The sequence below is a fragment of the Pseudophryne corroboree genome, chromosome 11 (assembly GCF_028390025.1).
Source record: "Pseudophryne corroboree isolate aPseCor3 chromosome 11, aPseCor3.hap2, whole genome shotgun sequence".
NCBI classification, from domain to species: domain Eukaryota; kingdom Metazoa; phylum Chordata; class Amphibia; order Anura; family Myobatrachidae; genus Pseudophryne; species Pseudophryne corroboree.
In genome coordinates this window covers 53,531,609-54,638,454 of record NC_086454.1, presented here as the reverse complement: position 1 = coordinate 54,638,454, position 1,106,846 = coordinate 53,531,609, and the positions used below count along the sequence as shown (strand labels likewise).

The following is a 1,106,846-nucleotide window of genomic DNA, read 5'->3' as shown; positions in this document are numbered from 1 at the left end:
TCTCTTTGTATTGCACTATTGTGTTTTCTTCCTATTTTTCAGAGATTGAAATATCAAAAGATCTCTTGTTAAAGCACTACACTGTGTTGCGTAAGCAGTTTTGTAATTTAATATTTGTGGTAGCGCCGTGTGATATAATTTCTGCTTGATATAAATGTCAAAAAGCTTAATTAGAGGATCTTATGAAAAAAAAATCCAAAAACATCACAGACAAATGAACTATGTAATTAGACATAAATGAAACTGGTCAGGTCAAAAATAAATAAATTTCATAGGGTAAACCAGTGGTGCCCAAACTTGGGGCCGTGGAACCCTGGGGTGCCTCAGGACACTTTCAGGGGTACCTTGGGTTGGTGGTCCAGGACCAATTCAAATTATTTATGGTCAATGTAACAGGCAAAACCAGTGCTGGTGGCTTCCATTCATAAAACGTGGAAAACAGAAGTAAATCATGTCCCTCACCACTTAACTGAGCCTAATGGGCCCTAAATACTTGTCGACCCGCTGCCGAGCTGCCCGACGGCCGATACGGCGGCGCGCGGAGGTTGACAGAGGAGTGAAGTTTCTTCACTCCCCCCATCACCCAGCTCTATAGCACTGCACGCTGATATGGACGAGATTGTCCATATTGGCATACATGCATAAGCGATAGAAAGGAAAGAACACCAAAAACAGTTGCGCATAAACCTTTACAATTGCAGCCCGGGTAAACTCACAATGGTTCACCAACCAATTGATAAAACAGTATAGTACAGAAAGAAGAGAAACCCAGTGGCGCAAAAAGGTAACAAATGTGGTATGTGAAATAATACACAATAAAAGTCTTTCCTCTTAATGAAGAATCCTTTTCATAGAAGAAATTCTTCTTTATGGCTTTTTCTTCCAAAAGATGTACATTTAATGAATCATAAATAGGCTCATCATCCTCCACATTAGGAAATTTATCTCGTTCTCCACTTGGAAATATGCAGCTCAAAAAGAAAAGAAACAGATATAGTGCAACACTGTTTCTTAAAAACATAACAATTTATTCATGACAAATGCACTCACATTTAGTACAATCATAAAAAGCACATAACACCTCCTGTGGGAATAGACGACTCTTACAAAGATAAGAAGCGGAACCAGCCGATCCTAAATTCATGCAAGTCGAAGTCCCTGTAGAGTTACCCGGAGGAGAAAGTGTCCAGTCTCAGCATAAAAAGAATCCACCAGCTTAAAAAAAGCTCGGCTGGTTCCGCTTCTTATCTTTGTAAGAGTCGTCTATTCCCACAGGAGGTGTTATGTGCTTTTTATGATTGTACTAAATGTGAGTGCATTTGTCATGAATAAATTGTTATGTTTTTAAGAAACAGTGTTGCACTATATCTGTTTCTTTTCTTTTTGAGCTGCATATTTCCAAGTGGAGAACGAGATAAATTTCCTAATGTGGAGGATGATGAGCCTATTTATGATTCATTAAATGTACATCTTTTGGAAGAAAAAGCCATAAAGAAGAATTTCTTCTATGAAAAGGATTCTTCATTAAGAGGAAAGACTTTTATTGTGTATTATTTCACATACCACATTTGTTACCTTTTTGCGCCACTGGGTTTCTCTTCTTTCTGTACTATACATGCATAAGCGACCCGGCACCAATGACGAACGAGCGCGGGGCCGCGCATCGTTCATCATTGGTGCCTACACAATGAACGATATAAACGAGTTGTCGTTCATTAATGAACGAGAACGTTCATATCGTTCAGTATTATCTGCCAGTGTGTAGGGCCCATAAGGATGACATATAAACACAATTTACAGAATTTAAAAAAAACAAAAACAAAACTTAATTTCTCAATAAGAAACTTTTGGCCTAGTGGTGCCGTAACAAAAATTCTGATACTATAGGACACCATGATTCAAAAAAGTTTGGGAACCACTGGCATAAAATACAAATATGATCTTTGTCCCAGTAACACCCTTCCTACAGCCCCTGTAATTCCTCTTACTGTTTTTCAGAGAACGGACGGAAAAGTTTCAAATTCAAGATAACGGTCACTGTCCTCCTCCTCCCCAGCGTGGATGGATGAAAATGGCACATTAACTCTTTCATAACACTAATATACTATTTTATCATATATGAGTTAATCAGCTTCTGTGGAGACATCTGCGTATAGCCTAGAGACCTATAAGATAGGGATGATAATATAGGTGCCCAATGGTGAAATGTTATACCTAACAAGCAACAGGAACACAGATGGGGAACAATCTCAATCTACTGTAAGAGGAAGTAATTAATGGGCTTATTATCATTATAATTGCTGTGATTACAACTAATAGAACACAAGTGAGTGACTTTGTTTAATATAAATATATTCTTAACTCAGCATTTAGGTACATAACCAAATACTTATTTCTGTTCTTGCTGCATCTATTACATACTGTATAAAAGAAAATCTGATTGGCTCGCTAAATAAAACTTACTGTAAACTACTAAAGGACATACCTTGTTTTACTTCCATATTCATGGTTTTTGTTTGTTTGGTATGATTGTTTAATAAATATATTACTTTAACGTTATGTATTTTTCCTTTTCAGGAATGTGTCTTCATATCATGAGGCAAATGTCTTTTGTTTTTATAGCTATGGAATATAGCAAAAATCTGTTCTGCATCCAAAGCATTTAACAGGTTGCTTTATACCTTAGCTATAGTATAGTTTTGGGTATACCTTAGCTATAGAAAGTCCCAGATAACCAGAATTGCATGAACTTCTTGCTACGCGTTTCATGGAGAAATTCTCTCACGTATGAAGAGGAGGATATCTCAGTGAAATGCGAGTTTATTGTAATTCGAGTAACTAAGGTGGGGAGCAGTCTTTAAATGCTTTGGATTAGATAAATATCTTATTTTATTGTAAGTGCAGAGTTGTTATTAGGTGTCGGGGTCTATTTCTCAAGACCCCGCTGAAATGAAGATATTCTGTTGCTGCTCAATAGGCTATTTGTCAAAAAAAATCACAGGGACGTCTGAGTGATGCTCAGTTCCCCTATAACATGGTTTAGCACAATAACAGCAGTCTTACAGCTCATGAGCTACTATAGCTTCCCAGTTCCTAGATAGATAGATAGATAGATAGATAGATAGATAGATAGAATCTAAAAAAAAAAAATTCTTCCTGATGGTGGACTGCCCTACCTCCGTTCTGCAATGGCGCAAGGAAATGGAGACTAGCGGCAGCATTTGAAGCATGCAACAGTCATCACTATTAGGCAAGTTTTTATAAAAAAAAGCAGCTTTATAGTTTGTTTGTTTGTTTGTTTTTTTGTTTTCCTCAAGTCTATTGCAAGGAATTAAATATTGGGCCATTCATTATAAATGAAACACAGAAGATATTACAGATAGCTCCTGCTTACCTTTCAGTCCCGATCTGGCCCGCTAAATTCATCAAGCTCCGAAAATACAAAATTTACAAATCTTGACATCGGGAAACTTTGCATCTTCAGATTTGTTCTCGCATCCTGCGCCTTCCTATGGGAAGGAAGTCTGCATTTGCAAAGATCCCAGTTCGTCTCCTTATGCTGGGTTTTTTTGTACGTGTGAGGCACCGTTTACTCATAACCACTAACATTACTGACTCAAGACTCAGCAGGAATCGCGGGACAGGAGATCTGCGGATCAGCTGTCTCCGCACCGGAGCAATGTTGAATTTGGCCCCCAATAATTAACATGATGAATAGGCACCTTGTTGGGCTCTATTCATGAATAAGTGAGAAGCTCTGATTCACTGATATCGCCATCTCTGGATGGCATAATGGTGAGAAAAAAGCCCTGTTGGTGGAGAAGACCAAGGAAGTTTAATATTTTGGGGCACTCGGCCTATGTCTGAGAATTAAAGTTGGACTTGTATTGGATATGCATTAAAATTGGATCAACATCCAAGAGGGAATAAAAACCCAGAATGAGGAAAGATCATGGTGGGTATAAATTAAAATACTTTCCGTGACAATATAAAGGGATGTATATAGCAAATCAGAGTACCATGACTCAATAAAGCACCCTTTGGCAGTCACAACTATAGTACTGCATAAGTGGCAAAACAAATGCCAAGCAGTAATTTTCTGCCAAACATATAATAATCCCAGCATGCAATGTGTATTAGCGCAAGGAGTGAGGTCATTTTCAAGAATTTCAATTAATTGCGGTCCTGTAATAGTATATCACTCCAACATACAGTATATGGTAACCGGAGACATAGACATCCAGAAAACACTACCACATCTTGTGTGTTACCAACAAAACAGCCAATAATCTAATAATATATGTGGAAGAACTCTACAGCTGTGCCATTTAAATGGAAGTGAATGCAGACAGTAGGCGTCTTATGGGCATGTTATGGGAGTGATGTCAGTGCCGGTGGCAGCATTCTCACATGCAGTCCCACAGCCACAGAGGCCATGCTTAAGCCATGATCAGAAGGAGACTATGCCTGCCACAGACTGGTGCAAGTGTCCATGGTGAGGGCGATGATATGTCATTGGTGGATTGTTTAGGACCACCTGAGGAAGTACACCATCCACGAACTATGAATGTGGGCATCTCAGAGCTTCAGCAACTGTGTCCGCCTCTGGCATAGGTAATGCATCGACATACCTCCCAACTTTTAAAAACATGCTAATCGGGACCATCGCGTGACCCGAAAAGGGGGCGTGGCCTTGGACAAGAGGGGATGAGTCCCATTGTGTGGGCGTGGTCTTGTGGCACCAACCCATTTTTCTTCATTGTGGGGGCATGCCCAGTGCTCCCAGAGCAGCTGGGTAGCCCCCTGCTTACCTCCAAGCATTGAATACATGTCGTGTGCATGCGCACAGCATGTATTCAGTGAACACTTGCTTTGCATAGCTGAGCAGCGGGTGGTCAAAGCCTCCCCAACTGCCCCCCACCCGTGGAACACTGCGACCCGCGGGCGGGACAGAGGGACCATGTCGAAATAGCGGGACTATCCCGCTGGAATCGGGACAGTTGGGAGGTATGCATTGAGAAGTGATTTTCACAGTCCAGAAACATTAACACATAAGAAGATATATAACAAAAGATTGCAATAATAACAAAAATATCAATATATAAAATGACAGAATAATCAATATCAACATGTTTTTATCTTTGTAGAAGAATTATATAATGGGATAAGTGATAGGAGGTGAGGGATAAACGTGGGGGGACAGAAGGGGTACCAGGAACGGTACAAATGTACAACTTGTTTTTGTTTCATTCATTAGGATCACCATTGTATATGCTCAATGGTTTGGTATTGCCTTTGAATGCACATGTCACCGTCACAATAAATAAAGTGAACAAATGCTCTAATTCTAATCAGCTGTGAATTTAGGTGTCAGGCCACCCCTAGGCACAACAGTGTCAGTCGCCGCCATCATATCACTGCCCCCTTCATGTTGGAGCCTCCCGACTGCCGAAGCAGCATGAACCTCAGCCCCCCCCACCACCACCACCACCATAATTTACTAACCATTACCCCTCCTCCCTCACCACCTCCTCCACCACCACCACCACCACCATTTACTGACCATTACCCTTCCTCAGCCCACCTCCACCACCACAATTTACTATTACCCGTCCTGCCTCCCCCCCTCCCCCACCACCACTTACTGGCCATTACCCATCCTCCCTCACCCCCCCCCCCCCCCACCACCACCATCATATACTGACCATTACGCTTCCTCCCTCAGCCCACCTCCACCACCACAATTTACTGACCATTACCCTTCCTCCCTCAGCCCACCTCCACCACCACAGTTTACTGACCATTACCCTTCCTCCCTCAGTCCACCTCCACCACCACAATTTACTGACCATTACCCTTCCTCCCTCAGCCCACCTCCACCACCACAATTTACAGACTATTACCCCTCCTCCCTCATCCCCTCCTCCACCACCACAATTTACTGACCATTACCCCTCCTCCCTCAGCCCACCTCCACCACACCACAATTTACAGACCATTACCCTTCCCCCCTCAGCCCACCTCCACCACCACAATTTAGTGACCATCACCCTTCCTCCCTCAGCCCACCTCCACAATTTACTGGCCATTACTCCTCCTCCCTCAGCCCACCTCCACCTCCACAATTTACTGACCATTACCCCTCCTCCCTCAGCCCACCTCCACCACCACAATTTACAGACCATTACCCCTCCTCCCTCATCAGTTACAAAATAAAAAAAGAATCACAGAGTGTTATTTGGCCAGAGGCCTAGCAGGGCTCCCATGCAAGAGCACCCCTCCCCCTCCAACCCCCTCCCAGCAAGTGTCACCCCTAGTGGAAATCCACCACTGACTGTAATGGTTCATATATCACAATACCTTTCTAAAAAATAAAAAAATCTGAAAAAATATTCCAGCAAACCAACGTCATTTTATTTTCCATGTATAAATCTGCGTACTGTAATACTTTATTTTAAATCTGAAATAACTGTGAGACACATTTAAGATTACATGAGCCAGCCTTCCTGTGGCAGCTTTATACCATCTTACCAATGTCAGAAAGGGGCATGAAGGGCCTGCCCGGGACAATGCATTCTCAGGCGCATTGCCATCCTCCAGATGAGGGTGTGGCCAGCCTCCACAGAGGCCTGACTAACCATTAGAGAGTGCATGGCAAAGGCATAGCTACCATAGATGCAAGGAGTGCAGCTGCTATGGGGCCCAGAGCTGAGAGGGGCCCACCTTCCCTGTTACAGTTAAATGTGTTATATACATTTCTTATCATAGAGGCCCTTACCAATGTTTGCCTTGGGGCCTACAATATATCTAGGTGTGCCCCTGACCCTGTTTGTCATAATGTGGCATAAAATGAGCTGGAGGGCATTGCAGAATATGAACTGGGGCTCTGTAATGTGGTGTAATATTATCTGGGGACACTGAATGTCATAATGGGAATTGGAGATACCGTGTGACATAATAATATTGGGGCAGATGTATTAAGCCTGGAGAAGTGATAAAGCAGTGATAAGTGCAAGGTGATAACGCACCAGCCAATCAGATCCTAACTGTAAATTTACATATTGGATCTGATTGGCTGGTGCGTTATCACCATGCACTTACAGTATAACGGCTTTATCACCTCTCCAGGCTTAATACATCTGCCCCGTACTAGCAGCCCTACAATGTTACATAACTAGAGCAATACAGGTTGAGTATCCCATATCCAAATATCCGAAATACGGAATATTCCGAAATACGGACTTTTTTAAGCAAGAGTGAGATAGTGAAACTTTTGTTTTCTGATGGCTCAATGTACACAAACTTTGTTTAATACACACAGTTATTAAAAATATTGTATTAAATGACCTTCAGACTTTGTATATAAGGTGTATATGAAACATAAAGGAATTGTGTGAATGTAGACACACTTTGTTTAATGCACAAAGTTATAAAAAATATTGGATAAAATTACCTTCAGGCTGTGTGTATAAGGTGCATATGAAACATAAATTATTTCTGTGCTTAGATTTAGGTCCAGTTGCCATGATATCTCATTATGGTATGCAATTATTCCAAAATACGGAAAAATCCGATATCCAAAATACCTCTGGTCCCAAGCATTTTGGATAAGGGATACTCAACCTGTACTAAGATTCTAAAAATAAACTAGGGTACTACTGTGGGGCATAACATTAACAACTGCTGTGTGTTGTTAATGTTATGCCCCATAATAGTGTTTTTCTAGAAGCATTGGGACAGATGCCCTTCAAAATGTTGCTCTGGGGTCCACAAAGTTCTGGCTACGCCCCTAGTGCATGGTCTGGCCTCTTTATAACGATATATAGTAAATACCGCTAGTGCATGCATGATAATATTAGTGATGAGCGCCGGAAATTTTTCGGGTTTTGTGTTTTGGTTTTGGGTTCGGTTCCGCGGCCGTGTTTTGGGTTCGAACGCGTTTTGGCAAAACCTCACCGAATTTTTTTTGTCGGATTCGGGTGTGTTTTGGATTCGGGTGTTTTTTTCAAAAAACCCTCAAAAACAGCTTAAATCATAGAATTTGGGGGTCATTTTGATCCCAAAGTATTATTAACCTCAATAACCATAATTTCCACTCATTTTCAGTCTATTCTGAACACCTCACACCTCACAATATTATTTTTAGTCCTAAAATTTGCACCGAGGTCGCTGGATGACTAAGCTCAGCGACCCAAGTGGCCGACACAAACACCTGGCCCTTCTAGGAGTGGCACTGCAGTGTCACGCAGGATGGCCCTTCCAAAAAACACTCCCCAAACAGCACATGACGCAAAGAAAAAAAGAGGCGCAATGAGGTAGCTGTGTGACTAAGCTCAGCGACACAAGTGGCCGACACAAACACCTGGCCCTTCTAGGAGTGGCACTGCAGTGTCACGCAGGATGGCCCTTTCAAAAAACTCTCCCCAAACAGCACATGACGCAAAGAAAAAAAGAGGCGCAATGAGGTACCTGTGTGACTAAGCTCAGCGACCCAAGTGGCCGACACAAACACCTGGCCCTTCTAGGAGTGGCACTGCAGTGTCACGCAGGATGGACCTTCCAAAAAACACTCCCCAAACAGCACATGACGCAAAGAAAAAAAGAGGCGCAATGAGGTAGCTGTGTGACTAAGCTCAGCGACCCAAGTGGCCGACACAAACACCTGGCCCTTCTAGGAGTGGCACTGCAGTGTCACGCAGGATGGCCCTTCCAAAAAACACTCCCCAAACAGCACATGACGCAAAGAAAAAAAGAGGCGCAATGAGGTAGCTGTGTGACTAAGCTCAGCGACCCAAGTGGCCGACTCAAACACCTGGCCCTTCTAGGAGTGGCACTGCAGTGTCACGCAGGATGGCCCTTCCAAAAAACACTCCCCAAACAGCACATGACGCAAAGAAAAAAAGAGGCGCAATGAGGTAGCTGTGTGACTAAGATAAGCGACCCTAGTGGCCGACACAAACACCTGGCCCATCTAGGAGTGGCACTGCAGTGTCACGCAGGATGGCCCTTCCAAAAAACACTCCCCAAACAGCACATGACGCAAAGAAAAATGAAAGAAAAAAGAGGTGCAAGATGGAATTGTCCTTGGGCCCTCCCACCCACCCTTATGTTGTATAAACAGGACATGCACACTTTAACCAACCCATCATTTCAGTGACAGGGTCTGCCACACGACTGTGAATGAAATGACGGGTTGGTTTGGACCCCCACCAAAAAAGAAGCAATTAATCTCTCCTTGCACAAACTGGCTCTACAGAGGCAAGATGTCCACCTCATCATCATCCTCCGATATATCACCGTGTACATCCCCCTCCTCACAGATTATCAATTCGTCCCCACTGGAATCCACCATCTCAGCTCCCCGTGTACTTTGTGGAGGCAATTGCTGCTGGTCAATGTCTCCACGGAGGAATTGATTATAATTCATTTTAATGAACATCATCTTCTCCACATTTTCTGGATGTAACCTCGTACGCCGATTGCTGACAAGGTGAGCGGCGGCACTAAACACTCTTTCGGAGTACACACTTGTGGGAGGGCAACTTAGGTAGAATAAAGCCAGTTTGTGCAAGGGCCTCCAAATTGCCTCTTTTTCCTGCCAGTATAAGTACGGACTGTCTGACGTGCCTACTTGGATGCGGTCACTCATATAATCCTCCACCATTCTTTTAATGGGGAGAGAATCATATGCAGTGACAGTAGACGACATGTCCGTAATCGTTGTCAGGTCCTTCAGTCCGGACCAGATGTCAGCATCAGCAGTCGCTCCAGACTGCCCTGCATCACCGCCAGCGGGGGGCTCGGAATTCTGAGCCTTTTCCTCGCACCCCCAGTTGCGGGAGAATGTGAAGGAGGAGATGTTGACAGGTCGCGTTCCGCTTGACTTGACAATTTTCTCACCAGCAGGTCTTTGAACCCCAGCAGACTTGTGTCTGCCGGAAAGAGAGATCCAAGGTAGGTTTTAAATCTAGGATCGAGCACGGTGGCCAAAATGTAGTGCTCTGATTTCAACAGATTGACCACCCGTGAATCCTTGTTAAGCGAATTAAGGGCTCCATCCACAAGTCCCACATGCCTAGCGGAATCGCTCTGTGTTAGCTCCTCCTTCAATGTCTCCAGCTTCTTCTGCAAAAGCCTGATGAGGGGAATGACCTGACTCAGGCTGGCAGTGTCTGAACTGACTTCACGTGTGGCAAGTTCAAAAGGTTGCAGAACCTTGCACAACGTTGAAATCATTCTCCACTGCGCTTGAGACAGGTGCATTCCACCTCCTATATCGTGGTCAGTTGTATAGGCTTGAATGGCCTTTTGCTGCTCCTCCAACCTCTGAAGCATATAGAGGGTTGAATTCCACCTCGTTACCACCTCCTGCTTCAGATGATGGCAGGGCAGGTTCAGGCGTTTTTGGTGGTGCTCCAGTCTTCTGTACGTGGTGCCTGTACGCCGAAAGTGTCCCGCAATTCTTCTGGCCACCGACAGCATCTCTTGCACGCCCCTGTCGTTTTTTAAATAATTCTGCACCACCAAATTCAAGGTATGTGCAAAACATGGGACGTGCTGGAATTTGCCCAGATTTAATGCACACACAATATTGCTGGCGTTGTCCGATGCCACAAATCCACAGGAGAGTCCAATTGGGGTAAGCCATTCCGCGATGATCTTCCTCAGTTGCTGTAAGAGGTTGTCAGCTGTGTGCGTATTCTGGAAAGCGGTGATACAAAGCGTAGCCTGCCTAGGAAAGAGTTGGCGTTTGCGAGATGCTGCTACTGGTGCCGCCGCTGCTGTTCTTGCGGCGGGAGTCCATACATCTACCCAGTGGGCTGTCACAGTCATATAGTCCTGAGCCTGCCCTGCTCCACTTGTCCACATGTCCGTGGTTAAGTGGACATTGGGTACAGCTGCATTTTTTAGGACACTGGTGACTCTTTTTCTGAGGTCTGTGTACATTTTCGGTATCGCCTGCCTAGAGAAATGGAACCTAGATGGTATTTGGTACCGGGGACACAGTACCTCCAACAAGTCTCTAGTTGGCTCTGCAGTAATGATGGATACCGGAACCACGTTTCTCACCACCCAGGATGCCAAGGCCTCAGTTATCCGCTTTGCAGCAGGATGACTGCTGTGATATTTCATCTTCCTCGCAAAGGACTGTTGGACAGTCAATTGCTTGGTGGAAGTAGTAAAAGTGGTCTTACGACTTCCCCTCTGGGATGACCATCAACTCCCAGCAGCAACAACAGCAGCGCCAGCAGCAGTAGGCATAACACGCAAGGATGCATCGGAGGAATCCCAGGCAGGAGAGGACTCGTCAGAATTGCCAGTGACATGGCCTGCAGGACTATTGGCATTCCTGGGGAAGGAGGAAATTGACACTGAGGGAGTTGGTGGGGTGGTTTGCGTGAGCTTGGTTACAAGAGGAAGGGATTTACTGGTCAGTGGACTGCTTCCGCTGTCGCCCAAAGTTTTTGAACTTGTCACTGACTTATGATGAATGCGCTGCAGGTGACGTATAAGGGAGGATGTTCCGAGGTGGTTAACGTCCTTACCCCTACTTATTACAGCTTGACAAAGGCAACACACGGCTTGACACCTGTTGTCCGCATTTCTGTTGAAATACTTCCACACCGAAGAGCTGATTTTTTTTGTATTTTCACCAGGCATGTCAATGGCCATATTCCTCCCACGGACAACAGGTGTCTCCCCGGGTGCCTGACTTAAACAAACCACCTCACCATCAGAATCCTCCTGGTCAATTTCCTCCCCAGCGCCAGCAACACCCATATCCTCCTCATCCTGGTGTACTTCAACACTGACATCTTCAATCTGACTATCAGGAACTGGACTGCGGGTGCTCCTTCCAGCACTTGCAGGGGGCGTGCAAATGGTGGAAGGCGCATGCTCTTCACGTCCAGTGTTGGGAAGGTCAGGCATCGCAACCGACACAATTGGACTCTCCTTGTGGATTTGGGATTTCGAAGAACGCACAGTTCTTTGCTGTGCTTTTGCCAGCTTGAGTCGTTTCATTTTTCAAGCAAGAGGCTGAGTGCTTCCATCCTCATGTGAAGCTGAACCACTAGCCATGAACATAGGCCAGGGCCTCAGCCGTTCCTTGCCACTCCGTGTGGTAAATGGCATATTGGCAAGTTTACGCTTCTCCTCCGACAATTTTATTTTAGATTTTTGAGTCCTTTTTTTACTGATATTTGGTGTTTTGGATTTGACATGCTCTGTACTATGACATTGGGCATCGGCCTTGGCAGACGACGTTGATGGCATTTCATCGTCTCGGCCATGACTAGTGGCAGCAGCTTCAGCACGAGGTGGAAGTGGATCTTGATCTTTCCCTATTTTTGGAACCTCAACATTTTTGTTCTCCATATTTTAATAGGCACAACTAAAAGGCACCTCAGGTAAACAATGGAGATGGATGGATACTAGTATACTTATGGATGACGAGCGACTGCCGACACAGGTAGCTACAGCCGTGGACTACCGTACTGCGTCTGCTGCTAATATAGACTGGATGATAATGAGATATAAAATATATATATATCACTACTGCAGCCGGACAGGTATATATTATATAATGACGGACCTGCTGGACACTGTCAGCTCAGCACTGCAGACTCCTAAAGTAAGCTACTAGTATCAAGAAGATAGAAAAAAAAAAACACCACGGGTAGGTGGTATACAATTATGGATGGACGAGCGACTGCCGACACAGAGGTAGCTACAGCCGTGGACTACCGTACTGCGTCTGCTGCTAATATAGACTGGATGATAATGAGATAAAAAATATATATATATCACTACTGCAGCCGGACAGGTATATATTAAATAATGACGGACCTGCTGGACACTGTCAGCTCAGCACTGCAGACTCCTAAAGTAAGCTACTAGTATCAAGAAGATAGAAAAAAAAACACCACGGGTAGGTGGTATACAATTATGGATGGACGAGCGACTGCCGACACAGAGGTAGCTACAGCCGTGGACTACCGTACTGCGTCTGCTGCTAATATAGACTGGATGATAATGAGATAAAAAATATATATATATCACTACTGCAGCCGGACAGGTATATATTATATAATGACGGACCTGCTGGACACTGTCAGCTCAGCACTGCAGACTCCTAAAGTAAGCTACTAGTATCAAGAAGATAGAAAGAAAAAAAAACACCACGGGTAGGTGGTATACAATTATGGATGGACGAGCGACTGCCGACACAGAGGTAGCTACAGCCGTGGACTACCGTACTGCGTCTGCTGCTAATATAGACTGGATGATAATGAGATATAAAATATATATATATCACTACTGCAGCCGGACAGGTATATATTATATAATGACGGACCTGCTGGACACTGTCAGCTCAGCACTGCAGACTCCTAAAGTAAGCTACTAGTATCAAGAAGATAGAAAGAAAAAAAACACCACGGGTAGGTGGTATACAATTATGGATGGACGAGCGACTGCCGACACAGAGGTAGCTACAGCCGTGGACTACCGTACTGCGTCTGCTGCTAATATAGACTGGATGATAATGAGATATAAAATATATATATATCACTACTGCAGCCGGACAGGTATATATTATATAATGACGGACCTGCTTGACACTGTCAGCAGAATGCGTTTATAAAAACACCACACGACGAGTGTTTAACTTTTTCAGGCAGACAATCACAATATACTGGTGGTCAGCAGACAATCACAATATACTGGTGGTCAGTGGTCACTGGTCAGTCACACTGGCAGTGGCACTCTGGCAGCAAAAGTGTGCACTGTACTTAAAATATGTACTCCTGCTATAACTGCTCCCCAGTCTCCCCCACAATTAAGCTGTGTGAGCAGTGAGCACTCAGCACAGTCAGATATACAGTATTACATATGATGCAGCACACTGAGGCTGAGCACAGATATGGTATGTGACTGTGTCACACTGTGTATCGTTTTTTTTCAGGCAGAGAACGGATTAATTAAATTGGTGGTCACTGGTCACACTATCAGCAAGTAGTACTCCTAATATGCTCCCCAAAATTAGTAAATCAAGTGTCTCTAGTACTCTAGTCTAAACGGAGAGGACGCCAGCCACGTCCTCTCCCTATCAATCTCAATGCACGTGTGAAAATGGCAGCGACGCGCGGCTCCTTATATAGAATCCGAGTCTCGCGATAGAATCCGAGCCTCTCGAGAATCCGACAGCGGGATGATGACGTTCGGGCGCGCTCGGGTTAACCGAGCAAGGCGGGAAGATCCGAGTCGCTCGGACCCGTGTAAAAAAAGCTGAAGTTCGGGCGGGTTCGGATTCCGAGGAACCGAACCCGCTCATCACTAGATAATATACTAAATTAATAACAGAAATGAACTAGAAAATACAACATAGTCCAGTATCACATAACATACAGTATATATAATGTATGATTCACAGTCTGGAACCTGATCCCTAAAGGAGGGTGTGAGCCTCCAGGCAGTGGGTCCCGCCGTGGGTTTCCTCTGTCCCCCGGTGGCCCAGTCCTACCCGGTACCTTACTAAAAGCTTTACCAACCAATTCAGACTGTTCTAATAGCAAATGAGGGAGAAGTGTCATTAGAAAGATGTACTGGAATATTGCCTTTACTCTATTATCATTTATACTAGATTCACTGGTTATTTGTTTTTGCATCATAAAATGCAATTCCTTTATTATTATAGTTGAAGACCAAGATATTAAGATTTCTTTTCTCATACAGCCCAACACATCGTTGTTCATGTCTGAATACCAGGGAATATTGGTCTTCATAAAGGCCCATACACACTGGGTGAGTTTGAGCTGAAAGCAACTCACTTTTGGTGTTTTGAGCTGCTTTTAGCTCAAAGCCGCCCAGTGTGTATGCCCCGGCGATGGGCAATGAGCGCTAGTCAGATTGCTTAGAAAGTAAGCACGGATCTCTCCGTGTGTACCCCCCTTAACATTTGTAGGGTTTCCAATGTAGGGGGTAATTCCAAGTTGATCGCAGCAGGACAATTTTTAGCAATTGGGCAAAACCATGTGCACTGTAGGGGGGGGCAGATATAACATTTGCAGAGATAGTTAGATTTGGGTGGGTTATTTTGTTTCTGTGCAGGGTAAATACTGGCTGCTTTATTATTACACTGCAATTTACATTGCAGATTGAACCCACCCCACCCAAATCTAACTCTCTCTGCACATGTTATATCTGCCTCCCCTGCAGTGCACATGGTTTTGCCCAATTGCTGACAAAGTTCCTGCTGCGATCAACTCAGAATTACCCCCGTAATGCGGAAAGGCACAGAAATGTTTCAAGTAGCATTCCGAAAATGTAATTGCTACGAACGCAAGTAAATGTCCATAGGTATGATAACACTCTAACGCAAATATTGTAATTTCCCATTTATGTAATTTTTCTATTTGTTATTTCGTAAAATGAAAAACACATTAAAAATGTATTTTAAAAAAAAACCTCAGTGGATAAGAGGCCTAACATGTCTGTGCAGCTCTGGAAAGTCCAATCCTCATAGATACAGGAGTCACAGTCACTGGCATGAATTTCAAATGAATAAAATCAGTCCCTACCTCAGTGGAGCTTACAATCTATATTCCCAGTTGCATGGATGCACATATGGGTGGTCATTCCGAGTTGTTCGCTCGCTAGCTACTTTTAGCAGAAATGCAAACACAAAGCCACCGCCCTCTCGGAGTGTATCTTAGTTTAGCAGAATTGCTAACGAAAGATCAGCAATTCTGCTATAAGTATTTCCTTGCAGTTTCTGAGTAGCTCCAGACCTACTCCTAGGTTGCGATCACCTCGGTCCGTTTAGTTCCTGGTTTGACATCACAAACACGCCCAGCGTCCGGCCAGCCACTCCCCCGTTTCTCCAGCCAGTCCTGCGTTTTCTGCTGGCACGCCTGCGTTTTTTAGCACACTCCCGGAAAACACTCAGTTGCCACCCAGAAACCCCCACTTCCTGTCAATCATTCTCCGATCAACAGGGCGACTGAAAAGCTTTGTTCGCCCGTGAGTAAAATAGCATTGTTTTGTGTAAAATTGCTTAGCGCGTGCGCCCTGCTGTGCATACGCATGTGCAGAACTGCCGGATTTTAGCCTATTAACAATTCTGCTAAAAAAAGCAGCGAGCGAACAACTCGGAATGACCACCATTACCCCTTTCAGACTGACAGAGCCGGGTCACACACGGGAATGTGTTCCTGGACGTATCCCGGGACACAACCCGGGAATGACCCCTTTCACACTGCACTTAGACCTGGGATCGACCCGGGACAGTCCCGTTTACACTGATCCCGGGAAATCCCTACAAATACTAGTGATGAGTGGGTTCGGTTCCTCGGAAAACGAACCCACCCAAACTTCACCCATTTTACACGGGTCCGAGCCATACTCGGATTCTCCCGAATGGCTCTGTTAACCCGAGCGCGCCGAACGTCATCATCCCGCTGTCAGATTCTCGCTAGATTCGGATTCTATATAAGCAGCCGTGCGTCGCCACCATTTTCACTCGTGCATTGGAGATGTTAGGGAGAGGACGTGGCTGGCGTCCTCTCCGTTTATTGTTGAACTTGATTGTGCTTTATTGCTTAATTGTGGGGACTGGGGAGCAGCTGTATAATATAGGAGGAGTACAGTGCAGAGTTTTGCTGATCAGTGACCACCAGTTTTATCCGTTCTCTGCCTGAAAAAAACGCTCCATATCTGTGCTCAGTGTGCTGCATATATCTGTGCTCACACTGCTTAATTGTGGGGACTGGGGAGCAGCTGTATTATATAGCAGGAGTACAGTGCAGAGTTTTGCTGACAGTGACCACCAGTATACGTTGTCTGCCTGAAAAACACTCCATATCTGTGCTGCATTGTAGACAGTATATAGTAGGAGTACAGTGCATAATTTTGCTGACCACCAGTATATAATATATAGGAGTACGGTACAGAAGGCCACTGCTGTACCTACCTCTGTGTCATCAAGTATACTATCCATCCATACCTGTGGTGCATTTCAGTTTTGCACAGTTTGCTGACCACCAGTATATAATATATAGCATTACGGTACAGTAGGCCACTGCTGTACCTACCTCTGTGTCGTCAAGTATACTATCCATCCATACCTGTGGTGCATTTCAGTTTTGCACAGTTTGCTGACCACCAGTATATAATATATAGCAGTACGGTACAGTAGGCCACTGCTGTACCTACCTCTGTGTCGTCAAGTATACTATCCATCCATACCTGTGGTGCATTTCAGTTTTGCACAGTTTGCTGACCACCAGTATATAATATATAGCATTACGGTACAGTAGGCCACTGCTGTACCTACCTCTGTGTCGTCAAGTATACTATCCATCCATACCTGTGGTGCATTTAAGTTTTGCACAGTTTGCTGACCACAAGTATATAATATATAGCATTACGGTACAGTAGGCCACTGCTGTACCTACCTCTGTGTCGTCAAGTATACTATCCATCCATACCTGTGGTGCATTTCAGTTTTGCACAGTTTGCTGGCTGACCACCAGTATATAATATATAGCATTACGGTACAGTAGGCCACTGCTGTACCTACCTCTGTGTCGTCAAGTATACTATCCATCCATACCTGTGGTGCAGTTCAGTTGTGCGCAGTATATATAGTAATAGGCCATTGCTATTGATACTGGCATATAATTCCACACATTAAAAAATGGAGAACTAAAACATGGAGTTTAAAATAGGGAAAGATCAAGATCCACTGCCACCTCGTGCTGAAGCTGCTGCCACTAGTCATGGCCGAGACGATGAAATGCCATCAACGTCGTCTACCAAGGCCGATGCCCAATGTCATAGTAGAGAGCATGGTAAAATCCAAAAAACAAAAGTTCATTAAAATGACCCAAAAATCTAAATTAAAAGCGTCTGATGAGAAGCGTAAACTTGTCAATATGCCATTTACGACACGGAGTGGCAAGGAACGGCTGAGGCCCTGGCCTATGTTCATGGCTAGTGGTTCAGATTCACATGAGGATGAAAGCACTCATGTGAAAGCTGGCGAGGAAATTGACAAGGAGGATTCTGATAGTGAGGTGGTTTGTTTAAGTCAGGCACCCGGGGAGACACCTGTTGTCCGTGGGACGAACATGGCCATTGACATGCTTGGTCAAAATACAAAAAGTGTGGAATTATTTCAACACAAATGCAGACAACAGGTGTCAAGCCGTGTGTTGCCTTTGTCAAGATGTAATAAGTAGGGGTAAGGACGTTAACTACCTAGGTACATTCTCCCTTATACGTCACCTGCAGTGCATTCATCAGAAGTCAGTGACAAGTTCAAAAACTTTGGATGACAGCGGAAGCAGTCCACTGACCACTAAATCCCTTCCGCTTGTTGTAACCAAGCTCCTGCAAACCACACCACCAACTCCCTCAGTGTCAACTTCCACCTTACACAGGAAAGCCAATAGTCCTGCAGGACATGTCACTGGCAAGTCTGACAAGTCCTCTCCTGCCTGGGATTCCTCCGATGCATCCTTGAGTGTAACGCCTACTGCTGCTGGCGCTGCTGTTGTTGCTGCTGGGAGTCGATCGGCACCCCAGAGGGGATGTCGGAAGACCACTTGTACTACTTCCAGTAAGCAATTGACTGTCCAACAGTCCTTTGCGAGGAAGATGAAATATCACAGCAGTCATCCTGCTGCAAAGTGGATAACTCAGGCCTTGGCAGCCTGGGCGGTGAGAAACGTGGTTCCGGTATCCACCGTTAATTCAGAGGCAACTAGAGACTTGATTGAGGTACTGTGTCCCCGGTATCAAATACCATCTAGGTTCCATTTCTCTAGGCAGGCGATACCGAAAATGTACACAGACCTCAGAAAAAGAGTCACCAGTGTCCTAAAAAATGCAGTAGTACCCAATGTCCACTTAACCACGGACATGTGGACAAGTGGAGCAGGGCAGACTCAGGACTATATAACTGTGACAGCCCACTGGGTAGATGTATTGCCTCCCGCAGCAAGAACAGCAGCGGCAGCAGCAGTAGCAGCATCTCGCAAACGCCAACTCGTTCCTAGGCAGGCTACGCTTTGTATCACCGCTTTCCAGAAGAGGCACACAGCTGACAACCTCTTACGGAAACTGAGGAAGATCATCGCAGAATGGCTTACCCCAATTGGACTCTCCTGGGGATTTGTGACACGGACAACGCCAGCAATATTGTGCGTGCATTACATCTGGGCAAATTCCAGCACAACCCATGTTTTGCACATACATTGAATTTGGTGGTGCAGAATTATTTTAAAAATGACAGGGGCGTGCAAGAGATGCTGTGGGTGGCCCGAAGAATTGCGGGACACTTTCGGCATTCAGACACCGCATGCCGAAGACTGGAGCACCACCAAACATTCCTGAACCTGCCCTGCCATCATCTGAAGCAAGAGGTGGTAGCGAGGTGGAATTCAACCCTCTATATACTTCAGAGGATGGAGGAGCAGCAAAAGGCCATTCAAGCCTATACATCTGCCCATGATATAGGCAAAGGAGGGGGAATGCACCTGACTCAAGCGCAGTGGAGAATGATTTCAACGTTGTGCAAGGTTCTGCAACCCGTTGAACTTGCCACACGTGAAGTCAGTTCAGACACTGCCAGCCTGAGTCAGGTTATTCCCCTCATCAGGCTTTTGCAGAAGAAGCTGGAGACATTGAAGGAGGAGCTAAAACAGAGCGATTCCGCTAGGCATGTGGGACTTGTGGATGGAGCCCTTAATTCGCTTAACCAGGATTCACGGGTGGTCAATCTGTGGAAATCAGAGCACTACATTTTGGCCACAGTGCTCGATCCTAGATTTAAAACCTACGTTGTATCTCTCTTTCCGGCAGACACAAGTCTGCAGAGGTTCAAAGACCTGCTGGTGAGAAAATTGTCAAGTCAAGCGGAACGTGACCCATCAACATCTCCTCCTTCACATTCTCCCGCAACTGGGGGTGCGAGGAAAAGGCTAAGAATTCCGAGCCCACCTGCTGGCAGTGATGCATGGCAGTCTGGAGCGAGTGCTGACATCTGGTCCGGACTGAAGGACCTGCCAACGATTACTGACATGTCATCTACTGTCACTGCATATAATTCTCTCACCATTGAAAGAATGGTGGAGGATTATATGAGTGACCGCATCCAAGTAGGCACGTCAGATAGTCCATTGGCCCTTGCACAAACTGGCTTTATTCTACCTAAGTTGCTCTCCCTCCAGTGTGTACTCCGAAAGAGTGTTTAGTGCAGCCTCTCACCTTGTCAGTAATCAGCGTACAAGGTTACTTCCAGAAAATGTGGAGAAGATGATGTTCATCAAAATGAATTATAATCAATTCCTCCGTGGAGAAATTCACCAGCAGCAATTGCCTCCAGAAAGTACACAGGGACCTGAGATGGTGGATTCCAGTGGGGACGAATTAATAATCTGTGATTAGTGGGATGTACACAGTGAAAGGGGTGAGGAATCGGAGGATGATGATGAGGTGGACATCTTGCCTCTGTAGAGCCAGTTTGTGCAAGGAGAGATTGATTGCTTCTTTTTTGGTGGGGGCCCAAACCAACCAGTCATTTCAGTCACAGTCGTGTGGCAGACCCTGTCGCTGAAATGATGGGTTCGTTAAAGTGTGCATGTCCTGTTTATACAACATAAGGGTGGGTGGGAGGGCCCAAGGACAATTCCATCTTGCACCTCTTTTTTCTTTCATTTTTCTTTGCATCATGTGCTGTTTGGGGACAATATTTTTAAGTGCCATCCTGCCTGACACTGCAGTGCCACTCCTAGATGGGCCAGGTGTTTGTGTCGGCCACTTGTGTCGCTTAGCTTAGTCACACAGCGACCTTGGTGCGCCTCTTTTTTTCTTTGCATCGTGTGCTGTTTGGGGACAATTTTTTTGAAGTGCCATCCTGTCTGACACTGCAGTGCCACTCCTAGATGGGCCAGGTGTTTGTGTCGGCCACTTGGGTCGCTTAGCTTAGTCACACAGCGACCTTGTGGAAATTATGGTTATTGAGGTTAATAATACTATGGGATCAAAATGACCCCCAAATTCTATGATTTAAGCTGTTTTTGAGGGGTTTTTGTAAAAAAAAAAAACCGAATCCAAAACACACCCGAATCCAACAAAAAATGTTCAGGGAGGTTTTGCCAAAACGCGTCCGAATCCAAAACACGGCCGCGGAACCGAATCCAAAACCAAAACACAAAACCCGAAAAATGTCCGGTGCACATCACTATTATATAGTAAGCACGCAGTAGGGGGTGTTATATAGTAAGCACCACTATGGCATAGTATACAGCATTATGGCCTGATCCGAGTGTGACCAGTGGTGATGTGGGACGCAGTAGGGGGTGTTATATAGTAAGCACCACTATGGCATAGTATACAGCATTATGGCCTGATCCGAGTGTGACCAGTGGTGATGTGGGACGCAGTAAGGGGTGTTATATACTATAGTAAGCACCACTATGGCATAGTATACAGCATTATGGGCCTGATCTGAGTGTGACCAGGGGTGATGTGGGACGCAGTAAGGGGTGTTATATAGTAAGCACCACTATGGCATAGTATACAGCATTATGGGCCTGATCTGAGTGTGACCAGGGGTTATGTGGGATGTAGTAGGGGGTGATATATAGTAAGCACCACTATGGCATAGTATACAGCATTATGGGCCTGATCTGAGTGTGACCAGGGGTGATGTGGGACGCAGTAGGGGGTGTTATATAGTAAGTACCACTATGGCATAGTATACAGCATTATGGCCTGATCCCAGTGTGACCAGTGGTGATGTGGGACGCAGTAGGGGGTGATATATAGTAAGCACCACTATGGCATAGTATACAGCATTATGGCCTGATCTGAGTGTGACCAGGGGTGATGAGGGACGCAGTAGAAGGTGTTATATAGTAAGCACCACTATGGCATAGTATACAGCATTATGGCCTGATCTGAGTGTGACCAGGGGTGATGAGGGACACAGTAGAAGGTGTTATATAGTAAGCACCACTATGGCATAGTATACAGCATTATGGGCCTGATCTGAGTGTGACCAGGGGTGATGTGGGACGCAGTAAGGGGTGTTATATAGTAAGCACCACTATGGCATAGTATACAGCATTATGGCCTGATCTGAGTGTGACCAGTGGTGATGTGGGACGCAGTAGGAGGTGTTATATAGTAAGCACCACTATGGCATAGTATACAGCATTATGGCCTGATCTGAGTGTGACCAGGGGTGATGTGGGACGCAGTAGGAGGTGATATATAGTAAGCACCACTATGGCATAGTATACAGCATTATGGCCTGATCTGAGTGTGACCAGGGGTGATGTGGGATGCAGTAGGGGGTGATATATAGTAAGCACCACTATGGCATAGTATACAGCATTATGGCCTGATCTGAGTGTGACCAGGGGTGATGTGGGATGCAGTAGGGGGTGATATATAGTAAGCACCACTATGGCATAGTATACAGCATTATGGCCTGATCTGAGTGTGACCAGTGGTGATGTGGGACGCAGTAGGAGGTGTTATATAGTAAGCACCACTATGGCATAGTATACAGCATTATGGCCTGATCTGAGTGTGACCAGTGGTGATGTGGGACGCAGTAGGGGGTGATATATAGTAAGCACCACTATGGCATAGTATACAGCATTATGGCCTGATCTGAGTGTGACCAGGGGTGCTGTGGGACGCAGTAGGGGGTGATATATAGTAAGCACCACTATGGCATAGTATACAGCATTATGGCCTGATCTGAGTGTGACCAGGGGTTATGTGGGATGTAGTAGGGGTGATATATAGTAAGCACCACTATGGCATAGTATACAGTATTATGGCCTGATCTGAGTGTGACCAGGGGTTATGTGGGATGTAGTAGGTGGTGATATATAGTAAGCACCACTATGGCATAGTATACAGCATTACGGCCTGATCTGAGTGTGACCAGGGGTGATGTGGGACGCAGTAGGAGGTGATATATAGTAAGCACCACTATGGCATAGTATACAGCATTATGGCCTGATCTGAGTGTAACCAGGGGTGATGTGGGACGCAGTACGGGGCGATATATAGTAAGCACCACTATGGCATAGTATACAGCATTATGGCCTGATCAGAGTGTGACCAGTGGTGATGTGGGACGCAGTAGGAGGTGTTATATAGTAAGCACCACTATGGCATAGTATACAGCATTATGGCCTGATCTGAGTGTGACCAGGGGTGATGTGGGACGCAGTAAGGGGTGTTATATAGTAAGCACCACTATGGCATAGTATACAGCATTATGGGCCTGATCTGAGTGTGACCAGGGGTGATGTGGGACGCAGTAGGAGGTGTTATATAGTAAGCACCACTATGGCATAGTATACAGCATTATGGGCCTGATCTGAGTGTGACCAGTGGTGATGTGGGACGCAGTAGGAGGTGTTATATAGTAAGCACCACTATGGCATAGTATACAGCATTATGGGCCTGATCTGGGTGTGACCAGGGGTTATGTGGGATGTAGTAGGGGGTGATATATAGTAAGCACCACTATGGCATAGTATACAGCATTATGGCCTGATCTGAGTGTGACCAGGGGTGATGTGGGACGCAGTAGGGGGTGATATATAGTAAGCACCACTATGGCATAGTATACAGCATTATGGCCTGATCTGAGTTTGACCAGGGGTGATGAGGGACGCAGTAGGAGGTGATATATAGTAAGCACCACTATGGCATAGTATACAGCATTATGGCCTGATCCGAGTGTGACCAGGGGTGATGTGGGACGCAGTAGGAGATGTTATATAGTAAGCACCACTTTGGCATAGTATACAGCATTATGGCCTGATCTGAGTGTGACCAGTGGTGATGTGGGACGCAGTAGGGGGTGATATATAGTAAGCACCACTATGGCATAGTATACAGCATTATGGGCCTGATCTGAGTGTGACCAGGGGTGATGAGGGACGCAGTAGGGGGTGATATATAGTAAGCACCACTATGGCATAGTATACAGCATTATGGGCCTGATCTGAGTGTGACCAGGGGTGATGAGGGACGCAGTAGGGGGTGATATATAGTAAGCACCACTATGGCATAGTATACAGCATTATGGCCTGATCCGAGTGTGACCAGTGGTGATGTGGGATGCAGTAGGGGGTGATATATAGTAAGCACCACTATGGCATAGTATACAGCATTATGTCCTGATCTGAGTGTGACCAGGGGTGATGTGGGACGCAGTAGAGGGTGTTTTCCATCTGAGTTGCGCCCGCAGGTACATCCCGATGGTGATCACACAGAGGCACAGTACAGTTTCTGACAGTGGGTGCCTCAGTCCTTGCACATTAGGACACACAGATGTACACCAGGGAAGGGCTGTGTAGTGACATTAGCATGATGTTACAGGCCCAACTGCAGCAAAAGACCCCGGCCCATTAGGGCTGCTTCCAGACATTTCCCGGGCTGGTTTTCCATCCAATCCACCCCTAGATCTGTGACTAGGCCGTCCTTTACTCCCATAGAGAAAGAGTAAATATGTTTTAGGAAGGACCAGAGAGTTACTCAGATGGCTTACATAGTATTTACTGGTGGGCAGGATGTCGGCTATCAGGATCCCAACAGCGGCATCCCGCCCGCCAGAATGCCGGCAGAGGGGCTCGCTGCGCTCGCCATGTTGCATGCTCGGTGGCTTTCTGCGCTCGCCACAGGTTCTATTCTCACTCTATGGGTGTCGTGGACACCTACGAGTGGTATTAGCCCTCGTGCGCCAGGAGTACAGCTATCAGCATTGTTAGCGATCAGGAATCCAGCATTGGTATTCTGGCCGCCGGGATCCTGACAGCCGGCAAATTGATTGCATCCCCCTCAGATATATAACGTGGGATTAAAACCTTAAAACCATTAACCAAATAGGTTTAAAAAGATTACAGAAAAGCTACTTTAGTTATTTATTGATTCATGAATGTTTTTAAGTTACATTTTATGACCATATACTTTTTTTGTCTTGAATAAATGAGTTAATAGTAAAATATAATAATATAATAATATAGCTTCCATTTTCACTTGATGACCCACTTTCCTCTGTATGGCTGTGTTTGTGGGATCTCTGTGGTGTACACAACAGCAGGGTTTAAAGCGTTCCTGGAGAGGTGGTGAAACTCATTTCCCTCGCCACCTACCCCCCTCCCATTAGATAGAGCCAGGGGCGTAAGTTCATTCCAGTTACCGGAGGCAAGATGGAGTTTGGTGCGCCCCTCATCCTCTAAAAAAGGGATAACAAATTTGTGTGTGAATGTGTGTGTGTGTGTGTGTGTGTGTGTGTGTGTGTGTGTGTGTGTGTGTGTGTGTGTGTGTTTATGTAATATACATATATATATATATATATATATATATATATAAGTATGGTATGTAGGCGGCACTCGTGGACTTAATTCAAATAAGAAACCCGGACACTCCTGGGTTGAATACAACGTTTCGGATTTATTATCCTTCGTCAGGTATATAACAAATGCGGAAATCAAGCTTACCTTTATGCAGTTAAGAAACACCAAGTGAAAGTGAAAGTAAGTGCAAAAACACTCCCCATGCTGCTGCTGCTGCTGACGTCATCACCAATAGACGGCGCCTGAGCAGTGACTGGGACAAAGTGAAAATGAAAGTGAAAGTAAAAACCGTTACCATGGTTACAATGATACATTGTACAAACGGACATTACTACAAATGATCTTACAGCAATACTACAAAAAATAGCAACATAACCATTATAAGAAACAATTAAAGGAAATCATTTCATTCAGTCCATGCGGGGAAACAGTATTCAAAAGATGTATCCATTTAATTTCTAACTGCAGAAGGATCTTTCCTCTATCACCCCCCCTGATATCTTCCTTGACATGGTCCAACATCATGTAGCGTAATGAGGAGAGACTGTGCTTGCAAGTTTTAAAATGTTTGGCAACAGGCTGATCTATGTTTTTCCCTTCCAATATCTGCTTAATGGCACTGCGGTGTTGTGCCATTCTTTCTTTGAACTGGCACACCGTTTTGCCTATGTAATATAAGCTGCAAGGGCACCTAATGCAGTAGATCACATATTTGCTGGTGCAAGTAAAAACATGTTTTAATTTGATCTGTTTACCACTATGTGGATGCCTGATATAATTGCCGGTGTCCAGATAGGTGCAAGTAGTGCAACCTAAGCACCTGTAGTTTCCTGGTTTTTTAGTCATGAAGTGTTTAGGATATGTGGGTGACATGTTAGCAATGTCAACATGTATCACATGGTCCCCGATGTTTTTACCCCTTGTATAACAAGGTAGTAACGCACTTTCAGACAATTCTGCAAGGTCTGGGTCTGCTTGGACTACTGGCCAAACCCTTTTAGCGGTACTGACAATGGTCTTAGTAGATACCGTGTAATTGTTGACCCAAATCATGGTAGTGTCTATTTTATTAGGTTTGGGACAGGTGATATTCTTTACTTTAGGTGCTTTGAGTGCCTTAATTTTAGCTGATTGTAAATCCTTGTTGCTGTACCCCCTTTCTAGAAATTTTTTAGTCATAAGTTCCATTTTATTCACCTCATCAACAGGATCACTGCAAATGCGGTGAACCCGTAAGAATTGCGAATAGGGGAGACCTCTTTTAAGGGAGCTCGGATGGTGGCTGGAGGCATGCAGCATATTGTTGCAATCAGTGGGTTTCTGGTAAATAGATGTACTGAAGTCAACACCACGTATTTTTACCTCTACATCTAAAAAATGTATGTTTTCCTTTTGAATGTTCCACGTAAACTTGATGTGTCTGTCCCTAGTGTTGGCCAGTGACATCATATTAGTGAAAAACAACAAAGAAATGATATATAATTTATCATCACGCACATTGACTGACATTGAGACTGTGGTGTTGAGTAAAGGTTTGAATTTTGTTCCGACTAACCCCCATAATAGTCTCAAAAGCAAAGTTGACCTGAGTCGCCTTAACAGGCAACTGAGACTGAAAGAATTCTTTAGTAAAAATGACTCTGATAAACCTTTAACTAAAATTGATAAACCAGCATGTCCTGTTAAACCAAAATCTAACTTTGACCCCTATTCTTCCAACACAGCCATAAAAGCTTTCACTAGAACTGTCACTAATTGTATTGATTTATGTGAAAAAGAAAATGTCACTAGCACCATGAATTTATCACCTGCTGAATGGCAGGCATTGCGTGATCTTGCGACCTGTAATGACATAACAATACGCCCTGCCGATAAAGGTGGGGGCATTGTGGTGCAAGACTTATGTGATTATAGAGATGAAGCTTACAGACAGTTATGTGATGATAATGTGTATACCAAGCTAGAGGCTGATCCCACTGCTATGTATCTAAGGGAGCTTGAGGATGTCTTGCTGTCTGCGGTTGAGGCTGGACATATTACTGAATCTGTAAAGAATGCTTTGTGTTGTAATTATCCACGGGTACCCGTATTCAATATGCTTCCCAAATTGCATAAAAACAGTGAGAAGCCACCTGGCAGACCCATTGTGTCTGCCAGGGACTCCTTGTACTATCAAGTATCCAAATATCTTGATTTTTACCTCCAGCAGTGATCCTGCAGTGATCCTGTTGATGAGGTGAATAAAATGGAACTTATGACTAAAAAATTTCTAGAAAGGGGGTACAGCAACAAGGATTTACAATCAGCTAAAATTAAGGCACTCAAAGCACCTAAAGTAAAGAATATCACCTGTCCCAAACCTAATAAAATAGACACTACCATGATTTGGGTCAACAATTACACGGTATCTACTAAGACCATTGTCAGTACCGCTAAAAGGGTTTGGCCAGTAGTCCAAGCAGACCCAGACCTTGCAGAATTGTCTGAAAGTGCGTTACTACCTTGTTATACAAGGGGTAAAAACATCGGGGACCATGTGATACATGTTGACATTGCTAACATGTCACCCACATATCCTAAACACTTCATGACTAAAAAACCAGGAAACTACAGGTGCTTAGGTTGCACTACTTGCACCTATCTGGACACCGGCAATTATATCAGGCATCCACATAGTGGTAAACAGATCAAATTAAAACATGTTTTTACTTGCACCAGCAAATATGTGATCTACTGCATTAGGTGCCCTTGCAGCTTATATTACATAGGCAAAACGGTGTGCCAGTTCAAAGAAAGAATGGCACAACACCGCAGTGCCATTAAGCAGATATTGGAAGGGAAAAACATAGATCAGCCTGTTGCCAAACATTTTAAAACTTGCAAGCACAGTCTCTCCTCATTACGCTACATGATGTTGGACCATGTCAAGGAAGATATCAGGGGGGGTGATAGAGGAAAGATCCTTCTGCAGTTAGAAATTAAATGGATACATCTTTTGAATACTGTTTCCCCGCATGGACTGAATGAAATGATTTCCTTTAATTGTTTCTTATAATGGTTATGTTGCTATTTTTTGTAGTATTGCTGTAAGATCATTTGTAGTAATGTCCGTTTGTACAATGTATCATTGTAACCATGGTAACGGTTTTTACTTTCACTTTCATTTTCACTTTGTCCCAGTCACTGCTCAGGCGCCGTCTATTGGTGATGACGTCAGCAGCAGCAGCATGGGGAGTGTTTTTGCACTTACTTTCACTTTCACTTGGTGTTTCTTAACTGCATAAAGGTAAGCTTGATTTCTTGCATTTGTTATATACCTGACGAAGGATAATAAATCCGAAACATTGTATTCAACCCAGGAGTGTCCGGGTTTCTTATTTGAATTAAGTCCACGAGTGCCGCCTACATACCATACTTATATCAAACTCAGAAGGAAGGCACCGGGCAAGATGTCTCCATTTATTTGGCGGAGTGCCGAGTGTATCTTTACTCTATATATATATATATATATATATATATAATGCAGATACGAACCGTCACTCCGTGCTGAAAGAATTGCTGGCTGGGGCCCTCAGTAGAAGTACTGGATAGCAAACGTAGAGACTGCGGCACTCAAAGTTAAAGTGGAAGTTTCTTTACTGAAGCATATTGAAAGTTACAGGGTGCCTAAACAAGGCCCACGTTTCGGTGCTGCAAGCACCGTTTTCAAGGCAGGCATAAAGTGCTAAATAGATCTCTCACCTAAATAGGGGAACAGCCATCCCGCTGCTGGAGAGCCGGGACCGGCGTCCGCTTCCGCCCGCCGCAGCTGCGTCAGCGTCACTTTCGGTGACATCAAACGGCATCCGCTCCGGTTGCCATGGTGACGCGTCCAGTAGTCGTAGCAACGCGTCTGAAAGCCTGGCACCCTGTGTGGAGCCACTGACGAATCTGCCCGGCCCTCCATGCAGCGTTCTGTCAAAAGGCACATCACAATGCAAAAAAATAAGAATTTACTTACCGATAATTCTATTTCTCGTAGTCCGTAGTGGATGCTGGGAACTCCGTAAGGACCATGGGGAATAGCGGCTCCGCAGGAGACTGGGCACAAAAGTAAATCTTTAGGACTACCTGGTGTGCACTGGCTCCTCCCCCTATGACCCTCCTCCAAGCCTCAGTTAGGATACTGTGCCCGGACGAGCGAACACAATAAGGAAGGATTTATGAATCCCGGGTAAGACTCATACCAGCCACACCAATCACACCGTACAACTTGTGATCTGAACCCAGTTAACAGCATGATAACAGAGGAGCCTCTGGATAGATGGCTCACAACAACAATAACCCGATTTAGTTAACAATAACTATGTACAAGTATTGCAGACAATCCGCACTTGGGATGGGCGCCCAGCATCCACTACGGACTACGAGAAATAGAATTATCGGTAAGTAAATTCTTATTTTCTCTGACGTCCTAGTGGATGCTGGGAACTCCGTAAGGACCATGGGGATTATACCAAAGCTCCCAAACGGGCGGGAGAGTGCGGATGACTCTGCAGCACCGAATCAGAGAACTCCAGGTCCTCCTCAGCCAGGGTATCAAATTTGTAGAATTTAGCAAACGTGTTTGCCCCTGACCAAGTAGCTGCTCGGCAAAGTTGTAAAGCCGAGACCCCTCGGGCAGCCGCCCAAGATGAGCCCACCTTCCTTGTGGAATGGGCTTTTACAGATTTTGGCTGTGGCAGGCCTGCCACAGAATGTGCAAGCTGAATTGTATTACAAATCCAACGAGCAATAGTCTGCTTAGAAGCAGGAGCACCCAGCTTGTTGGGTGCATATAGGATAAACAGCGAGTCAGATTTTCTGACTCCAGCCGTCCTGGAAACATATATTTTCAGGGCCCTGACTACGTCCAACAACTTGGAGTCCTCCAAGTCACTAGTAGCCGCAGGTACCACAATAGGTTGGTTCAGATGAAACGCTGAAACCACCTTGGGGAGAAAATGAGGACGAGTCCTCAATTCCGCCCTGTCTGAATGGAAGATCAGATAAGGGCTTTTACAGGATAAAGCCGCCAATTCTGACACGCGCCTGGCCGAGGCCAGGGCCAACAGCATGACCACTTTCCATGTGAGATATTTTAACTCCACAGATTTAAGTGGTTCAAACCAATGTGACTTTAGGAATCCCAAAACTACATTGAGATCCCAAGGTGCCACTGGAGGCACAAAAGGAGGCTGTATATGCAGTACCCCTTTTACAAATGTCTGAACTTCAGGAACTGAAGCTAGTTCTTTCTGGAAGAAAATCGACAGGGCCGAAATTTGAACCTTAATGGACCCCAATTTTAGGCCCATAGACACTCCTGTTTGCAGGAAATGTAGGAATCGATCTAGTTGAAATTCCTCCGTCGGGGCCTTACTGGCCTCGCACCACGCAACATATTTTCGCCAAATGCGGTGATAATGCTTTGCGGTTACATCCTTCCTGGCTTTGATCAGGGTAGGGATGACTTCATCTGGAATGCCTTTTTCCTTCAGGATCCGGCGTTCAACCGCCATGCCGTCAAACGCAGCCGCGGTAAGTCTTGGAATAGACAGGGTCCTTGCTGTAGCAGGTCCCTTCTTAGAGGTAGAGGCCACGGGTCCTCCGTGAGCATCTCTTGAAGTTCCGGGTACCAAGTCCTTCTTGGCCAATCCGGAGCCACGAGTATAGTTCTTACTCCCCTCCGTCTTATAATTCTCAGTACTTTTGGTATGAGAGGAAGAGGAGGGAACACATACACTGACTGGTACACCCACGGTGTTACCAGAGCGTCCACAGCTATTGCCTGAGGGTCCCTTGACCTGGCGCAATACCTGTCCAATTTTGTTTAGGCGGGACGCCATCATGTCCACCTTTGGTTTTTCCCAACGGTTTACAATCATGTGGAAGACTTCTGGGTGAAGTCCCTACTCTCCCGGGTGGAGGTCGTGCCTGCTGAGGAAGTCTGCTTCCCAGTTGTCCACTCCCGGAATGAACACTGCTGACAGTGCTATCACATGATTTTCCGCCCAGCGAAGAATCCTTGCAGCTTCTGCCATTGCCCTCCTGCTTCTTGTGCCGCCCTGTCTGTTTACGTGGGCGACTGCCGTGATGTTGTCCGACTGGATCAGCACCGGCTGACCTTGAAGCAGAGGTCTTGCTTGGCTTAGGGCATTGTAAATGGCCCTTAGCTCCAGGATATTTATGTGAAGTGATGTCTCCAGGCTTGACCACAAGCCCTGGAAATTTCTTCCCTGTGTGACTGCTCCCCAGCCTCGCAGGCTGGCATCCGTGGTCACCAGGACCCAGTCCTGAATGCCGAATCTGCGGCCCTCTAGAAGATGAGCACTCTGCAACCACCACAGGAGAGACACCCTTGTCTTTGGTGACAGGGTTATCCGCTGATGCATCTGAAGATGCGATCCGGACCATTTGTCCAGCAGGTCCCACTGGAAAGTTCTTGCGTGGAATCTGCCGAATGGAATTGCTTCGTAGGAAGCTACCATTTTTCCCAGGACCCTTGTGCACTGATGCACTGACACTGGGCCTGGTTTTAGGAGGTTTCTGACTAGTTCGGATAACTCCCTTGCTTTCTCCTCCGGGAGAAACACCTTTTTCTGGACTGTGTCCAGGATCATCCCTAGGAATAGAAGACGAGTCGTCGGGATCAGCTGCGATTTTGGAATATTGAGAATCCAACCGTGCTGCCGCAACACTACTTGAGATAGTGCTACCCCGACTACCAACTGTTCCCTGGATCTTGCCCTTATCAGGAGATCGTCCAAGTAAGGGATAACTAAAACTCCCTTCCTTCGAAGGAGTATCATAATTTCGGCCATTACTTTGGTAAAGACCCGGGGTGCCGTGGACAAACCAAACGGCAGCGTCTGAAACTGATAGTGACAGTTCTGTACCACAAACCTGAGGTACCCTTGGTGAGAAGGGTAAATTGGGACATGGAGATAAGCATCCTTGATGTCCAGAGACACCATATAATCCCCTTCTTCCAGGTTCGCAATCACCGCTCTGAGTGACTCCATCTTGACTTTGAACCTTTGTATGTAAGTGTTCAAGGATTTCAGATTTAAAATAGGTCTCACCGAGCCGTCCGGCTTCGGTACCACAAACAGCGTGGAATAATACCCCTTTCCCTGTTGTAGGAGGGGTACCTTGATTATCACCTGCTGGGAATACAGCTTGTGAATGGCTTCCAATACCGCCTCCCTGTCGGAGGGAGACGTCGGTAAAGCAGACTTTAGGAAACGGCGAGGGGGAGACGTCTCGAATTCCAATTTGTACCCCTGAGATACCACCTGAAGGATCCAGGGGTCCACCTGTGAGTGAGCCCACTGCACGCTGAAATTTTTGAGACGGGCCCCCACCGTGCCTAAGTCCGCTTGTAAAGCCCCAGCGTCATGCTGAGGACTTGGCAGAAACGGGAGAGGGCTTCTGTTCCTGGGAACTGGCTGTTTGCTGCAGCCTTTTTCCTCTCCCTCTGCCACGGGGCAGAAAAGAGGAGCCTTTTGCCCGCTTGCCCTTATGGGGCCGAAAGGACTGCGCCTGATAATACGGCGTCTTCTTATGGTGAGAGGCTACCTGGGGTAAAAATGTGGATTTCCCAGCAGTTGCCGTGGCCACCAGGTCTGATAGACCTACCCCAAATAACTCCTCCCCTTTATAAGGCAATACTTCCATATGCCTTTTGGAATCAGCATCACCTGACCACTGCCTCGTCCATAACCCTCTTCTGGCAGAAATGGACAGCGCACTTACTCTTGATGCCTGTCGGCAAATATCCCTCTGTGCATCACGCATATATAGAAATGCATCTTTCAAATGCTCTATAGTCAGTAATATACTGTCCCTATCTAGGGTATCAATATTGTCAGTCAGGGAATCCGACCAAGCCACCCCAGCACTGCACATCCAGGCTGAGGCGATTTCTGGTCGCAGTATAACACCCGTGTGAGTGTATATACATTTTAGGATATTCTCCTGCTTTCTGTCAGCAGGTTCCTTAAGGGCGGCCGTATCAGGAGACGGTAGTGCCACCTGTTTAGACAAACGTGTGAGCGCTTTATCCACCCTAGGGGGTGTTTCCCAACGTGCCCTATCCTCTGGCGGGAAGGGGTATGATGCTAATAACCTTTTAGGAATTATCAGTTTTTTATCGGGGGAAACCCACGCTTCATCACACACTTCATTTAATTCCCCAGATGCAGGAAAAACTACAGGCAGTTTTTTCTCACCAAACATAATACCCTTTTTAGTGGTACTTGTATTATCAGAAATATGTAAAACATTTTTCATAGCCTCAATCATGTAACGTGTGGCCCTACTGGAAGTCACATTCGTCTCTTCATCGTCGACACTGGAGTCAGTATCCGTGTCGGCGTCTGTATCTGCCATCTGAGGTAACGGGCGTTTTAGAGCCCCTGATGGCTTTTGAGACGCCTGGACAGGCACAAGCTGAGTAGCCGGCTGTCTCATGTCATCAACCGTCTTTTGTAAAGAGCTGACACTGTCACGTAATTCCTTCCATAAGCTCAGCCACTCAGGTGTCGACTCCCTAGGGGGTGACATCTCCATTACAGGCAATTGCTCCGCCTCCACACCATTTTCCTCCTCATACATGTCGACACAATCGTACCGACACACAGCACACACACAGGGAATGCTCTGATAGAGGACAGGACCCCACTAGCCCTTTGGGGAGACAGAGGGAGAGTATGCCAGCACACACCAGAGCGCTATATATATACAGGGATAACCTTATAGAAGTGTTTTTCCCCTTATAGCTGCTGTTTTATTTATACTGCGCCTAATTAGTGCCCCCCTCTCTTTTTTTAACCCTTTCTGTAGTGTAGTAACTGCAGGGGAGAGCCAGGGAGCTTCCCTCCAACGGAGCTGTGAGGGAAAATGGCACCAGTGTGCTGAGGAGATAGGCTCCGCCCCTTTTTCGCAGACTTTTCTCCTGCTTTTTTATGGATTCTGGCAGGGGTTAAAATACATCCATATAGCCCTGGGGGTTATATGTGATGTATTTTCGCCAGCCAAGGTGTTTTTATTGCTGCTCAGGGCGCCCCCCCCCAGCGCCCTGCACCCTCAGTGACCGCAGTGTGAGGTGTGTATGAGGAGCAATGGCGCACAGCTGCAGTGCTGTGCGCTACCTTGGTGAAGACTGATGTCTTCTGCCGCCAATTTTCCGGACCTCTTCTTGCTTCTGGCTCTGTAAGGGGGCCGGCGGCGCGGCTCTGGGACCGGACTCCGAGGCTGGGCCTGTGTTCGGTCCCTCTGGAGCTAATGGTGTCCAGTAGCCAAGAAGCCCAAGCTGGCTGCAAGCAGGCAGGTTCGCTTCTTCTCCCCTTAGTCCCTCGATGCAGTGAGCCTGTTGCCAGCAGGTCTCACTGAAAATAAAAAACCTAAAACTAAACTTTCACTAAGAAGCTCAGGAGAGCCCCTAGTGTGCACCCTTCTCGGCCAGGCACAAAAATCTAACTGAGGCTTGGAGGAGGGTCATAGGGGGAGGAGCCAGTGCACACCAGGTAGTCCTAAAGCTTTACTTTTGTGCCCAGTCTCCTGCGGAGCCGCTATTCCCCATGGTCCTTACGGAGTTCCCAGCATCCACTAGGACGTCAGAGAAATACACAGTAGGCAATAGATGTAAACAAGTGGTAAGCATAGGCTATCACTAAGTACATAAATCAATTATATAGCCTGAATGCTGAAGTACCTTCAAGGTGTAACAAAAGAAATGATGGAAGAGAAGAGAAAGAGAGAAAAAGAGAGGAAGCACACAGTTAGGGCAAGTGGATGCAGCACCATGATGCACCCCCCTCAAATGTGGCAGAAATAAGATTGTCTCTGCTGGACCACAACTTTCAGTCCTCTGTATCAGAAGGCAGAATTATATAGACATCCTCTTGCATCATGTATAGTTTAGTGACCTGCAAAGACATTCCAATTAAGACGTTCGTTCATTCCGTTAGGGGATACCGTGTTGAGGACATGGATCCACCTACTTTCACTTCTGAGTAGCTGGCCATCACGATCCCCCCCACGTATTGAGGAAGGAATGTGGTCGATCAGGATATGCTTTAGCTGTGCCAATGAATGTCCCTCTGCAAGAAAATGGCGAGCCACCGGTTGGTCGGCCACCTTGGATTTAAGTGCTTTATTGATTGATGAACGGTGTAGGGCCATACGTTCTCGGACGGTGCGAGTGGTCTTCCCCACGTAATACATGTTGCAGGGACAGATGATGATATACACCACATGTGTGGATAAACAGGATAGCGTATGTTTGATCTTAAAACTCCGATCCATGTGTGGGTGTGTTTAAATGAGCTACCAGTGATCATATGGGTGCAGGTAGTGCACCTGGGACACTTGTAGCAGCCTGCTGGTTTCGTCATGAAGTGGGGTTGCACCTGGGTTTGCTTGAAGCCAGTGATGTCCGTATGGACGACCATATCTCTAATGTTTTTGCCCCTTGTGAAGCATGGCATAGGACGTTTTTGTCTGAAACATGTTGTTTCTTTATCCATCGCTACTATGGGCCACAAAGCACGACTTGCTCTGTGGACAATTTGGCTAGAGGTAGTAAAAGCCATTTTCCACGGAATAACTGACTTGTTAGTACGTTCCTTAGGGCATAATAGATCGCTGCGACTCATGGCCATCACTTCATCCTTTTGTTGTTTCAACAGATTCAGGTTCTAGCCTCTCGATAGGAACCTGTCAATAGTGGCGTCAATGCCTTTGGCTGCAGTAGCGGAATCGTCCTCAATTCTTGCAACCCTCTCCAGCAGCGGGATGGCTGTTCGCCTATTTAGGTGAGAGATCTATGTCTGTTTGTTTTAGTAATTACTCGTATTTAGCACTTTATGCCTGCCTTGAAAACGGTGCTTGCAGCACCGAAACGTCGGCCTTGTTTAGGCACCCTGTAACTTTCAATATGCTTCAGTAAAGAAACTTCCACTTTAACTTTGAGTGCCGCAGTCTCTATGTTTGCTATATATATATATATATATATATATAAAATTCCACAAGTGGAGTCGCAACACACCTCCAAGTTGATAGATAGGTGCCCGGTCAGATAAATAGTATAGCATTTGTCCATGCACTAGAAAGCCCAGCTCAGGAAAAACCAGCACACTGTTTGAACTAATGAATATCCTTCAGTGTTTTAATAAAGTGCAAGATAATGCAAACAAGCAGCACAGGTAATTATAGCAGCAAGGTAACATATGCAATGAAATACTCAACATCCCAACAGCTGTTTCGTCTGCCTTCATCAGGGGAATAATAGATTCAGCATATCTGTAAAATCACTGCACAGCCTGCAGTGTAAAGTGCCAAGTGCCAAGTCTTACCCAACATAGATCAGCCATTAGAGAGACTTTATTCACGAGCGATAGCGACAAACCGGTAGCCCACCATATAAACATAACGTTGCTAGCTTAAAGTACAAAGCCATTGATCACGTTCAAATATCCCGACGGGGAGGTGACAGCGGGAAGCTTCAAGCTACATCTACAAATTGAATCCAGATGGATATTTCGTTTGGATTGTGTGGCCCCCAAAGGCTTAAATGAATCACTGAATCGTAGTCATTTCTTATGAAGTTGTGGTTTTCCCAAAGTTAAAAAGGATTTTGCGTATTATATGAGGGAAGCTGTTTGTGCTTATGATTTATTCCTTTATGGGGATATTTCCATACAGGTATTTCAGTAGTAAGGTTCCCTTATAGATTTTTTGGTGTAGTTTTACAGTTTGGCCACTAGATGGCAGTGAAACATCAGTGAATATTAGTTTAACATGTTTTCGAATACAGGTTCGTTTCATAATTATTTATAGAGCCAGGGAACATTGTAAAGATTCCCTTAGTGCAAAAAAAAGTTGTTTACTAAATTAGTATGGAAAAGATCATTTTTGTTTATTCATTTTTCTCATACGTCCTAGAGGATGCTGGGGACTCCGTAAGGACCATGGGGTATAGACGGGATCCGCAGGAGACATGGGCACACTATAAGACTTTGATTGGGTGTGAACTGGCTCCTCCCTCTATGCCCCTCCTCCAGACCTCAGTTAGACTTTGTGCCCAGGAGTGACTGGACACACACTAGGGGAGCTCTCCTGAGTTTTATTAAAATACTTTTCTGTTAGGTTTTTTATTTTCAGGGAGACCTGCTGGCTACAGGCTCCCTGCATCGTGGGACTGAGGGGAGAGAAGTCAGACCTACTTCTTCTTAGTTAAGGGCTCTGCTTCTTAGGCTACTGGACACCATTAGCTCCAGAGGGTTCGATCACTTGGTTCACCTAGCTGCTTGTTCCCGGAGCCGCGCCGTCACCCCCCTCACAGAAGCTAGAAGAAAGAAGCCCGGTGAGTATAAGAAGAAAAGAAGACTTCAGTGACGGCAGAAGACTTCAGTAACGGAGTACAGCGCAGCGGTCGCTCTGCGCTCCATGCTCTCACACACCAACGGCACTCACAGGGTGCAGCAAAGTTACTGGTAGTCTTAACGCTGGCATAAGTTAGTTATTCGGGGCCTGGGCACCATTTCCGATACCCCCGCCAGTATGAGGCAGCAGTCACGCTGCGCGCCATTGCTCCCACACACCGACGCTTTTTACACAGGTGCAGGGTGCTGGGGGGGGGGGGCGCCCTGGGCAACAATGTATATACCTTTTGGAGGGTGACAACATGTTTATACAGTGTGTAGACACTGTATAGGGACCCCCGATAGAATAGAAAGAGCTATTTTATTAGCGGGATGAAGCGCGCCGAGAAGGGGCGGGGCTTAGGCCTCATTGCAGAAGTCAGCGCCATTTTTCTCCATGACCCGCCAAAACAATGTAAAACAGTGCATATGTAAGGGGGCACAGTGTTTAGTGCTATATAGTGGACAATATAGCACTATTTGAGATAAATGGGCAGGTACTCTGTGTGTTGTGCTTATATATCTGTGTGTTCCCTGTTGGATACCCACTATAGCTTAGTCGACGTGTGTCGACTGGTGTGAGTGCTCTGTCACTTATGGGGATCACTGTCGGCATCGCCGACGCCTGTTGGTGCTTGATTCTGTCAATGCAGTGTCAGCAGGTCGGTTGTTGTATACTTGTTAAAAGTAAACACTATAGGGGAGACACAGTAGTGTGTGGGTCACCCTGTCAGCACCAACTGTTTTTACTGGGTGTAAGTTAACATGCTGTAACTGCCTTATACCTGTGTAAATATTTATATGTATATGTATGGTACGGTTCAATGGGCCCGTAGCTCGAGCACAGACATGATAGTTTGTGGGGGGGGGGGGAGTGTTATTGAAATTATATATGTATACTTCCCTCAGACCCCTCGGGGTTGCAAGAATGTTACTTTGCCTGGTTACTACTCCCTGCTGTCGACGAATTCGAGGTTTTCTGTCGACCATAAGGTTTCCTGTTAGATCCACAACTGGGGCATACAGTATATGGTCATACACATTCCGAACACGTTAATGTTAAGGACCCGACGGTACCGGGCAATCCGCTTCTATGTATGTTGTGTATATGTATATATATATATATATATATATATATATATGTGTGATACGTGTGTAATGGTGTATTACATTTTGTATATTCATATTATGCAGTATACTGAATGCTGAATTAAAAGTATTCCTTCTCATGTGCTGGTCGCTCTGTTGATAAAGCTCTAGGTCGGCCGTGACGAGTTGGTCTCAGATCCTCTCAAGGAATCCGAAGGTTTATTCGTTTCCCGCCGTGAATACTGTGAACGTCAACTCCTGGTCGACATGGGACCCTGTCACAAAGGATCGTATACAGGAAGCTAAGTGATATTTTATTTCTATGCTTTGGGCTTATTTGCACTACATGCACATGAGGGAGTGTTTATATTCGGAAAGGCATTCGATAGAATTACCCTACAAGAGAGAGGGGATATGTTTCTTATGTTGATTCTTCTCTATAACATTGCGGCAGGCTGACGTGCGTATACAGGAGGTGTGGCCAGGGGAATGCTGAGGCTGACTCCGAGAGATACTGGAGTTTTTCCCTGGGACGGTGTACCGCTGTTTGGGGATGCCTCAGTTCAGTCAATCTCGGCGGATACTGCTGGTAAATATAACTTTGTGAGTTAGATTCCATCACAACGGTTGGTGACGCATTCTTTTGTGGGATGCAGTCGTTTTAACCGATTGTATACCGTTCTTTTTTTCCTTTTCTGTGCAGACAGTGGAAGGTGAAAAGGTAAGAGTTCTGCAGCCTTGTTAGGTTCGCAGAAGCGGATGTCGTTTTCTGTTTCTACCACATCCACCACATGTCGCTGAGTCTATCTGGCTGGACCCCACTCCGGTGGGGACTCGTCTACTACTTTTCAGTTAGTACGGGAATAATTATAGAATCCAAAGGGGGACATTCTGGAGTTACAGATGTTTCCCCTCACTGATTTTCTAATAGATCTTGCCGTTTCCCCTCTGGAAGGGGAGGTAGTATGCGACGCCATACAGAGGTGCGTCAGGTTCAGGTCATTGTCCTGCTGTCCCTGTTAAAAAAATTAAAAAAAAGACTAAGAGGTTTCAATGCGTTGTTCTCCGCATTCAGATTACCTGGGTGGATATCCAGGATTGTCTTTGCCATTTCACCGGAGTGATGGCAGTATGATGGTTTTCCTTCAATAGTAAGAGCCATTGTTATTCTGTACTGAGACGCTCTCCTGTTTAAGGTGAGGTCAAGAAACTAGTGGTGCAAATCGTTGTTTCTGTCTGGCTGTTCTTCAACGCAGGGAATGGCTGTTGTTCCCAACGACGCAGATGTCGGAGGTGGGTATCAGAGTAGATACTGAACGGTTGTGGGTCTGTGTTTTTCCTGTGGAAAGAGATCTGAGGATCCAGAGTCGGATCAGATTTGCAGTGACAATCCATCAATATGTTCCATTAATGAAGCAGATGGGTGCGGCCTAAGAGGCCTTTTTGGCGAGCAGGTCAAATGCCAGAGTGGTTTTCAAGGGACCAGTTGGAAATGTGGTCCGGGTCTCACCAGCACATGCACCGGAATATAATCCTAATGGCCAGGACATCGCTCCTGTGGTGTCTGCTCGGTTCTCACCTTCTAGAGGGACCAGGATTAGATCCTGGTGTCCATGCATGCATATCTCCGAGGCTGGGGAGCAGTTCTTGCAAGGGACGTATTTCCAGAGGAAAAGGTCAAGCTGGGAAGCTTGTCTGCAATAAGCTTTCTTGAATTAAGAGCTATTTTCGATGAACATATTCTTCATGATCTTTCCGTGTTAGTTTTGTCGGACGACTTGACAGCAGTGGCGTAAGTAAGCCCCTAGGGCGGAACAAGGAGCAAAGCGGCAATGGCAGAAGATGCAAAAGTTTGCCGCTGGGTGGAAAGACGGGTAAACGCTACATTAGCAGTCTTCGTTCCGGAGGTAAACGACGGAGAAATAGATTTCCTCTGCAGACGCGATCTCCATCCAGGAGAAATACTGTCGTCATCGAGAAGGTTTTCACAGAAGTGACAAGTCTTTGAGGAGTGCCTCAATTGGACATGTTGGCGTCTCGCCTCACCGAGAGGCCTCAGGGATATTGTTCCAGGTCAAGGGACACTCAAGCTATAGCAGTGGACGCCCTCGTGACACCTTGGGTGTTTTCAGTCGGTCTATGTGTCCCCTTCGCTTTCACTCTTTCTGTAGGTGATAAACGTAAGAAGAACAAAGGTTCAAGCGATCCTCATTGTTCCGGTCTAGCCAAGGAGGGCTTGGTATCCAGTTTTGCATGATTTACTCATAGAAGATCCCTGGCCTCTTCCTCTACGTGAGGAAATGTTACAGCAAGATCCGGGCGTGTATCAAGACTTACCACGACTGCATTTGACGGCGTGGCGGTTGAATGCCATATCCTAGCCTGAAAGGGTATTCCCAGTGAAGTCCTTTCCACACTTCTTCAGGCTAGAAATGAAGTAACGGCAAAGCCTTACCACCGTAGTTGCCGTAAATATGTGTCTTGGTGTGAATCCTAGAAGGCTCCTACGGAAGACTTTCAGCCTTATAAATTTTCTTTCATAAAAAAAAAAGGATTGCCCACCTTTCCGTAAGTTCAGACTTTCGTGAAAGGAGTACTGCACATCCAACCTCCATTTGTGCCCCCATTGGCACCGTGGGACCTTGACATGGTGTTGCGTTTTCTTGTGTCACACTGATTGGAACTTTTATGAAAGGTTGTGTTAAAATTTCTCTCTTGAAGAGTGGTCATGCTATTGGATTTGGCATCCGCAAGGCGGGTGTCGGAAGTAGCGGCTTTGTCTCACAAGAACCCTGTTGGATCTTCCATGTGGATAGAGTGGAATTGAGAACTCGGATGATAGTTCTGCCAAAAGTGGTTTCTGTGTTTCGCAGAAACCAGCCTATTTTGATGCCTGTGGTTACTTAAGCATTGGCTGATTCAAAGTCTCTCGATGTTGTCAGGGCTTTGAATATTTATGTCGCCAGTTTGGCTCAGATTGGGGAAACAGAGGCTCTGTTTGTCCAATATGCTCCCAGCATGATTGGGGTGCCTGCGTCTATGCAGTCTGTTACACGCTGGATCTGTTATACGATTCGGCGTGCTCGTTCTACGGCTGGATTGCCGTTACCGAAGTTGGTGGAGACCCATTCTACTAGGAAGATGGGCTCTTCTTGAGCGGCTACTTGGTCGGGTTCAAACACTTTAGCTATGCTCTGCAAGTTTGATACCCTGGCTGAGGGGGACCTCATGTTTGCTCAATCGGTGCTGCAGAGTCGTCCGCACTCTCCTGCCCGGTCTGGAGCTTTGGTATAAACCCCATGGTCCTTACGGAGTCCCCAGCATCCTCTAGGACGTATGAGAAAATAGGATTTTAATACCTACCGGTAAATCCTTTTCTCTTAGTCCGTAGGCGCCCGTACCAGTGCGTACTGTGTCTGCAGTTATTGGTTATGGTTACACTCTTGTGGTGTTTCTTTTCTGTCAGGCTGTTGCAGACGTTGTTCATGCCATGGCATGCGGTATCTTATTATTGGTTGGGTTGACACTAGTGATGAGCGGGTTCGGTTCCTCGGAAACCGAACCCACCCGAACTTCACCCATTTTACATGGGTCCGAGGCATACTCGGATTCTCCCGTATGGCTCGAGTAACCCGAGCGCGCCCGAACGTCATCATCCCGCTGTCGGATTTTCGCGAGATTCGGATTCTATATAAGCAGCTGCGCATCGCCGCCATTTTCACTCGTGCATTGGAAATGTTAGGGAGAGGACGTGGCTGGCGTCCTCTCCGTTTATTGTTGAACTTGATTGTGCTTATTGTTGCTTAATTGTGGGGAGGACTGGGGAGCAGCTGTTAGGAGGAGTACAGTGCAGAGTTTTGCTGATCAGTGACCACCAGTATTATACGTTCTCTGCCTGAAAAAACTAGAGATGAGCGGGTTCGGTTCCTCTGAATCCGAACACGCCCGAACTTCAGGTTTTTTACACGGGTCCGAGCAGGCTCGGATCTTCCCGCCTTGCTCGGCTAACCCGAGCGCGCCCGAACGTCATCATCACGCTGTCGGATTCTCGCGAGGCTCGGATTCTATCGCAAGACTCGGATTCTATATAAGGAGCCGCGCGTCGCCGCCATTTTCACACGTGCATTGAGAGTCATAGGGAGAGGACGTGGCTGGCGTCCTCTCCGTTTAGAGAAGAGAGAGACACAGTATTTTGTGGAGCATTATTAGGAGGAGTACTACTATACTGTATACTACTATACTACTTGCTGAAGTGATATTTATACTAGATTAGATAATAGATAGTGTGACTGTAAGTGTATTATCTGACTTGTGGGGGAGACACTGACAGTGGGGAGCAGTTAGAGTCTGAGAGCAGGACTCAGGAGTACATATAACGTACAGTGCACACTTTTGCTGCCAGAGTCAGTGCCACACTGCCATTGTTGTGACCACACTGACCACCAGTATAATAATATATTTTGTGATTGCTTAGGCCTCGGAGTACTAGTTGCAAGTTGCAACGTGACCTGAAGTGACCACCAGTTTAATAATCAATCACCACCAGTTTAATATATATATATATATATATATATATAATTGTATATAATATATATATATATATATATATATATATATATATAATATTGTATACCACCTACCCGTGGTTTTTTTTTTTTTCATTCTTCTTTATACATACTACTATAGTAGCTTACTGTAGCAGTCTGCGGTGCTGTGCTGACCTGACAGTGTCCAGCAGGTCCGTCATCAGTCATTACATAATAAATATATATAGTACCTGTCCGGCTGCAGTACTAGTGATGATATATTGATTTCATCTCATTATCAATAATTTATCATCCAGTCTAGACTCTATATTAGCAGCAGACACAGTACGTTAGTCCACGGCTGTAGCTACCTCTGTGTCGGCACTCGGCAGTCCATCCATAATTGTATACCACCTACCCGTGTTTTTTTTTTTTCTTTCTTCTTTGTACATACTACTATAGAGTATAGTAGCTTACTGTAGCAGTCTGCGGTGCTGCTGAGCTAACAGTGTCCAGCAGGTCCGTCATCAGTCATCATTACCTAATAAATATATTATCTACCTGTCCGGCTGCAGTACTAGTGATATTATATATACATACATATATATATTGATTTCATCTCATTATCAATCATCCAGTCTATATTAGCAGCAGACACAGTACGTTAGTCCACGGCTGTAGCTACCTCTGTGTCGGCACTCGGCAGTCCATCCATAATTGTATACCACCTACCCGTGGTTTTTTTTTTTTCTTTCTTCTTTGTACATACTACTATAGTATAGTAGCTTACTGTAGCAGTCTGCGGTGCTGCTGAGCTGACAGTGTCCAGCAGGTCCGTCATCAGTCATCATTACCTAATAAATATATTATCTACCTGTCCGGCTGCAGTACTAGTGATATTATATATACATACATATATATATATTGATTTCATCTCATTATCATCCAGTCTATATTAGCAGCAGACACAGTACGGTAGTCCACGGCTGTAGCTACCTCTGTGTCGGCACTCGGCAGTCCATCCATAATTGTATACCACCTACCCGTGGTTTTTTTTTTTCTTTCTTCTTTGTACATACTACTATAGAGTATAGTAGCTTACTGTAGCAGTCTGCGGTGCTGCTGAGCTGACAGTGTCCAGCAGGTCCGTCATCAGTCATCATTACCTAATAAATATATTATCTACCTGTCCGGCTGCAGTACTAGTGATATTATATATACATACATATATATATTGATTTCATCTCATTATCAATCATCCAGTCTATATTAGCAGCAGACACAGTACGTTAGTCCACGGCTGTAGCTACCTCTGTGTCGGCACTCGGCAGTCCATCCATAATTGTATACCACCTACCCGTGGTTTTTTTTTTTTCTTTCTTCTTTGTACATACTACTATAGTATAGTAGCTTACTGTAGCAGTCTGCGGTGCTGCTGAGCTGACAGTGTCCAGCAGGTCCGTCATCAGTCATCATTACCTAATAAATATATTATCTACCTGTCCGGCTGCAGTACTAGTGATATTATATATACATACATATATATATTGATTTCATATCATTATCATCCAGTCTATATTAGCAGCAGACACAGTACGTTTGTCCACGGCTGTAGCTACCTCTGTGTCGGCACTCGGCAGTCCATCCATAATTGTATACCACCTACCCGTGGTTTTTTTTTTCTTTCTTCTTTGTACATACTACTAGAGATGAGCGGGTTCGGTTTCTCTGAAACCGAACCCGCACGAACTTCATGTTTTTTTTACGGGTCCGAGCAGACTCGGATCCTCCCGCCTTGCTCGGTTAACCCGAGCGCGCCCGAACGTCATCATGACGCTGTCGGATTCTCGCGAGACTCGGATTCTATATAAGGAGCCGCGCGTCGCCGCCATTTTCACACATGCATTGAGATTGATAGGGAGAGGACGTGGCTGGCGTCCTCTCCATTAGAAATTAGATTAGAAGAGAGAGAGAGATTGTGCAGAGTCAGACAGAGTTTACCACAGTGACCAGTGCAGTTGTTGTTAGTTAACTTTTATTTATTTTAATATAATATATCCGTTCTCTGCTATATCCGTTCTCTGCCTGAAAAAAAACGATACACAGCAGCAGCCAGTCACACAGTGTGACTCAGTCTGTGTGCACTCAGCTCAGCCCAGTGTGCTGCACATCAATGTATAAAAGGCAAAGCTTATAATAATTGTGGGGGAGACTGGGGAGCACTGCAGGTTGTTATAGCAGGAGCCCCCAGGAGTACATAATATTATATTAATTTAAAATTAAACAGTGCACACTTTTGCTGCAGGAGTGCCACTGCCAGTGTGACTAGTGGTGACCAGTGCCTGACCACCAGTATAGTAGTATATTGTTGTATGTATTGTATACTATCTCTTTATCAACCAGTCTATATTAGCAGCAGACACAGTACAGTGCGGTAGTTCACGGCTGTGGCTACCTCTGTGTCGGCAGTCGGAACTCGGCAGGCAGTCCGTCCATCCATAATTGTATTACAATATATACCACCTAACCGTGGTATTTTTTTTTCTTTCTTTATACCGTCGTCATAGTGTCATACTAGTTGTTACGAGTATACTACTATCTCTTTATCAACCAGTGTACAGTGCGGTAGTTCACGGCTGTGGCTACCTCTGTGTCGGCAGTCGGCAGGCAGTCCGTCCATCCATAATTGTATTATTATTATAATATATACCACCTAACCGTGGTTTTTTTTTCATTCTTTATACCGTCATAGTGTCATACTAGTTGTTACGAGTATACTACTATCTCTTTATCAACCAGTGTACAGTGCGGTAGTTCACGGCTGTGGCTACCTCTGTGTCGGCAGTCGGCAGGCAGTCCGTCCATCCATAATTGTATTATTATTATAATATATACCACCTAACCGTGGTTTTTTTTTCATTCTTTATACCGTCGTCATAGTGTCATACTAGTTGTTACGAGTATACTACTATCTCTTTATCAACCAGTGTACAGTGCGGTAGTTCACGGCTGTGGCTACCTCTGTGTCGGCAGTCGGCAGGCAGTCCGTCCATCCATAATTGTATTATTATTATAATATATACCACCTAACTGTGGTATTTTTTTTTCTTTCTTTATACCGTCGTCATAGTGTCATACTAGTTGTTACGAGTATACTACTATCTCTTTATCAACCAGTGTACAGTGCGGTAGTTCACGGCTGTGGCTACCTCTGTGTCGGCAGTCGGCAGGCAGTCCGTCCATCCATAATTGTATTATTATTATAATATATACCACCTAACTGTGGTATTTTTTTTTCTTTCTTTATACCGTCGTCATAGTGTCATACTAGTTGTTACGAGTATACTACTATCTCTTTATCAACCAGTGTACAGTGCGGTAGTTCACGGCTGTGGCTACCTCTGTGTCGGCAGTCGGCAGGCAGTCCGTCCATCCATAATTGTATTATTATTATAATATATACCACCTAACCGTGGTTTTTTTTTCATTCTTTATACCGTCGTCATAGTGTCATACTAGTTGTTACGAGTATACTACTATCTCTTTATCAACCAGTGTACAGTGCGGTAGTTCACGGCTGTGGCTACCTCTGTGTCGGCAGTCGGCAGGCAGTCCGTCCATCCATAATTGTATTATTATTATAATATATACCACCTAACTGTGGTATTTTTTTTTCTTTCTTTATACCGTCGTCATAGTGTCATACTAGTTGTTACGAGTATACTACTATCTCTTTATCAACCAGTGTACAGTGCGGTAGTTCACGGCTGTGGCTACCTCTGTGTCGGCAGTCGGCAGGCAGTCCGTCCATCCATAATTGTATTATTATTATAATATATACCACCTAACTGTGGTATTTTTTTTTCTTTCTTTATACCGTCGTCATAGTGTCATACTAGTTGTTACGAGTATACTACTATCTCTTTATCAACCAGTGTACAGTGCGGTAGTTCACGGCTGTGGCTACCTCTGTGTCGGCAGTCGGCAGGCAGTCCGTCCATCCATAATTGTATTATTATTATAATATATACCACCTAACCGTGGTTTTTTTATACCACCTAACCGTGGCAGTCCGTCCATAATTGTATACTAGTATCCAATCCATCCATCTCCATTGTTTACCTGAGGTGCCTTTTAGTTCTGCCTATAAAATATGGAGAACAAAAAAGTTGAGGTTCCAAAATTAGGGAAAGATCAAGATCCACTTCCACCTCGTGCTGAAGCTGCTGCCACTAGTCATGGCCGAGACGATGAAATGCCAGCAACGTCGTCTGCCAAGGCCGATGCCCAATGTCATAGTACAGAGCATGTCAAATCCAAAACACCAAATATCAGAAAAAAAAGGACTCCAAAACCTAAAATAAAATTGTCGGAGGAGAAGCGTAAACTTGCCAATATGCCATTTACCACACGGAGTGGCAAGGAACGGCTGAGGCCCTGGCCTATGTTCATGGCTAGTGGTTCAGCTTCACATGAGGATGGAAGCACTCAGCCTCTCGCTAGAAAACTGAAAAGACTCAAGCTGGCAAAAGCACCGCAAAGAACTGTGCGTTCTTTGAAATCCCAAATCCACAAGGAGAGTCCAATTGTGTCGTTTGCGATGCCTGACCTTCCCAACACTGGACGTGAAGAGCATGCGCCTTCCACTATTTGCATGCCCCCTGCAAGTGCTGGAAGGAGCACCCGCAGTCCAGTTCCTGATAGTCAGATTGAAGATGTCAGTGTTGAAGTACACCAGGATGAGGAGGATATGGGTGTTGCTGGCGCTGGGGAGGAAATTGACCAGGAGGATTCTGATGGTGAGGTGGTTTGTTTAAGTCAGGCACCCGGGGAGACACCTGTTGTCCGTGGGAGGAATATGGCCGTTGACATGCCAGGTGAAAATACCAAAAAAATCAGCTCTTCGGTGTGGAGGTATTTCACCAGAAATGCGGACAACAGGTGTCAAGCCGTGTGTTCCCTTTGTCAAGCTGTAATAAGTAGGGGTAAGGACGTTAACCACCTCGGAACATCCTCCCTTATACGTCACCTGCAGCGCATTCATAATAAGTCAGTGACAAGTTCAAAAACTTTGGGTGACAGCGGAAGCAGTCCACTGACCAGTAAATCCCTTCCTCTTGTAACCAAGCTCACGCAAACCACCCCACCAACTCCCTCAGTGTCAATTTCCTCCTTCCCCAGGAATGCCAATAGTCCTGCAGGCCATGTCACTGGCAATTCTGACGAGTCCTCTCCTGCCTGGGATTCCTCCGATGCATCCTTGCGTGTAACGCCTACTGCTGCTGGCGCTGCTGTTGTTGCCGCTGGGAGTCGATGGTCATCCCAGAGGGGAAGTCGTAAGCCCACTTGTACTACTTCCAGTAAGCAATTGACTGTTCAACAGTCCTTTGCGAGGAAGATGAAATATCACAGCAGTCATCCTACTGCAAAGCGGATAACTGAGTCCTTGACAACTATGTTGGTGTTAGACGTGCGTCCGGTATCCGCCGTTAGTTCACAGGGAACTAGACAATTTATTGAGGCAGTGTGCCCCCGTTACCAAATACCATCTAGGTTCCACTTCTCTAGGCAGGCGATACCGAGAATGTACACGGACGTCAGAAAAAGACTCACCAGTGTCCTAAAAAATGCAGTTGTACCCAATGTCCACTTAACCACGGACATGTGGACAAGTGGAGCAGGGCAGGGTCAGGACTATATGACTGTGACAGCCCACTGGGTAGATGTATGGACTCCCGCCGCAAGAACAGCAGCGGCGGCACCAGTAGCAGCATCTCGCAAACGCCAACTCTTTCCTAGGCAGGCTACGCTTTGTATCACCGCTTTCCAGAATACGCACACAGCTGAAAACCTCTTACGGCAACTGAGGAAGATCATCGCGGAATGGCTTACCCCAATTGGACTCTCCTGTGGATTTGTGGCATCGGACAACGCCAGCAATATTGTGTGTGCATTAAATATGGGCAAATTCCAGCACGTCCCATGTTTTGCACATACCTTGAATTTGGTGGTGCAGAATTTTTTTAAAAACGACAGGGGCGTGCAAGAGATGCTGTCGGTGGCCAGAAAAATTGCGGGACACTTTCGGCGTACAGGCACCACGTACAGAAGACTGGAGCACCACCAAAAACTACTGAACCTGCCCTGCCATCATCTGAAGCAAGAAGTGGTAACGAGGTGGAATTCAACCCTCTATATGCTTCAGAGGTTGGAGGAGCAGCAAAAGGCCATTCAAGCCTATACAATTGAGCACGATATAGGAGATGGAATGCACCTGTCTCAAGTGCAGTGGAGAATGATTTCAACGTTGTGCAAGGTTCTGATGCCCTTTGAACTTGCCACACGTGAAGTCTGTTCAGACACTGCCAGCCTGAGTCAGGTCATTCCCCTCATCAGGCTTTTGCAGAAGAAGCTGGAGGCATTGAAGAAGGAGCTAACACGGAGCGATTCCGCTAGGCATGTGGGACTTGTGGATGCAGCCCTTAATTCGCTTAACAAGGATTCACGGGTGGTCAATCTGTTGAAATCAGAGCACTACATTTTGGCCACCGTGCTCGATCCTAGATTTAAAGCCTACCTTGGATCTCTCTTTCCGGCAGACACAGGTCTGCTGGGGTTGAAAGACCTGCTGGTGACAAAATTGTCAAGTCAAGCGGAACGCGACCTGTCAACATCTCCTCCTTCACATTCTCCCGCAACTGGGGGTGCGAGGAAAAGGCTCAGAATTCCGAGCCCACCCGCTGGCGGTGATGCAGGGCAGTCTGGAGCGACTGCTGATGCTGACATCTGGTCCGGACTGAAGGACCTGACAACGATTACGGACATGTCGTCTACTGTCACTGCATATGATTCTCTCAACATTGATAGAATGGTGGAGGATTATATGAGTGACCGCATCCAAGTAGGCACGTCACACAGTCCGTACTTATACTGGCAGGAAAAAGAGGCAATTTGGAGGCCCTTGCACAAACTGGCTTTATTCTACCTAAGTTGCCCTCCCACAAGTGTGTACTCCGAAAGAGTGTTTAGTGCCGCCGCTCACCTTGTCAGCAATCGGCGTACGAGGTTACATCCAGAAAATGTGGAGAAGATGATGTTCATTAAAATGAATTATAATCAATTCCTCCGCGGAGACATTGACCAGCAGCAATTGCCTCCACAAAGTACACAGGGAGCTGAGATGGTGGATTCCAGTGGGGACGAATTGATAATCTGTGAGGAGGGGGATGTACACGGTGATATATCGGAGGGTGAAGATGAGGTGGACATCTTGCCTCTGTAGAGCCAGTTTGTGCAAGGAGAGATTAATTGCTTCTTTTTTGGGGGGGGTCCAAACCAACCCGTCATATCAGTCACAGTCGTGTGGCAGACCCTGTCACTGAAATGATGGGTTGGTTAAAGTGTGCATGTCCTGTTTTGTTTATACAACATAAGGGTGGGTGGGAGGGCCCAAGGATAATTCCATCTTGCACCTCTTTTTTCTTTTCTTTTTCTTTGCATCATGTGCTGATTGGGGAGGGTTTTTTGGAAGGGACATCCTGCGTGACACTGCAGTGCCACTCCTAGATGGGCCCGGTGTTTGTGTCGGCCACTAGGGTCGCTTATCTTTCTCACACAGTCAGCTACCTCATTGCGCCTCTTTTTTTCTTTGCGTCATGTGCTGTTTGGGGAGGGTTTTTTGGAAGGGACATCCTGCGTGACACTGCAGTGCCACTCCTAGATGTGCCCGGTGTTTGTGTCGGCCACTAGGGTCGCTAATCTTACTCACACAGTCAGCTACCTCATTGCGCCTCTTTTTTTCTTTGCGTCATGTGCTGTTTGGGGAGGGTTTTTTGGAAGGGCCATCCTGCGTGACACTGCAGTGCCACTCCTAGATGGGCCCGGTGTTTGTGTCGGCCACTAGGGTCGCTAATCTTACTCACACAGCTACCTCATTGCGCCTCTTTTTTTCTTTGCGTCATGTGCTGTTTGGGGAGGGTTTTTTGGAAGGGACATCCTGCGTGACACTGCAGTGCCACTCCTAGATGGGCCCGGTGTTTGTGTCGGCCACTAGGGTCGCTTATCTTTCTCACACAGCTACCTCATTGCGCCTCTTTTTTTCTTTGCGTCATGTGCTGTTTGGGGAGGGTTTTTTGGAAGGGACATCCTGCGTGACACTGCAGTGCCACTCCTAGATGGGCCCGGTGTTTGTGTCGGCCACTAGGGTCGCTTATCTTTCTCACACAGTCAGCTACCTCATTGCGCCTCTTTTTTTCTTTGCGTCATGTGCTGTTTGGGGAGGGTTTTTTGGAAGGGACATCCTGCGTGACACTGCAGTGCCACTCCTAGATGGGCCCGGTGTTTGTGTCGGCCACTAGGGTCGCTTATCTTACTCACACAGCGACCTCGGTGCAAATTTTAGGACTAAAAATAATATTGTGAGGTGTGATGTGTTCAGAATAGGCTGAAAATGAGTGTAAATTATGTTTTTTGAGGTTAATAATACTTTGGGATCAAAATTACCCCCAAATTCTATGATTTAAGCTGTTTTTTAGGGTTTTTTGAAAAAAACACCCGAATCCAAAACACACCCGAATCCGACAAAAAAAATTCGGTGAGGTTTTGCCAAAACGCGTTCGAACCCAAAACACGGCCGCGGAACCGAACCCAAAACCAAAACACAAAACCCGAAAAATTTCAGGCGCTCATCTCTACATACTACTATAGTATAGTAGCTTACTGTAGCAGTCTGCGGTGCTGCTGAGCTGACAGTGTCCAGCAGGTCCGTCATCAGTCATCATTACCTAATAAATATATTATCTACCTGTCCGGCTGCAGTACTAGTGATATTATATATACATACATATATATATTGATTTCATATCATTATCATCCAGTCTATATTAGCAGCAGACACAGTACGGTAGTCCACGGCTGTAGCTACCTCTGTGTCGGCACTCGGCAGTCCATCCATAATTGTATACCACCTACCCGTGGTTTTTTTTTTTTCCTTCTTCTTTGTACATACTACTATAGTATAGTAGCTTACTGTAGCAGTCTGCTGTGCTGCTGAGCTGACAGTGTCCAGCAGGTCCGTCATCAGTCATCATTACCTAATAAATATATTATCTACCTGTCCGGCTGCAGTACTAGTGATATTATATATACATACATATATATATTGATTTCATATCATTATCATCCAGTCTATATTAGCAGCAGACACAGTACGTTAGTCCACGGCTGTAGCTACCTCTGTGTAGGCACTCGGCAGTCCATCCATAAGTATACTAGTATCCATCCATCTCCATTGTTTACCTGAGGTGCCTTTTAGTTGTGCCTATTAAAATATGGAGAACAAAAATGTTGAGGTTCCAAAATTAGGGAAAGATCAAGATCCACTTCCACCTCGTGCTGAAGCTGCTGCCACTAGTCATGGCCGAGACGATGAAATGCCAGCAACGTCGTCTGCCAAGGCCGATGCCCAATGTCATAGTACAGAGCATGTCAAATCCAAAACACCAAATATCAGTAAAAAAAGGACTCCAAAACCTAAAATAAAATTGTCGGAGAAGCGTAAACTTGCCAATATGCCATTTACCACACGGAGTGGCAAGGAACGGCTGAGGCCCTGGCCTATGTTCATGGCTAGTGGTTCAGCTTCACATGAGGATGGAAGCACTCAGCCTCTCGCTAGAAAAATGAAAAGACTCAAGCTGACAAAAGCAGTAGCACCGCAAAGAACTGTGCGTTCTTCGAAATCCCAAATCCACAAGGAGAGTCCGACTCCAATTGTGTCGGTTGCGATGCCTGACCTTCCCAACACTGGACGTGAAGAGCATGCGCCTTCCACCATTTGCACGCCCCCTGCAAGTGCTGGAAGGAGCACCCGCAGTCCAGTTCCTGATAGTCAGATTGAAGATGTCAGTGTTGAAGTACACCAGGATGAGGAGGATATGGGTGTTGCTGGCGCTGGGGAGGAAATTGACCAGGAGGATTCTGATGGTGAGGTGGTTTGTTTAAGTCAGGCACCCGGGGAGACACCTGTTGTCCGTGGGAGGAATATGGCCACTGACATGCCTGGTGAAAATACAAAAAAAATCAGCTCTTCGGTGTGGAAGTATTTCAACAGAAATGCGGACAACAGGTGTCAAGCGGTGTGTTGCCTTTGTCAAGCTGTAATAAGTAGGGGTAAGGACGTTAACCACCTCGGAACATCCTCCCTTATACGTCACCTGCAGCGCATTCATAATAAGTCAGTGACAAGTTCAAAAACTTTGGGTGACAGCGGAAGCAGTCCACTGACCAGTAAATCCCTTCCTCTTGTAACCAAGCTCACGCAAACCACCCCACCAACTCCCTCAGTGTCAATTTCCTCCTTCCCCAGGAATGCCAATAGTCCTGCAGGCCATGTCACTGGCAATTCTGACGATTCCTCTCCTGCCTGGGATTCCTCCGATGCATCCTTGCGTGTAACGCCTACTGCTGCTGGCGCTGCTGTTGTTGCTGCTGGGAGTCGATGGTCATCCCAGAGGGGAAGTCGTAAGACCACTTTTACTACTTCCACCAAGCAATTGACTGTCCAACAGTCCTTTGCGAGGAAGATGAAATATCACAGCAGTCATCCTACTGCAAAGCGGATAACTGAGGCCTTGGCATCCTGGGTGGTGAGAAACGTGGTTCCGGTATCCATCATTACTGCAGAGCCAACTAGAGACTTGTTGGAGGTACTGTGTCCCCGGTACCAAATACCATCTAGGTTCCATTTCTCTAGGCAGGCGATACCGAAAATGTACACAGACCTCAGAAAAAGAGTCACCAGTGTCCTAAAAAATGCAGCTGTACCCAATGTCCACTTAACCACGGACATGTGGACAAGTGGAGCAGGGCAGGGTCAGGACTATATGACTGTGACAGCCCACTGGGTAGATGTATGGACTCCCGCCGCAAGAACAGCAGCGGCGGCACCAGTAGCAGCATCTCGCAAACGCCAACTCTTTCCTAGGCAGGCTACGCTTTGTATCACCGGTTTCCAGAATACGCACACAGCTGAAAACCTCTTACGGCAACTGAGGAAGATCATCGCGGAATGGCTTACCCCAATTGGACTCTCCTGTGGATTTGTGGCATCGGACAACGCCAGCAATATTGTGTGTGCATTAAATATGGGCAAATTCCAGCACGTCCCATGTTTTGCACATACCTTGAATTTGGTGGTGCAGAATTATTTAAAAAACGACAGGGGCGTGCAAGAGATGCTGTCGGTGGCCAGAAGAATTGCGGGACACTTTCGGCGTACAGGCACCACGTACAGAAGACTGGAGCACCACCAAAAACTACTGAACCTGCCCTGCCATCATCTGAAGCAAGAAGTGGTAACGAGGTGGAATTCAACCCTCTATATGCTTCAGAGGTTGGAGGAGCAGCAAAAGGCCATTCAAGCCTATACAATTGAGCACGATATAGGAGGTGGAATGCACCTGTCTCAAGCGCAGTGGAGAATGATTTCAACGTTGTGCAAGGTTCTGATGCCCTTTGAACTTGCCACACGTGAAGTCAGTTCAGACACTGCCAGCCTGAGTCAGGTCATTCCCATCATCAGGCTTTTGCAGAAGAAGCTGGAGACATTGAAGGAGGAGCTAACACGGAGCGATTCCGCTAGGCATGTGGGACTTGTGGATGGAGCCCTTAATTCGCTTAACAAGGATTCACGGGTGGTCAATCTGTTGAAATCAGAGCACTACATTTTGGCCACCGTGCTCGATCCTAGATTTAAAGCCTACCTTGGATCTCTCTTTCCGGCAGACACAAGTCTGCTGGGGTTGAAAGACCTGCTGGTGAGAAAATTGTCAAGTCAAGCGGAACGCGACCTGTCAACATCTCCTCCTTCACATTCTCCCGCAACTGGGGGTGCGAGGAAAAGGCTCAGAATTCCGAGCCCACCCGCTGGCGGTGATGCAGGGCAGTCTGGAGCGACTGCTGATGCTGACATCTGGTCCGGACTGAAGGACCTGACAACGATTACGGACATGTTGTCTACTGTCACTGCATATGATTCTCTCAACATTGAAAGAATGGTGGAGGATTATATGAGTGACCGCATCCAAGTAGGCACGTCACACAGTCCGTACTTATACTGGCAGGAAAAAGAGGCAATTTGGAGGCCCTTGCACAAACTGGCTTTATTCTACCTAAGTTGTCCTCCCACAAGTGTGTACTCCGAAAGAGTGTTTAGTGCCGCCGCTCACCTTGTCAGCAATCGGCGTACGAGGTTACATCCAGAAAATGTGGAGAAGATGATGTTCATTAAAATGAATTATAATCAATTCCTCCGTGGAGACATTGACCAGCAGCAATTGCCTCCACAAAGTACACAGGGAGCTGAGATGGTGGATTCCAGTTGGGACGAATTGATAATCTGTGAGGAGGGGGATGTACACGGTGATATATCGGAGGATGATGATGAGGTGGACATCTTGCCTCTGTAGAGCCAGTTTGTGCAAGGAGAGATTAATTGCTTCTTTTTTGGTGGGGGTCCAAACCAACCCGTCATTTCAGTCACAGTCGTCTGGCAGACCCTGTCACTGAAATGATGGGTTGGTTAAAGTGTGCATGTCCTGTTTATACAACATAAGGGTGGGTGGGAGGGCCCAAGGACAATTCCATCTTGCACCTCTTTTTTCTTAAATTTTTCTTTGCGTCATGTGCTGTTTGTGGAATGTTTTTTGGAAGGGCCATCCTGCGTGACACTGCAGTGCCACTCCTAGATGGGCCCGGTGTTTGTGTCGGCCACTAGGGTCGCTTATCTTACTCACACAGCTACCTCATTGCGCCTCTTTTTTTCTTTGCGTCATGTGCTGTTTGGGGAGGGTTTTTTGGAAGGGCCATCCTGCGTGACACTGCAGTGCCACTCCTAGATGGGCCCGGTGTTTGTGTCGGCCACTAGGGTCGCTTATCTTACTCACACAGCTACCTCATTGCGCCTCTTTTTTTCTTTGCGTCATGTGCTGTTTGGGGAGGGTTTTTTGGAAGGGCCATCCTGCGTGACACTGCAGTGCCACTCCTAGATGGGCCCGGTGTTTGTGTCGGCCACTAGGGTCGCTTATCTTACTCACACAGCTACCTCATTGCGCCTCTTTTTTTCTTTGCGTCATGTGCTGTTTGGGGAGGGTTTTTTGGAAGGGACATCCTGCGTGACACTGCAGTGCCACTCCTAGATGGGCCCGGTGTTTGTGTCGGCCACTAGGGTCGCTTATCTTACTCACACAGCTACCTCATTGCGCCTCTTTTTTTCTTTGCGTCATGTGCTGTTTGGGGAGGGTTTTTTGGAAGGGCCATCCTGCGTGACACTGCAGTGCCACTCCTAGATGGGCCCGGTGTTTGTGTCGGCCACTAGGGTCGCTTATCTTACTCACACAGCTACCTCATTGCGCCTCTTTTTTTCTTTGCGTCATGTGCTGTTTGGGGAGGGTTTTTTGGAAGGGCCATCCTGCGTGACACTGCAGTGCCACTCCTAGATGGGCCCGGTGTTTGTGTCGGCCACTAGGGTCGCTTATCTTACTCACACAGCTACCTCATTGCGCCTCTTTTTTTCTTTGCGTCATGTGCTGTTTGGGGAGGGTTTTTTGGAAGGGACATCCTGCGTGACACTGCAGTGCCACTCCTAGATGGGCCCGGTGTTTGTGTCGGCCACTAGGGTCGCTTATCTTACTCACACAGCTACCTCATTGCGCCTCTTTTTTTCTTTGCGTCATGTGCTGTTTGGGGAGGGTTTTTTGGAAGGGACATCCTGCGTGACACTGCAGTGCCACTCCTAGATGGGCCCGGTGTTTGTGTCGGCCACTAGGGTCGCTTAGCTTAGTCATCCAGCGACCTAGGTGCACATTTTAGGACTAAAAATAATATTGTGAGGTGTGAGGTATTCAGAATAGACTGAAAATGAGTGTAAATTATGGTTTTTGAGGTTAATAATACTTTGGGATCAAAATGACCCCCAAATTCTATGATTTAAGCTGTTTTTTAGTGTCTTTTAAAAAAAACACCCGAATCCAAAACACACCCGAATCCGACAAAAAAAATTCGGTGAGGTTTTGCCAAAACGCGGTCGAACCCAAAACACGGCCGCGGAACCGAACCCAAAACCAAAACACAAAACCCGAAAAATTTCCGGCGCTCATCTCTAGAAAAAACGCTCCTTATCTGTGCTCAGTGTGCTGCATAATATATCTGTGCTCACACTGCTTAATTGTGGGGACTGGGGAGCAGCTGTATTATATAGCAGGAGTACAGTGCAGAGTTTTACTGACAGTGACCACCAGTATACGTTGTCTGCCTGAAAAACACTTCATATCTGTGCTCAGTGTGCTGCTTTATTGTGGGGACTGGGGACCACCAGTATAACATTATATAGGAGGAGTACAGTGCAGAGTTTTGCTGACCAGTGAACACCAGTATACGTTGTCTGCCTGAAAAACACTCCATATCTGTGCTGCATTGTAGACAGTATATAGTAGGAGTACAGTGCATAATTTTGCTGACCACCAGTATATAATATATAGGAGTACGGTACAGAAGGCCACTGCTGTACCTACCTCTGTGTCGTCAAGTATACTATCCATCCATACCTGTGGTGCATTTCAGTTTTGCACAGTTTGCTGACCACCAGTATATAATATATAGCATTACGGTACAGTAGGCCACTGCTGTACCTACCTCTGTGTCGTCAAGTATACTATCCATCCACAACTGTGGTGTATTTCAGTTTTGCACAGTTTGCTGACCACCAGTATATAATATATAGCAGTACGGTACAGTAGGCCACTGCTGTACCTACCTCTGTGTCGTCAAGTATACTATCCATCCATACCTGTGGTGCATTTCAGTTTTGCACAGTTTGCTGACCACCAGTATATAATATATAGCAGTACGGTACAGTAGGCCACTGCTGTACCTACCTCTGTGTCGTCAAGTATACTATCCATCCATACCTGTGGTGCATTTCAGTTTTGCACAGTTTGCTGACCACAAGTATATAATATATAGCATTATGGTACAGTAGGCCACTGCTGTACCTACCTCTGTGTCGTCAAGTATACTATCCATCCATACCTGTGGTGCATTTCAGTTTTGCACCGTTTGCTAACCACCAGTATATAATATATAGCATTACGGTACAGTAGGCCACTGCTGTACCTACCTCTGTGTCATCAAGTATACTATCCATCCATACCTGTGGTGCATTTCAGTTTTGCACAGTTTGCTGACCACCAGTATATAATATATAGCATTACGGTACAGTAGGCCACTGCTGTACCTACCTCTGTGTCGTCAAGTATACTATCCATCCATACCTGTGGTGCATTTCAGTTTTGAACAGTTTGCTGACCACCAGTATATAATATATAGCATTACGGTACAGTAGGCCACTGCTGTACCTACCTCTGTGTCGTCAAGTATACTATCCATCCATACCTGTGGTGCATTTCAGTTTTGCACAGTTTGCTGACCACCAGTATATAATATATAGCATGATTACGGTACAGTAGGCCACTGCTGTACCTACCTCTGTGTGGTCAAGTATACTATCCATCCATACCTGTGGTGCATTTCAGTTGTGCGCAGTATATATAGTAGTAGGCCATTGCTATTGATACTGGCATATAATTCCACACATTAAAAAATGGAGAACAAAAATGTGGAGGTTAAAATAGGGAAAGATCAAGATCCACTTCCACCTCGTGCTGAAGCTGCTGCCACTAGTCATGGCCGAGACGATGAAATGCCATCAACGTCGTCTGCCAAGGCCGATGCCCAATGTCATAGTAGAGAGCATGTAAAATCCAAAAAACAAAAGTTCAGTAAAATGACCCAAAAATCTAAATTGAAAGCGTCTGATGAGAAGCATAAACTTGCCAATATGCCATTTACGACACGGAGTGGCAAGGAACGGCTGAGGCCCTGGCCTATGTTCATGGCTAGTGGTTCAGATTCACATGAGGATGGAAGCACTCATCCTCTCGCTAGAAAAATGAAAAGACTTAAGCTGGCAAAAGCACAGCAAAGAACTGTGCGTTCTTCTAAATCACAAATCCTCAAGTAGAGTCCAATTGTGTCGGTTGCGATGCCTGACCTTCCCAACACTGGACGGGAAGAGCTTGCGCCTTCCACCATTTGCACGCCCCCTGCAAGTGCTGGAAGGAGCACCCACAGTCCAGTTCCTGATAGTCAAATTGAAGATGTCACTGTTGAAGTACGCCAGGATGAGGATATGGGTGTTGCTGGCGCTGGGGAGGAAATTGACAAGGAGGATTCTGATGGTGAGGTGGTTTGTTTAAGTCAGTCACCCGGGGAGACACCTGTTGTCCGTGGGACGAATATGGCCATTGACATGCCTGGTCAAAATACAAAAAAAATCACCTCTTCGGTGTGGAATTTTTTCAACACAAATGCGGACAACAGGTGTCAAGCCGTGTGTTGCCTTTGTCAAGCTGTAATAAGTAGGGGTAAGGACGTTAACAACCTCGGAACATCCTCCCTTATACGTCACCTGGACCGCATTCATCAGAAGTCAGTGACAAGTTCAAAAACTTTGGATGACAGCGGAAGCAGTCCACTGACCACTAAATCCCTTCCTCTTGTTGTAACCAAGCTCCTGCAAACCACACCACCAACTCCCTCAGTGTCAATTTCCACCTTACACAGGAAAGCCAATAGTCCTGCAGGCCATGTCACTGGCAAGTCTGACGAGTCCTCTCCTGCCTGGGATTCCTCCGATGCATCCTTGAGTGTAACGCCTACTGCTGCTGGAGCTGCTGTTGTTGCTGCTGGGAGTCGATCGCATCCCAGAGGGGATGTCGGAAGACCACTTGTACTACTTCCAGTAAGCAATTGACTGTCCAACAGTCCTTTGCGAGGAAGATGAAATATCACAGCAGTAATCCTGCTGCAAAGCGGATAACTCTGGCCTTGGCAGCCTGGGCGGTGAGAAACGTGGTTCCGATATCCACCGTTAATTCAGAGGCAACTAGAGACTTGATTGAGGTACTGTGTCCCCGGTACCAAATACCATCTAGGTTCCATTTCTCTAGGCAGGCAATACCGAAAATGTACACAGACATGTCAGACATCAGAAAAAGAGTCACCAGTGTCCTAAAAAATGCAGTAGTACCCAATGTCCACTTAACCACGGACATGTGGACAAGTGGAGCAGGGCAGACTCAGGACTATATAACTGTGACAGCCCACTGGGTAGATGTATTACCTCCCGCAGCAAGAACAGCAGCGGCGGCACCAGTAGCAGCATCTCGCAAACGCCAACTCGTTCCTAGGCAGGCTACGCTTTGTATCACCGCTTTCCAGAAGAGGCACACAGCTGACAACCTCTTACGGTAACTGAGGAACATCATCGCAGAATGGCTTACCCCAATTGGACTCTCCTGGGAATTTGTGACATCGGACAACGCCACCAATATTGTGCGTGTATTACATCTGGGCAAATTCCAGCACATCCCATGTTTTGCACATACATTGAATTTGGTGGTGCAGAATTATTTAAAAAAACGACACGGGCGTGCAAGAGATGCTGCGGTGGCCCGAAGAATTGCAGGCCACTTTCGGCATTCAGCCACCGCGTGCCGAAGACTGGAGCACCACCAAACATTCCTTTTATACCTGCCCTGCCATCATCTGAAGCAAGAGGTGGTAACGAGGTGGAATTCAACCCTCTATATGCTTCAGAGGATGGAGGAGCAGCAAAAGGCCATTCAAGCCTATACATCTGCCCATGATATAGGCAAAGGAGGGGGAATGCACCTGACTCAAGCGCAGTGGAGAATGATTTCAACGTTGTGCAAGGTTCTGCAACCCGTTGAACTTGCCACACGTGAAGTCAGTTCAGACACTGCCAGCCTGAGTCAGGTTATTACCCTCATCAGGCTTTTGCAGAAGAAGCTGGAGACATTGAAGGAGGAGCTAAAACAGAGCGATTCCGCTAGGCATGTGGGACTTGTGGATGGAGCCCTTAATTCGCTTAACCAGGATTCACGGGTGGTCAATCTGTTGAAATCAGAGCACTACATTTTGGCCACCGTGCTCGATCCTAGATTTAAAACCTACGTTGTATCTCTCTTTCTGGCAGACACAAGTCTGCAGAGGTTCAAAGACCTGCTGGTGAGAAAATTGTCAAGTCAAGGGGAACGTGACCCGTCAACATCTCCTCCTTCACATTCTCCCGCAACTGGGGGTGCGAGGAAAGGGCTAAGAATTCCGATCCCACCCGCTGGCGGTGATGCAGGGCAGTCTGGAGCGAGTGCTGACATCTGGTCTGGACTGAAGGACCTGCTAACGATTTTTGACATGTCGTCTACTGTCACTGCATATGATTCTCTCACCATTGAAAGAATGGTGGAGGATTATATGAGTGACCGCATCCAAGTAGGCACGTCAGACTGGCAGGAAAAAGAGGCAATTTGTTTGCCCTTGCAGAGACTGGCTTTATTCTACCTAAGTTGCCCTCCCTCCAGTGTGTACTCCGAAAGAGTGTTTAGTGCAGCCGCTCACCTTGTCAGCAATCGGCGTACGAGGTTACTTCCAGAAAATGTGGAGAAGATGATGTTCATCAAAATGAATTGTAATCAATTCCTCCGTGGAGAAATTCACCAGCAGCAATTGCCTCCAGAAAGTACACAGGGACCTGAGATGGTGGATTCCAGTGGGGACGAATTAATAATCTGTGAGGAGGGGGATGTACACAGTGAAAGGGGTGAGGAATCGGAGGATGATGATGAGGTGGACATCTTGCCTCTGTAGAGCCAGTTTGTGCAAGGAGAGATTGATTGCTTCTTTTTTTTGGTGGGGGCCCAAACCAACCAGTCATTTCAGTCACAGTCGTGTGGCAGACCCTGTCGCTGAAATGATGGGTTCGTTAAAGTGTGCATGTCCTGCTTATACAACATAAGGGTGGGTGGGAGGGCCCAAGGACAATTCCATCTTGCACCTCTTTTTTCTTTCATTTTTCTTTGCATCATGTGCTGTTTGGGGACAATTTTTTTGAAGTGCCATCCTGTCTGACTCTGCAGTGCCACTCCTAGATGGGCCAGGTGTTTGTGTCGGCCACTTGTGTCGCTTAGCTTAGCCATCCAGCGACCTCGGAGCAAATTTTAGGACTAAAAATAATATTGTGAGGTGTGAGGTGTTCAGAATAGACTGAAAATGAGTGTAAATTATGGTTATTGAGGTTAATAATACTATGGGATCAAAATGACCCCCAAATTCTATGATTTAAGCTGTTTTTGAGGTTTTTTTGTAAAAAACACCCGAATCCAAAACACAACCGAATCTGACAAAAAAATTTCAGGGAGGTTTTGCCAAAACGCGTCCGAATCCAAAACACGGCCGCGGAACCGAATCCAAAACCAAAACACAAAACCCGAAAAATGTCCGGTGCACTTGCACGTCACTAGTTGACACACAGGTTGTGTTACATATTTATCAGCATGTGGATGTGTATTTTTTCATGCCGTTGGCTGGTGTTCTATTGAATGCCACGTTCTGCGGTATGTTCGTGGTGTGAGCTGGTATGACACCGTGTTTAAACAATCAATTCTTTCCTTGAAATGTCCGTCTCCCTGGGCAGTTTTCTAACTGAGGTCTGGAGGAGGGGCATAGAGGGAGGAGCCAGTTCACACCCATTCAAAGTCTTATCGTGTGCCCATGTCTCCTGTGGATCCCATCTATACCCCATGGTCCTTACGGAGTCCCCAGAATCCTCTACGGACTAAGAGAAAAGGATTTACCGGTATGTATCAAAATCCTATTTTTATTGGTAAATATTTGTTATGCACAGTGTGAATTAATGTCATGTATGATAATCGGTTTTAACAAATTATATTATATTAAGATGCACTGTCTAGCACTTTGATAATGTTTATGTGGGTCCTATGGGTCCTACTCTTAAATTCTGTTATATGCACTGTGAGGATGTTTACGCTGTCCTTTGTGTGCAGCTGGTTGCCATGGCCCGTGGTGCCAGACGAGCGGCGTCAATTCCGGCGCAACGAGTCCAGCTGCATCCGGAAGTGCCCGCTGCAGGAAGGTGGCCGCAGGGACCGGGATACCGCTGCAGCAGATGGGGAGATGGTAAGTTAGTCCTGGTAGTTAAGTTGGTTTGTTGTCACTTCTGCTTTGTCTGAGGAAGGGGTACCATCCCCCGAAACTTTACTAAATAAAGCATGCCCTACGGGGCCTTTATGCACGATATGCCCTGTGTTTAGCAGTCTCTGAGTGCCGCCTACTACATTGGACTCTGTATATATATATATATATATATATATATGTAGGGTATGGTCTCAGAAGGAAGGGGCATGGTGACAATAAAGTACCCCAATTTCACACACATATACATAATGCCCTCAGAAGTGTCACTTATGCACATAAAGCCCACAGTAATGCCCCTTATATACATAATGCCCACAGTAGTAGTGCCTTTTATACACATAATGCCCACAGAGGTGCCTCTTATACACATTTCTGCCTCTGTCCCTCCAACAGATCACTGCTTGTGCCCCTCCAGCAGCTCCATGCCCAGTGTCCTTCCAGCAGCTTCCCCACCTCTCTTTATCCCTCCAACCCCGTTTCACATTGTCTTCAGCATGCACAGAGCCTGCTCCTCTTTTGTGGCTCTTTTTTACTTCAGCAGTGGTGATGGCATGACATATATATGCCATGCCAGAAAAGGAAGCCACTTGGACCTGAGGAAGGGATGATTGCCGTCTGACAGACAAAGCATATGTGAGTACCTGAAGGGGTGGGCCGCAGGCAGACTAGGACCATTGAGCCACCAGGGCCTGAGGAAGGGGGGGAAGTGGCTGCAGCTCATCAGTGACACTAGCGCCACCCGCATCATCTATTGACGTGGGTAATGGTGCAGGCTTTTCTGTTGGAACTACTGTGCAGGGGCATGGCAGAGGTGGAACTAGTTTCACTTATCTTTACAGGTGATGGAACTTAGTTCTGCCCAGTTTTAACCCCGATACAACAGTAAACTGACTGCATTACTGTTACATAACTGCATCTAACTCTAAATAATAGTTGTTACATTGTTTACTTTTTTTCTCCCCATAAGGAGGAAGTGGTGATCAGGAAGCTGGCCCTGGCCTTGGAGATACAGCCTCTTTATAGTAGATCTTGTAGTAGTGGAGGAACCATGAACAGATACCTCCTAACATGACACTTTCCCAAAGGGAAAAAATGCCCTGCTCATGGACTTCTCTCACAATTTATGATTGCCATCCCATTGGTGAACTACAGTACAGATGTGTCCCACTATAGCTCTGCTGCATACGCATCCACTTCCCGCTAAAGATATTTAGCTACATGGGTGCTTCTAGAGGTAATGACATGTAACTATAACTGTTATGTACGTCTCTTCCTCTAGGTCATGCTGGCTGAGGACTCGGTCACTTGTCTGCCACTGGCTGTGAAGATCATTAGAAAGAAAGATCTGATGCTGGAGAACCAGGAGGAGGTGTTGGTGGAGCGCAGGGTGCTGGAGGTAGCGTCTGGTAGTCCCTTCCTCATTCATACTCACCTTGCATTCCAGACCCCGGTATGGTGTTCTTCTTATTAGACCAGTAGCCTCAGTTAGGATTTATTATTTTCCATAAATAATTATGTTACTATGAGCAAGTATGCTCACTTGGAGTTGTTATATGTTCTCCTAACAAAATGTATTGACTATTGTGTTTGTTCAATCAAACAGAAACACCTATTCATGGGTTTGGATTATGCAAGTGGCGGGGACCTCCATCACCAGTGCAACGTAAGGTCCTAAAATGCAACAGACATGTTCAGAGATCAATTGTTACAGTGTGTGGAGAGATAGGGACAGCAGAAGGGTTGGTGAATGTACCTTGATATCAGGGCCGGATTAAGACTGGTGGGGGCCCCCATTACAGTAGATGACAGACCCCTGAGCGCCCCCCTTACACACACACACATACACCAATGCTACACACAACACACACAGACGTACAAACACACAGACACATGCGCGCATGCTACCTGTCCATCCGGCAGTGCAGCGGATGCCGGAGTCAGTGCCCCCACACCCAGGTGTGTAGAAGTTTCCCCTCTCCTGGCGGCTCAGTGCAGCTGATCATTAACAGCACCGCCGAGGAGGTGTTCCTTGCACAGCATTTCATAGTCTTGCGTATGCTACATTGAAATCCTGCAAGACTTTGAAATGCTGTGTAAGGAACACCTCCTCGGCACGCTGTTAATGATCAGCTGAGCTGAGCCGCCGGGAGGCTACAATGCACCTGGGTGTGGGGGCCTCAAATGTGTAGGGACACCGGGACGATCGCCCCTTTTGCCCCTCCATTAATCCGGCCCTGCCTGATATTTCCTACCACCATATATAGTGAATACCGGAAACCCACCTTTACACATAGCTGGAACACTAGATGGCGATACAGCTAACGTAACTGAGGGACCTCATCCATACATTCCTCATCAATAGAGCTTGTTTGGGATTGTGATACTGGGCTGTGAGCTGCAGTTGTTCTGCATTGAATGAATTTAACATTCAATTCTGAATTTCACTTTTTTCGGAAGCACTGTGAAAATGAGGTGAAAATAAATTGATTGTGCTAGGCTTCAGGTGAAGGGAAGGACAATTTATATTGAGTTGGGGATATCTAAAATTTAATTACTCCTTTAATAGTAATAAAAGTATTGCATGATGCAGTGTAGTAAAGCAAGGACTGGCACATATTCAGGGTAATCTCTTTATTAAAATATATTTAACTAGGGTCTGATCACCTTAATTTTTTAAATTTTTATATGGAATAGCTTCAGTGTGAAAGTGGGTGGGGATCATGGAAAGTCTCAGAGTAGCATAGTAAGTCAGTAGTGTGCTGATCTCGCACAGCTGTGAGAAATAGTGATAACAAGGTGTCACGTGACAGCGGCAGTGCTATGACATGAGGGGGAAGTAAGCAGAAGCTCACAGACTGAGAATTATATAGTAGAAGGAGCAGGATCCCCCAACAGCAGATTAGTGATATCAGGTTTTCTACCTTTTTGTAATATTACATTCATTTCTTCTATTTTAGTTTCTACACAGCAGAGATCACGTGAGGTGTGCAGTACCTGCACTCTAAGGGTATCATCCGTCGGTAAGTATATTAATAATACCAATTTCATACACAATCAGGCCACAGTGATGTGCACTTTATATTTACACTGCAATATATAAAATAGGTAATTCATCGCACCCCACGGGCGCTCTTCACACTGTCAAAAAGGTGCTGCGCCTCGTTAACCCCTACACGCCTTTGAACATACACAGGCCGGTAGATAACAGATCCAGAAATGCAGGGCAGTTTAGAGGGCATAGAAATGGTGTCTTGTTGAGAAAAGATCGTGAAACGTAGGGGGAAGAAAGGGAATGTAAAGAAATGCTGTGCAATTGATAAAGAATAGGGAGAGGCAGGGTGGCAGGGAGAGGATAAAGAGAGGCAAGGCATTAGAGAGAAAATACCATTGCAAGAGGCTATGCCTCCTTAACCCCTGCACAGGCTTCGGCTGTGCTATAATTGTTATTATATGGAGTATTACCTACAACAATTTTTATGTTAGTGGGTAAATATTGCAAGGGAAAAGGGCATGCGGTGGTCAAGGTGGCATAGCCCTTTGTGAGGGTGTGAAGAGTGGCCGCAGGGCACGATGAATAACATAGTGTAGTATATACTGCTAGCAGTATGCATCATAAAATACCAGATTAATAGCAGCAATGCAGTGTAGAAAATACACCAAAGTTCTGTGCAGTACAGGATAAAGTACAAGATGAACAGCAGCAATGAAGTGTAGATAAGACACCAAAGTCCTGTGGCCACAGGTAGCAGAGCCGCTTATACACACAATGGCCACAGGTAGCAGAGCCGCTTATATGCACAATCTCAGCCTCCGCTGACCATTCAGCTACTGTGCTATTAGGGTTACGCCAGACAGTCAGGACTGCAGATCATCTGTCCTGTGTCTGGCCTGTCAGTAATCCAGGATAGGCAGTGCCTGCTGCTGAGGTAACTGGCTCGCCCTAGTCACGCCCACAAACATTTACTATAATGTACATTATTGCAGTAATATATATTGTTCTCAGTGCCATAGGATGGACTTTTGAAAAAAATATCCAGTAAAAAATTCTTCAAATGATTGTGTAATAATAACCAGTTATTCTGACAAGCGCAGTATCTCCATTATTATTATTATTATACAGCACAAACGCAGAGTCGGTCACAGAATGGGCGCAATTTACACACAGGAAAACAATGCACAGAACATGAGCATATTCCTGTGTGTGTGCTGAGCCGCACAGCTCTGTGTCAGCAGCATATGCGCATGGTTTACGCCTGGCAAACCTCACATACATTTATATATACATTTTTAACTAATGTTTTTTACAATTTTCTTTGGTTGTGCAATTACTATTAGGTGTCAATTAAATGTAAAACCTCTCAGACATCAGAAAACTCTTCATCTCGTGTAGGGAGATAAGAAATGATTATGACACGCAATAAACATTATAAATCCTGTCAGCATCAGCGCAGCCGTCACAATCACCCAAGTAGTTTTCTAGTGCAGGCGATTACTACGGCTTTCTCAGACATAAATGCGTCTTGTTTCCGATATGCATCTGTTCAGAGTTGCGCGAACACACCTTTATTATACTGTAATACCACTTTCATACCAAAAACTGCGGGATTTACCCGGGAATACGGTCCCAGGATTATGCAGGGACATTCCTAGGTTTGGCGGATAGTGCCAGTGACCTGCATATCCAGGAGCCGGAGGGGTGACAGAGTCACACATCTCTGCATCCGTGTGAGGTCAGAGTCAGAAAAAAAGACTCTGCACATTGGCCTAGCGCTCATTCTACATAAAGCCCAAAGAGAATCCCAGTGTTCCCTACTGTAAGGTGTGGTGATAATAACAGAAAGACAGCGCCAATGACACAGACACATTAATATATACACCAATCACAGAGCAACAATGTGATATAATGTCTCTCTCTTATGTAGATGCTGGCGGGAGAGCCATATAACGCTGGAGTGGATTGGTATTCATTTGGTATTATCATCAACAAAATGATTACCGGAAAGTCTAAATACCATCCTAGACTGTTACTCAAAGCAGGAGCTGCTGCTAAAGACATCGTTCAACAGGCAAATACATAAGGTCTCTGAGTCTATACTATAGCATTCTGCTCTGCGGTACACACATCTAACTTGCCTTAGGGACCTAATGACATGATTGGTGATGCAGCAGCAGCAGCATTATGTGTCACTGCATATTGCAGCACAGCGTAATGTAGCTGCACCTGTACGGTATTCTTCTATTCCAGAGAAGCCACCGTGAAATCCTGACTACTATAAGGTGGCTTTCTCCCTCTCACAGCAGCTGTATGCTGCTCCAGTGGGCCCTTCACCAGCACAGACATTCAGCCCAGGGTGATCCAGAGCAGCATCGTAAGATGGCGTCACCTAACTTGCTACCTTAAGTTAAACCACTGTCCCCATAGAAGTCTACAGAAACAGCAGAAAGCAGTGAGAATAGAGATACTGCAGGAGAAAGCAATGATTTCTCTGCGGTATCACTCTTGTTAAATAGGATGAAGTAAAACATAGTTATCAGCACCACTGTCATAAATAGACATCCTGATACACTCTGTACATGCAGAATTTGATGTTAAAATTAGAGATGAGCGGGTTCGGTTTCTCTGAATCCGAACCCGCACGAACTTCATGTTTTTTTTCACGGGTCCGAGCGACTCGGATCTTCCCGCCTTGCTCGGTTAACCCGAGCGCGCCCGAACGTCATCATGACGCTGTCGGATTCTCGCGAGACTCGGATTCTATATAAGGAGCCGCGCGTCGCCGCCATTTTCACACGTGCATTGAGATTGATAGGGAGAGGACGTGGCTGGCGTCCTCTCCATTTAGATTAGGAGAGAGAGAGAGAGATTGACCTGAGGCTGATACTGTAGAAGAGAGTGCAGAGTTTAGTGACTGACCACAGTGACCACCAGCAGTGCAGTTGTTTTATTTAATATATCCGTTCTCTGCCTGAAAAAAACGGTACACACAGTGACTCAGTCACATACCATATCTGTGTGCACTGCTCAGCCCAGTGTGCTGCATGCCTGCATCATCTATGTATATATTATATATCTGACTGTGCTCAGCTCACACAGCTTATAATTGTGGGGGAGACTGGGGAGCACTGCAGTGCCAGTTATAGGTTATAGCAGGAGCCAGGAGTACATATTATATTAAAATTAAACAGTGCACACTTTTGCTGCAGGAGTGCCACTGCCAGTGTGACTGACCAGTGACCTGACCACACTGACCACCAGTATAGTTAGTAGTATACTATATTGTGATTGCCTGAAAAAGTTAAACACTCGTCGTGTGACTTCACTTGTGTGGTGTTTTTTTTTTTATTCTATAAAAAACTCATTCTGCTGACAGACAGTGTCCAGCAGGTCCGTCATTATATAATATATATACCTGTCCGGCTGCAGTAGTGATATATATATATTTTTTATATCATTATTTATCATCCAGTCGCAGCAGACACAGTACGGTAGTTCACGGCTGTAGCTACCTCTGTGTCGGCACTCGGCAGTCCATCCATAATTGTATACCACCTACCCGTGGTTTTTTTTTCTTTCTTCTTTATACATACATACTACTACATCTCTTTATCAACCAGTCTATATTAGCAGCAGACACAGTACAGTACGGTAGTTCACGGCTGTGGCTACCTCTGTGTCGGCACTCGGCAGTCCATCCATAATTGTATACCACCTAACCGTGGTTTTTTTTTCTTTCTTCTTTATACATACATACTACGACATCTCTTTATCAACCAGTCTATATTAGCAGCAGACACAGTACAGTACGGTAGTTCACGGCTGTGGCTACCTCTGTGTCGGCACTCGGCAGTCCGTCCATAATTGTATACCACCTAACCGTGGGTTTTTTTTCATTCTTCTTCATACATACATACTACGACATCTCTTTATCAACCAGTCTATATTAGCAGCAGACACAGTACAGTACGGTAGTTCACGGCTGTGGCTGCCTCTGTGTCGGCACTCGGCAGTCCGTCCATAATTGTATACCACCTAACCGTGGTTTTTTTTTCTTTCTTCTTTATACATACATACTACGACATCTCTTTATCAACCAGTCTATATTAGCAGCAGACACAGTACAGTACGGTAGTTCACGGCTGTGGCTACCTCTGTGTCGGCACTCGGCAGTCCGTCCATAATTGTATACCACCTAACCGTGGTTTTTTTTTCTTTCTTCTTCATACATACATACTACGACATCTCTTTATCAACCAGTCTATATTAGCAGCAGACACAGTACAGTACGGTAGTTCACGGCTGTGGCTACCTCTGTGTCGGCACTCGGCAGTCCGTCCATAATTGTATACCACCTACCCGTGGTTTTTTTTTCTTTCTTCTTTATACATACATACTACTACATCTCTTTATCAACCAGTCTATATTAGCAGCAGACACAGTACAGTACGGTAGTTCACGGCTGTGGCTACCTCTGTGTCGGCACTCGGCAGTCCGTCCATAATTGTATACCACCTACCCGTGGGTTTTTTTCTTTCTTCTTCATATATACATACTACGACATCTCTTTATCAACCAGTCTATATTAGCAGCAGACACAGTACAGTACGGTAGTTCACGGCTGTGGCTACCTCTGTGTCGGCACTCGGCAGTCCGTCCATAATTGTATACCACCTAACCGTGGTTTTTTTTTCTTTCTTCTTCATACATACATACTACGACATCTCTTTATCAACCAGTCTATATTAGCAGCAGACACAGTACGGTAGTTCACGGCTGTAGCTACCTCTGTGTCGGCACTCGGCAGTCCGTCCATAATTGTATACTAGTATCCATCCATCTCCATTGTTTACCTGAGGTGCCTTTTAGTTGTGCCTATTAAAATATGGAGAACAAAAATGTTGAGGTTCCAAAATTAGGGAAAGATCAAGATCCACTTCCACCTCGTGCTGAAGCTGCTGCCACTAGTCATGGCCGAGACGATGAAATGCCAGCAACGTCGTCTGCCAAGGCCGATGCCCAATGTCATAGTACAGAGCATGTCAAATCCAAAACACCAAATATCAGTAAAAAAAGGACTCCAAAACCTAAAATAAAATTGTCGGAGGAGAAGCGTAAACTTGCCAATATGCCATTTACCACACGGAGTGGCAAGGAACGGCTGAGGCCCTGGCCTATGTTCATGGCTAGTGGTTCAGCTTCACATGAGGATGGAGGCACTCAGCCTCTCGCTAGAAAAATGAAAAGACTCAAGCTGGCAAAAGCAGTAGCACCGCAAAGAACTGTGCGTTCTTCGAAATCCCAAATCCACAAGGAGAGTCCAATTGTGTCGGTTGCGATGCCTGACCTTCCCAACACTGGACGTGAAGAGCATGCGCCTTCCACCATTTGCACGCCCCCTGCAAGTGCTGGAAGGAGCACCCGCAGTCCAGTTCCTGATAGTCAGATTGAAGATGTCAGTGTTGAAGTACACCAGGATGAGGAGGATATGGGTGTTGCTGGCGCTGGGGAGGAAATTGACCAGGAGGATTCTGATGGTGAGGTGGTTTGTTTAAGTCAGGCACCCGGGGAGACACCTGTTGTCCGTGGGAGGAATATGGCCGTTGACATGCCTGGTGAAAATACCAAAAAAATCAGCTCTTCGGTGTGGAACTATTTCAACAGAAATGCGGACAACAGGTGTCAAGCCGTGTGTTCCCTTTGTCAAGCTGTAATAAGTAGGGGTAAGGACGTTAACCACCTCGGAACATCCTCCCTTATACGTCACCTGCAGCGCATTCATAATAAGTCAGTGACAAGTTCAAAAACTTTGGGTGACAGCGGAAGCAGTCCACTGACCAGTAAATCCCTTCCTCTTGTAACCAAGCTCACGCAAACCACCCCACCAACTCCCTCAGTGTCAATTTCCTCCTTCCCCAGGAATGCCAATAGTCCTGCAGGCAATGTCACTGGCAATTCTGACGAGTCCTCTCCTGCCTGGGATTCCTCCGATGCATCCTTGCGTGTAACGCCTACTGCTGCTGGCGCTGCTGTTGTTGCTGCTGGGAGTCGATGGTCATCCCAGAGGGGAAGTCGTAAGCCCACTTGTACTACTTCCAGTAAGCAATTGACTGTTCAACAGTCCTTTGCGAGGAAGATGAAATATCACAGCAGTCATCCTGCTGCAAAGCGGATAACTGAGGCCTTGACAACTATGTTGGTGTTAGACGTGCGTCCGGTATCCGCCGTTAGTTCACAGGGAACTAGACAATTTATTGAGGCAGTGTGCCCCCGTTACCAAATACCATCTAGGTTCCACTTCTCTAGGCAGGCGATACCGAGAATGTACACGGACGTCAGAAAAAGACTCACCAGTGTCCTAAAAAATGCAGTTGTACCCAATGTCCACTTAACCACGGACATGTGGACAAGTGGAGCAGGGCAGGGTCAGGACTATATGACTGTGACAGCCCACTGGGTAGATGTATGGACTCCCGCCGCAAGAACAGCAGCGGCGGCACCAGTAGCAGCATCTCGCAAACGCCAACTCTTTCCTAGGCAGGCTACGCTTTGTATCACCGGTTTCCAGAATACGCACACAGCTGAAAACCTCTTACGGCAACTGAGGAAGATCATCGCGGAATGGCTTACCCCAATTGGACTCTCCTGTGGATTTGTGGCATCGGACAACGCCAGCAATATTGTGTGTGCATTAAATATGGGCAAATTCCAGCACGTCCCATGTTTTGCACATACCTTGAATTTGGTGGTGCAGAATTATTTAAAAAACGACAGGGGCGTGCAAGAGATGCTGTCGGTGGCCAGAAAAATTGCGGGACACTTTCGGCGTACAGGCACCACGTACAGAAGACTGGAGCACCACCAAAAACTACTGAACCTGCCCTGCCATCATCTGAAGCAAGAAGTGGTAACGAGGTGGAATTCAATCCTCTATATGCTTCAGAGGTTGGAGGAGCAGCAAAAGGCCATTCAAGCCTATACAATTGAGCACGATATAGGAGGTGGAATGCACCTGTCTCAAGCGCAGTGGAGAATGATTTCAACGTTGTGCAAGGTTCTGATGCCCTTTGAACTTGCCACACGTGAAGTCAGTTCAGACACTGCCAGCCTGAGTCAGGTCATTCCCCTCATCAGGCTTTTGCAGAAGAAGCTGGAGACATTGAAGGAGGAGCTAACACGGAGCGATTCCGCTAGGCATGTGGGACTTGTGGATGGAGCCCTTAATTCGCTTAACAAGGATTCACGGGTGGTCAATCTGTTGAAATCAGAGCACTACATTTTGGCCACCGTGCTCGATCCTAGATTTAAAGCCTACCTTGGATCTCTCTTTCCGGCAGACACAAGTCTGCTGGGGTTGAAAGACCTGCTGGTGAGAAAATTGTCAAGTCAAGCGGAACGCGACCTGTCAACATCTCCTCCTTCACATTCTCCCGCAACTGGGGGTGCGAGGAAAAGGCTCAGAATTCCGAGCCCACCCGCTGGCGGTGATGCAGGGCAGTCTGGAGCGACTGCTGATGCTGACATCTGGTCCGGACTGAAGGACCTGACAACGATTACGGACATGTCGTCTACTGTCACTGCATATGATTCTCTCACCATTGAAAGAATGGTGGAGGATTATATGAGTGACCGCATCCAAGTAGGCACGTCACACAGTCCATACTTATACTGGCAGGAAAAAGAGGCAATTTGGAGGCCATTGCACAAACTGGCTTTATTCTACCTAAGTTGCCCTCCCACAAGTGTGTACTCCGAAAGAGTGTTTAGTGCCGCCGCTCACCTTGTCAGCAATCGGCGTACGAGGTTACATCCAGAAAATGTGGAGAAGATGATGTTCATTAAAATGAATTATAATCAATTCCTCCGCGGAGACATTGACCAGCAGCAATTGCCTCCACAAAGTACACAGGGAGCTGAGATGGTGGATTCCAGTGGGGACGAATTGATAATCTGTGAGGAGGGGGATGTACACGGTGATATATCGGAGGGTGATGATGAGGTGGACATCTTGCCTCTGTAGAGCCAGTTTGTGCAAGGAGAGATTAATTGCTTCTTTTTTGGGGGGGGTTCAAACCAACCCGTCATATCAGTCACAGTCGTGTGGCAGACCCTGTCACTGAAATGATGGGTTGGTTAAAGTGTGCATGTCCTGTTTTGTTTATACAACATAAGGGTGGGTGGGAGGGCCCAAGGACAATTCCATCTTGCACCTCTTTTTTCTTTTATTTTTCTTTGCGTCATGTGCTGTTTGGGGAGGGTTTTTTGGAAGGGACATAATGCGTGACACTGCAGTGCCACTCCTAAATGGGCCCGGTGTTTGTGTCGGCCACTAGGGTCGCTAATCTTACTCACACAGTCAGCTACCTCATTGCGCCTCTTTTTTTCTTTGCGTCATGTGCTGATTGGGGAGGGTTTTTTGGAAGGGACATCCTGCGTGACACTGCAGTGCCACTCCTAAATGGGCCCGGTGTTTGTGTCGGCCACTAGGGTCGCTAATCTTACTCACACAGTCAGCTACCTCATTGCGCCTCTTTTTTTCTTTGCGTCATGTGCTGATTGGGGAGGGTTTTTTGGAAGGGACATCCTGCGTGACACTGCAGTGCCACTCCTAAATGGGCCCGGTGTTTGTGTCGGCCACTAGGGTCGCTAATCTTACTCACACAGTCAGCTACCTCATTGCGCCTCTTTTTTTCTTTGCGTCATGTGCTGATTGGGGAGGGTTTTTTGGAAGGGACATCCTGCGTGACACTGCAGTGCCACTCCTAAATGGGCCCGGTGTTTGTGTCGGCCACTAGGGTCGCTAATCTTACTCACACAGTCAGCTACCTCATTGCGCCTCTTTTTTTCTTTGCGTCATGTGCTGATTGGGGAGGGTTTTTTGGAAGGGACATCCTGCGTGACACTGCAGTGCCACTCCTAAATGGGCCCGGTGTTTGTGTCGGCCACTAGGGTCGCTAATCTTACTCACACAGTCAGCTACCTCATTGCGCCTCTTTTTTTCTTTGCGTCATGTGCTGATTGGGGAGGGTTTTTTGGAAGGGACATCCTGCGTGACACTGCAGTGCCACTCCTAAATGGGCCCGGTGTTTGTGTCGGCCACTAGGGTCGCTAATCTTACTCACACAGGCCCTCATTCCGAGTTGATCGGTCGCAAGGCGAATTTAGCAGAGTTACACACGCTAAGCCGCCGCCTACTGGGAGTGAATCTTAGCTTCTTAAAATTGCGACCGATGTATTCGCAATATTGCGATTACTAACTACTTAGCAGTTTCAGAGTAGCTCCAGACTTACTCTGCCTGTGCGATCATTTCAGTGCTTGTCGTTCCTGGTTGACGTCACAAACACACCCAGCGTTCGCCCAGGCACTCCCACCGTTTCTCCGGCCACTCCTGCGTTTTTTCCGGAAACGGTAGCGTTTTCAGCCACACGCCCCTGAAACGCCGTGTTTCCGCCCAGTAACACCCATTTCCTGTCAATCACATTACGATCGCCGGAGCGAAGAAAAAGCCGTGAGTAAAAATACTTTCTTCATAGTAAAGTTACTTGGCGCAGTCGCAGTGCGAACATTGCGCATGCGTACTAAGCGGATTTTCACTGCGATGCGATGAAAAATACCGAGCGAACAACTCGGAATGAGGGCCACAGTCAGCTACCTCATTGCGCCTCTTTTTTTCTTTGCGTCATGTGCTGATTGGGGAGGGTTTTTTGGAAGGGACATCCTGCGTGACACTGCAGTGCCACTCCTAAATGGGCCCGGTGTTTGTGTCGGCCACTAGGGTCGCTTATCTTACTCACACAGTCAGCTACCTCATTGCGCCTCTTTTTTTCTTTGCGTCATGTGCTGATTGGGGAGGGTTTTTTGGAAGGGACATCCTGTGTGACACTGCAGTGCCACTCCTAGATGGGCCAGGTGTTTGTGTCGGCCACTAGTGTCGCTTAGCTTAGTCATCCAGCGACCTTGGTGCAAATTTTAGGACTAAAAATAATATTGTGAGGTGTGAGGTATTCAGAATAGACTGAAAATGAGTGGAAATTATGGTTTTTGAGGTTAATAATAATATGGGATCAAAATGACCCCCAAATTCTATGATTTAAGCTGTTTTTTAGTGTTTTTTTAAAAAAACACCCGAATCCAAAACACACCCGAATCCGACAAAAAAAATTCGGTGAGGTTTTGCCAAAACGCGGTCGAACCCAAAACACGGCCGCGGAACCGAACCCAAAACCAAAACACAAAACCCGAAAAATTTCAGGCGCTCATCTCTAGTTAAAATATGAGTACTTGGATATTCCACACCCCATATAGGTTGTTCTTTAACCCACATATGATTGCCCATGCATGGAAGAGTTCCAGTGGTTCTGTCAGGATATTGTAGGTATTTACCATCACCCTGTGGCCTGTGGGACAGGTCCATAGTTACATTGCCTGGCACCACGCACCTTATGCCCACAAACACCCCTCAGTGCTGCAATGATGATAACAGAGAAACTTATTTCTTCTATTTTATTCCAGCTCCTGTGTGATGACCCTCCAGGCACTAAGGAGTCAACGGCAACATCCGCCAGCATCCATTGTTCCAGCGTATTGATTGGGTCTCGCTGGAAGCCCTTAGAGTAACACCACCGCACATACCTGCTCCAGTAAGTATTTCAATGAGTTGTTTTGCTCAGTTAATGCAATAAAAATATAAGGGTCATTTACTAATAGGGAAAGATGAAGGTCTCCAAAACTGTCATCATTTTATCATGAGAGAACATGGCTTAGCCTGTCCACATGGTGATCACTGCAGGGGTGTAAAATATGACTTTTATTGGTAAGAAGAGCTGGAGAGTTGGGTATTACTTTAGATACAGTAGTGGAAGAATTGCACCAATATGTAATAAGAGTTCACAAATACTGAGATTTTTAAATGCCCTTTAAGAGACGGAAATTGCACAATTAGCAGAAATGTCAGGTGTCGGTGGAGGCCGTTACGTCCCCGCATCCCTGTATACATACCTATTGTCCTTGTAATTTAGAGAGATTGTTAGTAAAGGGTTAGGGTTATTATAATGAAAGTTACACATATGCGTCAAACATTTACTTATCTCCACAAAATAAGATTTTACTCACCGGTAAATCTATTTCTCGTAGTCCGTAGTGGATGCTGGGAACTCCGTAAGGGCCACGGGGAATAGCGGGCTCCGAAGGAGGCTGGGCACTCTAGAAAGATTTAGGACTACCTGGTGTGCACTGGCTCCTCCCACTATGACCCTCCTCCAAGCCTCAGTTAGGACACTGTGCCCGGACGAGCTGACATAATAAGGAAGGATTTTGAATCCCGGGTAAGACTCATACCAGCCACACCAATCACACCGTATAACTCGTGATACTATACCCAGTTAACAGTATGAATATAACTGAGCCTCTCCACAGATGGCTCAACAATAACCCTTTAGTTAGGCAATAACTATATACAGGTTGAGTATCCCATATCCAAATATTCCGAAATACGGAATATTCCGAAATACGGACTTTTTTGAGTGAGAGTGAGATAGGGAAATCTTTGTTTTCTGTGGCTCAATGTACTTAAACTTTGTTTAATACACAAAGTTATTAAAAATATTGTATTATATGACCTTCAGGCTGTGTGTATAAGGTGTATATGAAACATAAATGAATTGTGTGAATGTACACACACTTTGTTTAATGCACATAGTTATTAAAAATATTGGCTAAAATAACCTTCAGGCAGTGTGTATAAGGTATATATGATACATAAATGCATTCTGTGCTTAGACTTGGGTCCCATCGCCATGATACCTCATTATGGTATGCAATTATTCCAAAATACGGAAACATCCCATATCCAAAATACCTCTGGTCCCAAGCATTTTGGATAAGGGAGACTCAACCTGTACAAGTATTGCAGACAATCCGCACTTGGGATGGGCGCCCAGCATCCACTACGGACTACGAGAAATAGATTTACCGGTGAGTAAAATCTTATTTTCTCTGACGTCCTAGTGGATGCTGGGAACTCCGTAAGGACCATGGGGATTATACCAAAGCTCCCAAACGGGCGGGAGAGTGCGGGTGACTCTGCAGCACCGAATGAGAGAACTCCAGGTCCTCCTCAGCCAGGGTATCAATTTTGTAGAATTTTGCAAACGTGTTTGCCCCTGACCAAGTAACAGCTCGGCAAAGTTGTAAAGCCGAGACCCCTCGGGCAGCCGCCCAAGATGAGCCCACCTTCCCAGTGGAATGGGCTTTCACTGATTTAAGATGCGGCAGTCCAGCCGCAGAATGCGCCTGCTGAATCGTGTCACAGATCCAGCGAGCGATAGTCTGCTTAGAAGCAGGAGCACCCAGCCTGTTGAGTGCATACAGGATAAATAGCGAGTCAATTTTCCTGACTCTAGCCGTCCTGGAAACATAATTTTTCAAGGCCCGGACTACGTCCAGTAACTTGGAATCCTCCAAGTCCCTAGTAGCCGCAGGCACCACAATAGGTTGGTTCAAGTGAAAAGCTGATACCACCTTAGGGAGAAACTGGGGACGAGTCCTCAATTCTGCCCTATCCATATGGAAAATCAGATAAGGACTTTTATATGACAAAGCCGCCAATTCTGATACACGCCTGGCCGAAACCAAGGCCAATAACATGACCACTTTCAACGTGAGATATTTTAGATCCACGGTTTTTAGTGGTTCAAACCAATGTGATTTTAAGAAACTCAACACCACGTTGAGATCCCAAGGTGCCACTGGAGGCACAACCGGGGGCTGAATATGCAGCACTCCTTTTACAATGTCTGAACTTCAGGTACTGAAGCTAATGCTTTCTGGAAGAAAATCGACAGAGCCAAGATCTGTATCTTAATGGAGCCTAATTTTAGGCCCATAGACACTCCTGCTTGTAGGAAATGCAGAAATCGACCTAGTTGAAATTCCTCTGTTGGGGCCTTTTTTGGCCTCACACCAAGCAACATATTTCCACCATATGCGGTGATAATGTTTTGCAGTTACATCTTTCCAGGCTTGAATCAGCGTAGGAATGACTTCCTCCGGAATGCCCTTTTCCTTTAGGATCCGGCGTTCAACCGCCATGCCATCAAAACGTAGCCGCGGTAAGTCTTGGAACAGACAGGGCCCCTGCTGCAGCAGGTCCTGTCTGAGCGGCAGAGGCCATGGGTCCTCTGATATATTTTCTTGAAGTTCTGGGTACCAGGCTCTGCTTGGCCAATCCGGAACCACGAGTATCGTTCTTACTCCTCGCCTTCTTATTATTCTCAGTACCTTTGGTATGAGAGGCAGAGGGGGGAACACATAAAACGACTGGTACACCCACGGTGTTACCAGAGCGTCCACAGCTATCGCCTGAAGGTCCCTTGACCTGGCGCAATATCTTTTATAGCTTTTTGTTGAGGAGGGACGCCTTCATGTCCACCTGTGGCCTTTCCCAATGGTGTACAATCCTTTGGAAGACTTCTGGATGAAGTCCCCACACTCTCGGGTGGAAGTCGTGTCTGCTGAGAAGATCTGCTTCCCAGTTGTCCACTCCGGGAATGAACACTGCTGACAGTGCTAACACATGATTTTCCGCCGATCGGAGAATCCTTGTGGCTTCTGCCATCGCCATCCTGCTTCTTGTGCCGCCCTGTTGGTTTACATGGGCGACTGCCGTGATGTTGCCTGATTGGATCAGGACCGGCTGGTTTTGAAGCAGAGGCCTTGCCTGACTCAGGGCATTGTAAATGGCCCTCTGTTCCAGAATATTTATGTAGGAAAGTCACCTGACTTGACCAAAGTCCCTGGAAGTTTCTTCCCTGTGTGACTGCCCCCCAGCCTCAAAGGCTGGCATCCATGGTCACTAGGACCTAGTCCTGTATGTCGAACCTGCGGCCCTCTTGAAGATGGGCCCTCTGCAGCCACTACAGTAGAGATACCCTGGTCCTTGGAGACAGGGTTATCAGCCTAATGCATCTGAAGATGCGACCCGGACCACTTGTCTAACAGGTCCCCCTGAAAAGTTCTTGCATGGAACCTGCCGAATGGGATTGCTTCGTAGGAAGCTATCATTTTTCCCAGGACTCGCGTGCAATGATGCACCGATAACTGTTTTGGCTTCAGGAGGTCTCTGACTAGAGATGACAGCTCCTTGGCTTTCTCCTCCGGGAGAAACACTTATTTCTGGTCTGTGTCCAGAACCATCCCCAGGAACAGTAGACGTGTCGCAGGAACCAGCTGTGACTCTGGACTGTTTAGAATCCAACCGTGCTGTTGTAGCACTTTCCAAAATAGTGCTACCCCGACTAGCAACTGCTCCTTGGACCTCGCCCTTATAAGGAGATTGTCCAAGTACGGGATAATTAAAACTCCCCTTTTTCGAAGGAGTATCATCATTCCGGCCATTACCTTGGTAACACCCTCGGTGTCATGTACAGTCCAAACGGCAGAGTCTGGACTTGGTAATGGTAATCCTGTACCACAAATCTGAGGTACTCCTGACGAGGATAGTAAATAGGGACATGCAGGTAAGCATCCTTGATGTCCCGGGATACCATGTAATCCCCTTCGTCCAGGCTTGCAATAACCGCCCTGAGCGATTCCATCTTGAACTTGAATTGCATGTGTTCAAGGATTTTAAATATAAAGAAGGGTCACACCGAACCATGCGGTTTCGGTACCCCAAACCGTGTGGAATAGTAACCCCGTCCTTGTTGAAGTAGGAGCACCTTAAGTATTACCTGCTGGGAATACAGCTTATTAATTGCCTCTAGCACAGCCTCCCTGCCTGAGGGAGTTGTCGGCAAGGCATATTTGAGGAAACGGCGGGGGGAAGACATCTCGAATTCCAGCTTGTACCCCTGAAATACTACTTGAATGAAACAGGGATCCACCTGTGAGCGAGCCCACTGATCGCTGAAATTTTTGAGACGGCCCCCCACCGTACCTGGCTACACCTGTGGAGCCCCCGCGTCATGCTGTGGACTCAGAGGAAGCGAGAGAAGAATTATGATTCTGGGAACAGGCTGACTGGTGCAGCTTTTTCCCTCTTCCCTTGTCTTTGTACAGAAAGGAAGCGCCTTTGACCCGCTTGCTTTACTGAAGCCGAAAGGACTGTACCTGATAATACAGTGCTTTCTTAGTCTGTGAGGAAAACTGAGGTAAAAATATTTCTTCCCAGCTGTTGCTGCGGATACGAGGTCCCAGAGACCATCCCCAAATAATTCCTCACCCTTATAAGGCAGGATCTCTATGCGCCTTTTAAGGTCAGCATCACCTGTCCAGTGACAGGTCTCTAATACCCTCCTGACAGAATGGACATTACATTCATTTTGGATGCCAGCCGGCAAAATATCCCTCTGTGCATCCCTCATATATAAGACGACGTCTTAATATGTTCTCATGTTAGGAAACTAGTATGTTTGACAGGGTCACCGACCACGCTGCAGCAGCACGCTCTGCAGGTTTCAGTCTAGTACCTGAGTGTGTAAATACAGACTTCAGGATAGCCTCCTGCTTTTTATCAACAGGTACCTTCAAAGTGGCCGTTCCTAAAACGGCAGTGCCACCTATTTTGACAACCGTGTGAGCGCCTTATCCACCCTAGGGGATATCTCCCAGCGTAACTTATCCTCTGGCGGGAAAAGGTACGCCATCAGTAACTTTTTAGAAATTACCAGTTTCTTATCAGGGGGAACCCACGCTTTTCACACACTTCATTCATTCATCTGATGGGGGAACAAAACACTGCCTGCTTTTTCTCCCCAAACATAAAAACCCATTTTTAGAGGTTAATGTCAGAAATGTGTAACACATTTTTTTTATTGCCGGGATCAAGTCACGGATGTTCCTAGTGGATTGTGTATATGTCTCAACCTTGTCGACACTGGAGTCAGACTCCGTGTCGACATCTGTGTCTGCCATCTGAATGAGCGGGCGTTTTTGAGCCCCTGATGGCCTTTGAGACGCCTGGGCAGGCACGGGCTGAGAAGCCGGCTGTCCCACAGCTGTTACGTCATCCACCCTTTTATGTAAGGAGTTGACACTGTCGGTTAATACCTTTTACCTAACCATCCACTCTGGTGTCGGCCCCACAGGGGGCGACATCACATTTATCGGCATCTGCTCCGTCACTATATAAGCCTCCTCCTCAAACATGTCGACACAGCTGTACCGACACACCGCACACACACAGGGAAAGCACACACCAGAGCACTATATAATGAGGGGATTAACACTATAACTGAGTGAATTTTCCCCCATAGCTGCTTGTATATACAATATTGCGCCTAAATGTAGTGCCCCCCCCTCTCTTTTTAACCCTTTGAGCCTGAAAACTACAGGGGAGAGCCTGGGGAGCTTTCTTCCAGCTGGACTGTGAAGAGAAAATGGCGCCAGTGTGTCTGAGGGAGATAGCTCCGCCCCTTTTCCGCGGCCTATTCTCCCGCTTTTTTCTGGATTCTGGCAGGGGTATTTACCACATATATAGCCTCTGGGGCTATATATTGTGGTATTTTTGCCAGCCAAGGTGTTTTTATTGCTGCTCAGGGCGCCCCCCCCAAGCGCCCTGCACCCTCAGTGACCGGAGTGTGAAGTGTGTATGAGGAGCAATGGCGCACAGCTGCAGTGCTGTGCGCTACCTTGGTGAAGACTGATGTCTTCTGCCGCCGTTTTTCCGGACCTCTTCTTGCTTCTGGCTCTGTAAGGGGGGCGGCGGCGCGGCTCCGGGACAGAACACCAAGGACTGGGCCTGCGGTCGATCCCTCTGGAGCTAATGGTGTCCAGTAGCCTAAGAAGCCCAATCCGGCTGCAAGCAGGCGAGTTCGCTTCTTCTCCCCTTAGTCCCTCGCTGCAGTGAGCCTGTTGCCAGCAGGTCTCACTGAAAATAAAAAACCTAAATCTATACTTTCTTTCTAAGGGCTCAGGAGAGCCACCTAGTGTGCATCCAACCTCGGCCGGGCACAAGATCTAACTGAGGCTTGGAGGAGGGTCATAGTGGGAGGAGCCAGTGCACACCAGGTAGTCCTAAATCTTTCTAGAGTGCCCAGCCTCCTTCGGAGCCCGCTATTCCCCATGGTCCTTACGGAGTTCCCAGCATCCACTAGGACGTCAGAGAAATTAACATTATTGTACAATTATTTTATAAGTCACTAAGGGGTCTATTTACTAAGCTTTGGATGAGGTAAATCCGACGGAGATAAAGTCCCAGCCAATCACCTCCTGTCATATTTCAAACCCAGCCTGTGAAATGGCAGTTAGGAGCCGATTTGCTGGGACTTTATCTCTGTCGGACTTATCTCTATCCAAGGCTTAGTAAATAGATCCCTTATTGAGCTAATGCCCCTTTTCTGTTCTGAGCATGAACGGGGGCTTGGTGCATGTGTGCAACTGAAGGCTCACTTATTACACAGTTATTAACCAAGTAAGAGGTAGCAGCTCAAAGGATAAAAGCAGGCAGACATGATTAAAGGGGGGTACTCACGGAGCGATATTCTAAGCAATCTGACTAGATTGCTTAGAATTTGAGCATTATCGCTCCGTGTGTGCCCCCTACAGCGATAGCGATGCGCAGCCCCGCGCATCGCTATCGCTGCTGCTAGATTGGCCTGCAGTGCAGGCCAATCTAGCGGGTCGTTTATTTCACCCGCTGGGTGAAGTGAGCGCCCCCCCTCCCGTCCCGTCTCCCCCTGCACGCTCAGTACAGATCGCGCTGTGCTGAGCGGCGGTAGAGATGTGTGCTGAGCGGTTCGCTCAGCACACATCTCTCCCGCATCGGCCCGTCTATATGGGCCTTAAGAGGTTCAGTTGTTGTTCAGACCAAACACCGGATTGGGGAATAAATGTGATATAAGTGACTATGAGCATAGAATAATTGTTGGTGCCAGATTGGGAGATTTGTGTATCTCAAAACTGATCTCCTGGTTATTTTCATATACAACAGTGTCCAGATCTTACAGAGATTGGTGCGCTAATAAAACATCCAGTGAATAGCAGTTTTGTGGGTGAAAATGCCTTCTTATTTAGGGAAGACATGCTACTAGACTGATTCAAGCTCACAAAACACTCTAATGAGTATTGTTGCTGACAGTGTAAATCCTTTTATGGCCATTATTTACCAATGTTCTAATGACTACTTCCATCAGGATAGTTCTTTATATCTAGGCCTACCATACTATACCTTTGAACTGGGACACTAATAAATTACACAGGTTCTGTGGCTGATTAAAACCAGATGAAATACAGACTTGAAGTCAGCCAGCCACAAAACCTGTACAATTCATGAGTGTCCCAGTTTAAAGGGATAGTATGGTAAGCCTAGTTATATCCCAAAGCACATGTCATCTCACTCTGGTGCCACGAATATGACAGTGAGACCAGTGTACTCCAGTGGTCTCCACAGTCTCCAAATCTGCAGCAACTTTGTGATATCACATCAGCACAGAACGCAATCTCTAAAGGACTGTTTCTGGCAATTTGCTGAATGACTGCCACAAAGACTGTAAGCTGCGAACAGAGGAGGTTGTAGCAAGTAACAGAAAGGTTTAGCTATTAAAACAGACTTTTAAAGATTTTTTTAAAGATACAATATGTCTACTAATTACCGTTATGGGGGGAGGGTGTGTGTGTGTGTGTGTGTGGGGGGGGGGGGGGGGGGGGGGGGGGCTATAGCACATAATACAAGCAGAAAAGGTGTCTGGTAACTTGGTAAATAATAAGATTTTACTTACCGATAAATCTATTTCTCGTAGTCCGTAGTGGATGCTGGGGACTCCGTCAGGACCCATGGGGAATAGCGGCTCCGCAGGAGACAGGGCACAAAAGTAAAAGCTTTAGGATCAGGTGGTGTGCACTGGCTCCTCCCCCCTATGACCCTCCTCCAAGCCTCAGTTAGGATACTGTGTCCGGACGAGCGTACACAATAAGGAAGGATTTTGAATCCCGGGTAAGACTCCTACCAGCCACACCAATCACACTGTACAACCTGTGATCTGAACCCAGTTAACAGCATGATAACAGCGGAGCCTCTGAAAAGATGGCTCACAACAATAATAACCCGATTTTTGTAACAATAACTATGTACAAGTATTGCAGACAATCCGCACTTGGGATGGGCGCCCAGCATCCACTACGGACTACGAGAAATAGATTTATCGGTAAGTAAAATCTTATTTTCTCTGACGTCCTAGTGGATGCTGGGGACTCCGTCAGGACCATGGGGATTATACCAAAGCTCCCAAACGGGCGGGAGAGTGCGGATGACTCTGCAGCACCGAATGAGAGAACTCCAGGTCCTCTTTAGCCAGGGGTATCAAATTTGTAGAATTTTACAAACGTGTTCTCCCCCGACCACGTAGCTGCTCGGCAGAGTTGTAATGCCGAGACCCCTCGGGCAGCCGCCCAGGATGAGCCCACCTTCCTTGTGGAATGGGCCTTGACAGATTTAGGCTGTGGCAGGCCTGCCACAGAATGTGCAAGTTGAAATGTGCTACAAATCCAACGAGCAATCGTCTGCTTAGAAGCAAGAGCACCCAGTTTGTTGGGTGCATACAGGATAACAGCGAGTCAGTTTTCCTGACTCCAGCCGTCCTGGAAACCTATATTTTCAGGGCCCTGACAACATCTAGCAACTTGGAGTCCTCCAAGTCCCTAGTAGCCGCAGGTAACACAATAAGCTGGTTCAGGTGAAACGCTGACACCACCTTAGGAAGAAACTGGGGACGAGTCCGCAGTTCTGCCCTGTCCGAATGGACAATCAGATATGGCTTTTGTGAGACAAAGCCGCCAATTCTGACACTCGCCTGGCCGAGGCCAGGGCCAACAGCATGGTCACTTTCCATGTGAGATATTTCAAATCCACAGATTTGAGCGGTTTAAAATGTGATTTGAGGAATCCCAGAACTACGTTGAGATCCCACAGTGCCACTGGAGGCACAAAAAGGGGGTTGTATATGCAATACTCCCTTGATAAACTTCTGGACTTCAGGAACTGAAGCCAATTCTTTCTGGAAGAAAATTTACAGGGCCGAAATTTGAACCTTAATGGACCCCAATTTGAGGCCCATAGACACTCCTGTTTGCAGGAAATGCAGGAATCGACCGAGTTGAAATTTCTTCGTGGGGCCTTCCTGGCCTCACACCACGCAACATATTTTCGCCACATGTGGTGATAATGTTTTGCGGTCACCTCCTTCCTGGCTTTGACCAGGGTAGGAATGACCTCTTCCGGAATGCCTTTTTCCCTTAGGATCTGGCGTTCCACCGCCATGCCGTCAAACTCAGCCGCGGTAAGTCTTGGAACAGACCTGGTACTTGCTGAAGCAAGTCCCTTCTTAGCGGCAGAGGCCATGAGTCCTCTGTGAGCATTTCTTGAAGTTCTGGGTGCCACGTCCTTCTTGGCCAATCCGGAGCCACGAGTATAGTTCTTACTCCTCTATGTCTTATAATTCTCAGTACCTTGGTTATGAGAAGCAGAGGAGGGAACACATACACCGACTGGTACACCCACAGTGTTACCAGAACGTCCACAGATATTGCTTGAGGGTCTCTTGACCTGGCGCAATACCTGTCCAGTTTTTTTGTTCAGGCGGGACGCCATCATGTCCACCTTTGGTCTTTCCCAACGGTTCACAATCATGTGGAATACTTCCCGATGAAGTCCCCACTCTCCCGGGTGGAGGTCGTGCCTGCTGAGGAAGTCTGCTTCCCAGTTGTCCACTCCCGGAATGAACACTGCTGACAGTGCTATCACATGATTTTTCGCCCAGCGAAGAATCCTTGCAGTTTCTGCCATTGCCCTCCTGCTTCTTGTGCCGCCCTGTCTGTTTACGTGGGCGACTGCCGTGATGTTGTCCCACTGGATCAATACCGGCTGACCTTGAAGCAGAGGTCTTGCTAAGCTTAGAACATTGTAAATTGCCCTTAGCTCCAGTATATTTATGTGGAGAGAAGTCTCCAGACTTGATCACACTCCCTGGAAATTTTTTCCCTGTGTGACTGCTCCCCAGCCTCTCAGGCTGGCATCCGTGGTCACCAGGACCCAGTCCTGAATGCCGAGTCTGCGGCCCTTTAGTAGATGAGCACTCTGCAGCCACCGCAGAAGAAACACCCTTGTCCTTGGAGACAGGGTTATCCGCTGATGCATCTGAAGATGCGATCCGGACCATTTTTCCAGCAGATCCCACTGAAAAGTTCTTGCGTGAAATCTACCGAATGGAATCGCTTCGTAAGAAGCCACCATTTTTCCCAGGACCCTTGTGCAATGATGCACTGACACTTTTCCTGGTTTTAGGAGGTTCCTGACTAGCTCGGATAACTCCCTGGCTTTCTTCTCCGGGAGAAACACCTTTTTCTGGACTGTGTCCAGAATCATCCCTAGGAACAGCAGACGTGTCGTCGGAAACAGCTGCGGTTTTGGAATATTTAGAATCCACCCGTGCTGTCGTAGAACTACTTGAGATAGTGCTACTCCGACCTCCAACTGTTCTCTGGACCTTGCCCCTATCAGGAGATCGTCCATTTTCTTTGAAGAAGAATCATCATTTCGGCCATTACCTTGGTAAGGACCCGGGGTGCCGTGGACAATCCAACCGGCAGCGTCTGAAACTGATAGTGACAGTTCTGTACCACGAACCTGAGGTACCCTTGGTGAGAAGGGCAAATTGGGACATGGAGGTAAGCATCCCTGATGTCCCGGGACACCATATAGTCCCCTTCTTCCTGGTTCGCTATCACTGCTCTGAGTGACTCCATCTTGATTTGAACCTTTGTATGTAAGTGTTCAACTATTTCAGATTTAGAATAGGTCTCACCGAGCCGTCTGGCTTCAGTACCACAATATAGTGTGGAATAATACCCCTTTCCTTGTTGTAGGGGGGGTACTTTGATTATCACCTGCTGGGAATACAGCTTGTGAATTGTTTCCACTACTGCCTCCCTGTCGGAGGGAGACGTTGGTAAAGCAGACTTCAGGAACCTGCGAGGGGGAGACGTCTCGAATTTCCAATCTGTACCCCTGGGATACTACTTGTAGGATCCAGGGGTCCACTTGCGAGTGAGCCCACTGCGTGCTGAAACTCTTGAGACGACCCCCCCCACCGCACCTGAGTCCGCTTGTACGGCCCCAGCGTCATGCTGAGGACTTGGCAGAAGCGGTGGAGGGCTTCTGTTTCTGGGAATGGGCTGCCTGCTGCAGTCTTCTTCCCTTTCCTCTATCCCATGGCAGATATGACTGGCCTTTTGCCCGCTTGCCCTTATGGGGACGAAAGGACTGAGGCTGAAAAGACGTTGTCTTTTTCTCCTTTATACGGCAATACTTCCATGTGCCGTTTGGAATCTGCATCACCTGACCACTGTCGTGTCCATAAACAACTTCTGGCAGATATGGACATCGCACTTACTCTTGATGCCAGAGTGCAAATATCCCTCCGTGCATCTCGCATATATAGAAATGCATCCTTTAAATGCTCTATAGTCAATAAAATACTGTCCCTGTCAAGGGTATCAATATTTTCAGTCAGGGAATCCGACCAAGCCACCCCAGCGCTGCACATCCAGGCTGAGGCGATCGCTGGTCGCAGTATAACACCAGTATGTGTGTATATACTTTTTAGGATATTTTCCAGCCTCCTATTAGCTGGCTCCTTGAGGGCGGCCCTATCTGGAGACGGTACCGCCACTTGTTTTGATAAGCGTGTGAGCGCCTTATCCACCCTAAGGGGTGTTTCCCAACGCGCCCTAACTTCTGGCGGGAAAGGGTATACCGCCAATAATTTTCTATCGGGGGAAACCCACGCATCATCACACACTTCATTTAATTTATCTGATTCAGGAAAAACTACAGGTAGTTTTTTCACACTCCACATAATACCCTTTTTTGTGGTACTTGTAGTATCAGAAATATGTAACACCTCCTTCATTGCCCTTAACAAGTAACGTGTGGCCCTAAAGGAAAATACGTTTGTTTCTTCACCGTCGACACTGGAGTCAGTGTCCGTGTCTGTGTCGACCGACTGAGGTAAAAGGACGTTTTAACGCCCCTGACGGTGTTTGAGACGCCTGGACAGGTACTAAATGGTTTGCCGGCCGTCTCATGTCGTCAACCGACCTTGCAGCGTGTTGACATTATCACGTAATTCCTTAAATAAGCCATCCATTCCGGTGTCGACTCCCTAGAGAGTGACATCACCATTACAGGCAATTGCTCCGCCTCCTCACCAACATCGTCCTCATACATGTCGACACACACGTACCGACACACAGCACACACACAGGGAATGCTCTGATAGAGGACAGGACCCCACTAGCCCTTTGGGGAGACAGAGGGAGAGTTTGCCAGCTCACACCAAAAACGCTATAATTATACAGGGACAACCTTTATATAAGTGTTTTTCCCTTATAGCATTTTAATATATATAGTCATATCGCCAAATAAGTGCCCCCCCCTCTCTGTTTTAACCCTGTTTCTGTAGTGCAGTGCAGGGGAGAGCCTGGGAGCCTTCCCACCAGCATTTCTGTGAGGGAAAATGGCGCTGTGTGCTGAGGAGAATAGGCCCCGCCCCCTTTTCGGCGGGCTTCTTCTCCCGTTTTTCTGAGACCTGGCAGGGGTTAAATACATCCATATAGCCCCCAGGGGCTATATGTGATGTATTTTTAGCCAGAATAAGGTACTATCATTGCTGCCCAGGGCGCCCCCCCCAGCGCCCTGCACCCTCAGTGACCGCTGCTATGAAGTGTGCTGACAACAATGGCGCACAGCTGCAGTGCTGTGCGCTACCTTATGAAGACTGAAAAGTCTTCTGCCGCCGGTTTCTGGACCTCTTCACTTTTCGGCATCTGCAAGGGGGTCGGCGGCGCGGCTCCGGGACGAACCCCAGGGTGAGACCTGTGTTCCGACTCCCTCTGGAGCTAATGGTGTCCAGTAGCCTAAGAAGCCAATCCATCCTGCACGCAGGTGAGTTCACTTCTCTCCCCTAAGTCCCTCGATGCAGTGAGCCTGTTGCCAGCAGGACTCACTGAAAATAAAAAACCTAACAAAACTTTTACTCTAAGCAGCTCTTTAGGAGAGCCACCTAGATTGCACCCTTCTCGGCCGGGCACAAAAATCGAACTGAGGCTTGGAGGAGGGTCATAGGGGGAGGAGCCAGTGCACACCACCTGATCCTAAAGCTTTTACTTTTGTGCCCTGTCTCCTGCGGAGCCGCTATTCCCCATGGTCCTGACGGAGTCCCCAGCATCCACTAGGACGTCAGAGAAAAATATTTCCATTTATGTCTGCTTCTCACTATTTATATTCTTAGCAGTTGTATCTCATGGCTCATTACACTGCAACAGCTGAAGACATGTCACTATTACAATACACATGCCTCCCAACTGTCCTGAATGCCGCGGGACAGTCCTGCCAATTGTTCACTGTCCCACAGGGGAGCAGATTGAGAGAGACGGTGATCACCGCTGCTCTGCACAGAGGCCGGTGATAACTGAATGCACATGCTCATGGCATCTATCAGTGTGGGGAGGGTTAGCAGGGGGCTGCCCAGCTGCTCAGGGAGCACTGGGCATGCCCCCAAAATGATGAAAAAGGGGCTCACGACACTAGGCTATGCCCCTTCACTTGAGGCCATGCCCACACTTTCCTAGGCCACACCCCTTATTCTGCCACAACCGCACCTTTGGCGCGGCATGTCCTTCTTCAACACCATCAAAATTTGGGAGGTATCCAATACAGCCGAACCACACTGAACCCTAGTCTGTGGTAGCAGCGGATCCATAGATACATACACTGTTTTTTCACTTCCTTTAGCTTTTGTGAATTTGCAATCAGGTTTCAGTACAAGGATGATCATTTGTTTCTTCTCCCTGTAGCCCACCATAACACACAGCTCCCGGAGGTTTGACATCGAGAGGATGGAAGCATCAGTGGATTGTTGGGAAACACCTGAGAGTAAAATTGACCAGGAGCTATTCAGAGGTTTCTCATTTGTGGGTTCCATCTGGAGGCCTCCCACTGATCACTAGTTCTAGCGCTGCAAGGAGATGGTCATAACACCTAGAGATGGAAACAGATGCGAAGAGATGGCTGATTTAGACAATATTTTCATTATTGTTATTATTGCTATTATTATTATTATTATTATTACTATTTACTATTATTATTATTATTATTATTATTAATTGTAGTATTATTAATAATAATATTACAATTTACTATTACTATTATTATTATTATTATTATTATTAGTTTTTACTATTACTACTATTATTATTATTAGTAGTAATTGTATTATTAATAATAATTATTATTATTATTATTAATATTACAATTTACTATTACTACTATTATTATTATTGTTATTATTATTTATTATTCATTTTTACTACTATTATTAATTGTAGTATTATTATTATTATTTATTATTATTGTTGTTATTAATATTACTATTTACTATTATTGTTATTTATTAATATTGTTGTTGTTATTATTATTATTATTATTAAAACACTATTAGTATAGTGTTATTTAACCATAGTGATAGAAGGTGAAGTGGGGGGCATTTATGTATTTATGTTGGTCTGTATGTATATGTTTCTGTGTATATCTGCTGTTTTTTAGGTTATTATTTTTATTCTAATTGGCAATCAAAGATAATTTAGTTATTATTATTATTATTATTATTATTATTATTATTATTATTAATTATTTTTATTGGCATATACACATTATTAGTATAGTGTAAGCCAAACATAGGGACAGATTGAAGTAGAGAAAGGTGGATAGGGAAAAAAGGAATAGCGAGAGGGAGATGGGGGGTAGGGGCAGAAGGTGTTGTCTCCTTAATACCTGCCTGCCTATAGAGAGCTGTCCCATTAAGACTTCCCTGTACTGCACAGAGGAGATCTAGTTAGCATACTAGTGGTTGGAATATCAGCAGTCAGCCTACCGACACCAGAATCCCAACACTGGTAAGAAGACTGGCATCGCGGGGATCCCGACATTGCTCAAAATTGCGTCAATGGAATCCTGACTGTTGGCATACAGATCGTAAGTATGCTGGGGAGGGTTAGGATGGGGGGGATAGGTTTTGGCACTAGAGAGAGGGTAAGGCTTAGGCTGCATGGAGGGGAAGGGGGAAGGTTAGGGTTAGACTGCAGGGATCAGTATGATTACCCGACTAGTAGGATCCCAGTGGTCAAAATACAGATGCCAGAATCCCGACCTCAGTTCCATTCCAAGGTTCTATTCCCCCTCGGATGGTGGTGTGGACCACCACCCAAGTGGGGTTTTTGGATTCTGACAGTCAGGAATATAAATGCAAACCAGGCTGCAGGGGGGGGGGGGGGTAGGTTTAGGGTAGGTTTAGGCGGGTAAGGCTTAGGCTACAGGGAGGGGAAGAAGGAAGGGTAGGGTTAAGCTATGGGGGAGGTTAGGTTTAGGCATTAGTGGAAGAGTTAGGCTTAGGCTGCAGGGAAGGGAAGGGGGAAGGTTAGGGTTGAGCTGCAGGGGAGGTTAGGTTTAGCCACTAGAGGGAGGGTTTGGCTTAGACTGCAGGGAAGGGAAAGGGGAAGGTTAGGGTTAGGCTGCAGGGGGAGGGTTAGGGTTAGGCACTAAAATCGGACGGTTAGGGTAAGGCACTCAGAGGGTATGGTAGGGTTAGGCTGCAGGGTAGGGTTAGGTTAGGCACTAAAATGGGAGTGTCAAGGTTAGGCATGAAGTACAGTAGGTATGGCAGAGTTAGGCTGCAGGGTGGCGGGTTAGGGTTAGGCATTAAGGAGGGAGGGTTAGGCTGAGGAGGGGAGGGTTAGGGTTAGGCACTAAGGAGGGAGGGGCAGGCTGAGGAGGGGAGAGTTAGAGTTAGGCAGCAGCAGGTAGGGAGGGTTAGAGTGTAGGAAGTTAGGGTTAGCATACTAATTTAAAGGTGTCGGGATCCTGGCCATCGGGATGCAGCTAACGGTCTTCTAACCACTGGCATCCCAAGTGCAGATCATTTATATTGGGCAGAATAACAGGCTGTCATAGTGGGGGCCAGACAGATGAGGGCCAGCATATTAGATATTAGATAACTAATAATAATAATGATTATTATAATAATAATAATAATAATAATAATAATAATATATCACAGGTGTGAGACTGGCTGGCTATTTAGGGGTGGAGGAGGCCAGACCTAAAAATAGCCCATAATATTGTAAAACCAAGAATTGTGTGTCAGCTACTGTATTTTGCACAAATTGGCATTACAAATCTGTGTTTGTTTTTTATGTTAGTATTTCATGTTTTCTAATTGGCAATTTAAGATAATGTAGTTATTAGTATTATTAGTATTATTAGATAGTAACATTATTAAAATAGAGTCACCCATAGAGATAGACTGTTGAGGTGAAGGGTAGATGGGGAGAAGGTAGCTAGAGGGTGAAATGGGGGAAAGGTAGGGGCAGGAGGTGTACTGTCTCTAAAACACCTGCCTGCCTATACAGAGCTGTGCCATTAAGACCTTCCTGTACTGCACAGAGAGCAGGCCAGCTCCTCTTCTAGATTATGTATTCTTGGTGGAACAGGTTTTTACAGGGGGGGCCAGACAGCCCTCCACCCCTTTGTGGAAATACAATGGCAACAGGCCTAATGCCCAGAACATCAATGCTGTACTAGCCTGGGCCTAATTCCCAAGCTCACCGGTAGGGCACTTATTATGCCCAGGATTAGTAATAGTGGGCATGGGCATTGTGCCCACCAAACTTACACTTAGAGAGGCACCTATAGTGGTCTAAAGCATATAACCTGCCCAGGGGCGTATTGGGATACAAAACCAGCCGGGGAAATTTCTGGAAGCAGCCCTAAATAGTGGGGTGGGGTCAGGGCAGTGGAGAGCGGATACGGATTGACGTACTGGGGTGTGGCAAAATATGGAGAGGCATGGCCACCCCCTTAAAAAAAAAATAAGAATTTACTTACCGATAATTCTATTTCTCATAGTCCGTAGTGGATGCTGGGGACTCCGTAAGGACCATGGGGAATAGCGGCTCCGCAGGAGACTGGGCACATCTAAAGAAAGCTTTAGGACTATCTGGTGTGCACTGGCTCCTCCCCCTATGACCCTCCTCCAAGCCTCAGTTAGGATACTGTGCCCGGACGAGCGTACACAATAAGGAAGGATTTTGAATCCCGGGTAAGACTCATACCAGCCACACCAATCACACCGTATAACCAGTGATCTGAACCCAGTTAATAGCATGATAACAGAGGAGCCTCTGAAAGATGGCTCACAACAATAATAACCCGATTTTTGTAACAATAACTATGTACAAGTATTGCAGACAATCCGCACTTGGGATGGGCGCCCAGCATCCACTACGGACTATGAGAAATAGAATTATCGGTAAGTAAATTCTTATTTTCTCTAACGTCCTAAGTGGATGCTGGAGACTCCGTCAGGACCATGGGGATTATACCAAAGCTCCCAAACGGGCGGGAGAGTGCGGATGACTCTGCAGCACCAAATGAGAGAACTCCCGGTCCTCCTCAGCCAGGATATCAATTTTGTAGAATTTTACAAACGTATTTGCTCCTGACCAAGTAGCTGCTCGGCAAAGTTGTAAAGCCGAGACCCCTCGGGCAGCCGCCCAAGATGAGCCCACCTTCCTTGTGGAGTGGGCATTTACAGATTTTTGGCTGTGGCAGGCCTGCCACAGAATGTGCAGGCTGAATTGTACTACAAATCCAACGAGCAATAGTCTGCTTAGAAGCAGGAGCACCCAGCTTGTTGGGTGCATACAGGATAAACAGCGAGTCAGATTTCCTGACTCCAGCCGTCCTGGAAACATATATTTTCAGGGCACTGACAACGTCTAGCAACTTGGAGGCCTCCAAGTCCCTAGTAGCCGCAGGCACCATCAATCGGTTGGTTCAGGTGAAACGCTGAAACCACCTTGGGGAGAAACTGAGGACGAGTCCTCAATTCCGCCCTGTCCGAATGGAAAATCAGATAAGGGCTTTTTCAGGATAAAGCCGCCCATTCTGACACGCGCCTGGCCCAGGCCAGGGCCAACAGCATGACCACTTTTCATGTGAGATATTTTAACTCCACAGATTTAAGTGGTTCAAACCAATGTGACTTTTGGAACCCAAAACTACATTGAGATCCCAAAGTGCCACTGGAGGCACAAAAGGAGGCTGTATATGCAGTACCCCTTTTACAAACGTCTGAACTTCAGGGACTGAAGCTAGTTCTTTTTTGGAAGAAAATTGACAGGGCCGAAATTTGAACCTTAATGGACCCCAATTTCAGGCCCATAGACACTCCTGTTTGCAGGAAATGTAGGAATCGACCCAGTTGAATTTCCTCCGTCGGGCCTTACTGGCCTCGCACCACGCAACATATTTTCGCCAATTGAGGTGATAATGTTTTTGCTGTTACATCCTTCCTGGCTTTGATCAGGATAGGGATGACTTCATCTGGAATGCCTTTTTTCCTTCAGGATCCGGCGTTCAACCGCCATGCCGTCAAACGCAGCCGCGGTAAGTCTTGGAACAGACAGGGTCCTTGCTGGAGCAGGTTCCTTCTTAGAGGTAGAGGCCACGGATCTTCCGTGAGCATCTCTTGAAGTTCCGGTTACCAAGTTCTTCTTGGCCAATCCGGAACCACGAATATAGAGCTTACTCCTCTCCATCTTATCAATCTCAGTACCTTGGGTATGAGAGGCAGAGGAGGGAACACATACCCTGACTGGTACACCCACGGTGTTACCAGAGCGTCTACAGCTTATTGCCTGAGGGTCCCTGGACCTGGCGCAATACCTGTCGAGTTTTTAATCATGTGGAAGACTTCTGGGTGAAGTCCCCACTCTCCGGGTGGAGGTCGTGCTGAGGAAGTCTGCTTCCCAGTTGTCCACTCCCGGAATGAATACTGCTGACAGTGCTATCACATGATTTTCCGCCCAGCGAAGAATCCTTGCAGCTTCTGCCATTGCCCTCCTGCTTCTTGTGCCACCCTGTCTGTTTACGTGGGTGACTGCCGTGATGTTGTCCGACTGGATCAACACCGGCTGACCTTGAAGCAGAGGTCTTGCTAAGCTTAGAGCATTGTAAATGTCCCTTAGCTTCAGGATATTTATGTGAAGTGATGTCTCCAGGCTTGACCATAAGCCCTGGATATTCCTTCCCTGTGTGACTGCTCCCCAGCCTCGCAGGCTGGCATCCGTGGTCACCAGGACCCAGTCCTGAATGCCTAATCTGCGGCCCTCTAGAAGATGAGCACTCTGCAACCACCACAGGAGGGACACCCTTGTCCTTGGTGACAGGGTTATCCGCTGATGCATCTGAAGATGCGACCCGGACCATTTGTCCAGCAGGTCCCACTGGTGCGTGGAATCTGTCGAATGGGATTGCTTCGTAGGAAGCCACCATTTTACCCAGAACCCTTGTGCATTGATGCACTGAGACTTGGCTCGGTTTTAGGAGGTTCCTGACTAGCTCGGATAACTCCCTGGCTTTCTCCTCCGGGAGAAACACCTTTTTCTGGACTGTGTCCAGGATCATCCCTAGGAACAGAAGACACGTCGTCGGAACCAGGTGCGATTTTGGAATATTGAGAATCCAATCGTGCTGCCGCAACACTACCTGAGATAGTGCTACACCGACCTCCAACTGTTCCCTGGATCTTACCCTTATCAGGGAATTGTCCAAGTAAGGGATAACTAAAATTCACTTCCTTCGAAGGAATATCATCATTTCGGCCATTACCTTGGTAAAGACCCGGGGTGCCGTGGACCATCCATACGGCAGTGTCTGAACTGATAGTGACAGTTCTGTACCATAAACCTGAGGTACCCTTGGTGAGAAGGGTAAATTTTGACATGAAGGTAAGCATCCTTGATGTCCCGAGACATCATGTATTCCCCTTCTTCCAGGTTCGCAATCACTGCTCTGAGTGACTCAATCTTGAATTTGAACCTCTGTATGTAAGTGTTCAAAGATTTTAGATTTAGAATCGGTCTCACCGAGCTGTCCGGCTTCGGTACCACAACAGTGTGGAATAATACCCCGTTCCCTGTTGAAGGAGGGGTATCTTCATTATCACCTGCTGGGAATACAGCTTGTGAATGGCTTCCAAAACTGTCTCCCTGTCAGAAGGAGACATCGGTAAAGCCGACTTTAGGAAACGGCGAGGGGGAGACGTCTCGAATTCTAATTTGTACCCCTGAGATATCACCTGAAGGATCCAGGGGTCTACTTGCGAGTGAGCCCACTGCGCGCTGAAATTCATTGAGACAGGCCCCCCACCGTGCCTGATTCTGCTTGTAAAGCCCCAGCGTATACTGAGGGCTTGGCAGAGGCGGGAGAGGGTTTCTGTTCCTGGGAACTGGCTGATTTCTGAAGCCTTTTTCCTCTCCCTCTGTCACGGGGCAGAAAATAAGAATTTACTTACCGATAATTCTATTTCTCATAGTCCGTAGTGGATGCTGGGGACTCCGTAAGGACCATGGGGAATAGCGGCTCCGCAGGAGACTGGGCACATCTAAAGAAAGCTTTAGGACTATCTGGTGTGCACTGGCTCCTCCCCCTATGACCCTCCTCCAAGCCTCAGTTAGGATACTGTGCCCGGACGAGCGTACACAATAAGGAAGGATTTTGAATCCCGGGTAAGACTCATACCAGCCACACCAATCACACCGTATAACCTGTGATCTGAACCCAGTTAACAGCATGATAACAGAGGAGCCTCTGAAAGATGGCTCACAACAATAATAACCCGATTTTTGTAACAATAACTATGTACAAGTATTGCAGACAATCCGCACTTGGGATGGGCGCCCAGCATCCACTACGGACTATGAGAAATAGAATTATCGGTAAGTAAATTCTTATTTTCTCTAACGTCCTAAGTGGATGCTGGGGACTCCGTAAGGACCATGGGGATTATACCAAAGCTCCCAAACGGGCGGGAGAGTGCGGATGACTCTGCAGCACCAAATGAGAGAACTCCAGGTCCTCCTCAGCCAGGATATCAATTTTGTAGAATTTTACAAACGTATTTGCTCCTGACCAAGTAGCTGCTCTGCAAAGTTGTAAAGCCGAGACCCCTCGGGCAGCCGCCCAAGATGAGCCCACCTTCCTTGTGGAGTGGGCATTTACAGATTTTTGGCTGTGGCAGGCCTGCCACAGAATGTGCAAGCTGAATTGTACTACAAATCCAACGAGCAATAGTCTGCTTAGAAGCAGGAGCACCCAGCTTGTTGGGTGCATACAGGATAAACAGCGAGTCAGATTTCCTGACTCCAGCCGTCCTGGAAACATATATTTTCAGGGCACTGACAACGTCTAGCAACTTGGAGGCCTCCAAGTCCCTAGTAGCCACAGGCACCACCAATAGGTTGGTTCAGGTGAAACGCTGAAACCACCTTGGGGAGAAACTGAGGACGAGTCCTCAATTCCGCCCTGTCCGAATGGAAAATCAGATAAGGGCTTTTTCAGGATAAAGCTGCCCAATCTGACACGCGCCTGGCCCAGGCCAGGGCCAAAAGCATGACCACTTTTCATGTGAGATATTTTAACTCCACAGATTTAAGTGGTTCAAACCAATGTGACTTTTGGAACCCAAAACTACATTGAGATCCCAAAGTGCCACTGGAGGCACAAAAGGAGGCTGTATATGCAGTACCCCTTTTACAAACGTCTGAACTTCAGGGACTGAAGCTAGTTCTTTTTTGGAAGAAAATTGACAGGGCCGAAATTTGAACCTTAATGGACCCCAATTTCAGGCCCATAGACACTCCTGTTTGCAGGAAATGTAGGAATCGACCCAGTTGAATTTCCTCCGTCGGGCCTTACTGGCCTCGCACCACGCAACATATTTTCGCCAATTGCGGTGATAATGTTTTTGCGGTTACATCCTTCCTGGCTTTGATCAGGATAGGGATGACTTCATCCGGAATGCCTTTTTTCCTTCAGGATCCGGCGTTCAACCGCCATGCCGTCAAACGCAGCCGCGGTAAGTCTTGGAACAGACAGGGTCCTTGCTGGAGCAGGTCCCTTCTTAGAGGTAGAGGCCACGGATCTTCCGTGAGCATCTCTTGAAGTTCCGGTTACCAAGTTCTTCTTGGCCAATCCGGAACCACGAATATAGAGCTTACTCCTCTCCATCTTATCAATCTCAGTACCTTGGGTATGAGAGGCAGAGGAGGGAACACATACCCTGACTGGTACACCCACGGTGTTACCAGAGCGTCTACAGCTTATTGCCTGAGGGTCCCTGGACCTGGCGCAATACCTGTCGAGTTTTTAATCATGTGGGAGACTTCTGGGTGAAGTCCCCACTCTCCCGGGTGGAGGTCGTGCTAAGGAAGTCTGCTTCCCAGTTGTCCACTCCCGGAATGAATACTGCTGACAGTGCTATCACATGATTTTCCGCCCAGCGAAGAATCCTTGCAGCTTCTGCCATTGCCCTCCTGCTTCTTGTGCCACCCTGTCTGTTTACGTGGGTGACTGCCGTGATGTTGTCCGACTGGATCAACACCGGCTGACCTTGAAGCAGAGGTCTTGCTAAGCTTAGAGCATTGTAAATGTCCCTTAGCTTCAGGATATTTATGTGAAGTGATGTCTCCAGGCTTGACCATAAGCCCTGGATATTCCTTCCCTATGTGACTGCTCCCCAGCCTCGCAGGCTGGCATCCGTGGTCACCAGGACCCAGTCCTGAATGCCTAATCTGCGGCCCTCTAGAAGATGAGCACTCTGCAACCACCACAGGAGGGACACCCTTGTCCTTGGTGACAGGGTTATCCGCTGATGCATCTGAAGATGCGACCCGGACCATTTGTCCAGCAGGTCCCACTGGTGCGTGGAATCTGTCGAATGGGATTGCTTCGTAGGAAGCCACCATTTTACCCAGAACCCTTGTGCATTGATGCACTGAGACTTGGCTCGGTTTTAGGAGGTTCCTGACTAGCTCGGATAACTCCCTGGCTTTCTCCTCCGGGAGAAACACCTTTTTCTGGACTGTGTCCAGGATCATCCCTAGGAACAGAAGACACGTCGTCGGAACCAGGTGCGATTTTGGAATATTGAGAATCCAATCGTGCTGCCGCAACACTACCTGAGATAGTGCTACACCGACCTCCAACTGTTCCCTGGATCTTACCCTTATCAGGGAATTGTCCAAGTAAGGGATAACTAAAATTCACTTCCTTCGAAGGAATATCATCATTTCGGCCATTACCTTGGTAAAGACCCGGGGTGCCGTGGACCATCCATACGGCAGCGTCTGAACTGATAGTGACAGTTCTGTACCATAAACCTGAGGTACCCTTGGTGAGAAGGGTAAATTTTGACATGAAGGTAAGCATCCTTGATGTCCCGAGACATCATGTAGTCCCCTTCTTCCAGGTTCGCAATCACTGCTCTGAGTGACTCAATCTTGAATTTGAACCTCTGTATGTAAGTGTTCAAAGATTTTAGATTTAGAATCGGTCTCACCGAGCCGTCCGGCTTCGGTACCACAACAGTGTGGAATAATACCCCGTTCCCTGTTGCAGGAGGGGTATCTTGATTATCACCTGCTGGGAATACAGCTTGTGAATGGCTTCCAAAACTGTCTCCCTGTCAGAAGGAGACATCGGTAAAGCCGACTTTAGGAAACGGCGAGGGGGAGACGTCTCGAATTCTAATTTGTACCCCTGAGATATCACCTGAAGGATCCAGGGGTCTACTTGCGAGTGAGCCCACTGCGCGCTGAAATTCATTGAGACGGGCCCCCCCCACCGTGCCTGATTCTGCTTGTAAAGCCCCAGCGTATACTGAGGGCTTGGCAGAGGCGGGAGAGGGTTTCTGTTCCTGGGAACTGGCTGATTTCTGCAGCCTTTTTCCTCTCCCTCTGTCACGGGGCAGAAATGAGGAACCTTGTCCACGAAAAGACTGCGCCTGATAATACGGCGTCTTCTCATGTTGAGAGGCGACCTGGGGTACAAACGTGGAATTCCCAGCTGTTGCCGTGGCCACCAGGTCTGAAAGACCGACCCCAAATAACTCCTCCCCTTAATAAAGCAATACTTCCAAATGCCGTTTGGAATACGCATCACCTGACCACTGACGTGTCCATAACCCTCTACTGGTAGAAATGGGCAACGCGCTTAGACTTGATGCCAGTCGGCAAATATTCCGCTGTGCATCACGCATATATTGAAATGCATCTTTTAAATGCTCTATAGGCAAAAATATACTGTCCCTATCTAGGGTATCAATATTTTCAGTCAGGGAATCCGACCACGCCAACCCAGCACTGCACATCCAGGCTGAGGCGATTGCTGGTCGCCTAATTAGTGTCCCCCTCTCTTTTTTTTTAACCCTTTCTGTAGTGTAGTGACTGCAGGGGAGAGACAGGGAACTTCCCTCCAACGGAGCTGTGAGGGAAAATGGCGCCAGTGTGCTGAGGAGATAGGCTCCGCCCCTTTTTCGCGGACTTTTCTCCTGCTTTTTTATGGATTCTGGCAGGGGTTAAATGCATCCATATAGCCCAGGAGCTATATGTGATGCATTTTTTTGCCATCCAAGGTGTTTTTATTGCGTCTCAGGGCGCCTACCCCCAGCGCCCTGCACCCTCAGTGACCGAAGTGTGAAGTGTGCTGAGAGCAATGGCGCACAGCTGCAGTGCTGTGCGCTACCTTGTTGAAGACAGGACGTCTTCTGCCGCCGATTTTCCGGACCTCTTCTGCCTTCTGGCTCTGTAAGGGGGCCGGCGGCGCGGCTCTGGGACCCATCCAAGCTGGGCCTGTGATCGTCCCTCTGGAGCTAATGTCCAGTAGCCTAAGAAGCCCAATCCACTCTGCACGCAGGTGAGTTCGCTTCTTCTCCCCTTAGTCCCTCGATGCAGTGAGCCTGTTGCCAGCAGGTCTCACTGAAAATAAAAAACCTAATCTAAAACTTTCACTAAGAAGCTCAGGAGAGCCCCTAGTGTGCACCCTTCTCGTTCGGGCACAGAGATCTAACTGAGGCTTGGAGGAGGGTCATAGGGGGAGGAGCCAGTGCACACCAGATAGTCCTAAAGCTTTCTTTAGATGTGCCCAGTCTCCTGCGGAGCCGCTATTCCCCATGGTCCTTACGGAGTCCCCAGCATCCACTTAGGACGTTAGAGAAATGAGGAAACTTTTGCCCGCTTGTCCACGAAAAGACTGCGCCTGATAATACGGCGTCTTCTCATGTTGAGAGGCGACCTGGGGTACAAACGTGGAATTCCCAGCTGTTGCCGTGGCCACCAGGTCTGAAAGACCGACCCCAAATATCCCTTAATAAAGCAATACTTCCAAATGCCGTTTGGAATACGCATCACCTGACCACTGACGTGTCCATAACCCTCTACTGGTAGAAATGGACAACGCGCTTAGACTTGATGCCAGTCGGCAAATATTCCGCTGTGCATCACGCATATATAAAAATGCATCTTTTAAATGCTCTATAGGCAAAAATATACTGTCCCTATCTAGGGTATCAATATTTTCAGTCAGGGAATCCGACCACGCCAACCCAGCACTGCACATCCAGGCTGAGGCGATTGCTGGTCGCAGTATAACACCAGTATGTGTGTAAATACCTTTTAGGATACCCTCCTGCTTTCTATCAGCAGGATCCTTAAGGGCGGCCATCTCAGGCGAAGGTAGAGCCCTTACAAGCGTGTGAGCGCTTTATCCCCCCTAGGGGGTGTTTCCCAACGCACCCTAACCTCTGGCGGGAAAGGATATAATGCCAATAACATTTTAGAAATTATCCGTTGTTATCGGGGGAAACCCACGCATCATCACACACCTCATTTAATTTCTCAGATTCAGGAAAACTACAGGTAGTTTTTCCTCACCGAACATAATACCCCTTTTTTTGGTGGTACTCGTATTATCAGAAATGTGTAAAACATTTTTCATTGCCTCAATCATGTAACGTGTGGCCCTACTGGAAGTCACATTCGTCTCTTCACCGTCGACACTGGAGTCAGTATCCGTGTCGGCGTCTATATCTGCCATCTGAGGTAACGGGCGCTTTAGAGCCCCTGACGGCCTATGAGACGTCTGGACAGGCACAAGCTGAGTAGCCGGCTGTCTCATGTCAACCACTGTCTTTTATACAGAGCTGACACTGTCACGTAATTCCTTCCAACAGTTCATCCACTCAGGTGTCGACCCCCTAGGGGGTGACATCACTATTACAGGCAATCTGCTCCGTCTCCACGTCATTTTTCTCCTCATACATGTCGACACAAAAGCACCGACATACAGCACACACACAGGGAATGCTCTGATAGAGGACAGGACCCCACTAGCCCTTTGGGGAGACAGAGGGAGAGTTTGCCAGCACACACCAGAGCGCTATATATATACAGGGATAACCTTATATAAGTGTTTTTCCCCTTATAGCTGCTGTATAGTTAATACTGTGCCTAATTAGTGCCCCCCTCTCTTTTTTTAACCCTTTCTGTAGTGTAGTGACTGCAGGGGAGAGACAGGGAGCTTCCCTCCAACGGAGCTGTGAGGGAAAATGGCGCCAGTGTGCTGAGGAGATAGGCTCCGCCCCTTTTTCGCGGACTTTTCTCCTGCTTTTTTATGGATTCTGGCAGGGGTTAAATGCATCCATATAGCCCAGGAGCTATATGTGATGCATTTTTTTGCCATCCAAGGTGTTTTTATTGCGTCTCAGGGCGCCCCCCCCCAGCGCCCTGCACCCTCAGTGACCGAAGTGTGAAGTGTGCTGAGAGCAATGGCGCACAGCTGCAGTGCTGTGCGCTACCTTGTTGAAGACAGGACGTCTTCTGCCGCCGATTTTCCTGACCTCTTCTGCCTTCTGGCTCTGTAAGGGGGCCGGCGGCGCGGCTCTGGGACCCATCCAAGCTGGGCCTGTGATCGTCCCTCTGGAGCTAATGTCCAGTAGCCTAAGAAGCCCAATCCACTCTGCACGCAGGTGAGTTCGCTTCTTCTCCCCTTAGTCCCTCGATGCAGTGAGCCTGTTGCCAGCAGGTCTCACTGAAAATAAAAAACCTAATCTAAAACTTTCACTAAGAAGCTCAGGAGAGCCCCTAGTGTGCACCCTTCTCGTTCGGGCTCAGAGATCTAACTGAGGCTTGGAGGAGGGTCATAGGGGGAGGAGCCAGTGCACACCAGATAGTCCTAAAGCTTTCTTTAGATGTGCCCAGTCTCCTGCGGAGCCGCTATTCCCCATGGTCCTTACGAAGTCCCCAGCATCCACTTAGGACGTTAGAGAAATAAGATTTTACTCACCGGTAAATCTATTTCTCGTAGTCCGTAGTGGATGCTGGGAACTCCGTAAGGACCATGGGAATAGACGGGCTCCGCAGGAGACTGGGCACTCTAAAAGAAAGATTAGGTACTATCTGGTGTGCACTGGCTCCTCCCACTATGACCCTCCTCCAGACCTCAGTTAGGATACTGTGCCCAGAAGAGCTGACACAATAAGGAAGGATTTTGAATCCCGGGTAAGACTCATACCAGCCACACCAATCACACCGTATAACTCGTGATACTATACCCAGTTAACAGTATGAAATATAACTGAGCCTCTCAACAGATGGCTCAACAATAACCCTTAGTTAGGCAATAACTACATACAAGTATTGCGGACAATCCGCACTTGGGATGGGCGCCCAGCATCCACTACGGACTACGAGAAATAGATTTACCGGTGAGTAAAATCTTATTTTCTCTGACGTCCTAGTGGATGCTGGGAACTCCGTAAGGACCATGGGGATTATACCAAAGCTCCCAAACGGGCGGGAGAGTGCGGATGACTCTGCAGCACCGAATGAGAGAACTCAAGGTCCTCCTCAGCCAGGGTATCAAATTTGTAGAATTTAGCAAACGTGTTTGCCCCTGACCAAGTTGCAGCTCGGCAAAGTTGTAAAGCCGAGACCCCTCGGGCAGCCGCCCAAGATGAGCCCACTTTCCTTGTGGAATGGGCTTTTACTGATTTAGGATGCGGCAATCCAGCCGCAGAATGATCCAGCTGAATTGTGCTACAAATTCAGCGAGCAATAGTCTGCTTAGAAGCAGGAGCACCTATTTTGTTGGGTGTCTACAGGATAAAAAGCGAGTCAGTTTTCCTGACTCCAGCCGTCCTGGAAATACAAATTTTTAAGGCCCTGACTACGTCCAGTAACTTGGAATCTTCCAAGTCCCTAGTAGCCGCAGGCACTACAATACGTTGGTTCAAGTAAAAAGCTGATACCACCTTAGGGAGAAACTGGGGACGAGTCCTCAATTCTGCCCTATCCATATGGAAAATCAGATAAGGGCTTTTACATGACAAAGCCGCCAATTCTGACACACGCCTGGCCGAAGCCAAGGCCAATAACATGACCACTTTCCACGTGAGATATTTCAAATCCACAGTATTAAGTGGCTCAAACCAATGTGATTTTAAGAAACTCAACACCACGTTGAGATCCCAAGGTGCCACAGGAGGCAAAAAAGGGGGCTGAATATGTAGCACTCCCTTTACAAATGTCTGAACTCCAGGCAGTGAAGCCAGTTCTTTCTGGAAGAAAATCGACAGAGCCGAAATCTGGACCTTAATGGAACCCAAGTTTAGGCCCATAGTCACTCCTGACTGTAGGAAGTGCAGAAAACGACCCAGCTGAAATTCCTCTGTTGGGGCCTTCCTGGCCTCACACCACGCAACATATTTTCGCCAAATACGGTGATAATGGTTTGCGGTTACTTCTTTCCTGGCTTTTATCAGCGTAGGAATGACTTCCTCCGGAATGCCCTTTTCCTTTAGGATCCGGAATTCAACCGCCATGCCGTTAAACGCAGCCGCGGTAAGTCTTGGAACAGACAGGGCCCCTGCTGTAGCAGATCCTGTCTGAGCGGTAGAGGCCATGGGTCCTCTGATATCATTTCTTGAAGTTCTGGGTACCAAGCTCTTCTTGGCCCATCCGGAACCACGAGTATCGTTCTTACTGCTCGTTTTCTTATTATTCTCAGTACCTTTGGTATGAGAGGCAGAGGAGGGAATACATAAACCGACTGGTACACCCACGGTGTCACTAGAGCGTCCACAGCTATTGCCTGAGGGTCCCTTGACCTGGCGCAATATCTATTTTTTTGTTTAGGCGGGACGCCATCATGTCCACCTGTGGCCTTTCCCAACGGTTTACCAACAGTTGGAAGACTTCTGGATGAAGTCCCCACTCTCCCGGGTGTAGGTCGTGTCTGCTGAGGAAGTCTGCTTCCCAGTTGTCCACTCCCGGAATGAACACTGCTGACAGTGCTAAGACGTGATTTTCCGCCCATCGGAGAATCCTTGTGGCTTCTGCCATCGCCATCCTGCTTCTTGTGCCGCCCTGTCGGTTTACATGGGCGACTACCGTGATGTTGTCTGATTGGATCAGTACCGGCTGGTTTTGAAGCAGAGGCCTTGACAGACTTAGGGCATTGTAAATGGCCCTCAGTTCCAGAATATTTATGTGTAGGGACGACTCCTGACTTGACCAAAGTCCTTGGAAATTTCTTCCCTGTGTGACTGCCCCCCAGCCTCGAAGGCTGGCATCCGTGGTTACCATGACCCAGTCCTGTATGCCGAATCTGCGGCCCTCTTGAAGATGAGCACTCTGCAGCCACCACAGTAGAGATACCCTGGTCCTTGGAGACAGGGTTATCAGCCGATGTATCTGAAGATGTGATCCCGACCACTTGTCCAAGAGGTCCCACTGAAAGGTTCTTGCATGGAACCTGCCGAATGGAATTTTGCTTCGTAAGAAGCTACCATTTTTCCCAGGACTCGTGTGCAGTGATGCACCGATACCTGTTTTGGTTTCAGGAGGTCTCTGACTAGAGATGACAGCTCCTTGGCTTTCTCCTGCGGGAGAAACACTTTTTTCTGTTCTGTGTCCAGAACCATCCCCAGGAACAGTAGGCGTGTGGTAGGAACCAGCTGTGACTTTGGAATGTATAGAATCCATCCGTGCTGTTGTAGCACTTCCCGAGATAGTGCAACTCCGACCAACAACTGCTCCTTGGACCTCGCCTTTATAAGGAGATCGTCCAAGTACGGGATAATTAAAAACTCCCTTTTTTCGAAGGAGTATCATCATTTCTGCCATTACCTTGGTAAAGACCCTCGGTGCCGTGGACAGTCCAAACGGCAGTGTTTGGAATTGGTAATGGCAATCCTGTACCACAAATCTGAGGTACTCCTGGTGAGGATGGTAAATGGGGACATGTAGGTAAGCATCCTTGATGTCCAGGGATACCATGTAATCCCCCTCCTCCAGGCTTGCAATAACCGCCCTGAGCGATTCCATCTTGAACTTGAATTTTTTTATGTATGTGTTCAAGGATTTCAAATTTAAAATGGGTCTCACCGAACCGTCCGGTTTCGGTACCACAAACAGTGTGGAATAGTAACCCCGTCCTTGTTGAAGTAGGGGCACCTTGACTATCACCTGCTGGGAATACAGCTTGTGAATTGCATCTAGCACAGCCTCCCTGCCTGAGGGAGTTGTCGGCAAGGCAGATTTGAGGAAACGGCGGGGGGGAGACGCCTCGAATTCCAGCTTGTACCCCTGAGATACTACTTGAAGGATCCAGGGATCCACCTGTGAGCGAGCCCACTGATCGCTGAAATTTTTGAGGCGGCCCCCCACCGTACCTGGCTACGCCTGCGGAGCCCCCGCGTCATGCGGTGGACTCAGAGGAAGCGGGGGAAGAAATTTGATTCTGGGAACTGGCTGACTGGTGCAGCTTTTTCCCTCTTCCCTCGTCTCTGTGCAGAAAGGAAGCGCCTTTGACCTGCTTGCTTTTCTGAAGCCGAAAGGACTGTACCTGATAATACAGTGCTTTCTTAGGCTGTGAGGAAACCTGAGGTAAAAAAATTTCTTCCCAGCTGTTGCTGTGGATACGAGGTCCCAGAGACCATCCCCAAACAATTCCTCACCCTTATAAGGCTCTATGTGCCTTTTAAAGTCAGCATCACCTGTCCAGTGTCGGGTCTCTAATACCCTCCTGACAGAATGGACATTGCATTAATTCTGGATGCCAGCCGGAAAAATATCCCTCTGTGCATCCCTCATATATAAGACGACGTCTTATGTTCGCAAAATAGTATCCCTGTTTGACAGGGTTACAGACCACGCTGCAGCAGCACTATCTGCAGGTCTCAGTCTAGTACCTGAGTGTGTAAATACAGACTTCAGGATAGCCTCCTGCTTTTTATCAGCAGGTACCTTCAAAGTGGCCGTATCCTAAGACGGCAGTGCCACCTTTTTTGACAAACGTGTGAGCGCCTTATCCACCCTAGGGGATATCTCCCAGCGTAACTTATCCTCTGGCGGGAAAGGGTACGACATCAGTAACTTTTTAGAAATTACCAGTTTCTTATCGGGGGAACCCACGCTTTTTCACACTTCATTCACTCATTTGATGGGGGAACAAAACACAGCCTGCTTTTTCTCCCCAAACATAAAACCCTTTTTTAGTGGTACTTGGGTTAATGTCAGAAATGTGTAACACATTTGTTATTGCCGGGATCATGTAACGGATGTTCCTAGTGGATTGTGTATATGTCTCAACCTCGTCGACACTGGAGTCAGACTCCGTGTCGACATCTGTGTCTGCCATCTGAGGGAGCAGGCGTTTTTGAGCCCCTGATGGCCTTTGAGACGCCTGGGCAGGCGCGGGCTGAGAAGCCGGCTGTCCCATAGCTGTTACGTCATCCAGCCTTTTATGTAAGGAGTTGACACTGTCGGTTTATACCTTCCACCTATCCATCCACTCTGGTGTCGGCCCCACAGGGGGCGACATCATATTTATCGGCATCTGCTCTGCCATCACATAAGCCTCCTCATCAAACGTGTCGACACAGCCGTACCGACACACCGCACACACACAGGGAATGCTCTGACTGAGGACAGGACCCCACACAGCCCTTTGGGGAGACAGAGAGAGAGTATGCCAGCACACACCAGAGCGCTATATAATTTAGGGATTAACACTATATTGAGTGAATTTTTCCCAATAGCTGCTTGTATATACAATATTGCGCCTAAATTTTGTGCCCCCCCTCTCTTTTTAACCCTTTGAGCCTGAAAACTACAGGGGAGAGCCTGGGGAGCTGTCTTCCAGCTGCACTGTGAAGAGAAAATGGCTCCAGTGTGCTGAGGGAGAAGCCCCGCCCCTTTTTCAACTGACTTTCTCCCGCTTTTTCTGGAATACTGGCAGGGGTAATTTTACATCTATATAGCCTCTAGGACTATATATGATGTAGATTTGCCAGCCAAGGTGTCATATATTGCCCTCAGGGCGCCCCCCCCCCAGCGCCCTGCACCCTCAGTGACCGGAGTGTGAAGTGTGCATGAGGAGCAATGGCGCACAGCTGCAGTGCTGTGCGCTACCTTGGTGAAGACTGATGTCTTCTGCCGCCGATTTTCCGGACCTCTTCTTGCTTCTGGCTCTGTAAGGGGGACGGCGGCGCGGCTCCGGGAACGAACACCAAGGCCAGTTCCATGCGGTCGATCCCTCTGGAGCTAATGGTGTCCAGTAGCCTAAGAAGCCCAAGCTAGCTGCAAGCAGGTAGGTTCGCTTCTTCTCCCCTTAGTCCCTCGATGCAGTGAGCCTGTTGCCAGCAGGTCTCACTGTAAAATAAAAAACCTAAAATAAACTTTCTTTCTAGGAGCTCAGGAGAGCCCCTAGTGTGCATCCAGCTCGGCCGGGCACGAAATCTAACTGAGGTCTGGAGGAGGGTCATAGTGGGAGGAGCCAGTGCACACCAGATAGTACCTAATCTTTCTTTTAGAGTGCCCAGTCTCCTGCGGAGCCCGTCTATTCCCATGGTCCTTTACGGAGTTCCCAGCATCCACTAGGACGTCAGAGAAATACTATTCATCTGACCCCCTCTGCAACTAACACGTGCCACTACTGTATGTGCAAGGGGACAGTGCTGTAACTAGGCATTTTAGCGCTGTGTGCAAGAAATGGCATTGGCGTCCCCTCATGTAAAACACGGGCAGTGCGCGCCGTAGACGCGTGCAAATTTTTTAGGGGCGTGGCTTCATGGGGAAGGGGTGTGGCCACAAAATAATACCAATTCATACTACGGTGCACAGTAGTCTCCATTATTCAAATTATGCCGCACAGTAGCGCCACTACACCAGGTAGAGACCCTTCTACACATTACAGCAGACAGCGTCCCCCTTTTTACACATTACGGCAGACAGCGCCCCTTTTTACACATTACGGCAGACAGCGTCCCCTTTTTACACATTACGGCAGACAGCGTCCCCTTTTTACACATTACGGCAGGCAGCGTCCCCCTTTTTACACATTACAGCAGACAGTGTCCCCCTTTTTCACACATTATGGCAGACAGCGTCCCCTTTTTACACATTACGGCAGACAGTGTCCCCCTTTTTCACACATTATGGCAGACAGCGTCCCCTTTTTACACATTACGGCAGACAGTGTCCCCCTTTTTCACACATTATGGCAGACAGCGTCCCCTTTTTACACATTATGGCAGACAGTGTCCCCCTTTTTCACACATTATGGCAGACAGCGTCCCCTTTTTACACATTATGGCAGACAGTGTCCCCCTTTTTCACACATTATGGCAGACAGCATCCCCTTTTTACACATTATGGCAGACAGCGTCCCCCTTTTTACACATTACAGCAGACAGCGTCCCCCTTTGTGTGAGGAGGGTAGTGTAATATCCAGGTGAGTATTATACTAATATGTAGAGGTAAGTATTCAGGCAGGGTTTTAATGTAGTACCTTGTCTCTCTCTTCCTAATCCACAGGTCCTTGTAATCTCCACAGAGAGGTGAGAAGGGAATCTTACACAAAGAGGTTTATTCACTGTTAGCAATTCACGTTGGAATTTCTGAATCTCAATAATAACTTAGTAATATTATTGAAGCACAATGGGGGTCATTCCGAGTTGTTCGCTCGTTATTTTTTTTTTCGCAACGGAGCGATTAGTCGCAAATGCGCATGCGCAATGTCCGCAGTGCAACTGCGCCAAGTAAATTTGCTATGCAGTTAGGAATTTTACTCACGGTTTTTTCTTCGTTCTGGTGATCGTAATGTGATTGACAGGAAGAGGGTGTTTATGGGCGGAAACAGGCCTTTTTATGGGTGTGTGCGAAAAAACGCTACCGTTTCTGGGAAAAACGCGGGAGTGGCTGAAGAAACGGAGGAGTGTCTGGGCGAACGCTGGGTGTGTTTGTGACGTCAAACCAGGAACGACAAGCACTGAACTGATCGCAGATGCCGAGTAAGTTTGAAGCTACTCAGAAACTGCTAAGAGGTGTGTAATCGCAATTTTGAGAATCTTTCGTTCGCAATTTTACTATGCTAAGATTCACTCCCAGTAGGCGGCGGCTTAGCATGTGCAAAGCTGCTAAAAGCAGCTTGCGAGCGAACAACTCGGAATGAGGGCCAATGTTTGTACAACAGCATACAATTTAGCAATATTAACAACCCTATGCAATGGTACACCAAACAATAAAAACAATTTTATCTTACCACCTCAGAGTCTTCTTATTCAGGAGTCAAAACAGAATTACCTGTATCCGTACTAGCAGAGAAAATTTTATAACAGATTCATAAACGGTTACCATATGCATGTAATCTTTAATACACGATATCAGAGCTCTAATATTGATCAGTACTGAGCATGCTTCAAATTTAATTAAACAACAAAGTTCATCTGTATATACTTTTGGTGGTGCACATGAGTTGTCTTTTACTCCTGTCTCCTTTTAAGAGTTAATGAGACGATATAAGTAGTATTAAAGGCCCTCATTCCGAGTTGATCGCTCACTAGCTGCTTTTAGCAGCATTGCACACGCTAGGCCGCCGCCCTCTGGTTGTGTATCTTAGCTTAGCAGAATAGCAAACGAAAGAGTAGCAGAATTGCTATTAAATATTTTCTTGCAGTTTCTGAGTAGCTTCAGACCTACTCCTAGATTGCGATCAGCTTGGTCCGTTTAGTTCCTGGTTTGACGTCACAAACACATCACAAATCACTCACCGATCAGCAGTGCGACTGAAAAGCGCCGCATGAACAACAGCAAAACTGCTTAGTTTTTAGTTAAATTACTAAGTGCATGCGCCCTGCGTACCATGTGCATGCGCATTTACCAACAAATCGCAGCATAGCAAAAATTGGCAACGAGCGAACAACTCGGAATGACCACCAAAGAGCGCTCATTTCAAGGTAAGCTTGAGACAAATGCAACAGAGAGAAAAGGTTCAATAAGTTGTCGTTTTGACATTCAAGTTTGTAGTGGGATGAATGTCATGCAGGACTTTACTAGCAGAACTGGCTCAACAGGGTTAAAATCTCAGTATCACGTCTGATAGGATTGCCAGCTTTTACTCTTGCTTAGGAAGAAGTACCACAATATGTTGATGTGCACTACATTAAATCCTGCAGGGTTGAATCACTCATTTACTTAAGTTTTGCTCAATGCAAATATAACTGTGCCCGTGTAATAGGTAATATTGCAGCAGTGTGCCTTAGTTTACTCACAAGTACAGAAACTGCTTTATTCTTTGTATAGTTAGTGTGTATGAACTGTGGTGACTCACAATTACTGAGTATTGCTACAGTTGTTTGCAGTGATACCTGTCCAGTATGAGATATGCAGGGAATGGGGGGAAGGGAATATGTTCTGCACCAGCTATTGAATTCTAAATATTTGTGAGAAGAGGCCCCAATAAATGTCCATCAGTTACATTAAGTATTAATTGTAGGACGTTTGGGGGTGCTACCAGAGACAAGTAATATTATGTAGGAAAAGGAGAAGAGAAAAGGATATCTCTTTTGCTGTGCGCCAGCAAAAGAGACATCCTTTTCTCTTCTCCTTTTCATACCTGTCCAGTAGTAATGGAAGTGCTGTGCTGTAGACAGCTGTTAGTGCAGGACCTGCACTGGCTTTCACGCTCCAATAGGCTGATAACGCACCCCACTGCCTTTTATTGTGCTTATTTGGGGAGTCTAGGCCCGTCTCCCAGTCTGTCTGCTGCCTTTAATAATACACACAGAGGGCTGGCAATTTCACCTCTGCTCCACCCATCACTATTGGGAACTGCTCCTGCTGCTGTCACTCTTATTACAACCGCATCCCCAATCTTGTCTTGTATGGGGAGCGAGTCACATTACTGTCCATTGCGGGAGGAGGGTCCGCCTCCATCTTCTCAGTCACCTCAGCACACTGCTGACGACATAGTTCTCCTCTCAAGGTCTGTTACCTCACCTCTGCTCTCACCAACTGCCTTTCTCGCAACTGTCACTGACCTCTCCACCTGACTGGTCATGTGACCTGCTCCTGAGCAGTTGCCGGGGCTGCTGGGAGTTGTGGTCTGCCAGTTGTATAATGACATACACCTGCGCTATAGCGTGATGCACAATGTCTGACATAATACTGCTCATAGTGGGGTATTACAGTAGGGCTGTGTGTGGGGATCTGAGGAGCAGTGTATTACCTTTAGTTGAAGGGCTGAGGCAGCCAAGCAGACACCGGCTGCGCTTCTCTCCCTCCTCTATCTACCTACATGCAGCGCAGGCAGACAGACACTAAGCCTGCGCTGCAGTGAGAAGCCGCAGCCCGGTCCTCGCCTGTGAGTGCAGAGAGGGATGGGAGCCGGGAGGTAGCGCGGCACATCACAAACTTCAGCTTCTGCGCATGCGCGGTCTCCCGATCGCGGCAGCCGGCCCAGCACAGCTCAGTGAAGGCCACTGAGGGGACATCGGGACCGGCTGAACCGCCCCTGAACCTACCTACTGTATCTTGTTCTCAGCAGGGATCTGGGTCTAATGGGTGTGGTCAGACATCACAGAGGGCGACCCCCAATGCTTCTGATGTGACGCATACACAGTAGAGAATAAAGGACTTGATTCGGCTTTGTACACAAACTTGGTGGTTTATGTACAGATCTGATGATTAGGGAAGTGCACATGCGCAGGATCCATTTGCGCAAGTGCTGGACGGGTCCTGTATAATTGCTCACAATCCCCCCTTACTCGTGGCATTATTAACATGTTGCGGTGTTTGGGGGCGGCAACCGGTATGTTCTACAGAATGGGGGGTATCGCCCTCATTGTGTAGGCATGCTGAACCCAGGGTCTGTGTCGATGGACGAACACTTCCTGGGCCCAGCTGACCAGTTCAGATGGCCAGTCTAGTAAGGTTCAGCTTACACAGACTGGACCTAGTTCAGATGTGGACGGAGATGCTATCACTACTGCTTCCTTGGAAGCAGCATTGATAGCGCTGTATGGTAATGGAGCAGGAGGCGTCTATTACATGCAGATGCCTTCTGGTGCCCCGTCACAGAGACTAGGAAATCTCTGTCCAAGATCTGAGATCCCTGACCTTTTTCTCCCCCTAAATGGAGGCAACACGCCTTCACAAATGGCCATCAATGTCCCTCTGCCCACCCACCAAACAGCAGCAGACTGTCACTGGCAGTCTGCTGCCGTCCTGCGCAATGTGTATCGCATGACCTGTTTATGCACGGGCATGTGCGTCAGGACATTTTTTCTGGATTTGGATTTGGTTCTAATTCATCGGCTGGATTTGGCTCTAATTAGGTGGCTGAATTTGGTTCTAATTCATTGGCTGGATTTGGTAATAATTCTTCAGACAGATTTGGTTCTAATTCATCGGACGGATTTGGATTTAGTTCTAATTCGTTGGCCGGATTTGGATTTAGTTCTAATTCATTGGCCGGATTTGGATTTGGTTCTAATTCGTTGGCTGGATTTGGATTTGGTAATAATTTGTCGGGCGGATTTGGATTTGGTTCTAATTCGTTGGCCGGATTTAGATTTGGTTCTAATTCATTGGCCGGATTTGGATTCTGTTCTTATTTGTTGGCTGGATTTGGTAATAATTCATCAGACAGATTTGGATTTGGTTCTAATTCATTGGACAGTTTTGAATTTGGTTATAATTCGTCGGACGGATTTGGATTTAATTCATCGGACGGATTTGGATTTGGTACTAATTCGTCGGACAGATTTGGGTTTGGTTCTAATTCATTGGCAGATTTGGATTTGGTTTTAATTCATTGGCCAGATTTGGTAATAATTCATCGGACGGATTTGGATTTGGTTCTAATTTGTCGGACGGATTTGGATTTGTTTCTAATTTGTTGGGCGGATTTGAATTTGGTTCTAATTCGTTGGCCAGATTTGGATATGGTTATAATTTGTCGGATGGAGTTGGATTTGGTTCTAATTCATTGGCCGGGTTTGGATTTGCCAAATCGCCATGACTGGCTTTGTATTTGGATTTGTGTGGGCCCACACAAAACAAGCTACTAATCGCCTTAAGGCAATAGCTCTACAGTGGCTAGATGTCATCATCATTGCCATCCTTATCCTTACCCTCCTGAGTGTTTACATCCTCCTCACACAATATTTATTCATCAGCGTTGGAATCCACCATTATATAAGTCTCTGTACATTGACATAATTGTCAGGAAAGGTCGTCCTCATGGAATTTCCAGTTCATTTTGATGAACATCATCTTTTCCACCAGGATTTACACAACTGCGCCTACTTGCAAAATAAATTGTCAGTATAAGTGAAAGAACCACGGAATAATATGTAGTATGAAAAATACTGACGTTTATTTGTATATAAATAATATAGGGTCAAAATTTGCTTTTACCCAAATGTATGAAAAAAATGATAGTGATAATCATGAAGTTGGGCAAAGAATGATGATAAAGAAAAATAAAAAATAATAATAAAAAAAAAATATATAATATAAAAAAAGAAAATGAAAAATATAAAGTGGAAATGAAAAAATTAGAAAAAATATGTCTAAGTCCCAAAATGTCTGGTGTGAGCAGAGTGTGGCGTCCCACCTCTTTTCCACCTTATTGTCGTTTTTTACTATCCGGTATCACAGTATAGATTGATATTTCTGGATTAGCAGGAATGTTGAATTCCACAGTTAGTCACAGTATCGCTGTGGGGTACCCCAATCTGGACAGTGGTGGGATGAGGTGATCAGGGTGAAGGTTAAATTAAATATCCCCGGACTCCCCGCTAACCTCCTCCGTCCTGTGCAGCAGGAGACGTCCGCAAACACAGACGTCTGCCAGTGTTCAAAACCGGAGGGACGCGGTCATGCCTCTGGGGGGAAGGTATCGACGACTTCTGGACCCACAAGGGGACTGTCCGCCGTGAACCTTCCCTCCTACGGGGTGTATTACCTTTTCTCCTGCGCTCGATCCCGTCACACACTTCCACTCCTTTCTTCTGTCTTCTCTCAGCCTGACGATCGGTGCTCCGCTCTCAGGTCTGTGTCCTCTCGGCCGTGCGGCTCCGTTTCTCCTCCACAGTGTCTCTTGCGAATCAGTTTGTTCCGTCCAGATATATTTCAAAATACTGTTGTTTTCTATAGATGATATGGAGAGTGGTGATGCAATGCTCAGTTCCTTCTCCAACGCGTATCGACCCGTTTGGGTCTTCCTCAGGGAGTCCTTATTCACCATCTTAGTTGAGGGCTTTTTATACCCATACTTGATTGTATCATCCCAAAAAGGGGTGTGTCCATACTACCTCTGTATAAGCTAAATGGATACAATGTGTGTTTGGATTTGTCACATAGTTAAACAGGCTTGTATAAGAAAACGATGATGGCTATTTGTGGCTGTGTGAAAAACCAAAGAAAAACAACTAATAATGTATATAACAAAATAAAATAAAATAGAATAAAATAAACATCTTGTATAATCTTCTTATGTTGATTCTGCAAATAATAAGTTTTAATACTAGAAATAAAAAAACTCTTTTTCTTCGTTTGTTTTAGAAATGATTGATTTAGCCGTATGTATACAATCTAACACAATTCATTTTGTATTTTTATGTTGATATATATTATCAATTTATCTACGGGAATAAAATAAATGAAATACATTGTTTTAATTGACTTCCTTTGATAGTTATTGGTATAATAGAAGATACAGCTTATTGTGAGAAAAGCTATTTCCCAGTAGTTATACCCAATTGTTGTGTGTTATTTAGTGGTTATGCGTAATTGCTGGTTTTTTGAAATACGTGGATGAGCTGAGGTTATGCAGAAGACCTTCACATGATATAACAGGATGTATCTTCTTACATGTTGTTTGTGCACTGGAACATATTTATGATGGTATGAAATGTAATACTGACGTTTTGTGATGTCATGCTAGCCATTAAATAAACTAGACGGAATATAGGCTCTGAATATTCATCAGTTCATCACTATTGACCTCACTTCATTGTCTAAGTTCAAACCCTGTGGTCTCAGTGTTTTTAGCGTGTACATCCATCTTAATTCCTCTTTGTTTATTTTTTTCAAAAAGTCTCCTCCTCTCCAATTTGGTGGTACTAACTTAATTCCCAGTATCTTCAAACCTGTCGAGTTGCTGTCGTGTGTTTCTTTGAAATGCTGTGACAATTGCCCGTGCAAACTACAGTATGTAGGGAGAACAACAAGACCCCTTAAAACGAGAATAGCTGAACATGTCAGAAACATCAAACACGGTTTAGAAACACACAATTTGTCACAGCATTTCAAAGAAACACACAACAGCAACTCGACAGGTTTGAAGATACTGGGAATTAAGTTAGTACCACCAAATTGGAGAGGAGGAGACTTTTTGAAAAAAATAAACAAAGAGGAATTAAGATGGATGTACACGCTAAAAACACTGAGACCACAGGGTTTGAACTTAGACAATGAAGTGAGGTCAATAGTGATGAACTGATGAATATTCAGAGCCTATATTCCGTCTAGTTTATTTAATGGCTAGCATGACATCACAAAACGTCAGTATTACATTTCATACCATCATAAATATGTTCCAGTGCACAAACAACATGTAAGAAGATACATCCTGTTATATCATGTGAAGGTCTTCTGCATAACCTCAGCTCATCCACATATTTCAAAAAACCAGCAATTACGCATAACCACTAAATAACACACAACAATTGGGTATAACTACTGGGAAATAGCTTTTCTCACAATAAGCTGTATCTTCTATTATACCAATAACTATCAAAGGAAGTCAATAAAAACAATGTATTTCATTTATTTTATTCCCGTAGATAAATTGATAATATATATCAACATAAAAATACAAAATGAATTGTGTTAGATTGTATACATACGGCTAAATCAATCATTTCTAAAACAAACGAAGAAAAAGAGTTTTTTTATTTCTAGTATTAAAACTTATTATTTGCAGAATCAACATAAGAAGATTATACAAGATGTTTATTTTATTCTATTTTATTTTATTTTGTTATATACATTATTAGTTGTTTTTCTTTGGTTTTTCACACAGCCACAAATAGCAATCATCGTTTTCTTATACAAGCCTGTTTAACTATGTGACAAATCCAAACACACATTGTATCCATTTAGCTTATACAGAGGTAGTATGGACACACCCCTTTTTGGGATGATACAATCAAGTATGGGTATAAAAAGCCCTCAACTAAGATGGTGAATAAGGACTCCCTGAGGAAGACCCAAACGGGTCGATACGCGTTGGAGAAGGAACTGAGCATTGCATCACCACTCTCCATATCATCTATAGAAAACAACAGTATTTTGAAATATATCTGGACGGAACAAACTGATTCGCAAGAGACACTGTGGAGGAGAAACGGAGCCGCACGGCCGAGAGGACACAGACCTGAGAGCGGAGCACCGATCGTCAGGCTGAGAGAAGACAGAAGAAAGGAGTGGAAGTGTGTGACGGGATCGAGCGCAGGAGAAAAGGTAATACACCCCGTAGGAGGGAAGGTTCACGGCGGACAGTCCCCTTGTGGGTCCAGAAGTCGTCGATACCTTCCCCCCAGAGGCATGACCGCGTCCCTCCGGTTTTGAACACTGGCAGACGTCTGTGTTTGCGGACGTCTCCTGCTGCACAGGACGGAGGAGGTTAGCGGGGAGTCCGGGGATATTTAATTTTACCTTCACCCTGATCACCTCATCCCACCACTGTCCAGATTGGGGTACCCCACAGCGATACTGTGACTAACTGTGGAATTCAACATTCCTGCTAATCCAGAAATATCAATCTATACTGTGATACCGGATAGTAAAAAACGACAATAAGGTGGAAAAGAGGTGGGACGCCACACTCTGCTCACACCAGACATTTTGGGACTTAGACATATTTTTTCTAATTTTTTCATTTCCACTTTATATTTTTCATTTTCTTTTTTTATATTATATTTTTTTTTTTTTTTATTATTATTTTTTATTTTTCTTTATCATCATTCTTTGCCCAACTTCATGATTATCACTATCATTTTTTTCATACATTTGGGTAAAAGCAAATTTTGACCCTATATTATTTATATACAAATAAACGTCAGTATTTTTCATACTACATATTATTCCGTGGTTCTTTCACTTATACTGACAATTTATTTTGCAAGTAGGCGCAGTTGTGTAAATCCTGTTTGAACTTTAAATACTGGAGGTTTCTGGGTTTAACCTCTCACACGTACTGCTGCCACCCCAGTATTACTTATATAAGTAGAGCGTTGGTCACATTTACAAAGAAACATCATCTTTTCCACATTTTCAGGAAGTAGCCTCCTATGCTGATCACTGACAAGGTTCCTGGCTATGCTGAAAACTCTCTCTGAGTACAAACTGGAGGGTGGGCATCTTAAGTGAAGCAAAGCCAGTTTGTACAGGGGCTTCCAAATTGCCTTTTTTTGCCTTCTTTTACTCGAAGGGACTCTCTGACATGCCTATTTTTTAAAATAATCCTCCACCATTCTTTGGATGGTGACCATCTCAGATGGAGTTACGGTAGAAGTGTCACAAATGCCAGGGAAAGTGTTGTGTTGACTTATCTGCATCACCACTAGGTCTTTTGGGAAAGTTAAGTTTTTTCCTGGCTGCTGCTGAAGAAACTGAAGGAGACGTAGTGCCACGTGTCACTTGAGCTGCCAACTTGCTCACCAGGAGCTCTATGCATATCTAAAGATCTGGGTCAGTTGGAAAGAAAGACACAACATGTTTCTGTGTATCTCTGTTTTTTATGTTTTTATTTATTTTTTCTTGGCAATTGAAGATAATTAAGTTATTATATTCGTTATTATCATTATTATAGTCATAGTAACATTATTAGCATACTGTAGTGTAAGCTATCCATGGGGATAGATTGAAGAGGAGAGAAAAGGATATGGTAGAAGCACTAGAAGTAGGAATAGCTAGAGAGAGAGGTGTGTGTGTGTGTGTGTGGGGGGGGGGGGGGGGCAGAAGGTGCTTTCTCTTTAATACCTACCTACCTATAGAGCAGTGATTTTCAACCTTTTTTTTACTCGCGGCACACTGAACAATATTTTTAAAATTGCCAAGGCACACCACCGGTTCCCCACAGAAAAAAAACAAAATACACACATTGGCCCTCATAGAAAATAAAATCCACACATAGGGGTAAATTTACTAAGATGGGATGTTGCCCATAGCAACCAATCAGATTCCAGGTATTATCTTCTAGAACAGGGCTGGCCAAACCGGTCCTCGAGATCTACCAACAGTTCATGTTTTCCAGGCCTCCTGGAGATCTGTAGAATTGTCAGTTAGGAATGAATGCAGCACATCTTAATTAGTAATGACTACACCTGTGCACCAGCTAGGTGGTCTGGAAAATGTGAACCGTTGGTAGATCTCGAGGACCGGTTTGGCCAGCCCTGTTCTAGAAGGTGCTAGATAAATGAGAAGTAGAATCTGATTGGTTGCTATGGGTAACATCCCACCTTAAATAGAACTCCCATCTTAGTAAATTTACCCCATACAGTGGCCTACACAGGAATAACAATCACATTGCTCCCCACATAACTCATATTGCTCCCTACATAAATCCTCCTGCTCCCCACATGAATTATTCACATTGTTCCCCCCATAAATCCTTATTCTCCCCACATAAATCCTATTGTTCCCCACAGGAGGAAAAAAATAACAAATATTAGCCCATACGAGTCAGCCGTCCTCCTCCGTGTCCCTCAGTGGCAGGGGTTGTTCATAGTGGAGTGCTGCGAATACTGAGCAGCAGGCGGTCGGGCAGGTGTGGATGTGGGTGGGCATGGAAAGCTGTGTATGCAGGCAGGAACTGGAAGATGTGTATGCAGGTGGGTGGGCTGGCTGGGTGGTGAGACACGGCAGCTGTGACATATGATATCACACCGCTGCGTCTTCAAGGCATAGGTCACAGCCGGAGCACGACTGATCCTCTAAGAAGAGCCCGAGCCAACAGTTCACTCTGAAGGTGCAGGAAGCTGCTCTGGCTCCGCGGCACACCTTGCAACTGGTCGTGGCACACTGGTTGAAAAAGCCTGCTATAGAGAGCCGTCCCATTAAGACCTCCCTGTACTGCACAGAGGGGTTCTGGTTAGCATACCAGTGGTCAGAATGTCAGCACTCAGTCTACTGATGCCATAATCCCAACACCGGTAAGAAGACCGATGGCAACATCCCGACATCGCTCACAATGCCATTACCGGAATCCTGACTGTTGGCAAACCGATTATAAGTATGCCGGGAAGGGTTAGGGTTAGGCTGCAGGGGGGAAAGGGGGGTAGGTTTAAGCATTAGAGGAAGGGTTGGGCTTAGGCTGCAGGGAGGGGAAGGGGAAGGTCCGGGTTATGCTGCAGGGGGGTGTTTAGGTTTAGGCAATAGAGGGAGGGTTAGGCTTAGGCAGCAGAGAGGATAATGGGGAGGTTAGGGTTAAGCTGCAGGGGAGATTAGGTTTCGGTACCACAAACAGGTTTGGGTAATAACCTTAGTTTGTTAAGTGAGGTGAAACTGGAACAATGACATTTGACCTGAGCAATCTTTGAATGGCTTCCTGTAGGACAGCACTTTCTGTCAGCGAAACTGGTAAGCCCAATTTGAAGAATCTGTGAGGTGGGAGTTCTTGAAACGCCAGTCTGTACCCCTGGTTGACAATATCCTGTACCCAGGGATCCAGGCATGAGGACGCCTAGACATGACTGAAATTTCTTAGTCTTTCTCCCACCTGCCCGATCTCCATGCTGGGAGGTCCACCACCATGCCGAGGATTTTGAGGAAGCAGAAACAGCTTCTGGGAACCTGTTGGTGCAAGTTTCTTGGATTTCCCCCGACCTCCTCTAAAGAAAGTGGAAGGGGCTTTGGATCTTTTAACTTCTGCGGTCCGAAAGGACTGCATTGTAGACGTAGAATAGGATTTCTTAGTCGTAGGTGGTGCAGAGGGAAGAAAAGTGGACTTACCCACAGTTGCTGAGGAGATCCACGCATCTCACGTTTCCCCAAGTAGCTTCAGAGTAGCTCTGTGGGCTGAGTGGGCGCCCGCTGCAACCAGCGCCGCTGACTGACACTAGAGGTCATAATTGACCCCTGGTGTCTGAGCGGCGCTACTATGGGAGAGACGTCATGAGTCATGACGTCTCTCCCATAGTAGAGAGGAGCTGGCGGACGGAGACGGAGGCAGCGCTGCAGGAGCGGTAAGTATTGAGTGTGTTTTTTTTTTTATGTGTCTGTGTTTGGGCTTTGGGGCACAGCCGCAGGGGGCACCGCCACAAGGGGTACTGCTACAAGGGGCATAGTTATTGGGGGCAACGCTACAAGGGGCACAGTGACTGGGGGCACAACTACAGGGGCACAGTGACTGGGGGCACAACTGCAGGGGCACTGCTACAGGGGGCACATTGACTGGGGGCACTGCTACTCGGGGCACAGCGACTGGGGGCACTGCTACTCGGGGCACAGCGACTGGGGGCACAGCGACTGAGGACACAACTACTGGGGACACGACCACAAGGGGCACAGCTACTGGGAGCAAAGCTACAAGGGGCACAGCGGGGGGGGGGCAGAACTACTCGGGGCACAGCGACAGCGGACACAACTACTCAGGCACTGCTACTGGGGGCACAGCTAGAGGGGTCACAACTACTTGGGGCACAACTACAGGGGGCACAGCTATTGGTGGCACCGCTACAGGGGGCACAGCGACTAGGGGCACAGTGACTGGGGGCACAATTACAGGGGTCACAACTACTGGGGGCACAGCAACAAGGGACACAGCTACTGGGGGCAAAGCTACAGGGGTCACAACTACTCGGGGCATGGCGACAGCGGGCACAACTACTCAGGCACTGCTACTGGGGGCACAGCTAGAGGGGTCACAACTACTGGGAGAGCCTGCTCCATCCTTCCAGCCAGCAGCAGCACTCTCCCCTGTCTGTGCTAACGTCTCCCCGCGTCAGCGAGTGCATAATAGTCATTAATTTCTCTCTCTCTCTCCCTCTCCCCCCCCTCCCTCCTGTGGATTACTTTGTTTGTAAGTTTAATGTTCATTTTTACAGGTACCGGCCCTATTGAATTCTACTGGACAAGTGGACGTGATCGACGTGGGATGTAGGTAAGTAATCTCTCTAGTTTTTACAGGTACCCCTATTGGATTCTACTGGACAAGTGGACGTGAACAGCGTGGGATGTAGGTAAGTATGTGTGAGTGTGTGTGTTTTAATAAATTTTTACTTTCACGGTGTGTGTGTTGTGTTTTTATTTGGGTATTTTTTTTGTTGTAGAACTAAAGGTACCAGCGAGTTCGTTATTTCCCCACATGCTGGTACTTGAGGTTCTCCAAGTACCAGCAAGCGTTGGAGGCTTGCTGGGCCTTGTAGTTCCACAACAAAAAACAATAAATTTTTTGTTACACACTTATGGCTATCAGCCCGGCACCCACCGCCCAGGGGTGCTGGGGACAGCCTCGGGCTTCACTCCTGGCCCATGGGTGCCTGAAGGGGGGGACCCCTTGATTTAAGGGGTCCCCACTCCTCCAGGGAACCCCGGCGAGGGGTGACTAGTTAGGGGGGTAATGCCACGGCCGCAGGGACCTACATAAATGTGTCCCCCGGCTGTGGCATTATGTCCATGGCTAGTGGAGCCCGATGCTGGTTTTAAAAACATGGGGGACCCCTACATCTTTTGTCCCCCATATTTTTGGAACTAGGACCAGACTAAGAGCCCGGTGCTGGTTGTCTAAATATGGGGAACCCCTGTCCAATTTTTTCCCAGTATTTAAACAACCAGGACCGGCTGGTTGTACTTAGGAGGGGGGACCTCACGCATTTTTTTTTACATTTTTTAACCCATTCAGACCCTTCTCCATTCAGTTAATGGAAGCACTGGACAACACAATTGCACTCATGTCCTCCTCCCACTCCCTTCCCAGTCCCAAACACTAATTGTTATTATTTTTTCTATAAAAATGTACAATATATCACAAGTATGATATGCAGGCAGGCAGGCAGCGGGCATTGGCGGCATCGGACTGAGATGCAAATTAGTAGCGGAGGGAGTTTATGGTGGGCAAGTTTGTAAGCCATTGGCGGTGGCAGCGGGCATCGGCTCAGAGGCTGTAGCGGGCATTGGCTCGGTGGCAGTAGGGGTCATCGGCAGGATCCGGCTGACATTATGGTTGTAGTGCCTCACCAGCCACTGACCTCACTGCACGCCACTGCCCCATTCATGTCAATCACTCACCGATCAGCAGAGTGACTGAAAAGAGTCACTAGACCTTGTGTAAAAATGCATAGTTTTGTGTGAAAGTACTTGCCGCGTGCACCCTGCGGCCCATATGCATGTGCAGAACAGACTATTTTTTTCCTGATCGCTGCGCTGCAAACAACGCCAGCAAGCGATCAACTCGGAATGACCCCCAGAGTCTCTGGAGATGGTAATGTGAGATATATAAACACACACACACACACACACACACACACACACACACACACAGGAAAATGCGGACACAGCTTCCCCCAGAGTACTTTCAGAGAGACACAGAGTATAAGGAGACAGCCACACAGCGCCCCAGTAGGCAGTTATTATGATAATTGCCTAGTGCTGACTGAATAACCCAAATAGATCAAACAGTGAAAAATAACACTCTTCCCCCCCTTGGCTAATACACCCTGGTACCGCAGAGGATATCTGGAGTGAAGAGGAGGGCAGCGCTCCCTGTCAGCGTCTCTGTGGTGCGATCTGCAGGGAGAAAATGGTGCTGGTGAGTGCTGGATCCGCTCTGAGGAAGAAGCCCTGCCCCTTGTAATAGCAAGTCTTCCCGCTGATGAGATTATACTGGCCTGAGGTAATTGTGGTTGCTAACAGTGAGATTAGCCCCTGTTAGCCACTGAACATCAATGTAGGGTCTGTGTGCTGGCTCAGGGCGCCCCTCACAGCGACGCACCTCGTACCGCTGAGCCCCCCGGAGCGCAGCTTCACAGGGCTGCGCTCCAAGCCGTATGCCGCCATTTCATGCCGGTGACCCGCTTACCGGGGCACCGGCGTCATACTCACCACTCCATCTTCTGGCTCTGTTAGGGGGTGGCAGGCGTGCTGCAGGAGTGCTGCAGGAGTGAGCGGTCGCCTCAAGGGTTTGCGATCATCACCCTCAGGAGCTCAGTGTCCTGTCAGCGGAGATAGGAGCCATTAATCTCTAGGGTTGGATCCCACTCCCCCACGAAGCAGGGAGGCTGTTGCCAGCAGCCTCCCTGTGCCTAACTCTATTTAAAAAAAAACAATAAAACCAGAGAAACTCCTGGGAGCTCCCCTAGCTGTGACCGGCTCCACCGGGCACATTTTCTAAACTGTCTGATAGGAGGGGCATAGAGGGAGGAGCCAGCCCACTCTATTAAACTCTTAAAGTGCCCATGGCTCCCAAGGGACCCATCTATACCCCATGGTACTAATGTGGACCCCAGCATCCTCTAGGATGTAAAAGAAACAGGCCAAAACAGTGGGGGCCCGGAATCCCTCCTGCCCCTTTGTGGAATTAAAATGGCCACAGGCCTAATGCCTTGGACATGAGTGCTGTACTAGCCTGGGCATAATGGTCAGGCTCACCAGTAGGGAACTTTTCATTGACTGGGCCTAATGCCCGTGCTTGGCCTTGTGCCCAGGAGCGGTTCTTGGTGCGGGCAAGCAGTGCCTTTGCCCGGGGCGCTGCGGCCTGGGGGCGCGGCCGCAGTCACCCCGCAGGCACCGCCGCCTGCCCACACCCCGCTCCCCGCTCCATGGCTGCAGCAGACGCCGTGGGCTGTGTGGGCGTCCGCTGCAGCCGGCTCCAGGCACAGACACTAGAGGTTGTTATTGACCTCTAGTGTCTGTGCGGCGCTATGGGAGAGACGTCATTGACGTCTCTCCCATAGAGAGGAGCAAGCGGGCGGCCAGACTGACGGAGCAGCAGAAGAAGAAGCAGCAGGAGCGGGGCAGTGGTAAGTATTGTTTTTATTATTTTGTGTGTGTGTGTGTGTGTGTGTGTGTGTGTGTGTTTGTTTGTAAGCGGGGGGCACAGCGACAGGGGGCAAATAAAGAGGGGGCACAGCTACTGGGGGCAAATAAAGAAGGGGCACAGCTACTGGGGGCAAATAAAGAGAGGGCACAGCTACTGGGGGCAAATAAAGAGGGGGCACAGCTACTGGGGGCAAATAAAGAGGGGGCACAGCTACTGGGGGCAAATAAAGAGAGGGCACAGCTACTGGGGGCAAATAAAGAGGGGTCACAGCTACTGGGGGCAAATAAAGAGGGGGCACAGCTACTGGGGGCAAATAAAGAGGGGGCACAGCTACTGGGGGCAAATCAACTGGGGGGCACAGCTACTGGGAGCATAACTGGCCACGCTCCTCCCCTATGAAGCCCCCCCCCCCCCCCCCCGCACACTAACTGTTTTGCCACGGGGGGGGGGGCGCCAGTGGAAACTCTCGCCCTGGGCGCCACAAGGGGTAGAACCGGCCCTGCTGGTGCCACCTAACTTACACATAGGGTGACCTGATGCTATTTCACACTTGATTGTTATTGTTATTGTTAACCCATAAGAATTATTTTCCAATAAAAAGTGTATTGATGTTATAAGCAAGGCTGTGTGTCATTTTGTTGGTTTTAATATATATTATCTCCAAATGTCTGAGCTCCTGTAGGTTCACCTCTGTGACAAAACATTTTCCAGAGTCCGTAATACTCATATTGGATCATAAAAGCTGCTAAAGATTGTTACACTACCTCGTATTATTTATATATGGAATGAATATATCACATTCACAAGCCACAGTGTAAGTAACCCATAGGGATAGATTGAAGAGGAGAAAGGTGGATAGGGAGAAAGAAGCGAAAGGAGGAATAGCCAGAGGGAGAGGTGGAGGTGGGGGTGGGGGTGGGGGGGTGTATTGTCTCTTTAAGACCTGCCTGCCTACAGTATATAGGGCTGTCCCATTATAACCTTCCTGTACTGCACAGAGAACTGCCCCCTCCTCTTCTAGATAATTAATTTTTGGTGTGAAGAAAACAGGTCTTTACAGTGGGGGCCAGACAGCCCTCCACCCCCTTTGTGGAATTATGAAGGCCGCAGGCCCAATGCCTGGGACGTGAGTGCTGTACTAGACTGGGCCTAATATCCAGGATCGCCAGGCTTATTAATACTGGACACAGGCCTTGTGCCCAGGGCTGACAAGATAAATTCTGAGCCCCAGTACAATGACTTCCTGGGTCCCCTCATCCCCCTGTAGGGGGTGTGACCACGGCATGCTATGGGCATGGCCACACCTTTTGGGGGCGAGTCTTGCACATGAGAAGCACCCACTCACAGGAGCATAACATGCCTCCCAGCCAGGGCAGTAGAGAGCCTGGCTGGGCCCAGGTACTTTTCAGGGGGAATTGCCTAATCACAGAAGGTGTGGCCATGTACTCTTAGAAAAAAAATACAGAAAATTGGTATTTTTAGCCAGGGCCATCTTCACAGCAGTGTAGGCTCCTGGGCACAGCAATGCACTGGGCCTCCTACCTATACTCCAGTGGTAGGAGTGGGGGGTGTTATCAGCAGCAGCTTTGATGTCCCGCAGGTGGTAGGGGGTGTTCTATCTTCTGCTCAGCATGTAGGACCTGGATCAGTCATTTCTGCTAATTACTCCTTTACTGCACAGATGGTGGAAGATGCTGCAGGAGGGAGAACACTAAACTGTAGAAGGAGGCATTGAGCTGAATGAAGGGGCTCTGGTACATGACTTTCAGGGTGGTAGGGGGTGTTTAATACGAAGAGCAGGGGTGAATAGTGGAATGGGCTTAATATTCATCATTTTCTGGTGAGAGTGCAGCTTGATTGACTGCAGAAATCTCCAGTTTCCAGAAATAGATGTCTTAGCTTTCAATAGGTACTGGGGTATTGGGGATCAGAGTTCAGTAGCCGGAGCAATCCTCCAACGAAAAAATAAAACAGCATACCTGGCGTGTTGAACATGGACCAGCTGCTGGAAGGCTGATATCTCTGGTTCTGGGCATAGTAGAGACAAGCTGCCAGTGTCCACTGAAAGGTAGGCGTCCCAGCTTTTTGAGTATACCTCCAGAAAAACTCTAAGTCAGACAGAGTCTGAGATATCTGACTGGGAAAAGCAGTTAACAGGCTTGGATGGGGACCTATGCTTTGAAGTCGGATATCTCCGATTCCCCAGGGCCGATTTTCAAAATTCTGGTAACCCTGGAAAAAAGGAACCCTCCGTTATCAGCCTTATACTCCTGGGGCCCTTGGGCAACTGCCATTGAGCCCATATGAAAAGACGGCCATGTGCTGTGTTGAGAAGAAAAGCTGTAGCTGCTGCTTCCAGGTAAGTTGGGGGGTCCTGGGCCGCCACTGGGCCCCTCCATCAGACCTGGGCCCAGGTAATTTGTACCCTCCCCCCCTCTCAGCGTCACTGCTTGAGCCACCTAACTTACACTTAGAGGGACCTGGGCCTAATGCCCTGAGTCACATATAGTGAGTGGGCAGTGAGTCTAGTGATGAGCGGGTTCGGTTTTACTCGGTTTTACTCGGTTCTCAAAACAGAACCTTATTGGCTATCCAAAACACGTGACATCCGTGAGCCAATAAGATGCCGTTTTGAGAACCGAGTAAAACCGAGTAAAACCGAACTCGCTCATCACTAAGTAGAACCCGACATCACTCACAATGCTGGCACCGGAATCCTGAGGAGGATTTCCAGGTGTCAGTGAGGTTGAGAAGGTAGATAATAGGTAATACATGAGGGCCAGTTTATTAGATATCTAATAATAATAATAATAATAATAATGATTCTAATAATAAACATATCATAGGAGTGTGAGTGGCCGGCTATTAAGGAGTGGTGAAGGCCAGACTAAAAAAAAAAAAAACCATTGTAATTGCTGATTTAGCATTATGTATTTATTATTATTATTATTATTATTATGTTCCTGCACAGTCAGCGACTCTTTAAGTTCCCCTGCTGTGCTGCCCCAATGACACAGCCAACCTAATGGCTCCTCAAGAGATCTCTCCCAGTCCCAAAAGGCACTGCAGGAGATAAGGGGGGAAGGGGGGGGGGGGGGTGCAGAGCACACGTGCCCGCCATAATGTATAATGGGAGCCGTGCACCCGGCAGAGGAGCCCGGCACACCGCCACTGTTCTGCATTACAGCGGACAGTACTGCAGCTGGTGGCGCCGCATACAAAGTGTGGCGATTGTGGGTGGATGGTGCCTGTTTCGCGCACAGGGTAAATGCACTGTGTACTAAGCACTGGCTGCACCACCCTAGTTATGGCCCTGACCTTTCATGCTTGTGTTATCACCATGTTGTGGCTGCGGCACATGCGCGTCACTTCTTACCTGCTGATACACAGAAATTAAATTATATCCCTGTTAAATATGGCCAGATGAATGCAGAAATGTGCTCCCGCCCCATACTATGCCTTAGCCAATGTCACAGTCTGATATCAGTCCCAACCCACATATCATTGAATTTGATATTTTAGGTAAATAGATTTATGTAATACCCAAAATGTCCACTAGATGTCACTCTCATATTAAGCCAATAGTTCTCAAGCTGTGTGCCTAGGCACCCTGGGGTGCCTCTGGACGGGCGCCTGCATGTGTGCCTTGGGTTAGTGGCCTAGTACCAGTTTAAATAATTTATGATGTAATAGGCAAAACCCAGTGCTGGTGGCTGCCAATCATTAAATACAGTATGTGGACAAACAGAAGCAAATCTTATCCCTCACCACACAGTTATTATTATTATTATTATTATTACATTTTATTTATAGGGCGCCACAAGTGTTTCGCAGCGCCGTACAAAGGACAGTACAGGGAGACAAAACTTAGCATAACAGTAAATAAATAACAAAAATGGAGTGCAGGTAACAAAGAGCAACACAATTCTCAAAACATAATACAGCTTAGATGTAAGTAGCGAAGGAGTAATCATTGTACTACTTGGGGCTGGCGGCCATAGATAGAGATGAGCCTTTACCAGCAGGAGAGAAAGCAGGTAAAGATGGTCGCTGAGTGAAATGTGTCAAGAAGAGGGTTTAGACAAGAGGAAAGAGGGCCTTGCTCTGAAGAGCTAACAATCTAGTGGGGAGGGTCAACAGACAGATGACATGAGGTGCAAGCAGGTAAGCCTGATGGTGGTATGCGAGCAAAGCAGAGATGTCCAAGGCATGGAGCAGGGGGATGGAGGAGCAGCCTAAGGACTAGGTTATGCATTGGAGGGGTACGCTTTGATGAATAGGTGGGTTTTCAATGCCCGTTTGAAGCTTTGCAAGGTCGGGGAGAGTCTAATGGAGCGGGGGAGCGCATTCCAATGAAGGGGTGCAGCACGGGCAAAATCCTGAACTCGTGCATGGGAAGCAGTGACCAAGGCAGAGGAGAGGCGACGGTCATCAGCCGACCGTAGTGGGCGGGAGGGAGTATGAAGGGAGAGGAGGTTGGAGATGTAGGGAGCAGTGGAATTAGAGATGGCCTTGTATGTGAGGGTGAGGAGTTTGAAGAGGATTCTGTAGGGGAATGGGAGCCAGTGTAGATTTTGTTGAAGGGGAGTGGCAGAAGTGGTGCGGCGGGAGAGGAAGATGAGCCTAGCTGCAGAGTTGAGGACAGATTGGAGGGGAGCGATGTGGGAGCAAGTGAGGCCAGTGACGAGCACATTGCAGTAGTCAAGTCGTGAGATGACCAGTGAGTGGATGATTAGTTTAGTTGCACTCTGGGAGAGAAATGGCCTGATGCGAGCAATGTTGCGTAGCTGGAACCGACAAGATTGCGCCAGAGCTTGGATGTAGGGTGCAAAGGAGAGGGAGGAGTCAAGAGTGACGCCCAGGCAGCGGAGTTGGGGAACGGGGGAGATGATAGTGTTGTCAACAGTGATAGAGATGTTTGTAGGGGGTGTTGCTCTGGCTGGGGGAAAGATAATAAGTTCAGTTTTATCCATGTTGAGCTTCAGAGAGCGCTCAGACATCCAGGAGGAGATGGCAGAGAGGCAGCTGGAGACCTGAGAGAGGACAGAGGGGGACAGATCAGGAGAGGAGAGGTAGAGTTGTGTGTCATCAGCATAGAGGTGGTATTGAAGGCCAAAGGAGTTAATAAGCGCACCCAGGGAAGAGGTGTAGAGGGAGAACAGAAGGGGGCCTAGGACAGAACCCTGAGGGACACCAACAGGAAGGATGGAAGGGTGTGAGGTGGTTCCGGAGGCAGACACAGAGAAGGAGCGGTTAGTGAGGTATGAGGTAAACCAGTCAAGGACGGTGCTAGAGAGGCCAACATTTTACAGTTACCCTAGAGTGACATAGAAAGTTAACACAGTTTAATGAATTTAATATTTATTTCTACATTTGTCAATAAGAAACTTTTGGCCTAGGGGTGCCGCAAAATAAATACTGATACTCCAGGGCGCCGTGATTCAAAATAGTTTGGGAACCATGGCATATGTACACACACACACATACATACACACATACACACACACACACACTTGCTGTGCGGCCATTGGATGTTGGAATAAGCTGACCGGACTGGAAAGCACGATTAGAGGAGCGGAAGTCAGCTGACCATCGGCAATAGGGATTGTGGGGTACCCACGTGGCGACTTAGGGCGACACGCCCACCATGGGACCTGTCAGCAGGACGACAAGGACACTGCCTGCGGGAGACAATAAGCCAAACAGCGGCGCAGGGGTAATTGACAGGGTGAAATTCTCCGGTGCCTGACAGAGTTTTTATATATACAGTATGTCTCAGTTTCACCTCTTCTCACTATATGTAGTGTAACACTGTAGGGGTGCAAGGCGCCTCTTCCTGGGGAATATGGCAGCACGCAGCAGCTGAGGAACAACACAAGTCCAGTTTCTGGTACAACTGGCCCCGGCCAGTTTTATTGAAACAGAAAATAAAACAAACACCAAAAGAAAATACCTTGCCTGTCCGGCACTAACTAATCACAGGATATTCCTAACTGTCACTAAACAAAAACACAGAGTTCTCCAGTAAATACTGTGTAGCTCACTTGTATCAGAAAGCGTGTTTCTCTCACACAGATCCTGCAGCCTTCCCAGGCAGTCTGCCCATACTAATCAGGCTAGCAGCCCTATAACACTCTTACACAGCTGAAACCCTGATTAGCCCTCTGTGAGGCCAAAGACCCGAACTGGGCCCAATGTCTAGAACTCGCCTTATCTCTCTCTTAGAGCCTTTACCCAGCTTTTACAGCAAACTGAAAAGGTTCTGACAAAACAAAAGCATTTTTCCTAGAAGTTAAAATTTTCTAAAACATGTAAGACAAGAACCTGGGACAAACATACCTGCCCTCAAACACTATCCCAGTGTTCTTGTCACATATCCCCCTCCCCTGTTTCGACCTAGGGGCCGGAACACTTGTAGCCTCCAAACAGAAGATGCGAGACAATGCATCTGCGTTGGCCAATTGTGTTCCCGGTCTATGTTCGACAGTAAACTTAAAGTCCTGCAACGCTAGAAACCATCTAGTTACACGAGCATTCTTGCCTCTATTTACATACATCCATTTTAAAGGGGCATGGTCTGTCACTAGTCTGAATTGTCTACCCAAGAGGTAATATCTCAAGGTATCTAGTGCCCACTTAATGGTCAAAGCCTCCTTTTCCACAATGGCATACCTTTTTTCATGCTCATTGAGTTTCCTACTCAAATAAATGATAGGGTGTTTGTCCCCATCTCTGGTTTGGGACAGCACAGCCCCTATCCCTACCTCTGAGGCATCTGTCTGTACCACAAATTCTTTTGAAAAATCTGGTGTTATCAATACCGGTTGTGAACACAAAGCCACTTTTAACGCTTGGAACGCTTTTTCTGCATCAGGGTTCCATTTCACCATATTTGACTGCTTCCCTTTGGTAAGGTCTGACCACGGCACCGCCGTGGTCGCAAAATTGGGAATAAACCGTCTATAGTACCCAGTTATTCCCAAAAAAGCCCTTACCTGTTTTTTATTCACTGGACAAGGCCAGTTTTGAATAGCATCAATTTTATTCAATTGGGGCCTAATCAGACCTCTGCCTATGGTGAAGCCCAAGTATTTGACCTCCTCCATTGTGAGGCAGCACTTCTTTGGGTTAGCAGTTAAACCTGCCTCTCTGATTGAGTCCAGTACTGCTTGTACTTTAACCAAATGGGACCCCCAGTCTGTACTGTGAATTACTACATCATCCAAATAGGCAGCTGCATATTTTCTATGGGGCCTCAAAATTTTATCCATCGCCCGTTGAAAGGTTGCTGGAGCCCTATGCAACCCAAAGGGTAACATCTTGTACTGGTACAGCCCCTCCGGAACCAAAAAGGCTGTTTTTTCTTTTGCGCCATCAGATAAAGGTATTTGCCAGTAACCTTTGGTCAGGTCCAACGTGGTGAGAAACCTGGCTGTTCCCAGCCTTTCTATAAGCTCGTCCACACGGGGCATGGGGTATGCGTCAAACTTGGACACCTCATTTAACTTACGAAAGTCATTACAGAAGCGTATGCTACCGTCGGGCTTCGGGATGAGAACTATGGGACTGGACCACTCACTGTTAGATTCCTCTATGACTCCAAGTTCTAACATGGTTTTAACTTCTTTAGAAACAGCTTCTCGCTGAGCTTCCGGAATCCTATATGGCTTTAAATGGACCCTGACCCCTGGTTCTGTGACAATGTCATGTTTTATTATGGTCGTTCGGCCAGGCAGCTCTGAAAATATTTCCCTATTTTGGATGAGAAATTCTTTAACCTGATTTTTCTGACCAGCTGATAATGTCTCTGACACCTTCACTGCGGGAAGCAACCGAGGTGAAGACACCGAAGGGCAAGGCTCCGCTGACAGAGATAACCTATCTTTCCAGGGTTTGATTAAGTTAATATGATAAATTTGTTTGGGTTTTCTCTTTCCCGGCTGGTATACTTTGTAATTAACCTCATTCACTTTTTCCCTAATCTCAAATGGACCCTGCCATTTAGCTAGGAACTTGCTTTCCACAGTGGGTACCAAAACAAGAACTCTATCTCCAGGAGCAAATTCCAGTATCTTGGCACTCCGGTTGTATACCCTCTGTTGAGCACTTTGGGCCTGTTCCATGTGCTCTCTAACAATAGGTACCACGGCTGCAATCCTATCCTGCATTTGTGATACATGTTCAATAACGCTTCTATAAGGAGTGGGCTGTCCTTCCCACGTCTCTTTGGCAACGTCCAACAGCCCTCTTGGGTGTCTACCATACAACAAATCAAATGGAGAAAACCCCGTACAGGACTGAGGAACTTCTATGACGGCCATTAACAAGTAGGGCAACAAACAATCCCAATTTTTCCCATCTTTATCAACCACCTTTTTTAACATACTTTTAATGTTTTATTAAACCTTTCCACCAACCCATCAGTTTGGGGATGGTAAATGGACGTCCTGAGGTGAGTGACCTTAAATAATTTGCACAATTCTTTCATGACCCTTGACATAAATGGAGTACCTTGGTCAGTCAAAATTTCTTTTGGTATTCCCACTCTACTAAAAACCTGCACCAGCTCCCTAGCTATCGCCTTGGTTGTGATAGTGCGTAAAGGGACAGCCTCAGGAAATCGAGTGGCATAGGTCATTATTACCAGGATATACTGATGGCCCCGAGCGGACTTTAACAAGGGCCCCACGAGATCCATGGCTATTCTGTCAAACGGGACCTCTATAATAGGCATGGGAACTAGTGGGCTCCTGAAATGGGGTCTAGGGGCATGATACTGGCATTCAGGACAGGAAGAACAATATTCAGACACTTCTTTATAAACCCCTGGCCAAAAGAACCTTTGTAAAACTCTTTCAGTGGTTTTTTCTGCCCCTAAATGTCCTGCTGTAACGTGACTATGAGCTAAATCTAGTACCGTTCTCCGATAAGGCTGGGGTACTACCAGCTGTTCTACCACATCCTCACCCTTTTTGACAATGTGGTACAAGAGCTCATTACAGATGGCCATGTGGGGATACGTAACCCTGTCACCTGGTACCACAGGCTCCCCATTAACAATCTTAACATTCTCTCTAGCCTTGTAGGATCCTTTAACTGTTCAGATGCAAACAGATCCTTTTTTACCTCCAGGTCAGGCACGCTTTCGTTTCTAACCACTATGTCTCTGTTCCCAGCAAGAGGGTCCTCACTGGACTCCCCATCTGTCACTTCCCCAGCCAAACTGGCAAAAGGCAAAGGGTCAGTAAGTTCCGAAGACACACGTACATCCATACAATCACCGGTATTATCAACTGGCTCTTCACTTCTCACATCTGTTGATAAACGTGATTCCCACAGTTTCCAAAAATGAGGAAAATCCCTCCCTATTATGGCCTTATGCACCAAGGTGGGGACCAGTCCTACTTTAACCATTGCTGACCCACAACAAGTTTATATATTCACTTCAGCAGTGACATAATACTGGGTATCCCCATGTATGCAAGTTACCCCAATAGGTATTTGCTGGACCTTTAAGGGGTTCACTAACCCAGCTTTCACGAGGGTAACTAAACTTCCTGAATCTAGCAAGGTCTCTACCCGGTTACCCTCTAAGAACACATCACACATTTGTTTTTCCAGCTCAGGTGAAGGTACCACAGTACAGGCTAACCTAGCAAAGAAAGACATTCTGCGACATTCAAAGGCAGCATCACATTGCATGGGTTCTTGCATGACTGGGCAATTGGCAATAACATGACCTGGCATACCACATCTAAAACATTTAACCACACGATTATCAACCCGTTTGGGCAACATAGACCGTTCTAGCCCCATTGGCCTGTCTCCAGGGCCAGTGTTTACAGTCTCTCCAGCCTTGCGTTCTCTTAACCGCCCAGCAACGTTTTCCCACGGAACAGTCTTACCAGTCTTTACTGAAGGGCGCTGTCGAGGATCTATGGGTTGCTGGGTGGTCATCAGTAGTTCCTCTGCTGCCAAATACCGCTCTACCATGTCCACTAATTGGTCAGCAGTACCCGGGTTTCCATGGCTCACCCACTTGCGCAGGACCATGGGCAAAGATCTCAAGTAGCGGTCCATGACGACTCTTTCAACCATCTGGGGACCAGTTAATGTCTCTGGCTGTAGCCATTTTTTTGTTAGCTGAATAAGGTCGTGCATCTGGGAGCGCGGAGACTTCTCCATGGCGTACACCCAACGGTGCACCCGTTGTGCTCGTACTGACAGCGTGACTCCCAGGCGGGTCAGGATCTCAGTCTTTAGTTTATCATAGTCCCGAACCTCAGCAGGGCTTAAATCAAAGCACGCTTTTTGGGGCTCACCTGACAGAAAAGGTGCCAGCAGACTGGCCCACTGTGCTTTTGGCCAGTTCTCACGCTCTGCAGTCCTTTCAAACGTGGTCAAGTAGGCCTCCACATCATCAGCCTCTGTCATTTTCTGCAGGAAGTGACTGGCCCGTATAGAACTAGAGCTGGTCGGAGCACTGACGGCCATATCTCCAATCCGGGCTGCAAGGCTCTGCATCACTTCTGTTAAGGCCTCTCGCTGTAGTCTCCAATTTTCCTCCATTGCCACCTGCTGCTGTCTGTTGGCCTCTTGTTGAGCCGCTGTAGCTTGCAGCAAGGCTTTGAGCAGTTCCTCCATGTCGACAGACTTTTCAGGCGGCTTTATAGCTGCTTTCACCCAGGACATATATCAAATCCTCAGGGCAAGTCTCAGTAACATCATACTGGGCTGTATCTGCATAAACCACCGTTTTCTGCAGGCCTCACAAAGCTGCTGCTTTCACTTATGCGCAGAACGGAGTGCTCGCATTCTCCACCAAGTTGTAACACTGTAGGGGTGCAAGGCGCCTCTTCCTGGGGAATATGGCAGCACGCAGCAGCTGAGGAACAACACAAGTCCAGTTTCTGGTACAACTGGCCCCGGCCAGTTTTATTGAAACAGAAAATAAAACAAACACCAAAAGAAAATACCTTGCCTGTCCGGCACTAACTAAACACAGGATATTCCTAACTGTCACTAAACAAAAACACAGAGTTCTCCAGTAAATACTGTGTAGCTCACTTGTATCAGAAAGCGTGTTTCTCTCACACAGACCCTGCAGCCTTCCCAGGCAGTCTGCCCATACTAATCAGGCTAGCAGCCCTATAACACTCTTACACAGCTGAAACCCTGATTAGCCCTCTGTGAGGCCAAAGACCCGAACTGGGCCCAATGTCTAGAACTCGCCTTATCTCTCTCTTAGAGCCTTTACCCAGCTTTTACAGCAAACTGAAAAGGTTCTGACAAAACAAAAGCATTTTTCCTAGAAGCAGGGCCAGTGCTAGGGTGTTCGGCGCCCCCCTGCAAACTATAAATTTGCGCCCTCCCATATTCCTTTGGCGCGCGCCGGGAAAAGGGATGTGGTCTCACAAGTAAGGGGCATGGCCACACAGTAGTACCCCCATTTAAAATGACGCCACAATGTAGCACAATCTTATTAATCTTATACGTAATGCCCCACCCGTAGTAGTAGCGTCCTTATATGCCCCACCCGTAGTAGTAGCGTCCTTATTTGTAATGCACCCCAGTAGTAGTAGCATCCTTATACATAATGCCACCCCAGTAGTAGTAGTAGCATCCTTATAAATAATGCCCCCCGAGTAGTAGTAGCGTCCTTATACATAATGCCCCCCCAGTAGTAGTAGCGTCCTTATACGTAGTGCACCCCCAGTAGTAGACGCGTCCTTATACGTAATACCCCCCAATAGTAGTAGCGTCCTTATACGTAGTGCACCCCCAGTAGTATTAGCGTCCTTACACGTAATGGCCCCCCCAGTAGTAGCGTTGTTACACGTAATGCCCCCCTGTAGTAATAGCGTCTTTATACGTAATGCCCCCCAGTAGTGGCGTCCATAGAGCGCGCGCACAGACATACCTCACACACACACACACACACACACAATTCACACATATATACACACACATACACACCCACCACACACACACACACACACACACACACACACACTTCTCTCTCACCCTCCACTTACCTAATACAGTCTCCCTCTGTACAGCAGCCAGGTCCGTGTAGCTCCGCCCCCTTATGGCCGGTTTAACCACGCCCCCTACCGGCCCGTGTAGCTCCGCCCCCTTCTGTCCCGTACTCGGCGCTCTCACAGTCACACAGATGAGGTGAGGGGAGGGAGGAGGCGTATCATGCTGCAGGTGCCCGCTGCCAGTGCCTGTCATACAGTGACAGACACAGCAGTGCAGCAGCAGCAGCAGGGGGGACAGGACGGCGCAGCAGGGAAGGGATGCAGAGCAGTGGAAGCGCCTATCCGTCCCAGCGCCTCCCTGCACTGCATCCCTTCGCTGAGCGGGTAGCGCCGGGCCTGCCTAGAAGTTAACATTTTCTAAAACATGTAAGACAAGAACCTGGGACAAACATACCTGCCCTCAAACACTATCCCAGTGTTCTTGTCACAGTAGCAAAACCCCTGTGTTCTATCCAGCTCCTTATTTTTCCTCATCCCTCTTTAATCTGATTTTTTTTAAAAACAATAAAAACTACGGCGGGATGTAATGGAGTCCAAGATCGCCGGAGGTGCGGAATACCAGCCGACCGCGGAAGTTTTTAAAGGGGTGATCACTTACAAGGCATGGTTTTACCTTGTAAGCGATTGTCCCTTTAAAAAAAAGCCAGAGATGGGTTGGTATCCCGCACCTCCAGCAATCTCGGACTCCATTACATCCCACCGCTTACAATTTCTAAAACACACTCCATCTCTATGTGCACAACTAATATTTGGGAATATTATAATTATGACGGTGCTACACTTACATTTTTCATTTTACATTGGGTTTTTTTAACTGGATAGGGCGTTATTTAGTTTACCACCTGTTTTTGTTGCATTTGTTTGCTGAAATAATTTGTAAAAGGGTCAATCATTCTGTAACCATAGCGATTATACATGGCCGAGTCACATTATTAGGCCCAGCTCCTACATTTGACATCGGCAGCGAGTAACCCATGAAGTATGTCACGTGTTGTGCGCTGGCTTGGTGGGTATATAAGGTGTGGGATAGGCCGTCTGCACACATATCACTCGTTGCTGTCCTGGGTAAAAAGGGTGATTTATCCGAGTTGTAAAAAGGGCCAAGGCCGGGTGGCAGTATGTTTGAGAGCAGTTTGTGAACGGTTGGCGTGTTGCTGTGGTGAAGGAGTATCATGACTGGACAAATGGCACCATTGAAAATAACCAACGTGGAAACTGCGGAGCACCACTTGCCATAAGTGTGAGAGGTGACCGTTGGCTTAGCCACTGTCAGTGATGCTGCAGTCCATGCAGCACTTCCTACTACTACAGGCCCCGCCCCTGTGTGATGTCATGCAGGGGGCGAGACCAGCACTCGGCACTGCTACAAGCCTGCATGACAGAGGTCGGAAGAAGAGAGGTACAGTACAGTAGCAGACAAGAGGTAAAACATGCAGTGCAGCAAGGGATGAGTCAAGTGACAGAAAAAAGAGGAATGTGGGTTAGGAATGAGAGAGAGCGTGTAGTGAGAAAAAAGAGTAAGGCTCCGTAAGCAGCAAAGAAAAGTAGGTGATAGAGAGAGAAAATAAGGTAAGTAAGAGGTTATGGGGGTCATGCCCTTTTTTGCAGCCGTGCGATCGGGTCTGGACATTGCATACATGTGGGCCGCAATGCGCAGATTCGTCAGTCGCCGGCGACGGCCATCGCCATGGAGCGACGGAACTAACAAAGAAAACACTGACAGGAAGAGGCCGTCCGGGGGTGTCAACTCACCATTTTCAGGGAGTGTCCAGGAAAACGCAGGCGTGCCCGGCCGTTTCCAGGGAGGGTTCCTGACGTCAGCTTCTTCCAGGATCGTCACAGCGGCTGAGTAAGTTCTGGGCTGTGCAGAAACTAGAGATGAGCGGGTTCGGTTCCTCGGAATCCGAGCCCCCCCAAACTTCAGCCTTTTTACACGGGTCCGAGGCAGACTCGGATCTTCCCGCCTTGCTCGGCTAACCCGAGCGCGCCCGAACGTCATCATCCCGCTGTCGGATTCTCGCGAGGCTCGGATTCTATCGCGAGACTCGGATTCTATATAAGGAGCCGCGCGTCGCCGCCATTTTCACACGTGCATTGAGATTGATAGGGAGAGGACGTGGCTGGCGTCCTCTCCGTTTAGATAGAGAGTGAGACACTTGATTTACTAGTAATTTAATTTTAGTAATTTTGGGGAGAATTAGGAGTACTCAGAGTGCAGAGTTTTGCTGATAGTTATACTAGTGACCACCAGTTTTATTTATTATTTAAAATCCGTTCTCTGCCTGAAAAAAAACGATACACAGTCACATACCATATCTGTGCTCAGCCTCAGTGTGCTGCATGATAATATCATCTATGTATATCTGACTGTGCTGAGTGCTCACTGCTCACACAGCTTAATTGTGGGGGAGACTGGGGAGCAGTTATAGCAGGAGTACATAATAGTGCACACTTTTGCTGCCAGTGTGACTGACCAGTGACCACCAGTATATTGTCTGCCTGAAAAAGTTAAACACTCGTGTGGTGTTTTTTTTTTTATTCTATAAACGCATTCTGCTGACAGACAGTGTCCAGCAGGTCCGTCATTCATTATATTATAATATATACCTGCAGTAGTGATATATATATATTTTTTATATCATTATCATCCAGTCTATACTAGCAGACGCAGTACGGTAGTCCACGGCTGTAGCTACCTCTGTGTCGGCAGTGCTCGTCCATAATTGTATACCTACCTGTGGTGGGTTTTTTTTTTCTATCTTCTTCATACTAGTAGTTTAGGAGTCTGCTGACAGTGTCCAGCAGGTCCGTCATTATATAATATATACCTGTCCTGCAGTAGTGATATATATATATTTTTTATATCATTATCATCCAGTCTATACTAGCAGACGCAGTATGGTAGTCCACGGCTGTAGCTACCTCTGTGTCGGCGGTCGCTCGTCCATAATTGTATACCTACCTGTGGTGGGTTTTTTTTTTTCTATCTTCTTCATACTAGTAGTTTAGGAGTCTGCTGACAGTGTCCAGCAGGTCCGTCATTATATAATATATACCTGTCCTGCAGTAGTGATATATATATATATTTTTTATATCATTATCATCCAGTCTATACTAGCAGACGCAGTACGGTAGTCCACGGCTGTAGCTACCTCTGTGTCGGCAGTCGCTCGTCCATAATTGTATACCTACCTGTGGTGGGTTTTTATTTTCTATCTTCTTCATACTAGTAGTTTAGGAGTCTGCTGACAGTGTCCAGCAGGTCTGTCATTATATAATATATATGTTATGAACCACAGGTAGTGGTTCATTCCTATTTTATGTTTATTTAGTTGTCTTGCATGCCAGGATTTCCCATTGCTCTGTTTTAGTATGCTCTTGTCTGCTGCCGCTGGTTAGTCTGTGTAATTGCAGCTTGTTCCATGTGTTCAGCCTCACCTGGCTGCTAATTGCATCTTGTCAGTTGGAATCATGCAATAGGCCAGCTGCTCTGGATTATTAATTAGGCCTCTCTGTTATTTGCTGGCTGATTGCAGTTCACAGACGCTGGTGATATTCCTTGGTTTGCAGTCTGCTTTAAGTTTGAGCTGGTTCCTGTCAGTCCCTGTGTGGATTCCTGTGTCAGTCCCTGTGTGGATTCCTGTGTCAGTCCCTGTGTTGATTCCTGTGTCGGTCCCTGTGTCTGATCCCGTGTCCTGCCTTGGGTTCCAGTGGATTCTGCCTGTCCTCCAGTTCTGAGAGTCGGTGTCGGCAGCTTCCTGTTTGCCTATGTCAGTTGCAGAAAGTGTCCAGTCCTGCTCAAGCCGGTTGTTCCTGTCCTCAGTGGTCCTGTACTCAGAGATTTGTCATCTTTTCCTGGAGTCTGACTGAGCACCTTTAACATCCTGTGGTGTTCGTGAGTCGCGGCGCAGCCGTGTGTTGCGGCTTGTCCGCTTACTGTTTATTATTTAGTATATTTGTGTCCTGGAGCTTTTGCGGAGGATTCCGCTCTCCCTGATCCACTCTGGTATCCAGCGGTGCCGGATAGGAGTGTCGGATCAGTGGATCTTTGGTTGTCCTTTTCCCTGGCGGCTAGTCCGCACATACCTTTTGATTTAGTTAGTTAGCTTGTAACCCCTGGCCTGGTTGCTTAGTCAGAGGGCCCCTTGTTATCACCCTGTCTCGGACTTCCCCTTGTCTCCCATTAAGACCTGCGGGGGCATCGGGGTTGGGCAGACATAATCCGCCCTTCGAACGCGGCTGCCATGGGCTCAAGCAACCATAGTCTCGCAGGGGATTTCTGATAACACGGGCGAGACAACGGAGTTAGGGCGCCAGGGGTTACTAGGCTATCCTGCTCCCACAACCAGCATATCTTCCCAGTACTCTGACCTCAGCCATACGATCTCCTCTGGTCAGAAGTACTGGAATCATAACATTATCACCAGCCATACCACAAAAAAGAAATAAAACTTTTTTTCTTTTTTGGCCCAGTCCAGTGTCTAGTCTAGAATCCAGTCCTGTCTAGAATTCAGTGTGCAGAATCCAATCCGGTGTTTAGAATCCAGTCCTGTATAGAATTCAGTGTTTAGAATCCAGTCCGGTGTTTAGAATCCAGTCCGGTGTTTAGAATCCAGTCCGGTGTTTAGAATCCAGTCCGGTGTTTTAAAAAAAAAAAAAAAAGTCTTGTTTTGTTTAGCAAAATTTAGTCTTGCCTTGTCTTGCCTTGCCTTGTCTTGCCTTGCCTTGTCTTGCCTTGCCTTGCCTTGTCTTGCCTTGTCTTGTCTTGTCTAGTTTTAAATCCTCCTATGTCTACTATGCAAGCCCTGCAGGCATCTCTCGCAGCCCTGAACTCTGTATTCAGTGCTTTGAGACCAGAGCGACTAGAAGTTTTGCAGCAATCCCTAAAGCAACTGCAAAACCTTCTGACTAAAATCTTGCTTATTTTGCCAGAAGTCGTTGAGAGTACATCTATCTCTAAAGAGACTCTTGTTCACAGTATGGTGACAAGAGAATCCTCTGGTTTAATTGAAGAGAAAAAGTTTAAAAGTTTTCTGCGGCCCAGGCTCTCAGAAGAGGAGCGTCTGCGTCGCAGAAACTTAAACTTATGCCTATATTGTGGGGGTTTAGGCCATTATCTGCAGACCTGTGAGTTGCGCAAGCCAAAGTGTGGTGACGAGTCTTGCCCTCTGGCCAAGTTGAGTCATGATACAAGACCTACTCCTGTCTCTACTGTGGCAGAGGTACTTGTCACACAACCCACACAAAAAAGCTCTCTGTCCTATAATTGGGGTCCTTGGGCAAGGGAGCCCCATTATAGATTCAGGAATCAAAGGAGAATGTTTCTCTCCTCTCTTGAGGTTCCTGTGGAAGCGGAGTTGCAAGTCCCTGGAGTGGTGCCCGTAGCCCAGGGTCCTGGAGTGGTGCCCGTAGCCCAGGGTCCTGGAGTGGTGCCCGTAGCCCAGGGTCCTGGAGTGGTGCCCGTAGCCCAGGGTCCTGGAGTGGTGCCCGTAGCCCAGGGTTCTGGAGTGGTGCCCGCAGCCCAGGGTCCTGGAGTGGTGCCCGCAGCCCAGGGTCCTGGAGTGGTGCCCGCAGCCCAGGGTCCTGGAGTGGTGCCCGTAGCCCAGGGTCCTGGAGTGGTGCCCGTAGCCCAGGGTCCTGGAGTGGTGCCCGTAGCCCAGGGTCCTGGAGCGGTGCCCGATGCCCAGAGTGCTGGAGCGGTGCCCGATGCCCAGAGTGCTGGAGCGGTACCCGATGCCCAGAGTGCTGGAGCGGTACCCGATGCCCAGAGTGCTGGAGCGGTACCCGATGCCCAGAGTGCTGGAGCGGTACCCGATGCCCAAGCTTATAGAGGGACATCAAATATTGTAGCTCAGGTTTCCATACCAGAAGGGGTCTCAGAAGCTGTTACCCCAGGTAGGGACTTGGGGAGCGCAACCTCAGAAAGGGTATCTAAAACCATAGTTCTTGAAGGGAACTCGAGAAGCAAAACCCCAGAAGGGATCTTTGAAGTAATATCCCCAAGTGGGGTCTCGAGAGACGCAGCCCCAAAGAAGGGTCTAGAAGTCGCTTCCCCAGGAAAGAACTTAAGAAGCATAGCATTAGTGGAGGATCTGAACGTTATTGCTTCAGCAAAAGTCCCGGAAGTCATAGTCCCGGGAGAACTTTCGATTATTATCGACTCAGAGAGGGAGGCCGATGGCCCGATCCCAGTCAGGGAGGCCAACGACCCGGTCCCAGTAAAAGAATCCGAGGTGCTGGCCCCAGCGGGGTTCCCGGAGGCCACTGCCCCAGCGGGGTTCCCGGAGGCCACTGCCCCAGCGGGGTTCCCGGAAGTCACTGCCCCGGGTGGGGTTCAGAAAGTCACTGCCCCGGGTGGGGTTCAGAAAGTCACTGCCCCGGGTGGGGTTCAGAAAGTCACTGCCCCGGGTGGGGTTCAGAAAGTCACTGCCCCAGGTGGGGTTCAGAAAGACGCAGCCTCGAGGAAGGTCTATAATGACCTGGTCACAGTGAAGCACTCCAGCCAGTCAGCACAAAAATCACAGCCTTTTACCATAGCTGCTGGATGTGCTTTCCTATCTTCACCCCACAGGAATTCTCCTCCTAAAGTTTCAGTATCTGGGGGAATGGAACCAATCTATGGTCTGTTTTCAGATTCTGAAACTGATGAGATTTCTTATGTGCCTGGGCATTCTAGTAGGAAAGAGAAGAATCGTCTGACTGCTCGACCTATGTTTTTTGAAGATTGTTTTGAGCCAGAGATGTCTTCCTTTCCTGGTGTCTTCAAGCAGGCACAGGGGAAAAAGTTGAAGAAGAAGAGAAAGAAATAATTTTTGACTCTTGCCTTGATAAAAAAAAAAAGGATTTTTTTTTCCTTATCTTGTGTCCAGTGGCCACCGTCAGGGGGAGGGCACTGTTACAAGCTGTGGTTGCAGCTTGTTTCTGTTTTCGTGTCTGTTTGACCAATGTGTCAGGTGTTTTTTTTTTTTTTTTTTGTATCCCTTGTTCTGGATAGTCTGAATTTTGGGGTCTTTTGACCCCTCCTCAAGGGGGGGGTACTGTTATGAGCCACGGCGGTGGCTCATTCCTGTTTTGCAGTTTTGTTCTGTATTTCATGTTATACTTTTGTTTATGTTCCCCGTGGGTGTCATGGGGTGCTCGGAGCTCACCCTTAAGGAGGGGATACTGTTATGAACCACAGGTAGTGGTTCATTCCTATTTTATGTTTATTTAGTTGTCTTGCATGCCAGGATTTCCCATTGCTCTGTTTTAGTATGCTCTTGTCTGCTGCCGCTGGTTAGTCTGTGTAATTGCAGCTTGTTCCATGTGTTCAGCCTCACCTGGCTGCTAATTGCATCTTGTCAGTTGGAATCATGCAATAGGCCAGCTGCTCTGGATTATTAATTAGGCCTCTCTGTTATTTGCTGGCTGATTGCAGTTCACAGACGCTGGTGATATTCCTTGGTTTGCAGTCTGCTTTAAGTTTGAGCAGGTTCCTGTCAGTCCCTGTGTGGATTCCTGTGTCAGTCCCTGTGTGGATTCCTGTGTCAGTCCCTGTGTTGATTCCTGTGTCGGTCCCTGTGTCTGATCCCGTGTCCTGCCTTGGGTTCCAGTGGATTCTGCCTGTCCTCCAGTTCTGAGAGTCGGTGTCGGCAGCTTCCTGTTTGCCTATGTCAGTTGCAGAAAGTGTCCAGTCCTGCTCAAGCCGGTTGTTCCTGTCCTCAGTGGTCCTGTACTCAGAGATTTGTCATCTTTTCCTGGAGTCTGACTGAGCACCTTTAACATCCTGTGGTGTTCGTGAGTCGCGGCGCAGCCGTGTGTTGCGGCTTGTCCGCTTACTGTTTATTATTTAGTATATTTGTGTCCTGGAGCTTTTGCGGAGGATTCCGCTCTCCCTGATCCATTCTGGTATCCAGCGGTGCCGGATAGGAGTGTCGGATCAGTGGATCTTTGGTTGTCCTTTTCCCTGGCGGCTAGTCCGCACATACCTTTTGATTTAGTTAGTTAGCTTGTAACCCCTGGCCTGGTTGCTTAGTCAGAGGGCCCCTTGTTATCACCCTGTCTCGGACTTCCCCTTGTCTCCCATTAAGACCTGCGGGGGCATCGGGGTTGGGCAGACATAATCCGCCCTTCGAACGCGGCTGCCATGGGCTCAAGCAACCATAGTCTCGCAGGGGATTTCTGATAACACGGGCGAGACAACGGAGTTAGGGCGCCAGGGGTTACTAGGCTATCCTGCTCCCACAACCAGCATATCTTCCCAGTACTCTGACCTCAGCCATACGATCTCCTCTGGTCAGAAGTACTGGAATCATAACAATATACCTGTCCTGCAGTAGTGATATATATATATTTTTTATATCATTATCATCCAGTCTATACTAGCAGATGCAGTACGGTAGTCCACGGCTGTAGCTACCTCTGTGTCGGCAGTCGCTCATCCATAATTGTATACCTACCTGTGGTGGTTTTTTTTTTTCTATCTTCTTCATACTAGTAGTTTAGGACTCTGCTGACAGTGTCCAGCAGGTCCGTCATTATATAATATATACCTGTCCTGCAGTAGTGATATATATATATTTTTTATATCATTATCATCCAGTCTATACTAGCAGACGCAGTACAGTAGTCCACGGCTGTAGCTACCTCTGTGTCGGCAGTCGCTCGTCCATAATTGTATACCTACCTGTGGTGGGGTTTTTTTTTCTATCTTCTTCATACTAGTAGTTTAGGAGTCTGCTGACAGTGTCCAGCAGGTCCGTCATTATATAATATATACCTGTCCTGCAGTAGTGATATATATATATTTTTTATATCATTATCATCCAGTCTATACTAGCAGACGCAGTACGGTAGTCCACGGCTGTAGCTACCTCTGTGTCGGCAGTGCTCGTCCATAATTGTATACCTACCTGTGGTGGGTTTTTTTTTTCTATCTTCTTCATACTAGTAGTTTAGGAGTCTGCTGACAGTGTCCAGCAGGTCCGTCATTATATAATATATACCTGTCCTGCAGTAGTGATATATATATATTTTTTATATCATTATCATCCAGTCTATACTAGCAGACGCAGTACGGTAGTCCACGGCTGTAGCTACCTCTGTGTCGGCAGTCACTCGTCATCCATAAGTATACTAGTATCCATCCATCTCCATTGTTTACCTGAGGTGCCTTTTAGTTGTGCCTATTAAAATATGGAGAACAAAAATGTTGAGGTTCCAAAAATAGGGAAAGATCAAGATCGACTTCCACCTCGTGCTGAAGCTGCTGCCACTAGTCATGGCCGAGATGATGAAATGCCATCAACGTCGTCTGCCAAGGCCGATGCCCAATGTCATAGTACAGAGCATGTAAAATCCAAAACACCAAATATCAGTAAAAAAAGGAGGAGAAGCGTAAACTTGCCAATATGCCATTTACCACACGGAGTGGCAAGGAACGGCTGAGGCCCTGGCCTATGTTCATGGCTAGTGGTTCAGCTTCACATGAGGATGGAAGCACTCAGCCTCTCGCTAGAAAAATGAAAAGACTTAAGCTGGCAAAAGCACAGCAAAGAACTGTGCGTTCTTCGAAATCACAAATCCACAAGGAGAGTCCAATTGTGTCGGTTGCGATGCCTGACCTTCCCAACACTGGACGTGCAGAGCATGCGCCTTCCACCATTTGCACGCCCCCTGCAAGTGCTGGAAGGAGCACCTGCAGTCCAGTTCCTGATAGTCAGATTGAAGATGTCAGTGTTGAAGTACACCAGGATGAGGAGGATATGGGTGTTGCTGGCGCTGGGGAGGAAATTGACCAGGAGGATTCTGATGGTGAGGTGGTTTGTTTAAGTCAGGCACCCGGGGAGACACCTGTTGTCCGTGGGAGGAATATGGCCATTGACATGCCTGGTGAAAATACCAAAAAAATCAGCTCTTCGGTGTGGAAGTATTTCAACAGAAATGCGGACAACATTTGTCAAGCCGTGTGTTGCCTTTGTCAAGCTGTAATAAGTAGGGGTAAGGACGTTAACCACCTCGGAACATCCTCCCTTATACGTCACCTGCAGCGCATTCATCATAAGTCAGTGACAAGTTCAAAAACTTTGGGCGACAGCGGAAGCAGTCCACTGACCAGTAAATCCCTTCCTCTTGTAACCAAGCTCACGCAAACCACCCCACCAACTCCCTCAGTGTCAATTTCCTCCTTCCCCAGGAATGCCAATAGTCCTGCAGGCCATGTCACTGGCAATTCTGACGAGTCCTCTCCTGCCTGGGATTCCTCCGATGCATCCTTGCGTGTAACGCCTACTGCTGCTGGCGCTGCTGTTGTTGCTGCTGGGAGTTGATGGTCATCCCAGAGGGGAAGTCGTAAGACCACTTTTACTACTTCCACCAAGCAATTGACTGTCCAACAGTCCTTTGCGAGGAAGATGAAATATCACAGCAGTCATCCTGCTGCAAAGCGGATAACTGAGGCCTTGGCATCCTGGGCGGTGAGAAACGTGGTTCCGGTATCCATCATTACTGCAGAGCCAACTATAGACTTGTTTGAGGTACTGTGTCCCCGGTACCAAATACCATCTAGGTTCCATTTCTCTAGGCAGGCGATACCGAAAATGTACACAGACCTCAGAAAAAGACTCACCAGTGTCCTAAAAAATGCAGTTGTACCCAATGTCCACTTAACCACGGACATGTGGACAAGAGGAGCAGGGCAGACTCAGGACTATATGACTGTGACAGCCCACTGGGTAGATGTATGGACTCCCGCCGCAAGAACAGCAGCGGCGGCACCAGTAGCAGCATCTCGCAAACGCCAACTCTTTCCTAGGCAGGCTACGCTTTGTATCACCGCTTTCCAGAATACGCACACAGCTGAAAACCTCTTACGGCAACTGAGGAAGATCATCGCAGAATGGCTTACCCCAATTGGACTCTCCTGTGGATTTGTGGCATCGGACAACGCCAGCAATATTGTGTGTGCATTAAATCTGGGCAAATTCCAGCACGTCCCATGTTTTGCACATACCTTGAATTTGGTGGTGCAGAATTATTTAAAAAACGACAGGGGCGTGCAAGAGATGCTGTCGGTGGCCAGAAGAATTGCGGCACACTTTCGGCGTACAGGCACCACGTACAGACGACTGGAGCACCACCAAAAACGCCTGAACCTGCCCTGCCATCATCTGAAGCAAGAAGTGGTAACGAGGTGGAATTCAACCCTCTATATGCTTCAGAGGTTGGAGGAGCAGCAAAAGGCCATTCAAGCCTATACAACTGAGCACGATATAGGAGGTGGAATGCACCTGTCTCAAGCGCAGTGGAGAATGATTTCAACGTTGTGCAAGGTTCTGCAACCTTTTGAACTTGCCACATGTGAAGTCAGTTCAAACACTGCCAGCCTGAGTCAGGTCATTCCCCTCATCAGGCTTTTGCAGAAGAAACTGGAGACATTGAAGGAGGAGCTAACACGGAGCGATTCCGCTAGGCATGTGGGACTTGTGGATGGAGCCCTTAATTCGCTTAACAAGGATTCACGGGTGGTCAATCTGTTGAAATCAGAGCACTACATTTTGGCCACCGTGCTCGATCCTAGATTTAAAACCTACCTTGGATCTCTCTTTCCGGCAGACACAAGTCTGCAGGGGTTCAAAGAACTGCTGGTGAGAAAATTGTCAAGTCAAGCGGAACGCGACCTGTCAACATCTCCTCCTTCACATTCTCCCGCAACTGGGGGTGCGAGGAAAAGGATCAGAATTCCGAGCCCACCCGCTGGCGGTGATGCAGGGCAGTCTGGAGCGACTGCTGATGCTGACATCTGGTCCGGACTGAAGGACCTGCCAACGATTACGGACATGTCGTCTACTGTCACTGCATATGATTCTCTCCCCATTGAAAGAATGGTGGAGGATTATATGAGTGACCGCATCCAAGTAGGCACGTCAGACAGTCCGTACGTATACTGGCAGGAAAAAGAGGCAATTTGGAGGCCCTTGCACAAACTGGCTTTATTCTACCTAAGTTGCCCTCCCACAAGTGTGTACTCCGAAAGAGTGTTTAGTGCCGCCGCTCACCTTGTCAGCAATCGGCGTACGAGGTTACATCCAGAAAATGTGGAGAAGATGATGTTCATTAAAATGAATTATAATCAATTCCTCCGTGGAGATATTCACCAGCAGCAATTGCCTCCACATAGTACACAGGGAGCTGAGATGGTGGATTCCAGTGGGGACGAATTGATAATCTGTGAGGAGGGGGATGTACACGGTGATATATCGGAGGATGATGATGAGGTGGACATCTTGCCTCTATAGAGCCAGTTTGTGCAAGGAGAGATTAATTGCTTCTTTTTTGGTGGGGGTCCAAACCAACCCGTCATTTCAGTCACAGTCGTGTGGCAGACCCTGTCACTGAAATGATGGGTTGGTTAAAGTGTGCATGTCCTGTTTATACAACATAAGGGTGGGTGGGAGGGCCCAAGTACAATTCCATCTTGCACCTCTTTTTTCTTTCATTTTTCTTTGCGTCATGTGCTGTTTGGGGAGTGTTTTTTGGAAGGGCCAGCCTGCGTGACACTGCAGTGCCACTCCTAGATGGGCCAGGTGTTTGTGTCGGCCACTTGGGTCGCTGAGCTTAGTCACACAGCTACCTCATTGCGCCTCTTTTTTTCTGTGCGTCATGTGCTGTTTGGGGAGTGTTTTTTGGAAGGGCCATCCTGCGTGACACTGCAGTGCCACTCCTAGATGGGCCAGGTGTTTGTGTCGGCCACTAGGGTCGCTTAGCTTACTCACACAGCTACCTCATTGCGCCTCTTTTTTTTCTTCTTTGCGTCATGTGCTGTTTGGGGAGTATTTTTTGGAAGGGCCATCCTGCCTGACACTGCAGTGCCACTCCTAGATGGGCCAGGTGTTTGTGTCGGCCACTAGGGTCGCTTAGCTTAGTCGTCACACAGCTACCTCATTGCGCCTCTTTTTTTCTTTGCGTCATGTGCTGTTTGGGGGGTGTTTTTTGGAAGGGCCATCCTGCGTGACACTGCAGTGCCACTCCTAGATGGGCCAGGTGTTTGTGTCGGCCACTTGGGTCGCTGAGCTTAGTCATCCAGCGACCTCGGTGCAAATTTTAGGACTAAAAATAATATTGTGAGGTGTGAGGTGTTCAGAATAGACTGAAAATGAGTGGAAATTATGGTTATTGAGGTTAATAATACTTTGGGATCAAAATGACCCCCAAATTCTATGATTTAAGCTGTTTTTTAGGGCTTTTTGAAAAAAACACCCGAATCCAAAACACACCCGAATCCGACAAAAAAAATTCGGTGAGGTTTTGCCAAAACGCGTTCGAACCCAAAACACGGCCGCGGAACCGAACCCAAAACCAAAACACAAAACCCGAAAAATTTCAGGCGCTCATCACTAGCAGAAACTGCACAAACTTTTGTTTGTGCAGCTGACTGCACAGCCGATCGCACTACTGCACAGCGATTACCCCCTCCCCTGTAGGCGGCGATTACCTGGTCGCAGCAGTGCAAAAAATAGCCTGCGTGTGATCAGGTCTGTATTAGGCCCCATGTGAGAGATTAGACAGGAAGTCACTAATGTAAGGCACAAGAAATGAAAACGTGAGTGAGATATTAGAGAGAAAAGAAAGGAAGAATGAAGTTTAAAGAGAATCTCCTATATATTAGCCCAGAGTGACTGTGTGTATAATGCTGGGCGGAGTCATAGAGTCATAGATCTGGGTGGCTGGATGCAGGGCAGGAACAGTCCCCTCCCTCTGTCCGCCCATCCCTGCCCTGGTGCCACTAGAGCTAGTGACTGTAAGCAGGACTCGCAGCAGCAGCCTCAGTCTCCGGGACTTCAGCACCGCGCTGCGGCCATGAGTCTGGCGGCTGCCACACAGTCCTAAGTGGGCAGCGTGGAAGAGAATGCCAATGTGCCGGGGACCGTCACTTACAGCCTCCAAACCCTGACACAGCCCATCAAGCGTCATGCCATTATCGATGACTACAAGGTGTTCAAGGACGTGCTGGGCCTGGGCATCAACAGCAAAGTGCTGAAGTGTTACCACAGGGACAGCGGGCAGAAGTGTGCGCTAAAGGTAGGTGCTGGCCCGGGGGCTCAGGGTGTGTGTCAGGGCACAGGGTAACCCAAGAACAGCAGGAACGCATCATAGTCATGGCACAGCTCGGTTATAAGGACATGGCAGCGCCAGGGTTATATGGTGGGTACATGTAGTGCCAGTGTTATATGATGAATACATGGCAGCGCCAGGCTTATATGATGGGTACATGCCAGCAGCAGGGTTGTATAATGAGTACATGGCAGCTCCAGGGTTAAGCGGACAGTACAGGGCAAGCATGGCAGCACCAGGCATATATGATGGCTAGATGTAGTGCAGATCTGGGTGGCTGGATATAGGGCATGATCCTTTAACTTTCTGGTGAGTGGTGAACACTTTAAATATAGTTGAAGAAATCATCTAAGATGCAGAGGTTGCGCTCCCTGTCTGACCACATGCTGATGCATCTAATTTCGTCCTGCGCCATGCACCCGCACCTCCCCCATCCGCGGCACCCCTGCACCTACCCCTCCACTGGCCGCGGCGCATCCCGACCCCTTACCCCACCCGCAACACTCCCGCAGCCGCCACTCCTCCAACCACAGCACCTCCGGCCCCCTCCCCCATCGGACCCATCCCCACCTGCAGCATCTACAAACACCCTCCCCTATTCGAGGACCTCCCACACCTGCCCCTCCACCACCCGCAGCACCTCCAGACCCCCTCCACCATCCACTGCTCCCCTGCAGCCACCCCTCCTGTAGCATCTACATACCCCATCCGTGCACCCACACCTCCCCCTCCCGCAGCACTTCTGAAACCCATCACTCAACATCACCCCCCCTGCATTGCCCCTCCCCACGCACAGCACCTCCAGACCCTCTCCTTCATCCATGTCCCCCCGCACCTCCCCCACCAGCAGCATCTACAGACCCCAACCCCCCGCACCGGCCACTACCCCACCCGCAGCACCTCTAGACCCTCTCCCCCATCTGTGCCCCCTCTGCACCTTCCCCTCCCCCACCCACAGCATCTCTGCACCCCCACCCCCACGCACCCGCCCCTCCACCACCCGCAACACCTCTGGACACCCTCCCCCATCCACAGCTCCCCTCTGCACCCACCCCTCCACCACACGTAGCACCTTGGACACCAACCGCAGCCACTACCAGTGATTCCCTGAATCAGCGGTGATTAGCAGCACGTAGAGGAACCCACCCCCCTTTCCAAGCCCACACACACACACATTGAACTTCTGTGAGTATAGGTGCTACCAATGGACACTGGGTTAATAAGAAACACTAATACTGTAGCCATTATGTGTATAAGCGACACTGCTACCTGTGGGCATTGTGTATAAGTGGCGTTGCTACCTGTGGGCACTATGTGTATAAACGCAGCTACTACCTGTAAGCATTGTGTGTTGAAGCGACTCTGCTACCTGTGGCCATTGCGTGTATAAGCGGTTCTGCTACCTGTGGCCATTGTGTGTATAAGCGCCAATGCTACCTGTACGCATCGTGCGTATAAGCAACACTGCTACATGTGGGCATTGTGTGTATAAGCAGTGCTGCTACCCGTCGGCATTGTGTGTATAAGTGGCGTTGTTACCTGTGACCATTGTGTGTAAAGGCAGCACTCCTACCTGTGGCCACTCTGTGTAGAAGCGGCTCAGCTACCTGTGGACATGTGGACACTGTGTGTATAAGCGCCTCTGTTACCTGTGGCCATTGTGTGTATAAGCGGCACTGCTACATGTCGGCACTGTGTGTATAAGCGGCTTTGCTACCTGTGCCCACTGTGTGTATAAGCTGCGCTGCTACCTGTGGGCCCTTTGTGTATAAGCGGCTCTGCTACCTGTGGGCACTGTGTGTAAAAGCGTCTCTGCTACCTGTGGGTATTGTGTGTGTATAAGTGGCTCTGCTACTTGTGGGTATTGTGTGTATAAGCGGCTCAGCTACCTGCGCCCATTGTGTGTATAAGCGGCTCTGCTACCTGTGGCCACAGGACTTTGGTGTCTTATCTACAGTACATTGCTGCTATTCATCTGGTACTTTATGCCGTACTGCACAGAACTTTGGTGTATTTTCTATACTGCATTGCTGCTATTAATCTAGTACTTTATGATGCATACTACTACCAGTATATACTACACTATGTTATTCATTGTGCCCTGCAGCCACTCTTCACACCCTCACAAAGGGCTATGCCACCTTGACCACCGCACGTCCTTTGCAATATTTACCCACTAACAGAAAAATTGTTGCAAGTAATACTCCATATAATAACAATTATAGCACGGCCGAAGACTGTGCAGGGGTTAATGTGGCGTAGCCTCTTGCAACTGTATTTTCTCTCTAATGCTTTGACTCTCTTTATCATCTCCCTGCCACCATGCCTCTCCCTATCCTTTACCGTTCGCACAGCGTTTCTGTACATTCCCTTTTTCCACCCTACGCCTCTCTATATTTTCTCAACTGGACACCATTTCTGTATGCCCTCTATACTGCCCTGCATTTCTGGATCTCTTATCTACCGGCCTGTGTATGTTCAAAGGCGTGCAGGGGTTAACGGGGCGCAGCACCTTTCGACGGTGTGAAGAGCGCCCATAGGGCGCGATGAATCACCTGGTTTAGATAGACTTTCCTATGGTTTTACAGTAGTTTTGAAAAACTAAATTTAGAGTTACTGGGTTTAATTAATGTGCACGGTTAAGCGTTGTATCTTTTCTCTCTTTAACGGAATCTAGGTATACGCAGCTCCATCATTAATAATAAACTGTTATGGCGCTGAAACAATATAAACAAATCATGGGGTCTGTTAAGCAGCTGACTTGAAAAGAACAGTAACGACTACTACAAAGTAAGGACTGCCTGTGCAAAATAGCAAAAAGTTCAGTCTTGAGCTTTCCATTCATTATTATGAAAGTCAGTTTAAGGGGACTATTAAAGAGTGATCGCGCTGAGCAAAAAAAATGTGGGTCCCAGGGACCCCTCAATTCGCTGTCGCATCACATATTATGGGGGGTAAGGGAAGGCAGCATTTGGGACAGTGCTGGATTCAGGTGGCAGCAGGTGGTTAAGAGCAATGAGCATTTGGGGATAGAGCTAGGGGTAGAGGCAGGGAGAAGTTGGGGTAGAGGGGAGTAAGGGCAGGTAGTGCTAGGGGTACAGAGGGGGTAATTGCAAACAGCAGTTAGGACAGTGCTGGGGGTCAAGGAGGGAACTAGTAGAGGCAGTCATGGCCGTAGACAGTGTGACTGGGCCTATGTAATCAGGGTGTGGCCTAATGTAAGGGGGCTTGACCACAGCTCCTTACAAAAAAATATAATTAAAACAGTATTTATGGTGCTGCACGCTCTACAGGGGGCGCTGTTGTGCACCCCAGCCAGGAGCTTATCAGGAGGGGGGGGGGCAATTGGTGCAATCACTACACCCCTGCTGCCACCGCACAGACAGAGGAGACCACCTGATACCTGTGATGTTAGTGTATTAGAATGCTAAATATTTGTAGACGCTCCCTTACTGATGTGTGTGGGCCTGGGTGTTCAGTGATGGTCCCTGGGACCAGGGGGATGCTGGGAAGTGGGTGGTTCAGTGTGCAGTGTGTCTGGAGTTGGTGATGGAATACAAACAGCACAGCAGTGAACTCACATGTCTCTGTGTCCTGATGACTGGATTTACAAACATATGAACAAAACATGGTGTCAGAAGAAGTTTAACTTGGACTGCTAGTGCTCTCAGAGTGTGAAAGAATCTTGCAGAAGTCTGTAAGGCTGTGATACTCAGTGTCTGCAAGCCTGCCGTGTGCTCCTCTCTTCAAACAGTGAGTAACCATGGATAAACTAGCTCCTTCAACCAACCGGCATGCTGATGTCTGGTAACTTGTCTGAAAACTGGAAAAGATTTAAGCAAAGGTTTAATATATATCTTGCTGCATGTGGAGCTGATACAGAGGCTGACAAAACTAAGGCATCCATTTTCCTCTATGTGATAGGAGAGGATGTGCTGAACATTTATAATAGTTTTCAGTATGCTGAGGGGCAGAATATGGTGCTATCTGTAGATGGATTTGATCAGTATGTTACAGAGCTGCAATCACTCAGTAAAACCTGTGAGTTTGGTGATTTAAATGATTCACTGATTAGAGATCGTTTTGTCTGTGGAATACCTGTTAGTGGACTCAGAGAGAGATTGCTGATAGAGCAAGACCTAACACTAGAAAAGGCAGTGGATATGTGCAGATCTGCAGAAATAACTAGATTTCAATCCAAAAAGTTACACAAGGAAGCTGATGTAGTGCAGAAAACAGAGCCAAGCAAACCTGTAGTGCATGTAGTGCAGAAAACAAAGCCAAGCAAACCTCCATTCACAAGAATGAAGCAGTCTAAGCCACAGTCTAATAAGGAAATGTGTAGTAGATGTGGAAACGATCACAATCCTAAAATGTGCCCGGCTTATGGTAAAACCTGCATGAAATGTGGTAGACTTAATCACTTTGCCAAATGCTGTAAAATGAAAAGTGAAACAACCAATGTGCATGCTGTTAAACAAACAGAGGAATTCTTTGTGGATTGCACTGAACTTTGCAGTGTAGATAAGAAAGAATGGATTGTCCCTTTAACTGTGAATGAGATTGTCATTCCCTTTAAGCTTGATACTGGCACGCAGGTGAATTTAATATTGTTTCAAGACTATAAGACTTTTAGAGTAAAACCTAAAATTCATCAGGCCAAAATGAAAGTTACAGGGTACACTGGGGAGGAAATTCCTGTGAAAGGTACATGCTTAGTGACACTGAAATATAAGGGACAACAGTTTAAAACATCTCTACTGATTGTGGATAAAAATGTGCAACCGATTCTAGGATTAAGTTCCTGTGAGAAACTAAGCTTGCTAAAGAAAGTTTTTATGGTGACATCACAAGTAGAAGATGACTGCAAATTGATGTTTACAGAATACAGAGACTTGTTTGAAGGTCTAGGTTGTTTACCTGGAGAACATAAAATAAATATAGACACGCAAGTTTCTTCAGTGATACACACCTGTAGAAAAGTGCCGTTTGCGCTGAGAGAAAAACTGAAACAAGAGTTAAATCGCATGGAAGCCTTGGGTGTGATACAGAAAGTTGATGAGCCTACTGAATGGGTAAGCTCCTTAGTAATTGTTGAAAAGAAAAACTGACAACTCAGAATATGTCTAGACCCCAGAGATTTAAACAAAGCTATTAAACGAGAACATTTCAAACTACCAACCAGAGATGAAATCATGTTGCAATTTGCGGGAGCAAAATGGTTCAGTAAATTGGACGCATCTTCAGGATTCTGGCAAATGAAGCTAGATGAGGCCAGCTCAAAGCTTTGTACATTTAATACACCAGAAGGTAGATACAGATTTCTTAGACTACCATATGGAATATTGTCTGCTCCAGAAGTATATCACAAAAAGATACACATGATTTTTGAACATATTCCAGGTGTTGAAATAATGATGGATGACATTATTGTCTGGGGATCTACAAAGGAAGAACATGATTCTAGATTGAGACAAGTAATGGAACTTGTCAAGAAAGTGAATCTAAAGCTAAACAAGGACAAATGTGAATTTGGCGTGAATACACTTACCTTTATGGGCAACGTGGTCTCGGATCAAGGTGTAAAACCAGACCCAATGAAAATATCAGCCATAGTGAACATGGAACGTCCTAACAACAAAGATGACGTCAGAAGATTCCTAGGAATGATTACTTACTTAGGAAAGTTTATTTCTCAACTCTCTGAACGAACAGCCTCTCTTAGATGGTTGTTGGACAAAGATAACGAGTGGACGTGGTCACATGAACAAGAAAAAAGTTGGCAAAACTTGAAACAGATCATTACAGAGCAACCAGTGCTAAAATTCTTTGATCCTGCGAAAAGTATAAGAATTTCAGGAGATGCTTCGCAATTTGGCCTAGGCTCAGTGCTGTTACAAGAACATGAGGATACATGGCAACCAGATATCATTCTGAAAGGTTGGCCAGCAGAAAAACATGCATGCCCGCTGTCTATCCATGATTGTTGGATGTACCACAGTGACCTTACAGTTGTCGATGGTATTATTTACAAAGGCAATAGGTTTGTCATACCTGCACGACTAAGAAAAACTATGCTGTGCAAGATACATGAAGGCCACTTAGGAGAAGAAAAATGTAAGCGGAGAGCGCGTAAAGTTATGTATAGGCCAAGAATGAACCAAGACATAGCACAGACTACAGCTACATGGGAATTATGTCTTATGTATAGACCGAAACAACAAGTTGAGCCACTGAGTCCTCACACAGTGCCAGAGAGACCATACCAGAAAGTTGGCGCAGATTTGTTTGATTGTAATGGGAAAACGTACATTGTTGTGACTGATTATTACTCTAACTACCCTGAGGTGAAGACTCTACATACAACTACTAGTAAAGCCGTAATCAATTGCATGAAGTCAATCTTTGCAAGGCGTGGTGTTCCTATGGAAGTGTTCACTGACAATGGTCCTCAGTTTTCCAGTGCTGAATTTAGACAATTTGCTGATGAGTGGGAATTTGTCCATACTACGTCAAGTCCCCACTATCCACGCTCAAATGGGTTGGTGGAAAGTTCAGTAAAAATTGTAAAGAGTCTCATGAAAAAAGCTCAAGAAGGTAAAGAAGATTTCTACAAAAGTCTTTTAATCTACCGCGGTACACCTTTACAGAATGGACTTTCTCCTGTACAAATGCTGTTGGGAAGGAGGATTAGAGCAAATCTCCCGATACATGATAAACTGCTTAATACACATAACTCAGCGTTGGTCAGACTGAGTAAGGAACGTGAACAGGCGAAACAGAAACTGTTCCATGACAGGCGAACAAAAAGCTTATCTGATCTAAAATCGGGTGACCAAGTCCGTCTCAGAGATCACGAGAAAGGTATTTGGGTGCAGAAAGGTATTGTGTAAGCACAAGTAGCACCAAGATCTTATACTATACGTACAGAGCATGGAGCGGAAGTAAGAAGAAATCAGGTGGATTTAGGATCTCAACCTTACCATAATGAAGACAACATGACTGAAGAATACCCTTCATCTGACATGTATGATGATCCTCATAATGGTGAACAAACCATGATTCTAGAAATGAACCCTTTCAAGGACAATTTATCATTCCTGAATTAGATAACAGTTGTTGGTAATCCTGTAAATAGTCACAGAGCAGGATTGTATCAGTAAATAATTGCTAAGCGCACGTTACAAAGAGAAATGAACATGCAATAAACTCTTTATTATAAAGTTTTTTTTGTACAGCAAAGGTACAGAGAAATCAGAAAATCGAAGCACACTTACAGAACCTAAGACATTCAGTGTTCTATGCTTTGTTTAGTTTTTTGAACAGTGAACAAACATACACGGTAATATAGGGCCACATTCAGAGCTTATCGCTGCTGTGCGTTTTTGCACAGCGGGCGATTATCGAACTAGTGCACATGCGTATGCACCGCAATGCGCACGTGCGTCTCTAAACAGCAACAGACGGTGCGAAAATTTCGAACGCACGGGTGTTTGCATGGTGATTGACAGGAAGAGGACGTTTGTGGGTGATAACTGCCCGTTTTCAGGGAGTGTCAGGAAAAACGCAGGAATACTCAAGCAATTCAGGGAGGGTGTGTGACATCAGCTCTGGCCCCAATCAGCCTGATTTCTTCACACTGGAGGAGTAAGTATTGAGCTACGCACAGACTGCACAGAATGGGAAAAACATTATGTGAACGGTTTTGTAGCTGTCCGCTGACTGAGGGGAATTTTCGCACAGCGAACACATGCAGTTGCACACACTGGGCGGCGACCAGTGGTTAAAGCGGGCCGGAACTGCGTTCCGTCACCTCTAATTGCAGGCAGAACCAGTTCCATCTTCGCCTAGTCACTAAGCATCAGGTTCCAGCAACCATCTAAAAATGGCAGCGGCCGCCAGCCAATCCCGGTTTGCGGACCGGCTGCATTGCCAACGAAAAGAAGGGGTGGCTATTTCAAAATGTGACGTAAGCCAATCACGGCTCGCGGACCACCAGCCAACGAGAAGCTGCCCATTGGTTGGCGGCTTGCAAACCGTGATTTGTGTGTAGTCGGCGCCAGTTTAAAAGTGCGGCTGGGCAGCCCCTTCCTTTAAATAGCAGTCGGTCTGTGGCGCCCGCTGCCAGCTTTACTGTGCTGCAGCCGTGACCCGACGCAAGGGGTGAGATGAGGGGAGGGGGGTTGTAAAAGAAGCAGGGGGTGAGATGGAGTGGGAGGGGGGTTGTAAAAGAACTGGTTGAGATGGAGTGGGAGGAGCAGGGGGTGAGATGGAGGGGTGAGAAAAGCAGGTGGTGAGATGAGCAGAGGGTGAGATGGAGTGAGAGGAGCAGGGGGTGAGATGGGGAGTGAGTTAGAGGTGTAGGAGGTGAGATGGGGGAGTGAGAGGTGCAGGGGGTGAGTTGGGGGAGTGAGAGGTGCAGGGGGTGAGTTGGGGGAGTGAGAGGTGCAGGGGGTGAGTTGGGGGAGTGAAAGGAGCAGGGGGTGAGTTGGAGGAGTGAGAGGTGCAGGGGGTGAAATGGGGGAGTGAGAGGTGCAGGGGTGGGGGAGTGAGAGGTGCAGGGGGTGAGATGGGGAGGGAGTGAGAGGAACAGGGGTGAGATGGGGAGGGAGTGAGAGGAACAGGGGTGAGATGGGGAGGGAGTGAGAGGAACAGGGGTGAGATGGGGAGGGAGGGGGAGGTGTAGGGGGTGAGATGGGGGAGTGAGGCACAGGGAGTGAGAGGTGTAGAGAAAGGGGAGAGAAAGAGTCAGATGATCAGACACAAATGAGAGCATACAGGGAGTAATGGTAATGGATACCTAGGGGATGAAGACATGAGGAGAGTGACGGACAAAGGAAACAAGAAAGCAGAAGGGACACATAGAAGACATAAGAGAGGTGAGCAAAGTTTGTTCAACATGTACTGCAATATTGTGAATCGAATCTAAAATTAGGAAGGGGGGCACTGCTTTGGGCAATGTGTGGCTCTGCTGTTGTGGGCATTGTGTGTGTAAAGGGCACTAGTATGCGGGGCGGGAAATGTGAATAAGATTGTGCTACTGTGAGGCATTATTTTGAATTGGGGGTACTTTTGTGTGGCCATGCCCAACCCTTGTGAGGCCACACCCCTTTTTCGCCACACGCACCTTGGGCGCGTGCTTAGCGGGAGGGGTAGTGGGGGAGATGAGTACCCCCACCTCTCTAGGACCACTTTAAGCCCTGGCGACGACTATCTGATCGCAGGACAGTGTAATTTGCAGCACAGTGATCAGGTCTGAATTACGCCCATAGGCCCTCATTCCGAGTTGATCGCTCGTTATTTTTCATCGCATCGCAGTGAAATTTCGCTTAGTGCGCATGCGCAATAATCGCACTGCGAGTCCGCCAAGTAACTTTGCTATGAAGATAGGATTTTTACTCACGGCTTTTTCTTCGCTCCGGCGATCGTAGTGTGATTGACAGGAAATGGGTGTTACTGGGCGGAAACACGGCGTTTTAGGGGCGTGTGGATGAAAACGCTACCGTTTCCGGAAAAAACGCAGGAGTGGCCGGAGAAACGGGGGAGTGTTTGAGCGAACGCTGGGTGTGTTTCTGACGTCAATCCAGGAACGACAAGCACTGAACTGATCGTACAGGCAGAGTAAGTGTGGAGCTACTCTAAAACTGCTAAGTAGTTTGTGATCGCAATAATGCGAATACATCGGTCGCAATTTTAGGATGCTAAGATACACTCCCAGTAGGCGTAGGCTTAGCGTGTGTAACTCTGCTAAATTCGCCTTGCGACCGATCAACTCAGAATGAGGGCCATAGTGCATATAGAGGAAAAGATCAAAAGCACTAACTGAAAACTTGACAAGCAGATAAACACAAATTAGGAAAAGAGGAAAGAAAATAAATAGAACTAGAAATAAAACAATAGTACTGTAGAAGAGAAAAGACCACATTAGGTAAATCGTGATACATATATCTTCGCTTCTGATTGGTGGGCCTCTGAAGCGCTGACAAACAGGGAAATCCCCATTAAGGAGTTAATCAAATAAGGGTCTCATTATAATATAAATAGATAATAAAATACAGAGCAGCATTCAGAGATGCCAGGAAATGGGATTTCAAAATGCGTCTGTAAGAAGTGAGTCTTTGCGACCTATTCAGAGTCAGTCATTAACTATGACACTGCATAAAAAAAGATGCAGGTTGTGACAATCTGCACCTGTGCATTCAAAAAAATGCATTTTGCAGCGCCCCAAAAATCCTCAAACCGTATTTGCAATTTTCACTGAATAAGACCAATAGCGTGCAATGCTGCTGTGGAATCTTCTTCTTCGTCTTTTTCTTCTTCTCCCCCACCTCCTCCTCCTCCTCTTCCTCCTCCTCCTCCTCCTTTTCAGATTGTCATTGTAAATATCTAGCATTTTAAAAATAAAGCCCAAGGCCCTCATTCCGAGTCGTTCGCTCTGTGATTTTCTTCGCATCGCAGCGTTTTTCTGCTTAGTACGCATGCGCAATGTTCGCACTGCGACTGCGCCAAGTAATTTTGCTATGAAGATAGTTTTTTTACTCACGGCTTTTTCTTCGCTCCGGCGATCCTAATGTGATTGACAGGAAATGGGTGTTACTGGGCGGAAACACAGCGTTTTATGGGCGTGTGGATAAAAACGCTACCGTTTCCGGAAAAAACGCGGGAGTGGCTGGAGAAACGGGGGAGTGTCTGGGCGACCGCTGGGTGTGTTTGTGACGTCAAACCAGGAACGACAAGCACTGAACTGATCGCAGATGCCGAGTAAGTCTGAAACTACTCTGAAACTGCTAAGTAGTTTGTAATCGCAATATTGCGAATACATCATTCGCAATTTTAAGAAGCTAAGATTCACTCCCAGTAGGCGGAGGCTTAGCGTGTGTAACTCTGCTAAAATCGCCTTGCGAGCGAACAACTCGGAATGAGGGCCCAAGTTTCGAAGTTTCCATGCATTGTGGACATATATTAGCTGTTCATTACATACAAGTTAATACTGGGACCTATAACTGGTTTCCCAGTAAAAGTGATTAGTAGCCTGATCCAGCCTTGCAATGATATCATTCTTCCTCCCCACTATCTATTCAGTGCCTTGATCACATAATCCTAGATTGTGATTTATCCACCTCTCTCCTAAACGGGTGTGGATCATCAGAATCAGAATCAGCTTTATTGGCCAGGTGTACTCACGTACACTAGGAATTCTTTGTGGTACAATGCATCGCCAAGCAGCAACATGAAGGGGGAATACATAGCATACGAAGGGGGAAGAACATAGCATACATTACACACATTACACGTATGAGTTGATACTGCACATTGCAACTGTACAATAGACTCAACATATTAGACATATTATACATGTAGGCAGTGCTTAAAGTGGTCCTGGAGAGGTGGTGGAACTCACCCATCATCGCCAGCTTACACCCCCCCCCCCCCCCCCCCATGTCCTCCAAACCCCCTTCCCCATGTGCTAGGTGGGGAGCTACCCTGAAATGGTGTCTTGCCACTGCCGGATTTGCAACCAACTAGGGTTGGTGTGTAGAACACATATAAGAAGTGTTGCACTTAATATCTTTAAAAAAATGTAGTTATATAGGTACTAAAATACACACTAGCAACACAAATAATTTCAGCATAAGAACATGGGGGGTAATTCCAAGTTGATCGCAGCAGGAAATTTTTTAGCAGTTGGGCAAAACCATGTGCACTGCAGGGGGGAGCAGATATAACATTTGCAGAGAGTTAGATTTGGGTGGGTTATTTTGTTTCTGTGCAGGGTAAATACTGGCTGCTTTATTTTCACACTGCAATTTAGATTTCAGTTTGAACACACCACACCCAAATCTATCTCTCTCTGCACATGTTATATCTGCCTCCCCTGCAGTGCACATGGTTTTGCCCAATTGCTATCAAAAATCCTGCTGCGATCAACTTGGAATTACCCCCATGGTGTTAAACATCAATACACATGGAATGAATACCATGTGCACATGTAAACACACTGTTGTGTATAGGAAATTGAAAGTGAATAGCCGGGTGCCTGGGGGCCGCTTAGGCCCCCAGAAGCTGTAGGGGCTATGATAGTGTGTTATACATTCTAGATGCTTTTTAACACCCCTTTCACCAGCTGCGATTACAATATTAGGTCTCTTAAAAAGAAAAAGAAAAATTCTATGCCACGCAATTATTTTTCTGCCACCCGTTTCTGTTTTTTTAATTGGGTATCCAAGTCTTCGTCACTTAATGTTTTTTTTTTTTTGGCAACCCCTACTGTATGTATACCCTGTGTTTGGGTCTTTTCTTACCTGTTTGGTGGTTTCTTTGCATCGGGGGAGTCTCCCTGTGCAGACAATGTCTTGAGATGGTATTCAGTAAAGTATACATATAGGAGATGTGTCCCGGAAGCCACCTGTTTGCATAGGAATAGTATTGTCATCTTAATATAATAAAGGTTTAACTAAATATTGTTTGGGGCAGGGTAAAGGTGAACTTCCCTGAACAAACATGCTGGAGACACCATCCTCCTACAGCTTTCCCCTGCGTTTCCCCAGAGCCATCCCTGCGTCTCTCCAGCACTATCCCTCCCTACCCCAGAGCCATCCCTGCCTCCCTGCGTTTCTCCAGCACTATCCCTCCCTGTATCTACCCCAGCGCCATCCCTGCGTCTCTCCAGCACCATCCCTCCCTACCCCAGAGCCATCCCTGCCTCCCTGCGTTTCTCCAGCACTATCCCTCCCTGTATCTACCCCAGCGCCATCCCTGCCTCCCTGCGTCTCTCCAGCACCATCTCTCCCTGTATCTACCCAGCGCCATCCCTGCGTCTCTCCAGCACCATCCCTGCCTCCCTGCGTCTCTCCAGCACCATCTCTCCCTGTATCTACCCAGCGCCATCCCTGCCTCCCTGCGTCTCTCCAGCACCATCTCTCCCTGTATCTACCCAGCGCCATCCCTGCCTCCCTGCGTCTCTCCAGCACCATCTCTCCCTGTATCTACCCAGCGCCATCCCTGCCTCCCTGCGTCTCTCCAGCACCATCTCTCCCTGTATCTACCCAGCGCCATCCCTGCCTCCCTGCGTCTCTCCAGCACCATCTCTCCCTGTATCTACCCAGCGCCATCCCTGCCTCCCTGCGTCTCTCCAGCACCATCTCTCCCTGTATCTACCCAGCGCCATCCCTGCCTCCCTGCGTCTCTCCAGCACCATCTCTCCCTGTATCTACCCAGCGCCATCCCTGCCTCCCTGCGTCTCTCCAGCACCATCTCTCCCTGTATCTACCCAGCGCCATCCCTGCGTCTCTCCAGCGCCATCCCTGCCTCCCTGCGTCTCTCCAGCACCATCTCTCCCTGTATCTACCCAGCGCCATCCCTGCCTCCCTGCGTCTCTCCAGCACCATCTCTCCCTGTATCTACCCAGCGCCATCCCTGCCTCCCTGCGTCTCTCCAGCACCATCTCTCCCTGTATCTACCCAGCGCCATCCCTGCCTCCCTGCGTCTCTCCAGCACCATCCCTCCCTGTATCTACCCAGCACCATCCCTGCCTCCCTGTGTCTCTCCAGCACCATCTCTCCCTGTATCTACCCCAGCACCATCCCTGCCTCCCTGTGTCTCTCCAGCACCATCTCTCCCTTTGTCTCTCCAGCACCATCTCTCCCTGTATCTACCCAGCGCCATCCCTGCCTCCCTGCGTCTCTCCAGCACCATCCCTCCCTGTATCTACCCAGCACCATCCCTGCCTCCCTGTGTCTCTCCAGCACCATCTCTCCCTGTATCTACCCAGCGCCATCCCTGCCTCCCTGCGTCTCTCCAGCACCATCTCTCCCTGTATCTACCCAGCACCATCCCTGCCTCCCTGCGTCTCTCCAGCACCATCTCTCCCTTTGTCTCTTCAACGCCATCCCTCCCTGTATCTACCCAGCACCATCCCCGCGTCTCTCCAGCACCTTCCCTCCCTCTGCCTATTCATCACCATCCCTCCCTGTATCTACCCAGCACCATCCCCGCCTCACTGCATCTCTCCAGCACCTTCCCTCCCTGTCTCTACAATACCATCCCTCCCTTTATCTACCCAGCGCCATCCCCGCGTCTCTCCAGCACCATCCCTCCCTCTGTCTCTACAATACCATCCCTCCCTTTATCTACCCAGCGCCATCCCCGAGTCTCTCCAGCACCATCCCTCCCTCTGTCTCTTCACCGCCATCCCTCCCTGTATCTACCCAGCGCCATCCCCGCCTCCCTGCATCTCTCCAGCACCTTCCCTCCCTGTCTCTTCAATGCCATCCCTCCCTGTATCTACCCAGCGCCATCCCTGCGTCACTCCAGCATTCCCTCCCTCTGCCTATTCATCACCATCCCTCCCTGTATCTACCCAGCGCCATCCCCGCCTCCCTGCGTCTCTCCAGCACCTTCCCTCCCCCTGTCTCATTAATGCCATCCATTCCTGTATCTACCCAGCGCCATCCCTGCCTTCATCTCTCCAGCGCCATCCCATTAATTACACCCCAAAGCACCCACACCCTCATTTATTAATTACACCCCAAAGCACCCACATTCATTAATAACACCCCAGAGCACCCACACCATCATTCATTAATAAAAAACCCAGAGCACCCACACCCACATTCACTAATTACACCCCTAGCAATTCTCAATGACTAGTAACAACACCCCCCCCCCCCCCCCAAAAAAAAAAACAACAACAACCCAAACCTCAATACTTTTTAGACATATGTGATATAAATAGCCCCCCCCTCCACACACACACACCTCCTCCAGCATTCACCCACTGTTGCTAACCTGTGGGCTGCTGTGTGCACCTCCCACAGCCAACAACAGAGTGGGCTCAGCTGCATGTAAGGTAGGGCTGGCCGAGTACTCCTATCTGTGTGCCCGCTCCTAATCTGTGCAGCGACGGCATGCTTACCGCCTTGTAAATCCAGCAGCATGGATCCAGCTTCGACCCCAGCAGCAGCTCCTCTGCTGCTCTCTGTGCGGCGTGTGTGGCGCAGCGCAGGGAACGAGGCAGACGTCCCTCCATGATGTCACCGCGTCTCATTCCCAGCCTGCCATCGGATGGGGGAGGCGGGCCATGTCACTGTAGTGCCGCCCGCCTCCCTCGTCTATTTAAATATGCAGCGCGGCGCATCACCAGCAGTAGCTGTTCGGGTATAAGCAGGGAAAGGTGGGCTGGCGGAGGCGGAACGGTTCCGCCTCCAGAAGGAGGTGACGGAACGCAGTTCCGCCCCGTTCCGGCCCACTTTAACCCCTGCATGTAGGACTAAACACAAAGGCTGCTTGGCAGAGCAGCACCGAGGCAGCCATCCGCGGCGCCAACTAGAACTCAAACAATGCACATAATACAGAAGATTTAAGTATTACATCAAAAGATAAACCACACAGACAATAAAGACAGAAAGCATAATGCAGGGTTGGTGTAAGCACTCTTAGGTCGACCGTCATTAGCTCACTGTTGGACGACAGTGACTAGGTCGACACCTGCAATATGTCGACATGGGTTTTAGGTCGACGTGAACAAGGTCGACGTGAAAAACGGTTGACATGAGGTTTTTATATTTTTTGGGTGTCGTTTTCTTCGTAAAGTGACCGGGAAACCTAATTAGTGCACCGTGTCCCCTCGCATGGCTCGCTTTGCTCACCATGCTTCGGGCAAAGGTTACTATTCCCAATCCTAGTCCACGTGGATCATAAAGTATGAAAAAGTTAAAAAACATTTTTTTTAAAAGTGAAAAACTCATCTCGACCATTTTCCATATTGACCTAGTGACCATGTCGACCTAGAGACCATGTCGGCGGCATAATGCATGTCGAGCTAATGACTGTCGACCTAAGTGTGGTCAACCTAGAGACCGGATACCGACCAAACTGTATGATAACCAGTGGCCTTGTCTCCAAAAAGACCGTGGAGCCCATTTATCGATAAATATTTGCCCCTTATTCCCAGAAAACACCCTCACTTATCGGGAGAGCTGTCCTTTGTGATTCTGTCAGGCATACAGCATTACTGAACGTTGCTATGCTTGTGATGAGTGGGTGATATATTGCAATATGCAATGCTGTATGGATGCATTCAGTGTCGGACTGGAGCATGAAGGGCCCACCGGTGGTATGCAGTGGTAGGGGCCCATGATTAGAGGTGTGGCCAGCCTCCAAAGGGGGTGTGGCCAGCCACCACAGAGGTTTGGCTAACCATTATAGAGTACCTGGTCTGGACTCCTTGATAATTTATATAGTAATTAATGCTAGTGCATGCATGATAATGTGCCAGATTAATGACAGCAATGTACTGTAGAGAATAAATCATAATCCTGTGCAGTATAAGGTAACATATATAATATATACTTCAAGTGCACAGTCTAGAACCTGACCCCTAGCAGGGGCAAACGCAGGATTTAGTAAGGGGGGTTTCCACGTGTAGTGTGTGCATATAACATATATATATATATATATATATATATATATGTTAAGTTACCCGGTGCCTTCCGATGTAAATTTAAAGTAGATTGCAATGACGATGGCACTTAAGGTCATACAAGAAACGTCATATTAAATGTTTCTACGGTTTGGTTTTATTAAAAAACTATGGCCCTCATTCCGAGTTGTTCGCTCGCAAGCTGCTTTTAGCAGCATTGCACACGCTAAGCCGCCGCCTACTGGGAGTGAATCTTAGCTTAGCAAAATTGCGAACGAAAGATTCTCAAAATTGCGATTAGAAATTTCTTAGCAGTTTCTGAGTAGCTCGACACTTACTCTGCCACTGCGATCAGTTCAGTCAGTTTCGTTCCTGGTTTGACGTCACAAACACACCCAGCCTTCACCTAGACACTCCCCTGTTTCTCCAGCCACTCCCGCGTTTTTCCCAGAAACGGCAGCGTTTTTTCACACACTCCCATAAAACGGCCAGTTTCCGCCCAGAAACACCCACTTCCTGTCAATCACACTCCGATCACCAGAACGAAGAAAAAACCTCGTTATGCCGTGAGTAAAATACCAAACTTCTTAGCAAATTTACTTGGCGCAGCCGCAGTGCGAACATTGCGCATGCGCAGTTTGTGGAAAATCGCTGCGATGCGATGAAAAAGAACGAGCGAACAACTCGGAATGAGGGCCTATGTTCAAAGTGAAAGTATATGAAAATATGTAAATTTAGCATTTAAAACTACCGGTACGTTTCTTTTATGACTGTGAGTGCAGCTGCCATAGCAATCTACTATATATATATATATATATATATGTAGAGGAACGGCGTGCGGCACTCAGCCCAAAAGACCACAGCAAAGAGTCAAGTGTGCATAACAACGTTTCAATGCATCCGCATTGTCGTCAGGTTTATAAACCTGACGACAATGCGGATGCATTGAAACGTTGTTATGCACACTTGACTCTTTGCTGTGGTCTTTTGGGCTGAGTGCCGCACGCCGTTCCTCTACGTCTTATCCTACATGTGAGGGCACCGGCCGCAGTTATTTCTGTCATTTGGAGTGCCAGACTCCCTTTCGTATATATATATATATATATATATATATAAAATACTTGAAGAAAGCAGCACTCGGAGACTGAAGAAATGAAAGTGTATTTCACACTAGGTAGTGTGAAATACACTTTGATTTCTTCAGTCTCCGAGTGCAGCTTTCTTCAAGTATTTTATGCTAATTTCTGACAGAGGGCACCGGAGCACAATTGTCTATTGCGCGGGAGTGCCAGTCCGACACACAGATATATATGAATCAGTATTTCAAACGATTGCTGTATGATGTTATAGAATGGTTCGTTTGTTATTGTTTTGACCATCACCTTGGTTACCTACCCACAGAGCCCCAGAGCGCCGGCCAGACGGACCGGAGCCGCGTCATTTCCGGTGGGCGGAGTGACGTCAGGACCGGAAACCGGGCAGCGCGGCTGGAGGCGGCGGGATGGACCTCACTGTACACAGGTGTTTAAGTTTGTATTGTCACATTGTTCTGTATCCTGACGAAGGGGCTGCGACCCCGAAACGTTGCTACTTTAATAAAAGCACTTACTTTTTTCACTGCCATTGAGAAGTCTCCCAGTGCCTCCCTTATTCGCTGTGTGTATATATATATATATATATATATATATAGTCTCTATATAGCAATAGGTGGCACTCACAGGACTGATAACTTAGAACACCAGAAGAGACAAAGAAACTACTCCGTAGAGATCAACGTTTCGATTTATGGAAAAACCGTCATCAGGATCATATCACAAACAGAACATGAAGTGCATACTTACATAACCTCGTTTCCCCCTGTCAGGAAGCCAGCGCCACCGCGCCGTCTCCCGGGTCGATGACGTCACACGCATATATATATATATATATATATATATATATATATACATACATAAACGTGTAGAAAGCAGCTCTCCCAACATATGATAAAGCAGCTGGTGCCCTCCTAGAAACCACTGTGGGTCCAATGTACAGAATCACATTATTGATCTGAGTGCTGCCTTCACGTTATATATATATATATATATATATATATATATTTATTTACTGAGTATATATACTTACATAAAGCACACATTAATTTATACATACAAACACACAGGCATACCTACACACACAAACACACATATATATATATATATATATATACATACACACACACACACACACACACACACACACACACACACACACACACTCCCTCTTCATATATTATACAGTACATACAGTGCTGTATATTTTACACATACCAGGGGACAGAGGCAGGAGCTGGGGCTGGGACAGAGGCAGGAGCAGATGGAGGCAGTGTGTGTGAGGACAGGGGCAGGAGCTGGGGCTGGGACAGAGGCAGGAGCAGATGGAGGCAGTGTGTGTGAGGACAGAGGTAGGAGCTGGGGCTGGGACAGAGGCAGGAGCAGATGGAGGCAGTGTGTGTGAGGACAGAGGCAGGAGCTGGGGCTGGGACAGAGGCAGGAGCAGATGGAGGCAGTGTGTGTGAGGACAGAAGCAGGAGCTGGGGCTGGGACAGAGGCAGGAGCTGGGACAGAGGCAGGAGCTGGGGCTGGGACAGAGGCAGGAGCAGGTGGAGGCAGTGTGTGTGAGGACAGAAGCAGGAGCTGGGGCTGGGACAGAGGCAGGAGCAGATGGAGGCAGTGTGTGTGAGGACAGAGGCAGGAGCTGGGGCTGGGACAGAGGCAGGAGCAGGTGGAGGCAGTGTGTGTGAGGACAGAGGCAGGAGCTGGGGCTGGGACAGAGGCAGGAGCAGATGGAGGCAGTGTGTGTGAGGACAGAAGCAGGAGCTGGGGCTGGGACAGAGGCAGGAGCAGATGGAGGCAGTGTGTGTGAGGACAGAAGCAGGAGCTGGGGCTGGGACAGAGGCAGGAGCTGGGGTTGGGACAGAGGCAGGAGCTGGGGCTGGGACAGAGGCAGGAGCAGGTGGAGGCAGTGTGTGTGAGGACAGAAGCAGGAGCTGGGGCTGGGACAGAGGCAGGAGCAGATGGAGGCAGTGTGTGTGAGGACAGAAGCAGGAGCTGGGGCTGGGACAGAGGCAGGAGCAGATGGAGGCAGTGTGTGTGAGGACAGGAGCTGGGGCTGGGACAGAGGCAGGAGCAGATGGAGGCAGTGTGTGTGAGGACAGAAGCAGGAGCTGGGGCTGGGACAGAGGGCAGGAGCAGATGGAGGCAGTGTGTGTGAGGACAGAGGCAGGAGCTGGGGCTGGGACAGAGGCAGGAGCCGATGGAGGCAGTGTGTGTGAGGACAGAAGCAGGAGCTGGGGCTGGGACAGAGGGCAGGAGCAGATGGAGGCAGTGTGTGTGAGGACAGAAGCAGAAGCTGGGGCTGGGACAGAGGCAGGAGCAGATGGAGGCAGTGTGTGTGAGGACAGAAGCAGGAGCTGGGGCTGGGACAGAGGCAGGAGCCGATGGAGGCAGTGTGTGTGAGGACAGAAGCAGGAGCTGGGGCTGGGACAGAGGGCAGGAGCAGATGGAGGCAGTGTGTGTGAGGACAGAAGCAGGAGCTGGGGCTGGGACAGAGGCAGGAGCAGATGGAGGCAGTGTGTGTGAGGACAGAAGCAGGAGCTGGGGCTGGGACAGAGGCAGTAGCTGGGACAGAGGCAGGAGCTGAGGCTGGGACAGAGGCAGGAGCAGGTGGAGGCAGTGTGTGTGAGGACAGAGGCAGGAGCTGGGACAGAGGCAGGAGCAGATGGAGGCAGTGTGTGTGAGGACAGAAGCAGGAGCTGGGGCTGGGACAGAGGCAGGAGCTGGGGCTGGGACAGAGGCAGGAGCAGATGGAGGCAGTGTGTGTGAGGACAGAAGCAGGAGCTGGGGCTGGGACAGAGGCAGGAGCAGATGGAGGCAGTGTGTGTGAGGACAGAGGCAGGAGCTGGGGCTGGGACAGAGGCAGGAGCAGATGGAGGCAGTGTGTGTGAGGACAGAGGCAGGAGCTGGGGCTGGGACAGAGGGCAGGAGCAGATGGAGGCAGTGTGTGTGAGGACAGAGGCAGGAGCTGGGGCTGGGACAGAGGCAGGAGCAGATGGAGGCAGTGTGTGTGAGGACAGAAGCAGGAGCTGGGGCTGGGACAGAGGCAGGAGCAGATGGAGGCAGTGTGTGTGAGGACAGGAGCTGGGGCTTGGACAGAGGCAGGAGCAGATGGAGGCAGTGTGTGTGAGGACAGAGGCAGGAGCTGGGGCTGGGACAGAGGCAGGAGCAGATGGAGGCAGTGTGTGTGAGGACAGGGGCAGGAGCTGGGGCTGGGACAGAGGCAGGAGCAGATGGAGGCAGTGTGTGTGAGGACAGAGGCAGGAGCTGGGGCTGGGACAGAGGCAGGAGCAGATGGAGGCAGTGTGTGTGAGGACAGAGGCAGGAGCTGGGGCTGGGACAGAGGCAGGAGCAGATGGAGGCAGTGTGTGTGAGGACAGAAGCAGGAGCTGGGGCTGGGACAGAGGCAGGAGCAGATGGAGGCAGTGTGTGTGAGGACAGAAGCAGGAGCTGGGGCTGGGACAGAGGCAGGAGCAGATGGAGGCAGTGTGTGTGAGGACAGAGGCAGGAGCTGGGGCTGGGACAGAGGCAGGAGCAGATGGAGGCAGTGTGTGTGAGGACAGAAGCAGGAGCTGGGGCTGGGACAGAGGCAGGAGCAGGTGGAGGCAGTGTGTGTGAGGACAGAAGCAGGAGCTGGGGCTGGGACAGAGGCAGGAGCAGATGGAGGCAGTGTGTGTGAGGACAGAAGCAGGAGCTGGGGCTGGGACAGAGGCAGGAGCAGATGGAGGCAGTGTGTGTGAGGACAGAAGCAGGAGCTGGGGCTGGGACAGAGGCAGGAGCAGATGGAGGCAGTGTGTGTGAGGACAGAGGCAGGAGCTGGGGCTGGGACAGAGGCAGGAGCAGATGGAGGCAGTGTGTGTGAGGACAGAAGCAGGAGCTGGGGCTGGGACAGAGGCAGGAGCAGATGGAGGCAGTGTGTGTGAGGACAGAAGCAGGAGCTGGGGCTGGGACAGAGGCAGGAGCAGATGGAGGCAGTGTGTGTGAGGACAGAAGCAGGAGCTGGGGCTGGGACAGAGGCAGGAGCAGATGGAGGCAGTGTGTGTGAGGACAGAAGCAGGAGCTGGGGCTGGGACAGAGGCAGGAGCTGGGGCTGGGACAGAGGCAGGAGCAGGTGGAGGCAGTGTGTGTGAGGACAGAAGCAGGAGCTGGGGCTGGGACAGAGGCAGGAGCAGATGGAGGCAGTGTGTGTGAGGACAGAGGCAGGAGCTGGGGCTGGGACAGAGGCAGGAGCTGGGGCTGGGACAGAGGCAGGAGCAGGTGGAGGCAGTGTGTGTGAGGACAGAGGCAGGAGCAGATGGAGGCAGTGTGTGTGAGGACAGAAGCAGGAGCTGGGGCTGGGACAGAGGCAGGAGCAGGTGGAGGCAGTGTGTGTGAGGACAGAGGCAGGAACAGATGGAGGCAGTGTGTGTGAGGACAGAGGGAGCTGCTGTGGCTAAGCATGTACCGCCAGCAGCTCCCCCCTCTCCGTAGTTCTCTGCTCTATGCTGCTGCAGCAGCCAGCAGCTACAGTAAGCGGTCGCGATCGCGCCTTTTATTGAGACGGAGACACTGCTGTCTCCGTCTCAAAAATAACAAAACTGTCTCATCAAGGGGGGTTTCCAGGTACTCGGAAACCCCCCCTGCGTGCGCCACTGCCTAGAGGAGGAGGGTTCCCCAGGCAGTGGGGCCAACCGGTGGTTTCCCCTGTACCCCTGTGGGCCAGTCCGAGCCTGGATGCATTCCATCCATGGGGCCTATTTCAGTAAGGATTGCAGATTCTGATTTTTAGCAGAATCTGCAATCCTTGCAATCGCATGTTGGGACCGCCCATCAAAGGGCACGGCCACCCAGCATGCGACCCACCGCCCACCCACTGCGATCACCCTGTAGTTGTGATCGTACCGCAATTACAGCGTGGTCGCAGAAACTGTGGATGCCTGGCCGCGACAGCAGGAGTCCACTGTCATTTTTTCATTCGGAGAGCAGCCGACCCTGAAACGCCCCCATTTCCCCGACGACGCCCCAAAAATGCTCGGTCACCGTCCCCCGCCCGCCTCATGAACGCCTCTGTCTGTGAATCAGGCAAAGGCGTTCGCAGTTAATGTGAGCCGACCGCATTAACTGCGGGCGCATGCGCAGGACGGGTCCTGCGCATGCACGCAGGGGATCCGTCACTGAAATTGCAGTCTCATTGCGATATGTCCTGAATTAAGCCCATGGTACGATGTAGTGCCCTGTATAAGTTGGGAATGTGCAACTTTTAATACTGTGGCCCTATTTCCGAGTTGATTGGTCGCAAGGCGAATTTAGCAGAGTTACACACGCTAAGCCTACGCCTACTGGGAGTGTATCTTAGCATCCTAAAATTGCGACCGATGTATTCGCATTATTGCGATCACAAACTACTTAGCAGTTTTAGAGTAGCTCCACACTTACTCTGCCTGTGCGATCAGTTCAGTGCTTGTCGTTCCTGGATTGACGTCAGAAACACACCCAGCGTTCGCTCAGACACTCCCCCGTTTCTCCGGCCACTCCTGCGTTTTTTCCGGAAACGGTAGCGTTTTCATCCACACGCCCCTAAAACGCCGTGTTTCCGCCCAGTAACACCCATTTCCTGTCAATCACACTACGATCGCCGGAGCGAAGAAAAAGCCGTGAGTAAAAAGACTATCTTCATAGCAAAGTTACTTGGCGCAGTCGCAGTGCGACTATTGCGCATGCGCACTAAGCGAAATTTCACTGCGATGCGATGAAAAATAACGAGCGATCAACTCGGAATGAGGGCCCGTATGCAGAGATATTGGGGCAAATTTACTAAGGTTGGATTTTTTTTAGAACTGGTGATTTTGCCCATAGCAACCAATCAGATTCTACTTAACATTTATCTAGCTGCTTCTAGAAGATAATCTATAGAATCTGATTGGTTGCTATGGGCAACATCACCAGTTCTAAAAAACCCGCCCACCTTAGTAAATTTACCCCTCTATCTCAGAATGTTTTGTGTGTTTTTTTGTATCCAGATGACGGGTTAATATTTACCTCACTGTAGCCCCAAAGATTTATCTCACCCTGAGGAGAAAGTACTTAATATGACAAGTGTGTAAGAAGAGCTTGCGCTCGCTGATTGGTCGCTATTATACACTCTGCTTGCACGATTGTTACACTGCTAAAATAGGTTAATGTAAAACAGCTTTCAGAGGATCTAGAAAAACCATCAAACCCACCATGGATGTTACCAAATATATCACGTTAATGTCTTGTCCTCTGGCAGCTGCGCTCTTGTTACCTTTCCAGGTGAGAAAATATACTGTATGTCAGATTTATTTATTATTTCTTGTAATCATTGCTGCTGACTATAGGATATGATTGAGCTGTGAATTATTTTGCGCTGTTCTGTTACAGGTGGATTCCAGTTGTTTAAAGACACTACTGTCCGCCTGTAACTGTAACCTACCTGTGTAAGCTATCAGCATTAATGAGGCATAGCTGTAAGCTCCTCAGATTCACTGGATTCCAAATAACGTTACTTCTTGGGGAGAAGATCAATCAGGCTAGTTTAGGTTTAGGCACTAGTAGGGGGGTTAGGGGTGCAGTGGGGGGGGGGGGGGTATGGTTAGGTACCGGAGAAGGGGGATTAGGCACTTGGAAGGGGAGGTGTTAGGATTAGGCACCAAGCGGGGAGGGTTAGGGTTAGGCAGCGGGGGGGGGGGGGGGGAGTGTTAGGTTTAGGCAGCGGGGGAGGGAGAGTTAGCGTTAGGCACCCATAAGGGAGGGTTAGGGTAGGGACAGGGGAGAGTTAGGGTACTTTTGGAGGGGCTGTCTGATGGCCGGGATGCTGCTTTCGGGATTCTGTCCGCTGGCATCCCGTCCATCAGAATATCATACTGAATCCCTATACATACAGTGCACAGCACAGTGTCCGGAAATTACCGAAATCAGGTATATGAGGTAAAGCTGTACAGCAGGTGTGTCTGGTATTCCCAGAATGAGAATAAGTCACTTTGGGCCTAATTCAAGGTTGATTGCGAAAGCAAAATCTTCCTCTAATGGGCAAATCCATGTGCACTGCAGGTGGGGCAGATGTAACATGTGCAGAGAGAGTTAGGTTGGGGTGGGTTATTTTGTTTCTGTGCAGGGTAAATACTGGCTGCTTTATATTTACACTGCAATTTAGATTTCAGTTGTAACACACCCAAATCTAACTCTCTCTGCACATGTTACATCTGCCCCACCTGCAGTACAACATGGTTTTGCCCATTAGAGAAAGATTTTGCTTTTGCAATCAACCTTGAATTATTCACTTTGTCAACAATAATGATGTCAACAGTCAAATTGTCGACAGCATGATGTTGATGGGAGAAGGCTGACGCAGTTGGAATGTTACTTAAAGCATTTTAACTGTGTCTGCATTATAACTTTAAACGTGATCAGTGTCAGACTGGGGCATGTAGGGGCCCACCAGGTAAAGCAGTCGCAGGGGCCCAAGCTTAATGGGTGTGAGCAGCCACCAGAGGGGGAGTGGCCATCCACCACAAAGAGACGGCAGAACAGGGCCCCTTTAAAAAAGAGGGAACAGCAGTGAGCAAGAACTGCCAACTTTAATTGGCAGGAAGGCTAATCTTGATGTAGTTTCCATAGAAAGAAACCAAGCATTCAAGATCATCCGTGATCCTGGTCCAAGTTACTGATGGGGCCCATTGGGGACATCCCCTGTCCAGTGTGACCCTGAACATGACAGTAAAGAATCATGTTTACATTTATAATGCCCCCGCAGTTACAGTGTTTTAACATTACCACCACGTCTGCACTCATACAATACACAGAGCATAAACTTCACACGTCAGATGCATACGCACGCCACTCAAGCACACTTATCTTAGTAAATAAAGACACAACAACCGTAATTGGCGTGAAAGGGGTCAGCTTTTATTTTGACTGAGAGGGAGGCCTATTAATACTAAAACTAAAAATGCAGACTTCCCTCTCTAACTAAGGTGGCGGGGAGAAGAACGGTTAAGCATGATAAAGAACTTAATAAGGGTAATCCAAAATTATATGACGAAATAGAGCAATAAACATGTGTGTGTGAAGGGGCCTTCTGCCCCAGATGTTCCGGGATTGGCCTCCTGCCTCCATCCCGAGCAATAAAAACATATGTGTGAGGGGGACTTCTGCCCCCAGATGTTCTGGGATCGGCCTCCTGCCTCCATCCCAGACATCGGAAATCCGAAAATCCAAGGCCAGGGGTCGACCTTCTGCCACTACCCCTGCCCACCAACAGTTTTAGGGACGGAGGTACGCTCCGCCCCTACGGGGTAAAAAAATAGGGCCACCGGCCCCGATATCCACACATGTATGATCTATAATATGGGCCCACCAGGTACGGTGGTGCGCATCAACTAATAATAAGACTATAAAATTACCTAAAAGTTCACCCGAACTTACTACCGATTAACTCCTTAAGTTAAACTAAAATAACCGTTCAGAAACCGGCCACCAAAAGCGGCCACAAGTAACCATATTGGAGCAACAAAAACCAACTCCCCAGGGCGGGAGGGTGGGTCACGGAAAAACAGGAAAGAGACAGGCTGTCCTAGGTCTGAAGACTATATGTATGTCAGACCAGCCCCTATACAGAATCCAGCCAATCACAATCCAGGCAGTTTCCCTTACGTTCCTCCCACAAAAAACTGTAACCCCTTCCTTGCCAGAGTGATGCATTAAGAGGCGTGCCGCATGCCTAGCCGGTGAGTTTATGTTGTCTCGGCCACATTCATGACCTACGCAATCTTTCTAGTGACAGCCATGTAATACAGAGAACATCGTAGTCACTGAAATTCATTACATTTATCTTTTACAGATCTCAGCTGCCATTGAAAACCAAAATGGTAAGTCTTGTGTACCTTACTTGTGTCTTGGAAAAATATGTGTCTTCGATTTACAAGGACACCGGGTGCGTCTTTAGACTCCACCATCAGCAGCACCATCAAGACTTGTACCAGCCCCACGGCAGGTGCAGATTCTCTATCTAAGTATGGCTTCCCATGCCTGTGTATGCAAACACTTCAGCGTCACGCCAGTAGCACTCCATAACACACCCGTACTGTACCTCTGTACCTCTGTACTGTGCCTACTGTACCTATGTGTCTGTGTACTGTACCTCTGTACCTACTGTACCTCTGTACTGTACCTCTATACTGTACCTCTCTGCCTCTGTACTGTACCTCTATGCCTCTGTACTGTGCCTATGTACTGTACCTCTGTGCCTACTGTACCCCTGTGTCTCTGTACTGTACCTCTGTACCTACTGTACTGCTGTACTGTACCTTTATGCCTCTGTACTATACCTCTATGCCGACTGTATCTCTATGCCTCTGTACTGTATATCTGTGCCTCTGTACTGTACCTCTGTTCTGTGCCTACTGTACCTCTGTGTCTGTGTACTGTACCTCTGTACCTACTGTACCTCTGTACTGTACCCCTTTACTGTACCTCTGTGTCTCTGTACTGTACCTCTATGCCTCTGTGCTGTACCTCTGTGCCTACTGTACCTCTATGCCTCTGTACTGTACCTCTGTGCCTCTGTACTGTACCTCTGTGCTTACTGTACCCCCATGCATCTGTACTGTACCTCTGTACCTACTGTACTGTCGTGCCTCTGTACTGTACCTTTATGCCTCTGTACTATACCTCTATGCCTACTGTACCTCTATGCCTCTATACTGTATATCTGTGCCTCTGTGCTGTACCTCTGTGCCTATTGTACCCATGTGCCGCTGTAACTCTGTGTATCTGTACTGTACCTCTGTACATTACTGTATCTATATGCCTCTGTACTTACCTCTGTACTGTACCTGTATGCCTCTGTACTGTACCTCTGTACCTACTGTACCTCTATGCCTCTGTACTGTACCTCTGTGCCTGTGTACTGTACCTATGTACCTACTGTACCGCTGTACTGTACCCCATGTACTGTACCTCTGTGCCTCTGTACTGTACCTCTATGCCTCTGTACTGTACCTCTATGCCTCTGTACTGTACCTCTGTGCCTACTGTAGCTCTATGCCTCTGTACTGTACCTCTGTGCCTCTGTACTGTACCTCTGTGCTTACTGTACCCCCATGCATCTGTACTGTACCTCTGTACCTACTGTACTGCTGTGCATCTGTACTGTACCTCTGTACTGTACCTTTATGCCTCTGTACTGTACCTCGATGCCTCTATATATGTATATCTGTGCCTCTGTACTGTACATCTGTGCCTATTGTACCCATGTGCCTCTGTAACTCTGTGTCTCTGTACGGTACCTCTGTACATTACTGTACCTCTATGCCTCTGTACTGTACATCTGTACTGTACCTGTATGCCTCTGTACTGTGCCTCTGTGTCTACTGTACCTCTATGCCTCTGTACTGTACCTCTGTGCTTACTGTACCCCCATGCATCTGTACTGTACCTCTGTATATACTGTATTGCTGTGCCTCTGTACTGTACCTCTGTACTGTACTTTTATGCCTCTGTACTGTACTTTTATGCCTCTGTACTGTACCTCTATGCCTCTATACTGTATATCTGTGCCTCTGTACTATACCTCTGTGCCCATTGTACCCATGTGCCTCTGTAACTTTGTGTCTCTGTACTGTACCTCTGTACATTACTGTACCTCTGTGCCTCTGTACTGTACCTCTGTACTGTACCTGTATGCCTCTGTACTGTACCTCTGTACCTACTGTACCTCTATGCCTCTGTACTGTACTTCTGTGCCTACTGTACCCCTCTGCACCTACTGTACCTCTATGCCCCCGTACTGTACCTACTGTACCCCTGTGCCTCTGTACTGTACCTCTGTGCCTCTGAACTATACCTCTGCACCTACTTTACATCTGTGCCTCTGTACTATACCTCTGTGTCTACTGTACCTCTATATCTCTGTACTGTACCTCTGTGCCTACTGTACCTCTATGCCTCTGTACTGTACCTCTGTACTTACTGTACCCCTATGCCTCTGTACTGTACCTCTGTATCTACTCTACCTCTGTGCCTCTGAACTGTACCTCTGTGCCTACTGTACCTCTATGCCTCTTTACTGTACCTCTGTACTGTGTCTCTGTACCTACTGTACCTCTATGCCTCTGTACTGTACCTCTGTGCCTACTGTACCCCTGTGCCTACTGTACCCTTATGCCTCTGTACTGTACCTCTGTACCTACTGTACCTCTGTACCTCTGAACTGTACCTCTGTGCGTACTGTACCTCTATGCCTCTGTACTGTACCTCTGTACTGTGCCTCTGTACTTGCTATGAAGGAAGTTTTGGAAGTTACGGAAGCCCCTTATTTTTATAAAGAAAGGAAAATTAATGTAACTTTCCCTCCTTCTCATGAGCTAAATACCTTATTTGAGGGAGTTTGGGTAAACCCCGAAAATAAATTTCAGGTTCCCAAAAGGATTCAGGTTGCTTATCCTATCCCGGCAGAGGACAGGAAAAGGTGGGAGTCACCCCCGTATTAGACAGTGCCCTGTCAAGGTTAACTAAAAAGGTGATTCTCCCTGCACCTGGGATGGCTACACTGAAGGACCCGGCAGATGGCAAGTTGGAGACTACGTTAAAATCTATTTATGTGGCCAATGGTACATTGCTCAGGCCCACCATTGCTTGCGCATGGGTGAGTAGGGCTATCGAAAAATGGTCCGATAACCTGTCATCGGAAATTGACACTATAGATAGAGACGAGATACTCCAAATGTTAGGTCATATCAAAGACGCTGCAGCATACATGCTAGAAGGCATGAAAGATATTGGACTCTTGGGTTCAAAAGCCGCTACCATGGCAGTATCAGCTCGGAGGGCGTTGTGGATTCGCCAGTGGAATGCTGATGCAGATTCCAAAAGAAATATGGAGGCTCTCCCGTATAAAGGTGAGGTCTTGTTTGGAGATGGGCTGGATGCATTAGTCTCTGCAGCTACCGCAGGTAAGTCGACATTCTTGCATTATGCTCTTGCACCGGCGAAAAAGAACATCACTCTCAGATGCAGTCCTTTCGGCCCAACAAATACAAAAGGCCAAAGGTTCCCCCTACTTTGCAGGTAGAGGGAGGGGAAGAGGAAAGAAGTCCGCAGCGTCTCCAGGATCCCAGGACCAGAAGTCAACCCCTGCTTCTGCCAAATCTGCAGCATGACGCTGGGGTTCCCTTGCGGGAGTCCGCTCGGGCGGGAGCACGTCTGAAGCTTTTCAGTCAGATCTGGATTCAATCTGGTCTGGACCCATGGGTCTTACAAATAGTGTCCCATGGGCACAGACTGGAGTCCCTCCATGCCGATTTTTCAAATCGACCTTGCCAGTTTCTCTTCCAGAAAGAGAGGCAGTAACAACGGCAATTCAAAAATTATGTCAGGATCAAGTCATTGTCCTGGTACCCTTGTCACAGCAAGGAGAAGGGTTTTATTCAAGCCTCTTCGTAGTTCCGAAGCCGGACGGCTCGGTCAGACCAATTTTTAACCTGAAAAATCGGAATCTCTACCTGAAAAGGTTCAAGTTCCAGATGGAATCTCTGAGGGCAGTGATTTCCAGTCTGGAGGAGGGGGACTTCATGGTGTCAGTAGACATAAAGGAAGCTTACTTGCATGTTCCCATTTATCCTCCTCACCAAGCTCATCTGAGATTCGCAGTGCAGGATTGCCATTACCAGTTCCAGACGTTGCCGTTCGGACTCTCCACTGCACCGAGGGTATTCACCAAGGTGATTCTCCCTACACCTGGGATGGCTTCACTGAAGGACCCGGCAGATGGCAAGTTGGAGACTACGTTAAAATCTATTTATGTGGCCAATGGTACATTGCTCAGGCCCACCATTGCTTGCGCATGGGTGAGTAGGGCTATCGAAAAATGGTCAGATAACCTGTCATCGGAAATTGACACTATAGATAGAGACGAGATACTCCTAATGTTAGGTCATATCAAAGATTCTGCAGCATACATGCTAGAAGGCATGAAAGATATTGGACTATTGGGTTCAAAAGCCGCTACCATGGCAGTATCAGCTCGGAGGGCGTTGTGGATTCGCCAGTGGAATGCTGATGCAGATTCCAAAAGAAATATGGAGGCTCTCCCGTATAAAGGTGAGGTCTTGTTTGGAGATGGGCTGGATGCATTAGTCTCTGCAGCTACCGCAGGTAAGTCGACATTCTTGCATTATGCTTCTGCACCGGCGAAAAAGAACATCACTCTCAGATGCAGTCCTTTTGGCCCAACAAATACAAAAGGCCAAAGGTTCCCCCTACTTTGCAGGTAGAGGGAGGGGAAGAGGAAAGAAGTCCGCAGCGTCTCCAGGATTCCAGGACCAGAAGTCAACCCCTGCTTCTGCCAAATCTGCAGCATGACGCTGGGGTTCCCTTGCGGGAGTCCGCTCGGGCGGGAGCACGTCTGAAGCTTTTCAGTCAGATCTGGATTCAATCTGGGTTGGGCCCCATGGGTCTTACAAATAGTGTCCCATGGGTACAGACTGGAGTCCCTCCATGCCGATTTTTCAAATCGACCTTGCCAGTTTCTCTTCCAGAAAGAGAGGCAGTAACAACGGCAATTCAAAAATTATGTCAGGATCAAGTCATTGTCCTGGTACCCTTGTCACAGCAAGGAGAAGGGTTTTATTCAAGCCTCTTCGTAGTTCCGAAGCCGGACGGCTCGGTCAGACCAATTTTTAACCTGAAAAATCTGAATCTCTACCTGAAAAGGTTCAAGTTCCAGATGGAATCTCTGAGGGCAGTGATTTCCAGTCTGGAGGAGGGGGACTTCATGGTGTCAGTAGACATAAAGGAAGTGTCACAACTGAGGGCCTGAGCTGACGGGAGGCAGCCTCAGTTGTAGGGGCTGAGATGTACCGGAACCTGGGAGGTTGTATCAGACCCCTGGACATGTAAGTAACATGAATAATAACTGCCCGAAGGCGTGACCACGACAACTTAGATAAAAGTCAATGATGTTTATTATGACAACTCCGCATCACAGCAGCAATAAAAGAAAACGTAAAAGTCAGCAAAGAATAAATACAGTTCCTGAGTACTACAGCATGGCAGGAGCCACAGGGCACTGGTAGTGTGAGATAGTTCTTATGATCTTCTAGATGGAAAGTCCTTACCAGGCCCGGCTGTAGCAATGGAGATAACCCAGGATTATACCAGCTGGTGTTCCAGGAAGAGCTGGGTTGCTGAAGGTAAAACAGCTGCTGTGGATACTGGCTGGAACCAGACTGTTGTTAGCACGGAGTGGATACTGGCTGGAACCAGTTAAATAATAAATGAACTTTGGGAGCGATGAAATGTGAACTGAAATGTAGAACTTGAGAGCGGAGAAATAATAATTCCGGTGGAGAGTGGTAAAGTGTAGAAAGGACACCGGCCCTTTAAGGGAAGCTGTACTCTGCTGGAAGCTGAGGCTGGAAGCAGGTAGTGTTGTAGCTGGAAACAGATGAATCCACAATGGATTGGAGAGTCAGGCTACACCGCAGGTGGAATGCTGGTGCGGGTCTCTATGGTGGAAGTCTTGAGACAGGAGCTGGAACCTGGAAGACAATCATAGAAGAGAGACAAACAGGAACTAGGTTTGACAACCAAAGCACTGACGTCTTCCTTGCTCAGGTACAGCTTACTTATACCTGCAGCAAGGAAGGGGTTGGCTAGGCAATTATGCAAATCAACAACACAGACAGCAGATTGGTGGAAATGATCAGATGACAGAATCCAAGATGGCTGCGCCCATGCAGACACTTGGAGGGAAGTTTGGTTTGTAATCCATGTGGTCTGGGAAACAGTAATGGCGGCGCCGGCCACCGGAGACAGGAGACGCCAGGCTGATAGATGCACATTTAACCACGCGGACACAGCGGAGGCCGCGGCTGATGAAAAGACCACTCTGTATGTGGAAACTCAGGAACAGCGGAATCCGGTCCTGGAACGCTGAGCCCGCCTTAGGAGGCATCTGAAGGGTAAGTAATGGCGTCCAGATACCCGGATCGTGACAGCACCCCCCCCTTTAGGAGTGGCCCCAGGACACTTCTTAGGCTTTAAAGGAAACTTTGCGTGGAAATTTCGGACCAAGGCAGGAGCATGGACGTCAGAGGCATTGGTCCAAGAGCGTTCTTCAGGTCCATAGCCCTTCCAGTCAATGAGATACTGAAGTTGACCGTAACGGTGACGTGAGTCCAGGATCTTGGCCACTTCATACTCAACGCCTCGTTGAGTTTGGACTTTCGGAGTTGGTGGAAGTGAGGAATGAAACCGATTCAAGATTAGCGGTTTCAACAGGGAAACATGGAATGTCCTGGGTATTTTTAAGAAGGGAGGTAACTGGAGTCTGTAAGCAACAGGATTGATGACTTGATCAATTTTGAAAGGACCGATGTAGCGAGGTGCAAACTTCATACTGGGAACTCTTAACCTCAAATTCTTCGTGGATAACCATACCCGATCACCCACCTTGAGAGCAGGAACTGCTCGACGCTTCTTATCCGCAAACTTCTTGTACCTGAACGATGCCTTGAGCAGAGCTGATCGTACGCTCTTCCAGATATTGGCAAACTGATGCAAGGTGATATCCACTGCGGGAACAGAAGTTGCTGGAAGCGGTTGGAACTCAGGGACTTTAGGGTGGAATCCAAAGTTGGTGAAGAATGGTGTTGAAGAAGATGAAGAATGATACTGGTTGTTATGACAGAACTCGGCCCAGGGAAGTAATTGAACCCAGTCATCTTGAGAGGAGGACACATAGATGCGGAGGAAGGCCTCCAAGTCCTGATTCACCCTCTCAGTTTGACCATTGGTCTGAGGATGGTAAGCCGTGGAAAACTTTAACTTGACTTGGAGGACTTGACATAAACTTCGCCAGAATTTGGCTGTGAATTGAACTCCTCGATCTGAGATAATTTCTTCTGGAAGACCGTGGAGTCGGAAGATCTCTTGTATGAATACTTGAGCCAACTTGGAAGCTGACGGAAGACCGGTGAGAGGAATGAAGTGTGCCATCTTGGTGAACCGGTCAACTACCACCCAGATGGTATTGAACTTGTTGCACATGGGCAAATCTGTAATAAAATCCATCGACAAATGGGTCCATGGTCGACGGGGAACAGATAGTGGAACCAGTTGCCCCGCAGGCGACTGGCGGGATACTTTATGTTGAGCACACTTTGGGCAAGATGCAATAAACTCCAAAACGTCCTTTTTCAGAGTTGGCCACCAATAGGACCTAGAGATAAACTCCAGGGTTTTTTGGATACCTGTATGTCCGGCAAAACGGGAAGCATGGGCCCAATGCATGAGCTTCTTCCTTAGTGTCGGCTTCACAAAACTTTTCCCTGATGGGGGCGTAGAGTCCATCCCTACCGTGGAGAATGCCAACGGATTTATAATAGGATGCTTGTCTGAAGACTCTGACTCATTTTCTTGCTCCCATGAGCGGGAAAGGGCATCGGCCTTGCGATTCTGAGAGCCCGGACAGAACTGGAGTTTAAAGTCGAACCTGGAAAAGAAAAGTGCCCATCTGGCCTGACGAGGGTTGAGACATTGTGCGCCTTTTAGATATAGAAGGTTCTTGTGGTCTGTAAGGATGGTGATTGAATGAGAAGCTCCCTCCAACAGATATCTCCACTCCTCTAGAGCGAGCTTGATGGCTAGCAACTCCTGGTCGCCAATGGCATAGTTGCGCTCCGCTGGGGAGAACTTCCGTGAGAAGAAACTGCAAGGATGTAAATGACCATCTTTAGCCCTCTGAGATAACACCGCTCCTACTCCAACGGAGGAGGCATCCACCTCTAAGATGAAAGGAGAGTCGATGTCAGGCTGTTTCAGGACAGGTGCAGAGATGAACCTCTGTTTTAAAAGATGAAAAGCTTGCATGGCTTCTTCAGACCACTTGGACGGGTTAGCACCCTTCTTGGTGAAAGCAGTAATAGGCGCCACAATGGTGGAAAAGTCTCGTATAAACTTTCGGTAATAATTGGCGAACCCTAAGAACCTCTGGACCCCTTTGAGGGTTAAGGGTACCGGCCAATTCTGGATTGCTTGTAGTTTCTCAGGATCCATCTCTAGTCCGGAACCGGACACAATGTACCCTAGAAACGGAATGGACTTGACTTCAAAGACGCATTTCTCTAATTTGCAGTAGAGATGATTGACACGGAGACGGGACAGAACCTCCTTTACCCAGAAACGATGTTCCTCTAAATCGTTGGCAAAAATGAGGATATCATCTAGATAGACCACGACATGACGGTATAGAATGTCTCTGAAGATCTCATTGACGAAATGCTGGAAGACAGCTGGAGCATTGCTCAATCCGAAGGGCATGACGAGGTACTCATAATGTCCGTCACGGGTGTTAAATGCGGTCTTCCACTCGTCACCCTCACGGATCCGGATGAGATTGTATGCACCTCTCAGGTCCAGCTTTGTAAAGATGGTAGCTCCGCTAACTCTGTCAAAGAGCTCAGTAATCAGGGGTAAAGGATAGCGGTTCTTGATGGTAATGTCGTTCAAACCTCTGTAGTCGATGCACGGCCGCAGACCACCATCTTTCTTCTTTACAAAAAAGAAGCCTGCGCCGGCTGGAGAAGAAGAAGGTCGAATGAACCCCTTTGCTAGGTTCTCTTTAATGTATTCCTCCATAGAATGTGTCTCGGGGAGAGACAACGGATAAGTTCGGCCTCGAGGTGGAACCTTCCCTGGAACGAGATCAATCGGGCAGTCCCATTCTCTATGAGGAGGAAGGATATCAGCAGAAGCTTTACTGAACACATCCGTGAAATCTTGATATGGAGGAGGTGGAACATCAGACGACCTGGGGGAGGAAGAACAGACAGGCAACACTTTAAACAAACATGTCTTAGTACAGGAGGAACCCCATGCCAGGATTTGCGTAGTCGTCCAATCAATTGTAGGATTGTGAAGACGGAGCCATGGAAGGCCCAGGACCACAGGATGTGTGGCTCTTGGAATCACTAAAAATGAAATAAGTTCGGAATGAAGAACTCCCACTCTCAGACGAACTGGTAGAGTCCTTAGAGAAATAACTGTATCAAAAATGTTACTGCCATCCACAGCAGTTAAGGAAAAGGACGAAGGAAGTCTCTCGGTGGGTAGGGACCACCGTTTAACATAGGCTTCAGTAATAAAGTTCCCAGCTGCTCCGGAATCCAGGAGGGCAATGACGTTCTGATAACGTTGAGCAACTTGAAGCGAGACTGGGAGGTTACAATCTTGAGGAGATGGAGAGGAGATCATTACTCCTAGCCGGCCCTCTCCTTGGCGAGCTAGGATTTGGAGTTTCCCGGACGTTTGGGACAGGCATTAATGGTGTGAGACGGAGCTGCACAATACAGACAGAGAAACTCGGAGAGACGTCTTCGGCGCTCAGCAGGAGTTAAACGGGAACGGCCAATTTGCATGGGTTCATCTGTAGTTGGTGACAGTTGGCGAGGAGGAGGAGTAGAAGATTTTGGAGCAGATGATCTTCCACGCTCAGTTGCTCTCTCTCTGAAACGCAAGTCAACTTTCGTACAAAGTGAGATTAGCTCATCTAACTTGGAGGGTAAGTCTCTGGTAGCTAACTCATCTTTAATACGCTCGGATAAACCATGCCAGAATGCAGCATACAGGGCCTCGTCGTTCCATGCCAGTTCGGATGCCAGGATCTGGAACTGTATAAGATATTGTCCTACAGTACGTGATTCCTGGCGTAAACGGAGAATCTCAGACGAAGCTGAAGTTACCCGGCCTGGCTCGTCGAAGATGCGCCTGAATGTTGACACAAATGCAGTGTAAGAAGATAGCAGGGTATCGGACCTCTCCCATAACGGTGATGCCCAATCAAGGGCTGAGCCACTGAGAAGAGAAATAATGTAGGCAATTTTTGTACGGTCACTGGGAAAATTGCCAGGTTGTAGCTCAAACTGAATCTCACACTGGTTGAGAAATCCCCTGCAGAATCTTGGAGATCCGTCAAATTTTGCTGGCGTTGGAAGATGAAGACGTGGAGCAGAAATGGGTAAGGTGGGTGGGGTTATAGCTGGAGTCACTGTGGTTGACGCACCAGACGCGCCTGATCCACGGAGAGTTGTCTGAATCCCATCCAGCCGAGTAGAGAGATCCTGGAGACAGCGGATGATGTGGCCCTGTGCAGCCTCCTGATGTTCTAGTCGGGCTGCCAGTTCTTGCATCGGCCTGGCCGCTTGATCCTGGTCTCCGGCTGGATTCATTTGGTCAGTGCTTACTGTCACAACTGAGGGCCTGAGCTGACGGGAGGCAGCCTCAGTTGTAGGGGCTGAGATGTACCGGAACCTGGGAGGTTGTATCAGACCCCTGGACATGTAAGTAACATGAATAATAACTGCCCGAAGGCGTGACCACGACAACTTAGATAAAAGTCAATGATGTTTATTATGACAACTCCGCATCACAGCAGCAATAAAAGAAAACGTAAAAGTCAGCAAAGAATAAATACAGTTCCTGAGTACTACAGCATGGCAGGAGCCACAGGGCACTGGTAGTGTGAGATAGTTCTTATGATCTTCTAGATGGAAAGTCCTTACCAGGCCCGGCTGTAGCAATGGAGATAACCCAGGATTATACCAGCTGGTGTTCCAGGAGGAGCTGGGTTGCTGAAGGTAAAACAGCTGCTGTGGATACTGGCTGGAACCAGACTGTTGTTAGCACGGAGTGGATACTGGCTGGAACCAGTTAAATAATAAATGAACTTTGGGAGCGATGAAATGTGAACTGAAATGTAGAACTTGAGAGCGGAGAAATAATAATTCCGGTGGAGAGTGGTAAAGTGTAGAAAGGACACCGGCCCTTTAAGGGAAGCTGTACTCTGCTGGAAGCTGAGGCTGGAAGCAGGTAGTGTTGTAGCTGGAAACAGATGAATCCACAATGGATTGGAGAGTCAGGCTACACCGCAGGTGGAATGCTGGTGCGGGTCTCTATGGTGGAAGTCTTGAGACAGGAGCTGGAACCTGGAAGACAATCATAGAAGAGAGACAAACAGGAACTAGGTTTGACAACCAAAGCACTGACGTCTTCCTTGCTCAGGTACAGCTTACTTATACCTGCAGCAAGGAAGGGGTTGGCTAGGCAATTATGCAAATCAACAACACAGACAGCAGATTGGTGGAAATGATCAGATGACAGAATCCAAGATGGCTGCGCCCATGCAGACACTTGGAGGGAAGTTTGGTTTGTAATCCATGTGGTCTGGGAAACAGTAATGGCGGCGCCGGCCACCGGAGACAGGAGACGCCAGGCTGATAGATGCACATTTAACCACGCGGACACAGCGGAGGCCGCGGCTGATGAAAAGACCACTCTGTATGTGGAAACTCAGGAACAGCGGAATCCGGTCCTGGAACGCTGAGCCCGCCTTAGGAGGCATCTGAAGGGTAAGTAATGGCGTCCAGATACCCGGATCGTGACAGGAAGCTTACTTGCATGTTCCCATTTATCCTCCTCACCAAGCTCATCTGAGATTCGCAGTGCAGGATTGCCATTACCAGTTCCAGACGTTGCCGTTCGGACTCTCCACTGCACCGAGGGTATTCACCAAGGTGATGGCAGAGATGATGGTCCTCCTTCGACAACAAGGAGTCAATATAATTCCTTACGTGGACGATCTCCTGATAAAAGCGAGATCCAGGGAAAAGTTGGTGGAGAAGATTGCACTCCTCCTATCAGTACTCCAACAACACGGTTGGATCATGAACTTTCCGAAGTCGCAGTTGGAACCGACGACAAGATTGTCCTTTTTAGGGATGATACTGGACACAGAAGTACAGAAAGTATTTCTTCCAGTAGAAAAGGCTCTGGAAATCCAGAGAATGGTCAAGCAAATTTTGTAACCAACAAGAGTGTCGATCCATCAATGCATTCAGTTGTTGGGGAAGATGGTAGCGGCCTACGAGGCCATACAGTTTGTCCGATTCCGTGCCAGAGTATTCCAGTGGGACCTTTTGGACAAGTGGTCCGGATCCCACCTACACATGCACCGGAAGATAATCCTGTCCTCCAAAGCCAGGATTTCGCTCCTGTGGTGGCTACACAGTTCTCACCTACTAGAGGGACGCAGGTTTGGGATTCAGGACTGGGTCCTGGTAACCACGGATGCAAGTCTCCAAGGTTGGGGAGCAGTCACACAGGGGGAAAGGTTCCAAGGAAAATGGTCAAGTCAGGAAGCCTGCCTTCACATAAACGTTCTGGAATTGAGAGCCATTTACAACGGCCTTCTACAAGCGGTACAACTTCTTCAAGAACAACCCGTGCAGATCCAGTCGGACAATGTAACAGCAGTCGCGTACATAAACTGGCAAGGCAGAACGAAAAGCAGAGCGGCAATGGCAGAGGTGACAAAGATCCTCCGCTGGGCAGAAAGACATGCAAGAGCTCTGTCAGCAATTTTCATTCTGGGAGTGGACAACTGGGAAGCAGACTTCCTCAGCAGACACGATCTCCATCCAGGAGAATGGGGCATCCACCAAGAAGTCTTCGCAGAGGTGGCAAGTCTTTGGGGAGTTCCTCAAATAGACATGATGGCATCTCGTCTCAACAAAAAGCTTCAGAGATATTGTTCCTGGTCGAGAGACCCTGAAGCAATAGCAGTTTATGCACTGGTGACCCAGTGGGTGTTTCGGTCGGTATATGTCTTCCCTCCACTTCTACTGATTCCAAAAGTTCTAAAAATCATAAGAGGAACAAGCGTTCGAGCAGTCTTCATTGCCCCAGACTGGCCAAGGAGGGCTTGGTACCCAGATCTTTAGGAGTTGCTCATAGAAGATCCTCGGCCTCTTCCTCCTCGCGAGGACCTGCTACAGCAGGGGCCGTGCGTATATCGAGACTTACTGCGGCTACGTTTGACGCCATGGCTGTTGAGCGCTGGATCCTAGCCCGAAAGGGAATTCCAAAAGAAGTAATTCCCACACTTATTTAGGCCAGGAAAGGAGTAACGTCTAAGCATTACCACCGTATTTGGAGAAAATATGTGTCTTGGTGTGAATCCAAGAAGGCTCCAACGGAAGAGTTTCAGTTAGGACATTTTCTCCATTTTCTACAGGCTGGTGTGGATGTGGGCCTACGATTGGGTTCAATCAAGGTCCAGATTTCAGCCTTGTCGATTTTCTTTCAAAGACAATTGGCCTCCCTTCCAGAAGTTCAGACGTTCGTGAAAGGAGTGCTGCACATCCAACCTCCATTTGTGCCCCCGGTGGCACCATGGGACCTTAATGTGGTGTTGCAGTTCCTGCAATCAGATTGGTTTGAACCACTGATGGAGATAGAATTGAAGTTTCTCACTTGGAAAGTGGTCATGTTATTGGCCTTGGCATCCGCAAGGCGGGTGTCTGAGTTGGGGGCCTTGTCCCACAAGAGCCCTTACCTGATCTTCCATGAAGATAGAGCAGAGTTGAGAACTCGCCAACAATTTCTTCCAAAGGTGGTTTCGTCTTTCCATATAAACCAACCTATTGTGGTGCCAGTGGCTACTGACACCTTCACTGCATCAAAGTCTCTTGATGTAGTTAGAGCTTTGAAAATTGATGTCGCAAGAACAGCTCGGGTACGGAAAACAGAGGCTCTGTTTGTCCTGTATGCTCCCAACAAGATTGGGTGTCCTGCTTCGAAGCAGACCATTGTGTGCTGGATCAGAGGGATGATTCAGCACGCTCATTCCACGGCAGGATTGCCGATACCGAAGTCGGTAAATGCTCATTCTACTAGAATGGTGGGCTCATCCTGGGCGGCTGCCCGGGGCGTCTCGGCTTTACAACTTTGCCGAGCAGCTACTTGGTCAGGATCAAACATGTTTGCTAAGTTTTGTAAGTTTGCCACCTTGGCCGATGAGGACCTCAAGTTTGGTCAATCGGTGCTGCAGGGTCATCCGCACTCTCCCACCCGTACTGGAGCTTTGGTATAATCCCATGGTACTGAAGTGGATCCCAGCATCCTCTAAGACGTATGAGAAAATAGGATTTTAATACCTACCGGTAAATCCTTTTCTCATAGTCCGTAGAGGATGCTGGGCACCCGACCCAGTGCGTACTTTACCTGCAGTTGTTGATTTTATACTTACACCAATGTTGTGTTAAGGTTATTTCAGCATGTTGCTGCAATTGTTCATGCCTGTTGGGGTGTGTTATGTTGAATGCCATGTTGTGCGGCATAGTTGAGGTGTGAGCTGGTATGAATCTCACCATTAAATTAAAAGTAAATCCTTTCCTCGAAATGTCCGTCTCCCTGGGCACAGTTCCTATACTGAGGTCTGGAGGATGGGCATAGAGGGAGGAGCCAGTTCACACCCTTAAAAAGTCTTAAAGTGCCCATGGCTCCTGCGGAATCATCTATACCCCATGGTACTGAAGTGGACCCCAGCATCCTCTATGGACTAGGAGAAAAGGATTTACCGGTAGGTATTAAAATCCTATTATCATATCACATAGAAATAGTCCAAAATCCTGTCAGTTGGGATCATGACAGTCTGAAGTGTGACAGCAGGATCCCGACACACAGAATACCAGTAGATACGGCCGCTAAGTTCTGGGATCAGGGTTAGACACTAGGGGAAGGGTTAGGATTTGCCTGCAGGGGGGGGACAGTTAGGGATGGGCTGCAGGAGGGGACGGTTAGGTAAGGGCTGCAGGAGGGGACGGTTAGGGACAGGCTGCAGGAGGGGACGGTTAGGGTTAGGTTGCAGGAAGGGACAGTTAGGGTTAGGCAGCAGGAGGGGACAGTTAGGGATAGGCTGCAGGAGGGTGCGGTTAGGGATAGGCTGCAGGAGGGGACAGTGAAGGGTAGGCTGCAGGAGGGGACAGTTAGGGATAAGCTGCAAGAGGGGACAGTTAGGGATGGGCTGCAGGAGGGGATAGTTAAGGTTAGGCTGCAGGAGGGGACAGTTAGGGATAGGCTGCAGGAGGGTACGGTTAGGGATGGGCTGCAGGAGGGGACAGTTAGGGATGGACTGCAGGAGGGGACGGTTAGGGATGGGCTGCAGGAGGGGACGGTTAGGGATGGGCTGCAGGAGGGTGCGGTTAGGGATAGGCTGCTGGAGGGGACGGTTAGGGTTTGGCTGCAGGAAGGGACGGTTAGAGTTAGGCAGCAGGAGGGGACAGTTAGGGATAGGCTGCAGGAGGGTGCGGTTAGGGATAGGCTGCAGGAGGGGACAGTTAGGGATAGGCTGCAGGAGGGGATAGTGAAGGTTAGGCTGCAGGAGGGGACAGTTAGGGATAGGCTGCAGGAGGGACAGTTAGGGATGGGCTGCAGGAGGGGATAGTTAAGGTTAGGCTGCAGGAGGGGACAGTTAGGGATAGGCTGCAGGAGGGGACAGTTAGGGATGGGCTGCAGGAGGGGATAGTTAAGGTTAGGCTGCAGGAGGGGACAGTTAGGGATAGGCTGCAGGAGGGTGCTGTTAGGGATAGGCTGCAGTAGGGGATAGTTAGGGTTAGGTTGCAGGAGGGGACAGTTAGGGATAGGCTGCAGGAGGGGTTAGTTAGGGATAGGCTGCAAGAGGGGACAGTTAGGGATAGGCTGCAGGAGGGGATAGTGAAGGTTAGGCTGCAGGAGGGGACAGTTAGGGATAGGCTGCAGGAGGGGACAGTTAGGGATGGGCTGCAGGAGGGGATAGTTAAGGTTAGGCTGCAGGAGGGGACAGTTAGGGATAGGCTGCAGGAGGGGACGGTTAGGGATGGGCTGCAGGAGGGGACAGTTAGGGATGGGCTGCAGGAGGGGATGGTTAGGGATGGGCTGCAGGAGGGGACGGTTAGGGATAGGCTGCAGGAGGGGACGGTTAGGGTTAGGCTGCAGGAAGGGACGGTTAGGGTTAGGCAGCAGGAGGGGACAGTTAGGGATAGGCTGCAGGAGGGTGCGGTTAGGGATAGGCTGCAGGAGGGGACAGTTAAGGTTAGGCTGCAGGAGGGGACAGTTAGGGTTAGGCTGCAGGAGGGGATAGTTAGGGATAGGCTGCAGGAGGGGACAGTTAGGGATGGGCTGCAGGAGGGGACAGTTAGGGATAGGCTGCAGGAGGGGACAGTTAGGGATAGGCTGTAGGAGGGGAAAGTTAGGGATGGGCTGCAGGAGGGGACGGTTAGGGGTGGGTTGCAGGAGGGGACGGTTAGGGATAGGCTGCAGGAGGGGACGTTTAGGGATAGGCTGCAGGAAGGGACGGTTAGGGTTAGGCAGCAGGAGGGGACAGTTAGGGATAGGCTGCAGGAGGGGACAGTTAAAGTTAGGCTGCAGGAGGGGACAGTTAGGGATAGGCTGCAGGAGGGGACGGTTAGGGATAGGCTGCAGGAGGGGACGGTTAGGGTTAGGCTGCAGGAGGGGACAGTTAGGGATAGGCTGCAGGAGGGGACAGTTAGGCATAGGCTGCAGGAGGGGACAGTTAGGTATAGGCTGCAGGAGAGGACAGTTAGGGATAGGTTGAAGGAGGGGACAGTTAGGGTTAGACTGCAGGAGGGGTGGGTTAGGATTAGGCTGCAGGAGGGGACAGTTAGGGATAGGCTGCAGCCAGTTAGGGTTAGGCTGCAGGAGGGGACAGTTAGGGTTAGGCTGTAGGAGGGGACGGTTAGTGTTAGTCTGCGGGAGGGGACGGTTAGGGATAGGCTGCAGGAGGGGATGGCTAGAGTTAGGCTGCAGGAGGGGGCAGTTAGGGTTAGGCTGCAGGAGGGGACAGTTAGGGATAGGCTGCAGGAGGGGACAGTTAGGCATAGGCTGCAGGAGGGGACAGTTAGGTATAGGCTGCAGGAGAGGACAGTTAGGGTTAGGTTGCAGGAGGGGTAGTTAGGGATTGGCTGCAGGAGGGGACAGTTAGGGATAGGTTGCAGGAGGGGACAGTTAGGGTTAGACTGCAGGAGGGGTGGGTTAGGATTAGGCTGCAGGAGGGGACAGTTAGGGATAGGCTGCAGCCAGTTAGGGTTAGGCTGCAGGAGGGGACAGTTAGGGTTAGGCTGTAGGAGGGGACGGTTAGTGTTAGTCTGCGGGAGGGGACGGTTAGGGATAGGCTGCAGGAGGGGATGGCTAGAGTTAGGCTGCAGGAGGGGGCAGTTAGGGTTAGTCTGCAGGAGGGGACAGTTAGGATTAGGCTGCAGGAGGGGGCAGTTAGAGTCAGGCTTAGGAGGGGACAGTTAGGGATAGGCTGTGGGAGGGGATGGTTAGTGTTAAGCTGCAGGAGGAGACAGTTAGAGTTAGGCTGCGGGAGGGGATGGTTAGGGTTAGGCTGCAGGAGGGGATAGTTAGGGATAGGCTGCATGAGGGACAGTTAGGGATAGACTACAGGAGGGTGCGGTTAGGGATAGGCTGCAGGAGGGGATAGTTAGGGATAGGCTGCAGGAGGGGACGGTTAGGGATAGGCTACAGAAGGGGACGGATAGGGTTAGTCTGCAGAAGGGAAAGTTAGGGATAGGCTGCAGGAGGGTGCTGTTAGGGATAGGCTGCAGGAGGGGACAGTTAGGGATAGGCTACAGAAGGGGACAGTTAGGGTTAGGGTTAGGCTGCAGGAGGGACAGAAAGGGATAGGCTGCAGGAGGGACAATTAGGGTTAGGCTGTGGGAGGGGATGGTTAGTGTTAAGCTGCAGGAGGAGACAGTTAGAGTTAGGCTGCAGGAGGGGACAGTTAAGGTTAGGCTGCAGGAGGGGACAGTTAGGGTTAGGCTGCAGGATGGGACAGTTAGGGATAGGCTGCAGTAGGGGATAGTTAGGGTTAGGCTGCAGGAGGGGACAGTTAGGGATGGGCTGCAGGAGGGGACAGTTAGGGAAAGGCTGCAGGAGGGGACAGTTAGGGATAAGCTGCAAGAGGGGACAGTTAGGGATAGGCTGCAGGAGGGGATAGTTAAGGTTAGGCTGCAGGAGGGGACAGTTAGGGATAGGCTGCAGGAGGGGACGGTTAGGGATGGGCTGCAGGAGGGGACAGTTAGGGATGGGTTGCAGGAGGGGATGGTTAGGGATGGGCTGCAGGAGGGGATGGTTAGGGATAGGCTGCAGGAGGGGACGGTTAGGGTTAGGCTGCAGAAAGGGACGGTTAGGGTTAGGCTGCAGGAGGGGACAGTTAGGGATAGGCTGCAGGAGGGTGCGGTTAGGGATAGGCTGCAGGAGGGGACAGTTAAGGTTAGGCTGCAGGAGGAAACAGTTAGGGTTAGGCTGCAGGAGGGGATAGTTAGGGTTAGGCTGCAGGAGGGGACAGTTAGGGATGGGCTGCAGGAGGGGACAGTTAGGGATAGGGTGCAGGAGGGGACAGTTAGGGATGGGCTGTAGGAGGGGAAAGTTAGGGATGGGCTGCAGGAGGAAACGGTTAGGGGTGGGCTGCAGGAGGGGACGGTTAGGGATAGGCTGCAGGAGGGGACGTTTAGGGATAGGCTGCAGGAAGGGACGGTTAGGGTTTGGCAGCAGGAGGGGACAGTTAGGGATAGGCTGCAGGAGGGGACAGTTAAAGTTAGGCTGCAGGAGAGGACAGTTAGGGATAGGCTGCAGGAGGGGACGGTTAGGGATAGGCTGCAGGAGGGGACGGTTAGGGTTAGGCTGCAGGAGGGGACAGTTAGGGATAGGCTGCAGGAGGGGACAGTTAGGCATAGGCTGCAGGAGGGGACAGTTAGGTATAGGCTGCAGGAGAGGACAGTTAGGGATAGGTTGCAGGAGGGGACAGTTAGGGTTAGACTGCAGGAGGGGTGGGTTAGGATTAGGCTGCAGGAGGGGAAAGTTAGGGATAGGCTGCAGCCAGTTAGGGTTAGGCTGCAGGAGGGGACAGTTAGGGTTAGGCTGTAGGAGGGGACGGTTAGTGTTAGTCTGCGGGAGAGGACGGTTAGGGATAGGCTGCAGGAGGGGATGGCTAGAGTTAGGCTGCAGGAGGGGGCAGTTAGGGTTAGTCTGCAGGAGGGGACAGTTAGGGTTAGGCTGCAGGAGGGGACAGTTAGGGATAGGCTGCAGGAGGGGACAGTTAGGCATAGGCTGCAGGAGGGGACAGTTAGGTATAGGCTGCAGGAGAGGACAGTTAGGGTTAGGTTGCAGGAGGGGGTAGTTAGGGATTGGCTGCAGGAGGGGACAGTTAGGCATAGCCTGCAGGAGGGGACAGTTAGGTATAGGCTGCAGGAGAGGACAGTTAGGGTTAGGTTGCAGGAGGGGGTAGTTAGGGATTGGCTGCAGGAGGGGACAGTTAGGGATAGGTTGCAGGAGGAGACAGTTAGGGTTAGACTGCAGGAGGGGTGGGATAGGATTAGGCTGCAGGAGGGGACAGTTAGGGATAGGCTGCAGCCAGTTAGGGTTAGGCTGCAGGAGGGGACAGTTAGGGTTAGGCTGTAGGAAAGGACGGTTAGTGTTAGTCTGCGGGAGGGGACGGTTAGGGATAGGCTGCAGGAGGGGATGGCTAGAGTTAGGCTGCAGGAGGGGGCAGTTAGGGTTAGTCTGCAGGAGGGGACAGTTAGGGTTAGGCTGCAGGAGGGGGCAGTTAGAGTCAGGCTTAGAAGGGGACAGTTAGGGATAGGCTGTGGGAGGGGATGGTTAGTGTTAAGCTGCAGGAGGAGACAGTTAGAGTTAGGCTGCGGGAGGGGATGGTTAGGGTTAGGCTGCAGGAGGGGATAGTTAGGGATAGGCTGCAGGAGGGACAGTTAGGGATAGACTGCAGGAGGGTGCGGTTAGGGATAGGCTGCAGGAGGGGATAGTTAGGGATAGGCTGCAGGAGGGACAGTTAGAGATAGACTACAGGAGGGTGCGGTTAGGGATAGGCTGCAGGAGGGGATAGTTAGGGATAGGCTGCAGGAGGGGACGGTTAGGGATAGGCTACAGAAGGGGACGAATAGGGTTAGGCTGCAGAAGGGACAGTTAGGGATAGGCTGCAGGAGGGTGCTGTTAGGGATAGGCTGCAGGAGGGGACAGTTAGGGATAGGCTACAGAAGGGGACGGTTAGGGTTAGGGTTAGGCTGCAGGAGGGACAGTTAGGGATAGGCTGCAGGAGGGACAATTAGGGTTAGGCTGTGGGAGGGGATGGTTAGTGTTAAGCTGCAGGAGGAGATAGTTAGAGTTAGGCTGCAGGAGGGGACAGTTAGGGTTAGGCTGCAGGAGGGGACAGTTAGGGATAGGCTGCAGTAGGGGATAGTTAGGGTTAGGCTGCAGGAGGGGACAGTTAGGGATGGGCTGCAGGATGGGACAGTTAGGGAAAGGTTGCAGGAGGGGACAGTTAGGGATAAGCTGCAAGAGGGGACAGTTAGGGATAGGCTGCAGGAGGGGATAGTTAAGGTTAGGCTGCAGGAGGGGACAGTTATGGATAGGCTGCAGGAGGGGACGGTTAGGGATGGGCTGCAGGAGGGGACAGTTAGGGATGGGCTGCAGGAGGGGATGGTTAGGGATGGGCTGCAGGAGGGGACGGTTAGGGATGGGCTGCAGGAAGGGACAGTTAGGGTTAGGCAGCAGGAGGGGACAGTTAGGGATAGGCTGCAGGAGGGTGCGGTTAGGGATAGGCTGCAGGGGGGGACAGTAAGGGATAGGCTGCAGTAGGGGATAGTTAGGGTTAGGCTGCAGGAGGGGAAAGTTAGGGATGGGCTGCAGGAGGGGACAGTTAGGGATAGGCTGCAGGAGGGGACAGTTAGGGATGGGCTGTAGTAGGGGAAAGTTAGGGATGGGCTGCAGGAGGGGACGGTTAGGGATGGGCTGCAGGAGGGGACGGTTAGGGATAGGCTGCAGGAGGGGACGGTTAGGTATAGGCTGCAGGAAGGGACGGTTAGGGTTAGGCAGCAGGAGGGGACAGTTAGGGATAGGCTGCAGGAGGGGACAGTTAGAGTTAGGCTGCAGGAGGGAACAGTTAGGGATAGGCTGCAGGAGGGGACGGTTAGGGATAGGCTGCAGGAGGGGACGGTTAGGGATAGGCTGCAGGAGGGGACAGTTAGGCATAGGCTGCAGGAGGGGACAATTAGGTATAGGCTGCAGGAGAGGACAGTTAGGGTTAGGTTGCAGGAGGGGATAGTTAGGGATTGGCTGCAGGAGGGGACAGTTAGGGATAGGTTGCAGGAGGTGACAGTTAGGGTTAGACTGCAGGAGGGGTGGGTTAGGATTAGGCTGCAGAGGGGACAGTTAGGGATAGGCTGCAGCCAGTTAGGGTTAGGTTGCAGGAGGGGACAGTTAGGGTTAGGCTGCAGGAGGGGACGGTTAGTGTTAGTCTGCGGGACGGGATGGTTAGGGATAGGCTGCAGGAGGGGATGGCTAGAGTTAGGCTGCAGGAGGGGGCAGTTAGGGTTAGGCTGCAGGAGGGGACAGTTAGGGTTAGGCTGCAGGAGGGGGCAGTTAGAGTCAGGCTTAGGAGGGGACAGTTAGGGATAGGCTGTGGGAGGGGATGGTTAGTGTTAAGCTGCAGGAGGAGACAATTAGAGTTAGGCTGCGGGAGGGGATGGTTAGGGTTAGGCTGCAGGAGGGACAGTTAGGGATAGACTGCAGGAGGGTGCGGTTAGGGTTAGGCTGCAGGAGGGGATAGTTAGGGATAGGCTGCAGGAGGGACAGTTAGGGATAGACTACAGGAGGGTGCGGTTAGTGATAGGCTGCAGGAGGGGATAGTTAGGGATAGGCTGCAGGAGGGGACGGTTAGGGATAGGCTACAGAAGGGGACGGTTAGGGTTAGGCTGCAGGAGGGACAGTTAGGGATAGGCTGCAGGAGGGTGCTGTTAGGGATAGGCTGCAGGAGGGGACAGTTAGGGATAGGCTACAGAAGGGGACAGTTAGGGTTAGGCTGCAGGAGTGACAGTTAGGGAAAGGCTGCAGGAGGGACAATTAGGGTTAGGCTGTGGGAGGGGATGGTTAGTGTTAAGCTGCTGGAGGAGACAGTTAGAGTAAGGCTGCGGGAGGGGATGGTTAGGGTTAGGCTGCAGGAGGGGATAGTTAGGGATAGGCTGCAGGAGGGACAGTTAGCGATAGACTGCAGGAGGCTGCGGTTAGGGATAGGCTGCAGGAGGGGATAGTTAGGGATAGGCTGCAGGAGGGACAGTTAGGGATAGACTGCAGGAGGGTGCGGTTAGGGATAGGCTACAGGAGGGGACAGTTAGGGATAGGCTGTAGAAGGGGACGGTTAGGGATAGGCTACAGAAGGGGACGGTTAGGGTTAGGCTGCAGGAGGGACAGTTAGGGATAGGCTGCAGGAGGGTGCTGTTAGGGATAGGCTGCAGGAGGGGATAGTTAGGGATAGGCTGCAGGAATGGACGGTTAGGGATAGGCTACAGAAGGAGACGGATAGGGTTAGGCTGCAGAAGGGACAGTTATGGATAGGCTGCAGGAGGGTGCTGTTAGGGATAGGCTGCAGGAGGGGACAGTTAGGGATAGGCTACAGAAGGGGACGGTTAGGGTTAGGCTGCAGGAGGGACAGTTAGGGTTAGGCTGCAGGAGGGACAGTAAGGGATAGGCTGCAGGAGAGGATAGTTAGGGATAGGCTGCAGGAGGGACAGTTAGGGTTAGGCTGCAGGAGGGACAGTTAGGGATAGGCTGCAGGAGGGACAGTAAGGGTTAGGCTGCAGGAGGGACAGTTAGGGATAGGCTGCAGGAGGGACAGTAAGGGTTAGGCTGCAGGAGGGGATAGTTAGGGATAGGCTGCAGGAGGGACAGTTAGGGTTAGGCTGCAGGAGGGACATTTAGGGATAGTCTGCAGGAGGGACAGTAAGGGTTAGGCTGCTGGAGGAGACAGTTAGGGATAGGTTGCAGGAGGGGACAGTTAGGGTTAGGCTGCAGGAGGGACAGTTAGGGATAGGCTACAGGAGGGACAGTAAGAATTAGGCTGCAGGAGGGACAGTTAGGGTAAGGCTGCAGGAGGGACAGTAAGGCATAGACTGCAGGAGGGTGCGGTTAGGGATAGGCTGCAGGAGGGGATAGTTAGGGATAGGCTGCAGGAGGGACAGTTAAGGATAGACTACAGGACGGTGCGGTTAGGGATAGGCTGCAGGAGGGGATAGTTAGGGATAGGCTGCAGGAGGGGACGGTTAGAGATAGGCTACAGAAGGGGACGGTTAGGGTTAGGCTGCAGGAGGGACAGTTAGGGATAGGCTGCAGGAGGGTGCTGTTAGGGATAGGCTGCAGGAGGGGACAGTTAGGGATAGGCTACAGAAGGGGACGGTTAGGGTTAGGCTGCAGGAGGGACAGTTAGGGATAGGCTGCAGGAGGGACAATTAGGGTTAGGCTGTGGGAGTGGATGGTTAGTGTTAAGCTGCAGGAGGAGACAGTTAGAGTTAGGCTGCGGGAGGGGATGGTTAGGGTTAGGCTGCAGGAGGGGATAGTTAGGGATAGGCTGCAGGAGGGACAGTTAGCGATAGACTGCAGGAGGGTGCGGTTAGGGATAGGCTGCAGGAGGGGATAGTTAGGGATAGGCTGCAGGAGGGACAGTTAGGGATAGACTGCAGGAGGGTGCGGTTAGGGATAGGCTGCAGGAGGGGACAGTTAGGGATAGGCTGCAGAAGGGGACGGTTAGGGATAGGCTACAGAAGGGGACGGTTAGGGTTAGGCTGCAGGAGGGACAGTTAGGGATAGGCTGCAGGAGGGTGCTGTTAGGGATAGGCTGCAGGAGGGGATAGTTAGGGATAGGCTGTAGGAGGGGACAGTTAGGGATATGCTACAGAAGGGGACGGTTAGGGTTAGGCTGCAGGAGGGACAGTTAGGGTTAGGCTGCAGGAGGGACAGTAAGGGATAGGCTGCAGGAGGGGATAGTTAGGGATAGGCAGCAGGAGGGGCAGTAAGGGTTAGGCTGCAGGAGTGGACAGTTAGGGATAGGCTGCAGGAGGGGACAGTTAGGGTTAGGCTGCAGGAGTAGACAGTTAGGGATAGGCTGCAGAAGGGGACGGTTAGGGTTAGGCTGCAGGAGTGGACAGTAAGGGATAGGCTGCAGGAGTGGACAGTTAGGGATAGGCTGCAGGAGGGGACGGTTAGGGTTAGGGTTAGGCTGCAGGAGTGAACAGTTAGGGTTAGGCTGCAGGAGTGGACAGTAAGGGATAGGCTGCAGGAGTGGACAGTTAGGGTTAAGCTGCAGAAGGGGACAGTTAGGGTTAGGCTGCAGGAGTGGACAGTTAGGGTTAGGATGCAGGAGTGGACAGTTAGGGATAGGCTGCAGAAGGGGACGGTTAGGGTTAGGCTGCAGGAGTGTACAGTAAGGGATAGGCTGCAGGAGTGGACAGTTAGGGATAGGCTTCATGAGGGTGCTGTTAGGGATAGACTGCAGGAGGGGATAGTTAGGGATAGGCTGCAGGAGGGGACAGTTAGGGATAGGCTCCAGGAGTGGACAGTTAGGGATAGGCTGCAGAAGGGGACAGTAAGGGTTAGGCTGCTGGAGGGGACAGTTAGGGATAGGCTGCAGGAGGGGACAGTTAGGGTTAGGCTGAAGGAGGGACAGTTAGGGTTAGGCTGCAGGAGGGACAGTTAGGGATAGGCTGCAGGAGGGACAGTAAGGGTTTAGCTGCAGGAGGGACAGTTCGAGTTAGGCTGCAGAAGGGACAGTTAGGGATAGGCTGCAGAAGGGTGCTGTTAGGGATAGGCTGCAGGAGGGGATAGTTAGGGATAGGCTGCAGGAGGGACAGTTAGAGTTAGGCTGCAGGAGGGACAGTTAGGGATAGGCTGCAGAAGGGTGCTGTTAGGGATAGGCTGCAGGAGGGGATAGTTAGGGATAGGCTGCAGGAGGGACAGTTAGGGATAGGCTGCAGTAGGGGACAGTTAGGGTTAGACTGCAGGAGAGTGCTGTTAGGGATAGGCTGCAGGAGGGGATAGTTAGGGATAGGCTGCAGAAGGGGACGGTTAGGGTTAGGCTGCAGGAGGGACAGTTAGGGATAGGCTTCAGGAGGGTGCTGTTAGGGATAGGCTGCAGGAGGGGATAGTTAGGGATAGGCTTCAGGAGGGACAGTTAGGGATAGGCTTCAGGAGGGTGCTGTTAGGGATAGGCTGCGGGAGGGGATAGTTATGGTTAGGCAGCAGGAGGGACAGTTAGGGATAGGCTTCAGGAGGGTGCTGTTTAGAGATGAGCGGGTTCGGTTTCTCTGAATCCGAACCCGCCAGAACGTCATGTTTTTTTTCACGGGTCCGAGCGACTCGGATCTTCCCGCCTTGCTCGGTTAACCCGAGCGCGCCCGAACGTCATCATGACGCTGTCGGATTCTCGCGAGGCTCGGATTCTATCGCGAGACTCGGATTCTATATAAGGAGCCGCGCGTCGCCGCCATTTTCACACGTGCATTGAGATTGATAGGGAGAGGACGTGGCTGGCGTCCTCTCCGTTTAGAATAGATTAGAGAGACACTTGATTTACTAATTTTGGGGAGCATTAGGAGTACTCAGTACAGTGCAGAGTTTTGCTGATAGTGACCAGTGACCACCAGTTTTATTTATAATCCGTTCTCTGCCTGAAAAAAGCGATACACAGCACACAGTGACTCAGTCACATACCATATCTGTGTGCACTGCTCAGGCTCAGGCCAGTGTGCTGCATCATCTATTATCTATATATAATATTATATATATCTGTCTGACTGCTCAGCTCACACAGCTTATAATTGTGGGGGAGACTGGGGAGCACTACTGCAGTGCCAGTTATAGGTTATAGCAGGAGCCAGGAGTACATAATATATTATATAGTGAGTGACCACCAGACACACAGTGCAGTTTATTTAATATATCCGTTCTCTGCCTGAAAAAAGCGATACACACAGTGACTCAGTCAGTCACATACCATATCTGTGTGCACTGCTCAGGCTCAGGCCAGTGTGCTGCATCATCTATATATATTATATATCTGTCTGACTGCTCAGCTCACACAGCTTATAATTGTGGGGGAGACTGGGGAGCACTACTGCAGTGCCAGTTATAGGTTATAGCAGGAGCCAGGAGTACATAATATTATATTAAAATTAAACAGTGCACCCTTTTGCTGCAGGAGTGCCACTGCCAGTGTGACTAGTGACCAGTGACCTGACCACCAGTATATATAATATTAGTAGTATACTATCTCTTTATCAACCAGTCTATATATTAGCAGCAGACACAGTACAGTGCGGTAGTTCACGGCTGTGGCTACCTCTGTGTCGGCACTCGGCAGCCCGTCCATAATTGTATATACCACCTAACCGTGGTTTTTTTTTCTTTCTTTATACATACATACTAGTTACGAGTATACTATCTCTTTATCAACCAGTCTATATTAGCAGCAGACACAGTACAGTGCGGTAGTTCACGGCTGTGGCTACCTCTGTGTCGGCACTCGGCAGCCCGTCCATAATTGTATATACCACCTAACCGTGGTTTTTTTTTCTTTCTTTATACATACATACTAGTTACGAGTATACTATCTCTTTATCAACCAGTCTATATATTAGCAGCAGACACAGTACAGTGCGGTAGTTCACGGCTGTGGCTACCTCTGTGTCGGCACTCGGCAGCCCGTCCATAATTGTATATACCACCTAACCGTGGTTTTTTTTTCTTTCTTTATACATACATACTAGTTACGAGTATACTATCTCTTTATCAACCAGTCTATATTAGCAGCAGACACAGTACAGTGCGGTAGTTCACGGCTGTGGCTACCTCTGTGTCGGCACTCGGCAGCCCGTCCATAATTGTATATACCACCTAACCGTGGTTTTTTTTCTTTCTTTATACATACATACTAGTTACGAGTATACTATCTCTTTATCAACCAGTCTATATTAGCAGCAGACACAGTACAGTGCGGTAGTTCACGGCTGTGGCTACCTCTGTGTCGGCACTCGGCAGCCCGTCCATAATTGTATATACCACCTAACCGTGGTTTTTTTTTCTTTCTTTATACATACATACTAGTTACGAGTATACTATCTCTTTATCAACCAGTCTATATATTAGCAGCAGACACAGTACAGTGCGGTAGTTCACGGCTGTGGCTACCTCTGTGTCGGCACTCGGCAGCCCGTCCATAATTGTATATACCACCTAACCGTGGTTTTTTTTTCTTTCTTTATACATACATACTAGTTACGAGTATACTATCTCTTTATCAACCAGTCTATATTAGCAGCAGACACAGTACAGTGCGGTAGTTCACGGCTGTGGCTACCTCTGTGTCGGCACTCGGCAGCCCGTCCATAATTGTATATACCACCTAACCGTGGTTTTTTTTTCTTTCTTTATACATACATACTAGTTACGAGTATACTATCTCTTTATCAACCAGTCTATATATTAGCAGCAGACACAGTACAGTGCGGTAGTTCACGGCTGTGGCTACCTCTGTGTCGGCACTCGGCAGCCCGTCCATAATTGTATATACCACCTAACCGTGGTTTTTTTTTCTTTCTTTATACATACATACTAGTTACGAGTATACTATCTCTTTATCAACCAGTCTATATATTAGCAGCAGACACAGTACAGTGCGGTAGTTCACGGCTGTGGCTACCTCTGTGTCGGCACTCGGCAGCCCGTCCATAATTGTATATACCACCTAACCGTGGTTTTTTTTTCTTTCTTTATACATACATACTAGTTACGAGTATACTATCTCTTTATCAACCAGTCTATATATTAGCAGCAGACACAGTACAGTGCGGTAGTTCACGGCTGTGGCTACCTCTGTGTCGGCACTCGGCAGCCCGTCCATAATTGTATATACCACCTAACCGTGGTTTTTTTTTCTTTCTTTATACATACATACTAGTTACGAGTATACTATCTCTTTATCAACCAGTCTATATATTAGCAGCAGACACAGTACAGTGCGGTAGTTCACGGCTGTGGCTACCTCTGTGTCGGCACTCGGCAGCCCGTCCATAATTGTATATACCACCTAACCGTGGTTTTTTTTTCTTTCTTTATACATACATACTAGTTACGAGTATACTATCTCTTTATCAACCAGTCTATATATTAGCAGCAGACACAGTACAGTGCGGTAGTTCACGGCTGTGGCTACCTCTGTGTCGGCACTCGGCAGCCCGTCCATAATTGTATATACCACCTAACCGTGGTTTTTTTTTCTTTCTTTATACATACATACTAGTTACGAGTATACTATCTCTTTATCAGCCAGTCTATATATTAGCAGCAGACACAGTACAGTGCGGTAGTTCACGGCTGTGGCTACCTCTGTGTCGGCACTCGGCAGCCCGTCCATAATTGTATATACCACCTAACCGTGGTTTTTTTTTCTTTCTTTATACATACATACTAGTTACGAGTATACTATCTCTTTATCAACCAGTCTATATATTAGCAGCAGACACAGTACAGTGCGGTAGTTCACGGCTGTGGCTACCTCTGTGTCGGCACTCGGCAGCCCGTCCATAATTGTATACTAGTATCCAATCCATCCATCTCCATTGTTTACCTGAGGTGCCTTTTAGTTGTGCCTATTAAAATATGGAGAACAAAAATGTTGAGGTTCCAAAATTAGGGAAAGATCAAGATCCACTTCCACCTCGTGCTGAAGCTGCTGCCACTAGTCATGGCCGAGACGATGAAATGCCAGCAACGTCGTCTGCCAAGGCCGATGCCCAATGTCATAGTACAGAGCATGTCAAATCCAAAACACCAAATATCAGTAAAAAAAGGACTCCAAAACCTAAAATAAAATTGTCGGAGGAGAAGCGTAAACTTGCCAATATGCCATTTACCACACGGAGTGGCAAGGAACGGCTGAGGCCCTGGCCTATGTTCATGGCTAGTGGTTCAGCTTCACATGAGGATGGAAGCACTCAGCCTCTCGCTAGAAAAATGAAAAGACTCAAGCTGGCAAAAGCAGCACAGCAAAGAACTGTGCATTCTTCGAAATCCCAAATCCACAAGGAGAGTCCAATTGTGTCGGTTGCGATGCCTGACCTTCCCAACACTGGACGTGAAGAGCATGCGCCTTCCACCATTTGCACGCCCCCTGCAAGTGCTGGAAGGAGCACCCGCAGTCCAGTTCCTGATAGTCAGATTGAAGATGTCAGTGTTGAAGTACACCAGGATGAGGAGGATATTGTCACAATCCTGACTGTAATTCTCATATTTGGTGACTTACCCCTGCTTTCTGTCCTGGATCCTGTGTCTTTTCACTCACGGAGTTAAACAGCTTGTCAGCACTGAGTTTCCTGAGTTCTCTGCCTGAGAGGTAATCAGCTCCACCTGTGGTGATCTCCTGTGTGAGGCTGAATTCAGTAATCTAAAAGCAAGCATCCTGTGTTTTGCAGAAGTCCAGGCTTCAGTGTTCTCTTGGCCTGCTAGGCCTCATTCTACATCACAGCCTTGGCTAGAGTAGTCACATGACAGTGACATCACCTAATCCTGCCCACCAATCATCAAGGACCAGGAAGTATAAATCAGGAGGCTGAGTTGGAATCTGGGCCAGTTCCTCGTGTCACATACAGCCTTGTGAGAGTCTTTATGCTGAGCTCCCTTAAGGTAACCATTGTACCTAAGTTCCTGTGGAAACTCTGTTCCCTTGTTCCTGTATGGTTACTTGTGTGTTGCCATTTGATTTCACCATTTCCCTGAGTCTCAATGTAAAGGCACAGCTGCAATGTTTCGTCTTAAAGGCACAGTACTGAATTCCATGTTCTCCACTGAAAACCACAGCTGTCGTGTTTCAGTTTTACTACTGTTGTAGTTGGGATCTCCAGAGCTCAGTACTTCCGTGCTTCCAACACCTCCGTGCCTCCGTGCTTCCAGCATCTCCGTGACTCAGCACCTCTGTGCCTCAGTACCTCCGTGCTTCCAGCACCTCCGTGCCTCCGTGCTTCCAGCAGCTCCGTGACTCAGCATCTCCGTGCCTCAGCACCTCCGTGCCTCAGTACCTCCGTGCTTCCAACACCTCCGTGCTTCCAGCACCTCCGTGACTCAGCATCTCCATGCCTCAGCACCTCAGTACCTCCGTGCCTCAGGACCTCCGTGCCTCCGTGCCTCAGTACCTCCGTGCTTCCAGCACCTCCGTGCCTCCGTGCTTCCAGCACCTCCGTGACTCAGCATCTCCGTGCCTCAGCACCTCCGTGCCTCAGTACCTCCGTGCTTCCAGCACCTCCGTGCCTCCGTGCTTCCAGCATCTCCGTGACTCAGCATCTCCGTGCCTCAGCACCTCCGTGCCTCCGTGCCTCAGCACCTCCGTGCCTCAGTACCTCCGTGCTTCCAGCACCTCCGTGCCTCCGTGCCTCAGCACCCCAGTGTCTCTACGCACTCCAGTGTCTCTACGCACCCCAGTGTCTTCACGCACCTCAGTGTCTCTACGCACCTCAGTGCCTCTACGCACCTCAGTGCCTCTACGCACCTCAGTGCCTCTACGCACCTCAGTGCCTCTACGTACCTCAGTGTCTCCAAGTACCTCAGTGTCTCCAAGTACCTCAGTGTCTCCAAGTACCTCAGTGTCTCCAAGCACCTCAGTGTCTCCAAGCACCTCAGTGTCTCCAAGCACCTCAGTGTCTCCAAGCACCTCAGTGTCCCCAAGCACCCCGTGCCCTTTAGCACAGTTGTACCTGTTATTCTTCACTGATTCATCAGCGCCTTTCCAGTTCTGTCTTTCAGGAGACCTTCAGCGCCCACACGTGCTTCCTGTCTGCCGACCTCATCCTGCATGAGGAGAACTTGGATTCGGCCATCTCTGCCGCGGTTCCTCTTCCCAGTCACCGGAAGGGACCCCGAGTCCACAACACTTCCAAAACCAGGTCAGTGGTGGTATTCGTGTAGTCCTCCAGTCGCCCGCGCAGACTTCGCTAGCACCGGGTTCACAAAAACCTTAGTCATGACAGTAGGAACTGGCCACATGGACCCGGCCGAAAGTGTTAGTCTGACGCATGACCTCCTAAGCAATATTGCAGGACGCTTGGAAGGTCTGGAGTCGACTCAGCATCGATTGGCACAGTGTCTGCAGCGGAATTCGTCCTCCAGAGATTCTATGACCTTCTGCTCTAAGACTCCTGACCAACTGCAGATTTTCTACCAGATGTTACTACAGTTACAAGAACTTTTGCCTAGTATTCTCTCTGTGATGCCTGATCTCCTCAGGAATACTACCAACGTTGTTGATCCTGTTTTGTCCCATCCAGTTAATAGAGTCTCTTCCTCTGCGCAAGGGAAAGTTTTTCATCAGAGCTATCCACGGCCCAAGCTCTCTGAAGCTGAACGTCAGCGGCGTAAGGAGCTACATCTCTGTCTTTACTGTGGAAATTCTGGTCATTTTGTTAAAGACTGCATTCTTCGCAAGCCAGGGAATGGTGACAAATCGCAGTATCACAGTGCTCATGTCTACAAGTCATCCACAGTAGCCGATCCTGCTACTGCTGACGGGGGTATCAAGATGGCTACTCGGAAAGAGACTCAAATTTATGACTGGGGTCCGGTGATTAAAAGACCTTATCCCAAGTTGGGTGTCCAGAGAAGAATATTCAAGCCATTTAGAGTCACAGAGGAGTCAGAGTGTCCAGCCCCAGGGGGGGCGTCTTCAGAGTGTCCAGCCCCAGGGGGGGCGTCTTCAGAGTGTCCAGCCCCAGGAGGGGCGTCTTCAGAGTGTCCAGCCCCAGGAGGGGCGTCTTCAGAGTGTCCAGCCCCAGGAGGGGCGTCTTCAGAGTGTCCAGCCCCAGGAGGGGCGTCTTCAGAGTGTCCAGCCCCAGGAGGGGCGTCTTCAGAGTGTCCAGCCCCAGGAGGGGCGTCTTCAGAGTGTCTAGCCCCAGGAGGGGCGTCTTCAGAGTGTCTAGCCCCAGGAGGGGCGTCTTCAAAGTGTCCAGCCCCAGGAGGGGCGTCTTCAAAGTGTCTAGCCCCAGGAGGGGCGTCTTCAGAGTGTCCAGCCCCAGGGGGGGCGTCCGTGTCTTCAGCCCCAGGGGGGGCGTCTTCAGAGTGTCCAGCCCCAAGAAGGGGTTCTTCAGAGTGTCCAGCCCCAAGAAGGGGTTCTTCAGAGCGTCCAGCCCCAGTGAGGGGTTCAGAGCGTCCAGCCCCAGTGAGGGGTTCAGAGCGTCCAGCCCCAGTGAGGGGTTCAGAGCGTCCAGCCCCAGGAGGGGGTTCTTCAGAGGGCACAGCCCCAGGAGGGGGTTCTTCAGAGGGTCCAGCCCCAGGAGGGGGTTCCGAGGGTACAGCCCCAGGAAGGGGATCCGAGGGTCCAGAGCCAGAGGGTCTACAGAGTGCTGCCCAGCCAGAGGGTCTACAGAGTGCTGCCCAGCCAGAGGGTCTACAGAGTGCTGCCCAGCCAGAGGGTCTACAGAGTGCTGCCCAGCCAGAGGGTCTACAGAGTGCTGCCCAGCCAGAGGGTCTACAGAGTGCTGCCCAGCCAGAGAGCCTTCAGAGCGCTGCCCAGCCAGAGAGCCTTCAGAGCGCTGCCCAGCCAGAGAGCCTTCAGAGCGCTGCCCAGCCAGAGAGCCTTCAGAGCGCTGCCCAGCCAGAGAGCCTTCAGAGCGCTGCCCAGCCAGAGAGCCTTCAGAGCGCTGCCCAGCCAGAGAGCCTTCAGAGCGCAGACCAGCCCCGTGAAGAGAGGGCTCTTGCCTCAGCCCAGCCCCGTGAAGTGGGGGCTCTTGCCTCAGCCCAGCCCCTTGAAGTGGGGGCTCTTGCCTCAGCCCAGCCCCTTGAAGTGGGGGCTCTTGCCTCAGCCCAGCCCCGTGAAGTTGGGGCTCTTGCCTCAGCCCAGCCCCGTGAAGTGGGGGCTCTTGCCTCAGCCCTGCCCCGTGAAGTGGGGGCTCCTGCCTTGGTTCAGCCCCGTGAAGAAAGGACTCAGTCCGTCCCGGTTCCAGCCGGTCCAGCAATACTCCAGGCCCAGCCTGGTCAGTCCGTCCCGGTTCCAGCCGGTCCAGCAATACTCCAGGCCCAGCTTGGCCAGTCCGTTCCGGTTCCAGCCGGTCCAGCAATACTCCAGGCTCCGCCTGGTCAGTTCGTTACGGTTCCAGCCGGTCCAGTGTTACTCCAGGACCAGCCTGGTCAGTCTCCTTTGGTTCCAGCCAATTCAAGCATCCCCGGATCCAATCCAGTCCTACTCGTCCAGTCAAAGATTTCTCCAGTTTCAGCCTCTAAGCTTTCGTCTGATGGTTTACCACCTATTTACTTCGATGGAGATTTACTGCAATATGCCGCTTTGGTTGAACAATTTCTGTCTCGGATGGAGTCTGATCCTTCAGGTGCAGTAACTCCTTCCAACGTTACTCGATATCTGTTCCTGGCATTCAGAGGAAGAGCTTTGGAGTGGGCCAACATGCTTTTTGAGAGTAATGATCCTGTGTTCCATGACTTACAGAATTTTAGTAATGCTGTGGTTAAAGAATTTGGTCCTAAACCTATGGAATCTGACTCGGTAAAGAAATCAGGCTCTAAAGGGAATGCAGAAGGAAGTTTGTGCTGTCCTCCCAGGGATAATCTAAGAATCTCCTTCAGTAAGAATCCGACCATTAAAATTGCTCATGTTGGAGTCTCTCCTAGCCCAGAGAATTTAAATCTCCAGTGCACCTCATTTTCATCTGCAAACTGTGTATCTATGGGAGATTCATATCTTCCATTAGACTTGGACTCAGACTCTGAATTTGATCCAGTCCATGATGCTACTCCTTTCTTGGGAGCCCCCATGTTTTCTAAGGAAGGTTTTTCTTTACAGGAGATCCCGCGGTCCTTGGTCAAAACCAAACGTTCCCATAAGAAGAAGAGGCATCAACGAAGGTCCTAAATTCTTCTGTATGAATTTCTCAAGTTCCCCTAAGATTAGATGGGTGTCCGGAGTCCACCCTCGAAGAGGGGGATACTGTCACAATCCTGACTGTAATTCTCATATTTGGTGACTTACCCCTGCTTTCTGTCCTGGATCCTGTGTCTTTTCACTCACGGAGTTAAACAGCTTGTCAGCACTGAGTTTCCTGAGTTCTCTGCCTGAGAGGTAATCAGCTCCACCTGTGGTGATCTCCTGTGTGAGGCTGAATTCAGTAATCTAAAAGCAAGCATCCTGTGTTTTGCAGAAGTCCAGGCTTCAGTGTTCTCTTGGCCTGCTAGGCCTCATTCTACATCACAGCCTTGGCTAGAGTAGTCACATGACAGTGACATCACCTAATCCTGCCCACCAATCATCAAGGACCAGGAAGTATAAATCAGGAGGCTGAGTTGGAATCTGGGCCAGTTCCTCGTGTCACATACAGCCTTGTGAGAGTCTTTATGCTGAGCTCCCTTAAGGTAACCATTGTACCTAAGTTCCTGTGGAAACTCTGTTCCCTTGTTCCTGTATGGTTACTTGTGTGTTGCCATTTGATTTCACCATTTCCCTGAGTCTCAATGTAAAGGCACAGCTGCAATGTTTCGTCTTAAAGGCACAGTACTGAATTCCATGTTCTCCACTGAAAACCACAGCTGTCGTGTTTCAGTTTTACTACTGTTGTAGTTGGGATCTCCAGAGCTCAGTACTTCCGTGCTTCCAACACCTCCGTGCCTCCGTGCTTCCAGCATCTCCGTGACTCAGCACCTCTGTGCCTCAGTACCTCCGTGCTTCCAGCACCTCCGTGCCTCCGTGCTTCCAGCAGCTCCGTGACTCAGCATCTCCGTGCCTCAGCACCTCCGTGCCTCAGTACCTCCGTGCTTCCAACACCTCCGTGCTTCCAGCACCTCCGTGACTCAGCATCTCCGTGCCTCAGCACCTCAGTACCTCCGTGCCTCAGGACCTCCGTGCCTCCGTGCCTCAGTACCTCCGTGCTTCCAGCATCTCCGTGCCTCCGTGCTTCCAGCACCTCCGTGACTCAGCATCTCCGTGCCTCAGCACCTCCGTGCCTCAGTACCTCCGTGCTTCCAGCACCTCCGTGCCTCCGTGCTTCCAGCACCTCCGTGCCTCCGTGCTTCCAGCATCTCCGTGACTCAGCATCTCCGTGCCTCAGCACCTCCGTGCCTCCGTGCCTCAGCACCTCCGTGCCTCAGTACCTCCGTGCTTCCAGCACCTCCGTGCCTCCGTGCCTCAGCACCCCAGTGTCTCTACGCACTCCAGTGTCTCTACGCACCCCAGTGTCTTCACGCACCTCAGTGTCTCTACGCACCTCAGTGCCTCTACGCACCTCAGTGCCTCTACGCACCTCAGTGCCTCTACGCACCTCAGTGCCTCTACGTACCTCAGTGTCTCCAAGTACCTCAGTGTCTCCAAGTACCTCAGTGTCTCCAAGTACCTCAGTGTCTCCAAGCACCTCAGTGTCTCCAAGCACCTCAGTGTCTCCAAGCACCTCAGTGTCCCCAAGCACCCCGTGCCCTTTAGCACAGTTGTACCTGTTATTCTTCACTGATTCATCAGCGCCTTTCCAGTTCTGTCTTTCAGGAGACCTTCAGCGCCCACACGTGCTTCCTGTCTGCCGACCTCATCCTGCATGAGGAGAACTTGGATTCGGCCATCTCTGCCGCGGTTCCTCTTCCCAGTCACCGGAAGGGACCCCGAGTCCACAACACTTCCAAAACCAGGTCAGTGGTGGTATTCGTGTAGTCCTCCAGTCGCCCGCGCAGACTTCGCTAGCACCGGGTTCACAAAAACCTTAGTCATGACAGATATGGGTGTTGCTGGCGCTGGGGAGGAAATTGACCAGGAGGATTCTGATGGTGAGGTGGTTTGTTTAAGTCAGGCACCCGGGGAGACACCTGTTGTCCGTGGGAGGAATATGGCCGTTGACATGCCAGGTGAAAATACCAAAAAAATCAGCTCTTCGGTGTGGAGGTATTTCACCAGAAATGCGGACAACAGGTGTCAAGCCGTGTGTTCCCTTTGTCAAGCTGTAATAAGTAGGGGTAAGGACGTTAACCACCTCGGAACATCCTCCCTTATACGTCACCTGCAGCGCATTCATAATAAGTCAGTGACAAGTTCAAAAACTTTGGGTGACAGCGGAAGCAGTCCACTGACCAGTAAATCCCTTCCTCTTGTAACCAAGCTCACGCAAACCACCCCACCAACTCCCTCAGTGTCAATTTCCTCCTTCCCCAGGAATGCCAATAGTCCTGCAGGCCATGTCACTGGCAATTCTGACGAGTCCTCTCCTGCCTGGGATTCCTCCGATGCATCCTTGCGTGTAACGCCTACTGCTGCTGGCGCTGCTGTTGTTGCCGCTGGGAGTCGATGGTCATCCCAGAGGGGAAGTCGTAAGCCCACTTGTACTACTTCCAGTAAGCAATTGACTGTTCAACAGTCCTTTGCGAGGAAGATGAAATATCACAGCAGTCATCCTACTGCAAAGCGGATAACTGAGTCCTTGACAACTATGTTGGTGTTAGACGTGCGTCCGGTATCCGCCGTTAGTTCACAGGGAACTAGACAATTTATTGAGGCAGTGTGCCCCCGTTACCAAATACCATCTAGGTTCCACTTCTCTAGGCAGGCGATACCGAGAATGTACACGGACGTCAGAAAAAGACTCACCAGTGTCCTAAAAAATGCAGTTGTACCCAATGTCCACTTAACCACGGACATGTGGACAAGTGGAGCAGGGCAGGGTCAGGACTATATGACTGTGACAGCCCACTGGGTAGATGTATGGACTCCCGCCGCAAGAACAGCAGCGGCGGCACCAGTAGCAGCATCTCGCAAACGCCAACTCTTTCCTAGGCAGGCTACGCTTTGTATCACCGCTTTCCAGAATACGCACACAGCTGAAAACCTCTTACGGCAACTGAGGAAGATCATCGCGGAATGGCTTACCCCAATTGGACTCTCCTGTGGATTTGTGGCATCGGACAACGCCAGCAATATTGTGTGTGCATTAAATATGGGCAAATTCCAGCACGTCCCATGTTTTGCACATACCTTGAATTTGGTGGTGCAGAATTTTTTAAAAAACGACAGGGGCGTGCAAGAGATGCTGTCGGTGGCCAGAAAAATTGCGGGACACTTTCGGCGTACAGGCACCACGTACAGAAGACTGGAGCACCACCAAAAACTACTGAACCTGCCCTGCCATCTTCTGAAGCAAGAAGTGGTAACGAGGTGGAATTCAACCCTCTATATGCTTCAGAGGTTGGAGGAGCAGCAAAAGGCCATTCAAGCCTATACAATTGAGCACGATATAGGAGGTGGAATGCACCTGTCTCAAGTGCAGTGGAGAATGATTTCAACGTTGTGCAAGGTTCTGATGCCCTTTGAACTTGCCACACGTGAAGTCAGTTCAGACACTGCCAGCCTGAGTCAGGTCATTCCCCTCATCAGGCTTTTGCAGAAGAAGCTGGAGGCATTGAAGAAGGAGCTAAAAGGGAGCGATTCCGCTAGGCATGTGGGACTTGTGGATGCAGCCCTTAATTCGCTTAACAAGGATTCACGGGTGGTCAATCTGTTGAAATCAGAGCACTACATTTTGGCCACCGTGCTCGATCCTAGATTTAAAGCCTACCTTGGATCTCTCTTTCCGGCAGACACAGGTCTGCTGGGGTTGAAAGACCTGCTGGTGACAAAATTGTCAAGTCAAGCGGAACGCGACCTGTCAACATCTCCTCCTTCACATTCTCCCGCAACTGGGGGTGCGAGGAAAAGGCTCAGAATTCCGAGCCCACCCGCTGGCGGTGATGCAGGGCAGTCTGGAGCGACTGCTGATGCTGACATCTGGTCCGGACTGAAGGACCTGACAACGATTACGGACATGTCGTCTACTGTCACTGCATATGATTCTCTCAACATTGATAGAATGGTGGAGGATTATATGAGTGACCGCATCCAAGTAGGCACGTCACACAGTCCGTACTTATACTGGCAGGAAAAAGAGGCAATTTGGAGGCCCTTGCACAAACTGGCTTTATTCTACCTAAGTTGCCCTCCCACAAGTGTGTACTCCGAAAGAGTGTTTAGTGCCGCCGCTCACCTTGTCAGCAATCGGCGTACGAGGTTACATCCAGAAAATGTGGAGAAGATGATGTTCATTAAAATGAATTATAATCAATTCCTCCGCGGAGACATTGACCAGCAGCAATTGCCTCCACAAAGTACACAGGGAGCTGAGATGGTGGATTCCAGTGGGGACGAATTGATAATCTGTGAGGAGGGGGATGTACACGGTGATATATCGGAGGGTGAAGATGAGGTGGACATCTTGCCTCTGTAGAGCCAGTTTGTGCAAGGAGAGATTAATTGCTTCTTTTTTGGGGGGGGTCCAAACCAACCCGTCATATCAGTCACAGTCGTGTGGCAGACCCTGTCACTGAAATGATGGGTTGGTTAAAGTGTGCATGTCCTGTTTTGTTTATACAACATAAGGGTGGGTGGGAGGGCCCAAGGACAATTCCATCTTGCACCTCTTTTTTCTTTTCTTTTTCTTTGCATCATGTGCTGATTGGGGAGGGTTTTTTGGAAGGGACATCCTGCGTGACACTGCAGTGCCACTCCTAGATGGGCCCGGTGTTTGTGTCGGCCACTAGGGTCGCTAATCTTACTCACACAGCTACCTCATTGCGCCTCTTTTTTTCTTTGCGTCATGTGCTGTTTGGGGAGGGTTTTTTGGAAGGGACATCCTGCGTGACACTGCAGTGCCACTCCTAGATGGGCCCGGTGTTTGTGTCGGCCACTAGGGTCGCTAATCTTACTCACACAGCTACCTCATTGCGCCTCTTTTTTTCTTTGCGTCATGTGCTGTTTGGGGAGGGTTTTTTGGAAGGGCCATCCTGCGTGACACTGCAGTGCCACTCCTAGATGGGCCCGGTGTTTGTGTCGGCCACTAGGGTCGCTAATCTTACTCACACAGCTACCTCATTGCGCCTCTTTTTTTCTTTGCGTCATGTGCTGTTTGGGGAGGGTTTTTTGGAAGGGACATCCTGCGTGACACTGCAGTGCCACTCCTAGATGGGCCCGGTGTTTGTGTCGGCCACTAGGGTCGCTTATCTTACTCACACAGCGACCTCGGTGCAAATTTTAGGACTAAAAATAATATTGTGAGGTGTGAGGTATTCAGAATAGACTGAAAATGAGTGTAAATTATGGTTTTTGAGGTTAATAATACTTTGGGATCAAAATGACCCCCAAATTCTATGATTTAAGCTGTTTTTTAGTGTTTTTTGAAAAAAACACCCGAATCCAAAACACACCCGAATCCGACAAAAAAAATTCGGTGAGGTTTTGCCAAAACGCGTTCGAACCCAAAACACGGCCGCGGAACCGAACCCAAAACCAAAACACAAAACCCGAAAAATTTCAGGCGCTCATCTCTAGTGCTGTTAGGGATAGGCTGCGGGAGGGGATAGTTAGGGATAGGCTGCAGGAGGGGACAGTTAGGGATAGGCTGCAGGAGGGACGGTTAGGCTTAAGCTGTGGGAGGGGAAGGTTAGGGTTAGGGATAGGGGTATGGGTAGGGTTTCAATAGTTACTGGAATGTGTCAGGATTCTATCTATTGGGATTTTATTGTCAGCCTTCTGATTGTGGGGTTCCCGACTGCCGGGATTTCGTACCCAACCTGACAAAACATTTGAGTTGTATAACTGTTATTTTATACAAAAATTGTTTATAAATAACTGTATCCTATGTTTGTTTCCGCAGGAGCGGGGGAGATAGAAGAAGATGTATTCAGTAAGATAGAGAAATATAACAAAGGTGCAGATTATTAAAAGATCATTTAAGCATAATTAATAAAGATGTGACCCAAGATGAAATGACTTATTGTCACCAAGTATTCCGAAATATAAATGCCTCATACACTGACTGACCCCCACCCACTGTACAGTATGTAAGGACCAAGGACACTTAAGAGGGCTTTTTATTAATGGCTCTGAGTGCACTAATAAGTACATTATACATATACAGTATAACGCTGCTGGTATATAAAACTAGAATAAATTCTGGCACATTAACATCTAGGGAGATGTATCAAACCTTGGAGAGAGATGGGAGGACAGATGTATTAAGCCTTGGAGAGTGATAAAAATGGAGAGAGATAAAGTACCAATAGCAAACAATCAGCTCCTGTCATTTTTTTTCAAACCTAGCCTGTAACATGGCAGTTAGAAGCTGATTGGTTAGTACTTTCTCTCTCTTCAAGGTTTGATCACACTTGCCAACTTTTGAAAAATAGATTCAGGGAGACCATAGCTCGCATTGAAAAGCACAGCGCTTCACTGAGGGGGCGTGTCTCATTCTGCCCAAGGGGTGTGTCTATGTCCACTTATGGGCGTATCTATTGTCATTCAGGGGGGTGTCCTGAAGTGGCAGATGAAAACTAAAGTACAAAGCAACACACCAACATCACACGGGAGGTCTACACACTGACGTTACACACAGTAGCGGATCTTGCCACGGGCAAGCAGGACTTTTGCCCGGGGCGCCGCCATCCGGAGGGCGCCGCACTGTGGCAAGATCCACCACTGCTGCCCGCTGTGTCCCCCGTCCGCCTCCGCTGCCCGCTGCCGTCCCCTGTGAAGGGAACTAGACGCTATGCGTCTAGTTTCCCTTCATGGAGAGTAACTTTGCTGAGCGGTGCGCGATGACGTCATCGCGCACCGCACAGCAAAGGTCCTCTCCACGAAGGGAACTAGACGCATAGCGTCTAGTTTCTCTTCGTGGAGAGGACCTTTTGCTGTGCGGTGCGCGATGACGTCATTGCGCACCGCTCAGCATTCAAGCGGCGCTAGCAATGTACAGGGGGCGTAACTGACCACGCCCCCTGTATTAGGCCACGCCCCCTTTCCTGACCGGGCCGCTCTGCGCCCTTGAACCGGCCCTGGTTACACAGGAGATATAACATGTGCAGAGAGAGTTAGATTTGGGTGGGTTATATTGTTTCTGTGCAGGGTAAATACTGACTGCTTTATTTTTACTCTGCTATTTAGATTTCAGTTTGAACACACCCCACCCAAATCTAACTCTCTCTGCACATCTTACATCTGCCCCACCTGCAGTGCAATGTGGTTTTGCTCAATTGATAACTTTTTTGGTTTGCTAATAACTCTGAATAACCCCCAATATGTCTTGTTTGTGTGTAACCCACAGGCAGTACGAAGCTGATCCATCACGGAGACATCGCTGTACCTCTCATCCGCAGTGCTCTTAGCTGTCCAGTGCAATCTTGCTTATGGACAAAATCCAACTCTGGAATGGTGTTAGTTCCCTACACCCTGTCTTCTGACTACAGTAAGCCCGAATTCAGCACCTGCACCCCTCCGATATCTTAAATACACTTCTGGTCAGGCTTGGACTGGCCCACAGGTGTACAGGGGAAACCACCGGTGGGCCCTCCTGTCTGGGTGCCCACCTCCTACTCTGGCATCAGGTTCCAGACTGTGCACTTGAATTATACATTATACATATGTTATCTTATACAGGACTATGGTGTATTTTCTACAGTGCATTGCTGTTATTAATCTGTTATTAATCTGGTACATTATCATGCATGCAGCAGCTGAATTTACTGTATATATTTATGAAGGGGCCCAGACGTTGCACTCACTAAGTTGGCTCACTAGTCAAACCAATGAGGTGGTAGGCCACACCCCCTCTGCAGACTGGTCACACCCCTAAACATGGGTCCCTACCACTGCATTCTCCTGGTGGGCCCTACAAGCCCCAGTCCGACACTGCTTCTGGTCCCAAGTATTTTGTATATAGGAGACTCAACCTGTATACCAGGCATTTCCAACCGCGGTCCTCAAGGCACACCAGCAGTGCAGGTTTTAGTGATATCCAGGCTTCAGCACAGATAGTTAAATCAAAATAACTGAGGTACTAATTAAGTCACCTGTGTTCAAGCCCGGATATCACTAAAACCAGGACTGTTAGTGTGCCTTGAGGACTGAGGTTGGAAATGCCTGCTGTATACAAAGCACAGCCTAAATGAAACGAAATAATAGGATCTCGTCATCTGTATTTCAGCATCCACTGACGCTGCAGTGATCTATTCCGCCATTCAGGAATACACCTCTCTCACCTGCATTCGCTTTGTGGAGCGGAAAACAGAGACAGACTATATCCAGATCCGCTCGGTGGATGGGTAAGTGTGTCTGCTAAGTCTGATGGACTTATTCATTTGCGATTCTTAATAATGTCCATTTAATTTCCTGCCTGCCAATTGCAACAGATACTAGAGTAATAAAATGATATTACATTATTGATAGAAACTCCAATTACTTCCATAATTCTTATACTATAGCTACCAACTGCACTCAGTTCCCAGGTACAGTCTGGTGTGTCAACCTTTGACCTTGGTTTAGGGCAACACATGTACCGTACTACCCTGAGTACCCAGTATGTTTGCAAATATCACCAGCTTGGGTCTCTTGGGGGTCTATTTACTAAGCCTAGGAGAGTTTGGAGTTTGGCAGTTCGGAGCTGATTGGTTGGCACTTTATCTCCATCCATTTTATCTCTCTCCAAGGCTTAGTAATTAGATCCTTTGATCTATTACTCTAGGTTTACTGATGCTGTAATAGGCTTATTCATTATTAATTGCGATTGGCCTACGCAATTTTAGGATCTGATTTTCTGCATGTTGCAGCAGCAGATTCAACTCTACAAGCCGGAGCAATTAAATTTTACTCCGATGCGGGGACAGGGGCCCTAGAAGCAGCTGTCCTGCTTCTCCTACTTCTACCGATATTAGTTATGGCAAAAGTTTACACCTCCTGATTCATCTTCGTGACCGGGTCTCCTTTTATAAGGAAGGAGTCGGGCTCAGTACGTTTTTGCGCCATCTGAAGTTCAGGTTTCGGAGCTTGATGAATTCTGGTGAGTGGGGACACAAGAAAAGGACACAAGAGATAGCGTGATATTTTCTGTGTACAGATTCTTTACTTTGCTAAAAACATGCAGAAGATAAGGTTTCCGCATGTATAACAGGGCATAAGGCATTAATGAATGAGCCCCTTAATCTTGCGCAGTCTATATTTAGCGCTCTTTCCCTCTCTCTCTCTCTCTCTCTCTAGAGTTCTCTCTAGATTTTCTCTCTCTGTAGATATAAAAGAGAAAGATCACTCATGATTCAAGTGCTCCTCCAGATGCTGGTCCTACCTGGGCAGGATCGGAGGGCCCCAAGATCTCTCCTTGCTCAACCGTGGCTGTGTATCGAAAGGGATTGTACAGCATGAGCTCAACCACGTACTGGGTTTTGTCCATGAACACACGAGAAGCGACCGTGACACCTACGTGGACATTGACTGGTCACATATCCCAGACGGTAAAATAGACATATTACATTTACTCTGCATTACATCTGTAAAGTTTCTTCTTAATTAATCTTGGTACATCTCTGCATCACCTGGGCATACAGTATATATATATATATATATATATACATATACACAGAGGGTAGGTGCGGCACTCCAATAAACCAGTCACGAAACTTCCGTGACTGGTTTATTGGAGTGCCGCACCTACCCTCTGTGTATCCAATTCTTTGTGAGGGCACCCAGACCTACATTGATTTTAAGTGGCTGTGCTGGACCACCATTTGTCGTCTATATATATATATATATAGATAGCGGTTAGGTTCGGCACTCGAATGGGTATGTAGCGTAATACTTGCTGCGGTGCCCTCTGTGATCTATGGCAAGATCCAAGTAGATAGATGAGGAGGTCAGCGGCACTCAGCAGACGGGATAAACAAGTGATACATCTTTATTGACGTCCTACGCCGTTTCGGGGACTAACCCCCGTCTTCAGGGACAGATCATATATTGATAATGCTGATTATGATTATCTTATAACCTTCACTATATGGGTAAGAGACTCAGTATGCAATTGGCGTATGGGGTACCGTAAGGGTACGCGCTTAGCGTAGCATACGCTCGGCCGTGATCGAGACGCACATGCGGCACGCTCGCTCACAGCTTACGCTTGGTGTCGAGCACGCTATAGGCGAGCGACTACCGTAATGCTACGCTACCAGCGTAGCGGACGCTCGAGACCACGAGGAGATCACGAGCGGCGCAGACGCTCACAAGATGACAATCAGTAAACCTTGAATGTAACACACAGAAAGGATACTCTTATACTGTAAACCTTGTACTGAAACACTGTAGCGATATAACGCTGCTTAACCTTGTTAATACTAAAGCTGTTTGAGCGATCGAGACGCTCCTATTACCCTCTGCAATGTAATGAACACACGATACCGTGCTAAGGATCCAACACCTTTACTAACAAGCTTTTAGTTATATCGAAAAGGGGTAAAACAGTTTACAAGTCATACACTACAAGCTAACATATAATTCTAACAGAATATCTAGACAGAAATATACAATAACGTTACAATCTTATACTAAACAGAGAGAGAGAGAATGTGGCCAATACAAACAAAGAGCGATATAATCACAGAGAATTACTTACACACACTGGGAATGATCGCTGCGCAGCCTGGTACCAGCTCCGAGTTAGTCAATATGAAAACCGTTTGTGGAAAGTGGGGGAGCTGCCCAGGCTGGCTGATCTTATATACACTGAGTACAGTATACTACAAAGGGACCTATAATCTCATTGTTCATTGGACATAGGAATGTCTCCTCGCATCATAACAAAAGGTCATAGGTTAGTTTGAACAGGTGGGCTGTGACTATTTCAAACAGCTCAGGTGGGAGGGAATCTCCGGATTCCCGCCGCATGGATAATGAACTGCAAATATAGGATATGTCCAGAAACTACTAATGGCCATAACTATACGCAGGAGCGTTTAATCTTTACCTAACCAACACCGGATTGTTGCTATTAAAATACTCTTCGGTTAGGTACCAGACACAACTGTTCTACCTTAATCAGACCCTTTGTACCACAAAAAGAGGGATTCCCAAGTCCGTGAACAAGTCACATTAAACAAACTTACAGTTATCACTAAGGGGAACATTACCTATAAAACCTGCTATATGGATTTATTATCTAGCGATTGAGTCGCCCGCTAGACGCACACAAACTCTACCGTAAATACACATACCACGCGCTCGAGCGCATGGCCGAGGCGCCATCACGCGGCTGCGAGTATCCGCACGCACGGGAGAGAATGTGCACGTGCAGCAGGCACGCGCATGAGGTGAATATATGGCAACGTGTAGCATGATATTTTTCTGACTTTGACAGTCCACCCTTTGGCAGTCATCAATAACTGCCACTTCCTAAAACAGTTCAAAAAGAGAAAAATATATGTCATGTATAAATACATTTCTATGATTGGGTAAGGGAGAAGAGAAGAAGGTGGGAAAAAGGTATGACCTAGTGAGATAGTAGAAGCATGTGTGTATGAGTCCATGTTTGAGGGGTCATGTATCATCGTGCCGTACGTGTTTTAAATCAAGCTTCGAGGTATTGCGAAGTATACATTTGAATTCCTTCTTATCCCGTAGTACGGGCCTGTGGATGGGCTGTCAAACTTTACCGAGCTCTTTTCGGCTTTTGGTTGCAACAAAATGGGGGAGCACATTTTAGTTGATGATACATGAATGGGGGATATGTGAGTGCTGATATCTGTGCCTATATTCCCTATCGACTATGTGTGTCATTACCTGAAGGTTGTAGAAATGAAGATAAGAAGCAATTATGGTAAATGCAGTCATAAACTATGTGAGTTTAATGTACATTTGCCGATTGAGGTCTTGTCTGATGTCTTGTCTCGATGTACATGTTGACTGTAGTCTCCCGATGCTTTTGCTATAATTGCTTGAGCAAAAAGCTTTCTCAATGTCCATAGACTTACAATCTTTAAAGTGTTGGGCTATCGTAAAATTTTAAAGTCACTAGGGAAAATGGGGGTCTATGGCATTGTCCATCAATGGTCTGTGTAAAAGGTTGTCAAATTCTTCTTCCAAGCGGATGTCTTTGTACCTTGGAGGAAAACAAAGGAGAAACGGGTGAAAGAAACGGACCGTGGAATCACATTTTCATCACAACATTGTCTCTATCATTGGGTCATAAATCAATTTAGTCGTTGTTAGTACAGTGTCTTCACTTCTTAAACTCATCACTCGGGCACTACGTTTACACTTCGTTAAAACCCGAACGCATCTAAATATCAGACCAACCAATATGGCGACTCCCAGAATACACAAAAGAAATTTCCCTACATCCATAATAATACCTTGGGCCCATTCTCCTAAACCAGAGAACCAATTTCGTGGGTTCAACCATGACACCCAACTGGTCAGCTCATTACCCACAGCAGCAAGGGTGAGATTGTGTTTCCTTCGGAACTCCCATTTTAATTGTAAAATGTCATCCATCTTTTGGTCTATGACCTCGGCTGGGTCCTCCGTGCTGTTTGTAATGTACGTGCAGCACTTTATTCCATATTGAGTTGCCAGGGTAACACAATACCCGCCTGTCACAGCTGTGAGGTAATTGAGAATTATCCTATGCTGAACCAGTTCTGTTTTGTAGGCTTGTAACTCTCTTCCAGTATACCTGAATGTGTCGTCATACATTTCAGTGATATTGTCTAATAAATTAGCAAGCGCAGATATATATCTATAGTTTAACACTCCTCTGGCGGTACGGGTGATATCTAACGCGATTAGGAATTGAATCCCGGTGGATTCATGGATCAGGTCAGAGGCCGAATGCTCTGTTCTTTCTATCAGGTGCCGTTTAACGATGTGCTCGTAATGAGTGTGAGTATAAGGAGCTTGGGCACTGCGGTGAATATCTTTCATTTTAGTGTGGGATACAGTCATTACCTCAGGCAGTACTTTTCCAATATAACACAATCCTTCTGAGTTTGGGGCAAGGAACCTATACGCCTTCCTCCCGCATATGAAATATGCATCATCGGGGAGAACATATGGGACGGGGTGTGACATAACCATATTACAAATTTTCCATGTGAACTCTCCTAACCCTAATTCTCCCATCTGTTTAGTACACGTATCAGTTTGTACGATCTGTGCACAGTATCCTAGTGATACTTCTCCAACTCGCATGATCCTACTTCCTAAGGTGTACCTATACCGAAAGAATTTCCTATGGTCGGCTATCTGGCGTATAAGTTCTGTATCTACGGGTAATCTGTCGGCTCTATGTGAGAATGTCATGGTTTGATTACTCCATGACACTTCCCAATTTCCCGGCTTTCGGGGATTGGAAATGTTAAAGCACACTAAGGACCTATCCACATGATATTGGTGGAGCTTCAAACTAGGAGGACTGGAGACATTAAACCTCCTGTCCACCGGCCTCCCACCGCTTAGCTCAAGTACCTCTCCTACAGTTAAAGGGAATGGTACTAGTCCTGATTTGCTATGGCCTTGAGGTACTTGAGAGCATACCCAACAATCTGTCTGATTTAACACTTTACCCACTAAGGAGTGATAGTCACTCAATGGATGCCGGTCCATATGGATATTAAAACTGGATTGGCATTTCTTGATACACCCATCCTCGACTATATTGTCACAATGTCTGCAGATGCAATTCTCTTTAGCTAACAATCCTTCACAATGTCTATAAATAACATGGCTGCTAGATCGTTTTCTGGTACTCGCCTTTGCTTGGTGATTGTGTTGCTATTGGAAATTTACACCTCTTTCTCAGTCATCAGAAACCCATTCTGGATCCTTTCTCGACCTCACTGGTACTCTCACCGAAACAGACTGCTCTGGTCAACATCATGGTCAACAGGAAAACACGGACTGCAGTCTCTTGGGGCGAGTCCATCTTACAGGAGGAGAAAGAGAAATTTGTAATGGGGGTACAAAAAAATACTTTGAGGGGAAAGAAAAATGTTACGATGTCTTTTGTCCTCTAGTCTTGTTGTTCTTCTTGCTCTGCTGTCATCTCAAAGGTGCTGTCTCTCAGTCTTCCAAACGAGCACTCTGGTGATACAATATTCCTTTCAAATCTGCGATCTCCCTGTAAGGAGCAAAAATCTTGCATTACCATTTGTATAACTGATGTGTGACATACCATCTTTAAAACATGAGAAAGAAGAGAAGAGAGAAAAGGAAAAAAAAAAACAAATGAGAGAGAGAACAATTCATCACATTTTACATTAAACAACAAACAAAAAACTCATTGTCAGATCTTCCGTTCACCATCAGGCTGTCACACCAACATGTCCAATGGTATCTTTGCATAGTCTCTCCCACCAGTATTTCCATACTCCACCCTTTGTATCTGGCCAGGATACATCAATGCTGGTAGGTCATACTGGGGTTTGGTAGACTTCTGAAAAGGTCAGGTAGTCAGGTGATGTTAGAGCTGTTGTGGTGAACGTCAGAGATGGGGAAAAAGAAACATTTTACAGATACATTACAATTATTACCCGGTCATTCCTGTGTCTTCAAGGAATGACCTCCCAATTTATTAACTGTTACCTCAGGCTTTAAATTATATGTGTGGACCAGAATTTGACATGTGTGATACCTGATTATACTTCCGAGTGTCGCAACTCTGCTCGTGTTCTTGTCTAGGGGGTCTGACTTTATGTGGGCTGTTACAGTTGCTGGCATGATGCCCTTCTCTTTTACAAAGATAACAAGCCCTGGGCTTCCTCCAAGTGCCAGTGACCTGAGGTCTTGGTTGATTTGATGCCTCCTCAAACGCTTGGATGCTCATCACCATCAACCGCTTTCCCTGTACTTCCCTGATTCTTTGACTATTATGGTCATGTCGTTGTCTAGGGGGTGTATATATCTTGTGTGTGTTTTTAGACCTACAATCTCGTGCAACATGACCTTATCTTAAGCAGTTGTAACACCTTCTTACTTTTGACCTATTCACAGGGGTTTGTGGCTTGCTTTTAATGTTCCGGTCATGATTAATAGCGGACTCTTTCAAATCGGCCACTGAGATATCTCTCCAGTTAGGTAGAGAGGCTTGTATACTCGTTCTTAATACTTCCCTTAAACCATTTATTAACACATAAACTGCTACTTTCTTGTAGTGTACATTTGTTTTAATATCTTCTATACCAGTGTATCTAGCCATTTCCTGCAGTGCCCGATGAAAGTAATTAGAAGTACTTTCCCCTTCGTTTTGTCTTATGGAGAAGATTTCTTTCCACTCGACAACGGCTGGGAAATATACTCCTAACTGTCGGTTGATCTGCTTAATACATTCCTGATTGTGTTCCTCCGTTTGAGGTACTTCTGTGTCTAATTCACAATCAGTAATAAATTTCGCAGAGTCAACATTGGAGGACAGACATGCCCTCAGCACTGCCCGCCAACCTTTGTTGGTGGGTTCTGCAGAATTACCTAACTCTCTAATGTACTTCTGACATGCGGCTAGATTTCTCCTGGGATCAGGGAATTCAGACATAATTGTCATCAATTCCATCCTGGACCAGGGACATTGCATAGCAATGTCTCTGATGGGAGTGACCTTGTGACTATTAGTCCTTTCATTGGGGATTGTGTTCACCCTGACAGGATTTTGTTCCATTATGCTATTTTGTGTTAACTCTTCGGTGTAAGATGCATTTGTCTGTGAGTAACATACAATACCGTACTTACCTGTTGACACGACCTCACCTGACCCTCCGTTAGGGGGCTTGACTATTGCCTTTACCGAATTGGTCGTGTCCACCTGGACGTCTTGTGTGATGGCTGCTGGAAAAGATGCCGACATCGTGCTAGGTTCACTTTCTTGCTGGTAATCCTGAGGGAAGTTTAACATGGGGTGCAACTTGCATGGGTTAATAGTTGTACATTTAACAGTATTACAATTATTCTTGTTACATTTATTACAATTGTTCTTATCATCTATAATACAGTTGCTAAGTGCATGTTTATCAAACACCAGTGTGCCATTCTCTGTAACCACCTTCTCTCTCGCTGCCATATTTTTGTTACCACAGTGAGAGTCAGCTGTGTAAGCTAATCCTCCTTGTATTTCACCTTCCTGTTGCCATAATTGTAAACAATCATAATATTTGATCCGTCTCTTTGCAGATTTAATGAGACATATCCTTCTCCTTAGATTTTGTAACACATCTGGGCTAAAACTGCCTACCCGTGGGAACTTTTCCCCATCATGCACAGTCATTCTTTCCCATTCATCGCACAAAACCTCTGTGTGTGATCCGTATTTCTCACACATTACATACCTTGCCGACCCGATTGGTCGGTTTACTAAATCAACCCCTACCTGAACAACTGGCCCCCATCTTTGCAGGTGCTGCTTTCACTACCTCTGACCTTCAAATCAGGGTCTTCAGCGAACCCTTACAAAAACCAAGATGTCCTGGGTAGGCCGGCGGCGGAGTTTACCGAGTACTCCACTCACTCGCCCACGTCGACCAATACGCCCACACACTGCCTTAGCGCTGGCGTACTCAACCTAGGGCCCCTGCGACCTGAACCTCTATTTACTGGAACATGTGGGTGTGATGCGAAGAGCACTTAACCCTTTCCAGTAACTATTGGTTGTTGGATAGTTCCCAAGTGACTAGCGAACTTCCCTTAAAATAAAAAAAATTACACAAATCACGTTAGAATGTACAAATAGCGTTTATGACCCCTCTAGCGTATGCAAATGGTACTGGGTCAAGTTACTAACTAATGCACACAATTACGTGCGGTACAATCGTTCTGCACATAAGCAACTAATCTTATGTGCGGAGCGACCAGTGGAATCGAAAATTGTGGCTGCGAATTCCTTCAGCCTGAGCTTAATGGCCTATATGGGTACCGCACCAACCCTTCCTGGTGTTGTGCTCCTTTACTCTTTATCTATAGCGGACTTCTTAGTCTGCTGTACCTGGACCTCCTGGTCTGTCTGGACCTCCTGGTCTGTGCTACAGTAGACCTCCTGGTCCTCTATACTCTAATGCTCTTTTTTAAATGTTTAACAAGGGATGCCTCCCAAGCCACCATGCAGTCACTTACACGTATGTACCTTCACGAGAACTCGATGATTTCCTTGGTTCAACCCCAAAAATTAGAAACTTATATATATGTATACACACTCTTTCACCTCATATGCACTTTACTTTCGTTTCTGCGCAGAAATCCCTTTCATTCAGTAACACAGTCTAGTCCAGATGAGTTGCAAATTAGAGAAGGATCTATTAGCTTAAAATTTTGGACACTGAAATTGACTTGCGCTATTATCGCGTTGCCTCCTTTTCGCCTATTTAAAATAACACTATCGTGTGATTTGTATTATGTGGGCGTACCCAGACGCTCCATTGCGTAATATACGCTCCGTGCGTCGGCCCTTGCGTCGCGTACACTCGTTCTTCCCCTTGTTAGAGACACGTGTACGTAAGCCAGGTATGTCCACAGTAACACAACTAACACGTTTATCAATGTAAATGACCTTTAACTGTAATCATCTACTGAACACCACACAGAACTTCCTTGTATTTTAGGCAAGCCGTGTGCGTGTTTTACAAATTACTTCCTTACGTATTATTTTTACTTTTTTAACTATCAATAGCAACAAATCTTTCTCAGCACGTTATCAATTGTGAAATGGCAAACAGGAAGGTGATATGTGAAAATACACAAATGAAAAGAGATACAGTTGTGTGCGTGCGTGTGTACGCAAAACAGAAATAAACAGTTTTAAAAAACACTAGCGTATTGTTCTTACCTCCGGTTCCGGATTCCACCAGCACTCCTTCAACCTAGCGAAACAGACGCTTATCTAGCCAGCACTACTGTATCCCGATACGAAGGGATACTGCCTTCCCGCCCTTGCTGACAGATAACGTTTGTTTTCGCTAGTGCGGATATGTGGAGGACGGACGAGCCACCAATTGATAATGCTGATTATGATTATCTTATAACCTTCACTATATGGGTAAGAGACTCAGTACGCAATTGGCGTATGGGGTACCGTAAGGGTACGCGCTTAGCGTAGCATACGCACGGCCGTGATCGAGACGCACATGCGGCACGCTCGCTCACAGCTTACGCTTGGTGTCGAGCACGCTATAGGCGAGCGACTACCGTAATGCTACGCTACCAGCGTAGCGGACGCTCGAGACCACGAGGAGATCACGAGCGGCGCAGACGCTCACAAGATGACAATCAGTAAACCTTGAATGTAACACACAGAAAGGATACCCTTATACTGTAAACCTTGTACTGAAACACTGTAGCGATATAACGCTGCTTAACCTTGTTAATACTAAAGCTGTTTGAGCGATCGAGACGCTCCTATTACCCTCTGCAATGTAATGAACACACGATACCGTGCTAAGGATCCAACACCTTTACTAACAAGCTTTTAGTTATATCGAAAAGGGGTAAAACAGTTTACAAGTCATACACTACAAGCTAACATATAATTCTAACAGAATATCTAGACAGAAATATACAATAACGTTACAATCTTATACTAAACAGAGAGAGAGAATGTGGCCAATACAAACAAAGAGCGATATAATCACAGAGAATTACTTACACACACTGGGAATGATCGCTGCGCAGCCTGGTACCAGCTCCGAGTTAGTCAATATGAAAACCGTTTGTGGAGAGTGGGGGAGCTGCCCAGGCTGGCTGATCTTATATACACTGAGTACAGTATACTACAAAGGGACCTATAATCTCATTGTTCATTGGACATAGGAATGTCTCCTCGCATCATAACAAAAGGTCATAGGTTAGTTTGAACAGGTGGGCTGTGACTATTTCAAACAGCTCAGGTGGGAGGGAATCTCCGGATTCCCGCCGCATGGATAATGAACTGCAAATATAGGATATGTCCAGAAACTACTAATGGCCATAACTATACGCAGGAGCTTTTAATCTTTACCTAACCAACACCGGATTGTTGCTATTAAAATACTCTTCGGTTAGGTACCAGACACAACTGTTCTACCTTAATCAGACCCTTTGTACAACAAAAAGAGGGATTCCCAAGTCCGTGAACAAGTCACATTAAACAAACTTACAGTTATCACTAAGGGGAACATTACTTATAAAACCTGCTATATGGATTTATTATCTAGCGATTGAGTCGCCCGCTAGACGCACACAAACTCTACCGTAAATACACATACCACGCGCTCGAGCGCATGGCCGAGGCGCCATCACGCGGCTGCGAGTATCCGCACGCACGGGAGAGAATGTGCACGTGCAGCAGGCACGCGCATGAGGTGAATATATGGCAACGTGTAGCATGATATTTTTCTGACTTTGACAATATATATATATATATATATATACTGCTCAAAAACATAAAGGGAACACTAGAATAACACATCCTAGATCTGAATGAATGAAATATTCTTATTAAATACTTTGTTCTTTACATAGTTGAATGTGCTGACAACAAAATCACACAAAAATTATCAATGGAAATCAAATTTATTAACCCATGGAGGTCTGGATTTGGAGTCACACTCAAAATTAAAGTGGAAAAACACACTACAGGCTGATCCAACTTTGATGTAAAGTCCTTAAAACAAGTCAAAATGAGGCTCAGTAGTGTGTGTGGCCTCCACGTGCCTGTATGACCTCCCTACAACGCCTGGACATGCTCCTGATGAGGTGGCGGATGGTCTCCTGAGGGGTCTCCTCCCAGACCTAGACTAAAGCATCCGCCAACTCCTGGACAGTCTGTGGTGCAACGTGGCGTTGGTGGATGGAGCGAGACATGATGTCCCAGAAGTGCTCAGTTGGATTCAGGTCTGGGGAACGGGCGGGCCAGTCCATAGCATCAATGCCTTCATCTTGCAGGAACTGCTGACACACTCCAGCCACATGAAGTCTAGCATTGTCTTGCATTAGGAGGTACCCAGGGCCAACCGCACCAGCATATGGTCTTACAAGGGGTCTGAGGATCTCATCTCTGTACCTAATGGCAGTCAGGCTACCTCTGGCGAGCACATCGAGGGCTGTGCGGCCCCCCAAAGAAATGCCACCCCACACCATTACTGACCCACTGCCAAACCGGTCATGCTGGAGGATGTTGCAGGCAGCAGAACGTTCTCCTTGGCGTCTCCAGACTCTGTCACGTCTGTCACATGTGCTCAGTGAGAACCTGCTTTCATCTGTGAAGAGCACAGGGCGCCAGTGGTGAATTTGCCAATCTTGGTGTTCTCTGGCAAATGCCAAACGTCCTGCACAGTGTTGGGCTGTAAGCACAACCCCCACCTGTGGACGTCGGGCCCTCATACCACCCTCATGGAGTCTGTTTCTGATCGTTTGAGTAGACACATGCACATTTGTGGCTTGCTGGAGGTCATTTTGCAGGGCTCTGGCAGTGCTCCTCCTGTTCCTCCTTGCACAAAGGCGGAGGTAGCGGTCCTGCTGCTGGGTTGTTGCCCTCCTACGGCCTCCTCCACGTCTCCTGATGTACTGGCCTGTCTCCTGGTAGCGCCTCCATGCTCTGGACACTACGCTGACAGACACAGCAAACCACCTTGCCAGAGCTCGCATTGATGTGCCATCCTGGATGAGCTGCACTACCTGAGCCACTTGTGTGGGTTGTAGCCTCCGTCTCATGCTACCACTAGAGTTAAAGCACCGCCAGCTTTCAAAAGTGACCAAAACATCAGCCAGAAAGCATAGGAGCTGAGAAGTTGTCTGTGGTCACCACCTGCAGAACAACTCCTTTATTGGGGGTGTCTTGATAATTGCCTATAATTTCCACCTCTTGTCTATTCCATTTGCACAACAGCATGTGAAATTGATTGTCAATCAGTGTTGCTTCCTAAGTGGACAGTTTTGGAGTTACATTGTGTTGTTTACGTGTTCCCTTTATTTTTTTGAGCAGTGTATGTATATTGTGTAGTATTGTAGTATTGTGTTTTGGTTTTGGATCTGGATCCTCACTCGTCTTTTGGATCTGGATTGGTTTGGTGAAAACTACCCTTTCGGATTCTAGTTTTGGATCTGGATGATTTTTTTTTAAAAACACAAAAACAGCTAAAATCACAGAATTTGGGGGTAATTTTGATCCTACAATATTATTAACCTCAATAACATTTATTTCCACTCATTTCCAGTCTATTCTTAACACCTCGCACCTCACAATATTGTTTTTAGGCCAAAAGGTTGCACCAAGGTAGCTGTATGACTAAGCTAAGCGACACAAGTGTGCGGCACAAACACCTGGCCCATCTAAGAGTGGCACTGCAGTGGTAGACAGGATGGCACTTTTAAAAACTAGGCCCCAAGGCCTAAACAGCTCATCATGCAAGGAAGAAAAAGAGGTGCAATGAGGTAGCTGGATGGCTAAGCTAAGCGACAGAACTGTGCGGCACAAACACCTAGCCCATCTAGGAGTGGCACTGCAGTGTCAGACAGGATGGCAGATTTAAAAAATAGGCCCCATACAGCACATCATGCAAAGAAGAAAAAGAGGTGCAATGAGGTAGCCGGATGGCTAAGCTAAGTGACACAAGTGTGTGGCACAAACACCTGGCCCATCTAGGAATGGCACTGCAGTGGCAGACAGGATGGCACTTTTAAAAACTAGGCCCCAAACAGCACATCATGCAAAGAAGAAAAAGAGGTGCAGTGAGGTAGCTGGATGACTTTGCTAAGCGACACAAGTGTGCGGCACAAACACATGGCCCATCTAGGAGTATCGTGCAGTGGCTGAATGTCGAAAGTGGCCCGCAATTTTTCAGGCCACCGACCGCATCTCCTGCACACCCCTGTCATTTTTCTAAAAATTCTGCACCACCAAATTAATTGTATGTGCAAAACATGGGATGTGCTGGAAATTGCCCAGATGCAATACACGCACAATATTGGTGGACTTATACAGCAGTACCACTGAACTTATACGGCTACACACTGGACTGGACTTATACGGCATTACCACTGGACTTATACGGCAGTACCCCAGAACTTATACGACTGCACCACTGGACTGGACTTATACGGCAGTACCCCTGAACTTATACGGCTGCACCACTGGGGACTGGACTTATACGGCAGTACCACTGGACTTATACGGCAGCAGCACTGGACTTATGGCAGCACAGGACACCACCACTGGACTTATGGCAGCACAGGACACCACCACTGGACTGATGCAGCACAACACAGCACCACTGCATTGGACTTATACACCAGCAGCACTGGACTTATGGCAGCACAGGACACTACCACTGGACTGGTGCAGCACAACACAGCACCACTGCATTGGACTTATACAGCAGCAGCACTGGACTTATGGCAGCACAGGACACCACCACTGGACTGATGCAGCACAACACAGCACTGGAATGACACATAAGAGCAGGTCGCCACCCCACGCGCCACACCACTTTCCCGCACAGACACTGAGGAGACACGTCCTCTCGCTACACTCTCCAGGACTGGAGTGAAAATGGCGGCGACGCGCGACTCCTTATATGGAATCCAAAACCTACGAGAATCCGACAGCGGGATGATGACTTTTTGCCTCTTTCTGGTTTGCGAGTCTGGCGGGAAGTCCTGAGCCAGACTCGGATCCGGGCTTGGGACGTGATGTTCAGTAGGGTTCGGTTCTCAGAGAACCAAACCCGCTCATCTCTAATATATGTATACTAATAAGGGCAGTGGTGTAAGTTCGTTCCATTTGCCCAGAAGTTGTGAAGTTACTTGTAATTGTCAGAGAAATAACTTCATATAGTTAGAATTCTCTTGCTTCCTTTTAATAGGAGCAAATACCTTCATCAGGAATCTTCTACCAGTGTAGTAGGTCGGGGGTTCTAATCCTGGGTATGATACTTGTAAAATGTGTATCTATAAAAACGAGGGTGTAAAGTGCATGGAGGAAGAGACAGTGGTGGCTATCAATTGACTTAAATTAATTGAATGGTGTTGTTGAACACACAGAGGATAGGTGCCACCCTACAGAGCAGGAGCCTGGCGGCAGCCGACTCCGTTGTCTCCCACAGTAACGCCTCTGAATAAGGGTGTAAACCTCCCGTGTATTGGCAGGAGCACGCCCAGTGTGCTGCTGGGAATCTTTCCGTGACATCATCAAACCGTAGGAAACATCAGATGTGTGCGCAAGGCATGTACAGGGTGTGCGCCTACACACGAGTTTGGTAGCCTAAACCCCTATCCAAAGTATCTCCTTCCCACTGATGCCAGCTTCCAAAACACCCCCTCCCCCCCCCCCCCCCCACCTTCCCCTGTCATGTCATGGTGCTCCCCCTGTCAATTTGTTCTGGATCCATCTCTGCTTCTAGGAAAGAGACAAGCTCCTTTTGAATCCAAAATGGCTGATGTGAAACCATCTTCGATGTGGCCATCTTTGATTGAAGGAGAGGCTGCCTCTTTCCTGTGAGCTGGCAACAGCAGGGACTGCCAACCGGGCAAGGCAAGTAGTGCTAGTCATTATTGAAAAAAGTTGAATTGAGATGCGCGGTGGGGGGGGGGGGGAACGGGGGAGAGCTGTGGGCAGACGAGGGAGAGCACCGCTACAGCAGCGGTACTATATAGCCGCTGCTGTAGCGCTGCTCTCCTCCATCTGCCCGTGGCTCTCTCCGTCTCCCCCCTCCCCAGTCTCTCTGCCTCTCTCCGTCCCTCCTCTCTGAAGTCCCTGCATCACAGCCGCCGCTCACGGCAGCGTCCACCCGGCTCCAGCAAGTGAGGTCTCGCTTGCTGGAGCCGGGTGGACGCTGCTGTGAGTGGCGGCTGTGACATCCTCCAGCGCTGCTCACCCAGTCACCGCCTCGGCTCTCCCCGTCCCCGTCTCAGCTCTCATCGTCTTCGGCGCTGCTCTCTCCATCTCACTTCGACTTTTTTTAAAGTCGAAGTGAGATGGTTGTAAAGGGGGCCAAAACCTGTCGGTTTTGGACCCGTTTTCGACACAAGCACATGGATCGGCAGTCGAATTCTTCGACTTGTCGAAAAATTTGGGGTTATATTGAATAGGTAGGAACCCCTTCCGACCTAAAAAAGTCGAAAACTGACGTCTTTTCGACAGACGGCAGCTTTCGACTTCAGTTGAATATACCCCTTAAAGTACATAAACCATAGACATCAGATTCACATTACAGGTTCCAGATTGTAGAATGTTGCTTGGTAAAATTAAAAATGTATTTGGAGATAATTTGTGAAGAGGGGGCGAGATTTTTGACTGCATAGGGGCCTCTCCAGGGTTTAATCCGGCACTGGGTTAGCCTATGAGTTGGGGTGGAGGGTTTTAGAATGGTTTAGCCTATGGCTGGGGTTGCGGGGTGTTATCGCAGATCCCTTTCTCTGGACCTGTACGACAAGCATGTCAGCTTTTAATGCAGTCTTCTGATTGGCTCTGAAAGAGCACAGTGATCGTCAAAAAAGTACTTGTATTGGGCAAAGAATGGATCTAGTAAACTCATATTCAAACGTTGAAAGCTTCTTAAATTTGAACTTCCACTCCAGTAACGAGAGATTCTCAGGTGATTATATGAAGCCCCTAATAACTGTACAAATATAACTGAGTTAGTGATTACTCTTTAGGAATACATCAATTGCAGGAAAAAATATCACTACGCATTATACACATTTGCTATTGATTCAATGAGAAATAGAGTAACATAAATTATCATTTGTAATAAAAAATGACCCGTACTTTTTCTGGGTCAGATATGGCCTAATTCATGTCTGTGCGCAATGCTGATCTTCCTGCAACTGAGCGATTATCATCGTTCGCAATGCGCATGTGCCAAGGTACCTCTGCGATGCCGCCTGCAGTGAGATTTCTAACATAGAGTGACTATCAGGAAGGAACAGTTTGGGGGAGGTGACCGGGAGCGGCGGTAAAACGCAGGCGTGTCACAGACGTTTTCAGGGCATGTTTCTGCCTTCAGCTGCGATCATGTATGCAGAGACACATGGCAGCAGTGTCGCGGCCAGTCTCCGCGGCCATAGACTCATTTGAGGAGTCGATGTTTCTTGTTACTGCGTCGGTGCTGAATATGTGTGCACAGCCGCTGAAGACTTTGCGATAGCGCTGGTAGCTGTTTATATTCTTTCCTGGGCAGCTGCTTCACTTGTGATGATGAACAATTCCATAGCCTGAAGTATCGCAGCTGCATAGGTATGTGCATACAAGCATGAATTAGGCGCACTGAGCAGTGTATTATTTTGGTAATTGTTATTTTTACAGTTGGCCTATTCCATATGTTAAGTAGTACATTTTATGGCTAGGTGATCTCACTGTTTGTAACTAGGGAGGCCAATCCCGGGATCGGGATCGGTGGGATCCCGGGATTTAGGCACAAAAACAGTCGGAATTCAATCCCGGGATTGGAAGCTCCAAATCCCGGGGATTGAGGGATCAGCGTTGCGCGACCTCATGGCGCTTAGACGCTCCCCAGCACAGTGTGACGTGCAGTGACAGGTCACCCTGTGCCGTCCGCCATCGCCCGCCGAGACAGATGTTTCCCACCCACCCTCCTCTGTTGTATGGTGAGTATTGTGTGTGGCAGGGAGCGGACACATATTGAATAGCCAATCCCAGGATTGACCAGTTTTCAATCCCGATACCCAGGATTGAAAAAATGGCCCGGGATTGGCCTCCCTATTTCTAACCAACAGATGAATAGTGGGTATGAAACCGTAACCCTACACTAAGGCAAAAGCAAACATCCCCCCACAAAGCCTTTCTCATCCTGAGTTCTACCACTGAATTATTATACTGCGTTATGTTTAGAATAAATATTCAGTATAAATCTGCATATTACAGTCAATTAAATGCATAATCTTAATTGTTATACATATTTCTTATGTTTAGTAAAAAATCTATATTTTTTAACATTACATATACAGCCTACAAAAGCAACTTTGAGAAGTCTCAACCTGACACCAACAACCTAGGCTTGCTGTACGATTACACGTCTGTGATGCACTATGGGAGGTAAGTTGACGCCAAAAAAAAAGAAGAATTTATTTTTTGTTAATACATTATACTATTAAAATGATGAGTGCAGATATCCCTTCCCCCTTCACTATAAAAGAAGATTTGCCAATATGCAGATAAAGTCCTATATGCAGTAATTTACTACTTAGCAGAATAATGTATTTTTGGATGGGCTGCAGCAAAAGGGGTCAATCAGCTGTGATGCCGGGAGTAAGTGTAATAGGGCAAAGCCACTTGAACACAGGGAGTGATGATAAGTGTGGTTAGTCAGCTATAATGCATGGGTAAGGGTAATGGGCGAGTTAAGCAGCTGTGACACAGGGAGTGAGGGTAAGTGGGGTATATCAGCTATGACGCAGGGTAAAATGGTAACGGGGGTTAAGTAATTCCTCCCATCTTTACAGCAATCAGGACTTCTGTATGATACGGGATGCATAAGGATAGGAATTGTGTGTTACTTTACCGTAATATGTTATCAGAGAGACCTGAGAAATTCCACAGTGGTGCAAGCTATGGTTCTTGTGTAAATCCTGGAACGACAGTATATTAAGGTCTTGCACTCCACAACTTTAGTGTAGATTTATGGTGTTTAGTTTGCAGTGCATTTATTATGTGTTTAAAAGTTCCCTTATCATTTGCTTCTTACCTTTTATACATTTGTGTGACCACACTTGAAATATTATATTATAGTATGATATATTGGTGCATGGAACCTGTTTTACGATACCTGTTTTTAAGATATTTTCCCAAAAGTATCAGGAAATCTGATCTCTGTATTTCTTCTGTTAGTGCTGCTTTATCTATACTGTCTGTTATATTAATATACATTGACATCTCATTATTAATTAAAAAAAAAAAGGTACTGCAATGGGGTTATTCACTGTGCCCGGAATAACTGCATTGCCTGTTAATGAACAAACCCCTTTTCTATTTCCATCACCTAGATATGCTTTCACCAATGTTCCTGGACAGACCACCATAGTGCCAAAGCCTGATTCCACTGTCCAAATAGGACAGAGGTATGGACTGAGCAGTCTGGACCTTGTGAAGATAAATCGTCTGTATCAATGTGGTGAGGAACAGATTCCTAATACGCCCTCTAAAAACATACACAACACAATAGAATAATCCCAGGTATGATTCTGTGTGTTGCAAGCAGTTTGCCATTTTTCATGAAAATTTGACCACTAGCGGGCACTGTGCCATTGCTGCATTTGGATTATACTTCTGTGCTCCCATTCATATTGTGCTGTGTAATGCTGTGGAGGGTAGTCAGACCCTGGGAACCAATTAGCAGCCACAAGCCCAGCTTTTTCCGCTTTCAATTGGTCAGCAGCCATTTAAAGTGTTGAACAATAAATATTTGCAGATAGAATACTACATAACTTAAGGCCCCTCAAAAAAATCTGTTTCAGCTTGCAGTTTCCATAGCTCCAATAAGGGGAGTGGTGATTTTCTCTACCCTACCTTGGAATGCAGGCAGACTTGTAGAGGACCAAGGTTCTCATGAGCTATTTCGGAATAGGTATAAAAAAATACATTTTATGTTTGTTTTTGTTTTTTTTGGGGGGGAGTTTGTAAACAATTTTATTAAGAATTTCCATGTAATTTCTTTACAGCAAATATATCAGAGATACAAAATACAAAAGCAGCAAAAATATAAAGATGTATAGATGGTTATTCAAATTGTACAGAATATTCATCGTATACTACTGTATATACAGAATATGCTGTAACTATTAGACCTAGGATTTATAATTGTCTGATTTTGAATCCCTGTAGTAGCTTATTGCACTCTCTCTTTTCCCAGATGTGTGCAGCGCTCTTCTCCATGAGCCGTCTGGAACTTTGCTCTCTGCATATACCAACTCTGCTTCTCTGAACGGACAAGCCTGTGTGTGGCTTATTCGTGTACCAGAAAACAAGGTATTGCATTAATTAGGACCAGACAACCAGTGGTTTCTAGCAGCTGGGGAACTGCAAACTACAGAGATTTTCAGTTAGTTCTGAACCATGCAGAGATGGGGTGTGGGGGTGGGGAGGGGGGGGGAGGGGGGTATACGTACCTGGTAAGATAGTGTGGCAATGCACTCTATAGCAGGGTACTGTTATTCGCAGTAGAATGTGGCCACACACCCACACTTTCTCCGGTATCCGGTCTCTAATTCGACCACACATAGGTCGACAATGTCTAGCTTGACCACTATTGGTCGACAGTAAGTAGGTCAACATGGTTTCTAGGTCAACAGGGACTCTAGGTTGACATGATAAAAGGTCGACATGACAAAGGTCCACGTACCCTGCAACCAAACTATATTTATCTTTTGCCGGCAATCGGGTCCTTCGTCTTCCGTGGCGCCATCTTCCCAGTGACATCTTAGGGAATTTGGCGCCGTGCAGTTCAAGCAAAAACTCTGAAACTGTACCCGAGCCTTTGCTCTATTGTGCATATACGCCATCTTCCGCCATTAAAAAAAAATCCATTTTGCATGATCTCAAAAACTTAGCTTGTCAACATTTTGCACATTTTATCTGAAGTGCGATCCACTGGCCGAGGACGTAAAGTGATCGCATAAGCAATCACAATACTTTTGAGAATTTGCAGGGCCTGATTTCTGTTGGCAAAGTTTGACACTTACTATAGCTCTAATAAATAATTTCTTATTGCCGCAAAATGCGTCCATAATAAATTATAACTGTCAGGGCTAAGCTGAACCCATAAATAGAGAGACATCTGTTTATAATAGCAGAAGTTAAAGTTATACAATGGTTGTAGTACATAAAATAGTTGCACATTAACTTAAGACCTAGTAACTTGAATGTATAATATACTGTACTTAAATATTTGATTGTCGTTGCTTGCCGACTCTGACTTTGGTATGAAATTATTGTTTTAATCGCTGTTTTTATGTCATTGTAGGTGTTCCTGCAGTTTCATGCCTTTAAAGCCTCCCCAAGCTGCTACTCTGACTATGTGACCGTTTATGATGGAGCCAGCAAGACCTCTCCTGTACTATTTAGGCTTACTTGTAGGACAAGAGAGCTCCCTCCAGTGGTGTCTATGGGAAGTCTTATGTTAGTGGAGTTTTCAAGCAAAGGGCGGTCTAGATTCACAGCTTCCTACCATACAGGTAAAGCTTTAGAACCGCAGTATGGGGGTAATTCAAAGTTGATCGCAGCAGCAAATATGTTAGCAGTTGGGCAAAACCATGTGCACTGCAGGGGGGGCAGACGTAACATGTGCAGAGAGAGTTAGATTTGGGTGGTGTGTGTTCAAACTGAAAGCTAAATTGCAGTGTAAAAATAAAGCAGCCAGTATTTACCCTGCACAGAAAGAAAATAACCCACCCAAATCTAACTCTCCAGGCAAATTTTATATCTGCCACACCTGCAGTGCACATGGTTTTGCCCAACAGCTAACAAATTTGCTGCTGCGATCAACTCTGAATTACCCCCTATGTTCAGAATGGGTGTGGTATGGAAGGTAGATAGTAACTAGGTCGACAGTGTTTAGGTCGACCACTATTGGTCGACAGTAACTAGGTCGACAGGCTCTCTAGGTCGACAGGGTCTTTAGGTCGACAGGTCAAAAGGTCGACATGAGTTTTTTTGGTGTCGTTTTCTTCATAGAGTGACCGGGAACCCCAATTAGTGCACCGTGTCCCCTCGCATTCGGGCAGATTACCGTTCCAATCGTAGTCCACGTGGATCGTTAAGTATGAAAAGGTTCAAAAAAATAAACAAATTGTGAAAAACTCACGTCGACCTAGAGACCCTGATGACCTAGTTACTGTCGACCAATAGTGGTCGACCTAGACACTGTCGACCTAGTTGCTGTCGACCTAGAGACCGGATCCCGTTCAGAATAGAGGGTGTCCATACATTGCAGTCCTATTACATCAGAGCTGACAATGCAACCAAAAGCCATATGCTATAATATTACATATGTGCGCTGACCCCCGTGTTTTGGTTCTTGTTCTAATTCATCAACGTTATTTGGTTTTGTCAAAACCACCCTCGAGTGTTTTGGTTCGGATTCTGTTTTTGGTCCAATTAAAAATGGATAAAAATCAATAAAAACATAAAAAATCATGTAATTTTTGCAACCCAAAATTTTAATTTAAAATCTGTATTCCAAAATCTGTATTACAAAGTCTGAACTGGGCATCAGTTTGGATAGAATCTCCTTAGAGGATCCAGACCAGGTTTTGGTTCAGTTCGGATCCATATAATTCAAGTGGATTCGGATTTCTGAAGAACCTATGGCAAATTGCATGAGCATTTCAATGGGTTACACCGGCCTGCAATGGAAAGTTGTCTAAAAACAAATGGATGATTTTTATAGGTTTTTGGGGGCTATTTTCAGAAAACATACTAAAAACTTTCCATTATGTACAATTTTCCTGCAAAATCAAATTTACGTTTTCAGCAGTTTCAGAATTACTGTATTAAGGTGCAAAACAAAAATGTAATTATAACGCTTTGTTAACATTTTCTACTATCATCAAGTTTGGAAGAAGGAGCATAGGGAGAGGAAGGGAGGGGGGCTTGATGAGTTTAAAGGTGCACCTCCTGAATTCTCATTTAGACTATTTCCCCGAAAATCTTGCTGCTGTAAGTGAAGAGCAGGGAAAACATTTCATCCAAGTTATCAAGGAGATGGAATGCGGATACCAGGCTAGGTGGAATGTCCACACGATTGCAGACTACTGTTGGATACTGCACAGAAAAGAGCCGCAAGCTGTCTACATGAGAAAAAGTATAAAAAGGAGCTTTTGAGGGGCTAGGAAAAGGCAGTATAAGGACTTTAACGGATATTAAATTATTTTTATGTTTTTTTACAAATAAATGTTTCAACCAGAAAATGCATTATTTTTATTATGCTATTTCCCCAAATTTTCACATTCACTTTGTGGGGGGGGGGGGAAACTTGCGAGATAGAGAAATTTGGTGGTCATATTTGAAATCAGCATGCCAAAAACCGTAAGAATTTAAATAAGTAAACCAGATGTGCTGTCAAAGCAGCCAGTAATGGGCTTGCCAGTCCCACAGTAATAATGGATAATAAAAAAAGAGGGGGGGGGGGACGGCGCTTAGCTGTAATTCTAAGTTAATACATAAGATGGATGAATTTAGTAGTAACATTTATTACACAACTCTATAAAATATAAAGTACAAGTTAAAAAGGTTTACATATACCGAGAATCAATAAATGAGTATTCTGCAACATACAGTATAAATCAATACTGGGATCCCGGATTTAGACTGATAGCTCTATTCCCAAATGGACATATGAAATGTACAGCTGGTATTACCCAATAATAGACATTTGAAATGTACAGCTGGTATTAATAAATTAATAGATTAATAGGCTTGACGCGTTTCCCTGGGCACAGCCACCCAGCTTCGTCAGAATGGATTTCTTAATTACTCTGCATCAGCTGACAGTGATTTGCCTATTAAAGGGGTTTAAATAGACCCACTGTTAAGACCAAGGATCATTTCTAAGAAGCTGGGTGGCTGTGCCCAGGGAAACGCGTCAAGCCTATTAATCTGCCTAGATATACCTTCATTGAACCCGGAGGATCCAGATATGGATTAATGCTAATTGACTTTGGTGAGCTTTGGACAACCTAACATTGTGATATTATAGCATACAATTGGAACACTTGTGGATACCGCACAGCAATCATCCATACTGCTCTGATTGACTGAGTGTGGACTCTGCAAATAACCACGATCGGGTAATACCAGCTGTACATTTCAAATGTCCATTTGGGAATAGAGCTCTCAGTCTAAGTCCGGGATCCCGCTATTGATTAATACAGGTATGTGGCAGAATACTCATTTATTGATTCTCAGTATTATATGTAGTCACATGACCAACCACAGCATCCCAACATTGAAGATCCTGACATCGGAGGGGGTAGGCATTTCTCCCACGTTCCCTGCTCCAACCCTAACCTAGCTAGGGCTAACCCTTGGGGAGGGTGGCTAAGGCTAACACCCCTCTTCCCACACTAGTGCCTAACACTAAGCCCCCTAGTGCCTAACCCTAACTTCCCCCCCACCAAACTCTAACTCCCACCTCCTCAATACTCACTTTCAGGATGTTGGCTGCTAGTGATTCAGCGCTGATCTCCTGAGTGGTGTCGGGATTCAGATGTCGGTTACATGACCGCCGACATCCCGATAGCCAAGATGCTACACGCATTCCCAGGCCCATGGTCTGGGTGCCACACCAGGGTGGATATATTTTAGCTATGGATAGGTTCAATTTCCATTTCAACCATCTGCTGTAGCTGCTTCTATGTGTTCTGATATTCCCCAGGCTATTTTGTCTTTACTTATGTTTCTTAACTGGTGTGTGGACTCTAACAGTCCTGGATGTGTATTAGTGCCAAGGATTTGTCATTGTTGTTGTATGATGTGTAAGTCAAATGATTATGAACAGATTGGAGCTGCCACACAGCCGCCATAAACCCAATTATACTGTTTATGAACTATGGTCATTATAGACAGGTATACAGATGTTTCCTCCTACACTGGGCCTCTTTACACCTCACGGCACAAGTTGCCCGGTGCAACTGAGAGGAGCGTGACATATTTTTCTCTAACTCTTGAATCTTATATGCATTGCATACATCAGAACTTGGTGCAAGGAAAACTGGCGGACACTTTTCACACGGTTTCGAACGCACACACATGTCACAAGTCCCAGTAGTCAGTGTCTGCTACCAACATAGCTTTGTCGCTCCCAGTTGTTTTATTTATGTGAATCAGATGCACATTTTGAGCAATGAAGATGCTCCACGCAGCCGATTCTCCTGGGACATGGTGCACTGACAGAGACTTTTTGGCGCAACTGAAGCCACAATGTAGGAGGACTCATCTGTATATGGGTTTTTGTCATTAGACAGCATCGATGTCTCAGCTATTACACAATGTATCTGAATGACACAGTCCTCTTTAATACATCATTATATTTCTCTTTGTAGTTCTGTGCGGTGACACATTAACAGCTGCAACTGGAACCATTACATCTCTGGGATTTCCTACCAAGTACCTGCCAAACACTGACTGCCTATGGTCAATTGTGGTTACACCTGGATACAGAGTAAGTGAAAACTACATTTGCTGTTCCAACCAACGGTGGCTCCTACCTTCTGGTAGGAGGAGGCTGACACTACTCCTGTGCCGTGCCCAGAGAGGAGAGAGCCAGCCCCGGCCAGCTGGGTCCCTGCATCTGTGTAATGGATCTGGCAGGCACCAGGGCCTTCGCATGTGCACAAGAGGCCATGAGACTTCACATGTGCAAAACTTCTATGGACTGCATCGGCTGCAGCCTATAGAAGCTAGATAAAGCTGCCTAAAAGGGAGTGGCTTCCCAGTGGAACCTCGCTCTCTGCTAATCGGAGCCCGGACTGGCGGTCCCAAAGGGACATAACACCTCCCAGTGGTACTGCCTGTTCTGCAGGTGACTGGCAGGTAGCACTTCCAATAGGAAGTCATTGCCAGTCACAGTGTACCCAGAGCAGTCACAGGCTGCAGCTGGCTCACTGACACTGATCGGGTGGAGGATTTTACCTAGGGAGGCTGCAGTCCTGCAACCCATAGGTAAAAGCCACCACTGGTCCCTACCAAAGTGTCTGATGAACATATGCCTGTTTGAGGAGTGTGTTGCACTGCGGCTGCTGCAGAGTCTATCGTACCTAAGTATGGGAGATGCACACACACATCAATTGCATGTTATGCACACGTGGACGGAGACATAAGTGCGCCTGTTTCCTGACATGTCATTTGTACCAAGTACAGGCTAGTGCAGGTGTGCACTGATGATGATGGCGAGTAGCAAACCATGTGTAAGAACACAGCGCGGGCATCCCACAAGATGAATACAACGCTGCATACAGTACATGCATTTACGGGCAATATGCATCAGGCCCCAAATGTACTTTTGTGTGTGATATATATCTTGGTTGGTATATCATCAATTATGGTAGTAGTCGGTACAATATAATCAATGAAAGCATATGGGCCGAGACGTCCGGTTCCGGGTTCCGCATGGAAGGCAGCTGAGAAGGATAGCTCTGATAACCCCCGCTGATTAGCGCCATTTCTGCGGCTCTCTGCCTCCCGCGATCAGCCTGCTGGGTCCCCGTAACGCCGGTGCTCACCCCCAGTTTATTGGAGCGGTATCTCACTCCCCTCATGCCGCGCAGTAAGTCAAGGACAAAGACAAGGAGCAGCGCCGAACTGAAGCCAAAATGGCGGCGGACGCGGCTGCAGATGCTCCCCAAGCTGATGTGCTGGCCTCACCACTTACCTCTCCCCAACTCTCTCCTGCATTGCCTCCAAGTGAGGGATCTGCATCTCCTCCTCACTCTCACACTCTGTATGAGGAGCATGTTTCCCTGCGACCTGCTGATGCATTACAGCATTACCTATACAGCAATGGTGCATGCTATTAAAGAAACGATGGGGCCCCTTGTGAAGGAGCAAACAGCGGATATTAATAGACAGCTGGCCCAATTCTCCCAGAGGCTTTCTACAACAGAACACAGGATGGGGGAATGCTTCGCTGATATTGCTAACCAAAGGCAGTGAGTATGAATACCAAAACGTGTTTTAATCTCCATAATAAGACAGACGAATTGGAAAACAGAGCCAGAAGACATAACCTGCGTGTTATAGGCTTACCTGAGGCTGTGAAAGCCTCTGAGTTACTGATTTTTGTTCATGACACTCTTCCAGCCCTGTTAAAAGTTCGACATGAATATGCTGATATTGGCCCTCATTCCGAGTTGTTCGCTCGGTATTTTTCATCGCATCGCAATGAAAATCCGCTTAGTACGCATGCGCAATGTTCACACTGCGACTGCGCCAAGTAACTTTGCTATGTAGAAAGTAATTTTACTCACGGCTTTTTCTTCGCTCCGGCGATCGTAATGTGATTGACAGGAAATGGGTGTGACTGGGCGGAAACACGGCGTTTCAGGGGCGTGTGGCTGAAAACGCTACCGTTTCCGGAAAAAACGCAGGAGTGGCCGGAGAAACGGTGGGAGTGCCTGGCCGAACGCTGGGTGTGTTTGTGACGTCAACCAGGAACGACAAGCACTGAACTGATCGCACAGGCAGAGTAAGTCTGGAGCTACTCTGAAACTGCTAAGTAGTTAGTAATCGCAATATTGCGAATACATCGGTCGCAATTTTAAGAAGCTAAGATTCACTCCCAGTAGGCGGCGGCTTAGCGTGTGTAACTCTGCTAAATTCGCCTTGCGACCGATCAACTCGGAATGAGGGCCATTGTCATTGAGAGAGCTCACCGCCTTGGCCCGTTTTGGTCACAAGAGGGCAGCAGACACCGTGCTGTGATTTTCAAGGTTTTAAATTACTTTCATAAGGAGATTCTTTAGCAAGCCTCTCACAAAAACCGCACTATCTCCTGAGAAGGTCACTCTCTTTTGATATTTCAAGATTATTCTGCAGAACTGACGAAGGCCAGGAAGGATTTCTCTCCACTTTGTTCCAAGCTTATCCAAGAGCATTAAAAGTTTGCGCTGTTGTATCCAGTGAAATTGCGCATATATAAAGATAACTCTTTCAAAGATTTCCTCTCTGTGCATGACGCAGAAACCTTTCTACAGTTAAGGGGGGTATACACGGGAGAGATGTGTGCTGAGCGAACTGCTCAGCACACATCTCTCCTGCCGCTCAGCACAGCGCGATGTGTGCTGAGCGATGCGGGGGGAGGACGGGGGCCGCTCATTTCACCCAGCGGGTGAAATGAGCGACCTGCTAGATTGGCCTGCATGCAGGCTCAATCTAGCACCGGCGATAGCGATGTGCGGGGCCGCGCATCACTATCGCTGTGAGGGGTACACACGAGTGATCTGTGCTTAAAATCTAAACAATCTAGTCAGATTGCTTAGATTTTAAGCATGGATCTCTCCGTGAGTACCCCCCTTTAGTTATCCCTAGTGCACGGCTTTTTGTTTACTAATGTTACAGATTACTAGTGGTCTTGATACTTTGTTACCCTGTATGTGGTTTTTCTTTCTTTTTCTGCCATTTTTATTTCTGTTTTATATGCCACTGATTTGAAATAGGTTGTATCATACATTATAGTTACTACATCCCAGAGATATACAACTACCGCTAATGGGCCACCCGAGATATGCTGCCATACGTTTATACCCTATGTATTCTAACGGCTAGATATCCTATGTTACCTCATTATAAACCCGACCCCCACCCCCGCCCGCCCTTCTGGACCCAATTTCTTTATTCGATATAAGGGATGTTGCACTTACTATTACGACTTTTGTTCTACTTCCGCTGCGGTGTATATACCAGCGGAGAGATTGCTTTTGGGTTGATATCTGGGGGTTGTCGAAGTTTGTGTTAAGTAAGATTCTAATTCTATATAGCGATGATGATATGGTTACTCTCTCGGAATGTCGCTTTGCAATACACGCTTTCTCTTTTGTTCCTACAGTTCTTAATGTATGTTTCTTTGCATTTGTTGTATTTCCCTTTCCCCTTCCTTTCCCTGTGGATGTCGAGACTTCTAGCTTTTCTTGTACCCCCATTTCAGGGGGGCGCAAATCTTCTATGCATATTGGTAATTATGTTTCCTCCATTTTGGCTAGATGTCTACCCTTAAAGTGGGAAGCTGGAATGTGGGGGGCATGAACTCCCCGCAGAAACGGAAGAAAGTGCTCATATATTTACAGAAACTTCAGCTAGATTTGATATTTCTGCAGGAGTCTCATCTTTTGTCCCCCTATACCCAGAGGTTCAACGCTCTCTGTTGGAAGGTGCTAGCAGCTGCTGCTTTTTGTAACAAAGCCAGGGGTGTGGTGATCCTCACCAAACAACACATGCCTATTGATGTTAAATCTGTTTCTGCTGATGTTGAAGGTAGATGGACCATCTGTCAAATTTTATATAATAATCAGTTGTATACATTGTGTAACATTTACGCTCAAAATGTTTACAGCAAACGCTTTCTGCAATCTATTCTCACTAGGCCCCTAGCCGATACCACGCTTATTGTGTGCGGTGATTGGAATATGATTTCCTCCAAATACTTAGATAAACAATTCCCGAAAGAACATGGGAGTAACCCACCTAAATTTGGAATATCTTCCTTAGCTAGAAGATTGCAGCTCATAGACATTTGGAGGGTTATGCACCCGACTGAACATGACTTTACATGATTGTCTGCAGCGAGGGGTACACTGTCACTATTGATTATGTCCTTTTATCAGAGTTTTTGTTAGCTAAGACCGTTCGTTCAGAGATAGAGCCCATCTCTATATCAGACCATGCAGTAATATGCGTAGAACTCCAGCTGTTACCCTCACAGAAAATTTTTATTTCATGGCGATGTCCTCCTACTCTTGCCACATCCCCTAATTTACGTAAAACGGTTCAGGATAGCTGGGAGGATTTTGTTTTTCATAATTCTAATATACGAGACACGAATCCCCTTTTGTTCTGGCAGGCCTCTAAGGCTACGATTAGGGGCAATATTATCGCCTACTCCTCCACAACAAAGTGGGCTCTTTTGAAGGATTATATGGCTGCCCAATCCATTCTCACGTGTACATTTAATAATTTTAAACAGTTCCCATCCCAAACTACTAAATTGGAGTACACAAACGCGAAAATTCTCTTTGATGCTCTGCTTGCAAAACTTGAGGCCAATTACACATTTAGAAAAGACTACAGATTTTATAAATTTGGCAATAAGTCCAGCAAGACTTTATCAAACCTTCTAAAAGGGCAGCGCCCCTCGTCCATTATTCACCCTTTAAAACTGGTGGATGGTTCATTATCTTCCACTTGTGACCAGATAGCCTTGATCTTGAAAGACTTTTATACCGCTTTATATTCGCCCCCTCCCCCACCTTTGGTGGACAACACCTCCTTCTGGGAACCCCTTTCGATCCCACAAATTACCGCAGTCCACAGTGCTTCCTTGATAGCACCCATTACTGAATTAGAGGTGATGAGTGCTGTTTCGGGACTGAAGCCTGGCAAGGCTCCTGGGCCGGATGGCTTTACCCCAGACTATTACAAGCTACTGGGTCCTACTATAATACCAATCTTAACCTCTGTCTTTAATGCAATTATTACCTCAGGGTCCATACCCCCTTATTTTAATTCAGCTGCTCTGAGATTGCTTCCGAAACTCGGTCGTAATCTTTCTGACCCGGGTTCCTATAGACCGATATCTCTCCTCAATATCGATAACAAGTTATTGACAAAAATAATAGCCGACAGACTCAAGGTCCTACTCCCTGATCTCATACATCCCGATCAGACAGGCTTTGTGAAAGGCAGGAACCTAGTGGGTTTTAGCGGTGGTGTACAATTCCCAATGTGCCATGTCTGCTGTGCCACAAGCTATTTTATCTCTTGATGCTGAGAAGGCGTTTGACATGGTACATTGGGAACATCTTTATGACACGTTACGCCGCTTCGGATTCCCACCTCAATTTGTTAATATATTACGATCCCTATATTCTCATGCATCTTCCCAAATCATTTGTAATGGCACTTTATCGGATAGTTTCCCTATATTTCGGGGAACCCGACAGGCTTGTCCCCTATCCCGCCTTTTATTCGTGTTAGCTTTGGAACCGTTAGCAATAGCCTTAAGACACTTCCTAATTTCCAGGTATCATGATAGGTAATGTGGATCTCCGTTTATCCCTCTTTGCTGCCGACATGTTGCTCTTCCTCTCTGATCCTGCTTACTCTTTCCCATTAGTTCTTGATATTATACAGTATTTTAGTTTTTTCTCGGGATATAAAATGAATATAGATAAATCGGAACTCCTAATGCTTAAAGGACCCTCCCCTGCCTTCCCTGACTCTGGTGCTTTACATTCCATCAAAATTGTGCATTCTCATCTTAAATATTTGGGTATTATGATCCCGAAACAACGTGTCCTTTTTATACAAATTGAACTATACCCCAATGATTACTCATTTTATTAAATCTTTGGAGAATTGGAATACTCTTCCATTATCATTGCTGGGCAGGATGGAAGTTATAAAGACTATGCTTTTGCCAAAACTTCCATACTGCATGCAAATGTTACCAATTCGGCTCACATTAACTGACATTGGAGAGCTGCATTCCATTTTTCAGAAATGTATTAGGAAATCGAGGAAATCTAGGATTTCCAGACAGAAACTTTAATTGCCTAAAGCAGATGGGAGGGTGGGGATTCCCTGACTTACTTCACTACTCCCGTGCTTTGTTATTTAGATATATTTTGGAATGGTTGCTAGAGACGAGTTATTACACTACTTATGAACTAGACTGTGCTTTGTTTTCGCCTTACACTCCTGGAGCACTCCTGCACACACCTAGAACGAAACTACCATCAGAGATATACACTCACACATTCTTTAAGGACACGTATAATGCCTGGTGGGCGACTAATAAGAAGCTAGGTAAAAACCCTCTCAATTCCAAATGGATCCCCCTTTGGGGTAATCCTATGTTTATTCCTGGTTTACAAAGTACCTATTTCCATAGACTCAAACTGAAGGGCCTACGCAGCACTTGCCAGGTTTTTGACCCAGGGGGCCAATTCATACCCTTCTCGTATTTGAAGGAGACGTATGGGGTCTCGGACCATTATAGATTTTCTTATGCTCAACTTTCACATTATATTAAGTCTCTTATAATGTTACAACATGCCTCCTTGGACCCTATAGCTCCATTGGCGGCTCATTTTCTAAAAAATACCTATAAAACGAGACACATTTACCAAAAACTATTGTCTCCTGGTAAATATATAGTGAGAGAGTCCACGGCTGCGTTATGGAGGAAAGATATTTTGTCCCCTATTATTGGAGACACGGTATTTAAATATTATCTCAAAACATTTAAGACGCTACAAACATCGTTTCTTCAGGAGACTCATATCAAAACACTGCACAGAGCGTATATATCACAGAAACAAAGGAGCTTCTTTGTCCAAGAAGAGAATGGTTCCTGTCCTAAATGCCACCATTCCTCTGCCATATTTTTTCATAATTTCTGGTCATGTGACCAGATCAAACGTTTTTGGCATAAACTGCGTAATTTTATTAACACATCCTTCTCCTTAAATATTTTATTAGAGCCCGATCCGATGTTGTTTGCTAATTTTGATGTATGGTCTATAGCTGCCTGCGACAAATATTTGCTACCCTTTCTGACGGTGCTAGTCACTGTAGCCAAAAAGGTAATATTAAACTCTTGGATTTCAAAAACGGCCCCTTCCATTACGGAAGTTCACATCTTGCTCCAGAAACTATTGTATTTTGAACGTTATTCTTTATTACCAAACATTCAGTTAGGTATTAAAGAATTCCTTGACAAATGGAGGCCTTATATTCTTACACGGTCTCCTGAAGAGTATTCCCAAATTACAATGATTTTTGATCAAGCTGTTACATAACTTTCTCTCCCCTCCCCCTGTCGGTGATGGCTATACATAGCCAATAATTCTGAAGATCATACTTACTTTCCCCGACTTATTGCTAGTGAAGGGGACTAACTTGTCCATAATGTATGTGTTGATGTTGGTATGTTGAGGTCCCGTCTTCCACAACACCCCCCCCCCCCCCCCGTCCACACACACACACACACACACACACACACACACACACACACCCACATCATACCGTTCTTCTTCCCTTTCCTTTTACTTTATTTCTCTTTGATTCTTTATTTGAGTTGAGATATTACGGGCATTCTATACATATTACACCATGGTTTTTTATGTCTTTCTACATGAGCTTTATGACTATTAGATCTATTTCTTGATTATGAAAGATACAACCGGACACAATGGAAATGACAGGAAATGTATTATTGATGTTTTACGTCACACTTATCGTTTCATAAGCTTACTTCTGTTTGGACAAAACAGTGACTTTTCTCTGGAACGATTATACTGCTGGATTACGGCCGTTCCTAGTCTCCTTCCTTTTTGCAATTTTCTGTTTATTTCTGTACCTCTCATATTGATTTTGGAACCATTGTGCCTTATGCAATTTCCATGTGCCTGTATGTTAAAAAAATAAATAAATAAAAGCATATGGGCCTATTAAAGTAGACAAGTGGAGGTGTTGCTCTAGCAATCAATCAGCTTCCAGCTATTATTTATCTAGTACATGCTATATATAATCTGATTGGTTGCTACAGTATGTCCTCTATACAAGTTTTTTTTATAAATCTTCCCCTATTCTCTGGGTCACCAGACCTCACAGCATACCTGACTATTCTCCTGGAAGTTGCGTCAGACTCCCAATTTTTCAGGTAGTCCCCTGCACCCCTGGAAGAATCTCCCAATATCCTGCTCGCTTCCTAGAGATAATCACAGCAATCACGGCGCCATACTGTATGCAGGGAGTGGGGCTAAATAACACAACAGTCCGTCCCCACCCCTAGAATTAGCCAGCAATGTCTCCTCTCAGTGTCTCACAGTCAGACATTTTAACTAGAGATTTTGGTGCCCTGTGCCAGAAATAGAACCCCCCCCCCCCCACACTATAAGAAAAACAGGGATAGAGGCATGACTTCATGGGGAAAGGGCGTCGTCACAAAATAATACCAATTCATATTACACCACACAGTAGTCTCCATTATTCAAATTACGCCACACAGTAGTGCCACTTATACACATTACACCAGGTAGAGCCCCTTATACACATTAGTCCAGGTAGAGTCCCCTTTTACACATTACGCCACAGTAGAGCAGAGCCCTTTATATACATTACGCCAAGCAGAGCCACCTTTTACAAATTACGCCACAGTAGAGCAGAGCCCTTTATATACATTACGCCAAGCAGAGCCACCTTTTACACATTACGCTAGATGCAGCCCCCTTTTAAACATAATGCCAGGTAGAATCCCATTTTACACATTACACCACGTAGAGTCCCTTTTACACAATGCGCAAGGTAGAGTAATATAAAATGCTATTCTTATGCATGACTCACCACCTTACTCGGGCTCACTGGGCTGGGCTGTGACCTGCTTCTCCTCTCTCTCCCTGTTGATACTGCAGGGGGAGGGGGCGGAGCATCTGATCCAGGGGTAAGTTGCCGCTAGTGGTACACTCAGCAGCATAGAAGGAGCTGAGTGCACACCACTACATACACTGCAATGCTGCGGGAGGCGGGCGGCGAGTGGCTGAGAGTGAGTGAGTAGCTGTGCTGCCAGATGGTGCGCCCAAAGTGCATATGTGCTATGGGCAAGGCACCACTGGCACACAGCTAGTTATGGTCCTGCTCACAGTATAGCTCACAGGTAGGATTTGTTGCCTCCTTTCTTATGGACCAGATAACTTCGTTCCTGCTTTCCTTGTTATTTTGAGTTTTCACTTTGTGGAGCTTTTTCCTCTTCAAAATACCTTCTTGTGATTGCGCCCCCTGCAGGTAAAGCTCAGATTCGCCTCCTTTGCATTGGAGTCTTCCCGAAACTGTATCTATGATTACCTGTCCATCATGGATAGTTCTCGATCTGGCTCCGCAGCATCTGACAGGTTTTGTGGTGTTAAGAAGATGCCATTGTTATTGTCGGCAGGGAGCTGGATGCTGCTGCATTTCCACACTGACAAATCTGTGCAGAGTACTGGCTTCCAGATCATGTACAAAAGGGGTGAGTCTGTCTATAGGCAACGGCAATACAGTCCCCAGCTGCTGCTTCTGACGAGATCGGAGTATATATGATTTATATATCTTAGCACGAAAATCACATCTAATAAGTCATACAGGTTTATGTTAGTATATAATCAATTTAAAATTATGGAATAGCTAGATTAAGGGGTTTATTTACTAATGTGTGAGGATTTTTTTTAGAGGTGGAGATGTTGCCCATAGCAACCAATCAGATTCTAGCTTTTATCGTCTAGAAGCAGCTAGATAAATGTTAAGTGGAATCTTATCCCCGCAGCTTTCACCTCTAATTAATAGCGAATAGCGATTCATACATGCACACAGAGAGGGCCGCTGGAGGCGGAGGGATCCGTTTTGCATCTCTCTTTACAATCTCCGTCATATAGAATGGATAAGGCCATCAGAAAATAGCACCATCTGGTATCAGTTCCCGCAAGCAAACGCCGAAACCTTTCAGTTTTCCAGGTTTGCGGATAACGGATGAAGAAGGAGAACATCGCTACCCTTAATAATGAATAGGCCATTACTTAATACATGAGGAAGCGGATGTTTCCACATGTATAACAGAACTATGTATGTGAGATAATGAATATTCCTCTTAGTCGCTGGCACATGTATACTGTCTCATTATACATGAAAGCAGGGGTCATATACAGGGCCGCCTTCACAGCATTGTAGTCCCTGGGCAAAGCAATGCACTGGGGCCCTTACGCACCCATTCACGGGAACCAATAAAAAAATAATTAACCCCTCATGCAGTTCTGCGTCATCTTTCCACATGCTTCCATAGGATGAGTGGCTGTCAGCCCTCTAAATGCTGGATAGCGCCAGCCATCCACCCACCAATCAGCATGATGACAGCCATTCACTGTCTAGCTGCAGGCTGGGAGGCAGGTAGAGAATGCTGCACTCTGATTGGTGGATAGATCCAGCCATCCACCAATCAGCATGCTGACAGCCATTCACTGCCTGGCTCCAGACTGGAAGGCAGGTAGAGAATGCGGCCTGGCCACTCTGACCACTACCCACCCCTACTCAAAAGCAGAATTGTGAGGCCCTGGGAAGCTTGAATGTGTGCCTGTAGTATACCATGGTAGTGTACACTTGCAATTTGATCTGCTGTATATAAATGAAGCTTAATCATTAAATGGATCTTTTTTTCTGCAGTACTCTGAGGCTCGAGTCTTTCAAGGGTGAAGATCTTTGCATTGGACCTTTACTGAGTTTGTTTCAGGCATTGGATGAAAATCAACTGTATTGTTTTATTTCACAATAAAATCACATTAATTGGTGATTCCTCACAATGTGTCCTTTGTCCTTCTGTAGTATATGTCGCTATCACTGGGCCTGATTCAGAGTCGTGTGCTATGTCCATATTCACGAAAAAAGGTAATGTTATTTGTTCTGCACTGGTGTCAGAGTAGCACAGCGCATGTGTCCCGATTGTTTCTGTACAAAGAAGCAGAACAGCTTTAGTCTGTGAGTTTCAGTTGGAATTTCTGGGGGAGTAATAGGGGTGGCTAAGCAGGCGTGTGTGGTTCATCAAATCGACAGTGTCTAGGTCGACAATGTTTAGGTCGACCACTATAGGTCGACAGTCACTAGGTCGACATGGATGGAATGTCGACAGGGTTTCTATGTCGACATGTGCTAGGTCGACAGGTCTAAAGGTCGACATGAGGATTTTTTTTTTTTTTTTTGGTGTCGTTTTCTTCGTAGAGTGACCGGGATCCCAAATTAGTGCACCGCGTCCCCTCGCATGGCTCGCTTCGCTCGCCATGCTTCGGGCATGGTGCCTTCGCTTCGCTCGGCACACTTTACCGTTCCAATCGTAGTCCACGTGGATCGTTAAGTATGAAAAAATTGAAAAAAAGAAAAAAAATGTGAAAAACTCATGTCGACCTTTAGACCTGTCGACCTAGCACATGTCGACCTAGAAACCCTGTCGACCTTCCATCCATGTCGACCTAGTGACTGTTGACCTATAGTGGTCGACCTAAACATTGTCGACCTAGACACTGTCGATCTTCAGACCGGATCCCAATCAGGCGTGGGCGTGTCGCTGTAAGCGGCTGCATCCAGAGACACACAGCCGCTCACACAAGAGACCATGGTCAGATGGAGAAACTACATCGGTCATGGGGCTGATACAAGTTTTGATGGTGCACCGATGGTACAGATCAGTAGCAGAGCTGGGGCTGCAGCACAGTCCAAAATTCAAATAGGAGAGCCACACCAACTGCCACTCCAAATGCTGTTAAACATCGCCTGCAGGGACTCTATGCAGTTAGAGTGGTTCCCCCCCAAAAAAACATGTCAGAGGTGCAGGCATGGGGAGGGGGAGTGCTTACCCCCAGATCACCGCGGAGACTGTGACTTCAAAACTCCGATGCTGCAGTGTGCTGCCCCGTGTCCTGTCCAGACGCTCTTCACAGACTCAGAGGCATTACAGGGAGGAGGCGGGTATGTTACAGCAGGCTCAGCATGGCCACGCCTCCTCCCAGTATGAATCTGTGAGAGCCGTCTAGGACAGGAGGACACGGGGCAGCACGCTGCAGCGCTGGAATTTTGAAGTCAGATTCTCCGCAGTGATCTGGGTGGTAAGTGGGGGTTAATCGTAATCATTTTTCAAACCCAGCCTGTGACATGGCAGTTAGGAGCTGATTGGCTGGCACTTTATCACAGTGAAATTATCACTTGTCTAAGCTTAGTACATCCCGCCCTCACCGATAACCCGATCCGTCTGGTCGCTGCACTGCTGCAGATCTGCTTACAGACTCGCAAGATGATGACATCCAATATTAGGATATCTTTATTAAACCAGTGTCTCCCAAACAGTAACAAAATACAATTTTGTAGCAGGGCTTGTTGATGAGTAGTCAATTGCACAGTTACAATCTTTAAATAACTAAAAACAAGTTTAATTTAATAAATTGGGCTCACATAAAATCTTATAGGACATGCTTATAAAGACCTCTTATATAGGGTATGCCAGCAACACACACAACTATGTAGATATATTGGTCATCATGTGTGCTGCAGGGCCGACGCGATATGTCTTTGAACGACGGTGTTCACAGACATATCGTTGGTACACACTGGCTGACGGGGCAGCGATATATCGGCTGTTCAATGGGGGTCATTCCGAGTTGATCGCTCGCTAGCAGTTTTTAGCAGCCATGCAAACGCTATGCTGCCGCCCACTGGGAGTGTATTTTAGCTTAGCAGAAGTGCGAACGAAAGGATCGCAGAGCGGCTACAAAGTTTTTTTGTGCAGTTTTAGAGTAGCTCAAAACCTACTCAGTACTTGCAATCACTTCAGACTGTTCAGTTCCTGTTTTGACGTCACAAACACGCCCTGCGTTCGCCCAGCCACGCCTTTTTTTTCCTGGCACGCCTGCATTTTTTTTCAACACTCCCTGAAAACGGTCAGTTGACACCCAGAAACGCCCACTTCATGTCAATCACTCTGCGGCCAGCAGTGCGACTGAAAACCATCGCTGGTCTGAAACTACATAGTTCGTTGTAATAGTACGTCGTGCATGCGCAGAAGTGCTGATTTTTTGCCTCATCGTTGCACAGCGAACGAATGCAGCTAGCGATCAACTCAGAATTACCCCCAATAGAACGGACAATATATCAACCAGTGTGTACCAAGCATACAGTAAGTCACTATTTTTGGCTTTATTTTAGTCAAGATTTAGTCAGTTGATCTCAGTTTTCATTTTACTGTAATCTAATTTTAGTTATAAAATAAACTGTAGTCGACAATTACTTTTAGTAAAAATGCTCCCAAAACTATTTTATAATAACCCTTATGCACCATCTAGTGTTGTTTTGACAGAACTACAGGCTACAGTATTAAGGAGGTCATTCAGAGTTGATCGCTAGCTGCATTCGTTCGCTGTGCAGCGATGAGGCAAAAAACGGCACTTCTGCACATGCGTATGCGGCGCAATGCGCACGCGCAACGTACTATTACAACGAACTATGTAGTTTCACACAAGGTCTAGCGAAGCGTTTCAGTCGCACTGCTGGCCGCAGAGTGATTGACATGAAGTGGGCGTTTCTGGGTGTCAACTGACCGTTTTCAGGGAGTGTTCGAAAAAAACGCAGGCGTGGCTTGGCGAACGCAGGGCGTGCTTGTGACGTCAAAACAGGAACTGAACAGTCTGAAGTCATCGCAAGCGCTGAGTAGGTATTAAGCTACTCTAAAACTGCACAAAAAAACATTGCCGCCGTTCTACGATCCTTTCGTTTGCACTTCTGCTAATCTAAAATACATTCCCAGTGGGCGGAGGCATAGCGTTCGCACGGCTGTTAAAAACTGCTAGCGAGTTAACAATTTGGAATGACCACCTATGTTTTTAGATCTACAATAGCATATAGAGAATCGGTAGGGTTAAATAGGCCACATAGCCAAACATGAGATACAATTTAGTTACCTGTAAGTAAAATGGATAAGGTGTTTGCATATTCAAGCAAGCAATTGTTCCATATCATATACTGATGAGATCAACTGAGATTAAAATAGTCTTAAATTTGCTCTTCATACCTGGTCCTCTCTATAGGGTTTATGGATCAAGTGGTGATCATACCTTTTTTTCAACATTTTCGCTAACAAAGGCTTCATTCCCACTTCTCTAAAAGTGTCACATTCGGTTGGTGTACAAAATGCTATGGTGGCAAGATATAATGGGGCACTTACTAAGTGACGAAAAGCGGACAGTTTGGTCACGTGTCCCCTAACACATAGCTATATCTGAGGATGGCGCCGTGTGTTACTTACCAGTTCTGCTGCTGTCTCTAGACTTCCTTGAGTATGGGGGTCATTCCGAGTTGATCGCTAGCTGCCGTTGTTCGGAGCGCAGCGATCAGGCAAAAATTTGCCACTTCTGCGCAAGCGTATGCACCGCAATGCGCATGCGCGACGTACGGGTACAAAGGTCTTTGTGGTCTTGCACAGGTTCTAGCGAAGCTTTCAGTCGCACGCCACAACGCAGGATGATTGACATGAAGTGGGCGTGTCTGGGTGGTAACTGACCGTTTTCAGGGAGTGCTTAGAAAAATGCAGGCGTGCCAGGGAAAACGCAGGTGTGGCTGGGCGAACGCTGGGCAGGTGTGTGACGTCAAAAGCCAGCCCTCCAATGTTAGAATCAACGCACACGAAGAGGGCTGGTCTTGTTATGCACAAAATGTTTTTGCAGGCGCTCTGCTGCACAGCTATTTGCACTTCTGGTAAGCGAAAATACACTCCCCGGTGGGTGGCGACTATGGGTTTGTACGGCTGTTAAAAACTGCTAGCGAGCGATCAACTTGGAATGACCACCTATGTGTGGTTCACCCTCAGTGAGATCTTGCGGTTATATAAGTTTTGCACAAGTGCTTTGGGGTTAGACAGTAGCCACGACCAGGGGCATAACTAGAACATTGTGGGCCCTATAGAAAAATCTTGAAAGCCTCCCGTCCCCTCCCATTGGTTCCGAGAGGAAAAAAAACACACACATTTGTCCCCACATGAAAAAAACATATTGGCCCCCACGTGAAAAAACCTTTATCAGATTTAAAATGTAACATGAAACGGTACCCAGTCTCTAGGTCAACCACACTTAGGTTGACAGTGTCTAGGTCGACCTGACAAAAGGTCGACATGAGATTTTCACTTTTTTCATTTTTTTTTACTTTTTCATACTTTACGATCCACGTCGACTACAATTGGGAATGGTAGCCTTCGTTCGACATGCGAGGGCACGCAGGGCACTAATTGGGGTTCCAAGTCACTGTACAGAGAAAACGACACCCAAAAAAGTGAAAAAACTCATGTCGACCTTTTGACATGTCGACCTAGTACATGTCGACCTAGAGTCCCAGAAACCATGTCAACCTACTTACTGTCAACCAGTAGTGGCCGAACTAGACACTGTCGACCTATGTGTGGTCAACCTTGCATACCACACCCCATGAAACATTAATTTATTTGTATAGCTTTAGTTATGTAGAGCCACTGCCTGGTCTGACTGCTAAATTTCTGCACACTAGCATACTCCGGGCAAATGTATATAGATGTACACAGTGGATGGAGTCATGGAGATGGAGGCAACGGGGGGGGGGATGAGAGAAACTGTGTGCCTGTGCTACACGATCTACAGTGCACAGGGGGCATAGTGCTGTACAAGCTCTCTTCTCTGTTCTCCCTCAAATGAAGATTTCCAGTGCCTTGTGGATGGATGGATGAATGAAGCACCTCAGCAACATGGTGCCCCCCCCCCCCCTTTCCTCGTGCAGTGTATCTATGTGGTAAGGGAGGACCAGCTGCGGCATATTAATCACCAGAGCAATTCACTATGCTGGGGATGTGCAATGTGGCTATCATTTGGGGAGGCACAGGGTCTTCCGTCTGCCATTGGGGCAGGGGGGGGGGGGGTGACCGGGACACTGTGACTCTGAGGTAGGGGTGGAGGGTCACTGAGGCTTCTGCCAGATGCAACAGACTATACTGAGAAGGGGGGGTGACACCCACCATGACACCCACCCTCCCACCAGGAAGTAAAAGTGACCCCCCCCCCCCATCAAGAAGTTGTTAGGATATGGGGGGTAATTCCAAGTTGATCGCAGCAGGACATTTTTTAGCAGTTGGGCAAAACCATGTGCACTGCGGGGGAGGCAGATTTAACATGTGCAGAGAGAGAGAGATTTGGGTGTGGTGAGTTCAATCTGCAATCTAAATTGCAGTGTAAAAATAAAGCAGCCAGTATTTACCCTGCACAGAAACAAAATAACCCACCCAAATCTAACTCTCTCTGCACATGTTATATCTGCCCCCCTGCAGTGCACATGGTTTTGCCCAACTGCTAAAAAATTTCCTGCTGCGATCAACTTGGAATTACCCCCATGGTGCGCTCTGTGCCTGTCTCCTTCTGTGTTTCAGTCTATTGGTGTATCCCCTAGTGTTAAACCTCTAGTGCCAGGAGTCACTCAGAGGCGGAGTTATATGAACACTCTGCCAACAGAAGTAACCTGCCGGCACACTACCAAAAAAACAAAAAGAAAAATGGTACAGTGGGATTGCTTTCTGGGCCAATGGGCCAACTAAGCGGCATGGCCCCATAGCAGTTGCATGATTACACCAATGGCCACGACGTAGGGAATCAGCACAGCATTTGCTAAGTAACCCCACTCCAGTGGCTAACATATTAATACCTCTTGGCGCTACTGCTTCCTACTTCACCTTAATAAACAGCAAAGCAAGAGCTGGCTTATCACCACGATATGTGTTGTAATAATAAATCTCCCTCTATGTTATTATGCCAGGATGCATTACTAGAGAAATGGACAGATAAAGTGCACTCTCCACATCTTTATCCACCATTCCTTAACCATTCCTTAACCCAGTGGTTTCCAAACTTTTTGAATCACGGCACCTTAGAGTATCAGAATTTTTTTTCATGACAACTCTAGGCCAAAGTTTCTGACTGAGAAATCTGGTAAGAAATATTAAATTAAGTAAATTGTGTTTATATGTCATCCTTAGGTTCAGTTTTGTGGCGAGGGACAAGATCTGCTTGTGTTTGTCCAAATATGTTATGATTAGAAGCCAACAGCACTGGTTTTGTAAATAAATAATTTTAGTTGGTCCTGGATCACCAATCCAAGGCACCCCTGCAAGTGTCTCGAAGCGCCCAGGGTGCCTGGTCACACAGTTTGAGAACCACTGCCTTAACCCTATCATGCAAAATGGCATTTAAAAGTGTCACATCTTTTCCTGCTTCCTTCCCTATAACTCTTGTAAGGGTTAAATTAGATGCTTGCAAATCAAATATAAGAAATATATGTGTGTTTTGAACCTCAAGCAGTTTATTGCAGATATGAAAAAACAGACGTGTCTCTATGCCATCTAGTTCCAGTAACTAGAGGTGGAAATGGAATGTTTCAGCCGTCCAACCTTGAGGGAACATTGATAACAACTACAGGATACAACTCCCTGGGCTAAGAGACTCATGAGAACTTGCTGACATTACAGAAACTTATGATGCTTACTAGAATGTTTTGTATTGTTCTGAGGAAATCTGTAATTATTACCAAACCCCTTTGTGACGTATTCATTATGTATTCATTATGTGAAACTTTGCTATATAAACCCCTGGAAAATAAACGAGCACAGCTCAGAATCAGCTTTGACATAGATTATGTGTTTGTGTCTTGATTTCTTACTCCCAGCAGCTGGTAAAGAATCATCAGACAACTGAAGGATATTGCCAAATTGGCAGAATATCCCTAAAGGGCCCTACACATTTAAAGATCCACCGCCAAGCTGCCCAACGGCTGATACGGCTGATACGGCCGACGGGCGACCCGGCTGCGGGGGGCAGTGACGGGGGGAGTGAAGTTACTTCAGTCCCCCCTTCACACGGCTCCATAGAAGTGCAGGCAAATATGGATGTGATCGTCCATATTGGCCTGCATGCACAGCCGACGGGGCACCAGCGATGAACGAGTGCAGGGCCGCACATCATTCATCGCTGGTGCCTCCACATTCAAAGATATGAACGGTATCTCGTTCATTAATGAACGACATCGTTCATATCTTTGAGTGATATCGCCCAGTGGGATCAGTACGTAATCCCGCTGGACGGGATCCCGGCGGTCGAAATACCGACGCCGGAATCCCGACCGCACAATCCCGACAGGGGTGGCGAGCGGAACGCAGCCCCTTGCGGGCTCGCTTCACTCGCCACGCTGCGCGCACGGTGCCTCGCTACGCTCAGCACACTATTATATTTTCCTTCTATGGGTGTCGTGGACACCCACGGAGGGAGAATATGTCGGGATTGTGGCGGTCGGGATTCCGGCGTCGGTATTTCGACCGCCGGGATCCCGTCCAGCGGGATGTTGACCGCCTCCCCGCCCAGTGTGTAGGGCCTATTACACTCTCCATGACCTTGATTAACATATTCACATATGAAATACCTTTACTGTACTTGGGATAGTTACTCCTACAAAGTTCAAAAAGGTTCAGAAATTAATTAGTTATTCATGGCAAACAAGGCTGTGCAAATGCATAAACAGGACCCAATTATAGATACATATTCTGCCTCCAGTGTCAAAGGAAAGAAGGATTCAAGGCTATTTTAATATATTCATAGGAATAATGTTACTTCAGTTTTAAGAGAAATATTTTCAAATATTGGATAAAGTCAGTTATGTTAAAAGTATTTGGCAGCTGAACATCCAGTACCTTTCCCATGCAGTTGCATTTAACAATAACATTCATACCAAGAAGTGAGGTTGTTATATGCATTTTTATTATTTGTCCCATTTAGCTGGTGAGATACTTTTTTTAGACTTACAGGTTTGGATTGAATAATTTTTGGAACACTGGTACAAGCAGTATCAAGTTCTCACTTCCAATGCCTAATGCAAACTGCATTACATTATTTATTTATTTATTTATTTTTTAAATACAGAAGGTGCGTTGCATGTATGAACTAGGAAAGATACTGTTAATGGAGGCTATTCTATTAAAGAGATGGAAATAAAGTGTTGCCAATGGTATATGTATGTGCACTGTCTATGTGCACTATGTTTTATAACACTATGGGGCTTATTCAGAGTCACACAAAAATCAGGGGCAAATGTGTCCACATTGCTTGTTCAGAATTAAATGCGGATCTCCACCTGTATCCAGAGATAGCTGCACCTGTCTAGCCACACCACCCTTATACATTTGGCTGTGAAAGCAGCGCAAATTTGCACCAGCCCTGTCCTCGGTGCAAGAGATTCTCTGTGTACACTCAACTCTGAATAGCACACACCGTCTGCATATCCACAACAAGCCATTGGAATACGTATCCTATGTATAAGTACTCAGCTGCCACAAGTGCTTGAAGTGTGTATACAATGGTATAGCATTCGGGCACAGAACTTTTTTTCCCACAGAAGGGGCATCCCAATCACTGTGGCCTGTGGGGCACCCCACCCCCCTACCCCAGGCCAAATTTCCCGTAAGTCAGCACAGGCCAGCAGAACCTGGACCTGCCCAATGCGGAGCTCAGCAAGATGCTGGGTAAGTTGGGCATCAGGGGTACATCTTGCTGGTACAAGGGGGACACCTGGGTGGTATAAAGGTGACTCCTTGCTGGTATAAGGGGGACACCTGGTGGAATAAGGGGGCAACTGCCTAGGATGAGGGGAACACTTGGATGCATAAGGTGGATGTTTGACTGGTGTAGGGAGAACACCTACTAGGATAAGGTGGCACTTGGGTGATTATTGTGAAAAATACTGGGTAAGAATGTGCCAGTGAAATCATTGAGGTCGGAGGAGGAGGCATAAAAATTAATTGGGGTACTCTGGTTGATCGGTGGGTAGATAGGGATATTTTGGGATCTTTACTATACAGAGGAAGGTGATTAGGGGCAGAGGAAGGTGAAGAGGAGTAGAGGAAGATGACGAGGGGGCTGAGGAAGATGATGGTGGGGCTGAGGAAGGTATTCAGGGCTGAGGATGGTGCTAAGGGGCAGAGAAAAGTAATAAGTGGCAGAGGAAGGGCTGAGGAAGTTGATGAGGGCTGAGGATGGTGCTGAGGGGCACAGTAGGTGATGAGGGGCAGAGGAAGGTGATGAAGGGCTGAGGAGGAAGATGATTAGGGGCAGAGGAAAGTGACGAAGATCAGAGGAAGGTGACAGGCAGAGGAAGGTGACGAGGGGCAGAGGAAGGTGCTAAGGGGCTGAAGAAGATGACAAGGGGGCTGAGGAAGGTGCTGAGGATGGGGCAGAGGAAGATGATGAAGGACTGAGGAGGAATATGCTGAGGAGCAGAGGAAGGTCACAAGGGACAGAGGAAGGTGATGAGGGACAGAGGAAGGTGACAAGGGGCAAAAAAAGGAAAGAAGGTAATGAAGGTAGAAGAAAGTAATGAGGGTTGAATGCAGTGTTGAGGGGCAGCAGAACGGGCTGGGGAAGGTAATGAGTAGCTGAGGAAGGTGATGAGGGGCTCACCACCCTTGTCCTCTTAAGAGCATGCCCCCTTATGAGTGGGCACACCTTCTTTTTCAGTGTGCGTAATAGTACACCCTGGAGTGAACACCAAATCCCTTTCAATTTTCCATACCCCAATTTGAAAATTTCCACTTTGACCACTAGTTGCTACCAAATTACATCCACTCATTAAAGCAGAGATGAGGCTAAAATGTGTATAACTGACTCGCTCACAGTTGCTCAAAGTTGCATATTCTCAGCTACGCAGCACGCGCAGTGCGACAATCGCAACAAATGTCTGTCTGCAAAATGGACTTTCCCCTCGAAATCAGCCTCTATGTCACTATTTGTCTCCCCACTTAAAACTTCTTTTTTACGTTAATGAGTGAAAACTAGCAGCGGTTTTACTAATGTTACATTAAAATGTATATTATTGAAATGTTATGTGGTAGTTTCAGCATTTTTTCATGTAAAAACACTTAAAAAAAATAAAAACGGAAATTATCCTATCTAAAGAAAATAGAGGACGGCGGCAAACACGGATTTTAAAAAAAGAGATTTTTGCATCAATAATAAGGACTTTAAAAAATAGAATATTGTGTAATAATGTGTTTTTAAATACTTCCAATCTCATTGAATATCCCCCAGCATATGCTTTTGGAATCATGTTCATTAAAACATTGATGAACAAATCAACAGTGAACAAAGGCTAATGAGTAGTCATCAATAATTCATATGCATCATATATTAATGTATCAATGTAAATAATATCATGCATAGCACCAATGTATTTATTTTAAAAGTCTCACTTGATCGAACTATACGTGCTTTTCAGAAAACACAAAATATAGAATAAATATTTAAATCCCAGTCAGTGATTAAACTACTGTTCACAATCCAATAGCATTAGCTACAGCGGATGCTGTCCAAGGTGCTGAAATCAGTTCCGCTAACATGCTGCAGTGCCACACACAAGATGGCCGCTTCCTCCCGCTGCCCTGACATCACACCAGCGTGTCGTCATTTCCGCCCCCCTCTGAACCGGTGTTTACATGCTGAGCAGGCTGTGGATGAGTTCCCCGCACAGAAGTGGAGCCGGAGAGTGACACACCTGCACATAGGATAATATTACTCTGCCTGCAGCCATGAAGGTGAGACGGAATGACTATAGGAGGTCATGGAGTGTGGTGGCTGCATCAATTGAGTATACCTCTAGCTACACTGCATGTATACATATACTATAGGTTCACATGACATATATGCGAGCACTATATATTGCATTATGTTTCCCTGACATGGTTATGCTTTTACATAGTGTATGCATATTGCATTTATTCTGAATGTGCCTGTCTTTAGGAATATTGCTAAATATGCATGACTTCTCATTCATATTAATCCTTTATGTTCACATAAAAAAAAAGTACAGCATTGTGCCAGCTGAATAGATCAGAGAACTATTATAAAAACCCTAGAAGCTGCAATTTCCGTAAGAAAGTACAGGAAAAAATGAGAAGGTATTTTTTTTTTAATCCAGATTAATGACTTCTAATGGAATAAGGTGATTGTTTTTTTCAAAAACCTTTTTAAACATTTTCAGATTCTTGCGCTCTTATAAAATACCCTGAATAAATGTGTATGGAATCAAACATTACAGACAGTGTATTTGGGATCATTATATACTGCTTCCATCAGCCCGCCAGTTTAGGCTGTTTATAGTATGAAAAACCTGTTTTCTCAAAATGTGATTTTTATTTTACTTTAGGCTGATAAATTAAAAATACTGTTTACTATTCTCTCTATTTTTTTCTTTATTTTACACTTCAAAGAATATGACATTAGTGTCTGAGGTGAAAATATTGTAAAGTACGGCTGGGATTTTATGTCACACTGCCTTTGTTAAACCCTATTATCATCTGTCAGCTGCTAATTGCACCCTAGCCAGAAGAATCCTGGGAACTTTAGCTCAGCTTTCTACCCTGCAAGTAGAGTTTCCCAATCTCCACCATTATAGTCCAGGTTTGAAGGCTATCCGTGCTTGTTCACAGGTGAATTAATTAGTACCTTAGTTCGGGGAAACTCGGCTGTGCAATAAAATGTTTCTTCCTAGATCCCCTATTTCATTATTTTCTGAAATCCCACAAGTCGTCTTGGGTGATTTCAATATCCTGATTGATTATAGTTGTGGCTCCATTGAGCAATGTTGTCTTTCCCAGTGGACTGACTCTTTTAGCCGCTGTGATGGGCACTGCCGTGACCCTTGCTTTCTCCGGAGTAATTTCAGATTCATTTAATAGTCCATCCGCCCTCTCAGATCATCACCTTATCACCCGGAAGCTTTCTCCGCCGCTTTAACCTCTTTGCACGCTAACTTAACTCAGCCTCCCCAAACCCGTACCTCAGTTCTATTCTTTTTCAAAATCTTTCCACCTCTCCCTAAGATCTATAGTCTTCTGTCCTGATCTGGTAGCACCACATATTAATCAAGACTACGCAAAACACCTTGATTTATTGGCTCCAGCTACTCTTTCCTCACAGTTGTCGACCACAATTTCAGCTCAGACACACTAAAGAAACACATTGCCTTCTAAATAGCTGGTATCTCATACCGAATCCCCTCCGCTATTAAGGCCTAATTACCACCCGTCTACATGTTCCCTGAAAACATACAATTATTCCTTCTTCTATATTCATACCACCTTCTGACCCACAGACCATCGTTGCTCTATGACAGGGTCATACAGCTCCACTAAAGAATATTGTCTATTGCAATCTTGCTGGACCCATATGCAATATGTGGTATTTATATTTATCCGCATGTATCACACTTTTATTTCTCTGGGTTTGTCATCCTGCAGGATTCTCATGGTTATGCCTCTCAGTGTTTGTTCCCAGTTGTAGAGCGATGGGCGGTATACTTATCCTGTCTAAATAAATGTTAATAATGGTTGTCATATGGATATACAATAAAAGACATCACCATCTTCTTTCACCGTGGTGCAGTTGAGAGTAATCTAGAATTAAACGTAGTATAAAATACAGGCATCTAAGTAAAATGGGTCTAGAATTTCCTCCGGGCAGGAAAGTCACATTACAGGACCAGTCATAAAAACTATTTCCAGCTGTTTTGTGACCAGGAATTTGATGCAAGACTCAGGGTTCTTGTTGTGTGCCAGAAGGGTGATACAGTGTCTTTGGAACACTGTAGTAATAAGGAGCCCAGAAGAGATTGCAATCATTCAGTTATATTTCTCTAACGTCCTAGTGGATGCTGGGGACTCCGTAAGGACCATGGGGGAATAGACGGGCTCCGCAAGTGACTGGGCACTCTAAAGAAAGATTTAGTACTACCTGGTGTGCACTGGCTCCTCCCTCTATGCCCCTCCTCCAGACCTCAGTTAGAATTTGTGCCCGGCCAGAGCTGGGTGCTTTTATTGAGCTCTCCTGAGCTTGCTAATAAGAAAGTATTTTAGTTAGGTTTTTTTATTTTCAGAGAGCTTCTGCTGGCAACAGACTCTCTGCTACGTGGGACTGAGGGGAGAGAAGCAAACCTACTAACTGCGGCTAGGTTGCGCTTCTTAGGCTACTGGACACCATTAGCTCCAGAGGGTTCGAACACAGGATCTTAACCTTGGTCGTCCGTTCCCGGAGCCGCGCCGCCGCCCCCCTCGCAGAGCCAGAAGTCAGAAGCCGGCAGAAGCAAGAAGACATCGAAATCGGCGGCAGAAGACTCCTGTCTTCACATGAGGTAGCGCACAGCACTGCAGCTGTGCGCCATTGCGCCCACACTACCCACACACTCCGGTCACTGTAGGGTGCAGGGCGCAGGGGGGGGGGTGCCCTGGGCAGCAATTAGGATACCTCTTGGCAAAAAGACACATATATACAGCTGGGCACTGTATATATGTACGAGCCCCCACCATTTTATTACACAGACCCGGGACAGAAGCCCGCCGCTGAGGGGGCGGGGCCTTCTTCCTCAGCACTAACCAGCGCCATTTTCTCTTCACAGCTCCGCTGAGAGGAAGCTCCCCAGGCTCTCCCCTGCAGTATCAAGGTAGAAAAAGGGTAAAAAGAGAGGGGGGGCACATAAATTTAGGCGCAAATTATCATATACAGCAGCTACTGGGTAAACACTAAGTTACTGTGTAATCCCTGGGTTATATAGCGCTGGGGTGTCTACTGGCATACTCTCTCTCTGTCTCCCCAAAAGGCCTTGTGGGGTCCTGTCCTCAATTAGAGCATTCCCTGTGTGTGTGCGGTGTGTCGGTATGTTTGTGTCGACATCTTTGACGAGGACGGTTACGTGGAGGCAGAACAAGTGCAAGTGAATGTGGTGTCGCCGCCGGATGGATATGTGGAAGGTGTTAAATGATAACGTGAGCTCCTTGCATAAAAAGTTGGATAATCAGTCAGGGTCTCAACCCGTGTCTGATTCTACAGCTCAGAGGCCGTCAGGGTCTCAAAAGCGCCCACTATCCCAGTTGGTTGACACAGATGTCGATACGGATTCTGACTCCAGTGTCGATGACGATGAGGCAAAGTTGCAGCCTAAAATGACTAAAGCCATCCGATACATGATTATAGCAATGAAGGATGTATTGCACATATCGGAGGAAAACCCTGTCCCTGACAAGAGGGTTTTTATGTTTGGGGAGAAAAAGCAAGAAGTGACTTTTCCCCCTTCACATGAATTAAATGAGTTATGTGAAAAAGAGTGGGATTCCCCTGATAGGAAAGTACTGATTTCCAAAAGATTACTTATGGCGTATCCTTTCCCGCTAACGGATAGGTTACGCTGGGAATCCTCCCCTAGGGTAGACAAAGCGTTAACGCGCTTATCTAAGAAGGTGGCCCTGCCGTCACAGGATACGGCCGCCCTAGAGGATCCTGCGGTTAGGAAGCAGGAAGGTATCCTGAAGTCTGTTTATACACATTCTGGTACTCTTCTGAAGCCAGCAATTGCTGCGGCCTGGATGTGTAGTGCTGTAGCAGCATGGACAGATACTCTGTCTGAGGAGTTAGATACCCTGGACAGGGAGACTATTTTACTGACCCTAGGACATATCAAAGACGCTGTCCTATATATGCGGGATGCCCAGAGGGACATTTGCCTGCTGGGCTCTAGAATAAACGCAATGTCGATTTCTGCCAGAAGGGTCTTATGGACTCGGCAATGGACAGGTGATGCCGACTCTAAAAAACACATGGAGGTGTTGCCTTATAAGGGTGAGTAATTGTTTGGGGACGGTCTCTCGGACCTAGTTTCCACAGCTACGGCTGGGAAGTCAAATTTTTTGCCATATATTTCCTCACAGCCTAAGAAAGCACCGTAATTACCAAATGCAGTCCTTTCGATCACAAAGAAGCAAGAAGGTCAGAGGTGCGTCCTTTCTTGCCAGAGGCAGGGGTAGAGGAAAGAAGCTGCACCATACAGCTAGTTCTCAGGAACAGAAGTCCTCCCCGACTTCCACTAAATCCACCGCATGGCGCTGGGGCTCCACAGGTGGAGCCAGGAGCGGTGGGGGCGCGTCTCAGAAATTTCAGCCACCAGTGGGTTCGCTCACAGGTGGATCCCTGGGCTATACAGATTGTGTCTCAGGGATACAAGCTGGAATTCGAAGTGATGCCCCCTCACCGTTACCTCAAATCGGCCCTGCCAGCTTCCCCCATGGAACGGGAAGTAGTGTTAGCGGCAATTCACAAGTTATATCTCCAGCAGGTGGTGGTAAAGGTTCCCCTCCTTCAACAGGGAAGGGGATACTATTCCACAATGTTTGTGGTACCGAAAACCGGACGGTTCGGTCAGACCCATATTGAATTTAAAGTCCCTGAACATTTATCTGAAAAGATTCAAGTTCAAAATGGAATCGCTCAGAGCGGTCATTGCAAGCCTGGAAGAGGGGGATTTTATGGTGTCTCTGGACATCAAGGATGCGTACTTGCATGTCCCTATTTACCCACCTCATCAGGAGTACCTCAGGTTTGTGGTACAGGACTGTCATTATCAATTCCAGACGTTGCCGTTTGGCCTGTCCACGGCACCGAGAATATTTACCAAGGTGATGGCGGAAATGATGGTGCTCCTTCGGAAGCAAGGGGTTACAATTATCCAATACTTGGACGATCTCCTCATAAAGGCGAGGTCCAGGGAGCAGTTGCTGATCAGCGTAGCACTCTCTCAGGAAGTGTTGCAACAGCACGGCTGGATTCTGAATATTCCAAAGTCGCAGCTGATTCCTACGACGTGTCTGCCCTTCCTGGGCATGATTCTGGACACAAACCAGAAAAAGGTGTTTCTCCCGGAGGAGAAGGCTCAGGAGCTCGTGACTCTGGTCAGAGGCCTCCTAAAACCAAAACAGGTATCGGTGCATCACTGCACGCGAGTCCTGGGAAAGATGGTGGCGTCATACGAAGCCATTCCCTTCGGCAGGTTCCATGCGAGGATCTTTCAGTGGGATCTGTTGGACAAGTGGTCCGGATCGCATCTTCAGATGCATCGGCTGATCACCCTGTCCCCCAGGGCCAGGGTGTCTCTTCTGTGGTGGCTGCAAAGTGCTCACCTCCTCGAGCGCCGCAGGTTCGGCATACAGGACTGAGTCCTGGTGACCACGGATGCAAGCCTCCGAGGATGGGGGGCAGTTACTCAAGGAAGAAACTTCCAGGGGCTATGGTCAAGTCAGGAGACTTGTCTGCACATCAATATCCTGGAACTAAGGGCCATATACAACGCCCTGAGTCAAGCGGAGCCTCTGCTTCGAAACCAACCAGTGCTGATTCAGTCAGGCAACATCACTGCAGTGGCCCATGTAAACCGCCAGGGCGGCACAAGAAGCAGGGTGGCAATGGCGGAAGCCACCAGGATTCTTCGTTGGGCGGAGAATCACGTACTAGCACTGTCAGCAGTGTTCATTCCGGGAGTGGACAACTGGGAAGCAGACTTCCTCAGCAGGCACGACCTCCACCCGGGAGAGTGGGGACTTCATCAAGAAGTCTTCACGCAGATTGCAAATCGATGGGAACTGCCACAGGTGGACATGATGGCGTCCCGTCTCAACAAAAAGCTAAAAAGATATTGCACCAGGTCAAGGGACCCTCAGGCGATAGCTGTGGACGCACTAGTAACACCGTGGATGTTCCAGTCGGTCTATGTGTTTCCTCCTCTTCCTCTCATACCAAAGGTGCTGAGAATCGTAAGAAAAAGAGGAGTGAGAACAATACTCATTGTTCCGGATTGGCCAAGAAGGACTTGGTACCCGGAATTGCAAGAAATGCTCACAGAGGACCCGTGGCCTCTGCCTCTCAGACAGGACCTGTTACAACAAGGGCCCTGTCTGTTCCAAGACTTACCGCGGCTGCGTTTGACGGCATGGCGGTTGAACGCCAGATCCTAGCAGAAAAAGGCATTCCGGATGAAGTTATTCCTACGCTGATAAAGGCTAGGAAGGACGTGACCACAAAGCATTATCGCCGTATATGGCGAAAATATGTTGCTTGGTGTGAGGCCAGGAAGGCCCCTACAGAGGAATTCCAGCTGGGTCGATTCGTGCACTTCCTACAGTCAGGAGTGACTATGGGCCTAAAATTAGGGTCCATAAAGGTCCAGATTTCGGCCCTATCCATTTTCTTCCAAAAAGAACTGGCTTCACTGCCTGAGGTTCAGACGTTTGTTAAGGGAGTGCTGTGTATTCAGCCCCTTTTGTGCCACCAGTGGCACCTTGGGATCTTAACATGGTATTGAGTTTCCTGAAATCCCACTGGTGTGAGTCACTTAAGACCGTGGAGCTAAAGTATCTCACGTGGAAAGTGGTCATGCTGTTGGCCTTAGCTTCGGCTAGGCGTGTGTCAGAATTGGCGGCTTTGTCATGTAAAAGCCCCTATCTGGTTTTCCATATGGATAGGGCAGAATTGCGGACTCGTCCGCAATTTCTGCCAAAGGTGGTGTCATCCTTTTATTTGAACCAACCTATTGTGGTGCCTGCGGCTCAGAGCTGGATTAAGGCTTCGGGGGGCCTGGGGTACTTAAGACAGGGGGGCCCTAAGATTTAAAATTAAAATCATATTGTCTAGTGGATGTTATAAAGGTAAAGGGGCGCTGTAATGTGGCATAATATAAACTAAGGACACTGTATGTCATAATATGAATTGGGGGTACTGTGTGGCATAATGTGTACTGGCAGCCCTACAATAAGACATAATATAAAGTAAGGCACTACTATGGTTCATAAAACAAACTATGGGACATAAAATTAACTGAAGCACTACTATGCAATTATAGGGCATAAAATTACCAAATGCTGAGGAAAGGTGTCTCTCTAGAGCAGGGGTGTCAAACTCAAATTCATCGGGGGCCGCATCAGCAGTTTGGTCCCCATCAAAGGGCCGGTTGTATCTGTAGGTCTATCCAAAATTTACCGCTCCACCTGCCTTATATGTGCCCAGCCATCTGCCCCCTTTTAAAGTGCCCAGCCATGTGCCCCCTTTTATAGTGCCCAGCCATGTGCCCCCTTTTATAGTGCACAGGTCCCCATTTTACACATTGTGGCAGGCACAGGTCCCCATTTTACACATTGTGGCAGGCACAGGTCCCCATTTTACACATTGTGGCAGGCACAGGTCCCCATTTTACACATTGTGGCAGGCACAGGTCCCCATTTTACACATAGCGGCAGGTACAGGTCCCCATTTTACACATTGTGGCAGGCACAGGTCCCCATTTTACACATTGTGGCAGGCACAGGTCCCCATTTTACACATAGCGGCAGGTACAGGTCCCCATTTTACACATTGTGGCAGGCACAGGTCCCCATTTTACACATTGTGGCAGGCACAGGTCCCCATTTTACACATAGCGGCAGGTACAGGTCCCCATTTTACACATTGTGGCAGGCACAGGTCCCCATTTTACACATTGTGGCAGGCACAGGTCCCCATTTTACACATAGCGGCAGGTACAGGTCCCCATTTTACACATTGTGGCAGGCACAGGTCCCCATTTTACACATTGTGGCAGGCACAGGTCCCCATTTTACACATAGCGGCAGGTACAGGTCCCCATTTTACACATTGCGGCAGGTGGTGGAAGGAGGGAGAGAGAGAGAAAGAGAGGAAGGGAGAGGGGCTGACTTACATTTGAAGCGGTTCTCGCCGCTCTTCAGCCGCCTCTCCCTCCTCGTCTGCGCGGCTCCCTTCTCCCTCCTCCGACGGGGTTTCGTTGAATGACGCGTTTGCGCCGTGACGTCACGACGCAATCGCGTCATTCCGCGAAACCCCGCCCCCCCGAGCTGGGCACTCGGGAGAAGGGGGTTTCATGGCGGCGGCACCGCGGGCCATCAGACGAGGTCTGGCGGGCCGGATTTGGCCCGCGGGCCTTGTCTTTGACACCCCTGCTCTAGAGCATTGCAACAGGGGCCCTTTCAAAATGTTGCTATGGGGCGCACAAATGTTCTGGCTACGTCCCTGCATACAAGTACTGCGATAAACATACACACGATAACACTAATTTATAAGACTAATAAATACTAATTATTATACATGCATATATATTATAACATAAATATGTCTATACAAAATAAATATATATGTGTATGTGTGTATATGTGTGTGTGTGTATATATATATATATATATATATATATATATATATATACATACATACATACATACATACACACACACACACACACACACACACACACACACACACACAGACAGGGCGGCACTCTGAGATTAGAAAAAGTGTGATTTATTTGAGCGTTACGGGGGATGATACCCCGTCATCAGGACCAAGCGGCCCTGGTGACGGGGTATCATCCCCCGAAACGTTGAAATAAATTATTAATTTTTTCACTTTTTCAAATGTGGGAGTGTTGCCCTATCTATTTGTGCATTGCATACAGAGGTGTAAGCAAATGCACCACGTGAAGGCATCCAGGTGATGCAAGTTGAATGGTATCATTTGTCCAGGGAGTGCCAGATACAAAAATATAAATTATATATATATATATATATATATATATATATATATATATATAATACAAAAAGGAGCAAATGCCACTACAACAGGAAGAAAACAGCAGCACTCCGATGGTCTTGTTCAAATAGTGCAAATGCCGAGGCGATTACAGCCCCTTTGTAGGGACAAATAACATTATAACGCAAATAAAGTATCATTCACTCTGATTAAAAATATATATATACTGTACATACACATATATACATATATATACATACACACACACAAACATTTATACACTGTTTGGGGTTAGCTGCGCACTGAGATCCTCGTGTGCAGACGAGCTGCTGCACTTGTTGGTGACCAGCCTACTTGGTTACAGAAATTCTAGAATGTAGTGCTGCGCTCAATCCTGGCTCCTATGATTAGTTTGGTACTAATGCTCTATGTACAGTGAATTAATAATATAAGGTGAATACTGAATGTTTATCCCTTGATTAGAGGTAATTTAAAGATGAATAGCGTAGGTGATAATATTACGTAAATAGATGGGGACTATTACGCAAAGGGTTACTGCGTTTGACAGACTACAGGGGTGTTACATGTATGTACAATTAGCTTGGGTACGTAAAGGATTGCAGTGTTTGACAAATGACAAGTATGTGCAGTTATCCTAGGTAGTGAACGTACCAATGTTGTTTATTATAGTAATAGGCTAGAATAAGCTCATGAAAAAGAATAAAAATGAAAACGAAATGAAAATAAATAAAATTAATGTAAAATAATGTCTCAAAGTTCATCAAGTCTAAATTGCAGATTGCGGCGTCCCACACATCTGCTCGTAGTAAGTCTTTTTTAATTAAGCAATGGTAAATGTGACGATGAGTTAATGCAATGTCCTCCGGGGTCTTCACGGTGAAATGAGCTAACGGGTTAAAGCATAAGTAGGATAAAGGGGCTCCGGACTGGGCTATCCTTTCTTGCCCCAGCCCCCCCGTACTGCGTCCTAGTATAGACGTTCCCTGGGAGCCGGTCGGTTTAAGAGGTTAACCTGTCTAGCGTAGGGGGGAAAACTCAGATAGCGCTCTACGGAGCAGCCAGCTGTGTAACCCTCGCCGCATACGGAGACTCACCTGTCACCTTCTCCTGCTGTCCACCGCGCTCCGTCACCGGCTTCCTCTCCTCGTCCGTATGCGGCGGGGGCTTTAACCTGTTAGCTCATTTCATCATGAAGACCCCGGAGGACATTGCATTAACTCATCTTCACATTTACCATTGCTTAATTAAGAAAGACTTACTACGAACAGATGTGTGGGACGCCACAATCTGCAATTTAGACTTGATGAACTTTGAGACATTATTTTACATTAATTTTATTTATTTTCATTTCATTTTCACTTTTTGATTCTTTTTCATGAGCTTATTCTAGCCTATTACTATAATAAACAACATTGGTACGTTCACTACCTAAGATAACGGCACATACTTGTCATGGGATCAGTACGTAATCCCGCTGGACGGGATCCTGGCGGTCGAAATACCGACGCCGGAATCCTGACCACACAATCCCGACAGGGGTGGGGAGCGGAACGCAGCCCCTTGCGGGTTCGCTTCGCTCGCCACGCTGCGGGCACGGTGCCTCGCTACGCTCGGCACACTATTATATTCTCCCTCTATGGGTGTCGTGGACACCCACGGAGGGAGAATATGTGGGGATTGTGCCGGTCGGGATTCTGGCGTCGGTATTTCGACCGCCGGGATCCCGTCCAGAGGGATGTTGACCGCATCCCCTTGTCATTTGTCAAACACTGCAATCCTTTACGTACCCAAGCTAATTGTACATACATGTAACACCCCTGTAGTCTGTCAAACGCAGTAACCCTTTGCGTAATAGTCCCCATCTATTTACGTAATATTATCACCTACGCTATTCATCTTTAAATTACCTCTAATCTAGGGATAAACATTCAGTATTCACCTTATATTATTAATTCACTGTACATAGAGCATTAGTACCAAACTAATCATAGGAGCCAGGATTGAGCGCAGCACTACATTCTAGAAAACATTTATACACACATATATATATATATATATATATATATATATATATATATATATATATATATATATATATATATATATATATATATATTATACACGAGATGACCCAGAACCTAACCTTTTTTTTACTCTGCTGGCTGGGTGCTGGCTGCCTCGATGCGCTGTCTTCCTTCCTGTTCACTGACTGAACCTGCAGCCTGCCCGCCCAGCCGCAGGCTGCTGCTCTTCAAGTCATTGGACAGCTGAGCCGCCGCTCAGCTGTCCTTTCCTGTATACACTCCTTGCGTGCGGCACCAGCGGCCAGCCTTTCAATGCTAGCGTGGGGAGCCGGGAGCCGCTGGGGAAAGCCATCGCTCATCTGCTGTGCGTAGCGCCGGGAGATGGGACCGGGAGCGCAGTGCCGCAGATCGGACCAGAGATCCGATCTGTGGTGGCAGCGGGGGGCCCTTTCAAAAAAGGGGCCCGGGGTACTTATCCCCAGGGCCCCCCTCTTAATCCGGCTCTGCTGCGGCTACTGGTGACTTGGAGGATTCCAAGTTGCTTGACGTATTCCGGGCTTTGAAGATTTATGTGACCAGAACGGCTGGAGTCAGGAAGACTGACTGGCTGTTTGTCCTGTATGCATCCAAAAAGCTGGGTGCTCCTGCTTCAAAGCAGACTATTGCTCGCTGGATCTGTGGCACGATTCAGCAGGCTCATTCTGCGGCTGGATTGCCGCATCCAAAATCAGTGAAAGCCCATTCCACAAGAAAGGTGGGCTCTTCTTGGGCGGCTGCCCAAGGGGTCTCGGCATTACAGCTTTGCCGAGCTGCTACTTGGTCGGGTTCAAACACATTTGCAAAGTTCTACAAGTTTGATACCCTGGCTGAGGAGGACCTTGAGTTTGCCCATTCGGTGCTGCAGAGTCATCCGCACTCTCCCGCCCGTTTGGGAGCTTTGGTATAATCCCCATGATCCTTACGGAGTCCCCAGCATCCACTAGGACGTTAGAGAAAATAAGATTTTACTCACCGGTAAATCTATTTCTCGTAGTCCGTAGTGGATGCTGGGCGCCCGTCCCAAGTGCGGACTTTCTGCAATACATGTATATAGTTATTGCTTACTAAAGGGTTATGTTATGTGGCATCGGTTGAGTGATGCTGGTTTGTTGTTCATACTGTTAACTGGGTAAGTTTATCACGAGTTATACGGTGTGATTGGTGTGGCTGGTATGAGTCTTACCCTGGATTCCAAAATCCTTTCCTTGTAATGTCAGCTCTTCCGGGCACAGTTTCCTTAACTGAGGTCTGGAGGAGGGACATAGAGGGAGGAGCCAGTGCACACCAGGTAGTACTAAATCTTTCTTTAGAGTGCCCAGTCTGTCTATTCCCCATGGTCCTTACGGAGTCCCCAGCATCCACTACGGACTACGAGAAATAGATTTACCGGTGAGTACTGATACATGTGAAGATGCATTAGAGTAACAACCTGTTTCTCCGTGGCCTGTGATAGCCTGGGCCCTCCTAGCCAGAGCCCCAGGGTCCTACTCCTTGCGCCATAGACTTGAGGATTTCTTTCTCACCCTGGGTTGAAAATAGAGGGTGAGTGAGCAGGACGACCAATTCTGAGGTTTGCTACACCCCTCCATTCATCACTGGATAAAGATGCACACAGTAATACATTGGTATGCAGTCACATTGTCCTCTTTGACAGTGTCGCCTTTGATTATGTCGACTCGAATGTCGGTGGTTAAGATGTCGACATAAATGAAGACACCTGGAAAAAGGTCGACTGACAGAATGTAGATATGGACACTGTACAAATGTCAAGATTAGCATTAAGGTTAGGGTTAGCGGTCGAGTCAGAAATATATTGAAAACCACATTGTCGGCATTCTGACATTTCATCAGCGCTAACGTGCTGACTGTTGACATAATGAATACATTGACATGTTCACGGTCGACATAATGGTCATGTCCACATTTTAATGTTGACATTATGAATGTCAAACTTTTATACAGAACTCAACACATTAACTTACACCCTTTGGGGTAAATTAACTAAGGTGAGAGTTTTCTAGAACTGGTGATGTTGCTCAAAGCAACCAATCAATCAGAGTCTACTTAACATTTATCTAGCTGCCTCTAGAAGATAATAGATACAATCTGATTGGTTGCTATGGGCGACATCACCAGTTCTAGAAAACTCCCACCTTAGTAAATTTACTCCTTAATGTATTTTGAACCAAAAATCTAAAGATGCGATGCTAAGAATAAATCTGGCGCTAATGTCATCTTACATGAATAATACTAACACGTGAGAATCAAACAAGCATCATTAATTAAGAAAAAACAAACTAATTATGTGCATCGAAATCGGACCAAGCGATATATAATGAAACCTGACTTGTTATATGATGTAAACATTTTATATTCTATGGCCCAAATGTATTCTGCCTTAACAAGAGATGTGGCGACGTATAAAAAGAGATAAATGAGCAACCAATCAGCTCCTAACTGTCATTTTTCAAACACCGGGGTCAGTCCAATTGGCTGTGGTATATCGCAGCTGCGAATCAGCATGGCGGTGGCCGCACTTTACGGCGGGCTGAATTCGCACAAAACTGTTCGCCACCCCATAGAGGTCCGAGCAGTTTTGTGCGAACTAGGGCTGATTCACAGCCGAGAAGGGTGCGATATCGGGTGATGTTGCCGGCGTTTAAACGCCACTGCAACAGCACTTTGCACCCTTCGATGGTAATTGGATCAACCCCACAGCGTGTGACATGGCAGATAGGAAGCTGATTGGCTGGTCATTATCACTTTTTATCCGTATGCACTGTATCCCTTGTTAAGGCTTAATACATGTGGGCCTACTGTATGTTTCTTTGTTCTATTGATCCCCCTCAAACCTATCCCAAGGTTGTCTGTAAGGGTTACTCTCCAGTCCTAATACGTGTCTTCTCTGTTGCTCTTATTATTCTCACATACTTCCTAACTATGTTGAGGTCTTTCTATTTTAGGGACCAAGTACTGAGATGTTGGAGGATGATGCGGCAACCACCGATGAGGAGGAAGTACCGGAGCACCTGACAGAGGAGCCTTCAGGTAAGCTGGAAAGAGAGAACATGCAGATAGTGGAGGCATCTTCCTTGATCACTGGTCATTGCCTTAGGTAGATAGACTTTGAGATTCTTCTGTAAGTAATATGTTCTTGTTATTAATGATCCTTGACATTGGATTTTATAAGTTATGGACTTATTCTGTGATAGCATGTCTAAGATTGCGGGCGGGATGTAATGTAGTCAGAGTACGGCGGCCGTGCGGGATGCCGGACGAATTTTTAATTTTTAATTTTTTTTAAAGGGGCAATCATGTACAAGGTATGGTTTAGCCTTGTACATGATTGCCCCTTTAAGAAAACATTTGAGTGTGGCCGGCATTTCCGCACGAGCGCCGAACTCGGACTTTGGGGGTCACTCCGAGTTGTTCGCTCGTTGCCGATTTTCGCAACGGAGCAATTAAGGCAAAAAATGCGCATGCGCATGGTGCGCAGTGCGCATGCGCTAAGTATTTTAGCACAAAACTTAGTAGATTTACTCACGTCCGAACGAAGAATTTTCATCGTTGAAGTGATCAGAGTGTGATTGACAGGAAGTGGACGTTTCTGGGCAGAAACTGACCGTTTTCTGGGAGTGTACAGAAAAACGCAGGCGTGCCAGGATAAAACGCGGGAGTGTCTGGAGAAACGGGGGAGTGGCTGGCCGAACGCAGGGCGTGTTTGTGATGTCAAACCAGGAACGAAACGGGTTGAGCTGATCGCAGTGTAGGAGTAAGTCTCGAGCTACTCAGAAACTGCTAAGAATTATTTAATCGCAATTCTGCTACCCTTTTGTTCGCTATTCTGCTATGCTAAGATACACTCCCAGAGGGCGGCGGCCTAGCGTGTGCAATGCTGCTAAAAGCAGCTAGCGAGCAATCAACTCGGAATGAGGGCCCTTGTCTGTATTTCAAAGATATTTATTTTCATGTTGACTGTTGTGAATATTCAGCTGTAAAGGGAGAAATGTTTCTCTCTGTCTGATGAAGCCTGTTGTAGTGAGGGCACGCCTGGGAAGGTCTCCTGGTCCAACATAAGGGAATGAATTTACTAATCTTATATTTCTATAAAGTAAAATTCATAGAAAGTATATTAACAGCTGCAGGGGCGTATTAAGAGAGGAGGGGGCCCGTTTGCAGTCTCCTCCGGGCCCCCTCCTCTCTTGCAAGCTGTGACTCTGAGCACTAGGTAATGTGCGGAATCTTTTCCCTACTGCCCACGCGCAAAACACCAGGAAAATGGCTGCCACACCATTTTCCCAGAGACCTGCGTACCACCTTGTGCTCAGAGTCACTGTCACAGGACTCCGTAGAGATAATTATTGAAAAAATGGGTGCAGGGTGTGTGCGGTGTGGGCCATTCAAATTCAAATAGGGGAGCCACACCAATTGCCAGTATGCGCCGGCCAGCGATGTCTAGCAGTGTTTGGAGGGACAGTTGGTGTGACGCCCTATTTGAATATTGGACTGTGCTGCAGCCCCAGCTCTGCTACTGCCACTGGCAAGGAAGGCCAGGAACAGAGCATTTTGTACCAAATGGAATGGGTCATGTTGGAGTGTCCATTAAAGCAGACAGGTGAACAGTATTTTTTCCTGTATTCAAAGCTATTTTTTTCAATTCTGATAAACATGCAGGCATCTGGTTTCACAATTCATTTACTGTTCATCCTTGAGTTAAAAAGAGGATTACCACCTACAGTATGAATGGGCCTCAGTGGTGCTACTATTCACAGTACTGTCACATTGTGCTCGTAGTGTTGAGCTGTGAATGTAACAATGCATTGTCTTTATTATTACAGCATCCTCAGATCGAATAGTCTTGTTTCCCTCCATTCTTATTATTTTTATCATATTGCTTTGAGAGTGAGAGAAAGAGAAAAAATATTTCGGTAAAAATGCGTTGTCTCACTAAATACTGGGGCAGGAACGTGTTTTTCTCTTTCTCTAGCAAAGGATCGCAGCCGTTTGATTTTGTGGGATCATCTTGGTTGTTATAAGCCAGCTACAGTATGAGAAATCAGAATATTTAGTTATATGAAGGCTCTTGGTGCAAAGCATCTACTGGGTAAGGTCGGACAAATACCAGTTTCCGGGTTCCCATTAGGAAAATAAACACACACCGGGAGCAGACGCTTAGCTGTTATTCAGATTCGAGGCCAGGACTGGACTTTAGCCCGTGTCAGAGGTCCAGACATGTGCTATACACACTAGGCACTAGGTTCCGTCACTGTACGGTGTCGGTCATGTGACCGCCAGCATCCTGACATTGAAAATCCCATCGGAGGGGTAAGTATTTTTACCCTCCCCTCCTATAACCCTGACCCTCCGGGGGCGGTGGCTGTGGTTAAACTCCCTTTCTCCTAGTGCCCTAACACCTTCGCGCTGTCAGTGTTCCGGCGCCGGTCTTCCGAGTAGTGTCAGGATTCTGGCGTCTGTCACATGACCACTGCCGGCCGGCCGGTCCGTCGGGTTGCTGAACGCATCCCTACCTGGGTCAGGATGCCCTAGTTCTATTTTATTTCAAATATAATGTATTATCTATATTTATGTGAGCTCGGTCTTCCAGTGCCGCAGATTGTCAGCTGCTTCCAGGGCAAAAGTAATAATGCAGGACTAGAATGACTTTGCATTTATTTCTCTAACGTCCTAAGTGGATGCTGGGGACTCCGTAAGGACCATGGGGAATAGCGGCTCCGCAGGAGACTGGGCACAAAAGTAAAAGCTTTAGGACTACCTGGTGTGCACTGGCTCCTCCCCCTATGACCCTCCTCCAAGCCTCCGTTAGATTTTTGTGCCCGAACGAGAAGGGTGCACACTAGGTGGCTCCTGAGCTGCTTAGTGAAAAGTTTAGTTTTAGGTTTTTTATTTTCAGTGAGACCTGCTGGCAACAGGCTCACTGCACCGAGGGACTAAGGGGAGAAGAAGCGAACTCACCTGCGTGCAGAGTGGATTGGGCTTCTTAGGCTACTGGACATTAGCTCCAGAGGGACGATCACAGGCCCAGCCATGGATGGGTCCCAGAGCCGCGCCGCCGGCCCCCTTACAGAGCCAGAAGACTGAAGAGGTCCGGGAAATCGGCGGCAGAAGGCGTCCTGTCTTCAATAAGGTAGCGCACAGCACCGCAGCTGTGCGCCATTGCTCTCAGCACACTTCACACTCCGGTCGCTGAGGGTGCAGGGCGCTGGGGGGGGGGCGCCCTGAGACGCAATAAAAACACCTTAGATGGCTAAAAATACATCACATATAGCTCCTGGGCTATATGGATGCATTTAACCCCTGCCAGTTTTTCCTTAAAAAAGCGGGAGAAAGGCCGCCGAGAAGGGGGCGGAGCCTATCTCCTCAGCACACTGGCGCCATTTTTCCTCACAGCTCCGTTGGAGGGAAGCTCCCTGACTCTCCCCTGCACTACAGAAACAGGGTAAAACAAGAGAGGGGGGGCACTAAATTTGGCAGATTAATAATACAGCAGCTATATAAGGGAAAAACACTTATATAAGGTTATCCCTGTATATATATAGCGCTCTGGTGTGTGCTGGCAAACTCTCCCTCTGTCTCCCCAAAGGGCTAGTGGGGTCCTGTCCTCTATCTGAGCATTCCCTGTGTGTGTGCTGTGTGTCGGTACGTTGTGTCGACATGTATGAGGAGGAAAATGGTATGGAGGCGGAGCAATTGCCTGTAATAGTGATGTCACCCCCTAGGGAGTCGACACCTGACTGGATGGTCGTATGGAAGGAATTACGTGATAGCGTCAGCACTTTACAAAAGACTGTTGACGACATGAGACAGCCGGAAAAACAGTTAATACCTGTCCAGGCGTCTCAAACACCGTCAGGGGCTCTAAAGCGCCCGTTACCTCAGATGGTCGACACAGACCCAGACACGGACACTGACTCCAGTGTCGACGGTGAGGAAACAAACGTATTTTCCAGTAGGGCCACACGTTACATGATCACGGCAATGAAGGAGGTTTTGAACATTTCTGATACTACAAGTACCACAAAAAAGGGTATTATGTGGGGTGTGAAAAAACTACCCGTAGTTTTTCCTGAATCAGATGAATTAAATGAGGTGTGTGATGAAGCGTGGGTTTCCCCCGATAAAAAACTGCTAATTTCTAAAAAATTATTGGCATTATACCCTTTCCCGCCAGAGGTTAGGGCGCGTTGGGAAACACCCCCTAAGGTAGATAAGGCGCTCACACGCTTATCAAAACAAGTGGCGTTACCGTCTCCGGATACGGCCGCCCTCAAGGAGCCAGCTGATAGAAAGCTGGAAAATATCCTAAAAAGTATATACACACATACTGGTGTTATACTGAGACCAGCAATCGCCTCAGCCTGGATGTGCAGTGCTGGGGTGGCTTGGTCGGATTCCCTGACTGAAAATATTGATACCCTGGACAGGGACAGTATATTATTGACTATAGAGCATTTAAAGGATGCATTTCTATATATGCGAGATGCACAGAGGGATATTTGCACTCTGGCATCAAGAGTAAGTGCGCTGTCCATTTCTGCCAGAAGAGGGTTATGGACGCGACAGTGGTCAGGTGATGCGGATTCCAAACGGCATATGGAAGTATTGCCGTATAAAGGGGAGGAGTTATTTGGGGTCGGTCTATCGGACCTGGTGGCCACGGCAACGGCTGGGAAATCCACCTTTTTACCCCAGGTCACCTCTCAGCAGAAAAAGACACCGTCTTTTCAGGCTCAATCCTTTCGTCCCCATAAGGGCAAGCGGGCAAAAGGCCACTCATATCTGCCCCGGGGCAGAGGAAGGGGAAAAAGACTGCAGCAGGCAGCCTCTTCCCAGGAACAGAAGCCCTCCCCCGCTTCTGCCAAGTCCTCAGCATGACGCTGGGGCCTTACAAGCGGACTCAGGTACGGTGGGGGGTCGTCTCAAGAATTTCAGCGCGCAGTGGGCTCACTCGCAAGTGGACCCCTGGATCCTGCAGGTAGTATCTCAGGGGTACAAATTGGAATTCGAGACGTCTCCCCCTCGCCGGTTCCTGAAGTCTGCTTTACCAACGTCTCCCTCCGACAGGGAGGCGGTATTGGAAGCCATTCACAAGCTGTATTCCCAGCAGGTGATAATCAAGGTACCCCTCCTGCAACAGGGAAAGGGGTATTATTCCACGCTGTTTGTGGTACCGAAGCCGGACGGCTCGGTGAGACCTATTTTAAATCTGAAATCCTTGAACACTTGCATACAAAGGTTCAAATTCAAGATGGAGTCACTCAGAGCAGTGATAGCGAACCTGGAAGAAGGGGACTATATGGTGTCTCTGGACATCAAGGATGCTTACCTCCATGTCCCAATTTGCCCTTCTCACCAAGGGTACCTCAGGTTTGTGGTACAGAACTGTCACTATCAGTTTCAGACGCTGCCGTTTGGATTGTCCACGGCACCCCGGGTCTTTACCAAGGTAATGGCCGAAATGATGATTCTTCTTCGAAGAAAAGGCGTCTTAATTATCCCTTACTTGGACGATCTCCTGATAAGGGCAAGGTCCAGGGAACAGTTAGAGGTCGGAGTAGCACTATCTCAAGTAGTGCTACGACAGCACGGGTGGATTCTAAATATTCCAAAATCGCAGCTGATTCCGACGACACGTCTGCTGTTCCTAGGGATGATTCTGGACACAGTCCAGAAAAAGGTGTTTCTCCCGGAGGAGAAAGCCAGGGAGTTATCCGAGCTAGTCAGGAACCTCCTAAAACCAGGCCAAGTGTCAGTGCATCAATGCACAAGGGTCCTGGGAAAAATGGAGGCTTCTTACGAAGCGATTCCATTCGGCAGATTCCACGCAAGAACTTTTCAGTGGGATCTGCTGGACAAATGGTCCGGATCGCATCTTCAGATGCATCAGCGGATAACCCTGTCTCCAAGGACAAGGGTGTCTCTCCTGTGGTGGTTGCAGAGTGCTCATCTTCTAGAGGGCCGCAGATTCGGCATTCAGGACTGGGTCCTGGTGACCACGGATGCCAGCCTGAGAGGCTGGGGAGCAGTCACACAGGGAAGAAATTTCCAGGGCTTGTGGTCAAGCCTGGAGACATCACTTCACATAAATATCCTGGAGCTAAGAGCCATCTACAATGCTCTGAGCCTAGCAAGACCTCTGCTTCAAGGTCAGCCGGTGCTGATCCAGTCGGACAACATCACGGCAGTCGCCCACATAAACAGACAGGGCGGCACAAGAAGCAGGAGGGCAATGACAGAAGTTGCAAGGATTCTTCGCTGGGCAGAAAATCATGTGATAGCACTGTCAGCAGTGTTCATTCCGGGTGTGGACAACTGGGAAGCAGACTTCCTCAGCAGACACGACCTCCACCCGGGGGAGTGAGGACTTCACCCAGAAGTCTTCCACATGATTGTGAACCGTTGGGAAAAACCAAAGGTGGACATGATGGCGTCCCGCTTCAACAAAAAACTAGACAGATATTGCGCCAGGTCAAGGGACCCTCAGGCAATAGCTGTGGACGCTCTGGTAACGGGTTCACTACGGCTGGCCGGCGGTCGGGCTCCCGGCGCCCAGCATACCGGCGCCGGGAGCCCGACCGCCGGCTGACTGACAGTGTGGCGAGCGCAAATGAGCCCCTTGCGGGCTCGCTGCGCTCGCCACGCTACGGGCACGGTGGCGCGCTACGCGCGCCACACTATTTTATTCTCCCTCTATGGGGGTCGTGGACCCCCACGAGGGAAAATAAGTGTCGGTATGCCGGCGGTCGGGCTCCCGGCGCCGGTATACTGAGCGCCGGGAGCCCGACCGCCGGTATACAGAAGACCACCCTCTGGTAACACCATGGGTGTACCAGTCAGTGTATGTGTTCCCTCCTCTGCCTCTCATACCCAAGGTACTGAGGATCATAAGAAGGAGAGGAGTAAGGACTATACTCGTGGCTCCGGATTGGCCAAGAAGGACTTGGTACCCGGAACTTCAAGAGATGCTCACAGAGGACCCGTGGCCTCTACCTCTAAGAAAGGACCTGCTCCAGCAGGGACCCTGTCTCTTCCAAGACTTACCGCGGCTGCGTTTGACGGCATGGCGGTTGAACGCCGGATCCTGAAGGAAAAAGGCATTCCGGATGAAGTCATCCCTACCCTGATCAAAGCCAGGAAGGATGTAACCGTACAACATTATCACCGTATTTGGCGTAAATATGTTGCGTGGTGCGAGGCCAGGAAGGCCCCTACAGAGGAATTTCAACTGGGTCGTTTCCTGCATTTCCTACAAACAGGACTGTCTATGGGCCTAAAATTAGGGTCCATTAAGGTTCAGATTTCGGCCCTGTCGATTTTCTTCCAAAAAGAACTGGCTTCAGTTCCTGAAGTACAGACGTTTGTCAAGGGGGTACTGCATATACAACCTCCTTTTGTGCCTCCAGTGGCACCTTGGGATCTAAATGTAGTTTTGGGATTCCTAATATCACATTGGTTTGAACCACTTTCCACTGTGGACTTAAAATATCTCACATGGAAGGTGGTAATGCTGTTAGCCCTGGCTTCAGCCAGGCGTGTCTCAGAATTGGCGGCTTTATCCTATAAAAGCCCTTACCTAATTTTTCATACGGACAGGGCAGAATTGAGGACTCGTCCTCAATTTCTCCCTAAGGTGGTTTCAGCATTTCACTTGAACCAGCCTATTGTGGTGCCTGCGGCTACTAGGGACTTGGAGGACTCCAAGTTGCTGGACGTAGTCAGGGCCCTGAAAATATATGTTTCCAGGACGGCTGGAGTCAGAAAATCTGACTCGCTATTTATCCTGTATGCACCCAACAAGCTGGGTGCTCCTGCCTCTAAGCAGACTATTGCTCGCTGGATTTGTAGTACAATTCAGCTTGCACATTCTGTGGCAGGCCTGCCACAGCCAAAATCTGTAAATGCCCATTCCACAAGGAAGGTGGGCTCATCTTGGGCGGCTGCCCGAGGGGTCTCGGCTTTACAACTTTGCCGAGCAGCTACTTGGTCAGGGGAAAACACGTTTGCTAAATTCTACAAATTTGATACCCTGGCTGAGGAGGACCTGGAGTTCTCTCATTCGGTGCTGCAGAGTCATCCGCACTCTCCCGCCCGTTTGGGAGCTTTGGTATAATCCCCATGGTCCTTACGGAGTTCCCAGCATCCACTAGGACGTCAGAGAAAATAAGAATTTACTTACCGATAATTCTATTTCTCATAGTCCGTAGTGGATGCTGGGCGCCCATCCCAAGTGCGGATTGTCTGCAATACTTGTACATAGTTATTGTTACAAAAATCGGGTTATTATTGTTGTGAGCCATCTTTTCAGAGGCTCCTCTGTTATCATGCTGTTAACTGGGTTCAGATCACAGGTTGTACGGTGTGATTGGTGTGGCTGGTATGAGTCTTACCCTGGATTCAAAATCCTTCCTTATTGTGTACGCTCGTCCGGGCACAGTATCCTAACTGAGGCTTGGAGGAGGGTCATAGGGGGAGGAGCCAGTGCACACCAGGTAGTCCTAAAGCTTTTACTTTTGTGCCCAGTCTCCTGCGGAGCCGCTATTCCCCATGGTCCTTACGGAGTCCCCAGCATCCACTACGGACTATGAGAAATAGAATTATCGGTAAGTAAATTCTTATTTACTATTGCCCTTCTAAATCCAGCCTTGGAAGCTGACGATCTATAGTAAGTATTCCTATCAATGATATGTACTGATGTTTATCTTCAGATATTATTTTACTACAATTCACTTTTCAAGCAACATTGGTTTCAGCGAATGCGATATTCTTTTTTTTTTTTTCTTCTACATACCTAGTAAAGCACAATGTATCTCTGCTGGCATGTAACATATAGGGGCTAATTTAGGTTGGATTGCAAATCGATTTTTACGATCGCCCCACGGGCGCATGCGCAACGCCTGTCCAGCGCATGCGCCTGCACTTTCTGATTGACAGGCAGAGGCGAGGTGGGTGGACAACGCTCCATTTCCAGGGAGGAGACGGAGCTTTGCGGTGGCGGTGCAAACGTGCGGCAGAGGCGGCCAAACGGAGGGGTGTCGGGGGCGTGATCACGGCGGCTGCGTGATGTCACTGGCAGCCGATGCGATCATGAACACCACTAATTTCTACAATAAAGCAGAAATTGCGAGGTGATCGCAATCTCTGCTTCTTCAAGGGTGGGAGGCGGCGGTCCGCATGCTAATTAGCAGAATTTGCCATCCTTACTGAATTAGGCCCATAATGTGGTACTAGCAGTGACACACAGATTTCTTAGCCTATTTACTTGTTAGATCTGGAATGGGTTTGTCCAGCCATGCGTTAGTGTATTGGTGGATTACTGTTGCAACTTAAAATTTTTGAAGCCATTGGGACTTTAGTTCTCTGCTGGAGCTAATTCATTGCAGGTTGAGGTCCATGTATTTTCATGCAACCCCACCTTAATCATAAAGCGGGAGATGAACTGAAGCCTTGGAGAGAGATAAACAACCAACCAACCTGCTCCTGAGAGCCATGTTACAGGCTGTGGGACAGATGTACTAATCCTTAAAAAGTGATAAAGTGCCAGCCAATCATCTCCTAACTGCCATGTCACACCCCGAGAGGTGTCTAACCTTACCGAACTGCCCCGGCCCTAACCCACCCAGGGATGCTGACTGTTGGGATCCCCGGTGCCGTGGCCCGGTGTGCCTGCGCATTGCGACGCATGCACAGTTCAGACCTGATCACCCACTGTGCGAAAACGCACAGCAGCAATCAGGCCGGAATACCTCTGAGAAGCAGTGACTACATCTGTGTGCATCCGCCATATTAGGTGCCCAGAATCTCCTTATTATACACTTTCTGCTGTCTATTCTTGGATGTATTTGGTGAGTGTAACTTTTTAACCGTGATTAAAGTGGCTGCATCACAGTAGCATAGTAGTTAGCATTGCTGTCTCAAAGCACTAGGGTCATGGATTTAATTCCAACCAGGCCTATCTGTGTGGAGTTTGTGTGTTCTACATGTATTTCCATGTGTTCCCTGTGGGTGCTATATTTTCCTCCCACACTCCAATAAAACATACTGTAGGTTAATTGGCTGCTGATAAAAAACGAACCCTAGTATGTATGTATGTATATATGTGTGTTTGTGGGACAGAAAATATAGAGTGTAAGCTCCTATGGTGCAGGCACTGAGGTGAATATTCTCTGTGGGAAATGTGTAAGGGGTGTATGAAACTGAACTGTTTAAATGAGAATATCTTAATTGGTTTTGCTGTGTATATATAGAAAATTCTGTACAGTATTAATTGTGGGCTGTAGATCCTTTCAGCATATTGTCTGTGCTTTTCGTTATTCCTGGAAACCATTCTGGATCATAGCGGCTTGGTAGCGTGGGGAGAGCCAGGGATTTGGGGAGAATACAGAGCTGATGGAGACTGAACAGAGTGGATTCATTTGGGGGGATTATGTAAAATGTCCTTTAAATGAAATAAGGTGCATACAGTACATCCAATTGGCTGAGTTTCCCCAATTCAATCCTTTTATATAACGCAATACAGCCAAGAAATAATCGCATTACTAATGACTGGGGAGAGAGTTTTTAGTTATTTGGTAATGCAAAGCTGTCTGTCCTTAATGTGGACAAGGGCGTAGCAGGTGCAGGGAGTGCAGCTGCTATGGGGCCCAGAGCTGAGAGGGGCCACCTTCCCTGTCACAGTTACATGTGTTATATACAAGGGCGTGGCTACCATAGGTGCAGGGAGTGCAACTGCTATGGGGCCCAGAGCTGAGAGGGGCCACCTTCCCTGTCACAGTTACTTGTGTTATATACAAGGGCGCGGCTACCATAGGTGCAGGGAGTGCAGCTGCTATGGGGCCCAGAGCTGAGAGGGGCCACCTTCCCTGTCACAGTTACATGTGTTATACATTTTTTGCCATTGGGTGGTACGTAGGGGTCCTTTCAAACTTTTTCCTTGGACCGGCTTATTGTAGTGTGGTATAAAATTAACTGGAGGGCATTTTAATGTTATATAATATGAACCGGCCAATGTAATGAGGCACAATATGAACGGGGAGCACTATATGTTATAATGTGAATTGGGGGAACTGCGGCATAATGTGTACTGGCAGCTCTGAAATGTGATCTAGGACGAACTTAAGCGCTACTATGATTCATAAAAGAAACTAGGGCACTACTATGGGGCACAACATTAAATAAGGCTCTACTATGGTTCAGAAAATGAACTAGGGCACTATTATAGGGCATAAAACTAACAACTGCTGCAGTGAAGTGTCTCTAGAAGCATTGGGACGGGGGCCCCTTCAAAGTGTTGCTTTGGGGCCCACAAAGTTCTGGCTACGCCCCTGGATATGGACCAGGGGGGGGGGGGGGCAGAGGGGCAGCATCCCCCCAAACATGTAAGAAGCGCCAATGTACAGTAGAAGTGATGTGCGGTCAGGTGAAAGACTGAACATTGCATCCTCCATGCAGTGCAGGGAGAGACAGAGCAGCGGCAGCCTTCTCATGCAGTATACTATGCCCCCAGATAGCCAGCTGGCAGCAAAGGTGCTGTGGTCCCACGGTCTCCCTCCCCCCATTGCAGCTCCTCCACCTCTGGGCTTGGATTCCAGGCCTCCTTCTCCCCAGTGGCTCCACTTCCTTCCGGTGGCTCCACCTCCTCCCTAGTGGCTCCGCCTCCAGGGGCACCTAATGTGATTGAATCTTGCCGCTAACCCCCCCGCCCCCCCACCCCCAACATAAAACATTCTGACGCCCCTGGGCTGGAGAACAAGGTTATGCAGTAATATAGAGAGGACACACTTAGAATAAGATGAGGACAAGGGTTAAATGGCATATGGTGCGGGATGCTGAAAGTCCAGGGATTCGTCGAGCTAGCACATGCATCAAAGCAGCAGTGTTTAGTACGGCAAAATCCAGGAGACTGATTGGATACTTTTTGGAATAGTTTTGTGGCCGGCATATAGAAGAGACATTAAAGCATATATAGATGCTTGCGAGGTGCGCAGTCTTTTCACTCTGGCTCATTAGGTCTGATTCTGGCTTTTATATAACCTTATAGACTTTCGCTACCAGCGCTAACAACAATATACTGCAAGCCTGTGTGTGTTTAGCTTACATACAGGGGTAAGGGGTCTAGACTGCACACCCTAGTGGTTGTAATGAGTGGTGCTATCTGCTGAGATTTTATAGTACTACAGTGCATCCGGAAAGTATTTACAGCGCTTCACTTTTTCCACATTTTGTTATGTTACAGCCTTATTCCAAAATGGAATAAATTCATTTTTTCCCTCCAAATTCTACACACAATACCCCATAATGATAATGTGAAAAAAGCTTTTTGAGATTTTTGTAAATGTATTAAAAGTAAAAAACTAAGAAATTACATGTACATAAGTATTCACAGCCTTTGACATAAAGCTCAGAATTTATCTCAGGTGCATCCTGTTTCGACTGATCATCCTTGAGATGTTTCTACAGCTTAATTGGAGTCCACCTCTGGTAAATACAATTGATTGGACATGATTTGTAAAGGCACACACTTGACAGTGCATGTCTGAGCACAAACCAAGCATGAAGTCAAAGGAATTGTCTGTAGACCTCCGAGACAGGATTGTCTCGAGGCACAAATCTGGGGAAGGGTACAGAAAAATATCTGCTGCTTTGAAGGTCCCAATGAGCACCGTGGCCTCCATCATCCGTAAATGGAAGATGTTCGGAACCACCAGGACTCTTCCTAGACCTGGCCGGCCATCTAAACTGAGCGATCGGGGGAGAAGGGCCCTAGTCAGGGAGGTAACCAAGAACCCGATGGTCACTCTTTCAGAGCTACAGCATTCCTCTGTGGAGAGAGGAGTACCTTCCAAAAGGACAACCATCTCTGCAGGAATCCACCAATCTGGTCTGTATGGTAGAGTGGCCAGATGGAAGCCACTCCTTAGTAAAAAGCACATGGCAGCCAGCCTGGAGTTTGCCAAAATGCAGCTGAAGGACTCTCAGATCATGAGAAACAAAATTCTCTGGTCTGATGAGACAAATATTGAACTCTTTGGCATGAATGCCAGGCGTCATGTTTGGAGGAGACCAGGCACCGCTCTTCACCAGGCCAATACCATCCCTACAGTGAAGCATGGTGGTGGCAGCATCATGCTGTGGGGATGTTTTTCAGTGGCAGGAACTGGGAGACTAGTCAGGATAGAGGGAGAGATGAATGCAGCAATGTACAGAGACATCCCGGATGAAAACCTGCTCCAGAGCACTCTTGACCTCAGACTGGGGCAATGGTTTGTCTTTCAGCAGGACAATGACCCTAAGCACACAGCCAAGATATCAAAAGAGTGGCTTTAGGACAACTCTGTGAGTGTCCTTGAGTGGCCCAGCCAGAGCCCAGACTTGAAGCCAATTGAACATCTCTGGAGAGATCTGAAAATGGCTGTGCACCGGCACTTCCCATCCAACCTGATGGAGCTTGAGAGGTGCTGCAAAGAGGAATGGGCAAAACTGGCCAAAAATAGGTGTGCCAAGCTTGTGGCATCATATTCAAAAAGACTTGAAGCTGTAATTGCTGCCAAAGGTGCATCAACAAAGTATTGAGCAAAGGCTGAAAATATTTTTATTTTTTATTTTTTATAAATTTACATAAATCTCAAAAACACTTTTTTTCACGTTGTCATTATGGGGTATTGTGTGTAGAATTTTGAGGGGAAAATGAATTTATTACAGTTCGGAATAAGGCTGTAACATACAAAAAAATGTGGAAAAAGTGAAGCGCTGTGAATACTTTCCGGATGCACTGTACAAGAGAACGAATGGGTGCAGATGCACTATGCAGTCATTACTGTCAATTACAATATATAATAATAGGTATATAATAAAAGGTTGTTACCATATAATTCTGCAATGATATGGGCTTGCCGACTGCGTCGAGGTGACCTCTACCGAGCAAGTCCCTAGCACTATGGGGTTCACATCGGGGCGCATAGTTTACCGGGGCGAGGGATTGTCCGGATCCCTACCCGGTAACAGCCACTGGCGCATGCGTTGTCTGAGGACCACACATGCGCAGTTGGTCCGCAGCATAAAGTAAAGTGATCCCTGATGCGATCACTTTAGCTTGCACATTGCTGGGGTGGGCTCCTATTGGAGCGCCTGTCCCTGGATGGGATTTTTTAATATACTGTAGTACAGGCTTTTTCAACCAGTGTGCCGCGACCAGTTGCAAGGTGCTCCGCGGAGCCAGAGCAGCCTCCTGCACCTTCAGAGTGAACTGTTGGCCCGGGCTCTTCTTAGAGGATCATTCATGCTCCGGCCGTGACCTATGCCTTGATGACGCGGCAGTGTGATATCATAGGTCACGGCCGCCACGTCTCACCACCCAGCTAGCCCACCCGCCTGCATACGCATTTTCCAGTTCCCGCCTGCATCCACAGCTTTCCTTGCCCACCCACATCCACACCTACCCGACCGCCCGCTGTTCATTATTCGCAGCACTCCACTATGAACAACCCCCGCCACTGAGGGACAGGGAGGAGGACAGCTGACAGGGAGCGGCTAATATTTGTTATGTTATTTCTCCTGTATGGAACAGTAGGATTTATGTAAGGATCAACACGATTTATGTGGGGAGCAATGTGATTGTTTTTTTCTGTGCAGGCCAGTGTATGTGTAGATTTTTTATTAATGTGAGGGCCAATGTTTGTTTTTTTGGGGGGTTTCTGTGGGGAACGAATGGTGTGCCTTGGCAATTTTAAAATATTGTTCGGTGTGCCGCGAGTAAAAAAAAGGTTGAAAATCACTGCTGTAGTACATCTGGGCAGAAATGAATTTCTTAATGCCCAAATAGCGGCAATAAGAAATTCTATTTATCAAATCTTAACCTCAATTAACAGTGTATGGGCCCCTTATTGTTGTGTTTTTCTTTTATTACACTATTATCTGCATACCCCGTAGTGTCCCCTATGCTGTTCTTTACATAAATGTCTGTATATAGAGATAGATGGGATGTGTTTAGGATCTTGATGGGTGGGATGCCAGCGGTCATGTGACCAACACTGGAATCCTGTCACCACTCGGGAGAACGGCGCCGGAACATCTTCCAACAGCTGACATCCTGAAGGTAAGTGTCCAGCGACTGTTAGGGTTAGGGCCCGGGAAGTGATTACGGTTAGACACTGGCAATTATTTAATGATTAACGTCGCAGCTATATTCAGTCACAGCCACTCAGTTGACGTTTCCAATTTGGTCTACAGCTTATAATTTGATTTTTTAGCATATTAAAACAACAGTGCAGCTTCCACATTTACTGGTACCTGTCAAGACAGTATTCTTTTTTCCGTGACTCTTCGTTGCATTAGAGTGTGGTATGAAAAGTCAACATTAAGAATGTCGACACCAGTGTGTCGATGGGTTCTGAGTGCCGACAGTCAAAATATTGCTTATTATGGCCTAACCTTCTCTGTCAACCCTTAACTCTAATACCTAACCCTATCCTTCAAAATAAGCAAAAAAACCTGTCAACATTCTGGTGTCAACATGTAAGATGGTGACATTATGACAGTGTCGACATTTTTGAATGTTGACATATTGGTTGTCGTCCTAATGGCCATGCCGACACCTAGAACTTGTAGTCATTCTGAGTGTTGTCCTTCTGACTGAATACCATTACATTATCATATTGGGTACAGAGAAATAATGCGACTTTAGCATTTACTACTAACACTGTAAAACCACATCTCCGCACCTTCATGGGGTGTAACTATATATGCACCCGCATGTATGGCTTCTGTTGAGCTGGACACCTCTACAGTACATTGTACCTCTACCTGTGGGAAGGTCCTGGCCCAGGGGAGAGGTCACGGGTGACTGTAAAATATGTACATGTACAGAGCTTATAAAGATATTCCTATTAAAAAAATAAAATCTGCTACTAAAAACCGAAACGTTATCACCCCTCATTACGCACAGGAGAGGCTGTAAAATGTGGGGCGAGATGTAATGCTGTTCGCCCTTGTTCGGCCGACATGCGGGATTCAGGCTGAACATGGACAATTTTTTTAAAGGGGCAGTCCCTTACAAAGCATAACCACGCCTTGTAAGCGATTGCCCTTTAAAATAATATCCGGGTCCGGACGGAATCCCGCCCATGCTACTTACTTGCCTGTTGTATTCTTAGAGGCAGCCACATTCTTTCTGTAGTGTGCACAGAATAACTTCCAATGGCAGTCAGTGGCGTTTTAAAGTGACTGTGTGTAAATAAATCCAGGATTGAGATCACTTTGATGTCCATTGCTATTTTGCCCCTCCTTACCTAGGTTTGTGTGCTTGGATTTCCAGGCCTTTCTCTGTTCCTGGTCATCCTGGTTTGCTGCCCACCCTGACCTTTTGTGTCTGTTTTTGACTTTTTTCCTGCTGATTTAGAACTGCTTTTCTCTACATTGTCGAATAAGAGCAACCCACCCTCACAGACTGGCACAAGACCAGCATATATACACATTTAGGGGGTCATTCCGAGTTGTCCGCTCGCTAGCAGTTTTTAGCAGCCGTGCAAACGCATAGTCGCCGCCCACGGGGGAGTGTATTTTTGCTTTGCAGGAGTAGGAACGCCTGTGCAGCAGAGCGCCTGCAAACATACTTTGTGCAAAACAAGACAAATCCTGTAGTTACTTATCCCGTGCGATGATTGCTGCGACGAGTGACACGGTAATGACGTCAGATACCGACCCAGCAAACGCCCGGCCACGCCTACGTTTTTCCAAAAATTCCCAGAAAACGGTCAGTTGACACCCACAAACGCCCTCTTTCTGTCAATCTCCTTGCGTTTGGCTGTGCGATTGGAATCGTCGCTAGAACCAGTGCAAAACCACAATGGACTTCGTACCCGTACAACACGCATGTGCATTGCGGTGCATACGCATGCGCAGATTAGCCTTTTTTCACTGATCGCTACGCAGCGAACAACGGCAGCTAGCGATCAACTCTGAATGACCCCGATCTATATGGGAAAGGGACTTGCTAATGTTGAAGGACAAACTAGTCTGGCTGTAGTGGTGGACATACTGACGACACTGGAGGCCATAACCCATATCAAGGGGGATTACTCGCTAAACGTCTGGTTCTAAAATCCAACTCTTCCGACCGCCTGAAATTTAAAAGGGCAATGATTTTAATAGCAAAACACAGCTAGTAAAAGCAATGCCATTTTAGATTTCGGGCATAAACACGCCCGATTTTGGATCACGACGCTTAGTGAATAAATCCCTAAGTCACTTTAACTTCTGGCTTGGCCGTTTTTGAAAAAACAAACAAACAGTGAAAGCTGTTTTACATAACTGTGAGCATTTGGCTGAAAAAGGATCTGATGCTGGGATTATTAATTGCAATTGGATTAGAAAACTAATCTTGCTCATTGTTAATTAAATCCTCTGTTAGTCTTTGTTGAGTACTTGGAAAAATCGTCTTGCATATAGAACGTGTGTTTTGCCTGCGTTCACTTTGTATGGCCAGCAGAGGGCAGCTAGACCCCACAGAACACTGTTGCATCGCTTTATACATTGAGAGCCTCAGCATCGCTGCTCAAACAGCGCCAGAGTCATTTGCTTACTCAGACGCAGCTCACAGACATGTTCATTAAGGCATAATAGTCGCCACATACATACTGCTTCCCAACAGCCGGTTATTTCACTCATTGACATGATTTATTTCCTATAATTAGATTTTACAGTCCAATTTGGCAAAGGTTAAACAGGTCAGCAATGAACACACAGGAGTACCCATTTTCCTGGTCTAAGCACCAAATCCAGTGTAAATCAAGGCTTTTTAAAGGGCTCAGACAGTTCAACGCACACTGTTTTTTGAGCATTTACAATCGGTCCTAATTCTGTGTCTGACACAAGTGGAAACAAGGAAGGAATCGGCGACTGCACCAGAACAGGTGCCTTTGTGCACAGATCCTTGACAAAGTGATACGTCACGAAACGCGTTGGCTGCAGGGTACCTGCTTTACGTCACACCGGAAGTCACAGAACGAACACTTCCGGTCACGTGGAGAACGCCGGCTGAAGAGGAAGATCGCAGAGACGAATGACCAGCGCCGCAGGGAAGGAAGGTAGGATAGGGAAAGATAGATAGAGACACCACCTCCCGCCCGCTAGACACAGGAAACTCGGACATCAGCGAACCTCAACACCGGAAATACCGTACCCCAAAAACATATCACTCTGAAAAGAGCGTAAACATTATTTTTAAACGTTTTTATTTTTTGAGCTTTGCAATAACACACACACCACATACTTTAGCGCTCCCATACCATATTTACAGATTGATCAGTTCATTGACGGACCGCAACTTCCGCAAAATGAGCGTTTCTGTGCGACCACCATGCAATGGCATGAACCTGTTCTGTCATGCGCGTGTCGCCTGCCTTCCATGCTTATTTGCAGCATGCAGACGGAGATGCGACATACCTCCTGCAGCCAGTATGGGGCTGGAGCAAGTCCCGGTACCAATGAACAGTGGGCGGAAGTGGCTTCCACAATAACAGACATGGAGTTTCATATACACGGGTGGACTCCTGCATTGGCGTAATGGCGTGAGTAGCAGCCGAATGGCGACTCCCCATGTTGCATGCTTCCACACTGCGCTTCCCCTGGAATCAAGCCCCGGCCGTGCAGAATCGTACACATTTCAGGCGCGTCTCCACTTGCAACTGAATGGGAGCAACTGGCCCGTAACGTTTCTCACGCAGCCAAAGTTCAGCAAGGGCGTGCCGACAGAATTGCGTGTGCGTTTTCAGACGCAACTTCAGCACCAAGGACAGTGCTGGCGCCAGTGATGGTGACGGCTGTGAAGTCAAACATGGAGATAGGGGTCAGTCTAGTCGCAGCATATGTGCAAATACAAGGGGTCATTCTGAGTTGATCGTAGCAGTGCTAAATTTAGCACAGCTACGATCATAAACTCAGACATGCGGGGGGACGCCCCGCATGTCAGTGCCGCCCCCCCCCCCCCCCCCGCACAAATACAAAAGCATCGCACAGAGGCGATGCCTTTGTATTTCGTGAGTAACTCCCGGCCAGCGCAGCTTCTGTGGCTGGCCGGGAGTTACTCGTCGCTGGCCGCGTGACACGCGACCCGCCTCCCCCCGAACGGTCTGGCCACGCCTGTGTTAGCCGGACAGCTCCCCCTAAACGGCGGATTAATGCCGCCGTTCAGCTCCCTCCCGCCTAGCGACCGCCTCTGTCTCAGAGGCGATCGCTAGGTAACGACGGCTGCCATGCGCCGCCGCACTGAGGCACATGTGCAGTTCCGACCCGATCGCTGCGCTGCGACAAACTGCAGCCAGCGATCGGGCGGAATGACCCCCATAGGCATTTACTGTACTGTAGTTCCGTGCAGCCAATGTGGGAGCAGTTACCGCCGACTTGCTGTCATTCCTGCATTAGCCCAGTGGAATACAGTGCACTACATGTCAGGCATGACCAGCAATAAGAATAAGAAGTGACCCTTTAGCCAGTAGATGCTATTTCATACAATGTTCTGCTAGTGACACACATGTAGGTAACGGTTGCTAGCTGTGAAGCAAATACTGCAGGCTCTGTGTAACCGTTCCCAGTGCCGTAGAGCTCAGTATTTGTATCAGTGCCATACTGACTACAGAGGGATTACAGGTAACGCATCTCTGCTTCAGAATGTAGCAGGGGTGGCGGAGGATTTCAGTGCAGGGAGGAGGTGTGCAGCAGCCAGGCATGGTAATGATAAATCTCCTTTACCGTGTGCCCCTCTCTGCCCAATTCCTCCCTCTTCCATGACCCCGCCGCTTTGTGCTGCCGTCTCCACACCAATATGGAGGGATGAGAGTGAAATGCGGTGCTCGGTTATGCGTATTTACCATGACACATAAATCTGTAGGCCTGTGTTTTAAGGAGGACAGATCCAAAGGTTACACACAATCCAGATACCTGAAATGACTACCTGCTGCTGACAGCTCTCCCTCTTTGTGCATCCAGAGCTGGGCCAGTTACCCAGCGGATCCAGCAAGGTGCAGACATAAGGTGCATACACACGGTGCAATGTTTGCTTACGATTTTGACTATATAGTCAGAATCGTAAGAAAAGTTACCACATATCGCACCATGTGTACACAGCTTGCGATACCGTTGTGCGCTTCCGTGGGATTGGCATCGCAAGAACAAATATACTGTGCAGGCAAGGCAATTTTGACTATATTGTGTACAATCTAGTTTCTAGTATAGTCAAAATTCTATATACTCAAAATCGCACATAGGCCCCCTTCCGAGTTGATCGCTCGCTAGCTACTTTTTGCAGCTGTGCAAACGCATAGTCGCCGCCCACGGGGGAGTGTATTTTCGCTTTGCATGGGCAGCCGAGCGGTACAAAAACATTTTGTGCAAAACACGACCAGCCCTGTAGTTAATTATCCTGTGCGATGATCCTAGCGACGGAGGTACCGGAATTGACGTCAGATACCCGCCCTGCAAACGCCTGGTCTCGCCTGCGTTTTTCCTGCCACTCCCAGAAAACGGTCAGTTGACACCCAGAGACGCCCTTTTCCTGTCAATCTCCTTGCGATCGGCTGTGCAAATGGAATCGCCGCTAGAAGCATTGCACAGCAACTATGCTGTTTGTACTCGTACGACGCACGTGCGCATTGCGGTGCATACGCATGAGCAGTTTTGGCGTTTTTTTACCTGATCGCTGTGCTGCGAAAATCGGCAGCGAGCAATTAACTCAGAATGGCCCCCATAGTCAAAATTGCAAGTAAAAATAGTCAATATCGGTGGTTCAGGGCTCCGGGAAGTTCAGGGGAAATCTCAAAGTCAAAATCTCACCGTGTGTTTACACCTATAGAAAGCAGCCTGTTTATTAAAGTGTGAAATTGTTAATTTCTCATTTAGAGGTCTGTTTAGGAATAATCACAGTGCAGTATGAGATTGCACCGGGCAGAGGTACTGTATGAATGAACAGTCACAGGGACAGGCCGTTCCTGCTATGTGCTCAGAGTGGTTTATAGGACCTGTGCGCAGTCCATTGCCCATAGGCTACAATGGGGTAATGTCATGGAGACCAAGCTCGGGAATGCTTTGCTTTCTGGAGGGTGGTATATCTGGCATCATCACATCCGCCGTAGAAACCTATTATATGATAGGAAAGACGGCAGTTTCCGTCAGGTTTAGGTCGTAAGGGGTTCCGACCTATTCAATGCCGGCTGTTTTTGTCCAACAAGTCGGGAATTCCCGACTTGTTAGAAAACATGTAGATTGTCTGAATCCACGTGTGTATTGTCGGGAACGCAACCAAACCCACAGGTTTTGGCCCCGGTTCCAACAATGTCAATCCGACTTTTTTTAAAGTCAGATTGACATTGTGGGTCATTCCGAGTTGATCACTCGCTAGCAACTTTTTGCAGCGCTGCAATCAGGTTAAAACACGGCAAAACTGCGCATGCGTATGCACCGCAATGCGCAGGCGCGTCATACGGGTACAAAGAGGATCGGTGCTGGGCGATGGATTTAACGAAGAATCCATTCGCACAGTCGATCGCAAGGAGATTGACAGAAAGAGGGAGTTTATGGGTGTCAACTGACCGTTTTCTGGGAGTGTTTGGGAAAACGCAGGCGTGTCCAAGCGTTTGCAGGGCGGGTGTCTGACGTTAATTCCGGGACCAGAAAGACTGGAGTGATCGCAGCGGCTGAGTAAGTCCAGAGCTACTCAGAAACTGCACAAACTGTTTTTGTACCGCTCGGCTGCACAGGCGTTTGCACACTTGCAAAGCGAAAATACACTCCCCCATAGGCGGCGACTATCTGATCGCAGCGCTGCAAAAAGTAGCTAGCGAGCGATCAACTCGGAATGACCCCCATTGTCGGAACCAGGGAGATGAGACGGGGGAGTGTGGATAAGTAGGAGGAGACAGGAGCATGTGAGGCGCGGAGCGGGGACGGGTGAGGAGAGGAGCCGGAAACAGCAGCAGCACGGACGGGACAGCACAGTATAAGCAGCTGTGTGACAGTTGTTGGGAACGGCCAAATCAGACAGTCTGATTTGGCCGCTCATTGAATAGTGACCTGTCTGATCCTTTCCGATCTGTAAAATGGTTTTCTCCACATCAGACCCGGAAAACGTGCCCGGAATATTAATAGCTGCGATCCTTTTTCGGCCGATAAAAACAGTCATTATTGCGCTATCCAATTATACAGTAGGTCGTTTATATTGACCGAAAAAAAAGACCCACAATCGTGCGCTAACACGTGCTCTGGAATAAGTACCTGATCCATGTGTTTTTGCGGCTCCGGCGGCTGCCTGAGGCACCCAAAGCATGATCCCCGATAATTGCCACGTAACGGGGCTAATTGGATAGCCCCGGCCAAATCCATTAGCTGCGTTAAATTACCGCAGCTAATTGGATATCGGCTACTGTCCTAGATCACTGTGCTTTCACTTTCCATATTAACTGCAATCACTCTACTTCTTCTTTAAGTGACATTACAGACTGTTTTTTTTTTTTTACCTTTTTGTTTAAATTCAGCAGATGTGACGACATGTACTGATTGCCATGTATTGGGCCTATGGATTCAGTTACGAATGCCCTCTATCTGGCCTATGTGTCTTCCTCTCACACATGGCCACGTCTCGCATAACTGGGGTGTTTTTCTGCATCACTCTGAGTGAGTGCCTGACATACAGGTATCAGGGATACACCGTCCAACTAGGGTTTCTCCTGCCTGTCTCAGTTACCAGTCCACGTCCAGGTTCTTATTATGTGCTGTGGCGAGCCCATAAAACAAGCCTTGTTCTGTGTTCCGGGAGAGGCCACGGCGGAGCCTGGGACGGACGCGCCCGGCGAGAGACACATAAAGGAGATGGCAGAAAGCGATGAATGAGGGGGAATCTGATCCAGGCTGCAAGGAACAGCCATTGCTGCTTTCTCCCTCTTTAATAGTTCATTACCATCCGGGACCAAAGAGCAATAGCATATATAATCTGTATAACCCGTTCATAACCTCTGAGCTGCCTTATGGACACTGGTGCTGGTGCAGAGTTGGACGTCAGAACTTCAGCATTGTGTGTATGGAACTTAGGGGTCTATTTACTAAGTCTTGAATTGAGAAAAAAAGAACGGAGATAAAGTATCAGCTAATTGGCTCCTAACTGCCATGACGCAGGCTGTGTTTGAAAAATGACAGTAAAGGTCCATACACATTAGACGATGTCGGGCCGCTACGGTCGCCTCTGCCTGATTGACAGGCAGAGGCGATCGGAGTGCGAGGCGGAATGGCGGCGTTTGGCCGCCGTTTTGTGGACGCGGTCCGGCTAACGCAGGCGTGACCGGACCGAACGGGGGGGCGGGCCGTAGCGGCTGCGTGACGGGGAGCGATGATTAGCTCCCAGCCAGCACGCTAAAGCTGCACTGGTCGGGAGCTACTCTTGAAGTGCAAAGGCATCGCTGCTGTGCGATGCCTTTGCACTTCAGCGGGGGGCGGGGAGGGGGGGCGGCACTGACATGCGGGGCGGACTAGCCCTGTGCTGGGCGTCCCCCTGCATGTCAGTGTGAATGATCGTAGCTGTGCTAAATTTAGCACAGCTACGATCATCTCGGAATGACCCCCTATGTGTAATATGCCACTAACTAAACCGCACAAAATGTTATATGCCAGTAATTATACCTTGCAATGTGTAATATTCCAACAATTATACCCTGCAATGTGTAATAGGCCACTAATTATACCCCGCAATGTGTAATATGCTACTAATTATACTCCGCAATGTGTAATATGCCACTAATTATACCCCGCAATGTGTAATATGCTACTAAAAATACCCCGCAATGTGTAATATGCTACTAATTATACCCCGCAATGTGTAACATGCCACTAATTATACCTCACCCCTCCCGCAGCCTAACCCTAACCCTACCGCCCGCAGTCTCACCCTAATGTCGGCATTCTGACACTGTCAGCATTTCACCTGTATAATTTCTTGGAACGTCGATATGCTGCTTGTTGCCATTTTAACAGTGTCAACATCATAACTGTCAACATTGTAGTGTCAACATTATGAATTGACATTTTGATTACATCCCACGCCCAGCTGCATAAACTATGCCACTGATAATGCCCACACGCATGTGTCTGCCAGTGATATTAGGTGCTGTAATATGGCACGGCTATAGCTTAGTATAAAGTAATAAGGGTCATCACAGTGTAACAGCCCAACAGAAAGTATTGCTGGGCAGAGAAAATGTTCAGCAATAACTGCAATCTCTTGTGCGTCCTCCTGGGCTTCTGTCTCACAGCCGCGGTTCCAGCAATGTGCTCTGCAATCATTGATTCATTTTTCCAGGCACCTGGTTACTTGATTAAAAATTGTGTTTTCCAGTGCAGGACTGGCGCATCCTCACCGGCGTGCCATAGAAACGCACTGGTGTCATTGTGGCATCACCAGGGAAATCCTTTATTTCTCTGCCAAGGAATCTCATACCACTGCTCACTCTACTCTGTGATCGTCACTCTGGCCATAACATCCACTCAGCAAGCTGCTCGCCGATAGCTCTTTACTCTGTCGCGGTGTGTGGGTGAACATATATATATTCCAGCTGATGGGAAATTCAGTATAGTTTTGGGATGAATTCCCATTTTACAATTTCCCTTACCTGGTGTGTGGCGCTCTCCCTCTGCATAGTCACCTTGGCTTACAGCGCAGTTATAGATACCCCTCCTCATGGGAATGAAGTTTACAAGGGGGCAGGGCATTGACAACCACTGCTTGCCTAAAATTGGCACCCAGGATCCCGAACTACACACTGCCGGGCCGCCGGAGAGGTAAGCTGCAGGGGGAGGGGTGGTTAGGTTTAGGCAGCGGGGAGAGGGTTAGGGTTAGGCTGCGGAGAGGGGTGGTTAGGCTGCAGGAAGGGGTAGCAAGGTTCAGGCACCACCAGGGAGGGTTAGGCTGCTGGGGTGGGGGGGGGGGGGGAAGAGTTACGTGTATGGGGAAGGTACCTATAATTACCTCACCACTGTCGGGATGCCGCGGTCAGTATTCTAATCACCGGGATCCCGACTGCCGGCATTTAGAACGCAGCCCATCCAGAGAATACAGCCATCACGTACTCATGGGTGGTAAAAGAGAGGAGAGGGCTGTATGCAGGCTTCGTTCATGCCCCCTGGCTCTGGCAGCGCAATAGACTCTGGCTTTATGCCAGAGTCTACAGCGTATGTGCATGTCTCGGGCGCCATGTTCCTGGAGACTGCTCTACTGCGTATATGCAGGTCTCGGGCGCCATGTTCCTGGAGACTTCTCTACTGCGTATGTGCAGATCAGTGGATAAGTGTCGCTACACCATATTCCCGGTGATTTTTGTCTGCAGCCCCGGCCGATGCGGCACTCCGGATAGGTGAGCAGAATTATATTGGGGCAGGGTATAAGTATAATCATATGGGTGCGGTGTGGGCACCACACCCCCTGCACTCATTATAGACCTACCAATGCACTTACTGCACTCCACTGAGAACTACATTTAGTTACCATTTAACTCACTGGGCCAGATGTACTAATCCTGAAAAGTGATAAATATCACAGTGATAAAGTACCAGCCAATCGGCTCCTAACTGTCATTTTTCAAACACAGCCTGTAATATGGCAGTTAGGAGCCAATTGGCTGGTGCTTTATCACAGTGATATTTATCACTTTTCAGGATTAGTACATCTCCCCCACTGTCTCATGGCAATCTCTCTCTAGAAAATGTTGAGTTATAGTATTTAGTGGGTATTGTGTGTCTGGGTATGATGTGAATGACAAAATATAGCAAATATTATATGTTCCTAGCCACATTCCTAATGCCGGACTTGTCATTATGCAATTACTAGCCCGATCTGGGATGGAGCTGATCATTCGCTCCATCAGGAGAGCTCCCAAGGGCGGAACGCAGATATCGTGGACCATACATTGCAAAATATCTCCGTGTATGGCCGCGATATCGGTTGGGTTGCAGGCTGTCAGATAAAATGTGTGAGTGTACAGTATGCCCGGTATTACTTTTGTTACCAGTGTTGCAGACTGTTTCTCTGGTTAGAAAATAGGGGAGGTATATTAAGACTAAAGTTTATAAAGGATAGCAAAAAGCTGATTGGTTGCTATGGACAAATTCTCCACTTCTATGCTCTTTAGAAGTATTGCTATGTCTCTCCCTTTGTCTCTCTAGTGTCCTATTTAGTACTAGAATTTGTAACGGTTTATTTATTTCTACATTCATTATTATCTATGCTACTGATTGTCTATGCCATTGATATGATTAGTAAAGATAATATACAGTATTACAATATAATGATGTTACGCGCGTTGGTGGTCATCGTTACATATGAGCGTGTTTGTGCAAATACTGCAAATTGGACTTACACAATAAACCGTGACAATGGGGGTCATTCTGAGTTGATCGTAGCTGTGCTAAATTTAGCACAGCTACGATCATCTTCCCTGACATGCGGGGGGACACCCAGCACAGGGATAGTCTGCCCCGCATGTCAGTCCAGCCCCCCCGCACAAATACAAAAGCATCGCACGGCGGCGATGCCTTTGTATTTGAGGAGTAACTCCCGGCCAGCCCAGCTCCTGCGGCTGGCCGGGACTTAATTGTCGCTGCCACTGGGACGTCACGCAGCCGCCGCGGCCCGCCCCCCCAACGGTCCGGACACGCCTGCGTTGGCCGGACCGCTCCCCCTAAACGGCGGCTTAACTCCACCGTTCAGCCCCCTCTCGCCCAGCGACCGCCTATGTCTCAGAGGCGATCGCTAGGCAACGAAAGCTGCCATGCGCCGGCGCACTGCGGCGCATGCACAGTCCCAACCCGAACGCTGCACTGCGACAAACTGCAGCGAGCGATCGGGTCGGAATGATCCCCAATATGACTTACTAGACACTTAAAAAAGGAAAAGAATAGCCAAATATAAGCAGGTTGCTAGTTCAGGGATAAGCTACGGTAGACAACTAATTTCTTATCTGCCGGTCGTTCCCGCAGCACCATTTACCCGTGCGCAGAACCTTATGTTTTCCTCCTCAGTTTTGATGCGTTGACTCTTTTCACTAATCCGCGAGCTGCTGGGGACCCGAAGATTTATAACTGGAGATTAGCGAGTTCCAAGACCTTATTAGACCAGTGTCCAGAATAACAAAGTGGATGCACATTTCCTCCCTTCCTTACCCAGCAAACTGCTCAGCAGCTGCTTACTACAGATTACTCCCCCGTCCTATGGGACACGCTCTATGAAGAACTTGCTTCCAAAATTAAAAAGCAATTAGATATTGAAAGCCCTCCCATAAATAAAGATTTCAGTAACCGTATCCGCTCCCCAGACAATGTAAAGAAATCTTGGTTCCAGAGTTAGAAAGGAAACGTATAGATTTCCGTCACGTTTTTGTTGCGGCAGTTACGAACCTATTACCTTTTTAGTACATATGCATTCACAAAGTCTATTCTCAGGGCCCGTAGTGTTACTGACTTGTACTTGCTTTACTGCATAGGGGGCAGAACCTGCATGAGCATATGCCAGTTTGTATAGGGTACCAGAAAGCCTTTGCAATCATATCCGTCTATACAGAGAAGGCTTCTGCCACTTACGCTCATCTGCAGCTGACGAACGGGGCAAGGAAAGGGAGTACTGTCGTAGGCCAAGTACAATAACGGTGTGCTTCTAAAAACGCGGCTCCTGGAGAATGCACATATACAAATAGAGCGCTGTCATCTCAGAATAGTAAAAATAATATAATTTTTTTTAAACAATATAGAATTTCGAAAATGTATTCTACATATATTACACACGGCCGGTGTTACACATTAAACATCACATAAATAAAATTTCACAAGGCGTATAATTTCCAACAAACTGTGTGGTCAACATAAAATCTCTATTTGGACTTTCTTAGGGGCCTATTTATCACTATCCGCATCCAGGATGCGGATGACAGATGATAAAATCGCCCAAACTCGCACTGCGATAATTGATTACAGCGCAGGGATGTATCAATTATCGCATGCAGGGACAGAGCTTGCGGTCAAGCTCTGTCCCTGCGATGCCTCTTCGCAGCATCATATCATCTGGGTATTTTTTGTAAAAAATACCTCGATGTCCTGCTGCACATGCGCCGCTACCGCCGCCGCCCAGTTGACCCCCCCCCCCCCCGTCGCTACTACCCCTGCGCACCGCGACTTCCCCCAGGAGGTTAATATACTCGCCTGTCCCCTGGACAGGTGCAGAGGGGCAGAGAAAGCTGGGCAAAAGGGTGCTTATCGCAGTGCTGCCCTGTGATGGCGAGATTATCACAGGACACACTACGGTACTTTTTCACTTTTTTTGGGGGGGGGGGGGGGGGAAATCTGGTCAGATCACATTTCCCATTATAAGTATGGGGAATGCGATGTGGCTTACGTAAAAAAAAAGTGAATTAAAGGGTTTGGAGCAGTTTTTCATGAAAACTGCTCCAAATGCCCTTTAATACATTCAGGTGATACTAATATAATGTGAAAAGGGTGTGGAAACAGAAAACACCTTTTTTCACATTATTTTAATAAAAATAATGTTAATAAATAGACCCCTTAGTGTTTATGACACAGTAGCAATTATTCTTTCTCACAATCAGCAACAATTGTAACTGAACTCCATGGCTATTGTATCCATATACTGTAGCACTTGGCCACGTTTCTGACCCGATTGATTATTTAGAAACGATGTTCATAAAATCAGATCAATAGAATACAAGTTCAATCAATAGTAATGATCGGCTCATGGATATATCATATATTTTGGTCAGACTCTCCGACACTCACTCTGTCCTACCCTGATAAGATACACACAGCCAACCTTTCAAGATGTTTAGCTGATTAGGCTGTTAAATTCCATCAGAACAAAAGATCCAATGCTGGCAATCAGTCCCGAGTAAGCGCTCTAAAGATAGTATGGGTTTAATGTATTTCTCTCACCCACTCCAACCAGGTAACGGTGACGGGTCTCCTCTCCCACTAGGTAGCGGCTTTCCTCAGCAGACTTTGCCCATCAAACAACACCAGACCATCAGTAGACTTTACGCATTTCTCCGCTTTGTAACATCAGCGGCTTCATCATCCTTCTGATGAAACCGCTGATGTTGTGAAGATAGCCAGCGCCTAAAAATATTTTTTCTATTACTTGTTAGGCTCCTGGAGAAACATACATATATATACCGGATGGGGGTGCAGTGTAATTTTTTTAACCTGCTGTAAGGTAGGTTTGGTGCGGAGTGCGGAGGTGTGCGCATCTCCAGATGTGCACGCCACATTTTGCTAACAGCTCTGCATGGGTCCCATGTAAATTGTGCCGTTAGCTATCACTCTGCAATCTACTAGTTATCCTGACTTTTGCACTGTTCCTAGTCATATGCTTCTATTTTGAACCTTCTTTATCAAGGCTGACCGCCCCATGTTGCAAATGTTACCTTGCTGGAGGGGCAGATGTACTAAGCCTTGGAGAAAGATAAAGTAGCGAGAGATAAACTCCCAACTGTCATTTTTCAAACAAGTACGGACTGTAACATGGCAGGTAAGAGCTGATTGGCTGGCAATTTATCTCTCCACTTTATCCTTCTCCAAGGCTTAGGGGTCTATGTACTAAGCCTTGGAGAGAGATAAAGTGTACGGAGATAAAGTGCCAACCGATCGGCTGGTACTTTAACTTCCTCCACTTTGCCTCTTTCCAAGGCTTAGTAAATAAACCCCTTAGACTGTACATCTAGCCCTGGATCTCTGAGCCCCGCAGTATATCCATAGCTCTACTTTAGAGATCTAGGGGGAAAATGAAGCTAATTGCCACGCCGGACCTATTCGGCGCAGGATTTGTCCCGTGTGCGAGTCTTCAGCGTCGGCTCCTGGATCTGCAAGATAAAGTCTGCATAAACAATCTCCCCCCCACACACACACAAGATTGGGTCTCATGCGGGAATAAAACCTTTGATTCTGCAGTTTATGTGGAATCAGTGGGTTTCTGCGCATCAATCCCAATTATTCAGCGCAGGATTTGTCCCGTGTGCGAGTCTTCAGCGTCGGCTCCTGGATCTGCAAGAAAAAGTCTGCATAAACAATCCCCCCCCCCCCCCCCCCCCCCCCCCACACACACACACACACACACACACACACACACACACACACACACACGATTGGGTCTCATGCGGGAAGAAAAACCTTTGATTCTGCAGTTTTTGTGGAATCAGTGGGTTTCCGCGCATCAATCCCAATTATTCAGCGCAGGATTTGTCCCGTGTGCGAGTCTTCAGCGCCGGCTCCTGGATCTGCAAGAAAAAGTCTGCATAAACAATCCCCCCCCCCACACACACACACGATTGGGTCTCATGCGGGAAGAAAAACCTTTGATTCTGCAGTTTATGTGGAATCAGTGGGTTTCCGCGCATCAATCCCAATTATTCAGCGCAGGAAAAAGGTTATTTATTTGGATAGCCTTTCCCCGCACTGCAGGAATTTTCGCCAGCAATTAAGCACGGCGTAAACCACTAGTGTAGATGGGGTTGGGGTCGGGATCCTGGCGGTCGGCATACCGATGCTGAGATTTTGGCCGCCAGGATGCTGGCGCGCAACGAAGCCCCTGGCGGGCTCACTGCGCTCATCACAGGTTCTATTCTCACTCTATGGGTGACATGGACACCCACGAGTGGGAATAGCCCTGGGCCTCCTGGCAGCCAGGATCCCGGCGTCTGTATACTTGACTACATTCCTGTACTGTGTGGATGGCTTCCAGTAAGTAGCATGCATGGTAGCAAACTACCTATATGGTGTTACTTGATACAGATGTGTCCTAATATAGCTTTTCATTTTGCGCTGTATGTCGCATGACGTGACATAAACAGTCCGCCACTTGTAATGATTCCAAGACTTTTTTGTACTGATCACCTACATTTTAGATGCTATTCGCATCATAGCCACGTACAAAGCTGCTTACAGTATATTATTCTAGGCACTGATGTATCAAGAAGTGAAAACAGTGGAGAGCGACGTGGACAGAGGAGAAATTGCCCATAGCATCCAATCACCATTGGCCCATCTTTCTATAGAATGTAAAAAGTAAAAGCTGATTGATTGCTATGGGCAACTTCTCCACTCTTTTCACTGCTGGATCTGTCAACCCCTAGGATTAGTGTTTCTGCTGCAAAGGATTTGGTACGAAGTTGCTTATTAAACACAACAATTAGTGGCACGAGGCATAGCGCGCCTCACTAGTGATGGTCCTCTGCCGTTTGCCTTTTTAGACCCATGACCGTGTGAGTTTCACACAGCTGCACACAATGCCACACCCAGGGTCCAGGGGTATTCGTGCACGGTCTTTTTTTGGCATTAGTGATACAACAAAGACAAATATTTTGAGAAAAAGTCTGTGGCAAGACGCATGGCAAAGTCTGTGGACTAGTTGGCACCATTTAAGGATAGTGGTTTGGGGACACATCTGTACATGTGACAGGCATGTCCAGGGCTGGACTGGCCCACAGGAGCACAGGAAACCCCCCACCGCCCACCCCCCGGGGCCCACCTCTTCCTCTAGGGATCAGGTTCCGGACTGCACTTATATACATATACATGTTTTACCTTAGGCTGGGGCCACACGTAGCGGTCAAGCGGGTCCCATTCAGTGTTATGCAGGCGCCCACAAATGTACATACTGTACATTTCAATGTACGTGTTCACACAGTGCGGTTATGCTGCACTGTGTTCTATGTGAAATCCTGTGTGTCACTGGCCAGGTCCTGTTGGCGGCATCCCACAGAACAGGATCCATGTGCACACAAAACCCCCCCCCTCCTCCCGTTCAGGACTATGGTGTATTTTCTACAGTACATTGCTGTTACTAATCTGGTGCATTATCATGCATGCACTAGCAGTATTTACTATATATATATATATATATATATATATATATATATATATATATATATATATATATATATATATTAATACAGGTTATCCCACACTAATGGGAAAAGATAGCACTCTCCAGACTTAGCATCCAATAAAGCAAATAGTAAATTTAATGCAAGGGTAATCTCACAGTTCCAATGTCGTTTCAAAAGCGATTTCCAACGTTTCGGTCCCTTGTGGGACCTTTTTCAAGGATTATACAGTCAGTCAGCAAGGTCAGCAATACAGCATAGGTCAGCTTTGCCAGGATCTCAAGGGGCCCAGACCAATAGTTAGGCAACCCAATGTGGTAACTGGCCACACCCCTTCTGGATACTGACCACACCCCTAAACATGAGCCCCTACCACTGTGTTCCCGCGGTGGGCCCTTCATGCCCCAGTCCGACACTGGGCAGGTTTGATTAACAGGCAGTCGTCAAAAGTCAGTGATACCTCCAAGAGATTTTAACAAAGACCAATTAAGGAAAAAATCTCTGGAACGTTGACCACAGTTACAGTCAGAGTTTTGTCCTGCTTCAAAGACGGGTCCAGCATCACATTAGATGTCAGTAGCTCTGGTCTCCAGTCCAAAAACACATATACGGTTCTTGTCCTGAGAGTAAATACTGTCAGAGCTGCAGCTCTGAATGTGTACAGTGACTTTTCTGTAGGTATTTACTGTAACATATCTGCTAGGGTAAAGTTCCCCTTTAGTGTAACATAGACCGGTCTTTATGCCTTGTGGAATTTCACCTATAAAGCCACCCTAATAATCTTCTTAGAACAGGAGGGATATACGATACAGACTTGACAATGTTTCAAGGAGAAAGAAGAGATTTACTTTTTCCAACAGAGGATCAAAACAAAGGCAATGTTTGTCTGCACCTTTCATTTTTATTTCTTTTTCCAGTGCAGAGATATCGGTGGTAGCTTTACAAAGGGAAAAAATCCACATTAAAAGTAATCAAAGTTATGTCTTTGATGCATGGTCTCCTGATTCCTATAGTGTAAAACTAGGACAAAATGTACTTTAGGCAACTTTCTCTGCAAGCTGCAATGTTGCATAAGAAATTAAATGTAGATCAGTTTCGAGCAGTCGGCGAGCTCCATGACATTTATTTCATTTGTAATTACCTCTAGTATCCCGACGTATTCAGATTTTAAACTAATTAGAGATCTTCAAAGGATAGTACGGATTACCCACTAAAGCCTTGGCCATGGCGCTGCATTCACTACAACGGACTCGCCTCCATGTTTACTGTTGCTTGAGTAACTAAGTATTCAAAACAAAGTAAGTTACTGAGAGCGTTTATCAGAACGTAGTGTTCTAAGAGCATCTTCGCTGTGTCTACTTGCCGCACAGATTGTCCGGGAATTCGGTGGTAAATGTGAATTTAGATGTTGTTTCTATGACCACCAAAACGTCCATGCAATGGAATTTGCAGAGAGGCTCCTACATCCTGTAGGCAACTGAAATGGCGATTTGACCCTTTTTCACACCCGCTGCTGTATGTAGAATGTTGGTGCTTTTTATCTGGGCACTGTGAACTGTAGTCTCCACAACTTGGCTTCAGTTCGTAGCCCCAGCCCTTGTGCTTTAACCCAGCGCCTACCCCTGTTATCTCCTAATGGGTATGTGCAGACCTGCCCTTTGTATTCGGTTGTGGGTTGGGTAGAATATCCTGGCGCACAGGATGCTGGCGCTCAGAATACCGATGCCAGCATCCCGATGGAGAAGATCCCGATGGGTGAGTTCGGTATTCTAACTCGCCCCCCTAACCCTCCATGAACGCAGCCCAACCCTAACCTCCCCAGTCCGGTAAGTGCCTAAACCTAACCACCCACACCCTAGCCCCCCTCTTAGTGCCTAAACCTAGACCCCTCCCTCCCCCCGGTGGTGCTAACCCTAACACCCCCCTTCCCCCTGTTTGCAGCCTAACACTAACCTCCCTACCCCCGCTGCCTAAACCTAATCCTCTCCGTATTTCTGGTAAAGTGTCTCCCCTCCCCCAGCCTAATCCTAACATCCCCTGTATACTTACCTTCGGTATCCCGGATGTCGGGATTCTGGTGTCGGAATACAGAAATGTTCTGTATACCAGCGTCTGTGTTCTTGGGGGTTTCGGAATTCCGGCATTGAACGTATCCCACAGTGGTATCCATACAGTATATGCATTTCCTATGAATGTGCGCTAAAATGTGTCCATATTAATGTCTCTTAGATGTGCAGCCCCTTTAAGTGTGGCACCCGCCTTTGGGAGGCAACATAAGCGTGCAAAATACATTAAATAATAAATGAGGCCTAATGTGATTGCATTGAGATGAATGGACAGTGTCAGTACCTGCTTTGAACCCACTGAAATGAAGCAAGCGGCATCCAAATGTAAAGGGACAAAACACACGAATGCAAGCGCCTGTAGATGATGTTATTATGTCGTTGGTGTGTGCGTACACATAGGGGGGCAGCTCGATTATCGGTATCCGTGCTGCTGGAGAAACGATCGGCTCACTGTAGGGATGGCCATCCATCTCTGATCTTTAAATACAAAAATGAACAATGTCTTGGATCGATACTGATGACGTGATGCGTTGATACAGTTGATCCAAAAATGACAAAAGCAACGATAAACTTACCTTTTCCCTGGCATCTCTGTTTCTCACGCTCCACCGTGCATGCGTCTGCTCTTAACTTTTATATTGTATTAACTGCAGATGTGCAATTTTACTGGGAGGCCGAAAAATGCAAAAATAATATCCATCTCCGAGACGCACAAACTTATTTTACAGATTACTCACCGAATTAAATACAGGCATGGCGATCCTGTACTTATCCAAAAGATCGATACTGAACCACCCATTGGTTCTCCTGAACCCCTACCAGACTTCCACCAGCAAAACACATTTACCTCTGTACCTTCTAAGCTGTGGCAGTGTTCATCTTATAGGGTGCGTAACAAAATATGTGATGCAGGGCCGTAACTAGGTGTGTGCAGAGGAGGCACCGCACGTAGTGCTGCAGGGTAGGGGGCACTGTTGGCAGCACTTGTCAATTATCTGTTTTATTACTTTCACTTGCAGCTAACCCCCCTTTTTTGAAGCCCAGCATCTCCTGACCGCCCCTGTCTCCTACCCTGACCTTTTTTGTCACTAATACCTATACAGCATTCATGAACTCAACTTGAGATTTCTTTGTTATTCAGTCACACTGTCCTTTATTATTTTTGAAGATACTGACATACTCGGGATTCAAACCCATTACCTGTGGCATTGCAGTCAGACAATGTATTCTAATACATGTTAGCATGCTTTTACTCTTGCGTTATAAATGCAAGTCGGGTGCAGTATTGAGACCCTAGTGGTTAACATTCCTTCACTGACATAGCCCAAACACACCAAATGACCATTTTCACGCAAAAAAAACCTGACTTTTACTGCAAAATCGCGAAAAAAAAACCCTATCCAATTAGCAGTGAGCCGTTTTCACCCAATAATTTTACAGCAAATTTCACTTCACCTACTCTGAGCAGGTGAAAAGTTAAAGAAAATCCCTATTTTAAGGTAAAAAATTCAGAATTTGGTTCAGGACCCCTGGGACACCCTCCTTAATGACTAATTAGGCACTTAGAAGTTTTTAATTATTTTTAGTTGGCCAATAATATGTCAGTTTTGGGGGGAAAAAATGCAAAGTGATGGAATTTGGAGTTCAAGATAGGGTATATTGGGGTGCTTTATGAGTGTGACAAGTGTGTTTAGGCTTGCAGGTGGGAGTAGTCTGTTGACACATTTTTTTAAAAATCCCATAAAATGACCCAAATGTATACTTATACCCATTTTCTCTGACGTCCTAGTGGATGCTGGGAACTCCGTAAGGACCATGGGGAATAGCAGCTCCGCAGGAGACTGGGCACAACTAAGAAAGATTTAGGACTACCTGGTGTGCACTGGCTCCTCCCTCTATGCCCTCCTCCAGACCTCAGTTAGAATTTTGTGCCCGGCCGAGCTGGATGCACACTAGGGGCTCTCCTGAGCTTCTAGAAGAGAAAGTATAAATTAGGTTTTTTATTTTCAGTGAGATCTGCTGGCAACAGACTCACTGCTACGAGGGACCGAGGGGAGAGAAGCGAACCTACCTGCTTGCAGCTAGCTTGGGCTTCTAGGCTACTGGACACCATTAGCTCCAGAGGGATCGAACACAGGCCCAGCCTCGGTCGTCCGGTCCCGGAGCCGCGCCGCCGTCCCCCTTGCAGAGCCAGAAGCAAGAAGACGTTCCTGGAAATCGGCGGCAGAAGACTTCGGTCTTCATTAAGGTAGCGCACAGCACTGCAGCTGTGCGCCATTGCTCCCCATGCACACCACACACTCCGGTCACTGATGGGTGCAGGGCGCTGGGGGGGGGGCGCCCTGGGCTGCAATAAGAGTACCTTACTTGGCAAATTACCACATAATATAGTCATTAAGACTATATATGTGTAAAATCCCCTGCCATAACTTTCCATAAAAAAGCGGGAGAAGTCCGCCGAAAAAGGGGTGGAGCTATCTCCCTCAGCACACTGGCGCCATTTTCCCTCACAGCTCCGCTGGAAGGACGCTCCCCAGGCTCTCCCCTGCAGTTTCCAGACTCCATAGGGTAAAAAAGAGAGGGGGGGCACTAAATTTAGGCGCAATCTGTGTAATATTAGCAGCTATAGGGGAAAAATCACTGTGTGTAGCGTGAATCCCTGCATTATATAGCACTCTGGTGTGTGCTGGCATACTCTCTCTCTGTCTCCCCAAAGGACTTTGTGGGGTCCTGTCCTCAGTCAGAGCATTCCCTGTTTGTGTGCAGTGTGTCGGTACGGCTGTGTCGACATGTTTGATGAGGAGGCTTATGTGGAGGCGGAGCAGGTGCCGATAAATGTGATGTCACCCCCTGCGGGGTCGACACCTGAATGGATGGACATGTGGAAGGAATTACGCGACAGTGTCAACTCCTTACATAAAAGGTTTGACGACATAGCAGATGTGGGACAGCCGGCTGCTCAGCCCGTGCCTGAACAGGCGTCTCAAAAGCCATCAGGGGCTCTAAAACGCCCACTACCTCAGATGGCAGACACAGATGTCGACACGGATACTGACTCCAGTGTCGACGACGATGAGACTAGTGTACATTCAAATAGAGCCATTCGTTATATGGTTACGGCAATGAAAAATGTGTTGCACATTTCTGATATTACCCCAGGTACCGCAAAAAAGGGTATTATGTTTGGGGAGAAAAAGCTACCAGTGGTGTTTCCCCCATCTGATGAATTAAATGAAGTGTGTGAAGAAGCGTGGGCTTCCCCCGATAAAAAACTGGTAATTTCAAAAAAGTTACTAATGGCGTACCCTTTCCCGCCAGAGGACAGGTCACGTTGGGAGACATCCCCTAGGGTGGATAAAGCGCTCACACGTCTGTCTAAAAAGGTGGCACTACCGTCTCCGGACACGGCCGCCCTAAAGGAACCTGCGGATAGAACGCAGGAGGCTATCCTAAAGTCTGTATATACACACTCAGGAATTATACTGAGACCGGCTATTGCTTCAGCACGGATGTGCAGTGCTGCAGCTACGTGGTCAGATTCCCTGTCAGAAAATAAGAATTTACTTACCGATAATTCTATTTCTCATAGTCCGTAGTGGATGCTGGGGACTCCGTAAGGACCATGGGGAATAGCGGCTCCGCAGGAGACTGGGCACATCTAAAGAAAGCTTTAGGACTATCTGGTGTGCACTGGCTCCTCCCCCTATGACCCTCCTCCAAGCCTCAGTTAGGATACTGTGCCCGGACGAGCGTACACAATAAGGAAGGATTTTGAATCCCGGGTAAGACTCATACCAGCCACACCAATCACACCGTATAACCTGTGATCTGAACCCAGTTAACAGCATGATAACAGAGGAGCCTCTGAAAGATGGCTCACAACAATAATAACTCGATTTTTGTAACAATAACTATGTACAAGTATTGCAGACAATCCGCACTTGGGATGGGCGCCCAGCATCCACTACGGACTATGAGAAATAGAATTATCGGTAAGTAAATTCTTATTTTCTCTAACATCCTAAGTGGATGCTGGGGACTCCGTAAGGACCATGGGGATTATACCAAAGCTCCCAAACGGGCGGGAGAGTGCGGATGACTCTGCAGCACCAAATGAGAGAACTCCAGGTCCTCCTCAGCCAGGATATCAATTTTGTAGAATTTTACAAACGTATTTGCTCCTGACCAATTAGCTGCTCGGCAAAGTTGTAAAGCCGAGACCCCTCGGGCAGCCGCCCAAGATGAGCCCACCTTCCTTGTGGAGTGGGCATTTACAGATTTTTAGCTGTGGCAGGCCTGCCACAGAATGTGCAAGCTGAATTGTACTACAAATCCAACGAGCAATAGTCTGCTTAGAAGCAGGAGCACCCAGCTTGTTGGGTGCACACAGGATAAACAGCGAGTCAGATTTCCTGACTCCAGCCGTCCTGGAAACATATATTTTCAGGGCACTGACAACGTCTAGCAACTTGGAGGCCTCCAAGTCCCTAGTAGCCGCAGGCACCACCAATAGGTTGGTTCAGGTGAGACGCTGAAACCACCTTGGGGAGAAACTGAGGACGAGTCCTCAATTCCGCCCTGTCCGAATGGAAAATCAGATAAGGGCTTTTTCAGGATAAAGCCGCCAATTCTGACACGCGCCTGGCCCAGGCCAGGGCCAACAGCATGACCACTTTCCATGTGAGATATTTTAACTCCACAGATTTAAGTGGTTCAAACCAATGTGACTTTTGGAACCCAAAACTACAGTGAGATCCCAAAGTGCCACTGGAGGCACAAAAGGAGGCTGTATATGCAGTACCCCTTTTACAAACGTCTGAACTTCAGGGACTGAAGCTAGTTCTTTTTGGAAGAAAATTGACAGGGCCGAAATTTGAACCTTAATGGACCCCAATTTCAGGCCCATAGACACTCCTGTTTGCAGGAAATGTAGGAATCGACCCAGTTGAATTTCCTCCGTCGGGCCTTACTGGCCTCGCACCACGCAACATATTTTCGCCAATTGCGGTGATAATGTTTTTGCGGTTACATCCTTCCTGGCTTTGATCAGGATAGGGATGACTTCATCAGGAATGCCTTTTTTCCTTCAGGATCCGGCGTTCAACCGCCATGCCGTCAAACGCAGCCACGGTAAGTCTTGGAACAGACAGGGTCCTTGCTGGAGCAGGTCCCTTCTTAGAGGTAGAGGCCACGGTTCCTCCGTGAGCATCTCTTGCAGTTCCGGGTACCAAGTTCTTCTTGGCCAATCCGGAGCCACGAGTATAGTTCTTACTCCTCTCCTTCTTATGATCCTCAGTACTTTGGGTATGAGAGGTAGAGGAGGGAACACATATACCGACTGGTACACCCATGGTGTTACCAGAGCGTCCACCGCTATTGCCTGAGGGTCCCTTGACCTGGCGCAATATCTGTCCAGTTTTTTGTTGAGACGGGACGCCATCATGTCTACCATTGGTTCTTCCCAACGGTTTACAATTACTTGGAAGACTTCTGGGTGAAGTCCCCACTCCCCCGGGTGGAGGTCGTGTCTGCTGAGGAAGTCTGCTTCCCAGTTGTCCACTCCCGGAATGAATACTGCTGACAGTGCTATCACATGATTTTCCGCCCAGCGAAGAATCCTTGCAGCTTCTGCCATTGCCCTCCTGCTTCTTGTGCCACCCTGTCTGTTTACGTGGGTGACTGCCGTGATGTTGTCCGACTGGATCAACACCGGCTGACCTTGAAGCAGAGGTCTTGCTAAGCTTAGAGCATTGTAAATGTCCCTTAGCTTCAGGATATTTATGTGAAGTGATGTCTCCAGGCTTGACCATAAGCCCTGGATATTCCTTCCCTGTGTGACTGCTCCCCAGCCTCGCAGGCTGGCATCAGTGGTCACCAGGACCCAGTCCTGAATGCCTAATCTGCGGCCCTCTAGAAGATGAGCACTCTGCAACCACCACAGGAGGGACACCCTTGTCCTTGGTGACAGGGTTATCCGCTGATGCATCTGAAGATGCGATCCGGACCATTTGTCCAGCAGGTCCCACTGGAAAGTTCTTGCGTGGAATCTGCCGAATGGGATTGCTTCGTAGGAAGCCACCATTTTACCCAGAACCCTTGTGCATTGATGCACTGAGACTTGGCTCGGTTTTAGGAGGTTCCTGACTAGCTCGGATAACTCCCTGGCTTTCTCCTCCGGGAGAAACACCTTTTTCTGGACTGTGTCCAGGATCATCCCTAGGAACAGAAGACACGTCGTCGGAACTAGGTGCGATTTTGGAATATTGAGAATCCAATCGTGCTGCCGCAACACTACCTGAGATAGTGCTACACCGACCTCCAACTGTTCCCTGGATCTTACCCTTATCAGGGAATTGTCCAAGGAAGGGATAACTAAAATTCACTTCCTTCGAAGGAATATCATCATTTCGGCCATTACCTTGGTAAAGACCCGGGGTGCCGTGTACCATCCATACGGCAGCGTCTGAACTGATAGTGACAGTTCTGTACCATAAACCTGAGGTACCCTTGGTGAGAAGGGTAAATTTTGACATGAAGGTAAGCATCCTTGATGTCCCGAGACATCATGTAGTCCCCTTCTTCCAGGTTCGCAATCACTGCTCTGAGTGACTCAATCTTGAATTTGAACCTCTGTACGTAAGTGTTCAAAGATTTTAGATTTAGAATCGGTCTCACCGAGCCGTCCGGCTTCGGTACCACAACAGTGTGGAATAATACCCCGTTCCCTGTTGCAGGAGGGGTATCTTGATTATCACCTGCTGGGAATACAGCTTGTGAATGGCTTCCAAAACTGTCTCCCTGTCAGAAGGAGACATCGGTAAAGCCGACTTTAGGAAACGGCGAGGGGGAGACGTCTCGAATTCTAATTTGTACCCCTGAGATATCACCTGAAGGATCCAGGGGTCTACTTGCGAGTGAGCCCACTGCGCGCTGAAATTCATTGAGACAGGCCCCCCACCGTGCCTGATTCTGCTTGTAAAGCCCCAGCGTATACTGAGGGCTTGGCAGAGGCGGGAGAGGGTTTCTGTTCCTGGGAACTGGCTTATTTCTGCAGCCTTTTTCCTCTCCCTCTGTCACGGGGCAGAAATGAGGAACCTTTTGCCCGCTTGTCCACGAAAAGACTGCGCCTGATAATACGGCGTCTTCTCATGTTGAGAGGCGACCTGGGGTACAAACGTGGAATTCCCAGCTGTTGCCGTGGCCACGAGGTCTGAAAGACCGACCCCAAATAACTCCTCCCTTAATAAAGCAATACTTCCAAATGCCGTTTGGAATACGCATCACCTGACCACTGACGTGTCCATAACCCTCTACTGGTAGAAATGGACAACGCGCTTAGACTTGATGCCAGTCGGCAAATATTCCGCTGTGCATCACGCATATATAAAAATGCATCTTTTAAATGCTCTATAGGCAAAAATATACTGTCCCTATCTAGGGTATCAATATTTTCAGTCAGGGAATCCGACCACGCCAACCCAGCACTGCACATCCAGGCTGAGGCGATTGCTGGTCGCAGTATAACACCAGTATGTGTGTAAATACCTTTTAGGATACCCTCCTGCTTTCTATCAGCAGGATCCTTAAGGGCGGCCATCTCAGGTGAAGGTAGAGCCCTTACAAGCGTGTGAGCGCTTTATCCCCCCTAGGGGGTGTTTCCCAACGCACCCTAACCTCTGGCGGGAAAGGATATAATGCCAATAACATTTTAGAAATTATCCGTTGTTATCGGGGGAAACCCACGCATCATCACACACCTCATTTAATTTCTCAGATTCAGGAAAACTACAGGTAGTTTTTCCTCACCGAACATAATACCCCTTTTTTGGTGGTACTCATATTATCAGAAATGTGTAAAACATTTTTCATTGCCTCAATCATGTAACGTGTGGCCCTACTGGAAGTCACATTCGTCTCTTCACCGTCGACACTGGAGTCAGTATCCGTGTCGGCGTCTATATCTGCCATCTGAGGTAACGGGCGCTTTAGAGCCCCTGACGGCCTATGAGACGTCTGGACAGGCACAAGCTGAGTAGCCGGCTGTCTCATGTCAACCAATGTCTTTTATACAGAGCTGACACTGTCACGTAATTCCTTCCAACAGTTCATCATTTCAGGTGTCGACCCCCTAGGGGGTGACATCACTATTACAGGCAATCTGCTCCGTCTCCACATCATTTTTCACCTCATACATGTCGACACAAAAGTACCGACATACAGCACACACACAGGGAATGCTCTGATAGAGGACAGGACCCCACTAGCCCTTTGGGGAGACAGAGGGAGAGTTTGCCAGCACACACCAGAGCGCTATATATATACAGGGATAACCTTATATAAGTGTTTTTCCCCTTATAGCTGCTGTATAGTTAATACTGCGCCTAATTAGTGCCCCCCTCTCTTTTTTTAACCCTTTCTGTAGTGTAGTGACTGCAGGGGAGAGACAGGGAGCTTCCCTCCAACGGAGCTGTGAGGGAAAATGGCGCCAGTGTGCTGAGGAGATAGGCTCCGCCCCTTTTTCGCGGACTTTTCTCCTGCTTTTTTATGGATTTTGGCAGGGGTTAAATGCATCCATATAGCCCAGGAGCTATATGTGATGCATTTTTTTGCCATCCAAGGTGTTTTTATTGCGTCTCAGGGCGCCCCCCCCCAGCGCCCTGCACCCTCAGTGACCGAAGTGTGAAGTGTGCTGAGAGCAATGGCGCACAGCTGCAGTGCTGTGCGCTACCTTGTTGAAGACAGGACGTCTTCTGCCGCCGATTTTCCGGACCTCTTCTGCCTTCTGGCTCTGTAAGGGGGCCGGCGGCGCGGCTCTGGGACCCATCCAAGCTGGGCCTGTGATCGTCCCTCTGGAGCTAATGTCCAGTAGCCTAAGAAGCCCAATCCACTCTGCACGCAGGTGAGTTCGCTTCTTCTCCCCTTAGTCCCTCGATGCAGTGAGCCTGTTGCCAGCAGGTCTCACTGAAAATAAAAAACCTAATCTAAAACTTTCACTAAGAAGCTCAGGAGAGCCCCTAGTGTGCACCCTTCTCGTTCGGGCACAGAGATCTAACTGAGGCTTGGAGGAGGGTCATAGGGGGAGGAGCCAGTGCACACCAGATAGTCCTAAAGCTTTCTTTAGTTGTGCCCAGTCTCCTGCGGAGCCGCTATTCCCCATGGTCCTTACGGAGTCCCCAGCATCCACTTAGGACGTTAGAGAAAACATTGATACCCTAGATAGGGACACTATATTGCTAACCGTAGAGCATATTAAAGACACTGTCTTATACATGAGAGATGCACAGAGGGATATTTGCCGGCTGGCATCTAAAATAAACGCAATGTCCATTTCTGCCAGGAGAGGATTGTGGACTCGGCAGTGGACAGGACATGCAGATTCTAAAAGGCACATGGAAGTTTTGCCTTACAAGGGTGAGGAGTTGTTTGGGGATGGTCTCTTGTACCTCGTTTCCACAGCGACAGCTGGGAAGTCAGCATTTTTACCCCATGTTCCCTCACAACCAAAGAAAGCACCGTATTATCAGGTACAGTCCTTTCGGCCCCAGAAAGGCAAGCGGGTTAGAGGCGCCTCCTTTCTGCCCAGAGGCAGAGGTAGAGGGAAAAAGCTGCAACATACAGCCAGTTCCCAGGAACAAAAGTCCTCCCCCGCTTCCTCTAAGTCCACCGCATGACGCTGGTGCTCCACAGGCGGAGCCAGGTACGGTGGGGACCCGTCTCCAGAACTTCAGCGACCAGTGGGCTCGCTCACGGGTGGATCCCTGGATTCTACAAGTAGTCTCTCAGGGGTACAAGCTGGAATTCTAGACGTCTCCCCCTCGCCGTTTCCTCAAATCTGCCTTGCCGACAGCTCCCCCTGACAGGGAGGCAGTGCTGGAGGCGATTCACAAGCTGTTTTCTCAGCAGGTGATAATCAAGGTACCCCTCCTTCAACAGGGACGGGGTTACTATTCCACAATGTTTGTGGTACCGAAACCGGACGGTTCGGTGAGACCCATTTTAAATTTAAAATCCTTGAACACTTATATAAGAAGGTTCAAGTTCAAGATGGAATCACTCAGGGCGGTGATTGCAAGCCTGGACGAGGGGGATTACATGGTATCACTGGACATCAAGGATGCTTACCTGCATGTCCCCATTTACCCTCCTCACCAGGAGTACCTCAGATTTGTGGTACAGGACTGTCATTACCAATTCCAGACGTTGCCGTTTGGTCTGTCCACGGCACCGAGGGTATTTACCAAGGTAATGGCCGAAATGATGATACTCCTTCGAAAAAAGGGAGTTTTAATTATCCCGTACTTGGACGATCTCCTTATAAAGGCGAGGTCCAGGGAACAGTTGTTGATCGGAGTAGCACTTGCTCGGGAAGTGCTACAACAGCACGGCTGGATCCTGAATTTTCCAAAGTCGCAGCTGGTTCCTACAACGCGTCTACTGTTCCTGGGGATGGTTCTGGACACGGAACAGAAAAAAGTGTTTCTCCCGGAGGAGAAGGCCCAGGAGTTGTCATCTCTAGTCAGAGACCTCCTAAAACCAAAACAGGTGTCGGTGCACCATTGCACGAGAGTCCTGGGTAAGATGGTGGCTTCTTACGAAGCAATTCCTTTCGGAAGGTTCCAATCAAGGATCTTTCAGTGGGATCTGTTGGACAAGTGGTCCGGATCGCAACTTCAGATGCATCGGCTGATAACCCTGTCTCCAGGGACCAGGGTGTCGCTGTTGTGGTGGCTGCAGAGTGCTCATCTTCTAGAGGGCCGCAGATTCGGCATACAGGACTGGGTCCTGGTGACCACGGATGCCAGCCTTCCAAGGACTATGGACATGTCAGGAGACTTCCCTACACATAAATATTCTGGAACTAAGGGCCATTTACAATGCCCTAAGTCAGGCAAGACCCCTGCTTCAACACCAGCCGGTGCTGATCCAGTCAGACAACATCACGGCGGTCGCCCATGTAAACCGACAGGGCGGCACAAGAAGCAGGTTGGCGATGGCAGAAGCCACAAGGATTCTCCGATGGGCGGAAAATCACGTGATAGCACTGTCAGCAGTGTTCATTCCGGGAGTGGACAACTGGGAAGCAGACTTCCTCAGCAGGCACGACCTCCACCCGGGAGAGTGGGGACTTCATCCAGAAGTCTTCAAGCTGATTGTAAATCGCTGGGAACGGCCACAGGTGGACATTTATGGCGTCCCGCCTCAACAAAAAGCTAAAAAAATATTGCGCCAGGTCAAGGGACCCTCAGGCGATAGCTGTGGACGCTCTAGTGACACCGTGGGTGTACCAGTCGGTTTATGTGTTCCCTCCTCTGCCTCTCATACCCAAGGTACTGAGAATAATAAGAAGGAGAGGAGTAAGAACTATACTTGTGGTTCCGGATTGGCCAAGAAGAGCTTGGTACCCAGAACTTCAAGAAATGATCTCAGAGGACCCATGGCCTCTGCCGCTCAGACAGGACCTGCTGCAGCAGGGGCCCTGTCTGTTCCAAGACTTACCGCGGCTGCGTTTGACGGCATGGCGGTTGAACGCCGGATCCTGAAGGAAAAGGGCATTCCGGATGAAGTCATCCCTACGCTGATTAAAGCTAGGAAGGAGGTGACCGCAAGCCATTATCACCGCATATGGCGAAAATATGTTGCGTGGTGTGAGGCCAGAAAGGCCCCAACTGAGGAATTTCAGCTGGGTCGATTTCTGCACTTCCTACAGTCAGGGGTGACTATGGGCCTAAAATTGGGTTCCAGTAAGGTCCAGATTTCGGCTCTGTCGATTTTCTTCCAAAAAGAACTGGCTTCACTGCCTGAAGTTCAGACGTTTGTTAAAGGAGTGCTGCATATTCAGCCCCCTTTTGTGCCTCCAGTGGCACCTTGGGATCTCAACGTGGTGTTGAATTTCCTTAAGTCACATTGGTTTGAGCCACTTAAAACCGTGGAACTAAAATATCTCACGTGGAAAGTGGTCATGCTGTTGGCCTTGGCTTCAGCCAGGCGGGTGTCAGAATTGGCGGCTTTGTCATGTAAAAGCCCTTATCTGATTTTCCATATGGATAGGGCGGAATTGAGGACTCGTCCCCAATTTCTTCCTAAGGTGGTATCAGCTTTTCATTTGAACCAACCTATTGTGGTGCCTGCGGCTACTAAGGACTTGGAGGATTCCAAGTTGCTGGACGTAGTCAGGGCCATGAAAATCTATGTTTCCAGGACTGCTGGAGTCAGGAAAACTGACTCGCTATTTATCCTGTATGCGCCCAACAAGCTGGGTGCTCCTGCTTCAAAGCAGTCTATTGCTCGCTGGATCTGTAGTACGATTCAACTTGCACATTCTACGGCTGGACTGCCGCATCCTAAATCTGTAAAAGCCCATTCCACGAGGAAAGTGGGCTCTTCTTGGGCGGCTGCCCGAGGGGTCTCGGCTTTACAACTTTGCCTAGCTGCTACTTGGTCGGGTTCAAACACATTTGCTTAATTCTACAAGTTTGATACCCTGGCTGAGGAGGACCTTGAGTTTGCTCATTCGGTGCTGCAGAGTCATCCGCACTCTCCCGCCCGTTTGGGAGCTTTGGTATAATCCCCATGGTCCTTACGGAGTTCCCAGCATCCACTAGGACGTCAGAGAAAATAAGATTTTACTCACCGGTAAATCTATTTCTCTTAGTCCGTAGTGGATGCTGGGCGCCCATCCCAAGTGCGGATTGTCTGCAATACTTGTATATAGTTATTGCCTAACTAAAGGGTTATTGTTATGAGCCATCTGTTCGTGAGGCTCAGTTGTTATTCATACTGTTAACTGGGTATAGTATCACGAGTTGTACGGTGTGATTGGTGTGGCTGGTATGAGTCTTACCCGGGATTCCAAAAATCCTTTCCTTATTGTGTCAGCTCTTCCGGGCACAGTTTCCTAACTGAGGTCTGGAGGAGGGGCATAGAGGGAGGAGCCAGTGCACACCAGGTAGTCCTAAATCTTTCTTAGTTGTGCCCAGTCTCCTGCGGAGCCGCTATTCCCCATAGTCCTTACGAAGTTCCCAGCATCCACTACGGACTACGAGAAATAGATTTACCGGTGAGTAAAATCTTATTTTTATTTCCCCCCCGAATTCAATTGAGTGCTTATTTTGTTGAAATAAAACTTGCTTTTTAAAGTATTTTTAAATGTTTTCAAAATATGCATTTAACAGCCATTTGACCCAATTTAATTACCCCAAATATATTTAATCTGTTTTGTAATGCAATTTTATATTGTTGTCCTATGTTCGTTTAGCATTTTTTGAGGTACAGACTGATTTCCCCATTTTCACCATGATTTTTCCTTATTTTCTCTAACGTCCTAAGTGGATGCTGGGGACTCCGTAAGGACCATGGGGAATAGCGGCTCCGCAGGAGACTGGGCACATCTAAAGAAAGCTTTAGGACTATCTGGTGTGCACTGGCTCCTCCCCCCATGACCCTCCTCCAAGCCTCAGTTAGATCTCTGTGCCCGAACGAGAAGGGTGCACACTAGGGGCTCTCCTGAGCTTCTTAGTGAAAGTTTTAGATTAGGTTTTTTATTTTCAGTGAGACCTGCTGGCAACAGGCTCACTGCATCGAGGGACTAAGGGGAGAAGAAGCGAACTCACCTGCGTGCAGAGTGGATTGGGCTTCTTAGGCTACTGGACATTAGCTCCAGAGGGACGATCACAGGCCCAGCTTGGATGGGTCCCAGAGCCGCGCCGCCGGCCCCCTTACAGAGCCAGAAGGCAGAAGAGGTCCGGAAAATCGGCGGCAGAAGACGTCCTGTCTTCAACAAGGTAGCGCACAGCACTGCAGCTGTGCGCCATTGCTCTCAGCACACTTCACACTTCGGTCACTGAGGGTGCAGGGCGCTGGGGGGGGGCGCCCTGAGACGCAATAAAAACACCTTGGATGGCAAAAAAATGCATCACATATAGCTCCTGGGCTATATGGATGCATTTAACCCCTGCCAGAATCCATAAAAAAGCAGGAGAAAAGCCCGCGAAAAAGGGGCGGAGCCTATCTCCTCAGCACACTGGCGCCATTTTCCCTCACAGCTCCGTTGGAGGGAAGCTCCCTGTCTCTCCCCTGCAGTCACTACACTACAGAAAGGGTTAAAAAAAGAGAGGGGGGCACTAATTAGGCGCAGTATTAACTATACAGCAGCTATAAGGGGAAAAACACTTATATCAGGTTATCCCTGTATATATATAGCGCTCTGGTGTGTGCTGGCAAACTCTCCCTCTGTCTCCCCAAAGGGCTAGTGGGGTCCTGTCCTCTATCAGAGCATTCCCTGTGTGTGTGCTGTATGTCGGTACTTTTGTGTCGACATGTATGAGGAGAAAAATGATGTGGAGACGGAGCAGATTGCCTGTAATAGTGATGTCACCCCCTAGGGGGTCGACACCTGAGTGGATGAACTGTTGGAAGGAATTACGTGACAGTGTCAGCTCTGTATAAAAGACAGTGGTTGACATGAGACAGCCGGCTACTCAGCTTGTGCCTGTCCAGACGTCTCATAGGCCGTCAGGGGCTCTAAAGCGCCCGTTACCTCAGATGGCAGATATAGACGCCGACACGGATACTGACTCCAGTGTTGACGGTGAAGAGACGAATGTGACTTCCAGTAGGGCCACACGTTACATGATTGAGGCAATGAAAAATGTTTTACACATTTCTGATAATACGAGTACCACCAAAAAAAGGGGTATTATGTTCGGTGAGGAAAAACTACCTGTAGTTATCCTGAATCTGAGAAATTAAATGAGGTGTGTGATGATGCGTGGGTTTCCCCCGATAACAACGGATAATTTCTAAAATGTTATTGGCATTATATCCTTTCCCGCCAGAGGTTAGGGTGCGTTGGGAAACACCCCCTAGGGGGGATAAAGCGCTCACAGGCTTGTAAGGGCTCTACCTTCGCCTGAGATGGCCGCCCTTAAGGATCCTGCTGATAGAAAGCAGGAGGGTATCCTAAAAGGTATTTACACACATACTGGTGTTATACTGCGACCAGCAATCGCCTCAGCCTGGATGTGCAGTGCTGGGTTGGCGTGGTCGGATTCCCTGACTGAAAATATTGAAACCCTAGATAGGGACAGTATATTTTTGCCTATAGAGCATTTAAAAGATGCATTTTTATATATGCGTGATGCACAGCGGAATATTTGCCGACTGGCATCAAGTCTAAGCGCGTTGTCCATTTCTACCAGTAGAGGGTTATGGACACGTCAGTGGTCAGGTGATGCGTATTCCAAACGGCATTTGGAAGTATTGCTTTATTAAGGGAGGAGTTATTTGGGGTCGGTCTTTCAGACCTGGTGGCCACGGCAACAGCTGGGAATTCCACGTTTGTACCCCAGGTCGCCTCTCAACATGAGAAGACGCCGTATTATCAGGCGCAGTCTTTTCGTGGACAAGCGGGCAAAAAGTTCCTCATTTCTGCCCCGTGACAGAGGGAGAGGAAAAAGGCTGCAGAAATCAGCCAGTTCCCAGGAACAGAAACCCTCTCCCGCCTCTGCCAAGCCCTCAGTATACGCTGGGGCTTTACAAGCAGAATCAGGCACGGTGGGGGGCCCGTCTCAATGAATTTCAGCGCGCAGTGGGCTCACTCGCAAGTAGACCCCTGGATCCTTCAGGTGATATCTCAGGGGTACAAATTAGAATTCGAGACGTCTCCCCCTCGCCGTTTCCTAAAGTCGGCTTTACCGATGTCTCCTTCTGACAGGGAGACAGTTGTGGAAGCCATTCACAAGCTGTATTCCCAGCAGGTGATAATCAAGATACCCCTCCTGCAACAGGGAACGGGGTATTATTCCACACTGTTGTGGTACCGAAGCCGGACGGCTCGGTGAGACCGATTCTAAATCTAAAATCTTTGAACACTTACGTACAGAGGTTCAAATTCAAGATTGAGTCACTCAGAGCAGTGATTGCGAACCTGGAAGAAGGGGACTACATGATGTCTCGGGACATCAAGGATGCTTACCTTCATGTCAAAATTTACCCTTCTCACCAAGGGTACCTCAGGTTTATGGTACAGAACTGTCACTATCAGTTCAGACGCTGCCGTATGGATGGTACACGGCACCCCGGGTCTTTACCAAGGTAATGGCCGAAATGATGATATTCCTTCGAAGGAAGTGAATTTTAGTTATCCCTTCCTTGGACAATTCCCTGATAAGGGTAAGATCCAGGGAACAGTTGGAGGTCGGTGTAGCACTATCTCAGGTAGTGTTGCGGCAGCACGATTGGATTCTCAATATTCCAAAATCGCACCTGGTTCCGACGACGTGTCTTCTGTTCCTAGGGATGATCCTGGACACAGTCCAGAAAAAGGTGTTTCTCCCGGAGGAGAAAGCCAGGGAGTTATCCGAGCTAGTCAGGAACCTCCTAAAACCGAGCCAAGTCTCAGTGCATCAATGCACAAGGGTTCTGGGTAAAATGGTGGCTTCCTACGAAGCAATCCCATTCGGCAGATTCCACGCAAGAACTTTCCAGTGGGACCTGCTGGACAAATGGTCCGGATCGCATCTTCAGATGCATCAGCGGATAACCCTGTCACCAAGGACAAGGGTGTCCCTCCTGTGGTGGTTGCAGAGTGCTCATCTTCTAGAGGGCCGCAGATTAGGCATTCAGGACTGGGTCCTGGTGACCACTGATGCCAGCCTGCGAGGCTGGGGAGCAGTCACACAGGGAAGGAATATCCAGGGCTTATGGTCAAGCCTGGAGACATCACTTCACATAAATATCCTGAAGCTAAGGGACATTTACAATGCTCTAAGCTTAGCAAGACCTCTGCTTCAAGGTCAGCCGGTGTTGATCCAGTCGGACAACATCACGGCAGTCACCCACGTAAACAGACAGGGTGGCACAAGAAGCAGGAGGGCAATTGCAGAAGCTGCAAGGATTCTTCGCTGGGCGGAAAATCATGTGATAGCACTGTCAGCAGTATTCATTCCGGGAGTGGACAACTGGGAAGCAGACTTCCTCAGCACGACCTCCACCCGGGAGAGTGGGGACTTCACCCAGAAGTCTTCCACATGATTAAAAACTCGACAGGTATTGCGCCAGGTCCAGGGACCCTCAGGCAATAAGCTGTAGACGCTCTGGTAACACCGTGGGTGTACCAGTCAGGGTATGTGTTCCCTCCTCTGCCTCTCATACCCAAGGTACTGAGATTGATAAGATGGAGAGGAGTAAGCACTATATTCGTGGTTCCGGATTGGCCAAGAAGGACTTGGTAACCGGAATTTCAAGAGATGCTCACGGAGGATCCGTGGCCTCTACCTCTAAGAAGGGACCTGCTCCAGCAAGGACCCTGTCTGTTCCAAGACTTACCGCGGCTGCGTTTGACGGCATGGCGGTTGAACGCCGGATCCTGAAGGAAAAAAGGCATTCCGGATGAAGTCATCCCTATCCTGATCAAAGCCAGGAAGGATGTAACCGCAAAAACATTATCACCGCAATTGGCGTAAATATGTTGCGTGGTGCGAGGCCAGTAAGGCCCGACGGAGGAAATTCAACTGGGTCGATTCCTACATTTCCTGCAAACAGGAGTGTCTATGGGCCTGAAATTGGGGTCCATTAAGGTTCAAATTTCGGCCCTGTCAATTTTCTTCCAAAAAGAACTAGCTTCAGTCCCTGAAGTTCAGACGTTGTAAAAGGGGTACTGCATATACAGCCTCCTTTTGTGCCTCCAGTGGCACTTTGGGATCTCAATGTAGTTTTGGGTTCCAAAAGTCACATTGGTTTGAACCACTTAAATCTGTGGAGTTAAAATATCTCACATGGAAAGTGGTCATGCTGTTGGCCCTGGCCTGGGCCAGGCGCGTGTCAGAATTGGCGGCTTTATCCTGAAAAAGCCCTTATCTGATTTTCCATTCGGACAGGGCGGAATTGAGGACTCGTCCTCAGTTTCTCCCCAAGGTGGTTTCAGCGTCTCACCTGAACCAACCTATTGGTGGTGCCTGCGGCTACTAGGGACTTGGAGGCCTCCAAGTTGCTAGACGTTGTCAGTGCCCTGAAAATATATTTCTCTGACGTCCTAGTGGATGCTGGGACTTCCTTAAGGACCATGGGGAATAGCGGCTCCGCAGGAGACTGGGCACAAAGTAAAAGCTTTAGGACTAGCTGGTGTGCACTGGCTCCTCCCCCTATGACCCTCCTCCAAGCCTCAGTTAAGATTTTGTGCCCGGCCGAGAAGGGTGCAATCTAGGTGGCTCTCCTGAGCTGCTTAGAGGTAAAAGTATAATTAGGTTTTTTATTTTCAGTGAGTCCTGCTGACAACAGGCTCACTGCAGCGCGGGACTAAGGGGAGAAGAAGCGAACTCACCTGCGTGCAGAGTGGATTGGGCTTCTTGGCTACTGGACATTAGCTCCAGAGGGACGATCACAGGTTCAGCCTGGATGGGTCCCGGAGCCGCGCCGCCGGCCCCCTTACAGAGCCAGAAGAGCGAAGAGGTCCGGAGACAGTGGCGGCAGAAGACGTCCCTGTCTTCAGATAAGGTAGCGCACAGCACTGCAGCTGTGCGCCATTGCTCTCTGCACACATCACACTCCGGTCACTGAGGCTGCAGGGCGCTGGGGGGGGGGGGGGGGGGGGGCGCCCTGAGATGCAATGAAACATGTTTAAAACCTTATGTGGCTAAAGAAATACATCACATATAGCTCCTGGGCTATATGGATGCATTTCACTCCTGCCAGTTTTCCAGAAAAAAGCGGGAGAAAAGGCCGCCGTGAAGGGGGCGGAGCCTATCTCCTCAGCACACAAGCGCCATTTTCCCTCACAGCTCCGCTGGAAGGACAGCACCCTGACTCTCCCCTGCAGTCCTACATACGGTAACAGGGTAAAACAAGAGAAGGGGGGGCACTATTTGGCAAAATAATAATATAAGCAGCTATTTTAGGGAGTAACACTTATATAAGGTTATCCCTATACATATATAGCGCTCTGGTGTGTGCTGGCAAATCTCCCTCTGTCTCCCCAAAGGGCTAGTGGGGTCCTGTCCTCTATCAGAGCATTCCCTGTGTGTGTGCTGGGTGTCGGTACGATTGTGTCGACATGTATGAGGAGGAAAATGATGTGGAAGCAGAGCAATTGCCTGTGTTAGTGATGTCACCCCCTAGGGAGTCGACACCTGACTGGATGGTAGTGTTTAAAGAATTGCGTGACAGTGTCAGCACTTTGCAAAAAAACTGTTGACGACATGAGACAGCCGGCAAATCAATTAGTGCCAGTCCAGGCGTCTCAGACACCGTCAGGGGCGCTAAAACGCCCGCTACCTCAGGTAGTCGACACAGACCCAGACACGGATACTGAATCCAGTGTCGACGGCGAGGAAACAAACGTAATGTCCAGTAGGGCCACACGTTACATGATCACGGCCATGAAAGAGGCGTTGAACATTTCTGACACTACAAGTACCGCAAAAAAGGGTATTATGTGGGGTGTGAAAAAACTGCCTGTGGTTTTTCCTGAGTCAGATGAATTAAATGAGGTGTGTGATAAAGCGGGGGTTTCCCCCGATAAAAAACTGCTGATTTCAAATAAATTATTGGCACTATATCCTTTCCCGCCAGAGGTTAGGGCGCGTTGGGAAACACCCCCTAGGGTAGATAAAGCGCTCACATGTTTATCAAAACAAGTGGCGTTACCGTCTCCAGATACGGCCGCCCTCAAGGAACCAGCCGATAGAAGGCTGGAAAATATCCTTAAAGGTATATACACACATACTGGTGTTATACTGCGACCAGCGATTGCCTCAGCCTGGATGTGCAGTGCTGGGGTGGCTTGGTCAGATTCCCTGACTGAAAATATTGATACCCTGGATAGGGACAGTATATTATTAACTATAGAGCATTTAAAGGATGCATTACTATATATAGAGTAAGTGCGATGTCCATTTCGGCCAGAAGAGCCTTATGGACGCGACCGTGGTCAGGGGATGCAGATTCCAAACGGCATATGGAAGTATTGCCGTATAAAGGAGAGGAATTATTTGGGGTCGGTTTATCGGACCTGGTGGCCACGGCAACTGCTGGAAAATCCACCTTTTTACCCCAGGTCACCTCTCAGCAGAAGAAGACACCGTCTTTTCAAAATCAGTCCTTTCGTTCCCATAGGGGCAAGCGGGCAAAAGGCCACTCCTTTTTGCCCCGGGGCAGAGGAAGAGGGAAAAGACTGCACCAGGCAGCCCCTTCCCAGGAGCAGAAGCCCTCCCCCGCTCCGGCAAAAGCTTCAGCATGACGCTGGGGTTTTACAAGCGGACTCGGGCACGGTGGGGGCACGTCTCAAAAATTTCAACGCGCAGTGGGCTCACTCGCAAGTGGACCCCTGGATCCTGCAGGTAGTATCTCAGGGGTACAAATTGGAATTCGAGACATCTCCCCCTCGCCGGTTCCTGAAGTCTGCTCTACCAACGTCTCCCTCCGACAGGGAGGCTGTTTTAGAAGCTATTCACAAGCTGTATTCTCAGCAGGTGATAATCAAGGTACCCCTCCTACAACAGGGAAAGGGGTATTATTCAACACTGTTTGTGGTACCGAAGCCGGACGGCTCGGTGAGACCAATTTTAAATCTAAAATCCTTGAACACTTACATAAAAAGGTTCAAATTCAAGATGGAGTCACTCAGAGCAGTGATAGCGAACTTGGAAGAAGGGGACTATATGGTGTCTCTGGACATCAAGGATGCTTACCTCCATGTCCCAATTTGCCCTTCTCACCAAGGGTACCTCAGGTTTGTGGTACAGAACTGTCATTATCAGTTTCAGACGCTGCCGTTTGGATTGTCCACGGCACCCCGGGTCTTTACCAAGGTAATGGCCGAAATGATGATTCTCCTTCGAAGAGAAGGCGTCTTAATTATCCCTTACTTGGACGATCTCCTGATAAGGGCAAGGTCAAGGGAACAGTTAGAGGTCGGTGTAGCACTATCTCAGGTAGTGCTGCGTCAGCACGGGTGGATTCTAAATATCCCAAAATCACAGCTGATTCCAACAACACGTCTACTGTTCCTAGGGATGATTCTGGACACAGTCCAGAAAAAGGTGTTTCTCCCGGAGGAAAAGGCCAGGGAGTTATCAGAGCTAGTCAGGAACCTCCTAAAACCAGGACAAGTGTCAGTGCATCAATGCACGAGAGTCCTGGGAAAAATGGTGGCTTCGTACGACGCGATTCCATTCGGAAGTTTCCATGCAAGAACCTTTCAGTGGGATCTGCTGGACAAATGGTCCGGATCGCATCTTCAGATGCATCAGCGGATAACCCTATCTCCAAAGACAAGGGTATCTCTCCTGTGGTGGTTACAGAGTGCTCATCTTCTAGAGGGCCGCAGATTCGACATTCAGAATTGGATGCTGGTGACCACGGATGCCAGCCTGAGAGGCTGGGGAGCAGTCACACAAGGAAGGAATTTCCAGGGCTTGTGGTCAAGCATGGAAACGTCTCTTCACATAAATATCCTGGAACTAAGGGCCATTTACAATGCCCTGAGTTAAGCAAGACCTCTGCTTCAGGGTCAACCGGTGTTGATCCAGTCGGACAACATCACGGCGGTCGCCCACGTAAACAGACAGGGCGGCACAAGAAGCAGGAGGGCAATGGCAGAAGCTGCAAGGATTCTCCGCTGGGCGGAAAATCATGTGATAGCACTGTCAGCAGTGTTCATTCCGGGAGTGGACAACTGGGAAGCAGACTTCCTCAGCAGACACGACCTCCACCCGGGGGAGTGGGGACTTCACCCAGAAGTCTTCCAAGTAATTGTAAACCGTTGGGAAGAACCAATGGTAGACATGATGGCGTCCCGTCTCAACAAAAAACTGGACAGATATTGCGCCAGGTCAAGGGACCCTCAGGCAATAGCGGTGGACGCTCTGGTAACACCATGGGTGTACCAGTCGGTATATGTGTTCCCTCCTCTACCTCTCATACCCAAAGTACTGAGGATCATAAGAAGGAGAGGAGTAAGAACTATACTCGTGGCTCCGGATTGGCCAAGAAGAACTTGGTACCCGGAACTGCAAGAGATGCTCACGGAGGAACCGTGGCCTCTACCTCTAAGAAGGGACCTGCTTCAGCAGGGACCTTGTCTGTTCCAAGACTTACCGCGGCTGCGTTTGACGGCATGGCGGTTGAACGCCGGATCCTGAAGGAAAAAGGCATTCCAGATGAAGTCATCCCTACCCTGATAAAAGCCAGGAAGGATGTAACTGCAAAACATTATCACCGCATTTGGCGGAAGTATGTTGCGTGGTGTGAGGCCAAGAAGGCCCCTACGGAGGAATTTCAACTGGGTCGGTTCCTACATTTCCTGCAAGCAGGACTGTCTATGGGCCTCAAATTGGGATCCATTAAGGTTCAGATTTCGGCCCTGTCGATCTTCTTCCAGAAAGAACTGGCTTCGATGCCTGAAGTCCAGACGTTTGTCAAAGGGGTACTGCATATACAGCCTCCTTTTGTGCCTCCAGTGGCACCTTGGGATCTCAATGTAGTTTTGGGGTTCCTAAAATCACATTGGTTTGAGCCACTCACCACTGTGGACTTTAAATATCTCACATGGAAAGTGGTAATGCTGTTAGCCCTGGCTTCAGCCAGGCGTGTATCAGAATTGGCGGCTTTATCTTATAAAAGCCCTTACCTGATTTTTCATTCAGACAGGGCAGAATTGAGGACTCGCCCTCAATTTCTCCCTAAGGTGGTTTCTGCGTTTCACATGAACCAACCTATTGTGGTACCTGCGGCTACTAGAGACTTGGAGGAATCCAAGTTACTGGACGTAGTCAGGGCCCTGAAAATATATGTTTCCAGGACGGCTGGAGTCAGGAAATCTGACTCGCTGTTTATCCTGTATGCACCCAACAAGCTGGGTGCTCCTGCTTCTAAGCAGACTATTGCTCGTTGGATTTGTAGTACAATTCAGCTTGCACATTCTGTGGCAGGCCTGCCACAGCCAAAATCTGTAAAAGCCCATTCCACAAGGAAGGTGGGCTCATCTTGGGCGGCTGCCCGAGGGGTCTCGGCTTTACAACTTTGCCGAGCAGCTACTTGGTCAGGGGCAAACACGTTTGCAAAATTTTACAGATTCGATACCCTGGCTGAGGAGGACCTGGAGTTCTCTCATTCGGTGCTGCAGAGTCATCCGCACTCTCCCGCCCGTTTGGGAGCTTTGGTATAATCCCCATGGTCCTTAAGGAAGTCCCAGCATCCACTAGGACGTCAGAGAAAATAAGAATTTACTTACCGATAATTCTATTTCTCGTAGTCCGTAGTGGATGCTGGGCGCCCATCCCAAGTGCGGATTGTCTGCAATACTTGTATATAGTTATTGTTACAAAAAAATCGGGTTGTTTATTGTTGTGAGCCATCTTTTCAGAGGCTCCTAAGTTTATCATACTGTTAACTGGGTTCAGATCACAGGTTGTACGGTGTGATTGGTGTGGCTGGTATGAGTCTTACCCGGGATTCAAAATCCTTCCTTATTATGTACGCTCGTCCGGGCACAGTATCCTAACTGAGGCTTGGAGGAGGGTCATAGGGGGAGGAGCCAGTGCACACCAGCTAGTCCTAAAGCTTTTACTTTGTGCCCAGTCTCCTGCGGAGCCGCTATTCCCCATGGTCCTTAAGGAAGTCCCAGCATCCACTACGGACTACGAGAAATAGAATTATCGGTAAGTAAATTCTTATTGTTTCCAGGACGGCTGGAGTCAGGAAATCTGACTCGCTGTTTATCCTGTGTGCACCCAACAAGCTGGGTGCTCCTGCTTCTAAGCAGACTATTGCTCGTTGGATTTGTAGTACAATTCAGCTTGCACATTCTGTGGCAGGCCTGCCACAGCCAAAAATCTGTAAATGCCCACTCCACAAGGAAGGTGGGCTCATCTTGGGCGGCTGCCCGAGGGGTCTCGGCTTTACAACTTTGCCGAGCAGCTACTTGGTCAGGAGCAAATACGTTTGTAAAATTCTACAAAATTGATATCCTGGCTGAGGAGGACCTGGAGTTCTCTCATTTGGTGCTGCAGAGTCATCCGCACTCTCCCGCCCGTTTGGGAGCTTTGGTATAATCCCCATGGTCCTTACGGAGTCCCCAGCATCCACTTAGGACGTTAGAGAAAATAAGAATTTACTTACCGATAATTCTATTTCTCATAGTCCGTAGTGGATGCTGGGCGCCCATCCCAAGTGCGGATTGTCTGCAATACTTGTACATAGTTATTGTTACAAAAATCGGGTTATTATTGTTGTGAGACATCTTTCAGAGGCTCCTCTGTTATCATGCTGTTAACTGGGTTCAGATCACAGGTTATACGGTGTGATTGGTGTGGCTGGTATGAGTCTTACCCGGGATTCAAAATCCTTCCTTATTGTGTACGCTCGTCCGGGCACAGTATCCTAACTGAGGCTTGGAGGAGGGTCATGGGGGGAGGAGCCAGTGCACACCAGATAGTCCTAAAGCTTTCTTTAGATGTGCCCAGTCTCCTGCGGAGCCGCTATTCCCCATGGTCCTTACGGAGTCCCCAGCATCCACTACGGACTATGAGAAATAGAATTATCGGTAAGTAAATTCTTATTTTCTTTTCTTTTCCCGTATGTTTGGAATAGGACAGGGAAAAAAACGGAGGCGTGCACTCTTGCGAAAAGACATTTTTGCGGCAAATTTCACGCGATAGACAAAAAAATTACGCAAAAAATGCTGTGATTTTGCGACTAATTGGAGAGAGAGAAAGTACCAACCAATCAGCTTTTAACTGTGATTTTTCAAACACAGCCTGTAACATAATAAAAGCTGATTGGTACTTTATCTCTTTCCAAAGTATGCTACACCCCCCCCCCCCCCCCCCCCCCCCGTGCCCAAATATGGTACTCTGGACCTGCGACTGCCCCCAAAAATCTGCCTTCTTCAGCACCAACAGCGCTTGTGATACACAAACCCCAAGGCAGAACTGATTAACCTAAGGCACAACTTGGAAATTAGGCCAGTGTGTTTAAGATTCATCACCCGTTTGTCAAACTCGGTTTGTTCACAGCACTGCCATCACATTCTGTGCATCCTGCTTGCTTTGTCATATAACATTGCACCAGGGAATTGTGAATGAATGCAGCAAGTCTTGTATAGAAGGGGAAAAAAAGTTTGAAGCTGTGACATTCTGTGTAGTTGCCGAACAAGCCTCAATAGTCTCCTTCCTGGGGTTTGTTTTTTTTCACAACATTTTGATCGGCTTTTGTTTTTGCCTCCTGCGGGGTCATGTATTTTTTCGACATGTATACTGCCCAAGAAAAAAAAAGTTTATGGACAAACTGATTTTCTAAAGGTGAAGTGCGAATGTTAAATTGGCAACATAACCGAATGCTCTTCACAATGGCTGTAAAGAATGAATAAGGAATGTATTATGTCTTGTGGGCTGGGTAGGGTGAGCGGCAGATTTCAAGGTCAGGCTCTTCTGATGAAAAAGCGCGACTAGAGGAATGCCATGGAAACCAAGCTTTGGAAGGGCTGATCATCAAACCTGGGTTTTGTCATCTTTTATATAGGAGCAAAGTCCTGGAATGTTTCTCGAGATCGACGCTTTAGAGAAAACAACTTTCCTAAAATATTCAGTTGCATTTAAAAGGAAGCAGACTCCTATCCATTTATTGGAGGAACTTTTGTGAAAGTGAGTCCTTTACGTCAGTGATGGGCAACTGGCGGCCCTCCGAGCCCTCACTTGCATTCCCCAGCTCCTTCCTGCTTGTTGTCAAATTTGTTTGTCATAGCTTGTCATGCATATTTAAAAGGCTTGCTGGTATGTGATTATAGCGTAGTGCAGTGGTTCCCAAACTTTTGTGAGTCACGGCACCCTGGAGTGTCAGATTTTTTTTTCACGGCACCCCTAGGCCACAAGTTTCTTATTGAGAAATTTAGAAAAAAATATTAGATTATGTAAATTATGTTTATATGTCATCCTTAGGGTCAGTTATGTGGTGAGGGACAAGATTTGCTTCTGTTTGTCCACATATTTTATAACTGGAAGCCATCAGCACTGGTTTTGCCTATTAAATTGACAATAAATAGTTTGAATTGGTCCTTGACCACCAACCTGAGGCACCCCTGCAAGTGTCCCGCGGCACCCCAGGGTGCCACGGCACACAGTTTGGGAACCACTGGCGTAGTGTCTCTTTCATTGGTCAAATGTATTCATTTAAATTACTATTGAGATTATGAGTAATGTGCAGAGCCTTTGAAGGGGATCAGTATGATTTGCCGATGGACGATAGGATGCTGGTGGCTAGAATACTGACAGCGGCATCCCATCCATCAGAATCTCGACAGCCCCCCAGTAAGCCCCCTACCCTAACTTTCCCTTGTGGGTGCCTAACCCTCCCCAGTGGTGCCTAACCCTAACCCTCCCTTCCCCGCTGACTAAGCCTAACCCTCCCCACTTGATGCCTAACCTTAACCTTCCCGGCCTTGCAGCCTAACCCCCCTCCTTCTGCCTAGACCTAACCCCCCCCACCCCGCCTTCGTCCAGACGGTTGGGATGCCAGTTGTCGGTAATGTGATGCCGGCATCCCGTGCCAAAGCTGGCATTGCCTCCATCTTCGGGATCCCGGCGTCGGTATATCGACCGCCGGTATCCCGTCTGTTGGGAAGCTTACTGCTTCCCTTTTGACGGTTAGAGGGCCGCCCAATGCAGCGCCTGGAGAGAATCAGGTGCCTATCACTGCTCTAAGGAGATGTTAAGACCAGAGTCATTTACTACTCAGTAGTGGCCTGATTCTGAGTCAAATGCAATAGTCTATTGGCAGTCGCCTTTGTGGACGGATAATGATACATGAGTTTCATTCTAGTAGATTATAGTCAAACGCTGGACAGAGCAGGTACCTGTTGGGATCAGGACCGCCGGGAGAGCCTAGGGGGTGTGGGCAAGTATGTGCTGCAACATGCCCTCGCTTCTTTGTGAATAATCTGTTGCAGGTATCGTAGGGCTGATGCAATGATAGACAATGATGATTAACCACCGCTGGTTGCTTATTCTCTGCCCCAGCTGATCGTACTTAAATCATTACTGCCTGTATTATATTGATTCATGCCTTTCTATTGGCCTAATTCAGAGTTGTATACAAACCCAATGCTTTTGCAGTTGAGTGATTATTGTCCAACAATCCATGCGTTTGAGTTGCACTGCGCACGTGACGCGATGGTCTTGATCTACTGGCCCGTCAAAATGACGGAACAACATAGCAGTAATGTCAGCGCCATCTAGTGGCCGCCGGCGCTCAAGACACTTGAATTCCCCACATAGAGGTGAGGAGTAGTGTTAGCCTTTTATTATATAGGATAAGTGAGCACACTTCTACACCCCAGGAACATAGTAACATAGTCGGTGAGGTTGAAAAATACTAGTAGTCCATCGAGTTCAACCCAAATTATATTGCATTAACTATTCTGTTTAGGTTAAAGGCTATATCTTCGTATATCTTTTTCCTTTAGAAATTTGTCTAACCCATTTTTAAACGCATTGACTGTGTCCGCCATTACAACCTTCTTTGGCGGCATATTCGTATTGCCCTTACAGTGAAGAATCTCTTCCTGCGCTGAGTACGAAATTTCCTCTCCTCAAGCCTTAGTGGGTGTCCACGCGTTTTGTGTAGAGGTCTCAAACGCCAGATGCATATACCACTGTTTTAGATCTGGACATCTTGAGTCCATGCCGTTATATTTGCAGGAATCTTTTCATATGTTCTGGTCTTCCTTGCGTCCCTATGTTAAATTGGTAACAGGCAAATCTTCCGGTATAGTGTGTGTCCCAATAACATGAGAGGGGGGGGATGGGGGGGTTGTAAACATTTCTCCATGTAGAAGTGCAGTCCATTAAGCTTACACACAAATGGGTGGTCTTCAGTATGCCGAATGTCGGGATCCCGTCGCACAGTATACCGGCGCCGGGATCCCGACACCCGGCATACCGACAGCCATTCTCCCTCGTGGGGGTCAATGACCGCCCTGGAGGGAGAATAAATAGCGTGAGCGCGCCACCGTGCCCGCAGCGTGGCAAGCGCAGCGAACCCGCAAGGGGCTCCTTTGCGCTCGCCACACTGTCGGTATGCCGGCGGTCGGGCTCCCGGCGACGGTATGCTGGTCGCCGGGAGCCCGGCCGCCAGCATACCATGCTACACCCCACACAAATACATGGCTTTGTTCCTATCTATTTTTTTTTCTCCCTATCCCTTTAATATTGTCTTTGAATTTTTATGCAAGAAAAAAAATACTGTATTCCCTCTGTTTTATTGGAACATCCCGTAACAAAAATATCCGCTTATTCTGCTGAACTGACCGTCAGCTGGGGAAATTAGTAGTTTATCAAGAGTCAGACAAACTTGAAAACCTCCTAGCCTCCAATAAACGGTCCCCTGTGTGTTAGTGTGCATTAGGTCAAGCCTATTACAGAGATCGGTAAATACAATGGACTGAATGAGTAGAGACCATTAGTCAGGCAGTGACTGTTTTCTGATATCACCAACCGACAATCTGGAACAAACAATGAGGATTTCAACATACTCCTTTAAAAGCACCATATGAAAGCAATATATTTGACAGGGCTGATATTGCTACGGGTTGGCCCAGTGTACATTGCAAGGGGAATTCAATTGTCTGGGACGCGTGGTTGCGATGTGCAGCTGAGCATATCAGTAAGTAATTATGGTATTCTCCAGAGGTGGGGTTGCAGCACAGTCCAAAATTCAAATATATAGAAGTACAGCAGTCCGGGAGCCTGATGTATTTCCAACTCTGCATGAGGTCCTTAATCTGCACGCAACCCGGAGCACCCCGACTGGGGCGGCCATCTTGGCCCACATAGCCACACAGTGACCTGTAAAGCCAGATTTTTCCACAAAGCAGCATTTGTACTGCTCTTTTACACGTTGTCAATGAGTCTTACGGTATATATATATATATATATACTGTGCATATAACATACACGCTGTCTACATACAGAATATGTATATAACTTAAGACTTTTGCTGTGGGTTAACCTTTAAGCCACAGTGAACATCAAGACCGACATCCCTTTCAGACATTGCCCAATCTGGTTGATGTGACTTGTAAATGATACTGGGTGTGAAATACCACGGCAGGCTTTGGGGCTGATGCTGAGTTAGACGTACAGTATCTTGTGTGTATTGGCATTGTGCGTGCTCAGAAAATGGTCAAGTGCAAGTACAGGCAGTGTAGTGTCCTATGCATTTTCATCACTTGTGACAAGAGAGGCAGTACTGATCACCGGAGTGGGGGTGCATTTGGGCAGAGCGGCAGTATATATGGCCAGATAGGCAGCAGTTATTACAGGAAAGGTGGTACCTATGACCGGAGAGGTGGCACTTATGACTGGAGAGGGTGTACATATGGGGAGAGAGGCAGTACTTGTGGCAGGAGAGGCGGTACCTGTCGTGGGAGAGGTGGTAGAGAGGCGGTACCTGTGACGAGAGGGTGGTACCTGTGATGGGAGAGGTGGTAGAGAGGCGGTACCTGTGACGAGAGGGTGGTACCTGTGATGGGAGAGGTGGTAGAGAGGCGGTACCTGTGACAAGAGGGTGGTACCTGTTACAGGAGAGGTGCTACCTATTGTGGGAGAGGTGGCAGAGAGGCAGTACCTGTGACCAGAGAGGTGGTACATATGACGGGAGAGGCAGTACTTGTGAAGGAAGAGCTAGTAAAGAGGCAGTACCTGTAACAGGAGAGGTGTTACCTGTGATAGGTGGTAGAGAGGCGGTACCTGTGACGAGAGGGTCAGTACTTATGATGAGACAGGCAGTACCTGTGATGGGAGGGGCAGTACTTATGATGAGACAGGCGGTACCTGTGATAGGAGGGGCAGTATTTATGATGAGACAGGTGGTACCTGTGATGGGAGGGGCAGTATTTATGATGAGACAGGCGGTACCTGTGATGGGAGGGGCAGTATTTATGATGAGACAGGTGGTACCTGTGATGGGAGGGGCAGTATTTATGATGAGACAGGCGGTACCTGTGATGGGAGGGGCAGTATTTATGATGAAAGAGGCGGTACCTGTGATGGGAGGGGCAGTATTTATGATGAGACAGGTGGTACCTGTGATGGGAGGGGCAGTATTTATGATGAGACAGGCGGTACCTGTGATGGGAGGGGCAGTACTTATGATGAGACAGGTGGTACCTGTGATGGGAGGGGCAGTACTTATGATGAAAGAGGCGGTACCTGTGATGGGAGGGGCAGTACTTATGATGAGACAGGCGGTACCTGTGATGGGAGGGGCAGTACTTATGATGAGACAGGTGGTACCTGTGATGGGAGGGGAAGTATTTATGATGAGACAGGCGGTACCTGTGATGGGAGGGGCAGTACTTATGATGAGACAGGTAGTACCTGTGATGGGAGGGGCAGTACTTATGATGGCAGAGGTGGTACCTGTGACGGGAAGGATGTACATATGAAGGGCCATATTCATGTTGGCAAAGTTCCGGAAGGACATGTTCACACAAATGCATCGTATTCAAACTAGAGATGAGCGGATTCGGTTTTACTCGGTTTTACTCGGTTCTCAAAACGACATCTTATTGGCTCACGGATGTCACGTGTTTTGGATAGCCAATAAGATTCGGTTTTGAGAACCGAGTAAAACCGAGTAAAACCGAATCCGCTCATCTCTAATTCAAACCTGTACATAATTGATAATGCACCTGTTAGTAGGAAGGTCTTTTGCACCTAGAAGAGAGCAGCTGCAAGTGATTTGTAGCAAACCTGGTGCATATGCTATATACAAAGGGCCTGATTCTGCGTTGCATGCAGCTCGTTATACAAGCACAAGCATCGTATTTTAGAAGACTGCACAGAAGCAAATATACTCCCATTTGCATAGTTCCCTGCCGGTTCTGAGGGATCTTGGCAGAATCTCTCTGTGTGTGAAACAGGCATTTACTTGCCGCAACACTGCGGCCCCACACTAGAGATCTGTCTCCTGTGAGTGACATGGGTGTATACAGTAGCTGTGCTTTCCTGCACTGGGAAGCCTGTATCAGACAGACCTGTTGCATGAAGCATATGCAAGTCCCATTACTAATAACATCTGCGCCTGCGGACAGAAAGACAGTGGATGGAGCAGCTTCCCTCTTGAAGCCGCACGGATGATCACATTAAACCTATGAATACTCTTATTAATAAACGACCGTTAAATCTGGCATCCGCGGCTTCCCGCAAATGTAGCCACTTTGCGTCTGACACAACCAACGTTACTTTTCGTTTTGTATTGCAGTGATGTACTGTATATTTGGATGCTGCACTACTCATCAGTTATCACCGTCCGGCCATGTATAGCAGGATATGCCTGTTCGCTAATCTTCTCCTCTAGGTCGCTGATGTGCACACGTGCATAGTTGTGTAACCCCATTGCAGCCTCTCTGATTCTTGCTGTTCCTATACAGGGGGCATGGACTATTAGATCTACACTAAAAACGTCTACAGTCAATAGGTGGACTACTAACAGCCGACATGCATTAGGTCGAAAAGGTCAACATGGAATAGACAGATCAGTAGAAAAGGTCGACAGGGTCAAAAGGTAGACATGGAAACGGTAGACACAAAAAAGGTAGACACATTTTTTTGGTGTGTGGCAGTCTTCTGCCACAAACAAGCCCCATTAGTGCACCACATCCCCTCGCATAGCGCGCCACGTGTAGGGCACGGTACCTTGCTCTGCTGCCGCTGTGCTCGCCACAGGTTACTATTCCCAATGGTAGTCCACGTGGATGGTAAGGGTGTGGTATGGTATGCCGGCGTCCGGGCTCCCGGCGACCAGCATACCGGCGCCGGAAGCCCGACTGCCGGCATACCGACAGCGTGGCGAGCGCAAATGAGCCCCTTACGGGCTCGCTGCGCTCGCCACGCTGCGGGCACGGTGGCGCGCTAGCACGCGATTTATTCTCCCCCCAGGGGGGTCGTGGACCCCCATGAGGGAGAAACACTGTCGGTATGACGGCTGTTGGGATTCCTGTGTGCCGGGATCCCGACAGTCTGCAACCTGAAGACCACCCGGATGGTAAAGTATAAAAAAGCTGGGGGAAAAATAAAAATATAAAAAAGGTGTGTCGACTATATTTATATTGACATTTGTCATGTCGACATTTTGATGCCGTTGACCTTTTGAACTGTCTAACTTTTACATGTCGACTTTTTGACCCAGTCGACCTAATACATGTCGACCATTAGTGGTTGACCTATTGATTGTTGACTTTTTCAGGGTAGATCTATAGACCGGACACCCTATAGAGGTCTCTGGGAATGGAGGCAGGTAAGAGTTAAGGTCAGAGAAGATCTCCTGGCTTTTACTCTTTGATAAATGGCAGAGAGCTTTAAAGGAGCCTTTTCCCGCGGCTTTGCTGGAAAATAGATCGTCACTGCTTCAGAAGTACTGTAGAACCGTAGTGCCCAGATTTATCAATGCTTGGAGAGTGATAAAGTGGACAAAGATAAAGTACCAGCCACTGGCGTTTCTATAATGGGTGCAGTGTGTGCGGTGCACACGGGCCCCTGAGTCCAAAGGGGGCTCCCACCGCACACGCTGCACCCATTTTCTGCATCCACGGCAGTATTAAAACTCTGTGAAAATGGCCCAGCAGCCATTTTCACGGAGTTCTGCGCATGCGCAGTAAAGAAATATCAGGGAAAATGTCCGCCACGCCATTTTCCCGGAGATCTGCGCATGCGCAGTAGAGTCTCAGCGCTCTAGTGCTCAGACTCTCAACACTGCCGGCAGAGAGGAGGGGGCCCGAACGGAGGAGGCTGCACCCGGGCCTCCTCCTTTCTTAAAGCGCCCCTGGTACCAGCCAATCAGCTCCTAACTGCCATGTTACAGGCTGTGTTTGATAAATGACAGTTAGTAGCTGGTTGGTTGGTTGGTGCTTTACCTCCGTCCACTGTATCTCTCTCCAAGCATTGATAAATCTGGGCCTAAGGGGTATATTTACTAAGCAGTGATAAGAACGGAGAAGTGAGCCAGTGGAGAAACTTCCCCATCAACCAATCAGCAGCTCTGTATCATTTTATAGTATGCAAATGATAGATGTTACTTCAGTGCTGATTGGTTGCCATGGGCAACTTCTCCACTGGCTCACTTCTCCGCTCTTATCACTGCTTAGTAAATGTACCCCTAAATGTCTTGTTTTTCAAATGAAATCTTTGCACCTATCTCGTATGCATTAGCTGTCATCATATTCCTATCATTGTACACACGCATGCGCAGTTCCACAGATAGAGCACGTTCCCACGCCTGCACAATTTTAACCATGAAAATAAAGTGACTGTATTTTGACCACAAGCGGTTCAGTAAGCAAAGAATCAGAAAGTAAAAAAAAGACAAAGCGATCCAGATTTCATAGCACGACCGAGAGAAAACTCGCAGCTGTGTAAGCTCCATTCTATGCCTCTACCTGTAAACCCCCCCCTGTTGCGCTCTGCATTCTCATCACGCCAGCTACTCACCCCCCTCCTTCTCCCTCTCCCATTTTCCTTGCCAGCGAGGCCAGCTTGTGAATTGACTCATCAAACTGCTGTTTCTACTGTTGCAGACGGGAAAGTGAGGATGCGGCCTCGGACAGTTCCCCAGCAGGGATCTACTCTTTGGCCGTCTTTCCTAACCAGCACGCACTCCCCATGCTAATCACACAGTCTCTGGAGCTAGGGATTTGCCAGTATAGGTGCAGCTTCAAAATGCCTGGAACACAAGTTTATGATACTGTTTGCATGACTGACAATGCCATAATTCCTTGCTGTTCGTTACCAAGACCTTGCTGTATGGATCCGTATGTATTGTTGAATATCGCAGCAATTCATAGGGCCTGAAGCTGAGTCGTTCATGACGCGGACTGTTCTTCCATATACCTGCATACTGCGGGTGAACTGTAAAAAGAAATCTGTGACTGTTCATGCGCCAGACAAAGCAATACGCACATGAGCGGAGTTTGCAAGTGCGTGCGGTTTGATCTGTCCGTTGATGGACCACTCAGTGAAATTGGTGTTTCTGGGCGGCGACCATGCAAACTCATTTCGTGGGTGTGTCTTAGTGTCGTGGATCCATAATTTGGATTCCGTGCTTGATTGTAATGCGTTGACAGAAACCTAACGCTTGTTTCAGACGGATCTTTTTGCACCCGGCATGGGTGCAGCCCAGACACTAATGATGACCGTTATGGCAGCGGGCGTAATGATTATGGGTGGAACAGGCTTCCACATGGATCCTTATCACATACGAGCGGAACCTCGCGTTAGCATATGGAAATATATAGCCTGACACAGCCGTATGGAAGTAGCCGCCACAGATGCGTCTGTCTAAGAAGCAGGGCCTTAATGTTGTTTCTCTGCAGCTTATCAGGCCAGGGCACCTAAGGGTGCCCTTAAATCTACTAAATTCCATTTAACAATGACCCTTGTGTTTCCCCATACTGCCAACTGTTCATTGGGCCATTCTAAATAAATGGGATCTCTGCTTTTTGCAGGTGATTCTGAGTCTGACAGATCTCTTGTATTTAGCATGGGGTTGTAATAATGATCACGAGTGCGGGGGTTGGTGTAAAATCAGTGGCCGGCGCTGCTTCCTACTTGCAAATGCACAGACCCGCGCATTAGCTGAACAGATCCTCGCATTAGCATAAGATAGTAAATATGGCTGCCCGCAGCTGCAGCCACTTTGCGAGACCACAAAGAGTGGTATTCAATTCTTTTCACCCCCTTCCACACCCATTCTGTTTCTGCCAATGTGCGTGGTATAATAATTTCAGCTCACTACCCCTGGGGTAGCGAGAGCCCCCGACCCTTTACGCAGCTATACCTGATTACTATGGGCGCGATATGCGTGATATATCATTTGAATACCACCCTTAGAGTCAGCCCCGTGGTAGATAAAATCATGTTAGAGACCCAATGAGGCCATGCAACATTTTTATGAATGCAGCAATAATACAGATGAATGCGGAGGAGTTTATTGTGCGGTTATTACACTTACTTGGTTGTTTTGCAATTTGGAGAGGTTTTTGGGTGTTAAATATTTTGATTGGGGGGTGGGAATGGTGGTGGGATGGGGGGTAGCATGGATGGGGGGGGGGGGGGGTCTGGGCTTCAGAGATAAAGGGCAGGGAGCTGTGTTTAGAGGAGAAGGAGCTAGGCTTATCCCTCCCCAACATTTAATCAGCAGTATTCACAGTGAGGGCCTAATTCAGACCTGATCGCAGATGTGCGAAAACACGCACATCTACGATCAAAATCTCTGACATGCAGGGGGGGGGGGGGGGGGGGGCGCACCGCATGCCATCCGCCCCCTGCACATGTGTGAAAGCATCGCACAGCGGCGATTGCTTTCGCACCTCCCGAGTAGCTCCCTGCCTACGCAGACTAGCTACGTAGGCAGTTGGCTACCCGCCATGTTTAGGGTCACAGTGGCTGCGTGTGACGTCACGCAGCCGCTGCAGCTCACCCCACAAAAGGTACAGACACGTCTGCTTTGTCCTGACTGTGCCTCGAAAACGCCACCACAACGCCGCCGGCATGCGCCGCGACTGCCTCTGCCTGATTGCCGTAGCATTTCACTGTGGGCCTAATTCAGACCTGTTCGCTCGCTAGGTTTTTTTTGCAGTCCTGCGTTCGCATAGTCGCCGCCCATAGGGGAGTGTATTTTTGCTTTGCAAGTGTGCGATCGCATGTGTAGCAGAGCTGTACAAACTGATTTTGTGCAGTCTCTGCGCAGCCCAGGACTTACTCAGCCGCGGCGAGCACTTCAGCCTGTCCAGGACCGGAATTGACGTCAGGAACCCTCCCTGCAAACGCTTGGACACGCCTGCATTTTTTCCGGAGACTCCCTGAAAACAGTCAGTTGCCACCGACAAACTGCTCCTTCCTGTCCATTTCCTTGCGAACGGCCGTGCAAATGGATTCTTCTCACAAACCCATCGCTAAGCTGCGATCCGCTTTGTACCTGTGCGACGCGCCTGTGCATTGAGGTTAATACGCATGTGCAGATTAGAGCTGATCGCCCACTGTACATAAACGCAGCCTAGCGATCAGGTCTGAATTAGGCCCAGTGTGCACACTCCCGGGGTGGCTGCTGCCCGTGCGCACACAGCACAGGGCTTCAGCCTGCGTTCGGTGCCGTTGAAGTGACCAGGTCTGAATTAGACCCTAAGGGGGACAATGAAGGTGCGATATGTTTGTGTTGCATCTTCGCTTTGCACGCATTTGGCCATCGGACCCAGATCTCCTGGAGGTGAAGTCCAAAAATGAGGCAAGTATTTCTTGAGACACACGCAACTGAAAATACAGAAGAAGGAATGTAACTGCAGATGTGTAATTCATGCACACTCAAACTGGCAACTTTCATGTTTTACTCTGCAATACTGTACATCTCTCCGCTGGTGTGCAGTTATATGTAACAGCCAGTGTGAGTGCACTAAGCAGCTCTGACATCGCATCGAAGCAGCCCGAAGCTACTAAAGAAACAATGATGACTAATGAACCATACAACAATGTAACAAGTAACCAAGTTTGTGTCTATTTCATCATAGCATAACATCTCTGCTTAAACAGTCCAAGAGCGATGGCCGTTATTAGGTCAACATACATTGGGTCGATCGCGTTTGGTCGACGTGCATTAGGTCGACATGAATTTTTCTCATTTTTTTGACCTTTTTCATACGTAACGATCCACGTGGACTACAATTGGGAATGGTAACCTGTGCTGAGCGCAGTTCGCTCGCCATGCGAGGGGTTACGGTGCACTGATTGGGGTTACCCGTCACTTTTAGAAGAAAATGACACCAATAAAGTTTAAAAAAAACCGACCTTTTTCCATGTCAACCTAGCACGTCGACCTAATGACCAGGTCGACCTAGTGATCACGTTGACCGAATGTGCGTCGACCAAATGTGGTCGACCCAATGTCTGTCGATCTAACTCATGTCGCCCTAATGAACCACACCCAGCCGCTGTCTGCGAGGACTGCTGAATAAATAACAGCGTGCATGTAACAGGTACAGTATACAAGCATTGTGCCGCCAGTAAGAGGCACGCATCTATGTACACAGCGGCTGTGTGAAACTCTGCAGGGGGTGGGTGGTGTAAAAAGACGCCCACTGACAGCTTCTCTGATTCGTTGCCTGGTTCTGGAGACGCTGGTGATCTTTGGTCGCAGCCTCGGACATCTAAGTAACTAAGACTGTCCACCGCATCTAGGCTGCCAAGACCAATGACTCTGCGTCGGATGATGCCTGTGCTGGCTGCAGCACATCCAGGAATCGGGAACGATGCCACTATTTTCTGCAACGCTCCCTGACACAGCCCCTAAACTCCTGCAGCAGGGCAGTCAGGTTGCGGCTAACAGGGCACGGCGACGGACGAGGCAGCTGTATTGGGGCACATGCAGACTTTGTCTCAGACGCATTATTATTATTATCCTTTATTTATATGGCGCCACAAGGGTTCCGCATGTGCAGTACTCAAAATATCAAGCAGCATCGTACAGATCGAAACAGCGCCCACCTCTTATTCAGCCCCAGAGTCTGCACTGCAAGTAAGAAAACAGGTGTAAGGCACTCTGGTGGTGAATATAGAATTGCGCTATTCTAGTATTGTAAATGTCAGTATCGGGATGTGGTCAATTTACCTACAATTAAAATCCTGACAGTCAAAATCCCGTCAACCATTGACCGACGGTCACAATCCCGACAAGGTCACAATCCCGACATGATCAAAATACCAACATTTAAAGTACTGATGTCAAAATACCAACATTTAAAATGTCAACAGGTCAAAAAGTCGACATGAGTTTTTCATTGAAACTGACTTGTTCATACTTTACCATCCCAGTGGACTTGGAGGGGGAATATAAGTGTGGGGGTGGGGGGGTGGTACACTTATACGGCGTCCATGTCGACATTCACAAAAACTCAATGAAAAACTTGTGTCGACGTTTTCACCTGTTGACATTTTAAATGTCTGTATTTTGACCTTGTGTGTATTTTAAATGTCGTTATTTTGACCGTCTGTCAATTGTTGTCTGGATTTTGACTTTTGGGATTGTGATTGTAGGCATTTCATACTAAACCCATTATCATATTCTAGTAGTGTATATTACAGCACCATATTCTAGCAGCATATGCTGTAATACCGAATAGCAGTGTATATTGTAGCAGTGTTACTGTAGTACCGTAATCCAGCAGTGTATCCTGCAGTTCCATATTCTAGCAGTGTATTCTGCAGTTCCATATTCTAGCAGTGTGTCCTGCAGTACCATATTCTAGCAGTGTATTCTGCAGTTCCATATTCTAGCAGTGTATACTGCAGTACCATATCCTAGCAGTGTATACTGCAGTACCAAACTCTAGCAGTGTATACTGCAGTACCATATTCTAGCAGTGTATACTGTTGTTCCATATTCTAGCAGTGTATACTGCAGTACCATTTTCTAGCACGGTATACTGCAGTACTATATTCTCGTAGTGTATACTGCATACCATATTCTAGCAGAGTATACTGCGGTACCATATTCTAACAGTGTATACTGTATTACATTCTAGCAGCATGTACTGCAGTTCCGTATTCTAGCAGAGTATACTGTAGTACTATTCTAGCAGTGTATACTGTAGTTACATATTCCAGCAGTGTATACTGCAGTACCGTATTCCAGCAGAGTATACTGTGTCACTATATTCTAGCAGCTTATACTGGTTCTGGTATGAAAGATAGATAGTGTCTAGTTAGACAGTCAATAGATAGACACCCTATGTTAGACAGACATTAGGTCGACAGTGTCAAAAGGTCGACAGTGTCAAAAGGTCGACAGGTCAAAAGGTCGACAGGTCAAAAGGTCGACATGAAAATGGTCGACATGAAAAAAGGTAGACACCATGTTTTTTGCATTTTTGTGGTTTGTGTGGATAGTTTTGTCATCTGGGACCCCCAATTGTAGAAAGGCATATGTGATACCCTGAAACTGCAGCCCAAATCAACTGTGGCACTACAGGTGCCAGCATGACTTTAAAAAAAGTAAAATGTTTGCTGGAGTTGCATAGCACTGTGCCAGCAGCCTACAGCTTGCAGCACAGAAGGAGTTAACAGCACAGCTCATAGCAATACAGATCAGTCTGCAAGATGCAAAGTGCATGACTCATCCATTTGCAGACTAAGAGCGGGAAATCCCAGATAGAATGTGTTCCTGGGAATGCAAAGTTATAAAAAGGTTGTCCTGCAGCAGCCTGCAGAACAGTGAGTTGAGGAGAGTGAGCAGGCAGTGAGGAGACTGAGAGAACAGTGAGCTGAGGAGATCGGGGCAGAGGCGGGAAGACGGAGAGAGAGAGGACCGCGGTGTGAGGGGAACGAAGAGAGCGCGCCCACCCGCTGGAATCGCTGCTGCCTGCCACGGCCGGAGAGAATGAACAACACCGCCGCGTGGACAAGAGAGGGAGGTGGCTCAGGTCACGGAGGCTTCCTGACACCTACCCAACATCAAAGACGCCGCGGCACAAGGGCTCGAGATCCGGAAGGGGGGAGATCGCGTGGGAAGAGGATTCCCCTAATAACAGTCATACGGGAGAGGCTGCAGTGATTGGGAGCACGGCTGCAGACAGCAGGAGCAACGAATATACCGCAGGTACTCTCACTTATCCCCAATATCCCAGCTATCCGGGTTACAGGAACCCCAAGTACAGAAGTACTGTACCTGGGTCTTCATAGATGTTTCCACGTAAAGTAGAGGGTTATCATTAACTGCCGCCTGTCAGAAAGGGGGACGCCCCTAACCCTAAACAGCTCCGTCAAAGACTCTCCCTATGTAATAGCGCCTCCTAACGGGTCCATGTTATGACCTTCACACTTATACTGCACTCGGTTGTTACAACACAGTTCAACAAAAGGTAACAGGACTGTGCAAACCCCTGTTCTTACTGTGCAAGCCAGAACTGGTCTGTTTACTAGTTTATATCACTGGATGATAACTGACTTACCTTTCTGTGGATACAAATGCGGTTGGTACCGTGAGACATTACTGCTGTTCTGTATTATGGAGAAAGTGGTTTTGCATGCCTGTTTACAACTGTTAACCTTGCGTCCACTGACGCCTCCTTAGAAGTCCTCTGTTTCAGTATAAGCAGTCTATTAGAGAGACATTGGCTGCAAACGCCCCCTCGTGGACAGTTTAGGGAGGGCTCCCGCGTTACTGCCAGGACATACTTTACCCTAATAGGACATTATTCTCCAAAGGATTGGTAGTACGGGTGAAGTATTTGATTGTTTGATTTGGTCAAAGTTATACCTTCGAGGTGTTAAAACTGTGAATGCTGTTATAAGACAGGGAAAGACTCAGGATATTGTAATAATGTTCAACCTATGCAACTGTGTTTAATGAAAATTGAGTTACAGCGGTGACTGATATCGTCAGTACAATAAATGGTTGTCACCGTCTCCATGTGTCGTGGTCCTTGAGCACATTGGGTTTGGGTTGCCCTTCCGGGGTTCTCCTGGTCCTTCTGCCCCAGCCTTACAGGTGAGGAGAAGAATAGACGCTGGCCAAGACATCGTTGAAGAGTGGATACGGCCGATTACGAGACCGACAGAGTTTCAGGTACGAACACTTTTATAGAGATATTACACTTGGCATCCGCGAACAGGATCGTTTCAAGATGTCGAACCCAGATGTTCCGGAGTCGTCCTCGGCACAGGGACAACCACCAGCGGCACCCGGAAATCCGACAGGGACAACGGCATCACCGATCACCATGCCATATTACTTTGGGGCCTCATGGTTGCCGACATATGCAGGAAAACAAGTCCCTGGCTCAAGTACTTTCAAGGCATTCAAAGACAAAATGCTCTCCATGTTCCGCCTATATACTCTCACGGAAGAACAAAAAGTAGAGATCCTGAAGGGGCAATTAACCGGCCCAGTACTGAGGGAGGTAGAAGCATGGGAGGATACGGAGAAGAAGAGTGCAGATTGTATACTCCAGAAATTGAGGAACATATTTGAATGCAGAACGGTAGCAGAACTAAAGAGCCGTCTGTACGCAAGAAAGCAACGACCAGGCGAATCTCTACGGGAGTTTGCACTAGGCCTACAGGAAGCCTTGAGGGCTGTACGAACACTAGATCCACTGGATGCCGGACTGACCGATGACACCCTAATTAATTTATTTATGGAAGGAGCACAAGGTGAAGCGATTCGGTCACAATTACGAATGTGGAAACGCCAAAAACCGGACAGTTCCTTCTCTGCATTTAAAGAAGATGTTCTACAGATCTTAGGAATGAATCAGGGCAACGAGGCTGAAGACGACGAGACACCAAGTAAAGTGGACGAAGAAAGCCTCCAGAGCATCCCTTCGTACAAGAATGTAGACACCACTACCCGAGCGGGGGCAGTCCCTTCAGCAGGCACAGGCCCCAACAGGGCCAGACCCTATCGAAACCCTTAACCGACAGATGTCAGAAGTGACGCTCAGCCTGTCTCGGATGAGCCAGAAGCTGGAAGAACTCGGCAAAGAACCAAGTGGAAGCCGACGCAGAGAAGGGCGTCAAGAACGCGGTGGAAGACGCCACCCTCGATGGGAGGTCACGAGAGAGTCAGGCCGAAGGCCTACCGATCGGTTTGACCCACAGGGTCGACCGATTTGTAGGGGATGTCACCAGAGCGGACACATCGAACGGAACTGCCCACTTGACCCTTTAAACGGAGGGAACCCGAGGCGAGGGACCGACCCTCGGGAGGAGATTCACTGACAGGTCCGCCATCGCGGGATTGGTGGCCCCAGTATGTAGGAGAGTGCCCTCACCTGAACATCCGCATCAATGGGATCGAAATACCAGCTCTCTTAGATACGGGCTCACAAGTCTCTACAATCCGATTCACGGAGTTCCTCCAACACTGGGACGAAGCTACCATTGTGTCCCCACCCACTACATGGCTCCACTTGCTAGCCAGCAATGGACAACCCATCGCCTTCCAAGGCTACTGGGAAGCCGACGTGGAAGTAGGAAACGCCGCCTTGACCCGCCAAGGATACCTCATCACCACTGCGCCCAATGCACACTTGCCACCCGTGATCCTAGGCATGAACATTCTGCGAAACTGTCCAGAGGAACTAGTAGAAGCCCTGCGACACGAGATGAAGACCGCGAACCCTAAGGAGCGAAAGGCCCTGCAACAGACCGTCAAAGTACTAGAGGGCCGAAGGAAATTCATTAATGGTCAGGGTGAGATTGGAAAAGCCCGAATCACCGACCGCCAACCTGTTCTGTTGAAACCGAATTCGGAGCAAGTGGTGTGGTGCAAAACGAGAATTGGTCCGGCGGGAAGAAACTACGAGGCTCTGGTGGAACCCTGTGACCGGGACGGACAACAGCCGTTCGCTGTGGCGAGGACACTAGCCAAGGTGGTACACGGGAGGGTACCAGTCCGTCTTCTGAACCCACACTCGTATGCCACCAGACTCTACAAGTATTGTCCAGTGGCGAAGGTCAGTTGGATCCACTTCCAAGACATCGTGAGACACGGGGTAACCATGGCTCAATCAGCAGCGGCAGACGGCGAAAAGTCGGCGGTTGAGGAAGAACCCCCATGGTGGGCCGAGATCCAGATTGGCGATGTTGACACCCCCACTGATCAAAGAGATGGAATATTACAGCTGGTGCGACGCAACGTTACTGCATTCAGCCAACACCCTTCGGATTTTGGTCAAGCGGATGAAGTGTATCATCACATTCCCACCGGGACAACCCCTCCTATCAAGGAACGCCACCGGCCCCTCCCCCCAACTATGTACCAGCCAGTGAGGAACATGATTGCGGAAATGAAAGAGGCTGGAGTCATCCGCGAAAGCCACAGCCCATGGGCCGCTCCACTGGTGATAGTGAAGAAAAAGGACGGTAGCCTGCGCTTCTGCATAGATTATCGCAGGCTCAATACTGCAATTCACAAGGACGCCTATCCGCTTCCCCGAATCGAAGAATCTCTGACAGCCTTGAAGACGGCGGCGTATTTCTCCACACTGGACCTCACCAGCGGCTACTGGCAGGTCCAAATGGCCCCTGAAGACATTGAGAAGACGGCCTTCACTACGCCAATGGGCTTATTCGAATTCTTAAGGATGCCATTTGGACTCTGCAACGCCCCGGCCACCTTCCAACGTGTCATGGAGCATTGTCTCGGACACCGCAACTTCGAGATGGTCCTGCTGTACCTCGACGATGTGATAATCTTCTCCAGAAACTACGAGGACCATCTGCGACATTTGGAAGAAGTGTTCCAACAGTTGATCCACTGCGGCCTGAAGCTTAAACCGAGCAAATGTCACCTGCTCAAGCCCAAGGTCCAGTATCTGGGGCATGTCGTCAGCGCTGAGGGCGTGATGCCCGATCCGGAGAAGATCAGAGTCGTTCAGGACTGGCCAGTCCCCAAGACCGTCAGAGATGTCCGAAGCTATTTGGGATTTGTGGGGTACTATCGACGCTTCATTGAACAATTGGCCGCAGTGGCAGCCCCGTTGCACGAATTACTCAGAGGCCAATCGGGTCATGAGCGAAGAGGGTCGTCCCTGGTATGTTGGGGAGAGGAACAGCAGCGAGCCTTTCATCGGTTGAAGACGTCCTTAATCGAAGCCCCGTTGTTGGCCTATCCCGATTATGAACAACCATTTCAAGTTTACACAGACGCTAGTCACCGGGGTTTAGGGGCCGTACTCTCCCAGGTGCAGAACGGGCGGGAAAGAGTGATTGCATACGCCAGCCGGGGCCTCCGCAAGACCGAGCGTAACTGTGAGAATTACAGCGCATTTAAGCTAGAGTTACTCGCCCTCATCTGGGCCGTCACCGAGAAGTTTAAACACTATCTGGCCGCCACGCCGTTCGTCATCATGACGGACAATAACCCGCTGGCACATCTGTCCACTGCTAAGCTCGGAGCCCTGGAACAGAGATGGGTATCCCGATTAGCAAATTTCCAGTACACCGTATCCTACCGAAGTGGGAAGTCCAACGGGAACGCCGATGCCCTCTCCCGATTACCCACTGTGGACATTACAGAGGATGATAGAGATGTGGATGAGGATGTCGAAACCCCGGTGTTTAAAGTCTCTCGAAAGGGACGAACGGTCACGTCAGACCCCCTATCCGTCACCGGACCTCCACGAGTGGAGAATGCCCTACTGGATGCTCCCACAGTCGACTGGCGCGAGAAGCAGCGGAAGAATCCAGTGCTGAGGGAACTTGTGGCCTTGTTGCACCAGCGGCGCCCATTGACCCGGGCCCAATGGGATAAAGCCGACCCGGAATTGATAAAGTTACTACGGCATAGGGACCGCATTCACTTGGAGGAGGGGATCCTAGTGCGTACCAGCATAGATCCAAGTACCCACCAACCAGTCACTCAGGTGGTTGTATCCAAAGATCAAGCTGCTCTTCTGCTCACGGCCTACCATGATAAGTCCGGGCACTTCGGCACACAAAAGACTGAAGCTATCCTACGCACACGGTATTTCTGGGTGGGCATGCGAGAAGATGTAGAAAGATGGTGCCGCGACTGTGTTCCATGCACAAGGAAAAGGCAGGCCGACATTACCCAAAAGGATCCTCTGCATCCCATTAAGAGTCAACATCCACTGCAAATTGTTGCCCTGGACCACGTGAAATTGGAGCCGAGCACCAATGGATATCTGTATGCCCTTACAATAACGGACCATTACAATAAATTCCTAGTAGCCGTCCCGGCTAAAGACCTCACTGCAAAAACCACTGCTGAACTGTTTTTGAAGCACTTTGCCATGCCCTATGGGTATCCAGACTGCATCTTGACCGACCAAGGCCCTGCCTTTGAGTCGCAGTTGTTTCACGAACTGTGTTCCTACTACGGCTGTCGGAAAGCTCGGACCACAGCCTATCACCCACAGGGGAATGGATTGTGCGAAAGAGCTAACCAGACCCTCATCGGGATGCTCCGGAGCCTGGTGGCAGAAGATCGCACCAAGTGGCCGACCGTACTCCCCGAATTAACCTATCTTTACAACAACACTGAACATTGCTCTACCGGCTTCACACCGTACTACCTCATGTTCGGCCGACGAGGCAAATTACCCCAGGACCTGGAATTGGCCCCCGCTGTGGTCCCTCCCATCGACCCAAAGACCGACTGGGTCCGTGAGCACCAGCGGAGGATAGAAGCTGCCCGAGAAATTGTAATAAAAAGAATTGAGCATGCCCAGCAGCGCCAAGAGATAAACTACAATGCCCACATCCGACCAGAGGCACTGAAGACTGGGGACCTTGTCTGGAAGAAACGGAATCACCGTACCAGCAAGCTTGACGCTATGTGGGAAAGTTGCCCGTACGTCGTGATCAGTGTTCCTGAGGGCGACCGACACACCTACAAGATCCGTAAGGGCCCGGAAGGTCCAGTCAGCGTGGTACCAAGGGACCAACTCAAGCTCTGCACCGTAGAGTTACCAATGAGAAGCGCAGATCCACCTGTGGCAGAGGGACAGGAGACCCTAGGGGGCATACCCTTGCACGATCCCATGGAGCTCTTAGTGTTTATGGGTGGACTACCACCACCGCATTCAGCCCCACCCATAACGCCAAACCCGGTGTTCAATGGGCCTGTTGAAGACCAGGATCGGCCTAGCCTAATTACCGCTCCTGACGAGAGCGACATCCCTGGGGTTGAGACCAGAAGGTCGGGACGCAGCACCCAGGGCGTCCCGCCTTTAAGGTATAGGGAGTAAACTGTTAACCGTTTCCACTGTATACTTATATCCGATTTGTTTACACCTGTTTATTGTTATGCTTAAATTGAGATTTATATTAGAGACTTTGGCCTGCTGCCATAGGCGTGAGGACACGCAAGATTTTAGCTGGGGTGCATGTGATACCCTGAAACTGCAGCCCAAATCAACTGTGGCACTACAGGTGCCAGCATGACTTTAAAAAAAGTAAAATGTTTGCTGGAGTTGCATAGCACTGTGCCAGCAGCCTACAGCTTGCAGCACAGAAGGAGTTAACAGCACAGCTCATAGCAATACAGATCAGTCTGCAAAATGCAAAGTGCATGACTCACCCATTTGCAGACTAAGAGCGGGAAATCCCAGTTAGAATGTGTTCCTGGGAATGCAAAGTTATAAAAAGGTTGTCCTGCAGCAGCCTGCAGAACAGTGAGCTGAGGAGAGTGAGCAGGCAGTGAGGAGACTGAGAGAACAGTGAGCTGAGGAGATCGGGGCAGAGGCGGGAAGACGGAGAGAGAGAGGACCGCGGTGTGAGGGGAACGAAGAGAGCGCGCCCACCCGCTGGAATCGCTGCTGCCTGCCACGGCCGGAGAGAAGGAACAACACCGCCGCGTGGACAAGAGAGGGAGGTGGCTCAGGTCACGGAGGCTTCCTGACACCTGCCCAACATCAAAGACGCCGCGGCACAAGGGCTCGAGATCCGGAAGGGGGGAGATCGCGTGGGAAGAGGATTCCCCTAATAACAGTCATACGGGAGAGGCTGCAGTGATTGGGAGCACGGCTGCAGACAGCAGGAGCAACGAATAAACCGCAGGTACTCTCACTTATCCCCAATATCCCAGCTATCCGGGTTACAGGAACCCCAAGTACAGAAGTACTGTACCTGGGTCTTCATAGATGTTTCCACGTAAAGTAGAGGGTTATCATTAACTGCCGCCTGTCAGAAAGGGGGACGCCCCTAACCCTAAACGGCTCCGTCAAAGACTCTCCCTATGTAATAGCGCCTCCTAACGGGTCCATGTTATGACCTTCACACTTATACTGCACCCGGTTGTTACAACACAGTTCAACAAAAGGTAACAGGACTGTGCAAACCCCTGTTCTTACTGTGCAAGCCAGAACTGGTCTGTTTACTAGTTTATATCACTGGATGATAACTGACTTACCTTTCTGTGGATACAAATGCGGTTGGTACCGTGAGACATTACTGCTGTTCTGTATTATGGAGAAAGTGGTTTTGCATGCCTGTTTACAACTGTTTACCTTGCGTCCACTGACGCCTCCTTAGAAGTCCTCTGTTTCAGTATAAGCAGTCTATTAGAGAGACATTGGCTGCAAACGCCCCCTCGTGGACAGTTTAGGGAGGGCTCCCGCGTTACTGCCAGGACATACTTTACCCTAATAGGACATTATTCTCCAAAGGATTGGTAGTACGGGTGAAGTATTTGATTGTTTGATTTGGTCAAAGTTATACCTTCGAGGTGTTAAAACTGTGAATGCTGTTATAAGACAGGGAAAGACTCAGGATATTGTAATAATGTTCAACCTATGCAACTGTGTTTAATGAAAATTGAGTTACAGCGGTGACTGATATCGTCAGTGCAATAAATGGTTGTCACCGTCTCCATGTGTCGTGGTCCTTGAGCACATTGGGTTTGGGTTGCCCTTCCGGGGTTCTCCTGGTCCTTCTGCCCCAGCCTTACAGGTGAGGAGAAGAATAGACGCTGGCCAAGACATCGTTGAAGAGTGGATACGGCCGATTACAAGACCGACAGAGTTTCAGGTACGAACCCTTTTATAGAGATCTTACAAATACCCTCGCGGGGCTCGCTTCGCTCGCCACGCTTCGGGCACGGTGGCTCGCTGCGCTCGCTACAAGGTTTATAACCAACTCTATGCCGACATGGATAGAGAAAGTATTAAATAATCCAAAAACATGTTACATTAAAAAAAACATTTGTCTATCTTTTTCATGTCGACCATTTTCATGTCGACCTTTTGACCTGTCGACCTTTTCCATGTCGCCCTTTTGACCCTGTCGACCTTTTGACCCTGTCGACCTAATGTCTGTGTAATATATGGTGTCTATCTATTGACTGTCTAACTAGACACTGTCTATCTATTAAACGGATAGGGCTTATACTGCAGTACCATACTCTAGCAGTGTATGCTGCAGTGACATACTCTTGCAGTGTATACTGCAGTACCATATTCTAACAGTGTATTCAGTATCAATATATTCTAGCAGTGTATGCTGCAGCACCATACTCTAGCAGTGTATACTGCAGTACCGTACACTAGCAGTGTATACTGCAGCACCGTACTCTAGCAGTGTATAGTGCAGTACCATATTCTAGCAGTGTATACTGCAGTACCATACTCTAGAAGAGTATACTGTAGTTCCATATTCTAGCAGTGTATACTGCAGTACCATACTCTAGCAGTGTATGCTGCAGCACCATACTCTAGAAGTGTATACTGCAGCACCATGCTCTAGCAGTGTATACTGCAGCACCATACTCTAGAAGTGTATACTGTAGGGACATATTCTAGCAGTGTTTACTGTAGTTTAATATTCTAGCAGTGTATACTGTAGGGACATATTCTAGCAGTGTATACTGCAGTACCATATTCTAGCAGTGTATACTGTATCAATATATTCTAGCAGAGTATGCTGCAGCACCATGCTCTAGCAGTGTATACTGCAGCACCATGCTCTAGCAGTGTGTACTGCAGTACCATATTCTAGCAGTGTATACTGCAGCACCATACTCTAGAAGTGTATACTGTAGCACCATGCTCTAGCAGTGTATACTGCAGTACCATATTCTAGCAGTGTATACTGTATCAATATATTCTAGCAGTGTATTGTGCAACACCATACTCTAGCAGTGTATACTGCAGCACCATATTCTAGTAGTGTATACTGTAGGGACATATTCTAGCAGTGTATACAGCAGTACCATACTCTAGAAGTGTGTACTGTAGCACCATATGGACATATTCTAGCAGAGTATACTGTGTCTCTATATTGTAGCAGTGTATACTGCAGTACCATACTCTAACAGTGTATACTGTAGGGACATATTCTAGCAGAGTATACTGCAGTACCATACTCTAGCAGTGTATACTGCAGTACCATACTCTAGCAGTGTATACTGTAGTGACGTATTCCAGCAGAGTATACTGTGTCTCTATATACTAGCAGTGCATATTAAGAAGAAGACGACATATCCAAAAGCTGTCGCTGTGTTGGCGCTCCAATTCTGATCACACATCCTAGATGGTTTTGCTGCTGTAATGTAAGAACTCACTGTGCTGACTTATTATCCCTGCACAGTACTTTGCAGTTGCTGTGTGTTATTCAGCTGCATTCCCTGAGAGCCTCAAGATTTTTAAATCACCTTTATGCCGTGAATTTATGCTGTGTTGTTACATACGGTCTCATTGTTTGGTTAAATTATTTGTTAATAGCCTATTCATATATGTTTCTGTATGTTTTTAGACATACCTCCCAACTGTCCCGATTTTCGCGGGACAGTCCAGTTTTTTCGGACTGACCCGCTGTACCACTCCTCGGGCCGCAGTGTCCCGTGGTGGGGGGTGGGGCAGTTTGGAGGCTCCTGTCACCAATAGTGGTCAACGTATTGACTGCTGCCCTAATCCATGTCAACCTACCATCCATATACCTGCCCATTCTTGGGGGTATATATGCTAAAGGTGGATTTTAATACATTTTAATCAATTCCAAATTGGCAAAAATCTATCTAAAGCAATGGGCAGGTAAATATACCCCTTAGACCAATTTTCTTTTTTTGTTGTTGTTCTCCCTTACTTGGAGAGTTTATTAGGGTATTTACTCATTCTCCAAGATTTTCTATTCCCCCCTATAGGAGAGTTCCTAGCAGGGATATCCAGCCTCATGGAGTTCTCACCAGGGAGATCACTGGGAGAAGATGCAGGAGGTCACTGAGAATCCTGTCATCTCATTCCCTGTCCTGCCCACTTCCTAGTAAAATGGACAAGAGGGGTAGGAGGGGGACGGAGATGTGGGAGGGTCACCTACTCTCTCAGAGGTCCGTGAGGACTCAATATTTGTGATTTTTCCAGATCTTCCAGGGGAGAAGGCATGTATGCACTGACCTGAAGTTCACACAAAGCTTCTTCTACCCAGGTGGTAGGGACCATGCTCAGTGTCTTACCATGGGTGCAGGCCTGGGAGACATACCTAATGTTAGGAAAGAAATGCTGCAACATGGGGTGAAGGTGATCGCTAGCATCAAGTAGCGATTAGCATAGACCTTTTCTTCCAAGCTTATGACTGTACCCAAACTATGCCAGGAAACGTACTCAGCAACATTACAGAGGTACCAAAACCCTGCACTGTTAGAAACTAACACCCAGGCCTGTAGAGTTCCTTAGGACTGACCCACAGGTATACACATCCATTTGTCATGGTGAGGAATTTATTATTCTGGCCACATGGCCTTCCTCTGCTGCTCAGTGGTCCATTCCCTGTGTGCTCTATAGCACTTCTCCAAGGGCCATTCCCTGTGTTCTCCATATTACTGCTCGGTGGTTCATTCCCTGTGTGCTCTATATTACTGCTCGGGGGTTCATTCCCTGTGTGCTCTATATTACTGCTCGGGGGTTCATTCCCTGTGTGCTCCATAGCACATCTCCGAGGTCCATTCCCTGTGTGCTCCATACTGCTGCTCAGAAGTCCATTCCCTGTGTGCTCCATATTACTGTTCGGTGGTTCATTCCCTGTGTGCTCCATACCGCTGCTCGGAAGTCCATTCCCTGTGTGCTCCATACTGCTGCTCAGAAGTCCATTCCCTGTGTGCTCCATATTACTGTTCGGTGGTTCATTCCCTGTGTGCTCCATACCGCTGCTCGGAAGTCCATTCCCTGTGTGCTCCATACCGCTGCTCGGAAGTCCATTCCCTGTGTGCTCCATACCGCTGCTCGGAAGTCCATTCCCTGTGTGCTCCATACTGCTGCTCAGAAGTCCATTCCCTGTGTACTCCATATTACTGTTCAGTGGTTCATTCCCTGTGTGCTCCATACCGCTGCTCGAAAGTCCATTCCCTGTGTGCTCCATACCGCTGCTCGGAAGTCCATTCCCTGTGTGCTCCATACTGCTGCTCAGAGGTCCATTCCCTGTGTGCTCCATATTACTGCTCGGTGGTTCATTTCCTGTGTGCTCCATACTACTGCTCGGATGTCCTTTCCCTGTGTGCTCCATACCCCTGCTCATAGGTCCATCCCTGTGTGCTCCATACCCCTGCTCGTAGGTCCATTCCCTGTGTGCTCCATACCACTGCTCGGTGGTCCATTCCCTGTGTGCTCCATACCACAGCTCAGTAGTCCATTCCCTATGTGCTCCATACCACTGCTCGGGGGTCCATTCCCTAAGTGCTCCATACCACTGCTCGGAAGTCCATTGCCTGTGTGCTCCATGCCACTGCTCAGTGGTCCATTCCCTGTGTGCTCCGTACTGCTCATCGGGGGTTCATTACCTGAGTGCTCCATACCACTGCTCTCACAAATATGCTTTATGATGAGAGGTTTATGCACTTCAACATGACCGTGATATCATACCCGATGGAGTGCTTCGTGGACTGTTTAATTTAGCCAGCTTATCCCTCCATACAGTAGGCTGAAATCTGCAGTCCATTTATTGACAATTGGAGTGTATGCTACCATGGGCATATCTATAATGGGTGCAGGGTGTGTCGTGGAAACTGGGTTCAGGGGGACCACGCCCTACACTGTGCATCCATTTAAGATACTAACCACTCCGATATCACATGTTTCTGAGATCAGCGCATGCACTCCACAGAACTCACCAGAAAAATGCCACCGCACACAGGGGAATATTTACCCCTTTTATTATTCACTTAACATTATTTCCCTTTTAAATCCTGCGGCCAGAACTGCTGAAAAGTGGCAGCCATGAAAAGCCTCTACTTAGTAAATATATCCCATGGTGTCAATCAATCACACAGGTGTTCTCTTTTTTCTTTTCTGTCCACTACCTATCCATACAGTATTAATTATACCTATTAATTAAACCTAGTATTACCAGCATAAAAAAGCACTGATTTGTCATTTTGCAACGGCTGTCATATGTTTTCCTTACAAATTAAATTTCCAAGCTGAAAAATTGTGATACAGAACAGCCAAATATGAAAATCCTGGGTGTTTGTAGAAGAGTCTCGTTAGTAGATTGACAGAGGAATAGCTAATTGGTGCAGTGTCACATATTTGACCAGAAAGCATCATTCTGCAAATATTTCAGCATTCTAATTGATTTCCCCAAAGGCACCTAATTGTGCTAGTAGCAGAGGTTTGCCTGGTCTCATTTTTCTTCACAGTAATTGCAGGCTGCATTCCTCGGCCACTACCAAACAAGAATGTGGCAGGGGTTTTTGCTTTCACCAGGTGATTGGTGACATCTGGTTCTAAAGTTGGTTATAGTTGTCGGTATAACAGTTTATACATCACCTATCCAACGGTCATTTTATTCACAACAAAAATGAACGCTGACCTGTACTGATTTTTTTATACAAGGGCCCACCTGTTCCTGCATTTCTTGGTGCACAGCAACTACTTGATCCTTGGAACTGCCCTTTGCAAATCAGAATGTATCTGGCTCTGCGGTTTATGGATGCCACTGGAATGGCTGGAGAGCCACTAGCAGGTGTTAGAATCCAGGCAGCAGGCAGTATAGTCCGTGTCACTAGCAGCAGTCATATTCCAGGCAGCAGACGGATAGTCAGGGTCACTAGCAGCAGTCATATTCCAGGCAGCAGACGGGATAGTCGGGGTCACTAGCATGCAGGGCTGCCCTCAGAAATTATGGAGTCCGGGACTGACAAAAAACAGTGCCCCTCCCTCCCAAAAAAAGATTCTGCCGGACTGCTCCACCTCTGTGTCATACTTTGTGACGTTTCCTATAGGCGGAGTGTTGCGGACCTACAGGAATGGTTCACAAAGAGATGATGCACAGATGAGGCTTGTTTAAAGAAGTCCTCCTTGTGCATCAGATTGCTGTTCATTCACAGACTGGTGCAGCTCTACAGGAATTGGTGGTAGGAGCCAAGGGTGGGCCCTTCTCTCTGTAAGGGCCCAAGACACCAGTCCCTCCCTGATGGCTGCCCTGCTAACAGGAGTCAAATTCCAGGCAGCAAGCAGGATAGTCATGGTCACTAGAATGAGTCAGATTCCAGGCAGCAGATCAGGGTCATTAGCAGGTGTAAAGATCTCTAGCAGGAGTCAGATCCCAGGCAGCAGACGGGATAGTCAGGGTCACTACAAGGAGACAGATTCCAGGCAGCAGATGGGATAGTCAGGGTCACTAGCAGGTGTCAGATAGCAGGCAGCAGACGAGATAGTCAGGGTCACTACAAGGAGACAGATTCCAGACAGCAGACAGGATAGTCAGGGTTACTAACAGGTGTCACATTCCAAGCAGCAGACGGGATAGTCAGGGTCACTAGCAGGAGTCAGATCCGAGGCAGCAGACAGGATAGTCAGGGTCACTAGCAGGTGTCAGATCCCAGACAGCAGGCAGGATAGTGAGTGTCGCTAGAAGCAGTCAGATACCAGGCAGCAGACGGGATAGTCAGGGTCACTACAAGGAGACAGATTCCAGGCAGCAGACGGGATAGTCAGGGTTACTAACAGGTGTCACATTCCAGGCAACAGACGGGATAGTCATGGTCACTATCAGGTGTCAGATTCCAGGCAGCAGGCGGAATAGTCAGGGTCACTGGCAGGAATCAGATTCAAGCAGCAGGCAGAATAGTCGGGGTCACTAGCATGAGACAGATTCCAGGCAGCAGGCAGGATAGTCAGGGTCATTAGCAGTTGTCAAATTCCAGGCAGGAGAGTCAGGGTCACTAGCAGGAGACAGATTTCAGGCAGCAGACGGGATAGTCAGGGTCACTAGCAGGTGTCAGATAGCAGGCAGCAGACTGGATAGTCAGGGTCACTACAAGGAGACAGATTCCAGGCAGCAGACGGGATAGTCAGGGTTACTAACAGGTGTCACATTCCAGGCAACAGACGGGATAGTCATGGTCACTATCAGGTGTCAGATTCCAGGCAGCAGGCGGAATAGTCAGGGTCACTGGCAGGAATCAGATTCAAGCAGCAGGCAGAATAGTCGGGGTCACTAGCATGAGACAGATTCCAGGCAGCAGGCAGGATAGTCAGGGTCATTAGCAGTTGTCAAATTCCAGGCAGGAGAGTCAGGGTCACTAGCAGGAGACAGATTTCAGGCAGCAGACGGGATAGTCAGGGTCACTAGCAGGTGTCAGATAGCAGGCAGCAGACTGGATAGTCAGGGTCACTACAAGGAGACAGATTCCAGACAGCAGACAGGATAGTCAGGGTTACTGGCAGGTGTCAGATTCCAGGCAGCAGGCAGTATAGTCAGGGTCCCTGGCAGGAATCGGATTCAAGGCAGCAGGCGGAATAGTCGGAGTCACTAGCAGGAGACTGATTCCAGGCTGCAGGCAATATAGCCAGGGTCACTAGCAGGTGTCAGATTCCAGGCAGCAGACGGGATAGTCAGGATCACTAGCAGGTGTCAGATTACAGGCAGCAGATGGATAGTCAGGGTCACTACAAGGAGACAGATTCCAGACAGCAGAAAGGATAGTCAGGGTTACTGGCAGTTGTCAAATTCCAGGCAGGAGAGTCAGGGTCACTAGCAGGAGACGGATTCCAGGCAGCAGGCGGAATATTCAGGGTCATTAGCAGGAGACGGATTCCAGGCAGCAGGCAGGATAGTCAGGGTCACTAGCAGGGGTCAGATTCCAGGCAGCAGACGGGATAGGGTCACTAGCAGGAGACAGATTACAGGCAGCAGATGGGATAATCAGGATCCCTAGCAGGAATCAGATTCCAGGCAGCAGGCAGGATAGTCAGGGTCACTAGCAGGAGTCAGATTCCAGGCAGCAGACGGGATAGTCAAGATCCCTAGCAGGAATCAGATTCCAGGCAGCAGGCAGGATAGTCAGGGTCACTTGCAGGAGACGGATTCCAGGCAGCAGGCAGGATAGTCAGGGTCACTAGCAGGTGTCAGATTTCAGGCAGCAGACGGGATAGGGTCAAAGCAGTAGTCACATTCCAGGCAGCAGACGGGATAGTCAGGATCCCTAGCAGGAATCAGATTCCAGGCAGCAGGCAGTATAGTCAGGGTCAGTGGCAGATGTCAGATTCCTGGCAGCAGGCGGAATAGTCAGGGTCACTAGCAGGAGACTGATTCCAGGCAGCAGGCAGGATAGTCAGGGTCACTAGCAGGAGTCTAGTCTGTCTGTAACAGGGATGCAGTCGATTTACCTACAATCAAAATACCGACACTAAAAATGACGACACTGTCAAATACCGACATTTGAAACGTTGACAGGTCGAAAAATCGACATGAGTTTTTCATGTTTTCTCTAAAGTCCTAGAGGATGCTGGGGACTCCGTAAGGACCATGGGGAGAGACGGGCTCCACAGGAGACATGGGCACTTTAAGAAAGAATTTAGTTCCTGGTGTGCACTGGCTCCTCCCTCTCTGCCCCTCCTCCAGACCTCAGTTTGATTATGTGCCCAGAGGAGCTGGGTGCTTTTCAGTGAGCTCTCCTGAGTTTGCTGATAGAAAGTTTTTTGTTAGGTTTTTTATTTTCAGGGAGCTCTGCTGGCAACAGACTCCCTGCATCGTGGGACTGAGGGGAGAGAAGCAGCCCTACTCTTTGAAGCTAGGTCCTGCTTCTTAGGCTACTGGACACCATTAGCTCCAGAGGGATCGGTACGCAGTATCTCACCCTCGCCGTCCGTCCCAGAGCCGCGCCGCCGTCCCCCTCGCAGAGCCGGAAGACTGAAGCCGGGTGAGTATGAGAAGCAAGAAGACTTTACAGGCGGCAGAAGACTTTGTGATCTTCACTGGAGGTAACGCACAGCACTGCAGCTGTGCGCCATTGCTCCACACACCTACACATACTCTGGTCACTGTTAGGGTGCAGGGCACAGGGGGGGGGGCGCCCTGGGCAGCATTTGGGACCTCATTCTGGCAAATAAACACATATATATATACAGCTGGGCACTGTATATATGTAGGAGCCCCCGCCAAAGAAATAAAATTTAAGCGGGACAGAAGCCCGCCTCCGAGGGGGCGGGGCTTCTCCCTCAGCACTCACCAGCACCATTTTTTCTCCACAGCACGCTGAGAGGAAGCTCCCCAGGCTCTCCCCTGCTGATACACGGTAGAAGAGGGTTGAAAAGAGAGGGGGGGCACATAATTAGGCGCAAAAAAGTATATAAACAGCAGCTACTGGGTTAACATTAAGTTACTGTGTTATTCCTGGGTTATATAGCGCTGGGGTGTGTGCTGGCATACTCTCTCTCTGTCTCTCCAAAGGGCCTCGTTGGGGAACTGTCTTCAGAAAGGACATTCCCTGTGTGTGTGGTGTGTCGGTACGCTTGTGTCGACATGTATGATGTGGAAGGCTATGTGGGAGAGGAGCGGGAGCAAATGAATGTGGTGTCTCCGCCGACGGCGCCGACACCTGATTGGATGGATATGTGGAAGGTTTTAAATGTTAATGTTAATTCTTTGCTAAAAGGTTAGACAAGGCTGATGCATTGGGACAGTCAGGGTCTCAACCCGTGCCTGATCCTATGTCGCAGGGACCGTCGGGGTCTCATAAGCGCCCACTATCCCAAATTGTTGACACAGATACCGACATGGATTCTGACTCCAGTGTCGATTACGATGATGCAAAGTTACAGCCAAAGTTGGCTAAATCACTCCGATATGATTATAGCAATTAAGGAGGTTTTGCACATCACAGAGGAAACCCCTGTCCCTGACACAAGGGTTTATATGTATAAGGGAAAGAAACCTGAGGTAACTTTTCCCCCCTCACACGAACTGAATGAGTTATGTGAAAAAGCTTGGGAATCTCCAGATAAAAAACTGCAGATTTCCAAACGGATTTTTATGGCGTATCCTTTCCCGCCAACGGTCAGGTTACGATGGGAATCCTCCCCTTTGGTGGACAAAGCTTTAACTCGCTTATCCAAAAAGGTAGCCCTGCCGTCCCAGGATACGGCTACCCTCAAGGATGCTGCTGATCGCAAACAGGAGGGTACCCTGAAGTCCATTTATACACATTCAGGTACCTTGCTCAGACCGGCAATTGCGTCGGCCTGGGTGTGTAGTGCGGTAGCGGCATGGACGGATACCTTATCTGAGGAGTTGGATACCCTAGATAAGGATACTGTATTATTGACCCTGGGGCATATAAAAGACGCTGTCCTATATATGAGAGATGCTCAAAGAGACATTGGTCTACTGGGCTCTAGAATAAACGCTATGTCGATTTCTGCCAGAAGGGTCCTGTGGACTCGGCAATGGACAGGTGATGCCGACTCAAAACGGCATATGGAGGTTTTACCTTACAGGGGTGAGGAATTGTTTGGTGAAGGTCTTTCGGACCTGGTCTCCACAGCTACGGCTGGAAAGTCAAATTTTTTGCCTTATGTTCCCTCACAGCCTAAGAGAGCACCGCATTATCAAATGCAGTCCTTTCGTTCACAAAGAAACAAGAAAGTCGAGGTGCGTCCTTTCTTGCCAGAGGGAGGGGCAGAGGAAAGAAGCTGCACAATACAGCTAGTTCCCAGGAACAGAAGTCCTCCCCGGCCTCTGCAAAATCCACCGCCTGACGCTGGGGCTCCACTGGCGGAGTCGGGGCCAGTGGGGGCGCGTCTTCGGAATTTCAGCCACATGTGGGTTCACTCCCAGGTGGATCCCTGGGCAATAGAAATTGTATCTCAGGGTTACAAGCTGGAATTCGAAGAGGTGCCTCCTCGCCGGTTTTTCAAATCGGCCCTACCGTCTTCCCCCCTAGAGAGGGAGATAGTGTTAAATGCAATACAAAAATTGTATCTTCAGCAGGTGGTGGTCGAGGTTCCCCTCCTTCAACAGGGAAGGGGGTATTATTCGACTATGTTTGTGGTTCCGAAACCGGACGGTTCGGTCAGACCCATATTGAATTTAAAATCTCTGAACCTATACTTGAAGAGGTTCAAGTTCAAGATGGAATCGCTAAGAGCGGTCATCGCCAGCCTGGAAGGGGGGGATTTTATGGTGTCACTGGACATAAAGGATGCGTACCTTCATGTCCCCATTTATACACCTCATCAGGCGTACCTAAGATTTGCGGTACAGGACTGTCATTACCAATTTCAGACGTTGCCATTTGGTCTCTCAACGGCTCCGAGGATTTTCACCAAGGTAATGGCGGAAATGATGGTGCTCCTGCGCAAGCAGGGTGTCACAATTATCCCGTACTTGGACGATCTCATAAAAGCGAGATCAAGAGAGCAGTTGCTGAACAGCGTATCTCTTTCACTGAAAGTGTTACAACAACACGGCTGGATTCTCAATATCCCAAAGTCGCAGTTGGTTCCTACGACTCGTCTGCCCTTCTTGGGCATGATTCTGGACACGACCCAGAAAAGGGTTTATCTTCCGATAGAAAAAGCCCAGGAACTTATGACTCTGGTCAGAAACCTTTTGAAATCAAGACAGGTGTCCGTGCATCATTGCACTCGAGTCCTGGGAAAGATGGTGGCCTCATATGAGGCCATTCCCTTTGGCAGGTTCCATGCGAGGACTTTCCAATGGAATCTGTTGGACAAGTGGTCCGGATCACATCTACAGATGCATCGGTTGATCGCCCTGTCCCCCAGGGCCAGGGTGTCACTCCTGTGGTGGCTGCAGAGTGCTCACCTTCTCGAGGGCCGCACTTTCGGCATTCAGGATTGGATCCTGGTTACCACGGACGCAAACCTCCGAGGTTGGAGAGCAGTCACACAGGGAAGAAATTTCCAGGGTCTTTGGTCAAGTCAAGAGACTGGTCTGCACATCAACATCCTGGAACTAAGGGCCATATACAACGCCCTATGTCAAGCGGAGGCCTTACTTCGCGACCAACCAGTTCTGATCCAGTCAGACAACATCACCGCAGTGGCTCATGTAAACCGCCAAGGCGGCACAAGGAACAGAGCGGCAATGGCGGAAGCCACCAGGATTCTTCGCTGGGCGGAGAATCATGTAACTGCACTGTCAGCAGTGTTCATTCCGGGAGTGGACAACTGGGAAGCAGACTTCCTCAGCAGACACGACCTACACCCGGGAGAGAAGGGGACTTCATCCAGAAGTCTTCGCACAGATTGTGAGTCGGTGGGAACTGCCACAGATAGACATGATGGCGTCCCGCCTCAACAAAAAGCTGCAGAGGTATTGCTCCAGGTCAAGAGACCCTCAGGCAGTAGCGGTAGACGCCCTCGTGACCCCGTGGGTGTTCTGGTCCGTCTATGTATTTCCTCCTTTTCCTCTCATACCAAAGGTGTTGAGAATAGTAAGAAGAAAAGGAGTGAGAACAATCCTCGCTGTTCCAGATTGGCCACGACGGACCTGGTATCCAGATCTGCAGGAAATGCTCACGGAAGATCCGTGGCCTCTTCCTCTAAGGCAGGACCTGTTGCAACAGGGTCCCTGTCTGTTCCAAGACTTACCGTGGCTGCGTTTGACGGCATGGCGGTTGAACGCCGGATCCTAGCAGAAAAAGGTATTCCGGTGGAGGTTATCCCTACGCTGATAAAGGCTAGGAAGGAAGTAACAGCAAAACATTATCACCGTATATGGCGAAGATATGTTCATTGGTGTGAGGCCAGGAATGCTCCTACGGAAGAATTCCATCTGGGCCGTTTCCTTCACTTCCTACAAACTGGAGTGGATTTGGGCCTTAACTTAGGCTCCATTAAGGTCCAGATTTCGGCCCTATCCATTTTCTTTCAAAAATAATTGGCTTCTCTCCCAGAAGTTCAGACTTTTGTTAAGGGAGTACTGCATATTCAGCCTCCGTTTGTGCCTCCGGTGGCGCCTTGGGACCTTAATGTGGTCTTGGGCTTCCTAAAGTCACACTGGTTTGAACCACTGAAAATGGTGGAGTTGAAATATCTCACTTGGAAGGTGGTCATGTTATTAGCCCTGGCTTCAGGCTAGGCGAGTGTCGGAATTAGCGGCTTTATCACATAAAAGCCCCTATCTGGTTTTCCATATGGATAGAGCGGAATTGCGGACACGTCCTCTGTTCCTGCCAAAAGTGTTTTCATCCTTTCATATGAACCAACCTATTGTGGTGCCTGTGGCAACACGGGACTTAGAGGATTCCGAGTCCCTTGATGTGGTCAGGGCTTTGAAAATTTATGTAGCCAGGACGGCTAGAGTCCGGAAACAGAAGCACTGTTTGTTCTGTATGCAGCCAACAAGTTTGGCGGCCCTGCTTCAAAGCAGACTCTTGCTCGCTGGATCTGTAACATGATTCAGCAGGCGCATTCTGCGGCAGGATTGCCGTTACCTAAATCGATCAAGGCCCATTCCACTAGGAAAGTGGGCTCTTCTTGGGCGGCTGCCCGAGGGGTCTCGGCACTACAGCTGTGTCGAGCTGCTACTTGGTCGGGTACAAACACCTTTGCAAAATACTATAAGTTTGATACCCTGGCTGAGGAGGACCTCATGTTTGCTCAATCGGTGCTGCAGAGTCATCCGCACTCTCCCGCCCATTTGGGAGCTTTGGTATAATCCCCATGGTCCTTACGGAGTCCCCAGCATCCTCTATGACGTTAGAGAAAATAAGATTTTACTTACCGGTAAATCTATTTCTCGTAGTCCGTAGAGGATGCTGGGCGCCCATCCCAAGTGCGGACTTCTTCTGCAATACTTGTATATAGTTATTGCTTCAATAAGGGTTACGTTATTGTTGCATCGGGCGTGAACTGATGCTATGTTATTGTCATACTGTTTACTGGATTGTTATCACAAGTTATACGGTGTGATTGGTGTGGCTGGTATGAATCTTGCCCTTGGATTAACAAAAATCCTTTCCTCGTACTGTCCATCTCCTCTGGGCACAGTTCTCTAACTGAGGTCTGGAGGAGGGGCAGAGAGGGAGGAGCCAGTGCACACCAGGAACTAAATTCTTTCTTAAAGTGCCCATGTCTCCTGTGGAGCCCGTCTCTCCCCATGGTCCTTACGGAGTCCCCAGCATCCTCTACGGACTACGAGAAATAGATTTACCGGTAAGTAAAATCTTATTTTTTTTCATTGAAATCAACTTGTTCATACTTTACCATCCCAGTGGACATGGAGGGGGAATATAATAGTGCCAGAAGCGCGAGTGGACGCGGTACATTTATGCGGTGGCCATGTCGACCTATGTTGACATACACACCCAAAAAATGGGAAAAACTCATGTCGACTGTTTGACCTGTCTACGTTTTAAATGACGGTATTTTTACCGTGGCGGCGTTTTACATGGCGGTCTTATGACCATGTCGGTATTTTGACCTTGTCTGTGTTTTGACCATCAATCAATTGCTGTCAGTATTTTGACCGTCGGGATTTTGATTGTAGATAAATCATGCAGATCTCCTGTAACAAGTGGCTATTGTGTCACCACAGTGCACATCCCCGACAGTTATGCTACAGCAACATTGCTCATTTTTATTCGCACTTTTTTGTTGAAGTCCGCTAGGCGCTGACATTTTGTCGGAACCATGCGGACATCGCCGGGAATTGAATTCTCCCCATGTGTTTTATAAACTCAAATAATTTTACCACAAATGCCATACTGTTGCCTAAACCAATATACCACAGGATTTATGGCCTGCTTCAGAGGTGGACTGATGCAATTATTTTTGTCCTGTGCATGTGTTAGTGCAGCGATTGGTTTGGGACAGCAGACATAGGGCCCGATTCAGACCTGATTGCTACTGTGCGTTTTCGCGCAGCGGGCGGTTATCGATAGACTGCGTATGCATATGTACCGTGCGTCATCAAACAACCACTGGCATTGCCGGACAGCGACAGGCTGGTACGAAAATTTCGATCGCATAGCCATTCGCAGGCTGATTGACAGGAAGATGCCATTTGTGGGCGGTTACTGACTGTTTTCAGGGAGTGTCAGGAAAAACGCAGGCATTCCCAAGCGTCTTCAGGGATGGTGTGTGACGTCAGCTCCGGCCCCGATCAGCCTGTTCTCAGCGCACTGTAGGAGTAAGTCCTAGGCTGCACACACACTGCACACAGTGGTAAAAACATTCAATGGTGAGTGAGGTGCCAGCGGCTTTGCAGCTGTCCGCTGACTGAGGGATATTTGTAGCTCGGCGTACACATGGGATCGCACACTTGCACGGCGAATTTACACTCCCCTTGGGCGGCGACTATCTGAACGCAGGACAGCAAAATTAGCAGCCCAGCCATCAGGTCTGAATCACCCCCATAGTGAGGATTTGTTTGCAAAGTGAGTGACCGTTATTGAGCATTTATGGGGGTTAATGGGGTCGGGGTAGCAAGTCAATCTCAGGCGGGTCGCGACTGTTTTGGGAGCGCGTCTGGGAAAGGCTCCGTCAGTTTACTTGCGGCGGACATTGTGAGCAACCATAAAGTTATTGTCTAGTGATGTAAACTTCTCTGTCTCTTCTCCCTCCCCCCCATAATAATGATAAACAATATGTGGGAAAAAAATACTATCACTAGTCTGTTCTGTTACAAAAAAAATTTTTTTCAAGTAACCAGCTGTTGTTTTGGTTTGTTTGTTAATTTTTCTTTTTCTGCTTATTTTGTTTTTCATCATTTTTGTTTCACTGGCCAATTTGTCAGCATGTTATGCGTATACTTATCTGATAAATAACATATAGTAACTGATGAATAAACAGTTTTCTTTCTTGTGCTTTCCACTTGAGATATTAAGCAATGTTTAATGAACCGGAAAAGGTATTTTTGGTGTGCACTTAAAGCTTTGTGCACCACTTTGCTATGTGTTGCACTGCAGGCTAAAAAGAATAGTCGACTGTTTCGTTAGAATTTGAAAAACATTATTTAGATTTTATAAAATTATTATTATTATTATTATTATTATTATTACTCCTCTTCAAATTATTTTCTCTATAGTGAAATTTTAGCTTATTTCATTTTGTCACAAACTGTAATAACACAGTTGTACATTATAATAAATAGTTTGATCAAATCTTTGATTTTGCTCACAGACTCACGGTGGGTACACGCTAGACCAGTGGTTCTCAAACTCGGTCCTCAGGACCCCACACAGTGCATGTTTTGCAGGTAACCCAGCAGGTGCACAGGTGTATTAATTACTCACTGACACATTTTAAAAGTTCCACAGGTGGAGCTAATTATGTCACTTGTGATTCTGTGAGGAGACCTGCAAAACATGCACCGTTTGGGGTCCTGAGAACCGAGTTTGAGAACCTGTGCGCTAGACAATACGTTATCCGATCTGGCGGACCAGACCGACATATTGGGCACATCGCCTAGTGCAGAGATGGTGAAATTTTGGCACCCCAGCTGTTGTTGAACTACACATCCCAGCCTGCCCAGCTACAGTTTTAGCATGGCCAAATAGCAAAACTGTAGCAGGGCATGCTGGGATGTGTAGTTTAACAACAGCTGGAGTGTCAAAGGTTCCTCATCACTGCCCTAGTGTGTTCCTGCTATGTCACATGCAGGACCGACAGAAGACATCACTAGCCATGTTTCCTGAACAAGGCGTTGGGTACAGACATCCTCTAGTGCACAGGGAAGATGATCATTTTGCACATGCGTGAGTAGCGTGCTCACAAAATGTTTGTGGCATCACATCACAGAGCTTGGCGGCTCATCATAGGACATGGCATCGCATCACACACTTCTGCGTACTTCTGTGGAGTATGAGGGAAATTATGCGAAATTATTGGCGACCGTGCTGGCAGTCACTGTGATACCATCGCTTGGAATAGATTCTCCCTCAGCGATTTCACCGACTCCATCACTGACAGGATGCGTGACAGGGCAGCAGGTGCACTTTAAAATCCTGCATTATAGTTACAGTATATGGATCCTGTCAATGATTGAAGGTATTGCAGATCCTTTTAAAATAGGCATTACAGTTGTATAATTAACACCCATGAGGATGGAAGATTCTAACAACAAAGTTCCATTGCTCTAATTATTGACCAGAGTTCATGCTGTGTGTGCTTACAGGTCCCTGTAATTGCTGGCTCTCTGTTGTGGTACACTTACTCAGCGCGTTGCCTTTTCCAGGCTCAGGAACTTCTCAGAAATGTCACGCTTGTTTTCCAGCCCGTGAAAGTGGTCACTCGCTTAAAAAAATGGTGACATTTACCAAGTTCCTTCACCTGACAATGTAAGCTATGATTAATAAACTAGATCTACTATATAAAAGCGAAAATCCACAGTTTACAAGCGAAGATCGTGAAATTTTACATACGAGCGTATTAAAACACGGCGGAGGCAACTAAAACCATTAGAAATCAGCACAGAGTATATCAGGAGACAGCATAACTCCGGAATTGCTGGAGCAATGTACTAAAAAATTGGTACACATATGCCTAAAGGTGGGTACACGCTGGAAGATATATCTGCCGATCAATTGATCGGCAGATATATCTATGGACGAATCGGGCAGTGTGTTGAGCATACACACTGGCCGATCCGTCGGGGACTGACGTCATGAACTGGGCGGGCGTGTACACACGCCCGCCCAGTTCAGCTGTCAATCACTGCCGGCCGCCGCAGCATGACCGCCCGCCCATACACACACAGCGATGTGCCAATATATCGGTAGATATATTGGGCGTCGGCTGTGCTGCGGGCCGACGCGATACGTCTGTGAACGACGGAGTTCACAGACGTATCGTCCGTACACACTGGCCGACGGACCCGTGATATATCGTCCGTTCAAGAGCACGGCTGATATATCGGCCAGTGTGTACGGGCCTTTACAATCTGGAAACAAACACTGTGGGGGGAAGACACCCAGGGCCGTCTTAACAGCAGTCTGGGCCCCTGTGCACAGCAATGCACTGGGGCCCTTACCCATCCTCCAGCGGTAGGGTTGGGGGGTGCTATCAGCGGCAGCTTTGATGTCCCGCAGGCGGTAGGGGGTGTTCTATCTTCCACTCTGCATGTAGGACCTGGAACAGTAATTTCTGCTAATTACTTCTTTACTGCACAGATGTGGGGAGATGGGGCAGGAGGGAGAACACTAAACTGTAGAAGAGGGCATTGGGCTGAATGAAGGGGCCTCTGTACATGACTTCCAGGGTGTTTTGGGGTGTTAATACGTAGGGGAGGGGTCGATAGTGGAGTGGACTTAATATTCTTCTTTTTCTTGTGACAGGGCAGCTTGCTTGACTGCAGATGCAGTATCTCAAGTTCCTGGAAAAAGATTTCTTAGCTTTGAATGGGATAAAAAAAATTAGTGTCTCACCTTTCAGGAGGTACTGGGGACTTCGGGATCAGAGTTCAGGAGCCAGAGCAATCCACCAACGAATATATAAAACTGCATATTAGGCATGTGGAGCTGGAGCAGGGACCAGCTGCTGGAAGGCTGATATCTCTAGTTCTGGGCATAGTATAGAGAAGCTGCCAGTGTCCACCGAAAGTGGAGAGTCCCAGCTTTTGGAGTATACCGTCAGAAAAACTTTAAGTCAGACAGAGCCCGAGAGATCTGGCTTTGAAGAGCAATTAACAGGCTTCGATAGGGACCACTGCTTTGAAGTCAGATATCTCCTGTTCCCTAGGGCCGATTTTCAAAAATCTGGCACCCCTGGAAAGAGGGGACCCTCAGCTATCAGCCTAGGGCCCTTATACTCCTGGGGCCCTTGGGAAAGTGCCCATTGAGCCCATATGAAAAGACGGCCCTGAAGACACCCCTAGCACCCCTAGGGGTGAGGCAGCAGCACTGAGTATTTCAGCAGACAGCATAACTGTGGAAGGCCTGCAGCAATTTATAACAAAATTAGTACACCTATGACTTTCACTGTGGAAACAAACACTGTGGGGGGTCAGACACCCCAAGCACCCCTAGGGGTGGGACGGCAGCACAGAGTATGTCAGAAGACAGCATAACTGTGGAAGGCCTGGAGCAATTTTACAACAAACTTGGTACACATATGATTTACCCCCACAGTGTTTGATCCCAGCTGGTAAGTCATATGTGTGCCAAGTTTGTTGTAAATTGCTCCAGGTATTCCAGAGTTATGCTGTTTGCTGAAAACCTCTGTGCTGCTGCCTCACCCCTACCCACACAGTGTTTGATCCCAGCTTGTAAGACACCCCTAGCACCCCTAGGGGTGAGGCAGCAGCACAGAGGTTTTCAGCAAACAGCATAACAACTCTGGGTCAGAGGCTGGCTCCCAGACACCATAAGGCCACCCCACGGGACGTCTCAGCAGTTTTTCCATCCTTGGACATTTCCAGTACAATATCGTGGACACTTAATAATAGGGAGAACCACCAATCATCTGCGTAGGATCGGAAACCGCAATTGGACCCTCGCTAGACCACTTGGAAATTGGTAACTGTTGATAGTGTGACCGGTCACAAGGACGCTAACCTTATCAGGTGTGCCTTTACAAATAACTTATTAAGGTTCAGAGACTGGCAATGAGGCTCTTTATTCTTGATCGTATCTTAGTATTATTTTTAAATTGCTGATATTGTATTTATTACATTTCTGTGAATTATTTTATGAAAACACCTGTTTTTTAGATTTATTTTGAGCGCTGTTTTATTTGTGGTGTTCTGTTGGTACAATTGGCATATGTCTGATGGAATATTTTATGTGTCATGTCTTGATAACTACTTGTATTAATAATGTTAGCTGCAATGAGAATGAATGAGGCCGTGGTATTAGATGGGGACAGGGTAAGGAAGCATGCGGCCCTTTTATTGCATTACGAGTTTATCCACTTCAGGATCAGTGTCCGGTTTAATGTGAAGATAAATGACAGAGATTAAACAGGAACCACGGAGTATGAGAGAGACCACGGGCTTGATTTAAGGTTTGTAGGGTGTACGGATGAAGAATACTTTGTAGAGAATGACTGGCTTGTGTATAAGCAAATTAATAGCGGGACAAGAAATGGTATTTGTCAATCATTAGAGTATAGGTCAAAGGCATGTAAGGGCCTAAAAAAATCCTTCAATCCGTTTAATCCCATGAGAGCCCATGTGCGAAAATGGTAAATCTGCTTTCTCTGACGTCCTAGTGGATGCTGGGAACTCCGTAAGGACCATGGGGAATAGCGGCTCCGCAGGAGACTGGGCACAAAAGTAAAGCTTTAGGACTACCTGGTGTGCACTGGCTCCTCCCCCTATGACCCTCCTCCAAGCCTCAGTTAGATTTTTGTGCCCGGCCGAGAAGGGTGCACACTAGGGGCTCTCCTGAGCTTCTTAGTGAAAGTTTAGTTTTAGGTTTTTTATTTTCAGTGAGACCTGCTGGCAACAGGCTCACTGCATCGAGGGACTAAGGGGAGAAGAAGCGAACCTGCCTGCTTGCAGCCAGCTTGGGCTTCTTAGGCTACTGGACACCATTAGCTCCAGAGGGACCGAACACAGGCCCAGCCTCGGAGCTCGGTCCCAGAGCCGCGCCGCCGGCCCCCTTACAGAGCCAGAAGCAAGAAGAGGTCCGGAAAAATCGGCGGCAGAAGACATCAGTCTTCAACAAGGTAGCGCACAGCACTGCAGCTGTGCGCCATTGTTACTCAGGCACACTTCACACTTCGGTCACTGAGGGTGCAGGGCGCTAGGGGGGGGCGCCCTGAGCAGCAATATAAACACCTTGGCTGGCATAAATACACCACATATAACCCCCAGGGCTATATGGATGTATTTTAACCCCTGCCAGAACTCACCAAAAAGCGGGAGAAAAGGCCGCCGAGAAGGGGGCGGAGCCTATCTCCTCAGCACACGGGCGCCATTTTCCATCACAGCTCCGCTGGAAGGACGTCTCCCTGACTCTCCCCTGCAGTCCTGCACTACAGAAAAGGGTAAAAAAGAGAGGGGGGCACTAATTTGGCGCAGTTTTAATACTAACAGCAGCTATAAAGGGAAAAGCACATTTTATAGTGGTATTCCTGTCTATATATAGCGCTCTGGTGTGTGCTGGCATACTCTCCCTCTGTCTCCCCAAAGGGCTAGTGGGGTCCTGTCCTCTATCAGAGCATTCCCTGTGTGTGTGCGGTGTGTCGGTACGATTGTGTCGACATGTTTGAGGAGGAAAATGAGATGGAGGCGGAGCAATTGCCTATTATAGAGTTGTCACCCCCTAGGGAGTCGACACCTGAGTGGATGAGCTTATGGAAGGAATTGCGTGACAGTGTCAGCTCTTTACGACAGACAGTTGACGACATGAGACAGCCGGCTACTCAGCTTGTGCCTGTCCAGGGGTCTCAAACGCCATCAGGGGCTTTAAAACGCCCGTTACCTCAAATGGCAGACACAGACACGGATACTGACTCCAGTGTCGATGATGAGGAGACAAACGTGACTTCCACTAGGGCCACACATTACATGATTGAAGCAATGAAAAATGTATTGCATATCTCTGATAATACAAGTACCACTAAAAAGGGTATTATGGCCCTCATTCCGAGTTGTTCGCTCTGTATTTTTCATCGCATCGCAGTGAAAATCCGCTTAGTACGCATGCGCAAAGTTCGCACTGCGACTGCGCCAAGTAACTTTACTATGAAGAAAGTATTTTTACTCACGGCTTTTTCTTCGCTCCGGCGATCGTAATGTGATTGACAGGAAATGGGTGTTACTGGGCGGAAACACGGCGTTTCAGGGGCGTGTGGCTGAAAACGCTACCGTTTCCGGAAAAAACGCAGGAGTGGCCGGAGAAACGGTGGGAGTGCCTGGGCGAACGCTGGGTGTGTTTGTGACGTCAACCAGGAACGACAAGCACTGAACTGATCGCACAGGCAGAGTAAGTCTGAAGCTACTCTGAAACTGCTAAGTAGTTAGTAATCGCAATATTGCTAATACATCGGTCGCAATTTTAAGAAGCTAAGATTCACTCCCAGTAGGCGGCGGCTTAGCGTGTGTAACTCTGCTAAATTCGCCTTGCGACCGATCAACTCGGAATGAGGGCCTATGTTTGGTGAGAAAAAACTGCCTGTAGTTTTTCCTGTATCCGAGGAATTAAATGAAGTGTGTGATGAGGCGTGGGTTTCCCCCGATAAAAAACTGATAATTCCTAAAAGGTTATTGGCATCGTACCCTTTCCCGCCAGAGGATAGGGCACGTTGGGAAACACCCCCTAGGGTGGATAAAGCGCTCACACGCTTGTCTAAACAGGTAGCACTACCCTCTCCTGATACGGCCGCCCTAAAGGAACCTGCCGATAGAAAGCTGGAGAATATCCTAAAATGTATATACACTCACACGGGTGTTATACTGCGACCAGCAATCGCCTCAGCCTGGATGTGCAGTGCGGGCCTGGCGTGGTCGGATTCCCTGACTGAAAATATTGATACCCTAGATAGGGACAGTATATTACTGACTATAGAGCATTTGAAGGATGCATTTCTATATATGCGTGATGCACAGAGGGATATTTGCTGACTGGCATCAAGAGTTAGCGCGCTGTCCATTTCTGCTAGAAGAGGTTTATGGATGCGGCAGTGGTCAGGTGATGCGGATTCTAAAAGGCACATGGAAGTATTGCCTTATAAGGGGGAGGAGTTATTTGGGGTAGGTCTATCAGACCTGGTAGCCACAACAACTGCTGGAAAATCCACATTTTTACCCCAGGTAGCTTCTCAACCTAAGAAGACGCCGTATTATCAGGCGCAGTCCTTTCGGCCCCATAAGGGCAAGCGGGCAAAAGGCGCCTCATTTCTGCCCCGTGGCAGAGGGAGAGGAAAAAGGCTGCAGCAAACAGCCAGTTCCCAGGAACAAAAGCCCTCTCCCGCCTCCGCAAAGTCCTCAGCATGACACTGGGGCTTTACAAGCGGACTCAGGCACGGTGGGGGCCCGTCTCAAGAAGTTCAGTGCGCAGTGGGCCCACTCGCAAGTGGACCCCTGGATCCTTCAGGTGGTATCTCAGGGGTACAAATTGGAATTCGAGACGTCTCCCCCTCGCCGTTTTCTAAAGTCTGCTTTACCGACGTCTCCCTCAGACAGGGAGGCAGTATTGGAAGCCATTCACAAGCTGTATTCCCAGCAGGTGATAATCAAGGTACCCCTCCTACAACAGGGAAAGGGGTACTATTCCACACTATTTGTGGTACCGAAGCCGGACGGCTCGGTGAGACCAATTTTAAACCTAAAATCTTTGAACACTTACATACAAAGGTTCAAATTCAAGATGGAGTCACTCAGAGCAGTGATTGCAAACCTGGAAGAAGGGGACTATATGGTGTCTCTGGACATCAAAGATGCTTACCTACATGTCCCAATTTACCCTTCTCACCAAGGGTACCTCAGGTTTGTGGTACAGAACTGTCACTATCAGTTTCAGACGCTGCCGTTTGGATTGTCCACGGCACCCCGGGTCTTTACCAAGGTAATGGCCGAAATGATGATACTCCTTCGAAGGAAGGGAGTTTTAGTTATCCCTTACTTGGACGATCTCCTGATAAGGGCAAGATCCAGGGAACAGTTGGAAGTCGGGGTAGCACTATCTCAGATAGTGCTGCGCCAGCACGGTTGGATTCTCAATATTCCAAAATCGCAGCTGATCCCGACGACACGACTTCTATTCCTAGGGATGATCCTGGACACAGTCCAGAAAAAGGTGTTTCTCCCGGAGGAGAAAGCCAGGGAGTTATCCGAACTAGTCAGAAATCTCCTAAAACCAGGCCAAGTCTCAGTGCATCAATGCACAAGGGTCCTGGGAAAGATGGTGGCTTCTTACGAAGCAATCCCATTCGGCAGATTCCACGCATGAACCTTCCAGTGGGATCTGCTAGACAAATGGTCCGGGTCGCATCTTCAGATGCATCAGCGGATAATCTTGTCACCAAGGACAAGGGTGTCTCTCCTGTGGTGGTTGCAGAGTGCTCATCTTCTAGAGGGCCGCAGATTCGGCATTCAGGACTGGGTCCTGGTGACCACGGATGCCAGCCTGAGAGGCTGGGGAGCAGTCACACAGGGAAGAAATTTCCAGGGCTTATGGTCAAGCCTGGAGACATCACTTCACATAAATATCCTGGAGCTAAGGGCCATCTACAATGCTCTAAGCCTAGCAAGACCTCTGCTTCAAGGTCAGCCGGTGCTGATCCAGTCAGACAACATCACGGCAGTCGCCCACGTAAACAGACAGGGCGGCACAAGAAGCAGGAGGGCAATGGCAGAAGTTGCAAGGATTCTTTGCTGGGCGGAAAATCATGTGATAGCACTGTCAGCAGTGTTCATTCCGGGAGTGGACAACTGGGAAGCAGACTTCCTCAGCAGACACGACCTCCACCCGGGAGAGTGGGGACTTCACCCAGAAGTCTTCCACATGATTGTGAACCGTTGGGAAAAACCAAAGGTGGACATGATGGCGTCCCGCCTCAACAAAAAACTAGACAGGTATTGCGCCAGGTCAAGGGACCCTCAGGCAATAGCTGTGGACGCTCTGGTAACACCGTGGGTGTACCAGTCAGTGTATGTGTTCCCTCCTCTGCCTCTCATACCCAAGGTACTGAGAATCATAAGAAGGAGAGGAGTAAGGACTATACTCGTGGCTCCGGATTGGCCAAGAAGGACTTGGTACCCGGAACTTCAAGAGATGCTCACAGAGGACCCGTGGCCTCTACCTCTAAGAAGGGACCTGCTCCAGCAGGGACCCTGTCTGTTCCAAGACTTACCGCGGCTGCGTTTGACGGCATGGCGGTTGAACGCCGGATCCTGAAGGAAAAAGGCATTCCGGATGAAGTCATCCCTACCCTGATCAAAGCCAGGAAGGATGTAACCGTACAGCATTATCACCGTATTTGGCGTAAATATGTTGCGTGGTGCAAGGCCAGGAAGGCCCCTACAGAGGAATTTCAACTGGGTCGTTTCCTGCATTTCCTGCAAACAGGACTGTCTATGGGCCTAAAATTAGGGTCCATTAAGGTTCAAATTTCGGCCCTGTCGATTTTCTTCCAGAAAGAACTGGCTTCAGTTCCTGAAGTTCAGACGTTTGTCAAGGGGGTACTGCATATACAGCCTCCTTTTGTGCCTCCAGTGGCACCTTGGGATCTCAATGTAGTTTTGGGGTTCCTAAAATCACATTGGTTTGAACCACTCACCACTGTGGACTTAAAATATCTCACATGGAAAGTGGTAATGCTGTTGGCCCTGGCTTCAGCCAGGCGTGTCTCAGAATTGGCGGCTTTATCCTATAAAAGCCCTTACCTAATTTTTCATACGGACAGGGCAGAATTGAGGACTCGTCCTCAATTTCTCCCTAAGGTGGTTTCAGCGTTTCACTTGAACCAGCCTATTGTGGTACCTGCTGCTGCTAGGGACTTGGAGGACTCCAAGTTGCTGGACGTAGTCAGGGCCCTGAAAATATATGTTTCCAGGACGGCTGGAGTCAGAAAATCTGACTCGCTGTTTATCCTGTATGCACCCAACAAGCTGGGTGCTCCTGCTTCTAAGCAGGCTATTGCTCGTTGGATTTGTAGTACAATTCAGCTTGCACATTCTGTGGCAGGCCTGCCACAGCCAAAATCTGTAAAAGCCCATTCCACAAGGAAGGTGGGTTCATCTTGGGCGGCTGCCCGAGGGGTCTCGGCTTTACAACTTTGCCGAGCAGCTACTTGGTCAGGGGCAAACACGTTTGCTAAATTCTACAAATTTGATACCCTGGCTGAGGAGGACCTGGAGTTCTCTCATTCGGTGCTGCAGAGTCATCCGCACTCTCCCGCCCGTTTGGGAGCTTTGGTATAATCCCCATGGTCCTTACGGAGTTCCCAGCATCCACTAGGACGTCAGAGAAAATAAGAATTTACTTACCGATAATTCTATTTCTCGTAGTCCGTAGTGGATGCTGGGCGCCCATCCCAAGTGCGGATTGTCTGCAATACTTGTACATAGTTATTGTTACAAAAATCGGGTTATTATTGTTGTGAGCCATCTTTTCAGAGGCTCCTCTGTTATCATGCTGTTAACTGGGTTCAGATCACAGGTTGTACGGTGTGATTGGTGTGGCTGGTATGAGTCTTACCCGGAATACAAAATCCTTCCTTATTGTGTACGCTCGTCCGGGCACAGTATCCTAACTGAGGCTTGGAGGAGGGTCATAGGGGCAGGAGCCAGTGCACACCAGGTAGTCCTAAAGCTTTACTTTTGTGCCCAGTCTCCTGCGGAGCCGCTATTCCCCATGGTCCTTACGGAGTTCCCAGCATCCACTACGGACTACGAGAAATAGAATTATCGGTAAGTAAATTCTTATTTACTCATTCTGCACAATCCAAATTTGTCCAAATGCCAGAGCCTCTGATTTGTCACCATGTCTGTGGAAGCCAGCAAATGAGATGAAGGTATTAATGATTCTAACCAACAGAAAAAGTTTATCTGCAAACACAGTAGCTGTGACCTTCCTGGTACTGGCAGGTAGGGGCAGTCTTGCCTGGTGCATTGACTGTACCTTGCTAATTTCCTGCAGCTCAGGTGGGTTTATCCCTACGCCTCTCTCTCTCTTATCTGCTCCTCTTGTTGTGTCTATTATTGCACTGTCTTCCTGATACTGATCTCTGACCTGGTTGACAATCTGTTCTGACCTCTGCCTATCTCTCTGCCCCTTCCTATACTTGCCTACTTTTGAAAAGGCATTTCAGGGAGATGTGAAAGTAACACCTATCAGTGCGGACGTGTACCGCTACATCTGAGAGGCGTGTCATGAAAATGACTTACATCCAAATGTAAATAAGCCCCAAAGTCGGTAAGATCTACTTGTTGAAGAAAAGACGCTGATATTTTGCAGGATTTGTTTCTGTGTTGTGTTTTACAATAGGTTCCATATACTGTAAGTGACCACGAGAAACCTTATTTAGAATGCATGTAGCCATAGGGATCTTTGTGCCTTATAACCAATGCAGGGGAATGGCACTGATGATCCTATTTGAATGTATGTATCTCTGATTTAGTTTTTACCCCCAAGAATGTAACAGCTGCATAATGGTGTTAAGGTGCAATCAGGGAGATTTTTGGTCTATTGAGGGAGTCGGGGAGATTGCTTCTGTTTCAGGGAATTTCCTGCAGAATGAGGGAGATTAGGCAACTATGCCCCCTCTGGCTTTTGACCTTGGCTTGTCTGACCATCTATTCCCATGCCTCCCAATGCATAAAATCAGGAATAACTCTCCTCTCTTTGAAGGCTACAAATCTGGATGGACCTGGCAAAATTGGGACAGTTGGGAGGTATGCATTCTACTTATTCTTCTTAGCTGTTGAGGCATGTGCCTGGCACCTCCTACACTTCTGTGCATTAGTGTGGCCATCCAGACTCTCCGTCCATAATCTTACATCCAGCCCACCCATTAACGCTTTCTACTGGGGCCTTGTCCTGTTGTGTTATCCAGTTCCTTTTGGACAACACCGACATTCCAAAACGGCATGGTGAAAACGACATAGCAAGTAACAATGAGGGTAATTCAGACCTGATCGCTCGCTAGAGTTTTTTGCAGCCCTGCGATCAGGTCTAAACTGTGCATGCGTATGCACCGCAATGCACAGGTGTGTCACACAGGTACAAAGCGAGTCGCCACTCAGCGATGGGTCTGTGTGAAGAATCCATTCGCACGGGTGATCGCAATGAGATTGACAGGAAGAACCCGTTTGTGGGTGGCAACTGACCATTTTCTGGGAGTGGTTGGAAAAACACAAGCGTGTCCAAGCGTTTGCAGGGAGGGTCTTTGACGTCAATTCCGGTCCCGGACAGACTGAAGTGATCACAGCGGCTGAGTAAGTCCTGGGCTACTCAGAGACTGCTGTTTGTACAGCTCTGCTACACATGCATTTGCACACTTGCAAAGTGAAAATATACTCCCCTATGGGCAGCGACTATCTGTTAGCAACAGTTCAAAAATACCCTAGCGAGCGATCGGGTCTGAATTACCCCCAATGTCACCTAAGTTTTAGGATAATTAATGTTTGAGACCATACCAAGCAGCATGTTAGGAGAGGGAAGAGGTGGTCCTAAAATAAAACAAGGCTGGAATTTGCTATTTCAACCATTTGCTTTTGAAACGGTGGCTGCAAAGTGTTTTTGCCTGGGCCAGTTCCACAAACCAGAATTTGGGCTTTTACCTGTGTGAGTATTTCTTGTGATAATCTCTGACCTGTCCACTAGCTTCATTGTGTTGGTGAGAAGAGAAACGCCTATGTCCTAAATTAAGGAGGGCAATGGGGGCAAACCGAAATCCCCCGAGTGATCATCTTCCATAAATGAGCGATACCTTCTTTGTTTTTTGATATATGTCCCCTAATTTAATGCTCTTAGCAGTGTTATAGTTTGTTGTGACAATGAAGAGTCAGGGCTGACCTCATTTAGTTCTGCCTGCTGTTAGCAGCTCTGCAGGGCCCACGTAGTGGAGAGATCGTGCACCGAGGATGGCGAATGACTGAGACACTGCTTGATCAGGGAGAGCCTGTCAGAGGGTGCACAATGGAACATCATTTTAAAATGCCTAATTTTATATCTTAGACAGGTAGAACTGTCTACAACAGTGTTGAGATGTGCTAATGTGAGTGCTGTAGAAATTTTTCAGAAAACTGATCCTAAAACTACCATTAAAAATAAAAAATAATGAAATGTCTGTGACACGATGGGTTTTCGTGATACCTGGGCTGAGCTTTGCCTGTCTGCAGATCATTGTGTTTTCTCATACGTCCTAGAGGATGCTGGGGTCCACTTCATGACCATGGGGTATAGACGGTTCCGCAGGAGCTATGGGCACTCTTAAGACTTTACAATGGGTATGAACTGTCTCCTCCCTCTGTGCCCCTCCTCCAGACCTCAGTTTTAGAAATGTGCCCATGCAGACTGGATGCACTCTAGGGGAGCTCTACTGAGCTTCTCTGAAAAGACTTATGTTAGGTTTTTTATTTTCAGGGAGAACTGCTGGCAACAGTCTCCCTGCTTCGTGGGACTGAGGGGGCAGAAGTAGGAACCAACTTCCTGAAGAGTTTCATGGCACTGCTTCTGGCTGACAGGACACCATTAGCTCCTGAAGGGTACTGAACGCTAGCCGTGTCTAGATGCTCACTCCCACAGCACGCCATCACCCCTCTCACAGAGCCAGAAGTCAGAAGACAGGTAAGTAGAAGAAGACAGATCTTCTATCAAGTAAAGTGACGGCTGATGTACAGCGCGGCTGGCAGGAGCACAGCGCACCATTGTTGCCCAGACACACAGGCACTGCAGGATGCATGGCGTGGGGGGGGGTGCCCCGGGCAGCAAAAACACCTCTATAAACTGGCAAAAAGGGGGCATAAGATGCCCAAGCACAGCCCTACCCCCGCCAGTATAAATATTATGAAAAGTTTCTGAGGTAAAAACTCGCCATTGTGGGGGCTGAGCTTCTTCCTCAGGCAGCCAGCACACTGCTCAACGCCATTTTCTCTCTCCTCAGGCTGCAGAGACATTGCTGGTCCTCCTTCACTTCTGACTACAAGTATCAGGGTGCAAAACAGGGGGAGGCACAAGTGAATTTGGTGCTTTACAAGTGTGTTTTACTGTGTAAAAAGCGCTGCATGTCAGTGGGCATTCTATGTTCACAGGCATTAGATACTGGCGCTGGGGTTGTGAACTGGCTGCTCCTAAACTGTGTCCCTCTGACAGATTTTACTGTGGGTCTGTCCCCTATAAGTCCCAGTGTGTCTGTGTGTGTTGTACACGTGTGTAAGACATGTCAGAGGCAGGGAGTTCCTCCCCGGAGGAAACCATTTTAGGGACACAGAAGTGTAATGTGGTGGCGCTGCCGGCACACCAAGAGCCTGCATGAGTGAAAGAAATACGTGATAGTATGCATCATATCAATAGGAGATTAGATAAGTCTGAATCTCATGCTGAGTGCTGGAGAAAATCTGTGGAGGATGTGATTTTTCAGGGCTCTGTTCTTTCATCCGCAGGCGACCCCTCTTGGTCACACAAGAGACCATTTGCTAATATTGTGAATACTGATACCGACACGGACACTGATTCTTGTGTCGACGATAGTGACTCCAGAGAAATAGATCATAAATTGACAAAAAATATACAATATATGATTGTAGCTATAAGGGAAGTTCTGGAAGTCACGGAAGCTACTCCTGTACCTCAGGAGAAGGCTTATTTCTATAAAGAAAAGAAATCCAAGGTCACTTTCCCTCCTTCCCACGAGCTTAATACTCTCTTTGAAGGGATGTGGGTGAATCCCGAAAAGAAATTTCGTATTCCCAAGAGAATTCAGATAGCTTATCCTTTCCCGGTGGAGGACAGGAAAAAATGGGAGTCACCCCCTGTGTTAGACAGTGCTCTGTCCAGGCTGACAAAGAAGGTAATTCTCCCTGCACCTGGCACGGCTTCACTAAAGGAGCCAGCAGACCGCAAAATGGAGACTACATTGAAATCCATTTATGTTGCCAATGGTACGCTGCTCAGGCCCACAATTGCTTGCGCGTGGGTGAGTTGCGCTATTGAAAAATGGTCAGAAAGCATGTCATCAGAAATGGACACGATTGATAAAGATGAGATACTCCTTAAATTAGGGAATATCAAAGACGCTGCCGCATACATGCTAGAAGCGATGAAAGATATTGGACTCTTGAGTTCACAAGCCGCTACCATGGCAGTATCGGCTCGGCGGGCGTTGTGGATTCGCCAGTGGAACGCAGATGCAGATTCCAAAAGAAATATGGAGGCTCTCCCATATAAAGGTGAGGCCTTATTTGGCGATGGACTGGATGCGTTAGTCTCTGCGGCTACCGCAGGTAAGTCGACATTTTTGCCCTCTGCGCCTGCACCGGCAAAAAAGACATATCACCCGCACATGCAGTCCTTTCGGCCCAATAAATACAAGAAAGCGAGAGGTTCCCCCTTCTTTGCAGGTAGGGGAAGGGAAAAGGGAAAGAAGTCCACAGCGGCTTCAGGTACCCAGGAGCAGAAGTCTACCCCTACTTCTGCCAAATCTTCAGCATGACGCTGGGGCTCCTTTGCGGGAGGCCGCTCGGGTTGGGGCACGTCTCAAACTGTTCAGCCAAGGTTGGATTCTGTCTGGCCTGGACCCCTTGGTTTTGAAGATAGTATCCCAGGGGTACAAGCTGGAGTTTCAAGACGTTCCCCCATGCCGAATTTTAAAATCGACCTTGCCGGCTTCTCTTCTGGAAAGGGAAGCAGTAACAGCGGCAATCCAAAAATTATGTCAGGATCAGGTCATAGTCCTGGTACTTTTGTCACAACAAGGGGAGGGGTTTTATTCAAGCCTTTTTGTAGTTCCGAAGCCGGACGGCTCGGTCAGACCGATCCTAAACCTAAAAAATCTGAATCTCTACTTGAAACGATTTAAGTTCAAAATGTAATCACTGAGGGCAGTGATTTCCAGTCTGGAGGAGGGGGACTACATGGTGTCTGTAGACATAAAGGATGCTTACCTGCATGTTCCCATTTATCCTCCTCAACAGGCTTTCTGAGATTCGCGGTTCAGGATTGCCATTACCAATTCCAGACGTTACTTTTCGGTCTCTCCACGGCGCCGAGGGTATTCACCAAGGTGATGGCGGAGATGATGGTTCTCCTGCATCAAAAAGGAGTCAATATAATTCCTTATCTAGACGATCTCCTGATAAAGGCGAGATCCAGGGAGCAGTTGTTACAAAACATCACACTCTCCCTGTCAATACTCCAACAACACGGTTGGATCATAAATTATCCAAAGTCACAGTTGGAACAGACGACAAGATTGTCTTTTCTCTGGATCATTCTGGACACAGAAGTTCAGAGAGTATTTCTTCCGGTGGAAAAGGCTCTGGAAATCCAGAAAATGGTCAAACAGATATTGAAACCATCAAGTATGTCGATCCATCAGTGCATTCGATTGTTGGGGAAGATGGTGGCGGCCTACGAGGCCATACAGTTTTTAACAGGTTCCATGCCAGAGTTTTCCAGTGGGACCTGTTGGACAAGTGGTCGGGATCCCACCTACACATGCACCGGAAGATAATCCTGTCGTCAAAAGCCAGGATTTTGCTCCTATGGTGGCTACACAGTTCTCACCTACTAGAGGGACGCAGGTTCGGGATTCAGGACTGTGTCCTGGTAACCACGGATGCAAGTCTCCGAGGCTGGGGAGCTGTCACTCAGGGGGAAAGCTTCCAAGGAAAATGGTCAAGTCAGGAAGCCTGCCTTCACATAAACGTGCTGGAATTGAATTGAGAGCCATTTACAACGGCCTTCAACAAGCAGTACATCTTCTTCAAGATCATCCCGTGCAGATCCAGTCGGACAATGTAACAGCAGTCGCGTACATAAACAGGCAGGGCGGACCGAAAAGCAGAGCGGCAATGGCAGAGGTGACGAAGATCCTCCTCTGGGCAGAAAGACATGTAAAGGCTCTGTCGGCAATTTTCATTGCGGGAGTAGACAACTGGGAAGCAGACTTCCTCAGCAGACACGATCTCCATCCAGGAGAGTGGGGCCACCACCAAGAAGTCTTTGCAGAGGTGACAAGTCTTTGGGGAGTTCCTCAAGTAGACATGATGGCGTCTCGTCTCAACAAGAAGCTTCAGAAATATTGTTCCAGGTCGAGAGACCCTCAAGCAATAGCAGTGGATGCGCTAATGACCCAGTGGGTATTCCGGTCAGTGTATGTCTTCCCTCCACTACCGCAGATCCCAAAAGTTCTCAGGATCATAGGAAAGAACAAGGGTTCGAGCAATCTTCATTGCCCCAGACTGGCCAAGGAGGGCTTGATACCCAGATCTTCAGGAGTTGCTCATAGAAGATCCTCTTCCTCTTCGCGAGGACCTGCTGCAGCAGGGGCCGTGTGTGCATCAAGACTTACCGCGGCTACGTTTGACAGCATGGCTGTTGAGCGCCGGATCCTAGCTCGAAAGGGTATTCCCAAGGAAGTCATCCCCACCCTTATTCAGGCCAGGAAAAGAGTAACGTCTAAACATTGCCACCGTATTTGGAGAAAATATGTGTCTTGGTGTGAATCCAAGAAGGCTCCTACGGAAGAGTTTCAGTTGGGACGTTTTATCCATTTTCTGCAGGCTGGTGTGGAGGCGGGCCTCCGATTGTGGTCAATCAAGGTCCAGATTTCGGCCTTGTCAGTGTTCTTCCAAAAACAATTGGCCTCTCTTCCAGAGGTTCAGACCTTCGTGAAAGGGGTTCTGCACATCCAGCCTCCATTTGTGCCTCCAGTGGCACCATGGGACCTTAACGTGGTGTTGCAGTTCCTTCAATCGGATTGGTTTGAGCTTCTACAAGAGATAGAGTTGAAGTTTCTCACTTGGAAAGTAGTGATGCTTTTGGCATTGGCATCCGCACGGCGGGTGTCTGAATTGGGGGCCTTGTCTCACAAGAGCCCTTACCTGATTTTCCATGAAGATAGGGCAGAGTTGAGAACTCGTCAACATTTTCTTCCAAAGGTGGTTTCATCTTTCCACATAAACCAACCTATTGTGGTGCCAGTGGTTACGGCCACGTTCACTGAGTCAAAGTCTCTAGATATGGTTAGGGCTTTGAAGATTTATGTCGCTAGAACAGCTCGAATACGGAAAACAGAGTCTTTGTTTGTCCTGTTTGCTCCCAACAAGATTGGGCGTCCTGCTTCCAAGCGTTGGATCAGAGGTACGATTCAGCACGCTCATACGACGGCTGGATTGCCGTTACCGACGTCGGTGAAGGCCCATTCCACTAGGAAGGTGGGCTCATCCAGGGCGGCTGCCCGGGGGATCTCGGCATTGCAACTTTGCCGAGCAGCTACTTGGTCGGGGTCAAACACATTTGCAAAATTCTACAAGTTTGACACCTTTGCCGATGAAAACCTCAAGTTCGGTCAATCGATGCTGCAGGGTCATCCGCACTCTCCCGCCTGTACCTGAGCTTTGGTATAAACCCCATGGTCATGAAGTGGACCCCAGCATCCTCTAGGACGTATGAGAAAACAGGATTTTGATACCTACCGGTAAATTCTTTTCTCCTAATCCGTAGAGGATGCTGGGCGCCCGTCCCAGTGCATACTTTACCTGCAGTTTTGTTATTAGAGTTACACAAGTTGTGTTATATTAGTTTCAGCATGTTGCTGTCATTGGTTCATGCCTGTTGGCGTGTGTTCTGTTGAATTCCATGTTGTGCGGCATGGTTGAGGTGTGAGCTGGTATGTATCTCACCACTAGTATTAAAGTAAATCCTTTCCTCGAAATGTCCGTCTCCCTGGGCACAGTTCCTATAACTGAGGTCTGGAGGAGGGGCATAGAGGGAGGAGCCAGTTCACACCCATTGAAAAGTCTTAAGAGTGCCCATGGCTCCTGCGGAACTGTCTATACCCCATGGTTGTGAAGTGGACCCCAGCATCCTCTGCGGACTAGGAGAAAAGGATTTACCGGTAGGTATCAAAATCCTGTTTTCACACTGCGCCTGCTCTGGATCTTTGTGCACGCAAGTACACGTTTCCATCGCATCTGCACTTACAATTGAAGAAGCGGAACTGGGCTATAAGAACTGGGCTGTGAATCGGCTTTCTCACCAACACATAGAGTGGACGTGTCACCGCACCTGCTGGCTATACAGAGCTATATGTAAATGAAATGTTGCCTCTGTGGTGGGTAGCTGTTAGTGCGTACTGAAGGTGATGGCTGATAGTGAATCACGCATACACGTAGGGGACAGATGCATCGCAGGATACGCACATGTCTGCATACGGGGGAACATACGCATTTTAACAGTGCACATGGTTTGGGAGCAACATAATCCTGATTCCTGTCCACCCTGCATCATCCCCATTATCTCACTGAGGAACCTTTATGTGCATTGCAGACCAGTGGTTCTTCCCTGTGTTCTGATGGCCACTCCCATGTATGTGCTGAACCACAAAGCACAGCATTTCAAGCCTATCAATTGCAAACACATGGTTACTGACCCCCAAGGACAAGTTTATTATAGCCAACACTGACACGCACATGACCATTGGTGATCAAGGACCAGCATATCATTCCAGACAGTGACAAGCCAATGTATATAAAAAATTGGGGGAAAAGTTGTAATTAAACAAGGCAATGAAAGAATAGACAGCGAGGTAATAGGCCCTACACATTTACCGATAACAATGAAAGATATGAATGATCTCGTTCATTAATGAACGAGATACCGTTCATATTGTCCAGTGTGTAGGCACCAACGATGAACGATGTGCGGCCCTGCGCACACAATGGGGGTCATTCCGAGTTGTTCGCTCGTTATTTTTTTCTTGCAACGGAGCGATTAGTCGCTAATGCGCATGCGCAATGTCCGCAGTGCCACTGCGCCAAGTAAATTTGCTATGCAGTTAGGAATTTTACTCACGGCATTACGAGGTTTTTTTCATCGTTCTGGTGATCGGAATGTGATTGACAGGAAGTGGGTGTTACTGGGCGGAAAAAGGCCGTTTTATGGGAGTGTGTGAAAAAACGCTACCGTTTCTGGGAAAAACGCGGGAGTGGCTGGAGAAACGGAGGAGTGTCTGGGCGAACGCTGGGTGTGTTTGTGACGTCAAACCAGGAACGACAAGCACTGAACTGATCGCACTGGAAGAGTAAGTCTCGAGCTACTCAGAAACTGCACAGAGAAGTCTTTTCGCAATATTGCAAATCTTTCGTTCGCAATTTTGATAAGCTAAGATTCACTCCCAGTAGGCGGCGGCTTAGCGTGTGCAAAGCTGCTAAAAGTAGCTTGCGAGCGAACAACTCGGAATGACCCCCAGTATCATTGTCCATATTAGGAGTGCTGGCCACATAATAGGTTGCAATAATCTCAAAAAGGAAAACCAGCACCTCCAATTTAATGCATAACAAAGACCAACCAACCCTTTGTCGCTGGTGGCTTGTATCATTAACCACTACAGATATGGTGAAGTTATGCGGTTTGCGCTTTTTTTACACCCCATGTGCTTGACTTTGATACTTCATGCTTCATGCCTCTGGTGTTTTAACAATTTTTCACTTATGTATTGATAGAGGATTTGTTATGCATTAAATTGGAGGTGCTGGTTTTCCTCTTTGAGATTTATATATATATATATATATATATATATATATATGTGTGTAGTTTTACTTGTCTAGTGCAGTTTTTATTGTTTATCTGTAATAACTTCTGCATTGTACCTGTGACTGGGTGTGCCTGTAGCTGCTGTATGGATTTCATTTTCGTGTATCACACTTATTGCTAGCACTATATTCTGTACCCGGGGGTGCTAGGTGCGTCGGGGTCTCATACATACATACATACATACATACATACATACATACATACATACATACATACATACATACATACATACATACATACACATATATATATATATATATATATATATATATATATTTCTCTAACGTCCTAAGTGGATGCTGGGGACTCCGTAAGGACCATGGGGAATAGCGGCTCCGCAGGAGACTGGGCACAAAAGTAAAGCTTTAGAACTACCTGGTGTGCACTGGCTCCTCCCCCTATGACCCTCCTCCAAGCCTCAGTTAGATTTTTGTGCCCGAACGAGAAGGGTGCACACTAGGGGCTCTCCTGAGCTGCTAAGTGAAAAGTTTAGTTTTAGGTTTTTTATTTTCAGTGAGACCTGCTGGCAACAGGCTCACTGCATCGAGGGACTAAGGGGAGAAGAAGCGAACTCACCTGCGTGCAGAGTGGATTGGGCTTCTTAGGCTACTGGACATTAGCTCCAGAGGGACGATCACAGGCCCAGCCATGGATGGGTCCCAGAGCCGCGCCGCCGGCCCCCTTACAGAGCCAGAAGACAGAAGAGGTCCGGAAAATCGGCGGCAGAAGACGTCCTGTCTTCAACAAGGTAGCGCACAGCACTGCAGCTGTGCGCCATTGCTCTCAGCACACTTCACACTCCGGTCACTGAGGGTGCAGGGCGCTGGGGGGGGGGCGCCATGAGACGCAATAAAAACACCTTGGATGGCAAAAAATGCATCACATATAGCTCCTGGGCTATATGGATGCATTTAACCCCTGCCAGAATACATAGAAAAACGGGAGATAAGGCCGCCGATAAGGGGGCGGAGCCTATCTCCTCAGCACACTGGCGCCATTTTCCCTCACAGCTCCGTTGGAGGGAAGCTCCCTGGCTTTCCCCTGCAGTCACTACACTACAGAAAGGGTTAAAAAAGAGAGGGGGGGCACTAATTACGCGCAGTATTAAAGATACAGCAGCTATAAGGGGAAAAACACTTATATAAGGTTATCCCTGTATATATATAGCGCTCTGGTGTGTGCTGGCAAACTCTCCCTCTGTCTCCCCAAAGGGCTAGTGGGGTCCTGTCCTCTATCAGAGCATTCCCTGTGTGTGTGCTGTATGTCGGTACGTTTGTGTCGACATGTATGAGGAGAAAAATGATGTGGAGACGGAGCAGATTGCCTGTAATAGTGATGTCACCCCCTAGGGGGTCCCCCCTAGGGGGTCGACACCTGAGTGGATGAACTGTTGGAAGGAATTACGTGACAGTGTCAGCTCTGTATAAAAGACAGTGGTTGACATGAGACAGCCGGCTACTCAGCTTGTGCCTGTCCAGACGTCTCATAGGCCGTCAGGGGCTCTAAAGCGCCCGTTACCTCAGATGGCAGATATAGACGCCGACACGGATACTGACTCCAGTGTCGACGGTGAAGAGACAAATGTGACTTCCAGTAGGGCCACACGTTACATGATGGAGGCAATGAAAAATGTTTTACACATTTCTGATAATACGAGTACCACCAAAAAGGGGTATTAGGTTCGGTGAGGAAAAACTACCTGTAGTTTTCCTGAATCTGAGAAATTAAATGAGGTGTGTGATGATGCGTGGGTTTCCCCCGATAACAACTGATGATTTCTAAAATGTTATTGGCATTATATCCTTTCCCGACAGAGGTTAGGGTGCATTGGGAAACACCCCCTAGGGTGGATAAAGCGCTCACACGCTTGTAAGGGCTCTACCCTCTCCTGAGATGGCCGCCCTTAAGGATCCTGCTGATAGAAAGCAGGAGGGTATCCTAAAATGTATTTACACACATACTGGTGTTATACTGCGACCAGCAATCGCCTCAGCCTGGATGTGCAGTGCTGGGTTGGCGTGGTCGGATTCCCTGACTGAAAATATTGATACCCTAGATAGGGACAGTATATTTTTGCCTATAGAGCATTTAAAAGATGCATTTCTATATATGCGTGATGCACAGCGGAATATTTGCCGACTGGCATCAAGTCTAAGTGCGTTGTCCATTTCTACCAGTAGAGGGTTATGGACACGACAGTGGTCAGGTGATGTGGATTTCAAACGGCATTTGGAAGTATTGCCTTATTAAGGGGAGGAGTTATTTGGGGTCGGTCTTTCAGACCTGGTGGCCACGGCAACAGCTGGGAAATCCACGTTTGTACCCCAGGTCGCCTCTCAACATGAGAAGACGCCGTATTATCAGGCGCAGTCTTTTCGTGGACAAGCGGGCAAAAGGTTCCTCATTTCTGCCCCGTGACAGAGGGAGAGGAAAAAGGCTGCAGAAATCAGCCAGTTCCCAGGAACAGAAACCCTCTCCCGCCTCTGCCAAGCCCTCAGTATGACGCTGGGGCTTTACAAGCAGAATCAGGCACGGTGGGGGGCCCGTCTCAATGAATTTCAGCGCGCAGTGGGCTCACTCGCAAGTAGACCCCTGGATCCTTCAGGTGATATCTCAGGGGTACAAATTGGAATTCGAGACGTCTTCCCCCTCGCCGTTTCCTAAAGTCGGCTTTACCGATGTCTCCTTCTGACAGGGAGACAGTTTTGGAAGCCATTCACAAGCTGTATTCCCAGCAGGTGATAATCAAGGTACCCCTCCTGCAACAGGGAACGGGGTATTATTCCACACTGTTGTGGTACCGAAGCCGGACGGCTCGGTGAGACCGATTCTAAATCTAAAATCTTTGAACACTTACATACAGAGGTTCAAATTCAAGATTGAGTCACTCAGAGCAGTGATTGCGAACCTGGAAGAAGGGGACTACATGATGTCTCGGGACATCAAGGATGCTTACCTTCATGTCCAAAAATGTACCCTTCTCACAAGGGTACCTCAGGTTTTATGGTACAGAACTGTCACTATCAGTTCAGACGCTGCCGTATGGATGGTCCACGGCACCCCGGGTCTTTACCAAGGTAATGGCCGAAATGATGATATTCCTTCGAAGGAAGGGAATTTTAGTTATCCCTTACTTGGACGATTCCCTGATAAGGGTAAGATCCAGGGAACAGTTGGAGGTCGGTGTAGCACTATCTCAGGTAGTGTTGCGGCAGCACGATTGGATTCTCAATATTCCAAAATCGCAGCTGGTTCCGACGACTCATCTTCTGTTCCTAGGGATGATCCTGGACACAGTCCAGAAAAAGGTGTTTCTCCCGGAGGAGAAAGCCAGGGAGTTATCCGAGCTAGTCAGGAACCTCCTAAAACCGAGCCAAGTCTCAGTGCATCAATGCACAAGGGTTCTGGGTAAAATGGTGGCTTCCTACGAAGCAATCCCATTCGGCAGATTCCACGCAAGAACTTTCCAGTGGGACCTGCTGGACAAATGGTCCGGGTCGCATCTTCAGATGCATCAGCGGATAACCCTGTCACCAAGAACAAGGGTGTCCCTCCTGTGTTGGTTGCAGAGTGCTCATCTTCTAGAGGGCCGCAGATTCGGCATTCAGGACTGGGTCCTGGTGACCACGGATGCCAGCCTGCGAGGCTGGGGAGCAGTCACACAGGGAAGGAATTTCCAGGGCTTATGGTCAAGCCTGGAGACATCACTTCACATAAATATCCTGAAGCTAAGGGCCATTTAAAATGCTCTAAGCTTAGCAAGACCTCTGCTTCAAGGTCAGCCGGTGTTGATCCAGTCGGACAACATCACGGCAGTCACCCACGTAAACAGACAGGGTGGCACAAGAAGCAGGAGGGCAATGGCAGAAGCTGCAAGGATTCTTCGCTGGGCGGAAAATCATGTGATAGCACTGTCAGCAATTCCGGGAGTGGACAACTGGGAAGCAGACTTCCTCAGCAGACACGACCTCCACCCGGGAGAGTGGGGACTTCACCCAGAAGTCTTCCACATGATTATAAACCGTTGGGAAAAACTCGACAGGTATTGCGCCAGGTCAAGGGACCCTCAGGCAATAGCTGTAGACGCTCTGGTAACACCGTGGGTGTACCAGTCAGTGTATGTGTTCCCTCATCTGCCTCTCATACCCAAGGTACTGAGATTGATAAGATGGAGAGGAGTAAGCACTATATTCGTGGCTCCGGATTGGCCAAGAAGGACTTGGTAACCGAAACTTCAATAGATGCTCACGGAGGATCCGTGGCCTCTACCTCTAAGAAGGGACCTGCTCCAGCAAGGACCCTGTCTGTTCCAAGACTTACCGCGGCTGCGTTTGACGGCATGGCGGTTGAACGCCGGATCCTGAAGGAAAAAAGGCATTCCGGATGAAGTCATCCCTATCCTGATCAAAGCCAGGAAGGATGTAACCGCAAAACATTATCACCGCATTTGGCGAAAATATGTTGCGTGGTTCGAGGCCAGTAAGGCCCGACGGAGGAAATTCAACTGGGTCGATTCCTACATTTCCTGCAAACAGGAGTGTCTATGGGCCTGAAATTGGGGTCCATTAAGGTTCAATTTTCGGCCCTGTCAATTTTCTTCCAAAAAGAACTAGCTTCAGTCCCTGAAGTTCAGACGTTGTAAAAGGGGTACTGCATATACAGTCTCCTTTTGTGCCTCCAGGGGCACCTTGGGATCTCAATGTAGTTTTTGGGTTCCAAAAGTCACATTGGTTTGAACCACTTAAATCTGTGGAGTTAAAATATCTCACATGGAAAGTGGTCATGCTGTTGGCCCTGGCCTGGGCCAGGCGCGTGTCAGAATTGGCGGCTTTATCCTGTAAAAGCCCTTATCTGATTTTCCATTCGGACAGGGCGGAATTGAGGACTCGTCCTCAGTTTCTCCCTAAGGTGGTTTCAGCGTTTCACCTGAACCAACCTATTGTGGTGCCTGCGGCTACTAGGGACTTGGAGGACTCCAAGTTGCTAGACGTTGTCAGGGCCCTGAAAATATATGTTTCCAGGACGGCTGGAGTCAGAAAATCTGACTCGCTGGTTATCCTGTATGCACCCAACAAGCTGGGTGCTCCTGCTTCTAAGCAGACTATTGCTCGTTGGATTTGTAGTACAATTCAGCTTGCACATTCTGTGACAGGCCTGCCACAGCCAAAAATCTGTAAATGCCCACTCCACAAGGAAGATGGGCTCATCTTGGGCGGCTGCCCGAGGGGTCTCGGCTTTACAACTTTGCCGAGCAGCTACTTGGTCAGGAGCAAATACGTTTGTAAAATTCTACAAAATTGATACCCTGGCTGAGGAGGACCTGGAGTTCTCTCATTTGGTGCTGCAGAGTCATCCGCACTCTCCCGCCCGTTTGGGAGCTTTGGTATAATCCCCATGGTCCTTACGGAGTCCCCAGCATCCACTTAGGACGTTAGAGAAAATAAGAATTTACTTACCGATAATTCTATTTCTCGTAGTCCGTAGTGGATGCTGGGCGCCCATCCCAAGTGCGGATTGTCTGCAATACTGGTACATAGTTATTGTTACCAAAAAATCGGGTTATTGCTGTAGTGAGCCATCTTTTCTAGAGGCTCCTCTGTTATCATGCTGTTAACTGGGTTTAGATCACGAGTTGTACGGTGTGATTGGTGTGGCTGGTATGAGTCTTACCCGGGATTCAAAATCCTTCCTTATTGTGTACGCTCGTCCGGGCACAGTATCCTAACTGAGGCTTGGAGGAGGGTCATAGGGGGAGGAGCCAGTGCACACCAGGTAGTTCTAAAGCTTTACTTTTGTGCCCAGTCTCCTGCGGAGCCGCTATTCCCCATGGTCCTTACGGAGTCCCCAGCATCCACTACGGACTACGAGAAATAGAATTATCGGTAAGTAAATTCTTATTATATATTTATATATATATAGTGCTACACAGTATTTATGGTTTTGTATTTTTTACTGTGTATTTCAGTCACCTCATACCACTTTAATTCTCTGTTTGAGTCCTGTATTTACGGTCACATAAATCAGGGGGTTATTTGCAGGTATTGTGTTTGTCTGGCTATATTGTACTGATACGCTCTAAGGCTATAATGTCTGCCACACAGGGCGAGAAATCCGCGGACGCTTCTGCATCATGCAGTGCTTGCACTAAGGATTTACCTGAGGGGGAAGTTTTAGCTGATGGTTCAGTCACTGGGTGTCATACATCTCCCAGTCAGCCCGCAGTACCTGTGGCCAATCGGGAACCACCTTGAGCAGCGTTCTCATGTATGCTGAATAGACTTGTGACACATATTACGCCCCCTGTGGGGCCTCCTGTGCCATTGCGGCCACATAGTGTCCCTGTAGTTAATCCGCCCAGGGCGGACCCTCTGTCTACCCAGATACAACAATTAAATCAATCTTTGGTTAGACAAAAGTCTACTCCATGCCCCTCTGGGCTCAAGGGGTCATCTAAGCCACTTCCACCACACAATCTACTAATATTTCAGATAATTCTTCTGATGAGGATGGGGAATATACTGATCTGTCAGACACTGATACAGTCGCTTCTGATGAGGAACCTACAACTCATGTTGATGTTCCTGACCTAGTGGAGGCTATTAAGCTGATTCTATAAATTGATGATGAGGTAGATCCCACTACTGCATCTAAGAAACCTGATAAATTCAAACATCAGAATGTTACTGAAGTCATCTTACCACATTCAGACCATTTAATTGACATACGTCAAGACTCCTGGTCATCTCCAGGAAAGAAATTTTCCCTGTCTAAAAAGATGCTAGCTCGTTATCTTATCCCTGCAGAGTTGAGTAACAAGTGGGAAAGTCCACCTCCGGTGGACTCTCATGTCGCCCGTCTTGTGGTGTCATCGACTCTGCCTGTCACCTCACTGAAGGAACCGATGGATAAGCGTGTGGAGGGATGCCTGAAGTCTATTTACTCCCTTACTGGTGCTGTACATAGACCCACTATAGCAGCCTCCTGGGCCATGAAAGGAATTAAAGCATGGGTTCAGGCATTAGAGGATGAGCTTCCTAAGGATATTTCTGCCACTGCCAGACAATATCTGTCTCATATTACCACAGCCTCCCACTATATTCAGGAGGCTTCCTCTGAGGCAGGTGTAATGGCAGCTAAGGCATCTACTACGTCTATACTGGCTTGCTGTATTCTGTGGTTGAGGTTCTGGAAGGTGGACCTAGACTCCAAAAAGACCTTGGAGGTGCTCCCTTTTAAGGGAGACATACTTTTTGGAGAGGATCTAAATAAGATTGTGACTGACTTGGTGAGGCAAAGACTGCGTTTCTACCAAGTACTAATCCTTCTGCACTGAAGGCAAAGAGTACCACTTTTCGCTCCTTTCGTCCTCCAGGGAAAGCTTAGGGTCAGGCGTACCTGAGACAGGCTCGTACTTCCAAAACCACTAAGCCCAAACCTAAACAATCCTGGGCCGCTCGTCCGCCTGCTTCCAAACAAGACAAGCCTGCTGCATGACGGAGCGGGCCTCCCCCTGGGGGACCCCACGGTGGGAGGCTGACTTCTGCAGTTCGCCCAGGCCTGGTTAAAGACCACTTCGGACGCCTGGGTGCGGGAAGTTGTCTCTCACGGGTAGGCAATCTCTTTCAAGAGATATCCCCCTCGCCAGTTCTGTTTTGACAGTTATCCCTTCGGATCCGTTGAAAGCGCAAGCTCTACACTTAGTTGTGCAATCCCTCCTGTACACAGGAGTGGTAGTGCCGGTTCCTCTGTCCCAGAGAGGCAGGAGATACTATTCGACCCTGTTTCTTGTAACAAAACCAAATGGGTCTTCCGGCCTATACTCAACCTCAAATTATTGAACATATTTGTGAGAGTGTCCAAATTCCGTATGGAAACTCTGCGCTCTATTGTACTGTCCATGGAACCTGAAGACTACATGGTATCCCTGGACATACAGGATGCTTGCCTGCATATACCTGTTGCCATATCGCATCAACAATATCTACGGTTTGCTATTGGCAACCTCCATTATCAATTCCAGGCTCTGCCATTTGGACTGGCCACGGCCCCTCGGATCTTCACTAAGGTCATGGCCGTGATGACGGCCCTTCTCCGCCATTAGGGAATCGGGATCCTGCCGTATCTGGACGACTTGCTTATCCTGGCGAACACCCAAGATGTTCTCCTCAGTCATCTGAAACTGGTGGTCCAATTCCTACAAGCCCATGGGTGGCTCATCAACTGGAAAAAGTCCTCGCTGGTCCCTGCTCAGAGCATGGTGCACCTGGGGGCACTGCTGGATACACACAGTCAAAGACTCTTCTGTCCCCAGAGAAAGTCCTGAAACTTCAGGACAGGATCAGATACTTCCTTTCTCGCCCAAGAGTGTTGATACACTCGGCGATGCAAGTACTAGGCCTCTTGGTGACGGCTTTCGACTTGGTGGAGCATGCTCAATTTCATTCACGCTCTCTGCAGAGGTTTATCCAAATGGGATGGCCTGCCTCATCGGATCAGGTCTCAAATGATCCCCTTGACTCCAGAGGTTCGTCTGTCACTGAGCTGGTGGCTACAGGACCAACAGTAGAGCAGGGGCCGACCCTTCAGGATCCCCAACTGGGTCCTACTGACTATAGACGCCAGTCTGCAGGGTTGGGGCGTGGTGCTAGAGCAACACTCTCTCCAGGGTTGGTGGACCAAGGAGGAATCTTTCCTCCCGATAAACATTCTGGATTTGCGGGCAGTGTTCAATGCTTTGACTTTGGTACGGAATAGGCCTGTTCAATTACATTCAGACAACGCTACCATGGTGGTATACATAAATCATCAAGGCGGCACTCAAAGCCGCATGGCAATGATAGAAGTGTCAAAATCCTTTGTTGGGCGGAACGCCATCTGCCAGTAATATCGGCAGTGTTCATTCCCGGAGTCCTCAACTGGGAAGTGGATTTCCTCATTCGTAAGGACGTACACGCTGGAGAGTGGAGTCTTCATCTGAAAGTCTTTCAACTCCTAGTGGACAAGTGGGGCCTACCAGATGTAGACCTGATGGCGTCTCAATACAATCACAAGGTTTCGATCTTCAAATCAAGGACAAGGGATCCTCCAGCAGCGTTCATGGACACACTGGAAATTCCATGGAACTTTCAGCTGCCATATGTGTTCCCCCCCAGTGTCACTCCTGCCCAGGGTACTACAGAAGTTCAAGCAAGAAGGAGGTATACTACTTCTAGTCGCTCCAGTGTGGCCCAGGCGGCATTGATTCTCAGACCTGCAGGGTCTATCGATCAAGCGTCCTCTTCTACTTCCTCAATGCCTGGACCTCCTCATTCTGGGCCCTTGTGTCTACCCGGCCCTGGCCAGACTGGTTTTGACAGCGTGGCTCTTGAAGCTTCACTCCGGAGGTCCAAAGAATTCTCTGAGGCGGTTATCCAAACTATGCTGAAGGCCCGCAAACCGGCTTTCACGCGGATTTATTACAGGGTCTGGAATTCTTACTTCACCTAGTGAGCTGCTAAGAATTACGATGCATCCAAATTCAGAACTTCCCGACTTTTGGCTTTTCTGCAACAAGGCCTAGACTTAGGCCTTCGTCAGGCCTCCCTCATATTTCTGCCTTGTCGGTGTGGTTTCAGAGAAAGATTGTGTCTATTCCTGACATTCATACTTTCACTCAGGCGATTCAGCCTCCCTATGTCCCTCCTGTGGCTCCATGGGATCTATCTGTTGTCTTGAATGCCCTACAAGAGTATCCATTTGAACCTCTTGAGTCTGTGGACCTTAAATATCTTACGCTTAAGGTCATGTTTCTTCTGGCTATTGCTTCTGCTAGGAGTGTGTCTTACTTAGGTGCTTTGTCCTGTCGTCCACTCTTTCTGATTTTTCACCGTGACCGGGCAGTTCTTAGAACTCACCCCTGTTATCTGGTGTCATCTTTCCATCTTAACCAAGAGATTGTGATTCCGGCTTTTATGTCTTCTGGTTTGTCCTCCAAAGAGCGGTCTTTGGAATTGGTATGGGCTCTCCGTATGTATGTGGAGAGGACTGCCTCTCTCAGGAGGTCCGATACCCTTTTTGTACTCTTTGGTTTTCACAAACGTGGCTGGCCTGCGAATAAGCAATCCTTGGCCAGATGGATTGGAATGGTGATTGCACAAGCCTTTGCACAGGCTGGTCTTCCAGCTCCTGCTGCTATCAAAGCCCATTTTACTCAGTCTGCTGGACCTTCTTGGGCGGCCCGCCGTGGCGCGTCCGCTGAACAATTGTGCAAGGCGGCTACGTGGTCCTCAGTGAACACGTTCATTAGGTTTTATGCCTTTGATACTTCCACCTCCCAGGATGCTTCCTTTGGACACTGGGTTCTTGTGTATCCCTTCCCATGAGGAACTGCTTTAGAACATCCCCGATGTATTCCCTGTGGGATACAGTGTACCCCGCTGCAGAAAAGGAGATTTATGGTAGACTTACCATAGTTAATACCCTTTCTGCTAGGTACACTGGGTTCCACAGGGTGCCCACAATGATGCACTTAGCTTCTTTGGGCTTGTATGGCATTAGCCGCTGGTCCCTTCTCCTGTCGTGAGAATGTGGTTCTATGTGACTAACCTCTGCCTTCTCTTTTTATTTTTTTATTTTAATCATGTATTCTTTATTAGATTTTACATATTGTTACAGAAGTAAAAAGAGAAAAAAGATACAAGAACAAAACAAAAACAAATCAAAACATGCAACGTACAAAACAGTACATTATACTGGTCAGTAAATGCTACAGTAATTTACAGTATAATACACAAGGCAATTGAAGAAGGGAAAAGCTCTCAGAATACTTAGTCTGATCACTACAACAATACCGTCATTAACTCATTATTATACATGAGTAGGAGAGAAGTCACATATACGAATGTAGGAATGTGTATACAAGAGAAATGATAACATCACCATAATAAGTAGGAAGGTGTCAGAGGGCGTCGGCCCCAAAAAAAAAAAAAGGGCTATACACTCTGCATGTCAACGGGCCCCACCATTTCCGCACCCGGATGTACCAGAGTCCATCTGTCCCATTTACAGTGAAACTTGGACATAGAGTTGCGGGATAAGTACATGTGCTTTTCATGTTTTATGACTAAGGCCACCAGAGCCCTCCACTCCAGTAATCTGGGAGAGGCCTCCGCAAACCAGGAGCGTGCAATAACAACCTTGGCAAGCGTGGTCAGACATGGGACATATTGATATGTGAGCAATGAGTGGGTTTCTTCCAGGTCCACCCCGAAGAGACAGGCCCTGGGGTTAAGTTGAGGAAGAGATGGGTCAGTAGTTAATATGTCAGACCAAATTTGAGTCCAAAAGTTGTAGACTTTCGGGCAATCCCATAACAGATGCCAGGACCCGGCATCTGCCATCCGGCATTTGGGGCACAAAGCATCAGGCCTCAAACCAGCTCGCAGGAGGAATAGAGGGGTACGGTAAACCCTATGCAGGATAAAGAAATGCACCTGTTGATATCTGATACAAGGGGTGGCAGACCTGGCGGAGCCCAATATTTGTAACCATTGCTCATCTGACAAAGGGCCTACGTCACTCTCCCAGCTCAGCTTAAGTGGATCTAAAGAGGCAGGTAGGATTCTACTATTTAGTGATGCATATAGCAATGAGACTTTGCCTGTAGAGGGCAAACGTTGTAGCATAAGTTTAACCGGAGAAGGGGAGATGATGGAGGGGGCCGTTCTGAATTGGGTCTGTAAAGCATGCCTCAATTGAAAATATCGAAATAGGGCTGTATTCGGGAGTCCAAAATCAGCCTGTAGTTGTGTGAACGATTTAAGGTAACCATCCACATACAATTGTCCCAGGGAAATCACCCCACTTTTTACCCAAATGTTGTCTGTAGACAGCTTTTGAAGTTCCATATAGGAACTGTTGAACCATAAGGGTGAATCTACGTCCAAGTCGGACCAATCATAAAGGCTGTGCACTTGCCTCCATACCAAAAGAGCCTGTCGCAGGATAGGAGGAAGACCCGACACAGACCAGCCCGAAAGCAAAAAAAGGAGGGGAGTGAAGAGGGGTCCTACCCGGTCAGTCAAGTATCCCTGTAGGGTCGGGCCTCCCACTCCCGTGACCCAACTGGAGAGGTGCACCAGCTGTGCTGCCAGATAGTACAATCTAAGGTTAGGCAGGCCCGCCCCCCCAGTGAGCCTGGTCTTACAAAGCGTTTTTATGGCTATCCTCGCCGGTTTATGACCCCAGATAAAGGAAGATATTAGACTGTCAATACTGGCAAATACTTTCTTAGGCAAGTAAATGGGGGAGTGTTGCAAAACATATAGGTACTTAGGCTGGTTAGACATCTTAAAGAGATTAATGCGTCCTAGAACAGTCAGCGGTAGTGCTTTCCATGTGTGGATTTTACGTTTAAAAAAAGCTGTGATAGGGTCAATGTTCCATCTGGCGTATTCTGATGCTGGCCCTGTAATCCAAACACCCAAGTATTTAAATTTCAGAGTCCATTGCAATGAGTGTGACGCACATGCCCTCTCCAGGATATGTCCGGAAATGGGAAAAATCGAGGAATTGTCCCAATTTATACACAGACCAGAGTATTCCCCAAATTCATTAACTGTGTGGAGCATAGACTGGAGAGAGACATCTGAATCCCTCAGGAACAGTAACATGTCGTCGGCATACAGAGCCACCTTATCTACTGTGGAGCCGGCCGCCAGTCCCTGAATATCCGGATTGTCCCGTATCATACAAGCTAACGGCTCTATAGCCAGTGCAAACAGGGCTGGGGACAGTGGGCAACCCTGACGCGTGCCCCTGGCCAGAGAGAATGAGGACGAAGTATACCCATTAACAGAGACACGGGCCATTGGAGAGGAGTACAGCAGCTGAACCCATCTGATGAACGTAGGGCCAAAGCCAAACCCACGCAGCACCCGCCACAGGTAGGACCATTCAACCGAGTCGAAGGCCTTGGCGGCGTCGAGAGACACCACCACTGCCTCCGAACCCAGCAAACCATCCCCCTGCAAATTATAGAACAATTTTCGCAGGTTTTGCATAGTGGACCTCCCCGGCATGAAGCCTGTCTGGTCCAGATGTATAATAAAACCAATGACCGTGTTTAGACGAATAGCAAGCATCTTAGCAAGGATTTTAACATCAGAGGACAGCAGTGAAATAGGGCGGTAGGACTCGGGAGCCTTGGGATCCTTACCCGGCTTGGGCAGTACTATAATAGTGGCCTCAGACATGGACGGGGGGAGTCCACCAGCCTCCAACAAAGTAGTAAATAAATCTAATAAGTAGGGACAGAAATGGGAGTTAAATTTTTTATAAATCTCCACTGGGAGACCGTCCCCACCAGGTGCCCTGGACAAGGGGAGCGACGACACAGCGCGCTCCACTTCCTCCAGGGTGAAAGGAGCTTCAAGTACTTCAAGCGCCTCCCATGACAAACTGGGTAAGTTCACCCGCAAGAGGTAGGATTGTAACTGCTCGTCGGAGTGGGAGACTCCAGACGAGTACAGTTTGGAATAAAATGTTTGAAATACCCCAGCTATATCATTTCCCGAGTAACAGAGACTGCCATCCCCATCGGCAATACATTGAACAGTACGGGAGTGGGACTCATCCCTGGCCAAAAAGGCCAGGTAACTGCCCCCCAGCTCCGCCTGAAAATACTGCCTGTGACTGGAGAACAGCAGTCTTGCGTTTGGATTTATCAAAGAGGTAGTCGGCCCACTCTCTCTGCGCGTCCAGCCACGCCCCACGATCCGATTGGGAATGTGACTCTATATATACAGATTCCAAATCACGGCAAGCCTGTTCAAGTCTCGCTTCCTCCCTCCTGTTAAACGACTTAATACCAGCAATTCTCTTAATAAAGGTGCCTCTAATATATGCTTTAAATGCGTCATGTCGGACAGTGGGACAGGAGTCTGGGGGGTTGTAATCAAGGAAATCATTCCAGTCCGAAATAAGGTCGGAACAGTCTCCCATTAAATTCAACCAAAATGGGTGCAATTTCCACAGACTAGTGCCCCTATCGTGCGTCATGGACAGCTTCAATAAAACTGGGGAGTGGTCCAATATACCCCTGGACAAATATACTAGTTCAGAAATTCTAGGCGATAAACTCGGGGAAATAAGGCACAAGTCTATCCAGGACAGTGTGTTGTGGGCAGCGGAATGACAGGAATAGTGCGCCATAGTAGGATTTCGCAGTCTCCAGACATCTATCCAGCCAAGTTCAGCGACAAGCCTTGCAAAAGGGGTCGGAGCAGAGGGGAGAGAGGTGGAGTCGCGAGACTCCCGCCAACGATCAATAGACAAGTCCATGACGTTGTTGAAATCATCCACACTAATAACCGGTGTGTCAGGGGACTGAGCTATAAAGTCAGCTGCTTTGCGCAAAACCTCACTGTTGTAGGGAGGGGGGATGTATATAGCCAAGATATGATACAATGTGTGATGTATAAAAGCCCGTAAAAAAACATAGCGACCATGAGGGTCCACCCTACTATCCTCCAAATGGAAAAGTACCGACTTCTTAACCAATATCGACACCCCTCTGGCGCCGGAGGAAAACGTAGAGTGGTAAGCCCATCCCACCCAGGGCCTCTTAATGGCCATGACCTTACTACCACACAGGTGAGTTTCAGAAAGGCACACTATGTCAACTCTGTATTTTTGAAGTTGTTTCAGAACAAGAGAGCGTTTAATTTTGTCATTTAAACCACGGACATTCCATCCCAGCAGCCTAATCGTGTCCCTCCACACGGAGTCAGTGTTAGAACCCATACCGTAGATCACAGTGCATGGACACAGGGAGAGAAAACATGAAAGATAAAAAGAAGGCATAGTATGTGAGAGATGAAACACAGCAAACCGGATCATAATAAGGCTATACTCTCTAGCATAGAAAATCCGAGCAGCACTGGGAGGCCGAGGCCGAGCACCCTCCAAATGTGACACCTGAAAAACCAAGCAGTTCCACAGCGGTTGAGCAAAATGACCAGTTGCACAGAAAAAAAAAAGAAAAATAACAACAACAAGTAAACATCCCATCCCACACCCACCCTGTATGACCAGCAAACAACCTAGTGGCATACCTGATCCCTATCAAAACTGAAATTAAACTAACTGGGTTCGAAGCGAACCAATTGGAAAAAACAAAACTCTGGGACTAAACTCCTAAGCTATCTACAGCAGGGAACTCCCGCACATAGGCCCTCATTCCGAGTTGTTCGCTCGGTAAAAATCTTCGCATCGCAGCGATTTTCTGCTTAATGCGCATGCGCAATGTCCGCACTGCGACTGCGCCAAGTAAATTTGCTATGCACTTAGGAATTTTACTCACGGCATTTTCATCGTTCTGGCGATCGTAATGTGATTGACAGGAAATGGGTGTTACTGGGCGGAAACAGGCCGTTTTATGGGCGTGTGGGAAAAAACGCTACCGTTTCCGGAAAAAACACAGGAGTGGCCGGAGAAACGGAGGAGTGTCTGGGCGAACGCTGGGTGTGTTTGTGACGTCAAACCAGGGACGACAAGCACTGAACTGATCGCAGATGCCGAGTAAGTCTGGAGCTACTCAGAAACTGCTACGAGGTGTGTAATCGCAATATTGCGAATACATCGTTCGCAATTTTAAGATGCTAAGATTCACTCCCAGTAGGCGGCGGCTTAGCATGAGCAAATCTGCTAAAATCCGCTTGCGAGCGAACAACTCGGAATGAGGGCCATAGAACTTAACAAAAGTAGCAGCCTGATGCTATATAAGAAAGACAAACAAACAAATGAATGACACACATCAGCCCATAAGGGTAAATACAATATGAATCGTAAGATTTATGCTGAAATAGTTACCACACGCCAACAACATATGACCAATACGAGTTCATTCGGGAGCCGGAGGTCTACGCTCCAACCAGGATTCCACATCTTTCGGGCTAGAGAAAAAGTGCGTGGTATCGTTGAATATAACCCTCAGACGAGCCGGGAACAACATTGAGTACTGAATATTCCGATCCCTGAGTTTGCGTTTGACAAGAGAGAACTGGGCATGGGATTTCTGAACTTCAAGGGCAAAGTCCGGGAAGATTGAGATCGTATGATTGTCAAACAGCAACGGGCCTTGGAGTCGAGCCAGACGAAGTATAGTGTCCCTATCCTTAAAATGAAGAAGACGGGCAATAAACGTCCGAGCAGGAGCGCCAGGTGGAGGAGGACTAGATGGGAGACGATGCGCCCTTTCCACCGCGAATTGCGGGCTAAAGACTTCACGTGTAAACATCTTAATCAGCCAGTCTTCAAAGAATTTCTCAGGTGTCGCTCCCTCCGCCCTCTCAGGCAGTCCGACCAGGCGAACATTATTCCGGCGAAGCCTGCCTTCTATATCGGATAATTTAGCATGTGCCGATGATAACTGTGTGGACAGGTCGTCCACCCTAATTTTGAGTGGAGATGTAGTGTCCACCAGGTCCGAGATGCGGTGCTCGGTCTCACTCACTCTTTCACAAATCTTTTGGAGATCCTGGCGAAGGAAAGAGACATCTCTCTGAACACGCTCAATTTTAGCGGAGACACGTTGCTCAGAGGCAGCAATAGCCTGTATTATTTTCTGTGTAGAATGCGTCGAGTCAGTCAAGGCCGAATCATCGCTCTCAAAGCGCGGAGAAGGAGGGTTGCGAGCCGCAGAGGGAGTGGATTGAGAAGAGGAGGATTCTCTCGCATATTTCTGCAATTTCGCAGCTGCACCTGTTTTCCCCATTGTAGTATCCAATATAGAGCACAGGACTAGTACAGGATGCGTGTAGATCTGGGTAAGATAACAAGTATGGAGGAGAAGCAGCAGCACACCCTTGAAGACAAACAGGCACAGCTCTGGTGTAAATATTAATAGATGAACACAGCCTCCACGTGCAGCGAACAGGAGGGCCAAGAAAGTCAGTATAGTATATATAGAAGCCGGCACATTATACTTGGGCAAGCCAACGATACATATGCATGTGCAAGCCGGGGTAATATGTCCAGCACAGCCAGTGAGTATGATCCCAGAAAGGTGTACTATCCAAGCAGGAGTGTAATGCAGGGAGGAGCAGGCAGATGCAGTACAATTACCTTGAGCTGCAGGAGCTGATCGCGTACCAGCCGGCCAGTATACCCGGAGTTACTCCCCTGCAACGGCAAGTGTTGGTCCTGTGGAGAAGGAGCAGGCTGAGGAGTGCAGGCTGCACAAAGCCTCCCGGCGGCAGTGAAGACTCCCGCCCCCAGAAGGCAGCACACGGCAGGCGGTCAGAGGTCAGCGCCGGCCCCGGAGAGCTCCGACCCGAGGACACCACGGAGCTTCAGCAGAAGGAAAGGGAGAAGCGGAGGGGTCAGCCGGAGGGCGTTCAGGCACTGCAGCGGTAAGCCGGAGGTGTGCGGCTAGGGAGCGGAGGGCAGAGTGCGAGGCAGGCAGGCGTCCCGTCCCACGATGGCAAGATGGCCGCTGGGATCAGCTCCGAGACACCACCCGCAGCATTCTCTGCCTTCTCTTTTACCTGCTACTGCATTGGACTGGTTAACGAAACTGAGCTCCAGAGTCCGGAGGCGGGGTCATAGAGGAGGCCATGCAATGCATCCTGGGAACAGTCAAAGCTTTAGCCTGTTGGTGCCTCGGATCAAGATCCAACTCTACACCCCGATGTATTCCCTGTGGAACCCAGTGTACCTCGCAGAAAGAGATTTAACTGTGGTAAGCCTACCATAAATCTCCTTATAGGATCACTATTTTTTATTTTATTACCTACAAGATACTGTACAGGCAAAAAAAAAAACTCAAATCACTTTTAAACATAGTTTAAATTAGCTTTTTCTTTTTTTTTTTTTTTTTCTTTTTTTTTTTTTTTTTTTTACCTTTTAGAACTTCTTAAAATGAGTTTGTTCTAAACTCTGCAACTTTCTAAGCCCTTGTACACTTATCCCCAGGTCCTGCTCTTTGTAATCCCGGGTGCCCACTGAGAAAATGAGGGATAGTTACTGGCTTTGACCAGCTCTGCTGGCACTTGTAATGGAAACCGTCGTTTAGCAGAGACGGTGATCTCATGCGCTGCTTTGTTGAGAGAAAAAAAGTGGTCTGCAGGCACAAACAAGGGCTGTGTATAAGGTGCCCGCTGCCTGCTCATGCCTGGTGCAGAATACAGGACTGTTTTTTCCCAGCATTCTTAGATTCAGGTCTGTTCATTTAAGTGACCTGTGTTATTTCCATGCAGAACCTGGCCTGCAGTATACGCAGTGTCACAGAATCCACAGTTTTCCTATCAATCAAATTATCATTATTTTTATTTTTACTGTAACTTTGGGGGTCATTCTGACCCGTTCGCTCACTGCTTGTTATCACAGCCGAGCGAACGGGTCCTTACTGCGCATGCGCCGGCATCGTAGTGCGCCGGCGCATGCCAGACGGCTGAAGGCCGTCGCAGGGCTGCGATCGCCTCTGCCTAATTGACAGGCAGAGGCAGTCGCTGGGCAGGAGGGGGCGGAATGGCGGTGTTTGGCCGCCGTTTCGTGGGCGCGGTCCGGCCAACACAGGCATGGCCGGACCGAACGGGAGGTCCGGCCGACCGAACGGTGTGACTTCACGCAGCCGCTGCGGGCCGGGGAGCGATGAGTAGCTCCCAGCCAGCATGCTAAAGCTGCGCTGGTCGGGAGCTACTCTTGAAATGCAAAAGCATCACCGCTGTGCGATGCCTTCGCACTTCTGCGGGGGGGGGGGGGGCTGGCAGTGACATGCGGGGCGGGATAGCCCTGTGCTTGGCGTCCCCCCGCATGTCAGGGAAGATGATCGTAGCTGTGCTAAATTTAGCACAGCTACGATCAACTCGGAATGACCCCCTTTGTACTGTATTCACAACGGGATCTGGTCTCTAGGTCGACAAGACTTAGGTCGACAATATGTAGGTTGACAGGGACTCTAGGGCGACATGTACTAGGTCGACATGACAAAAGGTCGATATGAGTTTTTCACTTTTTTGTTTTTCGTTTTTTGAACTTTTCATACTTTACGATCCACGTGGACTACAATAGGGAACGGTAACCTGTGCCGAGCGCAGCGAGGCCCCTTGCCCGCAGCATGGCGAGCGAAGTGGTACACTAATTGGGATTCCCAGTCACACCTTGGTGAAGAAAATTACACCAATTTTTTTTTTTAAACTCATTTCGACCTTTTCTTGTGTCGACCTAGAGTCCCTGCCGACCTAGAAACCATGTCAGCCTACTTACTGTCGACCAATAGTGGTCGACCTAGACAATGTCGACCTAAGTCTAGTCTATCTAACATACCACACCCCTTCACAACATATATTGACTTATTATTATTACCATTATCATTAGCGTCCTATAAATAATATGGCATATTTAAAGAGCAAGATTTGATTTAATGATAAAGTGCCGGGTTAAGTTAGCTGTGGTTAATCACCGTTGACTCACTGATCTGCCGGGGCTATTCAATGATAACCTGCGATTAGCCCGCAGGCTTCAGTTAACGCGTAATTCTGTTTGAGCCTGAGGCGGCTATCTGCATTAAATACCCTTATTGCGGGTGCCACAAACCTGTTAACCCTTAGCTCTGGGAACTTATCCTGGATTGTATGGAGGGTATTCAATTAGCGGCGAGATCGCTGCAATTTACCATGATTGCCGCTTTTGCGTCTTTTTCGCTGCGAAAACTGGCTTTTTCGCGGGTATGCACGCTCCCGCAATTTGCCCTATTCATATGCAAATGAACGAAAACTGGATTGCAGCAGAAATTGGTGCCGAAAGTGAAAAATAGGTAATCTGTCCGTATGCCCCAAAAAAAGCTAAACGAAAATCAATAATAAACTTTTATACTGTTATTCGGTTATAATAAACGCATTTCTGGTTCTTAACTTGGATCAAATGTCTGTTATATGCATTTTTTTTAAAAAAGAAGTAAAAACATTAAAGAGAGCAATTTTTTTCCCCCAGCAAAATAAGTGCTAAAATTAGACTTGGGGTACATAAAAATGGTTAGAAGTATATATTTGGGTTATTTTAGGGGACTTTTAAAAATAAAAGATGAAACAGACCGAGTCATTCAGGGGGTTTTAACTTAAAATAGGGATTTTCCCCAAGTTTATCACCTGCTCAGAGTTAGTGAATTGAAAATGTTTTTGCGGACAATTGGATAGGCGTTTGGCAAATTTACCGTGATTTGCAGTAATTTCGCATCTGTTTACTGTGAAAATGCATTTTCACCATCATTTGAATTCCCCCTGTTGGATAACGTGTGAGGAAAAGAGGCTGTAATTGAATAGCCCCAGTCGCTAACGCCAAAGGCTATCACCCTTTCTCTGACGTCCTAGTGGATGCTGGGAACTCCGTAAGGACCATGGGGAATAGACGGGCTCCGCAGGAGACTGGGCACTCTAAAAGAAAGATTAGGTACTATCTGGTGTGCACTGGCTCCTCCCACTATGACCCTCCTCCAAGCCTCAGTTAGATTTCTGTGCCCGGCCGAGCTGGATGCACACTAGGGGCTCTCCTGAGCTCCTAGAAAGAAAGTTTATTTTAGGTTTTTTATTTTACAGTGAGACCTGCTGGCAACAGGCTCACTGCATCGAGGGACTAAGGGGAGAAGAAGCGAACCTACCTGCTTGCAGCTAGCTTGGGCTTCTTAGGCTACTGGACACCATTAGCTCCAGAGGGATCGACCGCATGGAACTGGCCTTAGTGTTCGTTCCCGGAGCCGCGCCGCCGTCCCCCTTACAGAGCCAGAAGCAAGAAGAGGTCCGGAAAATCGGCGGCAGAAGACTTCGGTCTTCACCAAGGTAGCGCACAGCACTGCAGCTGTGCGCCATTGCTCCTCATGCACACTTCACACTCCGGTCACTGAGGGTGCAGGGCGCTGGGGGGGGCGCCCTGAGGGCAATATATGACACCTTGGCTGGCAAATCTACATCATATATAGTCCTAGAGGCTATATAGATGTAAAATTACCCCTGCCAGTATTCCAGAAAAAGCGGGAGAAAGTCAGTTGAAAAAGGGGCGGGGCTTCTCCCTCAGCACACTGGAGCCATTTTCTCTTCACAGTGCAGCTGGAAGATAGCTCCCCAGGCTCTCCCCTGTAGTTTTCAGGCTCAAAGGGTTAAAAAGAGAGGGGGGGCACAAAATTTAGGCGCAATATTGTATATACAAGCAGCTATTGGGAAAAATTCACTCAATATAGTGTTAATCCCAAAATTATATAGCGCTCTGGTGTGTGCTGGCATACTCTCTCTCTGTCTCCCCAAAGGGCTGTGTGGGGTCCTGTCCTCAGTCAGAGCATTCCCTGTGTGTGTGTGCGGTGTGTCGGTACAGCTGTGTCGGCACGTTTGATGAGGAGGCTTATGTGATGGCAGAGCAGATGCCGATAAATGTGATGTCGCCCCCTGTGGCGCCGACACCAGAGTGGATGGATAGGTGGAAGGTATAAACCGACAGTGTCAACTCCTTACATAAAAGGCTGGATGACGTAACAGCTATGGGACAGCCGGCTTCTCAGCCCGCGCCTGCCCAGACGTCTCAAAGGCCATCAGGGGCTCAAAAACGCCCGCTCCCTCAGATGGCAGACACAGATGTCGACACGGAGTCTGACTCCAGTGTCGACGAGGTTGAGACATATGCACAATCCACTAGGAACATCCGTTACATGATCCCGGCAATAAAAAATGTGTTACACATTTCTGACATTAACCCAAGTACCACTAAAAAAGGGTTTTATGTTTGGGGAGAAAAAGCAGGCAGTGTTTTGTTCCCCCATCAAAAGAGTGAATGAAGTGTGAAAAAGCGTGGGTTCCCCCGATAAGAAACTGGTAATTTCTAAAAAGTTACTGATGGCGTACCCTTTCCCGCCAGAGGATAAGTTACGCTGGGAGATATCCCCTAGGGTGGATAAGGCGCTCACACGTTTGTCAAAAAAGGTGGCACTGCCGTCTTAGGATACGGCCACTTTGAAGGTACCTGCTGATAAAAAGCAGGAGGCTATCCTGAAGTCTGTATTTACACACTCAGGTACTAGACTGAGACCTGCAGATAGTGCTGCTGCAGCGTGGTCTGTAACCCTGTCAAACAGGGATACTATTGTGCGAACATAAGACGTCGTCTTATATATGAGGGATGCACAGAGGGATATTTTGCCGGCTGGCATCCAGAATTAATGCAATGTCCATTCTGTCAGGAGGGTATTAGAGACCCGACACTGGACAGGTGATGCTGACTTTAAAAGGCACATAGAGCCTTATAAGGGTGAGGAATTGTTTGGGGATGGTCTCTGGGACCTCGTATCCACAGCAACAGCTGGAGAAAATTTTTTTTTTACCTCAGGTTTCCTCACAGCCTAAGAAAGCACTGTATTATCAGGTACAGTCCTTTCGGCTTCAGAAAAGCAAGCGGGTCAAAGGCGCTTCCTTTCTGCACAGAGACTAGGGAAGAGGGAAAAAGCTGCACCAGTCAGCCAGTTCCCAGAATCAAAATTCTTCCCCCGCTTCCTCTGAGTCCACCGCATGACGCGGGGGCTCCACAGGCGTAGCCAGGTACGGTGGGGGGCCGCCTCAAAAATTTCAGCGATCAGTGGGCTCGCTCACAGGTGGATCCCTGGATCCTTCAAGTAGTATCTCAGGGGTACAAGCTGGAATTCGAGGCGTCTCCCCCCCGCCGTTTCCTCAAATCTGCCTTGCCGACAACTCCCTCAGGCAGGGAGGCTGTGCTAGAGGCAATTCACAAGCTGTATTCCCAGCAGGTGATAGTCAAGGTGCCCCTACTTCAACAAGGAAGGGGTTACTATTCCACACTGTTTGTGGTACCGAAACCGGACGGTTCGGTAAGACCCATTTTAAATTTGAAATCCTTGAACACATACATAAAAAAATTCAAGTTCAAGATGGAATCGCTCAGGGCGGTTATTGCAAGCCTGGAGGAGGGGGGTTACATGGTATCCCTGGACATCAAGGATGCTTACCTACATGTCCCCATTTACCATCCTCACCAGGAGTACCTCAGATTTGTGGTACAGGATTGCCATTACCAATTCCAAACACTGCCGTTTGGACTGTCCACGGCACCGAGGGTCTTTACCAAGGTAATGGCAGAAATGATGATACTCCTTCGAAAAAAGGGGGTTTTAATTATCCCGTACTTGGACGATCTCCTTATAAAGGCGAGGTCCAAGGAGCAGTTGTTGGACGGAGTAGCACTATCTCGGGAAGTGCTACAACAGCACGGATGGATTCTATACATTCCAAAGTCACAGCTGGTTCCTACCACACGCCTACTGTTCCTGGGGATGGTTCTGGACACAGAACAGAAAAAAGTGTTTCTCCCGCAGGAGAAAGCCAAGGAGCTGTCATCTTTAGTCAGAGACCTCCTGAAACCAAAACAGGTATCGGTGCATCACTGCACACGAGTCCTGGGAAAAATGGTAGCTTCTTACGAAGCAAAATTCCATTCGGCAGGTTCCATGCAAGAACCTTTCAGTGGGACCTCTTGGACAAGTGGTCGGGATCGCATCTTCAGATGCATCGGCTGATAACCCTGTCTCCAAGGACCAGGGTATCTCTACTGTGGTGGCTGCAGAGTGCTCATCTTCAAGAGGGCCGCAGATTCGGCATACAGGACTGGGTCCTGGTAACCACGGATGCCAGCCTTCGAGGCTGGGGGGCAGTCACACAGGGAAGAAATTTCCAAGGACTTTGGTCAAGTCAGGAGTCGTCCCTACACATAAATATTCTGGAACAGAGGGCCATTTACAATGCCCTAAGTCTGGCAAGGCCTCTGCTTCAAAACCAGCCGGTACTGATCCAATCATACAACATCACGGCAGTCGCCCATGTAAACTGACAGGGCGGCACAAGAAGCAGGATGGCGATGGCAGAAGCCACAAGGATTCTCTGATGGGCGGAAAATCACGTCTTAGCACTGTCAGCAGTGTTCATTCCCGGAGTGGACAACTGGGAAGCAGACTTCCTCAGCAGACACGACCTACACCCGGGAGAGTGGGGACTTCATCCAGAAGTCTTCCAACTGTTGGTAAACCGTTGGGAAAGGCCACAGGTGGACATGATGGCGTCCCGCCTAAACAAAAAACTAGATATTGCGCCAGGTCAAGGGACCCTCGGGCAATAGCTGTGGACGCTCTAGTGACACCGTGGGTGTACCAGTCGGTTTATGTATTCCCTCCTCTGCCTCTCATACCAAAGGTACTGAAAAATAATAAGAAAACGAGGAGTAAGAACGATACTCGTGGTTCCGGATGGGCCAAGAAGAGCTTGGTACCCAGAACTTCAAGAAATTATATCAGAGGACCCATGGCCTCTACCGCTCAGACAGGATCTGCTACAGCAGGGACCCTGTCTGTTCCAAGACTTACCGTGGCTGCGTTTGACGGCATGGCGATTGAATTCCGGATCCTAAAGGAAAAGGGCATTCCGGAAGAAGTCATTCCTACGCTGATAAAAGCCAGGAAAGAAGTAATCGCAAACCATTATCACCGTATTTGGCGAAAATATGTTGCGTGGTGTGAGGCCAGGAAGGCCCCAACAGAGGAATTTCAGCTGGGTCGTTTTCTGCACTTCCTACAGTCAGGGGTGACTATGGGCCTAAAATTGGGTTCCATTAAGGTCCAGATTTCGGCTCTGTCGATTTTCTTCCAGAAAGAACTGGCTTCACTGCCTGGAGTTCAGACATTTGTAAAGGGAGTGCTACATATTCAGCCCCCTTTTGTGCCTCCTGTGGCACCTTGGGATCTCAACGTGGTGTTGAGTTTCTTAAAATCACATTGGTTTGAGCCACTTAAAACTGTGGATTTGAAATATCTCACGTGGAAAGTGGTCATGTTATTGGCCTTGGCTTCGGCCAGGCGTGTGTCAGAATTGGCGGCTTTTTCATGTAAAAGCCCTTATCTGATTTTCCATATGGATAGGGCAGAATTGAGGACTCGTCCCCAGTTTCTCCCTAAGGTGGTATCAGCTTTTCACTTGAACCAACCTATTGTAGTGCCTGCGGCTACTAGGGACTTTGAAGATTCCAAGTTACTGGACGTAGTCAGGGCCTTAAAAATTTATATTTCCAGGACGGCTGGAGTCAGGAAAACTGACTCGCTTTTTATCCTGTAGGCACCCAACAAAATAGGTGCTCCTGCTTCTAAGCAGAATATTGCTCGCTGAATTTGTAGCACAATTCAGCTGGAGCATTCTGCGGCTGGATTGCCGCATCCTAAATCAGTAAAAGCCCATTCCACGAGGAAAGTGGGCTCATCTTGGGCGGCTGCCCGAGGGGTCTCGGCTTTACAATTTTGCCGAGCTGCAACTTGGTCAGGGGCAAACACGTTTGCTAAATTCTACAAAATTGATACCCTGGCTGAGGAGGACCTTGAGTTCTCTCATTCGGTGCTGCAGAGTCATCCGCACTCTCCCGCCCGTTTGGGAGCTTTGGTATAATCCCCATGGTCCTTACGGAGTTCCCAGCATCCACTAGGACGTCAGAGAAAATAAGATTTTACTCACCGGTAAATCTATTTCTCGTAGTCCGTAGTGGATGCTGGGCGCCCATCCCAAGTGCGGATTGTCTGCAATACTTGTATGTAGTTATTGCCTAACTAAGGGTTATTGTTGAGCCATCTGTTGAGAGGCTCAGTTATATTTCATACTGTTAACTGGGTGTAGTATCACGAGTTATACGGTGTGATTGGTGTGGCTGGTATGAGTCTTACCCGGGATTCAAATTCCTTCCTTATTGTGTCAGCTCTTCCGGGCACAGTATCCTAACTGAGGTCTGGAGGAGGGTCATGGTGGGAGGAGCCAGTGCACACCAGATAGTACCTAATCTTTCTTTTAGAGTGCCCAGTCTCCTGCGGAGCCCGTCTATTCCCCATGGTCCTTACGGAGTTCCCAGCATCCACTACGGACTACGAGAAATAGATTTACCGGTGAGTAAAATCTTATTTTTCCTACCGCTGTAAATTACCACATCTAATGGAATTTTGGCCAAAGTAGAGCAAGAGCAGCCACTATTTGATGTAAAAAAAATAATAATATATGTGTATGTGTATGTATGTATGTATGTATATATATATATATAAATATATATGGCCTGCTCTAGTATGTATATCTACAGCATTCAGTAACAGAACGTCCACTCCGTGTTTATACAACAGCACATGCTTCTTTATATTTTTCCTTCAGGAGGCCCCATAGTCATGGTTCATTGATTTGTATATTTTCATGGCTTCTCTCTAGACATTTGAGATACTGCATATAGGGGTATATTCAAATGAAGTCAGAAGTTGCAGTTTTCGACTTTTTTAGGTCGAAAGGGGCTCCGACCTATTCAATATAACCCCAAATTTTTCGACAAGTCGAGGAAATCGACTTGTCGAAAAGCACGTGGATCGGCGGAATAGATGCCGATCCACGTGCTTGTGTCAAAAACGGGGCCAAAACAAAAGATTTTGGCCCCCTTTTCGGCCATCTCCATTCGACTTTAAAAAAAAGTCGAAGTGAGATGGGGAGAGCCGAGGCGGGGACCGGGTGAGCAGCGCTTGAAGATGTCACAGCCGCCGCTCACAGCAGCGTCCACCCGGTTCCAGCAAGCGAGACCTTGCTTGTTGGAGCCGGGTGGACGCGCTGCTGTGAGCGGCATCTGTGATGGAGGGACGGGGAAAGGCAGAGAGACTGGAGGGGGGGGGGGGGGAGAGCCGTGGGCAGACAGGGGAGAGCAGCGCTACAGCAGCGGCTATATAACCACTGCCGTAGCACTGCTCTCCCCCGTCTGCCCGCGGCTCTCCCCATAATGTCCAGTGGAGCTACAGTATATAGTGCTAGTATTTTGAACCCAGTATTCCCCAAGTTGCTAGCCTTTGTGCTTGGCAATGCCGCCTCCACCCCCTTCCCCCCCTTCTTCCTTTCCTTTATATTTTTCATCCCCCTCTAAACCTGTCTCAAATTCCTCCCTTTTGTCAGACCCCCTTTATCTGTCTCTACCTCCCTCTTCCCTGTCTCTCTCACCCTCATCCCCCAGTGTCTCTTTACCCCTTCTTTGTCTGTGTCTCTCATCCCATCTTCTCATTCTCTTATGTCTTATTCTCTTTTCTCTGACGTCCTAAGTGGATGCTGGGGACTCCGTCAGGACCATGGGGAATAGCTGCTCCGCAGGAGACAGGGCACAAAAGTAAAAGCTTTAGGATCAGGTGGTGTGCACTGGCTCCTCCCCCTATGACCCTCCTCCAAGCCTCAGTTAGGTTTTTGTGCCCGGCCGAGAAGGGTGCAATCTAGGTGGCTCTCCTAAAGAGCTGCTTAGAGTAAAAGTTTTATTAGGTTTTTTATTTTCAGTGAGTCCTGCTGGCAACAGGCTCACTGCAACGAGGGACTTAGGGGAGAAGAAGCGAACTCACCTGCGTGCAGGATGGATTGGCTTCTTAGGCTACTGGACACTAGCTCCAGAGGGACGATCACAGGTACAGCCTGGATGGGTCACCGGAGCCGCGCCGCCGACCCCCTTGCAGATGCTGAAGAGAGAAGAGGTCCAGAAATCGGCGGCTGAAGACTTCTCAGTCTTCATGAGGTAGCGCACAGCACTGCAGCTGTGCGCCATTGCTCTCAGCACACTTCACACCAACGGTCACTGAGGGTGCAGGGCGCTGGGGGGGGGCGCCCTGGGCAGCAATGAAAATACCTATACTGGCTAAAAATACATCACATATAGCCTCTGGGGCTATATGGATGTATTTAACCCCTGCCAGGTTGTCAGAAAAACGGGAGAAGAAGCCAGCCGAAAAGGGGGCGGGGCCTATTCTCCTCAGCACACAGCGCCATTTTCCCTCACAGAACTGCTGGTGGGAAGGCTCCCAGGCTCTCCCCTGCACTGCACTACAGAAACAGGGTTAAAACAGAGAGGGGGGGCACTTATTTGGCGATATGATTATATATTAAGATGCTATAAGGGGAAAACACTTATATAAAGGTTGTCCCTGTATAATTATAGCGTTTTGGTGTGTGCTGGCAAACTCTCCCTCTGTCTCCCCAAAGGGCTAGTGGGGTCCTGTCCTCTATCAGAGCATTCCCTGTGTGTGTGCTGGGTGTCGGTACGTGTGTGTCGACATGTATGAGGACGATGTTGGTGAGGAGGCGGAGCAATTGCCTGTAATGGTGATGTCACTCTCTAGGGAGTCGACACCGGAATGGATGGCGTATTTAGGGAATTACGTGATAATGTCAACACGCTGCAAGGTCGGTTGACGACATGAGACGGCCGGCAAACAAATTAGTACCTGTCCAGGCGTCTCAAACACCGTCAGGGGCTTTAAAACGCCCATTTACCTCAGTCGGTCGACACAGACACAGACAGGGACACTGACTCCAGTGTCGACGGTGAAGAAACAAACGTATTTTCCTTTAGGGCCACACGTTACATGTTAAGGGCAATGAAGGAGGTGTTACATATTTCTGATACTACAAGTACCACAAAAAAGGGTATTATGTGGGGCGTGAAAAAACTACCTGTAGTTTTTCCTGAATCAGATAAATTAAATGAAGTGTGTGATGATGCGTGGGTTTCCCCCGATAGAAAATTATTGGCGGTATACCCTTTCCCGCCAGAAGTTATGGCGCGTTGGGAAACATCCCTTAGGGTGGATAAGGCGCTCACACGCTTATCAAAACAAGTGGCGTTACCGTCTCCAGATACGGCCGCCCTCAAAGAGCCAACTGATAGGAGGCTGGAAAATATCCTAAACAGTATATACACACATACTGGTGTTATACTGCGACCAGCGATCACCTCAGCCTGGATGGGCAGCGCTGGGGTGGCTTGGTCGGATTCCCTGACTGAAAATATTGATACCCTTGACAGGGACAGTATTTTATTGACTATAGACACTCTGGCATCAAGAGTAAGTGCGATGTCCATATCTGCCAGAAGATGTTATGGACACGACAGTATTGCCGTATAAAGGGGAGGAGTTATTTGGGGTCGGTCCATCGGACCTGGTGGCCACGGCAACAGCTGGAAAATCCACCTTTTTTACCCCAAGTCACATCTCAGCAGAAAAAGACATCGTCTTTTCAACCTCAGTCCTTTCGTCCCCATACTATATTGTGGTACTGAAGCCAGATGGCTCGGTGAGACCTATTCTAAATCTGAAATATTTGAACACTTACATACAAAGGTTCAAATCAAGATGGAGTCACTCAGAGCAGTGATGGCGAACCAGGAAGAAGGGGACTATATGGTGTCCCTGGACATCAGGGATGCTTACCTCCATGTCCCAATTTGCCCTTCTCACCAAGGGTACCTCAGGTTCGTGGTACAGAACTGTCACTATCAGTTTCAGACGCTGCCGTTTGGATTGTCCACGGCACCCCTGGTCTTTACCAAGGTAATGGCCGAAATGATGATTCTTCTTCAAAGAAAATGGACGATCGCCTGATAAGGGCAAGGTCCAGAGAACAGTTGGAGGTCGGAGTAGCACTATCTCAAGTAGTTCTACGACAGCACGGGTGGATTCTAAATATTCCAAAATCGCAGCTGTTTCCGACGACACGTCTACTGTTCCTAGGGATGATTCTGGACACAGTCCAGAAAAGGGTGTTTCTCCCGGAGAAGAAAGCCAGGGAGTTATCCGAGCTAGTCAGGAACCTCCTAAAACCAGGAAAAGTGTCAGTGCATCATTGCACAAGGGTCCTGGGAAAAATGGTGGCTTCTTACGAAGCGATTCCATTCGGCAGATTTCACGCAAGAACTTTTCAGTGGGATCTGCTGGAAAAACGGTCCGGATCGCATCTTCAGATGCATCAGCGGATAACCCTGTCTCCAAGGACAAGGGTGTTTCTTCTGCGGTGGCTGCAGAGTGCTCATCTACTAAAGGGCCGCAGATTCGGCATTCAGGGTCCTGGTAACCACGGATGCCAGCCTGAGAGGGGAGCAGTCACACAGGGAAAAAATTTCCAGGGAGTGTGATCAAGTCTGGAGACTTCTCTCCACATAAATACACTGGAGCTAAGGACAATTTACAATGCTCTAAGCTTAGCAAGACCTCTGCTTCAAGGTCAGCCGGTATTGTTCCAGTGGGACAACATCACGGCAGTCGCCCACGTAAACAGACAGGGCGGCACAAGAAGCAGGAGGGCAATGGCAGAAACTGCAAGGATTCTTCGCTGGGCGGAAAATCATGTGATAGCACTGTCAGCAGTGTTCATTCCGGGAGTGGACAACTGGGAACACGACCTCCACCCGGGAAAGTGGGGACTTCATCGGGAAGTCTTCCACATGATTGTGAACCGTTGGGAAAAACCAAAGGTGGACATGATGGCGTCCCGCCTGAACAAAAAACTGGACAGGTATTGCGCCAGGTCAAGAGACCCTCAGGCAATAGCTGTGGACGTTCTGGTAACACCGTGGGTGTACCAGTCGGTGTATGTGTTCCCTCCTCTGCTTCTCATACCCAAGGTACTGAGAATTATAAGACGTAGAGGAGTAAGAACTATACTCGTGGCTCCGGATTGGCCAAGAAGGACTTGGTACCCGGAACTTCAAGAAATGCTCACAGAGGACTCATGGCCTCTGCCGCTAAGAAGGGACTTGCTTCAGCAAGTACCATGTCTGTTTCCAAGACTTACTGCGGCTGCGTTTGACGGCATGGCGGTGGAACGCCGGATCCTAAGGGAAAAAGGCATTCCGGAAGAGGTCATTCCTACCCTGGTCAAAGCCAGGAAGGAGGTGACCGCACAACATTATCACCACATGTGGCGAAGATATGTTGCATGGTGTGAGGACAGGAAGGCCCCCACGGAGGAATTTCAACTCGGTCGATTCCTGCATTTCCTACAAACAGGAGTGTCTATGGGCCTCAAATTGGGGTCCATTAAGGTTCAAATTTCGGCCCTGTCGTTTTTCTTCCAAAAAGAATTGGCTTCAGTTCCTGAAGTCCAGAAGTTTGTCAAGGGAGTACTGCATATACAACCCCCTTTTGTGCCTCCAGTGGCACTGTGGGATCTCAACGTAGTTCTGGGATTCCTCAAATCACATTGGTTTAAACCGCTCAAATCTGTGGATTTGAAATATCTCACATGGAAAGTGACCATGCTGTTGGCCCTGGCCTTGGCCAGGCGAGTGTCAGAATTGGCGGCTTTGTCTCACAAAAGCCCATATCTGATTGTCCATTCGGACAGGGCAGAGCTGCGGACTCGTCCCCAGTTTCTCCCTAAGGTGGTGTCAGCGTTTCACCTGAACCAGCTTATTGTGGTACCTGCGGCTACTAGGGACTTGGAGGACTCCAAGTTGCTAGATGTTGTCAGGGCCCTGAAAATATAGGTTTCCAGGACGGCTGGAGTCAGAAAAACTGACTTGCTGTTATCCTGTATGCACCCAACAAACTGGGTGCTCTTGCTTCTAAGCAGACGATTGCTAGTTGGATGTGTAGTACAATTCAGCTTGCACATTCTGTGGCAGGCCTGCCACAGCCAAAATATGTAAATGCCCATTCCACAAGGAAGGTGGGCTCATCTTGGGCGGCTGCCCGAGGGGTCTCGGCTTTACAACTTTGCCGAGCTGCTACTTGGTCAGGGGCAAACACGTTGAAAAATTCTACAAATTTGATACCCTGGCTGAGGAGGACCTGGAGTTCTCTCATTCGGTGCTGCAGAGTCATCCGCACTCTCCCGCCCGTTTGGGAGCTTTGGTATAATCCCCATGGTCCTGACGGAGTCCCCAGCATCCACTTAGGACGTCAGAGAAAATAAGAATTTACTTACCGATAATTCTATTTCTCGTAGTCCGTAGTGGATGCTGGGCGCCCATCCCAAGTGCGGATTGTCTGCAATACTTGTACATAGTTATTGTTACAAAAATCGGGTTATTATTGTTGTGAGCCATCTTTTCAGAGGCTCCGCTGTTATCATGCTGTTAACTGGGTTCAGATCACAGGTTGTACAGTGTGATTGGTGTGGCTGGTATGAGTCTTACCCGGGATTCAAAATCCTTCCTTATTGTGTACGCTCGTCCGGGCACAGTATCCTAACTGAGGCTTGGAGGAGGGTCATAGGGGGAGGAGCCAGTGCACACCACCTGATCCTAAAGCTTTTACTTTTGTGCCCTGTCTCCTGCGGAGCCGCTATTCCCCATGGTCCTGACGGAGTCCCCAGCATCCACTACGGACTACGAGAAATAGAATTATCGGTAAGTAAATTCTTATTTTCTTCTTTCTCGCTCTTTTTCCTCCCCACATACAGTACATCTGTGTTTGCCGACACTGTAATACTGTATTTTTGTATTCTTCAACTATAAGGAGGGAAGAAGGGATGGCCACCTGAGGTTTAACTGTTGATTATCTCCATTGATCGTGTCATTGGTGCTTAACCATCCTTTGAGGGATCTGCATATCTTATATAGCAGACAGAGACTATACTTTTCTGCCTATATATCGCATGTTGCCATGTTAGGAGGGAGGTGGACAGAGCATAGGGAAAACATACAGAACAGCAATAGCGTACACATAATATAAAGGCAATGGAGCATAACAAAGTCTAACACACTTTAATTTACCTTTGAGGCAGATAATAAACAGAAACATAGAAAATAACATAAAATACAGTAGGAGCCAAAGAAAACATAAGATACTTTTAAACCGAGAAGACCTTCACCTGCCCAAGGGGGCATCGGGGGTGGACAAGTCATGGCCGAGTACAGTATGGGCTTACTTTGGGACACAATTAGACATGGACGCATTATCCCATGTGCTTGGTGGTGGGCTGCTACAATGCAGTGGTGCTGGTTATCAGCAGCAACAATATTTCACTGTTTTTGATTGTCTGATTATATACAGTATGGACTCCGTCAGCCGATGGTGACATCATTAGCATTGCAGCTACATATATGCATTTACCTGACTTAATTGACATCTTAATTTGGATACAGCAGGAAAGGACCCTCCCTATTGATTTTTTTATAGAGAAAACAACGGATGTTTGCAATTCCTTTAATATAATTTGTTTGTATTTAATTACATTTTATATTGAAAAGTGAACCTGAACTTACCAGTAATTGTCTTTTGTATATGGTACTTTATTGCATTAATATATTGTGTACAAATAGTGACTTTTTTGAAAAAACTGCCATCATTATAAGGTCACATGTCTATGCTGTCACAGGGTGATAAGAAATTGAATGTACAGTAGCTTTTACAAGACAACTACTGTACTTATACCACACTGCATCCCTTTTGACTGTTCAACTCACTGGAGTCTAATGTTCTGCTACTTAGTTCATCGCACAGTACCATATACGTAAGATCCCGGGGGTGAGATTTACTAAGTGGTGAGATTGCTGGTGTGTAGAAAACATAGTAACATAGTATCTAAGGTTGAAAAAAGACAATTGTCCATCGAGTTCAACCTATTTGTGGTCTCCTATGCACGATTATTTTGTATAAAATTTTGACTGAAGTTGATGACTGCCGTTACGTTTTACCTCTTTTTTTATAATAACCATAGTGCGTGACTATGCCCCGTAACCCTGGATATCCTTATCCATTAGGAATTTATCTAACCCATTCTTAAAGGTGTTGACTGAGTTGGCCATTACAACTCCCTCAGGCAGGGAATTCCAAACATGTATCGTCCTTACTGTAAAAAAACCTTTACGCCGTATTGTGCGGAATCTCCTCTCCTCTAACCTGAGCGAGTGTCCACGAGTTCTCTGTGTTGATCTAACCAAAAACAGGTCCTGCGCAAGATCTGTATATTGTCCCCTTCTATATTTGTAAATGTTGATCATGTCCCCTCTTAATCTTCTCTTTTCCAGTGTAAACATGCCTAGTCTTGCAAGCCTTTCTTCGTATTCCAGCGTCTCCATACCCTTAATTAGTTTGGTCGCCCGCCTTTGAACCTTTTGTAGCTCCAAGAACATCCTTTTTGTAGTAAGGTGCCCAGAATTGTACACCGTATTCAAGGTGTGGCCTCACAAGTGATTTATATAATGGGAGTATAATACTCTCGTCCCTAGCATCAATTCCCCGTTTTATGCATGCTAATATCTTATTAGCCTTCTTTGCTGCAGTCCTACTTTGGGTACTACTGCTTAGTTTGCTATCTATGAGGACACCTAAGTCCTTTTCCAGTACAGAATCCCCTAATTTTACCCCATTTAGTAGGTAGGTGTTATTTTTGTTCTTGTTACCACAGTGCATTACCTTACACTTGTCTGTATTGAAGCGCATTCTCCATTTCGCTGCCCAAGCTTCTAGTTTAACTAAGTCGTTCTGAAGCGACTCAGCATCCCCCTCCGCATTTATAACTTTACACAATTTGGTATCATCTGCAAAAATTGACACCATGCTCTCTAGACCTTCTGTTAGGTTGTTAATGAAAATATTGAACAATAGCGGTCCTAATACTGAGCCTTGCGGCACACCACTTAGCACTTCAGTCCAAGTTGAAAAAGATCCATTAGCCACAATGCGCTGCTCCCTATTATTTAACCAGTTTTTGACCCAAGTGCATATTGTGCTTCCTAGCCCTGATTCTTGTAGCTTGTAGATAAGTCTCATGTGTGGTACAGTGTCGAATGCTTTGGCAAAATCTAAAAAGATTACATCCACCTCTTTTCACTGATCTAGGTTTGCGCTTACTGTTTCATAAAAGCCAAGTAAATTGGTTTGACAGGATCTGTCCTTCATAAACCCATGTTGATTCCTTTTAATTACCTTATTAACTTCAAGGAACTTCTGAATACTATCTCTTAGAATACCTTCCAATACTTTCCCCACTATAGATGTAAGACTAACTGGTCTATAATTACCTGGTTCAGCTTTACTTCCCTTTTTGAATATAGGCACTACTTCCGCTATACGCCAGTCTTTGGGAACCATACCTGATATTACTGAATCCTTAAAGATCAAAAATAGCGGTTTTGCAAGTTCAGAGTGAAGCTCCATTAGAACCCTTGGGTGAATACAATCGGGACCTGGTGACTTATTAATCTTTAAATGTTTTAATCGGTCACAGACTACTTCCTCGCTTAAATAAGTACCTATCAGTGGGATATTCTCATTATTGAGATTATGTGTTAGTCCCTGAATTGGGTCCTCTCTAGTGAATACTGTTGAAAAAAACTCATTTAGTGTGTCCGCTATGTCATTATAATTTTTGCAAGACTTCCAATTTGTCTTTTAAAGGGCCTATACTCTCCTTCTTTAATCTCTTGCTATTAATGTATTTAAAGAATTTTTTGGGATTCGCTTTGCTTTCCTTTGCTACTAGTTTTTCAGTTTCTACTTTAGCCGCTCTTATTTCCTTTTTGCATATTTTGTTGCATTCCTTATAGTGCTGAAATGACTCTGCTTCCCCGTCAGATTTGTATTTTTTTAAATGCTCGCTCGCCTTTTCTTGCCCATAAGTTCCTTTATCTTTTTGTTAAGCCACATCGGTTTATGATTTTTATTCCTTTTTTTGCTGCTCGTAGGAATAAATTTGAGTGTATTTTTAGCTAGCAGGAATTTTAGTACCTCCCATTTCTCCGTAGTATTTTTCCTAAAAACAAACCTTCCCATTCAATATCCCTGAAAAATACCCTCATCTTTTCAAAATTTGCTTTGCTAAAGTTTAGAGTCCTAGTTGAGCCAGTATAGGGCTGTTTATGAAAACTGATATTGAATGTGACCATATTGTGGTCGCTGTTTCCTATGGGTTCCCCTACTATAATACCTGTATTAATGTATAGAAGTCTGTATATATCCTAGGGATCTGTATTGCACATTACAAACATTGCAGGTTTCAGACTTGCCCCTTAGTAAATCTGGTGGTTTGTATGTAGGATGGCATTTTATGTTGTAAAGGGTTTTTCTGTTTTGGGGTGTTATTGCAGAGGTTTTGAGCTTAGTGTTTCAACAGTATTTTATACACACTGTTTAGTAAATTACCTACAAGTCAATAAACTAACCATTGTAGCTACATGGTACAACAAGGTGGATTGATGTTCTACCTGACAACAGAGAGCAGAGGAAAAGAAAAGGACATTGCCTGAGGAAGTGGTCCGTTGCACCAGGAAATGCGTTGCAAGAGCTCTTCAAACTCTTTAATCTCCGCATCTCTCATTTTTTTTATTATTTTATGGTTTATTTTTGCAACAGTTTTTTTAATTGTTCGTTATTTTTAGGTTGTGGGTTCAGTGTCTCTACAAATGTTTGTTGGATCAGAATTTTTCTTATTTTTATATTCATTATTGTAAATTTTTACTGGAAGGTCATTTAGTGGCAAACATTATTTATATTAATGAAAGTGAAGAGATTAACACTCCCTACAGGTTGTAACCTGTTTGCATTATAATTATATTCTGGGAGTAAAGGATCGAACACCCCAGTTACTGTATAAAGTGAAACTACATTCTAAATAAAATATTATTTTACAGTTGGATGAGCTTATATTTTCTCTAACGTCCTAGTGGATGCTGGGAACTCCGTAAGGACCATGGGGAATAGCGGGCTCCGAAGGAGGCTGGGCACTCTAGAAAGATCTTAGACTACCTGGTGTGCACTGGCTCCTCCCACTATGACCCTCCTCCAAGCCTCAGTTAGATTTCGTGCCCGGCCGAGGTTGGATGCACACTAGGGGCTCTCCTGAGCTCTTAGAAAGTTATAGTCTTAGAATTTTTTTTTTTTTCAGTGAGACCTGCTGGCAACAGGCTCACTGCAGCGAGGGACTAAGGGGAGAAGAAGCGAACTCGCCTGCTTGCAGCCGGATTGGGCTTCTTAGGCTACTGGACACCATTAGCTCCAGAGGGATCGACCGCAGGCCCAGCCTTGATGTTCGGTCCCGGAGCCGCGCCGCCGTCCCCCTTACAGAGCCAGAAGCAGGAAGATGGTCCGGAAAATCGGCTGCATGAAGACATCCTGTCTTCACCAAGGTAGCGCACAGCACTGCAGCTGTGCGCCATTGCTCCTCATACACACTTCACACTCCGGTCACTGAGGGTGCAGGGCGCTGGGGGGGGCGCCCTGAGGCAGCAATAAAAACACCTTGGCTGGCTAAAATACCTCAATATATAGCCCCTGTGGGGCTTCACAAGCGGAGCCGGGTACGGTGGGGGCCCGCCTCAGGAATTTCAGCGATCAGTGGGTTCGCTCACAGGTGGATCCCTGGATCCTTCAAATAGTATCTCAGGGATACAGGCTGGAATTCGAGGCGATTCCACCCCGCCGTTTCCTAAAATCCGCCTTGCCGATTGCTCCCTCAGACAGGCTGGGGGGCAGTCACAAAGGGAAGAAATTTCCAGGGACTATGGTCAAGTCAGGAGACTGCCCTTCACATAAATATTCTGGAACTAAGGGCCATTTACAATGCCCTAAGTCAAGCAAAATCCCTGCTCCTACACCAGCCGGTGCTGATCCAGTCAGACAACATCACGGCAGTCGCCCATGTGAATCGACAGGGCGGCACAAGAAGCAGGACGGCGATGGCAGAAGCCACAAAAATTCTCAGATGGGCGGAGAATCATGTACTAGCACTGTCAGCAGTGTTCATCCCGGGAGTGGACAACTGGGAAGCAGACTTTCTCAGCAGGCACGACCTCCACCCGGGAGAGTGGGGACTTCATCCAGAAGTCTTCCAAATGATTGTAAATCAATGGGGTCGTCCACAGGTGGACATGATGGCGTCCTGCATAAACAAAAAACTAGAGAAGTATTGCGCCAGGTCAAGAGACCCTCAGGCGATAGCGGTGGACGCCCTAGTGACACCGTGGGTGTACCGGTCAGTGTATGTGTTCCCTCCTCTACCTCTCATACCAAAGGTACTGAGAATAATAAGAAAGCGAGGAGTAAACACAATTCTCGTGGTTCCGGATTGGCCAAGAAGAGCGTGGTACCCGGAACTTCAAGAGATGATCTCAGAGGACCCTTGGTCCCTGCCGCTCAGACAGGACCTGCTACAGCAGGGCCCCTGTCTGTTCCAAGACTTACCGCGGCTGCGTTTGACGGCATGGCGGTTGAACGCCGGATCCTGAAGGAAAAGGGCATTCCGGAGGAAGTCATTCCTACGCTTATTAAAGCCAGGAAAGATGTTACGGCAAAACATTATCACCGCATATGGCGGAAATATGTTGCATGGTGCGAGGCCAAAAAGGCCCCAACAGAGGAATTTCAACTGGGTCGATTTCTGCATTTCCTGCAAGCAGGAGTGAATATGGGCCTAAAACTAGGCTCCATTAAAGTACAGATCTCGGCTCTGTCGATTTTCTTTCAAAAGGAACTAGCTTCAGTACCTGAAGTTCAGACATTTGTGAAAGGAGTGCTGCATATTCAGCCCCCATTTGTGCCTCCTGTGGCACCGTGGGATCTCAACGTGATGTTGAATTTCTTAAAATCACATTGGTTTGAGCCACTAAAAACCGTGGATCTGAAATATCTCACGTGGAAAGTGGTCATGTTATTGGCCCTGGCATCAGCCAGGCGAGTGTCAGAATTGGCGGCTTTATCATGTAAAAGCCCTTATCTGATTTTTCATATGGATAGGGCAGAATTGAGGACTCGTCCCCAGTTTCTCCCTAAGGTGGTGTCAGCGTTTCACCTGAACCAGCCTATTGTGGTGCCTGCGGCTACTAAGGATTTGGAGGACTCCAAGTTGCTAGACGTTGTCAGGGCCCTGAAAATATATGTTTCCAGGACGGCTGGAGTCAGAAAATCTGACTCGCTGTTTATCCTATATGCACCCAACAAGCTGGGTGCTCCTGCTTCTAAGCAGACTATTGCTCGTTGGATTTGTAGTACAATTCAGCTTGCACATACTGTGGCAGGCCTGCCACAGCCTAAATCTGTCAATGCCCATTCCACAAGGAAGGTGGGCTCATCTTGGGCGGCTGCCCGAGGGGTCTCGGCTTTACAACTTTGCCGAGCAGCTACTTGGTCAGGGGCAAACACGTTTGCAAAATTCTATAAATTTGATACCCTGGCTGAGGAGGACCTGGAGTTCTCTCATTCGGTGCTGCAGAGTCATCCGCACTCTCCCGCCCGTTTGGGAGCTTTGGTATAATCCCCATGGTCCTTACGGAGTTCCCAGCATCCACTAGGACGTTAGAGAAATTAAGAATTTACTTACCGGTAATTCTGTTTCTCGTAGTCCGTAGTGGATGCTGGGCGCCCATCCCAAGTGCGGTCTATCTGCAATACTTGTACATAGTTATTGTTAACTAAATCGGGTTATTGTTGAGCCATCTGTTGAGAGGCTCTATCGTTTCATACTGTTAACTGTGTTTCATATCACGAGTTGTTCGGTGTGATTGGTGTGGCTGGTATGAGTCTTACCCGGGATTCAAAATCCTTCCTTATTGTGTACGCTCGTCCGGGCACAGTACCTAACTGAGGCTTGGAGGAGGGTCATAGTGGGAGGAGCCAGTGCACACCAGGTAGTCTAAGATCTTTCTAGAGTGCCCAGCCTCCTTCGGAGCCCGCTATTCCCCATGGTCCTTACGGAGTTCCCAGCATCCACTACGGACTACGAGAAACAGAATTACCGGTAAGTAAATTCTTAATATTTGATATCCTGAAAATTAATAATTAGATTATCCGATACTTTAAATTGTATTATTAGTTTTGCAGTGTCATTTCAATAGGGGATTAATTTCGGGCAATCCCGCCAAATGTGGAAGAGGCTGCTTGAAGCATTATTGCATCACCAACAACTATTTAGGACTCCTTCGTGTGACCTTATACCGAGTCTCTACTACAAGCATATTCTGTGAACTGGCATGTGTGGGTTAGAAGGGGATGCGGTTATGTCCCGACCGACGGTCACATTCCCGCCCCCGGGATCCCGAACGATTAATAGCCCGCCAGTCTGCATGCCGACCAACAGGGACTATTCCCACTCCTGGGTGTCCATGAGTGGCAAAAGAACCTGTGATGAGCGCAGTGAGTCACGGAGCCCCCTCGGCCATCTAAAAGCCAGGATCCCGGCGTCTGTATGGTGACCGGTGGTCTCCCAACCGCCATTCACCCCAACCCGTTAGAAGATGTTGACCCTATCATTTGCTATAGTCAGACCATTCATGTGCCTATTCCGTACCTTGGTGATGGGAGGCAGAGAACCAAACAAATTCTCTATTATACTCAAATTTATTACAGAGATTCCATGCAAGCCCCTGGGGTGACACACATAGACCTTCCAGTAGAGCTACTTCAATTTTATAACCTTTAAGCCTGATGTGCACCATAAGTGACGTTTTTTGGGGATATCTGCAACGCTCTTGAGTGTGGAAGGCTACAGTAGGTTTGGATTTCAGAGACTTGGTGGACCTCTGGTGGGGCTACCAGATGGGCATCTTGAAAGACCTCCACTTTGATCAGGCCTTTAAAGACTTCTCAGTTGAGTCCAGGGGAAAAATCTTCCTTTGATAAGAAGGAAGTGAGCAGGGAACCCAATGAGGACATGTGATTTGGTGGTTGTTTGGCCTGGTCAGAAATTTTTATATGTAATTGTAGACTTCACTTCAATATTGGTCCCCTACACAGTGTGGTTTCACCAATAAATAAAAAGCCACATGGGCCTTATATAAAGAGTAATCTACAAAAGATGTTTCCTATGTGACGTGACCCTTCATATAATACTTTTGCCAGTGTGTGGGTGAATTATCTGGTTACCTCCTTGTAGCTATAGGATGATGTTTCTGTACTAAAGGTATGTGGTTTTCTGATGCCTTTGTTTTCTTCTGTTCCTAGGAAAAATTCTGTAGTTTTGTTTCCCAGATGATAAACCGTTTCGGCTAATCTTTTTCACTAAATTATACCCCCACCTCATTACACCAGTGTTCCCGTAAATCCTGGTGAGATGCGGCTTTTAAATCTGCAAAATAGTAATCTAGGCTAAAATATCTCACAGAAGGAAGGTGAGAACACGGATAATGACAGGCATTAATCTTGTCAGTAGGCTTGTCATAGAGATCTGTTTTGTAAGGACCCATCATTCTATAAGACATCTTTTTGTCTAAAAAAAAAACTGATCATCTTGCAAAACATAATTAAGATAATCATGGAAATCCGTGAGGGACTTTCATGTGCAAGATTCATCATTGATGTGTGATTGCCATATAACTGTGAGTTCTGCAAATAGATTACTGGGGTAAACAAGCTTCATGTGAGAAGGGAGAGCATGCAATCCCCTCATTGTCCCCTCATGGTGATGCCCCAAGGTAAGTACCCGGAAAAAGAAAATCATTTCCTTAAAAGAAGATTTACAGTAAATCAGAAAATAAGATTCTGTTGATAGTCAGTGACTGTTAAGGGTGTGTACACACGGTGAGAACCTTGCTATGCCCGATTTTTACTTGCGATTTCCCTTGAACTCCCTGGAGCCCAGATAGCACAGATTTTGACTAACTTTTCTTGAGATATGGACCATGTGTGCTTACGATTTTGGCTTATGTGAGATGTAATTGACATGTGAGATGAACTAGATTGTACACCGATCTAGCAAGGATTGACTTGCCTGCACAGTCTATCTTTTCTTGCGATGCCAACCTGGCGGGACCGCGCATCGGGATCGAATCGGGATCGCAAGGTGACTTTCACCTTGCGATCTGCACTAACTTTTCTTGCGATTTTGACTATATAGTCAAAATCGAAAGAAAATAGCTCACCGTGTGTACACACCCTAACACTTATTTCTGTAACTACTGTACTTCTAGAACTATTCATCTAGTATAGTAGTAAACTGTCGCTGTCAAACGTGACTTAATGTATATTCAGCCATTTAAAGGGAAAGTCATAGATTTCAGACTGTTTTCCTAATTGAAGGACTTATAATAAAAAAACAAAAAACAATGGATAGAGGTTCCAATAAAGAAACAGTTAATGTTCGTTTCAGATGTGATGGAGCTCTAAGTACATTCATATGAACAATAACAGTGTATAATAATGGCAATTATTCAGATGGCTTACGGAATCAAATCCCCCCCCCCCCCATGGCTATCTGATTGATTATCACTGATTTTCTTTTGAATCTTACACAGAGGATCCTCTTTCAATGGTAAATACTTATTGCTAACAGACAACTAACCACCTCTTCTTTCATCCAGAGATTTCACTTTATCGACTGGCTTGACAATTAGGTCCTTATTTCCCAAAAACTATTCCAAAACTTCAGCGACAATCTTATTAAGGTCTCTTTCAACTGCCAGGAGCCGTAGCTCTGATCGGCAATACATTTTTATGCAGCTTCTTCCGTGTTCACTGGCGGTCACATGGCCATAATCATGTTCGTCAGGTTTGTTCCTAAGTAAGGGGTACTGATTGGGTTCCTTGAGGTTTAAATGGCAGAGAGTGCAGAACCTTTCTTCCCGTGAGTTCTGTCTAGTGCTGCCCTGCTCCTACATACTGTACAAACATTCCTGGTGTTTTGCTGCTGGATCTCTGCATTGCCTGTTGTTTGCTGCCTGCCCTTTCCTTTAGTTTTGATTACTTGAGTGTGCTGTATGCTACCTGTCCTGACCTTTGTCTGCATTTAATGGAATACACTGCCTGCTACAGATGTGTTTTGCTGAAAATGTGTTGCTGTTCGAATAAGACACACAAGCAGACTCTGCTTATTAAAATGACATGCCTATATTCTGTGTACGACTGCGTTTGTATCTGCATACGAAATTCTACGTACAGTAGCATTTCGTACCACTCTGCCTGCAGTCTGCCTAGTGCCTGGCCATATTCTATATTCCTGCCCTAGATTACACTTTTATATAAGTCCCTACTACTCTGAGCTTAAAGTTTTGGGGTCTTCCAAGTAACTGTGATAATACTGCAGTTTACAGGAATGACTGCTGCTGTAGTAAATACCTAATTACGTTTTGTTCTAGGGATTTATCTTGTGTCCAGCAGTAGCCCCAACATCCGTTATATATAATACCCCTTTTCCACTGTAGCACGGGTCGCAGTCGTGTCGCCTGACACGGCTGCGACCCGAGCTACAGCCGCCTATTCCCACAGCGCTCACCAACCCGGCATATTGCTGGGTTGGTGACGCTGCTAGTGACGCGGCAGGGGCGGCGCTGGGAGATCACATGATCTCCCAGCGCCGCTTTCCCACACACTGTGAATGGGAGCCGTGTCGCCTCGACGCGGCTCCCGTTCACACTAGACAGCTTACCGGATTGAACACGTGTTCAACCCGGCTAGCTACCCCGGTAGGATTCCCGAATCACTTGATCTGGGAATTTGCAGGGGGACCCTTTTCCACTAGGGAAAAACACTGGTAAATGAGCACCCCCGCGCATTTACCCGTGTTTTAAAAGCTAGTGGAAAAGGGGTATTAATTTCTACAGGATGTTATATTTTTGGAGTAAACAAATTAATTAAAACGTTTGGGAGCTCTGCATTATTATAGCGCAAGTGTGACATAAAGCACGTCCTGGATTAGTCCAGTTATACCTTTTCTCTATTTCTATAGAAATGTTGTAAATCCTTATATGCTTATATATCTTCAGGTGTTGGTAGCTATTGAGAACAAGCGCTGAAAAGCTGATCTTGGCCCAAGCCACTGTCCCAACCGAGAATTATGAGGACTGCAGTGTTCTGCATTAGTTTGCCTTACGCCGGACACCTATATCGTATGTCTCCTGCATTAGCCTCTTGTTAAATAGTTCCATTTCTAAAATCTACCTGAACTACAGTATGTAGAAAAAGCCTTTTCCGCATGTCTTTAGGCCTTATAATTGGACCACTATTTTTGGATTGTGGGAGGAAGTACCCAGAGGAAACCCAAACAAGCACGGGGAGAATATACAAACTCCACAGAGTTAGGGCCATGTTGGGAATAGAACCCATGCCCTCAGTTCTGTGAGGCAGTATTGCTATCCATTAAGCCATATGTACTTCCAAGATGGAAGACACTTTTCTAGCCAATTAATATGTCATCCACATTAGATCTACAGTATCGCGCATGTACCACATATTTCCTACCAGAATAAATGATGTGCTCTTTGTATGGGATGTTGACATGCATAATGTTGACACTACAATGTCCACAGTTGTGATGCCAAAAAATGTTGACCTGCAACGTGCCAACATCAAAATGTTGAGCGTAGCGTTTTGCTGCGGGGAAGGTTAGGGTTAGGCTGCGAGGGAGGAGAGTTAGTGTTGGGCACTAGGTGGAGGGTTAGGGATAGGGGAGAAATACTTACCGTAACACTGGAGTATCGGAGATCTGACCTGGAAGTAACTGTCACATGACCGCCGTGACCCGAAAGAAGCCGCTGCAGCTGCCAGGAACATGTAAATCACTGCTGAGCCACCTGGACATAATAGCGACATTCAAACATGTCCTCACTGTCCTAGCAGCACACGCATGGTTAATACGGGAAGTTTGAAAACTATTTATGTAATAAGTTCAGTAACTCACTTCTGGAGGATTGACCCAATAGATGAAAGACACATTTAGTCTTCCCCAGTGATCTGACAAGCTGTGCAGATCCGAACCACGCACCCACCTAGGTATTTTGTAGCTTGCAGATTTGCATAACCATAAGGTATTTCTTACACCTCAGTATTTTAAATATTTATTACTCCATCTGTAGCAAAAAGGGAAAACACAAATGTCCCACATGTCTTGTTAAGCAGATTAAAAAATAAAAATACTTATCTAGGGCTGAAGTGATCCTTTTATTACAGTATCTAAACTGGGGAGAAATGGTCACTGGTGTTGTCAGTCTACCAGAATGATGGTAATTCTGCTATACTGTCCTATGGCACTACAGTTGCAGGCAGCCATTTTGTATACTGAAATAACACACAAAATAAAACACACTGGGGGTCATTCCGAGTTGTTCGCTCGTTATTTTTTTTTTTCGCAACGGAGCGATTAGTCGCTACTGTGCATGCGCAATGTCCGCAGTGCGACTGCGCCAAGTAAATTTGCTATGCAGTTAGGAATTTTACTCACGGCATTACGAGGTTTTTTCTTCGTTCTGGTGATCGGAGTGTGATTGACAGGAAGTGGGTGTTTCTGGGCGGAAACTGGCCGTTTTATGGGTGTGTGTGAAAAAACGCTACCGTTTCTGGGAAAAACGCGGGAGTGGCTGGAGAAACGGAGGAGTGTCTGGGCGAACGCTGGGTGTGTTTGTGACGTCAAACCAGGAACGACAAGCACTGAACTGATCGCACTGGCAGAGTAAGTCTTGAGCTACTCAGAAACTGCACAGAGAAGTATTTTCGCAATATTGCAAATCTTTCGTTCGCAATATTGATAAGCTAAGATTCACTCCCAGTAGGCGGCGGCTTAGCGTGTGCAAAGCTGCTAAAAGCAGCTTGCGAGCGAACAACTCTGAATGACCCCCACTGTCCAATTTGGAGTCCGATTCAGACCTGATCGCTGCAACGGCAGCGACCACAGCCTGAAGCCCATTGTGTTGTGCGCACACGCAGCGGCTGTACTGCGTGTGCGCACACAGTGAGGTGCAAAAGCATGACAGGCAGAGGCGGTCGCGGGGTGGGAGGGGATGTGCCGGCTACGTTTAAATGCTGCTGGGGGGGTGCGGTCAGAAAAACGCAGGCATGTCCGGACCATTGCTGGGGTGGGCCGCGGCGGCCATGTGATGTCACACGCAATCCCTGCGATCCAAAACATGGCAGGTAGCCGCCTGCCTCCGCACCTAAGTTGCGTAGGCAGGGAGCTACTCGCCAGATGCGAAAGCATCGCCTCCGTGCAATGCTTTCGTACCTCGGGGGTGGGTAGGGCTTGACATTGGGGGCGGACTAGCCCTGTCTTGCCCCCCCCTTATGTCAGAGATTTTGATCTACTATCAGCTTTGAATCACCACCTTGGTTAGGGGACGGTTTTATTATATGTGGGGTTATATTTGTGCATTTGACGCTTTACTCCACAAAACTCTGTGCTCTGGAGGGATCACCCTTCACTGTGCCAAGCTCATTCCTTTTGCAATGCTCAGACCTATGCACTTTGGCACGTTTAGGTGGATATGGGTAAATCGAGGGGGATATACAGATGGAGCCTCGCTCATCGAGACATCTCTGGTGCGCCATGGTGCACCAAGGTTTATTAGCATAAGCCATTCATCTATTGTTCTAAGATGCAAAACAATACAGAGAGAACAATACAGCAGGGGATTAAGTCCGAAAATACTGGCTCAATTAATCCTATTAAAGGGATAGGTGAGCAGGACTTCCTCTGTAGGGGTCAGAATACCGGGGCCAGAATCCCGACACCATTTAGAATGTTGACACCAGGATCGAGACAACCGGAATCCCAAACATAAGTATGCCGTGGAGAATTAGGGTTAGGCTGCGAGCGGGAGGGTTGAGGTTTGGCTGTGGGAGGATGGGATGGGGTTATACTGCATGGAGTGGGGGTGGGGGTTATTCTGTGGGAGAGGAGGGTTAGGGGGAGGGTTAGTTTAGTAGAGAGCCGCTGTCGAGATTTTAGGCAGTCTGGATGCCGGTGTCTGTATTCGGGAGGCTATCACGTTACCGGCTGCCGGGAGCCTGGTGCTTCCTGACCGCCAGGATCCAGACAGCCGGGATATCTTACCGAATCCTCCCTCCCCTGAATCACCCTCCCGCACAACCTTACCTCCCACAATTTCATTATCCATTGATGTCACTACTATCTCACCTAGCCCCCAAGTACGCTGTCTTGGTGTAATCCTTGACTCCTCCCTCTCCTTCAAACCACACATTCAGCACCTCTCACAAACCTGCCATTTCCATCTCAAAAACATTTCCAGGATCAGACCTTTTCTCACCCAGGATGCCACTAAGATCATTATTCACTCACTGATTATTTCCAGACTGGACTACTGTAATCTCCTCCTAACTGGCCTCCCTGACAATTACCTCTCTCCACTCCAATCTATCCTCAATGCTGCTGCCCGGCTTATCTTCCTCACCAAACGCACTACGTCCACCTCCCCTCTCCGTAGCGGATCTTGCCACGGGCAAGCAGGACTTTTGCCCGGGGCGCCGCCTTCCGGAGGGCGCCATCCGGAGGGCGCCGCACTAGGGCAAGATCCGCTGCTGCTGTGTGCCCCCCGCTGCCCGCCTGCTGCCGCTGGCCGCTGTCCGCCCGCTGCCGCTGTGAAGGGAAACTAGATGCATACGCGTCTAGTTTCCCTTCGTGGAGAGGTCCTTTACTGTGCGGTGCGCGATGACGTCATCGCGCACCGCACAGCAAAGGTCCTCTCCACGAAGGGAACTAGACGATACGCGTCTAGTTTCCCTTCGTGGAGAGGACCTTTGCTGTGCGGTGCGCGATGACGTGTCTAGTTCCCTTCGTGGAGAGGACCTTTGCTGTGCGGTGCGCGATGACGTCATCGCGCACCGCACATCATTTCAGTCTGTACAGGGGGCGTAAATGACCACGCCCCCTATTGCCGCCCGGGGCGCTCAGAGCGCCAGAACCGGCCCTGTCCCCTCTCCTACAAGCCCTTCACTGGCTTCCCTTCCCTTTCAGAATCCAATTCAAACTTCTCACTCTCACTTGCAAAGCACTCACCCACTCCTCTCCCATTTACATCTCTGACCTTATCTCCCTTTACTCTCCCACCCGTCCTCTCTGCTAATGCACGCCGGCTCTCCTGTCTTCTGATTACTTCCTCCCACTCCTATCTCCAAGATTTTTCACGTGCTGCTCCCTTCCTCTGGAATTCTTTACCTCTCCCCCTCAGACTCTCCACCTCTCTACAAAACTTCAAACGGGCTCTTAAGACCCATTTCTTTACCAAACCCAGCCAAATCTCATCCTAACCCTCTGTTCCATGTTCTCTGTGTACCCCATCTGTGTCACCCCTGTCTGTCTACCCCTCCCCTTAGAATGTAAGCTCTCACGAGTAGGGCCCTCTTCCCTCATGTGCTTATCCTTTTCTTACTTTAATAATCCTCAACTGCCCATATCCCGCAGTTTTTTGGCCACCTGGAACTTATCTCTGTCATTTACTAGTGTAGATATGCTTAGTTACCCTGTACTTGTCCTAAATTGTCATCAACTGTAAGCCACTGTTTTCCTGTTTTGATTATGTGCATATGTACTCTGTAACTGGGCGCTGCGGAACCCTTGTGGCGCCATATAAATAAAGGATAATAATAATAAATAATAATAATCCCTGTATGCTGACCACCGGCATCCTGACAGCTGGTATCCAGTACGCAACCCAATCAGTTTGTCTGCAGAAACCAAGCTAATTTTGCATTGTGCATTATAAATGACCTCAGTGACTTGCTGCAGTTATGTAAATGTAACATTAATGGCTTTCTTATGTGAGCTGCCAATTACCTAATTGGTTCTATGTATTAAGGCAGAAATGGAGGAAAAGCTGGCACACCGCTTAATTCCATATTTGTAATAGTACTGTGGTTTAGTGGCTGGGGTAGTACTGTGGTTTAGTGGCTGGGGTAGTGCTGTGGTTTAGTGGCTGGGGTAGTACTGTTGCTTGGTGGCTGTGAGAGTATTGTGGTTTGGTGAATTTGGGGGTACTGTTGCTTGGTGGTTGTGGTAGTATCGTAGTTTGGTGGCTAGGGTACTACTGTTGCTTGGTGGCTGTGGTAGTACTGTGCCTTAGTGGCTGTTGTAGTACTGTGGCTCTGGTAGTATCATAATTTGGTAGTTGTGGTAGTATTGTAATTTGGTAGTTGTGGCAGTACTGTAGATTGGAGACTGGTAGAACTGTGGTTTGGCTATGGTAGCACAGGTGGCTGTGGTAGCATTGTTGTGTGGTGGCTGTGGTAGTATCGTAGTTTGGTGGTTGTGGTAGGACCATAGATTGGTGGCTGTGGTAGTACTGTGGTTTGGTGGCTCTGGTAGTATCGTAGTTTGGTGGCTGTGGTAGTATCATAGTTTGGTGACTGTGGTAGTATCGTGGTTTGGTGGCAGTGGTAGTACTGTAGTTTGGTGGTTGTGGTCGTACTGTGGTTTGGCGGCTGTGGTAGTATCAGTAACGTAGTTTGGTGGTTGTGGTAGTACCATAGATTGGTGGCTGTGGTAGTACTGTGGTTGTGGTAGTATCAGTACCATAGTTTGGTGGTTGTGGTAGTACTGTGGTTGTGGTAGTATCAGTACCATAGTTTGGTGGTTGTGGTAGCACTGGTGGCTGCGGTAGTATCAGTACCATAATTTGGTGGTTGTGGTGGCTGTGGTATTATCATAGTTTGGTGGTTGTGGTAGCACTGGTGGTTGTGGTAGTATCAGTACCATAGTTTGGTGGTTGTGGTAGCACTGGTGGCTGTGGTAGAGTTGCGTGCTAGTTCTGTTTGGTGCAAAGACGGAATTATTTATCTACCAGACTTTTTCTTTTTTAAACTGTCCTACTTATTTTGTATTCCACTTGCAACAAATATTTGTTTCAGCATAATAAAAAGATAAAAGTTTATTATGAGCGTGACTGTTGCTGCTTTTGATATACATTTGTCTTTACCCCTATCAGTATGAACACAAACTATATTTCTCTTTTGAGAACAATAGAATCCATTGTTATTTATTGCTGGGTTTTCTCTTTAAGACATTATATTATGTCCTAATCTCTTTATTTCAGAGCTCTGCGCACATGCTGTCCACAGGGAACTCCAGTAGGGATGAGATTTCAGGAACACCTGTCTGGACACATGGTTTAACTCTGTGGCTGCTCTGCATTTATTACGTGTTGTCCAAAGCCGTGCCTTCCTTTTTGTGTGTCATCTAAAGGGGTCCCACACATCGGGCAAGTATCGGGGCAATTCCCCATTTTGCCAGGATTGGGGTAACTGGGAAACTCAATATGTTGTAAAATCTCGCATCCTCCTCTGGATCTGCTCGTAAAACAGCCAGTATATTTAATAGTAACCAGTGACCTCACTGAAGCACGTACGATGGATGCTATGGTTACATCGGTGATGTCACTGGTGCCTTGTAATGTCACTAGTGCCTAGTGAATCAATAGACCACGCGCAGTATTGGTTTAGTCACTTTTTATCTTGCAGATGTCACTTGATTCCCACCGGATTGCCAAGGATGATATTTCACAATAATAGCACTCTCCATATTTACACATAGGTAAAAGGCACAATGAACGGAACATTATATTAAAGAGTTAACCTTTTTTTTTTTTTTTTTTTTCTTCTAGTAAAGCTTTTCCTGTTGAACAAAAAACAAGGACATTTCTGCCTGAAAGAGGCTTTGTTTCAAAGTCAAATAGCAAGCTGGTGTTTTTCATGTCTAACCACTAGGGGCACACTTACTTTGTAAGATTTGGCAGCTGATTGACTTAAGCTCAGAAAGATAGACACACTTATGGGCCCTTCACATTTAGCGATGACCGTTATCGTCCAAATTGACTTGCATTGAAAAACGATGGAAAACCAACAATGAACGGCCGCGGGGACGCGCATCGTTCATCGCTGATGCCTCCACACTAAACGATATGAACGATATATCATACTTTTCTGAACAATATCGTTCATATCGTCCCGTCCAACGTCGCTAAGCGTATAGGGCCCTTAACAGTAGTGCCTGATTGACAGTCGCAGGTAATATTCGTAATTGCACCTGCTTTCAGAAATCCATACAAACATCTGCCCATATTCAAAGTTGGCCTCATCAATGCAGCGACTGCACCGGCCCCCAGCGCAACGCCATTTTTCAAAGCTTGGCCTTTTAGCTTCAGTTGGCCTTAGCTAACGTAGCCCTATGGAGTGACTGTTGCGGGAGAGGAGTCCGAAAAGCCCTACACAGGCAGCCTCCATGTTTCTCCCTATGGCAAAAGCATACTGAGCACGCATAGATTTTATTTGGCAGTGTCCTATCGGGCTGTAAAGTTATTGTGACCTTACTGCAGCGCAAAGGTCTTTCCTGTGACAGGCTCCTGGGGTGTGGTATAAAAGATAGATAGTGTCTAGTTAGACAGTCAATAGACACCATATGTTAGACAGACATTAGGTCGACAGGGTCAAAAGGTCGACATGAAAAAGGTAGACAGTACAAAAGGTCGACATGAAAATGGTTGACATAAAAAAGTTAGACACCGTGTTTTTTGCATTTTTGTGGTTTGTGTGGATAGTTTTGTCATCTGGGACCCCCAATTGTAGTAAGGCATACCCTCGCGGGGCTCACTTCGCTCGCCATGCTTCGGGGGCTCGGTGGCTCGCCACAAGGTTTATAACCAACTCTATGCCGACATGGATAGAGAAGGTATGAAATAGTCCAAAAATATGTGAAATAAAATATAAAAAAAATTGTCTGTTTTTTTCATGTCGACCATTTTCATGTCGACCTTTTTACCCTGTCGACCTTTTTACCCTGTCGGCCTTTTGACCCTGTCGACCTAATGTCTGTCTAACACAGGGCTGGCCAAACCGGTCCTCGAGATCTACCAACAATTCATGTTTTCCAGGCCTCCTGGAGAGCTGTAGAAATGTCAGTTAGGAGTGAATGCAGCACATCTTAATTAGGAATGACTACACCTGTGCACCAGCTAGGTGGTCTGGAAAATGTGAACTGTTGGTAGATCTCGAGGACCGGTTTGGCCAGCTCTGGTCTAGCATATTGTGTCTATCTATTGACTGTCTAACTAGACACTGTCTATCTATCAACCGGATACCGGATCCTGTTGGAGCCGCTCTTCCAGGATTTCCTATTAAATAGCCTTGAAATAAGTATCCCTTATTGTTGCGAGATAAGCGGCAATGGGTATGGGTCATTAGGTCGACATGAGTTTTTTAAACTTTTTTTGGTGTCGGGGAACCCCAATTAGTGCACCGTGTCTCCTCACATGGCTCGCTTTGCTTGCCATGATTCGGGCAGGTTACTATTCCCAATCGTAGTCCACGTGGATCGTAAAGTATGAAAAAGTTTAAAAAATTAAAATAAAATGTGATACACGCATGTCGACCTAATGCATGTCGATCAGTAGTTGTCAACCTAATGACTGTCGACCTAAGTGTGGTCGCCCTAATGACCGTATCCCGCGGCAATCGGGCATTCTAAAGACGCCCCTTTTCATCTGCAGCAGTTGGCCAAAGAGCTCAGGCATGAGAGGGTTAAACAGCAGTGTAAATAAACCAAACACGGAACGGGCTGGTGGGCTTTCAAACACAAATAGCTGCAGGTCTCCCTCCGGCACACAGCATTGGCAGCCCGGCTGTAGGATTAACACAGAACACAGCCACGCTGCACAAACGCTAATAATCCTGATTTATGTTTTCATTTTAACAGACCTGGATCACGGTTACACAGAGAAAATTGCGCGTTGCCACTGCAGGGACCCTCGGGTTATTAAAGTCATAAATTGTTTCAGGACAGAGCTCTGCTGGAGCAAGTCAGGGCTTATTTGTGGGGTTTAGTTCAAGTACCCCAATATTGAAATGCTGCCAAAAATACCCACCGGCTTCCAGCACAGCTCTCGCTCTCAGCCTGCCCACATTGGAGCCGTGCGAGGCTGCGTGATGGGCACAGCGGGGTTCGTGCTTTCTTTGGCTTAGATCGCATCTCTTTTAACAAATATTTTTGTGAGTGTTATTCATTTGACATTTACTGCTATTAATCAGAAATGTCATTGCATTTTAATGCACTTTCTTTTTAAAGCTGTAGCATGTCTGAATTCATTCCATCATTACTACCTAACGCAGTGGTTCTCGAACGTGGTCCTCAATGCAACCCAACAGTCCAGGTTTTAGGGAAATCCCTGTTTGCGTACATAAGGTATACTGACTGAGGTACTTGTTAAGTTACCTGTATCTAAGCATGGATATCCTAAACACCTGGATTGTTGGGATGCCTTAAGGCCGTGTTTGGGAACCACTGCCCTAGCCCAATGTCCTTGATGCATTCGAGCATCAATATAACCCCAACCCCTCCCCCACCACCACCTATAACCTTCGGCCCTTAGCTGGACCCACCAATTACATATTGCTGTTGATCACAAGCACCAATTGCGGCCGGCTTTCCTACAGGTAGACACAGTGTATAGTCCCTACTGCTGGCAATTTCAGTAGTCATCTACAGCGAATTGGCAACAGGTGTGGGCCACCAAATAATGGCTATCTGTCTGGATTTTACTTATTCGTAGCACGAAATTAAGTCTTCCGGTGGCGAGGATGGTTTGTGCGAGTGGTCCCTGGACAATCTGTATTGATAGTTCGTTCTGCGGTTTGATCTTATCACTGTCTAATGTCACCACTCACTTCTGTGGCACAGTTGGTGGAAGCTTGCAGTGGTTGGTGGTCAGAATGGCCTGACGCCTTAATCTTCCGTGGACAGCCTCTACAATTGGTCAAAATCATCATAATGTCGACACCTGGAATATGTCAACAATGACAAGGTGTCATCATGTGGAATGTGGATTTGTTTGCATTGTAAAAGTAGGTAAAGGACTAATGCAATCTTCGCCCAGCACACAGTTACATCATTAGCTGTCCCTTGGGCCACAAAATGGGCTACACATTTTCCAGAATACATACTTCACTAGTAAAGAGCAAGGGGAAGATGTATCAGGAAGTGAAGGTTACCATAGCAACCTATCAGCTTTGAGGTGGCATTTATAAAGTACATTCTAAACAATGATAGGTAGATGCTGATTAGTTACTATGGGCAACTTTTCCACTTCCATCTTTTCACTGCTTGATACATCTGTCCCAACTTATTTGATAACCAGTGACTGCTAAAAAAAATTCCTGAAAGTGTGTTTGAAAGTTGCCCCTTGACAAACCTGTGGTGGGGCCCCCACAAGTTAGTCCCAGGGCAACTAACTTGTGGGGGCACCCACCTATAAAATTAGCTGTCACTACTGGCAGGAGAGAGAGTGTCAGGGATGAGAGAGAAAGAGTGGGGGGAGTGAGGTGGAGAGAAGACGAGAATGAGAGAGCGAGATCGTATAAGGGAGAAAGAGAGAGGTGCGAGACAGAAAAAGGGTGTCAGAGATAGAAAGCGGGTATCAGGGAGAAAGAGAGCGAGAGAGATAAAGACGGCGTCAGGGAGAAAGAGGGAATCAGGAAGAAAGAGAACTAGAGAGAGAAAGAGGGTGTCGGGTAAAGAGCCAGACAGGGAGGAGCGACAGAGACAGGAAGAGCAAGAGAAGGTGTTATAGAGAGAGAAAGAGAAGGTGTCTGAGAAAGTGAGAGGAGTAAGAGAGAGTGGGTGTCTGTGGGAGAAAGGGATAGAGAGAAAGGAGGTGTGAGTGTGTCTGGGAAAGAGACAGAGAGAGGGAGGGGAGAGAGAAGGGTGCCAGGGAGAGAGAGGGGGGGAGCAAGCGGGAGAGAGGGAGGGGTAGATAGCGTGGGAGAGACAAAGGAAGGGGAGAAGAGTGAGAGACGGTGGGCAGGATGCATCAAACGTGATGCATCCCGTCACTCACCCCATGTATATCGGCATTTATTAACGCTGTATTCATGAATAAAATCACGAAGGATAGTTCTTGCTGTAAGAGCTGTCCTTTGTGATGAGAGGTCTTCCGGGTTTATGACCCGGAATCCAATCTGCGCGTGCGTCTTGTGACACACACACCACGGGTCTTGCTGGGAGAGGGATCTGATTGGATCTCTCTCAGAGTGGCAGAGCGATAGTAGCCCCAGGAAGCCATCACATTCCAGGGCTTGGTGCATATGTGACATTTTCAGAGGATTGTCCAAATTTTTAAGCTTCCTGCATCCCGCCCTCTACCTGTTTCAGCATCAGGTCTCTGATGGGGCGGGCACTTCACAGCATTGGGCCCCACCCCTTTCCCCACACCCATGAATCATGGCATTTTGTCCGTGAGAGGGTGGGGTTTCTATAGTCCGTAACATCCACTCACTATAGAGATAGAGACAAAGCTGTTTCCATCTCAGAAGTTAAAATTCATCCTTCACTGACTGCGGTGCTTCTGGGAGCAGGCCAGGTAGGGTGCAGACTCAAGGTGTCCCGGGCTGGTGTGGGGACCTCCAATGTGTGGTGGCCCTGGGCAATCCACGTCATCCTATATTTCGGCCCTGCTACTCAACATATTGGCGGCGGATCAGAACGATGTATCAAGCCACATCACATAGTGTGTACCCATGATTGCTCGCTCCCGGCCATCAGTGGGGTTGCCCCATCTAAATGTACTGCACATCAGATGGGCCGACCTGGTGGATGACAGCATGCAGGGAAATGTGGGGTGTACCGGAAAATTGTGCCGATATGCGATATATCGTGCAGGTGTACGGTGTGATATACAGTATACCGGTACACCGGTCGCGCAGTCACTGGGTACAGACATCGTGCAGTGTATACCCGGTCTTAGAGCTGATTCCATGTCTCAGCTGGCATTATGGGAGTTGCCTATGTGCTACAGAGATTAGGGGCCTATTTACGAAACATTGGAGAGAAATAAAATGGAGAGAGATAAACTACCAACCAATCAGTTCCTGTCATTTTTCAAACACAATCTGTGACATGACAGTTAGAAGCTGATTGTCTGGTACTTTATCTCCGTCCAATTTATCTCTTTCCATTGGTTAGTAAATAGACCTCTAGGGGTCTGGAGCTCTGTTCAGCAATCAGATTGGTCCGCTGGGGGAGCTCACGATGTGCTATGTAACGAGGGAAATTAAGCTTCAGGTGTCGCCACTAAGAGCTGCCGACCATTTAACTGTATGTTAAGAATGTATGTTATACAAATAGTATATGCTTTATTATGGGGAACAACAAGAAGGTTTTAAGAATTAGTGTAATTGGTAATTGTCACAGTCAGCTCAGTGGTGATTGTTGAGACAAATGTTCCCTGTTTTTATGGTGTGAACACCACAGGCTTGCCAGTCATGGCAGCGTTAATTAGTTAATGGTTCGGTTGATAATTGACATTTGGAGCCGTGAATTGTTTAATTAAAGTTTCTTGCAGCCTCGCCACCAAATGCAGTTTCACATGTATTTAATGATCACATATACGTTGGACTAACCTGTCCCTACTACAGCACTTGCGAATTTACAAGTCAGCGGCCAAACAGCGCTTACGTGTAGTTTGTCTGTATTTATATTTCCGAAGTTACAGTATTAATGTCACCGGCTCCCATTTGTACACTTGTTAAACCAGATGGAACCTCATTTCTCTCAAACTGACACAGATCCTTTCATACATCTGACACAAGTGTCACTAATGAATTTTGCCGCTATCAGCGCAGTTCTGGCTGCCTGCAGCACACAGTGCCAGTCCGAGCCCTCTTCCCACGGCATGTGTCTGTGATTGGATGTTACAGTCATGTTTATAGTGTACTGGCTTCCTTCCCAGGAATTTTACAGCTATTATAGGGCTTATTCTAAGGATACTTTGATAGCTGGCGTGGCTTGTTTGCAGCAGTAAGCCATGGGTAGCTGGCGGGCGGAGCGTGCCACTTGTGTTCAACACATAAATACGATGTCAACAGGAATGACTTGTTTAAAGTGTGCCTGGCACCAGTCAGGCCTTGATTAAAAATACATTGCGCATTAATAAAAGCTATTTAATGTCTGCTTGACTAGTGTCAGAGCAGCTTTTTGTATGTATCATAGGCATCTGAAGCAGCAGCCCATCAGTGGGGTATAGAGTCATTCTCCGCTTATTGTTAGGTTTCCACATCTGATGCTATCACGTTCCGCCCATAAATTGCAGCTGTTTGGTACTATTGTCATACACAGGCAATGCTCATTGGGGGTCTCTCCGAGTTGATCGCTCGCTAGCTACTTTTTGCAGCGCTGCGATCAGATAGTCACCACCCTCTGGGGAGTGTATTTTAGCTGTGCAAGTGTGTGAACGCCTGTGCAGCTGAGCAGTACAAAAACAGTTTCTGAGTAGGTCTGAACTTATTCAGCCGCTGCGATCACTTCAGCCTGTCCGGTCTCGGAATTGACGTCAGACACCCGCCCTGCAAACGCTTGGACACGCCTGCGTTTTTCCAACCACTCCCTGAAAACGGTCAGTTGACACCCATAAACGCCCTCTTCCTGTCAATCTTCTTGCGATCGGCTGTGCGAATAGATTCTAAATTAAATCCATCGCCCAGCAACGATCCGCTTTGTACCCGTATGACGCGCCTGCGCATTGCGGTGCATACGCATGTGCAGTAGCGACCTGATCGCTGCGCTGCGAAAAAACGGCAGCGTGCGATCAGGTTGGGATGACCCCCCATTGAGAGTTGTGTTCTAGAGTCACTGCGAAGAGCTCTGCTAAGCAATGTAATGAGGGGTTTAGTATGAAATACCTACGATCAAAATCTCGACGTCAAAGTACCGACAACAATTGACCGACAGTCAAAATCCCGACAAGGGGGTAAATTTACTAAGATGGGAGTACTATTTAAGATGGGATGTTGCCCATAGCAACCAATCAGATTTTACTTCTCATTTATCTAGCACCTTCTAGAAGATAATACCTGGAATCTGATTGGTTGTTATGGGCAACATCCCATCTTAAATAGAACTCCCATTTTAGTAAATATACCCCAAGGTCAAAATACCGACATTTAAAATGTCGACAGGTCAAAAAGTTCACACAAGTTTTAAAAAAATGTTTGTGTGTGTGTGTTTGTCGACATGGACACCGTATAAGTGTACCGTGCCCCCTCGCATGGCTCGCACACTATTATATTCCCCCTCCAGGTCCACTGGGATGGTAAAGTATGAACAAGTCGGTTTCAATGAAAAACTCATGTCAACTTTTTGACCTGTCAACATTTTAAATATCGGTATTTTAAGTGTCAGTATTTTGACCTTGTCGGGATTTTGATTTTAGGTAAATTGAGCGCATCCCGTAATGAAAAGGTGAATGCCAGGGGCTGTCTGGGGAAACGCAAGGATAATTTTCAGTGTCACTTAGCTTATATTATTACTTATTTATTAACAGTTTATTATATAGCGCAGCAAATTCCGTTGGGCTTTACAACTGGACACAATTAGAAGACAAAACTGGGTAATAACAAACAGTCATAGAGGGAGGAGGGCCCTGCTCGCAAGCTTACAATATAGCAGTGGCTTTCCAGATTCTAGAAAATGTAATATCCTAAATAGGGATGTAGTTATGTGACCGACTGGTCACAATACCTCCCCCTACATCCTGCCCTCTGACAATCCCGACACCGCCGGTCACGCATACCCAACCCTCTAAATATACTGGGTTATCCGGATTATAGGGCAACCCTGTATGGTCACCCTCCATTAGGTCGATGGGTACAGAAGACAAACAGGTTCGACATGACAATAGTACAGACACATATAGTCAACACAAGTTTGTTTTTGTTTTTCAACTTTTTTCATACTTTACCATCCACATGGACTACGACTGGGAATAGTAACCTGTGCCGAGTGAAGCTGTGCACTAATTGGGGTCACGTGGTTAAACATACAAAATGACACCCCAAAAACTTGCGTCAACCTTTTTTGTGTCAACCATTTCCATGTTGACCTTTTGTACCTGTCCACCTTTTCACTGTTGACCATATGGGGTCTTCCTTATATTGGTCAACCTAATGATCCACACCTATAGACCGGATTACACAGGTTTCACTATGGAGGGTGCAGACCGTATCTGGGTGGCACCCTCAAAGTGGGTGACGGCAGAATGCCGACGCCCCCGCAGTGACAGGAAGCCGGGTGCTGCGCTGTAGTATTATCTGCAGTGCCCGGCTCTTGTCACTGAGGAGGAGTCGGCAGTGCAGCCAAAGTCTCCGGCAACGCTAGGCATGTGAGACCACGCCCCTTTTCGATTGCACGCATATTTGTTGCACGCAGAGTGGTCTATTTTCCACAGCAGATGCCACCCCACCCAGTCACGCCTACATTTGCACCATGGACTAGAGCACTGCTGTGCACATTACACGATGGACCAGATGCAGAGATGTACACTAATGTGCACAGCTGTGATTTCATACACCAATGTAGGGAAATATGGTCACCGATGGTGTCCGCCGTCCGAATTTGGATGGAGTTTGATTGACAATCAGTGTACGTAAAGAAAGCAAATAACTGCTCTTATGTAAGGCTGCACACGCCTCAGGATGCTTCTGCATAGGCAGCATCTGCAAATGGTCATCAACAACAGTGAGCACTTGAAGCTGCACGGTACTAAAGCTGCCTCCAAACAGGTGCATGTAAATGCACATATGTGCTGTTGCACATGGGCTGCATTTGTTTAAACACGCCCTCTGTAACATTTGCATATGTGACCACGCCTCCTTACACCCAGCTCTCTGGCTGGCAAAGTAAATATTTTCCTAATGTCTGTGACTGCATTCCCGCATTTCTGCCCAATCGTTTTCTGTGTATGCGCAGAACGAATCCAGGCAAGATCTGCTCTGCAATCTGCCGTACGCCCTGCCTTGCATCAGCACCGTAACATGCTCCCATTACAAGGATTGACAAGTGTAGATGAAAACGTAAATGGTTGTTTTTTTTTTTAAATGTACTTTCTAAACTCTGCTTTCTTCTTTTCTTCTACTTAAGCATCTGTCTCCTGTAATACTGCTTATACAAAGCTTGCGTACATCTTACAATAATGAGAGTAAATAGTCATTCAGACTCTATGGGGGAGGTTCAGTAAGCAACGGGGTTAACGCTGCAGTGTGCAAGCTATTTGAAGTGCATGTAAGAGGGGGGAAATCACCCTGAACCCCAAAACAGTGACAAATAAGATAGCGTGAGACAGTGGCGTAATTTCCTCAGTTAATGGAAGCATTGGCTTCCGGGCGTTAGCTGTCTGAGGGGAGCCGAGGAGAGGTATTGGAACTCGGATAGGCTTGCTGGCTCTGCATCCTCCAACCTGTATCTTCTACACATGTGCAGAATTCTCCTGCAGGTGTGAGGTGACAGGGTTGGGGGGGGAGTGCGTGATAGGGTTGCTAGGGGTGGTGCCTAGAGACTATGGGGGTAATTCAGACCTGATTGCTGCTGTGCGTTTTCGTACAGCGGACGATCAGGTCCAAACTGAGCATGTGTAGGCACCACAGTGTACGGATCCGTTCGCACGGAAGATCGCAAGGAGATTGGCAGGAAGAGGGCGTTTCTGGGTGTCAACTGACCATTTTCTGGGAGTGGTTGGAAAAACGCAGGCATGTCCATGCGTTTGCAAGGAGGGTTCTTGACGTCAATTCCGGTCCTGGACAGGCTGATGTGATCGCAGCGGCTGAGTAAATCCTGGGCTGCGCAGAGACTGCACAAAATCAGTTTGTACAGCTCTGCTACACATGTGTTCGCACACTTGCACAGCAAAAATACACTCCCCCTGTGGGCGGCGACTATCTGATCGCAGCGCTGCAAAAATCGATGCCTAGCGATCAGATCTGAATTAGCCCTATGCCTCCGCGCACCCTGTTGGAGGTTCCACCTCTGGCTAGAGAGAGCAGAAAGCTGTTTGTGGCTACAAGCAAATTATTGGAGCCGTTACAGTGGCGCACGCAGTGGGGGGTTTCCGAGTACCCAGAAACACCCCCTCCACCAAAAAAATAAAATAAAAATACTTTTTTTTTCCTTTTCTTTTTCTTTTGCTGCATTTTGCGAGCAGAGTATTATTAATGGCTGTCCAGTGTCCTCTGCAGCCTGTTGTCTTCCTGGTGGCACTTGTAAGTGCTTAATAAAAGTTTACTTTTATTTTAATTATAGTACATATATATCCATGTGCATACATATATACACATGTATATACATACATATAAACACACACACACACATGATATATATACTTGTGTGTGTATATATATATATATATATATATATATATATATGTGTGTGTACTGTATGTGTATATATAAATATATATATAATGTATGCAGGTTTAATATGCTGTGTGTATGTATGTATGTGTGTGTATATATATATATATATATATATATATATATATATACACACACTAGTTTTACGGACCCAGCATATACTGGGTCACCTCAGTCCCCACCCCCGTGCTTGGCTCCACCCAGTTCTGGAAACCCCCCCCCCCCCTTCATGCAAATCCTGCGTTTCCCAGTTTCCCACTGCGTTACATAGTGTAAAATGGTTGAATTTTGTAACTTTTAATTATGGAAAAATGACAGCTACAGTAGCTACTGTATTGTATTCCGCAAAAGAGTACTGGGGAACATTAAAGTCACTCTGTAGTGATGTTAAGTCCGTACAGTACATACACGTTTGTAAAAAGTTGGAAGAAAACACTTGCAAGTAAAAAAAAAAAAAAACCTTTCCCATCAACACAACACCCAATATATATGTTCCACATCATTTACACCTCTACATACCTGTCCCAGTGGTCCTGTCATTTTTGCCTTAAAATAAGGATTTCTGCTGCGGGGTACACTGGGCTCCACAAGTCTGGACAATGGGGTGTAAAGTAGTGATGAGCGGGTTCGGTTCCTCAGAAACCAAACCCCCCCGAACTTCACCCATTTTACACAGGTCCGAGGCATACTCGGATTCTCCCATGTGGCTCGGTTAATCCGAGCGCGCCCGAACGTCATCATCCCGCTGTCGGATTCTCGCGAGATTCGGATTCTATATAAAGAGCCGCGCGTCGCCGCCATTTTCACTCGTGCATTGGAAATGTTAGGGAGAGGACGTGGCTGGCGTCCTCTCCGTTTGTGCTTATTGCTTAATTGTGGGGACTGGGGAGCAGCTGTATTATATAGGAGGAGTACAGTGCAGAGTTTTGCTGATCATTGACCACCAGTTTTATCCGTTCTCTGCCTGAAAAACGCTCCATATCTGTGCTTAGTGTGCTGCATATATCTGTGCTCACACTGCTTTATTGTGGGGACCGGGGACCAGCAGTATTATATAGGAGGAGTACAGTGCAGAGTTTTGCTGACCAGTGACCACCAGTATACGTTGTCTGCCTGAAAAACGCTCCATATCTGTGCTCAGTGTGCTGCATATATCTGTGCTCACACTGCTTTATTGTGGGGACTGGGGACCACCAGTATGTTATATAGGAGGAGTACAGTGCAGAGTTTTGCTGACCAGTGACCACCAGTATATATAGCAGTATGGTACGGAAGGCCACTGCTCTACCTACCTCTGTGTCGTCAAGTATACTATCCATCTAGATTCTATACCTGTGGTGCATTTTAGTTTGCAGTTTGCTGACAGTGACCACCAGTATATATAGCAGTATGGTACGGAAGGCCACTGCTGTACCTACCTCTGTGTGTCGTCAAGTATACTATCCATCCATACCTGTGGTGCATTTCAGTTGTGCGCAGTATATATAGTAGTAGGCCATTGCTATTGATACTGGCATATAATTCCACACATTAAAAAATGGAGAACAAAAATGTGGAGGTTAAAATAGGGAAAGATCAAGATCCACTTCCACCTCGTGCTGAAGCTGCTGCCACTAGTCATGGCCGAGACGATGAAATGCCATCAACGTCGTCTGCCAAGGCCGATGCCCAATGTCATAGTAGAGAGCATGTAAAATCCAAAAAACAAAAGTTCAGTTAAATGACCCAAAAATCAAAATTGAAAGCGTCTGATGAGAAGCGTAAACTTGCCAATATGCCATTTACGACACGGAGTGGCAAGGAACGGCTGAGGCCCTGGCCTATGTTCATGGCTAGTGGTTCAGCTTCACATGAGGATGGAAGCACTCATCCTCTCGCTAGAAAACTGCAGTGCCACTCCTAGATGGGCCAGGTGTTTGTGTCGGCCACCTGGGTCGCTTAGCTTAGTCACACAGCTACCTCATTGCGCCTCTTTTTTTTCTTTGCATCATGTGCTGTTTGGGGACTATTTTTTTGAAGTGCCATCCTGTCTGACACTGCAGTGCCACTCCTAGATGGGCCAGGTGTTTGTGTCGGCCACTTGGGTCGCTTAGCTTAGTCACACAGCTACCTCATTGCGCCTCTTTTTTTCTCTGCATCATGTGCTGTTTGGGGACTATTTTTTAGAAGTGCCATCCTGCCTGACACTGCAGTGCCACTCCTAGATGGGCCAGGTGTTTGTGTCGGCCACTTGGGTCGCTTAGCTTAGTCACACAGCTACCTCATTGCGCCTCTTTTTTTCTCTGCATCATGTGCTGTTTGGGGACTATTTTTTTGAAGTGCCATCCTGTCTGACACTGCAGTGCCACTCCTAGATGGGCCAGGTGTTTGTGTCGGCCACTTGTGTCGCTTAGCTTAGCCATCCAGCGACCTCGGTGCAAATTTTAGGACTAAAAATAATATTGTGAGGTGTGAGGTGTTCAGAATAGACTGAAAATGAGTGTAAATTATGGTTATTGAGGTTAATAATACTATGGGATCAAAATGACCCCCAAATTCTATGATTTAAGCTGTTTTTGAGTTTTTTTTGTAAAAAAACACCCGAATCCAAAACACACCCGAATCCGACAAAAAAATTTCTGGGAGGTTTTGCCAAAACGTGTCCGAATCCAACACACGGCCGCGGAACCGAATCCAAAACCAAAACCCGAAAAATTTCCGGTGCACATCACTAGTTGTCAGTGCTGTGACTTTACACAGGGCCGAAACTAGGGGGGGGCTAGGGGGGCAGGCGACCTGGGCGCCGGATTGGAGGGGGCGCCGAGACCCCCTAACACCCGCCGCGGCACTTTTAGACTTTGAAACCCCCTTCTCCCGAGTGCCCAGCTCGGGGGGCGGGGTTTCGCGGAATGACGCGATTGCGTCGTGACGTCACGGCGCAAACGCGTCATTCCACGAAACCCCGCCGAGGAGGAAGAAAGGGGGAGCCGCGCAGACGAGGAGGGAGAGGCGGCTGAAGAGCGGCGAGAACCGCTTCAAATGTAAGTCAGCCCCTCTCCCTTCCTCTCTCTCTCTCTCTCTCTCTCTCTCTCTCCCTCCACCACCTGCCGCAATGTGTAAAATGGGGACCTGTGCCTGCTGTTTCAGATGTATTACACAAACACCTGCCGCAATCTGTAAAATGGGGACACTTTTTCCTGCCGCAATGTGTAAAATGGGGACACTTTTTCCTGCCGCAGTGTGTAAAATGGGGACACTTGCCAGCGTACTGTGTAAAATGGGGACCTGTGCCTGCCGCAATGTGTAAAATGGGGACACTTTTTCCTGCCGCAATGTGTAAAATGGGGACACTGTTTCCTGCCGCAATGTGTAAAATGGGGACACTTGCCAACGTACTGTGTAAAATGGCGACCTGTGCCTGCCGCAATGTGTAAAATGGGGACACTTTTTCCTGCCGCAATGTGTAAAATGGGGACACTTTTTCCTGCCGCAATGTGTAAAATGGGGACACTTGCCAGCGTACTGTGTAAAATGGGGACACGTGCCTGCCGCAATGTGTAAAATGGGGACACTTTTTCCTGCCGCAATGTGTAAAATGGGGACACCTGTCTGCCGCAATGTGTAAAATGGGGTCACCTGTCTGCCGCAATGTGTAAAATGGGGAATGGGGACACTTGCCTGTCGTACTGTGTAAAATGGGGACACTTTTTCCTGGATATGAAATTTAAGTTAGAAAAGGCAATTTTTCAGGTAAAAAAGTTCTGAAAGAGGTATATATATATATATATATATATATATATATGTATATAATATTTTTATTCATTTATTTATTTATTTTAAATTGTTTTTTTTTTATTATTTTTATTTATTTATTGTAAAAGAAATTTTATTTTATTTTTGCGGGGGGGGTCAAATGACTACCTTGCCCCGGGTGACAAAAATCCTAGTTTCGGCCCTGCTTTACATGACACTTAAGTATTCTACCTGCCTTTTTAGTCAGTGTTAGTAAGAAATAGTGCATTTAGTCAGGGGTTTATAGTACAATTACCCTGTGATATACATCCAGTTCTTACTGTGTATTGTTTTATCTATTGTTATATAGCTGTGTAAGCTAGTCCAGTGCAGTATTATTGTCAGCAATAACCTCTGCATTGTACAAACTGTGACTAGTTGTGTGTGCATTGATAGCTGAGTGGTGTCCATCTCGTGTCTTTCACTCAACCTGCTATCCCTATATTCTATAACCTGAGGGGGCTTGGTGCATCAGGTGTTATTTAATATAGGATTTTCACAAAGATATACTGTATTACGTATTTTTCTCTGTGATTTGGTCACCATATCTCTCCTTTATCTGCTGGTGCTGACTACACTGCGCAGGGGTTTGGGTTTAGTGATATAGTGCTGCTAATAATTGTACTGTTTTACCTCATACTGCAAGGTATATCATGTCTGCTTCTGAGGGTAACGGTTCTGGGGCGGAACACACTGCTGGTGTTGCTGAAGCCACAGGCACATATGGGGAGAATATAGCAGCTGTGGGCTCTGGTTCTGGGGGCTCCTTGCCCCCCCAGTGGGACTGTGGCAACGGAGGCACATACTGACCCTCCGTGGGCCGCTTTTTCCACGCTTCTGCATACGCTAGTTCATAAACTAACACCCCCTATGGGACCCCCAATGCCGGTACAACCGTATGTGGTCCCTGCAGCTAACCCGTTGTGGTCGGACGATTTATCTGCTCAATTAAAGAAGTTGAACAAGTCCCTGACTACTAAAAAGTCTGACCAACGCTCGCCTAAGTCCAAGAGGTCCTCTAAGCGAGCGCTCGTCTCCTCACAATTCACTGCTGTCACTGACATCTTGTCTGATGAAGACGGCACATACACTGACCCCACAGGTTCTGACTCAGATACGGCTGATGGGGAGGGTAGTTCACATGTGGATGTTACTGATCTTTTGGAGGCTATTAAGTTAATTCTGCAGATTACAGATGATCCCGAGCCATCCGTTCCTCCTAAGAAACCAGATAGGTTCAAGCGTCAGAAGGTGATTAAACAAGTTTTACCTCACTCTGACCACCTAGTGGATATATACGTCAGGAACCCTGGCAAAGCCCGGGTACGAAGTTTGTGCCTCAAAAGAAGATGCTGGCTCGCTATCCCCTCGCGCCAGAGCTGTCTAAGAATTGGGAAACGCCTCCTCCAGTGGATTCACATGTGGCTAGGATGGTGGTTTCCTCAGCTCTACCTGTCACTACCGTCACGTCTCTAAAAGAGCCTACGGATAAACGTGTCAAGGGTTGTTTAAAAGCGATTTACACCCTCACGGGTGCTGCACAAATGCCCACTATTGCAGCTACATGGGCGGCAGAGGCTATTTAAGCATGGGCCTTGGAGTTAGAAGCTGAAATCTCCTCTGACCATGCTAGACAATGCTTGTCATATATTGTCACAGCTTCTCGCTATATTAAAGAGGCGGCTTCTGATGCCGGTATCCTAGCAGCCAAGGCCTCTACTACGTCAGTACTGGCTTGCAGGATATTGTGGCTGAGATCCTGGTCTGTGGATCTGGACTCTAGAAAAACCCTGGAGGTACTCCCTTTCAAGGGATATTCTGTTTGGGGAGGACTTAAATAAGATAGTGGCTGACTTGGCTACTGCCAGAACTGCCTGTCTGCCTAATACAGCTCCTTCTGTGTCGAAGGCCAAAGGCACGTCCTTTCGCCCCTTTCGTCCTTCAGGTAAAGCAAAAGGTCAGGCTTACCATAAGCAGGCCCGCACTTCCAAACCTGGTAAGCCGAAGCCCAAAAGAGCATGGGCTGCCCGTCAGCCAGCAGCCAAGACCGATAAGCCTGCCGCATGACGGGGCGGGCCTCCCCCTGGGGGATCCCAGGGTGGGGGGCCGGCTTCTAGGGTATACCCAGGAATGGTTGAAGACCACTTCAGATGCCTGGGTACGGGAAGTCGTCACTCGAGGTTACGCCATAGCCTTCAAAAACCGACCACCTCATCGATTTTGCCAGACTGACGTCCCGTCGGACCAGACAAAGGCAAACGCCCCGCATTCGGTGGTACAGACCCTCCTGGATACAGGAGTCGTAGTACAGGTGCCTCTTGCTGAGAGGGGCCGGGGGTACTATTCTCCGCTGTTTCTAGTCCCGAAACCGAATGGGTCCTCCCGGCCCATTCTCAACCCCAAGGCACTGAACAAGTTTGTGAAGGTTTCCAAGTTCCGTATGGAAACCCTTCGCTCTATCGTTCTGGCCTTGGAACCTGGGGACTACATGGTCTCCCTGGACATACAGGATGCTTACCTGCATATTCCTATAGCAGTGTCACATCAACAATACCTGAGGTTCGCTATTGGCAACCTCCATTACCAGTTTTGGGCGTTACCTTTTGGTTTAACAACGGCTCCGCGAGTCTTCACCAAAGTTATGGCGGTGATGACGGTGGTACTCCGCCGTTAAGGGGTCAGGATACTGCCGTATCTGGACGACTTGTTAATCCTGGCAAATTCCCCAGATCTTCTCCTGCGTCATCTGGATATGACGGTCCGGTTTCTACAAGCCCACGGGTGGCTCATCAATTGGAAGAACTCCTCCCTGGTCCCTGCTCAGAGCATGGTGCATCTGGGAGCGCTGTTGGACACTCACAACCAGAGGTTGTTGTTGTCTCAGGAGAAAGTCCTGAAACTTCAGGACAGGATTCGTTGCTTCCTTTCTCGTCCGCAAGTGTCGATACATTCGGCAATGCAGGTGCTGGGTCTCATGGTATCAGCATTCGAAATGGTGGAGTATGCTCAATTTCATTCTCGCCCCCTCCAGAAGCTGATTCTAGCCAAGTGGGACGGCCTGCCTCACCGGATCAGGTCTCAAATGATCTCTTTGACTCCGGAGGTCCATCTGTCGCTGCTCTGGTTGCTCCAGGACCGACAATTGTGCAGAGGCCATCCCGTCTGGATATCCAACTGGGTCCTGTTGACGACAGATGCCAGTCTAAGAGGTTGGGGCGCGGTGCTGGAGCAGCACTCCTTGCAGGGTCGATGGACCAAGGAGGAATCTCTCCTCTCGATCAACATTCTGGAATTGCGGGCGGTCTTCAATGCGATGAACCTAGCCCAGCATTTGATTCTGAACCGTCCTGTTCAAGTACAGTCGGACTACGCCACCACAGTGGCTTACATAAATCATCAAGGCGGCACTCGAAGCCGTTTGGCAATGAAGGAAGCCTCACGGATTCTACATTGGGCAGAACGCTATCTACCGGCAATATTCATTCCGGGAGTCCTGAATTGGGAAGTGGACTTTCTCAGTCGTCAGGATGTGCATGCCGGCGAGTGGGGCCTCCATCCAGAAGTGTTTCAACTCCTCGTGGAAAGGTGGGGTCTTCCAGATGTGGATCTGATGGCGTCTCGACACAATCACAAGGTTCCGGTCTTCGGAGCAAGGACAAGGGATCCTCAAGCAACATTCGTGGATGCGCTGGCAGTGCCGTGGAGGTTTCGGCTGCCGTACGTGTTCCCTCCGGTGTCACTCCTGCCCAGGGTAATTCGGAAGTTCAACAAGAAAAAGGATATCTGCTTCTCATAGCTCCGGTGTGGCCCAGACGGCACTGGTTCTCAGACCTGCAAGGCCTATCGTCAGAGCGTCCACTTCTACTTCCACAACGCCCAGACCTCCTCGTTCAGGGCACCTGTGTCTACCAGGACCTAGCCCGGCTGTCTTTGACGGCGTGGCTCTTGAAGCTTCCGTCTTAAGAGCTAAGGGTTTTTCTGAAGAGGTCATTAAAACTATGTTGCGGGCCCGGAAACCGGCCTCTGCTCGGATTTACCATCGGGTCTGGCATTCCTACTTTGTTTGGTGCGCATCTAACCATTATGACGCTTCCAAGTTTAGTACAGCCAAACTTTTGGCTTTTCTACAGCAGGGCCTAGATTTAGGCCTGCGTCTGGCCTCCCTCAAGGTACATATTTCTGCCTTGTCGGTGTGGTTTCAGAGAAAAATTGCGACTTTACCTGATGTTCATACTTTCACTCAGGGTGTGTTGCGTATCCAACCTCCCTATGTCCTGCCTGGGGCTCCTTGGGACTTGTCAGTGGTTTTGGAGGCTTTACAAGAGTCTCCATTTGAACCTCTTGGTTCAGCTGACCTTAAGTGGCTTTCCCTTAAGGTGGTGTTTCTGTTGGTTATTGCCTCTGCTAGAAGAGTGTCGGATTTGGGTGCCTTGTCTTGCAGTTCCCCATATCTGATTTTTCACCGTGACCGGGCGGTTCTTAGGACTCGTCCCGGATATTTGCCTAAGGTGGTTTCTTCATTCCACCTTAATCAGGAGATTGTGGTTCCAGCTTTTGTCTCTCCTGATTTGTCTCCCAAAGAGCGGTCTTTGGATGTGGTACGGGCTCTCCGTATCTATGTGAAGAGAACTGCTTCTATTCAAAAGTCTGATTCTCTCTTTGTTTTGTTTGGATTTCTCAAACGTGGCTGGCCTGCTCACAAGCAGACCCTGGCCAGGGGGATCAGAATGGTGATTGCACATGCTTATGTGAAGGTTGGTCTGTCAGCTCCTGTTCACATTACGGCCCATTCTACTCGGTCTGTTGGACCTTCTTGGGCGGCCCAATGTGGTGCGACCCTTGATCAATTGTGCAAGTCGGCTACTTGGTCCCCCGGGAACACGTTCATATGGTTCTATGCATTCGATACTGCCGCTTCCCAGGATGCTTCCTTTGGACGCCGGGTTCTTGTGCCCGCTACAGTGCGTCCCCTCCCATAAGGAACTGCTTTAGGACATCCCCATTGTCCAGACTTGTGGAGCCCAGTGTACCCCGCAGCAGAAAACGAGTTTTATGGTAAGAACTTACCCTTGTTAAAACTCTTTCTGCGAGGTACACTGGGCTCCACATGGCGCCCACCCTGACGCACTTAGCTTCTTTAGGTTGATATGGCATTAGCCGCTGACACTTCTCTTGTCGTGAGAGTGTGGTGTATGTGGCTACTAACCGTTGTCGTCTCTTTTCCTGCTACTGCATTGGGCTGGTTAACTAAACTGAGCTCCTGTGCTGGGAGGCGGGGTGATATAGGAGGCGGCGCTATGCATCTTGGGAAGAAGGTCAAAGCTTTGAGCCTGTTGGTGCCTCGGATCAAGATCCTACTCTACACCCCATTGTCCAGACTTGTGGAGCCCAGTGTACCTCGCAGAAAGAGTTTTAACAAGGGTAAGTTCTTACCATAAAACTCGTTTTTCCCTGCTTTTCACTTACTGTACTCTGGAGGTGCGAGCAAAAATCTGCATTTAATCCCATTGAGACCCATGTCCACTGAACGCAAATTTGTCGAATTGGATAATACAATTTTGTGTCTGTGGATTTATAACCTACAATATGTTAAACAATTTTGGCCACTTTGTGGCCAGTTGAATCTCCCCCTACAGTACGTATCATTTCTACACATTTGTCACACTTGTTGTTTTTTTATTACACAGATATGTGTGGTCCTAGAAATACGATTTTCTTTTTTTAAATTTATTTAAATGGTTCAAAACGCAGCTTCTCTGAGGTATTTCCGGACTTCTGGTTAGCAAAACCTCCAGTGCTGTTCATAAAATTATAATAAAAAAAAAATTATGCCCTCCCCCTGAGCAATGTCGTTGGCCTGTGTTAACATACATCCGTGGCAATGAGCGATATTGTGAACATATATTAAGATGTGTCCTCGTACGTTTTGCCTCAATACACCCCGCAGCAGGACTTGTGTGTGACTTAGTCTTTATATGAAGCATAATGGAACTTGACAAGGAAAAAAAGCTGCTGCTGCTACATTATAGCACATCGTATGCAGATTCAGAGACTCAGCCGCACACCGATATACAAGTCTGAACAGTCTCCCGGGGTGTCCTAGTCACATCACGTTGCGACTAAGACGCCGTTTTGGAAAAAAAAGCCGACCAACACTAGCAGTGTCTGATGGGATTCGGCATGCCAAATGGGGCTGCTTGGCACGACTGCAGCGGAGATCTGCTAAGTGCATTGTATGCTCTCTGGAACTAGCTTCCTCGCACAGTTCAGGAGCCCTTAACTCTATAAACCTTCCATACAGACTGAAGACTTTACTCAGCATTTCGTTAATGCCTTTTCAGCTTCTAAAGAATACAACATACAGTACAACCTAAATTCTCTCTTTTCTGTAGTCCATTAATAGTTTTTATTTTGTGTCTTGTGTTTTTTTTAATGTAAAAGTAAAGCACTCCGAGTCCTGTTGGGAAAACAGCGCTATATGAAGCCTCTGCGTGCCCTGCCTGTGCACTTCCCATGCACTATAGCACACAGGTGCCAAGTCAAGCCTCATATTTACTAGTATAAATATGAAGCTGTTTTTGTTTTTATGTGATGTTGTCCTAGAGTAGGCATCATTACTGTGCCTACTCGAGTCTACGTACCAGTGGAGCATCAGTCACACCGGTAGCCTAACGCTACCAGCGAGGATTTGCAGCAATTAGCGCATGTGCGCCCATTGTGCCAAGCGTGTGCAAGGGTAGGCTACCTGAGAGGAGCCATAGGGGTATATGCAATTAGCGGCGAATCGCAGCAAATTATCGCCGTTTTTTAATTCGACACAATTCGACAGGTGAATTCCGGCAGGTGGCTTCCGGAATTCACCATATTCAATGAAAAACGGATTCGACAGTCCCGCGGGCGAAAAACGGCCGATTTGCCGGATTTTGCCGCGATTTAAAAAAACGGGGGGAAACGTGAAAAACCCGGAAAAAAATGGCGTGTGGTCCCCCCTACAAAGCATAACCAGCCTCGGGCTCTTCGAGCTGGTCCTGGTTCTAAAAATGCGGGGGGGAAATTGACAGGGGATCCCCCGTATTTTTAAAACCAGCACCGGGCTCTGCGCCTGGTGCTGGTGCAAAAAATACGGGGGACAAAAAGAGTAGGGGTCCCCCGTATTTTTTACACCAGCATCGGGCTCCACTAGCTGGACAGATAATGCCACAGCCGGGGGTCACTTTTATACAGTGCCCTGCGGCCGTGGCATTAAATATCCAACTAGTCACCCCTGGCCGGGGTACCCTGGGGGAGTGGGGACCCCTTCAATCAAGGGGTGTCCCCCCCAGCCACCCAAGGGCCAGGGGTGAAGCCCGAGGCTGTCCCCCCCCATCCATGGGCTGCGGATGGGAGGCTGATAGCCTTGAGTAAAATGACAGAATATTGTTTTTTTCCAATAGTACTACAAGTCCCAGCAAGCCTCCCCCGCAAGCTGGTACTTGGAGAACCACAAGTACCAGCATGCGGGAGAAAAACGGGCCCGCTGGTACCTGTAGTACTACTGGAAAAAAAATACCCAAATAAAAACAGGAGACACACACCGTGACAAGTACAACTTTATTACACACTGCCGACACACATACATACTTACCTATGTTGACACGCCGACTGCCACAGTCTCCGACGATCCGAGGTACCTGTGAAAAAAATTAGACTCACCTCAATCCAGTGTCCGGGAGATAATCCACGTACTTGTTAAAAAAAAAACACGAACACCCGTACCATGCCGGACTGAAAAGGGGTCCCATGTTTACACATCAGACCCCTTTACCCGAATGCCGGGACACCACGTGACTCCTGTCACTGAGGTCCCTTCAGCCAATCAGGAAGCGCTACTTCCGTGGCGCTCACCTGATTGGCTGTGCGCGTGTGACCTCAGACAGCGCATCGCAAAGCCTCTCCATTACTTTCAATGGTGGGAACTTTGCGGGTAGCGGTGGGGTTGACCGCGGGTGACCTCACCGCTGACGCAAAGTTCCCACCATTGATTATAATGGAGAGGCTTTGCGATGCGCTGTCTGAGGTCAGACGCACACAGAGCCAATCAGCAGAGTGCAAGGACGTTGCACTCGCTGATTGGCTGAAGAGACACTTCTGTGACAGCTGTCACGGGGGTGTCTGCATTCGTGGAAACATGGGACCCCTTTCAGTCCGGCATGGTACGGGTGTTCGTTTTTTTTTTTTTAACAAGTACGTGGATTATCTCCCGGACACTGGATTGAGGTGAGTCTAATTTCTCTGACGTCCTAGTGGATGCTGGGAACTCCGTAAGGACCATGGGGAATAGCGGCTCCGCAGGAGACTGGGCACAAAAAGTAAAAGCTTTAGACTAGCTGGTGTGCACTGGCTCCTCCCCCTATGACCCTCCTCCAAGCCTCAGTTAGATTTTTGTGCCCGAACGAGAAGGGTGCAAGCTAGGTGGCTCTCCTGAGCTGCTTAGAAGTAAAAGTTTAAATAGGTTTTTTATTTTCAGTGAGTCCTGCTGGCAACAGGCTCACTGCATCGTGGGACTAAGGGGAGAAGAAGCGAACTCACCTGACTGCAGAGTGGATTGGGCTTCTTGGCTACTGGACATTAGCTCCAGAGGGACGATCACAGGTTCAGCCTGGATGGGTCCCGGAGCCGCGCCGCCGGCCCCCTTACAGAGCCAGAAGAGCGAAGAGGTCCGGAGAAAGCGGCGGCAGAAGACGTTCCTGTCTTCAAATAAGGTAGCGCACAGCACTGCAGCTGTGCGCCATTGCTCTCAGCACACTTCACACTCCGGTCACTGAGGGTGCAGGGCGCTGGGGGGGAGCGCCCTGAGACGCAATAAAAACGATATAAAACCTTATATGGCTAAAAAAAATGCATCACATATAGCTCCTGGGCTATATGGATGCATTTATGCCCTGCCAGTTTCCTGAAAAAAGCGGGAGAAAAGGCCGCCGTGAAGGGGGCGGAGCCTTTCTCCTCAGCACACAAGCGCCATTTTCTTTCACAGCTCCGCTGGAAGGACGGCTCCCTGACTCCCCTGCAGTCCTGCACTACAGAAACAGGGTAAAACAGAGAGGGGGGCACTATTGGCAGCTAATATATAAATACAGCAGCTATAAGAGGGAGTAACACTTATATAAGGTTATCCCTGTATATATATAGCGCTCTGGTGTGTGCTGGCAAACTCTCCCTCTGTCTCCCCAAAGGGCTAGTGGGGTCCTGTCCTCTATCAGAGCATTCCCTGTGTGTGTGCTGGGTGTCGGTACGATTGTGTCGACATGTATGAGGAGGAAAATGATGTGGAAGCAGATCAATTGCCTGTGTTAGTGATGTCACCCCCTAGGGAGTCGACACCTGACTGGATGGTAGTAATTAAAGAATTACGTGACAATGTCAGCACTTTGCAAAAAACTGTTGACGACATGAGACAGCCGACAAATCAATTAGTGCCTGTTCAGGCGTCTCAGACACCGTCAGGGGCGCTAAAACGCCCGTTACCTCAGATGGTCGACACAGACCCTGACACGGATACTGAATCCAGTGTCGACGGTGACGAGACAAACGTAATGTCCAGTAGGGCCACACGTTACATGATCACGGCAATGAAGGAGGCATTGAACATTTCTGACACTACAAGTACCACAAAAAAGGGTATTATGTGGGGTGTGAAAAAACTACCAGTGGTTTTTCCTGAGTCAGATTAATTAAATGAGGTGTGTGATAAAGCGTGGGTTTCCCCCGATAAAAAACTGCTGATTTCTAATAAATTATTGGCACTATACCCTTTCCCGCCAGAGGTTAGGGCACGTTGGGAAACACCCCCTAGGGTAGATAAGGCGCTCACACGCTTATCAAAACAAGTGGCGTTACCGTCTCCTGATACGGCCGCTCTCAAGGAACCAGCTGATAGAAGGCTGGAAAATATCTTAAAAGGTATATACACACATACCGGTGTTATACTGCGACCAGCGATCGCCTCAGCCTGGATGTGCAGCGCTGGAGTGGCTTGGTCGGATTCCCTGACTGAAAATATTGATACCCTGGATAGGGACAGTATATTAGTAACTATAGAGCATTTAAAGGATGCATTACTATATATGCGAGATGCACAGAGGGATATTTGCACCCTGGCATCTAGAGTAAGTGCGATGTCCATTTCTGCCCGAAGAACGTTATGGACGCGACAGTGGTCAGGTGATGCGGATTCCAAACGACATATGGAAGTATTGCCGTATAAAGGGGAGGAGTTATTTGGGGTCGGTCTATCGGACCTGGTGGCCACAGCAACGGCTGGAAAATCCACCTTTTTACCCCAGGTCACCTCTCAGCAGAAAAAGACACCGTCTTTTCAAACCCAGTCCTTTCGTCCCTATAAGGGCAAGAGGGAAAAAGGCCGCTCGTTCCTGCCCCGGGGCAGAGGAAGGGGAAAAAGACTGCACCATGCAGCCTCTTCCCAGGAGCAGAAGCCCTCCCCCGCTTCTGCCAAGTCCTCAGCATGACGCTGGGGCTCTGCAAGCAGACTCGGGCACGGTGGGGGGCCGTCTCAAGAATTTCAGCGCGCAGTGGGCTCACTCGCAAGTGGACCCCTGGATCCTGCAGGTAGTATCACAGGGGTACAAATTGGAATTCGAGACGTCTCCCCCTCGCCGGTTCCTGAAGTCTGCTCTACCAACGTCTCCCTCCGACAGGGAGGCAGTATTGGAAGCTATTCACAAGCTGTATTCCCAGCAGGTGATAATCAAGGTACCCCTCCTACAACAGGGAAAGGGGTATTATTCCACGCTGTTTGTGGTACCGAAGCCGGACGGCTCGGTGAGACCAATTTTAAATCTAAAATCTTTGAACACTTACATAAAAAGGTTCAAATTCAAGATGGAGTCACTCAGAGCAGTGATAGCGAACCTGGAAGAAGGGGACTATATGGTATCTCTAGACATCAAGGATGCTTATCTCCATGTCCCAATCTACCCTTCTCACCAAGGGTACCTCAGGTTTGTGATACAAAACTGTCATTATCAGTTTCAGACGCTGCCGTTTGGATTGTCCACGGCACCACGGGTCTTTACCAAGGTAATGGCCGAAATGATGATTCTTCTTCGAAGAAAAGGCGTATTAATTATCCCTTACTTGGACGATCTCCTGATAAGGGCAAGGTCCAGGGAACAGTTAGAGGTCGGAGTAGCACTATCTCAGGTAGTGCTACGTCAGCACGGGTGGATTCTAAATATCCCAAAATCACAGCTGATTCCAACAACACGTCTACTGTTCCTAGGGATGATTCTGGACACAGTCCAGAAAAAGGTGTTTCTCCCGGAGGAGAAGGCCAGGGAGTTATCCGAGCTAGTCAGGAACCTCCTAAAACCAGGACAAGTGTCAGTGCATCAGTGCACGAGAGTCCTGGGAAAAATGGTGGCTTCTTACGAAGCGATTCCATTCGGAAGATTCCATGCAAGAACTTTTCAGTGGGATCTGCTGGACAAATGGTCCGGATCGCATCTTCAGATGCATCAGCGGATAACCCTATCTCCAAGGACAAGGGTATCTCTCCTGTGGTGGTTACAGAAGGCTCATCTTCTAGAGGGCCGCAGATTCGGCATTCAGGATTGGATGCTGGTAACCACGGATGCCAGCCTGAGAGGCTGGGGAGCAGTCACACAGGGAAGAAATTTCCAGGGCTTGTGGTCAAGCATGGAAACGTCTCTTCACATAAATATCCTAGAGCTAAGGGCCATTTACAATGCCCTAAGTCAAGCAAGGCCTCTGCTTCAGGGTCAACCGGTATTGATCCAGTCGGACAACATCACGGCTGTCGCCCACGTAAACAGACAGGGCGGCACAAGAAGCAGGAGGGCAATGGCAGAAGCTGCAAGGATTCTCCGCTGGGCGGAAAATCATGTGATAGCACTGTCAGCAGTGTTCATTCCGGGAGTGGACAACTGGGAAGCAGACTTCCTCAGCAGACACGACCTCCACCCGGGGGAGTGGGGACTTCATCCAGAAGTCTTCCAAGTGATTGTAAACCGTTGGGAAAAACCAAAGGTGGACATGATGGCGTCCCGTCTCAACAAGAAACTGGACAGATATTGCGCCAGGTCAAGGGACCCTCAGGCAATAGCGGTGGACGCTCTGGTAACTCCGTGGGTGTTCCAGTCGGTATATGTGTTCCCTCCTCTTCCTCTCATACCAAAAGTACTGAGAATCATAAGAAGGAGAGGAGTAAGAACGATACTCGTGGCTCCGGATTGGCCAAGAAGAACTTGGTACCCGGAGCTGCAAGAGATGCTTACGGAGGACCCGTGGCCTCTACCTCTAAGGAAGGACCTGCTCCAGCAGGGACCTTGTCTGTTCCAAGACTTACCGCGGCTGCGTTTGACGGCATGGCGGTTGAACGCCGGATCCTGAAGGAAAAAGGCATTCCAGATGAAGTCATCCCTACCCTGATCAAGGCCAGGAAGGATGTAACTGCAAAACATTATCATCGCATTTGGCGAAAATATGTTGCGTGGTGTGAGGCCAAGAAGGCCCCTACGGAGGAATTTCAACTGGGTCGTTTCCTACATTTCCTGCAAGCAGGATTGTCTATGGGCCTAAAATTAGGATCCATTAAGGTTCAAATTTCGGCCCCGTCGATCTTCTTCCAGAAAGAACTGGCTTCAGTGCCTGAAGTTCAGACGTTTGTCAAAGGGGTACTGCATATACAGCCTCCTTTTGTGCCTCCAGTGGCACCTTGGGATCTCAATGTAGTTTTAGGGTTCCTAAAATCACATTGGTTTGAACCACTTGCCACAGTGGATTTGAAATATCTCACATGGAAAGTGGTAATGCTGTTGGCCCTGGCTTCAGCCAGGCGCGTATCAGAATTGGCGGCTTTATCCTATAAAAGCCCTTACCTGATATTTCATTTGGATAGGGCGGAATTGAGGACTCGTCCTCAATTTCTCCCTAAGGTGGTTTCAGCGTTTCACATGAATCAACCTATTGTGGTACCTGTGGCTACTAGGGACTTGGAGGACTCCAAGTTGCTGGACGTAGTCAGGGCCCTGAAAATATATGTTTCCAGGACGGCTGGAGTCAGAAAATCTGACTCGCTGTTTATACTGTATGCACCCAACAAGCTGGGTGCTCCTGCTTCTAAGCAGACGATTGCTCGTTGGATTTGTAGTACAATTCAACTTGCACATTCTGTGGCAGGCCTGCCACAGCCAAAATCTGTAAAAGCCCATTCCACAAGGAAGGTGGGCTCATCTTGGGCGGCTGCCCGAGGGGTCTCGGCTTTACAACTTTGCCGAGCAGCTACTTGGTCAGGGGCAAACGCGTTTGCTAAATTCTACAAATTTGATACCCTGGCTGAGGAGGACCTGGAGTTCTCTCATTCGGTGCTGCAGAGTCATCCGCACTCTCCCGCCCGTTTGGGAGCTTTGGTATAATCCCCATGGTCCTTACGGAGTTCCCAGCATCCACTAGGACGTCAGAGAAAATAAGAATTTACTTACCGATAATTCTATTTCTCATAGTCCGTAGTGGATGCTGGGCGCCCATCCCAAGTGCGGATTGTCTGCAATACTTGTATATAGTTATTGTTACAAACAAATCGGGTTGTTTATTGTTGGAAGCCTTCTTTTCTGAGGCTCCATACGGTTATCATACTGTTAACTGGGTTCAGATCACGAGTTGTACGGTGTGATTGGTGTGGCTGGTATGAGTCTTACCCGGGATTCAAGATCCTTCCTTATTATGTACGCTCGTCCGGGCACAGTATCTTAACTGAGGCTTGGAGGAGGGTCATAGGGGGAGGAGCCAGTGCACACCAGCTAGTCTAAAGCTTTTACTTTTTGTGCCCAGTCTCCTGCGGAGCCGCTATTCCCCATGGTCCTTACGGAGTTCCCAGCATCCACTACGGACTATGAGAAATAGAATTATCGGTAAGTAAATTCTTATTTTTTTTCACAGGTACCTCGGATCGTCGGAGACTGTGGCAGTCGGCGTGTCAACATAGGTAAGTATGTATGTGTGTCGGCAGTGTGTAATAAAGGTGTACTTGTCACGGTGTGTGTCTCCTGTTTTTATTTGGGTATTTTTTTTCCAGTAGTACTACAGGTACCAGCGGGCCCGTTTTTCTCCCGCATGCTGGTACTTGTGGTTCTCCAAGTACCAGCTTGCAGGGGAGGCTTGCTGGGACTTGTAGTACTATTGTAAAAAACAATATTCTGTCATTTTACTCAAGGCTATCAGCCTCCCATCCGCAGCCCATGGATGGGGGGGACAGCCTCGGGCTTCACCCCTGGCCCTTGATTGAAGGGGTCCCCACTCCCCCAGGGTACCCCGGCCAGGGGTGACTAGTTGGATATTTAATGCCACGGCCGCAGGGCACTGTATAAAAGTGACCCCCGGCTGTGGCATTATCTGTCCAGCTAGTGGAGCCCGATGCTGGTGTATAAAATACGGGGGACCCCTACTCTTTTTGTCCCCCGTATTTTTTGCACCAGCACCAGGCGCAGAGCCCGGTGCTGGTTTTAAAAATACGGGGGATCCCCTGTCAATTTCCCCCCCCCCCGCATTTTTAGAACCAGGACCAGCTCGAAGAGCCCGAGGCTGGTTATGCTTTGGAGGGGGGACCCCACGCCATTTTTTTTCTGAATTTTACCATTCCATCTAAAAAAAATAAATATATATATATATATATATATATATATATATATATAATTTTAAAAAATATATAAATAATACTTGTGCCTCCCAAAAAGACAAACCAAGTACCTAATCCCTTCTAATATAAATAGATATGCTATTATCAATAAAAAAAAACATTAAAAAAAACATGTTTTAATTTTTTTTTATTAGTTTCACCCACCAAAGTGTGGCGGATTGAAAATGTCGAATTTACTGTCTAAAAGCACTGTTGTCGAATTTCCAAACTTCAATTGAATACACTTTGGTCGAATTGCAGCACTTGTATCATTGCAGAAAAGTCGAATTTGACAAAAGTCGAATTTCAAAAAGTCGAATTTTGAAAGTCCGTTTTTTGGACGGAAAGCACTGAATTGCATTGACGATTTTTTTTTTTTGGGCGAAAAATTCCCGAAATCCGACAATTTCGGGAATTCGACCGCAATTGCATATACCCCATAATGATCGTTCAACAAAAAATGGTCTGAATATGTAGCGCCTAGACTACAATGTCTTATCGAGGGTCAAGCTGCAGAAAGCTCGTCATAACCGGTGTTATTGCTGATATCTCTCTTATTTCTCCTATGTTCTGATTGTGTATAGTAGCAGGGATCCTAAATTCAGGCTGAAACTGCAGGCTCCGCCTAATTTTCAGGGGGTTAATAAATGGACTGTTTAGCATCTCAATGGGAGAGTACTCTGTGGCTATTTTACACTTGCCCACTAGCGGAGAGTTTGCATAGGGGTAACCCGCAAGGACCTCCCCCAGTATCTTGGACATGGGAACATATCTCACACCCATTCAAATATCCGTTAATTCAATAAAGAAGACCTATTGAGAAATTGGATGCTAACAGTGAATAAAGCACTTAGGGGCAGATGTATTAAGTAGAGATGAGCGCCTGAAATTTTTCGGGTTTTGGGTTCGGTTCCGCGGCCGTGTTTTGGGTTCGACCGCGTTTTGGCAAAACCTCACCGAATTTTTTTTGTCTGATTCGGGTGTGTTTTGGATTCGGGTGTTTTTTTCAAAAAACCCTAAAAAACAGCTTAAATCATAGAATTTGGGGGTCATTTTGATCCCATATTATTATTAACCTCAAAAACCATAATTTCCACTCATTTTCAGTCTATTCTGAATACCTCACACCTCACAATATTATTTTTAGTCCTAAAATTTGCACCGAGGTCGCTGGATGACTAAGCTAAGCGACCCTAGTGGCCGACACAAACACCTGGCCCATCTAGGAGTGGCACTGCAGTGTCACGCAGGATGTCCCTTCCAAAAAACCCTCCCCAAACAGCACATGACGCAAAGAAAAAAAGAGGCGCAATGAGGTAGCTGACTGTGTGAGTAAGATAAGCGACCCTAGTGGCCGACACAAACACCGGGCCCATCTAGGAGTGGCACTGCAGTGTCACGCAGGATGGCCCTTCCAAAAAACCCTCCCCAAACAGCACATGACGCAAAGAAAAAAAGAGGCGCAATGAGGTAGCTGACTGTGTGAGTAAGATAAGCGACCCTAGTGGCCGACACAAACACCGGGCCCATTTAGGAGTGTCACTGCAGTGTCACGCAGGATGTCCCTTCCAAAAAACCCTCCCCAAACAGCACATGACGCAAAGAAAATAAGAGGCGCAATGAGGTAGCTGTGTGAGTAAGATTAGCGACCCTAGTGGCCGACACAAACACCGGGCCCATCTAGGAGTGGCACTGCAGTGTCACGCAGGATGTCCCTTCCAAAAAACCCTCCCCAAACAGCACATGACGCAAAGAAAAAAAGAGGTGCAATGAGGTAGCTGTGTGAGTAAGATTAGCGACCCTAGTGGCCGACACAAACACCGGGCCCATTTAGGAGTGTCACTGCAGTGTCACGCAGGATGTCCCTTCCAAAAAACCCTCCCCAAACAGCACATGACGCAAAGAAAATAAGAGGCGCAATGAGGTAGCTGTGTGAGTAAGATTAGCGACCCTAGTGGCCGACACAAACACCGGGCCCATTTAGGAGTGTCACTGCAGTGTCACGCAGGATGTCCCTTCCAAAAAACCCTCCCCAAACAGCACATGACGCAAAGAAAATAAGAGGCGCAATGAGGTAGCTGTGTGAGTAAGATTAGCGACCCTAGTGGCCGACACAAACACCGGGCCCATTTAGGAGTGGCACTGCAGTGTCACGCAGGATGTCCCTTCCAAAAAACCCTCCCCAAACAGCACATGACGCAAAGAAAATAAGAGGCGCAATGAGGTAGCTGTGTGAGTAAGATTAGCGACCCTAGTGGCCGACACAAACACCGGGCCCATTTAGGAGTGGCACTGCAGTGTCACGCAGGATGTCCCTTCCAAAAAACCCTCCCCAAACAGCACATGACGCAAAGAAAAAAAGAGGCGCAATGAGGTAGCTGTGTGAGTAAGATTAGCGACCCTAGTGGCCAAGACAAACACCGGGCCCATCTAGGAGTGGCACTGCAGTGTCACGCAGGATGGCCCTTCCAAAAAACACTCCCCAAACAGCACATGACGCAAAGAAAAAAAGAGGCGCAATGAGGTAGCTGTGTGAGTAAGATTAGCGACCCTAGTGGCCGACACAAACACCGGGCCCATCTAGGAGTGGCACTGCAGTGTCACGCAGGATGGCCCTTCCAAAAAACACTCCCCAAACAGCACATGACGCAAAGAAAAAAAGAGGCGCAATGAGGTAGCTGTGTGAGTAAGATTAGCGACCCTAGTGGCCGACACAAACACCGGGCCCATTTAGGAGTGGCACTGCAGTGTCACGCAGGATGTCCCTTCCAAAAAACCCTCCCCAAACAGCACATGACGCAAAGAAAAATAAAAGAAAAAAGAGGTGCAAGATGGAATTGTCCTTGGGCCCTCCCACCCACCCTTATGTTGTATAAACAAAACAGGACATGCACACTTTAACCAACCCATCATTTCAGTGACAGGGTCTGCCACACGACTGTGACTGATATGACGGGTTGGTTTGGACCCCCCCAAAAAAGAAGCAATTAATCTCTCCTTGCACAAACTGGCTCTACAGAGGCAAGATGTCCACCTCATCATCATCCTCCGATATATCACCGTGTACATCCCCCTCCTCACAGATTATCAATTCGTCCCCACTGGAATCCACCATCTCAGCTCCCTGTGTACTTTGTGGAGGCAATTGCTGCTGGTCAATGTCTCCGCGGAGGAATTGATTATAATTAATTTTAATGAACATCATCTTCTCCACATTTTCTGGATGTAACCTCGTACGCCGATTGCTGACAAGGTGAGCGGCGGCACTAAACACTCTTTCGGAGTACACACTTGTGGGAGGGCAACTTAGGTAGAATAAAGCCAGTTTGTGCAATGGCCTCCAAATTGCCTCTTTTTCCTGCCAGTATAAGTATGGACTGTGTGACGTGCCTACTTGGATGCGGTCACTCATATAATCCTCCACCATTCTTTCAATGGTGAGAGAATCATATGCAGTGACAGTAGACGACATGTCCGTAATCGTTGTCAGGTCCTTCAGTCCGGACCAGATGTCAGCATCAGCAGTCGCTCCAGACTGCCCTGCATCACCGCCAGCGGGTGGGCTCGGAATTCTGAGCCTTTTCCTCGCACCCCCAGTTGCGGGAGAATGTGAAGGAGGAGATGTTGACAGGTCGCGTTCCGCTTGACTTGACAATTTTCTCACCAGCAGGTCTTTCAACCCCAGCAGACTTGTGTCTGCCGGAAAGAGAGATCCAAGGTAGGCTTTAAATCTAGGATCGAGCACGGTGGCCAAAATGTAGTGCTCTGATTTCAACAGATTGACCACCCGTGAATCCTTGTTAAGCGAATTAAGGGCTCCATCCACAAGTCCCACATGCCTAGCGGAATCGCTCCGTGTTAGCTCCTCCTTCAATGTCTCCAGCTTCTTCTGCAAAAGCCTGATGAGGGGAATGACCTGACTCAGGCTGGCAGTGTCTGAACTGACTTCACGTGTGGCAAGTTCAAAGGGCAGCAGAACCTTGCACAACGTTGAAATCATTCTCCACTGCGCTTGAGACAGGTGCATTCCACCTCCTATATCGTGCTCAATTGTATAGGCTTGAATGGCCTTTTGCTGCTCCTCCAACCTCTGAAGCATATAGAGGGTTGAATTCCACCTCGTTACCACTTCTTGCTTCAGATGATGGCAGGGCAGGTTCAGTAGTTTTTGGTGGTGCTCCAGTCTTCTGTACGTGGTGCCTGTACGCCGAAAGTGTCCCGCAATTCTTCTGGCCACCGACAGCATCTCTTGCACGCCCCTGTCGTTTTTTAAATAATTCTGCACCACCAAATTCAAGGTATGTGCAAAACATGGGACGTGCTGGAATTTGCCCATATTTAATGCACACACAATATTGCTGGCGTTGTCCGATGCCACAAATCCACAGGAGAGTCCAATTGGGGTAAGCCATTCCGCGATAATCTTCCTCAGTTGCCGTAAGAGGTTTTCAGCTGTGTGCGTATTCTGGAAACCGGTGATACAAAGCGTAGCCTGCCTAGGAAAGAGTTGGCGTTTGCGAGATGCTGCTACTGGTGCCGCCGCTGCTGTTCTTGCGGCGGGAGTCCATACATCTACCCAGTGGGCTGTCACAGTCATATAGTCCTGACCCTGCCCTGCTCCACTTGTCCACATGTCCGTGGTTAAGTGGACATTGGGTACAGCTGCATTTTTTAGGACACTGGTGACTCTTTTTCTGAGGTCTGTGTAAATTTTCGGTATCGCCTGCCTAGAGAAATGGAACCTAGATGGTATTTGGTACCGGGGACACAGTACCTCCAACAAGTCTCTAGTTGGCTCTGCAGTAATGATGGATACCGGAACCACGGTTCTCACCACCCAGGATGCCAAGGCCTCAGTTATCCGCTTTGCAGTAGGATGACTGCTGTGATATTTCATCTTCCTCGCAAAGGACTGTTGGACAGTCAATTGCTTGGTGGAAGTAGTAAAAGTGGTCTTACGACTTCCCCTCTGGGATGACCATCGACTCCCAGCAGCAACAACAGCAGCGCCAGCAGCAGTAGGCGTTACACGCAAGGATGCATCGGAGGAATCCCAGGCAGGAGAGGACTCGTCAGAATTGCCAGTGACATGGCCTGCAGGACTATTGGCATTCCTGGGGAAGGAGGAAATTGACACTGAGGGAGTTGGTGGGGTGGTTTGCGTGAGCTTGGTTACAAGAGGAAGGGATTTACTGGTCAGTGGACTGCTTCCGCTGTCACCCAAAGTTTTTGAACTTGTCACTGACTTATTATGAATGCGCTGCAGGTGACGTATAAGGGAGGATGTTCCGAGGTGGTTAACGTCCTTACCCCTACTTATTACAGCTTGACAAAGGGAACACACGGCTTGACACCTGTTGTCCGCATTTCTGTTGAAATAGTTCCACACCGAAGAGCTGATTTTTTTGGTATTTTCACCAGGCATGTCAACGGCCATATTCCTCCCACGGACAACAGGTGTCTCCCCGGGTGCCTGACTTAAACAAACCACCTCACCATCAGAATCCTCCTGGTCAATTTCCTCCCCAGCGCCAGCAACACCCATATCCTCCTCATCCTGGTGTACTTCAACACTGACATCTTCAATCTGACTATCAGGAACTGGACTGCGGGTGCTCCTTCCAGCACTTGCAGGGGGCGTGCAAATGGTGGAAGGCGCATGCTCTTCACGTCCAGTGTTGGGAAGGTCAGGCATCGCAACCGACACAATTGGACTCTCCTTGTGGATTTGGGATTTCGAAGAACGCACAGTTCTTTGCGGTGCTACTGCTTTTGCCAGCTTGAGTCTTTTCATTTTTCTAGCGAGAGGCTGAGTGCCTCCATCCTCATGTGAAGCTGAACCACTAGCCATGAACATAGGCCAGGGCCTCAGCCGTTCCTTGCCACTCCGTGTGGTAAATGGCATATTGGCAAGTTTACGCTTCTCCTCCGACAATTTTATTTTAGGTTTTGGAGTCCTTTTTTTACTGATATTTGGTGTTTTGGATTTGACATGCTCTGTACTATGACATTGGGCATCGGCCTTGGCAGACGCCGTTGCTGGCATTTCATCGTCTCGGCCATGACTAGTGGCAGCAGCTTCAGCACGAGGTGGAAGTGGATCTTGATCTTTCCCTAATTTTGGAACCTCAACATTTTTGTTCTCCATATTTTAATAGGCACAACTAAAAGGCACCTCAGGTAAACAATGGAGATGGATGGATACTAGTATACAATTATGGACGGACTGCCGAGTGCCGACACAGAGGTAGCTACAGCCGTGAACTACCGTACTGTACTGTGTCTGCTGCTAATATAGACTGGTTGATAAAGAGATGTAGTAGTATGTATGTATAAAGAAGAAAGAAAAAAAAACCACGGGTAGGTGGTATACAATTATGGACGGACTGCCGAGTGCCGACACAGAGGTAGCTACAGCCGTGAACTACCGTACTGTACTGTGTCTGCTGCTAATATAGACTGGTTGATAAAGAGATGTAGTAGTATGTATGTATAAAGAAAAAGAAAAAAAAAACACGGGTAGGTGGTATACAATTATGGACGGACTGCCGAGTGCCGACACAGAGGTAGCTACAGCCGTGAACTACCGTACTGTGTCTGCTGCTAATATAGACTGGTTGATAAAGAGATGTAGTAGTATGTATGTATAAAGAAGAAAGAAAAAAAAAACACGGGTAGGTGGTATACAATTATGGACGGACTGCCGAGTGCCGACACAGAGGTAGCTACAGCCGTGAACTACCGTACTGTGTCTGCTGCGACTGGATGATAAATAATGATATAAAAAATATATATATATCACTACTGCAGCCGGACAGGTATATATTATATAATGACGGACCTGCTGGACACTGTCTGTCAGCAGAATGAGTTTTTTATAGAATAAAAAAAAAAAACACCACACAAGTGAAGTCACACGACGAGTGTTTAACTTTTTCAGGCAATCACACAATATAGTATACTACTAACTATACTGGTGGTCAGTGTGGTCAGGTCACTGGTCAGTCACACTGGCAGTGGCACTCCTGCAGCAAAAGTGTGCACTGTTTAATTTTAATATAATATGTACTCCTGGCTCCTGCTATAACCTATAACTATTAACTGGCACTGCAGTGCTCCCCAGTCTCCCCCACAATTATAAGCTGTGTGAGCTGAGCACAGTCAGATATATATACATAGATGATGCAGCACACTGGGCTGAGCAGTGCACACAGATATGGTATGTGACTGAGTCACTGTGTGTATCGTTTTTTTCAGGCAGAGAACGGATATATTAAATAAAACTGCACTGTCTGGTGGTCACTGTGGTCAGTCACTAGTAAACTCTGCACTCTCTACACTTCTACAGTACTCCTAAGCTCCAGTAAATCAGGTCAATCTCTCTCTCTCTCTCTCTCTTCTAATCTAAATGGAGAGGACGCCAGCCACGTCCTCTCCCTATCAATCTCAATGCACGTGTGAAAATGGCGGCGACGCGCGGCTCCTTATATAGAATCCGAGTCTCGCGAGAATCCGACAGCGTCATGATGACGTTCGGGCGCGCTCGGGTTAACCGAGCAAGGCGGGAAGATCCGAGTCGCTCGGACCCGTGAAAAAAAACATGAAGTTCGTGCGGGTTCGGATTCAGAGAAACCGAACCCGCTCATCTCTAGTATTAAGCCTGGAGACGTCATAAGGAAGTGATAAACCAGTAAAAAGTGCAAGGTGATAAACGCACCAATCGGCTCCTAACTGTTAATTTACATGTTGGAGCTGATTGGCTGGTGCGTTTATCACCTTGCACTTATCACTGGTTTATCACTTCCTTATGCCTTCTCCAGGTTAATAACTCTGCCCCTTAAAGAGAAGGGTAACTACAATGACAGAAAAGTAGCACTTTTAGGAAAGGGGTAATAAAGTCATACTGGAGGGAATGTGCCAGCAGCACATAAAAAAAACTGTGTATGTACTGGTCTGTCAGTGACCAGCATGGGGTATCTGATCTATTCTTATGTTAGTCCTGTGGTGGCTCAGTGCAGTGGTGGCTCCATCCCTGGCGCTGCTGACAAAGACAGTCTCCTTCTCCAATAAGCACTCGGAATGCTATGCCAATACTAGTATATGTTTGCCCACGGTGGCCAATCTTAAGGTGGGTACTCGCGGAGCGATATTCTAAGCAATCTGACTAGATTGCTTAGAATATAAGGCTGATCGCTCCGTGTGTACCCCTTACAGCGATAGCGATGCGCAGCCCCGCGCATCGCTATCGCTGCTGCTAGATTGGCCTGCCGTGCAGGCCAATCTAGCGGGTCGCTCACTTCACCCGCTGGGTGAAGTGAGCGGCCCCCCGTCTCCCCCCGCACGCTCAGCACAGATCGCGCTGTGCTGAGCGGCGGGAGAGATGTGTGCTGAGCGGTTCGCTCAGCACACATCTCTCCCCACATCGGCCCGTCTATATGGGCCTTAAGAGATGGGTGGATTGACTGTCCTGAACCAACCAATCAGTACTACGGTAGATTTACCTGGGCCTTAAGTAGCATACTGTATATTGGGGGTAATTCTGAGTTGATCGCAGCAGGAACTTTGTTAGCAGTTGGGCAAAACCATGTGCACTGCAGGGGAGGCAGATATAACATGTGCAGAGAGAGTTAGATTTGGGTGGGTTATTTGGTTTCTGTGCAGGGTAAATACTGGCTGCTTTTATTTTTACACTGCAATTTAGATTGCAGATAGGACACACTAAATTGCAGTGTAAAAATAAAAGCAGTCAGTATTTACCCTGCACAGAAACCAAATAACCCACCCACATCTAACTCTCTCTGCACATGTTACATCTGCCCCACCTGCAGTGCACATGGTTTTGCCCAACTGCTAACAAAGTTCCTGCTGTGATCAACTCAGAATTACCCCCATTGTTCATTTCCTCTGTGACTTTTCTTTACAAACTACTGTCACAGTGACAGCCTAAACAAGCCTGACATGGATGTTGAACAATCGGGTGTGGAAACCAGTACCAGGTGTTAAGTTTAATCAAGTCTGAACAACAGCAAGCATGATTGCCTATCAGCTTGCTGTTAAAATGGTTTCAGACATAAGAGACAGTGGGGCAGGTGTATTAAGCCCGAAGACAGCATATAGGAAGTGATAAACCAGTGATAGTTGCAAGGTGATAAACACACCAGCCAATCAGATCCTACCTGTTAATTTGCATATTGGAGGTGATTGGCTGGTGCATTTATCACCTTGCGCTTATCACTGGTTTATCGCTTCCTTATGCCTTCTCCAGGTTAATACATCTGCCCCAGTGCTCCTGACTGTGAACTAGTTGCCCAGGTGATAGGCCAGGAAGGTGGCTACTGTTAGGGGTCCTGGATCAATCGTCTCTGGAGAATTTACACTCTGTATTCTAAGAACTGCTGTGAACTATTCTGTAAACTGTAACTTGCTGGTAACTGCTTATGTTCAGTTGTGAATTGCCCACCTGTGGGAAAGCTGTGGAAAATAAACCTGCAGTGTGGAATTTTATGTGATCCTTGTCACACTCCATATCATCGTTTCAACACAGTGGTCGATTCAGTTGTTTTATGCTCCTGATCTCCCGTTTAAAATGACAAGATTTTTTGGGGATATTCAATTGTTCTTTTTTTTTTTTCACTCTGATCTGTACCCAACTGGTCACTTTTTGCACCTTTCTGTTCGCCAGCACGGTGGTGCTGTAAGATGAAATGTGTCTCCCCGTGGCTAATGGCGCCTGAATGGAGCAACAATTGAATTGCTCCGCTGGGCGCCATCTAGTGACAGCCACAGGGGAAAACAATTGAATTCACCCCATAGATTATCATTTATTTTTGTTTATTGTAATAATTTTAGCTCTAGTCATTGGTAGCAATTCATATATCAATGGGGAGTCATACAGTATATAACAATACAGTACTGTACTGTAGACCAGGGGTATTCACCTCCAGTCCTTAAGTACCACCAGTCAGTTGAGTACAGGTGAGTTAATTTATGTTACTGGATCAGTAATTAACCCACCTGCTCCCACAGACAGAAATCCTTAAAACATGACTTGTTGGGGATACTTGAAGGTTGAGACTGAGCCTGCAGTAGACACCAAGAACTGTGTCATTGAAGACCAGATAGAAAGAACGACCCTTGATTTGAAAAAATGCAGTTCTTATGGTGACACCACCCCCCTCGTTCTGATACAAGAGGCTAATTTACAGTATGTCTGTCTTCCTGAGTTCAACGTCCAATAGATTTGAACATACACATAATTTATGGGTTTCAAACATAACTGGGAATCTGGTGTACAAAAAGGCTGTAACTATCCACGGATTGTGGATAACAAAGTACCTGAAAAGGTAGTGTCAAATTAACCCCTGTGTTTCTCTCAATTACACCTGTGCGCCACGCCAGTATTGTACAGCCTATTTATTATCTGTCCTGCAAAGCCACGATCTTTCCTTGCGTAGGTCACATTGAAGCCTGGAAAAGAATCAGATGGAAGCATACATTAATGTCACTAGTGGAAGTGACACGGCGCCAAACTTCGTAAATGACTATTGAGTTATGTTTATGGTGGCCAATTCCGGGATCAGGATTGGCGGGATTCTGGGATTTCGGCCAAAAATTGACCGGGATTCGAGCTTCCACTTCAGGAGATTTCGGGATTAGCCATCCCCTTTGTTTTTTCAGTGCCGGGCAGCTTTGAGCGTCCTCAGGAGGCCTGCCTATCCCTGTTTAGCTCCCCCTGCCCCCAAGCTGTGCGCACTTCTGTGATGTCAGAGGTCACGCTCCGCAGCCTGACGCCAGGTGCAAGCCCACCCGGACTTCCCCGCAGCAAGTGGACCCCCCATCCCGTCCAGACGATGGTGAGTTGTGTGTGTGTGTGGGGGGGGGGGGGGACACACATTGAAAACAAACCAATCCCTGGAATCCTGGGATTGATCGTTTTTCAATCCCGATTCCCAGGATTGAAAAAAATGGCCCGGGATTGCCACCCTAGTTATGTTACCACTAGGGAATTTTTCAATTGTACAACTCGTACATCTACATTTTTATTGAGCCCATTTTACTTTAAAATCCATGTAGTGGGTTTGGGGTTTTTCTTTTGCTGACAGTACAATCAGTATTACCGCTAACAAACCTCTTCTGCTTTTCTATCTATCTTCCAACCCCTTCCTCTCTCGCGCTCTTAAAGCCTGTTCTTTAAAGTAAAAACACTATTAACCTTCTCTGGATGTTCTGACATGATTGTATGATGGTTGAAACGAAAATCACAGCAGTGTCTTCCTTACCCCATCAAACTAGTTTTCATTTAATTGTCTCTTGAAAACAATAAGAGGTGTCTCACATACCTTTCTCTAAACCCCCCACCCATCTCCGGATGACAGGACACAGCTTTCATATAATTCACTCCTTCTCTGATGAGAATAAAATTGCCACTCTTGTGCACGTCTGACAAATCCCCAGCTCTTGTCTGTCTTTCTAAGTGCGAGGTGTCACCCAGTCGGTACCAGCAAGACTCCAACCCTTTTGACACTTTGCGAAGGCAATCAGAAGGTTCAGCTGGCACTGATTGAGATCGGTGACTTAATTAAATTTTGCTAATGTGGAGAAGTGACAGGGGCTACAGCGGCAGGATGGGCACGTGCTGACAGCTACGACGTGCTTGCACCAGACGTGGACAAAGAAAGTATATCGCTGTGCTGATTTTGAGGCGCGATGACAGCTGTGTAGGTGCCGCACAAGAGAATGAGATGCTATACTCCAGGTGCTGACAGCTGTGTGGGTGCTTAAGACAATATATGACAATACGGTTGCTCGTTGGCAGATTCTGAGATCTAATTAATAGGATATCTCCGTGTCTCATGCATCTACAAGTCAGATTGAAATCTTCTTGTTCTGATATTCTTCTATGCACGGTGCATTGGTTAATTATTGTGAAGTTTATTTTAGTATGGATTTATGCCCACTGCAGTTTTGGCCACCTGTGCCAGTAGAGTGTGGAACGGTACAGGGCAAAGTGTATTTCAAGAGTTTGCTTTTGGCATGGGCACTACTTTCCATCTTGCATTGCTGCGAGTTGCACTGAATATTGAAAGATATGACTAATTTTTATTGACTGGGGGCTGCCATAAAGTGCATTTGTTGCCGCGCTAACTCACACCCGAGATGCAGTCACGGATAATTGGATTGACCCCTATGAATTTGTTTCATCAAAATTTGAAAATAAGAGTTTTTGGAACCCTCAACTTGCAGCTTGTATTTTGTGTGTATTTGAGGATCATTATGAGGTTGTTTTAAGTTCTTGGTTTAATAGAGTAGAAACCGTCGTAACTTGTCTTGTACTTAAGCACAACGGGTGCTTGTTCAACTGTAAATAGATCAGTTGATTTTTAGAGCCGTGAAGATCAAACTTTTCATTCACACGTGTACACTGAGATTCTAATTACTGCATTGAGACTTTGGTCTTTTGCGCCCTCTAAAATGTTTAGGGGGGTATTCAATTAGCTCCAACAGTTTCTGAGCTATCAAATTCACCTCCCCGCGTCTTTAATTGTGGGCCGTTTTTTGCCTGTTTTAAAGGCATTTTCGCTTTTATTTTTTTAAGGAAAGGCATTGGCGAAAAATGCCTCAAAATCGGTAAAACGGCCCACCGATCCACACGTTTTTTTCTCCTGACGATTTTTTCACCTAGGTGAACAAACAGCCCTAATTGGATACCCCCCTTAGTAAATGCTTTCTTTTTATCCTCACAACATCATTTCGGGGGAATCCTACCTTTTAGGCCAACCTCCGTTAGTCTTCTCCGTACCATTCTTGCACTGACAAAACACCAGTTGCACTCAGTTCAGTGCTAATGGCCGCAGATGACGGATATGCAAACAGTGGTTCACGGAGAATGACATACAGGTGCTGGGATGGCCAGGAAACAGCCCAGACCTGAACCCTATAGAACATTTGGGGTTCCGTTTGAAAAAACTGGTACATCTGAGGCGTCCATCCAATGAAAGAGAATTAATTGAGGCTATAATTGTCTCATGGTACCACATAATAAAGAAGGAAGAGCTCATAACATTGGCTGGCTCAATGTCACGTCGCTGTGCTGCCGTCTTGAAAAATAAAGGATACCCAACAAAATACTGATAGGACAGTAACAACATAAGTACACAGGGATTTTTACCCTAAGTGTTGTTTTCACTGCGTAACTTCCCTTGTAATGCAAATATTTGACTTCTGTTTATTGTGTCCAATTCAGCATTAAATGTCCTTTCATTTGATATATGAATCATTGCCCTGCGTTTTTATAAGCATTCAAAGTTGAGGAACATTCGCATTTAAAAAAAGTGTCCGCAATTTTGGCCACCACTGTGTGTGTGTGTGTATATATATATATATATATATATATATATATATATATATATACATATATATTTGTGTGTGTATATATATATATATATATATATACTTACCCATCCACCATAACATTAAAACCACTGACACATTTCTTACCTTACAGTGGCACCTGTCAAGAGGTGAAATATATTAGGTAGCAACTGAACACTCTGTTCTTGAAGTTGATATGTTGGAAGGAGGAATAATGGACAAGTTTATGGATCTGAGCGACTGGGTTGGGGCTGTAATGCTGGCGGTCGGGATCCCAGCGGTCAGCATCCCAACCACGGGATCCCGGCCACCAGAATGCCGGGCTGGAGGACGAGCACAGCAGAGTCCCTTGCGGGCTCCCTGTGCTCACCACGTAGTGGGCTCGTGGCTCCCTGCACTCGCCACAGGTTCTGTTTCCACTCTATGGGTCCCACAGGTTCTATTCCCACTCTATGGGTTCCACAGGTTCTATTCCCACTCTATGGGTTCCACAGGTTCTATTCCCACTCTATGGGTCCCACAGATTCTATTCCCACTCTATGGGTGTCGTGGGAATAGCCACTGTTTGCCAGAATTCCGGCTGCCGGCATTGAAAGTGGTCGTGATTCCAGCGTCGGTCTCCTGACCGCCGGTATCCCAACCACCGGTAAAGTAACTACATCCCGAGCGACTTTGATAAGGGCTATATTGTGATAGCTGGATGACTGGGTTAGAGCATCTCCAAAACAGCAGGTCTAGTGGGGTGTTCCTGGTATGCAGTGATTATTACCTACCAAAAGTGGTCCAAGGAAGGATAACTGATGAAAAGGCGACATGATCGTGGGTGCCCAAGACTCATTAATGCGTGTTGAGAGCCAAGGCTAGACGTCTAGTCCAATCCCAAAAAAGAGCTACAGTAGCAAAATAAAAGGCGTTGCAACACACAGTACATCGCAGCTTCCTTGTGTAGCCGCTGACCGGTCAGAGTGCCCAAGCTGACCCCCTTCCACAGCTGAAAGTGCCTACAATGGGCAAGTGAGCGTCAGAACTAGACTATGGAGCAGTGGAAGAAGGTGGTCTGGTCTGATGAATCATGTTTTCTTCAAGTGGATGGCTGGGTGCGTGTGCGTCGTTTACCTGGGGAAAAGATGGCGCTATGGCAAAAAGGCAAGTCAATGGAGGCAGTGCCATGCCCTGGGCAATGTTCTGCTGGGAAACCTTGTGTCCTGGCATTCATGTGGATGTTACTTTGACATGTACCACCTACCTAGACATTGTTGCGGGTCCAGTATGTAATACCGGTGGTCGGGATCCTGGAGGTCAGGAGATTGATGCCAGTATCCCAGCGGCGAGCACAGTGAGTCCCCTCGTGGGTTCGCTTCGCTTGCCACACTATTATATTCCCCCTCGGGTGGTGCCGTGGACCACCACCCAAGTAGAAACTAGGGGCTTTGGTCGGGATTCCGTCCAGTGGCATTTTGCCTGCTGTCGGGATTCTAGCATTGATCTCCTGACCGCCGGGATCCCGACAGCCGATAATGTAACTGCATCCAGTAGTTGCAGACCAAGCACACCCCTTCATGGCACCAGTACTCCCTGATGACAGCGGCCTCTTTCAGCAGGAAAACAAGTACGAGCCGCGGAGACCCACCTCGCAGCTTTTCCTCTGCTAATGCCTTGGTGCCAAATAGCACAGAACGCCTTCAGAGGTCTTGTGTACTCCGTGCCTCAACGAGTCAGAGCTGTTTTGGGTGGCACAAAGAAACCTAGCAAGAGACTAAAATCTAGAGAATTAAAGGAGAGAGATTCTAAAGGAGACAGCACTTTAACCCTCACAAAGAAAGAGAAACACTAAAGGATAGAGACCAAGAAGAACGCACATCGCAGGTGGCAAGGGGTCAGAGCCTAATCAGATGAAAGAGGCTGTATTAGAAACACAGAGACGTACTTGAAACAGAGAGAAAAAAATATACCAAGCGGGGGGGGGGGGGGGGGTTGTATCAACCCTTGGAGAAAAATAAAGTGGAGAAGTTGCCCAAAGCAACCAATCAGCTGCTAACGGTCAATTATCTACTGTAACATTGGGCCTAATTCAGGGTTCATCACAAAAGCAATATCTTTCTCTAATGGGCAAAACCATGTGCGCTATAGGTGGGGCAGATGTAACGTGTAGAGAGAGTTAGATTTGGGTGGGTTATAATTTCTGTGCAGGGTAAATACTGGCTGCTTTATTTTTACTCTGCAATTTAGATTTCAGTTTGAACACACCCCACCCAAATCTAACTCTCTCTGCACATGTTACCTCTGGCCACCCTGCAGTGCAACTTGGTTTTGCCCATTAAAGAAAGATTTTGCTTTTGCAATCAACCCTGAATTAGGCCCATTGTCTTTAAAATAACAGAAGCTGATTTGGTTTCTTTAGGCAACTACTCCACTTTATTACCCTCGAAGGCTTGGTACATCTCCCTGTATGCAGAAAGCACTTTCCTTGTGAGAGAAATTAGAAGTGGACACAGAAAAACAGAGGGGGCACAGGCAGAAAGGTTGGAGCAAAGATAGTGAGAGACAAAGAAACGATCGGGAGTAAACTCTGGGAGAGACCAAAGTGATTAAGAGAGCGATAGAAGGATCAGATAAAAAAAGAGGGGGGAAGAGATAAAGAGACAGGTGAAAGAATTAGTAAAGCAAGATGTGGGGTAAAGGGGTAACAAGGAAGAGAGATAGATAGACAGTGGAGAAAGAGGAGGAGGGAAGAGGCAGAAAGGGGAAGAGAGGAGGAGACCGGCATGGTACATTTAAGAGAGGCAGTTATATATGTGTTACTAACGAAAGAGTCAATGGATGTGTATTAGACATATAAAAATAAAATTATGGGTGTAATAAGCCTTTTATTTTAATAGCGCTTAATACGTTCTGGTAGACAGTAGACTTTCTCCAGCACATCTTCCCATAATTTGCATCTCCATTAATTGAATTACTAATGTAATTAACGTAGGTGAACCACTTTAATTAGAAATAAGACAAGGAGAGTGACATGCTGATATAAAGCATCTGGAGCTAGACTAATCTTTAATTTTAATTTAAGAAGCAAAATGATTTCAGTACAATTAGTGCTTGTCTCATGGGATGGATGCGTCTAGTATCTCCTTGGTTTACATTGCTGCTCTACAGTAGTTCTGTGCAGGACTGGTGACATACAATGGTGTAATGTCATATGATTGTTCTATGTTTGTATGAAATCACAGCCTCTGCGTACAGCAGATTTTATTTCAGGCCGTGGGAGAGATTACATTTCCTGGTCATTCTGATCTTACCAAGGGTATCCGGACTCCAGGTCGACAACAAAAAGGTCGACACACCTTAGGTCGACACCAATTGGTCGACACACCTTAGGTCGACATGGACAAAAGGTCGACATGACAAGGTCGACATGAAAAAAGGTCGACATGTGTTTTTCACGATTTTTTTCTTTTTTGGAACCTTTTCATACTTAACGATCCACGTGGACTACGATTGGAACGGTAATCTGTGCCGAGCGAAGCGGTAGCGGAGCGAAGGCACCATGCCCGAAGCATGGCGAGCGAACGCGGTGCACTAATTGGGGTTCCCGGTCACTCTACGAAGAAAACGACACCAAAAAAACAAAAAACTCATGTCGACCTTTTTCCATGTCGACCTTGTTCCTGTCGACCTTTTGTCCATGTCAACCTTTTGTCCATGTCGACCTAAGGTGTGTCGACCTTTTTGTTGTCGACCCTGAGTCCCAGACCCCTTACCAAGATGTTTATCATCTTTTATCTATATGGCGCCAGAAGGGTTTCGTAGCGCCATACATAGGGGTGAAACAATCTGTATTAATATGTAGAGGATACAGAAGGTATAGAGACCTGCCACAAGAGCTTACATTTTCAAGGAGCTATGGGCGGACACAAATTGGGTGAGGGACAGAGCTTCAGGATACATAGAAACATAGAATCTGGCGGCAGAGAAGAACCACTTGGGCCCATCTAGTTTGCCCTAAACACTTGTACACACTTACACACTAAGGTTAATTTTGGACAAGAGCCAATTAACCTACCAGTATATTTCTCTTACGTCCTTGGGGATACTGGTAATCCTTTTAGTACCATGGGGTATAGACGGGACCACTAGGAGCCTTGGGCACTTTAAGAATTTGATAGTGTGTGCTGGCTCCTCCCTCTATGCCTCTCCTACCAGACTCAGTTTAGAAAATGTGCCCAGATGAGCCGGTCACGTCGCTGGAAGCTCCTGAAGAGTTTTCTGCATTTATTTTATCTGTTTGTTATTTTCAGGCTGGACTGGATGGCACCAGCCTGCCTGCTTCGTGGGACTTGGGGGGGGGGGGGGGGGGTGGAGACGGCCCAAACTCTTGAAGGGTTAATGGTCCCATTCCCCGCTGACAGGACACTAGTTCCTGAGGGAACTATTTGCAAGCCCCACCACGACGAGCGTACATTCCCGCAGCACGCAGCCACCCCTAACAGAGCCAGAAGAAAAAAGAGTGGTGAGTACTAAGCCAGCGTCCCGGTTAGCGGGTCGCCGGCCCATATGGTGGCATGAGGGTACGGAGATGTACGTGAGGCGGCTGGGTCTCCAGACTCAGTAAACAGTGCAGACGCACAGCTTCTGAGGGGGCGAACTGAGTCTCAGTACACTATATGTGTACACAGTATTGACTCCATTTTAGGCACAAAATTACCTCAGCCAGTATAAAAAGAGCAGGAAGACTGCGTGCCATTGAAGGGGCGGGGCTTCTCTATGAGCGGATCCAGCAGCTCACCAGCGCCATTTTCCCTCTGCAGCGCACACAGACGCTGACTGACTGGGACGCGCAGCTCCTCCAGGGAGACTCCAGATTACCTCAGCGGTACCAGGGGGTCATAGCAGGGAAGGAGAGATTATTAGTGTACTGTGTCCTTAATATAGGTACTTAGTCTGCGATCCCGGCTAAACTTGGCACTAGCGGTAAGGGCGCCGTGTGCTGGCTCTATACTATATCTTTGTGTCTCCCTGGAAGGGCTCTTTGTGGGTTAATTGTGCATTTAACCTTTTCCTGTGTGTGTGTGCGGTTACTGTCACAGTATGTCAGGCAAAGAGTGTGTTTCATGTAAGGCACAGTGTTCCTCTTCTGCAGGGGGTTCACTACTGTGTACTCAGTGTAGTGTATCTTCCCAGGCTAGCGGGGCAGAGCCTGCTTGGCTGGACTCCATTAAGGGAATGATTTCCAATATTTCTACTAAATTGTCCCACAATGAATAAGAGACGCAATACTTAAGACAATTGATGACTGAGTTTATGAAAAGAGACTCCGTACCCAAACCAGCATCTCAGTCTTCTGCCATTTGTCCGCAAAAACGTACTTTGGCCCATATCATGCAGTTTGACTCTGATGATGAAGGGTCAGACATGGAGGAGGGGGAGGTGGACTCAGAGGTGGGGGAAGCTACTCTGTCACAGGGAATAGAGGCTCTCATAGAGGCTATCAGAGAAGTTCTGCATGTCCCTGATAAGGTGACAGAGGAGAGTGAGGATCTTATTTTAATATAAAAAAGAAATCCTCAGCCACTTTTCCTGTGTCAAAGGAACTAAGGGGGTCATTCCGACCCGTTCGCACGCAGCGGTTCTTCGCTGCGTTGTGAACGTGTCGGGACTGCGGCTGCACGGGCAGCGACGCCGCCAGCGCTTAAAGTGATCGCAGTGGCGATCGCTAGAATATTGATGGCGGGGAGGCGTTCCGGGGCATCTACTCACCGATTTGCAGGCGTGATGAGGCGAACGCAGGCGTGTCCAGGTGTTTGGAGGGCGGATGTCTGACGTCAATCCCGGGACCTTCGTCGCTGGATCCGTCGCACAGGGTAAGTAGGTCTGACCCTGGTCTTGTTTTGCAGGAAACTTTTTTAGCATAGCAGGGCTGCACAACCGATCGCAGCCCTGCTATGCTAAAATACACTCCGCCATAGTTGGCGTCAAGTTGATCGCATGAGCAGCAAAAAGTTGCTACGTGCGATCAACTTGGAATGACCACCTAAATACCCTGTTTGAAGAACCGTGGGTTAATCTTGATAGGAAATTTCAAATCCCTAAAAGGTTGCTATCATCTTTTCCTATTCCTCCTGATGGTAGGAAAAAATGGAAAATCCACCAATAGTGGATGCATCAGTATCCAGGCTGTCACGGAAAAATTGTATTCAGCCTCCCTGAAAGACACAGTTGATCGTAGTACTGAGACCACACTCAAATCATTGTATACAGCTGCTGGGGTGGCCCAGAGACCCACTATAGCATGTAGGTGGATTACTAAGGCCCTTGCCAAATGGTCGGGTAACCTAATTGAGGGGTTTGATACCTTGCCTCAAGGAGAGATTATTTTACACCTGCAACATATACAGGACTCTGCAAACTTTATGGTGGAAGCCATAAAAGAAATAGGCTTCCTTAATGCACGCACCACTGCTATGGCAGTGTCAGCACGCAGGAGTTTATGGCTATGCCTGTGGACTGCTGACACACACTCCAGGAAAGGCGTGGAAGGCCTACCCTTCACAGGAGAGGCCTTATTTGGAGATGAACTAGACAAATGGATCTACAAAGCTACTGCGGATAAGTCCACATATCTTCCTTCTGCAGCTCCCCCAGCCAGGAAGGCTTACTCAGATTCAAATTTACAGTCCTTTTGTACTGCCAAGTTTAGGGGCAAAACCAGAGGTTCTTCTACAGGTGGTCATTCCGAGTTGTTCGCTCGCTAGCAGTTTTTAGCAGCCGTGCAAATGCTATGCCGCCTCCCACTGGGAGTGTATTTTAGTTTAGCAGAAGTGCGAACGAAAGGATCGCAGAGCGGCTACAAAAAAATTTTGTGCAGTTTCAGAGTAGCTCCAGACCTACTCAGCGCTTGCGATCACTTCAGACTATTCAGTTCCTGTTTTGACGTCACAAATATGCCCTGCGTTCGCCCAGCCGCGCCTGCATTTTTCCTGGCACACCTGCGTTTTCTTGAACACTCCTTGAAAACTGTCAGTTGACACCCAGAAACGCCCACTTCCTGTCAATCACTCTGCTGCCAGCAGTGCAACTGAAAAGCTTCGCTAGACCTTGTGTGAAACTACATCGTTCGTTGTAATAGTGCGACGCGCGTGCGCATTGCGCCGCATGCGCAGAAGTGACGATTTTTTTCCTCATCGCTGCGCAGCGACCGAAATCTGCTAGCGCACAACTCGGAATGACCCCCACAGCCACCAGAGGCGCTAGAGGTAAACCATGCAAACAAGCAACTGCCTGTTCTCAGGAACAGAGCTCAAGCTCTGCTTCCTCAAAGCCCTCAGCATGACGGTGGACCGCGATGCCTGGAAGACTAGCAGGTGGGATCCCGACTAAAAAATTTCAGACACATCTGGACAAGTTCGTGCCCGGATCCCTGGTTCCTAGATCTTATTTCCCAGGGCTACAGACTGGAGTTTCAGGAGCTCCCACCTCACAGATTCTTCAAATCAGGCTTACCAGATTCGCAATTGGCAAGTATAACTTTACAGGACGCCATTCAAAAACTGGTACAGACTCAGTTAATTGTTCCAGGTCCACCTCATCTGCAAAACAAGGGGTATTATTCAAACTTGTTTGTAGTACCGAAACCGGACGATTCGGTAAGACCGATTTTGAACTTCAAGTCGTTGAATCTGTACTTACGAGTGTTCAAATTCAAGATAGAGTCTCTGAGAGCGGTGATCTCAGGTCTGGAGGAGGGGGTATTCCTAGTGTCTCTGGGTATCAAGGATGCGTACCTTCACATTCCGTTCTGGCCGCCTCATCAGGCTTATCTACAGTTTGCATTGCAGGACTGTCACTACCAGTTCCAGGCCCTGCCATTTGGTCACTCCATGGCACTGAGAGTGTTCACCAAAGTGATGGCAGAGCTGATGTTTCTACTCCACAAACAGGGAGTGAACATAATTCCGTACCTGGATGATCTTCTGATAAAGGCACCGTCCAGGAAGCGGTTGTTGGACAGCACTGGCCTCTTAACCATACTACTCCTGGATCATGGGTGGATAAATCTCACCTGGAACCGACGCAGAGGCTTCCTTTCCTGGGAATGATACTGGACATAGTCTGAGAGTGTTCCTTCCCTTGGAGAAGTCTATGGTAATCCAGTCGATGGTTCGGGCTGTCCTGAAGCCAACCCGGATGGTCCGGATCGCATCTTCACATGCACCAGAGGATCTGTCTGTCGCCAAGAGCCAGGGTCTCCCTTCTGTGGTGACTACAGACTTCTCACCTCGTCGAGGGTCGGAGGTTTGGGATTCAGAATTGGATTCTGCTAACCACAGATGCAAGCCTCGGAGGTTGGGAAGCAGTCACCCAGGGGGTGCAGTTTCAAGGAAGATGGTCAAGTCAGGAAATCGTCCTTCCAATAAACATCTTGGAACTCAGGGCAATCTACAACGCCCTTCTGCAGGCCCCATCTCTACTTCGGAATCAGGCCATTCAGGTCCAGTTGGACAATGTAACGGCGGTAACGTACATAAACCGACAGGGCGGAACGAAAAGCAGAGCAGCAATGTCAGAGGTGTCAAGAATTCTCCCCTGGGTGGAAAAACATGCCATGGCGTTGTTGGCGGTCTTCATTCTGGGAGTAGACAACTGGGAAGCAGTCTTCCTCAGCAGACACGACCTGCACCCGGGGGAGTGGGACCTCCACTCGGAGGTGTTCCGGTGGTTGACACGTCGGTGGGGATATCCACAGATCGACCTGATGGCCTCTCGACTATGCAAGAAGTTTAGGCGGTATTGTTCCAGGTCGAGAGTCCCACAAGCAGTGACGGTAGATGCTCTGACAACTCCATGGGTCGACCAGTATGTGTTTCCTCTGATCCCAAGAATTCTAAAGAGAATAAAAAGGGAAAAAGTCCATGCAATCCTCATTGCTCCGGACTGGCCTCATAGGGCCTGGTACGCGTATCTTCTCGAGATGCTGATCGAAGATTCGTGGCCTCTACCTCTTCGCGAGGATCTTCTGCAACAGGGTCCATTCGTCTATCAAGACTTACTGTGGCTATGTTTAAAGGCATGGAAGTTGCACGGCTGATTCTAGCCAGGAGAGGGAATCCTGACAAGGAATCCTGACTATGATCCAATCCAGGAAGTGGGTAACGTCTAAACATTACCACCATATATGGAAGAAGCATGTCTCTTGGTGTGAGAGCAGATAATATTCTACTGTGGAATTTCATCTGGGACGTCTCCTGCTTTTTCTGCAGTTGTGAGTGGATGTGGGCCTACGCCTAAGCTCCATTAAAGTCCAGATTTTTGCCTTGTCTATTTACTATCAGAAACAATTGGCTTCTCTCCCTGAGGTCCAGACTAGGGAGGCCAATCCCGGGATTCGGGATTGAAAAACGCTCAATCCCGGGATTGCAGTAGGGAGCAGGGAGAGTGGGAGTGAAGGGCAGTGGAAAAGAGTGTAGGGAGCACGGAGGCTGTAGGGAGCAGCGCTGGAGGGTGTGTGTAGTGTAGGGACTAGGGAGCAGCGCTGGAGGGTGTGTGTAGTGTAGGGACTAGGGAGCAGCGCTGGAGGGTGTGTGCAGTGTAGGGACTAGGGAGCAGCGCTGGAGGGTGTAGGAAGCGGAGCGGGAGGGAGTCTGAAGCGAGCACCACAGTGAGGGAGGGTTGGTGTCAGTAAAACTACATTTACTATTAGACGGGCGGCAGGCGGCAGCCATGGACAAGACGCGCTGAGCGCGCCGGAGGCCTTTCAAATTGTAGTGCTGGCCGTCAGCCAGTCAGAACGGGCAGTCCGGCAGCCAATCAGGAGCCGCTGCGGCCGCTTCCCTGATTGGCCGCCGGTCCACCAGCTGTGATTGGGTGCCGCCGCGGTCTGTGTACATGGCTGCCGCCCGCCTAATAGTAAGTGTTACTTACACCAACCCTCCCTCGCTGCTGCGTTGCACATGCGCAATGCAATCCCGTGAATCCCGGGATTGGAGGCTCCAATCCCGGGATTCAAATCCCGGCATGTTTGGGCCTAAATCCCGGGATCCCGCCGATCCCGGGATTGGCCTCCCTAGTCCAGACGTTCTTGAAAGGTGTTCTGCACATCCAGCCTCCCATTGTGCCTCCCATGGCACCTTGGAATCTCAATTTAGTGCTGCAGTTCCTCCCATTGGACTGGTTTGAACTGTTACAGGAGGTTGACGTAAAGTACCTTACGTGGAAGACCGTCACACTGTTGGCCTTGGCTTCAGCAAGACATATATCAGAGCTAGGGGCGTTGTCTCGCAAGAGTCCCTACTTAATTGTCCATGAGGACAGAGCTGACCTCCGAATTCGTCAGCAATTTCTTCCTAAGGTGGTGTCCGCGTTTCACATCAACCAACCTATTGTGGTTCCGGCTGTTACGGACACCTCTGCTTCTTCAAAGTCTTTGGATGCTGTGAGGGCTTTGAAGGTGTATGTAAAGAGAACAGCTCGTCACAGGAAATCCGACTCACTGTTCGTTCTCTATGATCCCAATAAAATTGGGTGTCCTGCTTCGAAGCAGTCTATTGCACCCTGGATCAGACTCACTATCCAGCATGCTTATTCCACGGCAGGAATGCCGGTTCCAAATCTGTACAGGCCCACTCTACTAGATCGGTGGGTTCTTCTTGGGTGGCTGCCCAGGGTGTCTCAGCTTTACAGCTCTGCCGAGCAGCTGCTTGGTCAGGTTCATACACGTTTGCAAAGTTTTACAAGTTTGATACTTTGGCCTCTGAGGACCTTCAGTTTGGTCAATCAGTTCTGCAGGAACCTCAGCACTCTCCCACCCGGTTTGGGAGCTTTAGTATTTCCCCAAGGTACTAAATGGATTCCCAGTATCTCCAATGACGTAAGAGAAAATAGGATTTTAATTACTTACCGGTAAATCCTTTTCTCGTAGTCCGTAAGGGATACTGGCCACCCACCCGGTGCTTTGTGTTTCCTGCACTGTTACCTAGTTAAGTATTCTGGTTGGTTCAGCTGTTGCTGTTCCTGGTTTCAAGTTTGGTTAGCATGGCTTTCCTCTTCTTTTGTGTGTGCTGGTTCGTAATCTCACCACTGTCCTTATCTATCCTTCTCTCAAAGTATGTCCGTCTCCTCGAGCACAGTTTCTAGACTGAGTCTTGTAGGAGGGGCATAGAGGGAGGAGCCAGTGCACAACTATCAAATTCTTAAAGTGCCCAAGGCTCCTAGTGGACCCGTCTATACCCCATGGTCCTAAATGGTTTCCCAGTATCCCCTACGGACTACAAGAAAAGGATTTACCGGTAGGTAATTAAAATCCAATTTTTTTGATTGTGGGAGGAAACCAGAGTACCCAGAGGAAACTCGCGCAAGATTGGGGAGAATATACAAACTCCACACAGTTAGGGTCATGGTGGGAATTGAATGACCTCAATGCTGTGAGGCAGTAATGCTACCCATTACAGATTCACAGGCTAGAGAGATAGGAAGAGATAGAGCTTGAGTTAAGAGATAGGTCTTAAAGGCTGTCGAAGTCGGAAAATATTACAAACCCGCACTACACATACAGACACCATTCAGAGTGGCTTCTGTTCGGTTGCGTATTAGCCGTGCGTGCGCAGACCCGGACGCTGCATACATTGGCTCGTGAAGCCCTGCGTATTAGTGTGGGGTATGGGTAAATACGGTGACATACGCAAACGCATAGAAATGCCCCCAAAGCCATGTTCCATATTCTATCCTTATAGTACAGAATTTGTACAGACTGTGTAATCTTCAAAGGCAAGTTACTGTTCACACACAAGCTAATCAAACCACACATACACATTCTTCTAAAACAATGTCTTGAATATATCAAGACATGTCTTGTTTACGCAAAGGTTTGTGATCATGAAACAGGCACCCTGATCTGTGAGGAAAGTAAATATCTCTAGTTATCCTTATTGTTTCAGAGTGTATACTGAAGACAACCAAAACCAGACTGTCATTGTTTAATAGAAACCAGGACAATAGGAGACAAATATACTATACAAAGAACACAAGCCTTGCTGATACAAATCACTAACAGCTGACAACTTACATTTATATAGATCAGAGGTATAACATTTATAGTCAAAACTCTTGGAATTATATATATATATACTAGGTGATTCCGCGCCCTACGGGCGCTCTTCACACCGTCGTTAGGGGCTACGCCCCGTTAACCTCTGCACTGCTTTGAACATACGCAGGGCGGTAGATAACAGAATCAGAAACGCAGGGCAGTATAGAGGGCCTACAGAAATGGTGTCCGGTTGAGATAAGATAGAGGGGCGTAGTGGGGGAGAAAGGGAATGTACAGACACGCTGTGCGATCGGTAAAGGATAGGGAGAGTCAGGGTGGTAGGGAGAGGATAAAGAGAGGCAAGGGGTTAGAGAGAAAATACCATTGCAAGAGGCTACGGCCCATTATCCCCTGCACGGGCTTCAGCTGTGCTATAATTGTTATTACATGGAGTATTACCTGATTTTTTTTATGGCAGTGGGTAAATATTGTAAGGGGGGAGGGCGTGCGATTGTTAAGGGGGCGTAGGCCTTTGTGAGGGCGTGCAGAGTGGCCGCAGGGCACAATGAATAACATAGTGTAGTATATACTGCTAGTGTCTGCATTATGAAGTACCAGATGAGTAACAGCAATGCACTGTAGATAAGATACCAAGGTGCTGTGGCCACAGGTAGCAGAGCCGCTTATACACACAATGGCCACAGGTAGCAGAGCCGCTTATACACACAATACCCACAGGTAGCAGAGCCGCTTATACACACAATACCCACAGGTAGCAGAGGCGCTTATACACACAGTGGCTACAGGTAGCAGAGCCACTTATACACACTATGGCCACAGGTAGCAGAGCCGCTTATACACACAATACCCACAGGTAGCAGAGCCGCTTATACACACAATACCCACAGGTAGCAGAACTGCTTATACACACAATACCCACAGGTAGCAGAGACGCTTATACACACATTACCCACAGGTAGCAGAACCGCTTATACACACAATACCCACAGGCGGCAGAGGCGCTTATACACACAGTGCCCACAGGTAGCAGAGCCGCTTATACACACAATACCCCCAGGTAGCAGAGGCGCTTATACACACACACTGCCCACAGGTAGCGAGGCGCTTATACACACAATACCCACAGGTAGCAGAGCCACTTATACACACAGTGCCCACAAGTAGCAGAGCCGCTTATACACACAATGGCCACAGGTAGCAGAGCCGCTTATACACACAATGGCCACAGGTAGCAGAGCCGCTTATACACTCAATACCCACAGGTAGCAGAGCCGCTTATACACACAGTGGCCACAGGTAGCAGAGCCGCTTATACACACAATACCCACAGGTAGCAGAGCCGCTTATACACACAATGGCCACAGGTAGCAGAGCCGCTTATACACTCAATACCCACAGGTAGCAGAGCCGTTTATACACACAGTGGCCACAGGTAACAGAGCCGCTTATACACACAATACCCACAGGGGGCAGAGGCGCTTATACACACAGTGCCCACAGGTAGCAGAGCCGCTTATACACACAATACCCACAGGTAGCAGAACCGCTTATACACACAATACCCACAGGTAGCAGAGCCGCTTATACACACATTACCCACAGGTAGCAGTACCGCTTATACACACAATACCCACAGGGGGCAGAAGCGCTTATACACACAGTGCCCACAGGTAGCAGAGCCGCTTATACACACAATACCCCCAGGTAGCAGAGGCGCTTATACACACAGTGCCCACAGGTAGCAGAGGCGCTTATACATACAATGGGCACAGGTAGCAGAGCCACATGTACACACATGACCCACAGGTAGCAGAACCGCTTATACACACAATACCCACGGGGCAGAGCCGCTTATACACACAGTGCCCACAGCTAGCAGAGCCGCTTATACACACAATACCCCCAGGTAGCAGAGGCGCTTATACACAGTGCCCACAGGTAGCAGAGGTGCTTATACACAATGGGCTGGTGCGGGGTTAACGCAGTTGGGGAGGGCCGGCTGTGGTGGTGTTGCGGGTGGTGGAGGGGCAGGTGCGTGGGTGTTGGGGGGGGGGAGGGGCGGGTGCAGGGGTGCTGTGGGTGGGGGAGGGGGCTATTTGGCGGGGTGGTGCGGTTGGGTGGGTGTGAGGGTCCCACGGTTGCGGGGGCGGGTGGTGCTGCAGGAAGGGGAGGGATGGGGGTGGGGGAGCAGGGGTCCTCTGCGTAGGGGAGGGGCGGGGTGCCATGGGTGGGGGGTTGGGAGCAGGGGTGATATGGGTGTGGGAGAGGTTGTGGGAGAAGCTGGTGTGTGAGTGCCGTGGGTGGAGGAGTGGGGGGCTGCGGGTGGGAGTGTGGTGCCATGGGTGTGGGGACAGGTGGGGGGGCAGGGACGGGTGCAGTAGTGCTGCGGTTGGGGTGTGGGAGGCGGCTGCGGGGGTTTCCGAGGGTGGGGGAGGGGGTGCGGGAGCAGGGGTGTTGCGGATGGGGGAGGGGCGGGTGCAGAAGGGGCAAATGTGGTGGTGCGGGTGGGGTGGAGGGGTGTAGCAAAGGAGAGGTGGGTATGGGGGTGGAGTGGGGGAGGGGCGTGGTGCCGCGGGTGGGGGAGGGGGCAGTTAGCCGGGGTGGTGTGGGTGGGTGGGGGTGAGGGTGCTATAGTTGCAGGGGCGGGTGGGGGGGTGCTGCAGGTAGGGTGGGGGTGTGGGAGCAGGGGTGCTGTGCGTAGTGGAGGGTCGGGGTGCCATGGGTGGGGAGTTGGGAGCAGGGGTGATGTGGGTTTGGGGGGGCTGTGGGAGAAGCTGGTGTGGGAGTGCCGTGGGTAGGGGAGGGGGGGGGGGGGGGGTTCTGGGCGTGGGGGCGTTGTGCCATGGGTGGGGGGGGGGGCAGTGGCGGGTGCAGTGGTGGTGCGGATGGGGGGTGGAAGGCGGCTGCGGGGGTTCCGAGGGTTGGGGGTGTGGCGTGGGAGGGGGTGCAGGAGCAGGGGTGTTGCGGATGGGGGAGGGGTGGGTGCAGGAGGGGCAGATGCGGTGGTGGTGCGGGTGGAGTGGAGGATGCAGGGGTGTAGCGGGGGGAGAGGTGGGTATGTGGGTGGAGTGAGGGGTGCCAAGGGTGGGGGAGGGGGCGGTTTGCTGGTGTGGTGCATTTGGGGGGGTGGTGGGTTTGAGTGTGCCACGGTTGCAGGGGCGGGTGCTACAGGTAGGGGAGGGGTGGGGGTGCGGGAGCAGGAGTGCTGTGCGTAGGAGAGGGACGGGAGTGCCATGGGTGGGGGGTTGGGAGCAGGGGTGATGTGGGTGTGGGAGAAGCTGGTGTGGAAGTGCCGTGGATGGGGGAGGGGGGGTGCTGGGGGTGGGGGCGTGGTGCCATGGGTGGGGGGACAAGTGCGGAGGGGGGGCAAGGGCTGGAGCAGTGGTGGTGCAGTTGGGTGGTGGGAGGCAGCTGCTGGGATTCCGAGGGTTGGGGGGGGGTGCGGGTGGGGGAGGGGGGGGTGCAGGAGGGGCAGATGCGGTGGTGGTGCGGGTTGGGTGAAGGGTGCAGCGGGGGGGAGAGGTGGGTATGGGGGAGGGGCAGGGTTGCAGCGGGTGAGGGAGGTGTGGAAGCTACGGGTGGGAGCGGATGTGGGGGATGCGTTGGGTGCCGCAGGGGGGGCAGCGGGTGTTGGTGCTGTGGGTGGGGGAGGGGGCAGAGTGCCACGGGTGGTGCGGGTGGGGGAGGGGGTGGAGTGCCACGGGTGGTGGGTGGGTGCCGCGGGTAGGTGGCGCGGGTGTTGGTGCTGCGGGTGGGGGAGAGGGTGGGTATGGGGGAGGGGCAGGGTTGCAGCGGGTGGGGGAGGGGTGGAGGGTGCTGCAGGTGTGGGGCCGGAGTGCCGCGAGTGGGAGCGGATGTGGGGGATGCGTTGGGTGCCGCAGGGGGGGGGCAGCGGGTGTTGGTGCTGTGGGTGGGGGAGGGGGCAGAGTGCCACGGGTGGTGCGGGTGTTAGTGCTGCGGGTGGGGGAGGGAGTGGAGTGCCACGGGTGGTGGGTGCCGCGGGTAGGTGGCGCGGGTGTTGGTGCTGCGGGTGGGGGAGAGGGTGGGAGTGCCGCGGGTGGGGGGCGAATGCGGTTGGTTGCCGCGGGTGTTGGTGCTCTGGGTGGGGGAGGGGGCGGGAGTGCCGCGGGTGGTGGGTGGATGCGGCGGGTGTTTGTGCTACGGGTGGGGGAGGGGGCAGGAGCAATGGCGCCACAACGTGGGTGCGGGGGGTGCGGGCCGCACCCGGGTGTTATCCTCTGAGGGGGTGACACCAAAGTGCCGGCTCCTGTCACAGCGCAGAAGCCAGCACTGCAGATTCAGCAGTGTCCGGGTGAAGGCCGTATCCCCCGACCCACAATGTGCCGAAAATGGGGGTCGGGACGCGAAGCCCCGCCCCCTTTTCACCCGCGACCGCACCGGGTGTTATAACAGTAAGTGACGCCTCTGAGCGGGAGTGCCGCGGATGTTGGTGCTGCGGGAGGGGGAGAGGGCGGCAGTGCCGCGGGTGGGGGGCAGATGCGGGTGGGAGGGGGAGCGAGAGCAGCTGCCAGTGCTCAGCATGTCCCCCTGAACTCTGCAGCAGCCGCTAGTCTGTGAGGCGGGTAGTGTGAGTTCCGCTCACAGTCAGCGGCTGCTCTGTCACCAGAGAGTGTACGGGCCGGGGAGAAGGGAGACAGGGGACTGGGCGGAGATAGGGAGGGCACTGGGCGGAGATGGGGAGGGGACTGTTCCTGGCCAGATCTGTGCCTGTGACTCCGCCCAGCGTTACGGCCAGGCACAGAATCACAGAGTTGGGCAAATATATAGGAGATATATATATATATATATATATATATATATATATATATATGTATTTGTGTGTATCTTGAGAATGGTTGGTCATTTCATGTGTAGGATCATGTTGCTTGGAGATAACATAACAAAGTAACCTAATGAACATGGAAATATCTGTCACACATTACATATTTCCCAAACTTAGTACACACATTACACATAGTCTCCCCTTTCCCCTCATGCAACTTTTACTTATTTGCAAGGCACAACAAGGGAATTATACACCTTTACAGTATGCGAGGGGACAGTAACTGATCAGAGCATCATGCATGGTATCTACGTGTTCGGATAATTATGAGTAATAATCCGGTGTTGGTTTGGAGAAGATCGCATGTCGTTGCGAATAGTTATTCGCAAAGGCAGATTAAAGGTATATTTGTGTTTATTATGTACTTGGTATGCGGTGGGAATCCAGAGCTGACCAGCAGTACACACCCCTGGATAAAGGCATCGCCCATCTCTTCAAACCGACCAATGACCTCTCCTGTACTGTAAACGACCATCCCTCCAAGCAATCAATGGAGAGCATACAACCCCATTGTATTGTATTTTGGGCAAGGGTATATAAACCTTGCACCTGGGCCGGTCACTCTTTCTCTCTCTTGCTCTAAGGTCATCTTGCCAGATCGATTAGAGGACCGGATCCGGGTTGCGCAGGCGAACAAACGTACGTATCATTGGGTGTGACTCTCTCTCTCTGTGATTGAATTGTATTGTGTTGTACCATTTATATTGTAACTTATTGTAATCCCCTTTTACAAATATATTATTACTTGTTGCTGCTTTGGACCACAACATACAATCAAATACTGGTGTCGCATTCAGTTTCTGTTGAGCGTTTGTATAGTGTAATTGCCACACCTAGAGCTGCCTCGTGCTCTCAGCGTGTCGGTCTGTGTGTATGCACTGAGTGTAAGCTGCACGGCTATTCCGGCGTGTGTACGCAAAGTGTGTGCACAGTACGGGACTGTGTACGCTAACTGGGGATAGAGTACGAAGGTAAAGGATTTATTACAGCGGCCGCAGCGGCTTCAGTTACAGTGTGCAATAGGGGTTAGTAGCTGCTTTCCAAGAAGTCTATCGAACTTCTCAAGGCACATCTAAATTATTTATTATGTTATTTATATGGCATATACATATTGCACAGTTCTCTAAAGAGAATATTTCAGTACTTCATATCTGTTCCTGCCTCACATACTGTAGACACACAAACACACAGGTTAATGGTGTTTTACTAGTGTGACAGAAAAATCTGAAGCACACAGTGGAAATCCATGCAAACCCGGACACAACATACAAACGCCACACAGATAATGCCTTGGTCTGGAAGTAAACTCATGACCTTTGGGCTGTAAGAAAGTAATGCTAACCACCAGGTCAACCGGGCTGTATGATGGCTGGAAGTCATTAGGCGCTGGAGGGCATTCCAGAGGTTGGGGGTGGCACGTAGAAATCCTGAAGATGAAAGTGTGAGTCAAAATGAGGCAGGAGATATATGGAGTAGAAGAATGGTTAAAGGCTTTGTTAGATGAGGGAGAGGATTTGGAGCCACTTTTAAACTTGTGATATGCCACAAGACAGCATAGACTCTACATTTACATGTTAGCGCAGATGTACCATGTACAGAATGCCAGGTCCGACCCAGGTTTTCGAACACTGTTCTAAACCATGTCACAGCACACCGCAGGCTGGACCCGGCATATCGGCGGGTAGACCCCTTTCAGACTACACCCGTGTGCAGTCTGCCGGCGATTGGAGATGACATCATCTCCAAGTGCCGGTGGTCCAGCTCTCGGTATACTTTAGAGGTAACTGGATTGTGACGTTCAAACCGCACCATTACCCACCAGGTTGGTGCTGGATTAGACCCTGGTGGTTTTCAAGGTTGGATTCCTGGGTAGCATATCCCAGTCATTTTTATCTGTCAATTTCCCACCAATAACCTGGGTAGAAAGTATGGTGGAAAAGGTGTATAACGCATCTGTAGAATTAAGGTGACTGTTATGGCTGAAGGGAAGATCAAAAAGTCTGTCTTCTTAAAAATAAATTTGCGAAAATGTTTGATTTTTAATCTACACTTTTTTACAATTTAAAAATACACACGTGCTTATTTGCAAAAAATTTTATCAGTAGTATTTTTATTATTGTCATCCTTTATAATGCAGATGTCTATATTGAAGAGTTCATAACATAACAATTTACAACCAAAGACATGAAATAGGAGATAAATATGGCCCAACACATGAGCTCGCAATCTAAGAGGGGTGTGGGACAGAACACATGATACATAAGGGAGTGGAAGAACCATTGTGGCGGCTGGTGAGGAAAGGGTGTGCGGCCATTGGGTGACTGCAGCACTATCAGCCACCAATACTAAAGACGCTATTGGTGACTGGCATTTCTGTGCAGCTACTGGAGGTGTGGTTTGTTTGGACCGAGGAGAGAGCCTGCGAATTGGAGACATGAAACACAAACTAGTCATTGTGGAAATAATAAGAAAGGAAAGACAGCCATCATTGCCTTTGACCATTTATCTTAACTGTACATCTTCCCTCTTCTGGTTGTAGAGGAGGCTGTTGTTCTCCTGCTGACAGGGTACACTTGTTGTTATCTTCCAGTAGCTATGTCTAGCCAGGTTTTTTATGTTGCATGATGTTCGCTGATGGAGTTTCCACCAACAGTGGCAATGATAGGTGGAGCAATTCACTGGGTCCAGTTGCTGAACAGAAATTGGATTCAACAGATCTTCTTAACAACCCTGTTCTTGGAGTGATGACACTCCTACAGTACCTGCCACCTGATAACTTTTTTCTGCCTTCACAGATTTGTAATTGTTTTATATTTGTGATAGGATGAATGTGGGAGGTAGGCAGAGAGCTGATCTAAAGCACAGCCATCACTATTTGTCATCTGCATACCACCTTTATACACATGTGTTTTATTACAGGACAGGACAATCGTTCTCAGCTCAGAGATGGTACAAAATGTAATTTTTTATTTTATTTTATTTTTGCTGTTCATCATGCCACAAAGTCCCTTTAAATACATGAATTCTCTACCCTACTGAGTTTAATTAGCCTTTCTACTAAAAAAAAAACTCCTTTTTTATATATCAGACAGAAATAGGCATAAACAACTCCTCCAGCTGTGTGGGGCAAACATGCACTGTTCCACAGATGGCTCTGTCTTGCTCACCAAACCCATGCTTATTGGAGTAGATGTAACAAACCTTCTAAGGAGGATAGGTGGAGAATCTAAAAAGGACGTGTAGACTATAAGGAGGGCAGGTGGAGACTATAAGGAGGGCAGGTGAAGACTCTTAGGAGGACATGTGGAGACTAAGGAGGACAGGTAGAGACTCTTAGGAGGACATTGGGATCATTGACAAACGATGACAAATTAAAAGCGGAAATATTGAACAATTTTTTTTCCGTCAGTATTCACCAGGGAGGATGCACAGGTGACAGTAGTGCTTAACGACAGTGAAGGTAATGACTCTTGGCTAGATACCTGTTTAAGTGAGGAAGTAGTCCTGGAGAGGCTAAGCAAGATAAAGATTAATAAATCACCAGGCCCAGACGGTTTTCATCCTAGGGTTATTATGGAGCTTAGGACACAGCTAGCAAAACCCCTATACCTGATTTTCAATAGTTTGATTAGATCAGGCATGGTACCAAAGGATTGGTGCATAGCTGAGGTAGTGCCTTTATTTAAAAAGGGAACTAAAAATAATCCTGGAAACTATAGACCAGTTAGTCTTTAGTGGGTAAAATATTAGAAGGCATTTTGAGGGATAGCATAGAGGAGCACCTACAGGCAACTAAGTTTATTACTAAAAGTCAGCATGGGTTTGTAAGGAACAGATCATGTCAAACCAACTTAATTAGCTTCTACGAGGAAGTGAGCAAGACTCTTGACCATGGAAAAGCAGTGGACGTGGTTTACTTAGATTTTGCAAAAGCTTTCGATACAGTGCCACATAGGAGACTGGCCCGCAAATTAAGGGAACTTGGCCTAGGAAATATTATTTGTACATGGATAGGTAATTGGCTGGATAGCAGGGTACAACGAGTAGTGGTCAATGGGATGTTCTCCAGCTGGGCGCCAGTAGTCAGCGGAATACCACAAGGTTCCGTTCTTGGCCCACTGCTGTTCATTATATTTATCAGTGATCTAGGAATAGGTCTGGAAAGCACAGTATCAATCTTTGCAGACGACACTAAACTATGTAAGGTAATTAACTCAGAAACCGATGTGGAGTCTCTACAGAATGACTTGGTTAAACTGGAATTCTGGGCATCGAAATGGAAAGTGAGGTTCAACATAGAAAAATGCAAAGTTATTCATTTGGGACAAAAAACACACTTGCATCCTACACTCTAGATGGAGAAAATCTAGGGGTAACTATGGTGGAAAAAGATTTTTGGGTGCTCATAGGCTTAGTTACAGTACACAATGCCTAACTGCAGCAAAGAAGGCAAGTAAAGTGCTTGCGTGCATTAAACGGGCCATTGAGACCAGGGATGAGGATGTAATTCTGCCATTGTACAAATCATTGGTACACCCACACCTGGAATATTGCGTTCAGTTCTGGGCCCCATATTACAAAAAGGATAGAGACACTGGAATATGAGGAGAGGCTTACTAAATTAAATATGTATTCACTAGAAAAGAGGAGACATTATTAATATCTTCAAATATGTAAAGGGTCATTACAAGGAGTTAGCAGCGGATTTGTTTATTAAAAGAACTGTATAGTACGTGTGGGCACTCACTGAGGCTAGAAGAGAGAAATTCCGTATACAACATAGGAAAGGGTTCTTCTCCGTAAGGGGAATAAAGATTAGGAACTCACTGCCGGAGAAGGTAGTAATGGTAGACTCTGTAATTGCATTTAAAAACGGATTGGACAAATTTCTAACAGGAAAACGTATCAAGGGATTTAGCATATTGACATTAATATTATCTGGGAGTGGTTGGAATAATTGCTGTAAATCGGTACTAAACCATTACTTCAGCATGCACAGTATAATATGAACAGATTAACGCAGAATACAGGTTGAACCCGATGGGCATTTTGCCTCTTTTCAACCTCACTGACTATGTAACTATGTAACATGTGGAGACTCTTAGGAGGACATGTGGAGACCCTAAGGAGGACATGTGGAGACCCTAAGGAGGACATGTATAGACTCTAACGAGGACAGGTGGAGACTCTAAGGAGGACATGTGGAGTCTTTAAGGAGAACATGTGATGTCTCTAAGGAGGACATGTGGAGTCTCTAAGGAGGACAGGTGGAGTCTCTAAGAAGGACATATGTAGACTGTTCTTGAGGGCAGGTGGAGTCTCTAAGGAGGACATATGTAGACTCTTCTTGAGGGCAGGTGGAGTCTCTTAGCAGGATCGGTGGATAATTGCCCATAACAACCAACCAACTTGTAGCTACTATTTTAAAGAATGTACTAGATAAATGTTAGCTAGAATCTGGTTGCTATGTGCTACTTCTCCACCTGTTGTATGTAGAAGGTTTGATACATCTCCCCCTGTGTGAGTAATGTAGGCACACTTGTGCAAATTCAAAGCACACATCACCATGAGGAGTTGTGCGTCTCAATTGACTTCCAGTGTATTTGATTGTTGTTTTAACATAAAGAAGCCTTGAAAGAATTTCAGCAGCAGGGGAGTCTTCCATGCTGTGGAAGCTGGCTGGTTATTGGCTTATTTGATGAGCCGCAGCTAGCCCCTGCTACAGTATTAAACACCTCCACCCTCGTTTTCAAAAATTCAATGAAGCCTGATTGCTTTGAAAACAGTGACCAGATTTCCTGTATGAATACTGAGTGAAAATTGTCCTTTAATATCTGTAATATACAGGGCCACCAAAAACACAGGTTTTGTGAGACACAGAGAGCAAAGGTTTGTTTGTTTTGCCATAACATTAAAAATGAGTTATCGATGGGAGTTGACATATGTATTTATTTCAGCCACAGAGCTAGTTTGATTATTTTAATTTGAAAATTTTATATCTAATACGGAAATGTACGTGTGTGTTCTGTGTGTAGTAATGTGTATGTGTAAAATGTATACTTGTGTTATGTAAAATTATTGAAATCATTTTTTTTGTGTGTTCAGCACCACGGACAGAGTCATTTTCTGGTTGCGTGTAAAGCCCTGTTGTAACTTGTGCCAATTCCTTAGCATTTAATTACTGTAATGTCTCATTAAAAAAAAACGATCTCTGGGGTAATTTAGCATAAAATATAAAGTGATCATTTAACATAAATTATAAAGTCATAATGCAACGTGTAACATTCATAAATATATACAGTATGTAACAGTCCCCTTTACAGGAGGTAAACAAGAACTCTGATGTAGTGACATTATATCACTAATTCAACAAGATGCTTTTGACACTGCACTCTCTGTATTACAGTAACTGTTTCCTACAAGATCAGCATAGGTATTTCCACGGATGTGAACAATTTAATGATCAGATTGACCCTGTTGCAAACGGTCTGATGATCTGATTGGCTAATAAAAAGTGCACACCAGAAAGAGCAAGTGATTGGATACAATAAGTGGCTCGGTCAAATGCACCTTAAAAAACAAGTACAGTACACTTGTGTTCTGATATGCTTTGGAAAGACACTTCCTGAAAACCGTTTGATCTCAGATCTGTTGAGATCTGGGAAGTTCCTGAAACTAGATTTTAGATCTGTACATTCTACTCAAACACTTGAGGGGATAACTATCTAAATGTCCGCCAAAATGGCGACAACCGGTATCGCGTGGAATCGTTTTAACCAGCACGGTTATCACTGGTTGTAACCCTTTCTTGTATTGGGTGAGTCAAAACTTTTCCTGGTCTCTGCTGAAAACTAATGATGTGCACCGGAAATTTTTCGGGTTTTGGATTCGGTTCCGCGGGCGTGTTTTGGATTCGGACGCGTTTTGGCAAAACCTCCCTAAAAAATTTTTGTCGGATTCGGGTGTTTTTTTACAAAAAAACCTCAAAAACAGCTTAAATCATAGAATTTGGGGGTCATTTTGATACCATAGTATTATTAACCTCAATAACCATAATTTACACTAATTTTCAGTCTATTCTGAACACCTCACACCTCACAATATTATTTTTAGTCCTAAAATTTGCACCGAGGTCGCTGGATGGCTAAGCTAAGCGACACAAGTGGCCGACACAAACACCTGGCCCATCTAGGAGTGGCACTGCAGTGTCAGGCAGGATGGCACTTCAAAAAAATAGTCCCCAAACATCACATGATGCAAAGAAAAAAAGAGGCGCACCAAGGTCGCTGTGTGACTAAGCTAAGCGACACAAGTGGCCGACACAAACACCCGGCCCATCTAGGAGTGGCACTGCAGTGTCAGGCAGGATGGCACTTCAAAAAAATTGTCCCCAAACAGCACATGATGCAAAGAAAAAAAGAGGCGCACCAAGGTCGCTGTGTGACTAAGCTAAGCGACACAAGTGGCCGACACAAACACCTGGCCCATTTAGGAGTGGCACTGCAGTGTCAGACAGGATGGCACTTACAAAAAAATAGTCCCCAAACAGCACATGATGCAAAGAAAAAAAGAGGCGCAATGAGGTAGCTGTGTGACTAAGCTAAGCGACCCAAGTGGCCGACACAAACACCTGGCCCATCTAGGAGTGGCACTGCAGTTTTCTAGCGAGAGGAGTGCTTCCATCCTCATGTGAATCTGAACCACTAGCCATGAACATAGGCCAGGGCCTCAGCCGTTCCTTGCCACTCCGTGTCGTAAATGGCATATTGGCAAGTTTACGCTTCTCATCAGACGCTTTCAATTTTGATTTTTGGGTCATTTTACTGAACTTTTGTTTTTTGGATTTTACATGCTCTCTACTATGACATTGGGCATCGGCCTTGGCAGACGACGTTGATGGCATTTCATCATCTCGGCCATGACTAGTGGCAGCAGCTTCAGAACGAGGTGGAAGTGGATTTTGATCTTTCCCTATTTTAACCTCCACATTTTTGTTCTCCATCTTTTAATGTGTGGAATTATATGCCAGTATCAATAGCAATGGCCTACTACTATATATACTGCGTACAACTGAAATGCACCACAGGTATGGATGAATAGTATACTTGACGACACAGAGGTAGGTAGAGCAGTGGCCTTCCGTACCGTACTGCTATATATACTGGTGGTCACTGTCAGCAAACTGCAAAACTAAAATGCACCACAGGTATAGAATCTAGATGTATAGTATACTTGACGACACAGAGGTAGGTAGAGCAGTGGCCTTCCGTACCGTACTGCTATTTATACTGGTGGTCACTGTCAGCAAACTGCAAAACTAAAATGCACCACAGGTTTAGAATCTAGATGGATAGTATACTTGACGACACAGAGGTAGGTAGAGCAGTGGCCTTCCGTACCGTACTGCTATATATACTGGTGGTCACTGTCAGCAAACTGCAAAACTAAAATGCACCACAGGTATAGAATCTAGATGGATAGTATACTTGACGACACAGAGGTAGGTAGCGCAGTGGCCTTCCGTACCGTACTGCTATATATACTGGTGGTCACTGTCAGCAAAACTCTGCACTGTACTCCTCCTATATAATACAGCTGCTCCCCAGTCCCCACAATTAAGCATTAAGCACAAATATTTGCATCAACATTAATAAACGGAGAGGACGCCAGCCACGTCCTCTCCCTAACATTTCCAATGCACGAGTGAAAATGGCGGTGACGCGGGGCTCCTTATATAGAATCCGAATCTCGCGAGAATCCGACAGCGGGATGATGACGTTCGAGCGCGCTCGGGTTAACCGAGCCATACGGGAGAATCCGAGTATGCCTCGGACCCGTGTTTAATGGGTGAAGTTCGGGGGGGGGGTTCGGTTTCCGAGGAACCGAACCCGCTCATCACTACTGAAAACCCATGTTCTCACTGGCAATTGGGGTCTTTGGGGTCTATTTACTACTAAGCCTTCGACGAAGGTAAAGTGGACGGAGATAAAGTACCAGCCAATCAGCTCCTAACTGCCATTTTTCAAACACAACATGTAACATGATAGTTAGGAGCTGATTGGCTGAGACTTTATCTCTGTCCACTTTATCTCTGTCCAAGGCTTAAATAGACCGCTTGGTCCTTTAAGACCAGAGAAGGCTTTCCACAATAGGAGAGGAGTCACCATTCACACAACACAACTTGTTTGTTTTAGGACAGCAAGAAAAGCCTACGTTTGTGACCTACATTGTTGAGGTCCCCTGTCTAGCTTCATGGCTGCACAGTATAATCCTGGGAGCAGGGACCTCTCTGTACTAATTTGTCTTGTTTTATTACTGTGCTTGTTCCCAATTGTATAGCATTACGGAGTATGCTGCCCTTCTATAAGTAAATGTTAATAAGAATTCCAAGACAATCCATTTACTCGAGTCTGTGTGCAGCAAACGTGGGCCTATAGGGACTGTGGTTTTACAGAAACGACACCTTTAAAAGCACTTTACCCCCTGCATGTTATGTATAATGCAGTTGATTTGCCATAGAGTGCAGGATATATCTTCTAGTCGGATTTACTCCTAAATGATGCCCTCGGTGTGTTTGCTGTGAAAACGCCAGAACCTTTTAGTTCCAGAGGTGTTTTCTAGTCTATTTATAGACCTGTTTTACATTTAGCTGATATAAAGACGTAGGCGGTCTATTTAGTGGTTAATGTAAATTGTCTCCATCAGCTATAGTTTCTTATCTTGATGATTTGACATTATCTTTCTTCCTAATTTATTCAAATGCCAGGACAGTGTCGAAGAGTAAATAGTAAATTGATAGTTTATGCCAGTGGAGTCACAATGCCCTAGACTAGAGTATCAGAATTTCTATCACGGCACCCGTAGGCCAAAGGTTTCTAATACGCCCTTTTAGACTTACGACCCGGGAATTTTCACGCTCAGTCCCGGATTTTTCACCTCTGAAAAATCCCAGGTTTTTGCTGGAGAGCCCCTTTCATGCTAAACCTGAGACCTGGGAAATTCCTGGATCGACCCCTTTCAGACATAAGCCTGGCTTGCCCTACTCTCATGTCGGTATCTGGACTCTGCGTCGACACCAATTAGGTCGACACCCTTTGGTCAACAGTGTCTAGGTCGACACTGCCATTAGGTCGACATGAACAAGGTTGAAAGGTCGACATGCAAAAAGGTCGACATGAGTTGTTCTCTTTTTTAGGGGGGGGACTTTTTCGTACTTTGCGATCCATGTGGACTACGAATGGGAACGTTAACCTGTGCCGAGCGCAGCGGTAGCAGAGCGAGGCACCCTGCTCAAAGCATGGTGAGCGAAGCGAACCATGTGAGGGAACACGGTGCACTAATTGGGGTTCCCGGTCACTGTACGGAGAAAACGACTCCAAAAAAATAAAAACTTTTTTCATGTTGACATTGTTCTTGTCGACCCAATGGTCGTGTTGACCTATTTCTAGTGTCAACCTAGACACTCAACCAATGGGTGACGAACTAATTGGTGTCGACTTCCTGAGTCACATACCACTCATGTCACATGCCATATATATATATACTGTATATACATCTTACACACACACACGTCACACTCAAATGCACACACATGCCAAACGCATACAAACACACCCGTCACACACCAGCCACCAGACCTCACCACAACAGGCCGCCTCTCTGTTGCTTGGCTGCGCCGGCTGCTTCTACTACTCACTGCAGCACGGACTACAGCAGGCGGCGCACACCCCCTCCATTCACTCTGGCCCCCTCCAGGCAGCCCCGCCCCTTCCAGGCGGTCCAGCACCAATCAAAGGCATTTGGGTGTGAGCCACGAGTAAATTCCCGGGTCGCACCATTCAGACCTTAGCCGGGTTGTCTACGTCTCGGGAAAAACCTCGGTCAATTGCAGGGTCGGCGACTTGGGAACGTGTTTCTGGGTTGGGGTCTTTCAAACATACCAAAATCCTGGGTTGATGCGCGTTCATGTTCAAAAATCCAGGATTTTGGAGGATATCTGAAATTGTATTGTATTGTATTGTTGAGAAATTCAGAAAGAAAATATGAAATTAGGAAAATTTGTTTATATGTCAACCTTAGGCTCAGTTATGTGGTGAGGGACAGGATTCACTTCTGTTTGTCCAAATATGTTATGATGGGAAGCCACAAGCACTGGTTTTGCCTATCACATTGACCATAAAATAATTGAGTTGTTCCTGGACCACCAACCCAAAGCATCCATTCAAGTGCATTGAGGCACCCCAGGGTGCCACGACACCCAATTTAGGAACCATTGGCTTATGCTATCACTCTACTGTCAGGTTTGGCTCTGGCTTACGTACTGTGGAGGCACTGCCATCAAACCATGCATTTGCAGGTACAGGCTGCTGGAGAGGGATCTGAAGATCTTTCTCCGGTAAATAATTTGCAAAAAGTAGCCTGTAGACTACAGAGGCAAATACCATGTTAAATAGGACTGCATTAATATTCCCATAGTGGTCTGTGGTAATGGTGATATTCTGCTAGTCGTTAATTAACATAGAATATGTTAATTTGTACATAATAGGAAGCATACGCCTACATCGGTATGCGAATCTGACACTTGTACCTCCCAAATTTCGGGGAAGCAATACAGGGAAGGGAAGGGTAGTGTAAACCTAGTTCGAGAATTGCATAATGCTTTCTAATGCTTGATAGGTGCTTTCTCAACCGTTTGTGCCTTTTATTATAGGATTTTGTTTGGTGGGTTTTTAATTTTTTGTTAATTTTATTCTTATGCAATAAGGACTATAACGCCTGCTGTATTATAGATTGCTTTTTATTGAAATCATAACTGATAGTGAATGCATTTTTTTACTATCAAAACAAATGTGAATTAAGAAACTTTTCTTGTGCCTGTACTATGACCAGGTTGGGTATCAATGTATTTAATGTACCCCTGACGTAAACCTGGCGCATATACTACTGGTGCGAAGCTGAATGTATCGTGAGATAAGGCTGACTTTGCATATGGGCAGATTGATGCTATTTTTATGTGCGTATTTTCAGAGTAGTTGTTGTTTCTAGCAATGCATCTGTCCCGTAATATTCAACAGTAGTGCGGGTTGTAGAGTACTGAGACATTCGCCATAATGCTCATGTTACAATGCGGAATGCAAAAACAAACATTTCCCCGACATGCGCAGTAGACTCTGGTACCAAGCTAGTGCTCCAAGAGAGGGGTGGGCCTTGACGGAGACTGCTCACGAGATCCCTCCTCTCTTAATACAACCCTGGTTCAACCATATGCCCTCATCTGATAGAAGCTTAGTGTTTCTCGAGTCTCGGACCGTTGCAGTTTCCAGGAAGCCCACCCATGGCCGCTGGTCATTGTTCTGAAAGCCAGCATCTTGCAAAACTTTGAACGGTTCTCCTGTTGAGTGTAAAAGTGTCAATAATACTGATTGGAATTTTGTTGACGCCATTTGAACTGAATGTTGGATTCAATCTAAGTTTTCCAGGATATCAAGCCCTGGAAGTTTGAGCATTACCTGTGGGAGTATGGACCAGATATTCTGGAATAACGTCTCAGATTCCTGTTCTGACATCTACCCGACGTTCATTCCTTCCTTTCTCTTTCAAGCACACCACACTTTTCTTCTATTGTAAATCTTTTCCTAAACCCTCTGCAGTGTCAGTGCATTTTTTTTTATTTTTTTTTTGCGGCTGCATTTAGAATCTAGAGACGTTGCAAACCCAGGAGGGCTTCTCTGCTCCTCAAAGCGTCTTCCTGCTGAATGTTACTGACAGCAAGCGAATAAACTCCTATCGCCCACCATCATCACCAGTACCTCCTCCTTCCTCCAATTCACAGGCCTCTGAAGATAAGCCACGGGATGCCTCGAGGGTGGGGACCACAGCTTGTAGGAGCTGGGCTACGGATGTGCTTGCATTGCAGTTGTTGTATTTGGAATAATTAGCCTCCGGCAGAGACTGTGCGGCTGTCACAACAACACAACGAAGTAGGGATGTGACTAAGGGATGGGGGGAAGGGAACAACTCAGACATGCAAAAATTACTGCTTTGTGCATTAGTGCAGACAAACAGCAGCGTAATATTGTGTGTCGGAGGTCTCGTGAGGGCAGGATGAGGCTAATTTTGTGTTGTTTCAGCGTGAGAACGCCGTTTAATGGCTCTACCTGTCTTCACTCTGCAATCTTTTCTGACTTCTTCTGCTCTGTATTACAGTGATCGCTTGATTCTGCAGAGGAGACGATATATTTAAATGGTGTTGGTACTCCCTAAGACAGCATAAACGACTGAATGTACTTTGCAGCATGTGTGATGTAGGGAAATGCACATTTTATAGAAACCCTGAACTAGGAATTAGGGGTTTGTTTCCCAAGACCCAGTGATAACATATACATAATGTTCTACTGCTGCAATTTATTATGCTGGGGCTCCACCAAGGCCCGGGTCTTCTAGGGTTTTCTCTGGCTTTCCAGCAGCCTAACGTTGATGGTGAAAGTTTATAGTGATTAGACCTGGAGGGCATCTGGCTTTGCTGGTCCCCGTTGCTGGGTACTGCTAAAGCCAACCTGCCATATGTTATCATGACTGAGTTACGCTGTTATTCCCAAAGCTTCATATGTAGACCACTTATTCTTCTCTCTGTAATAAATGAGCTGGGGGGTCGGGGGTTCCGATTAATATCCATTATTAATAACCCATCTACTGTATTTTGCATATTAAACGCTCGCTCACGTCTCTCATTCCTTTGATTGGCCACACCTCTATTGGCTCAACCACTTGAGGCTCTGCCCCCGATGTGAGGACCACACTTGTTTTTTTTCACTCTTGTGGAGGTCACAAGTCTCCTGTCAAAAACAGTAGTGCCAATTCTTTGAATATAATAGCAGCGGGAAAAAACCCTTCGTATTTAGAAGGTTTCTCCATTAGTTATCTGCAATTGCCTGCAGTAAGCGAAGGTGTTGCATCTGGGTCATTAACTAATTTTATGCCAGGGCAGCATTTCCGAAAAGAGTTCAGTGGTAACGAGTAACGCTGCATGTCACCGCTGATCGCAGAAGCAAACAATTACACTTCCGTTTTCTTACCCTGTTTACCTACTGCGCGTGGGCACCTATCGGAAGAATTTCTGCAGTTTGCTCCCCCCCCCCAAAATAATGTGGACGGCGGTAATGAGCGGTATTATGGTTAGAGCAGCAGCTACCTGTGATTTTATATTTGACTTAATCATGCAGCAATAGCGGTTTCCACAAGATGTAAAGCAAATGTACACTTTATAAGTAGTCTTAGTTAGGAATGGATTCTATTATATGCCGAAGCAAGGTCAGACACTAGTAAGCATAAATCCCAATCGCGTGTGCTGTCCACCTACTCCTCTATACCATCTGTCTCCTCCGGGCCACAAGTGATTCTTTATTTGGCACTATAGTGGCCTTCCATCAGAAGTCACCTTCCCCCTTCGATAAGAAACTGGTTAAATAGGTCAATGCAAAATATCAATGGTCAGCTCTTTTCCTGTAGCAATCTTATATAGGGATGCGGTCAAGATGTCGGCTGTCGAGATCCGGGCAGTCAAAATACCGACGCTGGAATCCAAACACCCTTCAGCAGGCCTGGCCAACCTGTGGCTCTCCAGCTGTTGTGGAACTACACGTCCCAGCATGCCCTGCCACAGTTTTAGCATTCATTAATAACAAAACTGTGGCAGGGCATGCTGGGATTTGTAGTTTCACAACAGCTGGAGAGCCACAGGTTGACCAGGCCTGCTCTTCAGAATCCCGACATCTGAACTCTGAATGGGGCCATGGGACCAAACAGCCAGCATCCCGACTGTAAGTATATCCGCAAGGTGCGGTTTAGGCACATCCGGGGGGGGGTTAAGGTTACGCGCTAGTGGGAAGGTTAGGGGGGTAAGGAGATGGTAGAACACGCCTTACTTACCCCTATCAGTGTTTTCATCTCCGGGATCCCGTCCTTGGCCATTCAACCATCAGAATGCTGTGCTGCGGGATAACATGCTGAATGATTGACACAGTATATATATATATATATATATATCTCCATAGACACTGGCATACCCTTATACCTGCTTGCAGGCTGTTGTTGCAGGACCAGGTGACGAGGCTATGTTCTCCTATCAGCCAATGGTCAGGTGCCTGTTCATGGTGTCTCTTGCTCTCTAGAATACTGCCTGGAGTTAGAATGCAGAGCATAACTTAATGGAAAATGTGCAAATGTTTCCTGGATAAATGGATGTCTGGATCTCTGAAAAGCCTCTATTCATTTTGTTTTCATGAAAGGTTACACTCCTCCGTTTTTATCACAAGGGGATCAGCTCCTGACGTATGCAGCAACATCTTTTAATGACATGTTGAAATAGTGTATTGTGCCTGGGTTTCTAGCTATAGAAAAGAATTGACATCTTCGTGATACAATTATAGCTGTAACTCTGCTGCAGTCACTTCCCTCTTGTACACTGATGCTACATGAGCAAGCTGCCCCGCATTGCCCCTGCTGTCCTGGCCCTAAAACAAGCCAGTGACTGAAGAGAGATGTGAAATCTGGGCTGTGTGTAATTGCACAGAGCAGGGTCACAGCAATAGGATAAAGGTCCTCCCGGGTTACTCACTTTCTCTATTAAGTGGAAATTGCTGTGGGATTTAATAACACGATTTCTCACCACATCTCCTGCTGCAAATTGGTTTATATCCCACTAAAGCATGTAGCATCTGAGGTTCCTGCGATGTGTACATGTAGGGGCACGCTCCGAACCCAGGCGCTAAGTCTTGCAGGCTCACAAAATGGTAATGGGCATCACAGTCGCGTATGCAGACACAGCCTGTCTCGCTCTTAGATCCTGACACAGTGACATGCACTACCCAGAAAGGAAAGGGTTACCGCAGGTCACATTTGTTAAGTGGTCAGGGTAATATTTTGCTATGACTTACGCGCAGTGGTATCCGGTCTTTATGACGACAACACTTAGGTCGACGCTCATTAGGTTGACCGCTATTGGTCGACATGGCAAAGGTCGACACATGAAAAGGTTGACACACGTTTTTAAATGTTTTTTTTCCCCCTTTTGTCATACTTTACGATCCACGTGGACTATGATTGGGAGTAGTAACCTCTGTCGAGCGCAGCAGCAGCGGGGCAAGGCACGAGGGGACACGGTGCACTAATTGGGGTTCCCGATCACTTTAAAAAAAAAAAAAAATTCATGTCAATCTTTTTCCATGTCAACCTAACGACCACGTCGACCTATTTCAAGTGTCGACCAGTAGTGGTTGACCCAATGACTGTCGACCTAGTTACTGTTGACCCAACGATCCACACCCATGTGCAGTGCAGTAATTGTGAAGATTAGGGGCCTATTGCCCAAAGAAACAAATCATCATCTAACCAAACCGATTTTTCGGGTAGGCCCCCACACCCCCGGAAGAGTGAGCACCCCTCTCACATTCCACCCACTTCCTAGGGGAGATAAATATGGCGAATCTGCAGTCTTCCGAAAGGGGAGGGTACTAAAGATGTGATTCTGTGGTAATCATGTCATTTTAGCCCCACCTCCTATGCATATACGCTACAATCGTGGCATGTTCTCAACGAGGGACTGGACCTAATGACACGATTAGCCCAGCACTGCCTCATTGCCACCCACCTGCTTCTCCTCTCGGAGCATCTTCCGGATAGGAAATTGTCAATGTAGGTAAGTATGCATTTAACTTTTTATTTATCTAGCACAGTCCTTGAAATGACAGAAGGTGATTGGTTGCTTTGGGCAACTATTCCACTTTTAACTCTCTCTGTGTGGAGTTTGTGTGTGCTGCTTGTGAGTGAGTGGTTTTATTCCGGGTTGCCCAATTTCCACCCAAAAGTCCAAATACATACTGGTAGTTTAATTGGCTTTGTTCCTGATACGAATGAATACATATACTCTGTACAGCTCTGCGTACTATCATAAATAAATGATAATGACAATTTTCCAAACCATAGTAAAAACAAATGGCATCTACAATGTGATTATTTGCATTGGGCAGTAAGACTTTATCTGACCAGTTAGCTAGGAATACTGTAATACCTTTAATTATATAGGGGCCGCCATATGGGGACACGTGAGACACAGATTTATAATCATTGCATAGGATCCAGATACTGGAAGACCAGCATCTGTTATGCAGCCACTTACCTCTAGGTATCTCCTCTCCAGCTATAATATACCCCACGTGAAATATGCATTGTAGAATTCATGGTCTTCCAAGCCTGAGGCCTGTTTATCATTAGCGAGCCCCAATAAACTATCTCTTCTTATTGCCACGTATAGCTGTGATAAGAAATAATTGTGTGGCTATTTATCACAATTCTCCTTCTGGGGCCATGGCTCCGGTAAAGGCCCGTACACACTGGTCGATGTATCGGCCGTTCTCTTGAACGGCCGATACATCGCGGGACCGTCGGCCAGTGTGTACGGGCGATACGTCTGTGAACTCCGTCGTTCACAGACGTATCGCGTCGGCCGCGCAGCACAGCCGACAGCCAATATATCTAACGATATATTGGCCCGTCGCTGTGTGTATATGGGGCGGTCGTCCGACCGCCCGTACACATGCTGCGGCAGCCGGCGGTGATTGACAGGTGAACTGGCGCCCGCCCGCCCAGTTCATGACGTCAGTCCCCCGACGGATCGGGCTGTGTGTATGCACAGCACACTGCCCGATCCGTACATAGATATATCTGCAGATCAATTGATCTGCAGATATATCTAATAGTGTGTACCCAAGAGTTATCACTTTTACTGCTGGGTTTAGACTATTACCTAATGTGCATGTTCAGTTATATGCTCCTGAAGATCCCTCTCCATCTGAAAATAGGGAAAATGTAGCCTACAGCCTCCAATGGCTGACACCATTCAAAGATCGCTTCGGTTATTGAAGGGGTGTTACGCTTCGGAACGTTTTTTGGCACATACGTTGGATGAGAGTTATGGGACCTCGGTATTGATATCTCCCGCATTCATCCTTTGTTAAATAGCCCTGATATTTGGGTGCCGTTTGTCTGTTTGTTTGATCAAGCGTTAACATTTCGACATGCATAAGGGCAGGGCTGCCAAGAGAAATCCTGGGCCCCGGTACAACAAGTTCCTGCCCTTCCCCAACCCCCCCTCATGGGAGGGGTGTGACCACAGCATGCTGGGGTATTGGGCACACCTCTATGGGGGCGTGTCTAGCACAAGAGAAGCACCCACTCGCAGGAGCATGGCATGCTTCCCAGCCAGGGCAGTAGAGAACCTGGCTGGGCCCAGGTACTATTCAGGGGGTATGGCCTAATCACAAGAGGTGTGGACCTGAGCCTCCACTGGGCCCCTCTGTCAGACCCGGGCCCAGGTAATTTTGTACCCTCTTCCCCCCCTCTCTCGGCGCCACTGCATAAGGGTGACCTAAGAATGCCAACGTGATCAAACTGTTGATGGGATAAACTGTCAACGCACCATCCCTGGTGGTCTTGTAGTGTCTTCCCTTCTACTAGCAGCAGCATGTCCAACATACTCTTCCTGGTCACGGCAGACATGCGAGAAGCAATTGCGGCGTCGGCATCTGGACAATGGTGTTCTGGTGAGTATTTCTTCCCCTGTCTCTAATCTGTAATCTTCCCCCTAACCCTAACAGCACCCCACCATTGCCTAACCCTAGCCCTCCTGGTGGTGCCTAACCCTAACTGTTGGCATCCTCAGAATGCCGGCATTTCAGATGTCCACATTGTGAATTTGTCGGCAAGGTGCCTGTTGGCATTTTGGCTCATGTCGGCATTCTGGGTTCGACATTATGAATGGCGACATGGTCACTGTCGACCAAGTGACCGGATCGCCCTTTATTTAGTCATGAGGAAATGGTTGACCTCCACACTGTTGATAAACATTTGTCCCTGAAGCTCTTACCCGTTGACTGTGGGTTTGCCTGGTATGGCGAATAATGGGCTTGATCCAGATGTGGTCTCAATGCCGATGCAGTAGCAGTCCTTTTCAGTGACAGAACTGCGAGACAACGCAAGTGTAGCAGCTGCCCACAAGTGAACAGAGACGCCCACCGAAAGCCATCGCAGAATTCTCAGCAACTGCGCACTTCATCGTAACCATGGCATAGATGCAAGGAACATCCATGGCTGCAGAAGCTGCAATGCTGGCGCAGTGTTTTCTGCATGCACGCCAAGATACGCCATGAAAACGGTCATGCCGCGTCTGCATTTTTTAAGACACAAGTCCCATTATTTCCCCCTAAACGGCCTCTTCCTGTCAATCAATCTGCAACTGATTCCTCACTGCGAGCGCAGTCGCAAGGGTGCCTTGACAAATGCACACTGCGTCCATGACACATGCAGTGTCTAACGATAATAGCTCAGCTGCAACACCATCGAAGTTGCAAACCCATCTGAATCAGGCCCAATGTAGCTTATTGCCAAAAGCCAATGTTGTCATCAGTGTCGGACTGGGGCGTGACGGGCCCACCGGTGGAATGCAGTGATAGGGACCCATACTCAGGGGTGTGGCCAGCCTACAAAGGGGGTGTCGCCAGCCTCCACAGAGGCTTGAAATACACAATAGTTTAGTGCAGTGTAATGCAACATATCTACCATGTATAATACAAGTCCATAGTCTGGAACCTGATTCCTAGAGGAAGGAGCGGGCCCTCAGGCAGTGGGGCCTACCGGTGGTTTCCCTGGTACCCCTGTGGGCCAGTCCGACCCTGGTTTTCATATACTGATAACTCAGTCACATGCAATTTGCTTATAACTGACAGTACAGTATGGAGCATTACATATATAAAGCACTACCCAAATGGTACATTAAACACTATTAGCAGTTGTTTACAGAGGTCTATAATGAGGTATATTATGCTGTTTTAATGCAGATGATTTATCACTGTATAAATTACTTTCTCTTTTTTTTAAATTAGATTAGGTTTAAAATAGTACAGCGTCACATAACGCTATCACAAGTTTGATTGCCTCCCCTGATTCACATAAATCCCTGTTCGCAAAACTCTTCCTTGTTCCCACTGTAAGAATCAGCACTTACTGCAGTATTTCAGTGTGAATATTAAATTCTGTCACTTGGAAAGATATTTGGGTGGCTTTTACCCTCCCACGTCGATTTGCCGGCACCTGAGTAGTGGTGATCTCTACAGGTGGTCTCAGGCACAGAGGAGTCACCACTCTCCATTAAATGTTAAAAGTGTGCATGCACAAGGCAAGCACTGAGCTTAATTAAGAACCACAGGGCAGATTTACCTCCTGTGGGATTATGTGTAAGAACAGGATGAAAAAGAGGGGCCCGTGATAGGGATGGCCATCGGTGGGTTATCTATCGATGGTCACATTCGATGATACCATTGATGGATAACCTCAATGGTGTAAAACCATCTGGAAGGGATCCATCGTTGGTTTTACCCATCGATGGTCATCCCTGCATTACTGTGTAATGAAATGTGGGCCAATCAGAGCCCAGGGGGCATGGCTTCGCGGCTGTTGGGGAGCGGGGCTAGGCTCCGTGCCCTGACACTGAGGGGGAAAAAAACAATTCAGTAACACTGAACCATTGATGGCGGGAAACCATCTGGTTCTCCCCCATTGATGGTAAAAGTATTATACTTCAACCAGAGACCATCAATGATTTTGAATCATCGATGGACAATGGCCATCCCTAGCCTGTGAGTCCTATGTGTATCCTTTTGAACATCAAGAGTTGTACTTGTGTATACTGTGATACCCCCAAGCACCATCTACAAGGGCAAGTGTGTTTTTCATGACATTGTGCAATAAACACTTTACCTTTAAGACGAGTCATCCTCTGTAGCCTGTGACCACCAAAATAGTGCAAAATGCTATTCCGTTCTCCAGCAGATCTGGTGGAGCCCAGTGTCTCCAAGCCCAATTCCTCTGCCAGCTACTGTACAAGGCCTGGTCCATGGTGAGAGACCAGTGTAATTAGCCGACACCAACCAGGCGCTGTTGCAGCAGCGTGTTCACGCTTACCCAGTAGGCAGTTCCAGGTGGCAATGGTAAAAGCCTGGGTGGAAGTAAGTGGTTCCAAGTGCCGGTGTAGGATCTTGGTGGTGGCGGCAGCGAGTTACCTGACCTCTGCGCAGTGGGTGGAGTCAGTAACAGGCGGTTACTGACTGTAAGAAGGAATCCCTAATACTGTATATCAAGTCCAGTGAATCAAATATCTGTGAACGTCAGACGGAGCGAGGTCATCCGGTCACACCTACATATTAATTATTACTCACTGTTCTACTTGTATTGAACACAAGCGGCGACATTTTTCTAACTCTCACTGCCAGACCCGGCACTAATTAATGATAACCAGAGAAGCAGAAGCGACAGCATGTTTGTGCTGTCATCACTTCCCTGAGTGTGAAACCTGTGGTTCCCATCACGCGCCTTTTCTTGTGCATGATAGCAGCATTTGTTAATAGATCTCTAATTTTAAAGTTATAAACCTTGTGGACATTTTTTTCAGTGAGTATTGGTTGCATTTTTAACATTTAACACATTATAAATGGAGCTAACACTAGAAATCCTTATTCTTAAGGTGCCCATACACTTATCCGACTTCTCCGAGGAAGAAGACTCATATGAGTGCCCTTGAACCGCTTGGCAGCTTCCCCGGGCGGCAGGATCCTTTTGCATACATTGTATAGTATGTGATCCCAGCCATGCCTGCGGTATCTGATATATCTATAGTGCAGTACTTCCGATCTAGGGGCTCCGATCTGATGCTCACGGGACCACGGATCGGATCGGAGGTAAAGCACATGCAATTTGCCAGTTTTCATCCGATTTATTGGCCCAAAACGTCAGAATCGAGCAAAATCACACTAGTGTTTGGTCACCTTTTAGTTTCACCTTACCCGTTGGTGTCTTAAGTTGAATTTCATTGGGAATGCTACTTGTGCCATATCTGCATTGTTCTGGAAATCATACATTTCTCCTGCAGGGTCCACAGATTATCCACAGGATAAACATTGGGATATGAGGTAGCGTCAGCGGATTGGCACCAACGATCAAAAGCTTTCGGCCTCCTAGAATGCAATGGGCCAGTCCCCTATATCCCCCGCCTGCTGGCTCATGCAATTCAGTTTTTTTGTTGGTGCGGCAGGAGCCGGACCACGATCTTTGGGCTGCTGATTTTGGCAGCCAAAACCTTGTTATTTAATTTATTTTTATAGTCTCTTTTTGAGCGAGTTTTCTGAAAAGCGTCTTACACGCACCTTAGAAAGAGTCACTCCAACAACTCTCCGCCAGGTCGCAACAGCGTTTACCCACGTGTACAGTGCTGTTTTGGCGGGCATCTGTATAGGATGAACTAGCAAGTCCAGCTGACGTTACCAGGCTGTGGCCGGAGCATGGGGAGAAGGTAAGACGGGGGAGATGCAAGACACAGCCGCACTCTTTTCGGGAAGGAGACTGCCGAACAGTCGCTGACGCGGCTGCCACCTCGGGTGTACCAGCACTAGGCCCCAGGGATCAAAGGCTCCAGCGATTAGTGTGAGGCCATGATCCCTGGGGTTGATGTCAGCAGTGGGGCGTAAGATGCTCCCCTGGTCTCCCCTCCCCCCAGTTCATGAGCAGTTTCCTCCGAGTTTCCTGCCGTGAACTGATTTCCCGCTTCCGTCTGAGACGCTGTGTATCTAAAGGACCCAACATAGGTGGCTGCGTGCCTGGAGCGTCTGTGTTCACTTGGGCGTCTGTGTTCACTGTGGATTCACTGGGCATTTGTGTACACTATTGGTGTCTGGATCCACTCAGCGTTCAGTAACGTATTGATCGATCCTGGAAGCGGGGTGAAGTCTCCCTGTATCCCATTCTCCTGAGCCGGGTGATACAGCACTAAGGTGTACATTTACTAAGCAGTAATAACAGTGGAGAAGTGAGCCAGTGGAGAAATTTCCCCCTCAACCAATCAGCGCTGAAGTAACATCTATAATTTGCATACTATAAAATGATACAGAGCTGCTGATTGGTTGATGGGGAAATATCACTGCTTAGTAAATGTATCCCTAAGTCTCTACCTACCATTAAGTACGTGTAGTTGGATAAGTGCCTGATGCATATTAGTCTGTAAACTATTGCTGCTGTTTTCTTTCGCTGTGCGACTGAATACGTTTAAAGTCCTATATAAGGTATTGCAGTAATATGTTTCTCCTACATACTTGAAATGTATCTGTAGTTGAATATGTGCTCATATTGCTTATTATACAAATGTATAACTTGTGACTGATTGTTAGTGTGATTGCTGACTTTACTATACCTGTCAGTTTCTCTGTATATGCCGATCCTCAATGTTGGTGCAAGGCAGGGAGGGTTCGGATTGTATGTCACTCTAACAGATTTTAAAATGATTTCAGTCACATATTGTGTAGTTAACACAGTACATGTGTGTGATTTATCATGTCTAAGAGAGGCAAGGGTGAGGAGGATACACTCTTCACAGCAGCACCGACACTGATTTCAAGTTTGTCTTGCAAAGCTGGGTTAACCTCTCAGGATCTGGTTCAAAATGGATTATGTGCAAATTGTTTTAACTTTCACCAAAGCCTCCTGAATAATCCAAGGCAGGCACGGGTTCAAGTTTAACCCCCATGGGCTACTTTTGCACAGACATTGGGGCCGATTCAGACCTGATCGCTAGGCTGCATTTTCTCACAGCCTACAATCAGTTATGAACTGCGCATGCGTATGCACCGCAATGCACAGGTGCGATGGACCGCAGCAAGCGGGATCACCGGTCAGCGATGGGATGGTGCGAATATTCCAAACGCACCGGCGATCGCAAGGAGATTGACAGGAAGAGGGCATTTGTGGGTGGCAACTGACCATTTTCAAGGATTGTCTGGAAAAACACAGGCGTGTCCAAGCGTTGGAAGGGAGGGTGTCTGACGTCAAATCCGATCCCAGAGAGGCTGAAGTGATTGCAGCGTCTGAGTAAGTTCGGGACTGCACAGACACTGCACAAAATCAGTCCTACACATGCGATCCCACACTTGCACAGCTAAAATACACTCCCCCAGTAGGTGGCGACTATCTGATCACAGGGCTGCAAACATCGTTGCCCAGCGATCAGGTCTGAATTACCCCCATTATCCAATATAGCTGAGTGGATAATGCCAGCTCCTATGCCAGGGATAGGTTACCCTGTTAACCCTTGCATGCAAAGTTCCCCCTGGGGGTTATCACATCTAGTCGAGGAATCTGCAGCTTTAAAAAAAAACAGGCTGAAAGGCCTGTGGAAAGTAAATCACACAGTCTACGCATGATTCAGATGAGGACTCTTCGGAGGATGAGGACTCCACGCATTCCGGGTCTGCATACAGAGATGAAGATGAAGGTCCCAGTTCAGTGGATTTATCTGAGCTAATTAGTGCTATGAAAGCCATTTTATCCTTAGAGGAGGCATCAGAGCCTTTGTTAAAATCCAAGGCACCTGTGTTTAAACGTCCCAAAACAGTCAGGACTGAATTTCCGGGGTCAGTACAGCTGACGAAGATTATGTAAGAGGCTTGGGTAACACCCAGTAAGAAGTTTAGAATTCCAAATCAATGGAATTCCCATCATTCTCTTCCAGCTGGGGACTGTTTAAAAAGGGAGGTGGCTCCCAAAGTAGATATGCATGCCATTCGATTGGTGCGAAAATCTACATTGCCTCTGCCTTCAACATCATTAAATGATATTACGGATAGGATAATAAAATCCTATTTTCTCCTTGTCTGGGGCAATTGTAAGACCAGCCATGGCTTCAGACTGGATGGCAAAAGCAATGACAGCCTGGGCTGGTGCATTGGAGGATGATCTGTCATTGGCATCTAGAGAGCAAAAATCCCATATTGCACATATTAAACAGGCGGCTATTTTTATGGAAGAAGCAGCCTTGGATATGAGTACTATTGCATCAAGCATCAGCCTCAGGAGAAGCAGCTCGCAGAGCTGTTTGGCTACATACATGGAAGGCTGACTCAGAGTCCAAAAAAGTTCTAGAGTCTTTGCCTTTTACTGTAGATATTCTTTTTGGTAAAGAATTAAACAGTATTTTGGAGTCAGAAGCAGACTCCAAGAAAGTGAACTTTCCTTCAACACACAAATCCAAACCTAGGTTTCCAGCTTTTCGGCCCTTTCGGACCCAGGGAAAGCAAAAGGAAAGGGTTATGGCAAACAGTCTCAATCTGACAAGTCTAGTAAGACTAAAAAGCATTGGGCTACCAGAGGACCTGCTTCCAAGCCAGAAGGTAAGCCATCATCCTGATGGTGCAGGCCTCCACCTGGGGGGATCTCAGGGTAGTAGGCCGACTTCTTCATTTTGCACAGATCTGACAGCAGTCCACCACAGATGCCTGGGTGCAAGAAGTGGTATGTCACTGTTATGCGTTTGCCTTCAAGAAACACCCTCCACAAAGGTTCTTTTGTACCAGCCCGTCTTCAGTGGAAACGAAGGCCAGGGCCTTGCAAGAGGCAGTTCAGAAGTTGCTTCAATCAGGAGTGATAATTCCAGTTCCTCCTGCGCAACAAAGACAAGGGGGGTCATTCCGAGTTGATCGCTTGCTAGCAACTTTTTGCAGCGCTGCGATTAGATAGTTGACGCCTATGGGGGAATGTATTTCGTTTTGCAAGTGTGCGAACGCTGTTGCAGCCGACGGCACAAAAAAGATTTTTGCTGTTTCTGAGTAGCTCTGCGATCACTTTAGTCTTTTTGTCCTGGAATTGACGTCAGACACCCACCCTACAAACACTTGGACACGCCTGCGTTTTTGCAAACACACCCAGAAAAGGGTCAGTTGGCACCCACAAACACCCTCTTTCTGTCAATCACCTTGCAATCGGCTGTGCGAATGGATTCTTCATTAAATCCATCGCCCAGCATCGATCTTCTTTGTATCCGTACAACGCGCCTGTGCATTACAGTGCATACGCATATGCAGTTTTGCGGAGATTTAACCTGATCGCAGCGCTGCAAAAAGTTGCTAGCAAGCGTTCAACTCGGAATGACCCCCAGGATTTTTATTCCACCCTGTTTTTAGTTCAGAAGCCAAATGGGTTGTTCCAGCCCATACTCAATCTCAAAGTTCTGAACAAGTACATTTGGGTGTCTCGTTTTCATATGGAGACTTTTTATGTTCCATTATTTTGGCCATGGAGCCGGAGGATTTTATGGTATCCCTGGATATCCAGGATGCTTGCCTGCATGTTCCTTTAGCACAGTCCCATGAGTGCTACCTCAGGTTTGTTATCCTCCAGCAACACTTTCAGGCCCTACCATTTGGACTGGCCACAGCTCCAAGAGTGTTCACCAAAATGATGGTGGTAATGGCAGCTTATCTCTGTCAACAGGGAATAAGGATTTTTTCATACCCTGACAACTTATTAATACTGGTGCAATCTCAGGAATTGCTTCAGTGTCATCTGCAACAGCTTGTTTGCAGAGACACGGTTGGCTCATAAATTGTTCAAAGTCGTCCCTGGTTCTGTCACAACGGATGACGCACTTGGGGGCTGTATTGGATTCGGATCTTCAGAGAGTAATTTTACCTCTGAACAAAATATCCACAATACAGTCGAGGATTTAGGAGCTCCTACACAGTCAAAGGGTATCCATTCTCGCAGCAATGCGTGTGATGGGATCTATGGTGTTGACATTCAACATGGTGGAGTGTGCTCAATTCCACTCAAGGCCTCTACAGCGTCTGATCCTTTCCAAATGGAATGGGTTACACCAGTCAATAAAAACTCAGACTGTGGTCCTTCCTCTGGAAGTAAGAACGTCATTAGCCTGGTGGCTACAGACATTCCATCTGGACAAAGGGAGACTCTTTTGGATCTCAGATTTGGAGGTTCTGACAACAGATGCCAGTCTTCAGGGCTGGGGAGCAGTGTCAGAAAGAAGTTGCTTCCAAAGGCAGTGGGCCAAGGAAGAAAGTTGCCTGCCAATAAATATATTGGGACTTCGGGCCATATATTTGCCACCCATTCAGGCAAAGGACATTCTTCAGGGGAAACCAGTTCAAATTCGCTTGGACAATGCAACGGCAGTAGCGTACCTCAATCATCAGGGAGGAACTCACAGCCAAAAAGCAATGAAGGAGGTAAGCCACACGTTAAGGTGGGCAGAACTTCATCATCCAGCCTTGTCCACAGTGTTCATTCCGGGAGTCCTAAACTAGGAAGCGGATTTTCTCAGTCTACACGCCATTCATGCAAACGAATGGCCTTTACACCCCGAGGTCTTCCAGGACTCAGGTAGACAAGTGGGGGTATACCAGAGATAGATCTCATGGCTTCCCGTCAGAACAACAAAGTTCCCGCTTACGGTTCAAGGACAAAGGATCCCAAAGCGACCTTTCTGCATGCCCTATCAGTAAGATGGGACTTTCGTCTAGCTTATGTGTTTCCACCGATCACCTTGTTGCCCAGGGTGATGCGAAAGGTAAAACAGGGAAAGGGCACCGTGATACTAATAGCTCCGGCTTGGCCCAGAAGACAATGGTACACAGATCTGCAGAGGCTGTCAGCGGATACTCCGTTCCTACTACCTCAACGTCCGGCTCTACTGTCTCAGAGTCCTTGCTATTACAAACACCTGGATCGGCTGTCTTTGAAGGCATGGCTCTTGAGACTTCCATCCTGAAAGCAAGAGGATTCTCACAACAGGTAATTCAAACAATGCTTAAAGCAGTGGTCTCCAACCTTAATTGGGGTATGAGCTAAACGAGAAAAATTAAACCTCCTGAAGAACTAATCAAGTTTTTTTTTTTTAAATGCTGTACTTGAATGGTTGCTAGCGCTCTCTTAGTGTTAAGACTGGACTCGTGGGCAGTGCCATAGCTATACATTTTGCACCATCCTCCTAAAAACGTTTGTGGCGCCCCTCCTATTGCTATATGAAAAAAATAATTAGAGCGTGCCATGGGCGTGCGTGCTCCAAAAAGAGGGTGTGGCCTCACTGCAAGGGGTGTGGTATTGCAGGAAATGAGTACCCTGTACCCCAGTTTTGCAACCTGCATGCCCAGATATTGGCCACGACAGGAAAAAAAATCCTGATTCATACCCGCTATATTATTTGTCATTTTTTCCTCCTTATGGTAATGCCGATACACATTATGCTACATACCGTAATGCCCGTGACACATTATACCACACACTTTAATGCCACTTACACAATATGCCACACACGTAATGCCTGTTACACATTATTCCACACACCACAGTGCTTCTGATACATTATTCCACATACTGTAATGCCCTTGACACATTATGCCACACACCACAATGCCCGTGATACATTATGCCACACACCGCAGTGCCCGTGATACATTATACCACACACCGCAATGGCCATTACACATTATATCACACACCACAAGACCCATGATACAGTATGCCACACGCCGTAATGCCCATTACACATTTTATCACACCTGCGATGCCCGTTATACATTATGCCACACACCGTAATGCCCATTACACATTATGCCCCACAATAAGGCTTCTAATTAATTTTAAATTACCTGCTCATTGACATGGGTCTCATGTTCATTGCCAGGGGGGTTTCATGTTCGTTGCCAGGGCTTTCATGCAGCTGATTAACAAGACTTTCAACCGCTGCTGTCTCACCGTCCTGCCTCCTACCTGCATTCATCGCCCCTTAGCTCATGCTAGCCAATCAGAAGTGTCCCAGGGAGAGAGGGGTGGAGAAAAAAAGTCTGTTTTTGGTCCCAGTGTGACCGGGACCCTCCGTGGGGATTATCTGTCCATTTATCTTTCATTTTAACATAGTGACACTCCAGGCCACTGTTTCACCGCTGTACACGCTGCACCACGCCACCACTCTTTTCAACCCCTTTCCCCCGCGCTGGCACTGCTCTGTCCTACATACATTCCTGCTGCTCAGTGTGTCTCCCCACCACCCACTGCCAGCACTCTGTTCCCTGTGCCTCACTGCTGCCGCTGTGCCCCAGCCCCTGCGCCCCCCCCCCTCCCCCCAACGGTGCTGGGTGTAGTGGAAGAACCGGGAGCGCCAGTGCTGAGCACTCCCAGCACTTCCGGGTAGCTATAGCGCTGTGCTGCCTGACAGATGCTAGAGGTCAAGTATGATCTCTAGCGTCTGTCTCCTCCACAATGGAGGAGCGCTTGTGGACTCCCCCTGAAGTTGGGCAGCGGCAGCAACCAGCACGGGTCGGGCGACCCGGATTGTGGCTGAGAGCTACCCGTCGCTGGCGACCGCTATCTTAGAGCAAGGAAACCATCCTCTACTAGCATTTATTACCGAATATGGCAGGCCTATGTTCAATGGTGCAGTGACAAGTTTCCAGAGTCTTAGCATTCCTTCAGGCAGGAATGGACAAAGGTCTACAGGTGGCTTCCTTGAGAGTTCAGGTGTCAGCTTTGACTGTATGGTTTCAAAAGAAAATTGCTAACCTACAGGATGTTCGCACTTTTTTCCAAGGAAGGCTTCACATCTAACCTCCTTTTGTTCCTCCTGCAGCTCCTTGGGATGTAAGTTTAGTCCTAAAGGCGCTTCAAGTTGCCCCATTTGAACCACTAAAAAGAGTGGGGGGGATATCCAGTTATACCCGTTAAAACATCGAGTCCGAAAAACGTCCGTTTTCGGACGTTTTTCTGACTTTTTTCCGATGTTTCACCGATCCAGATGGATCGCCTGTAAAAAAAAAAAAAAAAACTATCTCCAGAAAACACACAGGTTCAGTGAAACGTGGCTCTTTCGGGGATTCTGCTTCACTTGCCGGAGGCAGGTGAAACAAAATCCCCGATAAGCCGCGGCACGCGCCGTCTTATCGGGGCTAATTAGATAGCCCCGGCGGGACAATTAGCCCCGGTAAATTACCGGGGCTAATTGGATATCCCCCTGGATCTTAAATGGTTGACAGCTAAAGGTCTCTTTCTACTGGCTATTGCTTCAGCTAGAAGAGTATCAGACTTAGGGGCATTGTTATGTCCTTTTCTGATATTTCATCCAGGTAGAGCGGTTCTCAGAACCAAATCTGGTTATCTTCCTGAGGTGGTGTCTAAATTCCACCATAACGAAGAAATTGTAGTCCCGGCTTTCCAGGTACCGGGCCTTTCTGCGGGAGATGCATCGCTGGACGTAGTCCGTGCCTTAAGGATCTACGTGGATCGTACCAGTGCCATCAGAAAGACAGACACTCTCTTTGTTCTCTTCAGATTTCACAAGAGAGAATGGCCTGCTGATAAGCAGACATTGGCGAGGTGGCTCTTCGGATGATTATTTCAGAAGCTTATTCTCAAGCTGATCTCCCTATTCCAGCTAATGTCTCTGCTCACTCTACTCGTAAGGTAGGTTCATCATGGGCAGCACAACATGGTGCTTCAGCAGAACAGATATGTAAGGCAGCCACATGGTCTTCTATTAACACATTCATTAGACATTATGCCTTTGACACCTTTGCCTCTCAGGACGCTGCATATAGGGGACTGGCCCGTTGCATTCTGAGAGGCCAAAAGCTTTTGATCGTTGGGGCCAATCCGCTGATGCTACCTCATATCCCAATGTTTATCCTGTGGATACTGTGGACTTAGGAGAAATAGAGTTATCAACGGTAAGCCTACCATAACTACGTATTTTCCTGCACAGCATCAGTTTACATTTGATATATATTTTTGCTTGCTGCGCAAAAGAACTGATCTCTTTGTCCGGTATCTTCACAACGGGTTTCACATCGGTTGCCCGTAAGATATGGCCGGGGAAAGACCTGCATTTTACCAGTGTGCCACTAAACATTTATCTGATGCCTGAAATGTTTAAATCTATTTATTAATAATTGATGTTTTGTAGATGAGATCCAAGATCAATCTGCATTAAACATCTCTTTTCCTTGCTGCGTCAGTCCGACCAAAAGCCGCACAATTGAAGATCTTGTCCTCTCGCCCACCGGTACAGAGCATTGATATTCATGCATCTTACAGCTCGTCTTTCTGTGTTATCCGGATATCCCACTTGCCCTTTCATGTATTGTTATTGTTATTCTTGAGCTCTGTCCAAATGTTGTCACAGCCCCCTGTCTCCTCTACACTGCACTCTCCCTGCGGGACCAGAGCTGGGGAGATGAAAGACATCACAGCAGATTCTCTGTGTCTCTAATGAGGCTCCTGTCTCAGCCTGACATGTCTGCAGATACAGGGGGAACTGTCAGACAGCTGACTGTGGGAAAGGCTGCGAGATGTATTGATCACAAACCAGTCTCATCGAACACCTTCCCTGGGAGGAGGCGGGGAAGAGGCGCTAGTATTTGAAGACAAATGGCAGGTAGTCGCGCCAAGTGTCTTTATCTTGGCGCGTAATGGGACTAGATCCCATTTGCTGACAGTCTATTGTAAGTTGTAATACATCACTTAATGTAGTTAATGCTGTGATAATTGTCTAGCGGAGTCATTGATATATACAGTATTAGCGTCTGGTTATCAATATGACAGTAGATGGTTTAATCAGCCAATTAGAGTGTTCAGAATCGTATGAAAATATAATCCCCTTGAGTTTAGTCAGAGCTACAGGCTTTCAGACTCAAGGCTTTTGTGATGTGCTTTTATTGTGTTGTGTTGTAATGCATGAAAAGAGCATTTGAAATTGAGAGAATGATTGTCAGTGTTGTAATTCACACCTTTGTGTTGGGTAATCTGGTAAAGATGTGCACAGTTGCATTATCTGTTTTTCATGCACTAATATGCCCACTCGCTAGATACTTTCATCATGAAGCTTTGTCATTCACTTCAGAAAAATAGCAGATTTCATTGTTAAATACAAAGTCCTATGGGATAGATTCAATAAGCTGCAGTTCTTACCGCACAGATGCAGCTCCTGTTTTTAACTTGCGGAGCTATTACTACTAGTCAGTTTCCATGCGTGGTAAGCCCATGACTAAGGCGCATTAAATCATAGCTCCCGGGTTAAGTGCCCAGAGCTATGCAGTTACCCCACACCGTAAGGGACTTACCACGGTTGGAAGCAGGTAGTTATTGACTAGCCCCCGGCATACGCACGTTCAGTCTCAAAGCCAATTGAATCTGCCCCTATGGTGGCAACTCAGGTTATGCTTATTTTGTTCAACAAAGGCTGCTAGGTGTTACAGCCATACTTTGCAGGATGGGGAGATAATACAGGGAATCTCTGGTCCTGTAAAGATGGGGTGGAGCTAAAATTCTGTGCATCGTTTAATATTAGTCCCATCCCCACCCTTGGACCCGCAAATTTGGGCCCAATGACGTGGAGAGCCGGCCCCACCACTAAAGCTGCCATCAGCATCTCTTAATTAATCTTACGAACAAAGATGCTCAAGGGGGTGAGGTAGCTGCAGACAAGATAAGAGGACGAATGGCCCTGCTCGTCAGATCTTACAGTCAGGGGAGTGGCCAGACTTCTATAACAGGAGCAAAACAAATGTAAATATAGGGCAGTATCCAGTTAGCAGCGGAAATTTAGCTTGGATAATTACCTCCCCCGGGGCTATCCAATTAGCCCTGATGACGGCACTTATCGTGGATTTTGCAGCAATAAGCTTGCATTTTTTATTCATTCGCGGCTGTGAAAACACATAGGTCTGCGACTTTTTTGCAGATCCTATGGGGGAAATGTAATAGGGTGTGAGAATCAGAAAGTGAGAGATTTTGGTAAAATTCTCCTGTTTTTTTTTTTTTTTAAAGTGTCAATCGTTTACATGGCAAAATCAACCAGGGTTTGCCATGTAAATGATTGCTACTTTAAAAAAAAAACAGGAGATTTTTACCAAAAATCGGTCACTTTCTGATTCTCACACCCTATTACATTTCCTCCTATTCACCCGAAAATTGATTTTTTTTTCTGGTTGAAAAAATAAGCGACTAACTGAATAGCCCGGAAGAAAATTAAAGGGGGGTATCCAATTAGCTCCAAAAAGATTTAGGGCGTGAAAAACGTTTTTGTTTTTTTGAGCTCTAAACATTGGATTACCGCCCATAATTTTTAATTATAGTCGAACAACTCCACCTGCATTCCCCTACCCCACATTTAGGTCTGTAACACAGTTCTATGTCCGACATTCTTATTATGCTGCATGCAGCCCCCATGTGGAACATTACTCAATAAGCTAATGCTTTGCCGTCAGATGCACCATACAGTGATAGTGATTCAGTGCATTCTAATTAATTAATTTAAGGTGCCAACCCTGTACACCATTACCAGTATACCCCATCCCGTGCCCTGATTCCGTATGTAGTTAGGAGCCAGCCCACCCGGGAAGCTTTAAGCTCGCAGATCAATCTGGATCTAATGGTAGGGAGCCACTGGCTTCATTGGTAGACTATTTACTCTGAAGTTTTAAATGAAAGAGCATTCGCTGCAAGGATTTTATCTAGGCATATGCAGTGAGACATGACATCCCTTTCTCAAAACTCTGTTTGCTCTTATGATATAGTATAGATCTAAGTGTGATGTATGTCAGTCCAAATTATGCTGCGCTGAGCTAAAGCTTTGGCTCCACTTTCTAGTGAATCATCCGTAATCGGGCGTCCTCCCATGGGCAAGGGCTGGGACCAATATGATGTGATTCTATGATAATCATGTAATCCCTCCTTTCTCCCCTCTCCCCCCGACCTTCATAGACACATGGGGGTAAATTTACTAACATGGGAGTTCTATTTAAGATGGGATGTTGCCCAGAGCAACCAATCAGATTCTACTTCTCATGTATCTAGCACCTTCTAGAAGATAATACCTGGAATCTGATTGGTTGCTACAGGCAATATCCCATCTTAAATAGAACTCCTATCTTAGTAAATTTAGCCCATGATTCATATAATTTTACCATGAAGGGTGGAGCCTAATAACGCAAATAATCCAACCCTGCCCCCTATTCGCCGCCACCTGCATCTCCACTTTAGGCTTCTCCTGTAGAGGAGTTTGTTCAATTAGATTTGTATGCCTAAGAGTAAAATGATAATGGACTGGGTGTAACGACACCCGATTTCGGCGGCCATGCGGGATGCTGGCCGAACTCGGACAGGTTTTTTTAAAGGGGCAATCACTTACAAGGCATGGTTCGCCTTGTAATTGATTGCCCCTTTAAAAAAAGCGTCCAAATTCAGCCGGCACCCCACTCAGGCGTCATTACAGCCGATCCCTGGTGTTTCCGTTAATATTGAATTTTAATTGAATGGTCATTTTCATAATTGGAGGCATTCATTATAGTTATAAAGTCTTCCAATACATTTTCAGAAAAACGTTGTTACCTTATATTAAAACAGTATGTTATAGGCCCCCAATTAGTCGACATCAAGATAATAACTCTTGAAAGGCTTTTAACCTTTTAATCAATTGATGTCAAGTTAAATCAAGCGCAATTTCATGTGGCGGTTGTAAAAGTGTGTACGACAAATAACAAATGTCATGGCTACTTTATTTTCGGTAATTTATGAAAGTGCAACACTTGCTGAGCTGCATATTATATTATCATTTATTCCATAGCGCTGACATATTATTCAGTTTTGTATAGAGAATGTTTAATCATTCACAACAGTGTCTTGCATTCTATTCGGTACCACATGCATGCCCTGGGTTCAGTCTTCTCCAGAGCTGATTAACCTGACAGTCTTTATTGAATGTGGAAGGAAACCAGCGCACCTGGAGGAAACCCACACAAACGGGGAGAACATAAAAACTCCACATGGTTGACATGCATTAGGGTGACAGTGATAAAAGGTCGACAGATGAATGTTCAACAGTGCTTAAGATCGACAGGTACAGAAGCTCAATATGAAAATTATTTTTTTATTTTAGCCCAAATCTAACCCTAACTATCCCCCTAGTGCCTAACCCTATATCCCCTCCTAGTGCCTAACCCTATAGCACACCCTAGTGCCTAACACTAACCACCTCCCTGATGCCTAACCCTTACCAATCCCTCTGGCAACCTAACCCACCTCCTAGTACTTCACCCTTGTTGACCATTTCTACGTTGAACTTTTGAATGTGTCGACCTTAAGCACTGTCGACCATTCATTTTTTGGCACTGTTGACCATGTGGTGTAGACCTTTTGATTGTCGACCTACTGTAGACATTGTCAATCTTTCAGCCAGTTACCAAATGCAATACACAGATAGGAGCAGATTCATTTTTGCCTACTCTTCGGGAATGTCCAGGAGGCTCCCAAATCTTGATGGAGGGGGGGATTTCCCGGACACCTGGAATAGTCAAGTTACCGAGATGACACTTTGATGAAAAAACGGCATCTCGGTCAAAATCGGGACCTTAGTAAATTTACCCCCAAGTCCCTGAAGAAAGTAATGTAATTCAAGTAGACTTGTTCGTTGTAGGCCCCGGCTGTGGCATTATCTGTCCAGCTAGTGGAGCCCGGTGCTGGTTTTAAAAATACGGGGGACCCCTACTCTTTTTGTCCCCCGTATTTTTGGAACCAGGACCAGGCGCAGAGCCCGATGCTGGTTGCTTAAATATGGGGGAACCCCTGTCATTTTTTTTCCCCATATTTTTGCAACCAGGATCGGCTCAAAGAGCCCGAGGCTGGTTATGCTTAGGAGGGGGGACCCCACGCATTTTTTTTTTGTGATTTTACAGGGTTTAATTTAAAAAAAAAAAAAAAATGAACCCCAGCACGGATCACACAGATCCGGCCGAGATTCATTTTTAAAAAGTCGGCAGTGTTTTGCTAATCACTGCCGTAAAAATAAAAATAAAAACACGAATGACATCGACATCGGAACAAAAGAAAAATCCGAATACGACAGCTTAGTAAATTAGTCGTAATAAATTCAAAAAGTTGCAGTTTTACACTTTCGATGTCATTCGTGATTGAACTTTGACCTGAAACGGGAAAATACGAATCTTAGTAAATTTACCCCTTGGTGTTTACTTATTGAGATCCTTTTCTATTCAGGTACCCCACTACAGTTTGGCGTATTGTCTCAGTCCCCGCTCGCCCAATCGCTATAGGTCACAACTTTACGATAAATTACTTACATACTTTGTTTGTGCCAAACTAATATAATACATTACATCAGTTTCATGTGTTAAATTTATTAGGGGCCCTTAGGGCCCGTTTGGTTCCATTGAAATGACTCAGCATAAATCCGGTATTTTTCAATAATTTTGCTCAGTTATGTATATATAACGGTTAACTCGGTTATTGGGCCTCCGACTTCCCTGTGGGCCCTATAGTTTATATCATATTTGTTCTTCCAGTTCAATTAGGAGTGATGGAGGCACTAGCTTCTCTCTCACGACCCCAATGTGCCGCTCTTGGAAGTAGCCTACTATAGCCCCTTTATGGTGCTATTTTTTTTCTTTCCTATGTCACTTTTTTCCCTTTTTATGTTATTGCTTATTCCTCCTGGTCCTTTTATTTATTTTTTTCGTTACTCCCAGCTTAGGAAACAATGTTCCAATGCTCTTACTTAATGTTTTGATTTTCTTCACTTATGGTCGCACACATCTACAGTATGTGTTTATGATACAGCATCTGTCTATATAGTGGTAATTCAACTAACTCAATATTTTCAATGGTTAAGTTATTGTCCTTAAATGTCAAAGGTTTAAACTCGCCTAATAAGAGGCAATTGGCGCTGCGTCACTTCAGCAAACTTAAAGTGCACATTGTAGCCCTACAAGAAACACATTTCATTCTGTCCTCACCTCCTAAGTTTTGAAAAACACGAGAAGGTATTAATGTTGTTCCATTACTACCTCATAGTTATTTACCATGATTATGCTGAAAGGGTGAAATGCATTGGTCATATTTTGGTTCTGTGACATAGACGAATACTTCTTTTCTAATCCTATTGAATTTCATACGTTTGACAGTTTTTAGGTTTCATCCATAGCAAATGAAATACTGTACAGTCAGCATAATAGCTTTCACCTCTCACTTAAACACGGCATGAAGATCAACTACCTTGTAGCTCTTTATGCTAATGCAGGCAGGTGTGCAAGCATAATAGCACAGTGGTTAACATTGCCGTCTGACCGTTCTGGGGTCATGAGTTTGATTCCTAACCTGGGCCATATCTGTGCAGAGTTTGTATAGTCTCACTTGTTTCAGTTGGTGTCCTCTAACATTCCAAAAACATTAGGTCCTTATGGGGCAGGGACTTATGTGAATGACATATATTCTCTGTTCAGTGCTGCATAATTGGTGGCACTGTATAAATAAAGGATAGTCTGTATCAGTGATGAGCATCTGTACTCTTTACCTCGGGTGTGGTTCATCAAATCGACAGTATCTAGGTCGACAATGTTTAGGTCGACCACTATAGGTCGACAGTCACTAGGTCGACATGGATGGAAGGTCGACAGGGTTTCTAGGTCGACATGTGCTAGGTTGACAGGTCTAAAGGTCAACATGAGGAATTTTTGTGTTTTGGGTGTCGTTTTCTTCGTAGAGTGACCGGGATCCCAAATTAGTGCACCGCGTCCCCTCGCATGGCTCGCTTCGCTCGCCATGCTTCGGGCATGGTGCCTTCGCTTCGCTCGGCACACTTTACTGTTCCAATCGTAGTCCACGTGGATCGTTAAGTATGAAAAAATTCAAAAAAAGAAAAAAAAATTGAAAAACTCATGTCGACCTTTAGACCTGTCGACCTAGCACATGTCGACCTAGAAACCCTGTCGACCTTCCATCCATGTCGACCTAGTGACTGTCGACCTATAGTGGTCGACCTAAACATTGTCGACCTAGATACTGTCGATCTTCAGACCGGATTCCCTTTACCTCTGGGACATTATTTTCCTTTGTTCTGGTGATTGTAGAAGTAAGGAGAGGGAGCATCTGTATACAGATGGGTCCACATCCATCTTTGCTGCAGTCACGCCAAACAGCCCCTCTTGGCACGCCAGGTCTCGTGAGACTCTGCTAGCGTCGGGCGTCTTTTTTTGCCAAAAATGTGTCTTGGGCACAACACAGGGCCTAATTCAGACCTCATTGCTAGGCTGTGTTTTTGTACAGCCTGCGATCAGGTCTAAACTGCGCATGCGTATGCCCCGCAATGAACAGGCACGTCGCACGGGTACAAAACGGATCGCCGCGCAGCGATGGGTTTGTGCGAAGAATCAATTCGCACGGGCGTTCGCAAGGAGATTGACAGGAAGAAGCCGTCTGTGGGTGTCAACTGACCGTTTTCTGGGAGTGGTTGGAAAAACGCAGGCGTGTCCAAGCGTTTGCAGAGCTGGTGTCTGACGTCAATTCCAGTCCCAGACAGGCTGAAGTGATCGCAGCGCCTGAGTAAGTCCTGAGCTGTGCAGAGACTGCACAAGATCTGTTTGTACAGCTCTGGTACACATGCGATCCCACACTTGCAAAGTGAAAATACACTCCCCTATGGGCGGCGACTATGCGAACGCAGGACTGCAAAAAACACCTAGCGAGCGATCAGGTCTGAATTAGGCTCATAGTGCGGCCAGGACGTACCAGTGGACTGTGCTGATTCATTTAATAAGCAACACTTTTAAATTGTGTGTAACTGAGGGGCAGATGTATTAACCTGGAGAAGGCATAAGGAAGTGATAAACCAGTGATATTTGCAAGGTGATAAAGGCACCAGCCAATCAGATCCCAACTGTTAATTTATATATTGGAGCTGATTGGCTGGTGCCTTTATCACCTTGCACATATCACTAGTTTATCACTTCCTTATGCCTTCTCCAGGTTATTACATCTGCCCCTGAGTCTGTGAATCTGTTTAAGAAGTGCTACAAAGTAGCAGCTGCAACTTTTATCCATAAAAGTTTGGTTGGAGGACACAGCATTGGATCATATGCATTATCTTTGGACATCTGAGTAACTATCAGGTTGCTTAGGATGTCCAGTGATTTCATGCAACTGGGCCCAGTGAAGCCGAGTCACGCAGCTGGGACCAGTGAAGCCAGCTCCAAGGACCCAGCCACTGGCTTTGGCACTCCCAGAAGATGAGGCATCATGCCCCCATGTTCTGGAACGTTGCTCGTCGCTGCCCTCAGACTGCAGCATTTGGGGCACTACAAGTGACCACGCAGGCCCAGATCTGCACAAGTGTAGTGCGTATCCTGCCCATGTGCACATCGCAAAACATCACAGATGTGCATTAATATCAAATTGACATGCATCTCTGAATTAGGCCCACACTCCTACTGAGAACCTGGTGCCAGGTTCAACACCCAATCTACGCGTACACGTCTGTCCAATTTTGCTGTAGATCTCCAATCTGCTGAAAGGATTGTGTCACCGTGCACACTCTTCCAGCGTATACACTTCCAAATTGATCTGCCGATTGGCGATCTGGTTTACTGATTTTTCAGAAGGTTTAAAAAAATCTGTTGACAAGACCAAATGACCAGGACTGGATGAAACTAGAGGTCCCATGACCGTACACTCTACCAATGTCTGACCAACTGGTAGATCTGAGGTTGGATTGGATGAGAATTGGACAAGTATTGATCTAGCATAACAACTACTGGGAGAGACAAGAAGGGACATTGCTGGTGTATTCTCTCTGTCCCATGTAGAGTGGGAGATGTTTCTCCAGCGCCTGAGTTCTTCCCCGCAGCCGTGCCTGGAACAAGTACTCACATTATACATTTAAGCCTTATTCTTTCAGCATGCGCAAGCTTTATACAGTGTGATTACTTTGCCATCCATTGTAATCTCTAATGGTGTCTGAAGTGTACTACACGTTTCTGAAGAGTTCATCTCATCTGTTCTGCTTTGTCTTCTGCCTCCATCTCCTGTCTATTTCTGCTTCGTTGCCTGTGATCAATGGACTAGGGCCATTAAAGAGTCAAACAATGAGTAAGACATGTTTCTTTTACTGCCTTTTAATGTGCACAAAGGTTTCCTGTACTTACCAGTGTGTTTGTGCTATATGTAGGGAGTAAAAGGGTCATACTGTGCATGTAGAGGAGCTGGACGGAATCCATACTATTTACCGGCAGCCGGAATGCCGACTGTCAAGATGCCGACTGCGACATCCCGACCGCCAGTATGAGGTCTGCAGGGCAAGCGCTAAAAAGCTCCGCTCGCCACAGGTTATATTCTCCCTCTATGGGTGTTGTGTCACCGGTATTCTGGCAGCGGCATTTCACCGCCTGTCGGGAATCCCGGGTCGGCATTGTGACCGCCGGGATCTCGAAAGGCGGTCTCGTGATTGCCTCCCCACTGCACAATCAAATTTGTGTTCTAGAAAGGCCATTGACCAGGAATCTGATTGGATTCAATTTGAAAATGCATCATATATACATATATATTCCAATTAGTATGATAGAACTTGAGTTAATTTTGTAATTTTAAGGGGCATATTTACATAGCCGCAGGGCTTACCACGGGCTGGTTGCAGTGCCCTTCTCTATTCAGTTGCAGCCCCCAGTAAGCTTGCAGGCTACACTTACAGTGGGTTCCTGCTTGCACCCTCCTGAAATTGGCGGTAAGTAGGGTTTTTCGTCCTTGCGCTGCAAGGGCTTAACCCATAGCTCTGGGCACTTAACCCAGAACCTATGGGTAAGTACACGTTGGCTATGGGTTTCCTGTGGATTGAAATGGGATTCAATGTAATAGTACTGGACGTTAAAGCTCAAGGCTGTCCTCCCATGTCTAATTGATTATGACTCTATCATGTAACCTAGCCTATGTAACATGCTACATGTGCAGTACTTCCCACTTTTATTTATAGGACGTGTTTAATAGACGGTGGGTTGTATACTGTAAGTAAGTTCACTTTCCTTTTTTTTCAACATAGGGGGGTATTCAATTAGTGCCATTTTTTTGACCAGTCAAGAAAACTGCACTTTTCGGCCATTTTTAAGTTGAATTTACATTCGACCTATTCAATGTCCATTCCGTTTTTTCGACTGGTCAAAAAATCCAGCACTGACGAAAACCACTTGTATCAGCAAATTTGCCGCTGATACGCGAGTATTTGTGAATTTGCAGGCGCTTTTGCCCATTTCTCTAACGTCCTAAGTGGATGCTGGGGACTCCGTAAGGACCATGGGGATTAGCGGCTCCGCAGGAGACTGGGCACAACTATAGAAAGCTTTAGGACTACCTGGTGTGCACTGGCTCCTCCCACTATGACCCTCCTCCAGACCTCAGTTAGATTCTTGTGCCCGGCTGAGCTGGATGCACACTAGGGGCTCTCCTGAGCTCCTAGAGAGAAAGTATATTTAGGTTTTTTATTTTACAGTGAGATCTGCTGGCAACAGACTCACTGCAGCGAGGGACTAAGGGGAGAAGAAGCGAACCTACCTAACAGGTGGTAGTTTGGGCTTCTTAGGCTACTGGACACCATTAGCTCCAGAGGGATCGACCGCAGGACCCGACCTTGGTGTTCGTTCCCGGAGCCGCGCCACCGGCCCCCTTACAGAGCCAGAAGCAAGAAAAGGTCCGGAAAATCGGCGGCAGAAGACTTCGGTCTTCACCAAGGTAGCGCACAGCACTGCAGCTGTGCGCCATTGCTCCTCATGTACACCTCACACTCCGGTCACTGATGGGTGCAGGGCGCTGGGGGGGGGGGCGCCCTGAGGGCAATATATGACACCTTGGCTGGCAAATCTACATCATATATAGTCCTAGAGGCTATATAGATGTAAAATTACCCCTGCCAGTATTCCAGAAAAAGCGGGAGAAAGTCAGCCGAAAAAGGGGCGGGGCCATCTCCCTCAGCACACTGGCGCCATTTTTTCTTCACAGTGCAGCTGGAAGACAGCTCCCCAGGCTCTCCCCTGTAGTTTTCAGGCTCAAAGGGTTAAAAAAGAGAGGGGGGGCACTAAATTTAGGCACAATATATGTATACAAGCAGCTATTGGGGGGAAAATCACTCAGTTATAGTGTTAATCCCTGCATTATATAGCGCTCTGGTGTGTGCTGGCATACTCTCTCTCTGTCCCCCCAAAGGACTTTGTGGGGTCCTGTCCTCAGTCAGAGCATTCCCTGTGTGTGTGCGGTGTGTCGGTACGGCTGTGTCGACATGTTGGATGAGGAAGGTTACGTGGAGGCGGAGCAGAGGCCGATAAATGGGATGTCGCCCCCTGTGGGGCCGACACCAGAGTGGATGGATAGGTGGAAGGTATTAACCGACAATGTCAACTTCTTACATAAAAGGCTGGATGACGTAGCAGCTGTGGGACAGCCGGCTTCTCAGCCCGCGCCTGCCCAGGCGTCTCAAAGGCCATCAGGAGCTCAAAAAAAAAAAAACGCCCGTTACCTCAGATGGCAGACACAGATGTCGACACGGAGTCTGACTCCAGTGTCGACGAGGTTGAGACATATACACAATCCACTAGGAACATCCGTTACATGATCTCGGCAATGAAAAATGTGTTACGCATTTCTGACATGAACCCAAGTACCACATAAAAGGGGTTTTATTTTTGGGGAGAAAAAGCAGCCAGTGTTTTGTTCCCCCATCAGATGAATGAATGAAGTGTGTAAAGAAGCGTGGGTTCCCCCGATAAGAAACTGGTAATTTCTAAACAGTTACTGATGGCGTACCCTTTCCCGCCAGAGGATAGGTCACGCTGGGAGATATCCCCTAGGGTGGATAAGGCGCTCACACGTTTGTCAAAAAAGGTGGCACTGCCGTCTTAGGATACGGCCACCTTGAAGGAGCCTGCTGATAAAAAGCAGGAGGCTATCCTGAAGTCTGTATATACACACACTCAGGTTCTATACTGAGACCTGCAATTGCCTCAGCAAAATAGTGCTGCTGCAGCGTGGTCTGGTACCCTGTCAGATGATATTAATACCCTAGACAGGGATAATATTTTGCTAACATAGAGCATTTTAAAGACGTCGTCTTATATAGGAAGGATGCACAGAGGGATATTTACCGGCTGGCATCCAGAATTAATGCAATGTCCATTCTGCCCGGAGGGTATTAGAAACCCGGCAGTGGACAGGTGATGCTGCCTTTAAAAGGCACATGGAGATTCTGCCTTATAAGGGTGAGGAATTGGTTGGGGATGGTCTCTGGGACCTCGTATCCACAGCAACAGCTGGGAAGAAAATTTTTTACCTCAGGTTTCCTCACAAAAGCCTAAGAAAGCACCGTATTTGCAGGTACAGTCCTTTCGGCTTCAGAAAAGCAAGCGGGTCAAAGGCGCTTCCTTTCTGCACAGAGACAAGGGAAGAAGGAAAAAGCTGCTCCAGGCAGCCAGTTCCCAGGATCAAAAATCTTCCCTCGCTTCCTCTGAGTCCACCGCATGACGCTGGGGCTCCACAGGTGGAGACAGGTGCGGTGGGGGGCGCGTCTCGGGAACTTCAGGGACCAGTGGGCTTGCCCACAGGTGGATCCCTAGGTTCTGCAAGTAGTATCACAGGGATACAGGCTGGAGTTCGAGGCGACTCCCCCTCGCCGTTACCTCACATCAGCCTTGCCTGCTGCCCTCGGAGAAAGGTAGTACTGGCGGCAATTCACAGGCTGTACTTCCAGCAGGTGAAATCAAGGTACCCCTCCTTCAACAAGGCCGGGGTTACTATTCCAAAATGTTGTGGTACCGAAACCAGACGGTTCGGTGAGACCCATTCTAAAATTGAAATCCTTGAACACTTATATACGAAGGTTCAAGTTCAAAATGGAATCGCGCAGGGCGATTATTGCAAGCCTGGAGAATTTCAGGGTATCACTGGACATCAAGGATGCTTACCTGCATGTCCCTATTTACCCTCTTCACCAGGTGTACCTCAAAATTGTGGTACAGGATTGTCATTACCAATTCCAGACGTTGCCGTTGGTCTGTCCCCGGCACCGAGGGTATTTACCAAGGTAATGGCCGAAGTACTTATCCCGTACTTGGACGATCTCCTTACAAAGGCGAGGTCCAGGGAGCAGTTGTTCGTCGGAGTAGCACTATCTCGGGAATTGCTACAACAGTACGGCTGGATTCTGAATATTCCAAAGTCGCAGCTGGTTCCTACGACGCGTCTACTGTTCCTGGGTATGGTTCTGGACACAGAACAGGATAAAAAGGGTTTCTCCCGGAGGAGAAGTCCAAGGAGTTGGCGTCTCTAGACGGAGACCTCCTAATACAAAATGAAGAAATTCCATTCGCCAGGTCCCATGCAAGGATCTTCCAGTGGGATCTGTTGGACAAGTGGTCCGGGTCGCATCTTCAGATGCATCGGCGGATAACCCTGTCTCCAAGGGCCAGGGTGTCGCTGTGGTGGTGACTGCAGAGTGCTCATCTTCTAGGGGGCCGCAGATTCGGCATACAGGACTGGGTCCTGGTGACCACGGATGCCAGCCTTCAAGGCTGGGGGGCAGTCACACAGGGAAGAAACTTCCAAGGCCTATGGAAAAGTCAGGAGACTTCCCTACACATAAATGTTCTGGAACTATGGGCCATTTACAATGCCCTAAGTCAGGCTAGACCCCTGCTTCAACACCGGCCGGCCGGTGCTGATCCAGTCAGACAACATCACGGCGGTCACTCAGGGAAACCGACAGGGCGGCACAAGAAGCAGGATGGCGATGGCAGAAGCCACAAGGATTCTCCGATGGGCGGAAAATCATGTGTTAGCACTGTCAGCAGTGTTCATTCCCGGAGTGGACAATTGAGAAGCAGACTTTCTCAGCAGACACGACCTCCACCCGGGAGAGTGGGGACTTCATACAGAAGTCTTCCAAATGATTGTACACCGTTGGGAAAGGCCACAGGTGGACATGATGGCGTCCCGCCTCAACAAAAAGCTACAAAGATATTGCGCCAGGTCAAGGGACCCTCAGGCGATAGCTGTGGACGCTCTGGTAACACCGTGGGTGTACCAGTCGGTGTATGTGTTCCCTTCTCTGCCTCTCATACCCAGGGTAATGAGAATAATAAGAAGGAGAGGAGTAAGAACTATACTCATTGTTCCAGGTTGGCCAAGAAGAGCTTGGTACCCAGAACTCCAAGAAATGATCTCAGAGGACCCATGGCCTCTAACGCTCAGACAGGACCTGCTGCAGCAGGGGGCCTGTCTGTTCCAAGATGTACCGCAGCTGCGTTTGACGGCATGGCGGTTGAACGCCGGATCCTGAAGGAAAAGGGCATTCCGGAGGAAGTTATCCCTACGCTATTTAAAGCTAGGAAAGAAGTGAACGCAAACCATTATCACCGCATATGGCGGAAATATGTTGCGTGCTGTGAGGCCAGTAAGACCCCAAAAGGAGGAATTTCAGCTAGGTCGATCTCTGCACTTCCTACAAGTCAGAGGTGACTATGGGCCTAAAATTGGGTTCCATTAAGGTCCAGATTTCGGCTCTATCGATTTTCTTCCAAAATAGAACTGGCTTCACTGCCTGAAGTTCAGACTTTTGTTAAGGGAGTGCTGCATAGTCAGCCCCCGTTTGTGCCTCCAGTGGCACCGTGGGATCTCAACGTAGTGTTGGATTTCCTGAAGTCGCATTGAGTTGAGCCACTGAAATCCGTGGAGCTACAATACCTCACGTGGAAAGTGGTCATGGTGTGGGCCTTGGTGTCGGCCAGGCGTGTATCAGAATTGGCGGCTTTGTCATGCAAAAGCCCTTATCTGTATTTTATATGGATAAGGCGGAATTGAGGACTCGCTCCCAATTCCTTCCTAAGGTGGTATCAGTTTTTCATGTGAACCAACCTATTGTGGTGCCTGCGGCTACTTGGGACTTGGAGGATTCCAAGTTTCTGTACGTAGTCAGGGCCCTGAAAAATATATGTTTCCAGGACGGCTGGAGTCAGAAAGACTGACTCGCTATTTATCCTGTATGCACCCAACATGCTGGGTGCTTCTGCTTCTAAGCAGACTATTGCTCGCTAGATCTGTAGCACGATTCAACTTGCACATTCTGCGGCTGGACTGCCGCACCCTAAATCTGTAAAAGCCCATTCCACGAGGAAAGTGGGCTCTTCTTGGGCGGCTGCCCGAGGGGTCTCGGCTTTACAAATTTGCCGAGCTGTTACTTGGTCGGGGTCAAACACTCTTGCAAGAGTCTACAAGTTTGATACCCTGGCTGAGGAGGACCTAGAGTTTGCTCATTCGGTGCTGCAGAGTCATCCGCACTCTCCCGCCCGTTTGGAAGCTTTGGTATAATCCCCATGATCCTTACGGAGTCCCCAGCATCCACTTAGGACGTTAGAGAAAATAAGATTTTACTCACCTGTAAATCTATTTCTCGTAGTCCGTAGTGGATGCTGGGCGCCCATCCCAAGTGCGGATTGTCTGCAATACTTGTATATAGTTATTGCCTAACTAAAAGGGTTATTGTTGAGCCATCTGTTGAGAGGCTCAGTTGTTATTATACTGTTAACTGGGTATAGTATTACGAGTTATACGGTGTGATTGGTGTGGCTGGTATGAGTCTTACCCGGGATTCAAAATCCTTCCTTATTGTGTCAGCTCTTCCGGGCACAGTATCCTAACTGAGGTCTGGAGGAGGGTCTTAGTGGGAGGAGCCAGTGCACACCAGGTAGTCCTAAAGCTTTCTTTAGTTGTGCCCAGTCTCCTGCGGAGCCGCTAATCCCCATGGTCCTTACGGAGTCCCCAGCATCCACTACGGACTACGAGAAATAGATTTACCGGTGAGTAAAATCTTATGCCGAAAAAGTGAAACAGCATGGGCGAAAATAGATTAAAAAAAACTGGCAAAAATGCCCGCAATTGAATATTCTGTGTCAAATTAGTGCCGTTTTTTTTTGACCAGTCGAAGAAACGGCACTTAATTGAATACCCCCCATAGCCTATCAACTAGTGAGATGGAGAATCCAACTGGTGTATCCATTCAGTTTGAAAAGATAGGTGCCGGAGTTCTTATACAACCAAAACTAAAATACTGTTTTTGGCGTTTTAGGGTTTCCTTTCTTTTTTTAGGGGGGAGGGGAGTGAGGTGGGGGGGGGGGGGGGGTAATAGTTAATAGTTTGCTACTAGCCTCCTTGGCAAAATGGAGCAGTCAAGCAGATTGCTTTAATGCCTGTTTTAAGCAGTAAGAAAGTTTGAGCATGAATTACGTGTGCCTGCAAATCATCTTAGAATCAATTGGAAGAATTGAAACATTAGAATTGAACGGTCACCTGTGTCCTCTTGTCAGTTCTGCCCCTGATTCAGAGATAGATCTAACTGCAGGCAATAAAAATCAACTTTCATTTTACCCCAGGCTGAATGCTCTCAATTTGTGCTTACATCTGGACTGCAGCTTTCTGTCAATCATAACTCGCCCGTACAGTAAGTGCTGGGTTGCACTGAACCACACAGCAGCCTATCTTATTACTGAATACTTGCAGGGCTTAAATAGAACATTCTTTTTATTCTGTTCAGTAATATTACATTAACTTCAGAGTTCAGAACACAAACATAGGGCATATTTGACCCTTATGGATTTCAATGCACCCCGTCTGTCTGTCAGTCTCTCCCTTTTCATGCATTCTGTCTCACACTTTCCTCTTAATTCCTTCATAGTCTTTCTTTAAGTAGTCTTCTTTCCCCCTCTCTGTCTTCTCATTAATTCTTACCTACCACCCACCCCTCCCCTCCGCCCTCTTTCTTGCGCTCTTTCCTCTTCTGTGTCTCCCAGGACCAGCTTCCTGACTGCGAAGCAAATGAATTTTGCTGCTCAGATATCAAGTCATCACGAGCGCTCACGCTTTCACTGTATATATAGGTAACGCCGCAAACCCCACCAGCCCATTTGTTCAGGCTAAGTGGAACATTGGAAGCGGCTTGAAGAATTTGAAGACCACAGGCGCTGCAGAGATTCCCATTGCTCTCCTGAGCTGTGGAATAGTGATTGACAGCGCTGGCTTTCAAGGGAGGGGGTTCTGTGATGGCTCCGGGGTATCTTAGTAAGTCGTCTGGGTGATCAAACGTGATTTAGAACTGTGCGGACTTCTTTGGTGTGTATGGAGGTGCACATTATTTCACCTTCAGAGTAAACTGATCGTACTCTGAGAACATCTTACTCTATTACCTTCAGTCATTAAAGATGATCCGTTCGGCCCAGTAGGCCAGCCATTGCGTGGCCTCAAGCACTATTTGGGTGAACGTAGCCAACTTCAGTAATATTCTCATGAACATTGGATCAGCCCCAAAAAAAGATGGCCTCCGCTGGGCGCAGGCAAAAGAGCAGATACAGTTTTCAATGCACGTTGGCATCTGTTTGCAAAGGTTATGGGGTCTATTCATGAAGCCGTGAAAAGTGTTGAGAAGTGAGTTAATGGAGAAGTTGCCCATGGCAACCAATCAGCATTAAAGTAACATTCAGAATTTGCATACTAGAAAATAATACAGAGCAGCTGATTGGTTGCCATGGGCAACTTTTCCACTGGCTCACTTTGCCACACTTTTCACTGCTTCATGAATAGACCCCTCAATCATCTGCGGCCAAACTGCCCCTATTGGTATGTTTGGTGCCATAGCGGTCTTCAGTTCCAGTGCTGTCCTTGGTCCGCAAGATGCGTGTGAACATATGACCTTATCCCACTTTCTGGTACAGCGGGGAGGTTACATCCTCAGTGGGCTTACTGTACTTCACCACTCTTGAGGTATAGGTATTTCCTCTCCACATGCCACTGCGATGTACAATGGTAGCTCTGCGACCACCAGGCTTCTACATTGGTACCAGAGGTGTAGCTAGGTGCCATGGTGCCCAGATCAAGGGTATGTTTCAGCGCCCCCTCCCCTGTACTGAATTGAGGGCATGTTACATTTGAAAAGAAAAAAATATTGGAAAGTCCTACATTGGTGACGGGTCCGGTTCTAGACCGTGTGGATCTCAGGGCGAAAGTTTCCTTTGGGCACCCCACATGTTTAAAACAGGGACAGTGCGCACCGAGTGGGTACCCCCTCTGCTTCTCCTCCTGCTCTGCGGCTTCCTGTACAGCTGCTCGCGGTATAGTGGACAGAAGGAGGAGGTGGGCAGGCGGCAACGTGCCCTCTAACTTTTCCAGCTCCCGGAGCTCGTGCTCCACTGGAGCCACTCACGCTACACCCCTGATTGGAACCTAGAACTACTTTTGCATGTGAGTGGTAAGATTGCTACAACACCTCCCACTGGTCGCACACTGTGGACCGATGCACTTGTCAGCGGATAGAGGGCTGAGCTTGGTCACAAACTCAAGACAGTCGGAGAATGGATAAGCATTTGGCGCTTACCTGGTAGTCACAGGACACAAGCAGATGCTGGTGTCTTTAGAAGCAGGAATATGTTTATTTGCTCCCATAAATGATGATTATTCCTTATTGAAGTCACTAGGAATATCACAGTATGCAGGTGTTTTTAGAAGTTACTGTTCTACACACATTATAGCCCTTATTATATGTGGTTGTGGCAGAGAATACAGCAGGGGGTGCTGCCTCTGTCCCTTTCACCAATACAGCTGATTGTATACCTTGACAGTTGGAGACATACTTTTATAATTGACATTGTTACCAGTGGGGGGGGGGGGTGTTCCCCGTGTTCCCCTCAGTGCAGGAGGCTGCATGTATCTCTACATCTCAAACCTAGACTACTTCCAGGAGACCTGCTCCAGGGACAGGCTGCTATCTTTGACCAAGGATGGGCATCAAATGGTAGTCAGACAGACTCACAGTCTCACTGCTACCAATGTTTTTGGGCTTCATTGTAGCTAATAGCCTGCCAGCAGGTTCTTCGTGTACCTCCTGAGAAGCTGCTGCAGGGAAGACCTTTCAGCATCTACACATGGGTGTGGGACACTAGTCCTAAAACACTGTAGTGTCCCAGTGCATTGCGTCAGAACTAACCCCATGGTGCCAGTGTCGCAGCCGCCACTGGATTCAATTCTTTCAAAAGAAATACATTTTTACACACCAAGGGTTAACATGCCTCAAACTCCCCCCCCCCCCCCCCTTTCCCCCTCTCTTCCCACCAACACAGTGTGGTCCGACTAATGTGTCAGGCCTTAGGGGCAGATGTACTAAGCAGTGATAAAAGTGGAGAAGTTGATGTAACATTTATAATTTGCATACTACAAAAGTATACAGAGCAGCTGATTGGTTGCTATGGGCAACTTCTCCACTGGCTTACTCCTCCGCTTTTATCACTGCTTAGTACATGTCCCCCTTAATCTCTAAAGAAAGCAGTTGGTGACTTCTGCAAATTTAACTGGTACTTGAATGATGACTGCTAATATCTGATTGGATGCTACTGATCAGAGCATATTTCATTGTTACCACTACCAGGACCATCATTATTATTATTATCCTTTATTTATATGGTGCCACAAGGGTTCCGCAGCGCCCAATTGACGGATATGCTCCATAGAGAGCAGTACTATGCCCATATGGGACGTTCCCGATTTAATCTTGTTTTGCATCCGCTTCATTTACGTCGGCAGAGCCCAATAGTTACACAAAACGTTTACATTTTTCTGGGGAGCAGAAACGGAGCGAGAATAACTCGTACAAAGAAAATAATTTGTTCTATATCTTGACGGTACGTCTCAAGTTCTCTTTCTTCTCTATCTAGCCCACTTTTTTCCTGTCTTGTCCCCCCAGCTGTCCCCATCTTTCTATACTGCTTTTCTCCCTCCCCATTTCTACGTCTGGCATACAAATGGAGGAAGCTGCTCTTCAGCCTGAGGCCCGAAGCTTATGATCCCTCTGCGCTGACTTCAGAGGTGCCGGCTGAGGCTGCTAATCCTCGTCTGATCCGCACCCTGCAGCTGCTCACGCTCGTCAGGAGAGGATATGAAAGGAACACGTTCTGAATAAGTATCTCAGCTCCTCCTGGCTGCTCTGGGACTTTGCAGGCTCCTCTCGCTATTAGAGTACTGCTCTGACCCCTGAACCAGAGGTGTAATGGATAAGGGACAGATGAGGATTCCTGTTCTGAAGTGAGAAACTCAGTCAACACATTAACTCTTATAAAAGCATCCCCTGCACTCTGCAGCTTCTTCGTCATTTAACACATCATCGCTTGTCCATTACCCTACTTTTTCCTGATGGAAGATAGACCTGGTGTGCGCACAGTGTCTTGAGAGCGTTGCCCGCACTTCGGATACAACGTTTGGAGAACATGGTCTGGGAATAGCATCCCCAATGGTTTTGTGAAGATTGATTAGCCTTATTAAGTATATCTGCCCCTCTATTGCACTTTTACAGTTGCCATGGACACAATGAATTTGCAAAACAGCTCTTTACAGTCTTACGCTCAATGGCAGCTTTTCTAGTTTTAACCCTTTCAGAGCCTCACAGACTGCCATGCTATCTGGGTTCGTAGGGGTTAAAACATCTTTTTTATTTTTAAAGGTTTCAAGTGACAATTCCTGTGCTATTTCAATGAACCGGGATGTGACCAGAATGCCGGCGCTCGGAATACCGACATCTCTTGGAATACCGATGGCAGAATCCCGAACATAAATATGCCGGGGTCTCCTAGAGTTTAGCCATGCTGGGTTGGGGGAGGGGGTTTAGGCTGCAGGAATTCAAACCTATAACCGGTTGACTTTTAATCAAACACCCTACTCATTGATCTATTTGATCCTGCATAAAAACTATGACACTATACGAAGCTACTGGCACTTTGTAAAAAAAAAAAATCAGCGTTGTAATTGAGCTGATCTATGTAGTGTGCAGAGAATTTTTTCACAAAGTACGAGGTAAGCTTCAAATTGTTAGAATTCTCTAGCTTAGAATTATCTACCTTTCTATGCAAGGGTAGAAAGCTCAATGAATAGATTGTCTGATTGCAATGCAATGGGTTCGAATCCCGGATAGGTCAGCATCTTGAAATGTAATAAAGGACAGTGTGACTGAATACCAAAGAAATCTCAAGTTGAGTTCATGAATGTTGTATAGGTATTAGCAACAGAAGGGGTCAGGATAGGAGACAGGGGAGGTCAGGAGATGCTGGGCTTCAAAAAGGGAGTAAGCTGCAAGTGAAAGTAATTAAAACAGATCATTGACAAGTACCGCCAACAGCGCCCCCTACCCTGCAGCGCTATGTGCTGTGCCCCCTTTGCACACAATTTGTTACGGCACTGACCAAGGGCAACTGCAGGGGGTTATGTTGCTGGGAATCCCATCATCACCACATAATCACCCCCTCTGCAAAATACTGCGGTTCGTTGCAGATTGCAGTAGGAGGCAGGGCCACAGTGATCCGATTCAGAGTGACCACTACCCTGACCCACCCACTTCAGTGCAAAAGTGGACGAGATGCGCGTGCTCCCCGTAATTCGAGCAGAGAGATGTATTAAGCTTTGGAGAGAGATAAAGTACCAACCAATCAACTCCTGTCAGTTTACAACCTGTAAAGTGAGAGTTAGAGGCTGATTGGTTGGTACTTTATCTCTCTCCAAGGATGGGATATACTAAAAGTGAAAAGGCGTCCAAAACGCCAAAAATCCAGTTTTTGGAGTTTTACCCGCATTCCCATACGTCAAGATCCAGAATGCAGTTCATTCTAGAGCTTGGACCCAGTGGGTAACGTCATCTTTAACTGTCGTTACCCAGTAGAAGCCTATGGCCTTCTTTTCTCATTTCCCACTGAGAGGTATACAATCGAATCCCTCCCAGGACCCCTGCGTGCTGCTCGTATCAGGATTTTAATTGCATTTCTAGGTACATACCGGCATTATAAAGGCCGGTATGTACTCGATAAGTGGTTGGATGTATCGCACCATGGATACGATGCTTAGTACATACCGCCCGGTCTTGATACATATCCTTCCTGGACGTTTTGAGATAGTAAGCAAGTACAGTATGCCCTAAGCTCTTTCCTATCTTAACGAGTGCAAATTGCTGAAGCACAACAACAACAACAACAACAACACAACTGTGATCATAAAAGCAGTGTGTAAAATCCGAGCAGCCATGACAGCCGAAGAAGCACATTGGAGAAAACACAGATGTATTGTTACGCATTTATATTGTCTTCTGTCTTTGTTTTCTTAAGACGCATGCTAGATTATTCTTACTCATATCTCTTGCTGCCTCCTGCCTGATGAGCCGCGAGAGGCCAGAGAACCGATCGATTTACACTATGTGCGTGTTGCTTTAAGATTGCCGCATGCCAGCCCTCTCCCCGTATCCTCTTCCCTGTGTGATTTGGTGCAGACTTACTACCAGTGTCCTTCCAATAATCCCAAACAGCTGCGGGTTTGCAGGCTTCTCCGGTTAGATTTTATTTGTTTGTTCTGGCCGCTGTCTCCCTCTCTTCTGTATCCCTCAACAGCCTGCTGGGGAGATAAGAAAATGTCAGCAAAATTCAATAAAAGCAGGACATTATCAGGTACAATTTACATAAGCCCAGGAAGCTACTGGGAACAGCTCCCGTATTACGGAATGGGCTCACATGACGGTATCCTAATACAGAGCACAATTCCGTGCACACGCGGTAACCAGCAGTCATTTGTTATTATTATGCCTTATTCATGAAGTGCCAGCAATATTCTGCAACCCGGTACAATACTAAATAAACATAAAGGGCTTATTTAATTAAATGGTGCCGTGTGCACGAATGCTAAGCTGTAGTTAGATAAATGGCAGGTGAAGTCTGACAGTCATTATACACTTGTGTCTGTAGTCGGGGGTAGGCAGGGTGTTTCTCTTCTGGCACCAGACGTTCATTCCAGAACGCCACATTCATTATAATAAGCGCACCAAGCTCTAGCCAGGGTCGCCATCAGAAATTGTGGAGCCTGGGACTGACAAACTAGTCAGGGCCCCTGGAGGAGGACCCAGCCAGTGGGAATGGGGTAAGAATGGAAGGGGGAGAGTTAGGGGCACACTGAAGTTATCTGACATACTGATATATAGATATATATATATACACACACACACACATATATACACACAAAGGTGGCGGTGGGGGGTTTGCTGTCAGTAGCGGGAGTTAGTGAATTGGGGGTGGAGCTGGAGATCGGGGATTAATACCAGCAGTAGTGAATTGGGGGCGGAGCGGGAGATCTGGGCTTAATGCCAGCAGTAGTGAATTGGGGGCGGAGCGGGAGATCTGGGCTTAATGCCAGCAGTAGCGAATTGGGGGCGGAGCGGGAGATCTGGGCTTAATGCCAGCAGTAGTGAATTGGGGGCGGAGCGGGAGATCTGGGCTTAATGCCAGCAGTAGTGAATTGGGGGCGGAGCGGGAGATCTGGGCTTAATACCAGCAGTAGCGAATTGGGGGCGGAGCGGGAGATCTGGGCTTAATGCCAGCAGTAGTGAATTGGGGGCTGCCGGAGATCGGGGATTAATACCAGCAGTAGTGAATTGGGGGCGGAGCGGGAGATCTGGGCTTATTGCCAGCAGTAGTGAATTGGGGGCGGAGTGAGAGATCTGGGCTTAATGCCAGCAGTAGTAATTTGGGGGCGGAGCAGGGGATTACGGTTTAATGCCAGCAGTAGTGAATTGGGGGCGGAGCGGGAAATTATGGCTTAATGGCAGCAGTAGTGAATTGGGGGAGGAGTGGGAGATCGGGGCTTAATACCAGCAGTAGTGAATTGGGAGTGGAGCGGGAGATCTGGGCTTAATGCCAGCAGTAGTAAATTGGGGGCGGAGCGGGAGATCTGGGCTTAATGCCAGCAGTAGTGATTTGGGGGCGGAGCGGGAGATCGGGGGTTAATGTCAGCAGTAGTGAATTGGGGGCAGAGCGGGAGATCTGGGCTTAATACCAGCAGTAGTGAATTGGGGGCGGAGCGGGAGATTATGGCTTAATACCAGCAGTAGTGAATTGGGGGCGGAGTGGGAAATTATGGTTTAATGGCAGCAGTAGTGAATTGGGGGCGGAGCAGGAGATCGGGGCTTAATGTCAGCAGTAGTGAATTGGGGGCGGAGCGGGAGATCAGGGCTTAATGCCAGCAGTAGTGAATTAGGAGCAGAGCGGGAGAGCGGGGCTTAATGTCAGCAGTAGTGAATTGGGGGCGGAGCGGGAGATTATGGCTTAATGCCAGCAGTAGTGAGAGATCCTTGGAGAGAGATAAAGTACCTGCCAATCAGCTCCTAACTGCCATGTTACAGGCTGTGTTTAAAACATTGAGATGTACAAACGGAAAAAAAGGGGGGTTAGGTGGGCGCTAAGTAAATGGCTACAGGACACCTAAATACTCTTACTGTTCTCTGGCAGCAGCTTCTCAAGGTCAAGGTGCTGATCCTTAACCCAAAATTCACAGAACAAGAAATACTCAGAGAAGCGCTACCATTAAACAGTATAAAAATTTATTATTAAAAAATGTGTTATATATACTGTAACTATCACAATTCAGTGAATAAACCAATTATCCTGGAGTATTATTCATATAGTACACACCAAAACATTCATGGTTAAAAAATGGTAACAATTAAAAAATACATTGTGAAGACTCCCTTAGAAGAACATAACCATTTATATTTCTAATAAACACTGCAGCATTTATATTTTACTGATACTTATGGGGTTAAGCTCCATGCATGGGCTGATTGAATCACATGAATTCATTAGATGTTGTTTGAGAAGTCCATCCACAATAAAGTGATATATATTATCACTATCCACCATACATTAGCTTGAATATTCACAGTCTCATCCAAATATAGGGAGGCTTTTTCTGGGTAGCTTAAATGAACACGTTTCCATGTATGTGCAATGACTTTTAAGCTGGAACCGCTATTAGTACAGTCTCGTGCAAAGGAGCTTACCCAGGCCTTTCAATGATGGAGAGATTTCCCGTGGTCACCTTCCTGATAATGGGCGCCGGCTGCCCACACATCTGATGAAACAGCCCCTGTCTTCGAGGCTGAGAAACGCGTCAAGCATCCCGCCCGACGTCCTGTCCGGTATCCTGGGTATCATTCAACACCTAACACACAAGCAGTGTGTTTAGCGGCTTTGGTCGCGGAAGCACGAGCGAACGGCTCTCTGACCCCGACTAGCCGCGCTCCGACACGGCTCTGTGAATTGTAACATCCATCCAGCGTCACTGACAGCTTCTCTTGTGCCGCCGTGCAGTGGTGTGGGCATCCATCTATCCTTCCGTGTGTGCGATGTGGGCATTCATCCAGCGTCACTGACAGCTTCTCCTGTACCGCCGTGCAGCGGTGTGGGCAGCCGGCGCCCATTATCAGGAAGGTGACCACGGGAAATCTCTCCATCATTGAAAGGCCTGGGTAAGCTCCTTTGCACGAGACTGTACTAATAGCGGTTCCAGCTTAAAAGTCATTGCACATACATGGAAACATGTTCATTTTAGCTACCCAGAAAAAGCCTCCCTATATTTGGATGAGACTGTGAATATTCAAGCTAATGTATGGTGGATAGTGATAATATATATCACTTTAGTGTGGATGGACTTCTCAAACAACATCTAATGAATTCATGTGATTCAATCAGCCCATGCATGGAGCTTAACCCCATAAGTATCAGTAAAATATAAATGCTGCAGTGTTTATTAGAAATATAAATGGTTATGTTCTTCTAAGGGAGTCTTCACAATGTATTTTTTAATTGTTACCATTTTTTAACCATGAATGTTTTGGTGTGTACTATATGAATAATACTCCAGGATAATTGGTTTATTCACTGAATTGTGATAGTTATATATAACACGTGTTTAAAAAATGACAGGAGCTGATTTGTTGATAGGTTATGTCCTACCCCTCTAAAGGAGGGGGGTTGCCATACCCGTGCAGCCTGGAGGAGAGCTTAATATAACATAACTGGCGGTGGGGACTGCACAAGACATCGGCTGCAGTCCATAGAAGCTGGGTAGGGCTGCCCAAAAGGCAGGGTGTGGCTTCCCACAGGAAGCACACACTCTGCTAATTGCAGCCTGGTCTGGCAGTCCCAGGGGGAGGAGACACCTCCCAATGGTACTGCCTGTCCTGTGGGTGACTGGCAGGTAGCTCTTCCAATAGGAAGTCACTGCACTAGTCACAGATGGAAGGGGGGGAGGGGCGGTAGTCCTGCAGCCTGTTGGTAAAATCCGCCACTGGTTATCTTTCTCCATTTTACTACTCTCCATGGATTAGTACATATCTCCCTGAGTTTACTCATGAACTTGTACGATTTCCATGGGCCTGCATAGTACGGAAAAGCGTAGTTTACACAGAAAATATGGACTTATGTCCAACTCTGCACTCGGGCACTTAATTTGCAGTGACAGCATTTATACACAGACTTTCATCTTTTTATTGTGTGAAAAAATAGATTATCATACAGTATATCTGAATATGAAGCAAAGTTTTATATTGCCATCTGTCTCTGGATCGTCGCATAAAATTGTAAGAGTTTCCAGGAAAGGAACCTCCATTGAATGTAAATCCACACACACACATTGCCTCCATCAATCAGCGGTACCCTTCTCTGCTTGCTTGGCAGCGTTTGCTTTGGGCAGTACTAGAGGGAAGTGCTAGGCTCAGCATCGTTAACCCCTTACTGGTACGGAGACCCACTGAGCTGCAGTATTGACAGAATCTAGAGCGCAAAGTCTGTGGTCAGTAGGAACCATCTGTGCCGGAGCCGTGTTCATTATAGGAAGATTAATGGGGGTCTGCGATCCTGCAAATAGAGTATTAAGGCTAATACAATGTGACTTACAGAACCCCCGATTGTAAATTTGACCTTTTGTTGTATATACCAGGGTTATAGAAGTACAAGAGGGTTTAGTGTGAAATACCTACAATCAAAATCCCGACAACAATTGACCGACGGTCAAAATACCGACATTTAAAACACCGTCAGGTCAAAAAGTCGACACAGGTTTTTAAATGTGTTTTTTTTTCCGTGTATGTCAACATGGACACGTTATAAGTGTACCGCGTCACCGCACATGACTCACGCTTCGGGCACACTATTATATTCCTCCTACAGGTCCGCTGGGATGGTAAAGTAGGAACAAGTCTGTTTCAATGAAAAAACGATGAAAATCTCATGTCGACTTTTTGCTCTGTCGACATTTTAATTGTTGGTATTTTAACCGTCGGTCAGTGGTTGTGGCTTACGGTCATTTGGTTGACAAGACTTAGGTTGACAGTCATTAGGTCGACCACTATCGGTTGACATGTGTTAGGTCGACAAGGTCATTAGGTCGACATGGAAAAAAAGTCGACATGAGTCTTTCACATTTTTTTGCATTTTTTTTACCTTTTCATTCTTTACGATCTACGTGGACTACAATATGAGAACGGTAACCTGTGCCGAGTGCAGCGACTTACCCTGCCCAAAGCATGGGGAGCGGACACAGTGCACCTAATGACTGTCGACCAAATGACCCATCCCCATGGTTGTCGGGATTTTGACCGTCAGGATTTGATTGTAGGTAAATTGAAAGCATTCCATACAAGACATACCTAATATCTGCAATATAGATCAGCCCCTGGCAGGACAGATTTATGGTATGTATTATGCTTTTCATTGTGCATCAGTGTATTCCAGCTCCCTAGCTGTTTTTGGTAATGAGTGTAAGTAAATTGTCACGACCATACCAAGGTCCTTCTGTATCCGTCCCAGGTCTCAAAATGCTAAACCTGAAGGCAGCCATCTAGAACTGGTTTCATATGCGTCCAATTGTATGGAGGAAAGAGATACGCAAAACGATTGTTTGTTGAGGTCATCTCAGGATGACCTGTGATGAAGCAATTGGCATGCCACGCCCCCTGCACTTCCCACCTGGACCCTTCCCTCGGGGATGTCCTGGCAAAATGTCAACAAGTACTGAGCATATGATCTCTGTGCGCAGCAAGCGTAGTACAGGAATGAATGTTACAGCGTCCATTCATTTACACATCTTTTGTTTTAAAAGATAAAGGATGCGATTTATCAAAGCTTTGCAGAGATTTGAAGTGGAGACAGATAAAGTACCAACCAATCAACTCCTGTCATTTTTCAGACACAACCTGTAAAATGACAGCAGATGATTGGTTAGTACTTTATCTCTCTCCAAGCTTTGATAACTCCCCACCCTGTATTTCAGGGCAAATGTATTCTTTTTAATTAATTTAAACAAAAACAAAAAAAATTGGACAATAAAATGAGAAACCACTCTCAAATAACTATAATTATAATACTGTAAATATTTTTTTCCCTTTGGGCACTAATACCATCCTGATATGGCATTACCAGTCAGAATACAGCGGCAGCACTTGATCGCTGTCCTTGGTACCATCCTGATATGGCATTACCAGTCAGAATACAGCGGCAGAACTTGATCACTGTCCTTGGTACCATCCTGATATGGCATTACCAGTCAGAATACAGCGGCAGCACCTGATCGCTGTCCTTGGTACCATCCTGATATGGCATTAGCAGTCAGAATACAGCGGCAGCACTTGATCGCTGTCCTTGGTACCATCCTGATATGGCATTAGCAGTCAGAATACAGCGGCAGCACTTGATCGCTGTCCTTGGTACCATCCTGATATGGCATTAGCAGTCGGAATACAGCGGCAGCACTTGATCGTTGTCCTTGGTACCATCCTGATATGGCATTACCAGTCAGAATACAGCGGCAGCACCTGATCGCTGTCCTTGGTACCATCCTGATATGGCATTAGCAGTCAGAATACAGCGGCAGCACTTGATCGCTGTCCTTGGTACCATCCTGATATGGCATTAGCAGTCGGAATACAGCGGCAGCACTTGATCGTTGTCCTTGGTACCATCCTGATATGGCATTACCAGTCAGAATACAGCGGCAGCACTTGATCGCTGTCCTTGGTACCATCCTGATATGGCATTAGCAGTCGGAATACAGCGGAAGCACTTGATCGCTGTTCTTGGTACCATCCTGATATGGCATTAGCAGTCGGAATACAGCGGCAGCACTTGATCGCTGTCCTTGTTACCAACCTGATATGGCATTAGCAGTCTGAATACAGCGGCAGCACTTGATCACTGTCCTTGGTACCATCCTGATATGGCATTAGCAGTCGGAATACAGCGGCAGCACTTGATCGCTGTTCTTGTTACCAACATGATATGGCATTACCAGTCGGGATACAGCGGCAGCACTTGATCGTTGTACTTGGTACCATCCTGATATAGCATTACCAGTCGGGATACAGCGGCAGCACTTGATCGCTGTACTTGGTACCATCCTGATATGGCATTAGCTGTCGGAATACAGTGGCAGCACTTGATCGCTGTACTTGGTACCATCCTGATATGGCATTAGCAGTCGGAATACAGCGGCAGCACTTGATCGCTGTTCTTGTTACCAACAAGATATGGCATTACCAGTCGGAATACAGCGGCAGCACTTGATCGTTGTACTTGGTACCATCCTGATATGGCATTACCAGTCAGAATACAGCGGCAGCACTTGATCGCTGTACTTGGTACCATCCTGATATGGCATTAACAGTCAGAATACAGCGGCAGCACTTGATCGCTGTACTTGGTACCATCCTGATATGGCATTAGCAGTCGGAATACAGTGGCAGCACTTGATCGCTGTCCTTGGTACCATCCTGATATGGCATTAGCAGTCGGAATACAGCGGCAGCACTTGATCGCTGTCCTTGGTACCAACATGATATGGCATTAGCAGTCGGAATACAGCGGCAGCACTTGATCGCTGTCCTTGTTACCAACATGATATGGCATTAGCAGTCAGAATACAGCGGCAGCACTTGATCGCTGTCCTTGTTACCAACATGATATGGCATTAGCAGTCAGAATACAGCGGCAGCACTTGATCACTGTCCTTGGTACCATCCTGATATGGCATTACCAGTCAGAATACAGCGGCAGCACCTGATCGCTGTCCTTGGTACCATCCTGATATGGCATTACCAGTCAGAATACAGCGGCAGCACCTGATCGCTGTCCTTGGTACCATCCTGATATGGCATTAGCAGTCAGAATACAGCGGCAGCACTTGATCGCTGTCCTTGGTACCATCCTGATATGGCATTAACAGTCGGAATACAGCGGCAGCACTTGATCGCTGTCCTTGGTACCATCCTGATATGGCATTAGCAGTTGGAATACAGCGGCAGCACTTGATCGCTGTCCTTGTTACCAACATGATATGGCATTAGCAGTCAGAATACAGCGGCAGCACTTGATCGCTGTCCTTGTTACCAACATGATATGGCATTAGCAGTCAGAATACAGCGGCAGCACTTGATCACTGTCCTTGGTACCATCCTGATATGGCATTACCAGTCAGAATACAGCGGCAGCACCTGATCGCTGTCCTTGGTACCATCCTGATATGGCATTAGCAGTCAGAATACAGCGGCAGCACTTGATCGCTGTCCTTGGTACCATCCTGATATGGCATTAGCAGTCGGAATACAGCGGCAGCACTTGATCGTTGTCCTTGGTACCATCCTGATATGGCATTACCAGTCAGAATACAGCGGCAGCACTTGATCGCTGTCCTTGGTACCATCCTGATATGGCATTAGCAGTCGGAATACAGCGGCAGCACTTGATCGCTGTTCTTGGTACCATCCTGATATGGCATTAGCAGTCGGAATACAGCGGCAGCACTTGATCGCTGTCCTTGTTACCAACCTGATATGGCATTAGCAGTCTGAATACAGCGGCAGCACTTGATCACTGTCCTTGGTACCATCCTGATATGGCATTAGCAGTCGGAATACAGCGGCAGCACTTGATCGCTGTTCTTGTTACCAACATGATATGGCATTACCAGTCGGGATACAGCGGCAGCACTTGATCGTTGTACTTGGTACCATCCTGATATAGCATTACCAGTCGGGATACAGCGGCAGCACTTGATCGTTGTACTTGGTACCATCCTGATATAGCATTACCAGTCGGAATACAGTGGCAGCACTTGATCGCTGTCCTTGTTACCAACCTGATATGGCATTAGCAGTCTGAATACAGCGGCAGCACTTGATCACTGTCCTTGGTACCATCCTGATATGGCATTAGCAGTCGGAATACAGTGGCAGCACTTGATCGCTGTACTTGGTACCATCCTGATATGGCATTAACAGTCAGAATACAGCGGCAGCACTTGATCGCTGTACTTGGTACCATCCTGATATGGCATTAGCAGTCGGGATACAGCGGCAGCACTTGATCGCTGTACTTGGTACCATCCTGATATGGCATTAGCTGTCGGAATACAGTGGCAGCACTTGATCGCTGTCCTTGGTACCATCCTGATATGGCATTAGCAGTCGGGATACAGCGGCAGCACTTGATCGCTGTTCTTGTTACCAACATGATATGGCATTAGCAGTCGGAATACAGCGGCAGCACTTGATCGCTGTTCTTGTTACCAACAAGATATGGCATTACCAGTCGGAATACAGCGGCAGCACTTGATCACTGTCCTTTGTACCATCCTGATATGGCATTAGCAGTCTGAATACAGCGGCAGCACTTGATCGCTGTTCTTGTTACCAACAAGATATGGCATTACCAGTCGGGATACAGCGGCAGCACTTGATCGTTGTACTTGGTACCATCCTGATATGGCATTACCAGTCGGGATACAGCGGCAGCACTTGATCGCTGTCCTTGGTACCATCCTGATATGTCATTAGCTGTTGGAATACAGTGGCAGCACTTGATCGCTGTACTTGGTACCATCCTGATATGGCATTAGCAGTCAGAATACAGCGGCAGCACTTGATCGTTGTACTTGGTACCATCCTGATATGGCATTACCAGTCAGAATACAGCGGCAGCACTTGATCGCTGTACTTGGTACCATCCTGATATGGCATTAACAGTCAGAATACAGCGGCAGCACTTGATCGCTGTACTTGTTACCATCCTGATATGGCATTAGCAGTCGGAATACAGTGGCAGCACTTGATCGCTGTCCTTGGTACCATCCTGATATGGCATTAGCAGTCAGAATACAGTGGCAGCACTTGATCGCTGTACTTGGTACCATCCTGATATGGCATTAGCAGTCGGAATACAGTGGCAGCACTTGATCGCTGTACTTGGTACCATCCTGATATGGCATTAACAGTCAGAATACAGTGGCAGCACTTGATCGCTGTACTTGGTACCATCCTGATATGGCATTAGCAGTCGGAATACAGTGGCAGCACTTGATCGCTGTCCTTGGTACCATCCTGATATGGCATTAGCAGTCGGAATACAGCGGCAGCACTTGATCGCTGTCCTTGGTACCAACATGATATGGCATTAGCAGTCGGAATACAGCGGCAGCACTTGATCGCTGTCCTTGTTACCAACATGATATGGCATTAGCAGTTGGAATACAGCGGCAGCACTTGATCGCTGTCCTTGTTACCAACATGATATGGCATTAGCAGTCAGAATACAGCGGCAGCACTTGATCGCTGTCCTTGTTACCAACATGATATGGCATTAGCAGTCAGAATACAGCGGCAGCACTTGATCACTGTTCTTGGTACCATCCTGATATGGCATTAGCAGTCAGAATACAGCGGCAGCACTTGATCGCTGTCCTTGTTACCAACATGATATGGCATTACCAGTCAGAATACAGCGGCAGCACTTGATCGCTGTCCTTGGTACCATCCTGATATGGCATTAGGAGTCGGAATACAGCGGCAGCACTTGATCGCTGTCCTTGGTACCATCCTGATATGGCATTAGCTGTCAGAATACAGTAGCAGCACTTGATTGGATTGATGTTCAATTTTCACTGGATTTAGGGCACATTGCCATTTGATAAGTAGACACCTAATATCTCTGTTCCCATCTGCTAGCTTATTCCCCTTTGCTGAAGAGAAGCCTCTTTGAGTGCCTCATACCTCTCAGAGACACAGCCGCTCTGCTCAGCTCAGCAGACTTTAGAGCGCACATTTACTACACACTGGAAGATCCTGTCGTTCCCTTCTATCGGTGGTGTTGCTGTTATCTGCATACGTCCGGAGTTTAACGTTGTTTTCTGTTTTATCTACGGATATTAACATCTAAGATGATGGTTTGTATATTGTGACATCTTAAGGACACTGGCGCTTCACAAGGTTTACATGTATAGGAATATCTTCATATCCTTTTAGAACCTATATATATAGCTTACATCCAATTTTTCAAGGATGTAAGTGAAGAAAAAAAAGAACAATATAGTGCAGAGACCTTTAAAAAATGGATATCTTTATAAAGACGAATGTACACTCACAAGCCGACTTTAAAACATAAGCACATCAGAGTTTCTCTCTCTTGAGTTGATTCCAAATGGGATTTTATTCTTCATTCTCCATTAACACCAACCTGAGTAGAGTGTGTATGTGTCTCCCACAATGGAGAGACACAATGGCTCACACACATAAAACAAAGAAAGGCTTATAGTGCAGACGTCCTATTCCAGGGGACAAGGATGGTGTTCAGGCAGATGGTGGTATCGTGATGATATCCATTTTTTAAAGGTCTCTGCACTATATTGTTCTTTTTTTTCTTCACTTACATCCTTGAAAAATTGGATGTAAGCTATATATATAGGTTCTAAAAGAATATGAAGATATTCCTATACATGTAAACCTTGTGAAGCGCCAGAGTGGGATACTACTTGTGTATATAGAAATTGTCTTGGAAGCAGGTGAAACTTCCTTTGTATTTTTCACTGGGTCGATTCACTTGGTCTGATTGCGCACTCTGTCTCCATCAAAGCCTTTTTAGTATCTTAAGGACACTGTTTATTGCTGGATTTTGTCTGTGTTGTTATATAGACTAAGCACTATAACTTTACCTCTGTGACGATTTCTCCATTTACTATACACAGTGGAAAAGTTCTAATTTTATGCAGAAGAAGCAGACGTAGTTGCTATTGCAGCAGATTTAGGTACCGCTCTGACACTTTTTGTAGCCAATTGATGACTTCACAGGTAAAGGAATAATTTGGAAACCAAATGGGAGGTTTACAGTTAAGCGGGACCCTTGGGAGGTATAAAATTGTATTACTGAAACCAAGCTGCTGTGTTCTGGGTTCCCTGGGATGTGTAAATGCTCTTTTTGTGATTGCTCTTTTTATTCATTACCTGATTTTGAAATCAATAATTGTCAGTTACAGTCTTTGGAGGACTTCAATGGTTGAGGTTTTAGAGATCTCTCAATGTTAATAGATACATTTTAACACTCTCTGTGATTTTGTCTGGATCTGGAAGATGGCCCGAGGTAGATATATGGCTATATACTTACCTTCATTGTAGGTAAAATGCTGTGATTTGCTGGTTGTTGAGGAAGGGGGCGGGGATAAATTGTGTTTACATGTCATTTATCCCCGCCCCAGCAAAATGGAGCCATGATTTCCTGTGTTTTCTCCACATCCTGTCTGCGTCACTATGCCACTCTTCCAGGGGTACCGAGTACTCCCAAAAAAATCAGGAGTCTCCCACAACTTCCAGGAGAGTATGTAAGTATGGGCTAGAGTGGAATGGAACGTGGATGTTTAATTAAGCTTTTGCTCATAAGTGGTAAATGGTACTTGTTTATTGAACATAAATGAGAGCGAATATCTGATAGGGCACAATGTACAGTCTCTGATTACCAGCTGGCTTGGCATATATGATCAGCACAGGAACTGTAGAGATTGCCTAGAACTATAATATTGATAGCCTCTGTGGTAACCGCAATCTTGAAAGACAGAAGCCATAATCCCGACACCCGGCGAAATGCAGGCAGTAGGAATACCGACACAAGCCCAAAATTCACCCTTGGGTGGTGGTCCACTTCACCAACCAAGGGGGAATGTCGCCACCGGGATCCCATACTGATTCCAAGTCAATGAGTAGTGGATAACACAATGATGCTTCTAGCTCTAGCTAGACTGACTAGTGCTTGAAGGTACACAGGTTTACACAGGAGACAGTAAGGTGCTAGCAAGGTGGTTTGGTATTTAGCAGCATACGACAAACACTCGGGAGTCTGGATAGTGCTTATCTGGGCTTATTAGCACTTGAATAGAACACAGTTTAACACAAGATTCTGTGAATGATGTATTACAGGATTGACTGGAACTTTGGAAAAGTAGTGCATTGAAGACTATGAGTAGCGTTCAGCAGATCAGGCTAGTGCTGGAGAAATACACTTTACCCAGGACTCCTGAATGGTATAAAGCAGGACTGGCTGGAACTTGAAGCATATAACAAATGCACTGGAGGTTGTGTATAAGCGCTCAGTGGAACTGGCTAGTGCTGAGAAATACACAGCTTTACACAGACGTCCTGGGTGTTGTGCATTTAATCATACATAGGAATCTCGGGGTAGAGCTCAGCAGGACTGGCTTACACTGGAGAACCATACAACAGCTTGGTGGAGCACACTGAACTCTGGATACTGCAGACTAGAACTAGCAGGCAGGATACAGCAGACGTTGTACTAGCAATAAGTAGTGGGCAGGGAGAGACTTATATAGGGAGCCCTGACTGCTGATAGGATACTGGAGTCATGTGCGGTTGGTGGTTCTGTTTTTAGAGACCTTTCATACACTATCAAAGCAGATCTGTTCCTTATTCATTCTGTGTTGTAACGAGTAGTTGCATGGTTATAGAGTAACCTGCATGCAGTGAATATAGTATACCTCCCATCTGTCCTGATTGAGGGCAATGGGCTTGATTTAGATGTGGTTGGAGGTGCCATCGCTGCTGTTTACATAGAAGCAGCAGCGATAGCACTAATGTGGTAATGCAGCAGGAGGAGGCACCACGCCTCCTGCTGCATTACTGACCCAAGCCACGTCCAAGGACACAGTATCGGATCATCTGCGACACCATTGGCCAGCTCCATGACCCATGGGGTCGTAGGAGCTACTGAGAGAACAAATCTCCGTCCACTGACGGAGATTATGGCCTCGTCCTGTCGTCGACCCCAAATAGTGATTGACAGTCTGATGCCGCCTTGCATCCACCGTCGCAGACCTGAACTGCACATGCACAAAGTACCGAACATCTGTACTTAGTGCTGTACGCCGTAGGTCCGTCAGGACCTGAAAGGCCTATTGTCCCAACAGCTATTAGGTTTGTCCCTACACCCGGTGAGGAGCGTTGAGGGCAGCCTTGCAAACCTGATACAATAAGCACGCCTCTGGTTGATATAGCATGGCATGACCACGCCCTTAAATGGCTTGACCACTCCCCATTTTATCAAGCCTAATTTTGTTATGTACAGATAGACCATTTTGTTGGCTACAGAAGTAATCGCTAGGTTGCAGCCTGTCCATTCACTAGGAGTCAGCAATATCACTGAGCCATTCATGTAGTAATGTCACTCATGCTCCTTGGTGACATAAGTTCCTATATTGCATTTGCCTCCAAAATGGCTTCCACCACTTTAATACCTGTCTCTCTCATTGTGCCTGACAGCATTCTGACAGAACTGTACTAGCGTCTGTGAAAATGTAGCACTAGATGTCTCAGGATTATGAAGATTATGCAAGCTGTACTTCAGCTGACCTCTCAAAACTGGGCAGAGAGAATTTACTCACCTAACGCTCTTCCAGCGCCTTTCCTTCCCTGGCTGACAGACATTTCAGCCTTTGGATGTGCCATAGGAATATTTTAACCTTTTCGTCCATCTCTAAAATGTCATTTTTCCACGGGCTGCTCAGGCCATGCATTGACCTTTCCATGTCGAGGGACAGGGTTGCCCTTTTCTGTGGAGTTTTACAGATAACTCAGACAATAGAGTTCTCAACAATATGTCCGCCTTTTCTCCTTTCAATAGAGTGTGGATATTTGTTACCTTTGTATGGCTAGCTGGAACACTGTTGCAGCAGATTAAATATTTGTGTCTGTATGTGAATATTCGACGTACACCCCAAGTCTCCTGGGACACCTGGAAATATCTAGAATATAAGTGGGCTCTCCCGGCCACTCGACAGTTGACCTCCGCATCTTGCCAACTTTCTGGCTGAAGTTGACAGCACTTGGGTGGGATAATGCAAATAGTATTAAATGACCTAATTGGAGCTATGCACCACACTGTACTGAGTTTTACATAAGTCTGCTTCAACTGTTTATAGCATCCAGAATTAAACCCGAATATTTACTTATAGGAAAACTTACATGAAGCTCTGTATCCGGACCGCCCCTACAGTATGTGTTTTCAAGTGCCCAGACAGGCTGTCACTGTTTGCAGTCGCCCAGACAGGCTGTCACTGTTTGCAGTCGCCCCGACAGGCTGTCACTGTTTGCAGTCGCCCCGACAGGCTGCCACTGTTTGCAGTCGCCCAGACAGGCTGCCACTGTTTGCAGTCGCCCAGACAGGCTGCCACTGTTTGCAGTCGCCCAGACAGGCTGCCACTGTTTGCAGTCACCCAGACAGGCTGCCACTGTTTGCAGTCGCCCAGACAGGCTGCCACTGTTTGCAGTCGCCCAGACAGGCTGCCACTGTTTGCAGACGCCCTGAAAGGCTGCCACTGTTTGCAGTCGCCCAGACAGGCTGCCACTGTTTGCAGTCGCCCAGACAGGCTGCCACTGTTTGCAGTCGCCCCGACAGGCTGTCACTGTTTGCAGTCGCCCCGACAGGCTGCCACTGTTTGCAGTCGCCCCGACAGGCTGCCACTGTTTGCAGTCGCCCAGACAGGCTGCCACTGTTTGCAGTCGCCCAGACAGGCTGCCACTGTTTGCAGTCGCCCAGACAGGCTGCCACTGTTTGCAGTCGCCCAGACAGGCTGCCACTGTTTGCAGTCGCCCAGACAGGCTGCCACTGTTTGCAGTCGCCCAGACAGGCTGCCACTGTTTGCAGTCGCCCAGACAGGCTGCCACTGTTTGCAGTCGCCCAGACAGGCTGCCACTGTTTGCAGTCGCCCAGACAGGCTGCCACTGTTTGCAGTCGCCCAGAAAGGCTGCCCTGTTTGCAATTGCCCAGACAGGCTGTTGTATGAGAGCGCTGCATCACAACCTAGTTACGTCTACTCTGTTGCAAGTGAAGATACAACTGCAGTGTGTATGATGTGCATCGCCCATAGTTCCACATGCTTGGTACTGGTGCATGCGTATTGCGAGAACATGCAAGACACGTTCCACTTATATTCTATTATGCATAATCAACAAAATATGGAAAAATCAATTGGATTTTTACCTGTGTTAGAATGGCAGGTTGGTTACCAATGGCTGACGGTGCTGTAAAATTGAGGCACTGGTGTCATGGGTTTTACATCTTCGGCAATAGTATAGCTGGCGCCCCCCTGTGGAGCTTTATGCATTGAGACGCCGCAAAATACCATTTTTTTCCCCCCAGTTTTTTTTCTTTGTATAAAGATGTAGCCACACCTCCTTACATTAGGTCACTCCCCCATTGCCCGGCCACGCTCTCTACAGCCCTGGTCTCTTGTACTGTCTATACTTCTTTTTATATTGTACTAGCTAAATACCCGTGCTTCGCTACGGAATTTCAAGTATAATCACAGATAAAAGGCGTTGGTATTTAAGCAAATTGAATACTGCTTTTAAAATAGGCTCACTTGTGGTAGGATGTTATTAACTGGTAGCATTAAAGTGCCCCTCCATGAAACCGCCCGAGAACACACCAAAACAATAAACGGATTTTAGTGTATGGGAATCTGTAATCTCTGTGTCTTATTTTGTGGACAATGGGACATACATAACATTAATTGGTTAGTTTATCACAGAAGATCAGCAATTAAACTTACAACAGGACATGCTCCGCCCGCCGCTGCCAATCTTTGTCATGCCACACCTCTGGGAGGGCCTTCCCCGGATTGAAGCTGGCGCTGAGGAGAATAATCCGCCTCCTTCTCTGCCCCGTCCATCCTCTGATGCTGCCTTGCTCAGTGCTGTAAATGCTGGGACATCAGTCCAAGCTCTGCCCGCTGTATGTTAAATATGTAAGGTTTGCAGGGATAGGCTGACTCTATTCCAAAGGCCCTAGGTTTCCTTGCTTAGCTTCTTGCTCTCCTTAGAGCTCCTCCTTTGAGGTAAAAAGGAAAATATTTTTGCACAACACTTAAGGTCACTTGGAGAGCTGTGTGTAGCCTTTACACAGCAGATAAGCAGTTACTGACTATCAAGCTTTCCTTTAATGAATTAAAGTGGGGTATTCAATTGTTTGAAAAGTCAGTTGGGTCTCTGATTTTCCTATCTAATAGACAGGAAAAAACAGACACCCAACCGACTTTTCAAACAATTGAATATCCCCCAAAGAGTCAAAATATCTTTCTCTCCTTTCCTCCTATTGCTCTCTGAGAGGTTTGGCAATGTTTGGTTCAAATGATAGGTTAACCTCTTATAATTGAGACACTGTCCTCTCCTGACTGGAAATAGGTTGGTTGAGTACTTACTGTCTTTCTCTCTCTCTCTCTCTCTCTCTCTCTCTCTCTATCTATATATATATATATATATATGGCAAATACCACTGACTCATTACAAAATCTCCTGAACCATACGGCTGGACTTCAGTGGCAGTCGCAGAGCAATCCATTATTCAAATAGGGGAGCCACAACCAGCAATGTTTGACAGTGTTTAGGGGTGGCAGTTGATGTGGCTCTCCTATTTGAATAATGGACTGCTCAGCAACTGCCACTGGCAAGGAAGTCCAGGAACAGAGCCTTGTGTCCTCCCCACTCTGCAACTTGGTGTTGCCGGCACCGTGCATTCTTTATAGCCCGGGCTGGGTGGGCTGTCTTAACTCTCCTCAGTGAGGGGGGGAATTCACAATAATCATCTCACCCCTTTAACCCCTTTGTGGGTGGAATTTAAAAAAAAAAAAACTCTTAGTGGGTGCCTATGTCACAAAATCAAGCTACTGTCCAAATTTCAAGTTCCTAGTCCTTATGGTTCAGGAGATTTTGTGATGAGTCCGTGGTATTTGCCTTTTATATATATAGATTTATTGTGAGTATTTGCAGTGTTTTCCCTGTACGTCGATACAGACACTTAGTGGCATCATTCAAAGAAAGGATAAAAATAAAGTACAGAGCTCACAGTAGGCGATGTATTGAGAAATGCATCTGAAGGCATAATGGAGGAGGGAGACCCATGACCCCAGCAGTCTGGGAAACGTCCCCTATAAGCAGGGTTATCCTGGGGAAGCCTCATACCTGGGTTATACAGACGTAGTTGTCCCCATCAAGAGGAAAGTGTGAAAATCATTTCCTTCTGCTACAAAGTAACTGCATTTAGAGTAAGTGTAGAGGTGCGGTAGTGTCCTGCAAGCAATCCAGACCCGTATACAGGATTGGAGGGGGAGGATTCTCCTCTGTAGCAAGCCTACAGCAATATGCAGTTCAGTTGGATGAAGTGAGTCTCTCATTGAAAAAGAATACATCTTTGTATGTGAGGGTAGGCTGTGCAGGTGTAATAGCAGGGAGGGATGTACGTGAGGGTAGGCCATGTAGCAGTAGTAGGGATGTATGTGAGGGTAGGGCATGCAGCAGTAGTAGCAGGGAGGGATGTATGTGAGGGTAGGGCATACAGCAGTAGTAGTAGGGAGGAATGTATGTGAGGGTAGGGCATACAGCAGTAGTAGCAGGGAGGGATGTATGTGAGGGTAGGGCGTGCAGCAGTAGTAGCAGGGAGGGATGTATGTGAGGGTAGGGCATACAGCAGTAGTAGCAGGGAGGAATGTACAGTATGTGAGGGTACGGCATACAGCAGTAGTAGCAGGGAGGAATGTACAGTATGTGAGGGTACGGCATACAGCAGTAGTAGCAGGGAGGGATGTATATGAGGGTAGGGCGTGTAGCAGTAGTAGCAGGGAGGGATGTATGTTAGGTTAGGGCATACAGCAGTAGTAGTAGGGAGGGATGGATGTGAGGGTAGGGCATACAGCAGTAGTAGCAGGGAGGGATGTATGTGAGGGTAGAGCATACAGCAGTAGTAGCAGGGAGGGATGTATGTGAGGGTAGGGCATACAGCAGTAGTAGCAGGGAGGGATGTGCGTCAGGGTAGGACGTGCAGCAGTAGTAGCAGGAAGGGGTGTATGTGAGGATAGAGCATACAGCAGTAGTAGCAGGGAGGGATGTATATGAGGGTAGGGATTGCAGCAGTAGTAGCAGGGAGGAATGTATATTAGGTTAGGGCATACAGCAGTAGTAGCAGGGAGGGATATATGTTAGGTTAGGGCATACAGCAGTAGTAGCAGGGAGGGATGTATGTGAGGGTAGGGCATACAGCAGTAGTAGCAGGGAGGGATGTATATTAGGTTAGGGCATACAGCAGTAGTAGCAGGGAGGGATATATGTTAGGTTAGGGCATACAGCAGTAGTAGCAGGGAGGGATGTATGTGAGGGTAGGGCATACAGCAGTAGTAGCAGGGAGGGATGTGCGTCAAGGTAGGACGTGCAGCAGTAGTAGCAGGGAGGGGTGTATGCGAGGGTAGGGCATACAGCAGCAGTAGCAGCAGGGAGGGATGTATGCGAGGGTAGGGCATACAGCAGTAGTAGCAGGGAGGGGTGTATGTGAGGGTAGCACATGCAACAGTAGTAGCAGGGTGGGATGTATTTGAGGGTAGGACGTGCACCAGTAGTAGCAGGGAGGGATGTATGCGAGGGTAGGGCGTGCAGCAGTAGTAGCAGGGAGGGGTGTATGTGAGGGTAAGGCGTGCGGCAGTAGTAGCAGGGAGGGATGTATGTGAGGGTAGGGCGTGCAGCAGTAGTAGCAGGGAGGGATGTATGTGAGGGTAGGGCATGCAGCATTAGTAATAGGGAGGAATGTATGTTAGATTAGGGCATGCGGCAGTCGTAGCAGGGAGGGATGTATGTGAGGGTAGGGCATGCGGCAGTCGTAGCAGGGAGGGATGTATGTGAGGGTAGGGCATGCGTCAGTCGTAGCAGGGAGGGATGTATGTGAGGGTAGGGCTTGCGGCAGTAGCAGCAAGGAGGGATGTATGTGAGGGTAGGGCTTGCGGCAGTAGTAGCAGGGAGGGATGTATGTGAGGGTAGGGCTTGCGGCAGTAGCAGCAAGGAGGGATGTATGTGAGGGTAGGGCTTGCGGCAGTAGCAGCAGGGAGGGATGTATGTGAGGGTAGGGCTTGCGGCAGTAGTAGCAGGGAGGGATGTATGTGAGGGTAGGGCTTGCGGCAGTAGCAGCAGGGAGGGATGTATGTGAGGGTAGGGCTTGCGGCAGTAGCAGCAGGGAGGGATGTATGTGAGGGTAGGGCTTGCGGCAGTAGCAGCAGGGAGGGATGTAAGTGAGTGTTGGTTGTGCAGCATTAGTAGTAGGGAGGAATGTATGTTAGGTTATGGCATACATCAGTAGTAGCAGGGAGGGATAGAAACATAGAATTTGACGGCAGATAAGAACCACTTGGCCCATCTAGTCAGCCCTTTTGTTAACCTTATTTTTATCTCAAAATTTATTTGATCCTTATTTCTTTGTAAGGATGTCCTTATGTGTAACCCATGCATGTTTAAATTGCTCTACTGTCTTAGTCTCTACCACCTCTGATGGGAGGCTTTTCCACTTGTCCACTACCCTTTCTGTGAAGTAATTTTCTCTGACGTCCTAGTGGATGCTGGGAACTACGTAAGGACCATGGGGAATAGACGGGCTCCGCAGGAGACTGGGCACTCTAAAGAAAAGATTAGGTACTATTTGGTGTGCACTGGCTCCTCCCTCTATGCCCCTCCTCCAGACCTCAGTTAGAATCTGTGCCCGGCCAGAGCTGGGTGCTCCTAGTGGGCTCTCCTGAGCTTACTAGTAAAGAAAGTATTTATTAGGTTTTTTATTTTCAGTGAGCTTCTGCTGGCAACAGACTCACTGCTACGTGGGACTAAGGGGAGAGAAGCAAACCTACCTGCTTGCAGCTAGCTTGTGCTTCTTAGGCTACTGGACACCATTAGCTCCAGAGGGTTCGAACACAGGCACCTGTCCTCCATCGTCCGTTCCCGGAGCCGCGCCGCCGCCCCCCTCGCAGAGCCAGAAGAACAGAAGCTTGAAGACGACGAAATCGGCGGCAGAAGACTCCTGTCTTCATTTAAGGTAGCGCACAGCACCGCAGCTGTGCGCCATTGCTCCCAGCACACTTACACACTCCGGTCACTGTAGGGTGCTGGGGGGGGGGGGGGCGCCTGGGCAGCAATTGAAGTACCTTTTGGCAATAAAGATACATATATGCAGTCTGGCACTGTATATATGTAAAAAACCCCGCCATTTTTTTACACAGACAGCGGGACAGAAGCCCGCCACTGAGGGGGCGGTGCCTTCTTCCTCAGCACACCAGCGCCATTTTCTCTTCACAGCTCCGCTGGAAGCAGCTCCCCAGGCTCTCCCCTGCAGTATCCAGGTACAAGAAGGGTAAAAAAGAGAGGGGGGGCACATAAATTTAGGCGCAAATAAAACATATAAGGCAGCTATTGGGTAATCACTTATTATAAGTGAAAATCCCTGTGTTATATAGCGCTATGTTGTGTGCTGGCATACTCTCTCTTTGTCTCCCCAAAGGACTTTGTGGGGTCCTGTCCTCAGTCTGAGCATTCCCTGTGTGTGTGCGGTGTGTCGGTACGGCTGTGTCGACATGTTTGATGAGGAGGGTTACGTGGCGGCGGAGCAAGGGCAGATAAGTGTGGTGTCGCCCCCGTCGGGGCCGACACCTGATTGGATGGATATGTGGAAGGTCTTAAACGACAATGTAAGCTCCTTACATAAAAGGTTTGATGACGCTGCAGCCTTGGGACAGCCGGGGTCTCAGCCCGCGCCTGCCCAGGCGACTCAGAAACCGTCAGGGGCTCATAAACGCCCTCTATCTCAGATGGTTGACACAGATGTCGACACGGAGTCCGACTCAAGTGTCGACGATGATGAGGCAAATTTACAGTCTAAAATGACCAAGGCCATCCGATACATGATTATTGCAATGAAAGATGTATTACACATTTCTGAGATTAACCCTGTTAATACCAAGAGGGTTTATATGTTTGGGGAGAAAAAGCAGCCAGTGACTTTTCCCCCATCTGATGAATTAAATGAATTATGTGAAGAAGCGTGGAGTTCCCCTGATAAGAAACTAGTGATTTCTAAGAGGTTACTGATGGCGTACCCTTTCCCGCCAACAGACAGGTTACATTGGGAAACATCCCCTAGGGTGGACAAGGCGCTGACACGCTTATCTAAAAAGGTGGCCCTGCCGTCTCAGGATACGGCCGCCCTAAAGGAGCCTGCGGATAGAAAGCAGGAAGCTATCCTGAAGTCAGTGTATACACACTCTGGTACTCTACTGAGACCTGCTATTGCTTCAGCCTGGATGTGTAGTGCTGTAGCAGCATGGACAGATACTCTGTCAGACGACATAGATTCCCTCGACAGGGATACTGTCTTGCTAACCCTGGGCCATATAAAAGACGTCGTCTTATATATGCGGGATGCTCAGAGGGACATTTGCCTGCTGGACTCTAGAATTAATGCTATGTCCATTTCTGCCAGGAGGGTCTTATGGACTCGGCAATGGACAGGAGATGCTGATTCTAAAAAAACACATGGAGGTTTTGCCTTATAAGGGTGAGGAATTGTTTGGGGACGGTCTATCGGACCTCGTGTCCACAGCGCCAGCTGGAAAGTCGACTTTCTTGCCTCAGGTTTCCTCACAGCCTAAGAAAGCACCATATTATCAAATGCAGTCCTTTCGTTCTCAGAAAGGCAAGAGGGTCAGGGGCGCATCCTTTCTTGCCAGAGGCAGGGGTAGAGGTAAGAAGCTGCACCATGCAGCCAGTTCCCAGGAAGAAAAGTCCTCCCCTGCTTCCACTAAGTACCACCGCATGACGTTGGGGCTCCACAGGAGGAGCCAGGTGCGGTGGGGGCGCGTCTCCGAAACTTCAGCAACCAGTGGGTTCGCTCACAGGTGGATCTCTGGGCTGTACAAATTGTATCTCAGGGATACAAGCTGGAATTCGTAGCGACTCCCCCCCGCCGTTACCTCAAATCAGCCTTGCCAGCTTCCCCCATGGAAAGGGAGGTAGTACTGGCGGCAATTCACAAGCTGTACCTCCAGCAAGTGATTATCAGGGTCCCCCTCCTTCAACAGGGAAGGGGTTACTCTTCCACAATGTTTGTGGTACCGAAACCGGACGGTTCGGTAAGATCCATTCTGAATTTAAAATCCTTGAACACTTATATAAAGAAATTCAAGTTCAAAATGGAATCGCTCAGAGCGGTTATTGCAAGCCTGGAAGAGGGGGATTTTATGGTGTCGCTGGACATCAAGGATGCTTACTTGCATGTCCCTATTTACCCACTTCACCAGGAGTACCTCAGGTTTGTGGTACAGGACTGTCATTACCAGTTCCAGACGTTTCGTTTGGCCTGTCCACGGCACCGAGGATATTTACCAAGGTAATGGCCGAAATGATTATACTCCTTCGGAAGAAGGGAGTTATAGTTATCCCATACTTGGACGATCTCCTAATAAAGGCGAGGTCCAGAGAGCAGTTGTTGATCAGCGTAGCACTCTCTCAGGAAGTGTTGCAACAGCACGGCTGGATTCTGAATGTTCCAAAGTCGCAGCTGATTCCTACGACGCGTCTGCTTTTCCTGGGCATGATTCTGGACACAGAACAGAAGAAGGTGTTTCTCCCGGTGGAGAAGGCCCAGGAATTAGCATCTCTGGTCAGGGACCTCCTCAAACCAAAACAGGTATCGGTGCATCACTGCACACGAGTCCTGGGAAAGATGGTGGCTTCATACGAAGCCATTCCCTTCGGCAGGTTCCATGGAAGGATTTTTCAGTGGGATCTGTTGGACAAGTGGTCCGGGTCGCATCTTCAGATGCATCGGCGGATAACCCTGTCTCCAAGGGCCAGGGTGTCGCTGTGGTGGTGACTGCAGAGTGCTCATCTTCTAGGGGGCCGCAGATTCGGCATACAGGACTGGGTCCTGGTGACCACGGATGCCAGCCTTCAAGGCTGGGGGGCAGTCACACAGGGAAGAAACTTCCAAGGCCTATGGAAAAGTCAGGAGACTTCCCTACACATAAATGTTCTGGAACTATGGGCCATTTACAATGCCCTAAGTCAGGCTAGACCCCTGCTTCAACACCGGCCGGCCGGTGCTGATCCAGTCAGACAACATCACGGCGGTCACTCAGGGAAACCGACAGGGCGGCACAAGAAGCAGGATGGCGATGGCAGAAGCCACAAGGATTCTCCGATGGGCGGAAAATCATGTGTTAGCACTGTCAGCAGTGTTCATTCCCGGAGTGGACAATTGAGAAGCAGACTTTCTCAGCAGACACGACCTCCACCCGGGAGAGTGGGGACTTCATACAGAAGTCTTCCAAATGATTGTACACCGTTGGGAAAGGCCACAGGTGGACATGATGGCGTCCCGCCTCAACAAAAAGCTACAAAGATATTGCGCCAGGTCAAGGGACCCTCAGGCGATAGCTGTGGACGCTCTGGTAACACCGTGGGTGTACCAGTCGGTGTATGTGTTCCCTTCTCTGTCCCCAAGGGCCAGGGTGTCTCTTCTGTGGTGGCTGCAGAGTGCTCACCTTCTCGAGGGCCGCAGGTTCGGCATACAGGACTGGGTCCTGGTGACCACGGATGCAAGCCTCCGAGGATGGGGGGCAGTCACTCAGGGAAGAAACTTCCAAGGGCTGTGGTCAAGTCTGGAGACTTCTCTACACATAAATATACTGGAACTAAGGGCCATTTACAACGCCCTGAGTCAAGCAGAGCCCCTGCTTCGAAACCAGCCAGTGCTGATTCAGTCAGACAACATCACGGCGGTCGCCCATGTAAACCGCCAGGGCGGCACAAGAAGCAGGATGGCAATGGCGGAAGCCACAAAGATTCTTCGGTGGGCGGAGAATCACGTGCAAGCACTGTCAGCAGTGTTCATTCCGGGAGTGGACAACTGGGAAGCAGACTTCCTCAGCAGACACGACCTCCACCCGGGAGAGTGGGGACTTCATCAAGAAGTCTTCACACAGATTGCAAAGCGATGGGAACTGCCACAGGTGGACATGATGGCGTCCCGCCTCAACAAAAAGCTAAAAAGATATTGCGCCAGGTCAAGGGACCCTCAGGCGATAGCTGTGGACGCCCTAGTGACACCGTAGGTGTACCAGTCGGTATATGTGTTTCCTCCTCTTTCTCTCATACCCAAGGTACTAAGAATAGTAAGAAAGAGAGGAATAAGAACAATACTCATTGTTCCGGATTGGCCAAGAAGGACTTGGTACCCGGAACTGCAAGAAATGCGCACAGAGGACCCATGGCCTCTGCCTCTCAGACAGGACCTGCTGCAACAAGGGCCCTGTCTGTTCCAAGACTTACCGCTGCTGCGTTTGACGGCATGGCGGTTGAACGCCGGATCCTAGCGGAAAAAGGCATTCCGGATGAAGTTATTCCTACGCTGATAAAGGCTAGGAAGGACGTGACAGCAAAGCATTATCACCGTATATGGCGAAAATATGTTGCTTGGTGTGAGGCCAGGACGGCCCCTACAGAGGAATTCCAGCTGGGTCGATTCCTGCACTTCCTACAGTCAGGGGTGACTATGGGCCTAAAATTGGGATCCATAAAGGTCCAGATTTCGGCCCTATCCATTTTCTTTCAAAAAGAACTGGCTTCACTGCCTGAGGTTCAGACGTTTGTTAAGGGAGTGCTGCATATTCAGCCCCCTTTTGTGCCACCAGTGGCACCCTGGGATCTTAACGTTGTGTTGGATTTCCCGAAATCCCACTGGTTCGAGACACTTAAGACCGTGGAACAAAAGTATCTCACGTGGAAAGTGGTCATGCTGTTGGCCTTAGCATCGGCTAGGCGTGTGTCGGAATTGGTGGCTTTGTCATGTAAAAGCCCATATCTGATCTTCCATATGGACAGGGCAGAATTGAGGACTCGTCCCCAATTTCTCCCTAAGGTGGTATCATCGTTTCATTTGAACCAACCTATTGTGGTGCCTGCGGCTACTCGGGACTTGGAGGACTCCAAGTTGCTGGACGTAGTCAGGGCTTTGAAAATATATGTTTCCAGAACGGCTGGAGTCAGGAAGACTGACTCGCTGTTTATCCTGCATGCACCCAACAAGCTGGGTGCTCCTGCTTCAAAGCAAACTATTGCTCGCTGGATCTGTAGCACGATTCAGCTGGCTCATTCTGCGGCTGGATTGCCGCATCCAAAATCAGTAAAAGCCCATTCCACAAGGAAGGTGGGCTCTTCTTGGGCGGCTGCCCGAGGGGTCTCGGCTTTACAGCTTTGCCGAGCGGCTACTTGGTCGGGTTCAAACACCTTTGCAAAGTTCTACAAGTTTGATACCCTGGCTGAGGAGGACCTTGTGTTTGCTCATTCGGTGCTGCAGAGTCATCCGCACTCTCCCGCCCGTTTGGGAGCTTTGGTATAATCCCCATGGTCCTTACGGAGTTCCCAGCATCCACTAGGACGTCAGAGAAAATAAGAATTTACTCACCGGTAATTCTATTTCTCGTAGTCCGTAGTGGATGCTGGGCGCCCGTCCCAAGTGCGGACTTTCTGCAATACGTGTATATAGTTATTGCTTAAATAAGGGTTATTGTTATGAGCCATCCGTTGAGTGAGGCTCAGTTGTTGTTCATACTGTTAACTGGGTAAGGTTATCACAAGTTGTACGGTGTGATTGGTGTGGCTGGTATGAGTCTTACCCTGGATTCCAAAAATCCTTTCCTTGTAATGTCAGCTCTTCCGGGCACAGTTTCCCTAACTGAGGTCTGGAGGAGGGGCATAGAGGGAGGAGCCAGTGCACACCAGATAGTACCTAATCTTTTCTTTAGAGTGCCCAGTCTCCTGCGGAGCCCGTCTATTCCCCATGGTCCTTACGGAGTTCCCAGCATCCACTACGGACTACGAGAAATAGAATTACCGGTGAGTAAATTCTTATTTTTCCTCAAATTTCACCTGAACCTCCCCCCTCCAGTCTCAGTGTATGTCCTCTTGTCCTATTGCTTCTCTTCATTTGGAGAATGTTTCGCTCCTGGATTTTGTTAAAACCCTTGATATATTTAAAAGTTTCTATCATGTCCCACCTTTCCCTTCTCTGCTCCAAACTATACATATTGAGATTTTTTTAGTCTTTCTGGGTATGTTTTGTGATGTAGGTCATGCACCATTTTAGTTGCCCTTCTCTGTACAATCTCTAATGTATTAATATCCTTTTGAAGATATGGCCTCCAGAATTGAACACAGTATTCTAGATGAGGCCGTACCAATGACCTATACAGTGGCATTATTACTTCTTCTTTTTTTTTCTGCTGCTGATTCCTCTCCCAATGCAGCCAAGCATCTGACTAGCCTTTCTCATTGCTTTGTTATATTGCCTACCTGCCATTAAGTCACCTGAAATAGTGACTCCAACTGTAGATCCATTTCCTCCTCAGTGGTTTCCAGTATAGTGCCATTAATACTATATTAAGCCTTTGGATTTTTTAGACCCAAGTGCATGGTTTTGCATTTTTTGGCATTAAACTATAATTGCCACACTCTTGAACATTCCTCTAGTCTGCCTAGATCCGCAGTCATTTGTTTTACCCCACCTGGTGTGTCTACCCTGTTGCATACCTTTGTGTCATCTGCAAAAAGGCATATTTTCCCTTTAATGCCATTTGCAATGTCACCAATAAAAATATTCAAAAGCACTGGACCAAGTACAGATCCCTGGGGTACTCTACTGGTAACATTTCCCTCCTGTGAATGCACTCCATTTACCACAACTCTCTATTTTCTATCCTGCAACCAAGATCTTATCCATTCAATAATCCTAGTATCCAATCCCAAGCTTCCAAGTTTATTTAGCAGTCTGTGATGTGGAACAGTGCAAAAAGCCTTACTAAAGTCTAGATGAGCTATATCCATGGCTCCACCTTTGTCCATCACTTTAGTCACACAGTCAAAAAAGTCAATAAGATTTGTTTGACATGATCTCCCCCCAGTGAATCCATGCTGTTCGGGATCCTGTAACAGCTACTAATGCAGAATTAGTAGTAGGGAGGAATGTATGTTAGCTTAGAGCATACAGCAGTAGTAGGGATGTATGTGAGGGTAGGGCATGCAGCAGTAGTAGCAGTGAGAGATGTATGTTAGGTTAGTGCATACAGCAGTAGTAGCAGGGAGGAATGTACAGTATGTGAGGGTAGGGCATACAGCAGTAGTAGCAGGGAGGAATGTACAGTATGTGAGGGTACGGCATACAGCAGTAGTAGCAGGGAGGGATGTATATGAGGGTAGGGATTGCGCAGTAGTAGCAGGGAGGGATGTATGTTAGGTTAGGGCATACAGCAGTAGTAGCAGGGAGGGATGTATGTTAGGTTAGGGCATACAGCAGTAGTAGCAGGGAGGGATGTATGTGAGGGTAGGGCATACAGCAGTAGTAGCAGGGAGGGATGTATGTGAGGGTAGGGCATACAGCAGTAGTAGCAGGGAGGAATGTATGTGAGGGTAGGGTGTACAGCAGTAGTAGCAGGGAGGGATGTATGTGAGGGTAGGGCATACAGCAGTAGTAGCAGGGAGGAATGTATGTGAGGGTAGGGCATACAGCAGTAGTAGCAGGGAGGGATGTATGTTAGGTTAGGGCATACAGCAGTAGTACCAGGGAGGGATGTATGTTAGGTTAGGACATACAGCAGTAGTACCAGGGAGGGATGTATGTTAGGTTAGGGCATATAGCAGTAGTAGCAGGGAGGGGTATATGTGAGGGTATGACATACAGCAGCAGTAGCAGGGAGGGATGTATGTTAGGTTAGGGAATACAGCAGTAGTAGCAGGGAGGGATGTATGTTAGGTTAGGGCATACAGCAGTAGTAGCAGGGAGGAATGTACAGTATGTGAGGGTAGGGCATACAGCAGTAGTAGCAGGGAGGGATGTATGTGAGGTTAGGGCGTGTAGCAGTAGTAGCATGGAGGAATGTATGTTAGGTTAGGGCATACAGCAGTAGTAGCAGGGAGGAATGTATGTGAGGGTAGGGCATACAGCAGTAGTAGCAGGGAGGGATGTATGTTAGGTTAGGGCATACAGCAGTAGTACCAGGGAGGGATGTATGTTAGGTTAGGACATACAGCAGTAGTACCAGGGAGGGATGTATGTTACGTTAGGGCATATAGCAGTCGTAGCAGGGAGGGGTGTATGTGAGGGTAGGACATACAGCAGCAGTAGCAGGGAGGGATGTATGTTAGGTTAGGGAATACAGCAGTAGTAGCAGGGAGGGATGTATGTTAGGTTATGGCATATAGCAGTAGTAGCAGGGAGGGGTGTATGTGAGGGTAGGGCATACAGTAGTAGCACGGAGGGATGTATGTGAGGGTAGGACATACAGCAGTAATAGCAGGGAGGGATGTATGTTAGGTTAGGGCATTTAGCAGTAGTAGCAGGGAGGGGTGTATGTGAGGGTAGGGCGTGCAGCAGTAGTAGCAGGGAGGAATGTATGTGAGGGTAGGGCATACAGCAGTAGTAGCAGGGAGGAATGTATGTGAGGGTAGGGCGTGCAGCAGTAGTAGCAGGGAGGGATGTATGTGAGGGTAGGACATACAGCAGTAGTAGCAGGGAGGGATGTATGTTAGGTTAGGGCATACAGCAGTAGTAGCAGGGAGGAATGTACAGTATGTGAGGGTAGGGCATGCAGCAGTAGTAGCAGGGAGGGATGTATATGAGGGTAGGGATTGCAGCAGTAGTAGCAGGGAGGGATGTATGTGAGGTTAGGGCATATAGCAGTAGTAGCAGGGAGAGGTGTATGTGAGGGTAGGGCATACAGCAGTAGTAGCAGGGAGGGATGTATGTGAGGGTAGGGCATACAGCAGTAGTAGCAGGGTGGGGTGTATGTGAGGGTAGGGCATACAGCAGTAGTAGCAGGGAGGGATGTATGTGAGGGTAGGGCATACAGCAGTAGTAGCAGGGAGGGATGTATGTGAGGTTAGGGCATACAGCAGTAGTAGCAGGGAGGGATGTATGTGAGGTTAGGGCATACAGCAGTAGTAGCAGGGAGGGATGTATGTTAGGTTAGGGCATATAGCAGTAGTAGCAGGGAGGGGTGTATGTGAGGGTAGGGCATACAGCAGTAGTAGCAGGGAGGGGTGTATGTGAGGGTAGGGCATACAGCAGTAGTAGCAGGGAGGAATGTATGTGAGGTTAGGGCATACAGCAGTAGTAGCAGGGAGGAATGTATGTGAGGGTAGGGCATACAGCAGTAGTAGCAGGGAGAAATGTATGTGAGGGTAGGGCATACAGCAGTAGTAGCAGGGAGGGATGTATGTGAGGGTAGGGCATACAGCAATAGTAGCAGGGATGGATGTATGTGAGGGTAGTGCATACAGCAGTAGTAGCAGGGAGGGATGTATGTGAGGGTAGGGCATACAGCAGTAGTAGCAGGGAGGGATGTATATGAGGGTAGGGATTGCGCAGTAGTAGCAGGGAGGGATGTATGTTAGGTTAGGGCATACAGCAGTAGTAGCAGGGAGGGATGTATGTGAGGGTAGGGCATACAGCAGTAGTAGCAGGGAGGAATGTATGTGAGGGTAGGGCATACAGCAGTAGTAGCAGGGAGTGATGTATGTGAGGGTAGGACATACAGCAGTAGTAGCAGGGAGGGATGTATGTTAGGTTAGGGCATATAGCAGTAGTAGCAGGGAGGGGTGTATGTGAGGGTAGGGCATACAGCAGTAGTAGCAGGGAGGGGTGTATGTGAGGGTAGGGCATACAGCAGTAGTAGCAGGGAGGGATGTATGTGAGGGTAGGGCATACAGCAATAGTAGCAGGGATGGATGTATGTGAGGGTAGGGCATACAGCAGTAGTAGCAGGGAGGAATGTATGTGAGGGTAGGGCATACAGCAGTAGTAGCAGGGAGGGATGTATGTTAGGTTAGGGCATACAGCAGTAGTAGCAGGGAGGGATGTATGTGAGGGTAGGGCATACAGCAGTAGTAGCAGGGAGGGATGTATGTGAGGGTAGGGCATACAGCAATAGTAGCAGGGATGGATGTATGTGAGGGTAGGGCATACAGCAGTAGTAGCAGGGAGGAATGTATGTGAGGGTAGGGCATACAGCAGTAGTAGCAGGGAGGGATGTATGTTAGGTTAGGGCATACAGCAGTAGTAGCAGGGAGGGATGTATGTGAGGGTAGGGCATACAGTAGTAGTACCAGGGAGGGATGTATGTTAGGGCATATAGCAGTAGTAGCAGGGAGGGATGTATGTTAGGTAAGTACATACAGCAGTAGTAGCAGGGAGGGGTGTATGTGAGGTTAGGGCATACAGCAGTAGTAGCAGGGAGGGATGTATGTGAGGGTAGGGCATACAGTAGTAGTACCAGGGAGGGATGTATGTTAGGTTAGGGCATATAGCAGTAGTAGCAGGGAGGGATGTATGTTAGGTAAGTACATACAGCAGTAGTAGCAGGGAGGGGTGTATGTGAGGGTAGGGCATACAGCAGCAGTAGCAGGGAGGGATGTATGTGAGGTTAGGGCATACAGCAGTAGTAGCAGGGAGGGATGTATGTGAGGGTAGGGCATACAGCAGTAGTAGCAGGGAGGGATGTATGTGAGGGTAGGGCATACAGCAGTAGTAGCAGGGAGGGATGTATGTTAGGTAAGGACATACAGCAGTAGTAGCAGGGAGGGATGTATGTGAGGGTAGGGCATACAGCAGTAGTAGCAGGGAGGGGTGTATGTGAGGGTAGGGCATACAGCAGTAGTAGCAGGGAGGGATGTATGTTAGGTTAGGGCATATAGCAGTAGTAGCAGGGAGGGGTGTATGTGAGGTTAGGGCATACAGCAGTAGTAGCAGGGAGGGATGTATGTGAGGTTAGGGCATACAGCAGTAGTAGCAGGGAGGGATGTATGTGAGGTTAGGGCATACAGCAGTAGTAGCAGGGAGGGATGTATGTGAGGGTAGGGCATACAGCAGTAGTAGCAGGGAGGGATGTATGTGAGGTTAGGGCATACAGCAGTAGTAGCAGGGAGGGATGTATGTGAGGGTAGGGCATATAGCAGTAGTAGCAGGGAGGGATGTATGTGAGGTTAGGGCATACAGCAGTAGTAGCAGGGAGGGATGTACAGTATGTTAGTGTAGTTGCTTGCATTTTTTTGTAGTTCCCCTTGTTAAATTCTGTATTTCCCCTAAATTTAGCAAAAATCCTCCTTTGATTGACTTATTCACAGAAGTGACTGATATATGGGAACCTTTGTACGTCACATCAGAGTGGTCTTTGATTTCTCTCGCTTTACCCTTTTGTTAGATTGATACCCTAATCTTACATTTTGCGTAAAAAGCTGTTTCCACCCCATTTTAAGGCAAATGTATTCCTGACAAATGGGTCTTTTGTTCCAGGTTCACCTATCACCGTCTTATAGCTCTTTGAGAGCTGTCTCCCATGCTGGGCATTGTCTTGCTGTAATTGTCACAGCATCCTCTGCTAGAAGTGTAGCTTTGTAGGTATAAGAGCCCTTCACTGCTTCCAGTCAGCATAACGTCTCCTGTTCTGCGGATCTCTGGTGACGTCTGTGAACGGTTCTGTATTGGAGTTATTTAAATCTGGAGTCAGGACATTAGTCACTCTCCTACATCATTACTCAAGTGCTATTTACCAACAGAGCGTGTGACACTTCACAGACACGACGCACTGCAATCCAGGCTTTGGCTGCATTTCCCCAGTTTCCACCTCCTGCACTGCATCACCCATAAACCAGTGTTTCCGCAGGCGAGACTGGTGGCAGCCTCTCTGCAGTGACAGGTCCATTAGTGTCAGGCCACAGACATGTTTAGATCCACTCTCCTTCATACATAAAGCTGGGTCTAGCAATGTTGGGCCTATTGCTGGGTATCCGGGCTCGAGATCTACAGTCATTATGTCGACCACTAATGGTCAACATAGACATAATGCCGACATGGTTAATAGGCTGACATGTAAAAAGTCGACAGTGCTTATGGTCCACAGGTTCAACTGGTCAACACAGCTTTTTGGGGGTTTTTAGCATTTTAATCAACTTTTTCATACTTTGCCATTCATGTGGACTACAATTGGGAATAGTAACCTGTGCTGAGCGCAGCGGGGCACCTTGCTCGAAGCTCGCTTGCCATGTGAGGGGACACGGTACACAAATTGGGCTTCCACGTGCTTTGACAGCAAAAACGACACTAAAAAAAGAGTAAAAATGCTGTGTCGACCTTTTGTCATGTCGACCTTTTCATGTGTTGACCTTTTGTCCCTGTTGACCCTTCCTACTATAAAACTTTGTCAGGTCGACCTTTTCATGTGTCGATCTTTTGACCCTGTTGACTTGATGACTTTAGACCTTTTCCATGAAGATCTGCCAATCCATACCCCTATTGCTGGTCTAATGACGGGCAGAATTGTTTAATTCATGCCTCCTATGCTGTGCAGGAGAGACCCAAATTAGGGGCAACTAGCGCATTTCGCACCATATCTCGTCAACATGAACACCCCCTGTTGCACATTGGGTGCAATTCAGACCTGATCGCTCGCTAGCTGTTTTTTGCAGTCCTGCGTTCGCATAGTCGCCGCCCACGGGGGAGTGTATTTTAGCTGTGCAAGTGTGCGAACGCCTGTGCAGCCGAGCGGTACAAAAAAACTTTGTGCAGTTTCTGAGTAGCCCAGAACTTACTCAACCGCTGCGATCACTTCAGCCTGTCTGGGACCGGAATTGACGTCAGACACCTGCCCGGCAAACGCTTGGACACGCCTGTGTTTTTCCAACCACTTCTTGAAAACGGTCAGTTGCCACGCACAAATGCCCTCTTACTGTCAATCTTCTTGCGATCACCCGTGCAAATGGATTCTTCGCACAAACCCATCGCAGAACAACGAACTGCTTTGTACCTGCTCGATGCGCCTGTGCATTGCGGTGCATATGCATGCGCAGTTCTGACCTGATCGCAGCTGTGCAAAAAACGCTATCGAGTAATCAGGTGTGAATTAGGCACATTGTCACAAATCTTTTGGAAAGAATGTAGAATATGTCAGAAGATATAGTTTAATATATTAAGTAATAATGCATAAAACTATATATGTTCAGGAGGGAATTTAGTTGCCCACGATAATTTTTCAGGAGGTAAAAGCTTTATTTACTGCAATTTCTTTCTTTCTTTTTTTGGGGGGAGGGGGGGGGGCAATACAGTGAGAGCCCATTTTTACTGCCCGAAATTACCTGTTTTGTAGGATCCATTATAATTTCACAGACCTATGTGTTTTCGTGCCCACGATCGCTAGAACAGGGCATTAATCGGCAAAAATCTGTGATAAGTGCTGGCATCGAGCTACCTTCAGGGCTAATTGGATGGTACAATTAGCCCCTGGTAAATTACTGTGGGCAATTGAATTGCCCCCTTAGAGTTTATATCTGGCTAGAAGGTACAGTTTTGCATCTACAGTATGTTGTGTGGCTGAGGACACACATTTTAAAATGTTTGGACAGATTTAGGTTTGAAAGGAGCTCTTAGTTTACCACTAGGTGGTAAAAAAATGAAAGCAGCCCTGTATATTGCTTGCACGCAAAATAAAAAATACATTTGAACCCCTTGCATCACAATATTGTTTGTCCAGGTGCAAATTTTTCCCCATTAACTGGATTTATTCCCAATTCTAAATAATGACCACAGGCATAATTCAGCATGGATCGTAGATGTGCGAAAAATTTGCATGCCCCAACATGCAAATGCAATCGGACCTGCGTCCCATTCTGAACCGGGCCCATAGTCTCCAACTTGAACCATTTGGGGACACATACAGTGGCTATCTACCATATCTCGTTTCCTAATATTAACCTAAACATTTTTTTTTTGATACACTAGTATACAGAACTAGGTGATTCATCACGCCCTACGGGCGTTCTTCACACCGTCGTAAGGGGCTACGCCCCTTCAACCCTTGCACGCCCTTGTGGCGTGCAATATTTTCATTATATGGAGTATTACCTCCAATCATAATTGTGTGAGTGGTTAATTTCGGGGGTCATTCCGAGTTGATCGCTCGCTAGCAATTTTTAGCAGCTGTGCAAACGCATAGTCGTCGCCCACCGGGGAGTATATTTCTGCTTTGCAGAAGTGCGAACGCCTGTGCGGCAGAGCGCCTGCAAAAACATTTTGTGCAAAACAAGACCAGCCCTGGACTTACTCTTCGTGTGCGTTGATTCTAACGTTGGAGGGTTGGCTTTTGACGTCACACACCCGCCCAGCGTTCGCCCAGCCACGCCTGCATTTTTCCCGGCATGCCTGCGTTTTTCCAAACACTGCCTGAAAATGGTCAGTTGCCACCCAGAAACGGCCCCTTCCTGTCAATCTTCTTGCATTGTGCCATGCGACTTAAAGCTTCGCTAGAACCTGTGCAAAACCACAAAGGTCTTTGTTCTTGTACGTTGCGCGTGCGCATTGCAGTGCATAAGCATGCGCAGAAATGCCGATTTTTAGCCTGATCGCTGCGCTACAAACAACGGCAGCTAGCGATCAACTCGGAATGACCCCCATTGCACGGACAAAGGACGTGCGATGGTTAAGAAGTCAAATCCCCTTGCAACGGCATGAACAGAGCACGCAGGGCCTGATGAATCACCTAGTAGGTGCTGTGGTTAGGAGAGTGGCGGGGGTGGGGTGGTTGCGGGGGTGCCGCAGATGGGGGAGGAGCTGGTGTGGTGGTGGTACCGCGGGTGGGGGAGGTTGTGTGGATGCCACGGGTGGGGTCCGGAGACACCGCGGTTGCGGGGGTGCGGCGGGTGCGGAAGTGCTGCGGGTGGGGGATTTGCGGGTGCGGGGGTACTGTGGGTGGGGGAGGGGGTCCAGAGCCACCGCGGGTGCTGGAGGGGAGGTGTGGGGGTGCCGCAGATGAGGCCAGGAGGTACTGCGAGTGGGGGAGAGGCGGGTAATGCTTCTGCTTCTCCTCCTGGAAGCAGCTAAGCTGCTGTCCTCCCTTTGGCAGTGGCTCTCCCGGAGACTCGCACAGCAGCCAAGCAGCCAGTCACTATTGTTAGTGCCGGTGTTCCAACACGCCGCATTACAGGGAAGAAGATGCACTCAAACTACGGCTCCCAGCAGCCCTAAGGGCCGGAATGCTTCGGTGCTAAGGGCTGCTGGGAGCTGTAGTTTATTTAGTGCGTCTACTTCCCTGCGATGCGCGCGTTGGGACACCGGCGCTAACAATAGTGACTGGCTGGCAGAACTGACTGACTCGCTGAATCAGTGTAAAAGGTGAGAGTGCTGTGCAGTGTCAGTCATACCTACATTTCTTTTCTCCTCACCGGGAGATACCCGGAGAGGAGAAGCAGGTGGGCGGTGACGGGGACAGGACTGAGCTTATGGCATCATTAGGCCCTGCCTACTGCATGAGAAAATACCGCAATTGGTCGGTATTTGCATAGGGGCGGAGCTTCAGTGACACAATTTGCATATATTCACATCATTAAGCCCCGCCCTCTCTGCCAGCTCTGCGATTTTGCCCTATTAAGCTACCCATTCTGCCCACTTCCCTCAGAAATGGGCAGAATGTGGGAGGGGTGCCCACTCTTCCGGGGCAGCGGGGGACTACCCGAGAAACCGGGTGTCTCACGCAGAATCCGGGAGAGTAGGTAAGTATGGTGTCAGTGACACAGCACACCCACTGCAGTGCACAGCACTGTCACCTTTTACGTCAGGGGCCAGGGAACTTTTTTACCTTTTACCCCAAAATATATTTAAATTCGCCGACGTTACCCCCCTTTGAAAGGAAGGAAATCATATATTATTGTGCATATATACTGGTAATCACTGTTTATATGGCATTTCTGAGATACTGTGTGTGTGTGTGTGTGTGTGTGTGTGCTCAAAAAAATAAAGGGAACACTTAATCAACACAATGTAACTTAAAGTCAATCACACTTCTGTGAAATCAAACTGTCCACTTAGGAAGCAACACTGATTGACAATCAATTTCACATGCTGTTGTGCAAATGGAATAGACAACAGGTGGAAATTGTAGGCGATTAGCAAGACACCCCCAAAAAAGGAGTTGTTCTGCAGGTGATGACCACAGACCACTTCTCAGCTCCTATGCTTTCAGGCTTATGTTTTGGTCACTTTTGAAAGCTGGCGGTGCTTTCACTCTAGTGGTAGCATGAGACGAAGTCTACAACCCACACAAGTGGCTCAGGTAGTGCAGCTCATCCAGGATGGCACATCAATGCGAGCTGTGGCAAGAAGGTTTGCTGTGTCTGTCAGCGTAGTGTCCAGAGCATGGAGGCGTTACCCGGAGACAGGCCAGTACATCAGGAGACATGGAGGAGGCCGTAGGAGGGCAATAACCCAGCAGCAGGACCGCTACCTCCGCCTTTGTGCAAGGAGGAACAGGAGGAGCACTGCCAGAGCCCTGCAAAATGACCTCCAGCAAGCCACAAATGTGCATGTGTCTACTCAAACGATCAGAAACAGACTCCATGAGGGTGGTATGAGGGCCGACGTCCACAGGTGGGGGTTGTGCTTACAGCCCAACACCATGCAGGACGTTTGGCATTTGGCAGAGAACACCAAGATTACCAAAATTTGCCACTGGTGCCCTGTGCACTTCACAGATGAAAGCAGGTTCTCACTGAGCACATGTGACAGAGTCTGGAGATGCCAAGGAGAACGTTCTGCTGCCTGCAACATCCTCCAGCATGACCGGTTTGGTAGTGGGTCAGTAATGGTGTGGGGTGGCATTTCTTTGGGGGGCCGCACAGCCCTCCATGTGCTCACCAGAGGTAGCCTGACTGCCATTAGGTACCGAGATGAGATCCTCAGACCCCATGTGAGACCATATGCTGGTGCGATTGGCCCTGGGTTCCTCCTAATGCAAGACAATGCTAGACCTCATGTGGCTAGAGTGTGTCAGCAGTTCCTGCAAGACAAAGGCATTGATGCTATGGACTGGTCCGCCCGTTCCCCAGACCTGAATCCAATTGAGCACATCTGGGACATCATGTCTCGCTCCATCTACCAACGCCACGTTGCACCACAGACTGTCCAGGGGTTGGCGGATGCTTTAGTCCAGGTCTGGGAGGAGATCCCTCAGGAGACCACCTCATCAGGAGCATGCCCAGGCGTTGTAGGGAGGTCATACAGGCACGTGGAGGCCACACACACTACTGAGCCTCATTTTGACTTGTTTTAAGGACATTACATCAAAGTTGGATCAGCCTGTAGTGTGTTTTTCCACTTTAATTTTGAGTGTGACTCCAAATCGAGACCTCCATGGGTTAATAAATTTGATTTCCATTGATAATTTTTGTGTGATTTCGTTGTCAGCACCTTCAACTATGCAAAGAACAAAGTATTTAATAAGAATATTTCATTAATTCAGATCTAGGATGCGTTATTTTAGTGTTCCCTTTATTTTTTTGCGCAGTATATATATATATATATATATATATATATATATATATATATATTTATGTTATTATTACTTTTTTTATTATTTTCGCCATTTCTTTTGGGTTAATTAACACTTTCTCCCCAAAACACCAGAATGAATGTAAGAAAGATGGATGAGGGGGCGGGGACACAACTTTTAGGAGACAGATGGTCACATCCTCACCTCAGTAATGTCAGTGGGAATTTCACACTGTTATGTGGCCACTGCCTGATCCTGCGGAACTCCACCAGTGGTCAGCCACAGAACACTTCAAGTTCTGTATGTGGGTTGGCGGGCCGCGGGCAGGAGGACAGGACAGCGCAGGGCGGGCGGGCTTGAGGGAGCGAGGTGTGACATCAGCACGTCACACCGCGGCCAGGAACACAGCGCAGGGCGGGCTGGAGAGAGCGCAGTGTGACGTCAGCACGTCACATCGCGAGCTGGAGGGGGCTGTGTCTCGGCAGCGCAACCGTCCATTACCCCCAGGAATTAAATTTTTACCCCTTTTGGTGTAATTTTCCCCTGTTCCCTGACCACTGTTTTACATTGATTCAGTGTCCAGACATTACCCTCCACGATATCACCCACTCTATCCGTTACATTAGCCATCTCGGGGCTTACAGGCCGGCAGGCCAGGTGCTGTGTTGCGGAGTCAGGGCATCTGGGGATATGGGCGCGGCTGTGGCGGGGAGGCACTTCTGTGACATCACACGCAGAGGAGGCTCCGGGGCTAAGAGAGTATACAGTGCAGGGAGGGGTATGAAAGCCTTCCACTGCGCCGCTTTCATACACATCTATGCCGGTGGCCGCAGCAGCTTTTGTTCCACCTGCGGCGCGGCTAGGGAGTGAGGATTGTTGATGCCGGAGGGGGCAGGCAGACTGGCAACAGAACATGGGACACTGCAGTAAAAGGATTTTTTGTTTTCCCTATCTACAGCACAGAGACTTGCTGCAGATGCAGTGGCATACCCTCCAGCTGTGCCTTTTTGGCAGGTACAGTACCTGTGCTCTCCAAACTTCCATTGAAAGTATAGGCAAGGGGGTGTGGCCACGCCACTGTACTCATGGCCACGGCCCCTTTTCGCATTTGTAGCGATTTGTATGTGTAAATTGTTGGAGGGTATGATGCTGCAGATACAGTGGGCCCTATTTTGGGGTCTGGAGCTGCAGCTCCATCAGCCCCATTGTTAATCCTGCTCTGGGAACACACAGCAGCCAAAAGGCAGAGCCTCCCATTGGATGTAACCTGTGTGGGATGGCGTTTCTCGCCCAATCAGCTGTGGACTGGGTGTGATAGACCTGCTGCTAACCCAATGAGAGCTTCTAGCCACGCCCAGCGTTATCCACACAGGCACAGAGTGACAGATCCGAGCTATTATGTAGGAGATACTTTCCTGTACTGACTGTTGCCCAACTGTGGGCATAATTCAGACTTGTACTCTGAGCAGTTGCAGCTATTGCTAAATGATGGTAATGCCGCAAGAGTGGTCTTATGTAGGTAGATGTCTCCTGCCGGCTTCTGTAATCCGCAGCTGTGTCCAAACACGCAGCCATCGTATCACTTGTGAGAACATTGCCCATCTGAGATGCATAGCCACGGTCGGTATATCTGCATCAGTAAGACACTGGCCTCAGCACTGCCAGAAAATGGGGGCAACACGTCTCCGTTTTCTGAACGCTACCTGGTACAACCCCCTTCCCATCTCATCCCTAATTTGCGGCAGCCTGTAAATCAGGCTGTGGCTTAGGAGGCACTTTGTGCAACGACACATGAGCCGTTCTGCATTCAATGCGCAGTTTTCCTGCCACCTGAGTTGTACGCAAACCATTGGGGCCCTTCCAATGAGGTATGTTCGCATGCCCATAGCGGTAGATGGTGTGATGCTTCTGTGGAGGTCGTTTCCCAACAGAGTGTGTCTACACCCCATAGTACTGGGGCTCAGAAGGATTTTGGGGTGGCCCTGTCTGCTATTCTCAGCAGACATTGGCTTCTCCGTATTGCAGGGAGAGATGACAGTGGTTTTGGTTGCTGTCCGTTTTATAAAATCCTGTCCTTGTTTTATGTATCTCTTTCCTCTTCCCAGTGAGAGCACCCCAGGTAAGTGAGAGAAGGTGATTGAAGACGATATAGTGCTCAGACCCTTATTCAGCGACACCATCACCATCATCATCTTCATCGCCTATCTGTACGGTGCTACAAATCTCTGCAGCGCTGAGCAGTCCGAATGGCAAATCACACAGCACACAGCATAAGGAATACAGGCAAAGTTGACGTAGGATCCGTCTGAGAGCTTACAATCTACAGGGCAATCATTCACACAGTTTGCAGGGTGCATCTTGAAATACAATAAGACAGAAATCAGCCAACAACTCCAGTGTCAGACCCCGTGGGTGAGGATTTCTGACCCACGGATTTTGGCAGCGTATTACACTTGCCAAAACAAAAGCAGGGCAACAGCGATAAAGTAATTAATCCTCCCCGGTGGGAACAAGCATTAAGCGCACCGTGAGTTGGCATGAAAACAATTTGATTGTCTACACTTTTTTATTGAGGGGTATAATGGGGAAAAAGAGAATTGTTGGCTGTTATTGCAGCGTGTAGACGGAAATAAACTGCGCATATTGTGCAAGCATGCCAACGGTTAAAATGAATTTGATTCATACTGATTGTTACATCTGTAATGAAGGCTTACACCGGCAGTGGCCATGCTGTCTCTATCTCTGTAGGATCCATCTTGGCTCCAACTTCCATTCACTCCACTCCAACCCTCCTGCAAGTGAGTCTGTATAGCAGGCATCCATCACTGCGTATGTCAAATCACAGCTCATGGGAACCGGCACTCATCTGTCATCCTGACAAGACAGGTACCCACTGAAGGCTCACTTAATGAGGCTACTGCCGGCTGCCCCGCAACACTTGCCAGCCCCCCCCCCCACACACACACATTCTCATCGTGCGTTGCCAATCGCAGAATCGCCAACACAGCTACAATGAGAGCCCTCCCGCGTGTATATTCAGAGTGCAAGCTCTTGTTCAACACAACAGATCTTCTGTCACTCCAAGTATTTTAAGTGTTAGCACCAGTGTCTCTGATACACATAGTGTAAGTCAGTCCGGACTGCAGTGTCCTGAGTCTTCTAATCCTATGCAAACAGTGCAGATCAATGGTTTCATTCTATGGCATACAGTATACAGCTTGTTGTGACGTTTAAACAGTTCAAAAGACATCGGACAGTTCTATCCCAACATTTCTCTGGAATTGCAGCTTTCCCTACACACAGTTAAAGCATAATTTTAGAAGTTGACGTTATATTCATTCACATGTAACCTGACTAGTGACATCACTAGGGCCCTGTACTGTAGCCTCAGTGACGTGACTGGCTATTAGTACATTGATGTGCCACTGTACACTCGTGTGACTGAGCCGATCCAAGCGGTGTAGCGTGCTGCTGTGTTTGTTACATTGCGTGTCTTATTCACATCTCAGATGCAGCAAAACACTACTCACAGGGGGTCATTCTGACCCAATCGCTCACTGCAGTTTATCGCAGCGCAGCGATTGGGTCGGATCTGCGCCGGCGCCGCAGCACACCGGAGCATGCTGGACAGCCGACGGCCCTTGTTCCGTAGCGATCGCCTCTGCCTGATTGACAGCCTCTGCGATTCGGGCAGCAAAGAGGTTACTCCTCAAATGCACAAGTTACACCTCAAATGCAAAAGCATCGCTGCTGTGCGATGCGTTTGTATTTCTGCGGGGGAGGTAGCACTGACATGCGGGGCGGACTAGCCCTATGCTGGGCATCCCCCCGCATGTCTGAGTGCCTGATCGTAGCTGGGCTAAATTTAGCACAGCTACGACTAACTCGGAATGACCCCCACAGTGTACTAGAGCAGTGGTTCTCAAACTTAGGGGGGTATCCAATTAGCCTAATTAGCTAATTGTTTCACAGGGGGCTGCCCTTTTAACCCCCGATAGCTGGGTATCTGGCCTCTGGGTCGACAGCACTTAGGTTGTTGCCTATTGGTAAACACCAGAAATAAGTCGACACTGCCATTAGGTTGACATGGAAAAAGGTCGAAATTAGTTTTTCACTTTTTTAATACTTTTTCATACTTTACGATCCACGTGGACTACAATTGGGAACTGTAACCTGTGCCGAGCGCAGATGTAGCAGAGCGAGGCACCTTGCCGGAATGCGAGGGGACACGGTGCACTAATTGGGGTTCCCAGTCACTTTACGAAGAAAACGACACCAAAAAAACATAAAAAACTCAATAGGCGTCGGCCTAATGTGTGTCGACCCTGAGTCCCATATCCCAGTTCCGACATCTGCAGCTATCAATTTCGACAGCTGCATGTGCCGTTGTCCATACACCACAGCCAGGGATAGCGCTTTCCTTGGCATGCGGCGGCTGCTGGCTCGGGGCTGCATTTGAGATCTCGCAAGAGTAACAAAATCTCGCACATGCACACTGGAGCCGGGTCGGGATAGACAACGAATCTGCACTAAGCTGATGCGCTGTGTGCTCTAGCAGCGTTTGCCGGAGCGGGGAGTTCTCACTCTCCCACTTCGGCATTCGAGATGTTAATACTGCTTCCTGCTTCGCCTCGGTACCACACGATAAATGTGGATATAATACATCCACCCCATACTCCTCAGGACCCCACGTTTTCCATATCACCCGGCAGGTGCACTGTATATCACCAACTGGAGAACAGGCGCTTATGACAATATTCTCAGTGGTATTTCAGCTGGATGAGAGGGAAATGTGTTAATATTACAGGGGAGGAAGGTTAAACTGTGTTGTTATTAAAGATACAGTTGAACAATGGCTCTCATTCAGCATGGATTGCAACCGCAAGCAGCTTTGCAAATGCAACCATAGCAATGCAGGTGCAGGAGTAGCTGCATGCCACCTCCTTCCTGCATTGGCGATAGCAAGACTGCGATGCGATGGTAGTCCGGGCTGCAGTGGCAGGCTGAATAATCCTGCGCTTACTCAGACTAGGAAACTGCGTATGCGAAGCAGTCCTTGGCCTCGCCACTCCCTGAAAACGGAGGCAACACGCCCCCCGTTTCCAGAACCCAGCCCCCGGAACGCCTGTCAATCAGGCAGAGGCATTCTCATTACTGTGATGGGATCACAGAACGGTATCCGGACTCCAGGTCGACAACAAAAAGGTCGACACACCTTAGATCGACGCCAATTGGTCGACGCACCTTATGTCGACATGGATAAAAGGTCGACATGGACAAAAGGTCGACATGAGTTTTTTCACAATTTTTTTCTTTTTTGGAACCTTTTCATACTTAACGATCCACGTGGACTACGATTGGAACGGTAATCTGTGCCAAGCGGAGCGGAGCGAAGGCACCATGCCCGAAGCATGGCGAGCGAAGCGGTGCACTAATTAGGGTTCCCGATCACTCTACGAAGAAAACAACACCAAAAAAACATAAAAAACTCATGTCGACCTTTTACCATGTCGACCTTGTTCCTGTTGACCTTTTGTCCATGTCGACCTAAGGTGTGTCGACCAATTGGCGTCGACCTAAGGTGTGTCGACCTTTTTGTTGTCGACCTGGAGTCCCAGACCCCGTAGAACGGTTTCTGCGCTTACGCAGTTTCTCGATTATTTGGAAACTGCACAGGGATCGTAGGAGCGATCCAACCAGAATAACCCCCAATATTCCTAAATTTGCACTATGATTGTGTCACATGTGTCTCACGTGTATACGTCCTGTGATATAATGTTTATCGTGGTTTGCATGTGACTGAGTGGCTCTGTCTGTATTCCCTTTAAATACTGAACAGCTGCAAAGATCTTTCTTAACCCCCCCACCCCTCCATTTGGTCCAATTCTCAGACTTCTACACCTGACCCATGAGACCCTGTTGTACTTGCCAGAGCCCCAGAGGGCTGTCAGAAGTCCTCAGGGAAACGCTGCCAGAAGCAGGGGGGGAGGGGGGGGGGGGGGATACCACAGGAAAATAGCTGTTTCCATGGCAACTGTTGGCGTGGAACAAGCTAAAGGGAACCAGCCGTACTGAGAAGCAGGCCTGGAATACAGACGGGTATTTAACAGCATCGGTGCTGCAGCGTGGGATATATTTATATAGGATGTATTAACCTGGAAAAGGCATCGGGAAGTGATAAACCAGTGATAAGTGCAAGGTGATAAACGCACCAGCCAATCAACTCCAATATGCAAATTGACCAGAGCTGATTGGCTGGTGCGTTTATCACCTTGCACTTATCACCGGTTTATCACTTCCTTATGCCTTCTCCAGGTTAATAACTATGCCCCAATGTACTCTGGTTGCTGTAGACTAGTTCACTATTAAAAATGAAAAAACTGTATATCTACCTGCACGGCCATGTTACATTCCTCGTAGCTGCCCCACTTTCCCAACAACTTCTGACCTGACTGCTGAGAGTATAGGGAAGAAGGTCCTGGCTCACAGTGGTAGGACAGTCACAATTCGCTGCCCTGGCTGTTTGCCCCAAAGTAGGCGTTGTTGGGCAGATCGGACGGTGTTGGGGCTAATTGGGGTAAAATACATCTATCATAATTATTAGGACAAGCTTAGTTTTCAGTGGCCAAAAAGTGACTATGGGGGTGGTGGGACTATGGGATCTCAGTGACCCTTCTCCAAATTGTAAAGTCCAGCTGGTGATCAAGTTGACAGTGGATATGCCAAAAGTATATTGGCGGCAGCATTATGACGACATGCTTATAGCTAAAGTCTTTTAACTGTGTCTGCATTATAACTTTAAATATGATGCCAACACTGTTTAAAATGCTTGAAGTAGACATTTCATTTATTCGGTACTATTCTCATTATTTTAGGTGTTATTCCTAATTTAATTTAACCAAGCAGGTTCCATTAGCATGACCACCTAGTACAATATTTTGCTACGGTGCCCCAATTTCTGACCTGGGACATGGGAACCTTTTTCATGGTGGTCTTCACAGCCCTGGATGAAAACGGTGGGGTGGGGCGGCGAGGACCAATCACATAATGACATTGCAACTCCTCTGCAGGTGATATTAGGAACATCCTTGTCTGCCGCTCCTGCCTTTTACTTGCTTACAATTTTGTATATGTAAAACTGTTCCTGAAAAGTCACTACAGTACTCCGACAAAGTGCAATGTAACAGTGCAAATCCGGTCCCGTTAAACGTCTAGAGCGAGACTCAAGAGCTGAAGCTTCTTTGCAGAGTTCCAGCTACATTGGGACCAGCACAATGTGCCCTTGGTACCCCTTTATATCATGAGAATAATGTTGCTCCGCAAAAGTGGGTTTTGTACTTCTCTGCTGAGTGGAGTTCTTTTCTAAGTAAGCCTTTTCTGTACCTCTCAGCAAATACCGTCGTCTCGCTCTGCAAACCCATTGCATTTTCATTGGTTTGTAAGTCAAGGAGTCCTAAAACGCGTTTGATTAAAGCTTATAATTTACTTCCCCAGGGTGTGTTTACCATAGAGATGAAGTCCCTTATAGTAAGAAGTATCCTGGCTGCAGCCTCTGCATAACTGCACCATAGATAGATAATCTATTTATAGCAGAAGGGTGATTTTTCTGAGTGACATATTTTCTGTGATGTCACTGTCTGAGGAGGACACATCATATACCAAATTAAAGATCTTGGTTCGTAGATTTGCAGAGAAATATTGGCGCTGTAATTGGTTGCTTGATTTTATAGTAATGTGGCAAAACGTCAGCCTGCCATTTACAATGCATCACCATTGTGCTCTGGAAATTGTGACAGTTGGTGAACTCTCCCTGTGCACTTGCTAGGTGATCTGGAACATGTGACCTGCTGGGTGGTCTGGAAACTGTGACAGTTATTTGCAGCCACCCACGAAACAGGGATTATTTGAAATTAAACTCGTGGGGTGAAAAGGGGTAAAATGTTCCGCCCAGTTTATAACGGGCACATCAGCTAGTAGGCTTTATTTTACCTTGTGCAAGGCCTTTCTGAGGACTGTGCTATCTTGTGAGCCTGCCCTGTTTGCTGAAAGACCGAGGAATAGATAGAAGTGACTGTTACAAGCACAGACAGTGTGGGGTTATATTGAGAGTGAATCAGAGGCTGGAAGAAGCAATTGACAGATGGAGTGATGATAGCGTTTGGACGAGAGAGATGAGGAGATGAGGGAAAAGGAGAACATACAGGACAACAACATGTGTGTCACTATCTGTCACGTATCACTATATACGGCATGTTCAGCAACAACAAAAGTCATCGCCCTGTTCTCCTACACGTTCCGTTAGAATGTGTTAATACTAATTATCCTGATCCATATTAATAGCTGTTTCCAATTGTCATTATTCCTTCTGGATCCAGTCACTGTATCCTTATCATTTATCTGCCACTACATTCCCCTTTCCTCTCTCTGTAACGTCACATGTCTGTTCTGCACCAGCGCTGTGGTATTATACGTGTAGGAATAGAGCGCTGCCTTGGCCTCAGCATGGCTGTAAATGGTGACAGATTGTGTCTCTCACTTGTTCTGACAATGTCTGCGCCCAGCCGGTAGTGGGAAGTCTGGTTGTGGCGTGACAGAGGAGCCTGTCTAATGCCCTGCATGGTTCTCTCAGCGCATACATCATTCTGTCACATTATGCAGAGCCCACAATGCCAGCCATTTGTTGTTATATAATTGGTAGCGTTAGGGGAGTTCCACTGCCCAGTTACCCTGTGCAGGCGGAGGCTGGAGGCTATGCAGTGTGTGGGCATCCGAATCCTACGCTTCATTCGTTCTACTCAATTTGGAAAGACCCTTACCGTTCTAACCAGTGTTCTCTCGCTCCCGCTGCCGCTACTTGACATTAAGGTTTCTTAAAAGTAATTATAAGGTTATTACAGTAAATACGACATTGCAAAAACAAGAGTGAGGTAGTGGGATGTATGAGAAAGTTGCACGTGAAGACTTCAGCACTTTATAGGTATGGGGAGATTATGATGTATCAAGCAGTGAAAAGAGTGGTTGCTATATGTCTTTACTACCCCTTATCCCACACGGAGAAAAGTCCTGAGGAAATAGGACTCTTCCATATGTTAGAAGCCCCCTTACTATTGTTAGTAATATCCTGGACCAGCAGCCTGCGGGTATGGGTCATTAGGTCGACCACTATTGGTCGACACAGTCATTAGGTCGACATGAACAAGGTTGGCATGGAAAAAGGTCGACATGAGGGGGTTTTTTTGTGTCGTTTTCTTCGTAAAGTGACGGGGAACCCCAATTAGTGCACCGTGTCCCCGTGCTTCGGGCAAGGTGTCTCGCTCCGCTACCACTGCGCTCAGCACAGGTTACCGTTCCCAATCGTAATCCACGTGGATCGTAAAGTATGAAAAAGTGCAACAACAAAAAAGGTGAAAAACGCATGTCGACCTTTTTCCATGTCGACCTAATGCATGTCGACCAATAGTGGTCGACCTAAGTGTGTTCGACCCGATGACCCTATCCCCAGCCTACCTTGGTAGCTTCCTATATATAACAAGGGCAGCAGCTGTCCATCTGTCACTATCGCCATCTCAGGAGAGGCGTCATAGAGGACGGAATGCTTCCTTATAGAAATGACGCATGTTTTTTCTTTCCAAATGATGTAAAATTATATTTTAAGGGGAGGTTTTTTGGGGTTTTTTTATTTACACTTCTACTGAGTCCATAAAGCAACAGTACACATATACAGGGCGCTTACCACATTAGAGAAGCCAAGGATATGAAAGTCGTACACTGGATTGACACTCAAGGCAAACGCAGTTCCTTTTACAGATGAGAAGTTGTTATTCTTGAGTTCAGTTGGAGAACTGCGCTGCTTCCAGAGGGCAAAACGTATCATACAGATGTGTCCTCATACCTCTATCCACTGTGCGCCATATGAAATGAGACGCCTAGCACGATTCCTGTATGTGCATTTTCCCTCACTTTTGCATCGTACAGTAGGTCACATATAGAACCTGATATAGAGATGAACGTAATGTCGATGTTTTACGCACTGGAGCGATTTTATGCCATTACGCATGGCCTTGGGACACCGTTTGTGGAAGGTAACGGGGGAGATGTATATTAACCCAAGCACAGGTGCTTCGCAGCAGTTTCAGGGGCTGAGAGACCTGCGACTGCATCCTGTATGCAGTGAAAAGGGCTGTGGTGTACTTATTTCTGATGGCCACACTGTGCAACCATAGGGTTACTCAGATAGTCGGTTATTGACCAACGTGCATCTGATGTCTGCGTCTTCATACACAAAGGGCGGATCTCAGATGACACAAGTGGGCATCTCAATACAAATCCCGGGGCTGCAACATTTGCATATTTTTGCACAGCCGCTGCGTACTGAATCGTATGGGTGTGGGTTAAAATATCAACAGTGAATAAGTCGACAGTCAATAAGTCAACATCATAGACATGCATTAGGTGGACAGAGTCAAAAGGTAGACGGTTGAAAAGTTCAACAGGAAGAAAAGGTCAACAAGGAAATGGTCAACACAAAAAAAGGGTCGACACAAGGTTTTGGGTGTCATTTTATATGTTTAACGATATGTCACCCCAATTAGTAAAACGTACCCTCATGGCTAGCACTATTTGAGCAAGGTTACTATTCTCATTCGTGGTCCACGTGGATAGTAAATCAAGTCAAGTTGAAGTAAATATGTCGACCTTTTGAACTTGTAGGCCTTTTCAACTGTCTACCTTTTACATGTCAACCTTTTGTGCCTGTTGACCATATGGTGTCGACCCCTAATCTCTGTCAATCTGTCATCCGGAACCCCGCTGGTATCAGACTTGTCTATTGCCTTCTTACACAGGTTACATACTATACTGTTTCCTCAGTTTTGCATCCTGCTTTGCTTATAGTGTGCTAGGTACTTAGGATTAGTGGTTCTGTATCTAAGATGCTGATGAACATGTATACTATACTATGCAGTTGAAGTGGAAGCTATACCTAACGTTCCCCATATAGCAATGCCCTGGCAGATAAGTGCCAGGAACACCCGCAGTTCCTGAGAATTCCCCCCCATCAGTGCTGTAATAGGATCACCAGCGTCTGCCATGATTGTGTTGCCTGGAGCGAGTTCTCCTGAACTTCATGGGTTCCTTGCGTAGGGTTCTGTTAGTTGGTCCGCAGCATGTTGGGTGAAATGCAGGGCCGTAACTAGGTGTGTGTGGATGGTGCTTCGCACACAGCACACATGCTGTGTGGGCGCACCATCCGCAATGCTATTGATTGGCTGCCGGTGTATGTGTATGCTGCATACATGGTAGCAGGCAGCCACAGCAACGAGGGTCCCCTAAGTAAGCGCCGCTCCCCCTTTCTCCCTCCTGCCACCTCCTGTTGTGTGGGAAGGAGGTTTCTGTGCACAAGAGCTCTCATTGGGTTAGTGGCAGGTCTATCACACCCAGTCCACTGCTGATTGGGCGAGAAACGCCCTCCCACACAGCTTACATCCAATGGGAGGCTCTGCCCTTTGCCTGCTGTGTTTTCACAGAGCAGGATTAGCAATGGGACTGATGGAGCTGCAGCTCCAGCCTCACACCCCAAAATAGGCCCACTGCATCTGCAGCACCATACCCTCCAACAATTTACACATAAAAATTGAATCAAATTTGAAAGGGGGCGTGGCCACGGGTACAGCGGCGTAACCACGCCCCTTTTCCAATACTTTCAATGGAAGCTTGGAGAGTCAAAAATCGGTACAGACCATTAAAAAAAAGGTACTGTACCTGCCAAAAAGGTACAGCTGGAGGGTATGCCACTGCACCTGCAGCAAGTCTCTGTGCTGCAGATAGGGGGGAAAAAATCCTTTTACTGCAGCATCCTATGTCCTGCTGCCAGTCCGCCTGCCCCCTCTGGCATCAACAATCCACATTCCCTAGCCGCAGCGCAGGTGGAACAAAAGCTGCTGCGGCCACCGGCATAGATGTGTATGAAAGCGGCGCAGCGGAAGGCTTTTTATAGCCGTCCCTGCGCCGCATACTCTCTTAGCCCCGGAGCCTCCTCTGCATCACAGAAGTGCCTCCCAGCCACAGCTGCCCCCAGATCCCCAGAGGCCCTGACTCCGCAATACAGCACTTGGGCTGCCGGCCTGGAAACCCCGAGCTGGCTAATGTAATGGATAGAGTGGGTGATATCGTGGAGGGTAATGTCTGGACGCTGAATCAATGTAAAAGGTGACAGTGCTGTGCAGTGCAGTGGGTGTGCAGTGTGGGCCGGTGCTAGGGTGTTCGGCGCCCCCCTACAAACTATAAATTTGCACCCTTGCATACTTTACAAAGGCACAGCGCACATAATACCCCCTGTAGTAGAGACACTTACACATGTAATGCCCCCCTGTACCAGAGACGCTTACACATGTAACGCCCCCTGTACCAGAGACGCTTACACACGTAACACCCCCCTGTACCAGTGACGCTTACACACGTAACGCCTCCTGTACCAGTGACGCTTACACACGTAACGCCCCCTGTACCAGTGACCCTTACACACGTAACGCCCCCCTGTACCAGTGCCGCTTACACACGTAACGTCCCCTGTACCAGTGCCACTTACACACGTAACGCCCTCTGTACCAGTGACGCTTAGACACGTAACGCCCCCTGTACCAGTGACGCTTACACACATAATGTTATACAGGGGAGGGCTGAGGAGGCTTTGTGCTGTCGGCGCCAAGGGGCAGAGGAGGTTTTGTGCTGCCGGCAGCAGCAGCAGGGATAGCAGCCCAGCACAGGGATGCAGAGCAGGGAGAATGCCTCTCCTTCCTGGTGCCTCCCTGCACTGAATCCCTTTGCTGAGCAGCTAGCGCCGGGCCTGTGGGCAGTGTCACTGACACTGCACAGCACTCTCACCTTTTACATTGATTCAGCCAGTCACTCAGTTCTGCCAGCCAGTCACTATTGTTAGCACCAGTGTCCCAACGCGCCGCATTACAGGGAAGTAGATGCACTAAATAAACTACAGCTCCCAGCAGCCCCTAGCGCCAAAGCATTCCGGCCTTTAGAGCTGCTTGGAGCTGTAGTTTATTGAATGCATCTTCTTCCCTGTAGTGCGGCGCGTTGGGACATCGGCGCTAACAATAGTGACTGGCTGCTGTCCGAGTCTTCGGGAGCGCCACTGCCAAAGGGAGGACAGCAGCTTATCCGCTGACAGGAGGAGAAGCATTAACTGCCCCTCCCCCACTCACAGTACCTCCGGGCCCCATACGCGGCACCCACACACACCCTCTCCAGCACCCGCGGTAGCTCTGGACCCCCTCCCCCACCCGCAGCAACCCCGCACCCGCCCCTCCAGCCGCACCACCGCATCCTCCCTCCCCCACACGGGGCACCTCCGCAACTTCTCCACCCGCGGTGGCTCCAGACCCCCACCCGCGGCACCCACGAACCCTCCCCCACCCGCAGCATCTCCGCACCAGCCTCTCCCCCACCTGCGGCACCACCGCAACCTCCCCCTCCCGCGGCACCCCCTACTCCCCCAACCAAAGCACCTACAAGGTGATTCATCAGGCCCTGCGTACGGCTTTCATGCCGTTGCAAGGGGCTTCGAGCCCTTAACCATTGCACGCCCTTTGTCCGTGCAATATTTAACCACTCACACAATTATGATTGGAGGTAATACTCCATGTAATAAAAATATTGCATGCCACAAGGGTGTGCAAGGGTTAAGGGGGCTTATCCCTTTACGACGGTGTGAAGAGCCCCTTACGACGGTGTAAAGAGTGTGTATATATGTATACTAGGTGATTCATCGCGCCCTACGGGCGCTCTTCACACCGTCGTAAGGGGCTACGCCCCGGTAAACTCAACAGAAAAGTGAAGGAGTAGAATAGTAGATGGTGAAGTTGTGGTGGAATGGTGTGTTTGGAGGGTGCGTCTATTGTGTTTTTGTGGTAGCGGTGGGTGAATTGTTTGTGTGTGGCAAGGTGAAGTGGATGTGGTGTTAGGGTGTTTGTTGGGGGTAGAGGTGTGTTATGTTAGCAGATGTTGGAGTTAGAATTGGCGTATTAGTGGCTTTAGGCTATGGGGGTAGTCTTGTGGGGTAGCTGGTGTTTTAATGGTTTGACTGAATTAGTTGGGTGCAGAGGGAGGGCGGTGGGTGTGCGATAGGGTTAGGGTGGTGTGTGGCTGGATTGTGGAGGGTGTTGAAGGGAATGTGTGTGGTGGAGTGTTTTTTGTGAAGGGTACGTAGTTTGGGGTTTGGTTTTATGAAATGCTGTGGGTAATGATTTATGGTCCTTGGGCAAGTGTGTGGAGAGGGGTCACTGCCTGTATATGTTTTTGCGTAGGGGTGAGGGATGGTGGTGGTGATAGGAGGTGTAGTGTGGGATGGAGTTGGGTGGCAGGGGGATGGGTGAGAGGGTTTAAAGTTGGCATGGGTGGAGGAGGTCCACATAGGATGGGTGGTTGGATGGTGGAGGGTTTTTGTGTGGGGGGGGGGAGGGAGGGGAAAGGGCAGTGGAGGGTGCGTGCGTGTTGTTAGGAGTATGGAGGGTGAGTGTGTGCATGTGTAGGGGGGGAGGGGAAAGTGGAGGGTGTGGGCGTTTGTGTAGGGGGGAGGGGAAAGTGAAGTGGAGGGTGCGGGCGTGTTGGTAGGAGTGTGGAGGGTGAGTGTGTGTGGTTGGGGGGAGGGGAAAGTGAAGTGGAGGGTGTGTGCGTGTTGGTAGGAGTGTGGAGGGTGAGTGTGTGCATGTGTAGGGGGGGAGGGGAAAGTGGAGGGTGTGGGCGTGTGGAGGGTGTGTGTGTGTGTGTGTGTGTGTGTGTGTGTGTGTGTGTGTGTGTGTGTGTAGGGGGGAGGGGAAAGTGAAGTGGAGGGTGCGTGCGTGTTGGTAGGAGTGTGGAGGGTGAGTGTGTGTGTGTGTTGGGGGGAGGGGAAAGTGAAGTGGAGGGTGCGTGCGTGTTGGTAGGAGTGTGGAGGGTGAGTGTGTTGGGGGGAGGGGAAAGTGAAGTGAAGTGGAGGGTGCGTGCGTGTTGGTAGGATTGTGGAGGGTAAGAGTGTGTGTGTAGGGGGGGAGGGGAAAGTGAAGTGGAGGGTGCGTGCGCATTGTTAGAAGTGTGTGTAAGGTAGAAGTGGTTGCAGTGTATGTGGTGATAGGTGTTGGTATGTGTGGGGCCATGAGGCTGCTACTTGTTTCCCCCCTTGTGATGGACAGGGTGCGAGTGGGGCTTGGTGCACGTGGTAGGATGGGTGATATGGGGGGCACGTCATACGCAAGTGGGTGAGTGGGGGCGCTGTGTGCACAACACGGGGTAACAGTAACACAGGCCATAGCTGTACATGCGGCATCACCCTGACAGCACGCCACACCTGACTCTGTACCAGCGCTATCTCTGTCGCTGCTGCTGGCTCGGACCCGACGACCTTGCTGGACGTTTGGAAACAGACAGATTCGTGGGGTCGGAGCCAGCAGCGGTGAGAGAGAGAACGCTGGTACAGAGTCAGGTGCGGCGTGCTGTCAGGGTGATGCCGCATGTACAGCTATGGCCTGTGTTACCCCGTGTTGCAGACGGCGGGTCCCGGGCAGCGTGTCAGTGGCTGCATGTGGGAACAGGCAACAGGCTGGTGCAGAGGGAGGGGTGTGGGGTGCGGTTGTCAGTGGGCTCCCGGGCAGTGTGTCCCGTCTGTGGCATCGGTGGCTGGATGCTCTGCTTCCCCCACCGCCGGCTCCGATCCCTGCGGCACACAGCCGCAGCGGCCTCTCCTCCCCCGCACCGCCGGCTCCGATCCCCGCGGCACACAGCCGCAGCGGCCTCTGCTCCCCCGCACCGCCGGCTCCGATCCCCGCGGCACACAGCCGCAGCGGCCTCTGCTCCCCCGCACCGCCGGCTCCGATCCCCGCGGCACACAGCCGCAGCGGCCTCTGCTCTCCCCACCACCGGCCCCGATCCCCGGGTCATACATCCGCAGCGGCCTCTGCTCCCTCCACCGCCGGCCAGTGTGTGCAGCGGTAGTGGGGAGGGGGGAGCGGTGTGTGCGGCCGGGGTGTGGAGGGCGTTTAGTTGTGAGTGTGTGGCCGCGTCTGCAATCTTAAAGAGGTTAGCGGCAGCCTCGGTTGCGGGTGTGTGTCCCGCCGTGGTGGGGAAGGTGGGTGTTTACAGGGGAAGGGTGGTGTGGGGTGCGCCTGGCTAGGTGGCCATGCTTACCTGGTAGTGTGGGGCGTAAGTGCGCTGCTGGCTTGTGGCAGGGAATGGTGGGTGGAATCTCTGGCTGGTGCTCCCTTCTGCTATTGGTGTGTGCTGTGCTGACACTGGGACAGGGCAGGAGCTGCTAAGTCCGCCCAGGTCTGTGACTCCACCCAGCGTTAGAAATGCAGCCACAGAGTCACAGGGCTAATATATAGGAGATGTATATATATCTCCTATATAATAGCCTTGTGACTCTGTGCTTGGCCCTCTAACGCTGGGTGGAGTCACAGGCACAGATCTGCTCCCTCCCCCACCTGCGGAACTCCCACCCCCTCCCCCACCCATACCACCCACATCTGCAGCACCCCCCACCCCTCCCCCTCACACAGCACCCCCTGCACCTCCCCTACCTGTGACACTCTCGCCCCTCCCCCACCCACAGCACACGCACCTCCCCCACCCGTAGCACCCACACCTGCAGCACCCCCTGCCCCCTCCCCCACCCGCGGCACACGCCCCTCCCCCTCCCGCTGCACTCCCGCCCCTTCCCCACCCGCGGCACACACCCCTCCCCCACCCACGGCACTCCCTCCCCCACCCCATGCACCCACACCTGCAACACCCCACCCTCAACACTCCAGCCCCACCCACAGCACACGCCCCTCCCCCACCCACGGCACTCCCTCCCCCACCCATAGCACCCACACCTGCAGCACTCCCCCACCCACGGCACCCCCGCCCCTCTCCACCCGCTGCACTCACAGCACCCACCACACCCGTCCCCCCACCCACGGCACGTGCCCTCCCCCACCTGCGGCAATCCCGTCCCCTCCCCCACCCGTAGCAGCCACAAACCGCGGCAGCCCCTGCACCTCCGGACCACATCCACAGCTCCCCTGCAGCCACCCCTCCTCCACCCGCAGCACTTCTAGAACCTATCACCCAACCTCACCCTCCCTGCAACCCCACCTCCCCAAACCCCTGCTACATCGCCCCTCCCCCACGCACACCACCTCCAGACCCCCTCCTTCATCCACAGCCCCCCCGCACTCACCCCTCCCCCACCAACAGCATCTACACTTCCCTTTCGCACCCGCTCCTCCCCCACCCGTAGCACCTCTAGACCCCCTCCCCCATCCGCGTCCCCTCCACACCTACCCTTCCCGCACCCACAGCACCTCTGCACCCTTTCCGCCATCCGTGCCACTGCACCCACCCCCTCACCACCCGCAACACCTCTGGACCCACTCCCGCACCCACCACATGTAGCACATCGGACACCATCCGCAGCCGCTACAAGTTATTCCCTGAATCGGGGTGATCAGCGCCACAGATAGGCACCTCCACTTCACTGAACCCACCCCCTTTCCAAACCCCCACCCCCACACACACACTGAACTTCTGTGAGTATAGTTGCTACCAGTGGACATTGGATTAATAAAAAAAAGTAATACTGTGGCCATTATGTGTCTAAGTGACACTGCTACCTGTGGGCACTGTACGTATAAACGCAGCTACTACCTGTGGCCATTGTGTCTACAACCAACTCTGCTACCTGTGGCCATTGTTTCTACAACCAACTCTGCTACCTGTGGCCACTGTGTATATAAGCGGCTCTGCTACCAGTGGCCATTGTGTGTATAAGCGACTCTGCTACATTTGGCCATTGTGTGTATAAGCGGCACTGCTACCTGTGGCCATTGTGTGTATAAGTGACCCTGCTACCTGTGGCCATTGTGTGTATAAGCGGCTCTGCTACCTGTGGCCACTGTGTGTATAAGCGTCTCTGTTACCTATGGGAATTGTGTGTAGAAGTGGCACTGCTACCTGTGGCCATTGTGTGTATAAGCACCACTGCTACCTGTGGTCATTGTGTGTATAAACTGCTTTGCTACCTGTTGGCACGTTGTGTATAAGCGTCTCTGCTACCTGTGGGCTCTGTGTGTATAAGCGGCTCTGCTACCTGTGGGCACTGTGTGTACAAGCACCACTGCTACTTGTGGTCATTGTGTGTATAAACTGCTTTGCTACCTGTGGGCACTGTGTGTATAAGCGGCTCTGCTACAGTACCTGTGGGCACTGTGTGTATAAGCATCTCTGCTACCTGTGGGCACTGTGTGTATAAGCGGCTCTGCTACCTGTGGGTATTCTGTGTATAAGCGGCTCTGCTACCTGTGGGTATTGTGTGTATAAGCGTCACTGATACCTGTGGGTATTGTGTGTGTATAAGCTGTCCTGATACCTCTGGCCACTGTGTGGATACGTGGCTCCGTTACCTGTGGCCACTGTGTGCATAAGCTGCGCTGCTACCTGTGTCCATTGCGTGTATACGCGGCTCTGATACCTGTGGCCACTGTGTGTATAAGCTGTGCTGCATACACTAGCAGTATATACTACACTGCTATTCATTGTGCCCTGCGGCCACTACGCCCACTTGACAATCGCACGCCCTTCCCCCTTGCAATATTTACCCACTAGCATAAACTTTTTTGCAGGTAATACTCCATATAATAACAATTATAGCACAGCTGAAGCCCGTGCAGGGGTTAACGGGTTGTAGCCTCTTGCAACGGTATTTTCTGCTTAACACCTTCCCTCTCTTTATCCTCTCCCTACCACCCTGACTCTCCCTATCCTTTACCGATCGCACAGCGTTTCTGAACATTCCCTTTCTCCCCCTACGCCTCTCTATCTTTTCTCAACCGGACCCCATTTCTGTATGCCCTCTATACTGCCCTGCATTTCTAGATCTGTTATCTACCGGCCTGCGTATGTTCAAAGGCGTGCAGGGGTTAACGGGGCGTAGCCCCTAACGACGGTGTGAAGAGCGCCCGTAGGGCGCGATGGATCACCTAGTATATATATATATATATATATATATATATACACAGACCAGAGTGCCCGGCTCTCCCATTAAGACTGTGTTGCTGCGCAAGGTGCCTCCACAAATAATAGTCACATAAAGTGCTAAGGTGCGGCACTCCTGTCGGCTTGAATAAAAGAAGGTCATGAGTGTAGACAACATTTCAATGCCTTTATTGCTGCAAAAAAGACCTGATGACAATGCAGCGATAAAGGCATTGAAACGTTGTCTACACGCATGCCCTGCTGTTGTCCTTTATTCAAGCTGCTTGGAGTGCCACACCTTTGGACTTTATATAAAAAAAAAAATATATATATATATATATATATATATATATATATATATTGAACCCATTATAATTATTTTTTTATTACATCGGTGGCACAGTGGAAATATAATTGGTGGGGCAGTGGGTGTAAATAAACGTAATTGCTGGGGCAGTGGACGGAGACGCTGCCGGGGAGGGAGCCGCAGCTGCTGGCGGGGAGGTGAGCAATGTCACATTGTGTTCATCACTCATCGCGGCTCCATTCACACATGCTGTGATGAGCGATGCCACAAGTGACATTGCTCACATTGGGCTGTCTGCACCGCTGACCTGCAATGAACGAGCACGGGTGCGCACATCATTGATTGCTAGGACCATACACACTAGACGATGTGAACGATATATCGTTTTACAATCGACGGTATCGGCCATATTGTCAAAATAATCGTCTAGTGTGTATGGCCCTTAACTCTCTCTGCACATGTTACATCTCCCCCCCCCCCATCCCCGGCAGTGCACATGGTTTTGCCAAACTGCTAACAAATTTTCTGCTGCGCTCAACCATGAATTACCCCCATTGTCTGGTAATTACAGGTGATCATCAAACACAGCTGCTAAGAGGGCCACATAATATAAAAGCGGGGACTCTCCCGTTTCATATGTAGGTGACCCAACATTTATGGAAAATGTCAGTTTCTGTAGCTTTGGAGTAGCATTGCCTGGTATTAAGGGACCCAACATTTGAAAAAGGACCCGTTTTTCTAAAATACGTGATACTTAATAATATGTAGCCAGGTTTGGGCAGATCTTCCCTCAGGCCTGGACTACATTATTTTTCCGTATTGTGGGGGATGGGAGGGGGAGATGTTATTGTCTGGTAGTCAGTGTGTTAACCAGATATTTCACTTTTATATGGGCAAAGTGTTCTAACGAGGGGACTGCACTGTTTCAAACAAGGGTACCCCCCTCTCCCTAGGTGGTGGGTTTGGGAAGCTAGGGGGTCTTAAAGTCCCCTTCACCACCACACCATTTCCCGAATGGACCTGGTCTCACCTGGGGATTCACACCATTTCCCGAATGGACCCAGTCTCACCTGGGGGTCCACCACCGATCGTTAGGACAGGTGTGGCACATGAAAGATCATTTTCTTTAGTTTTGCTCCTTACTGCGAAGAACGAGTGGGGCTCGTCCTCCGCAGTCCTGCTTGTATACCTGGAGGATGAGTCCCACTTGTCCTCCACAGCAAAAGGCTTAAACTTATCTTCTTATGTACAGTTGTTGGGGACGCAGATAAGCACTTTCTCTGTTAGTTCTTCTAGAATGTAGCAGAGAGAACTTGGTGATCCACTGGATTCTTCTACTTGATGCCAGTGTTGTTATGTGTGTTTCATTGCACCTTTTATTTGAATAAGAATATGATGATAATAAAGTTTATACTGTCTGTTTTCTATTCCAGATTCTGCCAAGGACAACCCAGACCCACCAGCTGGGGTAATCTGGAGAGTAACAGGAGGACTATACAGCATGACCCGCGGGGCTGTGGGAGCCACCCTAGGAAGTGTTGCATGGGTGGGCAGTAGAAGCCTAGAGCTGACGAAGACCGCAGTTACCAGCGTGCCAGCTGCCGGTGTGGGACTGGTTAAAGGAGGAGTGTGGGCAGTGACTGGTGGAGTTGGAGCTGTTGCCAGCAGGGTCTCCTTTGCCCCCAAGAAAAAGGACAAATTTGATTAAACAAAGTACACAGCCCCTTCTCAGAATCCGCTTGTGTCCCATCAGTTACCAGCAGTTGGAGGCTTTCTCTGTACCTTTCTTCAGGACCCAGTTATCATCTGTTGATCACCACCCTTTCGGTCCAGAGCAGAAGATAAGCCTCTTAGTTTCCCCCATGCATTGTAATATATAAGTACCAGCTATCGTGGAGGAAGAACAATGCCTGTCACTCAAGAAGCCGTATAGAGCCTGTTATGTTACATGCGCAGTGCAGGGTGTAGTAAATAGTTTATCTAAAATAAAATGATCTCATGCAGGGTTTAACACCAGTGTAGGTCAGCATTAGGCTGCAGTGTTCCCTAGCATGCTGATTACTTCTAGATAAGGATATCTTGTGCTACTACTGTAGGTGAGTGTAAGTAGTAAATACAGGGAGCATTCATTTACAATATTGAAACTTTATCTCAATTTCCTTAAGAAGTTGCATTTCTGCTACCTATTCTGAGTCAGTTGCATCTGCAAATCTTGAGCTGCCACTCTCCTCTTGGCTAGCACTCCCTCACCATTGGCTACCAGTCCCTCCCCTTGGCTGTCACTAATTTTCTATTGGCTGCCACTCCTACCAAGGCTTCCACTCCCACCCCATTGGCTACCACTCCCTCCCAAGGCTGCCACTGCCTCCCCATTGGCTACCACTCCCTCCCAAGGCCTCCCCTGCATACCACTTTCTCCACTTGGCTGCCACTGCCTCCCCTTGGCTGCCACTGCCTCCCCTTGGCTGCCGCCTCCCCTGGCTACCACTGTCTCCCCTTGGCTGCCACTGCCTCCCCTGGCTACCACTCTCTCCCCTTGGCTGCCACTGCCTCCCCTGGCTACCACTCTCTCCCCTTGGCTGCCACTGCTTCCCCTGGCTACCACTCTCTCCTTGGCTGCCACTGCCTCCCCTGGCTACCACTCTCTCCCCTTGGCTTCAACTGGCTCTCCTGGCTACCACTCTCTTCCCTTGGTTGCCACTGCCTCCCCTGGCTACCACTCTCTTCCCTTGGTTGCCACTGCCTCCCCTGGCTACCACTCTCTCCCCTTGGCTGCCACTGCCTCCCCTGGCTACCACTCTCTCCCCTTGGCTGCCACTGCCTCCCCTGGCTACCACTCTCTCCCCTTGGCTGCCACTGCCTCCTCTGGCTACCACTCTCTCCCCTTGGCTGACAATGCCTCCCAGTCTCTCCACTTAGCTGCCGCTGCCTCCCCTGGCTACCACTCTCTCATCTTGGCTGACAATGCCTCCCAGTCTCTCCACTTAGCTGCCGCTGCCTCCCCTGGCTACCACTCTCTCCCCTTGGCTACCACTCTCGCCCTCCCAAGGCTGCTACTGCCTCCCCTGGCTACCACTCCTCCCCCTTGATATTCCTGGCTGAGATGAGGCGTGAAAAATTCAAAAAATCACAGCACACAATGGAAATATATTGAAGTTAATGGCTGGAATGTGCTGCTAATAAGTACCCAAGAGACTAGGGGCATCTAAATTGCTCCACGAAGTAGATGCAAATATGTTGTCTTTATTTATTTTAAATTTCCACACCAACAAATATATGTGCAGGCTTCCCCTCCCCCAATTGTGCATGGATCAGTCTTTATTTCTGTAGAACCAGGGTTCTGTGCAGTGTAGAGGTGACTTTGTAAGCGCTGCTCCTGCGGTTCTCATGCATTTGGATAATTAGTTGTGTTTTCCACATCTGCAATGAATTGGACGCAGTTGTCATTCGTTGCTCTGCAGTCATCCCTATCAACCTCACACTTACACCAAGGTCAGGGCCCTTCAGTAGGCTACTTTTGAGACTTTTTGGCAGGCCATGCTTATATTAACTTTTGAGTTCATGCCAAGAACACATATACTTCCATTGCAGCTGTGGTCACATGCACGCCAACATCCAGTGAGTACAAGCCCATTCGAGCGCCAGTCTCAGCAGCCTAGTCGCAGACGAAGAAAAAAATCACAAGGTGAGACAGTAAAAAGTCTTAACTCTCAACTGACTCTGAATAAAGCCCATTGTGTGGTTTGGAGACGTTCTTTTAAAAAAAAAAAAAAAAAACATTGCAGGGACATTCCATAATTCAGCATTTTAGCTCCCCACCTGCACATCCAACAACTTAACTGAAAAGTGAGGGCAGAATAACCTTATGAGGAGACACTAGACACATTTTAAATATTGGAGAAGGTCTTGCCAGCGTCACACGGCGTTCTACCCAGAGAATAGAGGGGTGGTTTGAAATGGGAAAGTAAAGCTGTTCTTGAAAACGGAGAAAAAACACAGTTTTTACTGCACTGTGCGCCTAATTTGTTTATACGCAATGACCAATGTGCACCCATCTGAGAGATTATTGTCAAACTGCACACGTGCCGTTATCGTAATGCGCATGTGCGAGGGTTCCGCTGCAATCCCGCTCACACTGAGAACTTTGTTGTAGAGTGATTGACAGGTAGTGACCGTTTGGAGGTGGTAGCGGGGAGTTTAAGGGGAGTGGTGGGTTCCTGCTGATGGCTGCGTGATCGTATGTGCAAAAACATGGCGTCTTTGATGGGATGCGTCCAGGCGGTCATGTGATCGATGCCGAAATCCCGACACCACTTAGGAGACAGGTGCTGGATCACCGACTTGCGACGTCCCAAAGATGAGTATTGAGGGTTAGGGACCATAGCCGTCACCCCCCCCCAAGGGTTAGTGTGTGGGGGAGGGGGGTGGGGGGGAGAAATACATACCTCCTCCAAAGTAGGGATCTTCAGTGTCAGTCATGTGACTGGCGGCATCCCGTCCCTTGGGATTTCATATGTCTGAGTCGCTACTGCTGTGGCCAGTCTGTGTAGCCATAGACCAACCCTTAGCTTCGATGTTCTCCGTAATTGCGTATAGTCCGCTAATATGGATGCAATAGCAGTGACAGTGTATTATGGGAGGTGATGTAGTTCAGCAACAGCCTGAGGGTGGAAACTGCCTGGGGCGATTCAGTTGCAGGTGATGACCCACACAGGTGTGCAGGATGACTGGCGATGTTGGCCTTCCATATTCTGCCCTGTTGTGCCCAGCTGAGCATTGCGTCCCGAAGTTGTGGAGAAATGAAGACGGACCTAAGACTCCAGTTTGCATGTGACAATTTAGCAACTGATTAAAAACAAAGGAGAGCAAAGGATCTGCAGCCCAAGATTCTAGAAGAACTCATCATTCTGACAGTCCACCCGTTACCGATTCGGTTTCTCAATAATTTCTATGTAACAGAAAAGTTACAACTAACTGGATCAGACAATGGCTGGTAATAACTTCTCTGATCTCCCTTGTGTCTTAATCAGCAGTGACGTTGACTTTTTTCACATTGAATGTATGGGATCACTTTCATTTATTTTTCCCTCATTGCCGTCTTTATTAAATTGTCAACTTCTATTAATATTGCCGCTAGTTCACCAATATCATGTCTAACAGACAGCTTGATGCTGCGATGATTGCAAATGAGGACCTAGAGCCAAGTAGCATTCTGTACCCACACAGCAGCCGGCCTTCGTTTGCTCATCCGTTTGCTCTAAGAAAGGACTAGGGGCCTTATTCAGGTTTGTTAGCAAACTAAACAAAAACACACTAATGGGCAAAACCATGTGCACTGCAGGTGGGGCAGATGTAACATGTGCAGAGATAGTTAGATTTGGGTGGGGTGTGTTTAAACTGAAATCTAAATTGCAGTGTAGAAATAAAGCAGTCAGTATTTATCCTGCACAGAAACAATATAACCCACCCAAATCTAACTCTCTCTGCACATGTTACATCTGTCCCACCCACAGTGCAGCATGGTGTTGCCCAGTTGCTTGCGTTTTTGGTTTGCTAACGAACCTGAATAACCCCCTTGATTAGTGTACCCATGCAGCCTGAGCATAGAGGTAGTCCCAACAGCTTGCATTGCAGCATTTTAGTATTGGGCTCGCTTGTTGTGCCACGGTTCCCCAGTATATAGGGGATGTAGTTATGTAGTATGGCCCCCAGTATATAGGGGATGTCATTATGAGACCGGCGGTTGGGATCCCGGTGGTCAGCATACCGACGCCAGAATGCAGACGGGGCCGAGGACTATTCCCACTCCTCCTGGGTATCCACGACACCCATGGAGTGGGAACAGAACCTGTGGCGAGCGCAGTGACCATGAGGCTTCATTGCGATCGCCCCCTTCCCCGCACCAAGCCCCCCTCCCCCCCAGCGCCATTCTTGTGGTCGGAATCTGGAACACCGGTCTCGAATACCTAACGCGTATATACTGTATATAGGGGAGACCTAAGGAGAGCCAGCCAGACCCATAGGCAGGACATACTGTATGTGCTGTCATTAGAAAACTGTTGCAGACGGATGGGTGATTTATCTTTGCAAGAAGCCTTTATAGGATTATGTAGGCAATAACTTCAAATTGAATGGAGAAGGCCTTTCACTTAGAATACCTGAGTAATGTAATTCAGACTTCTGATAATTCTACATCAGAGATGTCCAGCTGATGACCTATGGGCCATATTCATTTTTTATTCATTTGCTGACATTATAGTACTGTATAATATGCTGTCATGTTTTTAATATTGCTCTGTGCACAGTTATAATACATGAGTGGTCCTTCTCGGGTACATACTTTGGTGATTATTAGCACCTAGATGAAAGGGTCAGTTTGAATGTTTCCTCTGTCATCTTTAACACGATGCCTATGCACATACATCACGCATATGTTTAGCCACGTCGGGCTGCGTATAGTCACATCCGTGGGCACTCGTGTCGTGATCTTCTTACCACGATGCGTACACATGGCAGGTAAGATGACAGAGAACCCATCTGTAATAAATCTGTCATTAATTTATTGCATTGGACAAGTATAGGGTGACTTTAATGGACTGACGAAACTTTGTCAGAGTGGCGTGCGTCTTTTCTGATTCCGTAAGTAAAAATATGAATTAGTCATGATATAGCCTAGTAGACTCTAGTACACCTGAGAGCTTGTGCATTAAAACCTATAGCTGTACTCTTTAAATATTTTCTCTGTCTATTTGGGGTAAATGTAATAGTCTGCGAGATGAAGGCATCTCCGTGACTCCGGCGAGCCAGCCCAATTTTTTTTTTAAAGCGGCAGTCATTTAAAAGGCAAAACCGTCTTGACTTTTAAATTATTGTCGTGTTAAACAATCGGGCCATCTCGCTGGAATCGGGTTGATTCCTTCATCTCGCCGGCGGTTATTTTTCACCCATAGAGGAGTATTCAATCTGAATTTTCGACAGGGCGGAAAGACAGCGCTTTTCACAGATAACCGACACTTTTCGACACTTCAATATTCAATTGAAGTGCCGGTTTTTCACCCTGTCGAAAATTCCGAAATGTCGAGAAAAACATATATGAGCAGAATCTCTGCTCATCCGTGTGTTTTTCACCCCGCCGCGGTCGAAAACGGGTCCATTTTCGACCATTCATTTTCGGCCATAAGAGTGGATGAAAATGAATGGTCGGAATCAGAGGGGAAACGGGCGGAAACCGACCTCAATAGAATACTGAAGTGTCGGATCCTTAGTGTCGGAGAGGATCCGACACTAATTGAATAATCCCCTTAGGGGGAGATGTATACAGCAATGTAAAGACTGGAGAAGTTGCCCATAGCAACCAGCTTTGTGGTAGTATTTACCAGGCACATTCTATAAAATATGTAGAAGCTGATTGGTTTCTATGGGCGACGTCTCCTCTGGTGTGCGTCTACACTCTTTATACTGCGTGATATTTCTCTTCCGTAGTGTTGTTCTTAAATATAGAGGGTAGTAATTAAAATGTTGGCTGTGGGTTCCCCTTGAGTTGTCTTGCAGAATTGCCTGACGTTCTGGAGTATCAGCAGCTTTTGCCTCAAGTCATCAAGCTGCTGTCCGCTCTCTGCCAAGTGCTGAAAGGTCCGTGCAGGGAAAGCATACTCTGAAACATGGCTGAGGATAATGGTCATTTCTGTAATACAGCTAAGTGGGTTGAAGGCCACGTCGGCTTGTCGGAAACCTATAAGCTGACAAGGTGGTCTCTTGCCTTCTGTTCGCCTGTCACCCAGGGCCATGAATCTTCTAGGTCAAGGTGACCTTCTGCTATGTTCTTGCAGCTATCACCGCAAGCTTGACTTGCATTGTTACTAGAAGTCGTCCTGCCCACCTTAAAAGAACAGGTAAAGATATGTTTGTCCTAGATAATGTATGTTAGGATGAGCCAGACGTGTAGAACAATGGCTGCAATAAACGGGTGGAATCTATTCTCATGACCCCTGCCCTCCGCTAAGTTAGCTCCATCTTGCATAGCCTTTTTATTCCTACTACATGAATATCCACAGAGACTGGAGGCCCTGAATGCTGGAGAAGAAGAGCCAGTAGCGCCTTTGTTCCCTCTGTAGTCACTATTATGCACTGTTCTAAGTATGTTTTGTTGCATCCTATTCAGCCGCTTATGGGAAATATTCTGTTACTCTGTATTTTATGCAAATAAAGGAGAAAATAACTGGGCTGTGTTCAGTGTTCCTGCAAAGCTTGTTATCTTCTGGGTGAGGGGGCTTTTGTCAAGGGACCGGCTTTCTTTGTCGGATGACAGATTTGTCTGTCAGCTGTCTCTTCAAAGATCAGATTTTCATTTAAAGATGATCCGTAAGTAGAGAAATACTGATTCCATTCTAACTTTTGCTTCCCGTTTTTAAGGAATTGTCACTATTGTACCTTAAGCCCTGGTTGTGCTGTTTTTCTTTTCTTTTTACCGTTAACTCAGTTTGGGCCTGATTCATAATTGCACGCTATTCAGATATTCACGCAGTTGAGCGATTGTGGTCTGCGCAGGTGTTACTGTTGCAGTGTGCACGTGTGGCGATTGAATTGCGATTACGGCCTTTTGTGGGAGGTAACAGGAGTGGTGTAAAAACTGCAGGAGTGTCTGAACCGTTTTTGTGCCATGTGTATCAGCCTCTGACTCCATACACAGTAAATATGTGTCGGGCTTCTCAGTTGCAGCGGCCATTCTGAGTGACTATAGACTTATTCTGGGTGTCGATGTTTCCTGTGGGCATCTCTATACATATCTTGGCAGCTGTAACCAGCGGCGACTCCTACTTACGCCTGGTAGAGGGGCTGTGGCTACCCCCATGCCCGAAGAGTATATGAGACAGCCAGTTCCCGGTCCCAGCACCTGTGCAATGAATCCAGCAGTTGCCGGAATCGGCGCATGTGCAGACACTGCAGTGCAACTGCATATGTGCAATCCCCTGGCTTCTATGGACTGCAGGAACTGCAGCCCATAGATGCCGGATTGGACTGTGCGAAAGGCAGGGAGTGGTTTGCTACAAGAAGCACACTCTCTGCTAATCGCAGCCAGGTCTGGCAGTCCTGGATGGAGGAACACCTCCCAGTGGGACTGCCTTGTGTGTCTGTGACTGGAGACAAAATGGGGATTAACCCCCACGGACTGCATCTGGCTTCATTGACACTGATCGGGTGGTGGATTTTACCTGGGGGGGTTGCAGTCAAGCAGCCTATAGGTAAAATCCGCTACTGGCTGTAGCATATTTTCGCACATCCTCTAAGTCAAAAGCATTTATGTACAGCTATGAATCAGGCCCTTTGTTGCCAGGGTGATCGAAACTGATTTTTTTATTGAAAAATTGAGCTGATCCATTAGACACAGCGGGGTGGATGCAAAGTTGGCTGAAATCTAAAATGCGTTCATTAAAAAAAGCCACCGCTGTGAATATATGCAAAGTTGCAACTATCGCAGGATGCATGCAGGTGGGCACATGCACCTGGTTTATGCCAGGCAGGTGTCACATCTGTTTGCTCCTATATTTTTAACCTTTTGATTCGCTTGCGAAATACGCATTCGCTGTTAGGCTTCAATAACCTTACAAAACCTTTCTAAAAAAAAAATTGTTTAAACGCACACACAAATAAAACAACAAAGTGCCTCTTCGGGTTCGATCCTTCGGCCATTCATGGGGATTCCATTTCTGGCCTATATTTTCAACCCCTCTGCATTGATGAAACTTTATCATCACTGAGGATTCCCCCGTTTATTTTTGAAATGTCACACACATAAATCCAAGGTATTCTAGACAAAGCTCCAGGGTTTTGTTTTGTTTTCTTTTTAACCTCTACTGTTCAAGAGCGAAAAAGACACATTCATCTTCAATGCAGACCTCTTTATAAACATTTATAAATATTACAACATGATTCAAAAACTTGTGCAAATGCCCTCACCCTACAGCGTACCCAGAACGACAGGAACAATTGTATATACTTCAGAAGAATATACCTTGTGTTTTGGTTTTTTGTAAACATTGTAACACCCTCTACAGCCGCATAAGCTTTGTACATTGTGTGAGCTGGGGCTGAAATTTGTCTTTGTACACTTCTCGTTTACAGAAGTTAGTCTGCCAGGATTATGCCCGCTGATGAGAAACCCACGCCTCTTCATAATATGTCCTTTTGGTAACATCAATTTAAGGCTATCCTCACATAACACAAATAAGACGCTCGTACTGCATTGCTAACAATTTCTGACAATAAAGAGCTGTACGGGCTTAACAGCCATCTCTAGTATTAAACGCCACTATGAAAACAGCTTCAAGTCTTGCGGAGGCATAATTCCCAATTTTGTTTCATGTGCTTTATTACTCCACCCTTTGTAGTGCAACTTGCTTTCCCGAGAGAAACAAGAAGGGGGAAGGTCTCCTAAAAAAATATATTGTTTTGTTTTCTTCCTCAATTTGTCTCTGAACACGTGTGTGTGTCCTTTGTAATACCTTTGCCACCTGTAGTTACCATTAAATAGACCATCACAAAAAAGGCATAAAAGATCTGTCCTCAATCAGGGTATAGGAAAGATTTCTCAAGTCCTGGGACGAGCCCACAGTCTTGTAGCCCAGTTGGATAAGAACCTGCCTACAGGCATTCTGTGTGAACTCTACAATATCATATGACAAAGTCAGTCTCCAGCTTTCAGCTGTGGCTGCCGAGTTCCTGACCGTGCCATATTTGTGTTTGGCTGAGGACTGGTCACCTCGGGTGTTATTCAGAATCCACCTCTCCACATTCGCATCCAGTGGAATACCCACAAAGTCATAGATCTCCTCCATCTTTTTCATGGGGTTCCTAGCCAGATCTTCGTACCTCAAGAGCATGTAGCGTCCCTTCAGCCACAGTGGCCGGCTAAACCCAGTAGATACGGAGTTTAAGAAGTCCTCACAAACGGTGGTCAACTGAGTGGAGTCTAAATTGTATGGTCTGCGACCGGTAGCCCTCCAGATCCTCCACAACCTGTAAGTGTCCCTGAATGTCTCACTGCGAGAAGCTAGTATGCCTCTTGGGTCCCTTACCAACTGGATCACTTTTAAATTCAGCCTGGGATCCTCCACCAAAGCTCGTAGATCATTAACCTCAGGCACACGGACTGTTTTAATAGCCACGTGCCCATGGTCCTTGCAAGACTCCATGGCCAGTGTCAAATTCAAGCTCCCACATTTCTTAACACAGTCTCCTTCCTCTAAGTAAATATCAGTAGGTCCTAGAGCATCACAGACTGGGAGAGCGCAGAGGGCTTTGCTTGCCCCTCTTCTGAATAGTCTATCAGTAGTGTGGTTAACTGGCTGTGGCTTGATATAGTTTTCCATAAAATAGAGGTCACAGTCATACAGACTTCTTAATAGGTCTCTACTTGCACCCAACATAACTCTCCTGTCGGCAGGGCTTTTACTCTGAGTCATTTTGGGGATCAAGGTGTACTGAACATGATAAAGTGGCTCAAATAAGTAGAAGACGTCAGAGTGCTGATTGAAGAGCTGTCCAACGAAGGAAGACCCACTGCGGGTGGTGGCCAGTATGAGAATATGTGTCTTCCTTGAAATATTAGTGCTTACCGGCTGTCCATCTTCGCACAGACGATCAGGATAGTCTGTGGGGTCCTGCCCAGGGCTGCAGTTGTTTGGGTTGGGAATTGGGCACATGTGAAAGGATTTGGTGGTGAAGGTTCGGATGGCTGTGTACTGAATAGCAATTGAGGCTAGCGCTAATAAGAGGACAGCCTTCCAAGAACATTGCATGGCTGGAAACCGTCATTGAGCCTTCTCCCGGGATTCTGTTGTTGTCTGTACCTACAGGAAGGATACAGAAATAGATTTCAATGCACAATTTCTTTGTCTGGTAGCTGTCAGTGACAGAAAAGGTAAGACTCAGGGTCTCAGGAGGAAATTCACAACAAAAAACCTTAACTAAATCATAGAAGAGTGATTGACGTACATTTTCTTTTGTATATTACATGGCATGTGATAATAACTGATAGACTATAATAGAGTATTTTAAAAGAGAGCTTTATAATGACTCTTCCTACAGCAACAAAACCCCAACTATATGATTGCTTTCATTCCACATCTTGGTTATTTTACTAAGCGTCGGTTCTAAAACCCTGTGGTTCTGATCATGTTTATGCCCAAGATTTAAAAGGACAATGCTTATACTAGCCGTGTTTTGACAGTAATAGCAGTGCCTTTTTAAATGTTGGGCATAAACTCAATCGGAAGTGCCAACTCATGGTAAATAAACTGCCTGGTATGAGTTAATATAACAGATATTGACCTGGGTTTAGTATGAAATACCTACAATCAAAATCCTGACACGGTCAAAATACAGACAACAATTGACCTACGGTCAAAATCCCGACAAGGTCAAAATACCTACATTTAAAATACCGACGAGGTCAAAATACGACATTTAAAATGTTGACAGGTTAAAAAGTCGACACATCTTTTCCATTGGATTTTGTTTATGTCGGCATGGACACCATATAAGTGTACCGCATCTGCTTGTTTGGCTCGCTGCGCCTGCCATGCTGCGCTCAGCGCACTATTATATTCCCCTCCAGGTCCACTGGGATGGTAAAGTATGAATAAGTCGGTTTCAATGAAAAAATCATGAAAAACTCATGTCGACTTTTTGACCTGTGGACATTTTAAATATCGGTATTTTGACCTTCTCAGTAATTGAAACATCTGTATTTTGTCCTTGTCGGGATTTTGATTTAGGTAAATTGACTGCATCCCATTGACCCACCTATTTTCTTTAGGGTGGCTGGATGCCCTTGTATCAATACTCTTGAAAGAGTTTTCTTTTATATTGGGTTGCAGTATAAGTTTTGGAGGCATCATTATATATTTCTTGTGAAAACCTGTCTGCAACTTTTTACGTTTTATCTTTATGTCTTTGGCTGTTTTTTTGTTTTGTTTTTTTTTAGCTCGTATGTTTCTTGTCTGTTCGGGGTTAGGCCTTACATGCCGCTGTTTGCCGATACATCTTCTGATGAATTAACTGTTTTCTTGTGACTACTGTCTTCACTTCTGTTGTTACGTATGGTAGACAATTGATTAACATATTTCTGACATTTCAAGGCTGCCCTCCTATAACTCAATCTTCCCTTTCCAAAATCTCTCTGTGGGGAAGATCTAAATGGTTATTACTACAAAGCAGGTGAACACAATTGCGTTTCAGCACTGAAGCACATTCCCAAAGAGAGAGTTTCCTGATCACTGAGCTATGTCCTTGTACATATGATGACAAAGGAAGGCCAGGAGTGCTGTGCAAAGAGGGGTGTTCCAAAGCCTCTCTGCTCACTACAAGACATCATGTATAATGTGACTGTGGTTGCCAGGGTTCTAACATGCCTAAACAACCAGAGTGATAACTTTTTTTTTAAACACCTCGAAACTTTATTGAATTGTAACTTTAAAAGTCATCATATAGTAAAGGAAACGTAACCCTTTTTTTATTTATTTTTTATTTTGAACAAAATGTTTTGTAATGTTTGTATTTACAGTTACACACGAGAGAGCTATCACATTGTATGCTGGGCCAAAAGAAAACATAGTCAAATTAGAAGGAAAAATCCCATAATACCTCAATCGAATGACCACCCAATTACATTTAATTATGTATTTCTTTGACACTGGGTTAACCTCGGTTTACACAGCAGGAAGAGATCTATAAATCCATACTGATCAGGTCTCATCCTGGACATGTAATGGGATGCTTTCTGTACTTTACCAATGCACTTTGCCCGGTACAAAGACAGACTGACATAAGTGCCACATGTAACCGGGGAAACCTGTCTACTGAAATATGAACTGAGCGCAATGCAGATATTGGCGCACTTGAGCGATTATTTGCTACTGCGCAAATTTATCTGGAAACTGTTAGGGTACATGAGTTGCCCTGGCTGTACACACAAAGGGGGCATTGCTTACGGGATCGCTGGTATCAGCAATGGAGTAGTCAAGAGATGGGCATTCCTGGGAGTGTTATGGGAGTGCCGTGGGCATGTCAGTGGTAGCGAGCGGCTGCTCTTCCACAGAGGCTGTGAGACACTTCGTCTGCCCTAGGCTACTGCAAGTGCCGTTTGCGATGGTGCTGAGTGGGGTCACCCCTGCAAAACTCCTACTGAGTGAAGCGGAGGCAGGGCTGGGTGTGGGCAGGCTCTCTGTTGGGGCTGATGTTTCCTTTCCACAGACACTGCAGATGCCAGTGATCTGACCACAGTAACAGATTGTCTGAGAATGGGAAGCAGTTTACTGCTGGGATCATCAGGGCCATTGGAATTCTGGGGGGAGATGTACCAAACCTTGGGGGGGGGAGCTAAAGTACCATCTGATCAGCTTGTACCTGTTATGTTACAGGCTGTGTTTGAAAAATGAGTTAGAAGCTGACGGGTTGATACTTTATCTCTGTACACTTTATCTCTCTCCAAGGTTTGATACATCTTCCCCAGCTGCCTTACAAATGTAGCCCCCTTATTCCCCCAGATGCCAACCTTGACTGCAGCATACTCCTATTTTACGCTATTTCATAAGAAACTGTGGACATAATAGGAGGAGTTAGTCCATGTGTAGCTTGCAACACTCTGTCCCATCAAGGGCTTATAACCTGATAATGTATACTTCTTACTCTTCTAAAGGCAAGGGGGTGGGTGGAAGGCAGAAGAGTGTGGCCCCCCTATTTGAATTTTGGACTCTGCTGCAGCCCCACCTCTGTAACTGCCACTAGCAAGGAAGGCCAGGAACAGAGCATTTTGTGCCAAAGGGAATGGGTCATGTTGGAGGGGGATGTAGTGAAGATCCCGTACCCAACACGTTGGTGGGTATGTAAGTACTGTAGTTGAGCAATACTCCGTAGAGTGGCTCAGGTGCCAACTCCCCCCCCCCCCCATACATGCCCTGCCCACTCTTCCTAATTACCAGACCCTCACTTCTTCTTGTTACAGGCTAGTGTCTGCCTCATCCACAGTGAGTTTCCAGAGGACTGGGGAAATTTGTCAATACTTCTAAAGAGATGTTGCATATAGACCCTCATTCCGAGTTGTTCGCTCGCAAGCTGCTTTTAGCAGCTTTACACACGCTAAGCCGCCGCCTACTGGGAGTGAATCTTAGCTTCTTAAAATTGCGAACGAAAGATTCGCTATATTGCGAAAAGACATATCTGTGCATTTTCTGAGTAGCTCGAGACTTACTCTGCCAGTGCGATCAGTTCAGTGCTTGTCGTTCCTGGTTTGACGTCACAAACACACCCAGCGTTCGCCCAGACACTCCTCCGTTTCTCCAGCCACTCCCGCGTTTTTCCCAGAAACGGTAGCGTTTTTTCACACACGCCCATAAAACGTCCTGTTTCCGCCCTGAAACACCCACTTCCTGTCAATCACATTACGATCACCAGAACGAAGAAAAAGCCGTGAGTAAAATTCCTAACTGCATAGCAAATTTACTTGGCGCAGTCGCAGTGCGAACATTGCGCATGCGCACTAAGCGGAAAATCGCTGCGATGCGAAGAAATTTACCGAGCGAACAACTCGGAATGACCCCCATAGTAACCAATCAGCTTATAGCAGGAATTTACCAAGTCTATTCTAAAAATGATAGGTAGAATCTGATTGGTTGTTATGGGCAGTATCTCCATTTGCCCACTTCTCTGCTGTTTAGAAGGCATATCAAAGCTTGGTGATATATAAAATGGAGAGAAATAAATGGGGAGATTTATCAAAGCATGGAGAGAGAAAAAGTGGGTAGAGGTAATGTTCCAACTGATGATAGGAGCTTATTGGGACACGGCACACCCCCAGAGTTCACAGTGCGGGGAGAGCCTGGGGGCAGCCCAGCATTTCCAGGAGTGCCCTGGTGTAATGGAAACACCCTGCCCATGAGGCCACACCCCCTTCAGTCTTTAACTACAAAAGTGCTCTCTACTACTGAGATCTGGTGATTGTGGAGGCCATTAAGGTCAGTGTCATACTTGTGGAACCAGCATGAGATACCGTGGGGCAGATGTATTAAGCCTGGAGATGGCATAAGAAAGTGATAAAGCAGTGATAAGTGCAAGGTGATAAAGGCACCAGCCAATCAGCTCCTAGCTGTCAATTTACATATTGGAGCAGATTGACTGGTGCGTTTATCACCTTGCACTTATCACTGGTTTATCACTTCCTTATGCTGTCTCCGGGTTAATACATCTGCCCCCGTGTGCTTTGTGTTATAACGCATTATCCTGCTGGAAGAAGCCATTAGAAGATGGGTAATCTGCGGCCATAAAAGGATGCGCTTGGTCTGCAGCAATACTCTGGTAGGCTGCGGCCTTTAAACAACACTCAGCTTACTTGATATTAATTAGATGTTACATTGTTATTGCATAACATTCTCTGTAACCTCAAGAGACATTTATTCATGGAAATTTGGCACCGACAATCATTTCACAGTCAAACTAACTTTTTTTCCCCCATTCTGGTGTTTGATCTTAACAACAGCTGAACCTCTTGTTCATGTTGGCAACTACTTTAAGTTGCTGCCACACAATTGACTAATCATATATTTGCATTAACCAACATGGGGACAAATGCACCTAATAAAGTGGCCACATAGCACAAAATTTGCTCAATTTGGGACAAAATGTGCCTACAGCCAACTCTGCGTCCACTCATCTGCGCATATTGGGGGTAGTTCCAAGTTGATCGCAGCAGGAAATTTTTTAGCAGTTGGGCAAAACCATGTGTACTGCAGGGGGGGCAGATATAACATTTGCAGAGAGAGTTAGATTTGGGTGGGTTATATTGTTTCTGTGCAGGGTAAATACTGGCTGCTTTATTTTTACACTGCATTTTAGATTGCAGATTGAACTCACCACACCCAAATCTATCTCTCTTTGCATATGTTATATCTGCCCCCCCTGCAGTGCACATGGTTTTGCCCAACTGCTAAAAAAAATTCCTGCTGCGATCAACTTGGAATTACCCCCATTGTTGTGGCACAGATCTGCCTAAATGTCTACTGAGCACATACCAAAGTGGATGTCCCCTTCCTGCATCGGTCACATGACTGGCGGCATTCCGTCCATCGCATAGTCACAGAGCGCTGGGCATGCCCACTGTGTGGTAAAAACGGAGTGTGGCTCACAGGAAGGGCATTTCCTGCGAGGTCATGCCCACTATAGCCAGGCACGCCCCCTTTCTGGCTTTGTGACCCTATTTCATGCTTGCGCTAAGGTGACCTGTTTTGTCTACCTTATTTCCACAACCAATGCATAAGATTACTTTTAGGATTGGTGAACGTTGGGTAGTACAACTGATGTCCCTCAAGATCTCTAACCCAGTCCCATCATACTGTCATAATATCCCTGAGGTGTTCTAGGGGTTATAGGGGGCATATTGTTTGTTTTTTGCGGTGTGGTGGGCATCTAAAATGAGGAGGTAGAAGTGCCTGTAGATGGTGATAGTCTACTGACTGTGAAGATAGATCCCTGATTATGACCGTCACACAGACTAGAGGAAAGTCATTACCCTGTTCTATGGGGGTCATTCCGACCCGTTCGCACACAGCGGTTCATCGCTGCAGTGCGAATGGGTCGGAATTGCACATGCACGGCTGCCACATTGCGCACATGCGGCGTTGCCCGGCGACGGCAGCGCCCACAATGAAGAAGAAAGTGGTCGCGATCGCAAGAAGATTGACAGCCGGGAGGCGTCCGGGGCGTCTACTCACCGTTTTCCAGGCGTGGAGATCCGAACGCAGGCGTGTCCAGGCGTTTGGAGGGCGGATGTCTGATGTCAAATCCGGGACCTTCATCGCTGGATCGATCGCACAGGGTAAGTAACTACAGGGCTGATCTTGTTTTACACAAAACTTTTTTAGCATAGCACGGCTATGCTAAAATACACTCCCTCATAGGCGGCGTCTAGTTGATCGCACGGGCAGCAAAAAGTTGCTACGTGCGATCAACTCCGAATGACCCCCTATATTTCTTCTACAGCTACTAACATTCAGGTGACTGTGTATATGAGGTCAGTATATCATTTGCAGAGCACTGCCACACATCTGCTCTCTATTCTTAGGTCTAGTTCTGGAGCAGCCACAATACAGACTCTGTACAGCTGCTGTCTGTGGGAGAAGACGCAATCACCCTGCCAACACTGTCTCCGCCAGTAACAGACAGATGCCTACCAATCTACATCACCGGACCCCTTACACACACAGGAGGCCTGTAACCCCACAGCGAGCACCAGTTGTGTAGTACACCATGGGGGTCATTCCGAGTTGTTCGCTCGTTGCCGCTTTTCGCAACGGAGCGATTAAGGCAAAAATGCGCATGGTTCGCAGTTCGCATGCGGTTAGTATTTTAGCACAAAACTTAGTGGAATTACTCACGTCCGAACAAAGATTTTTCATTGTTGAAGTGATCGGAGTGTGATTGACAGGAAGTGGGTGTTTCTGGGCGGAACCTGGCAGTTTTCTGGGAGTGTGCGGAAAAACGCAGGCGTTACAGGGAAAAACGCGGGAGTGTCTGGAGAAACGGGGGAGTGGCTGGGTGTGTGTGTGACGTCAAACCAGGAACGAAACTGACTGAACTGATCGCTATTTGTGAGTAGGTCTGGAGCTACTCAGAAACTGCTAAGAAATTTCTATTCGCAATTCTGCTAATCTTTCGTTCGCTATTCTGCTAAGCTAAGATTCACTCCCAGAGGGCGGCGGCTTAGCGTGTGCAATGCTGCTAAAATCAGCTAGCGAGCGAACAACTCGGAATCACCCCCCATGTGCACACATGCTGGGAGACAGCCATACACAGTATAGCACACATCAACAGCTAGGCTGGGTACTCATCAGACGATAAATCATCCGATATATTGTTCTGACGTGGATCGGAATGATATATTGGCCGTATCGTCTATTGTGTACCACCAATTGCGTGCTTCCACGGGTCATTTGTGGGGTCGTCTCATCAGGCGTGCTGCGTGCCTAATTGGACGATCCTGGCAACGATGGCTTGCATTCGAAATGTGGCCTTGAACAAAATATCACGCGGTCGCGTGATATATCATTCAGTGTGCACAGCCAACCGGTATAGTGTTATATCCATTGTGCCGTCGGACAGGAAACAACGTTTTGATGTGTACCTGACCTTATTCTCATCAACACACTGTGAAATCCTAATCAAAATGTCACACAGATTGCAATTATCCTCCAATTGCCCCTGTAACAGGAACGTGACTCAACTTAAAGTGTTTCCAGCAACTACATGTTGTGGTAGCAGCAATTTTGTAGTCTACACCTGTAATCAGGGCCGCCTAGAGGGGGGAGGAGCAGGTACTAATTACCCTGGCCTGGCTTGTTGGAGGGGCCCGAGTCCGCCAACACACACATACACACACCAGCCTCTCTCACTGGCCCAGCTGCACGTGGCTGAAGTTAGCTGCTGGGTGCTGGACTGCAGTGAGGCCAGAGCATCCACCCTGCTTGTACGGGTGGAGGGGGCGTTTACACTGATCACACACACCCTTCTTGATTTACCCCTGGCTGATGGGCTCAATGCATTTCCCCCTGCCTGGCATGCAGCAATGCTACAAATACTTTTTTCTTTTCCATTTTTCTGAAGGAGGCGTGGCTACACCTTCCGCTGGTAAGCAGGGATGGACTGGCCATCTGACACTAATGCACACCTAGGCTCTGTACATCACACCTGCCTCTGTATATCACACCTGTATGTGTACATCACACCTGTCTCTGTATATCACACCTGTATGTGTACATCACACCTGTATGTGTACATCACACCTGCCTCTGTATATCACACCTGTATGTGTACATCACACTTGTCTCTGTATATCACACCTGTATGTGTACATCACACCTGTCTCTGTATATCACACCTGTATGTGTACATCACAACTGCCTCTGTATATCACACCTGTATGTGTACATCACACCTGCCTCTATATATCACACCTGTATGTGTACATCACACCTGTATGTGTACATCACACCTGTATGTGTACATCACACCTGCCTCTGTATATCACACCTGTATGTGTACATCACACCTGCCTCTGTATATCACACCTGTATGTGTACATCACACCTGTCTCTGTATATCACACCTGTATGTGTACATCACACCTGCCTCTGTATATCACACCTGTATGTGTACATCACACCTGCCTCTGTATATCACACCTGTATGTGTACATCACAACTGCCTCTGTATATCACACCTGTATGTGTACATCACACCTGTCTCTATATATCACACCTGTATGTGTACATCACACCTGTATGTGTACATCACACCTGTCTCTGTATATCACACCTGTATGTGTACATCACACCTGTCTCTGTATATCACACCTGTATGTGTACATCACACCTGCCTCTGTATATCACACCTGTATGTGTTGACAATGCTAAATTCCTTTGTCGTATAAACAACCCTTTATGAAGCTAAGAACACTGTACGCTGTTTACTTAAGAAGTACCGTAATGGTACGCTAGTTGCGTAACGATCGCTCAGCCGTAGGCGAGACGCTCAAGCGTCACGTTCGCTCACGGCCCAGGGATCACAGGACACGTTATTGGCTATGACTAGAGTAATGATTCGCTATGGCGTAGCTTACGCTCGAGACCACGAGGAGGTCACCAGCGGCGCAGACGCTCACAACGCTATACCTTAATGTTTAAACCTTATACCAAAGAAATACACAGAATACCTTAATGTGAGTACAGGGTGTAAGTGCAACCTTGTGTAACCTGACTAACTACAAAGCTGCTTGAGCGTCACCGACGCTCAAGTGAACACTTAACACTATAGGAAATACACAGATGCTGGTTTAGGTTCCAAAGCCTATTAACTGTATTATATCTAATATACTTGTAAAAGGGGATAACAGTACAAATGATACACTACAATATAACAGAGACTTCCTAACCACAGAACTAAACAATAAATATAAAAAGACAATACTGCACTGACCTAAATGCAATACAATACAATACTATCTAATACAATACAATACTAGCCTAGTCTAGGGGAGATATGAGAGAACAGAACAGAGAGAGAGAGAGAGAGAGATGAGATGAGAGAAATTGGCTCACAGAAAGACAATGATTACGGAGAGAAACTTACGCACAAAGGGTATGATCGCCTGCGCCTCGATATCCAGCTCCCGGCTATCAGCAGATAACCGTTGATGAGAGAGTGAGAGCTGGATGTGGTCGGCCTGCCTATTTATGCCCCACACACAATGCAATCTCCTGGTCCTACAATCCCATTGTCCATTGGCCGAAGGAATTCGGCCCTGCATCATAACAAAAGGTCATAGGGTGATTCATACAGCTGGGCTGTGACGATTTCCAACAGCTCAGGTGGGTGGGAAACTGGGTTTCCCGCCGCATACCTGAGTATGTGTAAATAATAGAAATGGACATAAACTTCTTATGTCCATAACTATTCGCACGAGCGATTAATACGCTCCAAACCAACACCGGAATATTGTTAATTAAATACTCTTCCGATGGGTACCAAACACTGCTGTATGATTCCTGTTAGACCCTTCGTACGATATAAAGAGGGATTCCTCAGCTCTGGGACATTGTATTTTAACCAAACTTTCAGAATCTATCAAAGGGACCATGATCTATAAACTACATTAATTGTGAAAATATGTAACGAATGAGTCGCACGCTACGACTATATAAACTCTACCGTAAATACGCATACCGCGCCTGCGAGTGCACGCTATTGCGGGTATGCGCCTCCACGGGAGAGCGTACGCACGCGCAGCGCGGACCAGTGTGCGGTGCAAATATGGCAACGTGCATTGAGACATTTTTCTGACTTTGACAGTCCACCCTTTGGCAGTCAATAATAACTGCCACAAAACATTTAAGGAGAAAAATGCAAGTCAGGGGTTAATTGATTTCCATGGTTGGGTAAGGGAGGAGAGAGGAGAAGGTGTGAAGAGGGTATGACCTAGTGAGATAGCAGAAGCATGTGTGTATGAATCCATGTTTGGGGGGTCATGTATCATCGTGCCGTACGTGTTGTAAATCAAGCTTCGAGGTATTGCGAAGTATACATTTGAATTCCTTCTTATCCTGTGGTACAGGTCTGTGGATGGGCTGTCAAACTCTACCGAGCTCATTTCTGCTGTGGTTGTAACAAAATGGGGATGCACATTTTAGTTGATGATACATGAATGGGGGAGGTATGTGGTTGCTGATATCTGTGTCTGTATTCCCTATCGACTATGTGTGTCGTTACCTGAGGGTTGTAGAGATGAAGATAAAGAACACTTACGAAAAATGCAATGATATTCTATGTCAGGGAAATGTACATCTGTTGTTGAAGTTGTGTTCGGTATCTGTTGAGAGTCGTCTTCTTTGCGCTGTTTTGCTCCTTAGGCATGAGCAACAAGCTTTGTCAGTGCCATCAGATTTACAAAAATGTTGGGCTAGCGTGAGTTTAAAAATACTAGGGAAACTGGGGATCCATGGCAAAGTTCATCAAGTGTCCATATTTAAAGTTGTCAAATCTTCTTCTTTGGTCAATCCGTTGTCTGTATACATCTCGTCTCGTCAGCTTCCTCGTCCAAGGGGGTCTTTGTATCTTGGAGAAAAGCAGAAAAACAGGTGAAAGAAACGGACCGTATAATCGCATTTTCATCACATTCTGGTTTCTATCATTGGGTCATAAATCAAATCCAGGTTAATTACAGTTTCCTCGCTCCTCAAGCTCATCACTCTTGTACTTTGTTTGCACCTCATTAAAGCCTGCCCGCATCTAAATATCAATCCAATCGATATAACGACACCCAAGATACATAGTAGAAACTTTCCAACATCCATTATGACTCCTTGAGCCCAGTCCCCCAAACCGGAGAACCAATTTCGCGGGTTCAACCATGATACCCAACCAGTCAGCTCATTACCTACAGCAGCAAGGGTGAGATTGTGTTTTCGACGAAATTCCCACTTCAATTGGAGAATATCATCCATCTTTTGATCTATGACCTCTACCGGATCCTCGGTGCTATTTGTGATATACGTGCAACACTTTATGCCGTACTGTGTTGCCAATGTAACACAATATCCGCCTGTTACTGCTGTAAGATAATTAAGAACCATCCTATGCTGAACTAGTTCTGTTTTATAAGCTTGAAGTTCTCTTCCAGTGTATCTAAACGTGTCATCATACATTTCAGTGATATTATCTAACAAATTGGCGAGTGCGGAAATGTATTTATAATTCATCACACCTCGAGCGGTGCGAGTGAAATCTAACGCTACCAGAACCTGAATCCCGGTGGATTCATGGATAAGATCAGAGGCCGGATGCTCTAACCTTTCTGACAGTTGTCTTTTAACTCGGTGCTCGTAATGAGTGTGAGTATAAGGAGCTTGGGCACCACGGTGTATGTCCTTCATTTTGTCATGTGTAACAGTCATCACTTCAGGCAATACTTTTCCAATATAACACAATCCTTCAGAGTTTGGGGCAAGCCACTTGTACGCCTTTCTCCCGCATATGAAATATGCATCATCGGGGAGAACATATGGGACGGAGAAGGACATGACCATGTTACAAACCTTCCAGGTGAAATCTCCTGACCCTAATTCTTCCATCTGCCTAATGCACGTATCGGTTTGTACGATATGTGCACAGTATCCTGGTGATACCTCTCCAACTCTAGTAATCCTATTTCCTAAGGTATATCGATACCGGAAAGATTTTCCTCTACTGGCTATGTGGCGTACGAGCTCTGTATCTGTAGGCATTCTATCTGCTCTGTGTGAAAAGGTCATGGTGTGGTTACTCCATGACACTTCCCAATTTCCCGGTTTTCTAGGATTGGAGATGTTAAAACATAAGAGGGACCTATCCACATGGTATTGGTGGAGCTTCAAACTAGGAGGGCTGGAGATGTTAAACCTCCGGTCCACCGGTCTCCCACCACTTAGCTCAAGTACCTCCCCTAACGTTAAAGGAAATGGTACTAGCCCTGATTTGCTGTGACCCTGAGGTACTTGAGAGCATACCCAACAATCTGTTTGGTTTAACACGTTACCCACTAAGGAGTGATAGTCACTCAATGGATGCCGGTCTATATGGATATTAAAACTAGATTGGCATTTCTTTATGCATCCATCTTCAACCAGATTATCACAGAGCCTACAGATACAATTTTCTTCAGCTAACAATCCATCACAATTTCTTCTATCGGATCGTTTTCTGATACTCGCCTTTGCTTGTTGGTTTGGTTGATCTTGGAAAACTACGCCTCCATCATCATAATCGGAACCCATTCCAGAACCTCTTTCGACCTCTATGGTACTCTCGCCGGAACAGACTGCTCTGGTCAACATCATGGTTAACATCAAAATCCGGATCACAGTCTCTTGGGGCAAGTCCATCTTTGAGGAGGAAATAGAGAAGAATGAGAAGGGGGAAAAAGAAATTTTAAGGGAGAGGGGCTGGGAAGTGGAGAAAAACAATAAAAGGGAGAAGGGAGTCGACAACTGCTTTCGATCTTCAAGGCTCAGGTGCCGCCTCAGTCCTCCTGGAACAGACACTCCAGTGATACAACCTCTACCGTCTGTTCCTTATCACGGGACTTCTCTGGATCAGCAACCTTTTTGCAGTGGGATGAATGGACCCAAGTCTCTCTCTCAGCAACCTTCAATGCTGTGGTGCTGGTCAATAAGACCTGGTATGGTCCTTCCCATCTATCAATAAGACAACCTGAGCGTAGAAAATTTCGTATCATTACATAATCCCCAGGTTCAATGTCATGACAATTACTATCTGGTAAATCAGGAATCACCAACTTCAGATTATCATTTTGATTCCTCAACTGTTTACTCATGTTAATCAAGTATTTTACAGTTACTTCATTGTTACATTTCAAATCATCCTGAGGGTTAATCATGACATGCGGTTGTCGACCAAACAGGATTTCAAAAGGGGACAGGTTAAGAGGGGACCTGGGAGTGGTTCTGATGCTATACAAAACAATGGGTAAAGCTTCTGGCCACGTCAATCCTGTCTCTGCCATTACTTTACTCAATTTATTTTTAATAGTGCTGTTCACTCTTTCGACCTTCGCACTCGCCTGTGGACGGTACGGAGTGTGCAGCTTGCTATCAATACCCATCAATTTACACATTCCTTGAAAGACATCACCGGTAAAATGGGTACCCCTATCACTTTCAATGATTCTAGGGATACCATATCTACATACAAATTCCTGCACAATTTTCTTAGCTGTAAACATAGCGGTATTTGTAGCTGCGGGAAAAGCTTCGACCCAATTCGAGAAAACATCTATACAGACAAGTACATATTTCAAATTTCTACATGGGGGTAATTGAATGAAGTCAATTTGTATTACCTGGAAAGGGCCGCCGGCAGGTGGGATATGGGATGGTTCTGTAGGTATTGCTTTTCCAATATTCTTTCTCAGACAGGTAAGGCATGACATTGCTCTTTTACTCGCATGAGAGGAGAATCCTGGGGCGCACCAGTATGCTCTTACCAATTTGCACATCCCCTCCTTGCCTAGATGAGTCAGCCCGTGAGCTGCTTCAGCCAGACATGGAAGGTATGCCCTGGGGGCCACCGGTTTACCATGTCCATCCGTCCAGAGCCCTGAGGACTCCTGGCCATATCCCTTTGCCCTCCAGACTGCTCTTTCCTGTGTGGAACACAAATTCTGCATCTCACACAACTTCTGTGTGTTGATGGTATTAAATACCATCAACTGTGTGGTGTTTGTCCGTATGGGGGTAGCAGCTGCAAGCTTTGCGGCTTCGTCTGCTCGGCTGTTACCAAGGGATACTGGGTCTTGGCTATATGTATGTGCTTTACATTTGATAACAGCCACTCTGTCGGGTTCCTGTATCGCTGTTAGAAGCCTTTTTATATGAGCTGCATGCGCTATCGGTGTACCAGCCGCCGTCATGAAATTTCTGAGCCGCCATAGGGCTCCGAAATCATGTACTACCCCGAAGGCGTATCTAGAATCGGTGTAGATATTGGCAGACTTACCCTTAGCCAATTCACATGCTCTGGTTAGGGCGACCAGTTCAGCAACCTGGGCTGAGTGAGGTGGGCCTAGCGGTTCCGCTTCTATGGTGTCTTGGTCATCTACGACTGCGTATCCAGTACACAAGTCTCCCGAGTCTGACTGTCTATGACAACTACCGTCCGTGTAGAACGTGAGTTCTGCATCTTCCAGTGGATTGTCACTGATGTCAGGCCTTGCGGTAAAATTTTGGGTCAAATATTCCATACAATCATGTGTATCTTCCTTTGCATTAAATCCTCCTTCCCCATCACTCTCACCTCCCACCCTTTGTGCCTGACCAGGCACACCTGGAAGGAATGTTGCAGGGTTTAATGCGCTGCATCTCCTTATGGTGATGTTTACTGGGGCCATTAATGCCAATTCCCATCTCGTAAACCTTGCTGATGAGACGTGTCTGGTTTGGGCAGAATTCAATAAGGCAGATACCGCATGCGGTGTATGGATTGTGAGGTTGTGGCCTAGCACGACATCTTCGCTTTTTGTCACTAGCAATGCTATCGCAGCAACGCTACGCAAGCATGTGGGGAGGGATCGCGCTACCGTGTCTAGCTGAGCGCTGTAGTATGCAATTGGCCTGCTGGCATCACCGTGTTTTTGTGTTAGTACACCTGCTGCGCACCCAGCACTTTCTGTTCCGTATAGTTCAAAGGGTTTCCCATAGTCTGGCATACCTAGTGCTGGTGCCTGCGTTAGGCATTGCTTGAGTCTCTCAAATGCTGTTTCGGATTCGTCTGTATGCGAAATCCGATCAGGTTTGTTTGAGGAGACCATTTCCTGCAAAGGTAGCGCCAATATGGAAAACCCTGGGATCCAATTACGGCAATACCCACACATTCCTAAAAACGTCCTGATCTGTTGTTGGGTTTGTGGCAGTGTCATGTCTCTAATGGCTTGGATTCTATCAGCGGTCAGGTGTCTCAGTCCTTGTGTTAGACAGTGTCCCAAATATTTTACCTTAGCTTGGCATAATTGCAACTTGTCTTTGGAAACCTTGTGACCTGTGTCTGAAAGATGAAACAGGAGTTGTTTCGTATCCTTCAGAGATGCTTCCAGTGAATCTGAACACAGTAATAAATCGTCCACATACTGTATCAATACTGATCCACTGTCTGGTTGGAAAGACTGTAAACAATCATGCAAAGCCTGAGAAAATATACTTGGACTGTCTATGAAACCTTGGGGTAACCGAGTCCACGTGTATTGGACTCCTCTGTATGTGAATGCAAACAAATATTGGCTGTCAGGGTGCAGAGGTACCGAAAAGAAAGCGGAGCAGAGGTCAATAACAGTGAAAAATTTGGCAGTGGGAGGAATTTGCATTAGGATGACAGCTGGATTTGGCACTACGGGGAACTGACTCTCAACTATTTTGTTAATCCCCCTTAGATCTTGCACTAGCCTGTAACCCCTCCCCCCATTCTTTTTAACAGGGAAGATGGGACTATTTGCTGTGCTGGACGTTCTTACTAGAATGCCCTGTTGTAGCAAGCGCTCTATTACGGGAAAAACTCCTAACTCCACCTCTGGCTTCAGAGGATACTGTGGGATTTTTGGAGCTATCCTACCATCTTTTACTTGTACTACTACTGGAGCTACGTTTGCCATTAATCCAGTGTCCTGTCCATCTTTCGTCCAAAGTGACTCTGGTATCTGAGATGTCATTTCTTCTACTTGGGATGGATTCCTATTTGTCATAATGGAATGTGACATTAATTTTGATGGGGAGTCTAACATGTCTCGTACTTCCTGAGCGTGATTCTCAGGGATGTCCAAGAATACACCTTCAGGAGTACAATAAATGACGCAACCCATTTTACATAGTAAGTCTCTTCCCAGGAGATTAGTTGGTGCCGATGCAGCCAGCAAAAAGGAATGCTTGGTATGCAAAGGCCCTATTGTAATCTCGGCTGGTTTGCTAACAGGGTAGTGCTGGACTACTCCTGTTACTCCCATGGCTGGAATTGTCCTACCAGTGGTTCTCATGCCCACTGTCGAATTTATCACTGACTTGGCCGCCCCTGTGTCTACAAGAAAGTTTAAAGTTTTACCAGCCACATTGATTGCAATCTCTGGTTCGCTTCCAAGACTGGCAATCAACTTAACTGGCTGCAGATTACAGGTATGGCCACACCCCTATTGGGTATGCTGACCTCCCTGAATCCCATTGGCAGCAACTACTTGTGAGGGGGTTAGCTGGGAACTACCAGAGGCATGCCAGTCTCTGTTTGGGGGATATCTTTTTGTTTCCCCTGTATGTGGCTCAAAACTCCGCCTCTGTGGACCCTGCTCCCAATGTCGTGTGTTGTGTTGTTGTCTAGGGGGTTGAAAAGATCTTTGTACATTCTTTGTTCTACATTCTCGTGCAAAGTGTCCCGGTCTGTTACAAGAAAAACATGTTATTACACTTGCCTTACCCACAGGATTCGGTGGTACATACGCAGGTTGCCTTGTGGTCAGCGCCTGTATACTTACGGACATCAACTTATCACTTTGCGACTCCCTGTGCCTAGTGATGTTTCTGTCGTGATCAATAGCAGCCTCTCTCAATGTGGACACTGACAGACCTCGCCAACATGGTTGTGTGGTCTGTACCCTAGCTTTTAATGTTTCTTTCAAACCATCCATCAGTACAGATACTGCTACTTCTCGATGGTTTGGGTTGGTCTTAATGTCTTCTATACCAGTGTACTTTGCCATTTCTAATAGTGCCCGGTGAAAATACTCTGTTGCCGTTTCGGACTCCTTTTGCTTAATGGAAAATATCTTGTTCCATTTAACAACGGCTGGGAAATACTCCTTTAGCTGTAAATTTATCCTTTTTACATTATCCTTGTTGTACACGTCTGTAAGCGGTACATCTTTATCCAATGCACAATCAGCTAAAAATTGAGTTGCGTCAACATTGGAAGGTAAACAAGCTCTTAGCAGTATCTGCCAATCCTTGTTGTTGGGTTCTACAGTGTTACCTAGATCCCTGATGTATTTTTGGCTAGCAACTAAATCCTTCCTGGGGTCAGGAAATTCGGACACTATTGTTCTTAATTCCATTCTGGAAAATGGAGTGTACATGGCAATGTTCCTTATGGGAGTGGCTCCAGACACATCTGTTTTTCCATTGGGAACTGCTATTACCCTTACAGGAGCAATTCTAACAGCCTCTTCCTGTGTAGATTCTACAGCTTGTTGTGGTACAATTGTTTCAGTGTAGTGCATGGTGCCGTACTTACCTGTTGACACGACCTCACCTATCCCTCCGCTAGGGGCTTTCACTAATCTCGTGGGTGTCGCTGTGCCTACTGTGGTCTCTGCTATGGTGGCTGCAAGAGAGAGAGCTGAAATTGTTGCTGAATCGTCTTCTTGATCACACTCCTGAGGAAGGTTCAAAACAGGGTACATCTTGCACGGGTTAATACTTGCATGAGTTATTTGGTTAACATCATTAACATTTACAAGGTTACTAAGAGTTTGTGTTTTACAACCCAGTGCGTTTCTCTCCGCAATCAACCTCTCTCCTGCAATGTATGGTGGAGGAGGAGCTGTGGCAATCAACTTCCTGACTGCCCCAGATCCTGCCGCCAGAGCCAAACCTCTCTGTATCTCACCTTCCTGGTGCCATAACTGTAAATAATCATGATGCTGAATTCGTCTCTTTGCTGATTTTACGAGACATATCCTCCTCCTTAAATTTTGTAACACTTCTGGACTGAAGCTACCTATTCTTGGGAATTTGTCCCTGTCTTGTACAGTCATTCTCTCCCATTCATCACATAAAACCTCTGTGTGACTACCGTATTTTTCACACATTACATATCGTGCCGACCCAACTGGTCGGTTCTCTGAATCAACCCGAACCGAGGTTGATCGCCCCCTACCTGAACAAATGGCCCCCATAATCTGCAGGCGTTGCTTATTCCTCCTTGGATCTTTATCTCAAGGTTTTCAGCGAACCCTTACAAACAAACCAAGATGTCCTTGGGCAGGCCGGCGGTGGTGGTTTATCAAGTACCCCACTTACTTCTCGCCCACGTTGGCCAGTACTGCAATCACTGTAACCAGAGCTGCTGTACCCAACCTAGGGCCCCTGTGAACCTTTATTTACTGGGGCGCGTTCCCCAGCAAGTATCGGTTGTTGGATAGTTCCTGAGTGACCAGCGAACTTCCCTTCCAAAAATAAAAAATTACACAAATCACGTCAGAATGTACAAATAGCGTTTGTGACCACTTTACTCTAATGGTATTAGGTCAGATTACTAACTACTGCACACAATTACGTGCGGTCCAATCGTTCAGTACACGAGCACTACTTGTCATGTACTGAAAGATCAATGGAATCGATGTTTCCGGCCGCGATTCCTTCAGCAAGAGCTTATGGCCTATATGGGTTCTGCACCAACACCCCAGGCGTTGTGCCACTGGACTTTTATAGCGGACCTCTTTGTCTATTTTACCTGTTACCTTATGACCTCCTGGTCTTGTTACCTTATGACCTCCTGGTCTTGTTACCTTATGACCTCCTGGTCTTGTTACCTTATGACCTCCTGGTCTTGTTACCTTATGGTCCGCTATACTCTAATGCTCAAATATTATTTAACCAGGGATGCCTCCCTAGCCACCGTATATGTCACTTACACGTATGTCCCTTGACGAGTACCCGGCTTTCCTTTTGGTTCCACCTTACAGTTATATAAACTTTTGTATACAAAACACACTCACTCAACACATGTACACTTTTGTTTCTATATCTATTTCTGCGCAGAAATTGTCTTTAGGCCAAAAGTGTTACCAATTAGGAGCAGGATCTGTTAAACTAAATTTCAGATTTTTCCAAAAATAGATTTGCGTTATTTACCGCGTCGCGTTATCTACCGCTGTGCGTTAATTATCGCCTTTGCGTTACTTCACTTTATCACAACTTGAGCTACGTGGGCGTAACCGGACGCTACGTTGCGTAATGTACACTGCGTGCGTCTGCCTTTTGGATTGCGTACGCTAGTCTTTGTTAGCGACACGTGTACGCAATGCAAAGGATCCACCGTAACACAATATATTTTTATCAATGTAAATGATCCCTGATCATCTACCGCAATCCACACTGACTGCCTTGTATCTCAGACAAACCGTGTGTTGTTCTATACTTTAACTATTACCTCTACTATGAAATAACAGCAAATCTCTTTTTAGCACTTTCTATCAACTATAAAATTGGCAAACAGGAATAGTGATATACGAAAATGAAACAGAAATGCAGATATATGCGTGCGTACGCAAGACAAAAGAAAAATAAACAGTTTTAAAAAGACACAAGCGTTTTGTTCTTACTTCCGGTTACCGGGTTCCTTCAGCACTCTTTATCTAAGCGAAGCAGACGCTTATCCCGTCAGCACTGTGAGACAACCTCCCACCCTTTGCTGGAGGGATAATGTCTGCTGATCTACCTAGTGCAGATATGAGAAGGATAGGACGAGTCCCCAATTGACAATGCTAAATTCCTTTGTCGTATAAACAACCCTTTATGAAGCTAAGAACACTGTACGCTGTTTACTTAAGAAGTACCGTAATGGTACGCTAGTTGCGTAACGATCGCTCAGCCGTAGGCGAGACGCTCAAGCGTCACGTTCGCTCACGGCCCAGGGATCACAGGACACGTTATTGGCTATGACTAGAGTAATGATTCGCTATGGCGTAGCTTACGCTCGAGACCACGAGGAGGTCACCAGCGGCGCAGACGCTCACAACGCTATACCTTAATGTTTAAACCTTATACCAAAGAAATACACAGAATACCTTAATGTGAGTACAGGGTGTAAGTGCAACCTTGTGTAACCTGACTAACTACAAAGCTGCTTGAGCGTCACCGACGCTCAAGTGAACACTTAACACTATAGGAAATACACAGATGCTGGTTTAGGTTCCAAAGCCTATTAACTGTATTATATCTAATATACTTGTAAAAGGGGATAACAGTACAAATGATACACTACAATATAACAGAGACTTCCTAACCACAGAACTAAACAATAAATATAAAAAGACAATACTACACTGACCTAAATGCAATACAATACAATACTATCTAATACAATACAATACTAGCCTAGTCTAGGGGAGATATGAGAGAACAGAACAGAGAGAGAGAGAGAGAGAGAGAGATGAGATGAGAGAAATTGGCTCACAGAAAGACAATGATTACGGAGAGAAACTTACGCACAAAGGGTATGATCGCCTGCGCCTCGATATCCAGCTCCCGGCTATCAGCAGATAACCGTTGATGAGAGAGTGAGAGCTGGATGTGGTCGGCCTGCCTATTTATGCCCCACACACAATGCAATCTCCTGGTCCTACAATCCCATTGTCCATTGGCCGAAGGAATTCGGCCCTGCATCATAACAAAAGGTCATAGGGTGATTCATACAGGTGGGCTGTGACGATTTCCAACAGCTCAGGTGGGTGGGAAACTGGGTTTCCCGCCGCATACCTGAGTATGTGTAAATAATAGAAATGGACATAAACTTCTTATGTCCATAACTATTCGCACGAGCGATTAATACGCTCCAAACCAACACCGGAATATTGTTAATTAAATACTCTTCCGATGGGTACCAAACACTGCTGTATGATTCCTGTTAGACCCTTCGTACGATATAAAGAGGGATTCCTCAGCTCTGGGACATTGTATTTTAACCAAACTTTCAGAATCTATCAAAGGGACCATGATCTATAAACTACATTAATTGTGAAAATATGTAACGAATGAGTCGCACGCTACGACTATATAAACTCTACCGTAAATACGCATACCGCGCCTGCGAGTGCACGCTATTGCGGGTATGCGCCTCCACGGGAGAGCGTACGCACGCGCAGCGCGGACCAGTGTGCGGTGCAAATATGGCAACGTGCATTGAGACATTTTTCTGACTTTGACAGTGTACATCACACCTGTCTCTGTATATCACACCTGTATGTGTACATCACACCTGTCTCTGTATATCACACCTGTATGTGTACATCACACCTGCCTCTGTATATCACACCTGTATGTGTACATCACACCTGTCTCTGTATATCACACCTGTCTCTGTATATCACACCTGTATGTGTACATCACACCTGTATGTGTACATCACACCTGCCTCTGTATATCACACCTGTATGTGTACATCACACCTGCCTCTGTATATCACACCTGTATGTGTACATCACAACTGCCTCTGTATATCACACCTGTATGTGTACATCACACCTGCCTCTGTATATCGCACCTGTATGTGTACATCACAACTGCCTCTGTATATCACACCTGTATGTGTACATCACACCTGCCTCTATATATCACACCTGTATGTGTACATCACACCTGCCTCTGTATATCACACCTGTATGTGTACATCACACCTGCCTCTATATATCACACCTGTATGTGTACATCACACCTGCCTCTGTATATCACACCTGTATGTGTACATCACACCTGCCTCTATATATCACACCTGTATGTGTACATCACACCTGCCTCTGTATATCACACCTGTATGTGTACATCACACTTGCCTCTGTATATCACACCTGTATGTGTACATCACACCTGCCTCTGTATATCACACCTGTATGTGTACATCACACCTGCCTCTGTATATCACACCTGTATGTGTACATCACACCTGCCTCTATATATCACACCTGTATGTGTACATCACACCTGCCTCTGTATATCACACCTGTATGTGTACATCACACTTGCCTCTGTATATCACACCTGTATGTGTACATCACACCTGCCTCTGTATATCACACCTGTATGTGTACATCACACCTGCCTCTGTATATCACACCTGTATGTGTACATCACACCTGCCTCTATATATCACACCTGTATGTGTACATCACCCCTGCCTCTATATATTACAACTGTATGTGTACATCACACCTGCCTCTGTATATCACACCTGTATGTGTACATCACACCTGAAAGTGTCTGCATACATGCAGTTTCTCCAGAGCAACAAACAGGGACAAATATCCCATGCATACTCTGTATATATTGTATATGAAGAGATAAACAGTATATTGATATACTGTATAAAGGGACACATCAGTGATCGCGCTGAGGCCAAAAAAAAGTGGGTCCCAGGGACCCCTCACTTTTAAAAATTGGGGTCCTACCTGTCCTTTTCTTGGTCCCATCGGAATGAAGGTTTTTATTAATCTTAATCTTGTTGTAAGGTGGTGGGATGGGGGTGACTGCTGCTGGGCTGTGTAGCATGCAGGACACCCTGCACCAGAGCTGTAACTAGACATTTTGGTGCCCCTTGGCAGAAAGTGAATCGGTTCTCCATCTCCCAGAACCCTAAGTATAGGCAGTGCGCGCCGAAGGCGCGCGAAAAAAATTAGGGGCATTGCTTAATGGAGAAGGGGCGTGGCCACATAATAGTACCAATTCACATTATACCACACAGTAGTGCCGCTTATACACATTGCACCAGGTAGAACCTCCTATACACACTGCACCAGGTAGAGCACGTTATACATATTGCTCCAGGCACAGCACGTTATTAGCGCCAGGCAGAGCACGTTATTAGTGCCAGGCAGAGCACGTTATATACTTAGCGCCAGGCAGAGCATATTATACATATTGCACCAGGTAGCTGACAATATGCACATTGCACCAGGTAGAGCACGTTATACACACTGAGCCAGGTAGAGCACGTTACACACACCGCGCCAGGTAGAGCACGTTTCACACACTGAGCCAGGTAGAGCATGTTACACACAATGCGCAAGGTAGAGCATGTTGCACACACTGAGCCAGGTAGAGCACGTTATACACACTGCGCCAGGCAGAGCACGTTATACACACTGCGCCAGGCAGAGCACGTTATACACACTGCGCCAGGCAGAGCACGTTATACACACTGCGCCAGGTAGAGCACGTTATACACACTGCGCCAGGCAGAGCACGTTATACACACTGCGCCAGGTAGAGCACGTTATACACAGTGCGCCAGGCAGAGCACGTTATACACACTGCGCCAGGTAGAGCACATTATACACACTGCGCCAGGTAGAGCACGTTATACACACTGCGCCAGGTAGAGCACGTTATACACATTGCGCCAGGTAGAGCACGTTATACACATTGCGCCAGGCAGAGCACGTTATACACATTGCGCCAGGCAGAGCAGGTTATACACATTGCGCCAGGCACAGCAGGTTATACACATTGCGCCAGGCACAGCACGTTATACACATTGCACTGGGTACAGCGCGTTATACACATTGCACCAGGTGACCATTTAGACACATTGTAGCCACAATCTCTGATCCCCCCATTGTCATCCCCAGACACAGTGATCGTGAGTGTCAGTGGAGGGGGTGTCTACAGTTAATGTGGGTGTCAGTGGTGGAGGGTGGTGTCCACTGATTGTGGGTGTCAGCGGTGGAGGGTGGTGTCCACTGTGATTGTGGGTGTCAGCGGTGGAGGGTGGTGTCCACTGATTGTGGGTGTCAGCGGTGGAGGGTGGTGTCCACTGATTGTGGGTGTCAGCGGTGGAGGGTGGTGTCCACTGATTGTGGGTGTCAGCGGTGGAGGGTGGTGTCCACTGATTGTGGGTGTCAGCGGTGGAGGGTGGTGTCCACTGATTGTGGATGTCAGCGGTGGAGGGTGGTGTCCACTGATTGTGGGTGTCAGCGGTGGAGGGTGGTGTCCACTGTGATTGTGGGTGTCAGCGGTGGAGGGTGGTGTCCACTGATTGTGGGTGTCAGCGGTGGAGGGTGGTGTCCACTGATTGTGGGTGTCAGCGGTGGAGGGTGGTGTCCACTGTGATTGTGGGTGTCAGCGGTGGAGGGTGGTGTCCACTGTGATTGTGGGTGTCAGCGGTGGAGGGTGGTGTCCACCGATTGTGGGTGTCAGCGGTGGAGGGTGGTGTCCACCGATTGTGGGTGTCAGCGGTGGAGGGTGGTGTCCACTGTGATTGTGGGTGTCAGCGGTGGAGGGTGGTGTCCACTGTGATTGTGGGTGTCAGCGGTGGAGGGTGGTGTCCACTGATTGTGGGTGTCAGCGGTGGAGGGTGGTGTCCACTGATTGTGGGTGTCAGCGGTGGAGGGTGGTGTCCACTGTGATTGTGGGTGTCAGCGGTGGAGGGTGGTGTCCACTGTGATTGTGGGTGTCAGCGGTGGAGGGTGGTGTCCACTGTGATTGCGCGGGAAGGGGCGTGTCCATAGTCATCACGGGTGTCAGTGGGGGTGCCGAGGGGAGGAGTGATGACTGACATGTAGTGCAGCAGCTCTGGTCCTCTTCCTGCGCTGGTGCTGCAGCGAAGGCCACTGAGCCCTGTGTGACATATGTAGGAGCCTGCTCTAAACCTCCCACCCAGCACATATAAAGCAACCAGCCCTCACCTCTGCCCCCGCACAACACACAAACAGTCACCGGCGCTCACTCCCCCCTTCCCCGCAGCACATACATAGGCACCAGCTCTCAGCCCTGACATCCCCTGCCGGAGAGCACATATAGTCTGCTGCGCTCCGCCGCCCGCCCCCCCCCCCTATAGTCTGCTGTACTCCGCTCCTCCGCCGCCCGCCCGCCGCCCCCCCCCCCCCCCCCCCCGCAGCACATTGTCACCGGCGCTCCCCCACAGCACACACAATCACTAGTGCCCCTTCCCCCTGCAGCGCTCCCATCTTACCATGCAGGGGCACAGTCTATAGGTAGGAGAAGCATGCCGGCCGGGACAGTGCAAAAGCACAGAGTATCATGCTGTCTCTCAGCATGGACACAGCACAGCATGGAGCAGTGACAGACTCGAGCGGCACTCACCTTTGCAGAGGAGGAGGGCGCTGGTGACACTGCTGGGTGAGCGGGGCCAGTCTCTGCCAGTGCTGCAGCACAGATACATGCCGGCAGCGGTGCCTAGGATCAGCGCGCAGCGGGAGGAGGATTCAAAGCTGCAGCAGCGTGCCGGACTGGCGGCCAATGAGGAGGAGACACCGCAGGCTCTGGAGACTACAGGAGGTGACTGGCTGGGGAAGCAGCCAGTCACCTCCTGTGTGCCGCTGATTGGCTAGGGCGCTGACACACAGATCTTTACAATGAGCGCGTCTTATGGGACCCGCTCATTTTCTAAAAGTGGGTCCCAAGTGACAGTTTCAGGGTAAAATACGCGCTATAGCGCGTTTTTGCGATCACTGCACATACTTACACCGTATATAAGTGGAACACTGTAACGTGAGGGTGGGTATTATTATAATGTAAGGGTGTTATATAAACGACTGCGAGTATAGTTTGAGTATCACTGTAATGTGGCAGTATAGCAAATGACTGTCACATGGCTGGTTTGTTTGCCTTTTGCGTGGGTGGGGGTGGTGTGTGTGTGTGGGGGGGGGGGGGAGGGAGGAGGAGTAATTAACATAGTGTGTGTGTTTATTTCCTTAGAAGAAATAAGTCTACAGTAGCTCCTGTGCTTGAAGATACTAGCACACTGATTTTCAGGCTATAGGAGAACTCCCCTGTTTTAGGTGGCCCAAAACCCTCAAAATCTTAATCCAACTCTGCCCTGCACCAGGAACAGAATGTTTGCAGTAGGTTACCCCAGATTTTGCCTGTGTCGCCATCTTTTGTGTTTTACTATATATTGGGGAAATATAGCGCCTCTGCAGGTGGTAGTAATGACTTATAATGCCTAGGATGCATGGTGGATAGTCCAGCTCAATATGCGGCTTTATAATGTTGCATGTGCATTACTTTCCTGCAATCCATGGGAACATAAATCTCATTTACAGCCACACCCACATAATACGGCATGCTCTTTGTAATTCGGTAGTAGTCACAGCGAGGCTAATTTAGATACTATTCAGGATATAATTCTTTTACTCCCTATGTGCCACAATTGTTTTGTGAATTTGGCATAATTATTTTTTTTTTATTCCCGCAAGCTTTACATGAATGCCCCCCACTGACTTTGAAGGAAAACAAATAAAATATCTGAACACATGAATTTACTAAGAGAAAAATCTTTACAGCTCCTCTCTTTTCCAGAAACTGTTACAAGAGACAACATAGGACAAGACAGTAACCCCACCACCTACCCCCCATCCCCACATTAGGCGGAGCCAGGGCCGGTACTAGGTGTTCGGCACCCCCCTGCAAACTATAAATTTGTGCCCCACCTCCCATACTTACAAAATGAACAGTGGGTGCTGAAGGTGTGTGTCGAAATAAGGGGTGTGGTCTCACAAGGAAGGGGCCTAGCCACACAACAGTACCTACAGTTCAAATTACGCCACACAGTTGTACAATCTTCTAATTGCACTGCACGTAGTGCCCCTAATTCATATTACACAACATAGTAGTGCCCCTTATTCACATTACGAACACACAGTAGTGCCCCTTATTCACATTACGACACACAGTAGTGCCCTTTTTCACGTTACAACCCACAGTAGTGCCCCTTATTCACGTTACGACACACAGTAGTGCCCCTTATTAACGTAACAACACACAGTAGTGCCCCTTATTCACGTTACAACACACAGTAGTGCCCCTTATTCACATTACGACTCACACAGTAGTGCCCCTTATTCACATTAAGACACACAGTAGTGCCCATTATTCACATTATGACACACAGTAGTGTCCCTTATTCACGTTACGCCACACAGTAGTACCCCTTACACATGTTACTGTTTATACAAGAACTTCTCGGTCAGTGTGAGCAGGATTGGTGTGTGTTCCGGATACAGGCAATAGGCACTTGCCTCTAGCTGGGATGCGGTCAAGATGACGCCGGACGGAATCCCAGCGGTCGAAATACCGATGCCGGAATCCCGACCGCCACAATCCCGACATATTCTCCCTCCGTGGGTGTCCACGACACCCATAGAGGGAGAATATAATAGTGGGCCGAGCGTAGCGAGGCACCGTGCCCACAGCGTGGCGAGCGAAGCGAGCCCGCAAGGGGCTGCTTTCCGCTCGCCACCCCTGTCGGGATTGTGTGGTCGGGATTCCGGCATTTAGTACTGATCCCCTCTAGCTGTCTGTACTAAAGCAGCAGTTGTGAGGGATTGCATTATTATTACACACTAGCTGAATACCCGAGCTTCGCTACGGGATGAGAATGGTTAATTAGAATTATAGTTGTTCATTAATTGATGTTGGTTGGAGATCTAGTATATAGGCATATCTTGCTACCCTGACGCACTTTGTGTAGTGGCTGGACCCCTTTTTGGTCACCCAAGGGACCCTGCTCTTCCCACTATACAACTCTGTCTGTGGCTTCTTACTGCCTTCATTCCCCTCCTCACATCATGTCAGTGCCCCCGTGAAATTATCGATTTATTTACAGTTCCTTATATAGCGCAGCACATTATGCATCTCCTGATATAATCTATGCTGCTGGGGGACCCTGCTACTTCCACTATATAACTCTCAGTGTGTTGGTTTGTGCTACCTCCATTCCCCTCCTGACATCATGTCACAGCCCCTCTCACATGCAGCCCTGTCCTGCCTGACATATCATGCACTCTTCTAATATACTGTGTGCTGCTGGCCCACCCCTAGGGGTGTGTTACCACCACAGTGTTTGTTCCTAGATTGTAAATCATATGTGTACCAAGGTTGGTGTAAATTGCTGAAGGCATTCCGGAGTTATGCTGGAACATATATATACACATACATACATACATACATACATACATACATACATACATACATACACACACATCCATTTTTTGCGATGTCCGTGGATGGATAGTGACATTTGTAAAACCAGTTCTTAGCAAGCACCTGGGACCAAAGGAGAAGCTACCTGCCAAGTTTCAAGATTGTAGGCCTTGTGGTTTAAGAGATTTCGTGATGAGCCAATCAGTGAGTCAGTCTCCTTTTTTGCCTTATATATATATTATACCTTTGGCCGTTGTTTATTATTATAAGCATTTATTTATAAGGCACCATAAGGTTCTGCAGCACCATAGAGAGCAGTGATACAAACAGGGTAGATATAGAGAAGATTCCTCCCTGGCTATCATCTCCCCATGGACACACCAAAATCATGCTAATTTTCAGGTTCTGTTTGCAGGACTTTGGACATGTTCCAGAGGCACTACTACAACTGCAACACCTCCATTGATCTACAAACAGCTGGTAGTGAGACAGCGGTAGTATTTCTGAATTAAATCACATAGATTAAATGTCATTATTTTTTTCTAGAACTTTTCTGTAAATACTGTTTTCATATAAAGCAACATCTTAAATATGAAAGAAAGGGTGTTAAAAGCATCCTGGTATGACTGAGAAACACATGCTGCAGGTAAAGGCTTTTAAAGCAAAGTTTGTTCCCATTTAATACATTATACATAATCAAAAGGAGACTATTAAGCTGTTAAGCTATTATTAGTTTGTCAAAGTGTCAGATACTTACATGACTGTTCATAGTCCATGGAAATGACAAATAAAAGTTTGTGGTCATTGCTGTGTTGTATGGTAATTTGTATGGTACCCAAGGTTTTCCAGAACCAAACAGCGTAGAAACTACCGCTTAATGTAATAGTGGATGGAGAGTTTCATAGGCAAACCTTGGGGGGGGGTCCAGTTGCCCGGAAACCCCCCACAAAGCAGGGAACTTGGATTGTGGAAAGGTGCCCATATCCGGTATATAAACATTCAGCTCAGACTTGCTTGCCCTATAGGTCGCAACTAAAGACTTGCTGTCATAGCCAGATTGAGGGGGGGGGGGGGTCAGAGGCCCCCCCAGCCAGAGCACACTGACATCACTAGCCTTCCCTCTTATGCAGCAGCAGAACAGGCAGCCAGAATGCAAGCAGTACAGGCAGAGACACAGGAGTATCAGGTTTCATGATCTACCGACAGAGCTTTCTGACCAGAGGAGAGATAGGAGTGGGAGAGAGCTGTAAGGGCTCTTTCACATGCTGCGGTTTTGCCCGGATGGCAAAAAGCCAGACAAACTTTGTCCGGCTTCTGCCATCCGGCGGTGTCTTTTACACACAACGGCTTTGAGCCGTGTTTAATGCTGTGCGCGTGCGCAGCAGCAGCGGCTTGAGAAAAACACACTCGGTTCACTGCCTACAAGGACGGCACGGCCCGAGCATGGCAGCCAGACTTTTCAGTGGATATTTCCATCTGCAACCCGGAAGCCGTGCCGTGGCCGTGCCGTGTGAAAGGACCAATACATTACTCCCATCTGGCAAAAACTGCCACGTGTGAAACAGCCCTTAGTGACACAGGAGTCCCAGCTTCTCTTCCTCCCCACCTGGGTGTCTGGGTCCTGTGTAACCGGTTATCTAGTGAGGATCTAGAGAAACGAGGCTGCTGCTATTCTTCCATGTGACAAGATAAATTTATAGATTTTATTTTTCTATGTGTATTTTAAAGTTAAGTTGTCTTTGTTCCACTCCAATTACATTTTTAGAAAATAGTTCTAAAACTCAATTAAGTGGCGCTCTAAACAGTACTCAGGCATTAATAAACTATTAGTTTAAATCTAATATACACCATTGGTTTAAATTGAATATACACAATCCATACATCTCAACATGACCCATTCCAGGAGAGGGACAAAATACTCCTTACCTGGACTTCCCTCTTAAGTTATGATTGCAATCACCTGTGTTGAAACATCTTTCTTCTCAATTAAATAGTTCAACACAGGTGATGCCTATCATATTAAAAGGGAAGTCCAAGTAGAGAGCATTCTGTGCCTCCTGGAATGGATTATGTTGGGAGGTATGCACAATCTTCCACTGGGGCCCCCATGTTTTATGTGCCACGGGCATTTAATCCGGCCCTGCCCGAACTGCCGATTATTACAAAAACATCGGCAGACTTTTTATTTGTATGTAATAAGCTAAGTGAGCTGAATCAGCTCTTCTTAAAACCTGCTGTGCCGGCGGAGAAGTTACCGCCTGTCCAATTTGTAGCGCACAATTTTCTTTTGCATTTGCGACCTGTTACGGGAGAATGAGGGCATGCGTTGTAGAACCAGCAGCATGGAGTTCCCATAGTGACCAGCTGAGAACAGGTCTCTGGATGCAACAATCTGCTTTTGAAATGGATCCAGGACAGGGAACTCATCATGCACTAGCATGATCTGGGGTCACCAAGCTGCATTGCAATCAGCTGTAGTACCAATTTTGAACATACTCCCAGAGTGTAGGCTCTTAAACCCTACTCTCAGGACTCCACACAGTAATGAGGACACCTGTGCTCCTGCTAGGTGACCTGAGAAATGTGTCAGTGAGTAATGAGGACACCTGTGCTCCTGCTAGGTGACCTGGGAAATGTTTTAGTGAGTAATGAGGACACATGTGCTCCTGCTAGGTGACCTGGAAAATGTGTCAGTGAGTAACGAGGACACCTGTGTTCCTGCTAGGTGACCTGAGAAATGTGTCAGTGAGTAATGAGGACACCTGTACTCCTGCTAGGTGAACTGAGAAATGTGTCAGTGAGTAATGAGGACACCTGTGCACCTGCTAGGTGACCTGAGAAATGTGTTAGTGAGTAATGAGGACACCTGTGCTCCTGCTAGGTGACCTGGGAAATGTTTTAGTGAGTAATGAGGACACATGTGCTCCTGCTAGGTGACCTGGGAAATGTGTCAGTGAGTAACGAGGACACCTGTGTTCCTGCTAGGTGACCTGAGAAATGTGTCAGTGAGTAATGAGTACACCTGTGCTCCTGCTAGGTGACCTGAGAAATGTGTCAGTGAGTAATGAGGACACCTGTGCTCCTGCTAGGTGACCTGAGAAATGTGTCAGTGAGTAATGAGGACACCTGTGCTCCTGCTAGGTGACCTGGGAAATGTTTTAGTGAGTAATGAGGACACATGTGCTCCTGCTAGGTGACCTGGGAAATGTGTCAGTGAGTAACGAGGACACCTGTGTTCCTGCTAGGTGACCTGAGAAATGTGTCAGTGAGTAATGAGTACACCTGTGCTCCTGCTAGGTGACCTGAGAAATGTGTCAGTGAGTAATGAGGACACCTGTGCACCTGCTAGGTGCCCTGAGAAATGTGTTAGTGAGTAATGAGGACACCTGTGTTCCTGCTAGGTGATCTGGGAAATGTGTCAGTGAGTAATGAGTACACCTGTGCTCCTGTTAGGTGACCTGGGAAATGTGTCAGTGAGTAATGAGTACACCTGTGCTCCTGCTAGGTGACCTGAGAAATGTGTCAGTGAGTAATGAGTACATCTGTGCTCCTGCTAGGTGACCTGAGAAATGTGTCAGTGAGTAATGAGGACACCTGTGCTCCTGCTAGGTGACCTGGGAAATGTTTTAGTGAGTAATGAGGACACATGTGCTCCTGCTAGGTGACCTGGGAAATGTGTCAGTGAGTAACGAGGACACCTGTGTTCCTGCTAGGTGACCTGAGAAATGTGTCAGTGAGTAATGAGTACACCTGTGCTCCTGCTAGGTGACCTGAGAAATGTGTCAGTGAGTAATGAGGACACCTGTGCACCTGCTAGGTGACCTGAGAAATGTGTTAGTGAGTAATGAGGACACCTGTGCACCTGCTAGGTGACCTGAGAAATGTGTTAGTGAGTAATGAGGACACCTGTGTTCCTGCTAGGTGATCTGGGAAATGTGTCAGTGAGTAATGAGGACACCTGTGCTCCTGCTAGGTGACCTGAGAAATGTGTCAGTGAGTAATGAGTACACCTGTGCTCCTGCTAGGTGACCTGAGAAATGTGTCAGTGAGTAATGAGGACACCTGTGCACCTGCTAGGTGACCTGAGAAATGTGTTAGTGAGTAATGAGGACACCTGTGTTCCTGCTAGGTGATCTGGGAAATGTGTCAGTGAGTAATGAGGACACCTGTACTCCTGCTAGGTGACCTGAGAAATGTGTCAGTGAGTAATGAGGACACCTGTGCACCTGCTAGGTGACCTGAGAAATGTGTTAGTGAGTAATGAGGACACCTGTGCTCCTGCTAGGTGACCTGAGAAATGTGTCAGTGAGTAATGAGGACACCTGTGCTCCTGCTAGGTGACCTGGGAAATGTGTCAGTGAGTAACGAGGACACCTGTGTTCCTGCTAGGTGACCTGAGAAATGTGTCAGTGAGTAATGAGTACACCTGTGCTCCTGTTAGGTGACCTGAAAAATGTGAACTGTGTCGGGTTTTGAGAGTTACACACTGCCAGATTTTTTGGTCAGCTCAACAATCGGCTGATTGATTTCTCTACACACTAAAAGATTTCTTTTTAAAGTTACTGATTTTCTTCCACACTGCATTTGTATATATCCGCCTGGCGCCCACAAGAAAAATAACAATAGTGACAGAAAGACATAGGAAATATGGGCAGATTATTGAGAATGCACACACACTGCTCGATAGCTGGAGATTGTGTCCAGTAATCCTGGGATATACATGTCACAGCTGTCGTGCCATAGTGTCTCCTGATGAAGTTTCTAAGGGGACCAAAAACGTTTGAGAACTTATCTAAGCTGGCAATGAGCTGACTATGTGCTGAAGAATAAACCTGTTCGTTTGTTTATATGAAAAGTCTGGTGAGTGCTCCACTTCTAATTTTGTTCATCGGGAGGCTTGCCACCTAGCAACAGCTGGTGGGTTAAGTGCAAGCCTCCCGATGAACGCTTAGACGATATAGAGCAAGAAAACTTTGACTTACCTTCTCACAGCCTGGGGGGAGCGGGACAGAGCCGTGGGTCGCGGCAGCGCACTGGCCGGTGCGCGGCACAGGAACGTGCATGTGCCCTTATAAGGCGCTAGGCCCCACCCCCACAGTCAGATTTTACCTCAGCGCTGCAGCATGTAGGACACAGTGTCTGTGTCAGCTACATACACTCTGGTATTGTCCCCAGAGCGCAGCAAAAGAGGCAGGCAGCCCTATAGGCAGAACCTAGAGAAGACTACTGACACTACTTCCCCAGATGAGGACATTATTTTCAAAAGAAGAAGAATTATAAACCCTGTCAGGTCAGAAGACAGCAGGGACACATCTGAGGAGGGAGAAGTTAGTCAGAATGCTGAGACTCCTCCTCCTGCATATTCTCACAGAGTGATGAGAGAGTGCACAGGTAAAAAGAAACATACTGACCGTGTTTCTTACAGAGATGCCTGTTCAGGAAAAAACATCTCTTTCCCAGGTATTGCCAGCAGCCGGAATACCACTAAGGTCCATAGGAGACCCCCCTCTCCTGCCCACAGCCGGCATACATTCCCTGTCTCTGACCGGCAGTCTGCGCAAGACTGCGCTCATAAGGGGACTAGTCATAGCCATGTAACCCCCCTTTCCCACTCATCTAGGAAAGTTGGTTATCCTCCAGTACACTGGGAGTCAGAGGAGGTAACCAGGACTAGCGCATCCTCTCGCAGAGGTGAATATAGTGATTTGCAGATGGCCTGAGTAACCTTAGCAGGCCGAATGCCCCCATCTAAAATATATTCATCTCACTGGGCTCTAAGTGAGTGCTCTCAAGTATACAATTTCTCCCAGTTAACCTTTAGAATGGCACATATTAAGGAGGATGATATGGTTCTCCGTAACAACACTGGCATCCCAGACATTCCGGTCCTATTTGCCCTGGACATTGATCCTTCTTTAACTTCACTCGTGGGGGAAAAGATCCAGAGTGACACTATTGATAAATTACTGAGAAAAATTCAGTGTAAAGTCTCAGACGCTGCCGGTCCTTTATTTATTTATTTATTTATTTTTGTAAGAATATATTTATTGAAGGATAAAGCAGAACACATCCCAACAGAAACACACAAAGCATACAAGACATATCAAGGCATTAAGTCTGAAACCAGCAGAGTCATAAGAATGAGAGACATACAGGCTAGATCAGCCAATAACATGTCACATGTGCACCGCTAGATCCAATTTTTCATTTACATTAGCAAAAGAAAACAGTCCTGAAGCAAGAGAACATAAACATCATAAAACTATAGATTACAGGAGCAGAAGAAAGAAAATGTAGCTGCCGGTCCTTTATTATTTGTCCTCGACAAGGCAGAAAAAGAAGGCGTCTCGGGGGGCTCCCTAGATTCCCTGGTAGCTTCCAAGATGGCCCTTTTAAAAGCTATTAGTAGGGCTACCCTAATAATTGGTCAGACATTTGATTTAATATCAAATTCACATAGAACTCGTTGGCTAGCTAATGCAGGGCTAACCAATCTAGCTCCCAGACCAGTAGATATTCCCAACCTGATAGATTCTGACCTTTTCGGCCCTGACCTTATAGATGAAGTGAAAGTCCACTATAAAGCTTGCAAGTCTTTTGCAGACCTTAAAGGACCACAGCCTTCCAGACAGGCCCTTTCACCAGAAGGGTCGTCCTGCAGGAGCCAGCAGTTCAACCTGAGACCACAGAGGCGCTCCCAGAGGAGGCCCACCCTGGACACGGACCGCGAGAGGCACAGGTGCCCCCAGGAAAGACAGAGGATACAGTAAGTCACCTAACTCTACAACCTCCGCCTTGTCTTTCCCAGGCAATAGCCTTCTGGATGCAGATCACCACAGACAGGTGGTTGCTAAAACTCATGGAAAAAGGTCTATCCCCTTTTCCATTTTCCACGCCAAATATTTCCCTGCTCAGAAAACGCCAGTCTGTTATTAGATGGGGTCCTATCCCTTGCCTGGCATCTAGGCAAGATAGAGTTGGCAGATACTTCCACAAAGGGCTGGGTCAGTCACCTTGTTCTTTCCGTATGGAGGGCTTAGCGGACCTACCTCTTCTGCTAACAAATACCGATTTTTGTATCAAGATAGACCTCAAAGAAGCCTTTTATACAATTCAAATACATCCAAATCACAGGATACTTCTGGGGTTCCTGTGGAAGGACGTCCTCTATCAGTGGACCGTCATGGTCTTCGGTCTTTCCAACGCCCCTTATACATTTACACGCCTTATATAGGCAGTGATCTCTCACCTCCGCCAGAAAAAGATCCGCTGTATAATCTACCTAGACGACCTGTTAGTGGTCCACTCAAACCAAGAAACCCTTTTGCTTCACAAAGAGTTAATTCTTTCTCTCCTCCAGAACCTAGGGTTTACTATAAACTTCGACAAGTCCATGTTAACACCTTCCCAGTTTTTCTGGGTTGCTTGATAGATATCCATTTTTTATCGATAGCAGTTCCCCCAGACAAGTGGAAGGACATTCAAGACTTCGTATCTGGAACCCTGGAGCACCGTTTCTCACTGAGAGACTTGGCCCGAATTATAGTGAAAATGAGATCCTAAGATCCAGGATTTCTTCATGCTCACCTTGTCTGCAAACACTCTCAGATCCTTCTTTCAGCTCTCCTTCATCGGAGATGGACTTGGTCAGACAAAATCCTCTTAACCCCAATAGTTCTCAAAGAAATTCGCAGCTGGATGGACCTTCCACTGCCATCTCCCAGACCTCTTCTAACTCCTTCACCAGACATGATCATCGCATCAGATGCATCCCTTTCGGGTTGGGGAGCTTTTACAAGAGACCAAGGGGAAGATGGTCTGCTCAAGACTCAACAGTACACATCAATCTCAGAGTTGAGGGCTGCCAGGTTAGCACTCATCTCTCTAGTTCCCCCGAACTACCGGGACCCCTCAGTCCTCCTCTGCGTAGACAACAGAACCGCTGTATCATACCTCAACAGGATGGGAGGCACTCAATCCCTTATTCTCTGCCAAGAGTCAATAGACATCTGGAACTGGGCGGTGGAACGTTCCACGAGTTAGCCGATTTCTTATCCAGGAAAAATAAACACTGGATCAGGTGTCTCTAAGACTGGAAGTTTTCCTCAGCATTGTGAAAACCTATGGTCACCCACAGGTGGACCTGTTTGCAACTCCATCGAATACACAGGTTCCAACCTTTGTGTCCAAAATCTAGACTCATGGGGCTCCCCACATGGATGCAATGTCCTTTCCATGGACAGATCTGATTCTCCCATATGCTTTCCCTGCCCCAGCGATGTTACTGAAGGTACTCCACAAGGTCAAGACAGAGTATCTCAGCTTGTCTTGTTTTACCCTGTCTGGCCCTCCCGGGTTTGGATCCCCTTGATCAACCCCCTCCACAAGGGACCCAAGCTTCCCCTGGGCATGTCCAGGGATTGCTTCCAAGGGACTCCCGACCTTCTGCAGGAGCTTCCTCATTGCATGTGGATAGCAACATTACTCGGTTGCTGACCACCACTAAACTCTCGGCTTCTTCAATAGCCTTGATAAATGCTTCTCGTAGGTCCAGAACAAAATCCAGATACCAGTCCATCATAAATGGGTTATGTCTTGGCAAGCCTCTCAAACTTCGCTTTTAGGTTCTCTTTCGGAGCCTAACTTAGCGCTAGACTTTCTGGCTGCTAAGTTTGAGTCAGGCCAGGCTTCCTCCATCATACGGTCGTATGGCTTGGCCCTAGCTCTTCTAATTCCAGGCCTCACAGAAAACAAGCTGTACTGCACCTTAGATTACTCAAAGGTATTTTTTTGTCTAGGCCACCATGCCCGCGATACTCTTGCACGTGGGACATAAATCCTTTTTTGAACTACTTAGCCATCATCCCTTCAGATGCCAACATTTCGGATCTTTCAAGAAAGCTGGCTTCACTGCTAGCACTAGCTTTCGCCGCTAGGTGAGCCGAGCTTTCCTTAATAGACACATCTGAACCCCGGATGATAACCACTCCAATGTGTTTCCATATCATTCTTAAAGGGCACACAAAGACCAGCTACATTCAAACCCCTTTGGTGGAATTTGATCTAGTCAAAGACCAGCTAGATGCGGATCTTTGCATAGTCGAGTGCTTATCCGCTAACCTCGCACTAACAGCTCCATGGAGAAATGACATCTCTTGCATTGTTATCACAGGCCATAAGCCTTTTCGTTCGGTAAGACCCTCTACAATCAGGGGTTGGATAGTTTCTGCCATGCAAAGCTCAGGCATAGACACCTCCATCTTCAAAGGATACTCCATCCATGGTGCCGCTGTCACAGAGGTTTAACATTACAGTCCATGCAGCTCCCACCATACACACCCTGTACCTTGCTAGGTCTGTTGGTTGTAGTCTCTAACAATGGTCATTAATTATGCCTGTTCTCTCCTTGGATTTAAGGCGCTCCAAAAGGTCAGAAGAAACAACCGCAGACGCAGCTACCTAAGGATCAAGAATAGCCTTACAAGTATCTTTAATGGGCTCCGCAAGTTTGCGGGAGTTTAGATTATGTGCTAGTTTCGAAGCAACATTACAGTTCTTTCTTCTGTCATTTCCAGTTGTTTCTTATCACCTGTATTACTGTTGAAGGTTTCTAGTAAACATGTTTGTTTCTGCATCTATATTGTCTCCTGTGTCCTTTGTTACTAGGTTATTGGAGCTAGGGTGATCTTACCCTTCTAAATTTCTCTCTTGTTCTAGTTGGGATTGCCATCTGTAAGCTTCCGTAAAATCTGACTATGGGGGCGGGGCCTAGCGCCTTAAAGCACATGCCCGGCGCGGCATGCATGCCCGGCGGTGCGCGCATGCTCCAGTGACACACGCCTTGCACGTGCACCGGCCTGTGCGCTGCCGCGACCCGCGGCTCTGTCCCGCTCCCCCCAGGCTGTGAGAAGGTAAGTGAAAGTTTTCTTTCACTATACCTTCTCAGTGTTCATTGGGAGGCTTGCACCTAACCCACCAGCTGTTGTTAGGTGGCAATCCTATTCCCTAGAACAAAGAGAGTTTGCAGATCATAGATTTCTGCAAACTAGTGTTTCTATCTATCTACCTAGCTATCTCAATCACTATTCCACTGCACTCACGTATTCCTAGATTTGGGGTGCAACACGGTTTGTTACCACATTGTTTAAATAGAAATCACAGGGGCTCTGCACTCACTATAATAACTAACAATAAACAATGGAGGTTTAGTCCATGGATTGATCAATGCATTTAAGCCTGCAGCCCCCGGCAAGGGACCCCACTATACTGCAGGTCCTACTCCATTGCTCGAAATAATATCAAAATTAGCTATCACATTAGTGTTAAACTTTGGGTGTGCTATCTGGTCTAAAGCTCACACCAACTTTGCTTATATAGGCGAGACAGTTACCGGCACACCTGTTGTAAAGCACCTAGGATAACAGCTGACACAAGCGATAATAAAGTTAAAACAGGGTGCATAAGAAAATGTGATCATAAAAAGATTAATAAAAAAATGAATCTAATAAACAAAAAGCACTATTCCACGGCACTCACCTATTATTGTTAGAGAATACAAATTTTATCCCAGAACCGCGCTTACAGGTAACGATGACAGCCCGTGTTCCCACAAAAAGCCTTCACCAAGACTTTCACTATACACCTTAAAAACAAAAAAGTGAGAACTCGTGGCGCTACCGTAACCACAAACATATTCAGAGAGGTGGTCTATGATTCACAAAAAGACCAGAATGCAATACACTTACATAAATGATACTGGATTCTAGAAAAATAAACAGAAATAAACACAATAGTGTAATATGTAGTGATAATATCCAAAGTGTGTTTTTATTGGTTCCACTCACATAGAGAGACTTGTATCAATGCATATCATCCTCATACGAGGTATATCCAGAGATCATCAACCGGATAGTAGATGGGATTATTCTGTGTGTATTATCCTTATAGGAGTTAATATAGTGAGTGCAGAGCCCCTGTGATTTCTATTTAAACAATGTGGTCACAAACCGTGCTGCATCCCAAATCTAGGAATAGGTGAGTGCCGTGGAATGGTGTTTTTTTTTTTGTTAATCAAAAATTCCACTGTTTATTATTGGTAGTTAATACAGTGAGTGCAGAGCCCCTATACATAATATAAATATATATATATATCTATATATCTATATATATAGATATATACACACACACACACAGTGCATCCAGAAAGTATTAACAGCACTTCACTTTTTCCACATTTTGTTATGTTATAGCCTTATTCCAAAATGGAGTAAATTCATTTTTTCCCTCAAAATTCTACACACAATACCCCATAATGACAATGTGAAAAAAAAGTTTTTTTGAGATTTTTGCTAATTTATTAAAAATAAAAAAACTAAGAAATCACATGTACATAATTATTCACAGCCTTTGCCATGAAGCTCAAAATTGAGCTCAGGTACATTCTGTTTATACTGATCATCCTTGAGATGTTCCAACATCTTAATTGGAGTCCACCTGTGGTAAATTCAGTTGATTGGACATGATTTGGAAAGGCACACACCTGTCTATATAAGGTCCCACACTTTGACAGTGCATGTCTGAGCACAAACCAAGCATGAAGTCAAAGGAATTGTCTGTAGACCTCCGAGACAGGATTGTCTCGAGGCACAAATCTGGAGAAGGGTACAGAAAAATATCTGCTGCTTTGAAGGTCCCAATGAGCACAGTGGCCTCCATCATCGGTAAATAAAAGAAGTTCGGAACCACCAGGACTCTTTCTAGAGCTGGCCGGCCGTCTAAACTGAGTGATCGGGGGAGAAGGGCCCTAGTCAGGGAGGTAACCAAGAACCCGATGGTCACTCTGTCAGAGCTACAGCATCCTCTGTGGAAAGAGGAGAACCTTCCAGCAGGACAACCATCTCTGCAGCAATCCACCAATCAGGCCTGTATGATAGATTGTGTAGGAAAAAACTATGTGTTCCCTAATGCACACAGAGTGAAAAATATTACTACATAATAGTCAGATAATACGGAGATCTTAGTTGCGTATATCTGCAGATATAGGGTTAAGCCCCCAGGCCTATCGACAAGGCTTTTCCGTCACTGGGGGTCCCTAATACTAGGTATGGGTCCGGGGTGCAGGACCCCACGATGTCGGCACAGGTCGGCCACCCCAGGTCAGCACACAGGTGAGAATTAATAGGGGTTAATAAGCACAGAAGTGCTATGTAAGTGGTGTGATTAAAATAATATATACAAAGTGATAGGGAAAATCATAAGTGTTAATAAAGTGTTAGGGTGTGCCGACCTGAAGCAGCCCAGCCATACCGACACAGGGGCCACCGCACCCCACACCCACCCCATAAATAATTACAAATATGTCTGGGTTAAATTCCAAGTGTAAGGCCACATGGTAATGGCTCCTACAGCATCTGAGAGCCAGCTTACCTGGGGATACCTGTATGATAGATTGGCCAGACGGAAGCCACTCCTTAGTAAAAAGCACATGGCAGCCCACCTGGAGTTTGCCAAAATTCACCTACAGGACTCTCAGACCATGAGAAACAAAATTCTCTGGTCTGATGAAACAAAGATTGAACTCTTTGGCGTGAATGCCAGGCGTCATGTTTGGAGGAAACCAGGCACCGCTCATCACCAGGCCAATACCATCCCTCCAGTGAAGCATGGTGGCGGCAGCATCATGCTGTGGGGATGTTTTTCAGTGGCAGGAAATTGGAGACTAGTCAGGATAGAGGGAAATATGAATGCAGCAATGTACAGAGACATACTGGATGAAAACCTGCTCCAGAGCGCTCTTGACCTCAGACTGGGGCGACGATTCGTCTTTCAGCAGGACAACGACCCTAAGCACACAGCCAAGATATCAAAGGAGTGACTTCAGGACAACTCTGTGAATGTCCTTTAGTGGCCCAGCCAGAGCCCAGACTTGAATCTGATTTAACATCTCTGGAGAGATCTGAAAATGGCTGTGCACTGACGTTTCCCATCCAATCTGATGGAGCTTGAGAGGAATGGATGAAACTGCCCAAAGATATGTGTGCCAAGCTTGTGGCATCATATTCAAAAATACTTGAGGCTGTAATTGCTGCCAAAGGTGCATCAACAAAGTATTGAGCCAAGCTGTGAATACGTATGTACATGTGATTTCTTCGTTTTCTAGTTTTAATAAATTTTCAAAAATCGGAAATTTTCAGATTAAGGCTGTAACATAACAAAATGTGGAAAAAGTAAAGTGCTGTGAAGACTTAGCCATATATTCTTAGCATCAACTTCCTATCTGGAACTATTCTGGCTGTTCCTAACATATGGTGGTATGCTAAAGTGTTTATTACGCAGTGTGTAAGTACAGTTATATTGTTTTGTATCTTTACAATCTCCTGATGATATTCTACATCTCTAACACTAATTTCGTTATGTAAAAAGCTTTCAAAGAAAAAAAAATCAAACCTATACCTCTATAACCTATGTCATAAAAGGGCATTTTGCAATTTAGTTATCAAATAACAGAATTACATGAATTACAAAAGAAAACATGAAAACAGGTAACAATGAAATCAATGAGAGAATTAAAACTACATGAAGAAATACTACATTTAGGAGAAATAATAGAGATACTGTACCTTCTGCTTCTAAGCTCCAAACTGGCATACAGTGCACCCACACTGGCAGAGCTACTTTACCCAACCACGGCCATTTACGGGTGCATGCCCAAAGCTGCCACATTCCTACGCTGCCCTTTGTCTTATTTGTCATTGCAGGTGAATTGAATTATATTCTGCTGCAACCTTTTGTTGTCTTCCCTGTATCTACTGATATCACACTCCACGTAGGTCAAGATGTCAACCGTGACACTCTAAATTAACAAGACACCTACAAAAACTCTCACGCAAAGCTGAACGTCAGTGGCGTAAATATCGTATTCCTAGTGACTTTCTCACATATAAGACTGTCTACTACTCTTATCGTAATGCCCTGGACTCTGCCAAACAAACATATTTCCAAACTCTCATCTCTGCTCAAGCCTCTAACCCCAAATGACTTTTTAATACATTTAAAACACTTCTGAACCCTCTTTTACCCAACCCACCAGCCACTATCAAGGCACAAGATCTTGTTTCCTACTTCAAGAACAAGATTGATGAGATCCAAGATGAAATGGTATGCTCTTCCTCAGCCAGTGACCTGCTCAATTCTCTACCTGAACCCTCTGGCACTTTCTCCTCATTTGATCCCACAAGTGTAGATGAAGTGTCAACACTCTTCTCAGCCTGCTACTCTACTACCTCTCCTCTTGAACCTATACTCTCACAAGTAAGTAAATCTCTGTCTCCTGTGCTCATCCCAACCTTAACTAACATCTGTAATCTCTCTCTCTCTACTGGTATCTTTCCTTCACTGTTCAAGCATGCACTGATTACTCCCATTCTGAAAAAAATAAATTCTGACCCTAACTCTCTCTCAAACTACCGTCCCATCTCTCAGCTGCCATGCCTCTCCAAGCTACTTGAGAGACTTGCCTACACTCGCCTCATACACTTTCTTAAATCACACAATTTCTTTGACCCACTTCAGTCAGGCTTTAGTTCCCAGCACTCTACAGAGACAGCACTGACTAAAGTAGTGAAAGATCTAGTCACTGCAAAGTCCAAAGGCCATTACTCACTTCTTATTCTTCTAGATCTCTCTGCTGCTTTTGACACTGTTAACCATTTTCTTCTCATACAAACACTACAATCCCTAGGTCTTAAAGACACAGTCCTCTCTTGGTTCCTATCCTACCTATCTAATCGCACCTTCAGTGTTCGCTTCTCTGAATTCACCTCCTCTTCACTACCTCTTTCAGTTGGAGTACCACAAGGCTCGGTCCTAGGTCCTCTGCTTTTCTGAATCTATACCTCATCTCTTGGTAAACTAATCAGCTGTATTGTTCAGGGTCACTGAATGCCGTTCTGCCATTTCATCTTGGATGTAATCTCGCCACCTCAAACTTAATATTTCCAAAACAGAGTTACTTATATTTCCACCGGCCAATAGTAGTTAACAACCTGATATCTCTATCACTGTTGAGAACTCAACAATCAATCGTATCCGACAAGCTCGCTGCCTAGGTGTCATACTTGACTCGGAACTGTCCTTTGCTCCCCACATTTGAAACTGTCTCAAGATCATGTTACATGCATCTAAAAAACATATCCAAAATACGACCATACCTTACACAAGACACTGCAAAAGTTCTAAGCCATGTTCTCATCATCTCCCGCATTGATTATTGCAATAGTCTTCTTACTGGTCTTACCAAAAAGAGACTCTCACCACTACAATCCATTCTGAATGCAGCTGCGAGGCTAATCTTCCTTGCTAGACGTTCATCGTCTACAGATCCATTGGTTACCTGTATTCTACTGTATTCAATATAAAATACTTTTACTCACACAAAAGGCCATTAACCATACTACACCAATGTACATCTCTTCGCTCATCTCAAAATAGCTCCCAACCCGACCTCTCCGATCTTCACAAGATCTACGTCTCTCATCCACACTCATAACTTGCTCCCATGCACGATTGCAGGACTTCCTTCGGGCTGCACCAACTCTGTGAAATGCCCTACCACGCACAATAAGACTCTCCCCTAGTCTCCAAACCTTCAAACGTTCCCTGAAAACTCACCTCTTCAGGATAGCTTATCACATTCCAGAACCGCTCACTCAAGCTTCATTAACTTTCCTATCCGATTATGGCCCTCATTCCGAGTTGATCGCTCGCTAGCTGCTTTAAGCAGCAGTGCAAACGCTAAGTTGCCGCCCTCTGGGAGTGTATCTTAGCTTAGCAGAAGTGCGAACGAAAGATTAGCAGAACTGCTCTTAAAAATTTTCATGCCGTTTCTGAGTAGCTCCAAACCTACTCCTATCTCCTACTCCTATCTTGCGATCACTGCAGACAGTTTAGTTCCTGGTTTGACGTCACATACACACCCTGCGTTCGGCCAGCCACTCCCCCGTTTCCCCAGGCATGCCTGCGTTTTTACCTGACACGCCTGCGTTTTTTAGCACACTCCCTGAAAACGCTCAGTTACCTCCCAGAAACGCCCCTTTCCTGTCAATCACTCCCCGATCAACACAGCGACTGAAAAGCGTCGCTATACCTTGTGTAAAACTGCATCGGCTTTTGTGAAATTACCTCGCGCGTGCGCACTGCGTACCATGCGCAGAAATGCCATTTTTTTGCCTGATCACTGTGTTGCGACCGAAAGCAGCTAGCGAACAACTCGGAATGACCACCTATATCCCCACTGTACAGTCCGCACATATCCTCTACATATTTTCTCTTTCTCTACTTTCCCTTCTTTCTGACCAGGGTTTATCATCGCTGTGATATGATATCATGCAACCCACTTAGAACCTTTACAATCCAGTGGACAAATATGCAATAGATAATGCCTTTCCTTGTGCATCAATGCCTATTTCCCTATAGAGTGTAAGCTTGCGAGCAGGGCCTTCCTACTTCTGACTGTTTATTACCCAGTTTTGTTGTATCATTGTGTCCAGTTGTAAAGCGCAACGGAATTTGCTGCGCTATATAAGAAACTGTTAATAAATAAATATCTGACGCCTGTCCTGTGGACAGCTTTATGTTTTGAGTTCTTTGTTGACTTGTATATTATGTGTGTCTTTTGCATTAAAAACATATGGCAATAAGATTTTATTCATGTCCTTCAGTGGCATATCTAGAATGGGTGCAGGGTGTGCAGTGCGTGCTGGTCCCTAGGTCCAGGCCGGAATTGTAAAGCAGGGGGCGTGGGCATGGGGGGATGCCACAGTGACACAATTCAGTGTTATACGTATCATCGGGTTTAGTATGAAATACCTACAATCAAAATCCCGACGGTTAAAATCTCGAGAAGGTCAAATTAACGACATTTAAATTGTCGCCAGGACAAAAAGTCGACACAATTTTTAAAAAAAAATTTGTCGACATAGGACGACATGGACATATAAGTGTACCGCTGTGCTCGCCATGCTTTGTGCGCTCGGCACACTATTATATTCCCCCTCCAAGTTCACTGGGATGATAAAGTATGAACAAGTCAGTTTCAATGAAAAAATCATGAAAAAATCATGTCAACTTTTTAACCTGTTGACATTTTTAAATGTTGGTATTTTGACCTTGTCGTTATTTTACATGTCTGTATTTTGACCATGTCGGGATTTTGATTGTAGGTAAATTGACCGCATCCCGTAACGTTGGCTGCCCGGACCGCCCACTTCACTTGGCAGCCTCTGGAACACTTAACTACTCTGCTGGGGGTTCAGTAGTCCTATCTAGTGGCTGCCGGCACGCAGAACACTTAAATTCCCCCCATAGAGGTGAGGAGCAGTGTCGGCTTTTGTTAAATACGATTTTTGCAACCTAACTCTGCTTTGCACAGTAGCATGCCTGGTGGTCATATTGGTAAGCTCGCACATGCACAGTAACATGTCTGGTGGTCATATTGGTAAGCTCGCACATGCACAGTAACATGTCTGGTGGTCATATTGGTAAGCTCGCACATGCACAGTAACATGTCTGGTGGTCATATTGGTAAGCTCGCACATGCACAGTAACATGTCTGGTGGTCATATTGGTAAGCTCGCACATGCACAGTAACATGTCTGGTGGTCATATTGGTAAGCTCGCACATGCACAGTAACATGTCTGGTGGTCATATTGGTAAGCTCGCATATACACAGTAACATGTCTGGTGGTCATATTGGAAGGGGCCGCATATACACAGTAACATGTTTGGTGGTCATATTGGTAAGCTCGCACATGCACAGTAACATGTCTGGTGGTCATATTGGTAAGCTCGCACATGCACAGTAACATGTCTGGTGGTCATATTGGTAAGGCCGCATATACACAGTAACATGTCTGGTGGTCATATTGGTAAGCTCGCATATACACAGTAACATGTCTGGTGGTCATATTGGTAAGCTCGCACATGCACAGTAACATGTCTGGTGGTCATATTGGTAAGCTCGCACATGCACAGTAACATGTCTGGTGGTCATATTGGTAAGCTCGCACATGCACAGTAACATGTCTGGTGGTCATATTGGTAAGCTCGCATATACACAGTAACATGTCTGGTGGTCATATTGGTAAGGCCGCACATACACAGTAACATGTCTGGTGGTCATATTGGTAAGCTCGCACATGCACAGTAACATGTCTGGTAGTCATATTGGTAAGCTCGCACATGCACAGTAACATGTCTGGTGGTCATATTGGTAAGGCCGCATATACACAGTAACATGTCTGGTGGTCATATTGGTAAGCTCGCATATACACAGTAACATGTCTGGTGGTCATATTGGTAAGCTCGCACATGCACAGTAACATGTCTGGTGGTCATATTGGTAAGCTCGCACATGCACAGTAACATGTCTGGTGGTCATATTGGTAAGCTCGCATATACACAGTAACATGTCTGGTGGTCATATTGGTAAGCTCGCCTATACACAGTAACATGTCTGGTGGTCATATTGGTAAGCTCGCACATGCACAGTAACATGTCTGGTGGTCATATTGGTAAGCTCGCATATACACAGTAACATGTCTGGTGGTCATATTGGTAATGCCGCATATACACAGTAACATGTCTGGTGGTCATATTGGTAAGCTCGCATATACACAGTAACATGTCTGGTGGTCATATTGGTAAGCTCGCACATGCACAGTAACATGTCTGGTAGTCATATTGGTAAGCTCGCATATGCACAGTAACATGTCTGGTGGTCATATTGGTAAGGCCGCACATACACAGTAACATGTCTGGTGGTCATATTGGTAAGCTCGCACATGCACAGTAACATGTCTGGTGGTCATATTTGTAAGCTCGCATATACACAGTAACATGTCTGGTGGTCATATTGGTAAGCTCGCACATGCACAGTAACATGTCTGGTGGTCATATTGGTAAGCTTGCACATGCACAGTAACATGTCTGGTGGTCATATTGGTAAGCTCGCACATACACAGTAACATGTCTGGTGGTCATATTGGTAAGCTCGCACATGCACAGTAACATGTCTGGTGGTCATATTGGTAAGCTCGCACATGCACAGTAACATGTCTGGTGGTCATATTGGTAAGCTCGCATATACACAGTAACATGTCTGGTGGTCATATTGGTAAGGCCGCATATACACAGTAACATGTCTGGTGGTCATATTGGTAAGCTCGCACATGCACAGTAACATGTCTGGTGGTCATATTGGTAAGCTCGCATATACACAGTAACATGTCTGGTGGTCATATTGGTAAGCTCGCACATGCACAGTAACATGTCTGGTGGTCATATTGGTAAGCTTGCACATGCACAGTAACATGTCTGGTGGTCATATTGGTAAGCTCGCACATACACAGTAACATGTCTGGTGGTCATATTGGTAAGCTCGCACATGCACAGTAACATGTCTGGTGGTCATATTGGTAAGCTCGCACATGCACAGTAACATGTCTGGTGGTCATATTGGTAAGCTCGCATATACACAGTAACATGTCTGGTGGTCATATTGGTAAGGCCGCATATACACAGTAACATGTCTGGTGGTCATATTGGTAAGCTCGCACATGCACAGTAACATGTCTGGTGGTCATATTGGTAAGCTCGCATATACACAGTAACATGTCTGGTGGTCATATTGGTAAGCTCGCACATGCACAGTAACATGTCTGGTGGTCATATTGGTAAGCTCGCACATGCACAGTAACATGTCTGGTGGTCATATTGGTAAGGCCGCATATACACAGATACATGTCTGGTGGTCATATTGGTAAGCTCGCACATGCACAGTAACATGTCTGATGGTCATATTGGTAAGCTTGCATATACACAGTAACATGTCTGGTGGTCATATTGGTAAGCTCGCACATGCACAGTAACATGTCTGGTGGTCATATTGGTAAGCTCGCATATACACAGTAACATGTCTGGTGGTCATATTGGTAAGCTCGCACATGCACAGTAACATGTCTGGTGGTCATATTGGTAAGCTTGCACATGCACAGTAACATGTCTGGTGGTCATATTGGTAAGCTCGCACATACACAGTAACATGTCTGGTGGTCATATTGGTAAGCTCGCACATGCACAGTAACATGTCTGGTGGTCATATTGGTAAGCTCGCACATGCACAGTAACATGTCTGGTGGTCATATTGGTAAGCTCGCACATGCACAGTAACATGTCTGGTGGTCATATTGGTAAGCTCGCACATGCACAGTAACATGTCTGGTGGTCATATTGGTAAGCTCGCATATACACAGTAACATGTCTGGTGGTCATATTGGTAAGGCCGCACATACACAGTAACATGTCTGGTGGTCATATTGGTAAGCTCGCACATGCACAGTAACATGTCTGGTGGTCATATTGGTAAGCTCGCACATGCACAGTAACATGTCTGGTGGTCATATTGGTAAGCTCGCACATGCACAGTAACATGTCTGGTGGTCATATTGGTAAGCTCGCACATGCACAGTAACATGTCTGGTGGTCATATTGGTAAGCTCGCGTATACACAGTAACATGTCTGGTGGTCATATTGGTAAGGCCGCATATACACAGTAACATGTCTGGTGGTCATATTGGTAAGCTTGCACATGCACAGTAACATGTCTGGTGGTCATATTGGTAAGCTCGCACATGCACAGTAACATGTCTGGTGGTCATATTGGTAAGGCCGCATATACACAGTAACATGTCTGGTGGTCATATTGGTAAGCTCGCATATACACAGTAACATGTCTGGTGGTCATATTGGTAAGCTCGCACATGCACAGTAACATGTCTGGTGGTCATATTGGTAAGCTCGCACATGCACAGTAACATGTCTGGTGGTCATATTGGTAAGCTCGCATATACACAGTAACATGTCTGGTGGTCATATTGGTAAGCTCGCATATACACAGTAACATGTCTGGTGGTCATATTGGTAAGCTCGCCTATACACAGTAACATGTCTGGTGGTCATATTGGTAAGCTCGCACATGCACAGTAACATGTCTGGTGGTCATATTGGTAAGCTCGCATATACACAGTAACATGTCTGGTGGTCATATTGGTAATGCCGCATATACACAGTAACATATCTGGTGGTCATATTGGTAAGCTCGCATATACACAGTAACATGTCTGGTGGTCATATTGGTAAGCTCGCACATGCACAGTAACATGTCTGGTGGTCATATTGGTAAGCTCGCACATGCACAGTAACATGTCTGGTGGTCATATTGGTAAGCTCGCATATACACAGTAACATGTCTGGTGGTCATATTGGTAAGGCCGCATATACACAGTAACATGTCTGGTGGTCATATTGGTAAGCTCGCACATGCACAGTAACATGTCTGGTGGTCATATTGGTAAGCTCGCATATACACAGTAACATGTCTGGTGGTCATATTGGTAAGCTCGCACATGCACAGTAACATGTCTGGTGGTCATATTGGTAAGCTCGCACATACACAGTAACATGTCTGGTGGTCATATTGGTAAGGCCGAATATACACAGTAACATGTCTGGTGGTCATATTGGTAAGCTCGCACATGCACAATAACATGGCTGGTGGTCATATTGGTAAGCTCGCATATACACAGTAACATGTCTGGTGGTCATATTGGTAAGGCCGCATATACACAGTAACATGTCTGGTGGTCATATTGGTAAGCTCGCACATGCACAGTAACATGTCTGGTGGTCATATTGGTAAGCTCGCATATACACAGTAACATGTCTGGTGGTCATATTGGTAAGCTCGCATATACACAGTAACATGTCTGGTGGTCATATTGGTAAGCTCGCATATACACAGTAACATGTCTGGTGGTCATATTGGTAAGCTCGCACATGCACAGTAACATGTCTGGTGGTCATATTGGTAAGCTCGCACATGCACAGTAACATGTCTGGTGGTCATATTGGTAAGCTCGGACATGCACAGTAACATGTCTGGTGGTCATATTGGTAAGCTCGCAAATGCATAGTAACATGTCTGGTGGTCATATTGGTAAGCTCGCACATGCACAGTAACATGTCTGGTGGTCATATTGGTAAGCTCGCATATACACAGTAACATGTCTGGTGGTGGTCATATTGGTAAGCTCGCATATACACAGTAACATGTCTGGTGGTCATATTGGTAAGCTCGCACATGCACAGTAACATGTCTGGTGGTCATATTGGTAAGCTCGCACATGCACAGTAACATGTCTGGTGGTCATATTGGTAAGCTCGCACATGCACAGTAACATGTCTGGTGGTCATATTGGTAAGCTCGCACATGCACAGTAACATGTCTGGTGGTCATATTGGTAAGCTCGCACATGCACAGTAACATGTCTGGTGGTCATATTGGTAAGCTCGCATATACACAGTAACATGTCTAGTGGTCATATTGGTAAGGCCGCATATACACAGTAACATGTCTGGTGGTCATATTGGTAAGCTCGCACATGCACAGTAACATGTCTGGTGGTCATATTGGTAAGCTCGCACATGCACAGTAACATGTCTGGTGGTCATATTGGTAAGGCCGCATATACACAGTAACATGTCTGGTGGTCATATTGGTAAGCTCGCACATGCACAGTAACATGTCTGGTGGTCATATTGGTAAGCTCGCATATACACAGTAACATGTCTGGTGGTCATATTGGTAAGCTCGCATATACACAGTAACATGTCTGGTGGTCATATTGGCAAGCTCGCATATACACAGTAACATGTCTGGTGGTCATATTGGTAAGCTCGCACATGCACAGTAACATGTCTGGTGGTCATATTGGTAAGCTTGCACATGCACAGTAACATGTCTGGTGGTCATATTGGTAAGCTCGCACATGCACAGTAACATGTCTGGTGGTCAAATTGGTAAGCTCGCACATGCATAGTAACATGTCTGGTGGTCATATTGGTAAGCTCGCACATGCACAGTAACATGTCTGGTGGTCATATTGGTAAGCTCGCATATACACAGTAACATGTCTGGTGGTCATATTGGTAAGCTCGCATATACACAGTAACATGTCTGGTGGTCATATTGGTAAGCTTGCACATGCACAGTAACATGTCTGGTGGTCATATTGGTAAGCTCGCACATGCACAGTAACATGTCTGGTGGTTATATTGGTAAGCTCGCACATGCACAGGAACATGTCTGGTGGTCATATTGGTAAGCTCGCACATGCACAGTAACATGTCTGGTGGTCATATTGGTAAGCTCGCACATACACAGTAACATGTCTGGTGGTCATATTGGTATGGCCGCATATACACAGTAACATGTCTGGTGGTCATATTGGTAAGCTCGCACATGCACAGTAACATGTCTGGTGGTCATATTGGTAAGGCCGCATATACACAGTAACATGTCTGGTGGTCATGTTGGTAAGGCTGTCCCAGGTTCTGCAGGTTAGTGTGACAGGAGATAGCGCTGGTGTACACTCCTCTCAGAAAGTGCATCCAGGGAATCGGAACATGCTTTATGAGTGGGCACCAGTGGCGGATTTCCCACTAGGCACGCAGCGTTAGGAGGACAGAGACAGCCGGCGAGGATGGAGCCAAACGTAAGTATAACACACTCCACCTCTTTCTCTCTCATTGTAAAATGGTCTCTGCCTGCCGTAATGTGTAAAAAGGGGAACTCTGCTTGCCGTAATGTGTAAAAAGGGGACTCTACCTGCTGTAATGTGGAAAAAGGGGGACTGCTGCCGTAATTTGTAAAAAGGGGACTCTACCTGCTGTAATGTGGAAAAAGGGGGACGCTGCTGCCGTAATGTGTAAAAAAGGGGGCTTTGCCTGCCGTAGTGTGTAAAAAGGGACTCTGCTGCCGCAATGTGTAAAAAAAAAAAAAGTGGGGACTCTGCTGCCATAATGTGTAAAAAGGGGGACTCTGCCTGCCGTAATGTGTGAAAGGGGACGCTACCTGCCGTACTGTGTGATAGGGGCTCTACCTGGTGCAATATGTTCAAGGAGCTCTTCCTGGTGTGTATAAGGGGTACTACTGTGCAGGGTAATGTGAATTTGTACTATATTCTGTGACCACGGCCCTTCTCGTGGTGCTTGGGGAGGGGGGGGGGGGGGCAGCCAATATCATTGTGCCTAGGGGTGGCCTGACCCCTAAATCCGGCTCTTGTGGGCATGTGGCCTTTTCCTCTCTGCAAAATGATTTGAATTCTTTAGCTGCTCACAGGGGCTGGAATTGGAAACAGAACTTTGCCTTTATTATACTTTTAATGGGGGGAATTTTGCCACCGATTAAAGGTAAAACTTGAAATACACAAAAGAACGCCCAACTGTCACACCCACTGTCACAGCTAATATGAGCTAGAAATAAGGCTAGACCAAGCAGCATTATTGGAGAAAGCAAATGTTTACATTAATAACACAAAGGTAGGTTGCCGTTTGAGGTTACTATATATTTTTTTTTTGCTTCCAACATGCACATTTTCTGGAGTATCAAGCTGTAAAATCGTATGCACTGATTGGACTAATAGGGTGTTTCCAAGGATCAATGAATGGGGGTAATTCAGAGTTGATCGCAGCAGCAAATTTGTTAGCAGTTGGGCAAAATCATGTGCACTGCAGGGGGGGGGCAGATAAAACATGTGCAGAGAGTTAGATTTGGGTGGGTTATATTGTTTCTGTGCAGGGTAAATATGGCTGCTTTATGTTTACACTGCAATTTAGAATTCAGTTTGAACACACCCCACCCAAATCTAACTCTCTCTGCACCTGTTACATCTGCCCCCCCCCCCCCCCCCCTGCAGTGCACATGGTTTTGACCAACTGCTAGCAGATTTGCTGCTGCGATCAACTCTGAATTAGGCCCAATAAGCGCAGTTTGAAATGTACAATACGGACAGGTAGCAACTCTTGTGCAATTAGGGTGCTGTGTTTTTGCAATCCAGTAAAAAGCCTGTGTATGTTAGATAAATGCTTCGCTACAATGTCCCATCAGTCACGGCATTCCCAGTGTTGCACTTTACACCTTGCTGAGACCATAAGAGGGGTACACACGGGGAGATGTGTGCTAAGCGATCTAGCACAGACCGCTCAGCACACATCTCTCCCCCCCACTCAGCACTCAGCGCGATGTGTGCTGAGCGAGGAAGGGTGGGCGGAGGATCGTGACTGCATACAGGCCAATTTAGAACCGGTGATAGCGACACGCAGAGCCATACATCGCTATCGTTGTACATACAGAGAGATGTGTGTTTCATTGCTAAGCAATCTAGTCAGATTGCTCAGAATTTAAGCACTCATCGCTTCGTGTGTACCCCCTATAGACTGGTAAGGTCAATTACAATGCGGCCAGTTTGACTTGTAATTGGGGGTAATTCCAAGTTGATCGCAGCAGAAACTTTGTTAGCAGTTGGACAAAACCATGTGCACTGCAGGGGAGGCAGATTTAACATGTGCAGAGAGAGTGATAGGCCCTACACACTGGCCGATCCGCCGCCAAGCTGCCCGACGGCGGAAACGGCCGACGGGCGACTCGGCAGCGGGGGGGCAGTGACGGGGGGAGTGAAGTTTCTTCACTCCCACCGTCACCCGGCTGCATTGAAGTGCAGGCAAATATGGACGAGATCGTCCATATTGGCCTGCATGTACAGCCGACGGGGGACCAGCGATGAACGATCGCGGGGCCGTGCATCATTCATCGCTGGAGCCTCCACACTGCACGATATGAACGTTATCTCGTTCATTAATGAACGAGATCGTTCATATCGTGCAGTCATGTCGGCCAGTGTGTAGCGCCCTTCAGATTTGGGTGTGGTGTGTTCAATCTGCAATCTAAATTGCAGTGTAAAAATAAAGCAGCCAGTATTTACCCTGCACAGAAACAAAATAACCCACCCAAATCTAACTCTCTCTGCACATGTTACATCTGCCTCCCCTGCAGTGCACATGGTTTTGCCCAACTGCTAACAAAATTCCTGCTGTGATCAACTCAGAATTACCCCCATTGCTTTATAACTGGTCACAAATACACGCTGGCGTCAGTCTGCTCACAGCCTTGTTGCTCTGCGTATTTGCATATTGTGAACCAAGGGGGTTATTCAGGTTTGTTAGCAAACCAAAACAGTTAGCAATTGGGTAAAACCATGTGCATTGCAGGTGGGGCAGATGTAACATGTGGTTTTGCCCAATTGATAACTTTTTTGGTTTACTAACAAACCTGAATAACCCCTCAAAGCCGCAATGCTTGGAATTTAGCCTGTAAAGCAGGATATTCTACTTACAGACAGCTCTCATTTACAGCACCCATATGCAATGCAAAACCCCATCATGGGGCAAGGGAGGTGGATCATTAGATCGACAGTGTCTAGGTCGACCACTATAGGTCAACAGTCACTAGGTCAGCAGGGTTGGAAGAGTCGACAGGGTTTCTAGGTCGACATGTGCTAGGTCGACAGGTTGAAAGGCTCAGTCATTGGCTGGGCGCGTAGGCTGCCGGAAGGAAAAAGCGACTGTGAAGCTAGCGGAGGTTGTGTGGCATTGAGGGGATAGAGGAACAAGCAGTCCCTCCCCTGTAAGGCTGCTGCTGTCAATAAAAATGTAAATTGTATGTTCTGGGTATTATATATATATATATATATATATATATATATATAGACTGCATGGATGCTGGATCATTACAGATTTTATCTGGGAAGCTTCCACATCCATATGAAATTTTAAGAATTTTATTTGTATCTGCATTGTTTCATCTTTAATTGACCTTTAAGGTTCCGGCCCTGCATGACTGTATACGAAATCGTCATTTCCAACTCTCTTATGAATGTTCTCTCATGAGAGGTGTATGAAATTTGAATCATTAGACCCATGAGGTTGAATTGATACTCCTTCTATATGACGTTTTGAACGTTCAGTTTGAACTTACCTGCTCAACGGTCTAGGTTCATTCTTCGTATTTGCCATTTAAGACGCACCCCTGATGAAGTCTAGCTAATAGACGAAACGCGTTGGTTTACCGTTTTATCCTTGATGTTATCTCTGAATATCTAATGAGGAGGGACAAGGTTACAGCAGAAAATTGCCTATATTCTTCTACATCCCAGTGTTGGATCAATATAGGAGATAATACATCCTAATGCTTATGTAATAATGATGGACACATAATATGCTATTGTATTTTTAATAAATTTTTTATGAAAGAACAGTCCATGCTTTTGATATTGGATCAATATTGTTTGTGAAACCTATTGAGGACTATCTTTAGTATTAAGGGTTGCTTCAATCCCTGGGCGCCATTTTCCTTCATTTTACATTGCATTCTATCTTCAGTTCCTCCTAACAAGGAACTTAGTGATACTAGGCAGCCCATCTAAGAAAGCATTCAACAATATTACGTTAGTCTCTAATATAACAGCGCAGAGGGAGAGTTTTTTCGTTTGATATATATATATATATATATATATATGATATATATGTATATACTGTGTGTGTATATATATATATATATATATATATATATATATATATATACTAGGTGCTTCATCGCGCCCTATGGGCGCTCTTCACACCGTCGGAAGGGGCTATGCCTCTTAACCCCTGCACGCCTTTTTGGGGTTCAATATTTGTATTATATGGAGTATTACCTGCATTGCTAGTTTTGGTAGTGGTTAAATATTGGAGGAGGAAAGGGCGTCCGATGGTGAAGGGGGCGTAGAACCTTGCGACGGTGTGACCAGCGCCTGCAGGGCACAATGTGCAGAATGTAGAGGGTGCGGGGGGGGGGGACCGCGGATGAGGCAGGGAGTCTGTAGATACTGCGGGTGGAGGGAGGGCAGATGCGGGGGGCAGGGGAGGGGGCGGTAGGGAGGGGATACAGAGACGTAGGGTGGTAGGAAGGGGACACAGAGACGCAGGGCGGTAGGAAGGGGACACAGAGGCGCAGGGCGGTAGGTAGGGGATACAGAGAGGCGGGGCAGCAGGGAGGGGATACAGCAAGGTGGGGCGGTAGGGAGGGGATACAGAGAGGCAGGGTGGTAGGAAGGGGACACACCGACGCAGGCCGGTAGTAAGGGGACACACCGACGCAGGCCGGGGACGCAGGGCGGTAGGGAGGGGATACGGAGACGCGGGAAATCAGGCAGGGAGGGGATACGGAGAGGCCGGCGGCAGGGAGGGGGCGCGGAGAGGCGGGGCAGCAGGGAGGGGATAGAGAGATGCGGGGTGGCAGGGAGGGGATGTGGAGAGGCGGGGCGGCAGGGAGGGGACGCAGAGAGGTGGTGAGGGGATGCGGAGAGGCAGGGAGGGGATGCGGAGAGGCAGGGCGGCAGGGAGGGGACACAGAGCAGCAGGGAGGAGACGCGGGGCGACAGGGAGGAGACGCATGGTGGCAGGGAGGGGATGCGGAGAGGTGGGCGGCAGGGAGAGGATGCGGAGAGGTGGGCGGCAGGGAGGGGATGCGGAGAGGCGGGGCAGCAGGGAGGGGATGCGGAGAGGCGGGCGGCAGGGAGGGGACGCGGAGAGGCGGGCGGCAGGGAGGGGGTGATACAGGGAAAGCATGGAGGGGTATGGTGGACGTGGGCAGTGGTGGAAGTGCTGACAGCGTGACCCCACATACCTCTCAGTAGGACGCACGCTGTCCGTGTCCCCGTCTCAGGGCTTTCGGGCGGCAGGGCAGGCCCTGTGGTGTGCAGTGAGGGCATCGGTTCTGGCGATGGTGGGAGGCAGCGTCACGTGTGCGGAGGAGGCGGCGGGTCTCTGTACGCGGCGCAGGGAGGATTATGACAGCCTTCTCCTGCACCACCCGTCCTCGTGTATGGCGGCGGTAGCAGTTGTTGTTGTGCGTCAGCCAGGCACCGCGGCCGGGGAGTGGGAGTGTGCTGATGGCGGAGGGGGTGATGGACAGGCGGCAGTTGTTGATGTTCCCCCGGTGCCGCGGCCGGGGAGTAGGAGTGTGCTGATGGCGGAGGGGGTGATGGACAGGCGGCAGTTGTTGTTGTTCCCCCGGCGCCGCGCCCGGGGAGTGGGAGTGTGCTGATGGCGGAGGGGGTGATGGACAGGTGGCAGTTGTTGTTGTTCCCCCGGCGCTGCGGCCGGGGAGTGGGAGTGTGCTGATGGCGGAGGGGGTGATGGACAGGCAACAGGAGGAAGGACTCTGCAGACACTTGCTGCACATGTGATGGGCTCTGTGACTCCGCCCAGCGTTAGAGGGCCAGGCACAGAGTCACAGGGCTATTATATAGGAGATATATATATTTATACTGTATATATTTTTATATATGTATATATATATGTATAGCAAAGTCCATATCCACCTGAACCGTTGGAGGTACAGAAGGGCACGGGTAGCCAGCACACCAGTTAATATGCAATTAAAAAGCTTTAAATTTAATTTATAGCAGCAATGCTTAGACATACAGGGGGTAATTCAGACCTGATGGTGCGTTTTTTGCATCCCTGTGATCAGGTAGTAGTCGCCTGCAGGGGTGCGATCGCATGTGCAGCAGTTTGTGCAATCTCTGCACAGCCCAGGACTTACTCAGCCGCTGCGATGATCGGGGCCGGAGCTGACGTCAGGAATCCTCCCACAAAGCGCTGGTTCCCTCCTGCGTTTTTCCAGACACTCCCCAGAAACGGTCAGTTGCCACCCACAAACGGCCTCTTCCTGTCAATCTTCTTGCGATCGCCGGTGTGAACGGATTTTTCGCACCATCCCGTCGCTGCCCGGCACTCCCTGTCGCTGCGGACCGTTGCGCATTGCGGTGCATACGCATGCACAGTTCAGACCTGATCGCCCGCTGTGTGAAAACGCTCAGCAGTGATCAGGTCTGAATTTCCCCCATAGCTCAAAAAAGTCATCAAATGCAGTCAATAATCCACGTATAACATATTCACCCATTCCTGCAGGATATATGTCTAAGCATTTGCTGCTGTACATTAAATTAAAATCTTTTTAATTGCATATTATTAACTAATGCGCTGGCTACCCGTGCTTTTCTGTACTTCCAATGGGATGGTAAAGTATGAAAAGCTCGGAATGAAGGCCATTGTAATAATCTCCTTACTGGTCTTACCAAACATAGGCTCTCACCACTACAATCCATTTTAAATGCAGCGGCTAATCTTCCTCGCTAGACATTCTTCTTCTGCTGATCCGCTCTGCCAGTCCCTCCATTGGTTACCGGTATTCTACCGTGTTAAATATAAAATACTTTTACTTACATACAAGGCTATTAACCAAACTGCACCATCATACATCTCTTCTCTCATCTCAAAATATCTCCCTAATAGACCCCTCCGCTCTGCACAAGATCTGCGTCTCTCACCCAGATGTATTACCTGTTCCCACTCAAAATTACAGGACTTGACCCGGACTTCAACCAGACTTCACCCACTCCGTGGAATGCCCTCCCACGCACAATAAGACTCTCCTCTAGTCTCCAAACCTTTAAACGTTCTCTGAAAACTCACCTCTTCAGACAAGCCTATCAAATTCCAGACCCACCCACATAACCTTCAATGCTTCCCTATCCAATTACATCCTCTCTGTACAGTCCACATAACCTTACATTTTGTCTTCCAACATTGCTGGGTGATCATATCAAACAACCCATTAAGAACCTAGCAACCTGGTGGACCATTATGCAACAGGTAGCATCTATCCTTGTGTATCAATGCCTATTTCCCTATAGATTGTAAGCTTGCGAGCAGGGCCTTCCTACATCTATGTATGTCTGACTTTGCCCAGTTTTGTTCTATAACTGTTGCTCTAATTGTAAAACGCAACGGAATATGCTGCACTATATAAGAAACTGCTAATAAATAATATAAATATACAGTATATATATATATATATATATATATATACGTTGAGATCCTTCTTTTTTGTATAAATGAATCTCTGCATAGGCTTTGTAAAGTTGATGTGTCTAATAGGCCCTACACACTGGGCGATATTACTGAAAGATATGACGATCTTGTTCATTAATGAACGAGATAACGTTCATATCTTTCAGTGTGGAGGCACCAGCGATGAACGATGCGCGGCCCCGCACTCGTTCATCGCTGGTCCCCCGTCGCTTGTGCATGCAGGCCAATATGGACGATCTCGTCCATATTTGCCTGCACTGCTATGGAGCCAGGTGACGGGGGGGAGTGAAGAAACTTCACTCCCCCCGTCACTGCCCCCCGACGCAGGGTCGCCGTCGGCCGTATCCGCTGTCGGGCAGCTCGGCGGCGGATCGCATAGTGTGTAGAGCCTTTTAGAGCCATGACTGCATTATTGTCACAAATTTATTTTTAAGAATAAATGTATACAAACTGAAACATTGTTTTTTATTTTTGAAGATTCATGTGTCAAATCCTATTGTGGAGGTTTCATTACCTAAAAATTGCTTTAATTCCTGCTATAAAATTATGGCATGTATATTTTTTTTATTTTAGCTTGGTTAAAGATGGCTGACACACACCATGCTAATTGTATATACAGTATAATTCCAACTTATACATTTTCTTTATAGATTATTTTTGCAAGTTCCATTAAAGTCTTTTTGGATATAAAAGCTCTCTAGTATACTCAGATATGTGCCCAGGAAGTCAGATATGCTTACATATTAACCAATATTTTTGAGTTGGTGTCGTAATACATAATTTATTCTCCATTTTGATTAGGTGCTTTTAAGGACACCTTTATAAATACACTATCCACTAACAGATGAGCTTCACCAACATTATTGGGTTTTACAGTATGTACCTATGGAGTTACATTTTCTACAGTAAGTGCCCGTTTTTTGAGACACATCTCTAATCGCAAATCGCTGCTGCTGAATTCTTGGATTTAATTTTAAAGTGATATTTATCTTTTAAATTGTTGATTATTACGTGGTACCAAGCCAGTGGTTTGCATTTGTTTGAATATGTCTCAATTAAGAGTAGAAAGAAGGATTAGAAAATATGAGGAGTGCCAAAAGATTTTTGATGATCATTTGGATAGTTCATATAAAAAACAAAATACAAGATGTGATGATGGAATAGATCTTGACTCTTTATGTGAGAAGTCTGACAAATTATACATAAAAGAAATGAAATATAATTGGGAGATTACCACATTGGAGAAATATATTGAAGCAAAATTAGTACCCAGGGGTCTACGCTTAAATAAACGACCCACATTTGGTAATGAGAAATCTGTATTTATGATTGAATGGGATCGCATTTTAGAGAATTGCTCATTTGAGTTGATGAGATTAATTGTCAAAGAAAGAAAACGTGAGCTTTCTGAACTAGATAAGGAACTAGTAGAACTAGAGAAACAGCTAGAACCAATTAAAGATTTGGCAGAATTGAAAGAAATGAGATCGGATAGCGATACACGGATTAAGAAACTGGAAAATGAAATTATTAATACAAAGGTATCGAAATTTAAACGTGATACTATTGATTATCGAGAGGGCAATATTAAGAGCTGGCCCAAACAAAAGAGGGAATGGAAACAACGAGAACAACCCCATAGAAGTGAGTGGCAGAAAGTACAGGGAAATGGAAGATATAAGTATGAGAATAAGAGCATTAGACCTATTTCAGTTCAAAATAGGTTTGGGAAATTAGACTCACCAGGATTTAGGAAACAAGAACAACGTTTTTTTCACAGGGAACCAACATGGAGGGAAAGGAGAGAAATGAGAAACAGGGATATGGAACCGAGTCCAGGGACCAGTGTGAAAAGAAAAAAGGAGGATGTAAAAGAGGCAAGAGAGGAGGAAAGAGGAACAAAAATAAGACGACAGAACTCCCATTAAAACTAGAGGTTTTTAATTTGTCTAATTATAAACTGAATGACACAGAAATCCAATTGTTAGCAAAAGGTTTGTCATTTGCACCTAGTTCAGGACCAAATGGATTTGAACTTTTCATTGATACTAATAAATTTATTAGAAATTTAACACTGAAACGACATTTTTCTAAAATTAATGCAGCATCGTTAGATGTTAAAGTAAATCCTAATCCTTTTAAAAAGAAATCCACATATTACCCGGTAGAATCTCGGGGAAATTATATTGATACATTCTTTAATTTAGTAAAAAAAGATATGGAGGCATTATGTAAAGAAAAAGCTAAATATAAAGATAATTTGACTGGAGTAGAAAGACAGGCTCTAAAAACCCTGGAAAGCAATCCTGAATTGGTCATTAAGATGGCCGATAAAGGAGGAGGTATAGTGGTATTAGATAAGAAAGATTACTTGGAGGAGTGTTATCGTTTATTGGGTGATAGCAATACGTACACTAAATTAAATGAGGACCCAACAGATCGTATAATAGAGGAAATTAGGATACTTTTACAAAGGGGTATAACTAATCAGGCTATTTCCCAAGATGAATTTGGTTTTTTGTTTATTCCAAATCCTAGGATACCTATTTTTTATAGCCTTCCTAAGGTACATAAATGTTTGAAAAAACCTCCGGGACGCCCTATAATAGCAGGAATAGGGTCTGCAAGTTCCCGTATATCTGAGTTTATCGATGCACACATTAAAGATTATGTAACCCATTTAAAATCATATGTAAAAGACTCTACCCAAATTTTGAATGATATTAATAATCTTAAATGGGATACAAGTTTCTTCTGGGTAACAATCGATGTTGAAGCGTTATATACTAGTATACCCCATAATGGGGGTCTAGAAGCAGTCCAAATGTTCCTTGATCTAGATGAGAATATTACCATGCAAAAGAAAGAGTTTTTACTGGAATGTGTCCAATATATCTTAAATAATAATTATTTTAAATTCCAGGATAGTTTTTTCAATCAGGACTGCGGAGTAGCGATGGGAACTTCATATGCTCCGAGTCTAGCTAACCTTTATCTAGGTAAATGGGAGGAGGAAACTGTAGAAAAAGATAACAATCCATTTCTTTCATACATACATCTATATAAAAGATTTATAGATGATATATTAATAATTTGGTCAGGTAATGAACTTATGTTTGAAAATTTCATGTCTTATCTGAATAGGAATTGCTTTAACCTCCGTTTTACTTCAAATATCCAAAAGGATAAAATTAATTTTCTTGACTTAACCCTGGACAGTACTGGATGTAATACAGGAGATAATATAAGAACCTATACATATATTAAAGAAACTGATAGGAACAGTTATGTACATTATCAGAGTTGCCATTACAAAAAATGGCTGAACAACATACCGTATTCACAATTTATTCGCTTGAGGCGTAATTGTTCGGATTTGACCACCTTTGACGAACAAGCTACCATCTACAAAAAACGGTTTAATAGCAAGAAATATCCAGATAATATTATTGAAGAAAGTTATATAAAAGCAAGGGAAAGAGATAGAACAGAATTGGTAGTTTATAAAGAAAAGGAAAACAATAAAAATGGAAAGTTTGATATCCCATTTATAACTAGATTTAATACAAGGGGAGCCAGCATAAAGGGTATACTACAAAAACATTGGGGTATATTATGCCTTGATCCACTTCTGTGTGACATTATACCTCCACAACCACAGGTAGTATATAAGAGATCATGCTCATTAAGAAATAAATTAGCCCCAAGTAATTTAAAAAGTATAAGAGCCGAGGATAAAATAAAAAAGCTGGAAGGATTTTTTGCTTGCACTAAATGTAAAGTTTGTCAATATGCAAATAAAGATAATAAACAATTTTTTAACTCATCAAATAGTAAATCCTGGAAAATAAAAGGGAAAATGAGTTGCCTCAGCACCTTTGTGATATACCTATTGGAGTGTAAATGCGGAAAACGCTATGTAGGAAAAACAAAACGTATATTGAAATTACGTATTTTAGAACATACACGTAATATATTAAATAAAGTGGAAAATCATAGCGTTCCACGCCATTTTAAAGAATGCTGTGAATCTAAGTTAAAGGGATTTTCATTTAAGGCTATAGAAAAAATTCAAGTGGATGATAGAAAGGGAGATATATTAAAACGATTATCGCAGCGAGAAACCTTCTGGATCTATACCTTGAATACTTTTTCACCTTTTGGATTAAATGAAGGATGTGATATTGTTCCATTTTTGCATAGTTAATTAATTATCCGTGATGGATGTGCATGATTGATAATGGGTTGTCCATTTTTTGACGTGTATGTCCTATCACGGGTATTTGGAATGTATTAATTTTTGTTCTGTCTATATATTTATCCTGCTTATAGGCATATGTTTATATGAAAAGGAAGTGGTTAATAAACTATAGTTATGGAGGTGATCATTTGTGTGGTGCTGGCCTCTTTAACGGCAGCGCTCTGTGTGTGAGCGGCAGTGGTTAGGTCCCGGCTCGTACATATTAGCGCAGCAGTTGTGAGGTCGGACACCGTAGAATTAGATTACCACTTGAAACTTTAGATGTTGTGCATATATACATAATATGTGTCTCTCCCAATTTATGAGGGGCTGTGAGAATACAGACAAGTTGTTTATGAATAATGTTTATTATAAATCTGAATTTTGTATGTATTTTATAACATTCCCTGTACTGAGATATTTAAACGATTATTGTAGAGGACATAACTGTCTTTTTAAAATAATTCTATCCCTGTTGAAGATTGCTTGTGCACTGTGGACTCTTCGATTGATGGCGCTTTGCACGAGAACGGCTGTGGCGAGGTCCCGGTTCCCGTGCATATAGCGCAGCATTGGAGGGGTTAACACTGCATGAGCCGTTCTACCATCTAAATTGCTATATGCTTTACTCATTCAATCTATGCACTTTAACCCTGTGATAAGTCAGGATTAATATTGGCAAGTTGTCTGAAATTATGATTATAGTTGCTTTATAAAAAGTTAAGAAACTGTTACATTGTATCTTGTTAAGATCGATTCCAGAACTTTAATGTTTAAATGGTTATTCCTATAAGAATCCTCTATTGTAAACATCTCTCTCTGGTATATATATATACTTGTATATGCTTGCTAGTATTAATTAAATGATGGGAGAAAGATGGGAAAGAACCGCCCAATATGGGTATATAAGAGACTGTGATCGTGAATGCAGACCACACCCCTGACGAAGTCCCTGATTGGACGAAACGCGTAGGGCGTGGCTTGGACGTGGATGTGGTGACGTCAGTGACCGTGACCAGAGCGGGCTCTGTGAGAAGTCTACATTGCGGATGCAGTGGCTGAGTTGCAGTATTCCACACATGCCGTTTGTTTTAAACTGAAATGTATGTAAGCAGTTATTTCAAGTAAAATCTTATACTTTTTATTACTTATTTGCGCTCTCCAATTTGTTCACCAATATATATATATACGTTGAGATCCTTCTTTTTTGTATAAATGAATCTCTGCATAGGCTTTGTAAAGCTACACACTGGGCGATATTACTGAAAGATATGACGATCTTGTTCATTAATGAACGAGATAACGTTCATATCTTTCAGTGTGGAGGCACCAGCGATGAACGATGCGCGGCCCCGCACTCGTTCATCGTTGGTGCCCCGTCGCTTGTGCATGCAGGCCAATATGGACGATCTCGTCCATATTTGCCTGCACTGCTATGGAGCCGGGTGACGGGGGGGGGGAGTGAAGAAACTTCACTCCCCCCGTCACTGCCCCCCGACGCAGGGTCGCCGTCGGCCGTATCCGCTGTCGGGCAGCTCGGCGGCGGATCGCATAGTGTGTAGAGCCCTTTAGAGCCATGACTGCATTATTGTCACAAATTTATTTTTAAGAATAAATGTATACAAACTGAAACATTGTTTTTTATTTTTGAAGATTCATGTGTCAAATCCTATTGTGGAGGTTTCATTACCTAAAAATTGCTTTAATTCCTGCTATAAAATTATGGCATGTATATTTTTTTTATTTTAGCTTGGTTAAAGATGGCTGACACACACCATGCTAATTGTATATACAGTATAATTCCAACTTATACATTTTCTTTATAGATTATTTTTGCAAGTTCCATTAAAGTCTTTTTGGATATAAAAGCTCTCTAGTATACTCAGATATGTGCCCAGGAAGTCAGATATGCTTACATATTAACCAATATTTTTGAGTTGGTGTCGTAATACATAATTTATTCTCCATTTTGATTAGGTGCTTTTAAGGACACCTTTATAAATACACTATCCACTAACAGATGAGCTTCACCAACATTATTGGGTTTTACAGTATGTACCTATGGAGTTACATTTTCTACAGTAAGTGCCCGTTTTTTGAGACAAATCTCTAATAAATAGTATGTCTCCAATTTTTTATTAGGTTGTTGCATGATCGTTTGTATATACAATTCCAATTTGCATGTCTGGTCCTGCTTTTATTATTGGTAGGTACTGGTTAAATTAAATCTACTCTTCTTTTACTACACTTAGGGAGGGATGTAATAAGATACATCGCCACCCCTCGCCACTTATCGCAGCGATGTTGATCACATATGTACTAACATATGCGATCAATATCGCAATGCGGTGACGAAGGCCCCCCCGCGATACCTGTGAGGTGATCTGTGGGGGGTCTCCGTCACCTCCCCGGGATCTTAGCACTACCTAGACGCCGGGAAGCAGCAGCAAGCTGCCCCCGGCGCCTCCTCCTCCCCCCTGCAGCCTGAAGGACCTCCGGCTGCGTTGCTAGGGGGAGGAGGAGATTACCTTCCGGTACCAGGGCAGCCTGGAGGAAGGTATGCCGGGGGGAAGCGTCTGCGGCAGGGGGCGGCGGAGGCGGCGGGTTGCAGCGGTCGGCGATAAGAAGCCCACAGGCTTCTATAGGGTATCGCCATCCAGAGATGGTGATACCCTGGACGGCGAAAAAGTGTCGGTGGGGTCTTCGTAAATTTGAAAATGCAGTAAAACCCCCGTTTTCGGGGGGTTTTACCGCATTTTTCCTTTAGTACATCCCGCCCTCAGTCTGTTTTATTATAAATACTAAGGAAATTATCTCTCTGTCACCCTTAAAGGAACTACCCCTGATTAAATTGATTAGACGAAATGCGTAGGGTCTGTCAGTCATGAATTTGTAATACAGTCTGTGAAGATTCTCCCTTTTTGAGCTCACACCTTGTTAAGGTGAGGGAGGATCTAATTTACCATCATCATATTCTGGACCATTCTCACTGATTTACACATTTTATCTCTGTACAACGTTTAATTGTGCATGCTTAAAAATCTGTGTTAATAAACCATAAATTGGTACTAATTGACCTTGGGTCTCTTGTTTGGGTGATTTTCTGGTGAGGGGATATCTGTTTCAGGACCCCGGAAAACAGTAACTATAAGAATTAACCAACCTGCAGTCTACACCTGTTTGGGTTTTTCTGGAAGAATTTATGAAAACATTAATCAACCAATATAGCGCACTTGGGAATTGTGTTTTATTTTATATATATATAAATACACATACAATACCAGTATCCTTTAAATAGAAGGAAAGGCGGCACTAGTTCGGCCTTTGAAGAATTCGGTAGAATCGGTGCAGTTTATTCACACAACGTTTCAAGGCCACATGGCCTTTTCATCAGGTGCATATGAATTTCCATCAGGTGCACATGGAAGAATTTCTGAAAACATTATTCAACCAATATAGCGCACTTGGGAGTTGTGTTTCATTATATATATATATATATATATATTATACTGGATGCCTATATGGTGATATATAGGATTTATATGAACATATATATATCATTAGGGGTCCCACTGTTTGAAGTGCCCCAGGCCCCCCATAGCCTTAATCCGGCTCTGCTTGCTGTAATCACTGGCCCTGTATATGTCTGAAATATTAAGTAGTCTGCACTGTATTTGGAAACTAGAGATGTGCGGTTCGAACCCCAAACCAACCCGGCCAGGAACTCCGGAAAAGATTCGAACCGAGTCCCGATTTGAATCTTCCCGCAGTTCGGAATTCAAATTTTAAATCTGGTCTTCAGGTTTTGGATTCGATTTGAATTGCAAAAAAATAAATTTGATTTCAGCTGTTTTTATAAAACAAAAAATTACATCCAAAAACAGTGACGAGGTTTATGTAAAACCAAAACCCTCTGATGAATTATCTGCAGCCTTGCATAAAATGGGTGATAATTTATCCAGCGGGGATATAGTAAAGATGAAGTTGCAGAAGCAATTAATAAATGTTTATTACTAAAACAAGATGACCTGCTGGTTCCACAACGTGAGGATGTCACTTCTACTAGGTTGGTTTTTCCTACAACATACTGCATTACCTCTGGTCTCATTAGGAAGACCATTGTAAAACACTGGCACATTCTGCAAGTGGACCCGACCCTTGGACCAAGTTGCAAGAATTTACCTCTCTTCAGCTATAAGAGAAGCCGCAACTTAAAGGAACGCATTACCTTTTCCGACATCAGTCCGGGTGTAAACACTAATTCGCATTGGCTTTCCCTGCAAAAAGGAGCCTATAAGTGTACGGGTTGTGCCAACTGCAGATTTCTTTTATTAGAAAAACATTTACACATTCAGTTACCAACAGAAATTACACTCTAAGACATCGATTGACTTGTGAATCACGTTATGTGGTTTATATCATCCAATGTCCATGCAATAAACTTTATGTGGGCAAAACCATCCGTATGATGAAAGAATGTATATGCATGCACAGGAGTTCAATAAAGAAGGCCTTTAATGTTCTAGATTCCAGTACACCACCAGTAGCTAGACATTTTGCAACGTGTGGTCACACAATGTCGAACTTCAGATGTATGCCAATTGACCACGTTCCTCCACTGCGCAGGGGAGGTGATAGACATTGCATACTTCTACAACGTGAATGCGAATGGATATATAAACTTAATTCTACTGCTCCAGATGGTCTAAATGAAGAACTGATTATGACCCCATTTATTTGAATTTTTGCTGTTTCTGCCGACATTAGTATTAATTAATTTTTGTTATCATCTTTTGGGTTACTTTTTCCATTTTTGGAAATATCCATGTATGTGTTACTATTATTATTTATTAGTACTTTTATAATATATGATTATTGGCATTTTGCCTATCCATCGACATCTGCAAACACAATATTTTTTATTTTTTATTAATTTCTTGCAATGGTGAAGCTTATTTTGTAATAGTATTTGCCAACAATTATTTTTTGTTTATGTGGATGTAGACGCTAAGGTTGCACAACATATACTATATAGTATATTTCCTTTTGTTATTATTTTGTATGTTTTGACCTGTACAACTTATGAGTTATTTCTATGTATTGGTTCGCCCCTCCTGTATCATGTGACGGGCCCTGTGTTTCTGAGCCTAGGTGCTGGGACATTGCCCGTGACCTGAGACCGATTCCTAGCCTGGCGGATGCAGACAGCCGCGATCGCGCGACGTCACTTCCGGTACAGCGGAACCAGTGTCAGTGCCGCTGGGAACTATGTCCCGGTACTTTGGTTCCACTTTGGCTTGCCACATTGATTGGGAGGTGCTTTCCATTACTTGCAGACAGGGTTGAGCAGGTGTATTTCATTCACACTGATTCTGCTGCTTTATAAGGTCTTATGCTTGAGCATTATGTTGTAGCTGACCCCATGATGAAGGTGTGACAACCGAAACGGGCCGTTGGGATGGCTGTTTGTTCAACCATGGACTTTCATACTGATGAGTACTAAAATAAGATTTTACTTACCGATAAATCTATTTCTCATAGTCCGTAGTGGATGCTGGGGACTCCGTCAGGACCATGGGGAATAGCGGCTCCGCAGGAGACAGGGCACAAAAGCAAGCTTTTAGGATCACATGGTGTGTACTGGCTCCTCCCCCTATGACCCTCCTCCAAGCCTCAGTTAGGTACTGTGCCCGGACGAGCGTACACAATAAGGAAGGATCTTGAATCCCGGGTAAGACTCATACCAGCCACACCAATCACACCGTACAACCTGTGATTTGAACCCAGTTAACAGTATGATAACAATGAAGTAGCCTCTAAAAAAGATGGCTCACAACAATAATAACCCGATTTTTTTGTAACAATAACTATGTACAAGTAATGCAGACAATCCGCACTTGGGATGGGCGCCCAGCATCCACTACGGACTATGAGAAATAGATTTATCGGTAAGTAAAATCTTATTTTCTCTAACGTCCTAGTGGATGCTGGGGACTCCGTCAGGACCATGGGGATTATACCAAAGCTCCCAAACGGGCGGGAGAGTGCGGATGACTCTGCAGCACCGAATGAGAGAACTCCAGGTCCTCCTCAGCCAGGGTATCAAATTTGTAGAATTTAGCAAACGTGTTTGCCCCTGACCAAGTAGCTGCTCGGCAAAGTTGTAAAGCCGAGACCCCTCGGGCAGCCGCCCAAGATGAGCCCACCTTCCTTGTGGAATGGGCATTTACAGATTTTGGCTGTGGCAGGCCTGCCACAGAATGTGCAAGCTGAATTGTACTACAAATCCAACGAGCAATAGTCTGCTTAGAAGCAGGAGCACCCAGCTTTTTGGGTGCCTACAATATAAACAGCAAGTCAGACTTTCTGACTCCAGCCGTCCTGGAATTATATATATATATATATATTTTCAGGGCCCTGACAACGTCTAGCAACTTGGAGTCCTCCAAGTCCCTAGTAGCCGCAGGCACCACAATAGGTTGTTTCAGGTGAAACGCTGACACCACCTTAGGAAGAAACTGGGGACGAGTCCGCAGTTCTGCCCTGTCTGAATGGAAAATCAAATATGGGCTTTTGTAAGACAAGGCCGCCAATTTTGACAATCGCCTGGCCGAGGCCAGGGCCAACAGCATGGTCACTTTCCATGTGAGATATTTCAAATCCACAGATTTGAGTGGTTCAAACCAATATGATTTGAGGAATCCCAACACTACGTTGAGATCCCACGGTGCCACTGGAGGCACACAAGGGCTGTATATGCAATACTCCCTTGACAAACGTCTGGACTTCAGGAACTGAAGCCAATTCTTTCTGGAAGAAAATCTATAGGGCCGAAACTTGAACCTTAATGGACCCCAATTTGAGGCTCATAGACACTCCTGTTTGCAGGAAGTGCAGAAATCGACCTAGTTGAAATTTTTTCGTGGGGCCTTCCTGGCCTCACCCACGCAACATATTTTTACCACATGTGGTGATAACGTTGTGCGGTCACCTCCATCCTGGCTTTGACCAGGGTAGGTATGACCTCTTCCGGAATGCCTTTTCCCTTAGGATCCGGCGTTCAAACCGCCATGCCGTCAAACGCAGTCGCGGTAAGTCTTGGAACAGACAAGGTCCCTGCTGGAGCAGGTCCTTTCTTAAAGGCCGATGCCACGGTTCCTCTTGGAACAGACATGGTACTTGCTGAAAGCAAATCCCTTCTTAGCTCCCGAGGCCATTAGTCCTCTGTGAGCATCTCTTGAAGTTCCGGTTACCAAGTCCCTCTTGGCCAATCCGGAGCCACGAGTATAGTTCTTACTCCTCTATGTCTTATAATTCTCAATACCTTGGTTATGAGAAGCAGAGGAGGGAACACATACACCGACTGTTACACCCACGGTGTTACCAGGACGTCCACAGCTATCGCCTGAAGGTCTCGTGACCTGGCGCAATACCTGTCCCATTTTTTGTTCGGGCGGGACGCCATCATGTCCACCCTTGGTCTTTCCCAACGGTTCACAATCATGCGGAAAACTTCCCGATGAAGTTCCCACTCTCCCGGGTGGAGGTCGTGCCTGCTGAGGAAGTCTGCTTCCCAGTCGTCCACTCCCGGAATGAACACTGCTGACAGTGCTATCACATGATTTTCCGCCTAGCGAAAAATCCTTGCAGTTTTGCCACTGCCCTCCTGCTTCTTGTGCCGCCCTTTCTGTTTACGTGGGCGACTGCCGTGATGTTATCCCACTGGATCAATACCGGCTGACCTTGAAGCAGAGGTCTTGCTAAGCTTAGAGCATTATAAATTTGTTCTTAGCTCCAGTATATTTATGTGGAGAGAATTCTCCAGACTTGATCACACTCCTTGTGTGACTGCTCCCCAGCCTCTCAGGCTGGCCTCCGTGGTCACGAGCATCCAATCCTGAATGCCGAATCTGCGGCCCTCTAGAAGATGAGCACTCTGTAATCACCACAGGAGAGACACCCTTGTCCTTGGATATAGGGTTATCCGCTGATGCATCTGAAGATGCGATCCGGACCATTTGTCCAGCAGATCCCACTGAAGAGTTCTTGCGTGAAATCTGCCGAATGAAAGCGCTTCGTAATAAGCCACCATTTTTACCAGGACTCTTGTGCAATGATGCACTGACACTTTTCCTGGTTTTAGGAGGATCCCGATTAGCTCGGATAACTCCCTGGCTTTCTCCGCTGGGAGAAACACCTTTTCCTGGACTGTGTCCAGAATCATCCCTAGGACCAGCAGACGTGTCGTCGGAACAACTGCGGTTTTGGAATATTTAGAATCCACCCGTGCTGTCGTAGAACTACTTGAGATAGTGCTACTCCGACCTCCAACTGTTCTCTGGACCTTGTTCTTATCAGGAGGTCGTCCATTTTCTTTGAAGACGAATCCTCCTTTCGGTCATTACCTTGGTAAGGACCCGGGGTGCCTTGGACAATCCAACGGCATCGTCTTGAAACTGATAGTGACAGTTCTGTACCACGAACCTGAGGTACCCTTGGTGAGAAAAGGCAAATTTTGGGACATGGAGGTAAGCATCCCTGATGTCCCGGAACACCATATAGTCCCCTTGTTCTTTGCTATCACTGCTCTGAGTGACTCCATCTGGATTTGAACCTTTGTAAGTGTTCAAATTTTTCAGATTTAGAATAGGTCTCACCTAGCCTTCAGTACCACCATATAGTGTGGAGTAATACCCCTTTCCTTGTTGTCGGAGGGGTAATTTTATTATCACCTGCTGGGAATACAGCTTGTGAATTGTTTTCAATACTGCCTCCCTGTCGGAGGGAGACATTGGTACAGCAGACTACAGGAACCTGCGAGGGGGGAAACCTCTCGACATTCCAATCTGTACCCCTTGGATACAACTTGTAGGATCCAGGGGTCCTGTACGGTCCCAGCGTCATGCTGAGAACTTGGTAGAAGCGGTGGAGGGCTTCTGTTCCTGGGAATGGGCTGCCTGCTGCAGTCTTCTTCCCTTTCCTCTATCCCTGGGCAGATATGACTCTTATAGGGACGAAAGGACTGAGGCTGAAAAGACGGTGTCTTTTTCTGCAGAGATGTGACTTAGGGTAAAAAACGGTGGATTTTCCAGCAGTTGCCCTGGCCACCAGGTCCCATGGACCGACCCCAAATAACTCCTCCCCTTTATACGGCAATACATCTTTGTGCCGTTTGGAATCTGCATCACCTGACCACTGTCGTGTCCATAAACATCTTCTTGCAGAAATGGACATCGCATTTACTCTTGATGCCAGAGTGCAAATATCCCTCTGCGCATCTCGCATATATAGAAATGCATCCTTTAAATGCTCTATAGTCAATAAAATACTGTCCCTGTCAAAGGTATCAATATTTTTAGTCAGGGAATCCGACCAAGCCACCTCAGCTCTGCACATCCAGGCTGAGGCGATCGCTGGTCGCAGTATAACACCAGGATGTGTGTGTATACTTTTTAGGATATTTTTCAGCCTCCTATCAGCTGGCTCCTTAAGTACGGCCTTATCCGTAGATGGTACCGCCACTTGTTCTGATAAGCGTGTGAGCGCCTTATCCACCCTGAGGGGTGTTTCCCACCGCGCCTTAACTTCTGGCGGGAAAGGGTATACCGCCAATAATTTTCTATCGGGGGAAACCCACGCATCATCACACACTTCATTTAATTTATCTGATTCAGGAAAAACTACAGGTAGTTTTTTCACCTCACACATAATACCCTTTTTTGTGGTACTTGGAGTATCAGAAATATGTAACACCTCCTTCATTGCCCTTAACGTGTGGCCCTAAAAGAAAATACGTTTGTTTCTTCACCGTCGACACTGAAATCAGTGTCCGTGTCTGGGTCTGTGTCGACCGACTGAGGTAAATGGGCATTTTACAGCCCCTGACGGTGTTTGAGACGCCTGGACAGATACTAATTTGTTCGCCGGCCCTCTCATGTCGTCAACCGGCTTGCAGCGTGTTGACATTGTCACGTAATTTCCATAAATAAGCCATCCATTCCGGTGTCGACTCCCTAGAGAGTGACATCACCATTACAGGCAATATGCTCCGCCTCCTCACCAATATTTTCCTCATACATGTCGACACACACGTACCGACATACAGCACACACATAGGGAATGCTCTGATAGAGGACAGGACCCACTAGCCCTTTGGGGAGACAGAGGGAGAGTTTGCCAGCACACACCAAAACGCTATAATTATCCAGGGACAACCTTTATATAAGTGTTCCTCCCTTATAGCATTTTAATATATATACATATCGCCAAATCAGTGCCCCCCCTCTCTGTTTTAACCCTGTTTCTGTAGTGCAGTGCAGGGGAGAGCATGGGAGCCTTCCCACCAGCCTTTCTGTGAGGGAAAATGGCGCTGTGTGCTGAGGAGAATAGGCCCCGCCCCCTTTTCGGCGGGCTTCTTCTCCGGAGTTTTAGATATCTGGCAGGGGTTAAATACATCCATATAGCCTCAAGGGCTATATGTGATGTATTTTTCGCCATACAGGTATTATACATTGCTGCCCAGGGCGCCCCCCCCCCCAGCGCCCTGCACCCTCCGTGACCGCTGTGTGAAGTGTGCTGACAACAATGGCGCACAGCTGCAGTGCTGTGCACTACCTGATGAAGACTGAGAGTCTTCTGCCGCCTGGTTCCGGACCTCTTCATCTTCAGCGTCTGCAAGGGGGGTCGGCGGCGCGGCTCCGGGACGAACCCCAGGGCGAGCCCTGTGTTCCGACTCCCTCTGGAGCTATGTCCAGTAGCCTAAGAATCCAATCCATCCTGCACGCAGGTGAGTTGAAAATCTCTCCCCTAAGTCCCTCGATGCAGTGAGCCTGTTGCCAGCAGGACTCACTGAAAATAAAGAACCTAAAAACTTTTTCTAAGTAACTCTTTAAGAGAGCCACCTAGATTGCACCCTTCTCGGCCGGGCACAAAAACCTAACTGAGGCTTGGAGGAGGGTCATAGGGGGAGGAGCCAGTACACACCATGTGATCCTAAAAGCTTGCTTTTGTGCCCTGTCTCCTGCGGAGCCGCTATTCCCCATGGTCCTGACGGAGTCCCCAGCATCCACTAGGACGTTAGAGAAATGTTTTTTTAAAGGCCTGATAATGCTGCTATCAAATTAAACGTTCTTTTTCACTTTGCTACTTGGTGGTGTGCTGGTCTCCCTGTGTCTGACCGCTTTGGTAAACACAAGGAATGAGTGTATTTCAAATAATTGACACGGCACCCCTGGAAATTTGCTAAGTGTGTGCGATTCATTTCTGGACTTTTATATATATATATATATATATATATATATATATATATATACATATAAATACACATACAATACCAGTATCCTTTAAATAGAAGGAAAGGCGGCACTAGTTCGGCCTTTGAAGAATTCGGTAGAATCGGTGCAGTTTATTCACACAACGTTTCAAGGCCACATGGCCTTTTCATCAGGTGCACATGGAAGAATTTCTGAAAACATTATTCAACCAATATAGCGCACTTGGGAGTTGTGTTTCATTATATATATATATATATATATATATATATATATTATACTGGATGCCTATATGGTGATATATAGGATTTATATGAACATATATATATCATTAGGGGTCCCACTGTTTGAAGTGCCCCAGGCCCCCCATAGCCTTAATCCGGCTCTGCTTGCTGTAATCACTGGCCCTGTATATGTCTGAAATATTAAGTAGTCTGCACTGTATTTGGAAACTAGAGATGTGCGGTTCGAACCCCAAACCAACCCGGCCCGGAACTCCGGAAAAGATTCAAACCGAGTCCCGATTTGAATCTTCCCGCAGTTCGGAATTCAAATTTTAAATCTGGTCTTCAGGTTTTGGATTCGATTTGAATTGCAAAAAAAAAAATTGATTTCAGCTGTTTTTATAAAACAAAAAATTACATCCAAAACCAGTGACGCGGTTTATGTAAAACCAAAACCCTCTGATGAATTAGAACCAAAGCCAAAACCAGCAAAAATGGTTCGGCGCACAACTCTATTGGAACCCCCCCTCTAGAAATCATGCGTTTGCCCGTGGGTTTCACAGTCTTCTGTTACCAGCACAGGCTATTGTTACTGTTGTCTCAGCCTTTGAAAACAGAGAAACCACTTTCTCCAAATGTTTTAAAGGGCCACTAAAGTCTAAATACATTTTTTAATCGCAAATATGTAGGTACAAGTAAGAACATTAGATAATTAAAAAATGGTATTTACATTTACTTCTGGCTCCTCTTTCACATCGGCGGGCACTGTGGCTGCTGAAAACCGCAACTCAGACTCACGAGTGGGCAGGCGCAGGCGTAAATCATTCTGTCCCACTCTAACCTCTGCTCTTGGGCATGTGCAGCACTTTCAGAGCAGGGCGTCTATTCACTCGCTGCTATGTAGAACAGTAGTGAGAGTGCCCCCCACCCCAGCGGGACTCTGCGGCCCGAAGGTGGGACTGCAGGGAAGGCCCCTAAAAGCGGGACTGTCCCACCCAAAACGGGCAGTTGGTAGGTACAAGTATATACTGAATTATAGCACAATAGAATGCTAGATGAGGACAGCAAGATATGTATGTGGCCATTTTCTTGTTGCTTCCACAGACAGCACTGGCAGTGAAAGGGACTGTACAATCATAGGGGGTCATTCCGAGTTGTTCGCTCGCTAGCTGCTTTTAGCAGCATGCACACGCTAAGCCGCCGCCCTCTGGGAGTGTATCTTAGCTTAGCAGAATTGCGAACGAAAGATTAGCAGAATTGCGAAAAGAAATTTCTTAGCAGTTTCTGAGTAGCTCGAGACTTACTCACAGATTGCGATCAGCTCAGGCCGTTTCGTTCCTGGTTTGACGTCACACACACGCCCAGCGTTCGGCCAGCCACTCCCCCGTTTCTCCAGACACTCCCACGTTTTTCCCTGACACGCCTGCGTTTTTCCGCACACTCCCAGAAAACGGACAGTTTCCGCCCAGAAACACCCACTTCCTGTCAATCACACTCCGATCACTTCAACTATGAAAATTCTTCTTTCGGACGTGAGTAAATCTACTAAGTTTTGTGCTAAAATACTAACCGCATGCGCACTGCGTACCATGCGCATGCGCATTTTTGCCTTAATCGCTCCGTTGCGAAAATTGGCAACGAGCGAACAACTCGGAATGACCCCCATAGACACACTTGTGTACGTACACAGTAGTACTACGTCATACGTATATACAGTATCTATTCTATTCGCTGCATTGTGCAGTTGTGGTTGTGGATGAGAATTGCTTCATCGAGCCCCCTGAGCAAGCATAAAGTTGGTCTACTCTATCTCTCTCGGAGGCCTGTGAGAGCTCCCCAAAACTCGAGGGGGTCACTAGGACATTCTGGGAGTTTAGGCAAGCATGAAGGGTATCCGGACTCTGGGTCGACACACACATTAGGTCGACGCACATTGGCCGACACAGGAAATGGTTTGACGCGGCCATTAGGTCGACGTGAACAAGGTCGGTGTGGAAAAAGGACAACGTGAGTTTATCACATTTTTTATCTTCTTTTTTTAACTTTTTCATAATTTACGATCCACGTGGACTACAATTTGGAACGGTAACCTTGTCCAAAGCATGGCGAGGGGATACGGTGCACTAACTGGGGTTCCCCGTCACTTTACAAAGAAAACAACGCCAAAAAAACCATAAAAAAAACTCATGTCGACCTAATGGACGTGTGTACCTATTTCCTGTGTCATCCTACTCTCTGTCGACCAATAGGTGTCAACCTAGTCAGTGTCGATCCTGAGTCCCATACCCAGCATGAAGTATACAATCATAGCCAGCTAATGGAAGTATTTTAGCCCTTCCCCAACCACTGGGATGCAGAATGCAGGACCCCTTCTGACAGAGACGTTCTCTCCTTATGCAGCTGAGAAATACTGTACCAGTGGAACTGACACTACACGCTCTGTCTCTGTTATTTGGACAGCCAGTTGGTTTAACTACTACCAGCACAGATTACTGTAATACAAGTAGGGTAGTGTCCCCTCACCAGCACAGAAGGCGTTAAACCCTCGGAGTGGCGAGTAATGTATCTGATGTAATGCTCTGCAGGCTTGCAGGCTTCTGCTGGTTATTGACAATCCTGGCTATCAGTAAACAGTCCTGCTTTCCTGTAACTGAAGGAACAGTCTATTCATACACAGCTAAGACCTGCACAGAACGGGCACATTTGTCCAGCGGCCTGGAGAGTAGGAAATTTCCACCTCTGATTACAAGGTGGAACATAACATTTACCAGCGGAACACCCACCCCCATCCAAACATGCCTTGTGTGCGGCACTGTGCTCATACAGTCACGCTATGGGGTCCATTTATCATTAAATATTTGCGGAAAATTCCAGGGGGTAACTGCAAATATTTAGTATCACCCAAATGTATGACGGAGGGGCGGCAGCAGAGAATTCCGTTATCTGCTGCGGTACCTCCATTCCCGCCAGCAGCTGCAGCCCCCATAGGCTTCTTTCGGGAAGCGATGATGTCGGACTTACCAAGCTCAGGAAGCATTCTGGAGGTTGGTCACCACAGCTTACGCCATCTGAGGATGGCGTAAGCCAGTGTCAGCCTGTGGGCTACAGATGGCAAAAGTAGCGGCAGAGGATCCCAGAATGCTCTCCGGCAACAGCTGCCGCACATGCGCAGCAGTCCCGGCACTAGAATGAACATATCGCAGGGATGGGCTCCTTATCCCTGCAGCTGCTCCTTCATACATCTGCCCGGTGTAATCGCATCCTGTAATGCCATTCTGGGCGCTAATATTATTATTATTATTACATTTTATTTATAGGGCGCCACAAGTGTTTTGCAGCGCTGTACAAAGGACAGTGCAGGGAGACAGAACTTAGCATTACAGTAAATAAATAACAAAAATAAAGTACAGGTAACACAGAGCACCACAATTCTCATACATAATACAGCTAAGATGTAAGTAGCGAGGAAGTGACCATTGTACTACTAGGGGCTGGCGACCATAGATAGAGATGAGCCTTTACCAGCAGGAGAATATGTGGGTAAAGATGGTCGCTGAGTAGGAGAGAGCTGCGAGTGAAATGTGTCGAGACGAGGGCTTAGATAACAAGAGGAAAGAGGGCCCTGCTCTGAAGAGCTAACAATCTAGTGGGGAGGGGCGACAGACAGATGACATGAGGTGCAAGCAAGCGGGAGGAAGCCTGATGGCAGTATGCAAGCAAAGCAGAGATGTTCAAGGCATGGGGCAGGGGGATGGAGGAGCGGCCTCAGGACTGGGTTATGCATCGGGAGGGTACGCTTTGATGAACAGGTGGGTTTCCAGTGCCCGTTTGAAGCTTTGCAAGGTGGGGGAGAGTCTAATGGAGCGGGGGAGCGTGTTCCACTGAAGGGGTGCAGCACGGGCAAAATCTTGAACACGTGCATGGGAAGCAGTGACCAGTGCAGAGGAGAGGCGACGGTCATCGGCCGACCGTAGTGGGCGGGAGCACAGCCAGATTAAGGGGGGATGCAGGGCATACTGTACCCCGGGCCCCCCTCTGTCAGGGGGCCCCCCGGCCAGAGCACACTGACATCACTCCCTCTTATGCAGCAGCAGAACCAGACATCCAGAATGTGAGCAACAGCAGTATCAGATTTCATGAACTATCGACAGAGCTTCCCAACCAGAGAAGAGATAGGAGGGTGGAGATAGTTGCAAGTGACACAGAGTGGGATCACTATGGTGTCTGAGTCCTGTGTAACTTGTTATCTAATGAGGGTCTAGACACACACACACACACACACACACACACAGTCCTCCTGAGTCCTGTCCCAGTGTGTAAGTAGTACAGAGGCTGCTGCTATTTTTGCATGTGACAAAATAAATTATACAATAGATTTTATTTTTCTATGTGTATTTTAAGGTTGTTTAAGTTGTATTTTGTTCCACTACAACAACATTTTATAAAATAGTTGTATTTCAATTAGGTGGAGCTATAAACAGTAACCAGGCATTATTAAATTATTAGTTTCAATCTAATATACACCACTGGGCTAAATTTAATATACACAATCCATACATCCCAACATGACCCATTCCAGTAGGGACAAAATGCTCTCTACCTGGACTTCCTTCTTAATTTATGACTGTAATCACCTGTGTTGAAACATCCTTATTATCAATGAAATAGTTCAACACAGGTGACTACAATCATATATTAAGAGGGAAGAGCATTTTGTCCCTCCTGGAATGGGTCATGCTGAGAGGTATGCACAATTTTATATACACCCCCCTTCCCCCTTCCACTGGGCACCCCCTGTCTAAAGTGCCCCGGGCACCCCCAAGGCTTAATATGGCCCTGGGCGGGAGGAAGTATGAAGGGAGAGGAGGTTGGAGATGTAGGGAGCAGTGTGTCACAACTGAGGGCCTGAGCTGACGGGAGGCAGCCTCAGTTGTAGGGGCTGAGATGTACCGGAACCTGGGAGGTTTGTATCAGACCCCTGGACATGTAAGTAACATGAATAATAACTGCCCGAAGGCGTGACCACGACAACTTGGATAAAAGTCAATGATGTTTATTATGACAACTCCGCAACACAGCAGCAGTAAAAGAAAACGTTAAAGTCAGCAAAGAATAAATACAGTTCCTGGGTACTACAGGATGGCAGGAGCCACAGGGCACTGGTAGTGTGAGATAGTTCTTATGATCTTCTAGATGGAAAGTCCTTACCAGGCCCGACTGTAGCAATGGAGATAACCCAGGATTGTGCCAGCTGGTGTTCCAGGAAAAGCTGGGTTGCTGAAGATAAAACAGCTGCTGTGGATACTGGCTGGAACCAGACTGTTGTTAGCACGGAGTGGATACTGGCTGGAACCAGTTAAATAATAAATGAACTTGGGAGCGATGAAATATGAACTGAAATGTAGAACTTGAGAGCGGAGAAATAATAATACCGGTGGAGAGTGGTAAAGTGTAGAAAGGACACCGGCCCTTTAAGGGAAGCTGTACTCTGCTGGAAGCTGAGCTGGAAGCAGGTAATGTTGTAGCTGGAAACAGATGAATCCACAATGGATTGGAGAGTCAGGCTACACCGCAGGTGGAATGCTGGTGCGGGTCTCTATGGTGGAAGTCTTGAGACAGGAGCTGGAACCTGGAAGACAATCACAGGAGAGAGACAAACAGGAACTAGGTTTGACAACCAAAGCACTGACGCCTTCCTTGCTCAGGCACAGTGTATTTATACCTGCAGCAAGGAAGGGATTGGCTAGGCAATTATGCAGATTAACAATACTGACAACAGATTGGAGTAAATGATCAGCTGACAGAATCCAAGATGGCTGCGCCCATGCAGACACTTGGAGGGAAGTTTGGTTTGTAATCCATGTGGTAATGAAAACAGTAATGGCGACGCCGGCCACTGGAGACAGGAGGCGCCAGGCTGACAGATGCACATCCAACCACGCGGACACAGCGGAGGCCGCGGCTGACGTAATCGCCACTCAGACACTCTGCATGCAGAAGTTCAGGGATGGCGGCGGAGGCCGCGGGAGACGCCATGCCAGGTGTAATATGGCGTTTACTGTGACAGCGTCTCAGAGTGACAGGAGATGATACAGGAATGTAAACTTCAGGATAACAGATGGGATCCGGTCCTGGAGCGCTGAGCCAGCCTTAGGAGGCATCTGATGGGTAAGAAATGGCGTCCAGATACCCGGATCGTGACAGCACCCCCCCCCTTTAGGAGTGGCCCCAGGACACTTCTTTGGCTTTTGAGGAAACTTGGAATGGAATCTCCGGACCAAGGCAGGAGCATGGACATCAGAAGCATTGGTCCATGAACGTTCCTCAGGACCATAACCCTTCCAGTCAATAAGATATTGTAGTTGACCGTAACGGTGACGTGAGTCCAGGATCTTGGCCACTTCATACTCAACGCCTCGTTGAGTTTGGACTTTCGGAGTTGGAGGAAGTGAGGAATGAAACCGATTCAAGATCAGCGGTTTCAACAGGGAAACATGGAATGTCCTGGGTATTTTTAAGAAGGGAGGCAACTGGAGTCTGTAAGCAACAGGATTGATGACTTGTTCAATCTTGAAAGGACCGATATAGCGAGGTGCAAACTTCATACTGGGAACTCTTAACCTCAAATTCTTCGTGGATAACCATACCCGATCACCCACCTTGAGAGCAGGAACTGCTCGACGCTTCTTATCCGCAAACTTCTTGTACCTGAACGATGCCTTGAGCAGAGCTGATCGTACGCTCTTCCAGATATTGGCAAACTGATGCAAGGTGATATCCACTGCGGGAACAGAAGTTGCTGGAAGCGGTTGGAACTCAGGGACTTTAGGGTGGAATCCAAAGTTAGTGAAGAATGGTGTTGAAGCAGATGAAGAATGATACTGGTTGTTATGACAGAACTCGGCCCAGGGAAGTAATTGAACCCAGTCATCTTGAGAGGAGGACACATAGATGCGGAGGAAGGCCTCCAAGTCCTGATTCACCCTCTCGGTTTGACCATTGGTCTGAGGATGGTAAGCCGTGGAAAACTTTAGCTTGACTTGGAGGACTTGACATAAACTTCGCCAGAATTTGGCTGTGAATTGAACTCCTCGATCTGAGATAATTTCTTCAGGAAGACCGTGGAGTCGGAAGATCTCTTGTATGAATACTTGAGCCAACTTGGAAGCTGACGGAAGACCGGTGAGAGGAATGAAGTGTGCCATCTTGGTGAACCGGTCAACTACCACCCAGATGGTATTGAACTTGTTGCACATGGGTAAGTCTGTAATGAAATCCATCGACAAGTGGGTCCATGGTCGACGGGGAACGGATAGTGGAACCAGTTGCCCCGCAGGCGACTGGCGGGATACTTTATGTTGGGCACACTTTGGGCAAGATGCAATAAACTCCAAGACGTCCTTTTTCAGAGTTGGCCACCAATAGGACCTAGAGATAAACTCCAGGGTTTTTTGGATACCTGTATGTCCGGCAAAACGGGAAGCATGGGCTTCTTCCTTAGCATCGGCTTCACAAAACTTTTCCCTGATGGGGGCGTAGAGTCCATCCCTACCGTGGAGAATGCCAACGGATTTATAATAGGATGCTTGTCTGAAGACTCTGACTCATTTTCTTGCTCCCATGAGCGGGAAAGGGCATCGGCCTTGCGATTCTGAGAGCCCGGACAGAACTGGAGTTTAAAGTTGAACCTGGAAAAGAGAAGTGCCCATCTGGCCTGACGAGGGTTGAGACATTGTGCGCCCTTCAGGTATAAAAGGTTCTTGTGGTCTGTAAGTATGGTGATTGAATGAGAAGCTCCCTCCAACAGATACCTCCACTCTTCTAGAGCGAGCTTGATGGCTAGCAACTCCTGGTCGCCAATGGCATAGTTGCGCTCAGCTGGGGAGAACTTCCGGGAGAAGAAACTGCAAGGGTGTAAATGGCCATCTTTAGCCCTCTGAGATAACACCGCTCCTACTCCAACGGAGGAGGCATCCACCTCTAAGATGAAAGGAGAGTCGATGTCAGGCTGTTTCAGAACAGGCGCAGAGATGAACCTTTGTTTTAAAAGATGAAATGCTTGCATGGCTTCTTCAGACCACTTGGACGGGTTAGCACCCTTCTTAGTGAAAGCAGTAATAGGCGCCACAATGGTGGAAAAGTCTCGTATAAACTTTCGGTAATAGTTGGCGAACCCTAAGAACCTCTGGACCCCTTTGAGGGTTAAGGGTACCGGCCAATTTTGGATTGCTTGTAGTTTCTCAGGATCCATCTCTAGTCCGGAACCGGACACAATGTACCCTAGAAATGGAATGGACTTGACTTCAAAGACGCATTTTTCTAATTTGCAATAGAGATGATTGACACGGAGACGGGACAGAACCTCTTTAACCCAAAAACGATGTTCCTCTAAATCGTTGGCAAAAATGAGGATATCGTCTAGATAGACCACGACATGACGGTATAGAATGTCTCTGAAGATCTCATTGACAAAATGCTGGAAGACAGCTGGAGCATTGCTCAATCCGAAGGGCATGACGAGGTACTCATAATGTCCGTCACGGGTGTAAAAGGCGGTCTTCCACTCGTCACCCTCACGGATCCGGATGAGATTGTATGCACCTCGCAAGTCCAGCTTTGTAAAGATGGTAGCTCCGCTAACTCTGTCAAAGAGCTCAGTAATCAGGGGTAAAGGATAACGGTTCTTGATGGTAATGTCGTTCAAACCTCTGTAGTCGATGCACGGCCGCAGACCACCATCTTTCTTTTTTACAAAAAAGAAGCCTGCGCCGGCTGGAGAAGAAGAAGGTCGAATGAACCCCTTTGCTAGGTTCTCTTTAATATATTCCTCCATAGAATGCGTCTCAGGCAGAGACAACGGATAAGTTCGGCCTCGAGGTGGAACCTTCCCTGGAACGAGATCAATCGGACAGTCCCATTCTCTATGAGGAGGAAGGATATCAGCAGAAGCTTTACTGAACACATCCGTGAAATCTTGATATGGAGGAGGTGGAACATCAGACGACCTGGGGGAGGAAGAACAGACAGGCAATACTTTAAACAAACATGTCTCAGCACAGGAGGAACCCCATGCCAGGATTTGCGTAGTCGTCCAATCAATTGTAGGATTGTGAAGACGGAGCCATGGAAGGCCCAGGACCACAGGATGTGTGGCTCTTGGAATCACTAAAAAAGAAATAAGTTCGGAATGAAGAACTCCCACTCTCAGACGAACTGGTAGAGTCCTTAAAGAAATAACTGCATCAAAAATTTTGCTGCCATCCACGGCAGTTAAAGAAATGGACGAAGGAAGTCTCTCGGTGGGTAGGGACCACCGTTTAACATAGGCTTCGGTAATAAAGTTCCCAGCTGCTCTGGAATCAAGGAGGGCAATGACGTTCCGATAACGTTGAGCAACTTGAAGCGAGACTGGGAGATTACAATCTTGAGGAGATGGAGAGGAGATCATTACTCCTAGCCGGCCCTCTCCTTGGCGAGCTAGGATTTGGAGTTTCCCGGACGTTTGGGACAGGCATTAATGGTGTGAGACGGAGCTGCACAATAGAGACAGAGAAACTCGGAGAGACGTCTTCGGCGCTCAGCAGGAGTTAAACGGGAACGGCCAAGTTGCATGGGCTCATCTTTAGATGGTGACAGTTGACGAGGAGGAGGAGCAGAAGATTTTGGAGCAGATGATCTTCCACGCTCAGTTGCTCTCTCTCTGAAACGTAAATCAACTTTCGTGCAGAGTGAGATTAGCTCATCTAACTTAGAAGGTAAGTCTCTGGTAGCTAACTCATCTTTAATACGCTCAGATAAGCCATGCCAGAATGCAGCATACAGGGCCTCGTCGTTCCATGCCAGTTCGGATGCCAGGATCTGGAACTGTATCAGATATTGTCCTACAGTACGTAACCCCTGGCGTAAACGGAGAATCTCGGATGAAGCTGAGGTTACCCGGCCTGGCTCGTCGAAGATGCGCCTGAATGTTGACACGAAGGCAGTGTAGGAAGATAGCAGGGTGTCGGACCTCTCCCATAACGGTGATGCCCAATCAAGGGCTGAGCCACTGAGAAGAGAAATAATGTAGGCAATTTTTGTACGGTCACTGGGAAAATTGCCAGGTTGTAGCTCAAACTGAATCTCACACTGGTTGAGAAATCCCCTGCAGAATCTTGGAGATCCGTCAAATTTTGCTGGCGTTGGAAGATGAAGACGTGGAGCAGAAATGGGTAAGGTGGGTGGGGTTATAGCTGGAGTCACTGTGGTTGACGCACCAGACGCGCCTGATCCACGGAGAGTTGTCTGAATCCCATCCAGCCGAATAGAGAGATCCTGGAGACAGCGGATGATGTGGCCCTGTGCAGCCTCCTGATGTTCTAGTCGGGCTGCCAGTTCTTGCATCGGCCTGGCCGCTTGATCCTGGTCTCCGGCTGGATTCATTAGGTCAGTGCTTACTGTCACAACTGAGGGCCTGAGCTGACGGGAGGCAGCCTCAGTTGTAGGGGCTGAGATGTACCGGAACCTGGGAGGTTTGTATCAGACCCCTGGACATGTAAGTAACATGAATAATAACTGCCCGAAGGCGTGACCACGACAACTTGGATAAAAGTCAATGATGTTTATTATGACAACTCCGCAACACAGCAGCAGTAAAAGAAAACGTTAAAGTCAGCAAAGAATAAATACAGTTCCTGGGTACTACAGGATGGCAGGAGCCACAGGGCACTGGTAGTGTGAGATAGTTCTTATGATCTTCTAGATGGAAAGTCCTTACCAGGCCCGACTGTAGCAATGGAGATAACCCAGGATTGTGCCAGCTGGTGTTCCAGGAAAAGCTGGGTTGCTGAAGATAAAACAGCTGCTGTGGATACTGGCTGGAACCAGACTGTTGTTAGCACGGAGTGGATACTGGCTGGAACCAGTTAAATAATAAATGAACTTGGGAGCGATGAAATATGAACTGAAATGTAGAACTTGAGAGCGGAGAAATAATAATACCGGTGGAGAGTGGTAAAGTGTAGAAAGGACACCGGCCCTTTAAGGGAAGCTGTACTCTGCTGGAAGCTGAGCTGGAAGCAGGTAATGTTGTAGCTGGAAACAGATGAATCCACAATGGATTGGAGAGTCAGGCTACACCGCAGGTGGAATGCTGGTGCGGGTCTCTATGGTGGAAGTCTTGAGACAGGAGCTGGAACCTGGAAGACAATCACAGGAGAGAGACAAACAGGAACTAGGTTTGACAACCAAAGCACTGACGCCTTCCTTGCTCAGGCACAGTGTATTTATACCTGCAGCAAGGAAGGGATTGGCTAGGCAATTATGCAGATTAACAATACTGACAACAGATTGGAGTAAATGATCAGCTGACAGAATCCAAGATGGCTGCGCCCATGCAGACACTTGGAGGGAAGTTTGGTTTGTAATCCATGTGGTAATGAAAACAGTAATGGCGACGCCGGCCACTGGAGACAGGAGGCGCCAGGCTGACAGATGCACATCCAACCACGCGGACACAGCGGAGGCCGCGGCTGACGTAATCGCCACTCAGACACTCTGCATGCAGAAGTTCAGGGACGGCGGCGGAGGCCGCGGGAGACGCCATGCCAGGTGTAATATGGCGTTTACTGTGACAGCGTCTCAGAGTGACAGGAGAGGATACAGGAATGTAAACTTCAGGATAACAGATGGGATCCGGTCCTGGAGCGCTGAGCCAGCCTTAGGAGGCATCTGATGGGTAAGAAATGGCGTCCAGATACCCGGATCGTGACACAGTGGAATTAGAGATGGCTTTGAATGTGAGGGTGAGGAGTTTGAAGAGGATTCTGTAGGGGAATGGGAGCAAGTGTAGATTTTGTCAAAGGGTAGTGGCAGATATGGAGCGGCGGGAGAGGAAGATGAGCCTATCTGCGGAGTTGAGGACAGATTGGAGGGGAGCGAGATGGGAGCAAGTGAGGCCAGTGAGGAGAACATTGCAGTAGTCAAATCGTGAGATGACCAGTGAGTGGATGATAAGTTTAGTTGCACTCTGGGAGAGAAATGGCCTGATGCGAGCAATGTTGCGTAGCTGGAACCAACAGGATTGCACCAGAGCTTAGATGTGGGGTGCAAAGGAGAGGGAGGAGTCAAGAGTGACGCCCAGGCAGCGGACTTGGGGAATGGGGGAGATGATTGTGTTGCCAACAGTGATAGAGATATTTGTAGGGGGTATTGCTCTGGCTGGGGGAAAGATAATGAGTTCAGTTTTGTCCATGTTGAGCTTCAGAGAGCGCTCAGACATCCAGAAGGAGATGGCAGAGAAGCAGCTGGAGACCTGAAAGAGGACAGAGGGGGACAGATCAGGAGATGAGAGGTAGAGTTGTGTGTCATCAGCATAGAGGTGGTATTGAAGGCCAAAGGAGTTAATGAGCGCACCCAGGGAAGAGGTGTACAGGGAGAACAGAAGGGGGCCTAGGTCAGAACCCTGAGGGACACCAACAGGAAGGATGGAAGGGTGTGAAGTGTTTCCGGAGGCAGACACAGAGAAGGAACGGTTAGTGAGGTAAGAGGTAAACCAGTCAAGGACGGTGCTAGAGAGGCCAACGTTTTGGAGTGTGCGGAGGAGGAGAGGGTGATCCACGGTGTCAAAGGCAGCAGAGAGGTCCAGAAGGATGAGCAGAGAGAAGTGGCCCTTGGATTTGGCCGAGAGCAGGTCATTGGTGACTTTCACCAGGGCAGTCTCAGTGGAGTGAAGTGGGTGAAAGCCAGATTGTAGTGGATCAAGGATGGAGTTCTCAGAGCGGTAGCTTGTGAAACGGCTGTAGAACAGTCGTTCAAGTAGCTGGGAGGCGAATCGGGGAAGAGAGATGGGGCGGTAGCTAGTGAGTGATAAAGGGTCGGGGTTGGTTGTTTTGAGAATAGGTAAGACCACAGCATGTTTGTATGGTGAGGGAAAAATGCCGGTAGAGAGCGATAGGTTAAAGAGGTGAGCAATGTGGGAGCAGGCAGTACTGTGCCAGATCGCAATACCTATGCCATTATTGGTAATGTATGCTTTAACGCTGTCATACTATGATAATGTATACTGTAACGCTATCATACTGTGGTAATGTATCCTGTAACACTGCCATACTATGGTAATGTATCCTGTAACGCTATCATACTATAGTAATGTATCCTATAATGCTGTCAAACTATGGTAATGTATCCTGTAACACTGCCATACTATGGTAATGTATCCTGTAACGCTATCATACTATAGTAATGTATCCTATAATGCTGTCAAACTATGGTAATGTATCCTGTAACACTGCCATACTATAGGAATGTGTTCTGTAACGTCATACTGTGGTAATTTATACTGTAACACTGTCACACTGTGGTAATGTATACTGTAATGCTGCCATACTATGGCAGGGCCGTAACTACGTGTGTGCCAAGTGGGCTTGGCACACAGCGCAGTTGCCCTGAGGGCGCACGGCCAGCAGCATGTAATGAGTCAAATTGACTCATTACATGCCTCTGAAGTCTGCGCCGTGCGCCGCCGCCGCGCTGTGGAGGTGAGCTACAGCGCCGGGCAGGTGAGAAGGAGGAGGAGGGAGGGGGACTGGAGCCGCAGCAGCGCTATTTCATTGGTAGTAAGCGCCGCAGCAGCATCCCCCTCTCCTTCCGTATTGGCTGCCCGGCGCTGCTGTGGATGCTGGGATGCGGTTCCTCCATCCCAGCATCCACAGCAGCGCCGGGCAGCCAATACGGAAGGAGAGGGGGATGCTGCAGCGGCGCTTAATACCAATGAAATAGCGCGGCTGCGGCTCCAGTCCCCCTCCCTCCTCCTCCTCCTCACCTGCCTGCACCGAGGGAGCTGCACGAGGAGCCTGTCAGCGGGGAGATGGTATCTCTCTCTCTCTCTCTCTCTCTCTCTCAGGGGGACACCGTCTGCCATAATGTGTAAAAAGGGGGACTGGCTGCCGCAATGTGTAAAAAGGGGTCCTGGCTGCCGCAATGTGTAAAAAGGGGGACTGGCTGCCGCAATGTGTAAAAAGGGGGACTGGCTCCCGCAATGTGTAAAAAGGGGGCCTGGCTGCCGCAATGTGTAAAAAGGGGGACTGGCTGCCGCAATGTGTAAAAATGGGGACTGGCTGCCGCAATGTGTAAAAATGGAGACTGGCTGCCGCAATGTGTAAAAAGGGGGACTGGCTGCCGTAATGTGTAAAAAGGGGGACTGGCTGCCGCAATGTGTATAAAGGGGGACACCGTCTGCCGTAATGTGTAAAAACGGGGACGCTGTCTGCTGTAATGTGTAAAAAGGGGATGCTGTCTGCCGTAATGTTAAAAAAGGGGACGCTGTCTGCTGTAATGTGTAAAAAAGGGGACGCTGTCTGCCGCAATGTGTAAAAAGGGGGACTGGCTGCTGCAATGTGTTAAAAGGGAGACTGTCTGCTGTAATGTGTAAAAAGGGGGACGCTGTCTGCTGTAATGTATAAAAGGGGCTCTACCTGGTGTAGTGGCGCTACTGTGCAGCGTAATTTGAATAATGTAGACTACTGTGCACCGTAGTATGAATTGCTATTATTTTGTGGCCACGCCCCTTCCCCATGAAGCCAAGCCCCTATATATTTTCTGCGCGCCTACGGCGCGCACTGCCCCTATCTTACATGGGGGGGCGCCAATGTCATTTCTTGCACACAGCGCTAAAATGCCTAGTTACGGCACTAATGTAATTGTGTAATGTATACTGTAACGCTATCATACTATGGTAATGTATACTGTAACGCTATCATACTATGGTAATGTATACTGTAACGCTGTCATACTGTGGTAATGTATACTGTAACACCGTAATACTATGGAAATATATACTGTAACACTGTCATACTATGGTTATACTGTAATACTGTCATACTATGGTAATGTATCCTGTCACAATGTCATGCTGTGGTAATGTATACTGTAACGCTGTCATACTAAAGTAATGTATACTGTAATGCTGTCATACTATGGTGATGTATACTGTAATGCTGTCATACTGTGATAATGTATACTGTAACGCTGTCATACTGTGATAATGTATAGTGTAACGCTGTCATACTGTGATAATGTATACTGTAACACTGTCATACTATAGTAATGTATACTGTAACACTGTCATACTATAGTAATGTATACTGTAACCCTGTCATACTATAGTAATGTATACTGTAACGCTGTCATACTATGGAAATGTATACTGTAACGCTATCATACTATGGTAATGTATACTGTAACGCTGTTATACTATAGTAATGTATACTGTAACGCTATCATACTATGGTAATGTATACTGTAACGCTGTTATACTATAGTAATGTATACTGTAACGCTGTCATACTATGGTAATGTATAGTGTAACGCTGTCATACTGTGGTAATGTATACTGTAACGCTGTCATACTATAGTAATGTATACTGTAACGCTGTCATACTATAGTAATGTATACTGTAACGCTGTCATACTATGGGAATGTATACTGTAACGCTGTCATACTATAGTAATGTATACTGTAACGCTGTCATACTATGGGAATGTATACTGTAACGCTATCATACTATAGTAATGTATACTGTAACGCTGTCATACTATAGTAATGTATCCTGTAACGCTGTCATACTATAGTAATGTATCCTGTAACGCTATCATACTATAGTAATGTATACTGTAACGCTATCATACTATAGTAATGTATACTGTAACGCTGTCATACTATAGTAATGTATCCTGTAACGCTATCATACTATAGTAATGTATACTGTAACGCTGTCATACTATAGTAATGTATACTGTAACGCTGTCATACTATAGTAATGTATACTGTAACGCTATCATACTATAGTAATGTATACTGTAACGCTGTCATACTATGGTAATGTATACTGTAACGCTGTCATACTATAGTAATGTATACTGTAACGCTGTCATACTATAGTAATGTATACTGTAACGCTATCATACTATAGTAATGTATACTGTAACGCTGTCATACTATAGTAATGTATACTGTAACGCTATCATACTATAGTAATGTATACTGTAACGCTATCATACTATAGTAATGTATACTGTAACGCTGTCATACTATAGTAATGTATACTGTAACGCTGTTATACTATAGTAATGTATACTGTAACGCTGTTATACTATAGTAATGTATACTGTAACGCTGTCATACTATAGTAATGTATACTGTAACGCTATCATACTATAGTAATGTATACTGTAACGCTATCATACTATAGTAATGTATACTGTAACGCTGTTATACTATAGTAATGTATACTGTAACGCTGTTATACTATAGTAATGTATACTGTAACGCTGTTATACTATAGTAATGTATACTGTAACGCTGTCATACTATAGTAATGTATACTGTAACGCTGTCATACTATAGTAATGTATACTGTAACGCTGTTATACTATAGTAATGTATACTGTAACGCTGTCATACTATAGTAATGTATACTGTAACGCTGTCATACTATAGTAATGTATACTGTAACGCTGTTATACTATAGTAATGTATACTGTAACGCTGTTATACTATGGTAATGTATACTGTAACGCTGTCATACTATAGTAATGTATACTGTAACGCTGTTATACTATAGTAATGTATACTGTAACGCTGTTATACTATGGTAATGTATACTGTAACGCTGTCATACTATAGTAATGTATACTGTAACGCTGTTATACTATAGTAATGTATACTGTAACGCTGTCATACTATAGTAATGTATACTGTAACACTGTCATACTATAGTAATGTATACTGTAACGCTGTTATACTATAGTAATGTATACTGTAACGCTGTCATACTATAGTAATGTATACTGTAACGCTGTCATACTATAGTAATGTATACTGTAACGCTGTTATACTATAGTAATGTATACTGTAACGCTATCATACTATAGTAATGTATACTGTAACGCTGTCATACTATAGTAATGTATACTGTAACGCTATCATACTATAGTAATGTATACTGTAACGCTGTCATACTATAGTAATGTATACTGTAACGCTGTCATACTATAGTAATGTATACTGTAACGCTGTCATACTATAGTAATGTATACTGTAACGCTGTCATACTATAGTAATGTATACTGTAACGCTGTCATACTATAGTAATGTATACTGTAACGCTGTTATACTATAGTAATGTATACTGTAACGCTGTCATACTATAGTAATGTATACTGTAACGCTATCATACTATAGTAATGTATACTGTAACGCTGTCATACTATGGGAATGTATACTGTAACGCTGTCATACTATAGTAATGTATACTGTAACGCTGTCATACTATAGTAATGTATACTGTAACGCTATCATACTATAGTAATGTATACTGTAACGCTGTTATACTATAGTAATGTATACTGTAACGCTATCATACTATAGTAATGTATACTGTAACGCTATCATACTATAGTAATGTATACTGTAACGCTGTCATACTATGGGAATGTATACTGTAACGCTGTCATACTATAGTAATGTATACTGTAACGCTGTCATACTATAGTAATGTATACTGTAACGCTGTCATACTATAGTAATGTATACTGTAACGCTGTCATACTATAGTAATGTATACTGTAACGCTGTCATACTATAGTAATGTATACTGTAACGCTGTCATACTATAGTAATGTATACTGTAACGCTGTCATACTATGGGAATGTATACTGTAACGCTGTCATACTATAGTAATGTATACTGTAACGCTATCATACTATAGTAATGTATACTGTAACGCTGTTATACTATAGTAATGTATACTGTAACGCTGTTATACTATAGTAATGTATACTGTAACGCTGTTATACTATAGTAATGTATACTGTAACGCTGTCATACTGTGGTAATGTATACTGTAACGCTGTTATACTATAGTAATGTATACTGTAATGCTGTCATACTATAGTAATGTATACTGTAACGCTATCATACTATAGTAATGTATACTGTAACGCTGTCATACTATGGTAATGTATACTGTAACGCTGTCATACTATAGTAATGTATACTGTAACGCTGTCATACTATAGTAATGTATACTGTAACGCTGTCATACTATGGTAATGTATACTGTAACGCTGTCATACTATAGTAATGTATACTGTAACGCTGTCATACTATAGTAATGTATACTGTAACGCTGTCATACTATGGGAATGTATACTGTAACGCTATCATACTATAGTAATGTATACTGTAACGCTATCATACTATAGTAATGTATACTGTAACGCTGTCATACTATAGTAATGTATACTGTAACGCTGTCATACTATAGTAATGTATACTGTAACGCTGTCATACTATGGGAATGTATACTGTAACGCTATCATACTATAGTAATGTATACTGTAACGCTATCATACTATAGTAATGTATACTGTAACGCTGTCATACTATAGTAATGTATACTGTAACGCTGTCATACTATAGTAATGTATACTGTAACGCTGTCATACTATGGGAATGTATACTGTAACGCTATCATACTATAGTAATGTATACTGTAACGCTGTCATACTATAGTAATGTATACTGTAACGCTGTCATACTATAGTAATGTATACTGTAACGCTGTCATACTATAGTAATGTATACTGTAACGCTGTCATACTATAGTAATGTATACTGTAACGCTGTCATACTATAGTAATGTATACTGTAACGCTGTTATACTATAGTAATGTATACTGTAACGCTGTTATACTATAGTAATGTATACTGTAACGCTGTCATACTATGGGAATGTATACTGTAACGTTATCATACTATAGTAATGTATACTGTAACGCTGTCATACTATAGTAATGTATACTGTAACGCTGTTATACTATAGTAATGTATACTGTAACGCTGTCATACTATAGTAATGTATACTGTAACGCTGTTATACTATAGTAATGTATACTGTAACGCTGTCATACTATAGTAATGTATACTGTAACGCTGTCATACTATGGGAATGTATACTGTAACGCTGTCATACTATAGTAATGTATACTGTAACGCTGTCATACTATAGTAATGTATACTGTAACGCTATCATACTATAGTAATGTATACTGTAACGCTGTCATACTATAGTAATGTATACTGTAACGCTGTCATACTATAGTAATGTATACTGTAACGCTGTCATACTATAGTAATGTATACTGTAACGCTGTTATACTATAGTAATGTATACTGTAACGCTATCATACTATAGTAATGTATACTGTAACGCTGTTATACTATAGTAATGTATACTGTAACGCTGTCATACTATGGGAATGTATACTGTAACGCTGTCATACTATAGTAATGTATACTGTAACACTGTCATACTATGGTAATGTATACTGTAACGCTGTCATACTATAGTAATGTATACTGTAACGCTATCATACTATAGTAATGTATACTGTAACGCTGTCATACTATAGTAATGTATAGTGTAACACTGTCATACTATGGTAATGTATACTATAACGCTGTCATACTATAGTAATGTATACTGCAACGCTGTCATGCTGTGGTAACGTATACTGTAATGCTGTCATACTGTGGTAATGTATACTGTAATGCTGTCATAATGTGGTAATGTATTCTGAAACGCTGTCATACCGTGGTAATGTATACTGTAACACTGTCATACTATAGTAATGTATACTGTAACGCTGTCAAACTACGGGAATGTATACTGTAACGCTGTCATACTATGGTAATGTATACTGTAATACTGTTATGCTATAGTACAGGATGTGTATCCCATATCCAAATATTCCGAAATACGGAATATTCAGAAATACGGACTTTTTTGAGTGAGACTGAGATAGTGAAACATTTGTTTTTTGATGGCTCAATGTACACAAACTTTGTTTAATACACAAAGTTATTAAAAATATTGTATTAAATGACCTTCAGGCTGTGTGTATAAGGTGTATGTGAAACATAAATGAATTGTGTGAATGTGCATTAAACAAAGCGTGTGTATAAAGTTATAAAAAATATTGGCTAAAACTACCTTCAGGCTGTGTGTATAAGGTGTATATGTAACATAAATGCATTCTGTGCTTAGATTTAGGTCCCATCACCATGATATCTCATTATGGTATGCAATTATTCCAAAATACGGAACAATCCGATATCCAAAATACCTCTGGTCCCAAGCATTTTGGATAAGGGATACTCAACCTGTAATATATACTGTAATACTGTCTTACTGTGGTAATGTATACTGTAAAGATGTCATACTATGGGAATGTATACTGTATCGTTGCCATACTATGGTAATGTATACTGTAATGCTGTCATACTATAGTATACTGTAACGCTGTCATACTATGGTAATGTATACTGTGATGCTGTCATACTATAGTAATGTATACTGTAACACTGTTGTACTGTAGTAATAATAAGATTTTAAACCTACCGGTAAATCTTTTTCTCGTAGTCCGTAGAGGATGCTGGGGACTCCGTAAGGACCATGGGGATAGACGGGCTCCGCAGGAGACATGGGCACTTTAAGAAAGACTTTAGGTATGGGTGTGCACTGGCTTCTCCCTCTATGCCCCTCCTCCAGACCTCAGTTAGAGAAACTGTGCCCAGAGGAGACGGACAGTACGAGGAAAGGATTTTTGTTAAACCAAGGGCAAGATTCATACCAGCCCACACCATTCACACCGTACAACTTGTGTATAAACTAACCAGTTAACAGTATGAAAAAACAACATAGCATCAGTCGGAGACCGATGAAAACTATAACATAACCCTTATGTAAGCAAAACTATATACAAGTCTTGCAGAAGTAGTCCGCACTTGGGACGGGCGCCCAGCATCCTCTACGGACTACGAGAAAAAGATTTACTGGTAGGGTTAAAATCTTATTTTCTCTTATGTCCTAGAGGATGCTGGGGACTCCGTAAGGACCATGGGGATTATACCAAAGCTCCCAAACGGGCGGGAGAGTGTGGATGACTCTGCAGCACTGATTGAGCAAACAGGAGGTCCTCCTCAGCCAGGGTATCAAACTTATAGAACTTTGCAAATGTGTTTGAAACCGACCAAGTAGCAGCTCAGCACAGCTGTAGTGCCAAGACCCCTCGGGCAGCCGCCCAAGACGAGCCCACCTTCCTAGTGGAATGGGCCTTGACCGATTTTGGTAACGGCAATCCAGCCGTCGCATGTGCCTGCTGAATCATGTTACAGATCCAGCGAGCAATAGTCTGCTTTGAAGCAGGAGCGCCAACCTTGTTGGCTGCATACAGTACAAACAGTGCTTCTGTTTTTCTGACTCTAGCCGTTCTGGCCACGTAAATTTTCTAAGCCCTGACCACATCAAGGGACTTGGAATCCTCCACATCTCGTGTACCCACAGGCACCACAATAGGTTGGTTCATATGAAAAGACGACACCACCTTAAGCAAAAATTGAGGACGTTTCTGCAATTCCGCTCTATCCATATGGAAAACTAGATAGGGGCTTTTATGAGACAAAGCCACCAATTCCGACACTCGCCTAGCCGAAGCCAAGGCTAACAACATGACTACTTTCCAAGTGAGATATTTTAACTCCACTGCTTTAAGTGGTTCAAGCCAGTGCGACTTAAGGAAACTCAACACCACGTTAAGATCCCAAGGCGCCACCGGAGGTACAAAAGGAGGCTGGATATGCAGCCCTGCCTTCACAAAAGTCTGTACTTCTGGGAGAGAAGCCAATTATTTTTGAAAGAAAATGGATAAGGCCGAAATCTGAACCTTAATGGAGCCTAATTTTAGGCCCAAATTCACTCCAGTTTGTAGGAAGTGAAGGAAACGGCCCAGATGGAATTCTTCCGTAGGAGCATTCCTGGCCTCACACCAAGAAACATATTTTCGCCATATACGGTGATAATGTTTAGCTGTCACGTCCTTCCTAGCCTTTATCAGAGTAGGAATGACCTCATCTGGAATGCCCTTTTTCCGCTAGGATCCGGCGTTCAACCGCCATGCTGTCAAACGCAGCCGCGGTAAGTCTTGGAACAGACAGGGCCCCTGTCTTAGAGGAAGAGGCCACGGATCTTCTGTGAGCATCTCCTGCAGATCCAGATACCAGGCCCTTCGTGTCCAATCTGGAACAATGAGAATTGTCTGTACTCCTCTTTTTCTTATTATTCTCAACACCTTTGGGATGAGAGGAAGAGGCGGAAACACATAGACCGACTGGAACACCCACAGTGTCACTAGGGCATCCCCAGCTACCGCCTGAGGGTCTCTTGACCTGGCGCAATACCTCTACAGCTTTTTGTTGTGGCGGGACGCCATCATGTCTATCTGGGCATTCCCCACTGACTTGCAATCTGTGCGTAGACTTCCTGATGAAGTCCCCACTCTCCTTGATGCAGGTTGTGTCTGCTGAGGAAATATGCTTCCCAGTTGTCCACTCCCGGAATGAACACTGCTGACAGTGCGCTTACATGATTTTCCGCCCAGCGAAGAATCCTGGTGGCTTCCGCCATTGCCATTCTGCTCCTTGTGCCGCCCCGGCGGTTTACATGAGCCACTGCGGTGATGTTGTCTGACTGGATCAGAACTGGTAAGTCGCGAAGCAAGGTCTCCGCTTGACGAAGGCCTTGTATATGGCCCTCAGCTCCAGGACGTTGATGTGAAGACAAGTCTCTTGACTTGACCAAAGACCCTGGAAGTTTCTTCCTTGTGTGACTGCTCCCCAACCTCGGAGGCTCGCGTCCGTGGTCACCAGAACCCAGTCCTGAATGCCGAACCTGCGGCCCTCTAGAAGGTGAACACTCTGCAGCCACCACAGGAGAGATACCCTGGCCCTGGGGGACAGTGTGATCAACTGATGCATCTGTAGATGTGACCCGGACTACTTGTCCAGTAGGTCCCAATGGAAGGTCCTCGCATGGAACCTGCCGAACGGAATGGTCTCGTAAGATGCCACAATCTTTCCCAGGACTCAAGTGCAGTGATGCACTGACACCTGTTTTGGTTTCAATACATTCCTGACCAGAGTCATGAGTTCTTGAGCCTTTTCCGTCGGAAAATAAACCCTTTTCTGGTCCGTATCCAGAATCATGCCCAAGAAGATCAGACGAGTCGTAGGAACCAGCTGCGACTTCGGGATATTGAGAATCCAGCCGTGTTGCTGTAACACCTTCAGTGAAAGTGACACGCTGTTCAGTAACTGCTCTCGTGATCTCACTTTTATGAGGAGATCGTCCTAGTACGGGACAATTGTGACACCCTGCTTGCGCAGGAGCGCCATCATTTCCGCCATTACCTTGGTGAAAATTCTTGGGACCGTGGAAAGCCGAAACGGCAACGTCTGAAATTGGTAATGACAATCCTGTACCGCAAATCTCAGGTACGCCTGATGAGGTGGATATATAGGAACATGAAGGTACGCATCCTTTATGTCCAGAGATACCATGAAATCCCCCCCTTCCAGGCTGGCGATGACCGCCCTGAGCGATTCCATCTTGAACTTGAACCTTTTCAAGTATAGGTTCAGGGATTTTAAATTTAAAATGGGTCTGACCGAACCGTCCGGTTTCGAGACTACAAACAGGGTTGAGTAATATCCCCTCCCTTGTTGAAGTAGGGGAACCTTGACCACCACCTGTTGAAGATACAATTTGTGAGTTGCATTTACCACTATCTCCCTTTCTGGGGAAGAAGTCAGCAGGGCCGATTTGAAAAACCGGCGAGGAGGCACCTCTTCGAATTCCAGCTTGTAACCCTAAGAAACAATTTCTATTGCCCAGGGATCCACCTGTGAGTGAACCCAGATGTGGCTGAAAAGTCGAAGACGTGCCCCCACTGGGGCGGACTCCCTTAGCGGAGCCCCAGCGTCATGCGGTGGATTTTGTAGAGGCCGGGGAGGACTTCTGTTCCTGGGAACTAGCTGTGTTGTGCAGCTTTTTCCCTCTGCCCTTACCTTTGGCAAGAAAGAACGCACCTCGTACTCTCTTGTTTCTTGTGACCGAAAGGACTGCATTTGATAATGTGGTGCTTTCTTAGGCTGTGAGGGAATAAAATTCAAAAATTTTGATTTACCAGCTGTAGCTGTGGAGACCAGGTCCGACAGACCTTCCCCAAACAATTCCTCACCCTTGTAAGGTAAAACCTCCATATGCCTCTTTGAGTCGGCATCACCTGTCCATTGCCGGGTCCATAGGACTCGTCTAGCAGAAATCGACATAGCGTTGATTCTAGAACCCAGTAGGCCAATGTCTCTTTGAGCATCTCTCATATATAAGACAGCATCGTTAATATGACCCCGGGTCAATAAAATGGTACCCTTATCCAGGGTATCAATTTCCGTCGATAAGGTACCTATCCACGCTGCTACAGCGCTACAAACTCCAGCCGAGACTATTGCCGGTCTGAGTAAGGTACTAGAATGTGTGTAAATGGACTTTAAGGTAGCCTGCTGTTTGCGATCAGCAGGATCCCTGAGGGTAGCCATATCTTGGGATGGCAGCTTTACTCTTTTGGATAAGCGTGTCCACGCTTTTTTCCCCCCTTGGGGAAGATTCTCACCGTATCCTGTCCTTAGTCGGGAAAGGATACACCCTAAGAATCCATTTGGGAATCTGCAGTTTCTTGTCTGGAGATTCCCAAGCCTTTTCAATAACTCGTTCATAAGATGGGGGAAAGGTTACCTCAGGTTTCTTTACCCTATACATGTGTACCCTCTTGTCAGGGACAGGGGGTTTCTCTGTGATATGCAAAACATCTTTTATTACAATAATCATATATTGAATACTATTTACCAATTCTGGCTGTAACTTTGCATCATCGTAGTCGACACTGGAGTCAGAATCCGTGTCGGCATCAATGTCTACTATTTTGGATAGTGGGCGCTTTTGAGACCCCCGGAGGTCCCTGTGATATAGGGGAAAGGCAGGGTTTGACGCCTGTACATTCCCTAGACTCAGTGCAATAAATTCACATTAGCACTAAAACATTCCACATATCCAACCAGTCAGGTGTCGGTGTTGCCGACGGAGACACCACAGTCATTAACTCCACCTCCTCCCTATGAGAGCCTTTTACCTCAGACATGCCGACACACGCGTACCGACACACCACACACTCAGGGAATCCTCTTATCTGAAGACAGTTCCCCCACAAGGCCCTTTGGAGAGACAGAGAGAGAGTATGCCAGCACACACCCAGCGCTATATGACCCAGGAAAAAAACACACAATATGTTTACCCAGATAGCGCTGTAATCTTTATTTTTGCGCCAAATTATGTCCCCACCCCGTCCCCTTCTTTAAAACCATCTTTCACTATGGATAAGCAGGGGAGAGTCCGGGGAGCTTCCTCTCAGCGCTGTGCTGTGGAGAAAATGGCGCTGGTGAGTGCTGAGGAAGAAGCCCCGGCCCCTCAGCGGCGGGCTTCTGTCCCGCTAAAATATATAAAAAAACTGGCGGGGGCTCTTTATATATACAGTGCCTAGCTGTATAATATATATCTACTTTTGCCAGAAAATGAGGTTATATTGCTGCCCAGGGCGCCCCCCCTGCGCTCTGCACCCTTACAGTGACTGCCGTATGTGTGTGCTGTGTGGGAGCAATGGCGCACAGCTTAACTGCTGTGCGTTACCTCAGTGAAGATCTGAAGTCTTCTGCCGCCTCTGAAGTTTTCTTTCTTCTCATACTCACCCGGCTTCTATCTTCCGGCTCTGTGAGGAGGACGGCGGCGCGGCTCCGGGACGAACTCCAGGGTGAGACCTGTGTTCCGACTCCCTCTGGAGCTAATGGTGTCCAGTAGCCTAAGAAGCAGAGCCTTGAAACTCACAGAAGTAGGTCTGCTTCTCTCTCCTCAGTCCCACGATGCAGGGAGTCTGTTGCCAGCAGTGCTCCCTGAAAATAAAAAACCTAACAAAATACTTTCTTGCAGGAAACTCAGGAGAGCTCCCTGTAATGCACCCAGTCTCCTCTGGGCACAGTAGTAAACTGAGGTCTGGAGAGGGGCATAGAGGGAGGAGCCAGTGCACACCCATACCTAAAGTCTTTCTTAAAGTGCCCATGTCTCCTGCGGAGCCCGTCTATCCCCATGGTCCTTACGGAGTCCCCAGCATCCTCTAGGACGTAAGAGAAATATACTGTAACGCTATCATACTATGGGAATGTATACTGTAATGCTGTCATACTATGGTAATGTATACTGTAACACTGTCATACTGTGGTAATGTATACTGTAACGCTGTCATACTATGGTAATGTATACTGTAACGCTCTGTCATACTGTGGTAATGTATACTGTAATGCTGTCATACTATAGTAATGTATATTGTGTAACGCTGTCATACTATGGTAATGTATCCTGTCACGCTGTCGTACTATGGTAATGTATCCTGTCACAATGTCATACTAAGATAATGTATACTGGGTGGGATGTACTAATGTACATCGCCGCCCATCGCCGCCCTGCGCCACGATGCTGATCGCATATGTACTAACATATGCGATCAGCATTGCGGAGGACAGCTCTTCCGAGTCAGCGGCAGCCTGACTTCCGGGATTCGGCCCAGGAATCAGTCTGCGCATGCGCGGGGTGACGGGGGCGGCCGCAGGGCATGCTGGGAGGGATCCGATCGGATCCCTCACACAGCACCGCGGAGAGAAGCCCATAGGCTTCTATGGACTATCGCCAGCTAAAGCTGGCGTACCCCGCGGCGCTGACCTGCCGGCCGGGGGTTAGTACATCAGGAAAATGCGGTAAACAGGGAGTTTACCGCATTTTCCGCTTAGTACATCCGGCTCACTGTAACCCTGTCATACTGTGGTAATGTATACTGTAACGCTATCATACTATGGTAATGTATACTGTAACGTTATCATACTATAGTAATGTATACTGTAACGCTGTCATACTGTGGTAATGTATACTGTAACGCTATCATACTATAGTAATGTATACTGTAACGCTGTCATACTATGGGAATGTATACTGTAACGCTATCATACTTTGGTAATGTATACTGTAACGCTATCATACTTTGGTAATGTATACTGTAACGCTATCATACTATAGTAATGTATACTGTAACGCTATCATACTATAGTAATGTATACTGTAACGCTGTCATACTATAGTAATGTATACTGTAACGCTGTCATACTATAGTAATGTATACTGTAACGCTGTCATACTATGGGAATGTATACTGTAACGCTATCATACTTTGGTAATGTATACTGTAACGCTATCATACTTTGGTAATGTATACTGTAACGCTATCATACTATAGTAATGTATACTGTAACGCTATCATACTATAGTAATGTATACTGTAACGCTATCATACTATAGTAATGTATACTGTAACGCTATCATACTATAGTAATGTATACTGTAACGCTGTCATACTACGGGAATGTATACTGTAACGCTATCATACTTTGGTAATGTATACTGTAACGCTATCATACTATAGTAATGTATACTGTAACGCTATCATACTTTGGTAATGTATACTGTAACGCTATCATACTTTGGTAATGTATACTGTAACGCTATCATACTATAGTAATGTATACTGTAACGCTATCATACTTTGGTAATGTATACTGTAACGCTATCATACTATAGTAATGTATACTGTAACGCTGTCATACTACGGGAATCTATACTGTAACGCTGTCATACTACGGGAATGTATACTGTAACGCTGTCATACTACGGTAATGTATAGTGTAACGCTGTCATACTACGGGAATGTATACTGTAACGCTATCATACTTTGGTAATGTATACTGTAACGCTGTCATACTATAGTAATGTATACTGTAACGCTATCATACTATAGTAATGTATACTGTAACGCTATCATACTTTGGTAATGTATACTGTAACGCTGTCATACTATAGTAATGTATACTGTAACGCTATCATACTATGGGAATGTATACTGTAACGCTATCATACTATAGTAATGTATACTGTAACGCTGTCATACTACGGGAATCTATACTGTAACGCTGTCATACTACGGGAATGTATACTGTAACGCTGTCATACTACGGTAATGTATAGTGTAACGCTGTCATACTACGGGAATGTATACTGTAACGCTATCATACTATAGTAATGTATACTGTAACGCTATCATACTATAGTAATGTATACTGTAACGCTATCATACTATGGGAATGTATACTGTAACGCTATCATACTATGGGAATGTATACTGTAACGCTGTCATACTTTGGTAATGTATACTGTAATGCTGTCATACTGTGATAATGTATACTGTAATGCTGTCATACTATAGTACTGTATACTGTAACGCTATCATACTATAGTAATGTATACTGTAACGCTATCATACTATAGTAATGTATACTGTAACGCTGTCATACTATAGTAATGTATACTGTAACGCTATCATACTATAGTAATGTATACTGTAACGCTGTCATACTATGGGAATGTATACTGTAATGCTGTCATACTATAGTAATGTATACTGTAACGCTATCATACTATAGTAATGTATACTGTAACGCTGTCATACTATAGTAATGTATACTGTAACGCTGTCATACTATGGGAATGTATACTGTAATGCTGTCATACTATGGTAATGTATTCTGTAACCCTGTCACACGGTGGTAATGTATACTGTAACGTTATCATACTATAGTAATGTATACTGTAACGCTGTCATACTATGGGAATGTATAGTGTAACGCTGTCATACTGTGATAATGTATACTGTAATGCTGTCATACTATAGTAATGTATACTGTAACGCTATCATACTATGGGAATGTATACTGTAACGCTGTCATACTATGGGAATGTATCCTGTAACGCTATCATACTATAGTAATGTATACTGTAACGCTGTCATACTATAGTAATGTATACTGTAACGCTATCATACTATAGTAATGTATACTGTAACGCTATCATACTATAGTAATGTATACTGTAACGCTGTCATACTATGGGAATGTATCCTGTAACGCTGTCATACTATAGTAATGTATACTGTAACGCTGTCATACTATAGTAATGTATACTGTAACGCTGTCATACTATAGTAATGTATACTGTAACGCTGTCATACTATAGTAATGTATACTGTAACGCTGTCATACTATGGGAATGTATACTGTAACGCTATCATACTATAGTAATGTATACTGTAACGCTGTCATACTATGGTAATGTATACTGTAACGCTATCATACTATAGTAATGTATACTGTAACGCTGTCATACTATAGTAATGTATACTGTAACGCTGTCATACTATAGTAATGTATACTGTAACGCTGTCATACTATAGTAATGTATACTGTAACGCTGTCATACTATAGTAATGTATACTGTAACGCTGTCATACTATAGTAATGTATACTGTAACGCTATCATACTATAGTAATGTATACTGTAACGCTATCATACTATAGTAATGTATACTGTAACGCTGTCATACTATGGGAATGTATCCTGTAACGCTATCATACTATAGTAATGTATACTGTAACACTGTCATACTATAGTAATGTATACTGTAACGCTATCATACTATAGTAATGTATACTGTAACGCTGTCATACTATAGTAATGTATACTGTAACGCTGTCATACTATAGTAATGTATACTGTAACGCTGTCATACTATAGTAATGTATACTGTAACGCTGTCATACTATAGTAATGTATACTGTAACGCTGTCATACTATAGTAATGTATACTGTAACGCTGTCATACTATAGTAATGTATACTGTAACGCTGTCATACTATAGTAATGTATACTGTAACGCTGTCATACTATGGGAATGTATACTGTAACGCTATCATACTATAGTAATGTATACTGTAACGCTATCATACTATAGTAATGTATACTGTAACGCTGTCATACTATGGGAATGTATACTGTAACGCTATCATACTATAGTAATGTATACTGTAACACTGTCATACTATAGTAATGTATACTGTAACGCTGTCATACTATAGTAATGTATACTGTAACGCTGTCATACTATAGTAATGTATACTGTAACGCTGTCATACTATGGGAATGTATACTGTAACGCTGTCATACTTTGGTAATGTATACTGTAACGCTATCATACTATAGTAATGTATACTGTAACGCTGTCATACTACGGGAATGTATACTGTAACGCTATCATACTTTGGTAATGTATACTGTAACGCTATCATACTATAGTAATGTATACTGTAACGCTGTCATACTATAGTAATGTATACTGTAACGCTGTCATACTATAGTAATGTATACTGTAACGCTGTCATACTATAGTAATGTATACTGTAACGCTATCATACTTTGGTAATGTATACTGTAACGCTATCATACTATAGTAATGTATACTGTAACGCTGTCATACTATAGTAATGTATACTGTAACGCTATCATACTTTGGTAATGTATACTGTAACGCTATCATACTATAGTAATGTATACTGTAACGCTGTCATACTATAGTAATGTATACTGTAACGCTGTCATACTATGGGAATGTATACTGTAACGCTGTCATACTTTGGTAATGTATACTGTAACGCTATCATACTATAGTAATGTATACTGTAACGCTGTCATACTACGGGAATGTATACTGTAACGCTATCATACTTTGGTAATGTATACTGTAACGCTGTCATACTATAGTAATGTATACTGTAATGCTGTCATACTATAGTAATGTATACTGTAACGCTATCATACTTTGGTAATGTATACTGTAACGCTATCATACTATAGTAATGTATACTGTAACGCTATCATACTATGGGAATGTATACTGTAACGCTATCATACTATGGGAATGTATACTGTAACGCTATCATACTTTGGTAATGTATACTGTAATGCTGTCATACTGTGATAATGTATACTGTAATGCTGTCATACTATAGTACTGTATACTGTAACGCTATCATACTATAGTAATGTATACTGTAACGCTATCATACTATAGTAATGTATACTGTAACGCTGTCATACTATAGTAATGTATACTGTAACGCTATCATACTATAGTAATGTATACTGTAACGCTATCATACTATGGGAATGTATACTGTAATGCTGTCATACTATGGTAATGTATTCTGTAACCCTGTCACACGGTGGTAATGTATACTGTAACGTTATCATACTATAGTAATGTATAGTGTAACGCTGTCATACTATGGGAATGTATACTGTAATGCTGTCATACTATAGTAATGTATACTGTAACGCTATCATACTATAGTAATGTATACTGTAACGCTGTCATACTATAGTAATGTATACTGTAACGCTGTCATACTATGGGAATGTATACTGTAATGCTGTCATACTATGGTAATGTATTCTGTAACCCTGTCACACGGTGGTAATGTATACTGTAACGTTATCATACTATAGTAATGTATACTGTAACGCTGTCATACTATGGGAATGTATAGTGTAACGCTGTCATACTGTGATAATGTATACTGTAACGCTGTCATACTATAGTAATGTATACTGTAACGCTATCATACTATAGTAATGTATACTGTAATGCTGTCATACTATAGTAATGTATACTGTAACGCTATCATACTATGGGAATGTATACTGTAACGCTGTCATACTATGGGAATGTATCCTGTAACGCTATCATACTATAGTAATGTATACTGTAACGCTGTCATACTATAGTAATGTATACTGTAACGCTATCATACTATAGTAATGTATACTGTAACGCTATCATACTATAGTAATGTATACTGTAACGCTGTCATACTATGGGAATGTATCCTGTAACGCTGTCATACTATAGTAATGTATACTGTAACGCTGTCATACTATAGTAATGTATACTGTAACGCTGTCATACTATAGTAATGTATACTGTAACGCTGTCATACTATAGTAATGTATACTGTAACGCTGTCATACTATGGGAATGTATACTGTAACGCTATCATACTATAGTAATGTATACTGTAACGCTGTCATACTATGGTAATGTATACTGTAACGCTATCATACTATAGTAATGTATACTGTAACGCTGTCATACTATAGTAATGTATACTGTAACGCTGTCATACTATAGTAATGTATACTGTAACGCTGTCATACTATGGGAATGTATACTGTAACGCTATCATACTATAGTAATGTATACTGTAACGCTGTCATACTATAGTAATGTATACTGTAACGCTGTCATACTATAGTAATGTATACTGTAACGCTGTCATACTATAGTAATGTATACTGTAACGCTATCATACTATAGTAATGTATACTGTAACGCTGTCATACTATGGGAATGTATCCTGTAACGCTATCATACTATAGTAATGTATACTGTAACACTGTCATACTATAGTAATGTATACTGTAACGCTATCATACTATAGTAATGTATACTGTAACGCTGTCATACTATAGTAATGTATACTGTAACGCTGTCATACTATAGTAATGTATACTGTAACGCTGTCATACTATAGTAATGTATACTGTAACGCTGTCATACTATAGTAATGTATACTGTAACGCTGTCATACTATAGTAATGTATACTGTAACGCTGTCATACTATAGTAATGTATACTGTAACGCTGTCATACTATGGGAATGTATACTGTAACGCTATCATACTATAGTAATGTATACTGTAACGCTATCATACTATAGTAATGTATACTGTAACGCTGTCATACTATAGTAATGTATACTGTAACGCTGTCATACTATAGTAATGTATACTGTAACGCTGTCATACTATGGGAATGTATACTGTAACGCTGTCATACTTTGGTAATGTATACTGTAACGCTATCATACTATAGTAATGTATACTGTAACGCTGTCATACTACGGGAATGTATACTGTAACGCTATCATACTTTGGTAATGTATACTGTAACGCTATCATACTATAGTAATGTATACTGTAACGCTGTCATACTATAGTAATGTATACTGTAACGCTGTCATACTATAGTAATGTATACTGTAACGCTGTCATACTATAGTAATGTATACTGTAACGCTATCATACTTTGGTAATGTATACTGTAACGCTATCATACTATAGTAATGTATACTGTAACGCTGTCATACTATAGTAATGTATACTGTAACGCTGTCATACTATGGGAATGTATACTGTAACGCTGTCATACTTTGGTAATGTATACTGTAACGCTATCATACTATAGTAATGTATACTGTAACGCTGTCATACTACGGGAATGTATACTGTAACGCTATCATACTTTGGTAATGTATACTGTAACGCTATCATACTTTGGTAATGTATACTGTAACGCTATCATACTATAGTAATGTATACTGTAACGCTGTCATACTATAGTAATGTATACTGTAACGCTGTCATACTATAGTAATGTATACTGTAACGCTGTCATACTATGGGAATGTATACTGTAACGCTATCATACTATGGTAATGTATACTGTAACGTTATCATACTATAGTAATGTATACTGTAACGCTGTCATACTGTGATAATGTATACTGTAACGCTGTCATACTATAGTAATGTATACTGTAACGCTATCATACTATGGGAATGTATACTGTAACGCTGTCATACTATAGTAATGTATACTGTAACGCTGTCATACTATAGTAATGTATACTGTAACGCTGTCATACTATAGTAATGTATACTGTAACGCTGTCATACTGTGATAATGTATACTGTAACGCTGTCATACTATAGTAATGTATACTGTAACGCTGTCATACTATGGTAATGTATACTGTAACGCTGTCATACTATAGTAATGTATACTGTAACGCTGTTATACTATAGTAATGTATACTGTAATGCTGTCATACTATAGTAATGTATACTGTAACGCTGTTATACTATAGTAATGTATACTGTAATGCTGTCATACTATAGTAATGTATACTGTAACGCTATCATACTATAGTAATGTATACTGTAATGCTGTCATACTATAGTAATGTATACTGTAACGCTATCATACTATAGTAATGTATACTGTAACGCTATCATACTATAGTAATGTATACTGTAACGCTGTCATACTATAGTAATGTATACTGTAACGCTATCATACTATAGTAATGTATACTGTAACGCTGTTATACTATAGTAATGTATACTGTAACGCTGTCATACTATAGTAATGTATACTGTAACGCTGTTATACTATAGTAATGTATACTGTAATGCTGTCATACTATAGTAATGTATACTGTAACGCTATCATACTATAGTAATGTATACTGTAACGCTATCATACTATAGTAATGTATAGTGTAACGCTGTCATACTATGGGAATGTATACTGTAACGCTATCATACTATAGTAATGTATACTGTAACGCTATCATACTATAGTAATGTATACTGTAACGCTATCATACTATAGTAATGTATACTGTAATGCTGTCATACTATAGTAATGTATACTGTAACGCTATCATACTATAGTAATGTATACTGTAACGCTATCATACTATAGTAATGTATAGTGTAACGCTGTCATACTATGGGAATGTATACTGTAACGCTGTCATACTATAGTAATGTATACTGTAACGCTATCATACTATAGTAATGTATAGTGTAACGCTGTCATACTATGGGAATGTATACTGTAACGTTATCATACTATAGTAATGTATACTGTAACACTGTCATACTATAGTAATGTATACTGTAACGCTATCATACTATAGTAATGTATACTGTAACGCTGTCATACTGTGGTAATGTATACTGTAACGCTATCATACTATAGTAATGTATACTGTAACGCTGTCATACTATGGTAATGTATACTGTAACGCTATCATACTATAGTAATGTATACTGTAACGCTGTCATACTATAGTAATGTATACTGTAACGCTATCATACTATAGTAATGTATACTGTAACGCTATCATACTATAGTAATGTATACTGTAACGCTGTCATACTATGGGAATGTATACTGTAACGCTGTCATACTATGGGAATGTATCCTGTAACGCTGTCATACTATAGTAATGTATACTGTAACGCTGTCATACTATAGTAATGTATACTGTAACGCTATCATACTATAGTAATGTATACTGTAACGCTGTCATACTATAGTAATGTATACTGTAACGCTGTCATACTATAGTAATGTATACTGTAACGCTGTCATACTATAGTAATGTATACTGTAACGCTATCATACTATAGTAATGTATACTGTAACGCTGTCATACTATAGTAATGTATACTGTAACGCTGTCATACTATAGTAATGTATACTGTAACGCTATCATACTATAGTAATGTATACTGTAACGCTATCATACTATAGTAATGTATACTGTAACGCTGTCATACTATAGTAATGTATACTGTAACGCTGTCATACTATAGTAATGTATACTGTAACGCTGTCATACTATAGTAATGTATACTGTAACGCTGTCACACTATAGTAATGTATACTGTAACGCTGTCATACTTTGGTAATGTATACTGTAACGCTGTCATACTATAGTAATGTATACTGTAACGCTGTCATACTTTGGTAATGTATACTGTAACGCTGTCATACTATAGTAATGTATACTGTAACGCTGTTATACTATAGTAATGTATACTGTAACGCTGTCATACTATAGTAATGTATACTGTAACGCTGTCATACTATAGTAATGTATACTGTAACGCTGTCATACTATAGTAATGTATACTGTAACGCTGTCATACTATAGTAATGTATACTGTAACGCTGTCACACTATAGTAATGTATACTGTAACGCTGTCATACTATAGTAATGTATACTGTAACGCTATCATACTATAGTAATGTATACTGTAACGCTATCATACTATAGTAATGTATACTGTAACGCTGTCATACTATAGTAATGTATACTGTAACGCTGTCATACTGTGGTAATGTATACTGTAACGCTGTCATACTATAGTAATGTATACTGTAACGCTGTCATACTTTGGTAATGTATACTGTAACGCTGTCATACTATAGTAATGTATACTGTAACGCTGTCATACTATAGTAATGTATACTGTAACGCTGTCATACTATAGTAATGTATACTGTAACGCTGTCATACTATAGTAATGTATACTGTAACGCTGTCACACTATAGTAATGTATACTGTAACGCTGTCATACTATAGTAATGTATACTGTAACGCTATCATACTATAGTAATGTATACTGTAACGCTGTCATACTGTGGTAATGTATACTGTAACGCTGTCACACTATAGTAATGTATACTGTAACGTTATCATACTATAGTAATGTATACTGTAACGCTATCATACTATAGTAATGTATACTGTAACGCTGTCATACTATAGTAATGTATACTGTAACGCTGTCATACTATAGTAATGTATACTGTAACGCTGTCACACTATAGTAATGTATACTGTAACGCTGTCATACTTTGGTAATGTATACTGTAACGCTGTCATACTATAGTAATGTATACTGTAACGCTGTCATACTTTGGTAATGTATACTGTAACGCTGTCATACTATAGTAATGTATACTGTAACGCTGTCATACTATAGTAATGTATACTGTAACGCTGTCATACTATAGTAATGTATACTGTAACGCTATCATACTATAGTAATGTATACTGTAACGCTATCATACTATAGTAATGTATACTGTAACGCTGTCATACTATAGTAATGTATACTGTAACGCTGTCATACTATAGTAATGTATACTGTAACGCTGTCATACTATAGTAATGTATACTGTAACGCTGTCACACTATAGTAATGTATACTGTAACGCTGTCACACTATAGTAATGTATACTGTAACGCTATCATACTTTGGTAATGTATACTGTAACGCTATCATACTTTGGTAATGTATACTGTAACGCTATCATACTATAGTAATGTATACTGTAACGCTGTCATACTATAGTAATGTATACTGTAACGCTGTCATACTATGGGAATGTATACTGTAACGCTGTCATACTATAGTAATGTATACTGTAACGCTATCATACTATGGTAATGTATACTGTAACGTTATCATACTATAGTAATGTATACTGTAACGCTATCATACTATGGTAATGTATACTGTAACGTTATCATACTATAGTAATGTATACTGTAACACTGTCATACTATAGTAATGTATACTGTAACGCTATCATACTATGGTAATGTATACTGTAACGTTATCATACTATAGTAATGTATACTGTAACGCTGTCATACTATAGTAATGTATACTGTAACGCTGTCATACTATAGTAATGTATACTGTAACGCTGTCATACTATAGTAATGTATACTGTAACGCTGTCATACTATGGTAATGTATACTGTAACGCTGTCATACTATAGTAATGTATCCTGTAACGCTATCATACTATAGTAATGTATACTGTAACGCTATCATACTATAGTAATGTATACTGTAACGCTGTTATACTATAGTAATGTATACTGTAACGCTGTCATACTATGGTAATGTATACTGTAACGCTATCATACTATAGTAATGTATACTGTAACGCTATCATACTATAGTAATGTATACTGTAACGCTGTCATACTATAGTAATGTATACTGTAACGCTATCATACTATAGTAATGTATACTGTAACGCTATCATACTTTGGTAATGTATACTGTAACGCTATCATACTATAGTAATGTATACTGTAACGCTATCATACTATAGTAATGTATACTGTAACGCTGTCATACTATAGTAATGTATACTGTAACGCTGTTATACTATAGTAATGTATACTGTAACGCTGTCATACTATGGTAATGTATACTGTAACGCTGTCATACTATAGTAATGTATACTGTAACGCTGTTATACTATGGTAATGTATACTGTAACACTGTCATACTATAGTAATGTATACTGTAACGCTATCATACTATAGTAATGTATACTGTAACGCTGTCATACTATGGTAATGTATACTGTAACGCTGTCATACTATAGTAATGTATACTGTAACACTGTCATACTTTGGTAATGTATACTGTAACGCTGTCATACTATAGTAATGTATACTGTAACGCTATCATACTATAGTAATGTATACTGTAACGCTGTCATACTATAGTAATGTATCCTGTAACGTTATCATACTATAGTAATGTATACTGTAACGCTGTCATACTATAGTAATGTATACTGTAACGCTGTCATACTATAGTAATGTATACTGTAACGCTGTCATACTATAGTAATGTATACTGTAACGCTGTCATACTATAGTAATGTATACTGTAACGCTGTCATACTATAGTAATGTATACTGTAACGCTGTCATACTTTGGTAATGTATACTGTAACCCTGTCATACTATAGTAATGTATACTGTAACGCTGTCATACTATGGGAATGTATACTGTAACGCTATCATACTATGGTAATGTATACTGTAACGTTATCATACTATAGTAATGTATACTGTAACGCTGTCATACTATAGTAATGTATACTGTAACGCTGTCATACTATAGTAATGTATACTGTAACGCTGTCATACTATAGTAATGTATACTGTAACGCTGTTATACTATAGTAATGTATACTGTAACGCTATCATACTATAGTAATGTATACTGTAACGCTGTCATACTATAGTAATGTATACTGTAACGCTATCATACTATAGTAATGTATACTGTAACGCTGTCATACTATAGTAATGTATCCTGTAACGTTATCATACTATAGTAATGTATACTGTAACGCTGTCATACTATAGTAATGTATACTGTAACGCTATCATACTATAGTAATGTATACTGTAACGCTGTTATACTATAGTAATGTATACTGTAACGCTATCATACTATAGTAATGTATACTGTAACGCTGTTATACTATAGTAATGTATACTGTAACGCTATCATACTATAGTAATGTATACTGTAACGCTGTCATACTATAGTAATGTATCCTGTAACGTTATCATACTATAGTAATGTATACTGTAACGCTATCATACTATAGTAATGTATACTGTAACGCTGTCATACTATAGTAATGTATACTGTAACGCTGTCATACTATAGTAATGTATACTGTAACGCTGTCATACTATAGTAATGTATACTGTAACGCTGTCATACTATAGTAATGTATACTGTAACGCTGTCATACTATAGTAATGTATACTGTAACGCTATCATACTATAGTAATGTATACTGTAACGCTATCATACTATAGTAATGTATACTGTAACGCTGTCATACTATAGTAATGTATACTGTAACGCTGTCATACTATGGGAATGTATACTGTAACGCTGTTATACTATAGTAATGTATACTGTAACACTGTCATACTATAGTAATGTATACTGTAACGCTGTCATACTATAGTAATGTATACTGTAATGCTGTCATACTATGGTAATGTATACTGTAACACTGTCACACTATGGGAATGTATACTGTAACGCTGTCATACTATAGTAATGTATACTGTAACGCTGTCATACTATGGTAATGTATCCTGTAACACTGTCATACTATAGTAATGTATACTGTAACGCTGTCATACTATAGTAATGTATACTGTAACACTGTCACACTATAGTAATGTATACTGTAATGCTGTCATACTGTGGTAATGTATACTGTAACGCTGTCATACTATGGTAATGTATACTGTAACACTGTCACACTATAGTAATGTATACTGTAACGCTGTCATACTATAGTAATGTATACTGTAATGCTGTCATACTGTGGTAATGTATACTGTAATGCTGTCATACTATGGTAATGTATAGTGTAATGCTGTCATACTGTGATAATGTATACTGTAATGCTGTCATACTATGGTAATGTATACTGTAATGCTGTCATACTGTGGTAATGTATACTGTAATGCTGTCATACTATGGTAATGTATAGTGTAATGCTGTCATACTGTGATAATGTATACTGTAATGCTGTCATACTATGGTAATGTATAGTGTAACGCTGTCATACTACGGGAATGTATACTGAAACGCTGTCATACTGTGGTAATGTATACTGTAACGCTATCATACTATAGTAATGTATAGTGTAACGCTGTCATACTATGGGAATGTATACTGTAATGCTGTCATACTATGGTAATGTATACTGTAACGCTGTCATACTATAGTAATGTATATTGTGTAACGCTGTCATACTACGGGAATGTATACTGTAATGCTGTCATAATATGGTAATGTAGTCATACTACGATAACATATAATATTGTCAATCACCTCCTGTGTACAGAGGAAGTATGCCATAATAGTCTTCCTCCAATAATGTATACTGTATTACGATGATACTATGGTAATTTATGCTATAGCTTTGCCATAGGTACAGTATAAGTACATTATGCTGATAGTGGCTGTCAGGCGATGGACAACCCGCTTTAATATTCACTTTCTTTCTCGGCTGCAATTAGTAAAGACAGGGCCCATGCAGCACACAGACCCTCCTTCTAACAGGCTGCGCTGGGACCAACCTTCCCCTGTGTGCCACTTACTGCCATACTGTAGAGAAGGCAGTGCTGCGGATTCCCCTTACCCAGGTCAGTGTCACTTAAGCATTTCCCCGTTTCTACATGGCTCCTTCATATCCTTTTCCTTCACTTACAGTATGTGCTTTTTTTTATGTTAAGCTTTTTTATTTATACTGATGGCCTCCATAAAGAGACCCGTCAATATGAAATCCATTGTCAAAAAAGTATTGTAAATGATGAAAGTAGTTTAATATATATTAAAATTTATAACTGGGTTCCTACCTAAAAGTGGGCCTGTGACCGTGTCCTGTGGTGGTATTTTCTGTCACTATGGGGGCATGGCTCTATGAGCTGCTGGCATGACCCCTGTTCCTCGCTGCTCTGCTAGGCAGTGACTGCCAGGAGCCACCCAACTGCCCCCCCCCCTACCCCCCACCCCCACCGCGGGACACTGTGACCTGCAGGTGGGACAGCGAGACAGTCCCAAAAAAAGGGACTATCCCGCAAAAATGGGGACAGTTGGGAGGTGTGCTATGTTCTTGTCAAGGCATGGAACACAGTAGGTACAGAGACAGTGAGCCTGATTCAGAGACATGCCTGCGTTTCAGCCACCACCCCCCGTCTTCACACACAAACGCAGCAATTACTGTGTGACCATATCCTCACTACAAGCGACAACACTAGCACAACTTGATGCATCTCTCTGATAATCGCTCAATTCCGTACACATCAAATTGTGCAAATCTCTGACTCAGGGGCCTAATTCAGACCTGATTACAGCAGCAAATTTGTTAGCTAATGGGCAAAACCATGTTGCACTGCAGGTGGGGCAGATATAACATGTGCAGAGAGAGTTAGATTTGGGTGGGTTGTATTGTTTCTGTGCAGGGTAAATACTGGCTGCTTTATTTCTACACTGCAATTTAGATTTCAGTTTGAACACACCCCACCCAAATCTAAAGCCCCGTACACACGGGGGTGATGTGTGCTGAGCATCTAGCACAGACAGCTCTGCACACATCTCTTTCCCCGCTCATCACTCAGCGCGATGTGTGCTGAGGAAGGGGGGGACGCTCTTTTCAACTACCGGTCAAATGAGCGAACCTAATTAGCATACCAAACTAACATGCATACCAAATCTAGAGCAGGCGATAGCGACGCCCGGGACCGCGCATCGCTGTCGCCTGCACCCTACACACGGAGAGATCCGTGCTTCATTTCTAAGCAACCTAGTCAGATTACTTAGAATTTAAGCACGGATCTCTCCGTATGTAGCCCCCTTAACTCTCTCTGCATGTTATATCTGCCCCCCTTCCCCTGCAATGCACATTGTTTTGTCCATTAGCTAACAAATTTGCTGCTGCGATCAGATCTGAATTAGGCCCCAGGCCCAGTGACCCTGCTACAGTTATGTACTAGGCTTCCACATGTAAAAATTTGGAAACCCCCCCAAAAGAAATCCTGAGTTTGCCCCTGAATGCTGTCATACTATTGAAAAGTATACTGTAATACTCAGACAATTAGCTCCTGTGTATTGCAATATTGTCATACTATGGTTAGTATGGTAACATATGATGTAGTATTGTGATACTGTGGTAATGTATGCTGTAATACTGTCATACTGTGGTAATGTATGCTGTAATACTGTCATACTGTGGTAATGTATGCTGCAGTACAGTCACACTGTGGTAATGTATGCTGTAGTACTGTCACACTGTGGTAATGTATGCTGCAGTACAGTCACACTGTGGTAATGTATGCTGTAGTACTGTCACACTGTGGTAATGTATGCTGTAGTACAGTCACACTGTGGTAATGTATGCTGTAGTATTGTCACACTGTGGTAATGTATGCTGTAGCACTGTCACACTGTGGTAATGTATGCTGCAGTACAGTCACACTGTGGTAATGTATGCTGTAGCAATGTCACACTGTGGTAATGTATGCTGTAGCAATGTCACACTGGTAATGTATGCTGTAATACTGTGGTAATGTATGCTGTAGCACTGTCACATTGTGGTAATGTTGTAGCACTGTCACACTGTGTAATGTATGCTGTAGCAATGTCACACTGTGGTAATGTATGCTGTAATACTGTGGTAATGTATGCTGTAGCACTGTCACACTGTGGTAATGTATGCTGTAGCACTGTCACATTGTGGTAATGTTGTAGCACTGTCACACTGTGTAATGTATGCTGTAGTACTGTCACACTGTGGTAATGTTGTAGCACTGTCACACTGTGTAATGTATGCTGTAGCACTGTCATACTGTGGTAATGTATGCTGTAGCAATGTCACACTGTGGTAATGTATGCTGTAATACTGTGGTAATGTATGCTGTAGCACTGTCACACTGTGGTAATGTATGTTGTAGCACTGTCACATTGTGGTAATGTATGCTGTAGTACTGTCACACTGTGGTAATGTATGCTGTAGCATTGTCATACTGTGGTAATGTATGCCGCAGCACTGTCACACTGTGGTAATGTATGCTGTAGCAATGTCACACTGTGGTAATGTATGCTGTAATACTGTGGTAATGTATGCTGTAGTACTGTCACACTGTGGTAATGTATGCCGTAGCACTGTCATACTGTGGTAATGTATGCCGCAATACTGTCATACTGTGGTAATGTGTGCCGTAGCATTGTCACACTGTGGGAATGTATGCCGTAGCACTGTCACACTGTGGGAATGTATGTCGCAGCACTGTCACACTGTGGTAATGTATGCCGCAGCACTGTCACACTGTGGTAATGTATGCTGCAGCACTGTCACATTGTGGTAATGTATGCCGCAATGCTGTCACACTGTGGTAATGTATGCTGCAGCACTGTCACACTGTGGTAATGTATGCCGCAGCACTGTCACACTGTGGTAATGTATGCTGCAGCACTGTCACACTGTGGTAATGTATGCTGCAGCACTGTCACATTGTGGTAATGTATGCCGCAATGCTGTCACACTGTGGTAATGTATGCTGCAGCACTGTCACATTGTAGTAATGTATGCTGCAGCACTGTCACACTGTGGTAATGTATGCTGCAGCACTGTCACATTGTGGTAATGTATGCCGCAGCACTGTCACACTGTGGTAATGTATGCCGCAGCACTGTCACACTGTGGTAATGTATGCTGCAGCAGTGTCACATTGTAGTAATGTATGCCGCACTACTGTCACACTGTAGTAATGTATGCCGCAGTACTGTCACACTGTGGTAATGTATGCCGCAGCACTGTCACACTGTGGTAATGTATGCTGCAGCACTGTCACACTGTGGTAATGTATGCTGCAGCACTGTCACATTGTAGTAATGTATGCCGCACTACTGTCACACTGTAGTAATGTATGCCGCAGTACTGTCACACTGTGGTAATGTATGCCGCAGCACTGTCACACTGTGGTAATGTATGCTGCAGCACTGTCACACTGTGGTAATGTATGCTGCAGCACTGTCACATTGTGGTAATGTATGCCGCACTACTGTCACACTGTGGTAATGTATTCCGCACTACTGTCACACTGTGGTAATGTATGCCGCACTACTGTCACACTGTGGTAATGTATGCCGCACTACTGTCACACTGTGGTAATGTATGCCGCAGCACTGTCACACTGTGGTAATGTATGCCGCAGCACTGCCACACTGTGGTAATGTATGCCGTAGCACTGTCACACTGTGGTAATGTATGCCGTAGCACTGTCACACTGTGGTAATGTATGCCGCAGCACTGTCACACTGTGGTAATGTATGCCGTAGCACTGTCACACTGTGGTAGGGACGTGCAGTCAGGGGAGGCAGTGCCTCCCCTGTCATTAATTATTAAAATAACACAAAGAAGATACTTATGACACATATTATGTGTCATAAGTATATGCTTTAACTTTATATTATTTTAATAATTGTTATGCATAAAAAAAAAAAGCTTACATTTGTGTTTCGGAGGCACCGCTCCAGGTGCCTCCCGATATCAATGAGACCGGGCCGGAAGCGGGGGGCGGGGTCGACCATCGGGCAGTAAAAGCCCATTAAAAATAGTAACGCAAGCGGAACTTAAACAAGTGCCTCTGTGACAGGGGCGTTGCTTTCAGCCATGTGAAAGCACGCCCCCTGTCACTGAAACAGCTCTAATTGGGCAGTGGGCAGTTCTCATCTAGCCGAGCACTTGCTGTGCTCGGCACTTGCAGGCAGGGGGCGGATCGGCTTGTGACAAAACGGCAGCCGGTCCCAGCCTGACAGGAAACGACCCCGCTACCCGGGCCGGCTGCCACAAGCGTAAGTCACCCACCGCCGCTCAAACTATACAGCAGCGCCAGGGAGAGTACTGATTAGGGCTGCAACGGAGACAGCAGTCAGCACTGGGATAGGGGTTACTATGACCTCCGTTGCAGCCCTACTCTCCCTGCAAATGATGCAGCTTTAGCAGGAGAATGTTGGGTGGGGGGTGGGGGGGGGCAGCAGCAGAAGAGGGGTGTGGGGTTGTATGTTTCTAACATAACCTATGTATTTTGAAAATGTGTCAGATGGTAATACATACAGCTATGCACCAGGGGATTTGTTAGGGATCCTTGACAAATCCCATTGCTGGTGCACAGGTGTACGTATTACCACCAGACACATTTTCAAAATATACAGAGGGAAAAGGTAGCAGGTGCACTATCTCACACTAGCTCAACCTGTAGTAACCAGAGGCACTTAGCATATTCCTGGCCAGGGCTATGAGCTTACCCACCGCATCAAGGTAGCCTCTCATTGGGTAAGTCCCTAACACTAACTATAGGGGTTCAGGTCCGGGGGGCAGGACACCCCAGAGCCACCCAGCCAGACAACCCCAGGGCATCGCAGGAGTGATAAAAATATAAGGTTAAAGAGGTAGGAGCAGCTGTTGCTGCATGTGTGAATAATGTGAGGAGTAAAAGAAAATTATGTGAAGGTGTTACATATATACAAAACAAACTATAAGGGCCATGGAGTGATGAAATAGTGTTAAATTGCGATGCCCCAGGGACACCCAGCCACGGCAGGCACAGGGAGCCCCGCACCCCAGAGAATTCCCCCCATTATGGACTGCCATATTAAACAAAATGTAGGAGTCTTACCTCAGTGTGCTCATTCCAAATGTAAAGGCTAGAGCAGTGATTTTCAACCTTTTTTTACTCACGGCACACCAAACAATATTTTAAAATTGCCAAGGCACACCATCAGTTCCCCACAGAAAAAAAACAAAAAACACACATTGGCCCTCATAGTAAAAAAATATCCACACATACATTGGACTACACAGTAAAAACAGTCACATTGCTCCCCACATAAATCCTATTGCTCCCTACATAAATCCTATTGCTCCCCACATGAATTATTCACATTGTTCCCCCCATAAATCCTTATTCTTCCCACATAAATCCTATTGTTCCCAACAGGAGAACTAAAATAACAAATATTAGCCCTTACCGGTCAGCTGTCCTCCTTCTTGTCCCTCAGTGGCGGGGGTTGTTCATAGTGGAGTGCTGCGAATACTGAGCAGTGGGCAGTCGGGCAGGTGTGGATGTGGGTGGGCAAGGAAAGCTGTGTATGCAGGCAGGAACTGGAAGATGTATATGCAGGTGGGTGGGCTGGCTGGGTGGTGAGACGCGCCAGCTGTGACCTATGATTTCACACTGCCACGTCTTCAGGGCATACGTCACAGCCAGAGCACGACTGATCCTCTAGGAAAAGCCTGGGCCAACAGTTCACTCTGAAGGTGCAGGAAGCTGCTCTGGCTCCGCGGCACACCTTGCAACTGGTCGCGGCACACTAGTGTGCCACGGCACACTGGTTGAAAATGCCTGGGCTAGAGTGTTGGACTATTTAAAATCAGAGGGGTGGGTGTGGCAGGGTGCTAAATTAGGGTGAAGGTGTCTCCTACCTTCAAAAATGTATGAATACATCAGTTACAGAGGGAAAAGGGCCCTAAGTTGCACACCTTAATTAGGTAGTGAGGTGCTACTCTGCTTGAGACTTAGTAAAGTGTACAGAGGGAAAAGGTAGCAGGTGCACTATCTCACACTAGCTCAACCTGTAGTAACCAGAGGCACTTAGCATATTCCTGGCCAGGGCTATGAGCTTACCCACCGCATCAAGGTAGCCTCTCATTGGGTAAGTCCCTAACACTAACTATAGGGGTTCAGGTCCGGGGGGCAGGATACCCCAGAGCCACCCAGCCAGACAACCCCAGGGCATCGCAGGAGTGATAAAAATATAAGGTTAAAGAGGTAGGAGCAGCTGTTGCTGCATGTGTGAATAATGTGAGGAGTAAAAGAAAATTATGTGAAGGTGTTACATATATATAAAACAAACTATAAGGGCCATGGAGTGATGAAATAGTGTTAAATTGCGATGCCCCAGGGACACCCAGCCACGGCAGGCACAGGGAGCCCCGCACTCCAGAGAATTCCCCCCATTATGGACTGCCATATTAAACAAAATGTAGGAGTCTTACCTCAGTGTGCTCATTCCAAATGTAAAGGCTAGAGTGTTGGACTATTTAAAATCAGAGGGGTGGGTGGGTCAGGGTGCTAAATTAGGGTGAAGGTGTCTCCTACCTTAAAAAATGTATGAATACATCAGTTACAGAGGGAAAAGGGCCCTAATTTGCACACCTTAATTAGGTAGTGAGGTGCTACTCTGCTTGAGACTTAGTAAAGTGTACAGAGGGAAAAGGTAGCAGGTGCACTATCTCACACTAGCTCAACCTGTAGTAACCAGAGGCACTTAGCATATTCCTGGCCAGGGCTATGAGCTTACCCACCGCATCAAGGTAGCCTCTCATTGGGTCCTTTTCCCTCTGTAACATTTTCAAAATACACAGGTCATGTTGGAAAAATACCAACCCCCCACTCCCCTCCACCACCCGTTGGAATATACAGCAGCGGCATTACCCCTTCAAAAGGTGCATCATATGCAGGGAGAACTGGGCTGCAACGGAGGTCATTCCCCCATCCCAGTGCTGATCATGTACAGCTGGAGCAGAGGTTCGGCGCCACTCCCCCCCCCCCCCCCCCCCCAACCCGATTGCAGGCCGCGTCCACCCCTGTGTCCAAGCTCCCCTGGATCACACAGGAAAGACTCAGGTGTGAGCTACCGGAGAAGAGGGACCCATCACTTCCACTCCGAATGTCCCAGTGTCCGCCGGTCCTGTGTGAGCCTGCTGTCAGTATGAAGGGAGCACGGGTGGGACCCAGGAGCTAAAGAGGAGGTGAGATCCTTGCTCAGCTTATTCTAAGTTATGCTCGCCGAGTCCCTTCCACTCTCATCCCGCCCACATCTTCCCACCACTACTCTCATCCTGTCCCCCTTCTATTACTCCCTGCCTGCCCTCCTACTCTGCACTACTCTTACTCCCATCCTGCTCCCCTTCTATTACTCCCTGCCTGCCTCCTACTCTGCACTACTCTTACTCCCATCCTGTCTCCCACTTTCCACTACTACTTCCATCCTGCCCCCTGCTCCCCACCACTGCTCCTCACTACTACTAATCCCAGCCTGCCCCCTGTTCTCTACCACTTCTACTCTCAGCCTGCTCCCTGCTCTTCACCATTACTACTCCCATCCCACCCCCTGCTCTGCACTTCTACTGCTCCCATCCCGCTTCCCACTATTCCTCCCACCCTGCCCCCCAGCAGTGGCGGAGTGTATGGAGCGTGTGCTCCATGTCTCACAGTACAGTACCCACCCAAACTAACACTCCTGCCTCTGGAACATACCCGTAATCCCCCCCCCCCAGCCTCTTGAACATACAGTGTCAATGAAAATAATGGGCCTAATTCTGAGTTGATCGCAGAATTAAATTTGTTAGCAGTTGGGCAAAACCATGTGCACTGCAGGAGGGGCAGATGTAACATGTGCAGAGAGAGTTAGATTTGGGTGGGGCGTGTTCGAACTGAAATCTAAATTGCAGTGTAAAAATAAAGCAGCCAGTATTTACCCTGCACAGAAACAATATAACCCACCCAAATCTAACTCTCTCTGCACATGTTATATCTGCCCCCCCTGCAGTGCACATGGGCCCTCATTCCGAGTTGATCGCTCGGTAAAAATCTTCGCATCGCAGCGATTTTCCGCTTAATGCGCATGCGCAATGTTCGCACTGCGACTGCGCCAAGTAAATTTGCTATGTAATTAGGAATTTTACTCACGGCTTTTTCATCGGTCTGGCGATCGTAATGTGATTGACAGGAAATGGGTGTTACTGGGCGGAAACAGGCCGTTTTATGGGCGTGTGGGAAAAAACGCTACCGTTTCCGGAAAAAACGCAGGAGTGGCCGGAGAAACGGGGGAGTGTCTGGGCGAACGCTGGGTGTGTTTGTGACGTCAAACCAGGAACGACAAGCACTGAAATGATCGCAGATGCCGAGTAAGTCTGGAGCTACTCAGAAACTGCTACGAGGTGTGTATTCGCAATATTGCGAATACATCATTCGCAATTTTAAGATGCTAAGATTCACTCCCAGTAGGCGGCGGCTTAGCGTGAGCAACTCTGCTAAAATCGCCTTGCGAGCGACCAACTCGGAATGAGGGCCATGGTTTTGCCCAATTGCTAACAAACTTGCTGCTGCGATCAACTCAGAATTACCCCCATAGTCTGTCAGCATAGGAGGGCATTATACTCCCAGCAATGTAATAAACTGCTTCACATTCATACACAGTGCCACATGCAACAAATGTGTCTATGTACTAAACCTCAGAGAGAGATAAAGTGGATGGAGATAAGGTACCAGCCAATCATCTCCTAACTGCCATGTTACGGTGTGACAGTACTACAGCGGCTGCGTGAAGTCACACGCAGCCGCTGCGGGCCGGGTAGCGACGAGTAGCTCCCGGCCAGCACGCTAAAGCTGCACTGGCCGGGAGCTACTCTTTAAGTGCAAAGGCTTGGCCGCTGTGCGATGCCTTTGCACTTCTGCGAGGGGGGGCCGGACTGACATGCGGGGCGGGCTAGCCCTGTGCTGGGCGTCCCCCCGCATGTCAGGGAAGAAGATCGTAGCTGTGCTAAATTTAGCACAGCTACGATCAACTCGGAATGACCCCCATAGTGCACTACTGCAGATGACATTAACATGTGACTTGTGTTTGTGCTCTTAAACCAAAGCCAGTGCACCAATGATAAACAGGTTCTAAACCACAAGGGGGCGCCACTTCTACCTTGTGCTTTACAAATGAATTGGAATGGATGACATATGTTTCCGTACCACCACATTTTTATTTAATTAAGCAAAATAATTTGCAGTTGAAAGCTTTTTCCTCTGGTCGCTTCCCGGAATCCCCCGCTAGAGTGTCAACTGTTGCTGAGACAGTTCTTGGAGATTATCTAGTATAATTATATCATCAATGAAGTCATTCTGATTTCATTAAAGGAACCTGCTGAAACCCTATGGAGAGTCCAGGACAAACCAAAGCAGCAATAATTGCCAGCTGGAATCAAATGGAACTGAAATACCCAGCATGATACAGCGCAACCAACTTCAAGCAAAACTGGGCTTTAATGTCATGTGGAAATCTCATTTAACAGAATCAAAAGAACATTCACAGTATACTAAACAAATGAAAATGATGAAGCTTTTAAAGCCATATCGGAGAAATTCATGACGCAGAGGGTGTGGGCAATGGTGGGGAGATCTGTGCAGGGCATCACTCACCAACGGCCCTGTTTGCTGCTATCATCATGCCTGATGTGCCCAACATGGCTAGGGGTAAAGCATGTGTAGTAATAGGCTGTACAGAGAGCACACCAGAGCAACAATTCACCTTGCACATCCTGACTGCACCAGTAGAGGGTGCTCTTTTCACATTGGCATGCTTGCAATACTAAGAAAGAACAGTACCTGGGCAAACCTGAAGGCATTACACAACATACCAATCTGAAGGACCTAAAAGAGGATCGGTATGAATTCCCGGCGCACAGGATCCCGGCGTTCTAAATACAGACGCCAGGATCCTGCTGGTGAAAAAGCCTACAGGGGTGAGTGTGGGGTATTCTGCCCTCTTCCCACCCCCCTAACCCTGACCCTCCCTACCCGCAGCCTAACACTAACTTCCCCACTTAGTGCCTAACCCTAACCACGCCCCGGAGGTGCCTAAATTTAACCCCCCATCCCTGGTGCCTAAACCTAACTCTCACCCCCCCGCAGCCTAACCCTCCGAGGGGGGGTGCCTAACCCCCCCCCCCTCTCCACAGCCTAACCCTAACCCCCGGTACGCAGCCTATCCCTAACCCCCCGGAATGCAGTCTTTTTTCTGTGTCGACCAAGTCAGTGTTGACCAATAGTGGTCGACCTAATCCATGTCGACCCACTGATACATAACCGCAGCTTCAGCGATGGAGATCGATGGCGGGTTCCTTTTAGAAGGTCAACCGGCCTGTAGTAAATGCTTTAATTTTAAGTTAAAAATAGCAGTCTATCCGCAGTGACCCCCTTCGGTTTGCAAACCCCTCCAAACCTTTAGTAAATTTACCGCTGAACGCTGATTCTAGTCTGTGCTTTATATGATCATTTGGCCACACGGTGACACTACTCTGTTGGAAAAGACGCAAGAGTAATTGCAACAGTGTGTGACTCTAACCTGCCTCTATATCGGGTCAATTCAATTAAATGTAAGTTTGTGGAAGTGATATCACATCATAAAACTCCCATACATCACGGCACTGCGCACACCTGCAGAATATGAGATTCCACTAGAAGTGGCGATGCACATTCTGTTCTACAAAAAGCGACCCGGCAGAAGTACATGAAAAATTGGGGAAATCATTCCGGACTCCAAAAACGTGACCATAAGGAAAGTAGTGGAGGTTCCGAGATTTGTCACATGACCTGATTTTTGTGTTTTGGTTTTTTATTAACTGTGGATAAATGATTGGCATCGACAGTATTTCAGCAAATAAAAATCTTTACAGTAATTTGGAGCAGAGAAAAAATAAGATTTTACTTACCGGTAAATCTATTTCTCGTAGTCCGTAGTGGATGCTGGGGACTCCGTAAGGACCATGGGGAATAGACGGGCTCCGCAGGAGACAGGGCACTTTAAGAAAGAATTTGGACTCTGGTGTGTTCTGGCTCCTCCCTCTATGTCCCTCCTCCAGACCTCAGTTAGAGAAACTGTGCCCAGAGGAGCTGACAGTACAAGGAAAGGATTTTGGAATCCAGGGCAAGACTCATACCAGTCACACCAATCACACCGTATCACTCGTGATAAATTAGCCCAGTTAACAGTATGAACAACAACGGAGCATCAGATCAACCCTGATGCAACCAAACATAACCCTTATTTAAGCAATAACTATATACAAGCATTGCAGAAGAAGTCCGCACTTGGGACGGGCGCCCAGCATCCACTACGGACTACGAGAAATAGATTTACCGGTAAGTAAAATCTTATTTTCTCTAACGTCCTAGTGGATGCTGGGGACTCCGTAAGGACCATGGGGATTATACCAAAGCTCCCAAACGGGCGGGAGAGTGCGGATGACTCTGCAGCACCGAATGAGCAAACACAAGGTCCTCCTCAGCCAGGGTATCAAACTTGTAAAACTTTGCAAAAGTGCTCGAACCTGACAAAGTAGCTGCTCGGCAAAGCTGTAATGCCGAGACCCCTCGGGCAGCCGCCCAAGAAGAGCCCACCTTCCTTGTGGAGTGGGCTTTTACTGATTTTGGAAGCGGCAATCCAGCCGCAGAATGAGCCTGCTGAATCGTGTTACAGATCCAGCGAGCAATAGTTTGCTTTGAAGCGGGAGCACCCAGCTTGTTGGGTGCATACAGGATAAACAGCGACTCAGTTTTCCTGACTCTAGCCGTTCTGGCTACATAAACCTTCAAAGCCCTGACCACATCTAGTAACTCGGAATCCTCCAAGTCACGAGTAGCCACAGGCACCACAATAGGTTGGTTCATATGAAAAGATGACACCACTTTTGGCAGAAATTGTGGACGGGTCCGAAATTCTGCCCTGTCCATATGGAAAAACCAGATAGGGGCTTTTATGTGACAAAGCCGCTAATTCTGACGCACGTCTAGCTGAAGCCAAGGCTAATAGCATGACCACCTTCCACGTGAGAAATTTTAACTCCACGATTTTGAGTGGCTCAAACCAGTGTGACTTCAGGAAACTCAACACCACGTTAAGATCCCAAGGTGCCACTGGAGGCACAAAAGGGGGCTGAACATGCAGCACTCCCTTTACAACGTCTGAACTTCAGGAAGAGAAGCCAGTTCTTTTTGAAAGAAAATGGATAGGGCCGAAATCTGGACCTTAATGGAACCCAATTTCAGGCCCAAAGTCACTCCCGACTGTAGGAAGTGAAGGAAAACGGCCCAGCTGGAATTCCTCCGTAGGGGCATTCCTGGCCTCACACCAAGCAACATATTTTTGCCATATACGGTGATAATGTTGAGCCGTCACATCCTTCCTAGCCTCTATAAGCGTAGGAATGACCTCATCCGGAATGCCTTTTTCTGCTAGGATCCGGCGTTCAACCGCCATGCCGTCAAACGCAGCCGCGGTAAGTCTAGGAACAGACAGGGCCCCTGTTGCACAAGTCCTGTCTTAGAGGCAGAGGCCACAGGTCCTCTGTGAGCATTTCTTGCAGATCTGGATACCAAGTCCTTCTTGGCCAATCCGGAACAAAGAGTATTGTTCTCACTCCTCTTTTCCTTATGATTCTCAGCACCTTGGGTATGAGAGGAAGAGGAGGAAATACATAGACCGACGGGAACACCCACGGTGTCACCAGTGCGTCCATAGCTATCGCCTGAGGGTCTCTTGACCTGGCGCAATATCTCTGCAGCTTTTTGTTGAGGCGGGATGCCATCATGTCCACCTGTGGCAGTTCCCACCGATTTGCAATCTGTATGAAGACTTCTTGATGAAGTCCCCACTCTCCCGGGTAGAGGTCGTGCCTACTGAGGAAGTCTGCTTCCCAGTTGTCCACTCCCGGAATGAACACTGCTGACAGTGCGCTTACGTGATTCTCCGCCCAGCGAAGAATTCTGGTGGCTTTTACCATCGCCACCCTGCTCCTTGTGCCGCCTTGGCGGTTACATGAGCCACTGCGGTGATATTGTCTGACTGAATCAGAACCGGTTGGTCGCGAAGCAGGGTCTCTGCTTGACTTAGGGCGTTGTATATGGCCCTTAGTTCCAGGATATTGATGTGAAGGCAAGTCTCCTGCCTTGACCACAGCCCTTGGAAATTTCTTCCCTGTGTGACTGCCCCCCACCCTCGGAGGCTTGCATCCGTGGTCACCAGGACCCAGTCCTGAATGCCGAATCTGCGACCTTCGAGAAGGTGAGCACTCTGCAGCCACCACAGGAGAGACACCCTGGCCCTGGGGGATAGGGTGATTAATCTGAAGATGTGATCCGGACCACTTGTCCAGTAAGTCCCATTGGAAGGTCCTCGCATGGAACCTGCCGAAGGGAATGGCCTCGTATGATGCCACCCTCCTTCCCAGGACTCGAGTGCAGTGATGCACTGACACCTGTTTTGGTTTTAATAGCTTCCTGACCAGTGTCACGAGCTTCTGAGCTCTCTCTATCGGGAGATAAACCCTTTTCTGGTCTGTGTCTAGGATCATGCCTAGGAGAGGCAGATGAGCTGTAGGAACCAACTGCGACTTTGGAATATATAGAATCCAGCCGTGTTGCCGTTACACTTCCAGAGAAAGTGATACGCTGTTCAGCAACTGCTCTCTTGATCTCGCTTTTATGAGGAGATCGTCCAAGTACGTGATAATAGTGACACCATGCTTCCGCAGGAGCACCATCATTCCCGCCATTACCTTGGCGAATATTCTCAAGGCCGTGGAGAGACCAAACGGCAACGTCTGAAATTGGTAATGACAATCCCGTACCGCAATTCTGAGGTACGCCTGATGAGGTGGATAAATGGGGACATGAAGGTATGCATCCTTTATGTCCCGAGTCACCATAAAATCTCCCCCTTTCAGGCTTGCAATGACCGCTCTTAGCGATTCCATCTTGAACTTGAACCTTTTCAGGTATATGTTTAGGGATTTTAAATTCAATATGGGTCTGACCGAACCGTCTGGTTTCGGGACTACAACATGGTCGAATAATAACCCCCTCCTTGTTGAAGGAGGGGAACCTTGACCACCACCTGTTGAAGATACAATTTGTGAATTGCAGTTAACACTGTTTCCCTCTCGTGGGGGGAAGCCGGCAGGGCCGTCGGTGAGAGGGCATCTTCTCAAAGTCCAGCTCGTATCTCTGAGACACAATACCTATTGCCCAGGGATCTAACAGGGAGTGAACCCACTTGTGGCTGAACTTACGAAGGCGTGCCCCCACCGGGCCTAGCTCCGCCTGTGGAGCCCCAGCGACATGCGGTGGATTTTTGTAGAGGCCGGGGAGGACTTCTGTTCCTGGAAACTAGCTGTGTTGTGCAGCTTCTTTCCTCTGCCCCCCCCCCCCCCCCGCCTCGGACTTTCTTGTTTCTTTATTCGAAAGGCTGCATTTGATAATGTCGTGCATTCCTAGGCTGTGCAGGAATATAAGGCAAAATATCAGAATTACCAGCTGTAGCTGTGGAGACCAGGTCCGAGAACCCTTCTCCACACAATCCTCAGCCTTCCATATGCCTCTTAAGTCGGCATCATCTGTCCATTGCATATTCTACAGGACACGTCAAGCAGAAATCGACATAGCTTTGACTCTAGGACCCAGTATACTCATGTTTTTTTGGGCATGAAGCTTTGACTGCCTTGGAGGAATTGATAACCCCAATTAATATCTCCCAAAGCACGGGACATAGACCACAGTGTAAAAAACGATCATCCTTCTTTCCCAGTAATCAAATCTGTCCAGAAGTGAGAGTCTTTATCAGTCTTGTCTCACAAGATTTAGAGATGCTTTACAAGAAGAGAAAATATATTCATCCGAAGGGTAACCTCTCCTTACAGGAGAAAAAGGCAATCAAGGATATAAAATTATGGCATGATGTGGTGGTGAAACCGTCCGATAAAGGCGGTAATGTGGTCATTTGGCCACAACACCTATATCTACAAGAAGCCAGAAGACAATTGAATGATCAAACATGTTACATTAAGAGTCTTTTTGACCCGACACAAACTTATTTAGCACAGTATATGCGGATTATCAATGAAGCATATCACATGGGAATGATAACCAAAGCAGAACAAGATTTTTTGGTAGTAACTAATCCAGTTACACCGACTTTCTACATGCTTCCCAAAGTGCACAAAAATTTACACTGCCCACCAGGCAGGCCTATTGTGTCGGGCAATGGCAGCATTCTTGAGAAGGCCAGTATTTTTCTGGATCTTCATTTAAGAGAATATGTCTTACAACTGCCCTCTTATACACGTGATACCACGGACATTTTAAGGAAAATAAATGACATTCAATTGGAGGATTGCCATATTCAAGTTAGTCTAGATGTAGAGGTCCTGTACACAAGCATCTATCACGATCTGGGTTTAAAAGCAGTTGAGTACTTCCTTGATATGGGGGATAAGAGTGATTTCAAAACATTCTTATTGCAACTGCTGGAAGTAGTACTGAGTAAAAACTATTTCACATTTGATAATCACTTCTACACCCAGGTAAGAGGTACAGCGATGGGGGCGGCATGTGCCCCCACGTATGCTAACCTCTTCCTGGGTTGCTGGGAGAAGTAGGTAGTCTTCCAAGACAACTCTGACTGCTATAATCAACATATAGCTTTATGGTCACGATATATCGATGACATTTTGGTCATTTGGGACGGAACACCTGAACAATTAATGGAGTTTGTGCAATTCTTGAATACTAACCAGCTTAACCTGAGATTCACATATGAGTGGAGTAGTGAGAGTATTTCATTCTTGGACTTACGAATCTATCGAGGAGCCAATAATATGCTGTCGACGGAAATTTTCCGCAAAACTACATCTACAAACACCCTTTTGCATCATGATAGCTTCCATTTTCAGCCCACTATCCAAAATATTCCAAAGGGCGAATTTTTTAGATTGAAACGGAACTGCTCCAATGATGAAACTTTCAATCTTAGGAGCAAAGAATTGGAATTACGATTGAAGGATAGAGGCTATAGTCGTAGGTGCATTAAAAAAAGCGAGAAACTTGGTCAATGATATCTCTAGGGAATCTCTCATATTTCAGGAGAAACCACAAAAACAGAAGGACAACACCATTAGGTTCGTGGGTGATTTTTGCACTGAATGGAGATCCATCCGTTCCATTCTACAGAAACACTGGCCGGTCATTCTATCAGACAGTGACCTGGCTAGCAAATTAAATACCCAGATTGATATGAGCTGGCGTTGGGCTCCCAATTTAAGAGACCTATTAGTACAGAGTCACTTTAAAGCATTACCACCCAAAGAACCGATTATCAAAGGAAGTTACCCTTGCGGGAATTGCAAAATATGTCAATATGTTGCCCAAGTACAAACCATCACAGACAAATATGGCTGTGTAATCACAATTCAAGACTATGTGAATTGTAAGAGCAGTAATCTTATCTATTGCATTGAATGCCCATGTCAAAAAAGATATGTGGGGATGACAAACCCGCATGCTGAAAATCAGAGCGCTAGAACACATCGGGTCCATTAGAAATGTTCAGACAGATATCCAGAAGATGAAACCGATCACGACGGTTGCACGACATTTTTTGAAATATCATCAAGGATCATTTGAACATTTCAGGATCTTTGGCCTTGAAAAGGCCAAATTAGGCATTAGAGGAAGGGATGTGACTAGGACACTTCTCCAGAAGGAAAGCCAGTGGACATTCAGTATCATCCCTCTGCTTAACTCTTTGGCTCCCAATGGAATGAATGAGTACATTAACTATAGTGTTTTTTTTGGAGAATTAATACCACCACTATGGTAGTTTTGCCCAACCAGTACTTGATCCATAATACAGTCTAAATTCACTGATGGTCCTTCCCCCCCCCCCCCCCTTCCCCCTCCCTTACTTGTCTTTTCTTTTAATCATTTTGAGCAGGTTTATCACACATTTCACCTTCAGGTGCGCTTAATTTGGGTAGGGGTTTTTCAGCCTAGTCCCTTCTTACCACATAATCACACCACATTTGTTTATCTCACAAATATACATGGGACTTTCATATCACATGTAACATACAATTTGTATGATGTCTATATTTCTCACCAGTACAGAGATTCAACTCTCTTCTTCTTTCAGCATTACAAGACACCCTTATTTCACATTTCGTTACCGCAGCTAACTCACCATATGTAAATCACACAATCAAAAGACACCATGCACATAGCTGTATTATAAATTTGGGTCAAAATAGAATCCAATTATCTAATATTATATCAATTACTCAATAAAACCAATAAAGCGACACAATAACCTTTGGGTAATCAATCCATTTTTACATATATTTCTGTTATATATATGTATCTTTCATTTAGTCTTTTTATTCACTTCTTAGGTTTAATTATTAATTAATAATTATCATATAATTATTTTTTATCATCTACATTTGAGTACATAAAATATCTATATACTCATTCCTCTTTTCTTAATTATGGCATTTTATTATTGCTTGAAATCTAATCCTTATGTGTGTCTGAATTCATCCACAAAGCACATAGGCATTTTCATAAGCTTATTCATAAGCTTATATGCATCATCATTGCTATGGAAATCGGCATGAATGATAGAAATGCACATTATGGAGCTAAAAGTGTCCTTGAGTATGTGCTCTAATCCCACCCAAAATGGCCGCCGGACTGAATAAAAACTCCCTGGTTGCAGGAGTGTTACTAGGCGACCAAGTGACCAAGCTCTAGGAGCGAAACGTACGTCTACTTCCGGTTCCGGTAAGCCGGGTCCGACTTCCGGTCGCGGACCCTGGACGCCGGCGGCTTCCCAGCGCGCGCGGACCATCAGATGTTTGTTACCTGTACTATACCAGCTCTCCCATTTTACAGATAAGTCACACCAGAGTTTGCATGTCAGCTATATAGCCAGCAATAACTACAGTCTGGTGTATCACATTGCTACCAGATTGAGGTTGATACAAAATAGACTTCATGTTATACTTCATGCATGTTTTATGTCTGAGTATAGGTAAAATGTGATAGTTATCAACACTGCATGGGAGTATTGCAGTAAATAGCTAATTTTAGAGTGGTGCACTACAGGTACCATAAATCTTTAGATTAATCCATTTACAATATACTTTTTGTGCCAAATTCCACTAATTAGCAGTATGCACATGGTTTAATAGCCAAATCCCTATATCTAAATGCAGAGAGACCTGTGGAATTATCATATACAGATCTTTGACTATCTCCTACATACATATATATAGGTACTCACTCTCTCATTCCAGCAGCCGGGCCACTCTGCAATGTCATAAAGCAACAGAGGGCTCTGAGCATCAACATTGGAAAAGCAGAATTGAGACCTCTACTTGTCTTTTTTCATACCAAGGTGAAGGGAATGGGCCCCTCTCATCCCGATATTCGATGCTGATAGCAGATATTGGGAAAGCAGAAGGTCCAACCCTTCAAGTACCTTGGTACTAATCCCTCTCTTTATCTTAACTGGATAACTGTGTGATTTCCTTTCCATGTACACACTCTCTCATTCCAGCAGCCGGGTTACTCTGCAATGTTTTAGCAACAGAGGGCTCTGAGCTGCAAAATTGGAAAAGCAGAAGTGGGTACCTCTATTTCTCCTATTCAATACCGTGGTGAAGGAGGCAGACCCCTCTCATCCTGACATTCGATGCTTTAAGCAGATGTTTGAGACAGCAGAAGGCCTGCACCTTCCAATACTCCGGTATTCTTTCCTATCTCACTCAAGTAAATATTCGTATATAAAATATTGATATAGGGTATTCAAAATTGTGTACTATTTCCCGTTGAGGGTTATTCTTCATGAAGGAAATAACTGCTTATTTAAATTTTTGTTGTGGTTTGAAGCACATACAAACTCCACACAGTGATGAAATCAAGTATGATTAATGTGCTGTATCATCCCTCTGCTTCCATATGATGGTGTATTGATTGATATGAATTCTGAATTGAAATCAATGATACAATCCTCAGCCTTCCATATGCCTCTTAAGTCGGCATCATCTGTCCATTGCATATTCTACAGGACACGTCAAGCAGAAATCGACATAGCTTTGACTCTAGGACCCAGTATACTCATGTCTCTTTGGGCATGTTTTATATATACATATCTCTTAAGAGAGCATCTTTAATATATATATATATATATATATATACATATGTATATCTATATACATACTAGGGTCTCAATCTCTGCTGATAAGGTACCTGTCCACGCTGCCACAGCGCTATAAACCCATGCCGACACAATCGCCGATCTGAGTAGTGTACCAGAATGTGCACGCTATCTGCAGGATCCCTGAGAATAGCTGTTACGTCAGGGCTACATTTTGGGCAAACGTGACACCCTAGGGGAAGATTCCCATCCTATCCTGGCCCTAGTGGGGAAAGGATACTGCCTGAGAATTCTTTGTGGGAAACTGCAGTCTCTTGTCTGGAGATTCCCGCTCTTTTTCCTCATGAGAGGAGGGAAATTTACCTCAGCTTTCTTCCCCTTAAACATGTGTACCCTTGTGTCAGGGACAGATGAGTCATCAGTGATATGCAAATCATCTTTTATTACAATAATCATATATTGAATACTTTTCTGCCATCTTGGCTGTAACTTTGCATTATCGTAGTCGATACTGGAGTCAAACTCCGTGTCGATATCAGTGTCTATTATTTTGGATAGTGATCATTGAGAGACTCTGAAGGTCTCTGCGACATAGGGACAGACATGGGTAGATTCCCTGTCTGTTCTCTAATCTTTTGTGCAATAAATTCACCTTAGCACTTAATTACACATATCCAAACAGGTGTCGGCGTTGTCGACGTAGACACCCTCTCACACACATATTTGCTCCATCTCCTCCTTAGGGGAGCCTTTTACCTCAGACATGTCGACACACACGTACCGACACACCACACACTCAGGGAATGCTCATCTGAAGACAATTCCCTCATAAGGCCCTTTGGAGAGACAGAGAGAGAGTATGCCAGCACACACCCCAGCGCTATTAACCCAGGAATAACACAGTAACTTAATGTTAACCCAGTAGCTGCTGTTTATATTGATTTTTGTGCCTAATTATGTGCCCCCCCTCTCTTTTTACCCTCTTCTACCGTGTAACTGCAGGGGAGAGACTGGGGAGCTTCCTCTCAGCAGTGCTGTGGAGAAAAAACATGGCGCTGGTGAGTGCTGAGGAAGAAGCCCCGCCCCCTGACGGCGGGCTTCTGTCCCGCTTTCATGTACAATTTTGGCGGGGGCTCATACATATATACAGTGCCCAACTGTATATTATGCAAACTTTTGCCAAAGAGGTCTCTAATTGCTGCCCAGGGCGCCCCCCCCCCCCCCTGCGCCCTGCACCCTACAGTGACCGGAGTATGTGGGTTTAGTGTGGGAGCAATGGCGCACAGCTGCAATGCTGTGCGCTACCTCAGTGAAGACTGGAGTCTTCTGCCGCCGATTTCGAAGTCTTCTTGCTTCTGTCACCGGCTTCTGTCTTCTGGCTCTGCGAGGGGGACGGCGGCGCGGCTCCGGGATCGGACGACCAAGGGTGCGATCCTGTGTACGATATCTCTGGAGCTAATGGTGTCCAGTAGCCTAAGAAGCAGGACCTATCTTCAGTGAGTAGGGCTGCTTCTCTCCCCTCAGTCCCACGCTGCAGAGAGCCTGTTGCCAGCAGATCTCTCTGAAAATAAAAAACCTAACAAAATACTTTCTTTTTAGCAAGCTCAGGAGAGCTCACTAAGTAGCACCCAGCTCGTCCGGGCACAGATTCAAACTGAGGTCTGGAGGAGGGACATAGAGGGAGGAGCCAGAGCACACCAGAATCCAAATTCTTTCTTAAAGTGCCCTGTCTCCTGCGGAGCCCGTCTATTCCCCATGGTCCTTACGGAGTCCCCAGCATCCACTAGGACGTTAGAGAAATTTGAATTTTCAGTGTTTTTGTGCAAGTTTGTAAAATGTTGAAAAAAACAATGTAACTCCCATCTACAAGTTCAAAAACCCATTTCCCATCAGTACAACAACCAACACACCTGTCTCACATGATTTACACTTCTACATAAATGTTCCACACCATCTACATGGAATGCAGTAAATTTACTGGCTGTCGGGATCCCGAGTGTCAGGATACCGACGGCAGAATCCCAACAGCCGGGGAAATGCCAGCGGTCAGAATCCCAACAGAAGCCCGGTATTTCCACTCAGGTGGTGGTCCACGTCAACACCCGATGGGGAATACTAAAGCGTGGAGAGCGCATTAAGCCCGCAAGGGGACTCACTGCACTCGCTGTCAGTATTCCGGCATCGATCTTCTGACCGCCGGGATCCCAATCGCCGGTATTTCATACTGAATCCCACCCCTCCCCCAACCTTATCTCTACACAAAATAAATTCATGACAAAGACTTTATGATAATCTCCAGACGGGATGCGGTTATGTGACGATGGCCAGGAGACCCCCGGTCCCCCCCCACCATCTATCTCTTGGATTTTGCCTTCGGGAGACCACCGGTCACACATGCCCAACCCCTCCAGACACCAGATACACAGTTATTACTATATATTTGCTCTAAGGGGATCCGGTCACCATACCAGTGATCGGGATGCCGGCAGTCAGAATGCTGAAGCTGGAATCTCGACATTGGTCAGAAGACCGGTGCCGGAACATCAACATACATCAAGATGCCAGTGCCAGAATCCCGATTGTAAGTATGCCAGGCCAGGTTACAGTCAGGCTGCCGGAGGATGGTTAAGGTTAGCACCACCGGGATGTAGGCTGGTCTCCTGAGTGGTGTCGGGATACTAGTGTTGGTCACATGACCGCCAGCATACTGACAGCCGGGATGCTGAACGCAGAGCCGGCCCTAACCAATATCATGCCCTAGGCAAGATTTTGGTTGTTGCCCCCTAGCACCACCGCTAGTTCTGCAGGAAATGTCTGGCATGAGTCAGCTGGCAGCTCTGCTAACGTCGGAAGTTTATGAAAAATCATCTTATTTCCATTGCTATGTCACTAGGATGCACAAGCAGCTTGCTTCTGTTGATTAAAATGATATGCAGCATGCCTATATTCTGTGTGTGACTGTGGCTGTATCTGCATATGAAATGCTACATTACAGTGATTTCCAGGAATACACGCAACGTAACATTTCGTATGCAGATACAGCCGCAGTCACACACAGAATATAGGCATGCTGCATATCATTTTAATCATCAGAAGCTGCTTGTGCCCCTAGGCATTTGCCTAGTTTGCCTATGCCTAAGGCCGGCTCTGGCTGAATGCAAAAAATATCTGTGATGTATGGGTGCAGAGTGGTGGATTGGTGAATCTTTAAATTGTGGGTGGATAAATCGCAGACTCTGTAAATTGCTTTTTAGTGATTGCTAATGTATTAGGTCCTTAGTGTTGTCGCACAAATATAACAATCGGGTGTGGCAAAACCGCTTAACAAGACTGCACCGATTAATCTGATGTGTGACACTTGTACATCTGCGTGCGTATGAGACTGAATCTGTATAGAAGTGCTACGATGCTGCAGCCGTGGATTTCTTTCACGCCAGGTTCCGTTGTGCTTCATCTGCGACTTTGTACATACGTAAAATGAATTCCTGCGCTGTTAAAGTCGTGTCTTGTATAAATTGAGTGGTGTTTTGTTGCAAGTTTAACGAAAAGGTTGCTATGCTACACTGCTCTGCGCCGGATGCCTCATGCCGCATGGCGTACTGAGGCAAGGTGTATAAGGACACATCTGTAGGTGAATTTCCACATGGCACATGCCTCGCACAGATGTGACCTACTGCCATGCATCCTCCCGAATTACATGATTGCTGGACAAATCCATAGCACATTTTTACTGAAAACACCTTCAATCAATGTAAACTGCACAATAGACGAAATAAGAACAGACACTGAGATTTGCATTTTGCAATAAAAAAAATGTAACAAAAAAGTGTCACTAGAAAATGCCATAGATAAAAAGAGTCAAAGGCTGGGACTGTCTAAAAAAACAGGGACAGTTGGCAATTATGCACCACTTTTTTTGCACAATAACCGGGAATTACATTTTTCGAATACCGCAAACCAAGTGTTAAACCCTTGTGGGTCTAATCACACGGTATCCGGTCTTTAGGTCGACCTCACTTAGCTCGACAGTCATTAGGCTGACCACTATTGGTCGACATGGTCACTAGTTCGACATGAAAAAAGGTCGACACAAAAAAGTCGACGTGAGTTTTCGAAGAAGAAGAAATTTCAACTTTTTCTTACTTACTATCCACATGGACTATGATTAGGAATGTAGGAACCTGTAGCATGAAGCGAGCCATGCGAGGGGACATGGAGCACTAATTGGGGTTCCCAGTCTCTTTACGAAGAAAATGACATTCAAAAACTTACGTCGACCTTTTCCGTTTCGATCTTTTATGTGTCGACCTCATAACCATGTCGACCCATTTCAGGTGTCGACTTAGTCACTGTCGACCAATAGCGGTCGTCCTAGTTAGGGTCGATACAATGATCCACACCCTAATCACACATCCACCTATGTAATCTTGCTGCAGACTATAGCACTCCTAAATTACTGTACAGTACTGTGCCTACTACAGTAATCTTCTGTAACTCTCTGTAAACTGCATCACTACTGTGGAAGCACACTGTCGTTCTCCGTACTGCGTATTGTATCATCTTCAAGTACAGTTATAGAAGATAATGAACAATAAATACATTTTAAAAAACTTGCATTTTCTTTTATCTGTCACAGGTCTCATTATATGTTCAACACAAAAGATTGGAAGATTGGGATGATTCCATGTAGAGAGCACTGCTACAAATAAGGCATTGTGCAGTGAGCAACTGTAATTACAAAAAATAAAAACAAAGAATAAAAATGAGGAAAGAAGGAATGTGTCAGGTCCTGCGTATGTGTATTCAGTTCTATGTGCATGCATGCATATGTATCTCCCTGTACTACATTTACCATGTAAAGGACTGTGTATGAGATGGAGTGAACAGGAGAAGATAGACTGGTGGAGGGGGAGATAGTCTGCAGCCCAGCATATACTCCTGGCCATGTAGTGGAGTATAGCTCTCCTAAAGGTCAGGTAGAGATGGGATTGGTTGCCAGTAGCCAATTCTGTGTGTTCCGAAGGTCTTTGCAGTGTCCCCAAGATGTGTTACAATGTGCGGGGAAGAACTATCTAGAGCTGATCTTGCCTATTTGGAAAGTAATTGGAGCCTGTTGAGTATTGGATTGGGTATATGTCAATCCTCCTCCTGTGGCAAATGAAACGCATTGTATCTAAGTCCTGAGCTAACTACAAACTGGAGTCATCTTTCTGTTGTTTGCCTTCCATAAGAAAGTTGCTTTTTAAATTTGTTACAGTTGATAAATGAAGTCGTAATATCCATTTAACTGGCTGCTCGATTTGAAATTCCCGGGACACAGCGCACAAACTGTCTGCACAGCCCTCTATCCTACCCATTGTGAGTGGCCTTTAGATCCTCAACAGTTCACTTAGGTTATTTGAAATCAAAGAATATTGGGGGTCATTCCGAGTTGATCGTAGCTGTGCTAAATTTAGCACAGCTACGATCATTCACACTGACATGCGGGGGGACGCCCAGCACAGGGCTTTTGCGCCCCGCATGTCAGTGCCGCCCCCCCCCCCCCCCCGTAGAAGTGCAAAGGCATTGCACAGCGGCGATGCCTTTGCACTCCAAGAGTAACTCCCGGCCAGCGCAGCTTTAGAGTGCTGGCCGGGAGCTACTCGTCGCTCCCCGGCCCGCAGTGGCTGCGTGTGACGTCACGCAGCCGCTGCGGCCCGTCCCCCGTTCGGTCCGGCCACGACTGCGTTGGCCTGACCGCTCCCACGAAACGGCAGCCAAACGCCGTTCCGCCCCCTCCCGCCCAGCGGCCGTCTGGCATGCGCCGGTGCGCTAAGGCGCCGGCGCAGTAAAGAGCCGTTCGCTCGGCTGCGACAAACAGCAGCAAGTGAACGGGTCAGAATGACCCCCATTGCCCCAGTGTTAGCACTCAAGTGAGGTAGCTAAGCTTTAAGCTGGGTATACACGTGCAGATAAAATGCCTGTCAGACTGAAAGGCATGTAACCCAGCAGACATTGTGGCCATACACTGTGAGATATCTCACAGCGTATTGGTCACGATATCTGAGCTTTTCCCTGAGGAGGATACATTACCCCATTCCTTTCCATGTGAAGGGACAGGGGAAACGTGCGTCGGTCAGCTTCAGTAGGACATACACTGCCACATGCAGCAAACTTTCAACTTAGAAAATATTGAATCAGATGGACATGCTGGATTATCCTGCATGCCCGAATGATCAATATTTTTGGATCGATCACGCAGATACACTGTGTCATTATATCTGGGCAATACGACAATATCAGGCCGATCGGCCAGATGATTGTAGTGTGTGTGCCCAGCTTTAGACATATCCTAACAGAAAGTATGGGGCTGATGCACTGCAGTCACTCTGGAAACGAACGTACTCAACTCTCGCATCTTCACCTGCATATGAAGGAGTGTAACCAGCGTCAGAGCAGGGCTTACTGGAACACTGTACCAGCCTTGCCCCCCGAACATGTGATGTCATAAGAGGGGGTGGGGCTCCCGGCAGGAGAAAATGTATAGCTGCCCGGATATTCCAGGCGTACACTGCACTGATCGTAGTGTCCTGTTCTAAGGACCCTATTAGCCAGATGCAGGGGCTATGGGGAAGTCTTATGCAACAGCACCGCTCTCACATGCCTCTCTACATCCCTGGGTGTAACTACTGTAGGTGGTAATGGCTCTTATTGGTTGGCTAAATTCAGAGATTGTGTGTCAACTGCAGCCAGACAGATCTTTTACACGAGGGAGAGGTGTGGTGTAAGTGTGCGATGATGATGATGACTATGAAACCAAGTATATGAATGAGTCAGTACAACCACTGATATGAGGACAACACAAGATACGGACGCATAGGCATTTCTATAATGGGTGCAGTGTGTGCGATGCACATGGTCCCCTAGGTCCAGAGGGGCCCACACCACACACACTGCACTCACAGAGTATACTTGCAGCAGCAGCAGCACGGCGGCAGTCCTGCAGTTCGGGCACAAATCACTTGGAAAATGGCGCCGCGGCTATTTCCGAGTGATTTGTGTATGCGCACTGGACGTGTCCACCAGGAACAAGGCGAGGGCGCCATGTTCCCGGAGACCTGCGCATACGCAGTAGACTCTGGCTTTACGCCAGGGTCTACTACCTGTTGGAGAGGACAGAGGCTGCACGTGGGCCCCTCCTCTCTTAAAACGCCCCTGCACGGACGTATGTGCATATTAGCTTTATTTAGAAATGAAGTGATACTGCAGCTGATGCAGAGCTGAACTTAAGCCTGCGGAGCTTAGTTTTCCTGCCTGTTTATTTAGAACCAAGTGTGCACTATCACGCATGATGCAGAGCCGTGCGCATTTCAGCCACATCTCCCCTTGCGGCTTAAGGTGCACACTACACTGTAACGGGGCATTCTCACTTAATAAATTCAGAAAGGGCATATCGACAGAAGTGCGGGCTACGCAGGGTTCTGCATGCGCGTAGTTACACCTGTTTCCTACCATATCATTTGCATCAAGTTTAGGCTGGTACTAGTCTGTGTCAATGATGACAACCAAATTAAGCACATGGGTAGGGAGCGGGTCCTCCACCGAGATGTCCATATGGGCAAATGTATGCATATATTACCACGTGTGCAGTGCCAGAGCAATTACAGCCGACTTCGTTTAGCTCTGCATCTGGCTCACAGTGTAGATATCCTTTAAGAAAAATACATCCTTGACCTCTGCCGTAGTGTAACTATTTATACAGAATTCCTGGCGTCATAAATGTAGCATCGCCATTCAAACTTCCCGATGGCTAGAGCCTCAACAAAATGTGTGTCAATTTTGGGGGAAGAGCTTGGCCAAAACGTTGACTTGAGTTTTTTCCTGTCGGTGTTGATATAAAGTAGCTTAAACAAGCACATAGAACTTCAACTGTGTGTGTAACCGCCAAATCAAGTTCTCAATAATTGTTACTTTATAGTTTCCCCCCTCTATGTGCAATTTGAATATAGAATCAGGGTCATACATGACTTAGGGGCTCATATATCAACAAATTATAAAACGCGTTGTGAATGATAAAACACGTTGCATATGATAAATGGTGCTTCCGCTAATCAGCTCCCAACTTTAATGGGTTTAGCTCCAAACTGTCCTGTGTTTGGAAAATGACAGTTAGGAACTGATTGGTTGGTACTTTATCACCGTGTCATTTATCACTCTCCAAGGCTTGATAAATCTGGGCCTGTTGACTCTGTTTATCAGTTCAGTCCACAAACTCCTCGCGAGCGATACCCATTTGGAGACTGCTGGTATTCATCAAACTGCACCTGTCCGGTGATCACCGGCAGGATCCGCCCTGCTGGCGTGAAACGCACATGCGTGGCTCAGTTGTTTAACCCGGCCGTGCTCCAATGATGTCTCTCTTACTGGTCTCCCATTAGGTATTTCCATCACCATTTCCAGAAGTCAGCAAGCGGTGTTAAGCTATATAAAATGTCCTAATTCTGTCACACCACAGAGGGCTAAAGGGACGGTGGTAAACGCTGGTACACAGATTAAAGACGGATGCATTTTCGATTTCTCTAGCGTTAACCCTTTGATAATTTGACCAAAGCAGAAAAGGACGGGTGTGGTCCATTAGATCGACATGAGTTAGGTCGACACACATTGGGTCAACCACGTTTGGTCAACATGCATTAGGTCGACATGATCACTATGTCGACATGTGCTATGTCGACATAAAAAAAAGTCGACGTGGTTTTTTTTTAACCATTTTTTGTGTCGTTTTCTGAGTAAAGTGACCGGGAACCCCAATTAGTGCACCGCTTCACTCGCCATGCTTTGGGCACGGTGCCACGCTCCGCTACTGCTGCGCTCGGCACAGGTTACCGTTCCCAATTGTAGTCCACGTGGATCGTTAAGTACGAAAAAGGTAAACAAATAAAAAAAATTGTGATAAACCCATGTCGACCTTTTTCCATGTCGACCTAGTGATCGTGTCGACCTAATGCATGTCGACCAAATGTGGTTGACCCAATGTATGTCGACCTAACTCATGTCTAGCTAATGACTGCCATCCGTAAAGGACCATCTGTCCGGAGATTTCACCAGAAAATAGATTCTTTGCTGCTTTATAAACGGAGCCCAATATGTTGTAATGATTAGAATCATGAAATGAGGGTTTTCTGCATCTCTATGATAATATGACCCTATACCATATATATATATATATATATATATATACGCTATACCATAAAGGACAACCTGACATACAGTCATTATGTAGCCAACAAAACAACAAGTGCACTGTTTAATGTAATAATGCGGGAGTGACATACATCGGACCTCAAAGTATCATGGTGTGACCACCGCCCAATCGGACACTTTATACCAGTGATTACCAAACTCCGACCTCAAAGAACCCCAGCAGTCCAAGCTTTAAGGATATCCATGCTTAAGCACAGGTGACTTAGGGGCCGAATCAGACTCCGTCGCAGATGTGCTTAACTCGCTATGAAGCAACTTCTGTAAATCTGTGCATGCGCGTACACCGGTACGCGCATGTGCAAGGTCCTAAACTGCATTCTCTTCAGAATGCAGTTTAAGACCTGGAGAGGGGTGGGAACGGGCATCAACATCGCAGTTTGCAAGCGTTGACAATCCGTTTTAGAGGCATGGTCCGAACGACAGGGGGGGGGGGGGGGGGGGGGGCGGCTGCATGACATCACATGCAGCTGCTGCAACGCTTATCATGCCCGGTAGCAGTTTGCCGTTGCAGCTAGGCTGCGCAGGCAGATGGCTACGCAAAACATCTGCGGGGAGGGGGCGGGGGGGGGACCTTGGATTCGACATGTGGGCCATACTTGCCCTGTGCTGGGCGTCCCCCCGCATGTCAAAGAAGTTGATCATAGATAAAATCTTAATTAGTACCTCAGTCCGCTTGATCATACCCTCTGAACTTTTAGGGTGCTTGAGGACTGAGTTTGGGGAACCCTGTCCTCTACAATTATTATACCCCTTCTGTGTAATTACGCTCCACGTAGCCATACACACGCGCAGAGGACAGACACAGCAATATAATTTCACATGCACTATTACTCAGAAACTCTGCATATATTCTAGTTCCCATATATCAGTCACCCAAAGACATCATGTGACCTCCCACCGAGTTCCCTTATTCCTTACTGCAATTAATATATATATATGTCTATAGACGACACTCACCCCAGCATACAATCCAATGTAATATCTCTATTACCGGACTAGTAAGACTCACTCCTGTCATCATGATCCCTGTTATTCTGCATCATCTTTCTTTGCGATTTAATATAGACAGTCCATGTGGATTATATTCTAATAGACCCTTTTGTTATGCCGTCCACTGCTAGATCCTAAATCCTCTGTACATAGCAGCAAAGTTCTGTCTAAGTCCAGACCAAACACAAACTTCTCCATGCTGCCATAGCTGTATCAGTAATGTGTGTGTGGATTCAGGAGGACATTAAACAGAACATTTGCAATTGCAGGTTCTGCAGACTGGTAATTAGGCTCCTCTTACAGACCAGATAGGGGTCCGGCCCACCTCTAATGTAACATACTGCACCAAAAGCAGGTGATCCTGTGTCTGTGAGTCCGTCGGTCTTCTCAACACAGTATGAACTGGTTGTTCGGATTACCTGGCGTTAGGTTCAGCTGCTCGGGAACCTCTTTTGTAAGTGAGCTGTCTATCAAGAAGCAGCAGTGCTCTGTTTTACATTTGTGTAGGTGATGATGTTGACATAATGGTTTATTACACATGGAGAGTACGTGATTAATAGCAATAGAGGCTCACACTGTTTCAGATATACATGTGGCCATGCGTCTGCCCCAGAATACATACATATGATGTGATGTGCCCGCAGCCCAGCCATCCCAGTACATGAACTGACCCTCACTCAGATAGGGAACACATCATTAAAGTGATTGAACTTGACTTTGCCCTGCAGTTTTCATGCCATTGCTTCATGAACTGTCTGCCAATCACGGTACCCACACCATACAACACCTCCCTTCTGTGTGTATAGCAAAGAGAAAATATATATTACTGTATGGGGCTACATCAATAACACTTGTGTAGCGGGATATTGTGTCAAAGGCCAAACAGCGTGAAAGGAATCATTGTAATGACTTGTGGTACAGCAGCAGCTAACAGCCTAGAGTACAGTACGGGTCTGCACCTGTGTACAGGGGAGAGCTAAGTAGCTACGGGATGGATGGAAAGATAGATAGATAGATAGATAGATAGATAGATAGATAGATAGATAGATAGATAGATAGATAGATAGATAGATAGATAGATAGGAGAAAGATATATATATTTAAATATGAGAGATATATAGATACAGTAGATGATAGACAGATAGATATAGATATGAGAGGAAAAAAGCTATTATAGATAGATAGATAGATAGATAGATAGATAGATAGATAGATAGATAGATAGATAGGTGAAATAGAGATGTACGATAGATAGATAGATAGATAGATAGATAGATAGATAGATAGATAGATAGATAGATAGATAGACTAAATAGAGATGATAGATAGATAGATAGATAGATAGATAGATAGATAGATAGATAGATAGATAGGCGAAATAGAGATGATAGATAGATAGATAGATAGATAGATAGATAGATAGATAGATAGATAGATAGGCGAAACAGAGATGTACGATAGATAGATAGATAGATAGATAGATAGATAGATAGATAGATAGATAGACAGAGAGACAGACTGATAGATAGATAGATAGATAGATAGATAGATAGATAGATAGATAGATAGATAGATAGATAGATAGTCGAAATAGAGTTGTACGATAGATAGATAGATAGATAGATAGATAGATAGATAGATAGATAGATAGATACATAGATAGGCGAAATAGAGATGTACGATAGATAGATAGATAGATAGATAGATAGATAGATAGATACACAGATATATAGATAGATACATAGATAGGCGAAATATAGATGTACGATAGATAGATAGATAGATAGATAGATAGATAGATAGATAGATAGATAGATTGATAGATAGGAGAAAAAGAGTTGTACGATAGATAGATAGATAGATAGATAGATAGATAGATAGATAGATAGATAGGAGAAAAAGAGTTGTACGATAGATAGATAGATAGATAGATAGATAGATACACAGATATATAGATAGATACATAGATAGGCGAAATAGAGATGTACGATAGATAGATAGATAGATAGATAGATAGATAGATAGGAGAAAAAGAGTTGTATGATAGATAGATAGATAGATAGATAGATAGATAGATAGATAGATAGATAGATAGACTTAATAGAGATGATAGAGAGATAGATAGATAGATAGATAGATAGATAGAAGAAATAGAGATGATAGATAGATAGATAGATAGATAGATAGATAGATAGATAGATAGATAGATAGATAGATAGATGGAATTATTGCCATGCAGGGCATTCCACACCACTTGCCCCTTTCCCTACCATGTTGCTGGGTGCTCCTAGCTGTAGATAATACCATCTTGTTGCATCTAGACCTCCCACCTTGATACTATGCAGGGCCCTGACCATCTGAGAAGCAGAGGAGCACTCTGCCCCCATGTCCCACCCCAGAAGCAGTGAGACACAGAGTGACTGCAGTCCATGGGTAGCACTTACCTCTCCAGCCTTGCCGCACAGTGCTAAGAGATAGGAAGCTGGGATCCTCAGTGAGGTTGCAGCAAAAGCCTTGGTGCCTTGTGAGAATTGTGTACACCATCCTCAGTGCAAGCCCACCAGCCTGTTACACTAATCTCATCCATCCTCACCATCTCCGTAGTCTCTCTCTCTCTTGCCTAATTATTTAGGCGTAACATGCTTCAGTCCAGTGAGCCTCTCTCCATAGGGAGACCCTGACTATGGCTCCTGGTATCCAGTGCAAATCACAGAGTTACTTGTGAAAGGGAGCATCTGTGATTGGGGAAGGGGAGGGAGAGGGAGGCAGACAGATGCAGGGCAGCTATCTCACTGCAGTCCTGCTGAAATGTGTGTGTGTGTCTCCTTCCAGGGCACTGAGATATTCCAGCTTATAGGGCTGGGAGCAGCTGAGAGAAGAAGGAGACAGGAGGGAGGGAGAAGGGGGGAGCAAGGGAGGGAGTAAGAGACATCAGGGAGAAGGAGAGAGGGGAGGAGGGATGTGAGAAAGTGTCACATAGAAGGAGGCATGGTGAGGGAGCGAGGTGTGATAGAGGGAAGAGGTGTTTGGAAGTAGACAAGCGCAATGCATGTGGTATGAGCAATATGGGGATAAACAAGTGTTATAAAATAACCTCTTGTTGCTGTGCTGGTGTCTATATCTATGGTTCCTGCTTTATTCATTTCAATATATGTTCTTCCAATTTTGCCACCTACATCGAAGTGATATACTGGTAGGTTAATTGGCTCCCAACAAAATTAACCCTAGCATGAATGTGTGTACATGTGGTAGGGAATATAGAGTGTAAGCTCCACTGGGGCAGGAACTGATGTGAATGGGCAAATATTCTCTGTAAATCGCTGCGGAATATGTGTGCGCTATATAAATAACTGGTAATAAATAAATAATATTCAAAGTAGGCGCCCTGGCAAATTCACTGCAGTGTATATTGAGTACCGGATCCTATGTACAATTATATATATATATATATATATCCTATATATTAGCCCTGTGACTCTGTGCCTGCATTTCTAACGCTGGGCGGAGTCACAGTCACAGATCTGGGTGGCTGGATGCAGGCCAGGAACAGTCCCCTCCCTCGGTCCGCCCATCCCTGCCCAGTCCCCTCCCCATCTCCGCCCTTCCCCTCTCTCCCCCCTCCCCGTACACTCCCTGCACCCTGGTCTGATGACACTGGAGCCGGTGAGTCTTGCGGATGAGAATGCTGTGGGCGACCTCTGCCTGCCGCCCCCGCCCCCCTCCCACCCGCGGCACCCACAGCCTCCACAATATACGCCCCCCACCCGCGGCACATGCCCTGCGCCACCCCGCACCCTCCCACCCACGGCACCCACACATGCAGCACCCCCTGCCCCTCCCCCACCCATTGCACCCACACCTGCAGCATCCCCCGTCCCTCCCACACCTGCAGCACTCTCGCCCCTCCCCCACCCATTGCACCCACACCTGCAGCATCCCCCGCCCCTCCCACACCCGCGGCACTCTCGCCCCTCTCCCACCCATTGCACCCACACCTGCAGCACCCCCGCCCCTCCCCCACCTGCGGCACTCCCGCCCCTCCCCCACCCACGGCACTCTCACCCCCTCCCCCACCCGTTGCACCCACACCTGAAGCACCCCCCACCCGCAGCACTCTCGCCCAACCCCCACCCATTGCACCCACACCTGCAGCACCCCAGCCCCTCCCCCACCCACGGCAGACGCCCCTCCCCCACCCGCGGCACTCTCACCCCCTCCCCCACCCGTTGCACCCACACCTAAAGCACCCCCCACCAGCGGCACTCCCGCCCCTCCAGCACCAGCGGTACATGCCCCTCCCCCACCCATGGCACTCCCACCCCCTCCCCCACCCGTAGCACCCCCCTCCCCCACCCGTGGCACTCCCGCCCCCTCCCCCACCCGCGGCACCCCCCGCCCCTCCCCCACCCGCGCCACCCACACCATCCACCACATCTGTCCTCCACCCACGGTACACGCCCCTCCCCCACCCGCACCACTCCCGCCCCCTCCCCCACCCGTAGCACACACAAACCCCGGCACCCCCCGCCCCTCCCCCACCCGCAGCACCCCCGCCCCCATACCCACCTCTCCCCCCGCTACACCCCCGCACCCTCCACCCCACCTGCCCCTCCCCCACCCGCGGCTCCTTCACCTGCGGCACCCACAGTATCCACCCCATCCGCCCCCAACGGGTGACACATGCCCCTCCCCCACCCGTAGCACCCACCACCCCTCCCCCACCTGCGGCACCCCCATACCCACCTCTCCCCCCGCTACACCCCCGCACCCTCCACCCCACCCGCCCCTCCCCCACCCGCAGCACCCATAGCATCCACCACATCCGCCCCCCCACCCGCGGCACACGCCCCTCCCCCACCCGCAGTACTCCGGCCCCCACCCGTAGCAACCACACCCGCAGCACCCCCTGCCCGCAGCGCATCCAGACACCCACCACACCCCCACAGCCGCACCTCCCCCACCCCCATACCCACCTCTCCCTCCTACCCCGCACCCTCCACCCCACCCGCACCTCCCACAGCATCCACCACATCCAGCCCCCACCCGCGGCACACGCCCCTCCCCCGTGCACTGCATGCCTGCCCACCCCTAGCACCCCCCGCCCCTCCCCCACCCGCAGCACCCCCGCACCTCCCTCACTCCCATACCCACTTCTCCCCCCCCGCTACCCCCCCCACCCTCCACCCTACCTGCAGCACCCACCACATCCGTCCCCCACCCTCTGCACACGCCCCTCCCCCACCGGCGGCACTCCCGCCCCTCCCCCACCCATAGCACCCATAACCCGTGGCACCCCTGCACCTCCCCCACCCGCGGCACTCCCGCCCCACCCCCATACCCACCACTCCCCTCCTCTACACCCCCGCACCCTCCACCCCACCCGCACCGTGCCACCCCGCACACTCCCACCGGCGGCACCCACACCTGCAGCACCCCCCGCCCCTCCCCCAACCGCGGCACTCCCGCCCCTCCCCCACCCGCTGCAGATGCCCCTCCCTCACCCGTTGCACCCCCACACCTCCCCCACCCGCGCCACCCACAGTATCCACCACATCCGCCGCCCACCCCCGGCAACCACCACATCCGCCTTGCGTCCCCTCCCCCACCCGTAGCAGCACCCCCCACCGCTTGCCCACCCGCGCCAACCAACACATCCGGCCCCCACCCCCGGCACATGTCCCTCCCCCACCCACGGCACTCCCGCCCCCTCCCCCACCCGTATCACCCACAACCCGCGGCACCCCCGCCCCTCCCCCACCCGCGGCACCCCCGTACCTCCCCCACCCCCATACCCACTTCTCCCCCCGCTACACCCCCCCACCCTCCCCCAACCCACACCCACCTCTCTCACCCTCCACCCCACCCGCACCTCCCCCACCCGCGGCACCCACAGCGTCTACCACATCCGCCCACACCCACGGAACACGTCCCTCCGCCACCCGTAGCACCCACACCCGCAGCACCCGCCACCCCTTCCCCACCCGCCCGCACCCCCATACCCACCTCTCCCCCCCACTACACCCCCGCACCATCCACCCCACCCCACCCACCCCTCCCCCACCCGCAGCACCAATAGCATCCACCACATCCGCCCCCCACCAGTGGCACACGCCCCCCCTCCCACCCACAGCATCCACCACATCCCCCTCCCACCCGCTGCACTCCCGCCCCCACCCATAGCACCCACACCCGCAGCACCCCCCGCCCCTTCCACTGCCCACAGTGCATCCGGACCCCACCATGCACCCGCAGCCGCCACTCCCCCAAACACAGATCCTCCGGCACCCTCCCCCACCCACATCATCTATAGACACCTTCCCCCATTCGTGGACCTACCACACCTCCCCCACCCGCAGCACCTCTGGATCACCTCCCACAGCACCTCCGGACCCCATCCACGGCTCCCCTGCAGCCACCCCTCCTCCACCCGCAGCACTTCTAGAACCCAACCTCACCCCCCCTGCAACCCCACCTCCCCGAACACCCCCCCACTACATCGCCCCTCCCCCACGCACACCACCTCCAGACCCCTCCTTCATCCACAGCCCCCCGCACCCACCCCTCCCCCACCAACAGCATCTACACTCCCCTTCCACACCCGCACCTTTTGCACCCCCTCCCCCATCCGCGCCCCCTCCACACCTACCCCTCCCCCACCCACAGCACCTCTGCACCCTTTCCGCCATCCGTGCCACTGCACCCACCCCTCCACCACCCGCAACTCCTCTGGACCCCCTCCCGCACCCACACCTCCACCACACGTAGCACCTCGGACACCATCCGCGGCCGCTACAAGCGATTCCCTGAATCAGGGTGATCAGCGGCACGGATAGGCACCTCCACCTCACTGAATCCACCCCCTTTCCAAACACCCCCCACACACACTGAACTTCTGTGAGTATAGATGCCACCAGTGGACATTGGATTAATTAAAAAAAAGTAATACTGTGCCCATTATGTGTCTAAGCGACACTGCTACCTGTGGCCATTGTGTATAAGTGGCGCTGCTACCTGTGGGCACTGTGTGTATACGCGGCTCTGCTACCAGTGGCCATTGTGTGTATAAATGACACTGCTACCTGTGGCCATTGTGTGTATACGCGGCTCTGGTACCAGTGGCCATTGTGTGTATAAGCGCCACTGCTACCTGTGGCCATTGTGTGTATAAGTGGTGCTGCTACCTGTGGCCATTGTGTGTATAAGTGACACTGCTACCAGTGGCCATTGTGTGCATAAGCGGTGCTGCTAAAAGTGGCCATTGTGTGTATAAGTGGTGCTGCTACCTGTGGCCATTGTGTGTATAAGCGGCTCAGCTACCTGTGGCCACTGTGTGTATAAGCGCCTCTGTTACCTATGGGAATTGTGTGTAGAAGTGGCACTGCTACCGGGGGCCATTGTGTGTATAAGCACCACTGCTACCTGTGGTCATTGTGTATATAAACTGCTTTGCTACCTGTGGGCACGTTGTGTATAAACGTCTCTGCTACCTGTGGGCACTGTGTGTATAAGCGGCTCTGCTACCTGTGGGCACTGTGTGTATAAGCGTCTCTGCTACCTGTGGGCACTGTGTGTATAAGCGGCTCTGCTACCTGTGGGTACTGTGTGTATAAGCGGCTCTGCTGCCTGTGGGCGCTGTGTGTATAAGCGGCTCTGCTACCGTTGGGTATTGTGTGTATAAGCTTCCCTGCTACCTCTGGCCACTGTGTGGATACGTGGCTCTGATACCTGTGGCCACTGTGTGTATAAGCTGCGCTGCTACCTGTGGGCGCTGTGTGTATAAGCTGCGCTGCTACCTGTGGGCGCTGTGTGTATAAGCGGCTCTGCTACCTGTGGGTATTGTGTGTATAAGCGGCTCTGCTACCTGTGGGTATTGTGTGCATAAGCTGGCCTGCTACCTCTGGCCACTGTGTGGATACGTGGCTCCGTTACCTGTGGCCATTGTGTGTATAATCGGCTCAGCTACCTGTGTCCATTGTGTGTATACACGGCTCTGATACCTTTGGCCACTGTGTGTATAAGCTGCGCTACATACACTAGCAGTATATACACTATGTTATTCATTGTGCCCTGCAGCCACTCTTCACGCCCTCACAAAGGGCTACGCCCCCTTGACAATTGCATGCCCTTCCCCCTTGCAATATTTACCCAATAGCATAAACTTTTGTGAAGGTAATACTCCATATAATAACAATTATAGCACAGCTGAAGCCCGTGCAGGGGTTAATGGGTCGTAGCCTCTTGCAATGCCATTTTCTGTCTAACACCTTCCCTCTCTTTATCCTCTCCCTACCACCCACCCTCTCCCTATCCTTTACCCATCGCACAGCGTTTCTGTACATTCCCTTTCTCCCCCCCCTACACCTGTCTATCTTTTCTCAACCGGAACCCATTTCTGTATGCCCTCTTTACTGCCCTGCATTTCAGGTTCTGTTATCTACCGGCCTGCGTATGTTCAAAGGCGTGCAGGGGTTAACGGGGCGTAGCCCCTAACGACGGTGTGAAGAGCGCCCGTAGGGCGCGATGAATCACCTAGTATATATATATATATATATATTAATGGCAGTTAAAGGGTTAATGCTGTGGTCAGCTCCTCAGTAAAACACGCTGAGTGCCATGGTTTTGTTGTAGTGCTATATCTTTTACCGCGCTCTCCAGTAATACGTGCCTCAGAGCAAGTTTGCCCTTTTAAATAGCGAGAGTCATCATTGACTTAGAAGGTCCCTGACTGCTCCAGTAGCCCCAGGCCAGGTAGGAAGCGCTAGCTGCCCTGCGCTGTCTCTCAGTTTGTGCGTTCGCCGCTGTCTGATCTCCGTTTCCATCTGTCAGTCGCTTTCATACCACCACCTTAGGGTCTGTCTGGTTTTTTTTGTTGCCTTCATCACAAATGCATTTAGGCTAGAAGGCCATCCATAGGGAGATTCTTGTCTACCCTGAAGTAACGCTCTGCTTACAGCCCATCTCAGTCCTGCGGTTTTATGCTCTCCTATCCCCTATTTGTATCCTGTGCAATAACTCAGTAGTTCATCCACACTAGAGCTCATTACAATAGTTTTTTTTCTTGCTCTTTAAATATTCAGCATTGTTTGGCTGCTTCGTGAATGCCAGCGCTGCCGATAGAGCATAATCTGATATATAGGCCCAAAATGATTACTCAGTTTTAATAAAGGTCATAGTGAATTTATATCATATACACACTGACAGCCTGAGCTCGCTAGTAGGACAACACGGAGCAGGAATGAGATAGAGGTACACCACCGATAATCCGGTACCCTCAGTTCCAGGACTGTGCCGGATTATCGATTTTGCCGGATTATCGGTGGTATCGTTGACGGTGATGTCGTCGGCATCCTGACCCCACACACACACACACACACACACACAGCCTAATTCTATCCAGCGTGTCCCCCACAGCCTCATTCCAGCCAGGCAGCCCAACTCCCCACCCGCAGTCAGACTATCCAAACCACAGCCTAACTAAGCCTCCCGCTGCCTATCTAAGACCTCCTGCAGCCTTCCAAACGTCTCCCGCAGCCTATCTAGACCCTCTCGCATACTAATTCCCACCCGCAGCCTAACTTCCCCGGCACCTGATGTGTCCGGATTAAGTGGTCTATTTACTAAGCCTCTGGTGGAGGTAAAGTGGCCGGAGATAAAGTACCAGCCAATCAGCTCCTACCTGACATGTCACAGGCTGGTACTTTATCTCCAGCGACTTTATCTCCATCCAAGGCTTAGTAAATACGGGCAGATGTATTAACCTGGAGAAGGCATAAGGAAGTGATAAACCAGTGATAAATGCAAGGTGATAAATGCACCAGCCAATCAGCTCCAATATGTAAATTAACAGTTAGGAGCTGATTGGCTGGTGCGTTTATCACCTTGCATTTATCACTGGTTTATCATTTCCTTATGCCTTCTCCAGGTTAATACATCTGCATAGACCCCTAAAAGAGGTGCCGGACCATCAGGTGGCGGATAATCAGTGGTGTACCTGTATATTGAATCCTAGATTTTATTGTGGTGGTTCAGGTACCATCATATCACTGTCCATACCTGTCAATAGGTTCAGTGCGCAGGTCTCATAACCCTTTTACACCAACCAGCATATAACACGGGTTATTACACATGAATGCGCATAACCCGTGTTGCTGGTTGGTGTAAAAGGGGCGAGTTGGAATAATCCAGAATAATCGAGTGACCCGATATTCCAACTAGGGTAGCTTGCAGGGTTGAACACGGGTTCAACCCAGCAAGCTGTGCTGTGTTAATGTAAGCCGGGTCGATGCGACCCGGCTCCCGTTCACAGTGTATGGAAGGGCAGCGCTGGGAGATCATGTGATCTCCCAGCGCTGCCCCCGCCGCATCACTGGCAACGTCACCAACCCGGCAATATGCCGGGGTTAGTGATTGCAGCAGGAAAGGGGGCTGACGCGGGTCACAGCCGGGTAGCACCGGTGTCAGGCTCCCGGCTGCGAGCCGCGATTCTAGGTGTAAAAGGGGTATCATTGAGGTGGTGGCTGTTCATTTTGGTGTCTTCTCTCAACTACAGTGGCGACAATAAGCACACATAGGGGGGGGGGGGTAATTCAGACCTGATCGCTAGGCTGCGTTTTCGTACAGCGGGCGATCAATTCTAAACTGCGCATGCGTATGCACTGCAATGCGCAGGTGTGTCGTACAGGTACAAAGCGAATCGCCGCTCAGCGATGGGTTTGTGCGAAGAATCCATTTGCACGGGCGTTCACAAGGAGATTGACAGGAAGAGGGCGTTTGTGGGTGACAACTGACCGTTTTCTGGGAGTGTTTGGAAAAAGCAGGCGTGCCCAAGTGTTTGCAGGGAGGGTTCCTGACGTCAATTCCGGTCCCGGACAGGCTGATGTGATCGCAGCGGATGAGTAAGTCCTGGGCTGCGCAGAGACTGCACAAGATCTGTTTGTACAGCTCTGGTACACATGCGTTCGCACACTTGTACAGCAAAAAATACACTCCCCTGTAGGCGGCGACTATCTGATCGCAGCAGTGCAAAAATCGCTGCCCAGCGATCAGGTCTGAGTTAGGCCCAGTGATTCTTCACTAAAGAGAAGCCAGGTCCGCCACGAAGGAGCAGCAGTGCCCAAAAGAAACCATAACCACTCACCCTTCAGCGACTGGCGCAGCATGTAAACAGGACTCACGTATTCATAACAGGGCGTGGCGACACCCCTGCACGCTGTGGGCAGGCAAGGGTGTCGTCTACTCTCACCAGTGTTCCTGGTGTTCTTTTAGGAATCGCTCTGTGAGAAAAGTTAATGATATTTTTTTTTTCCACTTATTAATCACAACTCTCAGTAGGAAATGTATCTATCCTTGGAAAGAGATAAAGTGGAGAAAGATAAAGTAACAACCAATCAGTATCTGTCGTTTGTTCAGAATAGTCTATGAAATTAACATTAGAAGCTTAAATGTTTTGGTTAACTTTTAATCAACACAGAACAATGAGAGAACTAATTAAAGGGTAAGCATGGTAACAGAATAGATCCAAAAAATGTAATTACAAGTACAGACCAATTATGGTAGATGGATTATCCTCACTGTTAGTGAAGGTACGTTGGGGGTCATTCCAAGCTGATCGCTCGCTAGCAGTTTTTAGCAGCCATGCAACGCTGTGCCGCCGCCCACTGGGAGTGTATTTTAGCTTAGCAGAAGTCGAACGGTTGTATCGCAGAGCGCCTGCAAAAAAAATTTGTGTAGTTTCAGAGTAGCTCAAAACCTACTCAGCACTTGTGACCACTTCAGACTATTCAGTTCCGGATTTGATGTCACAAACTTGCCTAGCGTTCGCCCAGCCACGCCTGCGTTTTTCCTGGCATGCCTGCGTTTCCCCAGCCACGCCTGCGTTTTCCCTGGTACGCCTGTGTTTTTCCAAACACTCCCTGAAAACGGTCAGTTGCCACCCAGTGACGCCCACTTCATGTCAATCACTCAGCGGCAAGCAGTGCGACTGAAATGCATCGCTAGACCCTGTGCAAAACTGCATCGTTCATTGTGCCCGTACGTCGTGTGTGCGCATTGCGCCGCATGCGCAGAATTGCCATTTTTTTTAGCCTGATCGCTGCGCTGCGAACTAATGCAGCAAGCGATCAACTCGGAATGACCCCCATTGTCATGGAGCAGCGCTAATGGCCAGTGGTAGTAGAATCTTATCATGTGTGTTTAGGTGATTTGCTTTTCCCATAGTAGGCTATTGTTGAGAAATGTCATCCAACTGGCTGTAATATACTCTAGGTGTATGAGGGACCACCCACAGCAATTGTTTTCATGATGGCGCAGCTAAATTTGTTGCCTAGTAGACCAAACTGATATAACACCTGCTCATGGTCAGACTGGCCCACAGGTATACAGGGGAAATTCCAGCTGGGCCCCACTGCCTGAGAGCTATGGGTCATTAGGTCGACCACACTTATGTCGACAGTCATTAAGTCGACCACTATTGGTCGACATGATCACTAGGTTGACATGGTCAATAGGTCAACATGTGCTAGGTTGACATGAGTTTTTTTACGGTTTATGGTGTCGTTTTCTTCGTAAAGTGACGGGAAACCCCAATTAGTGCACCGTGTCCCCTCGCATAGCTCGCTTCGCACGCCATTCTTTGGGCAAGGTTACTGTTCCCAATTGTAGTCCACGTGGGTCGTAAAGTATGAAAAAGTTAAAAAAATGAAGAAGAAAAAACGCAGAAATCTCATGTCGGCCTTTTATATGTCAACATTGTTCCATGTTGACCTATTGACCATGTGACCTATTGACTAATGCATTGTCAAAGTCAGAAAAATATCCCTATACACGCTGCCATATTTGCACCTCATGCTGGTCCGTGCTGCGCATGCGTGCGCTTTCCCGTGATAGCGCATACCCGCTGATGCGTGCACCCACTCGCATCGGTATGCGTATTTACGGTAAAGAGTATGTAGTCGTAGCGTGCGACCCAATCGTTACATATTTTCACAATTAATGTAGTTTGTAGATCATGGTCCCTTTGATAGTTTCTGAAAGTTTAGTTAATATAGAATGTCCCTGAGCTGAGGAATCCCTCTTTGTATTGTGGGAAGGGTCTAACAAGAGTCATGCAGCAGTGTTTGGTACCCATCGGAAGAGTATTTAATTAGCAATATTCCGGTGTTGGTTTGGAGCGTATTAATCGCTCGTGCGAATAGTTATGGACATAAGAAGTTTATGTCCATTTCTATTATTTACTCATACTCAGGTATGCGGCGGGAAACCTAGTTTCCCACCCACCTGAGCTGTTTGAAATCGTCACAGCCCTCCTGTATGAATCAACCTATGACCTTTTGTTATGATACAGGGCCGAATTCCGACGTCCAATGGACAATGGGATTGTAGGGACTATGAGGATTGCATTGTGTGTGGGGCATAAATAGGCAGGCCGACCACATCCAGCTCTCACTCTTCAACGGTTCTCATTGCTGAAAATCGGGTGCTGGATGTCCAGGCGCATGCGATCGTTTACCCTTATGCGTAAGTTTTCTCTCCGTAATCATTGTCTTACTGTGAGCCAATTTCTCTCATCTCTCTCCATTTCTCTCTCTCTCTCTCTCCTTTCTCTTTTCTCTCACATCTCCCCTAGACTAGTATTGTATTGTATTGTATTAGATAGTATTGTATTTTGGTTAGGAAGTCTCTGTTATATTGTAGTGTATCATTTGTACTGTTATCCCCTTTTACAAGTATATTAGACATAATACAGTTAATAGGCTTTGGACCCTAAACCAGTATCTGTGTATTTTCTATAGTGTTAAGTGTTCACTTGAGCGTCGGTGACGCTCAAGCAGCTTTGTAGTTAGTCAGGTTACACAAGGTTGCACTTACACCCTGTACTCACATTAAGGTATTCTGTGCATTTCATTGGTATAAGGTTTAGACATAAAGGTATAGCGTTGTGAGCGTCTGCGCCGCTGGTGATCTCCTCGTGGTCTCGAGCGTCCGCTACGCCATAGCGAATCATTACTCTAGTCATAACCAATAACGTGTTGTCCTGTGATCACTGGGCCGTGAGCGAACGTGACGCTTGAGCGTCTCGCCTACGGCTGAGCGATCGTTACGCAAATAGCGTACCCTTACGGTACTTCTTAAGTAAGCAGCGTACAGTGTTCTTAGACTTCATAAAGGGTTGTTTATACGACAAAGGAATTTAGCATTGTCAATTGGGGACTCGTCCGATCCTTCTCATATCTGCACTAGGTAGATCAGCAGACATTATCCCCCCAGCAAAGGGTGGGAGGTTGTCTCGCAGTGCTGACGGGATAAGCGTCTGCTTCGCTTAGATAAAGAGTGCTGAAGGAATCCGGGAACCGGAAGTAAGAACAAAACGCTTGTGTCTTTTAAAACTGTTTATTTCTCTTCTGTTTTGCGTATACACGCACGCATACATATATATCTGCATTTCTTTTTTTCAAATTTCGTATATCACTATTCCTGTTTGCCAATTTTTATAGTTGATAGAAAGTGCTAAAAGAGATTTGCTGTTATTTCATAGTAGAGGTAATAGTTAAAATATAGACCAACACACGGCTTGTCTGGGAGACAAGGCAGTCAGTGTGGTGTGCGGTAGATGATCAGGGATCATCTACATTGATAAAAGTAGAAATTGTGTTACGGTGGATCTTTGTTTTGCGTACACGTGTCACTAACAAAGACTAGCGTACGCAATCCAAAGGCAGACGCACGCAGCGTTCATTACGCAACGTAGCGTCCGGTTACGCCCACGTAGCTCAAGTCACGAAAAGTTGGATTTTAGCGCAAAGCGATAATTAGCGCAAAGGCGATAAGTAACGCACAGCGGTAAATAACGCGACGCGGTAAATAACGCAAATCTATTTTTGGAAAAATCTGAAATTTAGTTTAACAGATCCTGCTCCAAATTGGTAACACTGCTGGGCTGAAGAAAAATTTCTGCGCAGAAATAGATATAGAAACAAAGTGTACATGTGTTGAGTGAGTGTGTTTTTAACTTTTTATCAGATAAGTTTATATAACTTAGAGGTTGAACCAAAAAGGAAAGTCGGGTACTCGTCAAGGGACATACGTGTAAGTGACATATACGGTGGCTAGGGAGGCATCCCTGGTTAAATAAATATTTGAGCATTAGAGTATAGCGGACCATAAGGTAACAGACCAGGAGGTCATAAGGTTAACAGACCAGGAGGTCATTAACAGACGGTAACAGACCAGGAGGTCATAAGGTAACAGGTAAAATAGACAAAGAGGTCCGCTATAAAGGTACAAGAGGCACAACGCCTGGGGTGTTGGTGCAGAACCCATATAGGCCATACAAGCTCATGCTGAAGGAATCGCGGCCGGAAACATCGATTCCATTGATCTTTCAGTACATGACAAGTAGTGCTTATGTACTGAACGATTGGACCGCACGTAATTGTGTGCAGTAGTTAGTAATCTGACCTAATACCATTAGAGTAAAGTGGTCACAAACGCTATTTGTACATTCTGACGTGATTTGTGTAATTTTTATTTTTAAAGGGAAGTTCGCTGGTCACTCAGGAACTATCTAACAACCCCACCTTTACTGGAAAGAGTAAGTGTCCTGCGGGTAACCCTCATATGTTCCAGTAAACACAGGTTCACAGGGGCCCTGAGTTGGGTACAGCAGCTCTGGTTACAGTGATTGCAGTACTGGCCAACGTGGGCGAGAAGTGAGTGGGGTACTTGGTAAACCGCCACCGCCAGCCTGCCCAGGACATCTTGGTTTGTTTGTAAGGGTTCGCTGAAAACCTTGATATAAAGATCAAAGGAGTAGTAAGCAACACCTGCAGATTATGGGGGCCAGTTGTTCAGGTAGGGGGCGATCAACCTCGGTTCGGGTTGATTTAGGGAACCGGCCAGTCGGGTCGGCAATGTGTGAGAAATATGGAAATCACGCTGAAGTTTTATGTGATGAATGGGAGAGAATGACTGTACATGATGGGGAGAAGTTCCCAAATATAGGTAGCTTCAGTCCAAAAGTGTTACAAAATTTAAGGAGGAGGATATGTCTCATTGAACCAACAAAGAGACGAAGTAAACATTATGATTATTTGCAGTTAGGGCAACAGGAAGGTGAATTACAAAGAGATTCAATTGACTTTTCTGACTCTTATCTTGAGGGGAGAGATATGGCAGCAGGGAGGATTGTGGTTGCGGAGAAAAGCACAAGGTGGAACAATAAAAACGCTCTTAGCAACTGTAATAAAGATTATAAGAATAAGTGTAATAAATGTAACAATGATTATTGTAATACTGTTGAATGTACAACTATTAACCTATGCAAGTTGCACCCCATGTCAAACTTCCCTCAGGAATACAAACAAGAAAGTGAGCCCAGAACGATGTCAGCACCTCTTCCAGCAACCATCACAAAAGCCATCCAGGTGGACGCGACCAAATTGGTAAAGGCAATAATCAAACCCCCTAACGAAGGGTCAGGTGAGGTCGTGTCCACAGGTACGTACAATGTTTCATATCACGCACAAACAGATGTACCCCAAAATGTAAGACCAACACAAGATGATGTAACTGAGTTCGATCTGGCCAGGGTGATCTCAGTCTCCAATGGGAAGACTGACGATCAGGGAATCATTCCCGTCAAGGACAGTGCAATGCACTGTCTCTGGTCCCGGACCGAATTGAGATCAATTATGTCTGAATTTCCTGATCCTAGGAAAAATCTAGCCAAATGTCAAAGGTTTATTAAAGAACTAGGAAACGCCACAGGACCCACCAACCAAGAGTGGCGGACAGTGCTGAGGGCATGTTTGCCCTCCAGTGTTGACCCTGCAAAATTCATTGCTGATTGTAAACTAGACACGGAGGTACCTTGTATGGAGGAACACAATCAGGAATGTATTAGGCAGATTAACCGACAGTTAGGAATATATTTCCCAGCCGCTGTAAAGTGGAATGACATTTTCTCCATAAGGCAAAACGAAAGGGAAAATGTTTCTAATTATTTCAATCGAGCACTGCAAATAATGGCTAGAAACTCTGGGATCGCAGACATCAAGACAAATGCACAACATAAAGGAATAGCAGTTAAGGTATTAATGAATGGTTTAAAGGATGAATTAAAAACAAAGGTACAGACCACCAACCCAAACTGGAGAGATATCTCGGTGACCGCACTAAGAGAGGCCGTCATTAATCATGATCAGAATATCACCAGATACAGAGAGTCACTAAGAGATAAGTTAATGGCAGCAAATATACAGGCCCTAACCACAAGACCACCCCAACAAAAGCCCCACACCCCTGCGAGAAATCCAGATATGGAAGTCTGTTACAATTGTCATAAAAAGGGACACTTTGCAAGAGATTGTAGATCAAGAGAAAGACAACACCATAATCATGAAATCCAAGGAATCAGGGAAGAACAGGGGAAACGGTTGATGATGATGAGCATCCGAGCGTTTGAGGAGGCATCAAATCAGCCAAGACCCCAGTTCACTGACACTTGGAGAAAGCCAAGGATCTGTTACCATTGTAGAAGAGAAGGGCATTATGCCAACAACTGTAATAACCCACATAAAGTTAGACCCCCTAGACCAAGAAATGAGCAAAATTACAACACACACCATTATAATCAGGGATCATATAGGAAGAATTTTGGGCCACACCCATAATATATAGTCAGGAAAGGTGATCATTAGGACTGATGGTAAGCCTGAGGTAACGGTTAATAAATTGGGAGGTCATCCACTGAAAGACACAGGAATGACCAGGTGAAATGTTGTAAATGTATCAGTGAAATGTTTTTTTTTTTTCTCTCTCTCTCTCTATCCCCATCTCTGACAAGTATTGGTAAGAATTCACACATTGCATACCCACTTGGTCCTTGCAGAAGTCTACCAAACCCCAGCATGACCTCCGCCACAATGTATTTCAGGCCAGATACAGACAGTGGAGTAATGCAGGTGCTGGTGGGGAGGGACTGCTCAAGGAGACCATTAGACACATAGATATGACAGCCTAATAAGTCTGACAATGTTTTTCTAATGCTAACAATGTTTTCTTAATGTTGACAATGTTTAAAAATGCTTTGTTTCTCTTTTCTTATTGATGGTTATTGTCGAGTTATGTAATGTATATATGCACATGAATTGTTCTCTATCTCTTTTGTTTTTTTTTGTGTTTTCTCTCTCTTCTCACTCATGTTTCCATGGTTTAAAGATGCTATGTCACCCCTCAGTTGGACCAATGGTAATGCCAGATTTTTGCTCCTTACAGAAAGATCGTCGGTTGGGAAGGAACATGGCATCACCAGAATGTTCGTTTGGAAGACTGAGAGACAGCACCTTTGAGAGGACAGCAGAACAAGAAGAACAACAAGACGAGAGAACTTATTATCGTAACAAGTTCTCTCTCCCCCTCAAACTGTTTTCTTATGCCCCCTTTACAAATTTCTTCTTTTCTCCTCCTGTAAGATGGACTTGCCCCAAGAGACTGTGATATGGATTTTCCCGTTAACCATGATGTTGACCAGAGCAGTCTGTTTCGGTGAGAGTACCAGTGAGGTCGAGAAAGGATCCAGAAAGGTCCTGATGACTGAGACGGAGGTGTAAATTTCCAATAGCAACCCAATCACCAAGCAAAGGCGAGTACCGGGCACGATCTAACAACCATGTTATCTGTAAACATTTTCTTTGAAGGATTGTTAGTTCAAAAAGAAAAACTGTATCTGTAGGCTCTGTGACAATGGTTGAAGATGGATGCATAAAGAAATGCCAATCCAGTCTTAATATCCATATGGACCAGCATCCATTGAGTGACCATCACTCCTTAGTGGGTAACGTGTTAAATAAAACAGATTGTTGGGTATGCTCTCAAGTACCTCAGGGTCATAGCAAATCAGGGCTAGTACCATTTCCTTTAACGTTAGGGGAGGTACTTGAGCTAAGTGGTGGGAGACCGGTGGACCGGAGGTTTAACATCTCCAGCCCTCCTAGTTTGAAGCTCCACCAATACCATGTGGATAGGTCCCTCTTATGTTTTAATATCTCCAATCCCCGTAAGCCGGGAAATTGGGAAGTGTCATGGAGCAACCTTACCATGACCTTTTCACACAGAGCAGATAGAATGCCTACAGATACAGAGCTTGTACGCCACATAGCCAGTAGAGGAAAATCTTTCCGGTATCGATATACCTTAGGAAATAGGATTACTAGAGTTGGAGAGGTATCACCAGGATACTGTGCACATATCGTACAAACTGATACGTGCATTAAGCAGATGGAAGAATTAGGGTCAGGAGATTTCACCTGGAAGGTTTGTAACATGGTAATGTCCTTCTCCGTCCCATATGTTCTCCCCGATGATGCATATTTCATATGCGGGAGAAAGGCGTACAAGTGGCTTGCCCCAAACTCTGAAGGATTGTGTTATATTGGAAAAGTATTGCCTGAAGTGATGACTGTTACACATGACAAAATGAAGGACATACACCGTGGTGCCCAAGCTCCTTATACTCACACTCATTACGAGCACCGAGTTAAAAGACAACTGTCAGAAAGGTTAGAGCATCCGGCCTCTGATCTTATCCATGAATCCACCGGGATTCAGGTTCTGGTAGCGTTAGATTTCACTCGCACCGCTCGAGGAGTGATGAACTATAAATACATTTCCGCACTCGCCAATTTGTTAGATAATATCACTGAAATGTATGATGACACGTTTAGATACACTGGAAGAGAACTTCAAGCTTATAAAACAGAACTAGTTCAGCATAGGATGGTTCTTAATTATCTTACAGCAGTAACAGGCGGATATTGTGTTACATTGGCAACACAGTACGGCATAAAGTGTTGCACGTATATCACAAATAGCACCGAGGATCCGGTAGAGGTCATAGACCAAAAGATGGACGATATTCTCCAATTGAAGTGGGAATTTCGTCGGAAACACAATCTCACCCTTGCTGCTGTAGGTAATGAGCTGACTGGTTGGGTGTCATGGTTGAACCCGCGAAATTGGTTCTCCGGTTTGGGAGACTGGGCTCAAGGAGTCATAATGGATGTTGGAAAGTTTCTACTATGTATCTTGGGTGTCGTTATATCGATTGGATTGATATTTAGATGCGGGCAGGCTTTAATGAGGTGCAAACAAAGTACAAAAGTGATGAGCTTGAGGAGTGAGGAAACTGTAATTAACCTGGATTTGATTTATGACCCAATGATAGAAACCAGAATGTGATGAAAATGCGATTATACGGTCCGTTTCTTTCACCTGTTTTTCTGCTTTTCTCCAAGATACAAAGACCCCCTTGGACGAGGAAGTTGACGAGACGCTATACAGACAACAGACAAGCACCAAAGATGAAGTTTTGACAACCTATGATATGGACACTTGATGAACTTTGCCATGGATCCCCAGTTTCCCTAGTATTTTTAAACTCACGCTAGCCCAACATTTTTTGTAAATCTGATGGCACTGACAAAGCTATTTGCTCATGCCCAAGGAGCAATACAGCGCAAAGAAGACGACTCTCAACAGATACCGAACACAACTTCAACGACAGATGTACATTTCCCTGACATAGAATATCATTGCATTTTCCATAAGTGTTCTTTATCTTCATCTCTACAACCCTCAGGTAATGACACACATAGACGATAGGGAATACAGGCACAGATATCAGCAACCACATACCTCCCCCATTCATGTATCATCAACTAAAATGTGCATCCCCATTTTGTTACAACTGAAAGCCGAAATGAGCTCGGTAAAGTTTGACAGCCCATCCACAGACCCGTACCACGGGATAAGAAGGAATTCAAATGTATACTTCGCAATACCTCGAAGCTTGATTTACAACACGTACGGCACGATGATACATGACCCTCCAAACATGGACTCATACACACATGCTTCTGCTATCACACTAGGTCATACCCTCTTCACACCTACTCCTCTCTCCTCCCTCACCCAACCATGGAAATGAATTAACCCCTGACATATATTTTTCTCCTTTTGAAATGTTTTAGAAGGTGGCAGTTATTATTGACTGCCAAAGGGTGGACTGTCAAAGTCAGAAAAATATCCCTATACACGCTGCCATATTTGCACCTCATGCTGGTCCGTGCTGCGCATGCGTGCGCTTTCCCGTGATAGCGCATACCCGCTGATGCGTGCACCCGCTCGCATCGGTATGCGTATTTACGGTAAAGAGTATGTAGTCGTAGCGTGCGACCCAATCGTTACATATTTTCACAATTAATGTAGTTTGTAGATCATGGTCCCTTTGATAGTTTCTGAAAGTTTCGTTAATATAGAATGTCCCTGAGCTGAGGAATCCCTCTTTGTATTGTGGGAAGGGTCTAACAAGAGTCATGCAGCAGTGTTTGGTACCCATCGGAAGAGTATTTAATTAGCAATATTCCGGTGTTGGTTTGGAGCGTATTAATCGCTCGTGCGAATAGTTATGGACATAAGAAGTTTATGTCCATTTCTATTATTTACTCATACTCAGGTATGCGGCGGGAAACCTAGTTTCCCACCCACCTGAGCTGTTTGAAATCGTCACAGCCCACCTGTATGAATCAACCTATGACCTTTTGTTATGATACAGGGCCGAATTCCGACGTCCAATGGACAATGGGATTGTAGGGACTATGAGGATTGCATTGTGTGTGGGGCATAAATAGGCAGGCCGACCACATCCAGCTCTCACTCTTCAACGGTTCTCATTGCTGAAAATCGGGTGCTGGATGTCCAGGCGCATGCGATCGTTTACCCTTGTGCGTAAGTTTTCTCTCCGTAATCATTGTCTTACTGTGAGCCAATTTCTCTCATCTCTCTCCATTTCTCTCTCTCTCTCTCTCTCCTTTCTCTTTTCTCTCACATCTCCCCTAGACTAGTATTGTATTGTATTGTATTAGATAGTATTGTATTTTGGTTAGGAAGTCTCTGTTATATTGTAGTGTATCATTTGTACTGTTATCCCCTTTTACAAGTATATTAGACATAATACAGTTAATAGGCTTTGGACCCTAAACCAGTATCTGTGTATTTTCTATAGTGTTAAGTGTTCACTTGAGCGTCGGTGACGCTCAAGCAGCTTTGTAGTTAGTCAGGTTACACAAGGTTGCACTTACACCCTGTACTCACATTAAGGTATTCTGTGCATTTCATTGGTATAAGGTTTAGACATAAAGGTATAGCGTTGTGAGCGTCTGCGCCGCTGGTGATCTCCTCGTGGTCTCGAGCGTCCGCTACGCCATAGCGAATCATTACTCTAGTCATAACCAATAACGTGTTGTCCTGTGATCACTGGGCCGTGAGCGAACGTGACGCTTGAGCGTCTCGCCTACGGCTGAGCGATCGTTACGCAAATAGCGTACCCTTACGGTACTTCTTAAGTAAGCAGCGTACAGTGTTCTTAGACTTCATAAAGGGTTGTTTATACGACAAAGGAATTTAGCATTGTCAGCATGTTGACCAATAGTGGTCATGTGACCTATTGACTAATGCATGTTGACCAATAGTGGACCATGTGACCTATTGACTAATGCATGTTGACCTATTGACTAATGCATTTCGACCAATAGTGGTCGATCTAATGACTGTCAACCTAAGCGCTGTCGACCTAATGACCGTATCCCCATCCTGAGGGTCTACCCCCTCCCCAGGAGTCAGGTTCTAGACTGTGAACTCAAATTATGTTAAAGCTTTATTATGGGGTCACTTAATCTGGTGGAGCAGGGCCACTGATGAACATGGGTGCTTGATTCGCATCTATAGAAGAAAGTACATCAAAATTCAACCTCCGGCCAATTAAAGTGGGTGGTCATAGACACACCCCTGCCCCCTCCTCTTGTTGGCTGTAGGCTTTAACATCATGAACACAGTTCCTGTCAGTCATTGGAATGGCAATGTAGCTCTGTATTCATTCACTAACCTACAATTAAGTCTTCCCAGTGGAAAGAGTTTAGACAGTTGGATTTGGAATTTAATTGCATATCTTTCATGTCTACTCATTGAGTGAGTACCGGAGTCCCTTGTCACATGTACAGCGCATTAATGTGGTATATATAGACAAGATCCACATCATGTGCATATTAATTGTACATATGTTACATTATACCACATTCCCAGGACTATGGTGTTGTTGCTACAGTGTATTGCTGTTATTAATCTGGTACATTATCATGCATGCACTGTAAATATTTACTAAATTTATTTATAAAGGGCCCAGACCATGCACTCTCTAATGGTGAACCAAACCTATATGGGTGTAGGCTCCATTCCCTCAGGTAGCGAACCAATGGTCATATGGTTTAAAAAACTAACAAAACAAAGGAGTTATATATGCTTTGAGTATAATGCATTTGGATGATTCTATTGTTAGTTTCCAGTAAAAGTCAAAGTTCAGACTCCACCATATTTTTCCAGGCACCTCCCAAATAGAAAGGAGAGTAACTCCCAGAATCTCGTTTGGGAGAGCAATTACCAATGCAGGTCTGTCTAAGTTGTGTGTATAAGTCCAAGATTCCTGTAGAACAAAACTTAGGAGACATTCCACGGGTGATGGATATTTACAGGACGGGGGAATTCCTGTTTCACACAAGTCGGTATTTTGCAGAAAGGTAAGTGTGGCAATGAAGGGACATCGGTTAATAGGGCATACCTCTCATCTGTCCTGGAACTGGAACAAAAGTCCTAATCCAGTGGTCATCTCCTCAAAGCTGGCCTGTCCCAATTTACCCAGGACAGTTGGGAGGTGTACGGAATGCTGATCCATATCGAATCCTGAAGATGATTTTTTTTAAAATCTAGTGAGGGATAAAGATTTCAATTTGGACACCAAGCAAGGTAGTGAGTAGTAATTAGACTGAGGCACCAGAAATAGGAGACAGCTTCAAATGGACGAGGATCCATCTAAAATATTCAATTTTTCAAATAAATTCTGAGAATGTGAGAAGATTGCATATAATAGTAACCATAGCTAATGAGTGTATTTGGATCTAGAAATAACTTGGCCCTAGAAGAACCATCCAGTACCAGGTATATGGTCCAGATCTTCCCTGGTTTAGAAGTCACTGGAGATTTGTAAGGATGGATAGATTACTCCTCAAACTCTCCACGTGAACCTAAGCAGAAGTCATGTAGAAGTGTGTTCCTTTATTGCAGCAATTTTCCTTGTAGTCCACAAGCAGACATGTACCCAGCCAAAGCAATCGCAATAGCATGGTATACATTTTATAACCAGTAGATGAGTAGCATGACCTACGCTTTTGTGGTTTCAAACCATATGTCAAAGTATAGTGATAGACCCTCAGCACACTCTCTGTTATAGGATATTGAATATATATTTGTCACAGACAAAAACCTGTCCAAGGCATTTGTGTTTTAAGATTGAGTTTGTGTAGCTTTGTGGAAACAGATTGTCATTGCATAGACTTTGCATATAATAGTTACTGTATGTTAATCGGAACTGGTGGACATTTGATTCACACGGGTTCACTACGATATGCCAGCGGTCGGTCTCCCGGCGACCAGCATACCGGCGCCGGGAGCCCGACCGCCGGCTTACCGACAGTGTGGCGAGCGCAAATGAGCCCCTTGCGGGCTCACTGCGCTCGCCACGCTACGGGCACGGTGGCGCGCTACGCGCGCTAGACTATTTTATTCTCCCTCCAGGGGGGTCGTGGACCCCTACGAGGGAGAATAAGTGTTGTTATGCCGGCTGTCGGGATCCCGGCGCCGGTATACTGTGCGCTGGGATCCCGTCAGTCGGCATACAGAAGACCACCCGATTTACACGGTAGGCCAGACAATAGATCAGGGATGCGAAACCTTCGGCCCTCCAGCTATTGTTGAACTACACATACCAGTATGCCTTGCTACAGTTTTGCTATTTGGCCATGCTAAACTGTTGCAGGGCATGCTGGGATGTATAGTTCTATAACAGCTGGAGGGCCGAAGGGTCCCCATCCTTGCAATAGATCCATTGGTTGACAATAAGATGATTACTTTGATATTCATATATATTTGTGGAAGTTAAATAAGTTCAAAAGATATTTGGGACCTTATTGCACTACAAATAGTGAAGGCTGTTATCACAGAGCCTTGGTTCATTGTTACATAGGGTTCTATGTAACAATGGTTTGAATACTAGCTTGGTTATTTCTCTAACGTCCTAGTGGATGCTGGGAACTCCGAAAGGACCATGGGGAATAGCGGCTCCGCAGGAGACTGGGCACAACTAAAAGAAAGCTTTTAGACTACCTGGTGTGCACTGGCTCCTCCCACTATGACCCTCCTCCAAGCCTCAGTTAGATTTCTGTGCCCGGCCGAGCTGGATGCACACTAGGGGCTCTCCTGAGCTCCTAGAAAGAAAGTTTATTTTAGGTTTTTTATTTTACAGTGAGACCTGCTGGCAACAGGCTCACTGCATCGAGGGACTAAGGGGAGAAGAAGCGAACCTACCTGCTTGCAGCTAGCTTGGGCTTCTTAGGCTACTGGACACCATTAGCTCCAGAGGGATCGACCGCATGGAACTGGCCTTGGTGTTCGTTCCCGGAGCCGCGCCGCCGTCCCCCTTACAGAGCCAGAAGCAAGAAGAGGTCCGGAAAATCGGCGGCAGAAGACATCAGTCTTCACCAAGGTAGCGCACAGCACTGCAGCTGTGCGCCATTGCTCCTCATGCACACTTCACACTCCGGTCACTGAGGGTGCAGGGCGCTGGGGGGGGCGCCCTGAGCAGCAATAAAAACACCTTGGCTGGCAAATATATCACAATATATAGCCCCAGAGGCTATATATGTGATAAATACCCCTGCCAGAATCCATAAAAAAGCGGGAGAAAAGTCCGCGAAAAAGGGGCGGAGCTATCTCCCTCAGCACACTGGCGCCATTTTCTCTTCACAGTGCAGCTGGAAGACAGCTCCCCAGGCTCTCCCCTGTAGTTTGCAGGCTCAAAGGGTTAAAAAGAGAGGGGGGGCACTAAATTTAGGCGCAATATTGTATATACAAGCAGCTATTGGGAAAAATTCACTCAATATAGTGTTAATCCCTAAATTATATAGCGCTCTGGTGTGTGCTGGCATACTCTCTCTCTGTCTCCCCAAAGGGCTGTGTGGGGTCCTGTCCTCAGTCAGAGCATTCCCTGTGTGTGTGCGGTGTGTCGGTACGGCTGTGTCGACACGTTTGATGAGGAGGCTTATGTGATGGCAGAGCAGATGCCGATAAATGTGATGTCGCCCCCTGTGGGGCCGACACCAGAGTGGATGGATAGGTGGAAGGTATAAACCGACAGTGTCAACTCCTTACATAAAAGGCTGGATGACGTAACAGCTATGGGACAGCCGGCTTCTCAGCCCGCGCCTGCCCAGGCGTCTCAAAGGCCATCAGGGGCTCAAAAACGCCCGCTCCCTCAGATGGCAGACACAGATGTCGACACGGAGTCTGACTCCAGTGTCGACGAGGTTGAGACTTATACACAATCCACTAGGAACATCCGTTACATGATCCCGGCAATAAAAAATGTGTTACACATTTCTGACATTAACCCAAGTACCACTAAAAAAGGGTTTTATGTTTTTATGTTTGGGGAGAAAAAGCAGGCAGTGTTTTGTTCCCCCATCAAATGAGTGAATGAAGTGTGAAAAAGCGTGGGTTCCCCCGATAAGAAACTGGTAATTTCTAAAAAGTTACTGATGGCGTACCCTTTCCCGCCAGAGGATAAGTTACGCTGGGAGATATCCCCTAGGGTGGATAAGGCGCTCACACGTTTGTCAAAAAAGGTGGCACTGCCGTCTTAGGATACGGCCACTTTGAAGGTACCTGCTGATAAAAAGCAGGAGACTATCCTGAAGTCTGTATTTACACACTCGGGTACTAGACTGAGACCTGCAGATAGTGCTGCTGCAGCGTGGTCTGTAACCCTGTCAAACAGGGATACTATTTTGCGAACATAAGACGTCGTCTTATATATGAGGGATGCACAGAGGGATATTTTGCCGGCTGGCATCCAGAATTAATGCAATGTACATTCTGTCAGGAGGGTATTAGAGACCCGACACTGGACAGGTGATGCTGACTTTAAAAGGCACATAGAGCCTTATAAGGGTGAGGAATTGTTTGGGGATTGTCTCTGGGACCTCGTATCCACAGCAACAGCTGGAAAAAAAAAATTTTTTTACCTCAGGTTTCCTCACAGCCTAAGAAAGCACTGTATTATCAGGTACAGTCCTTTCGGCTTCAGAAAAGCAAGCGGGTAAAAGGCGCTTCCTTTCTGCACAGAGACGAGGGAAGAGGGAAAAAGCTGCACCAGTCAGCCAGTTCCCAGAATCAAAATTCTTCCCCCGCTTCCTCTGAGTCCACCGCATGACGCGGGGGCTCCACAGGCGTAGCCAGGTACGGTGGGGGGCCGCCTCAAAAATGTCAGCGATCAGTGGGCTCGCTCACAGGTGGATCCCTGGATCCTTCAAGTAGTATCTCAGGGGTACAAGCTGGAATTCGAGGCGTCTCCCCCCCGCCGTTTCCTCAAATCTGCCTTGCCGACAACTCCCTCAGGCAGGGAGGCTGTGCTAGAGGCAATTCACAAGCTGTATTCCCAGCAGGTGATAGTCAAGGTGCCCCTACTTCAACAAGGACGGGGTTACTATTCCACACTGTTTGTGGTACCGAAACCGGACGGTTCGGTGAGACCCATTTTAAATTTGAAATCCTTGAACACATACATAAAAAAATCCAAGTTCAAGATGGAATCGCTCAGGGCGGTTATTGCAAGCCTGGAGAAGGGGGATTACATGGTATCCCTGGACATCAAGGATGCTTACCTACATGTTCCCATTTACCATCCTCACCAGGAGTACCTCAGATTTGTGGTACAGGATTGCCATTACCAATTCCAAACACTGCCGTTTGGACTGTCCACGGCACCGAGGGTCTTTACCAAGGTAATGGCAGAAATGATGATTCTCCTTCGAAAAAGGGAGTTTGAATTATCCCGTACTTGGACGATCTCCTTATAAAGGCGAGGTCCAAGGAGCAGTTGTTGGTCGGAGTAGCACTATCTCGGGAAGTGCTACAACAGCACGGATGGATTCTATACATTCCAAAGTCACAGCTGGTTCCTACCACACGCCTACTGTTCCTGGGGATGGTTCTGGACACAGAACAGAAAAAAGTGTTTCTCCCGCAGGAGAAAGCCAAGGAGCTGTCATCTCTAGTCAGAGACCTCCTGAAACCAAAACAGGTATCGGTGCATCACTGCACACGAGTCCTGGGAAAAATGGTAGCTTCTTACGAAGCAAAATTCCATTCGGCAGGTTCCATGCAAGAACCTTTCAGTGGGACCTCTTGGACAAGTGGTCGGGATCGCATCTTCAGATGCATCGGCTGATAACCCTGTCTCCAAGGACCAGGGTATCTCTACTGTGGTGGCTGCAGAGTGCTCATCTTCAAGAGGGCCGCAGATTCGGCATACAGGACTGGGTCCTGGTAACCACGGATGCCAGCCTTCGAGGCTGGGGGGCAGTCACACAGGGAAGAAATTTCCAAGGACTTTGGTCAAGTCAGGAGTCGTCCCTACACATAAATATTCTGGAACTGAGGGCCATTTACAATGCCCTAAGTCTGGCAAGGCCTCTGCTTCAAAACCAGCCGGTACTGATCCAATCAGACAACATCACGGCAGTCGCCCATGTAAACCGACAGGGCGGCACAAGAAGCAGGATGGCGATGGCAGAAGCCACAAGGATTCTCCGATGGGCGGAAAATCACGTTTTAGCACTGTCAGCAGTGTTCATTCCGGGAGTGGACAACTGGGAAGCAGACTTCCTCAGCAGACACGACCTACACCCGGGAGAGTGGGGACTTCATCCAGAAGTCTGCCAACTGTTGGTAAACCATTGGGAAAGGCCACAGGTGGACATGATGGTGTCCCGCCTAAACAAAAAACTAGATATTCCGCCAGGTCAAGGGACCCTCAGGCAATAGCTGTGGACGCTCTAGTGACACCGTGGGTGTACCAGTCGGTTTATGTATTCCCTCCTCTGCCTCTCATACCAAAGGTACTGAGAATAATAAGAAAACGAGGAGTAAGAACGATACTCGTGGTTCCGGATGGGCCAAGAAGAGCTTGGTACCCAGAACTTCAAGAAATTATATCAGAGGACCCATGGCCTCTACCGCTCAGACAGGATCTGCTACAGCAGGGGCCCTGTCTGTTCCAAGACTTACCGCGCCTGCGTTTGACGGCATGGCGGTTGAATTCCGGATCCTAAAGGAAAAGGGCATTCCGGAGGAAGTCATTCCTACGCTGATAAAAGCCAGGAAAGAAGTAACCGCAAACCATTATCACCGTATTTGGCGAAAATATGTTGCATGGTGTGAGGCCAGGAAGGCCCCAACAGAGGAATTTCAGCTGGGTCGTTTTCTACACTTCCTACAGTCAGGAGTGACTATGGGCCTAAACTTGGGTTCCATTAAGGTCCAGATTTCGGCTCTGTCGATTTTTTTCCAGAAAGAACTGGCTTCACTGCCTGGAGTTCAGACATTTGTAAAGGGAGTGCTACATATTCAGCCCCCTTTTGTGCCTCCTGTGGCACCTTGGGATCTCAACGTGGTGTTGAGTTTCCTAAAATCACATTGGTTTGAGCCACTTAAAACTGTGGATTTGAAATATCTCACGTGGAAAGTGGTCATGTTATTGGCCTTGGCTTCGGCCAGGCGTGTGTCAGAATGGGCGGCTTTGTCAGGTAAAAGCCCTTATCTGATTTTCCATATGGATAGGGCAGAATTGAGGACTCGTCCCCAGTTTCTCCCTAAGGTGGTATCAGCTTTTCACTTGAACCAACCTATTGTAGTGCCTGCGGCTACTAGGGACTTGGAAGATTCCAAGTTACTGGACGTAGTCAGGGCCTTAAAAAATAATATTTCCAGGATGGCTGGAGTCAGGAAAACTGACTCGCTTTTTATCCTGTAGGCACCCAACAAAATAGGTGCTCCTGCTTCTAAGCAGACTATTGCTCGCTGAGTTTGTAGCACAATTCAGCTGGAGGATTCTGCGGCTGGATTGCCGCATCCTAAATCAGTAAAAGCCCATTCCACGAGGAAAGTGGGCTCATCTTGGGCGGCTGCCCGAGGGGTCTCGGCTTTACAACTTTGCCGAGCTGCAACTTGGTCAGGGGCAAACACGTTTGCTAAATTCTACAAATTTGATACCCTGGCTGAGGAGGACCTTGAGTTCTCTCATTCGGTGCTGCAGAGTCATCCGCACTCTCCCGCCCGTTTGGGAGCTTTGGTATAATCCCCATGGTCCTTTCGGAGTTCCCAGCATCCACTAGGACGTTAGAGAAAATAAGATTTTACTCACCGGTAAATCTATTTCTCGTAGTCCGTAGTGGATGCTGGGCGCCCATCCCAAGTGCGGATTGTCTGCAATACTTGTATATAGTTATTGTTAACTAAAGGGTTATTGTTATGAGCCATCTGTTGAGAGGCTCAGTTATGTTTCATACTGTTAACTGGATATGGTATCACGAGTTATACGGTGTGATTGGTGTGGCTGGTATGAGTCTTACCCGGGATTCAAAATCCTTCCTTATTGTGTCAGCTCTTCCGGGCACAGTATCCTAACTGAGGCTTGGAGGAGGGTCATAGTGGGAGGAGCCAGTGCACACCAGGTAGTCTAAAAGCTTTCTTTTAGTTGTGCCCAGTCTCCTGCGGAGCCGCTATTCCCCATGGTCCTTTCGGAGTTCCCAGCATCTACTACGGACTACGAGAAATAGATTTACCGGTGAGTAAAATCTTATTTTTACAAGAATGTCAATAGCTGAAGTATCCTGGTCTTATCTGGATTTTCTGGATGCTCAAACTCCAAAGGTCCCATCTGAATGTGGTGCAAAAAAAATGGAAATGACTCATATGTCGCGACGCCAGGGACAAAACTAGGATTTTTGTCTCCCAGGCAACAACATACATGTACAGTACATAGTATTTCAACACGTACACAGACATACCACTCCACACGCACACACACAGCACACATACACACTGCACATACATACATACATACATACATACATACATACATACATACAGGGCTGGTTCAAGCCCTTGTGGCGCCCCGGACGAAAATAGGGACGTGGCTTCATAAAGGGGTGTGGTCAATGTGCCCCCTGTAGTATTGCCCCCATTTGTGCCCCCAGTAGTATTGCCCCCATTTGTGGCCCCAGTAGTATTGCCCCCGTTTGTGGCCCGAGTAGTATTGCCCCATTTGTGCCGCTTTAAAAAAATAAATAAAAAATAATACTTACCATCCTTGCTCCTGATGCCTGACCGCTGCTGCCCTCCGTCTCTGGCCGCTGGCGCCGCTTCTCTGAGCTATGGGAGAGACGTCATCTCCCTAGAACCGCATAGACACTAGAGGTCAATCAGTGCGGTGCGCGATGACTTAATCGCGCACCGCACAGCAGTACCGGCACGATAGCGTCTAGTTTACCTTCGTGGAGAGGACCTTTCCCATAACCCCCTGGGTCCATGTCACAATCTATTTGGAATAGTAAAGTGTGGCGAGCGGAGCGAGCCCGCAAGGGCCCAATGCTGCATACACATATTTTTTTACCCCAAACGAACGGAGAACGAAGAAAACATTTAGGTGCTGTAAGGGCGGAAGTTCCCTTCTGCCCTCTCGTTTTGTCACTTCCAGGTCCTGAGCACGAAGGTAACATAGACACAACCGTACCGGGGGGGTGGGCACCACCAGTAGCGGATCTTGCTACGGCGGCAGCGCCCTCCGGATGGTGGCGGCACCCTCCTGAAGGCGGCGCCCCGGGCAAAAATCCCGTGTGCCCGTAGCAAGATCCGCTACTGCATACATAACACACTACACAAACACATTACATTCAGGCAGCCTCTTAGTGTGAAAAAGAGCAGGCAGCTGCCGCATTACTGGCTCAGTTGCCTGCATTCCACTCCGTCTCTCTCCCTGCGTGCATGTATAGGTACTCTGTATCGCCTCATATCCGTCGCCCATTGCATGCGACCCCCTAGGACCTGCTTACGCTTTACCACATGCTCACAATTCCCAGACTCAGTGTCCCTGAAGCTGATGATGACCTGGATATCACAGAGTTTGATGTCCTCTCCTCAAGTGGCATGGAGGAGCGCCCTTTGTGTAAGGTTGCCGCATATTGTCCTGCATGGCTGTTTCTTCTTCCAAAGATCTGTCTTATGAACAGTGGCAAATTTACCATTAGGCACATGCGGCACGTTCCTAGTAACGGCACTCGGATGCTTGTGTTGGTACTGTCAACACAAAATGTACCAGTAACTGCAAAATATATCCACTGCACTGTACCATATTCCATCTCGAATGGACTGTTAAGCAGAGAAATTGCGGAGAATGCCTTTGGGATTTTGAGTAATCGTTTTAGGATTTTTCATACTACCATCCGTTTACAGGTGAAAAATGTACTCTGTTGTAATGACATGCTGAGTCCTATGGCTACACGACTTTAACCATACAGAAGCTATGTCTGGGGCATGTGGATCATCATTTGGCATCAGGGTGAGTCTTGCCCACAGGGATACAGGAGAAACTCCTGGTGGCCCCCCACTGCCTGGTGAGGGACCACCACCTCCTCTAGGGTTCAGGTTCCAGAATGTGCACCTGAATTATACTGTATATATGTTACCTTATACTGCACAGGACTATGGTGCATTCTCTAAAGTGCATTGCTGTTATAGATCTAGTACATTATCATGCATGGGCTAGCAGTATTTACCAAGGGGCCCAGACCATACACACTGTAATGGTTAGCCAAACCTCTGGAGGCTGGCCACACTTTTAAGCACGGGCCCCAACCACTGCATTTCCCCAGTGGGCCCTGCTTCATGCCCCAGTCCGACACTGTTTGGCATATTTTAATGGTGATGGTGGCAGAATGACAAACTCTGTGGTTGCTCTGGCAACAAATGACTATTTATTCACTATGAATGTTGTTTGTTGTTGTTTGTTTGAAGAAATCATTTCACAGCCATAGTAATTTGTTAGCTTTATTACTTATATGCCTGACAGATCATCAATGTCTTGTGTTGTCACAGTCACACATGATGTTCTCTCATTCTCCCTTTTTCTTACGGACTGCTGTTCTTCTGGCTATATTCTGTATTGGCCTCAGGGTAGGTTTTTTTATTTTTACAAATTTCCACAAGGGACTGAATAGCCTGTTGCCTTTATTGACTGTTGCCATATTCAGTCGGGTTGGGTGTGGTATGCCTGCAGCCGGGATCCCAGCGGTCAGCATACCGATGACGGAGGGCTGGATTAAGCTTTGGGGGAGCCCGGGCGCACTTAAGACAGGTGGGCCATGATGGAAGGTGGGGGATGGTATATTAAATTGTGCATACGTCCCAACATGTCCCATTCCAGGAGGGACAAAATGCTCTCTACCTGGACTTCCCACTTAATATATGATTGGCGTCACCTGTGTTGAACTATTTAATTGATAAGAAAGTTACTTCAACACAGGTGTTTGCAATCATAAATTAAGAAAGAAGTCCAGGTAGAGAGCATGTTGTCCCTCCTGGAATGGATCATGGGGGAAAGTATTGATTGTGTAGATTAAATGTAAACCAATGGTGTATATTAGTTTTAACTAATAGTTTAGTAATGCCTGTATATGCCTGTATACTGCATGTATACTGTTTATAGCTCCACCTAACTGAAGACAACTATTTTATAAACTTTTCTTAACCTTAAAATACACAAAGAAAAATAATTTATTCTGTCACATGCAAGAATAGCAGCAGCCTCTGTACTACTTACACACTGGGACAGGACTCAGGAGGACTCTCTGTGTATGTCTCTGTCTCTAGACCCAAATGGTTTAGTTGCATAACAGGTTACACGGGACTCAGACATCCAGGCGGGGAGGAGGAGAAGCTGGGATCCAAGTGTTACTTACAGCTCTCTCCACCCTCCTATCTCTCCTCTGGTCAGAAAGCTCTGTCGGTAGTTTATGAAACATGATATTCCTGTGTCTCTGCCTGCACTGCATACTGTCCTGCTCACATTCTGGCAACTGGTTCTGCTGCTACTTAAGAGAGAAAGCTAGTGATGTCTGTGTGCTCTAGCCGGGGGGGTCCCCTGACATAGGGGGGCCCGGGATACAGTATTCCCTGCATCCCCTCCCTTAATCTAGCTATGGATTCCGGTATCAAAGCCGCCAGAATGCCGGCAGTGGGGCGAGCGCAACAAAGTCCCTTGCTATTCCCACTCTATGGGTGTCGTTGACAATCACGAGTGGGAATAGCCCCTGTAAATCGGCATTCTGGCTGTCGGTATTTCTAGCCCGACCGCCAGCAACGTGACTACATCCCATTCAGACGAAGTGCACTACCAAAGACATGGATGTTCCGAAAACTCATCAATAAAATGTTTGGTGAACTCTTTGTTCACGTCTGAAGATATATTATACACTGTAAAAAACATTAATAGGTTTTATGTTTACCTTTGCAGTGCTGAGGATTTCATTAAACATTCAGTAAAGTTAACCAAAACCATACATGAATTGTGTGCCCTAACCGCACTCCCTAGGCATAACAGCTGGGTGGCAGCATTTCGCTGGCAGGCACCTAGACCGAGGGGGAGCGGAGGTAAAGGTCATTTTTAAAAAGTTTTAAAAAAAAACAGCGGGTAGGTGGACAACAAATACAAATCCCCCCTGACAGCATATTATACAAAAATAAAAACATTAATATGCAATCTTAACTCACTCTGAATATTTCTTCTGGTGTATATGGTGGTGTATATTAACGTTATTACAGTGCCTTGCTAAAGTATTCATCCCCCTTGGCTTTTTACCTATTTTGTTACATTACAACCTGTCATTTAATTTTATTTTTTTAATCTGAATTTTATGTGATGGATCTGCACAAAATAGTCAAAATTTTCCCTCCTGCCCAGCGATGTCAGCGGCGGTGAACGGCTTTCCATAAACCAAACGTGAGCTGGTTTCAGCTCAAAATCACCCAGTGTGTACGGGCCTTAAGATAGCGAAGTGAAATGAGAAAAATTTATATAAAAAATATTTTTTATAAATAAATATTTGACAATAGGCGTGTGCATATGTTTTCACACCATGAAGACCAAGCAGCTCTCCAAACAAGTCCGGGACCAAGTTGTTGAGAAGTACAAGTCAGGGTTGGGTTATAAACAAATATCCAAATGTTTGATGATCCCCCGGAGCACCATCAAATCCATCATGTTCAAATGGAAAGAACATGGTACCACAAGAAACCTGCTAAGTGAGGGCCGGCCACCAAAACTCACAGACCGGGCAAGGAGGGCGTTAATCAGAGAGGCAGCACAGAGACCAAAGGTAACCCTGAAGGAGCTGCAGAGTTCCACAGCAGAGACTGGTGTATCTGCGCATGTGACCACAATAAGTCGTACGCTCCATAGAGCTGGGCTTTATGGAAGAGTGGCCAGAAAAAAAAGTCATTACTTAGTTATAAAAATAAGAAGGCACGTTTTGAGTTTGCCAAAAGGCATGTGGACGACTCCCCAAATGTATGGAGGAAGGAAAACACTATGGGGGTCATTCCGAGTTGATTGGTCGCTGCCGATTTTCGCAGCGCAGCGATCAGGTAAAAAAACTGCAAAACTGCGCATGCGTATGTGCCGCAATGCGCATGTGCATCGTACGGGCACAAAGAGCATTGCTGCTGTGCACTGGATCTAGCAAAGATTCCATTCGCACAGCCGATCGCAAGGACATTGACAGGAAGAGGGCGTTTCTGGGTGTCAACTGACCATTTTCTGAGAGTGTTTTGGAAAACGCAGGTGTGTTCAGGCGTTTGCAGGGCGGGTATCTGACGTCAATTCTGGGATCTTCGTCGCTGCAATCATCGCACAGAATAAGTAACTACAGGGCTGGTCTTGTTTTGCACAAAATGTTTTTGTACCACTCAGCTGCACCGGCGTTCGCACACTTTCAAAGCGAAAATACACTCCCCCGTGGGTGGTGACTATGCGTTTGCATGGCTGCTAAAAGTAGCTAGCGAGTGATCAACTCAGAATGACCCCCTATGTCTGGCGCAAACCCAACACATCCCATCACCCCAAGAACACCATCCCCACAGTGAAACATGGTGGTGGCAGCATCACGCTGGGGGGATGTTTTTCAGCAGCAGGGACTGGTAGTTTTTGAGTCGAGGGAAAGATGGATGGTGCTAAATACAGGGATATTCTTGAGCAAAACCTGTTTCAGTCTGCCTGCGATTTGAGACTGGGATGGAGGTTCACCTTCCAGCAGGACAATGACCCGGAAGCATACTGCTAAACCAACACTCAAGTGGTTTGAGGGGAAACATTTAAATGTGTTGGAATGGCCTAGTCAAAGCCCAGATCTCAATCCAATTGAGAATCTGTGGTCAGACTTGAAGACTGCTGTTCACAAGTAGAAACCATCCAACATGAAGGAGCTGGAGCAGTTTTGCCTTGAGGAATGGGCATAAATCCCAGTGGCAAGTTCATAGAGACTTATCCAAAGTGACTTGCAGCTGTAATTGCCGCAAGAGGTGGTTGTACAAAGTACCGACTTTAGGGGGGTGAATAGTTATGCACGCTGAAGTTTTCTGTTATTTTGTCCTATTTGTTGTTTGCGTCACAATAAAAAAAAAAAACATCTTCAAAGTTGTAGTCATGTTCTGTGAATGAAATGATGCAAACCTTCAAACAATCCATTTTAATTCCAGGTTGTCAGGCAACAAAACATGAAAAATATAAAGGGGGTGAATACTTTAGCAAGGCACTGTATAAGTCAATGTCAGCGGAGTGTTTGTGGCCCACATTTAATTAGTATACAAGGGCCCCCATGAACTTGGACATGGACCAAATGCATACAGCAGAGACGCGCAATAGACTCCACTCACCTAAACAGATGCGCCATACAACCCACTCCCAACACCGTCCCAGCAGGCCAATCCGCCCCTACCATCAGTGCACCATCGTGCTCCCCACTGACATTTGCTCTAAGGCAGGTGCAGTTTCTCCATCTGACTATGATCTCTGTGGCTGCAGCTGTAGGTTGCAGTCACTTTACCAGCTGCCTGGATCCCGGCATTCAGGAGACCGATGCCAGAATCTTGACAGCCGCTGATAGCCTGACTCCCAGAATCCCGACCCCCACCCACCACCAACCTAGTGGGAATAGAACCTATGGCTCACCACCGGGCTCGATGCTGGGATTCTGGCACACGGGATGCCGCTATCGGTATACTGACAGCCGGCATCCCGCCTGCCGAATATCGTATGTATCTCCTGTGCGTTTCAGCATGCAGCTGCTTTCACTGACACACCAGCAACAGTCCCATAGCACAGCCCATGAGACTGACTTTTTCTGTGTTCACCTCTAGCCACCTCCCAATAACCCCCACAGGGACACCCATCAATTCCTCGCCCCTTTTCTGGTACCGTCTGTCCCGATCACTATAGTATCTTTGTGTGTACTGTATACTCTGTAACACGTGCACCGTAGCAAATAATCAACCAACTACAAGAACATTAGCGTTGTACGCAGATTGCATGTGCCTCTGAATCATGCCTTGTGTGTTAGTGGTAAGAATAATGGTGGTCATTCCTAGTTGTTCGCAGCCAGCAAATTTTTGCTGCTGCTGCTGCGATCAACTAGTCCACGCCTATGGGGGAGTGTATTTTAGCTTAGCAGGGCTGCGATCGCTTGTGCAGCCCTGCTAATCTAAAAATTTCAAGCAGAAGAAGACCAGCCCTATACCTACTTACCCTGTGCGACCATCTCTGCGATGCTGGAGCCGGCTCTGAAAATGAAAAACAATTTTTTGTAAATGAAAACTATATAGAAAGAAATAAACGATAAGTGTACACTAAGACAACATATAGTAATATTCAAGATAGAAATGATACCAACAATAAAAAATGTTTGTAAAACAAATCCTACAAATGATAGCTCTGACTGTGCCAGTAATTCTTCTGTAGATGGCAGCAAGTGGCTCAAACACGTTTCGCCATTGATTTTGTGGTCTACTCACTGGGTTCACTTTCAGGGCGCTTAGAGTTTAGGCTTAAGTTGGGTACACACTGGGAACATGAGTACTCAGCTGTTATGTATCGAATCCTGGGCACACATTGAGCGATGTAATGAAGGTTGAAACAACATATCACTCCTTCCTTCATTACACATGCCGCGGTCACTAGTGGCTGTGCAGAAGGGCTGACCAGGCGACGTTGACACCCGCAAATCGGGCATACGCACTGAGCAATATGCCCGATTTGTCATTCCGATTCGTCTGGAAACGGCAAATCGGGCCGATATCTTCCCAGTGTGTACCCTGCTGTAGGTGGGGTTAGAGCTCAGATCTCATATCGCTATAATTAATAGACGATGGTTTGAGACTGGAATCTGGTAGATGAGGTGCCCCTTGCTTGCAGATATCTAGCCTTGAGTTTCACATTCTTGCAATTGCTCATTGAGCCAATGACCTTTTATGCATGCAATTGCTCATAATAATTGTAAAGCAGTGGGACCTTGTGACTTATCTATTTAAAATATTTACTACTGTATAGAGTCACGGCATCAACCCGCATTATATTGGAAGGCGCAACAATGCTTGTCAAAGATGAGCTGGGAAGCCGCCCAGAGAAAGCTCAGATGATTGTTTGGAGGTCACTGCCTGTAGACTGTGGAAAGGACGTATTCCTGGTAATGAGCTGAACTGTACAAAGTATAATGCCGTATAGATTTCTCATGTTGGCTGTTTTTATTGGGGGCTTAAAGCCTGGAGACAAAGAGCGTATATAAATAGCATACAGTACAGATACACTAGATTCTACATGGTTAATTCCGCCATCATTGCACGTCTCATTACTTAACCTTCCAGCGCGGTTTACTCACAGCACAAACTATGTGACTATCATAACATGAAAAATGAGAAACACGCTATAGTATACAGTATACCGACAGCTGCATCCCATCCATTGTAACCCCAACAGCTCTCCATTAAGGCTCCCTTAACCCTCCCCGGTAATGCCTAACCCTCCCCCTCCCTGCTTGGTGCCTAACCCTTCCCCGCTGCCTAAACCTAACCCTCCCCGCTTGATGCCTAACCCTAACCTTCCCCTCTAAGTGCCTAAACCTAACCCTCCCTCCCCGGTCCCTAACCTTCCCGTCCCTACTCTCTAACGCTAACCCGTGTTCTCCTGCCTAAATCTAACCCCCCTCCCATGACAGGACGCCAGCGTGTACCGCTGTGAGGTCGATCGAGATGCTGGCTGCCGGTAATGTGATGCCGGTATTCCGAGCATCGTCGGTATCAAGATGACGGCATTGCGTCCTCCTGTTGGGCGTCCTATTGAGACGCAATTCTGCCATTGTGCAAGCAAAGTCACACTATCCGCGCACCAACAGCCAGACCATTGGACATTGCACCTGCCTATGGGATCAGCACAGGGTTATGCTTTGTTCGCTTTTTTTTTTCATTCTGTCTCTTAGATGGATCAAACCTTGGAGAGAGGTAAAGTAGAGAGATAAAGTACCAACCAATCAGCGTATAACTGCCATTTTACAGGCTGTGTTTGAGAAATATAAATGAGGAGCTGATTGGCTGGTACTTTATCTCTTTCCACTTTATCTCTCTCTAAGGTTTGATATATCTCCACAAGGCAAATTAGTTTGCTATTAAACATAAGGCAATTTAACACCCCAAAATGGATTGAGCAGGTTTCATTTTCTGGTGAGATAACCAAGTAGTCAGTTTTGTTGGAAATATGTGTGCACGGGTTTTTGGATGTAGCAGAGGTTCTGTATACACCAGCAGATACCTTACAACTACAAACAGCCCAATTACAATGACTTATCCAGTTGAATGGTTTTATTGAAGATAAAGCAGGTAAATCCGTACTCACTGTTATACACACTAGTAGGTGGAGTGGAGCTTGAGCACAGCGGGGTGCCATATAACTCCCGAGCCGGTAGCAGGTACTGGTGCCGGCTGCTGGAATAATCAGTGGTGAATTTCCCATTGGGCATGTGAGGCACGTGCCTAGGAGTGGCACCTGTTTGGGGGGCGGCACTCGGATGCTTGTGTTGGTACTGTCAGCCCGAAATGGAGTGTAAATGGGTAGGACATGCACATACTACCCCCTGTAAGCTGTCCTACCTAGTAAATATGTATACATACAGTAATTAACAATGAAAAAATGTCATAGTGGCTTTTTTTATTTAATATGATGATAGGTTTAGACACTACAAGGACGGGTAGGGAGTAGGGATTAGGGATAAGGGGACTGTACTCACTGAACGCCCGATACCGAGATGGCCAGTGAGAGCAATACTGACCATATACATTATCTTAGCCTTTTTGAAGCCCAGCATCTCCTGACCGCCCCTATCTCCTACCCTGACCCCTTTTGTCACTGATACCTATACAGTATTCATGGACTTGCCTTGAGAGCTCTTTGTTGTTCAGTCACACTGTCCTTTATTACATTTCGGGATGCTGATGTGCCTGGTATTCGAACCCGTCGCCTATGACGTTGCAGTCGGACACTCTATTCATTGAGCCATCTGCCCTTACATAGAAAGCTAGAGAATTTCAAGCTGGAGAGTTTTAACTATTTGAAGCTGACCTTGTACTTTGTGAGGGGTGATCAGGATTGCGGCTGGACAGATAAATGTAGAGTGTAGCTGCAAGGGATTGGGGGCAGGATGTACTAAAGGAAAAATGCGGTAAAACCCCCTAAAACGGGGGTTTTGCCGCATTTTCAAATTTACTAAGACCCTACCGTTGCGTTTTCGCCGTCCAGGGTATCGCCATCTTTGGATAAGCGGCGAGGGGCGGCAATGTATCTTAATACATCCCGCCCTGGATGTGTGGCTGCATACTGCATAGATCTGCTCGATTATGGCGCTGGTTATTTTTTTACGGGGTAAAGGTAGCTTCATATAGTTAGAAATCTCATAGTTTTTATGCAGGATCACGTAGCTCGGTGGGTGGGGTGTTTGGCTGGGATGCAGCAGGTTGTGGGTTTGAGTCCTGGGTGCAGGGCAGTCGAGAGCCGGGCTGGGTCCAGGTACTTTTCAGGGGCGTGGCCTAATCACAGGAGGTGTGGTCATGTACCGTTAGCCTTTCTCTGGGATCAATTTTGTCATGCCCCTTCCCCGCGAGGCATGCGCCTTATGTCCCTATTGGAAAATTATGGGGGGGGAGGGGGGAAGGCGCCGATTCTCTTTCTGGCACAGGGCACCAAAAAGTCTAGTTATGGCTCTGCCTATAGAAACCTATGGGGGCTACAACCAGTGGAAATTAAGGGACTGGAGTTATTTGCTGCGGTCCCTCCTTCATACATCCAGGGGATACTTCATATTTGCTGGTTTCCCCCCATAATTGGTGTTTATTTCGGGGGATGTGCTGCAAATATTGACTGATAAGTAGACCCCAAAATCCCTACATGCAGTATGTGTGTGACCGTCCTGTGTGTTATCACCCAGCGCACGCACAGACACTTGCTGTGTACACTTCCTATCTCTCCTGATAGCGCGCCGTTTATATAAACAATTGCCGGCAATTTCAATATTTAAGCAGATGAGTAAAGTCACCTTCTGAAGACAAATCAAACATCTCTATATTTAGAGATACTAAGCATGCAGCACTGGTGTCTTATCAGTCAGGCAGAAGTCTCCAATAATTAACTGGAAGAAATTAGTTCAGTATTGTGCTCAATAACGGAAAGTGATTATTGCAGTATTAGCATTCACTTATTAGCTTAATAGAGAAGAGAGTGTTTTAGGGAGTCTGCGGAATAATGGTGTTTATAGACACGAGTGTGGTCGCTTGGTGAATTATGATGTATATGGCAACACTACCCAGGTATAAAAGCACCATTTCTATGTGATCAGAAATGCGTAGTTTATTCATCAAAAGCATAATATTATAATATCACAAACTAAATATATGTATATTGCACCCAATGGTTTACGTACAAATTCAAATTTTGAGGGTCCTGCCAGATTGCTCACAGTTCCCCCTTGGGGGGGGGGGGGGGGGGAGAAGCTTATGGGGTAGAGTGGGGCTGTTCTACAAAAGAGGAGCGTGTCACCCCCCACATTTTGTAGTCGTGACCAGTTCCGATGGCCAAACTGGGCGAGGACTGTAACCGTCATGACCATTTACGTTGGCGATCCGATGCTGCCAGGATTGTAGCGCGAGCTCCGGGTGCTGTAAAAGTTAGAGGGCACACAGCCGCCTGCCCTCCTCCCTCCGTCCACTATACCGTAGGCAGCTGCAGAGCAGGAGAAGGAGAAGCAGAAGGGCGCACACTGACTTGAACTCAGAGACTACAGTATGTAGGGAAGCAGGCCACAGGCGACAGCAAGAGACACTGACAGTCAGCACATGCCGGAGCTCTGCCGCCTTCTTTATATGTCTCAATGTCTGCTTGTAGCTGTGCAGCAGGGTTACTTCTGTCCTTCTACACTACTCTCTGCCCCTACTGCTGCAGCACTTCTTTCTTCGGCCCGGCTGCTGCAGCACCTCTCTCTCTCCCAGCTGCTGTTGCTGCTGCAGCACCTCTGCATTAGAAGCTGCAAAGTAACATGTATAAGCGGCTCTACTGTGGCATAACATGTATAAGGATGCTACTGTGTGGTGTAATGTGTATAAGGGGCTTTACTGTGATGTGTAACGTGTATAAGGGGCTTTACTGTATGGCAAAAAGTGACTAACGGACACTGTTTTGGTGTAATGTGAATAACGGACAATAGTGTAAAGTGCAATCTGAATTGGAACTATTCTGTGGCCACACCCATTTCCCATGAAGCCAGGCCCCTATATTTTTGTTGCGCACGTTAGGTGCATACTGTCCATATTTTAAACATGGGGGGAACTTTTTCCCTGAGCTCCACAAGGTCTAGAACTGACCCTGTCTCCAATTTAGGATTTTTAAATATTTTTTCTTTTCAAATGTAACATGTCCACAATTCAGTACAGGGCAGGGGGTGCCGAAACATACCCTTGCTCCGTGCATCATGGCACCTAGCTACACCTCTGGATGCTGCACATCTTCAGACACAGCACTCGGATCGCAGATGCGTCTATTTCCTCCTGTTGCATTTGCATTTTGTGTATAGTATTACGATACCGTACGAATATCAGATACAGGCCCATTATTATATATGACGGTGTATATATCCATTTCTCTTTGTTTGCATTTTCTTATCTGATTTTAGAATTGTCTAATTGATCATGTATATAGAAGTTGTAGAATAATTGTTTAAATGTGCGGGCGACATCATCTTTGCAGTGATTTTATAAATATGGTTACCATTTACCACTATTCTGGGATTACTCCGGCCAGTCCGAACATTGCCAGACTGTCTGGAGTATGGTAATACCCTACAGTACATGTCCAGGAATCTGTACATGATCCAGCGCGGCCGGCAGTGGCAATTGCTGACACTGCTACTGTACCACCACCAATCAGCGGGCAACACAGCGCAGGTCTTCCATGTCCTGACCAATAATGCAGCAGCCAGTGCCAGGCAGGACTGGACTGATCTGGTCACCATGATGATAATCACAGACCAGACTGACTCATTATGAGAGGACTGAATACAATATTTTACCCCTTTCATACCGCACAAAACGCATATTGCCGATCGACACAGGTAGGCGTGCGGTGTGAAAGCGCCATAGCCGAAATCCCGGGTCACCTGACCTGGCAATTCGACCCGGGAATAAAGCAGTGTTATTCCCGGGTTGAATACCGGGTCAATGGAAGCGTAAACTGGCCCCGGGACCCGTTCACTACAACCAGGAGAGGCGGCGCGGAGATGATCTCATCTCCCAGCGCCGCCTCCACCCCCTGCTGCCGGTTCCGCCCCCCGCCGCTGTCGCAACCAGCCCGGCATATTGCCGGGTCGGGGAAGCCTGCAGCAGCGTCCAATGCCAGATCCCACCCGGGAAGGACCTGTTTCCAATTCCTGGGTGGGATCCGGCTTTGGCGGTGTGAAAGGGGTATAAGAGAGGGAGACTTACTGTGCTTCAGAAGCAAGGCTGGCAGAGGAGCGACAAAGAGGAGCAGCTGGAAGATACCAAAGATAAGTGTGGGCTAGAGCTGGAGAGACAAAGGGGGTCTGGAGCTGGAGAGAGACAGGGAGGCTGGAGCCAGAGGGATACAGAGGGGCTGGAGCTGGAGAGACACAGGGGGCTGGAGCTGGAGAGACACAGGGGAGCTTGAGAGGCACAAGGGGGATGGTAAGACACAGGGGGGCTGGAGCTGGAGAGACACATGGGGCTGGAGCTAGAGAGACACAGGGGAGCTTGAGATGCCCAAGAGGGCAGGTAAGACACAGGGGGGCTGGAGATGGAGAGAGGCAGGTGGTCTGGAGACACATAAAGGCTGGAGAGATGCAGGTGGGCAGGAGCTGGAGAGATGCGGGGGGCTTTGAGGCATTTAAATCGGCATTAGGGGGCTCTGAGACATATTTAGGGACATAAGGGGACACTAAAGCATATCAAGGTGCTTGCTGGACACTTTATCAGTCTAGTTAGAAAATGGCCAGAAAATGGTTACAGTCTGGCTGTGGTCTTGGACATATTCCTTGTCCAGGAAGTTAAAAATGGAAAGATGCTAAACCTACTTTATAAATATGTCGTGCACACATTACAGTAGCCTAACATTGACCACTTTCTTATGCACCTCTATGGGGTATTAAGGAATATTAGCGATGTTGGTGGCTTCAAGGCGCTGGCGTTCCGATCCTACCCAGCTGCTTCGTGATCATCACCTGAATTTGAATCTCCCCTTGGAGTACTGTAACCAGGGCTACCATCAGACATCTGATCATTACAACACAGTTTTCACAGCAGGCAAGTATACAAAGTAGAACCCATTCGGAATATTCCCACCATGGCCCCAACTGTGTGGAGTTTGTATATTCTCCCCGTACTTGCGTGGGTTTCCTCCGGGTACTCCGGTTTCCTCCCACACTCCAAAAATATACTGGTAGGTTAAGTGGATCCCAACAAAAATGAACCCTAGTGTGAATGTGTGTGCGTGTACATGTGGTAGGGAATATAGATTGTAAACTCCAAAATATTCTCTGGAAAGCGCTGCGGAATATGTGTGCGCTATATAAATAACTGGTAATAAACAATAAATAAATCTAGCGGCTAGTCCAATCTGGTAGCTAGCATATGACAGATCAGTGTAGTATTTGGGGTCATGTATAGTAGGAGCCATTTGTGCCTCATCATACTCAGGAACATATGCATGAAAAATCACATTTCTGTGAATAGGTTCCGTACATCCCTAGCAATGTGACACAAAGACAACTTACTGTAAATACAAACATACTGTATCTACTGTCACTTTAAAAAGGAAAGTCCAATCCTATTTCTAGACGCAGTCCAAACAGAGATGTCAGTTATAAAAACTGAATTAGCAACCATGATTTCATATACTATGGCGGCCACACCAATGATCTAAGCGTTATCGGTTTCAGAGGTCAATCCACAATCAGCCGATCACCAACGGCCAACTGGAGCTGCAGATAGCCAGCCTCTTCGGTGCGTCTCGTGGCATACCAGCCCTCCTGCACCCACAATTATTAACTGTGCGTCTGATTCAGAGATTTTTGTGCCGCAGCGGTCTCGTGGCGGTGTCTGCGGTGAGGATTGATGTGCAAAGTGTCTGACAGTCAGGGACTGTTTGTGGGAGGTAACAGAGGAGTGGCGGCTCAAACGTGAGTCCCTGTGCGGGATACACGCCCCAAAACATAAAGTGCCTGTATTTTCCCTACCACTCCCCGTAGACTCCCCATTAACACCCCACATGGTCACTGTGGGGGTAATTCCAAGTTGATCGCACCAGGATTTTTTTTAGCAGTTGGGCAAAACCATGTGCACTGCAGGGGGGGCAGATATAACATGTGCAGAGAGAGTTAGATTTGGGTGTGGTGTGTTCAATCTGCAATCTAATTTGCAGTGTAAAAATAAAGCAGCCAGTATTTACCCTGCACAGAAATAAAGTAACCCACCCAAATCTCTCTCTCTCTGCACATGTTATATCTGCACCCCCCCCCCCCCCCTGCAGTGCACATGGTTTTGCCCAACTGCTAAAAAAGATCCTGCTGCAATCAACTTGGAATTACCCCCTTTATGTCAATCACTTTGCGGTGACAACCTCATTGTGAGCGGGATCGCAGTGGCACATTGCGATCACAGCACGTGCGCAGTTTGGCGATAATTGCTCCGTTGCGTGATAATCAGTCATTGCGTACAAACACAAATTAGGCCCTAAGTGCAACATTAGAATCCAACATTTAACTGGAAACGATGTATGCAGCGTTAGTTTCCAATTATTATGAGTAATAGATAAGTACAATATTAATTGGTAATCTTGGGACTAAGTCTTCAAATATTACTGGCTAATCTGAAAAAAAAAAAATATTAATCTTAATTAGCTGGGAGAGATGAGTGCATTATTAATCTGCAATTATTAACAGGAAGAGATAAGCGCAAAATAAATTTCCATGCATAAACCTTCTGTAAATGGCATACACAAATGTTCACGGTATCCGGTCTCTAGGTCGACCACACTAAGGTCGACAGTCATTAGGCCGACCCCTATTGGTTGACGTGCATTAGGTCAACAGGGTTTCTAGGTTGACATGGTCACTAGGTCGACATGACAAAGGATCGACATGAATTTTTGAAATCTTTTGAACTTTTTCATACTTTACGATCCACGTGGACTACAATTGGGAACAGTAATCTGTGCCGAGCGCAGCGGCACCTTGCCCAAAGCTTTCGAGCCATGGGAGGGGACACGGTGCACTAATTGGGGTTCCTGGTCACTTTACGAAGAAACGACACCCAAAAAATTTAAAAACCTCATGTCTACCTTTTGTCAAGTTGACCTTGCTCATGTCAACCTAATCCTTGCGTCGACCTATTTTGTGTGTCAACTTAGTCACTGTTGACCAATGGTGGACGACCCAGACACTGTCAACCTAAGTGTGGTCGAGCCTATTAACCACACCCATGTTCACGCTGGGTCGGGTGTATACAGTATGTATCCCATTATCATCTCCAGATCTCTGCGTCATTCTAAATCATACTAAACAAAGGCTGCTGAAAACTAACTGTATGAATCTGATGTAATGAAAAGAAGACAAATAAGACAAAGTCGTCTGTGCTGGAATTGTTGCCGCAACTCCCACCAGTCAAGAACCTCGGAGAGATCCAGGATTTGGATGAAACAAGAAAGATTTTGTATGTACTGTACTTCCGCCAGGCACAGTCTGACACCAGCCCGAAGGGATCTGATGTTGTTGATCCACTCTACGTCTCTGGCAGTCATGCTGGTACTAAGAGGTACTAGGCTGGGCTATTAGTACCAGGCCCCAGTCCTTGGAGAGAGTCATCAGTTAGACATGTCACTGCCATTAATATACTTTGCTCCTATGAGAAACGAATCCGTTAAACATGTCACAGCCATTAATATACTCCGTTCCTTGGAGGGAGTAATCCATTAAGCCTGCCACTGTCATTAATATTGGTCCTGGGAGGGACTCATTTGTTGAATGTATTTCTGCCATTAGCACGATGCGTCTCTTGAACATTACCCCATTAAAGGATGGTCTCCAATGTGGAGAAGTCGGTAAGGGGGATTTGTGTGGTATTAGGAGGACCATCTACTCTGGTATTATGAAATGACGTGAACTCTAGTTGTGGTGTAACGTTTTGTAGCGCTAGTCCAGAAGTCGCGACCCCCACACCAATTACAATAGTATTTTTCCAGCACATAGTAATCAATGGAGTTTATAATTTGGTGCTTCACGGACAGCTCATAAATTATGAGTCATGTGAGTGGTTGGTGACTGGGTCAGTGCACAGTAAAGCCACAAAGAGAGAGAGTGGGGAGCTCCTGATGGGTTGTCCTGCATCGCCGATGGGTGTGGATCATAGCATAGAAAGTGACCAGATCGACAGTGACTAGGTCGACACCTGAAATAGTTCGACATGGTCACTAGGTCGACATAAACAAGGTCGACATGGAAAAAAGGTTGACATGAGTTTTTTAAAAGTTTTTGGGTGTCGTTTTCTTCGTAAAGTGACCGGAAACCCCAAATAGTGCACCGTGTCCCCACGCCTTGCTTCGGGCAAGGTGCCCCGCTGTGCTCGGCACAAGCTGCCATTCCCAACTGTAGTCCACGTAGATTGTAAAGTATGAAAAAGCTCAAAAAATGAAGAAAAAAATAATAATTTGGTGAAAAACTTGTGTCGACATTTTTACATGTTTACATTGTAATCTCGACCTAGTGACCATGTCGACCTATAGACCATGTCGACCTAATGCATGTCGACCAATAGTGGTCGACCTAATGACTATTGACCTAAGTACTGTCGACCTAAGGACCGAATACCATCGCCGATGCCACGTTCCACTCCTGATTTGTTGTATCATTGTCCATTCTGAATCAGAAATAGAGATATGGAAATGTAAAAGGCACGGTATGCAAATACTCCATTCCGTACTATAAAGCAATCTAACTTGGAAGCTGCATTACCGGAACCTCAGCTCGTTCACTGACCATTCTAATACCCGAAACAGCAACCGAAACCATACTTTCCATACTCACGTAATGTGAGATGCTCTTCAATTCTGGGGAATTATTCCAGACTCCTGGGACACTAGACAACATGGGCTTGATAATGTGAAGTGGGGGTCGTTCAGGTGCGGTTACACTTGCGCCTATCGCTGCAAAGTACCCATTTTCGGTACTTTGCGCAAGTTCATGACATGTTCTGCGCGTGCACGAACGGGTCCTGCGGCATGGGATGCAGGTTAGCATCAGAGTGTCATTGATTGATAGTCTGCTGCTGTTTCGGGGGCGGGGAGAGGACGGCGACGGACTCTGTTTGGTAAAACGGAGGCCTGTCGCCGTCGTGTTGAGGGTGGGAAGAGGCCAAGGGTCTCCTTCGTAGGATGGAGATTTCCTGGCCTCTGCGACGGGCGTCTTGCGCATGATGATTGGTGCTTTGATCTGTTGCCTCCTGCTGCATTACCATACAGCGCTTATCTAGGAAGCAGCAGCGATAGCACCTCCAACCAGACCTGAATGACCCCCCCATGTGAATTGGGCCTCACCTTGGAGCAGTGCCCCCCCCCCCCCCTGCATCTTACCTTACCTGGTCCCTCCTCCTTCGCAGTGCCATCTTCCTAGTGACAGAATCTTTCCCTTCACTGCACAGCACCATTTTTCCAAATATGTCACTGGGAGATGGTACCATGGAGAAAGAGGAACCTGCTTGCCAGTACAAGGTTCACAAATGCCAGGGCCAAAAATGAGCCCCAAGAAATAACCTATTCAGATGATAAGGGTCATTTACAAACAGTAAGTTATGCACTTAGTAAGGTGCACCCCCGCCGTCTGGTTTTTGGATCAGGCCCCATAAAAACTACCTGTATGAACTTCTGCCGCTTTGTAGGACTGGCTGGGAATGTGCATAGGGGAAAGTGTACAGATGGCATTCCCGTGGAAATGGAATGGGTGCGCTCTGATTGGTCAGAGTGTGTGAGATCAATCACAGAGCGATAACTAATATCTGTGGGAACGGCCGGCTCTAGGTCAGTCATTTGTGAGGCGATCCCTTAGGAACAATAATGTCACACTTTGTGAAGCCAGGACATGCATCTTATATGGATGGAAGAGGACCTTTCCATTGGATCTGAGTGAGTGGTAAATGGGTAAACGACTGTAGTGTGGAGGGTTGTCTTTTATTTCAGACTATTAGCTGTGTCCAGCTCAGTGGCGGAACTAGCGAGCGGTGGGCCCATGTGCGACAAAATGCTTTGCCCCCCCCCCCCCCCCCCCATCTTAGTCCACCGCCTCACCCCTGGAGAGGATCTGGTGAGGGGGACCTGCTCTGGGCCAGGGAAATGGATACCTAGCAACAGTGCCGTAATTAGTCATTTTAGTGCTATGTGCAAGAAACGGCATCGGAGCCCCGCTCCTCTATGTAAAACAGGGGCGTGGCTTCGTGGAGAAGGGATGTGGCCACAAAATAATACCAATTCATATAACGGTGCACAGTAGTCTGCATTATTCAAATTACGCCGCACGGTACTACCACTACACCAGGTAGAGACCCTTTTACAGATTATGGCGGACAGCTTCCCCTTTTTTACACATTAGGGCAGACAGCGTCCCCCTTTTTACACATTACGGCAGACAGTGTCCCCTTTTTACACATGCGATGCGCATCCCAGTATTCACAGCGGCGGAGGGCAGCCTATGGTAAAGGAGAGGGCCAGCAGCAGCAGCGCTTCTACCAATGACACAGCGCTGCTGCGGCTCCCTCCTCCACCCCCCACCCCCTCCTCCTCCTCACCCTCCGTAGCCGGTGCGCATCCTCTCCTCGGCGGCGGCACACAGCGGCAGCCAGGCGGCATGTAATGAGTCAGTTTGACTCATTACATGCCGCTCTGGCTTTGGGCCCCTTGAGAGAGGCGGGCCCCAGTGCAAGGCACTGCCTGCACTGGCGCTAGTTCCGTCTCTGGTCCAGCTAATAGTTGCCGATATCCTGGCATTCGCCTATGGGATGGGACAGCCAGGTGAGTGGTGCAGAATGTGTAGTGCCATGAATGCATCATCATGGCCCCGCCCAGATTAGGGGGAGGAGTGTGTCCATGCAGCTGCATTGCTGCCATTATTGCGCTGGCATTGCTGAGCCGATCTTCACAGTTCACAATGCCACCAATGAGCTGTAGAGAGTGAAGACTGCCTCTTCTTCCTCCCCTCCCTGATGAGACTCCGCCCCTTCTGCTCCATGAATCCCCGTCCCTCTCACTCCTCTACCCTATGTCTGTGTATTTATCCTTCTCCTCCAGAGCTCCGCAGTCTGCTTTGACCAGGCAGCCTTCTTCCTGCTGAGTAGGGATGGACTTCGGTGGGTTAACCATCAATGGTACCATTTATGGTTAACTCTGATAGTGTAAAACTATCTGCAAGGGATACATTGATGGCCTCACACACGATGGTCATCCCTGCTTTCCTATTTACTGGGCTGCAGGCCAATCAGAGCCTGGGGGTGGGGCTTTGCATGGGGTGTAGTACGGCTGACCGACGGTCTCCTGACCGCCGGTCAGCTTACCGACGCCGGGATCCCGGCAGCTTACCGACGCCGGGATCCCAGCGGGGAGGGGCGAGTGCAGCAAGCCCCTTCCGGGCTCGCTGCGCTAGCCACGCTGCGGGCTCGGTGGCGACCTGCGGTCGCCACGGGTTCTATTCCCACTCTATGGGTGTCGTGGACACCCACGAGTGGAAATAGTCCCTGTTGGTCGGTATGCCGACCATCGGGACAGTGACCCGTCGGGCTGGTGGAGGAGGTCATGTGACTGTCGGTCAGCTGACCGGCGGTCACATGAATACCACCCCTTTGCATGTGTCAGGGGTGGAACTATGCCCCATGTCCCGGCACCTTGTGGAAACCCCTCCCCCCCAAAACCATTGGTTGGTTTTATACCATCAATGGCATGAAACCATCTGGTTCTCACCCATCAATGGTAAAAGTATTCACCATCGGTATTGACCATTCATGAGTCTGAATCTTCAATGGTCGATGGCCATCCCTACTGAAGTAAGTGTATGGAGAGGGGCAGTGGGCATAGTAATACAATCTGGAGATGGGGTATACTAATATTATGTGCAGACTATGGTGCTTAATAATTATATTAGCCCCACTTGATATAATGCTCAGATTGGCAAAGCAGTTACCAGATTCTGCAATACAAGCGTAAGCACTGCTGTTTAGTTCCTACAGCGCTGCCTTTATAATTTACAATTACTCAGTGGCGGATTTTACCTAGACAGCCTCCCCCTCCCCCCCCCCCCTCCCACCAGTAACATCCACCACCACCCGCAGTAAGACCTCAGTCTGTGCACCGACAATGGATTCCCACTGCAAGCACTTTCGGCTAGTAGCACGCTGGACTGTTTTCTCCCTCTGGGATTGCCACTAGCAGAAAGCATTTCCAATGAGAAGCCACTTCTGCATCTGTTACGCCACCAATATCGGGCTTCTAGGTGCTGCAGCCAATGCAGTCCCTGTAAGGTGGGATTTGTGCGCATGCACGTTTTTCTTCCTGCCTCCGTCCCGCCTGACATAGACTGCAGATAATAATACTATACCATCATTCTTCATACTTTTGCTCATAGGGCCACTGGGAGACTTGCCTACCTTTCCAGACATCCGGGAGAGACACCTGAGTTTCCCAGTCGGTTTGGTACAGTGTTAAGTATGGAACAACTTATTCAGGGCCTGCTGTAGGTTGAGTGGAGTGAAGGGAGTGAGTGGGGCAGGGGAGAAGTAACAGAAAAGAAAGGTGGTGGTGGCGGGGGGGTAGTTTGGGGTAGTGAGGCATGTCTTTATTTTCATCTTTTTTATAGGTGCATTGCAGGCGCCAGGGCATGCTAGCTCTTCTGGTGACATGGCTTGCTGAGGCCTGTAGTGCACCGGTAAATTGAAATATTGGGGATCATTCTGAGTTGATCGCTAGCTGCCGTTGTTCGCTGCGTAGCAATCAGTGAAAAAACCCGGCTAATCTGCACATGCATATGCACCGCAATGTGCCTACGCGTCGTACGGGTACGAAGTCCTTTGTGGTTTTGCACTGGTTCTAGTGACGATTCCAATCGCACAGCCGAACGCAAGGAGATTGACAGGAAGAGGGCGTTTCTGGGCGTCAACTGACCGTTTTCTGGGAGTGTCTGGAAAAACGCAGGCGTGGCCGGGCGTTTGCTGGGCGGGTTTCTGACGTCATTTCTGTGTCACTCGTCACAGCAATCATCGCACAGGATAAGTAACTACAGGGCTGGTCTTGTTCTGCACAAAATGTGTTTGCAGGCGCTCTGCTGCACAGGCGTTCGCACTCCTGCAAAGCGAAAATACACTCCTCAGTGAGTGGCGACTATGCGTTTGCACTGCTGCTAAAAGTAGCTAGCGAGGGATCAACTCGGAATGACCCCCTTTATTTCTAAGGCTAAACAATATTTCCCCAAAACTAAAAAGCGCAGAGGTGTTGAAAACAGCCCTAGTGTTATCAGAACAGGATTGTTTTTTTCCTAGGGTGGTTGACGTCAGCGTTTTTTTGTGGACCTGATTCCTTTAGGGAATTTAGAAAAAAATAGCAAGTAACTCTGCACCTTGATAAAACAAGTTGCCCTGCAGTCGGGGGACATGTATAATGTGCAGATTGGTTTAGCTGTGGGAAGGGTGTGTTTATACTCAAATTATAAACTGTAGTGTACAAATAATTCTGTAAAGCATTTGTGGGCTACAGGCAAAAGCAGCCAGTATTTACCCTGCATGCAAAAATAATACATGTACTTCCACCCTTTGCACTGCAACATGGCCTAAATGGGTGTAAAGTTACTTGCGCTTTTCTGCTTTACTCCCACCTCCAAATCAGGCCCACAGTAAACAATGCTTTAAGTAACATTACCATACCTCCCAACTGTCCCGATTTTAGCGGGACAGTCCCGTTTTTCAGGCACTGTCTCATCTGTGGCCGCTGGGTCCCTTGATGGTGGTGTGTATGTGGGGGGGAGAAGGGGGTTTGGAAGCCCCCCTGTCACTCGTTGATAAGTAGAACAGCCGTGTGTGCAGCATCTATTCAAAGGGGAGAGAGACTGGGGGCGTAGTCAGCAGCTCCTGTAGCGCTGGGGCGTTGCTCACGATTGCTGCGTTGCCCATGTGGTGATGCCCCCTAACCACCCTATTTTCAGGTTCTTGCCGTTGGTGAGCACAACTGTCCCTCTCTATGGGGGTCATTCCCAGTTGATCGCTCGCTAGCAACTTTTTGCTGGCTTGCGATCAAATAGTCGCCGCCTATGGGGGAGTGTATTTTTGCTTTGCAAGTGTGCAAACGCCTGTGCAGCCGAGCGGGCTGAACATTTCTTGTGCAGTTTCTAAGTAGCTCTAGACTCACTCAGCCCTTGCGATCACTTCAGCCTGTCTGGTCCGGATTTGACGTCAGACACTCGCCCTGCAAACGCCTGGACACGCCTGCGTTTTTCCAACCACTCCCAGAAAACGGTCAGTTGACACCCATAAACGCCCTCTTCCTGTCAATCACCATGTGTTCGGCTGTGTGAATGGATTCTTCGTTAAATCCATCGCTCAGCAACGAACTGCTTTGTACTTGTACGACGCACCTGCGCATTGCGGTGCATACGCATGCGCAGCTTAGCCGCGGCTGAGATGATCGCTGCGCTGCAAAAAGTTGCTAGTGAGCGATCAACTCGGAATGACCCCCTGTGCCGGCAACAAGTTGGGAGGTATATATTACTACCTCACCAAAATTCTCTCCTCGACATTCTGCTGTCAACATTTTGGCTATCAACAGTGTAAATGTCAAGATATCACACCAAACCTAGTCAGATAATCAAGTGTTATATACATGAGAAAGAACAGTGTCTGGACTGTGTTAATACTGACTGTAACAGTTGCATTTCCATGTAAAACATGATTAAATATAAATACAAATTACATAAAATACTAATATCCATTGTCTTCCCCTCTGCCAGGGCAGCCATCAGGGGGGGGCTGTGGGGACTGGTGTGCCGGGCCCTTACAGAGGGGGCCCACCCCTGGCTTCTACCGCCAATAGCTGTAGAGCTGCACCAGTCTGTGAATCAACAGCAGGCTGATGCGCAGGGAGGACTTTTTAAAACAAGCCTTATCTGCGCATCAGCTCTCTGTGAACCGTTTCTGTAGGTCTGCAACATACTTGCCGACTTTTAGGCTGCTCTGTCCGGGAGAGAGCAGCAGGTTCGGCTCAGCAGGGGGGCGGGCAGTGACGTAACGTGCAGTGGGGGGCGTGGCGGAACAGGGGCGTGACAGAGCCAGAGGGGGCGTGACTGTGGTATCGCATCATGTAAGCCACGCCCCCCACTGTGTAATGCCGCTATTACCGGCATTATACAGCAGGGGGCGTGGCTATGATGACTCGATTCAACAAGAATCGCGTCATCGCCTGCCCGGACCGCCCATTTTACTTGCTAAGTGGGCGGCCGGGCAGGGGGGACCCCTGAAATCGGGAGACTTGCCTGCTCTTCCGGGGGGCCGGGAGGGTCACCCGATTTTCGGGAGCCTCCCGGCCATTCCAGGAGAGTAGGCAAGTATGGTCTGCAACACTCCACCTATATGTAACGTCATACTGTATGACATCACATAGGAGTGGAGCGGTGTGGCAGGATCTATTTTTGGGGGGAGGGAGGGGCCCTGTCTATTTTGTCAGTCCCGGGCCCCACAATTTCTGATGGTAGCCCTGCCCTCCGCTCTCCTGTGACAACCAATCACAAGTGTCAGATATGCAAAATCCCCATGTGATTGTACGCTTAATTTTTTGCCCCATACGAATATATGTATTTTACACGCAAAAAACAAACAAACCAGATGTCTGTCCATTTCCACACGAACCCTAAAAGCTTGCATTACATAATCAAATCATAAGCAAACGCAGGGGGGGGGGGGGGTTCCGGTTGCCTGGAAACCCCCCTCTCAAGCCCACACCATGACCACTAAAGCATACCCCCCAAATGTCCCGATTTTCGCAGGATAGTTGGGAGGCTCCTGTCAAGGAGGGCAGCGGTGAACATACTCAGTGAAGACAGAGGGAGAGGGGGCATGTTAGCGGCTCACAGAGCACTGGTCATGCCCCCTTTAGTGACGACAAACGGGGGTGTGACTCGCGATCGTGGCACTGCAGCGAGGCCACACCCACTTCCCTTTAGGCCACGCCCCATTTTCGGTAGTCCCGCTTGTAGATTTGGAAATGTTGGGAGGTATGCTATAGCAATTGTATATAATACAATTCTACTAGAGCTGTATGTTTTAAAGATCTCAGTATTACAAATAAAATAATTAACACCACCGGTGAATATTGTAAAATGTGTCAGCCAGTAATTAACAGACAAACGCACCAACCAGGAGATCTGTAAAACATGCACTGTTAAGGGTGCTCTGCTATAGACCATCTATAGGGTTATTATTAATACTGTAATGTGTACATTTATGTCCAGGGCAGTTTCTAGGATCTTCTGCCGCTCCCCCAGCCTTGCTCCAATGCTCTGGATTGGTGCCCACATCTGATATAAAGCATTCCGCTCAGGTAGGATGTCCATAATGCCACATCTAATGGCTTACTGTGATCGCTGGCCCTATAGATGTCAGAATTATGACATACAGTGCATTGCACTTTGCATGATGCATGTTATAGCTGGTTCAGTGATAATTATGCCTCTTCATGGACTGGCCACCTGCACTCTAACATCAAGCAGTTGGAAACCCCAGTATAGAAAATCTGCATTTACATACCAACCTTTCGATGCTTGCAATCGGGACCCTCGTGCGACCCGAAAGGGGGCGTGGCCTCAGCGGATGGGAGCGTGGCCTTTGATGGGTGGGTGTGGTCACGCGTCACCAACCTGATTTTCTTCATTTTGGGGGCATGCCCAGCACTTCCCGAGTAGCTGGACAGCCCTCTTCTCCCCTCCTAGCAGTGAATACATGCCGTACGCGTGCGAACAGCATGTATTCAGAGATCACTCGCTGCTTTGCGGTGCAGAGAAGCAGGTGATCAATGGCTCCCCGAACTTCGACCCGTGGGTGGGACAGCGGGACAGTGTCCGAATAGCGGGACTGTCCCGCTGGAATCGGGACAGTTGGGAGGTATACATTTGCCACTACAAATGCTCCTGTTATTTATTTATGTTTAGTGGTATAGCACTAGCATATTCTGTTACGTCTTACTACAATTTTCTATTAAGATATATCTGGAAGGCATAAAAAAATCCTTTTGTAAGTAATGATCAGGAGTTAAAGTTAGCTGGAATGGGGCGGAACTGCGTTCCATCAGTTCCATTTCCACCTAACCTGATCTCAGTCCGGCGCCGCAGGGAAATGCCGGGTGCCCGCTGAGATTGTGTTACCAGCGGGCACCCAGCTCCCTCCGTGCTGCGGCAGACGGATGCAGGAGCTCATTACTGAGCTCTGGCTTCCGGCTCCTGAGTCCTGCAGCGTGCACTATGGAAGGGACGCCATGACGTCTCTCCCATGCTGTAGTTCCGAGGAGCGGGGGTTTTAGTTAAGTATTGTTTTTTTGTTTTTTTTTGTGTGTGTAAGGGGCAATACTAAAGGGGGCACTACCAAAGGGGCAGTACTACAGGGGGACTACCAATGGGGCAATCCTACAGGGGGCATTACTAGGGGCAATACTTTAGGGGCATTACGAAAGGGGCATTAATACTGGGGGGCACTATTAATGGGGCAATACTGTAGGGGGCATTACCACTGGGGGCTCTACTACAGGGGGCATTACTACTGAGGGACTACCAATGGGGGCACTGCATAAGGGGCATCACTCCTGAGGCATAAGGGGCACTATCACTGTGGCCATTGCATAAGGGGCACTACCACTACAGTGGGTATTGCATAAGGGGCACTACCACTGCAGTGGGTATTGCATAAGGGGCACTACCACTACAGTGGGCATTGCATAAGGAGCACTACCACTACAGTGGGCATTGCATAAGGGGCACTACCACTACAGTGGGCATTGCATAAGGAGCACTACCACTACAGTGGGTATTGCATAAGGGGCACTACCACTACAGTGGGCATTGCATAAGGAGCACTACCACTACAGTGGGCATTGCATAAGGGGCACTACCACTACAGTGGGCATTGCATAAGGAGCACTACCACTACAGTGGGCATTGCATAAGGGGCACTACCACTGCAGTGGGTATTGCATAAGGGGCACTACCACTACAGTGGGCATTGCATAAGGAGCACTACCACTACAGTGGGCATTGCATAAGGGGCACTACCACTACAGTGGGCATTGCATAAGGGGCACTACCACTACAGTGGGCATTGCATAAGGGGCACTACCACTACAGTGGGCATTGCATAAGGGGCACTACCACTGCAGTGGGTATTGCATAAGGGGCACTACCACTACAGTGGCCATTGCATAAGGAGCACTACCACTACAGTGGGCATTGCATAAGGGGCACTACCACTACAGTGGGTATTGCATAAGGGGCACTACCACTACAGTGGCCATTGCATAAGGAGCACTACCACTACAGTGGGCATTGCATAAGGGGCACTACCACCACAGTGGCCATTGCATAAGGAGCACTACCACTACAGTGGGCATTGCATAAGGGGCACTACCACTACAGTGGGTATTGCATAAGGGGAACTACTGATGTGGGCATTGTATAAGGGGCACTACTGTTCTGGGTATTATGTGATTAGTGGCACTAATACTGTGGTCATTGTGTATAAGGGGCACTACTGTGTGTCATAACATGAATAATGTGGTGTAACGTGAATAAGATTGTGCAACTGTGCAGCATAATGGGAATTGGGGATGCTATTGTGTTGACCACGACCCTTTCTTTTTGAGATCATGCCCCTTTTTGTGGCACGCATAGTCCCTTTATTTACTAGGTGCCAGGGCGGGAGGAGGGGGGGGGTTAGTTCCTCCACTTCTCTAGGACCACTTTAAGCACTGGTAATGATCATATTTACCCCCACATCAGTCTTGTATCCCATATCTAGCTCCGCATAAACCCTTTTATTGGTGCATTGCAATAAAACTAAGCATATGAGCAGGGGCACCTGAGAGGGGGGTGGGTAGTAATTGCCCTGTTGGAGGGGCCCAGCAGCACCAGATAATAAGAGTGACAAATATTCCCCTTTGCAGTGCGAGGTGCCACTTCCCAGTGCTGCACATAGGGGCTAATTCAGACATTTTGCACGGCTACGATCAGCCACCCTGACATGTGGGAGGACGCCCAGCACAGGGCTAGTCTGCCCCGCATGTCTGGCCCTCCCCCTGCCACACGGGTGCGATAGCATTGCACAGCGGCGATGCTATCGCACCCGGCAAAAAAGTCCCTACCTGCGCCACGTCCCGGGTCGCAGCGGTGCGTGTGACTTCACGCAGTTGCCGCAGCCCACCCCACATGTTACCTGCGTTGCCCGGATCGCACCCCCAAAAAGGCGTCCGAACACCGCTGGCCCGCCCCTCCCGCTTAGCGAATGCCTCTACCTGTCAATCAGGCAGAGGCAATCGCTGGGCTGAGATGCCGATCACATCTCTTACATGTGCATTGCGGCGCATGCGCAGTTCAGACCTGATCGCCCGCTGTGCGAAAACACACAGCAGCGATCAGGTCTGAATTAGCCCTATAGTACTTTCCATACATTTTTTTCTGGAGGGGGTGTGGTCAAGCTGCCTGGATTTGGCCACACCCCCTTCAGTACTCGTACTCAATGGCTGTCTCAATGGCCCTGCACATGAGTAAATGGAAGAAAAATTCCTATACTCACAGCATCCGCCATGAGACCATGCAAAGCTTGTACCCCACAGATGCCTCCATATAACATTCCAACTCCAGAGAAACCGAATGAGTGACAGATGAAAATAAGTGGTTTAGAGACCTACAGGATGGGGGTAGCAGCTTATGGTAGTGTAGGGGCGTATTTTTTTAATAAAGTTTATTTAGGTGACTGGTGCTATAGGCTAAAGCCTCTTTGTTTCCAATCTTCCCACCCACCCTTCCCTTTGAGCAAGTTCGATTTGATGAGTTAGTGTTGGCTATTTGCGGTGGGAAAGACCAGCAGGTTACCAGTCCGGGTGCAATTATAGGGTTTAGGTACTGTATGCTCCCTTCATTGACTGGTAGCTGGCTGTACCATCCTGATGGGGGGCAGTATCATCACCAGTGGTGGATTTTACCTATGGGCTGCAGGACTGCAGCCCCCCATCCCCCTCATAAAAATACACCACTACAGGGAGTGAGCCAGTCTGTGACTGTACTGGCTACACAGTGATTGACAGTGATGACTTCTATTAGAAGTTCTACCTGCCAGTCAACCCCAGTATAGGCAGTCCCATTGGGTGGGGTTTCCTCCTTCGGGACTGCCAGACCGGGCTGTGATCTCCTGGGAGAGATCGGCACATGCACAGTCAAGCGGCTGCTTGACTGCACATGTGCAAACCCCGCCTTCGATGGACTGCAGCCGTTACAGCGCTTGACTGCGCATGTGCAGCCCCCGGGACCCAGCTGGCGGCAACAGCGTCTATCCTCCTCTCCCACAGCCTGGGCGTGGCAACCACCATCCTCCTCAAAGGTAGGAGCTGCCGCTGATCATCAACCAAGTTAGGGTAGTTAAGATAGAAGGTTGAGTAGATACTTTTGTTGTGGTAAGGGTGGGTTTGTGCACAGTATAAGAAGCTGTTAATAAATAAATAGTGGACAAGCTGTACAAATATACATATATGAACACAGAATACACATAAAAACAATGAACAAATAGCAAATACAATTTGGCTATTTACAGTATCTTGTAATTACGGCATTGCACTATGGGGATAATTCAGACCTGATCGCTTGGCTACGTTTTCGCACAGGGGGCGATCAGGTCCCGCAATGCACAGGCGCGTCACATGAGTACAAAGCGGATCGCCGCTCAGCGATGGGTCTGTGCGAAGAACCCATTCGCACGGGCGTTCGCAAGGAGATTGACAGGAAGAGGGCCTTTGTGGGTGGCAACTGACCTTTTTCAGGGAGTGGTTGGAAAACTGCAGGCGTGCCTAAGCGTCTGCAGTGAGGGTTCCTGACGTCAATTCTGGTCCCGGACAGGCTGATGTGATCGCAGCGGCTGAGTAAGTCCTGGGCTGCGCAGAGACTGCACAAAATCAGTTTGTACAGCTCTGCTACACATGCGTTTGCACACTTGAACAGTTAAAATCAGGGGCGTAGCCAGAAGTTTGTGGGCCCCATAGCAACATTTTGAAGGTGCCCCCACATCCCAATGCTTCTAGAGAGAGCCTCATTTAATGTTATGCCCCATAGTAGTGCCCTAGTTTCTTTTATGAATCGTAGTAGTGCTTACGTTCACCCTATGTCACATTTCAGAATTGCCAGTACACATTATGCCGCACAGTATCCCCAATTCACATTATGATATATAGTGCTCCCTGTTCATATTGTGCCACATTACAGTGCCCTGGTTCATATTATATTACATTAAAATACCCTCCAGTTCATTTTATACCACACCACAATGACCAAATCCAGGGGCATACCTAGATATATTGCAGGCCCCAAGGAAAAAGTTTGAAAGGACCCCTGTGTACCACCCAATGGCGAAAAATGTACACTGCTCAAAAACATAAAGGGAACACTTAAACAACACAATGTAACTCCAAGTCAATCACACTTCTGTGAAATCAAACTGTCCACTTAGGAAGCAACACTGATTGACAATCAATTTCACATGCTGTTGTGCAAATGGAATAGATAACAGGTGGAAATTATAGGCAATTAGCAAGACACCCCCAATAAAGGAGATGTTCTGCAGGTGGTGACCACAGACCCCTTCTCAGCTCCTTTGCTTTCTGGCTGATGTTTTGGTCACTTTTGAAAGCTGGCGGTGCTTTCACTCTAGTGGTAGCATGAGACGGAGTCTACAACCCACACAAGTGGCTCAGGTAGTGCAGCTCATCCAGGATGGCACATCAATGCGAGCTGTGGCAAGAAGGTTTGCTGTGTCTGTCAGCGTAGTGTCCAGAGCATGGAGGCGCTACCAGGAGACACGCCAGTACATCAGGAGACGTGGAGGGGGCCGTAGGAGGGCAACAACCCAGCAGCAGGACCGCTACCTCCGCCTTTGTGCAAGGAGGAACAGGAGGAGCACTGCCAGAGCCCTGCAAAATGACCTCCAGCAAGCCACAAATGTGCATGTGTCTAATCAGACGATCAGAAACAGACTCCATGAGGGTGGTATGAGGGCCGACGTCCACAGGTGGGGGTTCTGCTTACAGCCCAACACCGTGCAGGACGTTTGGCATTTGCCAGAGAACACCAAGATTGGCAAATTCGCCACTGGCGCCCTGTGCTCTTCACACATGAAACAGGTTCTCACTGAGCACATGTGACAGACGTGACAGAGTCTGGAGACGCCAAGGAGAACGTTCTGCTGCCTGCAACATCCTCCAGCATGACTGGTTTGGCAGTGGGTTAGTAATGGTGTGGGGTGGCATTTCTTTGGGGGCCGCACAGCCCTCCATGTGCTCACCAGAGGTAGCCTTACTGCCATTGGGTACCGAGATGAGATCCTCAGACCCCTTGTGAGACCATATGCTGGTGCGGTTGGCCCTGGGTTCCTCCTAATGCAAGACAATGCTAGACCTCATGTGGCTGGAGTGTGTCAGCAGTTCCTGCAAGACGAAGGCATTGATGCTATGGACTGGCCTGCTCGTTCCCCAGACCTGAATCCAATTGAGCACATCTGGGACATCATGTCTCACTTCATCCACCAACACCACGTTGCACCACAGACTCTCCAGGAGTAGGCGGATGCTTTAGTCCAGGTCTGGGAGGAGATCCCTCCGAGACCATCCGCCTCCTCATCAGGAGCACGCCCAGGCATTGTAGGGAGGTCATACTGGCACATGGAAGCCACACACACTACTGAGCCTCATTTTGACTTGTTTTAAGGACATTACATCAAAATTGGATCAGCCTGTAGTGTGTTTTTCCACTTTAATTTTGAGTGTGACTCTAAATCCAGATCTCCATGGGTTAATAAATTTGATTTCCATTGATAATTTTTGTGTGATTGTGTTGTCAGCACATTCAACTATATAAAGAACAAAGTATTTAATAAGAATATTTCATTCATTCAGATCTGGGATGTGTTATTTTAGTGTTCCCTTTATTTTTTTGAGCAGTGTATATCACATATGTAACTTTAACAGGGAAGGTAGGCCCCTCTCAGCTCTGGGCCCCATAGCAGCTACACTGTCTGCACCTATGGTAGCTACGCCCTTGGCTAACATACACTCCCCTCGTAGGCGGCGACTATCTGATCACAGCAGTGCAATAATCGCTTGCTAGTGATCAGGTCTGAATTAGGCCCTATATTATCTTGTAATTAAGACATTGTGCTATGGGGGTAATTCAGACCTGATCGCTGGGCAGCGTTTTTTGCTGCCCTGCGATCAGATAGTTGGCGCCTACAGGGGGAGGGTGAATTCGCTGTGCAAGTGTGCGTTTGGATGTGTATCAGAGCTGCACAAACTGATTTTGTGCTGTCTCTGTTCAGCCCAGGACTTACTCAGCTGCTGAGATTCCTTCTTGCTGATCGGGGCCGGAGCTGACGTCAGACACCCGCCCTTCAAACTCTTGGACACGCCTGCGTTTGTCCGGACACTCCCTGGAAAGGGTCAGCTGCCACCCACAAACGGCCTCTTCCTGTCAATCACCTTGCGAACGCCTGTGCGATCGGATTTGTCGCACCATCCCGTCGCTCAACGCATCCCGTTGCTGCGGTCCATCGCGCCTGCTCAATGCGGTGCATACGCATGCGCAGTTCAGATCTGACCGCCCTCTGCGTGAAAACGCAGTTTAGCGACCAGGTCTGAATTACCCCCTATAGTATCTAGTAATTAAGGCATTGTACTGTATTGTTAATTGTTTTTACTCTTTTTTTGTAAATAAAGGTTAAAATTGTATAATTTCTACCTTTACTCCTACATTATTTAGCAGACATATTTATTTGAGATCTGACTGTAAGGTGTACACATTGCGTTCTGTGACAGTGTGAAGCTAGACTTATCGATATATTTCCAATCAATGCCTCCCAGCCAGACTAAGAACAACGTCTGTCTGGAAAACACAAATAAATCAAAGATCTCCAAACAAGCTACGTACATAACAAACTCCCTTGGCCACGGCGGCATGATGAGATCACACAACATACAGCTGAAACCCCCTATCGGCAGATGTGAGATTGAGTGTCCCGCACATGGGCCCTCATTCCGAGTTGTTCGCTCGCAAGCTGCTTTTAGCAGCTTTGCACACGCTAAGCCGCCGCCTACTGGGAGTGGATCTTAGCTTATCAAAATTGCGAACGAAAGATTAGCAGAATTGCGAATAGACACTTCTTAGCAGTTTCTGAGTAGCTCCAGACTTACTCGGCATCTGCGATCAGTTCAGTCAGTTTCGTTCCTGGTTTGACGTCACAAACACACCCAGCGTTCGCCCAGACACTCCTCCGTTTCTCCAGCCACTCCCGCGTTTCTCCCAGAAACGGTAGCGTTTTTTCGCACACACCCATAAAACGGCCAGTTTCCGCCCAGAAACACCCACTTCCTGTCAATCACATTACGATCACCAAGAAAAAACCTTGTAATGCTGTGAGTAAAATACCTAACTGCATAGCAAATTTACTTGGCGCAGTCGCACTGCGGACATTGCGCATGCGCATTCGCAACTAATCGCTCCGTTGCGACAAAAAAATAACGAGCGAACAACTCGGAATGACCCCCATGGTTAACCCATAACCCCTAACAATAAAAATCTAAACGTATGTAAAATAACGACACCGGCAATATAAATGCCATTTAAATCGATCAACCTTTTATTATTGTAGAAAAAGCTTTTAAACTGAGTATGGTGACAGAAAGAAACAACGGCCAGCTGCTCGGTGACATTACGACTTATGCTGGTCAGATGTCCACGACATTTGCTTACCCGAACCACTTGCCCGTTAACAATAAGAGATGTTGAGGTGAAATATTTTGCGGAGATGGGAAAAATAAAAATCAGGTTGTTCATTCTGCTTGTTCAGCGACTTTGTACACTTTGGGGGTCATTCCGACCCGATCACTCGCTGCAGTTTATCGCAGCCCAGCGATCGGGTCGGATCTGCACATGACGTTACACGCAGCCGCTGCGACCCGGGCAGCGAAGAGGTTCTCCCGGCCAGCCGCAGGAGCTGCGCTGGCCGGGAGTTACTCCTCAGATGCAGAAGCATCGCCGCTGTGCATGTGGAGCGAACTAGCCCTGTGCTGGGCGTCCCCACGCATGTCTGAGTGCCTTATCGTAGCTGTGCTAAATTTATCACAGCTACGATCAACTTGGAATGACCCCCTTTGCTCATTACTAACAAGTAGCGGAGACAGGGGCGTTTCAACAGAGGAGGGGGCCCGTGTGCACCTCCGGGTGGGCCCCCTCCTCTGTACTGCGCTGTAGCCTCCAGCGATGTGTCGGAGTCTACTGCGCATGCGCAGGTCTCTGGAAACATGGTGCCTGCCATGATCCGGAAACCAATTTGGCTACTGCGCATGCGCGGTGGCCATTATGGTGGTGATTTCTGCCGCGATCGCAGCGGCCAACGCTGGACTCCGGCAAGGTAAGCATTAAAATGGGTGCAATGGGTGCGGTGTGGGGCCCACCTAGGGATTCCCCGGTGGGGCAGTCCAGCAGGGATATAGTTATGTGGCCAGCGGTCTCACATCCCACCCCCTCACTATCACGACGACCAACAGGGACTGTTACCACTCATGGGTGTCCACGACACCCATAGAGTGGGAATAGAACCTGTGGTGACTGTAGGTTGCCACTGAACTCACCACCCCCCTCTCCCCCCTGCTGGCATTATGCAGCCGGGACCCCGACGTCGGGATGCTGAACACTGGGATCCCAGTTGCTGGTTACGTGATACAGACCTGTCCAACCCTGCTCAGGGTGTTTAGTGTTTAGATGTGACACCCCTGTCTCTCCCCGTTAGAATGTAAGCTTTCACAAGCAGGGCCCTCTAACCTCATGTGCCCTTTCCTTCTCTTACTTAGTTTATCATCTACTCCATGTTCCCTACACTGGCACCTATCCCTTGGTTTCTGCCTCCCTGGTGCTTATTTCAGTGTTATGACTGCTGATGTGATGTTTATATACCATGTACCTGTCCAGCATTGTCTTCTACTGTGAGTCACTGTTTTCTTGTTTTACTCATACGTTTATGTACTTTGTTAGGCGCTATGGAACCCTTAGGGCGCCATATAAATAAAGGATAATAATAGCTCACATATGTGCCGGTTTCAATCGGGCAAAGGTTTACTGGGCGGAACATTTTACTCCTTTTCACCCTCTTAGGAGTTGAATTTTGAAAAATTCCTGCTTAGTGGGAGGCTGCAAATAACTGTCACAGTTTCCAGACCACCCACTTGTATTTACCAATGACTGTTAAAAGGCTAGTAGATGACTTCTCTATCAGTCACTGGACTTTTATAGATTCCACCACATTATTTTCACCAGGAATGCTCGAGCAGCAGACAATAATCCAGTTTGTAATGTTGCCACCTGGTGTATGTGGGATTACTCTGGACTGTCCAGAAATCAGTACGTTTGTCTATAGTCTATGTGTAGATTTACTAAAGATCAACTGAGATTTATTCAAAATCGCTCAACATCGACAGGATGTTGCAGAGACAAAAAGTCTATATATATATTTTTTCGGGGGTTACTATGTATATTTTTTGGTGTGGGGGAAGCAAATTTTAAACCAGATATCAAAGTTGGACAGATTTTAAAGTCTAAAGTCAGTAAGTTTTTGTTCGCTCCATTCAAAATGGACTGCAAAGAGACATAAAAATTTACAAAAAATCAACCAAAAATCGACTACTACTTCCTGCTGATTTTCTATTGGACAAAATGTACCACATGCAAGAAACTGCAGTGATTCCTGTAATTCTGGTCTCCAGTGGTGAGATGTCAGGACCCGCTCTGTGAATGTGCATTGCCCGCACACAGTGCCCCCTAAGCTGCAGCCCATCACAGTTTGGGGGCGGAGAATCCAAAGGTGCAGCAGCTATGTGCACTGCATCCATCTCTGATTGAGACCCCATAATTCCTACAGCCACAGTGAGCCACAGGGTTGGGTCCTTTTCATTGGCGTTTCTATAATGGGTGCAATTTGTGCGGTGCATAAGGGCCCCTGGGTCCAGGGGGGGGGGGGGGCATACCGCACTCACTGCACCCATATCCTTTCTGGAGTCCATCGGTGGGCGCTGCTCTCACTGCGAAAATTGCAGCCAAAGTGGCTGCCGCGGATGCGCAGTAGCCAAATTGGTCTCCAGAATATGGTGGGTGCCATGTTTCCGGAGACCTGCGCATGCGCAGTAGACTCCGGCACATTGCCGGAGACTACTGCACCGTTCAGAGGTTGGTGCCCACCCGGAGGTGCACACGGGTCCTGTTTTTTTTTAGTTTAGGCAAGTGTCGTGCCCCAAAAACAGCCAGGGCACGCTGTGATTTTGTCACCACTCCCCTATCAATGCCTACAAACGGTGCATGATGGTCAACTACTCTACGTAAAGGTAAGTGCTGCGGGCGGTATCTCTATTAGATGCTGGTGCATGCGCAATTTACCAATAGTAGCTCAACTGCAAGAACATCAGCACAGTTTTATAGGCATCACAATTACCTTTCAGCCAATTGAACGTGTTTTAGACGTTAAACAGACCTGTTCCTGATCAGTCTACTACTGTAGTTTTTGAGATTTTTGGTCGACTCTTAGTCAATTTTCAAACCGACTGTTAGTAAATGAGAGATTTGAATAGGCATCGATGGAAAAGCACCGATGGTGTGTTTGATGGTTTATTGTAGTCTAAAGTCGGTTTTTCAGTTGGTTTTGACTTTAATAAATCTCCAATTTGCAAGATCAGCTGAAACTCGAAATGTTCTGGGCCCGTTAATAAATATATATTGATACTAGCTGTTCTACCCGCTCTTCGCACGGGAGTTTCTGATTTTCCCGGTGGTACATATAAATGATTGTTAAAAATTTGGTAAATATATAGAGATATACAAAAACATTTGAGACGTCTTAACGTAAGTAAATATTAATACATGGTTCTTGGCGTTACCTGAGGAGCACCCGTAGCAGATACGGCAAAAAGTGACCGGACCATTTTTGTCGATTATTAAATTCTTCACACTGGAGGTGCAATCCAAATTTTGATCTAATTGTCCGTTTGGACGTTATCATTCACGCAATGCAAGCCACGCATCGGTAATGACGTCATTATGTCAACCCCCTTTTAAACCCCTTAGGGGAGGTTTAGTAAAATTCTAATTATGTAGTTTTCCTATTGCCCACCTGAAGAATACCTATGTTAAATGTCAGCTTCCTAATAGGGGGAAGTTAAGTGGGTCCCACTGGGGGTTTCCCCTGTACCCCTGTGGGCCAGTCCAACCTTGGCCCCCAGAGATATCAGTGTACCGGGGCCCCAGGATTTCTGCTCCCAGCCCTGGTCAGTTGAACACCTACCTACTAGGGCACTGTGCCAGTAAATATGTTAATTAAGGAGATTTTTCTCAGTGTCTTAGTCTAGGCTGGTGCAGTATCCAAAGTAATTTGAAATGACGGTGAGATGTGAATAATGGCCTACACCATCATTGCCAGGACAGGCTCTGGCTACACAGCTCAGCCTCCAGCCTTCAGTCAGTAGGTACATTTTTCTTAGGGGAATATTTATCATTATTTTACAGAAAAATGTAAAATTGGTGTTTTCACACCCTAGTCCATTGGCGTTTCTATAATGGGTGCAATGTGTGCAGTGTACACCGTACACATTGCACCCATTTTAATACTTACCTTTTCGGAGTGCAGCATCGGGCACTGCGATCGCGTCAGAAATCGCCACCAAAATGGCCACCGCGCAGTAGACAAATTGGTCTCCGGATCATGGCAGGCGTCATGTTTCCGGAGACCTGCGCTTGCGCAGTATACTCCGGCACAATGTCGGATTCTACAGCGCCGTACTGAGGAGGGACCCAACCTGGAGGTGCACACAGGCCCCCTTCTCTGTTGAAACGCCCCTGCCCTAGTCACACTATTATAGTATCACAGGAATATACTAATGGGCAATTGGAGGAGAAATCGCTAAATTCTCCTCCAATCCAACAATACTGCATTTATTTAGTAATCTGATGGCGTTTCTCATACTTCTGCCTGTCAAACAGGCTGGGGCTTAGGGGGCAAGGCATGCACAGACGCAGGACAGTATCAATTTCTTTGTTTTGTTTTTCCAAGTGTCGGCGTGACCCCTTCACCATCTGATTGTAGACCTTTCCCCCTTCCCTCATACAATGCTGCAATTCCTGACACTGAGCAGCGGAGGCAGCGCTATAATGAAGTGATGCGCAGGTCTCATTGGTGTATCTAAAATGGGTGCAGGGTGCCCTATAACAACAATATAATAGAGATGAGCGGGTTCGGTTTCTCTGAATCCGAACCCGCCCGAACTTCATGGTTTTTTTCACGGGTCCGAGCAGACTCGGATCCTCCCGCCTTGCTCGGTTAACCCGAGCGCGCCCGAACGTCATCATGACGCTGTCGGATTCTCGCGAGACTCGGATTCTATATAAGGAGCCGCGCGTCGCCGCCATTTTCACACGTGCATTGAGATTGATAGGGAGAGGACGTGGCTGGCGTCCTCTCCATTTAGATTAGAAGAGAGAGAGAGAGAGAGAGATTGACCTGATTTACTGGAGCTTAGGAGTACTGTAGAAGTGTAGAGAGTGCAGAGTTTACTAGTGACTGACCACAGTGACCACCAGACAGTGCAGTTTTGTTTTATTTAATATATCCGTTCTCTGCCTGAAAAAAACGATACACACAGTGACTCAGTCACATACCATATCTGTGTGCACTGCTCAGCCCAGTGTGCTGCATCATCTATGTATATATATCTGACTGTGCTCAGCTCACACAGCTTATAATTGTGGGGGAGACTGGGGAGCACTGCAGTGCCAGTTATAGGTTATAGCAGGAGCCAGGAGTACATATTATATTAAAATTAAACAGTGCACACTTTTGCTGCAGGAGTGCCACTGCCAGTGTGACTGACCAGTGACCTGACCACACTGACCACCCGTATAGTTAGTAGTATACTATATTGTGATTGCCTGAAAAAGTTAAACACTCGTCGTGTGACTTCACTTGTGTGGTGTTTTTTTTTTTATTCTATAAAAAACTCATTCTGCTGACAGTGTCCAGCAGGTCCGTCATTATATAATATATACCTGTCCGGCTGCAGTAGTGATATATATATATATATTTTATATCATTATTTATCATCCAGTCGCAGCAGACACAGTACGGTAGTTCACGGCTGTAGCTACCTCTGTGTCGGCACTCGGCAGACCATCCATAATTGTATACCACCTACCCGTGGTTTTTTTTTCTTTCTTCTTTATACATACATACTACTACATCTCTTTATCAACCAGTCTATATTAGCAGCAGACACAGTACAGTACGGTAGTTCACGGCTGTAGCTACCTCTGTGTCGGCACTCGGCAGTCCGTCCATAATTGTATACCACCTACCCGTGGTTTTTTTTTCTTTCTTCTTTATACATACATACTACTACATCTCTTTATCAACCAGTCTATATTAGCAGCAGACACAGTACAGTACGGTAGTCCACGGCTGTAGCTACCTCTGTGTCGGCACTCGGCAGTCCGTCCATAATTGTATACCACCTACCCGTGGTTGTTTTTTCTTTCTTCTTTATACATACATACTACTACATCTCTTTATCAACCAGTCTATATTAGCAGCAGACACAGTACAGTACGGTAGTCCACGGCTGTAGCTACCTCTGTGTCGGCACTCGGCAGTCCGTCCATAATTGTATACCACCTACCCGAGGTTTTTTTTTCTTTCTTCTTTATACATACATACTACTACATCTCTTTATCAACCAGTCTATATTAGCAGCAGACACAGTACAGTACGGTAGTCCACGGCTGTAGCTACCTCTGTGTCGGCACTCGGCAGTCCGTCCATAATTGTATACCACCTACCCGTGGTTTTTTTTTCTTTCTTCTTTATACATACATACTACTACATCTCTTTATCAACCAGTCTATATTAGCAGCAGACACAGTACAGTACGGTAGTCCACGGCTGTAGCTACCTCTGTGTCGGCACTCGGCAGTCCGTCCATAATTGTATACCACCTACCCGTGGTTTTTTTTTCTTTCTTCTTTATACATACATACTACTACATCTCTTTATCAACCAGTCTATATTAGCAGCAGACACAGTACAGTACGGTAGTTCACGGCTGTAGCTACCTCTGTGTCGGCACTCGGCAGTCCGTCCATAATTGTATACCACCTACCCGTGGTTTTTTTTTCTTTCTTCTTTATACATACATACTACTACATCTCTTTATCAACCAGTCTATATTAGCAGCAGACACAGTACAGTACGGTAGTCCACGGCTGTAGCTACCTCTGTGTCGGCACTCGGCAGTCCGTCCATAATTTTATACTAGTATCCATCCATCTCCATTGTTTACCTGAGGTGCCTTTTAGTTGTGCCTATTAAAATATGGAGAACAAAAATGTTGAGGTTCCAAAATTAGGGAAAGATCAAGATCCACTTCCACCTCGTGCTGAAGCTGCTGCCACTAGTCATGGCCGAGACGATGAAATGCCAGCAACGTCGTCTGCCAAGGCCGATGCCCAATGTCATAGTACAGAGCATGTCAAATCCAAAACACCAAATATCAGTAAAAAAAGGACTCCAAAACCTAAAATAAAATTGTCGGAGGAGAAGCGTAAACTTGCCAATATGCCATTTACCACACGGAGTGGCAAGGAACGGCTGAGGCCCTGGCCTATGTTCATGGCTAGTGGTTCAGCTTCACATGAGGATGGAGGCACTCAGCCTCTCGCTAGAAAAATGAAAAGACTCAAGCTGGCAAAAGCAGTAGCACCGCAAAGAACTGTGCGTTCTTCGAAATCCCAAATCCACAAGGAGAGTCCAATTGTGTCGGTTGCGATGCCTGACCTTCCCAACACTGGACGTGAAGAGCATGCGCCTTCCACCATTTGCACGCCCCCTGCAAGTGCTGGAAGGAGCACCCGCAGTCCAGTTCCTGATAGTCAGATTGAAGATGTCAGTGTTGAAGTACACCAGGATGAGGAGGATATGGGTGTTGCTGGCGCTGGGGAGGAAATTGACCAGGAGGATTCTGATGGTGAGGTGGTTTGTTTAAGTCAGGCACCCGGGGAGACACCTGTTGTCCGTGGGAGGAATATGGCCGTTGACATGCCTGGTGAAAATACCAAAAAAATCAGCTCTTCGGTGTGGAACTATTTCAACAGAAATGCGGACAACAGGTGTCAAGCCGTGTGTTCCCTTTGTCAAGCTGTAATAAGTAGGGGTAAGGACGTTAACCACCTCGGAACATCCTCCCTTATACGTCACCTGCAGCGCATTCATAATAAGTCAGTGACAAGTTCAAAAACTTTGGGTGACAGCGGAAGCAGTCCACTGACCAGTAAATCCCTTCCTCTTGTAACCAAGCTCACGCAAACCACCCCACCAACTCCCTCAGTGTCAATTTCCTCCTTCCCCAGGAATGCCAATAGTCCTGCAGGCCATGTCACTGGCAATTCTGATGATTCCTCTCCTGCCTGGGATTCCTCCGATGCATCCTTGCGTGTAACGCCTACTGCTGCTGGCGCTGCTGTTGTTGCTGCTGGGAGTCGATGGTCATCCCAGAGGGGAAGTCGTAAGACCACTTTTACTACTTCCACCAAGCAATTGACTGTCCAACAGTCCTTTGCGAGGAAGATGAAATATCACAGCAGTCATCCTACTGCAAAGCGGATAACTGAGGCCTTGGCATCCTGGGTGGTGAGAAACGTGGTTCCGGTATCCATCATTACTGCAGAGCCAACTAGAGACTTGTTGGAGGTACTGTGTCCCCGGTACCAAATACCATCTAGGTTCCATTTCTCTAGGCAGGCGATACCGAAAATGTACACAGACCTCAGAAAAAGAGTCACCAGTGTCCTAAAAAATGCAGCTGTACCCAATGTCCACTTAACCACGGACATGTGGACAAGTGGAGCAGGGCAGGGTCAGGACTATATGACTGTGACAGCCCACTGGGTAGATGTATGGACTCCCGCCGCAAGAACAGCAGCGGCGGCACCAGTAGCAGCATCTCGCAAACGCCAACTCTTTCCTAGGCAGGCTACGCTTTGTATCACCGCTTTCCAGAATACGCACACAGCTGAAAACCTCTTACGGCAACTGAGGAAGATCATCGCGGAATGGCTTACCCCAATTGGACTCTCCTGTGGATTTGTGGCATCGGACAACGCCAGCAATATTGTGTGTGCATTAAATATGGGCAAATTCCAGCACGTCCCATGTTTTGCACATACCTTGAATTTGGTGGTGCAGAATTATTTAAAAAACGACAGGGGCGTGCAAGAGATGCTGTCGGTGGCCAGAAGAATTGCGGGACACTTTCGGCGTACAGGCACCACGTACAGAAGACTGGAGCACCACCAAAAACTACTGAACCTGCCCTGCCATCATCTGAAGCAAGAAGTGGTAACGAGGTGGAATTCAACCCTCTATATGCTTCAGAGGTTGGAGGAGCAGCAAAAGGCCATTCAAGCCTATACAATTGAGCACGATATAGGAGGTGGAATGCACCTGTCTCAAGCGCAGTGGAGAATGATTTCAACGTTGTGCAAGGTTCTGCTGCCCTTTGAACTTGCCACACGTGAAGTCAGTTCAGACACTGCCAGCCTGAGTCAGGTCATTCCCCTCATCAGGCTTTTGCAGAAGAAGCTGGAGACATTGAAGGAGGAGCTAACACGGAGCGATTCCGCTAGGCATGTGGGACTTGTGGATGGAGCCCTTAATTCGCTTAACAAGGATTCACGGGTGGTCAATCTGTTGAAATCAGAGCACTACATTTTGGCCACCATGCTCGATCCTAGATTTAAAGCCTACCTTGGATCTCTCTTTCCGGCAGACACAAGTCTGCTGGGGTTGAAAGACCTGCTGGTGAGAAAATTGTCAAGTCAAGCGGAACGCGACCTGTCAACATCTCCTCCTTCACATTCTCCCGCAACTGGGGGTGCGAGGAAAAGGCTCAGAATTCCGAGCCCACCCGCTGGCGGTGATGCAGGGCAGTCTGGAGCGACTGCTGATGCTGACATCTGGTCCGGACTGAAGGACCTGACAACGATTATGGACATGTCGTCTACTGTCACTGCATATGATTCTCTCCCCATTGAAAGAATGGTGGAGGATTATATGAGTGACCGCATCCAAGTAGGCACGTCACACAGTCCATACTTATACTGGCAGGAAAAAGAGGCAATTTGGAGGCCCTTGCACAAACTGGCTTTATTCTACCTAAGTTGCCCTCCCACAAGTGTGTACTCCGAAAGAGTGTTTAGTGCCGCCGCTCACCTTGTCAGCAATCGGCGTACGAGGTTACATCCAGAAAATGTGGAGAAGATGATGTTCATTAAAATGAATTATAATCAATTCCTCCGCGGAGACATTGACCAGCAGCAATTGCCTCCACAAAGTACACAGGGAGCTGAGATGGTGGATTCCAGTGGGGACGAATTGATAATCTGTGAGGAGGGGGATGTACACGGTGATATATCGGAGGATGATGATGAGGTGGACATCTTGCCTCTGTAGAGCCAGTTTGTGCAAGGAGAGATTAATTGCTTCTTTTTTGGGGGGGGTCCAAACCAACCCGTCATATCAGTCACAGTCGTGTGGCAGACCCTGTCACTGAAATGATGGGTTGGTTAAAGTGTGCATGTCCTGTTTTGTTTATACAACATAAGGGTGGGTGGGAGGGCCCAAGGACAATTCCATCTTGCACCTCTTTTTTCTTTTATTTTTCTTTGCGTCATGTGCTGTTTGGGGAGGGTTTTTTGGAAGGGACATCCTGCGTGACACTGCAGTGCCACTCCTAAATGGGCCCGGTGTTTGTGTCGGCCACTACGGTCGCTAATCTTACTCACACAGCTACCTCATTGCGCCTCTTTTTTTCTTTGCGTCATGTGCTGTTTGGGGAGGGTTTTTTGGAAGGGACATCCTGCGTGACACTGCAGTGCCACTCCTAGATGGGCCCGGTGTTTGTGTCGGCCACTAGGGTCGCTAATCTTACTCACACAGCTACCTCATTGCGCCTCTTTTTTTCTTTGCGTCATGTGCTGTTTGGGGAGGGTTTTTTGGAAGGGACATCCTGCGTGACACTGCAGTGCCACTCCTAAATGGGCCCGGTGTTTGTGTCGGCCACTACGGTCGCTAATCTTACTCACACAGCTACCTCGTTGCGCCTCTTTTTTTCTTTGCGTCATGTGCTGTTTGGGGAGGGTTTTTTGGAAGGGACATCCTACGTGACACTGCAGTGCCACTCCTAGATGGGCCCGGTGTTTGTGTCGGCCACTAGGGTCGCTAATCTTACTCACACAGCTACCTCATTGCGCCTCTTTTTTTCTTTGCGTCATGTGCTGTTTGGGGAGGGTTTTTTGGAAGGGACATCCTGCGTGACACTGCAGTGCCACTCCTAAATGGGCCCGGTGTTTGTGTCGGCAACTAGGGTCGCTAATCTTACTCACACAGCTACCTCATTGCGCCTCTTTTTTTCTTTGCGTCATGTGCTGTTTGGGGAGGGTTTTTTGGAAGGGACATCCTGCGTGACACTGCAGTGCCACTCCTAGATGGGCCAGGTGTTTGTGTCGGCCACTAGGGTCGCTTAGCATAGTCATCCAGCGACCTTGGTGCAAATTTTAGGACTAAAAATAATATTGTGAGGTGTGAGGTATTCAGAATAGACTGAAAATGAGTGGAAATTATGGTTTTTGAGGTTAATAATAATATGGGATCAAAATGACCCCCAAATTCTATGATTTAAGCTGTTTTTTAGGGTTTTTTGAAAAAAACACCCGAATCCAAAACACACCCGAATCCGACAAAAAAAATTCGGTGAGGTTTTGCCAAAACGCGGTCGAACCCAAAACACGGCCGCGGAACCGAACCCAAAACCAAAACACAAAACCCGAAAAATTTCAGGCGCTCATCACTACAATATAATGGGTGCACACGGGCCATTCGGTCCAGGAGGGCCCACACCACACACCGTGCACCCATAAAATAATACGCACCCCCTCCGGAATCCTGAAGCTCCTGATGCTGCAGACAGAAAAAGACCAGGAAAAATGACATGGCAGCCATTTTCCTTATGATTTGCAGTAGAGGAATAAGGTGCAGGCGTCATGTTCCCGGAGACCTGCGCATACGCACAAAGCTAGAGTCTGCAGCGCTGTGCCCACTGCCAGAGAGGATGGGGCCCACACGGTGCCTGCACACGGGCCCTCTCCTCATTTAATCCGCCCATGGCTACCCAGCAGTCTCCAGGACATTCTGGAAGTTTAGACAAGTATGTTTTAAACTGAAGCATTAGGCTCTGGGTTCCATCGTTAATGTGAGAGTCACATTACAGCGTTGGTGAATTTTCCATCAGACTCTGGAAAACATCCACCCATCAGACTGACATTACGGCCTTGTGCAGCGGTTGTGTGAGCTTATTCTGTTCATTGTAGACCCCGGGTAGCGGCAGGACAGTTTCACGGCCGGACTGTGTATACAATGGCACAGTGTTAGTACGTGGTGTAGAGGAGTGGGGGAGAGGTCTCTTATAATTGCTGTGATTTTATCCCTATGAATCAGCACAGACAGACGGTGATTCTACTAGAGGCCGTCCTCACCCCCTTCCCACCGCATACAACCAGTATTAGGAATACACATCACCTCTCTAATACAGAGTTACATTGTTACCAGATGTTACCTTCTCTGTACCCCCAGGCCAAACACTGAGCAATAGTGACAACTAAAATTCCCCTCATTCCAAGTAGAACATAATTGCATTATCTTGGGAAGTACGTTAATAGTTAACAACACATTAGTACAGTTATTTTAAGCGCACTTTCCCTGCTTCCGTGTGAGGTCAATTTAAAATTGGTGTCTAGGACACAGGGAGATAGGACTTGTCCTAAGGTCAAAAGGAATGGCAGTACTGTATATCTAAACCATATTTGCCTACTTTTGAAAAAGCATTTCAGGGAGATTGTGAAAGTAACACCTATCAGCGTGGGCGTGTACTGCTACATCTGAGAGGCGTGTCATAGCAATGACTTACATCCAAATGTAAATGAGCCCCAAAGTTTGTAAGATCTACTTATGAAGAAAAGACACTGATATTTAGCAGTATTTGTTCGTGTTTTGTGTTTTACCAGAGGTTCCATGTACTGTAAGTGGCCACGAGAAACCTTATTTAAAGTGTATGTAGCCATAGGGATCACTGGGGCAGATGTATTAAGCCTGGAGAAGGGATAAAGCAGTGATAAGTGCAAGGTGATTACACACCAGCCAGGCTTAATACATCTGCCCCATTGTCCCTTATAACCAATAAATGGAAATGGCACTGATGATCCCATCTGAATGTATATAGCTCTGATTTCTTTATCCCCCCCAAGAATGTAACAGATGTATAATGGGGATAAGGTGCAATCAGGGAGATTGCTGGTATGTTCAGGGAGTGAGGGAGATTGCTGCTATTTCAGGGAGTCTCCTGCAGAATGAGGGAGGGTAGGCAACTATGATCTAAACTAGTGATGAGCGGGTTGAACCCCCCGAACTTCACCCTTTTTACACGGGTCCGAGCCATACTCGGATTCTCCCGTATGGCTCGGTTAACCCGAGCGCGCCTGAACGTCATCATCCCGCTGACGGATTCTCGCGAGATTCGGATTCTATATAAGCAGCCGCGCGTCGCCGCCATTTTCACTCGTGCATTGGAAATGTTAGGGAGAGGACGTGGCTGGCGTCCTCTCCGTTATTGTTGAACTTGATTGTGCTTTATTGCTTAATTGTGGGGAGGACTGGGGAGCAGCTGTATAATATAGGAGGAGTACAGTGCAGAGTTTTGCTGATCAGTGACCACCAGTTTTATCCGTTCTCTGCCTATAAAAAACGCTCCTTATCTGTGCTCAGTGTGCTGCATATATCTGTGCTCACACTGCTTAATTGTGGGGACTGGGGAGCAGCTGTATTATATAGCAGAAGTACAGTGCAGAGTTTTGCTGACAGTGACCACCAGTATACGTTGTCTGCCTGAAAAACACTCCATATCTGTGCTCAGTGTGCTGCTTTATTGTGGGGACTGGGGACCACCAGTATAATATTATATAGGAGGAGTACAGTGCAGAGTTTTGCTGACCAGTGACCACCAGTATATAATATATAGCATTACGGTACAGTAGGCCACTGCTGTACCTACCTCTGTGTCGTCAAGTATACTATCCATCTAGATTCTATACCTGTGGTGCATTTCAGTTGTGCAGTTTGCTGACACAGTGACCACCAGTATATATAGCAGTACGGTACGGAAGGCCACTGCTGTACCTACCTCTGTGTCGTCATTAAGTATACTATCCATCTACATTCTATACCTGTGGTGCATTTTAGTTTTGCAGTTTGCTGACACAGTGACCACCAGTATATATAGCAGTATGGTACGGAAGGCCACTGCTGTACCTACTCTGTGTTGTCATTAAGTATACTATCCATCTACATTCTATACCTGTGGTGCATTTTAGTTTTGCAGTTTGCTGACACAGTGACCACCAGTATATATAGCAGTACGGTACGGAAGGCCACTGCTGTACCTACCTCTGTGTCGTCATTAAGTATACTATCCATCTACATTCTATACCTGTGGTGCATTTTAGTTTTGCAGTTTGCTGACACAGTGACCACCAGTATATATAGCAGTACGGTACGGTACGGTAGGCCACTGCTGTACCTACCTCTGTGTCGTCATTAAGTATACTATCCATCTGCATTCTATACATGTGGTGCATTTTAGTTTTGCAGTTTGCTGACACAGTGACCACCAGTATATATAGCAGTACGGTACGGAAGGCCACTGCTGTACCTACCTCTGTGTCGTCATTAAGTATACTATCCATCTACATTCTATACCTGTGGTGCATTTTAGTTTTGCAGTTTGCTGACACAGTGACCACCAGTATATATAGCAGTACGGTACGGAAGGCCACTGCTGTACCTACCTCTGTGTCGTCATTAAGTATACTATCCATCTAGATTCTATACCTGTGGTGCATTTTAGTTTTGCAGTTTGCTAACACAGTGACCACCAGTATATATAGCAGTACGGTACGGAAGGCCACTGCTGTACCTACCTATGTATCGTCATTAAGTATACTATCCATCTACATTCTATACCTGTGGTGCATTTTAGTTTTGCAGTTTGCTGACACAGTGACCACCAGTATATATAGCAGTACGGTACGGAAGGCCACTGCTGTACCTACCTCTGTGTCGTCATTAAGTATACTATCCATCTACATTCTATACCTGTGGTGCATTTTAGTTTTGCAGTTTGCTGACACAGTGACCACCAGTATATATAGCAGTACGGTACGGAAGGCCACTGCTGTACCTACCTCTGTGTCGTCATTAAGTATACTATCCATCTACATTCTATACCTGTGGTGCATTTTAGTTTTGCAGTTTGCTGACACAGTGACCACCAGTATATATAGCAGTACGGCACGGAAGGCCACTGCTGTACCTACCTCTGTGTCATCATTAAGTATACTATCCATCTACATTCTATACCTGTGGTGCATTTTAGTTTTGCAGTTTGCTGACACAGTGACCACCAGTATATATAGCAGCACGGTACGGAAGGCCACTGCTGTACCTACCTCTGTGTCATCAAGTATACTATCCATCTACATTCTATACCTGTGGTGCATTTTAGTTGTGCGCAGTATATATAGTAGTAGGCCATTGCTATTGATACTGGCATATAATTCCACACATTAAAAAATGGAGAACAAAAATGTGGAGGTTAAAATAGGGAAAGATCAAGATCCACTTCCACCTCGTGCTGAAGCTGCTGCCACTAGTCATGGCCGAGACGATGAAATGCCATCAACGTCGTCTGCCAAGGCCGATGCCCAATGTCATAGTAGAGAGCATGTAAACTCCAAAAAACAAAAGTTCAGTAAAATGACCCAAAAATCAAAATTGAAAGCGTCTGATGAGAAGCATAAACTTGCCAATATGCCATTTACGGCACGGAGTGGCAAGGTATGGCTAAGGCCCTGGCCTATGTTCATGGCTAGTGGTTCAGATTCACATGAGGATGGAAGCACTCATCCTCTCGCTAGAAAACTGCAGTGCCACTCCTAGATGGGCCAGGTGTTTGTGTCGGCCACTTGGGTCGCTTAGCTTAGTTACACAGCTACCTCATTGCGCCTCTTTTTTTCTTTGCATCATGTGCTGTTTGGGGACAATTTTTTTGAAGTGCCATCCTGTCTGACACTGCAGTGCCACTCCTAGATGGGCGAGGTGTTTGTGTCGGCCACTTGTGTCGCTTAGCTTAGTCACACAGCGACCTTGGTGCGCCTCTTTTTTTCTTTGCATCATGTGCTGTTTGGGGACAATTTTTTTGAAGTGCCATCCTGTCTGACACTGCAGTGCCACTCCTAGATGGGCCAGGTGTTTGTGTCGGCCACTTGTGTCGCTTAGCTTAGTCACACAGCGACCTTGGTGCGCCTCTTTTTTTCTTTGCATCATGTGCTGTTTGGGGACTATTTTTTTGAAGTGCAATCCTGCCTGACACTGCAGTGCCACTCCTAGATGGGCCAGGTGTTTGTGTCGGCCACTTGTGTCGCTTAGCTTAGCCATCCAGCGACCTCGGTGCAAATTTTAGGACTAAAAATAATATTGTGAGGTGTGAGGTGTTCAGAATAGACTGGAAATGAGTGAAAATTATGGTTATTGAGGTTAATAATACTATGGGATCAAAATGACCCCCAAATTCTATGATTTAAGCTGTTTTTTTAGGGTTTTTTGAAAAAAACACCCGAATCCAAAACACACCCGAATCCAACAAAAATTTTTTGGTGAGGTTTTGCCAAAACGCGTCCGAATCCAAAACACGGCCGCGGAACCGAATCCAAAACCAAAACACCAAACCCGAAAAATGTCCGGTGCACATCACTAATCTAAACCCCCACGTATAAGTATTACTAGGCATGTATGTATGGATGACTCCTACATGAAATGCTAAAGTAAACATTCACCTCGTTAATCTGACGTTTTAAATAGAAATGTGCGGGTTGGGATTTACTCGGTTTTATTTGGATCTCAAAAACGGCATCTTATTGGCTATAGGCCACGTGTTGTGGATAACCAATAAGATAAATCCGCACTCACATTAGTTTTACGAAAAGTACCAAGTAAATCCGAACACGCTCATTTTTAGTTTTAAACAGAAAATCGGAAAACTGTTCTTATGAGCGCAGATACTGCCCAATTATCATGTATATACACTACAGTAATGTTGCATGTGTATTTCTGTCAGGACTGAGGCCTCATGTCACAGGTTGAAAAAGACAGCTTCAGGGGGGTCATTCCGACCTGATCACACGCTAGCTATTTCTTGCAGCGCTGCGATCAGCTAGTCGCTGCCTATGGGGGAGTGTATTTTCGCTTTGCAAGTGTGCGAACGCCTGTCCAGCCAAGCAGTACAAAAACAGTTTTGTGCAGTTTCTGAGTAGGTCTGGACTTACTCAGCCGCTGCGATCACTTCAGCCTGTCTGGTCCCGGAATTGATGTCAGACACCCGCCCTGCAAACGCTTGGACACGTCTTCGTTTTTCCAACCACTCCCTGAAAACGGTCAGTTGCCACCCACAAACACCTTCTTCCTGTCAATCTTCTTGCGATAGGCTGTGCGAATGGATTCTTCGTTGAATCCATCGCCCAGCAACGATCCGCTTTGTACCCGTATGGTGCACCTGCGCATTGCGGTGCATACGCATGCGCAGTTTTGCCGAGTTTTGACCTGATCGCAGTGTTGTAAAAAATAGCTAGCAAACGATAAGGTCGGAATGACCCCTAATAATTAACTGCGGGTTAAACGGTCGTCCGGGGCAATCCAATTGCAGGCCGCAGGCTGCACTCAACGCAGATTTCTACTCGAGCAGAGATGTGCACAAACCCAATTTGTTTGCAGTTGAGGCCTATGCATGCAGCTAAGTCACACTCCGTATGTGCTGCGATGGTCTGGCAACAGTGGTTGCAGAGAGGATTTATTATTAATGATTGACAGGGAATGTATTTGCCACCATCTCTGATGCAGGCCCAGTATACGGACAAGAGAGGGAGATGTACTAAGCAGTGAAAAGAGGAAATGCGAGCCAGTAGAGAAGTTGCCCATGGCAACCAATCAGCATTAATGTAACATTTATAATTTGCATACCTTAAACACATACAGAGCAGCTGATTGGTTGCCATGAGCAACTTCTCCACTGGCTCACTTCTCCACTGTTTTCACTGCTTAGTACATCTCCCACTATATATAGCATAGAGTACAGACTAATGGTATCCCAGCATGGGTCTGGGACTCAAGGTCGGCACCAATAATGTTGATACCACTTAGGTCGAAACCAATTGGTCGACACACCTTAGGCCAACACCTGAAATATGTCAACATGAACAAGGTCGACATGTAAAAAGGTCGACATGAGTTTTTAATGTTTTTTTAGTGTTGTTTTGTCCGTAATGTGGCCGGGAACCCCAATTAGTGCACCGTGTCCCCTCGCATGGCTTGCTGCGCTCGCCATTTTTCGGGCAGGTTACCATTCCCAATTGTAGTCCACGTGGATCGTAACGTATGAAAAAGTAAAAAAAAAAATGTGAAAAACTCATGTCGGCCTTTTTGCATGTCGACCTTATCCACTGTGACTTTTTGACCATGGCGACCTACTTCAGGTGTCGACCTAAGGTGTGTCGACCAATTGGTGTCGACCTAAGTTGTGTCGACCTTATTGGTGTCGACCTGGAGTCCGGATACCCCCCAGCATTATTAGTGGATTATTCCACTGATGATGTCGCCACGTAAAACCGGTGCCACACTGTGACTGCAATAACACAGCTGTGCAAACCATCCGCATCTCTCCAGGAGCTCTGTGCAGGGACGGAGCAATTCCTGGGTGTATGGCCCTCATACAGATCCCATTGGCACTGTGGCGCCTGCTGATGGGATCCCGACGATCAGGATACCGACACCGGAATCCCAACAGCTGGCAATGCCGGCAGCCAGAATATCCGCCAAACAGGCATATTCCCACTCGTGGCTGTCCACGACACCGATAGAGTGAGAATAGAAGCTGTGGCGAGCGCAGCAGCGAGCCCGCAAGGTGGTAACTCTTTGCATTTGCCCGCTGCCATCATACTGGTGGCTGGTATGCTGTTGTCAGTATCTTGATGGCCGGCCAATCATACCGAACCCCTGCAAAGTACCGATGTTCGGAACTTTGCGCATTTGCCGGACCCATATTGCGCATGTGTAGTACAGGTCCACGACAGCAGGCGCAGGATGGCATCAGACGTTCAGCGACTGACTGTATGATGCTGTTTGGGGGTGGCAACGGCCTCTGTTTCCCAAAATGGAGGCGTGTCACCACCATTACTGGGGAAGAATGTGGACAGAATGTCAGAGAACGGAGTTTTCCTGGCCTTTAGGGGGACATGTACTAAGCAGTGATAAAAGTGGAGAAGTTGCCCATGGCAACCAATCAGCATTGACGTAACATTTATAATTTGCATACTATAAACACATACAGAGCAGCTGATTGGTTGCCATGGGCAACTTCTGCACTGGCTCACTACTCCACTTTTATTACTGCTTAGTACATGTCCCCTTAAATAGAAGCTGCGGAGGCCGGCTTGCACGACCCCATGGGTCATGCAGCCGACCGATGGTGCCGGGTAAGATCCAATACTGCGTCCTAGGTCATAGTTCGGCTCAGTAATGCATGCAGGATGTGTGACGCCCCCTGCTGCATTACTATATTACTGCTATTGCTGATTCCAGTGCACTTAGTAAGCGGCAGCGGTAGCAACTCCGTACACATCGGAATGAGGGCCTATCGTATTAGGCAGTAGTTTAGGGGGGTCGGTATGAATTACCGTTGGCCGGGATGCCGGCCGCCTGTATACCGACAGCGGCATCCTGGCCACCAGTATGCCGGCAGTAGGGTGAGCGTCAGAAAGCCCCTTGCAGGCTGTATTCTCCCTCAATGGGTATCATGTGGGATTCCAGCGTCGGCAGTGTAATCGCCAGGATCCCGTGCCGCACAGTGGCGCACGCAGGGGGGTTTCCGATTACCTGGAACCCCCCCTGATGAGCCAACATTTTTATTTTTGAGACGCCTCCATCTCAGTAAAAGCCGCGATCGCATATGCGACAGCGGAGCTGCTCTAGCAGAGAGCTGTGTAGCTCTCTGCATAGAGAGTGTCACGGGAGGGGAGGGGGAGAGCTGCTGGTTGCGCATGGTTAGCCATAGCAGCTTCCTCCGAGGTCCGCACAGTGCCGCCTGTCAGAGTCACCATCAGTGGCAGGCGGAGGCAGTCACTGGCTGCGGCGGAGATGCAGTGTTGGGCTGCACAACCCCCACCTATGGACGTCGGACCCCCATACCACCCTCATGGAGTCTATTTCTGATCGTTTGAGTAGACACATGCACATTTGTGGCTTGCTGGAGGTCACTTTGCAGGGCCCGACGTCCATAGGTGGGGGTTGTGCTTACAGCCCAACACTGTGCAGGACGTTTGGCATTTGCCAGAGAACACCAAGATTGGCAAATTCGCCACTGGCGCCCTGTGCTCTTCACAGATGAAAGCAGGTTCCCACTGAGCACATGTGACAGACGTGACAGAGTCTGGAGACGCCAAGGAGAACGTTCTGCTGCCTGCAACATCCTCCAGCATGACCGGTTTGGCAGAGGGTCAGTAATGGTGTGGGGTGGCATTTCTTTGGGGGGGCCGCACAGCCCTCCATGTGCTCGCCAGAAGTAGCCTGACTGCCATTAGGTACCGAGATGAGATCCTCAGACTCCTTGTGAGACCATATGCTGGTGCGGTTGGCCCTGGGTTCCTCCTAATGCAAGACAATGCTAGTCCTCATGTGGCTGGAGTGTGTCAGCAGTTCCTGAAAGACGAAACCATTGATGCTATGGACTGGCCCGCCCGTTCCCCAGACCTGAATCCAATTGAGCACATCTGGGACATCATGTCTCGCTCCATCCACCAATGCCACGTTGCACCACAGACTGTCCAGGAGTTGGCGGATGCTTTAGTCCAGGTCTGGGAGGAGATCCATCAGGAGACCATCCGCCACCTCATCAGGAGCATGCCCAGGCGTTGTAGGGAGGTAATACAGGCATGAGGAGGTAACAGACACTACTGAGCCTCATTTTGACTTGTTTTAAGGACATTACATCAAAGTTGGATCAGCCTGTAGTGTGTTTTTCCACTTTAATTTTGACGGTGACTCCAAATCCAGACCTCCATGGGTTAATAAATTTGATTTCCATTGATAACTTTTCTGTAATTATGTTGTCCGCACAGATTCAACTATGTAAAGAACAAAGTATTTAATAAGAATATTTCATTCATTCAGATCTAGGATGTGTTATTTTAGTGTTCCCTTTATTTTTTTGAGCAGTGTATATATATATATATATATATATATATATATATTTATATATATATATATATATATATATATATATATATATAATTTAGTGATGTGCACCAGACATTTTTCGTGTTTTGTGTTTTGGTTTTGGATTCGGTTCCGCGGCCGTGTTTTGGATTCGGACGCGTTTTGGCAAAACCTCCCTGAAAGTTTTTTGTCGGATTCGGGTGTGTTTTGGATTCGGGTGTTTTTTTACAAAAACCCCTCAAAAACAGCTTAAATCATAGAATTTGGGGGTCATTTTGATCCCATAGTATTATAAACCTCAATAACCATAATTTCCACTCATTTCCAGTCTATTCTGAACACCTCACACCTCACAATGTTATTTTTAGTCCTAAAATTTGCACCGAGGTCGCTGGATGACTAAACTAAGTGACCCAAGTGGCCGACACAAACACCTGGCCCATCTAGGAGTGGCACTGCAGTGTCAGACAGGATGGCACTTCAAAAAAATAGTCCCCAAACAGCACATGATGCAAAGAAAAAAAGAGGCGCAATGAGGTAGCTGTGTGACTAAGCTAAGCGACCCAAGTGGCTGACACAAACACCTGGCCCATCTAGGAGTGGCACTGCAGTGTCAGGCAGGATGGCACTTCAAAAAAATAGTCCCCAAACAGCACATGATGCAAAGAAAAAAAGAGGCGCAATGAGGTAGCTGTGTGACTAAGCTAAGCGACCCAAGTGGCCGACACAAACACCTGGCCCATCTAGGAGTGGCACTGCAGTTTTCTAGCGAGTGGATGAGTGCTTCCATCCTCATGTGAAGCTGAACCACTAGCCATGAACATAGGCCAGGGCCTCAGCCGTTCCTTGCCACTCCGTGTCGTAAATGGCATATTGGCAAGTTTACGCTTCTCCTCAGACGCTTTTAATTTTGATTTTTGGGTCATTTTACTGAACTTTTGGATTTTGGATTTTACATGCTCTCTACTATGACATAGGGCATCGGCCTTGGCAGGCGACGTTGATGGCATTTCATCGTCTCGGCCATGACTAGTGGCAGCAGCTTCAGCACGAGGTGGAAGTGGATCTTGATCTTTCCCTATTTTACCCTCCACATTTTTGTTCTCCATTTTTTAATGTGTGGAATTATATGCCAGTATCAATAGCAATGGCCTACTACTATATATACTGCGCACAACTGAAATGCACCACAGGTATGGATGGATAGTATACTTGACGACACAGAGGTGGGTAGAGCAGTGGCCTACTGTACCGTACTGCTATATATTATATACTGGTGGTCAGCAAACTGTGCAAAACTGAAATGTACCACAGGTATGGATGGATAGTATACTTGACGACCAGGGCCGGCTCCGGGGCTTGTGGCGCCCCGGGCGGCTTTAGGGGGCGTAGCTTTGTACAGGGGGCGTGGTCATTTACGCCCCCTGTACAGCTGAATTGATGTGCGGTGCGCGATGACGTCATCGCGCACCGCACAGCAAAGGTCCTCTCCACGAAGGGAAACTAGACGCGTAGCGTCTAGTTCCCTTCGTGGAGAGGACCTTTGCTGTGTGTTGCGCGATGACGTCATCGCGCACCGCACAGTAAAGGACCTCTCCAGGAAGGGAAACTAGACGCGTACGCGTCTAGTTTCCCTTCCCAGCAGTAGCGGCCGGGGGCAGCGGGCAGCAGGGGGCACACACCAGTAGCGGATCTTGCCCTGGTGCGGCGCCCTCCGGAAGGCGGCGCCCCGGGCAAAAGTACTGCTTGCCCGTGGCAAGATCCGCTACTGTTGACGACACAGAGGTAGGTAGAGCAGTGGCCTTCTGTACCGTACTGCTATATATTATATACTGGTGGTCAGCAAACTGTGCAAAACTGAAATGCACCACAGGTATGGATGGATAGTATACTTGACGACACAGAGGTAGGTAGAGCAGTGGCCTACTGTACCGTACTGCTATATATTATATACTGGTGGTCAGCAAACTGTGCAAAACTGAAATGCACCACAGGTATGGATGGATAGTATACTTGACGACACAGAGGTAGGTAGAGCAGTGGCCTTCTGTACCGTACTGCTATATATTATATACTGGTGGTCAGCAAACTGTGCAAAACTGAAATGCACCACAGGTATGGATGGATGGTATACTTGACGACACAGAGGTAGGTAGAGCAGTGGCCTACTGTACCGTACTGCTATATATTATATACTGGTGGTCAGCAAACTGTGCAAAACTGAAATGCACCACAGGTATGGACGGATAGTATACTTGACGACACAGAGGTAGGTAGAGCAGTGGCCTACTGTACCGTACTGCTATATATTATATACTGGTGGTCAGCAAAATGATGCACTGTACTCCTACTATATACTACAATGCAGCACAGATATGGAGCATTTTTCAGGCAGAGAACGTATAATACTGGTGGTCACTGGTCAGCAAAACTCTGCACTGTACTCATCCTATATAATACTGGTGGTCCCCAGTCCCCACAATAAAGCAATGTGAGCACAGATATATGCAGCACACTGAGCACAGATATGAAGCGTTTTTCAGGCAGAGAACGTATAATACTGGTGGTCACTGGTCAGCAAACCTCTGCACTGTACTCCTCCTATATAATACTGGTGGTCCCCAGTCCCCACAATAAAGCAGTGTGAGCACAGATATATGCAGCACACTGACCACATATATGGAGCGTTTTTCAGGCAGAGAACGTATAATACTGGTGGTCACTGGTCACTGGTCAGCAAAACTCTGCACTGTACTCCTCCTATATAATACTGCTGGTCCCCAGTCCCCACAATAAAGCAGTGTGAGCACAGATATATGCAGCACACTGAGCACAGATATGAAGCGTTTTTCAGGCAGAGAACGTATAATACTGGTGGTCACTGGTCAGCAAAACTCTGCACTGTACTCCTCCTATATAATACTGGTGGTCCCCATTCCCCACAATAAAGCAGTGTCAGCACAGATATATGCAGCACACTGAGCACAGATATGGAGCGTTTTTCAGGCAGAGAACGTATAATACTGGTGGTCACTGGTCAGCAAAACTCTGCACTGTACTCCTCCTATATAATACTGGTGGTCCCCAGTCCCCACAATAAAGCAGTGTGAGCACAGATATATGCAGCACACTGCGCACAGATATGGAGCGTTTTTCAGGCAGAGAACGTATAATACTGGTGGTCACTGGTCAGCAAAACTCTGCACTGTACTCCTCCTATATAATACTGCTGGTCCCCAGTCCCCACAATAAAGCAGTGAGCACAGATATTTGCAGCCACCTGAATAAAACTGAGAGGACGCCAGCCACGTCCTCTCACTATCATTTCCAATGCACGAGTGAAAAATGGCGGCGACGCGCGGCTCCTTATATAGAATCCGAATCTCGCGAGAATCCGACAGCGGGATGATGACGTTCAGGCGCGCTCGGGTTAACCGAGCAAGGCGGGAAGATTCTTATCTGCCTTGGAACCGTGTAAAATGGGTGAAGTTCGGGGGGGTTCGGATTCTGACGAACCGAACCCGCTCATCACTAATATATATATATATATATATATATATAGATATATACATATATATATCTATCTCACATACTGTATCCGGAAACCCCCCCTTAGAAATCCTGCGTTTGCCCCTGCCGGGCGGTATGTTGACCGCTTCCTGTTTAGGGGTAGTGGTCCTTTTAAAGCTTGATTTCTAGTAAGATTACAATTACGTATAAATACAAATGTCAATCATCTCAGCAGGAGAGCCATTCACAGAAGTGTATCATGTACGCCTGTGACAGGTTCTATACATCGACTTTCAGCCACTGATTGCACTTTGCCAGTTAGTCCACGCTCCAATTCACGTATATCTGCAGCCAGGTTCTGTGTCTAATCCAGCGAATTGAGCCAATGTTACAGGATCGAAGGGCTAAGAAATAGGGATGGAGATGAGATCTCACAAAGTTCAGAACAATACAGGAAGAGCTGCCGGCGGAACGGTCCTGATAACTAAATAATGTTACTTTACATTTATACCCATTGCTGTCCTGCTGTATTTCCCCGAGTAACACATAAGGTATATTCAGTCAGTGTCGGACTGGGGTATGAAGGGCCCACCGGGGGAATGCAGTTATATGGGCCCATACTTAGGGGTGTGGCCAGCCTACAAAGGGGGTGTGACCAGCCTACACAGAGGCTTGAAATGCACAATAGTCTTGTGCAGTGTAATGCAACATATCTACCATGTATAATACAAGTGCACAGTCTGGAACCTGATCCCTAGAGGAAGGAGTGGGCCCTCAGGCAGTGGGGACTACCGGTGGTTTTCCCTGTACCCGTGGGCCAGTCCGACCCTGTGTTCAGTTAGCATCAATGACTGCACAGATGCCGGTGTTCCGACCCTTTCTCTTGCACCTTGCGACCACCAACCCGGTAGATGTTTCCTTGCACCCCATCGAGGCGCGCAGAAAGTCAGAGTGGATGGGCTCCCGTATTGAGTAAAGGGTACAACCGCACAACTCCACTAACTGAATACTGGCCACAGAGTGCCGGGCTCATTCATTTCCAGCTATAAATGCAACCTTCATCTGAAAAGCAACACAAGAAAAGTGCACTGAAAATAGGCTGAATCATTTGGTTTAGGCTTATTTATTAGACACCACAGCTAAGGTTGTAGAAAGCGGCACAACGCATTTCGCAGTATAAATGATTGTGTTGGTAAAAGTGTGTGGTATGAAAAAGGCGTTTAAGGTGCGCATTAGTTTCCATGTTTATATTTAGGGGTTGGTATCGGGATCCCGGCGCTTGGGGTGGTGGCGGTCAGAATACTGACAGCGGCATCCCGACGCGCAGCATCCAGACACCTGTTCGGTAAGTATACTAACACTAATCGCCTATCCCTCCCTCTCCGCGTCCTGACCTTCCCCCAGCCTAACCTTAACCCTCGCCGGTGGTGACTCCCACAGCCTAACCCTCCCCGATGGTGCCAAGCTTTAACCTTCCCTCCCCATAGCCTATCCCTAACCCTCCCACCCCACAGCCTACCCCTAACCTCCCCCCCCCCCCCCACGTTCAGCCTACACCTAACCTCCCCCCCACGTGCAGCCTACCCCTAACCCCCCCCCCCCCTCCCCACGTGCAGCCTACCCCTAACCCCCCTTCCTCCACGTGCAGCCTAACCCTATCCGTCCCCCTGCAGCCTAAACCTAACCTGCAAAGGAGCCTGACCCTAACCTGTTCTGGCAAACTTATGATCGGGATGCTGGCAGTCGGGATACCGTTGTCGGCATTTTGATCTATGTTAGAGTTCCGGCGCCGGTCTTCTGACTATTATCGGGTTTCCGGCGTCGGCATCTCGGCGGCTGGTATGGTGTCTGTATCCCGTTTTTACACATCTTGCCTCTGCGTATGTGTGATTTAAGTGCTCTCATAGACGGAGATTTATCAGAGCTTGGAAAGAGATAAAGGGGCAGATTTATTAAGCACGGTGAAGTGATAAAGTGGAAGGTGATAACGCACCAGCCAATCAGATCTTAACTGACATGTCACAGGCTGTGGACCTTGGGAGTCATTCTGACCCATTCGCTCGCTGCTGTTTTTCGCAGCCGAGCGAACGGGTCTCTACTGCGCACTTCCGCATGTCAGTGTGATTGATCGTAGCTGTGCGCAATTTAGCACAGCTACGATCAACTCGGAATGACTCCCTTTATTCAGTAAGGATTGCAGTTTCTGCTACATAGCAGTTGCTGCGATCAAATAGTTGCTGCCCCGAAAAAGAGAAAAACCGCCCACTGCAAAAATTGCGAATGCATCACAATATGCGGGCTGAAAACCATACGCAATTCCTGAAACATTGAAGATTTTTCCTATCTGCGCCAGGCAAAGTCATCCACAATTCTTACGACACAAGAGGCTGGAAGTGGTCATCGCTGACATCAGACACCCTCCTTAATAACGCCTGGGCACGCCTGCGTTTTTTCAGACACACCTAGAAAACGGCAGATTTCCACCCAGAAACAAACAGCGGCTGCATTGCGATCACGATGTGTACGCATTTTCTGTCGCTATTATTACTCGCACATGCGCAATGCAAATGCTGCGCATGTGCAGTTGTTTGATAATCCCCCAGATTGTGAATCGCTAATTTTGCAGTCCTTACTGTATAAGTTCCTTTATTTGAAATATCAGAGGAGCTGATTGGTTGGTAGTTGATAGCTTTGATAATTATACCCCATATAATGATTAATATTGATTATAATACAATCTATGCATTTCTATGGCATTTTATGTAAATTATATTGAAATGATGTAGTTAGTTTACAGTTAATGACATACTGTATATGGCATTGTAAGTTACATATTAGGTTCACAGGGGGTCATTCCGAGTTGTTCGCTCAGTAAATTTCTTCGCATCGCAGCGATTTTCCGCTTAGTGCGCATGCGCAATGTCCGCACTGCGACTGCGCCAAGTAAATTTGCTATGCAGTTAGGAATTTTACTCACGGATTTTTCCTCGTTCTGGTGATCGTAATGTGATTGACAGGAAGTGGGTGTTTCTGGGCGGAAACTGGCCGCTTTATGGGAGTGTGTGAAAAAACGCTGCCGTTTCTGGGAAAAACGCGGGAGTGGCTGGAGAAACGGAGGAGTGTCTGGGCGAACGCTGGGTGTGTTTGTGACGTCAAACCAGGAACGACAAGCACTGAACTGATCGCAGATGCCGAGTAAGTTTCGAGTTACTCAGAAACTGCACAGAGATGTCTTATCGCAACATCTTATCTTTTGTTCGCAATTTTGATAAGCTAAGATTCACTCCCAGTAGGCGGCGGCTTAGCGTGTGCAATGCTGCTAAAAGCAGCTTGCGAGCGAACAACTCGGAATGACCCCCACAGATCGGTTCATAGTCCCTGCATTTATTGCCCGGGAAACTGATGTTTATAGAGGTCCCTGTCTGACTACTCCAGTCATGTATAATGTGCTCACTCAGGGCCTAATTCAGATCTGTTCGCTCACTAGCGTTTTTCGCTGCGCAGCGATTGGGTAACTACTGCGCATGCGTATGCACCGAAAGGCGCAGGTGCGTCGTACTTGTACAAAGCGGATCGTTGCTGTGCACTGGTTCTAGTGAAGAATCCATTCGCACAGCCGAACACAAGGTGATTGACAGAAAGAGGGCGTTTGTGGGTGGCAACTGACCGTTTTCTGGGAGTGTTTGGAAAAATGCAGGCGTGGCTGGGCGTTCGCTGGGCGGGTGTCTGACGTCAATTCCGGGCTCAAATAGGCTGAAGTGATCGCAGCGGCTGAGTAAGGTCAGAGCTACTCAGAAACTGCAACTGTTTTTGTACCGCTCGGCTGCACAGGCGTTCGCACACTTGCAAAGCTAAAATACACTCCCCTATAGATGGCGTCTATCTGTTCGCAGCGCTGAAAAAAATAGCTAGCGAGCGAACAGATCTGAATTAGGCCCTCAGTCACCTGTGTTTCAATGACCCTCCGCACTTTGGGGGTCATTCCGAGTTGTTCGTTCGTTATATTTTTCTCGCAACGGAGCGATTAGTCGCTAATGCGCATGCGCAATGTCCGCAGTGCGACTGCGCCAAGTAAATTTGCTATGCAGTTAGGTATTTTACTCACGGCATTACGAGGTTTTTTCTTCGTTCTGGTGATCGTAATGTGATTGACAGGAAGTGGGTGTTTCTGGGCTGAAACTGGCCGTTTTATGGGTGTGTGTGAAAAAACGCTGCCGTTTCTGGTAGTGATGTGCACCGGACATTTTTCGGGTTTTGTGTTTTGGTTTTGGGTTTGGTTCCGCGGCCGTGTTTTGGATACGGACGCGTTTTGGCAAAACCTCACCGAAATTTTTTTGTCGGATTCGGGTGTGTTTTGGATTCGGGTGTTTTTTTACAAAAAACCCTAAAAAACAGCTTAAATCGTAGAATTTGGGGGTCATTTTGATCCCATAGTATTATTAACCTCAATTACCACAATTTCCACTCATTTCCAGTCTATTCTGAACACCTCACACCTCACAATATTATTTTTAGTCCTACAATTTGTACTGAGGTCGCTGGATGGCTAAGCTAAGCGACACAAGTGGCCGACACAAACACCTGGCCCATCTAGGAGTGGCACTGCAGTGTCAGGCAGGATGGCACTTCAAAAAAGTTGTCCCCAAACAGCACATGATGCAAAGAAAAAAAGAGGCGCACCAAGGTCGCTGGATGGCTAAGCTAAGCGACACAAGTAGCCGACACAAACACCTGGCCCATCTAGGAGTGGCACTGCAGTGTCAGGCAGGATGGCACTTCAAAAAAGTTGTCCCCAAACAGCACATGATGCAAAGAAAAATGAAAGAAAAAAGAGGTGCAAGATGGAATTGTCCTTGGGCCCTCCCACCCACCCTTATGTTGTATAAACAGGACATGCACACTTTAACGAACCCATCATTTCAGCGACAGGGTCTGCCACACGACTGTGACTGAAATGACTGGTTGGTTGGGCCCCCACCAAAAAAAGAAGCAATCAATCTCTCCTTGCACAAACTGGCTCTACAGAGGCAAGATGTCCACCTCATCATCATCCTCCGATTCCTCACCCCTTTCACTGTGTACATCCCCCTCCTCACAGATTATTAATTCGTCCCCACTGGAATCCACCATCTCAGGTCCCCGTGTACTTTCTGGAGGCAATTGCTGCTGGTGAATGTTAGTGATGAGCGGGTTCGGGTTCTCGGAAACCGAACCCCCCCGAACTTCATGCTTTTTACACGGGTCCGAGGCAGACTCGGATCTTCCCGCCTTGCTCGGTTAACCCGAGCGCGCCCGAACGTCATCATCCCGCTGTCGGATTCTCGCGAGGCTCGTATTCTATCGCGAGACTCGGATTCTATATAAGGAGCCGCGCGTCGCCGCCATTTTCACACGTGCATTGAGATTGATAGGGAGAGGACGTGGCTGGCGTCCTCTCCGTTTAGAGTAGACTAGAGAGTAGTAGAGAGTAGAGACACTTGATTTACTAATTTTGGGGAGCATATTAGGAGTACTACTTGCTGATAGTGTGACCAGTGACCACCAGTTTAATTAATCCGTTCTCTGCCTGAAAAAAAACTATACACAGTGTGACACAGTCACATACCATATCTGTGCTCAGCCTCAGTGTGCCCTCAGTGTGCTGCATCATCTATGTAATACTGTATATCTGACTGTGCTGAGTGCTCACTGCTCACACAGCTTAATTGTGGGGGAGACTGGGGAGGAGTTATAGCAGGAGTACATATTTTAACAGTGCACACTTTTGCTGCCAGAGTGCCACTGCCAGTGCCAGTGTGACTGACCAGTGACCACTGACCACCAGTATATTGTGATTGTCTGCCTGAAAAAGTTAAACACTCGTCGTGTGGTGTTTTTATTCTATAAACGCATTCTGCTGACAGTGTCCAGCAGGTCCGTCATTATATAATATATACCTGTCCGGCTGCAGTAGTGATATATATATATTTTTTATATCATTATCATCCAGTCTATATTAGCACTGCAGCAGACGCAGTACGGTAGTCCACGGCTGTAGCTACCTCTGTGTCGGCAGTCGCTCGTCCATCCATAATTGTATACCACCTACCCGTGGTGTTTTTTTTTCTTTCTATCTTCTTGATACTGGTAGCTTACTTTAGGAGTCTGCAGTGCTGAGCTGACAGTGTCCAGCAGGTCCGTCATTATATAATATATACCTGTCCGGCTGCAGTAGTGATATATATATATATTTTTTTATATCATTATCATCCAGTCTATATTAGCAGCAGACGCAGTACGGTAGTCCACGGCTGTAGCTACCTCTGTGTCGGCAGTCGCTCGTCCATCCATAATTGTATACTACCTACCCGTGGTGTTTTTTTTTTTTCTATCTTCTTGATACTAGTAGCTTACTTTAGGAGTCTGCAGTGCTGAGCTGACAGTGTCCAGCAGGTCCGTCATTATATAATATATACCTGTCCGGCTGCAGTAGTGATATATATATATTTTATATCTCATTATCATCCAGTCTATATTAGCAGCAGACGCAGTACGGTAGTCCACGGCTGTAGCTACCTCTGTGTCGGCAGTCGCTCATCCATCCATAATTGTATACCACCTACCTGTGGTGTTTTTTTTTTTCTATCTTCTTGATACTACTAGTAGCTTACTTTAGGAGTCTGCAGTGCTGAGCTGACAGTGTCCAGCAGGTCCGTCATTATATAATATATACCTGTCCGGCTGCAGTAGTGATATATATATATATTTTTTATATCATTATCATCCAGTCTATATTAGCAGCAGACGCAGTACGGTAGTCCACGGCTGTAGCTACCTCTGTGTCGGCAGTCGCTCGTCCATCCATAATTGTATACCGCCTACCCGTGGTGTTTTTTTTTCTTTCTATCTTCTTGATACTAGTAGCTTACTTTAGGAGTCTGCAGTGCTGAGCTGACAGTGTCCAGCAGGTCCGTCATTATATAATATATACCTGTCCGGCTGCAGTAGTGATATATATATATTTTATATCTCATTATCATCCAGTCTATATTAGCAGCAGACGCAGTACGGTAGTCCACGGCTGTAGCTACCTCTGTGTCGGCAGTCGCTCGTCCATCCATAATTGTATACTACCTACCTGTGGTGTTTTTTTTTTTCTATCTTCTTGATACTACTAGTAGCTTACTTTAGGAGTCTGCAGTGCTGAGCTGACAGTGTCCAGCAGGTCCGTCATTATATAATATATACCTGTCCGGCTGCAGTAGTGATATATATATATATTTTTTATATCATTATCATCCAGTCTATATTAGCAGCAGACGCAGTACGGTAGTCCACGGCTGTAGCTACCTCTGTGTCGGCAGTCGCTCGTCCATCCATAATTGTATACCACCTACCTGTGGTGTTTTTTTTTTCTATCTTCTTGATACTAGTAGCTTACTTTAGAAGTCTGCAGTGCTGACAGTGTCCAGCAGGTCCGTCATTATATAATATATACCTGTCCGGCTGCAGTAGTGATATATATATATATTTTATATCTCATTATCATACAGTCTATATTAGCAGCAGACGCAGTACGGTAGTCCACGGCTGTAGCTACCTCTGTGTCGGCAGTCGCTCGTCAATCCATAAGTATACTAGTATCCATCCATCTCCATTGTTTACCTGAGGTGCCTTTTAGTTGTGCCTATTAAAATATGGAGAACAAAAATGTTGAGGTTCCAAAAATAGGGAAAGATCAAGATCGACTTCCACCTCGTGCTGAAGCTGCTGCCACTAGTCATGGCCGAGACGATGAAATGCCAGCAACGTCGTCTGCCAAGGCCGATGCCCAATGTCATAGTACAGAGCATGTAAAATCCAAAACACCAAATATCAGTAAAAAAAGGACTCAAAAATCTAAAATAAAATTGTCGGAGGAGAAGCGTAAACTTGCCAATATGCCATTTACCACACGGAGTGGCAAGGAACGGCTGAGGCCCTGGCCTATGTTCATGGCTAGTGGTTCAGCTTCACATGAGGATGGAAGCACTCAGCCTCTCGCTAGAAAAATGAAAAGACTCAAGCTGGCAAAAGCACAGCAAAGAACTGTGCGTTCTTCGAAATCACAAATCCACAAGGAGAGTCCAATTGTGTCGTTTGCGATGCCTGACCTTCCCAACACTGGACGTGAAGAGCATGCGCCTTCCACCATTTGCACGCCCCCTGCAAGTGCTGGAAGGAGCACCCGCAATCCAGTTCCTGATAGTCAGATTGAAGATGTCAGTGTTGAAGTACACCAGGATGAGGAGGATATGGGTGTTGCTGGCGCTGGGGAGGAAATTGACCAGGTGTCTCAGACACCTGTTGTTCGTGGGAGGAATAGGGCCATTGACATGCCTGGTGAAAATACAAAAAAAATCAGCTCTTCGGTGTGGAAGTATTTCAACAGAAATGCGGACAACATTTGTCAAGCCGTGTGTTGCCTTTGTCAAGCTGTAATAAGTAGGGGTAAGGACGTTAACCACCTCGGAACATCCTCCCTTATACGTCACCTGCAGTGCATTCATCATAAGTCAGTGACAAGTTCAAAAACTTTGGGCGACAGCGGAAGCAGTCCACTGACCAGTAAATCCCTTCCTCTTGTAACCAAGCTCACGCAAACCACCCCACCAACTCCCTCAGTGTCAATTTCCTCCTTCCCCAGGAATGCCAATAGTCCTGCAGGCCATGTCACTGGCAATTCTGACGAGTCCTCTCCTGCCTGGGATTCCTCCGATGCATCCTTGCGTGTAACGCCTACTGCTGCTGGCGCTGCTGTTGTTGCTGCTGGGAGTCGATGGTCATCCCAGAGGGGAACTCGTACTCGTAAGACCACTTTTACTACTTCCACCAAGCAATTGACTGTCCAACAGTCCTTTGCGAGGAAGATGAAATATCACAGCAGTCATCCTGCTGCAAAGCGGATAACTGAGGCCTTGGCATCCTGGGCGGTGAGAAACGTGGTTCCGGTATCCATCATTACTGCAGAGCCAACTAGAGACTTGTTGGAGGTACTGTGTCCCCGGTACCAAATACCATCTAGGTTCCATTTCTCTAGGCAGGCGATACCGAAAATGTACACAGACCTCAGAAAAAGACTCACCAGTGTCCTAAAAAATGCAGTTGTACCCAATGTCCACTTAACCACGGACATGTGGACAAGTGGAGCAGGGCAGACTCAGGACTATATGACTGTGACAGCCCACTGGGTAGATGTATGGACTCCCGCCGCAAGAACAGCAGCGGCGGCACCAGTAGCAGCATCTCGCAAACGCCAACTCTTTCCTAGGCAGGCTACGCTTTGTATCACCGCTTTCCAGAATACGCACACAGCTAAAAACCTCTTACGGCAACTGAGGAAGATCATCGCAGAATGGCTTACCCCAATTGGACTCTCCTGTGGATTTGTGGCATCGGACAACGCCAGCAATATTGTGTGTGCATTAAATCTGGGCAAATTCCAGCACGTCCCATGTTTTGCACATACCTTGAATTTGGTGGTGCAGAATTATTTAAAAAACGAGAGGGGCGTGGAAGAGATGCTGTCGGTGGCCAGAAGAATTGCGGGACACTTTCGGCATACAGGCACCACGTACAGAAGACTGGAGCACCACCAAAAACGCCTGAACCTGCCCTGCCATCATCTGAAGCAAGAAGTGGTAACGAGGTGGAATTCAACCCTCTATATGCTTCAGAGGTTGGAGGAGCAGCAAAAGGCCATTCAAGCCTATACAACTGAGCACGATATAGGAGGTGGAATGCACCTGTCTCAAGCGCAGTGGAGAATGATTTCAACGTTGTGCAAGGTTCTGCAACCTTTTGAACTTGCCACACGTGAAGTCAGTTCAGACACTGCCAGCCTGAGTCAGGTCATTCCCCTCATCAGGCTTTTGCAGAAGAAGCTGGAGACATTGAAGGAGGAGCTAACACAGAGTGATTCCGCTAGGCATGTGGGACTTGTGGATGGAGCCCTTAATTCGCTTAACAAGGATTCACGGGTGGTCAATCTGTTGAAATCAGAGCACTACATTTTGGCCACCGTGCTCGATCCTAGATTTAAAACCTACCTTGGATCTCTCTTTCCGGCAGACACAAGTCTGCTGGGGTTCAAAGAACTGCTGGTGACAAAATTGTCAAGTCAAGCGGAACGCGACCTGTCAACATCTCCTCCTTCACATTCTCCCGCAACTGGGGGTGCGAGGAAAAGGCTCAGAATTCCGAGCCCACCCGCTGGCGGTGATGCAGGGCAGTCTGGAGCGACTGCTGATGCTGACATCTGGTCCGGACTGAAGGACCTGACAACGATTACGGACATGTCGTCTACTGTCACTGCATATGATTCTCTCCCCATTGAAAGAATGGTGGAGGATTATATGAGTGACCGCATCCAAGTAGGCACGTCAGACAGTTCGTACTTATACTGGCAGGAAAAAGAGGCAATTTGGAGGCCCTTGCACAAACTGGCTTTATTCTACCTAAGTTGCCCTCCCACAAGTGTGTACTCCGAAAGAGTGTTTAGTGCCACCGCTCACCTTGTCAGCAATCGGCGTACGAGGTTACATCCAGAAAATGTGGAGAAGATGATGTTCATTAAAATGAATTATAATCAATTCCTCCGTGGAGACATTGACCAGCAGCAATTGCCTCCACAAAGTACACAGGGAGCTGAGATGGTGGATTCCAGTGGGGACGAATTGATAATCTGTGAGGAGGGGGATGTACACGGTGATATATCGGAGGATGATGATGAGGTGGACATCTTGCCTCTGTAGAGCCAGTTTGTGCAAGGAGAGATTAATTGCTTCTTTTTTGGTGGGGGTCCAAACCAACCCGTCATTTCAGTCACAGTCGTGTGGCAGACCCTGTCACTGAAATGATGGGTTGGTTAAAGTGTGCATGTCCTGTTTATACAACATAAGGGTGGGTGGGAGGGCCCAAGGACAATTCCATCTTGCACCTCTTTTTTCTTTCATTTTTCTTTGCGTCATGTGCTGTTTGGGGAGTGTTTTTTGGAAGGGCCATCCTGCGTGACACTGCAGTGCCACTCCTAGATGGGCCAGGTGTTTGTGTCGGCCACTAGGGTCGCTTAGCTTACTCACACAGCTACCTCATTGCGCCTCTTTTTTTCTTTGCGTCATGTGCTGTTTGGGGAGTGTTTTTTGGAAGGGCCATCCTGCGTGACACTGCAGTGCCACTCCTAGATGGGCCAGGTGTTTGTGTCGGCCACTAGGGTCGCTTAGCTTACTCACACAGCTACCTCATTGCGCCTCTTTTTTTCTTTGCGTCATGTGCTGTTTGGGGAGTGTTTTTTGGAAGGGCCATCCTGCGTGACACTGCAGTGCCACTCCTAGATGGGCCAGGTGTTTGTGTCGGCCACTAGGGTCGCTTAGCTTACTCACACAGCTACCTCATTGCGCCTCTTTTTTTCTTTGCGTCATGTGCTGTTTGGGGAGTGTTTTTTGGAAGGGCCATCCTGCGTGACACTGCAGTGCCACTCCTAGATGGGCCAGGTGTTTGTGTCGGCCACTTGGGTCGCTTAGCTTAGCCATCCAGCGACCTCGGTGCAAATTTTAGGACTAAAAATAATATTGTGAGGTGTGAGGTGTTCAGAATAGACTGAAAATTAGTGGAAATTATGGTTATTGAGGTTAATAATACTTTGGGATCAAAATGACCCCCAAATTCTATGATTTAAGCTGTTTTTTAGGGTTTTTTGAAAAAAACACCCGAATCCAAAACACACCCGAATCCGACAAAAAAAATTCGGTGAGGTTTTGCCAAAACGCGTTCGAACCCAAAACACGGCCGCGGAACCGAACCCAAAACCAAAACTCATCACTAGTGAAAGTCTCCACGGAGGAATTGATTATAATTCATTTTGATGAACATCATCTTCTCCACATTTTCTGGAAGTAACCTCGTACGCCGATTGCTGACAAGGTGAGCGGCTGCACTAAACACTGTTTCGGAGTACACACTGGAGGGAGGGCAACTTAGGTAGAATAAAGCCAGTTTGTGCAAGGGCCTCCAAATTGCCTCTTTTTCCTGCCAGTATACGTACGGACTGTCTGACGTGCCTACTTGGATGCGGTCACTCATATAATCCTCCACCATTCTTTCCATGGTGAGAGAATCATATGCAGTGACAGTAGACGACATGTCAGTAATTATTGGCAGGTCCTTCAGTCCGGACCAGATGTCTGCACTCGCTCCAGACTGCCCTGCATCACCGCCAGCGGGTGGGCTCGGAATTCTTAGCCTTTTCCTCGCACCCCCAGTTGCGGGAGAATGTGAAGGAGGAGATGGTGACGGGTCACGTTCCGCTTGACTTGACAATTTTCTCACCAGCAGGTCTTTGAACCTCTGCAGACTTGTGTCTGCCGGAAAGAGAGATACAACGTAGGTTTTAAATCTAGGATCGAGCACGGTGGCCAAAATGTAGTGCTCTGATTTCAACAGATTGACCACCCGTGAATCCTGGTTAAGCGAATTAAGGGCTCCATCCACAAGTCCCACATGCCTAGCGGAATCACTCTGTTTTAGCTCCTCCTTCAATGTCTCCAGCTTCTTCTGCAAAAGCCTGATGAGGGGAATGACCTGACTCAGGCTGGCAGTGTCTGAACTGACTTCACGTGTGGCAAGTTCAAAGGGTTGCAGAACCTTGCACAACGTTGAAATCATTCTCCACTGCGCTTGAGTCAGGTGCATTCCCCCTCCTTTGCCTATATCGTGGGCAGATGTATAGGCTTGAATGGCCTTTTGCTGCTCCTCCATCCTCTGAAGCATATAGAGGGTTGAATTCCACCTCGTTACCACCTCTTGCTTCAGATGATGGCAGGGCAGGTTCAGGAATGTTTGGTGGTGCTCCAGTCTTCTGTACGCGATGCCTGAATGACGAAAGTGGCCCGCAATTCTTCGGGCCACCGACAGCATCTCTTGCACGCCCCTGTCGTTTTTTAAATAATTCTGCACCACCAAATTCAATGTATGTGCAAAACATGGGACGTGCTGGAATTTGCCCAGATGTAATGCACGCACAATATTGCTGGCGTTGTCCGATGTCACAAATCCCCAGGAGAGTCCAATTGGGGTAAGCCATTCTGCGATGATCTTCCTCAGTTGCCGTAAGAGGTTGTCAGCTGTGTGCCTATTCTGGAAAGCGGTGATACAAAGCGTAGCCTGCCTAGGAACGAGTTGGCGTTTGCGAGATGCTGCTACTGGTGCCGCCGCTGCTGTTCTTGCTGCGGGAGGCAATACATCTACCCAGTGGGCTGTCACAGTCATATAGTCCTGAGTCTGCCCTGCTCCACTTGTCCACATGTCCGTGGTTAAGTGGACATTGGGTACAACTGCATTTTTTAGGACACTGGTGAGTCTTTTTCTGAGGTCTGTGCACATTTTCGGTATCGCCTGCCTAGAGAAATGGAACCTAGATGGTATTTGGTACCGGGGACACAGTACCTCAATCAAGTCTATAGTTGCCTCTGAATTAACGATGGATACCGGAACCACGTTTCTCACCGCCCAGGCTGCCAAGGCCTGAGTTATCTGCTTTGCAGCAGGATGACTGCTGTGATATTTCATCTTCCTCGCAAAGGACTGTTGGACAGTCAGTTGCTTACTGGAAGTAGTACAAGTGGTCTTCCGACTTCCCCTCTGGGATGACGATCGACTCCCAACAGCAGCGCCAGCAGCAGTAGGCGTTACACTCAAGGATGCATCGGAGGAATCCCAGGCAGGAGAGGACTCGTCAGACTTGACAGTGACATGGCCTGCAGGACTATTGGCTTTCCTGGGTAAGGAGGAAATTGACACTGAGGGAGTTGGTTGTGTGGTTTGCAGGAGCTTGGTTACAAGAGGAAGGGATTTAGTGGTCAGTGGACTGCTTCCGCTGTCACCCAAAGTTTTTGAACTTGTCACTGACTTATGATGAATGCGCTGCAGGTGACGTATAAGGGAGGATGTTCCGAGGTGGTTAACGTCCTTACCCCTACTTATTACAGCTTGACAAAGGCAACACACGGCTTGACACCTGTTGTCCGCATTTGTGTTGAAATAATTCCACACCGAAGAGCTGATTTTTTTTTGTATTTTGACCAGGCATGTCAATGGCCATATTCGTCCCACGGACAACAGGTGTCTCCCCGGGTGCCTGACTTAAACAAACCACCTCACCATCAGAATCCTCCTTGTCAATTTCCTCCCCAGCGCCAGCAACACCCATATCCTCATCCTGGTGTACTTCAACAGTGACATCTTCAATTTGACTATCAGGAACTGGACTGCGGGTGCTCCTTCCAGCACTTGCAGGGGGCGTGCAAATGGTGGAAGGCGCAAGCTCTTCCCATCCAGTGTTGGGAAGGTCAGGCATCGCAACCGACACAATTGGACTCTCCTTGGGGATTTGTGATTTAGAAGAACGCACAGTTCTTTGCTGTGCTTTTGCCAGCTTAAGTCTTTTCATTTTTCTAGCGAGAGGATGAGTGCTTCCATCCTCATGTGAAGCTGAACCACTAGCCATGAACATAGGCCAGGGCCTCAGACGTTCCTTGCCACTCCGTGTCGTAAATGGCATATTGGCAAGTTTACGCTTCTCCTCAGACGATTTTAATTTTGATTTTTGGGTCATTTTACTGAACTTTTGTTTTTTGGATTTTACATGCTCTCTTCCATGACAATGGGCATCGGCCTTGGCAGACGACATTGATGGCATTTCATCGTCTCGGCCATGACTAGTGGCAGCAGCTTCAGCACGAGGTGGAAGTGGATCTTGATCTTTCCCTATTTTAACCTCCACATTTTTGTTCTCCATATTTTAATGTGTGGAATTATATGCCAGTATCAATAGCAATGGCCTACTACTATATTTACTGCGCACAACTGGAATGCACCACAGGTATGGATGGATAGTATACTTGACGACACAGAGGTAGGTACAGCAGTGGCCTACCGTACTGCTATATATAGTATACTGGTGGTCACTGTGTCAGCAAACCGCAAAACTAAAATGCACCACAGGTATAGAATGTAGATGGATAGTATACTTAATGGATGACGACACAGAGGTAGGTACAGCAGTGGCCTACCGTACTGCTATATATAGTATACTGGTGGTCACTGTGTCAGCAAACTGCAAATCTAAAATGCACCACAGGTATAGAATGTAGATGGATAGTATACTTAATGGATGACGACACAGAGGTAGGTACAGCAGTGGCCTACCGTACTGCTATATATAGTATACTGGTGGTCACTGTGTCAGCAAACTGCAAAACTAAAATGCACCACAGGTATAGAATGTAGATGGATAGTATACTTAATGGATGACGACACAGAGGTAGGTACAGCAGTGGCCTACCGTACTGCTATATATAGTATACTGGTGGTCACTGTGTCAGCAAACTGCAAAACTAAAATGCACCACAGGTATAGAATGTAGATGGATAGTATACTTAATGGATGACGACACAGAGGTAGGTACAGCAGTGGCCTACCGTACTGCTATATATAGTATACTGGTGGTCACTGTGTCAGCAAACTGCAAAACTAAAATGCACCACAGGTATAGAATGTAGATGGATAGTATACTTAATGGATGACGACACAGAGGTAGGTACAGCAGTGGCCTACCGTACTGCTATATATAGTATACTGGTGGTCACTGTGTCAGCAAACTGCAAAACTAAAATGCACCACAGGTATAGAATGTAGATGGATAGTATACTTAATGGATGACGACACAGAGGTAGGTACAGCAGTGGCCTACCGTACTGCTATATATAGTATACTGGTGGTCACTGTGTCAGCAAACTGCAAAACTAAAATGCACCACAGGTATAGAATGTAGATGGATAGTATACTTAATGGATGACGACACAGAGGTAGGTACAGCAGTGGCCTACCGTACTGCTATATATAGTATACTGGTGGTCACTGTGTCAGCAAACTGCAAAACTAAAATGCACCACAGGTATAGAATGTAGATGGATAGTATACTTAATGGATGACGACACAGAGGTAGGTACAGCAGTGGCCTACCGTACTGCTATATATAGTATACTGGTGGTCACTGTGTCAGCAAACTGTAAAACTAAAATGCACCACAGGTATAGAATGTAGATGGATAGTATACTTAATGGATGACGACACAGAGGTAGGTACAGCAGTGCACTCTGCACTGTACTCCTCCTATATAATATTAATTATACTGGTGGTCCCCAGTCCCCACAATATAGCAGCACACTGAGCACAGATATGGAGTGTTTTTCAGGCAGACAACGTATACTGGTGGTCACTGTCAGCAAAACTCTGCACTGTACTCCTGCTATATAAATAATACAGCTGCTCCCCAGTCCCCACAATTAAGCAGTGTGAGCACTCAGCACAGATATATTATGCAGCACACTGAGCACAGATATGGTATGGAGCTTTTTTTTCAGGCAGAGAACGGATAAAAACTGGTGGTCACTAATCAGCAAAACTCTGCACTGTACTCCTCCTAACAGCTGCTCCCCAGTCCTCCCCACAATTAAGCAATAAAGCAATCAACTTCAACAATAAACGGAGAGGACGCCAGCCACGTCCTCTCCCTATCATCTCCAATGCACGAGTGAAAATGGCGGCGACGCGCGGCTGCTTATATAGAATCCGAATCTCGCGAGAATCCGACAGCGGGATGATGACGTTCGGGCGCGCTCGGGTTAGCCGAGCAAGGCGGGAAGGTTCGAACCTGCCTCGGACCCGTGTAAAATGGGTGAAGTTCGGGGGGGTTCGGTTTCCGAGAAACCGAACCCACTCATCACTAGTTTCTGGGAAAAACGCGGGAGTGGCTGGAGAAACGGAGGAGTGTCTGGGCGAACGCTGGGTGTGTTTGTCACGTCAAACCAGGAACGAAACTGACTGAACTGATCGCAGTTGCCGAGTAAGTCTCGAGCTACTCAGAAACTGCTAAGAAGTATCTATTCGCAATTTTGCTAATCTTTCGTTCACAATTTTGCTAAGCTAAGATTCACTCCCAGTAGGCGGTGGCTTAGCGTGTGCAAAGCTGCTAAAAGCAGCTTGCGAGCGAACAACTCGGAATGAGGGCCCTTGCCAGGTAACAGGTTACTATACCATTTATCACTCAGTGCCATTTATTATAATTGCACCGGCTAATTGTTTTTGTAGATTCATTGGCCAAACTTTGTTTTATATAGTGACCTTTAACCTGTTCTCCTGAGTCCCAACCACGACTTACAGTACAGGCTATGGGCCTAAATCAAGGTTGATCACAAAAGCAAAATCTTCCTCTAATGGGCAAAACCATGGTGGTCATTCCGAGTTGATCGCTAGCTGCATTTGTTCACAGCGCAGCGATCAGGCAAAAAAAACGGCAGTTCTGCGCATGCATATGCGTCGCAATGCGCACGCGCGTCATACGGGCACAACGAACGATGTAGTTTTGCACAGGGTCTAGCGATGCATTTCTGTCGCACTGGTGGCCGCAGAGTGATTGACATGAAGTGGGCGTTTCTGGGTGTCAACTGACCGATTTCAGGGAGTGTGCGGAAAAACGCAGGCGTGCCAGGAAAAACGCAGGCATGGCTGGGCGAACGCTGGGCGTGTTTGTGACATCAAAACAGGAACTGAATAGTCTGAAGTGATCGCAAGCGCTGAGTAGGTTTTGAGCTACTCTGAAACTGCACAAAAAACTTTGTAGCCGCCCTGCGATCCTTTCATTCGCACTTCTGCTATGCTAAAATACCATACTTACCTACTCTCCCGGATTCTGCGGGAGACACCCGGTTTTTCGAGTAGTCCCCCGCAGCCCCGGAAGAGTGGGCACACCTCCCGCATTCTGCCCACTTCACACAACGGGGGGGTGCTCACTTCACACAACGGTGAAGTGAGCGACCCGCTAGATTGAGCCTGCATAGCTCAATCTAAGTCAGATTGCTAAGATTTTAAACACGGACCTCACCGTGTGTACCCCCCTTTACTTTCCCACATGATGGAAATTCTATTGTTTTCAATCACAGATCTCAGGTGATGATGTCACTGGTAAACAGCTTTGGTCCCTACAGGTTCCTGGCAAGGGGCAGATTTTGCAAATTCGGTGCTGCCATGTAAGTGAATGCTCGCAACAGAGATATAGACATTGCAGGCATAAATGAAAATACAAAACACAGTGTGATGTGGCAATGTGTCTGTACTACCAGTAACACGGCCAAGAAAACATGGAAAACACCGGGCACTGTGCCACGGAGCCCTTCCCTTTCTGCTTCTAGTATACAGAACAAGATTGGAGGTGTAATGATTTCTACTACATAAATGTTATATGACCCATCAGACCGGCTGGAAGACCACCAGCACCATCAGACAGGCCAGAAGGCCCCCAGCACCATCAGACAGGCCAGAAGACCCCCAGCACCATCAGTCAGGCCAGGGGCCCCTCATAACCATTGAACAGGCCAGACGGCGCACAACACCATCAGACAGGCGAGCATTCCCACAGCACCATCAGACAGGCCAGATGGCCCCCAGCACCATCAGATAGGCCAGAAGGCAACCCAGCACCATCAGACAGGCCAGAAGGCCCCCAGCACCATCAGACAGGCCAGCATGCCCCCAACACCATCAGACAGGCCAATGTGCCGTCAGCACCATCAGACAGGCCAGATGGCCCCCAGCACCATCAGACAGGCCAGATGGCCCCCAGCACCAGCAGACAGGCCAGCAGGCCCCCAACACCGTCAGACAAGCCAGTGCACCCTCAGCACCATGAGACAGGCCAGAAGGCCCCCAGCACCAGCAGACAGGCCAGCAGGCCCCCCAGAATAATAAGACAGGTCAGAAGGCCCCCAGCACCATCAAACAGGCCAGAAGATCCCCAGCACCATTAAACAGGCAAGCAGACCGCCAGCACCATCAGACAGGCCAGAAGGCCCCCAGAACCATAAAACAGACCAGAAGACCTCCAAGACCATCAAACAGGCCAGTGAGCCCCCAGCACCATCAGACAGGCCAGTGGACACCGAGCACCATCAATCAGGCCAGCAGACTCCTAGGGCTATCAAGCAGGCCAGTGAGCGCACAACACCATCAGACAGGCCCAGCACCATCTGACAGGCCAGCCATCCCCCAGCACCATCAGACAGGCCAGAAGGCCCCCAGCACCATAAAACAGACCAGAAGACCTCCAGGACCATCAAACAGGCCAGTGAGCCCACAGCACCATCAGACAGGCCAGCAGGCCCCAGCACCATCAGATGGGTCAGCGGGCCCCCAGCACTATCTGTTAGATCAGTGGGTCCGAGGCACTATTTGTCAGGCCGGCAGTCCCAAGCACCTTCAGACAGGCCAAGGGCCCCCAGATCCATCTGACAGCCCAGCAGCACCATCTGACAGGCCAGGGCCCCTCCACCACCACCTAATAGGCTAGATGGCCTCAGCACCAGTATTTTAAGCAGTACAAAGCAGCACAATGGATCCTCTATCCCTTTCAATCAAGCCAACCTGTTGTACCTTCATTTCCCACATGATGGAAATTCTATTGTTTTCAATCACAGAGCTCAGGTGATGTCACTGGTAGACATCTTTGGTCCCTACAGGTTCCTGGCAAGGGGCAGATTGTGCAAATTCAATGCTGCCATGAAAGTGGATGCTCGCAACAGAGAAACAGACATTGCATGCGTAAATGAAAATACAAAAAACACAATGTGATGTGGCAATGTGTCTGTACTACCAGTGGCTCGGCCAAGAAAACATGGTAAACACCGGGCACTGTGCCACGGAGCCCTTCATGTTCTGCTTCTAGTATACACAACAAGATTGGCGGTGTGTAATGATTTCTACTACATAAATGTTATATGACAGCACCATCAGACAGGCCAGAGGGCCCCCAACACCATCGAACAGGCCAGAAGGCCCCCAGCAACATCAGCCAGGCCGGGGGGCCCTCAAAACCATTGAACATGCCAGAGGGCGCACAGCACCATCAAACAGGCCAGCAGGCCCACAACACCATCAGACAGGTGAGCATTCCCACAGCACCATCAGACAGGCCAGATGGCCCCCAGCACCATCAGATAGACTAGAAAGTAACCCAGCAGCATTAGACAGGCCAGAAGGCCCCCAGCACCATGAGACAGGCCAGCATGTCCCCAATGCCATTAGACAGGCCAGTGCGCCCTCAGCACCATGAGACAGGCCAGAAGCCCCCCAGCACCATGAGACAGGCCAGAAGGCCCCCAGCACCAGCAGACAGGCCAAGGGGCCCCCAGATCCATTTGACAGCCCAGCAGCACCATCTGACAGGCCAGGGGCCCCCCACCACCACCTGATAGGCTAGATGGCCTCAACACCATCTGAAAGGCCATTGTGCCACCACCACCATCTGACAGGCCAGTGGGTCCCCAGCACCATCTGATAAGATCATGGTGGATGCAAGATCAAGTGATGATGGATGTGGATGGGAAAACAGCAGGTGGGATTGGCTTTCACATGGATTTTTGGCATACACGGATGGATTTCTCATCTTACAGAAGTAACCTGCTCTGACTAAATGGAAAAGAGGCCGCAGAAACATCTGACTTGGAATCAAGCCCATCTTGCAATACCAAACACCAAATCATCCATAAACCAACCCCCTGTGCTTTGTGAGGCAACCACCTGTGCTTTGTGAGGGGACAAGCCATGTATGGTTCATTACCTGAATAAAATATATATCTCCAGTCTCCATAGCAACAAGGTTGTTGACTTTTATAAAATATGTGATCCATAGTTTTTTGTTTTTCCCCCCATAATACACCACTTTCTAGATCCTTGTGAATTGTGTTATACCTTGTGGATTTGCGTCCCTCACCCCTCGGATTCCCCCCTTGCCTTTTTCCCCCCTAATTTACCTGTGCCGTTGGAATGCCCGTTGTGCACGCTGGTCCTCATTGTAGAACGTCAGACACAAGTTTTCTCCTTTTTTAACTTCTCTTTCTTTAATGTGATTATTGCTCATTTGCAGTCACTATGCTTGGTCTCTTCATTCAAGGTTCTAAAATGTAAAGCAATGTTATTTCCAGCACAATAATATAATGCTGTTTATATCTTGTTTATTGTACAATGTTTCCATTCTTTTTAAATAAGGAAATGTTAAATATAATGTGCTAATAAGATCAGATTGAGTCACTGCGGGCTGTCACTCACCAAACATGACTGATAACAGGAAAAGGTAAACATGTCACTCGCAACGCGTTTCGGAATAATTACTTCTACAGACTTTTCATGATTTGGATATTTATATGTGTATGATGAGAAGAAACTCATTATATACAGGTTGCATTAAATAAACATAGATTGCATTTTACTATTGTTATTAAACCTTTCTCTCTCTCTCTCTCTCTCTTTCATTGTTGCATCCAACCCCCCTCTGCCATTCTCAAAGGAGGTAATGAACAATAGCAAAGGAATATAAAGAAGACAGATCACGTAAAAGGAGTATGGAAAAAAATGTCTATATGCTGCATGTGTTATGATTACACTCAGTTCCGTAGGTTTATAGGAGGTGCCTTGTGATGCTCACGCAATTACCCGCTGCCCAGCAGTCTTCTACACTCCTGCAATGCTAGGCTTCTCCTATAGCAGCTGCCTTTCCCGGGTGAATTAGGTCCACCCCGTACTCTGATGCCCCCAGGTCTTACGTATGGACACGGCAACTATCAGAGGCTGGGCAGGGATAAATGCAGCATGGTGAGACATTCCCCAAACACAACCATACTACTATGCTAAGGAACAGACTGAAGAATTAATATGAAAGTAAACATGAGTGCAACAATGCACAGGTTGGGAATATAATATTAACACAATTACTATGTACATGCAACAATGCACAGGGTGTTATGGACAACGAGACTGTAAATACAAATGATTTGAAAATGCAACAATACACAAGGTGGATACAATAAATAAATGTAGGCAAGACAGTGCCTGTGTGGAAACTCCACACCAAAACCTGAATTCAAGGCTAGCTGGATCAGATCAGGAAATCAGGTAGGCAGGGTCTCAGAATCACGGGGATATTTCACAGGCTAACAGGTTCTCACAAGAGCAGGAACTATCACCAGCGATTTGGGAGAGGCCATGGAGGGAATATAAATGGTGCTTGCACCAACCAAAGCCCAGTAGTCCAATTACGAAAACTCTATGCAGCTGCCCTGCTGCACGTATCCTATACCCTAGCAACGGGGAACGCAGTCTGCCTCCAGCGTCCCCGTTGCTAGGGACCCAGCGGCTATCAGCGCCCGGCGTCTGCCTGTTGCTAGGTGCCGAACAGGGACCGGAAGGCTTTGTGCGCGGCGTCCGCGCATTGCTAGGCACCGGGCGGAGGTCAGCGGGAGGCGCAGCATCCTGGCTCCTAAGCAATGGCTGGGACACACGCCTCCCGGCGCTAACAGCATGCCTGGAAAATAACATATCTCAGTATGACGCGTTTCATTTTTAGTGGACTTTCCTATGGTGTAATTAATGGGCAGCTGCAGGGTAAAAAAATTTCTCATCACATTTTAAATAGTAATTGTCCTGATTTCCATGCATTGATGACTGCACAGACCATTATCTTGCTTCATATGATGAATGCATCTCAGTATCTGCTGTTGTTGGTATGTATGGAGAACTGCACAGTGCCACTTCTGTTCTATAGGCTGTTCTCAGTGTCTGTTCTCACTTGGTATGTACTGTATACACCCCTGTACATGAGCTCCCGTTCTCTTAGTGACCACATTTCCCACACCTCATTTATTTATTTATTTATTTATTTATTAACAGTTTCTTATATAGCGCAGCAAATTCCGTTGCGCTTTACAATCGGTCTTTCCGAATATTATAAGTGCAAATTTCATTTAATTTTTTTTCAGAGGGAACCCTACAAAGCCAACTCCATGTTAGCAGAGACTTTCCTCCATTTTTCAGATCCTTCCCCGTGCTCCTTCTATGCCCAGCCTCCCCCAGCATAGGCAAGCCACACTACACCGGACTCAATCTAGCATAAAATGTTCTATTATTCAAATATGACTAGTAAACATTACCTGACAAGTTAGATGATTTGCCTATTGTGCCGCTGATTTCACTGATGGCGCAGGTGACAGTTCTGCGTGCATCTCCTTGGCTGGGTACTTGGATGCTACTGATGCGCACTCTCGTTGGTAATTCGGCACATGCGCAATGACAGAAGCCCTGGACTTGAACCTTAGTGTTAGGGACCCACCAGATGAATGTCACATGGTCGCGGTTGGTGGACCCATATTTTTTGCCCAAAATTTATGCTAAGCATCTCAATTTTACTCAATGTTAGATTGCAGAGTTTATAATAATTATTCTGATTAGCAGTGTTTGGTACTATAGAGTGTGCATCTGCATTGTGTCTTTTTTTCTGTGTGGAAAAACAGAAACAGAAGGCACAGGGAGCTTTTATGGCCAAGGTAATTATTTGCAAAGGCTGCTCTTTTTTTCGCAAGGGCTGTCCCGGCAATCCAATATGAATATATTCACACAAAAATGAAGTATATTGCAATGCAGATCACTGCAATTCTATCTTGTACATAAACGCATAATAGATATTATAAAAATTAATAGAGGCGCTCATGTAGAACCACACACCAGATTTTCACGGGTTCAATAACAACCAAGGAATCAGATGAATTTTATAATAAGTATGTGTATTTATTAACAACAATACTCTGTATTTGATTTATAAAATACAAAAACATTTTTTAAAAACACATGAATAATCTGAGCCCTGATCACTGTAATAAATATCAAATAAAGTTTCACTGAACTGGATATTATAAGAGTTCAAAAATGTAACAGAATGTTGCAATCCTTTTAAGAACACTGTTGCCACAGCTGCTAAAATTGCTGTAATAGAGATTACCCGCATGGATGGGTTATCTTTGAAAAAGTCACGGGTCACGTGACGAAACGCGTCAGGACTCCTCCCCTTCGTTTCTTCACTGAACACCTGCATTCAGGACGTTTCCAGGCCACAGCTACTTCACCTGGCATTCACCCACGGCAGCTACGGGCGGCCCCTAATTGGCTTTACATCCAGCCGTAGGCGTTGTGAGGTCACGATCACCGTCTCCAGTACCTTCCATCTCGTCATCTACCGGCGGACGGTGCACGTCCAGGTAGATTGAAAGGAAGTTTCCTTTACAGCTGGATACCTCAGACGGCGTTTGATTTAGCAGCCACACGCCCGCCGCTCCTGATTGTCTGCACAGCCATAATAAGGTGAATACCAGCAGGCCAATACAACATATCCAGCGGCTGGCTGTTATATTTAAACACGCAACGTACCCTCCTGTTTCACCATCTATTGGGCATTTTCTGGACTTACCCGGGGACGCTCGGGTCCACCAGCCCTTATGGAGAGGTAAACTCATTCATATATAACCCATCCATGCGGGTAATCTCTATTACAGCAATTTTAGCAGCTGTGGCAACAGTGTTCTTAAAAGGATTGCAACATTCTGTTACATTTTTGAACTCTTATAATATCCAGTTCAGTGAAACTTTATTTGATATGTATTACAGTGATCAGGGCTCAGATTATTCATGTGTTTTTAAAAAAAAAAATTGTATTTTATAAATCAAATACAGAGTATTGTTGTTAATAAATACACATACTTATTATTAAATTCATCTGATTCCTTGGTTGTTATTGAACCCGTGAAAATCTGGTGTGTGGTTCTACATGAGCGCCTCTATTAATTTTTATAATTTGGTCAATCCTTCAGGAGTTTTGCACATCTCCTTATAGTGGCGAACGTGTCCCCATACCATAAGTCCCGGGTTCTTTTCTATTCTATTCTCAGTTTTATAACTTAACACAGGCGCAGCAAAAGATTTCTTCTTTTCTCGTTTAGCATAATAGATATGCCTCTATCCATTCTCATGATTCATGTACTGACACAGACCCTCCAACATGAGCCGCCCCACTAGGTACAAAATGCTCTGTTTCTGGACTTCCTTCTTAATTTATGATTTCCATCTCCTGTGTTGAACTAGCTATATGATAAGAAAGCTGTTTCTTCACAGGTGATGGCAATAATAAATCAAGAGGGAAGTCCAGAAACAGAGCATTTTGTACCTAGTGGGGCGGGTCATGTTGGAGGGTATGCTGACAGCTGCACAGTCCTATCCTGTATGTATGGCATACTTGCCTACACTCACCGAATGCTGGAGATACAAACAAATTTCTGTTATTGGTACCTGTCCACAGCTATACTGGCCAGATGACTGCAATTTGTCCCACTAGTCTCCACGGTGCTCTGTAATAATGGCCCTCATTCCGAGTTGATCGCTCGCTGACGTTTTTCGCAGTACAGCGATCAGGTGAAAAATCGGAATTTATGTGCATGGTACGCAGCGCGCATGCGCTAAGTACTTTCACACAAAACTTTGTAGTTTTACAGAAGCTCGAGCGACGTTTTTCAGTCGCTCGAGTGTTCGTTGTTTGATTGACAGGAACTGGGTGTTTCTGGGCGGCAACTCAGCATTTTCAGGGAGTGTGCTAAAAAACGCAGGCGTGCCAGGCAAAAACGCAGGAGTGGCTGGGGAAACGGGGGAGTGGCTGGCCGAACGCAGGGCGTGTTTATGACGTCAAACCAGGAACTAAAAAGACTGCAGTCATCATAAGATCCACAGTTATGATGCCGACATTGCTGAAATCTACAGGATTAGAGGATAGAATTCCCACTTGAACCACCACAAGATCAGCTGGAACTTACAGTCAGCTAGCCGCTGCACTTGCTGAATGAGGTAAGTCACCGCTAGATCACCAGGAACATTTTGTGGACAATCTAATGATGTCAACATTTCATCGATGTGGTCAATGTTGACATGCTGCATGTTCACATTACGGCCGTGCCAACATTCTCATACACCCAATCACATTCGTTTTCTTCTCAGTGTTTGCAGCCGGAATGATTTTCTCCAGAACACTATGGATGCAAAGCATCAGAGGTTTACAAATATTATACAGCCTTCTCCAAATTCACCAGTTTTCATGTAACTACCTGTAAGCACTCATCCATGGTCAGCCGTCAATGACTGTGATTATACTTAAGTTATATTCATATCATCTATAACTGTGCTATCCCGGAGGTCTTTTAAAGTCTTTTGTATTCAGATAGATTCACCCTGTTTATTGGGATGGTATCGAGATCCAGGCGCTTGGGATGCCGGGACTCAGAATACGGACAGCGGCATCACGATGCGCAAGATCTCGACACCTTGTTGGTAAGTGTTCTAAACTCCCCCTCCACACGCGCACGCAGGGGGGGTTTCCGAGTACCTAGAAACCCCCCCTGCCCGCCGATCTATCAGATCAGCTGTCCGATGTTTACTCAATTGTAAACAGTGCAGCCTGTGCGGCTGCCGGCAGTTGCCTCCTGCCACGGAGACACAGGCTGGCCAATGGATCAATCATGTGAATGTGGGGGCGGGAGCTAGCTGCAGAGGCAGAGTGCAGCTCCTCCCAGGCAGACCCCCATGTGACCAGGACAGAGCTGAAGGGACGGGAGACACTCCGGTGACTACCCTCTGCAGCTGAGCAGCCAGGTGCTGGGGGTTTTAGTTATTAATATTATGGGGGCACTGGGCAGATGTATTAACCTGGCGTAGGCATAAGGAAGTGATAAACCAGTGATATGTGCAAGGTGATAAAGGCACTAGCCAATCCAATACTAACTGTTAATTTACATCTTGGAGCTGATTGGCTGGTGCCTTTATCACCTTGCACATACCACTGGTTTATCACTTCCTTATGCCTTCTCCAGGCTTAATACATCTGCCCCCATGGTGTCTTGGTGTAGTAGTATTGATGTTTGGGGGGGATGTATGATATGTGTGTACAGTATGCTGTTTGTGTATATGGTGTGTGTGTGTGTGTGTGTGTGTGTGTGTGTGTGTGTGTGTGTGTGTGTATGGTATATGCTGTGTGTGTGTGTGTGTGCTATGAGTGTTTGTGTGTCTGTATATGCTATGTGTGTGTGTTTGTGTGTATATGCTGTGTGTTTGTGTGTATATGGGTGTGTTTGTGTGTATATGCTATGTGTGTGTATGTGTGTTTTTGTGTATGATATGTGTGTGTATGCTGTTTATGTGTGTGTATATGCTTTGTGTGTGTTTATCTGTATGATATGTGTGTGTATGCTGTTTGTGTGTGTGTATATGCTGTGTGTGTGTGTGTTTCTGTGTATGATATGTGTGTGTGTATATGCTTGTGTGTATATGCTGTATGTGTGTTTCTGTGTGTGTATGCTGTTTGTGTGTGTATATTCTGTGTGTGTGTGTGTGTATGCTTTGTGTGTGTTTCTTTGTATATGTGTGTGTATACTGTTAGTGTGTGTATATGCTGTGTGTGTTTGTGTGCTTGCATGCATATGCTGTGTATTTGTGTGTGTTTGCATGTATATGCAGTGTGTGTATGCTATGTGCAGAAACCCCCCATGAAAATCCTGCGTTTGCCCCTGCCCTCCCCCTCTTCCCTCTAACCCTCTATTCCCGTAGCCTGACCCTTACCCTCCTCAGTGGTGCCTATCCCTAACCATCCCCGCTTAGTGCCTGACTCTAACCCCCCCTTCTTAGTGCCTAAACCTAACCATTCCTCCCCGCAGCCTAACCCTAACCTCCCGCCTCAATCTCAATCCTAACCTCCCACCCAAATCTCAATCCTAACCTCCCGCACCAATCTCAATCCTAACCTTCCACCTAAATTTCAATCCTAACCTCCCGCCCCAAATCTCAGTCCTAACCTCCCACCCAAATCTCAATCCTAACTTCCCGCCCCAATCTCAATCCTAACCTCCCACCTAAATTTCAATCCTAACCTCCCGCCCCAATCTCAATCCTAACCTCCCACCCCAATCTCAATCCTAACCTCCCACCCCCAATCTCAATCCTAACCTCCCACCTAAATCTCAATCCTAACCTCCAGCCCCAATCTCAATCCTAACCTCCCACCCCAATCTCAAACCTAACCCCCACCCCAATCTCAACCCTAACCTCCTCAATCTCAATTCTGACCTCCCGCCTCAATCTCAATCCTAACCTCCCGCCCCAATCTTAATCCTAACCTCCCGCCCCAATCTCAATCCTAACCTCCCGCCCCAATCTCAATCCTAACCTCCCGCCCCAATCTCAATCCTTACCTCCCGCCCCAATCTCAATCCTAACCTTCCGCCCCAATCTCAATCCTAACCTCCCGCCACAATCTCAATCCTAACCTCCTCTATCGTAAACTCCCGCCCCAATCTCAATCCTACCCTCCCGCCCCAATCTCAATCCTAACCTCCCACCCAAATATCAATCCTAACCTCACACCCCAATCTCAATCCTAACCTCTCACCCAAATCTCAATACTAACACTCCAGCCCCAACCTCAATCCTAACCTCCATTCCCAATCTCAATCCTAACCTCCCGCCCAAATCTCAATCCTAACCTCCCGCCCCAATCTCAATCCTAACCTCCCACCCCAATCTCAATCCTAATCTCCCACCCAAATCTCAATCCTAACCTCCCGCCCCAATCTCAATCCTAACCTCCCACCCAAATATCAATCCTAACCTCCAGCCCAAATCTCAATCCTAACCTCCCGCCCCAATCTCAATCCTAACCTCCAGCCCCAATCTCAATCCAAATCTCCCACTCCAATCTCAATACTAACCTACCGCCCAAATCTCAATCCTAACCTCCCACCCCAATCTCAATCTTAATCTCCTGCCCCAATCTCAATCCTAACCTCCCGTCCCGCCCCAATCTCAATCCTAACCTCCCACCCAAATCTCAATCCTTATCTCCTGCCCCAATCTCAATCCTAATCTCCTGCCCCAATCTCAATCCTAACCTCCAACCCCAATCTCAATGCTTACCTTCCGCCCCAATCTCAATCTACAGTAAACTGCATAAATTCTTTGTTTTCCTATTTCTATTCGGTTTTGTACTTGAGTTCTGCACTATTCTACCTAATTGTTCTTTCTCATACTATCGTGAAAGTCTGGGTGAATGTGAGACATTGATCTTGATATTATTTATGATTTGATTAAATCCTCTCCCGCAGTCTGCGAACGCTGTAACCCTTACCCCAAGCTTTATGCTTGGTACATTACCAGTACTGCACTTAATAACAGCGTGTTGGCATCAGTTTATGTTATCGGTGAGACCTACAGGATAATGCATTAAGCTGGACTCGGATCTCAGACACTGTTGGGAATTTGTGTACAGTGAACAGTTCCGGGTTCTCATTTTATTAAGCGTGTTCGGAGCTCTTACTGATAACAAGTATTTACAAATTGCACTAGAGAGAACAATAATACCACGTTCACACTGCCTTGAGAAATCCGGGTTATTGCACGTGAACGCGCAGTAATCCGGGTTTATGTGCAGTGTGAACGGGAGCCCTGACAAATTCCCGGGTCGTCTGACCCGGTATTTCAACCCGGGAATAAAGAAGGGTTATTCCCGGGTCAATACCGGGTCAGGCGCAAGTGTGAACGGCGTTAAGTGTCCCCGACCGATGCGATCCGGGACACTTCAACACTATTGGAGCAGGCAGTGCTTGTAGATCATCTGATCTCCAAGCGCTGCCCCCGCATGTGACCCGGTGACGTCATATTGCCGTGTCGGGGCCGCCAGTCTGAACGGGGTCTCAAGCGGGTTGCACCTGGGAAGGTCTCAAGCACGAGTCCCGGGTGCAACCAGCTAAAGGCAGTGTGAACATGGGGGGTAATTCCAAGTTCATCGCAGCAGGAAATTTTTTAGCAGTTGGGCAAAACCATGTGCACTGCAGGGGGGGTAGATATAACATGTGCAGAGAGAGATAGATTTGGGTGTGGTGAGTTCAATCTGCAATCTAAATTGCAGTGTAAAAATAAAGCAGCCAGTATTTACCCTGCACAGAAACAAAATAACCCACCCAAATCCAACTCTCTCTGCAAATGTTATAACTGCCCCCCCTGCAGTGCACATGGTTTTGCGCAACTGCTAAAAAATATCCTGCTGCGATCAACTTGGAATTACCCCCATGGTACAAGATTACACTTAGAATATCATTGCTTGCTCTCAGGGTAACTCGAGAAGATGACAGAAGTTTATTAAGGGGGTCAATCCGAGTTGATCGCTCGCTAGCAATTTTTAGCAGCCGTGCAAACGCATTGTCGCCGCCCACTCGGGAGTGTATTTTCACTTTGCAGAAGTGCGAACGCCTGTGCAGCAGAGCGCCTGCAAAATCATTTGACTTTGTAACCCTGTAGTTACTCTTCGTGTGCGTTGATTCTAACGACGGAGGGATGGCTTTTGACGTCACACACACGCCCAGCGTTTGCCCAGCCACGCCTGCGTTTTTCTAAGCATTCCCTGAAAACGGTCAGTTGACACCCAGAAACGCCCACTTCATGTCAATCTTCCTGCGTTTGGCCGTGTGACTGGAATCTTCGTAAGACTCTATGCAAACCCACGATGCTCATTGTACCCGTACGACGCACCTGCGCATTGCGGTGCATACGCATGCGCAGAAATGCCGATTTTTAGCTTGATTGCTGCGCTGCGAACAACGGCAGCTAGAGATCAACTTGCAATGACCCCCTAAGTCCTTTAATTGTACACATCTAGGCTATTTTGCTTAAGGGAGCTTTACCATACTGCGCACCTGCTGCCAGAAACCATACCATACTATAATTATAGGGCCTCACAAGGGGCCAGCAGCCCCATACAAAGTGCAAACCCAAATCAATGTTAGAATCTGCAACCGCCAGCTTCCTGCCTGTTGACGTCACAGCTCTTCTGGCTGTTGTGTCGGTTGCTGTAGTGATAACTGACAATGGGACATGTACTAAGCAGTGATAAAAGTGGAGAAGTGAGCCAGTGGAGAAGTAGCCCATGACAACCAATCAGCTGCACTGTATACTTTTGTATTATTTGCAAATTATAAATGTTACGTTAATGCTGATTGGTTGCCATGGGCAACTTCTCCACTGGCTCACTTCTCCACTATTATCACTGCTTAGTACATATCCTCCCAGTCTTCTCCTATTCCGGACCACGCACCTTTGCTGTCAACCCTGGGACTCAGGGTTGACAGTGTCTAGGTCGACACCCATTAGGGCGACACCTATAGGTCGACACTAGAAATAGGTCGACATGAAAAAAAGGTCGACATGAATTTTTCATGTTTTTTCCGTGACGTTTTCTTTGTAAAGTCTCCGGGAACCCCAATTAGTGCACCGTGTCCCCTCGCATGGCGAGTGAGCAGGTTACCGTTCCCAATCGTAGTCCATGTGGATCGTAAAGTATTTCTAGTGTTGACCTATTCACTGTCTACCAATGGGTGTTTACCTAAGTGGTGTCGACCCAGAGTCCGGATACCCACCTATGCAGTACACCTGGTTTACAGACTGGATTAACAGTTTTTGGGATTTACTAATGTTGCTTTGAAAGCGGGCCTGTTATTGTAGGCTACAAGAAACATACAGGTCTATAGCTACGATGATGGCTGTACACCTGTGTAATCTAAGGTTACAAAGTGACTTATTATATTCTTATAACTCTACCTCTTTCAGGAGTGCTGGAGAGGTGGTGCAACTCATTTTCACCACAACCTACCCCCCCCCCCCCCCTCCGCCATCTTCACATTAGGCAGAGCCAATGCCAGTGCTTTTGCACCCCCCCCCCCCCCCCCCTCCTGCAAACTATAAATTAGTGCCCTACTTCCCATACTTTATAATGGGACATTGATCTCACAAAGAAGCAGCGTGGTCACATAATATTACCCCCAATTCAAATGATACCACACAGTAGCACAATCTTATTCACATTACACCTCATGTAGTGCCCCTGATTCATATTACACCACATAATAATACCCCTTATTCAGGTAACATTACTCAGTAGTGCCCTTTATTCACAATGCATTACACAATAGTACCCTCTATACATGTTATGCCACACAGAAGTGCGCCTTATACACAATTCCCACAGTAGAAGTGCCCCTTACACATAATGCCTACAGTTGTTGTGGCCCTTAGACATAATGACCACAGTAGTGCCACTTATACACATTATGCCCACAAAAGTGCCACTTATATATAAATGCAGACAGTAGTAGTGCCACTTATGTACAGAATACTCACACTAGTAGTGCCCCTTACACATAATGACCACAGTAGTGCAGCTTATACACAAAATGCCTACAGTAGTGCCCCTTATATACTTCTCTGCCTTTGTCACTCCAACAGCTCCCCGCCTGTGTCCCTCCAGCAGCTTCATGCCATGTATCCCTCCAGCAGCTTCCCCACCTCTCTTGTCCCTCCAGCCCCCTCTCATCTTGTCTTCAAGATGCACAGAGCCTGCTCCTCTTCATGCCTCCTCTTCACTTCAGCAGCGGTAACAGCATGACATCACATACGCTGTGCCAGAAAAGGAAGCCACTGGGACCTGAGGAGGTCCAACAGACACAGCGTGTATGAGTACCAGGAGAGGCAGGCTGTAAATGGAGGAGGATAATGGAGCTACCAGGACCTGAGGAGGGAAGAGATGGCTGCAGCTCATCAGTAACACTAGCGCCACCTGCATATCTATTGATGTAGGTGATGGGGCAGGCAATAAAGATGATGGAACTAGTTCCCCCTACCATTACAGGTGATGGAACTCAGTTCCACCTCGCCCGCCTCATCCAATTTGCATAATTTGGTCTAATTGGGAAGCAGTCAGGATCCCAGCTGTCGGTATCCCAGCAGTCATTAATACCGACGCCGGAATACCAAACCAATTCTGAATACCAGCACCGGCATCCAGAATGGGTACACCATCCCAGCGCCGAAACACCGAGACCTGGGATCCCAAATGATGACAGACCACGCCGCAAGTCAGTTAAGCCGGGGGGGGGGGGGGGGTATGCTGTGGGAGGAGGCTTAGGCAACAAGGGGGGAGGTTAGGGTTAGGATGTGGAGAGGGAGGATTAGGGTTAGCGGATTGGGAAGAGGGGGGAACACCCCTTACTCAACCCTGTCGGCATCTTAAACATCAGGATCCCGGCGTCGGTATTACGACCTGCGGGATCCCGTGCGCCATCAAGTCGTACTGATCCCGTCTAATCACAGCCCAATGTTCAATAACCACCTCGCCGACTACAGTTCTAGATTTAAACAAACAAACAAGAAGAATGTCCCTGTAGCCATTACAACTACTACTTAGCTGCGAGAATTTCGACCCGGTAATTTGCAGACCAACACGGGTATTTTGTCTGTGTGAAAGGGTCAACCCGTGTCATAATTCCCGTGTCTTCGACCCTGGTAAAATTCCAGGGTTGAAGTCCCGCGAATTACAACACGGATTGACCCTTTCACACAGAAAAAGGACCCGCGTGTTTTATGAAATTACCGGGTGGAACTGCTTCACCCGGTAATTTCATTTTCTGTCTGAAAGGGGTATCAGATACCAAGTTGGGAAAACAGCAAAAAAGAGCACTTGGACAAACCCTGGGGCCAATCCAGACGTGATCGCTGCTGTGCGTTTTCGCACAGCGGGCGAACAGGTCTGAACTGTGCATACGCAGGCGCCGCAGTGCTCCGGCGCATGCCAGAGATGCAATCAGCATCTCAGTCCAGCAATCGCCTCTGCCTGATTGACATGGGCAGAGGGGGCAGGCCGGTGGCGTTGGGTCGTCGTTTTGGGGGCGCGGTCCGTGCGGGGGGTGGGCCGCGGTGGCTGCGTGATGTCACACACAGCTGCTGCGACCCGGAGAGCGACGGGTAGCTCCCTGCCAGCATGCAGGAGCTGCGCTGGTAGGGAGCTACTCTTCAGGTACAAAAGTATCGCCGCCGTGCAATGCTTTTGTGCCTGTGCGGGGGGGAGAGCCAGACACATGGGGCGGACTAGCCCTGTGCTGGGCGTCCACCCGTATGTCTGTGAAAAAGATCGTAGATGTGCTAATTTCAGCACATCTACGATCAAGTCTAAATTACTCCCCCCCCCCCCCCCCATGTTGCAATGCAAGAGGAACAAATACATCTAATTTTTTTGCATGCAGGATAAATACTGGATGCTTTTGAATGTAGCTGTCAAATGCTGGATGGCTTTAATTTTACACTACAACTTTCAACCCATCCATCCAGGGCCAGATTAACAATGGGGCGGGTGGAGCTGCAGCTCTAGGCTCACCAATCAAAATAGGCCCACTGCATGTGATGCTGTAGACAAGAAAATATATATCTTGCTACAGCAGCCGGCCAGTGTACATCTGAGGCCCCACACCCCAATCAAAGGTAGCGATGTGTGTTCACTCTGCTGCCTCTCCGTGGGATGGACCAGGCGCCGCTCTCCGGCTACCAGACACTTCCGGGTACCAGTATCCGGGAGCAGCGCACACCTGATATCATGCTGCAGACTGGCCATTCAGGCTGCAGTGTGACGAGGCGCCGAGCGGCCAGCACTACTATTGCTGGGAGCGGCTGTCCGTGTGTATGTGAGTCCCGTCTGCTGCTGCTGCTTTCTCCCTCGCCGCTGGAGCTGCACCCTGCTCAGCGGTAAGTACCGCGGAGTGATGCTGCTGTATATTGTGGGGGATCATGGTGTGTCTCCTCATCCTCGGAACGAGGGGGGATGGGAGGGGGCAGTCCCAGTATAGTTCCCAGTGATAATCATCCCCTACAGCCCCTCAACTACCAGGGTCACCTGACAGATAACCCTACCCCTCCCTGTGACCAACACCCCCGTACCCCTTCCTTGTACCCCACACACATCCCTCCATGTGCCCACCTCACCCGTTCCCATGACCCCCTAAACTCACCATTCCCTGTGCCCACCTCACCCCTGAATGTGACCACCTCCACCCTATGACCCTCCTCATCCTACTCTGTGCCCGCCTCACTCCTCCTTGTGCCCCCTTGCTCTTCCCTCCCTCAATTCACCATCCCCTGTGACCTCCCTTAACTCACCCCCCTCACACCCTGTAACCCCCCCCCCCCCCCCCCCCGATATCCAAGGTTTATTTGACTGCTCACGCTGCATACGCATTGCAGCCAGCACCTATTAGAATGATTGGGCGGTGGGAGCATACATACGCACGCACACAACCGCCGGCTCCCATTCAGATGTGTGCATAGCAGGACCGTGTGCTCTGCTATGCCGCGAGTTGTGAGCTGCAATGCGCACCCACAACAGGAAAGGATCTGTAACCAAGATGGCAATCTCTGGGCACGTTATTAACTCAGTTTTATTTTTCGGGAGCTTGCACTCACATTCAGCCCTCTGTGACACCAAGTACAGATCATTACGGTGACACTTGGACCATATTCTTTAACATCTACGTTTAGCACTTTATTTGTACATTGTTGCCTCAGGAGATCAGTCTTTTGCAAAAAGCAGCATTTTCTTTCTGTATTTTTGTACCTTGGGCATCTGAATGAGTGCATTGGTCCCGAGTACCAGTATATGAGGTCCTTTTACTTTTTTTCCTTTGTGGGGCCTATGTGTGTGTGTTTGTTTGTTTTTTCTGCGGGGACCTATGTGTATCTGTTTTTCCCTATCGGGGCCTATGTGTGTGTTTGTTTTGTTTTTAAATGCATAGCTTATGAGTTTTATTATATTCCTGTGGCAGCCAATTCATGCATAGTCTATGTGTTTTGTTATTTTCCTGTGGTGGGGTCCATGTGTTTTCTTTTCTTTTTTTCATCAACGCTTAAGGGCTGGACTCAAATGGTCCCCCCTCCCCCCGCCAGCCGTATTATAATGTTACTGCCAACAAACAAGCTGAATTGCGCATAAAGAGACTTTACTTTAGTCAGGTTTAAGTGCTTTGCGCGCCTAAACCCGACTGTAATGGTCGCGATCAGCGTGATAGTGGGGGCGTTTGAATATCGCCCCGCAATCTCTTGTCACTTTAGACAGGAGATAAGGGGTGCGATAAGATTTGAATTATCCTCTATGTCAGTGGTTCTCAAACTGTGTGCCGTGGTACCCTGGGGTGACTCGGGACACTTGCAGGGGTGCCCTGGGTTGGTGGTCCAGGACCAATTCAAATTATTTATGGTCAATGTAATAGGCAAAACCAGTTCTGGTGGCTGTCAATCATAATATATGAATATCCCTCACCACATAACTGAGCCTAAGGATGACATATAAACATAATTTACGTCATTTAATATTTCTTTCTAAATTTCTCAATGAGAAACCTTTGTCCTAGTGGTGCCGTGAAAACAATTCTGATGCTCTAGGGCACATTGATCCCAAAAAGTTTGACAACCACTGCCCTAAGTGTTTTTTAATTCCTTGTGGGGGCACGTGCGGTTTATTTTTCAGGCGTAGTCTATGCATTTTATTATTTTTCTGTGCGGGCCCATGCATTAGGGTTTTGTTTTCTCCATGTGTATGCCTATGTGTGTGTTTTCAGGTCGCCGCATCTGTTCACGCTGTGGGTAGAGCTTCGGGGCTGCCCAGCATCTCCATGAGTTCTAGGCACGCCTCCTACACCAATGAAAAGGGGTGTGCCTTAAGGGCATGCACCCTTTTGAGTGGGCATACCCCCCTTTGCAGCGGGCGTGCCCCTGGAGTGAACACTAAATTCCTTTTACTTTTCTATACCCACCACTTCAAAACGCCCATTTTATCACACAAATAGTTTATGAAACTCCAAATATTTGTATTCTCATCACACTTAATGTAATAAAGAAGACCAGAAAATACACTGGAGCCAGCTCATAAGGTGACAATATTTACAAAAAACAGTCCCAAATAGACAGTGTCTTTGTCATAAGACATGTATCTATCTTGATGGTCAGTTATTTATATAGCACTCGCGTATCTGCAGCGCTTGTCCCGTATTTCTTGTACCTCCTGCAGTGGCACACGATAGACCCCTCATGAATTTCAGCTCCAGGCCTATGTGGACCTTAATCTGGCACTGCAGATGACCCAAATCACCTCAGGTATTGCACTGAGCTAACCCCCCCCCCCGAGAAAAAACAAGTGCAGTCCCCCCACACACCACTAACACCAGCACCAGACAGAACCAGCCGGGGGGGGTAATGCCATAGCAGGGGAGACACGCAGTGTGGGTTCCCCCTGCCATGCCATAGCCCGGTGCTATGCCCCGCACCCCTGGTGGCGGTGGGTGCGGGGTTCATTGTATGCTAATATTGTTCTTTACAGGTGGCCTACAGGTCCAAGCAAGCCTGCCCCAGCATGCTGGCACTTGGAGAACCACAAGTGCCATCATGCTTGGACATAAAGGGCACGCTGGCACCTGTATTCCACCTGTATAGAAAATATTTAAAAAACCCCACTACACAGTCTTTAAAAAAGTTTTATTGCACAGGGTCTTCACCTGGGGGCGGCGGCCTTTAAACTCTTTTGCGTGGCCGCCGCCTTTCCAGGACTTCCAGCGTCTTCACCTGGGGGGCCGCCACCTACCCAGGGCTTCCGGCGTCTTCACCTGGGAAGCGGCGGCCTTTAAGCTCTTTTGCATGGCCGCCACCTTCCCAGGACTTCCAGCGTCTTCACCTGGCGGGCGGCGGCTGCTAAGCTCTTTTGCATAGCCGCCGCCCATCCAGGACTTCCACGGCGTCTTCTCTCTTCAGGAGCTCTTCTCAGCTCCTCCTCCGCCGTCGGACTGACAGCTGCTGCCTCGCGCTGACTTATATAAGTCAGCGGGAGGGGGCGGGGCGATGACGCGGCGAGCCATGATTGGCTCGCGGCGGCCATCTTGAATTTAAAAATGACGCTAAGGCGTCATTTTTTAAACGGGTTACCGCTCCGCTGCTAAACTCTGCTGAATGGCCCTGACTGCCGCGTCCCGCTGCTGCCGCTGCCGCCACCACCACCCGCATCTCCATCGCATCCCGCTGCCCGCACCTCCGCCGCCCACACCTTCGCCGCCACCGATGTCCACACAGTGATTGACAGCGGATCCAGTGACGGATCCGCTGGCCAATCACTGTGGCCTCACTGACAGGGGCGTTCTTTCATAGGTTTCCCATGTTATTTCAATGGGCTTTTCATGCCCATTGCTAGGCCTCGCCTGCGCCTGCCCCCCGCTCCCATATCTTTCCCCATTCACTACAGGAGGCACGATCGGTGCCTCCCAAACACACTACAAACTTAATGATGAGTAAAATAATAAAGGTGATACTTATGACACAGAATATGTGTCATATTATGGCACTGCCTCCCCTGACTGCACGTCCCTGCTACACATATCTCTCTCCATCAATAACTTCACCCTCTCCTTTGTTTCCCATGCATACTGCAACATTCTTGAGCCCGCCCTAAGCTTTAGCCCTCCTCTAGTCCGTCTCACAATATTGTTGCCGCCTCCTCCTCTGCAATATTGCAAGAAATGTAAAACATGTAAATAAATATAGGACCAGGGCCGGTGCTAGGGTGTTCGGCTCCCCCCTGCAAACTAATAGATTTTTAAAATGTGACAGTTGCTGATACATTGTGCACCTGCTGGGTGACATGGAAAACGTGAACCGTGTGGGGTCCTGAGGACCGAGTTTGAGAACCTGTGGATTAGGACCTAAATCTAATTCGACCAGTTGTATATTTTGCTTTAAAGCACTGTGATATTTAGAAATATGCCACCTGTATTAACATAATTTGCAGGAGAAAGCGAGTGCCCTGGGCACTTTCTTAACAGCAGGGCAGGATTAACAGTGGGGCTCATGGAGCTGCAGCTCCAGGCCCACCATCAAAATAGGCCCACTGCTGTAAACAGGAGAAAAAAAACACCTGCTACACTACAGCATTCCTGCCAGCGGCCACCCGAGGCTCCGCCCACTTAAACCCCAGCGGCAGTTTAACTTCAAACACCACCAGATACATGGCCGCACGGTAGGCTGCAGCTGCACTAGCCCCCCTGTACTGCATAGTGTCTCAGCGCTCCGCGTGACAGCACACCGCATGATGTCCTATATGCCGACCTCACTACCTCAATCTATGCAGTGAACTTATCTCCATGAGGGCTGTCCAGACAGCCGAGTGACTGATCACTGAGCCTCAGATAGTGCCCCCACAAAAGGCACAGCATGCAAGCACTACCATAAATATATATATTGATCAAGTTTCATATATATTTATATGTGTGAATACTGTGCTTTGTATAACATATGTATGTAACTATGCATATATATATATATATATATATATATATATATAGTCCCCGGCAGTACCGTAAGTAGACATTTTAGCGCTGTGTTCAAGAAACGGCATCGGTGCCCCCCTTCATATTTAAAATGGTGCCAGAGCCCACTTTATACATTACAGCATGTAGAGTCCCGCCAGGAGCAGGGAGGGAGCGATCGCGGCCAGCCATGTGAAGGAGATGGACAAATGCAGCGACGTCTCCACCAATTACATTGTGCTGCTGCGGCTCGTGTGTGTGTGTGTGTGTGTGTGTGTGTGTGTGTGTGTGTGTGTGTTGTGCATATGGAGCCGCAAATGGGGGCAGAACAAGGTTAAACAGGGTGCATGAGGAAATGTGATCACAAAAAGATGAATTTCAAAATGAATCTAATAAACAGATAGCACTATTCCACGGCACTCACCTACTGTATTCCTATATTTGGGGTGCTACACAGTATGTGACCACAGTGTTTAAATAGAAATTCCAGGGGCTCTGTACTCACTATATTATCTAACAAACAGTGGCGTTTTACTTCATGTATTGATCAATGCATTTAAGCCTACAGCCCCCGGCAATATTGTTAGTTAATGGATAATGACCTTGTCCTCTTGCATGTGATCTACACTTCATTGTGATGTCAGCACAATTGTGATGTCACTGGCCCATGGCCCCTGTAGCTAGATAAGCTCTCCTCCAGGCAGTTTACTGCCATATCTGCAGTGAGAGGCGACAATGTTGCCTCCTGTGGCCATGCCACCACCGCGCAGCATCGACCAGACACCACCGGGCAACATTCTCCTGCCACCACCGTGCAGCGTGAAGCTAGAACAATTGCGTAAATTGGACATGGCACACCATCGCCGCATGCTCCTGACACCACAGCACTACAAGAACCTGCCACCGCCATGCAGCATGAACCAGCCACTGCCGTGCAGCATGAACCTGCCACCACAGCACCACATGAACCTGCCACCGCCGTGCAGCATGAACCTGCCACCGCCGTGCAGCATGAACCTGCCACCGCCGTGCAGCATGAGCCTGCCACCTCCGTGCAGCATGAACCTGCCACCGCCGTGCAGCATGGACCTGCCACCACCGTGCAGCATGAATCTTCCTCCTTCGTGCAGCATGAACCTGCCACCACCGTGCAGCATGAACCTGCCACCATATTACAGCATGGACCTGCCACCACCATGCAGGATGGACCGGCCACCATATTACAGCGTGGATCTGCCACCACCGTGCAGGATGGACCGGCCACCATCGAGCAGCGTGGACCTGCCCCCACTTCTCTGCCTGGACCTGACGATACGTTGCCGCATGGTCCTGTCTCTACCATGTATGTAATAGTGAGAAGATGAAAGCTCAGGGGGATATTTAATAAGCAATTATCTCATAAAAGCTGGACAATTTGACATTTATGTTTTCTGGAGATGTTAGTGTAAATTAAGAGATAAATATGTCTTCTTCAGGTGTGGGAGGGTACGGAGAATAGATATTTATCTCTTTTTTTAAACAAACATCTCTACAATTTCCAGTGTTTATGAGATAATTGTTTATTAAATACCCCCCCCCCCCCCAGTCTCCTGCATGCAATAAATAAAATCAAATAAAAATAAACGCAATTAAACCATAAAACTGAGTTGTGTTTTATTTTATTGATAGCAAACTGTCAGGGTATTGAAAAAGTTGTGAATACAGGAGCTCTCTTTATATACTGGGACTTAGCGTTCTGGTAGTTAGGTCCTTTCTAAAGATCTAGGTTTTGTCTTTGAGTTTTAAGTTTATAATACTGGGGGGAAAAAAGGAAAAAGAAGAGTGGAAATATGGTACCCTATACAGTATAGGGCAGTGGTTCTCAAACTCGGTCCTCAGGACCCCACACAGTGCATGTTTTGCAGGTAACCCAGCAAGTGCACAGGTGTATTAATTACTCACTGACACATTTTAAAAGGTCCATAGGTGGAGCTAATTATTTCACTTGTGATTCTGTGAGGAGACCTGCAAAACATGCACTGTGTGGGGTCCTGAGGACCGAGTTTGAGAACCTGTGGTATAGGGAAATGTATCATCTTAAGCTAAGTACACACAATGCAATTATTGGGCAGATTTTCCAATAACTGGGAGATCAGCCTGAATTATTCTATAGTGGTGCCGATGCCCACTCCACAATACCAAGTACTGCTAGTCAGAATAATTATAATAAACTCTGCAATCTAACATAGAGCAAATTCGAGGTTCTTGGTATACTTTTTGGCCAAAAGATACTAGCCCACCAAACAGCGTCTAGGTGACCTCGTCTCTGGTGGATCCCTAACACTAAGTTTGATTCTGGGACCCCAACAAGACAGCGAGAGCCAGTCACCCCAGGGCAGCACACCACTGAATAGCTAGGGTGTTAGTGAGTGTTAATAAGAAAGAAGCAAAAAGCTACGTATTAAAAGGTGAAAGGTGTAGTATTAGTTAAAAAAAAACATAATAATAATTTAAGAGTGTTAAAAAAGTGCTAAATTAAAAGTCACCACTCTGTTGGTTTAAAGTGTTAAATGTGTTGCCCAAGTCTATTTAACCCTTGCAAAACTACAGCTACTTACTCAAGATGGTAAAATATGCTTTGTGTCCACTTTGGCAGTCTATTGCATGATCAAAACCTTGCTGGCACAGGAAACATACAATGGAAGCTTGTGTAAGGGATATGCACTGTCAGTGTTAACTGACTGGTCCTACTTGATTTAACTGTTTTAATACAACATGTTGTGAATAAGAAGCTGGAGCTGGAATAAGAAGTGAATAAGAAGCTGGAGCTGAAATAAGAAGTGAATAAGAAGCTGGAGCTGGAATAAGAAGTGAATAAGAAGCTGGAGCTGGAATAAGAAGTGAATAAGAAGCTGGAGCTGGAATAAGAAGTGAATAAGAAGCTGGAGCTGGAATAAGAAGTGAATAAGAAGCTGGAGCTGGAATAAGAAGTGAATAAGAAACTGGAGCTGGAATAAGAAGTGAATAAGAAGCTGAAGCTGGAATAAGAAGTGAATAAGAAGCTGGAGCTGGAATAAGAAGTGAATAAGAAGCTGGAGCTGGAATAAGAAGTGAATAAGAAGCTGGAGCTGGAATAAGAAGTGAATAAGAAGCTGAAGCTGGAATAAGAAGTGAATAAGAAGCTGGAGCTGGAATAAGAAGTGAATAAGAAGCTGGAGCTGGAATAAGAAGTGAATAAGAAGCTGGAGCTGGAATAAGAAGTGAATAAGAAGCTGGAGCTGGAATAAGAAGTGAATAAGAAGCTGGAGCTGGAATAAGAAGTGAATAAGAAGCTGGAGCTGGAATAAGAAGTGAATAAGAAGCTGGAGCTGGAATAAGAAGTGAATAAGAAACTGGAGCTGGAATAAGAAGTGAATAAGAAGCTGAAGCTGGAATAAGAAGTGAATAAGAAGCTGGAGCTGGAATAAGAAGTGAATAAGAAGCTGGAGCTGGAATAAGAAGTGAATAAGAAGCTGGAGCTGGAATAAGAAGTGAATAAGAAGCTGAAGCTGGAATAAGAAGTGAATAAGAAGCTGGAGCTGGAATAAGAAGTGAATAAGAAGCTGGAGCTGGAATAAGAAGTGAATAAGAAGCTGGAGCTGGAATAAGAAGTGAATAAGAAGCTGGAGCTGGAATAAGAAGTGAATAAGAAGCTGGAGCTGGAATAAGAAGTGAATAAGAAGCTGGAGCTGGAATAAGAAGTGAATAAGAAGCTGGAGCTGGAATAAGAAGTGAATAAGAAGCTGGCCAAGCAGAAGGTACTACATAGAACGCTGACACCTGACAGAAACTAAACAATAATAAATAAATGTACACACTATTCTGTAAAATGATATTTGCACACTTCAACAATTTTATGTAATGTAAAGAAACAACACAGAAACCAGTGCACAACTTTCCAGCCAGCAACAGACGGAAGGCGAATGGGACAGCACTCTGCAGCTACCCGCAGAAAAGGAGGCACATACCCGGAGGCACCGCTCTCCTGCATCTATATACTTACACAATCACCTGTAAACTACTGTATTAACAGTTTTATTTACTGTATATTTTGCTAGAATAACTCTGTAATAGTTACATATGCACACCCCACATGGTAATAATGTGTGCACACCGCACCTATGGGAACGGAAGCCATAGGCACAGCCCAGGGCAGCCAGGGACTCTGCTTTCCCCGGCTGTAGTGTATGGGCAATGACACCTGCAGCTGGCAAAATTGATAGCTGCAAGTGTCGGAACGGTCAGTGAAACATACATTGCCTCCGCATATCGGCTTTACTATCTTACAGATAACAGCATGATATGGATGCACCCCTGTCACTGAGCAGACTTCCCCGCGGTCATACATGGGGGGAGAAGCGGTATCAGCGCATATAACGGCGCTGATACCACTTCTCCCCCATATCGAGCCTTCTTACATCTACCCCATAGTGCAATAACCATTGTAGTTGCTGCTGGGGAAAGCGAGTGTCTTTGTACGTGTTACGGACTTTGCACTGTCCTTCTTGGACTTTGATCAACCTATGTAGAATTGGTTTGCAATGAGGGTAATCCAGACATTGCCCCCAGTGTCTAACAAACACTCCTAGTGTCCTATAAGCACTGCTCCACTGACGGCCATTGCCTTCGGAGGAAGAGCTGAACGCTTGAAACATGTCATGGCTACTGAAGCAAGTGTGACAGCAGTGAAGCCGTACTCACTGCTAGGAGTGTTTGTTGCGTCCTTTTTTACATTTGTTATATATCTATCTATTATGTCCACATTATAGACATTCACACTCTAAACTGGATGATATAAATTGCATCCCCTTCTAGCTATACATTATTACTATATTTATTACATGTCAGTCACTCTCTTCTTGACACCATTCACACATTTGGCCTTGGTGACAATGTTTGCTGCTGGTTTACCTCCTACTTTTTAGGTCTCTCCATCAGTGTCTCTACTTCCGACTCCCCTCCTCCTCCTCCTCCTCCTCCTCCTCCTCCCCCTCCTCCTCCTCCTCCTCAGTCTTACTATTCTTAGCTCTTCACTACCTTAGTTCTCTCAGCAAAAACTAATATGATGCTTTGACCTCTACTTCTACCTCTATTAAGATGCCACCCAAATCTACTTTTCTTCACTCGTCCTCTCTCCCTTCTTCTTATGCTGTGTGTCCAGTTGTTTCTTCATCCAGATGACCAGGGCCGGATTAACAATGGGGTGGGTGGAGCTGCAGCTCCAGGCCCCCCAATCAAAATAGGCCCACTGCATGTGACGCTGTAGACAAGAAAAAAAATATCTTGCTACAGCAGCCGGCCAGTGTACATCTGAGGCCCCACACCCCAATCAAAGGTAGCGATGTGTGTTCACTCTGCTGCCTCTCCGTGGGATGGAGCAGGCGCCGCACTCCGGCTACCAGGCACTTCTGGGTACCAGTATCCGGGAGCAGCGCACACCTGATATCATGCTGCAGACTGGCCATTCAGGCTGCAGTGTGACGAGGCGCCGAGCGGCCAGCACTACTATTGCTGGGAGCGGCTGTCCGTGTGTATGTGAGTCCCGTCTGCTGCTGCTGCTTTCTCCCTCGCCGCTGGAGCTGCACCCTGCTCAGCGGTAAGTACCGCGGGGTGATGCTGCAGTATATTGTGGGGGATCATGGTGTGTCTCCTCATCCTCGGAACGAGGGGGGATGGGAGGGGGCAGTCCCAGTATAGTTCCCAGTGATAAGCATCCCCTACAGCCCCTCAACTACCAGGGTCACCTGACAGATAACCCTACCCCTCCCTGTGACCAACACCCCCGTACCCCTTCCTTGTACCCCACACACATCCCTCCATGTGCCCACCTCACCCGTTCCCATGACCCCCTAAACTCACCATTCCCTGTGCCCACCTCACCCCTGAATGTGACCACCTCCACCCTATGACCCTCCTCATCCTACTCTGTGCCCGCCTCATTCCTCCTTGTGCTCCCTTGCCCTCCCTCAATTCACCATCCCCGTCGCCGCCCTTAACTTACCCCCACCTCACATCCTGTAAACTCCCCCCCCCCGATATCTGAGATTTATTGTGACTGCTCACGCTGCATACGCATTGCAGCCAGCACCTATTAGAATGATTGGGCGGTGGGAGCATACATACGCACGCACACAACCGCCGGCTCCCATTCAGATGTGTGCATAGCAGGACCGTGTGCTCTGCTATGCCGCGAGTTGTGAGCTGCAATGCGCACCCACAACAGGAAAGGATCTGTAACCAACATGGCAATCTCTGGGCACGTTATTAACTCAGTTTTATTTATCGGGAGCTTGCACTCACATTCAGCCCTCTGTGACACCAAGTACAGATCATTACGGTGACACTTGGACCATGTTCTTTAACACCTACATTTAGCACATTCAGTCTTTTGCAAAAAGCAGCATTTTCTTTCTGTATTTTTGTACCTTGGGCATCTGAATGAGTGCATTGGTCCCGAATACCAGTATATGAGGTCCTTTTATTTTTTTTCCTTTGTGGGGCCTATGTGTGTGTGTTTGTTTTTTTCTGCGGGGACCTACAGTATGTGTATCTGTTTTTTCCTATCGGGGCCTATGTGTGTGTTTGTTTTGTTTTTAAATGCATAGCTTATGAGTTTTATTATATTCCTGTGGCAGCCAATTCATGCATAGTCTACGTGTTTTGTTATTTTCCTGTGGTGGGGTCAGGGCCGGATTAACAATGGGGCGGATGGAGCTGCAGCTCCAGGCCCCCCATTGAAAATAGGCCCACAGGATCGGCAGTGTAGCCAGCCAGTGATAACAGGAGAAATACTTTTCCCCTGTCATCACTCATCAACAGCATTCGCCTTCCAGTCCCTCCCACCCGCGCCGACCAAGGGTCCGCCCCCATCCCCTCTTGTTACCTGAAGCTCTGCCTCAGACCCAGGGTCGTGCCAAGCTCTGCCCCCTGGGTGGCTTGCAGATGTGCTGTCTCAGACTCTCGAAGCTCCGCGCTCCCATGTGTACCAAGGCTCTGTCCCCGATCATAATAAGCTCCGCCCCCTGATCGTAACAAGCTCCGCCCCCTGCCTCACTTCTTCCACACTGATCCTGGAGCCACCTTCCTTTCCTCCCGAGAAGCCTGCAGATCTAGACAGTGAACTGAGTCAGCAGCACAGCTTTCTCCCCTCAGGTCGTGTGAAATCCGGCCAATTCAGCTGCTGTGAGTACTGTCGTTCCAGCGATTAAAATATTCCTGCAAACAGTATTTGGAGCTGAATTAAGGGCCTTGAGCACTTACACAAGGGTGCTCCTATCATTTAAAAAAAAAAAAAAAAATATATATATATATATATATATATATATATATATATATATACACATAAATATATATATATGCAGGACTGTAACTAGCAGGGCGTCCGGGGGGTGGAACTGGCAGCCTCTGCCACAATGTCTATTTTGCTGGGCCCACAAACAGGGAGTGGGGAGCAGCACAGCATCTCCATGCACTCCTGATGTCCATTGGGACCCACGAAGCAGGGGAAGTAAGGAGTGATCAGCTGGAAAGCAGGTACTCTAATCAAATAGACGACATCAGTCGCACTGACAGGAGTGACAGTACTGCAGTTAGTACTGCACTGGGAGCGGGCAGCACCAGAGTCTGCTCGCTGGCTCCAGGCAGCGCTGCTTGCAGAAAGCTTTCCTGTATTGAGCAGCATTTCCAACTCTGAACCCCACAAGGGGGCCTCATAAATTAACCAGACCAGGGATAAACTATACAGAAGTCAGGAGAATCTGCTACTGTCCCACATCAGCTGCTGTTCCCATCACTACTGCCCCCTTCATCCCCTCCTGCCCCCTGGGCAGCTGACCCCCCATCTCCTACTGTTCCCATCACTACTGCCCCCTACATCCACTCCTATCCCCTGCACTACTACCCCCATCTCCTACTGTTCCCATCACTACTGCCCCCCTGCATCCACTCCTATCCCCTGCACTACTACCCCCATCTCCTGCTGTTCCCATCACTACTGCCCCCTTCATCCCCTCCTGCCCCCTGGGCAGCTGACCCCCCATCTCCTACTGATCCCATCACTACTGCCCCCTACATCCACTCCTATCCCCTGCACTACTACCCCCATCTCCTGCTGTTCCCATCACTACTGCCCCCTACATCCACTCCTATCCCCTGCACTACTACCCCCATATCCTGCTGTTCCCATCACTACTGCCCCCTACATCCACTCCTATCCCCTGCACTACTACCCCCATATCCTGCTGTTCCCATCACTACTGCCCCCTACATCCACTCCTAACCCCTGCACTACTACCCCCATCTCCTGCTGTTCCCATCACTACTGCCCCCTTCATCCCCTCCTGCCCCCTGGGCAGCTGACCCCCATCTACTACTGTTCCCATCACTACTGCCCCCTACATCCACTCCTATCCCCTGCACTACTACCCTCATCTCCTGCTGTTCCCATCACTACTGCCCCCTTCATCCCCTCCTGCCCCCTGCGCAGCTGACCCCCCATCTCCTACTGTTCCCATCACTACTGCCCCCTACATCCACTCCTATCCCCTGCACTACTACCCCGTCTCCTGCTGTTCCCATCACTACTGCCCCCTTCATCCCCTCCTGCCCCCTGGGCAGCTGACCCCCCATCTCCTACTGTTCCCATCACTACTGCCCCCTACATCCACTCCTATACCCTGCACTACTACCCCGTCTCCTGCTGTTCCCATCACTACTGCCCCCTTCATCCCCTCCTGCCCCCTGGGCAGCTGACCCCCCATCTCCTACTGTTCCCATCACTACTGCCCCCTACATCCACTCCTATCCCCTGCACTACTACCCCGTCTCCTGCTGTTCCCATCACTACTGCCCCCTTCATCCCCTCCTGCCCCCTGGGCAGCTGACCCCCCATCTCCTACTGTTCCCATCACTACTGCCCCCTACATCCACTCCTATACCCTGCACTACTACCCCGTCTCCTGCTGTTCCCATCACTACTGCCCCCTTCATCCCCTCCTGCCCCCTGGGCAGCTGACCCCCCATCTCCTACTGTTCCCATCACTACTGCCCCCTACATCCACTCCTATCCCCTGCACTACTACCCCCATCTCCTACTGTTCCCATCACTACTGCCCCCCTGCATCCACTCCTATCCCCTGCACTACTACCCCCATCTCCTGCTGTTCCCATCACTACTGCCCCCTTCATCCCCTCCTGCCCCCTGGGCAGCTGACCCCCCCATCTCCTACTGTTCCCATCACTACTGCCCCCTACATCCACTCCTATCCCCTGCACTACTACCCCCATATCCTGCTGTTCCCATCACTACTGCCCCCTACATCCACTCCTATCCCCTGCACTACTACCCCCATATCCTGCTCCCATCACTACTGCCCCCTACATCCACTCCTAACCCCTGCACTACTACCCCCATCTCCTGCTGTTCCCATCACTACTGCCCCCTTCATTCCCTCCTGCCCCCTGGGCAGCTGACCCCCATCTACTACTGTTCCCATCACTACTGCCCCCTACATCCACTCCTATCCCCTGCACTACTACCCTCATCTCCTGCTGTTCCCATCACTACTGCCCCCTTCATCCCCTCCTGCCCCCTGCGCAGCTGACCCCCCATCTACTGTTCCCATCACTACTGCCCCCTACATCCACTCCTATCCCCTGCACTACTACCCCGTCTCCTGCTGTTCCCATCACTACTGCCCCCTTCATCCCCTCCTGCCCCCTGGGCAGCTGACCCCCCATCTCCTACTGTTCCCATCACTACTGCCCCCTACATCCACTCCTATACCCTGCACTACTACCCCGTCTCCTGCTGTTCCCATCACTACTGCCCCCTTCATCCCCTCCTGCCCCCTGGGCAGCTGACCCCCCATCTCCTACTGTTCCCATCACTACTGCCCCCTACATCCACTCCTATCCCCTGCACTACTACCCCGTCTCCTGCTGTTCCCATCACTACTGCCCCCTTCATCCCCTCCTGCCCCCTGGGCAGCTGACCCCCCATCTCCTACTGTTCCCATCACTACTGCCCCCTACATCCACTCCTATCCCCTGCACTACTACCCCCATCTCCTACTGTTCCCATCACTACTGCCCCCCTGCATCCACTCCTATCCCCTGCACTACTACCCCCATCTCCTGCTGTTCCCATCACTACTGCCCCCTTCATCCCCTCCTGCCCCCTGGGCAGCTGACCCCCCATCTCCTACTGTTCCCATCACTACTGCCCCCCTACATCCACTCCTATCCCCTGCACTACTACCCCCATATCCTGCTGTTCCCATCACTACTGCCCCCTACATCCACTCCTATCCCCTGCACTACTACCCCCATATCCTGCTGTTCCCATCACTACTGCCCCCTACATCCACTCCTATCCCCTGCACTACTACCCCCATATCCTGCTGTTCCCATCACTACTGCCCCCTACATCCACTCCTAACCCCTGCACTACTACCCCCATCTCCTGCTGTTCCCATCACTACTGCCCCCTTCATCCCCTCCTGCCCCCTGGGCAGCTGACCCCCATCTACTACTGTTCCCATCACTACTGCCCCCTACATCCACTCCTATCCCCTGCACTACTACCCTCATCTCCTGCTGTTCCCATCACTACTGCCCCCTTCATCCCCTCCTGCCCCCTGCGCAGCTGACCCCCCATCTCCTACTGTTCCCATCACTACTGCCCCCTACATACACTCCTATCCCCTGCACTACTACCCCGTCTCCTGCTGTTCCCATCACTACTGCCCCCTTCATCCCCTCCTGCCCCCTGGGCAGCTGACCCCCCATCTCCTACTGTTCCCATCACTACTGCCCCCTACATACACTCCTATCCCCTGCACTACTACCCCGTCTCCTGCTGTTCCCATCACTACTGCCCCCTTCATCCCCTCCTGCCCCCTGGGCAGCTGACCCCCCATCTCCTACTGTTCCCATCACTACTGCCCCCTACATCCACTCCTATCCCCTGCACTACTACCCCCATCTCCTACTGTTCCCATCACTACTGCCCCCCTGCATCCACTCCTATCCCCTGCACTACTACCCCCATCTCCTGCTGTTCCCATCACTACTGCCCCCTTCATCCCCTCCTGCCCCCTGGGCAGCTGACCCCCCATCTCCTACTGTTCCCATCACTACTGCCCCCCTACATCCACTCCTATCCCCTGCACTACTACCCCCATATCCTGCTGTTCCCATCACTACTGCCCCCTACATCCACTCCTATCCCCTGCACTACTACCCCCATATCCTGCTGTTCCCATCACTACTGCCCCCTACATCCACTCCTATCCCCTGCACTACTACCCCCATATCCTGCTGTTCCCATCACTACTGCCCCCTACATCCACTCCTAACCCCTGCACTACTACCCCCATCTCCTGCTGTTCCCATCACTACTGCCCCCTTCATCCCCTCCTGCCCCCTGGGCAGCTGACCCCCATCTACTACTGTTCCCATCACTACTGCCCCCTACATCCACTCCTATCCCCTGCACTACTACCCTCATCTCCTGCTGTTCCCATCACTACTGCCCCCTTCATCCCCTCCTGCCCCCTGCGCAGCTGACCCCCCATCTCCTACTGTTCCCATCACTACTGCCCCCTACATACACTCCTATCCCCTGCACTACTACCCCGTCTCCTGCTGTTCCCATCACTACTGCCCCCTTCATCCCCTCCTGCCCCCTGGGCAGCTGACCCCCCATCTCCTACTGTTCCCATCACTACTGCCCCCTACATACACTCCTATCCCCTGCACTACTACCCCGTCTCCTGCTGTTCCCATCACTACTGCCCCCTTCATCCCCTCCTGCCCCCTGGGCAGCTGACCCCCCATCTCCTACTGTTCCCATCACTACTGCCCCCTACATCCACTCCTATACCCTGCACTACTACCCCGTCTCCTGCTGTTCCCATCACTACTGCCCCCTTCATCCCCTCCTGCCCCCTGGGCAGCTGACCCCCCATCTCCTACTGTTCCCATCACTACTGCCCCCTACATCCACTCCTATCCCCTGCACTACTACCCCGTCTCCTGCTGTTCCCATCACTACTGCCCCCTTCATCCCCTCCTGCCCCCTGGGCAGCTGACCCCCCATCTCCTACTGTTCCCATCACTACTGCCCCCTACATCCACTCCTATACCCTGCACTACTACCCCGTCTCCTGCTGTTCCCATCACTACTGCCCCCTTCATCCCCTCCTGCCCCCTGGGCAGCTGACCCCCCATCTCCTACTGTTCCCATCACTACTGCCCCCTACATCCACTCCTATCCCCTGCACTACTACCCCGTCTCCTGCTGTTCCCATCACTACTGCCCCCTACATCCACTCCTATCCCCTGCACTACTACCCCGTCTCCTGCTGTTCCCATCACTACTGCCCCCTTCATTCCCTCCTGTCCCCTGCACTACTACCCCGTCTCCTGCTGTTCCCAATCACTACTGCCCCCACATCCCTTGCTGTGTGTTTCTTTATACTGTGCCCACCGCCTACATCCATCTCTCTACCAATTCATCATTGTTGTGTGGCACAATGTGTACAAAGGGTACTACTATGTGGTGTGTAATGTTTATAAGGGTCTCTGCTGAGCAGTGGAATGTGAATAAGGTTGCACTGTTGTGTTTATTATTACTATTGTGTGACCACACCCCTTTTTGGGTAGACGTGCACTGTCCCTAGTCATGTGAGGGGCATCAGTGCTCCTTCTGGCACAGAACGACAACTTTTCTAGTTTGGGCTCTGTGGGATGTTAACGGGATCTTGGTGGTTAGGATGCCGGCTGTCAGAATACCGACAGTGACATTCCAACGCACAGAATCCCGCCACTTGCTAGGTTCTAGCCCTCACCCTCTACCCCCTAAACTCTCCCTCCCCGCAGCCTAACCCTCACTCCCTACAACCTAATCCTAACCCCCTCCTGCAGCCTAACTCTCCCCCCTTAGGGCCTAACCCTAACCCTTCCACCCCACAGCCTAACCCTTACCCACTCTGTAGTGCCTAAACCTAACCCCCCCACAGCCTAACCCTCCCTGGCATACAATCGAGATTCCGGCAGTCAGGATTCCAGTGCCGGCATTGTGATCGATGTTGGGATCCTGGTGTTGGTCTTCTGACCAGTGTCGGGATTCCAACTGTCAGCTTCCCGAATGCTGGTATGCTGACCAAATTATATATTTGGTCAACTATCAGCATATTACATCAGTGCCCATGGAATTAATTGCACTAGATTTAGCCTACCCGAAAATACAGCTCATGCAGTAAACTGTGGGGGCGCATAGCAACTCCGGGTGCTGTCTCTGAGCTCCCATGTGTGACTGTGATGGACGTAACACAGCAAGCAGTGCTGCTCTCCCCCTCCTCTGAATGGTACACATTGCAGCCATCAGTGCTTTTATTTAAAAAAATATATATATAGTAGCACACTACTAAGCTGGGCAGGCTCCTGGACATTTGTTTCCCTCCATGGGCCACGGCGGCCATGTAAACATGGCCGTGTAGGGCTGAAACAGACTGTGCTATGAGCTGTGTGTTGCCTAGGGAGGAGGGCCAAGGAGGGGGCCGAGTCTCATTAGCAACTATAGTTACTCCCGTGGGTGCGGTACCCTTCAGCGTCTATCTAAACTCCAATGCTTCTTTTCCATTTAATTATAAAACAAACATGCTGCATTGCTGTATCAAAGCAGTTGGTGGTGGACGACAGGGGCATGGGGAGGCCCTGTGATAGAGGAGCCTGGAGGAATGTACCCCCTGTGTCCACCCTTAATCCAGCTCTGGTGGTGTGAACTTTCTGAAGTGTTCTGCAGTTGCTGTCAATGGTTGCTGTGGCCTAGGCCCTAGAAAGAGGTGCCTGATGTCAACATCTAGTAGTACTATTGAGGCACTGTTAGAGGGGAGCAGAACATTAGGGCAGGAAAGATATTTCTTTTATGGGCCACACTTATGGAATGCAGTGGAGTGCACAACTATAACAGGCACATCTGGGAAAAAGTTATGTGTAGTTATGCACATCTTTTGTGGGTCATAAATTACGCAAATAAAGTTAGTATCTAGAGGTCTCTGTGTGTTACAGTTAACACTGCTACTTGATATCTCTTTATATATATAGATCAGGATGCAATCAATTTGCCGGCTGACGGGACCCCGGCGATCAGGATACCGACGCTGGAATCCGACAGCCGGAATGCCAACAGCTGGAAAACGCTGGGGCACAGGAGCTATTCCCACTCGTGGGTGTCCACGACACCCTTAGAGTGAGAACAGAACCTGCACGAGCCACCAAGCCCACAGCGTGATGAGTGCAGTGAGCCCGCAAGGGGACTAATTGTGTTCGTTCTGCTGCCGGCATTCTGGCGGGCGGGATGCCACTGTCAGGATCTTGACAGCTGGCATCCCACCCGCCGGTAAATAGTATGTAACCTTATAGCTCTGCCTGCAGCTTGCTATCTGATTTATCCCAATCAAGGGGCCATACATAGTTTCTTGCTGTGATGACCTGCGTTTTTTGTGGTGATCGTTGGAGTTCTTTGTATCATATGTTCTCTGTATTATATGGCACTCACTGTGATGCACTCTGTATTATATGGTGGTCACTGATATTTTTTGTCATTTATAGCTGACCAAACATTACAGGTTTCACAGGAGTTGGGGAGGGGGGTTTAAACAGAGAGTAAAGCCAAATCCTTTACTAGCCGAGTCTTGGGTATCGAACAGCGGCTATGAGACACGCTGAACTGCCAATCCCTAGGGGAACCATCCAGCACATATATTACATACACCATAAAATGGATGTTTATATGTGTTTAATTAAAAAGTAAAACTGAGAGCCCAAATCGGCTCACGCATGCACATCTGAAATGCAGGAAGTTAAACCTTACTGCACTTGTCCAGTATTTCCAATGCAGCTCTTTATTTTTCTAAAAAGACAGCAGCTAAGAAGGCAGTTAACTTATCAATTTAATACAGTGGCTATAAAGCTCTGCAATAAAGTAGTTGAAGGTGTGCACCAGCTATGCCCTCCATAGAGATAGCCACACCCACAGCACAGACCACATCCTCTGTAGACCACACACCCCCAGTACTGGTCACACTCCCACATCAGTCATTTCTCCGCAGCAATTGTCCCACCCCCTGTAGCGGCATACAATAGGCCCTTCATAAATTTCAGCTCCAGGCCCATGTCAACATTAATCTGGCACTGGGTGGGGTCCATGTGTTTTCTTTTCTTTTTTTCATCAAAGCTTAAGGGCTGGACTCAAATGGTTCCCCCCCCTCCCCCCGCCAGCAGTATTCTAATGTTACTGCCAACAAACAAGCTGAATTGCGCATAAAGAGACCCGTTTGGGTGCCCAAACGTTTCTTTTCATGATCGTGCCTATTACTTTAGTCAGGTTTAGGTGCTTTGCGCGCCTAAACCCGACTGTAATGGTCGCGATCAGCGTGATAGTGGGGGCGTTTGAATATCGCCCCGCAATCTCTTGTCACTTTAGACAGGAGATAGGGGGTGCGATAAGATTTGAATTATCCTCTATGTCAGTGGTTCTCAAACTGTGTGCCGTGGTACCCTGGGGTGACTCGGGACACTTGCAGGAGTGCCCTGGGTTGGTGGTCCAGGAGCAATTCAAATTATTTATGGTCAATGTATTAGGCAAAACCAGTTCTGGTGGCTGTCAATCATAAAATATGTGGGCAAACAGAAATGTCCCTCACCACATAACTGAGCCTAAGGATGACATATAAACATAATTTACTTCATTTAATATTTCTTTCTAAATTTCTCAATGAGAAACCTTTGTCCTAGTGGTGCCGTGAAAACAATTCTGATGCTCTAGGGCACCTTGAGCCCAAAAAGTTTGACAACCACTGCTCTAAGTGTTTTTTATTTCCTTGTGGGGGCACGTGCGGTTTATTTTTCATGCGTAGTCTATGCATTTTATTATTTTTCTGTGGGGGCCCATGCATTAGGGTTTTGTTTTCTCCATGTGGATGCCTATGTGTGTGTTTTCAGGTCGCCGCATCTGTTCACGCTGTGGGTAGAGCTTTGGGGCTACCCAGCATCTCCATGAGTTCTAGGCACGCCTCCTACACCAATGAAAATGGGTGTGCCTTAAGGGCATGCACCCTTTGGAGTGGGCATACACCCTTTGCAGCGGGCGTGCCCCCGGAGTGAACACTAAATTCCTTTTACTTTTCTATACCCGCCACTTCAAAACGCCCACTTTATCACACAAATAGTTTATGAAACTCCAAATATTTGTATTCTCATCACACTTAATGTAATAAAGAAGACCAGAAAATACACTGGAGCCAGCTCATAAGGTGACAATATTTACAAAAAACAGTCCCAAATAGACAGTGTCTTTGTCATAAGACATGTATCTATCTTGATGGGCAGTTATTTATATAGCACTCGCGTATCTGCAGCGCTTGTCCCGTATTTCTTGTACCTCCTGCAGTGGCACACGATAGACCCTTCATGAATTTCAGCTCCAGGCCTATGTGGACCTTAATCTGGCACTGCAGATGACCCAAATCATCTCAGGTATTGCACTCAGCTAACCCCCCCCCCCCCCCCTGAGAAAAAAAAAAAGTGCAGTCCCCCCACACACCACTAACACCAGCACCAGGCAGAACCAGCCGCGGGGGGGGGGGTAATGCCATAGCAGGGGAGACACGCAGTGTGGGTTCCCCCTGCCATGCCATAGCCCAGTGCTATGCCCCGCACCCCTGGTGGCGGTGGGTGCGGGGTTCATTGTATGCTAATATTGTTCTTTATAGGTCCAAGCAAGCCTGCCCCAGCATGCTGGCACTTGGAGAACCACAAGTGCCATCATGCCCGGACATAAAGGGCACGCTGGCACCTGTATTCCACCTGTAAAGAAAATATTTAAAAAAAACCACTACACAGTCTTTAAAAAAGTTTTATTGCACAGGGTCTTCACCTGGGGGCGGCGGCCTTTAAACTCTTTTGTGTGGCCGCCGCCTTTCCAGGACTTTCAGCGTCTTCACCTGGGGGGGCGCCACCTACCCAGGGCTTCCGGCGTCTTCACCTGGGAAGCGGCGGCCTTTAAGCTGTTTTGCATGGCCGCCACCTTCCCAGGACTTCCAGCGTCTTCACCTGGCGGGCGGCGGCTGCTAAGCTCTTTTGCATAGCCGCCGCCCATCCAGGACTTCCACGGCGTCTTCTCTCTTCAGGAGCTCTTCTCAGCTCCTCCTCCGCCGACGGACTGACAGCTGCTGCCTCGCGCTGACTTATATAAGTCAGTGGGAGGGGGCGGGGCGATGACGCTGCGAGCCATGATTGGCTCGCGGCGGCCATCTTGAGTTTAAAAAATGACGCTAAGGCGTCATTTTTTAAACGGGTTACCGCTCCGCTGCTAAACTCTGCTGAATGGCCCTGACTGCCGCGTCCCGCTGCTGCCGCTGCCGCCACCACCACCCGCATCTCCATCGCATCCCGCTGCCCGCACCTCCGCCGCCCACACCTTCGCCGCCACCGATGTCCACACAGTGATTGACAGCGGATCCAGTGACGGATCCGCTGGCCAATCACTGTGGCCTCACTGACAGGGGCGTTCTTTCATAGGTTTCCCATGTTATTTCAATGGGCTTTTCCTGCCCATTGCTAGGCCTCGCCCGCGCCTGCCCCCCGCTCCCATATCTTTCCCCATTCACTACAGGAGGCACGATCGGTGCCTCCCAAACACACTACAAACTTAATGATGAGTAAAATAATAAAGGAGATACGTTATGACACAGAATATGTGTCATATTATGGCACTGCCTCCCCTGACTGCACGTCCCTGCTACACATATCTCTCTCCATCAATAACTTCACCCTCTCCTTTGTCTCCCATGCATACTGCAACATTCTTGAACCCGCCCTAAGCTTTAGCCCTCCTCTAGTCCGTCTCACAATATTGTTGCCTCCTCCTCTGCAATATTGCAAGAAATGTAAAACATGTAAATAAATATAGGACCAGGGCCGGTGCTAGGGTGTTCGGCTCCCCCCTGCAAACTAATAGATTTTTAAAATGTGACAGTTGCTGATACATTGTGCACCTGCTGGGTGACATGGAAAACGTGAACCGTGTGGGGTCCTGAGGACCGAGTTTGAGAACCTGTGGATTAGGACCTAAATCTAATTCGACCAGTTGTATATTTCGCTATAAAGCACTGTGATATTTAGAAATATGCCACCTGTATTAACATAATTTGCAGGAGAAAGCGAGTGCCCTGGGCACTTTCTTAACAGCTGGGCCGGATTAACAGTGGGGCTCATGGAGCTGCAGCTCCTGGCCCACCATCAAAATAGGCCCACTGCTGTAAACAGGAGAAAAAAAACACCTGCTACACTACAGCATTCCTGCCAGCGGCCACCCGAGGCTCCGCCCACTTAAACCCCAGCGGCAGTTTAACTTCAAACACCACCCGATACATGGCCGCACGGTAGGCTGCAGCTGCACTAGCCCCCCTGTACTGCATAGTGTCTCAGCGCTCTGCGTGACAGCACACCGCATGATGTCCTATATGCCGACCTCACTACCTCAATCTATGCAGTGAACTTATCTCCATGAGGGCTGTCCAGACAGCCGAGTGACTGATCACCGAGCCTCAGATAGTGCCCCCACAAAAGGCACAGCATGCAAGCACTACCATAAATATATATATTGATCAAGTTTCATATATATTTATATGTGTGAATACTGTGCTTTGTATAACATATGTATGTAACTATGCATATATATGTATATATATATATATATATATATATAGTTCCCGGCAGTACCGTAAGTAGACATTTTAGCGCTGTGTTCAAGAAACGGCATCGGTGCCCCCCTTCATATTTAAAATGGTGCCAGAGCCCACTTTATACATTACAGCATGTAGAGTCCCGCCAGGAGCAGGGAGGGAGCGATCGCGGCCAGCTATGTGAAGGAGATGGACAAATGCAGCGACGTCTCCACCAATTACATTGTGCTGCTGCGGCTCGTGTGTGTGTGTGTGTGTGTGTGTGTGTGTGTGTGTGTGTGTGTGTGTGTGAGTGTTGTGCATATGGAGCCGCAAATGGGGGCAGAACAAGGTTAAACAGGGTGCATGAGGAAATGTGATCACAAAAAGATGAATTTAAAAATGAATCTAATAAACAGAAAGCACTATTCCACGGCACTCACCTACTGTATTCCTATATTTGGGGTACTACACAGTATGTGACCACAGTGTTTAAATAGAAATCCCAGGGGCTCTGCACTCACTATATTATCTAACAAACAGTGGCGTTTTACTTCATGTATTGATCAATGCATTTAAGCCTACAGCCCCCGGCAATATTGTTAGTTAATGGACAATGACCTTGTCCTCTTGCATGTGATCTACACTTCATTGTGATGTCAGCACAATTGTGATGTCACTGGCCCATGGCCCCTGTAGCTAGATAAGCTCTCCTCCAGGCAGTTTACTGCCATATCTGCAGTGAGAGGCGACAATGTTGCCTCCTGTGGCCATGCCACCACTGCGCAGCATTGACCAGAAACCACCGGGCAGCATTCTCCTGCCACCACCGTGCAGCGTGAAGCTAGAACAATTGCGTAAATTGGACATGGCACACCATCGCCGCATGCTCCTGACACCACAGCACTACAAGAACCTGCCACCGCCATGCAGCATGAACCAGCCACTGCCGTGCAGCATGAACCTGCCACCACAGCACCACATGAACCTGCCACCGCCGTGCAGCATGAACCTGCCACCGCTGTGCAGCATGAACCTGCCACCGCCGTGCAGCATGAGCCTGCCACCTCCGTGCAGCATGAACCTGCCACCGCCGTGCAGCATGGACCTGCCACCACCGTGCAGCATGAATCTTCCTCCTTCGTGCAGCACGAACCTGCCACCACCGTGCAGCATGAACCTGCCACCATATTACAGCATGGACCTGCCACCACCGTGCAGGATGGACCGGCCACCATATTACAGCGTGGATCTGCCACCACCGTGCAGGATGGACCGGCCACCATCGAGCAGCGTGGACCTGCCCCCACTTCTCTGCCTGGACCTGACGATACGTTGCCGCATGGTCCTGTCTCTACCATGTATGTAATAGTGAGAAGATGAAAGCTCAGGGGGATATTTAATAAGCAATTATCTCATAAAAGCTGGAAAATTTGACATTTATGTTTTCTGGAGATGTTAGTTTAAATTAAGAGATAAATATGTCTTCTTCAGGTGTGGGAGGGTACGGAGAATAGATATTTATCTCTTTTTTTAAACAAACATCTCTACAATTTCCAGTGTTTATGAGATAATTGTTTATTAAATACCCCCCAGTCTCCTGCATGCAATAAATAAAATCAAATAAAAATAAACGCAATTAAACCATAAAACTGAGTTGTGTTTTATTTTATTGATAGCAAACTGTCAGGGTATTGAAAAAGTTGTGAATACAGGAGCACTCTTTATATACTGGGACTTAGCGTTCTGGTAGTTAGGTCCTTTCTAAAGATCTAGGTTTTGGCTTTGAGTTTTAAGTTTATAATACTGGGGGGAAAAAAGGAAAAAGAAGAGTGGAAATATGGTACCCTATACAGTATAGGGCAGTGGTTCTCAAACTCGGTCCTCAGGACCCCACACAGTGCATGTTTTGCAGGTAACCCAGCAAGTGCACAGGTGTATTAATTACTCACTGACACATTTTAAAAGGTCCATAGGTGGAGCTAATTATTTCACTTGTGATTCTGTGAGGAGACCTGCAAAACATGAACTGTGTGGGGTCCTGAGGACCGAGTTTGAGAACCTGTGGTATAGGGAAATGTATCATCTTAAGCTAAGTACACACAATGCAATTATTGGGCAGATTTTCCAATAACTGGGAGATCAGCCTGAATTATTCTATAGTGGTGCCGATGCCCACTCCACAATACCAAGTACTGCTAGTCAGAATAATTATAATAAACTCTGCAATCTAACATAGAGCAAATTCGAGGTTCTTGGTATACTTTTTGGCCAAAAGATACTAGCCCACCAAACAGCATCTAGGTGACCTCGTCTCTGGTGGATCCCTAACACTAAGTTTGATTCTGGGACCCCAACAAGACAGCGAGAGCCAGTCACCCCAGGGCAGCACACCACTGAATAGCTAGGGTGTTAGTGAGTGTTAATAAGAAAGAAGCAAAAAGCTACGTACTAAAAGTGTTACACAGGTGAAAGGTGTAGTAAACTGAAAAAAAAAACATAATAATAATTTAAGAGTGTTAAAAAAGTGCTAAATTAAAAGTCACCACTCTGTTGGTTTAAAGTGTTAAATGTGTTGCCCAAGTCTAAACTGTTTTAATACAACATGTTGTGAATAAGAAGCTGGAGCTGGAATAAGAAGTGAATAAGAAGCTGGAGCTGGAATAAGAAGTGAATAAGAAGCTGGAGCTAAAATAAGAAGTGAATAAGAAGCTGGAGCTGGACTTCCGGTTCCGGCTTCATGGAGACCTGAGCTCCGTTCTGAGCTCCGTCCCCTGCTCCTCTACAGACACCATTTACTAGGCTTTTAAAGCCTCGTTTGACCCCGGGAGCCAGCCCGCAGTGCAACTACTCCTCCTGCCGCTCACATGGACCGCTTCCTAGCGCCGCAGCCCCAGCCGGACCAGCAGCAGCAACAGCCGCAGCCTCCACGTCAGGAGAAGCGGTGGACTGCGGGGACCATGCAGGCAGACTCTGCCGTGGAGAGCGCTCCCCCCCTGCACAAGAAAGCCGCGGCCGAGGGACTCGCATCTGGGGGACACGTGAGTGTGGGCTGCGATGCCCCTGTGACTTATGCTGAGGTGGTGGCGGCCATTACAGCCACTATGACTCCCCTACTATCTAAAGCAGTGGCTGATATCACCAGTCAGCTGCAACATTTGACACACAGGGTTTCTACAGCAGAACAACAGCTCAGTGTAGCCTCCCATGATATAGGAGATATACAGCATACTGTGAAGCGCCTCACTAATGATTCCTATCAGCTGTGGAATAAGATCGACGACATTGAGAACAGATCGCGTCGAAATAATATTAGGCTGGTCGGCCTCCCTGAGTATATAAAGGGGCCCGCATTGGCCCATTTTGTCCGCAACACTCTACCCTCGCTCTTAGGCATAGAGGCGGTTTGCCAGGACATGGTTATAGAAAGGGTCCATAGGGTGGGCCCGACACCGACCCCTAACAGGCCGAGACCCCTGCTTAAATTATCTACACAAGATGGAGATATGGACGGCCTCTCGTAAAGCTAAATCTTTGTCGTGGGAAGGACATAAGCTCCATATATTTCAAGACTACTCCGCTGAGTTATCACGGGCCAGGAAATCCTTTTCCCCTGTTTGTTCTCGATTAGTCGCTGAAGGGCGCAAATTTGGCCTACTGTACCCAGCCAGGCTTCGCATTTATGATGGGACTTCATTTAAGGACTTCTCCACCCCACCTGACGCTTTTGCTTACCTCCAGGAGCTGTCCCAGGCCAAGGATGCAGACATCTCTGATTCCACAGAATGAGGGACTGTGCTCCATGTTCTAAATTGCCTTATTACGTTATTCCTGCCATGCATGTTTTCCTATTTGCATGTTTTCCTATTTGAATAGTGTTTTCTACATTTATAACACTGCCTTTTTTCCTCTTCCTTTTCATATTTTATGACTCATTCTCTGTATACTACATGGTATTTTATGGTCCTTTTGCGCAATGCGCTGCAGGGTCCTCCAGGGTCCAGTTATACAGTTATACTTTGCTGCATTTTGAGGATCGGGAACGGACACGCCCCTCCTTGCTGGATGTACATCCTTTTTGTTCAGTTATTATGTGTACATTTGCTCGGAAGTTTGGCTTCAAATGCTAGCGTTTGTTTGCCTCTTTTCATCTGTGCTCCCTTTTCCCCCTCCCGTATACTCCCTCCCTCCCTTCCTATGTGGTGTCCTCCTCCTACTCCTTTGAGCGCTGTCCTTTACTATCTAAATGGGTCAGTTTTGCTGATGTCCTTTGACATCCTTGTACTGAAAGTTCCCCTTGTTGTACTTTTATGTTTTAAACCAATGTTTCTTTTTTTCCCTGTTTCCTCGGGGGATGCCTAGTCTACGCTACGCAACCTGGAACGTTGGAGGGATTAACTCTCCGGCGAAATGCAGGAAAATTCTGATTTTCTTACAAATATCTGGCGTGGATGTGGCATTCCTCCAGGAAACTCATTTGACTCCTTCTGAGTCTGCGAAACTGGGAATGATGGGCTGGTCTGTATTGGCATCTTCCTCCTACAGCTCCAAGGCACGTGGAGTAGCTATCCTGGTAAAACGCTCATTGGCCTATGAAATTCACAGCGTCACTACTGACGATACGGGTAGATATGTGGTGGTCTCAGTGGATATGCTGGGCAAGAGGCTCACACTGGCAAATGTATATATTCCCCCTCCCTATTCTAAGTCATACTTCCAGCGCATGATTACCCTTCTGAAACCCTTCATGGGAGACAATTTGATTATTGGCGGAGATTTTAACCTGATCTCTTCTTCCCTACTTGATAGATCGAATACGCGAGGGACCCCCCCTCCTCTTCCTAAAGTAGGCATCCCCCTCCTCACTTCTACTCTACAGGTTATTGACCTGTGGCGAGCCCTGTATCCAACGGAGCGAGAATACACCTGTCTCTCGGCGGCGCACGGCTCTCTCTCCCGCATTGATTATTTCTTCATCTCGCATGCTCTTTTTCCCCAGGTAACGGACTGTTCTATTACCCCCATCTCCCTGTCAGACCATGCTTTGATATCTATGGATATCCATTTTCCTGACGACAGAGACTCGACTAGGTTATGGAAATTCCCCTCCAGGTTTTGTCGCTCTTCTACTTTCAAATCCTTCTTGGAAGCTACTTGGGATGATTATTGCTCTACCAACTCTGAACATCTCCAGACGGATCCTTTTCTGTTCTGGATGTCGGCAAAAGCCGTTCTCAGAGGAGCGATTATGTCTTTCACTGCAGCTTCCAACAAGAAATTCTCCAAGCAGTACCTGGGGCTCCAGGACGCTCTCACTAAGGCCTTCCAGGCGTACAAACAGGCACCTTCACCGGCCACTAAGCAAGCATATCTGCTCACTAAAACCCACTTTGACGAACACATTTCCGAAATGGGGGATAGATACCTTTTTTCTGTCCACTACAAATTTCATAAATTCGGGAACAAGTCTGGCCGGTTACTCTCCAACTTGCTTCGAGGCACATTTTCACCTGCAGTGGTTCACCCCCTTCGCACACAACACGGCACACTGACTTCCACAAACAAGCAGATTGCTCACATCATGCAGTCTTACTTTTCCCAATTATACTCATCCACTCTCCCAAGCACCTTGCACCCAGTCTCGCCAGCTACGCATTCCCTGACATCTTGCCCTCATCCACCGCAATCCCCCACCACCCCCGCTGACACTTCTCCCACCACTCCTCTCTCCTGGGAAGCTCTGCCTTACCCTGCTCTCTCTGATAATATGGCTTCTCAACTTTTATCTCCGATCACTCTCGCTGAAGTCCGCCTAGCGATCAAACAATTGAAACCCAACAAGGCCCCAGGCCCTGATGGCTATAATGGAGAGTTTTATAGACTCCTCTCTCACAAATTTGACTTCATCCTGGTAGACATTTTCAACTCCTTAATGCTAGCCAAGACCCCCCCGCTCCACTACAACTCGGCACTCCTCAAACTGCTCCCTAAACCGGGCAGAGATTTATCCCTCCCAGGCTCCTACCGACCAATATCTTTGATAAACTTGGATTATAAGTTGTTCGCCAAGATATTGTCCGATCGCCTGAAACTCATACTTCCACACATCATCCACCCTGACCAGACGGGCTTTATAGCAGGTAGACACTCGGCGGTCAATGTAAGGAAGGTGATAGCGGCTTGACACTCCTGCCATGGTAGCTTGCCCTCTTCGGAATATGCCATCATTTCCTTAGACGCGGAAAAGGCCTTCGACCTTGTCGAATGGCCACACCATTACACGACCTTGAAACGTTTTAACTTTCCTGATGCGTTCATTCAGGCTATCCGCGCACTATATTCGTCCCCGGCCACTCAAATTTCTTGCAATGGTTTTCTTTCCAACCCCTTTTACATAGAAAAAGGCACTAGACAGGGCTGCCCACTCTCCCCCCTCTTTTTTGCCATCGCCCTAGAACCTCTAGCTTTAGCCCTCAGACTTTCCTCTTCCTTCACTGGCATTAATATCGGTAACATTGAGCTTAAAGTCGCCCTATTCGCAGATGACATGCTATTATTTGTCTCGAATCCTCACACGTCAGTCCTGGAAATCCTGCGTTTGATTTCGGACTTTGGTGAGACGGCTGGTTATAAGATCAATGTCACAAAATCAGAACTGCTTCCTATACACATTCCCCCTTCCTCACTGTCCTCACTTACACAGTCATCACCCTTTACGATCACTCAATCACACTTTAAATACCTAGGGGTAAACATCCCACGAGATATTTCACGAATCTATGAGCTAAATTTCTCCTCGGCCATTAAGGCTGTGCTTTCTAAATTGGATGGTTGGGCTACCTTACCGCTCTCCTTGCTAGGACGGATTGCAGTTATCAAATCTGTGATTTTCCCCAAAATTTTTTATATCATGCAATCTCTTCCAATCAGCCTCAGAGATGCGGATGGCGTCGCACTACGCAAGGCTATGACTCGATTTATATGGCATGGGAAAAAACCAAAGGTGGCCTTTGCTAAGCTTGTAATGGACAAGTCAATGGGTGGGTTTGGAGTTCCGGACTTTCTCTCCTATTCCCTCACAATCTTTCTCCGATATGCTGCTGACTGGCTCTTAGGTAAAAGCACCTATACTGATTTAGCTCTCGACACTGACGCTTTTCGACCCTACTCCCCTTGTGCCCTTCTCCACGCCAAAAAAGCTGATATACCCTCTTCAATCCTGGAACACCCCTTATTTCGGGATACTTACTTTAGCTGGGTGAAACTACACAAAAAGCTTAAATCTGATCATACTGCTTCCTCTTATGTATCTCTTTGGGGTAACCCATCTTTTTCTCCTTCCCTTCACAATGCTCTCTTTGCTCGATGGTGGGAGAGAGGGCTGTGCGCTGCTTCCCAAGTATTTGACCCGGGCGGCCATATTGCTCAATTTGCAACACTAAGAGACAGGTACTCCATTCCGTCCTCCCACTTCTTTATGTATCTCCTAGTGAGACATTATCTACTATCATTGCGCCTTGACTCTTTTCTCCCGACCCCCTCCTCCCCACTAGCCAAAGTTCTAAAGCGCTGGGAATCCCATCCCTACAAATTAAAACAAATTTACTCCCTCATCGTGAATATCCCCTCCAAACCATTCATCCCCAGACTGGTTGCCTCCTGGCAAGCAGACATTCCGAGTGTGACCTCTCATGACCTTCTCTTAGACCATCACCATCGCACCATGTCAATCCTAAACTCTGCATATTTACAGGAGGTACACATTAAATCCATCCACAGAGCATACTTGCCCCCCTATGAACAGATTTCCACAGATCCTGGGATCCCTAATAAGTGCCCTAAATGTAAAGGGGCTAGAGCCTCTTTCTACCACTGCTTCTGGAGCTGTACCAGGATTCAACGCTTCTGGAACAAATTGTTTGTATTCATAAATACCCATTTTCATACGTCACTAAGACCTGACCCGCTGGCCTGTCTTTGCATTAATTTTTCCGTTTGGAGCTCAATGAGAGGGATTAACCTACTTTTCCCCATGCTGACCATGCTGTTTACCATCTCCAAAAAAGCAATTCTGAAACATTGGGTCGTCAGATCGACCCCCTCCTTAGCTGAAGTTCTAAAAACGATGTTACAATACTTGTATTTTGATCGGAGGTCCACTCTCCTTACGGGAGCCTCTGGCCTCGCGGGGTTTTACAAAAAATGGGGTCCCTATATGGCTACCCCAGACCAGGCCACTCAATCCACGATAATTGAAGCCTTTGAAAATCCTCAATGGAAATTGTCCAAATAACGTGGTTTCCTGCTCTTTTTTTTTTCTCTCTCCCTTTTTCTCCTTATCTCCCTCCTGGATACCATCTTCTTTATTCTCTATACATATTTTCCCCATGCCTAGCCTGTCTCTCCATTATAAAAATGCTATTATTTTACCTCAACTGCAGTACTTTGCTCAATGACTATGTATAATGATATATGGGTTTATGTTCATGACCCCACATTTACATTTATGTGATGATTCATCCTTTGTTGGGTTGACAGCGCTCTAACCTCCCTCTTCTCACCTCCCCCTCCCCTCCTTTTCTCCATCCTATCCCTCCCCCCCCACGTTTGACTGTATTTTTCTCGTTGTACATTGTTATTTGACTTATGTATACCAACTCTAATTCATCTTACGGTGCGTTCCCTATGTTCTGAGGGTCGCAATGTCTCAATACTGGTGTCATGTTGTCAAACGTATATTTCTTCTGTTATGAAAAACCTCAATAAAAATCAGTTCTTTAAAAAAAAAAAAGAAGAAGCTGGAGCTGGAATAAGAAGTGAATAAGAAGCTGGAGCTGGAATAAGAAGTGAATAAGAAGCTGGAGCTGGAATAAGTGACTCAGAAGCTGGAGCTGGAATAAGAAGTGAATAAGAAGCTGGAGCTGGAATAAGAAGTGAATAAGAAGCTGGAGCTGAAATAAGAAGTGAATAAGAAGCTGGAGCTGGAATAAGAAGTGAATAAGAAGCTGGAGCTGGAATAAGAAGTGAATAAGAAGCTGGAGCTGGAATAAGAAGTGAATAAGAAGCTGGAGCTGGAATAAGAAGTGAATAAGAAGCTGGAGCTGGAATAAGAAGTGAATAAGAAGCTGGAGCTGAAATAAGAAGTGAATAAGAAGCTGGAGCTGGAATAAGAAGTGAATAAGAAGCTGGAGCTGGAATAAGAAGTGAATAAGAAGCTGGAGCTGGAATAAGTGACTCAGAAGCTGGAGCTGGAATAAGAAGTGAATAAGAAGCTGGAGCTGGAATAAGAAGTGAATAAGAAGCTGGAGCTGGAATAAGAAGTGATTAAGAAGCTGGCAGTAGGTACTACATAGAACGCTGACACCTGACAGAAACTAAACAATAATAAATAAATGTACACACTATTCTGTAAAATGATATTCGTTCACTTCAACAATTTTATGTAATGTAAAGAAACAACACAGAAACCAGTGCACAACTTTCCAGCCAGCAACAGACGGAAGGCGAATGGGACAGCACTCTGCAGCTACCCGCAGAAAAGGAGGCACATACCCGGAGGCACCGCTCTCCTGCATCTATATACTTACACAATCACCTGTAAACTACTGTATTAACAGTTTTATTTACTGTATATTTTGCTAGAATAACTCTGTAATAGTTACATATGCACACCCCACATGGTAATAATGTGTGCACACCGCACCTATGGGAACGGAAGCCATAGGCACTGCCCAGGGCAGCCAGGGACTGTGCTTTCCCCGGCTGTAGTGTATGGGCAATGACACCTGCAGCTGGCAAAATTGATAGCTGCAAGTGTCGGAACGGTCAGTGAAACATACATTGCCTCCGCATATCGGCTTTACTATCTTACAGATAACAGCATGATATGGATGCACCCCTGTCACTGAGCAGAATTCCCCGCGGTCATACATGGGGGGAGAAGTGGTATCAGCGCACATAACGGCGCTGATACCACTTCTCCCCCATATCGAGCCTTCTTACATCTACCCCATAGTGCAATAACCATTGTAGTTGCTGCTGGGGAAAGCGAGTGTCTTTGTACGTGTTACGGACTTTGCACTGTCCTTCTTGGACTTTGATCAACCTATGTAGCATTGGTTTGGTAATCCAGACATTGCCCCCAGTGTCTAACAAACACTCCTAGTGTCCTATAAGCACTGCTCCACTGACGGCCATTGCCTTCGGAGGAAGAGCTGAACGCTTGAAACATGTCATGAAGCAAGTGTGACAGCAGTGAAGCCGTACTCACTGCTAGGAGTGTTTGTTGCGTCCTTTTTTACATTTGTTATATATCTATCTATTATGTCCACATTATAGACATTCATACTCTTAACTGGATGATATAAATTGCATCCCCTTCTAGCTATACATTATTACTATATTTATTACATGTCAGTCACTCTCTTCTTGACACCATTCACACATTTGGCCTTGGTGACAATGTTTGCTGATGGTTTACCTCCTACTTTTTAGGTCTCCCCATCAGTGTCTCTACTTCCGACTCCCCTCCTCCTCCTCCTTCTCCTCCTCCTCCTCCTCCTCCTCCTCCTCAGTCTTACTATTCTTAGCTCTTCACTACCTTAGTTCTCTCAGCAAAACTAATATGATGCTTTGACCTCTACTTCTACTTCTATTAAGATGCCACCCAAATCTACTTTTCTTCACTCGTCCTCTCTCCCTTCTTCTTATGCTGTGTGTCCAGTTGTTTCTTCATCCAGATGACCAGGGCCGGATTAACAATGGGGTGGGTGGAGCTGCAGCTCCAGGCCCCCCAATCAAAATAGGCCCACTGCATGTGATGCTGTAGACAAGAAAAAAAATATCTTGCTACAGCAGCCGGCCAGTGTACATCTGAGGCCCCACACCCCAATCAAAGGTAGCGATGTGTGTTCACTCTGCTGCCTCTCCGTGGGATGGACCAGGCGTCGCTCTCCGGCTACCAGGCACTTCTGGGTACCAGTATCCGGGAGCAGCGCACACCTGATATCATGCTGCAGACTGGCCATTCAGGCTGCAGTGTGACGAGGCGCCGAGCGGCCAGCACTACTATTGCTGGGAGCGGCTGTCCGTGTGTATGTGAGTCCCGTCTGCTGCTGCTGCTTTCTCCCTCGCCGCTGGAGCTGCACCCTGCTCAGCGGTAAGTACCGCGGGGTGATGCTGCAGTATATTGTGGGGGATCATGGTGTGTCTCCTCATCCTCTGAACGAGGGGGGATGGGAGGGGGCAGTCCCAGTATAGTTCCCAGTGATAAGCATCCCCTACAGCCCCTCAACTACCAGGGTCACCTGACAGATAACCCTACCCCTCCCTGTGACCAACACCCCCGTACCCCTTCCTTGTACCCCACACACATCCCTCCATGTGCCCACCTCACCCGTTCCCATGACCCCCTAAACTCACCATTCCCTGTGCCCACCTCACCCCTGAATGTGACCACCTCCACCCTATGACCCTCCTCATCCTACTCTGTGCCCGCCTCATTCCTCCTTGTGCTCCCTTGCCCTCCCTCAATTCACCATCCCCGTCGCCGCCCTTAACTTACCCCCACCTCACATCCTGTAAACTCCCCCCCCCCGATATCTGAGATTTATTGTGACTGCTCACGCAGCATACGCATTGCAGCCAGCACCTATTAGAATGATTGGGCGGTGGGAGCATACATACGCACGCACACAACCGCCGGCTCCCATTCAGATGTGTGCATAGCAGGACCGTGTGCTCTGCTATGCCGCGAGTTGTGAGCTGCAATGCGCACCCACAACAGGAAAGGATCTGTAACCAACATGGCAATCTCTGGGCACGTTATTAACTCAGTTTTATTTATCGGGAGCTTGCACTCACATTCAGCCCTCTGTGACACCAAGTCATACTTGCCTACCTGACCCTCTCCATGAGGGAGAAAATGCTCTGTTCCTGGACTTTCCTGGTAATGTATGATTGCCATCACCTGTGGTGAGCTAGTTAATTGATAAGAAAGGTGTTTCACCACAGGTGATGGTAATCATACATTACCAGGAAAGTCCAGGAACAGAGCATTCTCTCCCTGATGGAGAGGGTCAGGTAGGCAAGTATGCACCAAGTACAGATCATTACGGTGACACTTGGACCATGGGGGGTCATTCCGAGTTGTTCGCTCGGTAAAAATCTTCGCATCGCAGCGTTTTTCCGCTTAATGCGCATGCGCAATGTCCGCACTGCGACTGCGCCAAGTAAATTTGCTATGCACTTAGGAATTTTGCTCACGGCTTTTTCTTCGTTCTGGCGATCGTAATGTGATTGACAGGAAATGGGTGTTACTGGGCGGAAACAGGCCGTTTTATGGGCGTGTGGGAAAAAACGCTACCGTTTCCGGAAAAAACGCAGGAGTGGCCGGAGAAACGGGGGAGTGTCTGGGCGAACGCTGGGTGTGTTTGTGACGTCAAACCAGGAACGACAAGCACTGAACTGATCGCAGAAGCCGAGTAAGTCTGGAGCTACTCAGAAACTGCTACGAGGTGTGTAATCGCAATATTGCGAATGCATCGTTCGCAATTTTAAGATGCTAAGATTCACTCCCAGTAGGCGGCGGCTTAGCATGAGCAAATCTGCTAAAATCCGCTTGCGAGCGAACAACTCGGAATGACCCCCCATGTTCTTTAACATCTACGTTTAGCACTTCATTTGTACATTGTTGCCTCAGGAGCTCAGTCTTTTGCAAAAAGCAGCAGTTTTCTTTCTGTATTTTTGTACCTTGGGCATCTGAATGAGTGCATTGGTCCTGAATACCAGTATATGAGGTCCTTTTATTTTTTTCCTTTGTGGGGCCTATGTGTGTGTGTTTGTTTTTTCTGCGGGGACCTATGTGTATCTGTTTTTTTCCTATCGGGGCCTATGTGTGTGTTTGTTTTGTTTTTAAATGCATAGCTTATGAGTTTTATTATATTCCTGTGGCAGCCAATGTGTTAGGTTTTTATTCATGCATAGTCTATGTGTTTTGTTATTTTCCTGTGGTGGGGTCCATGTGTTTTCTTTTCTTTTTTTCATCAAAGCTTAAGGGCTTGACTCAAATGGTCCCCCCTCCCCCCGCCAGCCGTATTATAATGCTACTGCCAACAAACAAGCTGTATTGCGCATAAAGAGACCCGTTTGGGTGCCCAAACGTTTCTTTTCATGATCGTGCCTATTACTTTAGTCAGGTTTAGGTGCTTTGCGCGCCTAAACCCGACTGTAATGGTCGCGATCAGCGTGATAGTGGGGGCGTTTGAATATCGCCCCGCAATCTCTCGTCACTTTATACAGGAGATAGGGGGTGCGATAAGATTTGAATTATCCTCTATGTCAGTGGTTCTCAAACTGTGTGCCGTGGTACCCTGGGGTGACTCGGGACACTTGCAGGAGTGCCCTGGGTTGGTGGTCCAGGACCAATTCAAATTATTTATGGTCAATGTAATAGGCAAAACCAGTTCTGGTGGCTGTCAATCATAAAATATGTGGGCAAACAGAAATGTCCCTCACCACATAACTGAGCCTAAGGATGACATATAAACATAATTTACTTCATTTCATATTTCTTTCTAAATTTCTCAATGAGAAACCTTTGTCCTAGTGGTGCCGTGAAAACAATTCTGATGCTCTAGGGCACCTTGATCCCAAAAAGTTTGACAACCACTGCTCTAAGTGTTTTTTAATTCCTTGTGGGGGCACGTGCGGTTTATTTTTCATGCGTAGTCTATGCATTTTATTATTTTTCTGTGGGGGCCCATGCATTAGGGTTTTGTTTTCTCCATGTGGATGCCTATGTGTGTGTTTTCAGGTCGCCGCATCTGTTCACGCTGTGGGTAGAGCTTTGGGGCTGTCCAGCATCTCCATGAGTTCTAGGCACGCCTCCTACACCAATGAAAAGGGGTGTGCCTTAAGGGCATGCACCCTTTTGAGTGGGCATACCCCCCTTTGCAGTGCGCGTGCCCCTGGAGTGAACACTAAATTCCTTTTACTTTTCTATACCCGCCACTTCAAAACGCCCACCTTATCACACAAATAGTTTATGAAACTCCAAATATTTGTATTCTCATCACACTTAATGTAATAAAGAAGACCAGAAAATACACTGGAGTCAGCTCATAAGGTGACAATATTTACAAAAAACAGTCCCAAATAGACAGTGGGGTAAATTTACTAAGGTCCCGATTTTGACCGAGATGCCGTTTTTTCATCAAAGTGTCATCTCGGTAATTTACTAAGCAATAATCACGGCAGTGATGAGGGCATTCGTATTTTTTTGCAAGTCCAACAAAAAAAATACAAATGAATACACCATCGGTCAAAACGCGGCTGTTTAAGTATGAATCTCGGTAATTTACTAAGAAGTGCAAAGCAAAAAACAAACAAACACTGCCGTGAAAAATTACAACTCGTAAAAAAGTGCTAAAAAAAAACAGACCTGCTTTTTTAATCCGTGATTGTATAGGCATGCAGGGATCCATGAGATCCGTGCATGTATATCAGTGGGAAGGGGTGGGAAAGTGGTTATTTTCTTTATAAAAATTGCGTGGGGTCCCCCCTCCTAAGCATAACCAGCCTCGGGCTCTTTGAGCCGATCCTGGTTGCAGAAATATGGGTAAAAAATTGACAGGGGTTCCCCCATATTTAAGCAACCAGCATCGGGCTCTGCGCCTGGTCCTGGTTCCAAAAATACGGGGGACAAAAAGAGTAGGGGTCCCCCGTATTTTTAAAACCAGCACCGGGCTCCACTAGCTGGACAGATAATGCCACAGCCGGTGGTCACTTTGATATAGTGCCCTGCGGCCGTGGCATCAAAAATCCAACTAGTCACCCCTGGCCGGGGTACCCTGGGGTAGTGGGGAGGCTGATAGCCTTTTGTGATAATGAAAAGATATTGTTTTTAGTAGCAGTACTACAAGGCCCAGCAAGCCTCCCCCGCATGCTGGTACTTGGAGAACCACAAGTACCAGCATGCGACGGAAAAACGGGCCCGCTGGTACCTGTAGTACTACTACTAAAAAAATACCCAAAAAAAGACAAGACACACACACCGTGAAAGTAAAGATTTATTACATACATGGTGGGAACTTTCTGCCCTGCGGTTGACCTAAAGTGACGTCACCGCTGAGCAGAAAGTTCCCACCATTGGTTACAATGGAGCGCATAGGCGCTACATTGTAACACTGCCGTGTGCCGCCTGTCAGACAGTACAGGAGCACACAGCCGATCAGGAGGGTGCTACAACGTGGCGCTCCCTGATTGGCTGAAGAAACCCACTTAGAAATCAGTCAGAGTGGGTTTCTGGCATTCGGGGAAAGGAGTCCCATGTGAAAACATGGGGCCCCTTTCAGTTCGTGGCTCGGCTTTCCGTTTTGTTATTTTATGCAAGTACGTGGATTACAAATGGATGCCCCGAGGACCCTGGGACCCGGGATCTGGTGAGTAGAATTTATTCAACAGGTACCCCTTGGATTCTACTGGAGAAGAGGACCGACCTGCGTGTGAACATAAGGTAAGTATGTATGTATGTTTGTGTGCATGTATGTAATAAATCTTTACTTTCACGGTGTGTGTGTCTTGTCTTTTTTTGGGTATTTTTTTAGTAGTAGTACTACAGGTACCAGCGGGCCCGTTTTTCCGTCGCATGCTGGTACTTGTGGTTCTCCAAGTACCAGCATGCGGGGGAGGCTTGCTGGGCCTTGTAGTACTGCTACTAAAAACAATATCTTTTCATTATCACAAAAGGCTATCAGCCTCCCCATCCGCAGCCCATTGGATGGAGGGGGACAGCCTCGGGCTTCACCCCTGGCCCTTGGGTGGCTGGGGGGGGGACCCCTTGATTGAAGGGGTCCCCACTCCCCCAGGGTACCCCGGCCAGGGGTGACTAGTTGGATTTTTGATGCCACGGCCGCAGGGCACTATATCAAAGTGACCCCCGGCTGTGGCATTATCTGTCCAGCTAGTGGAGCCCGGTGCTGGTTTTAAAAATACGGGGGACCCCTACTCTTTTTGTCCCCCGTATTTTTGGAACCAGGACCAGGCGCAGAGCCCGATGCTGGTTGCTTAAATATGGGGGAACCCCTGTCATTTTTTTACCCATATTTCTGCAACCAGGATCGGCTCAAAGAGCCCGAGGCTGGTTATGCTTAGGAGGGGGGACCCCACGCAATTTTTTTTAAGGATTTTACAGTGTTTAATTTAAAAAAAATAAAAATAAATGAACCCCAGCACGGATCACACAGATCCGGCCGAGATTCATTGTAAAAAAGTCGGCAGTGTTTTGCTAATCACTGCCGTAAAAATTAAAAAAAAAACACGAATGACATCGACATCGGAACAAAAGAAAAACCCGAATACGGCAGCTTAGTAAATCCGTCGTAACAAATTCCAAAAGTTGCAGTTTTACACTTTCGATGTCATTCGTGATTGAACTTTGACCTGAAACGGGAAAATACGAATGTTAGTAAATTTACCCCAGTGTCTTTGTCATAAGACATGTATCTATCTTGATGGTCAGTTATTTATATAGCACTCGCGTATCTGCAGCGCTTGTCCCGTATTTCTTGTACCTCCTGCAGTGGCACACGATAGGCCCTTCATGAATTTCAGCTCCAGGCCTATGTGGACCTTAATCTGGCACTGCTAATAAGCTATGGCGTGTGTCGCACTCAAATGTGTAATGCACTAAACCTGACTAAAGTACTGGGCACGCTGCAATCTGGGCGCCCAAAAGCTTGACTTTTGACGCATATCTGCTTACCACCTCAGGAGGGTGTGAGAAGGAATGATGGGCATCCGATCGACATAAACATTGACAGCTCCATTGGGTGCCTATTACTATAGGTGCCCCGAAAAACAATTGCATTCCACCCATGGAGCACATCATGCGTGATTTCTTCACAAGCGTCAGAAGCGAGTGTACGCAACTAGGAGTGATGCAGAGTCAATTCATTCGCATCAGCGCTTACGTTCTGAACAGGAGTAACATGGTGATAATTCGACCTTTGCACACAGGCCTGATGTAAACACGATGGTTTCCATGCAAATCTGGTGTTTGTGGGCTTGTGCAGACGCATGAAATATTCAGAGCATGTGCAGAAAGGTTCTTGCAACATCGCTTAATGGCCCTCTCCACAATGCTTCCTTCCAGGGTGCAACTTTATTGACATGCTGCAGGGTTTGGAGCATACTAGCCTACTCTCCCGGAATGGCAGGGAAGCTCCTGAAAAATCAGGGGACCCTGCCGGCTCCCCGGCGGAGCAGACAAGTCTCCGATTTCTGTGGTCCCCCCAGCCCGGCTGCCCACTTAGTGAGTAAAGTGGGTAGTCCGGGCAGTCATCATAGCCACGCCCCCTGCAGTATAATGCAGGTAATATCGGCATTACAAAGTAGGGGCAGGGCTTAAATGATGTGACTTGACAACCACGCCCCCATACCACTTCCACCCCGCCCCCCTGCTGTGCTGACTTGGCTGCTTACAGAGAGAGCAGCCAGAAAGTCGGTAAGTATGGTTTGGAGGGCAGAGTAAGGGTGGCAACCAGCCCTGCTTTTCAATACGTGTCACCTTCCCCCCCAAAAAAATGTGTAGGCATGACGGGCCCAGGGTATGTGTTGTTGGTGGCAGACTTCCTGGAACCGACTGTCCGGATACTGCGGTCAGTCTGAGTAAGGTCTGCTAACTTCGTGAGTCATGACTGATGGTTGTGATGGTGATCTGAAGCTGCATCCTCGGACCCAGCACTCCGATCTCACAGATGCATGCAGGAGGAGTCTAACTAGTACAGACGCCTTCTTCTGCATTCGCATTTTAGTAGTACGCAATTGCACAACCACTTCCCAGCGGCTGTGCAATTACATACAAATAGGAATCAGGTCCGTAGTGCAGAGAGGGGGCGTCGGAGGAACTTCAGGCTAGAGATGAGCGGGTTCGGTTTCTTTGAATCCGAACCCGCACGAACTTCACTTTTTTTTTCACGGGTCCGAGCGACTCGGATCTTCCCGCCTTGCTCGGTTAACCCGAGCGCGCCCGAACGTCATCATGACGCTGTCGGATTCTCGCGAGACTCGGATTCTATATAAGGAGCCGCGCGTCGCCGCCATTTTCACACGTGCATTGAGATTGATAGGGAGAGGACGTGGCTGGCGTCCTCTCCATTTAGATTAGATTTAGAAGAGAGAGAGAGATTGCTGTGATACTGTAGATTAGAAGAGAGTGCAGACAGAGTTTAGTGACTGACGACCACAGTGACCAGTGACCACCAGAGACAGTGCAGTTGTTTGTTTTATTTAATATATCCGTTCTCTGCCTGAAAAAAACGATACACAGTCACACAGTGACTCAGTCTGTGTGCACTGCTCAGCCCAGTGTGCTGCACATCAATGTATTGTATATAAAGCTTATAATTGTGGGGGAGACTGGGGAGCACTGCAGGTTGTTATAGCAGGAGCCAGGAGTACATGATAAATAATATTATATTAAAATTAAACAGTGCACACTTTTGCTGCAGGAGTGCCACTGCCAGTGTGACTAGTGGTGACCAGTGCCTGACCACCAGTATATTAGTAGTATTGTATACTATCTCTTTATCAACCAGTCTATATTAGCAGCAGACACAGTACAGTGCGGTAGTTCACGGCTGTGGCTACCTCTGTGTCGGCACTCGGCAGGCAGTCCGTCCATCCATAATTGTATTATATACCACCTAACCGTGGTTTTTTTTTCTTTCTTTATACCGTCGTCATAGTCATACTAGTTGTTACGAGTATACTACTATCTCTTTATCAACCAGTGTACAGTGCGGTAGTTCACGGCTGTGGCTACCTCTGTGTCGGCACTCGGCAGGCAGTCCGTCCAACCATAATTGTATTATATACCACCTAACCGTGGTTTTTTTTTCATTCTTTATACCGTCGTCATACTAGTTGTTACGAGTATACTACTATCTCTTTATCAACCAGTGTACAGTGCGGTAGTTCACGGCTGTGGCTACCTCTGTGTCGGCACTCGGCAGGCAGTCCGTCCATCCATAATTGTATTATAATATATACCACCTAACCGTGGTTTTTTTTTCATTCTTTATACCGTCGTCATACTAGTTGTTACGAGTATACTACTATCTCTTTATCAACCAGTGTACAGTGCGGTAGTTCACGGCTGTGGCTACCTCTGTGTCGGCACTCGGCAGGCAGTCCGTCCAACCATAATTGTATTATAATATATACCACCTAACCGTGGTTTTTTTTTCATTCTTTATACCGTCATCATACTAGTTGTTACGAGTATACTACTATCTCTTTATCAACCAGTGTACAGTGCGGTAGTTCACGGCTGTGGCTACCTCTGTGTCGGCACTCGGCAGGCAGTCCGTCCAACCATAATTGTATTATATACCACCTAACCGTGGTTTTTTTTTCTTTCTTTATACCGTCGTCATACTAGTTGTTACGAGTATACTACTATCTCTTTATCAACCAGTGTACAGTGCGGTAGTTCACGGCTGTGGCTACCTCTGTGTCGGCACTCGGCAGGCAGTCCGTCCAACCATAATTGTATTATATACCACCTAACCGTGGTTTTTTTTTCATTCTTTATACCGTCGTCATACTAGTTGTTACGAGTATACTACTATCTCTTTATCAACCAGTGTACAGTGCGGTAGTTCACGGCTGTGGCTACCTCTGTGTCGGCACTCGGCAGGCAGTCCGTCCAACCATAATTGTATTATAATATATACCACCTAACCGTGGTTTTTTTTTCATTCTTTATACCGTCGTCATACTAGTTGTTACGAGTATACTACTATCTCTTTATCAACCAGTGTACAGTGCGGTAGTTCACGGCTGTGGCTACCTCTGTGTCGGCACTCGGCAGGCAGTCCGTCCATCCATAATTGTATTATATACCACCTAACCGTGGTTTTTTTATACCACCTAACCGTGGCAGTCCGTCCATAATTGTATACTAGTATCCAATCCATCCATCTCCATTGTTTACCTGAGGTGCCTTTTAGTTCTGCCTATAAAATATGGAGAACAAAAAAGTTGAGGTTCCAAAATTAGGGAAAGATCAAGATCCACTTCCACCTCGTGCTGAAGCTGCTGCCACTAGTCATGGCCGAGACGATGAAATGCCAGCAACGTCGTCTGCCAAGGCCGATGCCCAATGTCATAGTACAGAGCATGTCAAATCCAAAACACCAAATATCAGAAAAAAAAGGACTCCAAAACCTAAAATAAAATTGTCGGAGGAGAAGCGTAAACTTGCCAATATGCCATTTACCACACGGAGTGGCAAGGAACGGCTGAGGCCCTGGCCTATGTTCATGGCTAGTGGTTCAGCTTCACATGAGGATGGAAGCACTCAGCCTCTCGCTAGAAAACTGAAAAGACTCAAGCTGGCAAAAGCACCGCAAAGAACTGTGCGTTCTTTGAAATCCCAAATCCACAAGGAGAGTCCAATTGTGTCGGTTGCGATGCCTGACCTTCCCAACACTGGACGTGAAGAGCATGCGCCTTCCACCATTTGCACGCCCCCTGCAAGTGCTGGAAGGAGCACCCGCAGTCCAGTTCCTGATAGTCAGATTGAAGATGTCAGTGTTGAAGTACACCAGGATGAGGAGGATATGGGTGTTGCTGGCGCTGGGGAGGAAATTGACCAGGAGGATTCTGATGGTGAGGTGGTTTGTTTAAGTCAGGCACCCGGGGAGACACCTGTTGTCCGTGGGAGGAATATGGCCGTTGACATGCCAGGTGAAAATACCAAAAAAATCAGCTCTTCGGTGTGGAGGTATTTCACCAGAAATGCGGACAACAGGTGTCAAGCCGTGTGTTCCCTTTGTCAAGCTGTAATAAGTAGGGGTAAGGACGTTAACCACCTCGGAACATCCTCCCTTATACGTCACCTGCAGCGCATTCATAATAAGTCAGTGACAAGTTCAAAAACTTTGGGTGACAGCGGAAGCAGTCCACTGACCAGTAAATCCCTTCCTCTTGTAACCAAGCTCACGCAAACCACCCCACCAACTCCCTCAGTGTCAATTTCCTCCTTCCCCAGGAATGCCAATAGTCCTGCAGGCCATGTCACTGGCAAGTCTGACGAGTCCTCTCCTGCCTGGGATTCCTCCGATGCATCCTTGCGTGTAACGCCTACTGCTGCTGGCGCTGCTGTTGTTGCCGCTGGGAGTCGATGGTCATCCCAGAGGGGAAGTCGTAAGCCCACTTGTACTACTTCCAGTAAGCAATTGACTGTTCAACAGTCCTTTGCGAGGAAGATGAAATATCACAGCAGTCATCCTACTGCAAAGCGGATAACTGAGGCCTTGGCATCCTGGGTGGTGAGAAACGTGGTTCCGGTATCCATCATTACTGCAGAGCCAACTAGAGACTTGTTGGAGGTACTGTGTCCCCGGTACCAAATACCATCTAGGTTCCATTTCTCTAGGCAGGCGATACCGAAAATGTATACAGACCTCAGAAAAAGAGTCACCACTGTCCTAAAAAATGCAGCTGTACCCAATGTCCACTTAACCACGGACATGTGGACAAGTGGAGCAGGGCAGGGTCAGGACTATATGACTGTGACAGCCCACTGGGTAGATGTATGGACTCCCGCCGCAAGAACAGCAGCGGCGGCACCAGTAGCAGCATCTCGCAAACGCCAACTCTTTCCTAGGCAGGCTACGCTTTGTATCACCGCTTTCCAGAATACGCACACAGCTGAAAACCTCTTACGGCAACTGAGGAAGATCATCGCGGAATGGCTTACCCCAATTGGACTCTCCTGTGGATTTGTGGCATCGGACAACGCCAGCAATATTGTGTGTGCATTAAATCTGGGCCAATTCCAGCACGTCCCATGTTTTGCACATACCTTGAATTTGGTGGTGCAGAATTTTTTAAAAAACGACAGGGGCGTGCAAGAGATGCTGTCGGTGGCCAGAAGAATTGCGGGACACTTTCGGCGTACAGGCACCACGTACAGAAAACTGGAGCACCACCAAAAACTACTGAACCTGCCCTGCCATCATCTGAAGCAAGAAGTGGTAACGAGGTGGAATTCAACCCTCTATATGCTTCAGAGGTTGGAGGAGCAGCAAAAGGCCATTCAAGCCTATACAATTGAGCACGATATAGTAGGTGGAATGCACCTGTCTCAAGTGCAGTGGAGAATGATTTCAACGTTGTGCAAGGTTCTGATGCCCTTTGAACTTGCCACACGTGAAGTCAGTTCAGACACTGCCAGCCTGAGTCAGGTCATTCCCCTCATCAGGCTTTTGCAGAAGAAGCTGGAGGCATTGAAGGAGGAGCTAACACGGAGCGATTCCGCTAGGCATGTGGGACTTGTGGATGCAGCCCTTAATTCGCTTAACAAGGATTCACGGGTGGTCAATCTGTTGAAATCAGAGCACTACATTTTGGCCACCGTGCTCGATCCTAGATTTAAAGCCTACCTTGGATCTCTCTTTCCGGCAGACACAGGTCTGCTGGGGTTGAAAGACCTGCTGGTGACAAAATTGTCAAGTCAAGCGGAACGCGACCTGTCAACATCTCCTCCTTCACATTCTCCCGCAACTGGGGGTGCGAGGAAAAGGCTCAGAATTCCGAGCCCACCCGCTGGCGGTGATGCAGGGCAGTCTGGAGCGACTGCTGATGCTGACATCTGGTCCGGACTGAAGGACCTGACAACGATTACGGACATGTCGTCTACTGTCACTGCATATGATTCTCTCAACATTGATAGAACGGTGGAGGATTATATGAGTGACCGCATCCAAGTAGGCACGTCACACAGTCCGTACTTATACTGGCAGGAAAAAGAGGCAATTTGGAGGCCCTTGCACAAACTGGCTTTATTCTACCTAAGTTGCCCTCCCACAAGTGTGTACTCCGAAAGAGTGTTTAGTGCCGCCGCTCACCTTGTCAGCAATCGGCGTACGAGGTTACATCCAGAAAATGTGGAGAAGATGATGTTCATTAAAATGAATTATAATCAATTCCTCCGCGGAGACATTGACCAGCAGCAATTGCCTCCACAAAGTACACAGGGAGCTGAGATGGTGGATTCCAGTGGGGACGAATTGATAATCTGTGAGGAGGGGGATGTACACGGTGATATATCGGAGGGTGAAGATGAGGTGGACATCTTGCCTCTGTAGAGCCAGTTTGTGCAAGGAGAGATTAATTGCTTCTTTTTTGGGGGGGGTCCAAACCAACCCGTCATATCAGTCACAGTCGTGTGGCAGACCCTGTCACTGAAATGATGGGTTGGTTAAAGTGTGCATGTCCTGTTTTGTTTATACAACATAAGGGTGGGTGGGAGGGCCCAAGGATAATTCCATCTTGCACCTCTTTTTTCTTTTCTTTTTCTTTGCATCATGTGCTGATTGGGGAGGGTTTTTTGGAAGGGACATCCTGCGTGACACTGCAGTGCCACTCCTAGATGGGCCCGGTGTTTGTGTCGGCCACTAGGGTCGCTAATCTTACTCACACAGCTACCTCATTGCGCCTCTTTTTTTCTTTGCGTCATGTGCTGTTTGGGGAGGGTTTTTTGGAAGGGACATCCTGCGTGACACTGCAGTGCCACTCCTAGATGTGCCCGGTGTTTGTGTCGGCCACTAGGGTCGCTAATCTTACTCACACAGCTACCTCATTGCGCCTCTTTTTTTCTTTGCGTCATGTGCTGTTTGGGGAGGGTTTTTTGGAAGGGACATCCTGCGTGACACTGCAGTGCCACTCCTAGATGGGCCCGGTGTTTGTGTCGGCCACTAGGGTCGCTAATCTTACTCACACAGTCAGCTACCTCATTGCGCCTCTTTTTTTCTTTGCGTCATGTGCTGTTTGGGGAGGGTTTTTTGGAAGGGCCATCCTGCGTGACACTGCAGTGCCACTCCTAGATGGGCCCGGTGTTTGTGTCGGCCACTAGGGTCGCTAATCTTACTCACACAGCTACCTCATTGCGCCTCTTTTTTTCTTTGCGTCATGTGCTGTTTGGGGAGGGTTTTTTGGAAGGGCCATCCTGCGTGACACTGCAGTGCCACTCCTAGATGGGCCCGGTGTTTGTGTCGGCCACTAGGGTCGCTAATCTTACTCACACAGCTACCTCATTGCGCCTCTTTTTTTCTTTGCGTCATGTGCTGTTTGGGGAGGGTTTTTTGGAAGGGACATCCTGCGTGACACTGCAGTGCCACTCCTAGATGGGCCCGGTGTTTGTGTCGGCCACTAGGGTCGCTTATCTTACTCACACAGCGACCTCGGTGCAAATTTTAGGACTAAAAATAATATTGTGAGGTGTGAGGTATTCAGAATAGACTGAAAATGAGTGTAAATTATGGTTTTTGAGGTTAATAATACTTTGGGATCAAAATGACCCCCAAATTCTATGATTTAAGCTGTTTTTTAGTGTTTTTGGAAAAAAACACCCGAATCCAAAACACACCCGAATCCGACAAAAATAATTCGGTGAGGTTTTGCCAAAACGCGTTCGAACCCAAAACACGGCCGCGGAACCGAACCCAAAACCAAAACACAAAACCCGAAAAATTTCAGGCGCTCATCTCTACTTCAGGCATTGTAAAATTGCCAGTTTTTAGATGCATTGTTCACACCTAATACAGGGCTGGCGAAAATGCGCACTGATGACTATAATAGGGTCTATGAGACCCTGTGTACAGATAGGGGTGGTGCTTGTGCAGAGATTTGTACAGCATCTCTGTATATAGGCAAATATACACATGTAATCCTGTGCACATTGGCCCTCATTCCGAGTTGTTCGCTCGCAAGCTGTTTTTAGCAGCTTTACACACGCTAAGCCGCCGCCTACTGGGAGTGAATCTTAGCATCTTAAAATTGCGAACGAAAGATTCTCAAAATTGCGATTACACACCTCTTAGCAGTTTCTGAGTAGCTTCAACCTTACTCGGCATCTGCGATCAGTTCAGTGCTTGTCGTTCCTGGTTTGACGTCATAAACACACCCAGCGTTCGCCCAGACACTCCTCCGTTTCTCCAGCCCCTCCCGCGTTTTTCCCAGAAACGGTAGCGTTTTTTCACACACTCCCATAAAACGGCCAGTTTCCGCCCAGAAACACCCACTTCCTGTCAATCACACTACGATCACCAGAACGAAGAAAAAGCCGTGAGTAAAATTCCTAACTGCATAGCAAATTTACTTGGCGCAGTCGCACTGCAGACATTGCGCATGCGCACTAAGCGGAAAATCGCTGCGATGCGAAAAAAATTACCAAGCGAACAACTCGGAATGACCTCCATTGAGCCTAATTCTGAGTTGATCGCAGCAGCAATTTTGTTAGCAGTTGGGCAAAACCATGTGCACTGCAGGTGGGGCAGATATAACATGTGCAGAGAGAGTTAGATTTGGATGGGGTGTATTCAAACTGAAATCTAAATTGCAGTGTAAAAATAAAGCAGCCAGTATTTACCCTGCACAGAAACAAAATAACACACTCAAATCTAACTCTCACTGCAAATGTTATATCTGCCCCTCCTGCAGTGCACATGGGCCCTCATTCCGAGTTGTTCGCTCGCAAGTCGCTTTTCGCAGCAGTGCACACGCTAAGCCGCCGCCCTCTGGGAGTGAATCTTAGCTTAGCAGATTTGCGAACAAAAGATTCGCAATATTGCGAAAAGATTTTTCTGTGCAGTTTCTGAGTAGCTCGAGACTTACTCTTCCAGTGCGATCAGTTTAGTGCTTGTCGTTCCTGGTTTGACGTCACAAACACACTCAGCGTTCGCACAGACACTCCCCCGTTTCTCCAGCCACTCCCGCGTTTTTCCCAGAAACTGCAGCGTTTCTTCACACACACCCATAAAACGGCCAGTTTCCGGCCAGAAACACCCACTTCCTGTCAATCACACTCCGATCACCAGAACGAAGAAAAAACCTCGTAATGCCGTGAGTAAAATACCAAACTTCTTAGCAAATTTACTTGGCGCAGCCGCAGTGCGAACATTGCGCATGCGCAGTTAGCGGAAAATCGCTGCAATGCGGAAAAAATTAACGAGCGAACAACTCGGAATGAGGGCCCTGGTTTTGCCCAATTGCTAACAAACTTGCTGCTGCGATCAACTCAGAATTACCCCCATTAAGTGAGAGAAATTGCCGCAGGTCTGCATTCATCTCTGCACTGGGCCCTAAATTCCCTTCCTCTCACACTAGTCCTTAACCATAACCATTATAGCTGATTGTTTGCGGCATACTGTTCTCATTTATACAACGTTAAATATAATCAACTCATTACTGTGCCAACTCAACTTCAGGTAAGTGGTTTATTAAATTCTATTGATCTGCCATTCATTTCTGAAGATAAGCATTTTAAAAATTCTCCATGGATTAAATGTGGAATGCTTAGAGTAACTGATTGTCAGAAACATGATAAGGCTTCCGTGCCAGATGGTTTTACAAATGTAAAACATACTGTAAGTGAGCAATGTAACAATCGTTCAATCCCTTTACCTCTACGGCTGAAGAAATGCTGAAAGCCAGAATTCTAACATTGCCGGGTCCAGGCAACGGAGACAATTTATGACGCAATATCATGTTTTTTAGGATCTATTGGACCCTAGTGGCAAATGTGGTGTTACTCAATTTATTCATGGACCCCCTTAGGTGTAATGCTGTCCCCACCCCCAAATGTAATGCTGTGGGTTCACGGCATCACAGAAGGAGTCGCAGCACCATGGTGATAAAAGTCAGAGCAAATCGCATCATCAAGCTTTTGTCCGCTTCACTAGGGATGTGGGCGAAGTTTGGAAGGCACTATGGGTATCTCGGAGTCAAGGAAAATTTCCCTAAATCCGTGAGTCTCCAGGACATTTTGGGAGGGTGAACAAGTAACTATAACTATCAACCAATAGCGTTGCTCAAGACTGATGTGAGAATGTATGCAATCTTTTTTTTTTTTTAAATTAATTATTCCAGACCAGAGGAGTACTGGGGGCTGTTGGCGCCCAGGGTACTATGGAAAACGTCGCCCCCTCTGACAGAAAACAAAAGTACATGCCTGTGTGTGCCGAAGACACGCACTCCTGAACAGGGGGTGTGACCAGCTGGGAGGGGCGTGGTTTCACGGCACATCCCTTCCATCATCAATCTCCCGCCTCCCAAACTCCTCTTATCCCCGGCAGGCTCTCTGTCTTTCCTGGCTTTTCCTCTGTCCTGGTGCTGTCGTGGCACCCGGGGCACATGCCCTGCTCACCCCACCCTCGTAACGTCACAGCTCCAGACAAGTCAGGCTTTACAACCTACAAACAAGGCTTAAAGAATACAATGCATATCATCTAATATCCAACACACCAAAGCTCCAGCTGTACTCCTCCCCTTTGATTTGGAAAACCCTTCAAACGCGTAAATTGGCCACATAAGAAATGAGCCTTGCAAAAATTCTCTTTACAATCTTCTTAGTTTATATATTTTTCATTTATATTGCAATCCTCCAGCCACCGTCAGCAAATCAGGTTTTATTTCTAGACGTTGTTGTAACAGGGCTGTCCTTTTCTCATGAAATGTTCTCCTTGGCAATGGAGCCCCTAGCTGAGACAATCAAAGGTAAACCCTGAGTTTTTGAACAGATCACAGCTCTGTTTGCAGACAAAGGGCCTAATTCAGACCTGATCAGTGGTGTGCGTTTTCGCACAGCAGCCGATCAGGTCTGAACTGCACATGCGCCGGCGCATGCCAGACAGCCGACGGCTGTCTCAACCCTGCGATCACCTCTGCCTGATTGACTGGCAGAGGCAGTCGCTGGACGGGAGGGGGCGGGGCGGCGGCGTTTGGCCACCGCTTAGGGGGGTCGTGGTCCGGGCAATGCAGCCGTGCCTGGACCATTGGGGGGGTGGGCCGTGGCAGCTGCGTGACATCACACTCAGCCGCTGCGACTCTCACAGCGACGAGTAGCTCCTGCCAGCGCGCAGGAGCTGCGCTGGTGGGGAGCTACTCTTCAAGTACAAAAGCATCGCACGGTGGCGGAGGGGGGGGGGGGGGGGGAGGGCCTGACATGCGGGGCGGACTGGCCCTGTGCTGGGCGTCCCCCCGCATATCTGTGTGACTGATCGTAGATGTGCTAAAGTTAGCACATCTACGATAATGTCTGCATTAGGCCCAAAGCTCAATCTATGGCCCTCATTCCGAGTTGTTCGCTCTGAGTTTTTCATCGCATCGCAGTGAGAATCCGCTTAGTGCGCATGCGCAATGTTCGCACAGCGGCTGCGCCAAGTAACTTTACTATGATGAAAGTAATTTTACTCACGGCTTTTTCATCGCTCCGGCGATCGTAGTGTGATTGACAGGAAATGGGTGTTACTGGGCGGAAACACGGCGTTTTAGGGGCGTGTGGCTGGAAACGCTACCGTTTCCGGAAAAAACGCAGGCGTGTCTGGAGAAACGGTGGGAGTGCCTGGGCGAACGCTGGGTGTGTTTGTGACGTCAGCCGGGAACGAAAAGCACTAAACTGATCGCACAGGCAGAGTAAGTCTGAAGCTACTCAAAAACTGCTAACTCGTTTGTGATCGCAATATTGCGCATACTTCGGTCGCACTTTTAAGAAGCTAAGATACACTCCCAGTAGGCGTAGGCTTAGCGTGTGTAACTCTGCTACAATCGCCTTGCGAGCGATCAACTCGGAATGAGGGCCTATATTCCCATTTAACTGGAATACTTCATGCTTGGTGTAAATTATCCGTCTGAAAAGGAGTAGATCACATCGCAAGAGCTAAAAAGGCGCAACAAAATGTCAATACACTCCCAGAAGACCCCCATAGACCCCCATAGCACCCCCATGTGTTTGCGCTAACCCTGGTGTAACTATATGGTTGATAGTAATGACTGCATGCAATTGGTCGCAGACAGGGAAAACACACATATTTGTGCTTTGTTTTTTTAACAGTGATTGTACGGGTTTAATATGAAATATCTAATGTCAAAATCCTGATGGTCAAAATTCCGATAATAGTTGAACGACGGTCAAAATCCCGGCAAGGTCAAAATACCGACAAGGTCCAAATAACGACATTTAAAATGTCGACAGCTCAAAAAGTTGACAGGTTTTTAATAGTTTTTGTGTGTGTATGTTGACATAGGTCGACATGAATACCGTATAAGTGAACCGCGTCCCCTCGCATGGCTCGCAGCACTCGGCACACTATTATATTTCCCCTCCAGGTCAGTATGAACAAGTCGGTTTCAATGAAAACCTCACATCGACTTTTTGACCTGTCGACAATATAAATGTCGGTATTTTGACCATGCCGGGAATTTGACCGTTGGTCAATGGTTGTCGGGATTTTGACCGTCTGGATTTTGATTGTAGGTAAATTGACCGCAACCCGATTGTACAATGCAATGCACCATCATTTTCCACAAATAAATAATGCTTCATACAGGACATACAGTATATTCGAAAGTGTTGTCTCTAAGACAAACTGCATTTCCTATTGGCTTATACTACTATTTGCATGCTACAGGACCCATTCCTCTTGAATACCTATTATCTCTGTTATTTGGCTGTTAACTGTAATGTGACTGCATTTTTTACCCTTTTGCACACAGATACTGTGCCTCCAGTCACAGTCCAGCCTCATGTCAGCCAGATACTACAAGGGGAGGGAGCCGCAACCAAGGGGAAGGAGTTGCAGCTCGATATTTGAACAGAGACCAAGGGTCCGATTCAGAGATAGATGGAAGTTCAATGCCGCATACAAGCTGCATGGAATTTCCGTCCGATCTCTAGGAGAGGCATGCAGGAAATGTCTCAGTAGAAGAGACGCCTCCTACATATAACTGAGATCCCACCACTGCAACCAACGTTGCAAGCTGGGATCCAACATCACAACCATTGGTTTCGCGCAGACGGCCAACTGAGTAAGCCTCAGCTTGTGGGGTCCTGTGTGTTGTGCACAACCATATTCCCAGAGACAACATAGCACTGTAGGTTACACATTACATGGGGAGGGAAAGGTGTGACAGGCAGTGAGCAGACATAGGAGGATAGAGTCGTGAACAACAAAAGACTGAGAATTAGGAGACGTTCAGTTAAATTTTCCTTCAGCCACATCTACATTTTCATTTCCACCCACTCTTTGTCTTGTCTGCAGAATGCGTGTATATACTGAATGCACATCTCATTATGCTTGCGTAATAATAGAATACCTATAACAATGGCCAACATGATTTAATCCACAAGAAAACGGAATAGTGACTCTAGTGCAGCTTTAAAAATTCTGAATTCAAATATGTGGTTAGAATTTTTCAGGCAAGCGTAGTGTGTTTGTGACCCTGACTTTTCTTTTTTTACATTTTAGTGTTCTCTATGGTGTGTCATACACAGACAGACAGACAGACAGGGGCATACAAACATATTCACCCATCAATGGTCACCCCTGCTTTACAATTCGTTAAACTGAGGACCAATGAGAGCCAGGGGGCGGATCTTTGTGGGAGTGTCAGGGGCAGAGCTAAGCTCTGTGTCCTGGCACCTTGGGGGAAACAAAACTTTTTGTGGCTTGTGTATCACCGATGGTAGGAAACCATCTGGTTCATCAATGGAAAAAGTATTGAACATTGGTCATAGACCAATGATGATTTTGATTCATTGATGGTCAATGGCCATCCTTGGTGGTGTAGGCCTTACCCCCTGGTCGGGTCAGAGGAGCATGTGTGCTGGGCTCCACCAATCAGAGCTCAGCACACTGCCCGTGACCCCTGGGTGTCACTCACTATAGAGAAGCCTGTTAGCACATGTATTTGTTGTATTAGTTGTTAGAAAGGCCCTCATTCCGAGTTGATCGGTCGCAAGGCGAATTTAGCAGAGTTACACACGCTAAGCCGCCGCCTACTGGGAGTGAATCTTAGCTTCTTAAAATTGCGACCGATGTATTCGCAATATTGCGATTACTAACTACTTAGCAGTTTCAGAGTAGCTTCAGACTTACTCTGCCTGTGCGATCAGTTCAGTGCTTGTCGTTCCTGTTTGACGTCACAAACACACCCAGCGTTCGCCCAGGCACACCCACCGTTTCTCCGGCCACTCCTGCGTTTTTTCCGGAAACGGTAGCGTTTTCAGCCACACGCCCCTGAAACGCCGTGTTTCCGCCCAGTAACACCCATTTCCTGTCAATCACATTACGATCGCCGGAGCGATGAAAAAGCCGTGAGTAAAATTACTTTCTACATAGCAAAGATACTTGGCGCAGTCGCAGTGCGAATATTGCGCATGCGCACTATGCGGAATTTCACTGCGATGCGATGAAAAATACCGAGCGAACGACTCGGAATGAGGGCCAATATTTTCAGTAATGCTAAGAAAGTGTTTAAATCATCCAGACAGTTTCTGTTATGTGTGAGGTAAAGTAACCTCCAAATCTCAGAGGCATAATTTCACGGCACTTGTAAAAAAGTGTAATGAACTTTACTTTGGGTGTAAAGTTGGTGATCTGGCTAAGAACTGGGCCCCACATATATGCTGTATATCATGTGTCAGGCTTCTCACTGGCTGCAAAAATGGTTTACATCATACGTCATTTGAGGTTCCTATGATTTGGAGGGAAATAAAGGACCATTCAACTGATTGCTATTTCTGCTTAACTAACATTAGAGGAATTACATCTAAAACAAAATATACAGTTAACCATGGTCATTTCTATAATGCTTGCACGATGTGTGGTGCAAACGGGCCACACACCCTGCACCCATATATTATACTTATCACTCCAGAGTCCCACGGTGGCGGCCCTGGAATGCAGAAACAAATCACTTCAAAAATGGTCGCCACAGCCATTTCCAAGTGATTTGCACAAGCACACTGGAGATGTCCCCGGGAACAAGGCGTGGGCGCCATGTTTCCGGAGACCTGCCAGATAGGAGGGGGCCTGCAACGGAGGCTGCAAGTGGGCCCTCTCCTCTCTTAAAATGCCCTTGCAGTTAACTATCCTAACTTGCCATCTGTATAACATAGTGAAAGAGTCCAGATTTTGTGACCTTAAGTGATAACTCTGATCTAGCTCCTACTGAAGAAGAAACAGCATTCTGAGAAGTCATTTTACTTTGGGAGCAAGTTGTTCATCAGCATCTCACTTGTTATCTCCAGGAGATCTTAATCATCTTATTCAGGATTTAAGGGCAGTACACACAGGGGAGATGTGTGCTGAGGGATCTGTCACAGACCGCTCAGCACACATCTCTCCCCCCACTCAGCACACAGTGCGATGTGTGCTGAGCGAGGGGGGGGGGGGGGGGATGGGAGGGAGCCGCTCATTTCACCCGGCGGGTGAAATGAGTGATGTGCTAGATTGGCACAATCTAGCACCGGCAATAGCGTCGAGCGAGGCCACGCATCGCTGTGGTGCTTACACACGGAGAGATCCGCGCTTAACTTCTAAGCAATCTAGTCAAGACTGCTTAGATTTTAATCACGGGTCTCACCGTGTGTACCCCCCCTTTAAACTTGTCTAAACAACAATCTGAACTGTTAAGTCCCAAAGGATGGAATCTACTCCTCAAAGATGTAAGAATATGCAGTTATCGTGCCCGCCACAGGGATTTCAAAAACTCCTTCTCTGAAGAGAAAGGTGTAGTTATTATTTGTAAGAATGTTTGTTCTGTTATGGAGGCTCTTGGACATCAACACCGGACAGACGAATAGCAATTGTTCATAGACTCATCAAAAGTTAGTTTGAAGACTGCATCTGCAGAACGGCAATAAATTGCCCTCAATACCTATAGCGCATCCGCTGATGTGAAAGAGACGTATAAACATATGAATTTGCTGTATGAAAAAATACAAGTGGAATATATGTGGTGATTTGAAGGTCATTGCTTTATTGCTTGGTTTGTAGCTTGGGTACAATAAATTCTGCTGTTTCTTCTGTGAAAGAGGATGGCTGGGATAGAAAGTCTCGCTACATAAGAAAACAATGGCCTAAACGTGAATCTCTTATTCCTGACAGAAAAATGTGTTAAAACCCCCTTTAGTGGATCCTGAAAAAGTGTATTTACCTCCACTAGCTAATAAACTAGGACTGACAACGCAATTTGTCAAAGCAGTTAATGAAAAGGGATGTAGTTACATTGCCAGCAGTTGGGATCCCACGGTCAGGATACAGACGCCATTATCCCGACTACTGACAATGCTGCCAGACAAAATCCCAGCTAACGGGCTATTCCCACTCGTGGGTGTCCACAACACCCATAGAGTGGGAATAGAACCTGTGGCGAGCGCAGCAAGGCCACACAGGGCTTCGCTGCACTCGCCCTCCCTGCTGGCATTCCAGCACCTGGGATCCCGGCATCGGTATGCTGAGCGACGGGATATCGGCCGCTGGCATCCCATACCCAACACAATGAAAACTCTGCTGCTTTTATGCATTTGAAATCTACATTTCCAAAAGTAAGTGATGCAAAACTGAAAGAAGGAATTTTAATAGGGCCACAAAGAAGATCAGTAACGGATGATGAAAATTGTCGGGAACTGTTAAATCCACTGGAAAAAGCAACCTGGCTGTCATTCAGAAATATCTGTTCTTGTTTTCTTGGAGATCCTGAAGCAGAAAACGATCATGATCTAGTGAGTGATGGCGTGACTTCATGCAAAGCTATGGGATGCAACATGTCTTTAAAACTTCACTTCTTGGACTCCCAACTACAGTAGACTTCCCAGAAAATCTTGGGGTTATCAGTGATGAGCATCAGAAGATTTCTACGATGGACAAGAGGTACCAAGGCAATTCTAGTATGCTGGCTGACTATTGCTGGACATCCCAGAGGAAAAATATGATCAAAAATCATTAACAACTTTTTACGTTAGCCAGAATGAGGCATCTTTTTATCATTTAGACTTACCTAAGTACTCATTTAATAAAACTGTAATTGTATGTCACAAAAAAAAAACCCTGCCCAGTGGAAAAAAATCTGAATGCATATTCGAATTCAGCATGAAAAATACACTTATACCACCTTCACACCGCATGAGCCGGGTCGCACCCAGGATTTGCACACGTTACCTCCCAGGTGCGACCCGGCTGAGACAGCTTTGCAGGGGCGTTTCTACAGAGGAGGGGGCCCGTGTGCACCTCCTGGTGGGCCCCCTCCTCTGTACGGCGCTGTAGACACCGGCATTGTGCCGGAGTCTACTGCGCATGCGCAGGTCTCCGGAAACATGGCACCCTACATGATCCGGAGACCAATTTGGCTACCGCGCATGCGCGGTGGCCATTTCGGTGGCGATTTTTGCCGCGATTGCAGGTCCCGGCGCTGGACTCCGGAAATGTAAGTGTTAAAATGGGTGCTTTGCGCCCCCCCCTGGACCCAGGGCCCGTGTGCACCGCACCCATTGCACCCATTATAGAAACGCCAATGCAGTTTTGAGACTGACATCACTACTGAGGTGTGTGTAGGAGGTACATAGAGATGAGATGATCTCCAAGCACCGCTTCTTCCTATTCTGTGAATGGGTGCCGGATCGCATCGACTGGGCTTACCCGTTCACACTGCATCACGAGCCAGGTTGAACATGTATTGAAACCTGCTCGTTACCAAAGTTGAAACTTCCCGGGGATTTCGGGATTAGCCTGCCCCCTTCGTTTTTCAATGCCGGGAACGTTGAGCGTCCTTGGAAGGCTCAGATGCTGCCGGCTCCCCTGCTCCTGGCTGTGCGTACTGACGTGATGTGATGTCAGAGTTCACATTGCACAGCGTGACTCCAGCCAACTGGACCTCACCGCCCGCACTGCCCTGCAGAAAGTAGTCCCTCTCCCACCCCCACCTATACAGATGATGGTGAGTTGTGTGGGCTGGGCGGGGGCCTAAACATTGGAAATAAAGCAATAATTTTTCAATCCTGGTTCCCGGGATTGAAAAAAATGGCCTGCAAATGGCCACCCTATACAGGATCCCTGTACACTATACCTGTCATTATTACATAGACATTGCCTAATTAGTTGTCTATTATCTCTGTATATCTGTTATTCTACATACTATACAGCTATGAATACCCGGTAGGATGGATGCTACTTGGGAGGTTGAGATGAGAGGCGGGATTTAATGCCGGCCGAGTTCAGCCGACATGCGGGATTCCGACCGAACTCGGACATTTTTTTAAAGTGGCAATCACTTATAAGGCAAAACCATGCCCCTTTTAAAAAATGTCCCAGTTCGTCCGGAATCTCGCACAATGCAAGTACTCGGGCGGCATTACATTCTGCCCCATGTTGGAGATTTGGGCTACTAAGCAAATTACCTGGGCAAACATGGCAACAGGGGAACATTTGGAGTGATGATGGCACACTAGATCCATGCTTCGAATCAGCTGATCCCAGAATCCATCAGGGCAGTGAACGGCAGCTCTTGGGCGCCCAGTTGGTAAGTGGCTTAGAAGATGAATGGTTTGTAGGCCAACTTAGACTATGGAATGGCAGTCAATGTGCTGGTAATACACGTCTCAGAAGTAGGTGAATAGAATGAATGCACTCAGCTTCCCTGTGGACGTCTAGTACTAGAACACGGGTCTTCACCTATAGCAGCCTCTTGTCACATACAGCGGATTTGGCCCACCTATTGCCCTCAGGTCTTAGGTGCGTGATAGTATATGTCTACAAAAGCCTGATGTGGACAAGGTTGGAGATAAAATCCCCTAAGCAAATAATAAGAATTTACTCACCGGTAATTCTATTTCTCGTAGTCCGTAGTGGATGCTGGGAACTCCGTAAGGACCATGGGGAATAGACGGGCTCCGCAGGAGACTGGGCACTCTAAGAAAGAATTAGGACTACTGGTGTGCACTGGCTCCTCCCTCTATGCCCCTCCTCCAGACCTCAGTTAGGGAAACTGTGCCCGGAAGAGCTGACACAACAAGGAAAGAATTTGGAATCCCGGGTAAGACTCATACCAGCTACACTAATCACACTGTACAACTCGTGATACTATACCCAGTTAACAGTATGAATAACAACTGAGCCTCAATAAACAGATGGCTCATAACAATAACCCTTTAGTTAGGCAATAACTATATACAAGTATTGCAGACAATCCGCACTTGGGATGGGCGCCCAGCATCCACTACGGACTACGAGAAATAGAATTACCGGTGAGTAAATTCTTATTTTCTCTGACGTCCTAGTGGATGCTGGGAACTCCGTAAGGACCATGGGGATTATACCAAAGCTCCCAAACGGGCGGGAGAGTGCGGATGACTCTGCAGCACCGAATGAGCAAACTCAAGGTCCTCCTCAGCCAGGGTATCAAACTTGTAGAATTTTGCAAACGTGTTTGATCCCGACCAGGTAGCAGCTCGGCAAAGTTGTAAAGCCGAGACCCCTTGGGCAGCCGCCCAAGAAGAGCCCACCTTCCTCGTGGAATGGGCTTTTACTGATTTAGGATGCGGCAGTCCAGCCGCAGAATGTGCAAGTTGAATCGTGGAGCAGATCCAGCGAGCAATAGTCTGCTTAGAAGCAGGAGCACCCAGCTTGTTGGGTGCATGCAGGATAAACAGCGAGTCAGTCTTTCTGACTCTAGCCGTCCTAGAAACATAGATTTTCAGGGCCCGGACTACGTCCAGCAACTTGGAAGCCTCCAAGTCCCGAGTAGCCGCAGGCACCACAATAGGTTGGTTCAAATGAAACGCTGACACCACCTTAGGGAGGAATTGGGGACGAGTCCTCAATTCTGCTCTGTCCATATGGAAGATCAGATAGGGGCTTTTACAGGACAAAGCCGCCAATTCTGATACCCGCCTAGCCGAAGCCAAGGCCAAAAGCATGACCACTTTCCACGTGAGATATTTTAATTCCACGGTCTGAAGTGGCTCAAACCAATGTGATTTTAGGAAATCCAACACAACGTTGAGATCCCAAGGTGCCACTGGGGGCACAAAAGGGGGCTGAATATGCAGCACTCCCTTAACACACGTCTGAACTTCAGGCAGTGAAGCCAGTTCTTTTTGAAAAAAAATAGACAGGGCCGAAATCTGGACTTTAATGGATCCCAATTTTAGGCCCATAGTCACTCCTGACTGTAGGAAGTGCAGAAATCGACCCAGCTGAAATTCTTCTGTGGGGGCCTTCATAGCCTCACACCAAGCAACATATTTTCGCCATATGCGTGATAATGTTTTGCTGTCACATCTTTCCTAGCTTTTATCAGTGTAGGAATGACTTCAACCGGAATGCCCTTTTCCATCAGGATCCGGCGTTCAACCGCCATGCCGTCAAACGCAGCCTCGGTAAGTCTTGGAACAGACAGGGCCCCTGCTGTAGCAGGTCCTGTCTGAGAGGCAGAGGCCAAGGGTCCTCTGAGATCATTTCTTGTAGTTCCGGGTACCAAGTCCTTCTTGGCTAATCCGGAACGATGAGTATAGTTCTTACTCCTCTCTTTCTTATTATCCTCAGCACCTTTGGTATGAGAGGAAGAGGAGGGAGCACATAAACCGACTGGTACACCCACGGTGTCACTAGAGCGTCCACAGCTATCGCCTGAGGGTCCCGTGACCTGGCGCAATATCTTTTTAGCTTTTTGTTGAGGCGGGACGCCATCATGTCCACCTGTGGCCTTTCCCAACGATTTACAATCAGTTGGAAGACTTCTGGATGAAGTCCCCACTCTCCCGGGTGGAGGTCGTGCCTGCTGAGGAAGTCTGCTTCCCAGTTGTCCACTCCCGGAATGAACACTGCTGACAGTGCTATCACGTGATTTTCCGCCCATCGGAGAATCCTTGTGGCTTCTGCCATCGCCATCCTGCTTCTTGTGCCGCCCTGTTGGTTTACATGGGCGACCGCCGTGATGTTGTCTGACTGAATCAGCACCGGCTGGTTTTGAAGCAGGGGTCTTGCCTGACTTAGGGCATTGTAAATGGCCCTTAGTTCCAGAATATTTATGTGTAGGGAAGCTTCCTGACTCGACCATTGTCCTTGGAAGTTTCTTCCCTGAGTGACTGCCCCCCAACCTCGGAGGCTTGCATCCGTGGTCACCAGGATCCAGTCCTGTATGCCGAATCTGCGGCCCTCTGGAAGATGAGCACTCTGCAGCCACCACAGCAGAGACACCCTGGCCCTCGGGGACAGGGTGATCAGCCGATGCATCTGAAGATGCGATCCGGACCACTTGTCTAACAGATCCCACTGAAAGATCCTTGCATGGAACCTGCCGAATGGAATTGCCTCGTAAGAAGCTACCATCTTTCCCAGGACTCGCGTGCAGTGATGCACCGACACCTGTTTTGGTTTCAGGAGGTCTCTGACCAGAGATGACAACTCCTTGGCCTTCTCCTCCGGGAGAAACACCTTCTTCTGTTCTGTGTCCAGAATCATACCCAGGAACAGCAGACGCGTCGTAGGAACCAGCTGCGACTTTGGAATATTCAGAATCCAGCCGTGCTGTTGTAGCACTTCCTGAGATAGTGCTACTCCGACCAACAACTGCTCCCTGGACCTCGCCTTTATAAGGAGATCGTCCAAGTATGGGATAATTATAACTCCCTTCTTTTGAAGGAGTATCATCATTTCGGCCATTACCTTGGTAAATACCCTCGGTGCCGTGGACAGACCAAACGGCAACGTCTGGAATTGGTAATGGCAGTCCTGTACCACAAAATGGAGGTACACCTGGTGAGGTGGGTAAATGGGGACATGCAGGTAAGCATCCTTGATGTCCAGTGATACCATGTAATCCCCTTCTTCCAGGCTTGCAATAACCGCCCTGAGCGATTCCATTTTGAACTTGAACTTCCTTATATAAGTGTTCAAGGATTTCAAATTTAGAATGGGTCTCAGCGAACCGTCTGGTTTCGGTACCACAAACATTGTGGAATAGTAACCCCGACCCTGTTGAAGGAGGGGAACTTTTATTATCACCTGCTGGAGGTACAGCTTGTGAATTGCTGCCAGCACTACCTCCCTGTCCGGGGGAGTAGCTGACAAGGCTGATTTGAGGTAACGGCGAGGGGGAGACGTCTCGAATTCCAGCTTGTATCCCTGAGATACCACTTGTAGAACCCAGGGATCCACCTGTGAGCGAACCCACCGGTCGCTGAAGTTCCGGAGACGGGCCCCCACCGCACCTGGCTCCACCAGTGGAGCCCCAGCGTCATGCGGTGGATTTAGTGGAAGCAGGGGAGGATTTTTGTTCTTGGGAACTGGCTGTATGGTGCAGCTTTTTCCCTCTACCCCTGCCTCTGGGCAGAAAGGACGCGCCTTTAACCCGCTTGCCTTTCTGGGGCCGAAAGGACTGTACCTGATAATACGGTGCTTTCTTAGGCTGTGAGGGAACCTGAGGTAAAAATGTCGACTTCCCAGCTGTTGCTGTGGAAACGAGGTCCGAGAGACCATCCCCAAACAATTCCTCACCCTTGTAAGGCAAAACCTCCATGTGCCTTTTAGAATCCGCATCACCTGTCCACTGCCGAGTCCATAATACTCTCTTGGCAGAAATGGACATTGCATTAATTCTAGATGCCAGCCGGCAAATATCCCTCTGTGCATCTCTCATATATAAGACTACGTCTTTAATATGCTCTATGGTTAGCAATATAGTGTCCCTGTCAAGGGAATCAATGTTATCAGACAGGGAATCAGACCACGCTGCTGCAGCACTGCACATCCATGCTGAAGCAATAGCAGGTCTCAGTATAGTACCTGAGTGTGTATATACAGACTTCAGGATAGCCTCCTGCTTTCTATCCGCAAGCTCCTTTAAGGAGGCCGTATCCTGAGACGGCAGTGCCACCTTTTTTGACAAGCGTGTGAGCGCTTTATCCACCCTCGGGGATGTCTCCCAGCGTACCCTGTCCGCTGGCGGGAAAGTGTACGCCATCAGTAACTTTTTAGAAATCACTAGTTTTTTTATCAGGGGAAGCCCACGCTTCTTCACACACTTCATTCAACTCATCTGATGGGGGAAAAACCACTGGTTGCTTTTTCTCCCCAAACATAATACCCTTTTTAGTGGTACCTGGGTTAATGTCAGAAATGTGCAACACATTTTTCATTGCCGTAATCATGCAACGGATGGCCCTAGTGGAATGTACATTAGTCTCGTCGTCGTCGACACTGGAGTCAGACTCCGTGTCGACATCTGTGTCTGCCATCTGAGGTAGCGGGCGTTTTTGAGCCCCTGATGGCCTTTGAGACGCCTGGGCAGGCACTGGCTGAGAAGCCGGCTGTCCCACAGCTGTTATGTCATCAAACCTTTTATGTAAGGAGTTGACACTGTCGTGTAAAACCTTCCACATATCCATCCACTCTGGTGTCGACCCCGCAGGGGGTGACATCACATTTATCGGCACCTGCTCCGCCTCCACATAAGCCTCCTCATCAAACATGTCGACACAGCCGTACCGACACACCGCACACACACAGGGAATGCTCTGACTGTGGACAGGACCCCACAAAGTCCTTTGGGGAGACAGAGAGAGAGTATGCCAGCACACACCACAGCGCTATATAAACAGGGATTTACACTACACAAAGTGATTTTCCCTATAGCAGCTATACAATACAGTTTTGCTCCTAAATTTAGTGCCCCCCATCTCTTTTTTACCCTTTGAGCCTGGAAACTGCAGGGGAGAGCCTGGGGAGCTGTCTTCCAGCGGAGCTGTGAAGAGGAAATGGCGCCAGTGTGCTGAGGGAGATAGCCCCGCCCCCTTCTCTGCGGGCTTCTCTCGCTCTTTTATTAATATTATGGCAGGGGATTTTTACACATATATAGTTTATTAGACTATATTATGTGCTGTTTTGCCAATTTAAGGTACTCTAAGTTAGAGATGAGCGGGTTCGGTTTCTCTGAATCCGAACCCGCCAGAACTTCATGTTTTTTTTCACGGGTCCGAGCGACTCGGATCTTCCCGCCTTGCTCGGTTAACCCGAGCGCGCCCGAACGTCATCGTGACGCTGTCGGATTCTCGCGAGGCTCGGATTCTATCGCGAGACTCGGATTCTATATAAGGAGCCGCGCGTCGCCGCCATTTTCACACGTGCATTGAGATTGATAGGGAGAGGACGTGGCTGGCGTCCTCTCCGTTTAGAATTAGAATAGATTAGAGAGACACTTGATTTACTAATTTTGGGGAGCATTAGGAGTACTCAGTAGTGTACAGTGCAGAGTTTTGCTGATAGTGACCAGTGACCACCACTTTTATTTATAATCCGTTCTCTGCCTGAAAAAAGCGATACACAGCACACAGTGACTCAGTCACATACCATATCTGTGTGCACTGCTCAGGCTCAGGCCAGTGTGCTGCATCATCTATTATCTATATATAATATTATATATATCTGTCTGACTGCTCAGCTCACACAGCTTATAATTGTGGGGGAGACTGGGGAGCACTACTGCAGTGCCAGTTATAGGTTATAGCAGGAGCCAGGAGTACATAATATAATCCGTTCTCTGCCTGAAAAAAGCGATACACAGCACACAGTGACTCAGTCACATACCATATCTGTGTGCACTGCTCAGGCTCAGGCCAGTGTGCTGCATCATCTATTATCTATATATAATATTATATATATCTGTCTGACTGCTCAGCTCACACAGCTTATAATTGTGGGGGAGACTGGGGAGCACTACTGCAGTGCCAGTTATAGGTTATAGCAGGAGCCAGGAGTACATAATATATTATATAGTGAGTGACCACCAGACACACAGTGCAGTTTATTTAATATATCCGTTCTCTGCCTGAAAAAAGCGATACACACAGTGACTCAGTCAGTCACATACTATATCTGTGTGCACTGCTCAGGCTCAGGCCAGTGTGCTGCATCATCTATATATATTATATATCTGTCTGACTGCTCAGCTCACACAGCTTATAATTGTGGGGGAGACTGGGGAGCACTACTGCAGTGCCAGTTATAGGTTATAGCAGGAGCCAGGAGTACATAATATTATATTAAAATTAAACAGTGCACACTTTTGCTGCAGGAGTGCCACTGCCAGTGTGACTAGTGACCAGTGACCTGACCACCAGTATATAATATTAGTAGTATACTATCTCTTTATCAACCAGTCTATATTAGCAGCAGACACAGTACAGTGCGGTAGTTCACGGCTGTGGCTACCTCTGTGTCGGCACTCGGCAGCCCGTCCATAATTGTATATACCAGTGACCTAACCGTGGTTTTTTTTTCTTTCTTTATACATACATACTAGTTACGAGTATACTATCTCTTTATCAACCAGTCTATATATTAGCAGCAGACACAGTACAGTGCGGTAGTTCACGGCTGTGGCTACCTCTGTGTCGGCACTCGGCAGCCCGTCCATAATTGTATATACCACCTAACCGTGGTTTTTTTTTCTTTCTTTATACATACATACTAGTTACGAGTATACTATCTCTTTATCAACCAGTCTATATATTAGCAGCAGACACAGTACAGTGCGGTAGTTCACGGCTGTGGCTACCTCTGTGTCGGCACTCGGCAGCCCGTCCATAATTGTATATACCACCTAACCGTGGTTTTTTTTTCTTTCTTTATACATACATACTAGTTACGAGTATACTATCTCTTTATCAACCAGTCTATATATTAGCAGCAGACACAGTACAGTGCGGTAGTTCACGGCTGTGGCTACCTCTGTGTCGGCACTCGGCAGCCCGTCCATAATTGTATATACCACCTAACCGTGGTTTTTTTTTCTTTCTTTATACATACATACTAGTTACGAGTATACTATCTCTTTATCAACCAGTCTATATATTAGCAGCAGACACAGTACAGTGCGGTAGTTCACGGCTGTGGCTACCTCTGTGTCGGCACTCGGCAGCCCGTCCATAATTGTATATACCACCTAACCGTGGTTTTTTTTTCTTTCTTTATACATACATACTAGTTACGAGTATACTATCTCTTTATCAACCAGTCTATATATTAGCAGCAGACACAGTACAGTGCGGTAGTTCACGGCTGTGGCTACCTCTGTGTCGGCACTCGGCAGCCCGTCCATAATTGTATATACCACCTAACCGTGGTTTTTTTTTCTTTCTTTATACATACATACTAGTTACGAGTATACTATCTCTTTATCAACCAGTCTATATATTAGCAGCAGACACAGTACAGTGCGGTAGTTCACGGCTGTGGCTACCTCTGTGTCGGCACTCGGCAGCCCGTCCATAATTGTATATACCACCTAACCGTGGTTTTTTTTTCTTTCTTTATACATACATACTAGTTACGAGTATACTATCTCTTTATCAACCAGTCTATATATTAGCAGCAGACACAGTACAGTGCGGTAGTTCACGGCTGTGGCTACCTCTGTGTCGGCACTCGGCAGCCCGTCCATAATTGTATATACCACCTAACCGTGGTTTTTTTTTCTTTCTTTATACATACATACTAGTTACGAGTATACTATCTCTTTATCAACCAGTCTATATATTAGCAGCAGACACAGTACAGTGCGGTAGTTCACGGCTGTGGCTACCTCTGTGTCGGCACTCGGCAGCCCGTCCATAATTGTATATACCACCTAACCGTGGTTTTTTTTTCTTTCTTTATACATACATACTAGTTACGAGTATACTATCTCTTTATCAACCAGTCTATATATTAGCAGCAGACACAGTACAGTGCGGTAGTTCACGGCTGTGGCTACCTCTGTGTCGGCACTCGGCAGCCCGTCCATAATTGTATATACCACCTAACCGTGGTTTTTTTTCTTTCTTTATACATACATACTAGTTACGAGTATACTATCTCTTTATCAACCAGTCTATATATTAGCAGCAGACACAGTACAGTGCGGTAGTTCACGGCTGTGGCTACCTCTGTGTCGGCACTCGGCAGCCCGTCCATAATTGTATACTAGTATCCAATCCATCCATCTCCATTGTTTACCTGAGGTGCCTTTTAGTTGTGCCTATTAAAATATGGAGAACAAAAATGTTGAGGTTCCAAAATTAGGGAAAGATCAAGATCCACTTCCACCTCGTGCTGAAGCTGCTGCCACTAGTCATGGCCGAGACGATGAAATGCCAGCAACGTCGTCTGCCAAGGCCGATGCCCAATGGCATAGTACAGAGCATGTCAAAACCAAAACACCAAATATCAGTAAAAAAAGGACTCCAAAACCTAAAATAAAATTGTCGGAGGAGAAGCGTAAACTTGCCAATATGCCATTTACCACACGGAGTGGCAAGGAACGGCTGAGGCCCTGGCCTATGTTCATGGCTAGTGGTTCAGCTTCACATGAGGATGGAAGCACTCAGCCTCTCGCTAGAAAACTGAAAAGACTCAAGCTGGCAAAAGCACCGCAAAGAACTGTGCGTTCTTTGAAATCCCAAATCCACAAGGAGAGTCCAATTGTGTCGGTTGCGATGCCTGACCTTCCCAACACTGGACGTGAAGAGCATGCGCCTTCCACCATTTGCACGCCCCCTGCAAGTGCTGGAAGGAGCACCCGCAGTCCAGTTCCTGATAGTCAGATTGAAGATGTCAGTGTTGAAGTACACCAGGATGAGGAGGATATGGGTGTTGCTGGCGCTGGGGAGGAAATTGACCAGGAGGATTCTGATGGTGAGGTGGTTTGTTTAAGTCAGGCACCCGGGGAGACACCTGTTGTCCGTGGGAGGAATATGGCCGTTGACATGCCAGGTGAAAATACCAAAAAAATCAGCTCTTCGGTGTGGAGGTATTTCACCAGAAATGCGGACAACAGGTGTCAAGCCGTGTGTTCCCTTTGTCAAGCTGTAATAAGTAGGGGTAAGGACGTTAACCACCTCGGAACATCCTCCCTTATACGTCACCTGCAGCGCATTCATAATAAGTCAGTGACAAGTTCAAAAACTTTGGGTGACAGCGGAAGCAGTCCACTGACCAGTAAATCCCTTCCTCTTATAACCAAGCTCACGCAAACCACCCCACCAACTCCCTCAGTGTCAATTTCCTCCTTCCCCAGGAATGCCAATAGTCCTGCAGGCCATGTCACTGGCAATTCTGACGAGTCCTCTCCTGCCTGGGATTCCTCCGATGCATCCTTGCGTGTAACGCCTACTGCTGCTGGCGCTGCTGTTGTTGCCGCTGGGAGTCGATGCTCATCCCAGAGGGGAAGTCGTAAGCCCACTTGTACTACTTCCAGTAAGCAATTGACTGTTCAACAGTCCTTTGCGAGGAAGATGAAATATCACAGCAGTCATCCTACTGCAAAGCGGATAACTGAGTCCTTGACAACTATGTTGGTGTTAGACGTGCGTCCGGTATCCGCCGTTAGTTCACAGGGAACTAGACAATTTATTGAGGCAGTGTGCCCCCGTTACCAAATACCATCTAGGTTCCACTTCTCTAGGCAGGCGATACCGAGAATGTACACGGACGTCAGAAAAAGACTCACCAGTGTCCTAAAAAATGCAGTTGTACCCAATGTCCACTTAACCACGGACATGTGGACAAGTGGAGCAGGGCAGGGTCAGGACTATATGACTGTGACAGCCCACTGGGTAGATGTATGGACTCCCGCCGCAAGAACAGCAGCGGCGGCACCAGTAGCAGCATCTCGCAAACGCCAACTCTTTCCTAGGCAGGCTACGCTTTGTATCACCGCTTTCCAGAATACGCACACAGCTGAAAACCTCTTACGGCAACTGAGGAAGATCATCGCGGAATGGCTTACCCCAATTGGACTCTCCTGTGGATTTGTGGCATCGGACAACGCCAGCAATATTGTGTGTGCATTAAATATGGGCAAATTCCAGCACGTCCCATGTTTTGCACATACCTTGAATTTGGTGGTGCAGAATTTTTTAAAAAACGACAGGGGCGTGCAAGAGATGCTGTCGGTGGCCAGAAAAATTGCGGGACACTTTCGGCGTACAGGCACCACGTACAGAAGACTGGAGCACCACCAAAAACTACTGAACCTGCCCTGCCATCATCTGAAGCAAGAAGTGGTAACGAGGTGGAATTCAACCCTCTATATGCTTCAGAGGTTGGAGGAGCAGCAAAAGGCCATTCAAGCCTATACAATTGAGCACGATATAGTAGGTGGAATGCACCTGTCTCAAGTGCAGTGGAGAATGATTTCAACGTTGTGCAAGGTTCTGATGCCCTTTGAACTTGCCACACGTGAAGTCAGTTCAGACACTGCCAGCCTGAGTCAGGTCATTCCCCTCATCAGGCTTTTGCAGAAGAAGCTGGAGGCATTGAAGAAGGAGCTAAAAGGGAGCGATTCCGCTAGGCATGTGGGACTTGTGGATGCAGCCCTTAATTCGCTTAACAAGGATTCACGGGTGGTCAATCTGTTGAAATCAGAGCACTACATTTTGGCCACCGTGCTCGATCCTAGATTTAAAGCCTACCTTGGATCTCTCTTTCCGGCAGACACAGGTCTGCTGGGGTTGAAAGACCTGCTGGTGACAAAATTGTCAAGTCAAGCGGAACGCGACCTGTCAACATCTCCTCCTTCACATTCTCCCGCAACTGGGGGTGCGAGGAAAAGGCTCAGAATTCCGAGCCCACCCGCTGGCGGTGATGCAGGGCAGTCTGGAGCGACTGCTGATGCTGACATCTGGTCCGGACTGAAGGACCTGACAACGATTACGGACATGTCGTCTACTGTCACTGCATATGATTCTCTCAACATTGATAGAATGGTGGAGGATTATATGAGTGACCGCATCCAAGTAGGCACGTCACACAGTCCGTACTTATACTGGCAGGAAAAAGAGGCAATTTGGAGGCCCTTGCACAAACTGGCTTTATTCTACCTAAGTTGCCCTCCCACAAGTGTGTACTCCGAAAGAGTGTTTAGTGCCGCCGCTCACCTTGTCAGCAATCGGCGTACGAGGTTACATCCAGAAAATGTGGAGAAGATGATGTTCATTAAAATGAATTATAATCAATTCCTCCGCGGAGACATTGACCAGCAGCAATTGCCTCCACAAAGTACACAGGGAGCTGAGATGGTGGATTCCAGTGGGGACGAATTGATAATCTGTGAGGAGGGGGATGTACACGGTGATATATCGGAGGGTGAAGATGAGGTGGACATCTTGCCTCTGTAGAGCCAGTTTGTGCAAGGAGAGATTAATTGCTTCTTTTTTGGGGGGGGTCCAAACCAACCCGTCATATCAGTCACAGTCGTGTGGCAGACCCTGTCACTGAAATGATGGGTTGGTTAAAGTGTGCATGTCCTGTTTTGTTTATACAACATAAGGGTGGGTGGGAGGGCCCAAGGACAATTCCATCTTGCACCTCTTTTTTCTTTTCTTTTTCTTTGCATCATGTGCTGATTGGGGAGGGTTTTTTGGAAGGGACATCCTGCGTGACACTGCAGTGCCACTCCTAGATGGGCCCGGTGTTTGTGTCGGCCACTAGGGTCGCTAATCTTACTCACACAGTCAGCTACCTCATTGCGCCTCTTTTTTTCTTTGCGTCATGTGCTGTTTGGGGAGGGTTTTTTGGAAGGGACATCCTGCGTGACACTGCAGTGCCACTCCTAGATGGGCCCGGTGTTTGTGTCGGCCACTAGGGTCGCTAATCTTACTCACACAGTCAGCTACCTCATTGCGCCTCTTTTTTTCTTTGCGTCATGTGCTGTTTGGGGAGGGTTTTTTGGAAGGGACATCCTGCGTGACACTGCAGTGCCACTCCTAGATGGGCCCGGTGTTTGTGTCGGCCACTAGGGTCGCTAATCTTACTCACACAGTCAGCTACCTCATTGCGCCTCTTTTTTTCTTTGCGTCATGTGCTGTTTGGGGAGGGTTTTTTGGAAGGGACATCCTGCGTGACACTGCAGTGCCACTCCTAGATGTGCCCGGTGTTTGTGTCGGCCACTAGGGTCGCTAATCTTACTCACACAGCTACCTCATTGCGCCTCTTTTTTTCTTTGCGTCATGTGCTGTTTGGGGAGGGTTTTTTGGAAGGGCCATCCTGCGTGACACTGCAGTGCCACTCCTAGATGGGCCCGGTGTTTGTGTCGGCCACTAGGGTCGCTAATCTTACTCACACAGCTACCTCATTGCGCCTCTTTTTTTCTTTGCGTCATGTGCTGTTTGGGGAGGGTTTTTTGGAAGGGACATCCTGCGTGACACTGCAGTGCCACTCCTAGATGGGCCCGGTGTTTGTGTCGGCCACTAGGGTCGCTAATCTTACTCACACAGTCAGCTACCTCATTGCGCCTCTTTTTTTCTTTGCGTCATGTGCTGTTTGGGGAGGGTTTTTTGGAAGGGCCATCCTGCGTGACAGTGCAGTGCCACTCCTAGATGGGCCCGGTGTTTGTGTCGGCCACTAGGGTCGCTAATCTTACTCACACAGCTACCTCATTGCGCCTCTTTTTTTCTTTGCGTCATGTGCTGTTTGGGGAGGGTTTTTTGGAAGGGCCATCCTGCGTGACACTGCAGTGCCACTCCTAGATGGGCCCGGTGTTTGTGTCGGCCACTAGGGTCGCTAATCTTACTCACACAGCTACCTCATTGCGCCTCTTTTTTTCTTTGCGTCATGTGCTGTTTGGGGAGGGTTTTTTGGAAGGGACATCCTGCGTGACACTGCAGTGCCACTCCTAGATGGGCCCGGTGTTTGTGTCGGCCACTAGGGTCGCTTATCTTACTCACACAGCGACCTCGGTGCAAATTTTAGGACTAAAAATAATATTGTGAGGTGTGAGGTATTCAGAATAGACTGAAAATGAGTGTAAATTATGGTTTTTGAGGTTAATAATACTTTGGGATCAAAATGACCCCCAAATTCTATGATTTAAGCTGTTTTTTTGTGTTTTTGGAAAAAAACACCCGAATCCAAAACACACCCGAATCCGACAAAAAAAATTCGGTGAGGTTTTGCCAAAACGCGTTCGAACCCAAAACACGGCCGCGGAACCGAACCCAAAACCAAAACACAAAACCCGAAAAATTTCAGGCGCTCATCTCTACTCTAAGTGCAGCCCAGGGCGCCCCCCCCCCCAGCGTCCTGCACCCATCAGTGACCGGAGTATGTGGTGTGCATAGGGAGCAATGGCGGACAGCTGCAGTGCTGTGCGCTACCTTAATGAAGACCGGGGTCTTCAGCCGCCGATTTCCAGGACGTTCTTCTTGCTTCTGGCTCTGCAAGGGGGACGGCGGCGCGGCTCCGGGACCGGACGACCGAGGCTGGGCCTGTGTTCGATCCCTCTGGAGCTAATGGTGTCCAGTAGCCTAGAAGCCCAAGCTAGCTGCAAGCAGGTAGGTTCGCTTCTCTCCCCTAAGTCCCTCGTAGCAGTTGCCAGCAGATCTCACTGAAAATAAAAAAACCTAATAAATACTTTCTTTACTAGAAGCTCAGGAGAGCCCCTAGTGTGCAACCAGCTCGAGCCGGGCACAGATTCTAACTGAGGTCTGGAGGAGGGGCATAGAGGGAGGAGCCAGTGCACACCAGTAGTCCTAATTCTTTCTTAGAGTGCCCAGTCTCCTGCGGAGCCCGTCTATTCCCCATGGTCCTTACGGAGTTCCCAGCATCCACTAGGACGTCAGAGAAATTGTAGTGAGTACACGGAACACAAGAGCAAACAGTACACCGAGATGGTCAACAGACCTAAACACACCTGGAACACCAGGAGCGATAACAAACACTATAGGATGCTATAAAAATGATCACGTACTAAATCCAAGTGAAGGGAAGATGACTGTCTATCATAAAAGACTACAGGCTAAAGGTTGAGGCAGGAACTATAATCGTTAACCATGACAGGAAAGGCATGAGGCATGTGGCAGATGAGAAAACCAGCAATAATCCCATGCCAAGGCAAATGGACGGCAGGAAATAGAAAACATGCAGGGTCATTAAAAAGCAAGGCATCTCCTTATATCAGGAGCTAGCAGCTCCTGATTGGCTGCCGGTCCGTAAGCTCCGATTGGCTCACGGCTGGCTCAATAGAAAGAATATTACAACCGCAGCTCTGTGTGCCTCCATGGCTGCCTGACCTGCCAGTGCTCAGGCAGCTGACCTGCCCCCGCGATTCTCATTACTGCCACCCGGGCCCCCTCTCAGTCAGGGCCTGGGACTGGAGTCCCCACCGTCCCCCCTTGATGGCGGGCCTGACAGGCAATATGACTCCTTAACTACTTACATGCACGCACAACTGAAATACATCAACAATTTGCACGAATATCGCCATTGCGTCCGATTTGGAATCCGGCTCTCAGTGCAAGCGGCAGGGCGGGTGTATAAATATACTGAAATGTATTACTCTACTAAAAACAATATAAAAGGTCTCCCTGGATTGGAGAGTTTATAGTATACAGGCAATAGACTTTAAAGATAAAATTCCTCAGAATGGTGATAGAACAAAGTATATCCTATAGAGAGATGACAAGTACACTGTACAACGCTGTACGGCCACATCTATTTCTCCCCAGTGTCACAGAGTCACGGTAAATAATAATTACTTGATTATTTGTAAATGAAAGACTTAGCAGACATGATCGCGAAAGCCGGACAAGCAGTCAGCTAGCAACATTATAGCGTCCTCCGATATTCAGCAGTATAGCCAGCGCTTGGGATAGATGATTGTGGGTCGTATCCAGGGGTACGCGCAGATAATGGCCCTCATTCCGAGTTGTTCGCTCGCTAGCTGCTTTTAGCAGCATTGCACACGCTAAGCCGCCGCCTACTGGGAGTGTATCTTAGCTTAGCAAAATTGTGAACGAAAGATTAGCAAAATTGCGATTAGAAATTTCTTTGCAGTTTCTGAGTAGCTCGGGACTTACTCTGCCACTGCGATCAGTTCAGTCAGTTTCGTTCCTGGTTTGACGTCACAAACACACCCAGCGTTCGCCCAGACACTCCCCCGTTTCTCCAGACACTCCCGCGTTTTTCCCAGAAACGGCAGCGTTTTTTCACACACACCCATAAAACGGCCAGTTTCCGCCCAGAAACACCCACTTCCTGTCAATCACACAACGATCACCAGAACGAAGAAAAAACCTTGTAATGCCGTGAGTAAAATACCAAACTTCTTATCAAATTTACTTGGCGCAGTCGCAGTGCGAACATTGCGCATGCGCAGTTTGCGGAAAATCGCTGCAATGCGATGAAAAAGAACGAGCGAACAACTCGGAATGAGGGCCAATGTGCGGCTTCCATCGCTCATAGACTGTCAAGTGCAAAGAAATGCAAATATCAGTTAAAGCATTCCCTTTGCATATTTGAGCAATACTCAGTAGCGCTGGTGGGTCCGATGTCTCCACTATCGATGCACCATCTATCTCAACATCCTCCAGCAGCCCCTGCCTGACAGTCTCCCTTGCAATTTTCTTAAGTTATGCCCACTGTTGTGCTGCGAATGAGATAGCAGCTACATACCAATACACCCCTGTGACACTCCCTTAACACGCCCACTGACTCCTCCTCTTTTTGCAAATACTTAAGGTCGCCTCCCAGTCTTCACCTTGAACCGCCCATGGATCGCAGAAGCCGTCTCAAGTAACAGCGATGTATGCAAGTGAGCACGCCATCGCAGGCGGTTTTTCACACAACAGTATGGATTTCTTCTGGGCTACATGTGCGCAGTTTGACGATTACCGCTCCCAAACGTGCGTCCTCTCAACTGCGTCCGCTGTGAATCAGGCTCCGTGCAACAAGCCAGGATATCCACCTAGACAGTATGCTTACTGTTGTAGCTGTGAGTCCGGGGAGCGTCTCCCCTAGTGATCACTGTCGGGCGGATGGCAGACCTGTGAGTATGAATAGCGGGGCGCTCAATGTTTAGTATAAGCTTTGTCCGGCAGCGATCGCTTTCTTCGTTATTCTTGTCGTTGCCCAGTGACTGCCGTTGCTGGGCAACGACGCGCGTGCGCATTGCGGCTGGCGCACATGCGCAGAACCGAACCGTTTGCACTGCAGCGTGCGAACAGGTTGGAATGACCCCCATTGCCAGGTCGGGAAGCCAGTCTGAAAGGGACCAATGCCGGATCGCACCCAGGAAGAACACGTTTCAAATTCTCGGGTGCGAGCCGGCATTGCGATGTGAAAACGGTATTAATAACCTACAGGATAAACAGTGGCTACAGATAGGTATCAGATATACAACCTCTTCTTCTGCTTTGGATTCATTATTACAGCATTCGTTACAAACAACATTTGTGTTATATTTATACCACAATATTACTTTGAAGAAAACATATATATATATATATATATATATATATATATATATATACACTAGTGTGATGTTTGTTGGCTGTTTTGTACCTTGTTGTGAGTGTATTATAAAACTATTTTATACTAGGTGATTCATCGCGCCCTACGGGCGCTCTTCACACCGTCGTAAAGGGCTACACCCCTGTGGGCTGAGGGATGGTGGAGGGGGCAGGAGGTGTTGGGCTTGTTGGAGTTGTGGGTGTGTGTGGCAGGGGGATTGGGGAGGGTATGTCCGAGGCTACCATAGGTGGTGGAGTTCCACATGGGGTGTGTGGGTGGATGGTGAAGGGTATGGGGGGCTTTGTAGTGTTCATGGGAGGGGTGGAGAGTAGGGTAGGGGGGAGGTTGATGGTTTTGTTGAGGTTTCGTGTGAGCTGCAGGGGTGGTGTATTTGCATAAGCTGTGTGTCAAGTATGGGGCTACAGTGTTTGTGGATGTTATTGTGAGGTGTTGTGGGTGTTGGGCAGGTGTGTGTTGTGTGGATGTGGGGTAAAAGTGTACATGGTGTGTTGTTTGTATGTGAAAGGGGGTGGGTGTAGTGAGGTGGAGGTGTGTGTGTTGGCATTGCCCTGTGATTGAGGTATTGACTGTTTGTGGGGAGGGTTGTTATAGGTGGTGCGTGTGGCAGAGGCGGAACTACCGGCAGTGCAGGCAGTGCACTGCACTGGGGCCCGCCTCTGTCCAGGGGCCCAAGCATGTAATGAGTCAAACTGACTCATTACATGCCGCTGTGCGCTGCAGGCAACCGCTGCCCGCAGCGCACAGCCGCCCTGAGAGGAGAGGAGAGGAGCAGCGGGCCAGCGGCACGGACGGGGGAAGGAGGAGGGAGCCGGAGGAGGGAGCCGCAGCAGCGCTTTGTTACTGGTGGAGGCGCTGCTGCTGCTGCCCCTCTGCTTCCCTATAGGCTGTCTTCCGAGAACAGCCTATAGGGAAGCAGAGGAGCAGCAGCAGCAGCGCCTCCACCAGTAACAAAGCGCTGCTGCGGCTCCCTCCACCACCTCCCTCCTCCTTCTTCTCTACAGCCCGGGAATCGTCAGACGCTGCACCGAGGAGCCTAAGCCGGCGGAGAGGGTAAGTATAATTCTTCTTTCTTTCTTTTTCTCTTTTTCTTTCTTTCTTTTTTTTACTTTCTTTCTTTCTTGGGCCTGCCTGCCGCAATGTATAAAAAGGGGGGAATGCCTGCCGCAATGTATAAAAAGGGGGGAATGCCTGCCGCTATGTGTAAAAAGGGGGGAATGCCTGCCGCTATGTGTAAAAAGGGGGGAATGCCTGCCGCAATGTATAAAAAGGGGGGAATGCCTGCCGCAATGTATACAAAGGGGGGAATGCCTGCCGCAATGTATAAAAAGGGGGGAATGCCTGCCGCTATGTGTAAAAAGGGGGGAATGCCTGCCGCTATGTGTAAAAAGGGGGGAATGCCTGCCGCTATGTGTAAAAAGGGGGGAATGCCTGCCGCAATGTGTAAAAAGGGGGGAATGCCTGCCGCAATGTATAAAAAGGGGGGAATGCCTGCCGCAATGTATAAAAAGGGGGGAATGCCTGCCGCAATGTATACAAAGGGGGGAATGCCTGCCGCAATGTATGAAAAGGGGGGAATGCCTGCCGCAATGTATAAAAAGGGGGGAATGCCTACCGCAATGTATAAAAAGGGGAATGCCTGCCGCAATGTATAAAAAGGGGGGAATGCCTGCCGCAATGTGTAAAAAGGGGGGAATGCCTGCCGCTATGTGTAAAAAGGGGAGAATGCCTGCCGCTATGTGTAAAAAGGGGGGAATGCCTGCCGCTATGTGTAAAAGTGGGGGACTGCCTGCCGCTATGTGTAAAAAGGGGGAATCAGCCTGCCGCAATGTGTAAAAAGGGGTAATCTGGCTGCCGCAATGTGTAAAAATGGGGATGCTGTCTGCCGTTATGTGTAAAAAGGGGACGCTGTCTTCCGCTGTGTGTAACAAGGGCACGCGGTCTGCCGTTATGTGTAAAAAGTGTACGCTGTCTGCCGTTATGTGTAAAAAGTGTACGCTGTCTGCCGTTATGTGTAACAAGGGCACGCTGTCTGCCGCTATGTGTAACAAGGGCACGCGGTCTGCCGTTATGTGTAAAAGGGCACGCTCTCTGCCGTTATGTGTAAAAAGGGGGACGCTCTCTGCCGTTATGTGTAAAAAGGGCACGCTGTCTGCCGTTATGTGTAAAAAGTGCACGCTGTCTGCTGTAATGTGTAAAAAGAGGAATCTGTCCGCTGTAAGGTGTAAAAGGGTCTCTACCTGGTGTAGTGGTGCTACTGTGCGACGTAATTTGAATAATGGAGACTACTGTGTACCGTTTTATGAAATGGTATTATTTTGTGGCCACACCCCTTCCTCACGAAGCCACGCCACTATGTATTTTTGCGCACGCCTACGGCGCGCACTGCCCCTGTTTTACATGCAGGGGTGGGGCTCCGATGCCGTTTCTTGCACACAGTGCTAAAATGTCTAGTTACGGCACTGTTGCTAGGTATCCATTTCTCTGGCCCTGAGCAGTTCCCCCTCACCAGATCCTCTCCAGGGGTGAGGGGGTGGACTTGGATGGGATGTGTGTGTGTGGGGATATGTTGGGGGGGGGGGGGGGGGGGGCCAAAGCATTTTCTCGCACCTGGGCCCACCGCTCGCTTGTTCCGCCACTGGCGTGTGGTGGATGTTTGATTGTAAAATGGCCTTGTGGATGGGGATGTTGGTGCAGAGGTGGTGGTATAAATGGGGTATGTGGATGTTGGGAGTGGTGGAAAGTTGGCAGGGGGGGTATGGAATTTTTCAAGGGGTAACGGATGTGCTGTGTGTGAGGGAGGAACACGTGGTGTGTAGGTGGATTGAGAGGGAGTGTTGCGTTTGGCAGGGGGTGCTTAGGGGGTTTTGTGGGTGTGGTGGGGAGGTTAGATGGGTTAGGGATTGAGGATGTATGTGTTAGGGAGTGTGAGGGTTGGCTTTGGATTGTTGATGGTGGTGAAGGTAATGTGTTTGGTGTGGTGGTGGTGTGTGTGAGTGTTAGTAGGTTTGGCCTGTGGCCCTGTAAGATACTGGAGAGGGTGAATGAGTGTGTATGGGCTGAACCGTGGATGGTGGCCGGTGACTGCGTATACAGGGGCAAGGGGTAAGGGATGGTTTAGGTGATAGGTGGTGTAGTAGGGGTGGGTGTTGGACCGTGGCATGGGTGGGGGAGTTGCACATGGGGAGTGTGGTGGGATGATGGAGGGTATTTGGGGTGGGGTGCTGTAAGGGAGGGGTGTTGGGGAGTGGGTTAGGGGGATGGTGCATGGGGTAATGGTTAGGTGGTGTATGTGTGGACGGTGGATGTTAGGTATGGGGTTAGCTTGTTTGGGGGATGTGCTTGAGGTGCAGCTGATGTGGTGGAGGTGGGTGAGGTGGAGTTGCGGGTGGGGTTGTGTTGAGGGGTAGGGGTTTTTGGGTGGTGGTTGTGTTTTATGATGTAGGTAGCGATAGCATGCAGAGAGCGATGGTGTTGTGTGCGGTGCATTTGGAAGATGGTTTTATGTGAAAGGGTCGTGTGGATGGGGGTGATGTTTTAGAGTGGTGGGTGGAAATGTGGTGTGAGTGGTGGGGGTGATGTTTTAGAGTGATGTGTGTAAATGTGATGTGAGTGGTGGAGGGTTTGCTATGGGGGGGATGGCAATCAGGGTGGGTGAAGGCAAAGTGTGTGTGTGAGGGAGGAAGGGCTGGTGGACAGGTAGGTTGAGAGGGGGTGCAGGGTGTGGCAAAGCCATGTGCAAGGTGGTGTTGGGGGGGGGGAGGGGGTGGTGGTGGTGTATGTGGGTTAAGGTTAGGGGTAAAGTTTGTATATGATAGGTTTTGGGTGGCTTTTGGGTGCATTGTGGAGGGGGCTGAAGGGACTGTGGTTGGTGGAGTGTTTTGCGTTAAGGGGTACATGGATTGGGTGGGCTGTCCCGAAGAAGCTGTGGTTGGTGGCTGAGCAGAGTAAGGCTGGATGGTGGATGTGGTCCAGTGACTGTATACTTTGAGCTAGGGGTGGGGGTTTGGTGAGGGGGCGTGCGATGTTGCACTTGGTGGAGTTGCAGGTGTGGGGATAAGGGGTACGGTGGGCGAAGGTGCCATGGCTAAGGGATGTCTGCATAGGGCAATTTGTGTAGGGTCGTGTGATGTGTACATGGGAGGGTGGGTGGTGAGTAGGTTAGGGGGATGTGGAAGGGTGTGTTGAGGTGCAAGGTGCAGGGTTTTTCTGAAAGGTGGTTGTTCGCTTTTGTGCTTGGGTGGTAGATGGATGTGTTTGTGAGGCGTTGTGGTGTAATTGTAGTGGCGGGGTTTGTTGTGTGTCGTCGTTGTGGGTGTGGGAGGGTTGTGTTCATAGCTGTGAGGGTTACCGTTTGCAAAGTTGTTGTTGGTGGATGGGGGTTTAGGGAGTATGCTGAACTGTGGTTGTGGGATCTGGGGTGTGTTTGGAGGGTGCGTCTATTGTGTTTTTGTGGGAGCGGTGGGTGGATTGTTTGTGTGTGGCAAGGTGAAGTGGATGTGGTGTTAGGGTGTTTGTTTGGGGCGGAGGTGTGTTGTGTTAGCAGATGTTGGAGTTGGAATTGGGGTATTAGTGGCTTTAGGATATGGGGGTAGTGTTGTGGGGTAGCTGGTGTTTTGATGGTTTGACCGAATTAGTTGGGTGCAGAGGGAGGTAGGTGGATGTCCGATAGGGTTAGGGTGGTGTGTGGCTGGATTGTGGAGGGTGTTGAAGGGAATGTGTGTGGTGGAGTGTTTTTTGTGAAGGGTACATAGTATGGGGTGTGGTTTGCTGAAATGCTGTGGGTAATGATTTATGGTCCTTGGGCAAGTGTGTGGAGAGGGGTCACTGCCTGTATATGTTTTTGCGTAAGGGTGAGGGATGGGGCTGGTGATAGGAGGTGTAGTGTGGGATGGAGTTGGGTGGCAGGGGGATGGGTGAGGGGGTTTGAAGTTGGCATGGGAGGAGGAGGTCCACATAGGATGGGTGGTTGGATGGTGGAGGGTTTTTTGTGGGGTTTGTATTGTGTGCATGGGAGGGGAGGGGGTGGCAGGATTAGTCAGATGGGTAAGGTTGTGCTGTGGTTGTGTTGGATGGGTGTTGTATTTGTGGTGGCTGGGTGGGCGGTATGGGTGTATTGCGGTTGTGGGATGGGCTTGCGGTGTGCGCGGTGGTGTTGGCCAGGTGGTTGCGTAGGTGTGGGTTTGTTTGTTAAATGTAGTGTTGTGTGTGTTAGGGTTGTTTCCCCTAGTGGTGTGAAGGCGATGGGGGAAGCGGTGGTTTTTGTTGGGTGGTGGTGTAGCAAAGATGGGTAAGGTGTTTTGTGTGTGTGTTGGGGGGAGGGGAAAGGGAAGTGGAGGGTGCGTGCATGTTGTTAGGAGTGTGGATGGTGAGTGTGTGTGTGTGTGTGTGTGTGTGTGGAGGGGGAAGAGGAAAAAGGGGGGGGGAGAGGGAGGGGAAAGGGCAGTGGCGGGTGCGTGCGTGTTGTTAGGAGTGTGGAGGGTGAGTGTGTGCGTGTGTATGGGGGGAGTGAAGGGTGCGGGTGTGTGGAGGGTGAGTGTGTGTGTGTGTAGGGGGGGAGGGGAAAGTGAAGTGGAGGGTGCGGGCGTGTTGGTAGGAGTTTGGAGGGTGAGTGTGTGTGTGTAGGGGGGGAGGGGAAAGTGAAGTGGAGGGTGCGGGCGTGTTGGTAGGAGTGTGGAGGGTGAGAGTGTGTGTGTGTTGGGGGAAGGGGAAAGTGAAGTGGAGGGTGCGGGCGTGTTGGTAGGAGTGTGGAGGGTGTGTGTGTGTGTGTGTGTGTGTGTGTGTGTGTAGGGGGGGGAGGGGAAAGGAAAGTGGAGGGTGCGTGCGTGTTGGTAGGAGGGTGAGAGTGTGTGTGTGTTGGGGGGAGGGAAAAGGGAAGTGGAGGGTACGTGCGCGTTGTTAGAAGTGTGGAGTGTGAGTGTGTGTGTAAGGTAGAAGTGGTTGCCGTGTATGTGGTGATAGGTGTTGGTATATGTGGGGCCATGAGGCTGCTACTTGTTTCCCCCCTTGTGATGGACGGTGTGCAAGTGGTGGGATGGGTGATATGTGGGGCACGTCGTATGTGAGTGGGTGGGTGAGGGCGCTGTCTGCACAACATGGAGTAACAGTAACACTGGCCATAGCTGTACATGCGGCATCACCCTGACAGCACGCCGCACCTGACTCTGTACCAGCGTTATCTCTGTCGCTGCTGCTGGCTCGGACCCGACGACCCCGCTGGATGTTTGGAAACAGACAGATTCGTGGGGTCGGGGGAAGCAGCGGCGAGAGAGATAACGCTGGTACAGAGTCAGGTGCGGCGTGCTGTCAGGGTGATGCCGCATGTACAGCTATGGCCTGTGTTACTGTTACTCCGTGTTGCGGACGGCGGGTCCCAGGCAGCGTGTCAGTGGCGGCATGTGGGTACAGGCGACGGGCTGGTGCGGAGGGAGGGGTGTGGGGTGCGAGTGTCAGTGGGCTCCCGGGCAGTGTGTCCCGTCTGTGCCATCGGTGGCTGGATGCTCTGCTCCCCCCACCGCCGGCCCCGATTCCCGGGTCACACAGCCGCAGCGGCCTCTGCTCCCCCCACCGCCGGCCCTGATCCCCGGGTCACACATGCGCAGCGGCCTCTGCTCCTCCCACCGCCGGCCCTGATTCCCGGATCACACAGCCGCAGCGGCATCTGCTCCCCCCACCGCCGGCCCTGATCCCCGGGTCACACAGGCGCAGCGGCCTCTGCTCCCCCCACCGCCGTCCCCAGGTCACACAGCCGCAGCGGCCTCCACTCCCCCCACCGCCGGCCCTGTTCCCCGGGTCATAGAGCCGCAGCGGCCTCCGCTCCCCCCACCGCCGGCCAGTGTGTGCAGCGGTAGTGGGGAGGGGGGGAGCGGTGTGTGCGGGCGGTGTGTGCGGGCTGGGTGTTAGCCGTGAGTGTGTGGCCGCGGCGCGGCTGCAATCTTACAGATGGTCGGGGGGGTTAGCGGCGGCCTCGGTAGCGGGTGTGTGTCCCGCCGTGGTGGGGAAGGTGGGTGTGTTAGGTGGTGGTGGGTGTTTGCAGGGGAGGTGTGGGGTGAGGCTGTGTGGGTGTCCATGCTTACCTGGCAGTGTGGGGCGTCAGTGCACTGCTGGCTTGTGGCAGGGAATGGTGTGTGGAATCTCTGGCTGGTGGTCCCTTCTGCTAGTGGTGTGTGGTGTGCTGACATTGGGACAGGCCAGGAGCTGCTAAGTCCGCCCAGGTCTGTGACTCCACCCAGCGTTAGAAATGCAGGCACAGAGTCACAGGGCTAATATATACATATAGAGGGGTAAATTTACTAAGATTCGTAATTCTCCCGATTTGGTGGGAGAATAATCACGAATGACATCGAAAGTGTAAAACTGCAACTTTTTGAATTTGTTACGATGGATTTACTAAGCTGCCGTATTTTGCCTTTTCGGGTTTTCCGATGTCGATGTCATTCGTTTTTTTTTTCAGTTTTTTACGGCAGTGATTAGCAAAACACTGCCGACTTTTTTACAATGGATCTCGGCCGGATCTGTGTGATCCGTGCTGGGGTTCATTTTTTTTTTTTTTTTTTAAATTAAACACTGTAAAATCCCCCCAAAAAATTGCGTGGGGTCCCCTCTCCTAAGCATAACCAGCCTCGGGCTCTTTGAGCCGATCCTGGTTGCAGAAATATGGGGAAAAAATTGACAGGGGTTCCCCCATATTTAAGCAACCAGCATCGGGCTCTGCGCCTGGTCCTGGTTCCAAAAATACGGGGGACAAAAAGAGTAGGGGTCCCCCGTATTTTTAAAACCAGCACCGGGCTCCACTAGCTGGACAGATAATGCCACAGCCAGGGGTCACTTTGATATAGTGCCCTGCGGCCGTGGCATCAAAAATCCAACTAGTCACCCCTGGCCGGGGTACCCTGGGGGAGTGGGGACCCCTTCAATCAAGGGGTCCCCCCCCCAGCCACCCAAGGGCCAGGGGTGAAGCCCGAGGCTGCCCCCCCCCCCCCCCATCCAATGGGCTGCGGATGGGGAGGCTGATAGCCTTTTGTGATAATGAAAAGATATTGTTTTTAGTAGCAGTACTACAAGGCCCAGCAAGCCTCCCCCGCATGCTGGTACTTGGAGAACCACAAGTACCAGCATGCGACGGAAAAACTAAGTGGGTTTCTTCAGCCAATCAGGGAGTGCTACGTTGTAGCACTCTCCTGATCGGCTGTGTGCTCCTGTACTGAGTGACAGGCGGCACACGGCAGTGTTACAATGTAGCGCCTATGCGCTCCATTGTAACCAATGGTGGGAACTTTCTGCTCAGCGGTGACGTCACTTTAGGTCAACCGCAGGGCAGAAAGTTCCCACCATTGGTTACAATGGAGCGCATAGGCGCTACATTGTAACACTGCCGCCTGTCACTCAGTACAGGAGCACACAGCCGATCAGGAGAGTGCTACAACGTAGCACTCCCTGATTGGCTGAAGAAACCCACTTAGACATCAGTCAGAGTGGGTTTCTGGCATTCGGGGAAAGGAGTCCCATGTGAAAACATGGGGCCCCTTTCAGTTTGTGGCTCGGCTTTCCGTTTTCTTATTTTATGCAAGTACGTGGATTACAAATGGATGCCCCGAGGACCCTGGGACCCGCGATCTGGTGAGTAGAATTTATTCAACAGGTACCCCTTGGATTCTACTGGAGAAGAGGACCGACCTGCGTGTGAACATAAGGTAAGTATGTATGTATGTTTGTGTGCATGTATGTAATAAATCTTTACTTTCACGGTGTGTGTGTCTTGTCTTTTTTTGGGTATTTTTTTAGTAGTAGTACTACAGGTACCAGCGGGCCCGTTTTTCCGTCGCATGCTGGTACTTGTGGTTCTCCAAGTACCAGCATGCGGGGGAGGCTTGCTGGGCCTTGTAGTACTGCTACTAAAAACAATATCTTTTCATTATCACAAAAGGCTATCAGCCTCCCCATCCGCAGCCCATTGGATGGGGGGGGACAGCCTCGGGCTTCACCCCTGGCCCTTGGGTGGCTGGGGGGGGGACCCCTTGATTGAAGGGGTCCCCACTCCCCCAGGGTACCCCGGCCAGGGGTGACTAGTTGGATTTTTGATGCCACGGCCGCAGGGCACTATATCAAAGTGACCCCCGGCTGTGGCATTATCTGTCCAGCTAGTGGAGCCCGGTGCTGGTTTTAAAAATACGGGGGACCCCTACTCTTTTTGTCCCCCGTATTTTTGGAACCAGGACCAGGCACAGAGCCCGATGCTGGTTGCTTAAATATGGGGGAACCCCTGTCAATTTTTTACCCATATTTCTGCAACCAGGATCGGCTCAAAGAGCCCGAGGCTGGTTATGCTTAGGAGGGGGGACCCCACGCAATTTTTTTTAATAAAATAACAACTTTCCCACCCCTTCCCACTGATATACATGCACGGATCTCATGGATCCCTGCATGCCTATCCAATCACGGGAAAAAAAAGCAGGTCTGGTTTTTTTTAGCACTTTTTTACGAGTTGTAATTTTTCACGGCAGTGTTTGTTTTTTTTTTGCTTTGCACTTCTTAGTAAATTACCGAGATTCATACTTAAACAGCCGCGTTTTGACCGATGGTGTATTCATTCGTAATTTTTTTCTTGGACTTGCAAAAAATTACGAATGCCCTCATCACTGCCGTGATTATTGCTTAGTAAATTACCGAGATGACACTTTGATGAAAAAACGGCATCTCGGTCAAAATCGGGAGCTTAGTAAATTTACCCCATAGTGTAATAGGTCACTGTAGATGCTTTTGTGACACTTTGTTGACCATTATCAGCAGACGTTATTTTGGTGCCATAAAATTGACGGTGCGTAACCACACATTCATATTAACTACAGTATTATACACTGCTCAAAAAAAACAAGTTTTATGGTAAGAACTTACCTTTGTTAAAACTCTTTCTGCGAGGTACACTGGGCTCCACAAGGAAAGACATAGGGGTGTAGGCTTTTGAGCCTGTTGGTGCCTCGGATCAAGATCCTACTCTACACCCCTATGTCTTTCCTTGTGGAGCCCAGTGTACCTCGCAGAAAGAGTTTTAACAAAGGTAAGTTCTTACCATAAAACTCGTTTTCTGCTGCGGGGTACACTGGGCTCCACAAGGAAAGACATAGGGGATGTCCTAAAGCAGTTCCTTATGGGAGGGGACGCACTGTAGCGGGCACAAGAACCCGGCGTCCAAAGGAAGCATCCTGGGAAGCGGCAGTATCGAAGGCATAGAACCTTATGAACGTGTTCACAGAGGACCACGTAGCCGCCTTGCACAACTGTTCAAGGGTCGCACCACGGTGGGCCGCCCAAGAAGGTCCAACAGACTGAGTAGAATGGGCCGTAATGTGAGCAGGAGCTGATAGACCAGCCCTCACATAAGCATGTGCAATCACCATTCTAATCCATCTGGCCAAAGTTTGCTTGTGTAGTCAGGCCAGCCCTGTTTGTGAAATCCAAACAGCACAAAGAGAGAATCAGATTTCCTAATAGAAGCAGTTCTCTTCACATAGATACGGAGAGCCCGTACCACATCCAAAGACCGCTCTTTGGGAGAAAGATCAGGAGAAACAAGTGCCAGAACCACAATCTCCTGGTTAAGGTAGAACGAAGAAACCACCTTAGGTAAATATCCGGGACGAGTCCTAAAAACCGCCCGGTCACGGTGAAATATCAGATATGGGGAACTACAAGACAAGGCACCCAAATCCGACACTCTTCTAGCTGAAGCAATAGCCAGCAGAAACACCACCTTAAGGGAAAGCCACTTAAGATCAGCTAAACCAAGAGGTTCAAACGGAGACTCTTGTAACGCCTCCAAAACCACCGACAAGTCCCAAGGGGCCACAGGCGGGACATAGGGAGGTTGGATACGCAACACGCCCTGAGTAAAGGTATGCACATCAGGTAAGGTCGCAATCTTTCTCTGAAACCACACCGACAAGGCAGATATTTGAACCTTAAGGGAGGCCAGACGCAGGCCTAAGTCCAGGCCCTGCTGAAGAAAGGCCAACAGCTTGGCTATACAAAACTTGGAAGCATCATAACGGTTAGATGCGCACCAAACAAAGTAAAAATGCCAGACCCTATAGTAAATCCGAGCAGAAGCCGGTTTCCGGGCCCGCAACATAGTTTGAATGACCGCCTCAGAAAACCCTTTAGCCCTCAAGACGGAAGCTTCAAGAGCCACGCCGTCAAAGACAGCCGGGCTAGATCCTGGTAGACACAGGGGCCCTGAACGAGGAGGTCTGGGAGTTGTGGAAGTAGAATTGGACGCTCTGACGATAGGCCCTGCAGGTCTGAGAACCAGTGCCGTCTGGGCCACGCTGGAGCTATGAGAAGCAGAATTCCTCTTTCTTGCTTGAACTTCCGAATTACCCTGGGCAGGAGTGACACCGGAGGGAACACGTACGGCAGCAGAAACCTCCACGGCACCGCCAGCGCATCCACGAATGCTGCTTGAGGATCCCTTGTCCTTGCTCCGAAGACCGGAACCTTGTGATTGTGACGAGACGCCATCAGATCTATGTCTGGAAGGCCCCACTTTTCCACTAGGAGTTGAAACACTTCTGGATGGAGGCCCCACTCTCCGGCGTGTACGTCCTGACGACTGAGAAAGTCCGCTTCCCAATTCAGGACTCCCGGAATGAATATTGCCGATATGACCGGTAGATGGCGTTCTGCCCAATGTAGAATCCGTGAGACTTCCTTCATTGCCGAACGGCTTTGAGTGCCGCCTTGATGATTTATGTAAGCCACTGTGGTGGCGTTGTCCGACTGTACTTGAACAGGACGGTTCTGAATTAAATGCTGGGCCAGGTTCAACGCATTGAAGACCGCCCGCAATTCCAGAATGCTGATCGAGAGGAGAGATTCCTCCTTGGACCACCGACCCTGAAGGGAGTGTTGCTCCAGCACCGCGCCCCAACCTCTTAGACTGGCATCTGTCATCAACAGGACCCAGTCGGATATCCAGAAGGGATGGCCCCTGCACCATCGTTGGTCCAGGAGCCACCAGTGCAGCGACAGACGGACCTCTGGAGTCAATGAGATCATGTGATACCTGATCCGGTGAGGCAGGCCGTCCCACTTGGCTAGAATCAGCCTCTGGAGGGGGCGAGAATGGAATTGAGCATACTCCACCATGTCGAATGCTGACACCATGAGACCCAGCACCTGCATCGCCGAATGTATCGACACTTGCGGACGAGAAAGGAAGCAACAAATCCTGTCCTGAAGCTTCAGGACTTTCTCCTGAGACAATAACAACCGCTGGTTGTGAGTGTCCAATAGCGCTCCCAGGTGCACCATGCTCTGAGCAGGGACCAGGGAGGATTTCTTCCAGTTGATGAGCCACCCGTGGGCTTGTAGAAACCGGACAGTCATATCCAGATGACGTAGGAGAAGTTCTGGGGAATTTGCCAGGATTAACAAGTCGTCCAGATATGGCAGTATCCTGACCCCTTGACGGCGGAGTACCACCGTCATCACCGCCATAACTTTGGTGAAGACTCGCGGAGCCATAGTTAAACCAAAAGGTAACACCCGAAACTGGAAATGGAGGTTGCCAATTGCAAACCTCAGGTATTGCTGATGTGACACTGCTATAGGAATATGCAGGTAAGCATCCTGTATGCCCAGGGAGACCATGTAGTCCCCAGATTCCAAGGCCAGAACTATAGAGTGAAGGGTTTCCAACTTTCCATACGGAACTTGGAAATTTTCACAAACCTGTTTAATGCCTTGAGGTTGAGAATGGGCCGGGAGGACCCATTCGGTTTCGGGACCAGAAACAGTGGAGAATAGTACCCCCGGCCCCTCTGAGCAAGAGGCACCTGTACTACGACTCCTGTATCCAGGAGGGTCTGCCTTTGTCGTGTCCAATGGGATGTCTGTCCGGCAAAATCGATGAGGGGGTCGGTTTTTGAAGGCTATGGCGTAACCTCGAGTGACAACTTCCCGTACCCAGGCATCTGAAGTGGTCTTCAACCATTCCTGGGTATACCCTAGAAGCCGGCCCTCCACCCTGGGATCCCCCAGGGGGAGGCCCGCCCCGTCATGTGGCAGGCTTATCGGTCTTGGAAGCTGGCTGACGGGCAGCCCAGGCTCTTATGGGCTTCGGCTTACCAGGTTTGGAAGTGCGGGCCTGCTTGTTGTACGACTGACCTTTTGCTTTACCTGAAGGACAAAAGGGGCGAAAAGGAAGTACCCTTAGCCTTTGACACAAAAGGAGCAGTACTTGGCAGACATGCAGTTTTGGCAGTAGCCAAATCAGCCACTATCTTATTTAAGTCCTCCCCAAACAGAATATCTCCCTTGAAAGGGAGTACCTCCAGGGTTTTTCTAGAGTCCAGATCCACAGACCAGGATCTCAGCCACAATATCCGGCGAGCCAGGACTGATGTAGTAGAGGCCTTGGCTGCTAGGACACCGGTATCAGAAGCCGCCTCTTTAATATAGTGAGAAGCTGTGACAATATATGACAAGCATTGTCTAGCATGGTCAGAAGAGATTTCAGCTTCTAACTCCAAGGCCAATGCTTCAATAGCCTCTGCAGCCCATGTTGCTGCAATAGTGGGCCTTTGTGCAGCACCCGTGAGGGTATAAATCGCTTTCAGACAACCCTCCACACGTTTATCCGTAGGCTCTTTTAGAGACGTGACGGTAGTGACAGGTAGAGCTGAGGAAACCACCATCCTAGCCACATGTGAGTCTACTGGAGGAGGCGTTTCCCAATTTTTTGACAGCTCTGGCGCGAGGGGATAGCGAGCCAGCATCTTCTTTTGAGGCACAAACTTCGTACCCGGGTTTCCCCAGGGTTCCTGACGTATATCCACTAGGTGGTCAGAGTGAGGTAAAACTTGTTTAACCACCTTCTGACGCTTGAACCTATCTGGTTTCTTAGGAGGGGCGGATGGCTCGGGATCATCCGTAATCTGTAAAATTAACTTAATAGCCTCCAAAAGATCAGGAACATCCACATGTGAACTACCCTCCCCATCAGCAGTATCTGTGTCAGAATCTGTGGGGTCAGTGTAAGCGCCATCTTCATCAGACGAGGTGTCAGTGACAGCAGTGGATTGTGAGGAGATAAGAGCTCGCTTAGAGGACCCCTTGGTCTTAGGCGAGGGTCAGACTTTTTAGTAGTCAAGGACTGGTTCAACTTCTTCAATTGAGCAGATAAATTGTCCGCCCAAGGCGGGTTAGCTGCGGGGACCACATATGGTTGCACCGGCATAGGAGGTCCCATAGGGGGTGTTAGTTTAGTAACTAGCGTATGTCATACATGCCGACATCCTGGCTGCTCTCTCCGGGAGAAAGCAGCCAGGTCGGCTCAGCAGGGGGGCGGGGCAGGGTTATGACACTCATAGGGGGCGGGGCAGAGGTGGAACATGGGCGGGTGGAGGCAGAACAGGGGTGGGGTTATCGCGGAATAGCATTTTAGCCACGCCCCCTGCTATGTAATGCCGCGATTACCGGCATTATACAGCAGGGGGCGTTGCTATGACTGCCCGGACCGCCCACTTTACTCACTTAGTGGGCGGCCGGGCAGGGGGGCCCCTAAAAAAACGGGAGACTTGCCTGCTCTTCCGGGGGGCCGGAAGGGTCACCCGATTTTCGGGAGCCTCCCCCCCATTCCGGGAGAGTAGGCAAGTATGGCGTATGTAGAAGCGTGGAGAAAGTAGCCCACGGTGGGTCATTATGTACCCCCGTTGCCACAGTCCCACTGGGGGGCAAGGAGCCCCCAGAACCAGAGCCCACAGCTGCTATAGTCTCCTCATAGGGGTCTGTGGCTTCAGCAACACCGGCAGTGTGTTCAGCCCCAGAACCGTTACCTTCATAAGCAGACATGATATAACTTGCAGTATCAGGTATCACAGTACAATTGGCAGCAGCACAATGGGGGTAATTCTGAGTTGATCGCAGCAGCAAGTTAGTTAGCAATTGGGCAAAACCATGGCCCTCATTCCGAGTTGATCGCAGTGAATCATCGCATCGCAAACGGGCAGAAATCAACAAAACGCGCATGCGCAAAAGCGGAAATACGCATGCGTGAGCATAGCGATACGACACTTGTGCAGAAATACTACAAAGAAAACTGCTCGTTACACAGAAACGAAAACGGGGAGTGGCGAAGGCGTGACAGGGGCGCGACTTCGCAATCTGACGACATGGGCGTGAAAGTGGGCGTCTAGTGTGGGAGTATGCAACTAGCAGTAGGCGTGTTTTTGCAGAAATGCGTTTTCGATGTTAAATTTAACATAGCAATTCCTCGCAATCTTGACGCAGCAGCCGAGTAGGTCTGCAGTTACTCTGCATTTGCGAAGTAGTGTTACAAGTGTGTATGCAATAATTAGCAGTTAATTGGAGATGCCATTCATCTGTTGTCCAATTACTTGCTAAACACTGCTCTGCTGAAGTACTGCAAACAGCAATTGTGTGGACACATTACATGTTTATTCTAAGCACCTATAAATCTGTAATGCTGCCAAATAAGGTTTTAATTGTGAGTTAAGTTTTTGGATAAACATTCATGTTAAGTGCATGTTTTAATGTGTTAAATACTACCAAATGCAAACAAGTGAAATTATCAAAACTCCAAAACTACATCAGCAACATCTAAACTACATAAAATGTGACCTTTGTATATCCCAAATATCAGGACCAACATAATGCAGCATACACTTAATTTTTAACTTAAATAAAACTTTTATCTTTGGTTAGAATATCTGACAATGTTTAAAATTATGTCCTGTTGCCCATAGTAAAACAAAACCTGAGTTGTGACTATTTTTATAATATGGACATTAAAGTGTGGTGCAAGGCATACCTGTTGCATTTTTAAAGATGCAATGCTTCTATGTTTTTTCGGATTGTTCCCTTGTTCCCCAAGTGTCTATATGCTTTGCTAAACTTTCCTGGACTAAGATTAACATAATGCATTTACTTTAATAAAGTACACAACTTTTTTTGTTTTTGTTTTATTACTGCTGTAATATATTTAGTGATCCAAACAACATGGCTACAGGTGAGTATCACAGGCAAAGATGGACCAAGCAGCAAGCAGATGCCACTGACACAAATGACATAGCAGAACTCAGTACTAGGGAAACTCCATCTTCTGACAAAATAATAATATTACTGCAAATAAATAATATGGTGTAAACACCCTGCCAGACAAAAGTATTTGGGGAACTGAGAAAGATTCAGGAGCCAGCACACAAACACAACAATACACAGCACACTAGGAAGAGGAAGATGGCTCTGGTGTACAGGAAAAAAAGCTCACAGGCTACAATATATCAAAACAGAAATAAGACATTTCACTAAGAGGGAGTTAGCCATTCTGGCCACACAAGCCAACACAAAAAAAACATAGAGACAACATGTAAAACATGGGTGCTGCCCATCTAGAGAGACATCACTTTCTTTTTTTTCCCCCGCCTGATGCTGTTCTTCTTGGCTTGGTCTGCGGAGCGACCTTCGTGTGCCCTGCCCAGTGGGATGTTCTTCCTGGGCAGGGGCAGGGGAGGGAGCCGATGTGGCTGGCTCTCTGCCACTGTGGGCAAGGGAGACAGCGATGGCCTGGAGCCCTTGCAAGATGTTATTTGTAAGGTTTTGGAATGAGGAGGCAAGTTGATCTTGTCCCTGCCTGATCTCTGCCAGACCTTGGCAGAGTTGAGCAACACCTTGCTCCACACTGGTTCTGTGCTCAGTGAGCCGGACAGCTATCTGGCTTACCTCCCGGATCATCCTGTCCTGAAAAGCGTTTAGGCTCTCACCATACCTAGCTATTTCAAGCAGGATCTCCGGGATAGCAGAGGGTTGGGTGGGGGGGGGGGGGGGGGGGGGCAGTTGGAACCTGGATAGGTGGGATTTGGGGTCCAACACTGCCAGACACACTAGGTCCCTCCACCTCAGCCTCAGCCACATAACCGTCCTGTGACTCTACCTGCTCACCCCCCTGTGCTGTTATGTGCAAAGCAAATAGAAGAATGTGTGGAAAAAGAGTACAAAAAAACAATATGAGACTTTTGAAACAAAAACAATTAAACAATACAAATATGTGTGTAAACTTACCTGGCAAGTCATGTTCCGTCAGTATTTCAGGCAGGTCCGTGTCCATATAAGACACCCCTGTCCCCTCCTCATAACTGACACAGTCCATCGCCATCTCCTCCAACTCTGTATACTCCACAGCAACAGATGGTCCGCCCCCTGTAGCCCTTGAGGCATTCCACTCCGGAGACCTCTTGCCCTTCAGGCGGGATTTGAAGTCGGCCCAACTACATATATTAGGAAAAATAGGGTCAAGGTATATTTAATAAATAAATTCCAGCTTTAATATATAGGACACATGTTCTGCATTTGGTTGCTATAGACATCATATCTAATATATAGGACACATGTTCGGCATTTGGTTGCTATAGCCAACATCACATGTAACTAGCTTTTTAAGAATACTTTGCACAGATAATGGACTGCCAATATACACTTACCATCGTCTAACTTCCTGTGATGTTCGGACTATAGAGCCGACTTCATTCACAGAATGAGTGATGTCCCTCCAGATTCTATCTTTGGTAGCAGCACCCATGTTTTTTGGTCCTCTATGTATTTTTGACATGGCCTGTGTGACCAAAACACGCAACTCCCTCTTAGTGAATGCGGGCTGCCTTTTTTTTCGCCTTGAAGTAGCCTGTGAGCTTTGATCCTGTTCCTCCTCACCATCTTCCTCTTCACTAGCTGCTTGTGTATTTTGTGGTTGTGTAGCTAATGCTGAATCGCCCTCAGTTTCCCCAGTCTGTCTGTCTGGCAGGGTAACCCCTCCTAACTGCTGGGTATCAGAAGGTGGAATGTCTCTAGTACTGAGTCCTGCGTCTTCTGAATCCGCAGAGGCGGATTCCAGCATTTGCCGACACAATGCTATTTGTCTTTGTGCCAATGCTGCCTGCTGCTGCACGCGGTCCATCTCTGCTGCCAAATCCTCACGAGTAGCCATGTTGCTAATGACATGTCTGTACGCACAGGTGTGTAGGTATTTATAGCTACGTGCGCAGCGAAAATTCACACAGGTGTAAATGATGCTAATTGTGTGACTGATTGTACTGCTGATTTAAGAGCCTTGTTTGCAGCCTGTGTGAGTGGGTGTATGATGTTAAAAACTTCTGTGTTATCTTCGAAAGGTGGTCGTCTTTGGTTCAACTTTGCAGTTAGTATTTTTAGCATTGTCTTGCAGACAGATGTCCGTTTATTCGCTTTAAACATTTTGTATAGCGTAGTGCGTTTTTTTGGCTAAGTTTCTTTTGAGAGTATTCCTACATTAGTCAATTATCAAGGCAAGTATGTATGGTGGTGCAATGGAACTGGGTTTATGTATTATGGAGGATATCTGTTTGATATTTAAATGGTTTAGTATGGCATATGTTTTTATTTCTTACCTGTACTTTACAGTGTTTATGTTATATTGTTCACACAGTTTGTTTGATATCTAAGACTCCTTCTGTGTCTCTTGTAGGTGTCTGTTTAGGATTTTGTATCCAGATTTTGATTTAGAGTCGGTTGGCTTATTTTTTGTTCGTTATTCCACTAAATTGGTCACTTAATTGATTGACCAGGTAAGTAGGCTATCCCTGTGTGTGTTGCTGTTTGTTGTAATTGTCTATATGATATCTAAGACTCCTTCTGTGTCTCTTGTAGGTGTCTGTTTTGGATTTTGTATCCAGATTTTGATTTAGAGTCGGTTGGCTTATTTTTTGTTCGTTATTCCACTAAATTGGTCACTTAATTGATTGACCAGGTAAGTAGGCTATCCCTGTGTGTGTTGCTGTTTGTTGTAATTGTCTATATGATATCTAAGACTCCTTCTGTGTCTCTTGTAGGTGTCTGTTTAGGATTTTGTATCCAGATTTTGATTTAGAGTCGGTTGGCTTATTTTTTGTTTGTTATTCCACTAAATTGGTCCCTTAATTGATTGACCAGGTAAGTAGGCTATCCCTGTGTGTGTTGCTGTTTGTTGTAATTGTCTATATGATATCTAAGACTCCTTCTGTGTCTCTTGTAGGTGTCTGTTTTGGATTTTGTATCCATAATTTGATTTAGAGTCGGTTGGCTTATTTTTTGTTCGTTATTCCACTAAATTGGTCACTTAATTGATTGACCAGGTTAGTAGCCTATCCCTGTGTGTCCTGGAGTGTGTTTGTAGCAAGTGTGTATCTTATTTTTGATTGGCCATTTCTCTATCTAGTAGGTGTTATTTCTTGGTTTTCAAAGCATTTACTTTTGACAAAGTCGGCCTGATTTGTGCTGTATTAGCTACTAAAGGACCCCCTTTTTTTTCTAAAAGGTTTTTTTAAGTAACAAACTAAGTTACATTATTCATACTTAGTTGTTTGAATATATATTGTGTCAGTTGTTATATGGGTATGTTTGAAATCTCAAATACTTTTTGATTTGTGATGTTAACCTATGTTTGTAATAATTAGCTAAAGTTTTTTTTTTTTTTTCCAATTTTCTCTTTTGGACCCGTATTTTGTTATTGAAGAAATGGAGTATGCTCCTGCAGTAAGTTAACACCCATACACTTTGTCTTTGATTATGGCTGACAATGTTTTTGATTTTTTGTTTATTTTAAAAAATGATTCTTACCTTCATTTTAAATTGGTGATGTCCGTTCATGTGGCAGCTGAAGCCCTCCCACCCCAACCCCCGGAACCACTCCGACCCCAACCGCTGCAAGCCCTCCAACCGCAACCGGCTCCTCATCATCCAAGGCAATGGAGGCGTGCTAGGCCACCAATTTTCCGTACCCGTGTCCTCCTTTTTGGGATGCCTGATGATGTGGTTGTGCGCAGATACAGGCTGCCACCTCATCTAATCCTAGACACTCTCTCCATAATAGAGAGTGATCTAGAACAATCCATTAGGTATCCTACAGCAATACCAGCATTGACACAATTCCTTGCTGTGTTACATTTTGTGGCCACTGGTTCATACCAGCATGTTGTTGGCGATCTGGTTGGCATGTCGCAGGGCCAGTTCAGTAAGGTCCTGCGGCGTGTCAGCCAGGCTTTTATTAAGCGCGTTAAGCAATTTATTGCTATGCCTTTGGATGTTGGGGCCCTAGATGTGGTGAAGCGGCAATTTGAGGAAGGTGGTAGTTGCTTCCCACATGTTATTGGGGTTGTGGATGGCACACATGTAGCTATTGTACCACCAAGACATAATGAAGACATTTATAGAAACAGGAAACTGTTTCATTCTCTGAATGTAATGGTTGTTTGTGGGCCATCCCTCCAGATCCTGTCCCTGAATGCTAAGTTCCCGGGGAACTCCCATGATGCCCATGTCATTAGACAATCAGGGATATGGCACAGATTAAGATCGATGGAAGGTCAAGACATGTGGTTATTGGGTGAGTGTTTTTTTTTTTTTACTTACAATAATATTATAAAATGTAAGATTATAATTATTTTCTTTTCTTCTCATCAAACAGGAGACCGTGGATATCCTTGCACCCCCTGGCTCATGACTCCTTACAGTAAGCCCAGGCCAGGACCACAGACGGCATTTAACTCCGCGCTTACTGCCACTAGACAGCTGGTGGAGCGCACGATTGGTGTCCTTAAAGGGCACTTTCGTGTGCTCCACCGCACTGGTGGCGACATCATGTATTGGCCGGAGATGGTAAGTAAAATTGTGGTCCTGTGCGCTATTCTACATAACATCGCTGTAAGGAGTCGCGTTGAGCTTCCTCACACAGAGGAATTACCAGATTAGGAGCCAGGGGTTGGGCGGAGAGTCGGTGGGGGGAGTGTTTCCCGGAGGGGAAACGAAGTAAGGGCACGCATTGTGCGCGAATATTTCAGGTATAGTGTTTTTTTTTTGTTTTTTTTTTTAAATAAACACAAAGTCACTGTCTGTTTATGTTCATTTTGCTCTGATGTCATTTAGGTAGTTATTGAAAGCTCATTGTGTAATTGTTTTTGTGTGTGTGAATATATTATTAGTTGTTTCTGTAAATATTCAAACATGTTAACCTTACAATGTTTTTATTGTGAATTATTTTTACGTTGCTAAATTGTTGTAATTACTGGGGGTTTTTTCTAATCCTGTTTTCAAAAACAAAAACACAACATATGATACTAAATGTTGTAAAATTTGTGACTGTGCAGCTGATTGTTCAGACAAAATGTGGTGAGTACACAGATTGACTCAAAAATTAGAGTAAAAGTGTGTGTGTGTGTGTGTGTGTGTGTGTGTGTGTGTGTGTGTGTGTGTGTGTGTGTGTGTGTAATTGTGAGAATAGGTTCGTTTATTATCATGCTCTTCCGCGACTGCGAATTTCCGCTATAGCGAACTAACCCCTCTGCTCTACACAGCACTGCAGACAGCAATAAAGTTTAGTCAATGCACACATCAATAAAGTTTATTTAGATGACAGCATAGATTTTCCACCCATAACATGCCAACACACACTATAAATATATGCCCAAATATGGAAAACGCCATTGCCATGATGCGTGCTGCACCGTTCACCCGGCGTGAGCTCCGCGTGTTGGTGGCGGTGATGGACCGCCGCGTAGGCTGCGTAGGGCGCTTTGTCCCAAATCGGGTAAAGCGACAGTCCTACGCAGAGGTCCGCCACCTACTGAGGACCTGCGTCCGCAGCAGGCGGACCATCATTCAGCTGGAGAGGAGATGGAGTGATCTCCGCAGGCGGACGCCGGAACTGTTGGCGGAGCTCCGCCAGCAAATCCGGCAACTGCGTGGACGCAGTAAGTTAAATACATTACATAACACAGAGATTATTAGCATAAACTGTGCAAATTTACACTAAGTAATATTATTAGCATAAACTTTGCAAATTTACACTAAGTGATAGTGTCTAAATTGCCACACTGACTGAACTAGTTTAATAAATATGACAGTGTTTTGTTAGGGCAAGCAGTACTGACTGTAGCAGAGTGATTTTAAACAAGTGCATGTTGTTGTACAGAATTGCTACATAGGCTGTAAACTGGACCAAATAACTTGCTCAGTGGTGTAAATTTAATAAGGTGGGTTGATTTTAGATCTGGTGATGTTGCCTATACCAATCAATATGAGTCAATCGAATAGATTCTGTAATGAGCTTCACAAATGTTATGTATAATCAGATTGGTTGCTATGGACAACATCACCAGATTACAAATTAGCCAAACAAAATAATGTTAGCCCTGTGTCTTTTACATGGGACAGAACAAAGTAATAGACAAATGGTGTTTATTAAATTTGTCATGCAACAACAAATATAAAACATATGTCATTCTAGGACCACCACAACGGCAAGCTGCTGCAGGGAGGCCAGACCAGTCCCCTTCTCAGCCCCCCTCCCCTTCACAGTCCCCCTCCTCTTCCCAGTCCCCCTCCCCTTCACAGTCCCCTTCTCAGCCCACCTCCCCTTCTCCTTCTCAGGCCCCCTCTCCTTCTCAGGCCCCCTCTCCTTCTCAGCCCCCTTCTCCTTCTCAGGCCCCCTCTCCTCAGCCCCCTTCTCCTTCTCAGGCCCACTCTCCTTCTCAGCCCCCTTCTCCTTCTCAGGCCCCCTCTCCTTCTCAGCCCCCTTCTCCTTCTCAGGCCCCCTCTCCTTCTCAGCCCCCTTCTCCTTCTCAGGCCCCCTCTCCTTCTCAGCCCCCTTCTCCTTCTCAGGCCCCCTCTCCTTCTCAGCCCCCTTCTCCTTCTCAGGCCCCCTCTCCTTTTCAGCCCCCTTCTCTTTCTCAGGCCCACTCTCCTTCTCAGCCCCCTTCTCCTTCTCCTTCCCAGTCCCCTTCTCAGCCCCCCTCACCCTCTATTGCCCAAACACTCTCTCCGCCCCCCTCGCCCTCTCAATCAGACCCACCCTCTGAAATGACGTCCCCAATCACTCCTCCTTCACCCATCCAGCCTCCTTCCCCAATCCAGCCTCCTTCCCCCATCCAGCCGCCTTCCCCCATCCAGCCGCCTTCCCCCATCCAGCCGCCTTCCCCACCCAGTGAATGGGCACAAGAAGCACCAGAGGAAAATTCGGGGAGTCCTCATGTGGCTGAAGAAAGTAAGTGTTTTAACATTTTTAAATTAATGATTACCTACTTACACTTACAATAACAAAAAATGCAGTATTGTACTGTTTGAAATCTTGGACCAAGGAAAAATGTTTGTGTTCTTCTTCATGGTCTAGATGTAGCATTTACATTTTTGAGAGTGTCATTATATGTACAGTGTTTATGTGTGCAATGTTTTGTGTGACCACTGTAGGTCGACACTCATTAGGTCGACAGGGTTGCTAGGACAACAGGGTTTATATGTGCTAGGTTTTCTGGGTAACATTTATACCTGAGTGGAGTTTAGTATGTTGTTGGTGTTTTACACTTGTGCCTGTGTATTCATAATGTTTGCACTTTCAAATCACATGCTTCACTTTGTTAGCCAGCCTAACGACACAATGTTTTGTGGTGTGAAAGTTACACTCACAAAATGCTTATTGGATTTATCCAAACCTGTTTGACCTTATTTAGTAAGGGCGGCTTTCAGGGAGTGTGGGCATGCTAGGATATGTTGTCCTTCAGAAGATGTTGATATGCAGTGTGATGATGCAGGGCCAACCCCCCAAAAATTGAATTCTCGTCACTCCAGATGTGAATGAATGCCAACATGGTGTATCATTTACTAAGATGGTAGTTCTCTTTAACATGGGATGTTGCCCATAGCAACCAATAAGATTATAATTTACATTTTTTGAAACACTTCTACAAGATAATATTCTTAATTTTGATTGTTTGCTATGGTCAACGTTCCATCTTAAATAGAACTCACACAGTAGTAAATGTACCCCATGGTCTGGTACACTTTTCAAAGCCAAAAAAAAAACAAATGCTGAGCAGGCTTGTGTGTTGTTCTGCTAATGATTTTTCATAAAAACAGCCATGATGTAGTAACTTTGCCATTAAAGCAGGCCTGTCCAAACTGCGGCCCTCCAGCTGTTGAGAAACTACACATCCCAGCATGCCCTGACACAGCTTTTGTATTCTCTGACCACAAAACTGTGTCAAGGCATGCTGGTATATGTAGTTTCACAACAGCTGGAGGGCCGCAGTTTGGACAGGCCTGCATTAAAGTGTGGTTTGTTCCTTGCTTGTAGAATAGGTAATGTGAGTAAGTTAGTAATGTTTATGTTGCCTCTTAATTTCAGATGTTGCAGTTGGAGATCCCACAACTTTTGCGGGCATTCTGGCCACCATGCACCAAAATCTGCAATCCTTGCTGGCTAGTGTGGAGCAGCTGCAAAAATTTGGATGATTTTTTTGTTTAATTTAATATTTCCAGTTTTTATTTACAAAAAATAAATAAAATAAAAACAAATCATATTTCAAGTTAAGCGGGTGTTGTGTTTATTAATGCAATAAAGGAACAGCAGATTGCCTATCAGACATTTATTACCTTAGACATTTCAAACATCTAACGTACGTTTTTTTAAAAAAATAAACAAAAAATTAGGTTGTTATTGTCTAAATAAACATGCAAACACCTTCAATCACAAAATAAAAAACTCTACACCAAAAAAAAAAAAAAATACAATTATACCAGGCACATTTCAAACATCTATATTTATAATTTTAAAAAATAAATGTTGCAGGTCAATTATGGCTACAAAGTGTTCTTCAGGTTTTTTTAAAATACTTAATTGATCATGAACATTACAATTCATTACACTAATTGGATTCGTAATTGAGGAGGACTTGTGGACTTTTAACAGAAAGGTGTAATTCCACTTAATAGGAAAAAAAAACCATTGTGGTGCATTTTTCAGCAAAAGTGTACACTTTTAAGATGAATGTATAAATCTACAAAAACTTTGTATTTTTACGATGAGGTTTGTGTTAATGCGATGGTTTCGCATTGCTGCGACGTCATTTAGCGTACGCCCACTTTGTGTAATACTGCGTACGAATTAGCAAAAATACGTTGGGGCGGATATTCGCAATTTTGCAACATGTTCGCAATTTTGCACATACCGTGTGCGAACGAAAAAAATAGCGAACAACTCGGAATGACCACCCATGTGCACTGCAGGGGGGGGGGGGCAGATGTAACATTTGCAGAGAGAGTCAGATTTGGGTGGGTTATTTTGTTTCTGTGCAGGGTAAATACTGGCTGCTTTATTTTTACACTGCAATTTAGATTTAATTTTGAATACACCCCACCCAAATCTAACTCTCTCTGCACATGTTATAGCTGCCCCTCCTGCAGTGCACATGGTTTTGCCCAACTGCTAACAAATTTGTTGCTGCGATCAACTCAGAATTAGGCCCTATACCTCTTACCCAAACCCCTGCGCAGTGTAGTCAGCACAAGCAGAGATACAGGAGAGATATGGTGACTAAAACCACAGAGAAAAATACTATTAGAGTATATCTTGTGAAAATCCTATATGATTATAAAACCTGACGCACCAAGCCCCCTCAGGTTATAGAATATAGGGATAGCAAGTTGAGTGAGAGACACGAAATGGAAACCACTCAGCAAGCTAATGCACACACATATAGTCACATGTAAACAATGCAGAGGTTATTACTAACAATAATACTGCACTGGACCAGCTTATATAGCTATGTAGTCAATAGATTTAACACTGCACAGTAAGAACTGTATGTATATCACAGGGTACTTGTACCAGAGAACCCTGACTAAATGCACTCTTTCTTAACTAACACTGTCTAATTGACATGTAGAATACTTTAGTGTCATGTAAAGTCACAGCGCTGACAACCGGGCGGCTTTACAGAGGAGGATTTGCCCAAGCAGTCCCAGGAACAGTGTAGCTGAGAGAAATGGCGCCCAAACACTGACAGGGAGTGAGGGAGAGACAGATATGCAGCTCCAGGGCGGGAACATTTGCTGGAAATGGCGCCCTGGGGCTGGGGGAGGGGCTCCAGGTCTAAGCCTTATCCCCCTGCTGGAAAAACCACCGGGTACTGTGGGCTACTAGTAAAACGGTTTTAAGGGAAAACCTGACCTGCACCCATGCCCTGGTGATCTAGTGGGATCGCCTGTACTGCCACAGTGTCCACCGCCAGCACGTGCGGCCCGCCTCCCACTGACCGCACCGGATCGCGATAAAGTACGGGTCCCACAAGTGGGACCCACTCACCACCTCCCGAAGTGCGGCCACGTGATCCCGGAGAGACCCCGTCATGTGTGCCTGACTTTAGAAGAAAACCGGAGCCTCCTGCTGTAGTTACCCGGTAACCAGGGCTCGGGAGTGTACAGCGCCGCTGGAAAGAAATGGAGCTGCACTAGACATGTACACACTGCTGCAGCCCTTGAAGTCTTCACTTTTCTTCTCAAAAAGCTCTTTTTAGGGCTGCCCAGAGCAGCCCCTCTGTTATGTGCCTGCTATCTGCAGGCACCAACTACAAAACTGAGCTCCTGTGCAGGGAGGCGGGGTTATAGAGGAGGCGGCGCTGTGCATTCTGGGAACAGTCAAAGCTTTTGAGCCTGTTGGTGCCTCGGATCAAGATCCTACTCTACACCCCTATGTCTTTCCTTGTGGAGCCCAGTGTACTCCGCAGCAGAAATAAAGGGAACACTTAAACATCACAATGTAACTAACTCCAAGTCAATCACACTTTTGTGAAATCAAACTGTCCACTTAGGAAGCAACACTGATTGACAATCAATTTCACATGCTGTTGTGCAAATGGAATAGACAACAGGTGGAAATTATAGGCAATTAGCAAGACACCCCCAATAAAGGAGTTGTTCTGCAGGTGGTGACCACAGACCACTTCTCATCTCCTATGCTTTCTGGCTGATGTTTTGGTCACTTTTGAAAGCTGGCAGTGCTTTCACTCTAGTGGTAGCATGAGACGGAGTCTACAACCCACACAAGTGGCTCAGGTAGTGCAGCTCATCCAGGATGGCACATCAATGCAAGCTGTGGCAAGAAGGTTTGCTGTGTCTGTCAGCGTAGTGTCCAGAGCATGGAGGCGCTACCAGGAGACAGGCCAGTACATCAGGAGATGTGGAGGAGGCCGTAGGAGGGCAACAACCCAGCAGCAGGACCGATACCTCCGCCTTTGTGCAAGGAGGAACAGGAGGAGCACTGCCAGAGCCCTGCAAAATGACATCCAGCAAGCCACAAATGTGCATGTGTCTACTCAAATGATCAGAAACAGACTCCATGAGGGTGGTATGAGGGCCCGACGTCCACAGGTGGGGGTTGTGCTTACAGTCCAACACCGTGCAGGACGTTTGGCATTTGCCAGAGAACACCAAGATTGCCAAATATGCCACTGGCGCCCTGTGCTCTTCACAGATGAAAGCAGGTTCTCACTGAGCACATGTGACAGACGTGACAGAGTCTGGAGACGCCAAGGAGAACGTTCTGCTGCCTGCAACATCCTCCAGCATGACCGGTTTGGCAGTGGGTCAGTAATGGTGTGGGGTGGCATTTCTTTGGGGGGGCCGCACAGCCCTCCATGTGCTCGCCAGAGGTAGCCTGACTGCCATTAGGTACCGAGATGAGATCCTCAGACCCCTTGTGAGACAATATGCTGGTGCAGTTGGCCCCGGGTTCCTCCTAATGCAATACAATGCTAGACCTCATGTGGCTGGAGTGTGTCAGCAGTTCCTGCAAGACGAAGGCATTGATGCTATGGACTGGCCCGCCCGTTCCCCAGACCTGAATCCAATTGAGCACATCTGGGTCATCATGTCTCGCTTCATCCACCAACGCCACGTTGCACCACAGACTGTCCAGGAGTTGGCGGATGCTTTAATCCAGGTCTGGGAGGAGATCCCTCAGGAGACCATCCGCCACCTCATCAGGAGCATGCCCAGGCGTTGTAGGGAGGTCATACAGGCACGTGGAGGCCACACACACTACTGAGCCTCATTTTGACTTGTTTTAAGGACATTGCATCAAAGTTGGATCAGCCTGTAGTGTGTTTTTCCACTTTAATTTTGAGTGTGACTCCAAATCCAGACCTCCATGGGTTAATAAATTTGATTTCCATTGATAATTTTTGTGTGATTTTGTTGTCAGCACATTCAACTATGTAAAGAACAAAGTATTTAATTAGAATATTTCATTCATTGAGATCTAGGATGTGTTATTGTAGTGTTCCCTTTATTTTTTTGAGCAGTGTACATAAGGAGATTAATTCCAGACGTGTGTAAATTGTCCCTCCTTGAACCAGGGCATGTCCATCCAGACAGGTCTTTGCTTAATCGCAGTGATCACTTTTACTGTTTTATTAACCTCACTCTTGGTAGAATGGAATTATGCCCTGAAATCCTATTACCAGCATTCATATCAGGTGTCACTTCTGCGGATATTCACCCAGCACACACGTCCCCCCTTAATCTGAGATTACTGGCATCAGATTGTCGCTTTAATTAAATAGTGATAACAGTGACTCGCAAACCAGAAGCCCTTCAGAGCTGCTGCAAGGAACCTCTTTATACAGGCACCATACAGTGTCAGTAAAGTAGAAGGTACAGTATATTTACTTTACAAATGTGGAGGTGTTGCCCTTAGCAACCAATCAGATTCTACTTATCATGTATCTAGCACGTTCTAGAAGATAATAGCTAAAATCTGATTGGGCAACATCACCACTTTTGTAAACCCGCCACTTTAGTAAATATACTTCTAAGGGGTGTGGTTCATAGGGTTGACCACACTTAGGTCGACAGTGTCTAGGTCGACCACTAGTGGTCGACACTAACTAAGTCGGCACCCAAAATAGGTTGACATGAGCAATGTCGACTTGACAAAAGGTCGACATGCAGTTTTAAAAAAAATGTGTCGTTTTCTTCGTAGAGTGACCGGGAACCCCAGTTAGTGTTCCCTCGCACAGCTTGTTTCGCTCACCATGCTTCGTGCAATGTGCCTCGCTGCGCTCGGCACAGGTTACCGTTCCCAATTGTAGTCCACGTGGATCGTAAAGTATGAAAAAGTAAAAAAAAAAAAAAGTGAAAAACTCATGTCGACCTTTTGTCATGTCGACCTAAAAATCCTGTTGACCTAATGCATGTCGACCAATAGTGGTCGACCTAGTGACTGTCGACCTAAGTGTGGTCGACCTAGAGACCGGATACCCTTCTAAGTATGTACTTCCCTGGGGATGGGGGTGGTTAATTATGCTTTAATACATTAATTATACAGATCCAAAAACTCCTTGGTAGATTTTACTGTTTGCCGACTGCCATGGAATGGCAAATAACACAAGAAAATACTGTAATTAAATCCTGAGGCACCCGAAGCATAATCCCGGTAATTGCCGGCATTGGGGGGAAAGGATGGGGGTTAATAGGATAGTACCCGGCGATCCTATTAGCAGCGGGAAAGTACTGCTGCTAATAGGACACCGCCCCATGCGTCAGAGTTTGCAACCAGGCCAATAAGACCGTGCATCTCTGCGCCACATCCCAGTCACTTCGCCTGAGTGCCCCCAATGGTGAGTTGCCTATTAATACCCCTAACGCCACTGTTCCGCCACCGCAGCATATAATATAAATCCTGCTGCCACCACTGTCCTTAAGCCAGCATACAGTGTGCAAATACACTGTGCACTACAATGCCCAGCATATCCTGTTTGCAACTGGGAAATCTCTGAATCCTGTACCTGCTGCATTACTGTTAACCCTGTGTTACCTGCTACCTGTTAACTTTCTACCTAGTTCAATAACCAATTTACCTCAGAAAGCCATCTGCCACGTGGACTAACCTCAATTTGCGCACCGCTGACGACTCCCACCATAATGTCTGCCAATACTTCTATGGGCGCAAGGTGTGCGGTGTGGACCCACCTGGACCAAGGGACTAGTGTAGCCAATTTCAGGATCAGCTGCCCTTTGTTTTGTTTTTAATGGCGGGCAGCATTGAGCGTCCTCAGGAGGCTCAGACGCTGCCCGGCTCCCTCCTCCCGGCTCCTCCTGCGCAGTGTGGTGTGAAGTCAGAGGTCACGCTGCGCAGCTGGCCGCCTGTCACCTGCCGCACGGACCTAGCCAAACCCGGAGGAAGTGACCCACCCTCTTGCCTGTGTAGTATGGTGAGTTATGTGTGCGGTGCGGGGGGTGGCCACACAGGAAAAAATGGCCGGGATTGGCCACCCTACAAGGGACCCATGTGCACTGCACACCCTGCATCCAGTGGGGATGCCTCAGCAAAGAACAGCCCTCGATCTGCCAGGTTTCCAGCTGTCCATCCATTAGAAATCTCTAACCCTGCAAATTACAGATGTGTTTGCACTTAACCAGAGGCGGATTGGCCATAGGGCTTACAGGGAAGATTCCCGGTGGGCCGGCGCACCCACGGGGCCTGTTTTGTTTGAGGACATGTGGTCCTATTTATAGACATAATGAATAAGATGCAAAATAATTTGCATATATGAAAATGACTTTGCCACTTAGCCTGTGATTGCAGATGATCTAGTGTATGCTCTGACTGCCTGCTTGGCTGACATATAAGATTGAGTGAATAGTGATTGGGATACGCGGTTGGTATAATAAGCAAGAACATATATCTTTCTAAAGAATGATATAGTTTCCTAAATTCTAAAGGTGTATCATATAATGTGCTCATAATATTTAATTTTATTTCCTTTTCTCTAACGTCCTAGTGGATGCTGGGAACTCCGTAAGGACCATGGGGAATAGCGGGCTCCGAAGGAGGCTGGGCACTCTAGAAAGATCTTAGACTACCTGGTGTGCACTGGCTCCTCCCACTATGACCCTTCTCCAAGCCTCAGTTAGATTTCGTGCCCGGCCGAGGTTGGATGCACACTAGGGGCTCTCCTGAGCTCTTAGAAAGTTATAGTCTTGGAATTTGTTATTTTCAGTGAGACCTGCTGGCAACAGGCTCACTGCAGCGAGGGACTAAGGGGAGAAGAAGCGAACTCGCCTGCTTGCAGCCGGATTGGGCTTCTTAGGCTACTGGACACCATTAGCTCCAGAGGGATCGACCGCAGGCCCAGCCTTGATGTTCGGTCCCGGAGCCGCGCCGCCGTCCCCCTTACAGAGCCAGAAGCAAGAAGATGGTCCGGAAAATCGGCGGCATGAAGACATCCTGTCTTCACCAAGGTAGCGCACAGCACTGCAGCTGTGCGCCATTGCTCCTCATACACACTTCACACTCCGGTCACTGAGGGTGCAGGGCGCTGGGGGGGGGCGCCCTGAGGCAGCAATAAAAACACCTTGGCTGGCTAAAATACCTCAATATATAGCCCCTGGGGCTATATATGAGGTAAATACCCCTGCCAGAATCCCATAAAAAGCGGGAGAATAGGCCGCGAAAAAGGGGCGGAGCCTATCTCCTCAGCACACTGGCGCCATTTTTCCCTCACAGCTCGGCTGGAAGGAAGCTCCCTGGCTCTTCCCTGCAATTCTACAGTACAGTAAGAGGGAAAAGAGAGGGGGGGCATTCAAATTGGCACTGTATACAGTATATTATATAAAAAGCAGCTATTAGGGACATAACTCAGTTAGTCCCTGTATATATATAGCGCTCTGGTGTGTGCTGGCATACTCTTACTCTGTCCTCTATTTGAGCATTCCCTGTGTGTGTGGAGTGTGTCGGTACGGCTGTGTCGACATGTTTGAGGAGGATAATGATGTGAAGGGGGAGCAGATGCCTTTAGCAGGGATGTCACCCCCTGGGGGTCAGACACCTGAGTGGATGGTATTATGGCAGGAAATGAGTGCACGTATAGACTCCTTACATAAAAAATTTGACGACATGCCGACTGTGGGACAGCCGAGTCTTCAGCTCGTGCCTGTCCAGGTGTCTCAAAAGTCATCAGGGGCTCTGAAACGCCCGTTATCTCAGGTGGCACAAGTAGATGTCGACACGGATACTGACACCAGTGTCGACGACGATGAGTCAAATTTAATGCCCGTTAAGGCCATTCACTGCATGATTGAGGCAATGAAAGAGGTGTTAAATATTTCTGATTTACATCCAGGTACCACAAAAAAGGGTATTATGTTTGGGGAGAAAAAACTACCTGTAGTTTTCCCCCCGTCAGATGAATTAAATGAAGTGTGTGAAGAAGCGTGGGCTTCCCCTGATAAGAAATTGGTAATTCCTAAGAAGCTACTAATGGCGTTCCCTTTCCCGCCAGAGGATAGGTTACGTTGGGAAACACCCCCGAGGGTGGATAAAGCGCTCACACATTTGTCTAAAAAGGTGGCACTACCGTCCCAGGATACGGCCGCCCTTAAGGAACCTGCTGATAGAAAGCAGGAGGCGATCCTGAAGTCTGTATATACACACTCAGGCATTATACTCAGACCAGCTATTGCGTCAGCATGGATGTGCAGTGCTGCCGCTGCGTGGTCAGATAAACTGTCAGAAAATATTAACACGTTAGACAGAGACACGATCCTGCTAACAATTGACCATATAAAAGACTCAGTCTTATACATGAGAGATGCACAGAGGGAAATCTGCCGGCTGGCATCTAAAATAAGTGCATTATCTATCTCTGCTAGGAGATGCTTATGGACTCGCCAGTGGACTGGAGATGCAGATTCCAAAAGGCACATGGAAGTCTTGCCTTATAAGGGGAAGGAATTATTTGGGGATGGTCTCTCCGACCTAGTTTCCACAGCAACGTCTGGGAAGTCAGCATTTTTACCCCATGTCCCCTCACAGCCTAAGAAGGCGCCATTTTATCAGGTTCAGTCCTTTCGGTCCCAGAAAAACAAGCGGGGAAAAGGAGGGTCTTTTCTGTCAAGAGGCAGAGGCAGGGGAAAAAGGCTGCAGCAAACAGCAGGTTCCCAGGAACAAAAGTCCTCCCCCGCTTCCTCTTCCAAGTCCGCCGCATGACGGTGGGGCTTCACAGGCGGAGCCAGGTACGGTGGGGGCCCGCCTCAGGAATTTCAGCGATCAGTGGGCCCGCTCACAGGTGGATCCCTGGATCCTTCAAATAGTATCTCAGGGATACAGGCTGGAATTCGAGGCGACTCCACCCCGCCGTTTCCTAAAATCCGCCTTGCCGATTGCTCCCTCAGACAGGGAGGCGGTGCTAGCAGCGATTCACAAGCTGTATTCCCAGCAGGTGATAATCAAGGTACCCCTACTTCAACAAAACCGGGGTTACTATTCCACACTATTTGTGGTGCCGAAACCGGACGGTTCGGTGAGACCCATTTTAAATTTGAAATCCTTGAACACATACATAAAAAAATTCAAGTTCAAGATGGAATCGCTCAGGGCGGTTATTGCAAGCCTGGACAAGGGGGATTACATGGTATCCCTGGACATCAAGGATGCTTACCTGCATGTCCCCATTTACAATTCTCACCAGGAGTACCTCAGATTTGTGGTACAGGACTGCCATTACCAATTCCAGACGCTGCCGTTTGGACTCTCCACGGCACCGAGGGTATTTACCAAGGTTATGGCGGAAATGATGATACTCCTTCGAAAAAAGGGAGTTTTAATTATCCCATACTTGGACGATCTCCTAATAAAGGCACGATCCAAGGAACAGTTATTAGTGGGAGTAGCACTATCTCAGGAAGTGCTGAGCCAGCACGGCTGGATTCTGAATATCCCAAAGTCACAGCTGGTCCCCACGACACGTCTAATGTTCCTGGGAATGATTCTGGACACGACCCAGAAAAAAGTGTTTCTCCCGGAGGAGAAAGCCAGGGAGTTGTCTTCTCTAGTCAGAGACCTCCTAAAACCAAAACAGGTATCGGTGCATCACTGCACGCGGGTCCTGGGAAAGATGGTAGCTTCTTACGAAGCAATTCCATTCGGCAGGTTCCATGCCAGGATTTTTCAGTGGGACCTGTTGGACAAGTGGTCCGGATCGCATCTTCAGATGCATCGTTTAATAACCCTGTCTCCACGAACCAGGGTGTCTCTTCTGTGGTGGCTGCACAGTGCTCATCTTCTGGAGGGCCGCAGATTCGGCATACAGGACTGGGTCCTGGTGACCACGGATGCCAGCCTACGAGGCTGGGGGGCAGTCACAAAGGGAAGAAATTTCCAAGGACTATGGTCAAGTCAGGAGACTGCCCTTCACATAAATATTCTGGAACTAAGGGCCATTTACAATGCCCTAAGTCAAGCAAAATCCCTGCTCCTACACCAGCCGGTGCTGATCCAGTCAGACAACATCACGGCAGTCGCCCATGTGAATCGACAGGGCGGCACAAGAAGCATGACGGCGATGGCAGAAGCCACAAAAATTCTCCGATGGGCGGAGAATCATGTACTAGCACTGTCAGCAGTGTTCATCCCGGGAGTGGACAACTGGGAAGCAGACTTTCTCAGCAGGCACGACCTCCACCCGGGAGAGTGGGGACTTCATCCAGAAGTCTTCCAAATGATTGTAAATCAATGGGGTCGTCCACAGGTGGACATGATGGCGTCCCGCCTAAACAAAAAACTAGAGAAGTATTGCGCCAGGTCAAGAGACCCTCAGGCGATAGCTGTGGACGCTCTAGTGACACCGTGGGTGTACCGGTCAGTTTATGTGTTCCCTCCTCTACCTCTCATACCAAAGGTATTGAGAATAATAAGAAAGCGAGGAGTAAACACAATTCTCGTGGTTCCGGATTGGCCGAGAAGAGCGTGGTACCCGGAACTTCAAGAGATGATCTCAGAGGACCCGTGGTCTCTGCCGCTCAGACAGGACCTGCTGCAGCAGGGCCCCTGTCTGTTCCAAGACTTACCGCGGCTGCGTTTGACGGCATGGCGGTTGAACGCCGGATCCTGAAGGAAAAGGGCATTCCGGAGGAAGTCATTCCTACGCTTATTAAAGCCAGGAAAGATGTTACGGCAAAGCATTATCACCGCATATGGCGGAAATATGTTGCATGGTGCGAGGCCAAAAAGGCCCCAACAGAGGAATTTCAACTAGGTCGATTTCTGCATTTCCTGCAAGCAGGAGTGAATATGGGCCTAAAACTGGGCTCCATTAAGGTACAGATCTCGGCTCTGTCGATTTTCTTTCAAAAAGAACTAGCTTCAGTACCTGAAGTTCAGACATTTGTGAAAGGAGTGCTGCATATTCAGCCCCCATTTGTGCCTCCTGTGGCACCTTGGGATCTCAACGTGATGTTGAGTTTCTTAAAATCACATTGGTTTGAGCCACTAAAAACCGTGGTTCTGAAATATCTCACGTGGAAAGTGGTCATGTTATTGGCCTTGGCTTCAGCCAGGCGAGTGTCAGAGTTGGCGGCTTTATCATGTAAAAGCCCTTATCTGATTTTCCATATGGATAGGGCAGAATTGAGGACTCGTCCCCAGTTTCTCCCTAAGGTGGTGTCAGCGTTTCACCTGAACCAGCCTATTGTGGTGCCTGCGGCTACTAAGGATTTGGAGGACTCCAAGTTGCTAGACGTTGTCAGGGCCCTGAAAATATATGTTTCCAGGACGGCTGGAGTCAGAAAATCTGACTCGCTGTTTATCCTGTATGCACCCAACAAGCTGGGTGCTCCTGCTTCTAAGCAGACTATTGCTCGTTGGATTTGTAGTACAATTCAGCTTGCACATACTGTGACAGGCCTGCCACAGCCAAAATCTGTCAATGCCCATTCCACAAGGAAGGTGGGCTCATCTTGGGCGGCTGCCCGAGGGGTCTCGGCTTTACAACTTTGCCGAGCAGCTACTTGGTCAGGGGCAAACACGTTTGCAAAATTCTACAAATTTGATACCCTGGCTGAGGAGGACCTGGAGTTCTCTCATTCGGTGCTGCAGAGTCATCCGCACTCTCCCGCCCGTTTGGGAGCTTTGGTATAATCCCCATGGTCCTTACGGAGTTCCCAGCATCCACTAGGACGTTAGAGAAAATAAGAATTTACTCACCGGTAATTCTATTTCTCGTAGTCCGTAGTGGATGCTGGGCGCCCATCCCAAGTGCGGTTTATCTGCAATACTTGTACGTAGTTATTGTTAACTAAATCGGGTTATTGTTGAGCCATCTGTTGAGAGGCTCTATTGTTTCATACTGTTAACTGTGTTTCATATCACGAGTTGTACGGTGTGATTGGTGTGGCTGGTATGAGTCTTACCCGGGATTCAAAATCCTTCCTTATTGTGTACGCTCGTCCGGGCACAGTACCTAACTGAGGCTTGGAGGAGGGTCATAGTGGGAGGAGCCAGTGCACACCAGGTAGTCTAAGATCTTTCTAGAGTGCCCAGCCTCCTTCGGAGCCCGCTATTCCCCATGGTCCTTACGGAGTTCCCAGCATCCACTACGGACTACGAGAAATAGAATTACCGGTGAGTAAATTCTTATTTTAACTTCCCCTCGATGCTGGACATGCCCACTATATGGAAAGTCTTGGGGGGAGGGTGCTGCTGCCATGGCCCATGGCTAGACCTTACACGTCTGGTGCTGTGGGGCCACTAGTACAAATTTTTCCAGGGCCGCTTTTTGTTCCCAATCCACCCCTGCACTTAACTGTCCTACTGGCCGGACAAACTGTAATGCTCTTTCTTGTTAAGGCAAAAATGACCTTCAGAGTCTCTTAGTCAGTATAACCTCCTTAAAATGAAAGGAATTGGAGTGATTTTTTCATTTAAGGACAGCACAGAGGATAGTTCACAAAGCAATATTGCTCTTTATTGGAGGTGCGATGCACAGCTTGTTTCAGGCTAGCCATTGCCAGAGATAGTTACGTAGGTTATGAAATCATTCCCTATGGGGTACATTTATGAAAGTTCATACAGCAGAACTCCAGAGCGTGAACAACATTTCTTCTTCTGCTTTTTACAGCGAATCAAAATTCAGCTTATTGATTCACTAGGGACTGTAGGCACCAACAGGGCATGAAGCACCTAGAGGGGATGTACATATTTTCTTTCCATATACAGTATGCCGACATTTCTCCAGCTCCTTCCACCCCCTTATGCAAAGTACAAGTGGCTGAGGCTTAGTTATCAACACAGTGAAATATGACTTTCATATTATATTATTACATATACAGTAATACCATCATTGTACATTTTGAACAAACATACTGACATTTTCCTGTCAGGAGAGACAGTTAACTCTTATTTAAAACATCTAATTTTTTCATAAAACTTTAAAAATTCACACATTTCTCAAGTAACAGAAAGGGAAAAGAGATTTTGTCAATCTTAAATAAAGGCCTTCAAACAGAATATAGATTAATTGTGGTACTTGTTAATTATACAGGCTCCACTTGAAACATGGACCCCACTTGCCTTTTCAGTTATCCAGTAACAACAGTTTCCATATGGTTATCACTAAAGGCGGGATTTACTAAAGGGAAAAAATGTGGTAAAACATTTTCAGGGGTTTTATCGCATTTTCATATGCCTGCCCGCCGGTTTTTCACCGCTGAGGGTATCGCCATCTTTTTATGGCGATATCCTATAGAAGCCTATGGACTTTTTTCGCACTCACCGCCCAGCGCCGCAACCCGCCACCACGGAACTGCAGCCGCCAACCCCCCTCCCCTTACCTGTGTCCAGGCAGCGCTCCACGATACCCCAGCTCCTCCTCCCCTGCAGCAAAGCCATTTCTCCTTCCGGCTGCAGGGGGGAGGAGGAGGAGCCCGGGGACTCCCAGCACATGTCACCTCCCTGGGCTGGGAGGTGACAGACCCCACAGAGACCCCCTGCAAACCTTCTCACAGGTATCGCTGGGGGCCTCTGTCATCGCTTTGCGATGCTAATTGCATATGTTAGTACATATGCGATTTGCATCGCTTCAGTGGGCGGCGATGTATTTTAATACATCCCACCCTAAATGAGGTAAAAGTCCTATTTACCAATCTCTTCAGTTAATGGCAGAATCAGAACACACCATAATCCCCATACAATGTATAGGGATGCTACAATTGTGTTATATATCAAACACTAAGGGGGAATTCAATTATCCATGGTGAATTACCACGGGTGAAAAAGGGAGGTAGCCTCGGCTTTAACACCCGTGGCTATTCAATTGCACTCCCTTTTTCACATGACAATCTTGTTAATGCTCGTTAACGCTGTGTTAACACACAGAATGCGTGAAAATCTCAAGGACACACGTGTAAAACTGTAAACCCGCTGGTTATCTGGCATTTTTTACTGCCTCTGTTACCACATCTAATTGAATTCCCCCCTAAGGAGTCTATTTACTAAGCCATGAAGAGAGATAAGGGGTGCTACTCATGAAGCAATGAAAAGAGTGGAGAAGTGAGCCATTTATAATTTGCATACTATAAAATTATACAGAGCAGCTGATTGGTTGCCATGGGCAACTTCTCCACTGGTTCACTTCTCCACTCTTTTCACTGCTTCATCAATAGACCCCAAAGTACCAACCAACCAACTCCTGACATTTTTTTAAACACAGCCTGTAACATGGCAGTTAGGAGCTGTCTGGCTGGTACTTTATCTCTCTCCACGTTATCTCTCTCCAAAGCTTAATAAATAGACCCCTAAATGTTTTTGAAGGTTTGACTCCAACAGCTAAAACTAATTGCATATGCATATCTTCCAGAATTTGTAGAAGGATCCATTTAGAACCCTCCACCTCCTCCATTTCATAGGGTTCCGGTATGAATGGTCGACCATGTTATGGTCGACAGTCATTAGGTCGACCACTATTTGTCGACATTGGCATGGTCGATATGGACAAATGGTCGACACATGAAAAGGTCGACATGAGTTTTTTTACTTTTTTTGTGTCGTTTTTTGCGTAATGTGACGGGGAACCCCAATTAGTGCACCGCGTCCCCTCACATGGCGAGCGAATACCGCTGTGCTCGGCACAGATTACCGTCCCCAATCGTAGTCCACGTGGATCGCAAAGTATAGAAAAGTTCCACAAAAGAAAAAAAAATTAAAAAACTCATGTCGACCTTTTCATGTGTCGACCTTTCACGTGTCGACCATGTCAATGTCGACCAATAGTGGTCGACCTAATGACTGTCGACCATAACATGGTCGACCATCCAAACAGATAGCATTTCATAGTGGGGCATGCATGACCTACTGTATGGTTGTGCATGTGTAATAATACTATGGAAAAGAACCAGTCTTTCATCATTGCTATTAGCAGTAAAAATGAAACTTTTTAGATTTGCCTGTTGGAGAAGCTGTCCTGACTTGGGGGGCATTGATAAATAACCCTATAGGAATATAGGGCCTTCTGGTGATAAGGATTGTGTAGGGGCTTTTCTCTTTTTCTTAATAAATACGGAAAACCCATTAATGCTGAAGAAAACTGAATCCTCACTAGAAAGACATATGGGTGGACTCAAGTGGTACCATATAGGTCAGAAGTACTTTTAATTGTTTATACTGTAGATACATTTTCAGTTACTTTCACCTTTTAGTTTCCCCAATAACCACCATGTCTCAGTCATGTTCCCAATTCCTATTCTCATGAATATCTGCCACAAAATGGCTGCCTCCACTCTGCGGGGACACTTGTACCACTTCGTTAACCTTGGCCCTCAGGCTCATTGTCTATGTGTTGTATGCATGTTGTGTCTTTTTTATGACTAAAACAGTCAGAAATCATATTATTGTCAGTAATAACATAGAAACCCGTCAATTATGGATATAAAGGAGTGAATTCATCGCTTGACAGGTTCAGAGCCTCCAGGTAGTGAATAAATGAGTCTGTTCGCTACCAAAGGAGGTAGTTAGGAGTTTATATGCAAGGGAATAGTTATTTTTTTCCTTTTAGTTAGCTGATGTGAGACAGCCCGGGGCACGTCTGTGGAAGGGGTAGAGGGGTGCTTTAAGATGAGAGTGGCAGGATGTCTAGAGGGCTCTCTAACACATGTTGTCATGGCAACTCGTCCAAGGACTGAGGTCTAGAGCATGTGAGTGTAACCTGTATGGCACGTGTCTGTGCCGAGGTCACAGAGTGTGTGCAGGCCTGACATCTGTCACTTACATTATGTGAGCAGAGCTCTCCGGGGGTCGGTGTCATCTAGTGAAGGTTAGACTCCTTCTAAAGAGCAGTTTCATTACTCATCCCACAATATTCTGCAGTGCTGCGTAGTAAACCGCCTTATGAGCCATGTAAAGGAAGTTTGTTGTTATAGAAAGCTGCAAGTTCTGACCCTCCACTCAATAGGGCAATTTACAGTATGAAGCTGCAATTACAGCCCCACAGCACGAATGCAATGCCATACGTGTTTGTGCATCGATCATAGCCATTTATATGGGAAGCAAAGATGTGCACAAACTCGCTGCTTATGATTAAAGGGACTGCAGACTGGAGACTGAAGAGGGCAAATGGAAGGAAACAGAGCCATCCCCAATACAGGATTGGACACAACCTCCAGCCTATTAAGGGCAATATTCAATTAGTGTCCAAATTTTCGACAGGGTGGAAAGACGACACTTTCCGCCAATAATCAGCACTTTTCAACACTTCACTATTCAAATGAAGTGCCGGTTTTCCGCCCTGACGAAAATGCAGAAAAGTTGAAAAACACATAGATTATCGGAATCTCAGCTCATCCGTGTGTTTTTCGACCCTGCCGCGGTCAAAAACAGGTCCGATTTTGACCATTCATTTTCGCCCATAAGAGAGGACGAAAATGAATAGTCGGAATCAGCAGGGAAACGGGCAGCAATAGAAGAGTGAAGTGTCGGATCTTCAGTGTCGAACAGGATCTGACAATAATTGAATACCCCCCTAAGTGGGAAAAATGCAACAGGGACGCGCCATTGCAGACTTAATAGAACCTGTCTTCAGCTTCTAGGGCACCCAGAGAGCCCACTACATGGAAAGGCACAGAGCATCCTGAGGATGTTAGTATATAAGAGCGCTACTGCACACACTTCAACATGGATCCTCCAGAGATGCTTCATTTCTTAACCAAGATGGCCACAGGAGATAGTACTGTGTAGAGTGACAAAGTGGGAGCTCCAAAGAAATTCCATCTTACCTTGCCTTATACCAGGGACGTGCAGTCAGGGAAGGCAGTGCCTCACCTGTCATTAATGATTAAAATAATACAAAGAAGATACTTATGACACATATTCCGGGTCATAAGTATCTCTGAGCGATAATCTTGACCAGGGAAAAGCAGTGGATGTGGTCTATTTAGATTTTGCAAAAGTCTTCAATACAGTGCCTCACAGGAGACTGATCATCAAATTAAGGGAACTTGGCCTAGGAAATACTATTTGTACATGGATAGGTAATTGGCTGGATAACAGGGTACAACGAGTAGTGGGCAATGGGATGTTCTCGAGCTGGGCACCAGTAGTCAGCGGAATACCACAAGGGTCCATACTTGGTCCGCTTCTGTTCAATATATTTATTAATGATATAGGAATAGGCCTGGGAAGCACAGTGTCAATCTTTGCAGATGACACTAATCTGTGTTAAGTGATTCATTCAGAAATAGATGTGGAGTCTCTACAGAATGACTTATTTAAACTTGAAATCTGGGCGTCTAAATGGGGAATGAGGTTCAATATTGAAAAATGCAAAGTTATGCATTTTGGGATTAAAAGCAAACTTGCATCCTACTCACTAAATGGGGAAAATATAGGGGTAACAGTAGTGGAAAAAGATTTGGGGGTGCTCATAGATAATAGGCTTAATAACAGTACACAATGTCAAAATGCAGCAAAGAAGGCAAGTGAAGTCCTTGCGTGCATAAAACGGGGCATTGAGACAAGGGATGAGGATGTGATCCTGCCGCTGTACAAATCATTGGTACGTCCGCACCCGGAATATTGTGTTCAGTTTTGGGTTCAAAGGCGAGCACTAAACTAATTAAAGTGTTAGAGTCACTGGAGTACGAGGAAAGGTTTACTAGGTTAAATATGTATACACTAAAAAAGAGGCGTCTAAGAGGAGATATTATTAATATCTTCAAATATGTAAAGGGTTATTACAAGGAGTTAGCAGGGGATTTGTTTATTAATAGAACTCTGTATAGGACACGTGGGCACTCGCTGAGGCTAGAGGAGAGAAAATTCCGCACACAACGTAGGAAAGGGTTCTTCGCGGTTAGGGCAATAAGGATTTGGAACTCCCTGCCGGAGAAGGTAATAAATGGCAGACTCTTTAACTGCATTTAAAAACGTATTGGAAAAATTTCTAACTGGAAAAAGTATCCAGGGCTATAGCATTTAATATATTGACATTATCTGGGAATGGTACGAAATATAGCTGTCAATTGGTACGATACCATTGCTTCGGCTGGTGCTTTATAATGTGCTCAGCTTGATACAAATACAGGTGGAACCCGATGGGCATTTTGCCACTTTTCCAACATCATTAACTATGTTACTATGTTACTATATTATTTTAATCATTTTTGCAGGTAATTTGGTTTTGGGAGGCACTGATAGTGGTGCCAACCCGTTTGTCAATGGTAAAGGGGCAGAAGCGGGGGGACGGGGTCATGCCACGGGCTGTAAAAGCCCATTGAAAATCTATAGGAAAGAGGCACTTCTAGAAGTGCCTCGTTGACACAGGGACGTACTTCCAACCCATGAAAGCACGCCCCTGTCAGTGAGGAAGATGTGATTGGCCAGCAGATCCGTCACTGGATCCACTGTCATCACTGGGTGGGTAGCAGGCGTCAGCGGCGGGGATGCGGAAGAGGTGCGGGCATCAGTGGCGGAGGGATGTGGAGGAGGTGCGGGTGTGAGAGGCAGCGTGATGCAGCGGAGGTGCTGGCGTTAGCGGAAGGCATGGATATCCCTGCCTGCCATTCTGCAGAGTTTGTCAGCGGTACCAATTTCAAAGACACCGGAAGCCCTTGGAAGGCGGCAGCTATGAAAAAGGGCTGAACGTCCATCGCCCCCCCCCCCCCCCCCCAGGTGAAAACCCTGTATAATTTTTGTTAAATGTTTTGTATGTATTTTTTATTTTCTTTACAGGAGGACTGCAGGTGCCAGCGCGCCATTAATGTTTAGGCATGCTGGCACTTGTGGTTCTCCAAGTGCCAGCATACTGGGGCAGACTTGCTGGGACATGTAAGCTGCCTGTAAAGAACACTATTGTCATACTATGAACCCTGCACCCACCACAATCAGGGGCGCGGGGCATAGCACTGGTTGTCACTTGGGAGGGGGACCCCATTTAAATTTTTTGGGGGTCCCGACTTTCCGATGAATTCCATCCCTGGGCTGACTGGTTTGTAGAGTATTTAATGTGATGGCATGGCATTATACCCTTGGCTGGTTCAGCTTGGTGCTAGTTTTAGTTGAATAAGGGGGACTCTACGCTATGTTGTTTTTTTGTGTGTGTGTGTGTGTGTGTGTGTGTGTGTGTGTGTGTGTGTGTGTGTGTGTGTGTGTGTGTGTGTGTGTGTGTGTGTGTGTAGGGGGGGTGTTAGCAGCCAGTGTCCCCCCCCACTGACCTCACCGCATGTCAGTGCCTTATACTTATTCCATCATCCTGCACTGCTACCTGTACCTTGTGTACAGACACCGGCTGTTGAGCTGCATGCCCACCCCGCTACAAGCTCCGCTTCATGCCTTAACCAGTGTACCTACAGTGACTATGGCTGTACCTACTTCTCTCAATAAACCACACTACTGGTTAAGCCACTGGACTACTCGTGGGTGGTCATCCCGAGTTGATCGCTAGCTGCATTCGTTCGCTGTGCAAAAAAAGGCACTTCTGCGCATGCGTATGCGGCGCAATGCGCACGCGCGACGTGCTATTACAACGAACTTTTCAGTCGCACTGCTGGGCGCAGAGTGATTGACATGAAGTGGGCGTTTCTGGGTGTCAACTGAACGTTTTCAGGGAGTGTTCGAAAAAATGCAGGCGTGCCAGGAAAAACGCAGGGGTGCCAGGAAAAACGCAGGCGTGGCTGGGCAAACGCAGGGCATGTTTGTGACGTCAAAACAGGAACTGAACAGTCTGAAGTCATCGCAAGCGCTGAGTAGATATTGAGCTACTCTAAAACTGCACAAAAAACTTTGCCGCCGCTCTGCGATCCTTTCGTTCGCACTTCTGCTAAGCTAAAATACACTCCCAGTGGGAGGCGGCATAGAGTTTGCACGGCTGCTAAAAACTGCTAGCGAGCGAATAACTCGGAATGACCACCATTGTGTCAGACACATTCTGCTTGTGTGCACAATACTACCGCATACGCACACATATTTCCAACATAGGCCCTCATTCCGAGTTGTTCGCTCGCTAGCCGCTTTTCGCAGCAGTACACACGCTAAGCCGCCGCCCTCTGGGAGTGTATCTTAGTTTAGCAGAATTGTGAACGAAGTATTCGCAATATTGCGAAAAGATTTTTCTGTGCAGTTTCTGAGTAGCTCGAGACTTACTCTTCCAGTGCGATTAGTTCAGTGCTTGTCGTTCCTGGTTTGACGTCACAAACACACCCAGCGTTCGCCCAGACACTCCCCCGTTTCTTCAGCCACTCCCGCGTTTTTCCCAGAAACGGCAGCATTTTTTCACACACTCCCATAAAACGGCCAGTTTCCGCCCAGAAACACCCACTTCCTGTCAATCACACTCCGATCACCAGAACGAAGAAAAAACCTTGTAATGCCGTGAGTAAAATACCAAACTTCTTAGCAAATTTACTTGGCGCAGTCGCAGTGCGAACATTGCGCATGCGCAATTAGCGGAAAATCGCTGCGATGCGAAGAAAATTACCGAGCGAACAAATCGGAATGAGGGCCATAAGACGCACACAATGCCCAGACTCCAGCTCCCACTACTTATTCTGTGATGTTATGACATCACATCATTCGGGGGAGGGGGGTGGGGGCGATTTGAGCATCTGACTCGGGAACACCGCTGGGTTGGTAAGTTATGATCGTCTGTGTGCAATGTGATTGGGACAATACTCGTTTTTTATTGTTTATTTAAAAAAAATGCTATATTATTTAGATTAAATTTAATTGATAGCTGCAATTATTTGTCTTTTACAAGTATTTCTTTTTTTCATTTTAGTTGTAATGAAATTCTTGTTTTTTATCTGTTCTTCCCACTTCTAGACGTCTGTGCTGCACTGCTGAAATTCGATCAATATACCATCAGATACTAAGGGGGAAATTTACTAAGCTCCCGATTTTGACCGAGATGCCGTTTTTTCATCAAAGTGTCATCTCGGTAATTTACTAAACACTAATCACGGCAGAGATGAGGGCATTCGTAATTTTTTGCAAGTCCAAGTAAAAAATTACGAATGAATACACCATCGGTCAAAACGCGGCTGTTTAAGTATGAATCTCGGTCATTTACTAAGAAGTGCAAAGCAAAAAACAAACAAACACTGCCGTGAAAAATTACAACTCGTAAAAAAGTGCTAAAAAAAAACAGACCTTTTTTTTTTATTCGTGATTGGATAGGCATGCACGGATCCATGAGATCCGTGCATGTATATCAGTGGGAAGGGGTGGGAAAGTGCTTATTTTTTCTAAAAAAATTGCGTGGGGTCCCCCCTCCTAAGCATAACCAGCCTCGGGCTCTTTGAGCCGATCCTGGTTGCAGAAATATGGGGGAAAAAATGACAGGGGTTCCCCCATATTTAAGCAACCAGCATCGGGCTCTGCGCCTGGTCCTGGTCCCAAAAATACGGGGGACAAAAAGAGTAGGGGTCCCCCGTATTTTTAAAACCAGCACCGGGCTCCACTAGCTGGACAGATAATGCCACAGCCGGGGGTCACTTTTATATAGTGCCCTGCGGCCGTGGCATCAAAAATCCAACTAGTCACTCCTGGCCGGGGTACCCTGGGGGAGTGGGGACCCCTTCAATCAAGGGGTCCCCCCCCCCCAGCCACCCAAGGGCCAGGGGTGAAGCCCGAGGCTGTCCCCCCCCATCCAATGGGCTGCGGATGGGGAGGCTGATAGCCTTTGTTGTAAAAGAAAAGATATTGTTTTTAGTAGCAGTACTACAAGGCCCAGCAAGCCTCCCCCGCATGCTGGTACTTGGAGAACCACAAGTACCAGCATGCGACGGAAAAACGGGCCCGCTGGTACCTGTAGTACTACTACTAAAAAAATACCCAAAAAAAGACAAGACACACACACCGTGAAAGTATAATTTTATTACATACATACACACATACATACATACTTACCTTAAGTTCCCACGCAGGTCGGTCCTCTTCTCCAGTAGAATCCAAGGGGTACCTGTTGAAGAAATTATACTCACGAGATCCAGGGGTCCAGGCTCCTCGGGAAATCCAGGGGTAATCCACGTACTTGAAAAAAATAACAAAACGGTGTCCCGACCACGAACTGAAAGGGGACCCATGTTTGCACATGGGTCACCTTTCCACGAATGCCAGAAACCCACTTTGACTTCTGTCTAAGTGGGTTTCTTCAGCCAATCAGGGAGCGCCACGTTGTAGCACTCTCCTGATCAGCTGTGTGCTCCTGTCCTCACTGACAGGCAGCACACGGCAGTGTTACAATGTAGCGCCTATGCGCTACATTGTAACCAATGATGGGAACTTTCTGCCCTGCGGTTGACCTAAAGTGACGTCACCGCTGAGCAAGAAAGTTCCCAGCATTGGTTACAATGGAGCGCATAGGCGCTACATTGTAACACTGCCGTGTGCTGCCTGTCAGTTAGGACAGGAGCACACAGCCGATCAGGAGAGTGCTACAACGTGGCACTCCCTGATTGGCTGAAGAAACCCACTTAGACATCAGTCAGAGTGGGTTTCTGGCAGTCGGGAAAAGGGGATCCATGTGCAAACATGGGTCCCCTTTTAGTGCGTGGCTCGAGTGTCCGTTTTGTTATTTTTTTCAAGTACGTGGATTACACCTGGATTCCCCGAGGACCCTGGACCCCTGGATCTCGTGAGTATAATTTCTTCAACAGGTACCCCTTGGATTCTACTGGAGAAGAGGACCGACCTGCGTGGGAACATAAGGTAAGTATGTATGTATGTGTGTATGTATGTAATAAAATTATACTTTCACGGTGTGTGTGTCTTGTGTTTTTTTGGGTATTTTTTTAGTAGTAGTACTACAGGTACCAGCGGGCCCGTTTTTCCGCCGCATGCTGGTACTTGTGGTTCTCCAAGTACCAGCATGCGGGGGAGGCTTGCTGGGACTTGTAGTACTGCTACTAAAAACAATATCTTTTCTTTTACAACAAAGGCTATCAGCCCCCCCATCCGCAGCCCATTGGATGGGGGGGACAGCCTCGGGCTTCACCCCTGGCCCTTGGGTGGCTGGGGGGGGGGGACCCCTTGATTGAAGGGGTCCCCACTCCCCCAGGGTACCCCGGCCAGGAGTGACTAGTTGGATTTTTTATGCCACGGCCGCAGGGCACTATATAAAAGTGACCCCCGGCTGTGGCATTATCTGTCCAGCTAGTGGAGCCCGGTGCTGGTTTTAAAAATACGGGGGACCCCTACTCTTTTTGTCCCCCCGTATTTTTGGAACCAGGACCAGGCGCAGAGCCCGATGCTGGTTGCTTAAATATGGGGGAACCCCTGTCAATTTTTTTCCCATATTTCGGCAACCAGGATCGGCTCAAAGAGCCCGAGGCTGGTTATGCTTAGGAGGGGGGACCCCACGCAATTTTTTTTAAAAATTTTACAGTGTTTAATTTAAAAAAAAAATAGAACCCCAGCACGGATCACACAGATCCGGCCGAGATTAATTGTAAAAAAGTCGGCAGTGTTTTGCTAATCACTGCCGTAAAAAACACAAAAAAAACACGAATGACATCGACATCGGAAGAAAAGAAAAACCCGAATACGACAGCTTAGTAAATCCATCGTAACAAATTCAAAAAGTTGCAGTTTTACACTTTCGATGTCATTCGTGATTGAACTTTGACCTGAAACGGGAAAATACGAATCTTAGTAAATTTACCCCTAAGTTTCTTTGTAAATCTTTGATTGGTTTATGGATAAATAACACTTTTTCTAAACAGCCGTTTATCAGTTTGGGGTGTTAACTTACATTTTCATCCAATTTTCTTTTCTTCAGTGTTAGTGGCACAGATCTGGTTTCAATGTGAGTTTTTTAGGCACCCTTGAAACACTAGATTTACAGACTCCAACAGAGGTGGTCATACCGAGTTGTTCGCTCGCTAGCTGCTTTTAGCAGCATTGCACACGCTAGGCCGCCGCCCTCTGGGAGTGTATCTTATCTTAGCAGAATAGCGAACGAAAGAGTAGCAGAATTGCTACTAAATAATTCTTAGCAGTTTCTGAGTAGCTCCAGACCTACTCCTAGATTGCGATCAGCTCGGTCTGTTTAGTTCCTGGTTTGACGTCACAAACACGCCCTGCGTTCGGCCAGCCACTCCCCCGTTTCTCCAGACACTCCCTCGTTTTTCCCTGACACGCCTGCGTTTTTTAGCAGACTACCGGAAAACGCTCAGTTACCACCCAGAAACGCCCCTTTCCTGTCAATCACTCACCGATCAGCAGTGCGACTGAAAAGCGCCGCACGAACAACAGCAAAACTGCTAAGTTTTTAGTTAAATAACTAAGCGCATGCGCATTTAGCAACAAATCGCAGCATGGCGAAAATCGGCAACAAGCGAACAACTCGGAATGACCACCAGAGTCTGCAATCCGACGAACAGTCATTCATGTATGCATTCTATCTAGTCCCCAAATTTAAAATTACAAAATCCAAAAACGTACTTTATCCCAATAAATTTGCACACCACTGTAATATAAATCGCAGAGATTCAAAGCGGTTTTTAAATCTGTCGCTCGCTGTCTCAGCGCAGTTCATGGAGTAAGAGGGGGGAATTCAATGAATTATTGGCTAATTACTGCTGTAGGGAAAAACTATTCAATTAAATAGCCTTTTCCTTGTGAGGCAAATCAGGGGTTAATGCACGCTAGCCCACTGATTCCGCATAAATCTCAGAATCAGTGGGTTTTCCCCAGCGTTACAATCCTCATTTGTGCCTTTTTCTCACAGACTTTTCCTCGCAGATCCAGGGGCTGTGAGGAAAATCCCCGCTAATTGAATCACCCGGGTGCGGTAACTGAGTTCCCCCAGATTGTCAGCCAGACAGACCAGGGATGTGCGGTGAGGTAAATGGCCCAGGAGGCACTGACTAGTACCAGAGATAGATTTAAACGATATGAGCCCTAGGGATCATGTAGGTATTATACACAGGTGCAGGTTTGATCAGAGGGGGTGATTCAGATCTGATTGCTGCTGTGCATTTTCGCACATCAGGTGTTCAGCGATGGACTGCGCCTGCACCACAATGCGCACGTGCGTCGGGAAACAACAACGGACATCCCCAACCAGCGACAGGATGGTGTGAAAATTCCAATCGCACGGGCGTTTGCAAGGTGATTGACAGGAAGAGGCTGTTTGTGGGTGGTAACTGCCCGTGTACTGGGAGTGTCCGGAAAAATGCAGGCATGCCCAAGCGTTTTCAGGGAGGGTGTCTAACGTCAGCTCTGGCCCCAATCAGCCTGTTCTCATCGCACTGGAGGAGTAAGTCCTGGGCTGCGCACACACTGGATTTTTGCAGCTCGTTGTACACATAGGATCGCACACTTGCACACTTCCCTTGGATTGTACACTCTTCTTGGGCGGCGACTTTCCAACTCTTCAATGTCTACCTCTCACAGCACTTCCCACCCTTCAAAGTCTACCTTTCTCAGCACCCACCCCCCTCTTTAGTTTCCACCTCTCGCACTCGCAGCACTTCCCATCTTCAATGTCCATCTCTCGCCGCACTTCCCCCTCTTCAATGTCTACTTCTCATAGCACTTCCCCCCTTTTCAATATTCATCTCTTACAGCATTTCCCACCCTTCAAAGTCCACCTCTCTAATCACTCTCGCTATTCAATTTCCACCTCTCGCAACACTCCCCCTCTTCAATGTCCACCTCTTGCAGCACTTCCCCTCTTCAAAGTCAATCTCTCACAGCACCTACATCCTCTTTAGTGTCCACCTCTCGCAGCATTTCCCACTTCAATGTTCACCTCAAACTTTACCCCCCCCCCCCTCCTCAATGCACCCCCCCTTCACTAACCACCTCACATAACCCCCCCTTCAAAAAAAAAATGTCACAGCACACACACTCCCCCCACACCCACTCCCATCACCTTTAATTACAATCACTCCCCTCGGCCCCTCAAATGTCCACCTCACTTTCACACCTCACTATTGGGGTAATTCCGAGTTGATCGTAGCTGTGCTAAATGTAGCACAGCTACGATCATTCACACTGACATGTGGGGGGACGCCCAGAACAGGGCTAGTCCACCCCACATGTCAGTGTCGCCCCCCCCCCCGCAGAAGTGCAAAGGCATCCGCCGTCCAGCCCCCTCCCACGGAGCGACCGCCTCTGTCTCAGAGGCGATCGCTAGGCAACAACGGCTGCCATGCGCCGATGCACTGAGGCGCCGACGCATGCGCAGTTCCAACCCGATCTCTGCGCTGCGAGAAACTGCAGCGAGCGATCGGGTCGGAATGACCCCCTATGTGTGTGTGTTTGTGATGCCTTATACCACCACTATAGCCCTGTTTGTCACCCTGTACGTCTCCTCTTTGTCGAAGGGGGGCCCTTTCCAAATTTTGCCATGGGGCCCACAAAGTTCTAGTTACACCCATGTTAAAACCTTTGGTATATTTGAAAGCTTTGATCATGTCCCCCATTTCCCTTCTCTGTTCCAAATTATACTTTAAGATTTTTTAGACTTTCCGGGTAAGTTTTGTGATGTAGGCCATGCACCATAGTTGCCTACCTTGCTGCACCATCCTCCGGGAGGCTGCAGTGTGGTAGGGTAATGGGGGCGTGTCCGGTGCCGATGTGGGCGGCCCGGGGGCATGGCCTATGAGGAAAGCGAGCGGTCCGGGGCGTGGCACCATAGTCGCATAATCGTAGCCCCGCCCCCGCTAGACAATGGCGAGAAAAACAGGCACTGTACAGCAAATCGCGTCATCGTATCCCCCTCGGACCGCCCACTTGTTTTCCGCTGTGGGCGGCCGAGGGGGAGTGCGGGGCTGCCAGAAAAAGCGGGACACTTGCCCACCTTTCCGGGGGCTGGGAGGGCCACCCGGCCTTTCCGGGAGGGTAGGCACCATTTTAGCTGCCCTTCTTTGTACAGTCTCTAATTAAATTAAATCCTTCTGGAGATATATGGGGCAATTCAGAGTTGATCGCAGCAGCAAATTTGTTAGCAGTTGGGCAGGGGGGCAGCTATAACATTTGCAGAGAGAGTTAGATTTGGGTGGGTTATTTTGTTTCTGTGCAGGATAATTACTGGCTGCTTTATTTTTACACTGCAATTTAGATTTCAGTTTGAACACACCCCACCCAAATCTAACTCTCTCTGCACATGTTATATCTGCCCCCACTGCAGTGCACATGTGGGGGTCCCCTTTCGCATGCCGCGGTTCTTTGCTGCAGTGCGAACGGGTCAGAACTGCCGCTGCGTGGCGGCCGCATTGCGCATGTGCGTCGTTGCCTAGCGACGGCCGTTGTCGGGCAACGATGCCAGGACCGATTAAATCGATCGTAGGCGCGATCGCAAGAAGATTGAAGCGGGAAGGAGGATCGGGACGTCTACTCGCCGTTTCCCGGGCGTAGTAAGGCAAACGCAGGCGTGTCCAGGCGTTTGGAGGGCGGATGTCTGACGTCACAGCCGGGACCTTCATCGCTGGATCCGTCGCACAGGGTAAGTAGCTGCAGGGCTGGTCTTGTTTTGCTAGAAACTTTTTTAGCATAGCAGCGGCTGCACAAGCGATCGCAGCCTTGCTATGCTAAAATACACTCCCCCATAGGCGGCGTCTAGTTGATCGCACGGGCAGCAAAAAGTTGCTTCGTACGATCAACTCGGAATGACCCCCCATGGTTTTGCCCAACTGCTAACAAATTTGCTGCTGCGGTCAACTCTGAATTAGGCCCATAGGGGGTAATGGAGACCTGATCGCTCACTAGCGTTTTTTGCAGCTGTGCAATCAGGTCATAACTGCGCATGCGTATGTACGTATGTAGCGCAATGCGCAGGTGCGTCGCACAGGTACAAAGCGGATCGCCGCTCAGCGATGGGTTTGAGTGAAGAATCCATTCACACAGCCATTCGCAAGGAGATTGACAGGGAGAAGGCGTTTGTGGGTGTGAACTGAACGTTTTCTGGGAGTGGTTGGAAAAACGCAGGCAAGTCCAAGCGTTTGCAGGGAGGGTTCCTGACATCAATTCCGGTCCCGGACAGGCTGAAGTGATCGCAGCGGCTGAATAAGTCCTGGGCTACTCAGAGACTGCACAAGGGGGGTAATTCTGAGTTGATCGCAGCAGGAATTCTGTTAGCAACTGGGCAAAAGCAAAACCATGTGCACTGCAGGGGAGGCAGATATAACATGTGCAGAAAGAGTTAGATTTGGGTGGGGTGTGTTCAATCTGCAATCTAATTTGCAGTGTAAAAATAAAGCAGCCAGTATTTACCCTGCACAGAAACAAAATAACCCACCCAAATCTAACTCTCTCTGCACATGTTATATCTGCCCCCCCTGCAGTGCACACGGTTTTGCCCACCTGCTAAAAAATTTCCTGCTGCGATCAACTTGGAATTACCCCCTGTCTGTTTGCAGCAGTGCAAAAAAAACCCTAGTGAGCGATCAGGTCTGAATTAGGCCCATAGTCTCCAGAACTGGACACAGTATTCCAGTTGAGGCTGTACCAATGACTTATACAGTAATTGCCGTTTCTATAATGGGTGCAACGTGTGCGGTCCACACGGGCCCCTGGGTCCAGGGGGGCCCACACTGTCCATGTTTTATTACTTACCATTCCGGAGTCCAGTGGTTAAGAATTACCGGCAAAATGGCCGCTGTGCATGCTCAGTAGGAATTTAGTCTCCAGAACATGGCGGGCCCCATGTTTCCGGAGACCTGCATATGCGCAGTAGACTCTGGCACAATGGCAGAATCGACAGCGCCATGAAGAGGAGGGGGCCTACCCGCAGTCTACGCACAGGCCCCCTCCTCTGTAAAAATACGCCTGTATATATACAGTGGCATTATTACTTATTTTTGTTAAGGCTACTGATTCCTCTCCCTATAATATAACCAAGCATCTGACTAGCCTTCCTCCTTGCTTTGTTGCATTGCTTACCTGTCTTTAGTCACTTGAAATAGTGACTCCTAGATTCCTTTCCTCCTCAGCAGTTTCCATTATAGTACCCTTGATACTATATTTAGCCTTTGGGGTTTTGAGACCCAAGGGGGTAATTCCAAGTTGATCGCAGCAGGATTTTTGTTAGCAGTTGGGCAAAACCATGTGCACTGCAGGGGGGGCAGATATAACATGTGCAGAGAGAGTTAGATTTGGGTGTGGTGTGTTCAATCTGCAATCTAAATTGCAGTGTAAAAATAAAGCAGACAGTATTTACCCTGCACAGAAATAAAATAACCCACCCAAATCTTACTCTCTCTGCACATGTTATATCTGCCTCCCCTGCAGTGCACATGGTTTTACCCAATTGGTTTCAAAAATCCTGCTGCGATCAACTTGGAATTACCCCCCAAGTGCATGATTTTGCGTTTTTTTTAGCATGAAACTGTTGTTGCACATTCTTGATTATTACTCAAGTCTGCCTAGATCCTCAATCATTTGTTTTACCCCTCCGGTGTTTACTGTCTGTGAGGCCATGCCTCCAGTCACAATCCACACCTATATCAGCCAGGTAATGGGAGGGAGTCGCAGCTCGAGTTTGGCAGATGCGACTGTGAATAGTTTGCAGACGCTGCATGGTGACACTTCTTACACAGATTCAGACTCAGTCGCACACAGATGTACAAGTGTCACATATAAAAAAAAAATCGTCACAGTCTACTTTGCGACTAAGACACATTCTCAGGTGAAGAAGACGCCCACGCAATCAGAGTTGCACAGGAACCGGCTGTTTGGCACGACTGCAGCAATACTTTATGAAGACATACTGTATCTGTAGTTCAGATAAATCCTCTGTGTTACAGACTGCAAACTTCTGAAATTCAATTTAATATGAAGCAGAAGTCCCAATTTGACTCTTGTTGCACCCCATCAATTGTCATTTGTTAAGATGGGCCACTGCAGAACCTGCCATGAGATTTACTTTCATTTCCTCTCCATACATCTAGCCTTGAGGGGTAAAGATAATGATATTCATGTTAAATTAAAATGCATTGACTGAAATGAATTACACTGCTCATCATGACACAGAGAGAGAGGAAAGAGTTTTATCTGAAGAAGGAGACAGGGGCGTCTCTAGAGAGGAGGGGACCCGTGTGCAGACGTGTGTGGGCAGGGCCGTCTTTTCGTATGGGCTCAATGGGCTCTTGCCCAAGGTTCCCAGGAGTGTAAGGGCCCTAGGCTGATAGCTGAAGGTCCCCTCTTTCCCAGCGTACCAGATTTTTGAAAATCGGCCCTAGGGAACCAGAGATATCCGACTTCAAAGCAGTGGTCCCCATCCAAGCCTGTTAATTACTTTTCCCAGCCATAATATCTCGGGCTCTGTATGACTTAGAGTTCTTCTGAGGATACAGTTCAAGCTGGGACTCTCCACTTTTGGTGGACACTAGCATCTTGTCTCTACTATGCCCAGAACCAGAGATATCAACCTTCAAGCAGCTGGTCCCTGCTCAAGCTCCACACGCCTAATATGCAGTTTTATATATTTGTTGGTGGATTGCTCTGGCTCCTGATCCCCAAGTCCCCACTACCCCCTGACAAGTGAGACACTCTAATTTTTTATCCCATTCAAAGCTAAGAAATCTTTTTCCAGGAACTTGAGATATCTGCAGTCAAGCAATCTGCTGTCTCACCAGAAAATGATGAATATTAAGCCCACTCCACTATCGACCCCTCCCTTACGTATTAAACACCCCATACCACCCTGGAAGTCATTACCGGGGCCCCTTCATTCAGCCCAATGCCACCTTCTACAGTTTAATGTTCTCCCTCCCACCATCTGTGCAGTGAAGGAGTAATTAGCAGAAATTACTGCTCCAGGTCCTACATGCTGAGCGGAAGATAGAACACCCCCTACCGCCCGCGGGACATCAAAGCTGCCGCTGATAGCAGCCCCCACCCATGGAGGATGGGTAGGGGCCCCAGTGCATTGCTGTGCCCAGGGGACCACACTGCTGTTAAGACGGCCCTGTGTGTGCGCCCCCTCCTCTCCCGTAGCCGTTGCGCCGCTGCTAGTGCTCTGAGCGCTGTAGGCTCTGGCACAGCGCATGCGCAGGACTCCGAAAAATGACCGACGCGCCATTTTTTCAGAGTCCTGCGCATGCGCTGTAGACTCTGGCACTGTGCCAGAGTCTCTAGTGGCGCGACGGCTACGGGAAAGGAGGGGGCCCACACACGGTCAGCGATGGACTCCGGTAAAGGTAAGTATAGAAGAAATGGGTGCACCCATTATTGAAACGCTAATGGAAGGAGAATATTTAAGCACTGATCCCGATCACGTACAGGTTGGGGAATCCCTACTAGAGAGCACTGGCTTCTACAGGAATCCATGGCTTTCTAAAGTCTTGCTTGGTAAGTACTTGTGGCTTTATGATTCCACACCACTATTCCTGATGGAATGCAAATAAATCTACTACACAACCGGGCAGATTTATTAAGCCTGGAGAAGTGATAAAGCAGTGATAAGTGCAAGATGATAACGCACCAGCCAATCAAATCCAATATGTAACTTGACAGTAGGGGCTGATTGGCTGGTGCGTTATCACCTTGCACTTATCACTGCTTTATCACTTCTTTATGCCTTCTCCAGGCTTAATACATCTGCCCCATGAAGTAATATCAACAAACTGGCATTGGTGTTTCCAGAATAATTAGTGTGCCCAAAAATGTTCACAGTTTATCAGATTCTTACTACCAGCATCTGTGGGCACGGCCATGGGCTTTACTGCACTGGTGGAAGCAGATGCTATGAGGTCTGGCAGCTGAGAGACTGCAGGAAGCAGGAGGGACTTGAAGCCACAGTGCAGGTAAGCCAACATTCTCATTCTAGATAAGGGAATTCTGGTGTTGCGGAAGTGGAGAGCCACACCGTAGAGGACGAAAAAGTGGTTTGGTAAGGTAAGTGAGGTGAAGAGAAGGGTAGGTCTGCAAAGTTCTACTGTCCGTGGAAATCTGCCAACCACACCAATATAGCCCATGTGTAAATGCGGCTGCTAAGCACCAAAGCCAATCCTAACCATTTGGGTTGCCAAATTAGAAATGGATCCTGGAATCTCGATACCATGACCAGAAGTAGAAAGACAAATTTACATGAAGACTGATGAAGCTTGCATTCCAGGCAACTGTAATAAAAATAAATAAACCAACCAGACCATTCTAGAAGTGCCCCAATACTTTTCAAACAATAATTATAGCACGTGGGATTTAGGTGTGCGTCCAACGCTTTAACCTAGAGCAGGGGTCAGGGAACTTTTTTACCTTTTACCTCAAAATATATTTAGATACGCCAACGTTACCCCCTTGATTTGAAAGGAAGGAAATTATATATTATTGTATGTACTGGTTATCACTGTTTATATGGCATTTCTGAGATACTGTGCGTATGTATGTATATATATATATATATATATATACATAGAGTATATATATATATATATATATATTTATATAAAATAATTTATTTTATTTTTTTTGCCAATAATATTTTGTCAATGAATGGGTTAATTAACACTTTCTCCCCAAAACACCAGAATGAATGTAAGTAAGATGGATGAGGGGGAAAGGGGAGGGGAGACACGATTTTTTAGGAGGCAGATGGACAAATCCTCACCTCAATAATGTCTGTTATGTGGGCCACTGTCTGATCCCGTGGAACTCCGTCAGTGGTCAGCCACAGAACACTTCAAGTTCTGTGTATGGGTTGGTGGGAGGACAGGACAGCGCAGGACGGCCGGGCATGAGGGAGTGCGGTGTGATGTCAGCACGTCACACCGTGGCCAGAAACACAGCACAGGGCGGTCAGGAGTACAGTGCAGGGTGGGCAGTAGGGAGCGCGGTGTGACATCAGCACGTCACATCGCGAGCCGGCCGGTGCTGGACGAGGCTGTGTCTCGGCAGCGCTGCCGAGACACAGTAACAATGATTCTCCACTCAAGCAACAGTAACAATGATTCTCCACTCAAGAGGTTTAATAAAGCTTCCAATAATGAAAAGTGGTGCTGTTGTCTGTAGCAACGTGACTCTATCATTTCTATATTGCATCCTAGAAAATGATAAACGGAATCTGATTGGTTGCTATGGGCAACGTCTCTACTTGACTATTTTAGGAGCTTTAGTACTGTAACTCTCCCCTCCCCCCACATGCCTATGACGCCTGAAACTTGACCCTGGGGCCACATGTGCATCATAAAACACCCACATTAGTCAACCGCACTAATACTGTATACATGTGTGGCTGTTCCCCAGTCCTCCTCGGCACTGCCTACTGCTGCTTCTGACACTTCCCATCCTAAAACTTTGGCAGGTTCATGATTAATGTGCTACGTCTCTAGAAATAATTGTAATTTATGTGAAGTATCAAACAGGGATATCATGCATTATTCCAGAAATTAGCTTTTATTTGCATGTTCTGCTTCGTTACATCTGGCTTCTCCACGAAGGACAACGCGGGGAGAGGCAAGCTGTGATTTTGTTAAAGTAGCAGAAATTATAATTAAACTGTCATCAAAAACTTGTTTCTTTTTAATGTACGAACTAACTGTCTATGTTATCTGGATTTAACATTAATACTGAATAGCCTCCTGGGCTGAGGACCTGTAGCGGACGTTTGGGGTCGGCCCTCAACTCAGAAGTGTCTCATTTGTTGCTGCGGAGACACATTTGGATTTACAGGAACATCATTTTTGCAAAAGATTATGGGGTCCGTTTATTATTAGAACCCATAGCGCCTCTTATTGTGTGCATGCGTGACGGCTTCCCTACACATATGGGGGGGTGATTCAGACCTGATCGTAGATGTGCTAAATTTAGCACATCTACGATCAGTAACACTGACATGCGGGGGGACGCCCAGCACAGGGCTAGCGTGCCCCGCATGTCAGTTCCTACCCCGTCGCACAAGTACAAAAGCATCGCACAGCGACGATGCTTTTGTACTGGAAGAGTAGCTCCCAGCCAGCGCAGCACCTGCGCTCTGGCAGGGAGCTACTCGTCGCTGCTTGGGATGCAGCCGCCGCAAACCCGCCCCCCCCCCCCCCCTCCCCATCCAAACAGTCTGGGCACACCTGCGTTGCCCGGACCGCACACCTTAAACGGCGGCCAAACGCCTCCGGCCCGCCCCCTCCCACCCAGCGACCGCCTCTGCCTGTCAATCAGGCAGAGGAGAACGCTAGCTAAGAACAGCTGTCGGCTGTCTGGCATGCGCCAGCGCACTACATGTCCCATAGTGAATAACTGTTGTAACATTGTTTTTCAGACTTCAATTTAATGCAATGCATTACTTTGTTACCCTGTTTCCCTCCCTCCTTTTTTCGTTTTCTGTATCCCCTCCTCTTAGTTCTTTCTAAAATAATGAAAACTTTTTTTTATTTATTTTTTTATAAAATCATTTTGGAGAAGTTTAAATGATCTTCACCTAATTCGTTCATTAAAAAAAAAAAAAAACCCTGACAATTTATTATCAGTTTTTAGAAAAATAAAATCGCCAGTTAAGTGGTTAAAAACAAGATATCTTGAACACAGACGTAATATTAAAAATAAAAGCCACACACATAAGGGGGGTATCCAATTACTGGCGAAAAATCATTGGGTGCGAAAAAAGCATGTTTTTCGCGATTTTTCAACAATTATTTTCCAGGCAATTGTATAAGGACGCACGAAAAAAAAAAATCCATTCTGAAACGAAAACGCACAGGTCAGTAAAATCCCGAACGCGAAACCAAAAAAACAAAAACCCTGATAAGCCACGCCTCACGCAGGCTTTTCGGGAATAATAGGATAGCCTGGGGTGAATCCACTAGCCGCGGCTAATTGGATACCCCCCATAGTATACCTAGGCACTTTGAAAAAACATGACAGTGATCCATCAGGACTAAAAATCTGTGAAAACTTGACTGATACCTGTTACTTAGCGGGAAGGAGAGAGTGTCCATAGATTCTGTGTACAAGAAACATTCTGGATTTTCAGCTTGCAAACCCTATGGTCACTGGGTTTAAATGAGATCACAGAGTTTTACAGTGACGTGGGTTTAGGCTGTCGTTGAACATTCTTAAATATACCCCCTTCCTCTTCCTTGCCAACTGCGATGTACTGTATCTCACGTGTATCCAGATTATCTGGAGCAGGGTTCCAGTGACTAACATGGATACCAAGTATATTGCTGCACACACTGCGGTACAAGTTGCAGTTGCAAGTAGACACCCAAAGATGCCTTGTGACAGTGGCAGCCTTCAGCGTTAATGTGTCGAAGTCGAAAATATTAGATGCACACGCACCACGTGCAAACACCACACAGAGTGGCCTCCGTGCGTGTGCTTGTCCTGCCGTGCATGCGTATACTCGCACGTTGCGTATATTGGCTCACGAAGTCCTGCGTATTAGCGCGTGGTATGAGTAAATACGGTAGCATACGCATTCGCATGGAAAAGCCACGAAGACATAACTGATATTTAATCCACATAGTGCATCATTTACACATAGCCTACACGCACCACACCAGCAAGTTACATTTACTTTGGAAGTATAACAACAGAGGGATTCAACTTTACAGGATATGAGGGGACAGAATTAGGTTAGGAGGTGGTGTTTGGTATCCAGTTGTACAGTATTTCAAGGGCAATATTGCGATGGCAGTTTGCAGAAAGTAGCACGCTCCTGCGCATAGATATGCGCAGGAGTACAATATTAATATTACACTGTATTTACTGTACTCTTGATATTCGGCGGGAACCCAGTGGAGGACTTCTGCAAGTGCACCTGGACCAGGCATCGCCCACCTATTCAAACCAACCTATGACCCCTCCTGTACTGTAAATGACCAGCCCTTTAACCTATGGATGAAGAGATTACAGTTTCCTTTGTTTCATGCTTTGGACTATTGTATAAAAGCTAAGCCTCCTGGCCAGCCCCAGGCTATTCTCTGAAGGTCATCTATCCAGATTGACTGAGGACCGGAACCAGGTTGCGCAGGCGAACAAACGTATGTATCCATTGATTGTAGCTTTTTCTTTTGTGTTATTGTATTTCTGTTGTACTCCCTTTTAAGTAAATATTTGTTGCTGCGTTGGACCACAACATTACATAACAACTGGTGTCGCATTTCTTTCCTGTTAGGGGTTATAAAGTATATTCCGCCGCACGTGTAGCTACTTTGTGCTTACAGCGTGACGGTGTGCTTACGCAACATGTACGCATTTCATAGGGGTTTCACACACACGCTTAGAGGGTTGCAGCAGCCTGAACATTTCTGTATTTAAGGTATTGCTTTTTCTACCTGTAAGTTAAACGAACTTAACAAATGAAACGGGCATGCTGACATATATACACGGCATTCTGGGGGTGAAATAAAATAAACCAACAAGACATTTTGTATTAGACTTTGTGACTGTTCATAAAGTTATTTTTGTTCTCACACTGATAGCACTAATTTATTGTCAAGGCAACAACTTGACTCAGTATAACCTGATCGGGACTTGCATCCTGTTTGTATTCTAGCAGCAGTAATATCTCCTCTGTTTCCTTATATTAACCCTCAGCTCCTCTTCTCTTACTGCCGCCTCACAACTTGTGTGTCACTTTTGGTTTTATTGCAAGTTGAAAGCGTGAAAACTTATGCAAGAATCAAAATGCCTATGTGTGTGCTTTTTATAGACATTGCTTGTTTCATTTCAGTGTGCCCAAACCTATTCACAGAGCTTGAAAAACCCCATTGATCTCTACAGTTTACATATCCACTAAGGGTTAACAATTTATCTGGCATTGTACTGTACTTTTATTTTCACTCATATCAATAACCCATTATTTTCTATTCTTAAAGCATTTTAAAGGGGCTGTGCTGTACATGTAGAAACAAAATTGAAACATTGAAATGAAAGGCCCATAGAAATGAATGGTCTGTAGACATAAGGGGGGTCATTCCGTTTTTCGCAGCGCAGCGATCAGGTCACTACTGCGCATGCGTATACACCACAATGGGCAGGCGCGTCGTACGGGTACAAAGCGGATCATTGCTGAGTGATGGATTTAACGAAGAATCCATTTGCACAGCCGATCGCAAGGAGATTGACAGGAAAAAGGCGTTTATGGGTGTCAACTGTCCGTTTTCTGGGAGTGTTTGGGGACAACACAGGCGTGTCCAAGCGTTTGCAGGGCGGGTGTCTGACGTCAATTCCGGAACCAGACAGGCTGAAGTGATCGCAAGGGCTCAGTAAGTTCAGACTTCAGACCATGGCCCTCATTCCGAGTTGTTCGCTCGCTAGCTGCTTTTAGCAGCAGTGAAAACACTAAGCCGTCGCCCTCTTGGAGTGTATCTTAGCTTAGCAGAAGTGCGTACGAAAGGATCGCAGCGCTGCTACAAAACAAATTGTGCAGTTTCTGAGTAGCTCGAGACTTACTCTTAGCTAGCGAAAACTTCAGACTGTTTAGTTCCTGTTTTGACGTCACAAACACGCCCTGCGTTCAGCCAGCCACACCTACATTTCCCCAGCCACTCCTGCGTTTTTATCTGGCACGCCTGCGTTTTTTCACACACTCCCCGAAAACGGTCTGATATCACCCAGAAACACCCACTTCCTATCAGTCACTCTGCGGTCAGCAGTGCGACTGAAAAGCGTCGCTAGACCTTGTGTGAAACTGCAATGGCTTTTGTGAAAGTATGATGCGCCTGTGCACTGCGCCCCATATGCATGCGCAGAATTGGCTTTTTTTGCCTATTCGCTGCGCTGCGACCGAAAGCAGCTAGCGATCAACTCGGAATGAGGGCCCTAATCAGAAACTGCACAAAATGTGTTTGCAGAGCTCGGCTGCACAGGCATTTGCACACTTGCAAAGCGAAAATACACTCCCCCATAGGCGGCGACTATCTGATCGCAGCGCTGCAAAAAGTAGCTAGCGAGCGATCAACTCGGAATGACCCCCAAGCTGCATTGCATTTTTTTCACAAATGAATAGAAATTCAATTAATCCCTTATGATCGAAGCAAAAAGTCAACAGAACTCACCTACCCCTCAGTGGCAATAAACTCCCCATGTCAACAGATTCCCCAGCCCCAGTGGTAATAATTTCCTTTGTGGCATTAATGGGGCAATGGTGACATGTGTGCATTCTGATCTACACAAAGTGGCGGGTCTATGTGTTCCTAAACAGGCACAGTTCAGTAACTGGCGTATTGATGTTACTATGGGCTATACAGAGTTGGATGCAAACAAAAATAGGCCTGTTTGGAGGCGGATCTTTTACACCTATAATAGGGTAATAACAAGTGCACACAGATGGTGATGAAGACTAGTAACAAACCAGAAATAACAAATGGTTTACCACCTTTTATCTCAGGCGCTCCTCAACTGATATAATGTTCAATCTCTCAAATTATAGGAGACATAGGCCCTTGGAAATGAAACATAAAAATACATAGTATAATATTGTAATGATGGGGGAAGACAGGTAAAATCTCTGGAAGTGCCAGACTCGTACCGCATCAGGTGGTCTACTATATGTAGACAATTGCGCAGTGTCTAGAGCGGGTCACCGTCTTAGATATGTCCTGTCCCCTTCCACCGTCTCGAAAGGTCCAAGGTCTTGAAAAAGATAACCATTTGTTATCGAAACGCGTTGGTGAAGGTAGCAGGACGTGTGTGGAGCTCTTGCCTGGCTGTATACAACTACTCCTGGGGACGCCTGGTTGTTTGATTTGTTAACAAATGCTGTTGTCTACTGTTATGTGTAGACCATTCAGTCTGGTAAGAACCCACCTTTTAAAGTTTTAAAGTTTGTGAATAAATCTCTTATGGTAATGCACTATTGGAGTATCATTTTTATTCACATGCACCTTGGGTTGGAATAAGAAGGAGATACTCTCGAGACGTTGGAAGGGGACAGGACATATCTAAGACGGTGACCCGCTCTAGACACTGCGCAATTGTCTACATATGGTAGACCACCTGATGCGGTACGAGTCTGGCACTTCCAGAGATTTTACCTGTCTTCCCCCATCATTACAATATTATACTATGTATTTTTATGTTTCATTTCCAAGGGCCTATGTCTCCTATAATTTGAGAGATTGAACATTATATCAGTTGAGGAGCGCCTGAGATAAAAGGTGGTAAACCATTTGTTATTTCTGTCTTCTGGGAGTATTTGGTGATACTTCTAACCACTTTTTTTTCGGCGGCTCAGGCGCACATATTTGAGATCTATTGTTTGCTCAAAATAGTAACAAACCAGGATCACACAAGTAGAGATGGGTGCATCTCCAGCAGCGGGCGTACAGGTGAATTTTGCATGCACACTTTTCTCGACATAGCCCCATGTGTGGATTAAAAGGTCGATAGTACATAGATAGAGAACCAATATGTCGACACCAGATGGTCAACAGTCAATAGGTCCACCAAGTCAAAAGGTCGCCGTGCAAACGGCTGACACAGAAAAGGTTGACACATTTTGATTTCGTTATTTTAACCCTAAACCAAACCCTCCCCCAAGTGCCTAACCATCCTCCTTGGTGCCTAACCTTAACGTCCCCTTCCGCAGCCTAACCCTAACCATTCACCAAATGCCTAACCAACCCCACCAGCAGCCTAACCCTCCCTCAGGTGCCTATCTCTAACCCTAAAAATCATGAAAAAACACGTCGACCTTTTATTTCTTGTCCTTTTGAACTTTTGACCCTGTCAACTTAATTCCATATAGACCATTTATCCTTTTGACCCGGTCTGGTGGTGACCCATTGACTATCTATTTACTGTCTATCTTCCATCCGGATACCATCAGTCCCACAGTTTTCCATGTCACTTCTTAAAATAGAAGCAAAATCATTGGGTAATGCTCTGAGAAGTTGCGAGGCTGTAGCCAGTTTCTTACTTTATATGCCTGCAGGGGCAAATGCAGGATTTCTGAGGAGGGTATTTGTGGCAATGAAGAAAACATAAAATGTAATGTCATTTATAATTTTATATATTATACTTCCCAATCTTCCGGTGTTTGGTGGGACAGTTCTTTGTTTAGGGCACTGTCCCGCCATACCACCAGCAGGCTGCAGTGTCCAATGGGAGGGAAGGTTGGGAGGCCTGCTCTCAATAGATCTATTTCCAAGACACAGGACCAGCTTACGGATGCAACGTGACAAAAACGGGTCATGGCTCACGGATGTAATATTCCCGTAAGGTCATGCCCCCTAAGGCCACACCTCCTAATTCTAAGGGTGATATTCAATTGTTTGAAAAGTCAGTTGGGTGTCTGTTTTTTTCCTGTCTATTAGATAGGAAAAACCAGACACCCAACTGACTTTTCAAACAATTGAATATCCCCCTAAGTGTGCCCTTGCACACGAAAGTTGGGAGATATATATTATATATATATCTCATAGGGGAAGTCCAAGTAGCAAGTGCAGGAAGGATGCTGTAATGGCCGACTGCCGCCTCTGAGCAAAGGCAGCATCACGCAGTCGGGTGGGACTATAATAAAGCAAAGCATCAAGAATTGCATTACTAAGCCCCATATACTTCATTGAGAAAGTGGGTGAGACCTTCAGAGGGTGGCCTTATCTTCTGGACATCAGGTACAACTCTCCCGGAAAGACAAGTATGCTTATACAGTACATAAAGCAATCTGGAAAAAAATGATGGGGAGAGTGGCAGGGTTCTGGGCAACAGGAAACCCCCCCCCCCCCCCCTCAGCTTGTGTGCACATGGGTTCTAACACCTAAGTGTGCACCTGGGTTCCAATAGACAGATATTGCTTTGAATCAGAGAACCTGACTTGGGTTTCCGTTTTCCCCACTTTGCTTTAGAATCTTCTGATCAGGTAACAGCGCAGGTTTTTCTTATAGTAGTAGGTGGTGTATGCATAGTCGTTCTCTTCTTAATTCAGTGACACTTTCTGTGGCAGTGAAGGATTTATTGCCTCTGTCTTATGTAAATGAACAGAAAGAAAAACGTAGGTTTTCGTCTGATGTCTGTTGGGAATAGGAAGGCGGATAATTAATTGGGAGTCATTACTGCATCTGTAAATAAGGTGCCCTTGCTATTATTTGAGCTAACGGAAGTCGGTGCCCTCTCAGCCTCACGTTGTGCGCTGCAGAGCTGCTACACATAGGGGGTAATTCCAAGTTGATCGCAGCAGGATTTTTGTTAGCAATTGGGCAAAACCATGGCCCTCATTCCGAGTTGTTCGCTCGGTATTTTTCATCGCATCGCAATGAAAATCCGCTTAGTACGCATGCGCAATGTTCGCACTGCGACTGCGCCAAGTAACTTTGCTATGTAGAAAGTAATTTTACTCACGGCTTTTTCATCGCTCCGGCGATCGTAATGTGATTGACAGGAAATGGGTGTTACTGGGCGGAAACAAGGCGTTTCAGGGGCGTGTGGCTGAAAACGCTACCGTTTCCGGAAAAAACGCAGGAGTGGCCGGAGAAACGGTGGGAGTGCCTGGGCGAACGCTGGGTGTGTTTGTGACGTCAACCAGGAACGACAAGCACTGAACTGATCGCACAGGCAGAGTAAGTCTGAAGCTACTCCAAAACTGCTACGAGGTTTGTGATCGCAATATTGCGATTACTTCGGTCGCACTTTTAAGAAGCTAAGATACACTCCCAGTAGGCGGCGGCTTAGCGTGTGTAACTCTGCTACATTCGCATTGCGACCGATCAACTCGGAATGAGGGCCCATGTGCACTGCAGGTGTGGCAGATATAACATGTGCAGAGAGAATTAGATTTGGGTGGGGTGTGTTCAATCTGCAATCTAATTTGCAGTGTAAAAATAAAGCAGCCAGTATTTACCCTGCACAGAAATAAAATAACCCACCCAAATCTAGCTCTTTCTGCACATGTTATATCTGCCTCCCCTGCAGTGCACATGGTTTTGCCCAATTGCTATCAAAAATCCTGCTGCGATCAACTTGGAATTACCCCCATAATGCGACTGAGCGGGTACTGTGAACTCCAGCTGAATGTCTGCCAGTCTCAGTGACTTGGAAGCAGCTTTCACACATGTCCTTGTAAACTTCAATAAGGTTTTGGTGATAAGCATGACACATCTGACAGAGAGATCTGTGGTGTCTGGGTAGTGAGCACTGTTCATATCCTTTTCTACATCAGTGTATCCTCTAGCTGCACGGTGAACTGTGCTCCCTAGCAATGGAAGCGTTAAACAGCATACAGCGGGGCGTCATTTCTTCTTTCATAACATGGGGCTCCCCAATTATCACTGGATAGAGCAATGGTGAGAACAAAAAGCAAAGGCTGCAGGTGTTATGGGGCCAACATCTGCTGTTAGGAGGCAGTGGGGTAGCTGGCGGGGGTGGGATATGGTGCACGGTGAGTGATCGCTCCCCCAAGTGGTAGCACTGCAGGGGGCTGCGGAGAGGATGCAGGATGACTGGAGGATGGCATGCCTAAGTTAATGTTAAAGTCATACTTGCCGACTCTTGAAAATGCATTTCAGGGAGATGTAAAAGTAACACCTATCACCGCGGGCGTCACTGCTACATCTGAGAGGCGTGTAAAAAAAAAAGACTTACTTTCAAATGTAAATGAGCCCCAAAGGTAGTAAGATCTACTTAATGAAGAAAAGACACTGATATTTTTCAGGATTTGTTAGTGTATTGTGTTTTACAAGATGTTCCATATACAGTGCTGTTCCAACAGTGGCCGAGCCGTGCGACTGCACGGGGCGCCAGCCGCGGCACTTTTCACTGTCCCTAGACTGCTCCTCCTCCTCCTCCCTGTCATAGTACTCCGCTCGGGGGATGGAGTTTCACAGAATGACGCGTTTGCATCGTGACGTCATGATGCAACACGTCATTTCGAAACTCGCAGCGGCGAACGCTAGAAGATTGACAGGAAGAGGCCGGCCGGCCTGGGGGGGGGGGGGGGGGGGGTCTACTCACCGCTTTGAAGGCGTGAGTCGTGTCCAGCCGTCTCCGGGGAGGGATCCTGAAGTCAGCTCCGGATAAGATGATCGCAGCGGGTGAGTAAGTCCTGAGCTGTGCAGCTCTCTGGACCAGTGACCATACTGCTTACACCCTTGTATTCCTGCTCTGTGGCGCAGGGGCTAAGTGGTGCCCCGGGGTGTAGACCATGAGCCTACCAATACGCCAGGGCGGCCGCTCATGCTGTGCCCTGCCCCCCTATACTTGTCCAGCTGCGTCATCATTCTCATGATGTATTAGAGAAAATGGCTCAGCACAGAAGCTACCACAGACACTGTCACTGTGCTAGAGACGTTGCTCTCCTCTGTGAATGCGCCATCTTTCCACAAATAACGCCAGAAAGATGCCCCCGCAGTTTATCCCTTATACATCTGAGCCCAGTTGGCTTTATCCCAGCCATTAGGGAGTATTTTGTTTTGTTCATTCCAGAAACTTCTGTGACACTACCTGTCACATCATAGGATTGTGGTTGCACGTCACAAGCTGTAGCGGCTCCTACATGTCATTTCTGTGGGTAGTGGATCTTGCTGGGGAGAGGTGAGGGGGCTGCTGTATTCTCTACAATATAGCTGTATCATTCTGATGAATGTGCCTTCCCTGGGTGACCCCGTTTCGATGCTATGCTCGTTGTGTAACTGAGGAGAGAACTATTGGGTCTGTTTCGGGACGAATGCTGTTGCAGGTGCTGCTGCGATTTCGTTCGATGTTGACTTGCAAAAATGTTCTAATGTCTCAGCCATTATCTTGTGCACAGATACGCCCATTGCACGCGCCTCACACCCGTCAGTCACGTACATACTGTAAGTGGACATATTAGTTGGCTGCACCATGAGACGTCTGACCAACCCTATGCTGCCTCAGACGAAGCAGCTCTCCTAAGGTGCCGGGGCCTATCCAACTGTGAACAAATTTGCAGTGGCTGCCTAGGCGTTTCTATACTGGGTGCAGTGTACACAGGCCCCTAGATCCGTGGGGGGGCCCACACAGCACCCATAGTGTATACTTACCCCTCCGGAGTCCCGCGGGCACAAATCACTTGGAAAATGGCCGCCGCTGCCATATCCGAGTGATTTGCACATGCGCACTGGAGGTGTCTCTGGGAACAAGGCGCAGGCACCATGTTCCCGGAGACCTGCGCATGCGCAGTAGGCTCTGGCTTTAAGCCAGAGTCTACGAGCTGCCAAAGAGGAGGGGGCCCAGAGTGGCTGCGCTTTCTACCCCCCACCCCCTCGTTACCTCCCCCAAATGCTAACTACCTGTCACTCACTTTGCAAATAAATCCTCTGTGTATCCGCAATCACTAATCATTTGCATACGGCTTTGGCGCAAAAAACTTACTCCACTGCGTCCGACATCGACAATGTGTGCTCCTCTGACCCAGCTCCACTGTCCCATACACCTTCGTTAAAATCCTTTTTCACTAGACTTTCAGACTTTATCTACCAGTATATAACTCCTGCGTCTTGATCGAGCTTGGCCTGTTCCTCACTTCCTTTCTCCCCCGCACCCCTAACAGTAAAACCCTCCGCCCCATCTCTAGTTCTAGGTTTCGTTTGTCTTTTCTATGTACTGAAGTTTTATTTATGACATTTTGCATACTGATAAGCTTTGTGTTTATTTATTCCTCACCCTTGAATGTGAACTTGGAGACAGAACAGGAAAGAGTCCCCCAGCGAGTGGGTATAATGAACGCATTAATTGCTGCAGAAATGTGATCATTTTTGGAAAATGCCAATAGCAAAACTATGGCCATTTAATTGTCAGCAGAAGTACCAGCTAGAACAGGTCGTATGGCCTAGTGTCACATAAGGCCACAGCATAAACCATTTCCCCGTCAGCCAGGGCTTCTGCACGGCGCAGTGAAGGGGTTAATGGCTATAAAACGCTTTCTGTAGTGATAAGAGTAATCTCCATAAGATTCAATTAAGTTTATCAGGCAATTAGACACACAGAGGCACAGCTACGGTAATTACATCTTGCTGCAACCGTATCTGTAACAAATCTCCAGAGAACTAGACTCATCCTCTCTTCTCTTAGAAAGCAGGCAGACCGAGGAGTGAAAAATTCCCCCACCCACTTCCACCACCAAGACTAGTGCAAGACCACCCAGAGCTGCCAGGGCCTAACGTGGTAGTAGCTGCTATGGAGCCTGTGTAGCTGCCTTCCATGCTGAGCCCATGTTGTGGTATAGGAGGCCAGCAAGGGAGCTTACAGAGTTCCACCTACTACGAATGGAAACCCCCAGAATGGGAGCCAGCTGGCATTTTAGGACTGTAGAAATTTCCTCTGATTTCTCCTTCCTCTCTGGGCAGGAAGACAATAAAGATGATGGGGCCCCGTCAAAAAGTTGCTTTGGGGCCCACAAAGTTCAAGTTAATCCCTACAGAGTTGCCTTAATGGCACCAGTTAACCCAAGAGGTCAATGGCAGGATCACCGCTCAAGTTGGCTGCATATTTTGGTGGCCAAACCATACGAGTTCTGGTCATTTGGCTCTTCCACCAAGTGACTATATAACATTTGGCTTCACAACAGCCTGTATGTGGTAAATAAGATCCAAACAAAGTCCCCAATCCCTACACCCACACCACACTGAAGGGCAAATACAGGATATCTAGGGGGGGGGGGTGGATTGGGGTTCATGGGGTGAGGGGTGTCTTATTATATTAGACAGTGCGAGGCCACTCTCCGACAACTTCTCAGCATCTTTAAATACACAAGTAATGGTGAACCAGTACCGATTTGGATGACTGTCCTGCTCAGGGAGGACTTTGACAGTTGTGAGGCAAGTCCTTTACACTACAGTGCCCATGAAGGGCAATGCTGATTGGTTGCCATGGGCAACTCCTCCACTGGTTCACTTCTCCACACTTTTCACTGCTTCATGAATAGACCCCATAATCTTTTCAGCTGTCACTACACGTTGAATCCTACTCGTGTCTTCAGCTCAGTAGCTGCTAGCCTGGATCCTGGAATGTTGGGACCTTGTTTAGAAAATGGGCGAGTACATCTGGGTTGGGAAGTAATTAAGCACGACTTTGGCGGACGTGCAGGATGCCAGCCGAACTCGGATGTATTTTTTAATGAGGCAATCATGTACACATGGTCGCCAAACTTGGACTTCATAATATCCTGGCCAATATATCCAAACACCTAACATCCAGTAGACTCTGCATGACTCGCTCCCCCTAACTATTCTTAACATTGACACTAAACCACACATATTTAATAATTAGGCCCCATTATCTGCAACCAACCTCAACTTTAAATTAATAGCATTCACATTTAGGGGGGTATTCAATTGAAGTCGGAACTGCCGTCTTGTCGGAAAGACGTCAGTTTCCGACTTTTTTAGGTCGGAAACTGTTCCGACCTATTCAATCGGGCTGCCGTTTTACCGACAGGTTGGCAATTCCGCGTGTTTTGTCGGATTCCGTGGCCAAATCCGACAGTGTTTGGCCCCGCTTCCGACAATGTCAATCCGACTTTCAAAAAAGTCGGATTGGCATTGTCGGGAACGGCCAGGATTTTGCCAATCATTGAATACTGCATTGTTGGATCCTTTCCGTCGGAAAAGATCCGACAAGCATTGAATATCCCCCTAAATAAACAGATCTACAGTCAACCAAACAGCCCCAAAATTAAATGAATAGTATTCACATTCGATAGACGTATTTCCCCTTAACCAGCCCCAACATTAAATTAACAGGACTGACATTCAATAAGTAGACCTATTTCCCACTAACCTACAGAACATTAAATTAGTAGTAGTTACCTTTAAAGAATAAACCATGCATCAAATAATTAGTATTCATATTTAAGAAATAGCAATCATTCTTCACAAATCAGGCCCACATTCCATCAATAGCCCCCACACCATTCTACTAAGAGCTCCACTAAAAGAGCCGCAATAGCCACACACACTGTTTTATTTAATATTCGTACCATCATCCCACCAATAAAATAAAAGGACACATCAACAAATTATTAGCCCCTTTCCTTAACCAACTATGAAATTGATTGCTCCCAACCCCATTCCCAATACATTGCGAGCTACCCACCTCTCCCTACATTTACATTGAAAGGCTCAACACCCACATCTACGTTATACTCCCCTCACTCCCCTTCGCCCTATCCTACACATAAAAAGGTTCCTCCCTCTACAAATACCTTCTTCAGGCAGTCCTGAATTTTGCTTCCTGCTGCCTGTACAGTCAGGCACACTAGCAGTTGGGATGGACTCGCGAGAGAGGGGTTAAGTGGATGAGAACAATCCATGGGCCGGGCGGGTGTGGTTGGTTGGGTCAACAGTAACTAGGTCGGCAGTCATTAGGTCGACCACTATTGATCAACAGTGACTAGGTCGACATGTGAAATATGTCGACACGATCATTAGGTCAGCATGGATACTGTTGACATGGAAAAAGGTCAACATGACTTTAAAAAAAAATTGGTGTCGTTTTCTTTGTAAAGTGACCGGGAAACCCAATTAGTGCACCGTGTCCCCTCGCATGGCGAGCGAACTTCGGGCAAGGTTACTATTCTCAATCGTAGTCCACACGGATTGTAAAGTATGAAAAAGTATTTTTTTTTAAATGTGAAAAACTCATGTCGACCTTTTCATGTGTCAACCTTTGCCACGCCAACCTAATGACCATGTCGACCATTTGTGGTCGACCTAATGAGTGTCAACCTAAAGACCGGAAACCAGGCCGGGCAGACCCCCTAGGAACCATACCGTACCCCTTGTGCCAGAGGTGGGTCAAGACTACTGGAAGCCCACTTTGAGTATGGTTGTCACATTTTATTTGAGGACATGTCCAATTTTCTATGAACGCTTATACTTATTTATAAATCATTATATGTTCTGTTCTCACAAGGTATAGAACCTACTTTTACCCTGGTATACAGCTTTTCTATTCCAAACAGAACAAATTGTCTCTGTCTCTTCTCATTCATCAACGAGTAAAAAAAAAAAAACCACAGTATTTTAAAGAGAAAAAAAAACACATTCCTCTGCTTTTATTCAGAGCCTTCATTAGCTCTGCCGCACATAACATGGGAACGGTAACCTTGAATGGAGTTTTGACTTTCAACTTTTTAATTAGCTGCTCCACAGCTCCGATCGCCTTTAAATGCCTTCTAGTGTTTATCTTTCTTCGATGTTAGTATGGAGATGACTCTCTCAGCTGCAATCACATGCCTCTTTTTTATTAAGAGCTGGCGGATATAGATCTACTTCAGCAATAAGCTTCCAATCAGACGCCAACTAAATTTATTGACGAAACATCTTCGGAAAAATAAAATGTATTATTTCAAGCAAAAAAGCACCTCGAGGACTTCTGTTGTATTGAGGTAAGACTAATTGAGGGGATTGTTTATATGTTATTGGAATTGATTTGCTGCAGGCGGAAACGGTGCAAACGACTATAATTTTCTGAGAATGCAGAACTCCCACTCGTTACGACTGGCCACGCTTGCTGAGATCCTGACGCATGGTCCAAGAGCTGGCGGTCACCATCACAGAAGGCTACACACGCACGTGACCAGTTTGGGCAAGGCTTTTGTTGTTCGGGTCATGGGCTGATTGAGGCGGGATCCGGACTGAAAGTCGACAGTAACTAGGTCGACAATGTCTAGGTCGACCACTATTGGTCGACAGTAACTAGGTCGACAGGGTGTATAGGTCGACGGGGTCTTTAGGTCGACATGTTCTAGGTCGACAGGTCAAAAGGTCGACATGAGTTTTTCACAATTTTTTTTTTTTTAACCTTTTCATACTTAACGATCCACGCGGACTACGATTGGAACGGTAATCTGTGCCGAGCTAAGCGGTAGCGGAGCGAAGGCACCATGCCCGAAGCATGGCGAGCGAAGCGAGCCATGCGAGGGGACGCGGTGCACTAATTGGGGTTCCCGGTCACTCTACGAAGAAAACGACACCAAAATAACATTAAAAACTCATGTCGACATTTTGACCTGTCGACCTAGAATATGTCGACCTAAAGACCCTGTCGACCTATACACCCTGTCGACCTAGTTACTGTCGACCAATAGTGGTCGACCTAGACATTGTCGACCTAGTTACTGTCGACTTTCAATACCACACCCGATTGAGGCAGTGTGTTCAGATGATGACTGCACCGTATGTATCAACATTCCCGATACTAATCCTATCCGTTTCAACAAGATCATTATCGGGCTTTGCAGCCACACACATTGGGATAATGGGGCAGTTTGGTCAATCACCTCCTATATCGCAGTGCGCGCAACTATTTGTATATGCATAGTGGCTGATTCTGAGTGGCGTGCAAAGCAGCTTCAGTTGTGGGCAGACACAGGAGCCTGATTATGGGCCTAATTCAGACCTGATCGCAGCAGCAAAATTGTTCTCTAATGGGCAAAACCATGCTGCACTGCAGGTGGGGCAGATGTAACATGTGCAGAGGGGTGGGGTGTGCTTAAACTGAAATCTGAATTGCAGTGTAAAAATGAAAGCACCCCGTATTTACCCTGCACAGAAACAATATAACCCACCCAAATCTAACTCTCTCTCATACTTACCTACTCTCCCGGAAGTTGCAGGAGGCTCACGTTTTTTGGGGTAGCCCCCTGCACCCCCGGAAGAGTGGGCAGGTCTCCCGCATCCTGCTCGCACCCTAGTGATGCGAGCAGGATGGAGAGATAACCTCCCGCATTCGCGGGTCCTTCGGGTGGAGAATGGGTTAAAATGACGTAAATCGCTTCATTTTAGCCCCGCCCCCTTCCCGATGTGGGGGTGGGGCTTAGTGATGTCACATTCTGGCCCCGCCCCCCGAAGACACTGCAGCGTCTCCTCTCCGGGCTTCTCCCGGAGAGGAGAAATAAAATGTAGGCAGAGCCGTAACTAGGGGGGGGCTAGGGGGTCACGTGCCCCAGGCGCAGGAGTCGAGGGGGCGCAGGGAACTCTTTCTGGTTCCCTGACAGCTGCTCCTTCACCCCTCCCTCCCCCCCCCCCGCCGCGATTGCCACCCGCAGCCGCGAATGGTGCCGTCATGGACCCACCGCGGCTGCGTCTCTGTCTCCCTCTGCCTGCCTGGCCACCCGCCGAGTAGTGCCTCCTCCCCGCCCGCATCTTTACCGGCTGGCGGCCGCTGCTGCTTACAGGGGACGGAAACGCGGCTGTGCGCGCACCGTCACCTGCCGCCCCTCTGACATCCGGCACCCGCTGCAAGCCCCGGCACTAGCCTCACTCACTCGCTGCATGGAGGCTTGGATTGATCGGCAGTGGTGAGTGGAGGGGCCCGAGGTTTATAAATGCACTATAGTTATTTATTCTTTTTTTATATATATATCTATATATATCTATATATATCTATATATATATCTATATCTATATATATCTATATATATATCTATATATATATCTATATATATATCTGTATCTATATATATATCTGTATCTATATATATATATATATCTGTATCTATATATATATATCTATATATATATATATATATATATATATATTTATTTATTTTGTTTCATAATTTTATTTATTTTCATATATATATTTATATATATATATAAAACTTCATGCTAATTATGACGTTTCTGGGATTGCACAAACGTATGCTTCCTGAAAACAGTGTGTGCAATCCCAAAACTTCGTAATTATCATGCAGTACTATTGTGCAGTGTTAAGAAATTAAGGGTCTGTCCACTACTGTGTGGCATAGTCTGTATTTTTAGTTATTAATTTTATTATCATCTTATTCATGTTTATTTATCTATTTTAATTTTTGTGTTTACTTATTTATTTACTTTAAATTGTATTTTAAGTTTGTTTTTTTTTTAATTTATTATTATTATTATTACTAGGTGCTTCATCGCGCCCTACGGGCGCTCTTCACACCGTCGCAAGGGGCTACGCCCCCTTAACCCTTGCATGCCTTTCTGGGGTTTAATATTTGTATTATATGGAGTATTACCTGCATTCCTTTGTTAGTGGTTAAATATTGCACAATGAAAGGGCGTGCGATGGTGAAGGAGGCGCAGCCCCTTGCGACGGCGTGAACAGCACCTGCAGGGCACGATGTACAGAATGTAGCGGGTGCGGGGGGGACTGCGGATGGTGTCTGTAGATGCTGCGGGTGGAGGGGAGGCAGAAGTGGGGGTGGGGCCCGGATGGGGAAGGTTCGGGAGGTGCTGCGCGTGGGGGAGGGGCAGAGGAGTGGGGGATGCAGATGGGGGAGGGGTCCGGAGGCACCGCAGGTGGGGGAGGGGCAGGGGTGCCACGGGTGGGAGAGGGGCAGGTGTGGGGATGTTGTGGATGGGTGAAGGGTTCCGGAGGTGCTGTGGGATGGGAAGGGACGGGTGTGCCGGGGGTTGGGTAGGGGACCGCAGGCACCATGGGTAGGGTAGGGGCAGGTACGGGTGTTGCGGCGGATGGGAAAGGAGGTCCAGAGGTGCTGCAGGTGGTGGAGGGGCAGGTGCAGGGGTGCCATTGGTGGGGGAGGGGTGGGTGAGGGGGGGACCGCTGATGGAGGAGGGTGTCTGCAGATGCTGCGGGTGGAGGGGGGCAGGTGTGGGGGGAGACGTATAAGGGGGGTGAATGGTGGAAGGGGCCTGGAGGTGCTGTGGGTGGTGAAGGGGTGGAGGAGTGGGAGCCACGGGTGGTGTAGGGGGTCTGGAGGCACAGCATGTAGGAGAGGGGTGGAGTGCCGCATGTGGTGGAGGGGAAGGTGCGGAGGTGTGGTGCATTGGGGAGAGGTCTGGAGGCGCTGCGGGTACTGTACATGCCATAAAAGGTAGTTGGAGGGTATGCAGTAACAGGGCCAGGACAGGGGTGACAGGGTCAGTACAGGGTTGACGGGGCCAGGACAGGGGTGACGGTGCCAGGATAGGGGTGACGGGGCAAGGACAGGGGTGACGGGGCCGGACAGGGGTGACGGGGCCAGGATAGAAATGATAGGGACAGGATAGGGGTGACAGGGCCTGGGTAGGGGCGGCAGGACCAGGACAGGGGTGACGGGGCCAGTATAGGGTTCACAGGGCAAGCACAGGGGTGACAGGGCCAGGATAGGGGTAACAGGGCCAGCATAAGGGTGACAGGGCCAGGATAAGGGTGAAAGGGCCAGAATAAGGGTGGCAGGGCAAGGCCAGGGACATGACAGAACACAGGGCATGGGAGAGATTGGTATTAGGGACAAAACAGTGGTGACAGACAGATGTGTCTTACCGGAGTCACTGCTGCTGGCTGCTGCTGTTCCATTCCAACCTGTTGGGATCTGCTGCTGCTGGAGACTTGGCATGGCTGACTCTCTCAGGCTGGAGTCCTGCTTTCTCTGCCAGTCCGCATCCCTCCCCCCCCCTCCTCAGTCACACACCGCAGACCTCGCGCAGCTGCCGGGCACTGTGGTAAGGTGAGACTGGAAATGACTGGTTAGCCCCCAGGAGATGCTGCGGCTGGAGGGAGGAGGGGGTCATAGCATGCACGTGGCGCGGACCTCACGGCTTCCGGGCACTGTGGTAAGGGGAGACTGGGAGTGACTGGTTAGCTCCCAGGAGACGCTGCGGCTGGAGGGAGGAGTGGGTCAGAGCCTGCAAGCAGCTCGGATTTCTGCAGCGCTACCCGCCAGCTAAAGTGTGTGAATGAGCTGGGCGCACTCCACTGCGGGTGGCAGCGCTGCAGCTAGCGGTGGGGTTGCCGGGGCTGGAGATAACAGAGGCAGTATGGAACCTGCACAGCGGCAGGTGCCTCACTAAACTGCAGCTAAGAAGCGTGGAGTGTGTCAGAAAGTAACGCTCCTCCGCACCAGAGAGACCCTGCTGAGTATGCCGATGTGGGGGGTCAAGCACACAGTGAGCCGGTGCCCGTCTGTCTGTATGACATACCCCTCACACACCCCCATACCTCCCAAATGTCCCGATTTTCGCGGGACAGTCCCATTTTTTGGGGTCTGTCCCGCTGTCCCACCCGCGGGTCGCAGTGTCCTGCGGTGGGGGGGGGGGGGGGCAGTTGGAAAGCTCCTGTACTCGCTGTTCTGCTTAGCAGAGCAGCGGTGAATAGTGGAGACAGAGGGAGAGGGGGCATCAGGGGGTACGGATTAATGGGGGGGTTCCAGCAGCAGAGCCGGATTAAGGGGGGGGAGGGGGGGCGGGGGATACGTACCGTTGGCCCCACAGTTTTAGAGGCCCCCCCGGCTGGAGTAGCTCTGTCCCAGCTCAGAAGCTCCCCCCCCCCCCGTCCTGCCAGCAACAGTGGCAGCATTGTGCTACAGTCAGCACACGCTGCTGCATATTGGCAGGTCTGTGGTGTTGCAGGGAGGCAGCAGTCTCCCTGCTTTCTTCTCCCTGTGCGGGTGTGTAGGGGGGAGCGACCACCTCCTCTGGATTTAGCCCTAGCTGAGGGGCCAAAATCCCATAAAAAAAATAAAAACAAAAATCGGAATTTGCATAAGGGGGCGTGGCCGCGCGGTCCGCGATTAGGCCACGCCCCCAACCCCCAGCAGGCACAGCAATGAGATAGGGCTCCCCTGTCTCAAGTGCCCTGGGCCCCCCGGACTCATAATCAGCCCCTGGGGGCATGCCAGCAGCTCACAGAGCGCTGGGCAAGCCCCCTCACTGACGAAAACGGGGACCCTCCCGTGAAGCCACGCCCCCTTTTCGCCGAGTGTTTCCCTCCTTCTGTCTGGAGAAAGCTCCTGCAGAAAGCTGGGAGGTATGCAGCGCTGTCTGTGACATGCCCAATGTCCATGCTATCTGCTTCTGCTCCTAGTCTCCTGTAGATTTGGCCAGATCTCTGTGACTCATTTGAATAACTCCGCCCACTGTTGTGACTCCGCCCAGCGTTAGCAAATGAATCACAAGGTCACAGAATAGGGCTATTATATAGGAGATTATTATTATTATTATTATTATTGTGGGGGGGGGGGGGGGGGGCGGCGCGCTAACTTACTGCCTTGCCCCGGGTGCTGAAAATCCTAGTTTCGGCCCTGATGTAGGTAAGTATGCTCTCTCTGCACATGTTATATCTGCCCCACCTGCAGTGCACATGGTTTTGCCCAGTGAAGAACAAATTTGCTGCTGCGATCAGGTCTGGCTTAGGCCCTTACTACCTTATGGTAATGCGAGTAGCTGTTCAACAAATGTGTGGGTTAGGGTGTGTACGTGAGCAAACCTTTTCTGACCAATGATTGTACACCAGCCGCTGCAACTGTCATTGTTGGTGTCTGCACTTGTACCAGTCACATACAAGGTGCACGTAGGGTTGCCACCTCTTCCTGATTTCCTGGATTCTCCAGGATTTGGTGACAACCCTCCAGGAGGCTTTTCCCTTCACCAGGATTCCTGGATTCTCCAGGAATAAGGGGACCCTGAGAGCACCAGCACTGCTCCTTGGCAGCCGAGGAACTCAGTGAACTACAATGACTGTCTCGCGAGATGACATCAAATCTCGCGAGACTGTGTTCAGCCCAGACTGATCCGAAGCTGCTGTGACACTGCCATCGGCAGCTCTTCCTCAGCGTTTCCCCGGGCTGCGGATCATGTGAGAAGAACAACGAGAGCTGACAGGCATGTCACACATATACTGTATTTATAATATAACTAGGTGCTTCATCGCGCCCTACGGGCGCTCTTCACACCGTCGGAAGGGGCTACGCCCCTTTAACCCCTGCACGCCTTTCTGGGGTTCAATATATGGAGTATTCCCTGCATTCCTAGTTTTGTTAGTGTTTGAATATTGCACAATGAAAGGCCTTCCGATGGTGAAGGGGGCGTAGTCCCTTGCAACAGGAAGGGGTTTGGGGAGTGGGGACCGCGGATGGGGGAGGGGGTATGAAGGCGCTGTGGGTGGGGTAGGAGCAGGGGTGTCGCAGGTGGGGGATGGCAGCTGCAGGGCTGTTGCGGATGGAGGAGGGGTTCCGAAGGCGCTGCAGAAGGGGAAGGGGTGGGTGCGGGTGTGCAGTGGATGGGGGAGGTGTCCCGGGGGCGCGGTGGGTGGGGGAGGGGTGGATGCGGGGGTAACGTGGGTGGGGGAGTGGCGGGTGCGGTGCTGTTACGAATGGTGTAGGCGATGCGGATTGGGAAGGGCCTGCTGCGTGGGTGGGGTAGGGGATCCAAAGGTGCAGCGGGCGGGGTAGAGCCAGATGCGGGGTGTGGCGGATGGGGGAGGGGGTCCGGAGGTGATGTAGGTGGTGGAGGGGCGGGTGGCAGGGCCGGCTCTAGGCATGTTCGAATAGAGCGGCCGCGCAGGGCGCCACCCTTAATGGGCGCCACGCGCTGGCGCCGCCATATTCGATGCTGGAGCCGGCCCTGTGTGTGTGCTGCTGCAGCATTTGGCGGTCGCGCTGTGCATGCGCGCTGCGCGGCGCCGGTATCTAACGTCAGACGCCGGCGCCGCGCATAGCCCGCCTGCACAAGTGGCCACCCGCCAGCCCGGACCCAGGCTCAGGCTCACTCGCCCGGCCTCCCGCCCGCCCGCCAGCGCTCCCACACAGGCGGACAGCAGTACTCCTCCCCAGCGCCGCAGGTATTTATTTTTTTTTGGGGGGGGGGAGAACCGCACTGTGGGGGCATTTCTGGCACACAGGGGGCATTTTTGGTTATGTGGGGGGCATTTCTGGCACTGTGGGGGGCATTTCTGGCTCTGTGGGGGGCATTTCTGGCACTGTGGGGGCATTTCTGGCACTGTGGGGGCATTGCATATCTGGCTCTGTGGGGGCATATTTGGCACTGTGGGGGCATATCAGGCACTGTGGGGACATATCTGGCCCTGTGGGGGCATATCAGGCACTGTGGGGGCATATCTGGCACTGTGGGGGCATATCTGGCACTGTGGGGACATATCTGGCACTGTGGGGGCATTTCTGGCACTGTGGGGGCATTTATCTGGCTCTGTGGGGGCATTTATCTGGCACTGTGGGGGCATTTCTGGCACTGTGGGGGCATTTCTGGCACTGTGGGGGCATATCAGGCACTGTGGGGACATATCTGGCACTGTGGGGGCATATCTGGCACTGTGGGGACATATCTGGCACTGTGGGGGCATTTCTGGCACTGTGGGGGCATTTCTGGCTCTGTGGGGGCATTTATCTGGCACTGTGGGGGCATTTATCTGGCACTGTGGGGGCATATCAGGCACTGTGGGGACATATCTGGCACTGTGGGGGCATATCTGGCACTGTGGGGACATATCTGGCACTGTGGGGACATATCTGGCACTGTGGGGGCATATCTGGCACTGTGGGGGCATATCTGGCACTGTGGGGGCATTTCTGGCACTGTGGGGGCATTTATCTGGCTCTGTGGGGGCATTTATCTGGCTCTGTGGGGGCATTTATCTGGCACTGTGGGGGCATTTCTGGCACTGTGGGGGCATTTCTGGCACTGTGGGGGCATATCAGGCACTGTGGGGACATATCAGGCACTGTGGGGGCATATCAGGCACTGTGGGGGCATATCTGGCACTGTGGGGACATATCTGGCACTGTGGGGGCATTTCTGGCACTGTGGGGGCATTTCTGGCTCTGTGGGGGCATTTATCTGGCACTGTGGGGGCATTTATGTATCTGGCACCGTGGGGGCATTTATGTATCAGGCACCGTGGGGGCATTTATGTATCAGGCACCGTGGGGGCATTTATGTATCAGGCACCGTGGGGGCATTTATGTATCTGGCATCGTGGGGGCATTTATGTATCTGGCATCGTGGGGGCATTTATGTATCCTGCACCGTGGGGGCATTTATGTATCATGCACCGTGGGGGCATTTATGTATCAGGCACCGTGGGGACATTTATGTATCTGGCACCGTGGGGGCATTTATGTATCTGGCACCGTGGGGGCATTTATGTATCTGGCACCGTGGGGGCATTTATGTATCTGGCACCGTGGGGGCATTTATGTATCTGGCACCGTGGGGGCATTTCTTGCACTGTGGGGACATTTCTTGCACTGTGGGGGCATATCTTGCACTGTGAGGGCATTAATGTATGTGGCACTGTGGTGGCATATCTGCGCTGTGGGGGCATTTATCCATCTGGAACTGTGTGGCCATTTATGTAGCTGGCACTGCTGGGGGGCATGTCACGTGTAGCTGGCACTGCTGGGGGGCATGTCATGTGTAGCTGGCACTGCTGGGGGGCATATCATGTAGTGTTCCCGCTAGGCGTCTGTGGCTGGGCAGTGTGTCTCAGTGCTCTACCTGGTGCAATGGGGTATATTTACTAAGCTCCCGATTTTGACCGAGATGCCGTTTTTTCTTCAAAGTGTCATCTCGGTTAATCTCGGTCATTTACTAAACACTAATCACGGCAGTGATGAGGGCATTCGTAATTTTTTGCTAGTTCAGGTAAAAAATTACGAATGAATACACCATCGGTCAAAACGCGGCTGTTTAAGTATGAATCTCGGTCATTTACTAAGAAGTGCAAAGCAAAAAAAGAACAAACACTGCCGTGAAAAATTACAACTCGTAAAAAAGTGCTAAAAAAAAACAGAACTTTTTTTTTTATTCGTGTTTGGATAGGCATGCACGGATCCATGAGATCCGTGCATGTATATCAGTGGGAAGGGGTGGGAAAGTGCTTATTTTTACAAAAAAAATTGCGTAGGGTCCCCCCTCCTAAGCATAACCAGCCTCGGGCTCTTTGAGCCGATCCTGGTTGCAGAAATATGGTGAAAAAAATGACAGGGGTTCCCCCATATTTAAGCAACCAGCATCGGGCTCTGCGCCTGGTCCTGGTCCCAAAAATACGGGGGACAAAAAGAGTAGGGGTCCCCCGTATTTTTAAAACCAGCACCGGGCTCCACTAGCTGGACAGATAATGCCACAGCCGGGGGTCACTTTTATATAGTGCCCTGCGGCCGTGGCATCAAAAATCCAACTAGTCACCCCTGGCCGGGGTACCCTGGGGGAGTGGGAACCCCTTCAATCAAGGGGTCCCCCCCCCCAGCCACCCAAGGGCCAGGGGTGAAGCCCGAGGCTGTCCCCCCCCATCCAATGGGCTGCGGATGGGAGGGCTGATAGCCTTTGTTGTAAAATAAAAGATATTGTTTTTAGTAGCAGTACTACAAGTCCCAGCAAGCCTCCCCCGCATGCTGGTACTTGGAGAACCACAAGTACCAGCATGCGGCGGAAAAACGGGCCCGCTGGTACCTGTAGTACTACCACTAAAAAAATACCCAAAAAAACACAAGACACACACACCGTGAAAGTATAATTTTATTACATACATACACACATACATACATACTTACCTTATGTTCCCACGCAGGTCGGTCCTCTTCTCCAGTAGAATCCAAGGGGTACCTGTTGAATAAATTCTACTCACCAGATCCCGGGTCCAGGCTCCTCGGCAAATCCAGGGATAATCCACGTACTTGAATAAAACAAAAAAACGGTTGCCCGACCACGAACTGAAAGGTGACCCATGTTTGCACATGGGTCACCTTCCCACGAATGCCAGAAACCCACTTTGCCTTCTGGCTAAGTGGGTTTCTTCAGCCAATCAGGGAGTGCCACGTTGTAGCACTCTCCTGATCAGCTGTGTGGTCCTGTCCTCACTGACAGGCAGCACACGGCAGTGTTACAATGTAGCGCCTATGCGCTACATTGTAACCAATGATGGGAACTTTCTGCTCAGCGGTGACGTCACTTTAGGTCAACCGCAGGGCAGAAAGTTCCCATCATTGGTTACAATGTAGCGCATAGGCGCTACATTGTAACACTGCCGTGTGCTGCCTGTCAGTGAAGACAGGAGCACACAGCTGATCAGGAGAGTGCTACAACGTGGCACTCCCTGATTGGCTGAAGAAACCCACTTAGCCAGAAGGCAAAGTGGGTTTCTGGCATTCGTGGGAAGGTGACCCATGTGCAAACATGGGTCACCTTTCAGTTCGTGGTCGGGCAACCGTTTTTTTGTTTTATTCAAGTACGTGGATTATCCCTGGATTTCCCGAGGAGCCTGGACCCCTGGATCTCGTGAGTATAATTTTTTCAACAGGTACCCCTTGGATTCTACTGGAGAAGAGGACCGACCTGCGTGAGAACATAAGGTAAGTATGTATGTATGTATGTGTGTATGTATGTAATAAAATTATACTTTCACGGTGTGTGTGTCTTGTGTTTTTTTGGGTATTTTTTTAGTGGTAGTACTACAGGTACCAGCGGGCCCGTTTTTCCGCCGCATGCTGGTACTTGTGGTTCTCCAAGTACCAGCATGCGGGGGAGGCTTGCTGGGACTTGTAGTACTGCTACTAAAAACAATATCTTTTATTTTACAACAAAGGCTATCAGCCCTCCCATCCGCAGCCCATTGGATGGGGGGGGACAGCCTCGGGCTTCACCCCTGGCCCTTGGGTGGCTGGGGGGGGGGGACCCCTTGATTGAAGGGGTCCCCACTCCCCCAGGGTACCCCGGCCAGGGGTGACTAGTTGGATTTTTGATGCCACGGCCGCAGGGCACTATATAAAAGTGACCCCCGGCTGTGGCATTATCTGTCCAGCTAGTGGAGCCCGGTGCTGGTTTTAAAAATACGGGGGACCCCTACTCTTTTTGTCCCCCGTATTTTTGGGACCAGGACCAGGCGCAGAGCCCGATGCTGGTTGCTTAAATATGGGGGAACCCCTGTCATTTTTTTCCCCATATTTCTGCAACCAGGATCGGCTCAAAGAGCCCGAGGCTGGTTATGCTTAGGAGGGGGGACCCCACGCAATTTTTTTGGGGATTTTACATTGTTTAATTAAAAAAAAAAAAAAAAAAAGAACCCCAGCACGGATCACACAGATCCGGCCGAGATTGATTGTAAAAAAAAAAAGGCAGTGTTTTGCTAATCACTGCCGTAAAATTAGGTAAAAAAAAAACGAATGACATCGACATCGGAAGAAAAGAAAAACACGAATACGACAGCTTAGTAAATCCATCGTAATAAATTCAAAAAGTTGCAGTTTTACACTGTCGATGTCATTCGTGATTGAACTTTGACCTATTTTCGGGAATTACGAATGTTAGTAAATGTACCCCAATGTGTCTAACGTGCTCTTATAGGAGGTTCTACCTGGTGCAATGTGTATTAGCTGCACTACTGTGTGGTGTAATGTGAATTGCCACTATAATGTGGCTACGCACCTTCCCCACGAAGTAACTCCCCTAAATTTTTGCTGCGCGCCTTCGGCGCGCACTGTCCGTGCTTTAACGTGTGGAAATGGGAACAACAAGCATTACAGTATGTACATCATTTTGCCCACCTAACTTAAAAATGTGCCCTCCCTGTGATCAGCAACCTGCCCTAAAAAGTGAACACTAGCACGTGTAGCTGGCACTGCTGGAGGGCATGTCATGTGTAGCTGGCACTGCTGGGGGACGAGACCACGCCCACTTTTTCAGGAGGCCACGCCCACTTTTCCAAGAACGCGCGCGCCTTCGGCGCGCGCATGGGGGGGGGGGCACTTTTACATTTTCTCGCTCAGGGTGCTAGTAGGCCTGGAGCCGGCCCTGGCGGGTGGCATAGGGGGTCTGGAGGCGCCGCGGGTGGGTACCGGGGGAGGGGGCCGGGGGGGCGTTGTGTGTGGGGGAGGGGCAGGTGGGGGAGGGGCAGATGCTGGGCTGGATGGGGGAGGGGTTCCAGAGGTACTGCGGGTGGGAAAGGGTGTGGCGGGTGGGTAGGAGGTATGGAGGCGTTGCGGGTGGGAGAGGGGGGGGTGCAGTGAATGGGGTTAGGGGTCCGGAGGAGGGAGGGTCCGTGTGTGTTGAGGTGTGGGGTCCGTAGGCGCTGTGGGTGGGGGTGCCACGGGTGGTGGAGGGACAGGTGTGTGGATTTGTGGTGGATGGGGGAGGGGGTCTGGAGGTGCTGCACGTGGTGGAGGGGTGTGTGCACGGGTGGGATAGGGGGTGGGTGCGGGGGTGCAGCGGATGGTGGAGGTGGTCCGGGAGTGTGGGAGAGGTGAGGTGCTGTGGGTGGGGGAGAGGCGGGTGAGGGGCTGTTGCGGATGAGGGAGGGGTTCCGGAGGCGCTGCAGGGTGGAAGGGTGCAGGTGTTGCGGGTGAGGTAGGGGGCCTGGAGGCGCTGCGGGTGGGGGTGCGGTGCATGGGGAGGGGCTGCAGGTGGTGGAGGAGCGGGTGGTGTAGGAGGTCCGGAGGTGCAGTGGGTGGTGGAGGGGTGGGTGCTGAGGGTGGGTTAGTGGGTCCGAAGGTGTTGCGGTTGCTGGAGAGGTGGGGGTGTAGGGGATGGGTCAGTGGGTGCAGCGGATGGGGGAGGGGTGAGTGCGGGGGTTCAGCGGATGGGGAGAAGGTCAGGGGATGCGGGAGGGGTGGGGGTGCTGTGGGTGGGGGAGGCGGGGGAGGGGCTGTTGCGGATGGGGGAGGGGTTCCGGAGGCGCTGCTGGTGGAGAAGGGTGCAGGTGTTGTGGGTGAGGTAGGGGGCCTGGAGGCGCTGCGGGTGGGGGAGGGAGGGAGGGGGGTGAGGGTGCGGTGGATCGGGAGGGGCTGTAGGTGGTGGAGGAGCAGGTGGTGTAGGGGGTCCGCAGGTGGAGTGGTTGGTGGTGGGGTGAGTGCTGCGGGTGGGGTAGTGGGACCGAAAGTGTTGCGGTTGCTGGAGGGGTGGGGGTGCAGGGGATGGGTCCGGGGGTGCAGCGGATGGGGGAGGGGCTGCTGCAGATGGGGGAGGGGTTTGGAAGACACTGCGGGTGGGGTAGGGGGTCCGAAGGCGCAGTGGGTGGGGGTGCCACGGGTGGTGGAGGGGCAGGTGCGGGGGTTTGCTGGGGATGGGTAGGGGTCCAGGGGCGCTGCAGGTGGTGGAGGGGCAGATATCAGTGGCCATAGTCTCTGTGGTAGTTAGTGAGGGTTGGTGATGGTGTAAGAGGGGTGAAGGCCAGTACACAGACAGGCAGTTAGAGAGCAGGATGAGGGTGACAGGGCATAGTGACGGGGAGTACTTAGCAGATATAGGGGTGGGCTACAGGTGTGATGTCACAGTGTGTGTACCTTTGCTCTCATGTGTGAGGTATGTGAGGTATATGTGAGGTATGTGTGAGGTAAGGATGTGCGGGTCGTGGTGGCCACTAACCTCCAGGCTGCTGCTGTGAGATGGTGACTGCAGAGGGAGGGAGCTCAGACCCAGCAGCAATGGGTCGTGGTCAGCATTCCTTCCTGGCCCCGTTCCGCCGCACACTGTCCGCCCCGTCTGACGGGCGTCATTCCTCCATCCTGCATGGCAGCGTCAGCTGCTGTGATCGCGGAGCATAGGTAAGCGTCCGGAGCCCTGTGGGCGGGCAGGCATGGTGTTTCCCTGGAGAGGTGCGGCGCGCGTCCTTAGGCTGCAGACGGAGGGAGCTCCGGCCCAGCAGCAATGTTGATTAGTGCGTGTCCCGTCCTGGCGCTGTCCCGCTGCACATGCTCCGCACCGCTTGCCGCTGAGCATGGCAGCCCTTGTGTGTATGCTGCAGATGCTGATCTAGCGGTGCCTGAGCTAGCGCCCTCTCCCTGGGGTGTGGGTGTCAGGCGGCAGGTATGGTGTGTAGGTGGGAGAGGAGCTGCGGGCGGCGACTCGCTGCCTGCAAGTACCCTCCATATCAGCGCTGTTCCCCTCCCTGCAGATAGTGTCAGTGGCCGTGGTGTACTTTTGCTACTGGTGGCCAGGGCCGGTGCTAGGGTGTTCGGCGCCCCCCTGCAAACTATGAATTTTGCGGCCTCCCATATTCCTTTGTTGTGCATCGGGAAAAGTGGTGTGGTCTCACAACTAAGGGGCATGGCCACACAATAGTACCCCCATTTAAAATTACGCCACAATGTAGCACAATCTTATTCAGTAATGCCCCACCCATAGTAGTAGCGTCCTTATACGTAATGCCCCACCCGTAGTAGTAGCGTCCATATACGTAATGCCCCCCCAATAGTAGTAGTGTCCTTATACATATTGCCCCCCCAGTAGTAGTAGCAGTTATATGTAATGCTCCCCAACAGTAATAGTAGCGTCCTTATACATAATGCCCCCCCAGTAGTAGTAGCATCCTTATACATAATGCCCCCCCAGTAGTAGTAGCGTCCTTATACATAATGCCCCCCCAATAGTAGTAGTGTCCTTATACATAATGCCCCCCCAGTAGTAGTAGCAGTTATATGTAATGCCCCACAACAGTAATAGTAGCGTCCTTATACATAATGCCCCCCCAGTAGTAGTAGCATCCTTATACATAATGCCCCCCCAGTAGTAGTAGCGTCCTTATACATAATGCCCCCCCAGTAGTAGTAGCAGTTATATGTAATGCTCCCCAACAGTAATAGTAGCGTCCTTATACATAATGCCCCCCCAGTAGTAGTAGCATCCTTATACATAATGCCCCCCCAGTAGTAGTAGCGTCCTTATACATAATGCTCCCCAATAGTAGTAGTGTCCTTATACATAATGCCCCCCAGTAGTAGTAGCAGTTATATGTAATGCCCCACAACAGTAATAGTAGCATCCTTATACGTAATGCCCCACCCGTAGTAGTAGCATCCTTATACGTAATGCCCCACCCGTAGTAGTAGCGTCCTTATACGTAATGCCCCCCAGTAGTAGTAGCAGTTATATGTAATGCCTCCCAACAGTAATAGTAGCGTCCTTATACGTAATGCCACCCCTGTATTAGTAGCCTCCTTATACATAATGCCACCCCTGTAGTAGTAGCATCCTTATACATAATGTGCCCCCAGTAGTAGTACCGTCCTTATACATAATGCTCCCCCAGTAGTAGTAGCATCCTTACATGTAATGCCCTCCCAGTAGTAGTAGCACCGTCCTTATACATAATGCCCCCCAGAAGTAATAAAGTCCTTATACATAATGCCCCTCCCAGTAGTAGCGTCCTTATATGTAATGCCCCCCAGTATTAGTAGCCTCCTTATACGTAATGCCCCCCTATAGTAGTAGCGTCCTTATACGTAATGCCCCCCATAGTAGTAGCGTCCTTATACGTAATGCCCCCCCTATAGTAGTAGCGTCCTTATACGTAATGCCCCCCCCCCTATAGTAGTAGCGTCCTTATGCGTAATGCCCCCCCTATAGTAGTAGCGTCCTTATACGTAATGCCCCCCCTATAGTAGTAGCGTCCTTATACGTAATGCCCCCCCTATAGTAGTAGCGTCCTTATACGTAATGCCCCCCCCTATATTAGTAGCGTCCTTGCATGTAATGGCCCCCCCAGCAGTGGCGTCCATAAAGTGCGCACACACAGACATACCTCACACACACACAATTCACACATATATACAAACACACACACCCCACCATATATACACACACACACCCCACTATATATACACACACACACACACTATATACACACACGCACACACATTTCTCTCTCACCCTCCACTTACCAAGTCTGGCTGGCCGTCACTGCAATGCTGATTCCACCACTGTTCAGCTGTCTGGTCCCGTGTAGCTCCTCCCCTCTATTCCGTGTAGCTCCTCCCCTTCGTGACGCCGTAGCTCCGCCCCCTTTTCGGGACCCGCACTGTACAGCACACAGCCCGCTGTCACAGGTGATTGGGGGGGGGGGGGGACAGGCACAGCAGCCGGCAGCTAGTGGCCATCCTCACCTCCTATACTGTAAGGTAGGGTCTTGCACCTGACTGCTGCTGGCGCTGGGTATGGGGTAGCTCCCTGCAGCAGATGCAGTTGACTCCGCCCAGCTCTGTGACTCCGCCCAGCGTTACGGGCACAGAGTCACAGACTAAGGCAGTTACGGCAAGGAAACTTCTTAACAAGAAGAACAGGCGCTTTGTATGAGATTGCTGCACCAAGCAGCTGCCGTATTTACAGGAGAGTCACTCCTGAGAAGACAAAGAAAAAAATTGTATATATATACAGATGGCAGCGCTACTAATGAAGTGATTGGATTCTAAACAATATTGTCTTGAAATTTATAACAATTTATTATATTAAAAACAATATAACCATTAAAAACAATTATGGCTCTCCTCACAAATAATTAGTATATATGTACACACCACTTCCAATATAATTCTATATTAATCCTAAAACCATTAAGTGTCTGTTCCTATATAATGTACCCAAGAGTGTCCACTAGTCCATAGAGGGTAAATTTTGTATGTATATCTCGCAGCACAGTTCGGTTAGTATATATTTACCGATCACCACTTTAGAGGTGGAAAGGCTTCCATACATGAGAATCCATGTTATGCTTGTAATGTCCTCATTGAGAATGGTGAGTTGCTGGGATCGTCCTCTTATTGATGTGCAGCGGACTGATTGTGGATCCGAGGGTTGGTTCAGACACGTGTAGATGGTCTCCAAGGAAAAATTGTAGCAAGAAGTGGTGTATGGCAGGTTATAAATTTCAAGACAATATTGTTTAGAATCCAATCACTTCATTAGTAGCGCTGCCATCTGTATATATATACAATTTTTTTCTAAGGCAGTTACGGGCACAGAGTCACAGACTAAGGCAAATATATAGGAGATGAGCTTGCATGAAACAAATAGAGGCTCAGGTTATATATATATATATATATATATATGTGTATATTTTCTAATCACAGACACCTTTTAGTAGCGCGTTTGTTTGTGTATCCTGGTGAAGCGTGATAGTGATTAGGTTGTGAGCAACACTTCCACTTCCATGGTTCTTCCCTCTTTCACACAATCTAGTTTTAAGGCACCAAATGCCTGTAATTTAGCCAAATGGCGAATATTATATTCCTGTATATATATATATATATATAGATAGATAGATAGATAGATAGATAGATAGATAGATAGATAGATAGATAGATATATATACACTGTTTCATTTAGATTGTTTGTACGTGAAATATTTTATAAATATGGTACAACATTTTATTTACATGAACATTGCTTGGTGCCGCTGGGGGATTTGGGTTTGTTGGGATTGGGGGGGAGGGATCTCCAGGAATCGATGATGCATGAGGTGGCAACCCTAGGTGCATGAGATCTGTACGATACAGGATTCCCTTCCCTGTATGCACAACTCAGAATCACACAGAGCTGTTGATACAAGCCAGGGTAGTAATGTGCAATCACATTGTCACCGCCCAGTTCCCACGCCCGAAACACCCTATTTCACGGAAAGACAGATCTGGTCGGATGCATCCAACACAGATTAGGACAGACATAATATTGTATGTGAAAGTGTTTAAATTCACCTCTGCCTGCTCGTAGGATGCACATGTGTATTCCCTGACCTGTGAAAGCAGGAACAATTATATATATGTAGTCACGATCACTGTAATCTCAGTTGTGTTCGTTTATATTAATGCTTTTCCCTAGACCTCTTGGTCATTTAGATAAACTGCACATATTTTCTCAGAAATGCAGCGACACTGCCATCTGCTGGGCAAAAGTGCAATAACAAGTTTGTCCTGTAGTTTAGGGGGTAATTCAGATGTGATTGCTGCTGTGCGTTTTCGCACAGACGGCGATCAGATCCGAACTGCGTATGCGTATGCACCGCAATGCGCAGGTGCGATGGACAGCAAGGGGTGTGTGCGAAGGATCAATTCGCACGGGCGTTCGCAAGGAAATTGACAGGAAGAGGGCGTTTGTGGGTGGCAGCTGAACGTTTTCAGGGAGTGTCTGGAAAAACGCAGGTGTGTCCAAGCGTTGGAAGGGAGGGTGTTTGACGTCAAATCCGGTCCCGAACAACCTGATGTGATCGCAGCGGCTGAGTAAGTCCTGGGCTGCGCAGAGACTGCACAAAATCAGTTTGTACAGCTCTGCTACACATGCGATCGCACACTTGTACAGCGAAACTACACTCCCCCTGTAGGCGGCGACTATCTGATCACAGGGCTGCAAATATCGCTGCCCAGCGAACAGATCTGAATTACCCCCTTAGTAGACAGTATTGAAATTTAACCAATCATCAGTAAAACAATAATTTTGAATGTTAGACAGTAGTTAGACAAGGTGGTTAATATTGTTTATGAATGCCCACAAGTGATACTGATTTATAACAGAGTAACATAGATGTGTTATACAGTGTACTATGATCAGGGCTGCCTAGAGAAATCCTGGTACAAGTTCCTGCCCCCACCCCCCCTGGAGGGGGTGTGACCACAGCATGCTGATGTCATGGCCACACCTCTATGGGGGGGTGTCTAGCGAAGAACACACTCACATGAGCATGGCATGCTTCCCAGTCAGGGCAGTAGAGAGCCTGGCTGGACCCAGGTACTATTCAGGGGGCATGGCCTAATCACAAGAGGCATGTGGGTCATGTAATGGGTCATGGCGGGATGTATGGATTGTATATAGTACATTTAAACCAATGGTATATATTAGTTTGAAACTAATAGTTTCATAATGCCTGGGTACTGTTTATAGCTCCACCTAATTGAAAGACAACTATTTTATAAACTTTTATTGTAGTGGAGTAAAGACAACTTAACCTTAAACTACACACAGAAAAATAAAATAATTTATCCTGTCACATGCAAGAATAGCAGCAGCCTCTGTACTACTTACACACTGGGACAGGACTCAGGAGGGCTCTCTGTGTGTCTTTATCTCTAGACCCAAATGGTTTAGTTGCATAACAGTTTACACAGGACTCAGACACCCGAGCGGGGAGGAGGAGAAGCTGGGATCCCTGTGTCACTTACAGCTCTCTCCACCCTTCTATCTCTCCTCTGGTCGGAAAGCTCTGTCGATAATTCATGAAACATGATATTCCTGTGTCTCTGCCTTCACTGCATACTGTCCTGCTAGCATTCTGGCTGCTGGTTCTGCTGCTGCTTAAGAGGGAAAGCTGGTAATGTCAGTGTGTTCTGGCCGGGGGGCCCCCTGACAAAGGGGGGCCCGGGGTACAGTATGCCCTGCATCCCCCCTTTAATCTGGCTATGCCCTCTCCCCCCTCTCTCAGCACCACTGGCTATGATTTTGGGGTTCTGCCCTGCCTTCCTGATTGCCCCTACAGTTGTGGGGGTATATTCCTCTGACTGATGCTCTGCCATTGACTTGTGTTCTATTTTGTAATGGTTTGTGTATGCACGGTAGTACTCTCATCACTGAGTAATCAATGGATGGTAACAATTTAATGAATGATTAAAAGCTGCCCATAGACATTTACATTACTACTGACACCGGGAGGGTTTGTGGAGGTGCTACACTGCGTGGAATATGACAACTTATAAACGGTATTTGGTCACACGATCGACTGAAAGTCAACACCACAATGTTGACATGGTTAAACTGTCTACAGCGCCATGTCACTGAGTCGACAAACCATACTATCCCCCTTATAAATTATCTATCTCCAAGCCATATAGGTAAACTGCAACAGAGCGTGAAGCATTCTAAGTAGTTCTACTCCCAAAATAAGCACATTGGAGCCTAATTACTGTCTCCATACGTTAGACCAATTAGGATGCTAACAATACAGGACTTGTTGGAGCTATTTAAGGCTTTTTGCTGCAGAACTGCTCACTGACAGATCACAGTCCTCCGATACAGTAACACCCGGATATATTCATGAAGTGAGACGTGGCGACCTCACAAAATCAGCCCTCACCAGGAATCTAATGGAAGTAACAGGATGCACGGCTCCTGAGCGGTGTGTACACAGCACGCCTTATAAATTTCAGCAAATAATCCTTTCTTTCATGTCTATGAATATCAGGGTTAGCAGTGCTGGATTTTACTCCTACAGAGTAACCAATCAGCTATTAAGTGCTAACAAGATGTTATCGAGAACCGCACAAGGCCAATCTGTCTGTGATTTACTTTCTATTGTTTCTGGGGCCTAGATTGCAAACGGGCCCGAAAATTTAGGGGGAGATGCATCAAACCTTGGAAAGAGATAAAGTAGATTAGAATAGGGTTGTATCTGCACACACTCAATTATTTGATACAAGATTTGGAGCATGAAGCTCCAAAATTGACCCCAATTTGTTTTACAGGTATTTACCTTTAATAGTGGGGGCGCTATCAACTACAGCTAAAGTGAATACATATAGAGAAAGAGAGAAAGGCTGTATTGTTGATGCACAAAGAAGGGAGTAACCTGGTTGTCACACCCGTCTGAAAAATTCCTAAAATATAACTTTTATTGATGTAAGATTTAAAATAGTGTGACAATAACTAACACACAAACTATGAGTATAGACGAAACATAGAGGTTAAAATCAAGACATGTACAACATATACCACAAGTGCAATAAAGATAATAAATGTGATTAAAGATTAAAAGTGTATCCGCGTGTTTGTTCCTATGTCCTATTATATATTATTGCTCTTGATTGTACACCAGTCTAATAATTGTTGTCAGCATTTAATCTATATATATATATATATATATATATATATATATACAAAAAATTGAAGAACCCTTTTTCTTGCGCTGATATACAATGTAGCTCGTACCAATGAGAAATGCCTTCTGTCAGACAAGGCGCCAAATTAGAAATACAAAAAAAGGGGAATTCTCATGGGAGCTCAAACCACCTCAGAAATCACATAAAAATGTATTTATTCATAAAAAATTTTTTGACAGTAAATGCTGTAATATTACATATAAAACATCAATAAAACAAATAGGTAACTTTATACCATAGGTGAACAATACAGAATAATAATTATCTGACGGGTTCCGTTTGGAGATCTCTACACTTAAATCGAATATCGGTTCTTTCACCAGAGCGTTCAGAAGTATGTTCAATTTCACAAAGGGTATTCACATATTTGTGAAATTGAACATACTTCTGAACGCTCCCATGAGAATTCCCCTTTTTTTGTATATATATATATATATATATATATATATATATATATATATATATATATATATATATATATGACTAGTTATTAATATGTGCAGTGTCGGGATTATCTCGCTCTTATAATTATGTTTATAGCTGCTAATCTAATCCCACTAGCATGTACATTATGTTATGCAGATGTCTGTACAATGTCAATCATATGTTGAGAGCAGGAAGATCACTCTGTTTCTTCCAATCTCAATGGGGTTCTTTAATGTCGGATGTGTAGATCTTATTCAATCGCATTCATTCTCATATCAAGTTATATTCTCTATTATATGTCATCAATGGTAAATGGTGTAAATAAAGCATGCAGGTATTATTCTTCTGCCTGAAAATTGGCACATTCAGTATACTGGTTGGTACTTGTGTGCTTGTTATACTTATAGACAATGCTTAATAGAATGTAGTACAGAGGTGCACTTATAGCTTTAATGAGACTTTAATGAGACTCCCTGTAGTCACATGAGGCATCTGTATTTAGAGTCATATCTTATTCAGTTATTGAGGGTGAATATCTTCCTCATTGTTATACTTATAGACAACACTTATACCCATTTCACATCGCACAAATAACCCGGTATCGACACGGCATATTGCCGTGTCGAACCGGGTCAGTGTGCGATGTGAAAGGTCCTTTGACGATTTAGCGGGTCGCCTGACCCGGTAATTCAACCCGGTAAAAAAGAAGGGTTTTACCCGGGTTGATTACCGGGTCAGGTGCGGTGTGAATGGGAGCCGTGTCGATGCGACACGGTTCCCATTCACAGCATAGGGAGAGGTGGCGCAGGAGATGAGCTCATCTCCCAGCGCCGCCTCCACCCCCGCCCTTGCTGCTGCTGCTCCCTCCGCTGCTATGGCAACCGACCCGGTATATTGCCGGGTCGGAAAGCCAGCAGCGGAGCGCAAATGCCGGATCCCACCCGGTAAGTACACGTTTGTCTTACCGGGTAGGATCCGGCATTTGCGGTGTGAATGCGGTATTAGTAGAATGCAGTACAGAGGTGCACTTATACCTTTAATGAGACTTTAATAAGACTCCCTATAGTCACATGAGGCATCTATATTCAGGATCATATCTTATTCAATTAGTGGGGATGAATATCTTCCTCACTCATTAATGTCTATATATTGAGTATTCATCCACTGTGCAAGATACTAATACCCCACTTAGGGGTGGCACCTTTAATTTTTGGATTACGAGACATTAATGAATTATACCTTGCACATTGATAGATTCCTTGCTGCCCCTGGAGATATAAGTATGCCCCTTTGATTGTGTCAACTATTCTTAAATGGCACAGCCTGTCAGCTGCTCTCTATAATATTCCTATATCTGTTGCATAAGATACTCAGTCTATTTACGCTGGTTAACTTGTATCTTGTATGTCTCTAAATGACTACCGGGGATTAGCTATGAAACAATGTTGCATTCCTGTCTATTTGTTAAATTCCAACCCTCAATATCACTGCTGGTTTGCTAACTTGAGTACACAGCACTTGTCTGCTACGTTCAGGCAATCACTGTCTATCTGTTACACTGCAGCAGAACATTTGTTAGTTAATCTGATGCTGTTTGAACTAAACATTGAAAGAAGTGTAATTAGCTGTAGCCTCAGGGATTAGCTATGAAACAATGTTGCATTCCTGTCTATTTGTTAAATTCCAACCCTCAATATCACTGCTGGCTTGCTAACTTGAGTACACAGCACTTGTCAATCACTGTCTATCTGTTACACTGCAGCAGAACATTTGTTAGTTAATCTGATACTGTTTGAACTAAACATTGAAAGAAGTGTAATTGGCTGTAGCTTAATCTCCTGTCTATCTGCTAGCTAGTATCCTAAATGCTAGTGGAATTGACTAGTCACATTAAACAGAACTGGTTAAACATTTCATTAGTATTAGAGCGAGGACATAGACAAAACGCGGACACACGCTGCCCACACGCGTGTTCCGCCGTTACTCTGACAGCTTCGTCAGGGCTGAACCAGAATGCCTCTCCTGGCATGATATTTGAGCTATCTTCATTGTCCAATCCGTATAGTCTAAAGGCCCGTACACACTGGTCGATATATCGGCCGTTCTCCTGAACAACCGATATATTACGGGACCGTCGGCCAGTGTGTACGGCCGATACGTCTGTGAACTCCGTCGTTCACAGACGTATCGCGTCGGCCGCGCAGCACAGCCGACGGCCAATATATCTACCGATATATTGGCGCGTCGCTGTGTGTGTACGGGGCGGTCGGCCGACCGCCCGTACACATGCTGCGGCGGCCGGCGGTGATTGACAGGTGGACTGGGCGGGCGTGTGTACACGCCCGCCCAGTTCATGACGTCCGTCCCCGACGGATCGAGCAGTGTGTATGCTCAACACACTGCCCGATCCGTCCATAGATATATCTGCAGATCAATTGATCTGCAGATATATCTGTTAGTGTGTACCCACCTTAACATGTCACATGTGATGGTTGACCAATCGTCATGTTGCATTTGCGGTCACGTGACCCGTGCAGCCAATCACGGAATACCTCGATCCCCATGGTAACGGCTCGTGGCCGCATCGCATTCCCGGGTGCTGTTAATTGTCCGTGCCCCTTCCTCTGTATGACTCTAATCATACTAAAGTCCTTGATGTGCTGTGTTGGAATATAAAGATCTGTCCTTTGGTCTTTATACTGTCATTTCTTCCAATAAGTAAAGGGCATTGATGTTGCTCATCTTTACATAATACCAGAGCCGGCTTTAGGCATAGGCAAACTAGGCAAATGCCTAGGGCATTTGGCATGCTTAGGGGCACCAGCAGCTTCTGCTGATTAAAATGATATGCAGCATGCCTATATTCTGTGTGTGACTGCGGCTGTATCTGCATATGAAATGCTACGTTGCAGTGTAGTCCTGGAAATCGCTGTAATGTAGCATTTCGTATGCAGATACAGCCGCAGCCGCACACAGAATATAGGCATGCTGCATATCATTTTAATCAGCAGAAGCTGCTTGTGCATCCTAGCCACATAGTAATGCAAATAAGATGCATTTTCATAAACAAAAGGTGCCCGATGTTAGCAGAGCTGCCAGCTGACTCATGCCAGGCATCTCCTGCAGAACTAGCGGCGGTGCTAGGGGGCACCAGCCAAAATCTTGCCTAGGGCATCATATTGGTTAGGGCCGGCTCTGCATAATACACATGTAGTCCTGCTCGTAATATTTTTATTACTATACAGGTTCGGCGCCGATATCCCCCTGCACTCTGTATAATGTATAATCCTACAATATATGACTATATGAAGAATTAATTGAAAACTGTCACAGAATGTCATCCAGTCTATAATATTCACCATTAGCTGGGTTTCATAAACCCCTATAGATTTAGATATAATTGAAATGTGAGTCGTGCAATAGTGATCAATTGTACGAATAATAATAAATGTTATATCGTGAGATAAACAAATAAAAGATATATATGGAAAATAGAAGAGAGAAGGAAGAAATTATAAAGTTATCAGTGACCGGTAAGTATATGTGGAGAGTTATTTGAGGATTGTCACAGGTTTTCATCTAAAATATGGCATTGACCATTTGTTGAGTCTAATGAATCAGTATATAAATTAGAACTCATAAATTTTAAATTTTATACCAAATACATTATAAATCATGTATGAGTATTTAGAACTAATCCTATATGTCATACTGTCAATTAATTTTCTCCTACCATATGTGGTGATTCCCGTACATCGGGACTGTAGTCGTATGGTCACATTGATATACATTTAAAAACACAATATTGGTAGAGGTAGATGCTAGTCAGGTATATGATCTTTATTACATGTAGGAAAGATGTTATTCAATTCTACATGCATTGGGCCACAAGGGCCAGGTCACTGCCACAATTGTGACAGAATATAATCACATGAGGATCCAGTGTGAAATGAAGAAAAATGAATACATATTTATTGGGTTTATATGAACCCAACGAGTGACAATGTGGGAAACATGTGTTATGTGAACCACTAGGATAAAGTGATAGGGATGTGGGAAAATATAACGTGTATTAAGGGGATCCGGTCTGAAGATCGACAGTGTCTAGGTCGACAATGTTTAGGTCGACCACTATAGGTCGACATGGATGGAAGGTCGACAGGGTTTCTAGGTCGACATGTGCTAGGTCGACAGGTCTAAAGGTCGACATGAGTTTTTCACATTTTTTTTTTGTTGGATTTTTTCATACTTAACGATCCACGTGGACTACGATTGGAGCGGTAAAGTGTGCCGAGCGAAGCGGTAGCGGAGCGAAGGCACCATGCCCGAAGCATGGCGAGCGAAGCGAGCCATGCGAGGGGACGCGGTGCACTAATTTGGGATCCCGGTCACTTTACGAAGAAAACGACACAAAAAAAAATCCTCATGTTGACCTTTAGACCTGTCGACCTAGCACATGTCGACCTAGAAACCCTGTCGACCTTCCATCCATGTCGACCTAGTGACTGTCGACCTATAGTGGTTGACCTAAACATTGTCGACCTAGATACTGTCGATAAAACGAACCACACCCGTATTAAGACCCCCACAGGTAATAAAGTAATAACAAAAAGGAGGAGAGGGGGAAGGGAAACGTATTACTTGTGTAACTGTGAATAAATGCATGTGAAAAAAAGAGAAAAAAAAGGGGGGGGGGGAAGGGAAAGGAAAGAGAAAGTGAAAAAAGTGAAAAAAGGAGGTGAGAGGAAATAAGTGTGATAACTCCATCTGCAGTGTAAGTGTCCAGTATAAGTGAATTCTAAGAATAGAAGCCAGATATATTATTTAGTTATTTTGAATTTCATATGTGTCTCGTTACCTGACTTTAGGTTGTCAGAGAGTAAATAAAATCAACATACCCTCAATGTCTGATGTAACATGTGTCAAAAATTTAAGGAACGCATCCGTGTTCCAGACGATCAGGTAATCATGATGTCATTAAATCACTTATGGATGATATATGTGACTGAGGTTTAATATAAAATGATTGACAATTATAATAAGAATAGAACTTACGTATACAGATAAACATAAACCGGCTTAAAAATACCCTTGATGTCTAGTTTGTCCGGTTAAGGATCACATGTGATGAGAATTTCATAAAACAGGGAGTGATGAGGGTGGAAAATGAGTTCGGCTTTGGGACAATGCATGTGAATAGTAGTTATACCTATTTGTATGATCTCAAACCATCTGAGTATGTTTTATAGTTACTCTAAAAGAGATTTTTATACCAGAAAAGGTATATAACTGTTAGATTCATTAAGTCCATTGGGGTATAGACTATCCAGAAGGAAGATCATTTTGGTCTCAAAGCGTAGTAATTCTTGATCTAAATCCCCGCCGCGTATCCCCAGTTGTATATGTCTCAGACCAAAGGCCTTGAGACCCTTTGAGTCACTATTGTGGTAATTGAGGAAGTGTCTCGCTACAGGTTGTAGGGTTTTGAAATTGGAGGTATCTTTCTTGGCATTACGTATGCTTCCAATATGTTCAAGAATTCTGACCTTCAGAGGTCTAGTAGTTTTCCCTACATATTTTTTGTGGCAAGGACATTCTAGCTCCTGTCATTTTACAGGCTATGTTTGAAAAGTGACAGAAGCAGATTGGTTAGTACAGTACTTTATCTCTCTCCAAGGTTTGATACATTTCCACCTATAGGAACTTCTAGCGCTGCAAATTTTTTTCAGGGCAATTTATTGGGCTCTTATCTTACTGCTGCGTCGATACTGGCCACAGGAGTATTGCGGCCAAATTTTGCCCAAAAATTGTCCGGGATTCAATCCCGGAATTGGAGCTTCAGTTGAGCGTCCTCAGGAGGCTCAGACGCTGCTCGGTTCCCCCTGCCCTCGGCTGTGCGCACTGCACACCGTGACATGATGTCAGAGGTCACGCTGCACAGTCTGATGCCAGTCGTCCGGCCCTCACCACCCACACTGATTGACAGGAAGAGGGTGTTTGTGGGTGGCAACTGACCGTGTTCAGGGAGTGTTTGGAAAAACGCAGGCGTGTCCAAGCGTTTGCAGGGTGGGTGTCTGACGTCAGTTCCGGGACCAAAAAGACTGAAGTGATCCCAAGGGCTGAGTAAGTCCAGAGCTACTCAGAAACTGCAAAAAACTATTTAGTCCCGCTCGGCTAAACATGCGTTTGCACACTTGCAAAGGGAAAATACACTCCCCCATGGGCGGCGACTATGCGTTTGCACGGCTGCTAAAAGTAGCTAGTGAGCGATCAACTCGGAATGACCCTACCCCCCATAGCCTGGGTTGACGTGAGCAGTGGTCATGCTGCCCCCTGGGCCACAGACCGGCTGCCCCCTGGGCCCACGATACAGCCCTGGTGAGGACTGAGACTAATGTGAAGTGTACTGATCCTGTTGTAATTGTACATTTTGCTGAAACCATGTTCGTGCCCTACAAATAACGTGCTAGAACGGAGAAAGGCATGAATACCTATTTTTATATTCTTTTGTAACCCACGTCATGTGCTAATAGTCTATTTTGAGATCACGTAGAAGGTCTGGTGCCCAACCTTGTACGTGATCTATTGTGCTGCGCTGCATCATCATCACCTGTGTCTCTCTCCTACTAATATAGTTGTAAAACCCACACAAGAGGATACACTTGGCGCTCACACCCACAAGCTATCCTTGCCGGTGGAATGTGACGGTGGTGCACTAGCTGCGCAATCACCTCACCCTAGTGTGCCATGACAAAGGGGCCTGAGTCTGCTGCACCCACATCCAGCTATGGCAGCCTACTTACTAGTTTATAATGTTCATATCCACCCATGTATGTAATATGCCCGTGCGTCTGCCCATTATTATTTCTCTGATGTCCTAGTGGATGCTGGGAACTCCGTAAGGACCATGGGGAATAGCGGCTCCGCAGGAGACTGGGCACAAAAGTAAAAGCTTTAGGACTACCTGGTGTGCACTGGCTCCTCCCCCTATGACCCTCCTCCAAGCCTCAGTTAGATCTCTGTGCCCGAACGAGAAGGGTGCACACTAGGGGCTCTCCTGAGCTTCTTAGTGAAAGTTTTAGTTTGGGTTTTTTATTTTCAGTGAGACCTGCTGGCAACAGGCTCACTGCATCGAGGGACTAAGGGGAGAAGAAGCGAACTCACCTGCGTGCAGAGTGGATTGGGCTTCTTAGGCTACTGGACATTAGCTCCAGAGGGACGATCACAGGCCCAGTCATGGATGGGTCCCAGAGCCGCGCCGCCGGCCCCCTTACAGAGCCAGAAGACAGAAGAGGTCCGGAAAATCGGCGGCAGAAGACGTCCTGTCTTCAACAAGGTAGCGCACAGCACTGCAGCTGTGCGCCATTGCTCTCAGCACACTTCACACTCCGGTCACTGAGGGTGCAGGGCGCTGGGGGCGGGCGCCCTGAGACGCAATAAAAACACCTTGGATGGCAAAAAAAATGCATCACATATAGCTCCTGGGCTATATGGATGAATTTAACCCCTGCCAGAATACACCGAAAAACGGGAGATAAGGCCGCCGAGAAGGGGGCGGAGCCTATCTCCTCAGCACACTGGCGCCATTTTCCCTCACAGCTCCGTTGGAGGGAAGCTCCCTGGCTCTCCCCTGCAGTCACTACACTACAGAAAGGGTTAAAAAAGAGAGGGGGGCACTAATTACGCGCAGTATTAAAAATACAGCAGCTATAAGGGGAAAAACACTTATATAAGGTTATCCCTGTATATATATAGCGCTCTGGTGTGTGCTGGCAAACTCTCCCTCTGTCTCCCCAAAGGGCTAGTGGGGTCCTGTCCTCTATCAGAGCATTCCCTGTGTGTGTGCTGTGTGTCGGTACGTTTGTGTCGACATGTATGAGGAGAAAAATGATGTGGAGACGGAGCAGATTGCCTGTAATAGTGATGTCACCCCCTAGGGGGTCGACACCTAAGTGGATGAACTGTTGGAAGGAATTACGTGACAGTGTCAGCTCTGTATAAAAGACAGTGGTTGACATGAGACAGCCGGCTACTCAGCTTGTGCCTGTCCAGACGTCTCATAGGCCGTCAGGGGCTCTAAAGCGCCCGTTACCTCAGATGGCAGATATAGACGCCGACACGGATACTGACTCCAGTGTCGACGGTGAAGAGACAAATGTGACTTCCAGTAGGGCCACACGTTACATGATTGAGGCAATGAAAAATGTTTTACACATTTCTGATAATACGAGTACCACCAAAAAGGGGTATTATGTTCGGTAAGGAAAAACTACCTGTAGTTTTCCTGAATCTGAGAAATTAAATGAGGTGTGTGATGATGCGTGGGTTTCCCCCGATAACAACTGATAATTTCTAAAATGTTATTGGCATTATATCCTTTCCCGCCAGAGGTTAGGGTGCGTTGGGAAACACCCCCTAGGGTGGATAAAGCGCTCACACGCTTTTAAGAACAAGGGCTCTACCCTCTCCTGAGATGGCCGCCCTTAAGGATCCTGCTGATAGAAAGCAGGAGGGTATCCTAAAATGTATTTACACACATACTGGTGTTATACTGCGACCAGCAATCGCCTCAGCCTGGATGTGCAGTGCTGGGTTGGCGTGGTCGGATTCCCTGACTGAAAATATTGATACCCTAGATAGGGACAGTATATTATTGCCTATAGAGCATTTAAAAGATGCATTTCTATATATGCGTGATGCACAGCGGAATATTTGCCGACTGGCATCAAGTCTAAGTGCGTTGTCCATTTCTGCCAGTAGAGGGTTATGGACACGACAGTGGTCAGGTGATGCGGATTCCAAACGGCATTTGGAAGTATTACCTTATTAAGGGGAGGAGTTATTTGGGGTTGGTCTTTCAGACCTGGTGGCCACGGCAACAGCTGGGAAATCCACGTTTGTACCCCAGGTCGCCTCTCAACATAAGAAGAAGCCGTATTATCAGGCGCAGTCCTTTCGTGGGCAAGCGGGCAAAAGGTTCCTCTTTTCTGCCCCGTGACAGAGGGAGAGGAAAATAGGCTGCAGAAATCAGCCAGTTCCCAGGAACAGAGCTCTCTCCCGCCTCTGCCAAGCCCTCAGTATGACGCTGGGGCTTTACAAGCAGAATCAGGCACGGTGGGGGCCCGTCTCAATGAATTTCAGCGCGCAGTGGGCTCACTCGCAAGTAGACCCCTGGATCCTTCAGGTGATATCTCAGGGGTACAAATTGAAATTCGAGACGTCTCCCCCTCGCCGTTTTCCTAAAGTCGGCTTTACCGACGTCTCCCTCTGACAGGGAGGCAGTTTTGGAACACACAGGGAAGGAATTTCCAGGGCTTATGGTCAAGCCTGGAGACATCACTTCACATAAATATCCTGAAGCTAAGGGCCATTTACAATGCTCTAAGCTTAGCAAGACCTCTGCTTCAAGGTCAGCCGGTGTTGATCCAGTCGGACAACATCACGGCAGTCACCCACGTAAACAGACAGGGTGGCACAAGAAGCAGGAAGGCAATGGCAGAAGCTGCAAGGATTCTTCGCTGGGCGGAAAATCATGTGATAGCACTGTCAGCAGTATTCATTCCGGGAGTGGACAACTGGGAAGCAGACTTCCTCAGCACGACCTCCACCCGGGAGAGTGGGGACTTCACCCAGAAGTCTTCCACATGATTAAAAACTCGACAGGTATTGCGCCAGGTCCAGGGACCCTCAGGCAATAAGCTGTAGACGCTCTGGTAACACCGTGGGTGTACCAGTCAGGGTATGTGTTCCCTCCTCTGCCTCTCATACACAAGGTACTGAGAATTATAAGATGGAGAGGAGTAAGCACTATATTTGTGACTCCGGATTGGCCAAGAAGGACTTGGTAACCGGAACTTCAAGAGATGCTCACGGAGGATCCGTGGCCTCTACCTCTAAGAAGGGACCTGCTCCAGCAAGGACCCTGTCTGTTCCAAGACTTACCGCGGCTGCGTTTGACGGCATGGCGGTTGAACGCCGGATCCTTAAGGAAAAAGGCATTCCGGATGAAGTCATCCCTATCCTGATCAAAGCCAGGAAGGATGTAACCGCAAAACATTATCACCGCATTTGGCGAAAATATGTTGCGTGGTGCGAGGCCAGTAAGGCCGACGGAGGAATTTCAACTGGGTCGATTCCTACATTTCCTGCAAACAGGAGTGTCTATGGGCCTGAAATTGGGGTCCATTAAGGTTCAAATTTCGGCCCTGTCAATTTTCTTCCAAAAAGAACTAGCTTCAGTCCCTGAAGTTCAGACGTTTGTAAAAGGGGTACTGTATATACAGCCTCCTTTTGTGCCTCCAGTGGCACCTTGGGATCTCAATGTAGTTTTTGGGTTCCAAAAGTCACATTGGTTTGAACCACTTAAATCTGTGGAGTTAAAATATCTCACATGGAAGGTGGTCATGCTGTTGGCCCTGGCCTGGGCCAGGCGCGTGTCAGAATTGGCGGCTTTATCCTGTAAAAGCCCTTATCTGATTTTCCATTCGGACAGGGCGGAATTGAGGACTCGTCCTCAGTTTCTCCCTAAGGTGGTTTCAGCGTTTCACCTGAACCAACCTATGGTGGTGCCTGCTTCTACTAGGGACTTGGAGGACTCCAAGTTGCTAGACGTTGTCAGGGCCCTGAAAATATATGTTTCCAGGACGGCTGGAGTCAGAAAATCTGACTGGCTGTTTATCCTGTATGCACCCAACAAGCTGGGTGCTCCTGCTTCTAAGCAGACTATTGCTCGTTGGATTTGTAGTACAATTCAGCTTGCACATTCTGTGGCAGGCCTGCCACAGCCAAAAATCTATAAATGCCCACTCCACAAGGGAGGTGGGCTCATCTTGGGCGGCTGCCCGAGGGGTCTCGGCTTTACAACTTTGCCGAGCAGCTACTTGGTCAGGAGCAAATACGTTTGTAAAATTCTACAAATTTGATACCGTGGCTGAGGAGGACCTGGAGTTCTCTCATTTGGTGCTGCAGAGTCATCCGCACTCTCCCGCCCGTTTGGGAGCTTTGGTATAATCCCCATGGTCCTTACGGAGTTCCCAGCATCCACTAGGACGTCAGAGAAAATAAGAATTTACTTACCGATAATTCTATTTCTCGTAGTCCGTAGTGGATTCTGGGCGCCCATCCCAAGTGCGGATTGTCTGCAATACTTGTACATAGTTATTGTTAACTAAATCGGGTTATTATTGTTGTGAGCCATCTTTTTAGAGGCTCCTCTGTTATCATGCTGTTAACTGGGTTCAGATCACAAGTTATACGGTGTGATTGGTGTGGCTGGTATGAGTCTTACCCGGGATTCAATATCCTTCCTTATTGTGTACGCTCGTCCGGGCACAGTATCCTAACTGAGGCTTGGAGGAGGGTCATAGGGGGAGGAGCCAGTGCACACCAGGTAGTCCTAAAGCTTTTACTTTTGTGCCCAGTCTCCTGCGGAGCCGCTATTCCCCATGGTCCTTACGGAGTTCCCAGCATCCACTACGGACTACGAGAAATAGAATTATCGGTAAGTAAATTCTTATTTTTTTTGTCCCTGCGCTAGGTGCAAAAGATCCGTCTGAACGAGCAGTCTCATCTACAGTATATCCACATGCTTGATCAAGCATGCAAGTTGTCTTATACACCTACGACGCGGAACAGATCGCATTGTTGCCACCCAGCTGTCGCCCATTGTTCACCAATAGATGAATCAATCCACTGACTCTTTTAATCTCTTCCATGAGTGCCTGCATGGGGCGGAGCGCGCAAACTTGACCTTTGCTTTCTACGTCCCATGCTATTGCAGTCTGCACATGCATCTAAATCACAGTATGCATGTGCCCCACTAGTCCTGCGGTGACGATTTATCCGCAAAGGGATTGATAGGCAAGGACTGCAATGGGGAGTAGCAGCAAAAACGTAGGAGTATTGTGACCATTGTTAAGGCATGTTTGAGGCCGCAACTGCGATCCCGTATGCAGATTCATTCAATGTCTCCGGCGTCGTATTTCCTGCCTCTATGCTGCGCCACCATACGACAACTCAGAACTTTGATCATTAGCTGATCTGTGACCAACACTGCGCACAAGGCTGCTTTCATTTGCAATGTCGCCAGTGGGCGTCTCAACGCAAACCCAGGTGGCGTCAGCATTCGCATATTGTCGCACAGCTGCTGCGTACACATTCCATGCTGTGAATGCATCTTCCTACATCTCTGACTCAGGCCCATACATACACAGCAGCATGTTACACTAGCTTTACTGCTTCTCGTCCACCTCTAGTGCAAACAGGTAACCTCCAGACACAATCTCATCCCAGGATCCTTGTTTTCCCACTGTACTGGCTCATCCAGGCCTGCCAGCCTATATAACCCCCTACATGTCCTGCCGGGCTGTTTGTACTTACCTTTACTTTGTCATTGTTTCATTTCTGCCATCTGCCATCATCTTACTCTTGTTCCAGTGGCCTGAGCTTCTGCCTTGTCCCTGTTTGTCTGTTTACCCGAGTGTGTGTCCTCAGTGGAACCCCGTGGTCCTCCTCTTGTGAATCCACGTCCTCTCCGTTCAATCTCCAATGCACAAGTGAAAATGGCGGCGACGCGCGGCTCTTTATATAGAATACAAATCTCGCGAGAATCCGACAGCGGGATGATGACGTTCGGGCGCGTTCGGGTTAACCGAGCAAGGCGGGAAGATCCAAGGCTGCCTCGGAACCGTGTAAAATAGGTGAAGTTCGGGGGGGTTCGGATCTCGGAGAACCGAACCCGCTCATCTCTAGATACAGTAGACGTTGAGTGACAGCTCGTATGCCCCAGTACGCCATCCAGAAACGTGCATGGTGTGTGGAACATTATTTCCGAAGTTATGGGACAGGATGAAATGGAGGGCCTTCCCTGGCTTCCGTAACAACTGGGTTCCAGGACCATTCCCAGAGACCTTCACCACCAAACAAAACTATCCTGTCTTGGGTGGAAATGTTCCGGCAAGCAGGGTCCTTGGCTAATCATAATAAAGGACTTTCCGGCAGACCCCGCAGTGAACAATGACGTACGCTGCATGGATCATATAGATGTGTGAGGACAGAAAAAAGTTTCAGTTACCTTTTTTTTTTGAAACACCCTGTACAATAGACACAAATGTTCCAAAGACAAAAGTAAAAGATATTGCACTGCACCTGGGACATACTATAGAACAAATATAATAATAATAATAAAAAAAAAATAGTACAGGTGCTGAAAAGTTGTAAAATATGATTAAAACAGGCTTTGCCTTATCCACTTTCATTAATATTATATCTGTGCAAGAGACAGGCAGAAGTTAATATTCAGAATATTATTTCTACCTTACGCCGCCACAAGTAGAATAATAATAGATGCGGATAAGACAAAGCCAGTTTTAATCTCTATTTTCCAACTTTTCAGCACATAATATTTGTAATAATATCCAGCTAAATAAGGATCCTAAAATATACTGTAGTCATTTTAAGAACGTACAAATAAAAACTGAAGTTTTTGCATTATACTTATTCTGTATTACAGGTAGGGAGGCCAATCCAGGGCCATTTTTTTCAATCCCGGGTATCGGGATTGATAAATGGTCAATCCTGGGATTCCCGGGATACCTGAGATTGGCGTTTTCCTGCGTGGCCGCCCCCCTCGCGCCATACACTGGCGACAGGTGGGTGGGAAACATCAGTTGCTCTCTCCCGGCGGCTCCCAGCGGCGCGTGACGGCGCAGCATGACCTCTCACTGCACGCCACGCGGCGCTGGAGAGCCGGGAGGAGGAAGCCGGGCAGCGTCTGAGCGTCCTGAGGACGCTCAATGCTGATCCCTCACTACCCGTGATTGGAGTTTCCAATCCCGGGATTGAATCCCGGACGTTTTTTTGGCCTAAATCCTGGGATCCCGTTGATCCTGATCCTGGGATTGGCCTCCCTAATTACAGGGGTGGCCAACCAGTCAGAGGCAAAGAGCCCAAAAATAACTATAGTCAAATCAAAGAGCCGGTATCATGCGCGCGCCAAAAAATGAGGCATGGCCTAACTAGCACAAGGCCACGACCCATTTTTGGGCGGCCGCCTTCAGCGTGACGTTCGTAGGAGTATGACCATGTGTAACACCCCCATTTTTAGTTACACTGGGGGGCGAGAAACACTGAAACAATCCAAGATTAACGTAAAATACATTGAAACAAGCCAACCTACCCCCTTCACTCTGCCTCACACCTCCCCCCTTCACTATGTGCCTCTCAGCCTGCCCCCTTCACTCTGTGCCTCTCAGCCTGCCCCCCCTCACTCTGTGCCTCTCAGCCTGCTCCCCCACTCTGTGCCACACAGCCTGCCCCCCTTCACTGTGTCTCTCAGTGTGCGTCCCCTTCACTCTGTACCTCTCAGCCTGCCCCCTTCACTCTGTACCTCTCAGCCTGCCCCCTTCACTCTGTACCTCTCAGCCTGCTCCCCCACTCTGTGCCTCACAGCCTGCCCCCCTTCACTCTATCTCTCTCAGCCTGCTTCCCCTTCACTCTGTGCCTCTCAGCCTGCTCTCGCTTCACTCTGTGCCTCTCAGCCTGCTCTCCCTTCACTCTGTGCCTCTCAGCCTGCTCCCCCACTCTGTGCCTCACAGCCTGCTTCCCCTTCACTCTGTGCCTCACAGCCTGCTTCCCCTTCACTCTGTGCCTCTCAGCCTGCTCCCCCTTCACTCTGTGCCTCTCAGCCTGCTCTCCCTTCACTCTGTTCCTCTCAGCCTGCTCTCCCTTCACTCTGTGCCTCTCAGCCTGCTCCCCCACTCTGTGCCTCTCAGCCTGCTCCCCCTTCACTCTGTGCCTCTCAGCCTGCCCCCCCACACACACACACACACACACTACGTGCCTCTCAGCCTCCCCCCTTCCCCCTCCTCCTCTTCCCTCTCCCTCCTCCGGTAGCTGCCCTCACCTGTATGACAGGAATTTGGCAGACAGTAACGCCAGACAGGCGCCACTTCTTCATGGCACTGGCATCAGATAGGGTAGGCAGGGAGTGTGGCCGTGATGTAGTGCTGGCTTTGCGCTCCTGCCTCCGTTCCCGACGTCGTGCTCCCGGCAGCCGTGCATGGTGGGAGGTGCCAACGGGTCAAACTGAGTATCAGGAGCAGCGGAAGCCGCATCAGTTTGACAAAAGAGCCGCATACGGCTCGAGAGCCGCGGGTTGGCCACGGCCGCTGTATTATATCCCAGGTGCACAGCAGGTTAAGACATGGCTTCAAACGTTTTCTTTAATATACATCTGTTTAAAGAGTTCAAGTGGTAGTACATCCAAAGCTAATCCAAGACAGATATATAGAATAATATGGATATGGCCATTAAGCATTATTTATCAAAGCTCAGAGAGAGATAACATTGGTGGACATTCCAAGTTGTTCGCTAGCTGTTTTCGGTCGCAGCGCAGCGTTTAGTCAAAAAAGCGGCACTTCTGCGCATGCGTAAGTGCCGCAATGCGCACGCGCGACGTACTTTCACAACAGCCAAAGTAGTTTCACACAAGGTGTAGCGAAGCTTTTCAGTCGCACTGCTGGCCGCAGAGTGATTGACAGGAAGTGGGCGTTTCTGGGTGGTAACTGACCGTTTTCTGGGAGTGTGTGGAAAAACGCAGGCGTGTCAGATACAAACGCAGGAGTGGCTGGGGAAACATAGGCGTGGCTGGCCGAACGCAGGGCGTGTTCATGACGTCAAAACAGGAACTAAATAGTCTGTAGTGATCGCAAGCTAGGAGTAGGTCTCGAGCTGCTCAGAAACTGCACAATCTTTTTTTGCAGTCGCGCTGCGAACCTTTCATTCGCACTTCTGCTAAGCTAAGATACACTCCCAGAGGGCGGCGGCTTAGCATTTACACGGCTGCTAAAAGCAGCTAGCGAGCGAACAATTCGGAATGAGGGCCATTGTGAGAACCAGCCAATCAGGTTCTGCCTAATATTTTACAGTCGGCGTTTGAAAAATGACAGAATCTGATTGGTTGGTACTATATCTCTCACTATTTTATATCTCTCCAAGCTTTGATAAATACCCCGCTAATATACCAATATAAGTAGACGATTGATGTGGGGAAAAATGACTACGTTTGTGATAATAAACAAAGGGGGTAATTCTGAGTTGATCGCAGCAGGAACTTTGTTAGCAATTGGGCAAAACCATGTGCACTGCAGGGGAGGCAGATGTAACATGTGCAGAGAGAGTTAGATTTGGGTGGGGTGTGTTCAATCTGCAATCTAAAGTGCAGTGTAAAAATAAAGCAGCCAGTGTTTACCCTGCACAGAAACAAAATAACCCACCCAAATCTAACTCTCTCTGCACATGTTATATCTGCCTCAACTTGGAATTACCCCCAAAATGTGTACGTAAGTTAAACTGTTTGTACGCAAATGCAATTGCGATTCTCTAGGCTACGGAGCTGCTAATGTTAGCAGGTGAAGCTGTTGCTCAGGAATGAAGAGAGACGCCCACTGGACTCATCGCAGAACCATTCGCATTTGAGGCTTATACGCAAAAACATTGGCGCTAAGGGTTGCCCTGTGGCTATGTAGACTGGACGCTAGCACCATGTCAATCACTTTTCCATGTAATCCTCATTGCGAGCGAGATTGCAGTGGCACCTTGGCATATGTGCAGTGAGATCGCGCCACATGCGCAGAACTGCAACTGCATAGAATCGCACAGCTAGAGCCGCCCAGTGTGTTCAAACGACAAGCCGCCCTCGGTTGCGCTCGCAATTCTGCAAATGCAGCCGCATAATTGCATATGCATCGCAAAAAACCAGCACCATCGACAGTTGCGGATGACCCAGGGCTACTCAGAATAATGAGAATGCAGACGCACTGGGCGCCACGTTTTAAGTCGCAGGAATCACAGCTGACGCCAGATGCACCCCCCCCCCCCCCCCGTAAACGGCCATGACATGCCTGCATTTTTCCAACCACTCCCCATAAACGCTATGTGTATGCCCATGAACACTCGCAGCCTGTCAATCAACCTGCAATCACATCCCGGCATGATGCGATCACAGCAGAATTGCAGATCGCAGGCCGCGCACCCAGCGCAGATGGACGATATTTGGCCGGTATACGGTATACTGTGCACCGGGATCCCGACATTCGGCATACTGAAGACTACCCCACAGGGCGGCTCTGAATCAGGCTCACTGTTGCAGACATCCCGTGTAAATGCCATTCTGACCACAGAATAAGCACTTGCATTATTATACGCGGACCCTTGCAATATATGTGAGCAATAAATTGGATAAAGAGGGATGTGTTGGGGAGTTTTATTGAATTAAAATAGTTTTTCTAAAGTGTGGACATGCTGTTACTTGCAGGGCTTGCTGGAACCTGTAGTTTACCAGCAAGAGACACATTTATTATATGGTTAACCATATTATTACCCATACCCAACACTAGGAGTGTGGGAAGAGGCTTAAGGCCTGATTCTGCGTTGCACGCAATCCACACCCGCTGCTGATGCTCAAGTAGCTGAGGGATTATTTGCTAGAGCACATGCGTGAAAAACTGTGAAACACATCCCCACATCCCCCCCCGGTGCATGCGTAACACAGTGTACACACGTAGGTGCTGCCGCGATCGGGACAGGCGGGATCAGAAATGTGACAGAAAAGTGGAGGGTGTCCCTGGGCGGTGATGGGTGATGGCTAGTGGCGCAGCAAAAATGGCCCATTCAATGGGCACGTTATGAGTGTTGCAGGAGCAGCTGCGTTCTGAGACGCACATTCGCATAGGAGGCCACCATCATAGGAGGCACATCCGAAACATAAAAGCTCCCCCCCCAATCAACAAACACCCTCTTGCTGAAAGCGCGACTTATCAATACCGAAGTGCAACTCAGGCCAACTAGAAGGCCACAGGATTAGCGGTTACACACAAGACCACCTGCAACGAGCAGCACTGACTATGTCGGATGGAGCGTTCTGTCAATGAAGACTCTTAAGCTGGGTACACAGTGGAGCGATGACAGGTCAATTTGCCGTTTCGTAACGACAAATCGCTTACATCGTTCAGTGTGTATGGGTGATTGCGCGCTCCCGCAGTCACTAGCGACCGATTCTGGGTTTGATGTACTGCACATAAAACTTATTGCTAGTGACCTTATTTGTGTTTAAGAAGGACGGAACATGATAGTTCCATCCTTCATAAAACTTGTTCCAGTGTGTATACAGAACGTTGGAACAAATGCCCGTCTCTCTGGTGAGTACCGAGCTTTACACTTGGCTGTAAAATGTATTACTGATTATACCACGCAACGCTGCTAAAAACTGTTTTGAACCTAAAAACCATTCAAACTGTGTTTATTGATACGATGTTTATGAACTATAGCATATAAGTGGAGACAGTGGCGTAAGTTTGTCTCAGTTGCCCGGAGGCAAGAAAAATATTGGTGCCCCCCCCCCCCATGTATATAATTTGCTCCTGCATAGTAAGCCTGCAGATTCTAACTATATGAAGCTACTACAAAACCATTGCAACTAGGCAGATCTATGTAGGGGTCCAGCTACACACTACATAGATCTGCTCAGTCACTGCCAATGCTGATTATTTCTCTGACAATTAATTTGCAAGTGACATATCCAGGATTAAAACCCACAACCTATTACACTGGAAGCAAGTACCTAACTGATGGAGATATGTGCTGTTGCATAGGAAGTATGAGAATTCTAACTATATGAAGTTACTTGTAATCGTCAGAGAAATAACCTCAAATAGTTAGAATTCTCATGCTTCCTTTATAGGAGCAAATAGCTTCATCAGTAAGGTGTTTGCTTCCAGGGTATCTATAATAAAGAGGGTGTGATTTGTAATGTGTAGTGGCTAGTGCGGAAGTTGGCTACAGAAGAGTTACCGGCTGTTGTCAATTAACTTAATTGATTAATGTCGCTGAACACACAGAACAGGAGGAGAGGTGCCCCCCTTCAAAGCAGGAGCCCGGCGGCAGCTGACTCCGTTGCCTCCCAGAGTTCTGCCTCTGAGTGGAGACGTTTTATCTACCACCTTGGCACATACATCTCATTTACTGCCCTGCCGGGTAATGCAGTGATTGGAACATATGGACTGATTCGGATTTGTACGCAGACCTGATGTTAAATGGGGGTCATTCCGAGTTGATCGCTCACTAGCAGTTTTTAGCAGCCGTGCAAACGCTATGCCACCGCCCACTGGGGAGTGTATTTTAGCTTAGCAGAAGTGCGAACGCCTGTGCAGCCAAGCGCTGCAAAAACAGTTTGTGCAGTTTGTGAGTAGCTCTGAACCTACTCAACGCTTGTGATCACTTCAGCCTATTCGTGTCCGGATTTGACGTCACACACCCGCCCAGCGAACGCACAGCCATGCCTGCGTTTTTTCAGACACGCCTGCATTTTTGCAAACACTCCCTGAAAACGGTCAGTTGACACCCAGAAACGCCCCCTTCCTCTCAATCTTCTTGTGGCCATCAGTGCGAAGAAAAAATTAGCTAGAACCTGAGCACAACCACAAAGAGCTTTGTACCCGTCGTCACGCACGCGCATTGCGGGCCATACGCATGCGCATAAATGCCGTTTTTTCAGCTGATCGCTGCGTTGCAAAAATCGTCAGCGAGCGATCAACTCAGAATGACCCCCAAAGTACAAATGTTCCGATTCGAAGGGACAGGTGGCGCTTGAAGATGATCTGATCTCCAGGTGCTGCCTCCGCACACGTCACTGTGCATGTCACCAACCCAGCAATTTGCCGGGTTGGTGCCGCCAGTCTGAAAGGGGTCTCAAGCAGGTCGCACCCGGGAAGGACCCGTGTACAAGTCCCGGGTGCGTCCCACTTTAGCGATGTGAAAGCGGTATTACTAAGGTGGGAGCTTTTTAGAACTGGTGCTGGTGCCCATAGCAACCAATCAGATTCTATCTATTATCTTCTAGAAGCAGCTAAATAAATGTTAAGTAGATTCTGGTTGGTTGCTATGAGAAACATCACCAGTTCTGAATAACTGCCACCTTAGTAAATTTACCCCTATGAGAGCCCCAAGGTGTAACTAAAAAATAAGATTTTACTTACCGATAAATCTATTTCTCCTAGTCCGTAGTGGATGCTGGGGACTCCGTCAGGACCATGGGGATTAGCGGCTCCGCAGGAGACAGGGCACAAAAATAAAGCTTTAGGATCAGGTGGTGTGCACTGGCTCCTCCCCCTATGACCCTCCTCCAAGCCTCAGTTAGGATACTGTGCCCGGACGAGCGTACACAATAAGGAAGGATTTTGAATCCCGGGTAAGACTCATACCAGCCACACCAATCACACCGTACAACTTGTGATCTGAACCCAGTTAACAGTATGACAACGTAGGAGCCTCTTAACAGACGGCTCACAACAATAACAACCCGATTTTTTTGTAACAATAACTATGTACAAGTATTGCAGACAATCCGCACTTGGGATGGGCGCCCAGCATCCACTACGGACTACGAGAAATAGATTTATCGGTAAGTAAAATCTTATTTTCTCTAACGTCCTAGTGGATGCTGGGGACTCCGTCAGGACCATGGGGATTATACCAAAGCTCCCAAACGGGCGGGAGAGTGCGGATAACTCTGCAGCACCGAATGAGAGAACTCCAGGTCCTCTTTAGCCAGGGTATCAAATTTGTAGAATTTTACAAACGTGTTCTCCCCCGACCACGTAGCTGCTCGGCAGAGTTGTAATGCCGAGACCCCTCGGGCAGCCGCCCCGGATGAGCCCACCTTCCTTGTGGAATGGGCCTTGACAGATTTAGGCTGTGGCAGGCCTGCCACAGAATGTGCAAGTTGAATTGTGCTACAAATCCAACGAGCAATCGTCTGCTTAGAAGCAGGAGCACCCAGCTTGTTGGGTGCATACAGTATAAACAGCGAGTCAGATTTTCTGACTCCAGCCGTCCTTGAAATATATATTTTCAATGCCCTGACAACGTCCAGCAACTTGGAATCCTCCAAATCGCTAGTAGCCGCAGGCACCACAATAGGCTGGTTCAGGTGAAACGCTGACACCACCTTAGGCAGAAAATGAGGACGCGTCCGCAGTTCTGCCCTGTCCGAATGGAAAATCAGATATGGGCTTTTATACGATAAAGCCGCCAATTCTGACACTCTCCTGGCTGAAGCCAGAGCCAGTAGCATGGTTACTTTCCATGTAAGATATTTCAAATCCGCCGATTTGAGTGGCTCAAACCAATGGGATTTGAGAAAATCCAAAACTACATTAAGGTCCCACGGAGCCACTGGGGGCACAACCGGGGGCTGTATATGTAGTACTCCTTTTACAAAAGTCTGGACTTCAGGAACTGAAGCCAATTCTTTCTGGAAGAAAATCGACAGGGCCGAAATTTGAACCTTAATGGACCCCAACTTGAGGCCCATAGACAATCCTGTTTGCAGGAAATGTAGGAATCGACCCAATTGAAATTCCTCCGTGGGGGCCTTCCTGGCCTCACACCACGCAACATATTTTCTCCAAATGCGGTGATAATGTTGTGCAGTCACCTCCTTCCTGGCTTTAACCAGTGTAGGAATGACCTCTTCTGGAATGCCTTTTTCCCTTAGAATTCGGCGTTCAACCGCCACGCCGTCAAACGCAGCCGCGGTAAGTCTTGGAATAGACACGGTCCCTGCTGAATCAGGTCCCGTCTTAGAGGTAGAGGCCACGGATTTTCCGTGAGCATCTCCTGAAGTTCCGGGTACCAAGTTCTTCTTGGCCAATCCGGAGCCACGAGTATCGTTCTTACTCCCCTTTGCCGTATAATTCTCAGTACTTTGGGTATGAGAGGCAGAGGAGGAAACACATACACTGACTGGAACACCCACGGTGTTACCAGAGCGTCCACAGCTATTGCCTGAGGGTCTCTTGACCTGGCGCAATACCTGTCCAGTTTTTTGTTGAGGCGAGACGCCATCATATCCACCTTTGGTTTTTCCCAACGGTTCACAATCATGTGGAAGACTTCTGGATGAAGTCCCCACTCTCCCGGGTGTAGATCGTGTCTGCTGAGGAAGTCTGCTTCCCAGTTGTCCACTCCCGGAATGAACACTGCTGACAGTGCTATCACATGATCTTCCGCCCAGCGAAGAATCCTTGCAGCTTCTGCCATTGCTCTCCTGCTTCTTGTGCCGCCCTGTCTGTTTACGTGGGCGACTGCCGTGATGTTGTCTGACTGGATCAACACCGGCTGACCCCGAAGCAGGGGTTTTGCCAGGCTTAGAGCATTGTAAATCGCTCTTAGCTCCAGTATATTTATGTGAAGAGACATCTCCAGGCTTGACCATACTCCCTGGAAGTTTCTTCCCTGTGTGACCGCTCCCCAGCCTCTCAGACTGGCATCCGTGGTCACCAGGACCCAGTCCTGTATGCCGAATCTGCGGCCATCTAACAGATGAGCACTCTGCAACCACCACAGAAGAGACACCCTTGTCCGTGGCGATAAGGTTATCCGCTGATGCATCTGCAGATGCGATCCGGACCATTTGTCCAGCAGATCCCACTGAAAAGTTCGTGCGTGGAATCTGCCGAATGGGATTGCTTCGTAAGAAGCCACCATCTTTCCCAGGACTCTTGTGCATTGATGCACAGACACTTTTCCTGGTTTTAGGAGGTTCCTGACAAGTTCGGATAACTCCTTGGCTTTCTCCTCCGGAAGAAACACCTTTTTCTGAACCGTGTCCAGAATCATTCCCAGGAACAGCAGACGTGTTGTCGGGGTCAACTGAGATTTTGGGAAATTCAGAATCCACCCGTGTTGTTGCAGCACTACTTGGGTTAGTGCTACTCCGTCCTCCAGCTGTTCTCTGGACCTTGCCCTTATCAGGAGATCGTCCAAGTAAGGGATAATTAATACGCCTCTTCTTCGCAGAAGAATCATCATTTCGGCCATTACCTTGGTAAAGACCCGAGGTGCCGTGGACAATCCAAACGGCAGAGTCTGAAACTGATAATGACAGTTTTGCACCACGAACCTGAGGTACCCTTGATGTGAAGGGCAAATTGGGACATGCAGGTAAGCATCTTTTATGTCCAGGGACACCATAAAGTCCCCTTCTTCCAGATTCGCTATCACTGCTCTGAGTGATTCCATCTTGAACTTGAATTTTTGTATGTACAGGTTCAAAGATTTCAGATTTAGAATAGGTCTTACCGAGCCGTCCGGCTTCGGTACCACAAATAGCGTGGAGTAATACCCCTTTCCCTGTTGTAGGAGGGGTACCTTGACTATCACCTGCTGAGAAAACAGCTTGTGAATGGCTTCCAATACCGTCGCCCTGTCTGAGGGAGACGTTGGCAAAGCAGACTTTAGGAACCGGCGAGGGGGAGACTTCTCGAATTCCAACCTGTAACCCTGAGATACTACCTGCAGGATCCAGGGGTCCACCTGTGAGCAAGCCCACTGCGCGCTGAAATTCTTGAGTCGACCCCCCACCGCTCCTGAGTCCGCTTGTAAAGCCCCAGCGTCATGCTGAGGGCTTTGCAGAGCCCGCGGAGGGCTTCTGTTCCTGGGAAGGGGCTGCTTGCTGCCCTCTCTTACCCTTTCCTCTGCCTCGGGGCAGATATGACTGTCCTTTTGCCCGCTTGTTCTTATAGGACCGAAAGGACTGCGGCTGAAAAGACGGTGTCTTTTTCTGTTGGGAGGGGGTCTGAGGTAAAAAGGTGGATTTCCCGGCAGTTGCCGTGGCCACCAAATCCGATAGACCGACGCCAAATAATTCCTCCCCTTTATACGGCAATACTTCCATATGCCGTTTGGAATCCGCATCACCTGACCACTGTCGTGTCCATAAACTTCTTCTGGCAGATATGGACATCGCACTTACTCTCGATGCCAGAGTGCAAATATCCCTCTGAGCATCTCGCATATAAAGAAAAGCATCCTTTAATTGCTCTAAAGTCTGTAAAATACTGTCCCTATCCAGGGTATCAATATTTTCAGTCAGGGAATCCGACCAGACCACTCCAGCACTGCACATCCAGGCTGAGGCGATGGCTGGTCGCAGTATAACACCAGTATGTGTGTATATACTTTTTAGAGTAGTTTCCAGCCTCCTATCAGCTGGATCCTTGAGGGCGGCCGTATCAGGAGACGGTAACGCCACTTGTTTTGATAAGCGTGTGAGCGCCTTATCCACCTTAGGGGGTGTTTCCCAGCGCGCCCTAACCTCTGGCGGGAAAGGGTATAATGCCAATAACTTTTTAGAAATTAGCCCTTTTCTATCTGGGTTAACCCACGCTTCATCACATACATCATTCAATTCCTCTGATTCAGGAAAAACTACAGGTAGTTTTTTCACCCCCCACATAATACCCCTTTTTGTGGTACTTGTAGTATCAGAGATATGCAAAGTCTCCTTCATTGCCGTGATCATATAACGTGTGGCCCTACTGGAAAATACGTTTGTTTCTTCACCGTCGACACTAGATTCAGTGTCCGTGTCTGGGTCTGTATCGACCGACTGAGGTAAAGGGCGTTTTACAGCCCCTGACGGTGTCTGAGACGCCTGGGCAGGTACCAACCGGTTTGACGGCCGTCTCATGTCGTCAACTGATTTTTGTAATGTGCTGACATTATCACGTAATTCCATAAACAAAGCCATCCATTCCGGTGTCGACTCCCTAGGGGGTGACATCACCATTACCGGCAATTGCTCTGCCTCCACACCAACATCGTCCTCATACATGTCGACACACACGTACCGACACACAGCAGACACACAGGGAATGCTCTATTGAAGACAGGACCCCACTAGCCCTTTGGGGAGACAGAGGGAGAGTTTGCCAGCACACACCCAAGCGCTATAATATATATGGGAACAACCCTATATAAGTGTTGTATCCTTATAGCAGCTTAAATATATTAATATCGCCAAAAAAAGTGCCCCCCCTCTCTGTTTTACCCTGTTTCTGTAGTGCAGTGCAGGGGAGAGTCCTGGGAGCCTTCCTCACAGCGGAGCTGAGCAGGAAAATGGCGCTGTGTGCTGAGGAGAATAAGCCCCGCCCCCTATTTCGGCGGGCTCTTCTCCGGAATCTGTGAGATCTGGCAGGGGTTAAATACATCCATATAGCCTCAAAGGGCTATATGTGATGTATTTTTTAGCCATAAAAAGGTATTATATATTGCTGCCCAGGGCGCCCCCCCAACGCCCTGCACCCTCTGTGACCGCTGTGTGAAGTGTGCTGACAACAATGGCGCACAGCTGCAGTGCTGTGCGCTACCTCAGGAAGACTGAAAAGTCTTCTGCCGCCTGCTTCTGGACCTCTTCCATCTTCGGCATCTGCAAGGGGGGTCGGCGGCGCGGCTCCGGGACGAACCCCAGGGTGAGACCTGTGTTCCGACTCCCTCTGGAGCTAATGGTGTCCAGTAGCCTAAGAAGCCAATCCATCCTGCACGCAGGTGAGTTCACTTCTCTCCCCTAAGTCCCTCGATGCAGTGAGCCTGTTGCCAGCAGGACTCACTGAAAATAAAAAACCTAAAAACTTTTTCTAAGCAGCTCTTTAGGAGAGCCACCTAGATTGCACCCTGCTCGGACGGGCACAAAAACCTAACTGAGGCTTGGAGGAGGGTCATAGGGGGAGGAGCCAGTGCACACCACCTGGTCCTAAAGCTTTATTTTTGTGCCCTGTCTCCTGCGGAGCCGCTAATCCCCATGGTCCTGACGGAGTCCCCAGCATCCACTAGGACGTTAGAGAAACACTGAATATGACATGACACACTAGAACAGGAAACTTATTTCTATAAAAGTTCCCATCTATAATGTAAAAAACAGAATAAATAAATCACCCAACGGATGTAGTTCATTTAGCTCAAATGGGTAATTAATGAACTTGTGGAACTGACGTACATTGGAGACTCTGCCCTATGGTCTGCAGTATATACAACCAGCTCACAAGTTTCCTTTCATTGATGTAACTTGCCAGAGACAGATTTGGATTGGTGAGTAATGGGCCCTACACACTTGCCAATGTGTGCGGCCAATATGAACGATAAATCGTTCATATCGCTCAGTGTGTGTGCAGCAACGATGCTCGTCCCCGCGGTCGTTCATCGTTGGTTTTCCCTCGTTCTGCATAGCAAGCCAATTTGGACGATGGTCGTTAATCGTTGCAATCGACCATCGTCCAAATCGGAAATGTCAGCAAGTGTGTAGGGCCCATTAGGAGTGCTGCCCACTGAAGCCCAGTACAACGAGTCTCCGCCGATGCCGATATTGGCAGCGTCGGGGACCTGGCGGGGTGCCGGCATCAGCAAGTGCATACACACTTGCTGATGCCAGCGGGGAAGGGAGCGACGGCGCGGGGGAGTTCCACGATACCCATGCCGCAGCTGTCGTTAACGAGGACATCCCTCGTCTGTAAATGTTTAGGTGAGGGAGGGGGTCGTTAGCGATGAGCGGCAGTGCCCATCGTTAACGACATTGAGTGTACACACTAGAGGAGATTGTAAAAGATCTCTCTCAGATTGGCCCTTCTGAGCAATATCTTTTACTTTCTCGTCTAGTGTGTATGGGGCTTCACACTCCTATACAGTAGCGGATCTTGCTATGGGCACACAGGATTTTTGCCTGGGGCGCCGCCTTCCGGAGGGCGCCGCTGTGGCAAGACCCGCTAATGGTGGTGCGCCCACCCCCCGGTGCCGGTACTGCTGTGCGGTGCGCGATGAAGTCATCGTGCACCGCACTGCATTGTGGGAGCGGCACTTAGACACTAGGGGTCATGATTGACCTCTAGTGTCTATGCGGTTCTATGGGAGAGACGTCATGACGTCTCTCCCATAGATCAGAGGAGCGGCGCCAGCGGCCAGAGACGGAGGGCAGCAGCGGTCGGGCATCAGGAGCGGGGATGGTAAGTATTAATTATTTTTTTTAAAGCGGCACAAACGGGGGCAATACTACTGGGGCCACAAACGGGGGCAATACTGGGGCCACAAACTGGGGCAATACTACTGGGGGTACATTGACCACACCCCTTTATGAAGCCACACCCCTATTTTCACCCGGGCCGCCACAAGGGCTAGAATCGGCCCTGCTCCTATACCCTGTCGGCGATATTAAATCCAAATCTGCTGCCATTTCCCCATTGTTTCACCCATAATCCAGCATCTCCTTCCTTGTGACATGACTGATCGGAGAGAGAATGAGGCGTGGGTGTGTACAGATAATATGTGTAGCTATTCATGCTGTGTCACCAGACAAACCTGTTCCCGAGCCCCACTGGTTTATGGTGAGGAACTAGAAGTAATTATTGACTGAGAAGGGGTGTAACTGCTCTCTCCTCCCCTACGTCTTCCTGGTGGTGACGCTGGAAGTGTGGAATACAAGTGCTGGCTGTTACCTGAGCTGGCTCACCTGGGACAGACTCCCAATCCTATTACAGGTATGAGGGGGACGCTGATTGATGGGTTCTGGACTGCGACACTAATCTGGGTAGAGGTGCAGAAATACATAATAATTCACCTGACTGTGCAGTGCTGTCAGACTAACATACAGCTGCAGTGCATCCTCTACTAGGGGGGTAAGCAGCCTGCAGTTCTACAGTTGGCAGGGCATGTTGGAACTTGTAGTTCCACAACAGCTGGAGAGCAATGGGCTGCCTACCCCTGCCTAATACAATCGGTAGTGCAGAGTGGTCGCTGAGCCATGTAACACCGTGATGACTGGGGATTAGTGTTGTGTCTATTTGTAAAGGCTTGCGGAAATTTGCTTCCAAGATTGCAACAAGCTGCTTCAAAGAGGTACAATTGGGTTAACCTATAAACTAGTATTTATAAATAACACAGAGAGATACATTATTAAGATTACTTGGAAGGTTATAGGGGGTCATTCCGAGTTGATTGCTCGCTATCAGTTTTTAACAGCCGTGCAAACGCTATGCCGCCGCCCACTGGGAGTGTATTTTAGCTCAGCAGAAGTGCGAACGGTTGTATCGCAGAACGCCTGCAAAAAATGTTTGTGTAGTTTCAGAGTAGCTCAAAACCTACTCAGTGCTTGCGATCACTTCAGACTATTCAGTTCCGGATTTGACGTCACACACCCGCCCAGCCACGCCTGCGTTTTCCCAGCCACGCCTGCGTTTTTCCTGGCACGCCTGCGTTTTTCCGAACACTCCCTGAAAATGGTCAGTTGCCACCTAGAAACGCCCACTTCATGTCAATCACTCTGCGGCCAGCAGTGCGACTGAAATGCATCGCTAGACCCTGTGCAAATCTGCATCGTTCGTTGTGCCCACACGTCGCGCGTGTGCATTGCGCCGCATACACATGCGCAGAACTGCCATTTTTTAGCCTGATCGCTGCGCTGCGAACAAATGCAGCTAGCGAGCAACTCGGAATGACCACCATTGTCAAAACATATACTTATTTAACTAAGGAGCTTTTCCACCCCAGTGACATTAAGTAGATACCATGGGATTGGGATTGATTTGCCGGTGGTTGAGGATGCTGGCAGTCAGAATACCGACCGCGGCATCCGTGAGTTAGAACCCTGACAGGAGATTCTGTGGCGGTACAACTGTCAAACCGTAACGCCATGGTGTGACAGTTGTACCGCCCCAGTCAAGCTCCTCACCTGCCACTGTCACTGAAACGGGTGCCAACGTCCCTCTGGTTACTCAGGATGTCTGGCAAAATCACGCTGCCGGGAGCAGTGTAACTGCGTCCAAGGACGCAGCTGCGACACGCGGATAATCTCTGCAACGCTCCCTGCTGCAGCGCCCACGTGCAATGCAGTATTAATCTCTGGAGATTTACATAAATAGCTAATTTGCATAAATCTCTGAATCGAGCCCAGAGTCCGGGGTCTGTAAGGTAGTAGGTGTGAGAGGAGTTAGGACTGTGGAGATGAAACGTGTTATTAGCGATGGACTATCATGAGACGTAGGAAAAAATACCAAATTCTGGGGTACATTTACTAAGCAGTGATAAGAGTGGAGAAGTGAGCCAGTGGAGATATTTCTCCATCAACCAATCAGCAGCTCTGTATAATTTTATAGTATGCAAATTATAGATGTTACTTCAGTGCTGATTGGTTGATGGGGAAATATCTCCACTGGCTCACTTCTCCACTCTTATCACTGCTTAGTAAATGTACCCCTAAATAACATATTTATCAATTATCGCATACATGTTAGCGCCCAAAATTGCATTGCAACATGCGATTACTCCGTACGGATGTATCACTCTGCACCCGCAGGGATAGGGGCTCAGAAAAGAGACTGTCCCTGCAATGTGTTCAGAGTGGTAGTGGGAGTCCTGCGCATGTGCCATTGCTGGGGAGACCCTGGCCAGAGGCGGATTAAGGATATGGGGGGGCCCGGGGCACTTCAGACTGTGGGGCCCATACTAACGAGGTAGATGAAAATAAGAATTTACTTACCGATAATTCTATTTCTCATAGTCCGTAGTGGATGCTGGGGACTCCGAAAGGACCATGGGGAATAGCGGCTCCGCAGGAGACTGGGCACAAAGTAAAAGCTTTAGGACTAGCTGGTGTGCACTGGCTCCTCCCCCTATGACCCTCCTCCAAGCCTCAGTTAGGATACTGTGCCCGGACGAGCGTACACAATAAGGAAGGATATTGAATCCCGGGTAAGACTCATACCAGCCACACCAATCACACCGTACAACTTGTGATCTGAACCCAGTTAACAGCATGATAACAGAGGAGCCTCTGAAAGATGGCTCACTACAGCAATAACCCGATTTTTGTAACAATAACTATGTACAAGTAATGCAGACAATCCGCACTTGGGATGGGCGCCCAGCATCCACTACGGACTATGAGAAATAGAATTATCGGTAAGTAAATTCTTATTTTCTCTAACGTCCTAGTGGATGCTGGGGACTCCGAAAGGACCATGGGGATTATACCAAAGCTCCCAAACGGGCGGGAGAGTGCGGATGACTCTGCAGCACCGAATGAGAGAACTCCAGGTCCTCCTCAGCCAGGGTATCAAATTTGTAGAATTTAGCAAACGTGTTTGCCCCTGACCAAGTAGCTGCTCGGCAAAGTTGTAAAGCCGAGACCCCTCGGGCAGCCGCCCAAGATGAGCCCACTTTCCGTGTGGAATGGGCTTTTATAGATTTTGGCTGTGGCAGGCCTGCCACAGAATGTGCAAGCTGAATTGTACTACAAATCCAACGAGCAATAGTCTGCTTAGAAGCAGGAGCACCCAGCTTGTTGGGTGCATACAGGATAAACAGCGAGTCAGATTTTCTGACTCCAGCCGTCCTGGAAACATATATTTTCAGGGCCCTGACTACGTCCAGCAACTTGGAATCCTCCAAGTCCCTAGTAGCCGCAGGCACCACGATAGGTTGGTTTAAGTGAAATGCTGAAACCACCTTAGGGAGAAATTGAGGACGAGTCCTCAATTCTGCCCTGTCCGTATGAAAAATTAGGTAAGGGCTTTTATAGGATAAAGCCGCCAATTCTGATACACGCCTGGCTGAAGCCAGGGCTAACAGCATTACCACTTTCCAAGTGAGATACTTCAAGTCCACAGTGGTGAGTGGTTCAAACCAATGTGACTTTAGGAATCCCAACACTACATTGAGATCCCAAGGTGCCACTGGAGGCACAAAAGGAGGCTGTATATGCAGTACTCCCTTGACAAACGTCTGAACTTCAGGTACAGAAGCTAGTTCTTTTTGGAAGAATATCGACAGGGCCGAAATTTGAACCTTAATGGACCCTAATTTGAGGCCCATAGACAGTCCTGTTTGCAGGAAATGCAGGAATCGACCCAGTTGAAATTCCTCCGTAGGGGCCTTCCTGGCCTCGCACCACGCAACATATTTACGCCAAATACGGTGATAATGTTGTACGGTTACATCCTTCCTGGCTTTGATCAGGGTAGGGATGACTTCATCCGGAATGCCTTTTTCCTTCAGGATCCGGCGTTCAACCGCCATGCCGTCAAACGCAGCCGCGGTAAGTCTTGGAACAGACATGGTCCCTGCTGGAGCAGGTCCTGTCTTAGAGGTAGAGGCCACGGGTCTTCCGTGAGCATCTCTTGAATTTCCGGGTACCAAGTCCTTCTTGGCCAATCCGGACTTTACTCCTCTCCTTCTTATGATTCTCAGTACTTTTGGTATGAGAGGAAGAGGAGGGAACACATACACTGACCGGTACACCCACGGTGTTACCAGAGCGTCCACAGCTATTGCCTGAGGGTCCCTTGACCTGGAACAATATCTGTCCAGTTTTTTGTTGAGGCGAGACGCCATCATGTCCACCTTTGGTTTTTCCCAACGGTTTACAATCATGTGGAAGACTTCCGGGTGAAGTCCCCACTCCCCCAGGTGAAGATCGTGTCTGCTGAGGAAGTCTGCTTCCCAGTTGTCCACTCCCGGAATGAACACTGCTGACAGTGCTATCACATGATTTTCCGCCCAGCGAAGAATCCTTGCCACTTCCGTCATTGCCCTCCTGCTTCTTGTGCCGCCCTGTCTGTTTACGTGGGCGACTGCCGTGATGTTGTCCGACTGGATCAATACTGGCTGACCCTGAAGCAGAGGCCTTGCCTGACTTAGGGCATTGTAAATGGCCCTTAGTTCCAGGATATTTATGTGAAGTGACGTTTCCATGCTTGACCACAAACCCTGGAAATTTTTTCTCTGTGTGACTGCTCCCCAGCCTCTCAGGCTGGCATCCGTGGTCACCAGGACCCAATCCTGAATGCCGAATCTGCGGCCCTCTAGGAGATGAGCACTCTGTAACCACCACAGGAGAGACACCCCTGTCCTTGGAGACAGGGTTATCCGCTGATGCATTTGAAGATGCGATCCGGACCATTTGTCTAGCAGATCCAACTGAAAAGTTCTTGCGTGGAATCTGCCGAATGGAATCGCTTCGTAAGAAGCCACCATCTTTCCCAGGACCCTTGTGCACTGATGCACTGACACCTGGCCTGGTCTTAGGAGTTTCCTGACTAGGTCGGATAACTCCCTGGCTTTCTCTTCCGGGAGAAACACCTTTTTCTGTACTGTGTCCAGAATCATCCCTAGGAACAGCAGACGTGTCGTCGGAATCAGCTGCGATTTTGGAATATTTAGAATCCATCCGTGCTGTCGTAGTACTATTTGCGATAGTGCTACTCCGACCTCTAACTGTTCTCTGGACCGTGCCCTTATCAGGAGATCGTCCAAGTAAGGGATAATTAAGACGCCTTTTCTTCGAAGAAGAATCATCATTTCGGCCATTACCTTGGTAAAGACCCGGGGTGCCGTGGACAATCCAAACGGCAGCGTCTGAAACTGATAGTGACAGTTCTGTACCACAAACCTGAGGTACCCTTGGTGAGAAGGGCAAATTAGGACATGGAGGTAAGCATCCTTGATGTCCAGAGACACCATGTAGTCCCCTTCTTCCAGGTTCGCTATCACTGCTCTGAGTGACTCCATCTTGAACTTGAACCTTTTTATGTAAGTGTTCAAGGTTTTCAGATTTAAAATGGGTCTCACCGAGCCGTCCGGCTTCTGTACCACAAACAGCGTGGAGTAATACCCCTTTCCCTGTTGTAGGAGGGGTACCTTGATTATCACTTGCTGGGAATACAGCTTGTGAATGGCTTCCAATACCGCCTCCCTGTCGGGGGTAGACGTTGGTAAAGCAGACTTCAAGAACCGGCGAGGGGGAGACGTCTCAAATTCCAATTTGTACCCCTGAGATACTACCTGCAGGATCCAGGGGTCCACTTGCGAGTGAGCCCACTGCGCGCTGAAATTCTTGAGACGGGCCCCCACCGTGCCTGAGTCCGCTTGTAAGGCCCCAGCGTCATGCTGAGGACTTGGCAGAAGCGGGGGAGGGCTTCTGGTCGTGGGAAGAAGCTGTCTGTTGTAGTCTTTTTCCCCTTCCTCTGCCCCGGGGCAGATATGAGTGGCCTTTTGCCCGCTTGCCCTTATGGGGACGAAAGGACTGAGCCTGAAAAGGCGGTATCTTTTTCTGCTGCGAGGTGACTTGGGGTAAAAAGGTGGATTTCCCAGCCGTTGCCGTGGCCACCAGGTCCGATAGACCGCCCCCAAATAACTCCTCCCCTTTATACGACAATACTTCCATATGCCGTTTGGAATCCGCATCCCCTGACCACTGTCGCGTCCATAATCCTCTTCTGGCAGAAATGGACATCGCACTTACTCTTGATGCCAGAGTGCAAATGTCTCTCTGTGCATCTCGCATATATAGGAATGCATCTTTTAAATGCTCTATAGTCAATAATATATTGTCCCTGTCCAGGGTATCAATATTTTCAGTCAGGGAATCCGACCAAGCCACCCCAGCACTGCACATCCAGGCTGAGGCGATTGCTGGTCGTAGTATAACACCCGTATGTGTGTATATACTTTTAAGGATATTTTCCAGCCTCCTATCTGCTGGCTCCTTAAGGGCGGCCGTTTCTGGAGACGGTAACGCCACTTGTTTTGATAAGCGTGTGAGCGCCTTATCCACCCTAGGGGGTGTTTCCCAACGAGCCCTAACCTCTGGTGGGAAGGGATATAGTGCCAATAATTTTTTAGAAATTAGCAGTTTTCTGTCGGGGGTAACCCACGCTTCATCACACACTTCATTCAATTCATCTGATTCAGGAAAAACTACGGGTAGTTTTTTCACACCCCACATAATACCCCTTTTTGTGGTACTTGCAGTATCAGAGATGTGCAAACCTCCTTCATTGCCGTGATCATGTAACGTGTGGCCCTACTGGAAAATACGTTTGTTTCTTCACCGTCGACACTGGAGTCAGTGTCTGTGTCTGGGTCCGTGTCGACCCACTGAGGTAACGGGCGTTTAATAGCCCCTGACGGTGTTTGAGACGCCTGGACAGGCACTAACTGAGCTGCCGGCTGTCTCATGTCGTCAACAGTTTTCTGTAACGTGCCGACACTGTCACGTAATTCCTTAATTACGGCCATCCATTCAGGTGTCGACTCCCTAGGGGGTGACATCACCATTATAGGCAATTGCTCCGCCTCCACATCATTTTCCTCCTCATACATGTCGACACACACGTACCGACACCCAGCACACACACAGGGAATGCTCTGATAGAGGACAGGACCCACTTAGCCCTTTGGGGAGACAGAGGGAGAGTTTGCCAGCACACACCAGAGCGCTATATATGTATAGGGACAACCTTACAATAAGTGTCTATCCCTTATAGCTGCTTATATCTGTTATTTTGCCAAATAAGTGCCCCCCTCTCTTTTTTACCCTGTTTCTGTAGTTGCAGGATGCAGGGGAGATTCTGGGAGCCTTCCTACCAGCGGAGCTGTGTGGGAAAAATGGCGCTGTGTGCTGAGGAGATAGGCCCCGCCCCCTTCACGGCGGGCTCTTCTCCCGCTTTTTTCTGGAAAACTGGCAGGGGTTAAATACATCCATATAGCCCAGGAGCTATATGTGATGTATTTTTCGCCAACTAAGGTAAATTCATTGCTTCCCAGGACGCCCCCCCCCCAGCATCCTGCACCCTCAGTGACCGGAGTGTGAAGTGTGCTGAGAGCAATGGCGCACAGCTGCAGTGCTGTGCGCTACCTTATGAAGACAGGAAAGTCTTCTGCCGCCGATTTATGGACCTCTTCTTGCTTCAGCATCTGTAAGGGGGCTGGCGGCGCGGCTCCGGGACCCATCCATGGCTGGGCCTGTGATCGTCCCTCTGGAGCTAATGTCCAGTAGCCTAAGAAACCCAATCCACTCTGCACGCAGGTGAGTTCGTTTCTCTCCCCTAAGTCCCTCGATGCAGTGAGCCTGTTGCCAGCAGGTCTCACTGAAAATAAAAAACCTATTTAAACTTTTACTCTAAGCAGCTCAGGAGAGCCACCTAGATTGCACCCTTCTCGTTCGGGCACAAAATCTAACTGAGGCTTGGAGGAGGGTCATAGGGGGAGGAGCCAGTGCACACCAGCTAGTCCTAAAGCTTTTATTTTGTGCCCAGTCTCCTGCGGAGCCGCTATTCCCCATGGTCCTTTCGGAGTCCCCAGCATCCACTAGGACGTTAGAGAAATAAATATATATATATATATATATATATATATAGGGCTTGGATGACTGGGAGTGCACCAGAGCAAGTACAAACATTTAGTATTGGAGTTAAGGCATTTTAAAAAAAAAACAATGTCCTCATGACATGGTCTCCGTGCCATATGTGTATATATATATATATATATATATATATATACATACATACATACATACATATATACTGTACACACACACATATATATATATATATATATATATATACATACATACATACATACATACATACATACATACATACATATATACTGTACACACACACATACACATATATATATATATATACATACATACATATATACTGTACACACACACACACATATATATATATACACACATACATACATATATACTGTACACACACACACACACACACACACATATATATATATACATACATATATACTGTACACACACATATATATATATATATACTGTACACACATATATATATATATATATACATACATATATACTGTACACACACACACATATATATATACACATACATACATATATACTGTACACACACACATATATATATATATATATATATATATATATATATATATATATATGAATGCAGGGATGGTTGTGCTATCAATGTCCTTAAATTCACTGATTAGATCGTCCACAGTTCAAACGATGCAAGTGCTGGCACTCCAAAAAACAGCGTAACCACAGCTGTAATATTCCAATGTGCACTAAAAGAGAGTGAAGGCGCACTCAATGAGCAAGTATAACAGGTAATTTATTACAATGATAAAAGCTCACATACATCTCAGATTAAAATAGCCGGCTCACGAACACATCCAAAGTGCCTCCGGATAGCAGCGTGTGAATTGTTCTCTGCCGCTCAATCATCAGATAGTCTCATCAGCGTGTATGCTTGTGGACTCCGCAACAAACTCCGATCACTCAGAGCCGTCCTTCCCGGCCACGCCCAACGCGTTTCGTCACTGCCGGACTTCGTCAGGGGGTGTGGTCTCGATCACTCCAACTCACGTTTTTATATCACATATACCAATTGATTAATTAATAAAACACTATTGGTTTAGGCTAATTTATGCCGTAAGCACTTTGATCATCTGTCTAAAAATGCATTTATACACATATACATAATATTCATCAATTAACTAAGAGAATAAAACGTTCCTATTCAGCATTTAAAACGTATACTTAATCATTTTAACACGCTTATCCATTTATAACGGATCAATCAATTACCTTAATTAGAAAACCAATACAAATGTCACAAAAGAACTAATTCTATGACAATCACCATAAAAAACATCACTTCACATTTAAAAATTCGGGAAATATAATTATATCGATCGGCTTTCATAATAGTTACTATAATAAAAGAGAGAGAAATTAGTATTGTATGAAGTCTGTATCTACAAGAGACTGACATGGGCGGACCCAGTCTCTGACGTAACCCCCACTGAAAACACAGTCTTCTCGCAGTACAGGTACAGCTGCCGGAAGCCGCACCGGCAAATTGATCAGACCGATGAGCCCAGTGGAGTCACACCAGACACCGGTTACAATAAAATTGCACCTAATCCATCCACATCTGACCCATATTAGACTAATACTGGCAAAATTATCTATGAGCTAACGTTCGATACTTAAAAGAGACATAATAAGGAGGAGATAACGCTCGTAGTGTAAAAATCACTGACATAAACGAACCCTCATTTTAGTATAATCGCTTCATTCTTTTCATAAAGCTTGATGTTTTAACCATTACTGCATATCCTAATGGTTGGAGAGGTTACCTCATTAATCATGTAAAAACGGTACTATATCATAAGTCTCATTTAGACCATATGGTGAAAGGGTGTTTAATTTATGGATCCAAAAGGTTTCTCTCTTGCTTAATTGTTTCAAGACATCTCCTCCCCTTTCTGTCAGCACAACATGTTCTAATGCTTTAAACGAGAATTTATCCAAGGAAGAATTACAACATTTAATAAAGTGTCTGGGAACACTATGATTAATCAATTTGTTGACAATACTACGTACATGCTCCAATATTCTTAGTTTTAGCTGGCGTTTCGTTTTTCCTATATATCTAGCCCCACATCCACACTGTAGCATATAAATAACACATGTTGTCTGACAATTAATAAATCCCTTTATGTCCCATGATTCTATGTTGTCTGTACTCCAAATCTTTTTTCTATCTTTACTTACATATTTACATACTTTACACTTATTACAAGGGAAACAACCATTTATATTATCCAACCATAAATTTTCTTTTACTGTTTTTAATTTAGTTGGTGCCAGCTTATTTTTTAGCGTAGTTGCTCGTCTAAACACCAGTTGTGGTTTCTGAGGGAGTATTTTATTTAGAACGGGGTCTAATTTTAGCACATCCCAATGTTTATTGATAATATCCCTTATCTCCCGATTTTTGGAATTATATCCTGTGATAAACGGAATAAAGGTATTATCTTTTGGTTTCTTATCTTTATATCTTAATAGATCACACCTATTCATATTTCTAACCTTATCTTTACATTCAGAAATGAGCTTACCCGGGTACTGTTTTTCCAGAAATCTTTCTTCATATTTAGAAGCTTGTTCATCAAATTTAGCTATATTAGTACAATTACGTCTAATTCTAATGAACTGTGACAGCGGAATATTATCAACCCAGTTTCTTAAGTGGCAGCTTCCGTAGTGTATATAATTATTACTGTCCACTTCCTTAATATGTGTATAAGTTTCAATTTTATCTCCACACACCCATTTACTTGTATCCAAGACCAGGTCTAAATACTCTATTTTTTCCCTCTGGAAATTAGAAGTAAACTTTAGATTATATGTATTAGAGTTTAGGTTATCTATAAAGATTTCAAACGATTCTTTATCCCCTTGCCAGACTATTAGCACGTCATCTATGTACCGTTTATATAATTTAATGTTATCTTTAAACATAGTATTAGTTTCTATAACCTCCTCCTCCCATTTACCAAGATATAAATTAGCGAAACTAGGGGCATATGGCGTCCCCATCGCTATCCCGTGTTGCTGGATATAAAACTGATTATTAAATAAAAAATAATTATTTTTCAAAACAAACATAATACAGTCAAGAATAAATTTTCTTAATTGACAGCTAATAGTTTCATCTCTCTCCAAAAAATGATGTACAGCTTCTATCCCTTTCTGATGGGGTATACTCGTGTACAAAGACTCTACGTCTATTGTACACCAGTGATACCCATCCTTCCATTCAAATACATCCAAACAATTCAATACAGATGTAGAATCCTTTAAATAGGAATTAAGTCCACTCACATACTTTTTAATATATATGTCCACAAATTCTGACAGTCTTGCAGTGGCGGACTCCATTCCGGAGATTATTGGCCGCCCAGGAGGCTTTTCTAATCTCTTATGGATCTTAGGCAGTTGATAAAATTGAGCTATCCTTGGATGTGGGTTGAAAATATAATTAAATTCTTCTCGATTAATGCAATCTCCAGCAATACCACCCTCCAAAAGAGACCTTAAATCATCTATGATCCTGGAACTAGGGTCACTCTCCAATTTAGCATATGTTACTTCATCCTTTAAAATTCTAAACGACTCCTCCATATAATCTTGTTTATTTTGTACTACAATGCCCCCCCCTTTATCGGCCATTTTTATTATAACCCCATAATTATTTTCCAAGGTTTTTATTGCATTTCTCTCCCCTCTATCTAAATTATCAGATCCTTTCTTAGTATCAGTGCATAATTTTTTAAAATCTTTCTGTATTAAATTGGAAAAAGTTTCCACATAACTTCCCCGGGATTCTAAAGGATAATAAGTTGATTTAGGCTTTAGTCCTGTTCTATTGATATTCTCATTATTTTTAAGAATCGCTCCAGTTTTTAGATCATTTTTTAAAAAATGTCTCTTTAATGTTAAAGTGCGTATATACTTATTTGCATCAATAAATAACTGAAAACTACTAGGCTCATTCTTAGGTGCAAACGATAACCCTTTGGATAATAATTTAATTTCATTAGTTGTCAATTCATATGTAGATAAATTAAAAATGCCAGTAGGGGTAATTAAACCTCCCTTCTTATTTTGTTTATTCTTGCCTCCTCTCTGTCCTCTCTTACATCTTCTTGATTTTTTCTCTTTAAACCCGGACTGTTCAGGGATTTTTCTGGTGGATATTTTCTGTCTCTCCAATTGGTGCCTCTCCGTAAAAAATGTTGATTGGCATTATTAGGGGTTTCCAAAGTTTTATATCTGTTAGATGTTTGTAACTCAAATCTCTCTTGCTGATAGGACC

At 47.4% G+C, this 1,106,846-nt stretch overlaps 4 protein-coding genes across 7 annotated transcripts in view; 3 read left to right on the top strand and 1 right to left on the bottom strand.

The window, feature by feature from the left end:
- Positions 1–267,753: 267,753 nt before the first annotated feature.
- On the top strand, positions 267,754–626,665 carry LOC134968822 (transmembrane protein 263-A-like). Its single transcript, XM_063944329.1, has 3 exons — positions 267,754–267,881; positions 281,747–281,831; positions 619,880–626,665. The coding sequence occupies exons 1-3, from the start codon at positions 267,876–267,878 to the stop codon at positions 620,152–620,154; spliced, it is 366 nt and encodes a 121-aa protein (XP_063800399.1). The 5' UTR covers positions 267,754–267,875; the 3' UTR covers positions 620,155–626,665.
- A 1,536-nt stretch (positions 626,666–628,201) lies between these two features.
- CHST1 (carbohydrate sulfotransferase 1) lies at positions 628,202–909,887 on the bottom strand. Of its 3 annotated transcripts, XM_063944328.1 has the most exons (4): positions 909,800–909,887; positions 884,635–884,777; positions 812,673–812,707; positions 628,202–630,295 (listed from the first exon to the last, which is right to left on the bottom strand). In XM_063944328.1, exon 4 carries the CDS (start codon positions 630,242–630,244, stop codon positions 628,982–628,984), a length of 1,263 nt encoding a protein of 420 aa, XP_063800398.1. In that variant the 5' UTR covers positions 630,245–630,295; positions 812,673–812,707; positions 884,635–884,777; positions 909,800–909,887; the 3' UTR covers positions 628,202–628,981. The 3 variants fall into 3 exon arrangements, with proteins under 3 accessions (XP_063800398.1, XP_063800396.1, XP_063800397.1); XM_063944326.1 differs by lacking the exons at positions 812,673–812,707; positions 884,635–884,777; positions 909,800–909,887 and adding an exon at positions 777,319–777,748; XM_063944327.1 differs by lacking the exons at positions 812,673–812,707; positions 884,635–884,777; positions 909,800–909,887 and adding an exon at positions 655,397–655,556.
- An 83,116-nt stretch (positions 909,888–993,003) lies between these two features.
- Positions 993,004–998,163, top strand: LOC134969910 (putative nuclease HARBI1). Of its 2 annotated transcripts, XM_063946084.1 has the most exons (5): positions 993,004–993,340; positions 994,076–994,190; positions 994,272–994,462; positions 996,090–996,845; positions 997,983–998,163. In XM_063946084.1, exons 1-4 carry the CDS (start codon positions 993,323–993,325, stop codon positions 996,663–996,665), a joined length of 900 nt encoding a protein of 299 aa, XP_063802154.1. In that variant the 5' UTR covers positions 993,004–993,322; the 3' UTR covers positions 996,666–996,845; positions 997,983–998,163. The 2 variants fall into 2 exon arrangements, with proteins under 2 accessions (XP_063802154.1, XP_063802153.1); XM_063946083.1 differs by lacking the exon at positions 993,004–993,340 and having other exon boundaries at positions 993,709–994,190.
- Positions 998,164–1,094,801: 96,638 nt separating this feature from the next.
- The window catches only part of SLC35C1 (solute carrier family 35 member C1), a 45,793-nt gene continuing 33,748 nt past the window's right edge, over positions 1,094,802–1,106,846 (top strand). The window contains exon 1 of the mRNA XM_063944325.1: positions 1,094,802–1,094,882. The gene's annotated coding sequence lies outside the window, so the exon portion shown is untranslated. The remainder of the gene's footprint in view (positions 1,094,883–1,106,846) is intronic.

Bases quoted from the DNA above. Each gene is read 5' to 3' on its own strand.
- LOC134968822 (XM_063944329.1), top strand. The intron at 281,832-619,879 runs GTAAGCTGGAAA...TTTCTATTCCAG, and splicing joins CCTGACAGAGGAGCCTTCAG to ATTCTGCCAAGGACAACCCA.
- CHST1 (XM_063944328.1), bottom strand. From the start codon at position 630,244: ATGCAATGTTCTTGGAAGGCTGTCCTCTTATTAGCGCTAGCCTCAATT.
- LOC134969910 (XM_063946083.1), top strand. From the start codon at position 993,800: ATGTCGCAGGGCCAGTTCAGTAAGGTCCTGCGGCGTGTCAGCCAGGCT. The intron at 994,191-994,271 runs GTGAGTGTTTTT...CTCATCAAACAG, and splicing joins TCAAGACATGTGGTTATTGG to GAGACCGTGGATATCCTTGC. The intron at 994,463-996,089 runs GTAAGTAAAATT...ATGTCATTCTAG, and splicing joins TCATGTATTGGCCGGAGATG to GACCACCACAACGGCAAGCT.